General features: G+C 42.3%; 33 protein-coding genes, 2 long non-coding RNA genes, 3 other non-coding genes and 7 pseudogenes across 99 annotated transcripts; 25 read left to right on the top strand and 20 right to left on the bottom strand.

The window, feature by feature from the left end:
- Positions 1-8,906: 8,906 nt before the first annotated feature.
- LMNA (lamin A/C) lies at positions 8,907-47,425 on the bottom strand. Its single transcript, XM_077156440.1, has 13 exons — positions 47,267-47,425; positions 26,704-27,305; positions 15,749-15,905; positions 14,316-14,441; positions 13,872-14,042; positions 13,554-13,679; positions 12,804-13,024; positions 12,466-12,688; positions 11,932-12,039; positions 11,711-11,830; positions 11,216-11,305; positions 10,180-10,449; positions 8,907-9,859 (listed from the first exon to the last, which is right to left on the bottom strand). The coding sequence occupies exons 2-13, from the start codon at positions 27,057-27,059 to the stop codon at positions 9,833-9,835; spliced, it is 1,995 nt and encodes a 664-aa protein (XP_077012555.1). The 5' UTR covers positions 27,060-27,305; positions 47,267-47,425; the 3' UTR covers positions 8,907-9,832.
- Positions 47,426-52,608: 5,183 nt separating this feature from the next.
- MEX3A (mex-3 RNA binding family member A) lies at positions 52,609-62,443 on the top strand. The gene is made up of 2 exons (XM_077156439.1): positions 52,609-53,248; positions 56,766-62,443. Exons 1-2 carry the CDS (start codon positions 52,795-52,797, stop codon positions 57,881-57,883), a joined length of 1,572 nt encoding a protein of 523 aa, XP_077012554.1. The 5' UTR covers positions 52,609-52,794; the 3' UTR covers positions 57,884-62,443.
- Positions 62,444-63,346: 903 nt separating this feature from the next.
- RAB25 (RAB25, member RAS oncogene family) lies at positions 63,347-71,133 on the bottom strand. The gene is made up of 5 exons (XM_077155695.1): positions 70,818-71,133; positions 66,370-66,568; positions 64,892-65,085; positions 64,134-64,214; positions 63,347-63,705 (listed from the first exon to the last, which is right to left on the bottom strand). Exons 1-5 carry the CDS (start codon positions 70,858-70,860, stop codon positions 63,581-63,583), a joined length of 642 nt encoding a protein of 213 aa, XP_077011810.1. The 5' UTR covers positions 70,861-71,133; the 3' UTR covers positions 63,347-63,580.
- Positions 71,134-72,280: 1,147 nt separating this feature from the next.
- On the bottom strand, positions 72,281-75,314 carry LAMTOR2 (late endosomal/lysosomal adaptor, MAPK and MTOR activator 2). 2 transcript variants are annotated; one of them, XM_077156437.1, is made up of 4 exons: positions 75,095-75,312; positions 74,615-74,777; positions 72,728-72,817; positions 72,281-72,483 (listed from the first exon to the last, which is right to left on the bottom strand). In XM_077156437.1, exons 1-4 carry the CDS (start codon positions 75,160-75,162, stop codon positions 72,427-72,429), a joined length of 378 nt encoding a protein of 125 aa, XP_077012552.1. In that variant the 5' UTR covers positions 75,163-75,312; the 3' UTR covers positions 72,281-72,426. The 2 variants fall into 2 exon arrangements, with proteins under 2 accessions (XP_077012552.1, XP_077012553.1); XM_077156438.1 differs by lacking the exon at positions 72,728-72,817 and having other exon boundaries at positions 75,095-75,314.
- A 951-nt stretch (positions 75,315-76,265) lies between these two features.
- On the top strand, positions 76,266-91,637 carry UBQLN4 (ubiquilin 4). The gene is made up of 11 exons (XM_077156436.1): positions 76,266-76,430; positions 77,932-78,083; positions 78,430-78,647; positions 79,222-79,484; positions 81,342-81,500; positions 85,298-85,523; positions 86,600-86,739; positions 87,275-87,358; positions 87,527-87,642; positions 87,854-88,040; positions 89,753-91,637. Exons 1-11 carry the CDS (start codon positions 76,323-76,325, stop codon positions 89,903-89,905), a joined length of 1,806 nt encoding a protein of 601 aa, XP_077012551.1. The 5' UTR covers positions 76,266-76,322; the 3' UTR covers positions 89,906-91,637.
- A 25,665-nt stretch (positions 91,638-117,302) lies between these two features.
- Positions 117,303-119,845, bottom strand: LOC143678745 (uncharacterized). 2 transcript variants are annotated; one of them, XR_013173427.1, is made up of 3 exons: positions 119,720-119,845; positions 119,473-119,601; positions 117,303-119,307 (listed from the first exon to the last, which is right to left on the bottom strand). XR_013173427.1 is itself a non-coding variant. In XM_077155694.1 (3 exons), exons 1-3 carry the CDS (start codon positions 119,765-119,767, stop codon positions 117,863-117,865), a joined length of 663 nt encoding a protein of 220 aa, XP_077011809.1. In that variant the 5' UTR covers positions 119,768-119,845; the 3' UTR covers positions 117,303-117,862. The 2 variants fall into 2 exon arrangements, 1 of the variants encoding a protein (XP_077011809.1); XM_077155694.1 differs by having other exon boundaries at positions 117,303-118,348.
- Positions 119,846-131,951: 12,106 nt separating this feature from the next.
- On the top strand, positions 131,952-137,903 carry SSR2 (signal sequence receptor subunit 2). 3 transcript variants are annotated; one of them, XM_077156434.1, is made up of 6 exons: positions 131,952-132,020; positions 132,741-132,895; positions 133,489-133,587; positions 134,200-134,308; positions 136,264-136,341; positions 137,296-137,903. In XM_077156434.1, exons 2-6 carry the CDS (start codon positions 132,741-132,743, stop codon positions 137,404-137,406), a joined length of 552 nt encoding a protein of 183 aa, XP_077012549.1. In that variant the 5' UTR covers positions 131,952-132,020; the 3' UTR covers positions 137,407-137,903. The 3 variants fall into 3 exon arrangements, with proteins under 3 accessions (XP_077012549.1, XP_077012548.1, XP_077012550.1); XM_077156433.1 differs by having other exon boundaries at positions 131,979-132,081; XM_077156435.1 differs by lacking the exon at positions 131,952-132,020 and adding an exon at positions 132,024-132,132.
- Positions 137,904-142,170: 4,267 nt separating this feature from the next.
- ARHGEF2 (Rho/Rac guanine nucleotide exchange factor 2) lies at positions 142,171-189,892 on the top strand. 10 transcript variants are annotated; one of them, XR_013173991.1, is made up of 29 exons: positions 142,171-142,373; positions 148,836-149,116; positions 150,500-150,638; positions 157,700-157,738; positions 159,377-159,494; positions 160,060-160,099; positions 161,337-161,445; positions 173,797-173,941; positions 176,172-176,239; positions 176,576-176,639; positions 177,320-177,449; positions 177,655-177,764; positions 177,872-178,018; positions 178,470-178,720; positions 178,926-179,051; positions 179,411-179,528; positions 179,721-179,969; positions 181,930-182,006; positions 182,365-182,534; positions 183,850-183,917; positions 185,232-185,432; positions 186,215-186,334; positions 186,459-186,526; positions 186,665-186,700; positions 186,900-186,950; positions 187,185-187,628; positions 188,014-188,197; positions 188,735-188,891; positions 189,501-189,892. XR_013173991.1 is itself a non-coding variant. In XM_077156425.1 (28 exons), the coding sequence occupies exons 2-28, from the start codon at positions 148,857-148,859 to the stop codon at positions 188,806-188,808; spliced, it is 3,582 nt and encodes a 1,193-aa protein (XP_077012540.1). In that variant the 5' UTR covers positions 142,171-142,373; positions 148,836-148,856; the 3' UTR covers positions 188,809-189,892. The 10 variants fall into 10 exon arrangements, 9 of the variants coding, with proteins under 9 accessions (XP_077012540.1, XP_077012539.1, XP_077012538.1 ...); XM_077156425.1 differs by having other exon boundaries at positions 150,524-150,638; positions 188,735-189,892; XM_077156424.1 differs by having other exon boundaries at positions 150,521-150,638; positions 188,735-189,892.
- Positions 189,893-192,922: 3,030 nt separating this feature from the next.
- Positions 192,923-194,267, bottom strand: RXFP4 (relaxin family peptide/INSL5 receptor 4). The gene has a single exon (XM_077156432.1). The coding sequence runs from the start codon at positions 194,218-194,220 to the stop codon at positions 193,099-193,101; it is 1,122 nt and encodes a 373-aa protein (XP_077012547.1). The 5' UTR covers positions 194,221-194,267; the 3' UTR covers positions 192,923-193,098.
- Positions 194,268-236,682: 42,415 nt separating this feature from the next.
- On the top strand, positions 236,683-253,852 carry KHDC4 (KH domain containing 4, pre-mRNA splicing factor). 4 transcript variants are annotated; one of them, XM_077156421.1, is made up of 15 exons: positions 236,683-236,777; positions 237,243-237,459; positions 242,049-242,177; positions 242,543-242,622; positions 243,739-243,791; positions 244,059-244,222; positions 244,942-245,153; positions 246,072-246,132; positions 247,353-247,410; positions 247,654-247,907; positions 249,649-249,822; positions 250,835-250,947; positions 251,610-251,701; positions 252,579-252,682; positions 253,641-253,852. In XM_077156421.1, exons 1-15 carry the CDS (start codon positions 236,740-236,742, stop codon positions 253,674-253,676), a joined length of 1,785 nt encoding a protein of 594 aa, XP_077012536.1. In that variant the 5' UTR covers positions 236,683-236,739; the 3' UTR covers positions 253,677-253,852. The 4 variants fall into 4 exon arrangements, 3 of the variants coding, with proteins under 3 accessions (XP_077012536.1, XP_077012535.1, XP_077012537.1); XR_013173990.1 differs by lacking the exon at positions 253,641-253,852 and having other exon boundaries at positions 250,863-250,947; positions 252,579-252,610; XM_077156420.1 differs by having other exon boundaries at positions 252,579-253,852.
- Positions 244,520-244,648, top strand: LOC143681963 (small Cajal body-specific RNA 4). The gene has a single exon (XR_013174996.1).
- LOC143681954 (small nucleolar RNA SNORA42/SNORA80 family) lies at positions 248,636-248,772 on the top strand. Its single transcript, XR_013174989.1, has one exon. It is a non-coding gene; the product is annotated as a small nucleolar RNA SNORA42/SNORA80 family (small nucleolar RNA).
- Positions 253,853-254,886: 1,034 nt separating the features above from the next.
- On the top strand, positions 254,887-265,305 carry RIT1 (Ras like without CAAX 1). 2 transcript variants are annotated; one of them, XM_077156418.1, is made up of 6 exons: positions 254,887-255,018; positions 255,494-255,639; positions 255,811-255,867; positions 258,576-258,649; positions 258,868-259,059; positions 260,064-265,305. In XM_077156418.1, the coding sequence occupies exons 2-6, from the start codon at positions 255,534-255,536 to the stop codon at positions 260,292-260,294; spliced, it is 660 nt and encodes a 219-aa protein (XP_077012533.1). In that variant the 5' UTR covers positions 254,887-255,018; positions 255,494-255,533; the 3' UTR covers positions 260,295-265,305. The 2 variants fall into 2 exon arrangements, with proteins under 2 accessions (XP_077012533.1, XP_077012534.1); XM_077156419.1 differs by lacking the exon at positions 254,887-255,018 and adding an exon at positions 255,107-255,303.
- Positions 265,306-266,470: 1,165 nt separating this feature from the next.
- LOC143679943 (non-histone chromosomal protein HMG-17 pseudogene) lies at positions 266,471-266,729 on the bottom strand (annotated as a pseudogene).
- Positions 266,730-302,408: 35,679 nt separating this feature from the next.
- SYT11 (synaptotagmin 11) lies at positions 302,409-320,205 on the bottom strand. Of its 2 annotated transcripts, none has more exons than XM_077156411.1 (4): positions 319,902-320,205; positions 313,633-314,459; positions 306,412-306,535; positions 302,409-305,699 (listed from the first exon to the last, which is right to left on the bottom strand). In XM_077156411.1, exons 1-4 carry the CDS (start codon positions 319,933-319,935, stop codon positions 305,389-305,391), a joined length of 1,296 nt encoding a protein of 431 aa, XP_077012526.1. In that variant the 5' UTR covers positions 319,936-320,205; the 3' UTR covers positions 302,409-305,388. The 2 variants fall into 2 exon arrangements, with proteins under 2 accessions (XP_077012526.1, XP_077012527.1); XM_077156412.1 differs by having other exon boundaries at positions 306,415-306,535.
- Positions 320,206-320,281: 76 nt separating this feature from the next.
- On the top strand, positions 320,282-460,514 carry GON4L (gon-4 like). 7 transcript variants are annotated; one of them, XM_077156399.1, is made up of 32 exons: positions 320,282-320,555; positions 325,542-326,069; positions 356,054-356,245; positions 396,435-396,625; positions 397,276-397,350; positions 397,534-397,584; positions 408,902-408,952; positions 409,403-409,498; positions 412,224-412,343; positions 412,809-412,979; positions 420,336-420,528; positions 429,646-429,747; positions 434,682-434,722; positions 435,329-435,432; positions 439,794-439,992; positions 441,315-441,401; positions 442,868-443,039; positions 444,461-444,605; positions 445,695-445,845; positions 449,650-449,766; positions 450,160-451,866; positions 452,364-452,619; positions 453,232-453,416; positions 454,350-454,547; positions 455,323-455,466; positions 455,976-456,119; positions 456,222-456,341; positions 457,490-457,603; positions 458,136-458,346; positions 458,812-459,439; positions 459,531-459,633; positions 460,021-460,514. In XM_077156399.1, the coding sequence occupies exons 1-32, from the start codon at positions 320,393-320,395 to the stop codon at positions 460,192-460,194; spliced, it is 6,933 nt and encodes a 2,310-aa protein (XP_077012514.1). In that variant the 5' UTR covers positions 320,282-320,392; the 3' UTR covers positions 460,195-460,514. The 7 variants fall into 7 exon arrangements, with proteins under 7 accessions (XP_077012514.1, XP_077012513.1, XP_077012515.1 ...); XM_077156398.1 differs by having other exon boundaries at positions 396,432-396,625; XM_077156400.1 differs by lacking the exon at positions 320,282-320,555 and adding an exon at positions 323,506-323,608 and having other exon boundaries at positions 396,432-396,625.
- LOC143679932 (myosin regulatory light chain 12B pseudogene) lies at positions 375,763-376,590 on the bottom strand (annotated as a pseudogene).
- Positions 460,515-460,548: 34 nt separating the features above from the next.
- Positions 460,549-473,714, bottom strand: MSTO1 (misato mitochondrial distribution and morphology regulator 1). Of its 2 annotated transcripts, none has more exons than XM_077156407.1 (15): positions 473,339-473,714; positions 464,563-465,052; positions 464,322-464,457; positions 463,771-463,840; positions 463,596-463,671; positions 463,295-463,349; positions 463,069-463,207; positions 462,788-462,905; positions 462,669-462,710; positions 462,322-462,474; positions 461,916-462,047; positions 461,658-461,842; positions 461,310-461,414; positions 461,111-461,223; positions 460,549-460,820 (listed from the first exon to the last, which is right to left on the bottom strand). In XM_077156407.1, the coding sequence occupies exons 2-15, from the start codon at positions 465,013-465,015 to the stop codon at positions 460,606-460,608; spliced, it is 1,992 nt and encodes a 663-aa protein (XP_077012522.1). In that variant the 5' UTR covers positions 465,016-465,052; positions 473,339-473,714; the 3' UTR covers positions 460,549-460,605. The 2 variants fall into 2 exon arrangements, with proteins under 2 accessions (XP_077012522.1, XP_077012521.1); XM_077156406.1 differs by having other exon boundaries at positions 462,576-462,710; positions 473,339-473,713.
- A 587-nt stretch (positions 473,715-474,301) lies between these two features.
- Positions 474,302-509,232, top strand: YY1AP1 (YY1 associated protein 1). The gene is given in 11 exon segments (XM_077156405.1): positions 474,302-474,408; positions 481,355-481,394; positions 482,001-482,104; positions 486,847-487,045; positions 487,523-487,609; positions 498,253-498,424; positions 500,591-500,735; positions 501,913-502,063; positions 505,870-505,986; positions 506,380-507,548; positions 507,550-509,232. Coding segments are annotated over 10 exon segments (2,313 nt in total). The 5' UTR covers positions 474,302-474,408; positions 481,355-481,373; the 3' UTR covers positions 507,698-509,232.
- LOC143681827 (U6 spliceosomal RNA) lies at positions 500,942-501,044 on the bottom strand. The gene has a single exon (XR_013174884.1). It is a non-coding gene; the product is annotated as a U6 spliceosomal RNA (small nuclear RNA).
- An 8,461-nt stretch (positions 509,233-517,693) lies between the features above and the next one.
- DAP3 (death associated protein 3) lies at positions 517,694-549,051 on the bottom strand. Of its 4 annotated transcripts, none has more exons than XM_077156413.1 (13): positions 548,646-549,051; positions 535,210-535,263; positions 532,102-532,236; positions 528,203-528,304; positions 526,309-526,417; positions 526,083-526,175; positions 525,237-525,367; positions 524,505-524,585; positions 524,259-524,417; positions 521,276-521,335; positions 520,660-520,749; positions 519,001-519,118; positions 517,694-518,027 (listed from the first exon to the last, which is right to left on the bottom strand). In XM_077156413.1, exons 2-13 carry the CDS (start codon positions 535,249-535,251, stop codon positions 517,942-517,944), a joined length of 1,206 nt encoding a protein of 401 aa, XP_077012528.1. In that variant the 5' UTR covers positions 535,252-535,263; positions 548,646-549,051; the 3' UTR covers positions 517,694-517,941. The 4 variants fall into 4 exon arrangements, with proteins under 4 accessions (XP_077012528.1, XP_077012529.1, XP_077012531.1 ...); XM_077156414.1 differs by having other exon boundaries at positions 535,210-535,256; XM_077156416.1 differs by having other exon boundaries at positions 532,102-532,224; positions 535,210-535,256.
- Positions 549,052-549,064: 13 nt separating this feature from the next.
- Positions 549,065-889,658, top strand: ASH1L (ASH1 like histone lysine methyltransferase). 5 transcript variants are annotated; one of them, XM_077156395.1, is made up of 30 exons: positions 549,065-549,173; positions 549,639-549,778; positions 556,995-557,084; positions 597,933-598,452; positions 655,962-660,522; positions 682,224-682,325; positions 718,100-718,838; positions 762,637-762,816; positions 811,270-811,364; positions 841,285-841,358; positions 842,866-842,911; positions 843,026-843,134; positions 847,661-847,867; positions 847,997-848,143; positions 856,665-856,773; positions 857,161-857,328; positions 857,477-857,571; positions 873,717-873,874; positions 875,351-875,503; positions 877,280-877,334; positions 877,418-877,550; positions 878,620-878,868; positions 879,800-879,886; positions 880,841-880,931; positions 881,353-881,491; positions 881,606-881,778; positions 884,072-884,238; positions 885,457-885,497; positions 886,491-886,792; positions 887,188-889,658. In XM_077156395.1, the coding sequence occupies exons 4-30, from the start codon at positions 598,033-598,035 to the stop codon at positions 887,277-887,279; spliced, it is 8,892 nt and encodes a 2,963-aa protein (XP_077012510.1). In that variant the 5' UTR covers positions 549,065-549,173; positions 549,639-549,778; positions 556,995-557,084; positions 597,933-598,032; the 3' UTR covers positions 887,280-889,658. The 5 variants fall into 5 exon arrangements, with proteins under 5 accessions (XP_077012510.1, XP_077012508.1, XP_077012512.1 ...); XM_077156393.1 differs by lacking the exon at positions 556,995-557,084; XM_077156397.1 differs by lacking the exons at positions 556,995-557,084; positions 762,637-762,816.
- Positions 559,191-576,354, top strand: LOC143679931 (lipoamide acyltransferase component of branched-chain alpha-keto acid dehydrogenase complex, mitochondrial pseudogene; annotated as a pseudogene). The gene is made up of 2 exons (XR_013173989.1): positions 559,191-571,003; positions 571,484-576,354. The product of XR_013173989.1 is annotated as a lipoamide acyltransferase component of branched-chain alpha-keto acid dehydrogenase complex, mitochondrial pseudogene (transcript).
- Positions 773,868-788,937, top strand: LOC143678838 (S-phase kinase-associated protein 1-like; annotated as a pseudogene).
- LOC143678834 (large ribosomal subunit protein eL8 pseudogene) lies at positions 833,764-834,927 on the top strand (annotated as a pseudogene).
- On the top strand, positions 848,455-856,657 carry LOC143678832 (E3 ubiquitin-protein ligase RNF146 pseudogene; annotated as a pseudogene).
- A 2,416-nt stretch (positions 889,659-892,074) lies between the features above and the next one.
- Positions 892,075-902,652, bottom strand: RUSC1 (RUN and SH3 domain containing 1). 3 transcript variants are annotated; one of them, XM_077156410.1, is made up of 10 exons: positions 901,262-902,652; positions 900,589-900,999; positions 899,471-899,569; positions 899,199-899,275; positions 898,895-899,069; positions 898,717-898,822; positions 898,478-898,524; positions 894,966-895,515; positions 894,249-894,377; positions 892,075-892,784 (listed from the first exon to the last, which is right to left on the bottom strand). In XM_077156410.1, the coding sequence occupies exons 1-10, from the start codon at positions 902,625-902,627 to the stop codon at positions 892,616-892,618; spliced, it is 3,129 nt and encodes a 1,042-aa protein (XP_077012525.1). In that variant the 5' UTR covers positions 902,628-902,652; the 3' UTR covers positions 892,075-892,615. The 3 variants fall into 3 exon arrangements, with proteins under 3 accessions (XP_077012525.1, XP_077012524.1, XP_077012523.1); XM_077156409.1 differs by lacking the exons at positions 900,589-900,999; positions 901,262-902,652 and adding an exon at positions 899,860-900,130; XM_077156408.1 differs by lacking the exons at positions 900,589-900,999; positions 901,262-902,652 and adding an exon at positions 899,816-899,935.
- Positions 902,653-903,711: 1,059 nt separating this feature from the next.
- FDPS (farnesyl diphosphate synthase) lies at positions 903,712-912,292 on the bottom strand. 5 transcript variants are annotated; one of them, XM_077156388.1, is made up of 11 exons: positions 912,163-912,258; positions 911,168-911,397; positions 910,929-911,091; positions 909,559-909,699; positions 906,372-906,452; positions 906,146-906,268; positions 905,684-905,772; positions 905,510-905,582; positions 904,685-904,762; positions 904,460-904,594; positions 903,712-903,966 (listed from the first exon to the last, which is right to left on the bottom strand). In XM_077156388.1, the coding sequence occupies exons 2-11, from the start codon at positions 911,353-911,355 to the stop codon at positions 903,766-903,768; spliced, it is 1,272 nt and encodes a 423-aa protein (XP_077012503.1). In that variant the 5' UTR covers positions 911,356-911,397; positions 912,163-912,258; the 3' UTR covers positions 903,712-903,765. The 5 variants fall into 5 exon arrangements, with proteins under 5 accessions (XP_077012503.1, XP_077012504.1, XP_077012505.1 ...); XM_077156389.1 differs by lacking the exon at positions 911,168-911,397 and having other exon boundaries at positions 912,163-912,292; XM_077156390.1 differs by lacking the exon at positions 911,168-911,397 and having other exon boundaries at positions 910,929-911,126; positions 912,163-912,228.
- Positions 912,293-922,229: 9,937 nt separating this feature from the next.
- Positions 922,230-922,807, top strand: LOC143678744 (protein mago nashi homolog 2 pseudogene; annotated as a pseudogene).
- A 6,963-nt stretch (positions 922,808-929,770) lies between these two features.
- Positions 929,771-939,726, top strand: PKLR (pyruvate kinase L/R). 4 transcript variants are annotated; one of them, XM_077156385.1, is made up of 13 exons: positions 929,775-930,115; positions 931,019-931,201; positions 933,493-933,584; positions 933,667-933,798; positions 934,206-934,392; positions 934,716-934,986; positions 935,118-935,268; positions 935,536-935,688; positions 935,783-935,949; positions 936,665-936,846; positions 937,371-937,459; positions 937,952-938,053; positions 938,553-939,726. In XM_077156385.1, exons 1-13 carry the CDS (start codon positions 930,025-930,027, stop codon positions 938,625-938,627), a joined length of 1,875 nt encoding a protein of 624 aa, XP_077012500.1. In that variant the 5' UTR covers positions 929,775-930,024; the 3' UTR covers positions 938,628-939,726. The 4 variants fall into 4 exon arrangements, with proteins under 4 accessions (XP_077012498.1, XP_077012500.1, XP_077012499.1 ...); XM_077156383.1 differs by lacking the exon at positions 938,553-939,726 and having other exon boundaries at positions 929,771-930,115; positions 937,952-938,535; XM_077156384.1 differs by lacking the exons at positions 929,775-930,115; positions 938,553-939,726 and adding an exon at positions 930,390-930,472 and having other exon boundaries at positions 937,952-938,535.
- Positions 938,237-948,232, bottom strand: HCN3 (hyperpolarization activated cyclic nucleotide gated potassium channel 3). The gene is made up of 8 exons (XM_077156387.1): positions 947,943-948,232; positions 944,768-945,197; positions 943,700-943,861; positions 943,093-943,311; positions 942,524-942,670; positions 941,915-942,155; positions 940,786-940,950; positions 938,237-940,248 (listed from the first exon to the last, which is right to left on the bottom strand). Exons 1-8 carry the CDS (start codon positions 948,230-948,232, stop codon positions 939,548-939,550), a joined length of 2,355 nt encoding a protein of 784 aa, XP_077012502.1. The 3' UTR covers positions 938,237-939,547.
- A 2,438-nt stretch (positions 948,233-950,670) lies between these two features.
- Positions 950,671-960,473, top strand: CLK2 (CDC like kinase 2). 5 transcript variants are annotated; one of them, XM_077156377.1, is made up of 13 exons: positions 950,671-950,959; positions 953,476-953,645; positions 954,421-954,646; positions 955,344-955,428; positions 955,779-955,845; positions 956,015-956,131; positions 956,912-957,078; positions 957,845-957,939; positions 958,569-958,698; positions 958,804-958,886; positions 959,067-959,146; positions 959,327-959,417; positions 959,942-960,473. In XM_077156377.1, exons 2-13 carry the CDS (start codon positions 953,476-953,478, stop codon positions 960,125-960,127), a joined length of 1,497 nt encoding a protein of 498 aa, XP_077012492.1. In that variant the 5' UTR covers positions 950,671-950,959; the 3' UTR covers positions 960,128-960,473. The 5 variants fall into 5 exon arrangements, with proteins under 5 accessions (XP_077012492.1, XP_077012491.1, XP_077012490.1 ...); XM_077156376.1 differs by having other exon boundaries at positions 955,341-955,428; XM_077156375.1 differs by having other exon boundaries at positions 954,418-954,646.
- Positions 960,474-960,922: 449 nt separating this feature from the next.
- On the top strand, positions 960,923-965,743 carry SCAMP3 (secretory carrier membrane protein 3). 2 transcript variants are annotated; one of them, XM_077156381.1, is made up of 9 exons: positions 960,927-961,253; positions 961,582-961,659; positions 962,698-962,820; positions 962,907-963,027; positions 963,473-963,601; positions 964,036-964,195; positions 964,302-964,403; positions 964,945-965,062; positions 965,340-965,743. In XM_077156381.1, exons 1-9 carry the CDS (start codon positions 961,188-961,190, stop codon positions 965,484-965,486), a joined length of 1,044 nt encoding a protein of 347 aa, XP_077012496.1. In that variant the 5' UTR covers positions 960,927-961,187; the 3' UTR covers positions 965,487-965,743. The 2 variants fall into 2 exon arrangements, with proteins under 2 accessions (XP_077012497.1, XP_077012496.1); XM_077156382.1 differs by lacking the exon at positions 961,582-961,659 and having other exon boundaries at positions 960,923-961,253.
- Positions 965,744-966,299: 556 nt separating this feature from the next.
- ENTREP3 (endosomal transmembrane epsin interactor 3) lies at positions 966,300-972,181 on the top strand. Of its 3 annotated transcripts, none has more exons than XM_077156369.1 (12): positions 966,300-967,137; positions 967,350-967,406; positions 967,621-967,731; positions 967,839-967,958; positions 968,131-968,238; positions 968,768-968,940; positions 969,077-969,176; positions 969,479-969,548; positions 969,807-970,352; positions 970,944-971,012; positions 971,110-971,360; positions 971,446-972,181. In XM_077156369.1, exons 1-12 carry the CDS (start codon positions 966,913-966,915, stop codon positions 971,617-971,619), a joined length of 2,004 nt encoding a protein of 667 aa, XP_077012484.1. In that variant the 5' UTR covers positions 966,300-966,912; the 3' UTR covers positions 971,620-972,181. The 3 variants fall into 3 exon arrangements, with proteins under 3 accessions (XP_077012484.1, XP_077012485.1, XP_077012483.1); XM_077156370.1 differs by having other exon boundaries at positions 968,765-968,940; positions 971,110-971,216; XM_077156368.1 differs by having other exon boundaries at positions 968,765-968,940.
- Positions 970,097-974,341, bottom strand: LOC143679926 (uncharacterized). Its single transcript, XR_013173988.1, has 3 exons — positions 974,240-974,341; positions 970,864-971,620; positions 970,097-970,579 (listed from the first exon to the last, which is right to left on the bottom strand). It is a non-coding gene; the product is annotated as an uncharacterized LOC143679926 (long non-coding RNA).
- GBA1 (glucosylceramidase beta 1) lies at positions 973,965-991,583 on the top strand. 3 transcript variants are annotated; one of them, XM_077156372.1, is made up of 12 exons: positions 983,442-983,642; positions 984,026-984,113; positions 984,366-984,557; positions 984,682-984,828; positions 985,144-985,277; positions 985,492-985,664; positions 985,893-986,130; positions 986,405-986,629; positions 986,837-987,000; positions 987,403-987,519; positions 987,642-987,786; positions 989,215-991,583. In XM_077156372.1, the coding sequence occupies exons 1-11, from the start codon at positions 983,616-983,618 to the stop codon at positions 987,745-987,747; spliced, it is 1,611 nt and encodes a 536-aa protein (XP_077012487.1). In that variant the 5' UTR covers positions 983,442-983,615; the 3' UTR covers positions 987,748-987,786; positions 989,215-991,583. The 3 variants fall into 3 exon arrangements, with proteins under 3 accessions (XP_077012488.1, XP_077012487.1, XP_077012486.1); XM_077156373.1 differs by lacking the exons at positions 983,442-983,642; positions 989,215-991,583 and adding an exon at positions 973,965-974,130 and having other exon boundaries at positions 987,642-987,810; XM_077156371.1 differs by lacking the exon at positions 989,215-991,583 and having other exon boundaries at positions 987,642-987,810.
- Positions 988,288-993,551, bottom strand: MTX1 (metaxin 1). 2 transcript variants are annotated; one of them, XM_077156380.1, is made up of 8 exons: positions 992,897-993,551; positions 991,824-991,893; positions 991,616-991,695; positions 989,883-989,975; positions 989,551-989,733; positions 989,346-989,422; positions 988,733-988,857; positions 988,288-988,640 (listed from the first exon to the last, which is right to left on the bottom strand). In XM_077156380.1, the coding sequence occupies exons 1-8, from the start codon at positions 993,422-993,424 to the stop codon at positions 988,426-988,428; spliced, it is 1,371 nt and encodes a 456-aa protein (XP_077012495.1). In that variant the 5' UTR covers positions 993,425-993,551; the 3' UTR covers positions 988,288-988,425. The 2 variants fall into 2 exon arrangements, with proteins under 2 accessions (XP_077012495.1, XP_077012494.1); XM_077156379.1 differs by having other exon boundaries at positions 988,733-988,887; positions 992,897-993,550.
- On the top strand, positions 993,169-1,005,072 carry THBS3 (thrombospondin 3). 7 transcript variants are annotated; one of them, XM_077156364.1, is made up of 24 exons: positions 993,170-994,433; positions 995,209-995,310; positions 995,429-995,635; positions 996,576-996,832; positions 996,933-997,035; positions 997,815-997,841; positions 998,055-998,137; positions 998,228-998,279; positions 998,416-998,564; positions 998,930-999,070; positions 999,299-999,376; positions 999,730-999,882; positions 1,000,076-1,000,186; positions 1,000,276-1,000,383; positions 1,000,687-1,000,846; positions 1,001,190-1,001,308; positions 1,001,443-1,001,495; positions 1,001,768-1,001,961; positions 1,002,138-1,002,316; positions 1,002,427-1,002,475; positions 1,002,714-1,002,910; positions 1,003,121-1,003,293; positions 1,004,331-1,004,470; positions 1,004,561-1,005,070. In XM_077156364.1, the coding sequence occupies exons 3-24, from the start codon at positions 995,464-995,466 to the stop codon at positions 1,004,617-1,004,619; spliced, it is 2,757 nt and encodes a 918-aa protein (XP_077012479.1). In that variant the 5' UTR covers positions 993,170-994,433; positions 995,209-995,310; positions 995,429-995,463; the 3' UTR covers positions 1,004,620-1,005,070. The 7 variants fall into 7 exon arrangements, 6 of the variants coding, with proteins under 6 accessions (XP_077012481.1, XP_077012482.1, XP_077012480.1 ...); XR_013173987.1 differs by lacking the exons at positions 995,209-995,310; positions 1,004,561-1,005,070 and adding an exon at positions 1,003,448-1,004,234 and having other exon boundaries at positions 993,169-994,433; positions 1,004,331-1,004,434; XM_077156366.1 differs by lacking the exons at positions 995,209-995,310; positions 1,004,561-1,005,070 and adding an exon at positions 1,003,448-1,003,535 and having other exon boundaries at positions 993,169-994,433; positions 1,004,331-1,004,441.
- A 2,097-nt stretch (positions 1,005,073-1,007,169) lies between these two features.
- MUC1 (mucin 1, cell surface associated) lies at positions 1,007,170-1,011,880 on the top strand. Its single transcript, XM_077156361.1, has 7 exons — positions 1,007,170-1,007,352; positions 1,007,812-1,009,595; positions 1,009,687-1,009,739; positions 1,009,879-1,010,012; positions 1,010,160-1,010,281; positions 1,010,364-1,010,513; positions 1,011,500-1,011,880. The coding sequence occupies exons 1-7, from the start codon at positions 1,007,295-1,007,297 to the stop codon at positions 1,011,566-1,011,568; spliced, it is 2,370 nt and encodes a 789-aa protein (XP_077012476.1). The 5' UTR covers positions 1,007,170-1,007,294; the 3' UTR covers positions 1,011,569-1,011,880.
- An 820-nt stretch (positions 1,011,881-1,012,700) lies between these two features.
- TRIM46 (tripartite motif containing 46) lies at positions 1,012,701-1,022,320 on the bottom strand. Of its 3 annotated transcripts, none has more exons than XM_077156358.1 (10): positions 1,022,220-1,022,320; positions 1,020,636-1,020,897; positions 1,020,051-1,020,394; positions 1,019,236-1,019,379; positions 1,019,031-1,019,126; positions 1,018,087-1,018,340; positions 1,017,692-1,017,813; positions 1,016,347-1,016,649; positions 1,014,997-1,015,294; positions 1,012,701-1,013,931 (listed from the first exon to the last, which is right to left on the bottom strand). In XM_077156358.1, the coding sequence occupies exons 1-10, from the start codon at positions 1,022,280-1,022,282 to the stop codon at positions 1,013,538-1,013,540; spliced, it is 2,280 nt and encodes a 759-aa protein (XP_077012473.1). In that variant the 5' UTR covers positions 1,022,283-1,022,320; the 3' UTR covers positions 1,012,701-1,013,537. The 3 variants fall into 3 exon arrangements, with proteins under 3 accessions (XP_077012473.1, XP_077012474.1, XP_077012475.1); XM_077156359.1 differs by lacking the exon at positions 1,022,220-1,022,320 and adding an exon at positions 1,021,647-1,021,741; XM_077156360.1 differs by lacking the exon at positions 1,014,997-1,015,294 and having other exon boundaries at positions 1,013,746-1,013,931.
- Positions 1,022,321-1,022,924: 604 nt separating this feature from the next.
- Positions 1,022,925-1,025,376, top strand: KRTCAP2 (keratinocyte associated protein 2). Its single transcript, XM_077155693.1, is given in 6 exon segments — positions 1,022,925-1,022,998; positions 1,023,000-1,023,036; positions 1,023,355-1,023,509; positions 1,023,645-1,023,708; positions 1,024,923-1,024,989; positions 1,025,224-1,025,376. Coding segments are annotated over 6 exon segments (492 nt in total). The 5' UTR covers positions 1,022,925-1,022,950; the 3' UTR covers positions 1,025,345-1,025,376.
- A 9,390-nt stretch (positions 1,025,377-1,034,766) lies between these two features.
- LOC143679915 (uncharacterized) lies at positions 1,034,767-1,039,337 on the bottom strand. The gene is made up of 3 exons (XR_013173986.1): positions 1,039,139-1,039,337; positions 1,037,664-1,037,754; positions 1,034,767-1,035,896 (listed from the first exon to the last, which is right to left on the bottom strand). It is a non-coding gene; the product is annotated as an uncharacterized LOC143679915 (long non-coding RNA).
- A 31-nt stretch (positions 1,039,338-1,039,368) lies between these two features.
- On the top strand, positions 1,039,369-1,039,897 carry DPM3 (dolichyl-phosphate mannosyltransferase subunit 3, regulatory). Its single transcript, XM_077156357.1, has 2 exons — positions 1,039,369-1,039,423; positions 1,039,559-1,039,897. Exon 2 carries the CDS (start codon positions 1,039,564-1,039,566, stop codon positions 1,039,840-1,039,842), a length of 279 nt encoding a protein of 92 aa, XP_077012472.1. The 5' UTR covers positions 1,039,369-1,039,423; positions 1,039,559-1,039,563; the 3' UTR covers positions 1,039,843-1,039,897.
- Positions 1,039,898-1,040,341: 444 nt separating this feature from the next.
- SLC50A1 (solute carrier family 50 member 1) lies at positions 1,040,342-1,042,786 on the bottom strand. Of its 2 annotated transcripts, none has more exons than XM_077156355.1 (6): positions 1,042,635-1,042,786; positions 1,042,257-1,042,334; positions 1,041,996-1,042,119; positions 1,041,243-1,041,404; positions 1,040,809-1,040,928; positions 1,040,342-1,040,731 (listed from the first exon to the last, which is right to left on the bottom strand). In XM_077156355.1, exons 1-6 carry the CDS (start codon positions 1,042,712-1,042,714, stop codon positions 1,040,630-1,040,632), a joined length of 666 nt encoding a protein of 221 aa, XP_077012470.1. In that variant the 5' UTR covers positions 1,042,715-1,042,786; the 3' UTR covers positions 1,040,342-1,040,629. The 2 variants fall into 2 exon arrangements, with proteins under 2 accessions (XP_077012470.1, XP_077012471.1); XM_077156356.1 differs by having other exon boundaries at positions 1,042,654-1,042,769.
- A 1,014-nt stretch (positions 1,042,787-1,043,800) lies between these two features.
- Positions 1,043,801-1,050,608, bottom strand: EFNA1 (ephrin A1). Its single transcript, XM_077156354.1, has 5 exons — positions 1,050,410-1,050,608; positions 1,046,714-1,047,009; positions 1,045,051-1,045,116; positions 1,044,855-1,044,905; positions 1,043,801-1,044,698 (listed from the first exon to the last, which is right to left on the bottom strand). The coding sequence occupies exons 1-5, from the start codon at positions 1,050,499-1,050,501 to the stop codon at positions 1,044,586-1,044,588; spliced, it is 618 nt and encodes a 205-aa protein (XP_077012469.1). The 5' UTR covers positions 1,050,502-1,050,608; the 3' UTR covers positions 1,043,801-1,044,585.
- Positions 1,050,609-1,051,860: the final 1,252 nt, after the last annotated feature.

Here is a 1,051,860-nt window from a genome sequence, read left to right as displayed (position 1 = left end):
CAATGGCCTTTAAAATCTCAATATCCTTGAAGCAGCTATTCCACTTCTTGGAATTTATTTCATGGAAATGCTCAGATGTGTGCAATGCAGTGACATATATTCAAGGAAGCATTATGTAGAACAGCCAGGAGAAAAATGTAAACATGTATATACATAGGGAAAAAATGCCAAAATGCCCCTCATTATAATGCTAATAGCAGTCATAGCTGAGCAGTGGAAATATAGATGATTAATTTATTTTCTTTCTCCTTTTCTACACTCTCTGTGTGGCCAGGTGTTACAGGAACAGTAAAGGAAGTAGTTTAAATAATGTATTCGTTTTTAAATAATGTTTATAAACTTTGAAATAATATTGGAAAGTGTGTATGCATATTAACTGCAAAAAGCAGAATCAGAATTGAAACCACAGGGTGCATGGATAGTTCAGTGGTAGAATGCTCGCCTTCCATGCAGGAGACCTGGGTTCGATTCCTGGACCATGCACCCAAAAGAAGAAAAAAAAATAGAAACTGTCCGGAGAAGATGGCGGCTTAGTAAGACGCACGGGTCTTAGTTCCTCCTCCAGAACAGCTACTAGAGAAGTAAAAATGATACAGAACAGCTCCCGGAGCCACTACAGAGACCAAGAAGACAGCGTACCCCATTCTGGAACGGCTGACTGGGAGAACCCGCTCTGGTGAGATCGCCGAGGGGCGCGGGATTCCTTGGGCCGGGGCAGCAGGCGGCCAGATTCCCTCCCTCCCTCCTTCCTGGGCCGGCTGGGAGAATTGGACAGGCGGTCCCCTCAAGCCGCGGCGGCTGGCACCCCCCACACCACACGCGGCCCCCCGGACCAGCTGGGAGAATTGGATCGGAGATCCCCAAGCCACGGAGAATGGTGACCGGGGTCCCTTCCAAACACGTGGCTTCCCGGTCCGGCTGGGAACAGTGGATAGACGCTTCCCCAAGCTGCGGCGGCTGGCGCCCCCCTGCAATGCTTGGCGCCCCGGGCCGGCTGGGATATTAGGACAGGCGCTCCCCCAAGCCACGGAGGCCGGCGACCCTCGCGCGCGGATCCCCAGGCTGGCTGGGAGATTCGGATTGGCACTCCCCCAAGCCACTTCGGCTGGCGACCCCCCCCTACAGCGAGAGTTTTCCAAAGTTAAAGGAGCCACAGCATCTTTTACTGGTGGGACCCGCAGACAGATGAGCGCCACAAGCGCCACCTACTGGGCAGAATAAGAAAAACAGAGCCCAGAGATTTCACAGAAAAATCTTTCAACCTGCGGGGTCTTACACCCAGGAAAATCTGATTAAATGCCCAGACACCAGCAGAAGATAATGGATCACGCTCAGAAAATTGAAAATATGGCCCAGTCAAAGGAACAAACCAATAGTTCAAATGAGATACAGGAGCTGAGACAACTAATGCTGAATATACGAACAGAAATGGAAAACTTCTTCAAAAACCAAATCGATAAATTGAGGGAGGACATGAAGAAGACATGGGCTGAACAAAAAGAAGAAATAGAAAAACTGAAAAAACAAATCACAGAACTTATGGGAGTGAAGGACAAAGTGGAAAAGCTGGAAAAAACAATGGATACCTACAATGGTAGATTTAAAGAGACAGAAGCTAGAATTAATGAATTGGAGGATGGAACATCTGAATTCCAAAAAGAAACAGAAACTATAGGGAAAAGAATGGAAAAATTTGAACAGGGGATCAGGGAACTGAATGACAATATGAAGCGCACAAATATACGTGTTGTGGGTGTCCCAGAAGGAGAAGAGAAGGGAAAAGGAGGAGAAAAACTAATGGAAGAAATTATCACTGAAAATTTCCCAACTCTTATGAAAGACCTAAAATTACAGATCCAAGAAGTGCAGCGCACCCCAAAGAGAATAGACCCAAATAGGTGTTCTCCAAGACACTTACTAGTTAGAATGTCAGAGGTCAAAGAGAAAGAGAGGATCTTGAAAACAGCAAGAGAAAAACAATCCATCACATACAAGGGAAACCCAATAAGACTATGTGTAGATTTCTCAGCAGAAACCATGGAAGCTAGAAGACAGTGGGATGATATATTTAAATTACTAAAAGAGAAAAACTGCCAACCAAGACTCCTATACCCAGCAAAATTGTCCTTCAAAAATGAGGGAGAAATTAAAACATTCTCAGACAAAAAGTCACTGAGAGAATTTGTGACCAAGAGACCAGCTCTGCAAGAAATACTAAAGGAAGCACTAGAGTCAGATATGAAAAGACAGAAGAGAGAAGTATGGAGAAGAGTGTAGAAAGAAGGAAAATCAGATATGATATATATAATACAAAAGGCAAAATGGTAGAGGAAAATATTATCCAAACAGTAATGACACTAAATGTTAATGGACTGAATTCCCCAATCAAAAGACATAGACTGGCAGAATGGATTAAAAAACAGGATCCTTCTATATGCTGTCTACAGGAAACACATCTTAGACCCAAAGATAAACATAGGTTGAAAGTGAAAGGTTGGGAAAAGATATTTCATGCAAATAACAACCAGAAAAGAGCAGGAGTAGCTATACTAATATCCAACAAATTAGACTTCAAATGTAAAACAGTTAAAAGAGACAAAGAAGGACAGTATCTACTAATAAAAGGAACAATTCAACAAGAAGACATAACAATCATAAATATTTATGCACCGAACCAGAATGCCCCAAAATACGTGAGGAATACACTGCAAACACTGAAAAGGGAAATAGACACATATACCATAATAGTTGGAGACTTCAATTCACCACTCTCATCAATGGACAGAACATCTAGACAGAGGATCAATAAAAAAATAGAGAATCTGAATATTACTACAAATGAGCTAGACTTAACAGACATTTATAGGACATTAAATCCCACAACAGCAGGATACACATTTTTCTCAAGTGCTCATGGATCATTCTCAAAGATAGACCACATGCTGGGTCACAAAGCAAGTCTTAACAAATTTAAAAAGATTGAAATCATGCACAACACTTTCTTGGATCATAAAGGAATGAAGTTGGAAATCAATAAAAGACAGAGTGCCAGAAAAATTCACAAATATGTGGAGGCTCAACAACACACTCTTAAACAACAAGTGGGTCAAAGAAGAAATTGCAAGAGAAATTAGTAAATACCTCGAGGCGAATGAAAACAAAAACACAACATATCAAAACCTATGGGACGCAGCAAAGGCAGTGCTAAGAAGGAAATTTATTGCCCTAAATGCCTATATCAGAAAAGAAGAAAAGGCAAAAATTCAGGAATTAACTGTCCGCTTGGAAGAACTGGAGAAAGAACAGCAAACTAATCCCAAAGCAAGCAAAAGGAAAGAAATAACAAAGATTAGAGCAGAAATAAATGAAATTGAAAACATGAAAACAATAGAGAAAATCAATAAGACCAGAAGTTGGTTCTTTGAGAAAATCAATAAGATTGATGGGCCCTTAGCAAGATTGACAAAAAGAAGAAGAGAGAGGATGCAAATAAATAAGATCAGAAATGGAAGAGGAGACATAACCACTGACCTCACAGAAATAAAGGAGGTAATAACAGGATACTATGAACAACTTTACGCTAATAAATACAACAATTTAGATGAAATGGATGGGTTCCTGGAAAGACATGAACAACCAACTCTGACTCAAGAAGAAATAGATGACCTCAACAAACTAATCACAAGTAAAGAAATTGAATCAGTCATTCAAAAGCTTCCTAAAAAGAAAAGTCCAGGACCAGACGGCTTCATATGTGAATTCTACCAAACATTCCAGAAAGAATTAGTACCAACTCTCCTCAAACTCTTCAAAAAAATCGAAGTGGAGGGAAAGCTACCTAATTCATTCTATGAAGCCAACATCACCCTCATACCAAAACCAGGCAAAGATATTACAAAAAAAGAAAACTACAGACCAATCTCTCTAATGAATATAGATGCAAAAATCCTCAACAAAATTCTAGCAAATCGAATCCAAAAGCACCTTAAAAGAATTATACATCATGACCAAGTAGGATTCATCCCAGGTATGCAAGGATGGTTCAACATAAGAAAATCAATTAATGTAATACACCATATCAACAAATCAAAGCAGAAAAATCACATGATCATCTCAATTGATGCAGAGAAGGCATTTGACAAGATTCAACATCCTTTCCTGTTGAAAACACCTCAAAAGATAGGAATACAAGGGAACTTCCTTAAAATGATAGAGGGAATATATGAAAAACCCACAGCTAATATCATCCTCAATGGGGAAAAATTGAAAACTTTCCCCCTAAGATCAGGAGCAAGACAAGGGTGTCCATTATCACCACTATTATTCAACATTGTGTTGGAGGTTCTAGCCAGAGCAATTAGACAAGAAAAAGAAATACAAGGCATCAAAATTGGAAAGGAAGAGGTAAAACTATCACTGTTTGCAGACAATATGATACTATACGTCGAAAACCCGGAAAAATCCACAACAAAACTACTAGACCTAATAAATGAGTACAGCAAAGTAGCAGGTTACAAGATCAACATTCAAAAATCTGTAGCATTTCTATACACTAGTAATGAACAAGCTGAGGGGGAAATCAAGAAACGAATCCCATTTACAATTGCAACTAAAAGAATAAAATACCTAGGAATAAATTTAACTAAAGAGACAAAAAACCTATACAAAGAAAACTACAAAAAACTGTTAAAAGAAATCACAGAAGACCTAAATAGATGGAAGGGCATACTGTGTTCATGGATTGGAAGACTAAATATAGTTAAGATGTCAATCCTACCTAAATTGATTTACAGATTCAATGCAATACCAATCAAAATCCCAACAACTTATTTTTCAGAAATAGAAAAACCAATAAGCAAATTTATCTGGAAGGACAGGGTGCCCCGAATTGCTAAAAGTATCTTGAGGGAAAAAAACGAAGCTGGAGGTCTCACGCTGCCGGATTTTAAGGCATATTATGAAGCCACAGTGGTCAAAACAGCATGGTATTGGCACAAAGATAGATATATCGACCAATGGAATCTAATAGAGTGCTCAGATATAGACCCTCTCATCTATGGACATTTGATCTTTGATAAGGCAGTCAAGCCAACTCACCTGGGACAGAACGGTCTCTTCAATAAATGGTGCCTAGAGAACTGGATATCCATATGCAAAAGAATGAAAGAAGACCCGTGTCTCACACCCTATACAAAAGTTAACTAAAAATGGATCAAAGATCTAAACATTAGGTCTAAGACCATAAAACAGTTAGAGGAAAATGTAGGGAGATATCTTATGAAACTTACAATTGGAGGCGGTTTTATGGACCTTAAACCTAAAGCAAGAGCACTGAAGAAAAAAAGAAATAAATGGGAGCTCCTCAGAATTAAACACTTCTGTGCATCAAAGAACTTCATCAAGAAAGTAGAAAGACAGCCTACACAATGGGAGACAATATTTGGAAATGACATATCAGATAAAGGTCTAGTATCCAGAATTTATAAAGAGATTGTCCAACTCAACAACAAAAAGACAGCCAACCCAATTACAAAATGGGAAAAAGACTTGAACAGACACCTCTCAGAAGAGGAAATACAAATGGCCAAAAGGCACATGAAGAGATGCTCAATGTCCCTGGCCATTAGAGAAATGCAAATCAAAACCACAATGAGATATCATCTCACACCCACCAGAATGGCCATTATCAACAAAACAGAAAATGACAAGTGCTGGAGAGGATGCGGAGAAAGAGGCACACTTATCCACTGTTGGTGGGAATGTCAAATGGTGCAACCACTGTGGAAGGCAGTTTGGCGGTTCCTCAAAAAGCTGAATATAGAATTGCCATATGACCCAGCAATACCATTGCTAGGTATCTACTCAAAGGACTTAAGGGCAAAGACACAAACGGACATTTGCACACCAATGTTTATAGCAGCGTTATTTACATTTGCAAAGAAATGGAAACAGCCAAAATGTCCATCAACAGATGAGTGGTTAAACAAACTGTGGTATATACATACGATGGAATATTATGCAGCTTTAAGAAAGAATAAACTTATGAAGCATGTAACAACATGGATGGACCTAGAGAACATTATGCTGAGTGAGTCTAGCCAAAAACTAAAGGACAAATACTGTATGGTCCCACTGATGTGAACCGACATTCGAGAATAAACTTGGAATATGTCATTGGTAACAGAAACCAACAGGACTTAGAAACAGGGTAAGATAATGGGTAATTGGAGCTGAAGGGATACAGACTGTGCAACAGGACTAGATACAAAAACTCAAAAATGGACAGCACAATAATACCTAATTGTAAAGTAATCATGTTAAAACACTGAATGAAGCTGCATCTGAGCTATAGGTTTTTTTTGTTTGTTTGTTTGATTGTTGGTGTCTTTTTTTTCTTACTATTATTATTATTTTTATTTTTTTCTCTATATTAACATTCTATATCTTTTTCTGTTGTTTTGCTAGTTCTTTTCCTAAATCGATGCAAATGTACTAAGAAATGATGATCATGCATCTATGTGATGTTAAGAATTACTGATTGCACATGTAGAATGGAATGATTTCTAAATGTTGTGTTAATTTTTTTTTCTTTAATTAATAAAAAAAATTGAAACTGTAGCAAGATCTTAATTATGCAAAGTAAAACTCAAAGGAAGCCCATCAGTGGCTGCCTCTGGGTGGCTGCTGGTTTGTAACTGCTATGTACCCCAGAAAAGCTATGTTCTCCTTCCCTAATCCCATCTTATGGGTACAGACCTGTTGTGGGCGGGACCTTTTGATTAGGTTGTTTCCATGGAGATATGACCCACCTAACTGGAGTCCTCTCTGAAGAGAATAAAAAGTAGAAAACAGAGTGAAAGCTCAGAGTGGACACAGAGAATAGAGAGATAGCAGATGCTTGGAGACAGAATTGCCCTGGGAGATGTTAGCAAGGACCCACAGAAACCTAAAGACCCAGAGCCTGGAGAGAGCCAAGAGAAGCTAAGAGATAAATCCAGAGTTTTCCCAGGAGACGCTAAGAGAGGACCCACAGACTCTTAGAAAAAGCAATGAACTGGGAGCAAGGGACCAGCAGCCACCAGCCAGCCCGTGCCTTCCCAGCTGACAGAGTGCTCTCGATGTCACCAGGCCTCCTTTGAAGTCCAAGTATCATCCTATCGATGCCTTAAATTTGGGCATTTTCATGGACTTAGGACTGTAAATTTGTAACCTAATAAATCCCCTTTATAAAAGCCAATCCATTTCTGGTATATTCCATTTTCCATTCCAGCAGCTTTAGCAAACTGAAAGTGTTTTTTTTCCCATCGATGTACTTATCCGTGTTTTCAGGTTTATGGCAGAGTACACGTTTCATGCTAACCAAAATAAAATTTTAAAATATATATGTTTATCACACATGGCCTGCTGAGTGCTAAGTTGCATTGTGCAGATCCTGTGAAGGTAATGTGTGAGGATGCACGAGCTCATAGCAATTTTTGCACATTTACCTTACACCCATTAGCACCCCTCCAGAGCGGGGGACTTCCCTGTGTTCCCCAGCCCGCAGGGCCCACGAGTCCCCCCCACCCCACCCAGCACTCAGAGCTCTGCCCAAAGGGCCCTTGCCCAGAGTGTGCTGGGCGGACGCCTCGCCGATCTCAGGATGGCCTGACGCCCCCCAGTGCCCAGTTCTGGAAGTGCATACGGTCTTTAAAGGCCAGGTGTCTACTGGGGCCTAGGGGCCCTCCTTGGGAACTAGGGAAGGGTTTCTTTCTCTGAAGGTGCCGGACCGTGGGAAGAGCCCTTTCCTAAAGCCCGTACTTCCTGCCCTAGAGGAACAGGGTCTCAGCTCATCATGAGGATGAGGGGCCCAGCAGGACTTCAGAAGCCTTTCTTCTTTATTAATTTTGCTTTCACCTATCTTATTTTCCCATAATCCCCGACATGCCCCTTTCCTCATTGACTTTGCAGGTTCAACTCCTCTGCCCACTGAACATAATCTCATTTTTAAAAAATAATATCATATATTTTTGTCATCAATTTTTTGTTCAGAAGGGGAGCTTCGTGTCCCAGGAGCAGGGGTCTGCAGTCAGCCTGGCATCCCTGCCACCTGCTGGCTGTGTGGTCTTGGGCCAGTTAACTCTGTGTTCCCATTTCCTGGGGGCAAAGCGGGCAAGGCCTGCCTCTCAGGAGGAATAGATGAAATAGTGCAGAAATGCTTTGGAAACCATAAACAGCGAAAGGTTACTTACTACAGCTCACTCTCCCAGCCTGGGGCCCTTTCCCCCAGCCCCTCGGGTCATAAACCTTCTCCTCCCAGGCCCCAGACATTCCCCCACATACTCAGCAGCCCAGTTCCTGTCCCTCATTTGATTGTAAGTTCCCTGAGGACACTGACCACATCGTTTTGTTCATTTGTGTCCTCCTGACTGGAGCAGGACACAAAGGGACAGTCATTGCTTGTTCTCAAAATAAGTCTTACTCTGCTCCTGCTGCCCTCTCGCCCAGCATCTACCCCCTCCTCTCCATGTGTCCTTGCCTTTAGGTCTTGAGGTGGTGCCACCCTCGGATGGGGTGCATGTCACGTCCTCACCCCCATGCAGGGCTCAGGGCCCAGCAGTAGAAGGTACTTGATAAATGTTGGTTGAAGGACGTGGAGAAGGAAATGCCTCCCTTCAGGTTCCCGGAGGAAATTCCGGGGAGGGAGATGCTTCTTAGCTTGTGGTCTCTCCAATCAGCCACCACTTGAGTGCCCAGATTTGCACCTGGGCAGCAACTGAGTATGAGGGCGCTGGTGCCCACGTGTAAGTTGTGCGTCCACGTGTCCGTGTGTGTGTGTGTGTGTGTGTGTGTGCATGCGTGTGCATGCGCCTGCCCCTCAAACACACTGTGATGCCCACCAACAAAGACACAACAGCAGCCAAGGATAGAAACAACTAGTGTATTGACTTGGGGGAGGAAAAGAGGGCTGCAGATGGGAAACGGGGAGGCCAGGGTCTCCTTAGTGTTTGCCAAAATCCCCACTGCCGCACTCTCTCCACCCCTCCGCATCTTCCTCCTCTGGGGTGGGGCCCTAGCAGGCTCTCACTCTTCCTAGTAGGCCTCCCTCTCCCTCCTCCCCTGCACTCCGCTTGACCTCCACCTCCAGTGACCCAGCAGAACCCACCCACCCCAGCACCAAAGCTGGGAGAAGGCAGACTCACACTAACCCTCTTTCCCCTTCTTCCACCTCCCAACTCATTCCCATCTCTTGTCTAAATAAAATATAGAAAAGCAAGCACAGCTGGTACCTGGGAGAATCAACTCATCCCGGGGCAGGGGGCGAGGCAGGCAGAGGAGCCTGGTAAGGTGTAGTGGACAGAGCCTGGGCCAGGGGGCCTGGAGGGGGCCCCACCGCCCGGGAGGCTCCGCCAAGACTCCACACCTGCCTCACAGGCACCATATCTTAAGGGTCCCCAGGGCGGGGGCAGCAGCCAGGGCAGAAAAGTAGAAATTGCACTCGGTAAAAGCACCCTTTTCCCTTGGCTCCTAGAGGAAGCCCTCTTTGGTTTTTAAGGCAGATGTAGAGTTTCCTGGGAGCAGGGAAAAGGAAGGCGGTAGAAATTAGGATGGAGATAGATTTTCTTTTTTTTTTTTTTTGCTTGTGTTTTCCCTTCAGTATAAAACCACTGTAGAAAATAACTTCTCTTAGAAAAAAAAAAACAAAACACAGAAGAAGAAGGAAAAAAAAAAACCAAAGGGGTATTTTTCTTTGGCTTCAAGCCCCTCTCACTTGGTGCAGAGTGGGGGCTGGGCAGGGAGGCGAGGAGGGGCAGGGGGCCTCAGCTCCACCTCTGCCCTGGCAGGTCCCAGATTACATGATGCTGCAGTTTTGGGGTCCCTGAGAAAAGAGAAGGGAGGAGGGGTGAGCGGTCCTGCCTGGCCTGCACACCCCCGCCCCCGCCCGAGGGAGTAGCTCCTCTAACCCTCACACCCCAGCCCTGCCCTGCCCTCCAGTCTGGGGCTCAGATGGGAGGGGCAGGAGGCAGGAGTGGGTTGCTAGGACCTGGGGCGGAGGGGAGGAGGCGCCCACTCCCCCGGGGCTGCGGAAGAGAAGGCTCTCCCCCATCCCGGCCCCGCCCCCACGCTGGGCTTTGTCCTAACCCTCCAAGACCCCAGGGTCGTCCCTCCGCAGGGTGGGGAGGAAAGAGCCCAGCTCACCTGGGTTCGGCGGCTGGAGTTGCCCAGGAGGTAGGAGCGGGTGACCAGGCTGTCCCCGAAGCTGCCACCCCCACTGCCCCCCACACTGCGGTAGCTGCGAGTGACTGTGACACTGGACGCTGAAGAGCCAGAGGAGATGGATCCGCCCACCTGGGCTCCTGAGGCACTGGCAGACGCCTTGTCTGCAGGCTGCCCGCACGTCCCGCACAGCACCGTGCGTGAGCGCAGGTTGTACTCAGCGGGGTCCCCCGAGCTGCTGCAGTGGGAGCCCTGGAGAGGGAGACAAGGCTCAGGCGGGACGGCGAGTCGGGGACTGACTGCTCGGGCACAGCACCTAGGCTCTGTCTCCTGCAGGAATGTCGGGGCTCTGGGCCCAAGGAAGCAGGGGTGAGTGGAGGTTTGGGAGACCCAGGGATGGGAAGAGGTGTGCAGGGAAGCCGTGAATGGTGGGGAAGTTACTCAGCTCAGGACAACTTGGGGAAAGGGAGCAGGAGCCGTGGCTCTGACTTTGTTCTAGCTGTTTTAAGCTTAAGAAGGAAAGGAGAGAGGGTGAGAGAGGAGAGCAAGCTTTAGGACAGCAAGCATGCAAAATCAATCGGGGGAAGGAGGTGAGAACATTCTCACAGGAGAAAATAGGAGAATGAGAGGACGGGCATGCAACAGAAAGGGGGAAGGGACAAGAAAGAAGATGCATGCAAGAAAAGTGGGGGGGAGAGAGGCAGGGCTGGGATGCCCCACATCTGTCCTCCCGTCCCCTTCCCAGAACACAAATTCAAACCACTGCCCACTGCTCCTGTGGGTTCCCTCCATGGCATCAGAAAGTTCCCACTCCCTTCCTTACCAGAGTAGGGCCCCCAGACACCTGGGTTCCCTGTTCAAGGTAGAGGGAGGAGAGAGAAGAAAGGCCAGGCAGCGAGTGAAGTTCCAAAACATTCTTTAATGAAAAGCTTTTTGGCGTGGGGAGGCCGGGGAGAGGCTGTCCCCAGGCCGGGCTGGGTGCCCCTGCGGCTGGGCCTCAGCGGTGGCTGCCACTCACGTGGTGGTGATGGAGCAGGTCGTCTCCGTCCTCGTCCTCGTCGTCCTCCACCACCGTCACTGAGCGGACCAACTTGCGCATGGCCACCTCCTACCAGGGACACGGGGCCAGGGCCGAGGGTTAGGGGGACCAGGGGAGGGCTGTGCAGCATTGCTTCCCCTGGGAGCCCTTCGCTTGGTCTACCCTTTGTCCGGCCTGCTGCCTACCCTGTCCTCCGGTGTTGGAGCTGAGGGACCTGTTTCTCCCTCTAAGAGAGGGACACGGTCAAGCTGTCGCTCTTTAACAACCCTCACTGCCTAACATCCAGCCCTCATGCCACTGGGGGAAGCATCGCTTAGCCTGCCCGCTGGCTGGGGAAGCTGAGGTCAGGGACTGCACCAGAAAGGGAGGCGAAAGTGACCTGGAATTGGCTCCCTTGGCTTGGAGGAAGCTGGCTCCGATTTTGAACATCAGGGGAGACTTGTTCAGCAAAAGGCTGCCCAGCAGCACACTCACCTCCCCAGTGGAGTTGATGAGGGCCGTGCGCAGGCTGTTCCCGCAGCCCCAGGTGCTCTGTGCCTTCCACACCAAGTCAGTAGGGGGGCTATGGGTGGCCCCAGCTCCGGAAGCCCAGATCTAGGGAGACAGAGGATTAGGGCAGGGGAGCTCAGGCTAACGCGCCTATCCTTAGACCCCACCCCCACCCCTGAGGGCGCCCCATGCCTGTGACCACTCACCGTCACCACCTGTCCAGCCTTCAGTGTGAACTTCGGCGGGAAGCGGTAGGTCAGCAGCGGGTCATCTCCATTCTGGCGCTTAATCTGCCAATTGCCCATGGACTGGTCCTACCAGGGAGGGAGCAAAGAGGGAGCTGGGGGTGGCTCATCCAGGCTCTTAGGTTTATCTCATCTGCAGGCTCAGGCAGCACCCCCAGCCCCAGTCAGAGGCCTTCTGCCTCCATTCCCACCCCCCAGGGACAATAACTACAAAATGGGGGGTGCTTGCCCTGTGCCAGGCACACTTGATGCTCTACCTTCCATCTTCCCCTCACTCAGAGAGGTGAGGACTGTCACTCACCCCTGGGTAACAGAGGAGGGAACTAACATCCTAAGAGACTCAGTAACGCGCTTAAGGCCTCGCCACCAGTAAAGGGGCCACCAGAGGGGACACACCTCCCTGGTGGGGTGGCGAGGTTGCTGCCCCCCGCCGTGACGTCACTCCCCAGGCCTCCGCCCCGCCCCAGCGGCCTCCCGCAACGCCGCCGACCCTACCTCGCCAGACTTGTTGCGCAGCCGCACGAACTTGCCCTCCTCGTCCACCTCCTCCACGGCCACGCGGCCGCTGGTGCGCGCGTGCTGCGAGAAGCTGCTGCGGCTCTCGCTGGCCTCCAGCCTGCGCTTTTTGGTGACGCTGCCGCCTCCGGGCGTCTGGGACGAGTGGGAGGAGGCACGGCCCCGGCTGCGCTGCGAGGTGGGGCTAGGGGACAGGCGCAGCCTGCGGAGGGGGCACACAAGGCAGGGTCGGGGGTGGGGGGGGACCCAAGTCAAGACCCGCTCGCCGGCCACAGGCCCCTCCTAGCACCTCCCCGAGCCCGGGCCAGCGGGCCCACCTCTCCTCCTCGCCCTCCAGGAGCTTGCGGTAGGCGTGGATCTCCATGTCCAGGGCCAGCTTGATGTCCAGCAGCTCCTGGTACTCGTCCAGCTGCTGCTGCATTCTTGCGCGCATGTCCGCCATCTCCCGCTCCTTCTCCGCCAGCAGCCGCCGGCTGGTGTCTCGCTCCCGAGCCAGGGAGTCCTCCAGGTCCCGCAGCTTCGCCTCCTTGGCTGCCAGCTGCGGGCGGGAAGCGGGGGTCTGGTGAGCTCCCAGGGGCCCCAGGTTTGGAGAGGGAACGGCGTGGGTAAGGGGTAGGGGGGACCACCACATAAGAGGCCCTTGGCTGGCGACTGCGAGGTCCTTTCCAGTACCTAACTCAGGATCTCTAAGGCTAAAACCTAATGGCTCAGCCCGCTAGACTATTAACGGTGTTTTTAACACCTCACACTTCATAGAACTTTATAAGTGCTTCCACTCATTCGATTTTCCCGGCAGCATCTATGAGTTAGGGAGACAAGGATGACCTCCATTTTCAAGTACGATAACCAAGACTCTTAGGAGAGAAGGTCACAGAGGTGAAATACGGGATAATGTTGCAGCAGCAGACGGCGCACTCACGCCAAACCCTGGGCCCCTTCTCTCAGTGTGTGGTCCTGGGGGCCTGTTCTGACCCTCACCTCCACCGTGCCCTGCTCAGGAAGCCCTCTGGGGCCTCCAGCCTACCTCCTGCCCCGACTGAGGTGAGGGGCGACTAATGGGGCATCACCTGCTTCTGGAGCTGGCTGAGCTGGGCCGAGAGGCTGTCGATGCGGATGCGGGACTGCTGCAGCTCCTCGTGGGCGGCCCCCACCAGGTTGCTGTTCCTCTCCGCCGACTGCCGGGCGTTATCCAGCTGGGGGGGAGGACACAGGGTCAGGGCCGCAGGGACTGGGACGGAGGAAGGGGCCTCCCGCAGCGGCCCGTCCTGGGCCACCCCCACCCGCCGGGTCTCCTGTGGGACCTTCCAGTGTGGCAGGGGGAGGGCCGCTGGGGGGCGGAGGCGGGGGGCGGGGGGGGGGGGGGGGGAGCAGGGCAGCGCGAGCACCTTGGCGGAATACGTCTTCTCCAGTTCCTTCTTGTACTGCTCCACCTGGTCCTCGTGCTGGGCCCGCAGCTCCTGCAGGGCGTCTGCCAGCCGGCTCTCGAACTCGCGCTGCTTGCCATTGTCAATCTCCACCAGCCGGGTCTCGTGGCGGCGCTTGGTCTCACGCAGTTCCTGGAAGGATCGGAACAAAGATGCAGAAGCCCGAAGTGAGCAGCGGTTCCTTGGAGATGGAGACCCAGGCGGCCGAGCTCCCTGCCCAGCCCTGATCCTACAAGCCACTGTTGGCCCCACCTGGGGAGCCGAGACCTGGGAGTCAGCCTCCCCTACTCCCCGACGAGGGATTCGGGCAGGTGAGTTCTGCACACGGCGGATCCCACAGCCCCGAGACCGGGGTCTGTCACCTCCCAGCCAGGCCCGCTGGACTGCAAAGTCCACGGTGCCCACCTCGCTGTAGATGTTCTTCTGGAAGTCCAGTTCCTCCTTTAGGGTCTGCAGCCTGTTCTCCGCGTCCACCCGCCGCAGCATCTCATCCTGAAGTTGCTTCTTGGCCTCACCCAGGGCTGCCTCGAGCTGAGAGGAAGGGAGCAGAGGTCAGAGCTGGAAGGAAGCTGAGAGACGGGCTCTTCCATCTCTCATATTGTGAGGATGGGGGGGAGGGGGTGTCCAGGGGGAGTCAGGACAAGGTCATGGCCTCCATTCACAAGCTCTAACCACTCTGGATTATAGGTGCTGGGCCCCTCCTACTCCCATAGGGCCTCGGCTCCTCTTCTCCCCTAGCACAACATAACTGCTATGGGGGTGGGGTGGGGTGATAAGTACACAGCATAGAGGGAACAGAAGGGGAGGGAAGGAACCAAAGTGTGCCTGGGACAGTGGGGCAGAGGGGTCCGGGAAGGCCTCCAAGAACCTGAGACCTGTCGGACAGGTTAGTGGGGCCTGCCTTGTAGGCTGAGGGTGGAGGCAGGGGCAGAGGACAGCACATGCAGATGCAGAGGTATGAGCACACATGTATTCTGACAACTTCAGGAAGACGAGTCCTGCCAAAGCCTGAAGCACAGGCAGGAGAGTGGTGAGAGGGGCGGCCAGACTGGTGGTCAGGGCCCAGATGCAGACGCCCTCACCTGCCATGAAAAGAACCTCTGAAGAAGCTGGAGCAGGGCACCACCTTGTTTAGATTTTTACTTTAGAATGCACAGGCTGGCCAGCGTGGTTAGGAGGGACTAGGGGAGAGGTAGAGCTGGGGGCAGGAGACCCAGGAGGAGAGTGGCCCTGCCTTGGTTCTGTGATCAGCCCACTGGCATCTCCTGCCGGGGGTGGGAAGGGAGAGAGCCTGGGATGGCAGCGGCACTACCGGCTCTAGTCTCGGCCTTGCTCTCAGCAGAGGAGGCTATGAAATTGGGAACAAGCTAGCTTCTTTAATTCTGTTCCTTAAGCTCGTAACATGAGAAATTTGAGGAGAGAAGAGACAGCCGAGTGTTCTGATAGTAAAAGCCACGCTATCCATGGAAGGCATTTATATGGTTCCCCTGAAAGCCACCAGCTTCATGGCCTCTGTGGATGAGCTCCTCTCGTTTCTTCCAGAGACCACAAGCTGTTTACAGGAGTGCAAAACCGGGAGGCATTCAGGGCCAGACACAGTTTACGGCAAAGCGAAATGGAAATGGCTTGTGTATTGCTTTAAATTCACTGTGCCATGCTGGCCACCTGGGACAGCCCGAGAACAAGAGATGCGGCCTGGATGAGCGAAATGCTGCTAGGACAGGTGAAGATGATACCGGGTGACAGGTCAGACCAGGTGTCTCCTGGGCAGACCAGGACGGAAGGGTGTTTGGGGAGGTCAGCTGGGGTCACGGGCCGGCCTTGGGGGACAGCCTCACCTTGGCCACCTGGCCCCGCAGGTCATGCAGCTCGCCCTCCAGCGTGCGCTTCTCACTAAGGGCAGTGCTCAGGGCCGCCTCCTTGGAGTTGAGCAGAGCCTCCAGGTCCTTGAGCCGGGCCTGGGCGGCCATCAAGTCTCCCTCCTTCTTGGTATTGCTGAAGAAGAGGGACGCGTAGGTTTAAGAAGGTCCCCAATGGGGAGAGAAAAGCCACTGTCAGAGAGGTCAGGCACGGGGGCTGGTGCTGCTGTCCCCTCTACTACCAGGAGAGGGCAGCCTTCGCTTAGGTTTGTTTGCATCCGCCAGCTTCCAGCAGTCCCCCACTTCCCCAAGTTCCCTGAAAACCCCCTTCCTGCTCCTCCACCCTTCCCGTGACTCAGGGCTCAGGAACGTGCCTGGGGCTAAGGGCAACGCTGGATCCCATGATATGAATGCTTTTCCCTCTCTTCCCATCCCTCCCCAAGAGACAGGGGCACCTTTGTCTCCTGCCCCTTCCCACGCACAGCCTTTAACGCCTCCTCCCTAGGCTCCACCTACCCTCCCTCGGGGGAGGCAGACCGGCAGGCTTCCAGCCCTGGGGTCCATGTGTCCCCAGCACTTCCCAATTTGAGTCCTCTAGTCCCTTCTACACCCCTGGGACTGCGGGAAAGGAAAGTCCAGTTGGAGCTCAGGGGGCCTGCAGATGGCTTTGTGGTCAGGCAGAGCAGAGCGAGGGAATGCTGCGTGCCAGGTGGACCACAAGACTCAGCGCGTGGCTGCAGATGTGGCTCTTGGCCTCTGGGCCCACCTGGACTCTAGCCTGGCGCCGCCTTTGCTCCTCTAACTGGGTAAAGCTATTGTCAGAATCAACCAAACGGGATGCCTCTGCCACCTCCCTCCCCTTTCTTGGCCCCTAATGATTTTTGCTGCTTGGCAAACTGGAGGAGCCATATTTTCTTGAAAATCTCCCGGAAACCCAGGAACTTTCCAGTCATCACGATCCCTTCACAAACACAGGGTGAGAGAAGGCAGTGGATCCAGGGAGTGGAGGGAAGACCCAAGGAAGGAGCCAGGTCCCAGCTGCCATCTGCAACTCGTCAGCCTTTAAGCGTGAGCCCACCTCAGCAGATGGAAAAAGGAAAAACCAAACATGGGCAGGGGGGGCGAAAATCTATTCTGGAAAGGAGAAAAGCGGCTCTGCCAACATTTTTATCCTGCCACACAAATCCTGAGCTCCAAAGAGGCCCAACAATTCACCCTGAAGTGGGATAGAGAAGGCCAGACTTAAGGACACTCCCATCACACCACCCCCCAGCTTAGGACAGAAGTCATACCGGCCAGCTGAGTGCCACTGGGCTGGGAGGGGGACTGTGTGATGCCCAGGGGGGCTCAACCTGTACCCTTGCTTGGTCTTGGCCTCTGGCCACATCTCAGAACAAGTTATTTAACCCAAGAGTCTGTCTTCTGCAAAAAGAGGCCCTTCTAAATGAACCCTGATGTAAATTATGGACTATAACTAATAACATAATTATGATAATATTGGTTCAATTTTAAGAAATGTACCACACTAATGCAAAATGTTAATCAGGGAAACTGTGTGTGTGAGGGAAGTACACGGGAACTCTGGACTTTCTGCATCATCTTTCTGTAAACCTATAATTGCTCTAATAAAATTAATTAATTAAAAAAATTTTTTTGTTGTTTTAAAGTAGGCCCTTCCAGAACTGGACGATACCTCCCCTCCTCCGTCTCAGCCAGAAAAGCTAAAAATAAAGTCAAAACCAGGCTCAGGTTTTGGCTGCCATCCGGCTCAGCCCCTGGCTGGGAGCGCAGCCCCAACTTTCCATGACTTCAGAACTTTTCCGAGGCCGAGGCAGCTCCGGGCGGGGAGGAGGGGAAATGAAGAGAACCCGCTGGTAAAGTGAAGCGACGCGGTAGACGTACATTCCGAGCCCCTTGGGCAGACGCCAAGGCTGGCAGGGACTTCCCAGAAGAGGCCTCCGTGTCCCCGAGGCTAACGGCTGCAGCGGGCAGCACTGCCAGGCAGGGGAAGGAGCTCGGCTGTCAGAAGGGAGAGCCCGAGAAAGAGCTCAGGGTCCCTTCAGCGCAACCCCATCCTCTACAAAGGGCGACACTGAGGCACGGGGGAGGGGGGAGATGATGGCCCAGCAGAGGGGCTGGGATACAGTGGACTCTGGCCGCTGCCCAGGTTGCTCCCTCTTTCCCCTCACTGCCTTCCCAGGCCACGGGGCCCCGGGGGAATGGAGAAGCCAAGACGAGGAAGAAGGGAGACCCTGGCACAAAGCTCCCGGAGCCAGCCAACCTGAGCTGGGAGAAGCGGGAAGGCGGGACGGGATGCTTTCAGAACACATCTCAAGGGCCTCTCTGCCCTAATCCTGCCTCCTCCTCGGCCTCCTCAGGTGCGAGATGAGGAGCTCCAGGAGTTCTGCTCGGGGACACCCTTTCCCTGGCAGCGTCCAGGCGGGTGGTGTCTGAGGGAAACAGAGGCGCATGTCCGCCTGGCCCTGGGAGCTAGGGTCTGAGGAGCACAGGGATTTTTCTCTCAGTCTAACCTTGTCACCTCCTGCTCTCAAAGCAGGTGATAGTAGCAAGAAGGATGATGACTGCAGCCAGCACGGACCTAGGGCTTACTGAGCGCTCTAAGGATTACAAGGCTGACTCACGTGGCCTTCACAGCTGCCCTGTGGGTGCGAGTGGGTGGGGGGGGTCATCCCTACGTTGTTGAGGAAACAAAGAGCCACGTCTAGGGTCCACAGCAGGTTATGTGGCAGAGTTGGGAATGGATGGAGGGCTGTCCCAGCACATGCCATGCAAAGAACTTCAGGGGGGTTGTTTCCCTGCCCCTCCTGGAGACTCTGACTAGCACTTGAAAGAGACGCTGTGCAAGGACTAAAACACACCCTGCAGATGAGGGGAACCACAATTAGCGAGAAACAGGGGCAAGGGCCTCTGCGGTTTTCTGAGTGGGGAAGAAGCCACTATCACCCATGGCTCATGACTCAGACCGCGGGAGGCTGTGGCTGAGGAGCCACACGTCCGCCCCCAGAGATGGCTGTGGCGGGGACAGGCCCGGCACCTCTCCTGCCTCCTCCCCAGCCTCGCCTATTCAACCGCACCAAATGCCAATTCCTCCCTAGCAGGGACCCCCAGCCGAAGCTGGCCAGGCGTCTGAGCCCCTGGTGGCGATGCCCCTGGGATGGGGCTGGGAGAGCTGGGCACGTGCTGACTGCAGGGAGGACAGGGTGGGGCAGGCCAGGGGAGCTGGGAAGGGTGGGGACCAGGGGCTTCTCAGGTGACTCATTCACAGGCAGACAATACCCGGGGGCAGGGGTCGGGAAATCCTCTACTGCTCACAGGGGAGGCCCTGGCTTTGCCCGGCCTCTGCCATGCCAGCGGGAGGGGCCGGCTCCCTCTCCTGCATCCGCCAGCTTTTACGAGCACAAGAGGGGTTCCATCCCTGTGGCCTCGTGAGGGAAGAAGGGCTGGGCATCCTGTCTCTAACTCTTCCTACCCCTGGCAAATGAGATCTCAGAAAGAGGGAAGAGACTGAGGCGGGGGAGGAGAGGATTGTGGAGAGGGGGAGAATTAGAATTAGGTAGAAATGGGAGCTGAGTGCTAGCGGGTGGTGGGACAAGGCTGGGGGCATCTGTCAGGTTTTGGCTGACGGGATGGGGAAGCCCAGCCCCTGGGCCGCTGCAGGCCCGGACTTTTGGGGGAGAAAAGTGTTCAGTGCAGAAAAGGGGCTGGGTGGGCGTGAGGCCAGGCCCTGACCCCGCCCTCTGAGTCACCCTCCTCAGCCCAGCTCCGACGCCAGATATGGAAGCCAGGGCTAGCCACAGGGCTGTTTGGGACCAGTTGCTGGGAGCAACGTGCTAGGCCCAAGGAAGAGGCCCCCATTTCCTTCCCTGGGCTGGGAAGAGATGCAGGGGGCAGAGGCATTGAAAATAAGGAGGGGGAGGAGCTGTCCCTAAGGACCCCTCAGGCCCCTCACCCCCCGAAACCCCACCTCACCGGCCCTCCATGTTCCCCATCGCTGGAGGTGGGAGAGGAGCAGGTCAGGAGAGCAAAGGGCTCCGAGCCCCTGGGCACCTCCTGCCCCACTGGGAGGGCGCCCCCTGGTGGCTGGGCTGTGCAGGGCTGGCTGGGTAGGGGCCCTGCCCCCATGTGGCTGCACCCCTGTGTCAGCCTGTGGTCTCGCTCTCAGCCCAGGCTGACTTCCTGCTGGGTGCTGGGGCGTCTCCTGATGCCACCCCAGCCTGCCTACATGTCCGTACCACCATTTCTTTAACTCCAGCACCTCCTTTCTCTGTAACACATCCTCCATTTCCACGTTCCAGCCGTCTAGCCAAGTCCATCACTGAACCCCCAGCCCTGCCCTGCCCTGCCGCTCCAGCCCCATCCCCTCTCCCCTCTCCTCCAGCTGCCTTGAGCTGGTGCTAAGGGTACCACTTGAACCACTTGTTTTGTCCGTTGGTTTTACGGTCTCTCTACTCTCGGTGTAATCATCTCAGGGCTTTTCTGTACGTCTCCCAAATGCCTTGAGTCTGGGAGGCAGGTTCATAGGCTCTAGGCTTCTAGAGGAACCTCCTCCTAGGACCAACCCCTGCACTTCTATAGATGGGGAACCAAGGTCTGGAGAGGGCCGGGTTCACTTACTAAAAACCTGCCCAACGGGTAACCTGAGGACACTCACAGCAGAAAGGGCAGAACAGAAAATGGCATGATGCTTACAGGGGCCAGATGGAGAGACCCAATAAGGGAAGGCTGGGAGGCGTTCACCTGTTGGAAGACACCTCAGCCAGAAAGCAGTACGGAGGCCTGGTGAAACTGCCACTCCTGCCTGCCCCCAAACATCAGCTGTGCCCAAGGCGGATGCCCAGCCATGAGAATGCACAGCCACATTCTCCCCGCCCTCGACATTAACCACCGCTTGGCTGTTGGCTGGTCTGTGGGTCTGCGATCCCTTTCATTCAAGGGCAGGCTGTGGAAAGGCTGGCCCTTCCCACAATCCCCTCTTATCCCCACTCTGGCATTCAGGCATCTTCCCTTCAAGGTTCTTAAAGAGAGGAATAGAGGGGGCAGATGTTCTAGGATCCCACAGTGCCCTTGAGCCATCCCCAAACTTCATGCCATGGCCTTTTGAATGTCCCCTACACCTGGAGAGCACATGGTGGGCCCTCCCACGTGGACCACACCCTGCAGCCCCCCCCCCCCCCACGGCACACGTGGGCCCACAGCAGGCAGGCTCTACTTCTGCATGCCTCCTTTGGGTGTGACATCCACCAAACATGCCCAGGGTTTGAGGCCTCTCCGATCTCCTTCCAGGGCTGCCAGGCTCCCAGCTACCCTCCACCATGCCCCAAGGAAAGCCAGGTCTCGATTCCAGTTAGAGGGAATGGATGGGGGGTAATGGGTGTGTGTGTGAGGGACTGGTGCTGAAATGGGGGACAGGAGGCCTGTTTACATGTTCAGACAGGAGCAGAGGCGCTGAGCCTGGCAGGGGGCCAGGCCTGAGTCACAGCTGCTGGGTGTACCAACGTGGCATTGTACAGGAGCAGGAGAGGCCTGGGGCCTGAGGCCAGGGTGCTGGGGTCCTCGACAACAGGCGACTGGCTTCCTGACCAACCATCCCCAGCAGGGTCCCCTGCCAAACCTCACTGTTATTATTCCTGGCCTGTCTCTCCAGAAGTCATTCTTCGGTTGTTACAAAAATGCAGGGGTGGGGCCTGGAGAAAGACCAAGAGAAGCAGGGCTGTGGGGGAGGGGAGAGGGAGAGCCTAGGAAGAAGGTCCTAGGTCCCCAGGGAGGAAAGAAGGCCACTGGCCAAAGGGAGGGACATTTAGGGGATCCCCACAAGAAGCTAACTCAGCAGTCCTTCATTAATCTTCCATCTGGTAGCTCCTAGTTATTAACCCTGACAACACCGGGTGGGAGCCACACCCCAAGGTCAGGAGAGGAAGTGAGGGAGGACCTGGGAGTTCTAGTCCCACTGCATTCCAGCTCGAGCTTAGGAAAAGGCAACCCTGCATCCCAATAGGCAGAGGGTGGCGCGTTAGACCTTTGGGAGCAAGCGGCGGCGCTAAAAACAACCTGTCACAGGCCTAGAAGCTGGGCCCTCTGTAAAGATGGATCTCGCTCCCCTGGGCCAGCCCTAAAGCAACCCCTATGTCCTGTTCCCTTTCCATCTGCACCCCCACCACCAATTCAGACCCTCATCCCTTGCTGTAACCCAAGAAAAGGCCACCCCTCAGCCCTGTCTTCCCTGACTGGTCAAGCTCAGGGTCTCCCATAGGCTCAGCCCATTACCATGACTCAACTCCTATGTGGGGCCTGCGATCCCGGTCAGAATTATTCCTAGTTTCAACCTGCAGGATTCTGCTTCCTCTCCCACAGGGGGACAGGGGGACAGGGGGAGTCCCCCGCCTCCTTCCCAAATTCTGTCCCTTTGTTTAAAGGACTATAGAAGGCCCAGACCTCCTCACAGCCCCAGCTTCTCGTTAGGGCAGCCGGGGTGGGTGCGGGAAGGGTGGCAGGTATGCAGATCAAGGCCACTCTGTGCCTCCCTCTGGCTTCAGACACGTGCTGCCTACTCCTGCTCAGCTCGAAGGGTAGCAGTGCTAACTTCTCCTAGGTCCTGCCAGCCAGCCCCCTGCACGGGTCAATGAGAGTCATTTCCGTGTCCACTCTCCCTCTTTCCTATTTCATGACACAGTCCTCTCCACTTGTCCTTTCCTACTAGCATTAAAAACAAAGCATAAGCCAAGTGAAAATGCCATAATAATGAACCATTTCTGATAAACTTTCTTGGGGAAATAGAGACAAATGTTAGTGCTTGTTAATTCCACAGTTGGTGGGAAACATTTCTATTGAGAAAGGCATTGCCTATTAATTATTTCACTTTAACTGTAATTGATTTTAATATTAATAGTTTGGTATTTGAAAGGACTGTTTTTTCATTTTGTAGGTCAATGTGCTACTTTGGAACCTTAGGGATCTCTGAAAACCTGCTGCTCTGACCCCTTTCTTTTATACTTAGGAAAACCTAGAGAGGGGAGATGAGTTGCTCAAGGTCACACAGCAATCAAGTGGTAGAATCAAGTCTAGAACTAAGATACCGGGAGCTAGTGCTGTTTCTACCAGCTTACACTGCCTGGCAATTTACGGGTGGACTACTCTGACTCTTATTAAGGGTAGGAGACCCTACAAGCTTCCCAAAGACCCTCTCTCCAGATACCTCCTAGCATGCTGGAGCTTAGCCTGTGTCACCTTCAGTACAGGTGGCCCAAGGGGGTAAGAACGCAATGAACTGCCTCAGTGTCTGGGCCTCTGAGCCAGACTGGGTCTTGGCTGCTGCAACTGCTGGAGATGATGAGAGGCTGGGAGAGGGGAGAGGGGAAGAGAGCAGAAGGCACAGTTGTTATGTGAAAGCATTCTTCCACCAGTTGCTCCCCCAGCTGTCCCTGGCTTCAGCCCCGACACTGAGCTGCTGAATTACTGGGAATAGGGCTGCGGGTGTGTGGCATGGGCACATCCCACCCAAGAGTCAGGGTCTTGGGCTCCTGGAGGCCAGGGAAGGTGCCCAGCAAGTACACAAATCATGGGGAAGGCATCGGGGCCCTGGTGAAGAATTTTCTCTCTTTCATTTCTCTTGGGCTCCTTAACTATTTCCCGAGTTCCAAGTTTTGCAGCACCTTCTTCTTCCCATTAGGATCAGAACACAGACTTCAGGACAGGGGGGACGGGAGAGGTGACACCAGGAGGCACCCTGAGGTGAGGTCTGGGGCCCAGCATCCTCAAAGGCCCTCACCTCCATTATACTAATGTTTCTGCCCAAGAGCACAGCCTCTTTACGACCTGGATAGATAACTCCTATGACAAGTTCTGAGACAGTCTCAAGACAGAATCACCAGCCTCCTATCACCTGGGAGCTCTATGTCACAATGCGTGAACCAGCAGGATCCTGGGTCCTTCCCGGTACAGGCTGGGGCAAGGGCTGTTGATTAAGTGTTAACAGGCCCTGGGAGGACAGCAGAGCATAAAGCTGTCATTGGTTCCGGCTGCAGGAGCGGTGCTGAGCCAACCTGGGCCCCAAGCTGAAGAAGTGACGTTTTGTATTAAGAGCACGCGACCGGGAGTCAGGAAGCCCGCGCTCGAGTCCCAGCCTGCCCCCTCTTGCTGTGGGACACGGGACAAGCCTCTGCCTCTCTGCAGCCTTTGCTGTCCTCATCCTGCCCAGAGCTGCAGGAGCCTGCGCCTCCCTGCCCGTCCCCGCCGGGGCTGCCTACGGCGGGCCATGCAGGAAGTCGTCGGACGCCAAGGCCTCGTGCGGGGGTGGAAGAGGTGCTTCTGCTTTGTGGGTCTGGGATCTCCCCACTTCTGACTCAGCTTTCCTCTGTGAGCTCCACGCGGGAAGGCACAGACCCTGGCACCATCCTGCAGCCCAGGCTCTGGGCATAACCCTAGAACCACTTGTGCCTACTGCAACGGCCAGAAGCCCAGCTCCAGGAACACCACCGGAGGGCCCAAGGAAGAAGGCAGGAGAGGGACTCCAGAAATGTAATGGGGAGGGGGTAAAAGATGCAGGCAGTCAGGGCCCCCTTTAGACATCTGCTGTCTCCACCCTGTCTCCTGCTGTCTCTCATAAAGCCAGGGTGGAAGAGAGGGGGGCAGATGTGACTCATCCACCCAGCTGTCCTGCTTGGGGTGGGGTGCAGTCCCAAGCCTCCCACTCTCAACTTCCTCATCTTCTCCACACTTAGGTACCCAAATCCTGCGGGCTCCAGCATAGAAAATATGGGGGGGGGGGTGCTGGAGGGTGTTCCCACTGGAAGCCCACAACCCAGCCCAGCAAGAAGGGGTCCCAACCCCTTGGGTGTGGTCAAGGCACCAAGGCAGGGCCAGAGATTGTCACAGGGTCTTACAGGCAGCTCTGGATCCCAACTCCAAGCCTGGCCCTGAACTCTGAGCTCCAATTAAACATTCAACAGGGACACCACCTTCTCTCCAGGCTTTGGCGGGAGGGGTTGGGACAGCGCTTTTCTTCCTCCCCCAATCTCCTCATTCTGTCCACTTCTCCAGCCCATCCTGAGCACAGATGGCACAAAAGGGAGCCAACAAACCCTGGCTTATCTTACTTGGGGACGTAGAAGGGGACAGACACCCTGATCTGAGCCCCCTTTGCCTCCACCCCCACCTCTCATCAGCCTGGGATCCAGGTGTGCAATGCCCACTCCCTTTTTCCGGAAGCCCAGTGTCCCCGGCCAGGACCGGCGGGGGAAAAGAGAAGCAGGTGGCTAAATATAACAAGGCCGCACACCACCCCCACAGGCACACACACCCGCTCGTTGTCCCAGGCCTGGACAGCTGCACCGGGAGGCAGAGGAGACAGACTGGCCGGGCTGGGTCACCCGAGACTATAGCTCCCCTCAACCTGTTCCCCCAACCAACGTCTTCTCCAGAAAAAGCCATGGTTTTGGTATCTGAGTAGACTCACTGAGAACACTAATTCTCTTAGTTCTTCAACAAGTGTATGTGGGAAGAGGGGCAGTCTGTCTCCACCAGCTTGTCTCCTGCTTGTCCTGCTAGCTAAGTTGTTCTCAACACTAGGGGGAAAAGACAGAAGCGATCCCATAAACAGAAATAAATGTTCAGCTAATCTCCCCACAGAACTTCCTTCCATTCAGTTAAAAGGGAGATGAGACCTGACCTTGCCCACGTGGGTGGGGGCGGGTGGATAGCAAACGGGCAGGACAACCGCAGAGGGGTTTGGGAAGACCAGGAGTTTGGAAAAAATGATATAAAGAAAGGGGAAAAGTCAAATCTACAGGGGCCCCAACTCCCGCCCTCCCCCCACTCTGGGATCTACAGGCACCTTTAGCGTTTTCTTTGGCTGGATCTTCACAGAGGTAAGGGGAGTGGGGAGAAGGAAACTAAATTCTTGAGGGGCTGGAAGAAGAGGGATCAAACTTCCAGGCACCCAGGAGAACTTTTTTAAAGAGGGTGGAGTCGGGTAGGGCTGGGATGGGTGGGGTGGGAGTGGCCTAAAGCTCCCAACGGCTGGATTTCAAAAATGTCACTGTATTCCAGTAGTTTAATAAGGCAAAGATCAAAACGTCAGAGGCTGAGAGGACAGATCAGAGCAATGACCGCGCTGGCCAGGCTGGGACATCCACGGGCCCCACCCTGAGGGAGGGACAGAGCCCCAGACTCTCCCAGGCATGGGGCCGAGGACCAGGCCTCGGGATAACCCAACTTCCAGACACAAGAGCCTCTGCCCTGTGTCTCCCTCCCTCCTCTGCACTCCCAAGCCAAGCAAGCCAAGGGCTGTGGGAGCTGCGGGGGAGCAGCCCTATTTTTGGTGGGCCGGTCAGAGCCAGGAAAAGTCCCAGACAGGCCGGGAATGAAGAAGAACTTCTTAACTCTTAGAAGGAACCCAGGAAAGTGTCTTGCCAAGGGGGCCACCGTCAAGCTCCTGGAGGAGGAGACGCCTTGGTGACCTCTCTCCAGTACCACTGGACACCTGCCAGCCTGGAAGCTCTGTCTTAATGGACATCATGTGCTCAGAGCCAGGCTGGGCAACGTTGGCACGGGTACCAAGTCTGCCAGGAAAGTTCTAACAGGACCCTTCCACCCACTCCGATGTGTCCAGATTTCTCAGACCCGGCAAGGCTGTTATCTGCTTTGCTCAAGCTCCTCCCCCGGGCTCCGAATGGCTGGCAAACCCCACCCTGACCAAATGCGCAGTCTGGGGCCAGTCCCTACTGGGCCCTGATGACTCCACTGTCCCTGGGAGCTCCCATGGTCTCCCAGAAACCCTTCCTTCGCGGTCCTGTCAAGACAATTCCCCTAGGCCCCTCCAGTCACCTGCTAGTTCCGGGGAGGGAGGAGACCGCGAGAGCCAAGCAGGAACACCGGCCCGCCCGCCCCCTCCGCTCCCAGCACCTGGGCGCACTCACCGCGCTTTGAGCTCCTTAAACTCCTCGCGCACTTTGCTCAGCTCCAACTGCAGGCGGGCGCGCTCCTTGGCCACCGAGTCGAGAGTCTTGCGGGCATCTCCAAGCTCGGCCTCGTAGGCGGCCTTGATGCCGGACACCTCGCGGCTGACCACCTCCTCGGACTCGGTGATACGAAGGCGCAGTCCCGCGTTCTCCGTCTCCAGCGAGCGCACCCGGTCGATGTAGACCGCCAGGCGGTCGTTGAGCTCCTGCAGGTCCTCCTTCTCCTGCAGCCGGGTGATGCGGGTGGGCGACAGCGGGGTGGAGCTGGCCTGCGCCCCGCTGCGGGTGGCGCGCCGCTGGGACGGGGTCTCCATGGCCGGCAGGGTGGCAGCGCTGCCCCAGGGGCAGGGGGACCCAGGAAGGGCGCGGAGCTCGGGCCGAAGGACAGAGACGGCTCGGGGTCAGAGCGCGCCGGCTGGCTGGCTTGCGGCTCGCTCCTGGCAGGCGTGGGGAACTGGGCCGGGCGCCGTCGGACCTCGGGATCCGGGTTGGCTGGAGTGGATGCGTCGCTCCCGCGAACACTCTGAGTCACCGGCGCCTGGGCAAAGGCTCTAATAGGTCTGAGGAGCGGGAGGAGGGGCCAGGGCTCTTAAAGGGGCCACCGCACAGCCGCGGGGGCGGGCGTGGAACGGCGAGGAGGGGAAAGGGCTGCGCGGCGGCGGTGGCGGGGCGCGCGCGTCTCCCACGCACCCCTGTCGGCTCGGAGCTTCTCTGAAACCTCCCCTCTTGGTTTCCGCCTGCTCAGCGCTGCCAGCGCCAAGCTTCCCCCAACTCCCTCTATTGCCTTCTGGAGTAGAAGGCAGAGCCAAGGGGTGAGAGTGGGTGGGCAAAGAGCAGGGGGAAAGGGGCACTGGTTGCAAAATGAGAGGAGGGGAGGGGACCAGGCAGGCAGCGCTGGGAATCCAGGAAAGTTGGGGGGAGGGCTGAGGCTGGTGCCCAGCAGGGTGACTCACCCTCGTTCTACCACTGGCTCCCCCTTTCCTCCCCATAGTATTGGTGAGTCACCCCTTACCCCCCCCCCCCACCCTAACGTGGGCAGCCCATTCAAAGCTGCAGTTCTGTAAGCCAGGGGTGGAATGGGGAAGGAATGCCTGAGTTTCCCTTAAAGTCCTGGTCTTGAGCTCCCCTACTCCTTCAATCTTGGGGCAGGGTCCAGGGGATTGGGGTCCCTTTTCCCCTATCCTCTGCCCCAATTTATTTCCCTTCCAAACCAAGCCTTGGGTCTTAGACCCAAGCAACCAGCCCCAGTCCCCTAGAGAAGGCATCTCCCCTGCCTACCGTGCCCTGGCCCCCTCCTTTGGACCTAAGCAGTTGGGAAAAGATCTGGGTCTAGATTCCTGACCCCCGTCAGTCCCCTTCTTCTACTCACTCCACCCAGCCAACTCTAGGACTGTACTTGTTTTTTTTTCTCCAAGGCTGTACTTATTTTATTGGATAATTTAAAACAGATACCAGAGCTGTGCATGCATTTATTGCGTTGCCAGGACACCAGGTTGCAGATTTTTATGGTTCCCAGAGGGCCCTGAAAGGGAGAATGGGGCCGGGGCTGGACCGGCAAAGTTGGGTCTTACACCCAGTTCTAGTCAGGAAGGGGGCCGTGGGGGTAGGGACAGCAGAGGCCAGCAGGGCACCTCCTTTCCTCTGTGCCCAGGTCTAACTGTACCCACCTCTGGGGAGGGGACCAGGTCCTCTCTTGGGCAGGCGCAGCCAGGGTCCCAGGCTTCCCCGCCCCTGGATCCTTGGGGCCTCACCCAGGGCTCCTTTGATCCGTCCCCCACTCCTCTCCACTAATCCTGGCCTGCCCCCACCAGCAGCTTCATCCTTTCTAAGAGGTGGCAGAGCTGAGGCTCGACCCATCTGTCTGCTTACCCTGCCCCAATGCCTCCCAAAGCTTATTTCCTGATGAGGAGCCTGGGAAATTAAATTATGTTGCTAACTCCTACAGCTCCGGGATATGAGGGTTTCTGCAGTACAGGAGGCAAGCCGGGCCGCCCGGGTCCTCAGTTGTTAGTTCTGGAGCCAGCCTCCGAGTGGACAAGGGGCTGAGGCAGGAGCTCGGGTGTTCCGAGAGGGGCACTGCAGAGGGACACCTAGGTGCCCACATCTGGGAAGGACACCAGGCAGTGTGGTCCACCTGAGGGGACCCGGGATATGGCTTTCTCTCCCTGCAGCCCTCTCCTCCGAGGCGTGGCGGCCCACCCTCAGCTTTCCATACAGAACAAAAAGCCTTGTTCTGCTTCTTCCTCTTCTGTTCCCCAAACTGGGTGCAGAGGCGGGGTGGGTGAGCCATTGAAACGTGAGGGACTGGGCTTGTGCTGTTCCTGCTGCCTCAGCCCCCCCCTGGCACTGAGGCCCCCCCGCCCTCCCCCCCCAGCTGCCTGGCTTCCCCTCCTGGCTGGGGAAGCAAAACTATAATTAACCCTTCCTATCCTGTACGGAAAGGGGCAGGTGAAAAGAGGGGAGCTTTCACCTCCAGTTTCACCCTGAGCTCCTCCCCAAATAGCCCCCCATCACTACCACAAAAAATGGCCTCAATCTTAAACCTGAACTTTAAAATGGACCTTTATCCTAAACATTCAATCCTAACTTTGGATCCCAAATGCCATCCCAGGGAATGGTTCGCCTGCCCTAGGAGAAGCGCCTGGCCCATGAGAGAAGGCGAGGTCAGATCCAGGGGAGCTGGCCCTGAGAGGCATTGGGGCGGGAGTGCAGCAGTGCCCGGGTGGAGATTGAATTCCAGTCCTGCCTCTCATTTGCTGGCCATGCTCAACCTGCTACTCAGTTTCTGGGCGCAGAGGCTACCACCCGCCTGGGGACTGAGCTGCCCACTGGCAGGGAATAGAGGAGAGGCAAAACCTAGCAAGCAAGAATGGTTATAGAGCAGCACAGGACTCTGAACAGGACGAAGAATTACAACTGGATTTTAGGAGGCTTGAGAGTTAATGAGTGACCTGAGGATAGTGAGGTGGGTCCAGGGAGTGGTTTGGACAGTGTCTTGGAGCCCAGTGACCTTGGGAGGGGCCCTTCTTCTGCACCCCTCTAGCATCCTGGGCCTCCCTCTGCCCACGCACCCCAACAGAGGAGTTCTGTGAGGGGCGGGAAGGAGCAAGTCGTCGCCACCCACGTCTCCAGCGCCTGGCCCAGTGCCCGACACACACTGGATGCTTGGGGTTCCTTGAATGAACAAACGCACCTGGCCCTGCCACCTTTCAGGCGAGTTACTTCACTTCTTTCAGCCTCAGGTTTCTTGTCTGTAAAATGGGGATGCTGTGGTGATTGTATAAGGTAACATGCATTTGAAGGGAGGCTAATTGGAGGAGGTAAATTGAGAGGGTTTACAGGATTGCCTTATAATAACATAGTGAATTCAGTCATTCAACAGATTTTTATTGAGCACTTTCTCTGTGCCAGACAGCGTTCTAGAAACTGAGGCTACAGCAGTGAATAGAACAGACAGAAACCCCTACCCTTGTGGAGCTGGCCTTCTAGTGGAGGGAGGTGGCCAACCAACAAAAGAGTAAAATTATAGTTTGTTAGAAAATGGCAAGTGCTGCGGAAATAATATTAAAAAAAAAAAAAAGATGCTGAGTGCTGTGGCAATTAATTTAAGCTCTTTAGCGCTGACTTCGTGTTTTCACATACATTCTCTAACGTGGTCCACAAAACCACCACATGAGATGCAGACCATCCCCATTTTACAGGTGAGGCTCACTCTCCCAAGCCAGATGGTAAGTTAACAGGCAGAGCTCAGAGCCTGGCAGCCTGGTCCAAATCCAGGAAGTGCGTTACTATCTCCTGCCGCTTTGGCTGGACGTGTGGGAGGTGCGTGGGGTGGGCGAGCACCGGGAGGGAGTCTGCACAGGGCCGCAGGAGTGGGGAAGATCTAAGGAAGGTGTGCAATCTGGGCTGCGGGGAGGAGCAGGGAGCCACTAGAGGCGAGGTGGAGAGCAGGGGAGAAGAGGCAGGAGAGAAGTGGGAGGTGGCATCCAGCGCTGGGTGGGGTTGGAGGGGGGAGGGAAAGGTAGCTCCCGGCAGAGGTCAGCAAGGGGAGAAGGGAGGCACCAAGACCAGGGAGGAAAGCTTCAAGGGCATTGCTGGCCTTGGGGCAGGCGTCAGCAGAGGGATGAAAGCCAGAGAGCTTCCAGAGGGCTGGGAGCAGTCACTGCAGGGAAAATTTATGGAGTATGTACACATGTCTGGGACTAGGTAATCCGCATTATCTTGTTGGATCTACACAATAATTCTATGAGGACGAGACTATTATTCATCCCATTTTACAAGTGATAAAACAAGCTCAGAGAGGTTAATCATTCATTTAAGGCAGCATTTGTCAACCTTGGCACTACTGACATTTGGGGCTGGGTCATTCTTTGTTGTCAGGGACCGCCCCTGTGCACTGCAGGATGTTTAGCAGGATCCCGGCCTCTACCCACTAAATGCCAGCAGCCCCCTCATCTCCAGTTATGGTGATCAAAAAATGTTCCCTGGGGAGCAAAGTCGCTCCTGGCTGAGAACAATTGGTTTAAAGTTTAAGAGCTTATAGTTAGCAGCAGAACTAGAATTTTAATACGGTTGGCCTAACTCTGAAGGTTCAAGATCTTCAAAGCAGGCTCTAACAGTGGACAGGTGGGACTAGGAGAGGGGACGGTGCAGATGGGATCCTAGGCAAGAAGGGGTGACTCTTTGAAGGAAGGTTTGGGATGTGGGGGGCATCTGGGAACTCCTTTATCGTGAGTTGCCTGAGGGAGGGTCCTTGCCTTAAGAACAGGGTCTGGCACTGAACAGTCCTGAGCTGCTGAGTCATTCGTGCACAGGTGACAGCTCTAACCTTGACAGTGGAGACCGTGCCCACTCTTTAAGCTGTTGTCATGCGCCAGGCACCTGACTCGGGCTGGGGGAGGTGATCTCATTTAATCTTCACCTCAACCTTCTGAGGTAGGTTTTAACTGCACTTTATCTGCCAAGAACCCCAAATTCAGAAAGGTTGAGTGATTGGCCTGATAGAGAACAGCTGAGTGAACTGCCTCCTTCCCGCTGGGACTCGGCAAGGAGGGGATGACAAAGAAGGAGCGAGGGATGCACGCCATTTATAAAACCAGAGAATCCTTCATTCAAAGGAAATCTAACAGAAAAAGCCCAGTATAGTAAAAGACAGAGATAGAGCCTCTCTAGTGGGGGAGTTCGGGGCAGGGGGCCCAGAGCCCAGGGTTCAAAGGAATGAAGTTAGAAACCTACAGGGAAATGATAAACCCCTCTTTACAGGTGCTAAGGGGGAAGATTTGCTCAAGGTCACCGACTGGGGAGGGCCGGGATGGGCCTGGACCTCTGTACTGCACCGCCTCAGGCCACAGGCAGCACCGTGGACAGATTTTAAGGGGCTTCTCCACCTCTAGGGACTGGGATGTTACCTGGATGTGGGAAGGCAGGTTGCTGAGCCAGAGCTCGGCTGGAAGGGAAGGGGTGGCTGAATAATGAGGAGAGAACCAACCCCTCCCACCTCCCACCTGGGCAGGTCTAACTGGTGACAACCCTTTCACCATTAAGATCAAAGAAACCCTCTCCAGTCTCTCCGGAAGAGCACAGAGCAGGCTCCAGTATCCTCATTCTCCAAAAGAGAAGAAGATTGAGGCAGGCTGACAGATTTGCTCAAGGTCACACAGCTGACAAGTGCCAGAACCCAGCCCCGAAGCCCAGGTTTCTGCCTCCAGGTGAACTCAACCCCATTCCTCTTCAACCCAGACCCCAAGGACCTGATCCACCATCAAAGTCCTGGAATTGCGGTGGAGGAGCTCAGTTTCCCCCATTCCAAACGACACCCCCCCCCGCCCCCTCACCTGGGCCGAGACAGCCGCCCACCTGGGCCGAGACAGCCGCCCACCTGGGAGTCTCGGGCTCCCTGCACCTCAGTCGGCTGTCACAGTGCACGCCAGACGGCTGGCAGCTGGACAGAAATCAGGCAGTGGGCAGAACAAAATTCTGCTTCTCCTACCCCTCCTCTCCATCCTCCACCCTCCACTCGGTGGGGCCTGGGGAAAGGTGGAGGAGGGAAGGGGCGGGTGCCGGAGAGATGGGTGGGGCTGTGGGGATGGGCCTGGGTCCCCAGGCAGATGGGTGGGGGCAGGTACCGTCCCACTCGGGCTCTGGCAGGGTGGCCCCCACCCCCCACCCCCCAGCCAGGGAGGCGGGCGCCCCGCTGCTGACGTGGTGTCTGTGTGTGGGCAGCTGTGTGTGTCTGTGTGTATGTGTGTGTGTGTAGTTGCCGGGGCCTCCCCGGACTTCTAAATGGGGGTTTCCTCTCCCCGTTGCCAGGGAAACAAACAGAAGCACCACAACTCCAGGGCTGGAGCTGGATACAAAGTCCCCCTTCCCCTCCCCCACCCCACCCCCACTTCCAGGAAATGAGGCAGAAAAGGATTCCCCTTCTCCCTCACTCCCCATCCAGGTGCCAATAAAAAAATTTGTGGGGCTTGAAAGGAGTGTGGCCAGCTGTCCTGGTTTGCCAGTGGCTGAGGGGGTTTCCCAGAGGCAGGACTTTCAGTGCTAAAACAGCCACGGCCCCGGGGCAAGCTGGGATGGCTGGTCTCCCTACCTGCAACTCATCCAGTTTTAAGGGGAGGCCCTCTCTAAAAATACAAAACAATACCTTTTGCAAGTTTTACATAGACATAAAACCTTGAGGAAACGTTGGCAGCCTCAGGCAGCATCTGTGCAACAGAGGGACCCTGCAGCTTTACCTTCGTTAGCGTCATGGTATATCTGTCCCTGTCCCCTGCCCCCTGCCCCTTTAATCCCCAAGCTCATCAGGGTCTCTTTTGGACTCTCAGCCAGGATGATGGTGGTCAGTTAACCTTTAGGAGATTCCCTGATAAGTGGGGTGGAAGGAGGGGCGCTTTCTAGAGAAGCTGCCCACTTGGAGCAGGGGGCTGGACAGGGTCTCTGCCGAGATCAGGAGCTCCCTGGGGAGGCCCTATGGGATGGGCAAGGGGCTGAGCTTAGGCCAGAGCCTTGTCATTCACTGCCCAGAAGCTACAGCTTTGGAGCTGGGGGGAGACTCAGGCATCACGCGGTCCCACCCCATCATTTCTGGACCTATACAGAAACCTATTCAGGTTAGTCCAATTCTCCAGACTTCCCTGTCCCACTCCCCCGAAGCCAGCCTACCGCTGGCCCCAGACGAGCACACATTGGCCCTTTTTGCCCAGTAAGCTTGAAGTTCACAGGGCACTCTAAAAGCCCACTTTATTTTGGCTCTTAAACCTCCTCATTACAGTGGCAGGAATTGGGGGAACCACTGGAGGAGGGGTGGGGGGTGCCAAGAGGCCTGGCTGGGAGGGGCAGGATGCAGAGGCAGAGGCTGGCCTGCTTCTCAGTCCCCGGCCCGCTCAGACTGCGCTGGCTGGGGCCGAGGTGGCATCTGTTTCCTCTCGGCCACGGTTTCCTTACTCTCCCGCCAGAAGGGGTGAACACAGACCTGGCTTCCTGGTGCAAAACATCCCATCTCCCCTCTTCCACCTACCCTAGGGGTGGCGGAGAGCTGAACTAAGGGTTAGAGGTGGAGGATGTGTTTCCTATTGGAGGAGAGAGGTGAGGTCTTGGGGATAAGTGAGCACCAGCAATGTCCTAGGAATCATAGCCAGGCTGGCTCCCAACGGGATGTCATGGGCAAGAGGCAGAGGACTTTCCTGGTTTAGGGGTGGGGTCCCACTCAGGTACCTTAGTGGACCCAGGGGTGGAGGGCGGGCCAGGAAGTTGAGCACAAAGGGTGAGCTGGGATGAAGGAACAGTTAAGAGTGGGAAAAGGGGGCAGTTCTGTGATGAAAGGGAAAGGACTGAACTTCGAGGTGGGGGAGAGGTGGGGAGACATCGCATCTGGACCCCAAGCCAAGGGGCCCTGGAGTAGGGGGCTGGACAAAGGAGATGCCTAGGAATTGAGGAGAGGGGCAGCTGCCCCCGCCTTTGCCAGTGCACCAGCCGCGGATCCTGGCGGGGCAAATATTTACCAGGCCACAGTTGCTAAGCAGGGAGGAAGGCGGAGGCAAGCCCATGGCTGGAGGGCCTTCAGGCTCCTCCCCCACCCCTGCTTAGACACGCGCAATCCTTACAGTTTCCTTCAGCCCGCCCATGGGCTCAGCCACACCCTTGGTGCACACCACATCTTGGGGTCACCCCTACTCTTCTAAGCCCTAGCTGGCAACAGGTTGGAAACTGGGCTAGGAGCTTAATTCCTGGAAAACCACGCCTTCCTCCTGCCCTAGGAGAGCTCTGGGGCTCAGATCTTGCCATATGCCCCCCTTCCCAATCTGCTCCCAGTGGGGCTGGGAAGGGCGCCCAAGCAGTCAGAACATGGGGAGCAGAGGTTACTGGAGAATGGTGCCAAGATGTCCAGGGGATCGAAGCTGGAAGAGAGGCTGAGGAGGCTGAGCGAGGAAGGCTGGGGGGAAGAGGGAAAGGAGTGGATCTTGCAGAGGTGGCGGAGGGGGGCTGTTGGGGAGCGGGTCCTGGTGCCCCCCCTGCCCTGGCTCCAGGGCAGAGGAGAGGAGGAGCACAGGAGGGGCAGGCGGGGCGTGCTCAAGTGGAGCCAGATGTGGCCCATGTGATGTGGCCCGTCACTGGCAGGGGCACAGTGGGGGAAGGATGTGCCGTGGCCGCCAGGAAGGATTAGTCAGAAGCTGGGGGGGTGGGGGGAGGGGGGAGGGGATAGCCCCAAGAAGTGGGGAAGGGGAGAGGGGCAGCTAGTCCAGGACCCCAAAGAAGCATCTGGGAGCTTGCAGGGAAGGGGAAGGGGCCCAGGGCTTGCAAAGAGGGATGAGTTAGGGGCATGGGCTGCCCGGCCCGTCCTGCCTCCGTGATCCTCTACTATCCCTTTTCCGGGCTCAGCCTTGATTCCCACATGCAAAACGGGGATCCTGACACCCCTTCCCAGGACTGTGGGGGGAGCTCCTGACATGAGATGTGTCCCTGCCTCAGGGGTCAAGGGCCAAAGTGAGGTGGGCTGTTGGGGTGCCCTGTGAGCCTTACTGGGCAAAAAGGGTCAGTGTGTGCCTTCTGGGTTGGGCTGTGGGCTGGCTTAGGGTAGCAGGACCAGGAAGGTGGGGAACTGGGTTAATATAGGTCCAGAAATGAGGACATTGGGCCACATGATGCCTGTGTCTCCTCCAGTTCTGAAGGACCCAGCACCCAGTAGGGGCACACAGTAGGTTCTCAACCTTGCCCACCTTCTCAGGATGAGGCCTCTGCTCTGCAGGTTTCTTCCAGAAGTTACTAGATACATCTCCCTTGGCCACCAGAATTCAAGAAGTTGAGGTGCAGAGATAGTAGAGAAGGGTTGCACAAAGAGGAAGCTGCTAGGACAGAGAGATGCTGATGGAAGTTCTCAAGGGTTGGAAGGCTGGCAGAGGTGGCTACATGGACAAAGTCCCCAACTCAGCTGCTGCCTGCACAGGTCTACCCTCAAGAAGAATAGATAAAGGGTGGTCACTGGGAAATGAGGTGAAAGGAAGGGGCTGAAGCTATGCCACAGTGTCCTTACAGCACCAAGAGAGAGGTAGGGGCTCCCAGGAGACAATGCAGAACTCAAGGGTGGGCCCGGGTGTGTTGCTGCATCTAAGGCAAGACCCGCAGAAACAGAACGTGGGACCCTTGGACAGCCAGGTCCGTGCAGGCAACCACAAGGGTGTGGTCTTGCAACCAACGGAAAGTTTGGAAAGTACACATGGAAGCATGACTCACTGCCCTCTCCCCATGGTCCCCCTTTCCTGGTTTCTGAGATTTTTTCTCCCAAGAGTTAATTCAAATCACATTCTTACAGAAACCAAAGCCTAACGAGGGCGGACGAAGAGCGGGCCGAATGGGGCTGGAAAGAGAGATGGATTGTGGGTCTGGAGCCCGGGAGGCAAGGTGTGGCCACGTGGCCACTGCCGATACCCTGGGGGTGGTGGGAGAAGTGGGTTTCCAAACACTCAGACGCGCCACTTAAGGGGGCGAAATAGAAGGATTAAGGAAGGGAGGACCAGGGTCAGGACAAAAACGAACCCTGCGGCGACAGAGCCAGGATGGACCTCTGCCTGGCTTTTCTGTGGTCCGTCCACTAACCTCGCTGCCCTCGGACACCAGGCCCGGAGAGCTCACCCTCTGGCCTGCTCCGAACCCATTCCCAGGGCCACAACGGAGGTCAGAGGCCCCGGAAGGCGGGTGTTGGGGGCAGAGCTCCCCTAAACTCACAGGGCTCTGCTGTGCCACGCCCCTCCACCCCCTAACGTGTGTTATGGAACAAACATCTCCTTCCCTTTGGGCTGGGGAGGAGCCAGGCAGGCCCGCCCCAACAGGGTGTCTCTGGGCCAGGAATTCCCAGCCTGCCGCAGAGAGGCCTGGAAGAGGGAGGGTCCCAGCATTGGGCTGAGGGCAGGTGGCGCGAGTGGGCCTTCCACTCCTGAGAATTCCTAGAATTCTAAAGCATTCCCAGGACAGAGTGATTGCCAAGCATTCATGTTTGCTATCTTCCTTGGGTGTCCCAAATGGTGCTCTCCATGCCTCCCCAACTCCACCCAGCCCCACCCTCCTCCTCCTCCTCCCCCAGCCTCATCCCCTCCATCTGCCTTAGCCAGTGAGTCCCCAAGTCCTCTGGATCCCACCTCAAGAATTTCTCCCCATGCTGTCTGCTGCCTCCAAATCCCTGCTTCTGATCACCATCAGCCCTGGCCCGGATAACTGCAGGAGCCTCCTAGCCAATCTCCCTGTCTCCACCAGCCTTGCCTCTGCTCTGATCCTCTCTCTTCCTGAAACCACAGCCATCTTTCCAAAATCTCACCATGTTTCCCAGGGCTTCCAACTAACAAGGATGCCCACTGCATTCAGGATAACATCCAATTTCCTTGACGTGGCTTCTAAGGCCCTCTGTGCCCTTGGCTTTCCAGGTTTGTATTTCCAGGCTTATCACTGCCCCCTCTCCAGAGGCCTTCTCCTTAAATGCCAGCAATCTGGACCTTTTCTGGTTTCTCCTAAACTAACCTCCTGGTGTGGCACACACCTTAACCTCTAACCAACAAATACTGAGCCTATGCCTTGTCTTCCCCATAAGACTGGGAGCTCCTGGAGGAGAGAGGCTAGGGTCCACCCCCAGCCCCCAGGCCCCCAGCACCTGGCCTAGTGCGTGGGATAAGAAGGGTGCCCATACGTTTGAGCTGAGCATCGCATCCTGCGCTCCCGTGAACCCTCCCCCCCCAGAGCGCTCAACTTCCCCCTCCACTTTTCCGCACCTCCCCCCCCTCCCCCCTTCAATGCCCAATTCTAGCCTCGTCCTTCTCCTCTGGGCCCCATGTTCACTGTCTCCTTCAGCTGAGCTCCTTGGATGGCTCTCCCCGCAGGACAAGTGGGCTTCTCCCATATCCACCCTGGGGTATAGTCACAATGACAACAGAAACAATGGCTACAGTTTATAAAGCCCACTGTGTGTTCTAGGCTCTTTCCATCCATCGGCTCCTTTGATAACCAACAGGAAAAAAGAAAAAAAATTAATAACGAGGTCTAAGAGTTGCTTCCAGGAAGCCTCTTTGTTGTTCAGATGTGGCCTCTCTCTCTAAGCCCAGCTCTGCAAGGAGAATCGTTACCCTCCCGGCTATGTGGGACTTGACATTCAGGGGTGAAAATCTCCCTGACAACGTGGGGCCTGGATCCCCTGGCACTGTGGGATCAACAACACCTTCGAGACCAAAAAGGGGAAAAAGAAGTAATAAAAGAAGCCATCGGTGGCCAAGAGAGAGCAAATGGAGTCAAGAGGCTATTCTGGCGCCCACTCTTAGGCACGTTTCAGCTGGGGTGCTAATTGCCATGGTCTGCTAAACCCCAACCAACATCACTCCTGTTGACTCTCTAGAACACCTAGAGCTCAAACTGAGGCTCTTTATAGGTTTTATACACTAAGTTTGCTCTCCTGGAACCTGTAATTCCCAGAGGGTTCTTAGGCCAGATAAATCCTGAAACCCAAAGGGACCAGCCTCTCTAAGATTATCAGATAATTGCATCCCCCTATCCTTTAGTGTGGACACCCCTTCTCAACCTGAAAAACTCAGAAGGGACACTTCCCAAAGATCCTTACAGACTGGGAGAAGGATCAAAGGAGGAGAACGTGTAGCAGAGAAAATAGGATTTAACAAATGAGTATGACTGCTGAATCACTATATTAATATTCCTTCTAGCCTCTGATGTTTTGGAGCAATTAGAAGGAAATATCTCAGATGGTGGAATGGTAGCCCATGACAAACTCTGGGATCTGTTCTATAACTACTTGTTGAAGTGTGCTTTGAAAATTACTGCTTTTTCTTTCTTTGCTTTGTATATATGTTATATTTTACAATTTAAAAAAAAGTTTTTTTAAAAAAGATCCTGCCCAAGGATCTGACTTGGCCAGTAGTTCAGTAGGGACCTCCAGGCCAGGCAGGAGCTTATCACCCCCTGGCCAATGGATGCAAAGAAGATGGGGTATACACTAGGTACCCAATAAATGTTTATTAAGGGAAGGACCTCCCCCTACAGGAGGTCCCAACACTAATGAAACATTATCTCCCCAGCAGCCCTGGGAGGTGAGCGTGGCAAGGCCATTATTCTCATTTTATAACGAAGGGCCTCATCCGAGTGGGGGGTGGGGAGGGACCTGGTGCTGCCCCCACAGGGTCATCCAAACTGCAGCACCTCCAGGGGCTGTGCAGAGCATCCCGTGAGATCTGCAACAGGAGGCACTGGGCCGAGGAGGGGGCCTGAGGATTTTACTGGAAAGTGTCCTGGAGTAAGGGTGAGGCTCTTCTAGATTATCCATGCAGTGGCCTCAACCCTTGCCGGATGTCAAAATCGCTTGGGGGTAGGGGAGGAGGCTTTTAAAAACTGCCCACGGCAAGGGAGGGGGGAGGGGGGAGTTGCTGATGTCCCAGCAGACCTGGAAATTTCGATTCAATAGTGAGATCCAGTTTTTTCAGTGTCCCCCTTTCCCAGAGTTCAAACCATTTCCATCTGGCATTTTACAGCTGAAGAAAGCAAGGTTTGGAGTGAGGATTATAAGAGCAGCTAACCCCGGGCACTGTTGTAAATATCACATATATGTTATTCATCTGATCCTCACCAAAACCCCACAAGGCAGGGACTATTATTATCAGCTCCATTTGACAGATGAGAAAATGAAGCCTGGTGGGTCCAAGACCACATGGTCAGTAAGGGCTGGAGCTGGGATCTAAACCCCAGAGACCTGGCTTCACACTGTCAACCTTGCCCCAATGGCCAGCATCCCTGAGGCTGCATAGGAGCCAGTGGTGGAGCCAGGGGCAGAATTCAGGTCTCCTCCGGCAGCAGGAAGTCAGAATGCTGGTGACAGTGGATAAACTGAGGCCAGATAAATCACAGTCCAGGGGAAGACCCCGGAGGCCCCTGGTCCCCCTCCTTCACAGGGCCAGGAGGGACTGGGTGGTGAGGGCAACTTCTCCCTGGGGCTACCTTTCACCCGCCTCCTTCTCTAAGGGGAGCTCTGACCAGCCCCGGCTGAGCCTTCCCCCTCCCTATGCTAACTGATGCAGCCTCGGAATTGCTGATCACAAGGAGACAATTAAGCCCAATTAGGGAGTGAGAGCTAATTAGTGCTCAGCTTCTCGCTGCCTCTGGGCACCCTGAGGGTCTGCAGGAACCTGCCGCCCACCTGCCTCCACCCCCAGAGAAGAGAACTGCCACCTGTATCAAGGTGAAAGTTCAAATTCCTTCCTAGCTTTCACAGGGACCGGGAGTCAGACCCTTTGGTTAATCCCATCTCTGCACCAGGCCAGCTCTGTCTCCCAGTCCCACCAGACAGGATTTTCCTGACGATACAATGTCATTCCACAGTTTACAAATACTTGTCCCTCATCTCACCCATCCTCCCGGCAACCCTGAAGGACACTTTGCCCTGGCACCCAGGGTTCAGAGCGGGTAAGTGGTTTGCCCGAGCTCACACAGCCGACTTTGACTCCAGATCCGTGTTCTCTTCCACACTCCCTGTTTATCCTGATCCATTCCCGACCTACATGTGTGGTAAGTCTTTCCCATGAGCTCACCTCCTGAGCACGTGCTCACTATGCTAGGCATGCAAATTACCCCGGGTACTCTGCTTGCTTCCCTTCTGTTCATCTGCCGGATCCTGGTCCCGAGAACCCAGCACCAAATCCACGAAATCCTTTCTGGGATCACAGAACTTGGAGTCTAGAGAGAGGGATCTCGTTCTCTCTCTTCCACTAAGCCACTCCCTTCTACGGCCTCAGTTTCTTCACCTGCAAAATGAGAGGACTCACCTGGGAGATACCTGAGGCCCTTCTAACCTTCTAATCATCACCATCCCTTCTGCTGCAGAAGAAGAGAGGGCGAGGGGCCGGGCTTTCCCCCTCGCGTGCCATGGTGGCCTGGGGGTGAGGTGGGGATCCCTTGTCCTGCTGAAATCGTGGGGGCCCCAGGACTGAACAAGAATGAAACTGTTCTGACACAGATTGGGGAAGGCTGAGAAGTCCCAAGCTCTAAGGAGGGGCTGGGGTTGGCGGTGGGTATCAGCCATGAACAAACACACACATACTTTCACCGGGGCACAGAGCAAGTGGAGGGGGACACTGGTGGGGGGGGGGATTGCGGCCTACCCTGCGGCTTGGCAGGAAGCGGGAGGCGGGCTAGGCACACAGTTCCCTCATTTCCTCCTGGGTCTTTACCACACTCCCATGCCCCTGTCCTTCCTTTTCCGCTTCTTCCTGGGTCTTCCCAAGCATGGTTCAGGGCAGGCTAGCCCGGAGTCCGTCCTGGCCGTGCCCCCGTCTCCTAGTCATGTCTCCTTGGGCCAGGTACCTCGGTTTCCCCTTCTATAAGATGGCGATAACACTAATTCCTGAGGGCTGCTAATTTGAGATGCACAACGTGGAGCAGAAGGTCTGCCCTTGGCCAAGGCCCCTTGGTCACAGCAGCCTGCAGGGCGGATTGAGCCGAAGCCAGGGGCTGGGGGTTGGGGAGTGCATGCTCAGCACCCACAGGGAGCTGCGGGGCATCCGGTCCCCAGCACCCAGTCCCCCAGCAGCCTTCTCTTTCCTGTGGTGAATCACTGCTGGCAGGCCCTGGGGACCCAGGAGTCCCCAGCTTGCCACAAACATAACCATTGTCATGGAAACCGGGCCTCTCTTTCCTTTCTCTGATTTCACCGCATCCTCCCCCACACTGTGTCTGATTCCTAGATCTCAGCTTTGACTCATTGACTGATTTAACCGTGTCGCATTTCGTGTCCCCAAGAGAACATCAGCCTTGTCCCCGCTTGCAGGGTCTGAGACCCCAGCCCATCGGCTTAGCCCCTCTCCCCAGTGGTTTCCATCCCTTTCCCTGCCAAGTCAGGCTGGGCCACCCCTCAGGAAACATCCTTCCAGATAGGGGGTGCAAGAGTCAGCCCCAGCCGCCCGGGGCCCTGCTCAGGCCTCGGGACCCCAGCTCTCTCTGACCCCAGCTGAGACCCCCCAGGGCGCTGGGGCCTGAGCTGGGTTAGGGAGGTGGCCACAGGCAGGGACCGGTAGGCGCTGGCGCCACCTGCTGGTCCAGCAGGGTCCAGCCCCGCCTCCCCCTTCCCAGCAGGCCTGCCCAGGCCCGAGGTCCTGGCCAGGCATCCTCTCGAGGGAGACAGGCATCCACATCATTTGTTCATGTACTCATTCACACAGATGAACGCCGTTCCTACTGTGCACCAGAAGTGGCTCTTGTTCTTATGGAACAAGTAATTAAAGGTGAGATGAGGGCCTCAAAAGGGGATGTCCAGGATGCCAGGAAGCAGAGAACCGGGCACCTAACCCGTTTTGTGGTCTGGGAGGTCTCCTGAGGAGGAAGTGATGATTGGGCTCAGTCCTGAATACTGACAACCAATATTTATTAAGCACTTTCTGTGTACTAGACGCTATGTCAGTCCTTTACATGCATCTTCCCACTAATTGCACAACAATCCTGAGGTAATTGCTACTATATCTGTATTTTATAGATGGGAAAACAAGTTCAGAGATGTTAAGCAACTTGCAATGGGCTCGCAGGTAGCAGGCAGCAGTGGATCCCATATTTAGAAGACATCAGTAACCTCCACACCCCAGGCTTCCCGCTCAGAAAACCAGGCAGAAAGGGAGAAGAAAGTGTGTTCCAGGTAGAGGAAGTGACGGGTGTGGAGATCAGTGTCCTTGTGGACAGAGGGATGGGCAAAGAAGGCCAAAAGGAGTGGCCAGGGAGGGAACAGTTTTGAGAAGGAGGGAGGCACCAGCCAGGTCAGACATCATGCAAGACTGAAAACTGAGATTTCACTCAGCCTAGCCCGTCAGGAAGCCCCAACGTTAAGTGTGGGAAAGAGGGCCCCAGAAACACATGGAGACCCAAGTACATGGTCCCCTTGCACAGGTCTGAATGTCAGGGCTTGTGCCAACTGGCAGGTCTTGAGTTGTCTGCAAAGGCTGCTGGGCAGAGATGGCACAGTTGCCACCTAGAAGGGCACGGAGGTGCCTCTGGCAATGAGAAGATACCAGGGAGCCTGGGTATAACTCTCTAGGTTCTGGAAGTGGGTTCAAGAAATAACTGGACCCCGATGAATCCCAGAGTGATTCAATCAGTGAGTGGAAAAGTATCTGCAAAGCCCCCTTCGGGGAGTGGTGAGAACAGGGAGAAATTCAACTTCCCCAAGTTGAATTCTTGATATTCTCACAAGCAGTGTGGACAACCAAAGCTATAGGCTGAGCCCCCAGTCTTGGGGTTTGTTCATATGAAACTTAATCCCGCAAAGGATAGGTCAAGTCTACTTAAAATTTAGGCCTAAGAGTCACCCCGAAGAGAGCCTCTTTTGTTGCTCAGATGTGGCCCCTCTCTCCAGCCAACACAACGAGCGGTCTCATCCCCCTACCCCTCTCTACGTGGGATATGACTCCCAGGGGTGTGGACCTTCCTGGCAACGTGGGACAGAGATCTTCGAATGAGCGGAGACTCAGCATCAAGGGATTGAGAAAAACCCTAGAATGAGCTGAGACTTAGCATCAAGGAATTGAGAAAACCTTCTCGACCAAAAGGGGGAAGAGGGAAATGAGACAAAGTGTCAATGGCTGAGAGATTCCAAACAGAGTCGAGAGGTTATCCTGGAGGTTATTCTCACGCATCAAGTAGGTATCATCTTGTTATTCAAGATGTAATGGAGAGGCTGGAAGGAACTGTCTGAAAATCTAGAGCTGTGTTCCAGTAGCCATGTTTCTTGATGATGATTGTATAATGATATAGCTTTCAGAATGTGACTGTGTGTTTGTGAAAACCTTGTGTCTGATGCTCCTTTCATCTACCTTGTCAACAGATGAGTAGAATATATGGAATAAAAATAAATAATAGGGGGAACAAATGTTAAAATAAATTTAGTTTGAAATGCTAGTAATCAATGAAAGTGAGGGCTAAGGGGTATGGTATGTAAAGTTTTGTTTTCTGTTGTTTTATTTTTCTGTTGTCTTTTCATGTCTTTTTCTGAATTGATGCAAATGTCTGGGAAATTATCATGATGATGAATATGCAACTATATGATATTGTGAATTGCTGAGTGTATGTGTTGGGAATGTTTGTGCTTCTTGTAATTTTTTTTAATTAATAAAAAATTTAAAAAAAGAAAAGAAAGAACTGGAGGTGCTGGGGAGGTAATAAGAGTGGGGAGCTGGGATAGGAATCCAGGGACTAACCTCTGACCTCCAGTCTTCAGGGTAGGCGAGGACATGGGGAGCAGGGCAGGGGGCAGTTAGGGCCAGGAGATTGTTGCTAAAAAGCGCCTTGGAAGCCATTTGGTCCCAGCCACTCCATCTGCAGTGGTGAGCCGGTGTCCACATCTCTCCCCAGCTCTGTACATTTCGGTGATGTCAAGTTGGTAGCTTGAAATCAGCCACAGTGAAAGAATTTACACCAAGGAAATCGGCAAATGCGACACCCCAGGGCTTTTTTTGCTTTGGCCTTCAGTAAACGTTCGCAGGCACACCGCTGCCCTACGCTCTTCTGTCCCTACTTTACAGAAGAGGAAACTAAGGTCTGAAGACATGGAGTGACCTGTTCAGGGTCACATGGCAGTTTTCTTCATTCAATCAATCATTTGCTTAGCAATTTTGAGGGCCTCCTCTGTGCGGGGCACTGGAGAACACATCCCCTGTACTGGGGGAGCGTGCAGTCTGGTGTACATGCAGACGACCTAAACAAGCTCAGGCAGCTCTGTGGGCTAAGCACAAACACAAAGGAAAGTACTGGGGCCCACAGCAGACTCGGGGAGCTCTGAGGCCCATCAGTGTGGTCAGAAAGGCCTCCTGGGGGACATGACTCCTAAACTCACATCTGGAGGATGAGTGGGAGATAGCCAAGATGAGTTGGGGAGAGAAGATTCAAGGCAGAGGGAATAATGTGTGCGAAGGCCTGGGTTCTGCAGAGGGCCTGCCAGCCCCAGGGGATCCCCGTATCCTTTTTTGCACACTCAAAGTCCTACTGTGCCTGAGTGGTGACTGAGGGGAGGGGTTTACAGACTTAGAAATTCCCTCTGAGCCATCAATCAAAAACTCATGACAGTGACACGGCACCATTACTGAGTTCCTGCTGTGTATGAAGGCCCCAGACCAGGGGCTAGAGAGGGCACAGTATCCACCAAGCACCATGCAGACAGCACCCACTTGGAGATCAGGTGAGGGTAAGGGTAAAAGCTGGGTGTGGAGGGTGGGGGATGTGGAAAAGCAGAGGGAGGAGGTGAATATTTAGCAGGGGAGGCGGGTGGAGGGAACATAAGGATAAGCAGGCTCAGCTTCCAAACAACAAACATCTATTGAGCACCTACTGTGTGCCAGGCTCTGTGCCAGGTGCTGGGAATACAGTGGACCAGCTCCAGTCCCTGTCCTCAGGGAGCTCCCAGTATACTAGGAGAAACAGAAATGTAAAAGGCACTTACAATATAGTGTGATGAAAGGCGAGTGACACCCAAAAAGGACCACGGGGGATCTCCCAGGGAAAGTGACATCTAAGTTAAGTCCTGCAAGATGACCAAGCTTCAGGTAGGTGAAAAGTGAGGGAAGAGCAGATGGAAGGGAAAACACAGGAAAAGGCTGGATAATGAGAACACGGTGTGTTCAAAGACCTGAAAGAAGGTCCCTGTGGCCGGAGAAGAGGATTGGGGGCAGGGGCGGTGTCAGCGGCAGAGAGGAGGTGAGAAATGAGGCTGGACCGGCTGGAATTTTGTTTTGAATCTAATGGCAATAGGAGCTGTTGTAGGGCTTTAGGTAGGAGACTGCAGGGTTTTAGGTGGGGATTGGAGGGTGCTGCAGGAAGGGGCAAGAGTGCAGGCAGGGAGACCAGTTAGAGGCTACTGCAGGTAAGAGACGATGGTGGCTGCAGCACAGCGGTAGCGGTGGAGGTGGGAAGTCGGTGGTCTGGGGGAGTATTCTGAGCTGTAGCTGTGAGTACGTGGTGGACTGGATGGGAGGGAGGCAGGGCAAAGGGACGGATCATAGATGGTGCCAGATTTCTGACGTGAGCAACCAGGTGGACAGTGGTGTCATTTACCAGAAGCTGGGGGCACTGGCAGGGGAGTGGGTTTGGGCTGCTGGGGGCAGAGTCAAGACTTAAAAACTCAGAGTTCCTGGCTCTTCGGCCAGCACCACCTTCTTCCCTGTTAGGGCTACCGGGAAAAGGTATAGAGAATGTGGGATAAAGGAAGGGGGACGTGGGGATGGGGTAGAGCAAGAGGAAAAGGAAATTAAAAAAAGTAACATTGGCTAACCCAGGCCCAGACATCATGCTGTGTGCCCTATATGTCCACTTCGGTTCTTACCACATCACCAGCCGAAATGACCCACCTCTAACTTTCCTGCCCTATATCCTGCTTCGCTCTTCTCACCAGTGGAGATCATTACTAGGAATTACATTATTTACTTGTTTACTAGCTGCCTCTCCCCTCCCACAGAATATCAACCCTTTGTTCTTGTTCTCTGGTGGATCCCCAGTGCCTAAGGATATCTGACATGGTAGGTGTTCAATGTAAACTTGCTGAATGAAAAGTTAAAATCCTTAGTGGGTAGATACTATTAACAGTGGCCCAGGTCACAGCTAATAAGTAGGGAGGTTGGGACTCAAATGACCATTTTCTTAGCCCCTGGGCTAAGAAGGGACACAGGAGGGCAGCTGGAGGGGACTCAGGATAGCCAAGGGAGCTGGTCAAACCCATGGGGATGCCCAGGTCTCAGCCACATGGGTTGTCTCCTGAATCAGAAACAAACCGGTAGCCTTTGTTTGGTCCCCCGACTGTGGGATGCCCTACCGGAAGCATAGAACGTGGGAGAAACCAGGGATGGTACCTGAGCAGGGAGGGCAGGGCACCAGGGCCCTAGTGTCAGAGCCCGGACAGGAGCCAGTGGTTGGCCAGTAGCGCCACCTGGCGGCAAACACGTGTCTCCTCCATCTGTCCCCTGCTCCCCAGGCAAGCTGACACGCCACCCCACCGGGAATCCTCCCTGAGTACCTCGGGTGCTGGACCTCCAGACATTCTTCTCATTCTCTCCCTTTGAATGAATCTCACTCATTCTTCAAGGACTCCTTCAAATCTGCTTCCTCCAGGAAGTCTCCCCAAGCTTCTCCCAGCTCCAGTGATCACTCCCTTCTTGGTGGAATGTTAAGCAAAGACAGCATCTCCAGCCTCCCGGAGCTGTGATGAGAATTAGATAAGATCAGGTCTGTAAGGGCCAAGGAGAAAGAGTGGCACCAAACAGACACTCAGGAAACAGCGGTCCTTTTCCACTCCTTTCTCTGACTTCCTCTTCCCTTTCCTGAAAAGGAAGCCTGATCAAACAGAAGACACAAGGAAGTCACAGGGCCTGAGCTCTCTAGGCCTCAATCTCCTCTGTAAAATGAAGCCATTAGATAACTGATGAAGCCATTCATTCACTCATTCATTCAACTTCTATTCCAGCTCTGATATTCCATATAGGGATTATGTCTTTTATACCCATCAGTTCATCTGTGAACCCCTTAAAAGCAGTGACAGGCTGTGTCTTATTCAATATCCCCTGATGACACTTAGCACAGTGCCTGGCACAGGGAGGGTACTAGAAAAATCCCTCCTCAACAACCTACCAAGGTATGTTTACTACTTCCCCTTCCCTGCCCCCAGAGGGCAACCAGCCCCGACTGGCACCAGGTACCTCCCCTTCCCTCGCTCAGCCAGAAACCAGAGCTGGCGCCACTGGGTGAGGAATCTGGGGACCAACTGTCACAGCTCCAGTATCACCTGCCTCCTGGACGCCTGGGTCCAGCGCTGAGTCCCAGAGGGGCCCTGTTAACCAGCTGTCCTGGGGGACCCAGGCTCCACTCCAGCCCCTCTAAGCTACTGTCCCTGGGGAAATCAGACCGTGCAGGGGATCTGTAGGGGGAGGGCTGAGGTGGCCCCAGGGAAGGAGGAGGTGTGTTTGTCCAGGTTCAAACCTCAAACTGGGTCCTCGAGGCCCTTGGAGATCAAGTCCACAGTGACAGAAGGAGCCACGGTGACCGACTCTTCCCTCTAATCCCCAGTCCCACAGACCATTTCTGCCCCCACTTTTAATCCTGTTTGTCCATGTTTTCTGAGTTATGTAGGCTACTTTCTGTGGCTCATGGAAGGCAGGGATCAAGATCTTTTATGTAGTCTACAGAATTTTGCCCAATATATTCTTACATTCTCATTGATTATTAATTATTTAATGAGTTGAGCATGGTCCAGTAACGGAGAGGAAACTGGCTCTCAGCAGGAAGGATGATGGTTAGATAGCAGGGTGGACTTCCCACAAAGGAGAGATATTAAGAAAAGAAAAATGGGAACCCCATAAGGCATAGAAGAAGAGGCTCAGCTAAGTAAGATGGGGAAGAAGGCATCCCGGTAGGAATAGGGAGATGAATGAGATGACCCCTTTAAGGACCTGTCTGCTTGGTAGGGCAGCCTTGGTGGTGGCTTCGTGTGCCTCCCTCTCTCCCCAGGGACTCTGAGCATAGGATGGGAGAGCGGCAGGCGTTAGGTGTGTGCCCCCATCCCGGGTACTTGGTGTCTGGACAGTGACAACTGGTGCATGGTTTCCTCCAAGAGAATGGACGCAACTCCACATAGAGACACCCCTCCCCCACGTCTGGGTCATACACACCACACCTGTCTTCCAGGCTCCACGTGAAACCTGCACCACTCCACTCGCAACTTTTGAGAGTTTATGCCCTGCAACCAGGCTATCACACACCCAGACACACACTTGTACAGACACAATGCACACTCAGGCTACTCATCTGAGTCCTTTGTTCCCCAGACCTGAGACAGGAGCCTGGCCTGTGTGTGTGTGTGTGTGTGTGTGTGTTTGTGTGTATGCGTGTGTGTCTGTGAGTGTTAGAGAGACAGAGACACAGTTTGCATTCCAGTACTCCATAGAAATTATTTTTGGAATTATCTGCTGTTTGGGATGATCTTATTTTGGCAAGTCTAGACCTAGAACTGACTTCAAGTAACTCATAGTGGGTGAGCATCTCTTCCAGTGTCTGGCACATATTAGGAGCTCAATAGGAATTGGTTGACCGACTGAATGACTGAATGAATGAATGTATGCAACTTAACTAACAGGGACCACAACTCGGCTAAAATCAACTTCGAGGTAAGAACAACCAGGCAAGGAAACTAACACTGACTGAACGCCTAGGATGAGCCAGGCAGTGTGCTAGGGACTGGGCTTATTATTTCCATTTGGAGGTGAGGAAATTGAGGCTGAGCATTAAATGACTGCTCAAGAACCAGAAGCCTCCTCCCCCTCACACCTGAGACTTCACACATGCAATTACACTCAATCTATCCTTTTGGAGTCTCTGCTCTAGTCGGGGCTGTGTGCTGGGCACTGGGGAGCCAGAATAGGGGGACAATGACAAAGACGAGAGACACAGTCTTCCCCTCCAAGGTCCTGGAAGGGGGAGATACGGCACCTTCACACCTTTCTAGTCATAAGGAAAGCCGTTTCCAAGCAAATTGTTTAAGTAAGGCTTTCTACCCTCATCAGCATAACTATAGATTGGGCAAGCAGGAGTAGGAAGACAAAGGAGTACCCATGGACAGGAACCCAGTGTGGGCGCACAAATGTGTTGTTTGGAGAGAACGAGGTCTGGTGAACAAAGGAGGCCATCAGCCCCAGGGAGCATGGGAGGGACCCCTCAAAGTTCCACCCTGCGAGCCCCACTCGTAAAGGTGTCCACTCACGGGCTCCCCTATGGTCTGGGCACTGTGGTACTCCCTGCTGTGCACAACCCCCCAAATACACACATATACAATCTGCAGGCACACACGTGATCCCAAGCACAGACTCCCATGTGTGCACATCCATGCCACCTACTTAAGTGCCCTCACACACGCACACCTGCCCTCCAGGGTGCCAGGTCCACGTCTACCTCTCTCCTGCAATGAAGGATGTTTGTCTGGAGTCACATTGGGACTCTGAGGGTGGACACGTGGTGCCTGGACACACCCAAGGGGCTGAGTCATCCTTGCTGTTGGATCAGTAATGTGGGTCCAGGAGGGACCCCCGCCTCCATCACCCAGCCCCTCAGCCCTTCCCTATTCCCATTCAGCAGCTGTCCCCACCTCACTCACACACACTTGTTTCTGTCCTTTGTTTTCCTCGCTGGGCAAATCCCCAAGGCTTCTTTGGTCATTAACCTCCTGCTTTAATTAGCTTAGCAGGGAGGAAAGTGGAGGCAGGGCAAACTCAGGGTGGGGGTCTGGAGTGGGAGACTCCTTTCGGTGGGGACAAGAAGGCTCAAATCAGCTGGTGGCCCCATAAAGACACCTGGTACAACTCTGCTATTTCTATTAGTGTGAAAAACAGTCACCTGGGCCTCAGAGTGGGAACTTTTCCTAGTGAAAGCCCCAAATCCCCAGTACCGCAGTTCCCCCAATCCAGGTCCCTGGGACAGACAGAGAGGGGACAAACTTCAGGAAGAGCCCACTCCCCGAGTTCCTGTCGCTACAAATCCTCCTCTACCACTGTCACCCAGTGGGGTGGCATCCGTTGTTGTTCATCTTGTCAATAATCTTATGTTAAATCCCTGAGCTGGGGGCACACCTCCCCAACCCGGGGGATAAGGATTAATTTAGGGAACTCTGCTGTGCAGCTCAGCTCTCAAGGCCTCCTACTGCCAGATCTATGAGGTCATCTCATTCATTCCCCTGCCTCCAAACAGGGCTTTACTTCACAAACCCGTTCAGATTTTCGGTTTCCAAGACACTCCAGAAAAGGACACCTCACCACTGTAGCTCATCCACCCGCTCTTATACTCCTCTTTTGGGAAGTCCTTCTTAAAGTCTGACTTCAGACCGTCAAGCTGCAGTACAAACTCTTTTCTTGGGAAAGACGTAGGCATAAAAAGGGTGACAAAAGAAATGCCGAAGATATGAGGTAGAAGGAGAAAAGACTGCATTATGTTCCAACTTCCTCAAACTATCTCTAAAAGTACGCAATCACCCAGTTTAAGCTTTAAAAACTTATTTTCACTTTCACCAGATTTCCAGAGTCAAAGGGGCTGAATTACTGGAGAGAGATGCATGAAGAAAAGTGGAATGACAGAAACGGCTAAAGGACTGAGCACTCCCAAGCTGTATTCGTGGCCCAGGATGAAGGAAGCCTGGGTCCCCAGTCCACCCCCAGCCTCTCCTCCTTCCGTGGCACCCAAAGCTCAAGCCCCTCACCCAAAACTGTTAAGCCCTGCCATGCCTGCGTCCCCCTTCTCCCCTCTCTCTCACCCCCTTCGTCCTCCTCACTCCATTGCGCCACGGCCCTCCTGACCCTCTTCCACCCACCAGAGGGCCGAGAAAGAACTCACCTACCTCCAAGTCGATGCCTCCGAGACTGGAGACGGGGTGGGGGGTGGGGGTGGCTCGCCGCTTGGGGACGAGAGGATCGTGTCCTTTGCCAGGGGGGTCCAGCCCTCCAGCCCGGCACCCCATTTTGGCCCGCACCGCGCGCAGAGCCGGGTCCCCCGCACCCACCCCCAGCCCGTCATCGCGGCTGCGGGCTTTGTCTGCTCGGCCGAGAGCCGCTCCCCGCGCCCGGGAGCCGGGATCGACCCCGGGAGAGCGCGAGGGGCGGGGAGCGGAGGGAGCGCGCGGCCCGGAGGCCGGGAGTGGGGGGTGGGGGCGCCGCAGCGACCCAGCCCGGACCGCTCCCCGCCCCTCCCCCCTCATTACCATAAAAAAGAGGGACCCAGGACCTGCGGGGCTGGGGAAGGAGACCGCACGGCGGAGGGCGGGCGCTGCATTAACCTTTTACAGACCCTCAACGCCTCCGTACCCTGCCCCCTCTCCCCGCGCCGGCCTCTTGAAAAAAATTAGGGACCTCGTCTCCCGTCCCACCCGCCCCAGCTTTGGCTCCGCGCCGCGGGTGAAGACCGAAGGGCACGTCCCTATCCTCCTCGGGTCAAGGAATCCGCCACGCGCCCCCCGAGGGCGGGAAACTACAATTCCCAGCATGCCCCGGGCGCCCCCGGCGCGCCCCCCTCCCGTCAGTTCCATGCTGCTCCATCCAGTTCATTTAAAACAAAAGAGTTTGAGCGCTGGAAGGGGCTGGGCTCTATTGGGGGCCACTGAGCGCCGCTCCCGGACTGGGGCTCGGTGCGGGAGCCTAAGAGGGGCGTCTGGACGGCGGGGGCTAGAGACTCCGGGTCCGAGGCGGGAGGGGTGGGGGCAGAGATCCCGCAGCCCCCCGCCCCCCGTCACCCCCGGAGAGGAGAAGAGATCTGCTTTCTTGGTTTTGCTTCTCTTTCCCCCCACCCCCATCCCGGGGGCTGGGGCGAGGGGAGTCGGGTTACAGGGTGTTTGGGGAGGGGGGCTTAGGGGGAGGGTCTATCTTTCTATCTCGCTTTCTTCCCCCCTCCCCAGTTCTTTGTTCCCCCCTCCCCACACACCCCCCTCCTCTCCTCTCCCCTCCCCTCCTCTCTCCTCTTTTCCCTTCCACCACCTCTCTCCCTCTCTCTCTCTCCCCCAGCTTTTGTTTCGCCATGCCTAGTCTAGTGGTATCTGGAATAATGGAAAGAAATGGGGGCTTTGGGGAACTAGGATGTTTCGGGGGAAGCGCTAAGGACCGAGGGCTGCTGGAAGACGAGCGCGCCCTTCAGCTGGCTCTCGATCAACTCTGCCTCCTGGGTTTGGGGGAGCCCCCCGCCCCCACGGCGGGTGAAGACGGGGGAGGTGGGGGGGGCGGCGCCCCCGCGCAGCCGGCCGCCCCCCCGCAGCCCGCCCCGCCGCCGCCGCCCGCGGCGCCCCCGGCCGCCCCGACGGCGGCCCCCGCGGCGCAGCCGCCCCAACCCCCCACCGCCCCCAAAGGGGCGAGCGACGCCAAGCTCTGCGCTCTCTACAAAGAGGCCGAGCTGCGCCTGAAGGGCAGCAGCAACACCACCGAGTGTGTGCCCGTGCCCACCTCCGAGCACGTGGCCGAGATCGTGGGCAGGCAAGGTAAGCGGGCGCCGGGACCACGGAGAGGGACGGGGGTGGGGGGCACCCGTCCCCAGCGTGGAAAGTTCATTTCCTCCCTCCCTGTCCGCCTCCGGCTCGGTCCCTTCCCCACAAAGGGGGACCCACCCCCTCCCTTGATTTCCAAGTGCTACAAAGTTCCCTGCTACCCCCAGTCGGGACGGGTCTCCAGAACCCTTCCTCCCCCAGGGATCTGCCCTTAGACAAAGAGATACCCTCGCACTGGGAGAGCAGAAGGGGAGGGTCTCCCAATCCGGGAAGGCTGTCCGGAGGGGGTGTCCGCTTTTAGGTGGAAAACCCCGCGGAATGTGCAAAGAGTCACTCAGAAGCCCGTACTCCCGGATCTGCTAGTGGGTTGGGGAGGGGGCACTCCTGGGACCCCCAGCCTCCTGGAGTTACAGACTTTGAAGGAGACCTGGCCCGGCAGCCAGACTGAGTATCTGTCTCTTTGTTGGGCTGAGTGTAGGAATGGAAGGGGGTGTGGCTCAGGGGAGGGTCCCAGACTGGGGGAGAGTTGGTGAGGGGGGCCGCTGGGAGGAGGGTGTCCTCTGGTCACCCACTCACCAAAGTTGGACCATCTGTGGGGTTTTGGATGGGGTGCCTCCGAGGAAGTGCAGCGTCCTGGCCTGGACCTCTCCTCGGCCTCCTCCCTCTCTGGCTTTTGTTCTGGGCTGGCCATGGCTGGGGGCCAGAGGCCTGGAGAGGGGTCTCGAGTAGAGAAAGAGTGGCACAGGCCAGGGGGTGGGGGTGCTGGGGCGTGAGAAACCTTCACCTGGAGAATTGGTGGAGGGTGTGTGTCCGGATGTGTTGGGGAGGGGGTGTTATAGGATTAATCCAGTGTAGTCTGTCTGATACCACACCCTCCCCGGCTCCAGCATCCCTGGGCGGTGGGGGGCTGTTGGTGACGGTCCAGATCGAACAGACGGGCTCGTGGGGACCCTTCCTTCTCTGGGTTTCCCAGAAGGGAGTTGGGGGCTGGGGCGGGGTGCGAGTCTGGAAATTGCAGAGGGGCTGGGCTGGGGAGGTGTGGGGTGGGGGAGGAGCGGAGGAGGAGCTGTCCCACAGTGGGGAACAATAGAGGAGCTGCATTCCGGCTGGGAGTGAGGGAGGAGGCCGACTGCTGGCGGGGGAAGAGGGGCGGCCGGCCAGGCAGGCCCCTACTCCACATCCTCCCTCATCCGCCCGGAGTGCTGGGGGGCTGGAGGCTTGTCGCAGGGAGACCCAGAATGGAGGTGGGGAAGACGCCACTCCCCTGCACACCCCTCGTCGCCCTTAGGGCACTCCCTCTCGTGAGGTTTCTGGTTGAGAAAGTTGGATTTCCTCTTGTTGTCAGAAACTGGGGATCCAGAACCCTGGAATTGGGTGGGGACACTATCTTTCCTTGGGTGTGGGAGTGGTCTTGGGAGGCCCTGGAATTTAACCGGATCATTCTTTTTCTGTCTCCACATCCCATGGGCCTGTCCCTCATAAAAGCAGGGGGATTCTTTAAATGTATGGAAGTCCTCCCTCTTGTCTAACCTCCCCTCCTCCTGCTGCAGTGTGAGTACTCCTCTGTTTGACCTCTGGGAAGGTGAAGCCCAGTGGAACTTCCCTTCAAGAGACTTCTTCAGGGTTGCAGAACATAGGATGAGGCCTACCTCCAATCCAGGCTCCTAGCTTCTCTTGCCCTTATGCCCTGGGTGTTATAGGATTAATCTTGGACCTGTCCTCCTCATCCCAGTCCCTACCCCGCCCCCCGTCGCTGTCACTTAAGTTTATGGAACCAAAACTTAGATCCAGAGTCCCGGTGCCCTTCAGATGCCTTGTGAGTGGAGGTGGTAGAAAAGAGGGCCTCACTGTTCCTCAACCTTCCACGCCTCACAAATAGAACAATCGTTTACTGACATTATAGGAGCAAAGATGTACACTTAACAGGTAGGACTTCTCAGCTGTCTAGAGGTTTCAAGACAAGGCAAGGAGGAGAGGCAAATTCTCTTTCCTGAGGTCTCCTGAAGATGCGAAGGGCTGTTAATCTGGTGGGGTTGGAGGAGAGGCCACCCGGAGTGGAGAAAGGAGAAGGGAAAAAGGAAAGAGCTTACTTCAGGCCTGTGGTTGGGGGGTTGGGGCAGAATTAGAAACTAGGAGCGCTGGCCTTGGTTTTGGGGGGATAGGTAGCGTGGTGGGGCGTGAGAAAGGGATCGGTGAACTGCATGTCTGGAGAGGGGTGTGAGCATGTGTTTGTGTGAATGGGAGCAAAAGTTGTGGGCGTGTATAGGAATGTGCTATTTATGTGCTAGAGAGGATGGGGATGGAAGGGTGGGATGTAGGAAAGGTTGAAATACAGGGACTCTGTGAAGGGGGTGTAGAAAAGTGTACATTAGGCTTGCCCCTTATGTACTGTTTAAAGGCACACGGTGCATCATGGCTCTTAGTACATGTGTGTGCAAACTCACACACATGTAGCATATATGCTTCGTGAAAGGGTGTAAGTATCTGGGGCGCCTGTGTAAAGCCAGGTGGAGGAAGGCGGAATGGGGGAAAGGAGGAAGGGGCTTGTTCAGTTAGCCATGGAGGACGGCAGCGTTTGGAGATGGCATGGTCAGCCCAGCCTCACTCACTTTTCCCTCTCTTCTTCTTTGTCTGTCTTTGTCTCGGCCTTTCTTCTCTATTTTCCTGCCTTTCTCCCCAGTCTCACAGTTTTAGCCTATCTTCTCCAAGCAGGAGAAGAGGTCACAGTACCCTCTCCTTCACCCTAGCTCAGCCCCCAAGCCAGCTCTGCCCTCCTGCCCCCAGGAGACAGGGTGAGCATGGGGTGGGGTGCTGCTCCTTCACGTGTGATTATCTTCATACCTCTCCTTCCCCTCCTGCATCGCTGATTCTCAGACCCTTCTGGATTTCCCACACTCCGCTAGTTGCTGCAAACTCACTGTGAATCTGAGACCTACTGAGAGATGCTAATGGGTGGACAGCGTGGGAGGGGGCTCACAGAGCAGATAGGGGTCAGGGATCCCTGAGTAGATCTGAGAACACTATTACCGAATAGGGGTCTGGTGAGGAGTAGATGGTGGGGTGACTGAGTGCATTGGAGGTTCTGTAGAATGATGGAGGTCAGTCACAGGTGGGGAGAGGGGGTGGTGATTAAATGATTCGGAAGTTTGTGAGTAGCCAAGACTCAGTGGAAGAAGGGAGGGAACAGCAGGTGGTTGGGGAGGACTTAGCCAGTAGGTCTGAGGTCCACATCTCCTCCGGGAGGCTTAGTGAATGAATTGGAAGGTCCTGAATGGAACGCAAGGGGAAGTCGGCCCGTTTTGAAATCCGTGGTTAATAGGGACGTTGGGCAGATCTGAGCTCTGCTGAGGACAGCGTTCAGATAGGGGGGAGGCTCCAAGGGTGGCCTGTGAGGTTTGGGGGCGGGGGGGGGGGTGCTATGGTATCTGGGTGGGGCCCAGCGACCTTACTGGGCCCAGCATAAACCTTCTCGCCCTCTGGGTTTCTCATTCCCCTTCTCACACCATTCCAGGCTGCAAGATTAAGGCCCTGAGAGCCAAGACCAACACCTACATAAAGACGCCGGTGAGGGGAGAGGAGCCGGTGTTCATGGTGACCGGGCGGCGGGAAGACGTGGCCACCGCCCGGCGGGAAATCATCTCCGCGGCCGAGCACTTCTCCATGATCCGCGCCTCGCGCAACAAGTCCGGCGCGGCCTTCGGCGTGGCGCCCGCCCTGCCGGGCCAGGTGACCATCCGCGTGAGGGTGCCCTACCGCGTGGTGGGGCTGGTGGTGGGCCCCAAGGGGGCCACCATCAAGCGCATCCAGCAGCAGACCAACACGTACATCATCACGCCGAGCCGGGACCGCGACCCCGTGTTCGAGATCACAGGCGCCCCGGGCAACGTGGAGCGCGCGCGCGAGGAGATCGAGACGCACATCGCCGTGCGCACGGGCAAGATCCTCGAGTACAACAACGAGAACGACTTCCTGGCCGGCAGCCCCGACTCGGCGCTCGACAGCCGCTACTCCGAGGCCTGGCGGGTGCACCCGCCCGGCTGCAAGCCGCTGTCCACGTTCCGGCAGAACAGCCTGGGCTGCATCGGCGAGTGCGGAGTGGACTCCGGCTTTGAGGCCCCACGCCTGGGCGAGCAGAGCGGGGACTTCGGCTACGGCGGCTACCTGTTCCCCGGCTACGGCGTGGGCAAGCAGGACGTGTACTACGGCGTGGCCGAGACCAGCCCCCCGCTCTGGGCGGGTCAGGAGAACGCCACGCCCACCTCGGTGCTCTTCTCCTCCTCCTCGTCCTCCTCCTCCTCCGCCAAGGCGCGCGCGGGGCCTCCCGGTGCGCATCGCTCTCCCGCCGCCTCGGCAGGGCCGGAGCTGGCCGGACTCCCCAGGCGCCCGCCGGGAGAGCCTCTCCAGGGCTTCTCCAAACTGGGCGGCGGCGGCGGCGGGGGCGGCCTGCGGAGCCCCGGCGGTGGGCGCGATTGCATGGTGTGCTTCGAGAGCGAGGTGACCGCCGCCCTCGTCCCCTGCGGACACAACCTTTTCTGCATGGAATGTGCAGTGCGGATCTGCGAGAGGACGGACCCGGAGTGTCCTGTCTGCCACATCACGGCCACGCAAGCCATCCGAATATTCTCCTAAGCCTCCTTCCCCAGGCCTCCTGAGCCCGCTCCCCCAGGGGCCCGCCCTGGAGCTGCTTTCCACTAAGGCCTTTTGGAAATCAGCGGTTGGACGGGCCAGGTGCTTAGCGAACCTCGCTCACTGGGGAGGGGGGGAGGCGGGAGGGAAGGCAAGGTGGTGGCGGCCAAGGGGTGAGCCACCTTCAGAGCTTCTGGTCACCCTGCCCTGGGAAGGTTGGGAGGGGGCCAGACCCGCAATTTTACTAGAGTTACAACCCTGATACCTCAACACACCCTTGAATCTTGGAAGCAGCAATGAGAAACTTTTGTTTTGCCAGAGGTGGTGGCTAAGGGTGAATCTCAAAATCCTGACCCCCTCTGCCCACTCTACATCTGTGGGTCACCCTAACCCTTCCCTTCTGGAGGGGCATAGGGAGAAGGGAGAGGGAGAATTACCATCTGTATCAAGAGGTGCTCTTTCCGATCCTCTGGTCATGACCTCCGACCTCCTAATGTGACCCTTTGGTCCCCTACCCCCATATCCTGTTTGGGAATCTTCAGAAGTTCCCCACAGCCTAAGGGGGTTGGGACCCTATAGGGAGTCTGCCTAGAATTTCTGGGGGAGGGAGGGGCATGTCGGTCAATAAAGGGCTCAGAATTCTCCACAAAGCTGGGCTGGAGGAATCTGGAGAACAGGGATCCTTCCTGCCCCTTCAGTTTTCCCTTCTCTTTCTTCTCCCCTTCTTTCCCCCCTTTGGTTTCTCTCTTCCCTCCTTTGGTCTTTTCCTTCAGCTCTTCCCTTTGCTTCCCCTTGGCAGCTGTCAATCCCAGCTCTGCCTTACTTTGTTTTTGTTTTTGTTTTTCTGTGTCTTTTTTTCCCTTCTCCCCCTTCCAGTCCAGCTTTGGGGACACCGGCCCCTCTGGGGAGAATAACATCTTAACGCTCCCCTCTCACCCCATTTGTCCCTTCAGGCATTTGGGGTCCTCTCCTTCTTAACGGAATTCTTAGTGGACTGTAGCCCCATTCTCAGTGAAAATTGGAGGCCAGGACTAATACTGAGGTACTTAAGGGGTCAAACCTCCACCCTCATCATCTGTGGGCATTACATTTAGGGGACTGTTTTGGGGCTGCATTTTCTGGCTGTGGTATGGGGGGCAGGAGCCAGGGTAGGGTGTATCTGCTATTTCAAGGAGTAGAATAGGGCTGGAGGCAGGAGGAGAGGCTGGTAGAGAAAGGAAAGGGCAGCTCCCTGTGCTGCTCTCCTCCTCTACAGCGCCCGGCTCCTTGCGTCCCTCTCTGGACCTGACCTGAATCATTAGCAAACTAATCATGAAGGCTGTCCCACTCATCGTGGTTGAGGGGAGAGGCCAGGCCTTCAGGGAAGGGTCAGTCCAGGGTGAAGCAGAATCGGGGTGCAGCAGATCGTGTTCTGAGAATCATGCATTGTCAACAGCCTGTGCACCCCTTCCCAGCTTCCCCGTGCTCACTTGGGGCTGCCGCCCCCCTCCCAGCCTCCTGGTTCTGCTGGTCAGGCCAGGAGAGGATGGGGGCCGGTCCCTGAGGGCCCTGGGAGATCTTTGTACATAATGGGGTGGGACTATTCTGAGCAATCTGAGCACTTAGCTTGGAAGTCCCATTCTTCCTGGATGGAGAGGGGGTACAGGGATGAGGGTGCAGAGGGGATTTCCTCTTCCTCCTCCTGTTGTGAATTAATCACCTCCCCTCAACCTCCCTCCCCTTCCCCCTCCCCCCAGACCACCAGCCAGGGAAGGGAGAGGAAGGAGGTCACAGCCAAGAAACCTGGCCTGTGACCACTTCCCTGCTTCCCGCCAACGTGAGCCATCCTGAGATGTCTATACAATAGAGAGCAAACCAAATGGGCACCCTCGGTTGGTCGCCAGGGGCGGGTGGGGAGGGGACAGGGAAGAAGGGATGTCTGTCTCTCGGCCCCCCTCCCCCTCTCCCCTCCGTCCCGACGAGGCAGAAGACTGTTACACTGGGTGGCTCCGAAAATTCAGCCCACCCTTACTAATTGAGCCAAACCTAGAAACAAACACAAAACACACCTAGCGAATGACGAGATAGAGGAGAGAGCGTGAGAGGGAGCGAGAAAGTCGACCAACGCAGAGGAGAGAAAACAAAAATAGCAAAAAAAAAAAAAAAAAAAAAAAAAGCAGTTCTTTATAATTTAATATTCTATTTTAATAAAGGCGTTTATTACCGTATAAATGTAGCAAAGAAACCTGGGCTAATATGAAAAAAAAAGACTTTTTATTAGGTAATTTATTATATGAAAAGGATATTTTATTTTATGATAAAGTGATCCTTAAAAAAATAAAAAAACTTTAGAAGGTTTAGAATATATGTAGGGAGAGAAGAAGAAGAAAAAAATACATTTGTATTCAGAGTTAAATCTTAAAAAAAAGTGTTTTTAATATATGTTCGGGTTTACGTTCCTTTTTTCCCCCACTTTTCTTTGGGGAGGAATATCAGTTGCTTTTGGGGGGGGGCATCCTGGGATGGATGGCGGGGAGGGGCTGGGGGAACCTGGCCTCTTCTGGGACCCCGCAGATAGATTAAGTTTCACTCAGTGGGTTCCCCTCCCCCCTCCCCCTCGGGGGAGCCGGCAGAGCCAAACAAAGAAAGGGATTAAGAAGAAAGGAAGAAGCTGAGAACTGAGGATCCTGGGGTGTCCCCCCTTCCACTCCCGGGTCCCCGGGGTAAGTGTGGAAGGGAAGCGAAGAACCGAGGCCCCTGCTGGCCTGTGGGAAACCTCAGAGAGGTGTGAGATTTAAGAGAAATAGATTTTTTTTTTAACCAAAAATGAGAGAGAGAGGAAGAAAAGAAAGAAAAACCGAGGGGTTTAAAAGAAAAGAATACTACAAAAAATAATAATTATTAATAATAATAATACAAATTTATTTCATATAATCCTAGAGAAAGAGAGAGAAGAAATTACTAGTTACTTAGTAGAAGATATTCAGATAGCTTAAAGTTTAGTAGCATTGAGGGCCCCTGGGTCCAGTAGAATGTATAAAAGTCGTAAAGAAAAGGAAAATAGAGGAGGGAAGTGTCTTGAGTTCACCCAGAGTTGTCCCATCTCCACATACTGGGGTGGGAGCAGGTTGCTGGATAAAGTTTGGGGGCTACCAGTTGGGGTTGATTCTGAGAGACCTTGGATTTTTCAGTTGTAGGACAAATAAATGAGGGGCTCATTTCCAAGGGTCTCTGAAAGGATGGACCTTGATTTTGTCACCTAAGTGGGGGACTGGGTGGGGGGCAGCAGAGGAGGTTGAGGACATCTGTTTGCTCTCTCCACCCTGCCCATCTCCCTGTCTCCGCTGAGCAGCTTCTGCTGGTTCCAAAGCGATATGTCCTCTCTCGGGGCTCTCGGGGAGGATAGAGACTGCAGAGCTCAAAACCTCCTCACCTGCCTTCTCCCAGGTCTAACTGAGGCAGTCCTTGGAGTGTAACTTCACTCCACTGCAGATTGATTTGCGAGCCTGGTGGGTCATCCCGCAGACAGACGCACAATGTCACACTGCTTCACCTTCTCAGTGTTGGGGAGATGGGACTGACCCCTACACCCGTTCCCACCCGACGTCCCAACTCTGCTTTTGACCGCCATGGCAGCAGTGGACATAGCCATCTCTATCGTTGTTCTCCTTTAAAGCTGTACTGCGCTTTACAGGTTTGCAACATCCCTAATTACGTCTTAGAAGTTAGACTCCAAGAAGGACTTCCCACCCACAACGTGGAGGGATGGCCTGGGAAAACCGAGGCCCCTGGGTGCAGAGGCCAGGGGAGGGCAGCAGCTTTGGGCGACCCCAGCCCTGAGTCTCCCAGTCTGCCTCCAACTCTGAAGTGTTCAGGTAGGGCTCATCCGCTGTGCCCTGGCCCGGAAACACACACATCACTCCTCCAGTGCCCCCCCCCCCCCGCACACACGCGCACACACGCAGAAAACTGGGATGTGAGAAATCAACTCATTTTTAAAGCACTTGCCTTCTACCAGCTTGTTTGCAATCAGATTGGGCCCTTCCCTCCAGTTTAAGGGGTGGGGAGGCCCTTGGCACTCCTTTTGGCCAGAGGGGCCTGTTCCATTCACCAATGATTCTGTCATGCCCCACCCTGGCCCGAGACCCCCCCCAAATACATGTCCCTCTCCCCAGTTTACTCTTCTCGCCCCACCCAGGGACAGATCTCCCCCTGCTGTTTGTCCTAGAAACCCGCTAGTTTGGGATGGTAGCATCTGGGGTGGGGAGGGGATTCCCCTTTCCCCACCTGAGGTTCGGGTGGGGCAGGGTGGGTTGGGGGAGACAGCCCTGTGGCAGGGGGGATGGTCTCTCCACTGTAGAAAGTAGAGTAGGATTGTGGTCAGACTTAATTTGAGGCATCTAGTGAAGACACATACAAATCCACTGAGGAAAAAAGATTTCAAAAGCAAAATAAAGGCGGGAAATAAAACCGACCCATGAATAATCAAGTAAAAGTGATGTTGCACAAAATGCAGAGAAACCAAGAAGGGGGAGGGTTAATGTATTAAATGTGCTATTAAGAACTTAATTTTATTAAAAGTATTATTACTTAAGGCTCCGTCTTTTCTCTCTAGCTGGTGGGTCTGGCCACCTCACGCCAGATGGGAAGGTTGGCTGTGGGGTTGTGGCTTGGGGTGCTCTCTAGGGTGATTCTGGGGATCCCCCACGTGCCTCGCCAGAGGCAGGTATCTCCAAAGCTCCCTCCACCTCGGGCTGCCTCTGTCTGCCCTCTACAGGACCAAACTTGAGTCTCTGAGTCTCAGTCTGTCTTTTCTTCTCATTCATTCCCTTCTCCATGGAAGGTGGTCAAACCTTCCTCTACCCCGCTTTGTAGAACAGGGGAAGTTGAGGCAGGGTGCCAAAGACCCTGCCTGGGGAGTCATCTCCTGGGGAGAAGGGGCAGGGAGTTGAGAGAAACGGAGACCCCCTTGCCACTCACCCCTTCTTTGGGGTCAGGAAAGAAATTGGCTGGAGGACATGGGCATCCCACCCCCAGGGCTTAAGCCCCCTACCCCAGCTCACACACACAGGGCTGCCCTGCTGCCCCCTCCTCCCTGATGTCTACCCCTGGCCTCCTCCCCTTGCCCCTGGCATTGGAGTGACCTCAGTTCTTGGCACCAGGGCCCTGAACAGCAGATGGTTCCCGCTGATGCCGTTTCCTTTGTCTTGCCTTCCAGATACCCCTCCCCTCCATGCGTCCTCCCTCCTCCACCTGCCTTAGGGGTTGGCAGAGGGAAGGGCGGGCACCTCCCACCCCCTTGGCACAATCCCCAGACCACAGGGCTCCCCGAGGCAGCTGGCCCTGGGGGGCAGTGGGCATGGTGGGGGGTGGGGGGAGACAGAGATGGGGGAGGAGGAGGGAACCGAGACTCAAAGGAGGGGTCAAAGCTGCAGGGGAGGCAGGGGCTGGAAGAGAAGAGGGAGGAACAGACGGGAGGCAGCAGGATGGCCAGGCACTGAAACAAAATACAGCTTTATTTAAGAGCCCTAGCCCGAGAGGGGTGGCTGGGTAACAGAGATGTGCCATGGAACGTGAAGACCTTAGAGACCTGGGGACTGTGAACAGGGGACTGGACATTCTGACATCTGGAACCAAAGGGCAGGGAAGGTCCTGGAGCGGAGTGGGGGGTGGGGGTGGTGACCAGAATGTCAGTGGAGACAGGGTGGGTGCTGTCTGGGGTCAGAGGCTGATGCAACAGGCTCTCATCGCCCCGGCCCCCGTCTCCTGCCCCGCCGCGCCCCTCAGCATGACCGCGTTGGTCGGGACGGCGCTCTCCCTCTGCCTGGACACCTTTGTGAAGATCTCTGAGAGGTCAGAGGGCAGCGATCAGTCCCAAAGAGTTAGAGGCCACACCAAACCCACCGCCACCCCCACCCCCCTTCTGAGCCCCGGGGTTGGCCATTCTCGGAGGAGGTTCTGCTGGGCTGTAGCGGAGCTTGGGCTTGGGCGTCTGGGTTCCTTCTACCCTCCTGGATGGTGAACAACCAAGACCCAGCGCTCTGGGAAATGTGGCCTTCAGGTTCCGGCCCTAATCTTCCGGTCGAGTGAGGGACTCTGGGGAGGGCCTGACGAGGGCTGGTCAGTGGCGTGGGGGAGGCTGTGAGGAGACCCGGGGCCCCAGAGGTGGGCTGAGGAATCAGCTAGGGGGAGGGCTGGGTGTCTTCTCTCCCATTGCTGCCCTGGCAGCCACAGGGGTGGAACAGGGGTGTCAAATGGAGGCAGGGGCTCTAACCTTTGAGAACGGTCTCGAAAGCCAGCTCGACATTTGTGGAGTCCAGGGCTGAGGTCTCCAGGAATAGCAGCCCATTATTTTCTGGCAGAAAGGGAAAAGCATCATTAACTGTGGGGTCAATAATAAGAATATTTGCTTATTTTTACGATATACCTACCAGCCACTGAGCTAAACCCTTGTCGTGTAGTAGTAGCTCATTTAAACCTTAAAACGACCTGTGAGGGTGGGCCACGGTGGCTCAGCAGGCAAGGATGCTTGCCTGCCATGCCAGAGGACCCGGGTTCGATTCCCAGTGCCTGCCCATGTTAAAAACAAACAAACAAAAAAATGACCTATGAGGGGATACTATTATTATTATTCCTCTTTTATAGAAAAAGAATTTGAAGCCCAGAAACATAGAGAGAATGAAAAAGAAACCTTGCTCCACGTCCCACATCTACTGGCCAAGACAAGATGTGGGGCCAGGCCAGGCCTTGGGTCTCCAGAGCCTGCACCCCTCGCCTCTATACCACGCTGCCTCTAAACCCCAGAAAACAACTGGGAGAGGGTGGCTGGAGGTGGTCAAAGGGAGCCCACCCTCTATGCTTAGGGTGTCTGATCATTGCCGGGTGGGGCTGCCTTAAAATCGGCAACCACTAATTGTCCATGAAGACACTCTCAGGACAAATGGTGGGACCAACCCGAGGTCTGGGTGGCAGGGACAGGGACCGGGGAGGCTGGAGCTGGGAAGGTGAGACTGGGAGGTGGTGGTCTCTCACCGGCAAACATGCGGGCCTCGTCAGTGGGCACCTCCCGAGCCTGGCTGAGGTCGCTTTTGTTACCCACGAGCATGACGACAATGGTGGCCTCGGCGTGGTCGTAGAGCTCCTTCAGCCATTGCTCCACCACAGCGTAGGTCTGATGCTTGGTCAGGTCGAACACCAGCAGGGCCCCCACGGCACCGCGGTAGTACCTGGGGAGGGGCGTGGGAGGGGCAGAGACAATGTCAGGTTGGTCGGGTCTAGCCTCAGAGCAGAGTTGTCAAGCCAAAAAGCCAGAGGACCAGGAAGTATGGAAACGGGGGCCCAGGGATGCAAAGCCTGGCCCGATGAGCCAAAGCTCCAGTTCTCTGATGCACAGAGCCGTCCAGGGATGCCAGTCCGGAGAATCTCAGCAGTTTCACTGCCCTGCTCTAAAGCCCCTGCTGGCCGCCTCCTTCCTTCCATAGCCCCTCTACTCTCCTCGGTTCCTTTGCTGTGATTTCACCCCCTAGTAATTCACCCGGACACAGCTGGGCTCCAGCCAAGTCTGCCTCTCACATGTCCCACCTCTGAGATCTTCCAGGTCTCCTTGACCCACAGCACCCTTTTCTCTCTTGCAGCCAGCCAAGTCTTGTCCCCTTTTCTAGGACTTGCTAGAAAAGACCCTGATCTGACACCTCAGGCCTTCAGCCTCACTCTTGGAGATAGACGAGCTTCTTCAGTCCAGTGATGTCCCTTTATTCCCATTTTATTGATGAGTCAACTGAGGCTCATAAGAGGTTATGTGACCAGTCCAAGAGTGAGGAGTGTGAATAACAGAAGCCCTCTTACTTCCTGCTCCCTCCCCACCCCTGCAACTGCCACCCCTTCCCCCCACAAGCACATAGACCACCCTTCACCCAATTTGGCCTGAGGCTGACTGGGAGACACTCTGGATGTGGTGTCACAAGGCCCAACTTCCTGTACATCTTCCTAGTCTTGTTGCTTTGAAAAATGGGGGTGACCCATCCAGCTCTCAGCATGTGTGGGTGCTGCTAATTGCAGAAGACCAGGCAGAGGGGGGGCCCTTCCCCACCCACAGAGCCCACCCCCATTCCACTTCACCCTGATTCCACTTGCTTAAGTCCCAGGTTCCTTGCCTTTGAATGGGTTCATTGAAGCACCTTCCTCCTGGAGGCAATTTGAGGTTTACATAAAATGCCAAATGTAACATGCGTGTGCATTACACCTTCCTGGGCATATGGCAAAGGCTTAGTAAGCGGTGGCAATGACTCTTGGTTTTGACCCTAATAGTCAGCACCCCTCTGTTCTGTCTCCCACTACTTGAGTCTCGGCAACTGGGCCACCAACTCTTAGAGGGCAGCGTCTGGCCTGGTGCCCCGTGACCCCGCCTTGCTAATCCCCTTGTCTCCTCATCCTCCCCTTCTCCTCCCGAGGTGCCCCCTGGCCTCCTCTGCACCCTCCCGCCCTCAGCCATCCCCCAGCTGCGGGCTCACGCGGAGGTGATGGCTCGGTACCGCTCCAGGCCGGCTGTGTCCCAGATCTGAGCCTTGACGGCGGCGGCTGTGCCGAGCATGACAGTGCGGCTGGAGAACTCAACCCCAATGGTGGTGCGGCTGTCGTGGCTGAACTCGTTGCGCGTGAACCGGGACAGCAGGTTGGTCTTGCCCACGCCTGACTCGCCGATCAGGACCACTGGAGGAGGGAGAGGGGGTGAGAGGCTGAGAAACAAAGGAGGCCTGCCCCAGCCCACCTGTCGGAAAAGGGGATCTGAGCTCAGAAAACTGAGCAGGGAGCCGGGGCTCCTGGCCCGGGTTGGGGTTGGGGTCTGCAGCCCTGCAGGGGGCATTCATGCTGGGCAGAAGGGTTTGGGGCAAGCTGAGGGGCTGTAAGGATGATAGGCTTGGTCTGCTGAGATATGGCGGCAGAGAGGAGCGTGCGTTTCCGGTCACAGCGGGCTGTTTGTGCATGTTGGCGTTGAGGGGCTGTGCAGGGCAGCCCCCCGGGTGTGGGGAAGTGGACAGGGGTGGCAGAAGGCCGGGGGTGGGGGTGGAGGGGCTGCGCACAGGTTCTGGAGGACGGAGGGAATGCCTGTTTCTGTGTGTACGAGGTGGGAGGTTTGGTGTGTGGGAGTGCAGAGGGAGCGAGATCTGCATAGAGGTGTAAGTGCGGGAAAGCTTGGCAGGTGCTCCATCTGGGGGAGGGATGGGTGTGCATGTGCCAGGGAGGGAGTAAGGAGTTAGGGTCCAGTTGTCCCTGCTGTCCTGCTTGATTAAGAGCGTGGGGCTGGGATTGGAAAGCTGAGGTTTGCAGTCCTGGCTCCGCTTTGTACCAGCTGTGTGTCCTTGGGCAAGTTATTTAATCTCTCTGAGCCTATTTTTTTCTTATGGAAAAAAAAGAGGGAAAACAAGAGTATCTTACCTTATGGATTGTTGCAAGAAGTACATGAGATATTGCCCAGGATATAAGTAAGCGTACAAAGCTGTTAGTGTTGCGAGTGTGTAGGGAGGGCAGGGCTTTTGCCTTCGGGTTTTCAGGGATGAGGGCCAGGGGAGAGGCTTCAGGGCCCCGCCTTACCCACTGTAGGCGAGCCTGGATAGGGTGTGTGTAAGGCCTGGTGAGTGTGACCCATGGATTGCACTGGCCCCAGGTGCAGAGGAGACCACCCTTTAGACACAGGGCAGCCTGGCACCCAAGGGTCAGGAGTCACATCTACCCGACTGGGCTCCGATCCCGACAGCCTCTGACTAGTTGAACACGTGGCTCACAGTTTCTGGGTCGGTTTCCTTGTTAGTGAAATCTACAGAGGTCCCCTCCAACTTAGAAAGCTCCTTATTTGTGTAGGGCAGGAAAGAGCAGGAAGCAGTGTGGGTGGGTGTGGGTAAGGGGAGCACTTGTGTCGGGGTGTCTCTGCCTCTCCCCTACTGGGAACCTCGTCTCCACCTCACCCTTCCCAGTGGGTGGGCCCACAGTCCCAGCCTTAGGTCACAGTTCTAGCCCTTGCACAGCTCAAGGGCTTTGGGGTCAGACAGACGTGGGTTGGAGTACAGACTCTGTGACCTTTTATAAGTTACTCTGTCTGTAAACCTCAGTTTCCTTTTCTGTAAAATGGAGATACTGATGGAGAACATTTATTGAATGCTGACCACCGCCCCAAGAGCTTTACACATCTTTTTTTTTTAATTAAAAAAATTTTTTTAAACATTAGGACATACAAACATGAACATTCTTATCGTATGATCCATTCTTGGTATAATCAATCACTCACAATATCATCATATAGTTGTATATTCATCACCATGATCATTTCTTAGAACATTTGCATCAATTCAGAAAAATAAATAAAAAGAAAAAAGAAAAAAAACCTCATACATACCATACCCCTTACCCCTCCCTCTCATTGATTGCTAGTATTTCCATCCACCCAATATATTTTAGCCTTTGTTTCCCCTATTTTTTTCAATATCCCTTATCACTCCCTTTCATTGATCACTAGCATTTCAATCTACTGCATTTATTTTAACATTTGTTCCCCCTATTATTTATTTATTTTTAATCCATATGTTTTACTCATCTGTCCATACCATAGATAAAAGGAGCATCAGACACAAGGTTTTCAGAATCACACAGTCACATTGCGAAAGCTATATCATTATACAATCATCTTCAAGTAACATGGCTACTGGAACACAGCTCTACATTTTCAGGTACTTCCCTCCAGGCTCTCCAGTATATCTTAACTAAAAGGTGGTATCTATTTAATGCATAAGAATAACCTCCAGGATAACCTCTTGACTTTGTTTGAAATCTCTCAGCCACTGACACTTTATTTTGTCTCATTTTCCTTTTCCTCCTTTTGGTTGGAAAGGTTTTCTCAATCCCCTGATGCTGAGTCTCAGCTCTCAACTCATTCCAGGATTTCTGTCCCACGTTGCCAGGAAGGTTTACAACTCTGGGAGTCATGTCCCATGTAGAGAGGGGGAGGGTGGTGAGTTTGCTTGCCATGTTGGCTGAGAGAGAAATAGGCTACATCTGAGCAACAAAAGAGGTTCTCTTTTAGGGGTGACTCTTAGGCCTAATTTAAATAGGCTTAGCCTATCCTTTGTGGGAATAGGTTTCATATGAACAAACCCCAAGATTGAGGGTTCAGCCTATTGATTTTGTTGTCCCCACTGCTTGTGAGAATATCAGGAATTCTCCATATGGGGAAGTTGAATTTTTCCCCTTTCTTGCCATTCCCGCAAGGGGACTTTGCAAATACTTTTTTATTCACTGTTCAGCTTTACATATCTTAACTCATTTAACCCTTACAACAATGCCAAGAGGTTAAGAACTATGATTATTATCATCCTCAGTTTTACAGATGAGAAAACTGAGCACTTCAGAGGTAAAATGACTTGCGCAAAATAACACAGCTAGTGTGGTAGCCTCAAAAATGTGCTCCCCAGATCAGCCTTCAAGGAATGACTTTTTCCCCCACTGCAGGGAGTGTGGTCAGCAGATGGCCTCCAGCTGTCAGCTCCTTCAGCCTCTGCCTCTGATGCAAAGGGCCACCTTGCCTGGGGTCAGACCCTTTCTGGACAACCTGCATCCAGTGTTGGCACACGGTGAAAGGATTACTAGCCCCTAGCCGCTCTGATGAGCACTATTTGCTCTAAAGTTCCCCGCCCTTGACTAAGGCCTGTGGTCGTCCTGCTTCACAGTTTGATTTCTCCCTCTGCCCCATCTTGTTTCCTCCCCATTCCTTCCTACTTTTTTGCATGGGCAGGCACCAGAGATTGGACCCGGGTCTCTCTGGCATGGCAGGTGAGAACTCTGCCTGCTGAGCTCCTCCCCATTCCTTCTTTATTGCTAATATCCATAATAAACATCTTACATGCCAAGCTTCTTCTCAGGATCTGCTCCGGAGACCCCAATCTACAATTACTTGTTAGTGGCAGAGCTGAGGTCCGAACGCAGTGACTTCGGCTCCAGATGACTATTCTGTACCACCCTCAGGATGAAACATAACTTTTGAGGGTAGTTATGGTAATTAATGAAATAGTGGTTGGAATACAGTTAGGGCTCAATAAATGGTAGCTACTAGTAGTATTATTGTCCTAGACTATTGCTATCCTTGATCCTGCCACCCATTCCTGGGAAAGGTGTTGGGAGTACAGGTTTCCCAACTCCGTGTTGGCCAAGAATACCAGCTTGAGTGAGAGTGAGGCTGAGGCTAGGAGTGGCAGTGGGGTGGGGTGGTTAGACAGGGAATCAGAGCCCGGCCACCTCCCGGAGGAGGTGTGGGGGTGATGGGAGATGGGGGCGGCGCTGCAATAGAGGGGCCAGACACAGAGGCAGATAAAGAAGCAGGAAAGATACACACACTTTCAGGGACAGCCAAGTTGAGCCAGATTGAGCCCAATATCTGGTATCTGGGCCCGAGGAATCTGCCAAGGCACAAGCATACAAGGCCACAAGCTCAGGAGGCCTCCAGATCCTATCAGGCCCTGCTCCCAATTTGTTACATCTTCCCCGTGTATTTACCCAGTTCTGTAAAGGAATAGATCTCTCCTTTCTTGCACATCTAATGGGGTGTACAGGATGGTGACTTTCTGCCTCTTAAGTTTGCCTGTTTCCTCTTGTCCCACAAGGGAAGTCCTTTCTGAAGTCTGACCTTCCTCTCTTATGCTGCAGCAGCTGACTATTTCCGGGGATTTGGGTTTCCATTGAGAACTGGGTAGCGGAGCCGAACTCGGCAATATTAAGGAATGATCAATAACATTATTTATAACAGAACAGCTCCAAGACATTTTTCCTGCCCCATGCCCTGCAGCTTTCTTATCCGGAGGGAATCATGAGCCCTGGGGGGTCCTGGTAAGAGATAATACCAGGACCGTCCACCTCAGTTGCTCTTTTTCTGGATCTCCTTGGCCTTCCTCTCTCCCCATGGACCCCAACTCACCCTTGAAGACAAAGTTATAATCCTCCTCGGTTCCGGTCCCCATTTTGGCTCCGCATGGAGGGTGCGAGTGTCTTTGGAAGCAGAGGTGACTGCTCTGTGTGTTGGCTCAGTGCCCTCAACCCTCGGATTTCAAGAGTCCTGGACCTGCCCCACCTCTCATTGGGGGTATGGAGTGTTTTGCAGCCAGAGGGATTGAGGGCAGACTCAAAGCTAGGCAGGGCCTAGGGAGGCTCAGTTCTGGCAGGTGGGGGTACTGTAAGGAGGCTGAGAGGACGGAAGCAGAGAACAGGAAGAGCAGGCAGCTGGAGAACTGGGGCCCAAGTGGGTGGAGAAACGATGACGTCAGACAGGTTAGACAGGTTGGGTGTCTGCTCTCAGTCTGGGCTCCAGCAGGCAGGGGAGCAGGCTCCAAGGGTTGGTAGTTGGGGAGGTGGGCACTAGACAAGACCTACCGAGAGGTGGCTGAAGCTTAAGCATTCACTGCTGGTCTCCTGGGCCCTGTGGCAAGTGGTAGCCTGGCCACTAGTGAGTTAGAAAGAACCCCTCAGGGAGCAGAAACCCACTTGACCTCCTGTATTTCCTTCAAAGCAAGGTGCAGAGAGCTTCTGGTGGGGTGGACAGGGGGCACAGTGGCAGGCTGCTGGGGCCAGGGCTAGGGCTGATGGAATACCCGTACGAGGGACAGAGCTGTGGGAGCTGCGTCTTGGTCACAGCAACATCTGCCCCTCCCTGAAAGCCCAAGGCCTGGGCTGGGCAGCATTTCTCACCCTGGGTGAGGCTGGGACTGGAGGCCTGACCTGCTTCCCTGGGATGGGTTGCTTCCTACGGCACTGGGGAGAGGAACTGGTTGTTCCTTGAGCTGATCTGCTCCAAGGACACCAGGGAAGGGGAGGCCAAGGGCAGAAACTGCCAGATGGGGTGAAGGGTCTGAGTATAGGGGTAGGGTCTGGAGATGTAAGCCTCTCAGAGGCCTGTCTCTGGGTTTCTTCTACTCCCTGCCCAGTGGCGAGGCCTCACAGCAAAGCTATGGTGTCTGCTTCAAGAACTTGGAAGGGTCTGGCTGGCATGTGAATGCCTGGGAGAAGAGGGAGAGCTGGGCCCCTCGAAGGCGGCTAGGGGTCACCTTCCCAACCCCAAGAGTAGAAATCACCCCCAAAAGCCTGCAAGGAAGGATGCTGTGTTTCCAGGGCCTTATATTCTCTTTATCCAAGGTGACCCCCACCAGAACCCTGACAATCTGGTGGATATTATTCTGCTTTGAGTGGCCACGGCTGGGTGAGGCCACTCTGCTGGAGAGGCCAAAGGGACCACAGTCAAAATGCATTTGTTTGTGGAACGAGTGGGTAGAAATCCATCCTTGCTGAACTGAGGATTCCTACCAGTGATCCAGTGATTCCTGGATCACTGGATTCCTGGATTCCTTCCCACCTCTTCAATTCCTCAGACCCAAGAAAGTAGCAATACACAAGAGAGGAATTGAAGTTTATTCTTGGAAAAAACAAAAAAAAAACCTCTCCTCTCCTCCCCCAGTTCAGGAAGGTTTTCCCAGGGGCCCTGCCCCCCCAAATGGTCATCTCTCCTTTGTGACCCCAGCTTCTGTCTGTGGCCATTAGGATGCCGCTACTTGGGTGAGGGGCTCCTCCAGGTATTGCACCAAGGCCTGGGCCTGCAAGGCGGAGAACAGAAATTAGTCCCACACTGGCTTGCTGGTAGAGGGATCCTGAATCCAGGGTCTACCCCCAATGCCATATGCACAGATCACCAGCCTCAGCCCGCTCATAGGAATTAGCCCACACCAGGCATGCACTGGGTGGATGTGAGAAGGGTAAGGTAGTGGGGCTGGGAGTGGCCATGGTGATGGAGCTTGAAGGCTGTGCCCAGGGTTATGGAAGAACGAGGCACATACACACCTTGGCCTTGAGCATCCCGAAGCCCACGGTCTCCTTGGCATACATACACAGCAGAAGGTTGGCCACTCGGGTGATGGCCACACGGCCCTCCTGGTGGGGGAGATGTGATGTTCTGCTTGGCACCCTGGTCCCTCTCCTCCCACAAGGGCTCCTCTTGCCCCAGACAGACTCTATCTTCCCTCCATGCCTAAGGCACAGAAGGTTCAGCTGGTGGGTGGGGGGCGGGGGGGGGGGGGTGCTCTGGCCATGGCCTTGGACATTAGAGTCCAGAGCCCAGCTTCCAATTTCAGCACAGCCACCTCCAAGTTACCCTGGGAAACTCATTTATCTATCAGAAACTCAGTTTCTTTTTCTGTAATTTCTGTCTCATCCTAGCTGGTGTGGGTACCATCACACATGAATGAGTTTTGTATCTGTAACAGCCTGTCCAAATGGATGACATTATTATGGGCTCAACCCAAAGATACTGAGAGGGGCTTGGGAATAGTAACCCAATTTATGTTTATCTTCTTTTTCCATGACAAGGTTTTTCAAACTGAGGTTTGACCTAGGATTAAATTAATTTAGAAAGTAGATCAGCATTTAAAAATAAAAAAGAAGAGAAATGAAGTGCATTGCATGTTTCATGAAACTTTTGTTTTAGTGGATGCATTTCTTATGGCTAGGTTGCAGTCGCGAATATTTGAAAACCTTTGCCCTATAGCACCAGCTTTAGTCTAGGCACAATATAGGAGTCATCTATTGAACTGAAATGGCCTCTTTGGTTGGACAGGGGATGGGGAAGAGGTAGTCAGCCAGCCGAGTCTCCATGGAGAATCTTTTGGGCAATTCAACCTTGGGGTCTATTCAGTTTGGTTCAGCAGACCTTCATTAGGTATCCACTGTGTGCGGGGCACCAGGTGTTACACCCCTGCTTCTCTGACTTCATTTTCTACTACTCTTTCCCATGCTTATGCCACTCCAACCACACTAACCTTGCTGTTCCTTGACCAAGCACCTTTCTGCCTCAGGGCCTTTGCACTTGTTGCTCTCTCTGTCAGAGAAGTTCTTTCCCTCAACAGCCACATGACTCACTCCCCAAATTCCTTCAGATCTTTGCTCAACTGTAAACTTTTTAGTGAGACTCTAACACATGCCCCCTACAATCTCTATCTCTTTTCCCTACTTAATTTTTCTACATAGCATTTCCATGACCAAACTTTTTTTTTTTTTAACCAAGCTTATTATAAAAAATATGTGACTTTAAGCTTCACGAAGACTGGGGTTTTTGTCTATCCTGTTTACTACTTTCCCTTCAGTTTGGAGAAAACTATATTTACATTCAAGTAAATATTTCTTGAATGTACAGACATGAGTGAGACAGTTCCTATTTCCACGCAGTTCACAGTGGAATGTCCATTTCCTTTTTCTGGATTTCATTTCTTTTGTCTGTAAAAGGAGTTGACTAGGTCCTGGAGACCTTGCCAGCTCTAAGGTTTTGAACCTGGGATGACAGCACCTTGTGTTTGTACCTCACTGTATGGTTGATATCCATTCTTTCATTTGAACTTCACTACAATTGTGTGAGACAGGAAAGGTGGGGGGAAGGAGTATTGTTTCCAACTTAGAGAAGTAAGGAAGCTCCCAGAACTTAAGTGACTTGCCCAAGGTCCCACAACTGATAAGTAGCTGGCAGAGACCAGAACCTCAATCAGACCTCGGGTCCAGGGCTCCCTCCTCAACACCACCTGATGCAATGGGTCCTGCTTACTCTAAGTGCTGTCGCACACCAGCTCTTAGTACTCGTCCAGAGCTCCCGTTCCTGCCCCTCTGACTATCCGGGCGGAATCCGGGTCACCCCGTGGGAATCCCCATTGGAGGACAGAAGCTAGGCTCTTCTCTCCATACCATGCAGTCCATGAGAATGAATTTGAGATTGTCTTCGTTAAACGCTTGGTTCCCGTTCCGGTCGTACGCGGCCCAGATATTACTGGCGATGGCCGCGGTGACCCGGGCATCCGTGTCCCCGTAACCCGAGTAGGCCAGCAGCGATCCCTCGTTATTCAGCAGCCTGGCGAGGGGTGGGGAGGGATATCGGTGTGCTTAAGACAGGGAGTAGGACCTCTGGGGTCCCATCACAACCCCACTACCGGCGCTTCTTGGAAGCAAGTGTCCGGGCCGAGGGTGTTCGGGACCGTGCCCCGGACATTCAAGCACGCCCCGCTTCCCTTTCCGAGAGGGGCCCTCCCGGCCGGTTTCCCCAGGCCTCTGCCCCCTCTGCCGCCTCCTCCCTTCCGGGCGGTCCTTCCCCAACCCTCCCTCAGACAGCCGCCCGCCGCCCGACTCGGGCTTCAGCGCGCGCCGCTCGGGTCCTCGGTCCGCACTCACAGGGTGCTCTGGACGCCTCCAGTGTTGGCTTGGCTTAGCACCTGGGTCAGAGCTTTGGGGCGCAGCATGCCTGCGACTCCGAACCCGGAACTTTCGCACACAGATCCGCCGAGGTGCCGCCTGCTGGCCTCCGCCGGCCACTCCCGGTAGTCCAGCCGCCCTGCTCCCGACCGCCCTGGGAGTTGTAGTTTCCCGGCCTATTGCGGGTCTGACTCAATACCCCCGCCGCCGCGGAGGCCTCTGGGAGTTGTAGTTCCTGTGCGGTCGCGGGGCACCCTGGGAACTATAGTTTGCCTTTCCAGTCAGACCACGCGGTTATGGGGGAAAAGAGCGGGAGTAAAAGGACAGAAGTCCTACAAGGAGGTTTAACTCCTTCGGGGAGAAGTCGTCACGTCCGCTTGGCAAACCACGGTTCAATAATTTGAAAAACCTTGTAGTTATGAAGTACACCTTTGGTTACTTTTCAAAGCAATGTCCTGTGTTATACACAATTCTTTTGGATGAGGCGATAGGTACTATTATCTTGAGGAAACCGAGGCTCAGAAAGACAGGAGGAAACCGAGGCCACGCAGATCAAACCCAGGTCTCGGGAACCATATTTAACAGTCCTTTATTAAGGCCCCATCCCTCGGGAGGATGGGGACAGTTGTAGAGATGAGGTCCTAGGTGGACGTCCCGAGGTGGGAAAATTCAGCCTTCACGTCAGGAGGGAGAAGGCCCAGCCTTTGGAGAGAACTGGGCCTCCCGAGAAGGACCAAGTTATCTCACGGAGCAGAGATAAAGCGGCGACACAGAAGGTCCTTTGTCCCGGCGCGGGAGTGACCCGCGGAGGGGGCGGGGGCAGCTTTGGGAAGGACTGGACCTCCCAGCGGCTCCGGGAGGCTGGGGCGGGGCCCCCGCGGCAAGGGGCACGCCCCCCGCCCCCGCCCAGCGCCCCTCCCCCCACCGCCGCCCGGCGAGCCCCAGAGCCGGCTCCCGGGCGCAGGGCTCGGCCCTGGGCGGACCCGGTGCAGTGGCCCCCCCGGGCCGCCCGGGGCGCTGTGGCTGCGGCAGGTCCGGAGCGGGTGGCGAAGCCTTGAGGAGAGGCGGGGAGAGGGGAGTGTTGGAGGCACCCGAGCCGAGCCGGGCGGGCCGGGCTAGCGGGGAGGAGGAGGAGGAGGAGGAGGTGGAGAAGGAGGAGGAGGGGCCCGGACGGGCTGGCGGGCGGCCGGGTGGCGGCGGCGGCGGCATGGCGGAGCCGAGCGGGGTTGAGACGAGGCCCCCCATTCGGGTCACCGTCAAGACCCCGAAGGACAAGGAGGAAATTGTGATCTGCGATCGAGCCTCGGTCAAGGAGGTAGTATGGGTGGCGGGGACCGCGCGCCGTGGAAGGGTCTGCGGAGAGATGGGGGGGGGGGGGCGGTCCTGAGGGACGGTCGGGGAGTCCGGGAAGATCCCGGACAGGAAGGCGAGGGTCCAGCCGGAACCCCGAGGAACGGTGGGGAAGGAGATGCTGGTAGGGAGCGCCCTACGAGGGTAAATCCGGGGAGCATGGCGTGTGCTGGGGGGGACGGGGTTTGCCGTGGGGCCAGGACTGGGGGCGTGGTGGAGGGTGAGGAGGGGGCCCCCTTGCACAGAGAGCACTCTGCACTTGCACAGAGACGGGAGAAGAACCCTGGGTTACTGGTCGGGGTTCGAGGCGCTATGGCAGAGTAGGGAGTCCAGGCAAGGTGCTGAAACAAGAGAACGGACGCAGGAGAGCACCGGGTGCCTACTCTATGCCTCAGAGGAGGCCCACCGTTTTAGGAGAAAACCTGGGGTAGTAGGGGGCGGATTTTCCTCTGCCCAGATTCTTTCAAATTGAAGTGGTTTCCTTTGGTGGTCAGCTCCTCTAGGGTTTGTGCAGTGTGCAGTAGGTGCTCAATAAAAATTTGTTGAATAAGTGAATGAGGGAATATTGCCTCTGTTTCTCACCCCCAGTGGCTGCTCCAAAATTTCACATAGGCGGGGCTTAAGATAGGCCATCTGGTTGGAAGGGAGGGCTTCTGGAAGCTGCCTTTGCTTAGCAAGTGCACTGTTTTTCCTCAGAATGATTGTTATTTTTTGTTGGGAGTGTGCTGATAGTTGGGGAGTCTAACTCTCCCCAAGCTAGCCCTCGGTGCCATCCCTGCCCCCCAACTTTATAAAATGACTCTATTCCAGAATTTAAATTCTTTCCTCTGCGAAGCTGAAATTTAAATCAGTTTTAATTGAGAAGCAGTGTGTCCAGGCCGTTGCAAGCGTGGGCTTGGGTGTCAAGGCCTGAGTCCCATTCTGAGCAGAGTAAATTGCCTAATCTCTCTGATCCTTAATTTTCTCAACTTTCTAGTGGAGATAATATCTCCCAGGATTTAGACTGTTAACTGATGAATATCAAGGGCTATTTGTTGTTGTAGTTCAAAGATGGCTGAAGCAGAAGCTGGGAATAAAGAAAGATAGAAAGTTGGAGTCTGAGAAGAGAAGGCTGAAGGGAGACGGGGCCTGGGTCTAAAACTGTTGAAGGAGTTGGGATGGAGAGGGCTGCCCATTTAGCACCCTCATAGGGGGTTGGGTGAAGGGATTGAAGGTAGGATGTCAGAGCAAGGGCTTTTGGGGTGGAAGACCTTGGAATATAGCTGAGAGAGGAGCCTCTCACTGGTCCATCTTGGTTAAGAAAGGAGCTGCTTATTGCAACTGGAGGGGTGGAGAAGAGACTGCAGAAAGAAATTCCCGTGACTAGAGTGGGAGCAAGGGTATGCCAGAGGCTCTTGGAGAGGGGCAGGGTCCCTGGTGGGTCTGGGCTGGCAGCCTCCTCAGTGACCTCTGCCTCTTGGTCACAGTTCAAAGAGGAAATCTCTCGGAGATTTAAGGCCCAGCAGGACCAGCTCGTCCTGATCTTTGCCGGAAAGATCCTCAAGGATGGGGACACACTGAACCAGCATGGAATCAAGGATGGACTCACTGTGCACCTGGTCATCAAGACTCCTCAGAAGTAAGTTCAGAAGATGAGCAGGCCCAGCCTCTGACTAGGCCCTCCTTTCCCTTCCCCGTCTAACATTTTCTCACCCATGGCTCAGCTGGACCTGGACGGCCTGTGTCAAGGATGTCCTGCCTGGCAGCACTATGATATCACCTCTAGGAGAAGGGAAATTGACTTACTCCTCCCACAATGCCCTGAAGACAGATAAGACTAGCTCCTTCCTCCCTCTCCCTGGTTTACTGACCACCCCTTCCCCTGCTGCTGCCTCAGGGGCCCTCAGCAGGTAGCTTGAATCAGAGCAGTGGCTTCTCTGTGTGCCCACTCCACCCACCTAAGAGTCTCCTTTCTCTGTCCCCAGGGCTCAAGATCCGGCTGCTACGACTGCTTCTTCCCCCTCCACTCCAGACCCTGCCTCTGCACCTTCCACGACACCTGCTTCGCCCGCCACCCCTGCCCAGCCCTCTACCTCTGGCAGCACCACTTCAGATACTGGCAGTGGAAGCCGAAGGAGCAGTGGGGGCGGTCCCTCCCCAGGGGCTGGGGAGGGACCCCCCAGTGCTCCCGCCTCCATACTCTGTAAGCCCCTAGAAAGGAGAACACAGTCCTACTTGGTCTGGGGAGTGAGGGAAAGCCAAGAGCAGGCAGAAGGATGGTCCCTGCTCTGGTCTGGTGGTCTGGTGAGGGCGGGGGGCTTCTGGACATAGGGTTCCAGACCCTGGTATTCAGCCAAGACCAGTGTGCGAGGGCTTCCTGAAGGAGGGGAACATGGCTGAGTGTTAGCAGTAAGGGGAGAAATGGGGCTGGGGATGTGGAAAACCCAGGTCAGGATTTTGGAAGACCCCGTGAGTTTGGGAAAGTGGTGGACCTGGCTGGGGTTAGCTAGAGAATATTTATTTGTTCATTCAACAAGCCGCCAGTGGTTGCCCACGGTGAGCTAGGTACTGTGCTCAGCTCGGGGTAATCTAAGCTTCTACCATCAAAGAGGTCTTGGCTAGTAAACTGACATCTTGCCAGCCGTGGATCACGGCTGGGACTATGGGAGTAAGTGGAAAAGGGAGATATGAGAGGCAGAGACAGATGGGGCCCATTCTGGAGACCAGGTTAGGGAAGGGCTATCGTGGCAGATGGTGACCCTGCCCCCTCCCCACAGCTGGTTTTGGGGGCATCCTGGGGCTGGGCAGCCTGGGCCTAGGCTCTGCCAACTTCATGGAGCTGCAGCAACAGATGCAGAGACAGCTGATGTCCAATCCTGAGATGCTGTCGCAGATCATGGAGAACCCTTTGGTCCAGGACATGATGTCTAACCCTGACCTGATGCGTCACATGATCATGGCCAACCCTCAGATGCAACAGCTGATGGAGCGGAACCCCGAGATTAGCCACATGCTCAACAACCCTGAGCTCATGAGGCAGGTGGGTATGGGAGAAGGTTGGGTTGAAGGGGGATACCTAGAGCCCAGGCATTCCCTACCTAGCCTATTCCTGCCTTGTCCTACACTGCCTGATTGACTGATTCATTCATTCATTAATTCGGCAGCCATATTTTAAACCCTGGTGTACAGTGATGAAAATACACAGGCCTAGCTTTGCAGAAGTTCCTGGTCTCAAAGGGAAGTGGGATAGGTAAACAGGTATTTCAGTGTGGTTGGTGTTACCCATAGGTACAGTTCAGGATCCCCTCAGAGCACAGAGAAGGGCTCCTCACCCTATCCTGGAGCTCAGAGGAGACCTCCTAGAGGAAGTATCATCTGAGCTAAGACCCAAAGGAAGAGGAAGAATCAGTCAGGGGAAGAAAAGGAATAATATTCAGGGCTGAGGGACAGCAAGTGCAAAGGTCTGAAAGTAAAAGAGAGTAGGATGTTTGGGAATCATCATGGCCCTGTGGAGAAGAGAGACCTGGAGGAGGAGGTTTTAGGAACTTCATCTACTGGCCTACTCAGGCCGACAGGGGATAAGGAGAGAGTTTTCCCAGTGAAGCTGTGGGCACCAGTGTTGACCTCACTAGAAGATAAGTGACTTTTTTTTTTCTGTGTGCTGTATGGTGGGGGTCACATTTCATTCTTTTTCCGTTTGAGTATCCCGTTATTGCAGCACCATTTTGTTGAATTTTTGTTTGTTTAGTTGTTTTTTCTTTGTTTTGCTTGTTTGTTGTTTTTTGGGAAGTGCATGGATCGGGAATTGAACCCGGGTCTCCCAAGTGGCAGGCGAGAATTCTACCACCTTTGCACTCCTGAATTTTTTTTTGCGTGACATTTTTGAGTGTTTGCTTTGTTCACTGTCTAGTACAGTGCCTGGTACTTAGTAGGACTCAGTAAATATTTTCTGAATGAATAATTGAGCACTGGAACAAGACATCAGAGCCCGTGAGCCTAGGTGTATCAGTCCATAAAGGCATCTTAGAAGAGCTGAGTGTAGAGCGGGACTGGGAAGGAAAGAAAGATGGGTGGAGAGAGAAGGTAGTCTAAGCTGGATGGGAACAAGAAGAAGCCATGTTTATTTTCTCAGGTACTGTTTTTCCTTGGGGTTAACATAAAACACCCTTTATTGAGAGTGAGCCATTGCCCCCACCCTCTGTGTTTCTCAAAGTGCAATCAGGCCAAAGACCTGGGGGCAGGGATTAGAGGGTGTTGGTAGCATTGTTGCAACTTGAATCCTTTCCCTCCCTAATTTGTGGTCATTTACTATGAGTCACAGTGTGGTCTTGGTCAGACAAACCTTCCTGGCCTTGAAACCTGGTTCCACCACTGAACTGGCTGTGTGTCCCCAGGCAGAAAGCCAGATAACATCTCTGAGCCTGTTTTCTCATCTGCAAAATAGTAACAGAAATACCTACCTGGAAGAGTTATTGTGGGGATTAAATGACTTAAATCCTGTAAAGTACTTAGCCCAGTGCCCATATTTAGTAGGAATTTTCTCTTCTGCCTCCTCCCCTCTCAATGGTTGCCTCTTAACTCAGTTTCCTCCTCATACTTCTGTGGAACCCGTGAGCCTCAGGGGGAAAACTGCTGCCCTTACCTTGTCTTGGATCATCACAAGATTTTTCCCCTGTTAGAAAAAAGCCAACCAAAATATCCACAAGGAAACAGGATTGGAGCCAAAATTATAGAATACATCTAGTTCACTCTACTCCCTGCCACTGTGGGCAATTGCTAGGCCCCGGCCCCTGGCCCCTGGTTCTAAGGTAGAACCCCTCCTCCGGCCTCACCCTTTTCCTAGCCTGCTGTTCCGCTGGTTCCAGGCCTCATCCCGTCTCCTTCCCTCCTGTCCTAGACGATGGAGCTTGCTCGGAATCCAGCCATGATGCAGGAGATGATGCGCAACCAGGACCGGGCCCTGAGCAACCTTGAGAGCATCCCTGGAGGGTATAACGCCCTTCGCCGCATGTACACAGACATCCAGGAGCCCATGTTCAGTGCTGCCCGGGAGCAGGTGGGGCCAGGGGTGAGGGCAGAGGGAGGGGCTGTCTGGGCTCGGGATTCCCTGCCCCCAGACCCAGGCAAGCCTCGGGGTGCTGTCTACTCCTCGTTCTTCCCCCAGCCCCCTGATGGGTGGGCCTTGGCTGGAAGGCTGGCTCTCACAGTGCATAGGCAGTGTTGGTCCAAGTTAGCACAGGACTGAGGAACTAGGACAAAAGATAGCAGAGTTTTCTGGGGAGGCGTCCAAAGGATTTGACATTGTTCTGACCAACATCTTGCTCCAGGGGCTCCAAGGTCAGGGCAGGCCTGGGGGTCAAACAGCTGACCCTAGCACAGTGTGTCTCAAGTGTGGTGCACAGAGCACCTGCATCAGAATTACCCAGGGCGCTTGTTAATGAGATTCCTGGTCCCAACCCTTGAGCTAGTTATCAGATCAATTTCTGGGGTTGAGCCTCAGGAATATGCCCTTTTAAAAGGTTTTATAAATTATTTCCAAGTGTATAACAAGTATAGCTAAAAATATAACATTCCCTATTTCCAGCACCCAACTTTACCTAAACCCAACATGTTGACCTATGTGGTTTCAGTGCATTTTTAGTTCTTTTTAAAATTTAGTTTGTATTGGATGTATTGTACATTTTGGTTCAAAATCCAAAAGTAATAAAAAGTAAACAAAAGGACATTTAAAAGCATGGCAAGTTTTATAAGCTAAACAAAGGAATACAAATGGATTCTTCTGTTTCCGTCTCCCAGTCACCTTTTTTCTACTCCAGAGGTAACTGATGTTGTTAGAATTTTGTTCTTTTTCTAGACATATTTATTATTTGCAAATGAGACATTACAGATAGAGCTGCAGCCTTTAGGTGCTTCCAAACTTTATTTCTTTCTTTCCATCCAGAAGTAGCTACTACCCTGAAGTTGGCGTTTATCATTCCAATTCATTTATTTATACTTCATTACCCATGTATATATCTATAAACAATCTATAGTATTTCGCATAATTTTAAATCTTACAGGATTGATATCATGCTGTTCAGAGAGGGTTTTTAAAATAATTTTTTATTAATTAAAAAAAATTACAAGAAAGAAACGCAAACATCCTTAATATATGCTCATTCCGTTCTACATATATGATCAGTAATTCACGATATCATCACATAGTTGCATATTCATCGTTCAGATAGTTTTTAACTTGCTTTTTAAAAACAACGTTAAAATGCTTTGGAGAATAATATACATACAGAAGAATGCACATTTCACCAGCACACAGCTGAACACGGTCCCTGTAACAGGAGCCAGGCATGAGGTCAGGGGCTGACATCTGCTTTTCCCTTGTGGATAAGCAGTTTGCCAACACCATATATGAATGGCCCACGCTTTCCCGATGCGTTGTTCTTGCTGTCTCTGTTCTGTACCCAGTTTCCGTAGTGGGTGTCCCCCTTGGTGGTCTTGTTTTATTCCACTGCCGTTTGTCTCTCTCTGCACTGGCACCATATTCTTCTAATTAAGTCTTGATATCTGACAGAGTGAATCCCCCATGTTATTCTTCAACATCGCCCAGTTATTCTTGGCATTGCTCTTTCAAGTGAATTGCAGAAACTGCTTGTGGGGGATCAACTATGAATATTTAAGGAATTTATCTTTTTTGTTATTTAATTAAATTTCTTTTATCAAAGTAATGCATGCACCTGGTTGAAAACACACACGCACATACACACATGCACACACCAAAAACTGAAAAAGGCTTATAACAAGCACTCCAGCTCATTCTGATGCACGCTAACGGGTGAGAACCACTGGGTTAGCTAAAAGAAAGCTGCATTTGCCATCAACAAATTGGGTCCCAGTACTGGCTTCACTGTTTTCTAGAGGTGTGATTTTAAGTGAGTTACTTAACCATTCTGAGTCACAGCTTCCTCATTTTCAAAGAGGGGATGATATATTAGAGCAGTCAGTTCTTAATATTTTTAGTCTCAGGACCCTTTGTACTCTTAAAAATTATTGGGGACCCAAAGAGCTTTTGTTCTTGTGGGATATCTTTGGCTATATTTACTATATCAAAAATTAAACTGAGGAATTTAAAAAATATTTACTTATTAATTCCTCTAAAAATAACAATACAGTCATTAATGTTAATATACATAATACGTTTCTTTGAAAAATAGCTGTATTTTCCCAAAAAAAAATCAGAGGAAAGAATGACTTAATCCCTGGCTTCATACAAGACAGTTGGATTCTCAAATCTGCTGTGCATTCGGCACTCAGGCCTTTGCAGTCTTATATGTTATGTAGCCTTTGGGAAACTCCATTGTACACTCATGAGATAATGAGAGTGAAAAGGCAATGAGGTTTTAGAAGTTTGAAAATAGTTTTGAACTTCACAGGTGTCCTCAGACCACACTTTGAGAACTGGCATTTTAGAGGGCTATTTAAGCATTGGAATAAATGTGTTAGGCACATGGTTGGCGCTCAATAAATGGTAGCCTTTACCACTATGAGGAATTCAGGAAAGGGGATTCAAGTCCATACGGTGTACTGGGAAGAACAAGGCAGGGCCTAGAACTAGGTGGAGTGACTAGGCACTTACCAAAACAGGAAATCTGAAAGAGGTACATGAACCCTGGCCGTGAGCCTTATTACCTAAATAGGCAGCTGGTAAGGCACAGGAACCACAACCCAGATCAGGAGGGTCCCCATGAGCCACTTGGAACAAACAGAAGTGACTGGAAATGAAACCCCATGGGAGGAGGGGTTGGGGCGGCTCAGATGCCTCCTGCTCAGGTCAGGGTGGCCCGGGAGCCGGGGAGACGGAGCTGCCAAGCTCCAGGGAAGTTCCAGGGTCCCAGGGAAGGCCGAGTGGGGCAGGGGCGGGGGGAGTGACCTGGAGTCCCTCAGCAAGCTCACCCTGAGCATGCACCTTGGGCAGAGCTCTGCTCTGCGTGCTGGAGGCGGGGAGGGAGCAGGTTCAGGAGCTGCCTTTGGACAGCATACCATGAGATGTGTGCAGACCCCAAGAGGACCCTGGGTGACATAGTGAGGAGCCCTGTGCCCAGGAGGGCAGGAGGAAACCAAGGCCTGTTCAGCTGAAGTGGCCAGTGGGAGCAGGTAGGCGGGGTGGGAAGGGAGGGAAAGATAGTGTGTGGGGAAGCAGTGGAAGAGGAAGGTCTAGGGAGGTCATCCTCAGCTAGAGGACTGCCCAGGGTAGCATTCCATTGTGGTTGGTCTGGATGGACAGAGATTGCCACTGGGGGTGGGGAGGCCTGGGAAATGAGGGGGGCTACTTTGGGGATTTGGGATTGGATCAGGGCAGCTGGAAGAGGGAGCTCGAGACAGTTCAGGATTGAAGTAGAAGAGCCAGGTCTGAGAGCCAGCTTCCAAGAAGCCAACAATTACTGAGCACCTACTAGTGCCAGGGGCTGGGGGTGCAAAAGGTAAATCTAACCTTTTCTGTCCCTTGAGAGCTATAGGAAAACAGGTATCTACTACAGGATGGGAACGGTATAAATAAAAAGTGCCGCGGGGCACAGAGTAGGTGACTAAGAGACTGAGTATTTGTAGACACCAGGGGAAATGGGAAATTTCCCGTTATCTGAGGGATTCCATTATCCAGTCATTAGCATCAGCTAGTTCCCAGCCCTCAGGGCGAGGGTGGAGCTACTCATTATAAAGATTGTACTGAGGGCCTCTAAGGCCTTAGCTCATTCCCTCTTTCCTGGGGCAGGGGAGGCTAATAGGTGCGAGGAGAGAAAGGGTTGGCCCTGCTCCCTAATTTGTTTCAGTCCTTAACCCGAAACCTTTCCCTCCTCCCAGTTTGGCAACAATCCCTTCTCTTCCCTGGCCGGGAACTCCGACAGCTCGTCCTCCCAGCCTCTGCGGACTGAGAATCGAGAGCCCCTCCCTAACCCCTGGAGCCCCTCGCCCCCCACCTCCCAGGCCCCCGGGTCCGGTGGGGAGGGCACCGGAGGATCGGGGACCAGCCAGGTGCACCCGACAGTCTCGAACCCTTTTGGGATCAATGCTGCTAGCCTGGGGTCAGGTATGTCCTGGGGTGGAAGGAGCTTAGTGGGGTCACCAGGGCAGCCCCTCTGCCCCCGGACTGAATGGGGTTCACACTGCTCCACGATCTTGAAAGGTGAGACTGTATTGAAGCCACAGAGTGGGCTCTGCAGCCCGGGGTAGTGGCCAGGCCCCTTAGTGGGTGAGGGTTGGTTCTAGTCATGTCCTAATATCTCTGATGGTGACCTAAGTAAGGGCTTATGACTAAGCCAGGCCCCACCTCCTAAGCTCTTTGAGCCCTGCTGGTCCTATCCAGTGAAAATGGGTCAGACTGGGGAGGGGAGTGCTGAAGAGGAATCAGGGCAGACCTGGGCACAGGCAGATGTGAGGCTGGGGCTGAGGGATATGTAAGACGGCTGTGAATAGAAGTGCAGGTTATACACTGCACAACTCTCATATATAGGATGAAGGCTGAGCACAGGGACCTGAGGATGTTTTTGGTTGGTGCCCTGATTTCTCTGCACCCTGGGGGACATCTTGATTGGGCAAATCCCTTCTCCTCTAGGTGCTTCAGCTTCCTTATTTGTAAAATAAGGAACTTGCACTTAATCCATAGTTTTTAAATTATGCTTCTAAGTCCTGGGAGGTCAGGACCATCTCCAGGATGAGGGAGAACCACATGGGAGAAGCTCCAGGCCTCTTGCCCTTGCTCCAACCAAAGCATTGACATTTTTGGGTTCTGAGTGGGATTTGGTTTGAGTGAGAGAGTCTCTGCTACTAAGACAAGTTTGAAAACCATGGGTCTAGACGATCTTTAGTGGATCCTTTCCAATTTTATCTGAGCTTATGGTAAGAACAGTCCAGAGGGGCATGAATCAGACCCGCTTTCCAGCTGGCTTGTCCTTAGCAAAGTCAGTGGGAAAGGGGCCAGGCCATAGCAGGGCGAGGTGACCTTGGAGTCAGTAAGACTTGCCATAATACTTGGGTGCCCATTTTACTATTGCCTTTTTGAGTTTTGCAACCACTCAGTATCTAAAGAAAGGTAAATTGAAGTTGGGCATCTGGTTTCCATCTGGACCCCTTCTCTTCTGTTCCCCCCACCCCTCCTTGTCCTAGGGATGTTCAACAGCCCAGAAATGCAGGCTCTCCTCCAGCAGATCTCTGAGAACCCCCAGCTGATGCAGAATGTGGTCTCGGCCCCCTACATGCGCAGCATGATGCAGACGCTAGCCCAGAACCCTGACTTTGCTGCTCAGGTATCGAACTGGTCGATGGGAGAGGGTATCCCCTATTTGGGAGACATATTTTGGGGTGGTCAAGAGCAAAGACTCTGGAGCCAGATGCCTGGGTTTGTATCCTAAGCGCTCCTACTGCCTTACTGTGTGAGTTAAGCAAGTTATTTAATCTTTCAGTTTCCTCATCTGTAAAATGATGATAATGGTAGTTTCTACCTTATAAAGTTATTGTGAGAGTTAAATGAGTGAATACATGTAAAGTATTTAGAAGAGGCGTGGCACATGGCAAGCACTCTGTGCTTGAAGCGTTGGCTTTCATCGTCATCATCATCATCAGATCCAGGGCTGAGCTGCTTGACTTGTGATACTCACCATTGCCCAGATCATACTTCCATTTCCTCTCCCCGTCCTACTTAGGCCTTCAGGATACTTTGAGATCTTTGGAAAAGCTGTCCAGGTTTCCTGTGGTGGTAGGAAGGGCTGAGGGTGTCTGGCTGTAGGGAAGTTTTTAAGGTGGGTCAGTCCAGGCCTCCCCCTACTAACTTTACCTTGGCAGATGATGGTGAATGTGCCACTCTTTGCGGGGAACCCCCAGCTGCAGGAACAGCTTCGCCTGCAGCTCCCAGTTTTCCTGCAACAGGTGAGTGAGGAGCCTGTAGGAATTAGAGATTGAGGGCAAGGGGTGGACCCTAAAACCCAGTGGTTGGGACTTAAGAGAGGAAGCACAGCTTGGCTCTGGACTTGGGACTGGAGCTGCCTCCTCTTTCTTGCTATCTCCCTTGGCCTTTCTCTTCTCATTTTCCACCAGATGCAGAACCCAGAGTCGCTCTCCATCCTTACCAACCCCCGCGCCATGCAGGCACTGCTGCAGATCCAGCAGGGATTACAGACCTTGCAGACTGAGGCCCCCGGGCTGGTACCCAGGTGAGGGTGGGGGGCAGGTGGGTAGCAAGGTTCTGGCCCCTCCTCCCCTTCAATTCCTCTCTGTCACTTTCCTGGTAGCCTTCATTTCTATGAGGGTCTGGTTTTCCTGTTTTGTCCAATTGCTTTTCCTTCTGGATCTCACATTTCCATCCCTTCCTTGGATGCTGTCTCCCACTTCTCAGTCTCTCATGTAGTTATCTTCTGTCTGCAGCCTTGGGTCCTTTGGGATGTCCCGGACCCCAGCACCCTCAGCAGGCAGCAATGCTGGGCCTGTGCCTGAGGCCCCCAACTCCTTGCCAGCCATGCCAGCCACATCGTCTCCAACAGGGACTTCCAGTGCTCAGCAGCAGCTCATGCAACAGATGATCCAGCTTTTGGCCGGAAGTGGGAACTCACAGGTACATGGGGCAGCACAGCTGGTGTTGAGACCACCACTGTGATGTAGGACAGAGTGAAGGTAGCAGGAGGGTGGAGGCAGTAGAGCAGGCATCAGAGTCTGCCAGACCTGGTTTTAGATCCTGGTCAGCCACTTACTGGACTTGGGCATGTTACCTCTCCTCCCTGGGTTCAGTTTCCAGAGCTGTAAAATGGAAACAAGAAGAGTAGTAGCACTTACCATGTACCAAGTACTCTTCTAAGTGCTTTATAAGAGCTCATTTAATTTATTCCTCACAACAGCTTTGTGAGAAAGCCATTAACATCATCTCTGTTTGACAGATGAGAAAAACAGACTCAGAAAGGATAAGTGGCTTGTTCAGGGTCATATAGCTAGTAAATAATGGAGCCAAGATTCAAGCCCAGGTATTCTGGCTCCAGAATTTACTTTGATCACTATGTTGTCCAATATTGAATTGTATCTCAATATCAAAAGGAGTCTTTTGAGAACTCAAGCACTCTCCATCTCTGGGATTCTAGAGAGGAGGGTTCTGGGAAGTCAGGTGATTAGAGCCCTGAACCACAAAGCCAAGGTCAGGGACTAGGGGAGGAGGGGGATGACCTTGGGCAAGCCTCTTAACCTTTCTGTGACTCATCTAAAAAGTCATTCAACAAAAATAAATTTTGTGCCTACTGTATGCCCAGCTCTGTGCAAGGCACTGAGAGGGCTGGACTAAGCGATCTCTAAGGTCCAGTCCAGCTTAAATTCTGTGGACAGTGATGAGAGGCACACAGAACACTGGAGAGGGCTGCTGTACTGCCCTTTGTGACTGACTTGCTCTGAGACCCCAGGCAGGTCCTTTCCTTCTCTGGGTCACATTTTCCTTCTATCAGTGGACAGGTGGACTGTGATTATGGGCTCCTTTCAGGTCTAAGAGCCTTTGGTTTTTTGAACTAAGCTAGTATTTCCCAAAAATCCCCTGGGAAAAAAATTTCCAGGAGATGTTTAGAGTGTCAAGAATGAAAAGCCTTCTCTTTTGTAAATAATTGTTTATGTTGGTCAATTAAGCAAAATTAAACAGGTTTTTTCTTTCTTTCCTGAGGCCCTTGGCTGGCCTTTAATATCTCTGTGTATGTGATGACTGCCAAGAGGGCATTTGGGGGTAGTGTCTAGCATGCAACTTGTACAATCAGTAATTCTTAATAACATCACATAGTTGCATATTCATCATTTCTTAGTACATTTGCATCGATTTAGAAAAAGAAATAAAAAGACAACAGAATAAGAATTAAAACAATAGAAAGAAAAAAAAAAACAAAAAAAACCAAAAACAAAAAACCTATACCTCACATGCACCTTCATTCAGTGTTTTAACATAATTTCTAGCATGCAACTTATTTGCCCACAGAGCATTTGGCTTTTGAAATGTCTTTTAACATCTCCAGAGTGTTTGTGCAAAGCAGTTAGAAAGTATAGGCTGATCGAGGCTTTTCAATTACTTTGAAATTTTGAGAAAAATACCTCCTCCTTATTATTGCACAGCTGGTTAGTGACTTGAAATCCAGACTCCTTTTCCCCCATTTGCAATATATCTGCCCCCGAACCCCACATGTCCTCATGCTTTGAAGATTCTGGAGAAGACGGGCTGGTCCTTTTCCCTCCACTATAAGCTCTTGGATTCAGATAGGCCCCTGCTTGGTCCTGTGCCTAGTTCACAAGGCTTCTTCCTTCCAGGTGCAGACACCAGAAGTAAGATTTCAGCAGCAACTGGAGCAGCTCAACTCCATGGGCTTCATCAATCGGGAAGCCAACCTGCAGGCCTTGATTGCCACAGAAGGGGACATCAACGCGGCTATCGAGAGACTCCTGGGCTCTCAGCTCTCCTAATCCCTCGGCCCATGCCTCTTGCCTTTCCCCTCCCTTCACGCCAGTGTTTGGTTCCTCTGACAGCCCCCACCCTCTGCAGCTTGTCATCCCTCTGCCTTCTCCCTTGTCCTCTCCAGACAGCAGGGTGACTTTAGAGGCATGGGTCCCAACCCAGTAGCTCTGTCTGAGAATTTTAGTTTTTACATCTACATCTTTTACTGAATCTTCTCTTCTGATCTTCCTTAAGCAGAGCTATTTAAAGTTTTCACAGTTGTGTTTGATTGGCCCTACCTTCTTGCTGCACAACCACCTTTTGCAATCTCTAAACTTCTCAGTGGTAGTGCAGTTTACTGGAACAGGGTCTCCCATTGATACTGCTAGAGTTTTTATTGTTTTATGCTTACTTTTACTCTTTCTTCCTTCTCCATCCCCCCATCCCCTCCCACCCCCAGCCCAACCTCTGCAAAGAAGAAAAGGAGTAGTACTAGAATTTCACACTCTGTAGGAGGGCAGGTGAAACAGGCGGTCTGTGATTTTTCTCTTCCTCACCCCTGTTCTGGTCACTTTATCCAGCAGTGGGTTCTGCTGGGACTTCAGGGGGAGGAGGACGATGCCTGTTCCCCCTGTGTGAAGAGGGCAATGAAACACAGCCCCGTAGACAAGGAGGTAGCAAGCCTTGGAGCAGCCTAAGGAAATCTGTGCAGAACAGTAGGAAATGAGCTTTTTTGGAGGATGGGAATGAAAGAGACAACCTGAATTGTCTTTAAAGGCTTAGAAGTTGGAATTGACAGTTAAAGAGTGGAAACACTAGTAGCTCTTTTAGGTGAGATAGTCCAGGCCTAGGCCTGACAGAAGAGACTTAGAGATGCTAATGGAATTTGAGCTAAAGAAAGGGGATCACAGAACTAAGAGCTGCAGTTCACAAGGGGTCATATTGGCTCCATTTCATCAAACACGGGTACTTACACACACACACACACACACACACACACACACACATACACACATACATCTCCATGAACGCAGAAACTGCCTGTGTCCCAAGCCACTGGTCACTTCGACCCCCCTGACAACCTCAAAAGGCATGAAGGGGATTGGTATCTATGTCAGCAGCGGGAAATTGTGTGTGTGTGTGTGAGAGAGAGAGAGAGAGAGAGTGAGAGAAAGTTTGGGGGTGTTTGTGGATTCTTTGTTGATTCCTGGCTCAGAGCTCTTTCCTACTAGAGGGAAGTGGTAGAAGGGCCATTCTGGGGTAGAAATGGATACAGCCAAGAAAGCTAGGTCCCTTGGGCCTTTGGATGCAGGTAACCCAAGGGTAATGTGTGGTCCTTCTGAAGCTGTCAGGGTTCTGACCAGCACACTTATCATCCCTCACTGTGGTAAGTAGAAGAAAGGTCTTTACCTCCAAAGCCCCTGGCTCTGGCTTCATAACCCCTACACTTTCAGTTCTTTATTATTTTCCTTCAGGCCAGAAAGTTCTATTTGATGAAGGAGAGGAAAGGGTGGCAATAATGCCTTTGATTTGTTGGATCAAACAGATCACTCTGTAGGAGCACAGGGGTGCTTCCATCACTTCTCTCTGTGCTTTTTGGCCCAGCTGCTTGGAGGACTCATGACTAAGAATATGGCAGCAAGAGGAACAGAATTTTTCTCTGCATGGGAAAGGATCCCAAGCAGTCCAGAGAGGACTTTCCCTTCATCTCCCAACTCCCACACTGGCCTTTGTAAATAAATGGCGTGGTCTTTGTTGTGAGGGTGTTTTGGTGTTTGTTTTGTTAGGGAGAAGAGGCTGGCAGAAGACAACTTGGTTTTAGAGGACATAAAGTGGGATCTAGAGGAATCTGATGTTGGGATCTGTTATGACAGAAGTTAAGAAACATTGAAGGCTAAGGAATAACTGACCATGGGGGTATCAACAAGGTTTAGGGATGGGGAGGATTCTTCCAGTCCTCATCTCCAGACCATAAGATACTGGATTTTTTTTTCCTCTACAGGTTAGGGCTGGGGGAGGAATGTATAAAAGGAATTGGAAATATGACTAGGTCATTACTTCCATTCTCTGACCTTTAGGCAAGATTGCTCTCCTTGTGTCAGATGAATAAAAACCTGGAAGTGTTCCGATGTTATGCAAGTACAGTTTAGTAGTTATTAGTTTTGAGCTCAGACTAAATGTAGCTCTACCCTAATTCTGTGAACTTAAGGAAGTCTTTTCAAAACTCAGGTTTTATCTTTGTACAGTGAAGTTATGGACTAGAGTTCTGTTACATGTGGATACTCCATGAGAGGGAGGTCCCACTTCTGAAAATGGTAGGCTAGGGGCTTTAGACCAACACTCGGTTGAAGCTAAAAACCTAAGTGGAAAAAAAAGCTAAACATCAAATGACTAACAACCTTGACTGGGAACCCAGAAAGTAAAGAAAGCACTAAATTCTGCCTTTGACCTGGAGACTTTTGCCAGTTGAGCTGTGTTATGGGAGGCCTTGCAGGACTGAGAGCTAGAGGGAGAAAAAGTAGGACTCTGATGACCACTAAAAATAGGGACTCTGATAAACAATCCAATTCTTGGATAAGGTCCCTATGGTTGAACTGGGAGTAAACTAGCCCTCATAACCTGAAGCCTACCTTCCTGTCATTCTGGGTTCAGAAAGTCTCAAGCCTTGAGCTTGGAATAAGATAATTACAGATCGCATTTCCAGGTGCTTGGTAGAAACAAGCAAAAATCTAGAGGAAGGTAACGTCCTAGACCTCAAAAAAATTGCAACAACTTTTCAAATAAGCATCTAACCCCAACACAAATTAGTCAACCATATGAAAGGACAATATGAATAAAAGCTAACAGAAACAACAGACATCAAACAGACTCACAGAAAATTCCTATTGGAATCTAATAGGAACAACAGTGCTTAGTATTTCAGGAAAATAACAGATGAGCTTAAAAATTTTAGCAGAGAACTGAAATTAAAAAGGACAGACAGCACAATTGAAAAATTCTAGCTGGAAAAAAGCAATAAATGAAATTAAGATCACAATATATGACAGGTTAGGTAGCAGGTTAGACACAGCTGAAGAGAGAATTAGTGAATTAAAAATTAGGCCAGAGAAGAGATAATCAAGATGGCAGCTTAGCAATGTGCACATTTTAGTTCGTCCTCCAGAACAACTATTAAATAACCAGAAACAGTACAGAACAACTCCTGGGGCCACATCAGTGACTGGACACACAAGGTACCCCAGTCTGGACCAGCTGGACTGGCTGCGAGCCCACCCAGAACCATGAGTTCCCCAAGCTGCGGTGGCCAGTGCCCCTCCCCCACAGGCTACTTCCCAGAGGGGAAAGGAAAGGAACTTTACCACCAGCAGGGGCTGAGCCCAATCAAACACCAATCGTGGTGTTCTGACTACTAAAAATAGGCCCCCAGCTCAGGTGAATCTGGTCAAAGTGGAGGTCGCTCATTTTTGCCCTGGTGCCAAGGAGGCTGGGCTGATGGAAAAAGGAAAAAAAAAAAGGGCAAAAGGTTTTTGTGGCTGTGTTTCTACAAAGGCTAACTGCCTTTGGATTCAGTGGCAGGGCTTCTCAGGCTGCAACTGCCCCAGGCATAGGCAGAAACAAGCTCATTTAAGGGCTTGTCTGGAGCCTGTGCCTTCCCCAGGGGAGGGGTGAAGCCCAACTCAGGTGGAATCCCTCCCTCAAGGAATTCAGACACTAGGGCTTGGTAATTTGAAGCCATTAAAACCTGCCTACAACCTCTCCTCTCCATCATGCCCCCAGCAGGGAGAGTCTGCCAAAGTTAAAGGTACCACATCATCTTATGCTGGTGGGACCTGCAGTCACACAAGCGCCACATACTGGGCAGGATAAGAAAAACAGAGCCCAGAGACTTCACAGGAAAGTCTTTCAACCTGCTGGGTCTCACCCTCAGGGAAAACTGACGCAGGTGACTCTTCCCTCAGATAGGAGGCCAGTTTGGTCTGGGAAAATCCAGCTGGGGTCTATAATACCTAAGTAGATCCTCCTAAGGGTTGGGGGGAAAAGGCACCATACAAGCAGGGCAAGAAACAAGAAAACAAGAACTGAAAAATTCTCCTCTGTTGAACAAAACCTAAGCTAGAGGTCCAGAAAAAGCTGAACTGAATGTCAAAGAACAGATAGACAACAAATTAATCCAGTAAGAAGACTCTAGGTAAAAGAAGTGAAAGCAATCTCCAGAATAAACTAATTAAGGTAATTAAATGCCTAGACTCCAGCAAAAGATAACAAATCACACTAGGAAAATTGAAGATATGGCCCGATGAAAGGAACAATCCAACAATTCAAATGAGATACAGGAGCTGAAACAATTAATTCAGAATATACGAACAGACATGGAAAACCTCATCAGAACCAAATCAATGAATTGAGGGAGGATATAAAGAAGGCAAGGTAGGAACAAAAAGAAGAAATCGAAAGTCTGAAAAACCAAATCACAGAACTTATGGAAATGAAAGGCATGGTAGAAGAGATGAAAAAAACAATGGAAACCTACAATGGTAGATATCAGGAGGCAGAAAATAGGATTAGTGAACTGGAGGATGGAACATCTGAAATCCGACAAGAAAAAGACAACATAGGGGAAAAAATGGGAAAATATGAGCAGGGACTCAGGGAATTGAAGGACAATATGAAGCACACGAATATACGTGTTGTGGGTGTCCCAGAAGGAGAAAAGAAGGGAAAAGGAGGAGAAAAACTAATGGAGGAAATTATCACTGAAAATTTCCCAACTCTTATGAAAGACTTAAAATTACAGATCCAAGAAGTACAGCATACCCCAAAGAGAATAGATCCAAATAGAAGTACTCCAAGACATTTACAGAGGTCAAAGAGAAAGAGAGAATCTTGAGAGCAGCAAGAGAAAAGCAATCCATCACATACAAGGGAAGCAGAATAAGACCAGGCATAGATTTCTCAGCAGAAACCATGGAAGCAAGAAGACAGTGGGATGATATATTTAAATTATTAAAGGAGAAAAACTGCCAACCAAGAATTTTATATCCAGTGAAATTGTCCTTCAAAAACAAGGGAGAAATTAAAACATTTTCAGACAAAAAATAACCGAGAGAATTTGTGACCAAGAGACTGGCTCTGCAAGAAACACTAAAGGGAGCACTAGAGACAGATACGAAAAGACAGAAGAGAGAGGTGTAGAGAAGAGTGCAGAAAGGAAGACTATGAGTAAAGGTAAAAAGAAGGAAAATTAGATATGACATATATAATCCAAGAGGCAAAATGGTAGAAGAAAGTACTACCCATGCAGTAATAACACTAAATGTTAAGGGATTAAACTCCCCAATCAAAAGACAGACTGGCGGAATGGATTGAAAAACAGGACCCATCTATATGCTGTCTTTACTCAAGGAACATGAGGGCAAGGACACAAACAGACATTTGCACACCAATGTTTATAGCAGCATTATTTACAATTACCAAGAGATGGAAACAGCCAAAATGTCCATCAATGGACGGGTGGCTAAACAAACTGTGGCATATACATAAGATGGAATATTATGCAGCTGTAAGACAGAATGAAGTTATGAAATATGTAACAACATGGATGGACCTTAAGGACATTATGCTGAGTGAGATTAGCGAAAAACAAAAGGACAAATACTATATGATCTCACTGATATGAACTGACATTAGTGAATAAACTTGGAATATTTTGTTGGTAACAGAGACCGTCAGAAGATAGAAATAGGGTAAGATATTGGGTAATTGGAGCTGAAGGGATACAGATTGTGCAACAGGACTGAATATAAAAACTCAGAAATGGACAGCACAATGCTACCTAATTGTAATACAATTATGTTAAAACACTGAATGAAGCTGCATGTGAAAATGATAGAGGGAGGAGGGTTGGGGACATAAATGAAATCAGAAAGAAAGATAGATGATAAAAATTGAGATGGTATAATCTAGGAATGCCTAGAGTGTATAATGATAGTGACTAAATGTACAAATTTAAAAAATGTTTTTGCATGAGGAAGAACAAAGGAATGTCATTACTGTAGGGTGCTGAAAATAGATAGTAATTAATATTTTAAATTTTCAATTTATGTGTGAGACTAAAGCAAAAAATGTTTATTTGGTACAAAATTTATATTTTGACTTGTGTATTTCCTAATATAACTTGTGTAGATAGCTTGGTTGAACAACATAAGTACATAGAACCTTGGGTAGGACATGAGATTTTGTTGGTTTGTCCAGAGTTTTGCCCCGATGAATCCCAGAGTGATTTGATCAGTGAGTGGAAAAGTAAATGCAAAGCCCCCTTCGAGGAATGGTGAGAATGAGGGAAAATTCAACCTCCCCAAGTTGAATCCTTGATATTCTCACAAGCAGTGTGGACAACCAAAGCTATAGGCTGAGGTCCCAGTCTTGGGGTCTGTTCATATGAAACTTAACCCCACAAAGGATAGGTCAAGTCTACTTAAAATTAGGCCTAAGAGTCACCCCCAAGAGAACCTCTTTTGTTGCTCAGATGTGGCCTCTCTCTCCAGCCAACACAACAAGCAAACTCACCCCCGCCTCCCCCCATCTACGTGGGACATGACTCCCAGGGGTGTGGACCTTCCTGGCAATGTGGGACAGAAATCCTAGAATGAGCTGCGACTCAGCATCAAGGGATTGAGAAAAAACCTAGAATGAGCTGAGAATTAACATCAAGGGATTGAGAAAACCTTCTCGACCAAAGGGGGAAGAGTGAAACGAGACAAATTGTCAATGGCTGAGAGATTCCAAACAGAGTTGAGAGGTTATCCTGGAGGTTATTCTTATGCATTAAATAGATATCACCTTGTTATTCAAGATGTAGTGGAGAGGCTGGAGGGAACTGCCTGAAAATGTAGAGCTGTGTTCCAGTAACCATGTTTCTTGAGGATGATTGAATAATGATAAAGATTTCACAATGTGACTGTGTGATTGTGAAAACCTTGTGTCTGATGCTCCTTTTATCTACCTTGTCAACAGACGAGTAGAACACATGGAATAAAAATAAATAATAGGGGTAACAAATATTAAAATAAATTTAGTTTGAAATGCTAGTGATCAATGAAAGGGAAGGGGTATGGTATGTATAATTTTTTTTTCGTTTTATTTTTCTGTTGTCTTTCTACTTCTTTTTCTGAATTGATGCAAATGTTCTAAGAAATGATCACGATGATGAATACGCAACTATGTGATGATACTGTGAATTACTGATTATATATGTAGAATAGAATGATCATATATTATGAATGTTTGTGTTTCTTTCTTGTAATTTTTTTAAATAAAATAAATTAGAACAGAGAAACTGTACAGAATTAAAGTTGGAGCAATAAAAAGATAGAAAATACAGAAGATTAGAAAAGAGACATAAAAGTAGGTTGGACTAACGTTTAATTGGAGTTGAGAGAAAGGGGAAGAAGCAATCTTTGAAGAGATAATGTCAGAAAATTTTCTAAAACTGATGAACACCATCAATCCACAGATTCAAGAAGCCCAGAATCAAAATAAATTTGCACTCTGCAAATTTCGTAAAAGCAAAGAGAAAAATCTTTAAAAGCAATTAGAGAATAAAGACGGTTTACCTTTAAAGGAGCAGCATTAAAGAAGACAGTGGAATGACATCTTCACAAGCTTAAAGAAGATAATTGCCGATATAGAATACTATACCCAGTGAAAATAGCTTTCAAAAAATGGAGATGAAATAAATATATATTCAGAAAGAAACAAATAGTGACTTCATCAACCACTAGCTGATTCACATTAAGGAAAATTCTAAAGAGTATTTTTCAGGCATAGTAAAAAGAAAAAAAAGTGGACAGAATGAAGATTGATGAAAGTAGTTAAACATGTGTAAGTCTAAATAAACATTGACTATGTAAAAAAATATATTGGAAGAAGACATGGGGCATATCTTCAGGGCCTTGTATTAGGCAAGGGATTTTATTTTTTATTTTTTATTTGTTTTAAAAAAACAAAAAACTTTACTGACAAATCTTCACACACATACGGTCCGTACATGGTGTACAATCAGTGGCTCACATTATCATCACATAGTTATTTTTTACCATGATCATTTTTAGAACATTTGCATCACTCCAGAAAAAGAAATAAAAGCAAAAAGAAAAAATCATACTTCCCACCCTCCACACCCCTCCCTCTCATTGACTTCCAGTGTTTCCATCTACCCAATTCATTTTACCCTTTATCCCCCTATTATTTATTTTTTAATCTATATATTTTTACTCATCCGACCATACCCTAGATAAAAGGAGCATCAGAACCAAGATTTTCACAATCACATAGTCACATTGTAAAAGCTGTATTATTATACAAATCATTCTCAGGAATGATTTGTATACTGGAACACAGCTCAACAGTTTCAGGTATTTCCCTCCAGCCTCTCCAATACACCATAAACTACAAAGGGGTATCTATATAACGCATATGAATAACCTCAAGGATAACCTCTCAACTCTTTTTGAAATCTCTCAGCCAGTGAAACTTTATTTTGTCTCATTTTTCTCTTCCCCGTTTTGGTCAAGATTTTCTCCATCCCATGATGCTGGGTCCTGGCTCATCCTGGGAGTCCTGTCCCATGTTGCCAGGGAGATGTACACCCCTGGGAGTCATGTCCCACATAGAGAAGCGGAGGGCAGTGAGTCTGCTTGTCGTGTTGGCTGAGAGAGAGAGGCCACATCTGAGCAACAAAAGAGGCTCTCTGGGGGAGACTCTTAGATCTAATTACAATTTGGCTTAGCCTATCCTTTGTAGGAATAAGTGTCATAGGGGTGAACCCCAAGATAGAGGGCTCAGCGTATTGAAGACTGATTCTTCTCTTGATTTGGGGTGTGAGCAGGGGCAGGTCTTAGCTCTGTGTGAATGAAGGCAGTGCCAGGTCCTGTGAAAAGGTGTTCTTACGAGCGCTCTGATGGTGTCTGCAGGTGAGAAACAAAAGAAACGGATGCGTTTGGTGTGAGAGAGGCTCGGCAAGGCCCTGAGCACACATGGCGTAGGCAAGGGATTTTAGACTTTATGTCAAAAGCATGAGCCACACCTCTCTCTCCAGCCAATACAAGCAAGCCCATCACCCTCCCCCTGTCTACGTGGAACATGACTCCCAGGGGTGTGGACCTTCCTGGCAACGTGGGATGGAATCCTGGAATGAGCTGAGACTCAGCATCAAGGGATTGAGAAAACCTTCTCCACCAAAAGGGGGAAGAGGGAAATGAGACAAGGTGTCAATGGCTGAGAGATTCCAAACAGTGGAGAGGTTATCCTGGAGGTTATTCTTATGCATTAAGTAGATATCACCTTGTTAGTCAAGATGTAGTGGAGAGAGGCTGGAGGGAACTGCCTGAAAGTGTAGAGCTGTGTTCCAGTAGCCATGTTTCTTGAGGATGATTGTATAATGATACAGCTTTCTCAATGTGACTGTGTGATTGTGAAAACCTGTGTCTGATGCTCCTTTTATTTACCATGTCAACAGATGAGTAGAACATATGGGATAAAAATAAATAATAGGGGGAACAAATGTTAAAATAAATTTAGTTTGAAATGCTAGTGATCAATGAAAGGAAGGGGTAAGGGGTATGGTATGTATAATCTTTTTTTTCTCTGTTATCATTTTATTTCTTTTTCTGTTATCTTTTTATTTCTTTTTCTGAATCGATGCAAATGCTCTAAGAAATGATCAATATGCAACTATGTGATGATATTGAGAATCACTGATTATATATGTAGAACGGAATGATATGTTAATGTCTGTTTGTTCTTCATTTTTAAAAATTAATAAATTAATTAATTAAGAAAAAAAGCATGAGCCACAAAAGAAAAAAATAAACTGGACTTCATCAAAATTAAAAACTTTTAGGTATCAAAGGACATCGTGAGGAAAATGAAAAGACAACCTACAGAATGGAATAAACTAATTGGAAATCATATATCTAATAAGAGTTTAATATCCAGAATACATGAAGAACTCCTACAATTCAACAACAAAAAGACAACCTAATTAAAATATGGGCAAAAGGACTTGCATTAACATTCCTTCAATGAATATATAAAAATGGCCAATAAGCTCATGAAAACTTGCTCAACATCACTAGCCATTAGGGAAATTCAAATCAAAACCACAATGAGATACTACAGCACACCCACAAGAATGATTATTATTTGAAAAAAGATGTTCAGGAAGATGGTAGAGTAAGGAGCTGCAGGGCTCACAGCTCTTCCAAAAACAGAAAAGACAAGCAGAAACCGTCCGAGACAACTGTTGTGGGGCTCCAAAGACCAGGGGAGAATAACACGGCATCCAGAGAAGAGTGGGAGAGAAAGACTGAGAAACTGCGGTGAAGAGCCATGAGTGGCTAACTCGGCCACGTCTTCTGGCACCCATCCCCTGCCCGCGAAGCAAGCAGCTTCAGGTAGGTCCGGTCCCTCCTCCGTAAGAACATGGCCCAATACTGATCGGGCTGTTGATGGGCGAATTTAGACCGCTGGGTCCCTCTGCATTAGCCCATCCCAGACAAGTGCCTGTGGACCTTTGTTTCTACCCAGCAGAGGGTATTAAGCTGTGGGGAACAGACTGCTAAAGAGTGCCATCTGCAGGACAGGCCGAGGAAGCGCAGGCTTGGAGCTGGGGCGGGGGAGGGGAGGCTTTGTGGCGTCTTCCCTGACCCTCTCCCCTATCTGGCCCTGTTTTGGTTGAAATACTGATGAACCAAGTGCCAAAGAAGAGCCTTAACGCAAACCCAAGCAAACACAAAATCCTAAACTAAAGAAAGAGAAAATAACCTTCAGAATAATCTCATCAAGATAATCAGATGCCCAGATATCAGAAAAGACAAACAAACAAGTTGTATTAGGGTTCTCTAGGGAAACAGAACCAACAGATGTCTGTAAATATGAGATTAATAAAAGCATCTCACACAACTGTGGGGATGCAAGAGAAAAACCCATAGGCAGGCTGGGAGTCTGGCAACTCTGATAAAGGTCCTTGATAAACTCCATAGGAAAGGCTGACTGGCTGAAGAAGAAATGAAAATTCTCTCCTCTCCCTTAAAAGTCTTCAACTGGTTGAATTAAATCCAACTGATTGGATTCACTTGTTAGAGAAGTCACACCCTTAGTTGATCATAGATGTAACCAGTCACAGATACAATCAACTGACTGATGATGTAGTAAACCAGCCTTTGTGGCTGGTTGTGGCTTCTCACAACCAGCCACAAAGTATCTTTGCAGTCACAGTTAGCCCAGTGCTTGCCCGACCACGTGGGTACTGTCACCTGGCCCAGTTGACACATCTGAGCCCCACCATCACATAAGCCATACTAAGAAACAGAAGGATATGGCCCACTCGAAGGAAAAAGTTAAAAAGTTCGAGGACATGTAGAGGTATGCAACTGGGCAAATGAAACTTGAGGATAGTACGCTGAATGAAATGTCAGAAACAAAAAGACAAATGTTATGGATTTAAATGGACTAACTATAATATACAAACTTGGAGAACTGAAGTCAAGAGCATGAGTTATCAGGTTGGGGCCTATTGTAAAGGTTCCTAGATTGTAAGCTTTTATAGCAGTCATTTCTATTCCAGAATTGTAACTGTTATTTCTAAATTCTGAGACACTATTTGTGTATAACCTCGTCATGCCCTGGAACTTTGAGTGTGACACCTGAGACTAAGAAAGACTCTGAAGCCATGAAAGTCAGCATGACCCCATACAGCAACTGTTAAAAAAGTCATCAGGCTTCGACAAGAGATAGGAACGAAGCTGATCTGGATAGGACGAAGGTAAATCAGAATACAGAGTAAAGGATGATACGGTCTATATTTTAAAACTTCAACTCCTGTAGGAGACCAAAGGAAGAGATGTTTATTTGGTGCAAAATTTATATTTTTCATAGCACATTATCTAATTGTGCTGGTTTGAAAGGATTTATGTACCCCAGAAAAGACATGTTTTAATCCTGATCTAATCTTGTGGGAGCAGCTGTTTCTTTTAATCTCTAGTCAACTTTTAATTAGATTATTTCCATGGAGATGTGACACACCTAATTGTGGGTATTAATTTGATTAGATGGAGATGTGACTCCACCCATTCCACGTGGGCCTTGATTAGTTTACTGGAATCCTAAAAAGAGGAAGTATTTTGGAGAAAGCAGAGCCACAGAGCCTACGCAACTTTGGAGATGAAGAAGGAAAACGCCCCTGGGTAGGCTTCATAAAGCAGGAAGCCTGGAGAGAAAGCTAGCAGATGTTGCTATGTTCGCCATTTCCAGTTGAGAAAGAAACCCTGTACTTCATTGGCCTTTCTTGAGTGAAAATAACCTCTTGCTGGTGGCTTAATTTGGGCATTTTTATAGATTGCTTTAACTGGGACAGTTTCATGGCCTTAGAACTGTAAACTTGCAACTTAATAAATTCCCCCTTTCTAAAAGCCATTCCATTTCTGGTATATCATATTCTGGCAGCTCGCAAATTAGAAGACTAATTTAACAAGGGCACATGGAATCTTGAATAGGACATGAAATCTTGTTGGTTTGTACAGGTTAGTGTGACGCCCCAATACTTCCCAGAGTTAATATGAGCAGAGAATAAAAAAAATATTTGTGAAGTCCCCTTGGGGGGCTGGGAGAAAGGAGGAAATATTAAACTTCCCTATCTGGGGAATTCCTGATATTCTCACAAGCAGTAGAGACAACCAATTCAATAGATTGGGCCCTCAATCTTGGGGCTACAAAACTTATTCCTGCAAAGAGGAAGCTAAGTCTACTGATAATTATGTCTAAGAGTCACCCCCACAGACCTCTTTTGTTGCTCAGATGTGACCTCTCTCTCTAAATCAACTCAGCAGGTGAACCCACTGCCCTTCCACGACTCCCAGGGTATAAATCTCCCTGGCAACGTGGAATCTGACTCCTGGAGATGTCATCATGGGATTGAGAAAAACTTCTTGACCAAAAAGGGGAAGAGAGAAATGAGATAAAATAAAGTTTTAGTGGCTGAGAGATTTCAAACAGAGTTGAAAGGCTCTCCTGGAAGCTATTCTTATGTACTGTATAGGTATCCCTTTTTTGTTTATGGTGTATTGGAGGGGCTGGAGGGAAGTACTTGAACTGTTGAACTGTATTCCAGTAGCCTTGATTCTTGAAGGTGATTGTATAACTATATAGATTTTACAATGTGACTGTGTGAGTGAAAGTCTGTGCTGATCTTTCCTTTATCCAGGATATGGATAGATGAGTAAAAAAATAAGGACAAAAAATAAATAATGGGAAGGAGTAGAATAAGGGGTAAAAAATTTTGGTAGATTGCAATGTTAGTTGTCAATGAGAGGGAAGGGTAAGGGGTATGGGTTGTATGGTTTGGTTTTGTTTTGGAGTGATGCAAATGTTCTAAAAATTATCATGGTGACGAATACTCAACTATGAAATGCTATTGTGAGCCATTGATGGTATACTTTGGATGGACTGTATGGTACGTGAAGATATCTCAAAAATATTTAAAACAGAGTTGGAGGACATACAGAATTTGGAACAACTAATCAAAGATATTACAAAAAATCTCCTAAATTAATTCAAGGAGATGAAGAAAATATGACTACAAAGACAAAGGATATTAAGAAGGCACTGGATGAGCATAAAGAAAAGTTTGAAAGCATGCAAAGAAAAACAACTGAACTTATGGGAATGAAAGACACAAGAGATGAGATTAAAAACATGGTAGAGGACTTCTGGGAAGGTAGCAGAATATGATAGGCTGAGTTCACCCCTGCCCATTGAACAACTGGAAAAATGACCGAGTCAGTGATTCCAGGGTACGAGTGACCCATGAGGGGCTTCTACATTGTATAGGGAGGACCTGAATGAAAAAGCAGAGAAATTATGATTGAGAGGGCAGGGTGAGTTTACTCAACTGTGACTGCACCTGGGGTGGGCTGCAACCTGCGGGCCAGAGTGGGTGCCAAAAAACGGCATGCTCACACACTCCCACCTCCATATCAATCTTGGAGATCTTCCCTCTCAGCTCCACAGCCGAGAGCTCCCATGGGGAAGCTGGAAGCCAGCAGACGTGGTTTACCTATGCACAGAGACCTTGCTGCCAGTGCACAGTGCCTAGCTCTGACCCCTGAGGCTGGCTGCTGTGGGGGCCAGGTTTTGGCTGAGATTTGGGGGCACTCCCCTCGGGGGTGGGGACACAGAGCTGAACTGAACTGACATTTGACTGATGAAAAGAGACTCTCTGTCCTGCTACCTCTATCCTCTCTCCATGGAGGTCTGGAGCACTCACAGTGTGCACATGTGGAGAGGCGGAGTGATGGAACGAGCCATGCCACACTACCAGGCAGTCCTAAGTGGGTTCTGGGCAGGGGTAGTTGAAATATTTTGTCCGATAGCCCAAGGTCATTCCACGCAGGAGCCTGAGGACCACCAAACCCATTGTGCTGAAAGTCAATAACAGGTAGAGAGCTGGAAATTTTACAAATAAATGGAGGCTAAATAACATGCTCTTAAACAACCAGTGGGTCAAAGAAGAAGTTGCAAGAGAAATCAGTAAATAGCTTGGACGAATGAAAACAAGAAAACAACACATCAAAACTTATGGGATGCAGTGAAGGCAGTGCAGAGAGAGAAGTGATGTAGGCACTTTTTGATGTAAGTGCCTACATCAAAAAGGAAGAAAGAGCTAAAATCAAAGATCTAACTGCACACCTGGAGGAACAATAGAAGAACAGAATCTAATCCCAAAGTAAACAGAAGGGAAGAAATAACAAAGATTAGAGCAGAAATCAATGAAATTGAGAACATCAACAACAACAAAACAATAGAGAGAATCAATAAAACCAAAAGTTAGTTATTTGAGAAGATCAATAAAACTGATAAACCGTTTACTAGACTGACAAAAATAAAAAGAGAGAAGATTCAAATAAAATCAGAAATGAGAGGGGGGACATTACTACTGACCCTACAGAAATAATAAATATATCATAAGAGGATACTATGAACAACTGTGTACCAACAAATTAGACAATTTAGATGAAATGGACAATTTCCTAGAAATACACAAACAACTTACACTGACTCTGTAAGAAACAGAAGACCGCAACAAACCAATCACAAATAAAGAGATTGAATTGGTCATTGTGCTGGTTTGAAAGGAAGTACGCCCCCTAGAAAAGCCATGTTTTAATCATAATCCCATTTCATAAAGGTAGAATAATCCCTATTCAACAGTGTATGCTTGAAACTGTAATCAGATCATCTCCCTGGATGATGTGATTTAGTCAGGAGTGGTTGTTAAACTGGATTAGGTGACAGCATGTCTCCACCCATTTGGGTGGGTCTTGATTGGTTTATTGGAGTCCTGTAAAAGAGGAAATGTTTTGGAGAATAGGAGATTCAGAGAGAGCATAGCAGAATGACATAGCCACGAGAAGCAGAGTCCACCAGCCAGTGGCCTTTGGAGATCAAGAAGGAAAATGCCTCCCAGGGAGCTTCATGAAACTGGAAGCCAGGAGAAGAAGCTAGCAGATGATGCCATTTCACCATGTGCCCTTCCCGATGAGAGAGAAGCCCTGACTGTGTTCACCATGTGCCCTTCCACTTGAAAAAGAAACCCTGAACGTCATCGGCCTTCCTGAACCAAGGTATCTTTCCCTGGATGCCTTAGATTGGACATTTCTATAGACTTGCTTTAATTGGGACATTTTATCAGCCTTAGAACTGTAAACTAGTAACTCATTAAATTCCCCCTTTTAAAAGCCATTCTGTTTCTGGTATTTTGCATTCTGGCAGCTAGCAAACTAGAACAGTCATCAAAAACCTCCCAACAAATAAAGCCCAGGATCAGATGGCTTCAAAGGTGAATTATACCAATCATTCCAAGTAGAATTAACACTAATCCTGCTCAAATTCTCCCAAAAAAATTGGAGAAGAGGAAACTTTACCTAATTAATTATATGATGCCAATATCACACTAATCCCAAAGCCAGATAAATAAGCTACAAGAAAGGAAAATTAAAGACCAATATCTCTAATGAATGTAGATGCAAAAATCTTCAACAAAATACTTGCAGATCAAATCCGACAGTACATTAAGTAATTATGCACCATGACCAAGTGGGTTTAGTTTTAGGTAGAGGGTGGTATAACAAAAAAGAAAGCAATTAAGTGAATGGATACACCACATTAATGTAATAAATTAACAAATAGAAGGGAAAAAAAACCCACACACACATGATCATATCAATTGACCCAGAAAAGGCATTTGACAAAATCCAGCATCCTTTCTTAATAAAAACACTTCAAAAGATAGGAATCAAAGGAAATTTCCTCAGTGCTAAAAGCCATATATGAAAAACCCACAGCTAACATCAGACTCAGTGGTGAAAGACTGAAAGCTTTCCCTCTAAGATTGGGAACAAGACAAGGATGCCCATTGTCACCACTGTTATTCAATATTGTGCTAGAAGTTCTAGCTACAGAAATTAGGCAAGAAAAAGAAATAAAAGGCATCCAAATTGTAAAGGAAAAAATAAAACTGTCACTGTTTGCAGATGACATGCTCCTTTATTTAGAAACTCCTGAAAAATCTGTGACAAAACTATTATACTTAATGAACAAGTTCAGCAAAGCAGTGGCATACAAGGGCCACATGTAAAAATTGGTAGTGTTTCTTTACAGTAGTAATGAACAATATGAGAAGAAATAAAAAAAAACTTCTATTTATAACAGCAGCTAAAAGAATCAGACATCTAGAATAAATTTAAACAAGGATGTAAAGGACTTAAATTCAGAAAACTACAAAAGATTGCTAAAATAATTCAAAGAGAACTAAATAAATTTAAGGACATTCCTTTCATGAATTGGAAGACTAAATATCATTAAGATGTCAATTTACTCAAAATGATTTACAGATTCAACATAATCCTGAACAAAATTCTAATGGCCTACTTTGAAGAAATGGAAAAGCGAATTTTCAAACTTATTTGGAAGGATAAGGGGCCCCAAATAGCCAAAAATATCTTGAAAAAAGAATGAAGTTGGAAGATTCAGTTTCTGACCTTAAAACATATTACAAAGCTACTGTGGTCAAAACAGCATGGTACTGGCATAAAAATAGATATACTGTCCAATGGAATAGAATTGAGAATTCAGAAATAGACCCACACATGCGTGGTCAATTGATTTTTTTGAGAAGTCTTTAAAATATTTAATTCATTAAAAAATAATAAACCATTGTATGTTAACAATAATAATAAACCATTGAATGTTTCGTTTTTAATGAAAAATAACTATTTTGCAATCTAAACTATTAGGAAGAGTGTCATTGTTTTACATTTTTTTTTCAGGTTAATGTTTTATTAACCATTACATACATATACAAAAGTAGAGAAGATATATTTACAGGATAATTGTTATTTTTTTAAAGTAAAATGTCATTTAAAGTGTGAAAACTAGAAATTGAGCCTATTGCCTTGGCATAACTTTTTTTTTATTCAACATAACAACATACAAACAGACATTCTTACCATATGATCATTCTATTCTTGATATATAATCAACAGCTCGCAATATCATCACATGGTTGTATATTCATCATCATGATCATTTCTTAGAACATCTGCATCAATTCAGAAAAAAAATTTTTTTTAAATTCATACATACCATACGTCTTACCTCTCCCTTTCATTGATTACTAGCATTTCAATCTACTAAATTTATTTTAACATTTGTTCCCCCTATTATTTATTTATTTTTAATCCATGTGTTTTACTCGTCTGTCGATAAGGTAGATAAAAGGAGCATCACACACAAGGTTTTCACAATCACAGTCACAGTTGATTGATTTTTGACAAGACTGCCAAGTTCACTCAATTGGAACAGAATAGTCTTTTCAACAAATGGTGCTGGGAGAACTGGATATCCATATCCAAAACAATGAAAGAGGATCTATACCTTATAGAAAAATTAACTCAGAATGGGTCCAAAACCTATATATGAGGGCCAGTATCATAAAATTCCTAGAAAAAAATGTAGAGAAGTATCTTTAAGATCCTGTGGTTGGTGGTGGTTTCTTAGACTTTATACCCAAAACACAAGCAATGAAAGAAAACATGGATAATTAGGACCTCAAAATTGAATAATTTTCTATTTCAAAAGACTTTGGCAAAAAAAAAGGTGAAAATACCTTCTCAATGGGAAAACATATTTGGAAACCACATATCTGATAATTATTTAATATCCATAAGGTATAAAGAAATCCTACAACTTAACAATAAAAGGATAAACAATTCCAATTTAAAAATAGGCAAAACAAAACAAAACAAAACAAAACAAAATGCTGAAGACCTGGGTTCAATTCCCAGTGCCTGTCCATGCAAAAGAAAAAAAAAAAAAAACAGGAAAGAAAATAGGTAAAAGGCTTGAATAGACATTTTTCCAAAGAGGACATACAAATGGCTAAAAGGCACATGAAAAGATGCTCAACATCACTAGCTATTATGGAAAGGCAAATCAAAACCACAATGAGGTGTAATTTCACACCTACTAGAACGGCCACTATTAAACAAACAGAAAACTGAAAGTGTTGAGGAGAATGTGAAGAAATAGAAACACTTATTCAGTGCTGGTGGGAATGCAAAATGGTACAGCTGCTGTGGAAGACAGTTTGGCAGTTCCTCAAGAAGCCAAGTATAGAATTGCCATATGATCCAGCAATCCCACTACTAGGTATTTATACTCAGAAGAACTGGAAGCAGGGATGTGAACAGACCATTTGTGCCAGTTTGAAAGGATGTATGGACCCTAGAAAAGCCATGATTTAATTCTAATCACATTTTGTAAAGGCAGTCATTTCTTTTAATCCATACTCAGTACGTATGTTGGAAGCTTTAATTAGATAATCTCCATGGAGATGTGACTCAGTGTGGGTATTAAACTTGATAGGTGGAGACATGTCTCCACCCATTCCAGGTGGGTCTTGATTGTTTTACTGGAATCCTTAAAAGAAGAAGCACTTTGGAAAAAGCTAGAGGACAGCAAGAGAGAAAGCCAGGAGATTCAGAGAGAGCAGAGAAGAATGACATAGCCCCGAGAAGCAGAGTCCACCAACCAGCAACTCTTGGAGATGAAGAGGGAAACACCTCCCGAGGAGCTGGACAGGAAGCCAGCAGATGATGGTGTGTTCACCATGTGCCTTTCCAGCTGAGAGAGACCCTGAACTTCATCGGCCTTCTTGAATCAAGGTATCTTTCCCTGTATGCCTTAGAGTGCACATTTCTATAGACTTGCTTTAATTGGGACATTTCCATGGCCTAAAAACTGTTAACTTGCAACTTATTAAATTCCCCTTGTTAAAAGCCATTCCGTTTCTGGTATACTGCATTCTGGCAGCTAGCAAACTAGAACACCAGTGTTCATAGCGGCATTGTTCACAATTGCCAAAGGATAGAAGCAATCCAAGTGTCCACCAACTGATGAATGGATAAATAAAATGTGGTATATACAAATGACGGACTATTATCCGTCCCAACGCATGTGACAACAGGGCTGAACCTTGAGGTCATTATGTCAAGTGAAATAAGCCAGATGCCAAAGGATATTGTATAATGTGAATATAATGAGCAAACTCATGGGGTTAATATCTAGCATGTAGATGACCAGAAGAAAGATTGAGGTTACAGAATGGGGAGCTGATGCTTAATTTGTACAGAATTTTTATAAGGTTGACTGTAAATGTTTGGAAATGGGTAGAGGTGATGGTAGCACATTACTGTGAGTGTAATTAATAGTGCTAAATTGTATGTGCGGCTGCAGTTGAAAAGGGAAGTTTAGGGTCGTGTATGTCAATTGAAGGAAAGTTAGAGGGTGAAACACGGGACCTGCAACACAGCGAACCCTCCTGCGGGTGATGAAGGTGGGTGATAGTACACATAGAAGTATCTTCTTTCATGAACTAGAACCAATGTGTGGCACTATTACAACGAGTTAATTATAGAGAGAAAATGTACCTATTGCAAACTATGGACTAGAGTTAGTAATATTTTAAGATTCTTTCATCAATTGTACAAAGGTACCACACCAATGCTAAGTGTTAATATGGGGGGTATAAGAGGTATGGGGTTTTTCTTTTTGGAACAATAAAAATGTTCTAAAATTTATTGCTGTGATGAAAGTACAACTCTGTGATTGTATGAGAACATTAATTGTACACACTTGATGGATTGTATGGGGTAAATAAAACTGATTTTTAATAAAAGAAAAATAACAACTCTTAGGAACACTCATGCATTTTTGGTGAGAATGTAAAACGGCTCAACCCCTATGGAAAATAGTTTGCTGGTTCTTCAGAAAAGTGAGCATAGAATTACCATGTGACCCAGCAATCTCACTTCCGGGTCTATATCCAAAAGGATTGAATGCAGGGATACAGATATTTGTACATCAATGTTCATAGCAGCATTATTGAACAATAGTCAAAAGGTGGAAACAACTCAAGTGTACATCAACAGCTGTATAGAAAAACAAAATACACAATGAATATTATTCAGCTGGAAAAAGGAATACAATTCTGATACATATGACAACATGGATGAGCCTTAAAGACATCATGTTGAGTGAAACAGGCCAGATACAAAAGGACAAATATTGTATGACATCACTTATTTGAATAATTAAAATATGCAAATTCAAATAGAGGTAGAAAGTATATTAAAGATTACCAGGGCCAGTACGGGGGCTGGGGAATTATGGCTTAAAGGGTATAGTTTGTTTGGGGTGATTGAAAAGCTTTGGAAATGAATGGTGGTGATAATAACACAACACTGTGAATGTAATTAATAATATCACTGAATTGTATATTTGAAAGCGGTTACAATGGGAAATTTTATATTGTATATGTGTTACCACAATAAAAAAAAAACAGAACCATACAACACAAAGAGTGAATCCTAAAGTAAATTATGGACTTTAGTTAACAATCTAATCATCATAATATTGACTCTTCAGTTGTAACAAATGCACCATACTAATATAATATGTTATTAGGGAAAGCAGTGTATATGTAGAGAGGTATACGGGAACTCTGTTCCTTCTGTGTTATTTTTCTTTAAACCTACATCTGCTTTAGAAAATAGAGTCTATTAAATAAAAATGTACAAAACAACCTCACTGAAGGGAGTGAAGGGAAAGATGCTGTTCTAAGTAACTTGGAAATGAGTAGAGTTATTGGATGAAAGGCAAAGAAACTGTAAAAAACACTGTACCTTACTTGATACAGTTGTTTTTCATGGCTATATGGTTAACAATTCCGATTCCACTGTACATATATAGTGGAACGGAACAGTTAAGTAAACGGTGGAGGTTGGGAACCTGTTTTCTTATTGCTGGAATGGGAATTGACACTCTCATACGGTCCCATGCTCTGCCAGGCGAGTGGGCCTAGAAGTAAGACCCTCCAGTAGCAGAGTACACATCTAGCACTCAGATCTTGGATTCTAGCACCATTCTCCATTACAAAGAACCAGGGTTCCTTGGAGAAACGTCTGATTTTAGAACTGCTGGAAATATACATTGCCTGGAGCATCTGGTAGGACCAGAAAGTAAGGAAATGCTAAACAAAAACAAAAAACACACACAAACACCAATAAATACATAAGCAAGTCAAAGGGACTGTATTAGTTTGTTAAGCTGCCATAATGCAATACACCAGAAATGGAATGGCTTTTAAAAAGGGAATTTAATAAGTTACAAGTTTACAGTTCTAGTGCCAAGAAAATGTCCAAACTAAAGCACCAACAAGAGGTTACCTTTACTCAAGAAAGGCTGATGCTGTCTGGAACACCTCTGTCAGCTGGGAAGGCATGTGGCTGGCATATGCTGGTCCCTTGCTCCTGGGTTCTGTTGTTTTTGGCCTCTGTTTCCAGTGGGGGCTCCTTACTCAGCATCTGTGAGCCTTCACTTAGCTCCTCCAGGGCACAACTCTGGGTTCTGGCTTACTTAGCATCTCACAGGAAGGCGCATGGCAACATCTGCTGGGCCCTGCATCTCCAAATGCCTGTGTCTCATGTTGGCTCTGAAGCAACTGTTCCCCAAATATCTGCATCTGCTCTGAACTCTCTCCAAAATGTTTCTCCTTTTAAAGGACTCTGGGAAACTAATCAAGATCCACCTAGAATTGGGTAGTCACATCTCCATCTAATCAAAAGGTCACACCCACAGCTGAGTGTGTCACATCTCAGTGGAGATAATCTAATCAAAAGTTTCCACCCTACAGTAGTGAATCAGTTTTAAAAGAAATGGCTGCCCCCACAAGATTGGATGAGGATGAAAACATGGCTTTTCTGGCATACATAATCATTTCAAACCTGCACAGGGACATAGGCGCCAACTGAAAGAGTACCCAGTGAACAAAGCTAAAACAATATGAGCAACAAATTAAAGTAATATTAGAGACAAATCTCTTGTGCAGAAGAAATCCAAATTATTTATATAAATATTCTACCCTCAAGCAGGTGGAACAAACTCTCCACTATCTAAGCATGGGCTGCACATAATGAATTTCTTCCAAAAAGACAGTGTGTGTGTGGGGGGGGGGGGGTGGAAGCAAATGGGAATGTTCAGAGTAACTTTACAGTGGAGAAACTTGACAAATACTACCTCAGCCAGGTGATCAAAGGTCAACAGTGACAGTGATAAGTCATGCTGATTGTCTGAACTCGAGATGATGCGATAAAAATAACACTTTACCTCTTTTGACCTCCTCCCGAAGTTCATAATTCCACTCTAATCGTGAGGAAAAAAATCAGCCAAATCCCAGTTGAGAGATATTCTACAAAATACTTGATCAGCACTCCTCAAACCTCTCAAGGTCATTTAAAACAGGAAATTCTGAGAAACTGTCACAGCCAAGAAGGGCTTAAGGAGACATGACAATTCAATATAATGTGGTATTCTGGATGCTATCCTGGAATGGAAAAAGAACATTAGGTAAAACCTAAGGAAATATGAATAAAATATGGACTTTAGTTAATAATATATCAATGTTGGTTTATTAATTATACAAATAGACAATATTAATGCAAGATATTAATAACAGGTAAAACTGGGGATAGGTATATGGGAACTCTCTGGACCATCTTCACAATTTTTCTGTAAATCTAAATTCAAAGTTTATTTAAATCAAAACAAAAGAGAAAGTAGAATAGACAGAATAAATAGAAAGTACAAGTAATATGGCAGATTTAAGCCATAATACATAAGTAACTTTACTAAACATAAATGTATTAAATTCTTCAATTAAAAATCAAAGATTGTCATGCTTGATCAATAAAATAAAGACAACTATATCTTGGTCACAAGAATATATCTAAAACACATGTGTTCTAGTTTGCTAGCTGCTGGAATGCAATATACCAGAAACGGAGTGGCTTTTAAAAAGGGGAATTTAATGAGTTGCTTGTATACAGTTCTAAGGCCGAGAACATGTCCCAATTAAAACAAGTCTATAGAAATTTCCAATCAAAGGCATCCATCCAGGGCAAGATACCTTGGTTCATGAAGGCCAATGAAGTTCAGGATCTCTCTCTCAAGTGAGAAGGCATAAGGTGAACACAGTCAGGGCTTCTCTCTCTCAGCTGGGAGGATACATGGTGAACACGGTGTCATCTGCTAGCTTTCTCTCCTGGCTTCCTGTTTCATGAAGCTCCCAAGGAGGTATTTTCCCTCTTCATCTCCCAAGGTCACTAGCTTGTGGACTCTTTGCTTCGTTGTGCTGCAGCATTCTCTGCTCTCTCCGAATCTCTTTCATTCTCCAAAATGTTCCCTCTTTTATAGGACTCCAGAAACTTCTCAAGACCCACCCGAATGGGTGGAGACATGTCATCACCTAATCCAGCTTAACAACCTCTCTCGATTACATCACAGTTCCAGGGAGATAATCTGATTACATTTTCAAACATACAGTATTGAATAGGGATTAGATGAAGCGGTTGCCTTTACAAAATGGGATTAGGATTAAAACATGACTTTTCTAGGGTCCATACATCATTTCAAACCAGCACAACATGAAAACAGAAAAATTGAAAGTAAAAGTCTGGAAAAAGATAAACTATACAAACATGAACTAGAAGAACGTTGGCATAGTGATTTTAATAGTGGACCAAACAGAAGTTTGGGCAAAAAGCAATATTAGAGATAAAGAGTATTAATCTATGGGTATAAACTCAAATATTCATAAATGATAATATTTTCCAGGGAAATATAATAATCCTAAATATATTTGTACATTTAATAAGATGGCATTAATATAGTAACAAAAATTGAGAACACTATACAAAGAGAATTAGAAAAATCTCCAATCATAGATTTTAATATATTTCTCTCTATAATTAGGGAAAAATCAGTGAGGATATGGCATATATCATTAAATCCTAAGACACATTTTAACTGTCTCTGGAATTGGTAGATTTTACAATTGTTGGTCTCCTGAATTTGAGTCATAGTTTAATTGGCAGCAAGTTAAAGCTTTTTGATGGTAAATAAAACAATGGTAGTAAATGAAACCACTCAGCTTCACCTATATAATAAAATAGTAGTGTTTTAGTTTGCTAGCTGCCAGAATGCAACACACCAGAGACGGATTGGCTTTCAATAAAAGGGGATTTATTTAGTTAATGTATACTTCCTCAGAGCAAAGGCAGCTAACTTTCAAGTGAGGTTCTTTCTTACGTGGGAAGGCACAGGGTGATCTCTGCTGGCCTTCTCTGCAGGCCTCTGGGTTCCAACAACTTTCCCTGGGGTGATTCCTTTCTGCGTTTCCAAAGGCCTGGGCTGAGCTGTGAGTGCTGAGGTGAGGTATGCTGAGCTGCTTGGGCTGCGCTACATCATTTAAGCACCAGCCAATTAAGTCAAACATCATTCATTGCTGCAGGCACGCCTCCTAGCCGACTGCAAGTGTAATCAGCAACAGATGAGGTTCACATGCCATTGGCTCATGTCCGCAGCAATAGAATTAAGCACCTTCACCTGGCCGAGTTGACACCTGAATCTAACTACCACAAGTAGTAAATAAAATAGGCTCAATGAAATACAATATATATAATGCTGTATCCAATAAGCATTACTGTACATTTTTAAAGCACATATGGAACATTTATAAAAATTAAACATTTGGGGGAAATGCAATAAATCTCAATGATTTGAAAGGAGAGAATTAGTGCAGAATATGATTTCTTATCACAGTACATTTTTCTAGAAGTCAACACAAAAATGTTTTTGGAAATACGGAAATCCATTGCTAAAGTAAACTATGGGTCAAAAAAGAAGTAATTTGAAAGCATACTGGTCAGTTATTTTGTAGAACTGTCCCTCAATTTGGGTTTGTCTGATGTTGTCTCATGCTTAGATTGAGGTTATGCATTTTTGGCAAGAATGCACAAAAGTGATGTGCCTATTTTAGTGGTTCACAGCAGGGATAGACAATGTCGATATAATACATCTTATTATTAGTTATGTTAACCTTGAAATTTGGTTGAAAGGAGGTAGTATCTTCAGGTTTCTCCCCTGCAAAGCTTTTATTTTCCCCCTTGTGATTCATAAATACCTTGAAGGGGATACTTTGGGACCATGCGAATATCCTGTTTGTCCTCAAGCTTTCACCCACTAATTTCACCATCCATAGTTAGGTCTTGTTGCAGCCATAATGACTCTGGCATTCTAACAGTGCTTTTCTATTCCCCTTCTTCCTTCTATATTTATTTGTGGCAATTCTTCTGTATGAAAGAGCTACTCTTTCTCCCCCGTTCGCACATTTATTTTTATGTACCCTTCTTTAAGTGTGTTGTGACAGTAGTTGCTGCTGGTGCCCTGCCCAGATGCCCTTTTCTGGGCCATACACCCATTCCCAGCTGTGAGGGCTGACAGCTAGCAGCTCACGGACGGCCCCTTCACTGACCGTTTGGTGCCTTGGGCCACTAGAGGCTGCCTTGCTGGAGAAGTTACAGCTATACTGTTACTCTTTTCTTTATTATATTTTTTTAATTGGGAAATCTCCACACACATAGAGTCCAACCACATTATACAATCAATGGTTCACAATATGACTGCAGTTGTGTATTCTTCACCACCATTTTTAGAACATTTGCACTGCTCCAGAAAAAGAAATTAAGAGAAAAAAAAAAAAGAACTCATATATCCCATACCCCTTACAGCTTCCACTCATTGACCAACAGTATTTCAATCGACCCAATTTTTACCCTTTATCTTCCATTATTATTTATTTATCTTTATTCTTATTTTTTTTTTACTCCTCTGTCCATACCCTGGATAAAAGGAGCATCAGACACAAGGTTTCCACAATTACACAATCATGTTGTAAAAGCTATATAGTTATACAGTCTTCTTCAAGAATCAGAGCGACTGGAACACAGTTTAACAGCTTCAGTACTTTCCTCCAGCCACTCCAATACACTATAAACTAAAAAGGGATATCTATATAATGCTTAAGAAAAACCTCCAGGATAAACTCTCGACTCTGTTTGAAATCTCCCAGCCACTGACACTTTATCTCATGTCTCTCTTCCTCCTTTTGGTCAAGAAGGCTTTCTCATCCCCATGATGTCGGATCCCAGCTCATCTCTGGGAGTGAGGTCCCATGTTGCTGAGGAGATTTACACCCCGGGATTCATGTCCCATGTAGAGAGGGGGAGGGCAGTAAGTTCACCTGCTGAGTTGGCTGAGAGAGAGGCCACATCTGAACAACAAAAGAGGTTCTCTGGGGGTGACTCTTAGGCATAATTATCAGTAGGCTGAGCTTCTTTGCAGGAATAAGCTTGATAGGGGCGAGCCCCAAGATCAAGGGCTCAGCCTATTGACCTGGTTGTCCTCATGCTTGTGAGAATATCAGGAAATCCCCAGATGGGGAAGTTAAATATTTCCTCCTTTCTTCCCAGCCCACCAAAAAGACTTTGCAAATATTTTTTATTCTCTGCCCAAATTACTACCCTATTACTCTTGGGCAACCTACAGTCAATGATTGACTGAGATGGACTAAACACAAGGTCAAACCTGTACCTCAAAAGTGGGACCAGCTTTGTGGTGTAATTCATGCTTCAGAATTTCCTAGGATCAGCTGAAGCAAATTCTAACCAAGACCACATCCTTGCTTAGCTTTCTTCCCCTGCGTTATCCTGTTTCCTCTCATCCTCCTTCTCCTGAGGACATTCTCTCAATAAATCATTTGCACAAGAATCTCCATCTCAGGCTCACTGACATCAGATAGTGATTAATTTTTTGATCTTTAAGATTCCTTCTGAATTATTAAAGTGTATGTGAAGGAGGGGAGGGATTGGGAAGCTGTGGAGGGCGGGGAGTCCTTTTCTCCTTGACTTAGGCTAAGGAAAGAAAGATGAAACGGCAATATAAATTTTAGAGCTGGCCTTAAACTTTGCTACTAAGGGTGACCATAATTTTAGATATGGCTTCTAAGTTCATTCTGGTCAAAACAGTTTTTCTTGCCGTCTTCTTGTGTGCTACTGTTAGAAGCTCACAGCCTTCGTTTTACAGCTAAGAGTAACTAGGAGGGAAATGAGACAACTCTGAAGCTGAAAATCTGAAACATTGGGCCTTCAATGCTCGCCAGTTAGTCACCTCAAGATGCTGCCTCTTCAAGTTGTTTCTCAGCTTTTCGGAGTTCCAGGCCTCAAAGCTTTGTAGAAAACCTTCTCAACATCTCGAGGCCAGACCCATTCATACACTGAATGTGTTTCTTACTGACAGAAATTCACATACAGCTAGAAAAGGAGGAGATGTTGAGAGAGGGAAAGGGGTAGAAAAAGAGAAAGAAAGTAGATCCATCTAGTGTTAAAAACTCAAGAAAGATAAAAACCTGAAATCATCCAGGTCCTACATGCCATTCACAAAAATAAAATTTAATTTATTTACAAGCTGAAGGTTTAGGCTTTTTCTCCTGGTTTCTGCCCAGACCTTTCCACGGAGTTCTCTGAGGAGCTCCCTTGAGCTCTGGCCCGTCGCCCACCAATGCAGCCTCCGCCTGAGCCGGGCTCACTTGGGCCCCTCCCCGCTCCGCATGTCCTGCTCTCCTCTCCCGGCTCCGGCCCCCGGTGGCAGCAGCTGCATAAGTACTCACAGAGCACGGCCAGCCTCCAGCGGGACATCTTGACCTCAGCGGTGGACAGGCTCAAGCTGCTTTCCAAGATCCTCAAGTGCTCCTCATGCCCCAACGGGCTAGCCCTGGAGTATGGGTATTGTCTCTGGATGGTCCTGGGAGCTCGAGGAGAGGGAGCCGACCGCTCTACCTTGCAATCCTCATCTTCCTCGTCCTCATCACCCTCTGTCTTTGCACCATTTCTTTCCACCCGGACAACGGCGACCTTGCTCCGCTTCCGCCTCTTGGACAGCGAAACGCTGGACTCTTCTTCCTTGGGAAATCCAAGAGCAAGGGGTGAAGCGTGCGCTCCCCTGGCCTCTCCCAGGACACGTGGGACCGAGCAGAGGGGAAGGGAGGCAGAGAGAGCCTGAAGTCAGAGGGCAGGCGTGAGCCTGGCGCTCCCCTGGAGTACAGTGCGGGGGGACGTTTCTAAAGGGCAGCCGCGGGGGGGCGCAGCCGCTGAAAACTACCGAGGACAGGCTACAAAGCAGCATCTGCAAAGGACGCGCGCGGGCGTATTCCGAATGCACGAGGAGCTCATTATTCGAAAGGATCCTAAAGGCGTGTATAAATAGAGATCCATTTTGAAAGGGAAGAAACCACTCTCTCATTTATCTCTTCTAGAAAGCTGGGTTGCTCATATTTGGAGGTGATGGATACATTTCTTGTCTTGAATGCAGCGATGGGCTCATAAGTATATAAAATGTCAAAATGTATCAAACTGTGCACCTTAAATATGTGCAGTTTACTGTTTGTTAATTGTACCTCAATAACAAAACGAACAAGTTAGCCTTTAAACCGTACCCTATATGTATACAGGTTCTTATCCCATATATATATATATATATATATGTATGTATATAAGGTTCTTATACCAAGCGTGTTTAACAGAATATAAACGTTGAAAGGCTACCATGGAGGACTAATAAAAGTTGAGTAGCAGTGTGTGTGTGAGCTCTTGAGTCAGACAAACTGAACTCAAACCCTAGCGTCTCTGCTTCCTATTTAAGTGATCTCGGGAGAGTTACTTCACCTGCTGGTACCTCAATTTCTTCATCTGAAAAATGAGGATAAAAATGCAGATTATAAGGTTGTATGAGGCTTCAATGAGATATGACTTCTTGTAAAAGAACTGGCATGGAATAAGTATGCAATCAATGCAAGCTTCAACTGCTGTTCTTCTTGGTAGTTTTTCCTGGAAGGAGGGAATTCGAGCCATGGAAAGCATGCCTACGAGACAGGAACGGCGTCGTGTCGGAAGGATGTGGCTAAGGCCTGGAACGTCACCGCAGGGCGTCCTGTGGCTGGCGGGGAGCTAAAACACGTGCGGGGTGGGCAGGCGAGGGGTGGGGTGGGGGGCGCCGAGGAGGGAGGGGGCGGGGCGGGGGCGCTCACACTGGTCAGGTCCTGGCTCCCCTGATAGCCCATGTCATCTGTGAAGCTGTAGATGGAGCTCCAAGATACGTCAGGGTTGTCAAAAGAGAGATTCTCTGCCCCTGGGGCCCCCCAAGCTTCTCTGGGCTCCTAAAGGGGAAAAGAAGGAGCGGTCAAGTAGAGGAGAAGCTGCTCACACCAGCAGGGCTCAGGGCGTCACCCTGCCCGGGCCCTGGCTCCTGCCGGTGCTCATTCCCTGCCCACTCACTTTGAGAGTTGATGTCAAATTTGTGTTCTCTTTCTTCTTCATTATCATCGAAGTTCTATGGTCACTGACGCAAGGAGCCCCCGCGTGTCCCCTGCCTCCCTCACTGCACACTCACAATTCTTCAGGCCCCACGTCCTCACAGAAGTGGTTGTCATAGCAACAGGAGGGTGGGGCCCCAGGCCCCTGGGTTCAAGGAGGGCTCAGTTCATTCCAAACACACAGACTCACTCACACACACACACACACACACACACACACACTCATACACATCTCTCCTTCTTCACTCTTTAGCAAGAGGAGACGAGGACTGCTCAGCCCCCACCATTGGGCAACCCCAGGACCAATAGAAAGGGAGAAGAGGAGACGGTGGTCAAATCCTGAAAAAGGGACAAAACCCCAGAGGGTATCAATACATGGCAGATGTAAACTCCACAATCCACCCTGGAATCCACACCTGCCAGGGGGGAATTTGGCAAGAAGCAGAGCCCAGGAACTTCAGGTGGCCAGGGCAATCTGAGATTTTCAAGGGCTTGAGGGATTTTGAAGGAACCCTGCAGTGTGTGTTTCGGTACCTGAGCTCTGTCTGAGCCTCCCCGCGGCCCCTTCTTCTCCCATCGGCCCAGTCTGGACGGGAAATGGCCACAATTCTATCTTCCTTGTGTTTCTCTCCACACCCTCCCTGGGAGAAGCCCGTTTGCTCTGATCCAAACACACGTACAGATGAAATGCGATGCTGCAATGCATGGTTCTTGATGGGATCACAGATTTCTTCTTAAAGGGAATCATGGGAGAAATTGAAAATGGCCTTTCTGTTAGAAAACTGTATCAGAGCAGTGGCAGACTCCCTGGGTGTGGGAACAGCATTGCAATTATGGAGGAGAATGGCCTTGTTCCTGCGAGATATGTGCTGAAGTATCTCGGGGTAGTGTGTCATGATGCTTGTGACTTTTGAACAGTCCCCAAAATCGCATGCATATGTGTCTTTATAATTATATATAAATAGATAAAGCAAATGAACAAAATGTTAGCAGTCGGTGAATCTAGGTGAAAGGTGTACAGGTGTCCACTGAACCATTCTTTCAAGTTTCTATAGGTTTGAGATTTCTCAAAATAAAATACTGAGTCGGAGCGGGTGGGGATTAATTCAATGCGTACTGTGTGCTCAGCGGTGGTGTTGGCGCTACAATCTGCCCCGCTTTTCCAGCCTCGTCTCCATTTCCAGCCAAACCTGAGTCCACTGGCTGGGCAGCAGCAGTGCTTTTCCTACTGACCCTTAACACACATGGAGTGTGGCCTTGGAGAGTGGGGCACACATGTTTTCACTTTGTTCCTATAGATTGCCACCCACAGTCAGTCGGGAGTGCCTTTTCCCGAAAGGTCCCTTCTTTATGCTTCTCTCCTTTCCCCTGGGCCCTACTTCTTCCTGCTGCCACCCTCGCAGTGGGCTGGGGGAAGTCACTGTTTCTCACCCCTGCCTGGGGGTCTCACAGTGAGCCAGGCCAGGCCTTCTGCGGGGCATGGCATCTACCAACAAACAGGCCGCGCTCTTGCGCATAGAGACAGGCTCTTAGAGAGCACTCATGCGCTTTTCTGCTAAAAAAGCTCCTCACTAATACCAGAGAAAAGGGAGGGGAGAAAGGAAGGGACTAAGGGGACACAGAAGTCCTTTATATCATACTCTCCTGCAGGGTCTCTGTTTTGTTTTGGCTTAAACAACAGGAGTTTATTGGCTCACAGTTCGAAGGGTAGATTCCCAAAACTAAGAGATCAGCAGGCCTTCTCTGAAGGCTGTAGGGACCTCGTGGTGGCTTGCGGGCGACCAATCTTGGCTTCCATCATGGGGTGATCTATGTCTCCTCACATGGCTTGTAGGTCCGTTTCCAAATTTCCTTTGCTTATAAGACTCTGTTCTAGTTTCCAAGCTGCTGGAATGTGATATACCAGAAGCAGAATGGCTTTTCAAAAGGGAAATGGATTAAGTTGCAGGTTTACAGTTCTAAGGCCATGAAAATGTCCCAATTAAAGCAAGGCCATAGAAATGTCCAATCTAAGGCAACAGGGAAACATAGCTTGGCTCAAGAAGGCCGACAACAACAACAAAAAGACAGCCAATCCAATTACAAAATGGGAAAAAGACTTGAACAGACACTTCTCAGAAGAGGAAATACAAATGGCCAAAAGGCACATGAAGAGATGCTCAATGTCCCTGGCCATTAGAGAAATGCAAATCAAAACCACAATGAGATATCATCTCACACCCACCAGAATGGCCATTATCAACAAAACAGAAAATGACAAGTGCTGGAGAGGATGCGGAGAAAGAGGCACACTTATCCACTGTTGGTGGGAATGTCAAATGGTGCAACCACTGTGGAAGGCAGTTTGGCGGTTCCTCAAAAAGCTGAATATAGAATTGCCATACGACCCAGCAATACCATTGCTAGGTATCTACTCAAAGGACTTAAGGGCAAAGACACAAACGGACATTTGCACACCAATGTTTACAGCAGCATTATTTACAATTGCAAAGAGATGGAAACAGCCAACATGTCCATCAACAGACGAGTGGCTAAACAAACTGTGGTATATATATATATACGATGGAATATTATGCAGCTTTAAGACAGAATAAACTTATGAAGCATGTAATAACATGGATGGACCTAGAGAACATTATGCTGCGTGAGTCTAGCCAAAAACTAAAGGACAAATACTGTATGGTCCCACTGATGTGAACCGACATCAGAGAATAAACTTGGAATATGTCATTGGTAACAGAGACCAGCAGGAGTTAGAAACAGGGTAAGATAATGGGTAATTGGAGCGGAAGGGATACAGACTGTGCAACAAGATTGGATACAAAAACTCAGAAATGGACAACACAATACTACCTAATTGTAATGTAATTATGTTAAAACACCGAATGAAGCTGCATCTGAGGTATAGTTTTATTATTATTATTATTATTATTTATTTTTTATTTTTTTAATTTAAAAAAATTTTTTCTCTCTATTGTTTTATTTCTTTTTCTGTTGTCTTTCTATTTCTTTTTCTAAATCGATGCAAATGTACTAAGAAATGATGAATATGCATCTATGTGATGATATTAAGAATTACTGATTGTATATGTAGAATGGAATGATTTCTAAATGTTGTGTTAGTTAATTTTTTTTTATTAATAAAAAAAAAAAAAAAAAAGGCCGACAACATTCAGGGTTTCTCTCTCAACCGGAAAGGCACATGGACGTCTGCTAGCTTTCTCTCCTGGCTTCTTGTTGTGCCGAGCGCCCCTGGGGGCATTTTCCTGCTTAATCTCCAAAGGTCTCTGTCTGTGTGGTCTCTGTGGCTTTTTCCAATCTGGTTCCCTCTTAATGGGCTCCCGTAAGCAACCCCACCTTGAATGGGTGGAGACTTCTCTCCATGGAAATCATCTAATCAAAAGTTACCACCCACAATTGGGTGGGTCACATCTCCATAGAAACAATCAAAAAGTTCCCACCCAGCCATATTGAATGAGGATTAAAGGACATGGCTTTTCTGGGGTCTACAAATTCAAACCAGCACAGACTCCAATCATACGGAGTGAAAGCCAACTCTGTTTCGATTTGGCCTCATCTTTTTTTTTTTTCAATTTTTATTAATAAAATCAATCAACATACAACACAAACATTCTTAACATATGAACATTCTGTACTTGGTGTGCAATCAATGGCTCACAACATCATCACATACTTGTATATTCATCACCATGACCATTTCTCAAAACATTTACACCACTCCAGAAAAAGAAACAAAAAAGAAAACAGAAAAAAAAATCATACATACCATACCCCTTACTCCTCCCTCTCATTGACCGCTAGTATTTCCCTCTACCCAATTTATTTTAACATTTGTTCCCTATATTATTTATTTATTGTAATCCATATCTTTTACTTATCTGTCCATATCGTAGGGAAAAGGATCATCAGACACAAGGTTTTCACAATCACACAGTCACTTGTGAAAACTATATCATTATACAATTGTCTTCAAGAAACATGGCTACTGGAACACAGCTCTACAGTTTTAGGTGCTTCTCTAATACAGCCTCTCTAATACACCTTAAACTAAAAAGGGGATATCTATATAATGCTTAAGAATAACCTCCAGGATAACCTCTCGACTCGATTTGAAATCTCTCAGCTACTGACCCTTTATTTTGTCTCATTTCTCTCTTTCTCCTTTCAGTCGAGATTTTCTCAATTGCTTGATGCTGAGCCCCAGCTCATTCTAGGATTTCTGTCCCATGTTGCCAGGAAGATTTACACCCCTGGGAGTCATGTCCCACGTAGACAGGGGGAAGGCAGTGAGTTTGCCTGAGCTTGGCCTCATCTTAACAGGATCTTCGAGGGTCCCATTTACAAATGAGCTCACACTTCCAGGTCGGGGGGTTAGGATTTGAACATGTGTTTGTAGGGAGTGTGATTCGACCTACCACAAACCTCTAAATTTTTATCCACTATCTTACAGCCAGACACTCAGAATGTGCACTATGGAGATTTGTGGATCTGGCATCTCGCCAGGTAGGTGGTGGAACAGGCAGGAGCTAGCTGGTGGGTGGGTGTTGGATGAATGCGATCCCAAAGGAACTGAGCTTGTGAAGGCTCGAGTAGAGGCCCAGACCAGGTGAGTGAGCCCCGATGCGGAGAGGAAGAGGGAGCCAAGAAATCAGGAGCTGCCCTCCACACCCAGGAAGGTGGGCGGGAGGTAGGGGCCCCTTGGCCTTCTGCCTGAGCCTCCAGGGCAGAGCCGCAGCTCCCTCCAGCCTCGCAGATGTTCCTCCTGCTCTGTCCCCACCCTAAGAACACCATCTCCTGCTTTGAGAAAGGATGGGCAGCGGTCCCCTCCCCATCCCACATGCGCACACCTCAGGGGAAGTGCCTCAAATCGCGCAGCAGGGAGGACATTACGCAGGATGGAATCAGTCAGGCACAAAGGGACAGATATTGTATGATTCCACTTACATTAAGTTGCCAGGATATGAAGCTCATAGAGACAGAAAATAGAGAACAGATTACTTTTTGGGGTCAGGGAGGAGAAGGGGGAGATAATGCATCATGGGCATAGAGCTTCTGTTTGGGGTGATAGAAAAGTTATCTGGTGAAGATAACACAACATTGTGAACATAATACCATGAATTGTATGCTTGTTCAGGTTGTATGTATGTATCCACGTTTTAAAAAGAGAGAGGAAAAGAGATTAAAGAGGCAGTAGCAACTAAAGGCTCTACGTGATGATCCCAGACTAGATCTGAAAATTTAGGAGAAAATGCCCTAACAGACATTATTGGGATGTGCGAAAAAATTGGAGTATGGACTATATAAGCTTTATATCAGTGTAAAATTTATTGAACTGATTAATTGTACTTAAGGTGGTTTTATAAGTGAATAGCTTTGTTCTTGGGAAATGGACACGGCAGCATTGCATGTTCAAGGAATATGATGTATACCACCTATTCTCAAATATTTAGAAAGTAGATAAATAGAAAGTGAGGTAGTTGGGTAAATTGAATAATATGGCAATTCATTAAAAGTAGGTAAATGTGGATATCTGAGTGATGGCTGTAATGGAGTTCTCTGTATGGGGTTTATATGATTTTTGCAACTATTCTGTAAATTTGAAATTATTTCAGAATAAAGAGTTTTTTTTTTTTAAAATTTGTGGCAGCAATTCAAACTATGACATCACTGACACTCTCCGATCAGGTTTAGAAAGTGGCCTGAGCCGTGAGAAATCCCTTCCTAAAGACAAAGCCCAAATTGGCAAATAAAGACTCCTCTTAATTCTTTTTGTGCCGAGGATATCTGGTAATGTCACCTTAAACTCAGGGGCATTGGCTTAATCTAGAGTCTTGGGCATTTTATGAGATGTAGACCAAGGCATCCTGAATTTGAGGTCTTTTGAATTCAGCCATAGTGGTCCATGTGTTTAATATCATGAAATTTACCCCATTCTAAATGTTCGGGATTGTTTTGCTGTAACCCACAATCACAGATGCAGAGGGACTCTGAAACCTATGCCAGCAATTAAAATGTCAGTAATGAAAAATTCGGATAAATGTGGCTAAAAGGAGAAGCTTTTGGATATACATGTTACTAGAATAAGAATTTTTAAAAAAACCCATATGACCGTACAGTACACACAGTGAACCCTAATGGAAACTATGGACTATAATTAATAGTACAATAATAGTATATTTTCTCACCAGTTGTAACAAAGGCTCCACACTAACGCAAAATGTTAGTAATGAGGGCAGGTGTATGGGAACTCTGTATTTTCTGCATGAGTTTTCACGTTAACCTATAACTTCTCTAAAAAAAATAAAATAAATTCCTGCATATGATCTCATACTATTGGTCTCTGTCCTAATAGTGCTTCTAAAATCCTTTCTGCAACCCACTGAGTGGAGAAAGTATATTTTCCTTTCAGTTTGTTGCTTCCATTCTTTTTTCTCTTAGATGCTGGGAATACCCGGAACCAGCAGCCTGTCAGAGGAAGGACTGTTGGAAGCCATCTCTGCTCTTCCCTTTTTTCTGTCTGATAAACACTGTGAGCCTCAGGGAAGATTTGGGAGCCTGATGAGCTGCTTCTTGGCCTCCTATTGCTGATTAAATTCCAAAAGCACATGGATTTGGTCCCAGTTGGCCACCCACCCCGGCCTGATCTCTCTAGGTCTAGTGTAGCACTGTCTCCCACTTCTCAGATCCCTCAGCTGCCCCCTTAGAAATCCCAGGCTCACTACAGCACATCCCAGGTACAGGCAACTTTCTATACTCAAGTCATAGGGCCCCAGACCCACAGATCCTGTAGAACTCCTGGGCCCAGCGAAGCTGCAGGATGACTGATGAATGAGAAACTTGAGACTCACCAGCCAGCATGGGTCGATCCAATGACCCCCCTATCTGAAGTCTCTGGGGAAGGCCTGAGGGGGAAGGCGTTTGGGGGTCACAGATCTGGAAGAAGGAACTCAGGGTGGGCATGTACAGCTGAACCTTCACTCAGACTTAAGACTCGTTCTGCCCTCGCCCTCTGCACACTCACTTTTTTTCTTCTTTAATTGCAAAGGAATCCCTGCATGTGTGCAAACTTCTAATCTGGGGTGCGGGGGTAACTTCCCTGAAGGAATGGTTTATAGACATGTATGACTTCAACTAAACTACCTTCAATACACTTACACTATCTCAGGCTGCTTCAGTCACTGTATCAGCAAGGGTGTGGTACATGGTTGGCATTTTCAAACAGCCAGGAACCTCCACACTCACACTTCTTTTTTTTAATAATAATTTATTTTATTTTATTTTTTTAAATACCAAAAAACACCAAGCAAATGCAAACATTCCTATTTTGATCATTCCGTTCTACATATATAATCAGTAATTCACAATATCATCACATAGTTGCATGTTCATCATCATGATCATTTCTTGGAACATTTGCATCTATTCAGAAAAAGAAATATAAAGAAAACAGAAAAAAATTCATACATACCATATCCCTTACCTCTCCCCTTCATTGATCACTAACATTTCAATCTAAATTTATTTTAACATTTGTTCTCCCTATTATTTGTTTTTATTCCATATGTTCTACTCATCTGTTGACAAGGTAGATAAAAGGAGCACCAGACACAAGGCTTTCACAATCACACAGTCACATTGTGAAAGCTGTATTATTATACATCATCTTTAAGAAACATGGCTACTGGAACACAGCTCCACATCTTCAGGCACTTCCCTCCAGCCTCTCCATTACATCTTGAATAACAAGGTGATATCTACTTAATGCATTAGAATAACCTCCAGGATAACCTCTCGACTCTGGAATCCTTCAGCCATTGACACTTTGTCTCATTTCATTCTTCCCCCTTTTGGTCGAGAAGGTTTTCTCAATCCCTTGATGCTGAGTCTCAGCTCATTCTAGGATTTCTGTCTCACATTTCCAGGAAGGTCCACATTCCTGGGAGTCATGTCCCACGTAGACAGGGGAGGGTAGTGACTCTCACACTTCTTGATCAGATGAGGCCAGGGAAGGGAGCAACTATCAGAACTTAGAGAGAGTAGTCATACGGAGAGGGATGCCTCCCAGGAGCCAACTCATCAGGGAAGGACAGAGGAGAATAAGTAGACTCTCTTCCTGTCCTTCAATCTCTTATGATGGATGTGACGCACATTGGTCAAATCCAACCAGTAGCCAGAGAGCAAGGAACCCATCAAGGTATTTATTTCAGGTTAGCATGGGAGCAGAGGTCAGGGGCATAGTTCCCATCTGGGAACAATCAGTGAAGTCTGCCTGAAGGAGATGATTTCTGAGCTGAGTTGTAAGGGGATGAAAAAGAGTTGGACAGATAAGATAGAGAAGGGAATGAAAGGCAGAGCTGGGCATTCCTGGCAGAGGAAATAGCACAAGCAATGCTGTGGGTTGGGACAGATCTCACAGTTCTTGTATGGTGTCTTAGTTTTCCACGCTGCTAAAAAATACATCACACAATGGGTTGACTTAGACGATGGGATGTTATTGATTCACTGTTTTGAGGCTAGGAGAAGTCCAAAATCAAGGTGTCAGTAAGGTATGCTGTCTTCTGGAAGATGCTAGCATTCTGGGGCTGGCTGCTGGCAGTGCTTGGTTCCTTGGCTTGTATCCTTGTGTTGCATCAGATGATGATGTCCTCTCCTTTCTCTTCTGGATTCTTTGACTTCTGACTTTTGGCTCCTCCATGTGGCTTTCTTTTTTTCTGACTGTGTTTGAATTTCCTCTGCTTACAAAGGACTCCAGTAATCTGGACTGAGACTCTTCCTCAGTTGGACCATACTTCAACTAAAAATAACATCTTCTGAGAGTATCTATGTACAATAAGTTCACACCTGCCCTAGTTGGTAAGCAGCTGGAATGCACTACCCCAGAAATGGAGCAGCTTTTAAAAAGAGGAATTTATTAAGCTGCAAATTTATAGCTCTAAGGCTGTGAAAATGTCCAAATTAAGGAGTCCAGGGAAAGACACCTTAGTTTAAGAAGGCCGATGACATTCAGAGTTTCTCTCTCAGCTAGAAAGGCATATGGCGAGATCTGCTAGCTTTCTCTTCAACAGCTTCCCTGGGGCTCTGTCCGTTCTGTTGGCTCTGTCGATTTTGGTGGCTCTCGTGACTCTAAAGCTTTTTCCAAAATGGTTCCCTCTTATATGGCTCCAGTAAGCAACCCCACCTTGAATGGGTGAGACGCATCTCTATGGAAACCATCTAATCAAAAGTTACCACCCACAAATGGGTGGGTCACATCTCCATGGAAACAATCAAAAAGAGCCCACCCAGCAATACTGAGTGAGGGTTAACGGGCATGGCTATTCTGGGGTATGCAACAGATTCAAACTGGCACAACACCCATGGGATGCTGATTAAGATTAAGTACATGTCTAAATTGAGTAACATAATTCAATCTACCACTTATGGCCTGCCAAGAATTATGGCTCTTATTCTGTAGACCATGGGAAACCATAAGGAATCACTATGGGTTGGAGCAGCTAGACTGAAGGCAGAGAAGAGTTAGAAGGCTACTGCAAAAGTTGAGGAGGCTTAATGTAAACCACGGACTCCAGTTAATAGTACATTTATAATAATAATCTTTCATCAATTGTAACAAACATACCACACTAATGCAAAGTTTTGCTAATAGGGGAGATACATGATAACTCTATTTTCTGCATGATTTTTCTGTAAACCCACAACTTTTCTAAAAAATACAAAAGTTGAGGAGAACCTGGTTAAAACAAAACTCAAGGGTATGACCTGAAATGAGGACTCTGGGAGCAAAACAGTCCAAACTCTTCCCTCTACCTGAAATCCTTCTCACACAGAATGCCTCTTTTTCCTGTCAGAATTCAGCCTGTCCTAAAAGATTCAGGAAACTTCTTTGAAGAAGAAGCTTTACTGATCATGCTACCTAAATAAGAGCTCTCCTTGCTCTGGGCCTTGTGACACTTTGTACTTCTTTTATCATTTGTCTTTCCTTTATTGCGAGTATATCTCATCCCATCTGCCATGGTAAGGTTCATTTTCAACGTGGCCAAGTGATGGTAACTGTTTGTCCGGTTGGGCAAGCGCTGGCCTGTCTGTTGCTATGAGGACATTTCATAGAATTAAATCATGATCACATCGGCTGCATCCACAGCTGATTCCATTTGTAATCAGCCAAGGGGAGTGTCTTCTGCAATGAGTGATACTTAATCTAATCACTGGAAGCCTTTTAAGGAGGATTCAGAAGAGACAGGTCCTCTTCCTGCTTCAGCTGGTGAACCTCTTCTTTGGAGTTTGTCCAGACCCTCCATCGGAATCGTCAGCTTCACAGCCTACCTTACAGATTTTGGACTCTACATTCCCACAGTTATGTGGGACACTTTATAAATTTTATATTTACGAACATTTCCTGTTGATTCTGTTTCTCTAGAGAACTCTAACTAATACACCATCATTAGGCTCTAAATTCCTTGATGACAGAGGCCATCTCCTATATTCTTATCTCCCACAGTGACTAATACAGAGCTGGACATATAATAGGTTCTAAAAAATGAATGCTCAATGTATCAATGAATGAACAAGAGACACAATGGATGGAGTAGAGGCAGGAGAAGGATCAAAGGTATAAGTGGGTAAAGCAGGGATGAAAGCATTTCTCTTCTGAATCTAGAAGTAGCTCTTTTATCAGGACTCCACACTGCGTACGCTGAAGATATATTCTTTTTGGATGTAACTGAGTCTGAGAAACAAGAACATTCACACTTTATATCTTTCCAGTCCTGGAGAAATTACTATAGAAAGTAATCTTGGGAAGGAATGGGAATTTCTCCAACCAACAGGTGCTTCTTGAGCATTTCCTGTGTGTCCAGCATCGCTGTCATGACTTTGGATAAATGTACACTACAGAAATAGGACCTGATCTTTAGCACAGTTTTCTTTCAGGCCACACACAATTAGAAAAATTAAGTTCTGAATTTTTATGCTGTAAAAGATCAATGTGGTCTGACAAAGCCAAGGAAGTCTTCCCAGAGGGGATGAGACTAACAGGACCCTGAAGGATGGGTTGCATTTGTATAAGGAAAGGGGCCAGTAGGTCAGTTCAGGGAAGTAACGTGCACAGAGACCTGAAATGGAACGAGAGTGCAAGTGGTTTGTAGAGAAGTCATTATTACTCATTCCGGGAGTGCTAAGGCTTGGCACTAAGCAATGAAAAACCGAGATCCCTGTCCTCACTCCGGGAGGTGGGAGGTAGGGGTAATATGGGGGGAGCCGGAAGATCCTAAAACAAATGCAAGGTGATGTGTATTATTCCACAACAGTAAATCCCATGGAAAATGAAACGTCATGTTCGTTACTGCATTCTCAGTACCTAAAACAGTGACAGACACAAAACAAGTGCTCAAAATAATGTCTACTGAGGGAAGGGATGCTACAACAGAGATACAGAACAATAATGGTAGTACTTATAGTTCCCATTAATTGGACCAAGCACAATAATATTATTTTTACATGCATTATCTTATTTGACCCACAAGCTTTTGAGGGTACTTTTTCTCCATTTTACAGATTTGGAAACCAAAGCTTTATGGAAGTTTACATCTGCCTCGAGATTACCTAACCAAGAAGAGACAGAACTAGGACTTGAACTCAGGACTGTCTAATTCCATTGGCCAATTTCTGAACCTAGAATCTACTTTCAAAATAAAGTCTGGGAAAGTTTGTCTGGTTGCTGACTGAAAAGAGTAGAGAAGCACAGAGTAATTTCTAAGAACCAAATCGGTGATGGGGGTATGGACAATAAAGGAGCTCCTTTTTTGCCACTGAATATAGGAGATGACTACGTTTCTCTCCTGGGAACAGAAAGAATGCCAGTAACCTCGAGAGAAAGAGCTTTTCTCTAACTCCTACTTCTCCAATGACAGTACACTCGACATTCTAGACGGATGTACCAAATCTATAGGTTTGTTAGTTCTCCGGAGCCCCTGACCAGAAGTGGTCACATATGTGGTGGCAAGTTAACGTAAAAAGACACTAAAGAAGGTAGAGTGAGAAAAGCGTGGAGAAGGCATAGGCACACCAGTCTTCTAAGCCCTCTGCCCCGGGGCGGGCGGGTGGGCGCTGCAAAGGGAAAGGTGGGGCTTGTCCACGGACTACAACTCCCACAAGGCACCGGCGGAATCGCGAGGTTTCCGTTAGCGTTATTTCCGGTCTCTCGGGCGCTGACGCTCTCTTCCGGTCTTGCTGGCTCCCGAAAGGTATTGGGGATGTACACGGCGAGTCTGGAGGCTCTGGCGGTCCGACTGGTGGGGGACAGAGGCCCGTATCCGCACGTCACCCAGCGACGGGGAATTAGCGCGCGGCGGGCGGGTGGGCGAGAGAACACGCGGGCGCGAGGACCTGTACCCTTGACAAGAGGGGGGAGGGGACAGAGCGGACTGAGAGACCCAGTAAGGGATGAGTAGGATCCCGGGGGAAAAGCTGCGAGTGGAATGCAGGGGCGTGAAAGGGGACCCTGCGGGCTCTCCCTGGGATCCCAGTGGCGCTGGGCAGAGAGGGAGGGGAGCAGCGGGAACGCAGCAGCCTTGGGGGACTCCTCTGTGTGAGGGAAAGCTAGTGGCTGCTGCAGGTCCCAGGCACCCCAAGGAAAGCCATTCTGAACACATGATACCCTCGCAGAAGACCCCGTCAATTGGGGAGCACCCCTGGCCCCTAACAGGAGGGGAGCCTGTGAATATGCTGGTGCTTAGTCCGATTTTCCGAAGGCTACAGAATGACGATAGTAGGCAAATCACAGGAACGGGTCAGCTTTGGTGGCTTTTAGACTGCTCCATGGAAGGAGCTGCTGCTTTTAATGGGTCAAAAGAGCTATCTGATTTTGTTAGGGAGGGCTGTCAGAAGGATTTTGGTGTTTTTTTGTTTTGTTTTGTTTTGTTTTACATACTTGGGTTAACTGCTAACTTTCTTTCTCTCTATAGATGAGGCTGCTGGCATTTGCAGTGTTGGCTCTATTTGCTGTCACTCAAGCAGAGGAAGGGGCCAGGCTTTTGGCCTCCAAATCACTGCTGAACAGATATGCTGTGGAGGGGCGAGACCTGACTTTACAATATAACATCTATAATGTTGGCTCAAGGTAAAAACCTAAAGCCTAGCAGGTCGGCCCTGTTCTGGATTTCCTAGCTGGGAATGGGGAACATCTTAGTGGGGAGTATTTTCTCTTTGGGAGACCTCGGTTGTCAGATATCATGAGAGATGTATTGTGGGAATAAGAGGACATTCTTACCTAACCAGTAAGACACCATCTTCCACTTTTTGCATTGGAAGAATTTCAGAGGGGAGAAGCAAGAATTATGGCAAAATGGAAAGAGAACATTTTTTTTTTTAATTTTTAATAAAACCAATCAACATACGATATATGAACATTTTTTTCATCACATAGTTGCATATTCATCATCATGATCATTTCTTGGAACATCTGCATCAATTCAGAAAAAGAAATAAAAAGAAAACAGAAAAAAGATTCATACAGAATATACACCTTACCCCTCCCTTTCATTGATCACTAGCATTTCAATCTACTAAATTTAACGTTTGTTCCCCCTATTTATTATTTATTTAAAAAAAATTTTTTTAAATATCAGTAAACACTAAACAAAGGCAAACATTCTTAACTTTTGATTTTATATCTGTTACTTACTAACCCATTTTGTTTCCTCCTTTTTCTAGTGCTGCATTAGATGTGGAATTATCCGATGATTCTTTCCCCCCAGAAGACTTTGGCATTGTCTCTGGAATGCTCAATGTCAAATGGGACCGGATTGCCCCGTATCCTCTTAGCAGTGGGTGAAAAAGGCTGGTGGGTGGGAGGGAAGGTTGCCAGCAGAGTAGCCAGGTTGCTTCAAGCAGGCTGAGGGTGCACAGCCGTTCTCCTGTCACCTTTGCCTAGTCTGGGGTGAGAGATGGAAATTGTGTGAATGTGATTTAGGGTAGACCTAAGGAAAGGAGTTCTTAAAGTTCAGATTATAAGGCCCTGAAACATGTAGGGGTGATATATACTTTTCTAAAGATGTCTGTAACCAGGCAAGGATATGTAACAGACTTTAAAGAAATTCAGTTGAATATCAGCACGGGGGGCATGGATGACCTTTTAAAGTCTTTTCTTATTCACTGTATCTCTATGCTGATCTACCAGTTATTTCCTGAGTATTTTGAAATAGATGAAGTTTTTCCCTTGTGAGTTAAAATCTTTCGATTTTTCTGGTGAGGGTAAATGTTCTTTTTGTATTCTATTCTTTTTCATTCCTGCAGTCATATTGTATGATACACGTGTTGGCAGTTGTTTGTGAATGGCACACGTAGTCCACAAATTGAAAGCTGTTCTGGAGAATCATTACAATCTTAGCTTCATCTCCGTCCCTTCCTTAACTCTCAGGCCAGTGCTAGCAACGTCTCCCACACTGTGGTCCTGCGCCCTCTCAAGGCTGGTTATTTCAACTTCACCTCGGCAACCATTACATACCTGGCCCAGGAAGATGGGCCTGTTGTGGTGAGTTGTCCAAACCCTTAGCAGGATGGAACTCAGATCTCCAAAATTTCCCCGACCAGGCTCCAATTTCAGTATGCCTTCTACTGAGAGCTCTTGCAGAAAATTTCCAAAGCAGCTGCTGAATTCTGAGGGAGATAGGATTGACCAGAAACTTGGGGAGTATTGTCCTAAGGAAAGAAGGAGTTACAAATGTGGAAGTTGCAGAGTAGAGCAGTTGAAGATGGATGGGAAGGGAACCTCATGGCTTTCCCTTCCTCTTCATTCCGTCTGCTTTCCTTTTAACCTGGAATGTGTCACGTGCCTCCCCGTTTGCTGCCATCCTTGTGCTTCTGATCCATCTTCCGTACCGTTGCTCGATGACTCCCAGTCTCCGCTGTTAGCACGTCTTCCCCGTGCTTGAACACTCCTGCTTATCACATCAAGGCTGAGCTGTTCTGCCCGTCATTGCACCCTTTCCAGTAGTTGGCTTTTTTTTTGCCTCTCCTAATTAGGCCAAGCTCGTTCCTGTCCCTTTCTCGCTCTCATGCTTACTCTTTCCTCTTTGTCATTGTCCTCTGAAGCACCCTCTTTCCTCCATTATTTGAAACTTTTCAAGATCCAACTTTGAGCTGCATCTCCTTGGTCCTGTCTTCTGTTTCTGCAATTCATATGCTCTTCTCTATTCATTCTTTCAGTAAACATTCAGTGACTGCATCTAAACTTCTGTAGCACTTAGAGTCTGTGTTACTTGAACATTTAATTACTGTCTTCAATAGTTCCCTTACATATGTGTAAATCTTTACCACTGAATTTAATTATAAAGTCCTTGAGGCCAGAAACTTTGTCCCAGATTTCTCTCTGATTTCCAAGTTTCTGCATTTACTTTTTCTTTTTCTTTTTCTTTTTTTCACATGAGCGTGCACGGGGAATTGAATCTGGGTCTTGGCAGGCAAGAACTCTGCCCGTTGAGCCACCGTGGCCCGCCCCAAGTTTCTGCATTTGTAACAGAAACTCTGCAACCTTTTGATTGATTGATGTAAAGGTTAATCGACATTTATTGAGCCCCTGCAATATGCAGGACTGGAGAATACCAAGAAGATTAAGATACTGCTCAAGCCTTCGAAAAGCTTAGGTTATGGATTTATAAAGACCTTTGACAGGACGATACAAATAGAAGAACTAAAGGAAAGAAAAGATTTTTAATGCTAAGTGCAGGTTCTTAATTTTCTTCTTTCATAAATTATATGGAACCATATTCTTGTACTCCCAGTTGCGTGTTCACATCTTATGTCATTTCTACTTTCTCAGAAATAACCTCAGCAATCTTTGGTTCTGTCTAGTGCTTGCTGAGTTAATAGACAACAAATCAAAGGCTCAGTTGCCACTTAGAATGAGGTTGTTTGCAGTGTGCTCCAAACTCTTGGCCTCATCTCCAAGACAGGAATGTGGGCCAGACTCTTACCTTCATCTCATTTGGTTAGGGCTTTATGCTTTTCAGAATCCTTCTCATTATTTTGTTGGAGCCTCATGACCACCCTGTGAAGTATGGGAGAAGACTATTCCACTTAAAAAATGAGGAAATGGTTGCCAAGGGCAAGTCATTCCATTCCACCTCTGGCCCTGCAGAGGGGCCGGGGATAGTAAACAACTTCATTCTTTTCAGGGTCTGAGGTTAAGGTAGAAGAATTTGGCTTTAATTCCAGCTGCATACCTGGCTTGCCCTATTTAATAAACACTTATCAAAGGTGGTGTTTCCGCAGGAGTAACTCAGGTCTCCAGGCTGCTAGTTTACTGTTCAAGAGAGAATCATCCAACTTTCCCTAATTCACAAACTTTTCTTCATCTTCTCAGAGCTTTCTGGGACCTTTGGGAACTAAAAATGCAATGTTGACAATTGAGTTGGTTGGAGTAGCTCTTTCTCAGGAAAGATGGGTTTGCAGCTTAACCTTAACAGTCTTTTTTTCTCTTGTTTTCAGATTGGCTTTACCAGTGCTCCTGGACAAGGAGGAATCTTGGCTCAGCGGGAGTTTGATAGGAGATTCTCACCCCATTTTGTAAGCTTTCCAGTGCCCCCTTTTATCTTTCCCGTGGTGTGAAAACACCCTTTTGATCCTGGGACCTCTTAGCCTCCTTCAAAAATTTAATTAGTAGACTGGTTCTTGCTGTCTGCTTTTGTGGTATCTGTTATAGACAGGTATCAAATATCATGATTTAACCATGTCCAAAGATTTTTGGCAATGATGTCACAATTGCCAAAGCCAAAAAAACTGACCTTTCTCTTGCGTATTACTCCATCTTAGAGCCCTGGGTCTGTTTTGAATCTGGGTGATGGAGCCTTGGGAAGGTTACATGAGAACTCTGCTGTGGTCTAGGACAGAATTTGTTGAAGTTCCTAATTCTGGGTGCTGTTCTGTGCTTTGTTTGGGAAAACAATGGTAAGACACAGTCTCTGCTGTTAGGATCTTCTAGGGCATAGAGAACTCAGAACAAGTAAATGGAAGAAAAAATGCTGGGATAGAGTTTATAAAAGGTGCTGTAGGAGCATATGGCAGGAACATCTGTTCTTTGTGATAGGGTTTTCTGGAGGAGGTGAAGGTTGACTGGTTGAAGGGATGTGGGAGGGCAGGCCTAGGAAGAGGGAGCAGCTCAGAGGTGAGTAAATGTGCAGTGCCATCCAGGCAAGGCAGGTAGCTTAGTGAAACTATCGAGTAGAATGTCGGACAGAGGAACAGGAAAGTGAGGGCTGCAGGGGTTAGGTCACAGAAGGCAGAGATTGCTTACAAGAGAGGAGCTACTCTTCCAGTCTGGGTTAGGTCAGACGAAGCCTTTGGCTTTACCACTTGAAAGATAGATTGGTCTTTAGGCATTTTGTATCAGAAATTCTCAGAGAGGAACTTGCCTGAAAAAATTTTGCTTAAAATTTGGGCTAAATTGTTCCCTTTTTCATTGGATGCATTCCTTCCCACTTCTCTCCTATACTCTAATCCAGACTTTGTTTTCCTCCACAGCTGGACTGGGCAGCTTTTGGGGTCATGACCCTTCCCTCCATCGGCATCCCTCTGTTGTTGTGGTACTCCAGCAAGAGGAAGTATGACACTCCCAAAACCAAGAAGAACTGAGTGGGGCTTCTGCAGCCCTCCCCTCCCAAGAAATATCCAGGTGCTTTCCAGACTCCAAAGGGTATCTCAGATACAATCTCTTCTTCCTTAGCCCTTGGCCACTTTCTCCTGGATCCTGCCCTGCTCTCAGCCAGAGTGAAGAAACAGGCCCAGAGTTTATGAGAGCCTCCTTGTTCCATCCTGATGCCATACAGTGGGTTTTTCTATAAACAGGAATGCCTTTGGCAACAGCCTTGAGCTCAGAGGGCCCTCTGGTGTCCCACTGAGATGTTGTTGGGTATATTGCTGGCAACGTGAACTCTCTTAGGGGTTCAGGAGGGGGCACTTCGGAGACTGCCTGACACTTCAGAGACTCCCCACCCCCATATTCCTCCCCTTAGAAGCGGGTAGAAGATGAAATGAGAGATGTGGGACACTTGGAGCCTACCCAGCCTCTGTTCTGGTTAGGGAGGCGCTTACCAAATGGAATTTTCTAATAAAAACAAATGCCATGCTGATTTGTCTGTTTTCTTATCACCTGCGAGAGCACTGGTGGTTGTTGGAGCTGAGGGCCCAGGCTTCTGGGCAACCGAGCTGAGTCGCTGCCTCTTCACTCTAGGGTTTGTGGGTCCTATTTCCACAAAGCTGTCCGCCCCCAACCCTCTGTTCACTTCTCTTTGGTTCTCACCAATCACCACATATTCCCCTGTTAGCTCCTGTCCACAGCGAGAGGAAGAGGCTGAGGAGAGGTGGTCTGCAGGTCAGCAGCTGTTCTGCCCTAGGAGTCATTCTGGCCTGATTTGTTTACAGTCTGAAGCTCTCTTGTGCCTGACCCCAGCGCTCCCTTTTTGTTGAGTTTGTATTTTTAGTGCCACTGAGCTCAGGCCAGGGAGAGGGACCTGAATTTCTTGGGTTGGCTCCTGTGAAGTGTGGCCTGTCGAAAGGCAGTGGCTGAGTGCTTTGCTTTTGCTGCAGCAGCAGTGGGGAGAAGCCACTCTGAGCTGATTCTGTCCACCCAGGAATGCCGTGGTCCGAGAACTGCCTCCCAAGCAGGAGGAAAACCCAACAAACACCCGCTTTGTTCCTGTCACCAAGTTCCCCAGTTTAGATTCTGCTCCCCCGTCTCCCCTGCCCAACCGGTTTAACCTTTCCCTGGCCCAGCAGTCGCAGCCTCTGGGCCCCAAGAAGGATGAAAAGGACATGGAGGCAACGGGAGGCTCCGAATGGAGTAGCCCTCCACCAGCTCACATCCCTCTTTCAGGGGCTACAACTTGGACACCCCAGGACTGGCCAGGTCAGAGTGCAAGAAGGATCTCTTTGCTATTGTTCATTGTGTTCCTGGTGGAGACCCGGGACTTGCTCAGGAGTGCGAGGGGAGAGCAATGGGTCAGACGCTCAGGGGGAGCACAAGTGTAGGGAAGGAGCAGGAAGCTAGTTTGACAGGGTGTGGATTAGGCCAGAGGTAGTGATATGTATCATCTTGATCGCTAGGACTTGGAATGTCAGTCTTCCTGGGAGAGAACCCACTCCTTTCATGTCTCTGTACCTTCCACTGAAAACAGAATGAGTTAACCTATAAGAGGAGAGGTTCTTATCTAAAGGGTAGAATAAACTTCATAAGTCTGGAAGGTAATAAAAGAAATTTCTTAGTCTGACTTCTGGGAGACACTCCTTTTCCAAAAGCTGGGGTAGGGTCCATGGTACTTTTCCTTGCAGAATTCAGCCCTTTGTGGCCTGATCTTTTGTTATGGAGGAGACTCCAGCAGGGGAACCCAGACCTGACTAGATGGGAAGAGAAGCTTTGTGAAGGCAGTGTCACAGGCACTGTGAAAAAAGGCCAAAACCAGATGCTTCATCTCTTGAGGGATCAACTTTCCTTGGAGTCAGAATGGAATTTGAACCTCCCTTATGTAGTGGTGTTGGAGAATATAAGAGCCTCTAAAATCTATAGATAGAGAGACTAGCTGAAATAGTTGGCTTTAGGAATGAGCTCTTGACTTCTTGAGGCTATTTAATGGGAGGATGAGTGGCAGCGGCACTTTTCCACTGATTGAAAACCACCGCAGAGAGGTGTACACCCTGAGCTCAGCACTGCCCGCAGGTCTGCAAGGGCAGAGGGGAAGGAAGCACTAGCCCCACATCCTTCAGCGCTGAGGGGCCCCTCCCTAGCGGGCCATGCAGATGGTAACCCAGGTCCTGGCCTGTTTCGGATCCCCTCTGTAGCCTGGAAACCAGCCCTCCACCCCTCCCACGCCCTCCAGACTCTCAGCTGGCCTCTCCTCACCCACACACCAGCCCTGGTACTGGGAAGAACCAGGAGCCTGGACACCTATCCCCTTCATGTGCTAGGGGGACTCTGCCTGAGGAGAGAGAATGGCAAACTCCAAGAAGCTGGGAGAAGCTCAGCGATGCAGGGAAAGGATGGGGAGTCACCAAGCTTAATTCCTGACCGGGCAGTTTAGGGTGACGGAGGCAGCACCTACCACAGAGGCAGGAGCACTGGGTCCCGGCCCAACTCTGCTGCGCCCTGGCCATGTGAGCTTGGGTAAATCACCCGCCTCCCAGAGCCTGTGTTCTCATCTGGACAATGAGGCTTAATTAGAGCATTTCTGAGGACCCCACATGAGTAAGATGAGGCAGGCGCTCCTCCGCGTTCTCGTGAGGAAGAACCACCCTCACCTACTTACCATGTGGTTTGGGGCCCAGCTGATAGGAAAAGGCCGCAGCTGCCTTCTTCCTCTCACCCAGAGTAAGATGTTTAGAGCAAGGAAAGACTGTAGAGCACCTAGTTTAATCCCCCTTCAATGGATCAGGTAAGACACAGAGAGTAAATGGGCTTATCCAAGGTCACACAGCAAGTGGCGCCGGCATGTGGACCCAGCTTTTGTGCTCCACTATTTACACATCTCCTTTAATCCTTACAGTAATAGCTTGAGGGGCATCTGTAACATCATTTTACAGATGAGGAAATTTTTTAAATTAATTTTTTAAACATAACAACATACAAACGCAAACATTCTTATCACATGATCATTCCATTCTTGACATATAATCAATAATTCATAATATCCTCATATAGTTGTATATTCATCATCATGATCATTTCTTAGAACATCTGCATCAATTCAGAAAAAGAAATAAAAAGAAAACAGAAAAAAATTCATGCATACCATATTCCTTATGCCTCCTTTTCTTTGATCACTAGCATTTCAACCTACTAAATTTATTTTAACATTTGTTCCCCCTGTTATTTATTTTTAATCCATATGTTTTACTCATCTATCGGTAAGGTAGATAAAAGGAGCATCAGACACAAGGTTTTCACAATTACACAGTCACATTGCAAAAGCTCTATCATTATACAATCATGTTCAAGAAGCAAGGCTACTGGAACATAGCTCTACATTTTCAGCATTTCCCTCCAGCCTCTCCATTACACCTTAACTAAAAAGGTGATATTTAATGTATAAGGATAACCTCCAGGATCACCTCTCAACTCTATTTGGAATCTCTCAGCCATTGACACTTTATTTTGTCTCATTTCTCTCTTCCTCCTTTCGTTCGAGAAGATTTTCTCAATCCCTTGATGCTGAGACCCAGCTCATTCTAGGATTTCTGTCCCATGTTGCAGGAAGGTCCACACCCCTGGGAGTCATGTCCCACATAGAGAAGGGGAGGTCAGTGAGTTTGCTTACTGTGTTGGCTAAGAGAGAGAGAGGCCATATCTGAGCAACAAAAGATGTTCTCTTGGGGGTGACTCTTAGGCCTAATTTTAAGTAGGCTTAGCCTATCCTTTGCAGGGATAATTTTCATATGAACAAACCCCAAGACTGAGGGCTTAGCCTATTGCTTTGGTTGTCCCCACTGCCTGCGAAAATATCAGCAATTCTCCGAATGGGGAAGTTGAATTTTCCCCTTTTCTCGCCATTCCCCCAAGGGAACTTTGCAAATACTTTTTTATTCACTGTTCAAATCACTCTAGGGGCAGAGGTAGCTGAAGGCTTCCAACCCCAACACGCCCTTTCCACTCACCCCCTCAGCCCCTCTGGACCGCGGGGCTGGCAGGGAGGAGAACTGTGACTCCCTGTGAACTCAGGAAGTCCGACTCAGTCTGCCCCTGCTGTCCTCTGCCTCTGGGAAGCAGTGAGGGTGAGTCAGTACCCCCACCCTGAGAAGCTGTTATCAGGGGAGGGGGCGGGGAGCCGCTCAAACACCCCGCAGCTGCAGCCGGGTATCCACAACAAACCGTGGCCTGGGTGCGCCGAGTTGCCCCGTCCCTGCTCTCCTGTTGGCTGAAGCTGGCCCCTCCTCACATGCAGCTGCCCTGGCCATTGCTCCTCCCTGCACTTCCATCACAAAAATGACAATTTTCCTCCTCCTCTGCTGCAACCTGCCTCTTAAAGGGGCCAACAAACTGTTGGGAAACTAAATTTGAAAGAGGGCAAAGGACCTCCCTGATCCTGATGGGGCTCTCACTCAGTAGGCTCCCAGCTGAGGACTTTTTCTCTAGAGCCCCTCCATCTTTACCCCCCCCCCCCCCCCGCCCCGGCTCTACCCTGTCCCCACCAGAATATGAGCTTCCCACGTGCCCTTCCCTTGCAGCGGCTCCAGCCTGGCTCCCTGGACCTGCTTCCACAGCAGCCCTCAGCCACCCTTTGTTCAGGGAGTGATCAGGACAGGAGACCCTGCATGGGGGAGGATGCTCAGGACCGGTGATGGCATTGAAGGGGTTAAAAGCCTGGGCAGGGCACCGTCTAGGTTGTTTGAAGTAGGGCGGGGAAGGAAAGGGCCAGAGCGGCTGAAGAGGTAGCTGGAGCGGGCTGGAGGAGTCCCCGGTCTCCTATGCATGTCCTGGACCATGACCAGTTCCCTTAAAAGGGCCAAGGAAGAGGCACCCCCACCGAGGTGCTGGGCTGCAGGCTCAGCAGGGGCACCTGAAACAGGACTTTTCCCCAGGTCCCTCATCTTGGGGGGATCTCCCAGGTCTGGTGAGTTTCCCTCTTCCTCTCCCCTGGGGTGAGGTCCTCACCCCGAGAACAGGCATTTCCAAGGAGCTGAGAACAGGCATTTCCAAGGAGCCGGATCTTCGAATCCCTGGGCCCCCCACAAGTGACAGAACTCTTTGTTGTTCTCTGCCAGCCTCCTGCATTCGGCTCCAATTTCAGTCCATTAAGGGGCATTTGTGTGAACGTGTGTGTGTGTGTGTGTGTGTGTGTGTGTGTTTATTGTGTATAAGTGTGCAAATAGGAAATCACAATAATGGCCAGCAGTTAATAACCACTTACCATTTGGGAGGCAAATGATGCTAAACCCTTCCTGGGCATTCTTCCTGGGGAGCTGACATGCCACATCCCCACCCTAAGGGCGAAGTTTAGAGAAGTTAGATAAGGTAAGAGGTAAATTGTAGCACCTGGGTTCAAACTAATGTTCATTTCATATCAAAACCCTTTGTGTGGTTCGTTGGTCTCTTTTTCTTGCTCCAGGTGAGTGATGCAAAGCATGGCACTGGGGAATTTAAATACTTTTGATTCTGGTTCACCCAGGGTCCCCTTCCTTTTGGGCTCCATATTGTTCCCTTTATCTCTCGGGATTTATTGTGAGAGTTACAGGGCCATCAGCCCTGAGAGCCAGGGACTTCCAGATCCCAGGTTGCCCCATCCATCAAATCAGGGGCTCCCTGCTCCACCCATTGCCTTTAGCTCTTCCCTGGGATCTGATGGGTTAATTCCCTGGACAGCAGTGGCCAAAGTCTTTGCAGGTGTGTCCCTCTGAACCTCGGACCCGTTCTTGTCCCACCCTTTTGGCTCAACACCCAGAACAAATGCTGAGAAAGTGCAGCAGGTAAGAGGGGACTGCTTGGTCTGTTCCTTTTTTCTCAAGCCCCCACAAGTCCCACAGCCCTGCTAGAATGAGCCTAGGCCCAGCAGAAAGCAAGAGGACCTAGTGGTCCCTAAGTTTGGATTCCATAAAAAAAATAAAATAAATAAAAAGGCGTTCACACTTGGAAGCCCAGAGCAGCCAAATTCCTGATTGACTTGTAAGCCTCATGTATTAAGAGCTGGGGGTGATTTAGGGTGGGTGCCTGAGATGCCTGATTGCTGACTTAGTATGGGGAGGGGGGTGCTAAGATTAGGGAGCTGGGAATGCCTGACTCTCTTTCTAGCTTGGAACCTCTGAAATGAAATACTAATGATAAAATCAGCAGCTCTGCCCTGGGGCCCTGGAAGCAGGTGGGTGCCTCTCAGGAGTCAGCCCGGAAGCTGATCTGGGTGGGTGGCTTTTGTCCACACTCGCCCCTGCCCTACCCTAGGGGTGGGCACCCATGTCCCACCGTTGTATTCGTGTGTAGTCTCTCCTGGGTCCCTGACTCTGTGCCCGACACTTGATAGGTGCTGAAGTCATGTCTGCTGAATGAATGAACCCTCTATCTCCTTTGCCTTTCCTTTGACTTCTGGAATTATGGGATTCTCTGGCAGGTGGCAGAAAAATCAGAGAAAGAGAGTAAGCTGCAGGGCCCCAGCATTCAGCACCTAGCAACACTCATGCGTCTCTTGTTGGAAAACAGAGATATGGTGTAGCCAAGTCCGGCTGATGGGTGAGGCAGGAGGTATTGAAGACTTGGGTGTAATGTCCTGCCATAGAATGAGGTGTCCTGGGAGCAGGATTAGGAAGGAAATGTGGTAACTGTGGCTTTCTTTGTCTCGGGGTAACAGAAGGCTGCTTTACTCCTCCTTGTGGGGCACTGCTGGATTAATAGTTTACTCTCTACAGGAGGAGAAGTGGTAGGTTAAATTTTGAACCATCAAAGGGTTTTCTATGACCCTGTCTGTCCCCCACCGGGCCAGGAGACGTGGAGAAAGAAGCCAGCAGACCATGTCCTCTGCCTTTCCCTTCCTTCCCAGTCTTTATGATCTGGTTCCTTGGTGTCTTTCCCCATTTCTGCTCACCGTGGGGAAAGCTAGGGTCCTGGGCCAGACCCTGGGAGCCTCCTGGGCTAGCAGAGGGCCAGCCAGCCTGGCCTCCCCTCCACCACGCGTGGCTGCTTCTGCTCCTAGCGTTTACTGGCGACAAATGTAACCAGAGCCCTACCAGGCCCCTTCGCCTCATTCAAATTTCTGAGATACCAGGGCAAGCAGAAAGGACAAATTCAATTTCTTTCAACCCCCCGCCCCGCCCACCTAATTTCTTTTGGAAGCTGTTTTCTTTCTCTGGTGGGCACTGGTGGCAGCAAAGAACGAGGCTGGCAGGGGGCTTTCAAAGCTAGCCCCTCGCCATCTTTGGGAGTTTGCCTTTTGGTTTCAGAAAAGGACTCAGACTCCACGGTTTGACGGATCTGCTTTGAAAATTCAGCTCTGCAAGTTACTTCACCCCTCTGCGCGGCCTGTTTCTTTATATGTAAAATGGTGATAATAGTGTCTATTTCAAGAAAGAGGGGTGATAATTGCACAGGACAACGCAGGCACTCCTTACGTGTTAGCCCTCTTGCCCATGTGGGTTTCGATGATGTTTGGGAAATGGGTGTGTCGGAGCTTCATCTCTGCCGTCCCCCAGCCCCTGCCCCAGAAAGCCTGGGTGCTGCACCATAAGCCTCAGACCCTCTGCACATCCCTCTGCCCGCCTTCCTGAGGCTGCAGGACCCTTTGCCCTAGCGCAGGAGCCTACAAACCTTTTCTGTAAAGAACCAGAGAGTCACCGCTCAGCTGTGCTGTTGTAACACAAAAACAGCCTTAGATGATAGACGAGTGAATGAGCATGGCTTTGTGCCAATAAAATTCCGTAATGGACACGGAAATGCAAACTTCAAAATAATTGTTGATGTGCCACAAGATGCTATGATTCGCTTGACTTCATTTTCTCAACCGTCTAAGGTAGTGGAGGGATTAGGCCCCCAGGCCTTAGATTGCCACCACCTGCCCTAAACGACCCTAAATCACTCTGTCCCTCCCTTCTCCTTGAAGAGGACAGTTTCCTCAAGGTTCATGAGGGCCCAGAGGATGGAGAAGGGCTCCCTCTCGCTCTGGCTGCGTGCACTGGTTTCCCCTGGAAGGCTATTCACGGTGATCAGGCCCTACTGCGCTCCTGTTAGTCTCAGCCTGGGGGCTGGTTCTTTATTCTCTTTCTCCTTTTTACCATGATGAACAGCGGCATAGCCGTCCTGGGAGGCGTATTCCTGCTTCTGTCTTGGCCCTTACTCTTTTCAGCTCTCCACTTCTGCAGGCCTGTCTCCTCTCTGCCTCTACATGATGATAGCAATAGTGCTATCCTATCTTTCTGAGCACTTAACACAGGTCAGCACAATGTTAGTGGCGTTATATATGCTATCATCAAGTCTCTCAACACCCTTAGAAGGTAAGTATCGTCATTCCATCTCACACAGGATTCTGAAGCTTGTAGAAGGTAATAAGCAGGTTCCCAGGGTCACGTGGCTTACGGAGGTGGCAGGGCTGGCCAGGTCTGATTACTTCCAAGCTACCCTAAAATAATTCCAAGCCACTTTGACCTCCTAAAACTGGAGCCATGGGCTCAGAGGTCTGGAAAACAGAGGTCTTAGTTGTGGAGATATTAACAGCCCCTCATCCCACGGTGACCAGATCACGGGTGGGAAAACCACACTATCCAGAGGCGGGAAGAGAAGCAAGATGACTTCTCAGAGCCTCTTCTTGCTTTCTTCCCCTGCCCCTGCCCCCAGTGTCTGACTCCAGACCTCTTTCAGAACCTCCTATCTCTCTGCTTGGAGGAAGCAGTGATGTGACATGCTGTGATCTCATTCGGGAGCTAAATAAAGCCATTGTGTGAGACCCAGCCCTGGCTGCACCCTCGCTCCATTTCCTGAGCTCAGGAGCCTGGGGGGAGTCGGAAAGGGGGCTGGGAGAGAAGCGGCGGGAGAAAACAAGGATGGGGGCCCAGCTTGAGTTTTAGAAAATCGAGGAGGGACTATCTGTGGGAAGGGGGTGGAAGAAGCCTGGCTGAATCTCAACTCTTTGAACGACAGAATAAAAATGACTGGCACTATAACGTGAGGGGTGAAGGTGAGAAACATGGAAATCTTGCTGGGAAATGGAGTGAGGAAATGAGAGACAAGGGGCCTGATGGAGTCCACTTTCCCAGAGGGCAGACAATGCGAGTGGAATGGGGAAAGGGAGGCTTTTCACAGGGAGAAGGGTGAGGCATGAATGGATCTCGGGATCAGAGGTGTCTGTCCATGGGCCAAGGGAGCAGGTTTGTCTCCAGGGGGCCGGGAAAGAAAAAACAGCTTCCGTTCCCTGCACTTCGCTCACCTTGCCACAGCCGCCCATGGGCTCCACTGGGGCGGGAGCAGCAGAGGAGGCTGGTGCCAGGGTGCGACACCAGCAGCCTTTCCTCTTTCACAAGGTTACTGGCTGCCAGCGCACAGGAGGTCATCCCACTCTCCTCTCTGCCTTGGTGCCCCTCAGTCTCTGTCCTGTTTCCAGTCCCCATTCCTCTTTTCCTGCTTAGCGTCTCCAGTTCCTTCTCTTCCCACCAGCCCAGCTTCTCAGGCCACTTGGGTCAACTCCCACCACACCCACTCGCAGCCTGGGAGGCCACCGGTTGCAGGCATCACACGCTGGGCCCTTGGCTCTGTCCCCGAGGCTCTGTCCTCTCCCTGCAGTTCTGGCCATGCCATTTGTGCCCAGACCACCAGGTGACGCAGGGCCCACGTTTGCAGACCAGGAGCAGAGGGTGCGGTCTTGGTGACTGCCAGCCCTGGACGGGGGAAGGGGGTCCCCTCTACATCGCTCCCAGATGTGGATGGCCTAGACGGACGGGCGCAGGGCCTGGGCCGGTTTCATAGGCCTCACCTTAATTAATTTTTAAACCTACCCAGCGGGGGATCATTCATGCCAGTTGCAGAGGCCCAGCGCCTGCCTCCCCTCCTTCCCCGCTGTAAGCGGGCGCACAGCAGCCCCTGGACGGAGTGGGGGCAGTGGACAGGTGACAGTGAAGAGGGGAAAGTAGATCGAAGGAACAACTTGTCAACCGCCTGGACCCACCTGGGGTGGTTAAGAGGGCTTGGGGAAGGCTTGGCACCCTCACGGACAGCCTGGGAGGATTCTGGTGCCCGCTTCTCGGTCCCCTGGGCCATCCCAGCATCTCAGTAGAGCCGGGCAGAGCCTTGGGGGTAGGAGAGCCTGGGGGGTCGTTCTCGGAGATCTAGACACATGTGGCCTAGCAGTGAGGTGCACAGAGGGGTGAAGCGGAAGGAAACATCAGGCCTATCCCCGCCCCTCCACTGCCTTGGTACTTTCTCTTTCTTTTGGGAACGGGGCTCACTCAAGGATCCTTAACCCTGATATGCGCTGAGCTGAACCCTGATGTCAGGCAGGGGTACTGGGCGGACAGAATTCAGGCCCAGCCAGAAAGAAGGGAGAAACGGAGGGGTGCTCGGGCTGGTGCTTGGAGCCCTTCTCCTTGGGGAGAAGTTAGAATGGCTTTTACTTTCCATTTGACCAGAGTCTTCAAAAGAAGAGATCTTTTTTTAAATATTTCTTTGTCAAATCTTCACATACATACATTCCATACCTGGTGCACAATCAGTGGCTCACACTAGCATCACATAGTTGTGTCTTCATCACCATGATCATTTTCTAGAACATTTGCATCACTCCAGAAAAAGAAAAAAGAAAAACTTCATACATGCCACGCCCCTTACCCCTCCTTCTCACTGACCACTAGCATTTCCATCTATCCAATTTATTTTACCCCTCTCCACCCTATTATTTATTTATTTGTTATCCATATTATTTTACTCATCTGTCCATACCCTGGATAAAAGGGGCATCAGACACAAAGTTTAAAAGAAAGAGATCTTAACTCTTTCTCACTCTTGAACCTCTTAATGTCTGTCTAGAATCCGCCATCACCAACCCACCAAATCCACACCCCACCCCTTCAAGCTCCCATCAGAGGCTCACTGCCACCTCCTGTTTCCTTTTTCTGAGTCCCCCAACTCAGATACCCAACTAAGATAGCCTCCACCAGCAGCCAAAAGCCTTTGGCTGATATTTTTCTTGTGGCATTTGGCATATTCTGGACAGGTTAGTTTTTGCGATTGTGTTTTTGTCTATGTACCCACACGTGTGCACACACACACACTTATAATGCTTGAAGTTCTTGAGGAAAGGAAGAGTATTTCTCTTTGCTTGTGTTTGGTGTCCTGCCACATAGGTGTTCACTTAAAAGGAATAATAATTAGCAAACGAGGCTCTCATTAGGTACCAAAGAGAACACTGGACTGAGAGCCAGAAAACCCAAGGTCTAGACTCGGCTCTGCAGTGAACTCCTGGCGAGCCCCTGGGACAGCCACGCTGCACTCCCGGCCGCAGACAGGCAGGGTTGCTGGGCATCTGGAGCCCTGAGTGCGGCTCCTTTCCAGTTCCACGTTCCAGGTTCTAGAACTCTGCTCACGCGTCTCTGTTTGCTTGATTCAGACCGGCCTGCGCGTGCCTCCCATGAGCAGAGCCGTCCCCGAGGGGCTCGGAGCAGGGGGACAGCTGGTGCCCCAAGGCCACACCCGCCGCTGCCTGTCCGCGGTCGAGTCCAGAGAGCCAATGGAGGAAGAGGAGGAGGAAGGAGAAAAGGGGGAGGGCAATGACTTCCACCCTGCACCCCTCCGACGGTCGGGAGCTTTCCGCACCCATAACCACCACTACGACCCCTTCAAGAGACACAGCTGGGGGTCCGGAGGGGAGCTCCAGGATCCCCTGGGCAGGTGAGTCTCAGGGCGACTCCTGTCTCCCCTTCCTCAAGCCCTGGCCTTGGAGGAAGCAGTTGGAAAGGAATGTTCTGGTGTCTTCGATCCCTGGATTATCTCCCTAGAGAGACAACCACCTTTGAAAAATGACAGAAGCTGGGGGTCCCTGGTCCCTTCCCTGGGGAATAAGAAAGTGATTGTGAGACGCCGACAGGCTGGGTTCTAGCTCCTCCTTTCTCCCTGGTCTCTGGGGCAGGTGGGAGGGGGTGGGGAGGAGACACAGATTTGAGGTCTCAGGATACTCGGATCTTACTGCTTCCATGCCTCATGTGGGTTTCATGGAGCCATACAGCACTGTCAGGGCTGGAAGGGGCTCAGGGCTCCCGTGGTCCAACCTTCTCATTTCATGGATAAGGAAACTGAGGCCCAGAGAACTTTAGGAGATTTTTTGAGAAAAGCGGTCCCAGGGTCAGAGCTCTGGGTCTGCCCCATTTCCAGGTTCCTGCCGGCCTGTTGTTCCAGGCTGGGGAGACCCCAATGTCTTGGACTAATTCATAGCACAGCCCGGCAGTGGGGGCGGCGACACCTGCTAGAGTTCTGCTCAGGCTGGGGTGGGGGGCTGGAGGAGAGGGACCCTTCTCTTCCTTCTCCCCTGGAAAATCCCTCACCACTTCTCCAAAGACAGAGGAAGTCAGAAAGAGAAGGTCCGGGGGTGGGAGGGGGAGTGGTCAGCATGGGGAGCTCCGCGCAAGGCGTCGTTGTCGTGGGGCCTGCCCGTCTCGGGAGGGCACCGACCCCCGCTTTGCAGGGTCCCCTTCAACATGCTTCGCTGGCCCTGGTGAGTCGACTGACACCCTCTAGCTCCCAGGCTCGGTGGGGAGAACCCTGGGCAGCTTTGGGTGGGAGTTTGGGTAAGAAGCAATGTCCCCCCGGGCTCGTGGCACCTTCTTTAGAGTAGCTGATGGAAGATGGAGAAGCTTTGTGTACTCCTTATGCGGTGCCCACCGTACCCTGGGGCCTCCAAGTGTCGCCCTTCCTGTTCAAATATTAACTCTGCCCCTTGGGTAGAGAGAGGAGGGAGCCCCGGGTGCACCATTTAGCTGGGTGGGGACAAAGGTTGGTGTCAGAAATAGGGTGAGAGGTGAAAATCCAGCTTGCCCTCCGCCTCCCCCTGAGCACCAGCTTTCCTCCGGAGGGCAGTGCTGCCTGGTGGCCAGCAGGGGTCACCCTTGCCCGCAGCCACCTCTGCAGCTGTGCCAAAGCAAAGCCCCGAAAGGAGGCCGGTTCGGGTCTGTGCTTACGTCCATGCCAACAGGAAGGGCTGGGCTGGGGGCAAACAGCAGGGCCGGGCTGGGGTGGCACTCCTGGTGCCTGTCACTGGCCGCTGGACACAGAGGGCAGTGGTGGCAATGTGTGTTTCAGGAGGAATCTTCAGGCATCGGGATGCCGGCACCCCCTCCAGGCCCCCTTACTGCAGAGCCAAGAGGAGCTGGACATCTTTCTGGGACTGCAGCAGCAGGGTGGTCAGTCGTCCGGCGTGGTATGGACGGACAAATCCCCAGGGAGGCCACTGCTTCGCTCCCCTTTTCGTGCCCCCTCGCCTGCCCAGCCACCACTCTGTGTCTCTCTCTTCTGTTCTGCCAGCAGCTGGGTCTCTCTGTGCCCGGGCGTAGCTCTGTGACTCCATCTGACTGCATCTGAGACTGTTGTTTGGACCCCTCTGTCTGCTTCCCTGGGCCTGGATACTCTGTCCCCGACTGGGTATCCTGCCTCAGCCTCTAAGACCCTCTGTTTCTTCCTCTCTGTGTCTGCGTGTTAATGTGGGAGTCTCTGTTCCTCCGTATTAAAAGGCCCCTGTGCCCCCAGCTGTTCTAACCACTTCTTTCTGTGGACCCTACACTTCTCAGATTGGGAGCTAAGCTTATTATTTGTGGCATGAAAGCAGGCAGATGGTGAAAGACGACAGTTATCTAACAAGAAACTCAGGACTTTCAACCGAGAAAGGCCATAGAGATTGCCCAGCCTTCTGGCTTAAGGGCCATAACCCGGGTGGGGTGGGGAGGGAAATGTCAAACCAGGATCCAAAGACCACTGAGGAGTCACAAGGGCTTAAGAGACGCCAGCTGGGTCTGCCACCTGAAAGTCCTGAAGACATAGAGATGTCTCCAAAGTTGGGTGGTGAAAAGTTGCTTCCCCTCCAGCTCATCTTCTGCTGGATATGAAGGTACCAGCTGTGGCCTCGCTGTTTGGATGGCTGTGGCCTGAGAGCGGGGCTGAGGGGAAGGGGCCACGTGCAGCTTGTCAGGGAAGCAGCAAGAAGCAGTCTCATCCCACGACCCGCTTTTCTCCATCATCTCCGAATGTCTGCCTCCACCCCATTTCAACGTGGTACAGCAGAAAGTACTGACTCTGAGATTCTTCACTTACCATCTGGGCAATTTAGTTCATCTTCCTGAAAATCAGAACAACAAAAAATATCTTTTAAAGTGGTGATCATTAGATGAAAAAAGGTGTTAAAATGCCCAGCACAGAGGCTGGCACAGGGGATGAGCTCAATCAAGAATTTTTTCCTCTTTTCCCCTCCATCGCGATATACGTCTTTCCTTCTCTTTCACTTTTTTTGGCATTGGTGTTTTCTTCTTTAAGCCCTCCCTTTTCATTTACTTTTTCTTACACATTTGGGTTTTGTTTTTGTTTTTTTTTTCCGACAAGTGGGAATAAGTACTCCACCAAAATCTACAGACCAAAAGTCTGAGACTCATTGAGCTATACCTGGGGTTGCAGACTGCCAGTGCAGGAGCCAAATCTAAGCTCCTAAGTCTGTTTTGTTTGGGCAGCACTGCGCTTATCCTTTTTAAAAATTCAGATGGCCTTGAATGGAACCTGTGCTCTTCAGTTTGCCAGCATAGCAAATATTTCCTGTTGTATTTTTCCCTTTGTGTTTTATATTTTAAATGAATGCTCAATCACCCACCCACCCATCTCGAAAACTAGAACTTCACCAGAGCATTTGTCTTTACTTTGCACTCCTCCCTCCTCCTGCTCCCTGCTATCCCTTCAGAGGTGACCATCATTTTGTGTACATATTTGCAAGAATTTCCTTACAGTGAATACTTTAGAGTGGGATTATTAAATATTCAGTTTTACAAGATAATGCCAAATTATTTTCCAACCCCATCAGCAGTATATTAGAATTCCTGTTGAGCTATGTCCTCTTCAACATTTGGTGTCATCAGACTTAATTTTTGCCAATCTATTCACTATAAATCTCACTGTGGTCTTAATTTGAATTGTCTTATTACAAATGAAATACTGAGCATCTTTTCATATTTATTGGCCATTTGTGAAATTCCTCATCTGTGAAATTCCTGTTCATGTCTTTTGCCCATTCACTTTTGTTTTTCTTTATTGTTCTTTATATATTCAATGTGTTCTTTCTATATTCTAAATACTAACCCTTTGTTGTTATATGTTTGGTGACATTCTTTTTTGCAATTTGTGATTTTTCCTCTCCTATGATGTCTTTAAACAGACTTTCTCAATTAAGAAATGAACATATTTATTGAAGTATAGTATACATACAAAAGTGCATACAAATTTTTCAAGGTTTTGATTTGAATTGCATTTCACCTAAATTAATTTAGGGAAGGGTGATATCTTTACAGTATTGAGTCTTCCTCTCCATGATAATTGTATGCCTCTCCATTTTCTCTATACAAGCCTTGTGGATATTTGTTAGATTTATTCGTAGGTTTATTACAGCTTTTTGTCAATCTTTAATTTTAGTCATTAGTGACTTAGTGATATTTCATTCTAGTTTTAAATTTTAATTTTCCTGTTGAAAAACGATGCTGAGCACCTTTTTGTAAGTTTATTGGCCACCTGAATATTTTCTTCTATGAAGTGTCTGTTCAAGACTTTTGGCCGGTTTAAAAAAAAATAGTTTGTCTTTTTCTTACTGATTTGTAAGAGCTCTTTATATATTCTGGATACGAGTTCTTTGTCATGTACATGTATTGCGACTATTTCCCCCCAGTCTGGGATGTGCATTTTTACTTTCCTAATAGTGTCTTTTAATGGCATGGGTTTTTTATTTAGATGAAGTCTAATTTATCAAGTTTTTAGTGGCTAATGCTTTTGGTCACCTCTAAGAAGTCTTTGCCTATCTCAGGGAGGTGAAGGTTTTCTTCAATGTTTTCTTCTAGAAGCTTTGTAGTTTTAGTTTTTACATTTAAGTCTATGATTTATATTGATTTCTGTGTATGGTGGGTCAAGGTTTATTTATTTTTTCCTGCAAATATCCAGTTGCCCGTCATAATTTATTTAAGGCTTTACTTTTCCTATTGAACTTCCTCGGTGTCTTTGTTGAAAATTGTGACCATATTTGCAAGGGTCTAATTTTGGGCCCTCTTTTTGTGTTGCACTAATCTATTTATCTCTCTTTATGCAATCACATTGTTTTCATTGCTGTATTTTATTGTAAGTCTTAAAAATCTAGTGTAAGTCTTCCAACTTTATTATTCTTCTAGAAGACTCCTTGGCTATTCTCGGTCCTTTGCATTTCCATGTGAATTTTTAAATTAACTTATCGATTTCTATAAAACAAAATATCCTGCTTTGTATTTTGATTGAGATTACATTGAATCTTAAATTAATCTTAAAATTAATTTAGGACCAATTGGCATGTTTACAATATTGTCTTCCCATCCATGAAAATAGTATCTGTTTCGTTAGACTTTGAAAATATACATATCCGGGCCATGGTGGCTCAGCAGGCAGAGTTCTTGCCTGCCATGCCGGAGACCTGGGTTTGGTTCCCGGTGCCTGCCCATGCAAAAAAATATATATATATGTATACATATACATATATCTCCTTCATAAAGTATTGACTTTCTTTATATAGGTCTTGCCAATCTTTACAAGATTTATTTCTGGGCACCTTATAAGTTTTGATTGTTTTTATAAATGTTTTCTTATTTTTGAATAACATTTAAAGATTACTTTGGTTTATAGAAATGGAATTGAATAGATCTTTGTACAGTAATCTTATAGTTATTCATCTAACTAAATGCCTTTTTCAGTTCTAATAATTTATCTGTGGATTTTGGGGTTTTTTTTTTTTTGAAAAGGGAAAGCTTTTATTTTTCCACATTTAAAGAAACAAGAGCATCTAAAGCATTGAAACAATTAATGCAATACATGATTCTCAATGGGACATAACAATGGAAAAGACTCAAAAGCATGTTAGTAGAACATACGAAAAAACCTGGAACATAGGCTGGAAATTTTATGTCAAAATATAAAACTTAAAGTTTTATATCAATATTAAATTAAAATGTAGGGAAATATAAATCTTGTGATAGGAGATGGTTTCCTTTACCATACACCCAAAACACAAGCAATGAAAAAAGAAATAGATTATCGGTATCTCCTCAGAATTAAACACTTTGTGCATCAAAGGATTTGCTAGGAAGGTAAAAAGGCAACTTACACAATAAGGGTTTTTTTTTTTTAAGTAGACGATCATATCATCTTTCATTGATAATTTTGCTGTTTCTTTTCCAATCTTATTGTTTTCATTTATTTTTCTTGCCTTACTGTGCTGGCTAGGGCTCTAATACAATATTTAATATGAATGGTGAGCCTGATCACCCTTGTCTTGTTTTTGTTTTAGAGGGAGTACATCTTATATTTCACTATTAAGATTGATTTTGCCTGCAGTTTTTGAAAGATACTCTTTGTCAGGTTAAGGAAGATCTCTTCTATTCTTAATGGAAGGTATTAGGTATATTATAGGGATTTTTTTGTCAATCTTTAATTTAGGCATTCTGTGATATTTCATTATGGTTTTAATTTTCCTATTGAAAAATGGTGTTAATTACTTTGAATGGGTGTTGAATTTTTTTTTTTTTTTATTAACGGAAAGAAAAAAAAAAGAAATTAACACAACATTTAGAAATCATACCATTCTACATATGCACTCAGTAATTCTTAACATCATCACATAGATGCATGATCATTGTTTCTTAGTACATTTGCATCGGTTTAGAGGAACTAGCAACACAACAGATAAAGATATAAAATGTTAATATAAAGAAAAGAAATAAAAGTAGTAATAATAGTAAAAAACAACAACAACAAACAAACCAACAAGCAAACAAAAACAAAAAAAACCCTATAGCTCAGATGCAGCTTCATTCAGTATTTTAACATGATTACTTTACAATTAGGTATTATTGTGCTGTCCATTTTTGAGTTTTTGTATCTAGTCCTGTTGCACAGTCTGTATCCCTTCAGCTTCAATTACCCATTGTCTTACCCTGTTTCTAACTCCTGCTGAACTCTGTTACCAATGACATATTTCAAGTTTATTCTCGAATGTCCGTTCACATCAGTGGGACCATACAGTATTTGTCCTTTAGTTTTTGGCTGGATTCACTCAGCATAATATTCTCTAGGTCCATCCATGTTATTACATGGTTCATAAGTTTATCTTGTCTTAAAGCTGCATAATATTCCATCGTATGTATATACCACAGTTTGTTTAGCCACTCGTCTGTTGATGGAGATTTTGGCTGTTTCCATCTCTTTGCAATTGTAAATAACGCTGCTATAAACATTGGTGTGCAAATGTCCGTTTGTGTCTTTGCCCTTAAGTCCTTTGAGTAGATACCTAGCAATGGTATTGCTGGGTCGTATGGCAATTCTATATTCAGCTTTTTGAGGAACCGCCAAACTGCCTTCCACAGTGGTTGCACCCTTTGACATTCCCGCCAACAGTGGATAAGTGTGCCTCTTTCTCCGCATCCTCTCCAGCACTTGTCATTTTCTGTTTTGTTGATAATGGCCATTCTGGTGGGTGTGAGATGATATCTCATTGTGGTTTTGATTTGCATTTCTCTAATGGCCAGGGACATTGAGCATCTCTTCATGTGCCTCTTGGCCATCCGTATTTCGTCTTCTGGTAGGTGTCTGTTTAAGTCTTTTTCCCATTTTGTAATTGGGTTGGCTGTCTTTTTGTTGTTGAGTTGAACAATCTCTTTATAAATTCTGGATACTAGACCTTTATCTGATATGTCATTTCCAAATATTGTCTCCCATTGTGTAGGCTGTCTTTCTACTTTCTTGATGAAGTTCTTTGATGCACAAAAGTGTTTAATTTTGAGGAGCTCCCATTTATTTATTTCCTTCTTCAGTGTTCTTGCTTTAGGTTTAAGGTCCATAAAACCGCCTCCAGTTGTAAGATCCATAAGATATCTCCCAACATTTTCCTCTAACTGTTTTATGGTCTTAGACCTAATGTTTAGATCTTTGATCCATTTTGAGTTAACTTTTGTATAGGGTGTGAGAGATGGGTCTTCTTTCATTCTTTTGCATATGGATATCCAGTTCTCTAGGCACCATTTATTGAAGAGACTGTTCTGTCCCAGGTGAGTTGGCTTGACTGCCTTATCAAAGATCAAATGTCCATAGATGAGAGGGTCTATATCTGAGCATTCTATTCGATTCCATTGGTCGATATATCTATCTTTATGCCAATACCATGCTGTTTTGACCACTGTGGCTTCATAATATGCCTTAAAGTCAGGCAGCGCGAGACCTCCAGCTTCGTTTTTTTTCCTCGGGTGTTGAATTTTATCTGTGCTTTCCTGCATTTTATTGAACTGGACATTTTTCCCTCCTTTAATCTTTCATATAGAGGTGTGAATTACACTTAAAGATTTTTCTCATGTTAAACCACTGTTTATTTTGAAGATAAATCCAACTTTGTCATGATGCATTATCTTTTTTATGCACAGATGAATTTCATTTGTGGTATCAATTATTTATTGATGTGCAACAAACCACCTTCAAACTTAGTGACTTAAAACAACAATATTTATTTTTTGACTTGCAATTCTGTGAGTGGGCAATCTGAGCTGAGCTCAGCTGGGTGGTTCTTCTGCTGTTCTCACCTGCAGCCACTTATGTGCTTGCAGTCATCTGGCAACTTGAATAGAGCTGAATGGCCAAGGCTGGTCTTGCTCGCTTACCTGTCAGTTGGCAGCTACCAGTTGGGATACTTGGATCTCGTCAAGTTTGCTTTGGCTTGTTCACACAGTAATATAATTCCAGTGAGGCCAAGGGTGGAAACTTCAAGGCTTCTTGAGGTCTAGACTCAGAAATCACATAACGCCACTGCATTCTATTCATCAAAGTTTGGCAGAAAGCAAAAGAGCAACCCAAATTCAAACAGGGAAGAAAGAAAAGACTCATTTTTAATTGGAGGAGCTGAAAATAATTTGTGGCCATTTTAAATCTACTAATATTGTTAATGTTTTGTCTGAGATTATTGTACTTAGGTTCATAAGAAAGGTTGACCGATAATTTTCCATTGTTGTACTGTCCTTATGTTATTTTAGAGTGAAGGTTATACTTGCCTAATATAGAGAGTTGGGGAGTATTCTTTCTCTCTCTACTTTTTTTTTGGAAGAGTTTTTACAAGATGATCTGTTCCTTGAGAGAGCTGTCCCTTGACTACTAAAACTGTTTTGGCCTGGTGTTTTGCTTTTGTTGTTGCTTTTATAGGAAGGTTAATGACTGATTCAATTTCTTTCATAGGACCGTTCAGACTTTCTATTTCTTCTTGATTCAGTTTTGGTAAGTTATATGTATAATTTATTTTTATTTTTTAAAGCATTTGTCTATTTTATTTACATTTTCAAAAGTATTGGCATGGAGTTGCAAGTAGTATTATATATTTTTTAATTACTGCTCTTTCTGTGGTTAGGCTCACTCTTTCATTTTAATTTTGTTTATTTGTGCCTTCTCTCCCTTTTTTCTTTTTCTTTACTTCTTATATCAGAGATCTGTCTGTTTTAGATCCTGTTCAAATAAAAACAAACAAACAATTCTTGGGCTTATTGATCTTCTCTATTTTATCCTTTACTACTTCACGGATCTGTGCTTTCATCCTTATTATATCCTTCCTTCTGTTTTCTTTGGGCTTATTTTGTTGTTCTTTTTCTAACTCTTTAAGTTGGCATAGTGCATTAATTTTCAGCTTAAAACATTTTTCAATATAAGCATTTTAAGGGCATAAATTGCCCTTGAAATACCACTTTGGCTGTCACCCACAAGTTTTGTTCTGCTATTTCACTATTACTCACTTTTAAAATATCTTAACATCTTCATTATTATTTCTCCTTTAATCAGTAACTTATTCAAAAGGTGTTTTAAAATTCTAAATCTATACATCTTTTCTAAAACTTAAGGAAGCTTGAAGTAGAATATACGTACAGAAAAGTGTATAAACCTTAAAAGCACAGTTTAATGAATAATTAGGAAGCAAACAGCTGTGTAACCACTGCATGTAAACAAAATCTTGTTAACTATAGTCCACAGTTTACATTAGGGTGCAATTATAATATTTTTTCATCAGTTGTAAGAAATATTAATGCAAGATATTATCAGTAGAGAGGAGATATATGGGACCTCTGTATTTTCTGCAAACCTATATCTTCTCCAAAAAAGGAAAATAGTATTGCCAAAATCCAGAACCCCCTCCCCTTCTTTTCACCACTTTCCTGACTTTGAGGATTGATTTTCTTTATAGATTTAGCACCTATGCATGCATCTCTAAACAATATCAGTTTTGCCTACTTTGAACTTGCTATGAATGTAACCATACAAAATCTAAATCCTTTGTGCCTTGATTTTTTTCATATTGTTGAGTGGGCTGTGGTTTGTTCACTTTTATTGCCGAATAGTATTTCAGTGTATGAATATATCACAGATTCTTTACCCATTTGCTGAGGTTGGACAGATCTGATCTCTGTGACACAGGTTCTTTGAAATGTGTTAAGATTTGCCTTATGGCTTAATGCGTGGCCAGTTTTTGACATGCTCATGTAGGCTTGAAAAAAAAAAACATTCTTTAACAGTGGAGTGTGTGCTGTATGACTATTTCTATTCCCTTATTGCTTCAGTTTTTATCATTACCTGCCTGGTCTCTATGGGTTGAGTTCGTCACCTCTGGAAATCATTCACCACAAATATTTTCTTGTCCAAGATATTATCTATATTAAGAAAGCCTGGGCTTGACTTGCAGCAGAGCGATGCATGCTAAATAGCAGGAATAACTTCTGAAATATTTCAAGTGCAATATCACAGATATGGGGGGTGGAGAGCAACGGGAAGCCTTGATTTGAAGAAGGGCCAAACTACGGGAAAGCGTAGTACACGGGGAAAGATGGACGAAGGCTGGCCCCTGGGTGAGGACTCTGGACTTGTTTCTAGGGCCAGCGTTCCTGTCACCCCTCTGTTGCCCCTTCAGACCACTTGGCAGCCGGCATCCTTTCTAAATCTGTGTCCATGAGTGGCATCAGTGACTTCCTGGGCTGCTCAGATTCAGCTGGTAAGTAAAGGCGGGGAGTCAAGCAGTGGTGGCCCTTCCTCCACCAGTCTCACCACCACCCAGAGCCAGCTGTTTGGGTCCAGACCACACACCCTGGAGCCCCCAAATGCCTTTATTTAAATGAGAGGTCTGAATTCAGGCCTTTGACCTTCTGAGACTCTCCTTCTGACGAAGGAGGAGAGAGAACAGTGTGAAGATCTCCAACCCACCACCTCATCAGAGATGGAGGACAGTTATCTGCAGTGTCCCTTGTCTTCAAGGTGTGGCATTGAGGCAGTGTGAAATCTCTGTCCTCCCCATCACCAGAAACACAACTGAAACACAGGTCCCAGCCCCCTTCTCCTGGGAACCTCGGTGTCCTGCTCCCCTGGCTCCTAAGTTCCTCAGGTGCCCTGGGCTCAGAGCCCGCCCTCCTTCCCCGCTCCCCAGCCCCCGCCCTCAGGAATGGCGTCACATGCACCTGCAGCCGGGGAACCTGATCCAGGTAGAGGGGGTGGGGGCGGCGGCTGTGGACGCCTTTGTCTGGCTTCAGCCAGTCACTTCTCCTTTCTTTTTGTTTTGGCAGAGAATTTATCCCAGTCCCCTGCTGCTGACCTCAGCAAAAGGTGAGTTTGGGGGACTCAGAGGCCTTCAAAGGCCTAGACAGGGGAGAGATGATGGGAGACTGGGTCGTTGATTTTGTAGCCTCGGGCGTCTCTCTGCTTCCCAAAACATTGCAACCCTTTCCACTTCCGATTGAAGACCTCCAAATATCCAGACATCATCTCTCCCTGAGCCTACACAGAATCTGTCCTCTTCTCTTTAGGAGGGAAGGCTCAGGTAGGGGCCCCATGGAATAGGGAAGAAATTAGGGGGAAAGAAGGCGTATCCAGACTATAGGATGCCAGTTCAGTCAAAGAGGGTGGGTGCTCCTCGCTGATGCCCGTAACATAAGCTCGAGTAGGCAGGGCCGCTGCTGGACCGTCTGCGGGAGATCCGTGACCAAGGACCAAAACACAACAGGGAGAGCTGTGACCAAGGACCACGGATCATATAAGCGACCAGTGGGGAGTGGCTCTCAGGAAAGCTGGGCCAGGACCTTACAGCTCCGAGGGGAGAGGGCAGGGGCTGAAGGCATAGTTCAGGAATCCAGTGAGGCTGCAGATTTAATAACTGTGTAAACGAGCATGCAAAATCAGCACCTGTTTCCTTGGCTCCTGACAGCGATTAGAGCGGGTCAGGCCTCTAAGACCGTGTCAGCAAGTCATGGGCCCTTTAAGATATGGGGCTCCGATTTGCAGTCCTGAGAATCTCTAGCTGACACATCCTCCTGGCTCCCGGTTTGGGATTAGCTCATGGGATGGGGCTGATGAAATCCCAGGAAACTCAGTCCCTCCTGGCATTGGGCCCAGAGGCCCTCTGCAAACAGCAGAAAGGGTCGCATCCAGGGCTCCTGTTCTGCAGTGTGGGGGGGGGGGGTGCCCCATGGGAGAGCCCCCGCCCCCCGCCCCTCCGGCCCGGGGCAGCAGGAGAGAGGAGGCTGAGCCCTCCCATCCCGGGCCGGCGTTAGGTAGGGAGAGGGATTCTGCAGCTATCGGGGAGGAGCCCGGACCGTCCTCATAAACAGAGGGGCCTTCGAAACTCCAGTGTCGGCATCCAGGAAGTCACAGAGGTCGGGGCGGGGTGTTGCCGTTTTCTCCGGGTCCTTCCTCTCTCATCCTCACCCTTTGTGTCAGGGGGCGCCCCCTCCTATCCCCACTCTCTCTCCTGTCCGTGACCCCTCCAGCCCCCTTCTCTCCGGGAGCTACTTTCTTCCTTGCCAGCTCCGTCTGCACCTCGGCACCTCTTCTCTCTGCCCCGCAGTCCCTGGAGCAGCAGCAGCGGGCAGCTGGAAGGGGACTCGGGCTCCTGGGCAGGCTCCTCCCTGCGCCGGACCGTCAGCTTCCTGTTGGGCATGACCAGAAAGTCCAAGGTAGGAGACAGATGGGGGAGCTGGGGGAGCGGGAGGCCTGGGCCCCACCGTCCTCCTCTGCACCCCCAGTTGGATGGTGTCAGGGCCTGGGGCCCAATTTTAAGGGAACACATGCTGTCTCTCCCAGCCTCCCTCCCCACACACCAGCACATCACCTTTTCTCTGCCTCTCGCCATGCCTCCAGCTCAGCAGCAGGCTGTGGACGCGGCCGAGGAGGGCCAGGAGCCTGGGAAGCTGAGAGGCAGCCGAGCCCTGCCTCTCTTTAGGCCTCCCATAGCTAACAAGTGGGCAGCAGAAGTCCTAACTTTTGGACATAATAACGATCATTATTCCAGCATACTCCATACTTCTTCGTAGAGTATCAGGGTTTGCAAAGCGCTTTTTATACTCATAGTTTTACGGGGGGATACAGCAGCTGAAGGAGTTGAAATTGGACCATGGGCAGAGAGGAAGCCAGGAAGGTCTGTGGTTATGGAAGCCCATGGAAGCACATGCCGGCCGCCCAAGTGTGGCCGTGGGCAGCTCTGACCCCGGGGAGGTGACCGCGCATTGGAACTTTGCTCTGTACTTTATTACTAATCCCCCTGCACTGGCGCGGCCGGGCACTCTGCTTGCTGCCTGAATTCATTCCGACTGTCTTCACCTACCAACAGGAGAAGCCGCCCTCCCCCTTTCCTCTCATGGGCTCCCCAAGCACACATGTCCCCTCCAAGTGGGGCGGCTTCTGAGTATTGAGAGAAACGCCAGGGCAGACAGCTCTTTGTAATCTGCTCCAAAGGTCACAGATTCTCACCCACTGGGGTTGCTCGGGCTCCTGCGTGCCCCTCTCACCCCGCCAGTGCCAGCCTCCCTCTGCCAGCCCTTCAGCCGGATCCCCCTTGCCATGGGCAGCAGCGAAGGTGGAGGACACACCATGCCGTGCTGACAGCATCATGTCACCGCCTGCCACTGAGGGGGAGCTGAGGCTGATGTAGGCAGGAGGCCAGGGGAGCCTGAGAGAAGGAGGAGCAGGCAGAAAATCTTAAAGATGGAGGTGGGGAGGGCAGAGGGGCAGTGAGCATTCTTCTCCCCCATGAGAACAAAACAAAAACAGAGACCTTGGGGTCTGAGTCCCATTTCCCCATGGGCTCTCAGGTTCAGGGTCGCAGAGTCCAGTGGCAGAGTCGCCTCCTTCTCTTGCCGTGGTGGGGGGATGGGGGGGGTGTTGGGTGCTGCCCAGGTGGTTCAGATCCCACGGTCTGCATTTGCCCCAACAGCCTGATCTGGTGGGGGGCTGAGTGGCCCAGTGAGGGGGAATGTGGGGACAGACTTTGGAGTCCAGACACGCAGCAGGAAAAGGCCAGCGTAAGGCAGATTTTCCCACCAGCCTTTCCTTACCAGTGTCTCTGGTCCTGCCTCCCTCTTCCTCATGTCCTGGCCCACTGCCTTCCACCCTCATGTAGGTCTCTTGCCTACATCAACCTCAACTCCCCATCTGTGGACGGTGATGAGAAGACGCTGGCAACACGACGTGGTTTCCCTCCACCTTCCCTGCCAGCCCAGAGCAAGGGGGATCCCTGGGTACAAGGCTGACAGAGGGAGGTTGGCATTGAGGGGGGGCTGGGAGGGGCCAGAGCTGCCCCAACAGGCCAGAATCCTTGACTTTTCAAGGTGGCTTTGATGGTGTACTTAACCTCTCTCTCCATCCTCCCAGACTCCCTCACCCCCCACCCCCAACTCTCCATCCCAGCATGTGTGTGTGTGTGTGTGTGTGTGTGTGTGTGTGTGTGTGTGTGTGTGTGTGTGTGTGTGTGTGTGTGTGTGTGTGTGTGTGTGTGTGTGTGTGTGTGTGTGTGTGTGTGTGTGTGTGTGTGTGCGCCCTGAATCTGGAGAACATTAGGTGGGGCTAGAGAGAAACTCAGGCAAGCAGTGAGAGAAGGAAGTGGCTTATTCCTTCCCACTTGACCAAGCATTGTGCAGTTAACAAAACACTTTCCTAGGGGTCAGCTCATTTAAGTCTTATAACAGTTCTGGCAAAGGAAAATATTTTAATCTCCATTTTACAGACAAGATAGCTTAGAGCTACATTTCTTGCCCCTGACCCTACAGCTGTAAGGGGTGGGACTGTACTGCAAACCCAGAGCTTTGATTATCTAATGCTGCCTCTGCCTTCCTCAGTCAACTTTACACAACGGTTTATCCCTTGTCTTCCCTTTCTCTCCCATCTCTGTTGGGCAGCCACTAGAGCTAATTACACCATGGCCACTCCCTCCCAGAATACACCGCGTCCAGAGCAATCAAAAGGAAGATGTTCAACCTGGGGCCCCTCACCTTGCAATGTGAGGGGCACATTTGTTAAATTAAATGGGCTGAGGAAGGTGGTGGCTATTTTTAGATTCTAGCAGAAATTAGGATGGACTTTTTTGTTTTTGTTTATCTACAAAACATTTTTCTGAAAATCTGGGAGATATCACTGGCAAGGAGTAGGGAAGTTGGGAGGAGGAAGGGCTTTGGGAGAAGGAACAGGGGATGCTAAGGAGAAAGGATGAAGGGTTCATTGTGCCAGAGGCTACAGAAAATGGAAACTGAGTCAAGATGCAAGCTTAGCTCACTAAAAGCCAGGGATTTTTAAACGTAGAGCAGTTTCCTTTATCATCTCCCTACCTTCCCTGGTACTCATCTGCTAAGTGGGAGAAGAGGACCCAGAGTGACAGGCAGGTAACAGGACAGCAGGTGGGACAAAAGGAAAGGAGACTGAAGCTTGGGGTGGGAGACAGAAAAGGGTTGGAGGGTCAGGTCTGCTCCTTCATACAGAGTTCCTGAGTTGAGTTGGGGGCTGGGAGGGCCCCAAAAGAAACCCTGAGGTTCAGGTCCTAGGCTTATGAGGTACCAAGCTAGAGCAGGGCTCTTTAAGGTTCTGTTCTCAGCTAGCAATACCTGCCCTTCCCAAGGCGAGAAAAGCTGAGGTCCCTGCCCACCCCCACCTCTGGGCCCCCCAGTGGGCGGAGTCCTGAGGCCAGGCTGTTCTTAAATTTAGTGCTTTCTTCAGCCTTGATGGTCCGCTGAGGGGGTGGGAGTGGGGTGGGAGGCAAGTTTAGGGGACTAGGGGCCCCCAGCTTGCTGGTGTTCGGGAGCTCCTGGGACCTTCCCAGAGATCTCCCCTGCAGGTGGAACCTGGAGAAATAAGAGAACGGTTTTCCTGCCTTCCAATTTCCACCCAAACTGCTGCCAGTATGGTTTATTTCCATTTTTTTTTTCCTGGCCTTTGCTATATAAGGATCCGAAGCAGGGGAATGGGTGAAGGAGGTGAAGTAGGAGCTGCCAGGCAGGAGGGGGAGCAGGGGGAACAGCATGTGCGGACGGGGGCGGGTTGGGGTGCTCGGAGGGGGTGAGCCTCTCAGCCAGCTCAGCCAGTGGTGAGCAGCGGAGCCCAAAAATAGTGTCAGAGGCTAAAATTGGCCCCTTCAGGAATGCTGAGTTGGGCTTGAAACTTGCAGCCTGGCCCTGCTGAGGGAGCTCAGGCAAGGAGCCTGCCGAGCCGGGTTGTGCCGCCTCCTCCCCACCCTTCCTCAGGGTTAACCTCTCAGGACTAGAATCAGGCTACACCTGGCAGGCATAGGCTGCTGTGGCCTAGGGCTCCCGTGCTCTGCTTTCCCCAGAAAGAGGGGAGACCCTGCCAGGCGGAAATAAGCTGCCATGTGAGTGACCACGGTCAGTCCGGAAGAGGAATTTTCCCGAAGGCAGGAAGCTCATCAAGCTGGGACAAAGGGTCCAGGATGATAAATGCCTGCCCACCCCCACCCCGCTTCTTGAGGAGAGACCAGCCATGCCCCCAACTGGCCCCCTGTCTAAGGGCAGGCTGCTCTCTGGCCCTTTGGGTTGGGACTAGCTTGCAACAGCGAGAGAACTGGGGTTAGACACAAGGAAGGACTTTCTGGGCCTCTTAGCCTTCAGGTGGCAAATCCCCAGATGTTGCTGGCAGAGGCGGGGCCAGGGGGGATGGGCAGAGTGCGGTCCAGAAGGGCCCCGGGGGTGGGGCTGCTGGGAGAGTTGTCTGCTCTCGCCGTAGGATTTTTCGACCTCTGGGAGTGAATCCTGCCCTTCGCGCTTTCTAAAGACCCAGCCGTTAGTTCCCCTTTGATTTCCCCTCCCTTCCCCCACCCCCTAACCTCGATCGTAAAAAGGGTCTGCTCTCATCTGCTTTGATGGGTCCCGAAGGCCAGGAAGGAACTGGTCCTCGGTTCCCTGGGGAGCTGGGGGCCGCTGGACTCCTCGGGTCTGCGGGTCGTTAAAGCCCGGCGGGGGGGCGGGAAGGAAGACCTGGGGTGGGGCGAGCGCTGCAGGGTGGGTTTTGGGGAAACCAGAGTTAAGAGGCTGGCCCCTGGAGGCTGGAGGGCACCCCCAGGCGCCGGAGGGGAAACTGAGCGAGGGGCCCCTCCACCTGTCCGCGAACCCCCGGACTCCTCCGGGGCGCCCCGTCCCGCGCGGCCGCACCCCGCCCTCCCCGCCGCTCCGCCTTCCCCCTTCCTGGTCTCGGGCGGGGGTGGAGACTCGGGTTTGAGGAACTGGCGCTGGGTGCCGGGCGAGGGGAGTCAGACTTCCTGTCCCCGAGACCGACGCGTGCGGGGCGGACCCTTCCCCCCGCCCGCGCCCCACCAGAGCTGGACGCCTGGGTCCGCGCCGCGTCCCCCGGGCTGCCCCCACCGGATTATGTCGCGGATCGAGTCCCTCACGCGGGCGCGTATCGACCGGAGCAAAGAGGCGGCGAGCAAGGTGGGCTCTGAGACGCTGCGCCCGCAGCCCGCGGGCCTCGGGGCGCCCCCCGGTCCCCGACAGCCGCAGCGCACCCCCCGTCTCCCCGCCTGTTTTCCGGGCGCCAAAGTCGGGCGGAGCCGAGCGCGGCGGGACGCGGGAGGGGGCTGGGGGCAGGGGGCGGCGGGCGCGACCCGCGTCTCCCGCGCCGCGCGGGTTTTGTGCGGGGATCCGGGGAGAGGCGACACCTGGACGCCCGGGATCCGGTGGGACCGGGTGTTTGGGGCCGCGGGAAAGAAAGTTGCGCGGGTAAGGGACGGAGCGGGCGGCGGGAGGTGCGCGTGCCGGGGTGCGGAGGTGAAGGTTCTCCGGGACCCCCTTCGCCCCGGTCCCCCCGGGTGGCTCCCTGCGTTCCCCCGACCCCCACCCCCCACCTCAGTCGCTGGCTTGGTCGTTCCCCCTTTGTCCCCGCCATCCGGCGTTGGGGGCGGGAGGGGGTGGTTTCCCGGCTTCCTCCACCGCCACCGCCACCCCTCCGAGACAAAAGTCAGCTCCTCCTCTCCTCGCAAATGGACTTTCCAGCTGTGATTCAGTTCTCCCCTCTGGGTGGGCGGGCGGCTGGGGTCGGCGCGGCTGGAGAGGCGACTCCCCTCCCCTCCCCGGTCACCCAGGTGAAGGGTGAAGGGAGTAGAGGTCTTTGTGTGGCTGGGATCCTTTCTTCTATCCTTAGTGGGTGCTGAGTACCCCCAGTTCCTGGGTACCCCATCCCTGTCTGCCCCACTAGCTTCTAATTTCCTTGTTCACCTAAACTGAAACATTAAACCTTAGGCTGTGCTGGCATGCTGTGTGGTCACCCCAACCCCTTTCCCACATCTCTTATGCCCTCATCTTGCGACCAGTTCATCTGCCATTTCATGGGTCAGGGTGCCTCATTATCCGCACCCCCCCCCCCACACACACACTCCATCGTGACCTCTTGGCCACTCCATTCCAAGTGCCTTTTATCCCTGTCTTTGTACCCAGGCCCACTCCCAAAGGCCATGACCTTTCCGCACCCCAGGCCCCCAGACACGATGCAGCTGGCCTGTAGGTGAATGGTGAGAGCTGGGAGAAAGGGGGTGCGTGTAGACAGTGCCCCCAGCCCCCCCAGGGTACCCACATGGCACCCATTGTCAGAGAGGCCAGGAGGTGGTTTAACCCCTGGCTAGTATCGTTCCCCTCGTGCTTTGCCACCGTGTGCCCACCCTAAGCTGATCACCACCTTCAGACAAGGGACTGGGACCTCCGGGGCTTCTTGGGCCTGATGGAAGCGCAGACCACCACTCTTAGTCCCTTAGCCTACCTGTTTTGAGACTGAGTTGGGAAAGGTTACACCATGGGAGGTGAGGGGAGGCTCCAAGATCCTCCTTTGGGGGGCCGGATAAGAGTCTGCCAACTGGAAAACAAATGGGGATTTGAATAGGGCCTAAGACAAACAGAGGGGCTGGGGAGGATGGCCGAAGTGCGGTGGAACAGTGGGGTGGCAGCCTGGCTCCTCTCAACCCGCGCCAGGCCAGGCCCCAGCTCTGAAAATCTGTTTATTTTTTCAAACGTTGGAGCTGAGACCCTGGAGTTGAGCCAAGGGGGGCAGGCGAGGTTTTTTGAAACTACGGAAATTTGGTTCCACCCTAAAAAGGAAAGCCTTGGGGGAGTGGATGAGGGGGACAGACCTGGAGAGAGGTGTAGAGGGAGGTCCTTGGAGGGTAGATTCTGGGGTTCACCATTGTTGGGGGCTGCTGAGAGGCCAGGGACCTAGATCCTTGTGCCTTCTGTTTTTGTTTGTTTGTTTTTGAGCTGGTGGGGGGGCGGTGAGGGGGGAAATTTAAGGGCTGGGAATATCTTTGGCTCTTCTTTTTGCCTTAGAGCTGGGGGGCGGATTGGGGGTTCTGGCCGGGGAGTGGGGGTGGTGTGGATGTGCCGGCCGGGGAGGCCACCGGAGGAGGGTGGATGGCAGTTTGGGCTTTTCGGAAGGGGAGGGCCACCTCCGGAAAGCTGTGGTTACAGAGGGGGGGAGTTGGCTCTTAGCCAACAAACCCTGGATCCCCTCTCCCCCCTCCCCCAAGCGCACCAGCTGTCTCTTTTCTTTTTATACTGTGGGTGGGAAGTAGAGGGGGCCCACTAGAAATGAGATTATTTGAGCAAGATGGTCTCCCCTGCTCCCCACTTGGCAGGAGGGTCAGAGCTGAGTCTTCAGCCACCCGTTCTTTGCCTTTCTCTGGGACCTCCTGATGGGAGGAGGGGTTCAGGTATCATCTGCACCCCCTTTTCCTTTCCACCTCTATGGGATCTTTCTGTGTAGCCCCCTCCCCTTTTCCTTTTCCTTTTCACTCCATTTCTGTTCTTCCTTGCTCTCTTCCACCCCTTCAGTCCTCTCTGCTCTGCTTCCTGTCTCCACTGGCCCCAAACCCCACAGGTCCCCTTTCCCTCCTTAGCCCCCTGTTCTCCTCTCCCTCCTCCCCGAAACCCAAACCTTCTCTCTCAGAAAAAAGGGTCCTTTTCTGTCTAGGAGCGAGCAGGCCCCGAGACCCAGGGGTGGCTCTGGAGGCTGGGGTCCCCTTGGAATCCCGAGGACCCCAGCACTGGAGCGTGCGGTAGGCAAATGGAATGGGGAGAGAGGAGAGCCTGTTTCTTTGTTCTGAGACCCGGAGAGGTGGCTGGCTTTGTGTGCAGCCTTAGGGGTACGGCCAGACAGGAGGGCTGGGGGCGCTCAGGAGGGGGCCCAGTGGTATTTGCCAGGAACTTGAGAAATTGGGTTTTCTTGGAGGCCGAGGCTTTGGGGCGTAGGAAAAGATTCTAGGGGTTATGAAGGTTAGGGAAGGAGCCAAGGGGGAGGTGATAGGGAGGATGGGGGAAGGGCGCCGAAGCGTAGGAAGTCACTGCGTGGCTGCAGGGCCCTTTGGCTGGTTCTTGAAGAAGGACCTGCGGGGGCTGACCGGAGGACCCAGAGGGGTTCCAGCCTCACTCCCGGTGGCTTCCCTGGAACGTGACCTTGGAATCAGGGAGGGACAGACCCGAGTGTGCGAATACCGTGCGCGCATGTGACCTGTGTGTGTGCGTGTGTGCGCACGCGTGTTCCTGTGTCTCTTCCCAGATGCTCTGGGTGGCCTGTGTGGACGGTGGTCCCCAAAGTCGGGGGCTCGTGCCGAGTGTCCTGCTGTGAGGAAGTAGTTCTCTTCTTAGCGTCAGTCTCTGGTTTGTGGGTGGACTGGTCAGGGGTCCCGGAGCGGGTAAGAGAAATGACTGAGGAGCTGGCGGGACCCTTCTGGGTTTGTTTATGTCTCCTCGGGGGTGGGGGGAGGGTGGGCTGAAGGCAGCAGCTGCCCCCCTCCCGACCCAGCCGGCCTGCCCTGTGCCAGGAGGGCAGGGAGGCCTGGCACGGCCATTGTTCGCCTGCACAAACGCCCGTCTGTTTGCACTGCTCCCCCCGCCCTTTCTGCTGCCTCTCTCTCCTGGCCTGACAGGTGTGGCCGCACGGGGGGCAGGCTGCGCTCCAGGACGGCTGGGTCTCGGGCCGCTACCCCTCTCTAGCCTAATGTGATTCCCTGTGTCCCTTAGTTCCCCCCCCCCCGCCCCCCACCCGCCTCACCAGCATGCCCACCCCCTCAGCCCGCTGCACATCTTCATTAAGCAAGCATTTATTAAGTGCCTTTGTGTGTTCGGCAATGTCTTTCCGTGCTCTCTCTCTGACAGGCACCTTAGCGATTCTGTTCGGCCACCGTCCCCTCGGCCTTTTGCCTTTATCCTGTCCCGGGCCCTGTCCTCAGTCCCCGGTCGGGAACCATCTACCTCCTCATTTCCCAGCCTCAGAGCTCATCCCCTGTGACTCAGAACCCTGTCCAGCCTGTGACTGTCCCCCTGCCCTTCAGGGGCTGAGGCCCAGGTCTCTCTAACCCCTGCAGAACCCTCTGGGGGTCATCCTCCACCCACAATGGCCTCACCATCCAGGGAGCTCCTGCCTCCGTTTTGAGGCAAGGTCTGCTAGCGGTTGCAGCCGAGCTGGTCTGATTCTGATGCCATGTGCATCTCCCAGAGAGCTGGGTTTGGAGGTACTGGAAGGAGGAGGCAGGGCAGCTGAGAGCAGGGCTTGGGTGGAGAAGGTCTAACTCTGCCAGCAGGCCTTGGTCGTGCCTTGGGCTGCCTCTGGCTTTGAGCTTTGGAGTGGTCCCCTTCAGTGCCCCCTGCCATTTCACCCATTTTTCTTACTCCTAAGCGACCAAGATCTGGGATGAGAGTGGAAGGAGGTTTGGGTTGGCCTTAATCTGACCTCCAGAGGAAAACCTCTAAGCTCAAAGGAACTAGAAGGAAAGCCGGTCTGGGAGCCCTTCCGGAGGAAAGGAGAACCAAGAGCAAAGGAGACTCACAGCTCTGGAGCTGTGCAAGGGGTGGGGTGGGGGTGGGATGTGAGGGCCTGTGGGGTTCAAGAGCAGGGGGAGGGAGCACCCCTGGCTCCCCATGTCTTTCTTAGTGTCCATCCGTCTATCCTTTCCTCCATTTCCAAACACCTATTGAGTGTCCGCTTTCACATGCTTTTCCACTTCATCCTTGATGCTTTGCGGTGATATAGATGAAGGCTGGATAGCAAGGAAGACTTCCTTGTGAAGATTTGGGAGAAAGACAGATAGAAAGACTCGAGAGGCTGGACAGCAGAGGACCTAAACAGGGACTTGCTGTAAACTAGGCAGGAAGGGGCCCCTAGGTTGGGGGTGAGAGTGGACTAATCCCCTTTTCTTGGAGGACAGTTGAGGCAGTGGAGAAGGGCTGTCCTGTCGGTTGGTGGGTGAATGGGGGATCCATGTTATTACCTTGGGAACACCTGAAAAAGAGCAAGACCAAGAACCAAACAAGCCCTTTCGCTCCATCTCTGGAGCAGGCATCCCTTGGAAGCAAGGCCCTGCTTCCTTCCACCCTCACCAGCCCTGGGGCGGGCACAGGCTGCCTCTCGGACAATAGCACTAGGCAGTGCCAGGGCCGCTGGCTGCTGGGCTGTGCCCGTGCCGGGATGTGCTGCTGCTGTGGCTGCTGCCCGCTGCTGGCCCACCTCGACAGGGGGTCACTTCGGGAGAGGGTGAGTGTTGGGAGATGGCGGAGGCAGCTTGGAGCCCCTGGGTTGTTACTTGGTGGGGCACTGATGCTAGAGAGGGGAAGGGCCGCAGGAGACCCCATCCTCTGGTGGCCCCAGTTCTCTCCCTTCCTTTCCTCACTTCCCCCGAGGCGGCTGGGCGGGTGAGTGGGCCAGGAGCCCCGAGGTAGGGGGCCGGGACGGGGCCGGGACAGGTCGCCGAGGACGGTGAACGTTCTGCAGCCCTGGCCCCTCTGGACCTGCGGCTGATCTGGCAGATGTTATTTTAAATATCATTTTTATGTTGTCTGGTTTTTAAATGCAGTAAGTGCTCGGGCTTTTTATTTGTGTCATTGAGAAGGCTGGGAGGGCAGGAGAGAAGGGAGGGCGGGGGCAGTGACAAGAGATGCTTGGACATGGTCTAATAACCCTATTAGGTTATTATTCAGAGGGGATTTGATCTTCTAAGCAAAGAGCTATAATTTGGAGCTTAGATCTAACCTTAAATGGAGGTGAGATCAAACAGAGAATTTTCTAGTGGTCCATGTTGGTGGGTGCCTGGATAGCAGAGCGGGGAGGCTGCAGAGTTGGAGGTGGGTCAGCTTCCCGGAGGAGGAAGAGGGGGAGGGGGGAGGGGAGGAAGGCCTGGAGGGGGGGAGGGGAGGAGGGGAGGAGGAAGAGTTGGTAAAATGAGGCTGGCAGTGGGGTGGTAGGAGAGGCAGGGACACCAAAGGGGACGGGTGGGTGGGAAGGGGAGGCAGGGGTGGGAGAGGGAGGCGATGAGCATTGAAAGGGAGGACATAGGAAAGAGACCAGAAAATGGGAAGAGAAGGAGGAGAGCAGAGAAGAAGAAAGTAGATGATGGGTTGGGGATGAGGAGAGCGAAGGGAGCAGACCTCTGGGCTTTGCTCACCAGGCAAACCTGGACCCTCTGGGGGAGGTAGAAAAGGGGAAGATCTTGGGCCTCCAGGAAGCCCCGAGACTGCAGGGCAGCTCGGTCCAGTGCCCTCTGGCCCCTGCACTGCTGACTCAGCCCCCCACACTTCCCCTTTTGCCCCTGAGCCCCAAGCACTGCCTCCCTTCCCCTCCTCGCCTTCTAGTGCAGCTGAGTCAGGACGTGTCCCTTAGGCCCAGGCCGAGGGCTCGCCACTGAGGGCTGGTTCTCCTGCCCCTGAGCCCAGCCCGGGTTCCTCCGAGTTGGGGCTCATAGCGTCACCCTCAGCAATCAGAGTCCTGCTCGTGGTGTCTGAGAAGCAAGGAAGCCTTGGGAGGGGCGGTCTCGTCAGCTCCTATTCCTGCCCTGTTCTCCAGGAGTGGAGGAAAAGGCCAGGGGTCTGAGGTGACAGCTAAGGAAGGGCCTGGAGTAGGTGGGAAGAAAGGAATACCCATCTTCTCCACTTCCCAGGGTTTGTGGGAGACTCCGGGGCAGCGACAGAGAAGGGGTCGGGAAGGATAATGTACAGAGGCCGGTGGAAAGCAGGAGAAGAGAATGCTGAGGAGGTGAAGCACCAGCTTTGGAGATTCTAGGAAGGCACATGCTGGGCCCCTGCTCTAGAGACCCCAGAGCCGGGCCTGCAGCTTTAGGATGGAGGGCAGATAACAGAAGGGACTTTGTAGGTTGGAGAGACTTACTGGGCAAAGAATAGAGGGAGCTATCCTAGATGTTTGTCTCTGGAGGGCAGTATGAGAGGGGAACAGCTGACATCAGAGAAGGGCTTAAAGTTAGACTGCGGGAGAGACTTCCTGCCAGGAACATCCAAGAGTCCTTCCCTAAAGCTCCCAGAGAGGATGAGTGACCCAAGCCTTCTCCTGCCTCGAGGAGGAGGTTAATGGAGGACATGCTGCCTCCAGAGGGAGGCCCCGCATCTATGGATTGAGTGTTTATGGAAGAGTTAGGGCCTGGGATCCTGCCCTTGGGGTTGGGGATGGTCGCGCAAGATTTCTGCCCCCTTCAGCCAACCTAAAAAGGGGATCTCCTACCCCCACCCCGGCACAGCCCTCCCCCCCCTTGTCCCCCCCCCCCCCCCCCCCCGTGACTGCCACGGAGACAGCGGCTCCAACACTGGTTGTCATGGTTATGAGAGGAGCTAACTCCCATGGATTTGAAAGCGCTGGTGAGCTGGCACCCTCTGCTTCGCCCGCTCTCCCCCCCCCCCCCCCCGCGCATCTTCCCCCCCACCCGGCACGGGGGAGAGAGTACAGCAGCCCGGGGGTGAGCAGAGCTGGGGCCGGGAGGTGGAGTGAGGACGTGGAGGTCTGGAGCGCGGAAGATGAGTGGCCACAGGAGGCAGCCCAGCCGTAGGGGCCAGGTGGGTCGGTGGCCCGAAGCCCCTCGGGGCCGGCCCACTCCCCAGCTGCTGCTTCCGGCACCCATGGCAGGCTTTGCTTTCGGAACTGGCATCTTTCTGGCATCCCCGGCCGGCACTTGTCCCTTGCCTCTGCCCTCAGGTGCTCTCTCTGGACTCCTCGGGCTCCCTGGAATCTTCCAGCCTCACACCCTGTCTCTCTCATCCCTTCTGCAGAACCGGGAGAAGGAAAGGATGAAGGAAGCCAAGGATGCCCGCTACACCAACGGGCACCTCTTCACCACCATCTCCGTGTCGGGCATGACCATGTGCTACGCCTGTAACAAGAGCATCACGGCCAAGGAGGCCCTCATCTGCCCAAGTAAGTTGTTTGGATCCTGACTCACTTTGACCCTAATGTGTCCACCTGTCCTTCTTGACCTGCGTCCGTAAAGGGCCGCTGTCCTCTCTAGCTCCTGCTGGCCCCAAGGGCCAAAACCAGCCGCGAGCCCCTTGCCCCCCTTGCTGGCGCTGTGGGGTAGTGGGTGTTGGAATATGGTGGGGGTGGGGGGGGGAGGTAGCTGGGGCAGGAAGGCCTCTCGGGGACTGGGTGGGGGCGGGTGGCTGAGCTGGCTGTCCTTGCAGCTGTTGTCCACTGGGCACCCCCCGGCTTGCACAACAGCTGCTAAGGGTCCGAGAAACTGATTGGAGAAGGAACAGCAATGCTGGGGTGGGGGGTGGCGGTTGGAGGAGCTGAGTCCGAGCTGCCAGCCTTGCAGCTGCTTGTGCCCATCTTCCTGGGCGGACCTGGGCATTTGGGACTTGGGGGTCCCCTGCCCTCCCTGGGGGCACAGCCAAACGTTACTGCTTCTTGAAGCAAAGGATGGCATTAGGATCCTCGGCCTCAAATATTTAGTCTGACTATCCAAATGAGAAGGTTACATTGGAGCGTGTGTGTGTGGGTGGGTGTGTGGGTGCACGCGCGGGTGCCCCGAGGGAGGAAGGATTCAAACTCTGACCTTCCCCCACACGTGAGGGCAGCCCTGTATCCAGGGAATGCCTTCCTTCCCCAAGATGCCTGTACAGAGGGCCCCTGCCCCTGCCTGTGCCCCTGAATCTGTGGCAGAGAGACATGCCTGTCATGGGGCAGGACTGAAGGGGACTGTGACCCGCTGCTGAACGGTGGGGGCAAAAGCTCCAGCCTCTACAGGCCCATGGAACTTGGGGAAGGAACCCCCAGGAGGAGCCAGCGAGGTCTCCCCACTTCCTCAGTGCTGAATTTAGAGTTAGGAGGATGAGGAGGGGAACCCCAATCTAGATCCCTCTAGAGACCTGACAGAATTCCCGATCTGGAAGCCTGTTGCCAGGGGAACGGGGGAGGCGGGCAGCGCTATTTTGAGAGCAGGTGGAAAGCGGAGGTTCGATCCAGAGACACTGGGGGGTGGGGGAGAGAGGGGAGCTCCAGGGCGGTGGGGGCAGCCTCGCCCCCGTTTCTGTCTGGCCCCCTTCCCCTGCCCCCGCCCCACCCTGCTGCCTTGTATTTGTGGAAGTGAGCCTGGGGCCGGGCATTGTCTGAGGGGTTAGCGGAGCTTCCTGTGTTGGCGGGGGAGGGGAGGCTGGAGGCGGCCTTTCGGGGAAGGGGCCGGCCAGTGGGGCCGGCCAGTGGTCCCGGCTCCGAGGCTTGGCGACTCTTCCCTTCCTCTCCTCCTCTCTCCTACCCCATGCAAGGCAGGCAGGGGACAGGGCAGACGCAGATGGAGTGTGGGATCTCGGGGGGGTTGCTGGAATTGGGGAACAGAACTGGCCGGGCCTGGAAGGGAGAAGGGAGACCGGAGTCGTAGCAGACAGGCTTGGGGGTGGGTCAGGGAATGGCCCGTCCCCTTGCAGGGAATCTTTCAGCCTTTGAGATGCTTAGGCCTCGCCAGAGATCATGGGCATATGTGTTTGGATGGAAAGAGCACGGTCTCTGCATCCAGGTGGGCCTGAGTTCAAATCCTCGCTCTGGCTCTGGCTGTGCGGCCTCTGGCAGGTGATGGAACCACCCTAGGGCAGGTTTCTTTTCTGTAAAATTGAGGTTGATTGACTCCACCTGGAAACGTTGTCAGGCTTAAATTATGGCTCAGAAAATGCTTCATTTTCCCCTGGCTGCTCCTTGGCCCCGCACCAGTAGCCCCTGTGCCCCAGGACCCTCTCTCCCACCAGCCATTCTCGACTGCCTTTGTGTCTCCTGAGCAAGCCGGCTCTGGCAACCAGTAGCCCTTCTTCCCTCTGGTCCACCCTCAAGGTCATCTCTGAGTCAGGCTCACCCATCCCTCCTGATTGCTCAGTTATGTCTAGCACCTATCCCCCCAGCACCTATCCCCCGGCACCTATCCCCCCAGCACCTATCCCCCCAGCACCTATCCCCCCAGCTCCTATCCCTCTCACTTATTTCCTACTTGGGGGAAGGGGTGGCGGGGGGCGGAAGCCCGGGGCCTAGTGATGGCCCAGAAGCCTGGAAAGGGGGGAGCACAGTCTCTGAGGATCGTGTGGCCAGGGGGCGTCTGCCTGTGGGTGTGTCCCCTCCTGAAGCACCCAGCCCTCCCTTCACCCTCTCTACCCCACCCTCCCAGCCTGCAATGTGACTATCCACAACCGCTGTAAAGACACCCTGGCCAACTGTACCAAGGTCAAGCAGAAGGTGAGACGACGGCAGGGCGGGCCGGGGATGGGGGAGAAGGGTAGTGAGTGTGCGGTGCCCACGTGCCCTCCCCATTTGTTCCCTACCCTGTGTTCCTCAGCCCCCCTCCCCTCCTACGGAGGCCCAGGCCCCCTGCCCCAGGCCCTGCGAGGGCCAGGCCTTCACTGCTGTAGACAGATTCCCCCAGCACTGGCTCAGCTGCCCTGATGCCCCTAAGCGCAGTGTCAGCTTTCTCCTGAAGGGGCCAGGTGCCCAGCTCCAGCACCTGTCCTGGGCCTCGGGGTGACCTTTGGGTGTCAGCTGTTCTTGGCATCTCTCTTGCTCTTTGTCTCACAGCAACAGAAAGCTGCCCTGCTAAAGAACAACACTGCCCTGCAGTCTGTTTCGCTGCGCAGTAAGAGTAAGTAGCCGTAGGGGAATGGAAGCACCACCACCACCACCAAAAAAAAAAAAAGCCCTGGACCCTGGGCCACGTGGCCCATGGGCTCTACTGCTTGCCACCCCCCGCCCCTTGTGGCCATTCCCAGACGCAGCACCTCCTTCCCTCCAGAAGACGGGGCTGGTGGGTGCTACAAGGGGTGGTCTAGATGCAGCTGGACAGAAGAGTCTGAATGGAGCCGAGGGCCTGGGGCACTAGTCACCTGGGCCTGGCCACATCCTGGGTTATTGCTGTCAGTCACTCGCTGCAGTTCGGGAGAGTTGGCTGCAGCAGATGGAGTCAGTTCAGACAGCTTTGACCTAAAAGGGTAAAAAAGACCAGAGTCTGAGTCTCTGCTCAACCATTAGCTGAGTCACCCTGGACAAGTCTGTGAACCTTTCTGAGCTTCAGTTTGCCCATAGGCTTGTTGTGGGGAAGAGATAAGACGCAAGGGAAACGTCTTTGTAAACGTCGCAGGCATTGCACAAATGTCTGGTGGCATCACTGATACCATCTTCTACTGGGGCGAAGGGCGGGGTGGGAAGAGGAGACCTCATTTCCAGGGAAGGCGCCTGGGAGGCCCCAGTCTTGGGAAGGCTGCAGGGTTTAAGGTTTAGGGTTTGCCTGCTCAGCGTGGTCTCCGTGACCCCTCTCCCCCGCAGCCACCACCCGCGAGCGGCCTAGCTCTGCCATCTACCCATCCGACAGCTTCCGGCAGTCCCTCCTTGGCTCCCGCCGTGGCCGCACCTCCCTGTCGTTATCCAAGAGCGTTTCTACCACCAACATAGCCGGGTGAGCCTCTGTGCGGGGAGGGGGTCGCCAGGCAGGCAGGGGGTGCCGGGGAAGGCCGAGGGACCCGGGGGCCTGTCCCTGAGTCCAGAAGTGTGGACAGGTGAGAACCTAGGGTGACCCCCTCTCGGATCTGGCGTTGGTTGCCCACCTGGGACGGGATCCCCCTGGGGGTGAGGGTGACGCAGACTGTCTCCCCTCCCCTCAGACACTTCAACGATGAGTCCCCCCTGGGATTGCGTCGCATCCTGTCCCAGTCCACAGATTCCCTCAACATGCGGAACCGAACGCTGTCCGTGGAGTCCCTCATCGACGAAGGTGAGCCTGCGGGGCCGGGGGAACCTGGGGAAAGTGGGGGCTCTGAGAAGGGCCTGCAATCTGGGGAGGAGTATTCGGCTCTGAGTGCTGCGCTCACCGATGCCCAGGGGCAGAGGCCATCTACAATGAGCTGATGAGTGACTTCGAGATGGACGAGAAGGACTTCGCAGCGGACTCCTGGAGCCTCGCTGTGGATGGCAGCTTCCTGCAGCAGCACAAGAAGGAGGTGATGAAGCAGCAGGACGTCATCTACGGTGAGCCGGGGAGCCCGCCCCAGCGTCTCCCTCCCCTGCCTGGCCTGGCTGGGCCGTGTCTTTCCTTCTGCACCTCCACCTCTCACGACCTTTCCCTCACATCCCATGGGCTTCCGAGTCCCTGCCTGGCACCCCAGAAACTGCTCAGTAGGCCTCCGCCTCTTAGGACTGTGGGTTTCCAAGGCCCTGCCTTTGTCCCTTTCTTCAGCCCGACCCTCAGCCGTTACTCTGCCCGGGCTGTGCTCAGCTCTGAGCTGGAAGCCACGGGCGCGCAGGGGACACAGGTTCTTGCCCTCAAACTGCTTATGGCTCGAGGTGGCGAAGGCATGTCGATTAGCAATGATCAGGCAGTGACCTAAGATCATAATAGTTCAGAATGGCAACCTGGAAGTGGCCCCCCGCCCAGTCAGGGCCACGCCAGGATGGAGGCCGAATGTCCCGTTGTCCCTAGAGCTGATCCAGACGGAGCTGCATCACGTGCGGACGCTGAAGATCATGACCCGCCTCTTCCGCACGGGGATGCTGGAAGAACTGCAGCTGGAGCCCGGCGTGGTCCAGGGCCTGTTCCCCTGCGTGGACGAGCTCAGCGACATCCACACGCGCTTCCTCAGCCAGCTGTTGGAACGCCGGCACCAGGCCCTGAGCCCTGGCAGCACCCGTAACTTCGTCATCCATCGCCTGGGCGACCTGCTCATCAGCCAGGTGGGGAAAGGCGGGACCCGTCGGTCCATTGTGGGAGGAGGAGGAAGGAAGAGTGGGCGCCTCTTGCCTCCCAACTCCAAGAAGAGCTGGGGCGCTGGGGAGAGGCAGGACGCTGGCCCTCTTGGAGGAGGCAAGAGCTGTGTCCAGGGGCTCGAGTGCAGCTTGGGGGGATTTGCTGACCCAGCCTTGCTCTCCCTACTTCTAGTTCTCGGGCCCTAGCGCAGAGCAGATGCGTAAAACCTACTCAGAGTTCTGCAGCCGCCACACCAAGGCCTTAAAGCTCTATAAGGAACTGTATGCCCGAGACAAACGCTTCCAGCAGTTCATCCGGGTGAGCAGACCTCGCCAGGACCCAAGCTCAGAGTCTCCTCTGACGGCCCAGGCTCAGCCTCCCCTATTCATGTGATCCAGGGAACCACCTCTCCTGTGGGTGGAGCCCTGCGCTCTAACTCCCAGGTGCTTTTCACTCCTCTGTCTTGGTCACTCCTCGTGTCCAAGTCCTGTGGCGTCATCATCCCATTTTCCAGATGCAGATGCCTCATCTGGACCAGAGGGAGGATGTAAAGGCCCAGGGCAGGGCTGGCACCCGGCCTCAGGCTCTAAGCCCAGTGCTCTTCCTCTTGCCCCGGGCCGCCCCAATGCCTCCCGGCTGGCCCGCCCTGGCCCTGAACCCTGCCTCTCCCCCTGCAGAAGGTGACCCGCTCGGCTGTGCTCAAGCGGCACGGGGTGCAGGAGTGCATCCTGCTGGTGACGCAGCGCATCACCAAGTACCCCGTGCTCATAACGCGCATCCTGCAGCACTCCCACGGTGAGTGGCAGTGGGAGGGGCGAGGTGGGGCCTAGGAAAGGCCCGGGGTGACCAGGGGAAAGGGGGAGGATCAGCCTCGGGCCGGTGGGGGACCCTGGGCAGCCTCTGAACGCGGAATCAAGACAGGATGGGAACTGGGACTGGAAAGCAGCTGGCTGAGCCGCCCCCGTCCCGACCCCCACCCCGTGCCAGGGATCGAGGAGGAGCGCCAGGACCTGACGATGGCCCTGGGACTGGTGAAGGAGCTGCTGTCCAACGTGGACCAGGACGTGCACGAGCTGGAGAAGGGGGCCCGCCTGCAGGAGATCTACAACCGCATGGACCCCCGCGCCCAGACCCCGGTGCCGGGCAAGGGCCCCTTCGGCCGTGAGGAGCTTCTGCGGCGCAAGCTCATCCATGACGGCTGTCTGCTCTGGAAGACGGCGACTGGGCGCTTCAAAGGTCAGTCTGCGTGGCAGGCCTGGCGGGCAAGGGTCCCGGGCTAGACACAGAAAGAAGTATCCAGCCCTTCTGACCTTTTGCTGCAGCCCTACACTCAGGGTGTCACCCAGTGGGAGGGAAAAAGCAGAATCTCTATTGCAGCAAAAGTCTGATTTCTGGATTTAACTTCATGGACCATACAGAGATTTCCGTATCAGTGTTTATTCATTTCTTTGGAATGAATCCCCAGAGAGCTACCAGTTTAATGAGGCAGAGAGAGAAACTTCTAGACTAGAGGATAAAATCAGCAGTTGATTCCATCAGCTAGAATCCCAGTTACCAGGACTGGGGAATGGGGAGAAGCTTCGGGAGGCCCCAGAGGAGGGGACTTAACCCAGTGAAGGGTGGACAGGGTCAAGAGAGCAAGGAAAGAGCAGAGAGGTTGTGCTGCTGGAGGTGGGGTGTCCTTTCCCACACTCTCTTCCCAGAATGTGTCTGTGCTGGGAAAGTCTTTCCTACCTAAGTCAAGGCAAGACACTGCAGCCTTGGCTTTGAGGGTGAGGAATGAGGGACAAAAGTAAACTGATACTGGGGGCAGAGTCTGTCTGGGCCTCTGTACCCGTGTCATTAACCCAAGTCCATGGCTTGGATACTGTCAGTCTTTACCAGCCTTTTCCTTCATCCCTTTCTCTCCTTCCCATCCCTCCCACGCAGCAGCTAAGAATATAAACCATGGGGGGTTAAAAATAGCAAGGCTGGAGAGCTTTATTTCTGAAGCATTTTAGCAAAAGCCCTCCCCTTCTGTGTGCCCACAGCTCAGTAAGATCCCCAAGGACAAAGGGTGAGTGTGCATTTTCTTGCCTGGACATCCAAGTTTTATAGACTTGACCTTTGTTCCCTCCCTCCGTCTTAAAATGCAGGACCCCATAGAATTTGAGAGCTTGATGCACAAAAGTGTTTAATTTTGAGGAGTTCCCATTTATTTATTTATTTCTTCAGTGCTCATGCTTTGGGTGTAAGGTCTAGGAAACCGCCTCCTATTATAAGATGTATAAGATATTTCCCTACATTTTCTTCTAAAAATTTTATGGTCTTAGATCTAATGTTTAGGTCTTTGATCCATTGTGAGTTAATTTTTGTATAGGGTGTGAGATATGGGTCCTCTTTCATTCTTTCGCATGTGAGGATTTGAGAGCTTGAAGGGGATGGACAGAGAAGGAAAAGGAAGGAGAGAAGTGGTAGGGTTGAAGAGGATAGGATAATTCAACCTTGGGGGAAATAGATGGATGAGGGGAAGGGTAGCTTACCGTTTTTTGGGTTTTTTTTTTCATTTACTATTTTTATTGAAATAACTTCACACACATACAGCCCATACATGGGGCTTACAGTCTTTTAAAGGAAAGAAACTAACTCGCTGTGCCCACGAGCACAGAATAAGAAGTGGGAATATGCTGAGGCAGGGAGATTTAAGTCGGGTTCCCATAAGGTCTTAAGCTAGTTGTTAGAAGTGGAACTAGAAGGCTGAAAAAGGGTGGCCCTCACTGCTCTGGAAATCCTTTTGGATGTTCACAAAGATTCTGGATCCTTTAACCCAGGAAAATGCACATGTATGTTAATACATAAAATTATTTATGCGACTTCCGAGGGTTTACATGGCCCCTGAAGCTCAGCAGTGCCTATCTTAGGGGTCGGTAGGCCCCAGGTCTGTAGGTTAGGTGAGGAGACACTGGGTGGGCCTTTGAGGCTCCTTCTGGCTTAAGAAGAGGCTTCATCTGTAACACGTGCATTCTTCCCCCACCCGGCCCCTGTTTCTGAGCTGTGAGAATGAGGAGGTGGGAGGTCTGTAAAGGTAAAGGAAGCAGACTAATGGAAGAGAGGACTTGGCGCTCTAACATGAAGGGGTAACCCTGCCCTTGAGAAAGAGGGAAACCCAGCCACTCAGACCCTCTAGTGCTGACCGACCTCCGCCTTCGCCTGCCAGATGTGCTGATGCTGCTGATGACAGATGTGCTGGTGTTTCTCCAGGAGAAGGACCAGAAGTACATCTTTCCTACTCTGGTGAGGCCCTCCTCCTTCCCATTTCTCAACATATTGTAACTAAAATTACAATTTAATAATAAGTGAGGCTCCTAAGAGGTATTGCCATGCACAGGCATGTTTACACCTAAGAGGCAGGGCTGTTATCATCATCCTCATTTTGTAGGTGATGTAAGTAAAGATTATAGCTAGTTAAATGATTTGTCAAGGCGCACGTGTTTCTAAGCCCTCTCTGGCTGGCTCCAAAGCCTGGGCTCTTAACTTGTATTGTAGGTTGACTCTTCCTTCAGCCCTTCGGGCGTTCTGGAAGGACTGAAGACCTGAATATCCCAGGGTTGGGGATTCCCAGGCTTAATCCTTCCTTCCCCGTGACTGGCAGGATAAGCCCTCAGTGGTGTCACTGCAAAACCTCATAGTTCGGGACATTGCCAACCAGGAGAAAGGGATGTTTCTGATCATCGCGGCTCCTCCTGAGATGTACGAGGTCCACACCGCCTCCCGGGATGACCGGAGCACCTGGATTCGCGTCATTCAGCAGAGCGTGCGCGTGTGAGTGTTGTGCCTGCGGCGGGGCAGGGGCGCCACCTCCGGGCACCTGCCAGCTTGGGCTCTGGGCCACCGTTCTCCCTGGGAACAGAACCCGGCGTTCACAGGTGGGGGCAGAACTAAGAGAGAGATGAGAGATGGTGCAAGGCTTATCTAAATGACCCACCTCTGTTCCTCCATCCTGTAAAGTCACACTGTCTCTGTTGACAAGTCAGACCACCTTTCAGATGCAGCAGCATGAGCTAACAAGCAAAGGAATACTTCGAGCTGCCACGTGGTAGTTAGTATGCCTGCCAGCCCACAGTACCATTTCAGCCGCTTTAACGTCTTGGGCCTGTAGGCAGTGGGCAGTTATTTGGATTGTATTGCATTTCATATTTATTTTCTAAAAATGAATAAAAAAGAGGTTAATGAAAGCACTGATACTAGAGATAAGAGGAACAAGTCTCACAATTGAGCAAGTCTCAGTACAATGCAAGCTAGAAGGAGATTATCTCGTATGCTAAAGCAGCAAATCTTTGCTTCTGTTGAATAGGCATTAGATTTAAACAGCTGTGTGTCTGATTGTGATGGAAGAAAAAAAAAGACGAGTAAAAGAATATGCAAAATAAATGTTGAAAATGGGTTGTTAAAGATTATTTCTAGTTAGGATTGTATGTATATTAGCTCTCAGGGAATTGATTTTCCATTTTATAAGATGCAGAACTTCTTTTTTTTAACACTTCACATTTTTGACTTTTGAACAGATTTTTCCAAAACACGTACAAAGGTATAAAACTGCCTGTTCTAGGAAAAACAATTCAAAATACCAGTCTCATCGACAGTCGAATCCATAGTGGCTTCTTGATTAATACTGTTAATCTTCATAATTGTGAAAGTTTTAATTAACATTATTAATTGCAATTTGTTGAACTTCCGCCATGTGGAAAGCAGTGTTACATTATTTTAATACTAATTCCAAAAACTCTGTGAAGGAGATGTTAACCCCATTTTTCAGGTGAGGAAATAGAGAGGTAACTTCCTGTGGAGTCAGGATTTGAACCCATTTTGCTTGATGCCAAAACCTGTCCTCATCCTTCTCCAGCGGTGGCGTTTGGAGAGGCACAAACCAGTAGAAATAGAAAAGATCAGGCCTAAGGAAAGGAGAGGGTCATGAGTGAATGAGGTCAGGCCTGGGGGCTGACTGGTCTTATCAGAAGAGGGGAGATTAGGGCATGTTTGGAAAGGAGAGCAAGACCCCAGAGGGTCAGAGAAGGCCGAGTCTTGTTCTGGAACCTCGCTCTCTCCCCACAATTCACCCGACCTGTCCTCTCTCTAGATGTCCATCCAGGGAGGACTTCCCCCTGATAGAGACCGAGGACGAGGCTTACCTGCGGCGAATCAAGAGTAAGTCCCCACCCCCAGGGAACTCTTCAAACGATTCATGATACAGCCACACAATAGAATACTGCACAACTATTAAAAAGAATACGATGGATGGCCCTGTGGGGCCTGACATTGATCCATAAACAAAATAAATTAAGTGAAAAAAGTGAGATTTGAAACAGTGTAAACTATATGCTACCATTTGTGTAAAAATGGGGGGGATGAATATATTTTATATAATAATATATATGTGCACATGTTTTCTGTGTATGTGTGATTTTTTTTAAAATATATTTTTATTTAAGAAAACAAAGAATACACTTAGAACCACCAAAAATGGATATCTTGGTTAGCTTAACCATAGGCATATTTAAACAAAGTATCCAAGAATCATTGTAAAATGTGTTTGCACAGCAAGTTTTATAGGCCAATTTAAAATTAAGGGAACAAGAAAAAAGTCTGCAAATTCAGACAGCGTTTCTTAAATTCTAAATATTAAATATTAACTTAAATACCATTTGATCAGTTGTCGAAACTGTGAATGTTCTCAAAATGTCAAGTAGAAAGTTATTACAAATATCTATGTTGCTATAGTAATGACCTATGTGGAAAGTAACTTAAGTTTTTCACCAAAGGGCCTTGGATTAGTCTAGGGTATGAACTAGACTAAACAAAAAGCTCAGCTACTATATAAAAATCAGTTGCTTAAACATGGTAGATGATTATTTCTTTCCACATAACAGTCCAAAGCTGGACTGTGCAGGGTGGTACGGCAGTTCTGCCATTTTCTACATGAAGTATTCATCCCTAGCTCCAAAGTAGCTGCTCCAGCTCCCGCTATCATAGCTGCATCCCATCTAATCCAGAGGAGTAAAGGATCAAGCTGCTGGGAGGGTTTAACATTCATTTCTTTTAAGGGCAGGTCCAGAAGAACTTGTATCCATTGGCCAGAATTTAGTCACATGACAATGTCTAGCTACAAGGCAGGCTGGGAAATGTAGTCTTTAACTGGACAGCCATGTGCCCAGTTGAAACTTGTAGGCATTCTCTAATTAATGGAAGACAGGATGTTTGAAAACTGGTAGACAGCCTGCAGTTCCTTCCACAAACCTTTTTTACTTTTGTTTTTAAAGCAAAAGTGCCTGTTATTTCTAGCCCTCAATAAATCGTGGTCATTGGTTTGCTTTCTTTTTCATAAATGCAAGTAAATAAGTAAATTAAGTAAGTCCCGTCACTCTGCCCAGCCCTGCTTCCCTGTTTCCTAGGGCTGTCCCCCCACTGCCTCTTCCGGGCACCCCTTCAGCCCTCCTACACTCACCTGTTCCTTGTCCACAGTGGAGCTGCAGCAGAAGGACCGGGCACTGGTGGAGCTGCTGCAGGAGAAGGTCGGCCTGTTTGCTGAGATGACCCATTTCCAGGCCGAAGAGGATGGCGGCGGCGGGCTGCCCCTGCCTACCCTGCCCAGGGGTCTTTTCCGCTCCGAGTCCCTCGAGTCCCCTCGTGGCGAGCGGCTGCTGCAGGACGCCATCCGCGAGGGTGAGGGAGTTCCCAGGGAAGGGTCCCAGCTTGGCCACCCACCCAGGGAATGCGGGCACCTGGCTAGGCCTGGACACACACAGACAAGGGTGAGGCCGGAAGGGGGCCCGGCCTTGCTCTTTTCTCTTTTTGTTAGAAAATTTTTTTTAATTTTTGCTGATAAACAACGTACACGCACATACATTCTTAATGTACAAACATTCCATACTTTGTACAATCAGTGGCTCACAATATCATCACATAGTTGTGTATATTCATCACCATGATCATTCCATAGAACATTTGCATCACTTCCGAAAAAGAAATAAAAAGAAAAAAGAAAAAACTCATACATACCATACCCCTTACCCCTCCCTCTCATTGACCACCAGTATTTCCATCTAATCCAATATATCTATTTTTTAATTTTAACATTTGTTTATTTATTTTTAATCTATATATTATACTCATCTGTCCATAAGGTAGATAAAAGGAACATCAGACACAAGGTTTTCACACTCACACAGTCACACTGCAAATGCTTTATCATTATATAATCATCTTCAAGAAACATGGCTACTGGGACACAGCGCTGCAGCTTCATGGCCTTGCTATTTTGACACATCTTGTGCTGTATATACTTGTGTTGCCCCTTACGTGCCTTTAAAGTGCGAATGTGGTTGTGGGTGCCCCGCTGCCTTGGGGCGCGGAATATTCCCACGGGTGTGCCCTGCGTGAGGGCAGGCCCTGCCCGCTCCCCTAGGCTCTGTGCGGTCCTGTCTTCACTCTTCCTGTCTCCTCAGTGGAGGGTCTGAAAGACCTGCTGGTGGGGCCTGGAACAGAGCTCCTCCTCATAGCCCGGGAACCAGCCCCGCCTGTGGAACTGGACAGCGGTGGGAACACAAGTCCTGGGGTCACTGCCAGTGAGTGCCAGGGCAGGGGCCGGGCAGGGAGGGGGGCCAAAGAGAGGAGGCAGGAGATACCCAGGATCAAGTGTGGCCAGGGCCTGGGGCAGTGAGCTCAGCCCGTCCTTTTCCCTGTGAACAGATGGTGAGGCCAGAACCTTCAACGGTGCCATCGAGCTCTGTAGAGCCGACTCAGACTCCAGTCAGAAGGTGGGTCCTCACGAGCTTCCAGGCCTCAGAGGCTGGGCCAGGGACAGCTGGCCTTTAGATCCTCGGTGCAGAGCTGGCAGGGCAGGCCCCAGGGACCTGGGGGCCTGCTAACTCCTCGTCCTTGACCATTTCTCGCAGGATCGAAATGGAAATCAGCTGAGATCTCCCCAGGAGGTGAGATGGAAATTGAATAGTAGGCTGCAGGGAGGGTGTTCGCAGCCTGAGAAACTGGAGCCTAATTTGGAGCGGGGAGGGGCGACACCTCACAGTACCTTGAGTCATCTTGCCCCCCACTCCCACTCCTTTTCAACTTCTGGGCAGTTCTCCTGCCTCGAAGCTTGGGCCCTGTTCCCACCCTCTCCTCTGTCCTCAGGAGGCATTGCAGCGCTTGGTCAATCTCTACGGACTTCTGCATGGCCTTCAGGTCAGTGAGGGGAGCGTGCACAGAGGGGCCAGGCTAGGAGGACCCAGACGGTGGAGTCCCAGTTAGGAGGGGTGGAGCCATCCTAACCAGCCTTTCTAAGCATTCTGCAATCCCAGCTCACCAAGAATGATGGCTTGGGCCCTGGGATTGGGCATGAGGGATAGAAGGAAATGGGCTGGAGGCTGGGGGGTGGGTGGGTGCTGATATGCCCACCTGTGCCCATCCCCCTCCCAGGCCGCTGTGGCCCAGCAGGACACGTTGATGGAAGCCCGGTTCCCGGAGGGCCCTGAGCGGAGGGAGAAGCTGTCCCGAGCCAACTCCCGGGATGGGGAGGCTGGCAGGCCTGGGGCGGCGCCCGTGGCTCCCGAGAAGCAGGCTACGGAACTGGCATTGCTGCAGCGGCAGCACGCGCTGCTGCAGGAGGAGCTGCGGCGCTGCCGGCGGCTGGGCGAGGAGCGGGCGACGGAGGCGGGCAGCCTGGAAGCCCGGCTCCGGGAGAGCGAGCAGGCTCGGGCTGTGCTCGAGCGGGAAGCAGAGGAGGCCCGCAGGCAGCTGGCCGCCCTGGGCCAGACCGAGCAGCTCCCGGCCGAGGAACCCTGGGCTCGCAGGCCGCTGGACCCGCGGCGCCGTAGCCTCCCTGCAGGCGATGCCCTCTACCTGAACTTCACACCCCCGCAGGTAAGGAAGCTTGGATGGAGCAAGAGAATTGACACCTGGGATGGACATAGAGGGTCGTGAGAACCTGAAAGAAACCAGGCTGTTGGAAATCAGAAGCCCAGATGAAATCAGGCAACTAGTTTGATGGATATTAAGATATTGGTAGAAGAATCAGAGAAATTTGGAATGTGGGGAGAGGTGGGTGAGTGTTGGAGGAAAAGGACTTGATTGGAGCTCTGCAAGAAGTCAGTTGGTGGTGGGTCTACTGATGGGGGGTCTTTGGTGAGCCGCAGTGGAGAGAGGGGTTCTTAGGGCTCCAAAGAGCCTGCTGCCTCCCCGGGAGCCAAGGCTGCCGGCTCCACGCTGCTCATTCCCCGGTCTGCCGCTTTCCCTCCTGCTCCCACAGCCCAGCCGAGGCCACGACCGCCTGGATCTGCCTGTGGCTGTCCGCTCTGTCCACCGGCCCTTTGAGGACCGAGAGAGGCAGGAGCTAGGCAGCCCTGAGGAGCGGCTGCAGGACAGCAGTGACCCCGACACTGGCAGCGAGGAGGAAGGGAGCAGCCGCCTGTCTCCGCCCCACAGTCCGCGAGGTGAGACCTGCTGGGAAGATGGGATAGACGTGGGGCGCAGCGGGGTCCAGCCTCCCTGGCTGTGGTCTCCAAATGGTGTCTGCACCCTGGAGCACAGGACAACTTAGGTCAGGCCCTAGCTGACCACTGAGGTCTGCAGTGGCTCTCGGGAGGGTGCATTCGGGCTCCCTGCCTCATCTGATGGTGAATGGCATGGTGGAATTTAGGGCCCTCCCTGCGGGTCGGTGATTATTCCCAGCCTCTTCAAGTAGAAATAGATGTTCAAAGCACAAAAACTTCAGAGACCTCCAAGTTCTTAGTTTGGTCTAGAAAGTAGAACGTAGCCCCGAACCAGTATTTTGTATTTTATTAATGAGATTGCACATTTGTATGCTTACAAAGCCACCTACATGGGAGCACAGTGCTGGCTTTGTTGGTGGGTGTTTCCCTCCCTCGGGGTCGCAGGCCCTGTGCCATCTCTTGGGGAGGCGTTAGGACAGGGGCGCGTCCTCGCTGGAGCCTCTTCCACTCACTGGCCTTGCTCCGTCCCCCTTTCAGATTTCACCCGAATGCAGGACATCCCGGAGGAGACGGAGAGCCGCGACGGGGAGCCCATAGCTTCAGAGAGTTAAGGGGGGCCCTTCCCCCCTGCCCTGTGTCCCCCTGAAGAACACTGCTGAGGGGGGCAAATCTTGGGGACTCCGATCTGCCAATGGTGAGGGAACATTTGAAAGAACTGCCGATTGACCCTTGCCAGCTCGCAGACCCCTCGGCCTGTTAGGGAGCTGGGGGTTTAGGCCACAGTGCCCCCTGGTGGCGTCCAGAAGGAATGCCACGGATGCCGATTTTTCATGCCTTCTTCCCTCTACTCTAGGAAAATTTATTTATTTATTGTTTATTAGTTATGGGGGGAAAGCGGAGATTTAAAGGACCAGGGACATGGGAACCAAGCCATAGGGATTCGGGGTGGGGGAGGGGAGCCTTGTCCTTTAACACTACTGGGGTATATTTGGGCTTTTCCATGCAGCTGCTGGGTTCTCCCTGACAACACCCACCTGGAAGGGCGCCTGCAGCCACGGGCCCTACTGCCCCTGTAAGAAGGGAAGCGGGCAGGGCCATGTCCCTGTCCCCTCCCCTCTCGGCCTCTTACCGCTGTGTCTCCCTTCTCTCTGTCCTCTGGAAGCCCCAGGAGATAACCTGGCTCCCCAGAAGTGATGGACTAGACTCTGGGGTGACTATCCTGGTTTGTTGGGGAAAAGGGGGGAAAACCCCACAGGGACCAGAATGTTTTGTTTTATTTTATTTTTTCTTTTTTGTACCAAAGCCAACTGCACGTGTTTTATATTTTTAAGAGAAGATTGTAGGCAGTTAGAGACCAGCCTTCTACCTCCACATCTCTGAAGAGCTCCAGGGGTGGAGGAGGGAGGGGAAGTGTCTTCTCACCTCAGCTACAGCAATGGAAATCTGTTCTGACCTCTTCCCCGGCCATTTGGAAAAAAGAAGCTCTAGGGTGGGCTGGGAAATCTCTACGAACCCTAAACTCATCCACCGTCTCAGCAACCATGACCTGAAACCTCAGTGTGAATTTGGGGGAACTGACCCCCAGTGTCCAACAGCCCTAGCCATTTTTCTGCCAATTTGATTGTAAAAAAGACAAAAACAAAAAACAAACAAAAAAAACATCAAGCAGGGAAAATTAAAAGACCTGGAACCCCATGAGTCCTGTCTCAATGTCTACCAGCCCTGAGGGGAGATAGGAGTAGAAGAGCCAGGCAGGGCCCTCGGTTTCTCCAAAAGAAAAAGCCTTCTCCTCTGCCTCACTGGAGAGAGGCAGCACCTACAAAGGAAACTGCTGCAAATTTTCCTTGGAATAAAGTGCAGGATATTCACAAATACAAGGCTATAAATAAAGGGACGCATTCAGTTGGGTTCCAGTGGCAGAGTTGGAGATTCCAATATTAGAAAACTTATTTTCATCTCATTTGTTTGCCATGCTCAGCAATTGCACCAGCCTGTGCCCCCTTCCCTCTGCGCAGTTCCTGCTACCCTGTCGGTGTCACTCGGCCGCCACCCTGTTCTGCAGTGTCAGGGCCCTGGGTCACCTCTTCAGATGGTTCCCCTCACTGGAACTGCTCGTTTTGCTCTTTACCTTTTCTAGAGGCAGTGAGAGATTAGTTGGTTTCGGGTTCTTATTTTTGGTTAGTTTCCACTTCCTGTTTCTGGGCCATAGGCTGCCGTGGGGTTGTGGGGGGCGGGAGAAAGGGAGTGAGTGTGCAGACGCTGGTGGTTATGCACACCCCCGCGAGCTGTGGGGTGAGCTGAGGAGAATGGGCCCAGGCCCCACGGGACCGCAGCAAGAAAGAGGAATTGAAATTGCATGAGTGGTAGAGTGTGCCGGAGCCGCGAGGGCCCCCCACTCCTGTAACTCTCAGCCGACCAGCATCCAGCCTCTTTACCCAGGTACCTGTTCACCCACCCCAGAAATCCCGTGTGGCAGGAATTCTCATTTTACACACAGGGAAAAACCTGGGCTCAGGAAAGTTGCCACCGAGCTGGATGAAAGGGGTCAGCCTTAGTCCCAGCGCGCATCTTCTCACCCTGCCTAAAAATACAGCGCTGCAGGTGCCCCCTGCCCCACACACTGACAGCTGCCTGCCATGTCACCGGGAAGCAGCTGGTACCCGAGGCTGTAGAGGAGTGGAGGGAGGAGCAGCAGCCTGAGGGGGAGAGGATGGAAGAGCATCCAAAGACCGCCAAGAAAGGGACCAGTGAGGGATGCGGGTCAGGAAAGAAATGGGAACCCTGAAGACCTGGGTCCCCGCGTGCAGGTGTGGAGATGCCCACAGCTCATGGGGAGCACCCCTGCAGCGCTGCCCCTTTACCACGCACCGCCCCTAGGCCACTTCTCTGCTGTGGCTTTTCCTGACACACAAGTCCTGTCACCTCTTCACCATTCTGCCCGCTGTCCCCTTCCTAATCCCGCTTTGGGGGACGCACAGCCTTAACCTCTGCCTCCCCTGCTGCAGCTCCAAACGCTCTGGTTTTATGCTCCAGGGAGCCAGGGTCCAGCTTCTCTCCTGCCGCTTTCCCTTACATGCAGAGCGGAGCTCCCAGCCTTCCTCTGTGACCCATACCCTTCCTCTTCCCTCCCCGCTGCCCTGCGAGGATAGGTCCGTGTGCATCCACTCATCTCGGACTTGGACCGTTTAAACTCCGTCAATATTTAACTCCAGGTCCTATTAAGCAGAAATGCCCCCAGAGGAGCCAATATCCGGAGCCCAGCGAGGCCATCAGAGTTGCTGCTGGGGGGTGGAAGATGGCAGCTTAGGTCGGGGGAGATTTTCCATCCTCCTGAATTGGTTGGGAACAGACCTGGGGTTTTAGGATCTGTTTAAACATTATCAAAAAGAGGAAATTAAACATCTAGAGGCTAATTAAATCTCTTTACAATTGCTTAATATGTTGGGAGTTGGGTGGCTGTTTGGGACGTCTTCTGCTCAGCAACTGCACGGAGCTGGGTAGGGGGTTCCTGGAAATACTGTGGCCTCCCCCTCCAAAGTAGGGGCTCTGTTGGAGAGGAGGCACTGCTCCCACCCGCTGCTCTGGGACCTCGAGGGACCAGAATCACCCTGGTTACGAGTCACGCCAGAGAGCTTGGTCCCTGGGAGCAGGGGGACTGGAAACTCCAGCCCATCTCCTTCTGCCACCTCCCTTCCCTTTCCAAGGGCTGCTCCCCAGAAAGTTCCTTCCACTGGCTAACATCACTGAATAACAATTGTTGCCAGTTCTGTAGATATGGTAGTCAAAGGGGAGCCCCTCCCCTGAAGAATACACCTTCAAACAGGGCTGGAGGGGCCAGCCATCCGATTCTTCATGTAAGATGTTCACTCCACTGTGCTCCAGAGCACACACCATTCCAGAAGAGCCCTTCATGCTCCCTTGTCTTGGTTCCCAGCTGACCTCTTATTTCCTCTTTTTTTCCTTCACTCTGCCTTCACTTTACAAGGATTGTACGAATAATAGGGAACGCTGTATTTCAGGCACTGTTTTGTCCTCACCCGTTTTACAGATGAGAGAACTGAGGTAGAAGAAGAATAAGGAAACTGGCCTGCGGTCTCTCGCATGCTTTAGAGTGGAGCTAGGACGGGAATCTAGGTGCTCTCATCTGCCATTCCTCAGGTAGGAAGGGAGTCTAGTGCCACTTCCTGGGCTTTCCATCCACTTCTCCGGCCTTAACTTTGGCTTCCTCTTCTCCCAGCCCCTTTCTGCGTCTCTCACCTTCCCATGTCCCATCCACATCCTTGATTTGTCATCTCCCTTCAAATCCTGATTTCCGACGAGACACCAAGGTGCTCCCTGGCAGAAACAGGATCCAGCAGGATCCCACGCCTGGCCTCTCCCTGCAGGGAACTACAACTTCTGCAGCGGAGGCCACCGTGTTCCTGTGGGCACCACTGAGATGGTAAGAAGGCTTGGCCTTGGCCAGGGGAGGACAGCATTTTTGAGTCTTGGCATCAGAGAAGTAAGATCAAGGCACATTCTATTTTGAGATGAAGATGAGGAAGGCAGACTGAAGGAAATGGGCACTGACCTCCAATCCATTAGCCTTAGGGAAAATTCCCTGGGAATTCTTTATATCACATTGACCTTGAGGTCATGCTGGAAGGAAAGGTCAAGGTAATTTGTGGACAATCCAAAAGTTTATTTGCAGATCTTCCTCCCCCGCCCCCCCCCCAAAATGGTGACCTAAGCTGTATTGTGCCCAGCCCTGACCTGGGCCTTGACCTCCCCCATTCCACCGCACCCACAGATTGAGGATCAAAGATCAGACTTTTCTCTGAGATCGTTGCAACCTAGCAGAGAGGGCAGCCTCTCTCTGGACACCTGGAGCCTGGAAGGGGAGGGTGTTCAGCCTACCCCATTCACACAGATGTCCCCTTGTCCAGGTTGGTGAGCATGGTGGGAGGCCTGCTCTCCTGGGGGGTGCTCGCCACCCACCGCCTGCCTACCTCGTTTAGGGCCACCTGCTCCCTGCAGTTCTGCCCCTGGGGCCGCAGTCTCGCTCGCAGATCCCTGAAGGTGCCGGCCAGGGCGCGCCTGGGCTCCCGCCTGAGAAGACAGTACAGCACCGGGTTGAGGCAGCTGTTGCTGTGTGCCAGGCAGGTGGCCACAGGGAAGACGTAGGTGTGGAGGGTGTAGAAGGTTCTGTCCCAGGCCACCAGGTCAAACTTCACCAGGACACCCCACAGAGTGACCACGTGGTTGGGGAACCAGCAGAGGAAGAAGGAGGCCACCAGAATGTGGACGGAGCGGGCCACCGCGCCGCTGTCCCGCCGCCGCCGCCGCCGCAGGGAAGCCAGCAGCAGCAGGTAGCTGGTGGCGAGGATGCCCAGGGGCAGCACGAAGGCCAGCAGCACCCTCTGCAGGTGGTAGGCGCCCAGCCAGTACCTGCTGGGGAAGCGCAGCAAGCACAGGTGCACGCCCCACATCTCCCCCTCGGCCCCGAACACGGCCGTGGGCACCGTGGCCAGGCCAGCCCCGACCCAGGCCGCCAGGGTGGCCATGCGCGCCCAGAAGAGCGAGAGGTGCGTGCCGGGCCCCGTGGCCACGGCCACCACCCAGTAGCGGGCGACGCTCAGCGCGGTGACGAGGAAGACGCCGGCGTAGACGTTGAGCACCGTGGCTGTCAGGACCACCTTGCAGAGGGCACCTCCGAAGGGCCAGTGGAAGTCCAGCGCCGCCTCGGCCGCCCAGAAGGGGAGCGTGAAGGCCAGCCCCAGGTCCGCCAGCGCCAGGCTGAAGACGAAGGTGTCGGAGGGTCGGCGCGGGGCTCGCCGGGCGCAGTCCCCCAGCGCCCACAGCACAGCCAAGTTTCCCAGGAAGCCGACGGCCCCCACGAGCCCATAGGCCAGGGCAACCGCGACCCTGAGCGCCAGGGAGCCCACGGGCACGGCAGTGTCGTCGGCGCTCAGCACGCTGCCGCCCGAGGTGTTGGCCCAGAAGGGCGTGGACAGGGGTGCAGAGACACTGGGTGCCGGCGGCATGGGGCAGCGGAGGGGCCGGCAGGTGCCCGCCAGCCCTGGCGACTGAGTGCCTCTACGCGCCAGGGGCCCCGGCCCACACCCACACCTCGGGGGCAGGGCCGTGAGGGAACAACCTGCCCTTTGCTGTTGGTCATATTGGTGGTAGGTGGGGCAAGGCAAGGGAGGTCCCCGGCTCTAGGATAAATGTGTGCGTGCATGTGTGCGTGTGTGCGTGCGTGCGTGCGTGTGTGTGTGTGTGTGTGTGTGTGTGAGGGGCTGTATTGTGCAGAGAGAGGAGAAGCCAGAGCCTCCCACCGTGTGGCACAGCCCCTGGCCTCCACCCCGGGAGGGGCTAGAGACACCCCATCTCTGGGTTGACAGGGACCAACCTGAAGCCCCCTCTAGTCCCAGCAGCGCCAGATCCCCCATCCCCACCTCCTGTCTGCAGAAGGTGCTTCTTTGGAGCCAGGGGAAGGGTTCCAGGAGGGGCCATGAAAGCAGACACTCAGAACGGCTGTTGGGGAGAGGAAAGAACCCAGGTTCTGGAATCCCAGATGTCCCACTCAGTGTGTGACTTTGGGTGAGTCATTTCACTCCCCCGAGCCTCAGGTAACTCACTTAAAATGTTGAGAGAAGTCTCTGCTTCACAGGATTGGTGTGATGAAAGAGATAATACTTGTGAAAAGGCACCTTTTACATCACTACTTGATTTGCATGAACATTATTTCAGGGAGGAGTGTGGAGTGTTTTGTGGAGGAAGGGAGCAGTATTTACTGAGCGGCAGTTATCAAGCCTGAGAAGCAGTGCCAACTAAAACACAGGTTGGCGTTAATCTCAGCATCAAGTGACCTTGAGGCTCAGGGCAGGGAGGGAGCCAGGAGAGGAAGTCATAGCTTCCTGTTCCCTCCCCCTCTGGGAAAGGGCCTGTGAGGACCTGAGTGGGCCTGGGCCGTGCTCGGTTCTGCTCCTACTCCTGGAAATGAGGTCGCCCTGCTCACCTCTACCACCCTCACTGTCTTCCCACCCCTTCCTGCTCTAGGCAAAGCTCAACAGTACCCCACTCTCTCCTCCAAACCCCAAACTTCATCTCGGAGCTCTGGGTCCTAAGACACGCCCTCACCACACCTCATCCTGTCTCCCCATTATCTCAGTCCAAGCTGGAAATAATGCCCCATTGGGCCCTCCCCTTTCGTGCCCACACCCCTACCCACTGCTGGAGCTGCGCTGGGACACCGGGGAAGGGGGGAAGGGGGGAGGGGAAAGGGCGAGGCTTTTTCAGATTCCAACATATTCAACACTTTCCTGCCCTCTGCTGGCTAATTAAGAAAATGTTTAATGTTCATTTTCCTCAGAGAGCTGCGGGAGGAAAGGGCCCTTCTCGATAAGGAATTGGGGTGGCCTTGAGGAACCCTAAGTGAGAGGGATCTAGGCTGGGTGCGAGGGCGTGGGGGTTGCCCAGGGAGGGTGGGTGTGGGGCGGCCCGCAGAGGCCGTGTGTGGCCTGAGGTCAGGCGATCGCACCTGGTGCCAGGCCCTCTGGCTCCTCTCCCGCCCACCCAGAGGGCAGTGAAATGACCTGTTCAATGCCTTGGACTTACTTCCTCTTGGCTTGGAAAAAGGAAGGGGGTCAGAGTTCCAGGGTTTTGCCATCCATGTAAGAGATCTGCCCCTTAGGTCATTTCTTTGCTACCTTAGTTCATTTCCCCTGGTCTAAGCCTACCAACAACCCCTGCGGTTGTACGGAAAGGTGATGGCACTGGCTGGGCATGTCTAAGAACTACATTTTGGGTCCTTTCATTTTTTTAGTCTTTCTTTCTTCTCCCTTCCCCTCCCCTCCCCCTCTTTTCCTCCCCCCCACACACCTTTTTCTTTCCTTCTGTTTCACTAACCACAGCATTTCCTCAACTCTTCCTATGTGCCAGGCACTGTACTAGATGCCGGGGAGACAAAAAACAAATAAACATGGTCTCTCTCCACATAGCAAATAAAAAAACCTTTTTAAGGTGGAAGGGCTCTTGAGATCATCTAGTTCAACTTCTCATTTTATAGAGTGAAAGTGACTCACCCAAGGCCACCAGGGTGGCAGTCAGAGTTTGACAGCTCTCTTGGCTCCTGGAATATGGGTTTGTTTGTTTTTTTTTTTTTAACATCATGATGCCCGTTAGGCTTTTGTTTCCATCCATAGTCCCTTCACCCTTCCTGAGCTCCAGGCCCACTAGTCCCTATTCTTGGGCGGCTCCTTTCTAGATGGTTCTTCATTCACAACTACTGGGAGATGAGGACGAAATGGATCCAACCAAACTGCTCTCACCATCCCTCAGGTTCATATTCCCCTCTAGAGCCACACTTTGCCAGCCCCAGTTTCGGTCTCAGAGTCCTCAGGGCAGTTTACGGTGTCTGATTCACACGGAAGGGCCTTCTGAAGTCCGAGCCTTGCTCCCAGTCACCTGAACACCCCCCTCTCTCAGCCCACCGGTCCCTCCAGCCTCCTCCTTCTCCTGCACTCGGAAGCCTAGGTATGGAGTGTCCAGAGTGGGACTGTGAAAGAGGCAGGAGGGGCGCGGTTATCCCTCTGCAGAGCACAAAGGGGAGAAAGCTCTGCACTTGCATTTTCTCTTGCCTGCTGTATTGTGGGGGTCACATTTCATTCTTAGCATAGAAGTTGGGAGGGACTACCCGTGGAAGGAGTAGGAAACCTGCCCCGAATCCAAATTCCCTAACTTTACTTCAATCCAATCAGCCATCATCTCTGCTCTTTCTCATGCTGGCTGAGATATTGGAGAAAATCTTCCAGTCTTGGTAATGCGGTATGGGCAGCTCCAATGTTCAGGGGCAAATCTTGAATATATATCTCTCTTTCTCTCTGCTTAATAAATGGAATAATTTGGAATTATTTTGGATTTACAGAATAATTAAAAGGTAGTGAGAGCGATTAAGTCTTTTATTTTCCAAATTAAAGTACAAGTGGCAGGATATCAAAAACTATACAATTCTTAGGGATAAATCTGACAAAAGATATGCTTACCTGTATACTAAAAACTACAAAACATTGCTGAGAAAAAAGTAAAGACACTCTAAATAAATGGAAGGATATACGATATCATGGACTGGAAGATTCAGTATTGTTAAGATGTCAATTCCCATAAGTGGTTTGTAGTCAACACAATTCCAATAAAAATTCTAGCAGATTTATTTTTTATTGTTGAAATTGACAAGCTAATTCTAAAATTCATATGGACACACAAATACCCAACAACTTTGTAAAATAGCCAAAATAAATTTATAAAAAAACAACAAACCAAATTTTGCCATATAAACCACGATCTAAACAGGAACCTGCCCAACATGTTTTATAGACACACAATCCCTATGTTGTCGTTAGGAAAAGGACCAGCAGCTGTTTTCTTCTTGTTATTAACAACTTTGACTATGAAAGGACAGTGTAAGGCTTAGATTGTAAATAGAAAATGAAAAGGGGATCAGTTGAACTAGTATGCAATTCTGAACTGTTATTCATTAGGAAAAAACTTATTTTATGCAAGTACATGTGAGATTGAAATTTGGACATCAAATGAAAAGTTTAATTATCAAAAAAAATAACAAAGTTGAATACTCACACTATGTGATTTCAAGACTTACTGTGAAGACAGTAAGTCATGAAGACAGTATAGTTTTGGCGAAAGGACAGACACATAAATCAACAAACCAGAATTGAGAATCCAGAAAAAGACCCAGGCATTTGTGGTTAGTTGATTTTCAGTAAAGATGCAAAGATGATACACTGAAGAATGGACAATCTTTTCAATAAATTCTGTAACAACTGAATATGGAAAAAATGAACTTTGATCCATACTTCTTACCATGCACAAAAAGTAACTCAAAATGTATCCTAGACCCAAATGTAAAACCTAAAGCTCCAAAACTTCTAGAAGAAAACACAGGAGAAAATCTTGTGATCTTGGGTTAGGCAAAGATTTTTTTTTATAATACATCATAAACATTTCTTTTTTTTTTTTTTTTTTTTTTTTTTTTTTTTTTTTTTTTTTCTAAAGGAAAGACAGAGAGAAGGAAGGAAGGAAGGAAGAAAGGGAAACATTTTTAAACATTTTCTTGTTTTATTGTATTCTGTTTCTCCGTTTTTGTTACATGGGCTGGGGCTGGGAATCGAACCGAGGTCCTCCGGCATAGCAGGCAAGCACTTTGCCCGCTGAGCCACCGCGGCCCGCCCTCATAACCATTTCTTCACAAAAGAAAAAATGATAAATTGAACCTCATCAAAATTTAGAACTTCTGCTGTTTGAAAAGAACTGTTAAGAGAATGAAAAGGCAAGCTACAGAATGAGAGAAAATATTTGCAAATCATCTATCTGATAAAGGATTTATATTTACAATTCATAAAGAACTCTTAAATACAATAACAAGGGGAAAATCTTTACTTTAAAAATGGGCAAAAGATTTGAACTGTTACTTCTCCAAAGAAAATACAAGGATGGCTAATAAGCACATGAGAAGATACAAAACATCATTAGCCATTAGGGAAATACAGATTAAAGCCACAAGGAGATACTACCTTCCTATTAAAACGTCTAAAATTATGAAGTGTGACTATACCAAGTGTTGATGCGGATATGGGGCAACTGGAACTTTCATGCACTACTATGAGAGTGTAAAGTGATATAATCACTTAAGAAAAAATTGGCAGTTTTTTAAAAAGTTAAACACAGACCTACCATATGGCCCAGCCATTCTACTCCTAGGCCTTTGCTCAAGAGAAATGAAAGTATATGTTCACATAAAGACTCTTACGTGGGATCAAATGAGAAGGCAGAGTTGTAAGAGACAAGATAGGATTTAACAAATGATTGTGACCACTGAATCATTATATTGATATTTCCTGTTAGTCTCTAGTGTGTTAGAAGAAGGTAGAAGGAAATTGTGTCAAGCATACTGTCATGGTCAGGTTCATGTGTCAACTTGGCCAAGTACCTGCTTGTTTGGTTGGGCAAGTGTTGGCCTGTCTGTTGAGATGAGGACATTTCATAGAATTAAATCATGATCATGTCAGCTACATCCACAGCCGATTCCATTTGTAATCAGCCAAGGGAGTGTCTTCTGCAATGAATGATGCATAATCTAATCACTGGAAGCCTTTTAAGAAAGATTCAGAAGAGACAGGCTCTTCCTGCTTCGGCCAGCCAGCCTCTCCTGTGGAGTTTGTCCAGACCCTCCATCGGAGTTGTCAGCTTCACAGCCTGCCCTGCGGATTTTGGATCTACATTCCCACAGTTACATGAGACACTTTTATAAATTTTATATTTGCGAGTGTTCCCTGTTGATTCTGTTCCTCTAGAGAACCCTAACTAATACACATACCATACTTTGAAACTTGCACTATACCTACTTGTTAAACTCTATTTCAAAATTTATCACTTTTCTACATATATGTCATATTTCACCATAAAAGAAGTAAAAAAAAAAGACTTTTACGTGGATGTTCACAGTAGCTTTATTTGAAGTAACTTAAAAGGAGAAATGACACAAATGGATAACCCAATTATCCATCAATAGGTGAATGGATAAACTGTGGTATATTCATTCAACAGAATACTACTGAACGATGAAAAGGAATGAATGATTGATATGCATGACAACATGAATGAATCTCAAAATAATTTTTCTGAGTGAAAGAAGCCACACACACACACAAAAGAGAATATTGTATGATTCCGTTGGTTTATTAAAAAGTCTAGATTATGCAAACTAATTTATAGTGAAGGAAGCAGATGAGTGGCAGCCTGGGGAGTTGGTGGCAGGGGTTTGGTGGAACAGGTAGGCAGAAGAGAGAGATTACAAAGCAGCACGAAGAGACACTTGCAGTTGTGGATATGTTCATTATGTTGACCATGACGACAGTTTCATTGGTGTACACATATATCAGAATTTATCAAATTATATATCTCAAATATGTGCAGTTATTATTTTACCTCAATCAAGCTGTTTTAAAAAAACCTAGGCACACTGGTTGCTTTCAGTAAGGGGAACAGGGCTGAGGGGATGGGGAAGGAGACTTGTCACAAAATATCCTTCTGTGCCTTTTAAAATTTGAACAATGTGAATATATTATCTACTCATATATAAGCACACAATGCCAGATGTTAACATAAAGTAGAAGTGGCTTCAGCCAGGCAATCCAGAATATCTCTCTTCAAGGCTATAACTCCCCTTACCCTGGGTGGTCAAGAACTCTGGGGCTCATAAAGTCCAAGATGGCCTTCCACCCACCATGTTCTACAGGCTTGGAGGAAGGTGCTCCGGTGGTCACCAGACAGACCATGGTTGCAGTCCCCTCCCATTTGCCTCACTGAAGCATCTGTTTCTCTTCTGTCTGTCTAGAACCACTGGTCCAGCCACACGGTAGCCTGGTCCTGCTTGCCTCAGCTCCTGGCAGCCTGCCTCTCTGAAAGAGGGCAGCCTCACTGCTGACTGTGTTTGCTCTGGCCCAGGCTCATTCTAGGGTGCCCCCCCACCCACCCACTGGGCTCCCCATGCTGTGGCTATGAGCACCCAGTCTGAGTAGTTTCCCTTTCAGATGCCATGTGTTTACCCTCCAGAGACAGATGAGTAGAGGCTCTTCTGGAGGCTCCTCTACTAAAACCAAACAGAAGTTAAGTCTTCAGTAATTGGCACTGCTGGCTAAGTCCTTGGTGGGACATCTGGTACACTCTAACATGGGGCCTGTACTACAACTTACTTACAGCTTCATATGGGGTCTCAACAGTGCTTGGCGATCCTTTTACATATCCCTGATCAGCTGCATCTTTCACGCCTTCAACCAGAAGTCACTCACTGGGCATCTGGTAAGTGATGGGCACCGTGCTAGGCAAAATGTACACAAGGATGACTAATAAACAGTCTTGCCTTCAAGCTCACTCTTTACAAGGGCAATAGAAACATAAATGATGTTGTAAATACAAAATTACAAGTAGTATATTAAAGACTTCATAGAGAGTTCAGAGGGGGCACGAAGGACAATGAGTTTCATTTTACCTGGGTGAGTCACAGAGATGGTTTCTGAACTGGGTCTTGAAAAACCAGTAGACATTTGTCCAGGGAAAGGGCCTTTTAGGAGGAGGGGCCAGTCTAATCAAAGACATTAGAACATAAAACTGCATGGAGCATCTGGTTAAATGCAAGTGTTTCAGCACGGCTGGCACAACAGTGTGTGCACAAGAAAAGACCGAGGATAGGAGAGGAGGGCACGGGTGAGTTTATGTAGGACTCTGTAGGCCAGGAAAAGAAGCTTGGATTTTTTAATTCTGTAAGATGAGAACCCACACTAAAAGGCTTTAATCTAAGCAATGAAAGAAGCAGATTATTTTTTTTAGAAGTATTATTATTTTTAGAAGTATACACCTACCAACATTGTAAGGGTGGTTAAGAATGGCGGGAGGGATATAAACTAGGAGGTTTTTGTAAACAGGGGGTGGGATAGTCAGGGAGTAGAGGAGGGAAGGGATGTGGATTTTATTTAGAAAGTAGAATCAAGTGACCTGGGATGTAAAGGGATTAAGAACACAATCAATTTATTGGTTTGGGGAGTTAAATGCATAGATGGTTACATGGGTGGATGGGTGGATGGGTGGATGGATGGATGGATGGATGGATGGATGGATGGATGGATGGTAGTACCACATACAGCATTAGAAAATACAAGAGGAGAAGCAGGTTGAAATGTCTGTGAACCATCTGGGTGTAGTGGTCCAGTAGGCAGTTGATTACACAGTCTAGAGAGGGACCTAGTCTGATGATCTTGATTTAGGAATCTTCGGTGGGAGATAGTAATAAATCAGACTATAAGGGGAGAAGGGAAAGCTATGAGGAGAGCAGTGATCTCAGGACATATTCCTAATGAACACCAACATTTGAGAGACAGGCAAAAGAAGAGGGTTAATTTGATTAGTCCTAGAAAAATTTTACAGAGAAGAAAGAGAACACCAAGAGGTAAGGAGGTCATGAAAATTGTGACAGCCAGCCATTCACACCTATACTATTCACACTTTGGATAGCATGGAAATGATAGCGTGTTATACTAATGCCAAGTCACAAAAGGCACAAGTTCTGTCTTGCTCTCTCTTGGATCACTCACTGTGGGGAAGTCAGGAGGCATGTAATGAGGACAATCAAGCAGCCTATGGAAAGATCACAAGGCAAGGAACTGAAACTTCCTCCCAACATTCAGTGAACAGCTAGGGTCTCCCAGCATTGTGTACTAGAGCCATTTTGGAGGCAGATCTCAGCTCCAGTCAAGTGTTCAGATGACCATAGCCCAGGCCAACATGTTGACTGTAGCCTCATGAGAGGTCATAAGCCAGAACTACCTGAACTCCTGGTCCACAGCAACTGTGAGATAATAAATGCTTTAGATTCTAAGCTTCTAAATGTGGGGGTAATTTATTATGCAGCAATAGATTGCTAATACTGAAATCAAAGAAGGGAAATTTTCTGGGGGGGAATGACCAACAATGATAAATACCACAGCCTCATCAGGTGTGATGAGAACTGAAAAGCATCTTTTATATCTGGCAATTCAGAGATGACAGGTCTGCTTTATTAGAGTCATTTTGCAGAGGGGAAGGGGCCAGAGACAATGTAGTGAGTTAAGAAGGAATGAGAGGTGAAGGAGAGACAGGAAGTATAGAATGATCTTATAATAAGACTGACCAAGAACAGAAGAAAAAGATCTAGTAGCTCTGTAAGCTCTAAAAAAAGTGACAAACTTAGTAGGAAATGAATGGGGGAAACCCACAGCACCCATATGCCCATTCCTCATTTATTAAGAATTTTGTTCCAGGATCCCTTCCTCTCCTACGGAGCTGAGATGACTCAGAAATTAACTTCATCTCTGGCTCTGGGGGTAGAGCCTGATTAGTTTAAGAGCCAAGTTTTAGGCTAATCAATTCATGCCATTACCCTGGTGACTATTATTCATCCACAGGCTAGTCCAGTCAGACTGAAGGTCAAGGCGATTTTTATTCTGAGTGGTACAAAGGATTTCTTTCTCCTAATGTACCTGAACAGAAGCATGTGCCCTAGTTGGTGCTGGAAGCAATCTTGCGATCATGAAGAAAGTCAGTCTGAGGACTAAACCTTATGGAGTCAGGCAGTGCTGAAAAGCAGGAGAGAAACAGCATGCACCATCACTGGACTTCTAGTTATGAGAGGTAATACAGCTTATCATTGTTCAAACCATTTCCAATCAGATTTTCTATGACTGGTAATCAGAAGCATCCTGGTTCAAACCACAAGGGGTACAGGACTGATGAATAGTATTTTTAGAGCAGAAGGAACCAGAATATGTTTACAGGATCAGAAAAAGGGGAGCCAGAGGAGAAAGAAGGCAGAAAATATGGAAGAGAGGTGAGAGGTCCCTGAGAATTAGAAAGGACAAGGGTCAAAAGTTCTATATTGTGGTGGTGATGATTACACTAGTGTATACATTTTCAACACTCATCATATTGTAAACTTAAGATATGGGCATTTTACTGTATATAAAATGTAACCCATGACATCCAGGGGTGAAAGTTTCCCTGGCAACATGGGATATGACTCCCAGGGATGAGCCTGGCCCTGGCACTGTGGCTTCCTGACCAAAAGAGGGGAAAGAATTGTAACAAGTAAGGTAGCAGTGGCTGAGAGAGTCCAAATAGAGTTAAGAGGCTACTCTGGAGGCTACTCTTATGCAAGCTTCAGCCAGATATTGCTGTTTATCATAGTTTGCAAACCCCCCAATCAAAACCATTCCTGCCAACCCTAAAGAACACGGGCTTTATGTAAGATTCAACAAAGGTTCCATGCACTAGGATAACTTTCCAGAAACTACAACCTCCAGATGGGTTCCTAGGCCAGATAAGTCCTGAAGCCCAGAAGGGTCTCTAGAACATCAACTAGTTCCATCCCCAATCCCATTTATTGACAGCCCTTCCAACATGAAAACTTTCCAATATGAAAAAGTTTCCAACATGAAAAAGTAACTTTCCAACATGAAAAAGTTAGAATGAGCATAGCCCAAATACCCCTAAAGATTGGGAGAAAGATCAAAGGAGAAGGTGGTGTTAAAACAGAGTAGATAGGACTTAACAAATGGGTATGATTGCTAAATCACTAGATTGATATTTCTTTTAGTCTCCAGTGTCTTGGAGCAGCCAGAAGGAAAAACCTAAAATTGTGGAGCTGTAACCCATATCAAACTCTGAAATCTGCCCTATAATTAATTGTTGTGATATGCTTTGAAATTTATTGCATATATATATATATGCCATTTTTTACTATAAAAATTTTTAAAACATGTGACCAATAACATTGATTTAAAATACATAAGAAGCACAGATGCTTCCACTAATGACAGAGTGACTGTTATGGGACTTACCCAATTAGGGACATACCCTAGTACCACGTGGTGGTTTGGAGCCATTGAAGATTCCTGGAGAGAAAGCTAGCAGAAGTCGCAACCCAAAGCACCAACCTATTGCATGATATTTTCTTCAGCAATGAGAAAACTAAAATACACCACAAACAACTAAAAATCTCGGAAATATATATATAACTGTTATCAGATATTATGATAACAGGTAGTTCAGGACTGTAATCCCTGAGGGAAGGGAGGCAAATAAAGTGAGTTTTATAATTGTTATAATTTTCTATCTAAAGGCAATTTCCAGGAAGAGAGAATCTGAGCAGAGCCAGTATTGCTGAGATGAAGAAACAGAGACAGGAGTTCAGGGAGGCAAAGTTTGAATTTACAGGATGAAGTACCAGAAAAGTAAGAGTTATGCATAGAAATTGCCCTAAAAACTCTTCATGGGAGTTTTTAAAAAAATAGGCTGAATACTAATTTGAGCAATCAAGGTGAAATTCTACAAAGTCAGGCAAAGAGCAACTACTAGGAAGCTATAAACTAAATAATTTCCACAGCTCACAAATGGTTGGAAAATTTTCAAGTTCCTGCCAGTCAGAGTAGAGAAATGATGTTGAATACTTGGGCCATTCCAAAAAGATCCCAGAATGGTCATACCTTAGTAATTGGCATAAATCAGGCCTGGAGTAAAGGTGATTCTAGATTTGCCTTAATAAAGCCTAAAAACAAGGCTTGAAAGGAAACACTACTTGGCAAGCAACTTAATTGCTTGTCAAACAAACTTCAACATTTTTTAAAGGAAGACAATAAAATTCAAACACTAAATAACATACATTCAAAATGTCCAGCATCCAATAAAATATTACCCTAATGCAAAGAATTAGTAAAATGTGACCCATGATTAAGAGACAAATCAGTCAATAGAAACAGACCCCAAAATGTCATAGATGATGGAATTAGAATACAAGATTTTTAAGCAACTATAATAAACATTTTCAGAGAATTGAAGGAAAACAACATAATAAGAAAAGAAATGGGGTATATATATAAAAAAGAACTAAGATCTTAGCAAATCCTCCCCCAAGACAAGTCCAAAATTTTTAAAACACCCATTTCAGAGCTCTGGAAATAAACCAAAAGCAAAGAAAAAATTAAAAAGCATTTACTCATGAAAAACTAGAACTTCAGGCTCTCTTTCCCATCCACACAGCTAGGTTTGTGAAAAAGGAAGTTTTATAAGGGTGAGACTGGCCATGAAACCCAGAACCCTTGCTGCGAGAGGAGGCAGAATTGATTTAGGGTAAGGGTAAAAGCCCAAGCTGGGCTCATTATCAGTAAGAAGACCAAACTCAGTAGGAAACTAATGGAGAAAACCCACAGCTCTATTAGCATAAAATTGTAATTCCAGTTGGGTTGATTAGTGGAATAGCCAGAAATTTAACTCTAAGAGGAATACTAGAAATCAGAACAATAGAAGAAGAGGCAGATAATACAAGAGGTAGATAAGCTACCCACATATTCCTGGCTGATTGGGAAATTATGTCCATGCGCATAGTAGACCTAGGAGTCCAGTGTAAAGAGAAGGAGAACATGGGACTTCAGAACTGGCTGACCTTTGAATGTGTGCCTCAAACTGACACACAAATCCATCAGCAGAGAGTGGAGGCCTAATGGCTCAATGTGCTTGAGCACAGTCTATGCCCAAATCATTGGATGATCATTAAGCTATGCAGACACAGGGCAAACCCTAACAAGCAAGGCTAAAAACAAAAGTATAATCTAAAATAAAAAACTAAGCAGAGACATCATTAGCTAACACTGACAGGTAGACAAATTCCATGGTTTAAGTCCTGTCAAGTTAGTAAACAAACAAATAAACAGCAACAACAACTCTAAGGGGGGTAATCAGAATTCTGAGTTACCACAATGCATTGTATAAACTGTCTAATTTTCAACAAAAATTAAAAAATGACTCTAAGTAGTCCCAGATATTGGATTTAGCAGACAAAAACTTCAAAGTAGCTATTGTATATACGTTCAAATAATTTAAGGAAATTATGATTAAAGAATTAAAGATCCAAATGGAATTTGTAGAGTTGAAAAGTGAAATAATTAAAATGAAAAATTCACTAGAGGAGTTCAATAGATGATTTGAGATGGCAGAAAAAAGAATCAGTAAACTTGAAGGTAGATAATAGAAATAACCCAACATGAAGAATAGAGAGAAAAATGATTGAAAAGTAAGAAAGTCTCAGATACATGTGGGACAACATCAAAACACCAACATAAATCTAATAGGCATCCTAGATAGAGAGAAAGAAAAGGACAGAAATAAAATTTGAAGAAATAATGAATGTAAAGTTCCCAAATTTGGTTAAAAAAAAACCAAAAAACTTTAATTTACATATCCAAGGAGCTCAGTGAACTCCAAGTGGGATAAACATACATCATAGTCAAACTTCTGAAAGCCAATAATGAAGAGGAAGCATTAAGATAAAAACAATTCATCTCATACAAGTTGTATTTGTCAGGATCCTCTAGGGAACAGAACCAACAGGAGATATCTGTAAATAGTCTGAGATTTTATAAAAGTATCTCACAACTGTGGGGATACACGAGTCCAAATTCCATAGGGTAGTCTGCAAGCTGGCACTCTGATGAAGTTCTTTGATGAATTCTACAGGAGAGGCTGGTGGCTGAAGTAGAGATGAAAATTCTCTCTTCTGACTGCAGAAGCTATCACCTTTCCCTGAAAAGCCTTCAGCTGATTAGAGTAAACATCTCTCATTGCAGAAGACACTCCCCTTAGCCAACTGCAGATACAATCAGCCATAGTTATTGTGCTTGCTTGAAAGTATTTTGTACCCCAGAAAAGCCATGCATTAATCCCGAGTCCATCTTGTGGGGGCAGCTGTTTCATTTTAAGCTTGATTCAATACTGTAGGGTGGAAATTTTTTATTAGATTATATCCATGGAGATGTGGCACACCCAATTGTGGGTGTGACATTTAATTAAATGAGATGTGACTCCACCCATTCAAGGTGGGTGTTGATTAGTTTACTGGAGTCCTTTAAAAGAGGAAACAGTTTGGAGAGAGCAGATGTAGATGTTTGGAGAACAGTTGCTTCAGAAAACAAAGACATGAATGTTTGAAGGTACTTGGAACCCAGCAGACATTGCTGTGTGTCTTCCCATGAGACATTAAGCAAGCCAGAACCCGGAGAGAGCCAAGGGAAGCCAAGACATGAAAGCTAAACCTGGAGAAGAAAAGTGAGAAACCCCCACAGGAACAGAGGCTGAAATTAATGGAGCCCAGGATCAAGGGACCAGCAGATGCCAGCCACCTGCCTTCCCTGCTGACAGAGGTGTTCCAGACCCATTGGCCTTTATTGAATTAAGGTATATTTCCCTGGATGCCTTAGTTTGAACATTTTCATAGACTTAGAACTATAAACTTGTAATGTATTAAATTGCCTTTATAAAAGCTGTTCCAATTCTGGTATATTGCATTCTGGCAGCTTAATAAACTAATACAGATGCAATCAACATATTAATGATTTAAGTCCACGAAAAAACAGATAGGCCAGAGCTTGCTAGACCAGACAACTAGGCACCATTACCTGGACAAGATGACATATGAACCTAAACATCACTGTCCACCCCTTGTTAACTTTGCTGCCATACACATCACCTTAAACCACACTTAATCTCTAAATAACAAACAATAACAGGTATATTTCTCACTTAACAATACTTAACTGTCCTGCATACAACCGGAAACACATGAAATCTCTCAAGAGTAGGGTACAAGTCCTTGGGTAGTATTCTCTAACTGAAATACTATAACATGAAGAATACAACTTATGTCATATGATAAGGGGATAAGATAGAGAAGAAAACAGATAGCAAACAAGGAAGAAATATTCATACCATTACAGCCATCATTTCTGTAGCTGATCATGTGGTCATGGTTCATATTTCCCACTACCTTCTATTACCCAGTCCATGTTCCCTTTACCCTTGGCTGGCTGTGGTTATTTGCCTGAAAGGGTGACACAAACCTTCATTACTGAAGTTTCTGGGTCATTGGTAGTCTTGCCTGGATTGGAATGTTTCAGTTTTCCATTGACTATAATCACAGGGTATGTTAGTACTAAGAGACAACCTAGGGGATCTCTTGTATTCCAGGAAAACTCTTCTTTACCTCCATTGTGTAGCTGCAGTCCTATTTCCCCTTGATAGCTAGGATTAATCACCCCAGCTAGTACAGTAATCCCCTTCCTTGCATAATGATTCAGAGGCTTGAGAAACCCAAAGTGGTCAGGTGGTAGTCTTAACTCCCAGTTCAATGGAATCACTTTATGTCTCCTGGTGGGAGCACTACTCCTTTTGGAAATAAGACCTGTAGACCAGCAAAGCTTAAGGTTGCAGGAACAGGAAGCAAAAATTTTTCTGGTGGATCAGTAGGGGTGATAGTGAGTATTATCACTCCCATTTTCAGAAGCAAAGGGCCAGCAGATGTCTAGACATAGACATTTAGAGATACTTGGAGAACTGAAATAGAAGCTGAAAGCAGTACAACCTGGGAGCAAAGACCAGGAGATGCCAGCAACGTGCCTTCCCACTTAGGCTTCGAGTTAGACTTTTGTTCACTTTACTTATATCTCCTCTGCTTATAGAGCTCAAACAAGAATTTAGTTAGACTGCACATTTATTTTACTTCTAGGTACTCCATGACCTACTAGCCAACACCATAGTCTCTGTGAGTCAGATTATTTTGATGGCTATTTTGAATTTGTTCTCCATTAGAGTAGCCATGCCTACCTTGTCTTTGGTGATTGGTGCCTTCTGCCAACTTGGAATATGATCATCCCCATTGTATTTAAAGACTCTAGCTCAGTAACAGCAGATCCCAGTGCAAATTCTGACCTACAGAGAAGTGTGATTATATAGATCTTCAGAGATGATGGAGCTAGTTTCACAAATTATTCCTCACAGTCCTGGTAAAAGTGTGTCCTCTGGAGGCGGGGCAATTTGGCAGAATAGTGAGGTGTGGAATTTAGTTCATCCTCTAGGGAAGTTAGTAAAATAGCCAGGAACTGTACGGAACAACTGCTTGGGGGACCTCAGTGACTAGAAACAAATCGTATGCCAGTCTGGAATGGGTGGAACAGCCAAGATCCCACACAGAACTGAAAATCTCCCAAGCTGGCACCCTTCCCCTACAGGCATGGCAGGCTAGATCCCCAGGGGAAAAAGAAACAGACCCTACTAGGAACAAAGAAGGTAGCTCAACCAAGCTTCAATTGTGGAATTAATTAACAAATTGGGACTACTGAAATAAGCCCCAAGCACAGATAACCCTGGAGTAAGCACTAAAGGAATCCCAGCAGAAAGGGGGCAGGGATGATGGGGGAAAAACAACGACAGAGTTCTTTGAGTTGGACAAGCACAAAATACTGGAAAAGGGCTGGGACCCAAGAAAGGGGGCACATAGAGCTTGGGGGCACATAGAGCCACATACCAACTCTAGCTTTTGATTGGCAAACCCAGGGGCTGGGGTCCAACTCTGAAAAGGCGTTTTTTTCTTTTTTTTCCTTCTTAACAGCTCATTAGATAGAACTGTGGGCATTCTCAGGCTTCAGAAATGCCCCAGGCAAGGAAGGCTCGCAGATGTTTAGAAAGAAACCACTGGCATTAGAAGCTGGAAACTACAGAACCAGGAACAAGGACTAGCAGATGCCAGCCACGTATCTTTCCAGATCAGCCTTTTTTGAGTCAAACTATCTTTCTCTGGATACCTTACTTCAGATAATTTTATGGTCTTAGAATTTAAACTTGTAACTTAATAAATTTCCTTTTTAAAAGCCATTCCATTTCTAATATATTGCATTATAGCAGCATTAACAAACCAAAATAATGGCTGAGTCAAAGGAACAAACTAACATTTCAAATGAAATAGAGGAGTTGAAACAACAAATGAAGGATGTTTGAACGGACATGCAAAATCAAATCAAGTTCAGTGAAGATATGGCAAACGAGATGAAGGATATAAAGAAGACATTGGGCAAACATAAAGAAGAACTTGAAAGTCTGAAAAAGCAAATGGCAGAAATTATGGGAATGAAGCTACAATAGAAGAGATGAAAAAACCCAAACACACATGGAGACCTAAAATAGCAGATTTCAAGAGGCAGAAGAAAGGATTAATGAACTAGAGAACAGGACATCTGAAATCCTACACGCAAAAGAACATATAGGGAAAATAATGGAAAAATACAAGCAGGGTCTCAGTGAACTGAATGACAACATACAGCACAGAAATATACATGTTATGGGTACCCTAGAAAGAGAAGAGGAGAGAAAAGGGGCAGAAAGACTAATGGAGGAAATAACCACTGAAAATGTCTTTTCTTTTATGAAAGATAGGAAAATTTCCTATCTTTTATGAAAGACATAAAAGATCCAAGAAGTGCAGCATACCCCAAACAGTATGCATCTAAGTAGACCTACTCCAAGACACTTACTGATCAGATTGTCAAATGTCAAAGACAAAAAGAGAATTCTGAAAGCAGCAAGAGAAAAGTAGTACATCACATACAAGGGTAGCTTGATAAGACTACATTCAGTGTCTCAGCAGAAACCATGGATACAAGAAGGCAGTTTTATGATATATTCAAGATTCTGAAAGACGAAAACTGCCTATCAAGAATTCTATACCTAGAAACACTGTCCTTCAAAAATGAGGAAGAGTTTAAAATAATTTCAGACAGGGCAGTGCAACGGTGGCTCAGCAGGCAGAATCCTTGCCTGCCATGCCAGAGACCCAGGTTCGATTCTGGGTGCCTGCCCATGCAAAAATATATATATATTGCTTCAGGTAGTCACTACCAGAGTTTGTGACTAAGAGACCAGCTTTACAAGAAATAACTAAAGGGAACACTGCAGACAGATAGGAAAAGACAGAAGAGAGAGGTCTGGAGAAGTGTGTAGAAACGAAGACTATCAGTAAAGGTAAAAAGAGAGAGAGAGAGAGAAAAAAAAACAAGATATGACATATAAGAACCAAAAGACAAAATGGTAGAAGAAAATACTGCCTTTACAGTAATAACATTAAATATTAGTGAATTAAACACCCCAATCAAAAGACACAGACCGGCAGAATGGATTAAAAAACAGGACCCATCTATATGCTGCCTACAAGAGACTCACTTTAGACTCAAGCACAAAAACAAATTGAAAGTGAAGGGTTGGAAAAATATATTTCATGCAAACAATAATCAGAAAAGAGCAGGGGTAGCTATACTAATATCTGATGTATTAGACTTCAAATGTAAGACAATTAAAACAGACAAGGAACACTATGTATTAATAAAAGGAAAATTTCATCAAGAAGACATAACAATCATAAATATTTATGCACTGAGCCAGAGTGACCCAAAATACATGAAGTGAACACTGACAACACTAAAAGGAGAATTAAACACATCTACAATAATTGTTGGAGATTTCAGTACACCACTCTCATCAATGGATAGAATATCTAGACAGAGGATCAATAACGAAACAGAGATTTTGAATAATATGACAAATGAACTAACTTAGCAGATATTTACAGCCCACAACAGCAGAATACTCGTTTTTTCTCAAGTGGTGATGGATCTTTCTCAAGGATAGACTATACAATTTTAAAAGATTGAAATTATATAAAACACTTTCTCAGATCACAAAGTGGATAAAAGGGAGAGGGCTGGAAAATTCACAAATATATGGAGGCTAAACAACACACTCTTAAACCACCAGGGGTTCAAGGAGGAAATTACAAGAGAAATCAGTAAATATCTTGAGGAGGGAGGAGGGGCCAAGATGGCGGCTTAGCAATGTGCGCGTTTTAGTTTGTCCTCCAGAACAACTATTAAATAACCATAAACAGTACAGAACAGCTCCCGGAGCCACGATAGTGACCAGACACACAGCGTACCCCAGTCTGGACCGGCTGGACTGGCTGCAAGTCTCCAGAACTGTGAGCTCCCCAAGCCGCAGCAGCCGGTGCCTGGCGCCCCTCCCCCACAGACAGCTTCACGGAGGGAAAGGAAAGAGACTCTAACAGTAGCAGGGACTGAGTCCAACCAAACACCAATTATGGCATTAATAAACAAATTCTGACTACTAAAAATAGGCCCCCAGCTCAGGCGAAACTCGTCAAGGCGGAGGTCGCTTATTGGGCTAACTGAAAAAGAGGAAAGGGGATGAAACAGGTTTTTGTGGCTGTTTCTACAGAGGCTTGGCTCCCTCTGGATTCAGTGGTGGGACTACTCGGGCTGCAACTGCCCCAGGAATAGGCAGAAACAGACTGCTTTCAGGGCTATCTCCCACGTGTGCCTTCCCCAGGGGAGGGGTGAAACCCAACTTAGGTGGAACCCTCTCTCAAGGAATTCAAACCCAAGGGTTTGGCAATTTGAAGCCACTAAAACCAGCCTACAACCTCTCCTCTGTCTCCACCACACCCCCAGCAGGGAGAGCCTTCCAAAGTTAAAGGAGCCACAACATCTTTTGCTGGTGGGACCCGCAGACAGACAACTGCCACATACTGGGCAGGATAAGAAAAACAGAGCCCAGAGACTTCACAGGAAAGTCTTTTAACGTGCTGGGTCTCACCCTCAGGGAAAACTGATGCAGGTGACTCCTTCTCCCTGATAGGAGGCCAGTGTAGTCCGGGAAAACCTGGCTGGAGTCTGTAATACCTATGTAGACCCTCCTAAGGGTGGGGGGGGGGAAGGCACCTTACAAGCAGGACAAGAAATAAGAAAATAAGAACTGAAAACTTACTCTCTGTTAAACAAAACTTAAGCTAGAGGCCCAGAAAAAGCTGAACTGAAGGTCAAAGAACAGATAGACAACAAACTCATCTAGCAAGAAAACCCTAGGTAAGATAAGTGAAAGGAATCTCCAGAATAAACTAATTAAGGTAATTAAATGTCTAGACGCCAGCAAAAAATAAAAAATCACACCAGGAAAATTGAAGATATGGCCCAGTCAAAGGAACAAACCAATAGTTCAAATGAGATACAGGAGCTGAAACAACTAATTCAGAATATGCGAACAGAAATGGAAAACCTCATCAGAAACCAAATCAATGAATTGAGGGAGGACATGAAGAAGGCAAGGAATGAACAAAAAGAAGAAATGGAAAGTCTGAAAAAACAAATCACAGAACTTATGGGAATGACAGATACAGTAGAAGAGATGAAAAAAACAATGGAAACCTACAATGGTAGATTTCAAGAGACAGAGATTAGGATTAGTGAACTGGAGGATGGAACATCTGAAATCCAAAAAGAAACAGAAACTATAGGGAAAAGAATGGAAAAATATGAGCAGGGACTCAGGGAATTGAATGATAATATGAAGCACACAAATATATGTGTTGTGGGTGTCCCGGAAGGAGAAGAGAAGGGAAAAGGAGGAGAAAAACTAATGGAAGAAATTATCACTGAAAATTTCCCAACTCTTACGAAAGACCTAAAATTACAGATCTTGAGGAAAATGAAAATGAAAATACAACATATCAAAACTATGGAATTCAGTAAAGGCAGTGCTGAGAGGGAAATTAATTGCCCTAAATGCCTACATTAAAAAGAAGAAAGAGAAACATCAAGGAATTAACTGTTTACCTGGAGGATGTAGAGAAAGAACAACAAACTAACCCCAAAGCAAACAGAAGAAAAATGATAATGAAGATGAGAAGAAATAAATGAAATTGAGAATATGAAAACAATAGGGAAAATCAACAAAACCAGAAGTTGCTTCTTTGAAAAAATGAATAAAATTGATGGACCCTTACCTAGGGTGAGAGAGAGAGAGAGAGAAAGAGACAGAGAGAGAGAGAGAGAGAGAGAGAGAGAGAGAGAGAGAGACTGTAAACAAATAAAATCAGAAATGGGAGAGGGGACTACCGACCCCACAGAAATAAAAAGAGATAATGAGAGGATATGATGAGCAACCATATGCTAATGACCTAGAAGACACAGATGAAATAAACAATTTCTTAGAAAAGCATGAACAACCAACACTGACTTGAGAAGAAATAGACAACCTCAACAAATCAATCACAAGTAAAGAGATTGAATCAGTCATCAAGAAGCTCCCCCAAAAGGAAAGTCCAGGAACAGATGGCTTCATGTGTAAATTTTAACAAGCATTCAAGAAAGAATTAGTGCCAATCCTGCTCAAACTCTTCAAAAAAATTCAAAAAGGAGGAAAGCTACCTAACATTCTATGTAGCCAACATCACCCTAATATCAAAGCCACACAAAGATACTACAAGAAAAGAAAATTACGAACCAATCTCTTTAATGAATATAGATGCAAAAATCCTCAACAAAATACTTGCAAATCCAAACTAGCAGCATATTAAAAAAATTATACACCATAACTGAGTGTAATTTACTTGAGGTTTGTAAGGCTGATTCAAAACAAGAAAATCAATTAATGTAATATACCATATCAATAAATCAAAGTAGAAAACCACATGATCATCTCAACTGATACAGAAAAGGCATTTGACAAATATCAACATCCTTTTTTGATGAAAACACTTCAAAGGATAGGAACAAAAGGGAACTTCCTCAACATTATAAATGGAATATCTGAAAAACCCACAGCTAACATCACACGCAATGGGAAAAGACTGAAAGCTTTCCCTCTAAGATCAGGAGCAAGACAGGATGCCACAGTTACCAGTGTTATTCAACATTGTGCTAGAAATTATAGCTAGAACAATTAGACAAGAAAAAGAAATAAAAGGCATCCAAATTGGAAAGAAAGAAGTAAAACTAATTGTTTGCACATGACACATTATTATATGTCAGAAATCTTAAAAAAATCTACAGCAAAGGTACTACAGCTAATAAATGAGTACAGCAAAGTGGCAGGGTACATGAACAACAGCCAAAAATTAGTAGTAGTTTGATACTCTGGTGATGAGCAATCTGAGCAGGAAATCAAGAAAAAAATTCCATTTACAATAACAACTGAATGAATCAAATATGTAGGAATAAGTTTAACCAAGGACACAAAAGACCTATACACAGAAAATTACAAGAAACTGCTAAAAGAAATTATGGAAAATCTAAATAAAATAAGGCCATACCATGTTTGTGGGTTGGAAGACTAAATATTGTTAAGATATTAATTCTACCCAAATTGATTTATAGATTCAATGCAATACCAATTAAAATCCCAACAACTTACTTTGCACAAATAGAAAAATCAATAACCAAACTTATTTGAAATGGCATGGTGTCCCACATAGCTAAAAATATCTTGAGAAAGAAAAATGAAGAGGGAGATCTCACATTATCTGACTTTAAAGCAAATTACAAAGCTACAGTGGTCAAAACAGCATGGTACTGGAATAACAATAGATATACTGACCAACGGAATAGAATTGGGTGTTCAGAAATAGACCTTCTCATTTACAGAAAATTGATCTTTGATAAGACAGTCAAGCCACTCCAACTGGGACATATCAGCCTCTTCAATGAATGGTGTTTGGATAACTGGATATCCATATGCAAAGAAGGAAAGAGGACCTATATCTTACATCCTATGCAAAAAATAACTCAAAATGGATCAATGACCTAAACATTAAAGTTAAGACCATAAAACATTTAGAAGAAAATGTAGAGAACTATCTTGTGAATGTTCTGATAAGAGGTGGTTTCCCAGACCTTACACCCAAAGTGCAAGCAGTGAAAAAAAAAAAAAAAAGAAATAGCTAAATGGGATTTCCTCAAAATTAAACACTTTTGTGCATCAAATAACTTTGTCAGGAAAATATAAAGGCAGCCTATGCAATGACAGACAATATTTGGAAACCACATATTAGATAAGGTTTAATATCCAGAATATATAAAGAGATTCTACAACTCAAAGACAATAAGACAAACAACCCAATTTAAAAATGGGCAAAAGAGATGGACAGACACTTTTCAGAAGGCTGAAAGGTATATGAAAAGATGATCTATTTCACTGTCTATTAGGGAAATGTGTTAGTTAGATTCAGTTGTCAACTTGGCCAGGTGAGCATACCTAGTTCTGTTGCTGTGGACACAAGCCAATGGTACGTGAACCTCATCTGTTGCTAATTACATCTGCAGTCGGCTAGGAGGCATGTCTGCTGCAATGAGTGACGTTTGACTTAATTGGCTGGTGCTTAAATGAGAGAACGCAATGTAGCACAGCCTAGCAGCTCGGCATTCCTCATCTCAGCACTAGCAGCTCATCCCAGGCCTTTAGAGATGCAGAAAGAAGTCACACCAGGGAAAGTTGTTGGAACCCAGGGGCCTGGAGAGAAGACCAGCAGAGACCATCTTGTGCCTTCCACATAAGAAAGAACCTCAGTGGAAAGTTAGCTGCCTTTCCTCTGAAGAACCAACAAAATAAATCCCCTTTTATTAAAAGCCAATCCGTCTCTGGTGTGTTGCATTCCAGCAGCTAGCAAACTAGAACAGGAAATGCAAATTAAAACCACAATGAAATATCCTTTCACACCCATTAGAATGGCCATTATCAAAAACAAACAAACAGAAAACAAGTGCTGGAGAGGATCTGGAGAAAGAGGCATGCTTATTCATTGTTGGTGGGAATGTAGAATGCTACAAATGCCCTGGAAGGCAGTTTGGTGGTTCCTTAGGAAGCTAAGTATAGAATTGTCATATAATCCAGCCATCCCATTATTAGGTATATATTCAGAGGAACTGAAAGCAAGTACACAAATATTTGCACACCAACGTTTATAGCGGCATTATTCATGATTGCCAAGAGATGGAAACAGCCCAAATGTCCATCAATGGAGGAGTGTCTAAACGAGCTGTGGTATATACCTACATGGAATATTATGCAGCTGTAAGAAATTTATGAAGAATGTAACAATGTGGATGAAACTTGAGACATCATGCTGAGTGAAATTAGCCAGAAACAAAAGGACAAATACTGTAGAGTCTCACTAATATGAACTAACTTTAATGAGTGAATATTGAGGATTAAAGTTAAGAACATAGGTTATCAGGAGATAGAAAGAGGGTAGAGAATATGCATTTGGGGCTGAATGAGTATGGAATGTTCAACAAGACTGATTGGAAAGATCTAGAAATGGATAGCACAATACCTTCTGATGGTAGCAAAATAATATAAGTACGCTGACTGAAGCTGAGTGTGAGTATGGTTGAGCGAGGAGGGCTGCGGACATGTATGACAGCCGAAGGAAAGATAGAGGGTAAAGACTGAAATGGTATAACTTAGCAATGCCTAGAGTGGACAATGATGTTGATTAAATGTATAAATATAAGAATGTTCTTGCATGAGGGAGAACTAATGAATGTCCTTCCATTATCTCACACCTTTAATATCCATTCCCATACAATAACACATTAATACTTGGCTTTTCATAAGAAGAAATGACATATTCCAGTTGCTAATAGAAAAAACTGTCAGTCAAGAATTCTACAACCAACAAAACTATTCTTCCAAAATGAAGTAAAAATAAAGATATTCTGAGATAACCAAAAAGTAAGAGAATTCATTTTACCAGCAGATGAGTACTTCAAAAAATAATAAGAGTGTGGTTCAGTGGTAGAATGTTTGTTTACCATTCAGGTAGATCCTGGTCCATGTACCCCTCCCCCAAAAAGAGAAATAAGAGACATACCTATGGGTTAAAAGAAGATGACACTGATAGATCGGGGCCAAGATGGCGGCTTAGTAAGGTGCGCGCGTCTTAGTTCCTCCTCCAGAACAACTACTAAATAACCAGAAACAGTACAGAACAGCTCCCGGAGCCACAACAGAGACCGGACACACAGCGCACCCCAGTCTGGACTGGCTAGACCGACTGCGAGACTCTGCTGCGGTGAGATCTCCGAGCAGCGGCGCTTCCCCGGGCTGCGGTGGCTGGCAGTTGGAGCCCCTCCCTCCCTCCTTCCCGGGCCGGCTGAGAGTTTCAGAGAGGCGTTTCCCAAGCCGCGGCGGCCGGCACCCCTCTTTCGCGGGTGGCTTCCCGGACTGGCCGCGAGTCTCGGATCAGCGAGTTCCCCAAGCCGCAGCAGCCAGCGACTGGCGCCCCTCCCCCACAGGTGGCTTCCCGGAAGGAAAGGAAAGAGTCTCCAACAGTAGCAGGGACTGAGTCCAACCAAACACCAATAGTGGCATTACTAAACAAATTCTGACTACTAAAAATAGGCACCCAGCTCAGGCGAAACTGATCAAGGCAGAAGTCACCTTTTGGACTAACTGAAAAAGAGGAAAAGGGGTGAAACAGAGCCTTCTGCGGCTGTTTCTATGGTGGCTTGGTTGCCTCTGGACTCAGCGCCGGGATTACACAGGTGGCAACTGCTCCAAACGCAGAAACAGTCTGCTTTCAGGGCTCCCTACCACCTGAACCTTCCCCACGGAAGGGGTGAAACGCATCTCAGGTGGAATCCCTCTCTGAAGGAATTCAGATCCCAGGACTTCGCAATTTGAAGCCATTAAAACAAGCCTACAACCTTTCCCCTGTCTCCACCAGCACACAGCAGGGAGAGCCTTCCAAAGTTAAAGGAGCCACAACATCTTTTGCTGGTGGGACCCGCAGACAGACAAGCGCCACAAACTGGGTGGGTTAAGAAAAACAGAGCCCAGAGACTTCACAGGAAAGTCTTTCAACCTGCTGGGTCTCACATTCAGGGAAATCTGATTAAATGTCCAGACGCCAGCAAAAAATAACAAATCACACCAGGAAAATTGAAGATATGGCCCAGTCAAAGGAACAAACCAATAGTTCAAATGAGATACAGGAGCTGAGACAACTAATTCTGAATATATGAATAGAAATGGAAAACCTCTTCAAAAACCAAATCAATAAATTGAGGGAGGACATGAAGAAGGCAAGGGATGAACAAAAAGAAGAAATGGAAAGTGTGAAAAAACAAATCACAGAACTTATGGGGATGAAAGATACAGTAGAAGAGATGAAAAAAACAATGGAAACCTACAATGGTAGATTTCAAGAGACAGAGGTTAGAATTAGTGAACTGGAGGATGGAACATCTGAAATCCAAAAAGAAACAGAAACTATAGGGAAAAGAATGGAAAAATTTGAGCAGGGGCTCAGGGAATTGAATGATAATATGAAATGCACAAATATGCGTGTCGTGGGTGTCCCAGAAGGAGAAGAGAAGGGAAAAGGAGGAGAAAAACTAATGGAAGAAATTATCACTGAAAATTTCCCAACTCTTATGAAAGACCTAAATTTACAGATCCAAGAAGTGCAGCGCACCCCAAAGAGAATAGATACAAATAGGCGTTCTCCAAGACACTTACTAGTTAGAATGTCAGAGGTCAAAGAGAAAGAGAGGATCTTGAAAGCAGCAACAGAAAAAAAATCCATCACATACAAGGGAAACCCAATAAGACTATGTGTAGATTTCTCAGCAGAAACCATGGAGGTAAGAAGACAGTGGGATGATATATTTAAATTACTAAAAGAGAAAAACTGCCAACCAAGAATTCTATATCCAGCAAAATTGTCCTTCAAAAATGAGGGAGAAATTAAAACATTTTCAGACAAAAAGTCACTGAGAGAATTTGTGACCAAGAGACCAGCTCTGCAAGAAATACTAAAGGGAGCACTAGAGTCAGATACGAAAAGACAGAAGAGAGAGGTGTGGAGAAGAGTGTAGAAAGAAGGAAAATCAGATATGATATATATAATACAAAAGGCAAAATGGTAGAGGAAAGTATTACCCAAACAGTAATAACACTAAATGTTAATGGACTGAATTCCCCAATCAAAAGACATAGACTGGCAGAATGGATTAAAAAACAGGATCCTTCTATATGCTGTCTACAGGAAACACATCTTAGACCCAAAGATAAACATAGGTTGAAAGTGAAAGGTTGGGAAAAGATATTTCATGCAAACAACAACCAGAAAAGAGCAGGAGTAGCTATACTAATATCCAACAAATTAGACTTCAAATGTAAAACAGTTTAAAGAGACAAAGAAGGATACTATCTACTAATAAAAGGAACAATTCAACAAGAAGACATAACAGTCATAAATATTTATGCACCGAATCAGAATGCCCCAAAACACATGAGGAATACACTGCAAATACTGAAAAGGGAAATAGACACATCTACCATAATAGTGGGAGACTTCAATTCTCCACTCTCATCAATGGACAGAACATCTAGACAGAGGATCAATAAAGAAACAAAGAATTTGAATATTACAATAAATGAGCTAGACTTAACAGACATTTATAGAACATTACACACCACAACAGCAGGATACACCTTTTTCTCAAGTGCTCATGGATCATTCTCAAAGATAGACCATATGCTGGGTCACAAAGCAAGTCTCAACAAATTCAAGAGGTTGAAATCATACACAACACTTTCTCAGATCATAAAGGAATGAAGTTGGAAATCAATAATAGGCAGAGCACCAGAAAATTCACAAATACGTGGAGGCTCAACAACACACTCTTAAACAACCAGTGGGTCAAGGAAGAACTCACAAGAGAAATTAGTAAATATCTCGAGGCGAATGAAAATGAAAACACAACATATCAAAACCTATGGGACGCAGCAAAGGCAGTGCTAAGAGGGAAATTTATTGCCCTAAATGCCTATATCAAAAAAGAAGAAAGAGCAAAAATTCGGGAATTAACTGTCCACTTGGGAGAACTGGAGAAAGAACAGCAAACTAACCCCAAAGCAAGCAAAAGGAAAGAAATAACAAAGATTAGAGCAGAAATAAATGAAATTGAGAACATGAAAACAATAGAGAAAATCAATAAGACCAGAAGTTGGTTCTATGAGAAAATCAACAAGATTGATGGGCCCTTAGCAAGATTGACAAAAAGAAGAAGAGAGAGGACACAAATAGATAAGATCAGAAATGGAACAGGAGGCATAACCACTGACCTCACAGAAATAAAGGAGGTAATAACAAGATACTATGAACAACTTTATGCTAATAAATACAACAATGTAGATGAAATGGACAAGTTCCTAGAAAGGCATGAACAATCAACTTTGACTCAAGAAGAAATAGACGACCTCAACAAACCAATCACAAGTAAAGAAATTGAATAAGTCATTCAAAAGCTTCCCAAAGAGAAAAGTCCAGGACCAGACGGCTTCACATGTGAATTCTACCAAACATTCCAGAAAGAATTAGTACTAACCCTGCTCAAACTCTTCAAAAAAATTGAAGTGGAGGGAAAGCTACCTAATTCATTCTATGAAGCCAACATCACCCTCATACCAAAACCAGGCAAAGATATTACAAAAAAAGAAAACTACAGACCAATCTCTCTAATGAATATAGATGCAAAAATCCTCAATAAAATTCTAGCAAATCGAATCCAACAACACATTAAAAGAATTATACATCATGACCAAGTAGGATTCATCCCAGGTATGCAAGGATGGTTCAACATAAGAAAATCAATTAATGTAATACACCATATCAACAAATCAAAGCAGAAAAATCACATGATCATCTCAATTGATGCAGAGAAGGCATTTGACAAGATTCAACATCCTTTCCTGTTGAAAACACTTCAAAGGATAGGAATACAAGGGAACCTCCTTAAAATGATAGAGGGAATATATGAAAAACCCACAGCTAATATCATCCTCAATGGGGAAAAATTGAAAACTTTCCTCCTAAGATCAGGAACAAGACAAGGATGTCCATTATCACCACTGTTATTCAACATCATGTTGGAGGTTCTAGCCAGAGCAATTAGACAAGAAAAAGAAATACAAGGCATCAAAATTGGAAAGGAAGAAGTAAAACTATCACTGTTTGCAGATGATATGATACTATACGTCAAAAACCCGGAAAAATCCACAGCAAAACTACTAGAGCTAATAAATGAGTACAGCAAAGTAGCAGGTTACAAGATCAACATTCAAAAATCTGTAGTGTTTCTCTACACTAGCAATGAACAAGTGGAGGGGGAAATCAAGAAACGAATTCCATTTACAATTGCAACTAAAAGAATAAAATACTTAGGAATAAATTTAACTAAAGAGACAAAACACCTATACAAAAAAAACTACAAAAAACTGTTAAAAGAAATCACAGAAGACCTAAATAGATGGAAGGGCATACCGTGTTCATGGATTGGAAGACTAAATATAGTTAAGATGTCAATCCTACCTAAATTGATTTACAGATTCAATGCAATACCAATCAAAATCCCAACAACTTATTTTTCAGAAATAGAAAAACCAATAAGCAAATTTATCTGGAAGGGCAGGGTGCCCCGAATTGCTAAAAGTATCTTGAGGTAAAAAAACGAAGCTGGAGATCTCACGCTGCCAGACTTTAAGGCATATTATGAAGCCACAGTGGTCAAAACAGCATGGTACTGGCATAAAGATAGACATATCGACCAATGGAATTGAATAGAGTGCTCAGATATAGACCCTCTCATCTATGGACATTTGATCTTTGATAAGGCAGTCAAGCCAGCTCACCTGGGACAGAACAGTCTCTTCAATAAATGGTGCCTAGAGAACTGGATATCCATATGCAAAAGAATGAAAGAAGACCCGTATCTCACACCCTATACAAAAGTTAATTCAAAATGGATCAAAGATCTAAACATTAGGTCTAAGACCATAAAACAGTTAGAGGAAAATGTAGGGAGATATCTTATGAATCTTACAATTGGAGGCGGTTTTATGGACCTTAAACCTAAAGCAAGAGCACTGAAGAAAGAAATAAATAAATGGGAGCTCCTCAAAATTAAACACTTTTGTGCATCAAAGAACTTCATCAAGAAAGTAGAAAGACAGCCTACACAATGGGAGACAATATTTGGAAATGACATATCAGATAAAGGTCTAGTATCCAGAATTTATAAAGACATTGTTCAACTCAACAACAAAAAGACAGCCAATCCAATTACAAAATGGGAAAAAGACTTGAACAGACACTTCTCAGAAGAGGAAATACAAATGGCCAAAAGGCACAGGAAGAGATGCTCAATGTCCCTGGCCATTAGAGAAATGCAACTCAAAACCACAATGAGATATCATCTCACACCCACCAGAATGGCCATTATCAACAAAACAAAAAATGACAAGTGCTGGAGAGGATGTGGAGAAAGAGGCACACTTATCCACTGTTGGTGGGAATGTCAAATGGTGCAACCACTGTGGAAGGCAGTTTGGCGGTTCCTCAAAAAGCTGAATATAGAATTGCCATACGACCCAGCAATACCATTGCTGGGAATATACTCAAAGGACTTAAGGGCAAAGACACAAACGGACATTTGCACACCAATGTTTATAGCAGCGTTATTTACAATTGCAAAGAGATGGAAACAGCCGAAATCTCCATCAACAGAAGAGTGGCTAAACAAACTGTGGTATATACATATGATGGAATACTATGCAGCTTTAAGACAGGATAAACTTATGAAGCATGTAATAACATGGATGGACCTAGAGAACATTATGCTGAGTGAGTCTAGCCAAAAACTAAAGGACAAATACTGTATGGTCCCACTGATGTGAACAGACATTCGAGAATAAATTTGGAATATGTCATTGGTAACAGAGTCCAGCAGGAGGTAGAAGCAGGGTAAGATAATGGACAATTGGAGTTGAAGGGATACAGACTGTGCAACAGGACTAGATACAAAAACTCAAAAATGGACAACACAATAATACCTAATTGTAAAGTAATCTTGTTAAAACACTGAATGAAACTGCATCTGGGCTATAGGTTTTTGTTTTGTTTTGTTTTGTTTTGTTTTGACTTTACTATTATTACTTTTATTTTTGTCTCTATATTAACATTCTATATCTTTTTCGGTTATGTTGCTAGTTTTTCTAAACCGATGCAAATGTACTAAGAAATGATGATCATGCATCTATGTGATGATGTTAAGAATTACTGATTGCATATGTAGAATGGTATGATTTCTAAATGTTGGGTTAATTTCTTTTTTTCCGCTAATTAAAAAAAAAAAAAAGAGAAGGGGTAATTGGAGCTGAAGGGATACAGACTGTACAACGGGACTGGATATAAAAACTCAGAAATGGACAGCACAATACTACCCAATTGTAATGCAATTATGTTAAAACACTGAATGAAGCTGCATGTGAGGTATAGGTTTTTTTTTTTTTTCTTTCTATTAATGTTTTAATACTTATTCTGTTGTCTTTTTATTTCTTTTTCTAAATCGATGCAAATGTACTAAGAAATGATGAATATGCAACTATGTGATGTTATTAAGAATTACTGATTGTACATGTAGAATGGAATGATTTCTAATTGTTTTGTTAATTCTTTTTTTAATTAATAAAAAAAAAAATAAAAATAAATAAATAAAAAAGCTGAATATAGACTTGCCATACGACCCAGCAATACCATTGCTAGGTATCTACTCAAAGGACTTAAGGGCAAAGACACAAACGGACATTTGCACACCAATGTTTATAGCAGCATTATTTACAATTGCAAAGAGATGGAAACAGCCAAAATGTCCATCAACAGATGAGTGGCTAAACAAACTGTGGTATATATATACGATGGAATATTATGCAGCTTTAAGACAGAATAAACTTATGAAGCATGTAATAACATGGATGGACCTAGAGAACATTATGCTGAGTGAGACTAGCCAAAAACTAAAGGACAAATACTGTATGGTCCCACTGATGTGAACCGACATTAGAGAATAATCTTGGAATATGTCATTGGTAACAGAGACCATCAGGAGATAGAAATAGGGTAAGATAATGGGTAATTGGTGCTGAAAGGATACAGACTGTGCAACAGGACTGGATACAAAAACTCAGAAATGGACAGCACAATAATACCTAATTGTAATGTAATTATGTTAAAACACTGAATGAAGCTGTATCTGAGGTATAGTTTTTTTTTATTATTTTATTTTATTTTATTTATTTATTTTTATTTTTATTTTTTTCTCTCTATTATCGTTTTATTTCTTTTTCTGTTGTCTTTCTATTTCTTTTTCTGAATTGTTACAAATGTATTAAGAAATGATGAATATATGATATATTAAGAATTACTGATTGTATATATAGAATGGAATGACTTCTAAATGTTGTGTTAGTTAATTTTTTTTAATTATAAAAAAAAGATGACACTAAATTTAACAATAACTACAACACAAGTCAATAGGAAGAAATGAAGAGTGCAGGAAATGGTAAATAAGTAAGTAAATTCAAAATACTTTATAAATACATTTTTTTCTTCTCTTAATTTCTTTAAAAATAATGGTATAAAGCAATAATTATATCACTGAATTGTGGGGGTTATAAAATATGTAGATGTAGTATGTATATATTACAAAGAGGGGATGGAACTAAACTGAATAAAAATTGCTATATTTTACCAGATTAAGTATTAACTTGAAGTATATTGTGATAAGATATACACTGTAGTGTTTAGAGCAATCACTAAGAAAATAACTAAAAAATATAGTTGAAAAATCAAAAGAGGAATTAAAATGTTAGACTAAAACATTTGTTTAAAACAAAAGAAGACAAGTCCATTCCATGGGGAAAGAGTAGTCTCTCCCACAAATGGTGCTAAGAAAACTGGATATCAACCTCAAAAGAATGCATTGAGTCTATCTCACTATACATACAAAAATTAACTCAAAATGGATCAATGATCTAAATGGAAGAGCTAAAACTATTAAACCCTTGGAAGACAACATAGGAGAAAATCTTCATGACCTTGGGATTTCATAATGGGTTCTTAGATATGACACCAAAAGCACAACCATAGTTCTCTGATTCTGAAAATCCTAGGGAAAGAGTATCTTTTTGGTCCTTTATTTAGTCATGGATATTATCATGGTCAGATTCATGTGTAAACTTGGCCAGATGGTGGTTGGGCAAGTGCTGGCCTGTCTATTGCTATGAGGACATCTCATGGACTTAAATCACGATCATGCTGGCTGCATCCACAGCTGATTGCATCTGTAAGAGGAGTGTCTTCTGCAATGAATTATGCTTAATCTAATTACTGGAAGGCTTTGAAGGAGGATTCAGAAGAGACAGTTACTCTTCCTGCTTCAGCCAGTGAGCCTCTCCTGTGGAGTTCGTCGAGACCCTTCATTGGAGTGCCAGCTTCGCAGACTGCCCTGCGGATTTTGGACTCTTCCCTTCCTACAGTTGTCCAGTCAGCCTCACTTGAAAATTCATTGAGGACCTTCGTCAGAGTTGCCAGCTTGCATCCTGCCCTACAGACCTTGGACTCTACGTTCCCACAGTTACTAGAGATGTTTTTATAAATGTTCTATGGATATCTCTTGCCTATTCTGTTTCTCTAGAGAACCCTATCTAATACAGATATACATTTGGTTTTATCAGCTATCCCATATGTTTTCAGAGTTCATTTATTAGTTTTTTTGTGGATTCTTTAGGATATTACACACAAGATCATATCATCTCTGAGTAAAGATAACTTGATTTATTACTTTCTAATTTGGGTGCCTTTTGTTTCTTTTTCTTAGATAACTGCTTGGGCTAGAACTTCCAGTACAATGTTGAATAGCAGAGACAAAAGTGGGCATCCTTGTCTTGTTCCTGATCTTAGAGGGAAAGCTCTCAGTCTTTCACCATTGAATATGATGTTTACTGGCTTTTCCTAAATACCCTTTATCATGTTGAGGAAGTTCCCTCTATTCCTAGATTATTGAGTGTTTCCTATAATGAAAAAGTGTTGTTTTTTATTTTTTCTGTATCAATTGAAATGATCATGTAGGACTCCTCCCCCCTTTTCTACTAATTTTGTGTATGTCATTGATTTTCATAAGTTGAACCACCCTTGGCCATGATGTATAATCCTTCAAATATGCTGTTGATTCATTTTTCTGAAAATGATTGTATTTAGTTTGTTAAGCTGCCAGAATGCAATATACCAGAAATGGAACAGCTTTTACAAAGGAAATTAGTAAGTTACAGGTTTATAGTTCTAAGGCCAAAAAAAAAAGTCCAAATTAAGGCCCCAACAAGAGGTTACTGTTAGGCCTAGAGGACAGGACCCCTGTGAGCCTTCACTTAGTCCCTCTGGAAAACAACTCTGGGTTCTAATTTGCTTACTATTTCATGGGAAGGCACAAGGTGACATCTGCTCTGGGCCCTGCCCAGGTCTAGACATCTGCTCTCTCTATCAGCACTCCAGGCATCTCCATTCCCTAATAGCCAGTGGAGTTGAGCAACTTTTCATGTGCCTTTTAGCAATTTGTATTTCCTCTTCTGAGAAGTGTCTGTTCATGTCTTTTGCCCATTTTTTAATTGGTTTGTTTGTCTTTTTGTTGTTGAGTTGATGAATCTCTTCGATACTAAACCCTTATCTGATATGTGGTTTCCAAATATTGTCTGCCATTGCATAGGCTGCCTTTTTACTTTCTTGACAAAGTTCTTTGATGCACAAAAGTTGCTTAATTTTTAGGCCTAAGAGTCACCCCCAAGAGAACCTCTTCTGTTGTTTAGATGTGGCCTCTCTCGACCGACTGACACAGCAAGCAGACTCACTGCCTTTCCCCTCTCTATGTGGGACATGACCCCCAGGGGTGTGGACCTCCCTGGCAATGTGGGACAGAAATCCTAGAATGAGCTGGAACTCAGCATCAAGGGATTGAGAAAATCTTCTTGACCAAAACGGGGAAGAGAGAAATGTGACAAAATAAAGTGTCAATGGCTGAGAAATTCCAAACAGGTTATCCTGGAGGTTATTCTTATGCATTAAATAGGTATCACCTGTTTAGTTAAGGTGTAATGGAGAGGCTGGAGGAAACTGCCTGAAAATGTGGAGCTGTGCTCCGATGGCCATGTTTCTTAAAAATAATTGTATGATGATATGGTTGTCGCAGTGTAACTGGGTGGTTGTGAGAGCCTTGTGTCTGATGCTCCTTTTGTCTATCTTATTGACAGACAAGTAAAACATATAGATTAAAAATAAATAAATAATAGGGGGAACAAATGTTAAATAAATTTAGTAGATTGAAATGCTGGTGATTGGTGAAAGGGAGGGGTAAGGGGTATGGTACGTATGAATTTTTTTCTGAATTGATGCAGATATTCTAAGAAATGATCATGATGATGCATATACAACTATGTGATAATAGTTTGAATTATTGATTACATAACAAGAACGGAATGATCATATGATAAGAATGTTTGTGCTTGTATGTAGTTATGCATCATAAATGACAATTAATTAAATAATTGAAAAAAGAAAAAAGTGCTTGATTTTTGCTAAGAGAAATAAGCTACACTCAAAAGGGCAAATATTGTATGATTCTGCTTACATGAAACACGCAGAATAGGCAAATTCATAGATACAGGATTCATAACCAACATACAAAAATCAGTTGCATTTCTATACACTAACAATAAACAATCCAAAAATGAAATTAAAGAAATAATTCCATGTACAATAGCATAAAAAATAATAAAATATTTAGGAGTAAGTTTATGTGGACAGCATAACTGAACACCATAAGTACATGAAACCTTGAGTAGGGCATGAGATTTTGTAAGGTTTGCCCAGAGTGATGCCCTGATAAATCCCAGAGGGATTTGAATGGTGAATAAAAAAGTATTTGCAAAGTCCCCTTGGGGAATAGTGAGAAAGGGGGGAAATTCAACTTCCCCAAGTGGAAAATTCTTGATATTCTCACAAGCAGTGGGGACAACCAAAGCAACAGGCTGAGCCCCCAATCTTGGGGTTTGTTCATATGAAACTTAATCCTGCAAAGGACAGGCTAAGCCTACTTAAAATTAGGCCTAAGAGTCACCCCCAAGAGAACCTCGTTTGTTGCTCAGATGTGGCCTCTCTCTCTCTTAGTCAATATGACAAGCAAACTCACTGCCCTCCCCCTCTCTACATGGGACATGACTCCCAGGGGTGTGGACTTTCCTGGCAACGTGGGACAGAAATCCTAGAATGAGCTGGGACCCAGCACCAAAGGGTTGAGAAAATCTTCTCGACCGAAAGGGGGAAGAGAGAAATGAGACAAAATAAAGTGTCAATGACTGAGAGATTCCAAACAGAGTTGAGAGGTTATCCTGGAGGTTATTTTTAGGCATTAAATAGATACCACCTTTTAGTTAAGGTGTAACAGAGAGGCTGGATGGAACTGTCTGAAAATGTAGAGCTGTGTTCCAGTAGCCATGTTTCTTGAAGATGATTGTATAATGATACAGCTTTCTCAAAGTTACTGTGTGATTGTGAAAACCTTGTGTCTGATACTTCTTTTATCTACCTTATGGACAGATGAGTAAAACATATGGATTAAAAATAAATAAATAATAGGGGGAACAAATGTTAAAATAAATTTAGTAGATTGAAATACTAGTGATCAATGAAAGGGAGGGGTAAGGGGTGTGGTATGTATGAATTTTTTTCTGTTTTCTTTTTATTTCTTTTTCTGAATTGATTCAGATGTTCTAACAAATGATCATGATGATGAATATACAACATGTGATGATACTGTGAATTACTGATTATATATGTAGAATGGATAGATCATATGGTAAGAATGTTTGTGTTTGTATGTTGGTACATTTAATAAATAAAATAAATTAAAAACATATATTTAGGAATAAGTTTAACTAAAGAGGCTCCAGAGTTACACACTGAGAACTACAAAACATTGTTGAAAAATTTTAAATGAACCTAACTATATGGAAAAGAATTCCATGTCCATGTAGTAGAAGACTTCAAATTGTTAAGATGGCAACACTCCCCAAAGCGATCTATAGATGCAATGCAATCCCTATCAAAATCCCAACAACCTTTTTTGCAGAAAAGGAAACGCTGATCCTAAAACTCATTTGGAAATGCAAGGGACCCTGAATAGTGAAAAGTCTTAAAAAGAAAAACAAAATTGGACAACTCATACTTCCTGATTTCAAAACTTACTGTAAAACTACAGCATTCAAAACAATGTGGGTAAACATACAGACCAATGGAATAGAATTGAGAGTCCAGAATTATATCCAGACATCTATGATAAAATTATTTTTTTAATTAGTGAAGTTATGGGTTATAGAACAATCATCAGTGCATAAAATACAGGATTCTCATAAACCACCTGTGGTAATTTGGAGCTGTCATGTATCTCAGAAAAAGCCATGTTCTTTTAGTCCATTCTGGTGGGGGCAGAACTATTGTGGCTGGGACTTTTTTTTTTAACTTTTTAAAATGTATAATATAACATATATACAATGCAAAAAGAGAAAAAAGCAGTAATTTTCAGAGCACTCTTCTACAAGCTGTTATAGGACAGATCCCAGAGTTGGTTGTGGGCTACCATATTATCCTCCCAGATTTTTCCTGCTAGCTGCTCCAGAATATAGGAAGCAAGAAGGAATAAATATTTTTTTTCATCACAATAGATTTTTTTAATGAAAAATAACATACAAACAAAAAGCAATAAATTTCAAAGCACCATATAACAATTAAGTGTACAACACATTTCAGAGTTTGGTATGGGTTACAATTCCACAATTTTAGGTTTTTATTTCTAACTGCTCTAAGATACAGGAGACTAAAAGAAATACCAATTTCATGATTCAGCAGTCATATTCGTATATTAAACCCTATCTTCTCTGTGTAACTCCACCATCACCTTTGATTTTTCTATTCCACTCTTTAGGGGCGTTTGGGTTATGGTCCTAACTTTTTCATGTTGGAAGGGACTGTCAATAATAGGTGGTAGGGAGATGGAAATAGTTGATGTTCTGTAGAGGCTGGGCCCTCTAGGTTTCAGGACTTATCTGGTCCAGGGATCCATCTGGAGGTTGTAGTTTTCTGGAAAGTTACCCTAGGACATAGAATCTTTGTAGAATCTTATATATTGCCCTACATGTTCTTTAGGATTGGCTGGAATGGCTTTGGTTGGGCTTTGGCAAGTTATGATAGGTAGCAATGTCTAACTAAAGCTTGCATGAGAGTGACCTCCAGAGTAGCCGCCTGACTCTACTTGAACCCTCCCAGCAACTGATATGTTATTAGTTATACTTCTTTTCCCCATTTTGGTCAGGTTGGAATTGTTGATCCCATGGTGCCAGGGCCAGACTCATCACCAGGAGTCATCTCCCACGCTGCCAGGGAAATTTTCTTCCCTGGATGTCATGTCCCACATAGTATGGCTGGCATTTCTTTTTTTTTTTTTAATTTTTTTTATTAATCAAAAAAAGAAAAGAAATTAACACAACATTTAGAAATCATTCCATTCTACACATGCACTCAGTAATTCTTAGTATCATCACATAGATGTATGATCATCATTTCTTAGTACATTTGCATCGATTTAGGAAAAGAACTAGCAAAACAGCAGAAAAAGATATAGAATGTTAATATAGAGAAGAGAATTAAAATAATAATACTAATAAAATATATATATATATAAAGGAAAAAAAACAAAAACAAAAGATACAAACACACAAACAAACAAACAAAAAACCATATTTCAGGTGCAGCTTCATTCAGTGTTCCAACCTAGTTACATTACACTTAGGTATTATTGTGCTGTCCATTTTTGAGTTTTTGTATCTAGTCCTGTTGCACAGTCTGTATCCCTTCAGCTCCAATTACCCATTATCTTACCCTGTTTCTAACTCCTGCTGGTCTCTGTTACCAATGATATATTCCAAGCTGATTCTCGAATGTCGGTTCACATCAGTGGGACCTTACAGTATTTGTCCTTTAGTTTTGGGCTAGACTCACTCAGCATAATGTTCTCTAGGTCCATCCATGTTACTACATGCTTCATAAGTTTAGTCTTTCTTAAAGCTGCATAATATTCCATCGTAGGTATACGCCACAGTTTGTTTAGCCACTCGTCTGTTGATGAACATTTTGGCTGTTTCCATCTCTTTGCAATTGTAGATAATGCTGCTATAAACACTGGTGTGCAAATGTCCATCTGTGTCTTTGCCCTTAAGTCCTTTGAGTAGATACCTAGCAGTGGTATTGCTGGGTCGTAATCCATTCTGCCATTCTATGTCTTTTGATTGGGAAATTCAGTCCATTAACTTTTAGTATTATTACTGTTTGGATAATATTTTCCTCTACCATTTTGGCTTTTGTGTTATATATATCATATCTGATTTTCCTTCTTTCTACACTTTACTCCATACCTCTCTCTTCTGTCTTTTCGTATCTGACTCTAGTGCTCCCTTTAGTATTTCTTGCAGAACTGGTCTCTTGGTCACAAATTCTCTCAGTGACTTTTTGTCTATAAATGTTTTAATTTCTCCTTCATTTTTGAAGGACAATTTTGCTGGATATAGGAGTCTTGGTTGGCAGTTTTTCTCTTTTAGTAATTTAAATATATCATCCCACTGTCTTCTAGCTTCCATGGTTTCTGCTGAGAAATCTACACATAGTCTTATTGGGTTTCCCTTGTATGTGACAGATTGTTTTTCTCTTGCTGCTTTCAAGATCCTCTCTTTCTCTTTGACCTCTGACATTCTAACTAGTAAGTGTCTTGGAGAACGCCTATTTGGGTCTATTCTCTTTGGGGTGCGCTGCACTTCTTGGATCTGCAAATTTAGGTCTTTCATAAGAGTTGGAAAATTTTCAGTGATAATTTCTTCCATTAGTTTTTCTCCTCCTTTTCCCTTCTCTTCTCCTTCTGGGACACCCACAACACGTATATTTGTGCGCTTCATATTGTCATTCAGTTCCCTGATCCCCTGCTCAAGTTTTTCCATTCTTTTCCCTATAGTTTCTGTTTCTTTTTGGAATTCAGATGTTCCATCCTCCAGTTCACTAATTGTAGCTTCTGTCTCTTTAGATCTACCATTGTAGGTACCCATTGTTTTTTCCATTTTTTCTTCTTTGTCCTTCACTCCCATAAGTTCTGTGATTTGTTTTTTCAGATTTTCTATTCCTTCTTTTTGTTCAGCCCATGTCTTCTTCATGTCCTCCCTCAATTTATTGATTTGGTTTTTGAAGAGTTTTTCCATTTCTGTTCGTATATTCAGCATTAGTTGTCTCAGCTCCTGTATCTCATTGGAACTATTGGTTTGTTCCTTTGACTGGGCCATATCTTCAATTTTCCGAGCATCATCCATTATTTTCTGCTGGTGTCTGGGCATTTGATCAGATTTCCCTGGGTGTGGGACCCAGCTGGTTGAAAAGGTTTTTCTGTGAAATCTCTGGGCTCTGTTTTTCTTTTCCTGCCCAGTAGGTGGCGCTCGTGGCGCTCTTCTGTCTGCACGGCAGTCGGGCCGGGAAACCGCGCCTGGAGGCGGGGGTCGCTGGCTGCCGTGGCTTAGGAGAGTGCCGGTCCTAATTGCCCAGCTGGTCCGAAACGCCAAGCGTGACGGGAGGGCCCCGCTATCCAACGTTCCCAGTCAGACCGGGGAGCCACGTGCGTGGAGGGGACCCCAGTCACCAGCCGCCCCGGTCCGGAAAACACGCGCCCCTCGGGTATCTCACCGCAGCAGATTCTCCCTGCCCGTTCAGCTGTTCCAGAATGGGGTACGCTGTCTTTTTGGTCTCTGTCGTGACTCCGGGAGCTGTTTCGTATTGTTTCTGTTTCTTTAGTTGCTTTTCTGGAGGAGGAACTAAGACCCGCGCGTCTTACTAAGCCGCCATCTTCTCTGGAAGTTCTATTATTATTTTTTAAACATAACAACATATAAACACGAACATTCTCACCATAAGATCATTCCATTCTTGGTATATAATGAATAACTCACAATATCATCACATAGTTGTATATTCATCATCATGGTTATTTGCATCAATTCAGAAAAAGAAATAAAAAGAAAAAAATTCATATATACCTGTGTTAGTTAGATTCAGTTGTCAACTTGGCCAGGTGAGCATACCTAGTTCTGTTGCTGCGGACACAAGCTAATGGTACATGAATCTCATCTGTTGCTAATTACATCTGCAGTCGGCTAGGAGGCGTGTCTGCTGCAATGAGTGACGTTTGACTTGATTGGCTGGTGCTTAAATGAGAGAACGCAATGTAGCACAGCCTAGCAGCTCGGCATTCCTCATCTCAGCACTAGCAGCTCAGCCCAGGCCTTTGGAGATGCAGAAAGAAGTCACCCCCGGGAAAATTGTTGGAACCCAGGGGCCTGGAGAGAAGACCAGCAGAGACCATCCTGTGCCTTCCACGCAAGAAAGAACCTCAGTGGAAAGTTAGCTGCCTTTCCTCTGAAGAACCAACAAAATAAATCCCCTTTTATTAAAAGCCAATCCGTCTCTGGTGTGTTGCATTCCGGCAGCTAGCAAACTAGAACAATACCATTCCCCATACCACTCCCTTTCATTGATCACTAGCATTTCAATCTACTAAATTTATTTTAACATTTGCTCCTTCTATTATTTATTTATTTTTAATCCATGTTTTATTCATCTATCCATATCTTAGATAAAAGGGGCATCAGACACAAGGTTTTCACAATCACACAGTCACATTATGAAAGCTATATCATTATACATTCATCTTCAAGAAACATGGCTACTGGAACACAGCTCTAAATTTTCAGGCACTTCCCTCCAGCCTCTCCTTTATACCTTAACTAAAAAGGTAATATCTATACAATGCGTAAGAATAACCTCCAGGATAACCTCTCCACTCTGTTTGAAATCTCTCATTTCTCTCTTCCCTCTTTTGGTCAAGAAGGTTTTCTCACTCCCTCGAATTTTATGGTATGTGAAGTATATCTCAAATTTTCAAAAAGGAAAAAAAAACCACAATGGAATTTCAATCAGGATCCAAACAGCATTGTTGGGGAAAAAGGCAAGGGAGAAAAAAATGTGTGTTTTTTAGTTTAAAATTGATTTGAAATATACAGTTCTCAGAATAGACAAGGAAACACAGAAAAAGCATGAAGATGGGTTTGCCCTACCAGATTTTAAAATACTCATGTTACTGTAATGAAAACATTATAGCAAAGAAACAAATCATTGGAACAGAAAAGAATGAAGAAATACAAATGTGTGAATATGTGTATATCTATGTGTATATATGTATATGTTCATATATATATACGTACACACAAACACACACCATTTAGTGTATGATAAAGGTGACATTTCAAATCTATATGGAAGAGATTTTATTTATTAAATGCTGAAGGGAAAATAATCACAGACTTTTAAATAAATTTCTATTCTATTAATCATATCAGAATCTACACTTACTTGAAAAATAGCATTATATTTTATTTATTCGATCTACAGACTCTTTGCAACTTCAAGGTATTCTAAATATTTGGAACCTTAACCTCCAGAATCAACTCAAACTCTTTAGCATGGCTAAGGCCTTTCAAGAGCTGGCTCCCACGCTCCAGGCTGCTCAACTGTCAAGTAAATTACCCCAAGGACCGCCGCCTCTCCTGGCCTCACCAGGCTGGTTTAGCTTCTGTTTCTTTCAAATCCCTGCTCAGACGCCCCACGGGTCTTATCTTTTTCCACCTTTGCTTATTATACAATCGTATTATATGAATTTATCTGTATGCCCACCCCACCCCATTGTAACAGAAAGGCAGGACCTGTGGCTTATTCATCTTTATATCCCCTGTTTTAAAAACAGCGTTTGGCGTACCAAGACGACAAAAGGCAGAGAATTTGTCCAAACGGTCTTTGAAACCAATCATTTCCCTTTTATTAAATAGGCAACAAACGAAAAGTGGGTAAACGCTGCGGGAAGGCTCTCTCCCGGTACAGAAGTTGGGATGCCACATAATCGAAGCAGAACTTGGGGAGAAAGCTGTTTCATTTCCTGACTCATGCGTATTGTCTTCTTGACTACCAACTTGCCCACAACAAACATGGGTTCTCCTCTCCCGATTTCGCTTTTGAATGAGACTTAATGGCCATCTTTCTCAAGGGCACGGCGCGAGGAAGAAGGTCACACCCTACCTGCCTGAGACAACGCCAGATGCCTTTAAATAGCCGAGCGTCCAATCGCACTCGACAATGCCGCCGGAACCTCGCCGCCAAACGACCGGAAGAGGCCGTGCGTATGGGCGTTGGGGGCGGAAGTGACGGGAGGGTGGTTGTAGGGTAGTTGGCGGGTGGTTGAGTAGAGCCGGTCGCCATGTCCGCGGGGAGCGCGACGCATCCTGGAGCCGGCGGGTGAGGCCTCACGGGCGAAGGCATAGGAGCGACCATGAGGACACTAGAGAGAGAGAGAGAGAGAGGGACCATGGGAAGCTGCGTTTAGATAGAGGGGCGCTTAAGCAGGAAGTGTACGGGCTAGACTTCTGGGGAGAAGGATGGATAGGCCTGGGGCGTTTGAAAAGGGCCTACGAAGAGCAGAGGGAGGGGAAAGCAGGGACTTTGGGAAGGGCGAAAGAAGACGAAGGCGAAAACGAGGATATGCGAAACATAGTGGGTTCTTTCCATGGACATGAAAGAAAGGGTTGAGAGAAGTGAGGATATTGGAAAATATAGCAATAGTTGCCTATTTGAGGAAAGATGGGAATTTTAGATTTGGAAGGACATCCGGAGGGATAAAGGGAACAGGACAGATGTGTAGTAAGGGAAGAATAATCTAATCAAAACTTTGGGGGCCTAATATTTTTCTTTTCTTTACTGTAGGCGCCGCAGCAAATGGGACCAACCAGCTCCAGCCCCACTTCTCTTCCTCCCGCCGGCGGCTCCAGGTGGAGAGGTCATTAGCAGTGGGGGAAACCCTGGGGGCTCCGCAGCTGCTCCCTCGGGAGCCTTGGATGCTGCTGCTGCGGTGGCTGCCAAGATCAATGCCATGCTCATGGCCAAAGGAAAGCTGAAACCAACCCAGAATGCTGCGGAGAAGGTATTTGAAGTTGAAGGAACCTGGCTGATTACATTTCCCAGAAAGCTCACTTGTAGTCCCTTAATCTCTCAGACACTTGTGTTTTAATGGAAGGGAAAACAGCGGTCCGGTAATTTAGAAACAGTTTAGTTTTGGAGCATACCAGATGAGATTTGCTTTTTTGAGGCAATTTTGAATAGGCCGATTACATTTATAGATTAAATAATTTGGTTTGTGTAAGTTCACTTAGTTGAATTTTAAGTTCTCCATATAGTCATTTAAAGCGTTGTAGTGGTATGTTTGTTACATGTGCATTTTTTTCTGAAGACAAGAGAAATTCAAGAACATAAAATTAGGCTTTAAAATATTTCTGTAATTAGAATTAATAGATGTTTATTTAGTGACTATGTAACTAAAGTACAATTAAAGATTAGTTGAAAATGGTTGAATTGTTTATATATGGGGTGTGTTGCCCTTTTTATTGTAATTGAGGAAATGATGTGGTCCTTTTATAAAATTGCTAGTATAATTAGAATCTTAGAACTAGAAGGGGTCTGATCTTGGAAGCTTTTTACTTCCCCTTGTCACAGAATTCAAGAATCTTCCTACAGGCTTATGATTATAATGATTGTGTTGTTAGAATGCTTGCTTTGACATATGACACAAGAAGGAAAGAGGATAAAGACAGATGGTATAACTTAGGAATGCCTAGAGTGGACAGTGAGGGTGGTTAAATGTACAAATATAAGAATGTTTTTGCATGAGGGAGAACTAATGAATGTCAGCATTGCAAGGTGTTGAAAATAGGATGGTATACAGGAAAAAATAAAGTTGATGCAAGCTAGGGTCTGTAGTCAACAGTAACATTGTGATGTGTTTCCACTGAATGTAAAAAAGCATTATGCCAAAACTAAATCGTCAACAAGCAGGGGTTCTGTGTGTTTGGGGGTGGGTAGTATGGGATTCTTTGCAGAAGAAAGAAAATGTCTTCATATAGATAGTGGTGTTGAAGGTTTCGTATGTGATTTTATCAGAAACCGTTGACTTTTAACTTAGCTTGGATTGTATGATGTGCGAATAAAATTGTTTAAAAATGAATAGAGAGGGCAGTGCAACGGTGGTGCAGTGGCAGAGTTCTCACCTGCCATGCCAGAGACCCGGTTCGATTCCTGGAGCCTGCCCATGCCAAAAAAAAAAAATTTTGAACAAAGAGAAACAAGTGCTAGAGAAAGAGTTGTTTGTTTTCACTGTAGTTAGAAACTGAGAGCTGCAGCCCTTCTGGACGGCAGTGTGGTGGTTCCACAGGAGGCCAGGGGTGGAGTTGCCATATGATCGTGCAACCCTGTTGCTAGATATAAAGCTGGAGGAACTGAGTGTGGGGACATGAATGGACATTTGCACACTGGTGTTTAGGGCAGCAGTATTCGGGATTCACAATGAATGGAGGTGGCCTAAGAGTACAGTGACTGAGGAATGAAAGGGGGAATGTGGTATATACATACAAGGCACTACTGAGCTGCTGCAGGAAGGAAGTTGTCAGACTTGCAACTAGGTGAATGATCCTTAAGGAGAGTTTGTGGAATGAAATGTCAGAAACAAAACAAATATTATCATGCCTCACTTATATGGACTAACTATGATATACAGATTCGGAGAATTGAAGTCAAGATCATGGGTTATTAGGTCGGGGCCTGTTGTAAAGGTTCCTAGTTTACAGCAGTCACATCTGTTCTGGAGTTGAAACTGATATTTCTAAATCTGAGACACTGAGCTTTGTATATAACCTGGTCGTTGCCTGAAACTTTGTGACACCTGAGACTTAGAGTTAGAGCCCTGAAGCTATGAAAGTCAGCATTACTCCATACAGCAACTGTACAAAAAGTTGGAACAAGTTATCACACTTTGACTAGAGATAGGAATGAAGCTGATCTGGATAGGACTAAGGTAAATCAGAATACAGGGTAAAGGATGATAAAATCTCTATTTTAAAACTTCAACTTCTGTGTGAGACCAAAAGAAGAGTTGTTTATTTGGTGCAAAATTGACATTTTTGGTAGTGCATTATCTATAAGTTAAAGCTTGTCTGGTCAGTTTATTTGAACACCTTAATTACATGGTAATCATGAGATTGAGAACCTTCTTGACCAAAGTTTCAGTGGCTGAGAGATTTCAAAGTTGAGAGATTATCCTGTGGCTTATTCTTATGTGTTATATAGATATCCCTTTTTAGTTTATGGTATATTGGAGTGACTGGAGAGAAGTGCCTGAAACTCTTGAACTGTGTTCTAGTAGCCTTAATTCTTGAGGATGACTATGTAATTATATAGCTTTTACAGTGTGACTGTGTGACTGAAAACCTTGTGGCTGACGCTGCCTTTGACCAAGGTATGGACAGATGAGTAGAAAAATAAGGATAAAAAAATAAATAATAGGGGGGATAAAGGGTAGATTGCAATACTGATGGTCAATGAGAAGGAGGAATAAGAGGTACGGGAGGTATGAGTTTTTTCTTTCTATTTCTTTTTCTGGAGTGATGCAGATATTCTAAAAAAATGATCATGGTGATGAATATACAACAATGTGATGATATTGTGAGCCATTGACTGTATACTTTGGGTGGACTCTATGTTTGTGAAGATATCTCAATAAAAGTATGCATTTTTTAAATGCATTTAAAAAAAATCCTTACAACAAACCCGGTGGAATATATTATTATCACCAGTTTACAGATGAGGAAAATTAGGCTCAGGAGTGTGTTAAATAACTTGTCCAAAACATATAAGTGGTAGGCACAGGCATCTGGCTTCAGAGTCACCTCAGATAATTAGGGTTCTAGCTTCCTCTTGAGAATCTTTGAAGTTGAAGAATTTTCTATGTTCAAAGTCAGTCCACTCCACTATATTAAAATTTTTTTGCATGACAGATTAAAAATTAAGAGGTGAGTTCTGTTTGAACATGCAATCCTTTGTGAGCCTTCCAATTAGTTCTACAGAATGGTTAGTAGGCCATAACTTGTCTGGATGCTTAAATATTACAGTTCTACAAAGTTGGTGAGAACTTTTAGTGAATTGGAAGTTAATTAATGTGTTTTTATGGTTTGCAAAGATTGTGTAAGTTGGTTGTCCATTCTAAGGTCTACAAGGAAAAATTAAAAGCAGACTGATAAAGTTGGAATGCTCCTTAAATATTAAAGTTCTTAATACTCAATGTTAATCATTTAGACTCATTTTTTTTTCTCAAAAAGTAATCTTTAAAATATCATTGAACTCCGCAGGGGGCAGCAGACTCTAAATGATTCTGGAGTTAGACTCAGAATTCCTGGGTTTGAAACCTGGAATCCTGAATTGTTGGTTGTCACTGAGCTTCGTTATCTTACTCATTTTTGATGGGGTTGGTAATATATACCTGTGCTGTCCAGTATAGTAGCCACTAGCCACATAATCCTATTTAACTTAAAATGTAAATGAATTTCTATTTAAAATTAAGTTCCTCAGTCATATTAGCCACATTTCAAGTATTTAGTGGCTACATATGGCTAGTGTCAACCATGTTGGACTGCTCCATTGTAGGTCCTTTACATCATCAGAGGAAGTTCTGTTGGACAGCACTGAAGCATACCCTTAAAATGGTGGTCATAAGAATTCTATGAAATTAGATATGTATAAGTGCATACTGAATGATGCTAGACCAAGATAAGGTAATATTGTTGAATCTACTTAGTTTTGTCTCAACATTTTTTAAATGTATCTAAAGCACAAGAAGAAAACTGTATTTCACCTTCCTTGAGCAGATTTACTAGACAGCTAAGAGTAGGGAAAATCCATTTCATGATTAAAATTCTTTCAGATAGCACTCAAATCAGCTATCTGGAGTTGCCTGTAATTTAAATTGAGAGAAGACATTAAATTTTAGGGTCATCTTGGTTGTTTGTTTTTTAATCCATTCTCTTTGTTCTCCCTAATGGAGAATAAAGGAAAGAAGAGTTAGATATGGTTTAGGGTTTTGTTTTGTTTTGTTTGAGATCTTTGCAAGGATGGAATTTGTTGAATTTGATGTGCTGTGACTATAGAGTGGGCACAAAAGGCAACTTTGTACTGTATGAACAGGGTGTATGGGTTGCTATACACTGTTCTGTACATGTGCAGGCATTTAATTGAGCTATAAACAATCTTAACTTGCTCCTTTTGGAGGTTGCAGATTTTAGCCCATATAGTTTCTATAATTATATGACCATAAAAATGCATACATGACCAAGCTTTACAGAGAAATATGATGATAGACTAAAAGCGGGTTGACTATACTTGATTTTTTTTGTTTGTTTGTTTTTACATGGGCAGGCACTGGAAATCGAACCCGGGTCCTCTGGCATCGCAGGCAAGCATTTCTGCCTGCGGAGCCACCGTGGCCCGCCCACTTGATATTATTTTTAGTGATGTTTTTCTTGTTATTGCATTTATGAGGATTGCCCAGGAATATTTCCAAGTGTGTTTGCAGGCAGATGAAGGGACAGGTGGGGGGGGTCCTGACATGAGAAGACATTTGTAAATTGAGCAACTAAAAGATTTTATTCCATCATATAAGGTTTTTACCTAATTCCTTTCTTTTTGTAGCTTCAGGCCCCTGGCAAAGGCCTGACTAGTAATAAGAGCAAGGATGACCTGGTGGTAGCTGAAGTAGAAATCAATGATGTGCCTCTCACATGTAGGAACTTGCTGACTCGAGGACAGACTCAAGATGAGGTATGGAAGAGTTGAGCTTCTTGTTTGGGGAGAGTTACAGGTGGATGTTGTTTTAGGTAATCAAGAGCTCTAAACACAGAAAATGAAACTTGGATATTTACTAGTGGGTTTGGGCCTTAGTTGCCAAAGTCAGGATTGGGTTTAATTTAACTTCATAGAAACTCCTTAGTGAAAGTAATGAAACAGAAATGGGTGAATTCCCTGGATTGGTTTGAGTAAGAAATAATGGAATTGAAATTTAAGTATAGGAGAGGATGCATTCCTACCTTATTGGTGGAATGAATGAATGGGAAAATTCCATCCTGCTATGTCCATTGAAATCAAGCAATTACCCACATTTCTAATAGAATTTTCCCCTTTTTTAGATCAGCAGACTTAGTGGGGCAGCAGTGTCAACTCGAGGGAGGTTCATGACAACTGAGGAGAAGGCCAAAGTGGGACCAGGGTATGTATGCTTGTCCACAACTTTGAGGAAGGGTTAGGCATATAATTCACATTAGCTTGATGGTTTTCATTCTCAAGGATTATGTGTGAATGACATTTGGTTAGTAGTTTGATATATGTGCTTTATAGCAAAACCCTGGGCATCTCAAAACAGGTGTATGAAATTTGCCAGGTATTTTTTTTTTTCCTATTGTATTTTGGTTTTTCATATCACTTTTTATTGGAGGAAACCTAAAGTATAAGAAAGTGCAAAAGGAGGTAATTGTTAACTTTTAATGTTTATATTTCTAAATTTTTACTGTGTATACTCCCCCATGAGCTCAAATTTTGTTGTATAGAATTTTATGGTAGTTTTAAGAAATACATCTTCTGTTATCAAACTTCTGATTGTCTCTATGCTAATTACATGTTGTTGGTTATACATGTAAAGATTTAATTTCAGTTTAGCTTCATGCTTTCCATTATTCAATGTTTGAGCTTCTCTCCACTATCGGTTGGCCAGTACTCGGGGATTGTAACATTTTAAACATTGGCTTAAACAAAATATAATTAGGAAGTGAAATTTGCTCCGCATTCCAAACTCTGAAACTATATTTCAAAGCCACATATAAAAATCTTTGTGTGCTTGTTGCTGTCTTAATGTTTTGTTTTGTTTTTTCCTTAAACATGGGCATATTTTACTTACAGCTTTTTACTTAACTATATGGTTATTGACCACTTCTTCTCATTTGGTATAGACTTTTAAGTCTTAAGTGTCACCATCGCTCTTGCCCCATTAATTTGAATAGCTAAGAGCACATTTGCTTATAACCTATTAGGCAGTTACAAAAAGTAATTGAACACTGGGTTATCTGAATTAATTGGATACTAATGCTAATGAACCCAAAAGGACAGATTTGACCCTGTGTTCAGTTAATTATTAGCAAGAAAGGTATATTTATTCCACAGCTATAAAACCACGTTCTTAGAAAAGAACTAGCAATAACCCTTTCTGTTTACGTACAGTCCCTTTTTCTTGTTTGGAAATTTTAAACATTACAAATTAGATTTGGTGACGCTTTTGGCTCCCTTTGGATATAACCAGTTTGCAATAATCATTTTATATTTCTTTATAAAGGGATCGTCCATTATATCTTCATGTTCAAGGCCAGACCCGGGAATTAGTGGACAGTAAGTAACGTTTTTAGCTCATGTACTACTTTTTGTGACGGGCGAAGTACAGGACTCTGTAACAAGTTTGGTAAACTTTCCTTGGTGGCTGTTTTAACTCTTACTGATGTGCTGTACATGAATATATACAAGGAGCTTAGTGGTTGGGTAATTCATAAAATGGATTAATGCTTGAGTAACTGAGCATTGGCCTGTGTTTACCACTGGGGCCCAGTGAGTTCATTCAGTTCTTTGCTACAGTACCTTGTTGTCTTTGTCTTTCCTTAGGAGCTGTAAACCGAATCAAAGAAATTATCACCAATGGGGTGGTGAAGGCTGCCACGGGGACAAGTCCAACTTTTAATGGTGCAACAGTCACTGTCTATCATCAGCCAGCACCCATCACTCAGCTTTCTCCTGCTGTCAGCCAGAAGCCTCCCTTCCAGTCAGGGGTATGTTTTGTGAATAGATCATTAATAGCTTTCTCATTTCTATAAAAATGATGTGTGCCAAATAACACAGACAATACAAAAAAAAAAGGGAATAAAAGCTTGATATTCCAACCTGACAGTTACTTACTATTCGTATTCTGTTAATGGGCCATTTAGGTATCCAAGATGTAATGAGCCTCTGAGCACAGAATCTCTTCGTATCAATATATTGTAGAAAGGAAATTGATAGATCAAGTGTATACATAATGTGGATTTTGAAGTTAATAGCTTATATTTATATCTGTGAACTTGATGGTAACTGGAGGACTAAGAAGGCTGAGTCTGATGAAGCAAGACTCTGCTGATACATTCCTCCTAGAAAAAAGGGTTGGAGAGAGCAGCCCTTATTGGAGAATATCATAGGGCTGACTGTACTACCCAACATTTCTACTTCATTTTTACAGGAGACTGCTATAATTTCTTATTTACTTATGTGTTGGGGATACTTATCAGGTGGGAGCAAAGTGGATGGGCTTACTCAATATCAGGCCCCAGGTTTTCTCTTCATAAACATCTTTTGCTGTTTTAAGCACATAGTACCTGTCGTAGAAATTATGGGAGTTCATTATTCTGGAAGTGATTATAAGTATCTCTGTGTTAAAATATTGCAAAATTTCTACATGACTAGGATTTATTTATGTATTCTGTATTTAATTTGAGATTTTTTATTCTCTCTACAGATGCATTATGTTCAAGATAAATTATTTGTGGGTCTAGAACATGCTGTGCCCACTTTTAATGTCAAGGAGAAGGTAGAAGGTCCAGGCTGTTCCTATTTGCAGCACATTCAAATTGAAACAGGTGCCAAAGTCTTTCTACGGGGCAAAGGTTCAGGCTGCATAGAGCCAGCTTCTGGCCGAGAAGCTTTTGAACCCATGTATATTTACATCAGGTATGGATGGATAGGGCAGGGAACTTTTTTTTTTTTTTTATTAATTAAAAAAAGAATTAACAAAACAATTAGAAATCATTCCATTCTACATGTACAATCAGTAATTCTTAATAACATCACATAGTTGCATATTCATCATTTCTTAGTACATTTGCATCGATTTAGAAAAAGAAATAAAAAGACAACAGAATAAGAATTAAAACATTAATAGAAAGGAAAAAAAAAAACAAAAAACCTATACCTCACATGCAGCTTCATTCAGTGTTTTAACATAATTGCATTACAATTGGGTAGTATTGTGCTGTCCATTTCTGAGTTTTTATATCCAGTCCCGTTGTACAGTCTGTATCGGCAGGGAACATTTGACTCCTTTTTAGCTGATCAGTGCAAGTGGGAATAATTGAGAAGGGCCAAGAGGAAAATGAGCTTAATTAATTAGTAGTAACATGGGGGATTTAGTTTAAAAATTAGATTAATAAAGATTGTTAAATTAGAAGGTGGAATTCTTTCTGAAAGCCCTTAAATACTTATCTGACAGTGATTTGAGTTATTCAAGGCTTTGGGTAATTTACAAGGATGTGATCCCAAAATAAGTTTCTTTTAACCTATGACAGTTTTAAAAGGTTTTATGATAATTTTAGTATAATTATTACAGCGTTTAGTACAAACGCTTTATGATAAAGAAGTATAGTTATTCAGAGAAAGAGGCCAATGCAATATTGTGTTAACGATACTAATTACGTCTAAAAGGGTTTATGACATTTTATGTTCCAATTTTGTGAGGCTTTTTTGAGAGTCTTAGATTTGAACTATAGTGAATATGTTGAAATAAATTTATAAAATAGCATGAAAAGTGAAGGTAGAATTCTGTATCCTTTTATTTTTCTCCCCTTTGAATTCCTGATTATTTCTTTGTAGTCATCCCAAACCAGAAGGCCTGGCTGCTGCCAAGAAGCTCTGTGAGAATCTCTTACAAACAGTGAGTTACATTTATCTCTCTGATACTCGGTATCTACTGACAGTAGTAGAGCTACCACTGCGATTTTGGGTTGTGTCTTGGCTATTTTTCCTTCCATAGCAACTGCTGGTCTCTGTAAGGAAATCAAAGCCATCTAGCCAGCGCCACAGTTTCATACATTTCTTCTTCAGGAGCTAATCCAGTATGGAATTTTGAAGTCTGCGGTACATCCAGTATCATAGACTCTCAATGTTGTCAGTTATTTAAATAACACTTTTAACCTTGGATAAGCTATTTATGATTGACATTCGAATTCTTTTTTATATTAACTATAGCTAAAGTGAGGGTAGAGTTTACAATAATTTAAAACTTATTAGCCATGTTCTTAAATTAGCACCCAATTGAGTAATTGCTTATCTGATTATGTATTATTTTCCCCATAAACAAATTACCAAAAGTTAAACCATAGGGCTGTTTTTATAGAATCTAAAGGAAATCAGATTTGGGGATTGAATATATTCAACCTTATACTCTTTGTTACTTAAGGGGATACTGTTTGGGTTTGCTAATACTGCCGAAATGCAGTATACCAAAAATGGATTGGCTTTTACAAAGTGGATTTATTAGGTTACAGATTTACAGTTCAAAGGCCATGAAAAATGTCCAAATTAAGGCATCAACGAAAGGATACCTTCACTCAGGAAAGGCTGATTATGTCTGTGGTTTCTTTGTCTTATGGGAAGGCACATGGTGATGTCTACTGACCCTTCTCTCTTGGATTGGTTTCAAAATGGCTCTCTCAGCTCCTGTGGGTCCTTCTGGCTTTTGCTGGGACTACTTACACTGAAAGAACTGGAAGGAAAAAATACCAAACCTTTATTATGAGCACTTGAGAACAAGAATCATGTCCTTCTTGGATTCTTACTTTCTAGTACAGTACCTTGCAAATACTTGTCCCCCAATAAATGACTAAATGAGTTAATGAATACTCTACAGTTATACTAACAATTGAAAAATCTCTTAATTGCTTAATTTCTGAGGCTCGCTAATCTTGATTCCCAAAATCTGGCTTAATGTATAGGTATGCCTTATTAAATCAGATTTTATTTTAATCTGATTGAAACATCAATAGGAACATTTTCATTTCTAATTGCTTTGGTCTAGAATTGTACTGTCTGACACTTATAAGTATGAAGTAAATTGGTACAATTCTATATTAATTTGTTTCCTCTCTCTTTCAGGTTCATGCTGAATACTCTAGATTTGTGAATCAGATTAATACTGCTGTACCTTTACCAGGTGTGTATGACTTGAAGAGTTTATTTTAATTAAAAAAAATTTACTAAGGATATCTATGTATAAACGTATGATACCTGAGGCTAGACTGTGCCAGGGCACTAATAATGTTCCCTTCAATGTAGGGTAATTTGGAAAGCCATTCTTGCCTCAGTATTTTTCTTCCCTAGATATTAAGTTTAATATTCAGCTAAAATGTCTCATTCTGCTGCAGCTGATTAAACACTTTTTTTCTTCCCCCCTCAGGCTATACACAACCCTCTGCTATAAGTAGTGTCCCTCCTCAACCACCATATTATCCATCCAATGGCTATCAGTCTGGTTACCCTGTTGTTCCCCCTCCTCAGCAGCCAGTTCAACCTCCCTATGGAGTACCAAGCATAGTGCCACCAGCTGTTTCATTGGCACCTGGAGTCTTGCCAGCATTACCTACTGGAGTCCCACCTGTGCCAACACAATACCCGATAACACAAGTGCAGCCTCCGGCTAGCACTGGACAGGTAGGATGCCAGGATATACAACGTGATGCCATTGAATTAGAAAAAACTGGAGAAGAGCGGGAGGGCATGGAAGGACGTGGTGGTATTTGTTACTCAGAAACAAATCATTTTGTGTGAAACCATTTTCTCCTGTTTGTCTGTGCACCTGCCACTAAATTAAGTGGCTACTTTTGAACAGTGTGTATATGTGTGTGTAGCATTTTAAGTTTGCAGTTAGCTTTATAAGTCTTGTCACCAAACAGTTGCTTGACACAAGGGTCAGCAAGCTTTCTTTAAAGGGCGAGATAGTAAATATTTTAGACTTTGCAGGCCATGTGGTCCCTGTCATGATTACTCCATTCTCCCACTGTAGCACAAAAGCAACCATAGATAATGCCTAAATGAATGAGCATAGCTCTGTCCCAATAAATCTTTACTTACAAAAACAGGTGGTGGGCCGAATCAGCCCTTGGACCATAATTTGCCCCTACCCCTGGTTTTGCAGTGTTAACAAAGTCCTCAAGGAGAGGAATGGCCTATACCACATATCTCAGTGATTAGAACTTAATTAACAGTTCTCCTCTTAGAATAAAACATATCATATGGAGGTGTACCTAGGCCAAGAAATATATGCACTTTCTGACTTTTAAGGATTATATGTGCTAGTATATAGTTCTCAATGTAAGAAACTAGAAGTTTAGGAAAAGACCAAGTAGCTACCTCATCTAAAGGGGAAGATACTAATGAGAGCATGGTAATGGATTTATGGCAGGTCCTTCTCTGTGGGCCTTTCATAGTGTACCCATGCTAGAATAAACTGCAACCTCGAACCATTGCCCAGCCTCCATACCCATGGGCTGTGAGCACTGAAGGGGGTTGCACAATGTATAACGAAAAAAAGTTTATAAATTCTGCCTATAGTCCTTGGTTGTAATTATTTCACTTATATTTAAGCAGAACTGTAGTTCCCCAGCATTGAGCCACATTCCATTGTGACCATTATGATTAGGAGGCAACATAGAGTAGGTAAAAGTGAGAGTCTAGAGTAGACTGCCAGGGTTTATCCTGCTTTTCCGCTTTTGAGCTGTATGATCCTGGGTTGTTATTTAACCTATCCAGGTTTCCTTATACATAAAGTGTACCCAATCATATTTTCTCAAATGTGTTGTAAGAACTAAGTAAGATGATACCAGCTGTCAAGAAATGTTAACTGTTTGTAACGATGAACAGTATTGGTAGAATTTTCCTATTAGAAAACTAATTTTTTTCCCCAACCATATATTGTCTTTTGATCACCCCTTACTCCTTTTTTGGAACAGTCTCAAAATGTTAGACTTTCTCCTAACATAGTGCTGTAAGCATTAGCTGTAGTTACGGTACAGAAAGAGCTAATCACATTGATAAATGGATTCTGAGGAAGAGAATGTTATTGCTTGATGACTCTTGAATTAAGTATGTGGCTGAAGCTCTTATTGTTACTGTCCATGTTTGCCCCTAAAAGCCCAAGTGACACATTGCAGTTTTTCTCTGAGAGTTTCAAAATATTGTGTATGGATTGTCAATTTGATGTTTCCCTAGGATGTAGATGAGAAGGGTAGATGATACTGTTATCAAATTCTACTTGAAGAAAACTAAGACCAAAAGATTAAAAGTTTATATGATACATATTAGTCATTGAAGTATATTTTAATAATTGTTTACTTATTTGTTAGTCAGGTATTCTCACAACACTTTTTCCTTCCTCGGTTTGTTTTGGTGCCAGAGTCCGATGAGTGGTCCTTTTATTCCTGCTGCTCCTGTCAAAACTGCCTTGCCTGCCGGTCCCCAGCCCCCACCCCAGCCCCAGCCCCAACTCCCAACTCAACCCCAGGCCCAGAAGAGACGATTCACCGAGGAACTACCAGATGAACGAGAATCTGGACTTCTTGGATACCAGGTTAAATAAAATGCCCTGTTTTACTTTCCTAATCTTATTCTCCTCTGATAGTCTCCCTTTAAAGAAAGATAAATTCACATCTATATCAGCTGTCCTCCCAATTTTAGGATTTTTGCTTTCTGGAATCCATTTAGGGTTAGGTTTTTATTATTGGGGCATTATTAAAGCAAGAGTTCCTCTCTTTGGGTGGGTTTTGTCTTTGTTTTAATTAGTTACCAAGATAAGAGAATACAAAGCTCCCTATCTAGAAAGAAGTCTCCCATAACTAGCACCTGGAATTTGCACTTAGTCATAGTATTCTCTTGAAAGCCTATGGTAGTTTTCACTTCCCTCCATATCTCACCAAAGGCTAGCAATCTATCAGTTTGTGGTTTGTGTTAATTCCTTGGCTTTCAGTTTTCTATTTTTACCCCTCCTCTTCAAAAAAGAGGGTGGTTTCTGACTCTATCCCCTTGCTGACACATACAAAGACTGCCAAAATGGAGTGATTCTGTGTACACTGTAATTGTATTTATATTTATTCTCATTTACTAAAGAGTTAAAAAAAGATTATTAAGACAAATAGTTTATGCTTGCGATGCCGGAGACCCGGGTTCAATTGCTGGTGCCTACCCTTGCAAAAAAACATGAATAAATGCATCGTTTTTTTGCAGTGTTATTTTGTTTTAGCAGGGAAGAAGCAACTTTGCTTTGTGCCAGAATCCTTGAAGCATTCTTTGAAGCTTCATGGTGTTGTTATAGTTCGTAACTAGGCTTATAGAAACCAGTTGAGTTATCGATAATCAGTTTTAAACAGGTAGACATAGAATAATAAATCACAACATCCCTGACCAAGTCCTACCGAGAAAATAATCCTTACTTTGACAGATTATAATCCAGATCCTTAAGAGCTTTGTAGTTCAGTTTATTGCAAGTTATCAGAAAGATGAGGCACTTGACAGTTACATTAAGGAGCTAAAGTTAATACAGCAGTTGTAGATTTGCTAATGCCACTGTATTTTTCTGCTCATAGCATGGACCCATTCATATGACTAATTTAGGTACAGGCTTCTCCAGTCAGAGTGAGATTGAAGGTGCAGGAACGAAGCCGGCAAGTTCCTCAGGCAAAGAGCGAGAGAGGGACAGGTAAGTTAGTTGAAACATAATACATTCAATGCCATTTACTGATACCATTAGTGATAGTTAATAACTGTCGTTATAGGCTTCTTCTGTGTTCTGAAACTGAAGTGAAATAATTTGGATCAAACGAGCTCCTATTGTTATTAATGCCTTGATGGGAAATATGATAGACCTTTCATATATCATATGTAACTGCTTAGAAGCAGTTAGACACAGCTCTAAATAATTCCATAATTGCTTAATCAGATATCTTCCTTTTCTTTTATTTTCTTCATCTTGGCCATTTTCCTAAGAGTAGGCAGTAATATGTGTTACACAATCAAACCGTTTTTGCTGCTTAGTGTCAGAATATTGTGGATGAAAGTACTTGAATGGGAGTACAGCCTCCTGTCAAATGCTTGCATTTTCCTCTCCTAAATTATTATATTAGCCTTCATAACAGCTAGCTGACTCATTCCATTTTTGGCATCGCCAGGTTATGTAGATGGGCATTTATAGTCTTATAACTTGGTAATAGTGAGTTAGGGGATAAAATGGAAAGGATTGAAATGAATGGTTAAAATGAACTCAAAAGGTTATCTGCAGATTTTATTGTTTTTCTCCTTATCTACTGGATAAATTAAAAATTGGTTGAATTTGAAAGAAAAATTTCTTTTGCTTTTTACCAGGCAGTTGATGCCTCCACCAGCCTTTCCAGTGACTGGAATAAAAACAGAGTCTGATGAAAGGAATGGATCTGGGATCTTAACAGGAAGCCATGGTGAGTAAGGCATAGTTGGGGGACAGGGAATGAAGAAGTAAGAGTGGTCTTAAGCTATTAGTTTTCTCACCTGAAGTTTATTCAGGTGTTTAATCTATCCTCCATAATCTACTGACTAATAAGAACTTTTTTTTTTAATTTATTAATATGAACAGTATATTAGTTATATGGCCTTTTTTTTTTTTTAACCAACATGTGTAGAAAAGTGTTGAGTCAGTTTGACATATTTTATGCATAGCATCAGTGTCATTAAAACCCTAGGAAATACTAGTGATTGGTAGTTGGTTTCCAAATTGTGTTACCTGCATTGTTTGAACACTAGGAGGTAATCTGCTACAGATAATAAAGATTGATTTTTTCTTCTATATTGGGAGCCAACCACATCTCCCTTTATAGCTCTAATGGTTGGTAATTATCAGCTTGTAGTTATGAAAAATGTTGCCTCTTAGTATCCCAGCACTAATCCTGTAAAAGTAAATGGTATCACTTTTGTTCTTTGCCCTATAGTCATAATAAAAATGAACAGAAGAAATAATTTTTTTTTCTTTTCTTAACTTCTTTTCTTTTAACTCTTAAAAGGTGAAGTATCAGCCTCCAGAGACTCACTTGCTAACTTTCCTTTTTTTTTTTCTTTTTTTGTGTTTCTTTTTTCTTTCTCTGTTTTCTTACATGGTTCTGGTGGATTCACATTTGCTGATGCTGGTGCTGTTTTTCGTGTGATCTTCAACGTTTGGGTGACCATTGACCCTGTGACCTCAAAATGGTGTCCAACTAACCATTTATAATTAACATCTTTTTTTTTAATTAACGATTTCATGGTATTATCTTTTTTTTTCTTGGTGGGGAATGGGATTGGGGTTGTTCTTCTCTATTCTAGATTATCCAGCCAAAAAGTTGAAAACTGCAGAGAAGGGATTTGGCTTGGTAGCTTATGCTGCAGATTCATCTGATGAAGAGGAGGAACACGGAGGTCATAAAAATGCAAGTAGTTTCCCACAGGGCTGGAGTTTGGGATATCAATACCCTTCATCACAGCCACGAGCTAAGCAACAGATGCCATTCTGGATGGCCCCATAGGAAACAGTGGAGCAGGATTTTGACCCTCGGTGACTCTTCTTTAGCAATAATGCATGTATTTGATTTACAAGACTCGGGCCTGTACTGGGAGCCATCTTGGACATTTGCAGAAGTAGAGATGCCATATCCCCTTCCTCAAGGGGTTCCATTCTTATGACAACATCCTTATTTCTGCAGTGGCATTACATCTGTTAAAATTTACAAATTTGTCTTGGAAGCTTTTTAACAGTGGACAAAATGTGCTTGTTCATCAGAGCATCTCAGCAGGGTCATTCCAAGGTACATTTGACCTATTCTAGCCTTTTCCAAACAGATAGCCCCTGCTCTGACATGAAGGAAGTTGTATTTGTATTTTACTACTGTTTAGTCAATTTTGATAATAATTGGTTACAAACAAAGCCTTACTATTTATTAGTGGGGAAGTGATTTTAAGATCATCCTTTCCTTTCAAAAGTACTTAATTCTAAGAGATCCTCACTGATATTTCATTTTTGGATTCTTTTTGCTTTGGAAAATGCAGTTTTATTATAAAACTGTTGGATATAGCTGGATCCTGGGCACAAAGTCAAGTTATATTTTCATTGTGTCTTTTTATTGGGATGATCCAAAGCTGGCACTTTCAGGCACACGTGTCTCAGATAGCCATTGCTCTTTTTACTATCCTACTAAGCTCCTTGTCTTCAACTGGGTCAGAGAAATCTGCTTGACCAAAATCTGGTGAGAACTTATCACAGAAATGAAACACAATGGTCAGTCTCTCTCAGAACTGGTTGCAGCTAAAATAGAGAGATTTGACTGCTGGCAATAGGATGGTGGACTTAATAACTGAAATTGCAACTTGTCCTTTTTCTTGGCATTACAGGTTTTGCCAAAAGAACTTTTTTGTATCAAATATTGATGTGTGAAAGTGAAGGAGCTAGTCTGCTGAACCAGGAGTAGTTTGAGATACTGAACTGTCATTTTTGCACATTTGAATACTTTGCAGGCTGGCTTTGTATAAACTTATCCTTTGGTTTCCTATATGTTGTAAATATTTAGACCATAATTTCCTTATAAATAAATGTATAAATATTCTGCTTGTGGTTTCTGTTCTGGTTCTTCCATAAAACTCAGTCATACACTGAACTTCATAACTTTGGACTCCCAGAATGATCAAATTTGTAACATCTTCACACAGAAAAAAACATACATGGGCCCAGAACTTTGCATACAATTTCAAGATTGCATTCAGTTTATGAGTGCTGTGCATACCCTTAAAGCCTAGATGAAATATGTAAGGATCATTGTTTCCCATATTCCTATTTTAACCCTCCTTAATTTAATATGGGGTTAAAGGAACTGAGTTAATGAAATTTTGAAGGAACTGAAAGTTGTTCTTGGGAAGATATTCTTAAGAAGGGAGACTGGGTGGAAGTCTGTGCCCCATCAGCTGCACCGGTTGGTAGTACCTTTAATTACTGCTTTATTGAACTCAAAGCTACTTGGAAATTCTTGAATTTTACCCTTTTCTGCTGGACATTAATTGGTAGTCGGTTTGTTCAAAACAACCCCCTAGTTTATGTCCACCCAACCTTTCATATACATGTTTAAGATGTGTTCAGAACTGTGCTTAGGTTAACTAGAATGATCTGAATGTCTAGTCTTTGAGACCTCTTTTTTTGGTTTCCAGCCAAGTCATGGCAGCTGCCCTTTTGGCGAAATTTGCTTTCTCTGCTGTTGAGCAGTCATCTGGGTCAACTTGATTTCAAGTTTTTTTTTGGGGGGGGGGAGGAGATGGGTGCCCCTTTCCTCACTTCCTCTTTGTGCTTCCACATTACATTTGACTCTTACCCAATTTTTTTTTCCACAAGCAGCAAACTGCTGAATTGTTACTTTTTTTAACTTAAGAGACCATCCCTTGGAATCAGGTCTTCCTTTATCTGTGGGAATAAATGTAACCCCATTGTGAGTGTATGCATCAGCTGCCCATTAAGGATGGGACGTCACGCGCCACCCTAGGAACTTAGTGGCGAATCGCGGGATGAGGTTTGCCGACCTGGAGGAGAAGTCCCGCCCCGGAGGGGGCGGGGGCGGGCGCGGCGTCACGCGGTGGCCCTGCCCCTCCCGTCGGGCCGCGGGCGCGGGTGGCGCCATCTTACTGGGCCGTGGGAGGGGTCACAGGTCAGTGCCGGCGTCTAGCAGCGAGAGAAGAAAAACCAAGTGGGTGATAGGACCAGGCCGGGGCCTTCCTGTCCCGACAGGTACGAGCAGCGGGGTAGCAGGTCGTAAAGCCGAGGGGAGGGAGAATGCAGGCGGGCGGAGGTGCCGCTGGGGGAGGGGCGGGCGCCTCCGGGGAGAACAGGGAGGGGGCGGGACCTCGGGCCTCCGGGACGTCTGGGGAGGACCCCTGCGGTCTGAGCCACGGTGGTCTTACTGGTCCCCAAACCTCAGCTTTCTCTTTCGGCCCGCGTTCCCTATCGTGCCGTTTCCCACGTCTGACAAGAAATTCTGGATTTCTTTGTGCCCTGATTTTTCTTTCTGGAAAAGTTAGTGATTCGGGAAACCGGTGATATGTCAGGATTGAATTGTCCTGGAGGGAGGGTGAGGTTGTGGGATTCTTAGGTTCGCAGAAAAGGATATCATAGGGAGCAGGAGTGATAGGCCAAAATGAGGGAAGGCTCCGGGTCTGTCCTGGCATTGTCTCCATCAAGAATTAAATATTTTTCTCCTTTCTAGGCGGTGGATTTTCCTCTGGTCATATTTCCCCAAGAGGAAAATGGATTCTGGAACTCGACCAGTTGGTACCAGTTGTAGCAACCCTGCAGGGCTCTCACGGGAGTACAAGCTAGTGATGCTGGGTGCTGGTGGTGTAGGGAAAAGTGGTAGGTGACATTTTTCGACTGTTTGACAAGAAGTGAAGTTGAAAAGTACTTAATGGAAATGATCTCTATCCAAAGCAGATGGAATGCTAACTGTCATGCAGTGTTCATACTTAATGTTCTTTCTGTGGGTCATCTTTGTGTGGATTTTAACTTCCATTTCTTGTTTTGAAGCCATGACCATGCAGTTCATCAGCCACCGATTCCCAGAAGATCATGACCCCACCATAGGTAAGTCAGATTATAGATTATCACTTAGGTTTCCAAACAAACCCCATGAAAGTATCTTGGTGAATGTTATATTTTAAAGACAGCTTCTAACTATTTATATTTTGAGCTTGTTTTGGTGTCTCAGATTTATTTAGCAGCAAGAGTATCATAGCAACTGAATATTTCTCTCTTCCTCATTTAATTCTGTATATACATAAACTGTCTTTAGTCTACTGAACACTAAAGAAACAACTTTCCTTGTCACATTTTTTAAGGGTCTAACTTGAGACCTTGTAACTATGAGTCAGCTGATTTGAACTTCCACAAAAGGAAGCAGAAAAACAAGTAGAGCCAGCCCGCTGAACTCTTACAACCCAGACATTGCAGAGCCTGGACTTCTTCCCCTTGTTGTCTTGTATATACATCCTTATACCTGAAGTTCATTATATATAATGCCTTCCTCACAGTTTTTATAATCCTTAACTCGCCATTGTTGGCAAAACCAAAAGTCATTTTGTTTTGCTTCATTTTTTTTCTTTTTTCTTTTTTTTAACTTTTTAAATTAATTTTAAAAAATTAACAAAACATTTAGAAATCATTCCATTCTACATATATAATCAGTAATTCTTAATATCATCACATAGTTACATATTCATCATTTCTTAGTACATTTGCATCGATTTAGAAAAAGAAATAAAAAGACAACAGAAAAAGAAATAAAATGATAATAGAGAAAAAAAAACTATATGTACCATACCCCTTAACCCTCGCTTTCATTTACCACTATTTCAAACTGACTTTATTTTTAACATTTGTTCCCCCTATTATTTATTTTTATTCCATATGTTCTACTCTTTTGTTGATATAGTAGCTAAAAGGAGCATCAGACACAAGGTTTTCACATTCACAGAGTCTCATTGTGAAAGCTATATCATTGTTCAATCATCATCAAGAAACATGGCTACTGGAACACAGCTCTACATTTTCAGGCAGTTCCCTCCAGCCTCTCCACTACATCTTGAACAACAAGGTGATATCTACTTAATGCGTAAGAATAACCTCCAGGATAACCTCTCGACTCTGTTTGGAATCTCTCAGCCATTGATACTTTACCTCATTTTACTCTTCTCCCTTTTGGTCGAGAAGGTTCTCTCAGTCTCTTGATGTTAATTCTCAGCTCATTCTAGGGTTTTTCTCAGTCATTTGATGCTAAGTCTCAGCTCATTCCAGAATCTTTGTCCCACATTGCCAGGAAGGTCCACACCCCTGGGAGTCGTGTCCCATGCAGAGAGGGGGAGGGTGGTAATACTGCTCATCATATTGGCTGGAGAGGTTTTGCTTCATTTTTATTGAGACTAAGACCATTACTGTTCCTGAACCATAAATAATCAGATTTGGTTCTAAGAAGTTATATCCTAGTATAAAAGAAAATCGGGGTGGGGGGGCAGTGCACAGGTCTACCATAATTACTAGTAAGAGATTTTCAGTGTGTGGTACTTTTTGATCCTAACTCTCTAGGAAAGATTTCCATTGAGGCAGGCCTCTGCTGCTTGTTTTCCACCAAGCCATGGATGTTCTGTGGTATCCAGCCTTGAATGTGGTCATTTTATACTATAGATGCTTACGTGGGTCAGGAAAAATAGAAACTGTTCTTGGTTTTTTTTGTGCCCTACATCACAATTAGAACATTTTTCAGGAATTCAAACTATTATGAGAATGCTAAGAGTAAAATAAATTTGGACTTTGGGTAATTTACTTGAGAACTCTAGAAATTATTTTTTTCCTTTAAAGTAACTGGTATGCATATACACATTAAAGTTTATATCTGCATGTATTTATATACATATGTATTTGCAACTAAAACTAAAATGTCACAAAACTATACCTCATTACATGTGATGCGTGCACTTTGGTATCTTTATTTTATTTTAGGTTTCTGTTTGTTTTGATGCTGATCTCAGACCACTAAATTGATTTCACAACTCATCGATCCTTGTGGATCATGACCTGTAGTTTGGGAAACACTGAATTAGTAGGCTTTCATCTTTAAGGAAGAGTCAGAAACAGGGATTCAAGGAAAAATGTCACATATATCAGGATCTAAATAGCAGTTGTTTTTGAATGATAGAAATATTGAGTGGGCTTTTTCTCCTTTTTACCTTACTATTGTTTAATCTTACTATAATAATATGCATACATAAATTTGGTTTCATAAAGGAGAAATTATGATAACATTGATTGTTCATAAAATAATAGAGTAAGTTAAGGTTTTTCTTTTTTCTTTATTATTGAAATAAGGAGGCATAATAGCATATTGTTAAGTGTATTAGGCTTTTAGGTCAAGAAGCCCTGGGTTTTAATCCTGTCTCTATCTCTAATTGCTGTGTGATTTAGGGAAGATATTTAATGTTTGAGTGTTTTTAATTTTCTTTATTTGTAAAGTGGGAATAATAATACCTACCTCACTGGATTATTGTGAATCTTTTGGAATCCTTTTTTAGCTTAGAACTGTGTTCTAAGTTGTGAATGAACTATATCATCATCTATGTGAGACAAAAACCTTAGCAAATACCAGTTTACTTACCTCACTGGATTTACCATGCTTCCTGAGAAAATCTGAGCAATTAAAGAACTTGGGTGGTATCTAATTCTCCACAAAAGGAGTTTTAAAATAAAGTATTTATTCTTGTGTTTATGGGTTTATAGTACACTTTTCTTCCCACCTATAGAAGATGCTTATAAAATCCGGATCCGTATTGATGATGAGCCTGCCAATCTGGACATTTTGGATACAGCTGGACAGGTATTAAATCCCAGAATGCTATGAGTAAAGTTTTTTTCACTCTGATAAAGGGGAGGGGAAGGCTTATGCAGAGAAGATCACTAGTTCCTCTCTTTTAATTTTTCATGCACTCTGACTCAGGATAGCAGGTAATCAACATATCTCTTTAATCTGAAATAACTAATGTGCCTGTAGTTTTAGGTTGCATCAATGTATTAATGACCCTTGTTTCCCTATAGGCAGAATTTACAGCCATGCGGGATCAGTATATGAGGGCAGGAGAAGGGTTTATCATCTGTTATTCTATCACGGATCGTCGAAGTTTCCATGAAGTTCGGGAGTTTAAACAGCTTATTTATCGAGTTCGACGTACTGATGATACACCTGTGGTTCTTGTGGGAAATAAGTCTGACCTCAAACAGCTAAGACAGGTGAGGATAGAGAAGAAAATACTGTCTCTAGTGTTGTGGGATTAGTTATTGTTGTTTATCCATTTATAGATACCTTTGCCTTAAAAAAAAAAATGAGAATTAGCTTCTCCTTCAACTTGAAAATTTTCCCTATGTCTACTAAGTTGCTTTTATTTTAGATAAAATCCAGATTATAGGCATCAGTTTACAGGTCAGAAGCTGTAGGATTATAGCCAGATGACAGAGGGAGCACCATTAAGTGAAAGATCATGGAATGTACATATCCTAAAACTTCAGAAATACATCTGTGTTGAAACAGGAGAAAATTAGGTCAGCCTTCCTGATGGTAAGGATTATGAGCCCAGGAATGGGAGAAATTGTAGAGGATTTTAAAATAAATGTTATCCTTCAAGTTAGCAGTTATGTTGAAAGTTTTGCTGTTTGGTATTGTAATGAATGTGTAGTGAAATGGGCATGTTCATGACCACTAATGGAAGCAATGAATGGTACAAATTTTTGAAAGTAGTTTGACAGTAGTTAAATTTGTTTTGCTTCCCAGTTAATCCTTGTTTGAAAAATCTGTTCAGATTATGTAAAGTGCCCATTCCCTGGCTATTTAGGGTAGTAAAAAGTTGGAAACAGTCTTAAATGTCCAGAAATAGAAGTTATGCTGTATCTATAATAGGATATGCCCATTTTGTGTTCCTAGTAGATTTCGGTATTGTAGTTTAAGTATACATCTCGTTGCTCCTTGTGTTTTTCTTTCTTAAAATTAAAAGTATGAGGAAAATTTTCTATTCAGTATTCTGTGTTCTAGAAAGTTACTTAAAAATAAACTAGAAATAGAATCGTAGAATTTGAAAGCAGACAGAATCGTAGGAGTCATCTAATCCAGTCTCTCAAACATTACAAAAATCACTGTACTCTGCTTTAATACCTCTAGAGTTGAGATCTCTTCTGTTAAGTTAGCCATTTCTTTTCCACTGTTACTACTCTAAATTTTTTTCGTGTTTACATTTTTAAAGGTTTCCAAAGAGGAAGGATTGGCTTTGGCCCGAGAATTCACCTGTCCCTTTTTTGAGACATCTGCTGCATACCGTTACTACATTGATGATGTGTTCCATGCCCTTGTACGGGAGATACGTAGGAAAGAAAAGGAGGCGGTACTGGCCATGGAGAAAAAATCTAAACCCAGAAGCAGTGTATGGAAAAGGCTAAAATCGCCATTCCGGAAGAAGAAAGATTCAGTAACTTGAAGGGAAGAAAGGAAATGTGTATCTGTGAACTGCAGTGCTTAATCAAAGCAGTCCAGTAACCTGCATTAGTGAGCATGGTGCTTGCTCTTTGTCCTGTTATGACCGTTATTTTTGAAGTAACCGATGAGTAGGACATGCCTACTAGGAGTTTTCAGTGATGTGGTATTTAAAGTACTGTTTTAGTTAATACTGATTTATTAACCCAGCAGAGCACTGTCTACTTTTAAATTGTCACGTTAGAATTTGACCTATCAATGTTTTGAGTACCATTGCTGATATTAATTGATTAATGTAAGTTGTTTATACTCAGAGGAATGTATATACCATGTATTTGACTAAGCTCACAAAAGGAATTTTTACTGTGCAATCCACATTATCTTTGAACTTCAGTTTCCTGGAACTCTCCCAGCAAAAGACCTCAGTCTTCTATTTACACTGTGCTTCCTCAAGACAGAGCAGGAATCATACAGGTAAACTTGATGAGATCAGTGCTAAGGTTCAGCAAATAGCAAGCAAATAGCAGATTATGAAGTGATGAGATTTGGGGAAATAAGGCCGTATGTTTGCAGGGCTGTGGCTAGAAAAAGATAGGATCAGAATAGCGATCCTTTAGAAGCCTGGCTTTTATAAGAAGTGCACATTTGACTCAAAAGCACTGGAATGGGTGAGAACAAATAGAAGTTTATAAAATGCAATGAAGTTTTCTTCTGTGAGGTTATTGTACTCTTCCTTTCAGATTTTGCTTCTTTACCCTCAAAGGTTAACACTTGAGAACATTACTGATTACTCATCTCTTGCTTAATCTAAATCATTGGCTTGGGCAGCCACTTCCTTGTAAAAGTTTATTTTTTCCTCAGAGACACATACCAGTACATTTACATGAACTGCTTCCTAGTTCTTTACCCTAGCTTCACTGTGCTCTTGAGAAGAGCTACATCTGGCAAAGTTTTTTAGGCCCTCTCAGACTGACTGCATTTTCCATACCTAAAAGATATCAGGAGATTGAGTAAAATTGTGTATCTGCCTCCTTGATATCACAACCACTAATTTCAGTGCTCTAAAAAAGCCTGTGGTATTTCCATTTAATAAGTCAGTCTTTAAGCTTTAATATATACATGTATGTTGAGTTTCCCCTCTGAGGATTTCTTTGCACAAGGACCTTGCTAAATTCACCTCAGGTTTGTCTGAGCCTTGATAAAGCCTGCCTAAAATAATCTCCCTTTGCTGCCTGTACATAGTGAGAAACTATAGTCCTAGGGAGAAATAGCTTTAAATACTGGTGGTAATTTCTCTGTTTTGGAATCAGGATTATTTTGATGATCTGAATTTGGGATGTAAATTTAAATGCGAAAGTCCTAAGAGTAATATATCACGTATGGAGCATTAAATGAGGCTGAAGTAGTGTTTGTATCCACTTTAAAAAGAGGAGTTTGTGATAGCTCAACTTACTATTTTCACCTTTCATTAGAGGCAAAAGGAAAACAGGGTTGTGTTTCTCAATATAACTAATGATATTTGTTGTGGGTTTAAAGAAAAGTGAATTTTGTAATTTATTTAGCTCCGAGTGGTGGTCTTTTTAAAAACTCCTGGAAGGGTTTTTGCTACCAAACAAATAATGCTTTATGATAGTCAAGCTATCAAAAGTTGAAAGACTCAGTTTAAATCTGTGCAGGACAGAAATCTTATAGGAACCTTAGCACTTTGGAGAAGCATGAAGATAGAAAAGAAATATGGTATAATTCTATTATAACAGTATTTCAGCCACATTAAAACTAGTTTAGAGCCTTTTAAGTTTAATGCCTTACCTTCTCATTACTAATAATAATCTAGGGAATTGTTATTAGCATCAAGCAAAAAACTGACAGCTATATAATTAAAGATAGTCAAGGCAACAGAAAACATTGCCAGAAAGGTCTTTAAGACAGGAAGAGATTTGTATTGTATAGAAGAAAAATAGCAAATTAAGTGTTTCTAAAACTATCACTGTCATAATTGATCTTTATATTAGTTAGTCCATCAGTTAGTATTGAAAATTCTGTGCATGGTGCTAGATAGTTTTAGGAGTATAATATGTGTAGATCATATCTCTTTTCTCAGTGATCATACAGTGTAGGTAATTTATAAGCTCTAAATAATCAACTTTATTTGAGGGCATTACAGTCAATTACTACATAGAACTTTGAAGAGAGAGAAATTCAGGGACAACTCAAAAGGCACTGGAACTATTCATGGCCATACCAGATCAATAAATTACAAGATTTATAGGCTTAAGCTAGTGTCTAACATTAGCTGTTTAGAATTCACAAGTAGATACATGTTTTAATTTGGTGATACATTAGCAAAAAATTGTCTACTGTGATGGAGAATGTTTCGATTATGCACTTGTATATGAAGATGATTTCTATGACACAATACAAAACTTTTTAAACAACTTGTTGGGCTTTTCCTTCACTTAACTAGGAGTGGGTAGACATGTTTGGAATCATTGCAAAAGGGTCACTTTAAGGAAAAAAAAAAAAAAGATTCCCATGAGACTTTATATTCCAGGAAGTACTGATTCAAAAAATTTGAGTGCTCACGTTGTATAGAACAGCTGTGTCTGGTGCTAAGGTGAATGCCAAAGAAGGCCCCTTCATTAAAACAGATAAACTCTTGGGTGAGGAGACTGGGGAAGATACCTATTGAGGAAGAGCATTTGCCACCTGATCAAGAGTTAAAAAAGTTTTTCAAGTAGGTATACTAAATATAACAGTATGAGCAGTATGAGGAGTAATAATTTTTTAACTTTTTTTATTGTATAGTATAACATATATACAAAGCAAAGAAATAAAAAACAATAGTTTTCAAAGCACTCTTCAAAAAGTGATTGCAGGATAGATCCCAGAGTTTGTCATGGGCTACCAAAGTATGATTTTAGAGCTTTTTTTTTTGCATGGGCAGGTATTGGGAATCAAACCCGGGTCTCTGGCATAGCAGGCGAGAACTCTGCCTGCTGAACCATCATGGCCCACTAATGTGAGAGTAATTTTTCATGTGAAGGGTCATCCACCACTCTAAATAGTCATCAGTGTTAGTAGAAAGGACTTAGTTTGGCCATTAAAGGAATGCATTTTTGTGTTCTTGTTACTTGACATATGTTGAATGGATTAATAACTGTCAATGTTGTCTGATATTAAAACGGGAAATGGAGGAGGTAGCATTCCATTTTCTAGCGTAACCTCTGTTAGGATATGTGACTGAATTACATTCAAAGTATTAGCCTCTTCTGTAAACTAAGTATTGTTTAAAGACCTGTGAGGGATTTGAATGAATCTAAAATATCCCTGTGCTGGAGATTAGATACGATTTGCAACAACTAAGGATCAATCTTTTTTTCTTTTAATGACTTTTTATTGTAAAATATAAGATATATAAAACATGGAAAGAAAAAAGCAATAACTTTTAAAGCACACTTCAACAAGCAGCCATAGAACAGATCCCAGAGTTTGTCATGGACAATATTCTATCATTTCAGATTTTTCCTTCTAGCTGCTCCAAAACACTGGAGGCTAGAAGGAATATTAATATAGTGATTCAGCAGCCATACTCATTTGTTAAATCCCATTTTCTCTGATACGCCTCCTCCCTCTCCTATAATCCTTCTCCCACTCTATAGGGATCCTTGGGGAATGCCCGTTCCATTCTTTCATGCTGAGAAGGGTGTCCACATTAAAGGACAGGGGGTGCAGTTAATTCCTGGAGAGGCTGGTCCCTCTGGGTTTCAGAATTTATCTGACCTAGGAACCCTTGGATTTATATGTTCCAAGAAGGCAAACCTAGTGCATGAAACCTAAGAGTCTCAGTTTGAGCCCTAGCTGCTCTTAAGAAAAGCAGGGCTCTTTCGGCCGTAGCGCCATCTTGCTAGAAACCTCCACGCCGTGAGAGCCAAGTGGAGGAAGAAGCGGATGCGCAGGCTGAAGCGCAAAAGAAGAAGAATGAGGCAGAGGTCCAAGTAAACCATTAGCGTGTGCACCCATGGAGACCAGGGGAGCAGAAATAATGGAATGCCAGAGGCTGAGGATGCTGATATGAGTTATTGACTGCAGGCTACTGTCTTGATTCTCTCAATGAATCTAGAACTTCCAATAATTGTCCAACTTTACGAAGACCTGTGAAAGACCTTGTTTGTACCAAAACAGCCCCTTTTGGTCCTTTGCCCTGGACCTGTGACGTTCTGGACTAGTTCTGTTCTCAGTTGTGACCTAGTGTAACACATGTATAATAAACCATCTCTTTCGTCTTAAAAAAAAAGAAAAGCAGGAGTGATGCTGCTGGTTGGGGTTTAACGAACACCATCAGCACTATCTAACTGCCTGTTAATTATTGGCCATATCATGCATTTTTATTTTTCCCCGTATTTCCCTCTACCATTGACTCTTTGTCCACTATCGAACCATTGAAATAGTTCATGTGAAAACTTATTTATAATCATGAATTTAATCATTGGTGTACATTGCACTATACATCCCTTTCATATTCACCTTCAATATGGCAATGTTTCTTGTAAATCTGCTAATTAGTTATCATCATTTGTATCTGTTCCCTTGCATTTAGATTCAACCTCTTTGGGTAGCCTTTCCTCTGTCTCTAATTTCTGTGTATCTCTAGGGCTGCTATATTCTACAGAGTAACCTCTGAGATTATCTTTAAAGAGTCAGTTATGAAATCATATGGTATCTGCCCTTTTGTGTCTGACTTATTTCACTCAGCATTATGTCCTCAAGGTTCATCCATGTTGTCTGTTGATGGGTACTTGGATTGTTTCCATTTCTTAGCAATTGTGAATAGTGCTGCTATGAACATCAGTGTGTAAATGTCTGTTCGTGTCACTGCCCTCAGCTTTTCTGGGTATATATTGAGTATTGATATTACCAGGCCATAGAGCAACTCCATATTTAGTTTTCTGAGGAATCACCAACTGACTTCCGCAGCAGCTGCACCATTATATATTCCCACCAGCAGTGAGTAAGTGTTCCAGTTTCTCCACATACTCTCCAACATTTGTAGTTTCTTATTTGTTTAATAGCAGCCATTCTTATAGTGTGAGGTAATATCTCATTGTCTTAATTTGCATTTTCCTTATAGCCAATGAAAATCAGCAGCTCTTCATGTGCTTTTTAGCCATCTGTATTTGCTCTTCAGAAAAGTGTCTATTCATATCCTCTGCCCATTTTATAATTGAGTTTTTTGATTTTTGTTGTTGAGCTGTATAATTTCCTTTATGTACACAGGATATTAAGCCTATATCTGATATGTGGTTCCCAAATATTGTCTCCCATTGAGTAGCCTCTTAACCTTTTTAACAAAGTCCTTTGAGGCACAGAAGCTCTTGATCTTTTTTGGTTTTTTCAAACTGTATCCAGCTTTGTTAAAGACGCTTTTCATAAACAATCATGGTATTTAAAGCAGGACATGGGCAGACAATCGTTAACAGTATACACCAACTTTCAAGCTCCCTTCTTCAATGAACTACCAAAATCAGAAAGCCTCTATAAAAACCCAATGAAGTCATCATTTGATGCTTTGAACAGGAAAAGTTTAAAGTGAGGATTGACATTTCACATTTAGCATTTTTGACACCTTTTCACAAGCTGACCCTAACTTTCAGGAAATGAAATGAAAATGGCAGAATTATCAATCTGAAATCCACAAACTAAACAAGGACTCGCTACTCTTGTGGGATGCCATTCTCAGGGGTATCACTGGAAAGTCCAGATTGCTGGACATTGGGGTAATTTTGGGGGGGTTAGACCCCAACAGATTTTAGGGAGTCAGGTCTATGCTGAAGGCTGAGAGGGAGGACATGAAGACAAAAACGAATTTTAGTTTTTCCATACCACAAGGTATTTGTGCCAAGGTAGCTAATGTGTATCAACATCAGGAAATCCAATATCCTGGCAGTAAAGATACTAGAGGGGAAAGGTGTTTTCTCCCATGTTAATCCAGCTTTGGAGACATTCTATTAGTAACATTTGCCCCTTCCCCCCACACACAAAAAACAAGTATACTGTGTGCTAACAACATAGCTTAAAATAAAAAGTAAAACAAAATTCTGCATTTTTATAAAACTTGATAAAAATAGTATTTCAAACTGTACAGTCAACAGAAGTACACAGTTATCAAAAAACACACACACTTCACTTGGCATCTCCAGCACCTTCGGCTTTCTGCTCCTGGTCTCTTTTTGGCATCTCCATTTTCTGCAGGGTTTTTCCTAACCTTGCCAGTATCAGCTTTCCCCTTTTTCCCTTTGGGTACCTTTTCTCCCTTCTTTGCAGGGACCTTTTTAGGCTTGGGTTCTGGCTTTGGAGGAACAGGTTTAGCAGATCTCTGTGGTTCATCTTTTACTTTGGGCTTATCTCCTTTAGCATTCCCTTCAACCTTTCTCTTGGGCATGGTGGCAGCAGTGGTGGGATGTAAGTGCTGGACTTGGGGATGCAGCAACATGTGGGCTTTGGTTGATCTGGGGGTCATTCTCACCTCTTCACACTGCTCCAGAAGCTCTTGATCTTAAGGAGTTTCCATTTCTCTATTTTTTCTTTCATTGCTTGTGCTTTAGGTGTAAAGTTAAGAAGCTATCTCCCATTTCCAGATCTTGAAGATGTTTCCCTACGTTTTAGAAGTTTTATGAAACTGGCTCTTAACATTTAGGTCTTTAATCCATTTTGGATTAATTTTTGTATAGGGTGTAAGGTAGGGGTCCTCTTTCATTCTCTTGGCTATTGAAACCCAGTTTTCCCATGTCCATTTATTGAAAAGACTATTCTGTCCCAGTTCAGTGGATTTGGGGGCCTTATTGAAGATCAAACATTCATAAATTTGGTGGTCTATCTCTGCACTCTCGACTCTATTCCATTGGTTGTTCCTTCTATCTTTGTGCCAGTACCATGCTAATTTGACCACTTAAGCTTTAAAGTCAGGAAGTGATAGTCCTCCCACTTTCTCTCTCTCTCTCTCTCTCTCTCTCTCTCTCTCTCTCTCTCTCTCTTTAGGATATCTTTAGCTATTCAGAGTCTTTTTCCCTTCCATATAAATTTGATAACCAGTGTTTCCAAGTCTTGAAAGTAGGTTGTTGGGATTTTGATTGGTATTGCATTGAATCTGTAGATCAGTTTGAGTAGAATTGACATCTTGATGACATTCAACCTTCCTATCCATGAGCATGGAATGTCTTTCCATCTATTTTGGTCATTTTTTAATTACTTTTAACATTTTTTGTAATTTTCTGTGTATAAATCCTTGATATCCCTGGTTAGGTTGTTCCTAGATACCAGATTCTTCTGGTTGCTGTTCTGAATGAAATTTTTCCTTAATTGTCACCTCAGATAGGTCATTGTTTGTGTATAGAAACATAACTGATTTTTGTACATAAATCTTGTATCCTACCACTTCGCTGAATTTGTTTATTAGCTCTAGTAGCTTTGCTACTAGATTTCTCAGGGTTTTCTAAGCATAAGATTGTGTCATCTGTGAATAATGGAAGTTTTACTTCTTCCTTTCCTATTTGGATGCCTTTTATTTCTTTCTCCTGTCTAATTGCTTCAGTTAATACTTCTAATACAATGTCAAATAATAGTTGTGACACTGGGCATCCTTGTCTCATTTGTGATCTTAGAGGATTGCTTTCAATTTCTCACCATAGACTGTGATGCTGGCTACGTGTTTTTTCATATATGCCCTTTAGGATATTGAAAAAGTTACCTGTGATTCCTAACTTTTGAAGTGTTTTTATCAGGAAAGGATGCTGGATTTTGTCGAATGCTTTTTCATCATCAATCAATATGATCATGTGGTTTTTTTTTTCCCTTATGATTAACGTGCTGTATTATGTTGATTGATTTTCTTACATCGAACCACCCTTTTTTCCTGGTATGAATCCTACTTAGTCATGATGTATAATTCTTTTAATATGTTGTTGGATTCCATTTGCTAGTATTTTGTTGAGAATTTTTGCATTTATGTTCACCAAGGAGGTTGGCCTTTAGTTTTCCTTTCTTGTAGCGTGTTTATCTGATTTTGGTATGAGAGTGATATTAACGTCATAAAATGAGTTAGGTAGTGCTCCTTTTTCCTCATTTATTTAATTTATATATATATATATATTTATTCAACATAACAACATACAAACATTCTTACTATATGATCATTCCATTCTTGATATATAATCAATAACTCACAATATCATCACACAGTTGTATATTCATCAACATGATCATTTCTTAGAACAGTTGCATCAATTCAGAAAAAGAAATATAAAGAAAACAGGAAAAAATTCATACATACCATACCCCTTACCTCTCCCTTTCATTGATCACTAGCATTTCAATTACTAAATTTATTTTAACATTTGTTTCCCCCTATTATTTATTATTTTTAATCCATAAGGTAGATAAAAGGAGCATTGGACACAAGGTTTTCCACAATCACACAGGCACATTGTGAAAGTTATATCTTTATACAGTCATCTTCAAGAAACATGGCTACTGGAACACAGCTCTGCATTTTCAGGCAATTCCCTTCAGTCTCTCGATTACACCTTAACTGAAAAGGTGATATCTATATAATGCGTAAGAACAACCTCCAGGATGACCTCTGGACTCTGAAATCTTTCAGCCTTTGACACTTTATTTTGTCTCATTTTGCTCTTCCCCAAATATGAGCAACAAAAGAGGTTCTCTGGAGGTGACTCTTAGGCCTAATTTTAAGTAGGCTTAGCCTATCCTTTGCAGGGTTGAGTTTTATATGAACAAACCCCCAGACTGAGGGCTCAGCCTATTGCTTTGGTTGTCCCCACAGCTCGTGAGAGTATCAAAAATTCTCCATTTGGGGAAGTTGAATTTTCCCCCTTTCTTGCATTCCCCCAAGAGGACTTTGCAAATGCTTTTTTACTCACTGCTCAAATCACTCTGAGATTTATTGGGGCATCACTCTGGACAAACCACAAATTTTTTTTTTCTTTAGCTGGATGAAATTTTATTTTTTTAAATTTTTTATTAATTAAAAAAATTACAAGAAACACAAACATTCCCAACACATACATTCAGCAATTCACAATATCATCACATATTTGCATATTCATCATCATGATCATTTCCCAGAACATTAGCATGAATTCAGAAAAAGAAATAAAAAGACAAAAGAAAAATATCACAAACAGAAAAAAAAGTTTTACATGCCATGCCCCTTACTGATCCCTTTCATTGATCACTAGCATTTCAAACTAAATCTATTTTAACATTTGTTCCCCCTATTATTTTTTTTAATTTTTTATTAATTAAAAAAAATTAGAAGAAACAATCATTCCCAACATACACTCAACAAGTCACAATACCATCACATAGTTGCATATTCATCATCATGATCATTTCCTAGAACATTAGCATCAATTCAGAAAAAGAAATAAAAAGACAACAGAAAAATATAGCAAACGGAAAAAAAAATTTTACAGGCCATACCCCTTACTTGCAATGATCCCTTTCATTGATCACCAGCATTTCAAACTAAATCTATTTTAACATTTGTTCCCCCTATTACTTATTTTTATTCCATGTGTTCCTCTCATCTGTTGACAAGGTAGATAAAAGGAGCATCAGACACAAGGTTTTCACAATCACACAGTCACATTGTGAAAGCTGTATCATTATACAATCATCATCAAGAAACATGGCTACTGGAACACAGATCTACATTTTCAGGCAGTTCCCTCCAGCCTCTCCACTACATCTTGAACAACAAGGTGATATCTACTTAATGCATAAGAATAACCTCCAGGATAACCTCTTGACTCTGGAATCTCTCAGCCATTGACACTTTGTCTCATTTCCCTCTTTCCCCTTTTGGTCGAGAAGGTTTTCTCAATCCCTTGATGCTGGGTCTCAGCTCATTCTAGAGTTTTTCTCAATCCCTTGATGCTGAATCTCAGCTCATTCTGGGATTTCTGTCCCACGCTGCCAGGAAGATCCACACCCCTGGTAGTCATGTCCCATGTAGACAGGGAGAAGCTGGTGAGCCTGCTTGCTGTGTTGGCTGGAGAGAGAAGTCACATCTGAGCAACAAAAGAGGTTCTCCTGGGGGTGACTCTTAGGCTTAATTTTAAGTAGGCTTGACCCTGTGGGGTTAAGTTTCATATGAACAAACCCCAAGACTGGGGGCTCAGCCTGTAGCTTTGGTTGTCCACACTGCTTGTGAGAATATCAAGAATTCAACTTGGGGAAGTTGAGTTTTCCCCCGCTCTCACCATTCCCCAAGGGGACTGTTCTAGTTTGCTAGCTGCTGGAATGCAATATACCAGAAACGGAATGGCTTTTAACAAGGGGAATTTAATGAGTTGCTAGTTTATAGTTCTAAGGCCGAGAAAATGTCCCAATTAAAACAAGTCTATAGAAATGTCCAATCAAAGGCATCCAGGGAAAGATACCTTGGTTCAAGAAGGCTGATGAAGTTCAGGGTTTCTCTCTCAGCTGGAAGGGCACATGGTGAACACAGCATCATCTGCTAGCTTTCTCTCCTGGCTTCCGATTTCATGAAGCTCCCCGGGAGGCGTTTTCCTTCTTCATCTCCAAAGGTCACTGGCTCGTGGACTCTCGGCTTCGTGGTGCTGCAGCATTCTCTGCTCTCTCTGAATCTCTAAATCTCCAAAATGTTTCCTCTTTTATAGGACTTCAGAAACTAATCAAGACCCACTCAAATGGGTGGAGACATGTCATCCCCTAATCCAGTTTAACAACCATTCTTATCTAAATCACATCAACCAGGGAGATGATCTCATTACAGTTTCAAATATACAGTATTGAATAGGGATTATTCTACCTTTAAGAAATGAGATTTATATTAAAACATGGCTTTTCTTAGGGGGCATGCTTCCTTTCAAACCAGCGCAGGGACTTTGCAAATACTTTTCCACTCACTGATCAAATCACTCTGGGATTCATCAGGGCATCACCTGGACAACCAACAAAATCTCATGTCCTATACAAAGTTCCATGTACTTTAGGTGTTCAATCAACTATCTACATAAGTTATATTAAGAGATGCACTAGTCAAAGTATAGATTTGTACCAAATAGACATTTTTCGCTTTAGTCTCGCATGTTAGTTGAAATTTTTAAATATTAAGTACCATCTATTTTCAGCACACTGCAGTAATGACATTCTTTTGAGCTTCCTCATGCAAAAACATTTTTTAAATTTGTACATTTAGTCACTATCATTATAGACTCTAGGCATTCCTAGATTACACCATCTCAATCTTTATCATCTATCTTTCTTTGTGATTTCATCTATGCCCCAGCCCTCCTCCCTCTATCATTCTCATATGCAGCTTCATTCACTGTTTTAACATAATTGTATTACGGTTAGGTAATATTGTGCTGTCTATTTCTGAGTTTTTATATTCAGTCCTGTTGTACAATCTGTATCCCTTCAGCTCCAATTACCCAATATCTTACCCTATTTCTATCTCCTGATGGTCTCTGTTACCAACGAAATATTCCAAGTTTATTCACTGATGTCAGTTCATATCAGTGAGACTATACAGTATTTGTCCTTTTGGTTTTGGCTAATCACACTCAGCATAATGTCCTTAAGGTCCATTCATGTTGTTACATACTTCATAACTTTATTCTGTCTTAGAGCTGCATAATATTCCATCTTATGTAAATGTCACAATTTGTTTAGCCAACTGTCTGTTGATGGACATTTTGGCTGTTTCCATTTCTTGGTAATTGTTAATAATGCTGCTATAAATATTGGTGTGTAAATGTCCATTTGTGTCCTTGGCCTCGTGTCCTTTGAGTAGAGACAGCATATAAATGTGTCCTGTTTTTTAATCCATTCTGCCAGACTATGTCTTTTGATTGGAGAGTTTAATCCATTAACATTCAGTGTTATTACTGCATGGGTAGTACTTTCTTCTGCTATTTTGCCTTCTGGATTTTATATGTCATATCTAATTTTCCTTCTTTTTACCTTTACTCATGGTCTTATTTTCTACACTCTTCTCCACACCTCTCTCTTCTGTCCTTTTATCTGTCTCTAGTGCTCCCTTTAGTATTTCTTGCAGAGCTGGTCTCTTGGTCACAAATTCTCTCAGTGATTTTTTGTCTGAAAATGTTTTAATTTCTCCCTCATTTTTGAAGGACAATTTTGCTGTATATAGAATTCTTGGTTGGCAGTTTTTCTCTTTTAATAATTTAAATATATTATCCCAGTGTCTCCTTGCCTCCATGGTTTCTGCTGAGAGATCTGCGCATAGTCTTATTGGGCTTCCCTTGTTTGTGATGGATTGCTTTTCTCTTGCTGCTTTCAAGATTCTCTCTTTCTCTTTGACCTCTGACATTCTGATTATTAAATGTCTTAGAGTATGTCTATTTGGATCTATTCTCTTTGGGGTACGCTGCACTTCTTGGCTCTGTAATTTTAAGTCTTTCATAAGAGTTGGGAAATTTTCGGTGATAATTTCCTCCATTAGTTTTTCTCCTCCTTTTCCCTTCTATTCTCCTTCTGGGACACCCACAACACGTATATTCGTGTGCTTCATATTGTCTTTCAATTCCCTGAGTCCCTGCTCATATTTTTCCATTTTTTCCCCTATATTTTCTGTTTCTTGTCGGATTTCAGATGTTCTGTCCTCCAGTTCAAAATCCTACGTTCTGTCTCTTGAAATCTACCATTATAGGTTTCCATTGTTTTTTTCATCTCTTCTACTGTGTCTTTCATTCCCATAAGTTCTGTTATTTGTTTTCTCAGACTCAGTTTCTTCTTTTTGTTCTTTCCTTGCCTTCTTTATATCCTCCCTCAATTCATTGATTTGGGTTTTGATGAGGTTTTCCATGTCTGTTCGTATATTCTGAATTAATTGTTTCAGCTCCTGTATGTCATTTGAATTGTTGGTTTGTTCCTTTGACTGGGCCATATCTTCAGTTTTCCTAATGTGATTTGTTATTTTTTGCTGGCGTCTAGGCATTTAATTACCTTAATTAGTTTATTCTGGAGATGCTTTCACTTCTTTTACCTAGGGTTTTCTTGCTGGATGAATTTGTTGTCTATCTGTTTTTTGACATTCTGTTCAGCTTTATCTGGACCTTTAGCTTAAGTTTTGTTTAACAGAGGAGAATTTTTCGGTTCTTGTTTTCTTGTTTCTTTCCCTGCTTGTGTGGTGCCTTTCCCCTTCCCACACTTAGGAGGGTCTACTTAGATATTATAGACCCCAGCCAGATTTTCCTAGACTAAACTGTCCTCTTATCAGGAGGAAAGTGTCACCTGCATCAGTTTTCCCTGAGGGTGAGACCCAGGAGGTTGAAAGACTTTCCTGTGAAGTCTCTGGACTCTGTTTTTCTTATCCTGCCCAGTATGTGGCACTTGTCTGCCTGCAGGTCCCACCAGCATAAGATGATGCAGTACCTTTAACTTTGGCAGACCTCCCTGCTGGGGGCGTGGTGGAGACAGAGGAGAGGTTGTAGGCTGGTTTTAATGGCTTCAAATTACCAAGCCCTGGTGTCTGAATTCCTTGATGGAGGGATTCCACCTAGGTGGGGCTTCACCCCTCCCCTGGGGAAGGCACAGGCTCCAGATAAGCCCCCCAAAGAGCTCACTTCTGCCTATGCCTGAGGCAGTTGCAGCCTGAAAAGTCCTGCTGCTGTATCCAGAGGCAGTCAAGCCTTTGTAGATACACAGCCACAAAAACCTCTGTTTCCTTCTTTTTTTCCCCTCTTTTTCTGTCAGTCCTGCCCCCTTGGTGCTGGGGCAAAAATGAGCAACCTCCACTTTGATCAGGTTCCCCTAAGCTGGGGGCCTATTTTTAGTAGTCGGAATTTGTTAATTAGTTCCACAATTGGCATTTGATTGTGCCCAGTCCCTGCTGCTAGTAAAGTCCTTTCCTTTCCCCTCTGGGAAGCGGCCTGTGGGGGAGGGGCGCTGGCCACCGCAGCTTTGGGAACTCACAGTTCTGGGGGGTGCTTGCAGCCGGTCCAGCTGGTCCAGACTGGGATATGCTGTGTTTCTGGTTACTGACGTGGCCCCAGGAGCTGCTCTGTACTGTTTCTGGTTATTTAGTAGTTGTTCTGGAGGACGAACTAAAATGCTCACATTGTTAAGCCACCATCTTGACCCAGAAGTCACCACAAAATCTTTTACCCTACTCAAGATTCCATGTACCTATGGTGTTCAATTAAGCTGTCCGCACAAGTTATATTAGGAAATGCACTAGTCAGAATATAAATTTTGTACCAAATACACATTTTTTTTGCTTTAATCTTACACATAAGTTAAAATTTTAAAATATTAATTATCATCTATTTTCAATACCCTGCAGCATTGACATTACTTTGTTCTTTCTCATGCAAAAACGTTTTTAAATTTGTACATTTAGTCACTATCATTATACACTCTAGGCATTCCTGGATTATACCATCTCAGTCTTTATCGTATATCTTGCCTTCTGATTTCATTTATGCCCCCAGGCCTCCTCCCTCTATTATTCGCATATTCAGCTTCATTCAGTGTTTTAACATTATTGTATTACAGTTAGGTAGTATTGTGCTATCAATTTCTGAATTTTTAGAATCAACCCTGTAGCACAATCTGTATCCCTTCAGCTCCAGTTACTCAATATCTACCCTATTTCTATCTCCTGATGACCTTTGTTCTTAACTGAAATTCTCCAGATTCATTTATTAATGTTAGTTCCTATTAATGAGACCATACAGTATTTGTCCTTTTGTTTCTGGCTAATCTCACTCAGCATAATGTCCTTAAGGTCCATCGATGTTGTCACATACTTCATAACTTTATTCTGTCTTACAGCTGCATAATGCTTAATCATATGTATATATTGCAGCTTGTTTAGCCACTCGTCTGTTGATGGACATTTTGGCTGTTTCCATCACTTGGTAATTGTAAATAATGCTGCTATAAACATTGGTGTGCAAATGTCCATTTATGTCCTTGCCCTCATGTCCTCTGAGTAGATACCTAACAATGGTATTGCCAGGTCATATGGCAATTCTATACTTAGCTTCCTGAGGAACCACCAAATGCCTTCCACAGTGGTTGTACCATTTTACATTCCCACAAATGGTGGATAAGTGTGCCTCTTTTTCCACATCCTCTCTAGCACTTGTCATTTTCTGTTTTATTGATAATGGCCATTCTGGTGGGTGTGAGATGATATTTCATTGTGGTTTTGATTTGCATTTCCCTAATGGCCAGGGAAGATAAGCATCTTTTCATGTGCCTTTTGATCATTTGTATTTTCTCTTCTGAGGAGCGTCTGTTCAAGTTTTTTGCCCCATTTTGTAATTGGGTTGTCTGTGTTTTTGTTGTTGAATTGAACAATCTCTTTATATATTCTGGATACTAGATCTTTATCTGATATATCATTTCCAAATATTGTCTCCCATTGTGTAGGCTGTCTTTTTACTTTCTTGACGAAGTTCTTTGATGTACAAAAGTGTTTACTTTTGAGGAGTTCCCATTTATTTATTTCTTCAATGCTGTGCTTTGGGTGTGAGGTCTAGGAAACCACCTCCTATTATAAGATTTATAAGATATCTCCCTACATTTCTTCTAAAAGTTTTATGGTCTTAGATCTAATGTTTAGGTCTTTGATCCATTTTAAGTTAATTTTTGTATGAGGTATGCGATATGGATCCTCTTTCATTCTTTTGCATGTGGATATCTAGTTCTCTAGGCATCATTTATTGAAGAGACTGTTCTGTCCCAGGTGGGTTGGCTAGACTGCCTTATCAAAGATCAATTGTCCATAGATGAGAGGGTCTGTATCTGAACAATCTATTTAATTTCATTGGTCAGTATATCTATCTATATGCTAGTACCATGCTGTTCTGACCACTGTAGCTTCATAATATGCCTTAAAATCAGGTAGTGTGAGACCTCCAACTTCATTTTTCTTTCTCAGGATATTTTTAGCTATTCAGGGCAACCATGCCCTTCCAGCTAAATTTGGTTATTCGGTTTTCTATTTCTGAAAAGTAAATTTTGGGGATTTTAATTGGTATTGCATTGAATCTGTAAATCAATTTAGGTAGAATTAACATCTTAACTATATTTAGTGTTTGTGCTGGTTTGAAAGGATGTATGGACCCTAGAAAAGCTATGTTTTAATCAAAATCCCATTTCGTAAAGGCAGAATAATCCCTATGCAATACTGTATGTTTGAAACTGTAATCAGATCATCTTCCTGGAGATGTGATTTAATCAAGAGTGGTTGTTAAGCTGGATTAGGTGATGACATGTCTCCACCCATTGGAGTGGGTCTTGATAAGTTTCTGGAGTCCTATTAAAGAGGAAGTATTTTGGAGAATGAAGGAGATTCAGAGAGAGCAGAGCAGAACGACACAGCCACGAGAAGCAGAGTCCACTAGCCAGTGACCTTTGGAGATGAAGAAGGAAAATGCCTCCTGGGGAGCTTCATGAAACAGGAAGCCAGGAGAAGAACCTAGCAGATGATGCCATTTTCACTACATGACTTCCAGGTGAGAGAGGAACTCTGACTGTGTTCACCATGCACCCTTCCACTTGAGAAAGAAACCATGAACTTCACTGGCCTTCTTGAATCAAGGTATCTTTCCCTGGATGCCTTTGATTGAACATTTCTATAGACTTGTTTAATTGGGACATTTTCTCAGCCATGGAACTGTGAACTAGCAATTTATTAAATTCCCCTTTTTAAAAGCCATTCCATTTCTGGTATATTGCATTCTGACAGCTAGCAAACTACAACAGTCTTCTAATCCATGAACATGGTATGCCCTTCCATTTATTTAGGTCTTCTGTGATTTCTTTTAACAATTTCTTGTAGTTTTCTTTGTATAGGCCATCTTTTTTCTTTTAATTTTTTCTTTTATTTTTTTAAATACCAAAAAACACCAAACAAACGCAAACACTCCTATTTTGATCATTCCGTTCTACATCAGTAATTCACAGTATCATCACATAGTTGCATGTTCATCATCATGATCATTTCTTGGAACATTTGCATCTATTCAGAAAAAGAAATAGAATGAAAACAGAAAAAAAGATTATACATACCATACCCCTTAACCCTCCCTTTCATTGATCACTAGCATTTCAAACTAAATTTATTTTAGCATTTGTTCCCCTTTATTATTTATTTTTATTCCATATGTTCTACTCGTCTGTTGACAAGGTAGATAAAAGGAGCATCAGACACAAGGTTTTCATGATCACAGTCACATTGTGAAAACTGTATCATTATATAATCATCTTCAAGAAACATGGCTACTGGAACACAGATCTACATTTTCAGGCACTTCCCTCCAGCCTCTCCATTACATCTTGGATAACAAGATGTTTTCTGTTTAATGCATAAGAATAACCTCCAGGATAACCTCTCGACTCTGTTTCGAATCTCTCAGCCATTGACACTTTGTCTCATTTCCCTCTTTCCCCTTTTGGTCGAGAAGGTTTTCTCAATCCCCTGATGCTGAGTCTCAGCTCATTCTAGGGTTTTTCTCAATCCCTTAATGCTGAGTCTCAGCTCATTCTAGGATTTCTGTCCCACATTGCCAGGAAGGTTCACATCCCTGGGAGTCATGTCCCACATAGACAGGGGGAGGGTGGTGAATTTGCTTGTTGTGTTGGCTGGAGAGAGAAGCCACATCTGAGCAACAAAAGAGGTTCTCTTGGGGGTGACTCTTAGGCCTAATTTTCAATAGGCTTGACCTATCCTTTGTGGGGTTAAGTTACATATGAACAAACCTGAAGACTGGGGGCTCAGCCTATAGCTTTGGTTGTCCACACTGCTTGTGAGAATATCAAGAATTCAACTTGGGGAAGTTGAATTTCCCCCTTTCTAACCATTTCTCCACGGGGACTTTGCAAATACTTTTTTATTCACTGTTCAAATCACTCTGGGATTTATTGGGGCATCACTCTGGACAAACCATCAAAATCTCAAGTCCTACTCTAGGTTCCATGTACTTATGGTATTCAATTAAGTTGTCCACATAAGTTATATTAGGAAATGCACTAGTCAAAATATAAATTTTGTACCAAATAAACATTTTTTGCTTTAGTCTCACACATAAGTTGAAATTTTAAAATATTAATTGCCATCTATTTTCAGCACCCTGCAATATTGACATTCCTTTGTTCTTCCTCATGTGAAAACATTTTTAAAATTTTTACATTTAGTCACTATCATTATACACTCTAGGCATTCCTAGATTTGTATAGGTCTTTTGTATCTTTAGTTAAATTTATTCCTAAATATTTTATTCTTTTGGTTGCAATTGTAAATGGAATTTTTTTCTTGATTTCCCCTTCAGATTCTTCATTACTAGTGTGTAGAAACACTATAGCTTTTTGAGTGTTGATCTTGTAACCTGCTACTTTGCTGTACTCATTTATTAGCTCTAGTAGTTTTGCTGTGGATTTTTCAGGGTTTTTGACATACAGTATCATATCATCTGCAAATCTGAGAGTTTTACTTCTTCCTTTCCAATTTTGATGCCTTGTTTCTTTTACTTGTCTAATTGCTCTGGCTAGAACTTCCAACTTCCATTGTTGAATAACAATGGTGATAGTGGACACCTTGTCTTGTTTCTGATCCTAGGGGGAAAGTTTTCAGTTTTTCCACATTTAGGATGATGCTAGCTGTGGGTTTTTATTAGATTCCCTTTACCATGTTGAGGAAGTTCCCTTCTATTCCTTTCCTTTGAAGTGTTTTCAACAGGAAAGGATGTTGAATTTTGTCAAATGCCTTTTCTGCATCAATCGAGATGATCATGTGGTTTTTCTGCTTTGATTTGTTGATATGGTGTATTACATTAATTTATTTTCTTATGTTGAAACATCCTTGCATACCTAGGATGAATCCTACTTAGTCATGGTGTATAATTCTTTTACTGTGCCGCTGGATTCAATTTGCAAGAATTTTGTTGAGGATTTTTGCATCTATATTCTTTAGAGAGATTGGTCTGTAATTTTCTTTTCCTATAATATCTTTGTCTGGCTTTGGTATTAGGGTGATGTTGGCTTCATGGAATGAGTTAGGTAGCCCCCCCCTTCAATTTTTTTGAAGAGTTTAAGTGGGATTGGTACTAATTCTTTCTTTAATGTTTAGTAGAATTCACATGTGAAGCCATCTGGTCCTGGACTTTTCTTTTTAGCCATCTGGTCTTGGACTTTTCTTTTTAGCCATCTGGTCCTGGACTTTTGTTTTTGCGGAGCTTCTTAATGACTGAGTCAATTTCTTTACTTGACTGGTTTGTTGAGGTCATCTATTTCTTCTCGAGTCAATGTTGGTTGTTCATGCCTTTCTAGGAAGTTGTCCATTTCATCAACATTGTCTAGTTTATTAGCATAAAGTCATTCATAGTATCATCTCATTACTTCCTTTATTTCTGCAGGGTCGGTGGTTATATCGCCTCTTCCATTTCTGATTTTATTTATTTGCATCCTCTCTCTTCTTCTTTTTGTCAACATCACTCAGGGTCCATCAATCTTACTGATTTTCTCATAGAACAAACTTCTGGTTTTGTTCATTTTCTTGATTGTTTTCATGTTCTCAGTTTTATTTATTTCTGCTGTAATCTTTATTATCTCTTTCCTTTTGCTTGCTTTGGGGTTAGTTTGCTGTTCTTTCTCTAGTTCTTCCAAGTGGACAGTTAATGCCTTGATTTTTGCTCTTCTTTTTTTGACAGGCATTTAGGGAATAAATTTCCCTATCACTGCCTTTTGTGCATCTCATATATTTTGACATGTTGTGTTTTCATTTTCATTGGCCTCGAGATATTTACTGATTTCTCTTGTAATTTCTTCCTTGACCACTGGTTGTTTAAGAGTGTATTGTTGAGCCTCCATATATTTGTGAATTTTCTGGCACTCTGCCTATTATTGATTTCCAACTTCATTCCTTTATGATCTGAGAAAGTGTTTTGTATGATTTCAGTCTTTTTAAATTTATTGAGACTTGCTTTGTGACCCAGCATATAGTATATCCTAGAAAAAGATCCATGAGCACTTGAGGAAAAGGTGTATCCTGCTGTTGTGGGGTGTAATGTTCTATAAATGTCTGTTAAGTCTAGCTCATTTATTATATTATTCAAATTCTCTGTTTCTTTATTGATCCTCTGTCTAGATGTTCTGTCCATTGATGAAAGTGGGGAATTGAAGTCTCCAACTATTATGGTAGATGTGTCTATTTCTCTTTTCAGTGTTTGCCTCATGTATTTTGGAGCATTCTGGCTCAGTGCATAAATATTTATGATTACTGTGTCTTCTTGTTGAATTGTTCCTTTTATTGTTGTTCCTTCTTGTTGAATAGTATAATTGTTCCTTCTTGTTGAATAGTATCCTTCTTTGTCTCTTTTAACTGTTTTACATTTGAAGTCTAATTTGTCGGATATTAGTATAGCTACTCCTGCTCTCTTCTGATTGCTATTTGCATGGAATATCTTTTCTAAACCTTTCACTTTCAACCTATGTTTGTCGTTCGGTCTAAGATGCATTTCCTGTAGACAGCATATGATGGTCCGGTTTTTTTTTTGTTTTGTTTTGTTTTTCCAAAAGAGATGGGAATTTATTATTATTTTTTCTTTTTTTTATTAATCAAAAAAGAGAAAAGAAATTAACACAACATTTAGAAATCATTCCATTCTACATATCACTCAGTAATTCTTAGTATAATCACATAGATGCATGATCATCACCTCTTAGCACATTTGCATCGATCCAGGAAGAGAACTAGCAAAGCAGCAGAAAAAGATATAGAATGTTAATATAGAGAAGAGAATTAAAATAATAATAATAATAAATATATATATATATATATAAAAGGAAAAAGAAAAAACAAAAACAAAAGATACAAACAAACAAACAAAAAACTATAGTTCAGGTGCAGCTTCATTCAGTGTTTTAACATAGTTACATTACAATTAGGTATTATTGTGCTGTCCATTTTTGAGTTTTTGTATCTAGTCCTGTTGCACAGTCTGTATCCCTTCAGCTCCAATTACCCATTATCTTACCCTGTTTCTAACTCCTGCTGGTCTCTCTTACCAATGATATATTCCAAGTTGATTCTCGAATGTCAGTTCACATCAGTGGAACCATACAGTATTTGTCCTTTAGTTTTTGGCTAGACTCACTCAGCGTAATGTTCTCTAGGTCCATCCATGTTATTACATGCTTCATAAGTTTATTCTGTCTTAAAGCTGCATAATATTCCATCATAGGTATACGCCACAGTTTGTTTAGCCACTTATCTGTTGATGGACATTTTGGCTGTTTCCATCTCTTTACAATTGTAAATAATGCTGCTATAAACACTAGTGTGCAAATGTCCGTCTGTGTCTTTGCCCTTAAGTCCTTTGAGTAGATACCTAGCAGTGGTATTGCTGGGTCGTAATCCATTCTGCCAGTCTATGTCTTTTGATTGGGGAATTCAGTCCATTAACTTTTAGTGTTATTACTGTTTGGATAATATTTTCCTCTACCATTTTGGCTTTTGTATTATATATATCATATCTGATTTTCCTTCTTTCTACACTTTACTCCATACCTCTCTCTTCTGTCTTTTCGTATCTGACTCTAGTGCTCCCTTTAGTATTTCTTGCAGAGCTGGTCTCTTGGTCACAAATTCTCTCAGTGACTTTTTGTCTATAAATGTTTTAATTTCTCCTTCATTTTTGAAGGACAATTTTGCTGGATATAGAAGTCGTGGTTGGCAGTTTTTCTCTTTTAGTAATTTAAATATATCATCCCACTGTCTTCTAGCTTCCATGGTTTCTGCTGAGAAATCTACACATAGTCTTATTGGGTTTCCCTTGTATGTGATGGATTGTTTTTCTCTTGCTGCTTTCAAGATCCTCTCTTTCTCTTTGACCTCTGACATTCTAACTAGTAAGTGTCTTGGAGAACGCTTATTTGGGTCTATTCTCTTTGGGGTGCGCTGCACTTCTTGGATCTGTAAATTTAGATCTTTCATAAGAGTTGGGAAATTTTCAGTGATAATTTCTTCCATTAGTTTTTCTCCTCCTTTTCCCTTCTCTTCTCCTTCTGGGACACCCACAACACGTATATTTGTGCGCTTCATATTGTCATTCAGTTCCCTGATCCCCTGCTCAAGTTTTTCCATTCTTTTCCCTATAGTTTGTTTCTTTTTGGATTTCAAATGTTCCATCCTCCAGTTCACTAATTGTAGCTTCTGTCTCTTTAAATCTACCATTGTAGGTATCCATTGTTTTTTCCATCTTTTCTACTTTGTCCTTCACTCCCATATGTTCTGTGATTTGTTTTTTTCAGATTTTCTATTTCTTCTTTTTGTTCAGCCCATGTCTTCTTCATGTCCTCCCTCAATTTATTGATTTGGTTTTTGAAGAGGTTTTCCATTTCTGTTCGTATATTCAGCATTAATTGTCTCAGCTCCTGTATCTCATTTGAACTATTGGTTTGTTCCTTTGACTGGGCCATATCTTCAATTTTCCGAGCGTGATCCGTTATTTTCTGCTGGTGTCTGGGCATTTGATCAGATTTCACTGGGTGTGGGACCCGGCTGGTTGAAAATTTTTTCTGTGAAATCTCTGGGCTCTGTTTTTCTTTTCCTGCCCAGTAGGTGACGCTCGTGGCGCTCGTCTGTCTGCAGGTCCCACCAGTAAAAGATGCTGTGGCTCCTTTAACTTGCCAATCCGAATCTCGCAGTCGGCCTGGGAAACCGCGCGTGGAGGGGGGGTCACCGGCCACTGCGGCTTGGGGGAGTGCCGGTCCAAATTGCCCAGCTGGCCCGAGACACCAAGCGTGGCAGGAGGGCCCCACTATCCAACGTTCCCAGTCAGACCGGGAAGCCACGTGTGTGGAAGGGACCCCAGTCGCCAGCCTCCCCGGCCCGGGAAAGCACGCACCCCTCGGGTATCTCACCGCAGTGGATTCTCCCTGCCCGTTCAGCCGTTCCAGAATGGGGTACCATGTCTTTTTGGTCTCTGTCGTGGCTCTGGGAGCTGTTTCGTATTGTTTCTGTTTCTTTAGTTGCTGTTCTGGAGGAGGAACTAAGACCCGCGCGTCTTACTAAGCCGCCATCTTCTCCGGACCTGGTCCGGTTTTTTTAATCCATTCTTCCAGTCTATGTCTTTTGATTGAGGAGTTTAATCCATTAACATTTCATGTTATTACTGTACAGGCAGTACTTTCTCCTACCATTTTGCCTTTTGGATTTTATATGTCATATCTAATTTTTCTCCCTTTTATCTTTACTGATAGTCTTCATTTCTACACTCTTCTCCACACCTCTCTCTCCTGTCTTTTTGTATCTGTCTCTAGTGCTTCCTTAAGTATTTCTTGCAGAGCCGGTCTATTGGTCACAAATTCTCTAAGTGATTTTTTTGTCCAAAAATGTTTTAATTTCTCCCTCATTTTTGAAGGACAATTTTGCTGGTTATAGAATTCTTGGTTGGCAGTTTTTCTCTTTTAGTAACTTTAATATATCATCCCATGTCTTCTTGCCTCCATGGTTTCTGCTGAGTAATCTGCACATAGTCTTATTGGGCTTCCCTTGTATGTGATGGATTGGTTTTCTCTTGCTGCTTTCAATATTCTCTGTTTTTCTTTGACATCTGACATTGAGATTAGTAAGTGTCTTGGAGTACATCTATTTGGTTCTATTCTGTTTGGGATACGCTGCACTTCTTGGATCTGTAATTTTAAGTCTTTCATAAGAGTTGGGAAATTTTGGGTTTTTTTCCTCCTTTTCTCTTCTCTTCTCTTTCTGGGACACCCACAACACATATATTCGTGCACTTCATGTTGTCCTTCAATTCCCTGAGTCCCTGCTCATATTTTTTCCATTCTTTTCCCTGTATTTTCTTTTGCTTGTCACATTTCAGATGTCCCATCCTCCAGTTCACTAATCCTATCTTCTGCCTCTTGAAATCTGGCATTGTAGGTTTCTATTGTTTTTTTCATCTCTTCTTCTGTGCCTTTCATTTCCATACGTTCTGTGATTTGTTTTTTAGATTTTCAATTTCTTCTTTCAAGTATTATGTGCTATCCAATCTGAAAAACCTCTGTTTTTTCCCCTTTTATTCTTTTTCTGTCAGCCCTGCCCCATCTGTGCCGGGATAAAACCCAGTCACCTCTGCTTTAACTCAAGGTTCACCTGAGCTGGAGGCCTATTTTTAGTAGTCAGAATTTGTGAATTAATTCCACAATTGGAGCTTGGTTGCTCAGCCCCTGCTGCTGGCAAAGTCTCTTTCCTTTCCCCTCTGGGAAGCAGCCTGTGTGGGACGGGCGCGAACCGCCACAGCTTGGGAAACTCACGGTTCTGGGAGTGCTCGCAGCGGGTCCACCTTGTCCAGACTGGGGTACGCTGTGGGTCTGGTCACTGACGTGGCTCCAGCAGTTGTTCTGTCCTGTTCCTGGCTATTTACTAGCTGCTCTGGAGGATGAACTAAATCCCACACCTCACTAAGCCGTCATCTTGGCCCCGCCCAAATATCTACTTTCCTCATTTATTTGGAAAAGTTTGAGCAGGATTATTGTTGTTAGTTCTTTCTGGAATGTTTAATCAAATTCTCCTGTGAAGCCATCTGGTCCTGAGCTTTTCTTTTTGGGAAGATTTTTAATTAGATTGATTGAATCTCCTTACTTGTAATTTGTTTGTTGAGAACTTCTCTTTTCGAGTCATTATACATGATTCTTGTGTTTCTAGGAATTTTTCCATTTCATCTTAATTGTCTAGTTTGTTGGCATACAGTTGTTCATAATTTTCTCTTAAGATTTTTTTCAGTTTCTTCATGATCTGTTGTAACGACCCCTCTCTCATTCCTGATTTTGTTTATTTGCGTTCCTTCCAGCTAGGGGTCCATCAATTTTATTGACTTTTCAAAGGACCAACTTTTAGTTTTTTTGAGCCCTTCTATTGTTTTAATGTTCTCTAGTTTATTTCTGCTTTAATTTTTATTATTTGTCTTGTTTGCCTTAGGGTTAGCTTGCTGTTCTTTCTCCAGATTCTTCAGGTGAGCAGTTAAATCCTCAAGTTTGCTCATTCTTTTTTTAATATAGGCATTTAGGGCAATAAATTTCCCTCTCAGCACTGACTTTGCTGCATCCCGTAAGTTTTGATATGCTGTATTCTCATTATCATTTGTCTCCATATATTTATCAGTTTCTCTAGCAGTTTCTTCCTTGACCTACTGATTATTTAAGTGTGCTGTTTAATCTTCATGTATTTGTGAAAGCTGTGTTCTGTGAGGATTGTTAATTTCCAGCTTTATTCCATTATGATCAGAGAATGTGCTTTGGAAATAGAGATCAATCTTAAAAGTCGGAAAGAATTCAGAGAAGAAAGTAATTAGCATGACCTGTAGCAGATCAGAGGCCCCTACTAACGGAAGGGCTAATGAAAGAAGCAGCACATTGAATTTAATTGGAGCGGAATAATAAACAGGTAAGGTTAAAGAGATATGACTTGTGAAGTTTCTCCTCATTTATTTATTGCTTTTTGCCTTAAAAATTTTTTTCTTGAATAAATTTAGTAAATTCCTGATAAAGAACTGGTAGTCATGACACCTTTTCCAAACATAGTCTTGAAAGACTGACATATAGAAATTCAAAATCTTTTCAGGCTCGCTTGTTAACTTTGACAAGCAATTTGGCCTTAAAAGATAATTCAACCCTGAAAATGTTGGATTTGCAGTAATTCTGTATTTGCTCAGCTTCATATTAAAATTTATTTTTGCATGGCTCACCTCACATTTCATCAGCTGGGCTGGAACTGAAACAGGTGGTATATATATCTTAGAGGGAAGTAGTTGGAAATCCTAATTGTTCTCTGATTTAAAAGATTATTCACCCTGTCCTCAGAATTTCTCTGAATTCTCCCACTGCACAAATTAATTTTGTCTTTCTCCCTCTCACCCCATTCAGAATTGCTGTGAAATGGTTTCCATAATATCTGTTCTTAGGTATAGTGTGAATTAGAATCAATAAATTAAGATGTTAGCAACTTTATTTGTATTTACTCAGAAATTTCAACAATTTTTTTGTTGGTGAAAGGTGAAACAGGTCTATTGCTATTCTTCCTTGGTTTGTTAGTTAGCTGTGTTTGTGGTATGCTGTTCACCTGTTTTGCTAGCCTGCACCCTTTTCCATGAACAGCTGTCTTAGCTCTTGTCTGCAGAAAGGATATCTTAGGATTGTATTGATAGGTGGAATTAAATTCTGAAGGGTTGTTTTTTATTTTAATGAGATACCTTTTTTTTCCCCTGGCATGGGCAGGCTCCATATTGAGATATCTTCATGCACCAAAAGTATACAATCAGTAGCTCACAATATTATCATATAGTTGTGTATTCATCACCATGATCATTTTTAGAACATTTACATCACTTCAGAAAAAGAAATATAAAGAAAAAAGAAAAATCCCATATATCCCATACCCCTTATCCCTCCCTCTCATTGACCATTAGTATTGCAATCTACCCCAATGTTTTTCTTACCCCTTATCCCCCCAGTATTTATTTATATTCTGTCATTTTTTTACTCATCTGTCCATATGCTGGATAAAGGGAGTATGAGCCCCAAGGTTTTCACAATCACGTGGTCACACTGTAAAGATTATAATCATACAATCATCTTCAAGAATCAAGGCCACTGGAATTCAGTTAACAGCTTCAAGTACTTCCCTTAGCCACTCCAATTCACCATAAACTAAAAAGGGATATATATATATAATGCATAAAAACAACCTCTAGGAAAACCTCTTGACTATATTTGAAATCTCGCTGCCATGAAACTTTGTCTCATTTCCCTCTTACCCCTTTTGGTCAAGAAGACTTTCCCAATCCCATAATGCCAGGTCCTGGCTCATCCTTGGGAGTCCTGTCCAACCTCGCCAGGGAGATTTACACCCCTGGGAGTCATGTCCCTCTTAGGAAGGAGCACAATGAGTTCACCTGCCAAGTTGGCTTAGAGAGAGGGGCCACATCTGAGCAACAAAAGAGGTTCTCTGGGGGTGACTCGTAGGCATAATTAGCAGGAGGCTTAGCTTCTCCTTTACAGGAATAAATTTCATAAGGGCAAGCCCCAAGATTGAGGGCTCAGCTTATTGAGGTGTTTGTCCCCAATGCTTGCGAGATTACTAGGAATTCCCTAGTTGGGGAAGTTTAATATTTCCTCCTTTCTCCCCAGACTCCCAAGGGGACTTTGCAAATACTTTTTTTATTCTCTTCCCAAATTACTCTGGGAATATATCAGGGTATCACACTAACCTGTACAAACCAACAAGACCTCACACACTAGTCAAGATTACATGTAATTATGGTGTTCGAATAGACCAACCATACAAGTTAAATTAGATAATGTGTACCAAAAATATCAATTTTCCACCAAATAAACATCTCTTCCTTTGTTCTCACACAGAAGATGAAATTTTAAAATATAGACCATATCATCTTTTACCCTGTTTCTGATTTACCTTAGTCCTATCCAGATTAGCTTCATTCATATCTCTAGTCAAAGTCTGATCACTTTTTCAACTTTTTTTAACAGTTGCCTTATGGAGTAATGCTGACTTTCATGACTCAGGAATGGTTCTTGAAATGATAATTTGGAGAGGAAGAAAATTGTGGCTTAGAACAACAGAAAAGTAAAAAACTGTGTATGTAGGACAATTCTAATGCAGGATATGAGAGTGGGAAAGTCAAGACTGTATTGACGGTACATCGAATGGGCATCAAGAAGCAAGCTCAGGGTAAATTAAGGGAAGAGATAGGGTGGGGCTAATTAGGTGGTAAGTCTTGAAAGCGAGTCTGAAATGGGTATGGTCCCCAAATAATTGGTAATTCTGGATCCGAAAGAGCTAGGGAATTTTGTTGTGTTTTATTTTCTCATTTTCTCAGTTCAGCCTCTGGAAATTTTGCCTCTATAGATCTCTGATAGAATGTAAGAATCTATATTAAAACAAGCAAGCAGAAACCTCCCCAGGTGATTTCTGATTGCAGCCAGGCAGCCATTCATAAATTAGGAATCACTGACTGGATGATGTTGAAGTGTCTTGGGAGATCATTGGAGGACTGTTAAGCAGTGATAAGGTTGTAATAACAGGTGTGGAAATTTTTTGTGGGTAAATGCAGAATGATTTAGGGAAAGAGCAATTGGGAATGAACCACAAGAAAGATGATATTGTAGCTCACAAGTAAGGAAACAAGGGATTTGGCTCTGGGACAAGCAAGAATAAACTTGTGCCCTGAGAAAGAAACCACTGGATAAAACAAGGGATTGTTAGGTCTTAATATTTGGGATATTCTCAAATGTCCAATCAACTTTTGAGTTGGCTTTGTGACAGAAATGCTGAAATGTTTTAGCTTTGGCTGAAAGGATTTGTTATTTTTATTTTCGTTTTTAAATCCTTTATGAGCAGCTTTTGGTTCAGTGCGTACCCTTCACAGCACACATGATCCCATCATTAAGTCATCTAGTTTTTTTTAACAAAAGTTGCTGGGGTGGGGGCATGTCTCATTTCCTGCCCTACCCAGGGCTGGTTATTGCTGGAGGTTACTTACAGTTTTCTCTTAGCCAGAAGAAAATCTTTAACTCCAGAAACATCCCCATGCAATGGTTCCCCTAGTTTCCCTTGCAGAGGAGTGTGTAGGGTGAGGTGGTTGAGACAGAGAAACTTAGGGTTTATAGGAAGGTGAGTCTACATGTATGCTCAAATAAACTGCAGTCCAGCATAAAATCTTCCCTGCCATTCCCACAGGAAGGCCTGTGCATGAATTTTTTTTTTTAAAGAAGTCTAATTTTGTACACTTAAAAATGAGTTTTTTTTTTTAATATTGTAAAACCTTAGCAAACAAACATACAAACTTCTTGACAAACATTCTATACATGATGTATAATTGATGGCTCACAATATCATCACATAGTTGTGTATTCATCACCATGATCATTTTTTTGAAGATTTGCATCATTTCAAACATTTGCAAAAGAAATAAAAAAGAAAAAAAAACTTGTACATCCCATACTCCTTACCCCTCCCTCTCATTGACCACTAGTATTTCAATCTACTCAATTTATTGTAACCTTTTGCATGAATTTAAATAAGTAAAAAGTAACTTGCACAGTTCCACCCACACATTCTAGCCACTCTTACTTTCAAATTCTTAGACTCCTCAAGAGACTATATGGGTCTGATTGCAGCTAATTTACTCCATCAGCAACACCATCAAAACCAAAAACTAGATCAAAATGCTTTTGAAATACTGACTCATCCGGTTAAGTAGAAAGAGGCAAACATTTTTTGTGTTTGCTGTGGGTCTGCTACCCAGCAGTATTTTGTTCCTTGACTGCCTGCCTGCCTGCTTGCCTGAATTCAGCAAACCTTTACCAAGTACCTACTGTGTGCCAGGCATTGTTGTGGGCATTGGGAAGCCTACAGGGAACAAAAAAAAGCACACAGGTCTTGGAGTCTCAGTTCTGTTGTGTGGGCTCCTCTAATTCTAAAGTGCAAAATCAGATGTGAGATTAGGATCAAATTGTGGGAGTGAGAAGGGGTAAGGCACAAGTAGGAATTTCACCCACTCGGTAAACAATAATTAAATGTTAACTTGGAAAAACACCCAAGAAGAGGCTGATTTAGCATGTGTGAATGTAAATAATGAAAATGTCCAGTTCCTTATTATTGCAGATGGCCATCTAAAATATCCTTGAAGACTGTGAGCACATTCCAGTTTGCATTAGTTTCCGTTAGGCTCTGTTTGCCTCTGACTCTCAAGCCTCCAGCAGCGGTGAGAGTAGAATAGAGATACTGGAGGCAGACTCCCACAGAGTGCATCATGGCTCCATTGCTCATGAACTGTGTGAACTTGCAGCAGGTTATTAAACCTCTCTGGATTTCAGTTTTCTCAACTGTTAAATGAGGTTAATAATAGTACATATACAACAGGGCTGTTGTAAGTATTAAGTGAGTATTATATGCATAAAGTGCTTAAAACAGTGCCCACTATTGGTAAATATTCAATTAACATTAGCTATTTTTGCTATTCTTGTTAAAAAGGAAACGAGTCTATCTTTATGACCTAGTCAGAGCTTTTCAATTAGATTGAGGTTTTTGTATGACATTTGAGGTGAATTATTAGCTCCCCAGACTTGAACACAAAAGCAGTTAGTGAGTTCCCAAGTGTGCCGGTTTGAAAGGATGTATGTACTTACATACCATGTTTTAATCATAGTCCCATTTTGTAAAGGCAGCCGTTTCTTCTAATGCCTATTCAGTACTGTATGTTTTAAACTTGAATTAGATCATCTTCTGGAGATGTGACTCAAACAAGAGTGGTTGTTAAACTGAATTAGGTGGAGACGTGTCTCCACCCATTCCAGGTGGGTCTTGATTACTTTACTGGAATCCTATAAAAGAGGAAACCTTTTGGAGAAAGCTGGAGATTCAGAGAGAGCAGAGCAGAACAACATTGCCACAAGAAGCAGAGAGCCCACCAACCATTTCCTTGGAGATGAAGAAGGAAAATGCCTCCTGGGGAGCGTCATGAAACAGGAAGCCAGGAGAGAAAGCTAGCAGATGATGCCATATTCTCCATTTGCTTTTCCAGATGAGGAAGAAATCTTGACGGTGTTTGCCATGTGCCCTCTCACTTGAGAGAGAAACTCTGAACTTCATCAGCCTTCTTGAACCAAGGTATCTGTCCCTGGATGCCTTAGATTGGACATTTCTATAGACGTGTTTTAATAGGGACATTTTTCGGCCTTAGAAATATAAACTAGGAACTTATTAAATTTCCCTTTTTAATATATTTTAATATATTTCCAGCTAGCAAACTGGAACACCAAGCTTTTATCCAGATTTCTCTGTTATGTCTAATTTTGGGTCTGTTGAACTTTAAGACCTCCTGTAAGAGTTTGTTCCTGAAGGCTAGGAAGTGTTTAAGGACTTAGAGTTATTTGACTTGGTACCTTAGTAGGCAATTGGGATGCCCTCCAGTTTACTAAGAATTACATTGATTAAGAATAAATATTTTCTCATCTTTCCAAAAAATAAATGCTCTGTGGCAAACTTCGGTTGCTCCTGAATTATTTAAGGAGAATTCCAAATTCAAAGCCATTTCGACTTTTCAAACTGCAAGTTTTAGGGGGTGAATAAGATCAGTATGTGAGATCCTAACTAGTTGGCAATGCTTCTCTGAGGGAAAGGACCACTTTTTTATATGGAGATCATATAAGAAAGTACCTTGTTGTTTGGAGGCAGAGATTATTTAGAAAACAATGTAATGTTCATTACTGGTTGCCCACCCAACATCCATTCTCCCTCCCGAAAGACCTGGGATTTTATTCAAGAATCCACCCTTTTCCTACACCGGCTCCAGGGTACCCTAAATGGCCTAAACTAAAACAATGACCAAGTGGGATTTGTTCTAAGAATGCAATGGTTGTTCAACAAAAGAAAAATAACTACTGTAATCATCATGTTAATAAAATGAAGAAAACAGGATAATCTCAATTGATGCAGAAAATTCATTTGATAAAATCCAGCACCCCCTCCTGATAAAAACACTCAGGAAACCAGGAATAGAAAAAAACTTCCTCAACGTGATTAAGGGCATTTATGAATGCCCTTGATTATGAATTCCCTGGATGCCTTAGATTGGCATTTATGAATACCCACTGCTAGCATCATACTCAGTAATGAAAGACTGAAAGATTTCCCCCTAAGAGCAGGAATAAGACAAGGATTCCCACTTTCACCACTGCTATTGAACATTGTACTGCAAATTTTAGCAAGAGATATTAGGAGAAAAAGGAAATAAAAGGTATCCAAATGGGAAAGGAAGAAGTAAAACTTTCTTTATTTGCAGATGACATGGTCCCATAGGTAGAAATCCTGAGGAATCTCCAAGAAAGCTGCTAAAGCTAATAAATGAATTCAGCAAAGTAGTGGAGTATAAGATCAACATGCAAAAATGAGTCGTGTTTTTATACACCAGCAATGAACAGTCCAAAAATTAAGTCAGGAAAACAATTCCATTTACAACAGCAACTAAAACAATAACATATCTGGGAATAAATTTGCCCAAGTATATAAAGTACTTGTACATGGAAAACTACAAACATTGATGAAAGAAATTAAAGAAGAGCTAAATAAATGGAAAGGCATCAATACCACTGTGCTGATTTGAAAGGATGTATGTCCCCTGGAAAAGCCATCTAAATCCCATTTCATAAAGGCAGAATAATCCCTATTCAATATTGTATGTTTGAAACTGTAATCAGATCATCTCCCTGGAGATGTGATTTAATCAAGAGTGGTTGTTAAGCTGGATTAGGTGACGACATGTCTTCACCCATTTGGGTGGGTCTTGATAAGTTTCTGGAGTCCTATAAAAGAGGAAACATTTTGGAGAATGAAGGCGATTCAGAGAGAGCAGAGCAGAATGACATAGCCACGAGAAGCAAAGAGCCCACAAGCCAGCGACCTTTGGAGATGAAGAAGGGAATGCCCTCCCCCGAGGAGCTTCATGAAACAAAAAGCCAGAAGAGAAAGCTAGCAGATGATACCTTGCTCACCATGTGCCCTTCCAGCTGAGAGAGAAACTCTGACTGTGTTCACCATGTGCCCTTCCACTTGAGAGAGAAACCCTGAACTTCACGGGCCTTCTTGAACCAAGGTATCTTTCCCTGGATGCCTTAGATTGGACATTTCTGTAGACTTGCTTTAATTGGGACATTTTCTCAGCCTTAGAACTGCAAACTAGCAACTTATTCAATTCCCCTTTTTAAAAGCCATTCCATTTCTGGTATATTGCATTCCAGCAGCTAGCAAACTAGAACAACAACTCAAAGCAATTTACAGATCCAGTGCAACCCCCATCAGAATTACAACAGCTTTCTTTACAGAAATGGGAAAGCCAATCATCAAATTTATATAGAAGGTCAAGGGAACCTGAATTGCCAAAACTATCTTGAAAAAGATGAAAAAATTGGAGGGCTCATACTTTGTAATTTCAAAATTTATTACAAAACAAACACTACCTAACTCATTTTGTGAAGCTAATATCATTCTAACATCCAAACAGGGAAAAATACTATAAGAAAGGAAAACTACAGGCCAATCTCCCTAATGAACATAGATGCAAAACTTCTTAACAAAATACTAGCAAATCAAATCCAACAGCATATTAAAAGAATTATACACCACAAACAAGTGGGGTTTATACCAGGAATGCAAGAATAGGTCAACACAAGAAAATGAATTAATGTAATTAATACGGCACATTAACAAATCGAAAGGGAAAAATCACATGTGCATCTCAATTGATGCTGAAAAAGCATTAGACAAAATTCAACATCCTTTTCTGATAAAAACACTTCTAAAGATAGGAATCAAAGGTAACTTCCTCAATATGATAAAGGGGCGTATATGAAAAATTGATAACCAACATCATACTCAATGGAGAGAAAATGAAAGCTTTCCCCTAAGATTAGGAATGAGACAAGGATGGCCAATGTCACCACTGTTATTCAAAATTGTACTAGAAGTTCTAGCTAGAGCAATCAGGCAGGACAAAGAAATAAAAGGCATCCAAACTGAGAAGGAAGAAGTAAAACCTTCATTATTTGCAGATGACATGATACTATACTTGGAAAATCCTGAGAAATCTACAACAAAGTTATCTGAGCTAATAAACAAATTCAGCAAGGTGGTGGGATATAAAATTATTGTGCAAAAATAAGTAACAGTAGCTCAAGATTAGCCCTGCTCCAAGGGAAAGCTAGAGAAGGGACAGGAGGGCAACTGAGGTGGCAATTCAGAAGTGCAGCTGACCTTGGAGAGCCTTCTGCACCACATGCAGCAGCCCTGGTTGCAGAGGCCAAGGAACTGAGAGGCAGAAAGTTGGAGCCTGGCACCAAGGCACAGAGCCACAGACCCACAGGAGTGCACTGATGGGAGCTGGGGACTAGGAAGTAAGCCAGGCCACATTCCTTGGGCGCACTACCCTCACCAGCACAGCCCTGTGACCATCAACTCACCCCACACCCCACGCACCTGAACCCCATCACTGGCTCACATTCCCCATGCTCCAGGAGCCCCCAACCCACCAGCCCCCAGTGCAGGTACCTGCCCCCTGCGTCCCAACAGTTCAGCCCAACCCCCTTCTCCTGCACCCCTCTCGAGCACTACCTCCCTGTTCCTGTTCCCTGCAGGCTGTTGCCAGGGCATAGAGGTTGCGGGCACTAACCTCCATACCTAGGCTACTTCCACCCCCTGTCCATAGTGCTGCACAGCTTCACTCCGCCCTCCCTGAGCTCAGTGCATCCGTTTATGGCACTCCCAGGCTCACGCATGTGCACAGGCCCCCAGTCACGTCATTCAGCTCTGGGAACCGCACTTTATAGCAGTTCTAGAACTACACATGCACACAGCCCTCAGCCTTACTTCCCAGGTCTGAGGAAATGCTGACCTGAGCAACCAGATCACATCTGCCCCCAATCCACGAAGGCATGACACTGACCTGCTGCCACAGCTCTACACATGCGCACAAAGAGCCCCGTGCCTTAGACCAGCACACACCAGGGTTACACCCCCTAGATGGGTGCACCTGCACAATTACATCCTTCCTGGCAGCTGGGTGCCCACGTTCATAAGCATCAGCATAACCCCCCAACCTGCGCTCATACCTGCCCTGTAATAAATCACCACACTGAGTGCTCCACCCCATACCCTGCTCCCTGGTGTACAACCATCCCACAAAAACAAGGCCTTTGAAGTCTCCCTGGCGATGTGGGAGATGACTCCCAGGGATGAACCCAGATCTGTTACTGTGGGATCAACAATTCCATCCTGACTGAAAGGGGAAAAAAGAAGTGTAATTAATAAAGTATCAGTGGCAGAGAGTTCAAATAGAGTTGAGAGGCTACTCTGGAGGTTGCTCTTATGCAAGCTTCAGATAGACGTTGCTACCTATCATAACCTGCCATTGCCAACCAGGACTATGCCAGCCAATCCTAAAGAACACCTAGGGCAATATATAAGATTCCACAAGGGTTCCATGTACTAGAGTAACTTTCCAGAAGCCTACAACCTCCAGATGGGTCCCTGGTCCAGATAAATCCTGAAACCTAGCCCAGCCTCTCCAGAACATCAGATGGTTTCATCTCCCTGCCCCATATTAGTGACAGACCCTTCCAATATAAAAAATTTAGTATTTCCATAGCCCAGACAACCCTAGAGAGAGTTATGGAAAGATCAAAGGTGATGGTGGAGTTATTGAAAAACCATAGGATTTAAGAAATGAATATGAATGCTGAATCATTAAATTGACATCTCTTTTAGTCTCCAGGATTTTAGAGAAGCTAGAGGTAAAAACCTAAAATTGTGAAATTGTAACCTGCGTTTGCTAGTTTGAAAGGATGTATGTCCCCTAGAAAAGCCATGTTTTAATCTAAGTCCCATTTTGTAAAGGTAGAATAATCCTATTTAATACTGTATGTTTGAAACTGTAATCAGATCATCTCCCTGGAGATGTGATTTAATCGAGAGTGGTTGTTAAGCTGAATTAGGTGACGACATGTCTCCACCCATTTGGGTGGGTCTTGATAAGTTTCTGGAGTCCTATAAAAGAGCAAACATTTTGGAGAATGAAAGGGATTTGCTGAAAGCAGAGAATGCTGTAGCACCACGAAGCAGAGTCCACCAGCCAGCGACATTTGGAGATGAAGAAGGAAAACGCCTCCCAGGGAGCTTCATAAAATAGGAAGCCAAGAGAGAAAGCTAGCAGATGATGTTGTGTTCTCCATGTGCCCTTCCAACCGAGAGAGAAACCCTGACTGTGCTCACCATGAGCCTTCTCACTTGAGAGAGAGAGACCCTGAACTTCACCGGCCTTCTTGAACCAAGGTATCTTTCCCTGGATGCCTTAGATTGGACATGTCTATAGACTTGCTTTAACTGGGACATTTTCTCGGCCTTAGAACTGTTAACTAGCAACTTATTAAATTCTCCTTTTTAAAAGCCATTCCTTTTCTGGTATATTGCATTCCAGCAGCTAGCAAACTAGAACACCATGTATGTCAAAGTCTGAAATATGTTCTTCAACTAATTGTGGTGATGTGCTTTGAAATTTATGGCTTTTTTTTGTATATATGTGTTTTTTTTTCACAAAAAGAGAAGGAAAAAAATGTTGACTGTGGTGATAAAAAATATTTAAACCCTCTAGCCTCCTATATTGTGCAGCAGCTAGAAGGAGAAATAGGAGAGGATCATATGGTAGCCCACAACAAACTCTGGGATCTGTCCTATAACCACTTGTTGAAGAGTGCCTTGAAAACTATTGCTTTTTTGTTTCTTTGCTTTGTATATATGTTATACCATACAATAAAATTTATTTTTTTAAAAATCAGTAACATTTCTATACACAAGCAATGACCTAATTGAGCAGTCAGTTAAGGGAAAGAATTCCATTCAAAATAACAACTAAAAGAATCAAGTACTTAGGAATGAACTTAGCTAGGAATGTAAAGGACTTGTGCACAGAAAACTACATAACAGTGCTAAAAGAAATCAAAGAAGATCTAAATAGGTGGAAAGACATTCCTTGCTCATGGATAGAAAGGTTAAATATAGTTAAGATGTCAATTCTACTCGAATTGATTTGCAGACTCAACACAGTACCCATCAAAATTCCAACAACGTACTTTGAAGACTTGGAAAAGCTAGTAACCAAATTCATCTGTAAGGGAAAGAGACCCTGAATAACTAAAATCATCCTAAGAAAGAAGAATAAAGTGGGAGAATTAACACTACCTGACTTTAAAACTTATTATAAAGCCACAGTGGTCAAAAGAGCATGGTAATGCAAATCAAAACCACATGAGATATCATCTCACACCCACCAGAATGGCCATTATCAACAAAACAGAAAATGACAAGTGCTGGAGAGGATGCGGAGAAAGAGGCACACTTATCCACTGTTGGTGGGAATGTCAAATGGTGCAACCACTGTGGAAGGCAGTTTGGCGGTTCCTCAAAAAGCTGAATATAGAATTGCCATACGACCCAGCAATACCATTGCTAGGTATCTACTCAGCAGATTTAAGGGCAAAGACACAAACGGACATTTGCACACCAATGTTTACAGCAGCATTATTTATAATTGCAAAGAGATGGAAACAGCCAAAATGTCCATCAACAGACGAGTGGCTAAACAAACTGTGGCATATACATACGATGGAATATTATGCAACTTTAAGACAGAATAAACTTATGAAGCATGTAATAACATGGATGGACCTAGAGAACATTATGCTGAGTGAGACTAGCCAAAAACTAAAGGACAAATACTGTATGGTCCCACTGATGTGAACCGACATTAGAGAATAAACTTGGAATATGTCATTGGTAACAGAGACCATCAGGAGTTAGAAATAGGGTAAGATAATGGGTAATTGGAGCTGAAGGGATACAGACTGTGCAACAGGACTGGATACAAAAACTCAAAAATGGACAGCACAATACTACCTAATTGTAATGTAATTATGTTAAAACACTGAATGAAGCTGCATCTGAGGTATAGTTTTTTTTATTGTATTATTTTTTTTAATTTTTTTAAAATTTTTTTCTCTCTATTATCGTTTTATTTCTTTTTCTGTTGTCTTTCTATTTCTTTTTCTAAATCGATGCAAATGTACTAAGAAATGATGAATATGCATCTATGTGATGATATTAAGAATTACTGATTGTATATGTAGAATGGAATGATTTCTAAATGTTGTGTTAGTTAATTTTTTTTAATTAATAAAAAAAAAAAAAACAGCATGGTACTGGGACAAAGATATAAGTACTGACCAGTGAAATCAAACTGAGAGTGCAGAAATAGGCCACCAAATCTCTGGTCAACAAGGCCCCCAAATCCACTGAACTGGGAAAAATAATATTTTCAATAAATGGGCATTAAAGAACTGGATATTTATGGCCAAAAGAATGAAAGAGGACCCTTACCTTACAGCCTTTACAAAAATTAATTCAAAGTTGATCAAACACCTAAATATAAGAAGTAGCACCATAAAGCTTCTAGAAGAAAATGTAAGGCGTCATCTTCAAGGCCTAGTAATGGGAGGTAGCGTCCTAAACTTTACACCCAAAGCACAAGCAACAAAAGAAAAAATAGATAAATGGAACTCCTCAAGATCAAATGTTTCTGCACCTCAAAAGACTTTGTCAAAAAGATGAAGAGGCAGCCAATTCAATGGGAGAAAATATTTGGGAATCATATAAATGGAATCATACAAGATTCCCTATTTCATTTAGAAAATATTATCAAAGTTCATCATGTTGTACATCATCTTATGTTTTGCAGCTTTTCTTGGGAATGGCGCATGTTCGAAACATATATATATATATTGCAAAGTTACAGTTGTGATACTGGCACAAGAACAGGCATATTGTCCAATGGAATACAATTTGATAGTTTATAAATAAACACACATATTTATGGCCAATTGATTTTTGATAATGGTGATAAACCCACTCAAAGGGAAAAGAATAGTCTCCTTAACAAATGGTGCTAACAAAATTGGACATTCACATGCAAAAGAATGAAAGTGGACTCCTACTCACATCATATGCAAAAATTAACTCAAAATGGATCAAAGACCTATGTATAAGAACTAAAACTAAAACTCCTAGAAGAAAACGTAAAGGACTATCTTCAGGACTTTGAATTAAGCAATGGATTCTTAGACTTCACAGCGAAAGTAGGAAGAAAATAGATAAATGGAGTGTCATTCAAATTTAAAACTTTTGTACATCAAGGGACATTATCAAGAAAGTGAAAAGACAAGCTACGGAATGGGAGAAAATATTTGGAAAACATGTATCTGATACAGGTTTAATAATTAGAATATATAAAGATTTCCTCAACAACAAAAAGGCATGCAACCCAATTTAAAAATGGGCAAAGGACTTGAATAGACATTTATCCAAAGAAGATATACAAATGGCCAATAAGCTCATGAAAAGATGCTCAACATCATTAGCCATTAAGGAAATACAAATTAAAACTGCAATGAGATACCCCTTCACACCCACTGGAATGGGTGCTATTAAGGAAACAGGAAATAACAAGTGTTGGTGGAGATATGTAGAAGTAGGAACCCTTGTGCATTGTTAGTGAGAATGTAAAATGGTGCAGACCCTGTGGAAGACAGTTTGGTGGTTCCTCAGAAAGTTAGGTAAAGAATTATAAATCACCTGGCAATTCTACTTCTAGATATATACCTAAAAGAATTGAAGGCAGGAACTCAGATAGATACCTGCACACCAATGTTCATAGCAGCTTTATTCACAATAGCCAAAAGGTGGAAGCAACCCAAGCGTTCACCAGCAGATGAATGTATAAACACAATGTGATATATCCACACAATGAAATATTATTCAGCTATAAAAAGGAATGATACATGCAACAACATGGATGAAACTTGCAGGTATTATGTTGAGTGAAATAAACCAGATACAAAAGGACAAATATTGTATGCTAGTTTGAAACTACTGTATACCCCCAGAAGAGCCATGTTCTTTAATCCTGATTCAGTATTGCTGGGTGGGATCTTTTTTATTGTTTCCATGGAGATGTGACCCACCCAGTTGTGGGTGGGATCTTTTGATTAGGTGGTTTCCATGGAGATGTGTCTCCACTCATTCAAGGTGGGTGGCTTACTGGAGTCCTTTAAGAGGGAGCCGTTTTCGGAAAGAGCTTGAAAGCTGACCCAGAGAGACCTCTGGAGATGCAGAAAGAAAACATCCCTACGGAAGCCATTTGAAACAAGAAACCAGGATAGAAATCTGGCAGACGTCACCATGTGTCTTCTCAGCTGACAGAGAACCCCGAACATCATCAGCCCTTCCTTGTGTCATGATATCTTTCTCTGGATGCCTTTGTTTGGACATTTTTATGGCCTTAGAATGTAAACTTTAAACTTAATAAATTCCCTTTTTAAAGACATTCCATTTCTGGTATATTGCATTTCTGGCAGCATTGACAAACCAAAACACATTTTGGTACCAGAGAAGGAGGATGCTGTGGTTTGCAGATACCAAATAAGTTTGGAACAGCTTTTTTTTTTTTTAAAAAAAAGGTGGAGGATTTATTGTCAATGGTAAGATAAAAATCATATTGTCCTTAAAACAGATGCTCCAAATGAGCCATGAGGAAACTACAGGGCTGTGGAACAGCTTTTTAAAAGGATAAAGGGAAGATTCTGGAAGCATTTTGAGAAGCTTGATAGAGAAGGCCTAGAATGCTTTGAAGAGACTATTGTTAGAAATGTGGACTCTAAAGATACTTTTGATAAGGCCTAAGACAGAAATGATACATGTCTTATTGCAAACTGGAAGGAAGGCAATCTCTGATTAGGTGGTTTCCATGGAGATGTGTCTCCATTCAAGCTGGAGTCCTTTAAAAGGGAATCATTTTGGGAAAAAGCTTGAGAGCTGACACAGAGAGAGACCTTTGAGGAAGCAGAAAGAAAACGTCCCCAGGGAAGCCATTTGAAATGAGAAACCGGGAGAGAAAGCTGGTACATGTCACCATGTGCTTTCCCAGCTGACAGAGAAACCATGAATGTCATTAGCCCTTCCTCAAATTAAGGTATCTTTCTCTGCCTGCTTTTTTTTTTTTTTGGCATTTTTATGGTCTTATAACTGTAAACTTAATAAATTCCCTTTTAAAAGCCATTCCATTTCTGGTATTTTGCATTTTTGGCAGCATTAACAAACCAAAACATATTGTATGAGCTCACTTTTATGAAATAACTAGAATATGTAAATTCATGGAGATAGAAAGCAGATTACAGAGTAGCAGGTGCAGGGTAGGGGTAGGAAATGGAGAGTCAATGCGTAATTTGTACAGTGTTCCTATTTGGGGTGACGGAAGCATTTGGTAATGGACAGTGGTGATGGCAGCACAACATTGGGAATATCATTACGACCATTGAACTGTATACCTTGAAAGCAGTTAAAATAGGAAATAGTCTGCTGTGTATATGTTACCACAATAAAAATTGTTGATAAATGTTTTTATTTCTTTCACTGAAACTTTAAAAGAGCAGAGACTTCCCTCCCTCCCCCTGCTTCCTTTCTCTCATTCTGTGTCCACAGAGAAGGTAATTTACATAGAACAGAAAATTTGAAAAATGAACCATTTAAAGTGCATTCCATTTTGCACTTTAAGGCAAGCAGAGGAATCCGTAAAGAGCAGTTGCAATGATCATATCACCCCAACATATGATCTCAGAGTGTTGCATTGACTTGTGCTCCTTGTCTTTCAGAGTACTTCTAAGTTTGTAATTATACTTTTTTTTTCTCCCTGCATGGCCAGGCACAGGGAATCGAACCCCGGTCTCTGGCATGGCAGGCAAGAACTCTGCTACTGAGCCAACGTGGCCCACCCTCTAATTATACATTTTTAATGTGATTATTTGATTACTGCCTTTCTCTGCTTACTCCACAAGAATAGGACTCTTGCTTATCAATGAATCCCCAGTGCCTAGCATATGGTACTCAGAAAATAAATATTTCTTGCTTAATAAATGAAAGAGAGAATAGAATTGGCCTGTCTTGGCATAGTTATTTGTTAGGAAATATTAAATGTTTCCAATTAAAGGGATGATGAATTCTCAGCACTAAAAATCATCATCTCTCTTCTTGTGGATATGGTATTAGAAACTACATTTCAAGGGTAAACCCCACTAGATTAAGGACATTTGAACTTAGCTTGCTGAAAGCAGCAAACCAATCCATCTACCAAATGAGACTCTCTAGGACAAAAGCCTGGAACCTGCATATATATATATATTTTAGGTGCATGATCTGGGAATCAAACCTGGGTCTCCCACGTGGAAGGCAAGCATTCTATTACTGAACCACCCGTGCACCCTACCTGAATATTTTTAACAAGTGCCGCAGGTGATTCTGAATCAGGTGGTCTGGGGAAAACCCTTTGGAAAACATGCTTACAACATATGACTGGAGACAGAGTGTTGGCTGTGTTCACAGTCATCCAGTATCCAGAGACTCATGCTGACATCACTGTGCCTATTAAATGTGAATCAGTCTTTATTTTGCACTTGTGTGGTGCATTAACAAATTCAACATACAAGATAGCATGACATATTGTAGGTTAGCGTTACAGCATTATGCAATTTCACACAATTCATATTAGCTTTTTGTTTTTTCTTCTTTTTAAAATTTTGACACATTTATTTTATTTTTGAGTTCCATTTTTACAAGAGAAGACACAAGGTAAAGAATGATGACCACACTGGAGAGGGATCAGGGTGAGGGTAATGTCACTGTCATGGCCATAGTAAAAAGCCTTTGAAGAAAAGGGACTTGTTCTATTCCCTCTCCTGAGCAAGCTGCCCCTGTCCTACAAACCAGTTCTCTTTTTATATCCAGAGCACCATTCAGAAACACATAAATCTTGGCTGTGCTCCACTAAGAACTGAAAGAAGGAATAACTCATAAAGGGACTCTGTTATTAAGAAAAGCTCTTGTCTTCCCAAAGGAGTCAAGCTGTCTGTAGAGAAGGACTGACTCTTGGAAAATCACAAGTGACCATTCCCTAACCTATTCCTGACCACGAACGCCTTGTGCAAAAGTTAGGATGTGACTCTCTTGTCTTTCAACTGACTCTCAGGAGGATGCAGTCCTCCTCCACCTTTATAAGTTATCTCTGGAAGAAACGAAGATGAAAGCCGACGTCAGCTAAGAGACTCTGGGACAGCAAATTCAAGGGCATGATGGATCAGGCCTGAGGTAGGAAGGAGGAACCCTGTATCATCTGCCTCTGCCTTTTTCAGAAAAAGACACTGATGCAGCTCCTAGGCTACAGAACTACTGGGTCCTCTCCGTCACCTCACTACCCACTGCTCAGCAGACCCAAAGAATGAAAGGAGTAAAGCCACAAGGAGATGGGGAAGAGGGGGGTGTGGTGAGGCTGTTTTCCCAGACATAAGTCAGGAGGAGCTAGAGAGGCACACACATCAGGGCAAAGACCAGACTATCTCCACCTGTTGCTTTGCATTGTTTCTGGGAAGGAAACAAAAGTGGGCTGCCAGGGATTTCTGATCTTTAGACATTAAGGCGATGAAGAAGAACCATTAATTTCTTTTCTCTAATGGGGCTTCAGAATGCTCCTGTCAGATTTACATGAAACTATTTCAAAATGCGTTTATAGAAAACAAAAATTATGTTCTTCTAATATGATACAGTATTTACATTCCATGGAGTGCAGGACAGAGACTGGTGGTGTGAATCTAGCTGATGGTGAGATAGTTGAGCCAGATTATGGAGGATGGGTGTTGATAGGGACGAGAACAGAGAGTGGCATTTATGCCTGCTCAGAACTGCTCTATGTTGTCAAGAATCCGAGTTTAGAAAAACAAAACAAAAGAACTTGGGCAGGGAGTAGATTGGTTGTAAATCCACAGGAGCTAAGGGAACATCAAAGGCAAGATCACACCCTCGCCATGCAGATTCAACTTTTCAACCACCATCTCAGAAGCAAGTTAGAAAGTAGTGTTCTTTGTATGTAAGTGTTGACCTTGGCTAATCCTTCAGGCCCTGAAAGTTTAAGCTGTTCCTTATTTGAGTTCCTCTTCAGGCTGGCAAAAAATATCTACTGCCTATCTAAGCCAATTTATTGCCAGTGAAGTCTTTGCCATCTGAAAAGTCTCAATTTTAGAGACATGGCTGGACTAAGAGAAAGGAGACTTGGATTCTAATCCTAGCAAGATGCTGAATCTTTCCCAACATCTATTGCACAGTGGCAGAAGGAAGACAAAACTCTGTGGTTCCCCATCCCTCCTCTATGTTGTGAGACCCATGAGTTCCAAGAACTAAGCACTTTGTTTTGAGGGAAAGGGTGCTCTGAAAGAATCCAAGTTGTTTTGAGTACTCATTTAGCCACAATGCACTTTTTATATTCAAGGTGAAAGAACCATGTTTGAGGGCCATTTTCCTTATGAAGCAAAATTAACCTTACGACAGCAACTAAACCACCTGAGAAGAGTCTCAAGCTTCTCAATGCTTAGCGTTTTGGGGGGAAAAAAAAAGAGCAATTTAAGCCTTCCACCTTCTGATGGTTTCCAACCCATCAATCAACAAATGGCTGTCACTTCCATATATAGCTGCAAAGGGGGTAGCAGTCATTTCATCACTCCTCTCCTTGTTCTCATACCTATACATGGCATTTGGGATAGGCTGGATATTGTTCTAAAAGTCTCCAAAGTTCCTTTTAGAGAAGTCATCTAGTTTTGTAAGGCCAAGTTCTTCCTGATACGTCTAATGTGTTCTTTGTGCTCCACTGGGACTGTCGATTAATCACAGAATGCGCTTTACCCCTTCATAGGAGAAGGGATGGCATTAAAAATACCCCACTTCCCAATTACTCTTTCTCCTGCAAACTCTGCCTTATCTAGCCCACCTTCGTTTCTTGGCTTACTATACACCTCTGGGACTTAAGTTCAGCCAAAGGGCAAAGATATAAGAGGTAACAGGGAGATAAGATGGGGATGATGTAAACATGAGGTTTTACAAGAGCAAAATTTTCTTCTGCAGAAGTGGGGGGGAGGGTAGGAGTGACTTTTCAGAGAAGCCCAATAAAAAAAGGCCAATTTCAGCAAATACAATCGGCACAAAACACAATTTTCATGGATTAAAATCTGTAACTTGATATTGGCAGTTAGACTAATTTTTTTCAGTTTGTATTAGACATGCAAGTATAAGGTTACATTGTTATATATAGACTTGTAGGGGTCTTTCTCTCTCTCTTTTTCCCCCATTGAAAAAAAAAAAGAAGAATTTCTAGTGTCTTGCAAAGGAGAAAAATCATCATTGCTAAGAACTGATCTGCAGCTGTGGTCATGTGGGGTGATCTTTGTGGGGTTCGTTTTGTAAGAAATTTTCTTCTACGACTAAAATGAGGTTTTGAGTCTGCTTCTCTCTGTCATCTCTCTCTCCCCGCCACGTCCCTCCCCAGCCTGGCCCGGGGGCTCAGAGGTGAGGAGCAAAGATTTTAGTACTCGCTCAGACTGTGCCACTTGGCCACAGGCTTGCGGGGGCTCTCGCAGACCTCTCTCCAGTGCTCGGCCCCGCTGGCCGTGACACTGTGCGCCCCCAGGATGAGCCTCCCCACCACCTCGTTCTTGGTGGTGCGATCGAAGTCGATGACCAGGAACTCTATGCTGATGTCAGGCAGCAGGTCGGTGGGGATGTCGTAGATGAAGGACTCATTGAAGACGGGGTTCAAAGTGCACTTCTTCACGTGGGTTTTCTTCTTGGCGATGCGCTTTCTGCCGTAGTAGACGTTCACCTTGACATAAGGATCTGGGACCCCCAAAGAGATAAGAAAAAGGGGACAGGCCTATGACACAGTCCTCTCTGATAGCGGCTGGGCTGTGGGAAGGAGGGGCCCTGTGGGTCACATCTTTGGTAGGCATTCCCGGGTGGTCTTTAGGGATTGAACAATATGCACATGGCCTCCATGTGAGTCTGTCTGCCCGCAAAGGAGCCATGGAAGTGAAGCAGGGACAGAACAGAAAAACCTTCTCAAGTCAAGTTTGGAGAAACTCTGTGGGACCAAGAGGCCTTTCCAAGGGCACAGGGACTAACAAATGTCTCACCCGGGGCAAGTCTTTCAGTGTACTTCTCAGTTGGTGATTATATATTTGCTAGTGTGATTATTTGAACGTTGCCTGTCCTCTGTCTAGTCCCCATGGGTAGGATTCCTGCTTATCAGTGGATTGGATCCCCAGCATCTGGCACCGGAGGATATGTATGCCTGCCCTGTACATCAATTAGGAAGCTCAGCAAACGTAAACACCCCATATGCTGACCCACGGCACCTCCCACTGGGGAAATTTACTGGACCTAGAGTTAATCAGGGAGAGGACGCAGACAGAGAGGAGAGGGTGGAAAGGGAAAGTACAAGGGGCACTGAAATGCGGGAGCATGTCTGGGCTGTAGGTAAGGGCTGCAGGTGAGCAGTAGTGGGCATGGGGTTGCAGAGAGCCGGGAACGGGTTGAAGTAAATAGCTGCTACCTGAGAGACCGGTGATATCCATCTTCGGCAAGTGTCTGGCTTTGAGGACCACCACTGTCATTCTCTGTGCCACAGGCTGATATGACAGAGATACCTGGAGCTCCCCTCTGCTAATGCACTTCTGTGAGGAAGAAACACAGGTGAGAATCTTGGCAGAAGGAGTAGGATACGGCACAGAAACTGTGCAAGGGAGTGGGGAGAGGGTTTGGAAAAGAGCAAGTACAGGGATGAGAAGTTCAGGTGAAAGATGTTAATTTCCTATTAAGATGTTACTATTATACTTAACAGGGTGGGGGAAGAGGAAAGGTTATGATTATAATCTGGATATTAAGTAAAATCATTGGCATGGAGAAGCAGCGTTGTCTTTAAAAGTATGGACTCAGACGCCAGATTGGCCCAGATTCAAATCCAGACTGCCACTTCCTAGCTATGGGACCTTGGACAAGTTACTGGACATCTCTGTATTTCAGTTTCCTCACCTATAGAATGGAAATGATAGTTCACAGCAGCATCTGTCACAACAGCCAAAAGGTGTAAGCAACCCACGTGCCATCATCAGGTGAATGGATTAACAAGATGCGGGACCTTTATAGAATGGAATTATTTGGCCCTGAAAAGGAACAGAGTTCTGACGTGCAGCTACAACATGGATGAACCTTGAAGACATGACATTGAGTGAAATAAGTTAGACATGAAAGGACAAATATTGTATGATCCCATGGTTTTGAAATAATTAGAAAATGCAAATTCATAAAGTCAGAAATTAGAATAGAGGTTATGAGGGAATGGGTAGGGATGCGGACTGGGGGTTAGTGTTTAAATTGTACAGTTACTATTTGGAGCGACGGGACATCTTTGGTAATGGACAGCAGTGAAGGCAGCATAGTGTTGTAAATGTAATTAACACCACTGCATTGTATAATTGCAAGTGGATAAATGGGAAATTTATCCCAAATGGTTGTATATATGTTACTAGAATAAAAATCTTTAAAAAAAACATAGAATTGGACAACACTGAGTAAATCCTAACATAATAGCATCACTATAATTATATTGTTCCATCAATTGTAACAAATGCACCACACTAATACAAATTGTTAATAATAGAGAAAACTGTGTGAGGAGAGGTATATGGGGATTCTGTACTATCTGCATGGGCTTTTTCTGTAAACCTAATAAAAAGTAATTTTTAAAAATGGAAATAATAATAGTATGTAGCTCATAGGGTTAATTATTAAAAGAATGACATAAATTCACATTCGTAAAAAAAAACAGTGCCTGGCACACAGCATGCACTACAGAAGCGCATTCACTCCTACTCTCTTAATTTTCCTTCTGAAAAAAAGGTTTTGAAGGCTATATAGTGGGAGGTAGGAAACTTGAGTTTGAGGCTTAACGTTGCCAGTTACTCACCATATGGCTTTGGGCAAGTCCCTGAACTTTTTGGAGCCTGTCCCTCCATTTCACAGGGTGAATATCCAGACCTGCTCTGCCTGCCTCGCTTTCTGCACATCGATGTGTCTTCTCCAGCCAAGTCTCATCCTTACCCAATGCCCACATCTTTGTTTCCCCATCTTTAAATTTTATTCCAGGCTCTATTTTGAGCTTGAAAATACTCCTAGAACACTTTCAAGAACATTTAGATACTTACTATCTGCCAGATGTGAGGACCCAGAGTTGACAGGACACAGTTCGTGCTCTCACAGAGTTTCTCACGCAGTATAAGAGACAGATGTAAACAGATGTGCACTTGTCAGAGAAACAAGAAGTGCTGTCTAAGTGCTCTGAGCACCCAGGGGAGGGCAGGTCAGCCTGACCCGGAAATTCACACAAGGCTTTGATTGTTGACATTTATGGCAGGTGAGCAAGAGACCATGAGGCAATGAGCAGAGGGGGAAACGTGCCAGAGAAAGGAACAGGAGTGGCTGTTACAAAGGCATGGAACCTGAAAGGGTTCTCTCTGTTCAGAGAAGGGTGTGAGGGGAGTCTGCCTGGAGTGGGGATGCCTGGTTTTTCTCTGCTAGCTTGAAGCCCCGCGTTTTGTCCTTATCCTAGCATACATATTGTCGGCTCTTGATTATGTCCACAGGAAATACCCTCAGCCAGTTTAAAGTCCCAGGCTGGGTGCCTCTGCCATAGGGATACTTCTAGGCTGCTTCCTTCTGCCATGAGTCAGATGCAATCAGGGAATGTAAACTCACTTTTACCGTTAGCCACAGCCAAATGGCATCAGGAAGGCAATCACTCATGAAAAAGAAAATTGAATGCCTTCTAAAATTGCCAGGGCTGAACTACCCAATACAGTAGCCACGGTCACCTGTGTTTACTTAAATTTTAATTTAAATTCTTTAAAATTAAATAAGTAAAATAAAAAACTTAGTTCCTCAGTCATACTAGCCAGATATCAAGTGCTCAGAAGTCACATGTGGCTAGAGGTAAGCATATTGGATCGCACAAATATAGAGCATTTCTATCCCCATAGCAAGTTTTATTGGACAGCACTGATCTAGAAAGAATTTTGGATTATCTAGGCTACAGGTCCCCTCCATTTGCATGAACAAACAAATGCTAACTAGAATTGTTAACTTCTAGGATCATCAAGTACTGAGTATTTATATTAAATATGTATTCTTTAAATATAATTCTAACTTCCTATACATAAGTAGGTAGGTGAAGAAAAGAGAAAGTTTGATTAAAAAAAAATTTTACTTGTAAGAATAATACTGGGAGCAAATCTATAGTTTAAGCTTCTTGATTTGGTGTTTAAAAATCTGTTCCCTAACTTATCCATTATAGAAAATTCTTCCTAATCTAGATCTTTGTGCCCCTTGCCTTGTTCATCCTTTTTTTCCTCTAAGTCACACCTCAGGCAACTTTCTCCATGTTGATGGCCCCCCTTTGCTTTTGGCCATTTACCGGGTAGAGTGCCAGCCCCCTGCCGCAGCCCCTTTGTGGTCAAGTCTGCAGCCACAACACCACCTGAATACAAGCTGCTTCTGCATTGAAGGCCAGAGCTTAACGTCGTCCCTTCATTCCCCTCCCCTTCTCTTTCCACGCTATTCCCATTCTAAGCAGCTCCGTCAATAGCTCTTTCAAAAGAAAAAGCCATTAAGCCCTGGGAGTGGGCTCTGTTTCCCAGCCCTTTGCCCACTGAGGTAAAGACCCTGTTGGGGGGCAGGCAAGCAGAAGGACAAAGAAAGAAAGGGCTTTATCCCTGCCTGACAGAGCTGGGAAGCTTTGCTGCCAGAGAGTGGGCTCCTTTCTCCTTCAGTGGAAAAAAGGGACAGAAACAGTGGTTCCCCAAAATACATTCAGATGAAAGAAGTCCTTGGGTGAAGGATAAGACTATTTTCCTATAATTGGCAGAGCCTCTTCCAGAGTGATTTTCAAGCTAGAGAGTCTTTGTACTCAGTGGACCAGCGGACCATCAATAAACCTTTCTTGGGGCCAAAAGTCCTAAGGGCCACCTCCACCCTAAATGGCAACCATGGGAAAACAAAAGGGACAAAAACCTTAACATTCAACCACAACTCCCCTCTTCTTCCACCCCCCACCCCACCCCCATTACCTACATAACTTTACTGTTTCCGGAAAACTGACATTCCTTTTTCTTTCTCTGTTTCTTTCTTATCTATCCCTAGAGGATGACCCCTAAGGTCCCTCTTAATTCTGAGATTTTAAGAATCTTCTTATTCCCATGAGCACAGTCTTAGTTCAACACCAGGTCTGGGCAGTGGAAAGACAGGAAACAGTTTGTAGACCAATAACCCGGAGAAATTAGGAGGAATCTCAGTGCTCTCTATTACCCACTTTGTAAATCACTTCTTTATCACTGTCTCTTCTTCATCCCCCAGCCCTCTCTGTACCACCTCCCTTCTCCTCTTGGGGGATTTATGATGGGAATGTAAGTTCACTTTAATTTCCATCCAACTAAAATATGAGACGATATAGCTTCCACTAAAAAAATCGAGTTTCAAAGTCCAACTCAGGCATTTGGAGTGCTGTCCACTGTTTTAGAGCCTATACAGTGATTTCCTTTTACTAATCATCACGAGATCATTTTTAATGCTTCTGACACATTTCTGTATATTCATAAGAACTGGGAGGGCTTTCACAAAGCGACCCATTGACCTTCATGATATAGTCGATGAACACAGAGATCCAGAGGGGATAAATGCTTGCCCAGTGTCAGGCAGTGAAATAGAGACCATCAGAAACGGATGGCTTGGTCAACTGGACTGGACTGTAATTATGGAAACAGCAAGAGATCAATTTTCTGCTAAATGCCAGGAAATACAGTTGTGGTGTGTCTACAGGAATGAAATTCTCACCAGTTTCCATCTAGGAATCTTTGGAGGAAGGTAATTTGGATCCAGATTATAAGGGGATGCCTTACATAGACCAGGAAAAGGTTCTTTACAGACAGTGTGGAATATTCCAGAGCAGCTCTAACCAATATTTGCTAAGGGGAGGTCTAGAAAAGGCAGACTCCTGGTAATGGTGGGGAGGATTTAGGGTAGATATTTGGAGGCTGCCCTGCCAGGGAATCATGAGGATGAGTGATCAGGAAGCTGACAGCCCTGTCTCAGGCTGGAACACGGCCCTGTCAACAGGCGCTGCGTGGGAAAAATGGGCTTGGGAAGCCAGAGAGGCTGCAGAGCTTCCAGGGTCCTGCCTGGAGTCTCTCCAAGATGATGTGTTGCTCAGGATCCAGCCCTGGTTTATCTCTCCTGAAGGGAGTTAATAAAGTGGAAAGAAACTTGGTTTTTTGCCAAGAGCCCCTGGCAGTTTAGCAAATGCCATTGTCTGTGCTCTTTGTCCAGTGCCCTGGATTTGAGGCTGTTTTTTTTTCCCAGCCCAAATCAGTCCCTTTTCCTTACCAGTCTGTCCCCAGCTGCACCTTGGCACAGAGCCATCCTCCACTCCCTCCCATGGGCTGTGAGAGCCTGAGCTGTCTGGAGAAGTCCTGCTGGTTGGTGGCTTTACCAAGGTTGGGGCTGCAGGGAAGGGTGTGTTGGCTAAGATCCTTCTGGGAGGAGGATAGCTAAGGGCAGGTAGGGGCACTGCAGCAGCTAGAAGGGGAGGCTGGAGACGGGAGGGGTTGGCAGAGGCCTGGGAAAAAAAGAGATCGGAGAAGGGATGGAAAGGGATGAAACAGATCACTGCTGCAGATTCTCTGAGGTCAACCTGACCTCAGAGGATGTAAGAGCCCTTGCTGTGTTGAACTCTAGGATGTCTCATGGTATCCTAGCACCGAGCCAGGGTCTGTGTATGCCCTGACCAAATGCTTCCAATATTCTTCAAAATTCTTTGCCTTTCCTAGCCTATTGAGATGGAGCTGAGCGTGCCACGTTGGAACAGCAGTTGCTGTCCAATGGTGTAAGTGGGCATGCTGCAGTGGAACAAATGCCCATATCACAGCAGAGATGGCAAGTCCTGTGGAGTCTCCACACGTCCTGTGGAGAACTGCTCTCTACCTCCTCCCCAGACCTGCCACAGTGGGCAAACCTTGTTTCCCGCAGCTCACTGCACACTTTGCCCTCGTTTACCTGGGAGCCTCTTCTGTCCAATCCTGAGCCTACTGCCTCCCCACGAGTCCAGCTTGAGCTTGCAAATGGCACCTACAAGAGGGCTCTTTCCAGAAAATGTGCACTTGTTTTTAGTCGGCCCTGATATCCCTTCTGAACATTCTACCCCCCTCTTCACTGATTCAGGGCTCCCTTGTCTTCCTTCTCTTGTCAAAATATAGTACAACTATCTACAAACAACATATATCTCCCAGGGATCACAATTTATTAATGACAAAAATACTAATCATAATGATGGTAGCAATAGGTCAAATTTATTAAGTGCTTACTATGTCTTAGGGATTATGTAAATTCATTATTTCACTTAATTCCTATAAGAAACTGAGACCCAAAGAAGTTAAGCAGCTTACCCACGGTCACTTAGTTGTGTAATTTGGATTCAAGCTCAGGCCTGACTTCAAAGTCCTTGCTATTAATTTAACCACTTATGTCATTGTGGTTATACCCTCCCAAAGGAATGGAATTCTACATGCAAATTTTCAGCAACTTCTTTCATAGCACCTACCACACTAACTACACGGTAACTGCGAAGATTGTTTGCATTTTTCCTCCACCAGAGTGCAAACTCTTCAAAGGCAATCATATGCCAAGTTTATTAACTGACAGGAGCCCCATAACCTTGTGAGGAAGGTACTATTATCATTTCTGTTTTACAGATGAGGAAACAGAGCTTAGACAGTTTAAGTAACTTACCCATGTCACATAGGTGGAAAATGATAAGGGGAATTTGAACTCAGGCAGTCCAACACCAGACCCAAGCGCTATATACCATAGCACCATATGGCCTCCCCAGTTGTGAAAGAAATAAACTAGTGGGGATACATTTCTTTTCTTTTGGTGGTGGTGGGGGAGGTGCATGGTCCAGCAATTGAACCCGGATCTCCTGCATGGCAGGCTCTTTTTTTTTTTGCCAGGGGGTACATTTCTTACAGCTTTGAAATTACAATTGAAGAGCCAGTGCCGTCCCAGTTGTGGGGAAAGGGAGACAAGGCAGGAGGGAGGACCGTCACTACCCTTCTAATGCAACAGAGAAGAGAGGAGGAATGGGGATATCTGTGGCAAAGGTTTGGGCATGGGTAAGAGGCCGGAAGGGTGTGGCAATTCAGTAAGTTGCATTTGTAAAATGGTTGTTAAAAAATAATAGTAATAAAAATAAAAACTAAAATGGTTGTTAAAAGACATACACATGACACTATTTACTCCTCAAGGTTTGGACTGGAAAGGGAAGGCCAGGGGAAAATTGCTGAACTATTTTCAAAACGAGTTCACTGGAGGAAGATCTTCCATCATTTTGGAGAGGAATTTAGCTTCCATGTCCCTAATGTGATGGAGGGTCTAGAACTGGTGGGCCAACCTGCTCCAGGCAAGCTGACACAGCATTAGGATGCCAACCAGTAAGTGAAATTACAGAAGCGACCAGCTCCCCTTTGCTCAGGAAGTCGCTCCTTGGAGGAGACCTAACCTGACAGGTCTTCTGTCTTAGTCTGATCACTTCTCGTCCTTGATAGCCAAGTTTCCTGTCTACAGAACCTCTCTGCTGCTCATCCCAGTCCCCTTTCCCCTTCCATTCCTCCCCTGAGGTATTGTCACCGAGCTTGCCACCCCTCTCCAATACATTCTTTCTCCTCACCTGGATGTTCCTCTTGACGATGTCCCTGGTCAGCTGCACCTTGCCTGTGCTGGGGTCCACTCCAGCCAGCGGCACCATGACCTCCCCAATGACGTCATCTCGGGAGAAGCGGTCAAAGCTCAGGACGAGGAAGTGCAGCACCAGGTCCTGCAGCTGGCTGTACGGGATGCCATAGAAGGTGAAGGTCTCGTCGAACACGGGGTCCAGGGTTTTCCGCAGCACTCTGGTCTTCACCCGATGCCGCTTGTCGGGAAGGATGGTCATTTTGATGTAGGGGTCAGAGCCCTGGGTCTGGTCATCCATCACTGGCAGCCCATGGGCCTCCTGGATTGTCACCACCAGAGCTTTTTTGGGGAAGTTATAGTCCACGGAGAAAGTAAGTGATCCTAGCATGACATCCTCTTCTGGAGATGATGGAGAAGTGGTTTTGCTCTCCCCAGGAGTCAGGCTTACAACGGGGCTTCTCAGTTCTTCCCCATAGTCCACTTCGATGGGTAATTGGTCTATAGAAGAGCCAGAGCTAGGGCCCCTAGGACTTTTGTCTCGGCCTAGCAGGCCAGCCTCTGCTGCGTCCACCAACAGGTTCCCACGTCCACCTTCCCTCTCTGGGCCATCTTTGTCTCTCCGTACTTTGATGATTTTTTTCTTGTTGCTGAGGGTCTCTGGGTATATGCTGATACCTTTGAGCATGTGAATGAACTTGTAGGGTGGGGTCTTGTGCTTCTTCTCTGCTTGTTGGTGGCAGCATGTCCAGACAAAGATGGTCACCGAGACACAGACCACCAGAACAGAGGCCCCGATGAGGCCAGCCACCACCGGTGACACATCTGAAGGCAGAGACGAGATGCATCAAGGCAGGGAGACCCCAACCCCTGTCCAAAGCAGACCCGCTCAGTGCCTCTGCCAGACCCAAACTAATCTGCAATCTACCCTCCAAAGCAAAACTTGCTTGTCTGAGTTTTAGGGTTTGTCCCCTATCTTATGGCTCTCTTTCTGGCCAAACCTGGCTGAAATGTTTCTCTTCTCCAGAAAGCCTCTGAGTTTGCCCATCTGACTCACTGTTCTTTTCTTGACCTTCCCTCAGCATTTATGGACTTGATTTTCTCATATTGATTTGTTTCACTAATGCTTCTCCGTAAGTATTCTAAGGTCACCTTTTTAGATGGGAGACTGAAAAACCTCCATATTTTTGCGAGGGCATACGTGGTATCTTTGGTTTCAGGATGATATCCCACAGCACGTGACACAGAATTTGCAAACAGTGGGCCACTGTCTACTGACTGACTGGCAGGGTGGAGTAGAAGGATGAGGAGTTGACTTGCACTTCTTGGTAGAGTGCTAAAGGGTGGTAAAAGTGGGTGGGTAGCAAAAAGAAAGGACTTTGGATCTGTGCACTTATAAAATAGGTTCCAAACTTTCTTTCTCAGCACCCAGGCATTTAAAATTTAAGTACTTTAAATATGAAGAAATAGGGACAGTGGAAAATACAAAATCTTTGCTCAAATGTCCCCTTCGTCTTTCTTTACGGACCTGTTTAAAAGTGCTACTTTCTCTATCTTTGACCCCCACACTTTCTAACCCTGTTTGATTTTTTTTCATATGCCTGGACACTTGTCTAGGGAGAAGATAAACAAAAGAACTACAATTTTACTATTTGTTGTCTCTCTTTTCCATTAGACTATAAGATTTGGAAGGACAGGGATTTTTGTCTTTTTGTTCTGCTATAGCCCCAGCACTTAAAACACATTTACAAACACACACACATATACAGAGGTATCTGTCTATTGATGAACAACTTAAGAAAAGCAGATTTTTCCCTTCTCTCTAGATAATCCTGATTTTTCCCACTAAAGTTGGGCCCTGACTTGAATTCTTTACGTTTGGACTTTTTTACCCCTCGAGTTTCCTTAAGTCAAACTGGGTTAAGCCTGGAAGGTCTAGATAATGCCTGTGGTTTTCTGCATTACTTTTAAAGAGAAGTCTTGGGTAGGGCAGGGAGAACTAGGAAATAATGTGATTCTAGCATATTCCAGATCCTGCCTGGAACAGTCTTATACCAGGGTCTGCACAGCTCCCTCCCTCCCTAACTGCAGGTTTTTTAGTATTCCCTCCCTGCCTCAAGTAGATAATTTCCCATCACTCTGCTTTAGTTTTCTTTTTAGCATTGGTCACTCACTAACATATACTTATGTGTCTGTCTTCCTTCATTATAGCTTCATAAGAACAGAGACTTTGTCTAGAACCATGTAGCATGTGGTAAGTACTCAGTGAACAAATGAATTCAAAACAGTCTTCACAGGTTGAAAAAAGAAGATGCGGTCAGTGTGATTCTATATAACTGAAATAAATGTGAAATCCTATTTGGACTTAAAAAGCCATCCACAGGCAATGGGAGACCTTAGCTGACAACAGTTTGTGCAGAAATTACTTAGCTTAGGTGACCACAAGCTTGGGCTGTGTTCAGCTAATGCCACCTTATAGGAGAAGTCCTATGTCCAGATTATAGGTGGCAGGTATAATTTCATCTGCACTTATAACAACATACACGGATGTTCTGTCTACCCCTGATGACAGAACTGTATCTTTTGGGTGCATTTACTATGTCTATGCCAGGCATTGTGCTAGAGGTTTCTCTCTCTAAATCAAACAACTCATTGGAATAGGTACCAATTTTATCTTCACTTTAAAGCTGAAAAACTGGGGTCTCAGAAATCTGCCCTAGGTCACACACCAGTAAATGGTAGTGAGGCCATGGAAACCCTGGATTGCAGACAGTAGAGTCTATACTCTACATTATGGATAAGTAGGATAGTAAAAGGCCTGGAAACCATACCAAATGAGGAAAAACCGAAGGAACTAAAGCTGAGTGTGGTCTCGGAATAACTTTAATTATTCAAGGCACTTTGATGGAAGAGGGTCTAATTTGATCTTATTTTAGAGGGCAGGTCAAGCACTAGTACTTACAAACTATAGGGAGACAAATTTTGACCCAATAAAAGGAATCAAATTATTATTAGAACTGCCTCACAATGGCTCAGGTTCCTTCATGAGGCAATGATTCTTCACCTGAAAATTTCTGAAATAGGGTTGAATCTCACTGGTCAGTCTAAAAGGAATTTCTTAACTGGGATTGGACTCAATGATCTCTGAAATACTTTCTAACATAAACATCCCATGAGTCTATGAAAGGCAGAATCAGGAGAGAAAAGGAGGGGTTACATTTTAAAATAGGATAGATAAGGAGTAAAATCATTATTAACAAAATAAACCAAGGTGACCATATCTATGTTCATACTGTATAATAAGTGTTTATTCTTCAGAGTATTATAGAGGTAGCCCTGGCAGTAAGTTCCTTGAGGGCAGGGCAGGAAAAACATCCTGTTCATCCTTCAACCCCTCAGAATCACTCCTATCTCAATAAATATTTGTTTGAACAAATGATTGGATTCGATTGTTAATCAAAAGGGGTACAGTGAAGATGCAGTTCTCCATCCACCAATCAGGGGCTTTCTTGCAAATTGTTTGCTAAACCGAACAGTGAAACCGAGTGTTGTCACCATGGCAAGTGGAAAGCAGGGAACTACCGGGATAGGTAATGTGTATTTATTTATTTATTTATCTATTTATTTATTTATAACAGTTATATTTTATTAAGATGATTATGTTTTTGGGAATGATTTGAAAGGGAGATCTAAAGGTCCAGGTTGGGAGATATTTGGGTGATCCTGTTAGTGTTATCATAGATTTACTCTGTGATCTTCTGGGAACACTGCTGCTTACAACGCATCAATTTTTACTGTTAGAAAATGGAGGTGAGGTGGGTAAGAGAGAAGAGAGATTTTCATCTCTCAGGAGGATAGAGAAGAAAAACAAAGAAAGGAACCATTTGTGGATTAAGCTCTTTCTCACCTGCTTCCCACTTTCTTCTTCATTTTAGAATTTGTGAACCCTTGCCCCTCTGCCCCAAATCTAAGGCAGTGAGCTAGAAAATTCATAGATGTTGAAATTCAGAGCCCACTGTCTTGCTATAGTTAAAAGCTCGGTGGGAAAAGGAAGTTGGAACTAATGGCTGAAGTGAGTGTTTGAGGGAAGCTATAAGTTGCAGTGAACTGTGCTCTTTGCTCCTTTTGTGCTTCAAGGTCACAGATAATTGAGTGTTGATTTGGTGTGCCTTTCAAGGGCTACAGCATTTGATAACTACAATAAAGTACTCTAGGGGACATGGAAAAAGTCAGGAGCTACAATTCTCTGTGTGGGAGAATGACTCTCTATGACATGTGTAAGACACATCTGGGATATGCCCGACTCTCTCAGCCAGACTTGCTTATTGATACTTCCTTTCCTAAACCTAGCTTTCCTTTGACAAGTAGGCCAGTGTAATTCCAGGGATTGAGAATGAATTTTGGTATCAACCTGACATTGGTTTGGATTCTAGCACTACCATCCCTTGGCTGCTTGACTTTAGGCAAATTATTTGATTTTCTTGGGCCTCAGTTTTCTCAGCCGGCAAATATATATAATAATGCCCACACAAAAGGGTCTTTGAAGGGTTGAAAAAAATGTAGCATGTAAAAGGTTGATATGATTTATTTTTCTTTTACACTAATATCCCCTCTAAAGGAAATCTCTATATTATGTGTCATACCACCAACTTTTCCAAGCACTCTAGAACTGCAATTAGAGGAAGTAATGTGCTGGAAAGCAGGTGTAAGAAGAAAAAGAAAGAGCAGGAAGAAAATCATGGGGTGCTTATGTGATTAAAAAAGAGACTTCTATTTTGAAAACTAGGGATTCCAAGGGCAGAGAGGCAAAGGTATAGTGGAAGTAGGAAATACAGTCAGGATTTAGCTTTAGGGAGTAAGAGGGACCAAGAAGCTAAAGGGTGGTAATCTGTTGTCTGGATACTCTCCCAATTCTAAGGTCTTCTTCCAGATATTAGGGGATACAGCACACTGGGTTCTGCTCGTTTCTATATACTCCTAACTCCGGAGTGAGAAAAGTCATTGCCTAGCCTGATTATGCCCCCCACCCTAAATACCGAAATCTGGTACTCAAGCCTCCTGGGTTGTCAGAAGAATAAAATCTCGTAAATTGATTTTACGTTTAGGCTGATAGCAACTCATTGCTTTCACCCTTCCAACTGGGGCAGAATTGGGGAAGAAACAGGGCAATTTAAAAAAAAATTTTATTTTGACCAGGAAAGTATAGCACAGGAAATTGATTGCTGCCCTAGCACATTTTGGAGGATCATCCCCAAAGAGAAAAATTAACTTGCTTCTCAAGGTTTTCTTTCCCACTTTCGTCTCTATTTCCCACTCCAGTCTCTATTTCCCACTCCACTCTCTATCCAAGGGAGCGCAACTAGTCCTGGAGCCGGGAGCGCCGGGTAGGGGACCAGCAGCTCCGGGATGACGTAATGCTTTCTCCCGTACACAAAGCGGCCTCCCCCGGGCTCGGCCTCTCTCGCCCCTCCCCCTCCGGCCTGGCTCGGGCCCTCGCCAGCACCAGCGCGGGTGAGACCTTTTTGAGAAGCCAGTCCCCGGGAAACAGGGAACAAAGGCCCGGGAAGGCGAGCCGAGGCGCTGCCAGGAGGCCCAGAAATAGACATCACGTCATCCCCCATCCCGGCAGAGCCGAGCGCCATTTGGTAGCTTCGGACCGATCCCACCATTACGACGCAGAAGGAGCCTGCAGGGATCACGTTTCCTCCAGCCCCAGTATCCAGCTGACCGGTTTAAGGAGTGGCTTCGTTTTTGCTCTCCACCCCCGCAATCCTGTTTCCCCTGAGGCCGTGGCCTCCCCTGGCTGCCAGCCACACAGCCCACGGTCTCCAAGCTGCCATCTTGATACCCCATCCCCCAGGCCACCTCCCTCCCCCGCAGCCCCGAGAGGTGGGAGGGGGAGGAAGGGGCACCGCCCTGCGTGCCCCAAGCGGGAGGGCTCGGCCAACCCCACCTCTCCCCCCACACACCCCTGAAGGAGGTGTTCACGTCCTCCGCACGCTCGCTGTTTCGCACCTCCAGCAGTGGTGACAGTGCACCTTATAAGGTTTTAGCATCCCGGTCTTCCCCACCCCCCGGTGTGGCTCTGGCCTTGCCAGCCCCTGCAGTCCATAGCTCAAGTCCAGACTCTGTCCGCTGCCCCCTACCCACTCTCCAGGCCCGAGTCTAGCGTGCTTGCCACTTGCACTCCCTGCCAAACGCTAGCCTCCCGTGCTTCTGCAACGCGGTCCCGACCACCCTAAGCATAGCTTGCCCGACTCTACTTACCAAAGCTAGGACGGATATTGGTGATCTCAGCCATGTCGTAATTAGAGACTGTTGCTATAAATGCTTTTGCTGTAGTCACACAACGCAGGGAACCCCCGGTATGTGCAGTGGCCGCCGCTGTAGATCGCTAGGTCAGGGGAGGGGGCAGGTATCTGACGGAGGCCTCCTGCGACCGTCCAGTCCCTGGTTGTCAGCTGCAGTTGCCTCTTAAGATGCTTCAAGGATGCTCTGAGCTAAGGATGCAGGTGCAGCCAGGCTGGTCCTGATGCGAAGTAGACTCCGCCTTCTTCCGAACGCCAGTCGGTGCAAGGCTCCTCCCCCGTCCGAATAGTTCCGGAGGGCAGGCCACGCCCCTTTCCGGAAGCTCCCTGCCGGGGTCCCCCACCCCCGCGCCGCGACCTGCGGAGAAGGCGGCCTCGCCTGTTAGTGGGCTGCGGTCCTATAAGGCAAAAGCTGGAGGCCAGTGAGGAAAGCTCTAGGTAGATTAGCATATGAGAACCTATAGATCCTGTGATCCCGGTTCCTTGCACCTAATAGAGCAGCAGAATGTTCTGCGTGAGAGGGAGGCCAGGATTTTTGAACAGCAAAATTCTGTACTGCCTGGATATAAGCATCGATTGCCATTGTTACTATGCATTTCTGAAACCACTAAAGGTTAGTATGGAAACTTTCTTAAACTCCGGAAGCTTTGATCAAAGACCAAACCTAGTGATGGCTGCACATGTCTGGAAATTACTAAAAATTATTTAATTGCACACATAAAACGGATGGATATTTAAAAAAAGGATTGAAGCTGTTAAAAAACAAAAACAAAAACTAATGAAGAGTGCCAGAGTTCATCAGTACTGAATATTTCTCTTAGTTGAGTCTCAAGTGTTCGGGCTGCTTGGAGGATGGGAGGTGGGTGTAGGGATGGGAAGAGAGCCAGACCGAACAAACTAACAGATCAGCGGATTCTGTAGGTTCAAAAGGAGGACACGGATGAAACGTCAGGTTTCTGGAGACTTCCTTGGCGTTTGGGAGAGTTGGTGTGATTCAGGATAGAGTCGGACTCCTGGCGGTTATCTCAATTATTACATCAATTCCACCCTTCATTTTGACTGTGGATACTTTCATTCCGACAGAGTCTGTTTAGGGACTGAATCAGTCCAGACTGATTATTTAAATGCATAATATTTGTTGGTGATTCATTTGTAAGATAAGAGAGTTTAATGTGTTTTTCCAGCTTTGACATTCTGTACTTTTAGTAAAGTGGAAAGAACATGGTGCTAGGCGTCTTTCATTGATTGAAAAATCATTTCTTGAACTACTGAACATTGATTATGCCCTAGGCACCTTCCTGGACACTGGGTCAGTGCTTTGGGGGCTGGAGTTAGGATACTTGATTTCTTTTAATTTTTTTATTAATTAAAAAAATTAACACAAAAAACATTAAGATATTATTCCATTCTACATGTACAATCAGTAATTCTTAATATTACCACATAGTTGCATATTCATCATTTCTTAGAACATTTGCATCGATTTAGAAAAAGAAAAAGACAACAGAAAAAGAAATAAAACGATAACAGAGAAAAAAAAGATTATACATACCATACCCCTTACCCCTCGCTTTCATTTACCACTAGCATTTCAAACTAAATTTATTTTAACATTTGTTCCCCCTATTATTTATTTTTATTCCATATGTTCTACTCTTCTGTTGATATAGTAGCTAAAAGGAGCATCAGACACAAGGTTTTCACATTCACAGAGTCTCATTGTGAAAGCTATATCATTGTTCAATCATCATCAAGAAACATGGCTACTGGAACACAACTCTTCATTTTCAGGCAGTTCCCTCCAGCCTCTCCACTACATCTTGAACAACAAGGTGATATCTACTTAATGCGTAAGAATAACCTCCAGGATAACCTCTGGACTCTGTTTGGAATCTCTCAGCCATTGGCACTTTGCCTCATTTTACTCTTCCCCCTTTGGTCGAGAATTTTCTCTCAATCCCTTGATGTTAATTCTCAGATCATTCTAGGGTTTTTCTCAGTCCCTTGATGCTGAGTCTCAGCTCATTCCAGGATCTCTGTCCCACATTGCCAGGAAGGTCCACACCCCTGGGAGACATGTCCCACGCAGAGAGGGGGAGGGTGGTGAGACTGCTCCTCATGTTGGTTGGAGAGAGAGGCCACATCTGAGCAACAAAAGAGGCTCTCTTGGGGGTGACTCTTAGGCCTAAATTTTAAGTAGACTTGACCTATCCTTTGTGGGGTTAAGTTTCATATGAACAAACCCCAAGACTGGGGGCTCAGCCTATAACTTTGGTTGTCCACACTGTTTGTGAGAATATCAAGAATTCAGCTTGGGGAAGTTGAATTTCTCCCCAATCTCACCATTCCCCGAAGAGGGCTTGCAAATACTTTTCCAGTCACTGATCAAATCACTCTGGGATTCATCGGGACATCACTCTGGACAAACCAACAAAATCTCATGTCCTACCTGAGATTCCAAGTACATATGACATTCAATCAAACTATCTCCATGAGTTACATTAGGAAATGCTCTAGTCAAAATATAAATTTTGTAACAAATGAACATTTTTTGCTTTAGTCTTATACATAAGGTGACATTTTAAAGTATTAATTATCATCTATTTTCAGCACCCTGCAACAATGACATTCCTTTGTTCTTCCTCATGCAAAAACATTTTTAAAATTTGTACATTGTACATTTCACTATTATTATACACTCTAGGCTTTCCTAGATTATACCATCTCGATCTTTACCATCTATCTTTCTTTCTGATTTCATTTATGTCCCCAGTCCTCCTCTGTCTATCATTCTCACATGCAGCTTCATTCAGTGTTTTAACACAATTACATTACATTAGGTAGTATTGTGCTGTCCATTTCTGGTTTTTTATATTCAGTCCTGTTGCACAATCTGTATCCCTTCAGCTCCAATTACTCAATATCTTACCCTATTTCTATCTCCTGATGGTCTCTGTTACCAAGGAAATATTCCAAGTTTATTCACTAATGTCAGTTCATATCAGTGAGACTTTTTTTTTAATAAAAAAATTTTTTTTAAATACCAAAAAACACCAAACAAACGCAAACATTCTTAACTTTTGATCGTTCTGTTCTACATCTATAATCAGTAACTCACAATATCATCACTTAGTTGCATATTCATCATCATGATCACTTCTTGGAACATTTGAGGATACCTGATTTCTGATTCCCCTTGATAGCTGTGTACCTCTGTGAAATTACCTACTCAGTACAGCCAGAAATTTATCCTGTATAAACTGGAAGTGATATAATAGTAATATCCTTTGTCTCTCAGGATTTATTGTGAAGACCCAATCACCTACGATAAAGTAAGAAAAGCTTTTTGTAAAATGCAGAGTATTATACACATATGAATGGTTGTTATGGCCTAAGCCCAAGAATCTGAACGACCCACACCACCCATCCCCACCTCCATGGGCAGAGAGAGCGAGGCAGTACATTTAAATTTTTTTTGCCAACAACTGACGTACTAATGTTGCGGCTTCACTTGGCCCTAAAGTAGAATGGCGCCCAGCGTTGAGCGCATGCTCCTTGACGCCCTGAGACGCCGCGCACCGCTCTCGGGGGCGCGCACGTCAGTCGCTGCCGTTGACTGACTTCCGGTGGTGCTGAAGCCGTGTTTCCGCGGGATCAGGCCGGCGGGTGAGGATTCTGGGTCGTGTGCTGCGGGGTTAGAGGCAGGTAGAGCGGGGAGTTACCTGAATGAAGGACGTCCAGGTTGAGGGGGTCGGGCCTGAGGTTGGGCGCAGTGCGTACCGGAAGGTCGGGGCATGAAGATGTCTAGTGGGAGTAGGGACCTGGTCCAGGGCTAGGCGCCGAGGCAGAAAGCGCGGCTAGGACCCCTCTTTGAGTTGTTTTCCCAGAAGGGGACCTCTCCGCGACTGCTCCGGATTGGCATTCGTTTACCCTATTGGTCCAATTCCGGTCCTCAAGGGAGGGGCCTCTTTCGAGCTCCTGTTGTGCCTGAGGTGCCTGGAGCCGAGCCCTGCCCGCTGCTGACTTTGAGTAGTACCTGCCTTTCTGTTTTTCTTTTCTGAACCTCACGTAATTCATCTGTGAAATAAAGGACTCGCCCAGGATGCCCATTCCACTCCTTACCCACTCGCCATCCTCCCTCACAGTGGTCAGCGAAATCTCCATGAGTATATTGACCACTAATGACCAAGATAGGGACATGAGTTGCTTTTGCAGGTAATCTCCCCTAGTGTCCTGGAGAAAGTTAGGAGGATTTAAAAACCCACTTTATAGGCTAGGCTAGGCTAGGCAACGGTGGCTCAGTGGCAGAGTTCTCGCCTGCTGTGCTGGAAACCCGGGTTCGATCCCCGGTGCCTGCCCGTGTTAAAAACAAACCAACCTTATAATTCAGACTTAGCAAAGATCTTATTTCCTAGTCCTCTAGTCCAGGCTTTCGTTTAGTGCACTGATAGTTTGGTATTCAGACTTTTGTTGAACATTCCCAGTGAAAGGGAACTCACTGTAACAAGACAGCTTATTCTGTTTTTGGACCTATTTTGAGAGTCAAGTTTTCTTGGGTAGAAAGATGAAATTAATATTCATATAATACTGAACCTTTTGTCCAAATGCTGTACCCTAGAGAAACGCAGAAATTGTTCAAGACTTTTTTCATTTATTCCTTTTTTTTTCAGGGAACATGCAATGAATAACTATAAAGGGCCAGATACTGCTAGGCATAGGGATACTAATTGAAACAGTCCTTTCCCCCCATAGCTTATATTTGGGGAGGGAGATGGAAAAGAGTCAAACAAGCAAAGAGGAAAAGTGGTAACATTACTTTTATAAGAAAAGGTTTACAGATAGGTGCAACACAAAGGAAGACACTCTCCGGTTTAGGTCAGTGTTGCTCTTCATATGGGATAACTAGACTTGAAGTCAGGAGTTCAGAAGTAACATAGTACAGAGAACAGTAGGACTGTCCTCTCCCTTGTTTTCAACACAAAATTCGTATTTATGTTTCTAAGCCTTTATTATAAACACTGCACTAAGTTTTTTGGTTTGTTTCTAATAACGGAAAACCTGTTTATGAAAACAACAATAGCAAACATTTATTGATTGCTTACTATCTAGTGACATATAGGTGCTATTTTTATTTCATTTTATAGCTAAAGAAACTGAGATTCAGGTTAAGAAATTTATGCAGGGTTACAAAGCTGGAGAAAAGCTGACTTGGGAAACAAATTCAGATAGTTCCACTCCACAGTTTGCTCTCAGTTCTGCTTCCCTGATAGTCATAATAACTAACACTTATAAAACGTTTACTGTTTAATTCTTACAATAATTCTTTGAGGTAAGAACAGTTATGTTTTACAGTTGAGGAAACTGAAAATTAGAGAGGTTGTCACTGGATTAAGATAACATAACTAATCAGTAATTGAGTTGGGATTTGAACTCAGGTGCTCCGACCTCTGTCTCCCATCTCCCAACTAAAGAGAGATTGTACATTTAGTGTGATGTATTGTGTCCATGACTGAACAAGAATAAGTGAAAAGGTATTTAAGGAAATGTTATTACCATTAATTAATGTGACGGTGATAAGAATTTTCTTTTCTCCTTTCAGGATGGAATAAAAGTAGAACTTTTAAGATGTTGCCCTGTAAGAAGAGACGAACCACAGTGACAGAATCCCTACAGCATAAGGACAACCAGGAAGAAGATGACTTAGATCTAAAGTTAGCTGTTAAAACAGAATCTGACCAGGTGAAAGACTTGGGCTCGTTATCACTGTCCTGGGGTCCAAGCCATAGCAGAGCAGCTGGTCTCCAAATACAATCTATGCAGGATGTAGGAAATCAGCTGGGTTTGGGGGATCTATCTTCGAGCTCTAGAGTACCCTCACAAGACACCAATGTACCAATTCTAGAAGCTGTTGATGTGGCCATCTCTCAGGGAATCACAGTATCTTCCTTGGAGTCTTCCCAGCCCTTTAATATACATATTGGTAAAGGAAAACTCCAGGCCACTGGCTCAAGGAGAGGGAAGAAAATTGCACTCAGGCCAGGGCCGGTTACCAGAGAAGACAGAGGTGATCATCCCATCACAAAGGAGTCTTTTTCAGGGGTGCCTAGGGAAGAAGTCAAGGAAGGAGGTAAGAGATGAAACATCTTTGGGCTACATTTTCCTTTTAGAAACGACTTTCCTTGTAAATACCACTTTGCTGTTGCCTTCTCTATACCTTTAGAGAATTGTGTTTCTGAAGGGGGATGCTGATTTGCTATGGAATTAGAATTGGCAGTGAACTTTATGAGTGGTTTAGAGACTTTCTTCACCCCTCCCTTCCCATTCCCTAGTTCTTCATTATCCCTTTTTTTCTCTCATGCATGCCTGAAGGGATGAACTGTGTATGGCCTTTTGTGATTTAGTGGGTATCAATGAAGTAGGGCTTGTGAAGGAGGGGCAGTGGCTTAAAAGGGAAGTCAGCTGCCTGGGGCATTGGGAAAGGCTCTGTAGAGGAGTTGACAGTATGTTGGGTCTGAAGGATGAGTTGTAGTTAAAGGCATAGGGCATTCTAGGCCAAAAACAGTGTGCACAGGCACAGAGGGAGAAGAGGGTGGTGGCATAAGATAATTGGATGAAGTGGTAGGAAGTAACTTCGGAGTGGTAGATTGTGCTAAGGTTGTTTCTCTTGCTAAGGTGATTGAACTTTTCCTCTAGGTGATAGCCATGCTAAGCCATGACTTAGCAGAACCTATTCATGCTTTAGAAAAGATAACAACTTTTTGTAGTTATTCATTTTGACTAAATTTTTAACTTTTTCTCCATTTTGCTGAATTTTAAGCCCATTTAGTCTTATTTTGTCCTTCTAGTAGATTATCAGTAAGTGGGTCCCCCCTTTAATGTAATGGGTCAGTATTGACATTGTGTGTGTGCGTGCCACAGGGTTTATGTTTATGACTGGACTGTTTGAAAGCTGGTGAAGAAGTGCTTGAGTTTTCTGAAGCACATTGTCAGAAAGATGGAAGCTCTTTTAAGGAAAAGTACTCTCTTACAGAAGCAGGTATTGGCACTATAGTTTTTACCTTATTCAGAGTAGCTTGTATTTATTGTTCTTGGGCAACTCTATTTTTGATTGAAATGTAGACAGGAACATCCGGCTTGTGTTTTTATGATGTTACAAATTATTTTTGCTATTAATCTCCTAGGCAATTTCTTGGGAAAGTAGAAAAGTTAGGGTAAATAAACAGCTTGTGCCATTTTGCTGATAATATGGACTTGACCTTTGAGCACATAAATATAAAACAAAACAAGAGAGTACATATAGTAGATACTTATATAAATTGGACAGATGTTTATTGTTAATTTGAAATTACTTATTTTAATCTTTGTTTTCCATTTACAAGATGAGTGCTTACTCTCAGCCATTTTTTGTGTGTGTGTGATTTCATTTATGCCCCAGCCCTCCTCCCTCTATCATTCTCATATGCAGCTTCATTCAGTGTTTTAAGATAATTGTATTACAGTTAGGTAATATTGTGCTGTCTATTTCTGAGTTTTCATATTCAGTCCTGTTGCACAGTCTGTATCCCTTCAGCTCCAATTACCCAATATCTTACCCTATTTCTATCTCCTGATGGTCTCTGTTACCAACAAAATATTCCAAGTTTATTGACTAATGTCAGTTCATATCAGTGAGACCATACAGTATTTGTCTTTTTGTTTCTGGCTAATCACACTTAGCATAATGTCCTTAAGGTCCATTCATGTTGTTACATACGTCATAACTTTATTCTGTCTTACAGCTGCATAATATTCCATCTTATGTAAATGCCACAGTTTGTTTAGCCAGCTGTCTGTTGATGGACATTTTGGCTGCTTCCATCTCTTGGTAATTGTAAATAATGCTGCTATAAACATTGGTGTGTAAATGTCCATTTGTGTCCTTGCCCTCATGTCCTTTGAGTAGAGACAGCATATAGATGAGTTCTGTTTTTTAATCCCTTCTGCCAGACTATGTCTTTTGATTGAAGAGTTTAATCCATTAACATTCAGTGTTATTACTGCATGGGTAGTACTTTCTTCTGCTATTTTGCCTTCTGGATTTTATATGTCATATCTAATTTTCCTTCTTTTTACCTTTACTCATGGTCTTACTTTCTACACTCTTCTCCACACCTCTCTCTTCTATCTTTTTATCTGTCTCTAGTGCTCCCTTTAGTATTTATTGCAGAGCTGGTCTCTTGGTCACAAATACTCTCAGTGATTTTTTGTCTGAAAATGTTTCAATTTCTCCCTCATTTTTGAAGGACAATTTTGCTGTATATAGAATTCTTGGTTAGCAGTTTTTCTCTTTTAATAATTTAAATATATTATCCCAGTGTCTCCTCGCCTCCATGGTTTCTCCTGAGAGATCTGCGCATAGTCTTATTGGGCTTCCCTTGTTTGTGATGGATTGCTTTTCTCTTGCTGCTTTCAAGATTCTCTCTTTCTCTTTGACCTCTGACATTCTGATTATTAAATGTCTTAGAGTATGTCTATTTGGATCTATTCTCTTTGGGATACGCTGCACTTCTTGGCTCTGTAATTTTAAGTCTTTCATAAGAGTTGGGAAATTTTCAGTGATAATTTCCTCCATTAGTTTTTCTCCTCCTTTTCCCTTCTCATCTCCTTCTGGGACACCCACAACACGTATATTCATGCGCTTCATAGTGTCTTTCAATTCCCTGAGTCCCTGCTCATATTTTTCCATTTTTTTCCCTATAGTTTCTGTTTCTTGTCGGATTTCAGATGTTCTGTCCTCCAGTTCAAAATCCTATGTTCCGTCTCTTGAAATCTACTATTGTAGGTTTCCATTGTTTTTTTCATTTCTTCTACTGTGTCTTTCATTCCCATAAGTTCTGTGATTTGTTTTTTCAGACTTTCAGTTTCTTCTTTTTGTTCTTTCCTTGCCTTCTTTATATCCTCCCTCAATTCACTGATTTGGTTTTTGACTAGATTTTCCATGTCTGTTCATATATTCTGAATTAATTGTTTCAGCTCCTGTATGTCATTTGAATTGTTGGTTTGTTCCTTTGACTGGTCCATATCTTCAATTTTCCTAGTGTGATTTGTTATTTTTTGCTGGCTTCTTGGCATTTAATTACCTTAATTAGTTTATTCTGGAGATGCTTTCACTTCTTTTACCTAGGGTTTTCTTGCTGGATGAATTTGTTGTCTATCTGTTCTTTGACATTCCGCTCAGCTTTATCTGGACCTCTAGCTCAAGTTTTGTTTAACAGAGGAGAATTTTTCGGTTCTTGTTTTCTTGTTTCTTTCCCTGCTTGTGTGGTGCCTTTCCCCTCCCCACACTTAGGAGGGTCTACTTAGATATTATAGACCCCAGCCGGATTTTCCCAGACCAAACTGTCCTCCTATCAGGAGGAAAGAGTCACCTGCGTCGGTTTTCCCTGAGGGTGAGACCCAGCAGGTTGAAAGGCTTTCCTGTGAAGTCTCTGGGCTCTGTTTTTCTTATCCTGCCCAGTATGTGGCACTTGTCTGCCTGCAGGTCCCACCAGCATAAGATGATGCAGTACCTTTAACTTTGGCAGACTCTCCCTGCTGGGGGCGTGGTGGAGACAGAGGAAAGGTTGTAGGCTGGTTTTAATGGCTTCAATTTACCAAGCCCTGGTGTCTGAATTCCTTGAGGGAGGGATTCCACCTGAGTTGGGCTTCACCCCTACCCTGGGGAAAGCACAGGCTCCAGACAAGACCCCAAAGAGCTCACTTCTGCCTATGCCTGGGGCAGTTGCAACCTGAGAAGTCCTGCCGCTATATCCAAAGGCAATCAAGCCTTTGTAGAAACACAGCCACAAAAACCTCTGGTTCCCTCTTTTTTTCCCCCCTTTTTCCATCAGCCCTGCCCCCTTGGCGCTGGGGCAAAAATGAGCAACCTATGCTTTGAAGAGGTTTACCTAAGTAGGGGGCCTATTTTTAGTAGTCAGAATTTGTTGATTAATTCCACAATTGGCGTTTGGTTGGGCTCAGTCCCTGCTGCTGGTAAAGTCCTTTCCTTTCCCCTCTGGAAAGCAGCCTGTTGGGGAGGGGTGCCGGCCGCCGCAGCTTTGGAAACTCATGGTTCTGTGGGGGCTCACAGCTGGTCCAGCTGGTCCAGATTGGGGTATGCTGTGTGTCTGGTCACTGACATGGCCCCAGGAGCTGTTCTGTACTGTTTCTGGTTAATTAGTAGTTGTTCTGGAGGACGAACTAAAATGCTCACGTTGTTAAGCCGCCATCTTGACCTGGAAGTCTCTCAGCCATTTTTGAGCACTCGTATTATTTAGTCATAATGAAGGAAGAAATGAAGATTTTCCTTTATTCTCCTCATTCCTTTCATTCTCCCCGTTGCCTCTTTTTAATCAAGAGTAGAGTACATTGAATTAGGAAAAGTAAAGGTGATTCTGGAATTTAGGTGTTTTTTTGAGAAAAAAATGCATTCCTTTTGCTGTGATTATGAAAGCATGTGGTCATTGTAGAAAAATATTTAAATTACAAAAAAGACATCTGTGTTATTTTGAAGTATTGGCAATTTGTTACAGTTGATACACTGTTAAATCATATTTCTAGAGTGCAGATGCTAATGATTAAACCCTTCTCCTTAATGGTATTTATTCTGATAGCATTTTGCTTGTTCTTTTAAAGGTGTATATATTTATGTACTTTAATTTCTAAGTATCTGTTTTTTCTTTGCCTCCTAAAAGTAATTAGTACATGCAGATTTTTTATTAGTTGGTTTGTACAGCTCTCAGTAAACAATTCAGCGTTTTTTGGTTGGCATTAAGCAAATTCAGGTATACCCTGGATAAGGTTTTCCTTCTCTACATCTCCTTTCCTGCTCTGCTTCTCTTTCTGAGGCCTTTCAGTATCTAGTGCTCTGTACAGGAAAAGAAGGATGGGGTTCTGAAGGGTAGAGAGGGGTATTGAATTGAGATGTAATGTGATATGATCAGAGTAAAAAATATTGCAGAAAAAAGGAACATTTTCTCTATATAAAGTATGAAAGATGGTTTTGTTGTGTAACTGATAATCTGTAGAGACAGTTTTTTAAAAAAATTCTTATTAATAAAACCAATCAACATACAAACACAAACATTCTTAATGTATGAACATTCCATACTTGGTGTGCAATCAGTGGCTCACAATATCATCACATAGTTGTATATTCATCACCATGATCATTTCTCAGAGCATTTACATCACTCCAGAAGAAGAAATAAAAAGAAAAAAGAAAAAACTCATATATACCATACCCCTTATCCCTCCCTCTCATTGACCAGTAGTATTTCCCTCTATCCAATTTAATTTCACATTTGTTCCCCCTATTATTTATTTATTTTTAATTCATATTTTTACTCATCTGCCGTAGATTAAAAAGAGCATCAGAACAAGGTTTTCATGGTCACACAGTCATTTTGTGAAAGCTCTATTATTATACAATCGTCTTAAAGAAACGTGGCTATTGGAACACAGCTTGTAGAGACAGTTTTAAAGAGTAGTTCCAAATGTTTTTTTTCTTTAATCAGTTTAAGTGAGGTATAATTTACATACAATAAAGATTTTTAAAAAATTGATTAGCTAATACAAAGCAGAGGGAAAAAAAAATCAGAAATACAGAAGGTACACAGTGAAAAGTTAGACATTCTTTTAGCCTGTCCTCTTGTTCAAGTCCTTTTCCCACTGTTTAATAGTTTCTTGTTTATGTTCCAGAGATACTTTGTATTTTAGCAAGTCTATATGTATATATATATATATATATATATATATATATATATATATATTCTTTTTTTGAAGAATCTAAAAAATGTTTTATTTTGGGATACTTAGTCTTACAGAAAAGTTTCAAAAAAAAGTACAGAAAAAAAATAGTACTGAGCATTCTCATATACCCACGAAGGGCGTATGCTTCCCCTAATATTCCCAGGTTACATAACCATAGTTCAGTTGTCAAAATGAGCAAAGTAACATTGGTACAATACCATTAACGAAATTATATACCTAATTAGGATTTCACCAGATTCAACTAATGTCCTTTTCCTGTTCCAGGATCTAGTCTGGAATCTCATGTTGTATTTAATTGTTGTTTCTCCTTAGTATACAGTCTGTTATAGTTCCTCAGTCTTTCCTTGTCTTAACAGAGATTTTTGTAATGAAATGAGAAGATGTGCATACTATATATGGAGGGAAAAAAAGCAATGTCATTTCATTTCTTTAAAAATGTATTTACCTTAATAAAAATCTTTACTTTTTCATTTAAAAAGTTAGAAAAGTGTTGTTAAAGATTGAAACAATACCAGAACGTCAACTAGTTCAGTTTGCCTACCCCATATTATTGACAGCCCCTTCCAACATGAAGAAGTTAGAATGGGCATAGCACAGGTTCCCTAGGGAGTGTGTATGTATGGAGATCAAGGGTGATGGTGGAGTTACACTGAGAAGATCGGGTTTAACAAATAAATGTGAGTGCTGAATCACATTATACTGAAATTTTTGTTAGCCTCCGGTACCTAAGAGTAACTAGAAATAAAAAACAGAATTGTGGAATTGTGACCCATGCTGGACTCAGGGATCTGTTTTCCAGCTAATTGTTCTGATGTACTTTGAAATTTATTGCTTTTATGTTTATATGTTATTTAAAGAGAAGAAGTACTATAAGAGAGAAGATAGGATTTAACAAATGAGTGTGACTGCTGAATCATTGTGTTGATATTTCTTTTGGTCTCCAGTGTCTTAGAGCAGCTAGAAGAAAAAACAAAAAAATCATGGAACTGTAATCCATACCAAACTTTAAAATCTGTTATAACTACTTGTTAAAATGTACTTGTGGGGCAGCCCACTGTCGCTTAGTAGGCAGAGTTCTTGCCTGCCATGCCAGAGACCTGAGTTTAATTCCAGGTGCCTGCCCATGCAAAAAAATAAAATAAAATGTACTTGGAAATTTATTGCTTTTTTGGTATATATATTATATTTCACAATTAAAAAAAGTTAAAAAAAACTGAAACAATATATAAGACATAAAGTAAAAAGTGGCAACATACTCTCAGAGATAACTACTGTTAACAGAATGTTGTATATCCTTTTTTTTTAATCAGTTTTATTCAAACACCGTACAGTCAGTCCATCCAAAATGTACAATTAGTGGCTCTCAGTATAATTGCAGAGTTCTGCTTTCATTGCCACAATAAATTTTAGAACATTTTCATAGCTCTGAAAAGAGGAAAACCCTATGCCCCTTATACCCCCAGTCATTGATCACAGCATCAGAGTGGTACGTTTTTACAGTTGATGGAAGGATGTTAAATATTACAGTTAACTACAGTCCATAGTTTGTATTGGGTGTATTTTTTCCCATGTACTACCCTATTATTAACACCTTGAAATTGTGACATGTATTTGTTCTAGTTCATGGAAGAGCATTCTTATATTTGTACCATCTTCATTATCCAGAGCAAGGTTCACTATGTTATTAAGTCCCTTATTTCATCCTCTAGTTTTCCTTTTAGTGATATACATGACCTTAAACTTCCCCTTTCAACCACACTCACACACACAATTCAGTGCTCTTATACACATAATATACCATCACTACTATTTATAAACATTTATAATCAACATTATTAAAAAATTTTGCACAAATTAAGCTTGAATTCCCCATTCTCTACCCTCAGTCTATCTTCTGGTAACTTATTATCTAGATATTAACTCTATTAATTTGCTTATTAGATTTAGTTCATACTGGTGAGAGTGTATCATATTTGCCCTTTTGTGTCTTGCTTTTTATTTCACTCAACATAATGTCCTCAAGGTTCATCCATGTTGTCGCATGCATCTGAACTTCATTAATTCGTACCACTGAATAATATTCCATCACATGTATATACAACCTTTAGTTTATCCATTTTTCTGTTGCTTGACACTTGGATAAATGTTTCCATCTTATGGCAATTGTGAATAATACTGCGCAAATGTCTGTTCATGTCCCTGCTCAGTTCTTCTGAGTACATGCTTAGTAGTAGGATTGCCAGATCATATGGCAGTTCTATACTTAGCCTTCTGAGGAACCGCCAAAGTGTCTTCTACGGTGGCTGTAACATTTTACATTCTCACCAGGAGTGAATAAGTGTCCCTGTTTGTCACATCCTCTCCAACACTTGTAGTTTTCTTTTTAATAGTAGCCGTTTTAGTAGGTGTGACATGATACCTCATTGTGGTTTTGATTTGCATTTCCGTAGTAGTTAGTGATGTTAGCATCTTTTCCTGTGCTTTTTAGCCATTTATATTTCTTCTTTTGCAAAATGTCTGTTCAAGTCTTTTTCCCATTTATTTTTTAAGGAGAATTTATTAAGTTGCAAGTTTACAGTTCTAAGTCCATAAAAATGTCCAAATTAAGGCAAGGCTATGAAAATGTCCAAGTTAAGGCATCCCAGAAAAGATACCTTGGTTCAAGAAGGCCGATGATGTTCGAGGTTTCTCTCTTGTCTGCTTTTGCCCGTTTTTAAATTGGGTTGTTTCTTTTTTTATTGTTGAGTTATAGGATTTCTTTATATATTCTGGTTATTAAACCCTTATTGGATATATGGTTTCCAAATATTTTCTCCTGTTGAGTAGTTTGCCTTTTCACCTTTTTGACAAAGTCCTTTGATGCACAAAAGTATTCAGTTTTGAGGAAATTCCATTTATCTGTGTTTTTTTGCTATGGGTGTGAGGTCTAAAAAAACCATTGTCTACCACAAGATGTTGAAGATACTTTCCTACATTTTCCTCTAGGAGCTTTGTGGTCCTAACTCTTATATTTAGGTCTTTGATTCATTCGCAGTTAAATTTATACACATTTAACTGTTGGGGATGGAGATTCAGCAAGAATAACTGTTAGATATTCTTTTGGATATGGAGATCCTGTCTCCTAGCATCATTTGTTGAAGAGACTGGTCTGTCTCAGTCGAGTAAATTTGGCAGCCTTGTCAAAAATCAAGTGACCACAGATGTTCAGAATGGAATCTGAACTCTCAGTTCCATTCCATTGATCATTATGTTTGTCTTTTATGCCAATACCATGCTGTTTTGACCACTGTAGCTTTGTAATATGCTTTAAAGTCAAGACGTGTTTGGGTTTGCTAAAGCTGCTGGAATGCAATATACCCAGAAATGGGTTGGCTTTTACAATGGAGATTTGTTAGTTTACAAATTTACAGTTGTAACGCCATGAAAATGTCCAAATTAAGGCATCAACAAGATGATACTTGGACTCTGAAGACAGGCCACTGGCATCTGCAACCTCTATCACATGGGAAGGCACATGGCCAGTATCTGCTGGTCCTTTGTGCCCAGTTCTCATTGCTTTCAGCTTCTGCAGTGGCCACCTCTCTGAGCTTCTGTGGGTCCTTTCTTAGCATCTCTGGGGCTTTTCTCTCTGTGCTCTTTCTGGGTGTTTCTCTTTCTAAGCTCTCTTAGCTTTTTCTGTCTTATCCTCAGAAAGGACTCTAATAAAGGATTAAGGCCCATTTTGAATTGGGTGGGTCACGTCTCAATTGAAACAACCTAATCAAAAGGTCCAACCCACCATAGTTCTGACCCATAGAAATGGAGTAAAAGAATACAGCCTTTTTTGGGATACATAACAGCTTCAAACCAGCACAGAAAGTGACTCCTCCAACTGTGTTCTTTTTTTCATGATATTTTTGTCTGTTCAGGGCCCCTTACGCTTCTATAAATTTGGCAATGGGCTTTTCCATTTCTTGAAAGTAGACTGTTGGAATTTTGATTGGGAGTGCTTTGAATCTGTAAACAAATTTTGGTAAAATTGACATCTTAATGACATTTGGTCTTCCAATCCATGAAGATGAAATGTCCTTCCATTTATTTAGGTTGTGATTGATTTTTTTTTTTTTAAGCAATTTTTTTGTAGTTTTCTGAATATAGGTAATTTACCTTCTTGGTTAAGCTTATTCCTAGCTAGTGTATTCTTTTAGTTGCTATTGTAGATGGATTTAAAAAAAATCTTCAGATTATTCATCACTAATGTATTGAAGCACTCCTGTTTTTTGCTTGTTGACCTTGTATTCCACCATTTTGCTGAACTTGTTTATTAACTCTAGTAACTTTGTTTTATTTTTTGGGGGACTCTGTCAACATAGGATCATGCCATATGCAAGTAGTGAAAGTTTAACTTTTTCCTTTCCAGTTTGGATGTCTTTTTTTTTCTTTTTTGACTAATTGCTCTAGCTATAACTTCTTCCGCAATGTTAAATAACACTGGTGACACTGGACATCCTTCCTTATCATATTCCTGATTTTAGAAGGAAAGCTCCTAGTCTTTCACTGTTCAGTATGATGTTAGCTGTGGGCTTTTTTCCTTTATCATGTTGAGGAAGTTTCCTTCTGTTGCTATTTTTCAGATGTCTTTTCTGCGTCCATTGAGATGATCGTGTTTTTCCTCTTTAATTTGTTAATGTGATTTTCTTATGTTCAACTATCCTTGCATACCTGGGAAAAAACCCACTTGGTCATGGTGTATAATTTTTTTAATGTGCTATTGGATTCTATTTGCAAGTATTTTGTTAGTGATTTTTGCATCAGTACCATTAGAGAGATTGATTTGTAGTATCTCTGTCAGGCTTTGGTATTAGGGTGATGTTGCCTTTATAGAATGAGTTAGGTGGTGTTGCCTCGTCTTCAGATTTTTGGAAGAGTTCGAGCAGGATTGGTATTAATTCTCCTTGGAATGATTGGAAGAATTCACGTGGTAGGCTGTGCTGGTTTGAGGCTGTTGTGTATTCCAGAAAAGCCATGTTCTATCAATCCTAATCCCACACTTGTGGGGGAAGACCTGTTGTTTAGAGTAGAAGCTTTGGTTCAGTTATTTCCATGGAGATGTGACCCACTCAGTTGTGTGTGGGACCTTTTGCTTAGGTGGTTTCTGTGAAGATGTCTCCACCATTCAAGGTGGGTTGCTTGCTGGAGCCTTTTAAGAGGGAACCATTTTGGAAAAAGCTTCAGAGCCAATTGAAGTGACAGAGCCAACACAAACCCAGACGTTTGGAAAAGCAGAAAGAAAATGCCCTCAGGAAAGATGTTTGAAATAAGAAGTCAAAGGGCCAACAGATACCAGTCACATGTTTTTTACCAGGTTGGTCTTTCTTGAATCAAGGTATCTTTTCCTGGATGCCTTAGTTTGGACATTTTTATGGCCTTAGAACTATAAACTTGTAACTTAATAAATTCCCTTTATAAAAGACAGCCCATTTCTCATATATTGTGTTTCTGGCAGCATTAACAAACTAAAACAGAAGCCATGTGGTGAAAAGCCATCTGTGCATTTCTTTATTAGTTTTTTGATGACTGATTTGATCTTTTTACTTCTTATTGGTTTATGGAAGTCTTCTATTTCTTCTGGAGTCATTGTAGGTTGTTTGTGTGTTACTGTGAAATTGTCCATCTCATCTAAGTTGTCTAATTTGTTGGCATACAGTTGTTCATAGTATTGTTTATGATCTTTTTTTAAATCTTTTTTATTTTTATGAATTCAGTGGTAATGACTGCCCTCTCGTTTCTGATTTTATTTATTTTCATCTTTTCTCTTTTTGTCTTTGTTAGTCTAGCTAAGGATTTGTCGATTTTATTGATCTTCTCGAAGAACCAACTTTTGGTTTTATTGATTCTGTCTGTTGATTTTTTGTTCTCAATTTCATTAATATCTGCTCTAATCTTTGTTATTTCTTTCCTTCTGCTTGTTTTGGGAATTATTTGATGTTCTTTCTCTAGTTCCTCCAGGTATTCGGTTAGATTCTTGATTTAAGCTCTTTCTTCTTTTTTACTGTAGGTGTTTTAGGGCTATAAATTTCCCTTTCAGCACTGCCTTCACTACCTTCCATAAGTTTTTTTTTGCTTTTAAAAGTGAATTTAATAAGTTGCAAGTTTACAGTTTTAAGGTCAGAAAAATTTCCAAACTGAGGCATCCAGTAAAAGATACTTTGAACCAAGAAAGGCCTATGTCTCACATGGAAAGGCACGTGGCTGGTGTCTGCTGGTACTTGTTCCTGGTTCTGTTGCTTCCAGCTTCTGATGCCAGTGGTTTCCTCTCTCACTTAGCTGGACCTTCACTTAGCTCCTCCAGGACACAACTCTGGGTTCTGGCTTGCTTAGCATCTCATGGGAAGGCACATGGCGACACGTTTTGAGCTCTCAAATAACTGTGTCTCCTGGCCTCTGTGTGGCCAAACATCTGTGTCTGCATCTAGGTTTCTTCAAAATGTTTCCCTTTTTATTGAACTCTAGTAAACTATTCAAGACCCACCTTGAATGGCTAAACTTCCATAGATTTTGATATGTTGTGTTCTCATTTTGTTTTGTCTCAAGGTATTTACTGATTTCTCTGGTGATTTCTTCTTCAACCCACTAATTAATTAAGAGTGTGTTGCTTAACCTACATTTATTTGTGAATTTTCCAGTTGTCTGGCAATTATCGATTTCCAACTTCATGACTTTATGATGAGAGAAAGTGCTGTGTATAATTTGTCTTTTTAAATTTATTGAGTCCTGTTTTGTGACCCAACGTGGAGAATGATCTATGAGCAGTCTCAAAGACTGTATATCCTGCTGTTTTGGGCTGCAGTGTTCTATATATGTCTGTTGGGTCTAGTTCACTCACCATATTATTTCGGTTTTCTGTTTCCTTATTGTTCTACTGTTTAGACGATCTGTCTGTTAAAGACAGTGGTATATTGAAGTCTCCACTATTATTGTAGAGATGTCTGTTACTCTTCAGTCATGCCAGTGTTTGCCTCATGTACTTTGGGGCACCTTGGTTAGGTGCATAAATATTTGTGATTGTTATTTCTTCTTGGTGAATTGCCCCTTTATTAGTATATAATGTCCTTCTTTGTCTCATAATATTTTTGCATTTAAAGTCTGTTTTGTCTACTATCAGTATAGCTACTCCAGCTCATTTTTTGGGTTACTGTTTGCGTGGAACATCTTTTTCCAGCTTTCCACTTTCCACCTCTTTGTATCCTTGGGTCTAAGGGAGCCTCCAGTTAATAGCATATAGATGGATCATATATTTTACCATTGTGACAATCTGTGCCTTTGGATTGGGGTGTTTAATCCATTGATATTCGTTGTTATTATTGTAAGGCAGTACGTAATTCTACCATTCTATTCTTTTGCTTTTATTTGTCATATATAATTTTTGTCTCTCTTTTTTTGTAATTTATATTTTTTATTTTCTTATTTCTTTTAAACATAAAATATAAACATGAACATTCTTACCAAATGATCATTCCATTCTTAGCATATAATCAATAACTCACAATATCATTACATAGTTGTATATTCATCACCATAATCATTTCTTAGAACATTTGCATCAATTCAGAAAAAGAAATAAAAAGAAAAATACCTGATACATACCAGACCCCTTACCCCTCCCTCTCATTGATTATTAGTATTTCCATCTACCCAATATATTTTAGCCTTTGTTTCCCCTATTTTTTTCTATACCCCTTATCACTCCCTTTCACTGATCACTAGCATTTCAATCTGCTAAATTTATTTTAACATTTGCTCCCCATATTATTTATTTATTTTTAATCCATATGTTTCACTCGTCTGTCAATAAGGTATATAAAAGGAGCATCAGACACAAGGTTTTCACAGTCACACAAGTCACATTGCAAAAGCTATATCATTATACAATCATTTTCAAGAAACATGGCTGCTGGAACACAGCTATACATTTTCAGGCACTTCCCTCCAGCCTCTCCAATATACCTTAACGACAAAGTGTTATCTATTTAATGCATAAGAATAACCTCCGGTGGCTGTTTTGGACTACCTGAGGGCGGCCGGAGTTCCTCTGCCCTTTCAGTATTTGGCAGAACGTGCTCATGCCTGCAGAGCCTGCAAGAGCTCAGTCAAGAGGCCTCATTCACCTCCTGCATCCACCATCCTTCTGTTGCCATTGAGTGAGACTTTTCCTGGGTAGCTTGGAACTGCTGCAGGGGCTCTTCAGAAAGTCACCTGAGACACAAGTTTGCATATGATTTATGTTAAAAAACAAGGCCTGAAATGCCCCTGCAAAGGCATTGATGGATTTCCTCCCAGTAACAGAGAATGTCTTATTGTGAGCACTTTTCTCAATTATGTTGAGAGCACTTAAGAGCAGTTAATGGCAATAGAAACTTTAGCAATTTTTCATATCACAGAAGGTGCAATCACTCACTCACTTTGGAACACTACTGAAAGTGACCTCTTAAAATTGAGTAGCAAATGAAAAAAGATTGAGGTTGATTATTAATATCAATTATTAAAATGTTTTATTTTATTAGAAGTTCAATATTTTCTATGAATTAAAAAAATACTTCAAAGCCAAAGCCAACTTTAAATGCCATGACCAAATTTACATGATTCATATTCATTGAATATGCATTGCTTGGTATACAGACTTATTGTCATAAGGTAAATTAAAAATATAAAAATGACGCATTTTTATTACAGTATAGAAATATTCATGTATGTTAAACTGTTTTCCGATTGATGGTAATTGGAAAGAGCTGTTTTGTTGGTGGGTCTTGTGCTAGGGAGCTAAAGGAGAAAGGCTTCTACTGCATAGCTCTGAAATAGCTCTCATCATTTGATGAGCTGTGCAGATGATTCCTCAAGGTAAAATTATATGCTGCTTGGTTTGCAGAGTAAAATTAGGACTTATATCCCTACAATTTTATAATTGAATCTCCAAAAGTCTGCCTTATTTTATAATTTTTCTATAAAATATTCCCTGTAAAACAAAGAAAAAAATGGAATATTTAATGAATTGACAATTTATAACCAACCTGTTTTCATCTGCAGTAGGACTCTTTGATTCCAGGAATTTATAAAGATTCTCTGTCTTCACATTTTGAATAAATAGAATACCATTAAAAAAAAAAAGATACCTTATGACATGTCAAAATGCTTGTCATTTTAAACTTGTTTTTTTTCCCAGATAAAAATTAAATTAAACGATTTGCTTTTAAGGAAAAAAAAAAAAAAAAGAATAACCTCCAGGACCTGTAACCTCTTGACTCTGTAATTTCTCAGCCATTGACACTTTATTTGGTCTCATTTCTCTCTTCCCCCCTTTGGTCTAGAAGGTTTTCTCAATCTCTTGGTGCTGAGTCCCAGCTCATTCTAGGATTTCTGTCTCACATTGCCAGGAAGGTCCACACCCCTGGGAGTCATGTCCCACGTAGAGAGGGGGAGGGCAGTGAGTTTGCTGTCGTAGTGGCTGAGAGAGAGAGGCCACATCTGAGCAACAAAAGAGGTTCTCTGGGGATGACTTTTGGCTCTAATTTTAAGTAGACTTAGCCTATCCTTTGTGGGGTTACGTTTCATGAGAAAAAACCCAAGATTGAGGTGTTGGCCTATTGCCTTGGTTGTCTCCACTGCTTGCAAGAATATCAGGAATTCTCCACATGGGGAAGTTGAATTTTCCCCCTTTCTCACCATTTCCCCAAGGGGACTTTGCAAATACTTTTTTATTCACTGTTCAGATCACTCTGTGACTTACCGGGCATCACTCTGGACTAACTTACAAAATCTCGCGCCCTACTCAAAGTTCAGTGTAATTATGGTATTCAATTAAACTGTCTACATAAATTATATTAGGAAATGCACTAGTCAAATTATACATTTTTGTACCAAATAAAAGTTTTTTGGTTTAGTCTTACACATAAGTTAAAGTTTTAAAATATGAATTATCATCGATTTTCAGTATCCTGCAATATTGATATTCTTTTGTTTCTTCCTCATGCAAAAACGTTTTTTAATTTGTACATTTAGTCACTATCATTGTACACTCTAGGCATTCCTAGATTATGCCATCTCAGTCTTTATCATCTATCTTTCCTTCTGATTTCATTTGTGCCCCCAGGCCTCCTCCCTCTATCATTCTCATATTCAGCTTCATTCAGTGTATTAACATTATCGTATTACAGTTAGGTAGTATTGTGCTATTCATTTCTGAAATTTTTAAAAAAATTATTTATTAAACATACCAATATATAGATGCAAGCATTCTTACCATATGATCATTCCATTCTACATATATAATCAGTAATTCACAATATCATCAATTGTTGTATATTCACCATCATGGTAATTTCTTAGAACGTTTGTATCAATTCAGAAAAACAAATAAAAACAAAACAGAAAAAAATTTATATATACCATACCCTGCACCCCTCTCATTGATCACTAGAATTTCAATCTGCTCAATTTATTTTAACCTTTGTTTCCCCTATTAGTTATTTATTTTTAATCCATATGTTTTACTCATCTGTCCATACCGTAGATAAAAGAAGCATCAGACACACAGGTTTTCACAATCACACAGTCACTTTGAGATTGCTATATCATTATACAATCATCTTCAAGAAACATGGCTACTGGAACACAAATTTACATTTTCAGGCAGTTCCCTCCAGGTTCTCTTGGGGTGACAATTAGGCCTAATTTAAGGAGGCTTAGGCTGTTCTTTGTGGGGTTAAGTTTCATATGAACACACCCCAAGATTGGGGGCTCAGCTTATTGCTTTGATTGTCTCCACTGCTTGTAAGAATATCAAGAATTACATCTTGACTAAAAAAGCGATATTTATTTAATATGGAAGAATAACCTTCAGGATAATCTCTCCACTCTGTTTGGAATCTCTCAGCCATTGACACTTTATTTTGTCTCATTTCTCTCTTTCCCCTTTTGTTTGGGAAGGTTTTTTCAATCCCTTGGTGTTGAGTCCCAGCTCATTCTAGGATTTCTGTCCCACGTTGCCAGAAAGGTCCATACCCCTGGGAGTCATGTCCCACGTAGAGAGGGGGAGGGCAGTGAGTTTGCTTGTCGTGGTGGCTGAGAGAGAGGCCACATTTGAGCAACAAAAGAGGTTCTCTTGGGGTGACACTTAGGCCTAATTTAAGGAGGGTTAGGCTATTCTTTGTGGGGTTAAGTTTCATATGAACAAACCCCAAGATTGGGGGCTCAGCTTATTGCTTTGATTGTCTCCACTGCTTGTAAGAATATCAAGAATTCTCCACGTGGGGAAGTTGGATTTTTCCCCTTTCTCAGCAACCCCCCAAGGGGACTTTGCAAATACTTTTTTATTCACTGTTGAAATCCCTCTGGGATTTATCGGGGCATCACTCTGGACAAATCTACAAAATCTCGTGCCCTACTCAAGCTTCCATGTACTTATGGTGTTCAATTAAGCTGTCCACATAAGTTATATTAGGAAATGTACTAGTCAAAATATAAATTTTGTACCAAATAAACATTTTTGCTTTAGTTTCACACATAAGTTTAAGTTTTAAAATATTAAGTACCATCTATTTTCTTGTTCTTTCTCATGCAAAAACATTTTTAAATTTGTCCATTTAGTCACTATCATTATATGCTCTAGGCATTCCTAGATTATACCATATCAATCTTTATCATCTGTCTTTCCTTCGTGCCCCCAGGCCTCCTCCCTCTATCATTCTTACATTCAGCTTTATTCAGTGTTCTAACATTACAGTTAGGTAGCATTGTGCTGTCCTCCATTTCTTAATTATTACAATCAGTCCATTGCATAATCTGTGTCCCTTCCGTTCCATTTACCCAGTATGTGCCCTATTTCTATCTCCTGATGGTCTTTGCTCCCAACTGAAATTCTCCATGTTCATTCACTAATGTTAGTTCATATCAGTTAGACCATATAGTATTTGATCTTTTGTTTCTGGCTAATCTCATGCAATACAATGTCCTCAAGGTCCATGCATGTTGTTACATACTTCATAACTCTGTCTTACGACTGCATAATATTCCATCATATGTATATACCAGAGTTTGTTTAGCCACTCACTCTGTTGGACATTTGGGCTATTCCAACTCTTGGCAATTGTAAATAATGCTGCTATAAACATTGGTGTGCAAATGTCCATTTGTGTCCTTGACCTCATGTCCTCTGAGTAGATACCTAGCAATGGTATTGCCAGATCATATGGCAATTCTATACTTATCTTCCTGAGGAACCACCACACTGCCTTCCACAGCGGTTGTACCATTTGACATTCCCACCAACAGTGCATAAGTGTGCCTCTTTCTCCACATCCTCCCCAGCACTTGCCGTTTTCTGTTTTATTGATAATGGCCATTCTGGTGGGTGTGAGATGATAGTTCATTGTGGTTTTGATTTGCATTTCCCTAATAGCCAGGAAAGTTGAGCATCTTTTTATGTGCCACTTGGTCATTTATATTTCCTCTTCTGAGAAGTGTCTGTTCAAGTCTTTTTCCCATTTTGTAATTGGGTTGGCTGTCTTTTGTTTTTTTTTATTAACGAAAAAAAAAATTAACACAACATTTAGAAATCATACCATTCTACATATGCACTCAGTAATTCTTAACATCATCACATAGATGCATGATCATCGTTTCTTAGTACGTTTGCATCGGTTTAGAGGAACTAGCAACACAACAGAAAAAGATATAAAATGTTAATATAGAGAAAAGAAATAGAAGTAGTAATAATAGTAAAAAAAAAAAACCAAAAAACCCTATAGATCAGATGCAGCTTCATTCAGTGTTTTAACATGATTACTTTACAATTAGGTATTATTGTGCTGTCCATTTTTGAGTTTTTGTATCTAGTCCTGTTGCACAGTCTGTATCCCTTCAGCTCCAGTTGCCCATCATCTTACCCTGTTTCTACCTCCTGCTGGACTCTGTTACCAATGACATACTCCAAATTTATTCTCGAATGTCGGTTCACATCAGTGGGACCATACAGTATTTGTCCTTTAGTTTTTGGCTAGACTCACTCAGCATAATATTCTCTAGGTCCATCCATGTTATTACATGCTTCATAAGTTTATCCTGTCTTAAAGCTGCATAATATTCCATCGTATGTATATACCACAGTTTGTTTAGCCACTCATCTGTTGATGGACATTTTGGCTGTTTCCATCTCTTTGCAATTGTAAATAACGCTGCTATAAACATTGGTGTGCAAATGTCCGTTTGTGTCTTTGCCCTTAAGTCCTTTGAGTAGATACCTAGCAATGGTATTGCTGGGTCGTATGGCAATTCTATATTCAGCTTTTTGAGGAACCGCCAAACTGCCTTCCACAGTGGTTGCACCATTTGACATTCCCACCAACAGTGGATAAGTGTGCCTCTTTCTCCGCATCCTCTCCAGCACTTGTCATTTTCTGTTTTGTTGATAATGGCCATTCTGGTGGGTGTGAGATGATATCTCATTGTGGTTTTGATTTGCATTTCTCTAATGGTCAGGGACATTGAGCATCTCTTCATTTGCCTTTTGGCCATTTGTATTTCCTCTTCTGACAGGTGTCTGTCAGAAGTCTTTTTCCCATTTTGTAATTGGGTTGACTGTCTTTTTCTTGTTGAGTTGAACAATCTCTTTATAAATTCTGGATACTAGACCTTTATCTGATATGTCGTTTCCAAATATTGTCTCCCATTGTGTAGGCCGTCTTTGTACTTTCTTGATGAAGTTCTTTGATGCACAGAAGTGTTTAATTTTGAGGAGCTCCCACTTATTTATTTCTTTCTTCAGTGCTCTTGCTTTAGGTTTAAGGTCCATAAAACCGCCTCCAATTGTAAGTTTCATAAGATATCTCCCTACATTTTCCTCTAACTGTTTTATGGTCTTAGACCTAATGTTTAGATCTTTGATCCATTTTGAGTTAACTTTTATATAGGGTGTGAGATACAGGTCCTCTTTCATTCTTTTGCATATGGATATCCAGTTCTCTAGGCACCATTTATTGAAGAGACTTTCTGTCCCAGGTGAGTTGGCTTGACTGCCTTATCAAAGATCAAATGTCCATAGATGAGTGGGTCTATATCTGAGCACTCTATTCGATTCCATTGGTCTATATATCTATCTTTATGCCAGTACCATGCTGTTTTGACCACTGTGGCTTCATAATATGCCTTAAAGTCCGACAGCTTGAGACCTCCAGCTTCGTTTTTTTCCCTCAGGATACTTTTAGCAATTCGGGGCACCCTGCCCTTCCAGATAAATTTGCTTATTGGTTTTTCTATTTCTGAAAAATAAGTTGTTGGGATTTTGATTGGTATTGCATCGAATCTGTAAATCAATTTAGGTAGGATTGACATCTTAACTGTATTTAGTCTTGCAATCCATGAACACGGTATGCCCTTCCATCTATTTAGGTCTTCTGTGATTTCTTTTAGCAGTTTTTTGTAGTTTTCTTTGTATAGGTTTTTTGTCTCTTTAGTTAAATTTATTCCTAAGTATTTTATTCTTTTAGTTGCAATTGTAAATGGAATTCATTTCTTGATTTCCCCCTCAGCTTGTTCATTGCTAGTGTATAGAAACACTACAGATTTTTGAATGTTGATCTTGTAACCTGTGACTTTGCTGTACTCATTTATTAGGTCTAGTAGTTTTGCTGTGGATTTTTCCGGGTTTTCGACGTATAGTATCATATCGTCTGCAAACAGTGATAGTTTTACTTCTTCCTTTCCAATTTTGATGCCTTGTATTTCTTTTTCTTGTCTAATTGCTCTGGCTAGAACCTCCAATACGATGTTGAATAATAGTGGTGATAATGGACATCCTTGTCTTGTTCCTGATCTTAAGGGGAAAGTTTTCAATTTTTCCCCATTGAGGATGATATTAGCTGTGGGTTTTTCATATATTCCCTCTATCATTTTAAGGAAGTTCCCTTGTATTCCTATCCTTTGAAGTGTTTTCAACAGGAAAGGGTGTTGAATCTTGTCAAATGCCTTCTCTGCATCAATTGAGATGATCATGTGATTTTTCTGCTTTGATTTGTTGATGTGGTGTATTACATTAATTGATTTTCTTATGTTGAACCATCCTTGCATAACTGGGATGAATCCTACTTGGTCATGATGTATAATTCTTTTAATGTGTTGTTGGATTCGATTTGCTAGAATTTTGTTGAGGATTTTTGCATCTATATTCATTAGAGAGATTGGTCTGTAGTTTTCTTTTTTTTTAATATCTTTGCCTGGTTTTGGTATGAGGGTGATGTTGACTTCATAGAATGAATTAGGTAGCTTTCCCTCCACTTCAATTTTTTTGAACAGCTTGAGTAGAGTTGGTACTAATTCTTTCTGGAATGTTTGGTTGAATTCACATGTGAAGCCGTCTGGTCCTGGACTTTTCTTTTTAGGAAGCTTTTGAATGACTGATTCAATTTCTTTACTTGTGATTGGTTTGTTGAGGTCATCTATTTCTTCTTGAGTCAAAGTTGATTGTTCATGCCTTTCTAGGAACTTGTCCATTTCATCTAAATTGTTGTATTTATTAGCGTAAAGTTGTTCATAGTATCCTGTTATTACCTCCTTTATTTCTGTGAGGTCAGTAGTTATGTCTCCTCTTCCATTTCTGATCTTATTTATTTGCATTCTCTCTCTTCTTCTTTTTGTCAATCTTGCCAAGGGCCCATCAATCTTATTGATTTTCTCATAGAACCAACTTCTGGTCTTATTGATTTTCTCTATTGTTTTCATGTTTTCAATTTCATTTATTTCTGCTCTAATCTTTGTTATTTCTTTCCTTTTGCTTGCTTTGAGGTCAGTTTGCTGTTCTGCTCCAGTTCTTCCAAGTGGACAGTTAATTCCTGAATTTTTGCCTTTTCTTCTTTTCTGATATAGGTATTTAGGGCAATAAATTTCCCTCTTAGCACTGCCTTTGCTGCGTCCCATAAGTTTTGAAATGTTGTGTTTTCGTTTTCATTCGCCTCGAGGTATTTACTAATTTCCCTTGCAATTTCTTCTTTGACCCACTCGTTTAAGAGTGTGTTGTTGAGCCTCCACGTATTTGTGAATTTTCTGGCACTCCGCCTATTATTAATTTCCAACTTCATTCCTTTATGATCTGAGAAAGTGTTGTGTATGATTTCAATCTTTTTAAATTTGTTAAGATTTGCTTTGTGACCCAGCATATGGTCTATCTTTGAGAATGATCCATGAGCACTTGAGAAAAAGATGTATCCTGCTGTTGTGGGATGTAATGTCCCATAAATGTCTGTTAAGTCTAGCTCATTTATAGTAATATTCAGATTCTCTATTTCTTTATTGATCCTCTGTCTAGGTGTTCTATCCATTGATGAGAGTGGTGAATTGAAGTCTCCGACTATTATGGTATATGTGTCTATTTCCCTTTTCAGTGTTTGCAGTGTATTACTCACGTATTTAGGGGCATTCTGGTTCGGTGCATAAATATTTATGATTGTTATTTCTTCTTGTTTAATTGTTCCTTTTATTAGTATATAGTGTCCTTCTTTGTCTCTTAACTGTTTTACATTTGAAGTGTAATTTGTTGGATATTAGTATAGCTACTCCTGCTCTTTTCTGGTTGTTATTTGTATGAAATATCTTTTCCCAACCTTTCACTTTCAACCTTTGTTTATCTTTGGGTCTAAGATGTGTTTCCTGTAGACAGCATATAGAAGGATCCTGTTTTTTAATCCATTCTGCCAATCTATGTCTTTTGATTGGGGAATTCAGTCCATTGACATTTAGTGTTATTACTGTTTGGATAATATTTTCCTCTAACATTTTGCCTTTTGTATTATATATATCATATCTGATTTTCCTTCTTTCTACACTGTTCTCCATACCTCTCTTTTCTGTCTTTTTGTATCTGACTCTGGTGCTCCCTTTAGTATTTCTTGCAGAGCTGGTCTCTTGGTCACAAATTCTCTCAGTGACTTTTTGTCTGAGAATGTTTTAATTTCTCCCTCATTTTTGAAGGACAATTTTGCTGGATATAGGAATCTTGGTTGTCAGTTTTTCTCTTTTAGTAATTTAAATATATCATCCCACTGTCTTCTAGCTTCCATGGTTTCTGCTGAGAAATCTACACATAATCTTATTGGGTTTCCCTTGTATGTGATGGATTGTTTTTCTCTTGCTGCTTTCAAGATCCTCTCTTTCTCTTTGACCTCTGACATTCTAACTAGTAAGTGTCTTGGAGAACACGTATTTGGGTCTATTCTCTTTGGGGTGCGCTGCACTTCTTGGATCTGTGATTTTAGGTCTTTCATAAGAGTTGGGAAATTTTCAGTGATAATTTCTTCCATTAGTTTTTCTCCTTTTCCCTTCTCTTCTCTTTCTGGGACACCCACAACACGTATATTTGTGCGCTTCATATTGTCATTCAGTTCCCTGATCCCCTGTTCAAATTTTTCCATTCTTTTCCCTATAGTTTCTGTTTCTTTTTGGAATTCAGATGTTCCATCCTCCAAATTACTAATTCTATCTTCTTTCTCTTTAAATCTATCATTGTAGGTATCCATTGTTTTTTCCATCTTTTCTACTTTGTCCTTCACTTCCATAAGTTCTATGATTTGTTTTTTCAGTTTTTCTATTTCTTCTTTTTGTTCAGCCCATGTCTTCTTCATGTCCTCCCTCAATTTATCGATTTCGTTTTTGAAGAAGTTTTCCATTTCTGTTCGTATATTCAGCATTAGTTGTCTCAGCTCCTGTATCTCATTTGAACTATTGGTTTGTTCCTTTGACTGGGCCATATTTTCAATTTTCTGAGCGTCATCCGTTATCTTCTGCTGGCGTCTGGGCATTTAATCAGATTTCCCTTGGTGTGGGACCCAGCAAGTTGAAAGACTTTTCTGTGAAATCTCTGGGCTCTGTTTTTCTTATCCTGCCCAGTAGGTGGCGCTCGTCGCGCTCGTCTGTCTGCGGGTCCCACCAGTAAAAGATACTGTGGGTCCTTTAACTTTGGATGACTCTCACTGTAGGGGAGGGTCGCCAGCTGAAGCGGCTGGGGGAGTGCCAATCCGAATCTCCCAGCCGGCCCGGGAATCTGCGCGTCAGGAGGGTCGCCGGACTCCGCGGCTTGGGGGAGCGCCTGTCCAAATTTCCCCCCCGGCCCGGGGCGCCAATCGTGGGGTGGGGGTGCCGGCCTCCGCGGCTTGGGGGAGCGCCTGTCCAAGTTTCCCAGCCGGCCCGGGACGCCAAACGTGGCGGGGGGTGCCGGCCGCCGCGGCTTCAGGGAATGCCTATCCACCGTTCCCAGCCGGACCGGGAAGCCATGTGTTTGGAAAGGACCCCGGTTTCCGGTCTCCGCGGCTTGGGGGATTTCCGATCTAATTCTCCCAGCTGGTCCGGGGGGCCGCGCGTGGGTGGGGCGGTGCCTGCCACCGCAGCTTCAGGGGATTTCCTGTCCAATTCTCCCAGCCGGCCCGGGAAGGAGGGAGGGAGGGACTCCGGCCGCCTGCCGCCCTGGCCTTGGAAAGCACGCACCCCTCGGTGATCTCACCGCAACGGGTTCTCCCAGCTAGTCAGCCGTTCCAGAATGGGGTACGCTGTCTTCTTGGTGTCTGTCGTGGCTCCGGGAGCTGTTCTGTACCGTTTCTACTTCCCTCGTAGCTGTTCTGGAGGAGTAACTTAGACCCACGCGTCTTACTCATCCGCCATCTTCTCCGGAAGCTGGGTCCTGTTTTTTAATCCATTCTGCCTGTCTATGTCTTTTGATTGGGTAGTTTAATCCATTAACATTTAGTGTTATTATTGTATGGGTAGTACTTTCTTCTGCCATTTTGCCTTTTAGATTTTGTATGTCATTTCTAGTTTTCCTTCTTTTTACCTTTACTGATAGTCTTCATTTCTACACTCTTCTCCACACCTCTCTGTTTTGTCTTTTCGTATCTGTCTCTAGTGGTCCCTTTAGTGTTTCTTGCAGAGCTAATCTGTTGGTCACATATTTTCTCAGTGATTTTTTGTCTGAAAATGTTTTAATTACTCCCTCATTTTTGAAGGAGGATTTTGCTGGATATAGAATTCTTGGTTGGCAGTTTTTCTCTTTTAGTAATTTAAATATATCACTGCCTTCTCGCCTTCATGGTTTCTGCTAAGAAATCTATGCATAGTGTTATTGATCTTCCCTTGTATGATGAATTGCATTTCTTTTGTTGCTTTCAAGATTCTCTCCTTCTCTTTGACCTCTGACATTCTGATTAGTAGGTGTCTTGGAGTACGTCGATTTGGATCTATTCTGTTTGGGGTACACTGCACTTCTTGGATTTGTAATTTTAATTCTTTTATAAGAGTTGGGAAATTTTCACCTATAATTTCTTCCATTAGTTTTTCTCCTCCTTTTCCCTCCTCTTCTCCTTCTGGGACACCCACAACATGTGTATTCGTATGCTTCATATTGTCCTTCAATTCCCTGAGTCCTGGTCATATTTTCCCATTTTTTTCCGTATAATTTCTTTTTCTTGTCGGATTTCAGATGTTGTTCCATCCTCCAGTTCACTAATCGTATGTTCTACCTCTCAAAGTCTACCATTGTAGGTTTCCGTTGTTTTTTTCATCTCTTTTGCTGTGTCTTTCATTCCCATAAGTTCTGTGATTTGATTTTTCAGACTTTCAGTTTCTTCTTTTCGTTCATTCCTTTCCTTGTTTATATCCTACCTCAATTCACAGATTTGTTTTTTTGATGAGGTTTTCCATGTCTGTTCATATATTCTGAATTAATTGTTTCAGCTGCTGTATTTCATTTGAATTGTTGGTTTGTTCCTTTGATTGGGCCATATCTTCAATTTTCCTTGTGTGATTTCTTATTTTTTGCTGGCTTCTTGGCATTTAATTACCTTAATTAATTTAATCTGCAGATTGTTTTCACTTCTTTTACCTAATGTTTTCTTGCTGGATGAATTTGTTGTCTGCCTGTTCTTTTTGACATTCAGTTCAGCTTTTTCTGGACCTCTAGCTTAGGTTTTGTTTAACAGAGGAGAATTTTTCAGTTCTTGTTTTCTTGTTTCTTGCCCTGCCTGTATGGTACCTTTCCCCCCCACCCTTATGAGGGTATACTTAGGTATTATTTTCCCAGACCAAACTGGCCTCATATCTGGAGGAAAGAGTCACTTGTATCGGTTTTCCCCAAGAATGAGACCCAGCAGGTTGAAAGACTTTCCTGTGATGCCTCTCGACTCTGTTTTCTTATCCTGCCCAGTAGGTCTTGTTTGTCTTATCCTGCTTGTCTGACTGCAGGTCCCTGTACCTTTAACTTTGGCAGACTCTCCCTGCTGGGGGCGTGGTGGAGACAGAGGAGAGGTTGTAGGCTGGTTTTAATGGCTTCAAATTACCAAGCCCTGGTGTCTGAGTTCCTTAAGGGAGGGATTCCACCTGAGTTGGGCTTCACCCCTCCCCTGGGGAAGGCACAGTCTCCAGACAAGCCCTCAAATGAGCTTGTTTCTGCCTATACTTGGGGCAGTTGCAGTCTGAGAAGTCCTGTCACTGTATCCAGAGGCAGTCAAGCCTTTGTGGAAACACAGCCACGAAAACCTCTGTTTCTTTCTTTTTCCGTCAGCCCTGCCACCTTGGGGCTGGGGTAAAAATGAGCAACCTCTGGTTTTACCAGGTTCACCTGAGCTGGTGGTCTGTTTTTACTTGTCAGAATGTGTGAATTAATGCCACAGTTGGAGTTTGGTTGCTCATCGCCTGCTGCTGGTAAAGTCTCTTTACTTTCCCCTCTGCAAAGCAGCCTGTGGGGGAGGGGCGCTGGCCGCTGCAGCTTGGGAAATTCACAGTTCTGGGAGTCTCGCAGCTCGTCCAGCTGGTCCAGACTGGGTCACATTGTGTATCCAGTCACTGACCTGTCCCCATGAGCTGTTCTGTACTGTTTCTGGTTATTTAGTAGCTGTTCTGGAGGACGAAGTAAAATGCTCACATTGCTAAGCCGCCATCTTGGCCCAGAACTCCCGAACACAAACATTCTTAACATACACACATTCCATATGTGGTATACAATCAGTGGTTCACAATATTGTTATAGTAGTATGTTCATTATCATGATCATTTTTTAGAACATTTGCATCACTCTAGAAAAAGAGATACAAAGCAAAAAGAGTAAACTCATATATACTATATCCCTTACCCGTTGCTCTAATTGACCACTAGTATTTCCATCTACCCAATATAATTCCGTATTATTTGTTTATTTTTTTAGTCATATTTTTTACTCCTCTGTCCATACTCTAGGTAAAGGAATATTAGACACCAGGTTTTCACAATCACAGTCACATTGTAAATGTTGTATCCTTATACAGTCATCTTCAAGAAATAAGGTTATTGGAGTGCTACAGTTTCAGGTACTTCCCTCTAGCCACTCTAACACACCTTACCTAAAATGGGATGTCTATATAATGCATAAGAATAGCCTCAAGGATCACCCCTCGACTCTGTTTGAAATCTCTCAGCCACTGACACTTTATTTTGTCTCATTTTCTCTTCCCCTTTTTGGTTCAGAAGGTTTTCTCGATCCCTTAATTTTGAGTCCCAGCTCATTCTAGGATTTATGTCCCACATTACCAGGGAGGTTTACATCCCTGGGAGTCTTTTCCCACGTAGAGACGGGTAGGGCAGTGAGTTTGCTTGCTGTGTTGGCTGAGAGAGAGAGAGAAGCCATAGGTGAGCAACAAGAGATTCTCTGGCGGTGACTGTTAGGGCTAATTTTAAATAGGCTTAGCCTATCCTTTGCAGGGTTAAGTTTCGTATGAACAAACCCCAAGATTGAGGGCTCAGCTTATTGCTTTGGTGGTCCCACTGCTTGCGAGAACATCAGGAATTCTCCAAATGGGGAAGTTGAATTTTCCCCGTTTTTTGCCATCCCCCCAGGGGTCTTTGCAAATACTTTTTTATTCAATATTCAAATCGCTCTGGGATTTATCGGGGCATCAAACTCACCTGGAAGACCTACAAAATCTCATACCCTGTCCAAGGTTCCATGTACTTATGATGTTCATTTGAACTGTCCATTTATAAGCTAAATTAGGAAATGCACCAGTCAAAATAGAAATTTTGTACCAAATAAACATTTCTTGCTGTATTCTCAGACAGAAGTTGAAGTTTTAAAATATGAATGACCTCTATTTTCAACACCCTGCAGTACTGACATTCCTTAGTTTCTCATGCAAAAACGTTTTTAATTTGTGCATTTAGTCACTATTATTGTACACTGTAAGTATTCCTGGATTATACCATCTCAGTCTTTATCATCTGTCTTTCCTTCTTGTTTCATATGTTTTTTCAGTCTTCTTGATATCCTTTATGCCTTTATGAACATCCTTAATTAGTTGTTGTAAATTCTGTGTCCCTTCTGGGGTTTTAATTTGATCGTGTGGCTGGGCCATATCTGCCCGAACCGTCATGTGCTTTGTGATTTTCTGTGGCATATGGGGCTTTTTATTATCTTGATAAGGTTGTTTTGCAAGTTAATTTCCTTCCCTAATCTAAGGTTTTGTATTTGCTTGCATTTGCTTTGAAGGTCTGTTTTTGCACTTGTTTTGTCAGTAATTCCCAGCCAAACTAAGGCCCAGATCTTGTGGCGTGGATGCAGTTCTACTTGAGCCTTCTGAGCAGATGGTGCTCTTGAGCCAGCTCTTCCTCACTGCAGTGGCTGTCTGATAAAGATGGAGACCCGATGTAAATCCAGCCAGGGCTGCTGATCTTGGTGGGCACTGAGAGTCACCAACCCTAGGCTAGGGTATGAGCAGTGTATACCTCAGCAGAGTCCCCATTTATGGGCCCCATGGGTCTGATGCTCCTAGGCTCCCACTTGGGATGACCTTGGTCTGTGGGGCTGGGTATTTTTGCTGCCCCTGTCCACAGCCAGTCTGGAGATGCCTGGCTGCTTGGACCTGGCATGCCACAGGTGGCTGGTCTTGGTGCGTGGTTGGGCGGCTGGCTACAGCGGGTGGCCAGATGTGGTTCTGGATTCGCCACCAGAGTGAGCAGTGGCAGAGCTGTGTGGGAGGCGGTGGGCGTAGGGTGTAGTGGAGGGACAGTCCATTCCTCTGGACCTGTACTTCCATACGTGCTGCCATTTGCCCGTCACACCTGAGCTTACTCACCGCATTCTCTCCATCTCAGTTTTTCCCCTTTTTTGCCCAAGACCTCCCTGTATAATGTAGAGGACTTTCTCTGGTCACTCATACCCTGGAACTGCAGTCTCATTCATTTTTCTGTCCCTTTTCCTGTTGTTCCATGGAGCAGGGGTGAACTTGCATATATATTGTTGTATTCTGTATGTACTGACTTTATATCTAATGTTTACTTCTGATAGTGAATGAATGTTCTTTTGCTTTTTAAATGGTAACCACCACCCCCTACCAAAAAAAAGAGAGCAAGAGAAAGAAAATATTCATGAAGAGCTGAGATGAAACAGTTGTTTAATGAACTGTAGAACTATGTTTATACTTTCATGGTGATTTTTACTCTTCTCTTTAAAATTGATTTACAGAGTCATAGATTAGGACATGTTATAATGTGTATCATTTATACTTGATTAAATGTATTATTAATCATCTGTATGAATTGTTCCTCTGTCATCGGAAATGTAGCCCCTCCCCAATGCTAGTATTATGAATCTGAGTTGTTCCTGGGGAAAAATGCATAGCTCAAAGCATATTAGAACTAGCAAGGTCTTAGCAATTGCGTAGTTTAACTCCTTGTCTTTACAGTATGTAAATTGGACATAAGCTTTGATTTCATTATTTTTTATGACAGTCTCTTTAAGAGAGGAGTATCCCTGTGTAGTATATTCTTTTTTTCTTTTTAAATTTTTTATTTTTTTTATTAACGGAAAGAAAAAAAAAAGAAATTAACACAACATTTAGAAATCATACCGTTCTACATATGCACTCAGTAATTCTTAACATCATCACATAGATGCATGATCATCGTTTCTTAGTACATTTGCATCGGTTTAGAGGAACTAGCAACACAACAGAAAAAGATATAAAATGTTAATATAAAGAAAAGAAATAAAAGTAGTAATAATAGTAAAAAACAACAACAACAAACAAACAAACAAGCAAACAAAAACAAAAAAAACCCTATAGCTCAGATGCAGCTTCATTCAGTGTTTTAACATCATTACTTTACAATTAGGTATTATTGTGCTGTCCATTTTTGAGTTTTTGTATCTAGTCCTGTTGCACAGTCTGTATCCCTTCAGCTTCAATTACCCATTGTCTTACCCTGTTTCTAATGTGTAGTATATTCTTAATTCATGAAGTGAGTGGGCAAAGTGTGGAACAATATTTGTGATTATTCCAGGAAAACCTCAAATGCAGTCTGGAGGGGAGATACCATCACTGCCATCAGGCAGCTTCTCTGCACAAGCAGGGGCCCCACCTAGGAAATCATCTCAACCCAGTGTCTGTGCCTCTTCTCAAGAAAAGCCACCTAGGACTCAAGCTCGCCAAGCTGAGGAAGAGATAGAGGATGGTGGACTCTTCATTCCCATGGGTAGGCTAGCATTTTATTTTATTTTATTAATTTAAAAAAAGATTTTTATTTATGCAGAATATGTGGACAACTGCAAATATCCTAAATGCACAGGCCACTGAATTTCCACAAACTGAATACACCCATGTAACCAGCAACCAGATGAAGAAATTGGAGTAGGGGGAATGAGAGGCATGGGAGGTGCCCCAGAGGTGCCCTTGTCTTCCCTTTCTATTATTATTAACTCCATCAGCTATTGGTAATCATGCTCCTGATTTCTACCAGCATAGATTGGTTCAAATATTTTGTATTGTATATGAATGGAATCATCTGAATGTACTTTGTGTATTGGGTTTTTTCTCTCAATGTTGTATTTGTGAAATGTATCCATATTGTTGCAGGTAGTTGCAAATTGTTGGTTTTCATTACTGTGTAGTATTCCATCATTTGAATATTCTGCATTTTCTTTATGCTTTCAACTTTTTAAACATCTTTTTACTTTCAAATATTTTAAAACTTACAAGACTGTTACATAAATTACAAAAATCCCATACAGAGAACTCCAGCATACCTGTTCCGCCAGATATACACAGATCAATAATTAACATTTTGCCTCATTTGCTGTATCGTTCTACTTCTGTATCAGTCTGTCTATGTATTTATCTATCTGTCAGTCCATTTTGGGATCCATGACTGTAAGTATGTACATGAGTATGTCCATCATGCTCCTTGAACGCTTAAAACTGCGATATACATTTCCTAAGAACAAGATATTCACTTATGGAACCACGAGAAGTGCAATAATCAAACTCAAGAAATATAGCATTGATCCAAAACTTGCAGTCTGTATTCTGATTTTTTCATATGCTCCAATAATATTCTTTAAAAAATTTTTTTAATGCAATTCTATTGAGATTCACTCATACAGCGTACAGTTGTTCCAAAGTATGCAGTAGTGCCCACAGTATCATGACATGGTTGTGCATCATTATCTTGATCAATTTCCATTACTCCAATAAACATTTTAATTACTCCAATAAAAAATTAAAAGAAAATATAAAACTCAAAACATCCCGTGCCTTTTATTCCCCCCAGTCCAGTTATTGATTCCTGTTATTGGTGTGGTAGATTTGTTACTGTTGATGTAAGAATATTACAATATTACTGTTAATTAAGCTCCGTAGTTTGCAGTAGGCACATTTTCCCCCATATACCATTATCCACCACAAGTCATCATCTACCACAAGATTCAGTGTGTTATACTATCCGTGTTTTTAACCCCTAGCTTTCCTTTTGGTGACATACATAACTCTAAACTTCCCCTTTCAAACACGTTAATACACAGTTAGCACTGTTAAATATTCAGAATAACTTGATACCATCACCTTTATACATTTCCAAATGAATAGAGGTATGAAATGATATTTCATTTTGTTTATTTATTTATTTATTAAATGTAACAACATAAACACAAACATTCTTACCATATGCTCATTCCATTCTTGATATATGATCAGTAACTCACAATATCATCATATAGTTGTATATTCATCATCATGAACATTTCTTAGAACCTTTGCTCAATTCAGAAAAGGAAATAAAAAGAAAGCAGAAAAAAATTCCTATTTACCATACCCCTTACCCCTCCCTTTCATTGATCATTAGCATTTCAATCTACTAAATTAACCTTTGTTCCCCCATATTTATTTATTTTTAATGCATATGTTTTACTGTCTGTCGATAAAGGAGTTAAAAGGAGCATCAGACACAAGGTTTTCACAATCACAGTCACATTGTGAAAGCTATATCACTATACAATCATCATCAAGAAACATGGCTACTGGAACATAGCTCTGCATTTTCACACAGTTCCCTCCAGCCTCTCCATTACATCTTGGATCACAAGGTGATATCTACTTAATGCGTAAGAATAACCTCCAGGATAACCTTTCAACTCTGGAATCTCTCAGCCATTGATATTTTATTTTGTCTCATTTCGTTCTTCCTCCTTTTGGTCAAGAAGGTTTTCTCAATCCCTTGATGTTGAGTCCCAGCTCATTTGAAGATTTCTGTCCCACGTTGCCAGGAAGAACCACATCCCTGGGAGTCCTGTCCCACGTAGAGAGGGGGAGGGCAGTGAGTTTGCTTGTCATGTTGGCTGAGAGAGAGAGAGGGGCCACATCTGAGCAACAAAAGAGGCTCTCTTGGGGTGACTCTTAGGCTTAATTTTATCCTTTGCCGGATTAAGTTTCATATGAACAAACCCCAAGATTGAGGGCTCAGCCTATTGCTTTGGTTGTCCCCACTGCTTGTGAGAATATCAAGAATTCTCCACTTGGGGAAGTTGAAGTTTCCCCCTTTCTCACCATTTCCCGAAGGGGACTTTGCAAATACTTTTTTATTCACTGTTCAAATCACTCTGGAATTTATTGGGACATCACTCTGGGCAAACCTACAAAATGTCATGCCCTATTGGAGCTTCCATGTACTTATGGTCTTCAGTTAAGCTGTCCACATAAGTTATATTAGAAAATGCACTAGGCAATGTATAAATTTTGTACCAAATAAACATTTTTTGCTTTAGTCTCACGCATAAGTTAAAATTTTAAAATATTAAGTACCATCTATTTTCAACAACCTGCAGTATTGACATTCCTTTGTTCTTCCTCATGTAAAAACATTTTTTAATTTGTACATTTAGTCACTATCATAAACTCTAGGTATTCCTAGATTTGTCTTTATTGTCTTTATTGTCTATCTGTCTTTATTGTCTATCTGATTTCATTTGTGCCCCCAGGCCTCCTCCTCCTATCATTCTGACATTCAACTTCATTCAGTGTTCTAACATTATTGTATTAAAGTTAGGTAGTACTGTGCTATTCATTTCTGAATTTTTATAGTCACTCCTGTTGCATCATCTGTATCTCTTCAGCTCCAATTACCCAATATGTACCCTATTTCTATCTTCTGATGGTCTCTGTTCCCAACTGAAATTCTCCAAGTTCATTCACTAATGTCAGTTCATATCAGTGAGACCATACAGTAGTTGTCCTTTTGTTTCTGGCTAATCTCACTCAGCGTAATGTCCTCAGGGTCCATCCATGTTGTTACATACTCCATAACTTTATTCTGTCTTACAACTGCATAATATTCCATCGTATGTATATATACCACAGCTTGTTTAGCCACTCGTCTGTTGATGGACATTTTGGCTGTTTCCATCTCTTCGCAGTTGTAAATAATGCTGCTATAAACATTGGTGTGCAAATGTCTTTTTGTGTCCTTGCCCTCATGTTCTCTGAGTAGATACCTAGCAATGGTATCGCCAGATCATATGGCAATTCTATAGTTATCTTCCTGAGGAACCGCCAAACTGCCTTCCACAGCAGTTGTACCATTTGACATTCTGACCAGCAGTGGATAAGTGTGCCTCTTTCTCCACATCCTCTCCAGCACTTGCCGTTTTCTGTTTTATTGATAATGGCCATTCTGGTGGGTGTGAGATGATATCTCATTGTGGTTTTGATTTGCATTTCCCTAATAGCCAGGAAAGTTGAGCATCTTTTTATGTGCCTCTTGGTCATTTATATTTCCTCTTCTGAGAAGTGTCTGTTCAAGTCTTTTTCCCATTTTGTAATTGGGTTAGCTGTTTTTTTGTTGTTGAGGTGAACAATCTCTTTATATATTCTGGGTACTAGACCTTTATATGATATATCGTTTCCAAATATTGTCTCCCATTGTGTAGACTGTCTTTTTACCTTCTTGATGAAGTTCTTTGATGCACAAAAGTATTTAATTTTGAGGCGTTCCCATTTCTTTCTTTCTTTCTTCAGTGCTCTTGCTTTGGGTGTAAGGTGTATAAAACTGCCTCCTAGTATAAGATTTATAAGATATTTCCCTGCATTTTCTTGTAACAGTTTTATGGTCTTAGATCTAATGTTTAGGTCTTTGATCCGTTTTGAGTTAACTTTTGTATAGGGTGTGAGATATGGGTCCTCTTTCATTCTTTTGCATATGGATATCCAGTTCTCTAGGCACCATTATTGAAGAGACTGTTCTGTACCAGGTGAGTTGGCTAGACTGTCATATCAAAGATCAGTTGTCCATAGATGAGAGGGTCCATATCTGAACAATATATTTGATTCCATTGGTCAGTATATCTATCTTGATGCCAGTACCATGCTGTTTTGACCACTGTAGCTTCATAATATGCCTTCAAGTCAAATAGTGTGAGACCTCCGATTTCATTTTTCTTTCTCAGGATACTCTTAGCTGTTTGGGGGCACCCTGCCCTTCCAGATAAATGTGGTTATTGGTTTTTCTAGTTTTGCAAAGTAAGTTTTTGGGATTTTGATTGGTATTGCATTGAATCTGTAAATCAATTTAGGTAGAATTGACATCTTAACTATATGTAGTCTTCCAGTCCATGAGCACCGTATGCCCTTCCATTTATTCAGATCTTCTGTGATTTCTTTGAACAATTTCTTATAGTTTTCTCTGTATAGGTCTTTTGTCTCTTTAGTTGAATGTATTCCTAAATATTTTATTCTTTTGGTTGCAATTGTAAATGGAATCTTTTTCATGATTTCCCCCTCAAATTGTTCATTATTCGTGTATAGAAACACTTCAGATTTTTGAGTGTTGATCTTGTAATCTTCCACTTTGCTGTTTTCATTTATTAGCTTTAGTAGTTTTGCTGTGGGTTTTTTGGAGTTTTAAAGATATGGTATCTTATCATCTGCAAACAGTGAGAGTTTTACTTCTTCCTTTCCAATTTTGATGCCTGGTATTTCTTTTTCTTGCGTAATTGCTCTGGCTAGAAATTCCAATACAATGTTGAATAATAGTGGTTTATATATTTGCATCCTCTCTCTTCTTTTTGTCAACATTGCTAAGGGTCCACCAGTCTTAACTGATTTTCTCATAGATCTAACTTCTGGTTTTGTTGATTTTCTGGATTGTTTTCATGTTCTCAGTTTCGTTTATTTTTGCTCTAATCTTTGTTATTTCTTTCCTTTTGCTTGCTGTGGGGTCAGTTTGCTATTCTTTCTCTACTCCTTCCCAGCCGACAGTTAATTCCTCAGTTTTTGCCCTTTCTTCTTTTTTGATATGGTCATTTAGGGAAATAGATTTCCCTCTTAGCACTGCCTTTGCTGCATGCCATAAATTTTGATTCTTTGTGTTTTCATTTTCATTTGCATCGAGATATTTACTGAGTTTTCTCGTGATTTCTTGCTTGACCCACTAGTTGTTTAAGAGTGTATTGTTGAGCCTCCATATATTTGTGAATTTTCTGGCCCTCTCCCTATTATTGATTTCCAACTTCATTCCTTTATGATCTGAGAAAGTGTTTTGTATGATTTCAATCTTTTAAAATTTTTTGAGACTTCCTTTGTGACTCAGCAGGTGGTCTATCCTTGAGAATGATCCATGAGCACTTGAGAGAAAGGTGTATCCTGCCATTGTGGGGTGTAATGTTCTATAAATGTCTACTAAGTCTAGTTTGTTTATTGCATTATTCAAATTCTCTGTTTGTTTTTTGATCCTCTGTCTAGATGTTCTGTCCACTGCTGAGAGTGGGTAACTGAAGTCTCAAACTATTGTTGTAGATGTGTCTATTTCTCTTTTCCTTGTTTGCCTCATGTATTTTGAAGCATTCTGGCTTGGTGCATAAATATTTATTATTGTTGTATCTTCTTGTTGAATTGTTCCTTTTATTAACACATAGTGTCCTTCCTTGTCTCTTTTAACTGTTTTACATTTGAAGCCTAATTTGTTGGATATTGGTATAGTTACTTCTTTTCTGATTGTTATTTGCATGAAATAACTTTTCCCAACCTTTCGCTTTCAACCTATGTTTATCCTTGGGTCTAAGTTGCGTTTCCTGTAGACAGCATATAGATGGGTCCTGTTTTTTAATCCATTTTGCCAGTCTATGTCTTTTGATTGGGGAGTTTAATCCAGTAACATTTAGTGTTACTACTATATGGGCAGTGCTTTCTTCTACCATTTTGGCTTTCGGATTTTATATGTCATATCTAATTTTCCTTCTTTTTATTTTTACTGATAGTTTTCATTTCTACACTCTTCTCCACACCTCTCTCTCCTGTCTTTTTGTATCTGTCTCTAGTGCTCCCTAAGGATGTCTTGCAGAACCAGTCTTTTGGTCACAAGTTTAGTGATGTTTTGCGTGAAAATGTTTTAATTTCTGCCTCATTTTTTTTTATTAATTAAAAAAATTAACTAATACAACATTTAGAAATCATTCCATTCTACATATGCAATCAGTAATTCTTGATATCATCACATAGATGTATGATCATCATTTCTTAGTACATATGCATCGATTTAGAAAAAGAAATAGCAAGACAACAGAAAAAGAAATAAATGATAATATAGAGAAAAAATAAAAATAAAAAATACAAAAATATATAAGAAAAAAAACCAACATAGCTCAGATGCACTTCATTCAGTGTTTTAACATAATTACATTACAATTAGGTAGTATTGTGCTGTCCATTTTTTTTTTTTTAGAAATCATACCATTCTACATATGCAATCAGTAATTCTTAACGTCATCACATAGATGCATGATCATCGTTTCTTAGTACATTTGCATCGGTTTAGAAGAACTAGCAATATAACCGAAAAAGATATAGAATGTTAATATGAGAAAAAAAATAAAAGTAATAATAGTAAGAACAAAACAAAACAAAACAAAACAAAAACCTATAGCTCAGATGCAGCTTCATTCAGTGTTTTAACATAATTACTTTACACGTAGCTATTATTGTGCTGTCCATTTTTGAGTTTTTGTATCTAGTCCTATTGCACAGTCTGTATCCCATCAGCTCCAATTACCCATTATCTTACCCTGTTTCTAACTCCTGCTAAACTCTGTTACCAATGACATATTCCAAGTTTATTATCGAGTGTCGATTCCCATCATTGGGACCATACAGTATTTGTCCTTTAGTTTTTGGCTAGACTCACTCAGCATAATGTTCTCTAGGTCCATCCATGTTATTACATGCTTCATAAGTTTATTCTGTCTTAAAGCTGCTTAATATTCCATCGTATGTATATACCACAGTTTGTTTAGCCACTCGTCTGTTGATGGACATTTTGGCTGTTTCCATCTCTTTGCAATTGTAAATAGCGCTGCTATAAACATTGGTGTGCAAATGTCCGTTTGTGTCTTTGCCCTTAAGTCCTCTGAGTAGATACCCAGCAATGGTATTGCTGGGTCGTATGGCAATTCTATATTCAGATTTTTGAGGAACCGCCAAACTGCCTTCCACAGTGGTTGCACCATTTGACATTCCCACCAACAGTGGATAAGTGTGCCTCTTTCACCGCATCCTCTCCAGCACTTGTCATTTTCTGTTTTGTTGATAATGGCCATTCTGGTGGGTGTGAGATGATATCTCATTGTGGTTTTGATTTGCATTTCTCTAATGGCCAGGGACATTGAGCATCTCTTCATGTGCCTTTTGGCCATTTGTATTTCCTCCTCTGAGAGGTGTCTATTCAAGTCTTTATCCCATTTTGTAATTGGGTTGGCTGTCTTTTTGTTGTTGAGTTGAACAATCTCTTTATAAATTCTGGATACTAGACCTTTATCTGATATGTCATTTCCAAATATTGATTCCCATTGTGTAGGCTGTCTTTCTACTTTCTTGATGAAGTTCTTTGATGCACAGAAGTGTTTAATTTTGAGGAGCTCCCACTTATTTCTTTCTTTCTTCAGTGCTCTTGCTTTAGGTTTAAGGTCCATAAAACCGCCTCCAATTGTAAGTTTCATAAGATATCTCCCTACATTTTCCTCTGTTTTATGGTCTTAGACCTAATGTTTAGATCTTTGATCCATTTTGAGTTAACTTTTGTATAGGGTGTGAGATACGGGTGCTCTTTCATTCTTTTGCATATGGATATCCAGTTCTCTAGGCACCATTTATTGAAGAGACTGTTCTGTCCCAGGTGAGTTGGCTTGACTGCCTTATCAAAGATCAAATGTCCATAGATGAGAGGGTCTATATCTGAGCACTCTGTTAGATTCCATTGGTCTATATATCTATCTTTATGCCAATACCATGCTGTTTTGACCACTGTGGCTTCATAATATGCCTTAAAGTCTGGCTGCTTGAGACCTCCAGCTTCGTTTTTTTTCCTCAAGATACTTTTAGCAATTCGGGGCACCCTGCCCTTCCAGATAAATTTGCTTATTGGTTTTTCTATTTCTGAAAAATAAGTTGTTGGGATTTTGATTGGTATTGCATCGAATCTGTAAATCAATTTAGGTAGGATTGACATCTTAACTGTATTTAGTCTTGCAATCCATGAACACGGTATGCCCTTCCATCTATTTAGGTCTTCTGTGATTTCTTTTAGCAGTTTTTTGTAGTTTTCTTTGTATAGGTTTTTTGTCTCTTTAGTTAAATTTATTCCTAAGTATTTTATTCTTTTAGTTGCAATTGTAAATGGAATTCATTTCTTGATTTCCCCCTCAGCTTGTTCATTGCTAGTGTATAGAAACACTACAGATTTTTGAATGTTGATCTTGTAACCTGTGACTTTGCTGTACTCATTTATTAGGTCTAGTAGTTTTGCTGTGGATTTTTCCGGGTTTTCGACGTATAGTATCATATCGTCTGCAAACAGTGATAGTTTTACTTCTTCCTTTCCAATTTTGATGCCTTGTATTTCTTTTTCTTGTCTAATTGCTCTGGCTAGAACCTCCAATACGATGTTGAATAATAGTGGTGATAATGGACATCCTTGTCTTGTTCCTGATCTTAAGGGGAAAGTTTTCAATTTTTCCCCATTGAGGATGATATTAGCTGTGGGTTTTTCATATATTCCCTCTATCATTTTAAGGAAGTTCCCTTGTATTCCTATCCTTTGAAGTGTTTTCAACAGGAAAGGGTGTTGAATCTTGTCAAATGCCTTCTCTGCATCAATTGAGATGATCATGTGATTTTTCTGCTTTGATTTGTTGATGTGGTGTATTACATTAATTGATTTTCTTATGTTGAACCATCCTTGCATAACTGGGATGAATCCTACTTGGTCATGATGTATAATTCTTTTAATGTGTTGTTGGATTCGATTTGCTAGAATTTTGTTGAGGATTTTTGCATCTATATTCATTAGAGAGATTGGTCTGTAGTTTTCTTTTTTTTTAATATCTTTGCCTGGTTTTGGTATGAGGGTGATGTTGACTTCATAGAATGAATTAGGTAGCTTTCCCTCCGCTTCAATTTTTTTGAAGAGTTTGAGGAGAGTTGGTACTAATTCTTTCTGGAATGTTTGATAGAATTCCGATGTGAAGCCGTCTGGTCCTGGACTTTTCTTTTTAGGAAGCTTTTGAATGACTGATTCAATTTCTTTACTTGTGATTGGTTTGTTGAGGTCATCTATGTCTTCTTGAGTCAAAGTTGGTTGTTCATGTCTTTCCAGGAACCCGTCCATTTCCTCTAAATTGTTGTATTTATTAGCGTAAAATTGTCCATAGTATCCTGTTATTACCTCCTTTATTTCTGTGAGGTCAGTAGTTATGTCTCCTCTTCCATTTCTGATCTTATTTATTTGCATCCTCTCTCTTCTTCTTTTTGTCAATCTTGCTAAGGGCCCATCAATCTTATTGATTTTCTCATAGAACCAACTTCTGGCCTTATTGATTTTCTCTATTGTTTTCAATTTCATTTATTTCTGCTCTAATCTTTGTTATTTCTTTCCTTTTGCTTGCTTTGGGATTAGTTTGCTGTTCTTTTTCCAGTTCTTCCAAATGGATAGTTAATTCCTGAATTTTTGCCTTTTCTTCTTTTCTGATATAGGCATTTAGGGCAATAAATTTCCCTCTTAGCAATGCCTTTGCTACGTCCCATAAGTTTTGATATGTTGTGTTTTCATTTTCATTCGCCTCGAGGTATTTCCTAATTTCTCTAGCAATTTCTTCTTTGACCCACTCGTTGTTTAGGAGTGTTGTTGAGCCTCCACGTATTTGTGAATTTTCTGGCACTCCGCCTATTATTGATTTCCAACTTCATTCCTTTGTGATCCGAGAAACTGTTGTGTATGATTTCAATCTTTTTAAATTTGTTAAGACTTGCTTTGTGACCCAGCATATGGTCTATCTTTGAGAATGATCCATGAGCACTTGAGAAAAAGGTGTATCCTGCTGTTGTGGGATGTAGTATCCTATAAATGTCTGTTAAGTCTAGCTCATTTATAATAATATTCAGATTCTCTATTTCTTTATTGATCCTCTGTCTAGATGTTCTGTCCATTGATGAGAGTGGTGAATTGAAGTCTCCAACTATTACGGTATATTAGTCTATTTCCCTTTTCAGTGTTTGCAGTGTATTCCTCACGTATTTTGGGGCATTCCGGTTCGGTGCATAAATATTTATGATTGTTATGTCTTCTTGTTTAATTGTTCCTTTTATTAGTATATAGTGTCCTTCTTTGTCTCTTTTAACTGCTTTACATTTGAAGACTAATTTGTTGGATATTAGTGTAGCCACTCCTGCTATTTTCTGGTTATTATTTGCATGAAATATCTTTTCCCAACCTTTCACTTTCAACCTATGTTTATCTTTGGTTCTAAGATGTGTTTCCTGTAGACAGCATATAGAAGGATCCTGTTTTTTAATCCATTCTGCCAATCTATGTCTTTTGATTGGGGAATTCAGTCCATTGACATTTAGTGTTATTACTGTTTGGATAATATTTTCCTCTAACATTTTGCCTTTTGTATTATATATATCATATCTGATTTTCCTTCTTTCTACACTCTTCTCCATACCTCTCTTTTCTGTCTTTTTGTATCTGACTCTAGTGCTCCCTTTAGTATTTCTTGCAGAGCTGGTCTCTTGGTCACAAATTCTCTCAGTGACTTTTTGTCTGAGACTGTTTTAATTTCTCCCTCATTTTTGAAGGACAGTTTTGCTGGATATAGAAGTCTTGGTTGTCAGTTTTTCTCTTTTAGTAATTTAAATATATCATCTCACTGTCTTCTAGCTTCCATGGTTTCTTCTGAGAAATCTACACATAGTCTTATTGGGTTTCCCTTGTATGTGATGGATTGTTTTTCTCTTGCTGCTTTCAAGATCCTCTCTTTCTCTTTGACCTCTGACATTCTAACTAGTAAGTATCTTGGAGAATGCCTATTTGGGTCTAATCTCTTTGGGGTGTGCTGCACTTCTTGGATCTGTAATTTTAGGTCTTTCATAAGAGTTGGGAAATTTTCAGTGATAATTTCTTCCATTAGTTTTTCTCCTCCTTTTCCCTTCTCTTCTCCTTCTGGGACACCCACAACACGTATATTTGTGCGGTTCATATTGTCCTTGAGTTCCCTGATACCCTGTTCAAATTTTTCCATTCTTTTCCCAATAGTTTCGGTTTCTTTTTGGAATTCAGATGTTCCATCCTCCAAATCACTAATTCTAGCTTCTGTCTCTTTAAATCTATCCTTGTAGGTATCCATTGTTTTTTCCATCTTTTCTACTTTATCCTTCAGTTCCATAAGTTCTGTGATTTGTTTTTTCAATTTTTCTATTTCTTCTTTATGTTCAGCCCATGTCCTCTTCATGTCCTCCCTCAATTTATCGATTTCATTTTTGAAGAGGTTTTCCATTTCTGTTCGTATATTCAGCATTAGTTGTCTCAGCTCCTGTATCTCATTTGAACTATTGGTTTGTTCCTTTGACTGGGCCATATTCTCGCTTTTCTGAGCGTGGATAGTTATCTTCTGCTGCTGGCGTCTGGGCATTTAGTCAGATTTCCCTGGGTGTCGGACCCAACAAGGTTGTAAGATTTTCCTGTGAAATATCTGGGTTCTGTTTTTCTTATCCTTCCCAGTAGGTGGCGCTCATGGCACACATTTGTCTGCGGGTCCCACCAGCAAAAGGTGCTGTGGGTCCTTTAACTTTGGAAAACTCTTGCCGTCCGGTAGGTTCGCTAGCCGAAGCGGCTTGGAAGAGTGCCAGCCGGCCCGGGGTCCGAACACAGGGAGGGTCGCTGGCCACCGCAGCCCGGGAAAGCGCCCGTCCGAATTTCCTAGTCGGCCCTGGGCGCCAAGCTTGGCGGGAGGGTGCCAGCTGAAGCCGCCCGTCCGGGAGAGTGCACGTTCCTGGGAAGTCACGGGTTTGGAAGGCCCCCCCACTCCGTCGCCGTTTTCCGCGGCCTGGGGATTTCCGATCCAATTTTCTCAGTTGGTCCGGGGGGCTGCGCGTGGTGTCGGCGCCAGCCGCCATCGTTTGAGGGGACCACCTGTGCAATTCTCCCAGCCGGCCCGGGAAAGGGGAAGGGAGTGACTCCAGCCGCTTGCCACCCCGCCCGGTGAAGCCCGCACCCCTCGGCGATCTCACCAGAGTGGGTTCTCTCAGCCAGCCAGCCGTTCCAGGATGGGGTATGCTGTCTTTTTTATCTCTGTCGTGGCTTTGGGAGCTGTTCTGTATCGTTTCTACTCCCCTAGTAGCTGTCCTGGAGGAGAAACTAAGATCCGCGCTTCTTACTAAGCCGCCATCTTCTCCGGAAGTCCCAATTTCTGCCTCATTTTTGAAGAACAATTTTGCTGTATATAGAATTCTTCGTTGGCAGTTTTTCTTTTCTAGTATCATAAATATATCATCCCATTGTCTTCTCGCCTCCATGGTTTCTGCTGAGAAATCTATGCACAGTCTTATTGGTCTTCCCTTGTATGTGATGGATTGCTTTTCTTTTGCTGCTTTCAAGATTCTCTCTTTCTCTTTGACGTCTGACATTCTGATTAGTAAGTATTTTGGAGTACATCTATTAGGATCTATTCTGTTTGGGGTACATTGCACTTCTTGGATCTGTAATTTTAAGTCTTTCATAAGAGTGGGGAATTTTCAGTGATAATTTCCTCCATTAATTTTTCTCCTCCTTTTCCCTTCACTTCTCTTTCTGGGACACCCAAACCACGTATATTCGTGTGCTTTATGTTGTCCTTCAATTCCCTATATCCCTGTTCATCATATGTTTCCATTCTTTTCCCTGTATTTTCTTTTGCTTGTCAGATTTCAGATCTTCCATCCTCCAGTTCAGTAATCCTGTCTTCTGCCTGTTGAAATCTGACGTTGTAGGTTTCCATTTTTTTTTTTTCATCTCTTCTGCTGTGTCTTTCATTCCCATAAGTTCTGTGATTTGTTTTTTCAGGCTTTCAATTTGTTCTTTTTGTTCATTCCTTGCCTTCTTTATATCCTCCCTCAATTCATTGATTTGATTTTTGATGAGTTTTTCCATGCCTATTTGAACATTCTGAATTGTTTCAACTCCTGTATCTCATTTGAATTGTTGATTTGTTCTTTTGGTTGGGCCATTTCTTCATTTTTCCTAGTGTGATTCATTATTGTTTGCTGGTGTCTAGGCATTTAATTATCTTAATTAGTTTATTCTGGAGATTGTTTGCATTTCTTTTACCTAGGATTTCTTGCCGGATGACTGTGTTGTCTATGTGTTCTTTGACATTCATTTCAACTTATTGTGGACTGCTAGCTTAGGTTTTGTTGAACAGAGCAGGAATTTTCTGTTCTAGCTTTCTTGTTTCTAGCCCTACCTATATGATGCCTTTCCCACCCCCCCCACCCCTACCTTAGGAAGGTCTGCTTAGGTAGGATAGACCCCAGCCAGATTTTCCCAGACCAAACTAGTCTCCTCTCAGGAGTTACGAGTCACCTGTGTCAGTTTTCCCTGAGGTTGAGACCCAACAGGTTGAAATACTTCCCTATGAATTTTCTGGATTGTTTTTTTCCTGTACTGCCCAGTATGTGGCGCTTGTCTGCCTGCAGATCCCACCAGCATAAGATGATGTGGTACCTTTAACTTTGACAGACTCTCCCTGCTGGGGGCATGATGGAGACAGAGGAGAGGTTGTAGGCAGGTTTTAATGACTTCAAATTACCAAGCCCTAGTGTCTGAATTCCTTGAGGGAGGAAATCCACCTGAGCTGGGACCCACCCCTCTCCTGGGGAAGGCACAGGCTCCAGACAAGCTCTCAAACAAATTTGTTTCTGCCTATACCTGGGGCAGTTGGAGCCTGAGAATTCTGCCACTGTATCCAAAGGCAGTCAAGTCGTCAAAACACAGCCACAAAAAAGAAAGAGATAGATCCTTCTCAGAGCAGGACCTCCATTCCTCGGATTTGCCACTGAAGAGCATAAGTTGGTATGTTTCTTTGTGTACCTTCAGATCCTATGTGCCCCCTCCTTTCCTTCAGGGCCCAGAACCTTTCAAGGATTATGTGCTATCTGATCTAAAAATCTTCTGTTTCTGTTTTTTTTCTTTGTCCGTCAGCCATGTCCCCTTGGCTCTGGGGCAAAAATCAGCAACCTCTGCTTTGACTTGAGGTTCAGGTGAGCTGGGGGCCTATTTTTAGTAGTCAGAATTTGTTAATTACTTCCACAATTGGAGTTTGGTTGCTCCAAATGAGTTAGGTAGTATTCCCTTTTCAATTTTTCAGTAGAGTTTGAGCAGGATTGAAATTAATTCTATTTAACAATGTTTGGTAAAATTCACCTGTGAATTTTACAGGGAGGTTTTTGATGACTGCAGTGTCTTATGATTGTTTTTTTTGAGTTCTTCTGTTTCTTCTTGAGATACTGCATTTTGTTCATTGTTTTTAGGAAGTATCCATTTCATCCTAGTTGTTAATTTGGTTGGCATACAGTTTTTCGTAGTATTCTCTTATCGTCTTTTTAAATTTCTTTGGGATTTGTGGTAATATTCCCCCTCTCATTTCTGATTGTATGTGTTTGCATCTTCTCTCTTTTGTCTTTGTCAGTTTAGATAAGGGTTTGTCAATTGTATTGAACTTCTTAAAGTGCCAAGTTTTGGTTTTGTTGATTCTATGTTTTTTAAATTCTCCTTTTTATTAGTTTCTGCTCTAATCTTTGTTATTTCTTTCCTTCTGCTTACTTTGGGATTAGTTTGCTGATCTTTCTCTAGTTCCTCCAATTGTTCAGAATTTTTTTTTTTTTAACATCGGCAGGTACTGGAAATCGAACCTGGGTCCTCTGGCATGGCAGGCAAGCGTTCTTGCCTGCTGAGCCACCATGGCCCGCCCTAGTAATGTTTTTTATTTTAGCTCTTCCTCCCTTTTTAATATGGGCATTTAGGGCTATAAATTTCCCTTTTGACACTGCCTTCACTGCAATTTGTAATATGTTGTGTTCTTATTTTTGTTTTGTCTGAAGATATTTCTCTTACAATTTCTTCTTTGACCCACTGTTTGTTTAAGAGTGTATTGTTTAACATCCATATGCTGGTGTAATTTCCAGTTCTCTGGCTGTTGTTCACTTCCAGCTTCATTCCATTATGATCAGAGAAAGTACTTTATATAAACTTTAGTCTTTTAAAATTTATTAAGACCTGTTTTGTGCCCCAGTATTTTTTCTATCCTAGGGAATGTTCCATGAACCCTTGAGATGAATGTGTATCCTGTATATCTTGCTATTTTGGAGTGCAGTCTTCTATATAAGTCTGGTTCAGTTATCGTATTGTTTAGGTTTTCTCGTTCCTTATTCATCCTCTATTTTTGTTTTTTGTGGGTTTTTTTTGCATAGGCATGCGCTGGGATTTGAACCCAGGTCTCTGGCATGGCAGGCAGGAACTGCCACTGTGCCACCATTGCCCATCCTTTTTTAAATCATCTATCTATTGGAGTGAATGGTGTGTTGAAGTCTCCCATTATTACTGTAGAAATGTCTATACTCCCAATTCTCCCTTCACTTACACTGGTGTTTGCCTCATATACTTAAGTCCCCTTGTTTAGGTGCATAAATATTTATGGTTGTTTTTTCTAGGCAATTGCCCCTTTTATTCATGTGTAGTGTTTATCTTTGTCTCTTGTAACTTTTTTTTTGCATTTAAAGTCTATTTTATCTGATATTCGTAGCTAACCCAGTTTTTTTTGTTTTGTTTTTTTCTGTTTTGGATTGCTACTGGTGTGGAATATCTTTGACTTTCATCTTACTTGTATCTTTGACTGTAAAATGAATCTTTTTTTAATTTTTTAATTATTAAAAAAATTAACAACAAAAACATTAACATATCATTCCGTACTACATATATAATCAGTAATTTTCAATATCATCACATAGTTGCATATTCATCATTTCTTAGAACATTTGCATCAATTCAGAAAAAAATAAAAAGACAACAGAAAAAAAAATAAAACGATAACAGAAAAAAGAAAAGATTATATATACCATACCCCTTACCTCTCCCTTTCATTTGTCACTAGGATTTCAAACCAAATTTATTTTAACATTTTTCCCCCTATTATTTATTTTTATTCCATATGTTCTACTCGTCTGTTGACATGGTAGAGAAAAGGAGCATCAGACACAAGGTTTTCACAGTCACACAGTCACATTGTGAAAGCTATATCATTATTAAACCATCATCAAGAAACATGGCTACTGGAACATAGCTCTACATTTTCAGGTAGTTCCTTCGAACCTCTCCACTACATCTTGAATAACAAGGTGATATCTACTTAATGCATAAGAATAACCTCCAGGATAACCTCTAGAGTCTGTTTGGAATCTCTCAGCCATTGACATTTTGTTTCATTTCACTCTTCCCGTTTTGGTCCAGAAGGTTTTCTCAATCCCTCGATGCTGAGTCTCAGCTCATTCTAGGGTTTTTCTCAATCCCTTGATGCTGAGTCTCAGCTTATTCCAGGATTTCTGATCCACGTTGCCAAGAAGGTCCACACCCCTGGTAGTCATGTCCCACGTAGACAGGGGAAGGAAGGGTGGTGAATTTGCTTGTTGTATTGGCTGGAGAGAGAGGCCACATCTGAGCAACAAAAGAGTTGTCTTGGGGTTGACTCTTAGGCCTAAATTTTAAGTAGGCTTGACCTATCCATTGTGGGGATAAGTTTCATATGAACAAACCCCAAGACTGGGGCCTCAGCCTATAGCTTTGGTTGTCCACACTGCTTGTGAAAATATCAAGAATTCAACTTGGGGAAGTTGAGTTTTCCCCCATTCTCACCATTCCCTGAAGGGGACTTTCAAATGCTTTTCCACTCACTGATCAAATCACTCCGGGATTCATCGGGGCATCACTCTGGACAAACCAACAAAATCTCATGTCCTACCCAAGATTCCAAGCACTTACAGTGTTCAACTAAGCCATCTACATAAGTTATATTAGGAAATGTACTAGTCAAAATATTAATTTTGTACCAAATAAGTATTTTTTGCTTTAGTCTCACACATAAGGTGAAATTTTAAAATATAAGATGAATCTTTTGTTGAAGCAAATTGATGGGCCATAATTTTTTTTCCCATTCTGCCAATCTGTGTCTTTTGATTGTGGAATTTAATCTGTTAATGTTCAGTGTCATTACTGTAAGGCAGTACTTACTTTAACCATTTTATCTTTCATCTGATGTATTTTTTCCTCTTTTTATACTATTAGTTACCCTTAATGATAATCTTCATTTCTTTACACTCCTCCAGTCTTGTTTCTCTTGTCTTTTCTTTCCAGTTGGCAGAACTCCCTTTAGTATTTCTTTTCAAGTGGGTCTTTTGTTAACAAATTGTCTTTTCTGTTTACCTGTTTTAGTTTGTTAATGCTTACAGAATTCAGTATCCCAGAAATGGGTTGTCTTCAATAAAGGGAATTTATTGTCATAAATTTATAGTTGTAAGATCATAAATATGTCCAAACTAAGGCATCCAGGGAAGGATAACTTGACTCAAGAAAGGCCGACCTGGTAAGCCCTGACTGGCTTCTACTAGTCCTTTGACTTCTTCTTACAGCTTCCCTGGGGACATTTCATTTCTGCATCTCCACGTCTGGGTCTCATGTCTGTGTTGGCTCTGTTGCTTCTGTCGGCTCTGAAGCTTTTTCCAAAATGGTTCCCTCTTAAAGGGCTCCTGTAAGCAGCCACCTGGAATGAGTGTAGATGCATCTCCATGGAAACTACCTATCAAAAGGTCCTACCTGACATTTGGTGAGACAAAATAAACTAGAAACAAAAGAACAAGAATGGTATGGTCACCTTTAAAAAAATGCTTGTAAGAAAACAGGGGCCTAGATTGTAAGCTTTTAGAGTAGACACGTTAAGTCTGGAGTGGTGATTATTATTTCTGAATTTCGAGAAGCTGTTTTTTATATTCAACCTGATATTTAGAGATAAGAATGAAGCCAAACAGGTTGGGGTTAAAGTAATTCAGAATATAGGGGTAAGGAAGACGATGTCTGTATTTTAGAACCACGCATACTATCTGAGACCAATGGAAGAAAGGTTTATTTGGGTCCGGAACAGAAATTTTCTGTAGTGCATTATCTAGTTTAATTTGTCTGTATAGCTCATTTGAACAGTTGAGACACAGAATAAGGAAGAGGTCCTTTAATCCTATATATATTATTGTAATGCCTGGATACATCCTAGAGTATATTAAGCAGATAATCAAAAAGTTTTGGCAAAGTCTCCTGAGGGAGAGGAGAAAGAATATGAAACTATTAAACCTTACCATCAGAGAATCCCTGATACTGTATCAAACTTTAGGGACACCCAAATCAATAGGCCATGCCCTCAATCATGAGGCTTATTCTTATGAAGCTTATGTAGGTAGCGGAGAAGCTTAGACTACCTATAGGCATGCCTAAGAGTTACTTCTGCAGGACCCCTTTTGTTGCTCAGATGTGGTCTGAGTCTCTCTAAGCCCGACTCTGCAAGTGAGATCATTCCCCTTCCCCCTAGTGGGAAATGACATGCAGGGGTGAAAGTCTCCCTTGCAATGTGGAAGGTGACTTTCAGGGATGAATCCAGACCATGGGATCAACAATTCCATCCTGACCATAAGGGAGAAGAGAAGTGGAACTAATAATGTATCAGTGGCAGAGAGAGTTCAGATGGAGTAAAGAGGCTACTCTGGAGGTTGCTCTTTAGCAAGCTTCAGTTAGAGCTTGGTACCTATCATAACCTGCCAACCCCCAACCAGGACCATTCCAGCCAATCCTAAAGAACACCTAGGGTGATATATAAGATTCCACAAGGGTTTCATGTACTAGAGTAACTTTTCAGAAACCTACAACCTCCAGATAGGTCCCTGGTCCAGAAACCTAGCCCAGCCTCTCCAGAACATCAGATAGTTCCATCTCTCTACTCTATGTTAGTGATAGACCCTTCCAATATAAAAAATCTAGAATCATCATAGCCCAAACACTCCTAAAGAGAGGGATGGAAAGATCAAAGGTGATGGTGGAGTTATACAGAAAAGATATGATTTAACAAATGAATATGAATGCTGAATCATTAAATTGATATCTCTTTTAGTCTCCAATGTTTTAGAGCAGCTAGAAGTAAAAAACTAAAATTGTGGAATTGTAACCCATGTCTGAAATATGTTATATAACTAATTGTGGTACTGTGCTTTGAAATTTATTTATTTATTTATTTATTTTGGTTTAACTTGCCATTATATTTCATTTGAGCCAGCATTATCTTTATTTTAAAATAGCATTTTTTTATATAAAAATGTAAAAATCCAGCAAAACCAGAAATATGGATTTATTTTCCTGGGCTTTCACATTTGTTGATTTTTATTCACAATCTTTTTCAACACAATCTCTTTTTCATCCCCATTTCCAGTCTGATTATACAATTGCTAAGTGGTAGAAAGGTCTGGAATAAATACCTCAATAGAAAAAAAGAAGACAGAGCTGTGAAGCTAAATGCATGCAAAAGGTCCTATGAAGGTGGGGGGAAGTGTCTTGGAGATAAAACAGAGTAAGACAAATTAACTGGAAGGTTTTAGCTAAAGTTCTTTCAGTCATCCTTGTCCTTTGCTCCGTGTTTAAGGATGCGAGTGAACTCGATGTAGTTGAAGTTCCCCTTTTTGTCGATAGGTGCTTCTCTGTACAGCTTGTCCACTTCCTCGTCTGTAAACTGATCCCCCATGGTGGTCAGCAGCTCTCTCAGGTAATCCTCCTGGATGGTGCCTGTTGCCTCTTCATCAAAGCAAGCAAAAGCGTTTCTGATGACATCCTCTGGGTCTGTGCCATTTAATTTTTCACCAAACATAGTGAGGAACATGGTAAAATTTATGGGACCTGGAGCCTCATTCATCATCGCTTCAAGGTATGCATCCGTTGGATTCTTCCCCAGAGAAGCAAGCGTATCGTGCAAATCTTCCTTGTCGATGAAACCATCTCTGTTCTGATCGATCATGTTGAAGGCCTCTTTGAACTCCTGAATCTGTGACTGGTCAAACATGGCAAACACATTGGATGTTGTGCGCTGAGGGTGCTTCTTGGTGGTCTTGGTCTTTGCCTTTTTGCTCGACATGGTGGCTGCTCAGTTCTCCGCTCCCGGGCCACAGGCAGAGTTGACGGGACCCAGCGCCGACCCTCCGTCACTGACAGGGTGGGCGTGTCCGCCACGGGCTAGGCGGGGGCGCGGGGAGGGGGTCACGGCCGCGGTGCCGAGCGCACTCACCTGTTCCACACTCCGGAACCAGGTTATCCTGCTGTGCTTTGAAGTTTATAGCTTTTTTGGATTTATGTTATTTTCACAACAAAAGAAGGAAAAAAAGTCAGTTGTGATTATGAAAAAATATTTAAGCCCTCTAGCCTCCTTTATTTTGGAGCAGCTAGAAGGAAAAATACGAGAGGATCGTGTGGTAGTCCATGACAGATTCTGGGATCTGTCCTGTAACTACTTGTTGAAGAGTGCTTTGAAACTATTGCTTTTTTATTTCTTTATTTTGTATATATGTTATACTATACAATAAAAAAGTAAAAGAAAAAAAGTCCCAACCGCAATTGGTTGCGTCACATCTTCATCGAAACAACTTAATCTAAAAGATCCCATCCAACCATATTGAATCAGTGTTAAAAAATATGGCTTTTCTGGAATATACAGTTCTTTCAAACTAGCACACTTGTGAGTAGTTTTAACTCTATCTCATTTTGGAGGACAGTTTTGCCAGAGTAGGAATTTTTGCTTGCGATTTTTCACTTTCGGTATGTTAAATATCATGCCCCCTGCCTTCTCGTGTCCATGGTGTTAGATAAGAATTCAGCATTTAGCCTCATTTGGCTTCTCTTGTATGTGGTGAATCGCTTTTCTTTTGCTGCTTTTAGAGTCTCTCTTTCTCTTTTGCCTTTGACAGTATATTTAGTATATGACTTGAAGTGGGTCTATTCAGATTTATATTGTTTGGAGTACATTGGGCTTCTTGGATTTGTATACTTATGTCTTTTATAAGTGTTCATAAATTTTCAGCTATTATTTCCTCAGGTATTCTTCCCAGCCTGTTCTCTTTTCTTCTTGTTGTGGGATACCTATGATGTGTATGTTTGGCACATCTTGTTGTTAGTCATTTTTCTAAGACCCTGCTCAATTTTTTTTTTCCATTTGTTCTTTTATGTGTTTGAACTTGGTTGTTCTTCTAACTTGATGATCCTTTTTTCTGCTTCTTCAGATCTGCTGTTACTTGTCAATAGTATAATTTTAGTTTCATCTAATTAACTTCATTTCTGTATGTACTATTTTTTTCCTATGTATTCTTTCAAATTTTTCTTTGTGTGTATCTGTGCTGGTTTGAAAAGATGTATGTCCCCTAGAAAAGCCATGTTTTAACCTAAAATCCCATTTCATAGAGGCAGAATAATCCCTATTTAATATTGTATGTTTGAAACTGTAATCAGATCATGTTCCTGGAAATGTGATTTAATCAAGAGTGGTTGTTAAACTGGATTAGGTGACGCCATGTCTCCCACCCATTTGGGTGGGTCTTGGTTAGTTTCTGGAGTGGTATAAAAGAGGAAACATCTTGGAGAATGAGAGAGATTCGGACAAAGCAGAGAATGCTGCAGCACCACGAAGCAGAGGTTCCACGAGCCAGTGACCTTTGGAAATGAAGAAGGAAAATCCCTCCCAGGGAGCTTCATGAAACTGGAATCCAGGAGAGAAAGCTAGCAGGTGACGCCATGTTTGCCATGTGCCCTTCCAGCTCAGAGAGAAGCCCTGACTGTGTTTGCCATGTGTCTTCTCACTTGAGAGAGAAACCCTGAACTTCACTGGCCTTCTTGAATCAAGGTATCCTTTCCTGGATGCCTTAGTTTGGACATTTTTATAGACTTGCTTTAATTGGGACATCTTCTCAGCCTTAGAACTGTAAACTTGCAACTTATTAAATTCCCCCTTTTTGAAAGCCATTCTGTTTCTGGTATATTGCATTCTAGCAGCTAGCAAACTAGAACAGATTTTGGTACTGAAGAGTGGGGTGCTGTTGCTGTGGCTTGCAAATACCAAACATGTTGGGACAGCTTTTTAAATGGATAAGGGAAAGATTTTGGAGGCTTTGTGAGGAGGTTGATAGAGAAGGCCTAGAATGCTTTGGATAGACTGTTGATAGAAACCTGGACTCTAAAGATACCTTTGACCAGGCTCTAGACAGAAATGAGGCATGTGTTATTGCAGACTGGAAGGAAGGCGAGCCTTGTTTTAAAATTGCAGATGATCTGGCGAAATTGACTAGTTTCTTTGGCTGGAAGGCAGGGTTTAAAAGCCATGAACTTGGATATTTAGCAGAAGAGATCTCCAAATTAAACGTTGAAAGTGTAGCCTGGTTTCTCCTCACAGCTTATAGTGAAATGTGACTGGAGAGAGATAAGCTGAGACCTGAACTCTTAAGTACAAAGAAACCAGAAATTGATGTCCTGGAAAATTCTGCGCTTCCAGGAAGGAAGACCACAGAAAATAGTGCCCCACGTGAGGATTTGACCAGATGTGGAACCAGTCAGCCATCTCAGACAAAGCCAGGATTGGACATGGAGTTATCCAGGAAGAAATTGTGGAAACTCCATATGTCTGATGGGCATGATCTAAGCCTACTGCGTAGAAGGGCCACAAGAGTGCTGTGGGACCTGTATAAACAGAGCCACTGCCAGTCTGGACTGGGGGGTTCAGAGAAGGGGCACATCGGAGGAAAAATAACTTCAGAAGCAAAACCATGGACGCCAGGGTCTGAAGTCAAGAAGCTTTGGGCCAGGAGGTGTGCGGACCCATCCAAGCCGGTGGAGAGGCAGAGGACGAATCTTCCACCTGGTTGCAGTGAAAGAGTCATGCCGCTTCAGGCCTTGGAGAGGGTGAAGCACATTCCTTGGGATTTGGGGAGAGCCTGGCTGCCACCACATTGTGGGGTTGAGTGTGTGTCCCGGAGATGGCAGAGAGCCCGGGTGTGGCCCCTTGGAGAGGGTGAAGCTGAGAAAAAGGCGGTCTCCCCAATGTCCCCCAAGGTTGTGTTTGGAAAAAGGGCAGGCCTCTGTGTAGGCTTTTGGAAAGGGTGGAACTGCTGCTTTCTAAAGCCCTGAAGATAAATGATTCTCAGACATTGAAATCTAATGGATTTTGTCCTGCGGGTTTTCGAAACTGTATGGGTCCGGTGACCCCTGTGTTCCTTCCTCCGTATGGAAACGTGTATATGTATCCTATGACTCCTTTGTATGTTGGCAGCAAATAACTTGTTATGAGTTTTCAAAGGTCCAAAGCCAGAGAATAATTTTGCCTTAAAACATGCCGTGCCTGTAACTAACTTTGATAGGAGTTTGTACGTTTCTAACTTTGTAGTTCATATATATTGTTACTGAAATGGTGTAAGCTTCTCTGATATTGTTATGAAATGAATGTATTTTATATATGGGAAAAACATGTCTTTTTTAGGGTCCAGAGGGTGGAATGTGCTGGTTTGAAAAGATGTATGTCCCCTAGAAAAGCCATGCTTTAATCCAAATCCCATTTCATAAAGGCAGAATAATCCCTATTCAATATTGTATGTTTGAAACTGTAATCAGATCATGTCCCTGGAAATGTGATTTAATCAAGAGTGGTTGTTAAACTGGATTAGGTGACGCGATGTCTCCCACCTATTTGGGTAGATTAGTTTCTGGAGTGGTATAAAAGAGGAAACATTTTGGAGAATGAGAGAGATTCAGAGAGAGTAGAGAATGCTATAGCACCACGAAGCAGAGATTCCACAAGCCAGTAACCTTTGGAAATGAAGAAGGAAAATGCCTCCCAGGGAGCTTCATGAAACCGGAATCCAGGAGAGAAAGCTAGCAGGTGATGCTGTGTTCTCCATAAGCCCTTCCAGCTGAGAGAGAAGCCCTGACTGTATTCGCCATGTGTCTTCTCACTTGAGAGCTGAACTTCATCGGCCTTCTTGAATTGTATCTTTTCCTGAATGCCTTAGATTGAACATTTCTATAGACTTGTTTTAATTGGGTCATCTTCTCGGCCTTAGAACTATAAACTTGCAACTTATTAAATTCCTCCTTTTTGAAAGCCATTCTGTTTCTGGTATATTGCATTCCAGCAACTAGCAAACTAGAACAATATCTAATGTCTTCTTAATATCCTTTATCTCTTTAGCCATTTTGTTGAATTTCTTAAGAGATTAGTTTAAAAGTCTTTCATCAGTTGTTCCAAATTGTGTCTCCTCTGACTTTTTACTTTGTTCCTTTCACTGGGCCATATCATCCTATGTTTTAATGTGCCTTGTGATTTTTTGCTGTTATCTGGTCATCTGATTATCTTCATAGGTTTATTCTGATGGGTTGCTTTCTCTCTCTTGTCTAGGATTTTGTTGTTGCTTGGGTTTGTATTAGGCCACTTTGACAGTTGTATTGTAAGTATTTCCCAGCCAAATGTACCAGGTATTCATACAGGGGGTGCAGACCAGCTCTATTTGGCCCTGATATATGGTCTGGAAAGACTCCAAAAAGCCCTTTTTCCCTCTGCACTTTCTGGTCTGTTCAGCAGATGGCACTCTTCAGATAATTCTTCTTCCTCTAAAGCAGGCGAAACTTTGGCACCTGTCAGCATGTGGCTGGGTCAGGCTGAAACTCCAGGATCCCATATTCTTACTTCCCTGGCCTAAATATTTGGCCGTGTTGCACTTGTACTTGTACTTGGGGCAGAGGATTCCTGAAGTCATACCCCAGGCAAGGATTTGACTGCCTGCTGCTGCGTCCCTCAAGAGTGAAGATGTTTTCTCCCATTAACTAACCTGTCTTTGCACATTTAGAATTTTTTTATTATGATCATTCTGCTCTACATCTATAATCAGTAATTCATAATATTATCACATAGTTGCATATTCATCATCATGATCATTTCTTAGAACGTTTGCATCAATTCAGATTAAGAAATAAAAAATAAAAGACAACAGAAAAAAATTCATACGTACCATACCCTTTACCCCTCCCTTTCATTGATCACTAGCATTTCAATCTAAATTTATTTTAATATTTTTGCCCCCTATTATTTATTTTTATTCAATTTGTTTTTCTCGTCTGTTGATAAGGTAGATAGAAGGATCATCAGACATGAGGTTTTCACAATATCATTATACAATCATCTTGAAGAAATATGGCTACTGGAACACAGATCTACATTTTCAGGCAGTTACCTCCAGCCTCTCCATTACATCTTGATTAACAAGGTGATATCTATTTAATGTGTAAGAATAACCTCCAGTTTTGTAGAGCCACAAGAAAGCCAGCAGATGCTGCCATGTTTGCCATGTGCCCTTCTAGCTGAGAGAGAAACATTGAACTTCATCATCCTTCTTGAACCAAGGTATCTTTCCCTGGATGCCTTAAACTGGACATTTCTATAAGCTTGTTTTAATTGGGACATTTTCTCAGCTTTAGAACTGTAAACTAGCAACTTATTAAATTCCCCCTTTTTTTTTTTAAAAAAAGAATAACCTCCAGGATAATCTCTTGACTCTGTTTGGAATCTCTCAGCCATTGACACTTTATTTTGTCTCATTTCACTCTTCCCCTTTTTGGTCAAGAAGGTTTTCTCAATCCCTTGATGCTAAGTCTCAGCTCATTCTAGGGTTTTTCTCAATTCCTTGATGCTGAGTCTCAGCTCATTCTAGTATTTTTGTCCCACGTTGCCAGAAAGGGCCACACCCCTGGGAGTCCTGTCTCATGTAGACAGGGGAAGGGCGATGAGTCTGCTTGTTGGGTTGGCTGTAGAGAGAGGCCATATCTGAGCAACAAAAGAGGTTGTCTTGGGGGTGACTCTTAAGCCTTATTTTAAATAGGCTTGACATATCCTTTGTAAGGGTGTGTTTCATATGTACAAACCCAAGACTGGGGGCTCAGCCTATAGCTTTGTTTGTCCACACTGCTTGTGAGAATATCAAGAATTCAACTTGGGGGAAGTTGACTTTTCCCCCTTTCTTACCATTCCCTGAAGGGGACTTTGCAAATACTATTTTTATTCACTGTTAAATCACTCTGGGATTTATCGGGGCATCACTCTGGACAAATCTACAAAATCTCATGTCCTACTCAAGGTTCCATGTACTTAATGGTGTTTAATTAAGTTGTCTACATAAGTTATATTAGGAAATGCACTAGTCAAAATTAAATTTTGTACCAAATATTTTTTGCTTTAGTCTCACACATAAGTTGTAATTTTAAAATATTAATTACCATCTATTTTCAGCACCCTACAGTAATGACATTCCTATGTTCTTCCTCATGCAAAAAAAACTTTAAAATTTGTACATTTAGTCTTTATTATTATACACCCTGGGCATTCCTAGATTATACCATCTCAATCTTTATTGTCTATCTTTCTTTCTGGTTTCATTTGTGCCCCCAGCCTTCCTCCCTCTATCATTCTCACATTCAGCTTCATTCAGTGTTTTAACATAATTGTATTACGTTAGGTAGTATTGTACTGTCCATTTCTGAGTTTTTACATTCAATCCTGTTGCACAATCTGTATCTGTTCAGCTCCAGTTACCCAATATCTTACCCTATTTCTATCGCCTGATGGTCCCTGTTACGAACAAAATTCTCCAAGTTTATTCACTTATGTCAGTTCATATCAGTGAGACCATACAGTAGTTGTGCTTTTGTTTCTGGCTAATCTCACTCGGCATAATGTCCTCAGGGTCCATCCATGTTGTTACGTACTTAATAACTTTATTCTGTTTTACAACTGCATAATAATCCATCGTATGTGTGTACCACAGTTTGTTTAGCCACTCATCTGTTGTTGGACATTTTGGCTGTTTCCATCTCTTCGCAATTGTAAATAATTCTGCTATAAACATTGATGTGCAAATGTCCGTTTGTGTCCTTGCCTTCATGTCCTCTGAGTAGATACCTAGAAATGGTATTGCCAGGTCATATGGCAATTCTATGTTTAGCTTTTTGAAGAACTGCCAAACTGCCTTCCACAGCGGTTGTACCATTTGACATTCCGACCAGCAGTGGATAAGTGTGCCTCTTTCTCCACATCCTCTCCAGCACTTGTCATTTTCTGTTTTTTTGATAATGGCCATTCTGGTGGGTGTGAGATGATAGCTCATTGTAGTTTTGATTTGCATTTCCCTAATTGCAAGGGAAGTTGATTATCTTTTCATGTGCCTTTTGGCCATTTGTATTTCCTCTTCTGAGAAGTGTCTGTTCAAGTATTTTGCCCTTTTTGCAATTGGGTTGTCTGCCTTTTTGTTGTTGAGTTTATCAGTCTCTTTATATATTCTGGATACTAGACCTTTATCTGATATATCGTTTCCAAATATTGTCTCCCATTGTGTATACTGTCTTTTTTCTTTCTTGATGAAGTTCTTTGATGCACAAAAGTGTTTAATTTTGAGGAGTTCCCATTTATTTATTTATTTCTTCAGTTCTCTTGCTTTGGGTGTAAGGTCTATAAAACTGACTCCTAGTATAAGATTTATAAGATGTTTCCCTGCATTTTCTTGTAACAGTTTTATAGTCTTAGATCTAATGTTTAGGTCTTTGACCCATTTTGAGTTAACTTTTGTATAGGATATGAGATATGGGTCCTCTTTCATTCTTTTGCATGTGGATATCCAGTTCTCTAGGCACTATTTATTGAAGAGACTGTTCTGTCCCAGGTGAGTTGGCTTGACTGCCTTATCAAAGATAATTGTCCATAGAGGAGAGGGTCTGTATATGAATGCTGTATTCGATTCCATTGGTCAATATATCTATCTTTATGCCAGTACCATGCTGTTTTGATCACTGTAGCTTCATAATGCACCTTCATTTTTTTTCCTCAGGATACTTTTTAGCTGTGGGTTTTTCATATATTCTCCTTATCATGTTGAGGAAGTTTCCGTGTATTCCTATCGTTTGACGTGTTTTCAACAGGAAAGGTTGTTGAATTTTGTCCCGTGCCTTTTCTAAATCAACTGAGATGATCGTGTGGTTTTTCTTCTTTGATTTTTTGATGTGGTGTATTATGTTAATTGATTTTCTTATGTTGAGCCATCCTTGCATACCTGGGATGAATCCTACTTGGTCATGGTGTATCATTCTTTTCATGTGCTGCTGAATTTGATTTGCTAGAATTGTTTTTGAGGATTTTGCATCTATATTCATTAGAGAGATTGGTCTGTAGTTTTCTGTTTTTGTAACATCTTTGTCTGACTTTAGTATGAGGGTGATGTTGGCTTCATAGAATGAGTTAGGTAGTTTTCCCTCCTCTTCAGTCTTTTTGAAGAGTTTGAGCAGGATTCTTTTCTTCACTGTTGGGTAGGCTTCACATGTGAAGCCATGTGGTCATGAACTTTTCTTTTTCTGGAACTTCTTAATGACTGATGCGGTTTCTTTAATTGTGATTGGTTTTTTGAAAGGTCATCTGTTTCTTCTCAAGTCAGTGTTGGTTGTTCACACCTTTCTAGGAAGTTGTCCATTTAATCTACATTGTTTAGTTTATTAGCATAATGTCATTCATAATACCCTCTCATTACTTCCTTTATTTCTGTGGGGTCAGTGGTTATGTCTTCTCTTCCATATCCGATTTTATATATTTGCCTCCTCTCTCTTCTTTTTGTCAACCTTGCTAAGGGTCCATCATTCTTACTGATTTTCTCCTAGATCCAACTTCTGGTTTTGTTGATTTTCTTGATTGTTTTCGTGTTCTCAATTTCGTTTAGTTCTGCTCTAATCTTCATTATGTCTTTCCTTTTGCTTGCTTTGGGGTTAGTTTGCTGTTCTTTCTCGACTTCTTCCAAGTGGACAGTTAATTCCTTGATTTTTGCCCTTTCTTCTTTTTTGATATAGGCATTTAGGGCAATAAATTTCCCTCTTAGCACTGCTTTTTCTGCATGCCATAAATTTTCATACTTTGTGTTTTCACTTTCATGTACCTCGACATATTTTCTGATTTCTCTTGTAATTTCTTCCTTGACCCACTGGTTGTTAAGAATGTGTTGTTGAGCCTCGATATATTTGTGAATTTTCTTGGACTCTGCCTATTAATGATTTCCAGCTTTTTTCCTTTATGAGCTGAGAAAGTGTTTTATATAATTTCAATATTTTTATATTTATTGAGACCTGCTTTGTGACCCAGCATGTGGTCTGTCCTTGAGAAGGATCCACGAGCACTTGAGAAAAAGGTGTATCCTGCTGTTGTGGGGTGTAATGTCCTATAAATGTCTGTTAAGTCTAGCTCATTATTGTATTCAAATTTGCTGTTTCTTTCTTGATCTTCTGTCTAGATGTTCTGTCCATGGATGAAAGTAGGGAATTAAAGTCTCCAACTATTATGGTAGATGTGTCTATTTGTCTTTTCAGTATTTGCCTCATGTGTTTTGAAGCATTGTGGTTCGGTGCATAAATATTTATGATTGTTATGTCTTCTTGTTGAATTGTTCCTTTTATTAACACATAGTGTCCTTCTTTGTCTCTTTTATCTGTTTTACATTTGAAGTCTAATTTGTTGGATATTAGTATTACTACTCCTGCTCTTTTCTGATTGTTATTTGCATGGAATATCTTTTTTCTCAACCTTTCACTTTCAACCTGTGTTTATCCTTGGGTCTAAGATGTGTTTCCTGTAGACAGCATATATATGCGTCCTGTTTTTTAATCTGTTCTTCCAGTCTATGTCTTTTGATTGTGGAGTTGAATCCATTAACATTTAGTGTTATTACTGTATGGGCAGTACATTCTTCTACCATTTTCCCTTTTGGATTATATGTCATATCTAATTTTTCTTCTTTTTACCTTTACTGATAGTCTTCATTTCTACACTCTTCTCTACACCTCTCTCTCTCCTGTCTTTTCGTATCTGTCTCTAGTGCTCCCTTCAGTATTTCTTGCAGAGCCAGTCTTTTGGTCACAAATTCTCTCAGTGATTTTTTTGTCTGAAACTGTTTTAATCTCCCTCTCTTTTTTGAAGGACAATTTTGCTGGATACTGAATTCTTGCAGAACTATTCTCTTGGTCACAAATTCAGCGATTTTTTATGTGAAAATGTTTTAATTTCTCCCTCACTTTTGAAGGACAGTTTTGCTGGATGTCGAATTCTTGGTTGGCAGTTTTTCTCTTTTAGTATCTTAAATATATCATCCCACTGTCTTCTTGCCGCCATGGTTTCTGCTGAGAAATCTATTCATAGTGTTATTGGGCTTCCCTTGTATGTGATGGATTGCTTTTCTCTTGCTGCTTTCAAGGTTCTGTCTTTCTCTTTGACATCTGACATTCTGATTAGTAAGTGTTTTGGAGTACATCTCTTTGGATCTATTCTGTTTGGGGTATGCTGTACTTCTTGGATCTGTAATTTTAAGTCTTTCATAAGAGTTGGGGATTTTCAGTAATAATTCTCTCCAGTGGTTTTTCTCCTCCTTTTCCCTTCTCCTCTCCTTCTGGGACACTCACTACAGGTGTATTCATGTGTTCCATGTTGTCATTCAGTTCCCTGAGTCCTACTCATATTTTTCCATTCTTTTCCCTATATTTTCTTATCTTGTCGGATTTCAGATATTCAGTCCTCCAGTTCACTAATCCTATCTTCTGCCTCCTGAAATTTGTCATTGTATGTTTCCATTATTTTTTTCATCTCTTCTACTGTGCCTTTCATTCCCATAAATTCTGTGATTTCCTTTTTCAGAATTTTGATTTCTTCTTTTTGTTCATTCCTTGCCTTCTTCATATCCTACCTCAATTCATTGATTTGATTTTTGAAGAGGTTTTTCCATGTCTGTTCGAACATATTGAATTAATTATTTCAACTCATGTATCATTTGAATTGTTGGTTTGTTCCTTTGACTGGGCCATATCTTCAATTTTCCTAGTGTGATTTATTATTTTTTGCTGGCGTCTAGGTATTTAATTACCTTAATTCGTTTATTCTGGAGATTGTTTTCACTTCTTTTACCTAGGATTTTCTTGCTGGATGACTTTGTTGCCTATCTGTTCTTTGATAGTCAGTTCAGCTTATTCTGGACCACTAACTTAACTTTGTTTAACAGAGCAGAATTTTTCCATTCTTGTTTTCTTGTCTCTTGCCCTACCTATATGTACCTTCCTCATGCCCACTCCCTCACCTTAGGAAGGTCTGCTTAGGTAGTATAGACCCCAGCCAGATTTTCCCAGACCAAACTAGTCTCCTCTCAGGAGTTAGGAGTCACCTGCGTCAGTTTTCCCTGAGGTTGAGACCCAACAGGTTGAAATATATTCCTATGCAGTCTCTGAACTCTGTGTTTTTCCTATTGTTCTATATGCTAGCTGCCAGAATACAACACACCAGAGATGGATTGGCTTTTAATAAAAGGAGATTTATTTCATTAGTTCTTCAGAGGAAAGGCAGCTAACTTTCAACTGAGGTTCTTTCTTACATGGGAAGGCACAGGGTGATCTCTACTGGCCTTCTCTCCAGGCCTCTGGGTTCCAGTAACTTTCCCCGGGGTGATTCCTTTCTACATCTCCAAAGGCCTGGGCTGAACTGTGAGTGCTGAGATGAGGTATGCTGAGCTGCCTTTGCTGTGCTACCTTGAGCTCTCTCATTTAAGCACCAGCCAGTTAAGTCAAACATCATTCATTGCAGCAGGCAGCCTCCTAGCTGACTGCACATGTAATTAGCAATACATGAGGTTCATGTACCATTGGCTCATGCCCACAGCAACAAAAGTAGGTGCCTTCACTTGGCCCAAGTTGACAACAGAATCTTATTACCACACCTATCCTGCCCAGTGTGTGGCGCTTTTCTGCCTGCAGGTCCCACCAGCATAAGGTGATGCGGTACCTTTAACTGCAGCCGACTGTCCCTGCTGGTGGTGTGGTGGAAATAGCGGAGAGGTTGTAGGCTGGTTTTAATCACTTCAATTTTCCAGACCCTGGCATCTGAATTCCTTGAGGGAGGGAATCCACCTCAGCTGGGTCCCAGCCCTCTCTTGGGGAAGGCACAAGCTCCAAACAGGCTGTCCCACAAGCTTGTTTCTGTCTATGCCTGGGGCTGTTGCAGCCTGAGAAGCCCTGATGTTGTATCCAAAGGCAGTCCAGGCTTTGTGGAAACACAGCCACAAAAAAAAGAAAGAGAAAAATCCTTCTCAGAGCAGGACCTCCGTTCCTCAGGTTTGCCACTGAAGAGCATACGTTGGTATGTGGCTTTGTGTACCTTCAGATCTTATGTGCCCCCTCCTTTCCTTCACAGGCTAGACCCTTTGAAGTATTATGTGCTATATGATCCCCAAACCCTCTCTTTGTTTTTTTTTTTTTTTTTACTTTTTTAGTCAGCCCTGCCCCCTCAGCGCCGGGGCAAAATCAGCAACCTCCGCTTTGACCAGGTTCAGCTGAGCTGGGGGCCTATTTTTAGTAGTCAGAATTTCTGAATTAATTCCACAATTGAAGCTTAGTTGCGCTCAGACCCTGCTGCTGGTAAATTCGCTTTCCTTTCCCCTCTGGGAAGCAGCCTTTTGGGGAGGGGTGTCGGTCACTGTGGCTTGGGGAACTCACGGTTCTTTGGGGGGGGGGCTCGCAGCAGGCAGTCCAGCTGGTCTAGACTGGAGTACACTGTGTGTCTGGTCACTGACATGGCCCCAGGAGTTGTACTGTACTGTTCCTGGCTATTTAGTAGCTGTTCTGGAGGAAGAACTAAATCCCACACCTTTCTAAGCTGCCATCTTGGACTCTTTGCACATTTTTGACAAAGTCCTTTGATGTGCAAAAGTGTTTTGAGGTCTCGTTTATCTGTTTTGTATATTATTGCTTATGCTTTGGATGGCAAGAAAATACCACCTGTCGTCAGATCTTCAAGATGGTTCTCTGCATTTTCTTCTAGGAGCCTCATGCTCTTGTCTCTTATATTTACGTCTTTGATACATTTTGAGTTAATTTTTATATGAGGTGTAAGATTGGGTTCTTTTTTATTATTTTGGATTTGGATATCCAGTTCTCTTAGCACTATTTGTTGAAGAGATCATTGTATGCCAGTTAAGTGGACTTGGCAGGCTTGTCAAAAATCAGTTGGATCATAATATGTCTGTTGATCCAATATGTCTCTTTTTATGCTGGTATCATGCTGTTTTTTTTTTTTTTTTTAAATCATTCCATTCTACATATGCAATCAGTAATTCTTAACATCATCACATATATGCATGATCATCATTTCTTAGTACATTTGCATCGATTTAGAAGAAGAACTAGCAAAACAACAGAAAAAGATATAGAATGTTAATATAGAGAAAAAAATAAAAATAATAATAATAGTACAAAAAAAAAGACAAACAAACAAACAGACAGACAAAAAAAACACCTATAGCTCAGATGCAGCTTCATTCAGTGTTTTAACATGATTACTTTACAATTAGGTATTATTGTGCTGTCCATTTTTGAGTTTTTGTATCTAGTCCTGTTGCACAGTCTGTATATCTTCGGCTCCAATTGCCCATTATCTTACCCTGTTTCTAACTCCTGCTGGACTGTGTTACCAATGACATATTCCAAGTTTATTCTCGAACGTCGGTTCACATCAGTGGGACCATATAGTATTTGTCCTTTAGTTTTTGGCTAGACTCACTCAGCATAATGTTCTCCAGGTCCATCCGTGTTATTACATGCTTCATAAGTTTATCCTGTCTTAAAGCTGCATAATATTCCATCGTATGTATATACCACAGTTTGTTTAGCCACTCGTCTGTTGATGGACATTTTGGCTGTTTCCATCTCTCTGCAATTGTAAATAACGCTGCTATAAACATTGGTGTGCAAATGTCCGTTTGTGTCTTTGCCCTTAAGTCCTCTGAGTATATACCTAGCAATGGTATTGCTGGGTCGTATGGCAATTCTATATTCAGTTTTTTGAGGAACCGCCAAACTGCCTTCCACAGTGGTTGCACCATTTGACATTCCCACCAACAGTGGATAAGTGTGCCTCTTTCACCGCATCCTCTCCAGCACTTGTCATTTTCTGTTTTGTTGATAATGGCCATTCTGGTGGGTGTGAGATGATATCTCATTGTGGTTTTGATTTGCATTTCTCTAATGACCAGGGATATTGAGCATCTCTTCATGTGCCTTTTGGCCATTTGTATTTCCTCTTCTGAGAAGTGTCTGTTCAAGTCTTTTTCCCATTTTGTAATTGGGTTGGCTGTCTTTTTGTTGTTGAGTTGAACAATCTCTTTATAAATTCTGAATACTAGACTTTTATCTGATATGTCGTTTCCAAATATTGTCTCCCATTGTGTAGGCTGTCTTTGTACTTTCTTGATGAAGTTCTTTGATGCACAGAAGTGTTTAATTTTGAGGAGCTCCCATTTATTTCTTTCTTTCTTCAGTGCTCTTGCTTTAGGTTTAAGGTCCATAAAACCGCCTCCAATTGTAAGTTTCATAAGATATCTCCCTACATTTTCCTCTGTTTTATGGTCTTAGACCTAATGTTTAGATCTTTGATCCATTTTGAGTTAACTTTTGTATAGGGTGTGAGATACGGGTGCTCTTTCATTCTTTTGCATATGGATATCCAGTTCTCTAGGCACCATTTATTGAAGAGACTGTTCTGTCCCAGGTGAGTTGGCTTGACTGCCTTATCAAAGATCAAATGTCCATAGATGAGAGGGTCTATATCTGAGCACTCTGTTCGATTCCATTGGTCTGTATATCTATCTTTATGCCAATACCATGCTGTTTTGACCACTGTGGCTTCATAATATGCCTTAAAGTCCGGCCGCTTGAGACCTCCAGCTTCATTTTTTTTCCTCAAGATACTTTTAGCAATTCGGGGCACCCTGCCCTTCCAGATAAATTTGCTTATTGGTTTTTCTATTTCTGAAAAATAAGTTGTTGGGATTTTGATTGGTATTGCATTGAATCTGTAAATCAATTTAGGTAGGATTAACATCTTAACTGTATTTAGTCTTCCAATCCATGAACACGGTATGCCCTTCCATCTATTTAGGTCTTCTGTGATTTCTTTTAACACTTTTTTGTAGTTTTCTTTGTATAGGTTTTTTGTCTCTTTAGTTAAATTTATTCCTAGGTATTTTATTCTTTTAGTTGCAATTGTAAATGGAATTCATTTCTTGATTTCCCCCTCAGCTTGTTCATTGCTAGTGTATAGAAACACTGCAGATTTTTGAATGTTGATCTTGTAACCTGCTACTTTGCTGTACTCATTTATTAGCTCTAGTAGTTTTGTTGTGGATTTTTCCAGGTTTTCGACGTATAGTATCATATCGTCTGCAAACAGTGATAGTTTTACTTCTTCCTTTCCAATTTTGATGCCTTGTATTTCTTTTTCTTGTCTAATTGCTCTGGCTAGAACCTCCAACACGATGTTGAATAATAGTGGTGATAATGGACATCCTTGTCTTGTTCCTGATCTTAGGGGGAAAGTTTTCAATTTTTCCCCATTGAGGATGATATTAGCTGTGGGTTTTTCATATATTCCCTCTATTATTTTAAGGAAGTTCCGTTGTATTCCTATCTTTTGAAGTGTTTTCAACAGGAAAGGATGTTGAATCTTGTCAAATGCCTTCTCTGCATCGATTGAGATAATCATGTGATTTTTCTGCTTTGATTCGTTGATATGGTGTATTACATTAATTGATTTTCTTATGTTGAACCATCCTTGCATACCTGGGATGAATCCTACTTGGTCATGATGTATAATTCTTTTAATGTGTTGTTGGATTCGATTTGCTAGAATTTTGTTGAGGATTTTTGCATCTATGTTCATTAGAGAGATTGGCCTGTAGTTTTCTTTTTTTGTAATATCTTTGCCTGGTTTTGGTATGAGGGTGATGTTGACTTCATAGAATGAATTAGGTAGCTTTCCCTCCACTTTGATATTTTTGAAGAGTTTGAGCAGAGTTGGTACTAATTCTTTCTGGAATGTTTGTTAGAATTCCGATGTGAAGCCGTCTGGTCCTGGACTTTTCTTTTTGGGAAGTTTTTGAAGGACTGATTCAGTTTCTTTACTTGTGATTGGTTTGTTGATGTCATCTATTTCTTCTTGAGTCAAAGTTGGTTTTTCATGCCTTTCTAAGAACTTGTCCATTTCATCTACATTGTTGTATTTATTAGCGTGAAGTTGTTCATAGTATCCTGTTATTACCTCCTTTATTTCTGTGAGGTCAGTGGTTATGTCTCCTCTTCCATTTCTGATCTTATTTATTTGCGTCCTCACTTCTTTTTGTCAGTCTTGCTAAGGGCCCATCAATCTTGTTGATTTTCTCATAGTACCAACTTCTGGTCTTATTGATTTTCTCTGTTGTTTTCATGTTTTCAATTTCATTTATTTCTGCTCTAATCTTTGTTATTTCTTTCCTTTTGCTTGCTTTGGGGTCAGTTTGCTGTTCTTTCTCCAGTTCTTCCAAGTGGACAGTTAATTCCTGAATTTTTGCGTTTTTTTCTTTTCTGATATAGGCATTTAGGGCAATAAATTTCCCTCTTAGCACTGCCTTTGCTGTGTTCCATAGGTTTTGATATGCTGTGTTTTCGTTTTCATTCGCCTCGAGGTATTTATTAATTTCTTCCTTGACCTACTCATTGTTTAAGAGTGTGTTGTTGAGCCTCCACGTATTTGTGAATTTTCTGACACTTCTGCCTATTATTGATTTCCAACTTCATTCCTTTATGATCTGAGAAAGTGTTGTGTATGATTCAATCTTTTTAAATTTGTTGAGACTTGCTTTGTGACCCAGCATATGGTCTATCTTTGAGAATGATCCATGAACACTTGAGAAAAAGGTGTATCCTGCTGTTGTGGGATGTAATGTCCTATAAATGTCTGTTAAGTCTAGCTCATTTATTGTAATATTCAAATTCTCTGTTTCTGTATTGATCCTCTGTCTAGATGTTCTGTCTATTGATGAGAGTGGCGAATTGAAGTCTCCAACTATTATGGTAGATGTGTCTATTTCCCTTTTCAGTGATTGCAGTGTATTCCTCACGTATTTAGGGGCATTCCGGTTCGGTGCATAAATATTTATGATTGTTATGTCTTCTTGTTTAATTGTTCCTTTTATTAGTATATAATGTCCTTCTTTGCCTCATTTAACTGTTTTACATTTGAAGTCTAATTTGTTGGATATTAGTATAGCCACTCCTGTTCTTTTCTGGTTGTTATTTGCATGAAATATCTTTTCCCAACCTTTCACTTTCAACCTATGTTTATCTTTGGGTCTAAGATGTGTTTCCTGTAGGCAGCATATAGAAGGATCCTGTTTTTTAATCCATTCTGCCAGTCTGTGTCTTTTGATTGGGGAATTCAGACCATTAACATTTAGTGTTATTACTGTTTGGGTAATACTTTCCTGTACCATTTTGCCTTTTGTATTATATATATATCATATCTTATTTTCCTTCTTTCTACACTCTTCTCCACACCTCTCTCTACTGTCTTTTCGTATCTGACTCTAGTGCTCCTTTTAGTATTTCTTGCAGAGCTGGTCTCTTGGTCACAAATTCTCTCCGTGACTTTTTGTCTGAAAATGTTTTAATTTCTCCCTCATTTTTGAAGGATAATTTTGCTGCATATAGAATTCTTGGTTGTCAGTTTTTCTCTTTTAGTAATTTAAATATATCATCCCACTGTCTTCTTGCCTCCATGTTTCTGCTGTGAAATCTACAGATAGTCTTATTGGGTTTCCCTTGTATGTGATGGATTGTTTTTCTCTTGCTGCTTTCAAGATCCTCTCTTTCTCTTTGACCTCTGACATTCTAACTAGTAAGTGTCTTGGAGAACGCGTATTTTGGTCTATTCTCTTTGGGGTGCGCTGCACTTCTTGGATCTGTAATTTTAGGTCTTTCATAAGAGTTGGGAAATTTTCAGTGATAATTTCGTCTGTTAGTTTTTCTCCTCCTTTTCCCTTCTCTTCTCCTTCTGGGACACCCACAACATGTATATTTGTGCGGTTCATATTATCATTCAATTCCCTGAGCCCCTGCTCAAATTTTTCCATTCTTTTCCCTATAGTTTCTGTTTCTTTTTGGATTTCAGATGTTCCATCCTACAGTTCACTAATTCTGTCCTCTGTCTCTTGAAATCTACCATTGTAGGTTTCCATTGTTTTTTTCATCTCTTCTACTGTGTCTTTCAATCCCATAAGTTCTGTGATTTGTTTTTTCAGACTTTCCATTTCTTCTTTTTTTGATCCCATGCCTTCATCATGTCCTCCCTCAATTTATTGAGGTTTTCCATTTCTGTTCGTATATTCAGAATTAGTTGTCTCAGCTCCTGTATCTCATTTGAGCTATTGGTTTGTTCCTTTGACTGGGTCATATCTTCAATTTTCCTGGTGTGATTTGTTATTTTTTTGCTGGCGTCTGGGCATTTAGTCAGATTTCTCTGAGTGTGGGACCCAGCAGGTTGAAAGACTTTCCTGTGACGTCTCTGGGCTCTGTTTTTCTTATCCTGACCAGTATGTGGTGCTTGACTGCGGGTCCCACCAGCAAAAGATGTTGTGGCTCCTTTAACTTTGGAAGACTCTCGCTGCTGGGTGTGTGGTGGAGACAGAGGAAAGGTTGTAGGTTGATTTTAATGGCTTCAAATTGTGAAGTCCTGGGATCTGAATTCCTTGAGAGAGGGATTCCACCTGAGTTGTGTTTCACCCCTCCGGCGGGGAAGGTTAAGGTTGTAGAGATCCCTGAAAGCAGCCTGTTTCTGCGTTCGGGGCAGTTGTAACCTATGTAATCCCAGCGCTGAGCCAGAGGAAACAAAGCCTACATAGAAACAGCTGCAGAAGGCTCTGTTTCGCCCCCTTTCCTCTTTTTCAGTTAGCCCAATAGGCAACTTCCGCCTTGATCAGTTTCGCCTGAGCTGAGGGCCTAGTTTAAGTAGTCAGAAGTTGTTCATTAATGCCACTGTTGGTGTTAGGTTGGGTTCAGTCTCTACTACTGTTGGAGACTCTTTCCTTTCCCTCTGGGAAGTTGCCTGTGGGGGAGGATCGCCAGCCGCCGCGGCTTGGGAAGCGCTGTTCCGAGGCTACCAGCCGGCCTGGGAAGCCGCGTGTGTGGAAAGGGCTGTGGTCGCCGGCCACCGCGGCTTGGGGGACTGCTGTTCCGAGGCTCCCAGCCGGCCTGGGAAGCCGCGCGTAGGGGAGGGTCGCCGGCCGCCGTGGCTGGGGAACCGCCGATTCAAAGCTCCCAGCTGGACGGGGAAGCTGCATGTGGGAGGGCCGCCGCGGCTTGGGGAACCACCGCTCCGAGGCTCCCAGTTGGCCCGGAAACTATAGACTTCCTTTTGTAGAATATTTCATAGATACTTTGTCCCTTTATTGGTGTAGTTCAGAGAGTGAAGTTTTAAAAATTAGTTTGGTCTGGGTTTTTTCCTTCTCTGGACTGAATAGTGTAATAATGACAAATTACAGTTGTATCATGTTTCTTTGGGTGTAAAGTACTTTGATACATATTATTTTGTTGAATCTTTATTGCAGCTTTGATTGTAGAAATCTATATATTGTGAGATAAACAATGAGAGTGTATTACCTAGTGGGACTGTGGCACAAACCCAGGATTTCTGACATCTCTGGGTAGTATACAGTACCCATTTAGTTGTAGACTCTAGAGCTCTCTGTTCCTCATCTATAAAACCTAGCTCTGTCACTAGTTCTTGGGCAAGATTCTTAATCTGTTTTCCTCAGTTTCCTCATCTGTAAATGGCAGAAATAGTTATGAAAACTAATCAAATGAATATGTATAAAGTATATGGAAGAGTGACTGGCATAAAATAAACATTCAGTGAGTATTAGCTATTATTACTACTACTACTTGTAACATTACTATTTCTACTGTCACTACTGCTACCATATTATAGTGTTCTCTGCTTTTTTGGGCCAGACAGCTGACAGCCCATTTTTCTTTTATTATTGGCTTTCTGCACTAAATTTCTAGGGCAGCAGTTTTAGAGAGTCTTGTGATGCTCTTGGTTTATTTTCAGAAGAGCAAGACAATGAAGGTAGTGAGAAAAGGCGGAAAAAGAAAAAGGGTACCAAGAGGAAACGAGATGGAAGGGGTCAAGAAGAAGGGACTTTGGCTTATGACCTGAAACTGGATGACATGCTTGACCGTACCTTAGAGGATGGTGCCAAACAACATAATCTAACAGCAGTCAATGTGCGAAACATTCTTCATGTGAGTAAGACTGGGGCCACTGTGTAATTGTAATGGAAATTTTCCATAGAAAGCAAATAAAGTTACTTGGAAAATTTTTGGGTCTTGGTTTGTGCATTGCTAATTTTGTGGATTACCTATCAAAACATGTTACATTTCAAGATGGCTTTCTTCTTTGCATTCAGCACAAGTTTGAAATGTGAACTCAGGTTAAAGAACCTGATTAAATAGGAAGATAAATTGTTTTTCTGCTTCCTTCCACTGATTTGATTGTTTATGTATTATTTAGCAGATGTAAAGATGATGTTGATCATGGATGTACTCTTTTGTAGATTGATAATTGCATTTGCACATATATAAAAATTGTTTGATGTATAGCAGCACAGCTGTATGCAGAGCCTTTGCTGTTTGTTACTTTCTCTTAAACAGATTACTTCAGAATCTTAAGTGAGCCCTTGCTATTCCTAATAGTACTAATGAGATTGGTCCATTTGTTGCTACATTGTTTGAAGCTTTGTGCTTGCTTCTGCCTTACTTTAACCCAATTTGAATCTTTTTGATCATCACGCTCTCTTTTATCTTCTTCATATGTCTAGCAGAGTTACAGAAAGATGAATATTGTCCAGATGATAAACCTGTGTTGCATAAAGTGAAATTTTGTCTTTCTCCAGGAAGTAATCACGAATGAACATGTGGTGGCAATGATGAAAGCAGCCATCAGTGAGACAGAAGATATGCCTATGTTTGTGAGTAGTTGACTGTCACCCTTTTAATGTTATGAAATAGAATTTTCTGTAGACTGTCTTTGTGAAGGTCACTTGGGTGTTTGCCCCAAACTAACAAATTATTTCCAAAGTTAGCATATCAAATCTAAGAACCTTACAAGGTCATTTATATTGACTGTTTTCTTCCCACTTTTCCCTCCTTAGGAGCCTAAAATGACTCGCTCTAAACTGAAGGAAGTGGTGGAGAAAGGGGTGGTGAGTGTTTTTTTTTTCTTAAATGTTTAGTTAGTGTAGTAAATTAGATCCAATTACAGGTTATTTGTAGAGAAAAAGGCGTAGTAAAGATTTTTTGTCGCCTAAGTTTACCTCTTTAAAGAAATATTTGTAAAAGATTAAGACAGAATATATGATATATGAAAACAGTATCATAATTTATTTTTATTATAGTTCATGCTGAATCATTGCTTTTTGGAAGTGTGAGATAGTTTACCATTTAAAATGGTTTAAAAAATGAGGTCAGTTTTCTATTCATGTTGTAGCATATGTTGGTACAGTTGTTTAGAGTAGTTTTTAGTTTGTTCCTGGGACCACTTGAATCAAAATGACCTTAGTGTGAGGTCTCTCAGAAGTGCTTATTAAAAATGCACATTATTGGGCCCACCGCAAATTGGGGAATCTAGATGTGTGAATAACAATTTATCTTCCTATGGGTTGGGCGTGGAAATATGTATTGTTGAAAACACAACAGGTCGTTCTTTGCACACTAAATTATGAGAACCACTTGAAGCTCTTTGATGCTTGGACTTATTCTGTATACTTCTCAAAGCACTTATCCAGTTTGTGCTTACCTTCTGTGACGGTCCTGAGGGAGCACTTTCTCTCTCTGATGGTAAGGAAGATTTGTCTAACTTGTACACAAAATGCGTAATTGCAGTCCTTTCTGTTCATCCTCGTTCTGTTCCTTGGAACCCTATAGAATAAAAGTCTACTTCTGTTATACATGACCTTTCCTATAGTTGAAGACTTTTTCCTTAGTCTTGTTTTTCTTGCTAAATATCCCCCAATTTTTTATTGTTCTCGTGTAAGAATACATGAGTACTCCTCCTGTGAGTACCCTTACCAGTCTGGTCCTTTTTTTCTGTCTAGTTTGTCTAAATTCTTTTAAAAGTATGCCCAAATGGAATCTACTGCTCCAGGTATGGTTTGATTATAAGATTAAAATTAAAGTTACATTATTCCCTTAGTGTTCCAGATAGCATATATCTATTAGTGCAGTGTAAAGTGGCTTAAGCTCTTTTTGGCAGTCAAATCATGGTTTGTCTAGTTGACAAATACTTGTTGGATAAAGTGAAATTTCAATTTCTGCTTGGAAGTAATCACAAATGAATATGTGGTAACAATGATGAATGCAACCACCAATAAGGCTGAAATTCCATGAAGTCTACTTGGCATTTAGAGTTTAACATTAATTTCATATGTGATTTGGGAAAAATACTAGAAGATCCAAATCAGGCTCTGGATTACATTTACTGACAATGCATATAGGTGTAGAGAAATTGGGCAGCCGAAGATTATAGTTTAGGTATGCAAACAAGGACTAGAGTCCAGGTCTTTTGCTTTGCTTTTTTATTTTGCATGGGAAGACACTGCAAATCGAACCCGGATCTCAAGCATGGTAGTTGAGAATTCTCCCATTGAGCCACTGTTGCACCACCCAGGTTTTTTTTTTTTTATTGATACAATGTAGAAGCACATACATTCTTTTTTTTTTATTAATTAACAGAAAAAAGAAATTAACCCAACATTTAGAAATCATACCCTTCTACATATGCAATCAGTAATTCTTAACATCATCACATAGATGCATGATCATCATTTCTTAGTACATTTGCATCGGTTTAGAAGAATTAGCAACACAACAGAAAAAGATATAGAATGTTAATATAGAGAAAAAAATAAAAGCAATAATAATAGTAAAAAAAAAAAACCTATAGCTCAGCTGCAGCTTCATTCAGTGTTTTAACATGATCACTTTACAATTAGGTATTATTGTGCTGTCCATTTTTTAGTCTTTGTATCTAGTCCTGTTACACAGTCTGTATCCCTTCCGCTCCAATTACCCATTATCTTACCCTGTTTCTAACTCCTGCTGGACTCTGTTACCAATGACATATTCCAAGTTTATTCTTGAATGTCGGTTCACATCAGTGGGACCATACAGTATTTGTCCTTTAGTTTTTGGCTAGACTCACGCAGCATAATGTTCTCCAGGTCCATCCATGTTATTACATGCTTCATAAGTTTATCCTGTCTTAAAGCTGCATGATATTCCATCGTATGTATATACCACAGTTTGTTTAGCCACTCGTCTGTTGATGGACATTTTGGCTGTTTCCATCTCTTTGCAATTGTAAATAATGCTGCTATAAACATTGGTGTGCAAATGTCCGTTTGTGTCTTTGCCCTTAAGTCCTCTGAGTAGATACCCAGCAATGGTATTGCTGGGTCGTATGGCAATTCTATATTCAGCTTTTTGAGGAACCGCCAAACTGCCTTCCACAGTGGTTACACCATTTGACATTCAGATTCTCTATTTCTTTATTGATCCTCTGTCTAGATGTTCTGTCCATTGATGAGAGTGGTGAATTGAAGTCTCCAACTATTATGGTATATGTGTCTATTTCCCTTTTCAGTGTTTGCAGTGTATTCCTCACGTATTTTGGGGCATTCCGGTTCGGTGCGTAAATATTTATGATTGTTATGTCTTCTTGTTTAATTGTTCCTTTTATTAGTATATAGTGTCCTTCTTTGTCTCTTTTAACTGTTTTACATTTGAAGTCTAATTTGTTGGATATTAGTATAGCCACTCAGGTGTTCTTTTCTGGTTGTTATTTGCATGAAATATCTTTTCCCAACCTTTCACTTTCAACCTATTTTTATCTTTGGGTCTAAGATGTGTTTCCTGTAGACAGCATATGGAAGGATCCTGTTTTTTAATCCATTCTGCCAGTCTATGTCTTTTGATTGGGGAATTCAGTCCATTAACATTTAGTGTTATTACTGTTTGAATAATATTTTCCTCTACCATTTTCCCTTTTGTATTATATATATCATAACTGAGTTTCTTTCTTTCTGCACTCTTCTCCATACCTCTCTCTTCTGTCTTTTCGTATCTGACTCTAGTGCTCCCTTTAGTATTTCTTGCAGAGCTGGTTTCTTGGTCACAAATTCTCTCAGTGACTTTTTGTCTGAGAATGTTTTAATTTCTCCCTCATTTTTGAAGGACAATTTTGCTGGATATAGGAGTCTTGGTTGGCAGTTTTTCTCTTTTAGTAATTTAAATATGTCATCCCACTGTCTTCTAGCTTCCATGGTTTCTGCTGAGAAATCTACACATAGTCTTATTGGGTTTCCCTTGTATGTGATGGATTGTTTTTCTCTTGCTGCTTTCAAGATCCTCTCTTTCTCTTTGACCTCTGACATTCTAACTGGTAAGTGTCTTGGAGAACGCCTATTTGGGTCTAATCTCTTTGGGGTGCACTGCACTTCTTGGATCTGTAATTTTAGGTCTTTCATAAGAGTTGGGAAATTTTCAGTGATAATTTCTTCCATTAGTTTTTCTCCTCATTTTCCCTTTTCTTCTCCTTCTGGGACACCCACAACACGTATATTTGTGCACTTCATATTGTCCTTCAGTTCCCTGATCTCCTGTTCAAATTTTTCCATTCTTTTCCCAATAGTTTCTGTTTCTTTTTGGAATTCAGATGTTCCATCCTCCAAATCACTAATTCTAGCTTCTGTCTCTTTAAATCTATCATTGTAGGTACCCATTGTTTTTTCCATCTTTTCTACTTTATCCTTCACTTCCATAAGTTCTGTGATTTGTTTTTTCAATTTTTCTATTTCTTCTTTTTGTTCAGCCCATGTCTTCTTCATGTCCTCCCTCAATTTATCGATTTCATTTTTGAAGAGGTTTTCCATTTCTGTTCGTATATTCAGCATTAGTTGTCTCAGCTCCTGTATCTGATTTGAACTATTGGTTTGTTCCTTTGACTGGGCCATATTTTCAATTTTCTGAGCGTGATCCATTATCTTCTGCTGGCGTCTGGGCATTTAGTCAGATTTCTCTGGGTGTTGGACCCAACAGGTTGAAAGATTTTTCTGTGAAATCTCTGGGTTCTGTTTGTCTTATCCTGCCCAGTAGGTGGCGCTCGTGGCACACGTTTGTCTGCAGGTCCCACCAATAAAAGGTGCTGTGGGTCCTTTAACTTTGGAAAACTCTCACCGTGGGGGAGGTTCGCCAGCTGAAGCAGCTTGGAAGTGTGCCAGCCGGCCTGGGGGTCTGAACGCGGGGAGGGTCGCCGACCGCCGCAGCCCGGGAAAGCGCCCCTCCGAATTTCCTGGTTGGCCCGTGGCGCCAAGCTTGGCGGGAGGACGCCAGCTGCCGCGGCCCGGGAGAGTGCACCGTTCCCAGCCGGACCGGGGAGTCTTGTGTTTGGAAGGGATCCTCCGGTCACCACTCTCCGCAACCTGATGATTTCCGATCCAATTCTCTCAGTTGGTTCGGGGGGCCGCGCGTGGTGGGGGCGCCAGCCGCCACAGCTTGAGAGGACCGCCTGCCCTATTCTGCCAACTGGCCCGGGAAGGAGGAGGGAGGGACTCCGGCCGCTTGCTGCCTCACCAGGGGAAGCCCGCGCCCTTCCGCGATCTCACCGGAGCGGGTTCTCCCAGACAGTCAGCCGTTCCAGGATGGGGTACACTGTCTTTTTGATCTCTGTCGTGGCTCCGGGAGGTGTTCTGTATCGTTTCTACTCCCCTAGTAGCTGTTCTGGAGGAGGAAAGGTGAGGATGGCAAGGCTGTCGAGGACGGTGGCAGAGGAGCTGGTGAAGGCAGAAGAGGGCACGGTGGTGGTTGGAGAGCCGCTGGAGCAGGAGGAGAAAGGGAAGGATAAGATGGTGGATGGAGCGCTGCCGGAGCAGAAGGGGAAAGAGAAGGGCAAGATGGCGGCGGGAGCGCCCGTGGAGAAAGAGGAAGAGGGGGGCTAGATGGCGGCAGAAGCACCGGTGGAGAAAGGGGAAGAGGAGGGCTAGATGGCGGCGGGAGCACCGGCGGAGAAGGGGGAAGAGGAGGGCCAGATGGCGGTGGGAGCGCCGCCGGCAGAGAAAGAGGAAGAGGAGGGCTAGATGGCGGAGGGCGCGCCGGCGGAGAAGGGGAAAGAGGAGGGTCAGATGGCGGCGGGAGCGCTGCCGGCGGAGAAAGAAGCATGTACATTCTTAACATATAAGCATTCCATACATGGTGTACATCAAAGGCTGACAGTATCGTCACATAGGTATATATTCATCACCGTGTTTACTTTTTAGAACATGTGCATCACCCCAGGAAAAGAAATGAAAAGAAAAAACTCATACATATCTCTTTCCCCTCCCTCTCATTGACCACCAGTATTTCCATCCACCCAGTATATGTGTTTTTTAATTTTAACATTTGTTCCCCCGTTAATTATTTATTTATTTATAATCCATATGTTTTACTCATCTGTCCATACTGTAGGTAAAAGGAGCATCAGACACAAGGTTTTCACTATCACAGAGTGATGCCCCGACAAAATTTTTTTTTAACTTTTTTTATTAATTAAAAAAATTAACAAACAAAACATTAAGATATCATTCCATTCTACATATACAATCAGTAATTGTTAATATCATCACATAGTTGCATATTCATCATTTCTTAGAACATTTGCATCAATTTAGAAAAAGAAATAAAAAGACAACAGAAAAAGAAATAAAACGATAATAGAGAAAAAAAAGATTATACATACCATACCCCTTACCCCTCGTTTTCATTTACCGCTAGCATTTCAAACTAAATTTATTTTAACATTTGTTCCCCCTTATTATTTATTTTTATTGCATATGTTCTACTCTTCTGCTGATATAGTAGCTAAAAGGAACATCAGACACAAGGTTTTCACATGCACAGAGTCTCATTGTGAAAGCTATATCATTGTTCAATCATCATCAAGAAACATGACTACTGGAACACAGCTCTACATTTTCATGCAGTTCCCTCCAGCCTCTCCGCTACATCTTGAACAACAAGGTGATATCTACTTAATGCATAAGAATAACCTCCAGGTTGGTGGGAATTTCAAATGGTGCAACCACTGTGGAAGGCAGTTTGGCGGTTCCTCAAAAATCTGAATATAGAATTGCCATATGACCCAGCAATACCATTGTTAGGTATCTACTCAGAGAACTTAAGGGCAAAGACACAAACGGACATTTGCACACCAATGTTTATAGCAGCATTAATTACAATTGCAAAGAGATGGAAACAGCCAAAATGTCCATCAACAGATGAGTGGCTAAACAAACTGTGGTATATACATAACGATGGAATATTATGCAGCTGTAAGACAGAATAAACTTATGAAGCATGTAATAACATGGATGGACCTAGAGAACATTATGCTGAGTGAGACTAGCCAAAAACTAAAGGACAAATACTGTATGGTCCCACTGATGTGAACCGACATTAGAGAATAAACTTGGAATATGTCATTGGTAACAGAAACCATCAGGAAATAGAAATAGGGTAGGATAATGGGTCATTGGAGCTGAAGGGATACAGACTGTGCAACAAGACTGGATACAAGAACTCAGAAATGGACAGCACAGTACTACCTAATTGTAATGTAATTATGTTAAAACACTGAATGAAGCTGCATCTGAGGTATAGTTTTTTTTTTAATTTTTTATTTTTTTCTCTCTATTATCGTTTTATTTTTTTCTGTTGTGTTTCTATTTCTTTTCCTAATTCGATGCTAATGTACTAAGAAATGATGAATATGCATCTATGTGATGATATTAAGAATTACTGATTGTATATGTAGAATGGAATGATTTCTAAATGTTATGTTAGTTAATTTTTTTAATTAATAAAAAAAAAAAAAAAGAATAACCTCCAGGATAACCTCTCAACTCTTTGGAATCTCTCAGGCATTGATACTTAGTCTCATTTCACTCTTCCCCCTTTGGTCGAGAAGGTTCTCTCAATCCCTTGATGTTAATTCTCAGCTCATTCTAGGGTTTTTCTCAGTCCCTTGATGCTGAGTCTGAGCTCATTCCAGGATTTCGGTCCCACGTTGCCAGGAAGGTCCACACCCCTGGGAGTCTTGTCCCACGCAGAGAGGGCGAGGGTGGTGAGACTGCTCGTCATGTTGGCTGGAGAGAGAGGCCACATCTGAGCAACAAAAGAGTTGTCTTGGGGGTGACTCTTAGGCCTAAATTTTTGCCCCGACAAATTCGCAAAAGTTTTATCATCATACAATCATCTTAAAGAAACATGGCTTTTGGAACACAATTTCAGGCACTTCCCTCTAGCCTAATACACCTTAATTTAAAAAGGGAATATCTACATAATGCATAAGAAAAACCTCCAGGATAACTTCTCGACACTGAAATCTCTCAGTCACTGACATTTTCTTTTGTCTCATTTCTCTCTTCCCTTTTTTAGCCAAGAAGGTTTTCTCAATTCCTTAATGCTGAGTTCCAGTTCATTCTAAGATTTCTATTCCACATTGCCAGAGAGTTTTACACCCCTGGGAGTCATGTCCTATATAGAGATGGGGAGGGTGCTGAGTTTGTTTGCCATGTTGACTGAGAGAGAGAAAGAGAGCACATCTGAGCAATGAAAGAGCTTCTCTGGGGTGACTCTTAGGCCTAATTTTAAGTAGGCTTAGCCTGTCCTTTGTGGGGATAGGTTTCATGTACACAAGCCCCAAGATTGAGGGCTCAGTCTATTGATTTGGTTGTTACTACTGCTTGTGAAAATATCAGGAGATCTCCAAATGGGGAAGTTAAATTTTCCCCCTTTCTCACCATTCCTCCAAGGGGACTTTGCAAATACTTTCAAATCACTGTGGGATTTATTGGGGCATCACACTAATGTGGACAAACCTACAAAATTTCATGTCCTATTCAAGGTTCCATGTCCTTATGGTGTTCAGTTAAACTGTCCATATAAGTTATATTAGGAAATGAACTAGTCAAAATGTAAATTTTATACCAAATAGACGTATTTTGCTTTAGTCTCACACATAATTTAGTCTGAAAATATGAATTACCATCTGTTTTCAATACCCTGCAGTATTGACATTCCTTTGTTCTTCCTCATGCAAAAACATTTTTTAATTTGTACATTTAGTCACTATCATTATACACTCTAGACATTCCTAGATTATACCATCTCAGTCTTTATCATCTATCTTTCCTTCTGCTTGCATTTGTGCCCCCAGCCTTACTCCCTCTATCATTCTGACATTCAGCTTCATTCTGTGTAGTAACATTATTGTGCTACGATTAGGAAGTATTGTGCATCTGTTTCTGAATTTTTACAATCAGTTCTGTTGCACCATCTGTATCCCTTCAGGTCCAGTTACCCAATATCTACCATATTTCTATCTGCTGATCACCTCTGTTCTTAACTAATATTCTCCAGGTTCGTTCATTAATGTTAGTTCATATCAATGAGACCATACAGTATTTTTCCTTTTGTTTCTGGGTAATCTCACTCAGCATAATGTCCTCAAGTGCCCCAGGTCTTTTGCTTTTTAATGCTGGGTAACCTAACTCCGACACACTTCCAACATGTTGACTTGCATATATGATGAATTTGGCTATAGGGAAACAGATTGATTAGGAAGTATGAACCTTCAGATTATCCCCTTCACCCTTGTTCCAGTTTGCTAGCTGCCAGAATGCAATATACCAGAAACAGAATGGCTTTTAAAAAAGGGAATTTAATAAGTTGCTAGTTTGCAGTTCTAAGGCTGAGAAAATGTCCCAATTAAAGCAAGTCTATAGAAATGTCCAATCTAAGGCATCCAGGGAAAGATACCTTGGTTTAAGAAGGCCAGTGAAGTTCAGGGTTTCTCTCTCAAGTGAAAGGGCACATGGTGAACACAGTCAGAGTTTCTCTCTCAGCTGGAAGGGCACATGGTGAACATGGCATCATCTGCTAGCTTCTTCTCCTGGCTTCCTGTTTCATGAAGCTTTCTGGGAGGCATTTTCCTTCTTCATCTCCAAAAGTCTCTGGTGGACCCAACTTCTCGTGGCTATGTCATTCTGCTCTGTTCTCAGCAAATCTCTTTCATTCTCCAAAATGTTTCCTCTTTTATAGGACTCTAGAAACTTATCAAGACCCACCCAAATGGGTGGAGACATGTTGTCACCTAATCCAGTTTAACAACCACTCTTGTTTAAATCACATCTCCAGGGAGATGATCTGATTACAGTTTCAAACATACAATACGAATAGGGATTACTCTGCCTCTGTCAAATGGGATTTAGATTAAAACATGGCTTTTCTAGGGGACATACATCCTTTCAAACCAGCACAACTCTATAGTGGTACTAGCCTCATAGAGCCTGTCTTCTGGTCAAAGACATGACAGAGCTGCAGGAATGTGGAAAACATAAGGCTCCTTGTAGAGACAGAATCTAGTGGCCATTTGGATTTTGTTGATGAGCTGATTTTGGTTCGGTCACCGATATATCGTCAGAAAATTATACACCCAATGGCATTTTGTCAGCAGTGTATAGGAGCTTTCAAAAATTGTTTAAAAATCTTTCCCTAATTTTTTTTTCTTTAAAGCTTTTTTATTGTGAAAAATAACAGATATACAAAAAAGCAATATATTTCCAAGTACATTTTAACAAGTAGGTATACAACAGATTTTAAAGTTTGGTATGAGTTACAGTACCATGATTTTTCATTTTTTCTTCCAGCTGTTCCAAGACACTAGAGAAGGAAAGGAATACCAATATGCTGGTTCAGGAGCCTTAAGCATTTTTCAAATTTCATCATCTATATTATACTCTCCCTTATTTCGTTTTTTCTTTTTTGTGTGAAAAATAACATATATTCAAAAATGCAATTTACTTAGAAAACATCACAACAATTAATTGTAGAAAAGATTTCAGAGTTTGCTATGGGTTACAATTTCACAATTTTAGGTTTTTATTTCTTGCTGCCGTAAGGTATTAGGACTAAAAGAAATATCAATATACTGATTCAGCACTCATACGCATTTGTTAAACCCGACATTCTCTGTATAATTCCACCATTACCTTTGCTCTTTCTCTCACTCTTTAGGGATATCTGAGCTATGGCCATTCTAACTTTTTCATGTTGGAAGGGGTTGTCGATATTATGGGATAGAGGGATGGAATTAGTTGATTTTCTGGAGAGGCTGGCCCCTCTGCATTTCAGGATTTATCTGGTCCAGGGACCCATCTAGAGATTGTAGGTTTCTGGAAAGTTACGCTAGTGCATGGAACCTTTGTAGAACCTTATATAATGCCCTAGGTATTATTTAGGATTGGCAGGAGTGGTTTTGGTTGGGGGTTGGCAAGTTACAATATGTAGTAATGTCTAACTGATGCTTGTGTAAGAGTGACCACCAGAGTAGTCTCTCAACTCTATTTGAACTCTTCTATCCACTGATACCTTGTTACACTTCTTTCCCTTCTTTTGGCCAGGATGGCATTGTTGATCCCAAGATGCCAGGGATAATGTCTCATCCCTGGGAGTCATCTTCCATGCTGCCTTCATCCCTAGATGTCATGTTCCACATAGGGGGACGGCAACAGTTTTGCTTGCAGAGTTGGGTGTAGAGAGAGAGAGGCCATGTCTGAGCAACAAAAGAGGTCCTAAAGGAAGTTCCTTAACTAGCGGATGCTCTAAGCTGCTCAGGCCTCACCGCACCCGGCCAGGCCCTCTGAGGCCGTGGGCCCCGGGCTCTCGCTCGCCGACCCCCATTGTCCGCCGGGTGGGTGTGCTTGTGAAGCTTCGGGCCAGGGTCCGGGGGTCCCGGAAACCCCAGCTCTGGCTGCTGGGCGCGCGCAGGAGCACTGGGTCAGGTCTCTTTCCCTAATTTTTTTGAAACACAGAAAAGTTGAAAGAATGTTAAATGACTCTAGATTCCATCTAGATTTAATAATTGTAATATCTTGCCATATTTGCTTTATATCTCTGTATCTGTATCTATCTATTTTCTCTTGTATTATTTGAAAATAAATTGTAGATAACATAACACCTTCCCCCTACATCCTTCCATAATAGGTTTTTGCGTCTGACTTTTCCAAAGTATACCTTTGGATTTATGAACTGATTTTGAAGATGTTCATGACAAAATGCTTCTGTAATCTATATATTTTTGTCATGTGTAGTTTATAGTTTACACATAGTTTTCGCAGTCATCATTCCATGCGAACTGATAGCTGTTCTACTGAAGTAGACAATACACACATTGTTGTCACCATTTTATAGATGATAGAATTGAGTCTTACCAGGTTCCAGGCAAAAAATGCCAACAAAAAGTTCTTCTCTCCTTTTCTTCTATCCAGTTCTGAGAAATATTAGAGAGTATACCCTCAGAGACAGTCAGTACTCCTAGAATCACTGCAGCTGTGCGTTAGGTATATGGCTCTCTGAGATGGTGAAGAGGAGCTAAAAGTGAAAAACAGTCCATTTCATATGAGAACTTATATTCTTTGTTTGTAGGTAATACCAACATGGAACATTTCGCCAATTAAGAAAGCCAGTGAAATTAAGGTAAACTTGAAAGTGATAATTCTTTTTCTTATCCAGAAAATCTTCCCGTTTGAAAACCAAGTATTTCTTTTCTATTTGAGGATTTTTTTGTTTGTTTTGACATACCTTTTTTGTTTGTTTGTTTTTAATGTTCATCAATGCAAATTCTTAGTGATAGGGTGCTATATGGAAATTCTGTATTTGATGCATGACTGTTCTATAAACCCACAACTTCTCTCCCTTTTGTCTTGCACCAAGGTTGAAGTTTGAAAATATGAAATATTTTTCATATGATATATGAAAATACTTTTCGTATGATATATGAAAATATCCCTGCTTCTTGTCTACTTGCTTTTAACTGCTCATTTGCCCCTTAGTATTTTTTTCCTGCCCTTTTTTCTTCCCCTTATTTTCCAGTATAATAGGTTTATGTTTTCCTTCACCTCTTTCTTTTGAATTGTACTGTTGTAGCCTCCTCAGTTTGTGGATATCCACCTAGAAGAAGATGATTCCTCTGATGAGGAGTACCAGCCAGATGATGAAGAAGAAGATGAGACTGCCGAAGAGGTCAGTAGTTGCACTTTTAAAAAAAAGTTTGAATTTTTAAAAATTGATCTTTTAAATTATTAAAGTTTAATATTTTTTCCCTTAGTATTGTCACCTGTTCTATAGAAAGGATTAAATACAGTTCTGTTTTCTATTTTCTTTTTTGCACAAATCAGAGACTGTTTTATTGTCCTCTTCACATTTCCTTAATTTTTAAAGCTTCTTACATTTTAAAATATAACATACATACAGTTATGTGCATAGATTTAAAATGTGCAGCTTAAAACATTATTATTATAAACATTATTATAAAGCAAATCCTCGTGAAACTTCTTCCAAAGTCAAGAAATATAACACTACCATGTATACCCTTCTCAATCCCACCCTGAAAATAACCACTCTCTTGACCTTTTGGTAATCTCTACCTTGCTTTTCCTTATAGTTTGCCATTTAAATTTGCATCCCCCAAGCACTATAGTTGAATTTTTACTGTTTCTGAATCTTATGTAAATGAACTCCTTATGTATATATTCTTTTGTGTTTGGCTTGTTATTGTTTAGCATTATGCTTTTGAGATTTATGTGTACTGTTACTTAGAGCTATAGTTTGTTCATTTTCATTTCCATGCAATATTCCATTCCCTTAATATGTTCTTTGACTTATTCATAAAAGGATTTTTTTAAAGCAATTTTATTGAAACATATCCACACACCATACAAGCCATCCAATTATACAATCAGTTGTTTGCAGTATAATCATAGGGTTGTGCATTCATCCCCACAATCAATTTTAGAACATTTTGGTTACCTTGAAAAGAAAACCCCCAAACCCTCTTTCCTCCCTATTACTGACTGTTAGGTGTGGTGCCTTTGTTACAATTGATGAAAGAATATTAAAATATTGCTATTAACTCTTGTCCATAGTTTGCATCAGTGCATTTTTTCCGTATACTACCCTATTACTAAAACCTTGTAGCAGTCACATGCATTTGTTCTAGGTTGTGAAAGAACATTCTTGTATTTGTACTATCAGCCATAGTCATCATACACGGCAGGTTTCACTGTGTTACACGGTCCCATGTTTTATCCTTTAGCTTTGCTTCTAGTGACATACACACACCTAAACTTCCCCCTTTCAACCACAATCACACATATAATTCAGTGCTGTTAATTACAGTCAACATGATGTTAGCATCACCTCCATTCGTCTGCAAAAAATTTACAATCAGCCCAATTTAAAATTCTGCACGAATTAAACATGCACTCCCCATTCTCTATCTGCATTCTGTCTCAGTAATTATATTCTAGATTTTAGCTCTGAGTTTACTTATTATAATTAATTCATATTAGTGGGATCACACGGTATTTATCTTTACTGTGTCTGACTTATTTCACTCAACATAATGGTCCTCAAGGTTCACCCATCTTGTCAAATGGATCAGGACTTCATTCCTTCTTATAGCTGAATAATATTCTATCATATGTATATACCACATTTTGTTTATCCATTTATTGGCTGATGGACACTTGGGTTATTTCTATCTTTTGGTAATTGTGAATCATCCTGCTATGAACAGTAATGTGCGAGTGTCTGTTTAAGTTCTTCCGAGTATATAGCCAGTCTATGCTTAGCTTCCTGAGGAACCTTCAAACTGTCTTCCATAGTGGATAAGTGTTCCTATTTCTCCACATCCTCTCTAACACTTGTAATTCTCTGTTTGTTTAATAGTGACCATTCTAGTGTTGGGGCCCAGGTCACATTTTTCATGAAGCAAGCCTCTGACTGCTGGCAAACCCATGTCAGAATAACCTGGAGGCACAGCCCCTTGGTGTCCTGTGGAATGATGTCCGGCCTGGGCTGCGCCTTATCTAATCCGGCCTTTCTGTGAGAAAGTTCTGCCTCTGCAGTTTCAAGCAGGCTAATTAATGTTCACTCTTTTCTCAAGAAAATTCTGTATCCCTATTCATTACATCAAGCACATTCTCATGTATTGCATTGCCTTATCTAGAATTCTATTGTTAAGCAGTATAAAATAAACTTGTGCTGGCTTCTTGTGGTCATTTGCCTTCAGTCAGACAAAGAACCACCTAGCCCCCACTTTCACTTAAACTCTGTGTTGTGTTTTTCTTAAATCTCCCACTGCCCCTTCTGACCCTGTTTGAACCATTGCTCGAACTGGACTTGGCATTCTAGTACTTTTGAAATGATAATTCATTGTGATTTTGATGTGCATTTCCATAATAGCTGGTGATGCTGAGCATCTTTTCATGTGCTTTTTTAGCCATCTGTATTTCTTCTTTGGCAAAATGCCTATTCAAGTTGTTTGCCTATTTTTAAATTGGGTTATTTGATTCTTATTGTTGAGCTGTGGTATTACTTTATATATTCTGGAAAATAAACCCTTAGCAGATATGTGATTTCCAAATATCTTCTCCCAATGAGTAGGCTGCCTTTTTACCTTTTTTGGCAAAATCCTTTGATGCACAAAAGTATTCAGTTTTGAGACAGTCCCATTTCTCAATTCATAAAAAAGATTAAAAAGCAATGTTTTATGATTTTGCAAAGTCAACATGTCGATGAGAATAATGATATGTTCCCTATTTCCCCTTCATAATCTTATATTTAAATTTTATTTTCCCTTACTCTGAGTGATTGATAATTTGGGATATTCATTCTCTTGAGATACTTCAAACAGTGAAATGAGGTAGGTGCATAAATATAAATGTGAACTGGATTTATTTTGTAGAGTTTATTGGAAAGTGATGTCGAAAGCACTGCTTCGTCTCCGCGTGGGTCAAAGAAATCTAGATTGAGGCAGCCTTTTGAAATGATGGAAACAGATGAGGAGAATGGTATATTACCAGAGGTAAGTCAGTACCATACAAAAGAGACTGTTATCCTTTGCCAAACATGATTCAAAATCATGGTGTTATTTTTCTGGACTCTGTGACTGGTTGTAACTATTTAGGTTTCAGAATCTCTTAAGTCAATGAGCAGTTAAGAGAAGATGAATTTAGTGATGGGAAAAAGCTTTTCTGATTTCTCACTAAGAGGGTAAGGGGATGAGACTGCCTGAGCTGCTGCTTTTCTCCTGTTCTCCTTTCTTATACCTGTGTTTTCTAGTATTGTCATAAAGCCATTTTTATTAGATTTCTTACTTTTTGGTAACCTAAGTAGCCTCCTGATGGCTTCCTTGGAAATAGGAGGAAAGCTAATGGGGTTAAATCAGTATACTTAAGGGTGCTTTCATTTTTATGTACCTCTATCAGTGTCTGACTTATTTCACTCAACGTATCCCCACCTTTTTAACACAGTTACCTTTTTTAATCAGACTGAGAAAGTTACCACACCTACCATCAGACACATCAGTGCTGAGGTGGTGCCCATGGGGCCTCCACCCCCTCCAAAGCCAAAGCAGACCAGGGACAGCACTTTCATGGAGAAGTTGCATGCGGTGGATGAGGAGTTGGCCTCCAGCCCAGTCTGCATAGATTCTTTCCAGGTAACTGCCTTACTCTCAACCACTGAGAAAGTCAAGTGGAGTGATTTCATGTTACTCAGGTTGGGAAGACAGAGGGAAAGATACTGAATTCTGATATAATAAAGTGAGGACTGTGAAACTGTCAGTCTTTGATTCTCAATTTTGTGTGTGATACTCTATTTTCTTGTGAGAATGGCTCCTTCTAGAAGAAGGTATGCAGCAGAGGATAGTTTTCCATGTGGAACTTAGAAAGAGCCTTTACCCAGATTCCCCAGCTTGTTAACATTTTACCACAATTGCTTTGTTCCTCTACTGACATATTATTTTTCTTTCTGAATCATTTTAGAATATTTTGCAGACATGTTCCTCTTTTATTCTTAAATACTGTTGTGGTTATTTCATAAATATAAGGATATTTTCTTATATTACCACAGTATAGTTATCAAGAATATATCTAATCTTTTAAAGTCCTTATTCAGCTTTTGTCAGATGTTTCAGTAATGTCCTTTATAGCAAAATAATTTTTTCCCCCATATGAGGTCTGATCCAGGATTTTATATTTAATTGTTTTGTCTCTTTAATATTCTTTAATATGGAGCAGTTTCTGAGTACTTTTGTCTCTCATGTTCTGGGCTTTTTTGTTTTTCTATTATTAAAACAGTTGTAGAATAATTTTAATATTTTGAGAGTACAAGTCAATTATTTTATAGAGTATTTCTCAAATTGTATTTTTCTAATAATTGCTCATAATTAGATTCAGGTTATCCACTTTTGGTGCAGGAATACCACAGAAATGATGTGTCCTCAGTATATCATATCAGGAGGCACATGATGTCAATTTGTCCCATTTTTGGTAATGTTAACTATGATCACGTGGTTACAAATGGTGTCCTTTTTATTTTTGCACTGTAAAGCTATTAAGCTTCTAGTTTTGTTTTGTTTTTAAGTTTTATTGATATATATTCAAACGCCATACAAGCCATCCAAACTATACAATCAGTGGCTCGTGGTATAGTCACAGGATTGTGCATTCATCACCACAATCAATTTTAGAACATTTTTATTACTCTGAGAAGAATAACCCCATACTCATTATCACCCCCCCCCCCCCATTATTGACTCTTGGCATTGGTGTGGTACCTTTGTTATAATTACTGAAAGAATATTGAAATAATACTGTTAACTATAGTCCATAGTTTGTATCAGGTGCATTTTTTTTCCACATACTACCCTAGTGCTAAGACCTTGTAATAGTGAGGTACATTTGTTCTAGTTCATGAAACAGCATTCTTGTATTTGTACTGTTGACCATAATCATTGTCCACAACAGGGTTCACTGTGTATAGTCCTCTGTTTGATTCCCTAGCTTTGCTTCTAGTGACACACACAACCATAAACTTCCCCTTTGAGCCACAATCACACACATAATTCAGTGCTGTCAATTACATTCACCATAATGTGCTACCATCACTTCTATCCCAACATTTACATTTGTATTTAATCTAATTAAAAATTCTACACAAAATAAGCATGCACTCCCCGTTCTGTACCCTCATTCTGTGTTTTGGTAACCTGTATTCTAGATATTGACCCCATGAATTTGGTCATTATTTTTGGTTCATATCAGTGAGATCATACAATATTTGTCCTTCTGTTTCTAGCTTATCTCACTCACCATAATGCCCTCACAGTTCATCATGTTATTGCATGCTTCAGGACTTCATTCCTTCTTACTGCTGAACAATATTCCATCGTATGTATATACCACCTTTTGTTTATTCATTCATCGGTTGATGGGCACTTGGGTTGTTTCTATCTTTTGGCAATTGTGAATAATGTCATTATGAATATTAGTGTACAAATGTCTATTTGGATCCCTGCTTTCAGTTCTTCTAGTTATGTACCTAGCAGCGGGATTACCAGATCATATGGCAGTTCTGTATTTACTTTCCTGAAGAATGCTAAACTGTTGTCCGCAGAGGCCGCACTATTCTGCACTCCCACCAGGAGTGATTAAGTGTTCTTATTTTTGCACATTGTTGTCTCTAACATTTGTAGTTTCCTGGTTGTTTAATAATAGGCATTCTGGTAGGTGTAAAATAACTCATGGTTTTGATTTGCATTTCCCTAAAAGCTAGTGAAGCTTAGCATCTTTTCATGTGCTTTCTAGCCAGTTATATTTTCTCTTTGGCAAAATGTCTATTAAAGTCTTTTGTCTATTTTTTTTAAATATGTTTATTGAGATATCTTCATATACCACACAGTCTACCCAAAGTGTACAGTTAATGGTTCACAATATCATCACAGCTGTGTATTCATCACCATGATCATTTTTAGAACATTTATATCACTTCAAAAAAAAAAAAAAGAAATAGACAAAAGAAAAACCTCATACTTCCAATACTCCTTATCCCTCCCTCTCATTGAACAGTAGTATTTTTTGCCATTTTTTAAATTGTCTTTTTATTGTTGACTTGTAGAATTCCTTTATGTTTTGGATATTTGCGTGCTGTTTGGTGGGTGTCACATTTCATTTTTTTTTCCATGTGAGTATCCCGTTATTGCAGCACCATTTGTTGAATTTTTATTTGTTTGTTTGTTTTGTTTTTTGGGAAATGCATGGACTGGAAATCAAACTCAGGTCTCCCGCATGGCAGGCAAGAATTCTATCACTGAACTACCCTTACCACCCCCTCTCCTTCTTTTTCTTTTTTTTGCATGGGCAGGCTCTGGGAATCAGAATCGGGTCTCTGGCTTGGCAGGTGAGATTTCTTGCCACTGAGCCAGTGTCACGTTGCCCTCTGCTTCATTTTTGAAGAAAGTTTTGCTGGTTGAAGAATTTCTTGTCTGGTAGTTTTTCTCCTTCAGTATCTTAAATAAATGATACCACTGCCTCCTTGCTCCCATGGTTTTTTAATGAGAAATCTGCAGGAGGTCTTACTGGACACTCCTTGTATTTGGTGAATTGCTTTTCTCTTGCTGCTTTCAGAATTCTGTCATCATATCAGGTAGTTAACATTCTACACAGTACTCCCTGGTCTCTGGAGGCTCAGAACTGCTGTTTTGGATAGTTTCTGTTGTCTTCTAGGTATTTTTGGTGGATGAGTGAACCTTGCTGGTTCCACCCTATATTCCACCCTGCTTCATTTTTAAATTAATGTCTCATATGGGGATATACTTAAGGGCAGATGTTTTAGGCCCTTTAGCTTTAACATCTGTTGCTTTTCTGCCTGAAACATTCATAGGTTATTGTCAAATGATGACTTTCTCATTCCGTCATTTAACCAGTTGTGGTTTTTTGGTTTGTTCTTTGTTCTGCTGTTCTTTATTTAATCAAGATGACATAAAAGTTTGAAAGTAAATTAAGGAGTTAACATGATTTTAAGAAGATAATTTTTTTTAATTGTCTAAAACAGTAATTATCAATGGGAGAATTCTCGCCTGCCATGCTGGAGACTTGGGTTTGATTCCTGGTGCCTGCCCATGTTAAAAAAAAAAAACAGGAAGGAAGGAGATGGTCAGTATACTTATCATTAAGTATATTGGTTTGATAAGACATCTGTCATCTAAGCAGATTACTCAGATGGTTAAAAACATTTTATAGCTTCTCACTAAAAGCAAATAATCCAAGAAAATGTCGTTTTAACAGAGTTAAAACCAGATTCTTGTTTTGCATGAAGATATATCTGATAAGAAAACAATTTAAAATCTTATAAAACTATAAAATTTTTGCCAACATTAACCACAACCAATAAAATTCACTTCCCTCAAGACTTCTACAACTTTCTATATCCATCCATTTTTTCCTACACATTCCTGTTTCTCATTCTGCAATAATCATTTATTTTACTTTAGGGGAAAAAATGCTTTCATTTTTCTTAACAAAAACACTTCCTGCATGCTTTACTTATTTAAATTACCAAAAAAGATCTTGAAATCAGTCTTCAAGCCAACATCCTACAAAGCACAGTTCTTCTTTTTTTCCTTTTTTGTGAAAAATAACATATATACAAAGCAATAATTTCAAAGCACATCGTAACAGTCAGTTGTAGTACAGATATCAGAATTTGTTATGAGTTACAGTTGCACAATTTTAGGTTTTTATTTTTAGCTGCTGTAAGATACTGGAGACTACAATTACCCTGCTTTTGGGTAGATAAATAGTTGTGGTGATGAGAGAATAGTTTTTTTAATCTAATAATTTATTCAGCGAGCACATACTGAATGGTTGAAGTTATGGCACAACAAATGTCCAAGACCAAAAAGGTCTTTCCTCATAGAGTTTATAATCTGTTGATGGGGAGACAGATTATAAACACATAAATTACTGAAGATAGTGGTAAGTGCTATGAACGAAATAAAAACAAGGGAAAAGTTAGTGACTGTCAGAGTACTTTAGATGGGGTGATTTAAAAAAATGCCTCCTTGAGGAGGTGGCATTTGAATTGAGACCTGAATAATAAGAGGGGGCCAGCCGTATAGTAGAGATATAGGAAAAGAGTGCCCCATACAGAGGGAATAGCACATTCAGAACCCCTTAAGGTGGGAACGGTCATGACATGTTTATGGGACAGAAGCTGGCTGAAGCATAGGAATCATGGGAGAGTAGCAGGAGTGAAGTCAGAGAGCTAGGCAAGGGCTAGGTCATGAGAGTCTAGGGAGGCCGTGGTAAAGAGGTTAAATTTTATTTTACCCATTAGAAAGATATAAGTTTTCCTTTTGATTCAGGTGTGAGGAAACAGAAATCAGTTGGGAGATTGTTGCAGTAGGCTAGGAGAGAACCTCCCAAGTTGATTTACATATTCAATGCAAATCTCTACTAAAATCCCAACTTTTTCTTTACAGAAATTGATTAGTTGATCCTAAAATTCGTACAGAAATGCAGTAGACCCAGAATAGCCAAAACAGTCTAGATTGAGAAGAAGATAGTTGGAGGACTGACACTTTGTGATTTTAAAATTTATTACGAAGTTACAGTAATTAAGACAGTGGTGGAATAGAATTGAAAGACCAGCAATAAACCCTTATAATTGTGGTCAATTGATTTGACAAGGTGCCAAGACCATTTAATGTCTTTTCAACAAATGGTGCTGGGAAAACTGTACATCCACATGCAAAAGAATGAAGTGGCACCCCTACCTCACACCGTAAACAAAAACTCAAAATTGATTATGGAGTTAAATGTAAGAGCTAAAACTATCAAACTCTTAGAAGAAAACATAGGAGTAAATCTTCCTGACCTTAGGTTAGGCAAAGATTTCTTAGATATGACACCAAAATCAGAATTGACAAAAGAGAAGATCAATACATTAGACTTCATTAAAATTTAAAACTTTTATATTAAATTAAATTAAATTAAATTAAATCCTGCTTCAAAGGATATCATCAAGAAAGTAAAAGACAATCCACAGCTAGGAGAAAATATTTGCAAACATGTATCTGATAAGGGACTTGTATCCATAATACATAAAAAACTCTTTTAGTTCAATAAGTCTTATGGTTCAAGGGAAGAGTGAAATGAGACTAAGTGTCAATGGCTGAGAGATTCCAAACAGAGTTGAGAGGTTATCCTGGAGGTTATTCTTACGCATTAAGTAGATCACCTTGTTGTTCAGGATGTAGTGGAGAGGCTGGAGGGAACTGCCTGAAAATGTAGAGCTGTGTTCCAGTAGCCATGTTTCTTGATGATGATTGAACAATGATATAGCTTTCACAATGAGACTCTGTGAATGTGAAAACCTTGTGTCTGATGCTCCTTTTAGCTACTATATCAACAGAAGAGTAGAACATATGGAATAAAAATAAATAATAGGGGGAACAAATGTTAAAATAAATTTAGTTTGAAATGCTAGTGGTAAATGAAAGCGAGGGGTAAGGGGTATGGTATGTATAATCTTTTTTTTTTCTCTGTTATCGTTTTCTTTTTCTGTTGTCTTTTTATTTCTTTTTCTAAATTGATGCAAATGTTCTAAGAAATGATGAATATGCAACTATGTGATGATATTAAGAATTACTGATTGTATATGTAGAACGGAATGATACCTTAATGTTTTGCTTGTTAATTTTTTTTAATTAATAAAAAAGTTGAAAAAAAAGATGAATAATAGGGGGAAAAATGTTAAAATAAATTTAGAGTGAAATGCTAGTGATTGGTGCGGGGGCGGGGTGGGGGGTATGGTATGTATGGATTTTTCTGTTTTGTTTTTATTTCTTTTTCTGAATAGATGCAAATGTTCCAAGAAATGATCATGATGATGAATATGCAACTATGTGATGATATTGTGAATTACTGGTTATATATGTAGAACAGAATGATCAAAAGTTACGAATGTTTGCGTTTGTTTGGTGTGTTTTGGTATTTAAAAAAAATAAAAATTAATAACAAAACAAAACAAAACAAAAAAAAGTCTTATAGTTCAGAAGCACTAAAACCCAGTTAAATATGGCCAAAGGATATGAATAGACATTTCTCTGAAAAAGATGCACAAAATGCCTATAAATACTTGAACAGATATTTCCAACAGTATTAAACATAGGGAAATGCAAATCAGAATCACGAGATACCACTTTACACCCAATAGTATGGCTATTGTTAAAGAAGAGGAACAATAACAAATGTTGGCAAGGATGTGGAGGAATTGGAAATCTTATATATTGTTGGTGGGAATGTAAAATGATGCTGTCACTTTGAAAAACAGTTTGCTATTTCCTTAAAAAGTAAAACATAAGAGTTACCATATGACCTAGCAGTTATACTCCAAGAGAACTGAAAGCATGTCTGCACAAAAACTTGTATATAGATATTCATAGCAGCATTTTTCATGATCGTGAAAATGTGGAAACAACCTAAGTGTTCATCAGGAGTTGAATGTATATACAAAATGTGTTTTTCCATACAATGGACTATTATTCAGACATAAAAAGGAATGGATACATACTACAACAGGAATGACCCTTAAAAATGTCATGCTAAGTGAAGGAAGTCAGACACAAAAAGCCACATATTGTATGATTCTATGTATTTGAAATGTCCGTGGTAGGCAAATCAATAGAGACAGGAAATGGATGAGTGGTTTACAGGGAAGAAGGGGGAATGGGGAATGACTGTTAATGGGTACAGGATTTCTTTTATGGGAGTTGAAATGTTATGGTATGTGAATTATATTTCAATAAGGCTGTTTGCGGATATTCTTGAAATGTTGGTTTTATAGTGATGTCATTTTTCTTAAATTTTCTCAAATGGTAAAAAAACAACAGTCTGCAAGGGAACCTTTTTTAATTAAGCTAAGGATAGAAGCACAGAGGAGGGATGAGGTTTGGAGAATTTGGAGGCATTAGGCATTTAGTGGCTTTTTTTTTTCCTTCTCTTTTAACCAGCCCATGGATGACAGCCTCATTGCATTCCGAACCCGTTCTAAGATGCCCTTGAAAGATGTTCCCCTGGGGCAGCTAGAGGCAGAACTCCAGGCTCCAGACATCACCCCAGACATGTATGACCCCAATACAGCAGATGATGAGGACTGGAAAATGTGGCTAGGGGGACTTATGAATGATGACGTAGGGAATGAAGGTAAATGGTTTCTTTTGTTTGTACTTATTATCCATGATCTCTGGCAAAGTTTTCATTAATTAGAAGCTTAAAGAATGGAGTGGTTTTATTTATTTATTTATTTATTTTTTAACATTTGTGCCCCCTATTATTTATTTTTATTCCATATGTTTTGCTCATCTGTTGATAAGGTAGCTAAAGGGAGCATCAGACACAAGGTTTTCACAATCACACGGTCACATTGTGAAAGATATAACATTATTCTGTCATCATCAAGAAACATGGCTACTGGAACGCAGCTCTACATTTTCAGGTAGTTCCCTCCAGCCTCTCCATTACATCTTGACTAAAAGGTGATATCTATTTAATGCGTAAGAATAACCTCCAGGATAACCTCTCAACTCTCGAATCTCTCAGCCATTGACGCTTTATTTTGTCTCATTTCACTCTTCCCCCTTTTGGTCCAGAAGATTTTCTCAATCCCTTGATGCTGAGTCTCAGCTCATTCTGCGGGTTTTCTCAATCTTTTGATGCTGAGTCTCAGCTCAGGAGAATGAAGTGTTTTGATGAGTTGAATTTAATTTAGTATTTGAGAATTTACAATTACTTTTTCCTCTCTTTCTGTTTTTAAGAATTTGGGAGGAATTCTTTTGAAAGCTAAGAATCCTCCCTTGCATTATATATGTTCACATAATTTTGTACAAAATTTCATGGGCATTCATTGACACACAAAGACCATTGTGTTAATTAAGATTCTTTAGGGTTCAAGTGAAAGAATCCTAACTCCAGCTTACTGAGACCAAATGAAAGCAGGCATTGGGAAGTGCAGAAAACCTGCCATGAAAGTTAGGCACTATTAGGACCCGCCTTTACTCTTTCTCTACCTAGTTATCTCTACATCTTTTTTGTCAATCAACTTCATTCTTAAACTTAATTTTTTCCTGCAAGGGTAGAACTATAGCCATAAGCACTCCATGATTACTTCTTCCTCCTTTGCCCCTTACATGAGAATGACTCTCTACTACAAGATCTTGTTTGAAAATTCCAAGGGAACAACTCAGGTTGGACTATTTGTGATCGCATACCCACTCTTGGAAATAGGGTGGCTGCTTTAGCATGTAGTCCTGGGAGTAGCAGCACCTCATAGAACAAGTTACCCAAAGAAGTTACACTGTTACCAGAAGTGGAGAAAGGAGCATTAATTAGAGAAAAACAATATATATTGACGATAATCAGATATGGTATAAGGAGCCCTATCACAAACTCTTATTTGTTTTAGAATAAAAGTAAGAGCTACTGGTTTAGAACAGGTTAGAACATTATTGAAATTGTCTTTGGAGAATTTTTCCAAGTGTTTGTAGTACAAATCAGAAATCATTCATTGTTTGCTTAATAAATTTCTGTAGATTTAGAAGGTATGAGAGATTAACTTAGTCTGTACTAATTCCAGGTGACAACATACTCTTTTGATGGGATCAGGGCTGTTGTCATTGTTTCCATTTGACTTTCTTCGATAGAAAGTGACCGGAATATTTTGATTAGGTTTGTTGTGGAAGATTGGCCCTGTATTTTTTGTTTTTGTTTTCCTTTGTCTGTATATAACTGAACCAAGGTCAAGGGTCTTACTTTCATTTTTACATGAGTAGGGTCTTCTTTCTGCCTTTAATCTGTAGCCAAATTCGTTGCTCCTGTTTCCTCATCAGATCATGTCCTACCAAATCAGACTACAGAGAACATACATATTAAGCACATCTTTATTCTTTTCCCTGTCCTTTAAGTACAAGAACAAGTACCATAAGATTTTTTTTAAGCTATACAGTCCTATGTTTTTTTTTTAAACATTTTTTATTGTGAAATATAAAAAAAGCAATACATTTCTAAGTACATTTTGTAGGAAGATTTTTGATGACTGATTGAATCTCTTGTGATTGGTTTGTTGAGATCTTCTGTTTCTTCCTGAGTCAGTGTAGCTTGTTTGTGTGTCTCCAGGAATTTGTCCATTTCATCTAAGTTGTATAGTTGGTTGGCATGTAGTTGTCCATAGTATTATCTTATGATTTCTTTTATTTCTTCAGGGTCTGTGATAACGACCCCCCTCTCATTTTCTGATTTTGTTTATTTACATCTTCTTCCTTTTTTCTTTGTCAGCCTTGCTAGGGGTCCATCAATTTTATTGATTTTCTCAAAGAACCAACTTTTGGTTTTATTGATTCTTTCTTTTGTTCTTTTGTTCTCCTATTCATTTATCTGTGCTTTAAACTTTGCTATTTCTCTTCTACTTGGGGTTCGTTTTCTGCTCTTTACCAAGTTCTTCCAGGTGAGCAGTTAAATCCTCAGTTTTTATTCTTTCTTGTTTTTTAATATAGGCATTTAGCACAATAAATTTCCCTTGCAGCACAGCTTTTTCCGCATCCCATAAGTTCTGGTATGTTGTATTCTCGTTTTCATTCGTCTCCAGATAGCTACTCTTTTCCCTAGCAATATCTTTTTTGACCCACTGGTTGTTTAAGAGTGTGTTATTTAATCTCCATGTTTTTGTGAAAGGTCTCATTCTTTGGTGGTTATTGATATCCAGCTTCATTTCATTGTGATCAGAGAAGGTGCTTTGAATAATTTTGACGTTTTTAAATTTATAAAGACCAGTTTTTTCCCCCAGTATATGATCTGTCCTGGAGAGTGTTCCATGAGCACTAGAGAAGAATGTATATCCTTGTGTTTTGAGGTGTAATGACCTATATGTCTGTTAGGTCTAATTCATTTATCAAGTTGTTTAACTTCTCTGTTTCCTTGTTGATCCTCTGTCTGCTGTTCTGTCTATAGAGGAGAGTGGTGTATTGAAGTCTCCTACTATTATTGTTGAAACGTCTATCGCTACCTTCAGCTTTGCCAAAGTCTGTCTCATGTATTTTGGAGCCCTTTGATTGGAAGCATAAATATTTATGATTGTTATTTCTTCTTGGAGAATTGGCCCTTTATTAAAAATAGTTCCCTTCTTTGTTTCTTATGATGTTTTTATATTTACAGTCTATTTTGTCTGATATTAGTATAGTTACTCCTGCTTTCGTTTGGTTGAGTGGAACATCTTTTTTCATCCTTTCACTTTCAATCTGTTTGTATCTTTGTGTCTGAGATAAGTCTCTTGTAAACAGCATATAGCTGGTTTAAATTTTTTGATCCATTCTGCCAATCTTGTATCTTTTCATTAGTAAGTTTAGTCCGTTAACATTCATAGTTATTACTGAAAAGGCATTTCTTGAATCCACCATCTTATTCTTTGGATTTTATTTGTCAGATCTATATATTCTTTTCCCTCTATCTCGTTTTATCCTTTGAGTTACCCTTACTGGAACTCTTCAATTCTGTGCCCTCCTCCAGACTTCCCTCTCCTGCCTTTTTTTTCAACTGGCAGAACTCCCTTTAGTATTTCTCGTAGACCTGGTCCCTTGTTCATAGATTCTTTCAGGAGTTGTTTGTCTATGAAAATTTTAATCTCTCCTTCAGTTTTTGAAGGACAGTTTGACTGGGTACAGAATTCTTGGCTGGAAGTCTTTTTCTTTCAGGATCTTAAATATATCGTACCACTGCCTTCTCACCTCCATAGTGCCAGTTAGCTGTCTTATGTAGTTTCCCTTGTATGTAGTAGCTTGTTTTTCTGTCACCGCATTCAGGATTTTCTGCTTATCTCAACATTTGACAGACTGATTAGTATGTGTATTGGGAAGGCTTATTTGGATTTATTCTAGTTGGAGTTCGTTGGGCTTCTTTGATCTACGTATTTATATCCTTTATAAGGGTTGGGAAGTTTTCCCCCCTTATATCCTCAACTAATCTTCATATCCCTTTACTCTTCTCTTCTGGGACACCAATGATTCTTATATTTGTGAGCTTTGTTTTGTCCATCATTTCCCTGAGATCCAATGCAAATTTTTCCATCTTTTTTGCCATTTGCTGTTTCGTGTGTTCAAAATCAGTTGTCCTGTCCTCTAGTTCACTTATTCTTTCTTCTTCCTCTTCAGATCTGCTGTTGTGCGTCTCTAGTATGTTTTTTATTTGGTCTACAGCACCTTTAATCTCTGTGATATCTGCTATTTTTCTATTTATTCTTTTAAATTCTTCTTTATGCTTTTCTAGTGTCTTTTTGATCTCCTTTATGTCATTAGCCATTCCATTTATTTTATTTTGTAGAGTTATATGAACGTCTTTGATTAGTTGTTCCAATGTCTCTGTCTCCTTTGGTGTTTTAATTTGGTTGTTTAGGTTGGACTATATCTGTCTGCATCATGATATGCTTTACTGATCTTCTTTTGTCTTCGTGTCATGTAAATATCTTTATTGGTTTACTTAGTGTTCTAGTTTGCTAGCTGACTAAATACAATATACCCAAAATGGAATGGCTTTTAAAAAGGGGAATTTGTTAAGTTGCTAGTTCACAGTTCTAAGGCTGAGACAATGTCCCAATTATAACAAGTCAATAGAAGTGCCCAATCAAAGGTATCCAGAGAAAGATACCTTGGGTCAAGAAGGCCAGTGAAGTTCAGGGTCTCTCTGTCATCCGAGAAGGCACACAGTGAACACAGTCACGGTTTCTCTTTTGGCTGGAAGGGCACATGGCGAGCAAGGCATCATCTGCTAGCTTTCTCTCCTGGCTTTTTGTTTCATGAAGCTCCCCGGGAGGTGTTTTTGTTCTTCATCTCCAAAAGTTGCTGGCTTGTGGGCTCTCATGGCTATCTTGTTCTTCTCTGGCTCTCTCTCATTCTCCAAAATGTTTCCTCTTTTATAGGACTTCAGAAACTAATCAAGACCCACCCTAATGGGTGGAAACATGTCATCACCTAACCCAGCTCAACAACCACTCTTGATTAAATCACACCACTGGGGAGACGATCTAATTACAGTTTCAAGCATACAGCATCGAATAGGGATTAGAAGAAACGGCTGCCTTTACAAAATGGGGTTAGGATTAAATTAAAACATAGCTTTTCTAGGGTACCTACATCATTTCAAAACCAGCACACTTAGGAAGTTGATTTCCTTCAGTAGTCTAAAGCTTCGTATTTGCAGGATGGATGTAGAGCAGGATGCCGGGTGCCGGACAGGGCACAACAGTGTGGTGTTGCATTGTAGCGCAGGTATAGGTACAGGTTGGGGATGCTATGCTGGTGCCTGTGAGTGTGGGCACCCAGTGACAGGGAGGATGTGGCTGTGTGGGTGAACGGGTCTGGGGGGCTGGGCCCTGGTGTGCGCTGGTTTAGGGGGCGGGGCCCTTTTTGCGCTTGCTCAGGGCAGCAGGTAGGCCATTGTGCCTAATGGGCTGAAGGCAGATGTTGCTGGACTGTGCATGCGAGTGCTTGCCCAGAGCTGTGGGAGTGTGACTGAGGGCCATGTGCAGGCGGAGATCTGGGAGGTCCGTAAACTGATGTACACATGCACAGAGCTTGGGGGTGGGTGGGTGGGGATAGGGTTGCGTGATTGATTGTGCTGGGGGCTGGTGTAGCCTGGATATGGAGGTAAACAAGGGGAGGTAGGCCTTGGGAGGGGTAGGACAGGACTGCGTTTTTGCAGGAGGCGTGGGTTGGGCTGTGCTTTGTGTGGGGTTGTGGGGGTTGGCGGGGCGGTTTGTGCTTGGAGCATGGGAAATGGGGGACAGGGTTTATGTGCGTGGGGGTGTGGGGTGAGTCCTGCGTGGGGGTGTGGGGTGAGTCATGGTTCATGGGGCTGTGCTGGTGAGAGTAGCACGTTCAAGGAACGCGACTTGGCTTACTTCCTAGTCCTTGTCTCCCGATCCATGCACTCCTGAGGTTTCCGGGCTTCTGTTTGGAATGGGGTATGTTAGGCTGTTTAAACTAGCTGGATGGTCTCTGGTGTTCTGCATCTCAGTCCTTCAGCTTTTGTAACCAAGGCCTTCCTATGTAGTGTAGAAGACCTCCCTCCTTCCCCCCCCCAACCCCCCACCCCAGGTCACTTGTACCCTGGAATTGCTGTCTCAGTCATCTTCCTGTCCCTTATATAGCTGTTCTTGTAGCAGGGGTGAATGGCTTAAACTGTTCCGCCATCTTCCTGGAACTAGTCCCTGACTTTTAAGAAAGCATTAGGGAAATAAGTATTTAATCCTTTTCTCTACAAATAAGTGTTTTTTGGTAGTAGATCTAAGAAAGAAAAAGCCAGCATTGCTGTGTATGTAGCTTAAGCTAAGTGACATAGGAAAACAGATGACATATACCCATTAAATTTAGAAGAATTATGAGGTAAAAAGATGAAATCATTGGGAAAGCTCTGTGTCTGTACACAGAGCTAGGTTTGCTATTCTCCAAAAAGTGAAAGGACCTATTATAGAATATATTAAAAATAATTTAATGCCTTCCTGCAAGAATATAACTCTAACTTTGCTAAAGCTTCATATCCCATGTGAGGGCATTTAAAATACCAATCCATGGAATAGGCACTTCTTATCCCCTATCTATTTATGTGATGATTTTCATAGATTACTGGCAGGTTGTCATAGATAGAGGCTAAGTGGTTATCCATGACTTCATCCCTATTCTGCTGGCATAGATCTGGAGGATAGTAATCATCTCTTGGGTCTCCTCCTCCACTTAAGCTGCAACTGTCATGGAATTCCAGAGCCACGACTTCCATGGGTTTGAGCTGTTTCTCCTTCTGCATTTGGTACTGTTCAGTTTCAACCTGAGCTGCTCTTTGGCCTGCTTCATCCTCAGGTTCTTTTGCTTATGAGCCTTGAGTACCTTCTTGGGTGGCTCACATGTCAGCGAAGTGAGATTGTGGATGCCCTGAGACTGTTGAAAATCAATTCACCATAAATGTGCAGGTCTGTTTTTGAACTCTAAGTTTGATCCCTTGATCAATATGTCTGTCTTTTTGCCAGTACCATCTGTTTTGACCATTATAGCTTTGTAATATGCTTTAAAGTCAGGTAGTGTGACTGCCTCTTTACCTCTGCTGTTATATATCTCTAGTACATTTTTTAATGTGTCTCCCTACATATATGTATTTCTGTATCTGTACATACACACACACAGGCAGATATGTGCAATGTATATCATAGGGAATTTTGTTCACAACCTTTTGTTTCTTGTGTTTTTGGCTGCATGGGCTGCAAGTTGAACCTAGGTCTCCTGCATGGCAGGCAAGACTTCTACCACCCAACTACCCTTGTACCACTCTAAGTGTATTTTGTGTCTGTGTGTGTGTATGTGTGTGTGTTTATTCCTCTAGTGTATTTTTAATCTTATCTATTGTTCCTTTCATTCCCTAACTTCTGTTATTTTGCTGATATTGTTAATAATTTAAAAAATAATTAGGCCCAGAGGGCAGAGTCTACAACTAGGGTTCTAAAAGCTAAGCAGAACAGAGAAGAAACCCTCAGATTATTTTTAGCATATTTGCCAAATGAGTGCCCTAGGAATAATATTGGCTGACACATTTGTGTGGTGTGAGCAGAAGGTGTTTATTGTAGTTCTTGGACCAAACAGATGGGCATGCAAACCTATACATACTACTCATACGCCACAGGCTCTTCCCAGAACTTTCATTATTCAGTAACATTTATAAAGAGCCTGCTATGAATAGAGGTGCATAGAAAATCTCTAGAGATTAGGAAGATAGGATTCCATTCCTAAGTATTTAAAGAATTGGTGAAATGCAAAAGGCTTGTTATTTGAGTAGTTATATATAAACTGTGCAAATTAATATTTTAGAAACAAAATATATGAGTGTTAAGAGAAGAATGTAAAGTTAGATTGGGGTTAATCAGTATAGATTTTCCAGTGAGTGTGATTAAAAATGTGTGTGTGTGTGTGTGTGTGTGTATTAACAAAAGATATTTGTTTATTATGAAAATTTTAGACGTTATAGAAGGGTACAAAGAGAAAACTAAGAGTTCTAATCGCCAGTCTTTGTTAATAGTTTTTTTGTGTATCTTTCTAGATAGTGCCTGTGTATTCAAGCACATATCGTATACAAGCACACTTGCAGATAAGAAAAGTTTTTTTACAAAAGGAATCATACTGTGTATATTGTTCTATATCCGTTACTTGCTTTTTTCACTTAGCAATGTAATTTAGACATACATTTTCCATTATGGTACATAGATATTTGCTTCTGTTTAAGGCTACATGATAATAAGCATTTAAGTTATTAGCTTTTAGCTTTGTTACTTTTTTTTTGTATTTTTAAAAAATTTCAATTCTTTAGTTGCATTAACCACATTGCAGGTGCTCAGTAGGCTTATATGGCTAGTGTCTACTATACAATAATTATGTATTGTATAGAATTTTTCTATCATGGCAGGAAGTTCTATTATATACAATATATAATATAATATACATAATTAGGTACAGTAATTATGGTGTATGTTGAGCATTTACATCATGGCAGAAAGTTCTATTATAGCAGTGATCTAAGAGTGTCAGAAGAGAAAAAGTACCTTAATATAATAGTTCCATAATTCAGTGATTCCCTTACCATTTTTATTTATTGAAAAGACACCGTAGACCAACATTGATGAAAATTATGAGGGGGAAAAACACCCTTATTTCTACTGTCCTAACATGACAGATCCTTCATATATTTTTAGTTATTTAACTACTGATTCTTACCGTTCTTGATAAGTAATTTTTCCATACCTGTGCTTATTATGTTTTATATTGCATTGTATTTATCTCATGAATGTATTAAACATTTATGCAATGGCTACAGGTTTACATTTTATATGCATGTACTATTTTTTCATATTAAGACATCATTATTACATAGTTATTCCCTGATTGTTGGAAATTTGGGTCATTTCTGTTTTACAAGAAGTATTTTAATGAAATATTCTACTCAAAGAGTGATTACTGAGCTAAATTATACTTTCAGTTCTATAGCTTTTGCTATGGTAAGAGATTTAAACCTTTTTTCCAGCAAGAAAGGAACCTAGCTTATTGGTGAGATTAGCTGAGATGAGTGAGCTGTGGGGAATGATCCATGCAAATGCACTGAGGAAAGGTGTGATTTAAAGAGTGAAGAGTAGGCATGCTTTATTGAAACAAACACCTGTGGTATTGAAAATCTTAACTTTTGACCATCATTAGGGGTTAGAGTTGCGAGTAAACATCTGAAACACTTTTTTTTCCCTAGATGAGGCTGATGATGATGATGATCCAGAATATAATTTCCTGGAAGACCTTGATGAACCAGACACAGAGGATTTCCGCACTGACCGGGCAGTCAGAATCACTAGTGAGTCTGTGTTTATTTTGACTCTAGCTCTTGACTGTTCCATGTCTGTCTACCTTCGTTTGCGTTATAGGTTTTTCAGGGTGAAGTTTTTAAGTACATACTCCCAGGAAGCCTATCAGTCATTTGTTTATTCATGTATTGAGTTTCTAATATTTGGCACAAAGATGAACAGTACCAGGCCTCTTCCTTGTAAAAGCTCAGCTTAGTAGGGAAATACAAATAGAAAAATTAGACTATAAAATGGTAAGTAATATAATGGGTTGTATGTCAGGTACACTAGTGGCCTATCAGAGACTATAATCTATTAGTGTATGGGATTCACAAAATGAGATGTTTTAGCTTAGTTTTTGTTCTAGTTTGCTAGCTGCCAGAATGCAATATACCAGAAACAGAATGGCTTTTAAAAAGGGAAATTTAGTAAGTTGCTAGTTTACAGTTCTAAGGCCGAGAAAATGTCCCAATTAAAACAAGTCTATAGAAATGTACAATCAAAGGCATCCAGGGAAAGATGCCTTGGTTCAAGAAGGCCGATGAAGTTCAGGGTTCCTCTCTCATCTGGAAGGGCACATGGTGAATACAGTGTCATCTGCTAGCTTCCTCTCCTGGCTACTTGTTTCATGAAGCTCCTCAGGAGGCATTTTCCTTCTTCATCACCAAAGGTCATTGGCTGGTGGACTCTGCTTCTTGTGGCTGTGTTCTTCTGCTCTGCTCTCTCTCCGAATCTCCTTTTCTCCAAAATGTTTCCTATTTTTTAGGATTCCAGTAAACTAATCAAAACCCACCTGAATGGGTAGAGACACATCCCCACATAATCCATTTTAACAACTGCTCTTGATCACTCAATATATCACATCGAGATCACATCAAGATGTGACTCTCTAAATCACAGTCCAGGGAGATGATCTAATTACAGTTTCAAACATACAGTACTGAATAGGGATTAGAAGAAATGGTTGCCTTTACAACGTGGGATTAGGATTAAAACATGGCTTTTCTAGGGTACATAAATCCTTTCAAACCAGCACAGTTTTCAAGGATGAATAAGAGATTTTTGGTGGATGGCAGCAGAGAGATATTGCCATAGATGAAAGAGCATCTATAAACCATAGAATTGTGAAACAACAAAAAGTGTGTTTAGAAAATGATGAACAGTTATAGATGTAAGTGGTAGTAGAAAAGCTATGTAGTGTTCATATCATGTAGGACTTTGGGTTGTGAATTCTTTTTTTTTTTTTTTTTTTATGCCATATGATGGGCATCACATTTCATTCTTTTTCCATGTGGCTATCCTGTTATTGCAGCACCATTTGTGGAATTTTGGCAGGGGAGGGGTGGAGCAGGTTAATGCATGAGCTGGGAATCAAACCCAAGTCTCCCGCATTGCAGGTGAGAATTCTACCACTGAATTACCCTGGTACCCCCTGATTTGAATTTTGTTCAGTCAAAAACGAGAGCTCAAAGAGTTTTAAGCAGGAAATTAAAAGAGACTGATTTGGATTTTAAAAGGCCACTTTAATTTTTTAACAATTAATAAATTGATTTGGTGGGTAAAGAGTACAGGATTGGAGTAATTGAAAGCAGTCATGATGATAATGTGATTTGGCTGGAGTCATTTGTTTTAAGAATTGCATCATTGGCTTGCAGTTGATTTTTAGGAAATTATCGATTTCCTAAATGATAGGAAAACATGTACTTCAGAAACCTTTGATTTTTTTTTTTATTAATTAACGGAAAAAAAGAAATTAACACAACATTTAGAAATCATACCATTCTACATATGCAATCAGTAATTCTTAACATCATCACATAGATGCATGATCATCGTTTCTTAGTACATTTGCATCGGTTTAGAAGAACTAGCAACACAACAGAAAAAGATATAGAATGTTAATATAGAGAAAAGAAATAAAAGTAATAATAATAGTAAAAAAAAAAACAAAAAAACCTATAGCTCCGATGCAGCTTCATTCAGTGTTTTAACATGATTACTTTACAATTAGGTATTATTGTGCTGTCCATTTTTGAGTTTTTGTATCTAGTCCTGTTGCACAGTCTGTATCCCTTCAGCTCCAATTACCCATTATCTTACCCTGTTTCTAACTCCTGCTGGACTCTGTTACCAATGACATATTCCAAGTTTATTCTCTAATGTCGGTTCACATCAGTGGGACCATACAGTATTTGTCCTTTAGTTTTTGGCTAGACTCACTCAGCATAATGTTCTCTAGGTCCATCCATGTTATTACATGCTTCATAAGTTTATCCTGTCTTAAAGCTGCATAATATTCCATCGTATGTATATACCACAGTTTGTTTCGCTATTCTTCTGTTGATGGACATTTTGGCTGTTTCCATCTCTTTGCAATTGTAAATAACGCTGCTATAAACATTGGTGTGCAAATGTCCGCAGAAACCTTTGATTTTTAATAAGTGTATGCATGACCCTGTACTAGAATAGTATATACAACCTTGAGAAGGTAAGGTGTTGGCTCTCGACCAGATTGTAGAGAATGCTATGTAAGTGTCCAAAAACATTTATTGTATACCTAAATAGAATAATTTTCTTTACTGAGAATTATATAAACCTAGTCCTTTAGGACATGTTGCTTTATTACCATCTTTCATCTTGTATTTAAGATTATAATACTATTTCCTTTATGAAGATCTTCCATTTAATTTGGCATGGTGGGTGCACGGGTGGTGCAGTGGTAGAATGCTCACCTTCCACACGGGACACCTGGGTTTGATTTCCAGACCATGCACTCAAAAAGAAAAAAAAAGGTGAGGTATAATTTGGCATGTTATGATAATTGAAGTTGGTGGAAAACACCAGGAATCAAAGAGAACGTGTAGAGTGAAAAGGCTTTGGGGATATAGGCTTTGAGAAACTGTGAGGGAAGGTCTAGGGAAGTAAGAGAAAAACCTAGAGTGTCAAATGTCGTAGAAACCAAAGGAACTCTTTCAAGAAGGGGGCATTGGTTAATCGTGTCTTATTCTGGTAAGGAAACGTTTTTCTGTTTGAAGCAGAAAAGCGTGAGATCTCATTTCAGTTCAGCCTTCTGGCTAGAATACAGTTGACATTTTCCTTTTGCTGTTCCTTGCTCTTCTTCAGTTTTTATTAGGGCATCTTCCACAATTAGGATTGATCTTCTGGCTTTGCACTATACCACTTTATATGTCCTTTTTGGTATTCGTTGTTCTCAAAATTCCTTATTTGGTGTCAGTCTTCTTCCTCCCCTGAGACTGAGCTTTTCATGGGCGAAGGCTTTAACTGTTTATTGCTGTAGAGCCTGTGTTTAATGCAGTGCTGGCAGTCTTTGCCATTGAACAGTGAGCTTTTCTGGAATATCTGAATGAAGGCCATCCTTTCTAGTTGTCTAGTTCTGTGAACATAAGGGAAAATTGGTTTTATTCTAGAAGTTTTATGTTGTTCTTACCCATTATCCTCCTGTGTCTGATAGTTTTCAGTTTTGATCACAATCCCTTTAAGAAGATTTATTTTAACATGGATGACTAAAATTTTAAAAACATGGAATCATAGAGCTTGAAAAATTCCATGTGGTCATATATGTCCCTCCCTCTTGAGAGAGTATTTACAGATTCCCTAAAATGGCCTTTCCCTGTCTGTTTGCCTACTTCCAGTGTCATCAACTCTGAAAATTCTGGATATACAGCTCATCAATTCCAGATAGTATGTTTTAGTCTTAAATATCTCCTTAATTATCATTTTCTTATACTGAACCAAAATCCACCTTTTATGTTCTTTCTGTTTGTTGCAAAATAATAAGATTTACTCTTAATAGTGTATATTAAAAGGTTGTTTCTTCCCCTGAGTTTTGTCTTACTTATGTTGATGGACACCTGGGCTTTTTCCAGTCTTTACTATCATGAATAAAGCTGCTTTGAACTTTCTTGTGCAAGTCTGTGGACATATGTTTCATTTCTCTTGGGTAAACTGTCTAGCAGAGGAATCACTGGGTCATAGGATAAGTGTACTTTAGCTTTACATTTCCATTAGAGTTTCAGTTGTTCCACTCCACATCCTTTCTGACATTTGATTTTAGTTTTTTAATCCCTCTGAAGAAAGGTCTTTATAGAATTGATCACAGCCCTCTTGTTCTGAGATTCTGTTCTAGTTCAGTGATATGCTTACCGTCTTGGATATGGGGTCTGTTTTGGAGCAGCTATGTCATACTGAACTTGAGGTCAACCAAACTCACCAGGGCTTTTCAGACTAATTGTTTTTGAGCCAGGTTACCTTTTCCTGTGCTTAAGAAACTGACTTTTAAAAATCCTAAATTTAGGAGTTTTCATTTATTCCTGTTATGTTCCATCCAGTTGATTTGAGTAAACATAGACTCTTGGATCTATCACCATTGGACTGGCAGTCCTACCAACTTTTTGTGGTGTCTACAAATCTGATGAGTGTATTTTCTGAGTCTTCTGATGAAGATATTGATTACTTCAGGCTCGAAGATGGGATCCTATGGGGCACACTACTTTTGACTCCATTCTATAGTCTATGGGTAGATAGTCCAATCAACTATGAGTTTATCTAATTTAAAGTGTAACTGTAGAGTGCACTGTTGTTTCAGTGATAGAATGCTCGCCTTTCATATGGAGCCCTGGATTCGATTCCCGGACCATGCACCCAACAACAAGAATATAACTGTATATCTCCCTGCTAGGATTTAAGATTTATGAGCGTAGATATATTTGTTTTGTGTACTTATGTATTGTAATCATCTAGACCAGGGCCTGAGACTTTGTTGGCATTTGATAAATGCTTTTGATTAAATGCGTGTATGAAAAAAAGATAGGCAGATATGTGGATTTTGTCAGATCCCTTGCTGATTAACAGCGCATCATCTTCATGGAATTATCCTATACTGGTAAATGAAACTAACTTATGCCACTGTTTGGATTTTTTACAGAAAAGGAAGTGAATGAGCTGATGGAAGAGTTGTTTGAAACTGTGAGTAGTGGTCCTCAAGTTGAGAAATCTGGGCAGTAAAAGTGGATTCTCCAGAAGCTTTATCCTTTGGCTCTGGGACCTCTTGCTTCAGAAGGGTAGTCTGTCTGAGCTATTTCCCTTTTTAGTCCACTCAGGAAAGTATGTAACAGCAGGATAATTTAGCTAATTATCAAGAAAACCCTTGATTATCCACAAATAGGTTATTCTTTGTAAAATTTCCAAACTTTTGGATGGTCTTTTCAACCATCATTTAGTACATCCTGAAAGATTGCAAACTTCTTTTAGACTTTTCTTGTACAAATAGTTACCTTTCTGATAATCTGTCTCTTGAAAAGATGTTTCTGTGTAAGAGATCGATCATTTTGAGTAATCTGTACTCTGTCCTTGACATTACAAGTTAGTTGGGTGAGAGATGTTTTTCCTGGCATAACTGTCAAAGTGTGGGGTAATGGAGCCCTGAAGTGGGAATGGTTCTGCTGTGAGCTCTTCTGTGGTACCAGCATTATTAAATTCTGTACTGTATAGTCTTTACTTCCCCTACTCACCACTAGGGTGACTTTCCTAGGCCTACTCCCGAGGAAAACCTTCTTCTTCCTTTGCCCTCAGTTCCAAGATGAAATGGGATTCTCCAACATGGAAGACGATGGCCCAGAAGAGGAGGATCGTGTGACTGAGTCTCGGCCTAACTTTAACACCCCTCAAGCCCTACGGTAGGCTGGCCATAGACCTTGAGACTTAGAATTGAGGAAAAATATCTTTCTGAAAACGTTTTCAGAAATTACAGCAACAATTTCCCATCCCCTTGTAGTTACTGTTACTGAAATAATATGCAAACCTTTTGAGGAGTTGGCTGTCAAATGAATAAATTTCTTTGTTATGGGGCAGTGTAGCTATAGACCAAGGTGTATCTTTTTGGGAAAGGAGGAATAACATTAGCTAGCATCCATAGCAGCTTCTGTGGGTGAGTGGTGCTGGAGAGGTATGTAGGATTTATGGCCAGCCACAGAAATTTCCCCAAATCATAGTATCCACCTATTTCCATTTTGTTCTCCTATTTGCCCCTAACATCTGGTAAATACTATGAAAGTTTACCAGTCCCATGGGCATTAATTGGCTAAACTATGAAATAGCAATGCCTTGGGAGTATATATACTGACTTTTTCATACAAAATTGGCGCTTTTCTTGCCTTAGCCAGAAAATAAAGACTTTTATCCTTTTTGTGTGTTGGGTTAATCTGTACTTTAATCAGTTGTTAGTCATTGTGAGTGGTAACATACAATCCTTAGGTGAATATCAAGTGTATTTGTGTAGTTTGTTCCATGGGTGAAACAAAGCTAACATACAGCCTCTGTTAGTTCATGTCATAACTAACACCATTACCTAACTTAGAGAGCTTGGGATCCATCTGAGAGCTAGGCCTTCAGGGACCTTGCGATTTAATGAAAAAGGCTGTATACTAACTCTTTTAGTTTGCAGAAGCTACCAGAATGTGTTATACCAGAAACAGAATGGTGAATTTATTAAGTTGCACGTTTACGGTTTTAAGGCTATGAAAATGTCCGAATTTTTTAAGGCACCCAGGGAAAGATTCCTTGGTTCAAGAAGGCCAACGATGTTCAGGGTTTCTCTTTCAGCTGGGAGGGCACATGGTGATGTCTACTTGCTTTCTTTCCTGACTTCTTGTTTCATGAAACTCCCCTTGGGACGTTTTCCTTCATCTCCAAAGGTTTCTGGCTATGTGGACTCTGTAGGTTCTGGTGGTTCTTGTGGCTCTAAAGCTTTTTTCAAAATGGTTCCCTCTTAAAGGGTTCCAATAAATAACCCTACCTTGAATGGATGGAGACACATCTCTATGGAAGCCATCTAATAAAAAATTAGCACCATAATTAGGTGGGTCATATCTCCATGGAAACAATAAAAAGATTCCACTCTGCAATATTGAATGAGGATTAAAGGACATGGCTTTTCTGGGGGTATATTATAGCTTCAAACCAGCACACTAAACAGTGTATAAACCAGAAACACCAATCACATTCCATTACAACAAATACCAAAATACTATCACAACAGAAATCTCAACATGTCTAAATGTCAGTATTTGACCCACTTATTTCAAGCCATACTTTACCACATAGGACAAAATTCTGGTATCACAGAAGAATGGAACCATTCTTTTCTGGGAAGTTTTTATAATTAGGTTTTTTTGTGTGTTTATTTTTTGTATTAGAGAAGTTATGGCCTTACAGAACAATCATGCATAAAATACAGATTCCTATAATTAGTTTTTTTTTGAGCTGTAAAATAGTTGAGCTCATTAGTCAGCTCTTTAAATTTGGGAATTATGTGGCTACTTTAAAATCTATGATCAAATTCAGTTACCTTCTGATAAAAATCAGTGTTCTACCTGTGATCACCGCTTCTTCCATCTCAGGTCAAACTTCTCTATTCATATAGGCTGCCCTTTCTTCTTGGGATGCTGCTGCTTCTCTTTTAAGTAGAAATGCAAACCTGGTTTAATTATTATTATTTTTTTTGCATGGGCAGGCACATGGGAATAAGTTTGAAACTTTATGGGTATTTTTTGGCATGGGCAGCCTCCAGGAATTGAATCCAGGTCTCCAATGTGGCCACCATTGCCTGCCCTTTAATCTTTGACTAAATAAAGCCTATGGGGAAAATGAGTCATCTGTGCCCTCTTTTCCAACTATCTAAGTAATACTTCTTAAAGGAAGATGCAGGCAGTTTTTGCGTCTTCTGACTTTTTATGTTTCTGCTCTTCTGTTCCTCTGATAGTGTACAGATAATCAAGAATTTTCAGGTCTCACAGAAATTTTAGGATGACCTGGGACTCGGCATCAAGGAATTGAGAAAGTCTTCTCGACCAAAAGGGGAAAAGAGAAATAAGACAAAATAAAGTCTCAGTGGCTGAGAGGTTTCAGAGTTGAGAGGTTATCCTGGAGGTTATTCTTACACATTATATAGATAACCCGTTTTAGTTTTGGTATATTGAAGTAGCTAGAGGAAAGTACTTGAAACTGTTGAGCTGTGTTCCAGTAGCCATGTTTCTTGAAGATGACTGTATTATGATATGGCTTTTGCAGTATGACTGTGATTGTGAAAACCTTGTGTCTGATGCTCCTTTAATCTGTGGTATGGGCAGAAGAGTAAAAGATATGAATAAGGAATAAACAAATAATAGGGGAAACAGAGGTTAAAATAAATTGAGTAGATTGAAATACTAGTGGTTAATGAGAAGGTGGGGTAAGGGGTATGGCATATTTGAGATTTTTCTTTTTTCTTTCTTTTGCTTGAGAGATGTAGATGTTCAAAAAATGATCATGGTGATGTATATACAACTATGTGATGATATTGTGAGCCACTGATTGAAATCATATTAAGAGTGTTTGTATGTCAAGAATGTTTGTATATTTGTTTATTGTTTACAATAAAATTATTTAAAAAAAAAAGATTTTCAAGTCTCATATAAGGGACAGTTCCGTGGTCTTAGGTTCTTACCCTGTAACTGCCCAAACCATAGTAAATATTGTAAAAGGCAATTTAATTTCATCTCCAGAGGCCTTTGAAAAAAGTATTTTTTTAAATATTTAAAATTATTAATTAACATTTTAAATTATCATTTAAATGTTACCTCAATATAGGAGATTTCTTGAAAGATGAATACCTGCTAATCATAGTTCCTTGAGCAGAACTTATCCTGATTATATAGCCATTAGCATGCGCTTAGTCATTTAAACATCTTGTTCTACGTTCACTCTAGAACGAGCATGGTAACTATTTGAATTCTTGCTGCAGCTCTGGAAACAGTGTCTCTCCCAGGAGGTAGGGATAGGAGGGTAGAGTTAGGAAGAGTGGAGAAGGGACTCAAAGAGCCAAAAGTTTTTTTTTTTTTCATTTTTCTAATGTTGTTTTATTGAGATGTATTAATACCCCATTCAATCCAGCCAAAATATACATTCAGTGGCTTACAGTATCATCACAGTTTTCCATTTATTACCAAAATCAATTTTAGAACACACCTTTTATTTTATTTATTTGTTTATTTCGCATGGACAGGCATTGGGAATTGAACCTGGGTCTCTGGCATGGCAGGTGAGAACTCTGGTACTGAGCCACCATGGCCCACTCACCTTTATTTTTGAAGATAGTTTGACTTGATATATAATTCTTGGTTGGCAGTTTTTTTCAGTACTTTAAATGCTTTATCCAACCAACTTTTTACTCTAATGATTTCTTTCTTTTTTATTTTAATTGAGATATCTTCACATATATACAGTCCATCCAAAGTGTACAATCAGTGGCTCACAGTATCATCACAGTTTTATATTCATCACCATAATCATTTTTAGAACATTTGCTTCACCCCAGAAAAAAAAATAAAAATAAAAGACTTATACATGCCAAACCCCTTACCCAAGAAGATATTTTTGTGGAATATTTTAGGGTAATAGTTGAACTAACTTCTCAATTCTTCTTTTCATTTAAACTACCATGTATTTCAGTATGCCTCTGTCTTGCTTAAGCTAGAAGGTCTTTGACTTTTTAAGAAAGGAGGGCAGTTTAGCCTCTATGGATAGGGAGATTGGAGAAGCTTGACCTAGGATGGGAGAAACAGGTAAATTAGAGAACATGTGCTGTGCTTTCAGGAATTCTGTATTACTTTTAAGAGGAAGCCCCAGGTCAGTGTAAATTAAAGTAATCAGTATGGTTAATGTAATTAACCTGATGCAAGAATGACACCTTCCCGCTAACTTTTTGGGTGCTTTGTGAACCAGATGTTTCTCTAGTCCTAGATTTCTGTTTAATTTACTGTCCATTTGTGTTTTGCTTAAAGGACTGATTATAGAAGGATTGGAGAGGGGCACATAATTCAGAGCCTAATAGCTTCCGGAAAAAGATTTGGATGAGACTGGGGGTTTGTTGGCTAAGTGGAATTTGGGGATTAGCAGTAGATGGAAATTTTCAGGCTCTCTTTAGTCATCATTAGCAGTAATTGGCTGTGTGTGAACCTAGGAAAATATTCAAATTCAATAATTTCTCTTTTGGGTATAGTTTTGAGGAACCATTAGCCAATTTGCTAAATGAGCAACATCGGACAGTGAAGGAGCTACTTGAACAATTGAAGATGAAGAAATCTTCAGCCAAACAACAGCAGGAGGTAGAGAGGGTTAAGCCCCAGAGTGAAAAAGTTCATCAGACCCTGGTTCTAGACTCAACACAGAGGAAGAGACTCCAGCAGCAGATGCAGCAGGTAAGACTCTTCAAGGTACAATTCATATTGCATCATCCCGTGGCCTGACAGTAAGACCAAAAATTAACAGTATTTTAAAAGACAGAAATGTGTATCTTCACGCCCAGTGAAACCATGGACCATAAGATCAGCACATCAGTTAGGAACATGTGTCTGCCCTATGGCTCAGGCAAAAATTCATGAAGGCCATGGGTATAAATATCTCTGGTAATGTGGGACATGATTCCCGGAATGAGCTGGGACCTGACATCATGAGTTTAAGAAAGCCTTCCTGACCAAAAGGGGGAAGATAGAAATTAGACAAAATAATGTTTTGGTGGCTGAGAGATTTCAAATAGATGCCCCCTTTTTTTTGTTTTTTGGTGTATTAGAATAGCTAGAAGGAAATACCTGAAACTGTTGGATTCTTTCTAGTAGCCTTGATTCGTGGAAGATGATTGCATAACTATATAGTTTTTATAGTGTGACCATGTGATTGTGAAAACCTTGTGGTTGATATTCCTTTTATCCATGGTGTGAACAGATAAGTGAAAAATAAGGGCAAAAAAATAATAGGGGAGTGATACGGGATTAAAAAAATTGAATAGATTGCAATACTAGTGGTCAAAGAGAGGAAGAGGTAAGTGGGTGTGGTTTTTCTTTCTTTTTATTTCTTTTTCTGGAGTGATACAAATATCCTAAAAATAATCATAGTGATAAATGCACAATTATATGATGATATTGTAAGCTGTTGATTTTATAATTTGGATGAACTGTGTGATGCATGAAGATATCTCAATAAAAATATATTTTTTAAAGTGCATGTAAGGACCCTGATAGCATTCAGAATTATAGACTTCAAAGAGTCCTTAATTGAGGTGCAAGGGTAGTTCAGTGGTAGAATTTCCGCCTGCCATGTGGGAGACCTGGATTTGACTCCTGCCCATGCACTTCCCAAATACACAAACAAGCAAACAAACAAATGAAAACCAAACAAACAAAAAGTCAACAAGTGGTGTTATAATGAGGGGATACTCACATGAAAAAAGAACAAAATGTGACCTCTGCCATACACCATACCAAAAAAAAAAAAAAAAAAAGGAGTCCTTAATTTTAACAGCGTTTGCAGCCAGAAGTAGTTTGTTTCCTTTTTCTGACTGTCATTTTGCTCAAGGCAAACACACCTGAGAAATTCATGATTTGTCACTGTATCATTCTCATAGCCTCTACAGCAAGCAAAAGAGGTGTGATAAAGTTGCAGACATCTTTGTAAGATCTATCTGGGTTCCTGAAATGACAACATCATAACATGTTATTGTGTTTGTTTTTTTTTCCATCCCCAGCATGTTCAACTCTTGACACAAATACACCTTCTTGCCAGCTCCAACCCCAGTCTCAATTCGGAGGCCAGTACCACCAGGATATTTCTTGTAAGTTCCTAAATATTACTGACTCTAAAGATTTAACCTTGACAAGTTATTTCTCACAGTTATTCACCCATCATAGCCTATGTTTAGTCTTCTCTCTCAGATAGTTTTGGTAGATATATTAGTTTGCTAAATGCTACCAGAGTGCAACATACCAGAAATGAAATGGCTATTAAGAGGGATATTTAGTAAGTTAGAAGTTTACAGATCTAAGCCATAAAAATGTCCAAACTTGCAAAATCCATATTTTACACATTATCTAATTTAACTTTTATGGCCAGTTCACTTAAGCACCCTAATTACATGGAATCTTGAATGGGGTGTGAGATCTTGTTGTTTTGTACAGGTTAGTGTGATGCTCCAATAATCCTAGAGTAATTTGTGCAGAGCAGAAGAAAAATGTATTTGCAAAGTCCCCTTGGGAGACTGGGGAGAAAGGAGGAATTCCTGATATTCTTGCAAGCAATGGGTCAGCCACTTCAATAGCCTGAGCCCACAATCTTGGAACTCACCCTATGAAGCTCATTCCTTCAAAGGAGAGGCCACGCCTACTGTTAATTATGCCTAAGAGTCACCCCCAGAGAACCTCTTTTGTTGCTTAGATGTGGCCTCTCTCTAAGCCCACTTCGCAGGTGAACTCATTTTGGCAGGTGAACATTTTCATTATTCCAAAAACAGTAAAAATAAGAATAAAAATAAAAGTAAAAAATAACATCTAAAATACCCCCATACTCTTTATTCTTCCTCTTGTGGATTTGTTATTGTTTTTGTTGTTGTTATTCATCTGTCCATGAACTGTATAAAGGCAGTATTAGTCACAAGGTTTTCACGCTCACAGGTTCACACCTTAAAGGCTCTATAGTTAATCAGTCTTCTTCAAGAGTAAAGGCTATTGGATTACAGTTCAACAGTTTCAAGTATTTGGAGGAAAGGCTTTTAATTTTGAAAATTTAAACCCTATAGAATTGAACTTTGTGACCCATAATGAACATATTCTGTGCTTCTTCAGTAAGTTTCTTCGGATTTCTACCAGTATGTTGGATAATATGCTAAACTTTCTTGGTGGTTGACACTGTGTTCTCACCTCCACTTGTGTTCAGAGGAGTAATTTGTTCTAGTTGTTATTCAGAGAAACCAAAAGACCAAAAAAATAAAAATAATCAGCCTCGTTCTTGAGAGCCTTAGTTCTAGCTAGGATACTAGACCAGACATCTAAGTTTGACGAACATTCAGTCTAAAACTAGAACCAAAACAGATGAGTGTATCACAAACATAGTTCTTGAAAATCTGAAAACCCAGCAGAAGAGTAACCTCAGTGAAATAATGTTATTCTTGAAAGACTCTATGATGATTTTTGCCTGTTTTTTTTTGCCAGTAGTAGGAAGGACAGTTTCTCACACAGAGGCTAAGGGCTACTAGGATTAATTGTTTGGAATTTACATTTTCTTTGTGTCCTGGTTTTTTCCCAGAAAGAGCTGGGAACCTTTGCTCAAAGCTCCATCGCACTTCACCATCAGTTCAACCCCAAGTTTCAGACCTTATTCCAACCTTGTAACCTCATGGGAGCTATGCAGCTCATTGAAGATTTCAGCACACATGTCAGCATTGACTGGAGTCCTCGTAAAACTGTCAAGAAGACTGGTATGGTCTTTTTGTTTGTAATGAGACATCTTATCCCATAGATAATTTCCTAGGAATGGAGGAAACGAGATTTTGTAATTTCTTCCCTCTGTTATTTTCCCTTTGTACTAAGTGATCTATGTTCTTGGATCTAAGTTCAATATTATCACCAATATGATAATATTGGGGCTTAGGTAAGGGGTGGAAATAGTGGCCATAACTGCTGTGGGGGAACAGAGATGTGGGACTTCGGCTAAGAATTGGACTTTAGATAGGCATGATGGCATGTGTTTTAGCAGACACACTGGATATGGTAAAGACGAAACTCAAGTTGTTGAGATTTTTACTCTTCTTCTTCATTAAGATCAATTCATTTTATTTCCCTCAATTGTAGGTTAAATAGTATCTTCATTTTGAGTGAAAGTTAATTTGGGTATTAGGCACAAATTAAAGATGTTTTGCCTTTGTCAGATTCCGTATTTTAAAGAAATTTACAGGTTGGGTTTCTGCCTTGTATTGGTTTAGTATTTTTTGAGAAAATATTTAGTTTGTTTGCTTTTTGGTTAAAACAAATATTTGCTTCTGCTTTGTTTCTTGGTTTAGCATTTTAGTTGTGATTTGTTCCTGGACTTCAGTTTGTGTTTGGATTTAATTTTAAATCACAATTTTATGGGTAAATTCAAGTGCATTTTGTTATAGACACTGATCTGAAATTACTTTGATAACAATATATGTTGTCTTGAAACTTAATGTAACACCAAATGTAATAATAAGAATTTAAATATCTAGTAGCTGTGTTTTTCTTCTGGGGATTAAAAAAATTTATATGTATATGTGAGCAGAAATATGAGTACAGTAGTGCTTATCTCCAGAAGGGCAGAGGTACTGGAATTGAAAGATTTAGGCAAGAAGACTGAGAAAAATGAGACTGAATTGTCTCATTCCTTTTATGGTTTTTTGTTCCCAATCTCAGGAAGAATCTGGGAGAACTGAATGAAAGTTAAGTAAGAATAAACTAAAATAAAATTTGGAATACCAGATTTGTGAGGGGGTTTAAAGAAGTTGGAATCTTATCCTGGAAGAAAGAAAGCATTGTTGAAGGTCACTTATCCTTCAAGGATTTAAAGGGGGAAGGAGGTAAAATTTTTTGAGCATACACTAATGTGCCAGGCCAGGTGCTTTATTAGTGTTTGTGTTACTTAGTGTGTTGTGTTTCACATACGAAAGAATAAGAGAGCCAACTTTTATTGACGTTGAATGGGACTCCTTTTATGGATACGTTAGGTTGAAAAGGACCGTGGAAACTTTTTCTGGAGGGGAAGGCTGGTGGGAGAGGTCAAGTTAGAAAGTACAGTTCTAATAACTAAAAGTAGAAATGGATTCAGGAGCTTTTGGGCAGCCTTTGTTCTAGACCTCCATTTGTTATGGATCTTTCCTTACAGCTTATGAATTTCCCTGTTTGCCAAAGCAAGTGGCTTGGATCCTGGCCACGAGCAAGGTTTTCATGTACCCAGAGCTACTTCCAGTGTGTTCCCTGAAGGCGAAGAATCCCCAGGATAAGATCATCTTCACCAAGGCTGAAGACAAGTAGGTGTTTACTATGTGGGAAAGAAAGAGCAAAATATCCCAAGGAGACGATGTAGTTATTCTTGGGGAGCGTAGGGGAAATAAGGCACATATAAGTCATGGATGCGAAAGGAAGAAAGAAAAGGGTATTAGATGGGGTTCTGCAGGGTGTGTTTGTTCCAGCATTGCCAAATATTGCTCTTTTGGGGGATGATCCATCCATTTTTGAAATATTTTAATTTGTTTTGTGTCTTTAATTTATTGTAAAACCAATTTTGTAATGTATTTAATGGAAATTTTTCAAAGGAAAAAAATTTTATTCATTATCCTACCACTCTAAGACAGTGGGTTTTCCCTCTGCACTTTTTTTTTTTACATAATTCCTGTCAAATTAAGAGAAATTTTCTGTTTTTGTAACCTAAAAGCCCTTAAAATTGTGTTTTTATACTGTAACGTGTCCTTCACTATATTTTAAAACAGTGTTTAATGAACTTTTGGTATTCCTTTTCTTGAACATTTGTTTTTCTTTTATTTTGCTATTAGAAGTGATACTTCACCAAGGGTCTTTGTGCATAGCTCTTTTAACATTTTTTTGGTTTATCCTTTAGGTTATAAACACTTTTATGGCTCTTGATAAGTATTGCCAAACTGCCGCCAAGAACAGTGTACACATGTAATCATAACCAAATATGTTATGTTTTGGGGTCGCTGATTTGTACCTATTATTGGTACCTATTATTCATTTTATAAAAATTTATTTTGTTAGAATTATGCTCTTTTCTTTGTATTTCCATTAGACTTAGTTTGTATTGCTAGTATAAAATACATCATGTTCTGACATTTTATTGGTGATTCATGCCTAGTTTTCCCTTTTGCTACTTGATCGTGAGCTCCTGATTGTGTCTTATTCATATTTGTAACCCACACAATACTCATTATCAGCACACAGTAGGGCTCAGGAAATGTCAGAATTTTTCTCTAGACTACCTACTGACTAGTGCAAGACTTGGATTTAGGAAAAGTGAGTTGCAATTTTTTTGTTATTCTGGGGAGGCTTTTTAGAAGAAAGGACTGTGAAGTGGGATTAAGTGTCATTGCCCGCTTTCTTAGCTTGATAGCTTTAGGACTGAAGCACTTTGAAGGGGCTGAATTTCCTAAGCCTCTAATCAGCAAGTACCTTCTCACCTGCAAGACTGCCCACCAACTGACTGTGAGAATCAAGAACCTCAACATGAATAGAGCTCCTGACAACATCATTAAAGTGAGTGTTTCCTGCATGCGCCCCCTGGGGATGAGCCTATTTGTACCCACTCCTTTTTCCTCTTAGTCTCAGTACCTAATAGGCCCTTCCTTTATTCAAGGCTAATTCCTCTTACCTCTACGCTAGATGCATTCCCCTCTGCCTCTTCAGGGACATTGATCCATCAGACTCCTCTGGAGTATCTTGATCCTCTTCCTCTCTCATGGATATTTCTCTTAAATAAAAAAGTAGTTCGAGGCCGTTCGAACTTAAAATATTTATTGAATCCATGTTTCCCTCTAGCCGTATGTTCTCTTTCTTTCACTCTGATCTTCTCGACAGGATAGGCAACACTCCACTGACAACTTTCTCCTTAACTTTTGTTTTTTAATTTGCATCTTTTGTTCAAAATTATGCCATTATACACATATAACTTTGTGTAAACCTGTTATACATGGTTTAAAGAGTCAAAAACTTAATGAAGCTTGCTATGAAAACCTATATTTTTCTCCCCATGTCCTGCTAACTAATATGGGAGAACATTTACCTCCATGCCTAAATAACATACTTAACATTTGCTACTTCTTGATGTTTTGGATTAGGCCTTATGTGTTAACCTTAAACTATGGAAAGTTAGGTTTAGGTGTCTCTTCATTCCCTTACTGCCACCACATACGTGCATATTTTCTCAGATTTTCCCACTAAAATTATAAGACAATGTTGGTTAGCTCATATTCAGGGTTCACAGTCAAAGCGTTGTAAGAACAATGTAAATATTCCTCACAGCTGAGCCATGTAATGTATCATGATTACTTTGCCTTTCCTGCTGAATTTTTTTTTCCTGGAGTTAATAATTGTGCTTTTTTAGGTGGTAGTGTATTACTCTGTCGGCTTGCTGTACTGATTATTTCCTTGGGCTTTTTCTTTACCATCATCCAAGGGACCCCATTTGCCTCTTACTTGTGTGAGATTTCCTTGTTTCTTGGATCCCATATCGTCTTTGGTTTACTTCCTTGTTTTAATGCAGCACATCCTAGTAGCATTTTGAGAAAGAGTGCTTGAAAAGCACATTTTTACATTTAAACTATCTATTTATGATTGACGGTTTGTACCAATGGCAGTTTCCTGTTTTTGTTACTGTATAGTAAGTACAGAAGATGCTTACCATTAGGGAAAACTGGGCAAAGGATACTTAGGACCTTACTGTACTGTTTTTGCAGCTTCCAATGAAAATATAATTATTTCCAAATAAAAACCAGACAAGTTTCTATTCTACACTCATCCTTCACTGGGCCTGGAAATCTATGCTGGAAAATAATTTTTCTTAGAATTGTTTAAAGCCTCACTCCATTTTCTTCTAGCTTCTACTGCTGCTATTGAGAAATTTTATACCCTTTTGACTCTTGCACCTTGTTGTGATACCTGTCTTTACCTCGTCTAGCAGGATGTAAGGCCTTTTCTTTGTCTCCAGCGTTTTGAAATCTGATAATATACCTGGTATAGTTTCATCCATTGTGCTAGGCATTCAGTAAGCCTTTTTACTCTGGAAACTCTGTTCTGGCTTAGGGAGATTTTCTGGGATTATGCATTGATGATTTCCTCCCCTTTGGTCTCATTTCTCTTTCTGCAGTGCTGAATGTTCAGATGTGATGCTTCCTAGACTAGATTTTGATGTTGTCTTTCTCCTTAGTTTTTCCATTACTTTGCCTTTTGGATGTACTTTCTGGAATATTACCTCACCTTTTCCTTCTAACCCTTCTTCTGCCAAGTCGAGTTCTTTATTTTTTCTGTTATATTTTTCATTTTCAATAGCTTTTTGTTTGTTGAGTATTTTTTAATGGCAGGTGGGAGAGGACCTGAAGGGAACTAGAAAAAGAGGAAGTCAAGAATATTCTGTGTTTCATTAGCATAGTATTTCTGTCCTCACCTATACCGGAAAGTTGTAATTCAGAGGACTTCCATTCCAACAAATAACAATGCCTTGGCTTCTGCCAAGGGAAAAGGAGGGGTTGTCACCTGGGTGCACCAAAATCAGAGGGGATTTGGGGGTCTGACTGGCTCTTCAAGAGATTTGCAGTCATCCTCATCATTGCCTATTCTAAATTTCACTGTACTTGTTTTTAATTCCAGTTTTATCCTTGCTTCTAGAGGTATATCTGGTGTATTGTCCTTTTGTTGGTTCTGGTATAAATTTCATTGGCCTTTGGCTTTTTCCACTTGGCATTCATTTTTCTGCATTCTGCATTGTCAGTTACCAGTTATCCATCTGTCTCAGTGTTTTGTTGCTTTTGTCTTTTCTCACAATTTCTTGGTCCTTGTAGGTTTCTAGCTAGTTTTAGTTTGCCAGGGCTATGGTAACAGAGCAACACAGTCTAGTTGGCTTATACAATAGAAATGGACTCTTTTCTGTTCTTAACCTGTTTAACATCACAGTTACTGCTTTAATTCACTCATTCCTTCTCAGACTCTCACTTTTCTTAGATTTTGTGATACTAGAACTCCAACCTCACACTGCTCCTTTGTGAGCTCTTCTGCCTCTTCTCTACCCATGAACATCAGTGCTTCACATGCTTCTCAGTGTGTGGTGCCCAAATCCGTGACTGTCAGTACCATTTGTTTCCTGATTATTCCTAAATCTGTATCTTCAGTCCAGATTCTGCTGCTTAGAACCAGCTTAGTTTAGCCTGGTGTTTAAAGGAATCTCAGCTTGATTGCCTCACTGGCTTCTCAGACTTAATTTGCCGCAAACCAAACTTGTGTCCCTTCTCTGTACCTCCTGTTGTTGCCATTTCCACCACCACTAGGTGCATACTCCCTTCTCCCAGTTTACCCCTTCTGTGATTTTTGTCTCTGCATGTGACTTTACTGAATAGCCATTCTCTTAATTCATGAACCTGGATTTATCCTTGACTTCTGCTTGATTACCACTGTATGTTGACAGCCACCGTGTCCTCGGTTTTCCTTCTCTTTTGCCAATTGCTTTAGTTCAGGCCTTTGTCAAACCAGGGTTAATGCAGTAGTTTTCTAACTGGCGTCTCTGATTGAGTCCATTTATTTTCTCCTTCATTTGCTGCCATACTACCTTTATCATATCCTTCAGGGTCAAGTTCAGACTGCTCAGCATGACACAGCATACCTCTGGCTTTATTTCAAGTCTTCTTACATTCCTTTAGGTCTAGCTAAATTAATCTCTTTTTGATTCCTTAAATACCTCCATGCTTTTACCTATGATGTGTACTCTGTCCTCATCTGCCTAGTGTAGCAAAGTCTCTGTTCCATTAAGACTTAGATGTAGTCATAACCACTAAAGAACAATCTGCTTTATTGTTCAAATTTGAGTAATGTGTCATTTTTTGGTGCGTGTTTGTACTTTTTTGTGCAGAATGTCATCATGGGCCTCCTTGATTCTCTCTCCCACTAGTCTGGAAGCTTCTTGAGAATGGGGGTTGATTGTAGAGGACAATAACAAATATTGAATGAATGGATGCTTGTTCTCAAGGTTTTAAGCTCAATTCCCCTCTTCATTTATTCTTTAAACAGAAGTATTATATAAAATTACTCTGACCATTTGCTTCCTTTTCACTGTCACCTAAGTTTCTCCATTCCTGGTGACCAGAATGGAGATAATGAGTAATTTAAAAATATTTATTAATTAGAGATTTCATTTAACTTGAAATGTACAGGCACTTCGCATATGCGTTGTATGTATTTATGTATGTATGGTACAGTGTGTGTGTGTGTGTGCGCTACCTATTTCCCTTTGCCCCCAGCCTGACAGAGGGCAATGTTTCTGGAAAGAAACATTCTGTGTTTCTTCATGCTCAGTTTTATAAGAAGACTAAACAGCTGCCCATCTTGGTAAAGTGCTGTGAAGAGATCCAGCCACATCAGTGGAAGCCCCCTGTAGAGAGGGAAGAACATCGGCTCCCATTCTGGTTAAAGGTACAACTCTCCTTCTCAAAGTCCGTAGGGCAGATGGTCACTGAAACCCTGGCAGAGGTGTCAAAGGCTACCTTAAGCCTCTAATGCTTTACTAAAATGGGGACTTACGTCTTCCTCGTTCACCCTCCTTCTCCTAATTTTCCTCTCTCCCCCAGGGGATTCTACAACCTTTAAAAAATACTGGGTAAATTGATAGCTTCTTAAAAGAAATTCAGAGAAGGGTATCTAGAGAATATAATTAGAATGACGTCTTAGTAGAAATTTGATATTGTACAGAAAAATCCTTCTTGGAAAGATGTCTTGACGGTGGGGAAGATCTCTAAAATCTAGAAAGCAGTATTCTTTTTACTAATTCTGACATGTTTTGAATCAGAGTGTTCTTGTTCCCAACAGGCCAGTTTGCCGTCCATCCAGGAGGAACTGCGGCACATGGCTGGTGGGGCTGGAGAGGTAGCAAATGTGACTGGAGCAACTGAGACCAGGTCTGAGCCAGGGCTAGAGAAAAGCAGCTCAGAATTGAGGAATGAAACTCAGTACCCACTGCTTTTGCCTAAGGGTGTAGTCCTGAAACTGAAGCCAGTTGCCAACCGGCTTTCCAGGAAGGCTTGGAGACAAAAGCGGTCATCAGTCTTGAAACCCCTCCTTATCCGACCCAGTCCATCTCTCCAGCCTAGCTACAACTGTGGGAAAACACCAACCAGGTCAACTCAGTCAGAAGCCCCTCCAAGTAAAATGGTGGCCCGGATTCCTCCCCTGACCCAACCAGTTACTGCCTTACAGACAGTGCCGGGTGTCCCTCCATTGGGCTTCACTGGGGATGATTGTTTTGAGTCTCCTACGGCACTGCCTGCTATGTCTCCTGAGACCAAAACCAGCCTGCCTGTTTCTGAGTCCCTGACCCTGCTGTCCTCTGCCTCTGTGCCCAAGGTAATGCTGCCCTCACTTGCCCCTTCTAAATATCGAAAACCCTGCGTGAAACGGCGACCTCCAAAGAGAAAGGGAGCAAAGGCCTCTCCCTATCTGAAACCTGCCCCCCTCATCCACCATGCTCCTGTTATCTTCACTGTTCCTGCCGCCACTGTGAAGGTTGTGAGCCTTGGCAGTGGTTGTAACGTGATTCAGCCTGTCAACGCAGCCACGGCCCAGAATTCTCAGGCCATTCCCATCACCACCCTATTGGTTAACCCTGCTTCCTTCCCCTGTCCTTTGAACCAGCCCCTTGTGGCCTCCTCCATCCCACCCTTAATTGTTTCTGGCAACCCTGTGCATCTTCCTGTACCATCTACCCATGAAGATAAAGCCCAAGTCAGGGTGGATATCGCTTGTCCTGTGACTGAAGGGAAAAGTGTCTTTCACAGCACAGAACCCAAATTGGAACCCCAGGAACTATCTCCTCTCTGTACTCCTGTCTTCCCCAAAGAGGAACACAGCCCAGGGCCTCCACCAGCAGATACGAGGTGTCAGGAAGAATTGTCAAAGGACAGTGATTATTGTTGGAGAACTGTGAAAACAGAAGAGGGTAGGCAAGTTCTGGAGCCACTACCTCAGACCTTCCAGGAATCTCTAAACTCTCACCCTGCGGGTTTAGAGGAAATTGTCAAGGTAGAACCTGAAGATCCTAGGGAAGAGCTCACCAGTGTATTCCCTGAACAGGACCTTGGCAATGAAGTCAAAGAAGAACAGTCCGTGGAGATGGACATTGGTTCCCCAAATGAGGGATCAGGTGGTACTAAAGAAGTAAAGAAACAGACCATCTTACAAAAGGAAGAGGGGAGAAATCAACCAACTAAAACCCCTTTAGCTTCTCAGGATCCTCCCAATGACAGAAACTCAGGAGGAGATGTGAACAAAGGATCTCCAAAGAACGCTTCATGTTCCACTGATCCTGAGATGGAACATGGCAGTCCCCTGGGGAAGCCCGAAGACTCATCCAGTGTTGATGGTCAGTCAGTAGGGACCCCAGCTGGGCCAGAAACCGGAGGAGAGAAGGATGGGCCAGAGGAAGAGGAAGAAGAGGACTTTGATGACCTAACTCAAGATGAAGAAGATGAGATGTCGTCAGCTTCTGAGGAGTCTGTGCTTTCTGTTCCAGAACTGCAGGTGAGAGTTGGGGAATATTCTCAATTATTTTGTAACCAGTAATTTGGTTAATTTATTAATGTGCTATGCCATGCTTCCTGACTATAAATAGCCCTAAAATTATTTGTATTTGACTTTTTAGTGTGTTATTGGGATATAATTTTGGGGTTAAGGGTAAAGGAGTAGTAAGAAGAGGTGAAATATTATTTCCTTTTTATATCTAACCTAAACTCATTTAGAATGTTGATTGAATCACCTGAGTATACTTTAAATGCCTATTAAAAAGTAGCTAATAAGTATATGTTGTGTCAGAGGATTACCGTTTTCAGGATGGAGGGGGATCTTTCAGAATGTATCATCTTCCCCACTTCTGCTCCTATCCCACCTACCCCTCTTATCCTGTAACCCCAGGAGTCAGGCTTTTAATTGTCATGGTGGGCTTCCGACTGTTTAACCTCTTTCCTTCTGATATAAGTCTGTGCAGTTGGCCCTATCTGACCCTCTTCGGGGTTTTTTAGGAGACAATGGAGAAACTGACCTGGCTTGCATCTGAAAGGCGCATTAGTCAGGAGGGTGAGTCTGAGGAAGAAAACTCTCAGGAGGAGAACTCTGAGCCAGAGGAAGAAGAGGAAGAAGAAGCAGAAGGAGTGGAAAGCTTGCAGAAAGAGGATGAAATGACCGATGAAGTAGCTGGAGATCCTACTGAGAAGCCTGCCTCCACTGTTCCCTCACCCCAGATAGCACCAGAAGTGGAGCCCAGCAAAACCCCTCCAGGTGAGTTTGGCCTGTACTGAGGCTTGGTCTCACCTAGCTCATTACCTAGAGGCGCGTGTGCAGAGCGGCTAGCTTGCACCGATTTGGAGAATTTCCACAGGAAATCCTCTGATCTTCCCTGAAACATCCCTTTCCCAATTCAGGTGTTTAACCTTGTGCCTCGCAGGGAAGAAATGTTCAGATTTTGAATTTCATTCTCATCAGCTGCTAGATTTGTATTGTGCTCATACAAGTTAATACTAGTTCTTACCTCATCTGTTATGTATGAGGCTAAGAGCTATGTTATGTCAAAAAGCACTGTTATTCCCCACCAAGACATAGTCCCTTGAAAACCCAACATGGGGCCATACCCACTTTTTTAGACTTCCTTTCTCAATATGTAATAGTAATTACCTCATTGTCATCCCCATTGATGCACTTATCCTGCAGACCCTCCTTGAAACTGATTTGACAGAGACAGACTTGCCTCTCGTACCATTGTCCAAAAACTTTTCTCCTGGGTTCCTTTTTCCATAACATTAAATGTGGCTGGGTGGGGTGGTGCAGTTGGTGGGACGGGAGGAGTAGAGGTTGCAGGGACAGAAAAACAATCTTTTCCACTTGTGCTCCAAGGAGAGAGCATCAAAGCAGCTGGAAAGGGCCGAAGCAATCATCGAGCTCGCAACAAGCGGGGCAGTCGAGCCCGGGCCAACAAGGACACCTCTAAGCTGCTGTTGCTCTATGATGAGGACATCCTCGAGCGGGATCCACTCAGGGAACAGAAGGACTTGGCCTTTGCCCAGGCTTATCTGACCAGGGTAGGCAAATGCTGCTTCCTGTTACTGTCGCTCCCTATGAGTGAGGCTGCTTCCCCTGTAAGGAAAGGTTTTAAAGACAAATTACTGTTTTTCAGCTCTAACCAGACATTGCATTCCTCTTCTTTAGTTCTGCTAGAATTACCAAGGATCTTACGTGAAAGAACCACAAGGAGACAGAGAGTTCAAGCTTAAGGTTTATTGTTAGTACCCTAGCATTATCTCTCTACTGTCTAGACATTGGGAAAGGGTAATACCACCATCACCCATGGGAGATTGTGACTTCTGCAGGTAGGCTTATGAAGACCTTTACTGGGCCCTTAGCTAGAGAAGATAGACATGTGGTACACTGGCCAGAGGGTGGATCTCAGGGAAGTACCTTGATCATCAGAGGCATGAACCATACTGGTCCTCGTACTTGTCCCAGTTAGATGTCATATTCTCTTGCTAACCAGCTGTTTCCTTTATCTCCCCCCGCCCCACCCCATCCCCAACAACAAAAATGTGGAGTACTAGCTGAGGTAGTCTTGTTTTTTCCTTGTCTCCTAATATTTTACTCACTTTTTAATTTAGATATTATTTGCTCTCAAATGACACCATGCTGAAATGTATGTGCAAAACATTCCTCACCTATTTCAATATCAGGCTACAGTAAGAAAGGGGAGGTGAGGCTGTGACCTAGAGGAAAGCAGTACCTGGCTTTGTAGGGAGGACTGTGCTTTCTGGAAAATGAAGGTTTTCTGGCTGCCCACTACCAGACACAGCTCATTGCTCTGTCTTCATTAACAATCAGGTCTTAAGACCTGTCAGAGGCAAGGCCTCTGTAGGATAATTCTTGAAACTCTCTAACAATAACTCCTTCTTTGTACCCTTTGTAATCTCATTTCTTTTGGGCCCAGAGACTGGGTATTGACGCTTGAAAATTTTCTCATGTAGGTACGAGAAGCCCTACAACATGTCCCTGGCAAGTATGAAGACTTCCTACAGGTCATCTATGAATTTGAGTCAAGTACCCAGAAGCAGACAGCTGTGGATCTCTACAGAAGCCTGCGAGCTCTACTCCAAGATTGGCCCCTGCTTTTGAGAGACTTTGCTGCTTTCTTATTGCCAGATCAAGCTTTAGCCTGTGGATTAGTAAGTAGATGGGCCAGAACTGTACACCAGGGAGCCTGGTCGGTAGGAAGCTGGGATCGAACGGAGCTGAGTCAGAATGTTCCAACTCTTAGCTGCTTCCAGGCAGATAGCCTTCCCCTAGCCCCAGGTGAAAAGAACCTCCTTCTTATTAGGGGATCATCTCCTATCCCGTTTTCATATTTTCTTTACATGTATGTTGTGTTGCCATTTTATGTACAGTGGTTAGGTATTTTGGTGACATTTGAAATGTTGGCAAATGAGAGTGTAAACATGAGAAATGTCCAAGTAGTCCTTGACTTCTTGTCATGACTGATAAAAACAGGGAAAAGGGGAATAGTGAGATTATTCTGATTTTCTTATGCAGTTGAATGATAACGGGATGATAATACATATCATGCCAGTCCTCTTATGGTATTACCATGACAATCAGATGAGTGTTTGTGTCAAAATTCTTTGTAGAACTGTGAAGTGCCACAGGGGGATGAGAGTTTGATTTCACAATCCATAAAATAAAACAGTAAACACTTGAGATATGCACATCTCTCTGAATCCTTCATTCACATATTAATCGATCTTGAGTTGGAAACCCCCCCGTGGCCCAAGGTGGAGGGATGCTAGGGTCTTAAGTACGATCTCACAGTTGTAAACTAGAGCCCAGTTGTCCCTGCCCCACCCCAATCCTCTGCCCCGTACCCCCAACAATGTATTTAGAACTCTCAAGTCCTGGTCTCGTTGTATAGATGACACCTCTTTTGTCCTCTTTCTCTTCTGGAAGTTTGAGGAGCAGCAGGCTTTTGAGAAGAGTCGCAAGTTCCTTCGGCAGTTAGAGATCTGCTTTGCAGAGAACCCCTCCCACCACCAGAAGATTATCAAGGTCCTACAAGGTTGTGCAGACTGCCTACCCCAGGAGATCACTGAGGTAATTTTTCCTGTCTTGCTTCTTTCATTGTTATCTGGGCTTTGGGCCCTTCCCTTCTCTCTTCACCTGACTTATTCTACATTCTCTTGTCCCTGGGACACTGTGATGTGAAGGATATGAAAAAGAGTAGGGCTCCTTAGGCTTACCTAAAGCCTAAAGCACTGTGGTAAGAAGGAGTTGTCAGCTATACTGGGGCCTGACTGATCAGCTCAGGCTCAGGAAGTTTTGGAAGGGGCAGTCAAGGAAGGAGGTGATGGGGACCTGAGAGAGTTAGTGCCCTAGCCAGAGAGCAGTAGGGCAGAAGCGGAGAATATTCTCATAAGGAGTCAAACCTGCTATTAATACCCCTCTCCCGTTGGCAGGCAAGGATGGAGAAAGTTATCATTGTTAGGTATCAAGAAGATGTTTCCCAGTTGACCAGGAAATCACTTAGAAGTGTGTAGAATTGGTTTGGAATGGGTGCCTGAAGAGGCTCTGGGGACTTCATCCTACCCTCTGTTACTCTATAGCTCAAGACACAGATGTGGCAGCTCCTCAAGGGTCATGACTACCTGCAGGATGAGTTCTCCATATTCTTTGACCACCTGCGCCCATCAGCAAGCCGGATGGGTGACTTTGAGGAGATCAATTGGACTGAAGAGAAGGAGTATGAGGTACAAGCCCTGAAGCTGCAGGGAAGTTCTGAAGTGGGAGGCCCACATGTGGGAGGGATATCAGTCCAGAGTCTGTGTTGAGTGGCCCCAACTCCTTTCCAGTTTGATGGCTTTGAAGAAGTGGCATTGCCTGATGTGGAAGAGGAAGAGGAACCTCCCAAGATACCGACCACTTCAAGGAACAAGAGGAAAAAAGAGATTGGGGTTCAAAGTCATGACAAGGTATGCCAGGTTGTTTTTTGGTGATTGTCCATTTTTAATGAACCAAGTCTTGAGTTTTCTCTCTCAATGTTTCCCTGGTGTAGAATGGCCCAAAGTTCTGGCTGATGGGATCTGAGATAATCATAGCACAGGAACCAAAGGGCGGGCTGCCGTGGTGTTTGCAGGGGCCGTGGGAAGAGCAGTGCAGTTGCTGAAGAGAGCCCAGCATTGCCTCATCAGACGATTTGTCTCCCCACTTTTCTCTCTTAACTCAGAGTTATTTCTCTTGCCCTTGGGTCTTAACCTCTTCATATTTCTTTGAGTGGGGAAATAAAACCAAGTTTCCCCGTGTTCATAATGTTAATAGCTGTTATCTTTTTTTTAGTTGTTTCATAGTATCAGGCATCACTTTTAAGTATTTTACATGGATCAGTAGCTCATTGAATTCTCACAATAATCCCATGAAGTGGGTGCTACTGTATGTGTTTTACACAAGCAGAAACCGAGGTGCAGAGAGGCTGTTACTAGGGTCTCCTATTTAATAAGTGGCAGTATTAAGATATGAACCCTAGTTTGTGCTCTGAGCCACGGCTCTGCACTGCTCTTTGAGTTCTCTCTTTAATCCATGCTTCTTTACTATGTGTTTTTACTCTTTCCTGGGGAGAAACTGCTTTTTAGTGGCTGAATGACCTTGGGCAAATTATTTAATGTCTCTCTGTTTCAGTTCCTTCATCATAAATGGGGATAATGATAGCACTATATCTTGGGTTTATTACACAGAATGTGCCATTGATTGAGCCTATATCCAAAGCCCTTTCTCACAGGGCTTAGAAGAGATGGGGAGAGCTCAAAGCATAAAACAGAAACAAAGACAAACAAATGAGTAGATTGTATCTCATGATGGAGCTGCCCAGTGACTTAGCCTCAGATTGTGTTCAATTTTTCTTGAAACTTCTGGACATTTGGGATATGTCAATCCTGGTCATTTATGAATTCATTATAGGCTTTGATCTAGTTTGGGCCCGTGATTTCCCCTGGCACTGTGAAGAGATGGCACGTACAAAAGGACTGAAAAGACAGGGTGGGAGCTGTTTAGATGACTCACAGCTTGGCTCCCTCACTTGGTACCAAAAATGTTTGGCATCTAACCAAGCCCAGGTATTTCCTAGGACACTGAGTGGCCAGATGGGACCAAAGACTGTGCGTGTTCCTGCCATGAGGGAGGTCCTGAGTCCAAACTGAAGAAGAGCAAAAGGAGAAATTGTAGCCACTGTAGCAACAAGGTGAGGTGGGACCTGGTGCAGAGGGCTGGCCCAGCTTCCTGGGGCAACCCAGGCTTTTGTGTTTGCTACCACAGATTTGTACCTCTTTGATTTCCTAAAGATAGTGTGTATATATAAATAACGTGCAGTATACATATGTACAAGTGTAATGTGTGTAAAATAAGTAGAATCTTTTAAAACATATGAATGGATTTTGTTCCTTAAGGAGAGTCCTGTGAATAAAGTTTTTAGAATTGGGAAAAAAATCAACCAGTTCACATACTTCCCTCTTAGATTTTTTTTTTTTTTTAACAAAATAAACCTGTGCAGGAATATAGCCCTCAAAGGTAATGCTGGTTTCCTAGATTGGGGTTGATTGGTAGCAGAAATACAGCGGTAGGTTAGGGAATGAGTGGTGGAATCCAATACTCTATTCTGAGCCATTTGAAGTCATTGGAGCAGGCATCCATGTTGGTTAGCATGGCTTCTTCTTTTGGTGGGCCCCTGAGATAACAGTTCAAGAGACCATTGACCCATAAGGCCGTTCCTGCAGGTGTGTGACAGCAAATCCTGTAAGAGCAAGGAGCCCCATGAATTAGTGGGCAGCAGCCCTCACCGAGAGGCCAGTCCCATGCTTGGTATGAAGGACGCTGGGCAGTGTAAGGATGTGGTGGAGGAAGAAGCATCAGAGGAGCAGGAGAGCATTGAGGCAACCCAGAGCAGGATGGGCAGGACCACAAAAAAGGGAGATACCCCTGTGGCAGGTGAGTGATCTGACTGCCTATCCTTGTTTCCCAAGCCAACCCAGTCAGTCCCCTTCTCCCTTTATTCTCATTCGCACATACTTCAAACAGGAACCTCTTTGAGCTTGGATAAATAACAGTCTTTTCAGGGGTGAACATACTACCTTTTTGACCAGTAGACCAGTAGGAAACTTTCTTATCGAGCCTTAATTTTGCTGTGGCTTCAATCTTCTTGCAGAAGTGCTGTGAAGTCTCCATAATTCAACTGTCTCCTGTGTTTTCATTCCTAAAGCCCAATCCCTATCCCTAAGCCCTCTGTAAAGCTAAGTGTAGCTTTGGCTGTACAACTTTTTATCTTTGCATTAGTGACTTTATCTCCTCTTTTTAAATTAGTATTTTATCCCAGTAGCCCACCAGTGACCCTGTGGTAATTAGTAGCCCTTAGGTGCGTCTTGACCCTTAGAGCCTTATTTTCCTCCTAAGCAGGATTGGAAGTGGGGAGCGCCTTGCTGCCCCCTCAAGAAGTGACTCTTACAGACCGACTCCTCCTGGCTGGACCACCACCTTGTTCACCAGAGACTCCTCAGCTTTTTCTGAAAACTGGAGCTGTACTACACCCTGTTAAAAAAAACCAGGCTGGGCCTGAGGTGGTCTCATGCTCCAAAGCATTCCCTAAACTTCAAAAAGAGAGGGAAGGTCATAAAACAGTGGATCAGTCAGATGCTTTAAGACTTATCTGGGATGCCTCAGAAACTGAGAAATTGCCTGGAACTATTAATCTCTCTGCTTCTTCTGTAAGTCCTGTTTCCTCAAGAACCAGAGACTTAGGGAGAAGACAGGTGTCTGGAAAACCCAGTACTAAAGAGAGCTGGCTGTCAAGTAGCCCTGGGATGAAGACAGCAGACAGGATGTCCCCTGCTCATGCATCTTCCTCATTAGGAACTGATAACTCAGAGGCTTCTCCCAAAGCCTCTAGAGGGGATTTGGCTAAGGACAGTGGAATTCAAGGCAAGGGTTCAGAGGGAGAACAACAGCCGAAGGCCACAGAAGCTACAGTATGTGCCAACAACAGCAAGGTCAGCTCCACTGGAGAAAAGGTTGTCCTGTGGACAAGGTAGGTAGGGCTGGATGGGTGGTATGTGTTTGGAAAAAGCGTAGAACATATCCACATGGCTTCTTAGGAATTGACCACATTTGGATTACAGGGAAGCTGACCGTGTGATTCTCACCATGTGCCAGGAGCAAGGTGCCCAGCCACAGACCTTTAGCATTATCTCCCAACAGCTGGGAAACAAGACCCCTGCCGAGGTAAGTAGGGGAAGGACTGGCAAGGAGTGGACAAGGGTAGCCAAGTAAGAGATATAAAAGCAGAACAAGGAGTTTTCAAATACATGACACTGAACATTATTGTAACGATCTGCCCTAAGGAAGGACTTGTCAGGTGGTGGTGGGTCTAGAAGAGAAATTTAGATGTAGAAACCCCCAAAGATTCCTTTCCAGTTTTGTTTTTGGGAGTAGGGTGTGTGACTGGGTAAAATAGCCTCTTAGAGTGAGTGTCCTTTCTATAAGGACACAGTTCTCACAGCCTTTGTATGTGGGATAAAGAAAAGCAGATTGTTCAAATTGGTATATAGTGCTTAATGTTAAACTGTTACTAATTTAGGAACAGTGAAAGCAGCCTTCCTTTCCTCCTAGGTTTCCCACCGTTTTCGAGAACTCATGCAGCTCTTCCACACAGCCTGCGAGGCCAGCTCTGAGGACGAGGATGATGCGACCAGCACCAGCAATACAGACCAGCTTTCTGACCACGGGGACCTTCTGTCTGAGGAGGAGCTGGATGAGGGAGCCTCTGGGACTGTGGGGTGTTAATCTGCACAGGACCAAACCAAACGTGACACCCTGATGTGGGGGAAGATCGTGATTCTACTTTGTACAACACTTGGGCTCAGTTTACAGAGCTGGAGGGGCAGGAGCCTATGGGCGACTCAGGGTTGGAGTCGGGCCCAGGAGCTCTGCCAGCGTATGTGTCTTACGTCTTTAATGAAAACTTTACAGATCCACTTTGTAAATATCTTTGTAGGAGTTGGGCTCAGCTCCTTTCTCTACCTTTTTTTTGTCTAATGGTACTTATTTATTGTTCTGTGATCCAAACACAGTATTTCCTAATGTAATAAACATTGACGTAGCAAGCCTTGAGACATTGAGTTTCTCTGCCCCAAGACATTGAGCTCCTGCATCCAGCAGTTTTTATTAGAAATGATCTTTTTTCCTCTTGGGACTTTAGCCCATGAGGCTGTTGCCAACCCGATAGCACTGGGCCAAGCTGCACAGCTCCTGCAGCACCTCCTCCAGGTCATCCTGTTCCACTCCAGTGGCCATGAAGCTGGCCCAGCGCCGCAGGTCGAGTGTGGAGAGTTCCTTGGCCAAGCCTCCCAGGATCTGATGCAAGGATGAAGAGGAGCGGAGGGTCCCAAACACGGGGACGCTCTCCACTGCTGTAGAGAGAAGGAAAAATGAGACCTGTGAATGGACTGTTATTGCACTCTGGGGTCACACAGATAGGAAATCTTGGCCCTTACTAGTCTTACTGTAAAGTTAACTCTGAAAGTGTTGTGTAGGTCCCTTAAGGACACCACTATTCCAGAGGGAGAAAGACCATCCTCTGAGGAGCCACACGGTGAATAAAAGCATGATTAACTGTGAACTTTTTCAGCACCTTTAACCCAAGGAGATAGTAAAGTCTTTTCCATGCTTGAAATCTTGTTTTTATTAACCTTGTACATACCTGCCCCCGTAGGGGGTCCATCCAGAATCAAGCCCTGCTGGCTAAGGCTTGAGGAGAAGAGGTGGGGGTAAGGAGGCACCACCCTGCAGGGAGTCAGCAGCAGATGGGAAGAACTGGAGACAAGAGAAGGAAGTTGAGTAAGCAAATGGCCTGGGAGTCTGTGGTCTGGAAGGAGGACAAGAGTGGGCATTATACTGACCTCATGACTCCTGGTTCCTGCTGTTGGAGATACTGGGCCAAGACCGCTTCTCCCGCGGCACTCATATGGAGTACAGAGGGCAGAGGTGTCCCTGGGGTGAGCTGACTGCGCCAGAGCAAAGCCAAAATTGTCTTTACTCTGTGGCAGCATTAGTAAGTAACTAAGAATGCTCGTGTATCTGAATATCAGTGGAATCAGGAATCTCAGAGGGTTTATTTTTTTAAGTGAGGTTGGGGGTGGGAGGAGGAAGGGAAGAGCAGTGCCCATTAGATTGCTAAAAGGCTTTAGGGAGAAAAGGATGTGGAACAAAAAATCTGATGAGGGGTCTCAGGAAGCTGCAATCCTCACCTGGTGTGGCATGCTCTGTCCACACCCCTCAGTACCACTGACTGGGCAAAGCAGCGTGTTCCAGCTGGGTCCCTACATGCAGACAGTGGGGTCCATGGGGTGGCTTCCCCAAGCTGGACCAGTCTGTCAGGAAGGGACTGGCCTGGAGTCAAGGGGAAGGGGATGGTTGCTCCTGCTGTCACCACCTAAAGGTAAAGAAGACATCAGGTTACAGAGCTTTTTCTCAGTTCTGACCTTCTTCCTCACAAAGCTTCATACCTTTCTCCCAGAGAAGCTCAGCATATCAGCCAGATGAACCATGGAAACCGGAGAGGAACACAGGCGATAAGGAACAGTGACTGTTTCCAGGGCTGTGGCCAGGATGGCACTGCAGTGGAAAGGCAGAGTGGCCTGTAAAGGGGATACCGAGAGGAGCATTTGGCCTTTTAGGCCCGGAAAAGAGAATATGGAGGCAAAATAGTAATTGCAGAGAGTTCCAGGTGCATCAGGAAGAAGGAGGGGTGTGTTGGGGACGAGGCTGGAGAAGTATTGGCCCAGGAGAATCTGAGGCCACCTCATAACCGGGTCCAAGCTCAGGCTTCAAGGACAGAGCCAGCAGCACGTGGGGAGTGTGAGGAGGTGCCCGGTGGCTAGCTGTGGTGAGAACAAGAGCACTGGGCCTTACGTCATAATGTAGGTGAGGGAAGCTGACGGGTGGCTCAGGTCGCAGGCCCAGGCTTCCACTCAAGGATAAGGGGCAGACAAGAGAGCTATGAGCAGTCAAGTGCACCAGACCGAAAGCTGTATTTAACAGGCGATAGATATTTTTCTGGGGCTCCTGGTGAAAGAAAGGCAAATAGAAACAATGTAGGCAGCTTTCTCAATGGGACATTATCCCCTCTCCACTCTGGCTGTTTTCCTCCCCAAAGCTCCACTTACCTCAAGACTATAAGGACCAGGGAGCAGGCCCCAGGTTAATATTCCCCGCCCTGAATACTCATCTTGTAGCAACTCAGCGGTCTTGGCGCCTACCCCAGAGAAGCCATCATGAAGGTCACACAGGATCTGGAAGCCCTGGAGAGAAATGAAATGATGAAGGATGCTAGAGTAGGATGAGAGTTCCTACCCTGCTTCTACCTTGCCACAACTACCTGCAGGTAGTCACACTCCTCGGTATAGAAGTGCAGCCTGTCCTCCAGCTCTTCCAGATAGCCAGGTTCCCTCAGGACGCTCTCTCCTTGGCCAAAAGCCTCCAGGCGACCTGCTTCCCTGCCATACAAACACAACTCAGGACTTAGGAATCGTTCTCTGCCCTTCACCCCTAGATCTCTTTTGTACTGGCGGAAGGTAGTGAAGGTGGCCTTACAGAAGCCTTATCCAGCACTGGTGAGAACCCAGGTCTCCTGCCACACAGCCTCTGGGCCCCACATACCCGTCATGGTTGTACTTGTGAATCATACAGATGCTGCGGGGATGGAGGTGGACTCTCAGGAAGTCTGACCAGACTCTGATGCTGCCCTCTGTTGGGATGAGTGACTTCGGAGTTATGGCGGTGGTGAGTGATGGGGAACCTGAAGACAAAGCAGAGGGACTGTACCTTTCTTCATGTTCCTGTCCTGCCCACTTCCCTCTGCCAGGAGGAGCTAGAGAAGTCTCACCTTTGCTGCTGGGAATGGATTTGACCCTCCAGACATCATCACTACTCAGCACTCCCTGGGAGGGGTGAGAAAAAGATCTGCCTTTAGTTCCAAGCAGTCTAGGAGCAAGAGATAATCGGCCTGAGTTTGCCAGCCATACCCCACAGTCTCCTTGTTCTTGTGGTCCCAGTGGTACTAGTGCTTTTTCCCAAAATGCCATTCTATGGCATTTAAAACAATTAAAGCCCTCTTTTTCTCTTAGAGGCAAATTTAGCACACTGGTTGAAGGGATGAATTGAAATTTTAGGGCAGAGACCCTCACCTCTGCACTTGGAAGCTCCTGGAGATAAGGATTCTTGGGATAGAGTTCCTCTTTGTGCGTGGTGAGCTTCCCCTCCCTAAAAGAGACCGGACACTGAGCACAGTGACAGTTTCCCTGAGTTCTCCAGCTTTCTCTGCACACATCCTCCACCTCTCCATGCATGACAAATACATACCATGCTATGGCAGCATCTAGCTGTTTGTCCCTGTAGAGTTCACCTTCTTGTTTTAGGGAGCTCATACTGCCTGCACAGACATAAGAAGTCAGGTCAAAACCCAGGGTGTGTGTCCCCACCCCAGGTGCTCTTCCTCTGCTTCACTGACAACTTGCTGTCATCATCCCTCCAGCACGTGGCTCTTCCAATAAGCTTTCTTATATATACATGCGGTGGGGGGTCGGGGAGAGTGTGGTAGAGGGACCCTTCCCCAGGAGTTCCTCTAGAATCAATCCTTTTATTCCCAGCTCAGTCATTGACGGTGGGACCTGGGGCAAAATCTCCATCCAGCGATTCTACATCCGGTACGCTGCAGTTCTGCATCTCACTGTCTCCAGGGGCAAGCAGGTGGCTTTTGAGCGGAATAAAGTCGTGCCCTCCTGCGCCCCTCTAGTGTTGGCAAACTGGTTCGCTCTGCTCATAGCTCCTCATCTCTGGTTTCCAACGGATGCTAGAGACTTCTCTTGTGAAAGGGAAAAATGGACATCTGCTGACCTCAGCCCCCGCCTCACCCTTCAGATCCATGAGGATGAGTCGCGGCGTGTAGGTTTCCTGGCCGTGCAGGGTCCGGCCCGTCCGGTAGAGGACGTCGGGGCACAGCTCTCGCGGTGGCTCCTTGGCTTCGGGCGGGCAGCCCAACGCAGCATCCTGGGGAAGCGCACAGAGGACAGGACTGAAAGGGAAAGGGGCAGGCCGAAGGAGGGGCTGAAGATGCCGCAAAGCTCGGCTGGGGCAGCCGCCGGGAAACCTCACCTGCTGGTTCCACCAGTGCGCTCCCACGAAACCGGCAAAGTGTCCCAACTGCAGCGTGAGCACCTCCCGAGCCCCGCCCGCCATGCTCGCGCAGCTCCTCCGGGCCGCTCCGCCGGTGCCCGCCCACTTGCCCCTCCGAGCCGATTGGCCCGCCAGGCTAGTGCGCGGGGCCTCATTCGCTGCTCTTCCACGCACATCCTTTCCCGTAGGACAAACGATTCGCTGATTCGGGAGACTCCGCCTATCTGTCCCGCTCCTTTTCCGGGCGCGGACAAGGCCTGCTTGGCTGGTCATTGGCGTTGGAGGGTGGGGCTGCGCGGCACCGCCTCTGACGCCGGAAGTCGTGGACGCCGGCGCTGCGCCCCGGCCAGGCACGTAGCGACCCTGGCCCGGAGCGCCGAAGGTGGATGTGTAGTTGCTGTTCCTCCTCGTTACTTTCCAGCCAAGCCGCATTCTTCCCTCGCCGGGTACCACCGATAACCCATCGCGCCTGAGGCAAAAGCAGAACTCTGAATATAGAATTGCCATATGACCCAGCAATACCATTGCGAAAGTAGAACTCTGGCAGAGAAGTAGAAGCGCCCCAGAAAAGTTATCTGTTAAATATCTTTATGTCAGTAAGCCGCACTATGCATTATTTTACGTCGGGCTTCTTACAGTATCTTGACATTCATAGAGTAGTCCATTGTGTGTGTGTGTATATATACATATGCCACAAATTATCTATATTGCTGATGATGGACTGTGAGTCTGTTCCCAATTTTTGACTAAGAAGTGCTAGAATTAACGTATTTGTGCATGTGTGCACATACGCATTGAGTATATGCGTAGAATTGTTGTATAATGAGGTTGGGTGTGTTGGAACTCGGTAAATAATAACAGGCTGCTTCTAAAACTGCCAGTTTACAGTTCCACCAGCAGTGTCCAAGAGCGTTCAGTTCATGTTCCATGACCATGCCATCTTTTTTTTTAACAAGAAAAAAATATTTTTAGTAAAATGTTCTGATTCTGTGATAAATATTTGAACTGTATCAGCTATGTTAGTCAGCCTATTTAACAATCAGGACTTCAGGGGAGTAAACAGTCAGACTGGACAGCCTGTATACTGGCCTGAAGCAACTGCTAAGGCCAGATCTTTGTGTCCCTGTTGAATGTCAGTCCTGAATTACATATGTGTGTTCATGGTGTCCCATATTCAAAAATTGAAACTTCTAAATTTAATTAGCATATTTCATATTTACTAGGCCAATTACATTTAGGAAAATGCATGTTTTCTTAAGACAGAAATCAATTTAGTTTTCTTGGTTCTAGCGTTTTGAGTTCACTTCCCTGGTCCAAGAACTCTATCAAAGTTGCTCTACCTCCAGTGCAAAACTGAGTTCTAAACATCTTTCTATTTGTGCAACATTGTATGTTTTGAGTTTGCTCAGCTTTCTCTAGACTTCTTATTTTAAAAAATGTACGTCTCTGGAAATGGTACTTAATACTGATGGCTAGATGGTTCCAACTTCATGAGTTCAACACAGTTGACCATATTCTTGGCTATTCTTTGCACACAGTTGATTAGACACACTTCCCAGTAGTCGGATAGTTAGTCTCCTTTCCTGATGTCTAGGTCTGCTTGGCTTTGCTCAAGAAAGGTCAGTGAAGTTCAGGGTTTCTCTCTCAACTGGAAAGGCACGTGGTGAATATGGTGACATCTGCTAGCTTTCTCTCCAGATTTCATGAAGCTCCCCTGGGGGTGTTTTCTTTCTTCATCTGCAGAGGTCTTTGGCTGTGTGGGCTCTCCTGGTTCTTGTGGCTCTCATGGATCACATGGCTCTCCTGGCTCTATGTCATCCTTTCTGGATCCCAGTCTTTACTGAAAGGTTTTAAGATATGAGGTATTTGAGAGAAAGGAAAGTAGACGAATATTGGGCTGCGCTCCCGGGGCAGAGCTCACCGAACCCAAGAGGGAGTGAGGTGAGTTCGTGCACAGGCCTTGGCAAGTGCCCTTTTCAAGGGCAGGGGTTAGGTGATGACATGAAAGGGGCAGCACATAAAACAAAGGATTATTATGCTAGTGGGTTGAGCATCGGGTAGTCAGATGTCTGTGAGTAGATGTTTGCTGCGCAAAGACCTTGATTGTAATGGTTCACCTCCCCTTCGGGAGTGAGGTCATGATTCCAGCCATAGAGCCCTCCCTTATTCCCCCGACCTAACAATTACCCCTTGTTTGAATTTTCCTAATTATTAATGAGGTTGAGAGCACCTTTTCACGTACTTATTGGCCTTTGGATATCCATTTTTGTGAAGTGCTTTCTTGCCCAAGTCCCTTTTTTATTACTTCTTACTGATTCGTAGGAATATTCTGAATATAGGCCCTTTCTCAGTTGTGTGTTGAAGATTTCTTCTCTCTGCCTAACCTTTTCATTTTCTTAAAGGGGTCATTTGAAAAACAGTTTTTGTTTTAGAAAATATATCTGTCAATCTTGTCAAATATTGCTAATGCTCTTGGTGTTGTTTTGGGCTTTTGATTCTCTTCCATTGCTCTGTACCACTTTCACACTCTTTTAATTATTTTAGATTTATTACAAGACTTGATATCTGGTCTTCCCAGCATGTTTTTTTTTTTTTGGACGTGGGCAGGCTCCCAGAATCAAACCCAGGTCTCTGGAATGCAGGCGAGAAGTGTGCCACAGCCACCGTTGCCCGCCCCCCAGCATGTTTTTTAAAAGTGTCTTAAGTCCTCGGACCCACAATGAGACTAAAAAATGGGGGTGGAGTATTAGGAGCTACAGAAAATGACATAATAATGTAGAAGGAATGACAGGATTTTTAAAAACTTACCATTTTGCAGCTATCAAGTTAATACTTTATTCTGTTGAGGGTCATCAAAACAACTGGGAGATAATTGGTTGGGAAAACAAGATAGTTACAGGATTTCAAAGTATCATCCATAGATTATTTGCTAATTATGTAGAGGAAAAGGTACATTTACAATGGTGAAATCTGATGAATAACAAACTTAATCGAGTGATCAAACTATCTGCTTCCCAATGTGCTGTGGGTTGTGCAGAATATCAGATAGTATTTTGCTTGCCAAAAATGTTTAATTTGTATCTAATCTGGAGGAAACAGACAAATCCAGATTTGTGGGACGGTCTACAAGGCAACTGACCTGGAATCTTCAAAAAATGTCAGTGTCATAAAAGAAAAAAGTTTAAGTCCGTTTAAGATAAAAGGACACTAAAGAGTACTTCAACTAAATGTAATGTGTGATCCTTGATTGGAAGCTGGATCGTTGGAAATAACTGGAGAACATTTAAAATGGACTGTAAATTAAATATTGTATCATTGGTGAGTTTCTTGGACATGATAATATATGATGGTTATGTAGAATGGCCTATTCTGAGAAGATACGTGCTGAAATGAAACACTTAGAGGTTGAAGTGTCATTATATACTGCAATTTACTTTTTTTTTTTTTTGCATGGGCAGGCACCGGGAAATGAATGCAATTTACTTTTAAATGTTTAGCAAAATGAACATGTAGAGAGACAAAGCGAATGTGACAAAACATTCTTAAATCTAGATGAAGGTTATATGGTGTTCTTCTTTACTACTCTGTCAGTATTCCTGCATGTTTGAAATTTTTCGAAATGAAACATTTAAAATAATGGTCTTGTCTCTGGTCCCCTTTGTAATTCCATATATATTTTAGAATTAGCTTGTCAAGTTACACAAAAACATAGAGAAACCTATTGGGATTTTGATCAGAGAGCATCGTATCTCTATAAATCTGGAAAGAATTTATGTCTTTAATATTAAATTTTCCGATTCATATAGTATATTCTACCATTATTCACATCTTTAATTTTCCCATTGTTTTCTACATAAATGTTTTATATATATTTATATATAGTTTATTTATTTACATTATTTATTCATATGCTTTTTACATTTTTGATGCTTATTGTAAGTGCAATCTTTTTTTAAATTTTCATTGTTAATATAGATATGCAATTGCTTTGTATACTGACATTGTAGTCAGCCACTCTGTTATGCTTGAATTAATTTAAAAAATTAAATAATAGATTCTTTCAAATTCCTGTATAACCTTATCCATAATTATTATGCTTTTATTTCATCACTGGTCAGGACGTAGGGTATATAGTGCAGACATTCATTGGTGAGAGCAGACACTCAGCTGTTGCTCACCATCTCAGAGGGAAGATTTCATCATTTCACTTTTTTGTTGTTGTTTAGAAATCTTTTTTATCAGTAGGGCATTACTTTTCTCAGAACAAGTATGAATTACAGGAATTATACAAGGAAACTTTTTACCAATAATCAAAAATTAAGCCATGTGTGCTGGTTTGAAAGGATGTATGTCCCCTAGAAAAGCCATGTTTTAATTTAAATCCCATTTCATAAAGGCAGAATAATCTCTATTCAATACTGTATGTTTTAAACTGTAATCAGATCATCTCCCTGCAGATGTGATTTAATTAAGAGTGGTTGTTAAGCTGGATTAGGTGACGACATGTCTCCACCCATTTGGGTGGGTCTTGATAAGTTTCTGAAGTCCTATAAAAGAGGAAACATTTTGGAGAATGAAGGAGATTCGGAGAGAGCAGAGAATGCTGCAGCACCACAAAGCAGAGTCCATGAGCCAGCGACCTTGGGAGATGAAGAATACTTCCTGGGGAGCTTCATGAAACCGGAAGCCAGGAGAAGAAGCTAGCAGATGATGCCGTGTCTGCCATGTACCCTTCCAGATGAGAGAGGAACCCTGACTGTGTTCGCCATGTGCCTTTCCAGATGAGAGAGAAACTGTGACTGTGTTCGCCATGTACCTTCTCACTTGAGGGAAACCCTGAACTTCGTCGGCCTTCTTGAACCAAGGTATCTTTCCCTGGATGCCTTTGATTGGGCATTTCTATAGACTTCTTATAATTGGGACATTTTCTCGGCCTTACAACTGTAAACTAGCAAGTTATTAAATTCCCCTTTTAAAAGCCATTCTGTTTCTAGTATATTGCATTCTGGCAGCTAGCAAACTAGAACAGATTTTCGTACCAGAGAGTGGGGTGCTGCTGCAGTTTGCAAATTCCAGATATGTTGGAACGGTTTTTTGGATAGCTAAGGGGACAATTTTGGAGGAACTGTGAAGAGAATGATGAAGTCTTGGAATGCATGAAGAGACGGTTGGTATAAATAGAACCACTGCCAATATGGACAAAGGGGGACACAAAGGGGACAAATTGGAGTTTGCAAAGTGAGAACCATGAAAGCTTGGGTGTGAAGCCAAGAAACCTCGGCCAGGAGAGTGGACCCACCCATATACTTGGAGAGGGTGAGTTTACCCTGAAGGGTGAGGATGAGCCTCCCACCTTGTTGCAGTGGAAGAGTCGTACAGCCTCAGGCCTTGGAGAAGGTACAGCACGCTCCTTGAGGGACTGGGGAGAGCCTGGCTACCACCACATGGAGTGGTTGAGCATGTGCCCCCAAAATGGCAGAGAGCCCAGGGGTGGCCCCAATGCCTGGAGAGAGTGGAGCCAAGAAAAAGGTGGTCTCCTCAGTGTTCCCCAAGGTTGATTCAGAAAGAGGCAGGCCACTGCATAGGCCCTTGGAAAGGGTGGGACTGCCACTTTCTAAAGCTGAAGGATAAATGACTTTCAGATTTTGAAATCCCATGGCGTTTGCCCTGCAGGTTTTACATCTGTGTTCCTTCTAATTTCTCCCTATGGAAATAAGAACCTGTATCCTGTGAGTATCCTCCTTTGCATATTGGCACCAGGTAACTTGTTTTGAGGTTCATAGATCCACAGCTAGAAGATAATTTTTTGCACTTTAATATTGTTTAAGGTGATGAGTGTAATTGCCAAGTTGACAAGGGGTGGACATGTGATAGTTAGATTCAGGTGTCAACTTGGCTAGGTGAAGGTGCTTAGTTCTCTTGCTGTGGATGAACCAATGGTACGTAAACCTCATCTCTTGCTGATTACATCTTCAGTCAGCTAGGAAGCATGCCTGCTGCAATGAATGGTGTTTGACTTAATTGGCTGGTTCTTAAATGAGAGAAGCTCAATGTAGCCCAGCCAAGCAGCTCAGCATACCTCATCTCAGCACTGGCAGCTCAGCCCAGGCCTTTGGAGGTGCAGAAAGAAATAACTCTGGGGAAAGTTGTTGGAACCCAGAGGCCTGGAGAGAAGGCCAGCAGAGACCATCCTGTGCCTTCCCATGTAAGAAAGAATCTCAGTTGAAAGTTAGCTGCCTTTCCTCTGAAGAACTAACAAAATAAATCCCCTTTTATTAAAAGCCAGTCCGTCTCTGGTGTGCTGCATTCCGGCAGCTAGCAAACTAGAACATCCTAATAACTGGGTTGTGTTTTGTCTGTGTATGTTGTGTACATTGTTAGAGACCACCAAACGACATTGAGTTATACTCTTAGTTGAACAACTAAATCCCTCAAGAGATGAAGTGTAGGCTAACATTGCTCAGGGTTCTAGGAATACTAAACCAGGCAACATGAACAATGACCATTTTAAGCAAAGTTTTAGAATTTGACCTTTGTGCCGTAGAAGGAGCCAGCTGCAGGACTCTGGACTACTCAATATTCGGGGTGGCATGGAGGCAGCACTGCAGGATGTGCCATAATCTTTGCCAAACTTAAAGATACAGAGAATTGTTACCTACTTGCTAACGTTTGCTAGGGGAATTGCCATGAATGAATGTCAGATTAACCAATGCAACCCTTTAAGAACTACCCTCTTAGGACCAATAGACAAAAAGTTCAGCCATACATTTGGGATAGGAGTTGATGTGACAGGAAGAGACCTAACCATTAGGTTTAAAATTTCAGTGGAGAAAGACCCTAAGCCATTCTTAAGAGTAAGACCAGTACTTCATTCTCCTCTTCACCTCTGGTCCTTGCAGTTACCCAGAACCCTACCAACGTTAAGATAACCACTATATATATCTTACCTGCGCCTTTAGGAGTGGAGTTAGGGTACAGGGAAGTTAATACCTGGCTAGAACAGGTAAGGTACAGGCTAATAGCTTAAATAAAGACAACTGTTAGGCCTGTGACTCTAGATGGCCTGATGCTCAGGTGCTGCCATTCCCCCTAAGAATGGACAAGTATAAGTAAGAGTTCAAGTGTTTGATCCTTCTATTTCAGAATAGTACATCTAGTGAAAACTGTAGTGCTTTGTCTGCTGTCTTTCCTCCTATGTAGTGTAGTAACACTAATGCCATGCACATGGCTCAGCCTGGAATGGGAATCATACAGCATGTCTCTCTTGGCAGGCTGGAGGAGACCCAAAAACCCTGGCAACCCAAATACCATGTGTGAAAAGCTGGAATGTAACCTCGGACAGTGCTGGCAATTTCTCCATTATGAACATCTCCAGAGCTGATCTCTGGTGGTATTGTGTGGGGTCCTCTATAGGACAAACTCTGCCCTCCACCTGGTCCGGAACCTGTGCGCTAGTGCAACTGGCTATCCATTTTACCCTAGTGTTTGAAAAACTAGAGTTAGAAAACACCTCAAAGAGCAGGGTTAGAAGAAGCACCGACACCCCCAAGGGTTCCTTTGATGATAGAGTTTATATCAATGCCACTGGGATCCCTAGAGGGGTCCCAAATGAATATAAAACTAGAAATCAAATAGCTGCAGGATTTGGGTCCTTCTTGTTCTGGTGGTCAACTGTAAATAAGAAAGTAGACTAGATTAATTACATTTATTATAACCAGCAAAGATTCATCAATTATGCAAGAGATACAGTCAAAGGAACTGCATCCCAACTGGATGCCATGAGTAGAATGGCTTGGGAAAATCGAATAGCTCTAGGCATGATTTTAGCAAAGAAGGGCAGAGTCTGAGTGATGATAGGAGGATGTTGCTGCATTTATATACCAAACAACACTGCCCCAGATCAGATGGATCTGTAACTATGGCACTGGAAGGTCTAACCACCCTCCCTCTCAGAGGAGCTGCCCAAATTCTGGAATTAAAAACTCTTGGATCGATTGGTTAGAATTTTGGTTCTCCCAGGCCTAGTGGAACAAAATTATCTTCTTTCTACTATGCCTGCTTGGCAGCCTGCTAATAACCCCCTGCTTTATTACGATTATTCAAAGCACTGTTGAAAATATGCAAATAGCTACTAAACAACTAAAACCCAAGCATATAATGATAATGAGAAAAATCAAAATACATGAAGAACACATTGACCTAGATAAGGAAACTGAAAACCTATACCAGAAGGAGAGTGAAAGGAGTCCAATTGTAAAAGAAAAGAGGGATTGTAAGGGATGCTGGACTCCTCCCACTCAAATAAGGAAGTATGGAAGCCCTTTTAAGTCTCCATCAAAATAATTCCTCCTGGCCTGGCCCACATTCCCCCGAAACCACGTCAGCATATGATAATGAAGGATTACATTGACTAGAATATGACAGGTGCTTAGGGCATGAAGCTTATTCAATTGATCCCCCCTATATAAGGGCAGTCGAATATGCAAATTAAGGATTCACCCTACCCTAATCTGTGATAAATGAATAATTATGATAATAAAGGTGTAGAAAACCCATCTGTTACTTTGCTAGTTTCCGAGACTACGCTGTATAACTCCTAAGTAGCCAGCGAATGGTCTCCTTTGCGTTAGGGACAAAGATGAAAGAAGCCTGCCGGTTCCCACACTGCCCTCGCTTGCCGCTTGTTCCTGTCAGTGCCCTTTCTCGTGAGAAAGAAATAAAAGCTTCTGCCATACTGAGTGTCAGAAAAACTTACCTGAGCCGGTAACACTGAACTGGTAACACTGCTCCATGCAGGTTCTTCAGAGGTGGTCAACAAGAGACCCCGTCCGCTGCAGCTCCACCCCGCTAGCCCCGGAACAGCGAAGAAACATCGTGTCGGATCCGAGCAAGCTAGTCACCGCGGCCTGGAGGAGGAGGCGGGAAACGAGCCTCGGCGCCGCTGCCACTCCGGGAGGCAGGTGGGTGTAGGTCTCTCCCACCACCAGAGTAATTGTAGTCCTGACGGCAACCACTGCTCGGTTTTGCCTGTCCTTTCTCCGCAGCCCCTGCAAAGCCGACGGGAATGGAACAGTCCCGCGGTGGGGATTGTGGGAGGCGCACGCGTGAGGAGTGGAGGGTGGAGGGGTGGGGGTGGGGTCGGAGGCGGCGGCGGCCGTGGCGGCGGTTGGTGGCAGTGGGGGCGGGGAGGGGGGAGGAAAGAAGAGGAGGTGGAGAAAGAGGCTTGGGCTCGCGCTGTTGGAGGTACGCGTGAGGGCCCGCGCCGGAGCCGGCTGACGGGGATTGAGGGGGTGCGGGGGACCAGGCGAGAAGGCGCCCCTGAGCGAAAGCAGACGGACTGACGGGCGCGCGGGGCGGACGGAGGTGGTGGTTCGTGGGAGCGACGAGCAACAAGCCCAGGTCCAGTCAGGCGCGTGCGGGCGTGCGTGCGCGCTCCGCGGCCCGAGTCGGGTGAGGTGGGGCGGTGGGGGAGAACGCGAGGAGGGAGGAGTTGGGGGGGGCGCGAGGCGCCCTTCGTTCCCTCCCTCCGGAGGAGCTGCTGCTGCCGCCGCCGCTCCCGCCGCCATCTTGGGTTTGCTTGGCGGAGGGGGAGACGGTCGCCGTCTCGGTTGTGGGACCCGCCTCCCCTCAGTTTCTTCCCTTTAGCCCCACGCCTTTCCCTTTTCCTCTCTCGCATTTCCGCCAGTCCGCTCACCCGCAGGCCGCCTCCTGACAAGCGGGAGGAATTCGCTGTGGACCAGGGGAAGCGGAGGACCCTGGTGGCGGCCGCCCCCTCTTTCCCACCGTCTTGCACGCTGATCTCTTTCGGCCTCGGCCTCTGACACGGTGAGTAGAAGGGCTGGGGAGGCTTTGGGCCTAAGTACTCGGTCAGCGTCTCAAGCCTTGGCTTCCTGGGACCTACTGTCATCTCCCGGACCTGGACCTCCGGGAGCGCAGTGGTAAGGATGGGGGAGGGGGAGGGGGAACCTTGTGAAACGTTTAATCAAATAGTAGGTTCGTGGGTGTTAATATTTCATAACTTATCATAGATATGTATGTGTAGTGCTATTTACGTATGTACACCTAAAGATACAGTCTCCTATGTTTCTTGTACTTAACAGTTTAAAAACATGCTTGGTAATAACAAAAAGTGTTTCAAGATTTTTAAGGAGCAAGAATGGAAAGGAATTTTCATGTCCTCTTGTTTATTTCGGCTCTAGAAAACACAGCGTAACTTCCCAGTTATCTGTTAGACACTGTCTTTAAAGTGTTAGTAGTTCTACTTAAGGCTTTATTCGAGGTTTTCCTCCATGTCTTAGAAATAAGAGAATTGGCGACCATCATTGCTGCCCCAAAGTGATCTATGCCTGCACACAGAGACGTGTTGGTACTTGTTTAGATAAATAATTTTGCGTTGCTATTTGAGTCATGTGTGTTGGTCAGAGTCTTAAGCTTACCACTATACAGCCTTACTGTACTCCATTGTGAAGTCCATTTTTGGGGCAGTTTTCCTGGCAGCATGACATATCTTAAATCTGGGTGTTACAAGAGACAGAAGTATAAGTAATATATTTTTGTTTTTGTTCTTGAAATATATTGCTAGTTTTTTCTGCTGTTATTGTAGAGATGCCTAACTACTCCCTTCAGTGTTGCCTCATGTACTTTGGAGTCTTGATTTAGATGCATAAATACTTAATGATTGTCATTTCTTCTTGTTAAATTGCCCCTTTTATTAATTGTAGTGTCCTTCTTTACTGCTTGTTCTAGTTTGTTAGCTGCCAGAATGCAATGTAGCAGAAACGGAATGGCTTTTAAAAAGCGAATTTAATAAGTTGCTAGTTTACAGTTCTAAGGCCATGAAAATTTTCCACTTTAAGCAAGCTTATAGAAATGTCCAATTCCACTTTAAGCAAGTTTATAAAAATGTCCAATTAAAGCATCCAGGGGAAAATACCTTGGTTCAAGAAGGCCGATGGCGGGCAGCATTTCTCTCTCAGCTGGGAATTGTTAGGGTTTCTTTTCTCTCTCATCTGGGAAGGCACATGGTAAACACAGCATCATCTGCTAGTTTCCTCTCCAGGTGTCCTGCTTCATGAAGCTCCCCAGGAGGCATTTTCCTTCTTCATCTTCAAAAATTGCTGGCTTTCTACTTCTCATGGCTTTAGCTTTCTCTGCTCTCTCAGAATCTCATGGCTTTCTCCCTTGTTGTTCTCTAGCTTTTCCCAAAGTGCTTCATCTTTTTAAAGGATTCCAGTAAAAGCAATGAAGACCCACCTGGAATGGGTGGAGACATGTCTCCACCTAAGCAAGTTTTCTTTTCAGTATTTTAAATATAGCATACTATGGTCTGCTTGTCTCCATGTTGTCTGAAAATTCAGCACTTTGTCTTAATGTATGTGTTGAATTGCTTTTCTGATTCTCTTTCTCTTTGGCGTTTGACTACCTAATTAGTGTTTCTCTTGGGTGTATTTGGATTTATTCTATTTGGAGTGTGTTGGGCTTCTTAGATTTGCATGTTTATATATTTTTTGTAAGGGTTGGGAAATTTTCTGACATATTTCCTTGAATATACTTCCTGGCTGTTTTGCTTTCTCTTCCCCTTCTGGAGTACCTATGATGCATATGTTTATTTGCTTTGTGTTGTCAGTCATTTCCCTGAGAACCCTGCTCAAATTTGTTTTTTCTCTATTTGTCCTTTTGTCAGCTCGAATTTGGTTGTTCTCTCTTCTAGTTTGCTGATCCTTTCTCCCATTGTGTCTCTACTATATTTTAAATTTTATCTACAGTGCCTGTTATTTCCATAATAGTCTGTTATTTTCTGTGTATTCTTTCATATTTTTTCTTCTGCTCATCTAATAGTCTGCTGGCTTCTTGTTTCATGAAGCTTCCCCAGGGGCATTTTCCTTTTTCATCTCCAAAGGTCTCTGGCTGCGTGGTTTCTCCTGGTTTTTGTGCCTCTGAAACTTTTTCCAAAATGTTTCCTCTCTTGAAGGATTCCAGTAAACTAATCAAGACCCACCTGGAATGTGTGGAGTCACAGCTCTCTCTAATCAAAGGTCAGTACCCACACTTGGGCACGCCACATCTCTGGAGATAATCTAATCAGTTTCCAAGTTACAGTCAAGTTACAGTGCTGAATAGGGATTGAAAGAATGGACACAAAATGGATTAGGATTAAAACATTTTTTTACATCAACTACTATTCCAAAGGATGGTTACTGGTTGTTCTCATTCCCCTGATAAGAAATCCTCACTTTCTTTCCCTTGGGAAATGCCATGGAATCACTTGCTGTGGGGGAGTCTGGGTGGGGAAATATTAGGAAACCCGGCTCAGTGCTGCTGTCCTTTATCTCTTCATGTATATTTTCTTCCTTTCTTTGAATTGATTCAAGAGATTTGTTTTGAACATCTCTCAATAGTTGTTCCAGATTCTGTGTCTCCTCCAATGTTTTTATTCCTTTGGATCATTTTTTCCTGTCTTTTAGTATGTTTGGTGATTTTTTTCTGCTGATATCTCATCTTCTGGAGGTAGGTGTCTCTTTCAGCCATTTCTTCCTATCTTTTAGTATGTTTCATGATTTTTTTTCTGCTGATATATCATTTTCTGGAGGTAGGTGGCTCTTTCGTCTAGAATTCAGTTTTTGTCTGCATTTGTATTAGGGCATTTTGCTTTGACAGTTGGGTTGTTGGTATTTCTAAGCCAAAATGGGGCAGGGCTTGGGATAGTGTCAGAAGAGGCCCCGTTAATCCCTGCTTTTTACCCCCGCACTTTCTGTCCTACTCAGCAGATAGTGCTCTTGAATTACTTATTTGGCTTCAGAAGCTGACTCCTTCAGGGTCTGACCAGCAGAGCTGAAACTATGGGGATCTCACTTTGCTGGCTAATATCTGGCTCAGCGTTGGGATGTGTCCCCCTCTATATTTGGGATTGTGGACTCCTGCAGCTGTCACCATCTGCAGCCATCCTGCAGGCAAGAATTGGGCCTTCTGCTCCTGCTTCCCACAAGGGTTGCGGATGGAATTGGAGCCATGGCTGGAATTGGAGTCTCTACCTGTTTCCTCAGTCTTTCCCTCCGGCACTGATGTAGGCATTGAAATGTCCTCCCCTGTCCTCTACATCCTCAAGTAGTTGATTTGGACAGTTTTTGCTTGGAGTATTTGGCCTGTGGCCATTCTAATGTTTTCATGTTGGGAGGGGCTGTTGATAATATGGGATAGGGGGATGAAACTAGTTGATGTTCTGGAGAGGCTGGCCTCTCTGGGCCTTTCAGGACTTATCTGGTCTTGGAACCCATCTGGAGGTTGTAGGTTTCTGGTTACCCTAGTGCATGAAACCTTTGTAGAATCTTATATAATGCCCTGGGTATTTAGGATTGGCAGGAATGGTTTTGGTTGGGGTTTGTCAAATTATGATAGGTAGCAATGGTAACTGTAGCATGCGTGAATAACCTCCAGAATAGCCTCTAGACTATATTTAAACTCTCTCAGCCACTGTTACCTTTATTTGTTACACTTCTTTTCCCCCTTTTGGTCAGGATGGCATAGTTGATCACATGGTGCCAGGGCTAGGCGCATCTTTGTGAGTCGTAGAGAGAATTTCACTCCTGGATGCCTTTTGCCCATTTTTAAATAGGGTTGCCTGCCTTTTTATTGTTGACTTAAAGGATTTCTTAATATATTCTGGATATTAAATCATTATTAAATATGTGGTTTCCAAATATTTTTTCCATTAATTAGGCGGCTTTTTTACCTTTTTGACAAAGTCCTTTGGTACACAAAAGTATTAAGTTTTCAGGAGGTCCCATTTACCTCTTTTGTCTTTCGGCATTTGTGCTTTGGATGTCAAGCCTAAAAATCTACTGCCTATCACAAAATCTTGAAGATGCTTCCTTGTATTTTCTTCTGGAAGTTATGGTCCTGTCTCTTATATTTAGGCCTTTGATCCCTTTTTTGTATGTGTGACTAAGAGTCCTTTTAAGTGGTTTCCAGAACATTAAGCAGCAACATGTAAGAGGTTTTTTAATCTATGTAGGAATTATTATTAAGAGAAACTAAAAGCAGGCCAAATAATTATTCTAATATTCATTGTTCTCTTAGCCAGGAAGGACTATTTTAAGGCTGGCTGCTGCTTTACGCAGGTTAAAACTGACAATTTAGAGCTTTTTCATGGATAAAGCTCTTGACCTTTAAGAAAGCATTAGGGAAATAAAATATTTAGCCCCTTCTTTCTTCAAGTTAGTGTTTTTTGGTCCTAGATCTAAAAAACAAAGGTCAGTATTGCAGTGTATATAGCTTAAGCTAAATGACAAAGGAAAACAGGAAACATACCCATTAAATTGATAAGAAATACAAGGTAAAAGATGAACTCTTTGGATAAGCTTTCAGTCTGTACAAAGAAATTCCAAAAAGTGAAATTTCTGTATATTCCTAATATATAGAAATAATTTAATGCCTTTCTACAATGGTATAACTCTGTCTTTGCTAAAGCTTCATATTCTATGTGAGGGCATCTGAAATGGCCTGACAGTGCCAGGTCATGGTGGGGGCAGTGACTTTCTAGGCCAAAGTGATTTGATCCATTTTGAGTTAATTTTTGTATGAGGTGTAAAATAGGGATTCTCTCATTCTTTTGAATATCGATATCCAGTTTTGCCAGAATTGTTTGCCAGAGAAATTGTTCTGTCCCATTTGAGTGGACTTGAAAATCTGTTGACCATAAATGTGTGGGTGTATTTTGGAGTTCTCAGTTTGATTCTGTTAATCATGATAATCTGTCTTTATGCCTGTACTATGTGTTTTGACTACTGCCGCTTTGTAATATGTTTTAAAGTCACCAGTGTGAGTCTGCCTCTTCAAATCTGCTGTTATATACCTCTAGTATATTTGTAATCTCATTTATTGTGCCTTTCACTCCCTCAGTTCTTACTTTTCTTTGGATTTTTTCACATTTTTCTTTATGCTCATCCACTGTTTTCTCAATATCCTTTGTCTTTTTGGCTGTATTTTCCTTCATGTCCTTGCTTTTGGAGATTTGTTTGCACATCTTTAATCAGTTTTCTCAAATTTTGTATTTCTTCCGACTTTTTTTTCCTTCCATTTTTTTACTCATCTGTCAGTATCATAGATACAAGGAGCATCAGACACAAGGTTTTCACAATCACATAGTCACAGTGTGAAAGCTATAGCATACATTCATCTTCAGGAAACATGGCTACTGGAACACAGGTTTTCAGTTTCAGGTACTTCCCTCTAGCCTCTCTAATACACCTTAAACTAAAAAGGGAATATCTATAAAATGCATAAGAATAACCTTCAGGATAACATCTTGACTCTGTTTGAAATCTCTCAGCCACTGACACTTTATTTGGTCCCATTTCTCTCTTTCCTTTTTCGGTTGAGAAGATTTTCTCATTCCCTTGATGCTGACTGAGTCCCAGCTCATTCTAGGATTTCTGTTCCATGTTGCCAGGGAGGTTTACACCCCTGGGAGTCATGTCACATGTAGAGAGGGACAGGGTGGTGAGTTTGCTTGCCTTGTTGGCTGAGAGAGAGATAGGCCACATCTGAGCAACAAAAGAGGTTCTCTGGGGGTGACCCTTAGGCCTAATTTTAAGTAGGCTTAGTCTGTCCTTTTCTCTACTTTGTTCCTCTGACTTTTTGTTACTTTGACTGGGCTGTATCTTGTTTCTTGGTATGGCTTGTAACTTTTTGCTTGTATTTGGGCATCTGATTATTCTGAAAGTTGTTTCCCTCTTTCATTTAGGATTTTGTTGTTGACTGGGTTCATGTTAAAGCCCATTTTTGGCACTTGATTTGTCAGTATTTCCCAGCCAAAGCAGAGGCCCATGCAGGGGGCGCAGACCAGTTCCAAAGGATCCTGAGGAGAGAGTTAGGAAAGCAGCTCCCAAAGACTGAACTTTTCTGGCCTACTTAGATGATGTTGTTGTTTGACATCCTCTTCTGGATGTCATTGGTAGGATATTTAGCTTCTGATGGAGTTGAAACAGTGGCACAGCAAATGCCTGTTCAGAAAGAACCAAGGTTGACAGACCTAGTAGTCCAGATTTGACATAAACAGCTGAATTAGAACTATGCTTCACCTTCCCACTCTTCCCAGGCTTCCTGGATCCTTGCATTCCTCAGCAATTCCCCAGGCCATGACCTACAAAAAGCTGCTTGCCTCCAGGGTGGGGGTTGGGCATCAGGGCCTGCAGTTGAGTGAGTCACTCAACGCAGTTCCTCAGTATCTTCCTCCTGCCCTTCCCTGGATGCTTCACAGTACTCCCCTAGTCTCTGGAGCCTTAGATCTGTCACCAATTAGACTGAAGCTCTTACCAACTTTTTGTGGTATCTACAAGTCTGATAAGTGTATTTTTTGAGTCTTCTCCATCATTGATGAAGCTGCTGATTGCTTCAGACTCAAAGATGGGATCCTATGGGGCATGCTGCTGAGACTTCTCTTTTGACCCTAATCTGTATTCTATGAGTAGAGTAGTCCAACCAGCTATAAGTTGATCGAATTTAAAATGTAGCTCACATTTTCTGTGTATCTCCACACTAGAGTTTAAGACTTATGGGTGTAGATATATTTGGTTTTTTCACTCGTGTTTTATAAGCATCTAGAACAGGGCCCAAGGCCTAGTTAGTGTTTGGTTAATGATTTGGAATGGATGAAAGATAGAAATGAGGATTTTGTCAGATCCCTTGTTAAAACAATACATTGTCTTCATGGAATAATTTTCGTTGCAAAATGTCACTAGTCCTAACAAGACAGTGTTTGAATTTTTTGCAGAAAGGAAGTGAATGAGCTGATGGAAGAGCTGTTTGAAACTGTGAGTAGTGGTCCTCCAGTGAGAACTCTGGGTGGTAAAAGTGGATTCTTCAGAAGCTCTGTCCTTTGGTCCTGGGTCCCTTGTTTCAGAAGGGTGATCTGCCTGAGCTATTTCCCTTTTTAGTTCATGCAGGAAAGTATATAGCAGCAGGGTAATTTAGCTAGTTATCAAGTAAACTCTTGATTAAACACATATAAATTTTTCTTAGTAAAATTTCTGAACCTTGGATGACCTCCTCACCATCATCTGGTGAATTTTGAAAGATTGCTCACTTGTTTTAGACTATTTCGAGTACAGATACTTACCATTTTGATAAATCTGTCTCTTGAAAAGATATTTCTGCATGAGAGATTGATTATTTTGAGTAATCTGTACTCTCTTTTTAACATTACAAATTGGCTGGTTGATAGACTTTTCCTGGTGTAGTAGTCACCCCATGTGTCAGGAATGGGAGCTCTGAAATGGGAATGGTTCTGCTGTGAGCTCGTTCTTGGTACCAGCATTATTAAAGTCTATACTGTATAGTTTTCACTTCCCCTTCTTACCACTAGGGTGACTTTCCCAGGCCCATTCTCCAAGAAAACCTTCTTCTTCCTTTGTCCTCAGTTCCAAGACGAAATGGGATTCACCAACATGGAAGACGATGGCCCAGAAGAGGAGGATCGTGTGATTGAGTCTCAGCCTAACTTTAACTCCCCTCAGGCCCCACGGTAGGCTGGCCATAGACCTTGAGACTTAGAATCAAAGAAAAAAGTCTTTCTGAAAACGTTTTCAGAAATTGCTGTAGCAATTTCCCATGCCCAAGTAGCTGCTGTAACTGAGTTAAGATACAAAACCTTGTGAATTGGCTATCAGATGAATAAGTCTCCTTGTTATGGGGCAGTGCAGCTATAGACCGAGCTGTATCTGTTTGGGAAAGGAGAAAAAATAGTAGCTGGCATCTGTAATAGCTTCTCCAGGTGAATGGTGTTGGAGAGGTTTGTAGGATTTATGGCCAGCCACAGAAATTTCCCCAAATCATAATATCCAGTTATAATACCCAGTTATGTCCCTTTTGTTCTCCTATTTGCTACTAATATCTGGTAAATATTAATAAAGGTTTATCAGTCACCTGGGCATTAACTGATCAAATCATGAAGTAGTAATGCGCTGAGAGTTTGAAATATATGTACTGCCTTTTTCATATAAAGTTGGCAATTCTCTTGCCCCACCCAGAAAATAAAGGCTTTTCTACCTGTTTTGTGATGGATTTTGCATAATATATGTTAGTCATTGTGTGTGGTAATGTACAATCCTTAGGTGAATATCAAGTGTGTGTGTGTGTGTAGTTTGTTCCATGAATGGAACAGAGTAAAGCAAACATATAGTCTCTGTTAGTTCATGTTGTAACTAACACCATTACCTAACTAGAGAGCTTGGGATCTGTCTGAGAGCTAGGCCTTCAGGGACCTTGTAATTTTTTTTTAAATACCAAAAAAACAAACAAATGCAAACATTCATAATTTTTGATCATTCCGTTCTACATGTATAATCAGTAATTCACAATATCATCACATAGTTGCATATTTATCATCATGATCATTTCTTAGATCATTTACATCTATTCAGAAAAAGAAAATAGAAAAAAATTCATATATACCATATCTCCCACCCACCCCTCCACCGATTACCAGCATTTCACTATAAATTTATTTTAACATTTGTTCCCCCTATTATTCATCTTTATTCCCTATGTTTTACTTGTCTCTTGATAAGGTAGATAACAGGAGCATCAGACACAAGGTTTTCACAATCACATAGTCACATTGTGGAAGCTATATCATTATACAATCAGAAACATGGCTACTGGAACACAGCTCCACGTTTTCAGGCAGTTCCCTCTAGCCTCTCCACTACATCTTAACTAAGAAGCTGATATCTATTTAATGCATTAGATTAACCTCCAGGATAACCTGTCGACTCTGGACTCTCTCAGCCATTGACACTTATTTTGTCTCATTTCACTCTCTCCCCTTTTGGTCAAGAAGGTTTTTTCAACCCCTTGATGCTGAGTCTCAGCTCATTCTAGGGATTTTCTCAATCCCTTGTTGCTGAGTCTCAGCTCATTCCAGGATTTCTGTCCCACGGTTGCCAGGAAGGTCCTCACCCCTGGAAGTCATGTCCCACGTAGACAAGGGTAGGGTGGTGAATTTTCCTGTTGTGTTGGCTGGAGAGAGAGGCCCCATCTGAGCAACAAAAGAGGTTTTCTTGGGGGAGACTCTTAGGCCTAATTTTAAGTAGGCTTGACCTATCCTTTGTGGGGTTAAGTTTCATATGAATAAATTCCAAGTTTGGGGGCTCAGCCTGTAGCTTTTATTGTCCACACTGCTTGTGAGAATATTAAGAATTCAACTTGCGCAAGTTGAATTTTCCCCTTTTCTCACCATTCCCCAAAGGGGACTTTGCAAATATTTTTTTATTCACTGTTAAATCACTCTGGGATTTTTCGGGGCATCACTCCAGACAAACCCACAAAATCTCATGGGACCTTGCAACTTAATGAAAAAAGCAGTATACTAACTAATGTATAAAACCAGAAATAACTCACAGTCCATTGCAAAAAATACCAAAATAACATTACAACAGAAATCTCAAAATTTGTAAATGTCAGTATTTGATCCACTTATTTCAAGCCATACTTCCTAGAACAAAATTCTGGTGCAACAGAGGAATGGAACAATTCTATTTTTGGAAGTTGTTATAATTAGGTTTTCTCATCTTTTTTTTTTCCTGTGTGTGTGTTAGAGAAGTTGTGGCTTTTAAGAACAATCATGCATAAGATGCAGGATTCCTCTAATTAGTTTTTTTTTTTTTTAATCTATAAAGTAGTTCAGTCTTACTAGTCAACTCTGGGTATGGATTTTTAAAAATTTGGAAATTATATGTCTACTTTAAAATTCCTGATCAAATTCGTTTTCTTTCTGGTATTTAGTGAATCTGCTTGGGATGCTGCTGCTTGCTTCTCTTTCAGGTGGAAATCAAACATGGTTTAATTTTTGACTAAGTAAGACATGGGGATTATGAGTCATCTGTACTCTCTTTTAATAAAGGCAGATGCAGGCAATTTTTGCATTTTCTACCTTTTTAAGTTTCTGTTCTTCTGTTCCTCTAATAGTAGTACAGAAAAGCAAGAGTTTGCAAGTCTCATACAGAGGACACTTACATGGTCTTTAGGTTTTTACCTTGTGTCTGCCCAAACCTGTACTAACTATTGTAAGAGAAAATATAAACTTCATCCCCAGAGGCCACTGTAAAAAGTATTTTAAAAAATACTTAAAATTAATTAACATTTTAACTTATTACCAATTAACTGATACCTCAATATAGGGGACTTATGGAACCATGAATACCTGCTAATCATAGCTACTTGAGCAGGAGTTATCCTGCTTGTATAGCTTATTAGTATGGGTTTAGTCATTTAAATATCTTGCTCTGCCTTCACCCTAGAATTAGCATGCCAGGTTTTATTTTTTTATAATTTTACTGTATAATATAATATATATACAAAGCAAGGAAAGAAAAAGCAATAGTTTTCAAAGCACTCTTCAACAGGTAGTTATAGGACAGATCCCAGAGTTTGTCATGGGCTGTCGTACCATAATCTCAGACTTTTCCTTCTAGCTGCTCCAGAACATGGGAGGCCAGAAAGAAATATTTTTTCTGTCATCACAATTGATGTTTTTGTTCTTTTTTGTGAAAAATAACATCTATACAAAAAAGCAACAAATTTCAAAGCACAGCAGAACAATTAGTTGTAGAATGGATTTCAGAGTTTGGTGTGGATTACAATTCCACAATTTTAGGTTTTTACTTCTAGCTGCTGTAAGATACTGGAGACTAAAATAATAATTTAGTGATTCAGCAATCATTTGTTTGTTAAACCCTACCTTCTCTGTATAACTCCACCATCACCTTTGATCTTTCTTTCCCACTTTTTAGGGTTATTTGGGCTATGGCCATTCTAACTTTTTCATGTTGGAAGGGGCTGTCAGTAATATGGGGTAGGGAGATGGAACTAGCTGATACTCTGGAATGGCTGGGCCCCCTAGGTTGCAGAACTTATCTGGTCCAGGGACCCATTTGGAGGTGGTAGGTTTCTGGAAAGTTACCCTAGTGCATGGAACCTTTGTAGAGTCTTAAATAATGCCCTAGGTATTCTTTAGGGTTGGCAGGAATGGTTTTGGTTAGGGTTTGGCAAGTTACATTAGGTAGCAGTATCCAACTGAAGCATATGTGAGCGTGACCTCCAGTGTCACCTCCCCTGTTGCCAGGGAGACTTTCATCCCTGGATGTCATGTCCCATGTAGGGGGGAGGGCAATGATTTCACTTGCAGAGTTGGGTGTAGAGAGAGAGGCCACATCTGAGCAACAAAAGAGGTCCTATAGGTTGGCTAAGCTTCTCTGTTACATACATAAGCTTCACAAGAGCAAGCCTCAAGATCAAGAGCTTGGCCTATTGAATTGGGTATCGCTAATGTTGGACATAATATTAGGGGTTTCCCAGGTGGTAAAGTTTAATAGTCCCATATTTTTTCTCCCAGCTGTTAAAGGACTTTGCCAGTACTTTTCCCCCCTCTATTATTTATTTATTCTTAATCCTTATGTCTATACCGTAGATAAAAGGAGCATCAGACCCCAGGTTTTCACAATCACAGCTAATCAATACATTTTGATTAGCATGCCAGGTATTTGAATTCTTGGTTCTACACTGGAAACTATCTTTCAGGAGCTAAGGTTAGAAGGGTAGGGTTAAGAAGAATGGGGAAGAGATTCAAAGGACCAAAAGGAGATATTTTCATGGAGGATTGTAGGGTAACAGTTAAACTAATTTCTCAGTTGTACTCATTTTAAACTGCCACGTATTTCAGTATACTTTTTTCTTTTTTCAAGCTTTGAGAAAGGAAGGCAGTACAGTCTGTATGAATAAGGAGATGGGAGATGTTTGATTTAGGATGAGAGTAATAGGTAAATTAGAAAACAAGTCTTCTGTTTTCAGAAATTTTGTATTCTGGTTAAGAGTAAGCCCTAGATTAATGTAGGTTAATGTAATCAGTATGGTTAATGTAATTGATGTGATTTAAGAATGACATGTTCCTACTAGCTCTTTGGGTGCTTTGTTATCCAGGTCTTTCTGTGCTCCTAGATTTGTTTAATTTCGTCTGCATTTGTATTTCATTTAGAGGACTGATTATAGAGGGATTGGAGAGTAGGACCTAATTCAGAATACTCTTACTTGAGCGTTAACAACTTCAGGAAATAATTTAGGTAAGACTAGGAGTTTGACTGATGGGTAAAGTGGGATTTGGAGATCAGTAGTAGATGGAAGTTTTTGGGCTCCCTTTGCCTATCATTAGCAGGAAATGACAAAGTTTGGAAAATATTCAATATTCAATCATCTCTCTTTTGGGGATAGGTTTGAAGAACCATTGGCCAGTTTGCTAAATGAGAAACATCGAACAGTGAAGGAGCTACTTGAAAAATTGAAGTTGAAGAAATCTTTAGCCAGACAACAGGAGGATGTAGAGAAGGTTAAGCCTCAGAGTAAGAAAATCCATCAGACTCTGGTTCTTGATCCAACACAGAGAAACAGACTCCAGCAGCAGATGCAGCAGGTAAGACTCTTTGTGGTACTATTAATATTGCATCATTCCATGGTCTGTGACATTGAGGCCAAAAATTAACAGCTTGGTAAAAGTCAGAAATATGCATCTTCACACTCAGTGAAACCATAAGTTAGGACCATAACATAAGTTAGGACCTTGAGTGGCTGTCATGTGCCTGCCATATGGCTCACAGAAAAAAAGCACAAAGGGACCCTCATTTACATTCAGAATTAGAGATTTCAAGAGTCACCCATTCTGAAATTTAACAGCCTTCACCACCAGAAGTAGTCTTTTTCCTTTTTCTGGCTTGTTTTACTCAAAGCAAACACACCTGAACAATTCATGCTTAATTACTGTGTTGTTGTTTTCATAGTCTCTTCAGCAAGCAAAATAGTGATAAAGCTGCAATAATCTTGGTAAGATCTGTGTGGGTTCTGGAAATGACATCATAACATGCTTAAGTATTTATTTTCTTTCCCTCCCCAGCATGTGCAGCTCTTGACACAAATCCACCTTCTTGCCATCTCCAATCCCTGTCTCAATTCGGAGACTAGTACCACCGGGAGATTTCTTGTAAGTTTCTAAGTATTACTAGGTCTAAAGAATTAACCTTCATGAGTCATTTCTCAGTTATTCATCCAGCATAACCTTCATTTATTCATCTCTCCTGGATGTTTTTGGTAGTAGGTTTTCTTTTTTTGGTTTCTTCTTTTAGCTTCTCCAAGACACTGGAGACCAACAGAAATAGCAATATAATGATTCAGAAGTCATGCTCATTTGTTAAATTTTATCTTCTTTATTATACTTCTCCTTCTTTTTAAATAACATAAATACATAAAAGCAATGAATTTCAAAGTACATCGCAACGATTAATTGTAGAACAGATTTTAGAGTTTGGTATAGTTACTGTATTAGTTAGGGTTCTGTAGAGAAATGGAATCAACAGGGAATACTCACAAATATGAAATTTATAAAAGCATCTCACATTACTGTGGGAACACAAGAGTCCAAAATCCACAGGGCAGGCTGTGAAGCCGACAATTCCGATGGATGGTCTGGACGAACTCCACAGGAGAGGCTCGTCAGCCGAAGCAGGAAGGGATTGTCTCTTGTGAATCCTTCTTAAAAGGCTTCCAGTGATTAGATTAAGCATCACTCATTGCAGAAGACACTCCCCTTGGGTGATTACAGATGGAATCAGCTGTGGATGCAGCCAAGGTGATCATTATTTAATTCTATGAAATGTCCTCATAGCAACAGACAGGCCAGCACTTGCCCAACCAGACAAACAGGTACTACCAGTTGGCCAAGTTGACACATGAACCTGACCATGACAGTTATAATTCGACAGTATTAAGTTTTTACTTCTACCTGCTCTAAGGTACTGGAGGCTAAAAGTAATATCAGTATAATAATTTAGCAGTCATAATCATTTGTTAAACCCTTCCTTCTCTAAATAACTCTACCATCACCTTTGATCTTTCTCCCACTCTTTAGGGGTATTTGGGCTATGCCCATTCTCACATTTTCATGTTGGAAGAGGCTGTCGATAATATGGTATAGGGGTATGGAACTAGTTGATGTTCTGGAAAGGCTGGCCCCTCTACATTTCAGGACTTCTCTGGTCCGGGAACCCATCAGGAGGTTGTAGGTTTCTGGAAAATTACCCTAGTGCATGGAACATGTATTAGTTAGGGTTCTCTAGAGAAAGATTATCAGCAGGATATATTCATAAATATAAAATTTATAGAAGTGTCTCACATAACTGTGGGAACGTAGAGTCCAAAATCTGCAGGGCAGGCTGTGAAGCTGATAATTCCAATGGAGGGTCTGGACGAACTGGAGGAAAGGCTCACCAGCTGGGCAGGAAGAGAACCTGTCTCTTCTGAACCCTCCTTAAAAGGCTTACAGTGATTAGATTAACCACCACTTATTGCAGAAGACCCTCCCCTTGGCTCATTACAAATGGAATTCGCTGTGGATGCAGCCAACGTGATCATGATTTAATTCTATGAAGTGTCCTCATAGCAACAGACAGGCCAGCACTTGCCCAACCAGACCAACAGGTATAACCACTTGGCCAAGTTGACACATGAACCTGACCATGACAGCCACCAATGCTGGAGTGTACCTGTTTTCCCAGACCTTTGCCAACACCTGTGCTAATATTCACACCCATCAATACCATCATACCAAAGTATATTTTTCCCTCTCTGATGGACCCATGGATCCTGGCTATGGGAGAAACAGCACCATACAGCGGACGCTGATTCAGAGTATATATACCTTCCTGGAGAACATTACCCCAGCCCTTCAAGGTATTGCTACCTAGTTGGCACTGTAATTGAGTTTTCAAAAGGCCATTCCACCATTCTATCAATCCAGCTGTTTCTAGATGATTGGGAACATGGTAAGACCAGAGAATTCCATGAGCATGTGTCCATTCCCATACTTCGTTTGCTGTGATGTGTGTTCCTTTATCAGAAGCAATGCTGTGTAGAATAACATGACGATGGATAAGGCATTCTGTAAGCCCATGGATGGTAGTTTTGGCAGAAGCATTGCGTGCAAGGAAAGCAAACCCATATCCAGAGTATGTGTCTATTCCGGTTAGAACATGCCACTTCCATGAAAGGAGTGGTCCAATGTAATCAACCTGCCACCATGTAGCTGGCTGGTCACCTGGGGGAATGGTGCCACATTGCGGGCTGAGGTGGGTCTCTGCTGCTGGCAGATTGAGCACTCAGCAGTGGCTATAGCCCGGTCTGCCTTGGCGAGTGGAGTTCTATTTTGCTGAGCCCATGCATAACCTCCATCCCTACCACCATGACCACTTTGAAAGCCCATTGGGCAATGACAGAAGTTGCTGGGGAAAGAGGCTGATGAAATGGGTCATCTTATCTACTTGATTATTAGAACCTTCCTCTGCTGAAATCACCCTCTGGTGTGCAAATATCTTCATGTTTTTAACCCATTCATAAGGGTCTATCCATGTACCTCTTCCCCAGACCTCTTTGTCACCAGTTTTCCAATTATGGTCTTTCCAAGTCCCTGACCAGCCAGCCAGACCATTAGCAACAGCCCATGAGTCAGTATACAAATGCACCTCTGGCCATTTCTCCTTCCAAGCAAAATGAACAACCTGGTGCAGTGCTCGAAGTTCTGCCCACTGGGAGGATTTCTCCTTACCACTGTCCTTCAAGGACACCCCAGAAAGGGGTTGTTGTGCTGCAGCTGTCCACTTTTGGGTGCCACCCACATATTGTGCTGAACCATCTGTAAACCAGGCCCGAGTTTTCTCTTCCCCAGTCAATTCACTGTAAGGAACTCCCCAAGAGGTCATAGGTCTGGTCTGATAAAGAGAAGGTAATGTGGCAAGAGTGGAGACCATGGGCATTGGGCCACTTCCTCCTGTAACTTGCTTGTGCCTTCAGGACCTGCTCTGGTCCTATCTCGTATATACCATTTCCATTTTATGATAGAGTGCTGCTGTGCATACCGAACTTTATGGTTTGGTGGGTCACACAATACCCAGCTCATGATAGGCAACTCAGGTCTCACGGTAACTTGGTGGCCCAAGGGTAAGCGTTCAGTCTCTACCAAGGCCCAGTAGCAGGCCAAAAGCTGTTTCTCAAAAGGAGAGTAGTTATATGCAGCAGATGGTAAGGCTTTGCTCCAAAATCTTAAGGGTCTACATTGTGATTTTCCTATAGGGGCCTGCCAGAGGGTCTAAACAGCATCTCTATTTGCCACTGACATTTCCAGCACCATTGGATCTGCTGAATCATATAGTCTGTGTGGCAGAGCAACTTGTACAGCAGCCTGGACCTGTCACAGAGCCTCCTCTTGTTCAGGTCCCTACTCAAAATTAGCAGCTTTTCTGGTCACAAGATAAAATGAGGCGGAGTAGCCCACCCAAATGAGGAATATGTTGTTGCCAAAATTCAAAGAGACCAACTAGGCGTCATGCCTCATTTTTAATTGTAGGAGGGGCCAGATGCAGCACTTAAAAGGGATATCTCAACATGTCCTACACCACTGGACACCTAGAAACCTAGAAATTTCACTGAGGTGGAAGTCCCCTGTATTTTTGTTGGCTTTATCTCCCATCCTCTGACATACAAATCCCTTACCGGAGTAGTTGCTGCTACTTGCTCACTAGGTCCAATCAACATGATATCATCAATATAATAGACCAGACTTCCGGAGAAGATGGCGGCTTAGTAAGACGCGCGGATCTTAGTTTCTCCTCCAGGACAGCTACTAGGGATGTAGAAACGATACAGAACAGCTCCCAAAGCCACGACAGAGATAAAAAAGACAGCGTACCCCACCCTGGAACGGCTGGCTGGCTGAGAGAACCCGCTCTGGTGAGATCGCCGAGGGGCGCGGGCTTCACCGGGTGGGGTGGCAAGCGGCCAGAGTCACTCCCTTCCCCCTCCCCGGGCCGGCTGGGAGAATTGGACAGGCGGTCCCCTCAAACCGCGGCGGCTGGCGCCCACACCACGCACAGCCCCCCGGACCAACTGAGAGAATTGGATCGGAAATCCCCAGGCCACGGAGAACGGCGACGGGGAGGGGGCCCCTTCCAAACCCGTGACTCCCCGGGAACGTGCACTCTCCCGGGCAGGCCACTGCGGCTGGCGCCCTCCCGCCAAGCTTGGTGCCCCGGGCCGACTAGGAAATTCGGACGGGCGCTTTCCCGGGCTGCGGCGGCCAGCGACCCTCCCCGCATTCGGACCCCGGGCCGGCTGGCACTCTTCCAAGCCGCTTCGGCTAGCGAACCTCCCGGACGGTGAGAGTTTTCCAAAGTTAAAGGACCCACAGCACCTTTTACTGGTGGGACCCGCAGACAAACGTGTGCCACGAGCGCCACCTACTGGGCAGGATAAGAAAAACAGAACCCAGAGATTTCACAGAAAAATCTTACAACCTTGTTGGGTCCAACACCCAGGGAAATCTGACTAAATTCCCAGACTCCAGCAGCAGAAGATAACTGTCCACGCTCAGAAGATCGAGAATATGGCCCAGTCAAAGGAACAAACCAATAGTTCAAATGAGATACAAGAGCTGAGACAACTAATGCTGAATATACGAACAGAAATGGAAAACCTCTTCAAAAATGAAATCGATAAATTGAGGGAGGACATGAAGAGGACATGGGCTGAACAAAAAGAAGAAATAGAAAAACAAAAAACAAATCACAGAACTTATGGAAGTGAAGGATAAAGTAGAAAAGATGGAAAAAACAATGGATACCTACAATGATAGATTTAAAGAGACAGAAGCTAGAATTAGTGATTTGGAGGATGGAACATCTGAATTCCAAAAAGAAACAGAAACTATCGGGAAAAGAATGGAAAAATTTGAACAGGGTATCAGGGAACTCAAGGGCAATATGAAGCGCACAAATATACGTGTTGTGGGTGTCCCAGAAGGAGAAGAGAAGGGAAAAGGAGGAGAAAAACTAATGGAAGAAATTATCACTGAAAATTTCCCAACTCTTATGAAAGACCTAAAATTACAGATTCAAGAAGTGCAGCGCACCCCAAAGAGATTAGACCCAAATAGGCGTTCTCCAAGACACTTACTAGTTAGAATGTCAGAGGTCAAAGAGAAAGAGAGGATCTTGAAAGCAGCAAGAGAAAAACAATCCATCACATACAAGGGAAACCCAATAAGACTGTGTAGATTTCTCAGCAGAAACCATGGAAGCTAGAAGACAGTGGGATGATATATTTAAATTACTAAAAGAGAAAAACTGCCAACCAAGACTCCTATATCCAGCAAAATTATCCTTCAAAAAGGAGGGAGAAATTAAAACATTCTCAGACAAAAAGTCACTGAGAGAATTTGTCACCAAGAGACCAGCTCTGCAAGAAATACTAAAGAGAGCACTAGAGTCAGATACGAAAAGACAGAAGAGAGAGGTATGGAGAAGAGTGTAGAAAGAAGGAAAATCAGATATGATATATATAATACAAAAGGCAAAATGTTAGAGGAAAATATTATCCAAACAGTAATAACACTAAATGTCAATGGACTGAATTCCCCAATCAAAAGACATAGATTGGCAGAATGGATTAAAAAACAGGATCCTTCTCTATGCTGTCTACAGGAAACACATCTTAGACCCAAAGATAAAAATAGGTTGAAAGTGAAAGGTTGCGAAAAGATATTTCATGCAAATAACAACCAGAAAAGAGCAGGAGTGGCTACACTAATATCCAACAAATTAGACTTCAAATGTAAAACAGTTAAAAGAGACAAAGAAGGACACTATCTACTAATAAAAGGAACAATTAAACAAGAAGACATAACAATCATAAATATTTATGCACTGAACCAGAATGCCCCAAAATACATGAGGAATACACTGCAAACACTGAAAAGGGAAATAGACTCACATACCATAATAGTTGGAGACTTCAATTCACCACTCTCATCAGTGGACAGAACATCTAGACAGAGGATCAATAAAGAAATAGAGAATCTGAATATTACTATAAATGAGCTAGACTTGACAGACATTTATAGGACATTACATCCCACAACAGCAGGATATACCTTTTTCTCAAGTGCTAATGGATCATTCTCAAAGATAGACCATATGCTGGGTCACAAAGCAAGTCTTAACAAATTTAAAAAGATTGAAATCATACACAACACTTTCTCGGATCATAAAGGAATGAAGTTGGAAATCAATAATAGGCGGAGTGCCAGAAAATTCACAAATACATGGAGGCTCAACAACACACTCCTAAACAACGAGTGGGTCAAAGAAGAAATTGCTAGAGAAATTAATATAATAGACCATGGTGATGTCTTGTGGAAGGGAGAAATGATCAAGGTCCCTGCGGACAAGAGTATGACATAGGGCTAGAGAGTTGATATACCCCTGAGGTAGGACAGTGGGAGTATACAGCTGAAAACAAAGTATTTCTCATGGTCCTTACTAACAGCTATTGAGAAAAAAGCGTTTGCCAGATCAGTAGCTGCATACCAGGTACTAGAGGATTTATTCATTTGCTCAAACAGTGATACCACATCCGGAATAGCAGTTGCAATTGGAGTTACTACCTGGTTGAGCTTACAATAATCCACTGTCATACTCTAAGACCCATCTGTTTTCTGCACAGGCCAAAAACAGATGGAGAGTTGAATGGGGATGTGGTGGGAATCACCACCCCTGTATCCTTCAAGTTTTTAACAGTGGCAGTAATCTCTGCAATCCCTCCAAGAATCTGGTATTGCTTCTGATTTACTATTTTGCTAGGTAGGGGCAGTTCTAGTGGCTTCCACTTGGCCTTTCCCCATAATAGCCCTCACTGCACGAGTCAGCCAATGTGGGGATTCTGCCAGTTGTTCGGTATGTTTATTCCCATTATATATTCTGGAACTGGGGAAATAACTACAGAATGGGTCTGGGGCCCCCCTGGACCCACTTGAGATGGACCTGAGCTAAAACTCCATTGATCACCTGACCTTCATAAGCCCCCACTCTCTCTGGTAGACCAGAGTGCACACTGGGTTCCCTGGAATTAATGTCACTTCTGAACCAGTGTCTAATAATCCCCCAAATAGCTGATCATTTCCTTTTCCCCAGTGCACAGTTACCCTGGTAAAAGGCCATTGGTCTCCTTGGGGAGGGCTTAGAGGAAGATTAACAGTATAAATTTGTGGCAGTGTAACAGGGTTCTCCCCCAAAGGGACCTGGCCTCCCCTTCATTCAAGGGGCTCTGGGTCTGAAGTCTGGAAATTGATTAAGGGGCCATGACTCTGTTTTTGTAATTCACGTTAGACTTCTGTTCACTTGACCTAAAACACTTTTGTTTATATAGCTCAAACAAGATTTTAGTAGACTGCCCTTCTATTGTATTTCTAGGTACCCTATGATTTACTGGTCAGAGCCATAAATCTCTGCCGGTCAGATTATTTTGACTCCTCCTTTGAGTATGCTGTCTATAACAATAGCCATGTCCACCCTGTCTTAGGCGATGAAGTGCTGCCACCTGGCTTCTGCCAAGTTGGGATCCAGTCATCCCCATTGTGTTTAAGAATTCCAGCTCAGTGATAGCAGTTCACAAAGTAATATCTGACCTACAGAGAAGTGGAACTGCAGAGCTCTTCCTGGATGATGGCGCTAGTCTCACAAATTTATTTCTTCCTGTTCTGGTAAAAGGTACATCCTTTGGACATTCCTGGGGTGCAAGAACAGGCTTTGCATGATAAACCTCCTCTAACATTCCAGTCTCTCTAAGCCTTTGGATCCCCTCATCTACATTATACCAGGGCAGTTCTGGCATTTCAACCTCAGGTAATGTCAGCCACCTTTTGATCCATGTTTCAGCCAGCCATCCAAACAAACTGTTAATACCTTTTCTAACTGCTCGAGCTGTAACATTGAATGCAGAATCTCTGCTTAGTGGGCCCATATCAATAAATTCAGCCTGATCCAGCCTTATGTTCCTCCCACCATTATCCCACACCCTTAAAATCCATTGCCACACATATCCCGCTGTCTGTATAAGTTGGAAAACTCACACAGTTTTTTTGGAGAATAATGTACTTCCTCATGTGTGATACTTTGTACCTCAGGGCCTGTTGGGACTTTGGTCTAGTTATAGGTCTGGAAGAAATATGGGGTGGTGGGGGGTGGGTTATGAAAAGCATTAGAAGTATCTTCTAAGCCATTTGCTTCAGAGCATTCATTTGCAGTTTCACCTGGTGGAACAGCATTAATCACTCTAGGGCTAATCCCTTCAAGTGGAGGTTGGGCGGCCAACTCAAGGCAGGCTGGAGATGCGGTGACTGTGTTCTCATGGCAGACTATTACAGGGTTACCTAGACAAAACTTGGCATGACCTAGGGTTTCAACCTTTCCACTGACATCATGAATCCATATGTCGGCATCCATTTTTCAGGGTCCCACCCCTTTCCAATCAGTGCCCTCACTTTAACGGCAGATACCACGTAAGATTGAGATTTCAGTTTACATTGTAAAGTTGCTATTTTAACAATAAGATTCTGAGTCTGATTTTTGGAGACCTTAAGTCTATGGCTACAGGAAATAAGATTTTCCTTTAGGATACTCAAAGAAATATTTACATCTGTCAGATGGTGCTTAAGCTTCTCATTTGGAGCCTTACGCCCATCCCTTTCACTCATTAATATATACAGTGTATCTAACAACAACGCTAACATCTCTATACTTCCTGTTTCCACAAAACTCTGTAAAGGTGTCAAAACATCATCCCCCAGAGCCTGGCTTCATACAAGTGAAGCAGTAGAAGAATCAAATGGTGATATTATGACTATCTCTTGCCAACTCACCCCATGGATTGGCAGTATTACTTGGATTATTAGAATCAGAGTCCTTAGTGCCTTTGAGTCCAGTCAGAGGAGAAAACCATTCATAAAAACCCATTTTTAAGATTCTGTTTCTTAAGAACCACTCCTGGTACCAAGCTGTATTAGTTAGGGTTCTCTAGAGAAACAGAATCAACAGGAAATACTTATAAATATAAAATTTATAACAGTGTCTCACGTAACTGTGGGAACGAAGAGTCCACAGTCTGTAGGACAGGCTGTGAAGCTGAAGCAGGAAGAGAGTCTCTTCTGAATCCCCCTTAAAAGGCTTCCGGTGATTAGATTAAGCATCACTCAATGCAGGAGACACTCCCCTGGGCTGATTACAAATGGAATCAGTTGTGGATGCAGCCAACGTGATCATGAGTTAATTCTATGAAATGTCCTCATTGCAGCAGACAGGCCAGCACTTGCCCAGCTAGACAAACAGGTATCACCACCTAGCCAAGTTGACACCTGAACCTGACCATGACAGAACCTTTGTAGAACCTTATATAATGTTCTAGGTATTCTTTAGGATTGGCAGGAATTGTTTTGGTTGGGGTTTGGCAAGTTATGATAGGTAGTAGTGTCTAACTGAAGCAAGCATGAGAGTGACCTCCAGTGTAGCCTCTCAACTCTGTTTGAACTCTCAGGCACTGATACCTTGGTTGCTACACTTCTTTTCCCGCTTTGAGTCAGGATGGCAGTGTTGAACTCATGGTGCCAAAGCGAGGCTCATCCATGGGAGTCATCTCCCATGCCGCCAAGGAGACTTTCATCCTTGGATGTCATGTATCATGTAGTGGAAAAGGCAAAGGTTTCACTTGCAGAGTTGGGCCTACAGAGAGAGGCCACATCTGAGGAACAAAAGAGGTCCTCTAGAGGTGTTTCTTAGGCACACCTAAAGGTAGGCTAAACTTAAGCTTCATAAGAGGAAGCCTCAAGATCAAGGCATGGCCTATTGATTTGAGAGTCCCTAATGTTTGGCACGGTATCTGGTGGCGCTTATGATGTTTTTAAGTATTTTGAAGGAAAGCCTTTTTTTTCTCACTGATTTTTTAACTGAGATAGAATCCACCTGTGTACAATGAGTAGTTCACAGTATCATCATAAGCTGTGTATTCATCATTACAATTTTTGCACATTTTCAGTACTCCAAAAACAAAATAAGAATACAAATAAAAGTAAAACATAACACCCAAACATCCGCCACCATTGATTATTTATTTTTTCTTATTAATCTATTACACTGGATTAAAGGAATGTCCGTCACAAGATTTTCACGCTCAAAACGTTCACTCCTTAAAAGCTCTATAGTTAATCATCTTCAAAAATCAAAGCTATTTGATTATAGTTGAACACTTTCAAGTATTTTGGAGGAGAAGCTTTTAAAATTTAAACCCTATAAAGTTTGAACTTTGTGACAGATAATAATATTCTGTGCATTTTCAGTAAGTCTCTTGGGAGTTCTAGCAGTATTTTTGTAAATATGCTAAGCTTTCTTGGTGGTTAACAGTGTGTTCTCACCTCTTGTTTTCAGAGGAGTACTTTGTTCTAGCTGTTATTCAGATAAACCAAAAGACCAAGAAAGAAAATAATTCATTTTTGAGAGCCTTAATTCTAGCTAGGGTAGTAGACCATACATCTAAGAGCTAGATGAACACTTAGTCTAAGACTAAAACCAAAACAGATGTGTGTATCCCAAACATAATACTGGAATATCTGAAGACTTAGCAGAAGAGTACGCAATGAAATAATGTTAATTTTGAAAGACTCTGTTTTTGTCCAGTAGTAAGAAGGACAGTTACTTAGGCAGAGGCTATAAGCTACTGGTAATCAGAACTTTGTGTCCTATTTTTTCCCAGAAAGAGTTGGGAAGCTTTGCTCAAAGATCCATCACACTTCACCATCAGTTCAACCCCAAGTTTCAGACATTATTCCAACCTTGTAATCTGATGGGAGCTATGCAGCTCATTGAAGACTTCAGCACACGCGTCAGCACTGACCTGAGTCCTTGTAAAACTGTCAAGAAGACTGGTAGGGGCCGGATGTGTCAACTTCAACTTTTTATTTGTACTGAGAGGTGGGATTCTTACCCCATAGATAATTTCCTAGGAAAGGAAACAAGAGGATTTTTCTTCTATTATCTTCCTTTTCTATTCAATGATCTCTAAGTTCTGGAATTACATAATAATATTGGGGCTTAGATAAAGGGTGGGTGGAAGCAGTGGATATATCTGCTGTGGGGGAGTAGAGATGTAGGACTCACGCTAAGAGCTGAACTTTAGATAGGCATGAGAGGTAAAGTGTTAGGAGTAAGATCAAGACATATTTTATATGTTAAAGGGGGAACTCAAGTGGTTGAGATTTTTACTTTCTTCCTCATTAAGATCAACTCATTTTATTTCCCATGATTGTAGGGTAGACAGTATTTTCATTTTGAATGGAAGTTGATTTGGGTATTTAACACATATTAGAGATGCTGTACTTTTGTCAGGTTGAGTATTTTAAAGAAATTTTCAGGTTTGGTTTCAACCTTGCATTTGCTTAGTATTTTTTGAGAAAACATTTGGTTTGTTTGTTTTTATATTAAACCAAGCATTTGCTTCTGATTTATTTCCTGGTTTAGCATTTTAGCTGTGATTAGTTCTAGATTTAAGTTTGTATTTAATTTTAAATCATAGACTATTTTATAGTTAAATTCAAGTACTTTAGTAAGTAAATCTTGTATTGAAAAAAATTTTTTTTAAGCATAACAACATACAAACACGAACATTCTTACCATGTGATCATTCCATTCTTGGTATATATTCAGTAATTCACAATATCATCACATAGTTTTGTATTTAGCACCATGATCATTTCTTAGAACATCTACATCAATTCAGAAAAAGAAATAAGAAAAAAGGAAAAAACTCATACATATCTTACGTCTTTCCCCTCCCTCTCCTTGATTGCTAGTATTTCCATCTACCCAATATATTTTAGCCTTTGTTTCCTGTTTTTTTTTCTATACCCCTTACTACTCCCTTTCATTGATCACTAGCATTTGTCTACTAAATTTATTTTAACATTTGTTCCTCCTATTATTTATTTATTTTTAATTCATATGTTTTGCTCATCTTTCCATACTGTAGATAAAAGGAGCATCAGACACAAGGTTTTCACAATTACACAGTCATGCTCTGAAAGCTTTATCATTATACCATCATCTTCAAGAAACATAGGTACCGGAACACAGCTCTATATTTTCAGGCAGTTCCCTCCAGCCTCTCCAATATACCTTAACTAAAAGGGTAATATCTATATAATGCATAAGAATAACCTCTAGGATAACCTCTCGACTGTTTGGAATCTCTTAGCCATTGACACTTTATTTTGTCTCATTTCTCTCTTCCCTGTTTTGGACTAGAAGGTTTTCTCAATCCTTGATGCTGAGTATCAGCTCATTCTAGGATTTCTGTCCCATGTTGCCAGGAAGGCTTATACCCCTAGGAGTTGTTTTCAAAATTTTAATACCAAACATCATAATAATAATTTACGCCTGTAGTGTCCTGTGTTTTTCTTCTGGCAATTAAAAACAAAAAAACTTAATGAAAGGAGAAATATTAATACAACAGTGCTTGTCTTTGAAAAGGCAGAGGTGCCTGAATGGAGAGACTTAGCAAGAACACTGAAAAGAAAAACAGACTCAGTTGTATCATTATTTTCATGGTTTTTTGTTCCCAATCTCAGGAGGAATCTGGGAGAACTGAATGAAAGTTAAGTAAGAAAAAAATAAAATAAAATTTGGAATACCAGTTTGTGAGGGGGCTTAAAGAAGTTGGAATCTTATCCTGGAAGAAAGAAAGCATTGTTGAAGGTCACTTATCCTTCAAGGATTTAAAGGGGGAAGGAGGTAAAATTTTTTGAGCATACACTAATGTGCCAGGCCAGGTGCTTTATTAGTGTTTGTGTTACTTAGTGTGTTGTGTTTCACATACGAAAGAATAAGAGAGCCAACTTTTATTGACGTTGAATGGGAATCCTCTTATGGATACGTTAGGTTGAAAAGGACCGTAGAAACTTTTTCTGGAGGGGAAGGCTGGTGGGAGAGGTCAAGTTAGAAAGTACAGTTCTAATAACTAAAAGCAGAAATGGATTCAGGAGCTTTTGGGCAGCCTTTGTTCTAGACCTCCATTTGTTATGGATCTTTCCTTACAGCTTATGAATTTCCCTGTTTGCCAAAGCAAGTGGCTTGGATCCTGGCCACGAGCAAGGTTTTCATGTACCCAGAGCTACTTCCAGTGTGTTCCCTGAAGGCGAAGAATCCCCAGGATAAGATCATCTTCACCAAGGCTGAAGACAAGTAGGTGTTTACTATGTGGGAAAGAGCAAAATATCCCAAGGAGACGATGTAGTTATTCTTGGGGAGCGTAGGGGAAATAAGGCACATATAAGTCATGGATGCAAAAGGAAGAAAGAAAAGGGTATTTATTAGATGGGGTTCTGCAGGGTGTGTTCCAGCACTGCCAAATGTTGCTCTTTTGGGGGATACCCATCCATTTTTGTTTTTTTAATATGGAACGCTTCATGAATTTGCGTGTCATCCTTGCACAGGGGCCATGCTAATCTTCTCTGTAGCGTTCCAGTTTTAGTATGTGTGCTGCCAAAGCAAGCATGACCCGTCATTTTGGAAACATTTTAATTTGTTTTCTGTCTTTAATTTATTGTAAAACTAATCTTATAAAATAGTTCAATGAAATTTTTAAAGGAAAAAAATTTATTCATTATCCTACCACTCCAAGAAAATGTTTATTTATTCCCTCTGCATTTTTTAAACTTAGTTCTTGTTAAATCAAGTGCAATTTTGTTTTTAATTTAACATTTTATGAAAATTGTGTCTCTATACTGCACAATTGTCCTTTTTTGATTATATTTTAAAGCAGTGTTTAATAAACTTTTGGTATTCCTTTTGTTGGCCATCTCTTTTTCTCACCAAGGATATTTGTGCATAGAACTTTTAATATTTTTTGAATTATCCTTTCTTGAATTATCCTTCAGGTTATAAACACTTACAGCCCTTGATAAGTATTGCCAAACTGCCATCAAGAAGTATGTACACATGTAATCATAATTGCATGTTGTGTTTTGGGGTTGCTGATTAGGTATGTGTTACATGGTGCCTATTATTCATTTTATATTTATTTTATTAGAATTATATTCCTTTCGACTTAGAAATTTGTTTTGTTTGTTTTGCTAGTATAAAATACATCATTTATTTTTGATTCATGCCTATTTTTTCCATTTGCTCCTTGATCGTGAGCTCCTGATTGTGTCTTATTCATATTTGTAACCCACACAATACTCATTATCAGCACACAGTAGGACTCAGGAAATGTCAGAATTTTTCTCTAGACTACCTACTGACTAGTGCAAGACTTGAATTTAGGAAAAGTGAGTTGCAATTTTTTTGTTATTCTGGGGAGGCTTTTTAGAAGAAAGGACTGTGAAGTGGGATTAAGTGTCATTGCCCGCTTTCTTAGCTTGATAGCTTTAGGACTGAAGCACTTTGAAGGGGCTGAATTTCCTAAGCCTCTAATCAGCAAGTACCTTCTCACCTGCAAGACTGCCCACCAACTGACTGTGAGAATCAAGAACCTCAACATGAATAGAGCTCCTGACAACATCATTAAAGTGAGTGTTTCCTGCATGTGCCCCCTGGGGATGAGCCTATTTGTACCCACTCCTTTTTCCTCTTAGTCTCAGTACCTAATAGGCCCTTCCTTTATTCAAGGCTAATTCCTCTTACCTCTACGCTAGATGCATTCCCCTCTGCCTCTTCAGGGACATTGATCCATCAGACTCCTCTGGAGTATCTTGATCCTATTCCTCTCTCATGGATATTTCTCTTAAATAAAAAAGTAGTTCGAGGCCGTTCGAACTTAAAATATTTATTGAATCCATGTTTCCCTCTAGCCGTATGTTCTCTTTCTTTCACTCTGATCTTCTCGACAGGATAGGCAACACTCCACTGACAACTTTCTCCTTAACTTTTGTTTTTTAATTTGCATCTTTTGTTCAAAATTATGCCATTATACACGTATAACTTTGTGTAAACCTGTTATACATGGTTTAAAGAGTCAAAAACTTAATGAAGCTTGCTATGAAAACCTATATTTTTCTCCCCATGTCCTGCTAACTAATATGGGAGAACATTTACCTCCATGCCTAAATAACATACTTAACATTTGCTACTTCTTGATGTTTTGGATTAGGCCTTATGTGTTAACCTTAAACTATGGAAAGTTAGGTTTAGGTGTCTCTTCATTCCCTTACTGCCACCACATACGTGCATATTTTCTCAGATTTTCCCACTAAAATTATAAGACAATGTTGGTTAGCTCATATTCAGGGTTCACAGTCAAAGCATTGTAAGAACAATGTAAATATTCCTCACAGCTGAGCCATGTAATGTATCATGATTACTTTGCCTTTCCTGCTGAATTTTTTTTTCCTGGAGTTAATAATTGTGCTTTTTTAGGTGGTAGTGTATTACTCTGTCGGCTTGCTGTACTGATTATTTCCTTGGGCTTTTTCTTTACCATCATCCAAGGGACCCCATTTGCCTCTTACTTGTGTGAGATTTCCTTGTTTCTTGGATCCCATATCGTCTTTGGTTTACTTCCTTGTTTTAATGCAGCACATCCTAGTAGCATTTTGAGAAAGAGTGCTTGAAAAGCACATTTTTACATTTAAACTATCTATTTATGATTGACGGTTTGTACCAATGGCAGTTTCCTGTTTTTGTTACTGTATAGTAAGTACAGAAGATGCTTACCATTAGGGAAAACTGGGCAAAGGATACTTAGGACCTTACTGTACTGTTTTTGCAGCTTCCAATGAAAATATAATTATTTCCAAATAAAAACCAGACAAGTTTCTATTCTACACTCATCCTTCACTGGGCCTGGAAATCTATGCTGGAAAATAATTTTTCTTAGAATTGTTTAAAGCCTCACTCCATTTTCTTCTAGCTTCTACTGCTGCTATTGAGAAATTTTATACCCTTTTGACTCTTGCACCTTGTTGTGATACCTGTCTTTACCTCGTCTAGCAGGATGTAAGGCCTTTTCTTTGTCTCCAGCGTTTTGAAATCTGATAATATACCTGGTATAGTTTCATCCATTGTGCTAGGCATTCAGTAAGCCTTTTTACTCTGGAAACTCTGTTCTGGCTTAGGGAGATTTTCTGGGATTATGCATTGATGATTTCCTCCCCTTTGTTTGGTCTCATTTCTCTTTCTGCAGTGCTGAATGTTCAGATGTGATGCTTCCTAGACTAGATTTTGATGTTGTCTTTCTCCTTAGTTTTTCCATTACTTTGCCTTTTGGATGTACTTTCTGGAATATTACCTCACCTTTTCCTTCTAACCCTTCTTCTGCCAAGTCGAGTTCTTTATTTTTTCTGTTATATTTTTCATTTTCAATAGCTTTTTGTTTGTTGAGTATTTTTTAATGGCAGGTGGGAGAGGACCTGAAGGGAACTAGAAAAAGAGGAAGTCAAGAATATTCTGTGTTTCATTAGCATAGTATTTCTGTCCTCACCTATACCGGAAAGTTGTAATTCAGAGGACTTCCATTCCAACAAATAACAATGCCTTGGCTTCTGCCAAGGGAAAAGGAGGGGTTGTCACCTGGGTGCACCAAAATCAGAGGGGATTTGGGGGTCTGACTGGCTCTTCAAGAGATTTGCAGTCATCCTCATCATTGCCTATTCTAAATTTCACTGTACTTGTTTTTAATTCCAGTTTTATCCTTGCTTCTAGAGGTATATCTGGTGTATTGTCCTTTTGTTGGTTCTGGTATAAATTTCATTGGCCTTTGGCTTTTTCCACTTGGCATTCATTTTTCTGCATTCTGCATTGTCAGTTACCAGTTATCCATCTGTCTCAGTGTTTTGTTGCTTTTGTCTTTTCTCACAATTTCTTGGTCCTTGTAGGTTTCTGGCTAGTTTTAGTTTGCCAGGGCTATGGTAACAGAGCAACACAGTCTAGTTGGCTTATACAATAGAAATGGACTCTTTTCTGTTCTTAACCTGTTTAACATCACAGTTACTGCTTTAATTCACTCATTCCTTCTCAGACTCTCACTTTTCTTAGATTTTGTGATACTAGAACTCCAACCTCACACTGCTCCTTTGTGAGCTCTTCTGCCTCTTCTCTACCCATGAACATCAGTGCTTCACATGCTTCTCAGTGTGTGGTGCCCAAATCCGTGACTGTCAGTACCATTTGTTTCCTGATTATTCCTAAATCTGTATCTTCAGTCCAGATTCTGCTGCTTAGAACCAGCTTAGTTTAGCCTGGTGTTTAAAGGAATCTCAGCTTGATTGCCTCACTGGCTTCTCAGACTTAATTTGCCGCAAACCAAACTTGTGTCCCTTCTCTGTACCTCCTGTTGTTGCCATTTCCACCACCACTAGGTGCATACTCCCTTCTCCCAGTTTACCCCTTCTGTGATTTTTGTCTCTGCATGTGACTTTACTGAATAGCCATTCTCTTAATTCATGAACCTGGATTTATCCTTGACTTCTGCTTGATTACCACTGTATGTTGACAGCCACCGTGTCCTCGGTTTTCCTTCTCTTTTGCCAATTGCTTTAGTTCAGGCCTTTGTCAAACCAGGGTTAATGCAGTAGTTTTCTAACTGGCGTCTCTGATTGAGTCCATTTATTTTCTCCTTCATTTGCTGCCATACTACCTTTATCATATCCTTCAGGGTCAAGTTCAGACTGCTCAGCATGACACAGCATACCTCTGGCTTTATTTCAAGTCTTCTTACATTCCTTTAGGTCTAGCTAAATTAATCTCTTTTTGATTCCTTAAATACCTCCATGCTTTTACCTATGATGTGTACTCTGTCCTCATCTGCCTAGTGTAGCAAAGTCTCTGTTCCATTAAGACTTAGATGTAGTCATAACCACTAAAGAACAATCTGCTTTATTGTTCAAATTTGAGTAATGTGTCATTTTTTGGTGCGTGTTTGTACTTTTTTGTGCAGAATGTCATCATGGGCCTCCTTGATTCTCTCTCCCACTAGTCTGGAAGCTTCTTGAGAATGGGGATTGATTGTAGAGGACAATAACAAATATTGAATGAATGGATGCTTGTTCTCAAGGTTTTAAGCTCAATTCCCCTCTTCATTTATTCTTTAAACAGAAGTATTATATAAAATTACTCTGACCATTTGCTTCCTTTTCACTGTCACCTAAGTTTCTCCATTCCTGGTGACCAGAATGGAGATAATGAGTAATTTAAAAATATTTATTAATTAGAGATTTCATTTAACTTGAAATGTACAGGCACTTCGCATATGCGTTGTATGTATTTATGTATGTATGGTACAGTGTGTGTGTGTGTGCGCTACCTATTTCCCTTTGCCCCCAGCCTGACAGGGGGCAATGTTTCTGGAAAGAAACATTCTGTGTTTCTTCATGCTCAGCTTTATAAGAAGACTAAACAGCTGCCCATCTTGGTAAAGTGCTGTGAAGAGATCCAGCCACATCAGTGGAAGCCCCCTGTAGAGAGGGAAGAACATCGGCTCCCATTCTGGTTAAAGGTACAACTCTCCTTCTCAAAGTCCGTAGGGCAGATGGTCACTGAAACCCTGGCAGAGGTGTCAAAGGCTACCTTAAGCCTCTAATGCTTTACTAAAATGGGGACTTACGTCTTCCTCGTTCACCCTCCTTCTCCTAATTTTCCTCTCTCCCCCAGGGGATTCTACAACCTTTAAAAAATACTGGGTAAATTGATAGCTTCTTAAAAGAAATTCAGAGAAGGGTATCTAGAGAATATAATTAGAATGACGTCTTAGTAGAAATTTGATATTGTACAGAAAAATCCTTCTTGGAAAGATGTCTTGACGGTGGGGAAGATCTCTAAAATCTAGAAAGCAGTATTCTTTTTACTAATTCTGACATGTTTTGAATCAGAGTGTTCTTGTTCCCAACAGGCCAGTTTGCCGTCCATCCAGGAGGAACTGCGGCACATGGCTGGTGGGGCTGGAGAGGTAGCAAATGTGACTGGAGCAACTGAGACCAGGTCTGAGCCAGGGCTAGAGAAAAGCAGCTCAGAATTGAGGAATGAAACTCAGTACCCACTGCTTTTGCCTAAGGGTGTAGTCCTGAAACTGAAGCCAGTTGCCAACCGGCTTTCCAGGAAGGCTTGGAGACAAAAGCGGTCATCAGTCTTGAAACCCCTCCTTATCCGACCCAGTCCATCTCTCCAGCCTAGCTACAACTGTGGGAAAACACCAACCAGGTCAACTCAGTCAGAAGCCCCTCCAAGTAAAATGGTGGCCCGGATTCCTCCCCTGACCCAACCAGTTACTGCCTTACAGACAGTGCCGGGTGTCCCTCCATTGGGCTTCACTGGGGATGATTGTTTTGAGTCTCCTACGGCACTGCCTGCTATGTCTCCTGAGACCAAAACCAGCTTGCCTGTTTCTCAGTCTTTGACCCTGCTCCCCTCTACCTCTGTGCCAAAGGAAATGCTGCCCTCACTTGTTCCTTCTAAGTTTCGAAAACACCGTGTGAAACGTAGACCATCAAGACGAAAAGGGGCCAAGGCCTTTCCGTATCTGAAACCTGCCCCCCTCATTCACCATGCTCCTGTTATCTTCACTGTTCCCATCACCCCTGTAAAGTTTGTGAGCCTTGGCAGTGGTTGTAACGTGATCCAGCCTGCCAACACAGCCACAGCCCAGAATTCTCAGGCCATTCCCATCACCACCCTATTGGTTAACCCTGCTTCCTTCCCCTGTCCTTTGAACCAGCCCCTTGTGGCCTCCTCCATCCCACCCTTAATTGTTTCTGGCAACCCTGTGCATCTTCCTGTACCATCTACCTATGAAGATAAAGCCCAAGTCAGGGTGGATATCGCTTGTCCTGTGACTGAAGGGAAAAGTGTCTTTCAAGGCACAGAACCCAAATTGGAATCCCAGGAACTATCTCCTCTCTGTACTCCTGTCTTCCCCAAAGAGGAACACAGCCCAGGGCCTCCACCAGCAGATAGGAGATGCCAGGAAGAATTGTCAAAGATTGGTGCTTGTTACTGGACAACTGTGAAAACAGAAGAGGGTAGGCAAGTTCTGGAGCCACTACCTCAGGGTTTCCAGGAAATTAAACTCTAACCTTGGGGATTTTGAGGAAATTGTCAGTATAGGACCTGAAGATCCTAGGCAGGAGCTCTCCAGTAGATTCCCTGAGCAGGGTGATGAAGTCAAAGAAGCCCACTCTAGGAGTCCATTGATTTGTATTTATTTTTCTTAAATGGTGGGCCACGGTGGCTCAGCAGGTAGAGTTCTCACCTTCCATGCTGGAGATTATTTGTTTCCCAGTGCCTGCCCAAGTTAAAAAATATATATATTCAATGTTGGTGTTTTTTTGTTTGTTTGTTTGGTTGGTTGGTTTGTACGGGCAGGCAGCAGGAAACAAACCTGGGTCTCCAGCATGGCAGGTGAGTACGCTGCCTGCGGAGCCACCATGGTTGGCCCTCAACTTCTGGTTTAATTGATTCTCTTTATTTTCTTCATGTTCTCAATTTCATTTTATTTACTGTTCCAATCTTTGCCATTTCCTTCCGTTTTGTTTGTTTGTTTGTTTGTTTTTTTGTGGTTAGTTTGAGGTTTCTCTAGTTCCTCGAGATGAAGTTATTTCCTCATTTTTTGCTTTCGTTTTTAAAATAGGCATTTATGCCAAATTTCCCTCAGCACTGCCTTTGCTGCATCCCATAAGTTTTTATATGCCATGTTCTCATTTTCATTATGTCGAAATATTTACTGGTATCTCTCATAATTTTTCCTTTCACTCACTGTTTGCTTAAGAGTATTGTTTAGCCTTCATATATCTGTAAATTTTCCTGCATTCCATTGTTACTTATTTCAACTTATAAGTTGAAATACTACTTATTTTCAACTTCATTCCATTGAGAAAGTGTTTTGTATACTTTTTTTTTGGTATCCTTTGTCGCTGGGGTCACTTTCATTCTTTTTCTGTGTCAGTATCCCATTATTGTAGCACTGTTGGTTAATTTCTTTTTGTTTGTAGAAGTTTTGGGAAGTGTACGGGCCAGGAATTGAACCTGGGTCTCCTGCATGGCAGGTGAGAATTTTACCACTGAACTACCCTTGCACCCTGTGTATAATTCTGATCTTTGTAAATTCACTGAGATTTGCTTTTAGCCCAACTAGCGGACTATCCTGGAGAAAGATCTGTTAGCATTTGAGAACAGTGTTTAAGCTGCTGTTGTTGGGTGCGGTGTTCTTTACGTGTCTAGTTCATCTATCAGACTATTCAGAGTCTCTGTTTTCTTACTGATCCTTTGTCTAGATGTTCTGTCCATTGATGAGAGGGGTATAGTGAAGTCTCCAACTGTTATTGTAGAGATGTCTAACTTGTCCCTTTAGTGTTGTCAGTGTTTGCTTCATATATTTTTTGGGCTCTCTTGCTCAGTACGTAAATATTCATGATTGTAACATCTTCTTATCAGTTGTCCCTTTTCTTAATACATAGTGTCCATTTTTGCCTCTTTTTTTTTTTCCCCCATGGGCAAAAAACCCAGGTCTCTGGCCTGGCAGAGAAGAACTCTGCCTGCCAAGCCACCATGGCTTGCTCATATTTGTCTCTTGTTTTCCATTTCAAGTCCAATTTGTCTGATAGTAGTATGGCTCCCCTGCTCTTCTGGTGAAATATCTTTCTCAGCCTTTTACTTTCAGCCTATTTCTGTGTTTGGGTTTAATTGAGTCTCTTGTATACAGCATAGAGATGGGTTATGTTTTTAATCCATTCCACCTGTCTTCGTCTTTTTTTTTGCATGGGCAGGCACTGGAAATTGAACCCGGGTCTGTGGCATGGCAGGTGAGAACTCTGCCTGCTGAGTCACTGTGGCCCACCCTGTCTTTGTCTTTTGATTGGGGAGTTTAATCCATGAACATTGAATGTAAAGGCAGTTACTTTTTCCTACCATTTTGTCTTTTGGATTTTTTATGTCATATGTTGTTTTTTTTTTCTTTCTTTACCCTTCCTGATAGTCTTCATTTCTGTACTCTTCTCCAGACTGCTCTCTCCTGTCTTTTCTTATAGTGTTCCCTTTTTCTTGTAGCAATCTCTTGTTCACAAATTGTTTCAGTGTCTATTTGTCTGAAAATATTTTGAACTCTCCCTCATTATTTTTTTCTTTCTCATGGGCAGTCACAGGGAATCAAACCTGGGTCTCTGGCATGGCAGGTGAGAAGTCTCCTTGCTCTGAGCCTCCATGGCTTGCCCTCTCCCTCATTTTTGAAGGACATTGTTGTTGCATATAGAATTCTTGGTTGACAGTTTCTGCCTTGCAGGATCTTAAATATATCACACCACTGCCTTCCCAGCTCTAAGGTTTCTGCTGAAAAATCTGCACATCTTAACAAGCTTCCCTTGTATGTAATAGATTGCCTTTCTTTGGCTGCTTTCAAAATTCTCTCTTCATCTTTGATATCTGACAACCTTATTGGTAAGTGTGTTGGAGTAGGTTTCTTCAGATGTGTTTTCCTTTTGTAAGCTGTGCTTCTTAGATCTGTAATTTTATAAGGTTTATGAAGTTTTCAGTTATTATTTCCCATCCTGCCCCTTTCCCCTTCTCTTCACCTTCTGGGACACCCATAATGCTGAATTGAGAGTTGACAAATAGACCCCTTTCATGTATGGAGAACTGATCTTTGATAATGCAGCCAAGTCTACTCCTCTGGAACAAAGCAGGCTGTTCAGTGAATGGTGCTTTAGAACTGGCTCCCCATATCCAAAAGAATGGAAGAAGGACCCCCTGTCTCATTCCTTATACAAAAATTAACTCAAAATGGATAAAGACCTAAACATTATAGCTAAGACCAATAAAACTATTAAAGGAAAAGATAGAGAAATATCTTAAAGATAATATGATAGGAGGTGGTTTCCTAGGCCTTATACCCAAAGTGTGAGCAATGAAAAAAGTAATAGATAAATGGGATCTCCTTAAAATCGAATACTTTCGTGCATCAGAAGACTTTTAGGAAAGTAAAAAGGCAGCCTATGCAATGAGAGGAAGTATTTGGAAACCTCTTGTCAGATTAAGAGTTCAAAATCCAAAATATATAAAGAGAGGCTGCAGCTCAACAACAGAAAGACAAACAACCTAATTAAAAAATGGGCAAAAAGATAAAGACAAACACTTTCCAAAGGAAATACAGATCATTGGAAAACATGAAATGATAACTTCACTAAGAATATAGGGAAATGAAATCAAAACCACAAGGTGAACAAAAAATTTAAAGACCACACCATAGTTTGTTCTCATCTCACATCTGTGAGAATGGCCATCATTAACAACACGGAAAACTACAAATGCTGGAGAAGATGTGGAAAAAGAGGTATACTTATTCATGGTTGGTGGGAACATAGAATGGTGCAACCACTCTGGAAGGCAGTTTACCATTTCCTCAGGAAGCTGTATGATCCAGCAATCCCATTACTAGGTATATACTCAGAGGATCTAAAGGCAGGGGCATGAATGACATTTGTACACTCATGCTTATAAGCAGCATTATTCATGATTGCAAAGAGATGGAAACATCCAAATGTCCATCCGTACATGAGTGGATGAACAAACTGTGGTATAAACATACAGTGGAATATTGTGCAACTCTAAGATGGAATAAAATCATGAAGCATGCAACAATGTGGGTGAACCTTGAGGACATTATGTTTGAACATAATTAGCCAGAAACAAAAGGAAAAATACTCTATGGTCTCATTAATATGAATTAACTATAAAGCAAAGGACCTTCAAACATCCTATATCTTCCATTGATCCTGAATTGGTGCCCAGTAGTCCTCTCAGGAAGCCTGAAGACTCGTCCAGTGTTGATAGTCAGTCAGTAGCCACCCCAGCTGAGCCAGAAATGGAAGGAGAGAAGAATGGGCCAGAGGAAAAGAGGAATATGAGGACTTTGATGACTTAATCAAAGATGAGGAAGATGAGACATCTTTAGTCTCTGAGGAGTCTGCTTTCTGTTCCGGAACTGTCTGAGGAGTTCTGCTCTCTGTTTTGGAACTACAGGTGAGAGTTGGGGAAAATTCTCAATTATTTTGTGGAGTCAGCAATTTGTTTAATTTATTTATGCATTATGCCAGTCTTGGTACAGTAGAGATAGTCCTAAAATTATTTGTATTTGACTTAGTGTATTACATGATGTAATTTTGGGGTTAAGGTTAGAGGAGTAGTGGGAAGGGCTGACCTTTTATTACCTAATTGTATTTGTCTTAAACTCATTTAAAATATAGATCAAATCACTTGAGTACACTTTAAATGCTCTCCAAAAGTAGTTCAGTAATATGTGTTGTGTCAAAGAAAACTATTTTCGGGATACAGAAGGACCTTTTAAAATGTATCTTCTTCCCCACTTGTTCCAGCTCTGGCTTTGTAACCTAGGGACTTAAAATTTTGATAGTTGTGGTGGGCTCCTGACTGTTTAACCTCTGTTCCTTCTGACATAAGTCTGGGCAGTTGGCCCTTTCTCAGTCTTCATAAGCCTTCTTTGGGTGTTTTGCAGAGACTTGACTTGGCTTGCGAATCAGGAGGGTAAGTCTGAGGAAGAAAATTCCCAGGAGAACTCAGCCAGAGGAAGAAGAGGAAGAAGAAGCAGAAAGAATGGAAAGCCTCCAGAAAGAGGATGAAATGACTGATGAAGTAGTTGGAGATCCTGCTGAGAAGCCTCTTCCACTGTTCCCTCACCCCAGACTGTTCCAGAAGTGGAACCCAGCAGAACCCCATCAGGTGAATAGATTATCAGAGACATGACCCATCCTCTTCCTCGCAGTTGTCCTGGTTAGCTCCTTCTTCTGTTGCTAACTAGCTATTTTCTTTATCTGTCCCACACCCCCATCCTCTCCCCACCAGAAAAGTGGAATCTTAGCTGATGTAGTCATGTGATTTTCTTCTCTCCTGATATTTTACTAAAATTGCTTATTTATATGTTATTTACCCTCAAATGACACCATACTGAAATACATGTACCAAGCACTCCTTATCTATTTCAATATGGGGCTACAATAAGGAAGGGGAGGCGAAGCTGTGACCTAGAGGAAAACAGTACCTGGTTTTGTAGGGAGGACTGTGCTTTCTGGAAAATGAAGGTTTTCTGGCTGCCCACTACCAGACACAGCTCATTGCTCTGTCTTCATTAACAATCAGGTCTTAAGACCTGTCAGAGGCAAGGCCTCTGTAGGATGATTCTTGAAATGCTCTAACAATAACTATTTCTTTGTACCCTTTGTAGTCTCTTGTAGTTTCTTATTGGGGCCCAGAGACTGGGTATTGGCTTTTGAAAATTTTCTCATGTAGGTTTGAGAAGCCCTAAACCCTCGCAAGTGTGAAGACTTCCTGTAGGTTATCTATGAATTTGAGTCAGGTACCCAGAGGCAGGCAGCTGTGGGCTCTACAGAAGCCTGTGAAATCTGTTCTAAGATTGGCCTCTGTTGTTGAGATTTTGGTCCTTTCTAATTGCTGGATCAGCCTCTGGCCTATGGATTAGTAAGTAGATGGGGCAAAATAGTTCATCAGGTCACTTGGAGCTGATTGAGGGTGGAACTGAATGGAGTTGAAACAGAGTGTTCCACTCTCTCAGCTGCTTCCAGGCAGATAGCCTTCCCCTAGCCCAAGGTGATAAGAACCTCCTTCTTACTAAGAGATCACTACCTATCCCCTAGTTCCCCAACATATGAAAAGTAAGAGGGTTTTACTTTTTGTTGTAATAAAGACCTTAGGTAAGTCTTATGTCCTTTGCACCTCACTGTGATAGAACAGGCATCCATTCAACAAAGATCTGTTGAATGCCTGCCATGTGGCCAACCAAATTCTATATGCTAGAAATACAGCAATTAAAAAAGACTTAAAATCCTTGTCCATAGGGAGCTTACATTCTCACGGGGGATAGGCAGATGTAAACAGCTAAATAAGGAGAACATGTCCTTGCTTTGTAGTAATCATGTTTTATGGGAAAATATAGCAAGAGAGCAGAATAGAGTTGTAGGTAAGATTTGTGAGCATGTGCTGTGTTGCAATTTTATGTACAGTGGTTAGGGTAGTATGGTGACCTTTGAAATGTTGGAGAACAAGAGTCTAAACATGAGGAACATACGAGTAGTCCTTGGCTTTTTGTTTTGGCTGGTAAAAACAGGGAAAAGGGCATAATGGGAGATTATTCTCATTGTCTTATGTAGTTGAATGATAATGGGATGATAATGCATATCATGCTAGTCTTCTCGCAGTATTACCATGACAGTCAAATGAGTGTTTATGTCAGAATTCTCTGTGAACTGTGAAGTGCCACAGGGGTTTGAGTGTCTGATTTCACAATCCATAAAATAAAGCAATAAATAACTTGAGATATGCACATTTCTCTGAATCCTTCAATCATATATTAATTGATCTTGTGTTGGAAACCCCCAGTGGCCCAAGATGGAGGGATGCTAGGGTCTTAAAATAAGATCTCAGTTGTAAACTAGAGCCCCGTTGTCTCTGCTCTTCCATCCTCTGCCATGTACCCTCCCAATACATCGTTTTTAGAGTCCTCAAGTCCTGGTCGTGTTGCATAGGTGGCTCCTTTCTTTTTCCCTTCTGGAAATCTGCAGGCGTTGTTGAAATCCTATAGGCTGTCTACCCCAGAAGATGACTGAGGTAATTGTTTCTCTTGCTTCTCTCCATTGTTATCTGGGCCTTAGACCCTTACCTTCTCTTCCTCTGATTCATACCATATTCACTTGTTCGTGAGACGCTCTGCACTTTGTGGAGGTGATGAGGGCTAGGATTAGTTAGCATCTCAGAAGATAGTCTCCACTTGTGAAAGGGGAACTGAACATCTGCTGACCTCTGTCCCAGTCTCACCCTGAGATCCATGAGGATGAGTTGCTGTGTGTAGGTCTCATTTCTTCTTTGGACAGATTATGTAATTGCTGTTTCTAAGAATTTGTCCATTTCATCTAGGGTTGTTAATTTGTTGGTATGTAGTTATTAACAGTATACTCTTAACATTGGTTTATTTCTGTGAGGTTGGTAGCAAAGTCCCCACTTTGTCCTGAATTTCTTTGCTTCCTTTCTTTATCTTTGCCAGTCTAGCTACAGCTTTGTCAATTATGTTGATATTATAAAAGAAACTTGGTTTTTGTTTACTTTATGATTTTTCTATTCTGTATCTGTGCTCTAATCTTACTATTTCCTTCCTTCTATCAGCTGGGTTTTGATTGTTCTTGTTCTAGTTTCTTTAGGTGTGAAGTTAGGTTACGTTATTCATTTATAATCTTTTTTTTCAATATAGGCCTTTGGAGCTACAAATTTCCCTCTGAGCATCGTCTGTGCTGCATCTCTTCACTTTTGTTGTGTTTTTGTTTTGTCTCAAGATATTTCCTAATTTTCCTTGTGGTTACTACTTTGACCTAGTGGTTATTTAATAGCATGTTTAATTTCCAGAATTGTTATTTTCCAGAATTTCTTCTGTTAATTTCTGCCTAACTCTATTCCATTGTAGTCTGGGAAGACACTTTGTAGGATTTCAGCATCTTTGCAAGATTTCAGTATCCTAAAGATGTGATTTGTGATCTAACATACATTCTATCCTACAAAATGTTCCATGTGAACCTGAGAAGAACCTGTAATGTGAACCTGTAATGTGCTCTTGTTGGATGGAGTGTTTTATATATGTCCATTAGGTCTACTTGGTTAATAGTACTGTTCAAGTCTCTATTTCTTATTGATCTTCTGTTTACATATTCTGTTAATTATTGAAAATAGTATATTGAAGTCTCTAGCCATTGTTGTAGAACTATTTCTTTCAATTCTATCAATTTCTGCCTCATATCTTGGAGCTCTGTACTGATGTGCATATATATGTTTATATAATCTTTATATTTTCTTGATGGATTGGACCTTATCTATATATACTTCATTGTTCATTGTAGTCTTTTTTTTTTTTTTTTTAAACTTAAGTTCTATTTTGTCTGACAATAATATAGCTACCCTGGCTCTCTTTTGGTTACTGTTTGCATGGAGTATCTTTTTCCACCCCTTCACTTTCAACTTCTTTGTGTATTTGTACATAAAGTGAGTCTCTTTATAGATAGCATATAGATGGATCATGTTTTCTGATCTAGTTTGCCAGTCTCTGCCTTTTAATATAGTAATTTAATCCACTGGCATTTAAGGTAACTGAAAATAATTAACTTTTGTCATTTAACTATGTTTTTTGTATCTTTTGTTCCTCAGTTATTCTTGCATTGCCTCCTTTTTTTCTGTTAAGTTGCTTTGTGTAGTGTACCAGTTTGACTCCCTTTTCTTTTTTTAATATTTTTTAGTTACTTTCTTACTTCTTCTGGTTACTTTAATACAATGAACATCTTAAACATTATAACAACCTAGTTCCACTAAGCCAAACAAGTTTCAGTAGTATATAAACACTCTATTCCTATGTATCTTTCTCCTGTCCCCTTTTTATTGTTATATCTTTTATTATTTTAATATTTTATTCTATATTTTCATATTTTATCATTGTCTTTTACACTTTTTCTGCCTATTAACATAGATTTATAATGTTACTTTACACATTTGCCTGTTAAATCAATGGGGGAAAGAGCAATTACAAATCAAAGGTAAAATAATACAGGAATTTAAGTATGTAGTTTGCTTGTTTTTCAGCCTGAAGGACTCCATTTAGCCTTTCTTGTAGGGCAGGTCATCTGGTAATGAATTATTTTAGCTTTTGTTTACCTCATTGTGTCTTAATCTCTCAGTTTTGAAAGATTAAGTTCTTGGATTCAAAATTACTGCCTGGCATTTTTTTTCTCTAAGGACTTTAAATTTGCTATCCCACTCTCATCTGACTTCTGTGGTTTCTGATGAGTAATTTTATTTTATTGGGGACTCCTTACGTGTGACAGATCTCTTGCTGCTTTCAGAATTCTGTCTTTGGATTTTTACAGTTTCATTCTAATGTGTCTTGGTGTGGGTCTCTTAAAAATAGTCTATACTGCTTAGAGTTTATTGAGCTTCTTGGATGTATATATTCGTGAATTCCATCAAATTTAAGTTTTCAGCTATTATTTCTTCAGCTACCTTTCCTGCCCCTTTCTCTCTCTCTTCTTTTCATACCTCAAGGTACATAATGTTGTACACTTGTTGTTCCACTGGTCCTTAAGGTTCTGTTCATTCCTAATTTTTTTTTCTGCTTCTCATGCTGGATAATTTCTACTGTCCTATCTTGAAGTTTGCTGATCCTTTCTTCTGCCTTTTCTAATCTGCTGTTGAATCTGTCTAATGAGTTTTTAATTTCAATTAGGGTACTTTGCAGCTCCAAAATTTCTTTTCTTCCATCTCTTTATTTTGTTCACTGTTACCAGTTTTAATTCTTTTGCATATGAATTCCTTTATCTCACTGATCATATTTAAAATGGTTGATGTAAAGTCTTTAATAGTTCCAATGTATGAGCTTCCTCAGGCATTGTTTCTGGCAAATTATTTATTCCTGTGAATGGGTCAAATTTTCCTCTGTGTATCATTACTTCTTGTTGAGAACCTGTCACTTCGAATATTCTGTTGTTTTAGCTCTGGAAATCTAGTTCTACTACTCTGGGAGTGTTGATCATTACATAGTGGGTGGCTAGGGATTGGGTCAAGGGTGAAAGTTCTGTTTCTGATAGCATGTCCTTGAGATGGTGATTTAGGAGTAGGGGAAACGGCCTTTCTTATAAGAAAAAACTAACTTAAAGATTTGCAGAATTCCCTTATAGTGATTCCTCAAATAAAGCAGTATCAAATGCAAATTAAGACAAGTATCTACTTATTAAGCAGTTAATAAGTGGTAGACTGGGGTACCAAATTTCTTACTCTTTTATGTCAACCTGTGTCTTAGTGCTTAATTCTTTCATGAACTGGTAGAAAAGGGCTGAATCATACAGAGCTGCCAGGAACTCTGCTTCAGTTTCAGTAAGGGTCCCAGGGACCATAACAGGATAAAAGTATAGATAGGAAGTTGAAAGAGTATCCTGAGGGAAAACTTCAGTTGCGCATTATCAATCTTTTAAACTGACTAAAGTTTGGAAAATACAGCTCCTGGAAAATTCTATGGCATTGTGTTTCTTAGATTTCCAACAAGTAAATTTTCAGAGAAATTCAATTTGGCCAATCTGAAGGCTTTTTCCATATTATAAATCTAACACAACATTTTAAGAAAGTTTTTTTTTCTTTTTTAAGGAAAACATCCATGATTACCTTAAATGTGAAAACCACACCAAAAAACTCTTTTATTTTAGGAAGTAGGGTACATCTTGTTGCTATTATGGTCATTTCAGAAGGAATCCATTTCAATGAAGTTTAGGAGGTAACTGCAGTGATTTCTAATCCCATGAGTGGAGGTGTCTTGTTGCTTTTTCTGTGCACTGTGGGATTTCCCCATCTGATTAGGTCCAACATAAAGGAAATGTCCACTGTCTTCCAGGTATGGCGTGATCCTGGCTTAGAGATAGGCACATATCCGCTCCAGTTGCCCAGGATTTGCATTACTTAGGAACAGCAGCTCTTTTTTCCCTTCTTCAGTTTGAGCTAAAATGGAGTCAGACACAGGTATCAGTTTCCTCCTGCTGCACTTGTTTCCCAAAAAATTCTAACCAAAGACTACATTATGCAGATTACATACCAATATAATTAAGAGATCTTACTTCTTGATCCTTTATCCCAATAAACTATTATTCAAGCCTGATTTCCCTTTCTGGGTCTACTTCACTCCAGGGACCCCTCCCGCTGTTGCAAAAGTATCTTCTGAACTTTAGGACTACTTCAAAACTCCCAACTCCCTTAGAAATCTCACCATTGTGCCTCACAACCCATAGGTCTTTTATAATCTCCACTCTACTCCTTTAAATAACATATCCCAATTATAGTTAACATATTCTCTAAGGATAAAACAGCCTGTAGTTTTCCTCTACATTCCCAGGGTAAGGGCAAAGGTGAAATGAATAGATGGAATGCTTTCAGTTGACAGGAATCAAATATGGTGATAAAGTTAACAATTTATATTGTTTAGTGTTTTTAAATTTGTGCTTTACTCATATTTCAATATATATATACTAGAACAGCTATGGTAAGGATTTGGTTTGGTGTTGGGGTAGCCTCTCACATAGTATTAACTATCATTCTGTGGTTGCTTGGACACACCAGTCACTCAAAGTTTGTTGAATGATGAATGAATCAGAGAATGGAAGCAACCCTAACTCCTAGAAACTCTGCCCAGCGGCTAGAGTTAACTTGGCCTCCTCATTTCGGATGAGCACTTTATTCTGGACTAAAAAGAAAATTTAGGGAGAGATATAATCTCTTGAAAACTAAACCTTAAGCCCCCACCCCAAACACTTTTCTGGCCCATCTACTCAGACAGAAAAAACAAAGGAAAGAGGGAAAAAGATGAAATACAAATTACAGGCTGCTGCTGTGGGAGGAAATAAGAGCTCAAGGGTCAATTCAGTGGGACTCTTCTGGGAGCACAAAGCCCTAATAGAAAACAAAAACAAAAACTGACATTTCTCATGTTGAAGCCAGTTGTTCTCCAAGTAATATTGAATACAACTTTCAAATTCCTTTGGGTTGTAGTTGGAAACCAAAATGGGAATAAAGGGATCCAGAGTATCAAATCCTTCCTGGAGAAGGAAAAGGATAAAAATATACAGTATTAGTTAAATGACACGTCAGCAGAGAGACAAATTATATTTAAATGCTTTTGAGAGTCAAATGTGTATCTGTATGTAAAAACCTTTTTTTCTTCTATTCTCCTGTTTTCCCATTCTCTGGCTAGCCACTTTTCTGTGTAAATTTTTTCTTTTTGACAGCTACAACTTTTGGAAACAAGTTAATGTTTTGTATACTCAAAAACAGAAAATAAAATCAACAAGAGATGGGTTAAAAAATAAGCTACATGGAACCGAACAGAAAGTGAAATAAATGAATCAAATTGTACTTCAAATCTCAAACAACATTGAAGGGGAGGGGAAGGAACTAACCCAAATAACTTTGGAACAGAGTGTTTCATTTTTAGAGTCAAGGGTTAGCATTTCTGAAAGTACGTTTATTGTATTCTATGTTGGAATAGATGTCTTTTGGAAATGGGGTTACAAAATGGAAAGGGGGAAGGATATAATAAATGCTGTGGTTCTGGACTAGAAGAAGTATCAGTATGAGCTCATGGGTTTTTAAATGTACATGTAAATATAAACAAATATACACAACACACAAGTATGTGTGCATACATCTATACTCAAATGTATGTGATACACATGCATACATGTAAATTTACTAGTTATACTAAGAACATTTAGAAGAAATGACACCACAGTAGAAATCAAGTACACCTGGCACTGAGGTCTTGGTTTCTAAATACCACTCTCCCTTAAACAAATCAACGCTACTGGGAGAAATGGCTGAATTAAGGACTGGGGCATAAATTTAAGAAGTACTCAAATAAGGATGGGAACATGTCAAAAGGACATAGGATCCAACTTGAAATGGCCTCTACTGGCCAAAACTGGGACAATTTGAGCATCCAAATAAAAAATGATAGTAAAGGTTTAGACTCCATTAGATGAGGATCCATAAGTCTGCAATGGCATGAGTGCATATATACATACAGATATACATAGAACTGAAAGTTCTTACTTACAGTAGAATGACATGATACAGTTAGAAGAGATGATGGATAGAGCTAGAAAATCTCCATTTGCCAATCATAATAAGTGATTTCGGGGAAAATCACCAATGGGTGCTAAAACTAGTAGGTGAAAGTTTGAGTAAGAGGATACTTACCATGACTGAAAGTATATTTCTAAAATATACTTAATAATTACAAAGAAAAAATAGTAGCTTTACTGAGGAGAAACCAGGTAGGCAGCATGTTAATTAACTATTCAAAGTTAACAACAGCAGTAATGGGAGAAACAGACTTTATGTGGCTCCTGATGTGATGCAGTGAGAAGACACATCACTTCTGTGTTGCTCCTGGCAAAAGTGGTTAATCTAAATCTAATCAGTAAAATAAAAGTAATCAGAGGGAAACACAACTCTATAGGGATACAATTTTTCTCTCTGTTTGAAATGGAGTCAAATGCATTAAAGTTGGGGGAAAAAAGAACTATCACTTTAGACAGGATAACCATCTAAAAGAAAACGAATTTTCCAATGCTTTGACCTTTCCCAGCAACTCCTGGGGCAGGTAGGCTCTCCGGGGCTTAAAGAGAGAACCAGTCTGGCTCAAAGTCAACACAATGGCACCGCCATGCTGAAAGAAAAGAGAAAGGATGAATTAGAAAAAGCTGGGGTGGGGGGGGAAGGGGGAAGTATACTTCCAACCACCTTGTATTTCTGCCATACAGAGACTGGTATGGCAGTGTAGTCAAGCATAGTTAAATGGCAACTAAATTGGTTATTACTCCTAGGTTTGACTCTTACAGTAAGTTGTTTCATGATCTTAAATTTATCAAGACTTATTTTTGAGTCTCAAAATTTTTTCCAAAGATGGTAGAAAGATATAAAAACACTTTAAACAAATGCAAAGTAAAATATTTTTAAGTAAAATGGCTTTAAATAAGCTCACTCAAGTCAAATAGAAATATTAGAAATAAATTACATAGATTTTAATCCAAACCTTACTCCTAAGTTTGTAAACTTATGGGAATGAAATAAGATAGAAGAACTTTCTGTCCATAAAATTTAGAGATGGGAAAGTAATAGCAGTAAAAAAGTAGAATGTCTTTAAAATGAAAATACATTTCTTTTTAAAATGTGTTAGCCATCATATCACTCACCCAGTCATTTTTCACCATTTTTCTCAGGTTGCAAATAAGTGCTAGTTCCTCTGGGGCAATCTGCATATCGGTCAGTGAGAGAGAGACACAGAGAGAGGAGATCACTACTTGCTCGCTTGAGACAAATGAATTGACAACTTGAAGAAAATTCCTGAACTACGTTGTAACCATAGTAACTGAAGGGAAACCATCTGGGATAAGCTTCTTTACTTTTGGAGTGGAAAGAATGCAAGAGATGAGAGAGGTACAATTACAGAGGCAAAGAGCCAGAGATGCAACAGTCCTTTTTTTCTTCATAGCTGATGATCCTAGAACTGACGTGTTTTGGAGATAAAAAACAGATACCAGGGATCTTCATGACCTTTAGATAATTATACGCAATAAAAGAAAATATACATAAATTTGGACTTCATCAAATTATATCAAAGGACAATTCTAGAAAGTGAAGAGAACCTACAGAGTAGGAGAAAATAATGTATTTGAGAATATGTAAAGAACTACAACTCAGCAATCAAAAGATAAAATGTAATTTTAAGAATTGGTAAAGACTTGACTATACATTTCTCCAAAGTGTATGTACAAATGGACAATAAGCATATGGAAGCTGCTTAACATTATCAGTCATTGGGGAAATGTAAGTCAAAACCATCACTCCTACTAGGATGGCTATTATTAAAAGTAGAAAATAATAAATATTGGTGAGGACATGAAGAAAACTTGTACATTGTTGGTGGGAATGTAAAATGGTGCACCCACTGTGCAAAACAGTTTTGTGGTTCCCAGGAAAGTTAAACACAGAAGTATCATGTGACCCTACAATTCCATTCCTAAGTATATATCCCAGAGAACTGAAAACAGGGTGTGTATATACCAGTGTTCATAAATAGCATGGTTCACAATAGCCAAAAGGTAGAAATAAGTATCCCTTAACAGATAAGTAGATCAACAAAATGTGGCATATTCACATGATGGAATAATATTCAGCCATTAAGAAGTTCTGATACATGCTACAATACAACACAGAAGACATCAGGCTATGTGAAATAAGCCAGACACAAGATGATGAATACGATTCCGCTCATATGAAATATCTAGAATACACAAATTTATAAGAGACAGAAAGTAGATTAGAGGTTTCGAGGCAGTGTGCTGAGAGGGAAATGGGAGAGTTACTGTAAAGTAGGTGCAGAGTTTCTGTTTGGGATGATGAAAAGGTTTTGGAAAAGACAGCGGTGATGGTTGGACAACATTGTGAATATAAATGCCACTGAATTATACACTAAAAAATGGTTAAAATCTTAAAAATTTGATATTTCATCACGTGCTGGTTTGAAAATATGTACTGCAGAAAAGCCATGTTCTTCTAATCCAGTCTTGTGGGGGCAGACCTATTGTTGGGTAGGACCTTTTGATTAGCTTGTTTCCACAGAGATGTGACCCACCCAATTGTGAGCAGAACTTTTGATTCAATTGTTTCCATGGAGAGATGACCCACCCAATTCAAGGTGGGTCTTAAACCTTTTACTTCAACATTGTATGAAGAGAATAAAAGAAAACAGAGCTCAGAGCTGACAGCAGAGAGATGAAACCTGGTGTGAGTCATCTGGAGATGCAGATGGGGAGCACCCCAGGAAATGCCAGAAACTGATAGAGCTGTTTAAAGCTGGGAGAAAAAGAGCAACAAATGCCACCATATGCCTTGCTCCCCATGTGTGAGAGAAACCCTGGACGCCACTAGCCTTTCTTGAATGAAGGTATCTTGCTGATGCCTTTAATCTGGACATTTTCATGGCCTTAAAATTATAAATTTGTAACATAATAAATCTCCCTCATAAAAGCCACTCCACGGGTAGTTCAGTAAGAATGCGTGCCTTTCATGTGGGAGACCTGGATTCGATTCCTGGTCCATGCATCCTCCAAAAAAATAAATAAAATAAAAGCCAATCCATGTCTGGTATATTACATTCTGGCAGTCTCAGCAAACCAAAACATACCAGAATAAAATTATAAATGCAATACATAACAAAAACCAAAGAGTCTTTATGAATTGGTTACATATCTAATACAAAATTCAGTCACAAGGGAGAAAATATCCATTGCCCCAAATTACCCTTCTTGATGCTTATCTTCTCTACATCAGAGACAGCCTTATTTGAAAAGAGAATAAAGAGAAAGTAAAAATTGGAAAGAAACCATAGGTTCTAATGTCACACTCTTTTCAAAACATCCTCCTTTTGTTTACAAATGGATGGTGGAAATCTTGGTGTGCCAGTTTCAATTTGTAGACCCCAGAAAAGCCATGTCCTTTAATCCTCATTGAGTATTGCTGGGTGGGAGTGTTTTGATTGTTCCCATGGAGATGTGACCCACTCAATTTTGGGTGGTAACTTTTGATTAGATGGTTTCCATTGAGATGTGTCTACACCCATTCAAGGTTGGGTTGCTTACTGGAGCCCTTTAAGAAGGAACCATTTTGGAAAAAGCTTTAGAGCCCATGCAGCCAGAGATCTTTGGAGATGAAGGAAAAACCGCCGCGGGGGTGGGGTGGGGGAGCTTCATGAAACAAGAAGCCTGGAGAGAAAGCTAGCAGACGTTGCCAAGTTTGCCATGTGCTCTTCCAGCTGAGAGAGAAGCCATGAACATCACTGGCCTTGAACCAAGGTATCTTTCCCTGGATGCCTTAGATTGGACATTTCTATAGCCTTGCTTTAATTTGATATTTTCGTGGCCTTAGAATCGTAAATGAGCAGCTTAATAAATTCCCCTTTTTAAAAGTCATTCCATTTCTGGTATATTGGATTCCAGAAGGTTGGAAACTAGAACACTTGGCATCCCTTCTGACACTATTTTACTGTACATTTTAGTTTACATACTCCTAGGGCAAGAAAATATACTACATGTTCTAGATGTTCCTGTTCCAGCCTCTGTACCTGATGATACTGGCAACTTATGAAACTAGAATAGAGACACCCGGTTTTCCTACCAGACTTTTATCTTCTCTTTTCAGTGTGGTCCTCCCCCAGAGAGCATTAACTCCATCCACTGCCACCAGGAGATGAAAAATACCCGATGAGCTTTGCCTCTTTAGCTCTTTTAGCACAATCCCAACTGCATCTGTGGCATTCTTCACCCGCGTTATACCCTGTTGGGAAAGAAACAGTGGCTTACATTCCTGTAATAGGCTTTCTCTGTTTACATCATGACACAGAGGCAGTGTCTTTTCCTATACCTGTTCAATCACTTCTCCCAGAGGACTGCCTTTCTCTGTGCTCTCTCGCTTATTCCAGACATACTTCTCTTGAACTTTTATCTAAAAACAAACACACAAAACAAACAAAATGGCTATTTGGCCTAAAGAATGAATCAATCTCTAGTTGAGAAGGTAGGAGGCTAAGGTTAATAGAGTTATTTAAATCTATTTTACAGGTCTTCTAAGAGACTTCTCTAAAAGTATAGAGAAGAATGCATAGGGGATTCTTATTTAAAAGGATGAGGCCTTGGCATCTGCACTTTTAACAAGGTCTTAAACTATTCTGATTCTTATTTATAGCCAGAGTTGAAAAACCTAACCTAGATATCACATCCAAGAGTCACTGAAGTAACGAACAATCTTACCAATACATATCTGGTTTCCAAAAAAGATCTGGACAAATTATACAGTTGAAAATGTGCTTAAACAGGTTTGGAGGCTTGTAACCATGAGAAAGTCAGTGAATCAATCTGGATTTCACTTTGCCACATGCAAAATGAGACGAGATTTCTCCTGCCTCTTTATTTCACGTGGATAAATCAGTTTCAAGCTATGAACCCACTCTGGGCAATAGGTATGAAAGAAATACAAAATGTCTAGTTATTCTAACTGCAATATCAGTTCCCCCCCAGTCTGCCAGGTACTCAGAGCACAAAGAAGACAGGACCTATATGAAGACAGTCAAACACCAAATTCTGGAAATCAAGTTACCTTACTCAGTAAGTGTTCATTTGCAGTTTTGAAATTCTTAAGCCAGTTTGAAGCCTCTAAGGGCTGATCAAAGCGCTGTTTGTTGTAGGTGGACTGTAGAAGATCCCGACAATTTTTCACCCAACGATGAGCTAACAAAAGGCACAAGAAAACAAACCAGACAGGAACTTAATAAATTTAACTCAATACTCTATGCTTCTTTATGTTATGAGAAATGTTTTTAGTTTCCCATATATTTTGTTGTAAAGCCTTCTTGTTTTAGGAGTTTTTCCCATTCATCTAAGACCAAATACCATTGCAATACACAAAGCATACTAAGTAGATTAAATGTCATCTCTGCTTCCTGGAAGTTTTTAAAGCTAAGTGAGAAAATGTGGATGTATTATACAACATTGAACAAACGATATATGTAGAGTGTGAGGGACGGAGTTTTTAAGATCCATCCTGACAATCTTAGAAAGCTGAGTTACAGTACCATGTCAAAGGCTCTAAGAGTAATCAAAACTGTTTGGTATTAAAGCCTATGGTGTCCTCTAAGGCTTGAGTTCACATTCTCAGGCATTAAATCAAAGTAAGGATTAATAGGTCAAAATATTTCATTGTTAGTATCAAAAACCTCCGGGGAGCTTTCAGCTGAATTTCCTCTTGTCACATGTATTTTATCTTGTAACTTGCTTGGCACTAATGTCATGAAGAAATTACGAAAAACTAGCTCAGACTGCTCTACATCTGAAGCAAAAGATTTTTCCTTTAAGCCCTCAGAGCACTGTCAGAAAATTAAAGCCACAGGGGTACCAAAGTAGCAGGATATTTAAATCTGACATAGTTAAGACAGGAAATTCTTACCATCTGGGATATGCAGTATCAGCCAGTCCTGCTTTGCACAGAAATGAATAGCATGGCAAAGACTGAGGGTTTTTCCTGTTCCCTTCTCTCCATCTAAAACATTTGATGTTAAAGAAAACGTGACCAGAAGGGATACTTCTACTGTCAACAGCACTCCTGTATCTTTTTTCCCTCCATCTGATAGAGAATGCATTGGCAGAGGGTCCAAGCAGACAGGAAAGGATACAGAGAACATATCGTACAGCTGGATGAGCAAAACTGGTATTTTTCAGGTAATGCAGAAGCTCTAGGGCTGGTTTCCTTACCATTAGGGAGGCTTCACTGAATGTTTTCACCTAAAAAAATGAAGTAGGAAAGAAAGGGAGAGGGTGGGGTATGGTATACACTCTGCCTAATACAGCAACCAAGGGCACTAAATTGCCTATCTTGTTCAGCTTGGAGAGGCTGGGTTGGTATTTAATTTGAAAATCTACCCCATGTAATTTAGCTGAAGTCTAAACACATAATCCTATACCAAGTAATGGAGTCAGCTTTTGATTATTCTTGTGAATGAAGCACAAATATTACACCAGTTAATTAGAATCTATAAATAACTCAGGCATCTCATAACTATGTATGCCACATTTAGGGTCGAAGTAAATATCTGACATGTAAAGCACTTAAAGTATCTGACAAGTGGTAAGCATTCAGTAAGCGTTAATTCTTTCAGATCCAATTTTAGTTCATTTTGATTGTAGTCAGCTAGACTTTTCTCTAGAACTATATGCACGGCAGCTAGGAGCTGGTGTGGTCAGCTAACCCACAATTGAAGCCATACCTTATACCATCAGCAACTGACATCAGTTATGTTTCATTTCCCTTTTATGACTAGGAGTACTTTTTTGGAAAATTTTTAGAAGCACTCATATGGAGGAAAATGATTTGTAAAATAAAGTAATTATGTCTACTAATAACAAATCTAAACAAATATCCACAAATACATTAGATAAGGTTTATCTTATAAAGGAATATAAGGAGTATAAGGAAAGGAGTCCTAAGAAAACAAGTGGCTTGGAGATGGAACCTTTGAAAACATGATACAGATATTAAAATAAATGGATTAGGTAATGACAGTATTAAACAAAGGTGAGATGCTGGCCTTCACTTACATGGAAATTATGAAAGAATGGATGAATTACCTCTAGGGTACTGATAGTTAAACCAGTCTGAAAGCAATTTTAAATGGTTAAAAATAGGACCTCCCAACCCTGAAGCTAGAGAGTCTACTGTGAATGTCTTAGAACAGTTTAAAATGCCATTAAAGATGATTTCTTCTGGTTGTGTTCTACCTATTTCCAATCTCAAAAAATATTTTATGACAAGGCTATGTCTATGGTCTAGAATTAGCTCTCTTATTGGTATCTCAACTGATTTCCTTAAATAAAGGATGGTGAAGAAACGATGTCTTCTGGCTCCTAAAGCTAAAAAATCACCTGCACAAATTTGGTAATTCATTATGAAGGAATAATTTCTGAGGCTGAGATTAATTCAGTAGGAGCTAGTATGAATCAGTTATGGCCAATAAACTATACTGACAGTTAATCATGAGTTCTTTTGATGGATATAAAGCATCTCAAGATTTTACACTTTTGGTTAAGTTATGGCCGCAAGATTACATTTTCTGAAAATCTCTAAGAAGAAAACAATGATGTATCTAATCCAAATGTCACTTCTGTTCAGCTCAGGAAGTTATTATGTTCCTTCCCCTCCCTCCCCAGTCATATATTAATTATTTTCATGATATTATGCTCAGGCAAATATTAAATTCACTTTAACATTTATTTGAATGCCACTGTTTCTAGAAACTTTTTCACTTACACAGGGAAACAGCTGGGTATTGCTTATTTATTTAAGAATACTTGGCTCCAAAAAGGTTTTAAGGTAGTTAACAGAAGCAAAACATTGGCTTAACGTAATTGTAGCAATTATGTTATTCACAAAAAGATAATCAATAGCTGAATCTATCAATTTCTCAGATTCAAACTTCATCTTTTATAGTTTTCCACACACTTAATCTCAACCCTCTGCTATCAATAGTCTGTGTTCTGGGCTTCCCACATTCCCTTTCCTGTTTTGAGCACCTGCATTACAAAGCGAGGAGGCAGGCCATGGGGAAATATAGTCTTCAAATCCTGGAAGGGGATGTTGTAGTGTTGACCCTCATGCTGCTCCCCATGCTTGGCCTATGAAATAAAAATGCAAACAGGTAATGGGGACACAAAGTGACAAAGAGTTTGCAAAAGTAGATAGGGCTTTTTAGACCACGTTGGGGAAACACTCCTCTAACAGACCTGGAAACGATATCTTTCATTTCTTATCTTAGACAAAAATGTTGTTTGTTGTCCCCAAATCCACAATGTATATATGAAGCCTGTGGCTTGAATGATGAAGCTAGTTGCTCAGCAACTAGATGTGGGTGTGCAAGAGACAATTCCTGCCATCTGGATTCTTCTGTGGTGTATACAGAGATGCTTCAGTCATGTGACAGGATGATCTGCATGCAGTTGTTTCCATAGAAACCCCAGAGGAACTGGCAGATAAAGGGACTACAATTACAGAGGAAGGTGAAAGATATTTTAATGACTTCGTTCTTTTATTCCACTTCATTTTATGCTTGTGAAAATAGGTGAATACTACAGACATAAATAAAACAGATCCTACTGAGATGAGGTTTTGGGTAAAAGGGTTATTTTTTTAATTCTGCACAGCCTATATTAAGATGGGAAGACAGACGTTAGGGGCAGGGACAGAAGGGAAGGAAAAAAAAAGCTATGCATTGCCTTCACATTTAAGCACAACCACACAGCTAATTTCATTTATGAGAGGTAGAACAATGCTGGGAAGGAGAAAAGAACTCAATATCTAGTCTAAAGGCACCTGCACTAGAAAATACAACACTGGATAATGCTAGAATCCTGGCTTTTGCTGACAAACTTCATTTTACATGCTGCTCTTCTCATAACATAATTATTTCCCTCTCCAAACACCAGGAAATCCATGTAGGAAAGTGGAAGATAGCACCAGATTGGTTATTAGGAAAACTGCATTCTGTACCTGTCTTGCTGGCTAGGTGATCTTGCGCAGGTAAGTTTTTATACCAGGGGTTGGTAAACTATGGTCACAACCCATTTTTGAAGAGAAAGTTGTACTGGAACACAACCATATCCATTCGATTATGAGAGTTGAGTAGTTACAAAAGAGTTGGTTATGGTCCATAAACCTAACATATTTAATATCTGATCCTTTAAGAAAGATCAACAACTGCTAAACTTACCTTGTAAAGAATTGATCTTGGTAAGTATTTACTTTGTACCTACTGTGCCCAGCAAAATCCTTGGCACTAGGAATACAAGGGAACTTTCTTAAAATGATAGAGGGAATATATGAAAAACCCACAGCTAATATCATCCTCAATGGGGAAAAACTGAAAACTTTCCCCCTAAGATCAGGAAGAAGACAAGGATGTCCATTATCACCACTATTATTCAACATCGTGTTGGAGGTTCTAGCCAGAGCAATTAGACAAGAAAAAGAAATACAAGGCATCAAAATTGGAAAGGAAGAAGTAAAACTATCACTGTTTGCAGACGATATGATACTATACGTTGAAAACCCGGAAAAATCCACAACAAAACTACTAGAGCTAATAAATGAGTACAGCAAAGTAGCAGGTTACAAGATCAACATTCAAAAATCTGTAGTGTTTCTATACACTAGCAATGAACAAGCTGAGGGGAAAATCAAGAAACGAATTCCATTTACAATTGCAATTAAAAGAATAAAATACTTAGGAATAAATTTAACTAAAGAGACAAAAGACCTATACAAAGAAAACTACAAAAAAACTGTTAAAAGAAATCACAGAAGACCTAAATAGATGGAAGGGCATACCGTGTTCATGGATTGGAAGACTAAATATAGTTAAGATGTCAATTCTACCTAAATTGATTTACAGATTGAACGCAGTAACAATCAAAATCCCAACAACTTACTTTTCAGAAATAGAAAAACCAATAAGCAAATTTATCTGGAAGGGCAGGGTGCCCCGAATTGCTAAAAGTATCTTGAGGGAAAAAAATGAAGCTGGAAGTCTCACGCTGCCAGACTTTAAGGCATATTATGAAGCCACAGTGGTCAAAACAGCATGGTATTGGCATAAAGATAGATATATCGACCAATGGAATCGAATAGAGTGCTCAGATATAGACCCTCTCATCTATGGACATTTGATCTTTGATAAGGCAGTCAAGCCAACTCACCTGGGACAGAACAGTCTCTTCAATAAATGGTGCCTAGAGAACTGGATATCCATATGCAAAAGAATGAAAGAGGACCCGTATCTCACACCCTATACAAAAGTTAACTCAAAATGGATCAAAGATCTAAACATTAGGTCTAAGACCATAAAACAGTTAGAGGAAAATGTAGGGAGTTATCTTATGAATCTTACAATTGGAGGCGGTTTTATGGACCTTAAACCTAAAGCAAGAGCACTGAAGAAATAAATAAATGGGAGCTCCTCAAAATCAAACACTTTTGTGCATCAAAGAACTTCATCAAGAAAGTAGAAAGACAGCCTACACAATGGGAGACAATATTTGGAAACGACATATCAGATAAAGGTCTAGTATCCAGAATTTATAAAGAGATTGTTCAACTCAACAACAAAAAGACAGCCAACCCAATTACAAAATGGGAAAAAGACTTGAACAGACACCTCTCAGAAGAGGAAATACAAATGGCCAAAAGGCACATGAAGAGATGCTCAATGTCCCTGGCCATTAGAGAAATGCAAATCAAAACCACAATGAGATATCATCTCACACCCACCAGAATGGCCATTATCAACAAAACAGAAAATGACAAGTGCTGGAGAGGATGTGGAGAAAGAGGCACACTTATCCACTGTTGGTGGGAATGTCAAATGGTGCAACCACTGTGGAAGGCAGTTTGGCGGTTCCTCAAAAAACTGAATATAGAATTGCCATACGACCCAGCAATACCATTGCTAGGTATCTACTCAGAGGACTTAAGGGCAAAGACACAAATGGACATTTGCACACCAATGTTTATAGCAGCATTATTTACAATTGCAAAGAGATGGCAACAGCCAAAATGTCCATCAACAGACGAGTGGCTAAACAAGCTGTGGTATATACATATGATGGAATATTATGCAGCTTTAAGACAGAATAAACTTATGAAGCATGTAATAACATGGATGGACCTAGAGAACATTATGCTGAATGAGACTAGCCAAAAACTAAAGGACAAATACTGTATGGTCCCACTGATGTGAACCGACATTAGAGAATAAACTTGGAATATGTCATTGGCAACAGAGACCATCAGGAGTTAGAAATAGGGTAAGATAATGGGTAATTGGAGCTGAAGGGATACAGACTGTGCAACAGGACTGGATACAAAAACTCAGAAATGGACAGCACAATACTACCTAATTGTAATGTAATTATGTTAAAACACTGAATGAAGCTGCATCTGAGCTATATATATTTTTTAATATATTTTTTGTATTTTTTATTATTTTTTTCTCTATATTATCATTTTATTTCTTTTTCTGTTGTCTTACTATTTCTTTTTCTAAATCGATGCAAATGTACTAAGAAATGATGATCATACATCTATGTGATGATATTAAGAATTACTGATTGCATATGTAGAATGGAATGATATCTAAATGTTGTGTTAATTTTTTTTTTAATTAAAAAAAAAAAATTCCTTGGCACTGTGGTGAGTTCACTGGTAGGGATCAGATGAGAACAGATATGGACTGATCTGAGTGTGTTATCTCTATCAGGAACTGGGGAAATCTGCATTCTAAAGTTTTGTTTCAGCTGCACTGTCTGACTATGTAAATCTGCTAACTTCTTTAGGTTTCAGTTTTCCTGGTATGTAAAATGAGAAAAGCAATATAAATTATAAGCCCTGAAACAAATTCACATACATATTAGCAACTCACCGGGTCACTCTCACTGGTGCGGGAAATAACTTTGGGACTCTCAACTGGAACCTGATCATCTAGGTGAACAGCAGTGCTTTGAGGTGCCTGGGTCCCCGTATGCAAAAAATATCCAGGATTCAACTGTAAAAGAAACTGTTTTAGTGTTTGAGGATGATCAGGCTTTTTATACTGGTTATAACACTAAAGGTGTGTGCCATCTATGTAATAAATGTAATTAATGTACATTTTACTTCTGTATAAAAGGATCCTTTGTTTTTATTTATACTTCCACAAGTCTAATCACATTACTGATACCCTGATTCTGTTAGAGCTCGTGTGTTGCCATGTCAGGGTTCTGTCCCATATGAGAACAAATAATTCTGTTAAGAGATTGTTTGGAAGCATAGGAAAGCCAATAATAACCAAAAGCAGGAAACTTCTTTACTGTTCTTACAAAAAATGATGAACGGTGACCAATATTGTATGATTTTCTTCTGTTTAATAATACATAGTAACCTCAATTATCAGAGGATTAGTGCAATGTTCCTCACTAGTTGATAGTTATAATTACACTCCCTACAATAATTTTCTTGCTAGTTGTGCCCTGGCATGAAGAAGTTTTCATTAAGGACATGTAACAATGGAGTATGTAAAGCATCCAGCTAAGTGAAAGTAAACTGTGGTATAGGCAACCCAGTGAACTGTACACTGAAACCTCTTAACCAGGGAGTTAGGGAGGGATGAGATTTCAGGAGACAAATCTGAGGAAATGCTAAGTGAAGAACCCTAAAATTGAGCTTACGGATTACAGGCCTTATATAAAAGTGAAAAGGTTCCAGTTATAAGGGAAAGACTAGGGTATGAAGCTAGTAGAAGCAGGAGAACAGGGATGTGAGAGTGATGCAAAATGGTAGTTGCTTAATAAATCAGCAGATAACAGGAAAGCTGCCTGTATTTACAGTTAGTCTCAAACAGTTTCAGTACAGAAAATATATTCTTTTTTTATACTACCCTTAAAACACTTACAACCACTTTATAAGAAGACTTTAGAACTCCATACAAAAATTTGGTCTCTAACAGTTCATTCTTACTAGACAGGATCAGAGAGGTTAATTCAACAACCTATCTGGTATCCTTACCTCTAATCTTTGCCTCTTCATTTTTCACAGTCCGTCAGATTTGTCCTCCCAAATCATAGATTTAACCTCAGCTAATCAAAAAGCTTTGTATGGTTCCCTTCTGATGTAAAAAATAAGTTTCAAATTCCTGAGCATAAAAATCAAGACCACTGTGATGATTTCAAACTACCTGCGTAGTCTCATCACTTCATAAACTTCAGCAATATAACCACGTTAAAACATGCCTTTTACTTTTATGTCTATACTTCTCAATCTACTTCAACTTCCCGCTCTCCCTATCTAAATTTTACCTATCCTCAGATGCCATATCCTCTGGGAATATTTGTTAGACACCTCTGGTCAAAAGTAATCATCTTTCCCTCTTTGCTAACAGCATTTTCTTTGTATTGGCTGAGAGTTTTAATCTATCTTGAACTGAATGCATGGCTTTTGGTAACAGAGAACCCGCTATAGGACCTAGATGCTGGGTACTATATGTTTTACGCTTGCTATTTTGAGTTAGAAATCCTAGAAGATAAGCAAAATATTATGTCTGTATTAAAATGGGGTTAACTAAGAAATTAAGGTTCAAGGAAGTTAAGAAATTTTGCCTAAGGTCACAGAGTTGGTAGGGGTGGACTAAAATTTAAATCCAAGTCTTTCTTACTCCAAAATATCCATTCTTTTCATTATATCATATTATCTCAAATACAAGTCTCCCTTGTATTTCACTTGGAGTGAAATACAAGTGAAAATAGAAAGATATTCAAGGACCACAAGATGGTGCTATTTCTTCAACAGTCCTAGGACTTAAGAGTTACACTTTTTGAAGCAAATTAAAAGATAGCAAAATGGATTCTTTACTTCCTACAGTGCTATATGTGGCACTACTCAGCTAGTCCGTTGTTTCCAAGGAAAACAACTATCTGTACAAGTGCTTCTGCATGGTTCCAGAATGAACATCATATAGTTCCTAAAAGAATGCCATTTGTGAATCTAAAAGGTCATCCTGAACCAAATGACAAAAACCAAAACATTCTCACTAACATCTCTCTAGTCTGGCCTGGAGAGGTCTTTCTTGTCTGATATTAAGGAAGGAGAAATGTCAGCCCTTTAGCATAGTAAGTTTACACCAGAATCTATCCCTCTGTTGATTCCTGCTTTTATTTTTATTTTATTTTATTTTATAATAACGGGTTATTTTATGTTAAGTTTATCATGAACACCTAAAAAAAAATAGGAAGAAGGGCTCCTTCTCTGGAAAATCTAACCTGCAATTTAATTATCAGATGAATGTGCCAGAGTCGTTCTGGCTCAATTCTCTTCCTTCCGGACTCAGCTCTCAGGTCCAGAGGATTTCTTCTGGACCCTAATAATTCAGGTTAGGTGCTCCTCCTGGATGCTGTAATAGCACTGTACTATATTTATTAAATTAATTTCTGTATTTATACAAATTAAATTTATTTTTTCATGTTCTTGATAACATGGACCGTAAGATGCACATAGCATAGTAGTTAAGACCACATGCTTTGAAGTCAGATCTGGCATCTAGTTGGAGCTCTGCAACTTCATAGCTTGTTACCTTAGGCAAAATACTTAGCCTTTCTGATCCTCAGTTTCTGCCTCTATAAAATAGGAATACTATCTACCTCATGTGTTGGTCATGAGGATTAAATAAGGTAAAGCACCGAGCATACTGCCTGGCACATAATGAATGCCTAACAAATGAAAACTGTTATTAGAATCCCAAGTACCAGTGTTCCATAGAAGGTACTGAAAAATGATTTACTAAATAAATAAAACAAAAAAAAAAACCCAAAAGAGTGCTCTTTTTCATATATGGTTTTACTATTTTGTTCAACCATCAGATGCTAAAGTTCTGAACTTGCAATTTATCTTTATTTTGGATACTTCATTAAGGGATGATAATCAGATTCTGTATACAACCTAAAAACAAGAAACCCACGTAAATAGTTTGTGCAAAGTGTTAAGGTAAGTCAGGACTCACCTTATGGCCCCTGGAGATAAATCTCATCATTTCTTTCAGCATTGTCCCTGCACTCTTAAAAAAAACAGTAAAAAGGTAAGCCAGAACTGGGAAAAGATATTTGCAACATGTAAAACTGACAAAGGATTAATGTCTAAAATATATAAAGAATGTCTACAAATTGACAGAAAAAATGAACAAAAATATGAAAATCATTTCACAGAAAAGGAAACAAAAATGGCTAGTAATCCCATGAAAAGATTTTCAATCTTAATACAGATCAGGGAAGTACAAATTAAAACCATGACAATGAGATACTATGCACAACCACCACACTGGGAAAAATGAGGAAGTCAGATAATACCAAGTATTAAGAAAGCTGGCAGCATTGGCAACTTTCGTAAATTGTTAATGGGAGTGTAATTTGGTACAACTTTCTTGGAAAGCAAATTTCACATATTTTAAGTTGAAAATGTGCTACCCTATGTCTCCGAAATTATACTTCTTTGGTATTCATTCTAGAAAAAGGTATCCTGGGAAACAAGTATAAGAAAATTCATAGTAGTGGAGTATGAATTATTAAAAAAAAAAAGTAAAAAACCTAATATTCATTGACAGAAGAGTAGATAGACATATAGTTATAAAATGGAATACTAGGAATGAAAAGAGTAATCTATAGTTACACACATCGACATGGATGAATCTTAAGAGCTAATATTGAGTGAAAACTATTATATATAATATGATAAAATTTATATACAATTCAAAAACATAAAACAATTCATTATTTGCGGTATATACATATATGTAGTATAACTGAACCAGAAAGGCAAAAGAATGATAACCATAAAATTTAGAATAACGGTTACTCTTGGGAAGAGGGAAAGGGGCAGGGCACATAAAGAAATTGTTAATGTTCTATTTCTAATGCTGGGTACACAAGTATTTGTTTTATTATTATGTACTATTTCATGCCATGTGTAATTTTGCTATGCTTTTGCATGTTAGAAATGTTTAATTTTGAAAATTTGAATCTTTTGGGAGCTAAAAGATGTTTAAAATACTTTTGACCAATAATTTTCATCTTCCTTACAACCATTTTTAGAGCAGAGTTGTACCCATTCATTTAGCAAACATTTACTGAACAACTATGGTGTGCCAGGCTCTGTGAATACAATGGCAAACAAAATTGACATAATCCATAATCTAATGAGCTTACAAACACAGTCAAGAGAATGAAATAAACTCTTTTGAATCTCAATTCCATTTAGTTTTCAAGTTTACCTTTCAATGAAAATGCCAATTTAGTCATTCAAGAAATGTGTGCTAGGGCGGGCAATGGTGGCTAAGTGGCAGAGTTCCCGCCTGCCATGCTGGAGACTCAGGTTCGATTCCCAGAGCCTACCCATGTGTAAAAAAAAAGAAAAAGAAAAGAAATGTGTGCTAGACAACACTGTGAACGTTAACTAACAGTACTGAAATATATATTTGCATGTGGCTAGGTGTACATATGTTACAGGAATTAAAATAAAAAGAAATACCCATAAGACTGTACAAGTAGAGAACCTAGAGGAAACCATGGACTATAGTTAATAGTACAATTATAAAAATGGTTTTTCATCAATTGCAGCAAATTTACCACTTTAATACTAGCTGTTAATAACAGGATAGTATATGGGAACTCTGGATTTTATGCAAGATTTTTCTGTAAATCTACAACTTCTCTAATTAAAAAATGAAAGAAAAAAAGGAGAGAGAGAAAGAGAAAGAGATGGAGGGAGAGAGGGAGAAAGAGAGTAAAAGAAAATGTGTGATGTGCTTCCACATGCCTACACTATACAGGGTAGATATAATGGTAAGACCCTGAATGCTCTCTATTGGCTTGCTTCCCTTTTACCCATTGGCTTCTAGGGCTCCTTTGCTGTGTGTGAAAACAAGAGGTCTAGAGAAGCAGTTCCCAAAATAAGTTTGGTGAATACCAATTAGTTTGATAAAATATTCCAGTGTTCCATGGCCAAAGAAATTTGAGAAATGCAGCACAGTAATTCATTTCTAAGATAATTACAATACATATGTGCTGGTTTGAAAGGATGTGTGTCCCCTAGAAAAGCCACGTTTTAATCTAAATCCCATTGTGTAAAGGCAGAATAATCCCTATTCAATACGGTGTGTTTGAATCTGTAATTAGATCATCTCCCTGGAGATGTGATTTAATCAAAAGTGGTTGTTAAACTAGATTAAGTGATGACACATCTCCACCCATTTGGGTGGGTCTTGATAAGTTTCTGGAGTCCTATAAAAGAGGAAACATTTTGGAGAATGAAGGAGATTCAGAGAGAGCAGAGGATGCTGCAGCACCACGAAGCAGAGAGTCCACTAGCCAGTGCTTTGGAAATGAAGAAGGAAAACACCTCCTGGGAAGTTTCATGAATCCAGAAGCCAGGAGAGAAAGCTAGCAGATGACACCGTGTTCGCCATGTGCCCTTCCAGCCAAGAGAGAAACCCTGAACTTCATCAGCCTTCTTGAACCAAGGTCTTTCCCTGCATGCCTGTGATTGGACATCTCTGTAGACTTGTTTAATTGGGACATTTTCTCAGCCTTAGAACTGTACACTAGCAACTTATTAAATTCCCTTTTTTAAAAGCCATTCTGCTTCTGGTATATTGCATTCTGGCAGCTAGCAGACTAGAACAACATATCAGCAAATTGAATGCTCTGGGAAAAACTACATTCATGAGACTTAATTTTAAAATTTTACGTACTAAACTTAGCTGGCTTTGGAACCCTTGGAACTCCTCCACTGCAGAGGAAGCTGTTGTGGAGAATGTAGTGGCTGTGAGCAGGCACCCAGGTCCAAGAAGAAAGCTCTACTTTGTCACAGGTTAGTTCTCCTTGACTCTTTTACACTGCCATTACACTGCTGTTTAACACTGTCCAAGGCCTATCTCTACCCAGAACTCAAAATGAATGTGCAGAAAAGAATTAAACAAAGCAGGCCTGAAATAGCTATCTTTAGAAAGGCCTGCTTGTAAGTTTAGTTTAATGGGGAATTACTGACAAGCCAAGTGCAAAAAGATTCAATGCAAATCCAAGCAACTACAAAATCTTAGACAAGCAAGGAAAATCAACTTGCAAAATGACATATCAAGATAATCAAATACTGAAAGAAAAAAAAACACTAAGCATTTGAAGATGCAAGAAGATAAGTCCAAGACAAAAAGCCAAATTAAAAAGCTGAAAGAGACAGAAATTGGAACTAGTCAAAGATATTTACAGAAATCACATAAATAACTTCAGTGGATTGGTTAAAGACACAGAGGTTATCAAGAATACACTATGAAAGCATAAAGAAGAATTTTAAGGATAAGTAGAAAAGTAGCAGATCTTATGGAAATGAAAGATACTGTAAGTCGCATTAAAAATATACAAGAGACAGACAACAGAGGATTTGAAGAGGCAGAAGAACAAGTGAACTAGGGTATAAGTGTGCTGGTTTGAAGCTGTTATGTACCCTAGAAAATCCTAATCCAATTTCATAGGGGCAGACCCGCCATTTGGGTGGGACCCTTTGATTAGATTATTTCCATGGAGATGTGGCACTGCCCATACAAGGTGGGTCTTAATTAGTTTACTGGAGTTCTTAAAAGAGCACATGGAGATAGAGAGAGCTCAGAACTGATACAGAGTAGAGAAAGAAAAGCAGACACAGACATCCTAGCTTAGATGCTAAGCTAAGAGATGAAACCCAGAGTCTGCCCTGGAGAAACTAAGTGAGGACCCACAGATGCTTAGAGAGAAGTTAAGTTTTAACTTCAGGCTGCTGAAGTACCTCCAGGGTGCAGAGAGCTTGGAAGTGGCAGAGGGTTGGCTGGAAGACTGGCCTGTGTCCTGAGTGGGAGGAGAAGGACTTCTGGTGGACGGTTTTGGTGACAGACTGGGTGGATGCTGAGATGTTCATGGAGAGCTCTGGCCCCCAGGATGGCCAGAAGGTGAGTTTCCTGGTTTTGGGGGTGCTGGAGCAGGTTCTTTAATAGCTCGGCACAAAGTGTTAGGACTGGGACCAGCGGAGTTGTGAGCTGGGCCAACATAAAGTCAATGAGAGCTGGGAGCTACCTGGGCCTGGTCTTGGCCAGATGGTTATCTGACTGCTGCTTCTCCCTGGTGCAGGCACAGCTGCAGATACAGACCTCGGGCATCATTGTCTGGGCTCGGCTCCTGCTCCAATGTGCCCACAGAGGAGGGGACAGTCCCATCCTACTAGGAGTAAAAACCTAAAATTGTGGAATTGTAACCCATACCAAACTCTGAAATCTGTTCTACAACTAATTGTTGTGATATACTTTGAAATTTATTGCTTTTTTGCATATATGTTATTTTTTACAAAATGGATTAAAAAAAACGTTGACTGTGATGATAAAAGCACAGCTATATGATGATATTGTGAGAAATGATTGTACACTTTGGATGACTGCATGGTATGTGAACATATAATATATATCAAAAAAAAAGTGAGGAAGAGATTACAATCTTCACAGAAAAACAAATGCTAAGAGAATTTGTTAACAAGCCCTGTAAGAAATACTAAAGGGAGTTTGTCAACTAAAAAAAAAAAAAAAAAAGAAATAGGAGAGAAAAGTCTGGAGGAGGGCACAGAATTAAAGAGTATTAGGAAGGGTAACTTAAAGGATAAAAATTATAACAGGAAAAATATAGATCTGATGTAAAAACTAAAGGGTAAAATGGTAGGTTCATGAACTGCCTTTACATTAATAACTTTGAATGTTAATGGACTAAGTCACCAATGAAAAGATACAGAGTGACAGAATGCATTAAGAAATATGATCCCTCTATATGCTGTTTACAAGAGACTCATCTTAGATCCAGTGATACAAACTGACTGAAAGTGAAAGGATAGAAAAAAGATATTTTACACAAGGTGTAATTAAAAGAAAGCAGGAGTAGCTATACTAACATCAGACAAAATAGACATTTAATGAAAAGATGACATAAGAGAGAAGGAAAATCTCTACCCTATTTCTATCTCCCATAACCTGTGTTCCTTAACTTCAATTCTCCAAGTTCACTCATTAATGTTAGTTCATATTAGTGACAGCACTAATTTTGTTTCTGGCTAATTTCACTCAGCATAATGTCCTCAAGGTCCATCCACATTGTTACATTCTTCATGCTTTATTCTGTCTTACTATTGCATATCTGTATCATCGTATGCATTTACCAAAGCTTGTTTAGCCATTCATCCCTTGATGGACACAACACTATCTGATTGCAGCACAATAATATAAGTACTGAAGAATGAAGCTGAATGCAAGTATGATGGAGGAAGAAGGGCTGGAGGCATATATGAAACCGGAAGGAAAGTTAGAGGATAAAGTCTGAGACGGTATAATTTAGGAATGACTAGCGTGTCCAGACAATGAAGGTGATTAAATGTAGAAATTAAAAAACATTTTTGCATGGGGGAGAACAAATGAATGTCAATAATGCAGGGTGTCAAAAATAGATGGTATATGGGAAAAAGTACAATCAATGTGCGCAAGAGTCTACAGTCCACAGCAATACTGTAATATTGTTTCCAATGAATGTAACAAAGGCATTATGCCAAAACTAAATGTCAACAGGTGGGGAAATGGGAAAAGGGTATAGATTCTTTGTGGAAGAAAAGGAAAAATCTTCAGATAAAGTATGGTGGTGAAGGCATGTCTATAAATGTAGGTTGGATTGTATGATGTGTAAATAAAACTGTTTAAAAATGAAAAAAAAAAGAGACAAAGAAGAACACTATGTATTAATAAAAGGGACAAATCAAGAAGAAATAACAATCATAAATGTTTATGCATCCAAATCAAGGAGCTGCAAAGTACATGAGGCAAACACTGGCAAAACTGTAGAGACTTCAACATACACTTGCTTCTATGGACAGAACCCCAAAGCAAATAGAAGAGGAGAAATTACAAAGATTAAAGCAGAAATAAATGAATTGGATAACAAAAAAAAATAGAAGCAATAAAACCAAAGTTGGTTATTTGAGAAAATTTAATAAAATCCATTAGGAAGGATGACAAAGATATAAAGAGGATGCAAATAAATAAAACTAGAAATGAAAGGAGGCGCATTACCATGAGCCCCAAAGAAATTTACAAAATCATAACAGGATACTATAAACAACTACACACCAACAAACTAGACAACTTAGATAAATGGATAATTCCTTGGAAACACAAGAACAACCTCTACTGATTCCAGAAGAAATAGAAGATCTCTAAAAACCAATCACAAGTAAAATATTCCATCAGTCATCAAAAACCTTCCTACAATGAAAAGCCCAGGGCTAGATGGCTTCACAAGGGAATTTTACCAAACATTCCAAAAAGAACTAACAACATTGCTGCTAAAACTGTTCCAAAAAATTGAGGCAAAAGAACACTATCTAGCTCATTTTATGAAGCTCATATCACTCTAATGCCAAAAGCAGATAAAGATACTACAAGAAAGGAAAACTACAGACCAATCTCCCTAACGAATACAGACGCAAAAATTCTCAAGAAAATACTTGCAAATCAAATCCAATGGCACATTAAAAGAATGATAGATACATCATGACCACATGAGGTTTATTCCAGGCATGCAAGGGAGTTTCAACATAAGAAAATCAATCAGTGTAATACAACACATTAAAAAATCGAAAGAGAAAATCATGTGATCATCTTGATTGATGCTGAAAAAATCATTTGATAAAAATCAACATCTTTTTTGTGATAAAAACACTTCCAAAGGCAGGAATCGAAGGAAACTTCCTCAGTATATAAGGGGCATACATGAAAAACCCACACCCAGCATCATATTCAATGGTGAAAGATGGAAAGCCTTTCCCTTAATATTGGGAATGACACAAGTATGTCCACTGTCACCATAACTATTCAACATTGTGCTAGATGTTCTAGCTAGAGCAATTAGGCAAGAAAAAGAAATAAAAGGCATCCAAATTGGAAAGGAAGAAATAAACCTCACATTACTTGCAGGTGACACAATCCTATATTTGGAATATCATGAAAAATCTATGACAAAGCTACTTGAACTAGTAAATTCAACACAGTGATACTACACAAGATTAATGCACATAAATCAGTCATGTTTCTGTACACTATTAATGGCCTAACTGAGGAGGCAATTAAGAAAAAAACTCCATCCACAATAGCAACTAAAAGAATCAAGTATCTAGGAATGAACTTAACCAGGGATGTAAAGCACCTGTACACAGAAAACTACAAAACACTGATATAAGAAATCAAAGAAGATCTAAATAAATATGTGAAATAACATTCCATGTTCATGGATAGGAAGAATAAATGTTGTTAAGATGTCAATTCTACCCAAATTGATCTACAGATTAAATGTAATAACATTCAAAATTCCAACAACCTACTTTGAAGACTTAGAAAAGCTAGTTATGGAATTTATCTGGAAGAGAACGGGGTCTCTAATTGCCAAAAACATCCTAAAAAGAATGAAGTGGGAAGACTTATACTTCCTCCCTTTAAAGCTTATTATAAAGCCACATTGGTCAAAACAGCATGTTACTGGCACAAATATAGACATATTGATCAATGGAATTGAATTGACAGTTTGGAAACAGACCCCCAGATTTATAGTCAATTGACTTTTGACAAGTCCCCCAAATCCAGTGAATTGGTACAGAACAGTCTCTTCAATAAATGGGGTTGAGAGAACTGAATATCCATACACAAAGAATTAAAGAGGACCCTTCTCTCACACCCTATTTAAAAATTAACTCAAAGTGAATCAGAGATCTAAATATAAGAGCCAGTAACTTAAAACTCCTAGAAGAAGACAGAGGGAAACATCTTCAAGACCTAGTGATAGGAGGTAGTTTCTTAGACCCTACATCCAAATAACAAGCAATGAAAGAAAAAAACAGATAAATGGGAACTTCTCAAGATTGAACACTTCTGTGCTTCAAAGGACTTTGTCAAAAAGGTGAAGACAGCCAACTCAGTGGAAATATATTTGGAAATCATATATCTGATAAGGGTTTGATACTCAGTATATATAAAGAAATCCTACAACTAAAGAACAAAAGGACAATCAAATTATAAAATGGGCAAAAGATATGAAAAGACATTTTTCTGAAGAAGAAATACAAATGGCTAAAAAGGGCATGAAAAGATGTTCATCTTCATTAACTATTAGGGAAAGGCAAATAAAAATCAAAATGAGGTATCATTTCAACCTATAAGGATGGCTGCTATTAAACAATCAGGAAACCACAAATGTTGGAGATGATATGGAGAAAATGGAACACTTAGCCATTCACTCCTGGTGTGAAAGTAAAATGGTACAGCCGCTGTAGAAGACAGCTTGTTGATTCCTCAGAAAACTAAATACTGCGGTTGCCCTATGACCAGGCAATTTTTTTTTTTTTTTTTTTTTTTTTAAAGAGAGAGGGAGGAAGGGAAGGAAAGACAGAGAGAAGGAAGGAAGGATGGAAGGAAGGAAGGGAGGAAGAAAGGGAAACATCTTTAAACATTTTCTTGTTTTATTATATTTTGTTTGTTTGTTTGTTTCTTACATGGGCTGGGGCCGGGAATCGAACCGGGGTCCTCCGGCATAGCAGGCAAGCACTCTTGCCCGCTGAGCCACCGCGGCCCGCCCCATGACCAGGCAATTTTGCATTTATTTGCACACCAATGTTCATAGCAACATTATTCACAATACCCCCAAAATAGAAACAATCCTATGTACATCAACAGATGCGTGGATAAAAGAAAACATGGTACATACATACGACTACATATTATGCAGCAATAAGAAGGAATGAGGTCCTGAAGCATGTGAACTTTGAAGATGCAATGCTGAGTAAAATAAGCCAGATGGAGAAGGATAGATATTGTCTAATTTTACTAACATAAACCACATAGAAAATATAAACTCAGAGTCTTAAAATGTAGAATATAGGGGACCTAGAGATAAGACAGAAGCTAGAGAAGGGGGAACAGTTACCTGATATGCATAGATTTATAGATGAGGTTGATCTTAAATGTTTGGGAATGGATAGAGGTAATGGTAGTTCGTTATTAGGATTATTAATTAACAGTGCCTACTGAAGGTGAATTTGATTGAAATGGGTGGTCTAAAGTAATGTATCTCATCGATTAATATTGCAATATAAATTAATTCTTGTATGAACTATTTCAAATGTATGACACTTGTACAAAGAGTTAATAATAGAGTGGTATAAAGGAAAATTACCTATTGCATGCTATGGACTATATTAAATATCAATACTTATTGTATATATGGTAACAGAATAAAAATTTAAAAACCATGGAGCTACACTATACAAATATTGAACCCTACATTAAGTCATGGTCTATAGTTAATAGTATAGTCATAAAAATATGCCAACATTAATTGTAACAAAATTTCCATACCAATGCAAAGTGTAGATGGTGGGGTGGTATATAAGAGTCCTACATTTTATACATGATTGTTCTGTAAACTCACAACTTCTCTTATAAAGAAAAAAAATCAATAGCAACATTAAAACTCTATGAAGTATGAAAAAAAGGTGACTGCTGGTAAAAATTAAAGATGAATGATAATTATCTCAAGGTTTCCATGAAGTACAAAGAAGAAAAAATTCTCAGAGACGTCATTAAAATACTTTTCTAATATTGTCTGAATTACTATTTCCCTGACTTTCCCTACTATATCTACTTCTAGTAGTCTAAAATAGAAGAATACTGCCTCTATTCTCAGACATTCTTTGTTCAAAATGTAGATAAAACATACTAACCCCAGAAACAACTGGTTTAGTTAATCTTTATACCAACTGAAGATTTTTCTGAGTACTTGGAAAAGACATTTGTTTACCATTGTATTTAAAATTCTCCCACTATTCTGATCAAACTTCTAGTTAGCATTAAGAGCCCCTTTTCTCAACAACACATAAAAAAGTATTTTCTTAATGTCAAACAAGTCCTAAGAAGTCAGAAGAAGCCAGTACCAAATTCAGAAAGGTATCCCAAAAACTATATGCTAAGACTTCAGTGGTCATGCCAATCACAGATCTTTACAGTTAAATTGATCTACTTAGAGAACTGAACTAAGTAAGAATCACTGAGTATTTTTCAGAGATAGGCTCTGTAATTAGCAATTTATAGGCTTTACCTCAGAACAACCCTATTAGGTAGATATTATTATCACCAGATAAAATAGGTATAGATTAAACAAGTCACCCAAAGTAGCAGTTTGGGAATCCAAACTGATGTCTGTTAACATTTTTTCCATTAACTACAGCATATGCTACATGTGCTATATGGACAGTCAAGTGATTGAATGTTTCCAGGGATGGGAAACTCAGAAGGCAGTCCATATGATTTTCTGACAGCTTTTACTTCTATAGTCTGAGGTGAAATGTCTCCCTGTAGCTTCCACTCACTGTCCTAGTCTTTTTCATGGGTCTTACACATCAACTTCCATGTGACAACTTTCCAAATACTGAAAATAGTTTTGTTCCGTAAATTTTTTTTTTCTTGGTAAATGCCTTCAGTTTCTTAAAACAATCATCAGATAATACAGTGTTTATATTATCCCTCAATGATTCAGGTGTTTTCCTCATTTTAGATACTGTATTTCCAAGAGTGAATCTATTTTGTAACTCTATCACACCATTGTTTCATACTGAAACAATGTTCACTAAAATTATCACTTTTTTTTTTAAACAAATGTTGCGTCCTATAAAAATTTCAGGGTCTTTTTTTGCAGAAATTTTAGATCTGATCCCAAAATTCATATAGAAATGCAAGGAACCTGAACAGCCAAAACAATCTGGAAAAAGAAACAGATTTGGAGGACTCAAGCTACCCACTTTCAAAACTTACTTTAAAACTGCAGTAATCAAGACAGTGTAATCTTATATGATCTAAGATCTATGTCTATGGATCCGATATGTCTAAGTTTATGGATAAATGGAATAGAATCGAGAGTACAGAAATAAACCCTTATATTTATGGTCAATTGATTTGATTAGGTACCAACATCATTTAATGGGGAACAGTCTTTTCAATAAATGGAGCTAGGACCACTAGACATCTACATGCAAAACAATGAAGTGGTACCCTTACTTCGTATCATATGCAAAAATGAATAAAAACAGATCATATGCCTAAATGTAAGAACTAAAACTTTATCACTTTTAGAAGTAAACATAGGATTAAACCTTTCTAACTTGGTGTCAGGCAATGGTTCCTTAGATATGTAACCAAAAGCATGGATAAGAGAAAACAGATATAATAAAATTCAACAAAACTAAAAAGATGCTTCAAAAGATACCACCAAGAAAAGTGAAAGACAGTTCACAGAATGGGAGAAAATATTTGCAAGTCACAAATGTGATAAAGGACTTGTATCCATTTTATATAAATAACTCTCACAACTCAACAACAAAAAGACAAACAACCCCCTTAAAAATAGACAATGGATTTGAATAGATGTTACTGTAAAGAAGATAAAGAAATGGCCAATAGCACATGAAAACATGCTGATTTCAGTCAACTGGGTAATAGAAATCTGGACTACAATGAGATAACACTTCACATCTGCTAGGTTGGCTTAAAGCAAAAAGAGAAATGGTAACAAATGTTGAAGAGGTTGTGGAGAAACTGTAAGCCTCATACTTTGCAGGTTCTCTAACTTCATAGTTCTGTGACTTTGAGCAAGTTACTTAAATTTATTGCATCTGCCCTCAGGTTTGAAAAATGGGGATAACAGTAATAGCTAAATGTAAGGATTAAATGACATAAATATCAGCTTATTATCAAAGTCTCTACTGAAATTTAGTTACCAAGTAGAACAGCTGAGCTTTTAACCTAGGCAGTCTGGAGTATATATTTCTACTTTGCTACTCTGAGGCATGAGTTGAAAACCTTGATTACCCAGGCAAAAATTTCAAAGTTCTTCTCTTATTAAATGAAAAATGATTTGTGGGCTCTGTGCTGGTTTGAATCTCTTGTGGACCCCAGAAAAGCTGTCTTTTAATCCTCATTCAATGTTGCTGGGTGGGAACTTTTTGATTATTCCCATAGAAATATGAACCACCCAGTTGTGAGTGGTAATTTTCGATTTGATGAGTCTCTGGGGTTGCTTACTGGAGCTCTTTAAGAGGGAACCATTTTGGAAAGAGACAGAGTCACAAGAACCATGAGAGCTCACAGAGCCAGAGACCTTTGGAGACAGAGAAGGAAAACACACTTGGGATAGCTTCCTGGAGAGAAAGTTAGCAGGTGTCACCATGTTTGCCATGTGCCTTTCCAGTTGAGAAGAAACCCTGAACTTCATCAGCCTATCTTGAGTGAAGGTAACCTCTTGTTGGTTCCTTAATTTGGACATTTCTATAGCCGTGCTTTAATTTGGACATTTTCATGCCCTTAGAACTGTAAACTTGCAACTTAATAAATTCCCCCTTTTAAAAAGCCATTCCGTTCCTCATATATCACGTTCTGGCAGCTAGCGAGCCATACTTTGAAATATACTAAAGAAATGTAAGAGTACCAACTTGAGCTTTAGACCTTGAATTGGCCTTTGAGGTCAATCAGGTACAGTGATTTTCAAACTATTCACTGGAACCCTGGGAGTTCATAAATGTGGAAAGCAATCCCAAATAGATCCCTCACTCCAATTTATTCTGCTTTACCCTTTTCTCCTGCAGATAGGAATGGAACTAGATTAGATAAACTTTGGGAATACCTGTGGATTTTAACGGTATACAGTTCTCCTGAATTTAATGATCACAAACATTCAGAACCCACAGAAATCTGACAAGCCTGGTTTTGTACTGTCTTGATAACAATTTTGGAAGGAGAGAACACACACTACCAATTACACCCACAAACCTTACCAACATCAACTGTGCCTAGCAGCTAATTCCATTTTATAGACAAATCACTTCACACATCAATGCTGAAGACAGATTTGGAGTTAACTATAATTCTATGCTCAGTTTTTGGTTTCTTTATCAGAAAAATAATTTGCTGATGCTTACAGAAGACATGGGAGATCACGTTCAGAACTGAACTAGAAATATAATTTCTTAACGTTCTAACATCAGGCTCCCTAGGGAGATTGAAGATGTATCATCCGTGAGGAGTGAATCAAGTGCACAGCAAACATCATTGCGTGGAGGCAGTAATGGCAAATTCTTGAAATCTAAGCTGGTTATTAAAAAAAAAGGTAGGGACCTGGCATGGACCACTCTGCAGGTTCTTTCTGGGATCTCAGGTCCGCAACCCAGGGCCTGGGAGGACGCCTCCAGGCGGAGGGTCGACCCTTCTGGCCTTACTACCTGCTTCTTAGAGGTTCAGAGTCCTCCTCCTTTCCCCTATCAGTATAATCACCCCGGGGCTATCCATTCTCTCACCGTGAATCGGGGACCGGTTCTTCAGACTTCGCAAGCGAGAGACTATCAGTGGCAGCTCTAGGCGCCAGCTCCCGAACAGCGGAGAAAAATAGGGTCTGAGCTCAGCAAGCGACTCTACGCGCAGCCGCCGCGGCCTCCAACCACGTGCCAACGGAGGGGTGCACGGCCGCCCTCGACTGGGTCACCGCGGCCTGGAGGAGGAGGCGGGAAACGAGCCTCGGCGCCGCTGCCACTCCGGGAGGCAGGTGGGTGTAGGTCTCTCCCACCACCAGAGTAACTGTAGTCCTGACGGCAACCACTGCTCGGTTTCGCCTGTCCTTTCTCCGCAGCCCCTGCAAAGCCGACGGGAATGGAACAGTCCCGCGGTGGGGATTGTGGGAGGCGCACGCGTGAGGAGTGGAGGGTGGAGGGGTGGGGGTGGGGTCGGAGGCGGCGGCGGCCGTGGCGGCGGTTGGTGGCAGTGGGGGCGGGGAGGGGGGAGGAAAGAAGAGGAGGTGGAGAAAGAGGCTTGGGCTCGCGCTGTTGGAGGTACGCGTGAGGGCCCGCGCCGGAGCCGGCTGACGGGGATTGAGGGGGTGCGGGGGACCAGGCGAGAAGGCGCCCCTGAGCGAAAGCAGACGGACTGACGGGCGCGCGGGGCGGACGGAGGTGGTGGTTGGTGGGAGCGACGAGCAACAAGCCCAGGTCCAGTCAGGCGCGTGCGGGCGTGCGTGCGCGCTCCGCGGCCCGAGTCGGGTGAGGTGGGGCGGTGGGGGAGAACGCGAGGAGGGAGGAGTTGGGGGGGGCGCGAGGCGCCCTTCGTTCCCTCCCTCCGGAGGAGCTGCTGCTGCCGCCGCCGCTCCACAGCCGCCGCCGCCGCCGCTCCCGCCGCCATTTTGGGTTTGCTTGGCGGAGGGGGAGACGGTCGCCGTCTCGGTTGTGGGACCCGCCTCCCCTCAGTTTCTTCCCTTTAGCCCCACGCCTTTCCCTTTTCCTCTCTCGCATTTCCGCCAGTCCGCTCACCCGCAGGCCGCCTCCTGACAAGCGGGAGGAATTCGCTGTGGACCAGGGGAAGCGGAGGACCCTGGTGGCGGCCGCCCCCTCTTTCCCACCGTCTTGCACGCTGATCTCTTTCGGCCTCGGCCTCTGACACGGTGAGTAGAAGGGCTGGGGAGGCTTTGGGCCTAAGTACTCGGTCAGCGTCTCAAGCCTTGGCTTCCTGGGACCTACTGTCATCTCCCGGACCTGGACCTCCGGGAGCGCAGTGGTAAGGATGGGGGAGGGGGAATAGGAAAGGGGATCCTGAGCTTACGGAGAAGTCCCTCCAGGCAGGAGTGAAGGGGTGTCCCTGACACCCCTTCTGTCTTGGGGGAGGGGGCGGGAAAGTAAGCCAGTGGAGGCGGAGTTGGCTGTGCCCCTGACAGGTTACTTTGTGTGTGTAGGCATGATTGGAGCATCCCCCGTATCTAGTTTGTATCTTTTGTAGGAATAATAGGGAAAGGAAAGGTGATCTTCAGAGGGTAGTTTACGTGTATGATAAGGTCGCTGGTATCCCTGGAACGTTAAATTGTATGTAGAAATGACGGTATGATCTCAGTGTGATAGTTTAATAAAAATCACTGGCTAGCTAGTATGTGGAAAGAGATACTGATGGTCTAGAAGACAGATGGTCTGTTTGTGTATATATATATAGCAGCGGAGTTTGTATGTTTGTATGCTAGGATGGAAAGTGTTCCTGAAGGGTTTGCCCGTATTTGTATATGTGTAATAGAGTTCCTCTTGTAAGTTAAGCTTATATTTAAAATAAATGTTGGGATATTCCATCCAAGTTGATATGTGTGTGTAAGTATTTTAGGGATGGGGCGCACTTTATTACTTGTTACAAAAGAGCAGTAATGGCTGTATTCCAAACAATATAGCCTGTATGTATGGGGTCAGAGAGGGGAGAAACTTGGCATAACTAAAGTCATAAGACTAGTTGTGGTCTTAAGAATAACTTGTACTTCTGAGTAGAGTGAATTATGTAAATGTGAAGGCCCAGGACACCTTTAATAGATAATTACCATGAGGGTATATAGAATGGGTGGCTTTTTTTGTTGGGTCTTGGGTTTCTAGTAACACTTTTATAATAATGCTTTTATTTATTATTTTTTTCAGTTTCTTTGTGATACTAAATCTCTGTGAAGGTGATAAGTAAATGTTTTCGTCCATTTTATAAAGTTTGAAATTGAGACATTTCTAAGAGATACTGATTTTTCCAAGGATACATAGTAAGTTAGCGATAACTAACGTTCGTGCCTTCTAGAAGTCAAATTTTTTGGCTACTAGTCTAGTACTATATTCACCAAACCATGGTTTCTCAGGGGGTGTTTGTCAGGATATCTGAGTATTTTGGAAAGATAGAGGCCTGTGTGATTGATTGGGTTGTATTTTGGAGAAATCAGTTGTGTTGAACATACATGTGGAATGTAGGTTGTCTTGTTAGTCTGACCTTATGAAAGTGGAATTGATTACTATATTATTTCGTGTTTATGGAGGAAGCAGACCATCTGCTTGTCTTGTGTGTTTGAGAGAGGGAAGTCTTTCAGAACTTAACTTGTACCAGAGCACCTGCATGGAGGTTGATAGTTCAACTTTGAATCTATGGAAGAATTATTCTTTCAACTATTCAACAAATATTTATGGAATGCCTACTCAATAAATGGCCCTGTTTAAATATCCTGGATGCATATCAGGGGAGTTCCCCTGACAGTTACATGTTTTAAGTAGACTCAGGCAGGTCAGTATAGAATCAAATGTAGAAAACTTTTTTTAAAAATACTGAGTTTGGAGGGCAGCTAGGTCTCCTAGTACATATAATATGGAAGGAGTCACGAGTATTTAACAGGGTGATCAGTTTGTGATATTGTGTGCCTTCTCACACTTTGCTTTTGGTATTTATGAGTAAACTATTTTGGGGAACTGAGAATTGTTGATACATATACCTATGGATGTCTTAACCTTTTGGCTGGACTGAAGGAATTCTTCAAAGAACAAATTTTGTAGTAAGGGATCCTTCAGAAAATATGAGGGTAAATATCTGAACTAAGCCAGCTTAACTGTATCCTCTGGAAAATGGGATGTTTTTTGATATGCTAGATAAGTGGTTCATTAAATTTGGGGGATCACTTAGCGTTTGAGAATCTGATGGATCCTCTCTGTCTTTTTTTTTCATTGCATTCTTACTTCTACATTTTTAGTACATGATTCTGAATTAGGTGGTAAAGGAATATAATATAGCCCAAATGTGTCTGATTTTATTCTTGTTCAGTGTCTTTTTATATGTCAGACTCTTGAGAAATAGGTTCATCTCTTTATAGGTTTGCATTGGGATTGAGGTGTTATGAAGCTCATTTCTTGGAGTTTATCTTAGTTATAACAAACCTTTATTGAGTTAATCCTTTGTGGGGGTGGGGAGCATACAAAGATGAATAATATGCCCTCTGTCCTTTAAAAGATTCTAGTCAAATTGAAGCTATGAATTGTATGATGATGGTGTCTTCAGAAGAACGAGGCAGACATATTGCTGGAGGTTAAGGATACGGCGACTTAATTGCAAAGAATCGTGCCATTCCTTATTCTAGGAAACTAAAGTTTTCACACTCTGTATGCAAGTTTGTAGCTAAAAAATAAAATGTATTTTGGTATCATGTTATGTTTTTGGATTAATAACCATTTGATTTGAAAACATCAGTTAACGGAAGGCTTGTAATCAGTTATCTTGTTTTGGGATGTATTTCTACAGTGAGTTTATGTTAAAAGATCTAAATCTCACTTTTGGATAGACATGCATTTAGAAAACCCTTCTGGGTAAAATCCAGGAGCTATTTGACAGACTCTCCATGAGACTACTACTGGAAATTAAAAATAATTTCTGCATTTATAACAGAACGAAAATTCAGAAAAGTATTCTAATAGAGATTACAATATTCGGTAAGATAATAGAGAAAGCTTATGAAAAATGATCTGATTGTCTCTTCTCTTTGCAAGACTGTAATGTAAATTTAATCAAATAGTAGGTTCATGGATGTTGATATTATTTTTCATGCCATGTCATAGATATGTATGTGTAGAGTTATTTACATGTACACCTAAGGATATAATCTCTTGTATGTTTCAGATACTTCACAATTTGAAAACAAGTGCTTGTAATAACAAAAAATGTTTCAGGATTTTTAAGGATCAAGAATGGAAAGGAATTTTCATCTCCTTTTCTTGATTTTGGCTCTAAAATACACAGCATAAATAACATCCCAGTTATCTGTTAGGCACTGTTTCTTTAAAAGCGTTAGTAGTACTACTTGAGGTTTTATTCTGAGTTTTCCTCTATGCCTGAGAAATAAGAGAATTGGCAACCATCATTGCTGCCCCAAAATGATCTATGCCTGCACACAGAGACGTATTGGTACTTCTTTAGATAAATAATTTTGTATTGCTATTTGAGTCATGTATGTTGGTCAGAGTCTTAAGGTTATCACTGTATAACCTTACTGTACTCTATTGTGAGGTTCATTTTTGAGGCGGTCTTTCTGGCAACGTGAGATATCTTAAACCTGTATGTCACAAGAGACAGAAATATAAGTGGTTTATTTTTATTTTTGTTCTTGAGATATACTGCTAGTTTTTTTAAAATCATTTTCCTTAAAATTACTTATGGTAATTCTTTTGCTTATTTTCTTTTGAGTGAAGAGGTTAGATTTTCTTGCTTTTGATTTGTTTTTTATTTAATGTTAACTGCCATTTGTAGAAATTTGTCATTGTTTTAGAAATCACTTTCCTAGTGAGTGTCTCATTTTTGGTGTTAATGGAAGAATTTGATGTTGATGCAACATAATTAATAAATTATGACTTCAAGTGATGACAGAGTTTTTATTATTAACTTTACTGGTATTCCAGCATTGTAATTTCATTCATGAAACGTAGAAATTTTTTGTATTTAAAGAATCTATAAAATGTTACTTTTAGCATTAATGAGGTTGTTTTTCATAATTATTAATCATTTGCTGTCAGACATATGACAGAAACTTGATGACAGGTTTCTGTGTGTATATATATGTATGTTTTTGTTTTTGTTTTTCTAACATGGGCATGCATGGGGAAACGAACCTTCTGGCATGGCAAGTGAGACCTCTTCCACTGAGCCCCTGTTGTCCAGTTGTATATATATATATATATATATATATTTTTTTTTTTTTTTTTTTTACATGGGCAGGCACCGGAAATTGAACCCGGGTCCTCTGGCATCGCAGGCAAGAATTCCTGCCTGCTGAGCCACCGTGGCCCGCCCTGTATGTATTTTTTAATGTAGTATTTTTCATTTTTTAAAGCTGAAAAATTTCAGAGGTACAGAAATTAAGAAAATAGTTTAGTGTGCTCTTATGTACTCAACATCCAGTTTCAACGGTCAACAACATGTGGCTATACTTGTTTTGCCTATATCCAAATCCACTAGCCCTCATCCCTTCTCTCTGCTTATTCTAATGCAAATCTTCCAGGCATTATATCATTTCATCCATTATTAGTTTATTGTATACATTCTTTTCACATCTGAGTGAGGTATTAAATAATACATATGTACAAAGAAAATTTAAAAAGCAATGATTTTCAAAGTACACTTCAACAAGTAGTTACAGAACAGATTTCAGAGTTTGTTATGGGTTATTCCACTCTTTCAGATTTCTCCTTCTAGATGCTCCAAAATACTGGAGACAAGAAGAAATATTTTTTTTTCTTTTTTGTGAAAAATAACATTGTATATATAAAAGCAATAAATTTTAACACATTGCAACAATTAGTTAAGTTTACATAACTTTTTCAGTAACGTATCTGTTGATGATGAGAACTAAATTACTAAACTACCTCTATCAGATACTTCTAATGTATATTACTTGTCATTAGGGATTTGTTTCAGAATTTAGGAAGAGATTAGGTGAGGAGGAATTACATCACTACTTTTAGATGTTTGCATTGAAAAATGAAAATAGTTAGTTCCTGTGTTTGCCATAAAACCTTAGCTTTTCTAAATGTATGAGAGAAAGAAAGTGTGTCTTATTATAGCGTGGTTTTTTTTTAAGGCCTCTCTTTTTTTAGGTTGTAGTGACAAGATGCTAAAAGTGTATTTTAGTTTTTAGTTCCTCTTGATTATCTTGTGGGATCCAGTCACCATGAAGAAATCAGATGAACAGGAACTGAAATTGGTTTACAATCAGCTTGTTATTTAAGGAGAATGAAATTGTGAACATCTTGTCTGAACATTTGAAAATCCATACCATTTCTTTTGTTGTATACTTAAATTTGAACAATGTCACAGAGCATGATTATCATGATGAGTAGAAACACTGTACAAAAAGTAAATACTGCCATTGAGTTATAAAGATAAATCAGATTATAGAGATTTTAAGTGGTTGCTACTGAAGTAGAATTTAGATAGATTTGTTTTCCTTCCACAAAAATCAGACAGATGAATGTGCATGCCATCAACAGTGAACGTTTAGTTAATGTATATTTTGTTATAGCTTATGTTACAGTCCCACAGTAAATAAATTATGAATCTTTGACTCAATCTTTTGTTTTCCACACTTGGTCCAGAATCATAGCTCATTCAAACAGTTTTAATTACACTAAGAAGACAGTGTGTCTGGTTATAATGTAGCTATATTATGGATTCTTAGTATGAATGACATAATTTGGAATGTGGAAGGGCCATTCTTTAAAGTTACAAGGTTTCTTGAATTCAGCACTGCTGGAAATGAAAGCTCCAGAGTTTAAATATTTGCTACAGTGAGAAGCCTAACAGGGTTGAATGTAGTGAATTTAAAAGTTTATCTTTGAAAGAAGAAACAGATAACACTGACATTTGAGAAGATATGGAAGTAAATCAGTCATGAATAATGTTTACGGGGTAAACATTGTTATTTTATAATATAAAAGTGTTCAGAGAAGATTGGCTAACACAGGTTGGGAAGTTAAAATTTACATGTAAAAGCAGATAATAGAAAGAAGAGCAATCACTCTTTAAACCATAATGAATTAGAGCCCTCAGTTAATTTTATATATGTAAATATATAAATGTGTAAATATAGTATATACACATATATATGTCTAACTTTAAGGAAAAAGTTAAAAATAACTATAGAACAAGGTCAGTTTAATTCAGTTTAGCAAATATTTCTTCTGTTCATTCACTCATGTATTCAATCTAAACATCTTTCAAATACTTAATTCATACCCATTCAATGCTTGATGTTGGGAAAACAGACATACAAGTTTTTTGCTCCAAACTCTATTAAGAGGAACATCATATTAACATATAAACATTACAATATGTTTGTCCGAGGTAGTTATGTACATAATACATTTGTGTAGGGAACGTACAGGAGAAATTTATTAACTCTGGGTAGAAAGGAAAGGTTAGGGATCATCTCCTAAACTAATCATCTGCAAAGGTATAAAAACAAATGTGATATAGCAAGTTGATCTTTGTATTTAGAAATCTAGTTGAATAAAGATAGAAATATGTTCAATACACTCAGAAAAGTTAAAGGTACTTTCTAGCAGATTAAAATTAAAAAAATAGGGCGGGCCACAGTGGTTTAGCAGGCAAGAATGCTTGCCTGCCACACCAGAGGACCTGGGTTCGATTCCCGGTGCCTGCCCATGTAAAAAATTTAAAAAGTTAAAAAAAAAACAACCATAAAATTAAGAAAATATCCTGGTTATGCGTCAGGTACTTCAGGAAAATTTTACTAGTACCCTTGTCATTCTCTCAGTATTCCAACTAATTAGACCTTGCTTCTAAAAGATACCAGCCAAATGAAAGAAAAAGTATAATTGCTTTTGTTAATAAAAAATAAGTTTCTTAGCCTTCACTTTGTTATATTTTACCCCAGTTTGCCCAAATAGTGGTTATGATCATAGACTCTAAAATCAGATTGATTAGGCTCAGATCCTGGTTTTGCTGATTACTAAATGGGATAATCATTTGCAAAATATTTGCTGTCATTATTTTTCTTGACTATAAAGTGATGATGATGGTGGTGATGGTGGTAGATGATGATGATCATCATCATAGGGTTGTTGGAGGGTTAAACCAGATAATATGTATAAAGTTCTTTGCATAATATATGGCATGTGACAAGTACCTTAAACATATTAGCTATTATTATTGGTTATTTCTCTTCATTTCCTGAAAAGAGGATGGTTTTTAACAAAACATATTGCTTCTTAATATTGTATGTTCTATAGGTGGTAAGAATATGCAAAATGCATTTTAGCAGCCGTATATAAATGACTTATTTATGTGTGTATGTATTTTTTTCTTTTTATTTTTAGGGAGGGAAGAAAAAGAGAAAGAAAGAGAAAAAGAAAAAGAGGAAAGGAGAAGTGAGAAAGGAGGAAAAGAAGAAGGGGGAAGGGGGGAAGGTAATCTGCCAGGAGAGCACCACATTTCCCATCTGTCCCCAAAATCTTCATCCAGATCAATTTAGAGCAAAATATCAGAGGATGTTGCATTGATTTTCTGTCTGGAAGCTGATCACTTCTTGGCCTATTATTCAGAGCAACTCTTTCAGTTTTGCCAAGCCTATTTATTGAAAAGACTATTCTGTCCCAGTTCAGTAGACTTGGGAGGCTTATTGAAGATCAGTTGACCATAAATTTGGTGGTCAGTCTCCACACTCTCAATTTGATTCCATTGATCAGTACGTCTATGTTTGTGCCAGTACTATGCTGTTTTGACTACTGTGGCTCTGTAGTATGCTTTAAAGTCGGGAAGTGTTAATTCTCCCACTTCACTCTTCTTTTTTTTTTTTTTTTTTTAAGAGAGAGGGAGGAAAGGAAGGAAAGACAGAGAAGGAAGGAAGGACGGAAGGAAGGAAGGAAGGAAGAAAGGGAAACATTTTTAAACATTTTCTTGTTTTATTATATTTTGTTTGTCCGTTTGTTTTTCACATGGGCTGGGGCCGGGAATCGAACCGGGGTCCTCCGGCACGGCAGGCAAGCACTCTTGCCCGCTGAGCCACCGCGGCCCGCCCTCACTCTTCTTTTTAAAAGTATCTTTAACTATTTGTAGTTTCTTGCCCTTCTAAATGAGTTTGATAATTAGCTTTTCCAAGCCCTTAAAATAGGTTGTTGAATTTTTGATAGGCAGTGCATTGAATCTCTTGATCATCTTAAGCAAGATTGACATCTTAACAACATTCAGTCTTCTTATCCATGAGCATGGAATATCTGTCTGTTTAAATCTTTAATTTCTTTAAATGATATTTTGTAGTTTTCTGCGTACAGGTCCTTTACTTGCTTGGTTAATCTTATTCTTAAATACTTAATTCTTTCAGTGGCTGTTTTGAGTGGGATTTTTTTCCTTCATTGTCTCCATATTTAAGTCATTATTTGTGTATGGAGACATTTCTAATTTTTTTACATTATCTAGTCTCCTGCCACTATGTTAAATTTGTTTATTAATTCAAGTTGCTTTGTCATGGATTTCTCATGGGTTTTCCAAGTATAGGATCATGTCATCTTATGATTAATGAAAGTTTTACTTCTTCCTTACCTAATTAGATGCCTTCTGTTTCTTTCTCTTGGCCTAATTACTGTAGCTAGGACTTCTGGTACAATGTAAAATACTGGTGGTGACAGTGGGCATCCTTGTCTTGTTCCTGATCTTAAGGGGAATGATTTCAATCTTTCACCATTGAGAATGATGTTGTCTATGGGTTTTTATATATGCCCTTTATGATGCTGAGGAAGTTTTCTGTGATTTCTGCCTTTTGTAGTGTTTTTACCAGAAAAGAATGTTGAATTTTGTTGAAAGGTTTTTCAGCATCATTTGATATGATTGTATGATTTTTCCTGTTTAATTTATTAATATGCTGTATTACATTAATTAATTTTCTTAGGTTGAACCACCCTTGCATTCCTTGTATAAATCCCGCTTGGTCATGGTGTATTATTCTTTTTATGTATCATTGGATTTGATTTACTAGAATTTTATTGAGAATCTTTGCATCTATGCTCATTAGAGAAATTGGTCTGTAGTTTTCCTTTCTTATAACATTTCTATCTGGTTTTGGTATTAAAGTGATATTAGCTTAATAAAATGTTAAATAATGATTCTTTTTCTTTTTCCTCAATTTTCTGAAAGCATTTGAGTAGAATTGGTTTTAGTTCTTTTTGGAATGTTTGATTTCAAATTCCCAGGTGAAGCCGTTTGCCCCTGGACTTTTCTTTGTAAAAAGATTTTTAATAACTAATTGAATCTCGTCAGTTATAATTAGTTTGTTAAGATCTTCTATTTCTTCTTGAGTCAGTGTTGGTAATTCATATGTTTCTAGAAATTTGTCCAATATTTCTAAGTTGTATAGTTTCTTGGTATATAGTTGTTTGTAATATCTTCTTATGAATTTTTAAATTTCTTCAGTTTCCATCGTAATGACTCCTTATTTTTAATTTTATTTGTACCTTCTATCTCTCTCTCTCTTTTTTTTTTTTTTTGGTTAGTCTAGCTTAGGGGGTCTATCCATTTTGTTGATTTTCTCAAAGAACCAACTTTTAGTTTGTTGATTCTTTCTATTGTTTTGTTGTTGTTGTTGCTGTTCTCCAGTTCATTTATTTCCGCTTTAATCTTTCTTATTTCTCATCTTCTGTTTACTTGGGGGTTAGTTTGCTGTTCTTTCTTTATTCCTCCAGTTGAGCAGTCAGGTCCTCTATTTTTGCTTGTTCTTTTTTAATTTAGGCATTTAGGGTGATAAATTTCCCTCAGCACTGCCTTTTCCACATCCCACAATTTCTGATATGTTGTGTTTTCATTTTCATTCATCTCCAGATATTTACCAATTTCTGTAACAATTTATTCTTTGACCCACTGTTTGTTTAAGAATATTGTTTAATCTCCATATATTTGTAAATGTTCTAGTTCTTTGGTGATTGTTAATGATTTCCAGTTCAGTTTCGTTGTGGTCAGAGAAAGTGTTTTGAATACTTTCAATCTTATTAAATTTATAAAGACTTGATTTGTGTCTCTGCATATCAGTCTATCCTGGAGAATATGCCATGAGCACTAAAGAAGAAAATATATGCTGATATTTTAAGGCGTAATGATATTAATGATATATAATATCAGTTAGGTCTAATTCATTGATCATATTATTTAAATTTTCTATTTCCGTATTGATCCTCTGTTTAGTTGTTCTGTCAGTATAGGAGAGTGTTGTATTGAAATCTCCCACTATTGTTAAAATATCAGTTGCTTCCTTGAATTTAGCCAATATTTGCTTCACATATTTTGGAGCTTGATTGGGAGCGTAAATATGTATGATTTTTATTTCTTCTTGGTGGATTGTCCCTTTTATTAATATATAGTACCCTTCCTTCTTATGACATCTTTACATTTAAAGTCAATTTTGTCTGATATTAATAAAGCTACCCCTGCTTTCTTTTGGTTAGAGTGTGCATAAAATGTCTTTTTCCATTTTTCATCCTCTCACTTTCAATCAATTTATATCCTTAGGTCTAGGATGTGTCTCTTGTAAACCATGTAAGTGGATCATATCATTTAATCCATTCTGCCAATCTGTATCTTTTAATTGTTGAGTGTAGTCTATTAGCATTCAGAATTACTACCATAAAAACAGTTCATGAATGTACAATCTTATACTTGAGTATTTATTTATCAGATTTATATATCCTTTTCCCTCTCTTTCTTATAATTCTTTAAGTTACTCTTATGGGCAGGCCACGGTGGCTCAGCAGGTAAGAGTGCTTGCCTGCCATACCCGAGGACCCGGGTTTGATTCCCGGTGCCTGCCCATGTGAAAAAAAAAAAAGAGTTACTCTTAGTATTACTCTTCAATTCTGTGCTCTCCTCCAGACCTCCCTCTCCTGTCTTGTTTTCAGTCAACAGAACTCCCTTTAGTGTTTCTTGTAGGGCAGGTCTTTTGTTGGCAAATTCTCTTAGCCTTTTGCAGTGAAAATTTTAATCTCTCCCTTAATTTTGAAGGACAACTGAGTAGGGCAAAGAATTTTAGTCTGGAAATCATTCTCATTCAAAATCTTAAATATATCATACCACTGCCTTCTGGTGTCCTTGGTGACTTTTGAGTAATCTGAGCTCAGTCTTATGTGGTTTCCCTTCTAAGTAGTGAATCGCTTTCTCCTTGCTGCTTCCATGTTTGTTTCAGAATGTAAAATACTGATCAGTGTGTCTTAGAGTAAGCCTATTTGGATTTTTTCTGTTTAGGGTTCATTGGTCTTCTTTGATTTGCATATTTATCTCTTTTGTAAGAGTTGGGAAGTTTTTTCCTATTATCTCCAACTAGCCTTCTTATCTGTTTTCTTCTTGTAGGACACCAATAATTATTTATCATTATTAATTAAATCTTGAATTTTTAAATTAATTTTTAAATTTAAAAAAATGACAAGACAGAAACACAAACATTCTTAACATATGATCATTCCGTTCTACATATATAATAAGTAATTCACAATATCATCACATAGTTGAATATTCATCATCATGATCATGTCTTGGAATATTTGCATCTATTCAGAAAAAGAAATAAAAAGAGAACAGAAAAAAATTCATACATATATACCCCTTACCCCTCCTTTTCATTGATCACTAGCATTTCAATCTAAATTTATTTTAACATTTGTTCCCCCTATTTATTTTTATTCCATGTGTTTTACTCGTCTGTTGATAAGGTAGATAAAAGAAGCATCAGACACAAGGTTTTCACAGTCACACAGACACATTGTGGAAGCTATATCATTATACGATCATCTTCAAGAAACATGGCTACTGGAACACAGCTCTACATTTTCAGGCACTTACCTCCAGCCTCTCCATTACATCTTGACTAACAAGGTGATGTCTGTTTAATGCATAAGAATAACCTCCAGGATAACCTCTAGAGTCTGTTTGGAATCTCTCAGCCATTGGCACTTTATTTTGTCTCATTTCACTTTTCCCCCTTTCGGTCGAGAAGGTTTTCTCAATCCCTTGATGCTGAGTCTCTACTCATTCTAGGATTTCTGTCCCACGTTGCCAGGAAGGTCCACACCCCTGGGAGTCATGTCCCATGTAGACAGCGGGTAGGGTGGTGAATTTGCTTGTTGTGTTGGCTGGAGAGAGAGGCCACATTTGAGCAACAAAAGAGGCTCTCTTGGGGGTGACACTTAGGCCTAATTTTAAGTAGGCTTGACTTATCCTTTGTTGGGTTAAGTTTCATATGAACAAACCCCAAGATTGGGGGCTTAGCCTATAGCTTTCGTTGTCCACACTGCTTGTGAGAATATCAAGAATTCAACTTGGGGAAGTTGAATTTTCCCCCTTGCTCACCATTCCCCGAAGGAGACTTTGCAAATACTTTTTTATTCACTGTTCAAATCATTCTGGGATTTATCGAGACATCACTCCAGACAAACCAACAAAATGTCATGTCTTACTCAAGATTCCATGTACTTATGTTGTTTAATTAAGCTGTCTACAAAAGTTATATGAGGAAATGCACTAGTCAAAATATAAATTTTGTACCAAGTAAACATTTTTTTGCTTTAGTCTCACACATAAGTTAAAATTTTAGAATATTAATTATCATCTATTTTCAGCACCCTGCAGTAATGACATTCCTTTGTTCTTCCTCATGCAAAAACATTTTTAAAATTTGTACATTTAGTCACTATCATACACTCAAGTCATTCTCTAGAACAGCAATACTTTTTTTTTATTTTTTACTTTTTAAAATTTTTTATTAATTAAAAAAAATTGTAAGAAACAAACATTCCCAACACATACACTCAGCAATTCACAATATCATCACATAGTTGCATTTCATCATCATGATCATTTCCCAGAACATTAGCATCAATTCAGAAAAAGTGATAAAAAGACAACAGAAAAATATAACAAACAGAAAAAAAAAATTTTACAGGCCATACCCCATACTCTGATCCCTTTCATTGATCACTAGCATTTCAAACTAAATCTATTTTAACATTTGTTCCCCCTATTACTTATTTTATTCCATATGTTCCTCTCATCTGTTGACAAGGTAGATAAAAGGAGCATCAGACACAAGGTTTTCACAATCACACAGTCGCATTGTGAAAGCTATATCATTATACAATCATCATCAAGAAACATGGCTACTGGAACACAGCACTACATTTTCAGGCGGTTCCCTCCAACCTCTCCATTACATCTTAGATAACAAGGTGATATCTACTTAATGCATAAGAATAACTTCCAGGATAACCTCTCGACTCTGTTTGGAATCTCTCAGCCATTGACACTTTGTCTCATTTCACTCTTCCCCCTTTTGGTCGAGAAGGTTTTCTCAATCCCTTGATGCTGGGTCTCAGCTCATTCTAGAGTTTTTCTCAATCCCTTGATGCTGAATCTCAGCTCATTCTGGGATTTCTGTCCCACACTGCCAGGAAGATCCACACCCGGTAGTTATGTCCCACGTAAACAGGGGGAGGGTGGTGAGTCTGCTTGCTGTGTTGGCTGGAGAGAGAGGCCACATCTGAGCAACAAAAGAGGTTCTCTTGGAGGTGACTCTTAGGCTTAATTTTAAATAAGCTTGACCTATCCCTTGTGGGGTTAAGTTTCATATGAACAAACCCCAAGTCTGGGGGCTCAGCCTATAGCTTTGGTTGTCCACACTGCTTGTGAGAATATCAAGAATTCAATTTGGGGAAGTTGAGTTTTCCCCCATTCTCACCATTCCCCGAAGGGGACTTTGCAAATACTTTTCCACTCACTGATAAATCACTCTGGGATTCTTTGGGGCATCACTATGAACAAACCAACAAAATCTCATGTCTTACCCAAGGTTCCATATGCTTATGTTGTTCAACCAAACTATCTACATAAGTTATATTAGGAAATGCACTAGTCAAAGTATGGATTTGTACCAAATAAACATTTTTTGATTTAGTCTCACACATTAGTTGAAATTTTAAAATATTAAGTACTATCTATTTTCAGCACACTGCAGTAATGACATTCTTTTGTTCTTCCTCATGCAAAAACATTTTTTAAATTTGTACATTTAGTCACTATCATTATACACTCTAGGCATTCCTAGATTACACTATCTCAATCTTTATTGTCTTTCTTTTTGATTTCATTTATGCCGCAGTCCTCCTCCCTCTATCATTCTCATATGCAGCTTCATTCAGTGTTTTAACATAATTGTATTACAGTTAGGTAACACTGTGCTGTCCATTTCTGAGTTTTTATATTCAGACCTATTGCACAGTCTGTATCCCTTCAGCTCCAATTACCCAATGTCTTACCCTATTTCTATCTCCTGATGGTCTCTGTTACCAAGGAAATATTGCAGGTTTATTCACTAATGTCAGTTCATATCAGTGAGACCATACAGTATTTGTCCTTTTGTTTCTGGCTAATCACAGTCAGCATAATGTCCTTAAGGTCTATTCATGTTGTTACATACTTCATAACTTTATTCTGTCTTACAGCTGCATAATATTCCATCTTATGTAAATGTCACAGTTTGTTTAGCCAACGTCTGTTGATGGACATTTTGACTGTTTCTATCTCTTGGTAATTGTTAATAATGCTGCTATAAATATTGGTGTGTAACTGTCCATTTGTGTCCTTGGCCTCGTGTCCTTTGAGTAGAGACAGCATATAGATGGGTCCTGTTTTTTAATCCATTCTGCCAGACTATGTCTTTTGATTGGAGAGTTTAATCCATTAACATTCAGTGTTATTACTGCATGGGTAGTACTTTCTTCTACTATTTTGCCTTCTGGATTTTATATGTCATATTTAATTTTCCTTCCTTTTACCTTTACTCATAGTCTTCCTTTCTACATTCTTTTCCACACCTGTCTCTAGTGGATATGTCTTCATATCTGTCTCTAGTGCTCCCTTTAGTATTTCTTACAGAGCTGGTCTCTTGGTCACAAATTCTCTCAGTGATTTTTTGTCTGAAAATGTTTTAATTTCTCCCTCATTTTTGAAGGACAATTTTGCTGGATATAGAATTCTTGGTTGGCAGTTTTTCTGTTTTAATAATTTAAATATATTATCCCACTGTCTTCTCACCTCCATGGTTTCTACTGAGAGATCTGCGCATAGTCTTATTCGGCTTCCCTTGTATGTGAAATAGATTGCTTTTCTCTTGCTGCTTTCAAGATCCTCTTTTCTCTTTGACCTCTGACATTCTGATTATTAAATGTCTTGGAGTATGTCTATTTGGATCTATTCTCTTTGGGGTACACTGCACTTCTTGGATCTGTAATTTTAAGTCTTTCATAAGAGTTGGGAAATTTTCAGTGATAATCTCCTCCATTAGTTTTTCTCCTCCTTTTCCCTTCTCTTCTCCTTCTGGGACACCCACAACACGTATATTCATGCGCTTCATATTGTCTTTCAGTTCCCTGAGTCCCTGCTCATATTTTTACATTTTTTTTCCTATGGTTTCTGTTTCTTGTCAGATTTCAGATGTTCTGTCCTCCAATTCAGAAATACCATGTTCTGTCTCTCGAAATCTACCATTGTAGGTTTCCATTGTTTTTTTCATCTCTTCTACTGTGTCTTTCATTCCCATAAGTTCTGTGATTTGTTTTTTCAGCCTTTCTATTTCTTCTTTTTGTTCTTTCCTTGCCTTCTTTATATCTTCCCTCAATTCATTGATTTGGTTTTTGATGAGGTTTTCCATTTCTGTTCGTACATTCTGAATTAATTGTTTCAGCTCCTGTATGTCATTTGAATTGTTGGTTTGTTCCTTTGACTGGGCCATATCTTCAATTTTCCTAGTGTGATTTGTTATTTTTTGCTGGCGTCTAGGCATTTAATTACCTTAATTAGTTTATTCTGGAGATGCTTTCACTTCTTTTATCTAAGGTTTTCTTGCTGGATGAATTTGTTGTCTATCTGTTCTTTGACATTCCGTTCAGCTTTATCTGGACCTTTAGCTTAAGTTTTGTTTAACAGAGGAGAAATTTTCAGTTCTTGTTTTCTTGTTTCTTGCCCTGCTTGTGTGGTGCCTTTTCCACACACACACTTAGGAGGGTCTACTTAGATATTATAGACCCTAGCCAGATTTTCCCAGACCAAACTGGCCTTCTATCAGGAGGAAAGAGTCACCTGTGTCGGTTTTCCCTGCGGGTGAGACCCAGCAGGTTGAAAGACTTTCCTGTGAAGTCTCTGGACTCTGTTTTTCTTATCCTGCCCAGTATGTGGTGCTTGTCTGCCTGCAGGTCCCACCAGCATAAGATGATGCAGTACCTTTAACTTTGGCAGACTCTCCCTGCTGGGGGCGTGGTGGAGACAGAGGAGAGGTTGTAGTCTGGTTTTAATGGCTTCAAATTCCCAAGCCCTGGTGTCTGAATTCCTTGATGGAGGGATTCCACCTGGGTGGAGCTTCACCCCTCCCCTGGGGAAGGCGCAAGCTTCAGGTAAGCCCCCAAAAGAGCTCACTTCTGCCTATGCCTGGGGCAGTTGCAGCCTGAAAAGTCCTGCTGCTATCCAGAGGCAGTCAAACCTTTGTTGATACACAGCCACAAAAACCTCTATTTCCTTCTTTTTTTTTTTCCCCTTTTTCTGTCAGTCCTGCCCCCTTGGTTCCGGGGCAAAAATGAGCAACCTCTGCTTTGATCAGGTTCACCTAATCTGGGGGCCTATTTTTAGTAGTCAGAATTTGTTAATTAGTTCCACAATTGCGTTTGATTGTGCCCAGTCCCTGCTGCTGGTAAAGTCCTTTCCTTTCCCCTCTGGGAAGTGGTCTGTGGGGGAGGGGCACTGGCCGCCGCAGCTTTGGGAACTCATGGTTCTGGGGGTGCTCGCAGCTGGTCCAGTTGGTCCAAACTGGGGTACGCTGTGTGTTTGGTCACTATTGTGGCTCCGGGAGCTGTTCTGTACTGTTTCTGGTTATTTAGTAGTTGTTCTGGAGTACAAACTAAAATGTGCACATTGTTAAGCCGCCATCTTGATCTGAAAGTCCCCAGCAATAATTCTTATGTTTGCTTCATGTTATCTGTCATTTTCCTGAGATCTGATCCCATTTTTTCCATCTTTCTTGCCACTTCTTTTATGTGTTCAGTGGTCATATCTTCTAAATTTGCTAATTCTTTCTTCTGCCTCTTCAAATCTGCTATTATGTATTTCTAGTATACGTTTAATTTGGTCTATAGTGTCTTTCATCTCTGTGAGATCTGCTGGTTTTTTGTTTATTGTTTCAAATTCTTCTTTGTGCTCTTCCAATGTCTATTTAATATTTTTATGTTGCTGTGAATATCCTTGATTAGTTGTTGGAGATTCTGTGCTCTCTTCAGGATTTAATTAGCTAATTTGACTGGGTCTTATGTGCTGTATGGATCTTAATGTGCTTTATGATTTTCTGTTGCACACAGGTCATCTAAAAGTCTTAATTAGGCTATTTTTTAAGTTAATTTCTTTTACATGTTTATGGTTTTGTTTTTAGATTTGCATTGAAAGTCCCTTTTTGGTCTTAGTTTGTCAATCCTTCCCCCCAGGCCAAGTCCCAGTTCTCTTGTAGGGATTGCGGTTCTCCTTAAAGCTCTGTTGGGAGCTAGGCAGATAGGTAGTTTGTCACACTGTACTTCACACTTCTCAGCAGATGTTGCTCTTGAGCCACCTCTTCCCCTCAGGCCCACTTGTCCTCAGCTACAGGTGCCAGCTCAATTAATTAGAAACCCAATGTATTTCTAGCCATGGCCACCACTTGTTTGCTCGATGGTTCTCATGGCCCATAGACTCTGACTTGGAAATGATCTGAGGCTGTGGAACTGGGTATTTCAACTTCCCCTGCCCACAACCAAGCTGGAAATATCTGGCAGATAGTTGCAGCACACAGTTCAGTGGCTTCCTGTACCTTCCTTCTCTGTCCACATTCCCGAGGGGGCAAGGGAGCCAAAACAATTCCCTCTAGCTGGCTATATATATTTTTTCTAATTCTCAATTTTTAAGATCTATTCTTTTAGGTACTATTAGGATGCATATCATTTTAGATATTTTTATGATATTTTATTTTCCTCACATGTACGTTCTGATTTTGTCTTTTCCCACTTAACGCCAACCTAGCCTTTTGTGTTTGACTTCTTTTTTCCTATCAAAGATTTATCTTCAAAGAAAACAGGAATATATCTCATTAGGTATTTTATTTGGGTGGAAAGCCTACTTTTTGGACTAAATTGGGTTTAGATCTACTCTGTGTTTTTGGAGCATAGTGTATTCTTCTATTCTTTAGGAGCAGAATGCATCTCTTTAAGTAATGCTTTTCCTGTGATTCAGAAACAAGAGCAACCTGTATTTATTGAGTGCTTACTATGTGTCAGACACTTCTAGGTACTGGGGATACAGTGATGAAAAAAAGAAAACCTCTTCTGTCTTAGGACATAAATTTGAGCATTTTCCTTTTCCAGTACAATATCCTCTGGCACTGCTGTAAGATACCGCTACCGTCATCTTACATGTGGTTCAATAAGACTCTTCTCTAGATTAGAGATTCCTGAAAGAATGTCTTGGAATATAATTATTTTTATGCTAGAGCAGATCAGTTCTAGGACAAAAATCTCTTCCTCTTCAGGAATTCATATTGTGTACCTGTGTTTTGACCATGCAATCTTTTGGATGGTTAGTCCTTTGAGATATTATTGGGTCAAGTCCTCTGTTCAGACTCAAATGATAACCAACATTGTCCCTCGGGTGTCTTCTGACCAAATATTTATTCATTCATTCAACAGTTATTCATTATATACTGATTATTTGTCAAGTACTCTTCTAAGCTCAGGGTATTCATTAGTGAATAAAACAAAAATCACTGCCTCATTATGCTTCCTTCCTAGCGAGTAAGATAGATATTAAGTAAATGGCTTTATTATCAAGCATTTTCTATAATAAATGTTGTAAAGGAAGTGTAAACAAGGAAAGATGATGGTGTTGGGATGTTAGGGAGATCCTTTGAAGCAGTGGTATTTGAGCAGAGACCTGAATGGTATGAAGGGCTAATCCACGCAAGTATTTGGGGGACAACCATAAGTCCTGAGGCAGGAGTATGCTTGGTGTGTTCAGTGAATAGCAAGAAGCTGTAACAGAGTAAGCAAGCTGGAGAAAAAATGATAGCAGATAGTTAGAAGAGTTAGCCAGGGACTAGATAATATATAGGGACTATATAAGCCTTGATTAGGTATCTAGGCTTTATTCTAGGTTTGATAGAAAACAATTGGAAAGTTTTGACTTGAACTCATTTATACACATAGAAAGATTTGGGGGCATAATAAGAATGATGACTGTAGGGCAAGCAGTTAGGAGACTATTGTGATAATTGAGGCAAGAAATAATGGTGGATTAAGCCTAGGTTATTACTAGGGAGGTGGCTTTCGTGTATATTTTGAAGATCATGGAGATGCTATTTGCTGATGGAATCGATGTGAGGTCTTGATTAAAAGATATGAAGTATGACTCCAGAAATACCAGCGGTTTTACTGAGATGAAAAACATTGTGGGAGAAGATTGTTGTAGAGAGAGAGTGGGGAGTAGAGAAGTCAGTAATTTGGTTTGAATACACTGACGAATATTTTTGTTAAATGTTTCTGGTTGGAATGGTGAATAGACAATTTGGATGTACAAGTCTCAAGGTTAAGGTAAATAGAAATTTAAGGTCCATTGGACTAGATGAGGTTACCTGGAGACTGAGTGTAGATAGAGAAGAGATGAAGTTCTTGGACTCAGTCGTGGGCTATTCTTGACGCACAGAAGAATTTATCAACAATACCAGACCTGAAAGAAAATCTTGATAACTTTAGAAGTAATGCCTTCTTGGCTAAGAATACCTAACAAAAACTAATTAGTCAAGAGGTAATAGACAATACCAGAATAAAAATGAAAAAAAAAAAAAAGCAACCTCATAAAATTGTACTACAAGTGAACCCTAATGTAAACTGTGGGCTGTAGTTAATAATAATAGAATTATAAAATCGTTTCATCATTTGTAATAAAGGTATCACTCTAATGCAAAATGTTAATAGGGAGAACTGTGTATGTGAAGGGTTATATAATATGTATTTCTGCATATTTTTTCTGTAAGCCTACAACTGCTCATTCGATAAATAGAAATTTTAAAGGGGAAAAAAGAGGTAGTAGACAAAAATAAAATAGTTGAGTATCCACCTATTGTTAATCTGTTAAAATAGTTCTTTTATTATGTCTCAGAGATAGAGAACACTTTTTTTTTCTTCTGAGAGTCATTTTGTTCTTGAGTTAATGACAGAATGACTCCTCTTTGACTTCAGTCTCTGGAGTCACCAGTTTTCTGGAAAGCAGTGGGGACATGTTAATTTCTGCTGCGTCCACATCCCCTCCCCCTACCACACCTCTGGTCAGCTCCAGAACACTCATTTTTATATGAAATTAAGAACCAAGGTGCTTATTTCTACTTGATTATGCTGAAAAGATGACCAGACTGGTCATTACCTTTCTGGATATCCACTGTGGAGGACCAAATGAGGTAAAGTAAATAGGTTTATAAAATAATGAATGAGGTATCAAAAGGCATGAAGTGTACCCATTAACATAACCCTTTGAAAATTTGAAAATTTTACAAAGAATAAGATCAAGCTGCCTTCTATTTCTTAGTCTGCCATTGGGTTTGTCAAGCCTTACTTCAAAGAAGACAGTTTTCATCTGTGACTTCATGAATGAGCACATCTGATTCAGTGGTGTAAATAATAAAGGTTTGATATAGTTCAAGTTGTCTCACTGCATGTTTGGGAACATATTTTCCTAGTGTGGATTAGAATCTTTATAAATTATGTGGTGCCAGAAATTAAGAGGGACAGAAATAACAGATAATGAAGGCAATCACAACATGTAGGTTATATGTTGCTGTTGATTAGTTCATGCACAGAACAGATACTGTTTTTCTTGAGTACATGACTTCGCCATTGCCAACCCACCTTTACCATTAGGAAAATGTAGGGCCCTTCTGTTGAATTGGTATGCCTTAAAGGCTAGCAGTTTTGGACCCTGTCAGTCCTGGAAGAGAAAGTAATCGTAGAATATTGAGGGGAAACATTTTTAGTCATAACATTCTGCAATGTTTATCCGATTTTTTTTTGTTTTGTTTTTTAACATGGGCGGGCACTGGGAATTGAACCCGGGTCCTCTGGCATGGCAGGCAAGAACTCTGTCTGCTGAGCCACCGTGGCCCTGTTTATCCGATTTCTTGCTGTTGTTTTATATAAATCACCAGTGAATTAAGAATCTATATAATTTATGATTTCTTTTTCCCAAATCAAAGTTGGAACCATCAGCTGCATGCATTAGAAAGCCAGTTCTTCTACAGGTAAAAGTTGCCATTAAATAACATTCCATAAAATTCCCAGATAGATTAGAGGCAATATGATCATCTTCTTACATAGAACTGAGATGTTTAAGATAGTAATATGATTTGGAATTCAGATAAACTTCTAAAAATATTTCTTGGGGAATATCTTCCGCAAGCATCTGGAAACTATTTACTGAGACTCTGAGTATTATTAGGTGGTTAAAAATGGCTAGTTGTTTCTTAGGCGTCTATGCTACTACCTTATCTTAGAAGCTGACTGTGCTGGTTTGAAAGGAAGTATGCCCCCTAAGAAAAGCCATGTTTTAATATAAATCTCATTTCTTAAAGGTAAAATAATCCCTATTCAATACTGTATATTTGAAACTGTAATGAGATCATCTCCCTGGTTGATGTGATTTAGTTAAGAATGGTTGTTAAACTAGATTAGGGGATGACATGTCTCCACCCATTTGAGTGGGTCTTGATTTGTTTCTGAAGTCCTATCAAAGAGGAAACATTTTGGAGATTCAGAGAGATTCAGAGAGCAGAGAATGCTGCAGCACCACGAAGCAGAAAGTCCATGAGCCAGTGACCTTTGGAGATGAAGAAGGAAAACACCTCCCGGGGAGCTTCATGAAATCGGAAGCCAGGAGAGAAAGCTAGCAGATGATGCTGTGTTCACCATGTGCCCTTCCAGCTGAGAGAGAAACCCTGCACTTCATCAGCCTTCTTGAACCAAGGTATCTTTCCCTGGATGCCTTTGATTGGATATTTCTATAGACTTGTTTTAATTGGGACATTTTCTCGGCCTTAGAACTGTAAACTAGCAACTCATTAAATTCCCCTTGTTAAAAGCCATTCCGTTTCTGGTATATTGCATTCCAGCAGCTAGCAAACTAGAACACTGACCTTAAAAACAGAGATCTTAATTTTTTTTCATTGTGGTAGGGTGGTCTTGGACCTCATTAAGAACATGAGACTCTGCATTCTTCCTCAGAAAATGGATTCATATACGTAAATTTTTTGGCATATAATTTTAGGACATGCACAGGCAATTTTGATTCTAGGCCTAGTTCATAATCATCTTAATTATGAATGTTTTGGAATGACATAACATTGCATTCTCTACTTGTTCTTCAACAGAGACTGCTCCCAAAAATACATCTAGGGAATGCAAGGTAGTTCAGTGGTAGAATTCTTGCCTGCCATGTGGAAGACCCTGGTTCAAATCCCAGTCCATGCATTTCCCAACAAACAAGCGAAACAAACAACAAACGAAAATTCAACAAATGGTGTTGCAATGACAGGATACTTGCATGGAAAAATAATGAAATGTAACCCCGCCATACAGCATACCAAAAAAAAAAAATACATCTAAACTCATGTAAAAAGGGTGGTAGCTTGGATTAAAGAAGTGTGTAGTAAGTAGTAGTCTATTGAATAGAAACAAGAGGAAAGGAATTTATTAAGAAAATAAGTAGGAGCAGCCATTAACATGGAAAGCATCCTGGAAGAAAATGATGGCACCCTAGAATCCATGAAAAGTAAGTTTTTTAAGGTAGAGTGCATGATTAATATGTTAAAAGCTCCTGATAATGCCAGGACTTTTCTTAGGTAAAACATCGTGGGGGTGAGGATTTTTTAATCTCCAGAATTCAAGGAGAACATCTGGGAGGAGAGGCCCAAACAATCATGGACCTAAATCAACATGGCTTCAAAGCTGGTGTTTGAATTCACAGAACTGAAAAATTACACAGGCCCATCTAGTTCACAGAATTGTTGGAGTGCTCAGCCACAGCGTAAGCCCACCTTTGGAGGGTACCATTCGTGACCTGAGCTTTGAGAAGCTTATAAGTTCAATGCATCAATTTTTAGCCTGAGATGCACAATATCCAGACTTCCTGCAACCTCTCTAGGGCACAGTGACACATGAAAATGGCTCAGGTGCAACTCAACCTTCAGATCTTGCCGTTTAGAAACAGCCAGCTTTATCTTCCAATTAAAATCTAGAACAATCTGATAGGAAACATGGTAAAGATTAAAGGAGAGTAGAGAAGAAATGGGAAGAAGGAGGAGGAGGAGCAGGAGGAGCTGCAGCAGGAATGGAATCGACAGGAGAAGCAGAAGAGAAATGGCAGCAGCAAGAGCAATAGCAAGAAGAGCTGCAGCAGCAAAGAAAAGAAAGCTGACAGCAAATCCCAGGAAAAAATTAGTCAGCAAATCGCTCATAGACACTCTCTGGGCAGTTTAAATTAAGCAGTTGCCCCTCTGCACAAGATCAGCTATCACTTTTAATTCAGTTTGGCATGATAAACAAGTAAGTCGGTAGTTTTATGAAATGAGGCAGAAATACAATAAAATGTCCAGCACATTGTTTGTTTTAAATAATTTGACTTTTTGTTGTAAAATGCACATGATATAAAAATCATTTTAGAACAGGAGAGCAGCTGTCATTTCCAGAATAAGATGGTGGCAGTGCATATGCTGAGGACTTGGAGCTGGCTTGCTCGGCGGCTGATTTGTATTCGTTATTTTCAAACATGTAATGTTCATGTTTTGAAGCCAAAATTTGTCTGTTTCTTTGGTTATCCTTCATTCAAGTATAGTCATCCACATAAATCCCTGAAAACAACTACTGTGCTACATTGACACATTGTTCAATTCAAGTTCTCAGACATTGGAGAGAGAATTAGAGAAGTAACTGTCAAAAAATGGTATGTTAAAGGACATATAGTATCTTAATTTGATAGCATCTGTGAAGTTCAAAGTGATAAACCTTCTGTTAGCATCACTAGTTGTTGTGATGGAGTTGTTAAAAAACTCTATTATAACCTAGTTAAAAAAAACTAGAGGAGACTGCCTATGTTGGATGTTGGCGAGCCATTGGTAGACTTAGAAACGGAAGCTTTAAAAGATTCAGAGAAGATGTTGTTGAAACAATACCTGCTGTGTCTCTAGAGGAACACACATACCGAGAGATAAAGGGCCAAAAAATACTGGCAACTCGTGCAGTTTGCCATCTTGCAGTGAAAAACAGTATTAAGCTGAATAAAGTTGTTGGCTCAGGAAAAGATGGCACAATATTTAAAGATATTTTAAACTATTTGGCAAAGCAGGCAAGCACTATATTACCACCTTCACCTAAAGCCGAAATTATGTCACCTTCAGCAACACCAAGAGCAAGGAGTATTCTTTATACCAATAACAAAACCCCCAGTATTCTCTGGGAAAGTCAAAACAACCCAATAAAGGCTTTCACAAAGCTATGGTCAAGATGATGACTGCAGCCCTGAAGATTTCTCACTTTGCAGAGACATTGTGATGAGGTTGACCTTACTGGACTGGTTAAACTACAAGAAAAAACCCGTTGCTTTTGCTTGTGGAATTAAAGTCTCCTTTATGTCCTTCTTCTTAAAGGCTGTTTCCTTGGGATTACTACAGTTCCCCATTCCTAATGCTTCTGTGAATGAAAACTGCCAGCACATAACATATAAGGCTTCTTATAATATCAGGGAAGCGATGGCTACTGAGCAAGGGTTGATTGTTCCTAATGCAAAAAAAGGTTCAGATCTGTTCTGTATTTGAGATTGCTAGTAAATTGAATTGTCTTCAGAAACTGGACTTTGCAGGTCAGATTGGAACTGCTGATCTTACGGAGAAACATTTACTCTTTCCAACATTGGTTCAATTGGTGAGACTTTATGCCAAACTATTGCTATTGCTACCTGAAGTAGCAGTTGAGGGTTTGAAATCAATTAAGGCCATTTCCCAATTTAACCAGAAGGGAGTAGTACATAAGGCACAGATAATGAGTGTGAGCTGGTCAGCTGATCACAGAATTATTGATGGTACTACAGTGACACATTTCTCTTAATTTGTGGAAATCCTACTTAGAAAACCCAGCTTTTATGCTACTAGATCCAAAATAAAGATTGATCCTTGAACTTTTGGCTTCCAAAGAGTACATAAGAATACATAAGACCTATCTGTACCAGCCCATGTTCTTCATTACAATTCGTATTACTTGTGATCTGTATTGTCTTGTTAAGGTTTCAGACGAGTACTTAACACAATTCTCTTAGACTTTTTCCTGAAAATGGATAATGATGTAATAGTTTCTGCGGGCTGTTACATTTGATAGATCATAGAGTGACTTTAATATGGTGCTCAGATCTTTGAGTCAGTGGATTGAAACTGGCAAGAACAATGCAGTTAAATGTTACAAAAAGACAAGTAGCCATATACAGTATTTGCTCTGTTTTCTTTTTAACTGATTTCTAAAAATATATATTTTTATTGAGATATCTCTGCACATATGCTCTTCAACCATATTATACAACCAGTGGCTCACAATATTATCACATAGTTGTATATTCTTCACCATGATCATTCTTAGAACATTTGCTTCACTCCAGGAAAAGAAAGGAAAAGAACATCCCATACCCCTTACCCTCCCTCTCATTTGCCAGCAGTATTTTAGTCACCCAATTTTTACCCTTTATCTCCCCCAATTATTTATTTATTTTTTAATCTTTATTTTTTTTTTACTCATCTGTTGACAACTCTCAAATGAAACTTTTCTTTTTCTTAGTTGAGAAAGAACTTTATATACAAAAAATGTTCTATTTCTCTACAATAATGCAAATTGTTATATAAAATACAGTTATACATTTAAGATATCCAGAAGTATATTCTTGCTATGTAGAGATTATCATCTGTGAATATTTTACTTATGCAGATTAATATCTTTTAATAGGGAAATGTATGAGGTACTCTTTAAAAATGCCCCATTATAGTTTTTTTTTTTTACTTTTTTTTTATAATATAACATATATGCAAAGCAGAGAAAGGAAAAAACAATAGTTTCAAAGCACTCTTCACAGGCAGTTACAGGACAGGTCCCAGGGTTTGCCATGGGCTACCATACCATCTTCTCAGATTTTTCCTTCTAGCTGCTCAGGAGCATAGGAGGCTAGAAGGAATAAATATTTTTTTTATCATCACAATCGACTTTTTTTTTCTTTTTTGTGAAAAATAACATATGCAAAAAGCAATGAATTTCAAACCGCAGCACAACAATTGTAGAACAGATTTCAAAGTTTGCTATGTGTTACAATACACATATTTTACACAATTTTAGGTTTTTACTTCTAGCTGTTCTAAGATACTGGAAACTAAAAGAAATACCAATTTAATGACTCAGCAATCAAATTCATTTGTTAAGCCCTACTTTCTTTGTATAATTCCACTGTCTCCTTTGATCTTTCTATCCCTTTCTTTAGGAGTATTTGGGCTATGCCTATCTAACTTTTTCATGTTGGAAGGGACTGTCGATAATATGGGATAGGGGGATTGAGCTAGTTGATGATCTGGAGAGGCTGGCCCCTCCAGATTGAAGGACTTACCTGGTCCAGGGATCCATCTGGAGGTTGTAGGTTTTTGGAAAGTTACCCTAGTGCATGGAACCTTTGTTGAACCTTTGTAGAATATCATCAAATGGTATTTAAGAAACTGTTTAATATTTAAAATTCAAGTAACTCTGATATCTGTATTTATATCATCCTAGGTGTTCTTTAGGATTAACTGGATGTTTTTGGTTGGAGTTTCACAAATTATGGTAGGTAGCAGTGTCTAACTGAAGGTTGCCCAAGTGTCCTCCATAGTAGCCTCTTGGTGCTATATGAGCTCTCTTAGCCACTGATACTTTATTAGTTACACTTCTTTTACCCCTTTTTGTTAATCAACAATTGTGGAATTGTTGATCCCACAGTGCCAGGGCTGGACTCATTTCCTGTTTGGTGGGGGCATGTTTATTAGTTATCTTTCTCTTGAGAACAACGAAATTATTTAAAATTGAGGTGTTGATGGACTGTGGACTTTGGAAATTATGCATGATGCCTAATGAATGCAGGTGGCTAAAGGATGTGTTGACTGAGAAGTAGATTGGCAAATGATGATATATACATATGATTGAATATTGTGCTGCTAAGAAAAGGAACAAAGTCCTGAGGCATGCAACAATGTGAATGAACCTGTGGGACATTTGGTGAGGCAAAATAAGCCAGAAACGAAAGAACAATTATTATATGGTCTCTTTTAGAAAATGAACTTTGAGAACATAATGCTGAGTGAAATAAGTCAGACACAAAAGGACAGATGCTATATGATTCCATTGTTATGACTGATAAAGCCACCAGTGTTTTGGAGCAGCTAGAAGGAAAAATCTGATATGAGGGCATGGTAGCCCATGACAAACTCTGGAAACTGTTCTGTAGCTGCTTGTTGAAGTGTGCTTTGAAAAATACTGCTTTTTTTCTTTGTATATATATGTTATATTTTACGACTAAAAAATGGTTAAAAAATACAAACATTTGAAAATGCACAGTTTTGATAGTTAATCAAATGGTATTTAAGAAACTTTAATATTTAGAATTCAAGTAACTCTGATATCTGTATTTATAGATTTTTTTCCTTCATTTGCTTTAATTTTAAATTGGTTTATGATACACTGCACAAACAGGCTTTACAATGATTACTTAAATTTTTTTTAAATTTGCTTATGGATAAATTAACTAAGATACACATTTTAGGTGGTTAAGATTTCCATATGTTAATTATTAAAGTATTTGTATCTTCAGATTTTCCTGAAATAATGAAAATATTTAGTAACATAGGTTGTTACTATAGCAATGCAGATACTTGTAAAAGCTTTCTACTTGATATTGAGAACGTTCACAGTTTTGTCAGCTGATCAAATGGTGTCTATGTTAGTGTTTAATACTTACAAGTTAAGAACTTTACTATCTGAATACATAGATATTTTCCTTGTTGCCCCAATTTTGAATTGGTTTATGAAACTTACTGCGTAAACCCAGGCTTTACAGTGATTGTATGGACACTTTATTTAAATATGCTTATGGTTAAGCTAACTAAGATATCCGTTTTTGGTGGTTCTAAGTGTATTGTTTGATATCTTAATTTTTAAAAAATTAACCACAAAAAAGAGAAAATGCTTATAAGAAAATAGGGGGGCCTATATTGTAAGCTGTCACAGCAAACACCTTAGGTCTGAAGTGGTAATTATTATTTCTGGATTTTGAGAGGATGTTTTGTATATCTATAACCTGGTATTTAGAGATAAGAACAAAGCAGATCAAGTCTGAATTAAAGTAATTCAGAACACAGGGGTAAGGAAGACATTGTTTATATTTTAGAACCACACCTAATCTGTGGGACCAAAGAAAGAAAGTTTTATTTTGTCTGGAACCTAAATTTTCTTCAGCACATAATATAACTCAACCTGCCTGGATAGCTCACTTGAACAATTGAAACACAGGAATCCCAGAATAAGAATGAGGACCTTTAATCCTGTGTAGCTTAATGTAATGTCTGGATGCATCCTAGAATATATTAAGCAGGTAATCAAAAAGTATTGGCAAAGTCCCTTGAGGGGTGGGAGAAAAAATATAAAACTATTAAACGTTACCAGGAAATCCCCTGATACTGTGTCAAATATTAGGGACACCCAAATCTACAGACCAAGCCCTAGATCATGAGGCTTACTCCTGTGAAGCATATGTAGGTAGCAGAGAACTTAGCCTACCTATAGGTCTGCCTGAGAGTTACTTCTGGAGGACCTCTTTTGTGACTTAGATGTGGCCTCACCCTGTTTAAGCCCACCTCTGCAAGGGAAATTGTTGTCCTCCCCCCTACAGGAAACATGACATCCAGTGGTGAAAATCTCCCTTGTCACGTGGGAGATGACTCCCAGGGATGAGTCAGGTCCTAGCACTGTGGGATCAATTCCATCCTGCCAAAAAGAGGGAAGAGAATTGTAACTAATAAAGTATCAGTGGCTGAGAGAGTTCAGAGAGAGTCAAGAGGCTACACTGGAGGCCACTCTTATGCAAGCTTCAGTTAAGCATTGCTGCCTATCATAATTTGACAAACCCGTTATAGTTTTATAACCAGTAAGACTATTAAATATTTTTTGTTTAAAATGGTTACAATTTTAGAATTTTGTAATATTTTGGAGTTGGGAGGGGCGGGAACAACTTCATGTTCACAAATTTGCCTTCTGTAAGGAAGTATAAAATGTTGCACTCTGGCATTTTCTTAAAAATATTGTTTTAACCATTTTAAGTCAGCAGTTCCTTGACGTTAATTACATTGACAATGCTGTGTAACTCTCATTACTATCTATTTCTAGACTGTTTTCATCATCCCCACCAAAACTCATACTCATTTATCAATAACTCCCCAATCCTTTCTCCCCTGATCCCTGATAACCACTGCTCTGCTTTCTGGTTCTGTAAATTTACTTATTCTAAGAATTTCATGGAAGAAGAATCATTCAGTATTCATCTTTTTGTGTCTGGCTTATTTAGCCCAACATGGTATTTTCAGGGTTCACCCATGTTGTCCCATGTTCCAAATTTCACTTCTTAGGGCTGAGTAATACTTATTTCTGTGGATATACCACATTTTCTTTATCCATTTATTTGTTGGTAGACCCATGGATTGCTTCCACCTTTTGGCTATTGTGAATAATGCTGCTATGAAATTTGTTATACAAGTATCTGTCCAAATGCCTGCTTTCAGTTCTTTTGAGTATATATCCAGGAATAGAATTCCTAGCTCATATGGAAGGTCTGTGTTTTCCTAGGAACAGCCAATCTATTTTCCATAGTAACTGCACCATTTTACATTCCTATCACCAATGTACAAAGGTTCCTGTTTCTCTGTATCCTGGTCAGCACTTGTTATTTTCTTTTTTTTTTCAATAATGGCCATCCTATTGGAAATGAAGTGAACTCTCATAGTTTTAATTTGCGTTTCTGTATTGGCTAATGATGTTGAGTTTCTTTTCGTATACTTATTGGCCATTTAAATACCTTCTTTGGAGAAATATCTATTCAAATCCTGCCCCATCTTTTAATTGGGTGTCTGTCTTGTTGAGTTGTATTTCAGGGCTCTTTTGTATGGTGCATGTGTTAGTTAGAGTCAGTTGTCAACTTGGCCAGGTGAGCATACCTAATCTTGTTGCTGCGGACATAAGCCAACGGTACGTGAACCTCATCTGTTGCCAATTACATCTGCAGTCGGCTAGGAGGCGTGTCTCCTGCAATGAGTGACGTTTGACTTAATTGGCTGGTGCTTAAATGAGAGATCTCAACGTAGCACAGCCTAGTAGCTTGGCATTCCTCATCTCAGCACTTGCAGCTCAGCCCAGGCCCTTGGAGATGCAGAAAGAAGTCACCCCGGGGAAAGTTGTTGGAACCCAGGGGCCTGGAGAGAAGACCAGCAGAGACCATCCTGTGCCTTCCACGTAAGAAAGAACCTCAGTGGAAAGTTGGCTGCCTTTCCTCTGAAGAACCAACAAAATAAATCCCCTTTTATTAAAAGCCAATCCATCTCTGGTGTGTTGCATTCCGGCAGCTAGCAAACTAGAACAGTGCATAATGTTTATAATCATATTTTCTTGCTAGATTGGACTTTTTAACAATATATAATATCTTTCTTTGCCTCTTAAATCTTTTTTTGTCTTAAGCCGTATTTTGAATGACAGTAATGTAGTCACTGCAGTCCTCTTTTTTGTTTGAAAAGCTAGTGTTTATTGTGTATGTGCTTTGCCCTGTATGTGCATAACAATACCATGCATTGGTTGATATTTCTGTATTTTACGATTGAGGTAAGTAATTCCTTGAGAAGCTGAGTGGCTTTTAAATTTCAAAGGCAGTGTTCCAACCTAAGCCCATCGTTTTTTTTTTTTTTTTTAATTTATTTATTAATTAAAAAAATGAAACAAAGTAAAACAACATACATAATCAGTAATTCACAATATCATCACTTAGTTGTATATTCATCATTTCTCAGAACATTTGCATTAATTCAGAAAAAGAAATAAAACGAACACAGGAAAGAAAAGAAAGGATTATACCTACCTTACCCCTTGCTTTCATTGATCACTAGCATTTAAACTAAATTTATTTTAGCATTTGTTCCCCCTATTATTTATTTTTATTCCATATGTTCTACTCCTTTGTTGACAAGGTAGATAAAAGGAGCATCAGACACAAGGTTTCCACAGTCACATTGTGACAGCTGTATCATTATTCCATCATTCTCAAGAAACATGGCTACTGGAACACAGCTCTACATTTTCAGGCAGTTCCCTCCAGCCTCTGCATTACATCTTGAATAACAAGATGATATATACTTGATGCATAAGAATAACCTCCAGGATAACCTCTCAACTCTGTTTGGAATCTCTCAGCCATTGACACTTTGTCTCATTTCCCTCTTCCCCCTTTTGGTCGAAAAGGTTTTCTCAATCCCTTGATGCTACCCTTCGTTTTTTTTATATATATAGCTGTGCATTTATCATCACAATTGATTTTTTTTCCTTTTTTGTGAAAAATTACATATATACACTAAAAGCAATAAATTTCAGAGCACATTGCAACAATTAGTTGTAGAACAGATTTCAGAGTTTGGTATGGATTACAGTTCCACAATTTTAGGTTTTTATTTCTAGCTGCTCTAAGGTACTAGAGACTAGGAGAAATATCAGTGTAATGACTTAGCAATCATACTCATTTGTTAAACCCTACCTTCCCTGTGTAACTCCATCATCACCTTTGATTTCTCTCCCACTCTTTAGGGGGATTTGGGCTATGCCCATTCTAACTTTTTCATGTTGGAAGGAACTGTTAAAAATATGGAATAAGGGGTTAGAAGTAGTTGATGTTCTGGAGAGGCTGGCCCCTCTGCATTTCTAGAACTTATCTGGTCCAGGAACCCATCTGGAGGTTATAGGTTTCTGGAAAGTTACCCTAGTATATGGAAACTTTGTAGAATCTTACATTTACAAGTGTTGTTTAGGATTGGCAGGAATGTATGCATCCAGTTCTCTTTTGATTACTGTTTTCATGGAATATCTTTTTCCACACTTTTCTTTTCAACCTTTGTGTCTTTGTGCCTATAATGAGTCTCTTATACACACCATACAGATGGCTCATACTTTTTCACCCAATCTGTTGACGTCTACCTTTTAATAGGGGAGTTTAAGAACAAAGCATTTATTTCTGCCATTCAGCCATTTGTTTTCCATATGTCTTACATGTTTTTTGTTTCTCAAGTACTCCATTGATGCCTTTTTATTAAATTTAGTTGCTTTTTGTAGTGAATCATTTTGATTTCCTTCTTATTTCTTTTTTTCTTCAGTTATTTTCTTAGTGGCTTTTTGTAATTGCAGTTAACATCTTAAACTAATAACAGTGTAGTTTGACTAGTACTAACCTAGTTTCAATAGTATACATACTCTTACTACTGTAAATCTCCTTACATCTTTATACATTGTATGCCCGTTAACCTATCTCATAAATGTCATTTTACACATTTACCTGTTAAATCTTGTAGGTGGGAAAAACAGTTACAAATCAAAAGTAAAACAATGCAGGATGTAATATTTATATGTAGTTAGCTTTTATCATTGTTCTTTGTTTGTTTTTATGGCTTTGAGTTACTGTGTCGTGTCCTTTCATTCCAGCCCAAAGAACTCCGTTAAGCATTTCTTATAGTGCAAGTCTTCTGGTAATGAGTTCTTCTAGCTTTCGTTTATCTGTAAATGTGTTCGTTTCTCCAACATAGATTTGCTGATGTTGAATTCTTGCTTGACAGTTGTTTTTTGTTGTTGTTTTTAAGAACTTTAAATATGCTATCCCACTTTTGCCCTCCATGGTTTCTAAAGAGAAGTCTGTCATTAACCTTATTGGGATTCCTTATGTTAGATCTCTCTTGCTGCTTTCAAAATCTCTTTGTCTTTCAGTTTTGACAATTTCACTCTAATGTGTCGTGGTGTAGATGTCTTAAAGAGTCTACCCTGTTTGGAGTTCATTGAGCTTCCTGGATGTATATATTTACGTTTTTCATCAGATTTGGAAATTTTCAGCCATTATTTTTTCAAGTACTTTTTTTATTTCTCTCTCCTTATTCTGGGACTTCAGTGATGCAAGTGTTGGTATGCTTTATGGTATCCCACATGTCCCTCAGGCTGTTTATTGTTCTTCATTATTTTTTCTTTCTGCTTCTCACACCATAATAATTTTTATTGTGTTGACTTGAAGTTTGCTGATCCTTCTGCTTGTTCCTGTCTGCTGTTGAACCTATCTAATGAGTTTTTTGTTTCAGTTCTATACTTTATAGTCCCAAAATATCAGTTTTGTTCTTTTTTATTACTTCTTTTTATTTTGCTTGGACAGTGTTTTCTTGATTTCCTTTTGTTCTTTGGGTAAGCATTCGTTTAACTCATTGAACATATTCAAGATATTTGATTTCAAACCTTAGATTAACAGTACTAATGAATAAATTTCCTCAGGGATTTTTTCTGGTAAATTCTTTTATTCCTGTGGACGGTGTATAATTCCCTGTTTCTTTATATGTTTTGTAGTTTTTTCCTGAGAACTGGGCTTCTTAGTATTATGTTTTTATTACTCTGGAAATCTAGTTCTCCCACTCCTCCGGGATTGATAAATTTGTTGTTGAGGGCTAAAGACATCAATTTTTGGTTTGGCAGACCGGGGTAATTAGCAGTATGGAGCTGAAGTTTGCATAAGAGTATCTTACAGAATAACCTCTTGACTCTATTTGAACACTCTTAGCCACAAAAAATACCTTATTTTGTTTCATTTCTTTTCCCCCATTTGGTTTAGGAAGGCATTGTTTATCCCATGGTGCCAGGGCCAGGCTCATCCCTTAGAGTCATGTCCCTTGTTGCTAGGGAGAATTTCACCCTTGGATGTCATGTCTGACGTAGGGGGGAGAGTAATGATTTTCCTTGCAGAGTTGAGTTTAGGGAGAGAGAGGCCACATCTGAGCAACAAAAGAAGTTTTCTGGAAGTAATGCTTAGGCATAATAATAGGTAGGCTTAGCTTTTCTGCTACCTAAATAACTTCAGAAGAGCAAGCCTCAAGATCAAGGGCTTGGCCTTGTGAATTCATTGTGCTGGTTTGAAAGGATGTATGCACGCTTGAAAAGCGATGTTTTAATCCTAATCCCATTTTGTAAAGACAGCCATTTCTTATGTGATTTAATCAAGAGTAGTTGTTAAGATGGATTAGGGGAGATGTGTCTCCACCCATTTGGGTGAGTCTTGACTGGTTTACTGGAGTCCTATTAAAAGAGGAAACATTTTGGAGAGAGAGATTTCTGAGAGAGCAGAGAATGACCTAGCCACAAGAAGCATAGTCCACCAGCCAGCGACCTTTGGAGATAAAGAAGGAAAATGCCCCTGGGGAGCTTCATGGAACAGAAAGCCGGGAGAAGAAGCTAGCAGATGATGCTGTGTTCACCATACGTCCTTCCAGATGAGAGAGAAGCCCTGACTGTGTTCACCATGTGCCTTTACAAATGAGAGAGAAACTCTGACTATGTTTGCCATATGCCCTTCCAATTGAGAGAGAAACCCTGAACTTCATCAGCCTTCTTGAATCAAGGTATCTTTCCCTGGATGCCTTTGATTGAACATCTCTATAGACTTGTTTTAACTGGGACATTTCCTTGGCCTTAGTACTGTAAACTAGCAACTTATTAAATTCCCCTTTTTAAAAGCCATTCCATTTCTGGTATATTGCATTCTGGCAGCTAGCAAACTAGAACAATCATTAATGTTTGAAGGAGTATCCGGGGTTTCCCCTGTGGTAAAGCTTAATAATTCTACATTTTTTTCTCCCTTCCCTCAAGGAACTTTGCCAGTACTTTTTAATTATCTACCCAGCATACTCTGGGATGCATCTGAGTATTACATTAAGCTATACAGAATTACAAGCCCTCATTCCCTTCTTGGCTCCATGTGTTTGGGTTGTTGAAATGATCTGTCCAGACAGGTTGAGTTAGATTACGTGCTATAGAAAGTTTACGTTTGGGGCAAAATAAACCTCTCTTCCTTTGGTCTCATACGATAGGTGAAGTTCTGTTCTAAACTACAGGTTCATTCTTACATCTGTATTCTGATTTACCTTAGTTTCGATCAGTTCGGCTTTGTTCTTAATTCTAAGAAGCTTGATCTTTTTTTTAGTACTTGAACAATTGTTATATGTAGCAGTGGTCACTTTAAGCTGCAGAACTCCAAATTTGAGTCTCAAGTGTCACCACAAGTAGCCAAAATTTCAGGGAGATACTAGGTTGTACATATATACCATAGCATCTCAAAATCTAAAAATAACGTTTACGGCTCTGGATTAAATGTGACTGCTATAAGAGTTTACAATCTGGGCCCCAGTTTTCTTATAAGTATTTTCTCAAACAGACCATACAATATTTGTTCGTTTGCTTCTGGCCTATTTTGCACCACATAATGTCCCTAAGGATCATTCACCTCGTTGCATGCCGCACAACTTCGATCCTTTCTGTAGCCACACAATATGTATACACCACAGTTGTACTTCTTAGTCTGCAAATACTTTATTAATGAACAGATTTTTAATGTAACTTTTCGTTCCATCTGGTTGCCAGTTTATTATTTCCTTGGAATAGAGGTCAGTGTCCCTGTACATTCCTTGTAACCTCCCTCACTTTTTAAAAAATAAAATTGAAATGATATTTTTGATCTTTGTTAACTTTACTTTTCTGATAGAGCTAAGTAATGTCTGATTAGATTTTCTTCCTGGCAGATAGTCAGTATAGTTTTTTTTCATTACGATTTAGCTGTGGGACTGTGTATATTTTCCCCTTTTGGCTTCCTCAATATAAATTTATGTCTATTATTTCCCTCTACTGTTCAAAGTTCCTAGAAGTAGTTTTTTGATATAAAAATATTTTCTTGTTCCTGAGACATAGTCTTTCTTCTCATAGTTTAATGTTTCTGAATTTATGCATTAATACAATTAGTCATTATAGATAATGTGGTTGTGTTTTGTTTTGTTTTTTTTCCCCTGAAAATATGCCTTGAATTCATGAAGTCTCTTAAAATCACTGGCATCTTGAAATTTAAGAAACATATGTGGTATATAAAGAAGCAAATGGAAATAGTTGGATTTATTGGAAATCAGTACTTTGAAAGTTAGGATGGTTGTTGATTGTCACTACTTATTAAGTGAACGATTCTATAGTTAAGTAGAATAGCTCAATTTGTCTAATTTTGTAAGTTTAATTTATGTTGCATGATTGAATTATTTGACTTTTGAGGACCATAATTCAAATTTTGTTTGTATTTTCATGATAGTTTTCCCTTTTTTTGTAATTTCAATCAGATTTGTAACATCAGTGATTAATGTAAACGTCTTAAAAACAGTAAGGACACTTCTTTACCTGTTTTGGGAGCTGGGGGGTCAGGTCCATGATCTAGGAATCAAACCAGGTCTCCTGCAGGGCAGGCGATAATTCTACCCCTGAACCGCCCATGCATCCTTAGCCATTTATCTTTTTTTTTTTTTTTAACTTTTTTTATTGTATGATATAACATTATATAAAAAAGCAAAGAAAGAACAAAGCAGTAGTTTTCAAAGCACTCTTCAACAAGTAATTATAGGACAGATCCCAGATTTGTTGTGGGCTATGATGCAGTAATCTCAGATTTTTCCTTGTGGTTGGAAATATAGTAGGAATATAGGAGGCTAGAAGGAATAAATATTTTTTTATCATCACAGTCGACATTTTTGTGTGTGTGTGAAAAATAACATATATACAATAAAGCAATAAATTTCAAAGCACAGCACAATAGTTAGTTGTAGAATGGACTTCAGAGTTTGATATGGGTTACAATTTTACAATGTTAGATTTTTACTTCTAGCTGTTCTAAAATACTGGAGACTAAAAGAAATATCAATTTAACGATTCAGCAATCATATTCGTTTGTTAAACCCTACCTTCTCTGTATAACTCCACCGTCACCTTTGATCTTTCTATCCCTCTATTTAAGGGTATTTGGGCTATGGCTATTCTAACTTTTTCATGTTGAAGGGGGCTGTCAGTAATATGGGGTAGAGGGATAGAACTAGCTGATGTTCTGGAGAGGCTGGGCCCTGTAGGTTTCAGGAATTATCTGGTCCAGGGACCCATCTGGAAGTTGTGGGTCTCTGGAACATTACCCTAGTGCATAGAACCTTTGTAGAATCTTATATATTGCCCTACGTGTTCTTCATGATTGGTTGGAATGGTTTTAGTTGGAGTTTGACAAGTTATGATAGGTAGCTTCTAACTGAAGCTTGTGTAAGAGTGACCTCCAGAGTAGCCTCTGACTCTGTTTGAACTCTCTCAGCCACTGATACTCTGTTACACTTCTTTCCCCCTTTAGCTATACATCTTTTCCCCCTTTTTGTCAAGATGGAATTGTTGATCCCATGATGCCAGGGCTGGACTCATCCCTGGGAATCATCCCCAACGTGGCCAGGGAGACTTTCACCCCTGGATGTCATGTCCCATGTAGTGGGGGAGGGCAATGATTTCCTCTGCAGAGGTGGGCTTAAAGAGAGTGAGGCCACATCTGAGCTACAAAAGAGGTCCTCCAGAAGTAACTCTTGGGCATACCTATAGGTAGGCTAAGCTTCTCCACTACCTACAAATGCTTCAAAAGAGTAAACCTCATGATCTAAGGCATGACCTATTGATTTGGGTATCCCTAATATTTGACACAGTATCAGGGGATTTCCTGATAGTAAATTTAATAGTTGTATAGTTTTCTCCCATCCCTGAAGGGACTTTACCAATACTTTTTGATAATCTGCTTAATATATATTCTGCATGTATCCAGGCATTACATTAAGCTACACAGGATTAAAGGCCCTCATTCTTACTCTGGGCTCCAGTGTTTCAGTTGTTCAAGTGAGCTGTCCAGGCAGGTTGAGTTATATTATGTGCCACAGAAAATTTAGGTTCCAGACCAAAAAAAACCTTCCTTCCTTTGGTCTCACAGAGCAGGTGTGGTTCTAAAATATAGACAATGTCTTCCTTACCCCTATGTTGTGAATAACCTTAATCCCGACTTTGTTCTTATCTCCAAATACCAGGTTATAGATATATAAAACATCCTCTCAAAACCCAGAAATAATAATTATCAGTCCGAACGAAATGTATCTGCTATAAGAGCTCATGTCACTTCCGTGCCAAACAATTTTCAATGGCTTCTCAATGTTCTTAAAGCTCTACATAACTGGTCCCTCACTATAATTTCAGCCTCATGTTTAGTGACTCTCTCTGCTCTAACGACACTGCCTCTAAGTTTCTTTTTTTTAATATTTTTATTGACAAATCTTCACACACATATAGCCCATACATGATGTACAATCAGTGGCTCACAGTATCATCACCTATGTATTGATCACTATGATCATTTTTTAGAACATTTGCATCACTCCAGAAAAAGAAACAAAAAGAGAAAGCAAAACATGATGTATGAGTTAGTTTCTTGAACTCACTGTTTATTCTCCCCTTGACATATATTATTCCCACTGCTTAGAATGAATTTACCATTCCCCATCTCTCCTGATAACAATGATAAATTAAACATTTAATTTTTGCCCTTCAGTCCTTAGCAGTAAAAAAGAAAGTTAGGACCACACACGTCTACTCATAAATTTTACAGATATGTCATACTATATTAATAGGCCGTATATGTTTTAAAATATATATATTTTTATTTTATAGAAATTAAAAAGTAGAGATTAAAAATAAAAATAAACATTCTTCATGAAATATACTGTTTAGCATATCTTAGAGATTTGTGAACATCACTTTAGAAACTATTACACTGCCAAACATACTTAAATATAATTAAGCCTTTATTAAATAGCCTCAAACCAGAATCCTCTGTTATACTCCCCATTCTTTGGGTCTGCCTACTCTCATTTTGAATTATTCTACCTGGACTGTATACATTTCTATAATTCGTGAAGCATGTCTTATTGAACATAAAGAAGCGATAAAAGGGGAAGACAGCTATTCTGTTTCAATGTACCTTCTTACTGATTATCACATCCCACAGTCACTTTTGCTTTTCTAAAATATTAGAAATATTGAGTTCGCCCTTATCATCCTGGCATACTTTTCATATGGAATGTTACCTCCATGAGGGCAGAGAATTTTGTCTATAATTTTTTTTTGCATTGCTGGATCCCGATTTCCTGGCACGTAACAGGCATTAAGTAAATATTTGTTGAATGAATCTCTAACCAGTCACTAGGTTGTTCATGCTCGCACTTTTTTTCCCTCATTCTTGTATCTTATTCTCATATGTCAATTTTACCTCTACAATAACTCTGAAATCCATTTATTTTTCACTTACTCATGCTACTCTGTTCTGTGAATTTTATTTATTCTAGAATTAACTTTTGCATTCTTTGAAATCATTCTTCCACAGCAACCAGAGAGGTTTTTTTTAAAATATATATTGTATCTTGTTATTCCTCTTCTTAGAACCCTTTAATAGTTTACTTTTGGATTCCAAATCCTTAAAATAGCCCAGCAAGGCCTTTTGCAAGCTATTCTGTTATATTTCCATTTTCATTTTGTGCTCTTTCCCCTTTGGTTAATCCACTGTTAAGTTTTCCCATCTCAGAGAGTTTGTAAGCACATTATGTAACATTTTTTTACCCCACTTTTGCTTTGATATTTCCTTTTCATTTTTGGGTCTCAGCTTAAATGATTCTCTAAGATATGTTCTCTGCCCCTCCAAGTCCCCTTCGTACACTACCTCATTTAGCACTGTATAGTTTTCTAAGGCTGCCATAACCAAGTACCACACATTTGTGTGGCTTAAAACAACAAAAATTTATTCCTTCAATTTCTAGAAGCTAGAAGTCCAAAATTATGGTGCCAGTATGGTGATGCTCTCTCTGAAGTCTCCCTCCATGCCTCTTCCTAGCTTCTAGTAGTTCCTACCCATCCTGGCTTTTCCTTGCCTTGTGGTATCATAATTCCATACTCTGCTGCCCTCTTCCTGTGGCCATCTTTCCTCTGTATCTGTGTCTTCTCCTTTTTCTTTGTATCAAGCATACTGGATTAGGGCCCACCTAATTCTTTATGACCTCATTTTAACTCAAACACATTTGCAAAGACCCTATTTCCAAATAAGGTCACATTTACAGTTATCAAGGATTAGGACTTCAGTATATCTTTTGAGGAGATGTAGTTTAAACCTATAACAAGTACTTTTGTTAATCACATTTATTATAGGTTATAATTATATATTTATATAATTAGTCATTTATCTACCATCCCCTCTAGAAATTAAAGTTCATGAGACCAAGGACCATATTTTTATTCCTTGTCACCATATCTATCTACAATGCCAGTAACAATTCTCAAAACGTATTTTAACGCTCAGAATATATTTGTTGAATGAATGAATATGTGAATGAAAGGATAGATTAAGAATGGCAACCCCCCCCCCCAAAAAAATGGCAAACCCCTAAAGGAAACTGATGGATTTGGTCGAGCAGTTGTAGTAGAGCCAATAAAATATGTCATCATAGAAGCCAATGGAGAATTTTAAATGCAGCAGATATGCCACACATAGCAGAGAGAATAAAATTAGGACTAAAAATTATCTTTTGAAGGCATCATAGCATAGTAATTCAGAGGAGCCAGGTAGACCTAGCTATGCCTTATATTGGCTATCAGCCTGTTTTTCATCTCTAAAAAAGAGTAGTAATACCTTTGGTGATTGTGAGGCTTAAATGAGATAATACTTGTAAAACATTTAGCATGGAGGCTTGTACATATTAAGAACTCAGTAAATACTAGGTTTTTTTTATTATATTTAACTTACTAATGCTGAATGACTATAATTAATCGTTATTATATTATTATTGTTATTCTAGTTAATTTTATATTGCCTTACTAATAGTATTCAAAGTGTGTCTGTTCCTTACCCACCCTGTATATAACACATGATATATACATATAGAATGCTTTCCAGTCTTCCAAGTGGTGTGAAGTTTAATAGATATTTACACTTAAGGAATGAATGTGAAAGTTCCTATTTGTATTGCTTTCACAGGTGTTTAGTGGGATATTGCAGAATATATAGTAAGAGGCTTTTGTAAATCACTATAAATATTTATTCTGTAAATTTATATACATTATTCCACGTGTAAGATTACCATGCTCTGTGTTGAAATAATATATATCCTATTATTATAATTGGTCATTTTTTAAAGAGTCTTCACAGCTGTAGTGGTTTGGACTAGATTGTTCTGGATTATTTCAATGGTTTTAACATAAATCCCAAAATTGTATTTGTGATGAATGTTGACTTGCCTTTTTGAGCCAAGAGTTCTAGCAGTCTTAGTTCTGTTTCTCCTTGGGACTGAAATTAGAATAGAATATATTGTAACAGGGGCCAGAATAAATGGTGTAAAAGCATGGCATTCCTGCCTTTGGATGAGAAACCTAGATTGTGTAGATATCTTTGCAAAAGCAAAAAAGAACATTGCAATGACATTTCAAAACATTCTAGCAATTGCTTTAGGGACTACTTTTCAAGCAATTTACATTCAGCAGATAAATAGCAATCTTTGTTGTAAAGGATCTTCAGCATTTGGATTGATATTTACTTGAAATACTTTAAATTTGTTGCCAGTCATTATTTTCCAGTTTTACTGCCTAAATGGAGTCACAAAGCATGCCCTTAGGCAAACTGTTCTTTTTCCTCCTTGATTTCCTCCTTGATTATGTATAATTTTAGTGGTTTGATTAATGTTATCAAATTAATTCCTTCTCAATTAATTGATTTTCTGCTGTTTATGGAATAATCTGAATCATTTGGCTTCAGTTTTTTCTGTTTTTAAAATAAGGAAAATCATGCTTTCTCAAACCCGTCACTGGAATGTATAAAAGTGAATAAGTCCAGGTAAAAAATGTTTTAAGGTTTTTGAAGAAATGCAGAATTTGTACTTTGCATTTAAATATATATTAAGATTTAATTCTTTGATTACCAAAAGCAAAACTTTTAGGACAATTTTAAAATGTGTGTACTTCTAAGTAGGCAATGTAAAAGCAGTTTTTGTGTAAAATGTTTGATTTTATTCCAGAAAGCCAAAAAGATATGACAGACACAGCAATTCACCCATCTCTCTGAGCCCCAAGATGGGCATCAGAAATTAGGAAATAAGTAAGAAGGGGAGAAGAAGAAAATTAGAAAAGTGACTGAAGAAGAAGAAATAATCCACATAAGGCATAGGATTAATGTAGCACTTATTAATCTCCCAGGTACTGTTCTAAGGGCTGGGATATAACTGTAAACTAAACTGACAAAAATCAATTTCCTAATGGAATTTACATTCCAATGGAAGGATATAGTCAGTAGACAAAATTTATCAGGTGGTGAGAAGAACAATGGAGAAAAAAAATAAAACAGGATCAGATGTGAGAAGAGAATAGTAAGATGGGTGTTTCTCCTATTTTATATAAGGTTATCAGAGAATGCCTCTTCCATCAGGTCACATTTAGGCAAAAACTTGAAGGAAGTAGAAAAGTTGTTCTAGTCAAACAATAGGAAGTGCATAGTCCCCGAGGTAGGGGTATTTTTGTTGTGTTTGAGAAACACAAGGAAGATCTGTGTATCCCACTCCCTTCTTGGAACTGAGTGAGAAGACTGGTAGGAGGTATGAGAATTAGAGGGCTGGTGCAGGGAAGATTACATAGGGCTCTGTAGGCCATTCTAAGGACTTTGAGTTTTACTTTGCATGAAACGGGAAGATACTGGAAGGGTTTTACTTTGTTGCTTTATTTTTAAAATATTTATTGAGAAATCTTCACATACATACAGTCCAGCCAGAGTATATAATCAGTGGCTCAAAATATAATCACATAGTTGTGTGTTCATCACCATGATCATTTTTAGAGCATTTGCATCACTCCAGAAAAAGAAATAAAAAGAAGAAATCCATACATCTCATACCCCTTACCCGTCCTTCTTACTAACCACTAATATTTCAATGTACTCAATTTTTTTTACATCTTATCCCCCCCATTATTTACTTATTTTTTAATCCTTCATTGGAAGAGTTTTGAGCAGAGAAATGACATGATCTGACTTCTGCTTTAAGAACATCACCATACTGCTGAGTTTAGAAGACTGAAAGACAAAACAGCTAACCCCTAACCAGTGGGGGAATTGTTGGATGATCCAGGTCATATGTTATGATCCCTGGATTAGGGTTGTAGCTCTTCAAAGTAATGAGAAATGGTTAGCTTCTGCATGTATTTTGAAGGTAAACTGATAGACTTTGCTGCTAGAATGGGTGTGTGAGATATTAGAGAAAGGAAAGGAGTCAACGATGATTAGAAAATTTTCACTGGAAAGCTGGAGTTGCTGTTTGTTCACATGAAGTCTGTGTAAAGAACAGATTTGAGAGTGAGGGGGTAAGGAGAGAAATCATATATTAAGAAGGCATTTAGTGTATAATAATAGTGAAATGTACAGTGTACAAATTTTAAATGTGTTTTTGCATGAGGAAGAACAAAGGAATGTCATTATTGCAGGGTGCTGAAAATAGATGATAATTAATACTTTAAAATGTCACCTTATGTGTGAGACTAAAGCAAAAAATGTTTGTTACAAAATTTATATTTTGACTAGAGCATTTCCTAATATAACTCATGTAGATAGTTTGATTGAATGTCTATAAGAACTTGGAATCTCAGGTAGGACATGAGATTTTGTTGGTTTCTCCAGAGTGATTCCCTGATGAATCCCAGAGTGATTTGATCAGTGACTGGAAAAGTATTTGCAAGCCCCCTTCGGGAAATGGTGAGAATGGGGAGAAACTCAACTTCCCCAAGTTGAATTCTTGATATTCTCACAAGCAGTGTGGACAACCAAAGCTATAGGCTGAGCCCCCAGTCTTGGGGTTTGTTCATATGAAACTTAACCCCACAAAGGATAAGTCAAGTCTACTTAAAATTTAGGCCTTAGAGTCACCCCCAAGAGAGCCTCTTGTTGCTCAGATGTGGCTTCTCTCTCCAGCCAACATGATGAGCAGTCTCACCACCCTCTCCCTCTCTGCGTGGGACGTGGCTCCCAGGGATGTGGACCTTTCTGGCAACGTGGGACAGAGATCCTGGAATGAGCTGAGAATTAACATCAAGGGATTGAGAGAACCTTCTCGACCAAAGAGGGAAGAGTGAAATGAGACTAAGTGTCAAGGCTAAGAGATTCCAAACAGAGTTGAGAGGTTATCCTGGAGGTTATTCTTACGCATTAAGTAGATATCACCTTGTTGTTCAAGATGTAGCGGAGAAGCTGGAGGGAACTGCCTGAAAATGTAGAGCTGTGTTCCAGTAGCCATGTTTCTTGGTGATGATTGAACAATGATATAGCTTTCACAATGAGACTCTGTGAATGTGAAAACCTTGTGTCTGTTGCTCCTTTTAGCTACTACATCAACAGAAGAGTAGAACATTATGGAATAAAAATAAATAATGGGAACAAATGTTAAAATAAATTTAGTTTGAAATGCTAGTGGTAAATGAAAGTGAGGGGCAAGGGGTATGGTATGTATAATCTTTTTTTTTTCTCTGTTATCGTTTTATTTCTTTTTCTGTTGTCTTTTTATTTCTTTTTCTAAATTGATGCAAATGTTCTAAGAAATGATGAATATGCAACTATGTGATGATACTAAGAATTACTGATTGTATATGTAGAATGGAATGATATCTTAATGTTTTGTTTGTTAATTTTTTTTAATTAATAAAGTTAAAAAAAAAAGAAGGCATTTAATATGAACCTGCCGTTCTAAGAATAGGTCTCAGTCAAATATAGGCATTTGAGAATCATCAATGTTCTGTGTGATTTAAGGTCAATATACTAAAGTCAGATCATTTAGGAAGTGACTGTAGATAGAAGAAGGAAGAGATTCACGTGCCATGGGGACTTCCACTGTCAGGGACAAAAGAAAAAACCAGCAAAGGAGACTGAGGATGAGAAGTCGCTAAGGGTGAAGAATCAAGAAAGAGGCTTGAGAGTCAAGTGAAGAAAGGGAGAGATTTTTAGCTCTGTCAGATTCTGTTTATAGATCAAATAAGATGAGAGGGCTGAGAATTGATCCTTGTACTTACCAGTGTGGAGATCAGGTATTAATGTGTTCAAGAGAAAAAAAGGGAAAGGAGGAGAGGATTTGGAAATAGAGAGTAGTCAAACTCTTTCAAAAAGTGTTATTATAAAGGGGAACAGAAAAATGGGAAGCTGGTGGAAGATATGGGGTCAAGTTGGGTTTTCTTAGAGATAGTGAAACATAATTTCATGCTATTTGGCATTATCCAGAAGAAAAGGGAGGAAGTGGATCATAACAGGGGAGAGAGGGAATAGTTGCCACAGCAGTGTTATTGAGAAATCAGGGGGGATAGGATTTACTCCTCCAGTGGAAGGATTGACGATGTTTAGGAGTAAAGACAGTTTATATATTATGATAGGAAAGAAGGCAGAATCTATAGGAATAGTAGAGCTAGTAGGTAGGTAGATATATGGTAGGAAGTTGTGGCAGTTTCTTCTAACTCTATGATATGAAACAGTTGTCTAGGAGAGTGGTGGAGTGAGTCAACTAGGAGAAATGTATAGTAGCACTAAGGGTTCACTTGAAATTAGTGGTCAGGAATATAAAGGGATCAGTGATAGTATTGTTTTGTTTCTTAGACCAACTCTATTAGTACAGGAACAGAGGGGATATAATTTGGAAGCATGTTATGGTGAAATTAAGAAAAAGCACATAGATTTCTTGTAACATAAGATGAAGTTATGTAAAATAGAAAAAGAAACATTTTCTACTTGTGAGACTTTGTGTTAGAAACTATTGGACCTTAAAATTCATTCATTCATCTATTTGTTGGTACTTAAATATGTGCTATTTTTCATCTTAGGTACTAGGGATACAGTGATGAATAAGCCAATAGAGGTACCTACCCTCATGAAGCGTACATTTCAATTATAATCCATTTAGGGATGTAGCTGACAGATTTGGAGCAAGAGAAGAAAAAGTTTATTGCTCTAACTGTGATTCCTTATAGACAATAGATATTTAGGGAGGGATCTTAAATGTAGGTCTAAGAATATAGGGCCATAGTCTATTATATAAAACCTTTGGTTACTGAAGTTCTTTTTGTTTTGTTTTGTTTTTAGCTTTTAAAAAGATAACAACATAAAGTAGATTGGGTGTACCCCCACTAATCAGGCTTAAAGTAGAACTCTTTATTTAGACGTATTAATACTTCTGCATTGAAATATATGAAAATTTCTAGAAATTGTGATAACTAAGACTAAAGTGGTTACAGGTCAGGTCAAATAACTTGGTTTTCAGAGTTATTTGGATTTAGGGATAGCAAACCCATAATGGAAAAGATAGACTTGGTACTGTTAAAAGGAGAAAAAGCACATGCACAGAAGAGGAAATGAACATATTTGTTGGGGTCAGTAAAGAAAACAGAATTGACTAAAGTAATAAAGGATGTACATTGAGAAATAAGGATAAACAAGTTTGAATAGTACCAATTATGAAATAAAAATAGAGCCAGGTAATGAAATGCTTTTAATGGCATTGTGTATTGTTTAGATGTGAAAGTGGTAGACAGCAAGAAGCATTATCAGAATGAAATGATTGGAAGATTACTCTTCAGCTGTTTGTACAATGCAACAGAGTAGGAACAAGCTAAATAATTTATTTAATTTGCAAGTATTTCTTGAGTAACTGCTTAAATGATAATAATATTAAATGATAAATTATTAGTATCTCTTATACCTAGATATTGGACTAGACATTTTACTTCTTGTAGGAGATGTAGAACAACTGTATCATAGCCTTTGCCCTTGAAAATCTTATAATTTTATTGAAAAGAAGTGTTAAGACATATAGTTTAAACTATAAAATTCTCTACTTCAAAAATGGAACTTTCTAAGCTATAAAATGCTCTTGTTTTCTAGGTACTAGACCTGGATCCTGAGTGCTGTATATGCTTAAAGTAAAGAGTAGTCTTATCAGTTCTCAAAAATAGTGAATTGTTATGATTTTTGTTTTATGTTCACTAGTCAGCATTTTGATTATATGGTAATTTGATTCTTGAGGGTTTTTATAAATGAGAAAGGAAGTGCCCTGTGTAGATTATTTTAGATTCTCAAGTATGTTTACCACCTGTTGTAAAATAATAAGTAGTCATAATAGTTTTAAAATATTTTATGAATTTGGGAAATTGAAGCATGTCAGCTGTCGATTTGACGTTAGGAAAACTTATGAAAATAAATTTCTGGTTTTTAAGATTTTTATAACAATTGTAAGTAATCATTTCCATAATTATTTGTTTAATGTTTTCTTTCTCTCTAGACTGTAAGCTTCATAACTTTAGGAACTGGATTGGCTTGGTTTAGTATTGTATTTCCAGTGAGCATAATGGCTAACATTTGGTAATGGCTGGCTCAAATATTTTTGAATGCGTGAATGAAAGAATGAATTTAGAGTTGAATATTTACCTAGACTTAGAGACAATTACAGGCTAACCTAAGAAGTCTTGACAACCTCTTAGCATTCTTATAAAAGTTTGGAGCGCTAAAACCAGCCTAAAACATAATTCTTAACCTTCAATAAAACTGTTTTTATTCAACGAAAATGTAGGAAACACATTTACTTTGAAATTGAGGAATTCTAAAATACATGAGATTATTTGCTTGACCTTCATTTGTAGAAGCTTTTTGGTTGGGTTTTAGTGTGATTTTGAAACTGATTTGTACCATACCAGTATAGCCTATTAATGATAAATGTAGAATGATAACCTTATTCTGAAATTTTAAATGTATTTATAATTAAAATCCATTTTTTACTACATTTTAATTCATTTTAAATGTTTAAATGTTTTAAACTGTGATCTTTAGATTGTTGTTGCTTCCCTCCCCTATACCCCTAACTCATGCTGATCAATAATTGCCTCTATTCTGATAAATTTTTGTTTTGGTCTATCCTACAGAGAAAGAGATGCTGGTTGCAAGTTTTGGTGATCCCTGTTTTTTATGGAACACAGTTCTGTAAAATTTTCTTAAGATTCCTTGGCAATATATACACTTGTGATGGACCCTAGAAATACTGCTATGTTAGGATTGGATTCTGATTCCGAAGGATTTTCAAGAAAGAGTCCTTCTGCCATCAACACTGGCACACTGGTCAGCAAGAGAGAAGTAGAGCTAGAGAACAACCCAAAGGAGGAAGAAGAGCTTCGCAAGTGGAGTCGTGAAAGAAATATTGAGGCAGGGAAAGATGATGGTTTGACCAATGCACAGCAACAATTTTCAGTGAAAGAAACAAATTTCACAGAGGGTAATTTAAAGTTGAAAATTGGCCTTCAGGCTAAGAGAACTAAAAAACCTCCAAAGAATCTAGAGAACTATGTATGTCGACCTGCCATAAAAACGACTATCAAGCACCCAAGGAAAGCACTTAAAAGTGGGAAGATGACAGATGAAAAGAATGAACAGTGTCCTTCAAAACGGGTAAGTAGAATTCCCAACAATATGTGGTCAACAGTATATGGATTTTTTTAAATTGTTAGATAACCTACATATTTGTCAGAAGTTTTAAGTTTAATCTTTCTGTGTTATTCACATAGCACCCCAAAACATGATGCTATGAGGCATGTCAAAAATAGGAGTGATAGTATAACCATGTATGCAATTGTAAAATTATGGCATATATTTTAAGTGGGTATGCTAGATTGCTGCTCCTAATGTGTCACAGTGGAAAGATAATTAGATTTGTAGTCAGAAAGCCTTGATTTGAATGTTCCCTTCCTATTTACTAGCAGTGTGACTGGACAAATTATAACAGAGGCACAAAGATTTTAAATGGTTAGACTACCACCTACCTTCCTTGTAAGGATCAACTTTACTAATAAATGTTGAAAGGTTTTGTTAAATGAATTGTTCTATACAAGGATTAATTCTTATTGTTGTTTCTCATTAGGCAAGTAAATGTATTTAAAATGTTCCCATCGTGCTAGCTATCCTATGATGACTAATTATTCTTAACTTTCTTTATCCTGTCCAGTAAGATATGAATTTGGCTTCGATCATGTGTTGACTACAGTTTTAGGCACTGAATACAGTATCTAGTTTCAGACTTGTAGTTACCATGTGAACCCACACACAGATTTTAACAATGCATACCTAAGTAAAACAACAGATTCAGGCAGAGAGAGTGGGTTTAACATTTTGACTACAATATTGGAATACTCCTGACTTTGAAATGATTTGATTTTTATTGTTAATTCTTTAATAAAAAAGTTCATGTACTTTCTACATATGTTACCAGAGACTATAATCATGCGGGCTGTTTGCTTTCCTCCAAATTGTTGTGGCATCCTGAAATTTTAATTGTTGCTGGTTCTGCATAAGAGTGTAGAAATAAAAGGTAGCTCCAGATGTTTTGTTGTTGAAATTTACTATAGCTGTGTTAGTAGTTTGTAAGTCAGGAAAAAAATAGATATTGCATTGGTTCTTGAAAAAAATAAGTGGTTAGCTCTTAGGTAAGTTGAATAACCTACCCTAAGCCTTATATTTCTCACCTCTAAGATGTTATCTTTTCCACTTGACCTCAAGAATTTTCATGAGGTTGATTGGGAAAGATTTTTACTTTAAATGGTATTACCTTGCACAGACAACTTATAAGCGGCTCCAGGATAATTGCTTTAGTTAGCTTTCTTTAATGTTTTTTAAATACTCTAAAGATAGGTTTTATATGCAAATATTTCACCTACTGGTACTACTCAGTAAGTAATTTATATCCCATGTATCTTGTTTGTAGTAGATGTAGCCCATGGTTTCTGAGGGGAAGGTATCTATAACACTTGAGAACTGGTAGTGAATGAGTGGGTGTTTATTTTTTCCAACAGTTACCTTAGCATAGAATGTTCAGTATATTACTATTCTCTAAATTAGTTCTTCAAAAATAGTGGATAGAGCATGGACTATGGAGTCAAATTCAGTCCTGGCTTAAAAACTGCATAGGCAATTTATTTTATCCTACTGGTCTTGGTTTTCTCATTTTAAAGTGGGGCTGTTAATGGCTATTTTAAATCATTTCTTTGAGAATTAGGTTTATAAAGCGTATCTGGCACATGATTGTTTTTTTTTTAAGTTGTGGTAACATGGGTAACATAAAATTTTCCATTTTAGCCATTTTTAAGTGTGCAAATCAGTGGATTAATTACTTTTACGATGTTTTGCTACCATCAACACCTTCCGTTACCAAAACTTTTTCATCACCCAAAATAGGTACTCTTTATCCTTTAAGCAGTAATTCTTCATATTACCCCCCACCCCCCGCACTACCCCAAGCCCCTGTTAACTTCTAATCTACTTTCTGTCTCTGTCAATTTGAATATTTTAGATAATTCATTTATGCAGGGGATCAGTTTCTGCTTCTCAAGAGTAGAGCATAAAGAGTAAGTATGTCTAAGGTAGAAGATATTCAGTATAGCTGCAGAAAGACAGTAAAGAACTAATGGAATGAAGGAATAGGAAAACAGAAAGATAGATGGCAGTGCAAGGACCAAGAGCAAAGATTAATGATAATGTGTCACCAGTGACTTCAAATGATTAGGTATCACTGTCCTTTATTGATGCTGGTGAAATATGTATGCTAACAACCTACTTAATAATTTCCTATATGGTCACTTAGTAAATTGAAAGAATTCATATTTTTCCAAAAGCTCTTAATGGATCTGGATCCAGAAAGGTAGCTCACATTAAAAAATATCACCCGTTTTACGACTGTATAATGAAGATATATACATGTTCATGTTTTTGATTTTGCTTTTTAAACATAGAGAAAATTAAATTCTTTGGCTTGCTTGTTTCTCTCTACTGCATCCTTAAGGGAATTCCCTTTGAAAGTAGTGATAAGTGATAGTATTATGCTCTCCTGTAAAGGTAAAAGAACAAGAAAATATGAAAGGATCTTAATTCCTATGTCCTGCTGTTAATTTTAAGATCCTGTTAAGGAATCTTTAAAGATTTTTCTTTAATGTGGTATAGAAACCAGTATTTTAGCACAATTCGCTGGAATTTTTTCTTTTAATAAAATCTCTTCTCTTTAAAACCAAAAACAAAAGAAAAAACTGAAAAGGAAAGTCCTCTACCTATCATGGTTTCTGTGGCTTTGAATGTATTTCTCAGTTTTATAGCCACTTTAAGCTACTTCAGATTCTTAGTCTGCTTTAAACTTTTTTTTTTTTTTTAATCATGGGCAGGCACCGGGAATCAAACCCAGGTCTCCGGCATGGCAGGTGAGAACTGTGCCACTGAACCTCTGTGGCCCGCTCTTGCTCTGCTTTAAATGTGTATAACTGTATCAACACTCAGAATACTACTGTATAAACATCAACTTGGGGAAAGAGATCTGAAAAAAAATACATGTATTTTTGAGTTCCAGGAAACAAACATGTCCCGATAAATATGAGGCAAGAATGCCTGTACAATGTGATGCTTTTTTTCATTTAAGATTTCTTTCCCGTGGTTGTTTTTTTTGTTTGTTTTTCTACACCACTTCTGGTCATTAGAATGAATCTGACAGTTGTTCTGGAGCATTGATGATTATAGCAAAGCACTTAAATTTTAAAAAATGTGTTTATACCTGTTTTATTCACTTCTCACCCTCTAAATTCTGATGGTAGATGTCAAAGAGGCAAAACCCAGCACAAATGGGAAGACAAAAATTGATAAGAAGTATGGGAGAATTAAAGTTTTCTTTCTTTTCTGGAGTAATGAAAATGTTCTAAATATGATCATGGGGCTGTATGCACAACTATGTGATGGTACTGTGAACCAGTGATTGTATACTTTAGATGGTTTCTATGCTGTGTGAATATGGCTAAATAAAATTGCATTTAAAGAATAAAAAGAAAATGAAAATAAAAATAAAATCCTGTTAGGAAATAATGAAAACAACAGATTGGTAACCATCTCCAGAGAGGACCCAAAACCTTAAACTCTCCTGAGAGAAGCTAGAAAGATACTAAAGTATATAAGACTCTGCAGTTCCTGTGGAAAGTTTATAGCGATGTTGAAATGAAGATGCTACTGAAGGAGACTCTCTGTCCAGGGATTTGAAAGAGGAAATGCAGATTTGGAAATTTCTTTCTGTCAACTTTGGTTCCAACTCAATTCTCGATGTGGTAGTATTTCCCACGTAAAGGGAAACCTGAAGACACTCAGTATATTCAGATTTTCTTCATTTAGGGAATGATTATTCTCTTTAATCACCTATGCTTGATTAGTAGTCTGTTATCACATTACATACTCCTAATTATTTGGAAATTTGTAATTTCTTTTAAAATGGCAGTCATTTTTTATGTGAAAGATCCAGAAGGTGATTGAGAATTATTACATTAATATTATGATTGTTGACTATCAGTCTCTTGATTTGTTCAGTTGTCATTTTTCTGGTTAATAGTATACTAGATAAGGGTTAATTGTATAATCAGTTTGCTTTGAAAGTGAATATTTTGCTTTGTGTATGTTCTGGCTTTGGCCACCCTGCGGCTTTTTTTTTTTTTTTTTAAGTTTTTTATTGTGCAATATAAAATATATACAAAAAAAAAAGGGAGAGAAAGAAAAAAGCAATAGTTTTTAAAGCACTCTTCAACAAGTAGTTACAGGATAGATCCCAGGGTTTGTCATGGGCTACTGTACCGTCCTCTCAGATTTTTCTTTCTACCTGTTCCAGAATATAGGAAGCTAGAAGAAACAACTATTTGTTTATCACAATATACTTTTTTGTGGAAAATAACATATATACAAAAAAGCAATAAATTCAAAGCACAGCATAATAATTAGTTGTAGAACAGATTTCAGAACTTGGCATGGGTTACAGTTCCACAATTTTAGGTTATTACTTCTAGCTGCTCTAAGATACTGGAGACTAAAAAGAGATACGAATTTAATGCTCAGTAATCATATTCGTTTGTTAAACCCTACCTTCTCTGTATAACTCCATTGTCACCTATGATCTTTCTTTCGCACTCTTGAGGGGTATTTGGGTATGGTCATTCTAACTTTTTCATGTTGAAAGGGGCTGTGGGTAATATGGGGTAAGGATATAGAACTACCTGATAATCTTTCTGGACAGGCTGGGCCCTCTAGGTTTCAGGACTTATGTGGTCCAGGGACCCCTCTGGAGGTCGTAGTTTTCTGGAAAGTTCCCCTAGTGCATGGAACCTTTGTAGAATCTTATATATTACCCTAGGTGTTCTTTAGGATTGGATGGAATGCTTTTGGTTGGAGTTTGGCAAGTTATGATAGGTAGCAATGTCTAACTGAAGCTTATATAAGAGTGATCTCCAGAGTAGCCTCTTGACTCTATTTGAATTCTCACAGCCGCTGATACTTTATTACTTACACTTTTTTCACCCATTTTGGTCAGGATGGAATTGTTGGTCTTACGGTGCCAGGCCTAGACTCATCCCTGGGAGTACTCTCCCACATGGCCAGGGAGACTTTCACCCCTGGACCGTTAAGTCCCATGATTCCAACTTTAAAGATAAAAATGAAAACAGTGAAATATTGCTATCATCTGTTCTAATTTGCTAGCTGCTGGAATTCAATATACCAGAAATGGAATGGCTTTTTAAAAGGGGAAATTTAATAAGTTACAAATTTACAGTTCTAAGGCCATGAAAATGTCCCAATTAAATAAGTCTATAGAAATGTCCAATCTAAGGCATCCAAGGAAAGATACCTTGATTCAAGAAGGCCGATGAAGTTTAGCATTTCTCTCTCAACTGGAAAGGTACGTGGCGAATATGGCGTCATCTGCTGACTTCTTCTCCAGGCCTCTTGCTTCATGAAGTTCCCCCACGGGCATTCTCCTTCACTTCATCTGCAAAGGGCGCTGGCTGGTGGACTCTGCTTTGTGGATCTCGTCATTCTGTCGTCCTTCTCTGCTCTCTCAGAATCTCCAACTTTCTCCAAAATGTTTCTTCTCGTATAGGATTCCAGTAAACTAATCAAGACCTACCCAAATGGATTGGAGTCAGGTCTCCCTCTAATCAAGTTTTAATACCCACAATTGGTTGAGTCACATTTCCATGGAGATAACCCAATCAAGTTTCCAACCTATAGTGCTGAATAGGAATTAAGAGAAGCGGTTGCTTCCACAAGATTGATTAGGATTAAAACATGGCTATTCTAGGGTACATAAATTCTTCCAAACCGACACACCATCTTTACCCTTTCCTCTCATCTCCAACAAATCCATTTTTTAAGCACTCTTAACAGGCATCCACCTTACCATGATACCTCATTAAGCAGACCAGTCATTTCTCAGCCAAAATGAAAAAACTTGACTATATATTGAATGTGTTTACTATTCAGTATGTAAGATTTACCTTTACTTGGAAAACACCTCATAAAAAGCAAATTGTTTGGTGGGGTGCATGGTTCTTTGGTAGAATTCTTGCCTGCCATGCAGGAGACCTTGGTTCAATTCCCAGCCCATGCATTTATCCCCCCCACCAAGAAAAATTCAAAAAATGATGCTGCAGTAATGAGATACATGGAAAAAGAATGAAATGTGACCCCCACCGTAGAGCATACAAAAATAAATTTTTGTAGCCATAATTGGTTCAAAGAAACTAACAAGAAAGTAATTGCTAGTTGTCTTTGAGAGCTTCAAAAATATGTAATGCATATATAAGCAAATATATGTTCCCCACAAACATACATTTCCCCCCCTTTAAAAATATAGATATTAACATACTATATACACCATTCTGCATCTTCCTTTTTTTTTCTGTACCAAACATTTTTTGCTTTAGTCTCACACAGAAGTTGGAGTTTTAAAATATGCATTACCATCTATTTTCACCACCTTGCAATATTGACAATCCCTTGTTATTCCTCATGCAAAAACATTTTTTAATTTGTACATTTAGTCCCTATCATTGTATACTCGAGGCATTCCTACATTATCCCATCTGTCTTTTCAACTTTTTTTTTTTTTTTTTTTTTTTACATGGGCAGGCACCAGAAATCGAACCCGGGTCCTCAGGCATGGCAGGCAAGCATTCTTACCTGCTGAGCCACCGTGGCCCACCCTTCCCATCTGTCTTTATCATCTATTTTTTCTTCTGGTTTCATATGTGCTCCCAGCCCTCCTCCCTCTATCATTCTCACATTCAGCTTCATTCATTGTACTTAAATTACTATGCTGCAATCAAGTAGTATTGTACTATACATTTCTGAATTTTTACAATCAGTCCTGTTGCACAGTCTGTATCCAGTTATTTCAGCTCCAGTTACCCATACAGTATTTGTCCTTTCTGTTTCTGGCTAATCTCACTCAAAATAATGTCCTCAAGGTCCATCCACGTTGTTACATGCTTCATGATTTTATTCTGTCTTACAGCTGCATAATATTCCATCGTATGTGTAGCCTCCCTGATATGAACTAACATTAATGAATGAACTTGGAGAATTTCAGTTGGAGATAGAAATAGGATAGATTTTGAATAATTGGATTTGTTTTTTGCTCCTTTAATGTATTCTGGAGATTTTACTTGTATCAATACTGTGACAGAGCTTCTTTAATCCTTTTGAGATATGGGTTGCAAACTTTTTTTTTCCCAGTTTGTCATTTGTCTTAAGTCTTTGTGTTTATTGGATTAAAAAAACTCACTTTTAATATATAATTTTTTTTTTTTCCATTGGGCAGGCTCCAGGAATTGAACCCGGGTCTCAGACATGGCAGAGAATTCTGCCACTGAGCCACTGTTGCACCACCCAAAATATAAATTTCTTATCTATTTGGAGTTCATCGTGGTATATAATATGAGATATGGATCCAACTTTATCTATTTCCAAATGGCTACCCCTCTGAATTGAAACACTACCTTTAACATATACTGAATTTCTTTTTGTACTTGAGTGTGGTCTGCTTTTCCATTTTGTGTGGTTGATGTGTCCATTTGCCAGCATGATAGAGCTTTTGTGTGTGTATGTGTTCTTTTTTTTATTGATAAAACTTAGCAACGAACATTCTTAACGTACAAACATTCCATAAGTGGTGTACAATCAGTAGCTCACAATATCATCACATAGTTGTGTATCATCACCATGATCATTTTTTAAACATTTGCATCACTCTAGAAAAAGAAATAAAAAGAAAAAACTCATATAATCCCTTACCCCTCCCTCTTATTGACTGTTAGTATTTCCATCTACCCAATTTATTTTAATCTTTGTCCCCCCATTATTTGTTTATTTTTAATCCATATTTTCTATTCATCTATCCATGCCCTAGATAAAAGGAGCATCAGAGACAAGGTTTTCACAATCACACAGTCACATTGTAAAAGCTATATCATTATACTGTCATCTTCAAGGAACAAGGCTACTGGAACACAGAGCTCGAGAGTTTCAGGTACTTCCCTCTAACCACTCCAATACACCATAAACTGAATAGGGAGGGATATCTGTATAATGCATAAGAGTTACCTGCAGGATAACCCCTCTACTCTCCCTTTAGTCTCACACAGAAGTTGAAGTTTTAAAATGTGGATGATATCATCTTTTACCCAATCTTCTGATATGGTTTTAATTACTATGTTTTATATCTGGTAAAGGTAATCCTTCCTCATTGCTCTTATTTTTTGGAGTATTCCTTGCATTCATGCCTATTAATAAATTTAATGTGACTTCAGTGAAAATACAAACAAGACTTTTATCATCATAATTGACTTTGTTTCTTTTTTGTCGAAAATAACATATACAAAAAACAATAAATTTCAAAGCACATCTCAATAATTAGTTGTAGAACAGATTTCAGAATTTGGTATGGGTTACAATTCCACAATTTTAGGTTTTTACTCCTAGTAGGATGGGACTGTCCCCTCCTCTGTGGGCGCATTGGAGCAGGAGCCAAGCCCAGACAGTGATACCCGAGGTCTGTATCTGCAGCTGTGCCTGCACCAGGGAGAAGCAGCAGTCAGATAACCAATTGGCCAAGACCAGGCCCAGGTAGCTCCCAGCTCTCATTGACTTTATGTTGGCCCCGCTCACAACTCCGCTGGTCCCAGTCCTAACACTTTGTGCCAAGCTATTAAGAACCTGCTCCAGCACCCCCAAAACCAGGAAACTCTCCTTCTGGCCATCCTGGGGGCCAGAGCTCTCCATAAACATCTCAGCATCCACCCAGTCTGTCACCAAAACCATCTACCATAAGTCCTTCTCCTCCCACTCAGGACACAGGCCAGTCTTCCAGCCAACCCTGTACCACCTCCAAGCTCTCTGCGCCCCGGAGATACTTCAGCAGCCTGTCACCCACTGCTGCAGCCTCCAACCCAGGCCGCACCTCTGATACACACCAAACCAGGGCGCCAGGGCCCTCCCAATGCCATGGCATTGCCCAGTGAGCATGGACTTGAGCAGCCATCTCGCATCCCAGACTCCAACACCCTCCAGTTCTCCACTCCTAGGAAGACAGAATCTCAGTCTGCCAGCTTTTTACACCCAGGCAGTGAGTAACCCTAAGACCATGCAGAGCCACATATAGGAACCTTACCAAGACCGAGACCAGTACTAAAGCAGAGGAACCACCTCTGCATGCCCAAACCACCTCATCCTCCCAGTGCTACTCAGCTGCAAATGGCAACCTCACCAACAACTTCTGAAATAATAAGGGACGCCAGTTCATAACCATTTTGCAGTACCTTTCCTGAAATGTGCTGAGACTTAGCACTCAAAGGCCTGCCCAGCCGCATTCTGCTCAGTATAGACAATGATACAGAAAGTATCGCCCAGTGAAGAAAGCCATCTCCTGGCCCTTGACCCTTTCCACCCTGGTGAATGGAACAGGGGCAGGCAAATGTTTATCTTCGCAAACAAAAGAGTGAGAAGCTTTCAGTGAAGGGAAAAAGACTTAACTGTGTAAGACTTTACCTTCTCCACAGCCCAAGAATGTGGAGGTTGAACTTTTAAAGCTGAATGACCTGTGTCTTGAAGAAGTTGACTTTCTTTAGATAGAAAATAAATCATGCCCCCCCAAAAAAATACCTACAGGGAAAAGAATATTACTGCCAAGATATGTATAGGAAGCTTTTGTCACTGCTGTTATAGCAGGCAGCACCAACTGCAATTGTAAGACTATGAAACAATGCATTAACTATTTAATAAAATGCATTAATTATGCAAAAATAAAGTAAAATGTGCTTTTGTGGCAAGTTAAAAGTAAAGTATCTCTAGAGGGTGATTAAAAACTAAAACGAGTATGAGCAGAAGGAATGTGTGGGTGGTGGGTTAGTGTTGGTATTTTACTATCCCTATATATTGATTATAAATTGTATTAAATAGCATTGTAATTTGGTGCTGTGTTGGGAAACATTTTGTCATTGAGCAGTTTATGTTAGTCTACCTGAGATGAATGGATTTAATGAACGTGGTGGATTATAAACAAAATTATGACCGTAATTATAATTTGTCTGCCAAAACAGTTTTTTTATTTAGAAAAGAAATACCTATACTGACTTAATGAATTTTTTAATAAACAGTTTATTAGAAAAGTAATTTTGGATTTCTTTGAGGTGAATTTTTAACCCACATGAGTCTAAATACTAGAATTAAGTCTTGTGGTCTGAGATATTTTCAAAACATAGACCTGCTAAATTAATATAGTTCCTTAAATAAGATCAGTATAAATAATTTGTCAGGCAGTTTTTTTTACAGCCACATGCATACCTTTAATGTGACCCAAAGATAAAATCAATTGATAGCATATAAAAATAAGAAGCAAGAGTGTGTAAATGTAAAATTATGCTTAATAATCAGTGTTTCAGTATTCCATCTTATAAATTATCTAAGTACCCAACAATTAGTCATTAATAACTCCATTACTATTTCAACTTCTAAGTTACTTAAGAATCTTGGAAGTAAATTTAAGCCAGTAAATTACAAATCATAATTACCTGTGTGATTAGAAGTATGTCAGAATCCTTATTCATTTTACTTGAACACAAATTCATACTTTTTATAAACTTAAGCGTTAAGTAGCAGTATTTTATTTTATTTGGCTAGTAAACCAGCATCAAAATTTCGGGAAATTCAGATCAACTACTATTATGAAATAATAAACTCAAATCTAATTTTTTTTTCTTTTTATTGATGTATATTATATATTCACATACCATGTAATTATCCAAAGTGTACAATCAGTGGTTCACAAAATCATCATATAGCTGTGCATTTATCATCACAATCGACTTTTTTTTCCTTTTTTGTGAAAAATAACATATATACAAAACAATAAACTTCAAAGCACATTGCAACAGTTAGTTGTAGAACAGATTTCAGAGTTTGGTATTGCTGTACAATTCCACAATTTTAGGTTTTTACATCTATCTGCGCTAAGATACTGGGAACTAAAAGTAATACCAGTAAAATGATTCAGCAGTCATACTCATTTGTTAACCCCTACCTTCTCTGTGTAACTCCACCATCACCTTTGATCTTTCTCCCACTCTTTAAGGGTATTTGGGCTATGGCCATTTTAATGTTTTCACATTAGAAGGGGCTGTCGATAATACGGAATTGGAGGATGGAACTAGTTGATGTTCTTGAGAGGCTGGCCCCCTCTGCATTTCAGGACTTAGCTGGTCCAGGGACCCATCAGGAGGTTGTAGGTTTCTGGAAAGTTAACCTAATGCATAGAACCGTTGTATCTTATATATTGCCCTAGGTGTTCTTTAGGATGGGCAGGAGTGGTTTTGCTTGGGGTTTAGCATGTTCTGGTAGGTAGCAATGTCTAACTGAAGCTTGCCTAAGAGTGACCTCCAGAGGAGCCTCTCTACTCTATTTGAACTCTCTCAGCCACTGATACCTTATTTGTTACACTTCCTTTCCCTCTTTTTGTCAAGATGACATTGTTGATCCCTCCGTGCCAGAGCTATTTTTAAAGTACTACAGTTGAATTCCCATTATTTTAAAACAGAATTGTTGAGGAAAATATTGGTTTGATATTCCCTAAGTTTTAGCTTTTCTTTCTTTGGCATTTTTGCTAAATGTATGTTAAATTTTCTAGATATAATAGTTCCTTCAAATTGTTTGCTTTGTTGGGTAGCTCAGTTTTAGATAAAATATATGTATATTTTATTGAGATATAATTCATGTATCATAAAAAGTCACTTTTAGTGACTTTCAGTATATTCAGAGTTTTGCAACCATCCCAGTTATCTAATTTCAGAACATTTCCATCACCCCAAATAAATACATATTTTATTGTGCCTTTTACCCTTTAGATGACAAAAGTCTAATATTTTGCTTTGTATTTTTCATGAAAGGAGGGACATTATTATTTTTGTTCATAACCAGTAGTCCAGTCTTAAAACATTCTTTGATTTGTTCTTCCATAAATTTGAGTGCCTATTTGTACAGTTAACAAGTAATTTTTGTGTATTTTGACAAGTGCCGTAATAGGGATATATTCAGAGGGGTTCATGGAATTGTTGGAATCATGGAATTGTTGGGGAAAGGTGGTAAGCAGGGGTTGTATCCAAGGAAAGCTTTACCAAGGAAGTCATATTTAAAATTAGGTGGTAACAGCTTTGTCAGTCTCTGTTGGAAAGAGAAGGGCTTTCTTTTTTTTTTTTTTTACATGGGCCAGCACCAGGAATCGAACTTGGGTCTTGGGCATGGCAGGTGAGAACTCTGCCACTGAGTCACCATTGCGTGCTCGAGAAGGGCTTTTGGGGCAAAGTAAATAAAAGGGGCCCAGGTACACTGTCTCCTAGATAGCTCAGAGTTTTGTCATTTGTGCAATAAAACAAGAATTTGACAGCCTTTTACTGTATTTCAAGCACAAGAAAGTATAAACTATGCAGAAGAAGAGGAAAACTTATATAATCAGCCTTTTGTGTTGCATGTAAAAACTTTGGGAACTAAAACCTCAATGTTTGTGAATAAATTCTTCTTAATAGATATTAGGTTGTAGTTTCTCCTCTGTTCTGATTTATAAATTGAAATTGTTCTTTTGCTGTGTTTTGTTTTTATCATATACTGTGTATAATATTGCTTTTAGCATTACAGAAATTTAAAATGTAAGTTGAATTATCATAACATTTGTTCTTCCTATTTAATAAATTTGGGATTAATTTTGTAGTTGAGTAGTAGCCCTGTTATGTGTAATTGTAATGTTACATTACTTTTGTTTCCCAAATCTGTGCATAGTTAATAGTGATCTTCCTCATTCTTCATGCAGGTGTGAAAGCCAAGCAGGAATAATTTTGGGGCGGATTGGTAGAGCTTCTTGAGGACCCCAGAACTACAACAGCAGGTGGCATTAGAGATCAGGTTTAAAGATGAGTTGCAGTGGTTTCACTGAGAAGAGGAGAGAGGTGTATTTGGGGTTAAGGATACAGATGGCAGAATTCCTCATGACCCTTGGGTATTTGTCTCTTCAGAGATTGACTATGTGTGTGTGTGTGTGTGTGTGTGTGTGTGTGTGTGTGTGTGTGTTAAAGGCCAGTTCCTCATGACCCTTGGGTATTTGTCTCTTCAGAGATTGACTGTGTGTGTGTGTGTGTGTGTGTGTTAAAGGCCAGCCACTTCAAAATATAGCAGTTAAGTATTCTGTTCCAAGAAGGAAAGGGAACTTTTGTTGTATGTCTAATATTCCCAGGAACTAAAAGGTAGAAAAATATAAGAATATAAGATCTAGTTGATAACCTTTGCCTTTTTTTGATAAATGACTCTCACGAGAGTCATACATGATTTAGGACTTAAAAGGAAGAGATGGTCTCTTTGTATACTTAACAGTGTCTTCCTTGAAACACCCAAGTATAAATATATGGGTCTTTCATCAAACTGGATTTATGGGGTTTATAAGGCTTAGTTTCTCCGAAGTCTATTATCTAAAGAGAGAGAATACAGATTATCAAAAGAAGATAATGTCAACAAAGGTGACAGAAATGGTAAGTGTTGTTAAATTGAAATAACTACTAGAATAGAGCTCATTCTTTAAACAAAATAGTGTGGACCTGTTAAATTTGGTCTTTTTCTGACAGCCAAGTCCTGATCTACATATATCTTGCCTTCATTTTTGGAAAGCATCTCAAAGTCAACTGTGATGTTTTGAATACAAAGTTCTGCTACTACTGTATTAGGAAGCCAGAGTTTAGGAGCCTCACAGAAGCATTTTTACACAAATGTACAGATCGTTGATAGTATACACTAGAATATTTTAGTTATTTTTAGCCAAGCTACATTGAGTAAATCTGAGAATATATGTGGAAACAGAAAGATGATCCTAATTGTGTCAGAATTCTGTAGTAATATTTACAGTTAAAGCAATGACACAAGGTGGAACCTGTCTCTGAACCCACCTCATCATTTTTCTGCAAAATTGCTGAATGGAGGATTATCCTGTATTTCTTTGTCCAGTCCTTGATTGTATGGTAGGGAGCTACATAAGACTACACAGACAGTGCAGACCCAGTGCACAGAGAGAAAACTACAGAAAACTGTTTGCAGATAGAGAAGTGAAAATCATAGGCAAAAGGCAGGGGAGCTTGATAAATTTTCATAAAGCTATTATAATTTGGGCAGTTATAGGAAAGTCATTTCTTTTTTCACCTAAGTGGAAATTTAGGCATACTTTGCAACATTTTTTCCATTTGCTTGCTTCATTCTCAAAAAGTAATTTTCTAATATGAAAAATTTAGGAAAAAATGTTAAGGTTATTAGATTTCTAATTAAAAAGAAAAAAATAAAAGTTTTAGTGTGCAATAGAAAAAGGAAAGAAGTACCTTATTTACTAAAAAACCTATAGTAAAACATTTGGGTCTACTTAGAACAATCTACTTTTCCTGCTTTTAAGAAATTGGTATTATTAGTATTAATGCTACTACCGGTACCTATTTCATAAATTCATAGAGTTTCTAGTAAAGAGCAGCTTTGGTGACTGTCCTTAGGAAATTTATTAGTCTTATTAAATGTAACGTGAAAACTTTAAGTGTTTTTTTCTCAATCAAGTGGTAACCTAAGCTGTCTATAGTATCTCCATTTACAGTTAACCTCACTTATGCTCTTAGTTTAAGAAAACATTTTGAAATGTCCAACACCTTTGGAAACCATTTAACACACCCCTAAAAGGTGGTTCAAATGAACTCAAGTGACAGTGTTTTATTGTTATTACTAAGGGATATTTGGTTTATCCCAGTGCCTTTTTTTATGTTTTAATTTTTTTTTAAAAAGCCAGTTCTTTCTGTTTAGGCCCCTTAGCTCCAGAAAGAGAATTTGAGGCTTGCTAAATGGGAGAAGACCATTTTTTCATCTTATCTGTTCCCTGTGGGCTGAGTGCCACTTCCATGTATAGTCTTTCTTATGCCATTTTTTTAAAAGTCCAAAATGCAAAGCCACATACCCCACTGCTACACTTCCACTCCCATGTTCTTGTTGACAGAAGTTACCTGAGCAAGAAGACCTGACATTGTATAGGTATTTCCAGGGCCTGCTTTGATGGAATTCTGAAGTTTTACCTTCATCGTGATTATTTACTCTGGAGATTGTGTGTGCTTTGAGGTATTTCATATAGAGAAAAAAACAGTTTAGCACTGAGCCCAGCTTCTCCATGGCAGGCATTATTATGCAGATTCTCCTCAGTTTTCACATTTCAGTAAAGTCCTTTTTTCCATTTGTTTTCATAAAGTAGATAGCCTTGATCTGTCCTTAATCTTTGGAAACAAAACAAGGGGCCACTCTTCCCAGAATAATTTCTACTGTGGAAACACGGTCCCTTAAATGGAGAGAAAGAACACGGTCCCTTAAATGGAGAGAAAGAAAAATGCTTCCCTTCTGTTATGCTGCAGTTTCTGCTATAAAAGTAAAGCTGACATTATTGGTTTAGTCAGATTAATCCTCAATTCTTGTTTTCATTTTGTAGTTGAAACTTCTCTAATGAGTGCTACATTTAGCTGATTGAGCAGTTCACTATGAGTGTAGAATATTAGGGATATCCACTTGAGTCTCTAGTGTGCTTAGTTTTTATGGTTCACATAATGAGGTATGGTGATTGTGAGTGTTTCTCATTGCACTGTTGATTTTGCTAATGGAAAAAGTTATTATTAAATCAAATTAATAGAGGCTATAGGTTCTTCAGTACCAGAGAATTAGGCCTAAATATCATCACATTGACTCACTTATTCACATGCTGCTTTCTATGGTTGTCTGTATCTTTTATTTCATTATTTTTTTGTTTTTTAAGCATTTTTTTTCTTATTGTGAAATATAACATATATACAAAAAAGAATTTCCAAGTATGCTTTAACCAGTAGTTTATAAAACAGATTTTAAAGTTTGGTGTGGGTTGCAGTTCCATTATATTTTGTTTTTTCTTTTAGCTGTTCTAAGACATTGGAGACAAACAGAAATATCAATATAATGATTCAGCAGTCATTCATTTGTTAAATCCTATTGTCTCATGTTATACACCTCCTCCTCTTTAAATAACATATATATATATATAAGCAATAAATTTGAAAGTACATTGCAACAATCTTTTTTTAATTAAAAAAAATTTCATAGCAATCTTTTATTTCATTTTAATATCTATAAATCACCCTGGAGATACTCACATATGGACTACTCAGTAAGTGCACATTACTAAAAATTCTGAGATATAGCTGTTTGGAAATGGGTAAAGATTCTTGGGGAGACATCAGAGTTAAAGGCCTTATATGATTAAGTAACCATACCTGGAGCTTTTGTGAAGTTTCATTATTAGGAAGGCAAAGTCAAATACATGATGAAAGATAAATTGTTTCTTGTCTGATCTCACTTCATGAGTCACTTTACTGGGTACACAGTTCTAAATAGCACTTCTTTCCAAACTAGTCACAAAATAATCTATGTTGAGAAATCTCAAAAGAAAGACTAGATAAGTCAGATATATGTTGAGGTCATGGTTTTTCATTTTAGAAATAAAATAGGTATAAAAAGAAGACTTCTTTTCCTCTGCTGGGGCAAATTGGCACCTTATATTTGTTCCTTAAATTATTTAACAAGAACTTCTTTGTTGCAAGGAGTTCTTATCACATAATAATTGCCTTTTATTTTGTTCTCTGAAGAAATTAAATTGTCCCAGTAATATGCTTTGGCTCCTTTTAATAAAACTTTTTGTTTAGAAATAATTTTAAATTTAGAGGACGGTTACAAAAATAATACAAAACCCATACAGGACTTTAACATACCCCCAATCCAGATCCCAGATTCATCAACTTTTAACATTTTGCCACAGTTGCTGTATCATTGTATCCATCCATCAATTCATATGTCTGGCTATCTATTTTCTGAACTTTTCTGAGTAAGTTGTATGTATCATGTTCCTTGAACTCTTAATACATGTACATTTCCTGTACATGGAATACAAATAATTAACCCAGGGAACTTGAACTTATTATTTTTTTGAGATTTAGTACATATTCACGTAAGAAGTGATTCACACTATCATCACATAGCTGTGCTTTCATCGTTACCAATTGATTTTTGAACATTTTCATTACTCAAAAAAAAAATTAAAATAAAAATAAAAAAGCACCAAAACATCCCATCCCTCCTGTTGTTTATTTATTTTGATCTTTTTTACTCATCTGTCCATACACTGAATAAAGGGATTGTCAGTCACAAGGTTTTCACAGTTGCACAAACACACCTTAAAAGCACTATTCAGTCATCTACAAGAATCAGGGCTGTTGGATTACAGTTCAACAATTTTGGGTATTTTCCTCTAGCTATTCCAATATACCAAAAACTGAAAATGGATATCTATATACTGCATAAAAATAACTTCCATAATGACCTGTCAACTCTATTTGAAATCTCTCAGCCACTGAACTTTATTTTGTTTCATTTCTCTTTGCCCTCTTAGTCCAGAAGGCTTTTTTCCAGGACCAGGCTCATCTCCAGGAGTCATGTCCAAGGTCATGACAGGGAGATTTATACCCCTGGGATTATGTTGCATGTAGCGGGAGGACAGTGAGTTCACCTGCCAAGTTGGCTTAGAGAGAGAGGCCACATCTGAGCAACAACAGAGGTTCTCTGGAGGTGACCCTTAAGCATAATCATAAGTAGGCTTGGCTTCTTCTGCAGGAATAATTTTTATAATGGTAAGCCCCAACTCTAAGAATTAAATTTGAGACCATAGATTAGTAGATAAAGGCCTACTAGTAAAGGTTCCTAGATTGTAAGGTCTTACAACAGTGACATCTATTCCAGTTGTAACTGTTATTCTAAATTCAGAGGTGCTGAGCTATACTGAAAAAGTGATCACTTTCTTGATAATGTCCTTTTATGCACAAAAGTTTCTTACTTTGATGAAGTCCAATTTATCTATACTTTTTTTTGTTGCTCCCACTTACAGTGCAAATATAGGAATCAGCTGGTGAATATAGTGTCCAGAAGATATTATCCCTATGTTTTCTTCTAAGAATTTTATAGTTTTGCCTCTTCTCTTTAGGTCATTGATTCATTTTGAGTTAATTTTTTTATCTGGTGTAAGGTGGGTGTCCACTTTGATTCTTTTGCATGTGGATATCTGGTTTTCCAAGGACAGTTTGTTAAAGAGGCTATCCTTTCCTCGTTAAGTTGACCTGGCTTCCTTGTAAAAAAAAATCATTGTATGGGTTTATTTCTCTGTCCTCAGTTCTTTTCTCCTGGCCCATATGTCTGTCATTGTGCAGATTCTACAATGCTTTTTTAAATTTTTGTTGTTGTTAGAAATATCCACACACATATAGTCCAACCATATTATACAATCAGTGGCTCAGAATATCATCATATAGCTGTGTATTCTTCACCATGATTAGTAAAATTCTGATCATTTTTCAGCATTTTTAAGACCTGAATGGGGTATGCTGACTTTCATGACTTTAGTGCTCTGAGTCTCAGGTGTCATATAAATACCTGAAGATTCAAGGAGCAACCAGGTTACATACAAATAGCTTAATATCTGAGAATTCAGAAATATCAGTTACAACTCTGGAGTAGATGTGACTGCTGTAAAAGCTTACAATCTAGGAACCTTTACAATAGGTCCCAACCTGATAACCCATGCTCTAGACTTCAGTTATCTGAGTTTGTACATTATAGTTAGTCCATATGAGTGAGGTATGATAGTATCTGTCTTTTTGTTTCTGACAGTTTATTCAACATCCTGTCCTTAAGGTTCATTCACCTAGTTGAATGCCTCACAACTTCATTCCTTCTTGCAGCCACTCAGTTGTGCTTTTTATGTAAGCACCACAGTTCCCCTTTCTATTCCTCAGTCGTTGTATTCTTAGGCCATCTCCATCCATCGTGAACCTCTGACACTACTGCCATAAACACCAGTGTGCAAATGTCCATTCATGTCCCCACTCTTAGTTCCTCTAGGTATATATACCAAACTGCGGAGTTCTGAGATCATATGGTAGCTCCACAACTCCTTGCCTCCTGTGAAACCACCACACTACCCTCTGAAGAGGCTGCGCCTCTTGGCTTCCCTACCAACAATGAATAGGTACATCTCTTTCTCCACATTTTCTTTAGCACTTGTTTTCTCTGTTCATTTTTAAACACTTTATTCGCACATCATACTCTCCAACCTAATTAAATAGACATGCCTTCATCACCATAATCTATATGAAGACATTTCTTTTTCTTCCATAGAATCTATACCTCTTCCGCATGCCCTCCTACCCCCACTTGTTGACATTTAGTTTTGGCATAATGCCTTTTTTTTTTCATGGACAGGCTCCCAGAATCGAACCCGGGTCTCCAGCACGGCAGGTGAGAACTCTGCCACTGAGCCACCATTGTCTGTCCTGCATAATGCCTTTTTACATTCAGTGGAAGTATGTTACAATGTTATAGTTGACTATAGACCCTAGCTTGCATTAATTATACCTTTTCCTGTATAACCATCCATTTTCAATCCCTTGCAATGTTGACATTCATTTGTTCTCCTTCATGCATCTTTTCATAAAAAGGAAAAAGGAAAGCTCATACATATCATACTTCTTACCCCTCCCTCTCATTGACCACTAGTATTTCCATCTACTGAATTTATTTTACCTTTTGTGTCCCTTATTATTTATTAATTTTTTATCTGTATTTTTTTTTACTCATCTGTCCATACCCTGGATATTAGAAGCATCAGAAAGGTTTTCACAATCTCATTGTCATATTGTAAAAATTCTTTCTTTACACAATTGTTTTCAATAATCAAGGCTACTGAAACACAGCTCAACAGTTTCAAGTACTTCCCTCCAGTCACTTCAATATTCCATAAACTAAATAGGGATATCTATATAATGCATAGGAATAACCTCCAGGATAACCTCTTGACTCTGTTTGAAATCTCTCAGCCACTGGAACTTTATTTTGTCTTATTTCTCTCTGTCCCCTTTGGGGCAAGATGGCTTTCTCAATTCCTTGATGCTGGGTTCTGGCCTGTACGGGATTTCTGTCCTGCATTGCCAGGGAGATTGACACCCCAGGGAGTTGTTATGTCCCATGTAGTGAGAAGGGCAATGTGTTCACCTGCCATGTTGGCTTAGAATGAGAGGCCACATCTGAGCAACAAAAGAGGTTCTCTGGGGTTAAGTAGGCTTAGCCTATCCTTTGCAGAATTAAGTTTCATAAGCCCTAAGATCGAGGGCTCAGCCTGTTGGTTTGGTTGTCCCCACTGCTTGTGAGAATATCAGAAATTTTCCAAATGGGAACGTTTGATATTTCTTCCTTTCTCCCCAGTCCCCCAAGAGGACTTTACAGATACTTTATTCACTGCCCAAATTACTCTGGGATATATCAGGGCATCACACTCTCCTCGACAAACCAACAAAATCTTATTTCCTATTCAAGATTCCATGTATTTGTGGTGTTCAACTGAACTGACCATACAATTTAAATTAGGTAATGCATTAGCCAAAATACAAATTTTACACCGAGTAAACATCTCTCCCTTTGCTCTCACACAGAGGTTGAAGTTTTAAAATATGGACAATATGAGCCTTTACCCTGTTTTCTATTTTACCTCAGTCCTGTCCAGATCAGCTTCACTTACATCTCTGCTCGAAGTCTGATCACTTTTTCACCGTTTTAAACTGTTACTGAGTGGGGTACTGTTGACTTGCATAGATTCGGAGCTTTAACACTGAGTCTCAGGTGTCAGTAAATTCTTGAAGTTTCTGGGAACAACCAAAAGAAAAGATAAAGGATAAAGACTGATATGATGTAAGTTAGGAATGCTTAGAGTGGACAATGATTGTGATAAAATGTTCAAATAAAGTTTTCAATAGTCATTTTTTAAATGTTGTGATTACACTGCAGAAACAGTAATAGTCTTTTACTCCAGTACTATAAATTACCATATTGTACATTTTTTGGTACCAAAATATACTCACTTTGAACTGAGTTCTGAGTGAGTGAGAACAATATATTATTTGGCTTACTCTGCTAGATTAGGAAAACATTCCTTCCTCTTTGAGTCACTAAGGTACAGATGCATACCACTGTTAATTCCTGGTCTTATTAATTTGGCCTTTGATGGTGAGTTTTCCTTTGAAGTAATCAAACAAATTACTTTTCAAGAAATTACATTTCTTATAGCTGTTTTCCCGAACATTTTCAGAAAACAATTATTTTTTTATTACTAACATTTTTAAAGTAAAGCTTATGTTTTATACAATTATTTGAAGAAACTTTTATCCATAAACCTTCTATCTAGAAACATTGAATTGGAGAGTATTTAATTGGCTTGTAAGACCATAGAATTGTCTGTGAATTTCTAAGTACACCTCAGCTTTCATTGGGTGCACAGTAGTTTCAACATGTAGTAAAATGATAGGAAAAACCTTCCAGCAGATATCAGGTAAAGAATATATGTGTTCTCAAGGTACATCATTGTGGTTAAATTTTCAGTGGATTCCAGTAAACAGACTACTTTCATTAAAGATTTCCTTTATTCAAACACTTTTTAACATGTAATAACCATTAGCCTTTCTTGTTATCTTAATTACATGTCAAGTTAGTTCCAAATTCTGTGGCATATCAGGAATTAGGAAATAATGTACTGTATTTCTGCTTACAGACAGTAATTCTGTAACTAAAATTCCATGCTGTAATTATCTTCTAAACATACAACTTAAATGTGTGAACAAAATACCCTGTATTTGAGTTTCCCAAATTACTCATAACCTTTACCATAATTGTTATTGTCAGTATCTGTTTTAAATGTCTATTTGTTTTAACTTAATTTTCCTTTCTCTATTTTCCATTCTATACAATTTTTTTCATTCAAATTCATTATATTGTTATGAGTTGTGAGATGCAGAGCTCTTTTGGCAGCATTCAAACCAGAATTTTAATTTTATTTATCGTCTTGCACTATCAAGTGTGAATGCTTTTGTTTATGTAAATGTCCTATGTATAAGAAACAACATATTATGTCATTAACATTTGGACACAGCTGAAGAAGATTTAGGAAGAAGTGTTTTAATAAAATGTTTCTTAAAGTGGTTTTGTGCCTTGGATTGGCAGTTTTGGGCTAGTTTCAAAAATCCTTTTTCTTTACCTACTGAAAATGATTGGCAGTCTCTGGACATGCTTTCACAAGCTTATTCAATTTTGAGTCTTCATAAGGTCCATGAAGAGTTATCTTAAAGTACTGTGTGTTTTTCTTTTGGAGTGAGGAAAAAGCTTGTAATGTATGTTTTGTTTTCCTCTAAAATTTATTTAGTTTTTATACATTTATTTGGAGTTTTCTCTCATGAAATTTTGACCTAAGTTAACATTTGCCATTTAATTAATTTTCTCAAAATCTGAATTCCTAAATAGGAATTTCTCCCAAAAGATCAAGGATTAAAGCAAATTAAATATCTGACTTAAACATTAGTTCACTTAATGTTATTTCTGATTTAAAAACTTAAATTTTAGCAAGATTTAAATTATGATGTAATTAAAACTCTTATGAGTATTAAAATTTTACTAATATTTGCTCAAACGTACATTTGTATTAATCTACATAGTCTACTCTCTTTTAAAAAATATTTTTATTAAGGTATCTTCACACACATACAGCCCATCCGTAGTATACAATTAACAGTTCACAATATCATCACATAGTTGTGTATTTATCACTGTGATCATTTTTAGAACATTTGCATCACTCAGGAAAAAGAAATTTTAAAACTACCTTAGTTTTTTACCCCCTACTCCCCACCTATTATTTATGTAGTTTTTGTCCTTAATTTTTTACTCAACTGTCCATATCCTGGATAAAAGAAGCATCAGACATAAAGTTTTCACAATCACACAGATGATAGCTATGCTGTCATCTTCAAGAATCAGGGCTACAAGAATACAGTTTTACAGTTTCTGGTACTTCCCTGTAGCCACTCCAATATACTGTAAACTAAAAATGGATATGTAAATAAAGCATAGGAGAATAACTTCCAGGTTAACCTCTTGACTCTGTTTGAAATCTCTCAGCCGCTGAAACTTTATTTTGTCTCATTTGTTTCTTCCCCCTTCTGGTCAAGAAGGCTTTCTCAATCCCATGATGCCAAGTCTCGGCTCATTCAGTATATAACATATTAATACTTGTAGCATTAGTCTGTTTCCTTGCATATTTGACTATTTGATAGTTCTTGTTTTATGGTATGAAACTAATAGCTTTCGTGAATATGTTAGAGTTCTCTAGAGAAACAAAACTAACAGGAGAGATCTGTAAATTTGAGATCTATAAAGGTGTCTCATGCAACCATGGAAATGGAAGAGTCCAAAATCTGTAGGGCAGGTTGTGAAGCTGGTGGCTCCAGTAAAGGGTCTGCATGAACTCCACAGAAAAGAGGCTTGCTGGCTGAAGAAGCAATGAGTCTCTCTTCTTCCTGAAAAGCCTTCAACTGATTGGATCATCTTGTGGGAGACAGACTTTAGTTGATTGTAGGTGTAATCAGTCACAGATGCAGTCAACTGACTGATGATTTAATCAACCAGCCATGAAAATCCTTGCAGCAATGGTCAGGCCAGTGCTCGCCTGATGAGACAACTGGACATAACCATTTGGCCAAGATGATACCAGAACCTAACCATTACAATGAACATAACTATTTCAGCATTTCACTTCTGCATTAATACATATGCATCAACTTAGTTCTAATTTAAGCCTATGAAGCCCATAAGGAAAATTTTCATTCCTTGTTTCTTATAAACTGCTTACGTTTATTTGAAAGTCAATATTTAAATAATAACCTTATATCCAAGTGCTAACCTTGTTTATATTGCTTACAATTTATTATAAATTTGGTTAGTTATCTTTTCTATCACATTAATATCTCATGAGTTTTGTTGTACTAGAAGTGGTGTGAAAGTAGGCACTTAGTTCCCTGATAGTAAAATCAAAGCCATGTGGCAGATTTTGGCCAAATACTGAGACTGAAGTCAAACCTCTTAGAAAAATCTACTTTCAATCTACTATCAACTAATAATATCATTTAAAAGGAGGTATTTGCAAACATTTTTTGATAGTGTTTTCTGTCTCCCCTGTTAAAAGCTTGGCTTTAAATTAATTTGGTTGTCTTATTTGTCATTTTCTTTGTTTTCCTTAGTTTTTCTTGGTACTCTATCATAACTGTAGAATCTGAAATTCCTATTTTTAAGCATATATTTTTCCCCTGCTAGTGATTTTGAGCATTTTTTTCTTTTTCTTAAATCTCTTGTATGAATTCTATTTTCAGATCTGCTCGTTGTTCATATTTGGGTTGCAATATTGGTATTTTCCTTACTTTTTAAAAGCTGCACCTCAGTCTATACCTTCATTATTTTTCATTGCCTCTGTTCTAGAAAATTTATTCCTATCCAGAGATGAAATATAATTTAACAAAATTTCATTCTAAGCTCAGTCAAGGTGGAGAGTTAACAGTTAAGATTCTTTTAGGGGATATATCCTCAATGAAGCACCTCTTAAGATGAGCTCAGAATTGACAGTTGACAAACAAGAAGGTCATCCATTATGAGCAACAGCAGTCAGCAGACACAACCAACAGCAGGATTAAAGTCTGCAAACATTTCAAATAATATAATTATTGGGAAAAAGTATGAATAACCATATTTGAAATAAAGAAGGAATAAAAAGAGATGAGTCTCCAAAAAATGACCAGGCAGATTGCAGAAGAAACAAAAAAGATATATTTTCTAGAAATGGAATACTATTTTATTGTGTAGATAATGCATTCATTGAAATTTAAAACCTTCCGTTGGTATTAGTTCAAGCATCCAATATGTTGATTCAACTGTGGAGAGAATAGTGAATAGGAAAATATAATTACCTGAATGTAGAATAAGAGATGTCAAATATGGTTCAAAATAAGACAAGAGGAAAGGCGTTATGAGAAAGCCTGATATGTTCTAACTGGAGTCCTAAAAAATAATGAGGATTATGGAGATGAAGTATTTAAAAGGATAATTTTCCAGAATTGCTGATTTAGGAAGGGCAATCAAACTATATACTGAGATATATGTTAGTGAATATGTAGAATGTAAAAGACAAAAGATATTTAAAGCAATTAGAGAAAATTAGACAAAGCAATGACAGTTTTTAATTAATAGGGTTCCCAGCAGCATCTAAAGAAAAGCTGGATGGAGTATCTCCAAAGTGCTGAGAGAAAACAATTGTCAATTCAGAACAGAGCTTCCTTAACTGACAGTGTTTGGGCAGGATGAATTGCACATGTAGCAAGAATATTCTTTCTATGTGTCAGGTGGTAGCTGGGTGAAACCTCAGGTTTAAGGAACCTATAGACCAATTACCTCCCTCTTAGGTATAATCTATCTCATCCATTTTTCTCCAGCGTCCCATTAAAATATTTTAATTTTTTATTTTAGTCATGGTATAAAGAAATTGGAATGTACTTATTTAGGATTTTATAACTAGCTAAACTGTCATGCATTGGAACAGAATAGATCTTTTCAAAAAGTTTTTCACTGGCAGACCCTTGCTGAAAAAATACTAAAGGATCCTTCAGGATGAAGGAAATTGAATACTAAATAGAAAGAAATGGGTTACAAGAAAAAAATGATAAATGTTGGTAAGTTTAACCAAGCATTGAATATTAAAAAGTGGAGAGTTGATTTTGAAAAGGTGGGACTTAAATATTGTAGCACAGTAACGCATAAGGTGGGAATTTTTCAGCGTTTATTTTCTGAGATCTTAAAATTGATTGGTTAGAGATGTACTTTGTACTGTCAAGTTAACTGAAAGAGTTAATGGTACCAATATAACTTTTAAACTGAGAATTGGGAGCTAGAAGACAGAGAGATCAGAGAAATCTTGTTGCAGCTTTTAGAAGGCTGGAAAAGAAGGAAGCATGGTAGAGAATTGCCTTACAAGCACAGTAAATTCAAAGTTTAAAGATTGTAGAGGCACAAATCTTTCAATAATTTACAAATATAAATATACATAAGCAATTAAAACATTTTTAAATTGTATTTTGGAAAATATCAGGTTTATACTATTTATATAATAATGGTGATAACAGCTGCCCAAAAGGTTATATTTCAAAGGGTGAGAATAGTACAAAGCAAACATGCTGACCAAAATCTGGCATACAATAAGTCATTCTTCAAGATCTGACACCTACCCTTTGACAACATATGCACCCTGAAATCCCTTCCAGGTAGTTTTCTCTCTTTTCAATACTTGACTTCTTCAATGAGTTTAGTACTACCTATGCTCTTGTGTCAGTACATAGTAGGAGTTTAATAAATTATTTTTCAATAAATGAAGGAAATGCCTTTTCTTCTTTCTACTCCTTACATGCTGTAATCCATTAGCACATACTCAAATATCTGAAGCTACTGTTCTAGTTTGCTAACTGCCAGAATGCAATATACCAGAATCAGAATGGCTTTTAAAAAGGGGAATTTAATAAGTTGCTAGTTTACAGTTCTAAGGCCCAGAAAATGTCCAATTAAAACAAGTCTATAGAAATGTCCAATCAAAGGTATCCAGGTAAAGATACCTTGCTTCAAGAAGGCCAACGAAGTTCAGGGTTTCTCTCTCAAGTGAAAGGGCACATGGCAAGCACAGAGTTTCTCTCATCTGGAAAGGCACACGGTGAACGCGGCATCATCTACCAGCTTCTTCTCCTGGCTTCCTGTTTCATGAAGCTCCCCGGAAGGCATTTTCCTTCATCTCCAAAGGTCGCTGGCTAGTGGACTCTCTGCTTCTTGTGGCTATGTCGTTATTCACTGGCTCTCTCTGAATCTGTTTCATTCTCCAAAAAGGTTTCCTCTTTTATAGGACTCCAGAAATTTATCAAGACCCACCCAAGTGGGTGGAGACATGTCGTCACCTAATCCAGTTTAACAACTACTCTTGATTAAATCATGTCTTCAGGAAGATGATCTGATTACAGTTTCAAACATACAGTATTGAATAGGGATTATTCTGCCTTTACCAAATGGGATTCTTTTTCTAGGGTCCATACATCCTTTCAAACCAGCGCACTGCCTTTCTTAGCCTAGGTCACCAGTGACTGTAAAATGTTTCTGCTTATCTGCACCATCCAGAGGTATTGATTTCCTCCTCCTGAAACTATTCTCCCTTGATTTCATAATGTGACTGCTTTCTAGATGTTTACAGTATTTTTATTTGTCCTTGTATTTTCATTTGTTTACCAGATTAGTAAAGTGGGGTCCAGAGAAATCAAGTAATAAGTGACTTGTCCAGTGATACATACCAGATTTGTGACAGAATTAGATTATAAGCACTCATTCACTCACCCAAGTATTTGTTTTGCAGACCTTTTTCTTTACTAATTAACTTTGTCTTCTAAAACTGGTTCTCATTATTTTGTCTTTTCTCTAACATCAACTGACTATGAGATTCCTCCAGTAATTATAATGGCACTCTATGGGATAGGGAGCACATTTCACTGAAGGAGTAGTGCAGAATAATTCATGTCTGTTTCAGACACTAGATCCTTTACTCTTAAACAGTTCTCTAACTGATTTTTATGGCTTCAGTTTCTTTCACACAGTCTTTGGTGCTTAAATTTAAGAACTAGCAGTACTTCTTCCAATGGTTTATTTTCTCAAGGTTAAAAATTTTCATGTCCCCAACTGCTTGTAGCAGTTTTTCAGTATACTTGTTCCATATAATAGTATTTATGAGGTGCTTTGAAAAGAGAGGCCGTTGAGTAAATAGACTTAGGAAGCTTTGCATGCTGTACCTCTCTTGGAAATTGATAACAAGTGGTATTTTAAAGGCTTTAAAAAAACCTAGCTAACTTTGATTAACTTGGTATTTTCCCTCAGAACTCTTATTTTCTTCTTAATATAAATATATATAATAAATATAATAAAAACACTAGGGAAAATTCTGGCCTCCAAGGTGTATATAGTTCAGGACTCTTGGCTTCATTTTTAAGTTCATCCACAGTTTGACTCTACAAAAATTATGAAACACAAGTACCAAATTCACTGTTAATGAAAATAAACAGAAAACACAGGTGGGATTACGTCCCAAAGAATTTGAGCTAATACAATACTCTGATTATTTGTGCAAAAATGTTATTTAAAAATTAAAAGGAATTATAGAAACTGTAAGGAAAGAACTGGACATAATGGAGGAAAAGAAAAAAATAAGGCTGAAAGAACCCAAAAACAAAACAAAAGATGTGAAAAAATAATTATAGCAACAACAACAAAAACCTGTTAAATGGGGCAATCAGTAGATCCCCCACAACTGAGGAAATAGTGAACAAAAAGATCTGTTCAGATTACCAAATGTTTAACCAAAGAGAAGAAAGATAATGTATATGAGGTGTATTAAAAGACATGGAGCATAGATTACAAGGTCAAATATTTACGATAGTAGTACTAGCGGGAGAGAATTGAAGTGAATAGCCACAAACTTTCCAGAGTTAATGAAAGATGTGAATTCTAAGCTTTGGCAAGAATCCGAAGGCCAATAATACAACAGGTATTATCCTAACCCATTACAGTAAAAATTCAAAACACTACAAATAAAGAGAAAACTGTTACAAGCAACTACAGCTTACTTATAAGGAAACAGAATTTAAACTAACCAGTTTACATTCATTGTTGCTTTAATGCATCTTTGAAAAGATGAATTTGTTCAGTGCAATTGATATATTTGTTTAGCACATAACACAAATTTCATTTTTGCTAATGTACTGTATCCTCCATGAGAAACACTGTAAAAACAGAAATCTACACACACCTGGACTAAACTGCACAATAGGAATATGCACAATGTACACCACACATGCCTTGCACATCTACCAGCTATCTTTGCTTACCATTTATGTTATGAGCATTATCTGTCCACACGTGTTGTTAAACTTTCTGTCCGATTTCAGACAGTCCTCTCATTCCACTTTACTATAACTGACATTCTGCAACCCTTTTGATGCCCATTTCCATAAGCAAACTTCAGGTCTTTTTTAAGGTGAAGTGCCATGTTTTTTGCAGTATTTTTAGTATTTGATTTATTTCTCAACTATTTAACTAGTAAAGCTGTGCTATTTTCATTAGATTCCTATCTTTTTTTTTTTAATGGGAGTTTTATTGCATTATTTTGCACGGGTGGTGATTTTTAGGAATGTATGTAACATTATAGCAGAACTCAAAAGCTGTAACATAGGCCTGGGAGACAATGGAAAATGCATATCTTCAAGTTCTGAGTGAAAAGAATTGTCAACCAAGAATTTTATACACAAATGGTTAAACCATCTTTCAAGCAAAGGTGTTTTAGAGAATGAGAAAGTGTCTCATTCACATATTCTTTAAACTGTATAAAAGCTACAGTTTAAAAAGTAAGAAGGAAACAAGAAAAATAATGTGATGGGGAAAAAGTAGTGAGCAGTGAAATGGGTAAATGTATAGACAAGTCTAATTAAGCATTGACTGAAAGTAAATTATGCCAAATCGCAATATTGGGCATGTTTTTTTTTTACAAAAAACAGTAGAATTAAAGATATTAAGGTAGGTGGAGGGGTCATGATAAGAGGTTAATGCTTATTATTCAGGAGTAGGATAAGGAAATTGTTTACACTTTAGAAAGCAGGGGCAGATAAGAGTCAATTGAAATTTGTTATAAAGAGAAAGAAGAACATGAAATAAGATGGTAGAACTAAATCCATATATATCAATGACTGCAATAATAGTTAATAAATCAAAACCCCAGTTTGACGATATCGGTAGATAGACCATGACATCCTTTGTGTAAATTTTGAAACATCTGAATAGTACCATTCTATTTATATCTGTAAGCATAGACAAAACTTAAAAACATTCAAGGATAAAATAGAGAGAGTAGAAGAAATTAGGAAAGAATGTTGACAACTGTTAAGTATGATTATGGTTACATGGGGTGTCTAGTAAACTATTTTCTATATTCTGTGTGTTTAAAACATTTCATTATAAAGCAGTGAATAATTAAATAATTGTTTAATAAAAGATTCCTGTTTCCAGTCTTTTTTTAATTAAAAGAGTAAAGGGTTAAAAAATCGTATAGAAATATTAATTGGAAATGTGGTAATAATAACAGCAGCCCTTGTTTTCATATCCCCCCTTACATGTCTAGTTCTCAGTCCCTGTACCTGATAATGTAAAATGAATACAGGGAAAAATTCCTGACACAGTTTAATAGCTAAGTTTTGAAGGTTTGTATATCTGCAAGATGAAATTGTAAGGTAAGTATGCTAAAATGAAATATATTGAAATATTAAATATTTAGAAACATAATTTTTATTTAACGTTTTCTCTTGACAACTTTCACTGTAAGTTTTAAAATGTTGAGTCACTGTGAGGAACAAAACTTAGAGATGCTGTTTTAGCCATGTTAGCCATGTGTTTGGCATATTGGCTATTAAATCTTTTTTATGATTTTCTTGATTTTACATTGTTAAATTCCACCAAATATCAAGTAAAACTTACACATGTCTTTATGAAGGTAAAATTACAGCTATCTCCATATACTAATTAAGTGATTTCTAACTATCAAGTTAGATATACGTAAATTTCAAAGTACGTATATATATGTATTAGCTTGGGCAGGCTCTGGGAAAAAGTATATGTATTTTTAAGAAATCAATTTTCCATTCACTGCTTGAGCTTAATTTTAAAAACAAAAGGAAATAGTGACTCAAACTACCATTGTAGTACCAAGAAAAAAGTTTAAACAAGTTCAGAAACCTGAAGATAATAATTTTTCCCCTTTCCCTCCAATCCGTACACATTTTTTTGGTGTTGTGTTGGCCTTTATACGCTTATATTGAACTGTACTTACTATGTACCAAGTGATAAAAAAGAATATGACCACTCTCAATTTCTAAACTATATTTGGAAAAACATATGTGCTTTACTTTTTCACCTAAATATGGTGAAAAGGCTTTTGGGGAAAACACGTACTGTTTTTAAAATGCCAGCCCTTAACAGGTTTTGTGTAGATTAAAAGACTCCTCCTTTCTTCTGTCGGTATAGATAACTGTCTAATAAAGAAAAGTAGAATCATGGGATAACCTCCATAATAACTGGAATTTTTTACGTTGTTAGCTGTTTAAGCCATATTTCTAGGGTTCCCTTAACATCTGTCTTAGATGTGGAACCAATCTAAACATTAAACTGAGATAATATATGAAAGTGCCTCGTGCTCATTACATAATCAAACACTGTAGCTTTAATTGTTAATAATTTCTGCTTCTTTCTCTCTTTTCCCCCAATCACTCTGTGATCTTGTGACTTGAATTTGGCCATCCCCTCAAGTCAGTACACTTAAAGCATTATTTTTTAAACAAATGTGTTTCAAAATAAATACTATTCTGTATTGCTCCAGACTCCTAGAACGTGGTTCTAGTAGTATTAAGAGTAGGAAACATAAGAAGTAGAAATCTTGGCTCTGATGATTTAATAGGGTAATTTTGAACAATTTGCATTTAAGGAATGCGTTTACATTTGTCCTCTGTTTTCTCATCTTTAAAATAACAGAACTGTCCTAAATTTATAAGTTCCCTTCCGTATTTTTCTTGTATGTTTATTGGATACAAGGTACAGTGCTAATAAACATTGTAGGGAAGACATAGATAAAAGTCATGGTTCTGTATTCTGGAGCTAAAATCTACGTGAATTTTACAGTATGCACACTTTACCAATCACAGTCAAAAATAATTTAACGAGGAAATTTTGAACTTTGAACACATTCTTTTACATCATATGAAGGGGGTTGAATAGTAATGAACATGTGATGCCAAAGTATAACGTGCAGAAAAATAAGTTGAATTTCTAAGCTCATTTACAGTGTGGCAACATTTTTTACTTTTGTTTTGACTGACTATAATGCAGTTTATTTTTAGTAGCTATTTTTAGTTCCTTGAGTGAGAAACTCCATACAAATGAAATTACTTTGATGAATTAATTACTATAGATTATCAGTTGACCTATTTTAACCAAGAGGAAAAAAATGTCTTGAGAATAGTTTTAGTTTTCTCATTTGTACATCTCTGCTAATGTTTACGTGTAGATAGGAATAAAAGGTTCTTGTCAAGAAAGAATATATATTTATCACACCTTTTCTTAACAAATGTACCTAAATTCAGTTTAATCATTCGTTATACTGGTTATTGATAAAGACTCCAATTATCTTCATTCAGTGAACAGGTATAATTAATGAGCTTCTACCTTTTGAGTCATTCACCTTCTGGGCCTTTAGTGAGATGTATACTATTAAGATGCCTTGAATTCTGAAATTTGCTTAAAGGACTTAGACAGTCGTAGGCACAGTGCAGATTTATCAGAATTTCCTACTTATAACTGGCCAAAACAAATAAAAGGAAGCAAAAGTATATACACAGTATCAAAACAATCTAGCAGTGGCTCCATCATACACATACCACAAATGAAACATCTACCACATAAAATAAAACTTGGGCCAAAGTGAAAGAAAAACTTGAAGTTGGCTCATTAGACTCTCTGGGAGAGTAATAGAGAGTGATAGGAAATAAATAGAGGAAATATGCAAACCGCTGTTGATACAACCTGATATGCAGAGAGTCTGTTTTCTCACTACCTATAAACAGCACTGTTAGGATGCAGCAGTGTCTTTGTAAAGAAACAAACATACACACAAACACAGCTGGCCATTTGTCTTTTCCCCTTCAATCTAGACAGTGGCAGGCTGGAAAGAGGTAAAATGTCTAGGGAGCCACAACGGAGGACCAGTAGTTGACAAAGGACATCCACACCATTGTGCAATGTATATATCCTCAATTCCACATTGCACGCTTTAGGTCCAGGAGTTTCAATGAGCATAGACTGCTCTCAGAAAGTTCAGGGGTGGTAGTAGCTGTCTTACTCTAGTGGCTCTCTACCTGTTCCTCCTCTTTTCTCTAGCCATCAAGAGAACTGAATGACTTATAAATCTTATAAATTATTAATATTCAGCTCTCATCTCATGCTCCCAGGAGAGAATTCATAAAATGTATATATAAAGAAAATAATAATCCACCCATATTATATTAGAGCAGACAGCAGACCCTAATATAACTATTTTTATTCTAAGTAAGAAGCACAAAATCTATTTGAAATAATTATAAACATAGGACAACAGAACAGGGGACAAGGCATATAACACAAAAAACAGATGAACTCATTTGAACAAAGATTTACTCCAGAAAAGGGAAGAGACTGTTAGGCCACAGCTGGTTCACATACACCAGAACAGAAGAGAAGGGGAAAAAAAGACAAACCTAAAGAAATTATGGTGAAAATAAAGCCTTTACAAAATCTGTGACAGAATTGACTCCTTCCAGAAATACATAATGATTTAGAGCACAGGACTGAGAAAACCCAAGATTCAGAGGGAAAGGTCAAAGTCATAAGAAGTAAAGTGAATTAAAAAAATGCAATAATAAAACTATTACCACATATAACATTTACCATTAGCAGTGTCGTTTTAGTCACTGTCCTATTACATATAGTGGTATTATTATTATTCATTTTCATTTAGCATTTAATTAGGGAAGCAGAAGCATGATGGGTATTTTGGAATAAGGAAATTGTTATAGGAGTAAGATATTCCATAATTTTAGGAGAAGCTTGGGAAGTAAAGGTCTGAAAAGAGGAACTGGAAAACAAGAAAAGTTATTAATAGCCCTCCTAAAGCCAGGCCCTTCCAGCTTTCTGAGTGATACTGCAAGGAATAACTTATGGTAAAGACTAAAGTTGTTGCCTCTGTTTCTGGTACACAGCCTGAGGTTGTTAGTAGATCTGGCCATCTGGAAGAAGAGTGAACATAGCACAGAGCAGAATGAGGAAAGTTTGTATTTTCCTAACAGCTTTGTGTCTGCTTCATATTCCTGGGGAAATAAGGATAAATTGGAATCGTCTAACCTGCCTGTTTCTGTGTCTTGCTGCACCTAACCAAGGTGATTTACAGAGAATAATGGTTGCTGTTTCACTTCTGACCTTCAGGTCTTATTCATATTTGTCTTTTGACCAACCTTGATTTGGAGGCATATAGAGAAGGGACTTGGGGAAAATAGTTAACACAGTATAAGATCACCACAATTTCCACTTTATGGAGAAGGAAGCTGAAGCAAAAATTGAACCCACATTCAAACACCTAATTTGAAAATATAAAGGGCAAATAATTTATTTATCCAACATATGGATAATTGATTTGATTAAAGGAAGTGAAAGAATATAATTGGAATATAGGAAAAATATTCAAATACATTGTTGAAGAAAATTTTGCTGCAGTGACCTGGGAGTCAAATGTGTCCTTGTTCTTATAAAAAGTAATAAAAATTACTAATGTAATACATATATTTGCAAGGTTACTTATTTAAGGATGAAGGACAGGCCTCTATGAAGAAATTGATTGAATCTAGAGGCTTCAATTAACATTATGTTTAACATGAATCAACATATACTTGGATTGAAAATGATGAATTAATGTTGGTATTCACCTCTTTCACAAATTTCCAAAAATATAATTGAAAAATAGAAACATATTTAAACTCTGTCTACAATTAAACTAAAAGCATTTGAAACTCCTTTCCACCAGATAGGTGAAAGGGCTGCCTCAGAAAATGCAAATAAGACAGGATTGTGGGAAGAAGCAGAGAGGACCTTTGTAGCCATAGATCTTTGAAGAAAATTCTGAAGGGCACATATATCCATGTGAGGAAAACTGTGATGTGCAAGGCTATGATGTCTCGACTGGTTGCAAGAATTTCCCTAAATGTGGTTTTGTTTTGAAAGAAAGAAAGAGGGGCTGAATAAAGAATCACACAGAAACACAGTATTTCATGATACAGTTTGATGGTGAGATTGGTAAAGGAGTGACTGCATTGTAAACAATGCACCTACCTTTCTTTTCCTGGGGAGAAGTAATATTAAAGAACTCAAATTTGGCACTGGGGCATAAAGGAAAGTACCTGTTAACTCTGATTCTTTCTTCAAAATTATGTCCCTGAAAATAGCAGTTCCGCAGAAAATTTAGCTCATTTAAAGTAACCAGTACAGGATCTATACAGACATATTACAAGAAAGAGAGATAGGAAAGGGTAATGAAAAAGAAATGGCAGAATACAGTCGAAAAAATATTGCCTACAAGTGAGAATGAAAATTGTTTCCAAATACTTTCTGCAGAATTATAGACCAATTAATGAAATATTCACCTGTGCAAAATAAAGGATGAAGAAACTTACACACAAAACAGATAGTGGCACCTGAGAGTTGTGAAATTAGTAAATAAAAAAATCACAGTTAAGGTGAAACTAGAAGCAGCAGATGTCAAAGAAAACAATGTGGAGAAGTACAGAATTGAAATGAAGAGTTAAAAAAGATGGCTGTGCGTATGATATATGTATATATAGAGAAATAGCAAGAGAGAAAAGTGAAATTAGTTACAGTAAACAACATAATTGATGTCCTCAAAGAGGAAGGCAGGAATTTTGACTAGAAAATTTAAACAGTAAGGTTTGAAAGGGCATGCTAGCTCGCATAATATTGATATAGAATAATCATGGAAACAACTGCATCAATAAGATAGGGATGTCTTTGTTAGACACATCTACCATAATAGTTGGAGATTTCAATTCCCCACTCTCACCAATGAACAGAACATCTAGACAGAGGATCAATAAAGAAACAGAGAATTTGAATATTACAATAAATGAGCTAGACTTAACAGACATTTATAGAACATTACATCCCACAACAGCAGGATACACCTTTTTCTAAAGTGCTCATGGATCATTCTCAAAGATAGACCATATGCTGGGTCACAAAGCAAGTCTCAACAAATTTAAAAAGATTGAAATCATACACAACACTTTCTCAGATCATAAAGAAATGAAGTTGTAAATCAGTAATACGCAGAGCGCCAGAAAATTCACAAATACGTGGAGGCTCAACAACACACTCTTAAACAACCAGTGGGTCAAGGAAGAAATTGCAAGAGAAATCAGTAAATATCTCGAGGCAAATGAAAATGAAAACACAACATATCAAAACTTATGGGACGCAGCAAAGGCAGTGCTAAGAGGGAAATTTATTGCCCTAAATGCCTGTATCAAAAAAGAAGAAAGGGCAAAATTCGGGAATTAACTGTCCACTTGGAAGAACTGGAGAAAGAACAGCAAACTAATCCCAAAGCAAGCAAAAGGAAAGAAATAACAAAGATTAGAGCAGAAATAAATGAAATTGAGAACAAGAAAACAATAGAGAAAATAAGACCAGAAGTTGGTTCTATGAGAAAATCAACAAGATTGATGTGCCCTTAGCAAGATTGACAAAAAGAAGAAGAGAGAGGACACAAATAAATAAGATCAGAAATGGAAGAGGAGACATAACCACTGACCTCACAGAAATAAAGGAGGTAATAACAGGATACTATGAACAACTTTATGCTAATAAATACAACAATGTAGATGAAATGGGCAAGTTCCTAGAAAGGCATGAACAACCAACTTTGACCCGAGAAGAAATAGATGACCTCAACAAACCAATCACAAGTAAAGAAATTGAATCAGTCATTCAAACGCTCCCTAAAAAGAAAAGTCCAGGACCAGACAGCTTCACAAGTGAATTCTACCAAACGTTCCAAAAAGAATTAGTACCAACCCTGCTCAAACTCTTCAAAAAAATCGAAGTGGAGGGAAAGCTACCTAATTCATTCTATGAAGCCAACATCACCCTCATACCAAAGGCAGACAAAGATATTACAGAAATATAAAAACTACAGACCAATCTCTCTAACGAATATAGATGCAGAACTCCTCAACAAAATTCTAGCAGTACGAATCCAGGAACACATTAAAAGAATTATACATCATGACCAAGTAGGGTTCATCCCAGGTATGCAAGGATGGTTCAACATAAGAAAATCAATTAATGTAATACACCATATCAATAAATCACAGCAGAAAAATCACATGATCATCTCAATTGATGCAGAGAAGGCATTTGACAAGATTCAACATCCTTTCCTGTTGAAAACACTTCAAAGGATAGGAATACAAGGAAACCTCCTTAAAATGATAAAGGGAATATATGAAAAACCCACAGCTAATATCATCCTCAATGGGGGAAAACTGAAAACTTTCCCCCTAAGATCAGGAATAAGACAAGGATGTCCACTATCACCACTGCTATTCAACATTGTGCTGGAAGTTCTAGTCAGAGCAATTAGACAAGAAAAAGAAATACAAGGCATCAAAATTGGAAAGGAAGAAGTAAAACTCTCACTGTTTGCAGATGATATGATACTATACATCGAAAACCCTGAAAAATCCACAGCAAAACTACTAGAGCTAATAAATGAGTACAGCAAAGTGGCAGGTTACAAGATCAACACTCAAAAATCTGTAGTGTTTCTGTACACTAGTAATGAACAAGCTGAGGGGGAAATCAAGAAACGAATTCCATTCACAATTGCAACTAAAAGAATAAAATACTTAGGAATAAATTTGACTAAAGAGACAAAAGACCTATACAAAGAAAACTACAAAAAACTGTTAAAAGACTTCACAGAAGACCTAAATAGATGGAAGGGCATACCATGTTCATGGATTGGAAGACTAAATATAGTTAAGATGTCAATTCTACCTAAATTGATTTACAGATTGAACGCAATACCAATCAAAATCCCAACAACTTATTTTTCAGAAATAGAAAAACCAATAAGCAAATTTATCTGGAAGGGCAGGGTGCCCCGAATTGCTAAAAGTATCTTGAGGAAAAAAAACGAAGCTGAAAGTCTCATGCTGCCTGACTTTAAGGCATATTAGGAAGCCGCAGTGGTCAAAACAGCATGGTGCTGGCATAAAAATTGATATATCAACCAGTGGAATCGAATAGTGCTCAGGTACAGACCCTCTCATCTATGGACATTTGATCTTTGATAAGGCAGTCAAGCCAACTCACCTGGGACAGAACAGTCTCTTCAATAAATGGTGCCTAAAGAACTGGATATCCATATGCAAAAGAATGAAAGAGGACCCACATCTCACACCCTATACAAAAGTTAACTCAAAATGGATCAAAGATCTAAGCATTAGGTCTAAGGCCATAAAACAGTTAGAGGAAAATGTAGGGAGATATCTTATGAATCTTATCATTGGAGGTGGTTTTATGGACCTTATACCTAAAGCAAGAGCACTGAAGAAAGAAAGAAATAAATGGGACCTCCTCAAAATTCAACACTTTTGTGCATCAAAGAACTTCATCAAGAAAGTAAAAAGACAGCCTACACAATGGGAGACAATATTTGGAATGGCATATCAGATAAAGGTATAGCATCCAGAATTTATAAAGAGATTGTTCAACTCAACAACAAAAAAAACAGCCAATCCAATTACAAAATGGGAAAAAGACTTGAACAGACACTTCTCAGAAGAGGAAATACAAATGGCCAAAAGGCACATGAAGAGATGCTCAATGTCCCTGGCCATTAGAGAAATGCAACTCAAAACCACAATGAGATATTATCTCACACCCACCAGAATGGCCATTATCAACAAAACAGAAAATGACAAGTACTGGAGAGGATGTGGAGAAAGAGGCACACTTATTCACTGTTGGTGGTATTGTCAAATGGTGGAACCACTGTGGAAGGCAGTTTGGCGGTTCCTCAAAAAACTGAATATAGAATTGCCATATGACCCAGCAGTACCATTGCTAGGTACCTACTCAGAAGACTTAAGGGCAAAGACACAAACGGACACTTGCACACCAATATTTATATTTGCAATTGCAGAGAGATGGAAACAGCCAAAATGTCCATCAACAAACGAGTGGCTAAACAAACTGGTATATACATACGATGGAATATTATACAGCTTTAAGACAGAATAAACTTTTGAAGTATGTAACGAAATGGATGGACCTTGAGAACATTATGCTGAGTGAGACTAGCCACAAACGAAAAGACAGGTACTGTATGGTCTCACTGATATGAACTGACATTAGTGAATAAACTTGGAATACTTTAAAATGTCACCTTATATGTGAGACTAAAACAAAAAATTGTTGTTATAAAATTTATATTTTGACTAGAGCATTTCCTAATTTAACTCATGTAGATAGTTTGATTGAACGTCGTAAGTGCTTGGTATCTCATGTAGGACATGAGATTTTGTTGGTTTGTCCAGAGTGATGCCCCGATGAATCCCAGAGTGGATTTGATCAGTGACTGGAAAAGTATTTGCAAGCCTCCTTCAGTGAATGGTGAGAGTGGGGAGAAATTCAATTTCCCCAAGTTGAATTCTTGATATTCTCACAAACAGTGTGGACAACCAAAGCTATAGGCTGAGCCCCCAGTCTTGGGGTTTGTTCACATGAAACTTAACCCCACAAAGAATAGGTCAAGTCTACTTAAAATTTAGGCCTAAGAGTCACCCCCATGAGAGCCTCTTTTGTTGCTCAGATGTGGCCTCTCTCTCCAGCCAACATGACGAGCAGTTTCACCACCCTCTCCCTCTCTGCGTGGGACATGACTCCCAGGGATGTGGACCTTCCTGGCAACGTGGGACAGAGATCCTGGAATGAGCTGAGACTCAGCAGCAAGGATTGAGAGAACCTTCTCGACCAAAGGGGGAAGAGTGAAATGAGACTAAATGTCAATGGCTGAGAGATTCCAAACAGAGTCGAGAGGTTATCCTGGAGGATATTCTTATGCATTACGTAGATATCACCCTGTTGTTCAAGATGTATTGGAGAGGCTGGAGGGAACTGCCTGAAAATGTAGAGCTGTGTTCCTGTAGTCATGTTTCTTGATGATTATATGAACAGTGATATAGCTTTCACAATGAGACTCTGTGAATGTGAAAACCTTGTGTCTGATGCTCCTTTTAGCTACTTTATCAACAGAAGAATAGAACATGGAATAAAAATAAATAATAGGGGAAACAAATGTTAAATTTAGTTTGAAATGCTAGCGGTAAATGAAAGCGAGGGGTAATGGGGTATGGTATGTATAATCTTTTTTTTCTCTATTATCGTTTTATTTCTTTTTCTATTGTCTTTTTATTTTTTTTTCTAAATCGATGCAAGTGTTCTAAGAAATGATGAATATGCAACTATGTGATATTAAGAATTACTGATTGTATATGTAGAATGGAATGATATCAATGTTTTGTTTGTTAATTTTTTTAGTTAATAAAAAAGTTAAAAAAAAGATAAGGATGTCTTTGTGAGCTACAATAAAGGGTCAAGTCACCTCTGGAGAATAAAATTCAGGTTAGTCTGATATTTGTTTTTTTTTTTTGTAAGAGAAGTTGTGTGTTTACAGAAAATTAATGCATAAAATACAGGGTTTGCATATACCTTCTGTTAACACCTTTCACTGGTGTGGTATAGTCTCATCCTTCTTGCTACCAATATTAAGAACCACAAAACAGTGGAGCAGTGGCCATAATGGCCTCATCAGACAGTTTATAATATTGACAAAAGGACATCAAGAAACATTTTTGAACACCTGAATTCTGAGAATATTTCTCTCATTCTTGAAGAAATGCTAGAAGACCTTTAGCCTTCTTGACCAAGCAGTAGACAGAGTCTGAAGTTTTGTGGTTAACAGCAATTGGGAAAGAGAGAGAAAATGGGAAGCTGGTTTAAATATATTTTTTTATAAAAGTCAGATGACATCACTTGAATTTGATGAAACTTACAAAGATCTAAGGTGGGAAAAAATGTTGGGTAGTGTGTTGGGATAAGGAAGAAGAGTATACTAATTTTATCACTTTTTGGAGTTCCAGCATATATTGCTTAAAGAAATAGAAGACTGAGGATATTATAAGTTACTGTTTGGTATTTCCCTGGAGCAAAAACACACACCTTCCAAATATTTAAAAACAAAAAATGGTAAAAAGTTGTTGAAACCCTGAAAGTTCAAAGTGTGAGAAAATATGATGGATATTCATTAAAAAGTGGAATTATAGTAGGAACCTACGAAGAGTAAAATAAACAATATTCTGTGGTCACAATGCAGGAAAACTAGAAAATGATAAAATCAGACCAAAAAAAAAAAAAAGAATCCCTACCAATTTAGAAACAAAAAAAACTCAAAATTTCTAAGAAAAAAAAATTTGTGATTTATACTTGAAGCTGTATAAAATGGAAAGACAGCTTTAAATAGTAATATTAATTGTAGAAAAGGAAGAATAAAAAGATATTGAATAAATCACTCAACTTTGAAAGTTACCAAGAGAACAAAACTGTTTGAAAAAGACAAAAATGTACTAATTAATTAACAAAGTCAATATTTATTTATATGTACTATCTTTTTCCAGGTGGGAAATGAAAATCATAATTTCATCTAGCAAATCTAACCCAGAAATTAAGAAAAATGAGGGGAAAATATATAACGTAATTAGTCCTAAAGGGCAAATAACTCCAGATACAATAGAATTAAAGGAAATTAAAATTAAAATGAAAGTTAATGATTTTAGTTATATGTAAATAAATGTGAAAACCTGGGGAAAAGTGGGTGTTTTTGTTTTGTTTTTGTTTTTTTAGGAAAAGATAATTTACAGATTCTGAGCCCAGAAACCATAGTTTTGTCCATCATACACACAGTAAAAAAATCTCTCAAAAAGTTGTTCAATCACCCTAAAAACCTAGTCCATGTAAAGTTAGTGTAATTCCACAAAATTGTCAAGAAACACAATTCCGAACTTATTTATACCTTTCCAGAGCACCAGAAAGAAAGACAAGTGAGCATAATACTAATTTTAAAACCCTACGATGGTGACACTGAAAATGGAAACTAGAGAATATTGTTATATAAATACTCACATTCTGCTGAATATTAATCTGTAATGGTCATACATGTTCATGGAGGACAACTCTTTCATGTTTGTTGAATGAAATTAGTGGTTTATCAGGGCTGGTATTTAATTATATCCATATTCAAGAACAATTTTGAGAGATTAAATTGTAACTTTTATACTAAATGTTCTATAGGTTACGATTCAGTCCTTTGAACTATTCACTCTTTAAATTCTAAAACGACATCTTTTGCCTCTCTTAGCTAAAAAGATGGTAAGCATATCAAATTAATTTGGCATGATGTATAATAGATTTGCTTTACATTTTTTGGAAACAATTTTATAAATAAAAGCTTACGTAGGTAACATAGAAGCTTAGACTTCCTATAGACATGCGTAAGAGTTACTTCTGGAGGACCTCTGTTGTGGCTCAGATGTGGCCTCACTCTCTCTAAGTCCAACTCTGCAAGTGAAATCATTGCCCTCCCACCTATGTGGGTCATGACATCCAGGGGTGAAAGTCTCCCTGGCAATGTGGAAGAGGACTCCCAGGAATGAAGCTAGACCTGGCACTGTGGGATCAACAATTACATCCTGACCAAATGGGGGAAAAGAAGTGTAATTAAGAAAGTATCAGGAGATTCAGAGAGAGCAGAGAATGTTGCAGCACCACGAAGCAGTGAGTCCACCAGCCAGTGACCTTTGGAGATGAAGAAGGAAAATGCCTCCCACGGAGCTTCATGAAACCAGAAGCCAGGAGAGAAAGCTAGCAGATGACGCCGTATTCGCCATGTGCCCTTCCAGCTGAGAGAGAAGCCCTGACTGTGTTTGCCATGTGCCATTCCACTTGAGAGAGAAACCCTGAACTTCATCGGCCTTCTTGGACCAAGAATTGTTTTCATGCCATTGACACTGCTGTCCAGAAAAGAATTAGCTATCCACTCTTATGAAATATTGGTTCGTTCACAATAAGGATACGCGAATAATGCATGACCTCTTAATGAACCATGAGAAAATAAGAACTATATTTTAATAATTCTGAATTCTCCATTGATGAATAGCACAATCAGCTTTAATTGGAAGTGTTTAGACTACTCAAAAATAAGCAGTCCAATTTTATTCCAGGGGACCCCAAGAGGAGGCACCCACTTCTCGGGGAGTACTTGGGACACGTCCACATTGCACTAGTGGGATCTCCTGCAAGATGATTCAAGTGAGGCCCTAAGACTGATGACACTGTCAACTGCATTAAAGGGGAGTCCTCCATGAAAATGGTACTTTTCCTAGAGTGTTAAAGAACCTCTCGGCACTGGAATTTTGTGAAGGGGCATCATGCCTATCTTGTTGTGGTGTATAAACCCTGAGGAAGACAGTTGTCAGCTGAGCTGTTGACAATGCAGCCACTGGAGTTAGTGAACTTGAAAGACGTAGTTATAGAATTCATTCAGGAAGAGTGGGCCATACTGGATGCATTCCCAGAGAAAGCTGTTCAGAGATGTGTTGCTGGAGAATATCAGTCATCTGCCCTCAGTGGGATACCAGGTCTGTAAGTCAGATGTAGCTTCAAAGTTGGTTCAAGGAGAGGAACTGTGGGAAAAAGGAATTGGATTGTTCCAAAGCCAGAATTCAGGGAAAGTAGTCTTAAAAAACAAATACTATCCATGCATCATATCTGCACGAAAGACATATCTACCATCACATCACTGAAGCAGAATTCTCATACTCAAAAGAATGGCATTATATGTCATGAATTGTCAGAATATGATACTCATAGTACCAGCGTGACTCAACATGTATTTACTCACAAAGGTAGGAAACCTTACTTCAGCAGTCTATTTGGAAAAGCCCTCAATGACCAATCATCTTTTAATCAACAAAAGCATTTTCACAGTAGAAATAAGTCATATGAATGTCACCTAATTGAGAAATCCTTTGTTCAAAACTCTGGCCTTACACATTACAGTGGAACTTATGTCAGAGAGAGACCCTGCGAGTATCATCTGTGTGGGAAAGCCTTTACTAAATATTCTGAACTGAGACGACATGAGTCACACTGCAGAGAAACCTTATGTATGTCATCAATGTGGTAAAGCCTTCACTCAGTATTCTGGCCTTAAACAACATGAGATTATTCACACTGGAGAGAAACCATACAATTGTCATCTATGTGAGATAGCCTTCATTAAATGTTCTGAACTGAGACAACATGAGAGAATTCAAACTGAAGAGAAACCTTTTTTATATCATCTATGTAGTAAAGCCTTCACTCAATTTGTGAGAACTCTCATACTGGAGAGAAACCCTATGAATGTCATCTGTGTGGCAAAGCCTTCACTCAGTGTTCTGGCCTCAGATATCATGAGAGAATTCACACTGGAGAGAAACGTGAACGTTATCTGTCTGGAAAAGTCTTCACTCAATGTGGCCACTTGAGACAGCATGAAAGAACTCATACAGGAGAAAAACCCTATGAGTGCCACCTATGTGGGAAAACCTTCACTCTTGGTTCTTATCTTAGGAAACATGAGAGAATTCACACTGGAGAGAAACCTTATGAATGCCATCTATGTGGAAAAGCCTTCACTCAAGGTCCTGCCCTTAAAAAACATGACCGAATTCACACAGGATAGAAACCTTATGAATGTTATCCCTGTGGTAAAGTCTTCACCCATTACTCTAACCTGAAACAACATGAGAACACTCAGACTGGAGAGAAACCCTATGAATGTCATTTATGTCAGAAAGTCTTTTTCTATTACCCATTATTCTAACATTAGAAAATGTAAGAGAACTCACACTGTAGTGAACCCTTAGAAATATCATCGATGTGGGAAAGTCTTTACTCAATGTTTTAACCAGAGACAAGTAAGTGCTTTCTCCATAGCATTCAATCTTGGCTAAAGGACAGTCTTCAGAGTTCTAGGTAAAGGCGTTCATGTGCAAAAATTAAATCCCAACACAGTACTGTTTCCACAGCAAAAAAAAAAAAAAAAAAAAAGTATCAGTGGCAGAGAGAGTTCAAAATAGTCAAGAGGCTACCCTGGAGGTTGCTCTTACTCAAGCTTCAGGTAGACCTTGCTGCTTATCCTGCCAGCCCCCAACCAGGACCATTCCAGCCAATCCTAAAGAACACCTTGGGCAATTTATAAGATTCCACATGGGTTCCAGGCACTAGAGTAACTTATCAGAAACCTGCAGCCTCCAGATCGGTCCCTGGGTCCAGATAAGTCCTGAAACCTAGCCCAGCCTCTCCAGAACATCAGATAGTTCCATCTCCCTACCCCATATTAGTGGCAGACCCTTCCAATATCAAAAATTTAGAATTGCCAGAGCCCAAACAACCTCAGAGAGAGGTATGGAAAGATCAAAGGTGGCAGTGGAATTATACATAGAAGATAGGACTTAACTTATGATATGAATGCTGAATCATTAAATAGCTATCTCTTTTAGTCTCCAGTATTTTGGAGCAGCTGAAAGTAAACACCTAAAATTGTGAAATTGTAACCCATGTCAAAGTCTGAAGTATGTTCTACAACTAATTGTGGTGCTGTGCTAGGAAATTTATAGGTTTTTTATATAGATGTTATTGTTCACAAAAAAAGAAGGAAAAAAAAGTCAAATGTGATGATAAAAAAATATTTAAGCCCTCTAGCCTCCTATATTCTGGAGCAGCTAGAAAGAAAAATAATGAGAGGATCGTATGGTAGCCCGTGACAAACTCTGGGATCTATCCTCTAACCACTTTTTGAAAAATGCTTTGAAAACTATTGTTTTTTTATTTCTTTGCTTTGTATATATGTTATACTATACAATAAAAAAGTTAAAAAGGAAAAAAAACAAACAACATGTGCATCTATATCTCAAATAAAATGCTTAATAAAGAAAATAAAGAGCTATACACATACAATATAAAGCATGGTTTATTCCAAGAATACAAGCAAGTTCAAACTAGGAAATCTGGTACTATATATTCGTAGTTTATAAAGTAAATAGATTGATATTTCCCTATATATGTAATGTTTAAACAAGTGTGTGTGTGTGTGCATACATACCTACATACATGTACAGAGTGAAGGGACACCCAAAGCATTCTTATTAAAATCTAAAAAGGAGGATGCCCTTTGTCACCAATATTGTGGAAATATTAGTACATTTAGCAAGAAAAGAAATTAGGATAAAAATAGTGAAAGAGATTAAGATTATTGTAATTTATAAATACTACTGTATACCATGAGATCCCAAGAGAATTAGTCAAAACACTTTTAAGACAATTCAGTAAATGTACGTCAGTACTAAATGATAAATTAGTAGCCTTCGTATATTTACAGACAGCCAGAAAATAAAATGAAGAAAGCATTCCGTTTATTTATTTCTTCTTTTTTTTTTTTTTTTTTTTTTTTTTTTTATCCCACTCTTTAGGGGTATTTGGGCTTTGGCCGTAACTTTTTCATTTTGGAAGGGGCTGTCAGTAATATGGGGTAGAGAAATGGAACTAGCTGATACTCTGAAGAAGTTGGCCTCTCTAGATTTCAGGATTTATCTGGAGGTTGTAGGTTTCTGAAAGTTCTCCCATCCCTCAACGAACTTTGCCAATTCTTTTTGATTATCTGCTCGCTATATTCTAGGATGCATCCAGGCATTATATTAAGCTGTACAGGATTAAAGGCCCTCATTCTTATTCTGGGCTCCCTGTATTTCAGTTGGGCAAATGAGCTATCAAGACAGGTGCCTTATGTTATGTGCTACAGGAAATTTAGGTTCTAGACAAAATAATTTCCTTTCTTCCTTTGACCTCAAAGAGTAGGTGCGTTTCTAAAATATAGACAATGTCTTCCTTACCCCTATGTTGTGAATTACCTTAATCCTGACTTGATCAGCTTCACTCTTATCTCTAAATACCGGGTTTTAAATATATCAAACATCCTCTCAAAATCCAGAAATAATAATTAGCAGTCCAGACTAAATGCTGCTATAAGAGGCCCTGTTTTCTTATAAGCATTTTCTAAAGAAACCCTTAGAATAATTGTTCTTTCATTTCTGGCTTATTTAGAAAGCATTCTTTTTATAAAAGATTAAATATATAGGAATAAATTTAATTAGAAGGAATTAACATCTATATAAAGAAATCTTCAAAATATCTTGAACCTTGAACAAATGGATTAGTCTAAAATATTTTTGAATACGAAGAGAACATCATGAAAAGTGTTAGTTATTTAACATGCAGCTTTAACAACTAATATTAAAAACATTAGTGTTTTAAATGCACAGCCTTTCAAGCCAAGTGAGGGACTCTTTTCCTCGCCTTAGCAGCATCCACTCTAAACACATTTTGGGCACTGGAAGTAGAGAACTTCAAGCTAGAAGGAAAAGGCTGAGTCCTAGAAGAGCAGTCAAGGAAATGGATGGGAAGGGTTGTTGGACAGGTTCTGAAGGGGTGGTCAGAGTTGGAGGTGTGCTGAAACAGAGAGAAGATACCAGTTGGGGGAGAACAGGTGGCAAAAGAGTTTGAATCCTTTTACATTTGAGCAGATTCGAATCAGAACTGCAGAGTTCTACCGTCAGTGGCTTCCTTACTCAAAATAGCTCTGATCCTTTCCCGTCCCTCTGTTCCCATTCACCTAAGATTTGGGTATAGTACTACCAGCTTGTCTTAAGCCTTTTGGGCCCCAGCCGTCCTAATCTGAGAAGCACCCGGGAAGCTGTATTGAGCCAAGTACAAGTCCTCAAGGTACCTCAACCTCTGTGGCCTTTCACGTGGTCACAAAGGGTTGTGTCATGACAAAAGGCTCAGAATGTTACAATGATGACCTGAGTGATCTCAAATCCATACCCTGACAGATGAAAAATAGGCTTACAAAGAAGTGACCTCCAGTCACATAGATTGTGGCAGAACTAACATTTGAACTCACTTTTAAAAAATCTCCAGTTTCTGAGTTTATCTCTGGTATGTCCATCTTCCTACCACCTGTCTAAAGGAATCTTCCTTAATTAGGCCTGATATCAGTTGTCTTTTTGCATATACCAACTTAGTTACCCCATCCTGATAAAGTAAAGCTGAAAAAGTTAATTTTGACCAAAATAATAATAATAAAATAGTGTTTCGGCACTATGTAAATTGCTTATAAAGTTTATAATGAAAAATAAGCAATAACAGTGAAGATGTTTCTAAAAAGAATAACAAGTAGATATCAGGCTAATTTAGATAATAAAACAAAGTTATAATAATTAGAATATTGTGATGGTAGTCCATAGATAGAAAATCAGTGACCCAGAGTTAAAAATCTAGCCGTAGATCCAAATATATATATATATGTATGAGGATTTAGTACATTAGAAATGTAATATTTCACAGCACAGAATGAGGGATGGATTATTTGGTACATTTTATCAGACCTGTGTGCCTCACGATATTTTATCCAAATACACCTACAAATATATAGACACATGTTAAACTTAATGAATGCATGGATTTTCATCTTTTTTACACTGCCCTGTTTCCTTTGAGAATACAAATATGCCATTGTTTTCCATATCTTTTTTTAAAACTACCTTGATTTCACTTTATCTTCACGCTAAGACCCCAATTCTGTTTTCCTTGCTGTTCAAGTCTATTCAGGTTCTACCCTCTCAGAAACTGCTAGAATGGTCATCCATGTCCCTATAAATGCTAAATGCAACAGACAACTATATTCATTCCTCCTTATCCTGTCAGCGATTGACTTAGTTGTCACTCCTTTCCAATTCTTCATATTTTTCATGTGGATACCAGAATACTTACCCTGCCTCCCCATTTCTGTCTCAGTCTACTCCCCATCCCCCTCACCTTCTTAACTTCAGGCTCCTTATCTCCTGGTTCCTCATCATTTTCTTGATTTTAATTATATAATGCTTTGGGTATGTCTTTAGCCTTCTACTTTTTTTGTTTACATTTATCCACACTTGATTATGTCAGCCAGGCTCAAGACATTAAATATTTATATGCTGTTTATTTCCAAATTTGTCTTCCTGTTCAGTCCTCTGCCCTGAATTATATTTTCCAAATTAAAATTAACATTTCCACTTAGATATTTGGTAGATATTTCAATCTTAACATGTCCAAAGCTGAACTGTTGGTGATCATACCACTCCTTCAGCCAGTCTTTATCTTATCATTCCTCTTGTTTTACTCTAGTTTAAACTACTTCATCTCTTGTCAAGATGCATGCTGTCTCTTGCTAACGAGACTCCATCTTTCTGACATTGAATCTCTCTAGCCTTCTCAAGAGCAGCTAGGGGGACTATTTGAAGCCTAAGGTAAAGTCATGTCACTCTTCTGCTCAATGAAATGGTTCCCCATTTTATTCAGAGCAGAAACTCAAGTCTTTATAATTACCATGAGACCCTCCATAATCAAGGCCTGTATACTCTGATCATATATCCTGTTATTCTCCCACTCAGTCCCTCAATTCCTGCCATTAAAGCATTCTTGATGCCCTTGCTAATTCCTACAAGTCTTTGCTCAGATGTTACCTGATAATTGAGGCCCAACCCAATTGGCTAACAATTTTTAAAACTCTCCCTTAGCACTCCCAGTTTCCTCCTGTTTTTCCTGTAGCAGTTACCACCTTCTAACAAATTATTTTGAAAAATATATGGCATTTTCTTTATTGCTTTCCTCCTCCCACAAGAATATAAGCTCAATGATGTGGTAGGCAATTTTGTCTTTCTTGTTCCTTGACATATTCCCAGCAGTTATTTGGCAGCCAGTATGTATTTGCTGAATGAATGAGGAGTCATGACGGTCCTCTTTTACCTAAAAGCTTCCAATGACTTCTCTCAAACTATAAAATATCTGTCCCACTAACCCACAGTTCTTCCCCTGCTTAATCTACACGGGTGAAACTGGCTTCCTTGGTGTTCTTTGAATATGCCAGACTTGGTCTCAAGGCCTTTCTCTTGCTTTTTCTCTTTCTGATACTTTTTTCTTTTCCCAAATAGCTGCATAGATTCCCTCTTTCACCTCCTTTGGGTTTCTCCATACATGTGAAAGCAATCAGGACTTTTCATCAGGAAAAGGATTTTTGCCCTCTTTTTTCTCTCAGTGATTATAGTCAACACTTTAGTGCCGGCTGCTTGGTAGGTGCTTAAGAAATATTTGTTGAAACAATGGATTCCTGATGAACAAGAGCTCAAGATTTAATATAAGTAAATAAATCAATAGTGTACCTGAATACCATCCATTAAGAATTAAGAAATATAACAAAGGAATTTACTTACAAAAGTAATCTATAAATATTTAGAAATAAGCTTGATGGCAAGTGTTTAAGTCCTATATGTCATTTTATGAATAAAATTATAAATATCTATATGTGGAGGTGAGTAGGTATAATAGGAAGCACCAAAAATTAGTCCTTTTACCAAAGTATCATCGGAGGCAACTTTTTTATTTTTTGAACTCTGACTTCTGATCAGTTCCCTACAGCATCCAGGAGAGGGCTTGATGAAAATCGAGGCTAGCATTTAAGGAAATCTCCATGAAAATACTGGCTGACCAGTAGATAATGGAGGCTTCAGTAACCACACATAGCAAAGAATATCGTCTTTGGTAAAATAATTTGAGAAAGTCACTGAACAAATTGAGAAATACAGCCTTTATCAAGTAACAGTAGCAGCCCCTGAGGATGGGCAAGAATCTGAATTACAAAGTTACTGCAGTATTTAAAATGTCCACTTAACAGAAATTTACAAAAGCAGATCAAGAAAGAAAAGTATGATCCATTTACCAGAAAAAACCAAAAAGAAACCATCTCTAAGGAAGCCCAAATACTTTACCTGTCTTAAATATGATCAAAGCACTGAAAGAACTATAGACAAAGAATTAAAGGAAATCAGGTGAGTGATGTAGGAACAATTATGAAATATTAATAAAAAAATTTATAAAAAGGAAGCAAATAGAAATTCTGGGGCAGATCAGTAAAGTAGGTGAAGTAAAACTTCACAAGGGTTTCAACAGAATTGGACACAGGGAAGAAAGAAAGAATCAGCAAAGTTGAAGGCAGGGCAATTGAAATTACCTGGTGTGAGGAGCCAAAGGGTACAAGAATGAAGAAAAGTGGAGAATTATACAAACATATGCATTGTAGGAGTCCCAGAAGGAGAAGAGAGAGAAAAGGGCACAAAATAAATTTGAACAAATAATGGCCCAAAACTTCCTAAATTTGATGAAAGATATGAATATACACATCCAAGAAGCTCCACAAATTCCGAGCATAATATCAAATCAAAGGTATCCCTGCTGAGACACATTATAACCAAATTCTCAATAGGCACAGAAAACTCTTGAAAGCAGCAAAAGAAAAGCAACTTTTCACCCATAATGGATCCTCAATAATACTAACAACAGATTTATTACCAGAATCTATGAAGGCCAGAAAGGAATGGGATGACATATTTTTTCTTTTCCATTTATTTATTTTTTATTTATGATACATAACCACATATGTTAAATAAAGATATGAAGTTATATAATGACATTGATGTACCTTAAGGACATTATGCTGAATGAGATTAGCTAGAAACAAAAGGACAAATACTATATATAGGTCTCACTGATATAAACTGACATTAGCGAATGAACTTGGAGAATTGTAACAGAGACTATCAGGAGATAGAAATAGGGTAGATATTGGGTAATTGGACCTGAAGGGATACAGATTGTACAACTGGGATGATATTTTTAAACTGAGGGAAGAATTAAGACATTTCCAGATAAATAAGAGCTGAGGAAGTTCATTGCTGGTAGACCTGCCCTACAAAGATGCTAAAGGGGGTTCTGATTCAGACTGTTATAAAATGACATTAGACATATCTCAAAGCCATTTGAAGAAATAGTGATCATGGGTAAATGGTAACTGCATAGGTAAATATAAAAGTTAGTATTACTCTATATTTTGAGCTGTTTTATTCAGATATATGCATATACCATATACATTTACACCCAAAGTATACAATCAATGCCTTTTAAATCACTCCTGTTCCTGTTTCTTATATTGTTTAAAAGATAATTGCAGTTAAAACAATTTAATTATAAATCTATGTTAATGAGTGCACAGTGTATAAAGATGTAGTTTATGACAGTACCAATATAATGTAGGGGGGCAGGTACTTGTGGCAGAGTTATAGAAGTGCAGAATTAATGCTACTGAAGGTAAGCATTTATTATTATGCTACTGAAGGTAAATTGACACCAATTCAAACTGGATTGTTACAAATTTAATGTAACACTAATCTCCAAGGTGGCCACTAAGGAAATAACTAAAAAATATACAGAAAAGTAAATGAATAGGCAATCAAAATGGTATACTAGAAAAAAGGGGGGCAATAGACCCTATCGGAGGAATTGAGGAGCAGAGAAGGTATAAGACAGAAAAAAACATCTGCAGAAGAAAGTCCATTGTCAGTAATCCCTTTAAATGTAAATGGATTAAACTCATCAATTAAAAGAAATATATGGAAAAAAACATAATTGGACTATATGCTGCTTACAAGAGACTCACTTTAGACCCAAAGATATTACCTGTCAATAATAACAAAAGAGAGCTGGGATGATTGTACTGATTTTTAGTATTTATTGTATTAAGAGCTCTAAATAAAAAATAAATGATAAAATCCGCAATTTAATAAATAAGATGGCCAAAGTTCTTGAACAGTTATTTCACTGAAGAAGAAATATACCTGGCCAACAAAATTCAAGAAACAAGACGTACAAAATGCAGGTAATAAATGAAATGCAAATAGAAATGTAAAAAAAAAAAAACACTATAGGTTGTGAAATTATATACCCTAATGATGGGAATGGAAATGCAATCTTTCTTGACCATTGCTGTTTAATATGTGTAACTAATGTAAATACGCATTGGTCTTGCAGTTCCTATTTTAGTGAATTACACATTGGTCTTGCAGTTCCTATTTTAGTGATTTATCTAAATGAAATAATTGAGTAAGTATGTAAAGATTTATATAAATGGATGGTCAGCATTACATTATTTATATTGTAAAGAACAAACTATTTAAATAACAGCCAATAAGTTGAAATTATTAAACCTTTAAATTGATGTTCTAACTCTTGATTTATTTGCACATAAAGATGTTTTCTGTATGCTATTTAAAACAAGTGGGCTATAAAACAGCAAGCATTTTTGGTCCCATATTTATAAAAGAATGTATATGTGTTGATTTGTGGGTGTATAGTGAAATAACTGAAAATAAATGTAAACAGTGTTTATCCATGAATAACAGTTTAATGATACTTTGTATTTTTAAGTGAGTAGTACATTAGTAATTTTAAATTTGAAATAAAGCTATTTTCATATGAAAAAAGTTTATATGCCTAATGGTCTGTTTGGTAACAACTGTTTTTTCAATGCCTGATAGGTAACGTGCTTTGTTAAAATGGTAGCTGTTACTAGTATTTGTAAATTTTAAGTTTCTGTAAAATATAAGACTGTAATGTTACCAGTACCAAATATACTTTTCAGAATCTTATTAACATTGACTTTCTTTTACCTAATATCATTTTGTCTAATGTCCGGGTTGGGAAGAAAAGACCTGTTATTTTTTTCAAGGTATAGGCATTTATTTTGGGACACTAAATCAGTTAGGCTAATTTTAATTTATTTGAGAGATGATGTTATTTGTTTTTGGCAAAAAACTTTAGTAAGTTAAGGGAGATCTCTGTATTTCTATTTCCCTTTTAGACAAGATTTTTATAACTTTTTATTGAAGTATAAAATACATATGGAAAATATATAAATTATATATATATATATATATATATATATATAAATTATAAGTGTACCAGATACAATGGATTTTCTTAATTTGAACCATCCCGTATAACCAGCACTTTGATCAAGAAATTGAACATTATCAGCACCCCTTAAAATCCCTTAAGAGCTCTCCTTTCCCGTCAGTACACCATGCCAGTCCTAACCATTATCCTGAGTTTTAAGAACATAATTGGTTTTACCTATTTGTGAACTTTATATAAATGAGATTATACAGCATGCATTCTATTTGTATCATTTGTGAGATCGTATTGTACAAGGTTATAGTTTGTTCAGGCAGATTTTTAAGGGTAATTTTTAACTGAGAAGTGTCATGATTTTTAGATATAAATACATTTTTTTCATAAATACATTTTTAAATATTTCAAAGAAAACCTTTTAACTCTTGAGTTTTAAAGGTCAACTGTAAAAATGCAGATCAGGGATCTTGTTTCTTAACAAGGTGTGAAGAAAATGAAAAGTTTCATTTTATTACAAGCTTCATATATGCCCATAATATGATAAGAGTATCAAAAGCTAATTTCTTCTTCAATAAAATTGTAAGGTCTAATCTAGAAAAAGAGGTCATTCCCTTATTCTAAGCCTATTAGGCATTTGAGTGTATCGTCTTCAGTTTTGGATGCCACATGTGAAGAGGAATATAGACAGCTAAGTCCATCAGAAAGACCAGAAAGAGGTTGCACTGCTTGGGGCAGAAGATTGAATGTGATGGTTGAGGTCATTGCATGAAAACCTACTGGGAAGAAGAGGAGTTAGACTAATTCTATGGTGTTTGAGAAACTGAGATTTGGACCGGTGAATGAAAGTTGCAGAAAGGCAGATTTTATTCCCCTCAAAGGAGGAACTATTGTTTTAGCAAATGCATTTCATTATGGTAACTTTCAGACAAAAAATTAAGAGTGATTATTAGAGAGTGGAGATATTAGATATATATATGTCCATCACCAGGATCACCTTGTATATTTTCTGTTGAATTCTTGGAATCAGTGATTTCTACAAGGAGCCCTGGTTCTTTTTTTTTTTACTTTTTTTTTTAAACATGGGCAGGCACCAGGAATCGAAGCCAGGTCCTCTGGCATGGCAGGCAAGCATTCTTGCCTGCTGAGCCACCGTGGCCCAGAGCCCTGGTTCTTTATAATAGGAAATGGTATTTAGAAACCATTCTTGAGTACTAAAGGTAAGGTGTTCATTGTTACTGGATTATGATTGGTTTATTTTTTAATTAATTAATTAATTAATTCCCAAAGAAAGAAAGAGTTTATTGCTAGGCACAAAGCAGGAGATCAGCCTAAAAAATCTTATTTTTATTGATTTTTTTTATCAAATCTGAATTTGATTCCTAATGACATTCACATAGTTATTATTTGATCTGCGTTTTAACTATACTAATATGACTACTAATATCTTGCCCACTGAATGCAATTTAAGATTTCTTCGTAGGTAATTTTTTTGTCTTTAGAATGTATGGTCAAAATACTGGGTTTTAAAGTAATTCAAAATAATTATTTTTCATAGTGATTATAACTAACTTGATATATAGGTGTATTTGTTTCAGTTTTTTCAATATCTAGGGATTTAAGATTTTTGCTTTATGTTACAATTTTATTTCTTAACTATTTGAAACATTCATAAAGTAAATGACGAAAGGTTCCACTTCTAAACCTGTATTTTCCTCATAGGTATCTTTTTAATAATCTATTTGTTTTTATTTGTGGTAAAATATTCATGACAGAAAAATCATTTTAACCATTTTAAGTGAACAATTCTTTGATATTAAGTACGTTGACAATACTGTATAACTTTCACCACTATTTCCAGACTATTTGCATCATCTCAAACCAAACCTCATACTCATTTAACAATTACTTCTCATTCCCCTCTTCCCTATCCCTGGTAACCACTATTCTGCTTTCTGTATCTATGAATTTGCTTATTCTAAGTATTTCACATAAGAGAAATTATACAATATTTGTTGTTTTGTATGTAACTTAGTTCACTCAACTTGATGTCTTCAAGTCTCATCCATATTGTAACATGTACCATAGGTGACTACTTTTATTAATTTTGGGTTGATTTTATTTTTTCAAATATATATATAAATGTATGTGCCCCATCTACATCTTCTTATACAAAAGGTAGTGTATTATAAAGAAGGTTCTTAAATCTTCCCTTTTACTTTTCTTTTTTTTTTTTTTTGTGGTGGGGGTCACATTTCATTATTTTTCCATGTGACTATCCCATTATTGGAGCACCATTTGTTGGATTTGTGGGGGCAGAAGACGGAGGGAAGTACACTGGCCAGAAATCCAACCTGGGTCTCCCACATGGCAGGCGAGAGTTCTACCACTGAACTATTCTTGCACCTCTCTCCCATTTATTTTTAACAATATATGCTGATGATCACCCCAAGGCAGTATATTTATATCTCCTTAATTGTTTTTTGCAGTTTCATAGTACTCCATTTTACAGATGTACTTTAGATTATTCAGTCATACCACTGTAGATGATCATTTTGGTTATTGTCAGGATTTTGCTATTATAAGTAATGGTACGTTTTATAGCCTTGTATAGACATTATTTTGTGTTTTGCTAGTTTATCTTAGAGTAGATTCTAAAAATGACATTCCTGACTCAAAAGGTTTAAATACAATGGGTTTTTCTAGATACCACCAAATTCCCTTCTATGTGAGTTATACCATTTTGCATGTAGTAGATTTCAACATATGCTTATATCTGTTGAATTTTCAAACCTGTTCCATTTGGTTATTTTGTATTTCCATGTGTAAATTATCTGCTGTTTTAATGGGAGATGCTTTATTATATATTTTAATATTTTGTAAGGCTATATCCCTCCCCTTTTCTTTTTAAATAATTTTCCTGGCTATTTTTGCTTGAGTGTTTTTCCCAGTTGACATTATAATAAACATTTCTAATTCCAGAAAGAAATCCTGGTGTTATTTTTACTGCAATCCCATTAAATTTATAAATTTGCTTAGAGAATATTGTCAACTTTATGTCTTCCTATTCACAAACACAGCATGTCTTTACATTTGTTCAAGTCTACATTTGAGTCTTTCATAAATATTTTATACTTAGGAAGAACTTTTTAATTGTTATCTATGCATAAAACAAACTATTGGTGTGAAATAATGCATTCATTTGTAATATATTGCATTAGACACCCAAATATAATAAGTGATTTAAAAGTTATTTCCAACTCTAAGGTGTTGTATAAAACACATTCTTAAGAAATGTGGATGGTTTTTTATTCCTTACACATCAATTGAAATTTGACTGCTCATATCTCCTATTCCTCACACATTATTAATAGAGACTTGACTATAATTGAGAATGAGGGAAAGGTGTAGAAGTGGGTCATGGATTGTCCTATATTGATTTGAAATCATTGAATTATGGAAGTAGATATTCAACTACTCTTAAACTAGGTCTTTGGAGTGGGGTTTTGGAGCTAAATATAGTTCTCTTTTCAAAATCAGTAAATTCTTAGCTTAATGTGTATTTAGTCCATTAGTCAAAAGTAAGATAAAAGTAGAGACTATAAATTTGCCTTTTAAAACAATGACAAAAATAGCATAGCAATATTTTTAAAGATACAGTAATGTGTAAGTTTATGTAGCTGAAAATCAACAAAGCTAGCACCTTGCTTGTCTCCAGTATAGAAGCAAACTGTGAACTTCTCTTAGAGCAAGGTTAATTTTTTTGTGAGCTTTTTTTAAAAAAAAAAAATCTTTTGCCTATCTTATACCTGATATGTGGTCAATTAGTTTGTTGAACTGCAATGCTAAACTGAAGTGGTATAAGGATTACTGTCTCTGAAACCTTTTTCTTGTTCAAATTTTAGGACCCTTCAAAATTGTACAAGAAATCAGGTGATGTTACAACCATTGAATGCCAATCTGAAGAAAGCATCCATCTTCATTCACAGGGAGAAAAAATTCCTTTGTCTAAGAAGCTTTCTCCAGTGCACTCAGAAATGACAGAATATGTTAATGCAGCACCATCTACTCTTGTTGGTGTTCGAGATCCTGATTTAAAAGACAGAGCATTACTTAATGGAGGAACAAGTGTAACAGAAAAGTTGGCCCAGCTTATTGCTACTTGTCCTCCTTCCAAGTCTTCCAAGACAAAACCGAAGAAATTAGGAACTGGTACGGCAACAGGATTGGTTAGCAAGGATTTGATGAGGAAAACAGGAGTTGGCTCTGTAGCTGGAATAATACACAAGGACTTAATTAAAAAACCAACTATCAGTACAGCAGTTGGATTGGTAACTAAAGATCCTGGGAAAAAGCCAATGTTTAATGCAACAGTAGGATTGGTCAATAAGGATTCTGTGAAAAAACTAGGAACTGGCACTACAGCAGTATTCATTAATAAAGACTTGGGCAAAAAGCCAGGGACTATCACTACAGTAGGACTGGTGAGTAAGGATGCAGGAAAGAAACTAGGAATTGGCATTGTTCCAGGTTTAGTTAATAGGGAATCTGGCAGGAAGTTAGGACTTGGCACTGTAGTTGGATTGGTTAATAAAGACTTGGGAAAGAAACTAGGTTCTGCTGTTGGTCTGGTGGCCAAGGACTGTGCAAAGAAGATTGTGGCAAGTTCAGCAATGGGATTGGTTAATAAGGACATTGGAAAGAAACTGGTTACTTGCCCTATGGTAGGCCTAGTCAGTAAAGATGCCATAAACCTTAAAGCCGAAGCACTGCTCCCCACTCAGGAACCACTTAAGGCTTCTTGCAGTACAAACATCAGTAGTTATGAGAGTCATGAACATTCTGAATCCCTGAAAGACACTACCACTAGCAAAACGTTTGAGAAGAATGTTATAAGGCAGAGTAAAGAGAGCGTATTGGAAAAGTTCTCAGTTCGAAAAGAAATCATTAATTTGGAAAAAGAAGTGTTTAATGAAGGGACATGCATTCAGCAAGACAGTTTCTCATCCAGTGAAAGGGTTTCCTATGAAACCTCCAAGCATGAAAAGCAACCTCCTGTATATTGCACTTCTCCGGACTTTCAAATAGGAGGTGCTTTGGATGCATCTACAGCTAAATCCCCTTTTAGTGCAGTAGGAGAAAGCAATCTCCCATCCCCATCACCTACTGTATCTGTTAATCCTTTAACCAGAAGTCCCTCTGAATCTTCACAGTTGGGTCCTAATTCATTACTGTTAAATCCTGCCACAGAACTAATAGAAGAAATTTCTGAATCTGTTGGAAGAAAACAGTTTACTTCAGACAGTACCCATTTGAACATTGGTCACAGGTCTATAGGTCATAGCATGAATATTGACTGTAAAGGAATTGATAAAGAGCTAAATGATTCAAAAACTTCACATATAGATATTCCAAGATTAAGTTCTTCCCTAGGAAAAAAGCCGAGTCTGTCTTCTGAATCTAGTATTCATACAATTACCCCTTCAGTTGTTAATTTCACTAGTTTATTTAGTAATAAACCCTTTCTAAAACTTGGTGCAGTAACTGCATCAGACAAACGCTGCCATGTTGCTGAAAGCCTAAGCGCTAGTTTGCAGTCCAAACCATTAAAAAAAAGGAAAGGAAGAAAACCTCGATGGACTAAAGTGGTGGCAAGAAGCTCATGCAGGTCTCCAAAGGGGCTAGAATTAGAAAGATCAGAGCTTTTTAAAAATGTTTCATGTAGCTCACTATCAAATAGTAATTCTGAATCAGCCAAGTTTATGAAGAACCTTGGACCATCTTCATTTGTAGATCATGACTTCCTTAAACGCCGATTGCCAAAGTTGAGCAAATCCACAACTCCATCTCTTGCTCTCTTAACTGATAGTGAAAAAACATCTCATAAGTCTTTTGGTACACACAAATTATCTTCCAGTATGTGTGTCTCTAGTGACCTTTTGTCTGACATTTACAAGCCTAAAAGAGGAAGACCTAAATCTAAGGAGATGCCTCAATTGGAAGGTCCACCCAAAAGGACTCTAAAAATCCCAGCCTCTAAAGTTTTTTCTTTGCAATCTAAGGAAGAACAAGAACCTCCAATTTTACAACCAGAAATTGAAATTCCTTCCTTCAAACAAAGTCTATCTGTATCTCCTTTTCCCAAGAAGAGAGGCAGACCTAAGAGGCAAATGAGGTCACCAGTGAAGATGAAGCCACCTGTGCTGTCAGTGGCTCCATTTGTTGCCACTGAAAGTCCAAGCAAGTTGGAGTCTGAAAGTGATAACCATAGAAGTAGCAGCGATTTTTTTGAGAGTGAGGACCAACTTCAGGATGCAGATGATCTAGATGACAGTCATAGGCCAAGTCTCTGTAGTATGCGTGACCTTGAAATGGAACCAGATAAAAAGATTACCAAGAGAAACAATGGACAGTTAATGAAAACCATTATCCGCAAAATAAATAAAATGAAGACTTTAAAGAGAAAGAAACTGTTGAATCAGATTCTTTCAAGCTCTGTAGAATCAAGTAATAAAGGGAAAGTGCAATCCAAACTCCATAATACAGTGTCAAGTCTTGCTGCCACTTTTGGCTCTAAATTGGGCCAGCAGATTAATGTCAGCAAGAAAGGAACCATTTACATAGGAAAGAGGAGGGGTCGAAAACCTAAAACTGTCCTAAATGGCATTCTTTCTGGTAGTCCCACTAGCCTTGCTGTCCTTGAGCAAACAGCTCAGCAGGCAGCAGGGTCAGCATTAGGACAGATCCTTCCCCCATTACTGCCTTCAGCTGCTAATAGTTCTGAGATTCTTCCCTCACCTATCTGCTCTCAGTCTTCTGGGACTAGTGGAGGTCAGAGTCCTGTAAGCAGTGATGCAGGCTTTGTTGAACCCAGTTCAGTACCATATTTACATTTACACTCCAGACAGGGCAGTATGATTCAGACTCTTGCAATGAAGAAGGCCTCAAAGGGAAGGAGGCGATTATCTCCTCCTACTTTGTTGCCCAATTCTCCTTCTCACTTGAGTGAACTCACATCTCTGAAAGAAGCTACTCCTTCCCCAATTAGTGAGTCTCATAGTGATGAGACCATTCCCAGTGATAGTGGAATTGGAACAGATAATAACAGCACATCAGACAGGGCAGAGAAATTTTGTGGGCAAAAAAAGAGGAGGCATTCTTTTGAGCATGTTTCTCTGATCCCCCCTGAAACCTCCACTGTCCTAAGCAGTCTTAAAGAGAAACATAAACATAAATGTAAGCGCAGGAATCATGATTACCTCAGTTATGACAAGATGAAAAGGCAGAAACGAAAACGAAAAAAGAAATATCCCCAACTCCGAAATAGGCAGGATCCAGATTTTATTGCAGAGCTGGAGGAGCTGATAAGCCGTTTAAGTGAAATTCGAATTACACATCGAAGTCATCATTTTATCCCCCGAGACCTTCTGCCGACTATTTTTCGAATCAACTTTAATAGTTTCTACACACATCCTTCTTTCCCCTTAGACCCTTTGCACTACATTAGAAAACCCGACTTAAAAAAGAAAAGAGGGAGACCCCCTAAGATGAGGGAGGCAATGGCTGAAATGCCTTTTATGCACAGCCTTAGTTTTCCTCTTTCCAGTACTGGATTCTATCCCTCTTATGGCATGCCTTATTCTCCTTCACCCCTTACAGCTGCTCCCATCGGATTAGGTTACTATGGAAGATATCCCCCAACTCTTTATCCACCTCCTCCATCTCCTTCTTTCACCACTCCACTTCCACCCCCTTCCTATATGCATACCGGTCATTTACTTCTCAATCCTACCAAATACCATAAGAAAAAGCATAAGCTACTTCGACAGGAGGCCTTCCTTACAACCAGCAGGACTCCCCTCCTTTCCATGAGTACCTACCCCAGCGTCCCTCCCGAGATGGCCTATGGTTGGATGGTTGAGCACAAACACAGGCACCGTCACAAACACAGAGAGCATCGTTCTTCTGAGCAACCCCAGGTTTCCATGGACACTGGCTCTTCCAGATCTGTTCTGGAATCATTGAAGCGCTATCGATTTGGGAAGGATACTGTTGGAGAGCGATATAAACATAAGGAAAAGCACCGGTGTCACATGTCCTGCCCTCATCTCTCTCCTTCAAAAAACTTAATAAACAGAGATGAACAATGGGTCCACCGAGAACCTTCAGAGTCTAATTCATTAGCTTTGGGATTGCAGACACCTTTACAGATTGACTGTTCAGAAAATTCTCCAGGTTTATCTCTTGGAGGATTTACTCCCAACTCTGAGCTGGCCAACAATGATGAACATACAAACCTTTTCACAAGTGCAATAGGCAGCTGCAGAGTTTCAAACCCTAACTCCAATGGCCGGAAGAAATTAACTGACAGCCCTGGACTCTTTTCTGCACAGGACACATCACTAAATCGGCCTCACAGAAAGGAGCCACTGCCTTCCAACGAAAGGGCAGTACAGACCCTGACAGGTAAGGGGGTTACTTTGTTGCTTATTTCTGTTTGAGAAATAGATTATTTTGCCCACTGGTTGCCTGATATATGAAGATGAATTTTTAACAGATCTATATTTTGTTTTCTTAAATGTATATCAAAATCTTAAGAGTTCTCATTTTCTTTGTAGGAAATAAGATATGTTTGTATTGATATAGCATTTTGAGAATAGGTATAATTGTCAAAACAAACAACCAAAAACACATAACTTTCGAAAACCAGGAAAAATGATTTATGCTAAAGGCTGCAACACTGTTTCTTTAGTGACAGGAGGCTCATCAATAGTAGCTACATAGGTTGTGTTTTTCTTGTAGTTCACTTTTAAAATTTTTTTTTAACTTTTGTTTTTGTATAATATATATATACAAAACAAAAAAAGAAAAAAGCAATAGTTTTCAAAGCCCTCTTGATAACTAATTACAGGACAGATCCCAGAATTTGTCATGGGCTACCATACCGTCCTTTCAGATTTTTCCTTCTAGCTGCTCCAGAACATTGGAGGCTAGAAGGGATAAATATTTTTTTACCATCACAGTCAAATTTTTTTTCCTTTTTGTGAAAAATAACATGTATACAAAAAACAAATTCCATAGTGCAGCACAGCAATTAATTGTAGAACAGATATCATATTTTGGTATGGGTTACAATTCCATAATTTTAGATTTTTACTTCTAGCTGCTGTAAGATACTGAAGACTAAAAGAAATATCAACATAATGATTCAGCAATCGTACTCTTGTTAAATCCTGTCTTCTCTGTATAATCCCACCATCACCTTTGATCTTTCTATCCCACTCTTTAGGAGTATTTGGGCTATACCCATTTTTACTTTTTCATGTTGGAAGGGGCTGTCAATAATATGGTGTAGGGAGATGGACCTAGCTGATGTTCTGTAGAGGCTAGGCTGGTCCAGGGACCCCTCTGGAGGTCATAGCTTTCTAGAAAGTTACCCTAGTACATGGAACTTTTGTAGAATCTTATATATTGCCCTAGGTGTTCTTTATGATTGGCTGGAATGGTTTTGGTTAGGGTTTGGCAAGTTATAATAGGTAGCAATGTCTAACTGAAGCTTGAATAAGAGTGACCTCCAGAGTAGCCTCTTGACTGTATTTGAACTCTCTCAGTCACTCTTACCTTATTTGTTACACTTCTTTTCCCCATTTTGGTCAGGATGGCATTGTTGATCCCACAGTGCCAGGGCTGGATTCATCCCTGGGAGTCATCTCCCACGCCATCAGGGAGACTTTTACCCCTGGATGTCATGTCCCACATAGTGGGGAGGGCAATGATTTCCCTTGCAGAATTGGGCTTAGAGAGAGTGAGATCATGCACATCTGAGCAATAAAAGAGAGGTCCTCCAGAAATAACTCCTAGGCATGCCTATAGGAAGGCTAAACTTCTCTGCTATATACACAAGCTTCACAGGAGCAAGCCTCAAGATCTAGGGCTTGGCCCGTTGATTTGGGCGTCCTAATGTTTGACACAGTACAGGGGCTTCCCCGGTAGTAAAATTTAATAGGTCTATGTTTTTTTCTCGCATCCCTCAAGGGCCTTTGCCATTACTTTTTGATTATTTGCTTAATATATTCTAGGATGTATCCAGGTATTACATTAAGCTATATGGAATTAAAAGCCCTCATTCTTATTCTGGGCTCCCTGTGTTTCGATTGTTTAAATGAGCCAATCAGACAGATTGAGTTAGATTATGTGCTAAAGAAAATTTAGATTCCAGACAAGATAAACTTTTCTTCCTTTGGTCTCAAAGAATGGGTGAGATTTTAAGATACACACAATGTCTTCCTTACCCCTGTATTCTGAATTACTTTAATCCCGACTTGATGGGCTTCATTCTTATCTCTGAATATCAGGTTATAGATATATAAAACATCCTCTCAAAATCCAGAAACAATAATTACCACTATGGACTAAATGTGACTGCTATATGAGCTTACAATCTAGGCCTCTATTTTCTTATAAGCATTTTCTTAAGGAAATCATGCAATAATTGCTCTTTTGTTTCTGGCTTATTTGGCCAGAAACAAAAACGTAGGTTTTTAGTATCTACTAATCCAATAAATATAAATACTTCTGTGTTACAGAAAGGATATGTTGATAACCAGATATTTCTCATAAAAATCCAAGCATGGGAAAATACCCATCCATTGAAAATTTACCTGAATATTAAAGGAATTTCATTTTGCAGCATGCTCTTAGACTATACCTTTATGAAATTTCTTTTCATAAATTTATAAATTTCTGGGTTAAATTTAGATGCTACCAAAAGAAATCCTCCTTTGAAAAATTGTCTTTCTCTTTATGTTGCCATACTCTGCTGTTAGTAAGCTAATTTTTTTTTTAGCTAGACACCCTAGGTTGTATTCTTTGGCAGTTTCTACTGATTATTATTCAAAAAAACATAAGAATAATTAATTTAGGTCAGGAATTCCTGGGCCAAGCTGCAGGATATTCCAGTGTGCTGAGTTTTCCCTCTGTTCACTTCCATCCCCAGTGCTAATACATACCCACTTCAATGAAAGAAAAAGTGAAAGGAGCTATATATATACTGAAAATGTGATTAAATTTTAAAATATTCATTAGTATATGTTATAAAATTATCAAATAATCTGGTTTAGTTAAAAAAATTTTGTCTCCATCAATTTTAGCCATATAGAAAATAGTATTTCTAGATGTTTGCCATGATCTTTATCTTTGCTAATCACATTTTTGTTTTTTTTATGCAGCTTAACAATATTACACAGCAGGATAATTTTAAGTAAAGTGCTGGTTTTATCCAAACTGTTAACTTTGATGAGCGTGACTTAGTTTTTGACAGGTCTTCATTCTTCCATCTCAAATATTGAAGTAGTTTACTGATCTCTAATACATTTTACCTTTATAAAAGCTGCTTCAATTAGATATGAAAGATTGTGAAATAGATCATGAAGATAATATGTTTCTAATGTCTAGAAAGTTCTTTTAATAGTTGAGAAGATAGAAAGCAAAAGAAGCAGTATTACTCATTCAAATAGAAGATACACCTAAATTAGGTATTCTTTATCAGGGATCTCAACCCTATGGGTTATATACTCTAGGAAGTCTATGAGCCTCCAGATGTTGTAAATAAAATTATGTGTATATATGATTATATGCATTTTTCTGGAGAGAATCCATATATTTCATAATGCTCTCCAGGCAAAAGCCTCAATATGCCCTCCTATAATATGGGAATAGGAGGGTGATTATGAAGATTAAAGGAAATCATGCTGCTTTGCACATTGACTTGCATTTAGTAAACATTCAGATTTTAGTTGATGTTATTGTTCTCCTAAAGGATAAAGAACTTTGAGGAGATAAACTGATTAAAGATAAACTCCTTATAAACTCCTGATTTCATTATTCCTGAAGTTTTGAAAAATAAAAGCTATCTTAATGGAGAAGCTGAGAGTTCTTTAGAATTTAACAATGTAATAATGAGAGAAAAAAAGATATGAAACTTGAGTTTAGTTCATTCAGCAAATTTTTTACAAATATTTAGTCAGTTATACTTACTGAGTTTCTAAATATCCTAGGCATTCTTCTTTGTGGGCCCTTGTTATATAATAGGAAACATGGCTCACAGGATCACTATTTTCATAGAATTTATCGTACAGGAGATGAATATAAATTAATTAATTAATTAAACATTTAAATTGTGCTAAGAGCTCTAAAAAGAAAGAGGGAGATGAGAGTACAGGGTTCTGTGAGAGCATGAGATGGGTATGCCTAACTCAGAGAAGGCCTCCCTGATAAAGTGTCTCTAAACTTGAACCAAATGAACAGCAGTTAGTTGGGTAAACTAAGTTTTATTCATTCATGTATTCATTTATTTAGCAAACATTCATTGAATTACAAGCACTTCAGCACTGTTCAAGTCACTGGCATATAGCAGAGAGCATCAACATGACACCTGCCCTCATTAACTTTTATCTTAATGAAGGAAGGCAAAACGTAATCAAAAGGTAGGGAATCTATTTTAGATAGAACTATTAGGAATGGCCTTAAGGTGATAAGTTGAAACTTAAAGTTGAGAAGTCACCAGCTTCTGAAGCTAGAGGTTGAGTGAAAAACAGTTTTCAAATCCTGAACTAGGAAGAAGCTTATTAGAGAAACTGAGAAAAGATTTATTTTGGTAGGTGAGGGAGTACAGAAGAGAGAATGGTAAGAAGTGAGTTGAAAGAAAGAGGCCAGACCATATGTTAAGGAGCAATACCTGACCGGAACGGGGTAGTATTGTTTTTAGATTTGCGTTTTTAAAAGCTCTTTCTGGCTCCTGTGTGAGCACTGTATTGGGGAGAACAAAAATAGGGAAAACAGTTAATAGGCTATTGCAGTAGTCTAGATGAGATGATGGGGTTTAGACTAGAGTGGTGGCAGAATTCTCTTTAAGCATTTGGGAGATTGGCAGTGCCATCCACTGAAACAGAAAAGGCTAGAGAAGGAGCAGATATAAAGAGAGCACAAGATTACTTTTTAATATATTTACAATTTGAGGAGTCTCCTTGTTAGTCAAGATGTAGTTGAGAGGCTGGAGGGAACTGCCTGAAAATGTAGAGCTGTGTTCCAGTAGCCACACTTTTTGAAGATGATTGTGTAAGGATACAGCTTTCACAATATGACTGTGTGATTGTGAAAACCTTGTGTCTGATACTCCTTTTATCTACCTTATCAACAGATGAGTAAAACATATGGAATAAAAATAAATAAGAGGGGGAACAAATGTTAAAATAAATTTAGATTGAAATGCTAGTGATCAATGAAAGGGAGGGGTAAGGGGAATGGTATGTATGAATTTTTTTCTGTTGTCTTTTTATTTTTCTGATTTAATGCAAATGTTCTAAGAAATGATTATGATGGTGAATATGCAACTATGTGATGATACTGTGAATTACTGATTATATGTGTAGAATGGAATGATCATAAGTTAAGAATGTTTGCGTTTGTTATATTTTTTAAAGAAATTTAAAAAATTTGAGTTGTCTGTAGAACATTCAAGTGAAAATGTTGAGTACACAGTTGGAAATTAGCTCTAGAACTCAGTAGAGAAGTTTGGATTGAAGATAAGAACATTTCACTATGAGTTTCGGAAAATTGTTGGCAATATTGTTCACTAAAAATAAGAAGACTTGGGGGTGAAAGAAAGAGAATTAGGAACGGACTTTCAAATCTCATGCAACTTTGTAATCAGAGCACCATGAATAAGAATAAAAAAATGCCTGAAAATACTAGCAGCAGTTAAAAAGACATTATCTTGCTTTGTAAATAAGTATTATAGTTTCCTTTTCAGGAAAAGGTGAAGATAGCTTTATAGAAGCAATTGTAAAGAAGGGTTGAAGCTGCTCAGTTTTGGACCCAAAAGGATAGCATTGATAAATAATGATGCAGAGATAACAATTTCTGGTTCATTGCCCTGAGTTTGTTTCCTTTGCACAAAAATTCAGGAAAACCTTACTATAAGCACTTGCAGGACAACCTATGGCCAAATGGAGTGAAGAGGAAGCGGAATGAATGGGCATTCTGCCCAGAACTGCGCTGCTCCGTGGTTTGGTATAATGAATTTGTGTTAGTGTGCTGCTGTCTTGGTGCTGCAACACATTAATGTATTTTGTATGAACCGACTTCACATCCTGATTATCCTGGTAACATTTGTCTATTTACCAGTTATGTGGGAGCTATTTCACCATACAGAAACACATGCTATAACAAAATAGATTCATGAATACAAATTTAAGAATCATCAATATACACTTAAAACCGTGGGAATGATGAAACTTCCATAGGGAGAGAATATAGAGTGAGCAAAGAAGAGAACTTTGGATATTGACTGCAATGTAGAAGTTAAAACCTGTTAGCCTTGGGTTTATATGTGACCCTTTGTGTGGAGATTTCACATAAAAATTCAGAATTATGCTTTTCTTTTTAAAAATCAGTACATCTGGCATCAGTGGATTTATATTTTCTGCATGGCAGTGAAGGCTGGGACTGAGTATTGTGGCACCCCTTTAGTTTTGACTGGCATTCTTCATTTGCAACAGTCCTCACTATTTCTATAATTATCTTATATCTGATTCACTTGAGTTATTTAAGCAGCATGCCTGGATCCAGTGAACATTTGAGTTTGAGTTCCCTAATTTAAGGAATGTGAGAAGGAAGCACTTATAAAGGGTGCTGCCATTGAGGTAAAGAAGACAGGTTGGGACATGACCGGGTTGGGTGAATGTGTCATCTATACATAAAATAAAATCACCCAGGAGGGTGATTACGGAAGTTGGGATGAAAGGAATGAGTATGAACCTTATTTCAGAATCCTTTTGGGATAGAAGAGAGAGGAGGGAAGTGGAGTATTAAGTAAACGTAATCTGCTTTAGGAATAATAATTTGTATTTTCTTTTTAAAAATAATTTGCAGAAACACTGAGACCTCCCTGCAGTCCTAATTCTTCTAATTGCTACCCATCTTGGAATCTCTCCATTATCTTCACAGTTCCTCTGAATGGAGAAGTGACTTGATATTCTAACATGAATTAGGAAATGGGAATTCTGCTTTTTTTCGAGGTAGACATGAAAATAAGTCTAGTTATCCTTTATAACAGAAACTGGGGAGAACAAGACTTTTAATTAAAGAAAATACAAGGAAGAAATTGCTAAATCATCAGATAATTTAGGTTTTATGATTTTGAAAGTCAAAATTTCTTTAAGTAAAACTGCATTTGATTTCTGCTCTCAACTAGTTACCTTATGTTCGTTGGTGTTCATTCAGCAATTATTTTGAATCTGTTGTGTGCCGGGGGCAAGGATTAAAACCATGAATGAGATATAATTTCTGCTTTCAAGTTCACTGTTCAGTGGAGAGCACAGAAATGTATACAAATAATTGTTGATAGCTCTTACGATTGAGGTATTCATGAAGTGTTTTTGAGAGCAGACGAGTGTCTCACTTAAAGGGGGCTGGAAAGAAGAATTGTATGTTTAGCATCACAAAGAATAAGAGGTGACTCTTACAGAGAAATTAGCTTTTCTTGGGCATGAAGCCACGAGAGTGTGCTTAGATAAATAGTGAATGGTCTGATATGCAATCTTTCAAGAGATGAGGCTGGAAAGATAGGAAAGGGGCAGATCATAACATACCAAAATGTTTACCCTGTAAGTAATGGGAAATTGCTTAGAGTTTTGAACAGAAGAATAATTTCTTTAATGATTTGATAACAATGTGAGAGATGGATTAGAGAAAGTAGATCTGGTAGATGACTTTGAAAATTGTCCCAGCAAAATATTATGAGGGCCTGTACTAAGGTAGTGAAGAGAATATATATTCAGAAGGAGCAGATAAGAAAACAGGAAAGAATGGCTCGCAGATACCTACTTGTCTTAAGCAATTGGTTGTAGAGTGATGTGATTCAATCAGGTTGGAGAGAGAAAATAGATTTGAAAATCATGCTATCTTGTGGAATATATATAGATCTATAACTCAAAAGATAGTTTGAGTTTAAATATGAATTAGCCTTGAAAACATCATGCTAAGTGAAATAAACTAGAAATAAAAAGACAAATACTGCATACTTCCATTTATGTGATATATGGAAACAATTTCACAGAGACAGTAGATTTGAAGTTACCAGGGGCTATAGGTAGAGAATTGGAAATTAATGCTTAATGGGTTCAGAATTTCAGTTTTAGGTGGTCAAAAGTTTTGGTGGGGATTGAGAGCACAGCATTGTAATTGTATAATGCTACTGAACTGTATGCTTAAAAATGACTTTATATTATATGCAAACATATATATATATAACCACAATTAAAAATAGTAATAAATAAATAAATTCTTCAAATACTAAAAAAGAGAGAACACTCCAGCCTAAGACAGAAGATTTAGATAAATAATTGTTGAAACCATGAGAAGAGATGATTACATTTACAGTAAACACAGTTTCTTGAAGAAGCTTATAGTCAAGAGTATCAAATGCTACAGAGGTGGTTAGATACGGACTGAAAATACACAATTGGCTTTGCAGTTAATTGTCTTTGGTGATCTAAGAACAGTTTCCATGGTGACACTTTAGATTTTTCAGGGTTAAGAAATAGATGGAAAGTGAAGATATGCAAATAATTAAAATTCTTCTTACAACTTTAAATATTGTGGGCTTTTTCTCTTTTGTAATGGACTGGTTTATTATTTATTCTTTCCTTGCTTATTTTGTCAAAGAAGTAATTTGTGATTATGTGATTATTCCAGTATCATGTTTTTCTCTTCAAGTATAAAAGTATGAAAACAGCATAACTAAATTTATGCTATTTTAAATTAATCTCCTCAGTTTTCAGTTGATTTTTTTCATATGTAACTTGAATATAAATTTATTTTACATTATTTTGGTATCCTATGGGAATGTCAAAAAAACTTATCTCCCATGTATTATAAAATTATTAATCACATTAGGGACATTATTATCCTGAAAGGGTCCCTAATGGCCAAAGGTGGAACAATTTAAGCAACAAAATAAATAACAGCAGTATTAAGCCAAATAATATAATAAGTATCTATGACTATGTGCTGACATAAATAGGAATGGATGGATGGATGGGTGAGTGGGTGAGTGGGTGGATGGGTGGTTGGAAGGAAGAAAGAAAAGGGACAGATTTTCCTTACAGAAGAATTCCATATAGTATATGTTGATCTTCCCCATCCAGAAGGTAGGGGTTATTTCCACTCCTTTTGGTTTTGGGCTGAATTTAGTGACTAACTTCCAAACAACAAAGTATGGATGGGGAAAAATAGTAACTTTACAGTGAAGACATCTGGCAGATACTAAGTGGTCCAAGTTAACTTCACCAATGATATGTTGATATCAGGTACCCTAATATGAGAAGAGTACTTCATCTCAGTGATATTCTCCCTAAAACCCATAACCAAAGTCGAATCATGTGAAAATATCAAGAAAAAAACATATTAGGGGACATTCTACAAAAACCTGACAAGTACTGTTCAAAATTATCAGGTCATACAGGAGAGAGAGGTGCGGAGGAAAGTATAGAAATGAATACTGTCAGTAAAGGTAAAAAGAAGAAAAATTGGATATGACATATAAAATCCAAAGGGCAAAATGGTAGAAGAAAGTACTGCCCATACAGTAATAATACTAAATGTTAATGGATTAAACTCCCCAATCAAAAGACATAGACTGGCAGAATGAATTAAAAAACAGGACCCATTTATATGCTGTCTACAGGAGACACATTTTAGATCCAAGGAGAAACATGGGTTAAAAGTGAAAGGTTGAGAAAAGATATTTCATGCAAACAACAATCAGAAAACAGCAGGAGTAGCTATACTAATATCCAACAAATTAGACTTCAAATGTAAAACAATTAGAAGGGACAAAGAAGGACACTATGTATTAATAAAAGGAACGACTCAACAAGAAGACATAACAATCATAAATATTTATGTGCCATGCCAGTGTGCTCCAAAATACATGAGGCAAACACTGAAAAGAGAAATAGACGCATCTACCATAATAGTTGGAGACTTCGGTTACCCACGCTCACCAATGGACAGAACATCTAGACAGAGGATCAATAAAGAAAAAGAATCTGAATAATACAATAAATGAGCTAGACTTAACAGACATTTATAGAACATTACACCCCACAACAGCAGGATATGCCTTTTTTCTCAAGTGCTCATGGATCATTCTCAAGGATAGACCATATGCTGGGTCACAAAGCAAGTCTCAATAAATTTTTAAAAATTGAAATCATAGAAAACACTTTCTCAGGTCATAGAGGAATGAAGTTGGAAATCAATAATAGGCAGAGTGCCAGAAAAATCACAAATACGTGGAGGCTCAACAACATACTGTTAAACAACCAGTGGGTCAAGGAAGAAATTACAAGAGAAATCAGTAAATATATCAAGGCAAATGAAAATGAAAACACAACATATCAAAACTTATGGGATGCAGCAAAGGCAGTGTTAAGAGGGAAATTTATTGCCCTAAATGCCTATATCAAAAAAGAAGAAAGACAAAAATCAAGGAATTAACTGTCCATGTGGAAGAACTAGAGAAAGAACAGCAAACTAACCCCAAAGCAAGCAAAAGGAAAGAAATAGTGAAGATTAGAGCAAAAATAAATGAAATTGAGAACATGAAAACAATCGAGAAAATCAACAAAACCTGAAGTTGGTTTTATGAGAAAATCAATAAGATTGATGGACCTTTAGCAAGGTTGACAAGAGAGGATGCAAATAAATAAAATCAGAAATGGAAGAGAAGACATAACCACGGACCCCGCAGAAATGACGGAGGTAATGAGAGGACAATATGAACAACTATACTAATAAACTACACAACATAGATGAAATGGACAACTTTCTAGCAAGGCATGAACAACCAACGTTGATTCGAGAAGAAATAGATGACCTCAACAAACCAATCACAAGCAAAGAAATTGAATTAGTGATTAAGAACCTCCCCAAAAAGGAAAAGTCCAGAACTAGATGGCTTCACATGTTAATTCTACCAAACATTCAAGAAAGAATTAGTACCCATCCTGCTCAAGTTCTTCAAAAAAGCTGAAGAGGAGGAAAAGCTACATAACTATTCTATGAAGCCAACATCACCCTCATACCAAAGCCAGACAAAGATACCACCAGAAAAGAAAATTACAGACCAGTCTCTCTAATGAATATAGATGCAAAAATCCTTAAATTCTTGCAAATCAAATCCAGCAGCACATTATACACCATGAGCAAATAGGATTCATTCCAGGTATGCAAGGATGGTTCAACGTAAGAAAATCAATTAATGTAATACACCATATCAATAAATTAAAGCAGAAAAATCACATGATCATCTCAATTGATGCAGAAAAGGCATTTGACAAAATTCAATGTCCTTTCCTGTTGAAAACACTTAAAAGATAGGAATAAAAGGGAACTTCCTCAACATGAAAGAGAATATTTGAAAAACCCACAGTTAACATCCTCCTCAATGGATTAAAACTGAAAACTCCCCCTAAAATCAGGAACAAGACAAGGATGTCCATTATCTCCATTGTTATTCAACATTGTGTTAATAACACAATGATCAAAGTTCAATGTGTTTTGAACTTCTAGCCAGAGCAATTAGACAAGAAAAAGAAACCTAAGACATCAAAATTGGAAAGGAGAAAAAAAAAAAAGAAAAAAAAAATTGGAAAGGAAGACGTAAAACTCTCACTGTTTGCAGATGATATGATTCTATATGTCGAAAACCCTGAAAAATCCACAGCAAAACTACTAGAGCTAATAAATGAGTACAGCAAAGTGGCAGGTTACAAGATCAACACTCAAAATATGTAGTGTTTCTGTACACTGGTAATGAACAGCCTGGAGGGAAATCAAGAAAAAAATTCTATTTATAATTGTAACCAAAAGAATATAATATTTAGGAATAATTTTAATTAAGGATACAAAAGACCTATACAAAGAAAACTGCAAGAAATTGCTAAAAGAAATAACAGAAGATGTAAAATAAATGGAAGGGCATACTTTGTTCAGGGACAGGAAGACTAAATATAGTTAAGATGTCAGTTCTACCTAAATTGATTAATAGATTCAATGCAATACCAGTTAAAATCCCAAAAACTTATTTTTCAGAAGTAGAAAAACCAATAACTAAATTTATCTGGAAGGGCAGAGTGTCCTGAATAGCTAAAAATATCCTGAGAAAGAAAAGTGAAGTCATAGTCTCACACTACCTGACTTTAAGGTGTATTATGAAGCCACAGTGGTCAAAACAGTGTGGTATTGGCATAAAGATAGATATGCTGACCATTGGAATCAAATAGAGTGTTCAGATATAGACCCTCTCATCTATGGGACAGTTGATCTTTGATAAGGCAGTCAAGCCCATTCAACTGGGACAGAACAGTTTCTTCAATAAGTGGCGCCTAGAGAACTGGATATCCACATAAAAAGAATGAAACAAGAGTCATATCTCACATCCTGTTCAAAAATTAACTCAAAATGGATCAAAGGCCTAAACATTAGATAGAAGACCATAAAACTTTTAGAAGAAAATGTAGGAAAATATCTTATAAATCTTATAATAGCGGGCAGTTTCCTAGATCTTACACCAAAAGCACGAGCATTAAAGTAAATAAATAGATAAATGGGAATTCCTCAAAATTGAACACTTGTGCATCAAGTAACTTTGTCATGAAAGTAAAAAGACAGCCTACACAATGAGAGAGAATGCTTGGAAAAGATATATCAGATAAGGGTATAGTATCCAGAATATATAAAGCAATTGTTCAACTCAACAACCAAAGACAAATAACCCAATTACAAAATGGGCAAAAGACATGAACAGATGCTACTCAGAAGAGGAAAAACAATGGCCAAAAGGCACATGAAAAGAAGCTCAGTGTCACTGGTTATTAGGGAAATGCAAATCAAAACCACAGTGAGAATCATCTCACACCCACAAGAATGGCCATTATCAATAAAACAAAATGAGAAGTGCTGGAGAGGATGTGGAGAAAGAAACACACTTATCCACTGTTGGTGGGAATGTAAAATGTTACAACCACTGTGGAAGGCAGCTTGGTGGTTCCTCAGGAAGCTAAGTATAGAACTGCCATATGATCCGGCAATACCACTGCCAAATATCTATTCAGAGGACACGAGGGCAAGGACACAAATGGACATTTGTACACCAATGTTTGTAGCAGCATTATTTACAATTGCCAAGAGATGGAAACAGCCGAAATGTCCATCAACAGAAGAGTGGCTAAACAAGCTGTGGTATATACATACGATGGAATATTATGCAGCTGTAAGACCGAATAGAGTTATGAAGTATGTAAGAACATGAATGGACCTTGAGGACATTAAGCTTAGTGAGATTAGCCCGAAACAAAAGGATAAATACTGTATGGTTTCACAAATAGGAGCTAACATTAATGAATGACCTTGGAGAATTTCAGTTAAGAACAGCGACCATCAGAAAATAGAAATAGGATAGATATTGGGTAATTGGAGCTGCAGGGATACAGATTGCACAACAGGAATGTTTGTAAAAATTTAGAAATGAATAGTACACTACTACCTAACTATAATACAATAATATTAATATACTGAATGAAGCTGAATGTGAGAATGATAGAGGGAGGAGGCCTAGATGATAAAGACTGAGATGGTATAATCTATGAATGCCTAGATTGTACAATGATAGTGACTAAATGTACAAATTTAAAAATGTTTTTGCCTGAGGAAGAATGAAGGAATATCAGTATTGCAGGGTGTTGAAAATAGATGGTAATTCATATTTTAAAGCTTTAACTTACGTGTGAGATTAAAACAAAAAATGTTTTTTTCGTACAAAATTTATATTTTAAGTAGTGCATCTCCTAATATAACTGAACACCGTAAGTACATGGAAACTTAAGCAGGGCATGAGATTTTGTAGGTTTGTTCAGAGTGATTTGAACAATGAATAAAGAAGTATTTGCAAAGTCCCGTTGGGGGAATGGTGAGAAAGAGGGAAAATTCAACTTCTCCATTTGGAGAAGGACTTATATTCTTGCAAGCATGGAGGACAACAAAATCAATCGGCCAAGTTCTCCATCTTGGGGTTTGTTCATATGAAACTTATCCCCGCAAAGGATAGGCTAAGCCTACTTAAAATTAGGGCCAAGAGTCACCCCCAGAGAACCTCTTTTATTGCTCAGAGGTGTCCTATCTCTCAGCCAACACGGCAAGCATACTCAGTGCCCTCTCCTTCTCTATGTGGGACATGACTCCCAGGGGTGTAAACCTCCCTGGCTACATGGCACAGAAATCCTAGAATGAACTGGAACTCAGCATCAAGGGATTGGGAAAAACTTCTCGACTGAAAGGGGGAAGAGAGAAATGAGACAAAAGTGTCAGTGGTTGAGAGATTTCAAATAGAGTCAAGAAGTTATTCTGGAGGTTATTCTATGTGTTATATAGGTAACCCTTTTTTAGTTTAAGGTGTATTCGAGAAGCTAGAGGGAAGTACCTGAAACCGTAGAGCTGTGTTCCAGTAGCCATGTTTATTGATGATTTTATAATGATAGCTTTCACAAAGTGATTGTGATTGTGAAAGGCCTGTCATTTTTTCTACAGTATGGACAGATGAGTAAAAAATATGGATTAAAAATAAATAATAAGGGGAACAAATCTTAAAATAAATTGGATAGAGGGAAATAATAGTGGTCAATGAGAGGGAGGGGTAACGGGTATGGTATGTATGAGTTTCTTCTTTTTTCTTTTTATTTTTTCTGGAGTGATGTAAATGTTCTGAGAAATGATCATAGTGATGAATATACTACTATGGATGATATTGTGGCCACTGATTACACACAAAGTATGAAATGTTCATACATTAAGAATATTTGCATTGTATAATGATTGGTCTTATTAATAAAAAAAAAAATCAGTTCATAAAACACCAGAAAAGACAAAGGAGACAAGACTACTTACTATTCAGTATTGATTATATGAATAGATTCTGAAATTTGGTTAGTCGAATTGTACAGTATTAACCTCTGAGGTTTGACAAATGTATCATATATTTGGGAGACATTAGGGAGAGCTGATGAAATTAGAGCAGGAGCACAGGCACATTACTTAGTATCTATCTTTAACCTTTCTTTCCTCTCTTCACAGATGGGGAAACTAAATAACTTACCAAGTCTGCGTATTTAGAGTATACAGATTAATTCACATAAGGCATGAATATGTAACAGGCCAAATCATTTTTTAAAGTATTTTTATTGAGATTTCTTCACACACCATACAGTCCATCCAAGGTATACAATCAGTGGCTCACCATATGATCACATAGTTGTGTATTCATCACTATGATCATTTTTAGAACATTTGCATTACTCCAGAAAAAGAAAAATCCTATACATCCCATACCCTTAACCCCTCCCTTTCATCAGGTCAAATCATTTTTATGTGCATGCACATTGCTTATTTTTCTAACTTATATATTGGCATTCTAAAATCAGTTTGATGCAAATGAAATTAATTATATGCAAAGTGAGACCAAGTATTCTGATTTCACCTAATCTTAAGTGGCTCTGTTTAATTATCTGTGTTAGGTAAACATAAAATAGGATCAATTTGAAAGAGTTTTTGACCTAGAAGTCAGATGTTCTGTCCCTGTTTTTCAGTATTTTTAACTCATGGCTGATTGCTCACAGCTGTTCCTAAATTCAAAAACACACAGGGCATTTAACTATTTTTTTTTTTACATATTTTATAATTACAGCTTGCAAATGATAGGATAAGCAGAAAATGGTATATTATTATAGGTGATTTACTGTTTATAAGTATTATACATCTGTTCTGTCTTACTAGCTGCCGGAATGCAACACACCAGAGACGGACTGGCTTTTGATAAAAGGGGATTTATTTTGTTAGTTCTTCAGAGGAAAGGCAGCTAACTTTCCACTGAGGTTCTTTCTTATGTGGGAAGGCACAGTATGGTTTCTGCTGGCCCTCTCTCCAGGCCTCTGGGTTCCAACAGCTTTCCCCAGGGTGATTCCTTTCTGCATCTCCAAAGGCCTGGGCTGAGCTGCAAGTGCTGAGATAAGGTATGCTGAGCTGCTTGGGCTGTGCTATGTTGTGCTCTCTCATTTAAGCACCAGCCAATTAAGTCAAACATTATTCATTGCAGCAGGCACGCCTCCTAGCCTACTGCAGTTGTAATCAACAACAGATGAGGTTTAGGTACCATTGCCTCATGTCCGCAGCAGCAGAACTAGGTGCCTTCACCTGGCCAAGTTGACAACTGATTCTAACTACCACAACATCCTTTGATGAACTCAGTGTTGATAACTAGTTTGTCTACCAAGAATAAATTAACACTGACTCTTTTTATTTCAAAAGTATATATTCAATATAAAACCATGCTGGTTGAAGCAAAGCATGTGCAATTTTGTTTTGTTTTGTTTTTAACTGACGAGTGAAAGCATTGGCAATCAGCTATAGTGCTTTGGGAAAATTTCTCAAGCTTTGTGTGGAAGAGACACCCAAAGTGAAGACATGAAAGAGTTAAGTATGAACACGTGGAGATGAAAGCAGAAAATTAATTGTGGTTAGTGTAGTTCTGGGAATTTCCAGAGGAATTCCATTTCAGTGAATGATCTGATTTGGGCATTGTGAGAAATATCCTAATTAGAGGGGGTAACACAGACTTTTTAGCTTAAAAATCACCAGCCCAGGCTCTGAATCATTCATTCTCTATTGCATTTAATTGGTGAGTCAGATGAAATGTATTGCTTTCAGTAAATGTATTTCCCACAATTGGAAACAGCTGTTTTCATGGTAGAACCAGCTTTTATCCTAGTATTCAGCTCATTCACAAGAAGCTCCCAGGGTTGCTATGAGCTGTGAACCATATACCAAAAGATTCAGAACTTGAATCTGAAAACAAAAAACTTGATTACTTTTGTATATTATGTTCATGTTTTCTTACGATGGTGGCCTTTTTTTTTTTTTTACAACCAGCTTTGATTTAGTCATTGTTTAAACAACATTCTAAGATAGCCTTGGCTTACGTACAAAAGAGAAGAGGAATTTCTTTCTTAAAACTAAAATTTTTTACAGTGTCTTGGTTTTGATGGGAAGAAGCAATTTAAATGTTAGAAAGCTTTTTAAAATGTATTTTTAAATAAATTTATATTATTTGTGAACTGACTAATGCAGAGTATCCTTTCAAGTCCAGCACACTTAGTCTGTTTTTCCATAGCTTACCCAAAAATGTCTCTAGCATTATGATTATGAACACTCATTCCAGCCAGTCTTTAGTTACTTGATTCTTAAATACTGAATTCCCTACAGGTAATGACCAAAATGCAAGCTATATTAAATTATGAAAATTTTGATGGTGAACTTAATCTAAGTTCTAGCCAACTTTTGGTCTCATTCACAGTGTTCTTTCACTAATTTACATTTGCCCCCACAGAAATTGCTAGTTTTTCAGCCTAGGATACTCAGGGCTTCAGTGAAGTAGTTAGAAGGTTGCAACTTTATTCTCTTTTTTCTTTGTGATACCCTACTTTTTCCTCACAGACACTATTAACAATGGAAATTTTCTTTATTTTTGTTGATATCTTTGCCCACTTTTCTATATCCTGACACCCAGGCAGGTGTAAGTGTGTATTCCTTTTTATCTTAGATTTGTTTTTAGTTCCTAGTATACAAATCAATCAAGATCTCTGAAGTTGACAGATCAACTTCAGAATTGCTTGTTAGTCTTTACGTGTTTTTGCATATAAGAAGTTCCAGATTTTTAATCCTTTATATAATCCAGTTATGTTATTTTTTTTACTTTCTGCCATTCTTATCCAGGATTTTATCTTATGGTTTTGCTATATAAGTATCATCTTTCTCCCTTTTTATCTAAATTGACATAAATGATTCTCTTCAAAACCTATCTTTATCTTTAAAAACTCATCAAATAATGGCCAGATATACTCCAGAGATTCTACAATCAAAGTCGCTTTCAAGACTTATTCACATTTCCAAGTGTACTTTAAATTCTTAATTACCTCTTTATTGCCCCAATTTATGACGTTCTCTTTTTTTTTAGTCTCCTTCCTTACTAGTAGTCTGCTTTCTTTTTTTACATTAAGGCCTTTATTGCTAACCAAAGAAAGAGAATTTATTCCTAAAATCAACTTACCCTTATGTTGAAATCCAGTTTTATTTGGGTATTTCTTCTTTTGTGATTCATCTATATTTTTTATTTGATTTATATGTGTAGAATTCCTGAACATATTTCTGAAGCTGTCATTTGCGTAACAAGACACCAAGTAGTGTTTCACCCGATAGTTTTGTGAATTGAGGAGTTCTCATTTATATTCTCTATTTACTTCTGAAGTATTTATCCTGCTTTGTAATATTTTGAAATGAGAAATGATGGGGACTCTCTGACAGCTAAAATTATATGTGTGTTCTCCATGTGTATACTTTGAGGAAGAATCTGATTTTCTAGCTCTGTATTTCATGAACTGTATTTCATGAACTGGACGTTCTGCCCTTTGAGAAATGGAGGGTCTTCACAGATCCCTGTAGGCAAATCTAAAATGACCAGATATATTGATACAAGCAAACACTCGTTACATGATGGAGACAGCAACAAAGCTGTAACTCCCCAAAGGAAGCAGCCGTGAATTAGAAGAACCAAAGATCCAAGCACGGGAAGCAGAAAGCTCCTTTCTCCCATGATAAAGAGGCAAAACAGGAGGCCAGAAACTTTCTGGGTCCATCCGATTTTATTGCTGTAATCCAGAGCATAATCCTATCCCTGGAGAAGCTGTGGTGACGAATCAGTGAATTAGAAGATTAATTTCAGAGAAATTTGTTCCTATTTTGCAGGTACTTACCAGCCCTGGAGATACCTGTCTTACTAGTTCTTCTTAAATGGATACTTGCTTCACTTAATATTTAAAATAAATGCTTGATTTGATAGGTTCATTCCAGCTCTCTATTTGAGCATACGTCTTTGCCCTTCTTTCATTCTTGTTTTTAATGTTGAATGTTAGACCAAGCATGTTTGTGACATTGTTAAACATTTAGAATTTAGGAGTTACATTATAAACATAAGGAGTCAGTTTTCTGTATAACAGTTGATAACATTTAAAGCCCTTTGAATTTTATAAAGTGATCTTACTGCTTTTATTAAACCCAAGCCAGACAGGTTTACTTGTCTAAATCTTATAATTTAGCTAGTAGCAGAGTCAGGAATGAAACTCAGGATGCTTATTCCATAGTCCAAGTACTTAACACCATACCTCACTCTGGATTGCCTTCTGTTTTAGATTTTGAAACGTAGATGTGTACTGGCCTCTAAACGTAGATGTGAAATGGGCAATGTAGTTCTCTCTGCATTTTCTTTTTCTTCCCTAGCAACCCAAGTGCATAATGGGACATATAAAACAATATGTTTCTGGCAGTATTGGGGATAATGTCTATAGATTCTGTATGATTTCTCCCGTTAGATCAGTTTTAACATGCCCTTTGATACCTTTAACAGATTGGTACATCTTGCACATAAGTCATAGCATCATCTCCAAGTCCTTCATTGCTTCACATAATTAGGTATTGCTAATTTTAGATATCCTCTTCCTCTTACAGCATCTGTAAGCACTATTTTTTAAATGAAATAAGGGCCTAGAGTTGATGATTACCAAGACCTATAGATCTGTATAAGGGATACAACTTTCTTCCCCTTAAGTCTGGAATATTATTAAGACCAGCTCCGCTCTATATGAACAGGGAATTCAAACAAACTTAAAAATGAAAAAGGAGAATCTTCCTGAATGAAATTTTATTCCATTCTCCTGTTAAATCCTAAAATTAGGCTGCTGGCCTCCATTGCTTTCAGGAAATGAAAAATGGCTCAGAAGCTAAATGAGCTAAGCCATCTCTTTCTCAATTGTTTCAGTTTCTCAGGAATTGCTGTACAATGCTGCCAATAACGATCTCCGGGGATCTGACCCCCATTCCAACTCCCACTGCCTCCTCTGCAGCTCCAGATGCCACCAAAAGAAGGAGCTTTGAAGAAAGTACCCTCTTTTACCCTGAGGTGGGTGAGGCCAGGCAGGGTGACTCTCAGGATATCCTGATGATCAAAGGTATAGTTGAAGCCTTCATCAAGACTTTCTTGAAGATGACCAAGAAATTTGGGAAACGTTACCAGATTGCCTAAGAACTGAAGACGGACCTCAAGAATGGATGGCACAAATGCCACTTGAAATGTAATTACATAATGAAATACAAGACCCTAAATAAGCTCCATGAGGGCAGAGACTATTCTGTTTTTATATCTCTCTCCCCACCTCCACAATGTGATGCATAATCCTAAGCATATAAACAGTACTCAGTAAATGTCAGTTTTATAGTGAGAGATAAGACTTTTACCAAAAAATGCCCTCGAACCCCTTCTTTCCTTAGCTATTAAATCTAAGATCGTTTTCCCATTCATCAGGAATAGTGATAAAGAGATTCAGTGAGGTCTCAAGGTTCTTGGCCACTATTGTCTTCTGTTTTGGCTGTGTGTCTGGGTAGGAAATATATATATATATATATAATGAATTTTTCAGCGTTAATACATAAAAATTATATCTTTACTTAAGCCCAGGCTTTACTTCTTAAATATTTTATTGTGATATTTAGCTCTTTAGTAGAAATCTTATTTTATCTGATCCACACTTTAGAGGGATTTATTATACTACAGGTTTTTAAAATACTTTTTATATTTGTATTTAAGATTCAACATTTAACAGGCTTTCTTCCTGAATAGGTCTAATATCAGTCATTACTGTGTTTCAGAAATAGGATGTACTGTCACAGCATCAGTTTCCAAAACATCTAACTTGCTACTCTTGAATGATAAAACGTAGTCTCATATCTCAGCTGAGCAATGCTGCCAGTGGCCTACTAAGAAAATAGGTACAGTGATATGATTTAAGATACTGCTTAATTAAAACAAAACTCACATTTTACTATTTGTCTTAGAGAAAGGGAAATTTTAGAAACTTAGGTCCATTCACTTCTGTTCCCAAGTTGTACTTCACTGAATTATTCACTTCTTCATTAAGGGGTCAATTCTCAATTAGAGGCAGATCTTAAAAATCTCATCTTCAGCTATTTGATTTCTTCTACTTTTTTTGTGCCTCTAGTTATAGGTAAGGCATTTCATTTGTAATTTTCTCAAGTTAAATGTGAACATTTTCAGAGTTCTTTTGGCAAATGTGAGATGGGCATTTATCATGTATTCTCAACAGCTGGCTTTTCAAATTATAAGGAAAGCAATACCAAAACCGAGTATATTTTATTTGGGAAAATTAATCTTTCCTGAAGAGTGTGCTTTCTCCTGAGCAAGAGATGTGTTAAATTATGCTGATTTCTTTGGGCTTTCGTAAAAAATATCAGACTTTGGAAGGAAATTGAGTTTATCTTCAGGAGCTTTTATATATTTAGGCAAGGCACCTTAAATTTCCAGAATTAAAGGGAGTTTGATTCTTTTCCATGGATAAATTAATCACCAATTCTTTGAGAATACGCTGTCAAGGAAAAATATAGAATGTGAACATGATCTCTGCAGATTGGAATAAGACATATAAATTTAAGGTCCAATCCTTTACTTTTTGTCTTTGATTCTATTAAAAGAGATTCTTAGGTTGGACCTGCTTTTCACACATCAACTGATTCTAAATAGTTACATTTTAAGTTCTGTTTGTCAGTTTTATGGTAAATTTGAACCAATAATCAGAATCAGATTTAAATAGAATATTACTAGTCATTTTTATTGAAAATGTTCTTTTAATATATTTCATAGTGGTAATATAAAACAAATTATAATTTCTGCTCATTCTTTAACTAAAACTAGTTTTCCCTCCACTCTGTAACAGAAGAAAATCTGTATATGGAATCTGTGGAATTCTATTGGCAAAATCTAGTGTGGTTTGTTCTTTGCTTTTGTCCTCTGATTGTCACCTTAAAAATCTTATTATTCTAGGGCATGACAGTGGTAACTACTGAAATATTTCAGTTCTACCGCAGAATGGTTTAACATTATTTTTAGATTTGAATTTTCCTATGATTTTTTTTTCTTGTCTCTCCAGGTTCCCAGCCAACTTCAGATAAACCCTGCCAACGACCATCAGAGAGCACAAACTGTAGCCCTACCCGAAAGAGGTCATCATCTGAAAGTACTTCTTCAACAGGCAAGTGCTATTTGTTTTACCCAGAATTTCAAGATAGTCTCCTACCTGTTATTCATGAGCATGGATTTACAATATATTTTAGAAGAGCAAAAGTGATTGTGGGATGTGATAATCAGTAAAAGTGTACCTTGAAACAGTATAGCAGTCTTCCCCTTTTACCCCTTCTTTATGTTCTATAAGACATGCCCCCTGAGCTAAAGAAATGTATATAGTCAAGGAATAATAATTCAAAATGAGAGTAGGCAGACAGAGAAATAGAGGTTTAGAAAGTTGAATTGAGGATAAAGAATGGGGAGTGTAACAGAGTATTCTGGTTTGAGGCTATTTAATAAAGACTTAGCTATATTTAAGTATGTTTAGTAGTGTAATAGTTTCTAAAGTAATGTTCACAAATCTCTAAGATATGCAAAACAGTATATTTTGTGAAGAACCTTTATTAATATTTATTTTTAATCTCTACTTTTTAATTCGTAATTTTTGTTTATTTTTAAATATATACACCTGTTAATATAGTATAACATATTTGTAAAATTTACAAGTAGATTTATAATGTGGTCCTAACTTTCTTTTTTAAAAGTGCTAAGGATTGAAGAGTCAAAATTAAATGTTTAATTTATCATTGCTATCAGGAGAGATGGGGAATGATAAATTCATTCCAAGCAGCGGGAATAATATCTATCAAGGGGAGAATAAACAGTGAGTTCAAGAAACTGAATAACTCATACATCATATTTTGTTTTATCTTTTTCTTTCTTTTTCTGAAGTGATACAAATGTTCAAAGAAATGATCATAGTTATGAATACATAGCTATGTGATGATATTGTAACCATTGATTGTACACCATGTATGGGCTATATGTGTGTGAAGATTTGTCAATAAAAATATTTAAAAAAAGAAACTAAACAAAAGAGCAATGTGGTTAGAGTAAAAACAGTCACTACACATGAGGCTGAAATTATAGTGAGGGACCAGTCATGTAGAGCTTTAAGAACACTGAGAAGCCATTGAAAATTGCTTGGCACAGAAATGACATTAGCTCTTATTTTTTTAACCATGTGTCTTTGATTTGGAGATCACTTGTGGCTTTTGGGCAGAATATTTGACATCTTTGTACAAAGCCTTACTATCTCTTTATATCATTATAGTAATATGTTAAATTTATTAGGTTATCTCCAACATTTCAGAATCTTCTTTATTAATACCATTATGCCAAAAGTACAGTTATCGAAATATTTGGGCAAGACACTTCATGGCCTGTCCTTGAATTATTGTCCCTGTTTTCAGATGCATCCAACAGGATCATACGCTAATAGGGTATATAATTTTACTGACGACTGTCTTCGTTGTCATGCATTACCAAGACCGTATGGTAACGAAGTGTTAAGATATTGAATAAAATCATGTTAGTTTTTTCTGAAACTGTTCAATCTCTTATTGAGTCTTTGGGACTTAGTATCAGGATGACATGTATATTAACAGGTGCCCTTTATTAAAGATGATTTCTGTCTTTTGTCTTTTTGTTATATTTCCAGTTTTTAAGATATTTCTGTTTATCCATTTTTTCTTTTCTGAAGGATTTAACTTAATCCAGAGTATTTCTCAGTTAGGGCACAAATCCATGGTAACATACAGTCTTTCCAATTTCCTGTGGTAGAATTTCATAGCATCTTTTTGTTTTTCTTCAGCTTGTTCCCGAATATTATTACACTAATGAGAGAGGTAGTCCCTGTAATGTTATGTTATTAAGCACCTACTGTATTCAGGGAGCCATAGTAAGAGTTGTACAACTAAAGAGTTGTACGAGATAGTCGCCAATACCAGGGAATTTATGTTACAGTTGGTTGTAAAGTAATATCCTACAAATACCTAAGTGCTGATGTGACGCAAAGTTAGTCAGAAAAGACTTCCGCAAACTTTGAATTGAGGCTTAAAGGATGTTTTATATGTGTGAGTGTATTTGTAAATATGCATATTTGTAAATAGGGATGAAGACATTCTAAATGGAATGAGAATGGGAGAAGGCACCATGTGATGGGAAAAACATGCACTTTGTCATAAATTTGTCTGAATTTGGTTAATTTCCTTTGTTTCATTGGGAAAGTTATATAATCTATTCTAACCACAGCTCTTTCATCTATAAATTGAGTCTACTTCTTTTACTTGGCACTATAGTGTTGATTACAGAAAAATTGCATGAAGTTCCTATCATTGAATCAATCCTTGGATAAATAATAACTTTAACATCTGATGTTTTTGCTGTAACTATTAATATTCTTCCTATTAATGTTATCAGGGTATGGAGATAAGAATATAGGTCACACTGGAAGACAGAACAAATTGGTAGAGAATAAAGAGTGAAGATTGGAAAGATATATAATTCCATTTGATGAATAGTCATAAACCTTGAACCTTTGGTGAATTCTAGGCCCTGCTTATATTGAGTGAAACTCCAAAATGGACAGAGAACACAAGGGAGTTGCAAACTGAGAAGTTCTGAGAACTTTCACAGGGAAGAGACATTTTAACTGTGATTACCCAAAGTGTAGAGTCCTTGGTCAACCCTTAGAGCAATCCTGGAATACCCTATAGGAGTTACAGCTTTATCAGGCTAAACCATCCCTGGAATAAAGGCAACACTATAGGCCCACCCTAGTAAAGATTAAAAGTAGGATTCAACAGTTCAAACTGTTCCATAAGTAACATAACTTAGAACAAATCTTAACAGTTTTTGAAGGAAGACAAAATTCTAACAGTTAACAATGTAACATCAAAATAGAAAACATCCACTCAAAAAGTGATAAACGTAGTGAGGGCAAGATGGCAGCTTAGTGAGTGTGGAATTTAGTTTGTCTTCCACAGCAGCTAGTAAATAGCCAATGAACAGTACAAAACAACTGCTGGGGCTACATCAGTGACCGCACATACAGCATCTACCAGTCTGGACAAGCTGGACTGGCCGAGACCCCACACAGAACTATAAATCCCATAAGCTGTAGAGGCTAGCACACACACACACCCTCATGAACATGGCAGACTGGTTTCCCAAGGGGAAAGGAAACAGACTTTACTAGCAGCAAAGGCTTAGCTCAACCAAACTGCACTTGCAGAATTAATTAACAAATTTTGACTACTGAAAATAGGCCTCTAGCTCAGATAAACCTGGAATAAGCATTAAAGGTACTAGGGGTTTTTGCCCTCGAGGAGAGAAGGCTGGGCCAATGGGGGGAAAAATGCCTTTTTGGGTAGGCTAGCACAAAATCCTATAAAACAGCTAGACAGGGTTCCAGGAAGATGGTGGAATAGAGGGTTCTGGAAGATAGCGGAATAGGTCACATTCACCCTGCTCCGAGGCTAGAAAAGGGACGGGAAGGTGACTGAGACAGCGATTCCAAGGTGTAAGTGACCTTCTTATGAGGGTCTTCTGAACCACATAAGGAGACCCTGGTTAGAAAAACTGAAGAGTTGAGACACAGAGAACTGGAGAACATCAACTAGTGCAAACAGCCTAACATGCCCCTTTCAAAATGGAAGCCAAGAGCCCTCAGGAGTGCATGGACTGGAAGACCAGAACAAGGAATGCTCTATCTCTGTGTCCCCCATGCCACATCCAGCTCCTGCGCTCCAAGTTCTGCCTGAGCTGCACCACATACCCACAGCCCCTGCATCACACCTCTATAACCCTGCAGCCCACACCCCATGCTCAGAAGCACCAGCACACTGCCCCCAGCCTGTGCCTATACCTGCATTGCAGCAATTCATTGTACTGTCGTTCCCCACCCCACGCCCCACAGCCTGCTCCACATACATTCTGCAAATACAAAGCTTTAGACTACTGAAGAAAATCAACTTACAAAGTAAACCAATCAAGATATTTACATGCTGTGAAGACAACAGAAGATCACTAAACATGTCAAGATGCAGGCAGATACAGCCTAGCCTAATGACAAAATAAAACACTGGAGGAGACACAGACTCTAAAACAACTAATCAACAATGTTCATATAACTCTACTAAAAAAAAATAAAGGGGATGGCTAATGACGTAAATGAAATCAAGGAGACGTGAGAAGAGCATAAAGAGGAAATTGAAAGAATAAATAGAAAAATAGTAGGTATCACAGAGATTTAAAGATGCTGTAGACCAAATGAAAAATATATTCGAGTTACACAACAGCAGATTTGAAGAGGCGGAAGAAAGAATAAGTGAACTAGAGGGCAGAACAACTGATTTCGAAGGCTCAAAACAGCAAATGGCAGAAAAGATGGAAAAATTGGAATTGGATGTCAGGGAGATGATGAACAAAACAAACCATACCAATGTAAGAATCATTGGTGTCCCAGAAGAAGAAGAGAAGAGTAAAGGGCTAGGAAGATTAATTGAGAATATAGTGGGGGAAAACTTCCCAACCCTTATAAAGAACATAAATGCATAGATCAAAGAAGCCCAACAAACTCCAGATAGAAAAAATGCAAATAGGCCTTGCCCAAGACACATACTAATCAGTCTGTCGAGTGTGTAAGAGAAGCAGAAAATCCTGAAAGCGGCAAGAGAAAAACAATCTACTACATTCAAGGGAAACCACGTAAGACTGAGTTCAGATTACTCAACTGGTCCTGTGAGACGAGAAGACAGTGTTATGATAAATGCACTCTTTCTTTCTGAAAGAAAGATTTCCAGCCAAAAATTCTGTACCAAACCAAATTGTCCTTCAAAACTGAGAGAGAGATTAAAATTTTCAGACAAACAAATCATGAAAGAATTTGTCAACAAGAGATTGACCCTACAAGAAATACTAAACGGAGTTCTGCCAGTGGGAAAAAAAGAAGAGAGACAGGAGAGGGAAGTCTGGAGGAGGGCACAGAATTGAAGAGGACCGGTAAGGGTAACATAAAGGATGAAAAAGAGATAGAAGGAAAAGAATATACAGATCTGACAAACAAAACCCAAAGGATGAGATGGTGGATTCAAGAAACTCCTTTTCAGTAATAACTTTGAATGTTTATGGACTTAACAAAATAGACTTTAAATGCAAAGATATTATAAGAGACAAAGAAGGAGACTATATATTAATAAAAGGGACAATTTACCAAGAAGAATAACAGTTATAAATGTTTAGACTCTGTCATGGTCGGGTTCATGTGTCAGCTTAGCCAGGTGGTGATACCTGTTTGTCTGTTTGCACAAGTGCTGGCCTGTCTTTTGCTATGGGGACTTTTCATAGAATTAAATCATGATCATGTCAGCTACATCCACAGCTTATTCCATTTGTAATCAGCCAAGGGGAGTGTCTTCTGTAATGAGTGACGCTTAATCTTATCACTGGAAGCCTTTTAAGGAGGATTCAGAAGAGACAGGCTCTCTTCCTGCTTTGGCCAGTGAGCCTCTCCTGTGGAGTTCATCCTCCATCGGAATCGTCAGCTTCACAGCCTGCCCTACAGATTTTAGACTCTAAGTTCCCATGGTTACATGAGATACTTTTATGAATTTTATATTTATGAATATTTCCTGTTGATTCTGTTTCTCTAGAGGACCCTAACTAATACATGCTCCCAATCAGTGAACTGCAAAGTACTTGAGACAGACATTGGCAGAAGTGAAGTGAGCCATAGATGTTTCAACAATAATAGTAGGAGACTTCAATACAACACTCTCTTCTATAGTCAGAACAACCAGATAGAGGATCAACAAGGAAATACGGAAATTTAACAAATTGATTAATGAATTAGACCTAACAGACATATATAGGTCATTACACCCCAAAAACACCACTATATACAATCTTCTCTAGTGCTTACCGAACTTCTCCAGGATACCTCATATGCTGGGACACAAAATAGGTCTGTATAAATTTTAAAATATTGAAATTATTCAAAGCACTTTCTCTGGTCACAAAGGAATAAAGCTGGGTATCAATAACCACAAAAGAATGAGAACTTTCAGAAATATATAGAGATTAAATAACACTCTTAAACAACTACTAGGTCAAAGAATAAATTGCTAAAGAAATCAGTAGCTATCTGAGATGAATGAAAGCAAGAATACAGCATAACAGAACTTATGGGATGCAGCAAAGACTGTGCTGAGAGGGAAATTTATTGCCATAAATGCCTATATTAAAAAACAAGAAAGAACAAAAATCAAGAACTTAATTGCTCACCTGGAGGAAATTGATAAAGAACAGAAAACTAACCCCAAAGCAAGTATAAGAGAAATAATAAAAATTAAACCAGATTTAAATGAAGAGGAGAACAAAAGAACAATAGAAAGAATCAATAAAACCAGAAGTTGGTTGTTTGAGAAAATCAATAAAATCGATGGGCCACTAGCAAGGCTGAAACCTAGTGGGGCCAGCCTTTCCAGAACATCAGCTAGTTCCATCTCTCTACCCATTATTATTATTTTTAACTTTGTTATTGGCTAGTATAACATATATACAAAGCAAAGAAATAAAAAAGCAATAGTTTTCAAAACACTGTTCAACAAGTAGTTAATGGACAGATCCCAGAGTTTATCATGGGCAACCATACAGCCCTCCTAGATTTTTCCTACTAAATGCTAGCAAAATATAGGAGGCTGGAAGGCCTAAGTTTTTTTTTTATCACACAATTAACTTTTTTCATTCTTTTTTGTGAAAAATTACATACAAAAATGCAATAAATTTCAAAGCAAAGCAGCACAGTTAGTTGTAGAACATGTTTCAGAATTTAACATGGGTTACATCCACAATTTTAGGTTTTTACTTCTAGCTGCTGTAATATATATTGGTATTTCTTTTAGTCTCCAGTGTCTTAGAGCAGGTAGAAGTAAAAACTTAAAATTGCAAAGGCAGTGCTGATGGAGAAATTTGTAGCCCTAAATGCTTGCATTTAAAAGGAATAAGTACATAAAAAAAAAACTTAACTGCACAAATGGGAGAAATAGAAAAACGAAGAGCAAATTAATCCCAAAACAAGAAGAAGAGAAAAAATAATATTACAGTAGAAGTAAATGAAATCGATAATAAAAAAAAAAACAGCATTAACAAAACCAAAGGTTGGTTCCTTGAAAAGATGAATAAAATTGACAAACCTTTAGCTAGAGTGAGAAAGGGGAAAAAGATAGAAGATACAAGTAAATAAAATCAGAAATGAGAGGTGGGCATTAAAATACTGACCCCAGTGAAATAAAAGGGTTCATAAGAGGATACTATGAACAATTGTATGCCAATAAATTAAAAAACGTACATCAAATGGACAAATTCCTAGAAACCCAGGAACCATCCACACTGACTCTACAAGAAGCAAAGAAATTTAATCAGACATCAAAAACTTTATAGGAGTCCGGGCCAAGATGGCAGCTTACCAATGTGTACGTTTTAGTTCGTCCTCCAGAACAACTAGTAAATAACCAGAAACAACACAGAACAGCTCCTGGGGCCACATCAGTGACCGGACACACAGCGTACCCCAGTCTGGACCAGCTGGACTGGCTGCAGGGCCCCCCAGAACTGTGAGTTCCCCAAGCCGCATCGGCCGGCGCCCCTCCCTCATGGCAGCTTCCCAGAGGGGAAAGGAAAGACACTTTACCAGAAGCAGGAGCTAAGCCCAACCAAACACCAATTGTGGAATTAATTAACAAATTCTGATTACTAAAAATAGGCCCCTGTTCAGGTGAACCTGGTCAAAGTGGAGGTCGCTCATTTTTGCCCCAGCGCCAATGGGGCAGGGTTGGCGGAAAAAGGAAAAAAAAAAGAAGGAAACAGATTTTTGTGGCTGTGTTTCTACAAAGGCTTGACTGCCTTTGGATACAGCGGTGGGGCTTCTCAGGCTGCAACTGTCCCAGGCATAGGCAGAAACAAACTCGTTTTGAGGGCTTGTCTGGAACCTGTGCCTTCCCCAGGGGAGGGGTGAAGCCCAACTCAGATGGAATCCCTCTCTCAAGGAATTCAGACACCAGGGCTTGGTAATTTGAAGCCATTAAAACCAGCCTACAACCTCTCCTCTGTCTCCACGCCCCCAGCCAATTAAAGGTACTGCATCATCTTATGCTGGTGGGACCTCCAGGCGGACAAGTACCACATACTGGGCAGGATAAGAAAAACAGAGCCCAGAGACTTCACAGGAAAGTCTTTCAACCTGCTGGGTCTCACCCTCAGGGAAAACCGATGCAGATGACTCTTTACTCCTCATAGAAGGCCAGTTTGGTCTGGGAAAATCCAGCTGGGGTCTATAATACGTACGTAGACCCTCCTCAGGGTGGAGGAGGAAGGGCATCATATAAGCAGGGCAAGAAACAAGAAAAGAAGAACTGAAAAATTCTCCTCTCTTAAATAAAACCTAAGCTAGAACTAAAGCAAAAAATGTTTATTTCTTACAAAATTTATATTTTGACTAGTGCATTTCCTAATATAACTTATTTAGATAGTTTGATTGAATGCCGTAAGTACTTGGAATCTCAGGTAGGATATGAGATTTTATTGATTTGTCCAGAGTGATGCCCCAATGAATCCCAGAGTGATTTGATCAGTGGATGGAAAAGTATTTGCAAAGCCCCCTTCGGGGAATGGTGAGAACGGGGAGAAGTTCAACTTCCCCAAGTTGAATTCTTGATATTCTCACAAGCAGTGTGGACAACCAAAGCTATAGGCTAAGCCCCCAGTCTTGGGGTTTGTTCATATGAAACTTAACCCCACAAAGGATAGCTCAAGTCTACTTAAAATTTAGGCCTAAGAGTCATCCCCAAGAGAGCCTCTTTTGTTGCTCAGATGTGGCCTCTCTCTCCAGTCACCACAATGAGCAGTTTCACCACCCTCCCCCTGTCTACTTGGGACATGACTCCCAGGGGTGTGGACCTTCCTGGTAATGTGGGACAGAGATCTTGTAATGAGCTGAGACTCAGCATCAAGGGATTGAGAAAAACCCTAGAATGAGCTGAGACTTAGCGTCAAGGGATTGAGAACACCTTCTCGACCAAAATGGGGAAGAGTGAAATGAGACAAAGTGTCAATGGCTGAGAGATTCCAAACAGGGTCGAGAGGTTATCCTGGAGGTTGTTCTTATGCATCAAGTAGATATCATCTTGTTATTCAAGATGTAATGGAGAGGCTGGAGGGAACTGCCTGAAAATGTAGAGCTGTGTTCCAGTAGCCATGTTTCTTGAGGATGATTGAATAATGATACAGCTATCACAATGTGACTGTCTGATTGTGAAAACCTTGTGTCTGATGCTCCTTTTATCTACCTTGTCAACAGACGAGTAGAACATATGGAATAAAAATAAATAATAGGGGGAACAAATGCTACAATAAATTTAATTTGAAATGCTAGTGATAAATGAAAGTGAGGGGTAAGGAGTATGGTATGTGTAATCGTGTTTTTTTTCTCTTATCATCTTATTTCTTTTTCTGTTGTCTTTTTATTTCTTTTTCTGAATTGATGCAAGTGTTCTAAGAAATGATCATGATGATGCATATGCAACTATGTGATGATATTGTGAATTATTGATTATATATGTAGAATGGAATGATCACATATTAGGAATGTTTGTGTTCCTTTCCTGTAATTTTTTTTAATTAATAAAAAAATTAAAATGAAAAATCTGGAACTGATGGCTTCACAGGTGAAGTCTGCTAATCATTCCAGAAGAATTAGTACCAATCCTGCTCAGACTATTCCAAAAACTTGAATACTACCTAACTCATTCTGTGATGCTGTCTACATTCTCATACCAAAGTCAGATAGTGATACCAACAAGAAAGTAAAATTACAGACCAATATCGGTAATGAGTATAGATGCAAAAATCCTCAACATAAAATTAACAAACAGTACACCAGCACATTAAAAGAATTACACACTATGATCATATGGTATTTATCCCAGGTATGCAAGGGTGGCTCAGAATAAAATCAATGATGTAATATACTACATTGATAGAACAAAAGAAAAAAAAAACATGATCACCTCAGTTGACACAGTGAAAGCATTTGACACAATCCAGCACCTCTCCATAAGAAAAGCAGTTAAGAGACAGGAATAGAAGGATACTTCCTCAACATGATAAAGAACATATATTAAAAATGCACAGGTGACATATTAGTCAATAGTGAAAGACTTGAAAGCTTTCCCTCTAAGATCTGGAACAAGATGCTGATTCCCACATAGTAATTCAGTGTAGTATTAGAAATTCTAGCTAAAGCAGTTAAGCCATAAAAATTAATAAAAGTCATCCAGATCGGAAGGGAAGAAGTAAAACTTTCATTATCAGCAGATGACATGATCATATATGTAGAAAGCACTGAAAAATCTGTAAAACTACAATTTTATAGGATTGGTGCACAAAAATTAGTTATATTTCTACATGCTAGCAATCAGCAAGTGGAGGAGAAAACAAGAAAAAAAATTCTGTTTACAGTAGCAAGTAAAAATAATATTTAGGAATAAATTTAATCAAAGATGTAAAGCACTTGTACGCAAAAAACTACAAAACGTTGCTAATGGATATTAAAGAAGGCCTAAATAAATGAATGTTTGTTCTATGTTCATGGATTGGAAAACTGAATATTGTTAAGATGTCATTTCTACCCAAAAATGATTTAAAGATTCAATGCAATCCCAATCAAAACTCCAACAGCCTACTTTGCAGAAATGCAAAACCCACTTACCAAATATACCTGGAAGAATAAGGGGCCCAGTAACCAAAAACATCTCGAAAAAGGACTCAGACATCCTGACTGGGTAGGCCACAGTGGCTCAGCAGGCAGAGTTCTCGCCAGAGGCCCGGATTCGATTCCTGGTGACTGCCCATGCAAAAAAAAAAAAAAACCTTCCTGACTTTAAAGCATATTACAAAGCTGTAGTGGTTGTGGTAGTTTGGAGCTGTTATGTAACCCAGAGAAGGCTATGTTTTCATTCTTTCCTGTGGGTGCCAGCCTATTGAGGATGGATCTTTTGGTTAGGGTATTTCAATTGATATGTGACCCAATACATTCAAGGTGAGTATTAATCCTAAAGTCCTTTATGCAAGGATAAGAGAATAAAAAGAGCTCTTAAAGAAAATCCCAGGAGAAGCCAAGAGGAGGACCCACAGAATCTCAGTGTGCCACTGTAACCAGAAGCTGAAAGCCAAAACCATGAGCAAAGGACCAGCAGATGCCAGCCATGTGCCTTCCCATGTGACAGAGTTGTCCCAATGCCAGCAGCCTGTCTACAGAGTCCAGGTATCATCCTCTTGATGCCTTTAAGTTGGACATTTTCACAACATAAAGAACTGTAATTTGTAAGCTAATCATTCCTATTGTAAAAGCCAACTAGTTTCTGGTATATTACATTCTGGTAGATTTAGCAATCCAAGACATAGGCAAAAAGCATAGTGCTGACACAAGGACAAATATATGGAATTGAATTGGGAGTTCAAAAATAGACCCTCACACCTATGGACAGTTAATTTTTGACAAGGCTATGAAGTCCATACAATTGGGAAAGAATAGCCTTTTTCACAAATATTGCTGCGAGAACTATATATCCATATGCAAAAGAATGAAAAAAGATATCTCTCTCAGACCATAAATACAAAAATTAACTCAAAATAGATCAAAGCCTTAATATAAGAGGCAGGCAGGACTATAAAACTTCTAAAATAAATTGTAGGGAAGCATCTTCAGGATCTTGTGTTAGACAGTGCTTTCTTAGAGTTTGTACCCAAAGCAGAAGTAACAAAAGAAAAAATAAGTGGGATCTTCTGAAAATTAAAAACTTCTCTGCATTAAAGGATTTGTAATCAAAGTGAAGACATAAAGTGCTTAATGGAAGAAAGTATTTGGGAACCACATATCTGATAAGGGTTTAATAAATAGAATATATTAAGAAATCCTAGAATTCGACAAGAAAAAGACAACTCAAAAAATGAGCAAAAGACTTTAATAGACGTTTTTCCAAAGAGAAGATACAAATGGCTAAAAAGCAATGAAAAAATATTCAACATCACTAGGTATTAAGGAAATGTGTATCAAAATAACAAGACACCCATTAGAATGGCTACAATTTTTTAAAAGTTACAAATGTTGGAGAAGATGTGGAGAAGTAGGAACACTTATTTATTGCTGGTGGAATTATAAAATGGTGTAGCCTTTGTGAAAGAAAATTTGGTGGTTCCTCGAGGAGCTGAGTGTAGAATTACCATAAGACCCAATATTCCTACTGTTAGGTATATACCCAGCAGGGATTCAAATAATTTTTTTTAACTTTTTTTTGTTATATATAACATATATACAAAGCAAAGAAATTAAAAAGCAATAGTTTTCAAAGCACTCTTCAACAAGTAGTTACAGGACAGATCCCAGAGTTTGTCATGGACTACCAAATATGGTCCTCTCATATTTTCCTTCTAGCTGCTCAAGAATATAGGAGGCAACAAGTCTTAAATACTATTTTATCATCACAATTGATTTTTTTCCTCTTTTTGTGAAAATTAACATATAAACAAAACTATACATTTCAAAGCACAGCACCACAGTTAGTTGTATAACACATTTCAGACTTTGACATGGGTTGCAATTTCACAATTTTAGGTTTTTACTTCTAGGTACTCTAAAGTACTGGAGACTATAAGATATAGCAATTTAATGATTCAGCATTCATAATCATTTGTTAAATGCTATCTTCTCTGTATATTAAATCCGATCTTCTCTGTATAACTCCATCATCACCCTTGATCTTTCCATCCCTCTCTTTAGGGGTGTTTGGGCTATGGCCATTCTAAATTTTTCATATTGGTAGGGTTTGGACCTAATATGGAATCGGGAGATGGAACTATCTGATGTTCTGGTGAAGGTGGGCTACGTTTCAGCATTTATCTCGAATAGATATTTGCATTCAGATATTCACAGTGGCATTAATCGTAATTGCCAAAAGATGAAAACAATCCCTGTGTCTATCAATCAGCAAATGAAGAAACAAATTGTAGACTAGACATACAATAGAATATTATTCAGTTGTAAAAAGCAATGCAGTCCTCATGTATGGGACAACATAGATGAACCTTGAGGACATTATGCTAAGTGAAGCAAGCCCAGACGAAAGGACAAATATGGTATGTTCTCACTTATATGAACTAATTATAATAATAAGCAAAAGCTCATAGAGATAGAATCTAGAATATAGATTACTAGGGAATAGGTTGGGGCAGAGAATGGGGAGCTGATACCTAGTTTGTACAGAATTTCTATTTATGTTATTACAGGGGTTTGGAAATGGATGGTGGTGATGGTAGCACATTAAGAGTATAATTAACAGCACAGAACTATGTATGTGAATGTGATTAAAAGGGGGATGTTTTGGGTTGTATATGTTCCTAATGTTACGAGAATCAAAGAAGGTGGGCTACGTTTCAGCACTTATCTCGAATAGATATTTGCATTCAGATGTTCACAGTGGCATTATTCATAATTGCCAAAAGATGAAAACAATCCCCATGTCCATCAGTCTGTGAATGGAGAAACAAATTGTGGACTAGACATACAATAGAATGTTATTCAGTTGTAAAAAACAATGAAGTCCTCATCATGGGACAACATAGATGAACCTTGAGGACATTATGCTGAGTGAAACAAGCCCAGACAAAAGGACAAATATGGTATATTCTCACTTATATGAACTAATTATAATAATAAGCAAAAGCTCATAGAGATAGAATCTAGAATATAGATTACTAGGGAATAGGTTAGGGTAGAGAATGGGGAGCTGATACCTAATTTATACAGAATTTCTATTTACTTTGATTACAGAGATTTGGAAATGGATGGTGAATTAACAGCGCAGAACATGTATGTGAATGTGATTGAAAGGGGATGTTTTGGATTGTATATGTTACTAATGTTACTGGAATGAAACTTAGAAGATAAAACATGGGCCTAAATAACATAAGTAATGTATCATAAATAGGCTTTATGGGAATAAGTTTCATAAGGGTGAACCTCAAGATTGAGGAATGTTGGTGGGGTTTTTTTGTATGCTGTATGGCTGGGTCACATTTCATTATTTTTCCATGTGAGTGTCCCATTCTTGCAGCACCGTTTGTTGAACTTTTTGTTTGTTTTGCTTATTTGTTTTTTGGAAAGTACTTGGACCAGGAATCAAACCTGGGTCTCCCGCATGGCAGGCAAGAATTCTACCACTGAACTGCCCTTGCACCCCCATAAAGTAGAATGGAATGCTGTTATTTTTATATGACTTTTTTGTAAACCTACAACTTGTCTAATCAAAAATTGTAATAAAAATGCATTGTGCTGTGTGTAAGAAGCCAGACAAAATTACTAAATTTTGTATGATTCCATTTATATGAAATATAAATATAGATAAGTCTGTAGACACAGAAATAGATTTGTGATTATGTAGGGCTGGGGAAAGAGAGAGAGATTGAGAGGTAACTGCTAAGGGCTATGGGGAGTTTCTTTTTGGAGAAATGAAAATGTTCTAAGATCGATTGTGGTGATAAATGCATATCTCTATGAATCTGTTAAAAGCCGTTGATCACCCCTTGGATGGATTGTATGGTATGTGAATATATCTGAGTAAACTACTTTAAAAAAATTTTTTTGTTTTTGCAAGCCAGGAAGAGAATGGAATGATTCTTTGAAGTTCTAAAAGAAAAAAAAGCTTGTCAAACTGAAATTGTATAACCAGTGAAAATATCTTTCTGAAGTGAAGGCAAAATTAAAACATTATCAGAAAAACAAAAGTGAAAGAATTTATTGCCAGCAGGCCTTCACTACCAAAAATTTAGAAGAAGCCCTTCAAACAAAGAGAATCCCATTTTAGATGGAAACTTAGATATACCACAGGAATGTAGATCACCAAAAATTGTTAGCAAATAGGTAAATATAAGACACTTTGTCATATTCTTTTGATATACATACAGGATATATACCAAGATGCCACCATATTCTGGGCCATAAATTCTCAATAAATGTCAAAAGGATTGAAATCATACAGAGTATATTTTGTAACCACAATGAAATTAAAGTATAAATCAATAACACTGGATATCTAGAAATTCATTCAAGTATGTGAAAATTAACGAACACACTTTGAAATAGCTCTTAGGTTAAAGAGAAATTCTCAACCAATAAAGAAAGTATTTTGAAATGAATGGAAATGAAAACATCAAAATTTAGGAAATTCAGTTAAGGCTATGTTAATAGCTTTAAACATTAGAAAAGAAAAAAGGTTTAAATTACCCTTTTAAGTAGAAAAAGGAAGATGAAGTTAACCTGAAAATAAAAGGAAGAAATGATAAAACTTAAGAACAGAAATCGTAAAACAAAAAATATAGGAGAAATCAATGAAAGTGATTGCTTGTTCTTTGGGAAAAAAATTTGAGTTATTAACTCTTGTCAATGATCAAGAAAAAAGAAAGGACAAATTGGCAGTATCAGGAGTGAGAGAGGACAGCACTATAGATCATACATTCATTAAGAGAACAACAAGGGAAATTTATAATAAGTATGCCAATAAATTTGATGAGCTGAACCCAAGCACATTTTTGGAAACACAGTAACAAAATTTAAAAATAATCTCAATATCCCTTTGTCTACGAAACGAATACAATTTGTAGTTAAAAACCTTACAAAGATAACTGAAAGCCCAAGTGGCTTCAGTCTTGAATTCTAACAAACATTTAGAGCAAAATAATAGCAATTGTACACTAACACTTCCAGAAAGAGGAGCACTTCACAATTATTTAACAGGCAAGTATCAACCTGATATTTAAACCACACAAAGGCATTACAAGAAAACTATGTGCCAGTATTGTTCATGAATAGCAATACAAAAAGCCTCCTAAAAAAAAACTATTAGCAAACTGAATCCAGTATATAAAAAGGATAATTAATATGCACGACCACGTTGTTTTATTTCAGGAATGCAACGTTGTTTTACTGTTAGATAACCACTCGTTTTACGAAATTGATAAATAAGAAAATTATATCTGTGTCTAAAATAGATGCAGAGAAAACATTTCACAAAATCTAACATTCACATTTGAAAAAAAAAACGAACTTAGACGATAGGAAATGAACAATAGGAATATGTCAGTTTCCTTAATCTCACGAGGAATATATGCAAAAACGTACAACTAACCTCGTATTATTTCCCTAGAAATAATAAATTTATCTTCAAATATGAATCAAAGAACATGTTTTTTCTAATGCAATATTATTGAGATGTATTCACATACCATATAATCATCCGAAGTGTACAATCAGTGGTTCTTAGTATCATCATATAGTTGTACATTCATCACCACATCACTATTTGAACATTTCATTACTTAAAAAAATAAAAATAAAAAAGAATGACCAGAGCATCCCATATCCCTCATCTGCCCCCCCCCCCCACTATTTATTTTCTTTTTTATTTTCTTACTCATCTGTCGTACACTGGCTAAAGGGAATGGCAGTCACAGCAACCTTATAATTTTGAAAAACTGAATTTTTCCCCCTAAAGTAGGTGCAAAGAAAAGATTTCTTCTCTATCCCCTTCTATTCAATGTCTTAGTCATTACAATAAGGCAATAAAAAATAAAAAGCATACAAATAAGAGAGGAAGATGAAAATATGTCTTTATATGCAGATCATACACTCAACAGAAAAAGTACAAAATGAATCTGTGAATAAAAACTCCTAGAGTTAACAGATAAGTTTAACAATAGGATATAAGTTCCATGTGTACAAGTTATTGTTTCTGTATGACAGCAATGAACGATTAGAAATTGAATTTTAAATTACCAATTACCATAGCATTAAAGACCATTAAATATTTAGCATAAATTTAACTGAAAATACGTAGGATGTGTATGATTTTTAAGATGCAAAACATTCTTAAAAATAAAGAAGGAATACCTAAATAAATAGAAAAATAAGCTAGGTTCGTTATTTAGAAGATTCAGCATTAAAATGTCAGCTCTCCCCAAATCAGTCTATAGAGTCAATGGAATCCTAGTCAAAATTCAACCAGACTTTTTTTATATAATTGACCAACTGATTCTAACACTTATAGAAGTGCATGGGATGAACTAATTTTATGGTTTTGGAAAACAAAATTAGGGGCTTACACTACCTGATTTCTAGATTACTACTATAAGTCTGTATTATTCAAGACAGTGTAGTATTGATGAAAAAAGGAACCTGTCTTTCAACGGAACAAAACAGTCCAAGGATAGACACTCCCATATATGTTTTTTGTTGTTGTTGTTTTTAAACTTTTTTATTGTGTAGAATGGTATAGATACAAGGCAAAGAAATGAAAAAGCAGTAGATTTCAAAGCACTCTTCGAAAAGTGGTTACAGGATAGATCCCAGAGTTTGTCATGGGCTACCATACGATCCTCTCATATTTTTCCTTCTAGCTGCTCCAGAATATAGGAGGCTAACGGGCTTAAATACTTTTTTTTATCATCGCAATCAACTTTTTTTCCTTCTCTTTTTGTGAACAATAACATATATATAAAAAAGTTATAAATTTCCGAGCACAGCACCACAATTAGTTGTAGAACATATTTCAGACTTTGACATGGGTTACAATTTCACAATTTTAGATTTTTACTTCTAGCTCCTCTAAAATACTGGAGACCAAAAGAGATAGCAATTTAATGATTCAGCATTCATATTCATTTGTTAAGTCCTGTCTTCTGTATATAATTCCACCATCACCGTTGATCTTTCCATACCTCTCATTGGAGTTGTTTGGGCTATGGAAATTCTTAATTTTTGATATTGAAAGGGTCTGTCACTAATATGGGGTAAGGAGGTGGAACTATTTGATGTTCTGGAGAGGCTGGGCTAAGTTTCAGGACTTATCTGGACCAGGGACACATCGGGAGGTTGTAGGTTTCTGGCAAGTTAGTCTTGTGCCTGGAACCCATGGGGACTCATAAATTGCCCAAGGTGTTCTTTAGGAGTGGCTGGAGTAGTCCTGGTTGGGGGTTGGCAGAGGATAGCAAGGTCTACCTGAAGCTTGCATAAGAGCAACCTCCAGATTAGCCTCTCAATTATTTGAACTTTCTTTGCCACTGATGCTTTCTTAATTATACTTCTTTTCCCCAACTTGGTCAAGATGTAATTGTTGATCCCACAGTGCCAGGTCTGGATTCATCCCTGGGAGTCCTCTTCCACATTTCAGGGACCATATATGTTTTTTATTTCAGTTGATTTTTGCCAAATATGACTGTATTTCAGTGGGCCAAGAATAGTGTTTTCAATAAATAGTGCTGGACCTATAATTTCCAGAGGGTTCATTGGCCAGGTAAAGCCTGGAGGCCCAGAGGTATTAGCCACTCCAAAACAATTAATTACATCCCCCTATCCTTTAGTATCGACCCCTCTTCTCAACATGAAAAAGTCAGAACAGACATTGCCCTAGAATCCCTATAGATTGGGAGAAGAATCAGAGGAGAAGGAGGAGGTATAAAAGAGAAAATAGGATTTAACAAATGAGCAACTGCTGAATCACTGTATTAATATTCCTTCCAGCCTTCAGTGTTTTGTAGCAGCTAGAAGGAAAAATCCGAAACCCATAACAGACTCTGAAATCTGTTCTGTAACTACTTGTTGAAGTGTACTTTGAAAATTGTTTTCTTTTTTCTTTGTATATGTGTTATATTTCACACACAAAAAAATGTTTTTTCAAAAGTAAATGGATAGTGCTGGAACTTTTGGATATCTTTATGGAAGAAAGAGAATCATTGACCTTATCTCATACCTTAAAATGTTATTGAATGGGTCATACACCTATATGTAATTCCTGAAACTGTAAAACTTAGAAGAACACATAAGGAAGAAATCATTACCTTAGGATAGTCAAAACTTTTAAAACTAAGATGAAAAACAGAACATAAAAGGAAAAGTTTTGTATTAGAGTTCATCAAATTTTAAAACTCCTGTTGTTAAAATACATTAGAAAATGAAAAGGTAAGCCACAGAATAAAAATAAAAATAATGAACAAAATATATTTAAATGTATCCTTGCCAAAAGAATGTGTATGAATTGTCAATAAGCACATGAAAATATGCTCACCATCAAAGAAATGTTAATTAAACCTGTGATGAGATACCTATCACATACATTAGAAAGATTAAAATTAAAAAGAATGATAATAACAAGTTTTGTTGAGGATTTGTAGTATCTTGAAGCTACTGTTCATTGCTGATGATAATGTAAAATGAGACAATCAACTTTGGGATACTTGGTCAGTTTTTCATAAAGTTTAACATGCACTCAGTCCAATTTAACAGTACCGGTCTTAGGTATTGGCCCAAGAGAAATGAATACATGTATATTATATTATATCATGTATATTATACATATAATTTACATGTATACTAAATTATATATATACATGTATATATATAATTCATAGGCTCTTTATTCCTCATGGCCAAAAACTGGAAACAGTTTAAATTTTCAGATGCAATTTATAAACTAATTGTGATATATTTGTAGAGTTCAACAATTTAAAGGAGTAGCTGCTGATGTATGAAAGAAGCCAGACAATACTCTTTGAAAAAAGCCAGACAGTAAAGTATACAATGTCATATCTTTCCATTTAAATCCTAGAGAAACTAAATTTAATATATAGTAAGAAACAGATCAGTGGTTTACAATGGGCTTATATCCATAGGACTGGATTAACTTTAAGAGCATGTTTTATAGGGGTACATAGCTCCAAGTTACTGTATACAAATAATTAGAAGTGTGATTACTGCTAGGAAAGGAGACCATATTGCGGTAATTCTTAGTAGGGAAGATAACTTATATTCAGGGGACAGGACTCATCAGGGAAACATTCCTTAATGAAGTCATGTCCTCTCTGTACAGTAAAGAATAAATAGGTATTTTTAAATCTATTCTTCCTGTTTCTATGTATAAATGAACATTTTTCATACTAAAAGTTATAATCCCAATCCATTACCTTAGAAATGAGCAAATAAATTCAAAACAAAAGATTAAATAGGTATTAAGTAGATAAATTTGTGTGAAAAGATTGTTCCAGGCAGAGAGCACCTTGTTCAGACACCTTGGATCAGGAAAGTACATGGTGAGTTTGAGGAAGTAAATCAGTTAGTTATTAGAATTGAGGGTTTCTGATAGAGTGCTAATATGAAAGAAGGCTGTAGAAAAAGATAACAATTTCAAAACTATTTTATGTCTTAATATGCTTTAAAGGGTTTTAAGCAGAATCAGAAACATGATAAAGTTTGTGATTGTTTAAAGATCACTCAGTCTGCTGTATGAAGAATTGGTTAGAGAGAGGTGAGAACAAGTAGGAAGAATAATAATTCAGTTATATATTGCTGAATAAGAAACAACTCTGAACTTACTAATTTGAAACAACAATAATGGCTTATCACAACATTTTAAGGAATTCCTGTGTTCATCTAGTCAATTTCTCTAAGTCTCTTAGGCAATTGTAAACAGATGGTGGCAGGCTAGGCTATCTCAGAGGTTTCCTCGGTCATAGGTCTGGTGCTTGATGCTGGCTGTAGACTAGGATATCAGCAGGATCTGTTGTCTACCAAACCAGCACATTGCCTGAGCTTCCTTACAGTATGGAAGCAGGGTTCCAAAGGCCAAGAGTCCTAAAAGAGGAAGACCATTTGGAAGATGTATTTCTGTTTTCTGATTTAACTTTGAAAGTCACACATTTTTACTTCTATTGAATTCTCTTTGCTAGAAGCAAGTCACTAAGGGCAGTTCATATTCAAAGAAAGGAGAATTTGACTCTACCACTAGATGAAAGACATGTCAAACTACGTAATGTTGAATAGGTAACTTTATGCTTTTTTCACTAAGATAGGAAATTGAGGGAAGAACTTATACATACAGCTAATAATTGAAACTTGGGAATAAACATGTTCACTTGGAAAGCAAGTTTGAAAGGTAAAATAACAAGTACAGAATATTGATGACCTCTACAGTTAAACTTAATGGAGTCACAAGTTATTGGAAGTTAATCAAACTTTATGATCATAGAAACAATTGAAGCAGGATTTTGGTGAATCTCATTTGATTTTTTTTCTTTTATTGCTCATGCTTTTGGTATCATATCTAAGAATCTTTTGCCAAATGTGCATGGTTGTAAAGATTTACACCTATCTTCTAAGAGTTTTATGGTTTTAGCTTTTGTATTTAGGTCCTTGATACATTTTGAGTTTATTTTTGTTTGTGGTATGAGTTCAGATTTATTCTTTTAACTATAGAAATCCGGTTTTCCACACACACTTGTTGAAGAGATCCTTCTTTCCCCATCACATGGACTTGCACGCTTGTTAAAATTCAATTGACCAAAAATATAGAATTATTAAACTTTATCAGCAGGGAAACCCCTGATACTGTGTCAAACATCAGATGTATCCAGATCAATAAGCCAAGTCCTCAATCTGCAGGCTTGCTGTTGTGAAGCTTATGAATGTAGTAGAGAAGCTTAGTGTACCTATAGATATGCCTAAGAATTACTTCCAAAGGAGTTCTTTTGTTGCTCATATATGGCCTCTCTCTCTCTATATCCAACTCTGCAAGTGAAGCAATTGCCCTCCCCCCATGTGGGACATGATATCCGGGGGTGAAAGTCTACTTGGTGGCATGTGACATGACTCCCAAGAATGAACCTGGCCCTAGTACCATGGGATCAACAATGCCATCCTGACCAAAAGGGTAAAAAAAGTGCAACAAATAAGGTATCAGTGGCTAAGAGAGCTCAGATAGAGTCAAGAGGCTTCTCTAGGAGGTCACTGTTATGCAAACTTCAGTTAAACATTGCTACCTATCATAACTTGCTAAACCCCAACCAAAACCATTCCAGCCAATTATAAAGAACACCTAGGGAATTAGATAAAATCCTGCAAAGGTTCCATGCACTAGGGTAACTTTCTAGAAACCTACAACCTCCAGATGGGTCCCTGAGCCAGGTAAGTCCTTCAATCTAGAGGGGCCAGCCTCTCCAGAACATCAGCTAGTTCAATCCCCCATCCCATATAATGAACAGCCCCTTCCAACATGAAAAAGCTAGAGTGGGCATAGCCCAGATACCCCTAAAGAGTGGGAGAAAGGTCAATGGTGATGGTGGAGTTATACAGAGAAGGTAGATTTTAACAAATGAGTATGATTGCTGAATCATGTTGATAGTTCTTTTAGTCTCCAGTATCTTAGAGCACCTAGAAGTTAAAACTTAAAATTGTGGATTTGTAACCCATACCAAACTCTGACATCAGTTGTACAACTAATTGTTGCGATGTGTTTTGAAGTTTATTGCTTTTTTGTATATATGTTATTTTTCACAAAAAAAAGGAAAAAAAAATCAATTGGCCCAAGCACTTTTATATCTTGAGACTTGCTCTTGTGAAGCTTATTTATGTAGCTGAGCCTCTTAACCTACGTATAGATATGCCTAAGAATTACTTCCAGCAGACTTCTTTTGTTGCTCAGATGTGGTCTCTCTCTCTATGCCCAACTCTGCAAGTGAAATCATTACTCTTCCCCGCTATGTCATATATGACTCCCAGAGATGAGCTTGCCTGGCCCTGGTATCATGGGATCGACAATGCCATCCTGACTAAAAAGGGAGAAAAAAGGGTAACAGATAAGGCATCGATGGCTGAGAGAGTTCAAATAGACTCAAGAGGCTCTTCTGGAGGTCACTCTTAGCAAGCTTCAGTTAGACGTTGCTGTCTATCAGTTTGCCAAACCCCAACCAGAACCATTCCTGCCAACCCAAATACCCCTAAAGTGTGGGAGAAAGATTGAAGGAGATGGCAGAGTTTTATAGAGAAGGTACGGTTTAACAAATGAGTATGAGTGCTCAGTCATTATATTCCTTTAGTCTCCAGTACTTTAGAGCAGCTAGAAGTAAAAACTTAAAATTGTGAAATCATAACCCATACCAGACTCTGAAATCTGTTCTACAACTAATTGTGGTGTGCTTTGATATTTATTGCTTTTTTGTATATATGTTATTTTTCACAAGAAGAAGGGGGGAAAGTCTATCGTGATGATAAATACACAGCTATATGATACTGTGAATCATTTATTGTACACTTTGGGTGATTACATGGTATGTGAATATCAATAAAATTGCATTAAAACTAAAAATATATTTATATAGATTGTATTTTACAACATTGTATGTGTAAATCATAGTTTAAACAATTTTCTGTATTTTGGCATAAATGCCATTTGCAGTGTTTTGCAATTACAAATAATTTTGCAAAGAATAACCTTGTGCATATGCATTTTCATATTCCTGGAGATACATCTTTGGGATCAATTCCTAGTGGTGGAGTTGCTGAGTCAAAGAATAAATGCATATGTAGTGATGTTAGATATTGTCATATCTAACAAGCCCTATAAGATGTACCAATTTTCATTGCCACCAATAATCTATGATAGCACTATTTTCCCTCAGCCTTGTTTAGCTTTTAAACTTTTGCCAATCTGATGGGTTTGATATAGTATCTTGGTGTCTTTTCCATTTGTATTTCTCTTATTATGAATAAAATTGTACATCTCTTTTATATTTAAGCCACATTTTAATATATTTCTAAGTAAATTATTCTTTTAACAAATCAGTTGGCCAAAGATATGTGTATTATTTCAGGACTCTCAATTCTATTCTATTGATTTATATGTCCAGCATTATGTCAACACCACACTGTTTTGATTAACATTGCTATGCACTAAGTTTTGAAATTAGGGAGTGTGAGTCCTTCATGTTTGTTTGTTTTTTAATAATGATAACATATACAACATAACATTTCCCATTTTAACTACTTTCATGTAAACAGTTTAGAAGTATGAATTAGATTCATAAGTGTTGTACTATCAGTACCACCATCCGTGTTATTTTTCCAGGTTGTTTTGGCTGTTTTGGGCTCCTTACAATCTAGATGAATTTGAGATTTGACTTTTCCATTTCTGTCAGAAAGGCTGCTGGGATTTTGATAGGAATTACATTGAATTTGTAGATCACTTTGGGTAGTGTATGGGGCATTTTTCCATTTATTTAGATCTTCTTTAAAAAATTTTTTCAGAAATAACTTGTAGTTTTCTATGTATACCTCATTTACGTCCTTGGTTCACTTTATTCCTAAATATTTATTCTTTTGAATGCTGTTATTAATAGAATTGTTTTCTTCATTTCCTCTTTGGATTGTTCATTGCTAGTATATATAAACAAACTGATTTTTGCATAATAATTTTTTTGTGGAATCTTAGGGGTTTTCTATATATAAATCACATCATCTGTAAATAGAGGTAGTTTTACTTCTTTCCAATTTGGATGTCTATCATTTATTTTTCTTGGCTAATTGCTTTGGCTAGAACTTCTAGCACAGTATTGAGAAGTAGTAGTAGAAACGGTCAGCCTTGCCTTGTTCCTAATCTTAGGGGGAAAACTTTTAGTCTTTCATTAGTGAGCATGATCTTAGCTGTGGATTTTCAGTCAGGAGTTTTAAGGAGTAGTGATTAATGATATCAAATATAGCTGAGTTTGAGAATAAAATGCAGAACTGAGACAAGACTATTGTATATAATTTGATAACATTATTGGTCATTTTAGAAAAATTCCAGTGTAAGCTGGTGGAACTTGAAATCTAGAATGTCTGAGATTAATAAAGGAGTATCTACAGTAGCAACACAATTTGACATCATATAGATAAGGCCATTAATTTCAGAGAAGTTTCACCTCTAATCAGTAGCAATCAGCTAGCCATCTTGGGAACTAATCTAGTGTATAGAGATATTTGTTGTAATTTTCAAGCTTTCTCTAAGGAGAAAGTTTCCCTTCTTAAAATATCAGATGGAGGATAGGAGCCAAGATGGCGGCTTAGCAAGGTGTGGGATTTAGTTCGTCCTCCAGTGCAGCTAGTAAATAGCCAGGAACAATACAAAACAACTGCTGGGGCCATGTCAGTGACCAGACACACAGCGTACCCCAGTCTGGACCAACTGGACCAGCTGCGAACTCCCCCAGAACCGTGAGTTCCTTAAGCTGCCACTGCCGGCACCCATCCCCCATAGGCTTCTTCCCAGAGGGGAAAGGAAAGGGACTTAACCAGCAGCAGGGGCTAACGCAACAAAACTCCAATTATGCAATTAATTCACAAATTATGATTACTGAAAATAGTCCCAGAGCTCAGCAGAATCTCAAGTAAAAGCAGAGGTCACTAGTTTCTGCCCCGGTGCAGAGGAGGCAGGGCTGACAGTAAAAGGAAAAAAACAGGTTTTTTGAATCTGAAAAGGTCCGGGCCCTGCAGGAAAGGATGGGGCACATAGGACTTGGAGAAACACAGAGCAATGTAGCAACTTAAGCTCTTGATTGGCAAATCTAAGGAATGGGGTCCTGCTCTGAAAAGGATTTTTCTTTTTCTCTTTTGTGGCTGTGTTTCTTTGAGTGCTCTTAGGATACAGCTCAAGGCTTCTTGGGCTCCACTGCCCCAGGCTTAGGCAGAATTCTGGTGTTTGAGAGCTTGTCTAGAGCCTGGGCCTTCCCCAGGAGAGGGGTGGGACCCAGTTCAGGTGAAATCCCTCCCTCAAGAAATTCAGAACCCAGGGTCTGGAAAAGGAAAGTGATTAAAGCCAGCCTACAATCTTTCCTCTGTCTCCACCACACCCCCAGCAGGGAGAGTCCGCTGAAGTTAAAGGTACTGCATCACCTTATGCTCATGGGTCCTGCAGCCAGAAAAGTGCCACATACTGGGCAGTATAGGAAAAACTCAAAGTTCAGAGACTTCATAAGAAAGACTTTTAATCTGCTGGGTCTCACCATCAGGGAAAACTGACACAGGAGACTCTTTCCTCCTGAGAGGAGACCAATTTGGTCTGGGAAAATCTGACTGGGGTCTGTAATACCTAAGTAGACCCTCCTAAGGGGTGGGGAAAAGGCACCATACAGGCAGGGCAAGAAACAAAAAAAACAACTGAGAAATTCTGATCTATTAAACAAAACCTAAGCTACTGGTCCAGAAAAACTGAACTGAATGTCAAAGAACAGACAGACACCAAAGTCATCCTACGAGAAAATCATAGGAAAAAAAAATCTGGAAATTGAAAACAATCTCCAGAATAAACTCATTAAGGTAATTAAATGCCTAGATGCCAGCAAAAAACAACAAGTCACACTAGGAAAATTGAAGATATGGCCCAGTCAAAGGAACAAACCAACAATTCAAATGAGATACAGAAGTTGAAACAATCAATTCAGAATGTTTGAACAGACATCGAAAACCTCATCAAAAATTAAACCAATGAACTTGAGAACATTATGTGAGTGAGACTAGCCAAAAGCAAAAGGACAAATACTGTATGGTCTCACTGATATGAACTGATATTAGTGAATAAACTTGGAATATTTCGTTGGTAACAGAGACCATCAGGTGATAGAAATAGGGTAAGATATTGGATAATTGGAGCTGAAGGGACTGTGCAACAGGACTGAATACAAAAACTCAGAAATGGACAGCACAATACTACCTAACCGTAATACAATTATGTTAAAACGCTGAATGAAGCTGTATGTGAGAATGATAGAGGGAGGAGGGCTGGAGACATAAATGAAATCAGAAAGAAAGATAGGTGTTAAAGATTGAGATGGTATACTCTAGGAATGCCTAGAGTGTATAATAATAGTGACTAAATGCACAAATTTTAAAAATGTTTTTGCATGAGGAAGAACAAAGGAATGTTATTGCAGGGTGCTGAAAATAGATGGTAATTAATATTTTAAAATGTCACCGTATGTGTGAGACTAAAGCAAAAGATGTTTGTTACATAATTTATATTTTCACTAGTGCATTTCCTAATATAACTTATGTAGATAGTTTGATTGAACACCATACGTACTTGGAATCTCAGGTAGGACATGAGATTTTGTTGATTTGTCCAGAGTGATGCCCCGATGAATCCCAGAGTGACTCAATCAGTGGGTGGAAAAGAATTTGCAAAGCCCCCTTCGGGAAACGGTGAGAACGGGGAGAAATGCAACTTCCCCAAGTTGAATTCTTGATATTCTCACAAGCAGTGTGGACAACCAAAGCTATAGCCTAAGCCCCCAGTCTTGGGGTTTGTTCATATGAAATTTAACCCCACAAAGGATAAGTCTACTTAAAATTTAGACCTAAGAGTCACCCCCAAGAGAGCCTCTTTTGTTGCTCAGATGTGTCCTCTCTCCAGCCAACACAACAAGCAATCTCACCACCCTCCCCCTGTCTACGTGGGACATGACTCCCAGGGGTGTGGACCTTCCTGGCAACGTGGGACAGAAATCCTAGAATGAGCTGAGACTCAGCATCAAGGGATTGAGAAAAACCCTGGAATGAGCTGAGACTTAGCATCAAGGGATTGAGAACACCTTCTCAACCAAAATGGGGAAGAGTGAAATGAGACAAAGTGTCAGTATTGGGCTGAGAGATTCCAAACAGAGTTGAGAGGTTGTCCTAGAGGTTATTCTTATGCATTAAGTAGATATCATCTTGTTATTCAAGATGTAGTGGGGAGGCTGGAGGAAACTACCTGAAAGTGTACAGCTGTATTCCTGTAGCCATGTTTCTTGAGGATGATTGAATAATGATATAGCTGTCACAATGTGACTGTGATTGTGAAAACCTTGTGTCTGATGCTCCTTTTATCTACCTTGTCAACAGACGAGTAGAATGTATGGAATAAAAATAAATAATAAGGGGAACAAATGCTAAAATAAATTTAGTTTGAAATGCTAGTGATAAGTGAAAGTGAGGGGTAAGGGATATGGTATGTATAATCTTTTTTTTTCTGTTATTTTATATCTTTTTCTGTTGTCTTTTTATTTCTTTTATGAATTGATGCAAATGTTCTAACAAATGATGAATATGCAACTATGTGATATTGAGAATTACTGAATATATGTATAGAACAGAATTATATGTTAATGTTTAATGTTTTTGTTTGTTTGTTCTTAATTTTTTAATATATAAATTTTATAAAAAAACAAAAAAATGGTATGGAATTTTTGCTTGAATCACTAAATTAAGATACCCCATATTAAATAAATTCACCTCTTGTCCAAACTAAAAAATGTTGAGGTTATTTGGATAACCTAATGGTAAAAAATAATAATAATAATTAAACCATTGAATTGAGGGAGGATATAAAGAAAGCAAGGAATGAACAAAAAGAAGAAATCGAAAGTCTGAAAAAAGAAATTGCAGAACTTATGGTAATGAAAGACACAGTAGAAGAGGTGAAAAAAAACAATAGAAACCTGCAATGTCAGATTTCAAGAGGCAGAAGATATGATTAGTGAACTGGAGGACAGGACATCTGAAATCCGACAAGTAAAAGAAAATATAGGGAAAAGAATGGAAAAATGATTCATCTACCTTGTATTTATTAGCATAACTTTGTTCAAGGTATCCTGTTATTACCTCCTTTATTTCTGTGGGGTCAGTAGTTATGTCTCCTCTTCCATTTCTGATCTTATTTATTTGCATCTTCTCTCTTCTTTTTGTCAGTCTTCCTAAGGGTTCATCAGTCTTAGTGATTTTCTCATAGAACCAACATCTGGTTTTGTTGACTTTCTCAGTGGTTTTCATGTTCTCAATTTCATTTATTTCTGTTCTAATCTTCATTATTTCTTTCCTTTTGCTTCCTTTGTTAGTTTGCTGTTCTTTCTCTAGTTCTTCCAAGTGGACAGTTAATGCCTTGATTTTTGCTCTTTCTTCTTTTTTGATATAGGCATTTAGGGCAATGAATGCCTAACTGTGGTTTCTATGACAAAATCAATAAGATTGATGGGTGCTTAGCGAGGGTGACAAAAAGAAGAGGAGAAATAAAATCAGAAGTGGAAGAGGAGACATAACCACTAACCCCACAGAAATGAAGGAAGTAATGAGAGGATAGTATGAACAACTTTATGCTAATAAACTAGACAATGTAGATGAAATAAACAACTTCCTAGAAAGGCATGAACAACCAACATTGACTCAAGAAGAAATAGATGACCTCAACAAACCAATTACAAGGAAAGAAATTGAATCATTCATTAAGAAGCTTCCCAAAAAGAAAAGTCCAGGAACAGATTGGCATCACATGTGAATTCTACCAAACATTGAAGAAAAAATTAGTACCAATCCTGCTCAAACTCTTCAAAAAAATTGAAGAGGAGGTAAAGCTTCCTAACTCCCTGTACGAAGCCAGCATCACCCTCATACCAAAGCCAGACAAAGATATTACAAGAAAAGAAAACTGCAGACCAATCTCTTTAATGAATATAGATGCAAAATTCCTCAACAGAATTCTTGCAAATCGAATCCAGCAGCACATTAAAAAAATTATACACCATGACCAATTAGGATTCATTCCAGGTATGCAAGGATAGTTCAACATAAGAAAATCAATTAATGTAATACACCATATCAACAAATCAAAGCAGAAGAACCACATGATCATCTCGATTGATACAGAAAAAGCATTTGACAAAATTCAACACCCTTTCTTGTTGAAAACACTTCAAAGAATAGGAATAGAAGGGAACTTCCTCAACATGATAAAGGGATTATATGGAAAACCAGCAGCTAACATCATCCTCAATGGGGAAAACCTGAAAACTTTCCCCCTAAGATCAGGAACAAGACAAGGATGTCCACTATCACCATTGTTACTCAGCATTGTGTTGGAAGTTCTAGCCAGAGCAATTAAACAAGAAAAAGAAATAGAGCAAAGTATCAAAATTGGGAAGGAAGAAGTAAAACCCTCACCCTTTGCAGATGATTTGGTACTATATGTCGAAAACCCTAAAAAATCCACAATAAAACTGCTAGAGCTAATAAATGAGTACAGTAAAGTGGCAGGTTATAAGATCAACACTCAAAAATCTGTAGTGTTACTATACACTAGTAATGAAGAATCTGAGGGGGAAATCAAGAAAAAAATTCTATTTACAATTGCAACCAAAAGAATAAAATACGTAGAAATAAATTTAACTTAAAAGACAAAAGATCCATACAAAGAAAACTATTAAGAAATTGTCAAAAGAAATCACAGAAGACCTAAATAAATGGAAGAGCATTCCGTGTTCATGGATTGGAAGACTAAGTATAGTTAAGATGTCAATTCTACCTAAATTGATTTACAGATTCAATGCAATACCAACTAAAATCCCAAAAACTTACTTTTCAGAAATTGAAAAACCAATAACCAAATTTATCTGGAGTGACAGGGTGCCCCAAATAGCTTAAAATATCCTGAGAAAGAAAAATGAAGTCGGAGGCCTCACGCTACCTGACTTTAAGGCATATTATGAAGCTACAGTGGTCAAAACAGCATGGTACTGGCATAAAGATAGATATACTGGCCAACGGAATCAAATAGAGTCTTCAGTTATTGACTCTGAACAATTGATATTCTATGTACAATTGATCTTTGATAAGGCAGTCAAGCCAACTCACCTGGGACATAACAGTCTCTTCAATAAATGGTGCCTAGAGAACTGGATATCCACATGCAAAAGAATGAAAGAGGATCCATATCTCACTCCCTATACTAAAATTAACTCAAAATGGATCAAAGACCTAAACATTAGATCCAAGACCATAAAACTTTTAGAAGAAAATGCAGTGAAATATCTTATCAATCTTATAATAGGAGGCAGTGTCCTAGACCTTACACCCAAAGCACGAGCATTGAAGAAATAAATAATAAATGGGAACTCCTCAAAATTAAACACTTTTGTGCACCAAAGATCTTCGTCAAGGAAGTAAAAAGGGAGCCTACACAATGGGAGACATTATTTGAAAAATCATGTATCAGATAAAGGTCTAGGATCCAGAATATATAAAAAGATTGTTCAACTCAACAACAAAAAGACAGACAACCCAATTTAAAAATGGGCAAAAGACTTGAACAGACACTTCTCAGAAGAGGAAATACAAATGGCCAAAAGGCACATGAAGAGATGCTCAATTTCCCTGGCCATTAAAGAAATGCAAATCAAAACCACAATGCGATATCATCTCACACCCTCCAGAATGGCCGTTATCAATAAAACAGAAAACGACAAGTACTGGAGCGGATGTGGAGAAAGAGGCACACTTATGCACTGTTGGTGGAAATGTCAAATGGTACAATGGCTGTGGAAGGCAGTGTGGCAGTTCCTCAGAAAGCTAAGTATAGAATTGCCATATGATCCGGCAATACCATTGCTATTGCAATACCATTACCTCAGAGAACATGAGGGCAGGAACACAAACGAACATTTGCACACCAATGTTTATAGCAGCATTATTTACAATTGCCAAGAGATGGGAACAGCCAAAATGTCCATCAACAGACGAGTGGCTAAGCAAGCTGTGGTATATACATACGATGGAATATTATGCAGTTGTAAGACAGAATAACGTCATGAGGCATGTAATAACATGGGTGGACCTTAAGGACATTATGCTGAGTGAGATTAGCCAGAAACAAAAGGACAAATACTGTATGGTCTCACTGATATGAACTGACATTAGTGAATGAACTTGGAAAATTTCAGTTGGTAACAGAGACCGTCAAGAGATAGAAATAGGGTAGATATTGGGTAATTAGAGCTGAAGGGATACAGATTGTGCAACAGAACTGATTGTAAAAATTCAGAAATGGATAGCACAATTCTACTTAACTGTAATACAATAATGTTAGAACACTGAATGAAGCTGAATGTCAGAACGATAGACGAGGACTGGGGACACAAATGACATCAGAAGGAAGATAGACAGTAAAGACTGAGATGGTATAATCTAGGAATGCCTAGAGTGTATAATGATAATGATTAAATGCGCAAATTTCAGAATGTTTCTGCATGGGAAAGAACAAAGAAATGTCAATACTGCAGGGTGTTGAAAATAGATGGTAATTAATATTTTAAAACTTAAACTTATGTGTGAGACTAAAGCAAAAATGTTTATTTGGTACAAAATTTATATTTTGACTAGTGCATTTCCTAATATAACTTATGTGGACAACTTAACTTGGAAACTTGCATAGGGCATGAAATTTTGTAGATTTTTCCAGAGTGATGCGCAGATAAATCCCAGAGCAATTTGAACAGTGAATAGGGAAGTGTTTGCAGAGTCCCCTAGGGGGAATGGTGAGAAAGGGGGAAAATTTGCCTTCCCCAGGTGGAGAATTCTTGATATTCTTACATACAGTGGGGATAGCCAAAGCAATAGGCTGAGCCTCCAATCTTGGGGTTTGTTCATATGAAACTTAACCCCACAAAGGATAGGCTAAGCCTACTTAAAATTAGGCCTATGAGTCACCCCCAAGAGAACCTCTTCTGATGCTCAGATGCGACCTCTCTCTCTTGGCCAAGCTTGGCAAGCGAACTCACTGCCCTCCCCCTCTCTGCGTGGGACATGACTCCCAGGGATGTGGACCTTCCTGGCAACAATCAATCCTAGAATGAGGTGGAACTCAGCATCAAGGGATTGAGAAAATCTTCTCAGCCAAAAGGGGGAAGAGCAAAATGAGGCAAAATAAGGTGTCGATGGCTGAGAGATTCCAAACAGAGTGGAGAGGTTATCCTGGTCGTTATTCTTATGCATTGAATAGATACAGCCTATTTAGTTAAGGTGTAATGGAGAGACTGGAGGGAACTGCCTTAAAATATGGAGCTGTGCTCCAGTCGCCATGTTTCTTGAAGATAAGTGCATGATGAAATGGCTGTCACAGTGTGACTGTGGTTGTGAGAGCCTTGTGTCTGATGCTTCTTTTGTCTGCCTTATTTTGATGGACAAGTAAAACATATGGATTAAAAATAAATAAATAATAGGGGGAACAAATGTTAAAATAAATTTAGTAGACTGAAATGCTGGTGATTGGTAAAGGGGAGGGGTAAGGGGTATGGTGTGTATGAATTTTTTTCTGTTCTCTTTTTATTGCTTTTTCTGAATTGATGCAGATGTTCTAAGAAATGATCATGATGATGAATATACAGCTATGTGATGATAGTATGAGTTATTGATTATATAGCAAGAACAGAATGATCATATGATAAGAATGTTTGTGTTTATATGTGGTTATGTATCATAAATAAAAAATAAGTTAATTTAGAAAACTAAACAAAAAACATATGTATAGTAGATGGAAATATGAGCTGTCAGTGAGAGGGAGGGGTAAGCTTTTTCTTTTTTATTTCTTTTTCTGAATTGATGCAAATGTTCTAGGAAATGATCATGGTGATGAATATACAACTATGTGATGACATTGTGAGTTACTGATTATCTACCAAGAATGGAATGATCTTGTGGTAAGAATGTCCATGTTTGTTTGTTATGTTAAAAAGTTTTTTTTTAATTAAAAAAAAATCAAAGGCTTGCATAGCAACCCTGGCAAACTCCTTCCTGTAGTGGGTTTCACTGATAACAATGTTGGGTTTGCATGGACTTGCCATCCCTTCCCATGCTACCAGCTTTCCTTCTACTGTGACCCCTGCAAATTGGACTGTGTGGCATACTCTACTGGTGTGGCAGAATTCATCGCATCAGAAAATCTGAAAAAGAATCTTCTCATTTAAGTCTGAAATCCAATTACCATCTGTGCTGTTTAGAAACTGTTGTGTACCCCTAGAAAAGCTATGTTTTTTAATCCTCATTCAATGTTGTTTGGTGGGGTCTTTTTGATTAAGTTGTTTCCATGAAATGTGTGGGACCTTTGGTTAAGTGGTTTTCATGGAGATGTGTCTCCACCCATTCAGGGTGGGATTGCTTACTGCAGTGCTTTAAGAGGGAACCATATTGGAAAGAGCTGACGGAACCCACAGACCTTTGAAAATGCATAATGAAACTGCCCCTGGGCACGTCTTTTGAAGTGAGAAGCCTGGAGAGAAAGCTAGCAGATGTTGCCATGTGCCTTCCCAGCTGACCGACGTGTTCCAGACCCATCAGCCTTCTTGAATCAAATCATCGTTCTCTGAATGCCTTAGTTTGGACATGTTTATAGCCTTAAACTTGTAAATTAATAAATTCCCTTTTTAAAAAACCCCCCAAAATAAAATCAGAAAAAGCACTGAACTAGAAACATTGGCTATAATTTGTTTAGTTGTTTTTCCAATTTTTAATTATTGTGTCTTAACTGCACCTTATTTTTTTAAGAAGATTTATTTGTAGGTTTCCAGAAAAATCATGTAGTACATGACTTAATTTTTTTTTTGGCTTGAGCGAGCACCAGGAATTGAACCCAGGTCTCTGGCATAGCTGGCGAAAACTCTGCCTTCTTAGCCACTGTGGCCTGCCCTGTGCCTTAATTTTTCTTTTTATATTTTATTGATAAAACGTAACATATAAGCATATAAACATTCTTTTTTAATTGAATTTATTTTTTTTTAATTTTTATTAAAAATCTAATCAACATACAACACAAACATTCTTAAATGTATGAACATTCCATACTTGGTGTGCAAGCAATGGCTCACAATATCATCATATGGTTGTATAAACATTCTTAACACACAACCATGCATGATGTACAATTAATGGCTCACAATATCGCATAGTTGTGTATTCATCACCATGGTCATTGTTTAGAACATTGCTTCACTCTAGAAAAAGAAATATAAAAGAAAAAAATGAGATAAACAAATAATGGTGTGAACAAAGGTTGAAATAAATTGGGTAGATATAAATACTAGTGGTCAATGAGGGAACAGTAAGGGGTATGGTATGCTTTTGCCTTAATTTTGAAGACTATAACTTTCTGCTCCTCACATCATTAAATGAGAATTGTTTTTGTTTTTAAATTGGTATTGAATTTTTTATTCAAGCATGACATACATAGAGAAAAGTACACAAGCGCTTAATACATTTTCACAAATGAAAGATTTCCCTGTGAGTAGCATGCAGGTCAAGAAGTATAATGTTGCCTATCCTCCTGAATCCCTCCTTGTTCTCCCTTCTAATCATTACCCTTCCACCAGAGGTGGCTGCAAATCTCACAGCTCACACCATGGATTAATTTGGCATGTTTTTGAACATTTGTATAAATGCAGTCATTTAGAGTCAAGTCATACACATTTTTTTTATTGTGAAACATAATATATATACAAAACAATAAATTTCAAAGTACATTGTAACATACAGGACAGATTTCAGAATTAGGCATGGATTCCAGTTCTACAATTCTAGTTTTTCCTTCAAGCTGCTCCATAACACTTAAGAGACTAAAAGAAATTTCAATATAATGGTTCAGCAGTCATACTCATTTGTTATATTCTATTTTCTCTGTTATAACTCCTCCTTCTCCTTTGATCTTTTTCCCACTCTTTAGGGGTATTTGGGCTATGCCCATTCTAACTTTTTCATGTTGGAAAGGGCTGTCGATAATATGGGATAGGGGGATGGAACTAGTTGATGTTCTGGAGAGTCTGGCTCATCCACGTTTCAGGAATTACCTGGCCTAGGACCCCATCTGGAGGTTACCATTGTTTGCCAAACCATTCCTGAGAATTGGTTTTATGTCTGTTTTTTTAAACCATGTATTAGTAAATGTGGACCAATTTTGATTTTATTATACTTACTGTAATGTATCCTGTTCTATGCAGGAATGTAAAAATTGGAATTTATCTGTGAAAGATAGCTATATATGGTAACTGTATGATAACTATCTGTGAAAGATAACTATATATCATATATCATGTTTTAGTTCTTATGGAAATTAGAATTTTTTTTTATCCTGGGTAAAAATTTATTTAACTAAGTGAATTTGTTCAATTTTGGTCAGTATGTGATTTCTTTTTTAGTGAATGGAATTCCCTCTCGAAGTCCAAGATTGGGAGCTTCTATTGATGATCCTGTGGACAGTCTGCTGCAGCGGATGGTACAACATGAGGACCCAGATCCCCTCGAGAAAAATATTGATGCTATAATTGCCACTGCCTCTGCACCACCTTCCTCCAGTCCTGGCCATAGCCACAGTAAGGAACGAATCCTAGGAAAAACAGACAGCCTTCTAGTGCCTGCAGTTCCCAGTGACTCTTGTAGTAATAGCGTCTCACTCCTTTCTGAAAAGTTGCCAAGCAGCTGTTCCCCCCATCATATCAAGAGAAGTGTAATGGAAGCTATGCATTGCCAGTCTCGGAAAATGTGCAATTATGACAAAATCTTGGCCACCAAGAAAAATCTGGATCATGTCAATAAAATTTTAAAAGCCAAAAAACTTCAAAGGCAGGCTAGGACAGGAAATAACTTTGTGAAACGCAGACCAGGTCGACCTCGGAAATGTCCCCTCCAGGCTGTGGTATCAATGCAAGCATTCCAGGCTGCCCAGTTTGTGGGCCCAGAATTGAATGAAGGAGAAGAAGTAGGAGCATTGCACCTGGGACCTGATACAGTTACAGATGTCATTGAGGCTGTAGTTCAGAGTGTAAACCTGAATCCAGAACATAAGAAAGGGTTGAAGAGAAAAAGTTGGCTTTTGGAAGAACAGACCAGGAAAAAGCAGAAGCCATTACCAGAGGAAGAGCAAGAGAATAATAAAAGGTAATTCCTTATTTTAACATATTATCTGAGTAGAGGAAATTAGCTTTATACAGCTGTACCAGATCTCATGTATAGTTTCCAAATATTTTCTCTCATTGTGTTGGGTGTCACTTTCTTGGTAATGTACATGGATGCACGAAAGTTTTTAATTTTGATGAGGTCCAATTTATCTAGTTTTTGTTGTTGCTCATGCTTTTGGTTTAAAAGTCTAAGAATCCATTACCCAATACAAGGTCCTTTACCGCTCAGATTTTTAAAAATTTTAGCTCTCATATTTAGGTCATTGATCTATTTGAAGTTAATGTGCAGATGGTATGAGGTAAGGGTCTTCTTTCATTCTTTTCCATGTCAGTATCCAGTTCTTTCCCCATTGAATGGATTTTGCACCCTGTTAAAAATATCATTGACCATACGTCTGTTTTTGTTTATGAAATCTCAATTCTGGTTCGTTGATCTTTATGTCTCTCCCTATGACGTACTATACTGTTTTGATTATTATATCTTTATAATAAATTTTGAAATGATGAAGTGAGTCCTCCAATTTTGTTCTTTTTCAAGATGTTTTTGGCTATTCAGGATCCCTCGCCCTTTCATGTGAATTAGATGATTAGATTTTCAATTTCTGGAAAGAAAGCTGTTGGCATTTTTTTTTTATTTGTATTGCATTGAATGTGTAAAATCACTTTGGATAGTATGGATATTTTAACAATATTAAGTCTTCCAATGGAGTATTTTTCCATTTATTTAGTTCCTCTTTAATTTCTTCCAGTGATGATTTATAGTTTTCTATGTATAAATCCTTTATGTCCTTGGTTTAATTTATCTCTAAATTATTTATTTTTTTAGTTGCTATTGTAAATGGATTTGTTTTCTTGATTTCTTTTTTTGTGTTGTTCATTTTTGGTGTATAGAAATATCTCTAATTTATTATTTTATTATTAAAGATGTTTTAGGTTTACAGAAAAATCATGCATAAAATACAGAATTCCATATGCTACACTATTATTTTGCTCCTTTTTTTTTTTTTTTTTTTTTTTGCATGGCACCAGGAATCGAACCCAGGGCTCTAGCATGGCAGGTGTGCTACACTATTATTAACACCTTGAATTATTGTGGTACATTTGTTACAATTCATGAAAGAACATTTCTATAACTGTATAATTAACTGTTGTCTACGGTTTACTCTAGGGTTCACTGCATTGCACAGTTGTGTGGTGTTTTTCTTCTTTAATTTTTGTTCTAGTAATATGTATACAATAGAAAATTTCCCCCATTTAAACACATTCAAATAACTATTTCAATGCTGTTAATTGCTCAGCAGTGTTCTGCTACTGTCACCACCTTCCATTACCAAAACCTTTCCATCATCCCAAATAAAAATTATATACAATTTAAGAATTAACTCCCTATTCATTACCCCCACCCTTGCCTCTGGTAAGCTAGATTCTAACTCTGTAAAATTTCTTATTCTAAGTATTTTATATCAGTGGGATCAAATAGTATTTGTCCATTTGAGTCTGGCTTATTGCACGCAACGTATCTTCAAGGTTCATCCATTTCATCACATGTATTAGAACTTCATTTCTTTTTATGACTGAATAATATTCCATTTTTTATATATACCACATTTTGTTTATCCATTCACTGGTTGCTGGGCTTTTGGTTTGCCTCCCTCTTTTGGCAACTGTGAATAATGCGGCTATGAACTTTGGTGTGCAGGTGTCTGTTCAAGTGTTCTTTTTTTTAGCCATTTGTATATCTTTTCAGAAATATCTATTCCAGTCTTTACCCTTTTTTTTTTGTTTGTTTCATTTTTTGACCATTTTTTATTTGGATACTTTTTGTTTCTTTGTTGTTGAGTTATAGGATTTCTTGATATATTCTATTTATTAAACCCTTTTTGGATATGTGGTTTCCAAATATTTTCTCCCATTGTGTAGACTATCTTTTTACTTTCATGATGAAGTCCTTTGATGAACAAAGATTTTAATTTTAAGAAGGTCCCATTAACCTGTTTTTTCTTATGTTGTTTGTGTGTTGTGTATAATGTCTAAGAAACCATTGCCTAACACAGGATCCCGAAGATGCTTCCCTATGTTTTCTTCTATGAGTTTTATAGTTTTGGTTTTCATATTTAGTGTTTGCTCATTTTGATTTGATTTTTATTCATGGTATGTGGTAGGGGTCCACCTCTACCCTTTATATAGACATCCAATTTTCCCAACCATTTGTTTCTCAGCGCCATTTGTTTAAGTGACTACTCTTTCCCAACTGAGTGAACTTGGCACCCTTGTCTGATGGTCATTAAAAAATATTAAAAATTCTGACACAGGGATAGACATGTAAACCAATGGAATTGAATGGAGAATTCATAAACAAACCCTCACACCTATAGCCAGTTTTTTTTTTTTTTGTTTTTTGTTTTTTGTTTTTTTTTAACATGTGTGGGCACCAGGAATCAAACCCAGGTCTCAGGCATGCAGGCAAGAACTCTACCTGCTGAGCCACCATGGCCCACCCTGGCCAATTGATTTTTGACAAGGGTGCCAAATCCACTCAATTGGGAAGGAAAAGTCTCTTCAATAAATGGTGCTGAGAGAATTGGATGTCTATATGCAAAAGAATAAAAGGTAGACCCCTATCTCACACTTATAATTAACTCAAAGTGAATCAATGACCAATGTTTAAGATCCAACACTATAAAACTCCTAGAAGAAAACAGGGAAATATCTTCAGGGATATCGGACAATGGTTTCGTGGACTTTTACATCAAATGCACACAAACAGCAAAGAAAAAATAGATAAATGGGACTTCATCAAAATTAAAAACTTTTGTGCATTGAAGGACTTCATCATGAAAGTAAAAGACAAAACTTACAGAAGGGAAGAAACAATTTATCCAAGAAAGTTCTAATATTCAGAATGTATTTTAAAAATCCTACAACTCAAGAATAAAATGACAAACAACCTATTTTTAAATGGGCATAGGACTTAAATAAATATTTCTCCAAAGAAGATCTAGAAATAGCCAACAAACACATGAAATAATGCTCCACATCATTAGCCATTAAGGAAATACAAATCAAAAGCACAGTGAGATACCTACACCCTCTAGAATGACTATCATTTTAAAAACAAAGGTAAGTGTTAGGATGTGGAAAAATGGGAACCCTGGTACATTGTTGGTGGAAATGTAAAATGGTGTAGACACTGCAGAAAACAGTTCCATTCCTCAGAAAGTTAAATATGGAACTACCAGATGACCTGGCAGTCCCACTTCTAGGTGTATCTCTCAAAATCTTGAAAGCAGGGACTTAAACATATATTTGTACATCAGTGATCATAGAAGGATTATTCGTAATTGCCAGGATGGAAGCAAGCAAGTGTTCATCAACAGGTGAATGGATTTTTAAAATGTGGTATATACATGCAATGATATATTATTCAGTCATAAAAAGGAATGAGATTTTGATACATGTTACAACATGGATGAACCTTGAAGACATGTTGAATGAAATAAACCAAACACAAAAGTACTAGTAATGTGTGACCTCATTTATATGAAATAACTAGAATATTCAAATTCATAGAGTCAGAAACTAGAATATAGGTTATCAGGGGCCCAGGAGGGGATAGGGAATGGGAAATTAATGCTTAATTGGTAGAAAATTTATATTTGGGGTGATGGAAATATTTTGATAAGGTTAATAGTAACACAACATTGTAAATTTAGTCAACACTGCTAAATTGTATATATGAATATGGTAAAAATGGGTAATTTTAGGTTGTATGTATGTTACCAGAACATACATACATACATAACAGGGCAATAGCTAACTCCCAAATAAACGAAACAAATGCCAGGAATGAAATATAAATATAGTACACCATATGGCTCAGCTTAGACAATATTTGTATAGTCATACTATTGGGCACACTGAATATTGTTTTAACCAAAAATTGTTATACAACTACATTACAAAGTTGGGAGAAGGGTGAAACCTTATCTCTCAGAGATTTAGATTATTAATAATAACACACAACACCTGAGAACTTACTACGTGCCAGGAACGAAGTAAGTACAGTTTTGTGTCAACTCATTTAATTCTCACATGATCTTTATGGGGTAAATGCTATTATCTCAAATTATAGATGAGGAAACTGAGGCACAAATGAGAGAAGTAACTTGGTCAGAACTGCACAGTTAGAAAGAGACAAAGTCAAGATTTGAATCCAGGTCATCTGGCTTAAAGTGAGCACTGAGCCACTAGTCTACCTAACCTCTTAAATTCCTAAGACTTTCAGTTAAGGTCTTAAAATTGAAAAAAATATGAAGAGGATAAGCAGGCTGTTGTGAAATATGACCATACATATCAGAAGAAACAGCTAAAAAAAATCCATAGGTGGTCACTGTTTGGGTATAGGAATTGGGCATGGGGAGGGGTGGGGTGGGAAATTGCTGGGGTTTGTTTGTTTTACTTAGAGCTCTGTGGTTTTTAAAGAACTATTTGTATGTATTGTTTTGATTAGAATAAAAGCTAAATTGAGGAAAGGAAAAAAATATTTAAAATTCTATGGAACTGTACAACACAGACAATGAACTTTAAGTAGGACTAAGTTAATAAGTACAACTATAAAAATGTGCTTGTATCAAATTTACCACACCAATGCAAAGTGATAATAATAGGATGGTGTATGGGGATCCTGAATTTTATGCATGATTGTTCTGTAACCCCACAACTTCTCTAATGAAAAATAATAGTACTAGAAAAATCAGTTGGCCATTAATATAAGATTTGATTTCTGAATTCTTAGTTTTATTCCATTGGTCTATATGTCTGCCTTGTGCCAGTACCATGCTGTTTTTATTGCTGTGGTTTTGTGATAAATTTTAAGATCTGGAAGTGTGGGAACTCAAACTTCTTTCTTCTTTTTCCTAAATGGCTGTGGCTGTCCAAGACCCCTTACCCTTCTGTGTAAATTTGATGATTGACTTTTCCATTTCTACAAAGAGGCTAGTGGAATTTTGATTGACATTGTGTTGAGTCTGTAAATTGCTTTGGGTAGATTTGACATCTAACAATATTTATTCTTCCAACCCATGAACATGGAGTGCCCTTACATTTTTTAGTTCTTTGATTTTTTTGGCAGTATTTTGTGTTTTTCTGTATACTAATTCTATATATCCTTGGTTAGATTTATTCCTGAATATTTGATTCTTTTATTTACTATTGTATATGGAATTGTTGCCTTGATTTCTTCTTCAGATTGGTCATTACTAGTGTTTACAAGCACTACTGACTTTAGGGTGTTGATCTTGCACTCTACCATTTTGCTGAATTCATTGATTAGCTCCAGTAGCTTTGTTGTAGATTTTTCAGGGTTTTCTCCGTATAGGATCATGTCATCTACATGTACTGAAAGTTTTACCTTTTTCTTTTTCAGCCCTTAACAACGGTGACAGTGGAAGTCCTTGTTTTGTTCCTGATTTTAGAAGGGGGAATCTTTCAGTCTTTTGCTGTTAAGAATGTTACCTGTGGTTTTTCATATATGCTGTTTATCATGTTGAGGAAGTTTTCTTCCATACCTAGTTTCTGAGTGCTTTTATCAAAAGGGGTGCTTGGATTATGTCAAATACCTTTACTGCATCAATTAAGATGATTGTGTGGGTTTTCCCTTTGTTCTATTATTTTTTTAATTTTTGTTGATAAACCAGTGTACAAGCACATGCATTCTTAGCATACAAACATTCCATGTATGTTGTACAATCAGTGGCTCATTACACTGATTACATTACATCTTGACTAACAAGGTGATATCTACTTAATGTGTAAGAATAACCTCCAGGATAACCTCTCAACTCTGTTTGGAATCTCTCAGCCATTGACACTTTGTCTTATTTCACTCTTCCCCCTTTTCCTCGAGAAGGTTTTCTCAATCCCTTGATGCTGAATCTCAACTCATTATAGGGTTTTTCTCAGTCCTTTGATGCTGAGTCTCAGCTCATTCCAGGATCTTTGTCCCACGTTGCCAGGAATGTCCACACCCCTGGGAGTCATGTCCCATTTAGACAGGGGAAGGGTGGTGAGTTTGCTTGTTGTGTTGGCTGGAGGGAGAGGCCACATCTGAGCAATAAAAGAGATTCTCTTGGGGGTGATTCTTAGGCCTAATTTTAAGTAGGCTTGACCTATCCTTTGTGGGGTTAAGTTTCATATGAACAAACCCCAAGATTGCAGGCTCATCGTATAGCTTTGGTTGTCCACACTGCTTGTGAGAATATCAAGAATTCACCTTGGGGAGGATGAATTTTCCCCCTTTCTCACCATTCCCCAAAGGGGACTTTGCAAATACTTTTTTATTCACTGTTCAGATCACTCTGGGATTTATCAGGGCATCACTCTGGACAAACCAACAAAATCTTATGACCTTATGGTGTTCAATTAAGCTGTCTACATAAGTTATATTAGGAAATGTACTAGTCAAAATATAAATTTTGTACCAAATAAACATTTTTTACTTTAGTTTCACACATCAGTTAAAGTTTTAAAATATGCATTACCATCTGTTTTCAACACCCTGCAATATTGATGTTCCTTTCTTCTTCCTCATGCAAAAACATTTTTAAATTTGGACATTTTAGTCACTATCATTGCACACTCTGGGCATTCCTAGATTATACCATCTCAGTCTTTATCGTCTATCTTTCCCTCTGGTTTCACTTCTGCCCCCAGCCCTCCTCCTTCTATCATTCTCACATTCAGCTTCATTCAGTGTACTAACATCGCGCTATAATTAGGAAGTATTGTGCTATCCATTTCTGAATTTTTTACAATCAGTCCTGTTGCACAATCTGTGTCCCTTCAGCTCCAATTACCCAGTATCTACCATGTTTCTGTATATCCTGGTGGCCTCTTTCCTTAACAGAAATTCTCCAAGTTCTCTCATTAATGTTAGTTCATATCAATGAGACCATGCAGTATTTCTCCTCTTGTTTCTGGGTAATCTCACTCAGCGTGATATCCTCAAAGTCCATCCAAGTTGTTACATGCTTCATGACTATTCCATCTTACAGCTGCATAATATTTCATTGTATGTATATACCACAGCTTGTTTAGTCACTCGTCTGTTGACGGACATTTGGGCTGTTTCCATCTCTTGGCAAGTGTAAATAATGCTGTTATAAACATTGGTATACAAATGTCCATTTGTGTCCTTGCCCTCGTGTCCTCTGAATAGATATTTGGCAGTGGTATTGCTGGATCATATGGCAGTTCTATACTTAACTTCCTGAGGAACCGCGAGACTGCCTTCCACATAGCTGTTGTACCATTTAACATTCCCACCAACAGTGGATAAGTGTGCCTCTTTCTCCACATCCTCTCCAGCACTTGTCATTTTCTGTTTTATTGATAATGGTCATTCTGGTGGGTGTGAGATGATATCTCATTGCAGTTTTGATTTGCATTTCCCTAATAGCCAAGGAAGTTGAGCATCTTTTCATATGCCTTTTAGCCATTTATATTTCCTCTTCTGAGATATGTCTGTTCATGTCTTTTGCCCATTTTGTAATTAGGTTCTTCATTTTTTTATTGCTGAGTTGAATAATCTCTTTATATGTTCTGGATACTAGAGACTTATCTGATATATCATTTCCAACAACTGACTCCCATTTTGTAGGCTATCTTTTTACTTTCTTGACAAAATTCTTTGATGCATAGAAGTGTTTAGCTTTGAGGAGCTCCCATTTATCTGTTTGTTTCTTCAGTGCTCGTGCTTTGAGTGTAAGATCTAGGAAATCACCTCCTATTATAAGATTAATAAGATATTTCCCTATATTTTCTTCTAAAAGTTTTATGGTCTTCAATCCGAAGTTTAGGTCTTTGATCCATTTTGAATTAATTTTTACATATGGTGTGAGATATGGATCCTCTTTCATTCTTTTGCATATGGACATCCAGTTCTCCAAGCACCATTCATTGAAGAGACTGTTCTGTCCGAGGTGAGTTGGCTTAACTGCCTTATCAAATATCAATTGTCCATAGATGAGAGTGTCTATATCTGAACACTCTTTGATTCTGTTGGTCAGTATATCTATCTTTAGGGAGAGTACCATGCTGGTTTTTTTTTTAACTTTTTTTTATTAATTAAAAAAAATTAACAAAACATTTAGATATCATTCCATTCTGCATATACAATCAGTAATTCTTAATATCATCACATAGTTGCATATTCATCATTTCTTAGTACATTTACATCAATTTAGAAAATGAAATAAAAAGACAACAGAAAAAAGAAATAAAATGAAAATAGAGAAAAAAAAGACTATACATACCATACCCCTTACCCCTCGCTTTCATTTACCACTACCATTTCAAACTGAATTTATCTGAACATTTGTTCCCCCTATTATTTATTTTTATTCCATATGTTCTACTCTTCTGTTGATATAGTAGCTAAAAGGAACATCAGACATAAGGTTTTCACATTCACAGAGTCTCATTGTGAAAGCTATATCATTGTTCAATCATCATCAAGAAACATGGCTACTGGAACACAGCTCTACATTTTCAGGCAATTCCCTCCAGCCTCTCCACTACATCTTGAACAACAAGGTGATATCTACTTAATGCGTAAGAATTAAGGATAACCTGTCGACTCTGTTTGGAATCTCTCAGCCATTGACACTTTGTCTCATTTTTTTTACTCTTCCCCCTTTTGGTCAAGAAGTTTCTTTCAATCCCTTGATGTTAATTCTCAGCTCATTCTAGGGTTTTTCTCAGTCCTTTGATGCTGAGTCTCAGCTCATTCCAGGATCTCTGTCCCACATTGCCAGGAAGGTCCACACCCCTAGGAGTCATGTCCCACGCAGAGAGGGGGAGGGTGGTGAGACTGCTCGTCATGTTGGCTGGAGAGAGAGGCCACATCTGAGCAACAAAAGAGGCTCTCTTGAGGGTGACTCTTAGGCCTAAATTTTAAGTAGACTTGACCTATCCTTTGTGGGGTTAAGTTTCATGTGAAGAAACCCCAAGACTGGGGGCTCAGCCTGTAGCTTTGGTTGTCCACACTGCTTGTGAGAATATCAAGAATTCAACTTGGGGAAGTTGAATTTCTCCCCACTCACTCCATTCCCCGAAGGGGGCTTGCAAATACTTTTCCAGTCACTGACCAAATCATTCTGGGATTCATCGGGGCATCACTCTGGACAAACCAACAAAATCTCATGTGCTACCTGAGATTCCAAGTACTTATGACATTCAATCAAACTATCTACATGAGTTATATTAGGAAATGCTCTGGTCAAAATATAAATTTTGTAGCAAATAAACATTTTTTGCTTTAGTCTCACACATAAGATGACATTTTAAAGTATTAGTTATCATCTATTTTCAGCATCCTGCAATAATGACATTCCTTTGTTCTTCATGCAAAAAACATTTTTAAAATTTGTATATTGTACATTTCACTATTATTATACACTCTAGGCATTCCTAGATTATACCATCTCGATCTTTAACATCTATCTTTCTTTCTGATTTCATTTATGTCCCCAGCCCTCCTCCCTTTATCATTCTCACATGCAGCTTCATTCAGTGTTTTAACATAATTACATTGCAGTTAGGTAGTATTGTGCTGTCCGTTTCTGAGAAAATGAATTAATGTAATACACCATATCAACAAATCAAAGCAGAAAAATCACATGATCATCTCAATTCATGCAGAGAAGGCATTTGACAAAATTCAACATCCTTTCCTGTTGAAAACACTTCAAAGGATAGGAATACAAGGGAATTTCCTTAAAATGATAAAGGGAATATATGAAAAACCCACAGCTAATATCGTCCTCAATGGGGGAAAAACTGAAAACTTTCCCCCTAAGATTAGGAACAAGACAAGGATGTCCACTATCACCACTGTTATTCAGCATTGTGTTGGAAGGTCTAGCCAGAGCAATTAGACAAGAGAAAGAAATACAAGGCATCAGAATTGGAAAGGAAGAAGTAAAACTATCACTGTTTGCAGATGATATGATACTATATGTCGAAAACCCTGAAAAATCCACAGCAAAACTACTAGAGCTAATAAGCGAGTACAGTAAAGTGGCAGGTTACAAGATTAACGTTCAAAAATCTGTAGTGTTTCTATACACTAATAATGAACAATCTGAGGGGGAAATCAAGAAACAAATTGCATTTACAATTGCAACTAAAAGAATAAAATCCTTAGGAATAAATTTAACTAAAGAGACAAAAGACCTATACAAAAAAAACTACAAGAAACTGTTAAAATAAATCACAGAAGACCTAAATAGATGGAAGGGCATGCCGTGCTCATGGATTGGAAGACTAAATATAGTTAAGATGTCAATTCTACCTAAGTTGATTTACAGATTCAACGCAATACCAATCAAAATCCCAACAACTTATTTTTCAGAAATAGAAAAACCAATAAGCAAATTTATGTGGAAGGGCAGGGTGCCCCGAATTGCTAAAAGTATCTTGAGGAAAAAAAACGAAACTGGAGGTCTCACACTGCCTGACTTTAGGGCATATTATGAAGCCACAGTGGTCAAAACAGCATGGTACTGACATAAAGATAGATATATTGACCAATAGAATCGAATAGTGCTCAGATATAGACCTTCTCATCTATGGACATTTGATCTTTGATAAGGCAGTCGAGCCAACTCATTTGGGACAGAATAGTCTCTTCAATAAATGGTGACTAGAGAACTGGATATCCCTATGCAAAAGAATGAAAGAGGACCCATATCTCACACCCTATACAAAAGTTAACTCAAAATCTTAACTATATTTAGTCTTCTGATCCATGAACACGGTATGCCATTTCATTTATTTAGGTCTTCTGTGATTTCTTTTAACAATTTCTTATAGTTTTCTTCGTTTAGATCTTTTGTTTATAGTTAAAATTTATTCCTAAATATTTTATTCTTTTGGTTACAATTGTAAATGGCACTTTTTTCTTGATTTCCCCCTCAGATTGCTCATTACTAGTGTATAGAAACACTGCAGATTTTTGAGTGTTGATATGTAACCTCCCACTTTGCTGTACTCATTTATTAGCTCTAGTAGTTTTGCTGTGTTTTTTTTTGGGGGGGGGGTTGGCATATAGTATCATATCATCTGTTAACAGTGAGAGTTTTACTTCTTCTTTTCCAATTTTGATGCCTTGCTGTATTTCTTTTTGTTGTCTAATTGCTCTGGCTAAAAGTTCCAACACAATGTTGAGTAACAGTGGTGATAGTGAACATCCATGTCTTGTTCCTGATCTTGGGAAAGTTTTCCATTTTTCCCCATTGAGGATGATGTTAGCTGTGGGTTTTTCATATATTCCCTTTATCATGTTGAGGACATTCCCTTCTATTCCTATCCTTTGAAGTGTTTTTAACAGGAAAGAATGTTGAATTTTGTCAAATGCCTTTTCTGCATCAATCCAGATGATCATGTGGTTTTTCTGCTTTGATGTGTTGATTTGGTATATTACATTAATTGATTTTCTTATGTTGAACCATCCTTGCATATCTGGGATGAATTCTACTTGGTCATGGTGTGTAATTTTTTTAATGTGCTGCTGGATTCGATTTGCAAGAATTTTGTTGAGGATTTTCGCATCTGTATTCATTAGAGAGATTGGTCTGTAATTTTCTTTTCCTGTAGTGTCTTTGTCTGGCTTTGGTATGAGGGTGACGTTGGCTTCATAGAATAAATTAGGTAACCTTCCCTTCTCCACTTTTTTTGAAGAGTTTGAGCAGGATTGGCACTAATTCTTTCTTGAATGTTTGGTAGAATTCACATGTGAAGACATCTGGTCCTGAATTTTTTTGGGAGGAGTTTCTTAATACTAATTCAGTTTCTTTACTTTTGATTGGTTTGTTGAGGTCATCTATTTCTTCTCAAGTCAGTGTTGGTTATTCATGCCTTTCTAGAGCGTTGTCCATTTCATCTACATTGTCTGGTTTGTTAGCATAATGTTGTTCATAGTATCCTCTCATTACCTCCATATTTCTGCAGGGTCAGTGATTATGCCTACTCTTCCATTTCTGATTTTATTTATTTGCATCCTCTCTTCTTCTTTCCCGTCAACCTCACTAAGGGTCCATCAGTCTTACTGATTTTGTCGTAGAACCAATTTCTGGTTTTGTTGATTTTCTCAGTTGTTTTCATTTTCTCAGTTTCCTTTATTTCTACTCTAATCTTCACGATTTGTTTCCTTCTGCTTACTTTGGGATTTGTTTGCTCTCCTTTATCTAGTTTTTCCAAGTGGACAGTAAATTCCTTGATTTTTTCTCTTCTTTTTTCATATAGGCATTTAGGGCAATAAATTTCCCTCTTAGTACTGCCTTTGCTGCATCCCATAAATTTTGATATGTTGTGTTTTTGTTTCATTTGCCTCGAGATATTTACTGATTTCTCTTGTAACTTCCTCCTTAACCCACTGGTTGGTTAAGAGTGTGTTGTTGAGCCTCCATATATTTGTGAAATTTTAGCCCTTTGCCTATTATGATTTCCAACTTCATTCCTTTATGGTCTGAGAAAGTGTTTTGTATGATTTCAATCTTTTTAAATTCATTGAGACTTGCTTTGTGACCCAGCATATGGTCTGTGCTTGAGAATGATCCATGCACACTTGAGAAAAAGGTGTTTCCTGCTGTTGTGGGGTGTAATGTTCTATAAATGTCTAAGTCTGGGTCATTTATTGTATTATATTCAAATTCTTTGTTTCTTTATTGATCCTCTGTCTAGATGTTCTGTCCATTGCTGAGAGCGGGTAACTGAAGTCTACAGCTATTATGGTAGATTATCTATTTCTGTTTTCAGTGTTTGCCTCATGTATTTTGGAGCACTCTGGCATGGTGCATGAATTTTTTGTCTTTTTGTTGAATTACTCCTTTTATTAATACATAGTGTCCTTTTTTGTCTCTTATGACTGTTTTATATTTGAAGTCTGATTTGTTGGATATTAGTATAACTACTCCTGCTCTTTACTGATTGTTGTTTGCATGAAATATCTTTTCCCAACCTTTCACTTTCTACCTGTGTTTATCCTTGGGTCTAAAATGTGTCTCCTGTAGACAGCGTATAGATGGATCCTGTTTTTTAATTCATTCTGCCAGTCTGTGTCTTTTGATTGGGGAGATTAACCCATTAACATTTAGTGTTATTACTGTACGGGCAGTACTTTCTTCTACAATTTTGCCTTTTGAATTTTATATATCATATCTAATTTTTCTTATTTTTACCTTTACTGATAGTATTCATTTCTATATTTTTGTCCCCATCTCTCTCTCCTGTCTTTTCTATCTGTCTCTAATGCTCCCTTTAGTAGTTCTTGCAGAGCTCCCTTTTGGTCATAAATTCTCTCAGTGATTTTTTGTTTGAAACTGTTTCAATTTCCCTCTCTTTTTTGAAGGGCAATTTTGCTGGATATCAAATGCTTGTTTGGCAGTTTTTCTCTGTTATTATCTTAAATACCACTCTCTTCTTGACTCCATAGTTTCTACTGAGAAATCTACATATAGTCTTATTGGGTTTCCGTTGTATGTGATGAATTGCTTTTCTCTTGCTGCTTTCAAGATTCTCTCTTTCTGTTTGACTTCTGCCATTCTGATTAGTAAGTGTCTTGGAGTACATCTCTTTGGATCTATTCTGCATGGGGTACGTTGTACCTTTTCGATCTGTAATTCTAAGTCCTTCATAAGGGTTGGGAGATTTTCAGTGATAATTTCCTCCATTAGCTTTTGTCCACCTTTTCCCTGTCCCTAACACATATTTTGTGCACTTCATGTTGTCACTCATTTCCCTGAGTCCGTGTTCATATTTTTCCTTCTTTTTCCTGTATTTTCTTTTGCTTGTGGGATCTGAGATGACCCATCCTCCAGTTCACTAATCCTATCTTCTGCCTCTTGAAATCTTACATTGTAGGTTTCCATTGTTTTTTTTTTCTCTTCTACTAAGCCTTTCATTCCCATAAGTTCTGTGATTTGTTTTTTCTGATTTTTGATTTCTTCCTTTTGTTTGCCCTTTGCCTTCTTTATATCCTCCCTCATTTCACTGATTTGATTTTTGATGAGATTTTTCCATGTCTGTTCAAACATCCTGAATTAATTGTTTCAACTCCTGTATCTCATTTCAATTTTTGGTTTGGTTTTTTGACTGGGCCATATCTTCAATTTTCCTAGTATGATTCGTTATTTTTTGCTGGCATTTAGACATTTAATTTCCTTAATTAGTTTATTTTGAAAATTGTTTTCATGTTTTTACCTAGAATTTCCTTGCTGAATGACTTTGTGGTCTGTCTGTTCTTTGACATTTGGTTCAGCTTTTTCTAGACCTCTAGCATAGGTTTCATTTAACAGATCAGAATTTTTCAGTTCTTTTGTTTGTTTGTTTCTTGCCCTGCCTTTATGGTTCCTTTTTTTTTTTTTTTTCACTTAGATGGGTCTACTTAGGTGTATTATATATCCTAGTCAAATTTTCCCAGACCAGACTGAACTCCTCTCAGGAGGAAAGAGTCACCTGCATCAGTTTCCCCTGAGGGTGAGACCCAGCAGATTGAAGGACTTTCTTATGAAGTCTCTTGACTCTGTGTTTTCCCTATCCTACTCAGTATAGTGGCTTTGTCTGCCTGCGGGTCCCACCACCATAAGGTGATGTAGTACCTTTAATTGCAGCAGATTCCCCCTGCTGAGGTCATGGTTGAGACAGAGAAGTTGTAGGCTGATTTTATTCACTTTTATTTTCCAGACCCTGGTGTCTGAATTCCTCGAGGGAGGGATTCCACCTGAGTTGGGCCCCACCCCTCTCCTGGGGAAGGCACAGCCTCCAGACAAGTTCTCAGATAAGCTTAATTTCTGCCCTTGGTTGGGACATTTGGAACCTGAGAAGCCTTGCAGTTGTATCCAAAGAGTAGTCAAGCTGTAGAAACTCAACCACACACACACAAAAAAAATCCTTTTCAGGGTAGGACCCCATACCTCTGGTTTTCCATTCAAGAGCTTAAGTTGGTATGTTGCTTTATGTATCTCCAGGTCCTGTGTGCCCTTTCCTTTCCTTCAGGGCCCAGATTCTTTCAAGTTTTTTGTGCTGTCCAATCCAAAAAAATCTCTGCCGGGCAAAATCCAGCAACCTCAGCTTTTACTCGAGATTCAGCTGAGCTTGGCATCTATCTTTAATAGTCAGCATTTGTTAATTAATTCCACAATTGGAGTTTGGTTGAGGTAAACCCCTTGCTGTTAGTAAGGGGTTTCCTTTCCCCTCTGGGAACCCACCTGTGGGGGAGGGGTGCCAGCCTCTGTGGCTTGGGGGACTCTCGGTTCTGAACAAGATTTAAGCTACTCCAGTTTGTTCAATCTGGTGTATGCTATGTGTCCAGTCACTGATATGGCCCCAGCAGTTGTTCTGTACTATTCCTGGCTATTTACTAGCTGCTCTATAGAATGAACTAAATTCCAGAGCTCACTAAGCCACCATCTTCTCAGGTTTACTCTCCTTTGTTCTATGAATGTGTTGTATTACATTAAATGAATTTCCTGTGTTCAGCCACCATTACATACCTCAGATAAATCCTACTTGATCATAGTGTATAATTTTTTTAATGCGTATTCAGTTTGCTTGTATTTTGCTGAGGATTTTTGCATCTATGTTCATAGGAGATTTGGGTTTATAATTTTATTTTCTTGTGGTATCTTTATTTAGCTTTGGTATGAGGATGATGTTGGCCTCACCTCATATGATGAGTTAGAGAATATTCCCTCGTCTTCAGTTTTTTAAAAGAGTTTGAACAGAATTGTGGTTAATTTTTGGAATCTTTGTAAAATTCCCCCTATGAAGCTTTCTGGTCCTGGGCTTTTATTTTTTGGGAGATTTTTGTTGACTGATTCAGTCTCTTTATTAGTTATTAGTTTGTTCAGACCTTCTGGTTTTTTTTCTGGAGTGAATGTATGTAGTTTGCGTGTTTCTAGAAATTCGTTCATTTCATTTAGTTTATCTAATTTCTTGGCATGAAGTTATGTGTTAGTTAGATTCAGTTGTCAACTTGGCCAGGTGAGCATACCTAGTCTTGTTGCTGCGGACATAAGCCAATGGTATGTGAACCTTATCTATTGCTAATTACATCTGCCGTCGGCTAGGAGGCATGTCTGCTGCAATGAGTGAGGTTTGACTTAATTGGCTGGTGCTTAAATGAGAGATCGCAACATAGCACTGCTAAGCAGCTCGGCATTCCTTATCTCAGCACTTACAGCTCAGCCCAGGCCTTTGGAGATGCAGAAAGAAGTCACCCCAGGGAAAGTTGTTGGAACCCAGGGGCCTGGAAAGAAGACCAGCAGAGACCATCCTGTACCTTCCACGTAAGAAAGAACCTCAGTGGAAAGTTAGCTGCCTTTCCTCTGAAGAACCAACAAACTAAATCCCCTTTTATTAAAAGCCAATCCATCTCTGGTGTGTTGCATTCTGGCAGCTAGCAAACTAGGACAATTTGTCTGGGTATCCTTCTAATCCTTTTTATTTCTGTGGCATCCATATAATGTTACCCTTTTCATTTCAGATTTTAGTTATTTGGTCTTCTTTTTCTTTTTCATTCTAGCAAAAGTTTGTCAATTGTATTGTTTTTTTCAAAGAACCACCTCTTGGTTTTGTTGGTTCTGTCTGTTGATTTTTTCAAAATTATTTTTCTACTTCATTTATCTTCACTCTGATCTTTTTAAATCCTTCTGTTTCCGTTGGGTTTACTTTGCTTCTCCTCTTATTTTTTTCATGGTCAGGCCCAGGGATCAAACATGAGTCTCCACCATTGTGGGCTAGAACTCTGCCTGCTGTGCCACCATGGCCCACCCTGCTCTTCCTCTTTTAGATTATTCAGTTTTGAAGTTAAGTCTCTGGTTTGAAAGCTTTCTTCCTTTTTAAGGTTTAGAGCTATGAATTTTCCTCTCATTTCTACCTTTACTGCATCCCATGAGCTTTGGTGTGCCATGTTTTCATTTTCATTCAAATCAAGATATTTCCTAATCTCCCTTGTGTTTTTTTATCTTTAACCCACTAGTTGTTTCAGAGTACATTGTTTAATTTCCACATATTTGCAAGTTTTACACTTCTCTGTCTGACATTGGTTTCTAAGTTCATTCCATTTTGCCATAGATAGTGCTTTGTATGAGTTAAGTTTTTTTTAATTTATTGAATTTGGGTTTTGACCTAATTTGGATCTTTCTTAGAGAGTAATCTGCGTGCAGTTGAGGAAAATGTGTATTCTGTTGTAGAATGAAGAGTTTTATATACGTCTGCTATGTATTTCCATATTGATTTTCTCTCTGGAAGTCTATTGATTATTGAAAACGGTGTGCCTCAAGTCGCCTACTATTAACATAGAGCCATCTGCTTCTCTGTTCCAGACTGTCAGTGTTTCCTTCATATATTTTGGGAATCTCTTATTAATTGCATATGTGTTCATAATCATATCTTCTTGGTAAATTGCACTTTTACCCATGTGTACTTCCATTCATTCTCCATTTTAATAGTTTTTTATTTAAAGTCTATATCCACCCCCACTCCGTTTTGTTTACTATTGCATAGAATATTTTTTCCCATCTTGTCATTTTCAGACTACTGGTGTGTTTGAATTTATTGAGTTTTTATAAAATGCATATAGTTGATTCATACTTTTCTCTCCATTCTGCTGATCTCTGCCTTTTAAGTGAAGAATTTAACCCATTTACATGTGAAGTAACTACTGATAATCCAGGATTTACTTATGCTATTTTGTTGTTTCGAAGTCTCATACATTTTATTTCCTTTGATTCTTTCATTACTGCCTATTTTTGTATTTAGTTGATATTTTATAATGACCCTTTTAAGAATCCCTACTCATTCTTTCCATGTATTGTTTTTCCTGTATATTCTTTGTGATTAACATGAAGCTTAGTTTAACATCCTAAATCTATAGCATTCTCTTTTGGCTTGATACCAGCTTTTCTTCAACAGCATATACAGACTGTCTGCAATCCCCGACACCATACTGTTTGTCCCACAGTCATAAAGCCTTTGCTTTAGGTGCTGTAATTTGACTGTTCTCCTATAGTTTTCTGTTGGAAACCTTGTAAACAGCCTGTACATGCAGGGCTAGTTCTCTGATGGTAAGCCTGCAGCATGTGTCATGGTACAGTCCCCTAGGCTGCCATTGGGCAAATTGGCACTGACAGACATGTACCTACTCTGCATAAGAATTACTCTTTTTCTTCTAGGACCAGAACTATGGTTTAACACTGGGAGTGCAGTCCAGGTCTGCACTCTGCTGGTGAGGGAATGGGGCAGGATCCAGCAAGGTTGCCTTGTCATCGCACAGGTTTTAAGTTTTCCATTTCTTGATTCAGCATTTTTGTTGAATTTTGTTGTTATTGCACCCCTTTAACTGTTTTCCAGAACTTTGAATAAAGATGGTTCAACCAGTTCTTGTTTGTTTTTTAAAGCTTCTCTGGGGTCAGAGTTCAAGAATATCTTGCTTTGCCTTCTTGATACTTTGTCACTCCATTATTTGATTTGCATTTCCCTAATGACTAATGATGAGCCTCTTTTTACGTGCTTATTGCCCAATTGAATATGTTCTTTGGAGAAGTATCTTTTCAATCCTTGACCCCCTCCCACCCACCCCAACCTGATCCCCAACATTAGCAAGAATTCTATTAGTTGCTTTTAGAAATGACATAATTCAAACCTAAGTTTCCAATATATTTTCTTAGATAATCTTTAAGAAATTTTTTCAGTTGCATTATTTGGCCTTGGAAGGTCTATTTAGGCAACAAACTTTGTTACATTAGAAAAAAATATTTAATTATAGTTCAGTTGTTAGGCACAGGTAAAAAGTAATGATACAGATCAATACTTCTTTTGAATTTTACTTAAACTGCTTAAATAACCAATTTTTTAGGTAAAAGTAATTTTGAAAATACTCCCAAAACTGTTTTTTTTAATGAGAAAAGGAGCTTGTATTCCTTTTATTTTCTGTTCAGAACAAAAAAGAAAAGAAATTTAAATATAAGCCCCGTCATACATTAACAATTTTGAAGAACATCAATTATACAAGAGAAAGACTCCCAAAACTGTTTTTAACATCTCTTTTTCTTTCTAGTGGAGTGAGGGAAAAAATTCCTTTCTTAATTTCTGCGGCAGTGAGAACCATAAAAATATGTGTCCTAAACCAGCATGTACCTACTTCCCTTGAGAAGCAAGTTTTAGAGGTTTGGTATCTGATTAAAAATATTATCCTAGGGAAAACATCTGGTGAGAAGGAAATACTGTATCTAGAGACTATGCTACTCTATTCATACATATAAACTATATAGCTTGAACTGTGTTAATCACAAAGGAGAGGAATTATCCAGGTCAGATCTTGTGAAAGGGTTTCCAACATTGATAAGAACAGGAGGATCAGGGTGTAAAGGGGTGGCAGAAATCCTGAAGTGGGATGAACCCCTTTTAACTTGACTCTTCTTCCCAGAATTCTTTGGGAAATAAGTAAGAATTTTCCAGTATAGTTTGTCCATGTAAACAATTGAGTCACCTTGTTAAATAACTTAAAAACATTTATTTCTGTTGGTTTCATGCAACTATTAAAATATTTTAATGGATAGGGAAAAAAAAGGTTTAAATCTAAATTCTCTCTTATGCTCCTTATAACCAGGGTATGTACAAATGAATAAAGAGTGTGGATAGAAAATAAAGAATACATAGAAAGGCTAAAATAAATTGGGTAGATGGAAACATTAGTGGTCAATAAAAAGGAGGGGTAAGATGATTGGTGTTCTAGTTTGCTAGCTGTCGAAATGCAGTATACCAGAAATGGAATGACTTTTAAATAGGGGAATTTAATGAGTTCCTAGTTTAGAGCTCTAAGGCCCAGAAAATGTCCCAGTTAAAGAAGTCTATAGAAATATCCAATCTAAGGCATCCAGGGAAAGATACTTTAGTTCAAGAAGGCTGATGAAGTTCAGGGTTTCTTTCTCAAGTGAAAGGGCACAAGGCAAACTTGGAGTTTCTCTCTCATCTGGAAAGGCACACGGTGAGCACGACATCATCTCCTAGTTTCTTCTCCTGGCTTCCTGTTTCATGAGGCCTCCCGGGAGGCATTTTCCTTCTTCATCGCCAAAGGTCACTGGCTGGCAGACTCTGCTTCTCGTGGCTGTGTTGTTCTGCTCTGCTGTCTCTGAATTGCCTTTATTCTCCAAAATGTTTCCTCTTTTATAGGACTCCAGAAACTTATCAAGACCCACCCAAAGGGGTGGAGACATGTCATCACCTAATCCAGTTTAACAACCACTCTTGATTAAATCACATCTTGGGGGAGATGATCTGATTACAGTTTAAACATACAGTATTGAATAGGGATTATTCTGCCTTTATGAAATAGGATTTAGATTAAAACATGGCTTTTCTAGGGGACATACATCCTTTCAGGACCAGCACATATGGTATGTATGAGTTTTTTCTTTTCTCTTCTTATGTTTTTTTTCTGCAGTGATGCAGATGTTCTAAAAATGGATCATGGTAATAAACACACAACTATGTGATGGTATTGTGAGCCATCAGTTGTACACCATGGGAAGAATGTATATGTGTGAAGATTTCCTAATTAAAAAAAAAAAATCAACCAGAGGTCTCTTAGCTCAAAAAATAAAAAAACTAAATTCTCTAACACTGAACATGTTTTGATAATTTAGTATCAGACTACTTGTGATAATTTCTTTTTTTATATATATTCTTTAATTTTATTAATTAAAGAAAATAAGAAGAATCAAACATTCCCAACACATATACTCAGCAATTCACAATATCATCACATAGTTGCATATTCATCATCATGATCATTTCCCAGAACATTAGCATCAATTCAGAAAAAGTGATAAAAAGACAACAGAAAAATATAACAAACAGAAAAACAAAAAGATTTTACAGGCCATACCCCATACTCTGATCCCTTTCATTGATAACTAGCATTTCAAACTACATCTATTTTAACATTTGTTCCCCCTATTATTTATTTTTATTCCATATGTTCCTCTCATCTGTTGACAAGGTAGATAAAAGGAGCATCAGACACAAGGTTTTCACAATCACACAGTCACATTGTGAAAGCTATATCATTATACAATCATCATCAAGAAACATGGCTACTGGGACACAGCTCTACATTTTCAGGCAGTTCCCTCCAGCCTCTCCATTACATCTTGGATAACAAGGTGATATCTACTTAATGCATAAGAATAACTTCCAGGATAACCTCTCGACTCTGTTTGGAATCTCTCAGCCAATGACACTTTGTCTCATTTCACTCTTCCCCATTTTGGTCGAGAAGGTTTTCTCAATCCCTCAATGTTGGGTCTCAGCTCATTCTAGAGTTTTTCTCAATCTCTTGATGCTGAATCTCAGCTCATTCTGGGATTTCTGTCCCACACTGCCAGGAAGATCCACACCCCTGGTAGTCATGTCCCACATAGACAGGGGGAGGGTGGTGAGTCTGCTTGCTATGTTGGCTGGAGAGAGAGGCTACATCTGAGCAAGAAAAGAGGTTCTCTTGGGGGTGACTCTTAGGCTTAATTTTAAGTAGGCTTAACCTATCCCCTGTGGGGTTAAGTTTCATATGAACAAATCCCAAGACTGGGTGCTCAGCCTATAGCTTTGGTTGTCCACACTGCTTGTGAGAATATCAAGAATTCAATTTGCGCAACTTGTGATAATTTCAATCCCATATATTCATTCACTTGCTTTTTATCCTTCTGTTCTTTTTCATGTACGCAATTTGATGATCTAATTTTTGCTACAAATTAGTCATTACTGGCTGCAAATTGTGTGTGTATGTGTGCACATGTATACATGAGATATAACCATAAAGTTGCATGCCGAATTTTAGATTACAAGTGAAATGAGTTCATTACTCTAGCTATGCTGAATATGAACTTATTTATACTTGTCCACAAATATTTGGCCATCCCCAACCAATATTTGTTCAAATACCAGTATATATCTTTTGTTCTTATAAAACCCTTCATTTATATACTGCTAAATATATATTCTTTCATTTTAACATCATTTTACCTAGTCTTGTCAGTCAGACAGGAAATGTGAAGTTGGGAATAAAGCCTTTTTAAAACAAGCTTCTCGATAGAAATTAGTTTTTTAAAATATCTATTTTTTTACAATTTTTTTTATTCTATACTATAACATATATACAAAGCAAAGAAATAAAAAAAGCAATAGTTTTAAAGCACTCTTCAAAAAGTGATTGCAGAATAGATCCCAGAGTTTATCATGGGCTACCATACGATCCTCTCATATTTTTCCTTCTAGCTGCTCCAGAATATAGGAGGCTAAAGGGTTTAAATACATTTTTATCATCACGGTTGACTTTTTTCCTTCTTTTTTTGTGAAAAATAACATCTATACAAAAGAGCTATAAATTTCCAAGCACAGCACCACAATTAGTTGTAGAACATATTTCAGACTTTGACATGGGTGACAATTTCACAATTTTAGGTGTTTACTTTCTAGCTGCTCTAAAATATTGGAGACAAAAAGAGATAGCAATTTAATGATTCAGCATTCATATTCATTTGTTAAGTCCTGACTTCTATATATAATTCCACCATCACCTTTGATCTTTCCATACCTCTCTTTGGGGTTCTTTAGGCTCTGGCAATTCTAAATTTTTGATATTGGAAGTTTCTGTCACTAATATGGGGTAGGGAGATGGAACTATCTGATGTTCTGGAGAGGCTGGGCTAGGTTTCAGGACTTACCTGGACCAGGAACCCATCTGGAGGTTGTAGGTTTCTGGCAAGTCACTCTAGTGCCTGGAACCCTCGTGGACTCTTATAAAGTGTCCTAGGTGTTCTTTAGGACTGGCTGGAATGGTCCTGGTTGGGGGAAAAAATATGTGTTTTTAAAACAGAAGTTAGAAATTTTGTTCTGAACTACTAATATACTCTTATAACAAATTATGTACTTAAATAAGTTTAACTGTTTTTGCTTATCTCTTTAAAAAATAATACAGATTTCTGTTACTTAAATGGCATCTCCATTCTTCCAATGCCAAAGAACACAAAGGTTCCATCTTATATAACCGAGTAAAAACTTGAAGCACAGAGGTACATCCCTTGTAAATACAACAGCAATTGTTCTAGAAAACTCTTCTAACAGTCCACCTTTTATATACTTAGAAACACTAGCTCCTTATATAACTTAACCAGAAAACATTGCTTTGTTAAGCTTGTATCATTTCATTTTCAAAAACCTTTAACTCTTTCTCTTTTTTCATGTTCTCTCTTGCCTGCTAGGCTTTGAGAATAAACTTTTGGAAACTGGCTACATCACACAGTGTGGGATGTTAAAATGCCTGAGTTCATGCAGCTTTTGAGCATACCTGTTACTGTTAAGTTTCATTTACAAACCACACACCCTTCAAAGGTGAAAAGGCACTCTATAATATACTGTAGAACACATCCAGAAGAGAGTGGCTTCCCACCTGCCCATGTCCCACTTTGTGATACTTTTTGACAGTACTCTGAGCCTCCAACCGCTGAAATCCTGTTGGGCATGCACTGTCACATCCATTCCTCTGGCACCTCCTTGGCCAAATTGGGTTGTTGAGTTTTATATATATATATATAAAACCATTATCAAATATATGGTTTCCAAATATTTTCTCTCGTTCTTTTGGGTGTCTTTTCACTTTCTTTGATGCATAAATCTTTGTAATTTTGTGGAGGCCCAATTTATCTTTTTTTTTTTTTTCTATTTTGCTGCTCATGCTTTTGGTGTAAATTTTTAAGAATCTATTGCCTAATACAAGGTCCTGAAAATATTTCCGTGTTTTCTTCTAAGAATTTTCTAGTTTTAACTCTTAATATTTAAGTCACTGATCCATTTTGAGCTAATTTTCTTATCAGGATTAAAGGGTGAAGAAATATCTAGAATAGTAGTAGTCAATTTGGAGGTGATAATACTCTACGTTTGAACTCTTTGACAGAAGGGCAGCTGCAGTGAAAGATGGACTTATGTTGGTGTAATAACTGAGGTAAACAGCTGGGGGTGGGGGAAAGCACAGAGGTCTAAAATAATATACTAAATTCAGGAAAGTGCAAGATAGGTTGTGTGGCTGGTTCAAATAAGTATTCGTTGAAAAATAATGAGTAATTTTTCAAAGGCCAAATTATGAAAAATCTGGTTTGCTATGCTAAGGAGTTTAATGATAAAGCAGTTGTGAAAGGGTACTAGATGTAAAGAAAGAATGACTAGTTTTTTATTTGATGATATGTGGGAAAAAATATGTCAAATAAAAATCATTTATCTCAGTGTCTGTATCTTTATCAAATTTATACCACCTTTATCATTTGTATCCATTCACTGTGTCTATGATGTGGATATTTTTCTAGTGGAAAGGTTAGAGCTGCTTCCATAAACATTTAACTACAATTTCAAGGACTCACCTGACATCACCCTCTAAATGACAAGTTTTTGTCATAAGCCATTTTTCTCTTAACATCTTTTATATCTATATATTTATTGATAAATATTCACATATGTACATTCCATACATGGTATACAATCAGTGGCTCACAATGTCATCACATAGTTGTGTGTTCATCACAATGATCATTTTTTAGAACATTTGCATCACTCCAGAAAAAGAAATTTAAAAAAAACTTATACATACCATTATCCTTACCCTTCCCTCTCATTGACCACTAGTATTTCCATCTACCCAATTTATTTTACAACCCTTATCCTTCCTATTATTTACTTCGTTTTTATCCAATTGTTTTTTACTCATCTGTCCATACCCTGGTTAAAAGGAGCAACAGACACAAGGTTTTCACAATCACATTGTAAAAGATATCTTTATACAATCATCTTCAAGAATCATGGAACACAGCTCAACAGTTCAGGTACTTCCCTCGAATACACCATAAACTAAAGAGGGACATCTATATAATGCATAAGAATAACCTCCAAGAGCCAAGATGGCGGCTTAGCAAGGTGTGGGATTTAGTTTGTCCTCCAGAACAGCTACTAAATAACCATGAACAGTACAGAACAGCTCCTGGGGCCACGTCAGTGACCAGACACACAGCGTACCCCAGTCTGGACCAGCTGGACCGGCTGCAAGTCCCCCCAGAACCGTGAGTTCCCCAAGCCTTGGCAGCCGGCACCCCTCCCCCACAGGCTGCTTTCCAGAGGGGAAAAGAAAGAGAATTTACTAACAGCAGGGGCTGAGCACAACTAAGCTTCAAGTGTGGAATTAATTCACAAAATCTACCTACTAAAAATAGGCCCCCAGCTCAGATGAACCTGGTTGAAGCGGAGGTTGCTGATTTTTACCCCGGTGCCCAGGGTGCAGGGCTGATGGAAAAAGAAAAAAAAAAAAAAAACAGAGGTTTTTGTGGCTGTGTTTCTACGGAAGCTTGGCTACCCTTGGATACAGCAGCAGAGGTTCTCAGACTGTAACAGCCCCAGGCATAGGCAGAAACAACCTTGTTTGAGAGTTTGTCTGGAGCCTGTGCCTTCCCCAGGGAAAGGGTGAGACCCAACTCAGGTGGAATCCCTCCCTCAAGAAATTCAAACCCCAGGACTTGGTAATTGGAAGCCATTACAACCAGCCTACAACCGTCTCCACCATAGCCCCAGTAGGGAGAGTCTGTCAAAGTTAAAGGTACCACATCACCTTATGCTGGTGGGACCTGCAGGCAGACTAACGCCACATACTGTGTGGTTTAAGAAAAACAGAGTCCAGAGACTTTACAGGAAAGTCTTTCAACCTGCTGGATCTCACCCTCAGGGAAAATTTATGCAGGTGACTCTTTCCTCCTGACAGGAGGCCAGTTTGGCCTGGGAAAATCCAGCTGGTGTCTACAGTACCTAAGTAGACCCTCCTAAGCTGGTGGGGCACGTGGAGGCACCATACAGGCAGGGCAAGAAACAAGAAAACAAAAACTGAAAAGTTCACCTCTTAAACAAAACCTAAGCTAGTGGTCCAGAAAAAGCTGAACTTAATGTCAAAGAGCAGACAGACATCAAATTCATGCAGCAAGAAAACCTTAGGTAAAAGAATTGAAAACAATATCCAGAATAAACTAAATAAGGTAATTAAATGCCTAGACGCCAGCAAAAAATAACAAATCACGTTAGGAAAATTGAAGGTATAGCCCAGTCAAAGGAACAAACCAGCAATTCAAATGACATTCAGGAGTTGAAACAATTCAGAATGTACAAACAGACATGGAAAACCTCATCAAAAACCAAATCAGTGAATTGAGGGAAGATATAAAGAAGGCAAGGAATGAGCAAAAAGAAGAAATCGAAAGTCTGAAAAAACAAATTACAGAACTTATGGGAATGAAAGGCAATGAAAGGCACAGTAGAAGAGGTGAAAAAAAACAATGGAATCCTACAATGTTAGATTTTGAGGGGAAGAAGATAGGATTAGTGAACTGTATGATGGAACATCTGAAATCCAACAAGCAAAAGAAAATGTAGGGAAAATAATGGAAAAATATGAGCAGGGACTCAGAGAATTGAATGACAATATGAAGAGCACGAATATAAGTGGTGTAGGTGTCCCAGAAGGAGAAGAAAAAGGAAAAGGAGGAGAAAAACTAATGGAGGAAATTGTCTCTGAAAATTTCTCAACTCTTACAGATCCAAGAAGTGCAGCATACCCCAAAGAGAATAGATCCAAATAGACGTACTCCAAGACACTTACTTATCAGAATGTCAGAGATCAAAGAGAAAGAGAGAATCTTGAAAGCAGCAAGAGAAAAGCAATCCATCACAGACAACGGAAGCCCAATAAGACTATGCGTAGATTTCTCTGCAGAAACCATGGAGGCGAGAAGACAGTAAGATGATGTATTTAAATTACGAAAAGAGAAAAACTGCCAAACAAGAGTTCTATATCCAGCAAAATTGTCCTTCAAGATGAGGGAGAGCTTAAAACATTTTCAGACAGAAAACCACTGAGAGAATCCGTGACCAAGAGACCGGCTCTGCAAGAAATACTAAAGGGAACACTAGAGGCAGATATGAAAAGACAGAAGAGAGAGGTATGGAGAAGAGTATAGAAAGGAAGACTATCAATAAAGGTAAAAAGAAGAAAAATTAGATATGACATATAAAATCCAAAAGGCAAAATGGTAGAAGAAAGTACTACCTGTACAGTAATAACACTAAATGTTAACGGATGAACCTCCCAATCAAAAGACATACACTGGCAGAATGAATTAAAAAACAGGACCCATCTATATGCTGTCTACAGGAAACACATCTTAGACCCAACGATAAACATAGGTTGAAAGTGAAAGGTTGGGAAAATATATTTCATGCAGATTACAATCAGAAAAGAGCAGGAGTAGCTATACCAATATCCAACAAATTAAACGTCAAATATAAAACAGTTAAAAGTCAAAGAAGGACGCTATGTATTAATAAAAGGAATGACTCAACAAGAAGACATAACAATCATAAATATTTATGCACCATGCCAGCATGCTCCAAAATACATGAGGCAAACACTGATAACACTGAAAAGATAAGTAGACACATTTACCATAATAGTTGGAGAATTCAATTCCCCACTCCCATCAATGGACAGAACATCTCAGTAAAGGATCAGAGAATTTGAATAATGCAATAAATAACCTAGACTTAACGGACATGTATAGAACATTAGACCCCACCACAGCAGGGTACACCTTTTTCTCAAGTGCTCATGGATCATTCTCAAGGATAGACCATATACTGGATCACAAAGTAATTCTCAATAAATGTAAAAGGATTGAAATCATACAAAACACTTTCTCACATCATAAAGGAATGAAGTTGGAAATTAATAATAGGCAGAGTGCCAGAAAAATCACAAATATGTGGAGGCTCAAAAACATACTTTTAAACAACCAGTGGGTCAAGGAAGAAATTACAAGACAAATCAGTAAATATCTTGAGGCAAACGAAAATGAAAACACAACATATCAAAACTTATGGGATGCAGCAAAGGCATTGCTAAGAGGGAAGTTTATTGCCCTAAATGCCTATACCAAAAAGAGAAGAAAGAGCAAAAATCGAGGAATTAGCTGTCCACTTGGAAGAAGTAGAGAAAGAACAACAAACTAACCACAAAGCAAGCAAAAGGAAAGAAATAATGAATATTAGAGCAGAAATAAATGAAATTGAGAATATGAAAACAATTGAGAAAATCAAGAAAACCAGAAGGTGATTCTATGAGAAAATCTATACGATTGATGGACCCTTAGCAAGAATGATAAAAAGAAGAGAGAGGTTGCAAATGAATAAGATCGGAAATGGAAGAGAAGACATAACCACTGACCCCACAGAAATAAAGGAAGTAATGACAATACAATGAACAACTGTATGCTAATAAACACGACAATGTAGATGAAACGGACAAGTTTTTAGAAAGCATGAACAACCAACTTTGACTCGAGAAGAAATAGACGACCTGAACAAGCCAATCACAAGTAAAGGAATTGAATCAGTCATTAAGAAGCTCCCCCAAAACAAAACTCTATGTCCAGATGTCTTCACAGGTGAATTCTACCAAACATTCAAGAAAGAATTAGTACCAATCCTGCTCAAACTCTTCAAAAAAACTGAAGATAAGGGAAAGCTTCCTAACTCATTCTACAAAGCCAACATCACTCTCATACGAAAGCCAAAGGTATTACAAAAAAAGAAAACAACAGACCAATCGCTCTAATGAACATAGATGCAAAAATCCTCAACAAAATTCTACCAAATCGAATCCAGCAACACATTAAAAGAATTATACATCATGACCAAGTAGGATTCATCCCAGATATGCAAGGATGGTTCAACATAAGAAAATCAATTAATGTAATACACCATATCAACACATCAAAGCAGAATAACCACATGATCATCTCGATTGATGCAAGAAATGCGTTTGACAAAATTCAACATCCTTTCCTGTTGAAAACATTTCAAAGGATAGGAACAGAAGGGAAGGTCCTTAACATGATAAAGGGAATATATGAAAAACCCCCAGCTGACCTCATCCTCAATGGGGAAAACCTGAAAACTTTCCCCCTAAGATCAGGAACAAGACAAGGATGTGCACTGTCACCACTGTTATTCAACATTGTGTTGGAAGTTCTAGCCAGAGCAATTAGACAAGAAAAAGGAATACAAGGCATCAAAATTGAAAAGGAAGGAGTATAACTCTCACTGTTTACAGATGATATGATACTATATGTTGAAAACCCCAAAAAATCCACAGTAGAACTACTTGAGCTAATAAATGCGTACAACAAAGTGACAGGTTACAAGATCCACACTCAAAAATCTGTAGTTTTTCTATATGCTAGTAATGAACAATCTGAAGGGGAAATCAAGAAAAGAATTCCATTTACAATTGCAACCAAAAGAATAAAATATTTAGGAATAAATTTAACTAAAGAGACAAAAGACCTACACAAAGAAAACTACAAGAAATTGTTAAAAGAAATCACAGAAGACCTAAATAGATGGAAGGGCATACCATTTTCATGGATTGGAAGACTCAGTATACTTAAGATGTCAATTCTACCTAAATTGATTTACGGATTCAATGCAATACCAGTTAAAATCCCAACAACTTACTTTTCAAAATTGAAAAACCAATAACCAAATTTATCTGGAAGGGCTCTCCCCTCTTTGTCCGCCAGCCCGGCGCGCGGCGCCCACGCCCCGCAGCAGCCGGCCCACCCGCCCTCCTCTCCCCTCTGTCCACCAGCCCAGCGCGTGGCGCCCATGCCCCGCAGCAGCCAGCCCGCCCGCCCTCCTCTCCCCTCTTTGTCCGCCCACCCGGCGCTCGGCGCCCACACCCTGCAGCAGCCGGCCCACCCGCCCTCCTCTCCCCTCTTCCCTCTCCTGCTCCGGTGGCTCTCCAACCACCACCGTGCCCTCTTCCGCCTTCACCGGCTCCTCCGCCACCGGCCTCGACAGCCTTGCCACCCTCACCTTTCCTCCTCCAGAACAGCTACTGGGGGAGTGGAGACAATACAGAGCAGCTCCCGGAACCACGACGGAGATCAAAGGGACGGCATACCCCACCCTGGAACAGCTGACTGTCTGGGAGAACTAGCTCCGGTGAGATCACCGAGGGGCGCAGGCTTTCCCAGGCGGGATGGCAAGTGGCCAGAGTCCCTCCCTTCCTCCTTCCCAGGCCAGCTGGCAGAATTGGGCAGGCGGTCCCCTCAAGCCGCGGCGGCTGGCGCCCCCACCATGCAAGGTCCCCCGGACCAACTGAGAGAGTTGGGTCAGAAATCCCCAGACTGTGGAGAACGGTGACCAGGGGGTCCCTTCCAAACACGTGACTCCCCGGTCCGGCTGGGAACAGTGCACTCTCCCGGGCTGCGACAGCTGGCGCCCTCCCGCCACGCTTGGCGCCCCGGGCCGACTAGGAAATTCGGTCGGGCGCTCTCCCATGCTGCGACGGCCGGCGACCCTCCCCGCGTTCGGAACCCCGGGCCGGCTGGCACTCTTCCAAGACGCTTCGGCTGCCGAACCTCCCCTACGGCAAGAGTTTTCCAGAGTTAAAGGACCCACAGCAACTTTCACTGGTGGAACCCGTAGACAAACATGTGCCACAAGCGCCACCTAATGAGCAGGATAAGAAAAACAGAACCCAGAGATTTAACAGAAAAATATTTCAACCTGTGGGGTCCAACACCCAGGGAAATCTGACTAAATGCCCAGACGCCAGCAGAAGATAACGGATCACGCTCAGAAAATTGAAAATATGGCCCAGTCAAAGGAACAAACCAATAGTGCAAATGAGATACAGGAGCTGAAACAACTAATGCTGAATATACGAACAGAAATGAAAAACCTCTTCAAAAACGAAATCGATAAATTGAGGGAGGACATGAAGAAGACATGGGCTGATCAAAAAGATGAAATAGAAAAACTGAAAAAACAAATCACAGAGCTTATGGAAGGGAAGGATAGAGTAGAAAAGATGGAAAAAACAATGGATACCTACAATGATAGATTTAAAGAGACAGAAGATAGAATTAGTCATTTGGAGGATGGAACATCTGAATTCCATAAAGAAACAGAAACTATCGGGAAAAGAATGGAAAAATTTGAACAGGGTAAAAGGGAACTCAAGGACAATGTGAACCGCACAAATATACGTGTTGTGGGTGTCCCAGAAGGAGAAGAGAAGGGAAAAGGAGGAGAAAAACTAATGGAAGAAATTATCACTGAAAATTTCCCAACTCTTATGAAAAACCTAAAAATACAGACACAAATGGACATTTGCACACCAATGTTTATAGCAGCGTTATTTACAATTGCAAAGAGATGGAAACAGCCAAAATGTCCATCAACAGACGAGTGGCTAAACAAACTGTGGTATATACATACGATGGAATATTATGCAGCTTTAAGACAGGATCAACTTATGAAGCATGTAATAACATGGATGGACCTAGAGAATATTATGCTGAGTGAGTCCAGCCAAAAACTAAAGGACAAATACTGTATGGTCCCACTGATGTGAACGGACGTTCGAGAATAAACTTGAAATGTGTCATTGGTAACAGAGTCCAGCAGAAGTTAGAAACAGGGTAAGACAATGGGTAATTGGAGCTGAAGGGATACAGACTGTGCAACAGGACTAGATACAAAAACTCAAAAATGGACAGCACAATAATACCTAATTGTAAAGTAATCATGTTAAAACACTGAATGAAGCTGCATATGAGCTATAGGGTTTTTTTTTTGTTTGTTTTTTTTTTTTTTACTATTATTACTACTTTTATTTCTTTTCTCTATATTAACATTTTATATCTTTTTCTGTTGTGTTGCTAGTTCTTCTAAACCAATGCAAATGTACTAAGAAACGATGATCATGCATCTATGTGATGATGTTAAGAATTACTGAGTGCATATGTAGAATGGTATAATTTCTAAATGTTGTGTTAATTTCTTTTTTTTTTTTTCTTTCCATTAGTAATAAAAAAAAAATTTATCTGGAAGGGCAGGGTGCCTCGAATACCTAAATGTATACTGAGAAAAAAAAATGAAGTCGAAGGTCACTCACTACCTGACTTTAAGGCATATTATGAAGTTACAGTGGTCAAAACAGCATGTTACTGGCATAAAGACAGATATACTGACCAGTGGAACAGAATAAAGTGTTCAGAGATAGACCCTTTCATCTGTGGACAACTGATCTTTGATAAGGCAGTCAAGCCAACTCACCTGGGACAAAACAATCTCTTCAATAAATGGTGCCTAGAGAACTGGATATCCATATTCAATAGAATGAAAGAGGATCCATTTCTCACACCCTATACAAAATTAACTCAAAGTGGACCAAAGACCTAAACATTAGATCTAAGACTGTTAAACTGTTAGAAGAAAATATAGGAAAATGTCTTATAAATCTTATACTAGGAGGTGGTTTCCTACACCTTACACCCAAAACAAAAGCATTGAAGAAAGAAATAAGTAAATGGAAACTCCTCAAAATTAAACACTTTTGTGCATCAAAGAACTTCGTCAAGAAAGTAGAAAGACAGCCTACACAATGTGAAGCAATATTTGGAAACGATATTTCAGATAAAGGTCTACTATCCAGAATTTATAAATAAGTTGTTCAACTCAACAACAAAAAGACAGCCACCCCAAATTCAAAATGGGCAAAAGACTTGAACAGACACTTCTCAGAAGAGGAAATACAAACGGCCAAAAGGCACATGAAGAGATGCTCAAGTTCCCTGGCTATTAGGGAAATGCAAATCAAAACCACCATGAGATATCATCTCACACCCACCAGAATGGCCATTATCAATAAAACAAAATGACAGATGCTGGAGAGGATGTGGGGAAAGAGGCACACTTATCTACTGTTGGTGGGAATGTCAAATGGTACAACGGCTGTGTGGAAGGCAGTTTGGCAGTTCCTCAAAAAGCTAAATATTGAATTGCCATATGACCCGGTAATAGCATTGCTAGATATCTGCTCAGAGGACACGAGGGCAAGAACGCAAATGGACTTTTGCACACTAATGTTTATAGCAGCATTATTTACAATTGCCAAGAGATGGAAACAGCCAAAATGTCCATCAACAGAAGAGTTGCTAAACAAACTGGTATATACATACGATGGAATATTATGCAGCCATAAGACAGAATAAACTTACAAAGTATGTGACAACATGGATAGACCTTGAGGACATTGTGCTGAGTAAGATTAGCCAGAAACAAAAGGACAAATACTGTGTGGTCTCACTTATATGAACTGACATTAGTGAATAAACTTTGAGAATTTCATTGGTAACAGAGACCATCAGGAGGTAGAAATAGGGTAAGATATTGGGTAACTGGAGCTGAAGGGATACAGATTGTGCAACAGGACTGAGTATAAAAACTCAGATATGGACAGCACATTACTCCCTAAGTGTAATACAATTATGTTAAAACACTGAATGAAACTGAATAGAGAATGATAGAGGGAGGAGGGCTGGGGACACAAATGAAATCAGAAAGCAACATAGACAATAAAGACTGAGATGGTATTATCTAGGAATGCTTAGAGTATATAATGATAGTGACTAAATGTACAAATTTTAAAAATGTTTTTGCATGAGGAAGAACAAAGAATGTCATTACTGCAGGCTGCTGAAAATTGATGGTAATTAATATTTTAAAATTTTACGTTATTGTTGAGACTAAAGCACATGTTTATTTCATACAAAATTTGTATGTTGACTAGTGCATTTCCTAATATAACTTATGTAGGCAGCTTATTGAACACCACTAGTACATGGAACCTTGAGTAGGACCTGAGATTTTGTGGGTTTGTCCAGAGTGATGCCCCAATAAATCCCAGAGTGATTTGAACAGTGAATAAAAGAGTATTTGCAAAATCCCCTTTGGGGAATGGTGAGAAAGGAGGAAAATTCACCTTTCCCCAAGTTGAATTCTTGATATTCTCACAAGCAGTGTGGACAACCAAAGCTATAGGCTGATCCCCCAGTCTTGGGGTTTGTTTATATGAAACTTAACCCCACAAAGGATAGGTCAAGTCTACTTAAAATTAGGCCGAAGATTCATCCCCACGAGAGCCTCTTTTGTTGCTCAGATGTGCCTCTTTCTCCAGCCAACACAACAGGCAAACTCACCACCCTCCCCCTGTCTACATGACTCCCAGGGGTGTGGACCTTCCTGGCAATATGGGACAGAAATCCTAGAATGAGCTGAGAGTCAGCATCAAGGGACTGAGAAAACCTTCTCTACCAAAATGGGGAAGATTGAAATGAGACAAAGTGTCAATGGCTGAGAGATTCCAAACACAGTCTAGAGGTTATACTGGAGGTTATTTTTATGCATTAAGTAGATATCACCTTGTTCTGCAAGATGTAATGGAGAAGCTGGAGGGAACTGCCTGAAAATGCAGAGCTGTGTTCCACTAGCCATGTTTCTGAAGATAAGTGTATAATGATATAGCTTTCACAGTGTGACTGTGTGATTGTGAAAACCTTGTGTCTGATGCTCCTTTTATCTACCTTGTCAACAGACGAGTAGAAAATATGGAATAAAGATGAATAATAGGGGGAACAAAAGTTAAAATAAATTTAGTTTGAAATGCTAGTGATCAATGAAAGGGAGGGGTAAGGAGTATTATATATATAAATTTTTTTCACTTTTCTTTTTATTTCTTTTTCTGAATAGATGTAAATGTTCCAAGAAATTATCATGATGATGAATATGCACCCCTGTGATGATCTTGTGAATTATTGATTATATATGTAGAATGGAATGATCAAAATAAGAATGTTTCCATTTGTTAGGTATTGTATTTAAAAACAAATTTTTTTAATAAAAACAAAAAAGAACCTCCATGGTAACCTCTCGACTCTGAAATCTCTCAGCCCCTGAAACTTTATATTGTCTCATTCTCTCTTCACCTTTTTGGTCAAGAAGGCTTTCTCAATCCCTTGATGTTGGGTCCCTGCTCATGCAGGTTTCTGTCCCACATTGCCAGGGAGATTTATACCCCTTGGAATCATGTCCCACGTAGTGGGGATGGCAGTGAGTTCACCTGCCAAGTTGACTTAGAGAGAGGCCACATATGAGCAACAAAAGTGTTTCTCTGGGGGTGACTCTTAGGCCTAATTTAAATTAGACTTAGCATATCCTTTGCAGAAATAAGTTTTACAGGGGCGATCCTCAAGATCGGGGGCTTGGCACATTGATTTGGTTGTCCCCGCTGCTTGCAAGAATATCAGAAATTCTCCAGATCAGAAATTGAACCTTTCCCCTTTTCATCATTTCCCCAAGGAGACCCTGCAAGTACTTCTTTATTGTCCAAATCACTCTCAGACTTATCAGGGCATCACTCTAACCTGGACAAACCAACAAAATCTCATAAGTTCAAGATTCCATGTACTTATGGTGTTCAGCTAAGCTGATCATACAAGTTAAATTAGAAAATGCACTACACAAAATATACATTTTATACTAAATAACATCTCTCCCTTTGGTTTCACGAATAAGTTGAAGTTTTAAAATATAGACAGTATAGGGCGGGCCGCGGTGGCTCAGCGGGCAAAGTGCTTGCCTGCTATGCCGGAGGACCTCGGTTCGATTCCCGGCCCCAGCCCATGTAACGAAAACGGAGAAACAAAATACAATAAAACAAGAAAATGTTTAAAAGATGTTTCCCTTTCTTCCTCTCTTCCTTCCTTCTATCCTTCCTTCCTTCTCTCTGTAAAAAAAAAAAAAAAATATAGACAGTATCATCCTTTACCCAGTATTCTTGTTTACTTTAGTCCTATCCAACTTCATTCATATCATCTTCATATCATCTTTATTCGTATCTCTACTCAAGTCTGATCACTTTTTCAACTTTTTAAACACTTCCTATATATATATAAGCACTTCCTGCTGACTTTTATAGCTTCAGAGTTCTAAGGTGTCACATAAATACCCAAAGTTTCTGGAAATGACCAGGTTATAAACAAATAGCTCAGTGTCTCAGAATTTAGAAATAACAGTTACAAGTCCTGAATATACATGACTCCTGTAAAAGTTTACAATGTAGGACCCTTTACAGTAGATCCCAACCTGATAACCCATGTTTTCCACATCATTTCACCAAGTTTTTATATTATAGTTAGTCCATATGATTGAGGCATGACAATATTTGTCTTTTTGTTCCTGACATTTCATTCAACATACAATCCTTAAGGTTCATACACCTAGTTACAAGCCTCACAACTTCTTTCCTACTTGCAGCTGCTCAGTAGTCCATTGTATGTATACAGGATATTCCTACTTGCAGCTGCTTGGTAGTCCATTGTATGCATACACAATTGGTCCCCCTTCGGTTCCTCAGTCATACTCTTAGGCCACCTGCATCCATTGTGAATCAGAAACACTACCATCAAAATCACCAGTGTTCAGATGTCCATTCGGAATCCCACTCTCAGTTTCTCCAGTTATATACCTAGCAAATGGGTTACAGGATCATATCGCAGCCCCACCTCCCCTGTGAAACCACCACTCTACCCTCCAGAGGTGGCACGCCTCTCAGCTTCCCTACCAACAGTGAATAGGTACATCTCTTTCTCCACATTTTCTCTAACACTTGTTTCTCTCGGCTCATTTTAAAGAGTTTTATTTCATTTTTAACTAATTATAGGTTTACAAGAAGTTGCATAGGTAGTACAGATAGGTCCCATCAACTCTTATTCCATGTTTTCCTAGTGGTTAGGTATATTTTTCATAATTTATATAATAGCAATATGTATGTATGGTTTTGTGCTATTTTATTACATGTATCCAAATCCATAACTACCACTGCAATCAAGATACAGCACTATTCCATTGCCAGAAGATCTGTGTTGTCAACATTTTACCAGTTTTAGTAAAGAAGACTTATATTTATGTAACTTTTGCATCCTCCATTTATAATATAATTGTTTTAACTATTTTCTTTACTTACACTGAAATTGTCAGTTAGACTTTTTGCTTTAATCATCGAATATAATTAGAAGACTCAAGGAGAAATTCTGTTGTGTTTACCATATTTTTGCTCTTTTTGTTTTCTTTCTACCTTTCTGATGTTCCAAGATTCCTTTTATTTTTCATTTTTGCTTATAAAACTACCTTTATCCATTTTTAAAGAGTTGGTGTTGTTGACAAATTTTCTTAGTTTTCCTTCATTTGAATATGTCTTGATATCCTCTTCATTCCTGAAGGATATTTTCACTGTGTATACAATTTGGGGTTGAAAGTTCTTTCCTTTCAGTGCTTAAAAAATTTGCTTCTTCCTTCTGGGCCTCCATTGTTTCAAATGAGAAATTGCTTTTCCACTATCAGGTAAGGAATCATTACTGTCTCGTTGTTTTCAAAAAAATTTATCTAGCATTCTGAAGTTTGATTATAATTGTCTTGGCATGAATTTCTTTGAGTTTGTCCTATTAGAAGTTTGTTCAGCTTCTTGAATGTATAGTTTATATCTTTCAGCAAATTTGGACATTTTTCAGCCATAATTTGATTTTTTTTTTTCAGCCCCACTGTTCTTTTGCTCTCCTTCTTGTCTCTGATGATGCAGTTGTCAGTTCTTTTGCTATAGTCCCACACATTCCTAGTTCTGTTCATTTTTCAGTCTGTTTTCTCAGGTTCAGATTGGGTAATTTCCATTGCTCTGTCTTCAAGTTCACTAATTCTTTTCTCTGACCTCTGCATTCTGCTGTTGATCCTTACTAGTGAGATTTTTTAATTTTCAATTCATAACTTTTTCAGCTCTAAAGGTTTTCATTTGATTCTCACTTATATTTTCTATTTCTTTGCTGTGACTTTTTTTTTTCATTGTGTCATTTATGTTTTTAATTGTTTGTTGAAGTATTTTTATGATGACTGCTTTAAAAGCCTTGTCAGGTAATTCCAACTTGTGTTATCTCACATTGTTATCTATTCATTTTCTTTTGCTCTTTCACATTGCGATTTTCCTGATTCTTCTTATGACACATGATTTTTTATCGTACTATGAACATTTCGAATATTATAAGATTCTGGATTTTATTTACATCTTGTCTTTTAGTAGAACTCCTCTTATAGCAAGCAAGCTCCTGGCAGCAAGCAGGCCCCTCCCCCTGTAACCACTCATCCGCTCCTGTAACCGCAGCTTTCACAACCTTTCTTGGTTCTGGCCACCAGCGAGCAGCCAATCACCTCCCTCAAGTGTAACCAGTTACCATATTAGGAAAATGCTACTAGCCATTCTGTCCTTAAATATCTTGTATCAGCCCCTGATAAGGGCTCAGACTTTCAGAGGCTACTTGGCTGAGCCCTATGGCCATAGACTAATAAAACCTACTTCCTGAAACTTCAAAGCCTTGATCCCAGTTCATTCTGTTTCCGCGTAACTTTCCTGGAGGCTTGCAGCCTCGTTCCTGGTTTCTCACACTATGCTCTGACACCATGACAGTGGAGAAAGAGAGTTACTGCCTTGCTAATGCAAAGTGGGGTTGAAAATTCAGATTCCTCACACACTCTTATTTGGCTGTATTGAGAGGAAGAAATGTGTGTTTCATTACCACTTATTACTAAGGTTGTTGGGTTTAAGCTTCCCCACTAGAACTCCATTGCCACCTCCCTTGCTGGCAAGCATACTGAAACATTGTTACTGTTTCCCGCATGACCTCTACCAACAAAGCCTTATTACTGCAAGATGTTGGTGAAAATTCTTTCTTCTCATTCTTTTGCCACTGAATGAGAAGAAACAGATGCCTCTTTAACCCCAGGGTGGGGATGAATGTCCTGGCTCTTCTTGGTCTTCTATAATTCCACCCCAGTGGAGGATAGAGATTGATGTGTTACACTTGGGTAAAGGTGGCTGCCTTAGGTTCCCCGTTTGGTCTTTAATGAGAATACTGTGGGTGTGTGGTGTTTGGCTGTTATAGGGTGGTTATTGCCTAAAAGTCTGTCTTACTACATTGTCCTTTTCCTGATCCTTTGAGTAAAGAGACTAGACATTTCTTGGGGTTGCTCCTATTGGTATTTATGGTGAAAAGATAGGTGTTAATTCTTCTTTGAATGTTTAGTAGAATTCAGCGGTTAAGCCATCTGCTCCTGGATTTTTCTTTGTTGGTTTTTTTATTACTGGTTCATTCTCTTTCCTTGTTCAAGATCTGTTGAGATCTTTTATTTCTTCTTGAGTCAGTTTAGATAACTTTTACATTCCTATGAATTTTTCTTTTTCATCTAGGTTATCTAATTTGTTGCCATGCAATTGATCATAGTACTCTCTTATGACCCTTTTCTGTAAGATCAATGGTAATGTCCCCCATTTCATTCTTGATTTTAATTACTTTCATCCTCTTTTTTTTTTTTTTGGTCTTTCTTGCTAAAGACTTGTCTAATTTATCTTTCAAAGAACCATCTTTTTGTTTTGTTCATTCTTTTGTTTTTCTCTTCTGTTCATCTCCTATCATTACTATTTCCTTCTTTCTGCTCACTTTGTATTTCGGTGTTCCTCTTTTAATGTATCCACTTAACAGTTAGAAATTTCCCTCTGAGCACTGCCCTTGCTGCATCCTGTAAGTTATGGATGTTCTTGTTTCATTTTCACTTGTCTCTAGGTATTTTCTAATTTTTCTTGTGATTTCTTCTTTGACCCGTTTGTTGTTTAAGTGTGTTTAATTTCCATATATTTATAAATTTTCCAGTTTTCTTTATTGTTTTCTAGCTTCCTTCTATTGTGGCCAGGGAAATTTGTTTGTATGATTTCAGTCTTTTTAAATTGACTAATATTTGATTCATGATCTAATATATGATCTATTCAGGAATGAGGAGAGGCAGTGCACTCGAGAAGAATGTATATTTTGCTGTTGGGTGGAGTGGCTTATATATGTACGTTAGCTGTAATTGGTTTATAGTGTTTTTCAAGTCCTTTATTTCCTTATTGATCTTATGTCTAATTCTGAACATTATTGAAAGTCATGTATTAAAGTCTCCAACTATTATGATATAACCATCTACTTCTCCCTTCATTTCGTCAGATTTTGTATTATATATTTAGAGCTCTGTTGTTTAATGCATAAATATTTATAATTATTGTATCTTCTTGGATTAAACATTTTAGCAATATTTATATATATAATGTTGTTCTTTGTCTCTTATAACCTCTTTTCTTTGTAATCTATTTTGAATTTAAGTTTATTTTGCCTAGCGGTAATATAGCCATTCCAGCTCTATTTTTGTTACTATTTGCATGGGTTATCTTTTTCTACTCTTTTGCACCCACCCTCTGTATCTTTATATCTAAAGTGAGTGTCCTGTAGACAGCATATGAATGGATTGTGTTTTTTACCCACTCTACCAATTTCTGCCTTTTAATAAGAGAGTTTAATCCATTTACATTTTTAAAACATATTTGTTTGATTTAGAATTGTATTTTAATAAGGTTTGTTTTGTTTTATTACCTTTAAGTCTTTCGAATGATGTTTCGTTCTCTTCTGGCTTGCATTGTTTCAAATATGAAATCTGCCATCATTCTTATGTTTATACCTATATTTGTAATATGTTTTTTTTCCTCTGGCTACTTTTGATTTTTTTTCTTCATCACTTGTTTTCAGCAAGTTTTTGGTGATATGCATTGGTTTTTCTATTTTAATTTATCCTATTTATGGTTCATTTAATTTCTTGGAACTGAGTTTATAGTTTTTACCAAATTGGAAAATTTTGGACAATTTATTTTTTTTTTTCGGTATGCTGAATGGCAGTGTCACATTTCATTATTTTTTCCATGTGTGTATCCTGTTTTTGCAGCACCATTTGTTGTATTTTTGTTTGTTTGGTTTTGGGGAAGTGCATGGACTGGGAATCAAACCCGGGTGTCCTGCATGGCAGGTAAGAATTCTACCACTGAACTACCCTTGCACACCCTTGAATAATTTTTTTTTTAAGTTTTTCTTCTCTTTTCTTCTCTCCTGGGGTTCCACGTTTCCAGTTGCTTTTTATTGCCCCATAAATCAATGAATTTATGAATTTTTTTACAGATAAATCTTCTGTGTATCAATTGAATAATTTTTATTGCTGTGACTTTGGGTTCATTGTCTTTTCTTCAGTAATGTCTAATATGCTGTTAAACACTCTCCAGTGAATTTTTCATTTCACGTTTTGTATTTTTCTGCTTTTGAGATTCTTTTTGGATATTTTATTCATGTCTTCCAATCCTCTCTTCATTATCTTCATGTTTCCCTCTAATCCCTTTATTGTACTTATAATAGTGCTGTTTAAAGCGTTTGCCTTTCTGTTAATTTCTGGGACTGTTTTTATTAAATAACTTTTCTCCTGGATCACATTTTCCAGTTTTTGGCATATTTAGAATTTATTTGATACAGTGTTTTTCAAATATTACATTGTGTGTCTGGATTTTGTTGTCTTCCTTTATCAAGTGTACATGTTTGTTTTGGTAGGCAGTTTGTGTATTTTCAAGTCAGCTTAGATCCTTTTGAGAATTGTTTTTAAGCTTTGTTGGGGCAGATTTTTATTCCAGGGTAGGTTTATACCTGCCAGTATTGGTTACATTACTTTTCCGAGGTCTCTTAATGCCATAGGTTTTTAGTAATATCTTTACAATCTTTCCATTTAGAACTTGAGTATTTGCCAGCAGGTATTAGCTCAGGGAATTTTACAGTTCATTTTATAGTCTACTGGTAGTTCCTTGTACAGCCTCATAATTTCTCCCTTCTCATGTACAATTTAGTGTTTACCAATATACTCGAGGAGACCCATACAGAGATTTCTAGAATTATTGTACTGCACAGCTTTCTCAACACCCACACTCTGCCCCACGAATTCCAGCTACCTTAGCCCACCCCTACCCTGATCTCTCTTTTCTCAAACCATGAAGTTGACCATTCTCTGTTAGATTCTCCCTAGTACACAAAGTACCTTTGCTCAAAAGCCGGGGCAATTCCTTAATTTACATTTAGTTAAAAATCACAGTCCTATGCTGATTGTTGCTCAGTGTCTCATAATAACTGTTTCATAAGTTTTACTCAACTTTCTGGTAGTTTTCCATGCTTCTGGTAGTTTACATCAGGAGATCAGTCTTGTCCCATTTACTCCAATATGAGAAATTACCCATATGTCTTTTTTTTTTTTTTTTAACATAACAACATACGAACATGAACATTCTTACTATATGAGCATTCCATTCCTGGTATATAATCAAAAACTCACAATATCATCACCATGATCATTTCTTAGAACATTTGCATCAATTCAGAAAAGGAAATAAAAAGAAAAAAGAAAAGAACTCATGCATACATATCCCTTACTCTTCTCTCTCATTGACTGCTAGAATTTCCATGTACCCAATGTATTTTAGCCTTTGTTTCCCCTTTTTTTTCTGTACTCCTTACTACTCCCTTTCATTGATCACTAACATTTCAATGTACTAAATTTATTTTTTAACATTTATTCCCCATTATTTATTTTTAATCCACGTTTTACTCATCTGTTCATACCATAGATGAAAGGAACATCAGACACAAGGTTTTTACAACCACACAGTCACATTGCAAAAGCTGTATCATCATACAGTCGTCCTAAAGAAACATAGCTACTGGAACACAGCTCTGCATTTTCAGGCAATTCCCTCCAGCTTGGTTACGCCTTACTAAAAAAGGGGATATCTTTTTAATGCGTAAGAATAACCTCCAGGATAACCTCTTGACTGTGTTTGAAATCTCTCAGCCATTGACACTTTGTCTCATTTCACTCTTCCCCCTTCTGGTCAAGAAAGTTTTCTCAATCCCTTGGTGCTGAGTCGTAGCTCATTCTAGGATTTCTGTCCCACGTTGCCAGGAAGGTTTACACCCCTAGGAGTCATGTCCCATGTAGAGAGGAAAAGGGCAGTGAGTTTGCTTGTCGTGCTGGCTCAGAGAGTGAGATCACATCTAAGCAACAAAAGAGGTTCTCTTAATGTTGACTCTTAGGCCTAACTTTAAGTAGGCTTAGCCTATCCTTTGTGGGAATAAATTTCATATGAAAAACCCCAGGATTGATGGCTTGGCCTATTGCTTTGGTTGTCCCCACTTCTTGTAACAATATCAGGAATTTTCCACATGGGAAAGTTGAATTTTCTGCCTTTCTCACCATTCCCCCAGGGGGACTTTGCAAATACTTTTTTACTCACTGTTCAGATCACTCTGGGATTTATCAGGGCATCACTCTGGACAAACCTACAGAATCTCATGCCCTACTCAAGGTTCCATGTTCTTATGGTCTTCAATTAAGCTGTCCATATAAGTTATATTAGGAAATGCGCTAGTCAAAATATAAATTTTGTACCAAATAAACATTTTTTGCTTTTGTCTCACACATAAATTAAAGTTTTAAAATATGAATCACCATCTATTTTCAACACCCTGCAGTATTGACATTTCTTTGTTCTCCCTCATGCAAAAATATTTTTTAATTTGTACATTTAGTCACTATCATTGTACACTCTAGGCATTCCTAGATTATATCATCTCAGTCTTTATCATCTATCTTTCCTTCTGATTTCATTTATGCCCCCAGGCCTCCTCCTTCTATCATTCTCACATTCAGCTTCATTCAGTGTACTATCATTACTGTATTGCAGCTAGCCCATATCTCTTTTTAAATAGCTGTCTTTTTTTATAGTAGACATTCATTTGCTGGGAAATAATTTTTTCACAGTAAAATTATCTTTATATTTCTCTTTCTAGCTTTACTGAAGCAGCAGTTGAAATTCTTAATACTCCTGAAATCCCAGCCAAACTTCCTGACCCTGAAAGTACCTTACAACCAGTGCTCTCACTTGTCCCAAGGGAAAAGAAGGCCCCTCGTCCTCCAAAGAAGAAGTATCAGAAAGCAGGGCTGTATTCTGACGTTTACAAAACTACAGAGTAAGTAGTAGCACCAATCAGCTTTGAAATTCCTTTAAAGACCTGTTATTTTGTGTTTCAAAAGTATACTTTGAATATTTAAAAACATAATGCAATGTTTTTAAATTGTACCATGTTTTATGGAACTGATTACAGCCCTTGATCTTTATCTACTCTCTGCCTTTCTGGATTACATTACTATAGTTTGCTTTCTAATAATGCTTTTTTTGTTAACTAAAATGTAAAAAAAAAAAAAATGGCACTATCTGTATAGCTAAAATGATCTTCATTTTGATCTGCATTCATTTATCATTGATTGAATGCTTTCTTTGTTCCAGGCAGTTTTCCAGAATAAGGACAATAAAATTCCCTTCCTATTTTTCATAGTTTCATACTGCCTGGAATAGAATGATGTTGAACATATGATTATAACCTCATAAGCACTCTGAGAAATGTTAAATCTCCAAAGAAATAACAAAACCTATAAAGTAAGAGATATTTCATAAAGTATAGTTGAATTTCGTTTTGGAGGTAGAATATGAGTTTGCGCTATTGAAAAGAGCATATTAGAAAGAATAGCATGTACAGAGGCACATAGTAGCACCCAAAGATTTCTCATATCAGAAAAACTTTAAAGTTCATTGTTTCTGAAATATTGTGTTGTTGTAGAAAATAATCATAGCTTGATTAAAGACACCATGAACATGGATTCAGCAGACTCTAATATGTGAATTTACTAAGTCTATATCATGTGATGCTCAAAAATGAGATTCTTAGAAAAAGAGATGAAATGTGCAGAATTGTGTTTTAAGATAACTCTGGCAACAGGGTAGAAAACTAATTGAATGAGAGAGATGCTAGTGGCAGAAACACAGTATCCATCAAAAGGTCCTGAGGGTCTGAACTCAGGCAATTATGAGTAAAATTGAAAGATGAGAGGTTAGATTTTAGAGATATGTCTGTGTTGGTGTGAACACAAGTGAATAACATATAAACCATAGCACTTTCTGTATTATACATTCAAAAGATTTGTCATTGATTTGTCATTGAGGTAGATATTCATAAAAGATCTTTGTATTTTGAGGTCTTAAAAATGTTTTATCAGTTAAACTTAGTTTCAGCTGCCAATAATAGGAAGTCCTTCCAGTTAACCAAGACTTTATAAAGATAGACATTGGTCTTGATCAAGCTGACTGAGTGAGAAGCTTTGAACAACCAACAAGAAACATCTTTTTCTCAGAGTTCCAGGAAACAAAGTTTGCAATAACAGGACAAGTGCTGAATCAAAAAAAAAAAGGCCACTGCAAAGAGGGAGGCTCTTCCAGTGCCCTAGATGGCCTCTCCCCAACCCTCATCAACTTGACATGGAGCCAGCAGACTCCAGTGTGGATCCTTGGTCCCAGTTCCAGAAGGAGCACAGTAACCCTCATGCACATACTTGGAATATTTATGTCTGGTGGTGGCCTGAAGGGACTTTCTGCATGTAAAAGGTAGCTCACAGAGCTCTCATACAGAATACCATGGAAGTGTTGTAAAGTGGATTCTTAGGGCATAGATTTGCTGGCTGTGGGACATAGGATGCAGTACCCAGGACCATGAAGGAACTGTTTCCCAGGGAAGAAGGGTTATTCATGTCAGTACAGCACATGTCAAGCATAGGTCAATCTACAGAGACAGGAAAGGGTGTTTTCTTTTTTCCTTCTTTTCTTTTGGTTACTTCCTGGCATTCAAGGTAAGTTCTGTCATCAAGCATACCAGTATACACATTGTGGAAGTCCAGAAGGAAAAGAAAGAGAAAAAGGAAAGATTGTTTTCTCTCCTGTAATTCTACACTGGAAAGATGTGAATGTGCTTTAAAAACAAAAAGAAGAAACATACATGTAATTACAATAAAGCTTAATGCTTTGCAGAGCTTAGAATCTTTTCAGCACAAACAGCATGCTGTGCAGTGAAGAAAATGCATAACCGAGGAGAAAGCTAGAAATCTGGGGGAATGGGTAAGGAAGACAGTATCAACAGAATGGACAAAATGATTAAGACACATCTGCATCTTCTTAGGTTGAAACTCAGAAACGTCAGGATAACGCCGTTAACAGGTTCCATTCAAACACTGGCCCATGTAATTTAAGTTTGGTATTGCAAAACGTTCAAGTGTCTCTGTCCCTTGAAATTGATAATCATATTTAAAGTGCAGTCCTTTATAATCTTGTTTTGCTTGCTTCCATAACTCTCTTTATCCTAAGGTAATTGAAGTGGGGGGTTGGATTGGAGCCCAAGTTTAAATAAAGTTCTGTTTAAGTTGCACTAAAAATAGACATTCAAAAAAGAAAAAAAACTTTTCACTTTTCATTGGTTAGGCCATCAAGTGTGTATATTCTGCTGTCCTTGGAACTACTTAGTTCTAAACAACTTTGGAGAAGGCAGCTTAATGTGGCACTCTGCCTGCTTGAACGGGTGGCTTTTTAAGGAATGCTATCAGGGCTTGTGCACTCTGGAGTAGATGCAGATGTGTTTTAATCACTTTGTCCACTCTGTTGACACTGTTTTCCTCATCTATTCCCCAAGATTCCCAGCCTTCTCCTCTGCCATGCAATTGCTTCACAGCACAGTAAGCTGTTCGTTTCTGAAAGCGATTATAAACTCTGCATATCATTAAGCTTTATTGTGATTACATGTATGTTTCTTCGTTTTCCTTTTAAAGTACACCCACACCTTTCCAGGGTAGAAGTACAGGATAGACTGTATCTTTCATTTTTAATCCATTTTTCATTACTTTGTGTATAGACTTTAGAAATCTAATCCAGAGAAAAGCCAATTCAGAATTGAATATAACTGAACATAGGCTAAAAGTATTTAGAAGGAGTGACATACAGCATGTTATCTGATTTTTTGTAATTGCTGAATCTTTCAAGTTTTCATTTTCGATTCATGTAACAGGTGTGTCTTAAATTACATGATAGAGCAACACTCCTCAAAAATAAAAGATGTATATTGTATTAACTTGATCAGTGCTCTTTATCAGTAATTTTCTTCCTATTTATTTATGTGAGATGACAATGTTCTAACGTAATTAAGGTGATATTTCAGTCCATTTTCAGAGTGAAAGTTTTTTTCAGAGCAGGGACATTTTAAAAATGCTGATTTTGGTTGATGATATCGACCTTTTGATCCATAATCTGATTTTATTATTAATATTCTACTCCCCTATTTTAGGAATTTGATTAGGAGAAAGCACAAACGTAGAAACATAGAATTAAAAAGTGAACTTAATTGTAATTCTTAATCAGATGTTCCCAAAATGTATTTAACATTTTCCCATACATAATGACAGAATACTACCTTTTTTTTCTTTTTTTTTTTTTAGGCATTGTCACCTGGATTAAAATATTTCACAAGCCTTCCTTGGGGCTTAAGTGTGCGATGTGACAATGTTCTATATATATAAATAATGCTTTGAAAGTTTTCTTACAAAGAGAATACATGCTTGTACTCCCTTTCCTCTTTTCTGCTCTCTGTAACGAAGACCTGATAGTTGGACTCTAGTAGCCATCTTGGAACATGTGGTGATCTTGGGAATTGGGGCCTAGTGCTGAGATAGAAGTAAACAGAAAAGAATGAACCTAGGTCCTGAAGATACTTTTAAGGTGCCACATTATCCCTGAACTGCACCCTGTGTGACTACTTTAAAAGAAAGGGAGATAACTATCTATACTTTTTAACTTTTATTTTGAAATAATTTCAAATTTACAGGACAGTTGCAAAAGTAATTTAAAATCCATAGAAAGTGTCCACATATTGCCCTTCCCCAATTCATCAGTTTTATCATTTTGCCACCTTTCCTATTTCTTTCCTTCCTTCCTTCCTTCCTTCCTCCCTCCCTTTCCTCCCTCCTCTCCCAATCATTTATGTATTTTTTAAATATGTGAGAGCAGCTGGCACACATGATACTCCTTGAACACATAATACTTCCATGTACATCTCCTAAGAACAAAGATACTCACTTATGCAGTCACCTTGAGTGCAGTCATCAGGTTCAGAAAATTTAACATTGATACAAAGCATTCACTCGGGATTCCAGTTTTTATTAAACCCCAATAATGTCCTTTTGAACCTTTTCTCCTCCATTCTTAGATTCCATTAGTATCACATTGTGCATTTAATTGATATTGTAACTTTAGTTTCTCTTTCTTTTCTTTTAAATTGTGGAATCATATATATAACATAAATCTTCACAACCCAACCCCACACAAGCATACCATTCAGTGGGATTCATCATATTGACAATGTTACAGTATCCTCACTACCATCGATTACTAGAACTTTCCCTGTATCCTAAACAGAAAGCTTGCAGTCATTTTACTTTACCTCCCCATTGTACCCCATCCCTGTCAACCTTTACTCTAGTTTCTGTCTCTGTGGGTTACAAATTCTCTGATATTTTCTTTGTGGTTCCCATGGGGCTTAAATTTAGTATCCTAAAACAATAACAACCTCATTTGCTTTGATACCAACTTAAAATCAGTAGCATACATAAACTATGTTTGTTTACCCATCCATCCCCCACCTATATGTAGTTCTTCTCTCAAATTACATGTTTATATATTATCAGACCAAAACTACTGATGTATCATTATTTTTTATGCATTTGCCTTTTAGCCCCAATAACATGTAAAAAATGGAGTTACAAATAAAAAATACGATCTGTATTTACTCATGTCATTGTCTTTACTACAGATCTTTATTCTTTGATCACCACAAATTAGAAAGTTGTCAGAAAAAAAATTTAGAGGTCATGGGCCACAGATCCAAACCAATGGCACTAAAAAGACACATTGTGAAAAGTTCCAGATCTTCAAAGAAATATGGATTTGATATTTTCCTTGGTTTCCAGATTCCCTGGTAGTTAGGGAGCAAAGCATTTAGTTTCTCCCCATTAAGTATGTTTTACAGATGGTCTTTATCTAGTTGAAGAAGTTCTCCTCTATTCCTAGTTTGATGAGAACTTTTATCATGAATAGATGTTGGAGTTTATCGAGTGCTTTTGTTACATCTGTTGATGTGATGTATGGTTTTTCTTCTTAGCTTGTTGGTGTGATGGATTACATTAATTGATTTTAGAATGAATCAGATTTTGCATACCTGCAATAAATACCAGTTGGTTGTGTACATAAGTCTTTAGTTATTGTTTGGTTTCATTTGCTAATATTTTATTGAGGATTTTTGGATCTACATTTATGAGGGTTACTGGAATATAGTTTTCCTTTATTGTCTTTACCTGCTTTTGGTGTTAAGATAATGCTGGCCTCCTAGAATGAGTTAGAAAGTGTTCCCTCTACTTCTGTTTCTGTAAGAATTTGTTGAATGTTGTTATCATTTCTTCATTAAGTGTTTGGTAGAATTCACCAATGAATCCATTTGGACCTGATGCTGTTTGAACAGTTATTCATAATGCTGTCATACATACAAGATCTATATGAGGTAATCTATCTAAAGAAATCAATGATCTAAATAATGGAGAGATATTCTATATTCATTGGTAGGAATGCACCTTAAGACTCGATATTGCTAAGATCGTCCGTATTTACATTACAAATTTAGTGTAATCCCAACCAGAATCCCAACATGTTATTTTGTGGATATTGACAAACTGATTATAAAGTTTATTTGCAAAGACACAATACCCAGAATAGACAATACATTACTAAAGTGGAAAAGCAGAATTGTAGGAGTGATTCTACCTACTTCAAAACTTAATTATAAGGGGGTACCAGAGTAGTTCAGTGGTAGATTTCTTGCTTGCTATGCAGGAAGCCCAGGTTCGATTCCTGGCCCGTGTACTTACCCCCGCTCCTCCCAAAAAAAAAGAAAGAAAAAGCACTATAAAGCTATGTTAATTAGTACTCTGTAATATTGGTAAAAGAATAGACAAATAGATCAATGGAACAGAATACAGAGCCTGGTAGATACACGCAAATTTTGTCAACTGATTTTTGACAGTAGAGTAAACACTATTCAGTAGAGAAAGGATCGTCCTTTCAACAAATGGTGCTTAACAACCATACATCCACATTAAAAAAAATTTACACCTTTTAAAACTACAAAACTCTTAAGTAACATAGGAGAAACTCTAGGTGACCTGTGTTTGATGATGAATTTTTTAGATGTAACACCAAAGGCACATTCTATGAAAGAATAAATTGATAAGCTAGATTTCATTAAAATTGAAAACTTCTATAATGAGAAAGACACTGTTAGGAGAATGAAAAACCCAAGCCACCAACTGGAAGACACTATTAAAACACGTCTTAAATATAGAACTTGAATAAAGGAGTTTATATTTGTTTAATATACACAGAACTTAAAACTGAGCAGTAAAAGTCCCTTGAGGGACTGGAGAAAAAATATGGAACTATTAAACTTTTCCACCTGGGAAATCCCTAATACTTTCTCAAACATTGGGTACTCCCAAGTTAATAGGCAAAGCCCTTGATCTTGAAGGCTTGCTGTTATGAAACTTATTTCTATAAGGAAGAAGCTAAGCCTATCTATAATTACGCCTAAGAGTTACTTCCAGAGAACTTCATCTGTTGTTCAGATGTGGCCTCTCTCTATGTAAGCCCAACTCTACAGGGAAAATCATTACCCTCCTCCCTGTGAGAGACATAGCTCCCAGGGATGAACCTGGCCCTTGCACTGTGGTATCAACAATGCCTACCTGACCAAAAGGGGGAAAAGAAATGTAACAAAATAAGGTATCAGTGGCTAAGAGGTTTCAGTAGCCAAGAGGCTATTCTAGAGTTTTTCTTATGCAAAGTTCAGCTAGGTATTGTTCATTTCCATAAAATGCGAAGCATCAACCAACAATATTCCTGTAAACCCTTAAAAAAAAAACCCAGGGTTCTATCAGAAACTCTATAAAAGTTTCTCTCACTAAGTTTATTTTTCAGAAACCTAAAATCTCCAGGTGGTTTCTATGCCAGATAAGCCCTGAAACACAGAGTTATCATTCTCTCCAAGAACGTCAACCAGTTACATCCCTTTAACCCATGATGTTGAACCCTTTTCAACATGAAGTCAGAATGGTCATTGCCCAATATCCCTAAAAATTGGGAGAAGGGTCAAAGGAGAAAGAGGATTTGTAACAGAGAAGATAGGTTTTAACAAATGAGTATGGCTGCAGAATCATTACATTGATATTTCTTTTTAGTTGCTACTGTCTTAGAGTACTAGAAGGAAATACTTGAGATTGTGAAACTGTAGCCCATACCATACATTGAAATCTGTTCTATAAGTGCTTGTTAAAATTTGAAATTTATCACTTTTTTGTATAGATGTTATATCTCACATCTATACAATGTGAGTTAAAAATGTTAATAGGGCGGTGCGGTGGTGGCTCAGTGTCAGAATTCTCGCCTGCCTTGCCAGGGACCGAGGTTTGATTCCTGGTGCCTGCCCATGTGAAAAAAAGAGAAAAAAGGGTTAAGAAAAAAAAACAGCAGCACTGAGCACTAAGAAAACAACCCAATTAAAAAGTGGGCAAAAGATCTGAACCTCACCAAAGAAAATATAGAGAAAGCAAATACACATATGAAGAGATGCTCAGTCATTAGGGAATTGCAAATTAAAACAGGAATGAGAACAGGAAAAAAAAAAACAGGAATGAGATACAACTGCTCATCTATTAGAATGGCTAAACTGAAAAAAAAAAAACTGATAATACCAAATGCTGGTGAGGGTGTGGAGCAAAACGAGCTCTCACTCATTGCTGGTGGGAAATGCAAAAGGGCTTACTCGCTTTATAAAACAGTTTGACAGTTTTCTTATAAAGTTAAATAGTTTTATCCTGCAATTCAGCAGTATGCTCCTCAGTATTTACCAAAACGAGTTGAAAACAGTTCTGTATGAAAATCTGTACATGAATGTTTAAATCAGGTTTATTTGTAAGTGTCAAAAATGAGAAGCAACCAAGATGTTCTTCAGAAGGTGAATGGATAAACAAATTGTACATCATACAATGGAATAATATTTGGCAGTAAAATGAAATGAACTGTCAATCCACAAAAAGACATAAAACTTTAAATGCATATTAATTAATCAAAGAAGCCAGTTTGAAAAGGTACATACTGTATAATTCCAATGATGTTACATTCTGGAACATGCAAAACAATAGAGAAAATAAAGAGATCAGTGGTTGCCACAAGTTGGGAAGGAGGAGGATAAGGATACATCGTTGGAACACGGGATTTTTAGGGAAGTGAAACTATTTTGTGTTATACTATAAATTATGGATGACATTATGCATTTGGCAAAAGCCATAAAACTATGTAATACAAATAGTGAACCCTAATGTAAACTATGGACTTTAGTTAATAGTAATGTATTAATATACTGCATTGTAACAAATGCACTACGCTAATGCATTGTGTTAATAATAGGGACAATGGTGAGTTTAGAGAGAACAGGTATATAGGAGCTCTGTACTATCTGCTAAAAGTGTGAATTCTAGTGTCTAAAGACCTGTTACTAAGCTGAGATGACATACGTAAAATGCCTGGCATACAGTAGGCAGTCAGAGTAAACCTTAGCTCTTCTGCATCTCACTCTCCCAAGAGTGTTTTCTATCCCCTTTTCTCTGTAATCACCCATCATGTTTTAGCTAAAGGTAACTCCTGCCTCTTATTTGAAAAAATGAATATAATTTTTAATAATAAATGGTATTTGCAACCAAAGGTCACATCCAGTATTGGATTATATTAGATTGCATTAACAGCAGTTTTATTGAGGAGCTCTCCACATTTGATTTGGCTCCTAATGGAGAGTGGAACGTATCATGCTATAACTGTATGTATTCTCAGGAATTAAAGATTAGTCTGCCACTTGTTTGATTAAAGTTTAGTCTGCCACTTGTAGGAATGGGGGAGATTTTGGAAGGTTTCCATGATCCCATTTAGATTTTCTTCTGTTTCTTATAGACACTTGGCTATGTCCTTTTTTTTTTTTTGTCTTTTACAAAAGTTACATTTAATTTTCAGTGTAATAAAGGTTACAGGTAAAAAGCTACACATAAGGAGTGAAAAGGCCTATTACACAAATGTATAAATCTCTGTACAAAGCTCATACAATGTTTCCTACCTTTGTCTCCTATGCTTGTTAGCCAGGTCACATCTTGGGGCTCTGAATAACTAGAGCTCTTGACTGAGGAGGGGGAATAGCCTCCAAACTACTATCTAATATGTCCTTTTTTATCACTAGGAAAAAATGTTTGTAGTTATCAGCAGCTGTGTTGTTATAGCCCCCTCTAGTGAGAGTAATTATAGTAGTGACAGTATTGTAAGCTAGACTTTTGGGAAATGAAACACCCAATGATACTTTTTAAAATAGTTTTATTAGATCTGTAGTAAAAGCACAATAATGTAATTAGCACTGTACAACTTTAACATATCTTAGAAATTATCTAATCCACCTTTCTCAAGGCCTAGAAAAGTAAATTTCATATGTGATAGAAGCTCTCTTCCCTGACTATACTATTTTCCTCCCAGTTTTGTATTTTAAAATTTTCAACTATTCAAACCTGCGGAAAAGTTAAAGGAATGGCTAAATGAACACCCATCTCCCCTAACTTAGATTTATCACTTATCAACATTATTCCCCATTGTTTTATCTCTCTACACACATACACATTCTTGTTTTTTGTCCACTGGACAATTTGAAAGTAAGTTTCAGATATCACTGATACTTTATGGCTAAGCATTTCAGAAGTATCACCTAAGGACTAGGACATTCTCCTTCCTAATCGTAATACCATTATCAGACCTAAGAGAATTAATAGTAATTCAATGTCATCTAAAATATAATCCATATTCATGTCCTAAAAATATCTTTTATAGCTGCATATTTTATTGTGTTTTAATCTAGAATCTAAAGTTCATGTATTATGTGTGATTCTTATGTCTTTCTATTCTTTTAATCTAGGACATTCCCCTACCTTTTTTTTAAATGACCTTGACCCTTTTTTACAACTCAAGGAGTTGTCTTGTAGAACGTCCCGCATTCTGTATTTATCTAATCATTTTTCATGATTGAACTCAGGTTTAAGTATTCTTGGCAGTAATATTTTATATGTCCTCATGCACCATATCAAAAGACATATGATTAAGATTGTTCCACTGGGGCCACAGTGGCTCAGCAGGTAAGAGTGCTTGCCTGCCATGCCCAAGGACCTGGGTTCGATTCCCGGTGCCTGCCCATGTTAAAAAAAAAAAAAAAAATGGGTGGGCCACGGTGGCTCAGCAGATAAGAGTGCTTGCCTGCCATGTCCAAGGACCCAGGTTCGATTCCCAGTGCCTGCCCAGGTAAAAAAAAAAAAAAGGTTGTTCCACTGTTGGTGATGCCATTTGACTGCTTTGTTAGCGTGGGTGACCCATCAACTCTCTCTATTGTAACATTTTTCCTATTGTACTTAGTAAGTGTAGTGTAGGATAGTTCTGAGGCTATGGCGTTTTCTCCAGTAGTCTTCTTTATCTAATGTCTTTAACATTCATTGATGATCCTTGCCTAAATTAATTATTTCATTGTTAGTTGCAAAATGGTAATTTTTCTAATTCTGTCATTTCTTCAGCATTTATTAGCTGAGATTTTTCTGAAAAGATAAGCTTTCCTTTTTCTTCCACTTTCATTGTCTATTTCTCTTTCCCTTTGAATTTAATTATGGACTTAAGAATTTTAAAAATTTAATATGTTATCATTCATTACTATTTGGGTAATAATACTCAAAATTTCCAAGATTTGACCATGGAGCTCCTTTAAGGTGATTCTTGTGTCGTTAAACATACCCTCATTCATTTTTGAGCACTTCCTTGCTTTCTGCCACAGAAAGATGTTATTCACCTTGGGTTTTTTGGTGTTTGATGGGGTTTTTTGCATGCTGTTGTTTACCAGATTTACCTTGTTATTTCTGTGCCCCAGGTCTGAAATCAACTATTTCTCCCAAAAAGTCTTGGTTTCTTTTAATGGAGAATGAAATATCAAAATATGGGCACTAGGCCTTCACCCACACTATAAGGGCCATTGCCATGCCACACCACCCCACTCTTGTCAGCCTACAGCCCCCTGTGTCCTTGAGACCAAACACCTTACCTTCAATTAAGTTGCATAGTTATGATGGAGAGAGCTATGAAGTCAGTGTGGAAATTGCCAAACAATCTGTAACAGTAAAACCATATTAGAAAATTTCTGAAAGGATGATGAAGATGATGATGAACTGGTTCTCTGCCAAATGTTAATGCAGCAATATTAAAGGTTCATCCCGTGGTGCACTCACCACAAAAATGATCCTCCTCCTTCTGAGGATAATGAAAGCAAAGAAAAACAAACAAATAATATCCCTGTTTGGGACCGACAATTCTTGACAGTTGGCTAGGGAATACATTTTTAACTTATACTCTTGCTGCAAACCACTTAGATATCAAGGATTTGCTTGATGTTACATACAAAACTATTGCCAGTATGATCAAGAGGAAAACTCCTGAGGGAGATTCATAAGAACTTCAATATCAAAAAAGACTTTACTGTAGAGGAGGAGGCCCAGGTATGCAACAAGAGGAGTTAAGCATTGTTCCTAGCACTATAAAGCTCTAAAGATTATTCCAAATACTAGTTGTACTGCTCTGTTTATAATTATTTGTATTAAACACAGTAGCAAATGAATTGTATTAGCAAAATATTGACCTCATTGCATGTGTAGTTTGAGTATAGATTCTAAACCTGTGGCTGAGTTTCTTTTAGTATCATCAAAAGTTTCTTTTTCCTTTTGCTCTGAATAAAAAAGTGGATTCTGCATAGAAAGTGGCATCTGGAGCTTTATCTGTATATGTAAAGCGATTTCTGCCTAGTTTACTGTTCAGCTAACTTCATTTTAGTGACCTTTTAAAAGTTGAGATCATAAATAGAAACTTAGAAGGTGTTTTATGAAACAGAATCCACAGAGTATTATCTTTATTTATGACTTGAAAACTGGAAAAAGGCTCTTTGAGGTAGATGTTCTTAGTGGAGTTTTTAAGGTGTTTTCCAGCTCCCTAGAGTCAAGGAGTATCACTGCTATTGATTAGTCTGTATAAAGAGTTCCCTTAATTGGATCTGAGGACTTGTGTTTGTATTTTTAATCTTCTTAGCTTTGAGTATGTTGCTTAGAGATTCAGTTACTAAACAGTTTGTGCTTTTGGGGGGAGATATGTAACTAGGCATTTTACAGCTTTTCAAATGAAAAAGACAACACGTGTTGAAAATAGATGGTAATTAATATTTTAAAACTTTAACTTATGCATGAGACTAAAGCAAAAAAATGTTTATTTGTTTAAAAATTTATATTTTAACTAGTGCATTTCCTAATATAACTTATGTGGACAGCTTAATTGAACACCATAAGTACATGGAACCTTGAGTAGGGCATGAGATTTTGTAGGTTTGTCCAGAGTGATGCCTCTGTAAATCCCAGAAGGATTTCAACAGTGAATAAAAAAGTATTTGCAATGTCTCCTTCAGGGAATGGTGAGAAAGGGGGAAAATTCAACTTCCCCAAGAGTAGAATTCTTGATATTCTCACAGGCAGTGGGGACAACCAAAGCAATAGGCTGAGCCCCCAATCTTGGAGTTTGTTCATATGAAACTTAACCCCACAAAGGATAGGCTAAGGCTACTTAAAATTAGGCCTAAGAGTCACCCCCAAGAAACCTCCTTTGTTGCTCAGACGTGGCCTCTCTCTCTCATCTACCACGACAAGCAAACTCACTGCCCTCCCCCTCTCTACGTGGGACATGACTCCCAGGAGTGTGGACCTTCCTGGCAGCGTAGCACAGAATTCCTAGAATGAGCTGGGACTTAGCATTAAGGGATTGAGAAAACCTTCCTGACCAAAAGGAGGAAGAGAGAAATGAGACATAAAGTGTCAGTGGTTGAGAGATTCCAAACAGAGTCGAGAGGTTATCCTGGACCTTATTCTTACGCAGTAAATAGATATCCCCTTTTTAGTAAGGCTTAACAGAGAAGCTGGAGGGAATTGCCTGAAAATGCAGAGCTGTGTTCCAGTGGCTATGTTTCTTGAAGATGATTGTATGATGATGTAGCTTTCGCAGTGTGACTGTGTGATTGTGAAGGCCTTGTGTCTGATGCTTCTTTTATCTGCCTTATGGACAGATGAGTAAAACGTGAATTAAAAATAAATAAATAAGAGGGGGAACAAATGTTAAAATGAATTTAGTAGATTGAAATGCTGGTTATTGGTGGGGCGTATGGTATGTATGAATTTTTTTTTTCTGTCTTTTTATTTCTTTTTCTGAGTTGATGTAATGTTCTAAGAAATGATCATGATGAATATGCAACTATATGATGAAACAAAAAGAATGTTCATATTTTATGTTGATTGGTTTTATTAATAAAAGTTTTTTTAAAAATTTAAAAAAAAGAAAGAAAAAGACAACACATGTGATATATCATCGTTTTATAATCATTATTCCCATCTAGAAAAAGCTGTACACGCTACATGCATTTTAAAAAATAATTTAACTTTTAATATTCAAATGTGTGGTAAACCGATGTATCCCAGAGTAATTTAGGAAGAGAATAAAAAAGTATTTGCAAAGTCCCCTTGGGGAACTGAGGAGAAAGGAAAAGATATTCTCATCCCCAGATGGGAAATGTGTGATATTCTTTCAAGCAGCCAGCACAACCATTTCAATAGCCTGAGTCCTCAATCTTAGGACTCACCCCTATAAAGCTTATCCCTGCAAAGGAGAGGCTAAGTATACTGAAAATTATGCCTAAGAGTCACCCCTAGAGAGCCTCTTTTGTTGTTCAGATGTGGCCTCTCTCTCTAAGCCAATTTGAAAGATGAATTCACTGCCCTCTCCTCTATGTGGGACATGACTCTTAGGGGGTATAAATCTCCCTGGCAATATGGGACCCGACTGCCGGGGTTGAGGTAAGACCCAGTATCATGAGAATGAGAATGCTTTCTTAACCGAAAGGGGGAAGAGAGAAATGAGACTAAAGTCTCATTTATTGACTGAGAGTGGCTGAGAGATTTTAAACAGAGTCAGGAGGTTATCCTGGAGGTTATTCTTACTCATCATGGTAAATATCCCTTTTTAGTTTATGGTGTATTGGAATGGCTAGAGGGAATTACTGAAACTGTTGAAATGTGTTCCAGTAGCCTTGATTCTTGGAGAAGACTGTACAACTATATAGCTTTTACAGTGTGACTGTGTGATTGTGAAACCTTGTGTCTGATGCTCCTTTTATCCAGGGTATAGACAGATGAGTTAAAAAAAAAATCATATCAATGAGACCATACAGTATTTGTCCTTTAGTTTTTGGCTAGTCTCACTCAGCATTATTGGTGAATAAACTTGGAATATTTTGTTCGTAACAGAGACCATCAGGAGATAGAAATAGGGTAAGATATTGGGTAATTGGAGCTGAAGGGATACAGATTGTGCAACAGGACTGGATACAAAAACTCAGAAATGGACAGCACAATACTACCTAACTGTAATATAATTATGTTAAAACACTGAATGAAGCTGCATGTGAGAATGATAGAGGGAGGAGGGCTGGGGACATAAATGAAATCAGAAAGAAAGATAGATATTAAAGATTGAGATGGTATAATCTAGGAATGCCTAGAGCATATAAAGTAAATGTACAAGGTACAATTTTTTTTTATTTTTTTTTTTTTATTAACGGAGAGAAAAAAAAAAAGAAATTAACACAACATTTAGAAATCATACCATTCTACATATGCACTCAGTAATTCTTAACATCATCACATAGATGCATGATCATTGTTTCTTAGTACATTTGCATCGGTTTAGAGGAACTAGCAACACAACAGAAAAAGATATAAAATGTTAATATAAAGAAAAGAAATAAAAGTAGTAATAATAGTAAAAAACAACAACAACAAACAAACCAACAAGCAAACAAAAACAAAAAAAACCCTATAGCTCAGATGCAGCTTCATTCAGTATTTTAACATGATTACTTTACAGTTAGGTATTATTCTGCTGTCCATTTTTGAGTTTTTGTATCTAGTCCTGTTGCACAGTCTGTATCCCTTCAGCTCCAATTACCCATTGTCTTACCCTGTTTCTAACTCCTGCTGAACTCTGTTACCAATGACATATTTCAACTTTATTCTCGAATGTCCGTTCACATCAGTGGGACCATACAGTATTTGTCCTTTAGTTTTTGGCTGGATTCACTCAGCATAATATTCTCTAGGTCCATCCATGTTATTACATGGTTCATAAGTTTATCTTGTCTTAAAGCTGCATAATATTCCATCGTATGTATATACCACAGTTTGTTTAGCCACTCTTCTATTGATGGAGATTTTGGCTGTTTCCATCTCTTTGCAATTGTAAATAACGCTGCTATAAACATTGGTGTGCAGATGTCCGTTTGTGTCTTTGCCCTTAAGTCCTTTGAGTAGATACCTAGCAATGGTATTGCTGGGTCGTATGGCAATTCTATATTCAGCTTTTTGAGGAACCGCCAAACTGCCTTCCACAGTGGTTGCACCCTTTGACATTCCCACCAACAGTGGATAAGTGTGCCTCTTTCTCCGCATCCTCTCCAGCACTTGTCATTTTCTGTTTTGTTGATAATGGCCATTCTGGTGGGTGTGAGATGATATCTCATTGTGGTTTTGATTTGCATTTCTCTAATGGCCAGGGACATTGAGCATCTCTTCATGTGCCTCTTGGCCATCCGTATTTCTTCTTCTGGTAGGTGTCTGTTTAAGTCTTTTTCCCATTTTGTAATTGGGTTGGCTGTCTTTTTGTTGTTGAGTTGAACAATCTCTTTATAAATTCTGGATACTAGACCTTTATCTGATATGTCGTTTCCAAATATTGTCTCCCATTGTGTAGGCTGTCTTTCTACTTTCTTGATGAAGTTCTTTGATGCACAAAAGTGTTTAATTTTGAGGAGCTCCCATTTATTTATTTCCTTCTTCAGTGTTCTTGCTTTAGGTTTAAGGTCCATAAAACCGCCTACAGTTGTAAGATCCATAAGATATCTCCCTACATTTTCCTCTAACTGTTTTATGGTCTTAGACCTAATGTTTAGATCTTTGATCCATTTTGAGTTAACTTTTGTATAGGGTGTGAGAGATGGGTCTTCTACAAGGTACAATTTTAAAAATGTTTTTGCACGAGGAAGAACAGAGGAATGTCATTATTGCAGGGTACTGAAAATAGATGGTAATTAATATTTTAAAATGTCACCTTCTGTGTGAGACTAAAGCAAAAAATGTTTATTAGTTACAAAATTCATATTTTGACTAGTGCATTTCCTTATATAACTTATGTAAATAGTTTGATCGAACGCCATAAGTACTTGGAATCTCAGGTAGGACATGAGATTTTGCTGCTTTGTCCAGAGTGGTACCCCAATGAATCCCAGAATGATTCAATCAGTGAGTGGAAAAGTATCTGCAAAGCCCCCTTCGGGAAGTGGTGAGAACAGGGAGAAATTCAGCTTCCCTAAGTTGAATTCTTGATATTCTCACAAGCAGTGTGGACAACCAAAGCTATAGGCAGAGCCCCCAGTCTTGGGGTTTGTTCATATGAAACTTAACCCCACAAAGGATAAGTCAAGCCTACTTAAAATTTAGGCCTAAGAGTCACCCCCAAGAGAGCCTCTTTTGTTGCTCAGATGTGGCCCCTCTCTCCAGCCAACACAACGAGCAGTCTCACCACCCTACCCCTCTCTACGTGGGACATGACTCCCAGAGGTATGGACCTTCCTGGCAACGTGGAACAGAGATCTTGGAATGAACAGAGACTCAGCATCAAGGGATTGAGAAAAACCCTAGAATGAGCTGAGACTTAGCATCAAGGGATTGAGAAAACCTTCTCGACCAAAAGGGGGAAGAGGGAAATGAGACAAGGTGTCAATGGCTGAGAGATTCCAAACAGAGTCCAGAGGTTATCCTGGAGGTTATTCTTATGCATCAAGTAGATATCATCTTGCTATTCAAGATGTAATGGAGAGGCTGGAGGGAACTGCCTGAAAATGTAGAGCTGTGTTCCAGTAGCCGTGTTTCTTGAGGATGATTGAATAATGGTATAGCTTTCACAGTGTGACTGTGTGATTGTGAAAACCTTGTGTCTGATGCTCCTTTTATCTACCTTGTCAACAAAGGAGTAGAACATATGGAATAAAAATAAATAATAGGGGGGACAAATGCTAAAATAAATTTAGTTTAAATGCTAGTGATCAATGAAAGCAAGGGATAAGGGGTATGGTAGGTATAATCTTTTTTTTTTTCTTTCCTGTGTTCGTTTTATTTCTTTTTCTATTGTCTTATTTCTTTTTCTGAATTAATGCAAGTGTTCTAAGAAATGATGAATATGCAACTAAGTGATGATATTGTGAATTACTGATTATGTGTGTTGTTTTATTTTGTTTCTTTATTTTTTTAATTAATAAATAAATTTTAAAAAACAAAAAAGTAATACATAGATAATAGAAGATAAAGCGTAAAAATTGGGTAGATTGAAATACTGTGGGTCAATGAGAGGGAAGGGGAAGGGATATTGGATGTATGAGTTCTTTTTCTTTTTCTTTTATTGGAGTGATGCAAATGTTCTAAAAATGATCAGAGTAAAGAATGCACAGCTATGTGATGACACATGAGCCGCTGATTGTATAATATGGTTGGACTGTACATGTGTGGATATTTCTCCGTTAAAATATTTTTTTTAAAAAAGTATGGCAAAATCCTGAAAGCATCCATTATAAGTGCAAGATACTGTAAGTAGAAAGTAAGTTATTAGTAAAAAAAATGTATAGCTATGTGTATATAAGTATATGTATACATGTATGTGTATGTGTGTTTGAGTGTGCGTGTGTGTATTTACACACTAGATGTTCTGTTTACCCCTAGGGTATTAGTGTTACTGTGGGATCATCTGTTCTGGGCCTTTACAGAACCAGAAAATAAATATATATGCACACAATCCATGTATTAATTTCCTATTTCTGTATAACAAATCATTGCAAATTTAGCAGTTTAGAGTATCATCCACACAAAAGGATAAATATTGTATTATTCCCTTTATACGACATATCTAGAATAGGCAAATTCATAGAGACAGAAAGTTGGGGAGAATGGGGACATACTACTTAATGTGTATGGAATCCATGGATCAGTTTTGGGAGTTTTGCCATCTTAGCAATATTAAGTCTTCTGATCCATGAACTTGGATGTCTTTCCATTTACTTAGATCTTCTTCAATTTCTTTCAACATTGCATAAGTTTTCCACTTCTTTTGTTAAACTTATTCCTAAATAGTTTATTCTTTTTGATGCTATTGTAAATGGAATTGTGGGAGGGGGGTTAATTTCATTTTCAGATTATTTAACAATTGGTTTCTGTATGTTGATCTTGTTGCCTACAACCTTGCTGATCTCAATTATTGGTCCTAATGGACTTTTTGACTCTCCTTATCATAATTGCTTTTTGTCATTCAAAGGTTCATATTTTCATATAGTCAAATTTACTTGTTTGTGATTTTTATTTTTATTATTCCTTTTGTTTTTTGAGTCCTTATTAGAAAAGCTTACCAACACAAATTTTAAAGGAATTAGGAGGGTCACTCTTATTTTCTTCTAATAATTCTTTAGTTTTAATTTTTGCATTTAGTTTCTTGATCTGTTTTGGTTTATGGTATTATACTAAGCTATACTCACTGACTGAAGAAGAGAGTCGATACTTTTTCAGTGTTTCCTTTTGCCAGCTACCATGCGAAACACTTAATGTTCAGTACCTCATCTAATTAATTCAACAACTTTGGGTAAGACCAAGTACTTTTATTAAAAAAGCTAAGGCGTAGAGAGATTAAGTAATGAGTCCAGGGTTAAATATTATCTAAAACCACATACACATCAAAGATTTTAAATTATGATGTTAAAATATTTTCTGTTCAGGGTTAAGGAAAGATGGCATTAATAAAAATCATGCTTTTATATCCTTTTCCTCTAAATTTCACATCCCTGGGATGACAAAAACTGCCATATTTTACATGAAAGAGCATTTAAGGGAATTTATACTCCTCTTATCTGTAAATGTCTTTAGAAATATTTAAACCCTGATATGCCCGTTTGAAATGGTTTATGTACCCTACAAAAGCCATATTTTAATTCTCATCCCATTTTGTAAAGGCAGCCATTTCTTCTAATCCCTATTTAGTACTGTATGTTGGATTATCTCCATGGAGATGTGACTCACTCAAGAGTGGGTGTTAAATTGGATTAGGTGGAGGCATGTCTCCACCCATTCCAGGTGGGTCTTGATTGCTTTACTCTGGAATCCTATAAAAGAGGAAACATTTTGGAGAAAGCTGGAGATTCAGAGAGTACAGAGAAGAATGAGAAAGCCACAACAGAAAACGTGACAGATGCACAAAGCAGAGAGTCCACCATCCAGCAATTTTTTGAAATGAAGAAGGAGAGCTAGAGAGGAAATTAGAAGATGACACTGTGTTAGCCATGTGCCCTTCCAGCCAAGAAAGAAACCCTGTGTTCGCCATGGGCCTTTGCACTTGAGAGAGAAACCCTGAACTTCATTGGCCTTCTTTTTTTATTATTATTATTTATTTATTTATTAAACATGCCAATATACAAATGCAAACATTCTTACCATATGATCATTTCATTCTACATATAATTAGTAATTCATAGTATCAGCACATAATTGTATGTTCATCATCATGATCATTTCTTAGAACATTTGCATCAATTCAGAAAAAGAAATAAAAAGAAAACAGAAAAAAAAATCATACATACCATACCCCTTACCCCTCCCTTACATTGATCACTAGCATTTCAATCTACTAAATTTATTTTAAATGTGTTCCTCCTATTATTTTTTTTATTCTTAATGCATATGTTTTACTTGTCTGTCCATAAGATAGATAAAAGAAGCATCAGACACAGGTTTTCACAGTTACACAGTCACATTGTGAAAGCTATATCATTATACAATCCCTTCAAGAAACATGGCTACTGGAACACAGCTCTACATCTTCAGGCAATTCCCTCTAGCCTCTACATTATACTTTAACTAAAAAGGTGAAATCTATATAATGCACGAGAATAACCTCCAGGATAACCTCTTTACTCTGTTTGGAATCTCTTAGCCATTGACACTTTATTGTCTCTCATTTCACTCTTCCCCGTTTTGGTCAAGAAGGTTTTCTCAATCCCTTGATGCTGAGTCCCAGCTCATTCTAGGATTTCTGTGCCACTTTACCAGGAAGGTCCACACCCCTGGGAATCATATCCCATGTAGAGAGAGGGAGGACAGTGAGTTTGCTTGTCGTGGTGGATGCCACATCTGAGAAACAAAAGAGGTTCTCTTGGGGGTGACTCTTAGGCCTAATTTTAAGTAGCCTTAGCCTATCCTTTGTGGGGTTAAGTTTCATATGAACAAACTCCAAGATTGGGGGCTCAGCCTATTGCTTTGGTTGTCCCCACTGCTTGTGAGAATATCAAGAATTCTCCTCTTGGGGAAGTTGAATTTTCCCCCTTCTCACCATTTCCTGAAGGGGACATTGCAAATACTTTTTTATTCACTATTCAAATCCTTCTGGAATTTACAGAGGCATCACTCTGGACAAACCTACAAAATCTCATGCCCTACTCAAGGTTCCATGTCTTCATGGAAGACCATGTCTTTATGGTCTTCAATTAAGCTATCCACATAAGTTATATTAGGAAATGTACTATATTTGGTCAAAATATAAATTTTTTACCAAATAAGCATTTTTTGCTTTAGTCTCACATATAAGCTAAAGTTTTAAAATATGAATTACCATCTATTTTCAACGCCCTGCAATATTGACATTCCTTTGTTCTTCCTCATGCAAAAACATTTTTTTAATTGGTGCCTTTAGTCATTATCATACACTGTAGACATTCCTACATTATACCATATCAGTCTTTATTGTCTGTCTTTCCTTCTGATTTCATTTGTGCCCCAAGACCTCCTCCCTCTATCATTCTCACATTCAGCTTCATTCAGCGTTCTAACATTCTTATATTACAATTAGGTAGTATTGTACTATCCATTTCTGAATTTTTATAGACTGTTGCACAGTCTGTTTCCGTTCAGCTCCAGTTATGCAATATCATACCCTATTTCTATCTCCTCGTGGTTTCTGTTACCAACTGAAGTTTTCCATGTCCATTCACTAATGTCAGTTCATATCAGTGAGACTATACAGTATTTGTCCTTTTGTTTCTGGCTAATCTCACTGAGCATAATGTCCTCAAGGTCCATCCATGTTGTTACATTCTTCATAACTTTATTCTGTCTTACAGCTGCATAATATTCCATCGTATGTATATAGCACAGCTTGTTTAGCCACTCTTCTGTTGATGGACATTTGGGCTGTTTCCATCTCTTGGTAATTGTAAATAATGCTGCTATGTTATTGCCAGGTCATATGGTAATTCTATACTTACTTCCTGAGGAACCACCAGACTGCCTTCCACAGCCATTGTACCATTTGACATTCCCACCAACAGTGGATAAAGTGTGCCTCTTTCTCCACATCCTCTCCAGCATTTGTCATTTTCTGTTTTATTGATAATGGCCATTCTGGTGGGTTGTGAGATGATATTTCATTGTGGTTTTGATTTGCATTTCCCTAATAGCCAGGGAAGTTGAGCATCTTTTCATGTGCCATTTGTACTTCCTCTGCTGAGAAGTGTCTGTTCATGTCTTTTGTCCATTTTGTAGTTGGGTTGTCTGTCTTTTTGTTGTTGAGTTGAACAGTCTCTCTATATATTCTGGATGCTAGATCTTTATCTGATATATCGTTTCCAAATATTATCTCCCATTGTGTAGGCTATGTTTTTACTTTCTTGACAAAGTTCTTTGATGCACAAAAGTGTTAATTTTGAGGAGTTCCCATTTCTTTCTTTCTTCATTGCTTGTGCTTTGGGTGTAAGGTCTAGGAAACCACCTCCTATTATAAGATATTTCCCTACATTTTCTGGAAAAATTTTATGGTATTAGATCTAATGTTTACGTCTTTGGTCCATTTTCGGTTAATTTTTGTATAGGGTGTGAGATATGGATCCTCTTTCATTCTTTTGCATGTGAATATCCAGTTCTCTAGGCACCACTTATTGAAGAGACTGTTCTGTACCAGGTGAGTTGGCTAATAAGGCATTATCAAAGATCAACTGTCCGTAGATGGGAGGGTCTATATCTGAACACTCTATTTGATTCCATTGGTCAGTATATCTATCTTTATGCAAGTACCATGCTGTTTTGACCACTGTAGCTTCGTAATACACCTTAAAGTCAGGTAGTGTGAGACCTTCAACTTCATTTTTCTTTCTAGGATACTTTTAACTATTTGGGGCACTCTGCCCTTCCAGATAAATTTGGTTATTGGTTTTTCTATTTCTGAAAAGTAAGTTTTGGAATTTTAATTGGTATTGCATTGAATCTGAAAATCAATTTAGGTAGAATTGACATCTTAACTATATTTAGTCTTCCGATCCATGAATACGGTATGTATGCCATTCCATTTATTTAGGTCTTCTGTGATTTCTTTTAACAATTTCTTATAGTTTTCTTTGTTTAGGTCTTTTGTTTGTAGTTAAAATTTATTCCTAAATATTTTATTCTTTAGGTTGCAATTGTAAATGGAATTTTTTTCTATATTTTTCCCCCTCAGATTGCTCATTATAAGTGTAAGGAAACACTACAGATTTTCGAGTGTTGATCTTGTAAACCTGCCACTTTGCTGTACTCATTTATTAGCTCTAGTAGTTTTGCTGTAAATTTTCCAGGCTTTCAACATATAGTATCATATCATCTGCAGACAGTGAGAGGTTTACTTCTTCCTTTCCAATATTTGTGCATTGTATTTCTTTTTCTTATCTAATCGCTCTGACTAGAAGCTGTGGCTTTTTCATATATATATTCCCTTTCTCATGTTGAGGGCGTTCTTTTCTTTTCCTATCTATGAAGTAGAATTCACATGTGAAGCCATCTGGTCTTGGACTTTTCTTTTGGAGGAGCTTTTTAATGACTGATTTAATTTCTTTACCTGTGATTGGTTTGTTGAGGTTGTCTTTCTTCTCGAGTCGGTGTTGGCTGTTCATGCCTTTCTAGGAAGTTGTTCATTTCACCTACGTTGCCTAGTTTATTAATATAAAGTTGTTCATAGTATCCTCTCATTACTTTCTTTATTTCTGGGGGGTCAGTGGTTATGTCTCCTCTTCCATTTCTGATTTTATTTATTTGCACCCTCTCTCTTCTTTTTTTTTTTGTCAGTCTTACTAAGGGTCCATCAATCTTATTGATTTTCTCATAGAACCAACTTCTGGTTTTCTTGATTTTCTCAATTGTTTTCATGTTCTCAATTTCATTTATTTCTGCTATAGTCTTCATTATTTCTTTCCTTTTGCTTGCTTTGGGGTTAATTTGCTGTTCTTTCTCTAGTTCTTCCAAGTGAACAGTTAATTCCTCGATTTTTGCTCTTTCTTCTTTTTTGATATAGGCATTTAGCGCAATGAATTTCTGTCTTAACACTGCCTTTGCTGCATCCCATAAATTTTGATATATTGCGTTTTCATTTTCATTTGCCTTGAGATATTGATTGATTTCTCTTGTAATTTCTTTCTTGACCTACTGGTTGTTTAAGAATGTGTTGTTGAGCCTCTATATATATTTGTGAATTTTTTGGCCCTCTGCCTATTGATTTCCAAGTTCATTCCTTTATGATCTGAGAAAGTGTTTTTGTATGATTTCAATCCTTTTACATTTATTGAGACTTGCTTTGTGACCCAGCATATGGTCTATGCTTGAGAGTGATCCATGAGCACTTAAGAAAAAGGTGTGTCCTGCTGTTATGGGGTGTAATGTACTATAAATGTCTGTTAAGTCTTGCTCATTTATTGTATTATTCAAATTCCCTGTTACTTTACTGATCCTCTGTCTAGATGTTCTGTCCATTGATGAGAGTGAGAAATTGAAGTCTCCAACTATTATGGTAGATGTGTCTATTTCTATTTTAGTGTTTTTAGTGTTTGCCTCGTGTATTTTGGAGCATTCTGTCTCAGTGCATAAAAATTTATGATTATTATGTCTTCTTGTTGAATTATTCCTTTTATTAATACATGGTGTTCTTCTTTGTCTCTTTTAATTGTTTTATATTTGAAATCTAATTTGTTGGGTATTTTATAACTACTCCTGCTCTTTTCTGATTGTTATTTGCATGAAATATTTTTTCCCAACCTTTCACTTTCAACCTGTGTTTATCATTGGGTCTGAGATGTGTTTCCTGTAGACAGCATATAGATGGGTCCTGTTTTTTAATCCATTCTGTCAGTCTATATCTTTTGATTGGGGTTTTAATCCATTAGCATTTAGTGTTATTACTGTACAGGCAGTACTTTCTTCTACCATTTTGCCATTTGGATTTTATATGTCATATCTAATTTTTCTTCTTTTTACCTTTACTGATAGTCTTCATCTCTACATTTTTCTCCACACTTCTCTCTCCTGTCTTTTTGTATCTGTCTCTGGTATTCCCTTTAGTATTTCTTTCAGAGCCATTCTCTTGTCATGAATTCTGTCAGTAATTTTTTTGTCTGAAAATGTTTCAGTTTCCCCCTCATTTTTGAAGGATAGTTTTGCTGGATATAGTATTCTTGTGTGGTAGTTTTTCTCTTTTAGTAACTTAAATATGTCATCCCACTGTCTTCTTGTCTCCATGGTTTTTGCTGAGGAATCTACTACTCATGGTCTTATTGGACTTCCCTTGTATGTGATGGATTGTTTTTCTCTTGCTGCTTTCAAGATTCTCTTTCTCTTTGACATCTTACATTCTGATTAGTAGGTGTCTTGAAGTACGTCTAGTTGGATCTATTCTGTTTTGGGTACGCTGCACTTCTTGGATCTGTAATTTTAAGTCTTTCATAAGAGTTGGGAAATTTTCAGCGATCATTTCCTCCATTAGTTTTTCTCCTCTTCCCTTCTCTTCTCCTTCTGGGACACCCACAACATGTATATTTGTGCGCTTCATGTTGTCCTTCAATTCCTTGAGTCCCTGCTCATATTTTTTCATTCTTTCCCTTTATTTTCTTTCCCTTTTCAGATTTCAGATGTCCCGTCCTCCAGTTCACTAATCCTATCTTCTGCCTCTTGAAATCTGACATTGTAGGTTTTCATTGTTTTTTTCATCTCTTTTCCTGTGACTTTCAGTCTCATAAGTTCTGTGATTTGTTTTTTCATACTTTCAGTTTCTTCTTTTTGTTCATCCCTTGCCTTCTGTATATCCTCCCTCAATTCATTGGTTTGATTTTTGTTGAGGTTTTCCATGTCTGTTCAAACATTCTGAATTAATTGTTTCAACTCCTGTATCTAATTTGAGTTGTTGGTTTGTTCCTTTTACAGGGCCATATCTTCAATTTTCGTAGTAGATTCATTATTTTTTGCTGGCATTTAGGCATTTAATTACCTTAATTAGTTTTTTCTGGAGATTGTTTTCACATTTTTTCCCTAGGATTTTCTGGCTGGATGACTTTGTTGTCTCACTGTTCTTTGACATTCAGTTCAGCTTATTCTGGACCTCTAGCTTAGGTTTTATTTAACAGATTAGAATTTTTCGTTACTGTTTTCTTGTTTCTTGCCCTGCCTGTCTGGTGCCTTTTTACCCCCACTTAGGAGTGTCTACCTAAGTATTATAGACCCCAGCCAGATTTTCCCAGACCAAACTGGCCTCCTGTCAGGAGGAGTCACCTGCATCAGTTTTCCCTGAGGGTGAAACCCAGCAGATTAAAAGGCTTTCCTATGGTTATGACCACAAAGAGGGAGCTGGGGCTGGACAGGAGCACGGCGGTGGCCAAGACCTAGGCCGGGCCCCCTCCCCTCAGCCCCCCGGCCCTCCCCACACCCCAGGCACACCTGCTGGTGGCTACCCGCCCCTCCCCCATCGGCCCACCTATCATGGTGCGGCAGCCATGCACGCTGACATGGGCGAGAAGCTGGAGCTGAGGCTCGAGTCACCCATTGGGGCTGAAACCCCCCATCTACCCTTGGCCGCTGACAGTCTATGACAAACACCACAATGCTGCTCATGAAATCATCAAGACCATTCGATGGGTCTGTGAAGAAATCCCAGATCTCATGCTCTCTGTGGAAAATTATGTTTTAATTGACTATGAAACCAAAAGCTTCAAAAGCATGCAGAGGCTCTGTGACAAGTACAACCAGGCCATTGACAGCATCCACCAGCTGTGGAAGGGAACCACCCAACCCATGAAGCTGAACACACGGCCATCCAGTGGGCTCCTCCGACACATCCTGCAGCAGGTCTACAACTACTCCGTAACAGACTCGGAGAAGCTCAACAACTATGAGCCCTTCTCCTCAGAGGTGTATGGGGAGACCTCCTTCGACCTGGTGGCCCAGATGATCGATGAGATCAAGATGACTGAGGATGACCTGTTTGTCGCTTGGGGAGTCGTGTGGGCCAGGTCGTGCCCCAGATCGCCGCAGCCACCAACTACAAACATCATTATGGTGTCTAGAAAGCTGATGTCCCAGCCAAGTATGCAGAGATGATGGACCGTGAGTTCAGGAAGTGAATGAAATGGTATGGAGAAAAGCATGCCGAATACACACTGGAATGAGGCGATTTCTTCTCAGAGGAGTGGAGGGAGTGGATTGCGAACACAAGGTGGATCACCAGCTGAAGGAGCAATTTCCAAACATGAAGGAAGGTGGCAGAATCATGTTCTCCTTAACCCTTTGCACCTCTAAACTTCAGGATAACCCAGTAGAAACTTGAGTGATATCGGCACTATCTTGTGAGTCGCGGAACTGTCGCCCCTAAAGGGCTCTGTCTCATGGACGTGGAAGCCGGTCTCCTACTACCTGCACATTATTGACCGGACCATACTTGAAAACTATTTTTCTAGTCTGAAAAATCCAAAACTCAGGGAAGAACAAGAGGCAGCTAGGTGCCAGCAGCAACATGAGAACAAGAGCAATACGGCCATGCCAACCAAGGTCCAGGAGAGCAAGGCAGCCGTGTCTGTGGACTCCCCAGTGGATTCTGGTACTGAGGAAGATAAATCTGGGGCAAACACTGTGAAAAAGCCATCCCCCTCCAAAGGCCAGAAAAAGAAGCTAAACAAGAAAGGAAGGAAGATGGCTGGCCGGAAGCGAGGGTGGTCCAAAAATATGAACACTGCAAACCCTGAGCGTAAGCCCAAAAAAAACCAAACTGCGCTGGATCTCCTGCACGCCCAAACCACGTCTCAAACAGCTTCATCCTCACCTCAGGATGCCTATAGCTCACCTCACAGCCCGTTGTATCAGCTACCTTCTGTTGTGCAATGGCAGTCGTCCAACCAGCTCCTGGTGGGGCACCTACCCCACCCGCGCTGCAGAAGCTGCTAGAGTCCTTCAGGGTCCCGTACTTGCAGTTCTTGGCATATACCAAGACCCCTCAGTACAAGGCCAACCTGCAGCAGATGCTGGACTAGGAGGAGGTGAGCAGAGGCACCCAGGCCACACTCTTTTCTGCTGCTATCTCTTCCTCTACCATCTATTCCAAACACTGCCTAGACTGTAGCATCCTCGAGAGGGGCTGGCCTTGGCCCTTGGAGAAGAGCGAGCCTGACCACCTCCCCTGTTGTCCCTTGCCTGCCAGGTGCTGTCATGAAGTGTGCCTTGACCAGGACCTGGCCTAGGTGGGGACATTGGGTCTGGGCCCTGCTGATGGCCGAGGGGTCCCTGGAAGCTCCCGCCCTATGTGGGAACAAGAATCACATATGTGAGCAGGAGCAGGTTGGGGTGTTCCCACTTCACAGGTGTCTTCAAGGAGCTCTGAGGGTTGGCATTAGGCTAGGTCTCCCCTTCAAGTTGGAGCTGGGGTATAGGAGGTAGGGTGGCCCCACCTCAGGCTTAGCAGGTGTATTAGTTAGGGTTCTCTAGAGAAACAGAGTCAACAGGAAATACTCGTAAATATAAAATTTATTAAAAAGTGTCTCGTAACTGTGGGAACGTAGAATCCAAAATCTGCAGGGCAGGCTGTGAAACTCTGATGGAGGGTCTGGACGAACTCCAAGGAGAGGCTCGCCAGCCGAAGCAGGAAGGAAACAAGCCTGTCTTTTCTGAATCTTCCTTAAAAGGCATCCGGTGATTAGATTAAGCATCAGTCGTTAAAGAAGACACTCCCCTTAGCTGATTACAAATGGAATCAGCTGCGGATGTAGCTGTGTGATCATGAATTAATTCTATGAAATGCACTCATAGCAAAAAACAGGCAAGCACTTGCCCAACCAGGCAAACAGGTACCACCACCTGGCCAAGTTGACACATGAACCTGACCATGAGAGCAGGTGAACTGGGCATTACCAGGCAGCTGAGATAGGTCCAGAGACATGCCCTGTCATGCGGTATGAGGGGAGTGGGAGGGCTTGGGGCTATCGGGATGTCAGGGCTGGAAATGACCACAGGAAGTTGTAGTGCAGCCCAGGTCCTCCAGTGGCATAACCATGTGTAGTGCTGCTGGTGAGGGAGGCTACTCTCTGCCCCCAAACAATTTGCCCATGCCTGGCTTGTGCCCCATCCCTCACCCCCGCCAGGGCTGCTCAGTGTGCAGGAATCACCTCGATCCCCACTGCTGACACCTGTTTATGGGACTGCCTGGCCTGCACCATCTGAGCCCCCCAGCCCAGCTGTTCCCTGCGAGGACTGTGGAGGCTGTGGAAGAGACACCAAGCCCTGTGTCCTGGGCTGGCTCTGTGTGATGGCACCAGACCCAAAGTGGACGTGCCCTTTAGGTCCTTAATGGAGCAGCCACAGCCTGCAGCATGTTTTGCATTCTCTTTTTTTTTTTTTTTTTAATTTTTATTGCTACAACAATGTACAAACACATACGTTCTTAACATACAAACATTCCATACATGGTGTACAATCAATGGCTCACGATATCATCACACAGTTGTATATTCATCACCATGATCATTTTTTAGAACATTTGCATCACTCCAGAAAAAAGGAAAAAGCTCATGTATACCATGCCCCTTACCTCTCCCTCTCATTGATCACTAGTATTTCCGTCTACCCCATATATATTTTTTTAATTTAAAAAAAAAAGTCTTTCCTTTGAAGCCTCTGGATGCTGCATTTTTCCTATCTTGCCCGGTATGTGGTGCTTCTGTGCCTGCAGATCCCACCATCATAAGATGATGCAGTATCTTTAACTTCAGCAGACTCTCCCTGCTGGGGGCGTGGTTGAGATAGAGGAGAGGTTGTAGTCTGGCTTTAATCACTTCCCTTTTCCAGACCCTGGGGTCTGAATTCCTAGAGGGAGGGAATCTACCTGAGCTGGGCCCCACCCCTGTCCTTTGGAAGGTACAGTCTCCAGACAAACACTCAAACAAGCTTAGTTCTGCCTATACCTAGGGCAGTTGGAACCTGAGAAACCTTGCAGCTGTATCCAGAGTAGACAAGCCATAGAAACACAGCCACAAAAGAGAAAAGGAAAAATCCTTTTCAGTGCAGGACCCTGGTTCCTTGGGTTTACCAATCAAGAGCTTAAGTTGGTATGTTGCTTTGTGTACTTTCAGGTCCTATGTGCCCCCTCCTTTCCTTCAGGGCCCAGACCCTTTCAAGTATTATGTGCTGTGTGATCCAAAAAATTTCTCTTTCTTTTTTTCTTTTTTCTTTATTTCTTTTTCCATCAGCCCTGCCCCCTCTGTGCTGGCGCAAAATCCAGCAGCTTCCACTTTGACTGGAGGGTCAGCTGAGCTGGGGCCTATTTTTAGTACTCAGAATTTGTGAATTAATTCCACAGTTGGAGCTTGGTTGTGTTCAGCCCCTGCTGCTAGTCAAGTCCCTTTCCTTTCCCCTCTGGGAAGCAGCCTGTGGGAGAGGGGCACCAGCCGCTCTGATTTGGGGAACGCATGGTTCTGGGGGGGCTCGCAACCAGTCCAGCTGGTCCAGACTCAGGTACGCTGTGTGTCTGGTCACTGACGTGGCCCCAGCAGTTGTTCTGTACTGTTCCTGCTATTTACTAGCTGCTTTGGAGGACGAACTAAATCCCACACCTCACTAAGCAGCCATCTTGGCTCGATCTCCTTCATTGGCCTTCTTGAATCAAGGTATCTATCCCTGGGTACCTTAGACTGGACATTTCTATAGATTTGTTTTAATTGGGACATTTCCACGGCCTAAAAACTGTTAAATTGCAACTTAGTAAATTCCCCTTTTTAAAAGCCGTTCTATTTCTGTATATTGCATTCTAGCAGCTACCAAACTAAAGCACCTGTTTTAATATAATTCTGGGCCATTCTTCCCTGTGATTAGTTGGTTATGCTCCAAACATGTACATTTATGGTAATATTAATAAAATAAAATTAGTAGAATAAATCTTTTATTGAAAGTAGTATTGGTTGGTAGCGTGTGAGAGAAATTTTAACATCTTCAGCAAGGTACTTTATGAAAATAGCATTTTCTAAAGTTTAACTGCCAGTGGAAAACAAAATACATTGGAGGAAAAGAAGCTAGATTTAAGTGATTCTTAAAAGGATTTGAGGGAAATACATTAAGTTGTGGTTAAGAGCTCAGGCTCTAGAATCAGTGAGACCTACTTTACCAGAAAGTAAAATGTTTTAAAAATTATGTATAAACACACCATGGTATATACATACAATGGCATATTATGCAGCTGTAAGAATGAATTTAGTTCCGATGCATCCAGCATGCAAGAAAGTTGAGTAAAATTAGCCAGACCAAAAGGAAAAATATTGTATGGTCTCACTAATATTAACTAATTGTAATGAGCAAACTCTTAGAGTTAAAATCTAAAGTATAGGTTCTCAGGAAATAGAAAGAGGGTAGAGAAGGGGCACATGATGCTTAAGGAATAGAAAATGTTTAATAAGGTTGATTGTAAATGTTCAGAAATGGACAGAAGTGATTGTAGCGCAATGCTGTATGTGTAATTGACAATGCTGAGTATGAGTACAGTTGAAAGGGGAAATCTAGGGGCATGTATGTCACTTAGAAGGAAAGCTAGAGGATAAATCATAGTACAGTATAACATAGCGAAAACTGTTGGGGATAATGACCGTAGTTAATTTTACAAATATTAAAGTTCTTACATGAACTAGAACAAATATTTGTCACTATTACAAGATTTAACAATAGAATGATATATGAGAAAAATACAATTAATGCAAACTAAGGATTACAGTTAGCAGTAACATTGTATTATTCTTTCATCAACTGTAAACAAAGATACTAAACTAAAGCTAAGCATCAATAATAGGGTGGGTATAAGAAGTATCAGATTATTTTTGCCCCAGGGTAATGTGAACACTCTCAAATTAATTGTGTGAACCAGGGGAGGCACAAGATAAGCCTGAAACATCCTGTCCATAACCAGTTTCGTTGCAAGTTAGTATGGAAATGATGTTTGATTGAAATGGGAAATAATCACATTATAGTGTACTCTGAATCTGTTATACACCATGTTAAATTTTTTCCCTTCTGAATACAAGTGTAAGAAATCACATAAACAGTATTTTATTTCTTAAAGATCATTGATAAATTCAAATATTTTTTTACCTTACAATATATAATGAATTGCCTTTTAGTGCATTTTGCATATCTGAGTAAGTAATCATTAGCATAGGCTGCAAAATTTGGTGATGAATGGTATTATAAGAATATCCCTTTAAAAAATTTATTGACAAATCTTCACATACATACATTCATATACATGATGTATAATCAATGGCTTACAATATCATCGCATAATTGTGTATTTATCTCCATGATTATTTTTTAGAACATTTGCATCACTCCAGAAAAAGAAATAAAAAGAAAATACTCATGCATACCATACCCCTTACCCCTCCCTTTCATTGACGAATGGTATTTCCATCTGCCCAAGTTATTTTACCCTTTGTCCCCCTTATTATTTATTTATTTGTTATCTATATTTTATGCTCATCTGTTCATACCCTGGATAAAAGGAGCATCAGACGCAAGGTTTTCACAATCTCACAGCCACATTGTGAAAGTTACATCTTTATACAATTGTCTTCAAGAATCAAGGCTAAAAAGGTAAAAAAATTAAAAAAGAAAAAAAAAAAGAATCAAAGCTGCCAACACAACAAGCAAACTCACTGCCCTCCCCCTCTCTATGTGGGACATGACTACCAGGGCTGTGGACCTTCCTGGCAACGTGGGACAGAAATCCTAGAATGAGCTGGGATTCAGCATCAAGGGATTGAGAAAACCTTCTCGACCAAAAGGGGGAAGAGAAAAATGAGACAAAATAAAGTGTCAATGGTTGAGAGATTCCAAACAGAGTCGAGAGGTTATCATGGAACTTACTCTTACACATTAAATAGGTATCACCTTTTTAGTTAAGGTGTAGCAGAGAGGCTGGAAAGAAGTGCCTGAAAATGTAGAGCTGTGTTCCATTAGCCATGTTTCTTGAAGATGATTGTATATGACATAGCTTTTGCAGTGTGACTATGTGATTGTGAAAACCTTGTGTCTGATTATTCTTTTTATCTACCTTACAGAGAGATGAGTACAACATATGGATTAAAAATAAATTTTAAAAAATGAGGTAGTCTCCCCCTTTCTCCGCCGGCGGCACTCCCACCGCTATCCTACCCTTCCCTTTCCCCTCCTGCTCCGGCGGCGCTCCCGCGGCCAACCTGCCCTTCCCTTTCCCGTCCTGCTCCGGCGGCACTCCCGCCGCCATCTTATCCTTCCCTTTCTCCTCCTGCTCCGGCGGCTCTCCAACCACCACCATGCCCTCTTCCGGCTTCACCGGCTCCTCCGCCACCGTCCTCGACAGCCTTGCCACCCTCACCTTTCCTCCTCCAGAACAGCTACTAGGGGAGTAGAAACAATACAGAACAGCTCCCAGAGCCACGACAGAGATCAAACAGACAGCGTACCCCATTCTGGAACGGCTGACTGTCTGGGAGAACCAGCTCCGGTGAGATCGCCGAGGGGCGCGGGTTTTCCCGGTCAGGACAGCAAGCGGCCGGAGTCCCTCCCTTCCTCCTTCCCAGGCCAGCTGGCAGAATTGGGCAGGCGGTCCCCTCAAGCCACGGCGGCTTGCGCCCCCAGCACGCGAGCCCCCCGGACCAACTGAGAGAATTGGATCGGAAATCCCCAGACCGCAGAGAACAGTGACCGGGGGGATCCCTTCCAAACATGTGACTCCCAGGTCCGGCTGGGAACGGTGCACTCTCCTGGGCTGCGGCGGTTGGCGCCCTCCCGCCACGCTTGGCGCCCCGGGCCAACTAGGAAATTCGGTCGGGCGCTCTCCAGGGCTGCGGCGGCCGGCGACCCTCCCCGCGTTCAGACCCCCGGGCCGGCTGGCACTCTTCCAAGCCGCTTCGGTTGGCGAACCTCCCCCATGGCGAGAGTTTTCCAAAGTTAAAGGACCCACAGCACCTTTTACTGGTGGAACCCGCAGACAAATGGGTGCCGCGAGCGCCACCTACTGGGCAGGATAAGAAAAACAGAACCCAGAGATTTCACAGAAAAATCTTTCAACCTGTTGGGTGCAACACCCAAGGAAATCTGACTAAATGCCCAGACGCCAGCAGAAGATAACGGATCACGCTCAGAAAATTGAAAATATGGCCCAGTCAAAGGAACAAACCAATAGTGCAAATGAGATACAGGAGCTGAAACAACTAATGCTGAATATACGAACAGAAATGGAAAACCTCTTCAAAAACGAAATCGATAAACTGAGGGAGGACATGAAGAAGACATGGGCTGATCAAAAAGAAGAAATAGAAAAACTGAAAAAACAAATCACAGAACTTATGGAAGTGAAGGACAAAGTAGAAAAGATTGAAAAAACAATGGATACCTACAATGATAGATTTAAAGAGACAGAAGATAGAATTAGTGATTTGGAGGATGGAACATCTGAATTCCAAAAAGAAACAGAAACTATCGGGAAAAGAATGGAAAAATTTGAACAGGGTATCAGGGAACTCAAGGACAATATGAACCGCACAAATATACGTGTTGTGGGTGTCCCAGAAGAAGAGAAGGGAAAAGGAGGAGAAAAACTAATGGAAGAAATTATCACTGAAAATTTCCCAACTCTTATGAAAGGCCTAAAAATACAGATCCAAGAAGTGCAGCGCACCCCAAAGAGATTAGACCCAAATAGGCGTTCTCCAAGACACTTACTAGTTAGAATGTCAGAGGTCAAAGAGAAAGAGAGGATCTTGAAAGCAGCAAGAGAAAAACAATCCATCACATACAAGGGAAACCCAATAAGACTATGTGTAGATTTCTCAGCAGAAACCATGGAAGCTAGAAGACAGTGGGATGATATATTTAAATTACTAAAAGAGAAAAACTGCCAACCAAGACTCCTATATCCAGCAAAATTATCCTTCAAAAAGGAGGGAGAAATTAAAACATTCTCAGACAAAAAGTCACTGAGAGAATTTGTGACCAAGAGACCAGCTCTGCAAGAAATACTAAAGGGAGCACTAGAGTCAGATACAAAAAGACAGAAGAGAGAGGTATGGAGAAGAGTGTAGAAAGAAGGAAAATGAGATATGATATATATAATACAAAAGGCAAAATGGTAGAGGAAAATATTATCCAAACAGTAATAACACTAAATGTTAATGGACTGAATTCCCCAATCAAAAGACATAGGCTGGCAGAATGGATTAAAAAACAGAATCCTTCCCTATGCTGTCTACAGGAAACACATCTTAGACCCAAAGATAAACATAGGTTGAAAGTGAAAGGTTGGGAAAAGATATTTCATGCAAATAACAACCAGAAAAGAGCAGGAGTGGCTTTACTAATATCCAACAAATTAGACTTCAAATGTAAAACAGTTAAAAGAGACAAAGAAGGACACTATATACTAATAAAAGGAACAATTAAACAAGAAGACATAACAATCATAAATATTTATGCACCGAACCAGAATGCCCCAAAATACGTGAGGAATACACTGCAAACACTGAAAAGGGAAATAGACACATCTACCATAATAGTTGGAGACTTCAATTCACCACTCTCATCAATGGACAGAACATCTAGACAGAGGATCAATAAAGAAATAGAGAATCTGAATATTACTATAAATGAGCTAGACTTAACAGACATTTATAGGACATTACACCCCACAACAGCAGGATACACCTTTTTCTCAAGTGCTCATGGATCATTCTCAAACATAGACCATATGCTGGGTCACAAAGCAAGTCTTAACAAATTTTAAAAGATTGAAATCATACACAACACTTTCTCAGATCATAAAGGAATGAAGTTGGAAATCAATAATAGGCAGAGTGCCAGAAAATTCACAAATACGTGGAGGCTCAACAACACACTCTTAAACAACAAGTGGGTCAAAGAAGAAATTGCAAGAGAAATTAGTAAATACCTCGAGGCGAATGAAAATGAAAACACAACATATCAAAACTTATGGGACGCAGAAAAGCCAGTGCTAAAGGGAAATTTATTGCCCTAAATGCCTATATCAGAAAAGAAGAAAAGGCAAAAATGCAGGAAAAACTGTCCACTTGGAAGAACTGGAGAAAGAACAGCAAACTAATCCCAAAGCAAGCAAAAGGAAAGAAATAACAAAGATTAGAGCAGAAATAAATGAAATTGAAAACATGAAAACAATAGAGAAAATTGATAAGACCAGAAGTTGGTTCTATGAGAAAATCAATAAGATTGATGGGCCCTTAGCAAGATTGACAGAAAGAAGAAGAGAGAGAATGCAAATAAATAAGATCAGAAATGGAAGAGGAGACATAACTACTGACCTCACAGAAATAAAGGAGGTAATAACAGGATACTATGAACAACTTTACACTAATAAATACAACAATTTAGATGAAATGGACGGGTTACTGGAAAGACATAACAACCAACTTTCACTCAAGAAGAAATAGATGACCTCAACAAACCAATCACAAGTAGAGATTGAATTAGTCATTCAAACGCTCCCTAAAAAGAAAAGTCCAGGACCAGACGGCTTCACATGTGAATTCTATCAAGCATTCCAGAAAGAATTAGTACCAACTCTCCTCAAACTCTTCAAAATAATCGAAGTGGAGGGAAAACTACCTAATTCATTCTATGAAGCCAACATCACCCTCATACCAAAACCAGGCAAAGATATTACAAAAAAAGAAAACTACAGGCCAATCTCTCTAATGAATATAGATGCAAAAATCCTCAATAAAATTCTAGCAAATCGTATCCAACAACACATTAAAAGAATTATACATCATGACCAAGTAGGATTCATCCCAGGTATGCAAGGATGGTTCAACATAAGAAAATCAATTAATGTAATACACCACATCAACAAATCAAAGCAGAAAAATCACATGATCATCTCAATTGATGCAGAGAAGGCATTTGACAAGATTCAACATCCTTTCCTGTTGAAAACACTTCAAAAGATAGGAATACAAGGGAACTTCCTTAAAATGATAGAGGTAATATATGAAAAACCCACAGCTAATATCATCCTCAATCGGGAAAAATTGAAAACTTTCCCCCTAAGATCAGGAACAAGACAAGGATGTCCACTATCACCACTATTATTCAACATTGTGTTGGAGGTTCTAGCCAGAGCAATTAGACAAGAAAAAGAAATACAAGGCATCGAAATTGGAAAGGAAGAAGTAAAACTATCACTGTTTGCAGACGATATGATGCTATACGTCGAAAACCCGGAAAAATCCACAACAAAACTACTAGAGTTAATAAATGAGTACAGCAAAGTAGCAGGTTACAAGATCAACATTCAAAAATCTGTAGCATTTCTATACACTAGTAATGAACAAGCTGAGGGGGCAATCAAGAAACGAATCCCATTTACAATCGCAACTAAAAGAATAAAATACCTAGGAATAAATTTAACTAAAGAGACAAAAAACCTATATAAAGAAAACTACAAAAAACTGCGAAAAGAAATCACAGAAGACCTAAATAGATGGCAGAGCATACCGTGTTCATGGATTGGAAGACTAAATATAGTTAAGATGTCAATCCTACCTAAATTGATTTACAGATTCAATGCAATACCAATCAAAATCCCAACAACTTATTTTTCAGAAATAGAAAAACCAGTAAGCAAATTTATCTGGAAGGGCAGGGTGCCCCGATTGCTAAAAACATCCTGAGGAAAAAAAACGAAGCTGGAGGTCTCGCGATGCCGGACTTTAAGGCATATTATGAAGCCACAGTGGTCAAAACAACATGGTATTGGCATAAAGATAGATATATCGACCAATGGAATCGAATAGAGTGCTCAGATATAGACCCTCTCATCTATGGACATTTGATCTTTGATAAGGCAGTCAAGCCAACTCACCTGGGACAGAACAGTCTCTTCAATAAATGGTGCCTAGAGAACTGAATATCCATATGCAAAAGAATGAAAGAAGACCCATATCTCACACCCTATACAAAAGTTAACTCAAAATGGATCAAAGATCTAAACATTAGGTCTAAGACCATAAAACAGTTAGAGGAAAATGTAGGGAGATATCTTATGAAACTTACAATTGGAGGTGGTTTTATGGACCTTAAACCTAAAGCAAGAGCACTGAAGAAGGAAATAAATAAATGGGAGCTCCTCAAAATTAAACACTTCTGTGCATCAAAGAACTTCATCAAGAAAGTAGAAAGGCAGCCTACACAATGGGAGATAATATTTGGAAACGACATATCAGATAAAGGTCTAGTATCCAGAATTTATAAAGAGATTGTTCAACTCAACAACAAAAAGACAGCCAACCCAATTACAAAATGGGAAAAAGACTTGAACAGACACCTACCAGAAGAGGAAATACAAATGGCCAAAAGGCACATCAAGAGATGCTCAATGTCCCTGGCCATTAGAGAAATGCAAACCAAAACCACAATGAGATATCATCTCACACCCACCAGAATGGCCATTATCAACAAAACAGAAAATGACAAGTGCTGGAGAGGATGCGGAGAAAGAGGCACACTTATCCACTGTTGGTGGGAATGTCAAATGGTGCAACCACTGTGGAAGGCAGTTTGGCGGTTCCTCAAAAAGCTGAATATAGAATTGTCATACGACCCAGCAATACCATTGCTAGGTATCTACTCAAAGGACTTAAGGGCAAAGACACAAACGGACATTTGCACACCAATGTTTATAGCAGCGTTATTTACAATTGCAAAGAGATGGAAACAGCCAAAATGTCCATCAACAGACGAGTGGCTAAACAAACTGTGGTATATACATACGATGGAATATTATGCAGCTTTAAGACAGGATAAACTTATGAACCATGTAATAACATGGATGGACCTAGAGAACATTATGCTGAGTGAGACTAGCCAAAAACTAAAGGACAAATACTGTATGGTCCCACTGATGTGAGCAGACATTCGAGAATAAACTTGGAATATGTCATTGGTAACAGAGTCCAGCAGGAGTTAGAAACAGGGTAAGATAATGGGTAATTGGAGCTGAAGGGTTACAGACTGTGCAACAGGACTAGATACAAAAACTCAAAAATGGACAGCAGAATAATACCTAATTGTAAAGTAATCATGTTAAAACACTGAATGAAGCTGCATCTGAGCTATAGGTTTTTTTGTGTGTTTTGTTTTGTTTTTTACTACTATTATTACTTTTATTTCTTTTCTCTATATTAACATTCTATATCTTTTTCTGTTGTGTTGCTAGTTCTTCTAAACCGATGCAAATGTACTAAGAAACGATGATCATGAATCTATGTGATGATGTTAAGAATTACTGTTTGCATATGTAAAATGGTATGATTTCTAAATGTTGGGTTAATTTCTTTTTTTCCGTTAATTAATAAAAAAAAATAAATAAGGTAACAAGCAGTGTTATAGTGTATTTACATTTGTGAAAAAAAAATGAGAACTATATGTATGCATTTGTTACTAGATGCATAGAATGTCTCCAGAAAGATACTGTTTACTGTATAGCATTTTATAACTTTAAGTTTTGGACAATGTTAACTCTATCGTCTATTTTCAAATAAACAATTAAAATGTAAATAAACAAGAAAAAAACTTCTATGATGATAGGAATATTAATGTATTCCTTTTTTTTTTTCCAGTGGAGGGCAAGTGGGACCAGTAGGATAATTTATGGTTTTGCTGATTCCTTATACTGAAATAAAAGTGAGGTGTGCCTTTGACATTTTTGGTCTGCTTTGTACAATATCTTATAATAGATTCCACTTATAGAAAATCAAAAAAAGAGTCAGGGGCTGCTGGAACACAGCTCAACAGTTTTAGGTACTCCCCTCCAGCCACTCCAATGCACCATAAACTAAAAGGATATCTATTTAATGCGTAAGAATAACTTCCAGGATAACCTCTTGACTGTGTGAAATCTCTCAGCCTCTGAAACTTCATTTTGTTTCTTTTCTCTCTTCCCTCTTTGGTCAAGAAGGCTTTCTCAGTCCCTTGATGCCGGGTCATGGCTCATCCCAAAATTTCTGTCCCATGTTGCCAGGGAGATTTACACCCCTTGGAGTCATGTCCCACGTAGAGGAAAGGGCAGTAAGATTTTGTTGGTTTGTCCAGAAGTATCCTTTTTGATCTCTTAGCTCTCAGTTTTTATATTTAGGAATTTCCAATAGATTTCTCATGTTTTATTTTCGTCCATTTTGTCTTTGATGAAAAGCAACCTCAACTTCACTTTATTTTGTGATTTAGTTTTGCTTGTAGCTAATGTAACAAAGATTGTAGAATCAGAAATTTAGTGTCTGTTAGCTGAAAATAAATACTAGATGCTAAAAAGGGACTTATAGTTGCTTTTTTATTCCCATTGCAATGTGGAAACTGCTTTTGTCACCAAAACGACTGTTAAAATTTAAGTACATTTCCTAATCTTTGAGATTCTTTCCAAGTTGTTGTTCATCCATTTACTATGAACATTGTCTACTTAATCAATTAGTATTTGTAACTTATTACAAATGACTTACAGAGTCATTTCTGTAACCAGTAAACAAAAAAGGAAATAAGCCTAATAAAGCTTATCTTTATTAAAAGAAGACTAGACAAAAAAGATGAAGAGGCAACCAACTCAATGGGAGACTTTCATCCCTGAATGTTATGTCCCACGTAGGGGGGGAAGGCTATGATTTCACTTGCAGAGTTGGGCTTAGAGAGAGTGAAACCACACATGAGCAACAAAAGAAGTCCTCCAGAAGTAGCTCAGACATATGTGTAGGTAGTCTAAGCTTCTCCACTACCTACATAAGCTTCACAAGTGTAAGTCTTAGGATCGAGGGCATGGCGTATTGATTTGGGTGTCCCTCAGGTTTGACACAATATCAGGGGATTCCCTGATGGTTATGTTTAGGAGTTCCATAGTCTTTCTCCTATCTCTCAAGAGCCCAGTCTCTTTTAAGGGCTCATCTGATTAAGGTCAGGTCCACTAAAAATAATTTTTCTATAGAATAACTGAAAGTCAGTTGATTTGGGGTTTTAATCACATCTGCAAAATACCTTCACCTTTGTCATATAGTGCAGCCTAATCATGGACCTGAATGCCATCATATTCATAGTCCCACCTGTGCTTAAGGGAAGGGGATACTATAGGTTATGTACACCTAGGGCTGGGAATCTTGGTACCATGTCAGAATTCTCCTACCACAAATAATAGAGATCAGAGTCTAGGAAAGCAGTTTAATTTTGACATGCTGCTGAGTGCCAAGAGATTTAGGTGTGTGAAGGAGAGTCTCTTGCCTCTAGGAGTCAGTATTCTAATGACAGTGACAGAGCCTAGAAATGAGAAAATTGTGATGACAGAATGCTGAATAATTCTGAATGTTCTAGAAAGGACAGAGGATGTGAGTGATTAAAAACAGACATTGGATTTAGCATTAGGTATAAATAGTGCTTTCAGCAGAAAGGTGGGGACTCAGGTTAGGTTTTGGTTGGTGGAGGAATAAATGTTCATGAATGAGTAACAGGTACACATGTAAAAGAGTCTTAAAAAGTTTACCAATGAAGGAAAGGAGAGATGAAATTTTTAGTGTAGGGGGCCATTTATCATGTTGGGGATGATTGAGTCTTAGAATGTTTGTGCAGTAGGGAAGGAATCAGTGGAAAGGGGAAAAGGAACATGATATCCTCCCTTCCCATTTAGATCCTGCAAACGCTTCAGGAAACTTTAGAATAACAGAAATCTTTCCCTTCTCTCAACTGAATTTCCTTTATTTAACAAAATAATTACGTGGTACTTATTTTGTGCCAAGCTCTGCTGTAAGCACGTGATAAATATTAATTCATTTAATGTTTACCACTTTCATATGAGATAGGACCTATTATTCTCCTTGTTATAGAGGAAACTGAAGCACTAAAAGACTCATAACTGGTCCTAGGTCATAGCACTTGTAAGTGTAGCCTTGAGATCAAACCCAGAAAGTTTGACCCCAAAGTCCATGTTCTTAAGCAGTGTACCAACACTTGCACTCTTGTACAGGGTTTTGTTGCCATTAATGGAAGCCTCATGACCACTCTTGTATCATAATTACTGTACCAGTAAACTTTCCACCTACCACATATCAAGTCCTCAGTCAGAGGGTAAACTGCTCAAAGGAAGGCGGAGAACGTGACTGGACGTGGACTTTTCCTCTTGTTGACATCTTATATGTAATAGATGCCAAAAAATGTGTATTGATTTGAAGAAAAAAAGACTAGAGACAAAGGAAAGGCAAAAAAATGTATTTGCAAAACAAGTTTTGCACGAGAATCTAGGCTGTAAAAGAATTATTTATCATATGAAATTAAGATGTATTTCAATGGAATACACACATGGAAATACCATGTTTACATTTATCTGTTCTGTGGAAAAAATAGCAGTTATCTCACTTGATTATCTTATTCACAAAGGTAATCCTATATCCTCAAACATCAGCATTGTAAAAAATTAGAGATAAAATTCTTAGACTCAGTAACTTATCCAAAATGGCTATGGTACAAAGTATCCATTCTTATCTTTGCTGTTGTGGGGTTAAGCAGACTATTTTCACAAATTCATTTGTTACTAGATTAAAAGTCCAGGAAATTCTAACTCTGTCCCTTTTTATAGTCCAACAGGTGTCTCTTTGAAGTCATATCAGCTAATACAGGGAAATCTGAACCTATAAGTCTATTCTCAGTAGTATCCTTAGTCAAGAATATCTGATAACAATCCTTTACCGAGGCTTTTTTTTTTTATGCTTCTTCTAGAAGTTTTCAATTTCTGCTTGTAGCCCAGCCTTTTGACAATAGTACAGAAAAATCTGAAACCATTTGTAGATAAGAGTGAATACTTCCGGGCGGGCCACAGTGGCACAGCAGGCGGAGTTCTCGTCTGTAATGCTGGAGACCCAGGTTCTAATCCTAGTGCCTGCCCATGCAAAAAAAGTAGTCAAGAGTGAATGGTTCTGGTTAACTTATTTTAGTTACCAATAATGGATAGAAGTGGAGTCCTTTATATAATCATTTCATAAGAATTTAACCAGTAGTTATTCTGAGAGTAAAAATATATTAGGGTTGGGTGATTCAGTGGTAGAATGTGTGCCTTCTATATGGGAGACCCAGGTTCAATTCCTGGCCTGTGCACCCTGCCCTGCCGCCAAAAAATATATATATACATATACGGAAATGTAGAGGCATTGACGAATCTCTAGGCTCTTCTAATATATCCCATAAAATGTATGTTGTGATCACCAATTGGCAAGGCTATTCAAACCTGGAAATGAAATCTTTCTTGATAAACAAGGAACCATTTTTTGAGCTATTGTACCAAGCCAGTCTAAGAACATTAGTTTACATCTCTAACCTGAAAATTACAAAAGAACTGAAACATTTATATTAATAAGCTTTTGTTTGCATTTAATTAATCTAGGGGACTTGAACTTCTTTTTTTATTGAGATATATTGTATGTTCATATATAATCATCCCAAATGTATGATTAGTTGTTCACAGTATTATCATATAGCTGTGCATTCATCATCACAGTCGATTTTTGAACATTTTCATTACTCCATTAAAAATAAAAATAAAAGTAAACAAGACACTCAAAACATCCCATACCCCCATACCTCCCTATTACTTCTTTCTTTTCTTTTTTTTTTTTCTTGCTCATCTGTCTGTACACTGAATAAATGGAGTGCAGTCACAAGGTTTTCACAGTCAAGTGGTCAGACCTTAAAAGCTCTATAGTTAGTTGTTCATACGTCTTCAGGAATCAAGGCTATTGAATTACAGTTCAACAGCTTCAGGTATTTCCCTCTTCTAGCTTCTCCAATACACTTGAAAAGGGATATCTGTATACTGCATAATAACTTCCAGAATGGCTTTTCAACTCTATTTGAAATCTCTCAGCCACTAAAATTTTGTTTCTTTTCTCTTCCCCCTTTTTGTCCAGAAGGCTTTCTCACTCTTACTTTACCAGGGCCAGACTCATCCCTGGAAGTCATGTCCCACATTGCCAGGAAGATTTAAACCCCTGAGCATCATGTCCCACATGTTAGGAAGGGCAGTGAGTTCACCTGCAGAGTTGGCTTAGAGAGAGAGGCCACATCTGAGCCACAAAAGAGAGGAACCTTTTTTTAAAACAGTTTTTTATTGTGAAATATAATAATATATACAAAAAAGCAATACATTTCAAAGTATATTGTACCAAATATAACTACTTTTAGAACATACTTTGACCTTCTTTTTGGCATGCAAGTTCTCACATTGTAGGTTTCATAAACAGGGCAACTCTTTTAATGTTTTTTTATTGTGAAGTTTAATATAAACAGACACAAAAAAAGCAATAATTTTCAAAGTACATTTCAGTAGTTACAGCAGGTTTCAAAATTTGGTGTGGGTACCATTCCACAATTTCAGAATTTTCCTTTTAGCTGCTTCAAGACACTGGAAACTAATATATCAGTGCAGTGATTTAGCAGTCATACTCGTTTGTTAAATCCTACTGTTCTCTGTTATAACTCCTACTACTACTTTGTATTTTCTCCCAATGTACAGCGATCTTTGGGCTATGCTTTTTCAAACTTTTTCACGTTGAAAAGGAATGTCGACATTACAGGATAGGGGGATGATTTAGTTTGATGCTCTTGGAGAGTCTGGTCCCTGTGGGTTTTCAGAACTTATCTGGCCTAGGAACCCTGTGGAGGTAATGGATTTCTAGAAAGTCAACTTAGTGCATGAAACTTTTGTAGAGTCTCAAGAGCCCCTTTTGGTCTGGAAGGTATTGTTGATCTCACGGTCCCAGGGCCAGGCTCAGCCCTGAGAGTCATGTCCCATTAGGAGGCGGAGGTAATGCTTTTCCTTGCATAGTTGGGCTTAGAGAGAAAGAGAGAGGCCACATCTGAGCAACAAACTTTTAACTTTTTTTATTTTGAAATGCAATATATATATACAGAAAAGCAATAAATTTCAAAGTATAACAAGTCTAACTACTTCTTATGACATACTTTGAATTTATTTTTGATAAACAAGTTCTCATATTGTACCTTTCATAAACAGGACAGCTCTTACAATAATGATGAGTCCATTAAAATCTGGACTATGCCAAAAATCCCTTCTTTTATAAGGTTGGGGAGTAAGCTATTAATGATATTGGTCTGGAAAATTCCAAAACTAAGTTAAGTGTAGAGTATATCTTAATAATTTAATTCTTTTGAGTTTTGGAAAGGCAGTGTCAAAAAGTATTAGAGGTGACGAGATTTGAACATAAGTGATAAATGTGTAAAGCCAAAAAAATGGTTATAGGCAATACTTAACATAAACATAGCAACAGTTAACAATGATTACTAAGAACCCTAGCTATTTCAGTACTTTTTCCTTAAATATTTGTTTTGTGTTCTTTTTCCTTAGATGGTGGATCTGTTTGAGTTAGATATCTCTGTAGTGAATTCAAATGATAAGTTGATAAAAAACAATTAATCTCCCTGTTTCTCCCAAATGAGAAAGCCAGCCACAAATACTCAATGTAAGTTTACATATATAAACAGAACATTGTAAAAAGCAAATTGCCTTCTTTTATTAAGAAAAGTAAAGGCTTTTTTAATTTATATACCGACATATAGAACTAAGTCTTATTTTACAACTTTAGCCCCAGTTTGAAATAAGCACAACACAAAAATTTACTAACTGGCCTATTGTTATTTATGGCAGCTCCATGCCTGAAATATCTGCTCTGCACTCCAACACTCATGAAGAATTTTCTTCCAAGTCATTTGAGATAATAGTATCCCAAGAAGAAATGAGAACCAAAGAAGATATTAGGAATTATCAGAATCTTCAAGACTAATAAGTACAAAAAAAAATATTCTCTATCATCTGCCACTGTACAGAGATCATACAGTCTAGAGAATTTAGAAAAGAAAAGAGATTCTCAGTTGCCCGTGTCTCATAAGCAGCCATTGCATGAATCAGAATCAGACTTGGCTAGGAACTTGAAAAACAACAATTTCTTACATGATTATCGTGTCCATAAAGGCATCATATATCATAAACATCAGCATTGCGAAATCAAGGATAAAATTGGTTTTGTTAGGCATTCACTAATTTATGGGAAATATTCAAGATTTCATTTATTTTGGGTACTGGAATTACATAGGTGACCCTGATTTTTTGTGTGTGGTTTTATGTGTGTGTGTGTGTTCACTTTAGGGTGCAAAGTATTTTTTCCTTAAGTATGTTCTGTTAGTTGCTGCTTGCCTAATGGCCGCAGTTAAAGTGTCAGTTTTGCTTTCATTCCAGTTTTAGCTAAATAAAACCTTTTTATATTCTCTCTGTAATTAGTTTGGATAAAATCTTGAAGTAATGGGATGTAGGCCATGTTTTTTTCTATACAGACTGCTTGATTCTGGACGTAGTTGTTTACTGATCTAAGTGGCTTTAATAAATTAATAATGAAATACGACTTTAGTTGAGTTGAAAAAATTGTCTTTCTGTTTACAAACATTGTTTGGGTAAATTTTTTTAAGGTAAGAAAAATGACCTTTAGACATAAAGAGATTAGTATCTTTCTGATAAAAGAAAAATTTTTTAATAGCATGAAAATGAAGATCTCACAGCTTTATTGAACAATTTATGAGTCAGGCAGCATCCCATCCAGAAAGTAGAAGAGCGCTCTGAAAAGATGTAGAAAGGGCAAGATTAAATAGCCAACAAGGAAACTAGCAATATAAATTATTCAATTGGCTGTATCAAGTTATTATCCTTATTTGGCTAATGCCAAGCCAGAGGGCCGTGGTCATACAAACTAAAATGCAGCCTGCAGAATAATGATTAGTTAGCCTGAGGTTTCACGTTCTGAGAGAGTGATTATAAGAAACGATAATTAAGTTTCTGTGTGCTGACAAGGGGCTTGGCAGGTCTTGGGCCTACAGTGCTTTATTTAAGATTTCTTTCCCTTCTCTGTAACTGTTACCAAAACACTTAACACTGCTTTAAAAAACTTTACATGACCTAGTTGCTGACTTTATCAGGACTACTTTAGTCATATGGTCTCCTTCCATTCCTCTCATTTGTCAGTCTCATTTCATTTTGATTTTATACCAGCTATTTTTCTGCCTGGTCTTCCTCAATTTCCCACATTCTTTCATAACTGACATCTCAGTAACATTTACATCCTAACTTAATATCCCTTCCTCAGAGAAGCATTTCCTAACCACTCAGTGTAAAACAGTTACCCAGTTACTCTCTACTCAGCACATTTTAATTTTCTGTCTGTATTTCCTGTTTACTTATTTTCTTATAGTCTGTCTGCCCAATTAGGATGTAAACTACCTTATTCATTAATGTTCCTTAACGTTTAGAAAAGGACCTAGACTTAATGAGTACTTTGTAATTGTTTAAAAAGAATGATCCATTAGAAAGAACCAGGCCTGAAAGTTAAGAATTTCAGGTTCTATAAGTAACTTACTTCTTCAGGCCTCAGTTTTCTCATCTGCAAAATGTTTATTAGTATACTGTTTGTTACAAGATATAATGGAGAAGAGCTGTTTTTTTAAAAGAAAGATAACAGCCTTGTTTTATTAACTGGAACTTGTTAGTCATCTTAAAATTAGAATAGACTAAAGGAGGTTCTCCTTTAAGCCCCTTTTTCTCCCTTCTCTTTTTTTCTTCATTTCCTTTTTTTCTCTCTTTCTTCCCCTCCCTTTTATATATCTATCAAATCTTTGGAGGTTGATTTCATACCAAACATTAGGAAACAAACCAGTATGGTGAGTGGAAAAGGTAAACCTAAGGGGATGTTTTTAATAAAGAGACTATAGTTGATAGGACTTGAGCAAAAAAACTAGTGTGTAATCTTACTCTCTTTCTTACCAGCTACTAAATTTAAGGCAAGTCACTTAAACTCTATAGAGCATGTTTCTAAATCTATCACATATTGCTGATATTTTATCTTATCTGCTTTACAGGATTGATATGTAATAATATGTAGAAGTACTTTTTAAACTGTAAACCATTACCAAAATATAAACTAGTTGCCATGATCTGATCTGAAATGTGTGTTCCTTCTGCAAAATTGTTGGAGAAAACTTAAGAACCTCTAACGGACAATTCCAGAAATTTAGATTTTAAAAATGCATGACAATACTCAGTACTTCCCTACAAACACACACATACAAAAAAATTTAAACTCCTCCCAAAATATATATATATAAAAATTAAGCCTCTGCCCTGGTCCAGATAAGTCCTGAAACCTAGCCCAGCCTTTCCAGAACATCTGATAGTTCTCTCTACCCCATATTAGTGACAGACCTTTCCAATATGAGAAATTTAGAATTGCCATAGCCCAAACACCCCTAAAGAGAGGGATAGAAAGATCAAAGGTGATGATGGAGTTATACGGAGAAGATAGGATTTAACGAATGAATATGAATGCTGAATCATTAAATTGATATCTCTTTTCAGTATTTTAGAGCAACTAGAAGTAAAAACCTAAAATTGTGAAACTGTAACCCATGTCAAACTGAAATATGTTCTACAACTAATTGTGGTGCTGTGCTTTGAAATTTATAGCTTTTTTGTCAGTATGTTGTTTTTCACAATAAAAGAAGGAAGAAAGTCGATTGTGATCATAAAAAAAAATATTTAAGACCTCTAGCCTCCTATATTCTGGAGCAGCTAGAAGGAAAAATCTGAGAGGATCATATGGTAGCCCATGACAAACTCTGGGATCTGTCTTGTAACTGCTTATTGAAGTGTGTTGATATATGTTATAATATACAATAAAAAACAGTTAAAAAAAATTAAGCCTCTGTTAAATACTCATGAGGGGGAGATTTATTGTCTGTATTTCGCCACAGGAGAAAATTGCATTGCCTCTTACTGTTTACCATTCTTTTCCTAATCTCAGCCCAAAGAGCCGATTGATCCAATTAAAGAAAGAGAAGCTGGAGTATACTCCAGGAGAGCATGAATATGGATTATTTCCAGCCCCAATTCATGTTGGTGAGTACTCAGTGTACACAGTATAATACTGAGAAGGAATGGTCTTTCTTGGGCATGGGTGGAATATCTTTATTCTTATTACCTCTTCCTCTCTGACGAGGTCATGCTCTTTCTTTACCATTTAATTTACACTCTAAAGAATCCTGCATACTATTGCCATACAAGGAGTAAAAATGGCATAAATATTTTCATTGCAGTTTCAACTAAAAAAACAGGAATGTCGATAGCTTTTGAGTCCCTAAATCTGTCATCTGAGAAAACCCAATTATTTAGTTGTTCACTTTACACTGTTTTCCATGTTCAAAAGGAGTGAGATGAAATAATTGTTATTTATGGATATGTAATGTTCAAAAAAAGAGGTCCCACAGTTTTTCTTATCTGTATTCTTGGAAATTGAGTAAGATTTAGCTTTATCTTCATTTTGGGAGAAAATATCAAGGCTTTAACATTTGGGTAGTAGTTATATCCTAGGACCTTAACTGTTGAATTTATGAGATAAGTAAAAGGTACATAGACTCATTTTAGATTATTCCCATTCTCTTACACCCTTATCCAGTTCATCTCCAAGTTCTATCATTTCCATCTCTGAAATACATCTTTCTCCTTCCCTCCAAATTGTATTACTATTCATTCCCATCACTGAGATCTGTGACACAATTATATCTTACTTGTATCTCAGCTGTAGCTATCTAACCAGTCTGTCTTCTTCCATTCTTGCTCCTCTCCAATCCATTTTCCAAATATCAAAAAAAGAGAAATAATTTTCTAACTTAAACTTGATCATGCTTAAAACCTTTTAAGACTTACCATTAGAGTAAAATCCAAATACTTTACCCATGTTTCATAAGAGTCATCTGCCTATCCCATCTCTCCTTGTTTCCATTTGCTAAAGCTACCAGAATGCAATATATCAGAAATGGATTGGCTTTTTCTTTTTTGAAAAACTTTTTTATTGTAAAATGTAATATATATACAGAACAAAGGGAGAAAAAAAAGGAGTAATTTTCAAAGAACACTTCAACAAGTAGTTACAAAACAGATCCCAGAATTTGTCATGGGTTACCATTCCACCATAACAGATGTTTCCGTCTTGCTACTCCAAAAAACAGTGGGGACTAGAAGGAATATTAATTTATCTATTCAGGAGCCATACTCATTTGTTAAATCCCATTATCTCTGTATACCTCCTTCTTTAATCCTTCTCCCAATCTGTAGGGATCTTTGGCCAGTGCCCATTCTGATTTGTTCGTTTTGAGAAGGGTGTCAACACTGAAGGATAGAGAAGTGGAGTTAATTGATAATCTTGGAGAGGCTAATCCCTCTTGTGCTTTAGGATTTATCTGACCTAGAGACATATATGTTCCAGAAAGGCAAACATAGTGCATGAAACCTTTATAGAGTCTCAGTTCTAGCCCTAGGTATTTTCAAGAGTCAACAGGAGTGATGTTGTTTGGGGCTTAGTATACTGTTCTAGTTTGCTAGCTGCCACAATGTGATATACCAGAACTGGAATGCCTTTTTATAAGGGGGATTTAATAAGTTACAAGTTTACAGTTCTAAGACCATGAAAATGTCCCAATTAAAGCAAGTCTATAAAAATGTCCAAATTAAGTCACCAATAAGAGGTTACCTTCACTCAAGAAAGGCCAGTGAAGTTCAGGGTTTCTCTCTCAACTGGAAAGGCATGTGGTGAAAATGGCAATGTCTGCTAGCTTTCTCTCCAGGCTTGTTTTAAGAAGCTCCCCTAGGGATGTATTCATTCTTCATCTCCAAAGGTGTCTTGCATTATAGGCTCTCTGCTTCGTGGCTCTCGTCATTCTGTCATCATTCTCTGCTTTCTCAGAATCTCCAGCCTTTTCCAAAATGCTTCCTTTTTTAAAGGATTCCAGTAAAGTAATCAAGACCCACCTGAAATGGGTGGAGTCACACCCATTCTAATACCAGTGCTTTCTTTCTTTAAGCATCTGTGGGTCCTTTCTTAGCTTCTCCTGGACAAACTCTCTATTTCATTTCTTAGCTTAGCATATACCAAGCATTTCTGTCTGCCTCTCCAAACATCTGTGTCTTGGTTTCAATTCTGTGCTCTGCATGTGGGTTCTGAACTAATTCTCTGTGAGTGCTTTTAAGGACTCCAGTAAACAAATAAAGACACACTTTGAATGGGTGGAGTCATAGCTCCATGGAAATAATCTGACCAAAGGGTCCTACCCAAGCAATAAATCTGTCCCTACAAAGTTGGATTAGGTTTAAAAGAGCATGGCTTTCGGAGTACATAACAGTTTCAGACCAGCACTAGACCCCAAAAATATATGTTCTTTCCATATACAAAATATAGTCATTCCATCACAGTATCACAAAAGCCTTCAATGTTTACATTAAAGTAACAATGCAAATAGAATACCAACTCAAAAATAATACAAAATCTTATCAAAGTCCATGTATGGCCTGTCCTAAGGCAAAAGTCTCCTCTGGCTGTAGACCTATAAAGCTCAGAACAAGTTATCTGCTTCCAATATGCAAAGGAGGGACAGTCCTAAGATAAACATTCCCATTGCCATAGGAAGAAATTGGGAGAAAAACGGGGGTCACCAGACCCAAACAGTTCTGAAAAACAGCAAGGCAAACTCCATTAGATTTTAAGGTCTGAGAACCATTTATAGAATGGCCTTTTCCTCCTTGGGGCTTGAGAAAGTGGCAATCCTACCCTTTCCAAGGGTTTACTCAGTGGCCCTTCTTTCTCCGGACTGTGGGGTGAGGGTTTTAACATATCCAAGCATTGGGAAAACTACCTTGTTCTCAGTTTCAATAAATGATTGAATGTAGATGACAATATTTTTTAAATTGCTTTAAAGTGATTGATCGAATATATAACTTATAACCAAGGAAAAACTTGTGTAGTGGTTGCTGGTCCCATGCTTTGCAGAGTTCTCTTCAACTATGATTCTCTAGATGGTGGGCTGTTCTCTGCATTATGTGATTACCCTAGTTTTTTACCCCAGAGAGTCCCATACCAGCAGAATGTTTTGAATTAGCAAGCATAAACAAGTTCTGCAATAAAGATTAGCCTGCTTTAATTATTCTGTATTGGGTGTCTGGAGAATGGTTTAACTAAAGAATTGAATTACAAGGTTTAATACTCAGCTAGATAACTTTACTAGTGTTTCCTTAGTGAATTTAAGAGTAAGGTCTAGGGGCGGGCCGCGGTGGCTCAGCGGGCAAAGTGCTTGCCTGCTATGCCGGAGGACCTCGGTTCGATTCCCGGCCCCAGCCCATGTAACAAAAACGGAGAAACAGAATACAATAAAACAAGAAAATGTTTAAAAATGTTTCCCTTTCTTCCTTCCTTCCTTCCTTCTCTCTGTCTTTCCTTTAAAAAAAAAAAAAAAAAAAAAAAAAAAAAGAGTAAGGTCTATATTCTCTGTGTTTAGTGTCAAAGATCTTTTGAAAGAGCCTTTTGTTTTTACTTAGTGAGGTCATAGCAGTAAAAGCAGATTCCTAGCACACTTCACTATTTTCTAGAACCTGCTGAGGATATTAGGCTTTGAAAATAAAAGCTAGTTTAAAAGTACCATTTAAAAGAAAATATGGCCATTTGGTCTTATCACATTTGTCCTGGTTAGAAAATTGACTAATCCAGACCTTGTAATGGAGCCCTAATGAAGGGGGTGAATGAGGTCACTTAATTCCACAGAGGATAAGAAGAATAATGAATAAGCCAATATTTGTCACATCTCTGGCACTAATAATGGTTTAGAGGTCTTGAATGGAAATCCCTTTCAGAGGAATGCAAATCAAAACCACAATGAGATAGAATTATCTTGTATCCCATAAGGATTTTGTCTCTAGGGCCAAACTTTAATAACTCACTAAGAATACTTTGTTTTCAGTGGTCTGCATAGTGAGTAAATAATGGAAAAAACTATATTTTATGATTAGAGAGGGAGGCCAATCAATTGTTTGGGGCAGATTACTTCCAGTATCATATAATGAAAGAGCATGACTTTTAGAGTAAGCCTGACCTAGATTCATATTCATCTCTGCTATATTAGCTACATGAATAAACAGTTATATGAACAAAGTAATAGTGCACCTTACACTAATGAAGTCGGATTCAATAAATGGAAAGTAATATTTTTAAATGTTTAATGAATGAAAGAAAATTCCTTCATCTCATTAGAGAAATATATTTCAAATAAAATTTGACTTTTATAATAAAATGTTATCAAAATGTATATTAAATTAGGCAATAATCCTTCTCAGATATGATATGAAAGCATTATTGACAAAACACAGATAAATTGGAATTAATCAAAATTAAAACTTTTGTGCCTTAAAGGCTACCATTGGAAAGGTAAAAAGATAACCTACAGAATAACAGAATATTTGTGAGGAGTTAATATAGAGAGAGAACTACTATGCATAAAGAACTCTTGCAACTCAATAATAAAACAATAACCAAACCAATTTTTAAAATAGGCAGAGAAGGTGTACAAGTGACCAGTAAGCACATGAAAAGATGCTCAACATAACTGGTCAGCAGAAAAATGTAAATCAAAACCACAATGAGATACAACTTCACATCTGGCAGGATGGCTAGAATTAAAAATTGAGCAATAACAAGTGTTGGCAATGATGTGTAGAAATTGAAGTACTCATACATTGCTAGTGGGAATATAGAATGGTGCAGCCACTTTGGAAAAGAGTTTGGCAGTTTCTCAAAAATTTACACAAAGAGTTACCATGTGTCCCAGCAATCTACAGCTGGGTGTATACTCACAAGAATTGAAAATCTGCATCCACAAAAAACTTTACGCATGAAGCTTCATAGCAGCATATTCATAGTAGCCAAAAAAGTGGAATCAACTCACACGTCCATCAACTATTGAAAACAAAATGTGGAATATCCATACATTGGAATATTATTTGGCCATTAAAAGAATTAAGTACTGAGATGTGCTACAATATGGATGAACTTTGAAAACATTATGCTACAAATTAAAGGAAACAGTCACAAAAGGCCATTTGTTGTCCAATTACATGAAGTGTCCAGAATAGGCAAATAAATAGAAACAGGTAGAAGATGATTGGTTATCAAGGACTGAGGAGAGGGGAGAATGGATACTGGCTGCTAATAGGTACAAGCTTTCTTTTGTTAGTAATAAAATTGTCCTGAAATTAGGTGGGGCGTTGATTCTACAACTGAGTAATACTCTTTAATTAAAAGGGTAAATTTTACCATATATGAGTTATATTTCAGTAATTATATTAATTATATTTGTGTTGCAAGCATATATTAGAATTATAGTGATTACTCAATATAGGAGCACTCTTTTAACGCTTCATTCCTTAAGGTCACAATTAATTTTATATTTTAATTTATATTCTTGTGGAATACTAGGATAGATTATTCAGTAAAAGTATGTAACAGTGCATAACATCAGGACAAAATTCTGAGGAATAAGTGGAATAGAGGTCATGTTCAAGGATAAAAAGATTATTTAAATTTCCAAATGTAAAAATGTTAAGAAGAGAATATTCCTTTTTAATGGATACTGATATGTATTAAATCTTTATGGAATTCAGATACATTAAATATATTTTTAAATGATGTAACTAGGTACATCATTTGTAGCTATTTAAATTTACACTTAAAAATACATAAGGATAAAAAATAAAAATAAATACATAAGGAGATATACAGTTTTTGACGATTCTTCTGGGACATATGGTAGTGAAAATATTTGAAGACCACTGACATGGCCTTTCACATTTGGTATTTGAAAATAGTCCTTGATTCAAATTCCACCTCCACCAATTATTATCTTTGTGATGTTGGGCAAATTCACATCTCCCAAACCCTCAGATTTTTTATTTATAAGATAAAAATTAGTTTTAATATTAAATGAAATAATGCATGTATAATACTTAGAATAGTCCATAATACATAGTAAGCATTCAATAAATGTTCATTGTTGCTGAATTGAAGTTGTTTTTGTAATCAACAAGTGTGACCATAAGAATGGTAAATACTTATCACATAGGCCTCCTTTCTATTACCATGTCACATATTGTTATATATATCATGGTACCCTTTCCTTCTGACCCCAAAAAGGTCTTAAAATCCTTTTCAATACAGCTAAATCTTGACTTCTTTTCCCAGGATAGTGGGAAGAACATACACCTTGTCTGAAGTAAAAAAGAGAATCTGATACTGCTGTCCTTAGAAAGGCTTGCATGCAAGGTTATCCTTGGCTGGCGTCTGGGAATTTGATTTGTAAACAGTTCCCTACACTGACATAAAACTTTCACCAAATGATAGGAGTGACTCACTGTGCTTAAACTATCTATGCAAACAATAATGTTTTACAGTAAACATCTGCTTTGCTTCTGGGACTGTAGAGCTCTGGTATGTGCTAGGAAGAGGGTGCCTAGGGTGACGCTCCAAATGAAGCGAGGACTGGGAGGGTCTCAAATGCAAGTTTCCATGTCCTCTCCACGTGGAGTCAAAATGTGTCACCCTCATGACATAAAGATATATTTTCTCAGTCATAGACTCATTTGGGCTTTTCTGAGTGTTCCAAGGTTAGGTGGGGTCTCATTACTTAGACGTGAGTGATAAAATAGATCTTCACATGGTTGAACTCAATCTGTGGCTCCCCCTCCTCTTCCAGAGAATAGGGAGATGGACTGATATGACCTGGCTCAAAACCCCAAACCCATATACATAGTTGGTGTCTCTGGTGTAACCAGTCCCACAACCTAAGACTGCAGATGTAGACTTTAGCATGAATAACAAAAAACATTCCTCTCACAGGAAATTCCAAAGATGCTGAGATTACCTTCCCAAGAACTGGAGGCAAAGGCTAGCCAAGTTTTTCAGTATGCTATTTGTAGCTCTAAAGAGACAAATAGCATATTGAAATAGTCTCCAAAGAGTAGACATTTCACAAGTATTGTCACAGTGCATTGCTACAGGAATTTAAGTTACATCCTGTGCAGCTATACTGGGAGAAGACTCAGAAACTTGCTCCTGGTTTCCTCTGGACTTCATCCTGTGCACCTTTTCCCTTTGCTGATTTTACTTTATATACTTTCATTGTAATAAATCATAAAAGGGAGTATGACTATATACTGCATCTCCTGAGTCCTGCTCGCAAATCACTGAACCTGGGGTCATCTTGAGGAGGGCTGATGCCCTTTAGAATAAAACAAATCTGCTCCCTCCCCGTTCCACTCCCTTATAGCTGTGTGATCATTAACAAGTTACTTATCTGCTCTAGAACTCAACGTCTTCATCTGTATATTGAGAATAGTGTTTCTGATCTTCATTGTGATCTTATTATTGGAAATAGTCCTTGATTCAAATTTATTTTATACTTAGCACAAAGTGAATGTCCTTTCCGTTTGATTTTCTGTAACAAATACTCAAAGTCAGTGAAAAGAACAAAGCTTTCTCATTTCCAGAGAAGTGTTATAGATACACAGTTACTTCTTTGCAAATGTGAAGTCTAAAAAACTCAGAAAACTGTGAAGTTTTTTAATAACTGATATAGTAGCAAAATTACCCTGACCTGTTAGTGGTAAAACATGTACTATACTAATGTGAGGCCATTTACACTCTTTATTTCATGTACTATGAACAGTCAAGTGTTTTGATCTAGATATGTCAACATATTTGATTATCAGATACAGCTGTAGACCTCACTAGGTAAGTTAATTGATTTGTTATATATCCTATATTGTTTTCATAAAATCTGAATAAGGTATGAATTCAAACCACAGTGACTGAAGTTATATTTAAAAAGAAATTACATACCTGCAGTTTAGTCAAGTTCTCAGAATATACTATACCTAAGTAAAGATAAGAAGCCATCACTTGTAAGGTGCACCATTATTTTGCATACCATTAAGGAAGAATAAATTCTGCCATTTTTGTTCAAATTGTAAGAGACCATCAACAAAAGATATCCTGTTTTCAGAAATCTAAAAATGTGAAAAAAATGTGCATTTTGGTATTAGATAACAAGGGAATGAGAGTTGATAATAAATTCCTAAGAGTAAAATTTGATACAAGTATGAAACCTTCCAAATGAAGATGGCAGACTAATCCTAATGCAGAAAAATATCCCTCCTACTTCAAACACATATTGGGTAAAATACTTTTCAAGTATTTTAACTGTTATAGGTATAGGTAAGCTTGAAAACGGAGAAGATTCCCAAGTTCTCAAAAAATGAAGAACACAAAATCAAAACTATTAGAGAGCTGTGACCAATTGGCTTACTAAGTATTAGTAATAGATATAGGTCTCTGGGACTGGGGACAGGGATTTTTAAGATTGCATTGGGTAGAAAATAATACTTTAAGCCTGCATAAGTAGAGTGCTGAAACTGAGCTCCCTGCACAAAGCCACAATCCTAGAAGGGCCATTCTTAGACATGAGAAGCTTCAGCCACCAACTAAGAAAAGAATAAATCACACTTTCACTTCCTAATGTCCACTGATAGTGCCTGGGAGCACTAATAATGGCGATAGCAATGAACACACCTAGCACCCAAAACTTGTCTTCTAAATACTATTGTCCAATTAAAGGAACCAGAGTTCCCAAGATAAATGGCTAATTCCAGAGCTGGGACAGGGAAGATAAGAGATGATCCTGAAACATCTTTATAATCCGTAAAGCAAGTGCTCAAATAATTGGGACATTTCAAAAGGACACAGAAACTAACCTAAAAGAGTTTCCCACTGTCCAAATTGAGTGTTATTTCGAGCATCAAATTAAATAACGGTGTCAGTGGATTAAAAAACACTTTCATAAAAATAGTAAACCATGGGGCCACATATAAATCAGAAATTTAATAAGATTTAAGATATTTCAAAATACTCTACCACAAAAGAAAGAAAAAACTTAATTCCAGTGAAGAAAAGTATAGTTTTCCAGTGGAGAAGCCTATCAGTAAGTAGGCTTAACTAAGTAATCACAGTTATTGTCAATCACAGGACAAGTTGAAACTCTGAGCCACCTAATAAGACAGCATGGCATTATTTCTGTCAGTAAGCATAAACTACACCTAATCATGCAGTGATGTCACACAAGCCCAGAGTGAGGGACAGTCTACAGGCCAAACTAACGTGCCTCTAATCTTGAAAAAATTCAAAATCAACAAGGAAAGATTGTGAAACTGCTACAGATTAAAGCAGGCTAAAGACATGTAATAACTAAATGCAATGTACAGCTTTGAACTGGATACTTTTAATAGAGGACATTATTGAGACAAATGGCAAAACTTGAATAGGATCCAAGGATTAAATGGTAGCAGTGTATGGTAGCAGTATATCTGTTTAAATTTAATTAGTTGTTAATGGTTGACTTGTATTGAGGAGTAATAGGACAAAATGTCAGCAACATATTCTCATATGGTCCAGGAAACGTTTTTTACTTCCACCTTTTCTTTACAATTATGATTGTTTCAAAAAAAAGTATTAAATAATACAGTGGGGGTGGACAATGGTAGCTCAGTTGCAGAGTTCCTGCCTGCCATGCTGGAGACCTGGGTTCAATTCACAGTGCCTGCCCATGTAAAAAAAAAAAGAAAAGAAAAATACGTTGGCCCATATGCCAATTAAAATCCAAACAGTTTACTTTGCAAAAATAGAAAAACCAATAACCAAATTTGTTTGAAAGGGCAGGGTGTGCCAAATACCTAAACGTATTTTGAGAAAGGGAAATGGAGAGGTGTCACATTACCTAACTTTAAAGCATATTACAAAGCTACAGTAGTCAAAACAGCATGTTATTGACATAAAGATGGATATACTGACCAATGGAATCTAACTGAATATTCAGAAATAAACCCTCTCATCTACTACAATGAATCTTTGATAAGGCTGTCAAGCCAAAGCAACTAGGACGAAGCAACCTCTTCAAAATGGTGTTTGAATTCTACAAGACATAGCAATCATAAACATTTATGTGGCAAGCCAGAATGCTCCAAAATACTCGAGGCAAACACTGAAAAGAGAAATAGACACATCTACCATAATAGTTGGAGACTTCAATTCCCACACTCATCAATGAACAGAACATCTAGACAGAGGATAAGTAAAGAAACAGGGAATTTGAATAATACAATAAATGAGCTAGACTAAACAGACATGTATAGAACATTATACCCCACAACAGTAGGATATACATTTTTCTCAGGTGCTCATGGATCATTCTCAAGGATAGACCATATGCTGGGTCACAAAGCAAGTCTCAATAAATTTAAAGAGATTGAAATCATACAAAACGCTAACTTAGATCATAAAGGAATGAAGTTGGAAATCAATAATAGGCAGAGGGCCAAAAAATTCACAAATATATGGAGGCTTAACAACACACTCTTAAAAAACCAGTGGGTCAAGGAAGAAATTACAAGAGAAATCAGTAAATATCTCGAGGCAAATGAAAATGAAATACAACATATCAAAATTTACGGGATGTAGCAAAGGCATTGCTAAGAGGGAAATTCATTGCCCTAAATACCTATATCAAAAAAGAAGAAAGAGCAAAAATCGAGGAATTGACTATCCACTTGGAAGAGCTAGAGAAAGAACAGCAAACTAACCCCAAAGCAAGCAAAAGGAAAGAAATAATGAATATTAGAGCAGAAGTAAACAAAATTGAGAACATGAAAACAATTGAGAAAATCAACAAAACCAGAAGTTGGTTCTATGAGAAAACCAATAAGATTGATGAACCCTTAGTAAGACTGACAAAAAGAAAAAGAGAGAGGGTGCAAATAAATAAAATCAGAAACGGAAGAGTAGACATAACAGCTGACCTTCAGAAATAAAGAAAGTAATGAGAGGATGCTATGAACAACCTTATGCTAATAAGCTAGACAATATAGATGAAATGAACAACTTCCTAGAAAGGTGTGAACAGCCAACATTGACTCGAGAAGAAATAGACAACCTCAACAAACCAATCACAAATAAAGAAATTGAATCAGTCATTAAGAAGCTCCCCCAAAAGAAAAGTCCAAGACCAGATGGCTTCACATGTGAATTTTACCAAACATTCAAGAAAGAATCAGTACCAATCCTGCTCAAACTCTTCAAAAAAATTGAAGAGGAGGGAAAGCTACCTAACTCATTCTATGAAACCAACATCACCCTCATACCAAAGCCAGACAAAGATATTACAAGAAAATAAAACTACAGACCAATCTCGCTAATGAATACACATGCAGAAATCCTCAACAAAATTCTTGCAAATTCAATCCAGCAGCACATTAAAAGAATTATACACCTTGACCAAGTAGGATTCATCCCAGGTATGCAAGGATGGTTCAATGTAAGAAAATCAATTAATGTAATGCACCATATCAACAAATCAAAGCCAAAACTCACATGATCATCTCAGTTGATGCAGAAAAGGTATTTGACAAAATTCAACATCCTTTCCTGTTGAAAACACTTCATAGGATAGGAATAGAAGGGAACTACCTCAACATGATAAAAGAAATATATGAAAAACCCACAGCTAACATCATCCTCAATGATGTTAGCTCAAAAACTGAAAACTTTCCCCCTAAGATCAGGAATAAGACAAGGATGTCCACTACCACCACTGTTATTCAACATTGTGTTGGAAGTTCTAGCCAGAGCAATTAGACAACAAAAAGAAATACAAGGCATCAAAATTGGAAAGGAAGAAGTAAAACTCTCACTGTTTGCAGATGATATGATACTATATGTCGAAAAACCCAAAAAATCCGCAGCAAAACAACTGGAGCTAATAAATGAGTGCAAAAAGTAGCAGATTACAAAATCAACACTCAAAAATCTGTGGTGTTTCTATACACTAGTAGTGAACAATCTGAGGGGAAAATCAAGAAAAAATTCCATTTACAATTGAAACCAAAAAAATAAAATATTTAGGAATAAATTTAACTAAAGAGACAAAAGACCTAAACAAAGAAAACTACAAGAAATTGTTAAAAGAAATCGCAGAAAACCTAAATAAATGGAAGAGCATACCACGTTCATGGATTGGAAGACTAAATATAGTTGAGATGTCAATTCTACCTAAATTGACTTACAGATTCAATGCAATACCAATTAAAATCCCAAAACTTACTTTTCAGAAATAGAAAAACCAATAACCAACTTTATCTGGAAGGCAGAGTGCCCCGAATAGCTAAAAGTATCCTGAGAAAGAAAAATGAAGTTGGAGGTCTCACACTACCTGACTTTAATAGTGATCAAAACAGTGTGGTACTGGCATAAAGTTAGATATACTGACCAATGGAATTGAATAGAGTGTTCAGATATAGACCCTCTCATCTTTAGACAACTGATCTCTGATATGGCAGTCAGGCCAACTCACCTGGGACAGAACAGTCTCTTCAATAAATGGTGCCTAGAGAACTGGCTATCCACATACAAAAGAATGAAAGAGGATCTGTATCTCACACCCTATACAAAAATTAACCCAAAATGGACCAAATACCTAAACATTAGATCGAAGACCATAAAACTTTTAGAAGAAAATGTAGGGAAATATCTTATAAATCTTATAATAGGTGGGCAGTTCCCTAGGCCTTACACCCAAAGCACAAGCATAAAAAGAAAGAAATGGGAACTCCTCAAAATTAAACACTTATACAACAAAAGACAGACAACCCAATTACAATATGGGCAAAAAACTTAAACGAACACTTCTCAGAAGAGGAAATACAAATGGCCAAAAGGCACATGAAAAGATGCTCAACTTCCCTGGCTGTTAGAGAAATGCAAATAAAAACCACAATGAGATATCATCTCACACCCACCAGAATGTCCATTATCAATAACATAGAAAACGACAAGTGCTGGAGAGGATGTGGAGAAAGAGGCACAATTACCCATTATTGGTGGGAATGTCAAATGGTACAACAGCTGTGGAAGGCAGTTTGGCAGTTCCTCAGGAAGCTAAATACAGAATTGTCATATTACCCAGCAATACCATTGTTAGGTATATCAGAGGACATGAGGGCAAGGACCCAAACAGACATTTGCACATCAATGCTTATAGCAGCGTTATTTACAACTGCAAAGAGATGGAGACAGCCAAAATATCCGTCAACAAACAAGTGGCTTAACAAGCTACAGTATATACATATGATGGAATATTATGCAGCTGTAAGACAGAATAAAATTATGAAGTATGTAACAATATGGATGCACCTTAAGGACATTATGCTGAGTGAGATTAGCCAGAAACGAAAGGACACATACTGTATGGTCTCACTGATATTAACTGACATTAGTGAATGAACTTGGAGAATTTCACTGGTAACAGAGACCATCTGAAGATAGAAATAGGGTAAAATGATATTGGGTGACTGGAGCTGAAGGGATACAGATTGTGCAACAGGACTGATTATAAAAATTCAGAAATGGATAGCATAATACTACCTAACTGTAATACAATAATATTTAAACACTGAATGAAGCTCAATGTGAGAATGATAGAGGGAGGAGGGCTGGGGGCACAAATGAAATCAGAAAGAAAGATAGACGATGATAAATACTGAGATGGTATAATCTAGGAATGCCTAGACTGTGTAATGATAGTGACTAAAGGTACAAATTTAAAAATGTTTTTGCATGAGGAAGAACAAAGGAATGTCATTACTGCAGGGTGTTGAAAATAGATGGTAATTAATATTTTAAAATGTTTACTTATGTCTGAGACTAAAGCAAAAAATGTTTTATTTGGTACAAAATTTATATTTTAACTTGTACAGTTTCTAATATAACTTATGCGGACAGCTTAATTGAACACCATAAGTACATGGAACCTTAAGTAGGGCATAAGATTTTGTAGGAGAACTAATGAATGGCAACATTGCAAGGTGCTGATAATGGGATGGTATATAGGAAAAAAATACAGCCAATGCAAACTAGGAACTATAGTTAAAAGTAACATTGTAATATGCTTCCATTGAATGTAACAAAGGTAATATGCCAAAACTGAAATGTCAATCCTCGCAGATATGGGGGAGGAGTATGGGAGTTTGCGGAAGAAAGGAAATGTCCTCATATAGAAGAAAGGAAATGGTGGTGAAAGGATGGCTATGTGATTATACCGGGAACATTGGTTTTTCACTTAGGTTGGTGTTCTAGTTTACTAGCTGCCAGAATGCAATATACCAGAAACAGAATGGCTTTTAAAAAGGGGAATATAATAAGTTGCTAGTTTACATTCTAAGGCCACGAAAATGTCCCAGTTAAAGCAAGTCTATAGAAATGTCCAATCTAAGGCATCCAGGGAAAGATACCTTGGTTCAAGAAGGCCAATGAAGTTCAGGGTTTCTCTCTCAAGTGGAAAGCCACATGGCAAACACAGTCGGAGTTTCTCTTTCACCTGGAAAGGTACATGGTGAACACGATCAGGGTTTCTCTCTCATCCTGAAAGGCACGTGGTGAGTATAGCATGATCTGCTACTTTCCTCTCCTGGCTTCCTGTTTCATGAAGCTCCCTGGGAGGCATTTTCCTTCTTCATCTTCAAAGGTCACTGGCTGGTAGACTCTGCTTCTTGTGGCTATGTCATTCTGCTCTGCTCTCTCTGAATCTCTCTTTCTCCAAGATGTTTCCTCTTATATAGAATTCCACTAAGCTAATCAAGACCCACCTGAATGGGTGGAAACACGCCTCAACCTAATCCAGTTTAACAACCACTCCTGATTAAATCACATCTCCAGGGAGATGATCTGATTACAGTTTCAAACATACAATACTGAATAGAAATTAGAAGAAACAGCTGCCTTTACAAAATGGGATTAGGATTAAAACATGGTTTTTCTAGGGTACATTCCTCATTTCAAACCAGCACAGTTGGATTGTATGATGTGTGAATGAAACTGTTTACACAAGGGCAGAGAGATACAAGTGCTGGAGAAAATGTAGAGATCTACCTATTCACTATTGATAGGGAAGCAGAGAGTTACAGCCCCTCTGGAGGGAAGTGCAGTGGCTCCACAGGGTGGTAGGAGTGGTGTTGCTTTGTGATCCTGCAACCCTGTTCCTAGGTTTATACATGGAGGAACTGAGAGTGGGGACATGAATTTGAGGAAGCAGTTAAAAATAAGCAGAAACAAGATTGCAGAAAATAACTTGGTAGTTAAGAGGTTGGAATCTACTATATCTAGATTCTTTTGCAATGTTCAATAAAATGATCCACCTTAGATTTTAAATATGTGACTGAAATAACAGTATTATTTTATTGATATATTAAATAATCATTGAAAGAGCTTTGAAACTGGATATATATTATGTATTCTAAACTACAGAGGAAACAAACAAACGAGAAAGACAAAGGCAAACCAAGGAGAAAGCCAAAAGGGAGAGCCCCAAATTCTGTTTATAAACTCAGGCCAGATCTCTAACCACTGAACTGGGTGTGTACAGGAAGACTCAAAGCAGTCTGTCTAAGATTAATGGTTCTAAACAGGAATTTTAGCTGCTGCCTACTATATGGGAGATATTGTCAGGAATTTGCATTCAGGCAAGGTAACTGCTTGCTAATACAAAAAAAAAATCAGCTCTCTTTATATAAATATAGCATAATCCAAACTCTCCTCACTGTATCATTGGCAATGTACATAACTCAATCCAAAATTACAAGGCATATTTAGAAAAAGGAAAGTATGATCCCTACACAAGAGATAAGACTGTCAATGGAGACTGATCCCCAGTTGACTCAGATGTTGAAAAGCAGATAAGGATTGAAAACAGATGATCAAGGACAGAAAGGACATATGCTTGTAATTAGTTAGCACTTTAGAAACCTCAATAGAAATTATGAAAAATCACAAAATGAAAAATCTGGAAATGAAAATATGTATCTGAAAATTATTTTAATAAAAGTGCAACGTAACATGTATTTCACAACTAAAAAACGGTTAAAAAAAAAACCATAGGCAGTTGTAGTAATATTAGATAAGACAAATTCCTGAAATCAAAAATTTGAAAATATTTAGTAACATAGCTCACGACTATAGCAAAGTTGATATTTGTAACAACTTTACTTGCTATTATGAGAACACACACAGTTTTGATATTTAATCAAATGGTATTTAAGATGCTGTTTAATAATTAGAATTCACATAACTCTGATATCTGTATTTATAGGATTTTTTTCCTTCCTTGCTTTAATTTTAAATTGATTTTTGAAACATATTGTACAGGCTTTACGATGATTACTTAGATTTTTTTTAATTTGCCTAAGGTATGAATTTTAGGTGGTTGAGTTCCACATGTTAATTGTTATAATATTTGTATCTTCATATTTTTCTGAAATAAGGAGAATATTTAGTAGCATAGGTCATTACTGTGGCAGTGCAGATATTTGTAAGAACTTTCTACTTGATACTTTAAGAACATTCGGTTTTGACAGCTGGTCAAATGTTATCTAAGTTAGTGTTTAATACTTAGAATTTAAGAACTTTGCTATCTGAATATGTAGATTTATTTCCTTGTTGCCTCAATTGGTTTATGAAACTTACTGTGCAAACACAGGCTTTATAGTGATTATATGGATACTTTATTTAAATATGCCTATGGTTAATGTAACTAAGGTATCCATTTTTGGATATTATTTGTTTCCTTAAATTTTAAAAAAATTATATTAAAAAATTAAAAACAACAATAAAAGTAAGGTAGCAGCAGATTGAAGATGACAGATGTGTCAGTAAACTTGATGATATATATTACATGAATTATGCAGTCTGACAAACTGAGAGGAAAAGATACTTGAGGGGAAAAGGACAGAGCCTCTGTGAACTGTGGAACAATAACAAGAGGACTATGTAATCAGAGTCTCAGTAAGAGAGAAAAGAATCAGTCAGGCAGGGAAAAAATCTGGAATGCAATAATGGCAGATGTTTATTTTCAAAATTTGGCAAAAGACATAAATGTACCTATTCAAGAAACAAAGTGTATCCAAAGCAGGTTAAATATAAAGAGGACGATAACAAAGCATATCATAATAAAACTGCCAAAAATAAAAATGGAAGGAAATCTTAGAAAAAAAAAATAACAAATTATGTCTAGGAAAACAAAATTAATATAACAGTAACAATGGCAACTATAAGATAGAGCATTAAATTACTTGGGAAAGGTTGAAACTGAATCCTATATCCAGCACAAACATTTTCCAAGAATGAAGGCAAAATAAAGAACTTGAAGATAAGACAATTGAAATAATCCAATCTGAGGAGCAGAAATAAAAGTAATGAAGAAAAATAAATACAGCCTGAGGGACCTTTGGGATACAATGCAATATAACAGTATATGGGATATAGGAGTCCCAGAAGGAGAAGGAAAAAATATTTGAATAAATAATGGTTGAAAACTTATTATATGTGACGGAAGAGATAATGTACACACCCAAGACGCTGAACCAACTTCAAACAGTATAAATTCAGAGAGCCATCCCAAACACATTATAGTCACATTGTCAAAATCTAAACACAGAGAATTTCGAAGGCAGCAAGAGAAGCAGCTGTCTACGGAATCAACGTGGCAGCATAAGACAGCTACTGAAAAACTCTTCCCAGAGACTCAGTGAAAAAAAGACAAATCTCCCTCATTTAGAAACCAGAGGAAGGTAAAGACTAGAACAGGATCCCACAGACACCATATCAAAGAAGGAGAAAAATATCAGGTAACTGGACTGGCTGATCCTCTTCTCTCCCCCTCACTGAGCTTGGGAAGTGCCCATAGGCAGCCTAAACCTTTCTACCTGGCACTAGGACACAGACTATAAGAATTTCTTACAACAGTGAGACAGATCCCCACCTATATCCACACACAGATTCCCAAGTCCACAGGAACTCACAGCAGGACTCAAGCCATTGGGGAGGGCAGAATACTAAAGAGCACCAAAGAAGAACTCTTAAAATGGAAGATTAGGGAGGGAATGGCAAAAACTACTTCTTTCCCAAGGGCAACAAGTAGCCAGTAGTCTGAATTGACTGTTTGGGAACCCAGGGGATAGATAGGGAAAGACATTTCCAGGCCCAGATCAATGAGAAACACAGAGTCGGAAAATGTGGACAGTACCTGTAACCCCAGCCTTGACCCTTGGTGCCTATGCTCCAACCTTGAGGGAAGCAACGGCAGGAGACCTGATCCTAGCATGAGGGATGGCTGCAGACTGAGGCTGCCCCAGAAGTCCTCCACACCAAGTAAAGAAGGGAACATAATCCAACACTGAGCCAGAAATAAAAGCATCAAAGTTGGAAAGGAAAAAGTAAAACTGTCACTATTTGAAGGCAATATGAGCCTATATTTAGACAGTCGTGAATTAAAACAACACAACAAAGCTGCTTAGCTAATAAACGAGTTCAACAAAGTGGCAATGTACGGCATCAACACACACAAATCAGTGGTGTATCTATACACTAGTAATGAGTTATCTGAGGAGGTAATCAAGAAAAAAATTCCATTTACAATATCAACTAGAAGAATTAAATATCTAGGAATAAACTTGACCAAGTATGTGAAGACTTATACACAGAAAAGCTATAAAATATTGCTAAAATAAGTCAAAGAAAGTAAAATAAATGGAAAAACATTCCATTTTCATCACTTGGAAAACTAAATGTCATTAAAATGTCAATTCTGTTCAAACTGATCTACAGATTCAATGCAATTCCAATCAAAATTCCAACAGTCTACTTTGTAGAAATGGAAAAGCTTATTATCAAATTTGTTTGAAGGGGTGAAGTGTCTCAAATAGTCAAAAACATCTTGAAAAAGAATGAATTGGGAGGACTCACATTTCCCGACTTTAAAATCATATTATAAAGCCACAGTGGTTAAAACAGCATGGTACTATGCATAAAGATAGACATAGATCAGTCCAGTCTAACTGAGTGTTCAGATCTATGGTCAATTTATTTTTTTCCTTCCCTTCTTAAAAATGTAAGCTTTATTGAGATGCACATGCCATAAAAATTCATCTGCTTAAGTGTCCAGTTCAGTGGCTTGTAGATATTCAGAGTTATGTAATGATCAGTGTAAATTTCAGAACAATTTGTTACCCCAAAAGAAAACCCATGTCCATTAGCAGTCACACTCCCCATTTACTCAAAACTTCCCAGCCCCAGGCAACCACTAATCTATTCTCCATCACCATAGATTGACCTATTTTGGACAGTTCATAAAAATGGAATCATAAAATACATAATCTTTTATGATTGGATTCTTTCACTGAGCATGCTTTCAGTGTTCATCCATGTTGTAATTTCGTTATCAAAAAATACCCCATTGTATAGATATACCATATTTTGTTCGTCTATCAGTTGATGGACATTTTTGTTGTCTCCACTTCTCAGCTATTGTGAATAAAGCTGCTGAGAACATTTATGTGTAAGTGTTTGTGTGGACATATATTTTCATTTTTCTTGAGTATCTTAGGAGTGGAATTGCTAGGTCATATGGTGACTCTGTTTTTAATCTTTTGAGATACTGCCAGACTGTTTTCCAAAGAAGCTACACCATTTTACAAACATACCAGCAGTGTATGAAAGTTCCAATTTCTCCATATCATCATCAACACTTGTGATTATGTTAGATGATAGCCATCCTAGTGGATGTGAAGTAATATCTTATTATGGTTTGGGTTTTTTCCCCCATTCTTTTTTTTAATTGTGAAAAATAATGTATATACAAAACAATAAATTTCAAAGCACACTGGAACACTTAGTTGTAGGACAGATTTCAGAGTTTGGTATGGGCTACAGTTCCACAATTTTGGATTTTTACTTATAGCTGCTTCATGACACTGGAGGTTTTAAAAGAAATATCAATTTAATGATTCAGCAATCGTACTCATTTGTTAATGTAACATATATACAAGGAAAAGAAAGAAGAAGCCATGATTTTCAAAGTACCCTTAAACAAGTAGATAAAGAACAGATTTCTGAGTTTGGAATGGGTTACAATTCCACAATTTTAGTTTTTTACTTCTATCTACTCTAAGGTACTAGAGACTAAAAGAAATATCAATATAATGATTCAGCAGTCATACTCATTTGTTAAAACCCTACCTTCTCTGTATAACTCCACCATCATCTTTGATTTTTCTCCCACTCTTTAGGGATATTTGGGCTATGGCCATTCTAACTTTTTCATATTGGAAGGGGCTGACTCTCGATAATATGGGATGGGGAATGGAACTAGTTGATGTTCTGGAGAGGCTGGCCCCTCTGCCTTTCAGGGCTTATCTGGTCCAGGGACACATCTGGAGGTTGTAAGTTTCTGGAATGTTACCCTAGTGCATGGAACCTTTGTAGAATCTTTTTTTTAACTGTGTGTATGTGTATGTCTGTTTGTGTATAAAATAACATATATACAAAAAATAATAAATTTCCAAGTACATTTTAACACATAGTTATACAACAGATTTTAAAGTTCGATATGGCTTACAGTTCCACAATTTTTCATTTTTTTCTTCTAGCTGCTCCCAGAACTGGAGACCAAAATAAATATAAATATATTGATTCAGCAGTCATATTCATTTGTTAAATCTTATCTTCTCTATTATACTCTTCTGTATTAGCCAGGGTTCTCTAGAGAAAAAAAATCAGCAGGAGCTATCTGTAAATATAAAATTTATAAAAACATCTCACATAACTGTGGGGGTGTAAGAATTCAAGATCTGTATGGCAAGCCACGAGCTGGCAGCTCCAATGAAGGTCCTCATCGAACTCTCAGGAGAGGCTGGCAGGGCAACCATGGGGATGTAAGAGTACAAGATCTGTAGGGCAGGCTGTGAGCTGGCAGCTCCCTTGAAAGTCATCAGTGAACGAACTCCCAGGAGGGGCTGGCTGGCTGAAGCAGGAAGAGTGATTGTCTCTTCTGAATCCTCCTTAAAAGCCTTCTGGTGATGAGATTAAGCATCACTCATTGAAGAAGACACTCCCCTTAGCTGATTGTAGATGGAATCAGTTGTGGATGCAGCCAATGTGGTCATGCTCATAACAACAGACAGGGCAATGCTTGCCCAACAAGTAGGCTTAGTCTATCCTTTGCGGGACTAAGTTTCATATGAACAGACCCCAAGATTGAGGGCTCAGCCTATTGCTTTGGTTGTCCCCACTGCTTGCAAGAATATCAGGAATTCTCCAAATGAGGAAGTTGAATTTTCCCCCTTTCTCACCATTCCCAAGTCCCCAAGGGGACTTTGCAAATACTTTTTATTCACTATTCACATCACTTTGGTTCAGTGGTGGAATCCTCACCTTCCATATGGGAGACCTGGGTTCGATTCCGGCCCATGCACCCTAAATTAAAAAAAGGTTTAAAAAAGAAAGAAAGAAAATAAAAATCTTAAAATGGTGGCAGATAGAAGAAAACTTGGTGACAAGTTTTCCAAAATTATAATCTTGACATGACAGTTCAAATTTTGTCATTTACAATAAATACTGTGTTAGGTTTCTTGATTAACAAGCTTATTTCATCCATTTTTAGTACCCAAGTCTGAATAAATAATTTGTTAGTTGTTCTTTCAAGTAAAATGGTGTTCCATGTAAAAAGCAGCTAGTGCAGCTGTCCGCTCAACATTTGCGCAGGTGGGTTTTCTTGAGATAGCCTTTGTACTTAATGCATACTTTATGCTTTATGCATACATTCAATGGTGCCACATATAATATTTAAAATCTTGATTCGTGGGTGAAGATTTAATGAAACTTTTACTACTTCATCAGGAGCATTTCTAAACAAAGCTGTTTTTTTTTTCATTGAGAGTTGGAGATAGGGTAGAATAAAATGACCACTAGTATGGTTTATGCCTCTGCTTTGATTCATGCTGTGATGTCAGTAGTCAGTAGTTCTACCCACCATTGCTTTTATGTATTTGTATGCTGTATGGCAGGGTCATGTTTCATTCTTTTTCCAGTATTGCAGTACCATTTTTGAATTTTTTGTTTGTTTTTGTGGGTTTCTTTGTTTTGTTTTGGGAAGTACATGGTCTGGAAATCGAACCTGGTCTCCTACATGGCAGGCAAGAATTCTACCACTTTACTACACTCGCATCCCCCTACCACCACCATTGCTTTTTTACCATTACTACAAATGTCAACATAATGAAAAAGGCTTATAACATAGCATCTTAGTATTATTATTAAAATAATTTTGACTTTGACAGACCCATTGGGGCCTGAGAAGTGCTAGTTTAGTGATGAATGATAGGACAGATATCCAAATAACAAGGCACACTATAAGTCCTGCAAGACGAGAGTCAGGCATTCCAGGATTTGAGAGGACAGAAAGTTTTATGGAGTCTGGAATTTGGAGAGACCTTTTTAAAATAGAAAGGGGACTTTGTGAAATTAGCTTTAAAGTAATATTTCAATAGGTGAAGAAGAAATTATCTGATCATAAATTTGCCAAAAATCTCAGCTTATGCCCTTGCCCCACCACCCAAGATACCAAAAGGAAAGAAGGCAAAGAGGAAAAAGGTGGCCTCAGCCCCTGCTGTCATGAAGAAGCAGGAGGCCAAGACGTTGATACATCCCCTATTTGAGAAAAGGCTCAAGAATTTTGGCATTGAACAGGACATCCAACCCGAAAGGGACCTCACCCGCTTTGTCAAATGGGCCCACTACATCCTGCTTCAGCAGCAAAGGACCATCCCCTACAAGTGGCTGAAAGTGCCTCCTGTCATCAACCAGCTCACCCAGATCTTGGATCACCAAACAGCTACTCAGCTGCTTAAGCTGGCCCACAAGTGTAAACCAGATACCAAGCAAAAGAAGCAGAGGCTGTTGGTCCGGGCTGAGAAGAAAGCTGTTGGCAAAGGGAATATACGCACTAAGAGGCCGCCTGTGCTTCAAGCAGAGGTGAACACTGTCAACACATTGGGGGAAAACAAGAAGGCCCAGCTGGTGGTGATTGCACATGATGTGGATCCCATTGAGCTGGTTATCTTCCTGCCTGCCTTATGTCGCAAAATGTGGGTCCCCTACTGCATCACAAAGGGGAAGGCCAGGCTGGAGCACCTCGTCCACAGGAAGACCTGCACCACTGTTTTCTTTACACAGGTCAAATCAGAAGACAGAGGAGCACTAGCTAAGGTAGTGGAAGCTATTAGGACCTATTACAGTAATAGATATGATGAGATCCACTATCACTGGGGAGGTACTGTTTTAGGTCCAAAATCTGTGACTCACGTTGCCAAGCTGGAGAAGGCAAAAGCTAAAGAATTTGCCACTGAACTGGGTTAAATGTACACAGTTGATTTTTCTGGACATAAAAATAAAAGCTCTTTTTAAAAAATGGCTTATTTAGGGGGCGGGGCCAAGATGGCGACTTAGTAAGGTACGTGCATCTTAGTTCCTCCTCCAAACCAACTACTAGGTGAACTGAAACAGTGCAGAACAGCTCCCGGGGCCATGGCAGGGAATGGACACACAGCGTACCCCAGTCTGGACTGGCTAGTCTGACTACAAGACTTGGCTGCGGTGAGATCCCCGAGCGGCGTGCAATTTCCTGAGCAGTGGCAGCTGTGGCGGCCGAAGCTCCTCCCTCCCTCCTTCCCGGGCCGGCTGAGAGTCTCGGAGAGGCAAGTTTCCCAAGCCGAGGCGCCGGCGCCCCTCTTTTGCGGGCGGCTTCCTGGTCCGGCTACGAGTCTCGACTCAGAGGGCTACCCAAGCCGCGGTGGCCCTCCCCCGCAGGCGGCTTCCTGGTCCGGTGGGGAATTCCACAGGCCGCGGCGGCCGGTGACCGACGCCCCTCCCCCGCAGGCGACTTCCTGGTCAGGTGGCGAATTCCCCGGGCTCGCTGCAGCCGGCGACCAGCCACAGGGTCCCCTCAAGCCGCGGCGGCTGACGCCCCCACCACGCGGGGCCCCCCGAACCAATGGAGAGAATTGGATCGGAAATCCCCAGGCCGCGGAGATCGGTGACCGGGGGGATCCCTTCCAAACACGTGAGACAAACGTGTGCCACGAGCGCCACCTACTGGGCAGGATAAGAAAAACAGAACCCAGAGATTTCACAGAAAAATCTTACAACCTTGTTGGGTCCGACACCCAGGGAAATCTGACTAAATGCCCAGACGCCAGCAGCAGAAGATAATGGTCCACGCTCAGAAGATTGAGAATATGGCCCAGTCAAAGGAACAAACCAGTAGTTCAAATGAGATACAAGAGCTGAGACAACTAATGCTGAATATACGAACAGAAATGGAAAACCTCTTCAAATATGAAATCAATAAATTGAGGAAGGACATGAAGAATACATGGGCTGAACATAAAGAAGAAATAGAAAAACTGAAAAAACAAATCACAGAACTTATGGAAGTGAAGGATAAAATAGAAAAGATGGAAAAAACAATGGATACCTACAATGATAGATTTAAAGAGACAGAAGATAGAATTAGTGATTTGGAGGATGGAACATCTGAATTCCAAAAAGAAACAGAAACTATCGGGAAAAGAATGGAAAAATTTGAACAGGGTATCAGGGAACTCAAGGACAATATGAACCGCACAAATATACGTGTTGTGGGTGTCCCAGAAGGAGAAGAGAAGGGAAAAGGAGGAGAAAAACTAATGGAAGAAATTATCACTGAAAATTTCCCAACTCTTATGAAAGACCTACAGATCCAAGAAGTGCAGCGCACCCCAAAGAGATTAGACCCAAATAGGCATTCTCCAAGACACTTACTAGTTAGAATGTCAGAGGTCAAAGAGAAAGAGAGGATCTTGAAAGCAGCAAGAGAAAAACAATCCATCACATACAAGGGAAACCCAATAAGACTATGTGTAGATTTCTCAGCAGAAACCATGGAAGCTAGAAGACAGTGGGATGATATATTTAAATTACTAAAAGAGAAAAACTGCCAACCAAGACTCCTATATCCAGCAAAATTATCCTTCAAAAAGGAGGGAGAAATTAAAACATTCTCAGACAAAAAGTCACTGAGAGAATTTGTGACCAAGAGACCAGCTCTGCAAGAAATACTAAAGGGAGCACTAGAGTCAGATACAAAAAGACAGAAGAGAGAGGTATGGAGAAGAGTGTAGAAAGAAGGAAAATGAGATATGATATATATAATACAAAAGGCAAAATGGTAGAGGAAAATATTATCCAAACAGTAATAACACTAAATGTTAATGGACTGAATTCCCCAATCAAAAGACATAGATTGGCAGAATGGATTAAAAAACAGGATCCTTCTATATGCTGTCCACAGGAAACACATCTTAGACCCAAAGATAAACATAGGTTGAAAGTGAAAGGTTGGGAAAAGATATTTCATGCAAATAACAACCAGAAAAGAGCAGGAGTGGCTTTACTAATATCCAACAAATTAGACTTCAAATGTAAAACAGTTAAAAGAGAAAAGAAGGACACTATATACTAATAAAAGGAACAATTAAACAAGAAGACATAACAATCATAAATATTTACGCTCCGAACCGGAATGCCCCAAAATATGTGAGGAATACACTGCAAACACTGAAAAGGGAAATAGACTCATATACCATAATAGTTGGAGACTTCAATTCACCACTCTCATCAATGGACAGAACATCTAGACAGAGGATCAATAAAGAAATAGAGAATCTGAATATTACTATAAATGAGCTAGACTTAACAGACATTTATAGGACATTACACCCCACAACAGCAGGATACACCTTTTTCTCAAGTGCTCATGGATCATTCTCAAACATAGACCATATGCTGGGTCACAAAGCAAGTCTCAACAAATTTAAAAAGATTGAAATCATACACAACACTTTCTCAGATCATAAAGGAATGAAGTTGGAAATCAACAATAGGCAGAGTGCCAGAAAATTCACAAATACGTGGAGGCTCAACAACACACTCCTAAACAACGAGTGGGTCAAAGAAGAAATTGCTAGAGAAATTAGCAAATACCTCGAGGCGAATGAAAATGAAAACACAACATATCAAAACTTATGGGACGCAGCAAAGGCAGTGCTAAGAGGGAAATTTATTGCCCTAAATGCCTGTATCAGAAAAGAAGAAAAGGCAAAAATGCAGGAATTAACTGTCTACTTGGAAGAACTGGAGAAAGAACAGCAAACTAATCCCAAAGCAAGCAAAAGGAAAGAAATAACAAAGATTAGAGCAGAAATAAATGAAATTGAAAACAATAGAGAAAATCAATAGACCAGAAGTTGGTTATATGAGAAAATCAATAAGATTGATGGGCCCTTAGCAAGATTGACAAAAAGAAGAAGAGAGAGGATGCAAATAAATAACATCAGAAATGGAAGAGGAGACATAACTACTGACCTCACAGAAATAAAGGAGGTAATAACAGGATACTATGAACAACTTTATGCTAATAAATACAGCAATTTAGAGGAAATGGACGGGTTCCTGGAAAGACATGAACAACCAACCTTGACTCAAGAAGAAATAGATGACCTCAACAAACCAATCACAAGTAAAGAAATTGAATTAGTCATTCAAAAGCTTCCTAAAAAGAAAAGTCCAGGACCAGACGGCTTCACATCTGAATTCTATCAAACATTCCAGAAAGAATTAGTACCACTCTCCTCAAACTCTTCAAAAAAATCGAAGTGGAGGGAAAACTACCTAATTCATTCTATGAAGCCAACATCACCCTCATACCAAAACCAGGCAAAGATATTACAAAAAAAGAAAACTACAGGCCAATCTCTCTAATGAATATAGATGCAAAAATCCTCAATAAAATTCTAGCAAATCGTATCCAACAACACATTAAAAGAATTATACATCATGACCAAGTAGGATTCATCCCAGGTATGCAAGGATGGTTCAACATAAGAAAATCAATTAATGTAATACACCATATCAACAAATCAAAGCAGAAAAATCACATGATCATCTCAATTGATGCAGAGAAGGCATTTGACAAGATTCAACATCCTTTCCTGTTGAAACCTTCAAAGGATAGGAATACAAGGGAACTTCCTTAAAATGATAGAGGGAATATATGAAAAACCCACAGCCAATATCATCCTCAATGGGGAAAAATTGAAAACTTTCCCCCTAAGATCAGGAACAAGACAAGGATGTCCACTATCACCACTATTATTCAACATTGTGTTGGAGGTTCTAGCCAGAGCAATTAGACAAGAAAAAGAAATACAAGGCATCAGAATTGGAAAGGAAGAAGTAAAACTATCACTGTTTGCAGACGATATGATGCTATACGTCGAAAACCCGGAAAAATCCACAACAAAACTATTAGAGCTAATAAATGAGTACAGCGAAGTAGCAGATTACAAGATCAACATTCAAAAATCTGTAGCATTTCTATACACTAGTAATGAACAAGCGGAGGGGGAAATCAAGAAATGAATCCCATTTACAATCGCAACTAAAAGAATAAAACACGTAGGAATAAATTTAACTAAAGAGACAAAAAACCTATATAAAGAAAACTACAAAAAACTGCTAAAAGAAATCACAGAAGACCTAAATAGATGGAAGGGCATACCGTGTTCATGGATTGGAAGACTAAATATAGTTAAGATGTCAATCCTACCTAAATTGATTTACAGATTCAATGCAATACCAATCAAAATCCCAACAACTTATTTTTCAGAAATAGAAAAACCAGTAAGCAAATTTATCTGGAAGGGCAGAGTGCCCCGAATTGCTAAAAACATCTTGAGGAAGAAAAACGAAGCTGGAGGTCTTGCACTGCCTGACTTTAAGGCATATTATGAAGCCACAGTGGTCAAAACAGCATGGTGTTGGCATAAAGATAGATATATCGACCAATGGAATCGAATAGAGTGCTCAGATATAGACCCTCTCATCTATGGACATTTGATCTTTGATAAGGCAGTCAAGCCAACTCACCTGGGACAGAACAGTCTCTTCAATAAATGCTGCCTAGAGAACTGGATATCCATATGCAAAAGAATGAAAGAAGACCCATATCCTACACCCTACACAAAAGTTAACTCAAAATGGATCAAAGATCTAAACATTAGGTCTAAGACCATAAAACATTTAGAGGAAAATGTAGGGAGATATCTTATGAATCTTACAATTGGAGGCAGTTTTATGGACCTTAAACCTAAAGCAAGAGCACTGAAGAAGGAAATAAATAAATGGGAACTCCTCAAAATTAAACACTTTTGTGCATCAAAGAACTTCATCAAGAAAGTAGAAAGACAGCCTACACAATGGAAGACAATATTTGGAAACGACATATCAGATAAAGGTCTAGTATCCAGAATTTATAAAGAGATTGTTCAACTCAACAACAAAAAGACAGCCAACCCAATTACAAAATGGGAAAAAGACTTGAATAGACACCTCTCAGAGGAGGAAATACAAATGGCCAAAAGGCACATGAAGAGATGCTCAATGTCCCTGGCCATTAGAGAAATGCAAATCAAAACCACAATGAGATATCATCTCACACCCACCAGAATGGCCATTATCAACAAAACAGAAAATGACAAGTGCTGGAGAGGATGCGGAGAAAGAGGCACACTTATCCACTGTTGATGGGAATGTCAAATGGTGCAACCACTGTGGAAGGCAGTTTGGCGGTTCCTCAAAAAGCTGAATATAGGATTGCCATACGATCCAGCAATACCATTGCTGGGAATCTACTCAAAGGAATTAAGGGCAAAAACTCAAACGGACATTTGCACACCAATGTTTATAGCAGCATTATTTACAATTGCAAAGAGATGGAAACAGCCAAAATGTCCATCAACAAACGAGTGGCTAAACAAACTGTGGTATATACATACGATGGAATATTATGTAGCTTTAAGACAGGATAAACTTATGAAGCATGTAATAACATGGATGGACCTAGAGAACATTATGCTGAGTGAGTCTAGTCAAAAACTAAAAGACAAATACTGTATGGTCCCAGTGATGTGAATCGACATTCAAGAATAAACTTGGAATATGTCATTGGTAACAGAGTTCAGCAGGAGTTACAAACAGGGTAAGATAATGGGTAATTGGAGCTGATGGGATACAGACTGCAACAGGACTAGATACAAAAACTCAAAAATGGACAGCACAATAATACCTAATTGTAAAGTAATCATGTTAAAACACTGAATGAAGCATTGCATCCGAGCTATAGGTTTTTGTTTGGTTTGGTTTTGTTTTGTTTTGTTCTTACTATTATTACTTTTATTTTTTTTCTCTATATTAACATTCTATATCTTTTTCGGTTGTGTTGCTAGTTCTTCTAAACCGATGCAAATGTACTAAGAAGCGATGATCATGAATCTATGTGATGATGTTAAGAATTACTGATTGCATATGTAGAATGGTATGATTTCTAAATGTTGGGTTAATTTCTTTTTTTCCGTTAATTAATAAAAAAATGACTTATTTAAATGCAAGGACTCCTATTTTAGAAAATTCTTAATATTTTCCCTTTTATAGTTGACCTTAGATTATAATAATGAACAAAAGCAGAAGCCTGATGCTCTACCGCTGTTAATTTTGAATCTAAAAATCTTAGTATTTAGTTAGCTTCATAATAGTCTGTGTATTTTTCGAAGCAGATTACTTGTGTTAGAAGGACTGTATAGACTAATATTAAAATTAAATCGCCTTAGCATGTACCATATGAAGTATTAGAAAAGAATAGCTAAAGTTAAAAGTTGGTGGTGGAGGGCGGGCCACGGTGGTTCAGCAGGCAAGAATGCTTGCCTGCCATGCCTAAGGACCCGGGTTCGATTCCCGGTGCCTGCCCATGTTAAAAAAAAAAAAAAGAAAAAGAAGTTGGTGGTGGAAAAAAATGCATGAAGTAAAAAAGTAAGTCTTTGTTTTCCTGGTCAGTATATTTTGGATTTTATGACTCTTGAACCCCATTATATGAGTGCATGTCCAAATAGATATTGAAATGTATTTTTTGTTTTGTTACAGGGAAGTATCTAAGGCAAAAGAGAATTGATTTCCAGCTTCCCTATGACATCCTCTGGCAGTGGAAACACAATCAGGTGCACAGCCTATTTTACTAGGTTTCGTTCTTACATGGTCAAGTTGGGGAAGGCGGGGGGATGGCGTACAAGTCTTTTCTCTTTCTCCTTGTTATGTTCTTAAGTATTGAGTTGTGTCCCTGTTAATGTTAAATACTAAGAAAAATGAATTTACATCCATACTTTATGTGACCTATTTGCTTTTTTTTTTTTGACCTATTTGCTTTTACCTGTACTGTAAAATAGCTGTAAGTTCTTGGTTCCCTCAGCGACTTTCTGCTCTTATTTTGGGCTTTTATTTTGGTAACAAAGATTCTGCTCTGTAAGAATCTTGTTTGATGCAGGTCTCAGGAGAAGTTAGATGTACTGCCAGCAGCACTAAGAAATTTCAGGCTTTATTTTCATTGGCTCCTTCCCGTCAATTTGGATTTATTTTTCACATGCAAAAGAGATTCTTCTACCAAGGGAAGCAGGGAAATACTGAACTCTCTTGTACTTTTAAAAGATCTTAAAGTATATTGGGAACTAAAAATAGTAAGGTACTGTTTTGCTTAGCTGCTTCCATAATTAAAAAATTTCCCCCAGTGATTTTTGTATTAAACTGCAGCCCTCAGGCCCCATAGTAAGAACAACCATTGGGAAATAGAAGTAGCATGCAAATGAGCTGAACAGCTTCTGGATTTTGCCAAAATGCCACCAAAGATAAATTTTGGAAACCAAAAGCAGTTGACATTCTGCTCTGCTTTCTCTTCTCTATTGACCTTTCTTGAATTCTGAAAGGATCAATATGTTAGACACTTGTCTTAGAGAGTTCTTAACAATAAAGGAGACCAATGCTTTGAATTTACCCACTAAAAATGATGATGGGATTATTCCAATAGATAAATAAGCAATCTAGTTTAGGGCAAATTGTTTGTTTTATACTGTCCTCCATTGCAAAATGCTGGCAGACTAACTACCTGACTTCTAATACATTTTTCTACCTTTATTCACTAAATTAATTGCCTTAATTAAAATGGGAAATGTATTGCCCTCTAATTCCAGCCTAAAAAACCAGAGTACTAATCTTTTTGGGGGGGAGTTGGGAGTAGTGCAGAGTCTGGGAATCGAACCCGGGTCTCCCACATGACAGGCAAGAATTCTACCACTGAGCTACCCTTGCACTGTCCCCAGAGTACTAATCTTTTAAATTTCATAATACCTACCCAGACCATCTAAATAAACCCAGTGTAAGTTTTTGTGGTTTCAGAATATGCAACAACATGCTAAAGAATCAAATAATTCAAAATACATTTCTTTAAACTGTTAAATGCTTCTTCTGTTGACTCTAGTCCTCTCTTACCCTAATCTAGTAAGTCACCTTTTATTTTTGGTAAAAAGACATCACACCAAGGGTTTCCCTCAAGCATATCTACCCCAGAAAGTGGCATAAATATTTCCGTGTAGCAAAACATGTGGATAATTTCCTGTGTTTGTGGTGATTGGTGCTGTTGTCTGGTGTATCAAGATTTTTCTTTTTTTCTTCTAGCTATACAAAAAGCCAGATGTCCCCTTATATAAAAAAATCCGTTCAAGTGAGTAACTTATGGGCTATTTTTTCTGCCTCCATACCATCAGTGTTCTTCTTAGCCTAGCACTTGAAAAATTATACCGTATGTACACAGTTTGTTCTTTACTATTTTCTCAAGATGTCTACGTTGATGTTAAACCCCTTTCCGGTTATGAGGCTACCACCTGTAACTGTAAGAAGCCGGTTGATGACACCAGGAAGGGTTGTGTGGATGACTGCCTCAATAGGTAATGTACTAAACTTATTCCTCTGAAGCATAGGTTTTGAGGTATGCATAAGACACTTCTTTTAGAGGGAAAAGTTAAAGAGGCTCTTTCATTTCCCCTCAAGAAGTTGTATGATCAGAGATAGATAAAAACTAATTGAGAGGCTGAATAAAGTGGTAAAAGAGAATGAAGTTTAGTCTTACATACCTGGGCTTAAATCCTCTTACTACTTTATAAAACCTAGAGAAAGTTATTTAACCCCTCTAATAGAACTAGTATTTTATAGGAGGGATTGTGAAAATCAAGTGAAACAGTTTTCATGGAGTATTAAATAGCACAATCATAGGCCCTTTCCTAGCATCAGTACATGGTAACCATACTATGAGGAACTAGAAAAGGACAACAGCAGTGTAAGTGGAGAAGAAGGGCAAGATATATTTTGGAGGAAAATTTGGTTGATAAACCATTGACATATAGGGGGATATGCACATGAAGATTGAGTCGATGTTTATGAAAGATGCTTAGGTTGTTGCCAGAAATAGAAAGCCTGAAATCTGTAACTGGTTTAGGGTAAAAATAATGATTTTGATTTGGGGCTTGTATTAGCTTGTTAAGCTGCCAGAATGCAGTATACCAGAAATGGAATGGCTTTTAAACAGGAAATTTAATAAGTTACAGGTATACAATTTTAAGGTCATAAATATGTCCTAACTAAGCCATCCAGAGAAAGATAACCTTGGCTCAAGGAAGGGTGGCCTGGGAAGGCATATGGCTGGTGTCTACTGGTCCTTGCTATGCAACCAGGCTATTTCTATCTTGATCTCCAGAGGTCTATATCCACTCTCCAGTTTCTCCAAAATGTTCTTCATTTAAAGGACTCTAATAAACTAGTCAAGTCCCAGCTTGAATGGATGGAATCACATCTCCATCTAATCAAAAGGTCACACCTACAACTGGGAATACTGTATCTCCATGGCAATATCTAATCAAAAGGGTTTCCACCTTGCAGTATTGAATCAGAATTAAAGGACATGGCTTTTCTGGGGTACATGACACTTTCCAGCCTGCTCAGGGCCATTAGTTTACAATGACATTGCAATTTCAAAATGGAAATCTCTAATAGAAACATAGGACTGGAGATATATTTTGTAGTGGTTTTTTATTATTGTTGATTTTATTAACATAAGAAAATTTACAGCAAAAAAGAACCAGTGAATTTCATTCACGTCAGATCTTCCTAATCCTCATCCTGATGGGAGACAACTACTTCCCCAATCTCCAGTGCCTTGTGAGCTGAGGGAGTCAGTGTTTCAACACTCTTACTTCTATGTGCCAGTTGGGAAATTCTGCCTTATTTACATCACTATAGATCTTGACATTTTGTATGTACATCTTGTCATTGTACATACATGTAGTTTTGCATTGTGATACTAGCTGTTGGTTACATTGATTTTTTTCACTCCTAAATATTTTACATTTATACTTTTATGTGTCAGTATGGTCCACGAGCTATCATTTTTAGGAGTTATGTAGTCTTCTGTTATTGATCATTCAAATTATTTCCAATGCTTGTTATTAAAAATGACACTATGAAACTCTTTGAAGAAATTATTTTATTTATTTATTTATGTGTAGAGTATATTCTTCAGAAGAATTATCTGGAGAAAGAATATGAACATTTACATAATTCTAATATATACTATCAGATCTCATAAAACACTGAATTTGATTCCAAACTTATATTCTTTTCATTGTTCTTCACTTTTTATTATATAAAGTCTTCTTTTTAATCACTTAAAAATTGAAATTTGGGTATTTAGCTTACATAATTACATTGATTTCTTAATGTTTTTGCCAGTTGCGTCACATTTATCTTTCCCTTTGTATCACTTTTCTTAAATATATATATGTGTATATATATTTACTTGCCACTTTTATTATTTTAAATGTTCATCATGGAAAATATAAAGGTGACTATTTTTATTGTAATTTTCTACAAAAAAAATTTTTTTAAACTTTTATTTGAACCTATTGTTATCCTAATTTTTTTCCCTAAAATTCATCACCTTCCACCACTGTTTTTGGTTGATTTGCTTATTTTTTCATTTGATTTTTATAGGCAAGGTATATATATATATATATATGTGTGTGTGTGTGTGTGTGTGTAACTTCAAAATAAGATTTCATTTCTCTTAGAGTTCAACCCTCAACTGAGTCCTAAACTGCTCAGATTGAGAGGAAATCAAGTCTTTGTTCTTGGTCTCCTCCATCAAACAATTCCTAAGAGTCACCAACATTGTTTATAAATTCTATAAATCTTCCCTGGTGGATTCTTGTTTCTGTACACTATCCATTCCAAACCCAACGCTGCTCCAGAGCATTCCTCATTCCTTGGCAAAGTTTTGTATCATTTCAGATTGCTTTTTATTCCTATACCCATTTACTCATAAACCCACTCCCTCAGCTCTCCATGAGGGAAGATAAGGTATATAACAAAACTGAATATTTAGGAGAAAGTTTAATTCCTTAGGAGACTTTTAATGCTAGTGGTTGTGATTACTCTCGGGGTCCACAGGCCGTAAACTAAACCTTGAGACCATGCCTAACTCCCTATTAGGTGCTTTCTAGGCTCTCTTATGAAGGAGTCTAATTCACTTCCATTTGTCCACCAATGAGAGTCTCTAGGATCTTTCACCTTTTGCTCCAGAAGAGCTTTAGGTCCTTAAATTCTTGCTTCCAAAAAGTAAGTTAGATCCTCTTCTCTCCATCTCCCGTTTCTCTCCACCTCCTCTGCCCCCAGTACTTACTCATTCCTGACCTGGTGTGGTCAATAATGGAAACATTTGTTTGAAATGCTAGTGGTAAATGAAAGCGAGGGGTAAGGGGTATGGTATGTATAATTTTTTTTTTCTATTATCATTTTACTTCTTTTTTCTGTTGTCTTTTTATTTCATTTTCTAAATTGATGCAAATGTACTAAGAAATGATGAATATGCAACTATGTGATGATATTAAGAAATACTGACTGTATATGTAGAATGGAATGATATCTTAATGTTTTGTTTGTTAATTTTTTTTAATTAATAAAAAAAGTTTGAAAAAAAAAGAAGTATGAAGGAGAAAAAAAAAAATGAAACATTTACTTCAGGTGAAAACCCCACTCCCCCACCCCCTGTCACAGTAAATAGTCTGACTTCTAAAGCTAATAATGACACTAGTACATTTCCCAACTACGATTTACTTCACCTTAAATCTCACCTTGTGAACAACGTAGTCTTCAGCCTAGATCTATATTAGAGAAACACAATTTCTCTGGTTCTTCAAGGGCTTTTTCTAGCAAAACATAATGACTTTTTTTTTAAATACTTTTATTGAGAAATCTTTACACACATACACAGTATACAATCAGTGGCTCACAATATCATCACCTAATTGTATATTCATCACCATGATCATTTTTAGAACATTTGCATCACTGCAGAATAAGAAATAAAAAGAAAAAAGAAAAAATTCATACATCCCATATCCCTTACCCCTCTCTCTGATTGACCGCTACTATTTCAATCTACCAATTTTATTGTTACCCCTTATCCCCCCATAATAACAGTTTATATTACTAAATCACAGATTTATTAGTTCTTTTATCCACCTGAAGTTTATTGTTTAGTGTGCTATGAGATATTATGAAAATATAGGAAGAATATAATGAGCAAAGGGTAACAGTTGAAACCATGAGAGTGGATAAGCCCGCTAAAGAAAAGAGGAGCAAGGTATGTGCCATGGAAGATAGAGAGGCAAAAAGAATTCCTCCAGGAAAAGAGAAGAATTGTTATTGAAGAGGTAGGAAATTCAATATCACACAGGATCATAAAAGCTAATAATAAGGAGAGCATACATCTTCAAGAGGGATGTCAAGCAAAAATACAGCAAAGAAATGAAAGAAAGAAAGAGAAAAGGTGGTTTAAACTTGGCAGGAAGACAGTGTCTCCTTGACAATTTAAGATAATTGTCTACCATTAATAATCTGTTGGATACTTTCTACTCACTATATATGATCAGACACTGTATTGTTTGCCTTTAGAATAACGATAGTATTATAGCGAAGAATAAATCAGATAATAACTTCCAAAAGTATTTTAAAATGTCAAGTGTTACATATTTTTTCTATAAGATTTGTAAGTTATGATTATAAATAAAAGATAATATTTTATTCTATCATTATTTTCTTGATCCTTCCTCATTCTAATCATGCTAAACACCCTTACTGGGATTCCAAACCACACACCAAAACTAAATTGCTCCCACAAAAGATCTAGGAACCTGGGGAAAAAATAGGAGTAATACATATACATAACAACTTTGATCTACTGTAGTCAGAATTTTTTTACTAGAAATTATAGGTTCAGCTAGTCCAATAGACTAAAAATGTTTCCAATATGGAAATGTTATTACTAGTAATAAAATATAAAATTCTTATAAAACAAAACATGGATTCATTAAGATGTATGTAATGCAAATTGACTTAAAATTATTTATCTTTTTTATAGAATGATTTTTGCTGAGTGTTCCCCTAACACTTGTCCCTGTGGTGAGCAATGCTGTAACCAGAGGATACAGAGGCATGAGTGGGTTCAGTGTCTAGAACGATTTCGAGCCGAGGAGAAAGGTTGGGGGATCAGAACCAAAGAACCCCTAAAAGCTGGGCAATTCATCATTGAATACCTGGGAGAGGTTGTCAGTGAACAGGAGTTCAGGTACAGTGGTAAATGATGATACTAAAAAAATAATGCCAAAAGAACTTGATTATAATGGAAAATGGAAGATTTGAAGTTTACTTTCAATTTTATTATTAATTATCTTCCACTCATTTCTCTCCTTTTCAGGAACAGAATGATTGAGCAATATCATAATCACAGTGACCACTACTGTCTGAACCTGGATAGTGGAATGGTGATTGACAGTTACCGCATGGGAAATGAGGCACGATTCATCAACCACAGCTGTGACCCAAATTGTGAAATGCAGAAATGGTAAGGAAGCAGGGGAAAGTGACGTCAAGGATCCAGCAGAACAGAAGGCTTTGAAGACAGCCAGAGATTGATCTATCCACAATGTCAGACACCTTACACAAAGCAGCTTAGGCAGTTCCCCATGATGCCATATCCTCCAGGCAGAGAGTAAGCTCCTGCTATTTCTTCTCTCCTTCCTAAATACCCACACCCAGAGAAATAATAATGATGATAATAATATCTAATATATATTGAATGCTTTTTTTGTGCTATGCACTGTTACATGAATCATCTCATATTAGTTTATTCAGCCAATCTTATTAATTTATTACATGCCCACTGGATTTGTCACAGTAAGAAATAAAAGTAAGTAGAATATGAGGTCCTTACCCTCATACAGATTAGAATCTAATAGAGAAAATTAAAAGTAGATTCCAAGGCCTAAGAGAAAAGACTGGGAAGTGGCCACAGCCGTGGCAGGAGAAACAAAGAATGAACCAACCCTGGAAGAGAAAATACTACAACTGGCTGTTGGTGAAGAAGATTATTTATTTTTGTGGCAGGCATTTGTGGGATCTGTAGTAGAAATGGAACTTCCTGGCTCGAAAAGCAGTGTGCCTTCTATCAACAAGAAATTCCTGAGGATTTCCTTCACAAGCCAACTTTATTGTCACCAGAAGAACTCAAGAGAAGAAACGGTGAATATGCGTGGTACTTTGAAGAAAGAAATTGGTGGTGGCCGTGTGATGAGTGCACTAATAGAAAGCTTTTTCCAGAGGTAAAAAGAGCACTGAAATGCTCATTGCTGAGTTTCCCTATGTTGCTGATCTTGAAAATATGGTTGAGTATAGGAGGAATGAAAGTCAGCATCACAGGAAGATTAAAACAGGGTATCATAGATATACCAAAGAAGCGAGTAGCCAGACTTAGCCTGAACTGTGACTCTAGTACCATAAACCTAGCAAGAAAAGGTTCTGCCAATGGAGTGGACAATGTATCAGCACAGAGTGCAGCTTCAGTTCAGCCTTTCATGTCTTCTTCTGTAAGGCCCCTAACTTCAATCAATGGTCAATTAACAAGCCCTGCAACACCATCCCCTGATGTAAGCACTTCTCTGAAACACTCTTTTGCTCACTTCAAACTCAGTGGAAACAGTATAGCTGAAAGGAGACATAGGGGAAAAGGAGAAGAACATCATGAATCATCATCTTCAGGCAGAGTACCAACACTAGACGTCTCCGCTGAAGAAACTGAATCAGATGCCAGTAATGACAGTGAGGATATAGCTGCACTTGTTGCACAATACTCCTTGACCCAATAAAGACTTTTGGTTTCTAATGCAAACCAGACAGTACCTGATCAGTCAGATCGTTCAGGAACTGATCGATTGGTAGCAGGGGGTGCAACAGTGAGTGTCGGTATCAGACCTAGAAGGCCTGATGGACAGTGCACAGTAACTGCAGTTTAAATGAAAATAGTCTTCAGCCCCATGCTCAAAGTTGAAATGGTTGTCTGTAAATTCCTGCCCACATAACATTATATTCATCCCTAGTAGTACATTTTGGGAGTGGGGGTGGGAAGGGTTATAGGCAAGATAGACCTGTAATTAAAATGTCTAACTTGTCTCTGTTGAGAAATTTATTTACTGTGTGGAACTTGGGTGTTAATGGTTAAGAGCTGTTTAGTAATAACTCAGTTTTCTTGCAGTCTGTTTAAATGTTTTTGTTTTTTTTTAATTTTCTTCAGTTCTTTTGCCAGTGTGTGTATTATCTGTGCATTGATGGTCCTCATCTGACTCTTGCATTGTGTCTTATTTTTCTGCATGAACTGACATAAAATCGTTACTAAAATTTGCCATCCATGAGATACTTTGTATAAGCATGAGCAGGAAGCCTAATTTAATGAAAGAATAGATGTGAATTGGGGATTATAAAATAGATGACTAACAATCATTTTATATAGAAATTTCAAGAAAACAGCTAATAACTTAGGTTTCAGAATTTTGTCTGTAATGCACTGCTTGGTGTTCTCAGAGGTTTTGCTGTCTAGTCCTTTTGTGGTTTCGAGGTTTCTCGAGCTACATTTTCTTTTTGATTACGGAATTTATAATTTAATAAAATACTACAGTTTGTCAAAAAAAGTACATCTAAAAATTAAAAAAGATAATAGGATAGTATGAATAACTTCGTAATTTTTTTAGTTGTGATATAATTCACATACAATGAAATATACAGATCTTAGATATACATTTCTGTCAGTTTTTGCAAATGTATATACTATATAACCCACACCCAAGTCATTACCCCCATCCATCCCCAAAGCAACCACTGATCTGATTTCTATCACCATGGATTAGTTTTGCCTATTCTAAACTTCATGTATATGCATTCTTTTTGTGTCTGGCTTCTTTTACAGAGAATAATGTTTTTGCAGTGCATCCATATTGTCAGGTACATCAGTGGTTTACACCTTTTATTGTGTTTCCTTGTACGATTTCACCATAGTTTATCCATTTTCATGAACAACTTTACATTTGAAAAGTTAAATGAAATGAACAAATTATTTGTAAAACATACTTACCAAAATGACACAAGAAGTAGGAAATCTGAATATGGCTGTCAAAGAAGAATCTGTAATTAAAAACTTCTCACAAAAGCAACTTCAAGGGCCAGACGTCTTCACTGGTAATTCTTCCACATAAAGAAGAAATAATACATCTACTATCAATCTCATATAAACTTTTCTGTTTTATGAGGGTAGCATAACCTTCATCTAAAACATAACAAGAACAACTAAAAGAAAGGAAAATTATAGGACAATATTGTCTATTATAAATATAGACAGTAATCTCAAATAAATCACAGAAATCTCAAATAAAATATTAGCAAATCAATATGTAAAAAGTTTCATACATAATGATCAAATAGGATTTATTCCAAGAATGTAAGGTTTGTTGTTCAACATTCAAAACTCAGTTAGAATCCAACTTCCAGGGAAGATGGCAGCGTAAGGAGCTTCAGGACACAGTCCTCTTACCAAAACAACTATCAGACAGGCCAGAGCTGTATGAAACAACTATTTCACAACTCCAAAAGCCAAAATGCTATGCAGCATCCAGGCAAGAGGTGAAGGAAGAGGCTCATCAGTTACAGTAAAGAAGAGTAAATTGGTCTCTCTGTGTGGACAGCTGCTGGCACCATCCCCCACTCTTGCAGCAGCCACCCCAGGTCCAGTCCCTGACTAGTTGCTGGTGAAATAACGGGAAATAATCTTCATCCCTAAGAACAGGATGGGCACTGCCAATCACTGATCACAACTTTTAATTAGCGAATTTGGATTGCTGGTTCCGGGCTCTGAGGACAGCTATTGTTTTAACCCCGCCTGGACAGGGATAGATGCAGAGGCGATTTACTAGAATGAAAAAATAAAACTTGAGCCTGTATGACAATGGACTGGGATTAATAGTACCCTGCTGTGGACAATGGACTGGGATTAATAGTACAAATATTAAGAATCTTTTTCCATGAACTGTTACAAATGTACAACACTGTTACAAGATGTTGATAATAGGGTGGTATATGGGGGGGAATAAACCTAATGTAAACTATGGACTGCAGTTAATAGTACTATTTCAATAATCTTTCATTAGTTGTAGCAAAGGTACCACACTAATGCAAAGTGTCAACCATAGGAGGGGTATCTGGGAACAGTGTATTTTTTACATGACTTTTCCGTAAAGCTATAGCTTCTCTAAAAAATAATAATTTTTAACAACATTATGCTAAGTGAAAGAAAAACAAAGTACTACATATTGTATGTTTCCGTTTATATAAAATGTAAAAACAATAAACCTATAGAGGTAGAAATAAATTAGTGGTTTTATAGGGCTGGGGAGGATAGAGATTGAGAGTTGACTGTTAAAGGAGTTTGAGGTTATACTTACCTGGCTGGAGAGACTTAAATTAAAAAAGAGGTAGGGGGGATTGGGTTTTTCTTTTTGGAGTAATGAAACTGTTCTAAAATTGATTATGGTGATGAATGTACAACTCTGTTATTAAACTAAAAGCCATTGATTGTAAAAAAAAAAAAAAAAAAAATTGCATCCTCAGGGCTGTGGGGGAAAATTAGCTGAAGAGCTGCATTTGCTGAGCCAGCCAGAAAAGCTCAGCTTTGGGGAGGTGTCAAAGAAGATTTTGAATCCCTTCCTAATCTCATCCCCAGAGAATTTTGGAGCTGATCTAAGCCCTCTTCAGGGATTCTTGGCCCCCTGTTTTGTCTGAGAAAGTCCTCTCTGAGATAACTCTCCTCCCAGTATTTGTCCTCCAAAGGAAAGCAGCATAAAACAATGAAAGGCATGTATGTAGAAAACTATAGAGGCTGACAATCTGGGCCTGCAGGCTTTAAATACCTAGGAGAGAGGGAGGGCTGTCTCCTGGGAAGCAGAGGGGGCAACCAAACTCCTGTAAACAAGAGAACTCTGAAACAATTAAGAAACAAAATTCCAGGACAAAACAGAGACCCAGAAAGACAGGGAACCCCACCCTCCACCCCCACTGCATTTGCCTTGGGGCAGACCTTCCTGACAGGAGGGCTGAAGGACAAGGAAATTTCTGTCTCATCACCAGCTGGTTACAAAACCAAGAAACAGATTTCCCACTTTTTTCAGCTGTAAAGAATGAAGTGCTGTTATGTACTACAGCATGAATGAACCTTGAAGAAATTATGTTGAATGAAATAAGCCAGACACACAAAAAAACAAATATGGTATGATTCCTCTTACATGAAATACTTAGAATAAGCAAATTCATGGTGACAGGAAACTAAATAAGGGTTACCAGGGATGGAGGGAAGGGAAATGGGGAGTAAGCTGCTAAATGAGTTTGAGTTCTCTTTTGGGATGATGAAAATAGTCTGGAAATAGATAGTAGTGCAAGTTATACACTATTGTCAATGTATTTAATGTCAAGAATTGTCTACTTAAAATGGTCAAAGTGATTTTTAGGAAATGTTAAGTTTTACTAGAACTAAAAATAAATTGTGTGTGTGTGTGTGTACTGGACCAGAAAAAAAAGGATTCTTATGGGATAGTTGGCAAAATGTAAATAATGTTTATAGATTAGATAAGACTATTGTATCAATATTAATTTCCTATTCTTGATAATTGTGCTGTGGTTACATAAGATACCAACATTTAGGAACTCTGGGTAAAAGCTACATGGGAATTTTTTATACCACTTGTGCAACATTTTTATAAATTTGAAGTTATTTCAAACTGACAAGTTAAACAACTAAAAAAAGAGTTAAAAAAAAAAAAAGCAGTCTGGGACATAAAGAAAATGAAGCACACACTCAAGACCCAACACAGAAGAAGAAAAAAATGAAATAATTAGAATGAAAAAATTGAACTCATTATTCCCAGATGAAATGATAAAAGACATTTTCCAACTACTATTAGAAGTTAATATGTAAACCTATAACTTCTTTATTAAAAAAAAAAGTTTTTAAAATTTAAGCAAATGTTGGGCGATGCAACAGTGGTTCAGTGGCAAAGCCGGAGACCCGGGTTTGATTCCTGGAGCCTACCCATGCTAGAAAAATAAAATAAGCAAATGTAGCAAAACTGATGGAAATAAGGTCAGTAAGTACAAATTAATATATTGACTTTCAATATATTAGCAAAGCCAAGTATAACAGAAAATATTATTTTTAATAGCTTCATAAAACATTAGACACCAAGGTTTTTAGGACCTCTATACTGAAAAATTCCAGACAGTACTGAGAGAAATTAAAGAATACCTAAATTAATGGAAAAATATGCCATATTCATCAGCCAGAAATCTCTATATTTGTAAGATGTCAGTTCCACCCAAATTGAGCTATAAAACCCAAGTGAATTTTAATTTTTATGGAAAGTGACAAGCTGATTTTATAATATATGTGGAAATGCAAAGGACTGAGAAAAGCCAAGATAATCTTGAAGAATAACAAAATGTAAGGACTTAAACACTACCAGATTTTAAGGATTACAATAAGAATACAATAAAACAGATGGGCTTTTTTTAACTAATGATACTGAGTCAGTTGGCTCAAATGAACTTTGACCCCTACTTTAACCCACACACAAAAATTAAACTAATGTAGATTGTAGACCTAAATATCACAATTGAAGCAACCAAATGTCCAGAAGAAAACATGGAAGAATATTTTCATAGACTTGGGATAAATAAAGTTCTCTCAAACAGGACATAAATAACATTGACCACTAGAAAAATTTTATAAAATTAAGAGTTTCTGTTCATCAAAAGTGCAAAAACAAGCCTAGACTGGGGAGAAAATATTCACAATCCATTTATCTTACAAAGGATTTACTTTTATCTCAAATTTACAAATCAGTAAGAAAAAGATAATCCAATTTAAAAGTAAATTTTTTAAAAAGACCCTTCAAGAAAGAGAATATAAAAATGGCCAATAAACATACAAAAAGGTTCTAGTATCATTGGTCATCAGAGAAGTATTAACTAAGCAACATTTAGAAACCATTACATACTCACCAAAATGGCTGAAATTTAAAAGACAACACCACATCTTGTCAAAAGTACAGAGCAACATGAGCAGTTAGATGAAAGTATAAATTGGTATAACTACTCTGAAAAAATGTTTGGGAGTGTGTACTAAAACTAAATATACTCAGTGACCCAGCAGTCCCACTCAGAACATAAAACAGAAATGAGTGTTTATGTTCAAATGACATGTACAAAAATGTTCATAGATTTTATAATAGCTAACACCTGCAAACAATTCAAATGTTTATCAACAATAGAGTGGATAAATCATGGTATATTTATTCATAAAATACTACACAGCAATGAAAAGGCACAAACTGTTGATAAATGCAACCACAGAGTAATTTTGAGTGAAAGATGTCAGGCATAAAAGAATACATTCTGTAAAGTATAGCCTGTGTGATTCTATGAGTAATAGGCAAATAAAAGTTTGGTGATAGAGGGCAAAATACTGGCACTCAGTTGTAGGCAGACTGCTGACTGGGGAGAAAGGGGAACTTCCTGGGATGTTTGCTGTGTTTTGTATCAAGATCTGGCTGTAGTTATACCAGTGTATACATATGTAAAAAAAAAATCAGTGCACTGTACAGTTAAGGTTTACAGACTCTTTGTGGGCTATAGCTTTTTTTTTTTTAATATAAGACATAGTATAATTAACATTATGTACTATGGTATAGTAACCAAAGTCAGCACACCTCTGGAAAGAGTTAGATAGTAAATATATTTTAGATTTTGTAAGTCATTGTTACAATTCCAACTCCTCAATTCTGTCATTGTAATGCAAAAGCAACCATAGACAATATGTAAATAAATGGGTGTACTTCAGTAAAACTTTACATACAAGGGGTAAGGGTTTGGCCTATTGGCCATAATGTGCCAAGACTCCTAGTGTAGACTAAACTTTCTGAATTCAGGAAAAACAGTACAAAGAACTGGAGATATTAGAGAAAGTTGCATATGATGTGGATCTAAGCTAAATCTTGAAAAATTAGTATGTTTCAAATTGGCAAGGAAGCAGAAAGAGGAGAAGCTGTGGTGTCAAATAGCCTAGGTTTTAACCGCCTGGGTTTGAATGCCATTTCATTGCTGTATGACTGTGAATACTTTCTGAGTCACAAATACCATATTTATAAAATGAGGATCATTATACCTATCTCATAGTGTTGCTTTAAGGATTAATGAGATATAATCAGTATGGCATAGTGGTTAAGATTTTGAAGCCACTATGCCTTAATTTAAAACCTGATTTCCCTTTTACTAGCTTTTTGCTCTAAGAAATTACTTATGCTCTGTGTGCTTCAGTTTCCTTATCAATAATATGGGTGTGATCCTAGTACCTAATAGTAATACCTATTTCATACAGTTATTGGGAGGATTAAATAAACATTTTAATACAACTAGATGCCATAATTAATATAACAAGCACTCAGTAAATATTACCTAGAATAATAATAGGTAATAACATATATAAGAGAACAAGAGAGACATTCATGTGCTTGTGAGAAAGATAGAGATCAGTAAGAACTGGAAAATTTTTTTGTAGGTAGGCAGTAGGAAATAATTTAAGTTTATTTGATAAGTAGTCTAATGCCATATTATGGAGGGACTTTGAATATTAAGTAGGAAAAAATAAAACCCATTGTGGTTGACAACATAGAACACATTATCAAGAAAACTAAGAAATACTCATCTGGAAGTATTATACAAGATGGTTAGAATGGAGAAAGATTAAAGGTGGGAAATTTGGCTAAGAAACTCTAATAGTAATACCACCACATAGTCATAAGAATCTAGAAATAAAACAATTATAATCAGAGTAAAGGAGAAATAAAGTATTTCATAGAAAAAATCATTAGAACTCTGAGTAATTTGATATAGAAACAAAGGTAGTCATAAATTCAGTTACTGTGTTATAGTTTTCAAGCATGGTATTAATGATCCCTGCCTTTTTAACTCTATTCTTTTTTTTTTCTTTATAGGTCTGTTAATGGAGTGTACAGGATTGGGCTATATGCTCTTAAAGACATGCCAGCTGGGACTGAGCTCACTTATGATTACAACTTTCATTCCTTTAATGTTGAGAAACAGGTAAAAATAATAAACCCAAGAAAGAGGTTGAACTTGGTCTCTCAGAGTGGGGCTTTCAGTAAGCATTACCAACTTGTGTCTGTTGAGAAGTACATAGGCAATTCCATCTATGTGGGATTGATAGGTCTCAGTTATTCTTTCATAATGCTAAAGAAAGAGACTGCCTGTTCAATTTTTTTGTCTCTAGTCAGCTCTTAACTCTTCTGGCCAAGAAGTTTTCTTAAAATTTAAACTTTCTTTTTTACTACAATGGAATTTCTATTTGCTATACTCCCAATCAATTATTTTCCTCTTTATGAAAATCCCTGGGTCAAACTAATGTTTGGTATCCACACCCTCAGGCATCTAGAGTACAGGCTAAAGGAACTAATACTCTTTCCTTTGAAGCAACTGTGTAAGTGTGGCTTCGAGAAATGTCGAGGAATCATCGGAGGCAAGAGTCAACGCATGAATGGACTCACCAGCAGCAGCAAAAGCAGCCAACCTGTGACCACACATAAAAAGCCTGGAAGGTCAAAAGAGAAGAGAAAGTCTAAGCACAAGCTTAAGAAAAGGGTGAATAATGATTTTGTGACTTTCCCCAAACAGCTGCTTAGAGGCAATTATTAGCATAAAGGTAGCTTCATTAGAGTGATTTCAATATTCTTGGAGGCAATTTCTGAGTGATTGTGTTTTTCTGCACTCTGACCCAACTGTTTTTCAGAGAGGCCATCTCTCTGAGGAGTCCAGTGAAAACATTGACACCCCTACAAGATTGACGCCCCAGTTACAGATGAAGCCAATGTCCAATCGAGAGAGGTAAAAAGGAAATTTTCTTGAGTTAATTATATAATTTGCTTGTCAGTTTAAAAAGTTGTTAGGCATCTATATAGTTAAGCCACTTCTTTGAGCAAACAGTCTTAACCAGGGGTTCAGAGGATATGTGAACTTGGATGAGGGAAAAAAATACAACTTTACCTTCCCTAATTTCCAAATAAAATTTGGCATTTCCTTCAATTATGACAATAGGCAAGAGCAAAAGCATACTATTAGCAGTATCCATGATTTTGTCACCAATAGAAATTACAGGCATCTTCATATCACATTACACATATTGCAGATATCTCATAATGTCATTTGTGCTCATCAATACCTCAAAATTAATATAGTTCTTAGAAAACCACTACTAGATACTGTCATTTAATTTTTAAGGATTTATATATTTTTTTAGTTGTTATTTTTAAACCATAGAGACTATTTGTTTTACTACAGCTAATGCTTTCTGAGCTTCTACTCTTTGCCATAGGAGGAGATATTAGGCCCTGGAGGATATAAATATGAACAAGATATGATTCTTACCTCTCTAGCAAATTTGTAATCTGGATAGCCTTCTTCCTTCTAAATGAAACCTGGACCAGAATGGAAAACTATCCCTGTAATTTATAACACAGACCCACAGCTATATCCCACAAAACCATGGGTGTACTTTTTTTTTTCTTCTCCCCTCCTTTCATCTTTTTTTTTTAATTTTTAAATTAAATTTTTAAATTAAAAAAAAAATGTTACAAGAAAGAAACACATTCTTAACCTATGATGATTCCGTTCTACATGTATAATCAGTAATTCACAATATCATCACATAGTTGCATATACATCATCATGATCATTTCTTAGAACATTTGCATCAATTCAGAAAAAGAAATAAAAAGACAACAGAAAAATAAAATGAAAACAGAAAAAAAAATTATACATACCATATCCCTTACCCCTCCCTTTCATTGATCACTAGTATTTCAAACTAAATTTATTTTAACATTTCTTCCCCCATTATTTATTTTTATTCCATATATTCTACTTGTCTGTTGACAAGGTAGATAAAAGGAGCATCAGACACAAGGGTTTCACAATCACACAGTCACATTGTGAAAGCTATATCATTATACAATCATCATCAGGAAACATAGCTACTGGAACACAGCTCTACATTTTCAGGCAGTTCCCTCCAGCTTCTCCATTACATCTTGGATAACAAGGTGATATCTACTTAATGCATAAGAATAACCTCCAGGATAACCTCTCAACTCTGTTTGGAATCTCTCAGCCATTGACACTTTGTCTCATTTCACCCTTCCCCCTTTTGGTCGAGAGGGTTTTCTCAATCCCTTGATGCTAGGTCTCGGCTCATTCTAGGATTTCTGTCCCACGTTGCCAGGAAGGTCCACACCTCTGGAAGTCATGTCCCACGTAGACAGGGGGAGGATGGTGAGTTTGCTTGTTGTGTTGGCTGGAGAGAGAGGCCACAACTGAGCAACAAAAGAGGTTCTCCTGGGAGTGACACTTAGGCCTAATTTTAAGTAGGCTTGACCTATCCTTTGTGGGGTTACGTTTCATATGAACAAACCCCAAGACTGAGGGCTCAGCCTATAGCTTTGGTTGTCCACACTGCTTGTGAGAATATCAAGAATTCAACTTGGGGAGGATGAATTATCCCCCATTCTCACCATTCCCCGAAGGGGACTTTGCAAATACTTTTCCACTTACTGATCAAATCACTCTGGGATTCATCAGGGCATCACTCTGGACAAATCAACAAAATCTCATGTCCTACCCAAGGTTCCATGAACTTATATTGTTCAACCAACTATCTACATAAATTATATTAGGAAATGCACTAGTCAAAATATAAATATTGTACCAAATAAACATTTTTTGCTTTTGTCTCACACGTAAGTTGAAATTTTAAAATATCGATTACCATCTACCTTCAGCACCCTGCAGTAACGACATTCCTTTGTTCTCACCCATTGCAAAAACATTTTCTAAATTTGTACATTTAATCACTATCATCATACACTCTAGGCATTTCCAGATTATACCATCTCAATTTTTATCGTCTTTCTTTCTGATTTCATTTATGCCCCCAGCCCTCCTCCCTCTATCATTCTCACATTTAGCTTCACTCAGTGTTTTAACATAATTGTATTACAGTTATGCAGTATTGTGCTGTCCATTTCTGAGTTTTTATATTGAGTCCTGTTGCACAATCTGTATCCCTTCAGCTCAAATTACCCAATATATTACCCTATTTCTATCTCTTAATGGTCTCTGTTACCAACAAAATATTCCAAGTTTATTCACTAATGTCAGTTCATATCAGTGAGACAATATGGTATTTGTCCTTTTGTTTTTGGCTAATCTCACTCAGCATAATGTCCTTAAGGTCCATCCATGTTGTTACATACTTCAGAACTTTATTCTGTCTTACAGCTGCGTAATATTCCATCGTATGTATATGCCACAGTTTGTTTAGCCACCCGTCTGTTGATGGACACTTTGGCCGTTCCATCTCTTGGCAATTGTAAATAATGCTGCTATAAACATTGGTGTGCAAATGTCCATTTGTGTCCTTACCCTCATGTCCTTTTAGTAGAGACAGCATACAGATGGGTCCTGTTTTTTAATCCATTCTGCCAGTCTATGTCTTTTGACTGGGGAGTTTAATCCATTCACATTTAGTGTTATTACTGCACGCATAGTACTGTCTTCTACCATTTTGCCTTTTGGATTTTATATGTCATATCTAATTTTCCTTCTTTTTACCTATACTCATAGTCTTCCTTTCTACACTCTTCTCCACACACCTCTCTTCTGTCTTTTTTTATCAGTCTCTAGTGCTCCCTTTTATATTTCTTTTTTTTATTAATTAAAAAATTAACTAACAACATTTAGAAATCATTCCGTTCTACATATACAATCAGTAATTCCCAATATCATCACATAGATGCATATTCATCATTTCTTAGTACATTTGCATCGATTTAGAAAAAGAAATAAAAAGACAACAGGAAAAGAAAACAATAATAGAAAGTAATAAAAATTTAAAAATTTAAAAAAACTATACCTCAGATGCAGCTTCATTCAGTGTTTTAACATAATTACATTACAATTAGGTAGTATTGTGCTGTCCATTTCTGAGTTTTTGTATCCAGTCCTGTTGCACAGTCTGTATCCCTTCAGCTCCAATTACCCATTATCTTCCCTATTTCTATCTCCTGATGGTCTCTGTTACCAATGACATATTCCAAGTTTATTCTCTAATGTCGGTTCACATCAGTGGGACCATACAGTATTTGTCCTTTAGTTTTTGGCTAGTCTCACTCAGCATAATGTTCTCTAGGTCCATCCATGTTATTACATGCTTCATAAGTTTATCCTGTTGTTTAGCCACTTGTCTGTTGATGGACATTTTGGCTGTTTCCATCTCTTTGCAATTGTAAATAATGCTGCTATAAACATTGGTGTGCAAATGTCCGTTTGTGTCTTTGCCCTTAAGTCCTCTGAGTAGATACCTAGCAATGGTATTGCTGGGTCGTATGGCAATTCTATATTCAGCTTTTTGAGGAACCGCCAAACTGCCTTCCACAGTGGTTGCACCATTCGACATTCCCACCAACAGTGGATAAGTGTGCCTCTTTCTCCGCATCCTCTCCAGCACTTGTCATTTTCTGTTTTGTTGATAATGGCCATTCTGGTGGGTGTGAGATGATATCTCATTGTGGTTTTGATTTGCATTTCTCTAATGGCCAGGGACATTGAGCATCTCTTCATGTGCCTTTTGGCCATTTGTATTTCCTCTTCTGAGAGGTGTCTGTTCAAGTCTTTTTCCCATTTTGTAATTGGATTGGCTGTCTTTTTGTTGTTGAGTTGAACAATCTCTTTATAAACTCTGGATACTAGACCTTTATCTGATATGTCGTTTCCAAATATTGTCTCCCATTGTGTAGGCTGCCTTTCTACTTTCTTGATGAAGTTCTTTGATGCACAAAAGTGTTTAATTTTTAGGAGTTCCTATTTATTTATTTATTTCTTCAGTGCTCTTGCTTTAGGTTTAAGGTCCATTAAACCGCCTCCAATTGTAAGATTCATAAGATATCTCCCTACATTTTCCTCTAACTGTTTTATGATCTTAGACCTAATGTTTAGATCTTTAATCCATTTTGAGTTAACTTTTGTATAGGGTGTGAGATACAGGTCCTGTTTCATTCTTTTGCATATGGATATCCAGTTCTCTAGGCACCATTTATTGAAGAGACTGTTCTGTCCCAGGTGAGTTGGCTTGACTGCCTTATCAAAGATCAAATGTCCATAGATGAGAGGGTCTATATCTGAGCACTCTATTCGATTCCATTGGTCGATATATCTATCTTTATGCCAATACCATGCTGTTTTGACCACTGTGGCTTCATAATATGCCTTAAAGTCCAGCAGCATGAGACCTCCAACTTTGTTTTTTTTCCTCAAGATACTTTTAGCAATTCGGGGCACCCTGCCCTTCCAGATAAATTTGCTTATTGGTTTTTCTATTTCTGAAAAATAAGTTGTTGGGATTTTGATTGGTATTGCGTTGAATCTGTAAATCAATTTAGGTAGAATTGACATCTTAACTATGTTTAGTCTTCCAATCCATGAACACGGTATGCCCTTCCATCTATTTAAGTCTTCTGTGATTTCTTTTAACAGTTTTTTGTAGTTTTCTTTGTATAGGTCTTTTGTCTCTTTAGTTAAATTTATTCCTACGTGTTTTATTCTTTTAGTTGCGATTGTAAATGGAATTCGTTTCTTGATTTCCCCCTCCACTTGTTCATTGCTAGTGTATAGAAACACTACAGATTTTTGAATGTTGATCTTGTAACCTGCTACTTTGCTGTACTCATTTATTAGCTCTAGTAGTTTTGCTGTGGATTTTTCCGGGTTTTCGATATATAGTATCATATCATCTGCAAACACTGATAGTTTTACTTCTTCCTTTCCAATTTTGATGCCTTGTATTTCTTTTTCTTGTCTAATTGCTCTGGCTAGAACTTCCAACACGATGTTGAATCACAGTGGTGATAATGGACATCCTTGTCTTGTTCCTGATCTTAGGGGGAAAGTTTTCAATTTTTCCCCATTGAGGATGATATTAGCTGTGGGTTTTTCATATATTCCCTTTATCATTTTAAGGAAGTTCCCTTGTATTCCTATCCTTTGAAGTGTTTTCAACAGGAAAGGATGTTGAATCTTGTCAAATGCCTTCTCTGCATCAATTGAGATGATCATGTGATTTTTCCGCTTTGATTTGTTGATATGGTATATTACATTAATTGATTTTCTTATATTGAACCATCCTTGCATACCTGGGATGAATCCTACTTGGTCATGATGTATAATTCTTTTAATGTGTTTCTGGATTCGATTTGCTAGAATTTTTGTTGAGGATTTTTGCATCTATATTCATTAGAGAGATTGGTCTGTAGTTTTCTTTTTTTGTAATATCTTTGCCTGGTTTTGGTATGAGGGTGATGTTGGCTTCATAGAATGAATTAGGTAGCTTTCCCTCCACTTCGATTTTTTTGAGGAGTTTGAGCAGGGTTGGTACTAATTCTTTATGGAACGTTTGGTAGAATTCACATGTGAAGCTGTCTGGTCCTGGACTTTTCTTTTTGGGAAGCTTTTGAATGACTGATTCAATTTCTTTACTTGTGATTGGTTTGTTGAGGTCATCTATTTCTTCTTGAGTCAAGGTTGGTTATTCATGCCTTTCTAGGAACCTGTCCATTTCATCTACATTGTTGTATTTATTAGCATAAAGTTGTTCATAGTATCCTTTTATTACCTCCTTTATTTCTGTGAGGTCAGTGGTTATGTCTCCTCTTCCATTTCTGATCTTATTTATTTGCGTCCTCTCTCTTATTCTTTTTGTCAGTCTTGATAAGGGCCCATCAATCTTGTTGATTTTCTCATAGAACAACTTCTGGTCTTATTGATTTTCTCTATTGTTTTCATGTTCTCAATTTCATTTATTTCTGCTCTAATCTTTGTTATTTCTTTCCTTTTGCTTGCTTTGGGGTTAGTTTGCTGTTCTTTCTCCAGTTCTTCCAAGTGGACAGTTAATTCCCGAATTTTTGCCCTTTCTTCTTTTTTGATATAGGCATTTAGGGCAATAAATTTCCCTCTTAGCACTGCCTTTGCTGCGACCCATAGGTTTTGATATGTTGTGTTTTCATTTTCATTCATCTCGAGATATTTACTAATTTCTCTTGTAATTTCTTCCTTGACCCACTGGTTGTTTAAGAGTGTGTTGTTGAGCCTCCACGTATTTGTGAATTTTCTGGCACTCTGCCTATTATTGATTTCCAACTTCATTCCTTTATGATCTGAGAAAGTGTTGTGTATGATTTCGATCTTTTTAAATTTGTTGAGACTTGCTTTGTGACCCAGCATATGGTCTGTCTTTGAGAATGATCCATGAGCACTTGAGAAAAAGGTGTATCCTGCTGTTGTGGGGTGTAATGTCCTATAAATGTCTGTTAAGTCTAGCTCATTTATTGTAATATTCAAATTCTCTGTTTCTTTATTGATCCTCTGTCTAGATGTTCTGTCCATTGATGAGAGTGGGGAATTGAAGTCTCCAACTATTATGGTAGATGTGTCTATTTCCCTTTTCAGTATTTGCAGTGTATTCCTCACGTATTTTGGAGCATTATGATTCGGTGCATAAATATTTATGATTGTTATGTCTTCTTGTTTAATTGTTCCTTTTATTAGTAGATAGTATCCTCCTTTGTCTCTTTTAACTGTTTTACATTTGAAGTCTAATTTGTTGGATATTAGTATAGCCACTCCTGCTCTTTTCTGGTTGTTATTTGCATGAAATATCTTTTCCCAACCTTTCACTTTCAACCTATGTTTATCTTTGGGTCTAAGATTTGTTTCCTGTAGACAGCATAGAGAAGGATCCTGTTTTTTAATCCATTCTGCCAGTCTATGTCTTTTGATTGGGGAATTCAGTCCATTAACATTTAGTGTTATTACTGTTTGGGTAATACTTTCCTCTACCATTTTGCCTTTTGTATTATATATATATATCATATCTAATTTTCCTTCTTTCTACACTCTTCTCCACACCTCTCTCTTCTGTCTTTTCATATCTGACTCTAGTGCGCCCCTTAGTATTTCTTGCAGAGCTGGTCTCTTGGTCACAAATTCTCTCAGTGACTTTTTGTCTGAAAATGTTTTAATTTCTCCCTCATTTTTGAAGGACAATTTTGCTGGATATAGAATTCTTGGTTGGCAGTTTTTCTCTTTTAGTAATTTAAATATATCATCCCACTGTCTTCTTGCCTCCATGGTTTCTGCTGAGAAATCTACACATAGTCTTATTGGGTTTCCCTTGTATGTGATGGATTGTTTTTCTCTTGCTGCTTTCAAGATCCTCTCTTTCTGTTTGACCTCTGACATTCTAACTAGTAAGTATCTTGGAGAACGCCTATTTGGATCTATTCTCTTTGGGGTGTGCTGCACTTCTTGAATCTGTAATTTTAGGTCTTTCATAAGAGTTGGGAAATTTTCAGTGATAATTTCTTCCATTAGTTTTTCTCCTCCTTTTCCCTTCTCTTCTCCTTCTGGGACACCCACAACACGTATATTTGTGCGCTTCATATTATCATTCAGTTCCCTGAGCCCCTACTCAAATTTTCCCATTCTTTTCCCTATAGTTTCTGTTTCTTTTTGGATTTCAGATGTTCCATCCTCCAGTTCACTAATTCTAACCTCTCTCTCTTGAAATCTACCATTGTAGGTTTCCATTGTTTTTTTCATCTCTTCTACTGTATCTTTCATTCCCATAAGTTCTGTGATTTGTTTTTTCAGACTTTCCATTTCTTCTTTTTGTTCATCCCTTGCCTTCTTCATGTCCTTCCTCAATTTATTGATTTGGTTTTTGAAGAGGTTTTCCATTTCTGTTCGTATATTCATAATTAGTTGTCTCAGCTCCTGTATCTCATTTGAACTATTGGTTTGTTCCTTTGACTGGGCCATATCTTCAGTTTTCCTGGTGTGATTTGTTATTTTTTGCTGGCGTTTGGACATTTAATCAGATTTCCCTGAGTGTGAGACCCAGCAGGTTGAAATACTTTCCTGTGAAGTCTCTGGACTCTGTTTTTCTTATCCTGCCCAGTATGTGGCGCTTGTCTGTCTGCAGGTCCCACCAGCAAAAGATGTTGTGGCTCCTTTAACATTGGAATGCTCTCCCTGCTGTGTGCTGGTGGAGACAGAGGAAAGGTTGTAGGCTGGTTTTAACGGCTTCAAATTGCGAAGTCCTGGGATCTGAATTCCTTCAGAGAGGGACTCCACCTGAGATGCATTTCACCCCTCCCATGGGGAAGGTTCAGGTGGTAGGGAGCCCTGATAGCAGCCTGTTTCTGCGTTTGGGGCAGTTGCCACCTGTGTAATCCTGGCGCTGAGTCCAGAGGCAACCAAGCCACCATAGAAACAGCCACAGAACGCTCTGTTTCACCCCCTTTCCTCTTTTTCAGTTAGCCCAATAGGCAACTTCTGCCTTGATCAGTTTCGCCTGAGCTGGGGGCCTATTTTTAGTAGTCAGAATTTGTTTATTAGTGGCACTATTGGTATTTGGTTGGACTCAGTCCCTGCTACTGTTGGAGACTCTTTCCTTTCCCTCCGGGAAGCCGCCTGTGGGGGAGGGGCGCCAGTCCCCAGCCGCCGCGGCTTGGGGAACTCGCCTCTCTGAGACTCAGCTGTCCGGGAAGCCACCCGTGAGGGAGGGGCGCCGGCCACCAGCCACCGCGGCCCGGGGAAGTACGCGCCGCTCGGGGAACTCACCACTGCAGAGTCTCGCAGCCGGTCCACACTGGGGTACGCTGTGTGTTTGGTCTCTGTCATGGCTCCAAGAGCTGTTCTGTACTATTTCTGGTTATTTAGTAGTTGTTCTGGAGGAGGAACTAAGATGCGCGTGCCTTACTATGCTGCCATCTTGGCCCCTCCCTCCCCTTTTATATTTCTTGCAGAGCTGGTCTCTTGATCACAAATTCTCTCAGTGATTTTTTGTCTGAAAATGTTTTAATATCTCCTTCATTTTTGAAGAAAATTTTGCTGGATATAGGATTCTTGGTTGGCAGTTTTTCTCTTTTAATAACTTAAATATATCACCCCACTGTCTTCTCGCCTCCATGGTTTCTGCTGAGAAATCTATGCATAGTCTTATTGGGCTTCCCTTGTATGTGATGGATTGCTTTTCTCTTGCTGCTTTCAAGATCCTCTTTTCTCTTTGACCTCTGACATTCTGATTAGTAAATGTCTTCGAGTACGTCTATTTGGATCTATTCTCTTTGGAGTATGCAGCACTTCTTGGATCTATAATTTTAAGTCTTTCATAAGAGTTGGGAAATTTTCAGTGATAATTTCCTCCATTTGTTTTTCTCCTCCTTTTCTCTTCTCTTCTCCTTCTGGGACAATCATAACACATATATTCGTGCACTTCATATTGTCATTCAATTCCCTGAGTCCCTGCTCATATTTTTCCATTATTTTCCCAATATTTTCTTTTGCTTGTCGGATTTTAGATGTTCTGTCCTCCAGTTCACTAATCCTATCTTCTGCCTCTCAAAATCTACCATTGTAGGTTTCCATTGTTTTTTTCATCTCTTCTACTGTGCCTTTCATTCCCATAAGTTCTGTGATCTGCTTTTTTCAGACTTTCAATTTCTTCTTTTTGTTCATTCCTTGTCTTCTTTATATCCTCCCTCAGTTCCTTGATTGGGTTTTTGACGAGGTTTTCTATGTCTGTTCATATCTTCTGAATTAATTGTTTGAGCTCCTGTATCTCTTTTAAATTGTTGATTTGTTCCTTTTACTGGGCCGTATCTTCAATTTTCCTGGTGTGATTTATTATTTTTTGCTGACATCTAGGCATTTAATTACCTTAATTAGTTTGTTCTGGAGATTGCTTTCACTTGTTTTACCTAGGGTTTTCTTGCTGGATGAATTTGTTGTCTATCTGTTCTTTGACATTCAGTTCAACTTTTTCTGGACCTCTAGCTTAGGTTTTGTTTAACAGAGGAGAATTTTTCAGTTCTTGTTTTCTTGTTTCTTGCTCTGCTTGTATGGTGCCTTCCCACCCCCCTCCCTTAGGAGGGTCTGCTTAGGTATTATAGACCCCAGCCGGATTTTCCCAGACCAAACTGGCCTCCTATTAGGAGGAAAGAGTCACCTGTGTCAGTTTTCCATGAGGGTGACACCCAGAAGGTTGACAGACTTTCCTGTGAAGTCTCTGTGTTCTGTTTTTCTTATCCTGCCCGATATGTGGCGCTTGTCTGCCTACAGATCCCACCAGCATAAGATGATGTGGGACCTTTAACTTTGGCAGACTCTCCCTGCTGGGGACGTGGTGGAGACAGAGGAGAGGTTGTAGGCTGGTTTTAATGGCTTCAAATTACCAAGCCCTGGTGTCTGAATTCCTTTAGGAAGGGATTTCACCTGAGTTGGGCTTCACCCCTCCCCTGGGGAAGGTACAGGCTCCAGACAAGCCCTCAAATGAGTTTGTGTCTGCCTATACCTGGGGCAGTTGCAGCCTGCGAAGTCCTGCCACTGTATCCAAAGGCAGTCAAGCCTTTGTAGAAACACAGCCACAAAAACCTGTTTCCTTTTTTTTTTTTCTTTTTCTGTCAGCCCTGCCCCCTTGACACTGGGGCAAAAAATGAGCAACCTCCGCTTTGACCAGGTTCACCTGAGCTGGGGGCCTGTTTTTAGTAGTCAGAATTTGTGAATTAATTCCACAATTGGCGTTTGGTTGGGCTCAGCCCCTGCTGCTGGTAAAGTCCCTTTCCTTTCCCCTCTGGGAAGCAGCTTGTGGGGGAGGGGCGCTGGCCGCTGTGGCTTGGGGAACTCACAGTTTTGGGGGTGCTCACAGCCGGTCTAGCTGGTCCAGACTGGGATACACCGTGTGTCCGGTCACTGACGTGCCCCCAGGAGCTGTTCTATACTGTTTCTGATTATTTAGTAGTTGTTCTGGAAAACAAACTAAAACGCACACATTGCTAGGCTGCCATCTTGTCTCTCCACTTCTTTCATCTTACCCTTAATCTGCTTTCCATTTGGAAAAATTTGCTATTTCTGGCCATCTCTTTGAAGTGGTATCATGTAATTTTTGTCTTTATGTGCCTTGCTTATTTTAATTTCACTAAGTATAATGTTTCAGTATATCACATAACTTAATTCTTTCTTATGGCTGAAAAGTATTCTGTTGTGTGTATATACCACATTTGGTTTGTCCATTCATTTGTTGATGGACACTTGAGTTGTTTTCACCTTTTGAGTATAAGTATCTGTTTGAGACCCTTTTTTTACTCTCTTTGGGTATTTATCCAGAATAGAATTGTCAGGTCAAATGATAGTGCTATATTTAACTTTTGAAGGAACTGCCATATTGATTTCCACAATGGTATGCCATTTTACATTCCTACCAACAATGATATATATTATTTCTGTATCATAAATTTGGCTGTTTTATATCTTGAAAACTCTTATTTTTATATATTTGATTTCCTTTTAATCCTTTATATTTTGTTGTGTTAATGTTATGAAACATTGTTCAGCGAGGAGTTACTTAGGTTTCTCCAGCCTGCCAAAGGGATCAGTGACACAAAAAAGGCTAAGAATCCTTACTTTGTGAACGTATTGCCAGAGGAACAAAAATGATCTTCTGTGGCCATTTCTGCTCTTCCCTATTTTAAGTTGAGATTTGTCCCCTGTTAGAAGTGAAATGAATAGATCTTCTATTCTTCAGATGTTTTGGGGACATATTCTACAACCTCCCTGATTACACACTTGAACCTCTCAGAAAAAGTTCATCCTTATTTATAATCTTACTGTAATTTTAGTCCATTTCATCCTATTTCATTCTAAGTTATAGACATTTCAAACTAGTGTTTCTCCACCTTGGCTACACTTTAGTCTGGGGAGCTTTTAAATAATCCCAATGCTTAGACCCTCACCAGCCCCCAAACCACTTAAACCAGTATTTACAGAGATGAAACATATACATCAGTAATTTTTAAAACTCCCCACATGATTGTAATGTGCAAACAAGGTCACGAACTATAAAATTCGATGAGGTGATGGTAGCCCATCACAAACTCTGGGATCTGTTCTGTTTCTGCTTTGAAAATTATTGCTTTTTTCTTTCTTTGCTTTGTATATATGTTATATTTTATGAAAAAAAATTTTTAGCAAACTTGAGATGGATTATAGAGCTAAAGGTAAAAGTAAAAATCATAAGGCTTTAATGGGAAAACTTTGGAGAATAGCTTTGTGACTTGGAAGTGAGCAAAGATATTTTTAGGCAATCAAAGACAGAAAGACCATAAATTTAAAAATGAGAAGTTTAATGCTTTTTCCAAATTTAAAATGGATGTGTGTCAAGAGAGACCATTAAGAAAATAGGAGAAGATACTGCAAAATATGTATCTACAAAAGGACATGTAAAAATCACCTATTATGAATCCATGACATGTAAAAAAATTTCCTGTTAGAGACTGAAGTTTACATTGTGGGGAGTTGGACCTTTTTGCTATTACTTTAGACGACTTTGAGCTCAATCCCGTGGTACAGGGAAGTTACATCAAATAGTTTGATGCTTTTGAGATTTGTTAGGTGGGGCCAGGGTAGCAACCTCTGGTTTAGGGCTAACACAACCCCACTATTGGGTCATACCCTCAGGTTACTCTACCCGGTGCCCAGAGTATTTGGCTCTCTTATGCTCTGGGGATGGCTCTGCCTTCTCCTTTCCATCCTTCCTTTCCTAGCCTCTGGAAGTTTGCTGTCATCATATGCTGATAAGAGCTCAGCTGTAGACCAGAGAGCCTCACTATAGATCTCTCATCTGGGGTTCTCCCTTCTCTGGTCTCTACCCTGTGCATTCTAGCTGCCTCGATCTTTCCAAATTCTCAAGTTGCCTCTTTCAGTCAGGGAAACCATCATACTCTGTTTTGGTTCCTCTTCCCTGTGCTAGGAGCTGGAAACTCTCCAGAAAGTAAGCTGGGTCAATTTTGGGGCTCACAGTATTTATTTCTCCTCTCTGAGGGGTCACTATCCTATGCTGCCTGCTGGCCAGTACCTGAACGCTGTTGATTTACATTTTATGCATGTTTGTTTTGTTTTGTGTTTAGTGGTTTAAGGTGGGAGGGTATATCCATGCCTTTTGGCCAGCATGGCTTGAAGTTCAAGTCCAATAGAGGATTTAGAGCCCCTTCCTGGGTTCAGGGAGAATTGAGTTCTTCTACTGAAGAGACAGAAGGCCTTGAGATTTCTGAGGTTTCCTCTTCTGTAAAATGAGTTCAGCCACAGTACCTACTTCCCAAGTTTATTTGTGACCATTTAAAAGAGGCAGTGATGGAAAGTGTTCAGGAGATGTGCCTGGAATGCAGGCTTCTCTCTGTTGGGGAGTGGAGTTACACATTTGGAAAGGGGGAATGCTAGAACACTGAATCGGAATTTGAGGCATCAGTATGAATTCATTTTTTTTAATGGATACAGAAATAGATATGTGTGTATAAGGAGACATTTTATCCCACGTCCAAAAGGGCCTGAAAGTAATGATACACCAGCAGGAGGGAGCTGCATGGAGGAAGTAATGATATACCAACAGAAGTGAGCTGCAGCAGCAGAATCTCTCCAGAAATAGCTGATTCCAACCCTGAGGCAAATAAAAGTACAGGGGCAGAGAAAAACAAAAGTGGATCCTGAAAATAAATATTGGCAATGGTGCAGCCACTGTGGAAAAGTTTGGCAATTCCTTGGAAAGTTAAATGTAGAATTAACATATGACCCAGCCTTCCCCCTCCTAGGTATATTCCCAAAAAAATTTAAAGCAGGGACTCAGACAGGTATTTGTATACTAGCATTCATTGCAGCATTATTTGCTATTGCCCGAAGGTGAAAACAACCCAGCTGTCCATCAACAGATAAATGGATCAACAAAACATGGTCTAGTCATACAATGGGATATTATTCAGCTGTAAAATCCTGAAGTGCTGGTATATGTTACAACATGGGTGACCCTTGAAGATATCCTGAGTGAAATAAGCCAACCACAGAAGGACAAAGATTGTACCATTTCTGTGATATGAAATACTTAGAATAGGCAGATTCTTAGAGACAGAAAGTGGGGGGAGGGGTGGGGAGTTACTGCTAAATGCAGCCGAGTTTTGGTTTGGGACAATGAAAAATTGTCTGGAAATACATTGTGGTGAAAGTACACAGTCTTGTCAATGAACTTAATATTAAAGAATTGTCCACTTAAAGTGGTTTTTATGTGATGTAACTTTTACGACAATTAAAAATAAATTATTTTTAAAAAATAAATAATGACAAAAACAAAGTCAGAGAAACTATCCCAGCCAGGAGGAAGGAGCCCAAGGAGACATGACAACTAACTGCCATGTGGGACCCTGGACATGCTTTTGGGACACAAAAAGGACATTAGTTGAAAACTAATGAAGTCCATTATGATAACCATGGACTTTAGATAATAAGAATGTGTCGGTACTGATTCATTAATTGAGAGAAATGTGCCATATTAACCTAAGTTGTTAATAATAGAGGGCACGGGGTGTGGGATGGTGGCAGTGGGTAATATGGGAGCTTTCTGTACAACATGCTCAATTCTTCTTTTAAATATAAAACTGTTCTAAAAGTCTACTCAATAAACAAATAAATGAGAAAAAATTGAATTACTTCATTTTATTGAGGTCCCTAGTTTGTGACTCATCCAAGTTCAGATCTGTTTTTACGTGTTCTAGGGTAAAAATCAAATGAAATCATCAAAACTCTGTAGTGTCAGTCAAGATACATAAAACTTATTTAAGTTAGAGACCCATGTGAAAGCGTTGTACCTAAGGAAGTCTGCCCAACCCATACTTCATGTTAGCCCCTTCCTTCAGCCCCTTCCTTTAGTATTTGTACAAATACTCCATAAAGCATCTCAGGCTGCTTGAACAGACACAGTTTTTGCAGCCATTAGTAGTGTTTGCCTGATGTTTTGAATAATAAAGGAAAATTTCTTTATTATATGAAAAGAATAAGAGGCTAGAGGGAAGTGCCTGAAACTGTAGAGCTATTTTCCAGTAGCCATGTTTCTTTAAGATAATTTTATAATGATAGAGCTTTTGTAAAGTGACTGTGTGATTATGAAAACCTTGTTCTGATGCTCCTTTTATCTGTAGTATAGGCAGATGAGTAAAACATATGGATTAAAAATAAATAAATAATAGGGGGAACAAATTAAAATAAATTTAGTATATTGAAATGCTAGTGATCAATGAAAGGGAGGGGTAACAGGTATGATATGTATGTTTTTTTTCTGTTTTCTTTTTATTTCTTTTTCTGAATTGATGCAAATGTTCTAAGAAATGATCATGATGATAAATATACAACTGTGATGAAAAAATAATAATAAATAAATAAATAATAGGGAGAACAAATGTTAAAATAAATTGGGTAGAGGGAAATACCAGTGGTCAATGAGAGGGAGGGGTAAGGAGTATGGTATGTATGAGTTTTTTCTTTTTTCTCTTTATTTCTTTTTCTGGAGTGATGTAAATGTTCTGAGAAATGATCATGGTGATGAATATACAACTATGTGATGATATTGTGAGCCATTGATTGCATACCAAGTATGGAATGTTCATATGTTAAGAATGTTCAAGTTGTATGTTGATTGGTTTTATTAATTTAAAAATGCAATATTAAATATCTCAGTAATGGAGAAAATGGATTAAAATAATATCTGAATAGAAATTCATTAAAATGTCATAAGGGTATTCTGTAAGTACCATATTATGGATTATTTTTGGGCCTTGTGTTTTTCTGTATTTTCCATTTTTCATAATTTTTAAATAATGAAAATCTTCTAGAAGAAATAATGATATTTTTATCTTCTATAGTATGCCCACTTAGTACTATAAGTAGTATGCTGAAAACTGAAAAATGATATTTTCCCCACCTTTAATTTTCCTTACTTTAAAGTGTTAATTTATATCATCTAACAATGGTTTGTGTAGAATAGTCATATAATAAATGCTTATTGAATTAGTGAATAAAGACATTCCTTTCTTCCTTCCTTGCAGAAACTTTGTATTAAAGCATCATGTATTCTTAGTCCGAAACTGGGAGAAAATTCGGCAGAAACAGGAGGAAGTAAAGCACACAAGTGACAATATTCACTCAGCATCATTATATACCCGCTGGAATGGCATCTGCCGAGATGACGGGAACATCAAGTCTGGTAAAGTCTGGAAAATATTCCTATGGATTCCATGTGGTTATCTAAAAAAGATTAGTTTAGGATGGTTCTGTGGTAGAATGCCCACCCACTTTGAGGGAGACCTGGGTTCGATTCTCTCCTGGTCCATGTACCACCACCACCCGAAAAAAAATGAAGTGATTAGTGTAGTTATTTAAAAAAAAAAGTCAGTCTAGTCAAAGATTCCTTTTAGTCTGGACCAAAATGTTAGGATACAAACATAAAAACATCAAATTAAAGAAGCATTAATGAGTAATAATCCTTCTATCCCAGCTCTTTAACTTCCCTGTCTCTCCTCTAGGGATTAGGATGAAACCCCCTTCTGCCAGCCTCCCAAACATCATCCTCAATGGTGAAAGATTTCCCCCTAAAATCAGGAAAGTGTATATCTTCATTGTCCACTTTCATTACTGCTGTTCAGGGTGGGCCACAGTGGCTCATTAGGCGCAGTTCTCAGCTGCCATGCCGGAGACCCAGGTTCAATTCCCGGTGCCTGCCCATGTTAAAAAAAAAAAAAAAAAGGTATTACTGTTACTCAGTACTGTACTAGAAGTTCTTGCCAGTTTGAAGACCTTTTCCCCCCACATTCTGATCAGTACTATACACACGAACTTTCAGATTTCCTTTTCCTAACCTTTATGAATAAGTAATGTTAATAGCACTCCTGAATTCAGATCTGTCACCCCAAACAATTGAAAGCAGAGGGACTGTCATGTCCAAGCATCCTTTCTAACTGCAAATTCAGTGTTCAGAAAATCATGCTTGTCTTCTTCTTTCCTTCTTCCTCTCATAAAGTAGAAGCATTCTCCTGATGTAGGTACACTAAACAAAAGTATGAGGGAATATGCTGAGTAGAAACTGGACAGATTCCCAGAAATTTGCCCAGAATCTCATATCCTATCAGTGATTTGATTGGTAGAGTTACTTTGAACTTATGACCCAACTAATTCAAATATTCTGGTAATAACAATAATTGTATTTATTTAGTACTTATTTTTTTGTCAGGTACTGAGCTAATCACATTAAAAACATTGTTTCACTTAATCTGCACCAGTACCTCATAAAGGAAGTGTACTACCACTATTCCCATTTTACAGTTATAAAACTGAGACACTGAAAGGTTAAGTAACTTGGTGAGGGTCACACAACTTAGAAAGTAGTAAAGCCGGAATTTAAATGAGTGAAGACAGACTGATTTTGAATCCCAGCCTTCCCCCTGCTATACTAGATAGTCTTGGCCACTAAGGTGATAGTTAAGCTCTCTTTTAACTTGGATTTGTCTCTCTGATAAACCCCAGCCAGTACTTTTAAATTTTGAGTTAGGGAGAGCTCCATGCCTACTAATTTACTTCATCACCTCAAAAGAAATACAGTGCAAATGGCAGCAGTTCTTTGGAGAAGAGAAAGCTGTATAGAGTGCCTCTTATCCTGAAACTAATTTTCATTTTATCCTTCCAGATGTCTTTATGACCCAGTTCTCCGCCCTGCAGACAGCTCGATCTGTTCGAACAAGACGGTTGGCAGCTGCAGAAGAAAACATTGAAGTGGCTCGAGCAGCCCGCCTAGCCCAGATCTTCAAAGAGATTTGTGATGGTATCATCTCTTACAAAGGTGACCAAAACTATCCAAAATTCATTCTTCTTAATGCTTTTTAAATTTTAATCAGATCACGTACCCATACCTGAGATATCTAAGACCCAGAATAAGTGACAGTTTAGGATAGGAATTTAGGAGGTTCTCTAGGTGTATCTTTATCAAAGTCTAGAATTGAAGGACTGATTACAGTCTTTGGGGATTATTGTTTTTGAATCCCTAAATCCTTCAGGTCAAATCCTATTATATTTACGTCATTTTTCTGTGTTGTATTAGAATTCTCCCATAGTAACTACTATATTTAAAAAACACATTTTTAATCTATAGGATAGAAAACTGATGTAGGTGTCTGTCTTAGATAAAATTTCTCTGAATAAAGCAGTGAATTAGCAAATTAAGAAGAGAAGTACTAGGTGGGCCACGGTGGTTCAGCGGGTAAGAATGCTTGCCTGCCATGCCCAAGAACCTGGGTTCGATTCCCAGTGCCTGCCCATGTAAAAAAAAAAAAGAAGAGAAGTACTATGAGTATATTACATCAGTAGTACTCAACCTTTTGACTGAGAGATAGCTTTGAGAATCTGATTAGTGCTCTTTACAGAAAAAATGCATATACAGAATTTTGCATATATTTTAGAAAGTTCACAGGCCCTTAGAACCCCTGAAAAAGAGATTAACTTCCAAGACGATTTCCATTTACTTTAGAAGAATGTTCATGCTAACACCTTTATCCCATTTCTCTCCTCTTCCAAGACATGTTTTTTAGTGCATTTGGAGGGGAAAAGGCAGTGGGAGGAGAGGGTTTTTAATTTGGGGTAGGTAGTTTTATAATGGAAGTCACTTTTTCTGACTAGAAAATTAAAACGTTGAAGATAAGGAAAGATTTTGACAAATTGCTGCCTTTTTTTTTGCCATCAGTTTTGACTTGTCTCCTTTCCTTTCCCTAAATTTTGTGGAATTTGGCTCTTTCTCTTTTATTTCTTTGTCTAATGTATATATTGGTATGTTAATGCCTTTTTTCAAACAGTTTTGTTAGCCTAAGGAAATAGAAAGGAAGGTGTGGGCTGATCTGCTTTAAGATGTAAAGTTTTGTGGCACCTATTCCCTTTATATTCTCAAAAGGTGACTTCTCTGTGTCTTCTCCTAGCACCATCTAATCTAGCATGAAACTGCAGTAAATATATCTACCATGTCACTGCATTCTTGGCATGAAATAAGAGACATTTTCTCTGTGTAGTGAAGTCACTGGAAAGTTAACAGTAAATATCAGATGAAAAGTAGTCTGCAGCATTCACTCTATTTTCATAATAGAAAATACTTGTTACATAAAAATGAATTCTAAAAAAATTTTCACAGTACCAAATTCTTCATATCTGGAATCCACTTGAATCCAAACCAACAAAAGAACATTAATTATGGGCCATTAATAAAGACTAGAAAACATTTTTTTGGTTAAGATGATCTTTTTGCTGTAATAAGATTTGTTGAGCAGGAATTTGCCCTAAGCAGCCCAGCTACCACAGTAATATCCCATTCTCTCATTCTTCATGGGAAGTTCTTCTCATTACCCAACCAACATTTGCTGCATTTCAAGAATATATATACTATATCTTTCATATCATAGGCAATCTTGAAGGTACCTTCTGATCCCTGTCTTTACCCACATGTCTTAAACTCCTTGCATTTGTTTTTAACTTTTAATTTTGGGAATTCTACTTTTTCAGTTAGCAACTAATATTTGCTTCCCTTGTACTTATATCTTATAGTCCTTCTAATAAACTTTACATTCTTTTGCAGATTCTTCCCAGCAAGCACTGGCAGCTCCCCTGTTGAACGTCCCCCCAAAGAAAAAGTAGGTTCACATTTGTGGGGATCATCTGAGTTTTGGAAAAGTACTTAAGTGTACTATATTGATACCCTGGCTCTCTATTCTAGGAATGCTGATTATTATGAGAAGATCTCTGATCCCCTGGATCTCATCACCATTGAGAAGCAGATCCTCACTGGTTATTACAAGACAGTGGAAGCTTTTGATGCTGACATGCTCAAAGTCTTTAGGAATGCTGAGGTACTTTTCACTGACTTCAAACACAGATGTAAGAAGTTTGTCCTAAAGAGAACCACTCTAGAACTTTAAGATTTTTACCCTCTTGTCCTATCAACCTTCATGTTTCAGGTTGGGAAAGTCAGACATTTTTATTGAGTGCCCTTGGAATATGTTACAGTATACCAGTACAGTCAGATCCTTTATAATGACTAGAGTGGAAGGCTACTTCATAGCCCCCCAACAAACAATTTTTATAAAAACTTAATTTAATAGTGAACGTTTTTGTATTACATTTTATAGACATTTTGCTATGTTTATGGCAAATGTGCAGTTTCTGTCCTCAAGACAATATGTACAAATGAAATGCCCAAAAATGTGGATGGATAAATAAATAGTTGGAAATATATCAAGGATGGAACTGAGGGGTATTATGTTACTATATTGTGAAGTAGACGAACGTCATTGAAGAGAAAGTGGTCTTTACTGATTTAAAAGAGAAAATGGAATATTGCATTGTACATGAAAAGGAGAAAAATGTCAGTGATTTGAAATACCTTGAAGAGATATTTGAAGGAGGAAAGAGGCTACTGGATACAGTAATTAAGAAGCTACTAGGTGAAAGAAGAAATGAGAGAGAAAAATAGATAAGTTGAAGAGTTAGAGCAATCTTGAGTTATAACATGCTTCCTTTCAACTGAAACCTCAACTTTCATATTCATTCAAAGTCTGTAGTTCTGTCTCTGATATCTGCAGGACAAAAGTAAATGCAGAGCTTCTACACATCATGCTTGTGATATTAATTCATATTCTATAGTCATTGTATTTCATCTACAGGATAGGAAGACCTGTGACATGAATTGAATGACAGGAGCAAGAGAATGGTTGGGAAAATTATCACACAGATTCTAATTTGAATTCATTTTAGTTGTTTCAAGTTGATTGTTATTGACCACCTGGCATTATATTTGATGCTATTGAAAATCTGTTAACCAAAATGGGAGGGTAAAGAAAATACTACTACCTCTTCAGGTGGATTTTTTAATCAAAATTGAGAAGACCAAACATGATTTCATTCTTCTGCTTTCTTCAGAAGTACTATGGGCGTAAATCCCCAGTTGGGAGAGATGTTTGCCGTCTACGAAAGGCCTATTACAATGCCCGCCATGAGGCATCAGCCCAAATTGATGAGATTGTAGGAGAGACAGCAAGTGAGGCAGACAGCAGTGAGACCTCAGTGTCTGAGAAGGAGAATGGGCATGAGAAGGACGATGATGTTATCCGCTGTATCTGTGGCCTCTACAAGGATGAAGGCCTCATGATTCAGTGTGACAAGTGCATGGTAAGAAAGGGTCAGGAAGTGAGACAAGCCTGGCTCTGACAAGCATGGGGACCATATTCAAAGAACAAGCCCCTTGTCTCTTGGCTTGGATTGACAGGATTTTTGGGAACTGTAGCCCAGCCTATCCTTCACTATTCACCTATTGTCTTTCCCCTTTTTTATATTTCTCTTTCATTTTATCCAGGAATGCTGATTTTTTTTGGGGGGGGGGGGGTGGAGGTGGGGAGTGGGGGCGTTGTCTAGGAATTATACCCAGATCTCCTGTATGGAAGGCAAGCGTTCTACCACTGAACCACCAATGCACCCCTTCTCTTCTTTTTTTACCTCTCGTTCCCTCTACTTTCCACTGTACACTTCTCACCTCATCTGGATCACAATGTAAATTATAGTCTTTAGGGTAGTGCTTTACCTAAAGACAGTACATTATACACAGCATACAGATAGAGTGTAATAGATAAATACACTTAAGGCTTCTGATGGAAGAACCAAAATCTTAAGCCCTAGTATTCCCACTTAATCCATCTGAATTTGTTATCTTATATATAAAATGGAACTAAGTAACCCACAGGATTGTTGGGAGAATAAAGTTTAGTCAAGGGCACGTGAGAACAGTCTGTAAGAGTAGAAAGCCTTTCACAATAGCTATATTATTTAGTAAGTGATAGTTTTATTATATTCCTTTGTCCGTCTCTTCTCTCTCCATCTCCCCATTGTATTTGACCATACATTGTGAACGAATCTGTATATTTGCATGTACAGATAAAACATTTTCGGGTCATCATTCTTTTCCTCCCTATTTTACCATTTGTCACTTACCTACACGAGCCTTCGTTTTCCTTCATCCTTTCCCACTGCTAATTTTTTTAATTCCTAGCTCCCAGGACTCCTCTCAGTAAATCTGAGGCCCCCTAAACAGGACCTTTTTTCTCAGGTCTGGCAGCACTGTGACTGTATGGGGGTAAACTCAGATGTGGAGCACTATCTTTGTGAACAGTGTGACCCAAGACCTGTGGACAGGGTAAGCTGCTCTGATAATACTCTCTGATCTATAAATAGGAGATGTAGCCCATGGTGTCTTATCTGCCATGTACCTCCTGCAAAAAATATCCTTTGGTAAGTTGTTCAACCTGTCTGGGACTTATTTTTTTAAACTTAATGAAAATAATAATTCTGCCTTTCCTTTTCTCAGGAGCGTGATCAAAAGGAAAATAAAATAGTTAGAAATCTGTGAAAGGAAAGGGACTATATAAAACTAACGTTTTTATAAATATTATCAACTATCCATAAAAGAAGTAGCTTGTAAAATCCAGAACTCAGGTACTCTAAATATCATGTATGTCAAACAGTGTTTAATAGTGAAAAGAACACTGGACTCAGAGTCGACCACGGTTAGTCTTGCAGCCACTTTACAGATGAGTTAACAGCCTTTGAGAGGGGGTTAACTTCCCAAGTTATCAAGTGAGTTCTTGGTTCTGCCATACTTATTTGTGTGATCTTGTGCAAGTTACCTCTACAAAAGGGGAGGGGTTTGGGCAGCATTTCTTAATAGTGTTGCTGTTGTCATTTTGGTGGATAGCTCTTCGTTGTTAGGGATGCATTGCACTATGTTTGGCTTCCAAGGCTACCAAATGCCAGTAACAATCTCCAATCTTTTCCATAAGCAGTGTCACCCTTCACGTATTTTCAGATGCCCTGTTAATGGCACAGAATGATCAGACAGTTTGTGCATCTATCATAGAATATAGTTTAGAATATTTAGCTTGTCATTTTTATTTTGCTCTACCTTCACTTTTCCAGGTTTAACAACTCTAGTTTCTTTAATCTTTTTTTCATATCTGTGGTACATTGAAGTGACTAAATAGTAAGACATGATTGGTTGGAAGTCTAGGTTTTAGTTCTTCTCTCTTGAAGAGAACTAGTAGGCTGAATGTGAAGTTTCAGCCTTTATCCATTGGCTTTCTGCTCTTATTAGGAGGTACCCATGATCCCTCGGCCCCACTATGCCCAACCTGGCTGTGTCTACTTCATCTGTTTGCTCCGAGATGACTTGTTGCTTCGTCAAGGTGCGTACATAGGAGCTGACCCTATTTGTCAAAGCTGACCTGAGTAGTTGGAGGTATATGTTGTCTGTGTTAGTCTTTGTCACCATAAGGCCCTGAATAGCAATAGAATATAGGTTTTTATATCCTATAGCCATGCCTTACCTACATCACCCCTCCCCCAAGTAGAACTAATTTGGAGAGACAGGATGTATATAGCTAATTTTAAGATTGAGAAAGATGTATGAGAATTTAAGAGGTGGAAGACCTCGCTTATGTCATTCTTATAGTCTAGAATTGATTGCTATCATCATTAAATAGTTCGTTTTAGCAATATTTATATTGTCTTGGATTATAAATTCCTTCTTTGTAGACCTTGGGTCAGACAAATGAACGCCTAACAGAATTCGTGCAGCAATAATTTATCCCCCAACTGCCTTCCTAGGTGACTGTGTATATCTGATGAGGGATAGTCGGCGCACCCCTGATGGCCACCCGGTCCGTCAGTCCTATCGACTATTATCTCACATTAACCGAGATAAACTTGACATCTTCCGCATTGAGAAGCTTTGGAAGAATGAAAAGTAAGTGTTGGGTTCTATCTCATTCTTCCATCTCCTCCCTAGCAGAACAAAGCTACATACTTACAAGATTCTTGCTATCATTAAACCTCTCCTTTTTCTTTTTTCCTTTTTCAGAGAAGAACGGTTTGCCTTTGGTCACCATTATTTCCGTCCCCATGAAACCCACCATTCTCCATCCCGTCGGTTCTATCATAATGAACTATTTCGGGTACCCCTCTATGAGATCATTCCCTTAGAGGCTGTAGTGGGGACCTGCTGTGTGTTGGACCTTTATACATATTGTAAAGGTAAATGATTTGTGCTATTTAAGAAATGTCCTCCTAATCCCCTGCTCATTATTCTACAATTGCCCACCCATTCTTGCTCTATTTCTTTTAACTATTTTTTTATTGTGAAAAATAGCATATATACCAAAAAAAGCAATAAATTTCCAAGTACATTTTCACTAGTAGTTATACAAGAGATTTTAAATTTGGTATGGGCTACAATTCCACAAAGTTTCCTTTTTTCTTCTAACTGCTCCAAGACACTGGAGACCAAAAGAAATATCGATATATTGATTCAGCAGTCATATTCATTTGTTAAATCCCATCTTTTCTATTATACTTTTCCTTCTCTTTTTTCTTTTTGTGAAAAATAACATTTATACAAAAAGCAATAAATTTCAAAGTACATCACAACAATTAGTTGTAGAACAGATTTCAGAGTTTGAATAGGTTGCCAGTCCACAATTTTAGACTTTTACTTCTGGCTGGTTTAAAATACTGGAAACTGAAAGAAATATCACTATAATGATCCAGTAGTCATACTCACTTGTTAAACCATACCTTCCCTGCATAACTCCACCATCACCTTTGATGTTTCTCTCATTCTTTAGGGGTATTTGGGCTATGGCCATTCTAATCTTCGTTTTGGAAGGGGCTGTCAGTAATATGGAATAGGGGGATGGAACTAGCTGATGTTCTGGAAAGACTTGCCCATCTGCATTTCAGGACTTATCTGATCCAGGGCATCTGGAGGTTGTAGTTTTCTGGAAAGTAACCTTAGTGCATGGAACCTTTGTAGAATCTTATATAATGCTCTAGCTATTCTTTAGCATTGGCAGGAATGGTTTTGGTTGGGGTTTGACAAGTTATGATAGTAGCAGTGTCTAATTGAAGCTTCTGTAAGAGAGACCTCCAGAGTAGCCTCTCAACTCTATTTGAACTCTCTCAGCCACTAATACCTTATTTGTTACACTTCTTTTCCCCCTTTTTGTCAGGATGGCATTGTTGATCCCACAGTGCCAGGGCCAGACTCATCCCTGGATGTCAGTCCCACATAGGGAGGAGGACAATGGTTTCACTTGCAGAGTTGGGTTTAGAGAGAGAAAGTCCACGTCTGAGCAACAAAAGAGGTCCTCCAGAGGTGACTCTTAGGCATACCTATAGGTAGGCTAAGCTTCTCCCTCCATATATATAAGCTTCACAAGAGCAAGCCTCAAGGTCAAGGGCTTGGCCTATTGATTTGAGTATCCCTAATGTTTGACTGCTGTCTTATTTATTTATTTTTTTTTTTCTGTGTCTATTTTTGGTAAGGGATTCTCCAAAGCAAGCTATGAAGCTTCAGAATTCTGGGTTTTTTTTCTTCTTTTTAACTAGTGCTTGCTACTCAATAAATGTTAGTTCTAATTTCTTCTTTAAACTAGTTAACATTTTAAAATAACTGCTGTGCACCTAGCAGTTTGTTAGGATTTGTTGTGAAATATGTTTTTGCCTACTCATTTTGAAATCCTGAAGACCCTCACCAACCCTTTATATATATATTTTTAAGTAGTTTTCTAAACTTCACAGTTTAACAGTATAGGCTATGGAGTTAGACAATCTTATTTCAAATTCCATCTCCATCATCCTTACCAATGTGCTCTTGAGTAAGTACTTAACCTATCAGATTTCCTTCTGAAAATAGGAATTAGCATCTACCTTAGAGAGCTTTGTAAGATTAAATGCAGTAGTCTACAGAAGCACATAGTCCAATTTATGACTCATGGTAAATGCTCCATGTATATATATTAGTTTTCACTATTAGCAAACATAGAGTTTTAATAGCCTAGGTTTTTCTCTTAGCATTATAGCAAAATAGTCCAGAAGACTACATATTCCCTTCAAAAGACTGACAGACTCCTTGGAGCCTCTGTGACTCCTCCTTTCCCCAGTTAAAAAGTTTTCATTTCCTAGATTGCTTTCCTCCTTTATACTTCCATTCTTTTATCATAACTCCCCTGTAATATGTTCTCTTTTTTCCCTCAAAGTGTTTTTCCTGTAGTACTCATATAATCTCCACTTCTGTTTTCTTTTTTTAATCCTATGTATGCCCTTCTACTCTCACATTCCCTTTCTCCTTTTCTTGACATTAGTGTCTGGGATTTTTTCTTTTTCTTGCAAACACCAAATGATCATTTGTTTGTTTTACCCCTCAAAATAGCTATAGTGTTTCCCTCTTATGGGTCTAATGCTATACTAGCTGCTACCCCAGTCATATCTGGACAGTTCAAGGTGAGAGAAGAAGTAGAAGGTTCTTTAACAGTGTTTGGACTCTTAGGGCGACCCAAAGGAGTGAAGGAGCAAGATGTGTACATCTGTGACTATCGGCTTGACAAGTCAGCACATTTGTTCTACAAGATCCACCGGAACCGCTATCCTGTCTGCACTAAATCCTATGCCTTTGAGCATTTCCCTAAGAAGCTCACTCCCAAAAGAGATTTCTCAGTAAGTATCCTTCCTCTCTTAACAGTGTGTGTCAGAGCAATCTGGTCTCATCTATGGAATTCAGAGTGGCTCCCTGCTTTTACATCCTGTTTCTATCCCAAACCATGGAAATCTCTGTCTATGTTTGGGACATATTAAACAGCATAAATACATTTATTCTGCATTTCTTCTCATGGGCTATGTTTTAGGAAATTGTTGATTATATTGTTGCAACTTGATGGAAGTCTTCCTCTTTTCCCCCCCTTACCTTTTCTTAGTCTTTGCCCAAGCCACATCTGTTGTTTTTTTATTTTTCATTTTGTTTTTCACACCCACAATTTAAAGCAGAAGGACAAATGGCAAGAACCCTGAGAAAGCTTTGGTGAAACTAATTCAGTGCTTTTCCTTTTATCCCTAGATTAAAACTGTAAGACATGATAATTATATAAAATTTGAAAAATGTGGGAAATATTAAGAAGAAAAAAATTGCATATTTTCCCACTACCCAGAAAATAACTACTGTTAACATTTTGGTATATTCATTTTCAGCCTCTTCCTCTGTATTTTTTCTTTAAAATCGTTGCTTATACTCTGCAAATTATTTTGTGCCATTCACCATAGCATAAAGATCTCTCTATTTGCTATAATGAAACTCTGGGCTGAGCTCCTCATCTTTGGGTCTCTTACTAGTGTGCCTGTTAGAATTTATATCTGTGATCCTGGAATTCTTAGAAATAGCCTAACCAGAAAGTAAACCTTTATGTTCCTGTTTTTATTTTTTTTATTTTTTTTTCTGGGGAAAGGGGAGTAGCAAGATTTCTCTTAACAATATTTTGTCTTCCCACCACCAGGTCCCTTCCTCTTATCTAGACTTGTTTGATCTTGCTTTCTCTGTCAGCAGTGGAGTACTTGATAATTAGTTTTGAAATCCCAACTTTACTTAAAAGATGAGATGGAGCAAAGAGGATTGTGAGTTTATCCCTTCTACTGTCATTCTAGGATTACAAAATGCTAAAAAAAAAAAAAAGAAAGAAAGAAAAATCCACTGTGGCCAGCAGTTGATAGAAGTACTGAACTTCTGAAACAGTCCCCCAACTTCTAAGGATTTTGGCCCTTTTTTTTCCTGCCCTTTCCTCTTTATCTCTCTACCTCCCCACTTCCTTTATCCTGATCATTTGATCCAGCTTTGCCAGTTTCTGAAATATGCATTCTTAACCTTTCCCTTTCTCTTTTCTGCAGCCTCATTATGTCCCAGACAACTACAAGAGGAATGGAGGGCGGTGAGTTCTATGGGGGGATGTGATGATCCTACAGATTGACCAAGAGCTTGAAACCCAGCAAAAAAAAAAAAATGCTAGAAATGGGGCTGGGTGGGTAGGTGCTGACCTCCTGGTTCTCTGAGACAGTTGCCCAGTGTAGTACCAACAGTAGCATGGAGGAACTAGACCTGGGTAGGTATGGTCTCAGTAAATGTGGCAGGGCCCGGAGGGGCTTGCAGAGAGGTAGAGATAGAGAAGTAAAAGAGGAATTGGAATAGAACTCCAGACATATTGAAAAAGTCTTTTTAGTTGTCCTCAAGCTTCCTCCATTTCCCCAGGGTACATCAGCTATCAAGGAACAGAAGTAGCCAGAAGTACACAGTTTTAGCTGAGCAAAGAGTAGTTTCATTTGGGTTCATATTTTTTTATTTTTCCATTTTTGTACATTAGAAGGGTATTCCTGCTGAAAGAGCCCAGAAGGCTTCTCTTCAATTTCTTCATCTGTTAAATGGGGTTATAACAACTGCTTTACCTATGTCAGTGGCCTACCATAAGGGGAAAAGTACTAGATAATAGATGTAAAAAGGAATTCCGGAAACATTAAAACTCTATTTAAATACTTATTATTGTGTTTGGACTGTTGGTATCAATAGTCTTGATACCAGTAGTATCAAATATTCTCTATACTTGTGAGCAATCAGTTAGAATCAGCTAAGTAATTTTATTGGCCCTGATATATTTTATGGACTCATATCTCATTTGTGCCTCAGACTCCAAAGAGGAAGAAGAAGAGAGGTTGAATTTTACAAATAGAGGTTAAATTTCAGAAAAGGGTAGTAATTTGTTCAAATAATTATAAAATAGTACAGTAAAGACCTGAGCCAAATTTCTTACCTCTTGAGACATAGCTCTAACGGTTAGACCACAGTATCTCACGCCATCCTGAGGCTTCTACCCTTCCATCCCCAAGTGCTCTGCTCAGCCTTGCCCTAAATTCATAAATCCTTCTGGCAGATCATCCTGGAAGTCTGAGCGCTCAAAACCACCCCTAAAAGACTTGGGCCAGGAAGATGATGCTCTACCCTTGATTGAAGAGGTTCTGGCCAGTCAGGAACAAGCAGTCAATGAGTTGCCCAACCTGGAAGAACCAGAACGGGAGGGGACAACTGCAGAAACCAGTGAGGGTGAAAAAAAAACAGAGGAAAGCAATCAAGAACCCCAACCAGCTTATACCCCTGAGGAACGACGGCATAACCAACGTGAAAGACTCAACCAGATCTTGCTCAATCTCCTTGAAAAAATCCCTGGAAAAAATGGTAAGGACTAGGTTCATATTTAGGGTTTAATACCAATGGGAAATAAGTGGGGAGGGAATGAAGAACAGCTTCTGATTACTGACCTGGAATGGGAAATATTCTAAGAAAACAGTGTAGTTCTTTCATAGGCCTGCTTTTTGTTATATCTTGGGAATGAAACTATATCTTGAAAGAGTCTGAAATAGTAAAAATTATGTAATTCTAAGTTATGCTTTAGGAGATGAGAGGATCTCCTTCCCTACAGAATAACACTTTTTATCTAGCACTGAAGGAGGGCTTAAATTGCTTAAATGTCAGAAAAAGAATACTTGAACTCCTGTGATCTCCTTGGAGGTCAAGTCTGGAAAAAGGAGTAGAAGGTGATATTTGATGAGCTTTCTTGATTCTGTTTTCAGCCATAGATGTGACCTACTTGCTGGAGGAAGGATCAGGCAGGAAACTGCGAAGGCGTACTTTGTTTATCCCAGAAAACAGCTTTCGGAAGTGAATCTCAGAGAATGAGAACCTCGAGCATCTGGGATCCAGTGGAGCTAGTCAGTCCTGCCTCCTGCTCTCTGGGTATAGACTGGGGTGGGAAGGGTCCGTCCAGTCAAGGAGAATGAGGCCATACCGTTGACATTAGGTACTTAGTAAGCCTTGGAGCTGTTGGAGAGGAAGTGGAAAGGGAATCTGTCTAAGACAGTTCATTTTAATTTATTTTCCTCTCCATTTGCTTCACCCTAAGAATTAGTAATGTGGGGAGGAGGGAGGAGCACATTGGGGATGACCAGAGCCTATTGGTACTTCGGAACACATGCCCCTCCCCCCAGCTTGGGTTTCCCTGTGTCATCCCCAGATCCTACAGGCACTGCTAAGAAGCTGCTTCCCATACCCAGGTGTAATTCAGAATCAAAAGGGATGGGGCTAGGATCCCCACTCCGACCCATCTGTTCTCTACAGGCTCCAGGAGCTACCCCAGACACCTAAACAAAAACGGTAGCTGAGGCCTCTTTCCACATCCCTGACTAGGAAAGTTTTTCTGTCCTTTCTTGCCCAACCAGGTCAAAGTAAAATGTGAGTTGACAACTCAAAGCACTTGTAACTGCTGCCCCTCTCCTTACCTCTACTCCTCAAAAAGGGATCATTGGCTAGGGAGGGCCCCCATGGGGTCAGAAGGGCACAGTACTTCTTGTAATTATTTTTATTTGTTCTACCCTTCATAACTTGCCCAACAGTTTTTTTTCTAATAAGAAGGCCAGGCCCCCGCCAGCACATGTGCTGTTTTTGATGCGCTGTGGTTCCTGTGTGTCTGCTGTGCTGTGCGAGTGGAAATTCATTTCAAAATAAAAACATTTAAAAACCTACGTAAGAGCTCTACCCTCCCCCCAACAAGTCACTACATAAACTATTGAACAGTATTCACCTATCAAGAGTATTTGTCATGACTGTAGATTATCAACTGAAAACACTACTTTTATGTTCTTAATTGTACAGTTCATGATGTCCATCTCTTAAAGAGACAGTGTGTTCTCCACACACCTTGTCCCATCTTCCCTCCATCCTCCGGAGTGACTTCATAGTCAGGAGGGATATTCAGGGTGTCTCTCTTCTTCTCATTCTCTTGACCAGAAGTTACCAGATTATACTGTCTCTTTAAAAATAAAATTTAAAAAGCTTTGTTTTGTTGTCTTTTGAGACATACATATGCATATACTTTTAGATGTTCTTATAAGAGAAAAGATGGTTTTTAAATGTGCCAAGTCGTGTGTGTGTGTGTGTGTGTGTGTGTGTGTATACATATATATATCTGCTGCGTGATTGGTAAGCAATACAAGTAGTAAAAATGTTCCCATTACTTTTTTCCTAATATTGGACCAATGTTGTCCTAATTGTACATTTCCCTTATGATGACGACACTTTGACTTGTTTAGGTAGAAACCTTGACCACCTTCCATTCCACTGAATCTTTTTTTTCTTTTATCTCCTTTCTGTGTCAATCTTGAGGGAAAAAACAAAACAAAAGAGACAGGGGATGCCAAAGATCCCCTTGAGCAAAGAAAAAGCAGAATAAATATTTTATTAAAGAAAAAAGAGAATTAAGAAAATAGTTTGGAGTATTTTCTTACTGTAGAGAAGCACTGTACATTACTAAGAGACCTGGGTATAAGATACTCACGTGTGGAGTTGGAAAAATCGCATGTCCAAGCCCGTTTGAGTGGTTTCTTTTGGTTTTCATTGCAGGGAGAGGGTGGGAGGGAGGTGGGAATAGGGGCACTTTGGGGGTCTCCTTTTAGTCAAAAGCAGGAAAATGACAAGAAAGAGAAGATTAAAATTGATTGTTTCCTTTAATAGTGTTAAACACTAAAATTTTAAAAAAAGACAAAAAAGAAAGAAAAAAAACTTTGTAAAACGCAAGAACAGAAGCAAAAGACACTACGCTCTGTCATTTTATCTTTCTTTTGTTGAAAGACTAAAAACTGAAATGTTTTTTAGACAATCAAATGTTAGGTAAGTGCAAAAACTTGTTTTTTCTTACTGGTGTAGAAATTAATGCCTTTTTTTATTTTTCAGTTATTTTATAATAACGAAATAAAAAGAAACCCCCAGCTGCTAGGCGGGTTTTGGTGTTTGAAATGCGGGGCAAAGCACTACATCACTGCAAATAGATACAGAGTTAGTCTGCATGTCTGTAGGCTGTGTGATTGCGGAAAATATAAATGCTGCTAATATATTTCCTTTTTACAGAAGCATATCTAAATAGATGATTGTTTTGATGTTAATCTTTGTAAATTATGTATTACCAATTTTAACATTGGATGTAATTGCATAAAAAGCTTGCATCTCAATCCTTGAAAGTCTAGTATTAAATGGAAAAACTTTTCCTAACTGCGGTGTGGTGAGCTTGCTGTGTTTTCTCTTTCCTACACTCCATTTATCTTCTAGTATCTCCTCCGTCCTGTTTCTAAAGGGATCTTTCTAAAACAACATCATCAGCATCCTGGGCCCCACACAGAGCACGCTCACCGATGCTGACTACTGGATAAATTCACTTCCTTAGTTTTACGATCTTCCTAGTCTCAGCCTAGCCTAAAGTAATCAGCCTAATAATCACCCACACCAAATGTCTATCTGTTTCTCAAACATGCCGTTATCCCTTGCACAAATATGCATCACCTCATTTTATGCTCATAAACAACCTCTGAAGTTGGCAATAATAACTTTAGGCCCCATTTTTTTAGGCAGCTATGTACTAGACTATTCTAAACTGTTTACATGTATTCATTTATTTCATTAATCCTCAAAACAGCCAATTTAGGTAGGTATCATATTCCAGTCATAGGTGAGGAAACTGAAGCAACCAAGAAGTAACCTACCCAAGATCATATATAGGTGGGTAGTTAATCCAGATAACAGCCCTCTCAAGTTGTTCTCATTTTATTGAATGAAAACCAAAGCTCAGGGAAATTAAATAACTCAACAAAGAACACCTAGTAACTAGTGTTAGAACCAGAACTCCAAAGTCTGTATGCTCGTCCACAAACAAGAAAGGGTGAGGCATAGCCAGAGTGACCCTACTAATGAAGGAAGAAAAAACCCGCTCCTACCAACAACTGGAAACCCCAATAAAATCTTTGTCTTAGACATGGATCAGACATCCAGGCTAGTAGTTCAGCTAGAATCCAGTTGCTCAGAAGCAGTAAGACAACTGGCTGTAAGAGCTCATGCTGTCCTCCTACAAGGATTTAGGGTTCTAGATTCTGGATTAAGGTGCCCTGCTGTTACATGCAGTCTTTTCACAACTGCAAAGCAATACATTGATAGTCACATTTTCTGAATTGAATCTTTTTATCTTTGTACTTAACCTTTGGTATCTACTACAGCTGTTCTATTCTAGATAATATATAATGGTATAAAACTAAGTTTTGTATCGTTGGTTTGCTCTATTTCATGTTCTGCAAGGAAGTTCTACTGCTCTACTACCTCCTACCTGAAAGCCATTTAAATTGCAAATATCAGATCAAGCCAGAACTCACTGGAATTCTCAGTGTCATTCTAGGACTCTTTCTAGATATCTGTCATTACCCATTCTAAAGCAGAAGCACATGGGAGTGGGAGTCAGGAAACAGAGAAGACAAATTGACTCATGGGAAATGAAAACTCTATATTATTGCTTCTCAGACTTTAGAACTCATGGGACCCCCAAGGTTACCAAGCATATCTCACTTTGAGGAACATTGGTCCTATTGTCAAAGTAACAGCAGTCTCCCATTTCTACCACTTTATACTTTTAAACTTATTTTGCAGTAGTAAATAGTAAATAGTAGTAGTAATTTGCTATTGAAAAAGTTTCATAAATTTGAAAACTCAGACTCATAAGATATTCAGAGGCCCTCAGAATCCAATACGAGAGACAATGTCCTAGAAAACACCCAGAGGGCAAATTGAGATCTAAAACTGATGGGGCAGCAAGACGGAAAATGCAAAATGAAAGCAAAGAGCAGATAAATGACCTGAGTTGAGTTGACCAGGAATGGGGAATGTTTAAGTTTTAGAGGCTTTGAGCCTAACCAAGCCTGCTCCTAAGTACATCCAAAGCTTTGAGTCTAAGATGTTTGCTTCTCCAAATCCTCTATTCTATCACCTGCCCATTGTCCTCTCCAGCAAAGCTCTCAACAATGAAGGAAAACTTCCAGATTCCTTTCTCCTGTGTTTCATGAGTTTTTCAGCTTCCCCCTAACTTTGTTATTGCCTGATTATGAATATAGCTTTCTAGTCTTCTTATCTTTCTGGCGATTTCCCATCTATCTGGGCAATCCTTTCCAGTGATTCCTAACTCTATCCTCGAATCTCTAAAGAATCTTTTAGCAATTTTTATTATTTCAAAAGATTGAAAGGAAACTTAACTCCTAATAAAGTAATAAATGTCCAGTTATTTTGCTTTTACGTGAAATATCACTGCAGAGTAGTCATATTAATTAAATAGAAAAGACTATTACTTCTTGTAATACTTTAATCTTTCCTTTCACCTCGGATATGATCTAGAAGTAGGATAAGGGCTAAATCCTCCCTAATCCCCCATATTTACTCAGGCTCCTACCATATCAACCTAACAAAGCAAAGCAATCCAGTCTCAGAATAGAGAACACTTCTGAGATTTAAACAACAATCAGGGACCACTTGCCCTTTCTTGGGGAACAGTAAAGAGCTGAACCTGGGCTAGGAAGGGAGCATCATAAGAGGGCCTCCCTGCCCTCCCCCACAGCACAGGTCCTGGAGCCCACAGTGACACACACACACACACCTTCAACTCCCACACTTTATTGGGACAAATGAGGAAAGAGGCAGACCAATACCACAGGCCCACCAACCAGGGTTGTCCAGGCTTCAGCACCTAGTACAGCATGAATGTTCAATAAATACAGGCAACATAGAATGCATGGAGGAGAGATGATTCCATACACAGGAAGGATGCTAGAGGGCCTTCTAGCCTTGGGAACCAAGGTATATACCATATTGGCACAGTCCACTTACAGATGAAGAAGTTAGGGTGGGGGCAGATTCCCATTTTGCAGATAGGAAGGGAGATGCTCCCTTAAATAAAAAGGAAAGAGACTGCATAGAGGGGAATTCCTTTTTACATATTTGGAAGAAGGGCAGATTTCACCTTACAAATGGGCAAGGAAGAGAAGAAGGAAAGTTTATTTTAAATATTAGATGTGGGAAGAAGTGTCATTTTACAGACAGGGAAAATGCTTCTGGGATGACAGCTTCCATGGATTCGTGCTCATGGGCCATTCCATTCCCAGGTGGAGGTGGGCACATATGCAGGAAAGGGTCCCAGGGCTAGAGAACAAGGGAGGTATACCCCACAGGCACCAGCCCTTCTGCTCCATCCCGCCCACAGCGGAGCCAGTCCTCATCCACCGTGGCGACGACACGCAGCACCTCCCCACGCCTGAAGCTTAGCTGGTCTGGTCCTGCAGCAGTGTGGTCACAGAGTGCCCGGACCGCCCTGAGAGGAGCCAGAGGGAGATGCTGGGGTGAAGTGAGGGGGGCGTGGGGCTCAGCTACCTCCAAGCCTCCCCTCCCCACTATGTGTAGCACCCCTGTTGGTTCAGCTCAGTAAACAATGACTGGGTTCTGGAAGAGACTCAGGGACCATGGGGCTCCAATGTTCTCCTGTGCTCTATAGCTACTTACCTGACAATGTTTGCACTTCTCTCTGGTGCTTCGTTTCAACATATGCACACTTAAATGACTCATCCAAACCACTCTGTGTCTCCTAGAGTGGTAAATGGCACCACCTTCTACTCAACTGCTCCTAGCAAAAGCCCAGTGTCTCAACTCCTCACATCTAATCCATCACCAAAATTCATATGGTGCTTAGTGTTTTATCTCCTCCTCTATCTACTCTTTCTCTTCAACTCCACTGCTACCATTCTGCTTTAGGCCTCTAGTGTCTCTGGACCACTGCAGAGTAATCTAACTGGTCTCCTTGAATCTTCCGTTAACCTCCCTCTGCAAGGCCATTCTCTGCAAAGCAGTTGGAGATCTTTCTAGAACACAAGCAAGCACATTACTCCCGGACTAAGGACCCTTCAGTAGCTCCCAGTGCCTCACAAGAAAGCCCAGCCTCCTTGGCTGGCACACTGACCCTCCAGCCTCCCCATCAGTACTGTCAGCATCCTCCACTCCTGCCACGTGTACCCACAGTTTCTCAGGCTTCTCCACCTTTGCATACTGTTGTCCCCTGCCAGATGCTCATCCACACACTATCACTGAGCCTTTCCTGGTTAGATGCCGGAGAAACAATGTCTATATGGCCCCAAAAAACTCAGTCTTTCATTCATAGGGTCTTTACCATACAGGACTGAGATTCCTCATTAATTCACCAGTGTTTTCCACTGGACTACAAGCTTCCTGAGGACAGGGACTCCAGTACGTTTATTTTTGTACTCCCTCCACTGTCATAATACTTGGCATAAAGTACTCAAAAAATATTGCTGAATGAATGAAAAACAGCTTAGTTCAATGGACTGAGAACCCAAAGAAAGCGAGACTCCAAAGTAGAAGCAACCTTTGGTACCAGCTTAGATGAGCCCACTAAAGGGAAGCATGGTCCCTCAGTGGACACCCATGGGTACATGTGTATGCACACAAAATAATAAAAATTAACACCAACTGGGCACCTACTATGTGCCAAATGCTTTCATAAAATTATCTTTAGTCTTCTCTCTCAGCAACCATAACAGAAAAATATTTATTTAATCATCTCCTGTTTACAGAAACTAAGACTTGTAGAGAAATTGTCACACAGATTTTAAAAACTGGCAAAGATGCAATGCAAACCAAGCATTGTCTAACTTTAAAGCCCAGAGCCTTTCACACTAATTCCCATCCACTCTGTGAAGACAGATACACACATATATAGCGCACATGGGTTACACACCAATGCATTCTCACCCTTCCTTTTTACCTCTGGGTCTGTAGTGGGCTGGAGGCTGAGGCCTCGAGCTCCTCAGGAGAAGAGGGAGTCTCGGGAGATGCCCCCCACTTCACCAGAGCCAACACACTCACGGCGGGGGGCAGCCAGCTGGATGGTCTCCTGGAGGAAAGGAGTTAGGGTCATGGAGATCACCCCACCTCCAGAAAGAATCCAAGAAACCAGGGGCTTGGAGGAAAAGAGAGGCTGAGAGGCCTGTTCAAAAAAGGTCAGGAGTTGGTCACTACTTAGGGCACAGTGGCAGCTGTGGGTCACTGGTAGCTTTTGGGTGATTAGGGAGGTGACAGCAAAGGTTCACATGGCCAGAAGTCACAAGAGTCCTGTGGCTACAGAAGCTCAGAGAGATTTCAGGGGGTCACTAGAGAGCCCCTGAAGCCATTAAAGAGTCACCAAAGGTCAAGCCCTAGAGCAGGGGTAGGCAAACTTTCTCTTATTATAAAGCCAGATCGTACATATTTTAGACTTTGAGAGCCAAGAAGTAAAATCAAGAGCCTTTGGAGGTACTCATGCAACCATTAAAATGTAACCACTTAAAAATGTAAAAACCATTTTTAACTCACGGCTATAGAAAAGCAGACTGCCAATCCCTGATCCAGAGGATCCTAGGGAGTTTCAAATTAGGGCCACTGGAGGACTGGGGGGAAGGGGAATATCAGAGGTCACACAGGGAATCAGGCACCACCCCATTACCTGGATTTTAGGCCTCCATTCTCTGTTTCTGTGGCGCCCCCAGGCACTCCAAACAGCCTCCCCAGCCACACGCCTCTGCCTGGTGCCGTTTCCTCTGCAGGCGGGAGTCTTTCCTGTGCACCTTCAGCTGTAGTCCCATGGCGTCTGGGGCCCCACCGGGTAAGGGGGAAGCCCTCGGTACCCCCAGATGCATAGACCCGGGAAGCCTGGGTCAGCTGCTCCCACCAGCTACCTGATGTGGGTGGACTTGGGGGGGCTGATGGGCCCAAAGGGGCCTCCCCCGAAGTCCCCCGCAAGCTCTGGGCCAGCCGACCCCCCCAGTGCAGCATAGCCTGCACTGTCTGCTGTAGGGCTGGAGGTGGGCCTGGGGAGACAGGGGCCTGAGGCGGGCCCAGGGGCAGGTGGTGGTGGTGCTCAAAGAGCAGGTCCAGGTGGAAGGTGAGCACGGACAATGGCTGCAGCAGGAGCAGCAGCTCCGTGGACAGGGAAGGGCAGCCACCCCGGGCCAGGGAGAAGAATCCAGTGGGCAGGTACAGGAGGGACAGCAAACCTGGGGAAGAGTAGGCCACCATCAGCTCCCATCCTAGGCTTGGTCCCAGAGGACTCTCCACATCAGCCTCACTCTGGGCTAAGCACTGGGGCAAGGGGTGGGGTGCAGGGAAGGACATGGTGGGGTTACCAGACTGACACATCCCTGTGCATGTGGAGCCGCAGCCTAGCAAGAGAGATAAACCCACACAGAACAAGTGGTGACAAGTAACTGAGGAGGAGCATAAAGGCTAGGAAGGAGCAAGACATGGGGTGTCATAGGGACACACACAAAACTGGGGGCAAGGCCAGTCTGGGGATGAGTGGGGAGCCTCACTGAGGAGGACCCTAAAAGGATGAATAAAGATCAGGAACAAGACAAGGATGTCCACTATCACCATTATTATTCAACATTGTGTTGGAGGTTCTAGCCAGAGCAATTAGACAAGAAAAAGAAATACAAGGCATCAAAATTGGAAAGGAAGAAGTAAAGCTATCACTGTTTGCAGACGATATGATACTATACGTCGAAAACCTGGAAAAATCCACAACAAAACTACTAGAGCTAATAAATGAGTACAGCAAAGTAGCAGATTACAAGATCAACATTCAAAAATCTGTAGTGTTTCTATACACTAGTAATGAACAAGCTGAGGGGGAAATCAAGAAACGAATCCCATTTACAATCGCAACTAAAAGAATAAAATACCTAGGAATAAATTTAACTAAAGAGACAAAAAAACTATATAAAGAAAACTACAAAAAACTGCTAAAAGAAATCACAGAAAACCTAAATAGATGGAAGGGCATACCGTGTTCATGGACTGGAAGACTAAATATAATTAAGATGTCAATCCTACCTAAATTGATCTACAGATTCAATGCAATACCAATCAAAATCCCAACAACTTATTTTTCAGAAATAGAAAAACCAATAAGCAAATTTATCTGGAAGGGCAGGGTGCCCCGAATTGCTAAAAACATCTTGAGGGAAAAAAACGAAGCTGGAGGTCTCGCGCTGCCGGACTTTAAGGCATATTATGAAGCCACAGTGGTCAAAACAGCATGATATTGGCATAAAGATAGATATATCGACCAATGGAATCGAATAGAGTGCTCAGATATAGACCCTCTCATCTATGGACATTTGATCTTTGATAAGGCAGTCAAGCCAACTCACCTGGGACACAACAGTCTCTTCAATAAATGGTGCCTAGAGAACTGGATATCCATATGCAAAAGAATGAAAGAAGACCCATATCTCACACCTTATACAAAAGTTAACTCAAAATGGATCAAAGATCTAAACATTAGGTCTAAGATCATAAAACAGTTAGAGGAAAATGTAGGGAGATATCTTATGAAACTTACAATTGGAGGCGGTTTTATGGACCTTAAACCTAAAGCAAGAGCACTGAAGAAAGAAATAAATAAATGGGAGCTCCTCAAAATTAAACACTTTTGTGCATCAAAGAACTTCATCAAGAAAGTAGAAAGACAGCCTACACAATGGGAGATAATATTTGGAAATGACATATCAGATAAAGGTCTAGTATCCAGAATTTATAAAGAGATTGTTCAACTCAACAACAAAAAGACAGCCAATCCAATTACAAAATGGGAAAAAGACTTGAACAGACACCTACCAGAAGAGGAAATACAAATGGCCAAAAGGCACATGAAGAGATGCTCAATGTCCCTGGCCATTAGAGAAATGCAAATCAAAACCACAATGAGATATCATCTCACACCCACCAGAATGGCCATTATCAACAAAACAGAAAATGACAAGTGCTGGAGAGGATGTGGAGAAAGAGGCACACTTATCCACTGTTGGTGGGAATGTCAAATGGTGCAACCACTGTGGAAGGCAGTTTGGCGGTTCCTCAAAAAGTTGAATATAGAATTGCCATACGACCCAGCAATACCATTGCTGGGTATCTACTCAAAGGACTTAAGGGCAAAGACACAAACGGACATTTGCACACCAATGTTTATAGCAGCGTTATTTACAATTGCAAAGAGATGGAAACAGCCGAAATGTCCATCAACAGACAAGTGGCTAAACAAACTGTGGTATATACATACGATGGAATATTATGCAGCTTTAAGACAGGATAAACTTATGAAGCATGTAATAACATGGATGGACCTAGAGAACATTATGCTGAGTGAGTCCAGCCAAAAACTAAAGGACAAATACTGTATGGTCCCACTGATGTGAACGGACATTCGAGAATAAACTTGGAATATGTCATTGGTAACAGAGTCCAACAGGAGTTAGAAACAGGGTAAGATAATGGGTAATTGGAGCTGAAGGGATACAGACTGTGCAACAGGACTAGATACAAAATCTCAAAAATGGACAGCACAATAATACCTAAGTGTATAGTAATCATGTTAAAACACTGAATGAAGCTGCATCTGAGCTATAGGTTTTTTTTTTTGTTTTGTTTTGTTTGTTTGTTTGTTTTACTATTATTATTACTTTTATTTCTTTTCTCTATATTAACATTCTATATCTTTTTCTGTTGTGTTGCTAGTTCTTCTAAACCGATGCAAATGTACTAAGAAACGATGATCATGCATCTATGTGATGATGTTAAGAATTACTGATTGCATACGTAGAATGGTATGATTTCTAAATGCTGGGTTAATTTCTTTTTTTCCGTTAATTAAAAAAAAAAAAAGGATGAATAAAGGTTACTGAAAAAGCAGGAGGGACAGGAAGAACTGTTCTAGGTATGGGAGACAACTTATATGAGGCCCTGGGGCAGACAGAAGCCAGATGACCAAGTCTTTGGAGGGCACAGTGAGGATTTGGGCAATAGGACTCCTTAGAAGAGTTTTGAACATAAGAATAATAAGATCAAAGATTCGTATTAATATAATTTTGGTATCTGTGGGAACCAACAGGAAAGATCCCATACCCTCCTTCCCCCACAGCCCAGCAACCCACACCCAATTCCACCTGAGCCTCTGACCTGCATCCTCCTGGAGACTGGAAAACCACAGCTCCAACTGCTTAGTACTGGGGGGGAAAAGAGAAAACGGAAATTCAGGGAAATGAGAGACTCCAGCCCCCTCTGGCTGGGGGATGAGAGATAAGACTGAAAGAAGGGGAGGCTCTCTCTGAGGACATGGATACCGCTACTGAGCCCTACCCACTGTCCCCACACCCCCAGGCCATGGAAGGGACCCTGGGAAGGAGGTGGCCACTCACTTGAGGAGGCCCAGGATGAAGGCGTGGAAGCGACTGCGGCTGCTGTTCAGGGGGGCCAGACGACTGACCTGGCCATACAGGGCTCCCAGGGAGCGGGTGCTGGAGCCTGAGAACACCCAGGGTATGTCAGCCAGGCCCTGGCCCTGCCTGTGTCCCAGCCCCATGCCCGCCCCCTCACCTGGCTTCACAGATGCCTCCACCACGCTCCAGGGGCTGCTCCTGCGTTGCCCGGTGATGAGGTCCTTCCGGAAAGGCTTCAGCCCATCAGCCACCAGTGTGTGGAGGGCCGGGCACAGGGTGGTCAGCACTAGGTGCCCCACATCTGGACTCAACCGGCTATCCCCCAGCTGGGCCTGAAGGACATGCAGTGGGGATGGAGCCAGGGATGCCTCCAGCTCCTCCCCACCAGCTGTTCCTGCACCCCCAAGCTACAGTAAGTAGCCCCCACCCCCACCCCAGCTCTCACCCCAGGCCACCTTCACCTTCTGAACCAAGTTCCGGGCAGCCCCGAAGTGCGAGATGATTTTATCCACTGATGCACTGACGGCTATCAGGAGACCTGGCAAGGCAGGGGGAGGGGCAGAGTGGGGCGAAGACGGATCAAAGTCCCCTCTCTATTCCGGGGCATACCCAAGGGACATCTCCCCAGTCCAAGAGAAAAGTGGACTAGGGGGTCAGGTCTACACCGATCCCTTAGAGCCTGGGAGAGGAGGGCCTGAGTGAGAGGCAGCTTATTCGGAGGGCAGGGCCCTACCTTTTTTCTGCTCCTGAAGCTGACCAGTCCCACTCTGGGCTTCTGCCATCCACAGCTGCTGAGCCCCGGGGACACCGGCAAACGACCAGGAACTACGGACTGGAGTAAGGCAAGACGGGTGGGGTGAGACTGACCGAGGGGTGCCTCCCGGACTCCGGGCTTCCGCACCCTGAGGGTCGCAGCGCCCTTGATCCCGGTGGGTCTCGGGGAGCGGGCGGGGTCGCAGGGTCGAGGGAAACACGGGGCGGCTCGACCCGGGCCCCTAAAGTGAAACCCTACACTTATCCCAGCACTCCCCGCCCCCGCGTTCCCATCTCCCTTCCTCAGGGCCCACGCAGCTCCCACCTCCTCGATCCCGGAAGTCCCTGCCCCGGGGCAGGCGCGCTCACCTCCCGCAGGCCGGCCTGGGGCCTGCGGGGCGGGACGTGACCGAGCAAGGGAAGGGGAGGCCAGCCCCGCGCCCGCCCGCGGAGACACGGGGAACACGTGAGGGGGCCTGGACCAATGGAAAGACAGACAGACGGGAAAGGGAGGAGAGACGGAGGGAGACGAGCCCCAACGGCCGGGAGGCTGTAAGGTGGCAGAAAGGGGAAACCGGGGGCCGCGACTGCCTCTAGGTGGGGAGGACGTGGGCCTGGCCGCGTGGAGAGGGCGGGGCCAGAATCGCTCTCCGGCCCATGACCTCAGGGACACTCAGCCTCCGCCTTTCCCGAGCAAGGTGGGGGTCAGGCCCGAACTGCAGGTGCCAAGGGATTCTACAGAGAATGTCATGCAAGCTCCTTAACAGAGAACTTGCTGGGACTCCCACCAAGCCTGGGTGTGGAAGCCGAGGAAGCCCGCAACCACTACGTCCAGGGCGGGCGTGCAGGGAAAGGGGCCAGGCCACCCAGCGGAGAGAGCAGTCGCCCTCCCCTAGCGCGAGGAGCGGGTCCAGACTCCCCAGGACCAGGGAACTTGCTGAGAATCTGCCCCGGCGCCCGGAAACACAGCCGAGAGCTAAAGCTCAGGGCCGCGTGGAATGGGCGGGGGCCGGGGCGGAGCGAGTGGCGGGGCCTCGACGTGGGCGGGGCGGCCAAGCCGGAGGCGTGGCGCTCGGGGCTTGCCCGGGTCCGTCTTACGTAGCCTGGGCGGAGGCGGTGGGCTCCGGATCCAGCGAGGGGCCTTCGGCGGACGAGATGGCGGTGGCAGCGGGGGAGCGGGCACCTGGCGGGGTGGGGGAGCCGCGGCGGGGAAGGTGCTACTTCTGGGAAAGAGCGGGGACAGCAGCAGTGCCAGTTCGGGACTGGCCAGGCAGGGCAAGGCCCCCCGAGCCGGAGGCGAATAGGCGCCCACCGGGGACAGGCGGACAGGCAGCAGCTGCTCGTCGGAGGGGCTCGGCGCCCCCAGCAGCCGCAGCCCCGCGCCGGGCCAGCCGGCCAGAGGCGCCAGGAGCAGAGACCCAGCTGCGCCAGCGCCCCCACCCTCCAACAGGGGGCGCCCGTCTGCCGAGAACCGGAAAACCAGGGGCGGAGGGAGCAGAAGGGGACCGGCTGCAAGCGGGATGGCAGGAAGGGTAGAAGGGCAGCGGGACGGGCAGCCAGGCGAGGAGGAGCAGGAGAAAGAGGGAGCAAAGAGTTAGTCCCGTAACCCAGTCACCCACCCGGGTTCCCTTTCCCCGAAGCGCTCCCTGGCAGAAGGGGATGGGAGGGCGGGTGACACAGAATGGAGAGGAGACAGGGGGCTGGGTTGGACGTCGGGAGGCCTGGCGGGGCCAAGGCCCAGCCCTCCCGGCTACCTCCTGCGGCCTCTTACCCTGGAGGCCCGCCTGCGCGCGGGGATCCTCCGGCTCCTTCGCGGCGGGTGCCTCCTCGCCAGCGGCGGGGCTGCCGCCTCTACCCTCCTCCGGCTGCCCCTCTGCAATGGGCTGCAGCCCGGGCCGGTTCTTCTTCCTCCGGGGAGGGACAGGTGGGGGTGCGGGCCGGGGCGGGACCAAGGCCCAGCCAGCTGGGGGGTCTCGGGGTGGGACTGGCGGGGGCGGGGCCCGGCTCCGGGACCGGAGTTCCTTGAAGGTAGTGACTTCCCGAGGAGGCGCCGGGGACCCGCCCAGCGACCCCGTGGGGGGCAGCTCGGTGTCGGGCGAGAAGACGATGAGCCAGTCGCTGCGGTCCTTCTTGGCCTGCGGCACCAGGGGCAGCCCCGGGCCCCGCTTGCGCTTCTGGGCCAGCTCGTGGAAGGACGTGATTGTCCGGTGGGGCACCGGCTCCTCGCTGACGTCACTTCTCCATCCCCCATCAAATTTCCCTGCATCTGTTTTCGAGCCAGAATCCGTTATTCCCGTGTTGGTTTTGCAACTGGAGTCGAATGTTCCAGGTTCAGTTTTCCAGCGGGAGTTAATATTCCCGTTAATTTTCCAACCAGAGTTATTGTTCTCAGCGACCTTCCAGCCAGCATCCGTTTTCTCCGTGTCAATTTTCCAGATGGGGTTGATTTTCCAACTGGGTTCCGTTTTCCCAGCGTCGATTTTCCCATCATCCGCCTCTGGGAACTCGGAGATAGGGAGATCCTGCTCCTCACTCTCTTCGTCTTCCTCCAGCCGCGGGGAAGGGGGTTCCTGGCAGGTGGTCAGGGCGTTGCAGTTGGAGTCCAGGCCGGGGCTGGGTGGAGAGGAAGCTCCGGAGCAGGAATCGGGAGAACAGCAGAAACTGTCCGGGGAACAGGCCCCAGGGCCTGCGGAAGCCAGCGGGGAGCCCTGCTCCAGGGGAACGATGCTGGGCTGGGGGTGGGCGTCCTCGCCCCCGGAGAGGTCCCTCGCGTAGACCGAAATGGGGGACTCATCGGGGCTAAGATCTGAGCAGGAGCTGAGAGAGGAGGAGCAGCCCGGGTCCGAGGGAGAGGCTGCCCCCTCATCCTCCTGTGTCGGCTCCTGCCGGTTTTCTAGACCTGGCCCGTGCTCCCGGCAGCACCGGCAGGGCACAGCTGGGCTATTGGAATTGGCGTCCACCAGAGTCCCGCTGCAGGGGCCCCTGCTTTCTTTGCCCCCAGTGTCCCCTGGAGGAGGAGAGGTGCTCAGGGGCCCCTCCCGGAGCTCGGGACGGCGGGACAAGTGCAGGCCCAGGGAGACGTGCTGGAGGTGGATGTGGTTGAGGTTGCAGAGCAAAGCCCTCTGAGGGGACAGCATGGTGCCAGCTGCGACGGGACGGCCTCTCGAGAATCAGGAGGGTCGGGCCTCGCACATCCACCTACCTGACAACCGCAGACGTAGACCTGGAAAACAGGGGCAGTGAACCCCAGCCCGTGAGGACGCGGCCGCGGGAAGGACACGGAGGTGACTAAAGGCTGCACAGGCCGGGAAGGCGCGGGTACTAGGGCCGATATTTAAATGAGGTGCGAATAGGCATCGACCGGCCCCTAGTTTCCACTGCGGTGTTGGAAGGTGGAGTCGAGTGTAACCCTCGGAGAACGGTGCGAGCAGGGTCAGAGAATGCGGCTGCGCTCTGGATCTCCGTGGGGGGAGGGCGGGGGCGTGGAAGAGATTGGAACCCCAAATGGACGCCCGGGTCTGGCCTTGCCCGCAGCCTGTCTCTCGATCCCAGAGGAAGGGGCCAAGGGAGACCCCGCCCTGCTGCTCTGAAATGGGACCCGGGCAATGGGCGGTATCTGGCTGGCTAATGCGGTAAAGGGGTGGGGTGCAGGGAGAGCGCAGCCGTGAACCCGACTGCATCGCCAGGCCGCCCGGCTCCGACCGGGGGGAGCCGCAGCCCACCCTCCCCGCACCCGGAACGCCGGTGTGCGGGTCTGTTCTCTCCCTAACCACCTCGAGCATCCAGCCACCACCCCACCCCTTCTCCCTTTCCACCGGTGCCCCTCTCCCGCCCCACCCCGCGTGCCCCGCCCCATCCATCCACACCCGCGGGCCGGGCCGGCCTTCCTCACCAGGGTTACTCCAGCAACCGCCTACCGGCCTGGGCTCGTCCGCTGCTCGCACGGTCCCCGCCCAGCCCGCATACACCGCAGGGGCGGGGGAGAGCCGGGCGTCAGGATAGCACGCCCGGCGCGGCGCAGCCGCGCCCCTCCGCGCGTGGGCGTGGCGAGGCTCAGACCCGCCCCCCAGCCCTTGACGTCTAGCCTTTGTCACCGTCTTAAGGCCCGGCTCTCAGCTTCCGAAGTATCCGTAGCGCCAAGGCCCGCGCAGCCTCCCCTCCTCACCCACCCTGTGGCCATTCTGGATAGAGCCGGGCGCGAGCGCAAACAGAACCACCGGATGGTCAGACTAAATTTATTAAGAGCCTCCCCTCCCCGCCCTCGCAGTCTCTGGGTCACTTTTTCCGCTTGTAGATCTTGTGCGCCAGCCCCAAGAAGATAGTCGGGGGCAGGGGCTCAGAGTGCTGCTCGATGAGACCCAGAAGGCGGCTGTAACTGTCCTGCTCGTACTGCGTGAAGACTGCTGGCAGTTCCAGCTCCTCGTACAGCGCCTTCACCCGGGCCACCTTCTCAGCCTCCTTCTGCCCATAATTCTCCTAGAAGGGGTTGGAGGCAGGGAAGTGGGCTCAGCCTTCCCCCAGCGCCCCCAGGGCCCTTCCACCCGCCTCAGCCACATAGTCAGAACATCTCTAAAGACGTCTGCTCCATTCTTGGCTCCAATCTCAAGTTCTCTGTGTCCAAGATCCTGAACCTCCCTTTCCCCATCCCACATGGCCTCAACTTTCTCTACCCCAGGGTTTCTCAACCTTAGAACTACTGACCTTTTGGGCCATCCAGAATCATCTAATTCCTTGTTTTGGGGGGGATGTCCAGTGCCTTACAGGATCCTTAGCAGCATCCATGGCCTCTGCCCTCTAGATGCCACCACCATATCCCACCACCTCAGAATTGTTAACAGAAAATGTCTGCAGGCACTGCCAAGTGTCCCCAAGGTGGGGAAGTGGGGGGAGGCAGGAGAATCATCCCAGCTGAGAACCACCTTCTACTACTTCTTATGAGTTCAGGGACCCACAGCCCTCTCCTAAGAACCTGCAGGATCTGGCGCTGTTCCGGAGAGGCCCGCTGCAGACACTGAACCACCAGCCAGCTGCACTTGTTGTCTTGGATGTCAGTGCCAACCTTGCCCGTCACACTGGGGTCCCCAAAAAGGTCAAGGTAATCATCCTGGGCAGAGGGGCAGAAAAGGAGGGATGAAGGGACAGGGAAAGAGGAAAGTTGGTGCCTGTTCTTTGCTGGTGCCTCATGCCTTCCTACCTGAATCTGAAAGAACTCTCCCATCTCCAGAAGGATCTTCTTGGCATTAGCATGCTCCTTCTCCCCATCAATGCCCACCTATAGGAAAACAGGGATTGAGGCCTGGAACCCCCAGAGGTCCATCTTCTTCGCTGCTTCCTCCTCCCTTGGGGTCTTGTCCTAGTACTGTCCCAAAACCTTCTCTCCTCTCCTTTCAAATGGCCCTGCCTCGCTGGTTAGGCTGCCTCCCTGGAGTGAGAGCAGGTCTGTCCTTGCCCAATCTAAGTCCAGCCTGGAGGCCCTCAGCCCATCTTCTCTCACAAGTCTAAAGTCTCCCAAGTCACTCTGATCCCTCTTCCCAATCTTTCTGCCACTCTAACTTCTTTGAGAATGAAAAGGGAACTTGGGAACTTGGGAGCAAGAACAGGGTGCATCCCATTAATTGCCTTTGAATCCATTCTCCCTCTCAGCTTGAATCATCTCCTCCCTGCTCCTATCCATATTCAGGTGCAAGGTTGACTGTTCTCCTAGGATGGCCTGAGCACTTTCATATCTCTTGCCTCAGTTAATCTTTACAACAACACTTGAGGCAGGGATTTTATCCTCATTTTACAGCTGAGGAAAGAGACTCCAAGAGATTAAGTGACTTGCTCAAGGTCACACAGCCAGCAGCGGTAGAACCCAGTGGTCCACAGTTCTGTGACTCTGGTTCAAAAGCCCACATCAACTTGTATATGTAGAATGGAATGATATCTTAATGTTTTGTTTGTTGTTAATTTTTTTTTAATTAATAAAAAAAAAAGCCCACATCAACAAGGCAGCAAGGGAAGAGAGGGCATCACTCACCATATACATGGCAGCCGCTACAGGAAGGTAGAAGGAGTAGAAAGCTGTCTTGTACTTGACAATGGATTTGTACCTGAGTAGAAGAAGAAGATAAGTGCCTCTTCTTCCCACCCTGGGGAATACCCACCCTGGGTCCTCCCTCACTGTCCAGACATGCTTCCCGCCATCCCTCACCTCTTTTCAGTGAATCTGCCAAGATCCACACTGCCCTGGGGGGCTGTGATGAGGTCCAGAGTCTGCCCGATCTCAGTCTGGTAGGAAACCTGAGGAGGAAGATGGCCCATGAGCTGGACCATCTGCAGAGATGGGGAACCTTGACATCTTGGGCCCCACATCCCATACCAGGTGACAACAGGGCAGAGTCAGAAAGGCAGTGGGAAAGACAGAAGGCCCCAGCTGGGGCTACAAAAAACTCAAGGCCGATATTTAAACACACACACAGTCCTTTATCGCCCCTTCTACCAATTGCAGGGACAGAGAAGCCCTTCTTGCCACCACCATCACCCTTCCCAATTCCCTTCCTTGATTTCTTTCCCCTTCCAGGCAACCCTAGAAACCAAGTAGAGGAGACTGTCCCATAGATGCCAAAGCTACTGCGGTCAGTTTCTGGTTACTGAGTCCTGATCTGCAGCACACCTGCAGGAACAGCTCAATCAGGTTCAGATAATAGGGCTGCCCCCGGCAGTAGCGCTTCAGCAGACGGTAGATGCATGCTTCCAGCAACAAGGCATCATTAATGGCATCCAAACCTATGCCTGGCTGTCAAGGGCACAGAGAAAAAGGAGCAATCAGTTTCTGGGTGTATGTAACCACTTCCCTGTGACCCCCTCCCATACCCACTACTACCTTTCTGCCACTTTACCTTCTGATACCAGCAGGGCTGTCCCCGTCGGGTGAGGGATGAATCCATGATGTCGTCTGATACCAGGAAAAAAGCTTGGAGCTAGGAAGAGGAGCAAGAGTGAGATAAGACCTCCAGGGCTCCTTACCGTTCCTTCTACCAGAGACAGAGCTGCTTTTGGCAAGGATAGGAAGGCTGAGAACTTCTGTTCTGTGTTGTGGGACCTTAGAAAATCACATGACCTCATTGGCTCACTGCCCATCTATAAAATGCGAATAAAACTCTTATTTTCAGAGAAAGAGATTAATACAGACCTCTGACATGTCTAGACATGAGCCCTAGATAACTCCCAGGAAGATTATGAAACACCTCGTATATTGTTCCCTTGTCATCAAAAACTTCAGTTTCATGCAACTTGACTTCATATGACTTCTTACACAAAGGCTGTTCAGGCTGTTCCTAAAGTGTCCCCAGGCACTCCGCTTAAACACTCGAGTGACTAGGAGCACAGCCCCATCTAAGGGAGTACAGGTGGGGGTGCAGGTCTAGGAGGGCAGAACTGAAGTCTGATTCCTGGTAACTCTCATGCATAGGTTCTGTACTCTTGAAAATCAGCAAAGGTCTTACTCTGCTGAGTCCCAGCCTTCCTGAAGGTAGCTGAACATACTGGTTTTCCCATGAGAGTGTGAACTCCTTGGAGCAGGGACAATATGTACTCTCTTGGCATTTCCAGAGGCCAGCATAGTAGTAGCCCAAGAGCAGGTGCTCAATAAATGCTTGTCTGATGAATAAATGAAAGACTGAAAAACTCTAGTGTCCCCCATACATCTTGCAATCAGGTTATACATTCTGGTTCCTTAAATATTCTCAGGACGCCATCCTGATCCCTGCGTATCCTCTAGGAGGGTCTATACTGCTCAGAGGAAGCCCCTAACGCTGCCCACTGGCCCAGGTGTGGGGTGTGGAAAGGGCCAGCACAACCATTGCTCCTGCTCCAGGTGGAGTCCCTAGGGAAGGAGGCACCCGTCCTTGCCTTTACCTCTGACCGCACCCAGGGGTGGTGGTTAGCTTTCCAACTGGAGTCACAGGTCTTATTTAGATTGTGTGTATGTGGAGTGGAATGGGTCCCTCTGTGAGCCACCCATCTACCACATCTCCCAAGGGGGACTACAAGGGCAGTCTGGCCTCAAACACCATCACTCAACTAAAACTGCCTCAAAAGAGCAAATTCAGTGACCTCCCTCAGTCTCCTCAGCCCCTCAGCCGTGATGCCTAACCCCAGGGACACTTTTGATCTACTAGGTGAACTTTTTAAAAATCCAGTGCCAGAGTCCACTCCAGATCAATTAAATTAAAATGGACAGGGGTGGTGCCTCAGCATTAGGGAGTTGTTTTGTTTTGTTAATCTCCAACAATGGGAAATATACCTATTCTTACCAAAATGTTTAACCTGATTGTAGTCAGACCAATCCAGATTGGATCATGAGCCACTCTACCAAACACCTGGCCTAGACGAGAGAAGGAGAGCAGGAGAGGGAGAGGGGAGGAGAGAGAAGAGAGTCGATTATGATAAAAGGATTACTCTAAATTAAAGAAGACTGAAGAAATACCACCAAATATAATGCATTATCCTTGACTGGATCCTAGATGTTAAAAAAAGAGTTATGAAGGACATTTTGGGGAGAACTGGGAATGTCTGAATACAGACCATACATTAGATAATGTTACTGTATTAGTGTTAAAACCTTGAATGTGGCAATGGCTTTGTGCTTTAGGCAAATGTCCCAGTTTTGAGGCGGTAGATGCTGAAACAGAAAAATAAGAGGTTGAAGGAGATGAGGAAGAAGAAAGAACTTAGTATCAGGAATTATAATAAAGACTACACATGGAAAAAGAATGGTGGAGGGAACAGTAAGAAGTCAAACAGCATCTCGGGGAGTGGTTAGGTGAAAGTGCAGTCCATTCACACCTTTTGTGATTATGTCACCACTAAACCTCCTGATGACATTAAAAAACAAACAAACAAACAAAAACACTCTCTTGTGAACTAACGTGCACACCTTCTGCAGTGCAATGCTGCTAGCCCCTCCAAGTTCTTGCCACCCTTGCCCGCCATGGCTCTGCGTGTCTGCCTGGCCCTGGTCCTCCTCACCCACATTTCCAGGTTTGTGGACCGTTCAGCCCCTCCCGATCCCTAGAAGGATTCCCTGTACCCAGAGCCCTCTTCCTGGCCCTCTCCTCCTAAAGCCATCGTCGCATTACCTCCCAGGAAGTCAATCTCTCTATCTCCAGGCCCAACTCATTTCAGTCTCCAGACTGGAATTTCCAAGGCAGCGCCCCCTCCTCTGCCCATACCGAGAATACAGTGGTGGCTGACTCTGAGCTCATCATGTCCTCACTTGAGCCAGCTGCTCTTCTCCTCACCATCTTCCCAGTCACTTAGACCAGGAGACTCAGCGCCATCCTTTCTTCTCACTGTCCCTACCCCATCCAGTCGTTCCCACGGTCTCCTGGGCTTACGGCCACCCTCTTCAGGGCCTGGCACCCTTCACGGAATCCAGTCACCTTACCACTAATGAAGCCTTTAGGCCAGTCCAGCAAACCAAACCTCTTCAAGGCCAGGCAAGCTGGGTGCAGGAGATGAGAGGAGGGGATGGAGGGTAAATCCGGGAGAGGCCCCCACACAGGACAGCACATGCCCTTTCTTAGGAAAGTGGCCACCACTCAGCTTCGGCCGACTGTTGCTATGTGGGAATGTGGACCCAGAGCTTGCAATTTTCTAAGTGATGCTAGAAATCCCTGCTTCTTATTTAAAATATCTATTTTGTTAACTTTAGGAAACTTAATTTTTTTCATCTTCAAAAATTATCAGTGGGTTGCCAGTCTTCAGTCTTTGCCGTAGAATAACTGCCGGGAAGAAATGTGTCACACTTATGGCTGTCCTCTGCTCAGAGGAAAGAGGGGATGCCTCTCGACCCACGTGCAAAGCTCTGGTCCACAACTGGTCTGCAGTTCAAACAATCACCTAATGGGAAAAGAGGCTCCCCACATTTGTTAGCTCTTTGAGTGATTCGCCCTGTTTAAATGTGGCTGGAGCACGCTACAGAGGCCCAGAAATACAAACCCAGCAGCAGGCCCCTCCCTCCTCTTCCCCACCCGGGGCAAAGTCAAACCTCTTCTTCTCCTGCCCTTCCCCAACCCCTCTCACCAGTTCCACACACCATCCCACAGTCAGGGCCCGCTGGAGACTATCAGCATCCTGCTTCTTTGGCTCCTCCAACTCCTGGAAAACTGTCAGCACCGTCAAACCCCGATTGTACTTGCCTCCAATGGCATTGTACTCCAGGATCTGGGGGACAGGGGAAAGGGGGTGGAGGTCAGGGTCCACACAGCAGCTCCTCTGTGATCTCTCCCTGCCCTCTCCCACTTCCAGCCACCGTTCACCCTTACCCTCCTGAACTCCAACTCCTCCCCGGAGAGTCTGGAATTACCACCCTCTTGGCTCCTCCCTCCAAGTCCTGGAGCCCAGTTAGAAAGGTTCCCCTCGTCTCTAGGGGTGCTCGCTCACTCCCACTCGCTCTCGCACTCTCAACTATCTTCCCCCAGTAAATTTACTGAATTTACTGAACTGAAAGGCTACATAGCACAGACTAAAATCTGCCCCCAAGCCCAAAACAGGGCTTGAACCCAGAGAAAATTTTACACATGATATGGGAATGGCTGGCTTGTTCCAATCCCTCTTTCTGAGATTGCTTCCCTATCCCACCTCTCCAGGACTTCCCCTGTGGAACTCATCCTCCTACCCACAGTTCAGCACATATGTAAATGAAAAGCCTCCCTCGCTGCACTGAAGACAAGGTCCCTTCAAAGTCAGGCAGAGGAGAGCTTGGGGAACCCAGGTCAGGGGACCCAGACCCTCATTCCTCCATGATGTCTCCTCTTCCTGGAGTCTCTCTTTTCCTTCTGCTGCCCTTCTCTCAACCAGACCACATTCAGACCTCCCTTTTAATCCCCTTCCCAGTGTAGACAAAGCCCTCCTTTTCCCTGGTTCCCTCAGACAGATGAAACAGACAACCCTAATAAAAAGAATTTTACTAGATACTCCAAGGGAATGAAAGGAAAACAATTAGGCATCTGAAGTATCACAGCAATAGTTTGTGTCCTGGAGCAGGGGTTTCTGATGCTACAGTAACTTCATGCAGGCAGGGAGGCAGGACAACTTCAGACCACCTTCCTCCCAGCTCCCTGCCAGGATAGTAGCTTATGACCTCTAGACAACTAATTCCCTTTCTCACCAAAGTCAAAGGCTCACCAGGTTCAAGGCCTCTAACCCCAAGAGCCTCCATTCCCCCACCCCACCCCCACAGAGCAGTTTGGAAGGCCTGCCTTCTATCGGAGCCCAGAAGCGGAACTGATGGACCTGCCAGGCCCTGCCCCTCCAGAGCACAGGAACAGGCAGAGTCATTCAGGCAAAAGTCTTCTTTCACATTGGTCATAAGTCCCCCAAAAGCCACATTGGAATCCCACCTGTATGGAGAGTGACCAGGGGTGCCCTCTCTCGATCCACTGACCCCTCACCTCCTTGAGCCGGACAATAGCATCTCCTGTCTCTGGGTGCCCTATCTCATCCTCGGTTAGCACCTTAACAATCTGGGAGAAGTGCTGAATGAAATTCTGCTTTTCTTGGGCATAAACCTCAGATTTCTTGTCTTCGTTCATTGTGAGGGAGGACCAATGTGCTCTGAGGAGAGGGAGGACAAGTCAGAAACCGATCAGCTGCTCCCCTCCCCATGGCCCCTCAACCCCACCACACTCACCGAGGCGCCTCTGTACACACTTGGCACCAGCGGCGGGCATTGTGCCAGGCCCCCGGGGCTGGGCGCCCGCGCACCAGGGAGGGCTGCCGGTACCGCTGCAGGGAACCCAGCCACCTCTCCCTGGGCGCGCAGCAGGGGGCTGGCAGAAGAAAGGTCCCCGCAGATCTCAGCCAGCGGGATGGGGGCATCGTGGAGGTGGTAGGTGGTATAGGGAGGGGGCACCGAGCACTCTGCAGGGGCAAGGACCGAAGGCAGATGCACCGTGGCAGCTCCCCAAGCCATCCCCACCCAACCTTTTATTTCCTGACATAGGGTGCCCCACCCTCTGTGAGTTGAGCTTGAGTCCATTTACAGAAGGAAGGAAGGGCAGAGAGCAAAAAGTATGGGTGAGTGACTGACACTCGCCAACTGATCGCCCCTTAAAATAAGGAGGCTAGCACAGAGTGCTTTCAAGGCTGCGTGCGCAAGCTTGGGGCAGGAGGCGGTACAGAGCTCTTAAATCACTCTTATTTCACAGAGACCAAACCGAGGCTCTAGGAGGTAGGAAGATAAGGTTGGGCAGGGACAGAACCAAATCTAGAACCCAGGTACCCCTGGAGAGAGGCGCACAGGCTCTGAGCCACACCCCAGGTCAGGCAGGGCAAGAACTGGGGCCAGACGCCCTAGGTGCTGTGAGCATGAGGCACTGGGGATGGACGTCCGAGCCTCACTGGGATGGCCGGAACTGCCCCGCCAGCCTGGAAACTCCTCTTTGGAGAGGACCCTGAGTGGGCCGGGAGGAGTCGCTGCGACGGGACAAGCCCGAGTCCAGGCACATCGGGAGCACCCGAAGCTACACGGGCAGAACTCGGGAGTTTCCAGACCGGCCCACCGACCCCCAAAGCGGAGGAAGCCCGGCCAACTGACTGGGCTTCTCGTGCCTCAGAGCAGCGCTACAGAGGGAAGGCCGGGTTTCGAACCCGCGTCTCCAGTCCCTGTCCCGCGACTTCTCTCACCTGTTCCTGGATGCTCGTTCCGGCTTGGTCCAGGCTGTTGGCGGGGTACTCCTTAAAGGCGAACCCGCCCCGCGCTCGGCATTCTGGGTGGAGAAGTTCTCCATCTCCCTTTACTGTCGGCAGAAACGCGTCGTTAGACTACAACTCCCGGCGTGCCGTGGGCGGGACCCGACAACGCAATCTAGCGTGTGCCGGATGGGTGGAGGCGGATTGGCTGCTTCCCCTCGGGTGAGTGTGGGGCCCTGTGACCGCCGACCAGTGGAAGGGCTGGCCCTCGTCAGCCGGCCGGCGTGTGGGTAGCTGAAACCTGCGCTGCGAGTCTTGGGCGCACACCAGGCTGGGAACGCCCCAGTGCTGGCTCTAAGCTGTCTGACCCTCTCCACACTTTCATTTTCATTACCGGCCTGTTCGGCTAGTGTCAGGCATATTAGGAAAAGCGCAGCAGGACCAGCTTTGCCGCTTACTAGTGTTCTGACTGGGGCAAATCATTTCACGTCTCTGATCTTCATTTAGCTTAAGCTTCCTGAATCTAGCTTTCCGCATCTGTGTAATGAAGATACCAGTACCATGAGATAATGTGTGTTAAATGCCCGGAGAGCTCAAGAAACGGCAACTACAGTGTTTGGCGGCTACAGTGCTTTACAGATAAGACTCAGAGTTGACGCTAGAGGCTTCTTCTTACACAACCTGCCAGCTTCTTCAGGATAAACCCTGAAAACGAGCGTTCACGCAGGTTAATCTGCAAAGACTGGAAAAGGTTTGTTTTGTTGTGTTTGTTTTTTGTTTTGTTTTGTTTTGGGCAGCTCCTGGCATTTAAGGAAAGCTCTGTCATAACACCGGCTGGATACAAGCCTAAAGAGCAGATACCTTAGAGTCTAAACGCCAGCAATGACACGTTGAAATAACAAAATGTCCAGATTTCAAAAAAAAAAAAAAGGGGTTAAAAAATGTGCAAGGAAACAGGAAGCAATGACCCAGGTAAAAGAGATTAAAGCATTAGAAACCATCAGTGAGGGGACAGCCAAATCAATAGGCCAAGCCCTCAATCTTGGGTGTTGCCCCTATGAAACATATTCCTGCAAAAGATAGGCTAAGCCTACTTAAAATTAAGTCTGAGAGTCACCCCCAGAGAACCTCTTTTATTGCTCAGATGTGGCCTCTCTCTCTCTAAACAGAAACAGCAAGTAATCTCATTGCCCTCCCCCTCTACGTGGAACATAACTCCCAGGGTTGTGGACCTCCCTGGCAACATGGAACAGAAATCCCAGGATGAGCCAGGATCCAGCATCAAGGGATTGAGAAAACCCTCTTGACCAAAAGCGGAAAGAGAAATGAGACAAAGTGTCAGCGGCTGAGAGATTTCAAACAGATTCGAGAGGTTATCTTGGAGGTTATTCTTATGCATTATATAAATATCCCCTTTTTAGTTTATGGTGTATTGGAGTGACTGGAGGGAAGCACCTGAATGGTAGAGCTGTGTTCCAATAGCCATGTTTCTTGAAGATGATTGTATAATGATATAGCTTCTACAGTGTTACTTGTGAATGTGAAAAACCTTGTGTCTGATGCTCCTTTTAACTAGCATATGAACAGAAGAGTAAAAAATATGAATAAAAAAATAAAATAGAGGGAACAAAGGTTAAAATAAAATGGGTAGGTGGAAATACTAGTGGTCAGTGAGAGGGAGAGGTGAGGGATGTGGTATGTATGAGTTTTTCTTTTCGTTTTTTATTTCTTTTTTCTGGAGTGATGCAGCTGTTCAAAAAATATGATCGTGGCAATGAATATACAACTGTGTGATGATATTGTGAGCCATTGATTTTATACATGTATGAAATGTTTGTATGTTAAGAATGTTTGTGTGTTTGTATGTTGTTTTATTACTAAAAATATTTTTTATAAAAGGAAACCATCAATGAGGAGGACACACTGAGACACACCAAACACAGACTTTTAACAAATGGTCCTAAATATGCTCAAAGAGCTAAAGTAAACATAGCCAAGAACTAAAGGAAATTTTAAAGACTATTGTTAAACACAAACAGAATATCAATAGAGAGATGGAAACTATGAAAACGAACCAAACAGCACTGAAGGTCACAGTAACAGAAATGTGAAATTCTCTAGAGGGGTTCAACAGCAGATTGGAGCTTGCAGGAGAAAAAAATCAGTGAACTTGAAGATCACTGAAATCAGTCTGAGGTGCAGAAAGAAGAAGGAATGAAGAAAAGTGAACAGAGCCTGAGGAACCCATGGGATACCATCGAGTGTACCAATATACACATTGCAGGAGTCCCAGAAGGAGAAGAAAGAGAGACAAGAGCAAGGAGAATATTCAAAGAAATAATGGCTGAAAACTTCCCATATTTTTATATATTTTTTTATTATTTTTTTTAAATACCAAAAAACACCCAACAAAGACAAACATTCCTATTTTGATCATTCCATTCTACATATATAATCAGTGAGTCACAATTTCATCACATAGTTGCATATTCATCATCATGATCATTTCTTAGAACATTTGTATCAATTCAGAAAAAGAAATAAAACAAAAGCAGGAAAAAAAATTATACATACCATTCCCCTTATCCCTCCCTTTCATTGATCACTAGCATTTCAAACTAAATTTATTTTAACATGTTCCCCTTATTGTTTATTTTTATTCCATATGTTCTACTCATCTGTTGACAAGACAGATAAAAGGAGCATCAGACACAAGGTTTTCACAATCACACAGTCACATTGTGAAAGTTATATCATTATACAATCATCTTCAAGAAACATGGCTACTGGAACACAGCTCTACATTTTCAGGCACTTCCCTCCAGCCTCTCCATTACATCTTGACTAACAAGGTGATATCTACTTAATGTGTAAGAATAACCTCCAGGATAACCTCTCAACTCTGTTTGGAATCTCTCAGCCATTGACACTTTGTCTTATTTCACTCTTCCCCCTTTTCCTCGAGAAGGTTTTGTCAATCCCTTGATGCTGAGTCTCAGCTCATTATAGGGGTTTTCTCAATTCCTTGATGCTGAGTCTCAGCTCATTCTGGGATTTCTGTCCACATTGCCAGGAAGGTCCACACCCCTGGGAGTCATGTCCCACATAGACAGGGGGAGGATGGTGAGTTTGCTTGTTGTGTTGACTGGAGAGAGAGGCCACATCTGAGCAACAAAAGAGGTTCTCTTAGGGTGACTCTTAGGCCTAATTTTAAGTAGGTTTGACCTATCCTTTGTAGGGTTAAGTTTGATATGAACAAACCCCAAGACTGGGGGCTCAGCCTATAGCTTTGGTTGTCCACACTGCTTGTGAGAATATCAAGAATTCAACTTGGGTAAGTTGAATTTTCCCCCGTTCTCACCATTCCCCGAACGGGACTTTGCAAATACTTTTTCACTCACTATTCAAATAATTCTGGGATTTATTGGGGCATCACTCTGGACAAACCAACAAAATCTCATGTCCTATTCAAGGTTCCATGTACTTATGGCATTCAATTAAGCTGTCTACATAAGTTATATTAGTAAATGCACTAGTCAAAATATAAATTTTGTACTGAATAAACATTTTTTGCTTTAGTCTCACACATAAAACTTCCCATATTTAACAAAAATCATGAATATATACACATCCAAGACACTCAATGAACTCCAAACAGGATAAACCCAAATAGATCTATGCCACAGCATATTATAATAAAACCGTCAAATGCCAAAGATAAAGGGAGCTTTCTGAAAGCCACAAGAGAGAGAGAAGCAACATGTCACATGCAAGGGAGCCTCAGTCAGATTAAGTGCCAGTTTCTCATTGGAAATGATGGAAGCAAGAACACAGTGGGATGGTATATTTGAAGTACTAAAAACAAAAAATTGCCAACCAAGAATTCTATATCCAGCAAAACTGTCTTTCAAAAAATGAGGCAGAGATTAAGATATTCCCAGATAAACAAAAGCTGTGTGTGGGAGTTTGTCACCTCTAGGCCGGCCCTACAAGAGATGCTGGAGAGAGTTCAGCAGGTTGAATGGAAAGGACATTAGAAAATAGATTGAAATCACATAAAGAAATAAATTGACATGGGTAAATATGAATACCGGCTACTGTGTTTTTGGTGGTAACTCCACTTTTTACTTCCTGCAGCATCTAAAAGGCAAATACATTAAGTGTACTGATTAATCAGTGGTTTTGGACTCAATATATAAATACATAATGGTGGAGGAATGGAGGTATGGTGGAACATCGTTTGTGTATGCCATTGAAATTAAGTTGGTATCAAAACAAACAAGGCTGTTATAGAATTAGGATGTTAAATTTTAGCCCCAAGGTGATTACAAAGAAAATAGTGGAGAAAATACAAACTCACAGAGAAAGAAAGTAGTGTACAGGTTTCCAGGGGTAGAGGGCGAGGGAAATGGGAAATGTAGAGCTTCTGTTTTGGCAGATGGGAAAGTTTTAGTACTGAAACGAGGTGGAGGTATCATGACATCATGAATGTGAGTAACCCCACCAAATGGTATGCTTAGAAGTGGTTGAGATGGGAAATTTTATGTGACAAATATGTTCCTACAATTAAAAAAAAGAGAGAGCAACTAAAGAGACACAATTAAAGGCAATTCATGATCCTGGGTGGGACATAAATGGGAAGAGGAGAAAAGGCTCAAAAGGACATTATTGAAACACATGAAAAGTTGGAATATAAACTGTAAGCTTTATTTCAATATTAGAATTCTTGAACTTGATAATTGCACTTAAGGGGGTTACATAAACAAATACTGTTCTTAAGAAATGTACATGCAGTATTAAATGTCCAAGGGGTGTTATGTATGTAACCTATACTCAGGTGTTCTGAAAATAGACTGATAGAAAGGTAAGTAGGTAGGTAGGTAGGTAGGTAGACAGACAGACAGACAGACAGACAGACAGACAGACAGATAGATAGATAGATAGATAGATAGATAGATAGATAAATAGATAGATAGATAGATAGAAAGAACAATATGGCAAAGGTGGCAAAATGTTAAAATTGGTGATCTGGGTGGGCGGTACAGTGATATGTCTAGGTTCTGTCTGTGGGGTTTGTATTATTTTTGTAACTGCCCTATAAGTTTGAAAATATTTCAAAATAGAAAGTTTTTTTTTTTGAGTCATTGCATATACCAGCAGGAGAACTAGAGGGACATCCAAGGAAGTGTCATTACAGAGCAAATCACAAACCAGGTGAGGGGGTGTAACATTGCTATTACCTGGCAGGGTTGAGTTTGCCAGGTCCATCTGCCTCCACCCTGGGAGAGGTGTCCCTAAGTAAAAAATAGGAACATCAAAGGATTACAGATGAAGCCATTAGAGCCTTAGGTGCTAGGAAATACATTAGGAAAAGGCAGAAATCTGAACTAAAAAGAAGGGAATTCAGATTTGTTTCTCTATCCTATACCATGAGGATCCCCCTCCCAAATCATCTCCTTCCCCACTCAGCCCCTTGTGGCTCTCCAGGCATCATTTTTATAGCTCTATTGAGCTAAGGCCATTCAGAAAATCCCCAAAGCTGCACTTTGTAGCAAGTGGAGCTCTCGGAAGGGAGGCATGGAGGAGGAGAGATGGAAGATGGAAGCCAAAGCCCAGGGTGGGACAGTCCCTGAGGAGCAGTCTGGTTGGTTTAGAGATTCAGAACATTCTTCTCCCTATTTATGGAGCTATTGAGTCAATCATACTTGAAATTGCACTTTCTCATATATTATTTCACTGAATCATCACACAGGCCCTGTAAGATTCCCCCTTTAACCTGAGTTGCTCAGTGACTTAGCCAAAGCTTTCCAGGTACTGAATGGCAGTGCCACACCCAGAATCATCTGCCTCTAAGTCTTCGGGTCTTTCTCTTACCACATCTACCTCCCCCCAAGCCTGTGGCTTCTTCCCCTTGACCCACCTCTTCCTTCCCTTGCTCTTTGCCATGACCCTGCTCACCGCTCTCCCACTCCACGCTTGGGCTCCTCTGGGGGTGCAGAGAAAAAGAGGAATTAACAAAGGAGCAGAGAAGGGACAGGCAGAAGTATAGCAGGAAATCCAAAGCAGTCCAGAGAGCAAGTAACAATTTCAGGAAGGAGAAGGAACCTAACAAGAGCCAATGTGGGGTCAAAGATTCTTCAGGAAGGGGCAGAGGCTGCCAGGCAATGGGTCAAAGGAGGAGTGAAAATTTCAGTAGAGGGGCTTCTAGCTGATTTAAAAACCACCTATCTTATCTTCTGGTCTGGTGGGGGTTAAGTATCAGCTGCCAGTTAGCCCACCCTCCGAGAGAGGGGCACTTGAAACAGGCCAGGAAGGAAAATGGATTCCAGGGACTCGGTACTCCCTTGTCTTTTTCCAAGCTAGAATGGAACTTGTTGGGACTAAACCTTCACCTACTTACTCTTTAGGCCTATTGCAGTCAAGATCCAATTCTTGACTCTACCACCTGGGTGACCTCAAACAAGTCACATAACTTTTCTGAGTCTGCTCCAAATCTGTAACTGAGGATTCCAGCATATTGTAGGTGCCCTGTATGTATTTGTAAATAAGTCAAAGAACAAATATGTGCCCTGTCTAACTCATAAGGCAGAGATAAGGCTCAGAAGCAGCAATATAAGTGAAAGGTTCATTAAACATTTAAGTCCCTTCCAATCCAAGGAATTATCAATCCACCTCCATTGCAAATTCCATGTTACGGAAGTTGAGAGAAAGAACTGGAGTTGAAGGAGAGGGTTGATATGAGGGACGCAGTGTCTACTCAGCGCAAAAGCCTGCTCTCACTTCCCCATCTCCAGTCTAGACCTCCCAGAATTGGCCTTGACCTTCCCAACAGAAGTCAGGGCAAGTCTGAGACTGTGGACAAAGCCTGGCTGGGGAGAGAGCCCTTGGCTTTCCTGTGCCCAGCCTAACCCCCACAGGTATCTGGGAAACACTTGACAGGGCACTAGGCCAAGATCTCCTGAATATGCTGGTTCCCTGGGAAGAGGGAAAGCACCTAGAGCATCCCCTCCACACAATCATCCTAAGAGGCCTCAAAGACTTACTGAAAGAACACAACTTACTGAAAGAATACAACTTTGAAACCAAACAGGTCCAGGTTCAAACCCTGGTTTAACTCCTTACTGATTAGATGATTTGGGGTTAATTACTTAACTTCTTTGAGCATCATTTTTCTCATCTCTAAAATGTAGACGACATGCATCTCATACATTGGTGACAACCATGGATTCCCTCATAAGGTTGAGGGAATGTTCCAGTAATGACAGGCCATGTCAGCTTTCAGCAGCATCCTTGGACCATTAGGGTAGTGTCCACTTTAAGCTGTTTTATTTTGTGGTCTCTTATTATGGAAGCCAAACCTGTGTCCATTGGGTTAGGTGTCATCTGTGTCTCCTTGTGCCCCCTGAGCTTACCCCAGTCATAACCCTGATCACAAATACGGGAATTGCCTGAGCTCTTATCTAACTTCCCCACCACTTGGGACTTCCTGAGGGCAGGGTCACAACTTCTTTGTCAGTGTCTCCCCAGAGCGCAGCACAAGGTCTGGCCCAACAATAAATGTGTATGGAATTTATTTTTATATATTTTTTACAGCAGACACTAAAGTAGAGAGAATATTCTAATGAGCTTCCACGTGTCTGCCACCCAGCTTTCCCAATTGTCAACATTTTGTCTATCAGATTTATCAGTCCCTCCTCACGTCTCTCCCTCCCCACCACTACACACAAGGCCGCCTCTACTACTCTTTCTTTGTAGTATATTAAAGCAAACCTCCAACAACAGTACATTTTACCTGTAAACACTTCAGGATTGATTTCTAATAGATAAAGTTTTTTTTAACCCAGCACAAAATAAACAATAATTCCTTAATGTTATCTAATACCCAGTTCATGCTCAACCGTTCTGGTTGGTCTTTAAAAGAATGTGTTATGGGTGGGCCATGGTGGCTCAGCAGGTAAGAGTGCTTGCCTGCCATGCCCGAGGACCCAGGTTCAACTCCCGGTGCCTGCCCATGTCAAAAAAAAAAAAAAAAGAAAAGAAGAAAAAAGAATGTGTTATGCAATTGCTTGTTCAAATCAGAATTCAAAAAAGACCAAGATGTTACATTTGATTGATATGCGTCTTAAATTATTTATTAGTAAACAGTTCCTTCTTTCCACCTTTATTCATGTAATTTAATTGTTGACAGAGCTAGGTCGTTTGCTTGTAGAATTGACCATATTCTGGCTTTGACAGAGTGCATCCTCAAGATTTTGTTCCACTTGTTCCTCTATCCGCCTTGTATTTCCTTAAACTAGCAGTCAAATCTAAGGCTTTATCAGAATCAGAATTTTTCTGAGGTGTGCGCGTCCTATTGCATAGACCAAGAGGAAGCCAAGGCCTGGTTCCCCACTTTCACTGGTGCCAGAACCTAGTAGGTTAAGCAGCTATTAAGATGCTTTAAATTTGACTAAACAAAATAAGGAAACAAGGATGCCTGTGCTGGTTTGAAATGATGTATGTCCCCTAGTAAAACCATGTTTTAATCCTAATCCCATTTTTGTAAAGGCAGCCGTTTCTTCTAATCCCTATTCAGTATTGTATGTTTGAAACTGTAATTAGATCATCTCCCTGGAGATGTGATGTAATTGAGAGTGGTTGTTAAACTGAATTAGGTGGAAGTGTGTCTCCACCCCTTTGGGTGGGTCTTGATTAATTTCTCAAGTCCTATAAAAGAGGAAACATTTTGGAGATTTGGAAGAGATTCAGAGAGAGCAGAATGATGCAGCCGTGAGAAGCAGAGTCCACCAGCCAGCACTTTTAGAGATGAAGAAGGAAAAGGCCTCCCAGGGAGCTGAAGAGGAAGGTAGCAGATGACGCCATGTTTGCCATGTGCCCTTCCAGCAGAGAGAGAAACCCTGACCATGTTCGACGTGTGCCTTTCCACTTGAGAGAGAAACCCTGAACTTCATCGGCCTTCTTGAACCAAGGTATCTTCCCCTGGATGCCTTAGATTGGACATTTCTATAGACTTGTTGTAATTGGGACATTTTCTCAGCCTTAGAACTGTAAACTAGCAATTTATTAAATTCCCCTTTTAAAAGCCATTCCTTTTCTGGTATATTGCGTTACAGCAGCTAGCAAACTGGAACAAGGCCCATCTACATTTGGTGCTGAGAGAATACAGAATGTGCACAGGACTGATTGTAAAGATCCAGAAACAGATAGCACAATACCATCTGATAGTAACACAATAATGTGAGCACACTGAATGAAGCTGAGCATGAGTATGTTTGAGGGAGAAGAGCTGGGGGCATGTATGACAGCAGAAAGGTAGATAGAGGTTAAAGCCTGAGACAGTATAACTTAGCGATGCCTAGAGTGGACAATCATGATGATTACATGCGCTAATATAAGAATGTTTTCTTATGAAGGAGAACAAACGAATGTCAACATTGCAAGGTGTTGAAAATGGGATGGTATACAGGAAAAAGTACTATCAGTGTAAACTAGAGTCTATAGTTAATAGTAATATTGTAATATGATTCCGTTGAATGTAACAAAGGCAATGTGCCAAAACTAAATGTCAATCAGCGGTGGATATAGGGGAGGGGTATGGGATTCTTTGCAGAATTAAAGGAAATATCCTTATATAGATTGTGGTGGTGAAGGCATGCCTGTGTGATTATACCGGGAACCACTGATTTTTCACTTAGATTGGATTGTATGATGTCTGAATAAAACCATTTAAAAATGAACAGAGATCATCAAAAAGCATTGGCAAAGTCCCCTGAGGGAAGGAAGAAAAATATGGAACTATTAACTTACCATCAGGGAGTCCCCTGATACTGTGTCAAACTTTAGGGGCACCCAAATCAGTAGGCCATTGCCCTTGATCAGGAGGCTTACTCTTGTGAAGCATATGTAGGTAGCGGAGAAGCTTAGACTGCCTATAGGTATGCCCAAGAGTTGCTTCTAGAGGACCTCTTTTGTTGCTCAGATGTGGCCTCAGTCTCTCTAAGCCCAACTCTGCAAGTGAAATCATTGCCCTCCCTCTACATGAAACATGACATCCAGGGGTGGAAGTCTCCCTGGCGACATGGGAGATGACTCCCAGGGATGAATCCAGACCTGGCACCATGAGATCAACAATTCCATCCTGACCAAAACGGGGAAAAGAAGTGCAATTAATAATGTATCAGTGGGGAAACAAAAATGTCTCTGGCCAGTGATTTCTACCTACGCTACTATGTAGGACACAAAGGCAAATTTGAACACGAGTTTCTGGAGTTTGAGTTTCAGCCAGATGGAAAGCTTAGATATGCCAACAATAGCAATTACAAAAATGATGTTATGATCAGAAAAGAGGCATATGTACATAAGAGTGTAATGGAAGAACTGAAAAGAATTATCGATGACAGTGAAATTACAAAACAAGATGATGCTTTGTGGCCTCCCCCGACAGGGTTGGCAGACAGGAGCTTGAAATTGTAATTGGAGATGAACACACTTCTTTTACCACGTCAAAAATAGGCCTCTTATTGACATAAATCAGTCAAAGGATCCTGAAGGCCTTCAAGTATTTTACTATTTGGTACAAGACCTGAAATGTTTAGTTTTCAGCCCTATTGAATTACACTTCAAGACTAAACCAATCTAAATTGGATAGTTTTGAAGCTGTCTGTATATTTAATTAAGGGATAAGTAAGGGAGGGTTTATTTTTCATTTACAATATTGGGATTTTTATGAAAGTGAAGCAAATCTTTTTTTATATACAAACTAAAAATAAGAAAATGCATAAACAGGCTTAATAATATCCTCACTTGGATCCAAGTGTGTTCAACAGTCTTCCTACAAGCTAAATTCTGTAAATAAAACTACCTATCGTTGAAATTTTGCTTCAATAAAACATATAAAAGCCTGAAAAAAAAATAATAATGTATCTGTGGCAGAGAAAGTTCAAATAGAGTCAAGGGGCTACTCTGGAGGTTGCTCTTACACAAGCTTCAGGTAGACCTTGCTACCTATCATAACCTGCCAACCCCCAACCAGGACCATTCCAGCCAATCCTAAAGAACACCCAGGGCAATATATAAGATTCCACAAGGGTTCCAGGCACTAGAGTAACTTTCCAGAAACCGACAGCCTCCAGATGGGTCCCTGGTCCAGATAAGTCCTGAAACCTAGCCCAGCCTCTCCAGAACATCAGATGGGTCCATCTCCCTACCCCATATTAGTGACAGACACTTCCAGTATGAAAAATCTAGAATTGCCATAGCCCAAATACCACTAAAGAGAGAGATGGAAAGATCAAAGGTGATGGTGGAATTATACATAGAAGATAAGATTTACAAATGAATATGAATGCTGAATCATCAAATTGATAGCTCAAAGTCTCCAGTATTTTATAGCAGCTAGAAGTAAAAACCTAAAATTGTGAAATTGTAACCCATATGAAACTCTGAAATATGTTCTACAACTAATTGTGGTGCTGTGCTTTGAAATTTATAGTTTTTTTGTATATACGTTATTTTCCACAAAAAAAAAGAAGGAAAAAAATCAATTGTGATGATAAAAAAAAAGAAGCCCTCTAGCCTCCTATATTCTGGAGCAGCTAGAAGGAAAAATCTGAGAGGATCATATGGTAGCCCATGACAACAAACTCTGGAATCTGTTCTGTACTACTTGTTGAAGAGTGCTTTGAAAACTATTGCTTTTTTATTTCTTTGCTTTGTATATATGTTATACTATGCAATAAAAAAAAAATTAAAAATAAATAAATAAATAATAGCTTATAAATCTACTGAACACTTAAAACAAAACAAAATAACCCTGCAATGCAGCCTGGTTTTATTTTTTGCCCACTAGTAGCAATGTAAAAACTTGTTCCTTTTTCAGAAGAAATACAGATCGTATACATTGCGCATCCGTAGCAGGAGTTCCCTAAGAGAACTTACATTCTTTGTATTAAGATAGTATTAAAATACACATACAACCAACATTTCTGTGTTTTTTAGGCATCTGTGAAGCATTTGAGGTGAAAATAAATATCTTAGATGGAGGGTGGGCCATGGTGGCTCAGCAGGCAAAGTTCTTGCCTGCCAGGCCAGTGACCCAGGTTTGTTTCCCGGTGCCTGCCCATGTAAAAAAAAATCTTAGATGGAAAATAAAAATTTTTTAAATGATCATCACCTGATAAAAGGTTATGATTACATCCTTAAAATACACTTATTAAGAAAATCTATACCCCAAATATGCTTTCTAAATATATTTTCAAAGTTTAGAAATAAATGATTCTGTAAGGGTAAAATAAATGAATACAGAGATACAAGTGCTGGAGAAAATGTAGAGAGAGAGGTGTACCTGTCACTGTAGGTAGGGAAGCCGAGTGGCGCAGCGCCTCTGCAGGGCAGTGTGGTGGCACCACAAGAGGCTCGGGGTGGGGCTGCCATATGGTCCTGCAACCCCGTTGCTAGGTGTATACTTGGAGGAACTGAGAGTGGAAGCACGAATGGACATTTCCACACTGGTGTTTAGGGTGGCAGTGTTTGCGATTTGCAATAGATAGGCATGGCCTAAGGGTACATCAACTGAGTAATGGAAGGGGGAACTGTGGGGTATGCATACAATGGACTATTGAGCAGCTGCAAGAAGGAATGAAGTTGTGAGGCATGCAACTAGGTACATGAAACTTGAGGACCGTAGGTTGAATGAAATGTCAGGAATGAAAAGACAAATATCATGCCTCACTCATATGGACTAACTGTAATATATGAACTCAGAGAACTGAAGTTGAGAGCATAGGTTATCAGGTTAAGTCCTATTGTAAAGGGTCCTCGATTGTAAACTCTTACAGCAGTCATATTTATCCCAGAGTTTTGACTGTGATCTCTAAATTCTGAGATGCTGAGCTCTTTCTGTATGACCTGGTTGTTCCCTCAAACTTTGGGTATCTGTGGGACACCTGACAGCAGAGTTAGCACTCGGAAGCTATGAAAATCAGCATTACCCCATACAGCAACTGTTAAGGAAGTTGAAAAAGTGATCAGACTTCAACTAGAGACATGAATGTAGCTGATCTAGATAGGCTAAGGTAAATCAGATACAAGGTAAAGGATGATATGGCCTGTATTTTAAAATTTCAACTTCTGTATGAGACCAAAGGAAGAAATTTTTATTTGTTGTAAAATTTATATTTTTGGTAGTACACTATCTAATTTAACTTGTTTGGTCAGTTTATTTGAACACCATAATTACCTGACTCTTGAATAGGGAGTGAGATCTTGTGTTTATACACGTTAGTGTGATCCCCCAATAAATCCCAGAGTAATTTGGGCAGAGAATAAAAAAGTATTTGCAAAGTCCCCTTGTGGGGCTGGGGAGAAAAGAAGAAATATTCAACTTCCCCATCTGGGGAATTCCTGATGTTCTCGCAAGCAGTAGGTACAACCAATTTAATAGACTGAGCCCTCGATCTTGGGGTTCACCCCTATGAAAACTATTACTGGAAAGGAGAAGCTAAGCCTTATAATTATACCTAAGAGTCACCCCCAGAGAACCTCTTTAGTTGCTCAGATGTGGCCCCTCTTTCTAAGCCAACTCAGCAAGTAAACTCATTGCCCTCCCCCTCCTACGTGGGACACGATTCCCAGGTGTGTAAATCTCCCTGGCAATATGGGACAGGACTCCCAGGATGAGCCGGGACCCACCGTGGGATTGAGAAAGCCTCCTTGACCAGTAAAGGAGGAAGAGAGAAATGAGACAAAATGAACAGAGAGATACAAGTGATTAGGAATTTTGTGAAACAGAGAAGCTGGGGAAGAGCACTCAGTCTAGGGAACAGCATGTGCAAAGGCTAGGCGTGGAAAGCAAGTTAGGTTCAGGAAGTGAAAGGATTTGGGGATGGGTTGAGGAATGGGGAAAGGGAGAAAATGAGGCCAGACAGGTAAGCTGGGTCTGGTGGTGAAGGTCTTTGCATGCCCTGAGGATCACCAAGACCTTTGATCTGGTAGGCTTATCAGTCCTGATTTTTAGACAGACAACTTTGGCTAAAGTGGGACGCTCCCCTGTTCTTTCCTCTTTTTCTCAGTCTCCAGCTCTTCACTCTTCTCCCTGTGCCAGCTCATTCTCTCAGTGCTGAGGCCAGAAACCCTATCCACCAGCCATCCCTGCTCTCACAATCGTTCACTCCATCACCACCACGGACAAGCACTTGCCTTCCCAGCTTTAAGGGAGAGGGGTAAATGGTACCTTCTCTGTGTAACTCCACCATCACCTTTGATCCTTCTATCCTACTCTGTAGGGGTATTTGGGCTATGGCCATTCTAAAGTTTTCATGTTGGAAGGGGCTGTCGATAATACGGGATGGGGGGTGGAACTAACTGATATTCTGGAAAGACTGGTCCCTCTGCATTTCAGAACTTATCTGGTCCTTATTTTGGGACTTTGAATGTACAAATGCTGTGACCCACCCTCGATATTCTGACTCCTTGGGTGAGAGAGGAGTCAGCATATGTAAATATTTGCATATATACAACATCAATAATTCCATACTCTTCATTTGTGCTCTGTGTGCAAACCTAATGTGGATATTTTCACACTGGGCCCTCTGGAAGGTATTATCTCGGTTTGCAGAAGACGAAACTAACGTTCAGGTTTCTCTTCCTCCCACGCTGGCGCTGGCTCGTTTGCTGGTGTTGGGGGTGGAGGTAGGGTGAGGCCCCAATTTGCTTCCTCCACCCAGACGCTCGGACCACACCCTCTTGCCTGCAGGCCAGCGGCTCTCGAGTGCCCCTCAAAGGCCGGCCTATGACACTTTTCCCTGGGTGAGGCCGGACAGGAGTTCTCTGGTGTGGGGCGTCCTGGGGTGGCAGAACCAAGCACAGTGTGTGTGCGTGAGTACATGTGACAGCAGGTGAGAGAAAATGTGTGAGGTTCAGGTGTGTCTGTGCCTAAGTGTGTGTAGTTTGTGTGCATGTGTGCAAGAATGACTGCTTGTGGTGTGAGTGTGTGCATGTGGATTGTGTGTCTATGCAGGTTTGTGTGTGCATGTGTATGTGTCCTGGTGTCTGGCAGTCTCAGGCGTTTTATTCAGCTCAGTTCTATCGTCACTTCCTCTGGGAAGTCACCCTGACCTCTCCTTCACCCACAGTGGGCAGTCTCTCCGAGTGTGTTTCTGTCACCCTACAGTTAAAGCTACCCGTTGGCATTCCTGTCTCCCCACTCTGGGCCACATGGTAGGGGCTCAATCCGTGCTAGCAAAATGAACAAATGCCTGCATCTGCATCTGCGTGTGTGTGTGTGTGTGTGTGTGTGTGTGTGTTTGCCTTCAGTATGAGCATCTCCATCGGTGTCTGAGGGTCAGAGTGGGTGTGTCAGGAAGGGAAGAGGGCAGTGGGGCAGGACCTCACAACAAAGCGGAACACAGGTGTCCGGATGGGCTCCTTGGGGCCTGTTGTGTCCCCCCTATGCCGGCGTCCTCGCCCATAGTGCCCTGCTAAGGGCACCTGGCCGGGTGACAGAGCGTAGGCCACCCTCAGGTTTTCCCCTGCAGGTCCGCGTCGGCCAGATCACTTTTCCTTTTCAACCTGGTTTCAGGTCAAAACTTCTTCCACGTTGACAGGACAGGGTGGCGGCTGCTTTGGGGCTCCTTGCCTCGCCTCCCATTAACTGGGTCTGGGATCCCTGCGATTCCTGTTCTCCCAGCTGGTCCTGACAACCTTCCAAATGATCTGTGTCCTCTTTATCCATTCTGTCTGCTGCGTGCAGAAAGCCCAGGACCCCCACACTCTTTCGCCCTTGGGAAGTCCTACGCTCTGTCTAACCTCTTTGTTTCCCAACTCCAGAGTCCGAGGAGTTTGGCCCTCCCTTCCCCTGAGGGAGGCGTGGGTCTCAGCGGCTGCGGCTCAGCCTCTGGAACGAGGCTCTGGGCCTGAATCCAGGCTCCACCACTGGCAGGACACCCAGGTCAGACAAGTACGCCAGGCCATCAGGAAACAGGGCGCCCTCTCAAATAATCTGAGGAGTGTTTCATAACAGAATGATTTACAAAGCTGTGGGCAGGGGGTGGGCAGACCCTCCAGGATTGTGCCTTCCCCTGGGCCCAGGACCACTGAGCTGAGTCACCAGCCTGGAGCCCAAGGGTGGGGAGAGCAGGGTTCCTAGGACCTAAAGAGAGGGCTCCGTGACAGGGGCTGTGACTTACAGCCACCCCGACCTCACAGAGAGGGAGAGCTAGGGGCAGCTGGTGCCATAAATGACCCGACTTCACCGTCCTCCCTCTCATTTCCTATTGATGTCACTTGTCATTGGCCAGAGCCCAGCAAGGCCATGGGGCAAAGGAGCCCGCTGATGGGATCGGCCTCCTGCCCCCGCGCGCAGCGTGGAGGAGCCACGTGGGGGGGGATCTGGGATGGCAACACAAGCCTCCCGCGGAGCCTCAGTTCCCGCATCTATTAAACAGGCTATCGATCCCACCTGACTTCTAGGTTGTCATGGTGACAAAAGGAGCCGCCAAACGTCAAGTGCAGGCGCCGTTCCAGCACACAGTGAGCGTTCAGTGGACACAGCCAGCTGTCTACTCATTGATCCGAATAGTTAACATGTCCACAACCAAAACCTTGGATTTTTGCCCCTGAATCCCGTTCCTTCCCTGGTCTCACTAAATGGCACTAACCAACTGGTGAAGCCAGAGTTCTCAGCATCGTCCTGCAGGTGGTGGAAGCCTCCCTGTCCCTCTCCCCACATCTCTTCGGTCATTCCACCCTGTCTGCTGTCCTCCAAAATCCATCTCAAATGCATTCCCTTCTCTGGTCCCTTGCTGCCACTAGCCCATCTAGGAGATTACTCTGGAAACTTCCCCTGACCCCACCTGTCTCCCAGTAACCACTCCTGCCCCACCGCTGTCTACTCCCCACCCAGCACCCAGAGGGACCTAAAGCATCAGTTGGATCATGTCACTCCGCTGATTAAACTCACCGCATTTTAAAGAGTCCAAACTCCTTCTCTGGCCTCCAAGTCCCTGCTTAGATCACCATGGAGACCCTCAGCACTCCCACAGGAAGTCCCTTGCCCCAGTTTGTCCCAGTTCGTTCCTTCTCATCCTCCAAATCTCAGCTTAAATATGATAATTTCAAAGAGACCTACACTAACAATCTCATCTAAAATAGATTCCTCCTTTCTTCTCCCCACTGGCTTCTCTGTTCCAGCAGCCTGATCAATAACTGAATAGCACTTAGAGAGTTTGAAGTTATATACTTATTTGCCTGATACTTGTTTATAGTCTGTCTCCTCCATAATACTGTAAATTCTATAAACGGGCAAGGGCCCTGTCTGTCTTGCTCACCACTCTAATCTCAGGACCTAGCATGCGGTTGATGCCCGGCAAATATTGGAGAGTAGTGAGTAAGTGGTGTTGCTATTATAAAGCTCTTCCAGAGAATTCCAGCACAATAGCAAAGTGTTCTCCTTCCCCCAAAATGCCCTTCCCCAAAAGATCCATCTAGGGCTATCTTCCCTCCCCTAAATCCCCCACTTCCTGATTCATCTAGAGCTAACTTAAGTAGAAAAAAAAGGGGACTTGTCACTGATAAAAATCTCTCTTCAGACAGATGACCAGATAGGGTAAATGGACTGAAATTTTACCGGGAAGAATGGCTGTGAGGGGGGAATACCAAAGGACGGAGGCCAGGACCTGGCAGATCTGGGGGACGGACGCCACACGGGGCCAGGGGCAGCCTGCTGGGTGTGCCCCTTTCCTTTTCTCTGGCTCCCTTAGATAAGACCAGCAGTTCTGTCATCTTCTCCCTTCCTGTAGAGGGCCCAGGCAGCCCCAGCCCCATGCTTCGGGAGCAGCCCCAGTGCCCCACTTTGGAAGCATGTCGAACACGCTCCCCAAGCAGCTCTGGCCAGGGATCTTGAAGTCCCAAAGGGATTTAGCAAAGTCCATCTTAATTGGGGCTCCAGGAGGTAAGAAGGGAGAACAGAAACCATTGAGCAGAGGGGAAAATGGAGGGAGGGCACAGGAGTGGGGAGGGTGGGTACAGGTGATCTCTAGCATGCAGCTGCCCCGGGAGGGATTTGGGGACAATCTGTATTCACATGTTAAGTCACAGATGCAGGTCTGGCCTCTTCTCCCAGGCGCTACAGGCAGCAGGTTGCTGGACTCTGGCCCCTGCAGGACAGGGCTTCCAGTGGCAGGGGCAACACTGGTTACACTTTAACCGGTCCGCAGAACTGCTCCCCAGCCTAACCCGGCTCATCCCCCACCTGCTGACAGCATGGAGCAGACCCACAGAGCCTGGCAGGGCTGCGGCGACACGGAGGGTGCGGCTGGCAGGAGGGCCGGGCCGGGCTGGGGGCCCCAGGACCTGGGCCAGCTCAGAGGAGGGGATGGGGAGCCAGCCAATTACCAAAGGTTGGCTGGAAGAAAAGGGGCACCTTAGGAGAAAAGGGGGTGATTCTGGGCCTGGAAAGTCAGCTAGCCCTCGGCGGGCCCGCGGCTGAGGGGAGTCAACCCTGAAGGACACGTTCTCGCGGCGGGCAGAGCCAGGTGGCCAATTCGAGCTGAGATCGGGCAGATCTGGATGTGAACCCCAGGTCTGTGATATGGCAGCTGTATACTCTTGGACAACTTATTAATCTTTCTCAGCCTCCCATTCCTCATCTGTAAAATGGGGATCATTACAGAACATTTAACAGTACTTGTTTCTTAGAATATCTGTGATTAAATGGCATGATAGCACACATAGGGCCAGCTCATAGGAAGGACTCAGCAAACTCCGGAGGGAAGGAGTAGAGGGTATGTGGAGATGAGAGGATGGGGTGTGACGGGAGCAGCCATAGAGCCCCCCAAGTCTCCTTCCGCTGCAGGACCAGCAGGGTACCTGAGGCGGGCCAGTGTGGCTCAACTGACCCAGGAGCTGGGCAGCGCCTTCTTCCAGCGGCAGCAGCTGCCGGCTGCCATGGCCGACACCTTCCTGGAGCACCTCTGCCTGCTGGACATCGACTCGGAGCCCCTGGCGGCTCGCAGCACCAGCATCATCGCCACCATTGGTAAGCACCCCCACAGCCCCGCCAGGCAGCCCGGATAATCCCCAAGCTGCAGCTTCATTTTTATGTCCTTTGAGACTTCCCCATGTTTTCTGGAGAATCCATTCAACAAATATTAATTAAGCACCTAGTAGAGAAGATTTGGGGCCCTGGCAACAAATGTAAGCACGAAAAACAAAGACCTCTATCCTTGGTGAGCTGACACCCAACTGGGACAAAAGATAATAAACATCATAAATTAGAAAAAGGTTTTTAAAATTATAATAAAGAAAAATAGAGCACAGTGAATAGGCCTCCAGAGTGTGGAGACAGGGAGCAGGTTGCAGGTCTAAGTAGGGAGGTCAGGGTAGAAGTTACTGAGGAAAAGAGATATAAGCAAAGACTTTAAGGAGATGAGAGACTTAGCCATGCAGATCTGGAAGAGTTCCTAGTAGAAGGAACTCTGGATTTGAGTTGCTTCAAAGGTCCTAAGTCAAGGAGGCCTTCTCTGGTTGGAAATCATCAAGGGGGAGGAGAAGCAGAAACAAAGAAATTGGGGTCAGGGGATGGATAATCATGTAAGACCTTGTAGGCCACTATTAGAATGTGAGTTGACTTTTCCTCCACAGGAAATGGGAAACTATTGCAAGATTTTAAACAGAGGAATAGCATATTACTTATGGGTGTTTGTGTGTTTGTTTTAAATTAGAGAAGTTGTGGGGTTTACAAAAAAGCCATCCATCAAATACCGAGTTCTCGTATACCACCCTTTTATTAACACCTTGCATCAGTGTGGTACATTTATTAACAACTTTACTTATAACATAACCACCCTGGCTTCTGCATTGAAAATAGATTGAGGACGGGAGAGGGGCCGGGACTGTTTCTGCAGTTTTGCTGCCAATACCTTGCAACGACTCGATGGTGGTAGTAGAGGTGATCAGAAGTGGTCTGATTCTGAATATATTTTGGAGGTAGAGCCAACAGGATTTCTGGGTGGAAATCAAATAAAGGTGTCAAGGATGATTCCAAGGGGTTTGGCCTGAGAAACTGGATGAGTGGCATCATCAAGCATGAAAGGTCGAGTGGAACAGGTCTCTGGGGAGGGAAGTTCTATTTGGGGCATGTCGCGTTTGAGATGCATGGTTTATGGCCAAGCGTAATGTGGAGTAGGCAAGCAGATGTACAACTCTGGGCTGAGAGAAAGGTCTGGACTGCAGACACAAGTTTGGGAGCTGTGGCATATGGATGATATTTAAGGCCATGAGACTAGTTGAGATCACCAAGGGAGTGAAAGTAAAATGACAGAGAAGACAATGGGGCATCTAATGTTAAGAGAAGAAACCAGTGAAGGAGACTGAGAGGCAGTAGCCCGTGAGGCAGGAGGAGAACCAAGAGAGAGCTGCGGTGCCCTGGAGGCCAAGCGAAGGGTGCTGCAGCAAGGAGGGGTGTGTGTATCAGGCTAATGGGCCAGGTGTGATGAGGTCTGGGAATTGCCCATAAGATTTAGCAAGAGCACAAAGGTTCCTGGTGACCTTGATGAGGGGAGATGCAGTGGAGAGACTGGAGCCAACGGCTGCCTGGATGAGTTCAAGGGAAAATAGGGGAGGGAAATCGGAGGCAGCAAGTACAGATAACACTTGCTGAGAGTTTTGCTGCAGAGGAGAGCAAAGAAATAGGCTGTAGCTAGAGGGGAAACTGGGATTAAGGGAATATATATATATATTAAGATGAAATAACAGCAGGTTTATACACTGCTGAGAATGACCCAGTAAAAAGGAAAACATTGATGATGTAGAGAAGGAGAGAACCGCTGAACCTGTTTCCTTGCGCAGGTGAGAGGGAGAACTATAGCACAAGGGAAAGAAGGGGTCGGCACATAGCGGCGGGAGACCCAGAAATGTTAGGTGACCCCCTCTTGGTCACCCAATTGCCCTATCAGCCCGGCAGGACCAGACGGAACTCAGCTCTCATTCAGCATGAAGCTTCTCAGCTCCAACGTCCCTTATTCCAAATGTCCTCACCTGGCAACCCCCTCTCCCCCGCGGCCCCTGCAGGGTTTCCCCACCCTGCTGCAACACATCACTGCCAACCCCTGTGCCTGTTTCACGGGCCTGTATCAGGACTGCCCCCAAAACAACAACAAACAACAACAACAGTGTCGCCTCCCCAGGGAGGCAGGTGTTGGCAGGAGAGGGAAACGGAGCAGGGGCTGCGTCGGGGAATAACGGTCAGGTAGCAGGACTTTCTCAGCGGGTTGGCATGGGTCTGGTTGCCCCGGGGCTTGGGGGTCTGAGCAGGGTCTCTGGTTCCAGGACCCGCTTCTCGCTCCGTGGAGCGCCTCAAGGAGATGATCAAGGCCGGGATGAACATAGCGCGACTCAACTTCTCCCACGGCACCCACGAGGTGAGGCCGGGCGCGGCGCGGCGGGGGTGCCCGCGGTCCCCGACACCCTCCGCTGAAACGCCCGCCCCGCTCCCGCCCTCAGTACCACGCCGAGTCCATCGCCAACATCCGGGCGGCGGTAGAGAGCTTTGCAACCTCCCCGCTTGGCTACCGGCCGGTGGCCATCGCTCTGGACACCAAGGGCCCGGAGATACGCACCGGGATCCTCCAGGGAGTGAGAGGGGGCGGGGCCGGCGGGAGGGGCGGGGAAGGGGCGGGGCTGGAAGGGCGGGGTGGGGCGGGGCGGAGGGGCGCGGGAGGGGTACCCGAGTCCCGGGCCCAGCGAGCTGGAACCGAGGGCCTGGCCCGGAGGAGGGGCCCTGCGGAGGGGCGCGGGAACCTCCGGCCGGGAGAAGGGCCTCGGTGGAGAGTAGGGACCTGCAGAAGCTGGGCCTGGGTTAGCGGGAGGGGAGCCGAGAGGGAAGGACCTGGGCGGAGGGGAGCGGATCCTGGGTGCGGGGGCGGCTAGGACCGGGCGGGGGTCGCGGAGGCTGCGGGCACGGCCCTGCGGGTGCAGCGCGGGAATTAGCGGCTCCAGGGCCGCCTGAGGGCGGAGCTCAGTCCCCTCCGGCCTCGCTGCAGGGCCCGGAATCGGAAGTGGAGCTGGTGAAGGGCTCCCGGGTGCTGGTGACCGTGGACCCGGCGTTCCGGGCGCGGGGGGCCGCGGACACCGTGTGGGTGGACTACCCCAACATCGTCCGGGTCGTGCCGGCGGGAGGCCGCATCTACATAGACGACGGGCTCATCTCCCTCGCCGTCAAGGCCGTCGGTGCGGCGCCTCCCTGGGCCCCCTTTTCCCTTGCACCCCCGCGTTCGCCCCCTAGACCCGCCACGCCTTCCCTTGGCCGGCCGCGTCTCCTTCCCCCGCCGTCCCCGGAGCCCCCAGTAGCCTGACCGCTGCGCTCGCGCGGAGCTCACGCTGAGCTGGGGCTGCACCGAGGGCTGGTGGTTTCTTCCACACACCTACTCGGCGCCTGTTAGGGCGAAGCCCAGGCGGGGGGCAGAGAGGCTGTCGGGGCTCAGGTCCGATGATCCCCGTGCTGTAGCTGCCCCGGCCTCTCCGCTGACCCGGCGGCTCTCTCGCTCCTGCAGGCCCAGAGGGGCTGGTCACCGAGGTGGAGAGTGGCGGAGTCCTGGGCAGCCGGAAGGGCGTGAACCTGCCGGGTGCCCAGGTGGACCTACCAGGGCTGTCTGATCAAGACGTCCGGGACCTGCGCTTCGGGGTGGAGCACGGTGTGGACATCGTCTTTGCCTCCTTTGTGCGGAAGGCCAGCGACGTGGCTGCCGTGCGCAGCGCTCTGGGCCCGGAGGGACAGGGCATCAAGATCATCAGCAAAATCGAGAACCATGAAGGCGTGAAGAAGTGAGGCTTGATCTTCGTCCCCAGGAGGCCCTGCAGACCCTATCGCACCACTATGCCCTCCCCCCTTCCCTTTCCCACCTCCCCCTGCCTTCTCCTGGTTGGGCCTCAGCCCTGTCTCCCCCAAACACCAGGTTTGATGAAATCCTGGAAGTGAGTGATGGCATCATGGTGGCACGGGGTGACCTGGGTATCGAGATCCCAGCCGAGAAGGTTTTCCTGGCGCAGAAGATGATGATTGGGCGCTGTAACTTGGCAGGCAAACCCGTGGTCTGTGCCACACAGGTCTGGAGTGAGCCGTTGGGACTGGGACACACTTTGGGCTTCAGGGACACCTTGGATCTGTAGCATGTTTGCCGTCTAGTGTCATAAACACAACAAAGTTGGGAAGAGATCATCTGATCTCGATGATGATGAAACTGAAATGCCGAGCTCACAGGGCTCACGTCTGTGGCCCTGGTTTTCAGCAGAACTCTGAGAGTGTGTTTGCCAGGGATAGCTTGGGCAGGGTCCCAGGGGGGAGTGTGAATTTCAAAGCTCTGATGTCCCCAGATGCTGGAGAGCATGATCACCAAACCCCGGCCAACACGGGCAGAGACGAGCGATGTGGCCAACGCTGTGCTGGACGGAGCAGACTGCATCATGCTGTCAGGGGAGACTGCCAAGGGCAACTTCCCTGTGGAGGCCGTGAAGATGCAGCATGCGGTAGGAGCTCAGAATGTGGGGCGAATGGGCCAGGGGGCCCCAACCCTCTCCGGCCCCAGTACCCCTGCCCAGGCTCATTTCCTGGTGCCTGCAGATTGCACGGGAGGCAGAGGCCGCCGTGTACCACCAGCAGCTGTTTGAGGAGCTGCGCCGGGCAGCGCCCCTGAGCCGTGACCCCACTGAGGTCACCGCCATCGGTGCTGTGGAGGCTGCTTTCAAGTGCTGCGCTGCTGCCATCGTGGTGCTAACCACAACTGGCCGGTGAGGGGGAGGCTGGGAACACCCAGAGCAGGATTTGAGTCAGGGGAGGCTGGGATGGGCTGTGGGTCTGGGTTTCGTCTGGTCATCAAAGAGGAAGAAAATCATTTCCAGGCCAGGAGCAGTGGTAGCTGTGAAAGCCAGAGGCCAGGGGAAGTGGGTCTTGGAGTGCAGCGAGAATCATGCCAGTGAGCCGCAGTGAGGTGGAAGAGGAAGGCGGCATCACTGGTACAGTGGCTTGGGGGCCATTGGGCTCCTCAGGCTCAGAGCAAGTCCTCTGTATTTAGCCCACCAGCCCTTGAGGTGTTGTGGAAGGGCCCAGAAGCTGTGAGTTCAGGTCTTGGCTCTGAATTGTAGTAACTGTGAGACCGTGGAGTTAATTATTTATTCCTCATGGGGTTGTGAGGATTAACAAGAGGCAATGTGTATGTTACTTTGTAAATCAAGTACTATATAGTTGTTCATTCTTAAAATGGTCTTATGTTTCTCAGAGAGGGTTTGCCTCATCTCATATTATTGCCATATTTTCCTTGTGTGGTAACAAGGGTAGGCATTATGTCCATTTTACAGGTGAGAAAACCAAGGTCCAGAGAAGTACAATGATTTGCACAACGTCACATAGCCTGTTGGTGACCCCCGGAACCAGAACCCAAACTCTTGTCTTCTGGTTCAACACTACCCTTGTACTGCTCTGGGCTGACCTCTCTGCCTCCCCCAGCTCAGCCCAGCTTCTGTCTCGGTACCGACCTCGGGCAGCAGTCATCGCTGTCACTCGCTCTGCCCAGGCTGCCCGCCAGGCCCACTTATGCCGAGGAGTCTTCCCCTTGCTGTACCGTGAGCCTCCAGAAGCTGTCTGGGCAGATGACGTGGATCGCAGGGTCCAGTTTGGCATTGAAAGCGGTGAGCCACCCAGACTTTCTCCTCCCCCCGCCCCCCAGCATTTGTACCATGAGGCCCCCTGCCCAGTTTCCCAAACCACCCAAAGGGCCTTTCCTTTCTCCTCCAGTCCCATGTTTCCTGTAAGACTCACTGAGACTTGGAGGTCTCTTGGTTTCCAAGTGGAGGACCTGCTGAGGGTAGAGGGCAGAGGGGACAGGGTAGACCATCCCTAAGACGTCCCCTCACCTACTGTCTGCCCCAGGTGGCCAGAGCTGGGTATGACACAGAAGCGAGAGAATGGGGAGCTCAGTCCCCAGCAGCTGGGACTAAAGCAAATCTGATTTACCACTGGCACATGCTCATGCCTCACCCCTTCTATCAGCATAGCAGCACAGGGCGACAGGAAACTTGCTACTTACCAGCCACACCCTGTTCCACTCCATGGGCCCACCTTGTTCCCTAAAGGGTGGCCCTATGGGGGACAGAGGTGAGAGCTGGTTTTCATCACCACCCTGGCTGACCACAATCTTCTTTCCCTCCCACAGGAAAGCTTCGTGGCTTCTTGCGTGCTGGGGACCTAGTGATCGTGGTGACAGGCTGGAGGCCGGGTTCCGGCTACACTAACATAATGCGGGTGCTGAGTATATCCTGAGATGCCCCCTACTCTGACCCAGCCCACCTCCAGACCCCACCCCTTCCTCCTCGCTCCCTCCACTCTCCACCCCTCCAGTATCTCCATCTCTAAGTAAGGTCTTCTCCAATCCTAAACCTCCAAAGCTCCCATCCCAGGCCACATCTACCATTGAATCCCCTTCCTGGAAGGGGGTTCCCCCTCTCCATCCCTCATACAGGCCCTGAGAGCCTGTGTCCAGTTAAGCCCTGGCCACCAGCAGCAGCAGTTGTACATTCCTGCATCCAGTTCTCTCAATTGAGCCCTAAGATGTTCTGAGCCTTTATTCCCAGCTTGGCTGGTTAATTCTTTTCTCCCAGTCCTCCCACCTGGGGGTAAAGGAGAGGGAGATAGGGCAATCGTATCCTCAGTCTCTACAAAATCACTATTTTACAAATACTTCACAGCTGTGTGGTGTGATGTTTCTTAGATGGCCTTCCTGATAATCTCCTGCAGGAAGCACCACTTCCCCCATTCTCAGGGCAGGACAGTGGCTTCACTGTGACTGTGACATCAAAGCACCACCCTTCTCCGGAAGCCTGGGTGGCCTGGGAATGGGTAGGTGGATGTTGGGTAGCGCCAGGAGCCCACTCAGCTGATCTTGTCACTTCTTTCACCCTGTGTGCTGGGCTTGCAGGCTGCTCCCCTGGCTGTCCTCCTGGGTCAGATGCCCTGCTGCCCCCTGAAGTTCCTACCTGCCCACAGTCCCACACACAAGCCAGGAGCCAAAATGAATGTCTCTATTTTCTTTTAAACTCAGCTGTTTGGAAGCAATTATAAAACTTTTCCCGTACACCAACAACCCCAGAACTCCCACCCAGTAGGAAAGGAGTTTTAGATTCCAGGGTTTTGGCCCCGCATTCTTTTATGTGCAGAGTAGGAGAGGGGACAGATGGGGTTGGGGGGATTTCTCTTGTCCCTGAGAAGGCAGAGGTGCTGGCTGGCCTGCCCCTCCCCAGGCTGAGATACCTCGGGCCCTCCCCTTACTCCTGCACTAACTCAAATTCAGTAGAGAAAAAAAAAAACTAAAAGTAAAAAGCTTCCTCCTCCCCCTCAGGCAACGGCCACAGGAGCTGGCATGAGGGGCCCTGACTGCTGTCCCCTACCAGGAGGGGGCAGGACAGACGGATGAAGGACTAGGTGAAATGAATTAATAATAATAACATTAGCAAATGGAATAAATAAAATTAAGTGGTTGAATAAATAAGCAAATAAATAAGGAAGGAAAGAAAGAAAGAAAAAATGTCTAAGAATTCAGCCATGTGCCCCCACCTGGGGGGCATCTTGGCTGGCACTCTGAATAAGGAGATGCCAACTATCCCCCTAGCTTCAAGGGGGTCACCACTGAGCCAGGGGTCACGGGAAGGAGGTGACTTTAGTTCACAATAGACAGTTCTACCACACAGACAGAGACTGCAAGGAACTTGGCAGGAGACATGTGTTCCCACCCAGAGGGTACAGACAGGGGAGGACCACTGATGGCAGTGAGAGGGCAGAAGTGGGCGCCCAAGCTGGGGTTCTAAGACATGTTCTTTACAGCAAGGGGGGCACAGGTAACTGGCAGTGCCAGGCTATGCTAGGGGACAGGAAGGTAACCATGCCAGGTAGAACCTGCAGGGTCCTAGGCAGGGGGAGGCCTACACTGGAAACACAGACATCTAGTTACTTGGCAGTGATGGTGGTGGCAGGTACTTGTGCTTCATAAAGGTAGGTTCACGGACCTGGACCTGCACCTGGCAGGGCCATAGCCAGGGGACCACCCTCGTCAGAGGGCTGGAGTCACTTCTACTTGGCAGTGGAGACATACAGCGCCTAGTACAGTGCCGTGCCCATGGTAGGCACTCAGTACGTGGGATGAGCGGATGAATGGATGAGGTTGTCAGATGGCTGCAGGGTGCTTGAGCTGAGGACCCAGAGACCATCTTCTTGGCAGTCAGGGGAGACCCTCTCTTAGGACAGTGCTTTAAGTCCCCTCAGCCTTCCCCAAAGGCATTGGCTCCCAAGTACACAGTACTGTACCCCAAGAGCTAAGGCTGGCTGTCCCTAAGGGTTTCACATGTTGGCAGAGAGCTGAGGGCCACGGGGGGCAGCTAGCTCAGGCACTGGCAGCCTAGGGGACTGGGCTGTCCCTGGAGGCTTGGCCAGCAGCCCAGAAGGTGGCAGGCGCTCACTTCCTGAGCCCTTACGCCCAGGTGAGCCATCTCCTGCTGCCCGCTGAGGCAGGGAAGGTTGGGAGGCTGAGAGTGGGCGGCCCCGAGGGCCTAGCCGCCGTGCACCTCCTCCTGGGGGAGGGCCCAGCAGGGAGACTTGGGAGCGCCCAGCCCGGGACAGGCTGGCATGGAGGGTTCGGGCAGGTGGGGCAGGCAGGCGAGAAGTGGAGGCCCATGGCCCCCGGGCCAGCAGAGGGACGGCTCGGACAGGCACCAGCGGGGAAGCTGGGGAGCCTGCTGAGCGGCAGGCAGAGCGGGCAAGGAGGGCGGCGGGAGAGTCAGGGGAGAGGGGCAGAGGGCCCCGCTGGTGAGTCAGGGCAATGGCCACGTTGGAGGTCACGGCGGCTGCCTGCAGGGGCGCGTGCACCAGGGGCTCCCACAGCACCGGCTTCCCACTGAGCCGAGCCCCTGTGCCTGGGGCCAGGCCCCGGACGCCCCGAGCCATGTCCCTGTCATATTGCACCAGGTGCTGCTCCATGATGCCCCCACTGCTGCCTGGGCTCGGCTCGGAGCGCTTCCGCTGCAGCAGCGAATTCTTCTTGCCTGGAAATTGTTCATGGAGGGAGGGGTTAAGGATAGGGAAGAAATTCAGAAATGGAAGTAACATATAAAGGAGTGTAAGGGTAAAAGGATGGAGGGGAGGTCAAGGGTCAGGGGATGAGGGTCAAGAGTGTGGAGACTATCAGATGTGTGGAGGGCTGGGTGTGGAGCTCTGGCGTTGAGGGGTGAGGACGTGAGTCAGCGGGTTGGGTCAGGAGGTAGGGCCACGGGGGACAGAGACTGGGAGATGGAGACTGGACAAAGAGGGTCAGAGAATGAGGGATGATACTCAGGGGGAAGGAGGGCTTGGGGGACGGGGATTTGGGGTGAGATCTCCAGAGACTGGAGACACTCAGGGATAAGGACAGCACATCCCAGTGTGAAGGCCTGCTGGGGGCATCTGCTGGGACTGGGCTGGGCGGGGGGCGGGTGATGCTGAAGCCCTAGCGCCTGGGCCCGGCGATGGCGAGAGGCCCCTGGCTCCAGACATAGGGTGAGGACGCAGCCTGGGCCCAGAGCAGAAAGCACGGCAGGCCTCACCGATGCGGCGCAGCCGGTCCATGGCCACAGTCTCAAAGGCCCGGCGCATCATGGGAAACTCCTCGAGCACGGCGTTGAAATGGTCCACGCTGAGTGAGTAGAGGCGGCAATAGGTGTCTGCCCGCACGCTGGCCGTCCGCCGGCCCCGAGTCAGCAGGCAGATCTCTGTAGGAGTTGGGGGAAGGACTTCAGAACCACTGCCCCCAGAACTCCCTCTCACCAGGCATGCAGCTGCTGACCCAGCTTCCTTAGGCTCCTCCCCAGACTTGGGTAAAACTAATGATTACCCACCCCCACCCCACCCCCTGGGTTCCTAAATAACCCCAGCTTCTTCCTGCTGTACTATTGTGAGGGCTGTCTCTTTCCAGAGCCCCACGAGTAAGGCTTGCATCCTGCCTGCCACAGACCTTATCTCCCTCTGGATTACTGCTCCCTGTTCTTCTCTCCAAATTAAGGCTGGCAAGCAGGCAGGTGTCCCTGGTCTCCTGACCCTCCTCTACTCCATTTGACCCTCCCCATCTCCACTGCTTTATCTCGAAGGGCAGACATGGGGTGAATCACTCTGTGTCCCCTCCCTTCCCCCATGAAGCTGATTTGAATGAACACCAAGGGCCACCCTGAAGGAGAAAAGGCATCCCCAAAGGCAAAGTGCACTGGGATGGAGATGCTGGAGGGCGGTGGGTGGTTTGGGGACTGAGAGAATATATAAGCCTCAATTCACTTTGGGCCGCAGCTGGCAGAGCTGCTCCCACTTTCATGAGCTGGGTTCTTCAGTTACCACCAGGGCAGCCGTGAAGGGAGCCACGAATCTCAACCCCTGGGACAGCTCTGCTTGGTTCCTATCATTCCCTCATCTCATAGGATCCTTAAATTTCACTGTTTAAGGGTTCTAAAAGGCCCTCTGGCCTGGAAGTTTTCAGGCTGGGTGTGCACTAAGAAATCTTCTGAGCGTTTTAAAAATACAGAGCTCCAGGTCCAAGGCCCAGGGGTTCTGACTGAGTAGGCCTGGGGGGGGGGGGCTGAGAGCCTTGTGAATCTGCAACATAGCCGGGTAGGGACCCTGATCTGGGGGCAGAGTTGCCTTGTCCTCTGCTCCTGACCCACCCCCCACTCCCTAAGGCCTGCTGACCCCCAAAGTAGGATCCGTCAGTGAGGCGGGTGTCCCGGGCACCGCGCGCCAGCACGCTGAGCAGCCCATGCTGGATGAAGTACATCTTCCTGCCCACGGAGCCCTCACGCACCACGAGGTCCCCGGGCTGGAAGACTTCAAAGCGCAGCTTGGTGAGCACCGCCGTGACAAAGCTGGGGTCGGCATGAGCAAAAAGCGGCATGTGGGCCACCAGGCCGCGGCAGGTGAAGTTAATGATCTCCTGGGCAGGGGAGGTGCCCGTCAGGCAGGCTGTGCCCCACTCCCGTGGTGCACCCAGCAAGCTCTTCTGTTTCCAGAAACCCCACCCCTAGGGCCAGGAACTGCTGAGGTGGGCCTGGTCCCATCCCTAAGGTCCTGCCTTTGGAGCTCAGCAGCACCATCCCTCCACCCCGTGTACACCTCACCCCGTAAGACCGGCATGGAAGACCCTAACCCCTGAAAGCCTTCAGAAGACTTGGCCTCCCACGGAGCCCTCCACAGACCCCACTCCCTGCAGGCGCTCCTGCTGACCAAAAGCTCCCACTCCTGAGTGGTCCCCCCAGGAGCCCAGCTCCACAGCCTCCCCCTCGGGGCCTGGCCCAGCCCCACCTCCCGCAGCGGCTCGCTCAGCTCGCCCAGGATGCTTTCCTCATCGAACATCTTGCCCTGGTAGCGATGCTCATAGTACTCATGGATGCGCTGCCGCGTGTCAGCCGGCAGCTTGTGGAAGGACATGTACTGCTCCACCTGCTTGTACTGGAGGGCCAGCCCACGGCCACCATGCAAGACGACACGGAGGCAGACAGGGGGCCAGAGCAGAGAGGGTAAGGTGGAAGAGGAAGGTCACAAATACAGGTCAGACCCACGGGGGTGAAACTTGGAGACAGACAGGGGTGCACAGGGCCACAGGACATAAGGGTAATGGTATAAACGGGGAGAATACATAACGCCGTCACGGGAAAACCCAGACACAAACCGGGGAGTCCAAGAATGGGGGCACACCAAGCACAGATCCAAACAAGGAAAAGGTACAAACAGGGACATGGGACGAATGGGCACAGGGCAGGGAAGGACACAGAAACCCAGAAGAGGCACACATCAGTGTGGGAATCAAGTCAAGCTGTCCAAGCCCCAGCACCCCTCCATGCCCACCCCTTCCTTCTCCTACCCCTGCTGACCTTTTCCTGGTACTGGCGCCTGGAGGAGTCCAGGGACTGGATGAGGGCAGTAGCGTGGCCGATGAACATGGCGTAGCACGTGGCACCCACGATCATGCTGAGCATGGTGAGCCAGACGTCGGGCATGCCTACAGGTGCCTGCTGCCCATAGCCAATGCACAGCATGTGGCTCATGGCCTTGAACAGGGCGTGGGAATACTGGCGGCCCCACGAGTGGTTCTGGGGGCAGAGTGTATTGCAGAGCTGGGCACGGCGCCCCTGAGAGCCCTGTGCTGTCTGCCCCCTTCTACTTCAGACCCATCTTCCAGGAGGTGCTGAGCTTGGTTCTAGGGGGCCCTGAGGCAGAAGGAGCCTATTTTGCAGCTCGGGGAGGGAGGAGGCACTCAGTTTCTGCCTTCATTTCTTTTCTTGACTGCTCCCCCCAATACACAAGCCCTTCTTCTGGGTCTCTTCTCCCTTATTTCCCAACTCCCAAACCCCTCATTCCTGTCTTCTTTCTTGGTCACCTCTCCATCATCTCCCACCTCCTGCACCTGTGGTCATCCCTGCCATGAGGCAGGCCAGCCTTTAGAAGACCCAGGAAAGGCAGAGCGTGGGGGTTTCTCACCACCATGCGGTTGATGGAGACCCAGCAGTCAGAAGGGAAGTCCTGCAGCATGGGGACCAGGAACTGCAGGCAGCCGTCCCAGTGACACAGCAGCAGCATCATCCCGATGAGGTTGAAGATGCGGACCACAGCACTGGCCAGGTCATAGGTCATGTGAAAGATCTGAGGAGTCCGAGGAAGGCCAGCTGTGGACCCTCCCTGCTGGTCCTCCTCCATTCCCAGCCTTGCACATTCTCTCTTTGAACTCCTTCCTTGTCACAGCACCACCACCCCCAATTTTTTTTTAATGTGGCTACTGCTCATTTGCATAGAGCTTTACAGCACATATGTACAGCTAATACAAAGTACACTCTCATTTTATAGACAGGAAAACTGAGGTCAGTTATGTGCCCAGAATCACACAGTAAGTGTCATAGCAAAGATTCAAACTCAAGTCTACCTGCTGCCCAGGCCTAACCTGGAAAAAGGAAGAGAGGCATTTCAAATGTTATGTCCTGAGGGCAGGTGTATAAGGATTAATGCCAGTTGCCCTCTTCTCCTCCAATAATAATAACAGCTAATTTATTGAGAACTGGCTCTGTGCCAAGCACTGTCTGAAGTGCTTTATATGAATTCTTAACCCCTTTAATTCTCACAACCTTATCACAGGTAAGTATAATTAACATGCCCATTCCACAGAAGAGGAAACTGAGCCTCATATGGTAGATAGCAAAATTGGAATCTGACCGCAGGCAATGGGATTACAGAGCCCACAGTCTGAACCACTAAACTCTGCTGCACTGAAGCTCCAGCTTCATCCACACCCTGCAATTCCCAGCTCTCCCCCCACCCCTACTCCATACACCTTCCTCTCCAGCGTCCAACTAGCCTGCGAGAGTTTGGTCAGCAGCTGTAATCCACCCTTCTGCACCGCCATCCCCTGTACCCTCATTCTGTCCCTCCTTTTCGCTGATAGCCAACTCTGGAGAGACCACCCACCCATCTGCCCCACTCCAAGAAGCCACCGGGAGCCCTGCCCAGAGCACTGCGTGGGAGTGCAGGCGCCCCCTGCCCACCTCCCCGCCCCACCTCCTCCCACTGGTGGATGTAGCGGATGAGGCGGGAGAGGCGGAGCAGCCGCAGCAGGCTGAGGATCTTGGTGAAGCGCACGATGCGCAGTGCCCGCGCCGTCTTGTAGACCTCGGCGTCCAGCCGTGGCTCCAGCTCCACCACCAGGAAGATGTAGTCCACGGGGATGGAGGAGATGAGGTCCACCAGGAACCAGGTGCGCAGGTAACGCGTGCGGATGGCCCGCGGCGCCAGCAGGATCTCGGCGCCCTCCTCCACCACGATGCCCGTGCGGAAGTTGAGTGCCAGATCCAGCAGGAAGAAAGTGTCGGAAAGGACGTTGAAGACGATCCAGGGCGGGGAGTTTTCCTCCTTGAAGAAGGTGATGCCCACCGGCAGCACGATGAGGTTTCCCACCATCAGGAGCAGCATGATCAGGTCCCAGTAAAACCTGAGGTGGAAGCGGGGTGGGGAGCCAGACCACAGTGAGATTTCACCACCCACCTGGCTGAGAGCAGATAAGGAGGCCGACAGGGGCAAAGGTGGGCAAGGATGCAGAATCCCGAATGACCATTTGGAGGGGTGGGAGTGTAAATTGGGACTGCCATTTGGGGAAAAAGTTTGGCATTATCTAGTAAACATTTGCATACAAGCCGGCAATTCCATTTCTAGGTATATACGCACTCAAGGGAAGCGTGATGGACTCCCAGAGACAGACACAGGAGTGTTTACAGTGGCATTAAATCTGGAAACAACCCAAAACTCCACCAGTAGAAAAAATGGATACATATGCCTTGGAATGCTACACAATAGTGAAATCACCCAACTGCAGCTACATTTAGCAGTATGGATGAATCTTACACTTTTTAAAATAAATGTCACTGCTGTAACATATGAATCTTACAAATTTAACACTGAGCTAAAGAAGCAAGACATAAAAGGATACAAACCAGATTATTCACTTACACAAAGTTCAAAAACAGACAAAACTAAACTACATTGTTTAGGGATTCATACAAAAGTGGTAAAACCATAAATAAAAATAAGGAAATGAGTGCCACAAAAGTCAAAATAGTGGGTTTGGGAAGGGGATGTGTGAGAACTAGGGGTACTTCTGGAGTGCTGGCAATGGAGCATCTCTTGACCTAGATAATTGTTACATGGCAGTTTGCTTTACAATTATTCGCTCAACTGTATGCATGCATACATATGCATGCACATAGTACTATGCCTCTCCTATACATATATCACTATGATAAAATATTTTTAAAGTAAAAAAAAAAAAAAGAGCCCAGTGCTAACCATAAAGGGTTGTTTAAAAAATACCCACCAAAACAATGGGTGTGACAGTGCTATACAAATCCTGGTTGGTATTATGACTCACCCGCCTTTTATTCCCAGATTTCTGAAGAAGCTACTGCTTCTCCCATCTCTAGCACTCTGTCTGTTCCTGGTCTAGGACCTCACCCTCTCCCCAGCCTTCTCCACCCCAGCTTGCCTCCCCAACACAGTTGGATGCTTGGCTCCTGTTTCTCTGCTGGGATCTGCTTGTCTATGTCCCAGGGTGGGAGTGGTCTGCTCTGCCCCACATCTGAATCGAGCCTTTCAGAGATGTCCGTCTTCCCCACACAGCCCCTCAGACAGGGCTGCACTTAAGGAGGAGCTCCAGAGGAGGTAGCAAGATAGCAAGGCTGTGTTCCCTTCCTCTTCTTACACCCCTATGCCCTCTGGGCCTCTGCTTGAGCACAGGCAAGGGCTTGAGCAGGGGAAACCCATTTCCTGTGGCAGAAGCTGTGGAAAGATGTCAGGAGGGAGCTGAATTCCTCATTCAGAGAAAATTACTGGACTATCTTTAGTCTCAATTTATATAGGGTCTCAATTAATATAGAGGTTTAATTCGAGAACACATCTAATCCTAGCATGAACCTTGGATCCAGCCCCTTATGGTTTTGACTGCGGTATTAATCCTTTCAGACCCTGAAAGGGGCTTGGCGGTCCCCAAGACCAGGATTTCCCTCCAGGCCTCCAGGAATCTCTCAGACTGTACTTTCAACAAACAAGAAGCCCTCAACCCCCCTCGGCTGCTGAGGAGAAATCCTGTACTGTGAGCTAAGAAAGGAGAGAGAAAGAGGGCTTGCCTAACCACAGAGCATCTTCACAGCCTGACTCACAGGCGGTCACAAGCCCAGCGGGTGATGCAGTAGAGAGGACAGAAAAGAATCCCGATCGTAAGGGGGGACACACGTTTCTGAGAGTGAAATGGGGCAAGGGAAGGAGACCCATACAGACTAGGAAAGGTACACTGGTAGGGGGAATGAAGAAAAGAGAGGACTGGAAGGAACAATGGGGCAAGGAGAAGCATTAGGGAGGGCACATGTCTGTGGATTCAAGACGATGTCTAGGTCTCCAGTTCTGTGTGCTCAGCTCCTGAGTCACACCTTGTCCTTTCTTTCCCCAGGGTAGGTGCTTTGCACCCATCCCTGGCCCATTTAAAAGCTGTCCTTCATTTCCCCCAAGGACAGGGCTACTCTCCTCCTCTAACGACCTTGATGTAGAGGTACAGCCTGAAGGGGACCGTGAAATGGCCCCACCCCCAACCCTCGTTTCTTCTCTTTGGGAATCACCTGGGCGGTGGCCGTGTCCCGCTGCAGTTGCCTCAATCGCTCAAAGTACCGGCCCCGGCTCCGGCCCACCGCCTTCAGCACCAGGGACAGAGACCAGAGCCGTTATCGGGTACCTCCCCACTCCCCCATCCTCGGCATTCCTAACCTAGGCAAATGCTGACCGGTGGAAGACAGCGGAGCTCGGCTTCTCCCTAAGACTGACCCTGAACCTTGGAATAATATCCCAGATCCCCAGCAAGCAGGACTGGAGGAGGCAGGGATCCATAACCCTGACATTCCCTGTGGTCCAGATGGGTCCCAGGTTCCTGAAACGGGAACTCCAGATCCCCGAAGATTCCCTGTTATCTGCTTGCCCCTTTGGGCTTCCCCAGCCCGAGAAATCATCGAGGACCTCCGGCCAGATACCCCCCACCCAGGAATTCCCAGGCTAGGTGGGGAGAGGTGACTTTTCCGCCCCACCCAGGGACCCCTGTGCCGGAAATGAAGTGACCAAGGAGGCTGGAGAGGACCCTGTACTGCACCCACGGGGGTGGGGTCTGTGTCCCCCGCCCTCCTTGCCCGGCCCCCAGTACCGGAAGTCGCTGTAGGGATGGATGATCCAGGCCCCCGCAGATTTGACCCGCTCCTGCTCGATTTCCACTGCTTTGTGGCTGCCGAACACGCGAAGCGAGAACTTGTTGACCGTGGGCTGGAGCAGCGTCCTGAGCTGCCTCCTTTTGGGCTCGGACCCGGTCCCAGACCCGGACCCGGGAATCTGACCCGAAGCCGCGGTCGCAGGGACCGGGGCAGCAGGAGGCGCCGCCTCCAGCCCAGGGGTCGCCCCGTCGCCGGCCCCCGCCGCTGGCCGCCGCTCTGCCTCCATGACGCCCGCCAGTTTACACGCTTGGCCTCCTGGATCCCACCGCGGCCATCGGGGACACCTCCCTGACCCCTGCCGGAGCCGGAGCCGGAGCCTGCATAGCCCGGCGGGCTCGGAGCGGAGGCGGCGTCGGCTGGGAGCTGCCCTGGCGCTGGGCGGAGGGGGGGTGTGTGCGACAGCCTGGCGGGCGGGCGGGTTGCGTGGCGCCCCCTGGCGAGGGCCGCGCGAAAGCCAGGCAGTGCGGGCGGGGGCGGGAGGTCCCGGGGTGGGCGTGGCTTAGCAAAACTGAGGTGACTCTCCAAGTGCAGATCGCCGAGAAGGCGGGGACGCGCAGCCTGAGCCAGGGGGCGTGGCCAAGAGTCCGGCGGGAAGGGGGAGGGCGTCCAACCACACAGCGCCAGGGGGTGGAGCCTCCCGCAGGAGGCGGGAAAAACCGGCGTGGGTTGTGTCTCCTGACACTGGGGAAAGCGATGGGACTGAACGCCAGCGGTAGGAATGGGGAATGATTTTTTAAATTCTTACCCACTGTCTCCCACGGACTTTTGTCCTCTTCAATTCCACCTTCTCTTAGCGCTCTCCTAGGCATATTCCCTTTCAATCTCTTCTCTTCTAAGCTGTTACCCCTAGTTATTCATTTCCGAATTCATTCACCAAGCGCGACTCTGCCTGGCATTAGCGGACGCCAAGAATATAAATATGAGTACGAAAGTCCCAGCCATCAAGCCACTGCTTGGCTATACCCATGGAGACCAGAACACAGGGAAATTACAGTGCTATGTGATGTTAAGTGCTTTAAGTTTCTAAATATCTCAACTTCTTTTCCTCCATTTCTTACTGCCATTGCCTTACTTTAAGTCTGGGCCATTTTCTCCGTAGATTATTTCAGAAGCCTCTAAAAGGGGCTCCGACCTCTCCCAGACCAATTCTTTTTCGACACACTGCTAGAGTTACCTTCCTAAAATCCAAATGTAGCTACCTTCCCTTGCTTAAAGTCCTTCGAAATTCCTCTTCTTCCTAGGATAGTATTTAAACTCCCTAACATGGCATATAAGGCCCTGCGAAATTTAGACTAAGTTTCAACAACCTCTCTTCTGATAGTCTTCTTGAAGTCCAAGGCTCCAATCATGCTGACATGCTAACAGCTCCCTGAAATGCTTTGTTCTGTTTCATCTCCAGACCTTTGCAAATGTTTTCCTTGCCTAGTTATATGCTCCTCCAATTTACTTTCCAACACTTGGTTCTGATTTCCCCTGGGAAGCCTAAAAGCACATTTCCAACTCTCTTTTCCCAGGCAGGGTCGAGCCTAGAGCTTTTTTTTTTTTTTTTTTTTTAACCTATAGCTCAGATGCAGCTTCATTCAGTGTTTTAGCCTAGAGCTTTTTACAGCAACCATGACACCATAGTTGATAACGGTGCCTGTCATATGGCTGCCATTATTTGTTTACAGATCTTTTTCTGCCATTACATTGTGAGGCTCTGGTGAACAGGAATCCCGAGCCTGGCGCAATGCTGGACGTAGTAGCACTCAGTAAATGCTTGTCAAATGAATGAATGATCCGAGAAAGTGTTAATGGTAGAACGAAGTGAACTATTCGGTCTTTCTCCCCAACCTCTTCGTTACCTTTCCACTCCTATTTTAGTGAACTTCTAAGCCGTTGCTGCTTAACTCGTCTAATCTTGATCTGGTTACTCCCCCATCTAAGCTACCCTCTGATATTCCTTGAGTTAATACAGTTATCCTTGGGTTATTTTTAAATTTCCCTTGCAAGTTTCCTTTCTGGTCAACTGTCAATTCCTTCTATAGCGTTTCTGACCTCACCTAGTTAGCCTCAAGGTCTCTTCCTCTCTCTCTCTTTTTTTTCTTTCCCGATTCGGTGAACTTATATTTCTCACATTTTTCGTACAAGGCACGTAGGATACAGTTCTCAAGTGATTTCCCTTTTTCGGCACCTGATTGTTCAGCCTTCCATTTTTCACACTTTACTTCCACGGCCATGCCCCCGCCCACACACATGAATAACTTTTGTTCAGAACAAAGGTTGGGAACCCCTCTTTGCTGCGGTTAGACAGGTACTGTTTTAAAAAACTGGATATTTTTCGGCTATGCTGGTGAAACAGACCTCACGCCAAGCCTCTCAAGATAAGGTCTGCGGAGAGACGACACACCTTTCATTCAACAAAGCCACAGAAATCTCGATGAAAAGGGTAAAGGACTGGAGACCGAGAGGAGGCGGGGCAAACTGGTCTAGTAGGTGTCCGTGCGCCCCTGCCACTCCTTCTTCGCCCCCAGGAACATCCACCCTCGGCATCTCTCCCGCCCCATTGGGCGGACGCCCACGACCTACGTGAGCACGCGATGGCGTGCGCGCCCCTGGGGGCGAAAACCAGGGGTAGCTGGGAAGGGACGCAGTGCGTGCCTGCGTGCGTGCGTACGTGCTCGCTCACGGTGGCGGCGGCGGATCGGAGAGGCCAGATCCGGAGACCGAGCTGGGATCGGGCCCCGGGCGGGGGCGGTGCGAGCGGCGCCAAGTGGATCCTGGGGGCGGGGACGGAGCAGGGGCGGGCGGGACTGGAGCGGAGCCCGGGAACGGGGCGGGAGGTCCCAGGGTTCTGGGTTGGGGGGTGTGGAGCTGCACTTCGTCGCCGCGGGGGTGCCGGGACTCCGGCCGCAGTGCCGCCGCCATCACGGACTTCCTGTGGGACAAGCGCACGGGCCTCGCCGCCAGAACGGTGAGCGCGCGGGCTGCGGGTTCGCGCGGAAAGATGGCGGCTGTGGGGGCGCGCCCTGCGGGGCGGGCGGGGGTAGGATGGAATTGGGGGCAAGGGACGGGGGCGAGATTATGAGAGAGTTGAGACTTGGGAAGTGGCAGAATGGGGGAGTAGGGAGATGAAGTGGAAAGAGGTCGACCTGCCTTAGATCTGTCTGGGGAGGTCCATAGGAAACTTGCGAGGGGCCAAAGTAGGAGACGGGTGATGGAGTAAAGGATAGGAGAGGTCCCAGAGATGAGAAGGAGCAAAACATCAAAGTTGAACCAAGGCTGAGGGAGAAGACACGGTGTGTGTCACGTGGGATACGAAAAGAGTTTGAGTGTGTGTTGGGTTTTTTAAATGTGAAAAGTAAAAATAGGATTTCTAAGTTGAGAAGTGTTCTAGGCTATATATGCTTTGTGGGAAGGAGGACTGTGAGGAACTTTGGTGGCAGTATGTATGTGGTAAGGTGTTATTTATGTGACTGTGTTAACTAAACAAGGTTGAATTACCTGTGCTTTGCATCTTATTGGTTTTCTCCTATTCCCATTAGGCCAGGAATGAGTCAAATACCACCCGCCCCAATTTGAGGAAGTTGGGAAGCAGTGGCTCAGAATGGGAGCCAGATGTTAGAGTCATTAATTCTTTTGCACACTTTATCCTACCACCACCACCACTACTTCTGAATCCCTGGGTCTGTTCATTTTGTTCTGCCCTCCTATTCCCTTCTTCTTAGATTATGACAATGATTTCTGTCTTGATTCTTTCTCTAAAAAACATCTGTGCACCTTGCAGTTCTATATCCAGTAACTAGAGGGTGGCCAGTTCTCAACCAAGTAATTTTTTTTTAATAAAACCAATCAACACACAATATGAACATTTTTTTATGACATAGTTGTATATCATCATCATGATCATTTCTTAGAACATTTGCATCAATTCAAAAAAAAGAAAACAAAAAAAATCATACGTATAATACCCCTTACCCCTCCCTTTCACTGATCACTAGCATTTCAGTCTACTAAATTTATTTTAACGTTTGTTCCCCCTATTTTTTATTTATTTTTAATCCATATGTTTTACGCATCTGTCCATAAGGTAGATAAAAGAAGCATCAGACACAAGGTTTTCACAATCACACAGTCACGTTGTGAAAGCTATATCATTATACAATTATTTTCAAGAAACGTGGCTACTGGAACACAGCTCTACATTTTCAGGCAGTTCTCTCCAGCCTCTCTGTTATGCCTTAACTAAAAAGGTGTCGTCTATTTTTAATGTGTAAGAATAATCTCCAGGATAATGTCTCGACTCTGGAATCTCTCAGCCATTGACACTTTATTTTGTCTCATTTCTTTCTACCCCCCTTTCGGTCAAGAAGGTTTTCTCAATCCCTTGGTGCTAAGTCCCAGCTCATTCTAGGATTTCTGTCCCATGTTGCCAGGAAGGTCCACACCCCTGGGAGTCATGTCCCACGTAGAGAGGGGGAGGGCAGTGAGTTTGCTTGTTGTGTTGGCTGGAGAGAGAGGCCACATCTGAGCAACAAAAGAGGTTCTCGTGGAGGTGACTCTTAGGCCTAATTTTAAGTAGGCTTAACCTTTCCTTTGTGGGGTTAAGTTTCATATGAACAAACCCCAAGATTGGAGGCTTAGCCTATTGCTTTGGTTGTCTGCACTGCTTGTGAGGATATCAAGAATTCTCCACTTGGGGCAGTTGAATTTTCCCCCTTTCTCACCATTCCTCCAAGGGGACTTTACAGATACTTTTTATTCACTGTTCAAGTCCTTCTGGGATTTATCGAGTCAGCCACATAATTTTGATATTAATTAAAAATAGTTATTCTCTACTAGCACAAGAGGGGAGGAGTCGGATGGAAAGCTGATTGTACTTTGGGGCCTCCTGTATTAAAACCTCTCACAAAGATGTGAGAGACAGTAGTTCAAGGATTCAGGCCCAGATTTCTTAAACTTGCTTAAATTTGGTATATACCTACTATATCTAGAAATCTATGAACTGGATTCCCACTCTCAGAATACTGATCATCTAGCTGGGAGATAAGATACATTCTTAGGGACTGAAAAAGCCTAACAGTGTATGCTATAGCTTTATTCACTTGTTATGAGAAAGTCATTGTGGCATAGATCTGTCTTGGGACTGTGACAGTTTCTGTCAGTCACACAGTCTTATCACGATAGAATTATGGCCCAGACCTGAGAGTCTTTCACGGAGCCGTGTTGGGGGAAAACGAGGTTAGAGGAATGAGCAGCATGGGTGGAAGGGGAGCGTCCCAGAGTTTTCAGTCACAGTAGTTGAGTACGCATTCCAATCAGGAGGAATTGTAAGCACAGAGGAAGACTGAAGAAGTTGTGAATGGTGAAAAGAGGTAGGGGTAAAAGAGCAGAAAGCAGGTTAGCATCTTTGGAATAGTGGGTCCTTGTAGGGGGACCTCTGGAAACTCCAAGCATCCCTCACTATTTCCACTTTTCCTTCCGTTCCAGATGCCTCATCCCCGAAGATACCATTCCTCAGAGCGAGGCAGCCGGGGGAGTTACCATGAACACTATCGGAGCCGAAAGCATAAACGACGAAGAAGCCGCTCCTGGTCTAGTAGCAGTGACCGGACACGGCGGCCCAGGCGGGAAGATAGCTACCATGTCCGTTCTCGGAGGTGAGGCCTCTGGAAGAAAAAACGAGTCTCAGGGTCACAAATATTTGTTCAACAGGTATTTATTGGTTACGTGCTAAGGGCATTGCTCTAAGCATCTGGGAGAAGATGATGTTCAAGGTGGGTAACAACAGCCATTTGCAGCGTTAGGAGTATTATTACAGAAGAAGTACATAGTGAAGGGATGAGGAGGCACTCAGCAATTTTGATTGGAGTGGGACAGGATGTGAGGACGTGTAGTTTAGGAAACACTCCCCAGGGAAGGTGACATCTAAGCTTGTCTGAGGACAGGTAGAAGTCAAATGAGAGATGTGGTATGTGCAAAGGACTGAAGACTAGAGATAGCTATGTATTTAATAGACCAGACAAACTTAGGTCTTAGGATTTTTATAGTTTAGCAGCATGTTCAGTGGGAGGGATGGGTCAGAGGTGGTTTAGAGTAAGGCTGGATTTCAGTCAATGAAGGTTTGAGAACAACATGGCTATTTGTTCCATTGTAACACTGGAGGGGAGAGGGAGGTCTCTAGAGGGAGTGATTGCTCTTCTGATGACTTTGCAGTAGTCTTGGTGACATACAGGTGTCAGGATCCTCCTCTGTGCTCAGTCATCACACTTCTCTGGTCCTTGATCCTCTTGGAATGACTTTTTGAGGGTCTGGGAGCAGTTTTTCTAGCATTATTTTCTGTCCTCACTTGGGGAGGACCTTTTTGCATGGGTGGCAGGGGATGTGTCCTGAACAGATGCATCTGATGGGGTTTTCTGTGTTGTTCAATAGCAGCTATGATGATCGTTCATCTGATCGGAGGGCATATGACCGGAGATACTGCGGTAGCTACAGGCGCAACGACTACAGCCGGGATCGGGGAGAGGCCTACTATGACACGGACTATCGGCATTCCTATGAATACCATCGGGAGGACAGTAGTTACCGCAGCCAGCGCAGCAGCCGTAGGAAGCACAGGCGGCGGAGGCGGCGCAGCCGGACATTCAGCCGCTCATCTTCGGTGAGTGTCCTGCCTAGGCCCTTCCTCTCCCCACTCTTCTTCAGACCCTCTAGGACCCTGGTAAGTGAGAAGTATTCTTTTTTCAGCTGAGCATTGGGGCATGAAAATTGAGGTGGGCACTGAGCCTGTCTACTCTCCTGGAAGCACTCTGGCTCTTGAAGGGGCCTGGAATCTACTTTGGAAATAGATGGGCACGGAGTATTTGTGACCCCCAGTGCCCTTCCTGGCATGCTGGGCTTACTGTGTTTGGGAGCAGCTCCTCTGCCCCAGAAGCCTTCACTTCCTATCAGGGACCTTACTCGTGGAGTGCTTTTCTCCCCCAAGCCCTGGGCTCTGTGGCCCCCCTGGCAGGCGGTCTTGGGTGGGGGCAAGGGGAGATCTTTGCCCATCTGAAAGGGCATTGTGTAGAGCATGGGGTTGTGGGTGACACTGGCAACGACACCACTTCTCTGCTCTGCCCATGCCTCTCCCTGTTCCCGTTTTGGGTTTGGGGACTTGGGATTGTGCGCCGCTCTCTCTTCTCACCCCGATCCGTCTTACTGCATCTGACGTGTTCCCTTCCACTGTCCCCCATCATCGTCTGTCCCCCATGGCTGGGCGCCTGTGACCGGTGACCCCTCCACCACCCACCCCGCCTCCCTCCGGCCCCCGCTCCGACACCTGGCTTGCTCCGACCCCCCCCGCCCCCCGACAGCAGCACAGCAGCCGGAGAGCCAAGAGTGTAGAAGACGACGCTGAGGGCCACCTCATCTACCACGTCGGGGACTGGCTACAAGAGCGATGTACAAGCCAAATCGTAACAATCCTATAGCCTATAATGGTCCCATAGCCATCCTAACGTCCCGAGCCAACCTAAGTCACAGTCTCTTTTGCCTTTTCTCAGTGGTGTTGTTTATCTGGGTGGTTTGAGTTGCTGTTGAGAATTGACTTCTTCTGTCCACTCCCAGCTCTCATGGCCCCTGGGTTAAAGGTGGTGGGAATCACTCAGGGGTTTTCTTCCCCTGTGACCATCTGTATCTGTTCCCCCTTCCTTCATCTCACCCCAGGTTGCTATATGCTTTTTTCTTCCAATTCAGCTCATTCCCCATCTTCTCTCCCTCCCTCTCCCCGACCCTACTTTGTTTCATTTCAGATGAAATTGTAAGCACCTTGGGAGAGGGGACCTTTGGCCGAGTTGTACAATGTGTCGACCATCGCAGGTAACTGCCAGCCCCCTTCTGATTCCAACCCTGCTAGGAGTAAAGACAAAAAATATCTCAGGCTTTTTTCCTGATTAGCCAAAGGCAGAATTTCTTAGTCCCCAGATAGCCCCATTCAGGTGGAGATGTTCTTGAGAACCCAGCAAAAGTCTCTTGTGCCAATCTACAGGGGTGGGACTCGAGTTGCCCTGAAGATCATTAAGAATGTGGAGAAGTACAAGGAAGCAGCTCGACTTGAAATCAATGTGCTGGAGAAAATCAACGAGAAGGACCCTGACAACAAGAAGTAAGCAAGCAGAGGAGTTTGAGGAGAAATTGAGAGGTTCCACTCCCAGCTTTGGGTTAGGAAAGGCAGGGAAATCCTGGTTCTTCTCATCCATTCAGTTATCTTTTGTTCATCATCTTAGAGAATAGAATATCAGGTCATGAGGGTCTCTAATCCATTCCCCTTCTTTCTGGGGCAGTTAGATTGCTTTGTTCTCTACAATTTAGCCCCAGTCCAGCATGGCCTCTGTAAAGGTGTGTTTTAGACGTGGCCCTGGGACTGAGCATGAACGTTTTCATCAAAAAATGAATTACGTTTTTATACTTAGAACTATACCAGTGAGGCCACAGACATTTAAATAGTAACATTTCTGTCCACGCACATTCATAGGCCAAAAATAGAATAAATATTGAATAAAGATAATAATAAGGCAGTAGATATAAACATGGGCCTAGTTAAGGCTGACTGAATTTCAGAAGAGGGGGCTATGGTTGAGGTTTAGAAGTGACAGCCTGGCAATTCAGGGTCCTTGCTGTTTGGACCCCCTGGCACTAAGCAGTTCATCAGCATATAAGATTTTTGAAACAATTTAAAAGGTTGCAGGAAAATGGTTTGAAGCTTAGGCAGGTGTTACCTCTCTTCTTGGGTCTGCTAGAAAGACCATTTTCTAGCTGTATTGAAATTTGTTAATGCTTGTTTTTACACAAGTGGGATTAACTTTTATGGACCCTCCTTGTTAGAGGGTTGGTGGGCAGATGGGAGCTCATCAAACATCCCTCTTTCCCCCATCTCTCTTCCTAGCCTCTGTGTCCAGATGTTTGACTGGTTTGACTACCATGGCCACATGTGTATCTCCTTTGAACTCCTGGGCCTTAGCACCTTCGATTTCCTCAAAGACAACAACTACCTGCCCTACCCTATCCACCAAGTGCGCCACATGGCCTTCCAGCTGTGCCAGGCTGTCATGTGTGAGTGGGGTGGGCCAAGGTGGACTCGGGCAGCCCTTCCCTCCACTGGACCTCTTCGGTCTCGGATGTGTGCTGGCGAAGCCCCTAAACAGTCAACTTTTGATTATCTTCAGTTCCTTTATTCACTGTCATGTTGACATCACTTCAGGCGTAACTCTTTGATGTCATTGATTGCTCTTACTGTACATTCAACCTGCAGGAACTGGAAGAAAAAGCCTTTGAAACCAAAGCACTTAACTTTTCTCCTTTTCCTCCCTTTTCCACTTTCTTGGGGAAGTGTAAGTTAGACAGCAGACACTAAGGCAGAAACTCTACTCAGGCTAGAAGTTTACATTTGTCTGAGATGAGATGCTTTCTCCATTCCCAGAAAAGCAGGTGGCATGGGGAGTAGTTGAGTCAAGGGACCAGGTAGGAAATGCAGATCAATATATTGTTCTCTTCAGTCTTCACAATAATAGAGCTTCACAGAATTGAATCCACAGAATGTTAGATACAGCATATGCCAAAGTCTGTACAGATAAACAACCCATAGCAAATTACCTTTTTTTAAATATATATATTAACTGAGAATTGCATGTTTTTCTTACATTAATAAGTGTGGGGCTTCTTGGACCAGGCATTTCATTTGGATGTAGAACAGAAAGCAGCACTAGTGGCTCTGGACCTGCTTCACTAATCTTCATCTAGATGACCAAGCCTGGGGCCACCTAGTGTTGCTTATCCCTGGCTCCCTAGTCTGAGCCCGACCTGGTCTTTTCCCCTGCAGTCCTCCATGATAACAAGCTGACACATACGGACCTCAAACCTGAAAATATCCTGTTTGTGAATTCAGACTATGAGCTCACCTACAACCTAGAGAAGGTAAGGTGGACAGGGTCTACCCCTTGGCCAGCTGTGCCACTCTGCCTTTCACTCAGCCCTTTCTGTCCCACTTTGGCTTCTTTGTCCCACATTCCTCCCTTTCTGGCTCTTACTGGGCAAAACCAGTGTACCAGAACAGCTTGCAAAGGAGAAATTGTAAGAGGCTATAAATTAAATTGGGAGAAAACTTAGGAAAACAACATCAGATATTGTTCCACTAGAATGAAAATGCTTTTAAGGTTCTTGGTTTGGACTTCCTTCTCTTTTAAATGTGTATTTCTGTAAGGTAGGAACGCTCATCTCCCTTGACTAACTGAAAATAACAGAGATTATTGCTAAAGGGGCTCTCTCCCTCCTTCAACCCCTTTGCTACTTATTACATTTATATATACTGGTCACTAAGGTACAGTCTTTAGATACACACTGTTCTATTGTAATCATTTCTTAATCCTCTTCCTCCCCCAATCCTAATGTACTCTGCTGGATATGGGGGGAGGCTGTAGAGCAAGAGATTCTCCAGTATGTGTGGGAGTAGGCAGGAGGCCAGAGTTGCTTTGTTAAAGCTCAGAAGCATTTTAAAGAATAGTGGTGAAATCTAGGGCTAAGATGCAGATTCTTCTCTTCTCTAGAAGCGAGATGAGCGCAGTGTGAAGAGCACAGCTGTGCGGGTGGTGGATTTTGGCAGTGCCACCTTTGACCATGAGCACCATAGCACCATTGTCTCAACTCGCCATTACCGAGCGCCAGAGGTCATCCTTGGTAAGGGAGGGCAAGGTTGTCCAACTGCATGAGGGAATGTAGTGGTGAGGGTGGGGCCCTGTGAAGCCTCCTAATACCTTTTTCCTTCTCCCTGTTTCCACTCAGAGTTGGGCTGGTCACAGCCTTGTGATGTATGGAGCATAGGCTGCATCATCTTCGAGTACTATGTTGGCTTCACCCTCTTCCAGGTAAGTAGTAGAGTTTTTTCATCACCACCAGATATTCTTCTACCTGATTTCTTTGTTGTCTGCCGAGGACCTGCCTGCTCCCTCCACACGTTCCTTCATATTACCCATCTCAGTAGCTAGTCCTCAGCCTGCTTTTTCCTCTTCACTAGCCCCATGCTCAGCTCTGTCTCTGTTTCCTAGACCCATGATAACAGAGAGCATCTAGCCATGATGGAAAGGATCTTGGGTCCTATCCCTTCCCGGATGATCCGAAAAACAAGGTGAACCTTGGGTGGGAGGGACTTAACTGTTTTCCTTTTCTCTATGGAATTAGTCTCTTTCACATCATTTTCATTTTTCTTTGATGCCCCCTCACCCCAGCTACTCTCAGATGGGGGAGAAAAGAATTATTTCATAACAAATGGAACCTCCTGATTCCTAAACCTCCCTTTCACCTTTAGGAAGCAGAAGTATTTTTACCGGGGTCGCCTGGATTGGGATGAGAATACATCAGCTGGGCGCTATGTTCGAGAGAACTGCAAACCACTACGGGTGAGCAGGGCTGGGAATAAGTAATGCCCACCACCCAGAGTTTATTTCCTTAAGGTTGTTTGCCATAAGCAGAAATTTGGGAAAGGAGGGGAGAAAAACTGGAAGAAGACATCTTTGGTCAATAGAAGAACTATAAGAGGGGGAGTGGGTTTTTTGAAGGGAAAGAGGTTAAACAGCCACATCTTTTGTGAGCCAGAATTCAAAGCAATGTCCTGGATTCTTTGGATCAGGCAGAAAATAAACTACTTTTGAAGAGCTTACATTTTAATGATGACCTAAAGAAGATTCATGAAGTTGACAAGGATATACAAGTAGAACTTTCAAAGAGTGAAGTAATTGTGCTAGTGGGAAGGTAGTTTGAGCTATAATACTGGAAATGTTGGTCACGATGTGGCTGTCATAAAGTAGCATTCAAAATGGTTACAAGCAGAGCTTTGGTTCTCCGAGAATGAAAGCTAGGGTCTTGAAGGATGTAGAGTTTGTAAGGCACCCTGCCTCACTTTTTTCCTGCCCTCCACCACCAGCGGTATTTGACCTCAGAGGCAGAGGAACATCACCAGCTCTTCGATCTGATTGAAAGCATGCTAGAGTATGAACCTGCTAAACGGCTGACCTTGGGTGAGGCCCTTCAGCATTCTTTCTTCGCTCGCCTTCGGGCTGAGCCGCCCAGTGCCAAGTTGTGGGACTCGAGTCGGGATATCAGTCGGTGACGATCAGGCCCTGGGCCCCACTGCATCTATTAGAGCAGTGGGTGTCCAGTTCAGGACACTGGTGCTTTTTTATACAAGAAAACAGAGCTGGAGTGCACTCCTTCCTCCTGGCTCTCTGTATACCTGTGAATATGTGAAATAGTGTAAATATGACAAAACCTGTACTTATCACTTCCACCCCTCCCTTGTACATAATGCCATTCCATCCCACATTTTTCCCATCCTCTCCTGCTCCCTCACATGGAGTTAAATGGGGGCAGAAAGAGGTAACCAGGTGGTATCTACCCCATCTTTTATAAGGAATTTTGTACAGTCTTTGTGAAATAAAATGACGTGCTTCATCAGACCCCCATCCCTGGACTTTGAAGTTTGGGAATGTTGGGTTGAACGGACGAGAAGATCGCCAACATTTCTAAGTCCGGGTATGAAGGGAGAATCCATCTTAATGTCCCAGAGCCGGGCCACCGGTTTGTTTTATCTTCCTAAGCTGGCGGGGTCGGGGGCAGGCCAGCAATGATGAGTAGAGTAACATTCCTATTCCCTCAGGGTTGAATGGGAACGGGCTATAGAAGGTGACGCTTCCTCTGGTCTGGAATGAGGGCTGGAGAAGAGGCCCTACCTGTTGAGTCATTAAGCTGGGTGCCAGGATAGCGCTGGAACCCCAAATAGAAAAAGCCTGTTCCAACTCCGGAGAATCGGCCACGGAGGGTTCCGCCATACCTTGCGAGACTAGGAAGGCCGGGAGTTCTGACGCGCGGCCCCCTGGGAGATGTAGTTCGTTAATGGGTAGGGTCACGTGGGAAGGAAGCGGTACTTGGCTGTAGGAGGGTGTTAGCGGTGTCACGTGGAGCGCCTCAGTCTTTGATTTTCGCCAAAGCGCAAGCGCAGCTCGCGGCTGCTGCGGGGATTCTTGAGACCCTTCCGGTCGAGACACCCAATCCGAGTACAGAGGAGCGGGGCGGACCAAGCGGAGCGGAGGGAGCTCGCGGAGCAACCGCGGCCGCCACTGCCCCGGCAGGGGTGTGTAGGATTCGGTGCGGCCTCGGCCGCAGATGCAAGTATGGCACAGAGCAGAGATGACGGCAATCCGTTCGCCGAGCCCAACGAGCTTGATAACCCGTTTCAGGTGACTTGCACCGGCCTCCTTTGGGCAATTGGTTGACTCTTCTCGGTTGTGGAGGGTCGGGCTAACTCGTATTCCCATTTCTGTAATTTGATTCTGGAAAGGTCCGCCACGTGGGATTGACGGTGACTCCAGACCAGTGAACACCTTGAGGGGCGGGCCCTGTCCCTTCAAGGAACTAATACCGGCAGTGTGGGGTGACGGGTTTTGGGGCAAACAGTGTGGCCCCCTACGGTGCGATCCGTGTAGCCATAGACATTTTAGGAGACGTCTCTGGGAATCTCCCCAGGAGACACCAGGCACTAGCTGAGCCCCAGGTCTCTGCCCACAGGACCCGGCTGTGATCCAGCACCGACCCAGTCCACAATATGCCACTCTTGACGTCTACAACCCTTTTGAGACCCGGGAGGTGAGCTTATGGAGCGCAAGGGAGAGGAGGGGGTACCACTAAGCCCAATGTCTGGGGCCAGGGACCTTTGTTGGCTGCAGAGAAAGAAATAAGCGCTGTGGTCTTAGCTCGCTGAAAGAGACCATTCTGCCATGGGATGCTTCATTCTTCTAGAAAACACTGGGCCAACGATCCAGCTTTACAAATAAGTTCTAAGAGGACTAGAAATCTGGCAAAGTCTGATCCAAGGCTTCTGTCTGGGAAGGCTTATTTGGAGAAAAGAAAAGATGGTGTTGTTATGCAGTTAGAAAGCAGGGAATGAGGAGAAATAAACCTGTTTGTCCTAGTGGACTAGAGAATGGTAAGGTGAGAGGTTAAGGAGGTAGATGTGGCCGATGAGGACCAAGGGCTGCTGCAGGTCATCAAAGAGTTTTCTGACAAATTGAACCTAAGAACTAACTTTCTACCAGCTGAGGCTGGGGTTGCTGTCCTTAGGTAATGAGCTTTGGGTCTAAAGGCCCATTGAAGCAGATTCTAGATTCCTGTGTTATGGGGAACCAGGTGATCCTTAAGATCTTTTCCAGAGTGGCTGGAAGGAAGTTTTTGAAACTGTTGCACTGTGTTCCAGTAGCCTTGATTCTTGAAGACGATTGTATAACGATATGACTTTTACAGTGTGTGTTATTGTGAAAATCTTGTGTCTGATGCCCCTTTTATCCAGGGTATGGACAGATGAGTAAAATGTATGGATACAAAATAAATAAGTAAATAAATAGGGGATAAGGGGTAAAATAAATTGGGTAGATTGAAGTACTAGTAGTCATTGAGAGGGAGAGGTAAGGAGTATGGGATGTATGTATTTTTCTTTTTTTTATATTTCTTTTCTGGAGCGATGCAGATCTTCTAGAAATGATGGTGGTGATAAATACACAACTATGTGATGATATTGTGAGCCATTGATTGTACTCCATGTATGGACTGTGTGAAGATTTGTCAATAAAAATAGTAAAAAAAAAAAAAAACAAACAAAAAAAGCAAGATCTTTTCCAAACCCAACAGCCACCACCAGCCTATGAGCCTCCTGCCCCTGCCCCATTGCCACCACCCTCGGCTCCACCTTTGCAGCCCTCACGGAAGCTCAGCCCCCCAGAACCCAAGAATTATGGCTCCTACAGCACCCAGGTAAAGAAAGTGTTCAGTTTGGGGCTGGAGAGAGGGGCCAGCCCTGGGGTCCAGGACTTAGAATTCCCTCTGCTCATCCTGGGCAGGCTTCAGCTGCAGCCGCCACAGCTGAACTGCTAAAGAAGCAAGAAGAGCTCAACCGGAAGGCAGAGGAGTTGGATCGGAGGGAGCGAGAGCTGCAGCATGCTGCCCTAGGAGGCACAGCTAGTGAGTGGATCCTTGGTAGGGTGGGGTGAAGTAAGATAGGGGCATTGCTTCTGGCAGTTTGGAACGAGCAAAAAAAGTATCTAAGAGCATGGGCTCTGGAGCCGAACTGCTGGGTTTGAATTTGTGTCTATTGCTTACTAACCATGAGATCTTAAGCAAGGTGCTTAATCCCTGGTTGCCTCAGTTTCCTTATTTGTAAAATGAAAATAATGTTTGTCCTTGTTTGACAGGATTGTTACGAGGGTTAAACAAGGTCATATAGGCAAAGTAATTAACACAGTGCCTAGAAGTTGTATATAACAATAAATGTTGATTGTTACTCTCCCTGGTCCCCCTGCACCCTGAATCAGAGACAGAAGAGAAGGGCTGGGGAGGAAGGGCAGGGGGGGTAGTCGTCCTGTCTTTGCCTTACTTCCGGGCTCCCCCTGCTTTTTGTGCCTTACAGCTCGACAGAACAATTGGCCCCCGCTACCTTCTTTTTTCCCAGTCCAGCCCTGCTTTTTCCAGGACATCTCCATGGAGATCCCCCAAGAATTTCAGAAAACAGTATCTACCATGTACTACCTCTGGATGTGTGAGTAATGAGAAGACTTTTTGGAGGAAACGTGTGATAGTAACTTGGATATTTCCTGCTCTATAGGCCACTTAACCTGGAACTAGACATTCACCTCTCTTCAACGAGTTTAAGGCCAACTTCTCCAGGAATCTTCCTGGAGTAATCTTTTTATTGTGTCTAGAGTTTATTCTCCAGCCTGATACCAAACATATGTTTTGGCTCCTTCTCCCCCTTTCCCTTGTCCTCATGCATAAACATATTCTGAATACTTTAAATGTCTTTGCAAGGAGGATCACATGTGAATGCGATTTGTTTATTCAGTTCAGTTAAGGAAAGGCAGGGGCTACTTTTATTCTCCCATCTGCAGCAAGGGTTGTACTGTGGGGTTTACATGGGGAGAAGCCTTTATTGCAGCCCAGGAGGACCTGTCATCCTGTCTTTCTGCCCATTAGGCAGCACCCTGGCTCTTCTCCTGAACTTCCTTGCCTGCCTGGCGAGCTTCTGTGTGGATACCAGTAATGGCTCAGGCTTTGGGCTTTCCATCCTCTGGGTCCTCCTTTTTACTCCCTGCTCCTTTGTCTGCTGGTACCGGCCCATGTACAAGGCTTTCCGGTAAGCGGGGTGTGAAGTTGGGGGGATGGGGGACCTGGGATGGGCTCCACATCTGCTCCTCCCCCCTGATTCTTCTCCCACCATCCCCATTTTTGTGTCTTTGCAGGAGCGACAGTTCATTCAATTTCTTCGTTTTCTTCTTCATTTTTTTTGTCCAGGATGTTCTTTTTGTGCTCCAGGCCATTGGCATCCCGGGTTGGGGGTTCAGGTCCGTGAGACTGTCATTGACTGTTACCCCTCTCTTCCACTGCTCTAGACCGAGCCTATACTGGTACTGGGGTAGTTGTTTAGAAAAAGGAAATGTGATTTTTATCCTTGGGAGATACTAGTTTAACAGGAGAGACAAGGCATACTTCCGGGATAGAGCCGGGACAGAATTCCGGACGGGCATAGATGGAGTGAAAGAAAGCTGCATTTGGTCAATCTGAGAAAGCTTCCTGGAGGAGGAATAAATAGCCATGGTTGAAGAGGGGAAGGGAGAGTCCTCAACAAATAAAGGTCTGTTTGGAATGAGAATGCCTAGAAGAGCTTGGTAAGTTAGGAATTCATGATCTGGAAGCTGCAATTAAACTGAGGAGAGGGGATCTAGTTGGTATTATAGTACATGGAATGCTGCCAGGCCAACAGGAGAGCTAGTCCTGGTGGCCACTACTGATAGAATGGGTGGGGCATGTTGGCAACTGTAACCAGAGAAGCTGGGAGGACAGGGTTCCAGTTCTTCGCTGCCACATACCTTTCCCTCCTTACAGTGGCTGGATCTCAGCTCTGGTGGTGCTACACAGCAATAAGGCTGTAGCTGTGCTAATGCTGCTGGTCGCTCTGTTCTTCACTGGCATCTCTGTGCTGGGAATTGTGATGCTAAAGCGGGTAAGGGCTGTGTGGATGGTGGGGCCAGGAGGGTGAGATCATGGGTCCCTAGAGGCCTGGGTGGAACATTCAGGAGGAACTGGGGAGGGCCAGGCTGATGAGTGGGGTCTGAGCTAATGGACTTTGGTGTGTGTGTGTGTGTGTGTGTGTGTACACGGCGGGTGAGAGTCAAGAAGGGAAAGTGAAAGCAGGGTGGTGAATGGTGGTGATGTTGGTTGGCTGGGGTGGGGTAACAGTGGCTGGAACATGCTGTAATGTTTCTGCCTTCTACTTGCAGATCCATTCCCTATACCGCCGCACAGGTGCCAGCTTTCAAAAGGCCCAACAAGAATTTGCCGCTGGGGTCTTCTCCAACCCTGCAGTGCGAACCGCAGCAGCCAACGCGGCCGCTGGGGCTGCTGAAAATGCCTTCCGGGCCCCATGAATCCTGACTGGGACGTCCTGGCCCCGCCACGTGAGGGAGCCAACCTAGCCCCCCGTTCCCGGGGTTTCTTGGACTTGGAGAGGCATCACTACTAGATTGTCCTCTTAAGTGTCCCAAGCCCATGGCCATGACTTCTGATCCTGACTCGGGGGTTCGGGGAGCCCTCTGTGACTCAGTCACTGCCCATCACCTGACCCCAGTCAGGCCACACTGCTGCCACCTTTTCCGCCACCCACCCAGCTTCCTTCTGCTGTGCCAAGGCTGTTGCTTCGGTTATTTAAATAAAAAGAAAGTGGAACTGGAACTCAAGGACCCATTTAATGAATTTTATTGGGAATAGGGTCTCATGAAAGAGAAAGTGTGAAGGGAACTGGAGTGAAGCAGAATGTTAACTCCTGAAGGAGGGTCGGGCCTGGGCTTTAATATAAACTGAGAGCTATGGGGGCTGGGCGGAGAGGCCGGGGGTTGGTGCGGAAACGCCGAGCAGCCAGCGAGCCCTGCTCCCCACCCCCTTCACTAATAACGCGGGCAGGAGCGGCTGCCTCTGCCAAGGGTCCCGCGAGGCCGAGTGCGACTCAAATGGGCGCCAGAGATGGTCCCTAGCAGGTCTGGCCTGGGTCCAGGGAGAGAAAGGGATTGGAGGCTCGCGGCGAAAGGCAAGGAGGCGAGGAGGCCCTCGCCCCCTCCACCCGCTTCCTGCGGGTTCCGGCGGGACTACAACTCCCGGGGTGCCCCGCGCAGCCACGCCCCTTCTCCACCTCCCGCGGGACTACTACTCCCGGGGTGCCCCGCGCGCCCGCGCCGCCACGCCCCTCCTCCCGCTCCATCCCCCATCCCCCGCTCCCAGCCCTGGACCTGCTGCAGCCGGAGCCGGGGGAGCGGAGCGGGTGGGGAGGGGAGTGGGGCAGGCGACCCGGGAGACAGCGGCGCCTCGGCCTCTCCCCACCAGGTGGCCCGACCTCACTAGACACCCCGAGGGCACACCGACCACGCCTCTACAGTCACCCCGTGTCGACCCCTCCCCTCTTCTCTGGGCTCCTTCCCCATCCTTCTCGCCTTACCCTCCCCACCCTTTCCCGGGCTCCGGACCACCGCCCTCCCCTCACTCCCGGACCGGCCTTTTTCCGCGCCACCCCTTAGGGAGATGCGATGAGCTGGTGCCCTCGCGTCCTCCTCGTCGCCCCGGGCACGGTGCCTGCCCAGTGCCGGTCGTGGGGAGGGTTCGCCCCGCGGCCCCTCCGTGCCGCCCCTCCCTTGGGCCCCCCCCCAGCTGGCGTCCCTGGGCCATGCCCTAGGGGACCTAGCCAGGGGGTGGGCTCTAGGGCGAGGGGAGTGGAGAGGAGGAAGGACGGGGCCTTGGGCGCCTCTGAGATGCTCCCAAGAGCCAGGGGGTGCCGAGCGAGGTGCAGACAACCGAGCAGCAGGGATGATGCCCTCGCCTAGTGACTCCAGCCGCTCTCTGACCAGCCGGCCAAGCACTCGGGGCCTTACCCACCTCCGCCTCCACCGGCCCTGGCTGCAGGCCCTCCTCCTGCTGGGGCTGGCCCAGGTGCTCCTGGGCATCCTGGTGGTCACCTTCAGCATGGTGGCTTCCTCTGTCACCACTACCGAGAGCATCAAAAGGTCCTGCCCATCTTGGGCTGGGTTCTCGGTGAGTTGGGTGCACCCTTGTTGGGCGCATCATTGTTGGGTGGGGGAGGCTCCATGGGCCCCACCTCTCCCTACCAGCTGCAAGCCCGAATCTTCGCCTCTCCTTCCTCTCCCGGTCCTCTCCCTCCTTACAGGGCTGGGTGCACCCTGTGGTGACGGGCTCACTCAGGGGCATCCCCTGCCAGGCTGAGCCTGTGCCCACTCTGTCCCCAGCTGGCGTTCTCCGGGGTGGTTGGCATCGTGTCCTGGAAGCGGCCGTTCACTCTAGTGGTAGGTGCCAGGGTCCGGGACCCACTTGAAGGCAGGTGCCCAGCACCTGAGGGACTGCCCATTAAGGGAGGGAAGTGGCTGTCCAGTTTGTTCAAGCTGCACACAAAGTTATGCGTCAAGGAGGGTTGCTTCATCTATAATAGAGGAGCTCCTGGGAACAAAACAACCAGGTACCCATGAGGTCCCAGGCCTGAGCGTGCCCCGTTTCCCCCAGATCTCCTTCTTCTCCCTGCTGTCGGTGCTCTGTGTCATGCTCAGCATGGCCGGCTCTGTTCTCTCCTGTAAGAATGCTCAGCTGGCCCGAGACTTCCGAGACTGCTCCATGGTGAGATCTGAGAAAGGACAGCCATAAAGACCTGGCTGGGGGAGGAGGTGTGCTGGATCCTGGGTTTGTCTGACTCGGGCTGCCTCACCCTCCCCACTCCCGCTCAGGAAGGAAAGGTCTGTGTGTGCTGCCCCTCTGTTCCCTTGCTCCGGCCCTGTCCTGAGTCAGGGCAGGAACTGAAAGTTGCCCCTAACTCCACCTGTGATGAAGCCCGAGGAGCGCTCAAGGTGAGCATGCAGCTTCCACTTTGACCATCCCTCCCCATCACCACCCTCCTCCTCCTGCTGCCCATCCCTGCCTTCTCTGTCCCAGTTCTTAACTCACAGGTCTAGAACATGTACGGTTTACCTGTCCTCGGGCCTCTCTCAATCCCCTTCTCCTTTATCTTCCCTTCTCCAGAACCTGCTTTTCAGCGTCTGTGGGCTCACCATCTGTGCCGCCATAATCTGTACCCTCTCTGCTATTGTCTGCTGCATCCAAATCTTCTCGCTGGACCTCGTGCACACGGTGATTAGGGTGCTGGGGCCAAGGCCAGGCAGGTATCGGGGGTAGGGGCTGAGACCAGGCCTCAGGGGACAAGTGGCTGCAGTGCTGGCTTCTGAGCACCAGGGGCTGTGGGTCACCGTTTAGGAAGGGTGAGGAGGGGGTTGACAGGGAGGGAATTAAGTGTGTAATGTCACTGGGGCCAAGAGAGGGTGCTTTGGAGAGTAGGATTAGAAGGAGAGACTTCTGGGTGAAGTGAGCACAAAACGGGGCAAGGGCAGGATAAAGGGTGAGTTTTCTGGTGAAGATGCAGTCAGAGGATGTAGTGATTTTGGGTGGGGTGGGGTGGGGCCATGGGAGGAGGGGTACCTGGGTGGGTGGGGCCAGAGCTGGAAGTCCAGGGTAAGAGCCTGGCTAGAGGAGGAACTGCTTCTAAGTGAGGGAGGGGCCAAAGCTGGGACCCTTCTTGGAGGGGGTCGGGCCTGAAAAAATAACATTGAGAGGAGCTATGTTCCAAGAAATCAGGCTTTCCGACCTGTTTGCTCCCCAGCAGCTGGCCCCTGAGCGGTCAGTCTCTGGCCCCCTGGGGCCTCTGGGCTGTGCGTCCTCACCCCCAGCCCCTCTTCTACACACCATGCTGGACTTGGAGGAATTCGTACCACCTGTGCCCCCACCACCATACTATCCCCCAGAGTACACCTGCAGCTCAGAAACAGATGCACAGAGGTAAGAGGCCTGGCAGGATCCTGCTGGGGGAGCTAAAAGGAGAGGAGTTTAGGGCTGGGGGCAGGATTGGTGGGGAGGGATTTCTGTGGAGCAGGAGTTTTTTTCCAGGCTTTGACCCTATCCCTCGTCCTGCCAGCATCACCTACAACGGCTCCATGGATAGCCCAGTGCCCTTGTACCCCACTGATTGTCCTCCTTCTTATGAAGCTGTCATGGGGCTCCGAGGAGACAGCCAGGTAAGAACAGCGCTCAGGACAGGTTGGGGAGCTGGGGACAGAGGCCGGAAAGCTGAGTGCGCCACAGGAGCTGGATGGAGATAATAACAGGTCTGATGCACTGGCACATCCACTGTTATCTTTGATCTTCCCCAGGGCCTGCTGAGAGGGGTAGGGTAGGAACTATAATTTCTATTTTGTAGATGTGGAAACTGAGGCCCACGAAAGCCAGGTGACAGGCATAAAGTGACAAAGCTGAGCCGGGATGCGGGGGCAGCCACGTCACTGTAGGGCTGGGCCCTCGGCCTTTGTGTCTTCTGCAGGCTACTCTGTTTGATCCTCAGCTTCATGATGGCTCCTGCATCTGTGAGCGAGTGGCGTCCATTGTGGATGGTGAGCAGAGAGTGGGGATGAGTGGATGAGGGCAGGGCTGCTAGGGAGAGCGGGACTGGGGACGGGTGAGAGGAGGAGGAGACAGGGTTGAGGAGGGCAAGGGAGGCCTGGGCGGTGGCTGCCTGGGACCATGGGCATATCTGCCTCCTCGGAGATGAAACTGAAAATGGAGTGGCCCCGGAGAGGCTGGGCCTGGAAAGGAGGAAGAGCTTGGGCCAGGCCAGGCTGCTGCCACTCAGCACCTCCTCCTGCCCACAGTGTCCATGGACAGCGGGTCTCTGGTGCTGTCGGCCATCGGCGACCTCCCCGGCGGCTCCAGCCCGTCGGAGGACTCGTGCCTGCTGGAGCTGCAGGGCTCCGTGCGCTCTGTGGACTACGTGCTCTTCCGCTCCATCCAGCGCAGCCGCGCCGGCTACTGCCTCAGCCTGGACTGTGGCCTGCGGGGCCCCTTCGAGGACAGCCCCCTGCCCCGGCGGCCCCCCAGGGCTGCCCGCTCCTACTCCTGCTCCACCCCTGAGGCCCCACCTCCGCTGGGGGCCCCCATGGCCGCACGCAGCTGCCACCGGCTGGAGGGCTGGCCGCCCTGGGTGGGGCCCTGCTTCCCGGAGCTGAGGCGCCGGGTCCCCCGGGGAGGCAGCCGGCCGGCTGCAGCCCCGCCCACGCGGGTCCCCACTCGGCGCTTCAGCGATAGCTCAGGTTCCCTCACCTCCCCGGGACACCGGCCTCCTCACCCGGCTCCCCTACCACCACTGCTGCTGCCGCGGTCCCACAGCGACCCGGGCATCACCGCCTCCAGCGACATTGGTGAGGCCCTCCCCCTGTCCTCCTCGGGGTGCAGAGGCCGTGGGACCTGGGAGTCAGGGGGCTGGAGATGCCCACCGGCGCTGGGGACGCTGTTGAGGTCCCTGTGGAGCGAGAAAGGGTGAATTCCCACCTGCAGCAGGAGCACATGTGTCCTGGAACCTGGTTCCAGAGCTCCCAGTTTGGCCGTGTCATCTATCCTCTCTCAACCTCAGTTTCTCAGGTTATATCTGTAAAACAGGCATAACAATCATGCTGACATCCTAAGTACTATCGAGTACCTGGGAAATGAGCTAACGCAAATAAAATGCTTAGATCCGGCACGGAAAGCACTTCTCGCTGCCATGTGTGCCAGGTCCTGGGGAGGCTGCGGCAGCAAACAGTGCCACCCTAGGCCCCACCTTTGTGGACTGCGCCAACCAGCTGCTGGCAGCCATGGACAGAGATGATACCTCCCTTTGTTGGGGATGGGCTGTGGGAGCTGTGCCAGCTCCTCTGGGCTTGAATTCCTCACCGGAGAGTGGTGGGGTGAACCGAACTGTCCACAGAGGCTGCCCTGCTAAGTTCCTGCTTCTCTCTCTCTCTCCTTCCCAGCTGACTTCAGGGACCTTTATACCAAAGTGCTTGAGGAAGAAGCTGCTTCTGTTTCCTCTGCAGATACAGGTCAGGCCTGTGGCTGGTACCCCAGGGGTGGGGGTCACTGATGCCCAGCTCTCCCTGCTCCCCACTCCACATGTGCACTTGCTCTCTCTCTCTGCAGGGCTGTGCTCCGAAGCCTGCCTCTTCCGCCTAGCCCGCTGCCCTGCCCCCAAGTTACTACGAGCCCGCTCAGCCGAGAAACGGCGCCCTGTGCCCACCTTCCAGAAGGTCCCCCTACCCTCAGGCCCTGCCCCTGCCCACTCCCTGGGGGACCTGAAGGGCAGCTGGCCAGGCCGAGGCCTGGTCACTCGTTTCCTCCAGATGTCCAGGAAGGCTGCAGACAGTGGGGATGGAGCCCATGGGCATAAACAGGTGGGAGTTAGGGGAACCATGATGCCAGAGAAAGCCAGTGCCTCAGGGGAAGCCTACTGACATCCTGCCCTGTGTCCCCGCCCAGGTGCCCCGGAGCCCTTGGGGCCGGCCAGGCCGGGAGAGCCTCCACCTTCGCAGCTGTGGCGACCTGAGCTCCGGCTCCTCCCTGCGGCGCCTCCTCTCTAGCCGCCGGCTGGAACGTGGCACCCGCCCCCACAGCCTCAGCCTCAACGGGGGCAGCCGGGAGACCGGGCTGTGACCTGGGCACACCAAACAAATCCAGATGAAAGCGGGGACCACAGGCACCAGCTGGTTGGGACCAGAAGCCCCCAGCACTCCTTTGCTCTGGCTAGCACAAAAGGAAACCCGCTGAATACCCCCCAAAGTGTCCCTTTTCCTCCTACCTCTGGGGGGGCACCTGCTTCTTGCCTCTGCCCCCTCCAGCCTGGGAGAGCTCTGTCCTATGCTACGTGGGTATTTAGGCTGTGGAGGGGGAAAGATGCTCATGCTTTCAACATGGAGGAGACAAACCAATACACTCCAAGGCCGCCAGCATGAGAGTGGCGCTTTCTGATCTGCCACGGCCAGGGCAAAGGGATTTCTGGGTGTTGAGGCCGAGGGGGCTGTGCGCCTATGCCATGGGGTGGTAAGGCATGAAGAGTTTGAAAAACCTGGGTGGTCTCCCAGCTGTGCCACCCCAGCTGCATGACCTTGGACAAAGTATTTAACCTCAATTGCCTGATCCGTAAAACATTGTGAGGATGAATGTTTGTAAAGCTCTTAACACACTAAGTAAGCCTTCAATAAATTTCAATTTTCCTCCCTCTCTCTTGGCTTGTTCTTTTAATTGGGAAATCTTCACACACATACTTTCTATACATAGTGCCCAATCAGTGGCTCACATTATCATCACATAGTTGTGTATTCATCACCATGATCATTTTTTAGAACACTTGCATCACTCCAGAAAAAGAAATAAAAAGGAAAAACTCATACATACCGTACACAGTACTGCTCCCTCTCACTGACCACTAGTATTTCCATCTACCCAATTTATTTTACCCTTTGTCCCTCCATTAATTTATTTTTATCCATATTTTTTACTCTTCTGTCCATATCCTGGATTGTTCTTTATCACCAGGGAAATTTGTTCTAACATCTCATATTTAGGAAAACTCTCAAAACACTTACCTTTATTTCCAGTAACACCTGTATCTCTTTTCATAGTAAAACGTCTTTTTTCTGTCTACTTCTTGAACATCCATTCTCTCTCTGCCCACTTCCATCAGACTCCTTCCCTCCCTGTATCTCTTTTCATAGTAAAACGTCTTTTTTCTGTCTACTTCTTGAACATCCATTCTCTCTCTGCCCACTTCCATCAGACTCCTTCCCTCCCTGTATCTCTTTTCATAGTAAAACGTCTTTTTTCTGTCTACTTCTTGAACATCCATTCTCTCTCTGCCCACTTCCATCAGACTCCTTCCCTCCCTGTCCCCAGCCACTCTCTTGGCAAGGTAGTCAGTGAGCAAAGTGGTATCAGACCCAGTGGCCTTTTCTCTGTCTGCATCTCACTTGACTTCTAAGCAGCACTTAGCCCAATTGAGCAGCATCCTTTTTCCTGAATTTTCCATTTTGTCTTGAAGACATCAGGCTCTCCTAGTTTTCTTCCTGTATCACTTCCTAGTCTCCCTTGCCAGATCTCACTCCTCTGCAGGACCCCTTAACACTGGAGGGCTGCAGGGCTCTCTCCTCGGCCCTCTTTTCCACCTCCCCTCTTTCTGTAGGTGGTCCCAGCCATGTCCATGGCTTTACACACCATCCATGTGTTAATTTATAATCCCACCCTGACCTCTCCGTGAACTTCAGCTCCCAACTCAACATCTCCACGTAGATGTCGAGTGGGCTTCTCAAGAGCCAACAAGGCAGCGAGATGAGCATGCCCATCTCAACAAATGGCACTATCACTCACCCAGCTGCACAATCCATAAATTTAGGGATCATTCTGACTTCTTTCCCCTCACCTAACACATCCCATCTACCAGCAGTATATCCGGAATTCTTCCCTGTCTCACCACCTCTCCAGCTGGTTAGTTCAAGCTACCACCTCTTTCCCCAGCCTCTGAATTAATCTATTTCCACTCTTCCCAACAATCCATTCTCCACTCAGCAGAGTGACTGTAAATCATGCCATACCACTACTCTGCATAAATCTAATGGCTTCCCACGGCAATGAGAATAATTTCCAAACTCTTTACCATGACCTGGCCTACTCTTTGTGCTCCAGTAAACTGGCCATGCACAAGGACCTCAGACCTGCTCTTTCCCTTGCACAAGCCGCCCCGCCTGACTCCTGTGGCTGGTGCCTTCATGTAATTCAGGTCTTACTTCCACCTCCAGCTCCTGGGGGAGCACTCCCCAGCCATTCCATCACACCACCAGAGTTTGTTTGGAGCATTTATCACTAAAGTCGTCTTGTTTATGTTTGTCTACGTCCCAAAGAATATAAACTCCAGTCAGCACAGACTGATCCATTCCGCTGGTCTAGCACATAGCTGAACCTCTATCAACACTCAGTTACTAAGGTGGCAGAGTGCGGCCTCGTAAACAGCTTGGGGGCCGACTGGGGGGCAGCACGCTGCGCTCCGGGAGGCGGGAGGGGCCCTGCTCAGAGATGGCGTCAGGCTGCAAGGCCTCGTGAATAATTCATCATCTTAACAACCCAGCCGCGGGCTCGGGGAGCGCTGGGGCGCGGCCAGGACGACGAAATGAGGTAGGAGGTGGGTGGAGACTGGGTTCCCACGGGGGCAGTTTCTGGGCACTGAATGTTCCCTATCCTGAGGCTTCCTAAGGAGGAAGCTCAAAATTTCTACTCAGCTCACGTCAGCTCGGACTCATTGAGGGAATCCAACCCCCCGCACCCACGAAGGGTTGGCGGCGGGTGAACGCCGGGGCGCATGCGCGGGTCCCTCCTTTCCCGCCCACTTCCCCTCCCCCTTTCCTTCGGCGTTGCCCGCGTATACGCTTGCGCCCCAACTGGGATACGGTTGGAGTGGGAGTCCTTCTTCCCAAGCGAGACCCCGCCCCCGCCCCGCCCCTCCTCACCGCGCCCCTTCGACCCGGGCCGCGCTCTCCCAGCTGGGCGTGGTGAGGCTCCTCTCCGGGTCCTGCGCGGCCCCGCCCCCTCCTCGGCCCCGCCCACCGCGCGTGGGCCGGCTGCGGCGGGCTCGCCGTGCGCTGCCGGGCCGGCTGTTGCTCCGGCGTCACCCGTGCTGAGCGCGACGCGTGTTCCATCTCCCCTCCTTGCGTTTGCACGTCACCTTTTCATCACCATTGCTCTTTTTAATTGTAGGATGGTCACATTTTCCTAATGAAGAAGAGAGTATAAAATCTTTAAGTCCTTCTGTCCGCTTGCCTTATTTGGGGGGGCGGGAGCAGGAGCGAGCGGGGTGGGAAGGTCTGCGGGCCTTCTTCGGTTTTGAGCCCGGGAAGGGGGTGCCAGGCGCTGTGCAAGGCGCCGGGTTTACTGTGGGAAGCCAGGAAAGACTGGCCCTACCTTACCCGGCTTACGCAGGCAAACGAGTTGGCAGTCTTCTAGGAGCTGGGTGTTATTACTGACATTAAGCCATTTGTATGATTAGTTAAAACTGTTGCAGCTATAAAGGAGATATAAAGACTAAGAGCGTCTGTTGCCGTGTGTGTGTGTGCGTGCGTGTGTGTGTGTGTGTGTAGATGGTGATGTGTTATCTGTGAGACAGCCCAGAGGAGAAGTTTGGAGCACAGCTCCCGCAGAGTCCATGGGAGGGGGGGGAGCTGAAACTGGAGATGAAGATTCGGAACAAAAGCATCAGGAAGGTAATCAAATCGACTGGGCTGACTCTCTGGAGAGCGCAAAGTATGAAAAGATAAGGCCTACGACAAAGAGAGGAGGTGAAGCCTGCTGAGGAAAAGGAGCAGTCTGAGAGATGATAGGAAGTCCAAACCAAACCCAAAGCAAAAAGAGAATGCTGCAAGATGTTATATTTTACAAGTAAAAAACGGTTTTAAAAAAATAAAACTATAGGCAGTTATAGTGATAGTAGATAAAATAAGTTCCTGAAAGCAAAAATTTGAAAGAAAACAAAAGAGAGAGAGAGACAGAAGGGTGGGATAAAGGGTCAACTGAGTTAAAAGCTCACATCAAATATGGGCTGAATATTATCCATTGGATTTAGCATCAAACTGCTCACTGGTGACCCTAGCTAGGGCAATTTTGGAGTCCAGGGGAGAAGCACTTGCCTGTGGAGTGTAGGAGGTGTGAGAGAGGACTTACCAAGTGTAGCAACTTGTTGAAGAAGTTTGTCTACAGATAATATTATTACATGCATTGTTTCCTCATAACAACCTTTGAGGCAGGTATTTTGGAAATGAGGAAACCCAAGCTCAAAGAAGTTAAGTAACTTCCAACATCTCAGATTTAGTGAGTAATGGGGCAGGGATTTAAATCCCATAGAGTCACTCTGGTACCCAAGCTAAAACGCCCTTCCATATTGCTTTTCCTTGAGGGGACTGGAGAGAAATGGTGGTGGCCAGAAGAAGCAGAGGTGGAGGAAGAGGTCTGACACAAGAGTAAACACCTTCAACTTACCTAGACTGAAGAGCGAAAGGTTGAAGAACAATAATGGTAAAATAATGATTTCTGCCATCAGTATGGAACCTTATGGTTCACGGAGCACCTGCACAGACATTAGCGTCGTGAGCCTCATTACAGTCCGGTGTGAGAAGTTGAGAGGTCAAGAATGAGAGAGCAGGCTCACAGCTGAACAGTATTTGAATCCATACTTCCTGTGTGTCAACCAAATTCTCTCCACTGGATCTCACTTTGACTCCCAACAATTGTGCTGAGTCAGCCTCACCCTTCCCGAAGTTCATTACTCCTTCGCTTCAGACGCCACCAGAAACTGACAAGCCAAGCAGGGCCTTGGATAGTGGGGTCTAACTTACCTCATTCATTCATTCAACATACATTTTTGAGCACCTCCATTGGTTTTGCCTCTGGGTGAAGAGCTTTGAGGTTTCAAAGGTACAGGATCCATGAAATTTGCTCTATGACTGTTTACGACCTTTAAGAATGATCTAAAAAAAAAAAAAAGGCATTCCTGAAACACCTAGGAGGGTCTATGACACGATGATTAACAGGTTAGGCCTTGGAAAAGGACGGGTCTGAACTAACGTTTGGCCCTGCCACTTATTTAACTTCGCTAAGTTTCAGTTTTCTCATCTGTAATGTGGAGTTGTCAGAATAGTGTATGTAATAAGATATAAAAGTTGGCTATTGCTATCTTGAGAAAAATTATAAAAGACTATGTGAGGTATGCTTCCCTTTGTCCTGGACTTTACAATAAATGCTACGGTTATTGTTTAAGAGCCTGTTAATCAGATGAATCCAAGGGTAAAGCCACACCCCGCTGGGTGAGGGGTGGGGGGGGGAGTGTCACCTGACAGTGAAGTCACTTTTGGTGTTAGTCACTGGGGTAAGTGATGTATCCTCAGATTGAAAACCAGAGCTGAAAGGAAGGTTCTAGGTTGGCTGGTAAAGTTTATTCATTCATTGATGGAGAAGTTATTGTTTGAGCACCTACCTGACTGCTGTGCATGGAATGAGAAAGTATCTCTCTTTGTAGGAGACAACGGGTCCTGGAGAGAGTTGGTCTGAGGCCTAAAGAGCAGGGAGCCTGTGACATGGTACCTGCTGGTGCCCAGGGTCAGGGTTTGTTATCTGAGCCTACAGCCTGGGAGGGGCTGGCTGTGCCAGATCAGAACTCCTGTGCTGGGTCAAACTAGTTTTTGACTTTGTTTTTTGCTTCCTTATATTTATTTCCCAGTTGTCCTTCCTTGGTGTTTAGCTAAGTTATTTAAAAGGACGGTGCAAAGGGGACAGAGGGACACGTTTGTGGCCACTGCCAAGAGGCTTAGCTGCTTCAGGGGATTCCCCTAGGACAGGGGTTCTCAGGCGCCCCCTACGGGACATTTTGGAAATTTGTGGGGAATTCTTTGGTTGAGACAGTGATTAGGAGGTAGTGAATTTAGTGGATGGAGGCCAAGAAACGGAGATATTCTATAATGTACAGAACAATACTGCACAAGGGGGAATTGCCCCTCAGTTCACTTGACTCTGGAATGTTCTGCTCAACAATACATATAAATATAAAATCAAATATAAGTCACCAGGACTTTATTACAGTACAATGCAGAAAAGTTTTACAAGCACTTTCTTTTTCTGTGGGAAAAAGCCCAATTTAGGAGAAGGTCATTATGGAGCCAGGAACTAGATAAAAACTGCATTGAAATTATTCCATTCTATCCACTCAACATTAGCGCTTCCAACTATGTAATATATTTAGTTAAAAAGGGTTTCAATGCAGTAGTGTATGTCCTACAAAAGCAATGAACCAACTGCAAATAGGTAGCCCAAACTTTTAAATAACTTAACTAAGGTATAATTTACATACCGTAAAATCTCTCTATTTCAGTGTACGATTCAATTTACCAAGTTATGAACCATCATCATAATCCAGTCTTAGAATCGTTGCATCACCCCAATAAAATTCCTTATGCCAGTTTATAGCTCATCACCGTTCCCACCCACATGCCTGGAACCCATTAATCTATTTCTGTCTCTATTAGCTCTGACTCTTCTGGAATGTCATAGAAATGGGATCATACAATACATGTTTTTTTGTGTGCCTGACTTCTTTCATTTAGCATAATATTTCTGAGGCTCATTCATGACATAGCATGAAATATTTTGCTCCTTTTTATTGCTGAACAGTATTCCATTGTATGGAAATGCCACACTATATTGAGCTACCAGTTATGGACATTTGTGTTGTTTCCATTTTTAGGCTGTTAGGAATAATGCTCAAACATTCTCATGCAAGTTTTTGAGTGGACATCTGTTCTCATTTCTCATGCATAGATATCTAAAGTGGAATTGCTGGGTCGTATTGTAAATTTATGTTTAACTTTTTTTTTTTTTTGCATGGGCAGGCACTGGGAATCAAACCCACGTCTCCAGCATGGCAGGAGAGAACTCTGCCTTTTGAGCCACCGTGACCCATCCTATGTTTAACTTTTTAAGAAACTGTCCATCTGTTTTCCTAAGTGGCTGTATCATGTTATATTCCCACCAGCAATGTACGAGCGTTCTGGCTTCTCCACATCCTCAGTGACAATTGTTATTGTTTGACTTTTTGATTATGGCCATTTTAGTTTGTGTGAAATGGTAGCCTATTGGTTTTAATTTGTATTTCTCTAATGACTAACGCTCTTTTCTACCATTTCATGTGCTTATCAGCCATTTGTATATTTTCATTCATGAATGTCTGTTCGAATCTCTTGCCCGTTTTTAAACTGGGCTGTTTGTCTTCTTATTATTGCATTATAAGAGGTCTCTATATATTCTGAATACAAATCCTTTATCAAATATGAAATTTGCAATTATTTCCTCCCAGTCTGTGGTTTGTCTTTTCATTTTCCGAATGGTGTCTTTTGAAGCACAAAACTTTTGGATTTTGATGAAGTCCAGTTTATCAATTTTTTCTTTCAAGTCTGTGCTTTTGGTGTCCTATCTGGGAAGTCTTTGCCTAATTCAAGCTCACAAAGATTTTCTCCTATGTTTTCTTCTTAAAGTTTTATAGTTTTCACTCTTACATTTAGGTCTCTGATCTGTTGTTGTTTTTTAAATAACGCTTGAGATAAAATTCACATCACTATACAATTGAGTGATTTTTAGTATAGTCATTCAACCATCATCACAATAGTAGAATATTTTCATCACCCCAAAAAGAAACCCACATACCCATTAGCAGTCACTCCTGGTTCCCTTCTCCTGCCTCCAGACCCAGGAAGCCTCTAAGCTGTATTCTGTCTCTGTGGATTTGCTTGTTCTGCACACTTCAGATGAATGGAATTACATAATATGCCGTATTTTGCACCTGGCTTCTTTTACCTTGTATAATGTCTTAGATTTCCTCCATGTTTTAGTATGTTTCAGTACTTCATTACTTTTTCTGGTCAAATGTTATTTCATGGTGTAACATCACAATTTACTTATGCATTCATCAGTTGATGGACGTTTGGATTGCTTTCACTTTTTGGTTATTATGAATTTTATTCACACACAAGTTTTTGTGTGGACATATTTTTCATCAGGGTGTAAATCTGGAAGTGGAATTGCTATCTCTATGGTGTATCTCTCTGGTGAACATTTTGAGAAACTGCTAAACTGTTTTCCAAAGTGGCTGCATCATTTCACATTCCCACCAGCACCTTACGAGGGTTCTGATTCCTCCACATCCCTGCCAACACTTGTTGTTGTCTGTCTTTTTTTGTTATATCTAGTGCATGTGAAGTGGTATCTCCTTGTGTGTGTGTTTTTTTGTAGTTTTTATTTATTTATTTATTTACTTATTTGCATGGGCAGGCACCAGGAATCGAACCTGGGTCTCCACATGGCAGGCGAGAACTCTGCCTGCTGAGCCGCCATGGCCTGCCCTCTCCTTGTGGTTTTGATTTGCATTTCCCTAATCACTAATGATGTTGAGCATCTTTGCATATGCTTATTGACCACTTGTATATCTTCTTTGGAGAAATGTCTATTTAAATCCTTTGCCCATTTATAATTGGATTTTGAGTATTAAGCTGTGAGAATTCTTTATATATTCTGGAGACTAGACAGAGAAATGATTTGCAAATATTTTTTCCCATTCTGTGGGTTGTCTTTCTATTTTCTTTTTTTATTTTTTTACATGGGCATGCACTGGGAAATGAACCCAGGTCTCCGGCATGGCAGGTGAGAACTCAGCCTGCTGAGCCACCATGGCCCACCCATCTTTATATTTTCTTGATGTCATCCTTTGAAGCACAAAAGTTGTTTTGTTTCATTTTTTTATGAAGTCCAATTTATCATTTTTTCTTTCTTCTTTTGACACTTGTGTTTCAGAATCATAAACCTTACGTAATCCAAGATCACAAATTTCTACTCCTGTTTTCTTCTAGGAGTTTTATACTTTTAGCTCTTACATTTAGGTCTATAATCCATTTTCATTTCATTTTAGTGAATAGTGTAAAGATTTAGGTTTACCTTTTTGTGTGTATATATCCAGTTGTCCCAATGCCATTTTTAAAAAACTCACCCCTTTCTCCCATTGAATTGTTACAATCAAATATTAAATTTGTGGGGACATGTGGAATGCACTGAGTTTTATTCATAAAGATCGTTTTTAGTATTTCTGTTTGTTGCATTTTTATTTTTGCAGCACAATAACTACATATTGAGAAGGTGATAAATGGTGAGGAGTACATATTGCAATTATTTATTCATTTGCAGGTATGGGTTTGTTTTTACTTCTCTTAAATTCTAATTTATCCTGTTTAAGTGAGTGCAAGATCTGACTACATTATGTCTTCTAGGTAGTCATGCCTAACCATTTATTTACTGAAAAGCATAATATATTATGAGTAACATTCTCATTATTTTCCCCCTTATATTCCAATAAAGACAATCATATTGATTCTTTTAAATTATGTGTGTAGGTAAGCTATATTACTCTGCATTTTATTTCAGGATAGTAAAAAATATGTTTAAAAATATTTGTTATGAAAAAGGGGTGGTGCTAGGCTTGTTGGGGGGCAGTGAAGTTCAAGGGCAAAAGCAGGGCTACTTGGTGGAGCTACCCCTTCCCAACTGAAAAATCAGGCTTGCCCAACCTGGGGGCTCTGGATTTTGTTTCATTACTCAAGAGGCATCCCCTGATCAATGTCTTGGTAGAACAGGGATCTAGAAATGTTACTATGTCACCAGCCCTTCAGAAGCTAACTTCTGTTGGGCAGGTAGAAAACTACAGAAAAAACCAGGGACGGTTTTCAAACAAAATAAATCAAACACTGCAGAGCAGCCTAGCATAGCATTTGGCACGCAGGAGGCTCTCAGGAAATAGCTACCATGTGCCATGGACTGTGACTGTCCATCTAGGGCTCCACCTCCGAGAAGCCAAAGGACTTGGAAAAATTTAATGACCTCTCATCTCAGGCTCCTTATCTCTAAAATGGTGAGAATAATGGTATCTGCTTTGTGAGAATGAAACGAGATGATGCACATAAAGTAGCACAGAGTTTAAGTATTCAATAAATATTAGCCTTTTTTTTTGTATGCTGTATGGTGACGGTCACATTTCGTTCTTTCCCGTTATTGCAGCACCATTTGTTGAATTTTTTTTTTTTGTAAGTGCATGGGTCAGGAATCAAACCCGGGTCTCTTGCATGGAATATTAGCTTTTATTATAACTAACTTTATTTAGAAAAGAAAATATAAAAGCCTTAAGGGCAAATCAATTGTGAGAGGAACTGAAAGATGAGACTCATCAGCCATGAAAACAATTGCAAACCGAAGGATAAAAAAGAACAAACAACACTTTCACAAACTCTGCCTGCAGAGGGAAAAGGCATAGAGTTGGGGAGGCGTCAGACCCAAAAAGAGCACAGCACAGGCAGGGTAAATGTAGCATTTGCTCAATAAATATTTGTGGAATGAATGAACTGGAAGGAAGTTACGTACTAGGCATCGCCTGAGCTCCTCCCAAGAATAATCCCTGAGCAAGATTTCCTGGAAGAACAGGAAGCCTGGATGGGGCAGATACTGACTTGGTGAACCATAGTTCAATTAAATTCATCAAATCAGTATCTACCCACCCTGTGCCAGCCCTCTGTGGGACCACCCTGTGCCAGCCTCTGCGGAACCACCCTGTGCCAGCCTCTGCGGGAGTATGAGGTTCTGCGGATGAGTAAAATGTTCCTTCAAGGCCCTCCGAGTTTCCTCCATAAATACAGATCTGACTTGTGGCAATATCTGGTGCCAAGCAGTGTACTAAATACACACATTATCATACTTAAAAAGTTAAACTTCACAACCAAGTTATGATGTAGGCGTTATCACTCCCCTTTTAGTTAAGGAACCGAGGCTTAGTGTGATGGAGTAATCTATGGAAGGTCAAACAGCCAGCAAATGGTGGGCTTGGGATTCAGACTCGGCCCCTCTTGCTGAAACCGAACTGGGGTGCTGCAGGAACCACAAGAAAGAAATGATCACTTTGCCCGGGGTGTGCCTGAAAAGGCTTCACTGAGAGGATAAAAAAAAAAAAAGACAGGAAACAAACAAGTGGTTCCCAAGTGCCTGCTAGGCCCCAGCACAGTGTTTATCTCTGTGATTCCGGGACCCTGAGGTTGTGGTATTACCTCCATTTTACAGGTGAGGAAATAGGCTCAGAGAGCTGGGGCGCGGCAGCTCGTAATTATGTATGCCACGTCCACGATCTCATGTTTGCTGTAGAGCTTCTTACATTCACTGAGAAGTGAACTTTGTACAACACTTTCTAGTTCCTGAACTATTTTACTTTACACAGCCTCCTGTCTGATGAGAAAGGCAGACGAGTTCTTACAACCTGCATGGGTTGATGAGGTGAGGTGGTGAGAGGGGTAGTGGTGAAGGCTCCCTCCCTCCCTCCGGCCACGCCACCCCACTGCCTGGATCCCATCCTCCCTACACGTGGCTGGTTAATAATCTCCTACTTGACTTTCACTTGAAGGACACCCTCCTCCGTGAAGCCTTCCTAGATAACTCCCCACCCATGAAGTGTCCCTCCGGTGTGTCGTTGAGCTCTCCATGTACATCTGTTACCATTTTTCTCTTTATTGGTCATTATCTGTATAAATGCCTGACTCACCTCATTTAGGGCCTCTCTCTATGAGGCTCAAACTACATCTTAATAGTCTCTGGAGCCTTGATATTTTACACAGTGAATCTCATTTATTATCACTGTTTAAAAATTTTTCTCAAGGAGGCAACATGCCTGCTCTGATCACCATTGTCTGGGACTCAGGGGCCTCTACCCTATCCTACACCCAGCTGTTTGAACGAGGCTCCTTCTAAAGTAACCTTCCCGAGTTCACAGAGTGTATAATGGTCACCAGCCCAGAGAAAGCCAGTCGCCCTTTACAAATATGGCTGCAATTGCCTCACTTCCGGTATCATGTGACACGCCCACAATCATCACATGACCTGCCCACTCTAGGAGGCCGGAATTAACCTGCGGGGCTAATCCCAGTGCCTACAGCTACTGGAGATAGAAGCATTCCTGTTCCTATTATTGAGTGGATCCTCTGTCTCTCCGAAGCTCTGGAACAGCTGCAGTCTTCTCCCCGTCCGGTGACCCTGAGGCGATGGAGCTTTCACGTCCTTCCAGAGAGGTGGCTGGACCGGGGATCCAAATCAGCCTCATCCTGCTGCTTCTGGAATCTTAATCTTGACCCTCTTGGCCCTGGAACTCAATGAATGATATAGACTCCCTTTGAGCTAGGAACAGATGAAAGGAGGGAGGAGTGGAGGGAGAAATGGTTGGGAAGAGGGATGCAGGAGGTTCCTGGTTGGGGTGGGCAGAGAGCTGTCACCAGCAGAAGGAGGCAGGGGTTGGAGGGAGGGCTACACCCATGTGTCTGTGGGCTTTGTCGCAACCCTCATAAAGGTGGGAGACTAGGCTGTGGGCACCTGCAGGCAGCCAAGCCCTGCCCTGGGGAATAGTTGACGGACTGAGAGAGGCTTGCCTTCTAGTCACTCCTCATTCTGGTCTCAGGAACATCCCATGCACCTGGGTAGGACAGGCGTCATGGCTGCCAGCTTCACAGGATTGCTTCTACTTCAGATGGTGTTATGGGCATCAGGTGAGTGAGTTAAAGGGGGGAGGTAGTACCACGGCTCCTTTCTGCCGTATAGTCCTTTGGTAGCTTTCTGGTCTACCAGTGGGACTTTTATAGGTGCTCAATAAATCCTTTTGAGTAACTGAGACCAACCTTGGAATGGGGGTACAGTGACAAGATTTTTGAAACCTGTATTCAGTCTCTTTTCAATCAATGAGTCAGTTCTCCCTGTCCTTGTCCTTCAACCCATGCTTCTGCTTGTGCTCCCCCTCTCAGGTGCCCGTCCCTGTATCCCTAAAAGCTTTGGCTACAGTTCAGTGGTCTGTGTCTGCAATGCCACGTACTGTGACTCTCTTGACCCCCTGACCCTCCCTGCCTCTCGCACGTTCAACCGTTATGAGAGCACACGCAGTGGGCGACGGATGGAACTGAGCGTGGGGACCATCCAGGCCAACCGCACAGGCACAGGTAACCACTGTCCCCCTCACCCCAAGTCAAGCTGGGATCCTCCTGGAGATAAATCATGCCAGTGATCACCATGGAGTTTCTCCTCTGTGCACTTACACTGTTTATTCCCTGTGGATGTCCTCAGGGCTGCTACTGACCCTGCACCCAGAACAGAAGTTCCAGAAAATAAAGGGATTTGGAGGGGCCATGACAGATGCTGCTGCTCTCAACATCCTTGCCCTGTCACCCCCTGCCCGGAATTTGCTGCTCAAATCGTACTTCTCTGAAGAAGGTGAGGAGGAGGGGAACAAGATGCCATTGTGCAATTGACACTTTTCTCTGACCTTTCCTTGTCCCTTACTTCTACCCATCCCTGAAACTTGGGTCCTCTCTTACTGTCCAACTCTACCTACTCATGTTGTGCTAAGTGCTTGGGAGCTCTTGGGGTCAGAAGGGCCTGGCTTCTGAGCTCCACAGGCCCCATCCTAGGAGCCCAAGTCCCCTTTGGCCCTGATTTAGACTTATTTAGGACAGGAAAATGATAGACCAGGTACCCATATCTTCCTATTGATTCAGACTTCCATATCTTGGTCATCCTTTTCTGCAGGAATTGAATACAACATCATCCGGGTACCCATGGCCAGCTGTGACTTCTCCATCCGTATCTATACCTATGCTGACAACCCTGGTGACTTCCAGTTGCACAACTTCAGCCTCCCAGAGGAAGATACCAAGCTCAAGGTGGGCACTCTGGCTGCCTCAAGCCCTGGTAGCATTGCCTGGAAGTTGAGGAGACTCAGGATAGAGCAGTTTGCAGAGACACCGAACCTGCCCCGTGCTGTTTTGCCCCGGGGTTGGAGGGTGAGGACTGATGGCTGGGCCTGATGCACTGGTTGGGCCAGTCTCTGTATATTCCAAACCTGGGTATCTCTCTGCTTACTACCTTTTTCCCTAGATACCCCTGATTCACCAAGCCCTGGACTTGACTCGACGTCACATCTCACTCTTTGCCAGTCCCTGGACATCGCCTTCTTGGCTCAAGACCAATGGGGCCGTGAATGGGAAAGGGACACTCAAGGGTCAGCCAGGAGATATCTACCATCAGACCTGGGCCAACTACTTTGTTAAGTAAGGAAGCAGCAAGGCTATGGGATCTGGACTCTCAGACACCCTGGTCTGTGTCCCAGTTCTCAAACTGATTGTACCTCCAGGCCTGACTCTCCTAGCTCACTGTCTACCTTCTAGTACCTTTCTACCTTGGACCCTTCAGTTTTGCCCACTTCAGCAGGCCTCCCATTCCCCAGGGTCATGGTCCCCTTTCTCAGCCACGCTCACTCACATCCTTTCCTCCGCCAGGTTCCTGGATGCCTATGCTGAGCACAAGTTACAGTTCTGGGCAGTAACAGCAGAGAATGAGCCTTCTGCAGGGCTCCTTAGTGGGTACCCCTTCCAGTGCTTGGGCTTCACCCCTGAACACCAGCGAGACTTCATTGCCCGTGACCTGGGTCCCACCCTTGCCAACAGTACTCATCGCGATGTCCACCTGTTCATGCTAGATGACCAACGCCTGCTGCTACCCCACTGGGCCAAGGTGGTAAGGCTCCAGGATTTCCACGGGTGCCCTAGTAACCCCCAAGTCCAGGGTCTAAATTACTGGCTCCCAGGACTTTGTATGCCTTCCCTGCTCCCAACTGTTGATTCCTACAGCTCTCTGGCTCTCAAGGACCTCTCCCCATTAGTTGTCTCTTTAACCCCTTTAGTTGCATTTACCCTACCATCTATTTGCCAGGTCCCCTGGTTCCTCTGCACAGAGGATCCTGGTTCAGTGGCTTCCCCTTCCCCAGCAGTCTTTCTCCTTCTCTGCACAGGTGCTTTCGGACCCAGAGGCAGCTAAGTACGTCCATGGCATCGCTGTACATTGGTACCTGGACTTTCTGGCTCCAGCAAAAGCCACCCTAGGAGAGACACACCGCCTGTTCCCCAACACCATGCTGTTTGCTTCCGAGGCTTGTGTGGGTTCCAAATTCTGGGAACAGAGTGTGCGGCTGGGCTCCTGGGACCGGGGGATGCAGTACAGCCACAGCATCATCACGGTGAGCCAGCTGTCTCCCTTTGTGCATCAAAGACCACCTCAGACCCCATCCCAGTCTCACTAAAGGCTGAAAGACTTTTCCATCTTTTCTGCCATTGGCTTGCTCTTTGGGGCAAGTTTTGGGATACCACAAACATAACCCTTCACTCCCTTTTCTGGCGCCCCCCGGGGTTGAGAATTTGTCTCTCTGCCCTCATCCCCATCCTAGAACCTCCTCTACCACGTGGCTGGCTGGACTGACTGGAACCTCGCACTGAACCCCGAAGGGGGACCCAACTGGGTGCGCAACTTTGTTGATAGCCCTATCATTGTGGACATCGCCAAGGACACGTTTTACAAACAGCCCATGTTCTACCACCTCGGCCACTTTAGGTGAGTGGAGGGCTGATACCCCATTGCACACCAGGCCCATCATCCCCGCTTAGGGCTGATGTCACCCCATGCCATGAGGGAGCAGGAAGGTGTTTAGGGTGGGATCCCTGGGAGGGACACACCCATCCCCTCTTGCACCATCTAGGCAGGAAGTGACCAAATGCCACCAGAGACACGGCCAACCCCTAAGAGCCTGATGCTGGGGCCAGGCTCTAGGAGGGCAGGGCCACTGACCCAGCAGCAGGGCTCAAGGCCTAGAGAGGCAGGGTAGAGTTCCAGCAGGGGCCACGGGGTGGGGGTGGATGAGGCCAATGATTTCTTTGGTGGGAGTTTGATGGAAGCTGTCCTGAGGGCCAGAAGGGCTGGGCCTGGGTCCCTGACGATGCCTGTTCTCATGTCCAGCAAGTTCATTCCTGAGGGCTCCCAGAGAGTGGAGCTGGTTGCCAGTGAGAAGAACGACTTGGAAACAGTGGCACTGATGCATCCCGATGGCTCTGCAGTTGTAGTCGTGCTAAACCGGTGAGGGCTGTGGCAAGGCCTGGGAAATGGGGGTGAAGCTCCCTGAGCAGTCCCAGGGCTGAAGACAGGGTAGTGCGCCTCAGTTAGGGTCACACTCTTAGCTTCTCCTCCTCCTTCTCCAGCTCCTCTAAGGATATGCCTCTCACTATCGAGGATCCTGCTGTGGGCTTCCTGGAGACTATCGCACCTGGTTACTCCATTCAGACCTACCTGTGGCGTCGCCAGTGATGGAGCAGATGCCCAAGCAGGCACCTGGACTTACTATGGGTATTAAAGAACAGAGTCAGCTCACGTGCTGTCTGTGGCTTAGAGGGCATGGCAGGGCCGGGGTGAACTCACAGTGATGTAAGCCCAGGAGCAGTGGTTTGAGTGACTCACTCTCTCCTGTAGTTGGCGCCACAGGCTAGAGGCCCCTAGAGGAAGGATTGGGAAACCCTGGTGGCCCCCCAGCCCCCATGTCTGTGTGAAAATGTGCTATGTGCTTGTTGCCTGTGGAAACTGGGCCCCAGCCCAGGGTGAGCTCACTGTCTGCACAAACACAGGATGGGGCTGGGAGGAAGTTAAGGAAAGGAAGAAGCTAGGAAAGCTGGACCCAAAACTGGGACTGCTTGTCTTTCCTGGAGATGCAGAACAGGCCCATGTGCGGCACTGCCAGCATCAGGCAGAGACAGCTAAACCCAAGCTCCAGTGGGTAAGCTCAGGCGCCCCGGTGGCCCCCACAGTTTCTGCCGGGAAGTATGCTGTCCCCTTAAAGGAGAGAATGTCTGGTCTCAGTCAACATGAGCAAGTTTATTCTGGGGTGGGGGGTGGCACCCCATTTCCAGCTGTACCAACAACAGTGAGGCAAAGAGGCCTCTGGAATGCACAACAGTAGAAAAAAATCAGTCCTGGGAGCATGGGGACAACTCATTCGTCCTCGTCTTCCTCAGCCATGCCCAGGGCCGAGGTGTTTGGGGCCCGGGTAGGCGTAGCCCGTTGGATGGAGACAATGCCACTGAGCAAGGCGTAGCCCACCATGGCTGTCAGCCCTGCCAGCACGGAGAGGACCTGGTTCCTGCGCCTGTATGGCTCCTCTTCAGTCTCTGGGCTGGCTGGTGTTTGACGTGGGGGTGGTACCTCAGCTGAGGGGCAAGGAAAGGTGGGAAGAGGTACTAATCCTGGATCCCTGCCCACGCTCCCCAGGGCTGGCCCCATCCACCCATTTGTCCCTTACCTCCGTCCCAGGGGAAGTAGAGGCTGAGAATATGGCTGCAATAGGCACAGAGGTTGTGCAGTCCCCGCAGGTGGGTCTGCAGTTTCCCACTGGGCAGCTTAGCTTGCAGCAACAAGGCCAGGTAGCTAAAGACGAAGGCGTCCAGGGAGGCAGGGCTGGAGCAGAGGGAAGGGTGTGATAGAGGACCCCTGGGGCTGAAGGGGTGACGGTGGAGGCAGAGGCAGAGTCTAGGCCCTGGGAGGTGGGCTCTGGGCAGCAGGAGGCCCACAGGGTAGGAGAGGATGCATAGTTCTAGACCTGGTGTGGAGAGGGCTCCCCAGGTGGCGCCAGCCTGCCCCTGAATGGGACTCTATCCCAGGGCTGCATAAAGGGCACATTGAGTGCCCCACAGCTCTGCAGGCCCCTCCTGCGCCTGGCTGCCCTCCCACCCTCCTGTACCACTGAAGAGACTCCAGCCCCACACACAGTCTCCCTGTCACCAGATCCGGTGTCTGTCCTGACGACTTCATGTCCAGAGCCCTGCAATGGTCTTAGTTACTCCAGACCCTGCGGCTGCATCTGAACCTATATCTCTTTCCAAGCCACCGATTATTTCCCTGGAGTTCAGACTCACGCATCTCCAAAGAAGAATTTCTGGGAGCCCAGGCGCTGAGAGAGAAGGGTCAAGCACTCCCGAGCTTCTCGATACAGCTGTAAGGAGGACAGAAGGTGGGCTTGGGGCTGTGGGCACAGCACCCCCTTCCCGCCTTGGTACTCCCATCCCTGGCCATCAGCCTTCGGGCTCATCTCACACAAGAGGCTCCCTGTCCCAGGGGTACCTCCTTTTCCAGCTCTTCCTCATTCTCATGTCCGTGCTCCCCACACAGCAGCTGCAGCCGCTCCATGTACTGCCGCTGCATGCGGCCAGGCAGGAAGAAATTGAGAGGAAAAGGCATAGCCTCTGCATACCACTTCCGGGTCACTTCCACGTAGTTCTTGGCATCTACCCAAAATGTATGTATCTGGATCGGGTAGGTAGGAAGGAAGAAGCAGGTCTTGAGCCCATGTCCCTGCCAGCTTCAGGGTGGGTTTCCGAGCCTGTGTGTGGCTGGGTGAGTGCTGGCCCCCTCCCCTGGTGGCCATGGCTGCTGGGAGGTCTGGGCACACTCACCAGTACTGGAAGCAGCTTCTCTTCCACAAGAGACATGAAGGCCAGGGTATCTGCCCCTTGCCGGGCTGACAGGTCATAATCGGCATTGTACTTCTGCAGAAGAAATATCTGTAAGGTGGACACTGGGGGACCCCAAGAGTACTTCTCCGGGGAGAGAAGCATCTTGTCTGGTAGCCCCCTCAATGGCCTCTGAGTATAGGGGAGGCAAAGCAAGGAGCTGTCCTTGCTGAGGCCCTCATGCTCGGGCCCAGCACGTAGCCTGTTGCTGTTGGCATAAAGCCTGGGCCTTGGAGCCTGCTGGTCGTCAAGGTCCCCCTCCTACTGGGGGTGGGGTGGGGGCTGGGGGAAGGCCCAGCCGCAAACTAGGAGCAGCTCCCAGGTTTTCCACGGAAAGCTGGCAGCATGCCTGCTGACGGCAACTTTCTAACAGTAACTTCCCCGATCCAGACACCACAAAGCTAGCAGAGCAGAGCTCCACTGCAGGTTGGGCCTCAGTCCATGCCTCAGGAACTAGGGATGCCATCCTCACTCTCCCTGGGCCCAGTGACCCATGCCCAGGGCCCCCCAGCTTGTTCCCTCAGTGCCCAGCTCTTGGCTATTTCTTCTGTTTCATTCCAAGGCCCAGGCGCCACCACTACACCCACATTCCACCCCCAGCCCCAGGTCTTAGCCTGCCCTACCTTCCTAGGCTCCAGTCTCTATTCCTCAGTGCCCAGCTTCACATCCTGAGTAAACTTTCCCCCCAAATAACCTCTTGAACATATTCCTTAAACATCTGAGCCTGTCTGTCTCTGCAGAATGGGGGTAAATAATCTCTTTCACTCAATGTAACTGTGTTAAGAAGTAATTCAGAAGAAAACTCTTTGGAAACTGGAAAAGCTGTGGTCATACATAAAGACTCAGAGTAGTAGCCAGTTTCTGAAAGGGGCTTTGGCTTTTTCTGGATCCTTCCAATCCATGCCTCTCAAGCCTCCATTAATTTTCCAGTTCCTTCACCTTTGGGAAAGTGGAAATGAGAAAGAGGGTCCCATTTCTGACAATGTGTTCCCTCTTGGAATCACAGACAACGAATGCTGGAAGAACCCTTGGAAAGCATGCTGGCTAAACCCCACAGTTTACAGATAAGGAGCTTATGGCTCTGGGAGATAAGTGACTTGTCCAAGGTCATATAATCAATAGCAGAGTGGACAGCACAGCCTAGACCTTCCCATTCTTCTCAGAATACTCTTTAAACTTCCCTGCCTTGTCCATCTTGAGCCCCAGATCCAGTCCAACCTAGGTCCTGAAAATAGGGACGTGGACCTTAGAAGTCGCTCTCCAGCCCTACCTTCGAAGGCCTCACTTGAGCCAACTGCTCTTGTCCATTCTTCTTTCCCTTCCACATGTCAACAGCCTGTGCTTCCCTCCCTCCCCATCCAGCAGGCAGAAGGCACTGTGCCTCTGAATGCCTGCCACAGTACCCTGTGGATACTGTGAGGTGGATACTGCGGAATCCCACGAGTACTTCTCTGGGGAGAGAGGCATCCTGTCTGGTAGCCCTCTCTGGCCTAATCTCTGGCCTACTGCTTACTGTATTACAATAACAGGTGTGTCTCTCCCATCAGACTGTGCACTCCTTGAAGCTCTGTGTTGCCTTTGTCTAGTTTGGCATATGTCTGGTACTCAATAAATGTATGTTGCACTGAATTGACTGAACTACCCTCATTGGCAGCCCCCCTACCCAAGCCACCTACCTCTTTTCGAAGGTGGGTGATGATCTTGTGTGACAACGAGATGACCTCTCCATGACTGGTCTGAAGGGCAGGCAGAGTTCCTGACATTGAGAAAGAAGTATGCCCACCAGACCCTTAGCTGCTGATGCATACGCATTTGCATGACATCCCTGTCTGTCTCCTCTTCTCCCCTTGAATACTCCCTTCCTCACCCCCCCGATGAGGGTACCTGAAGGGCTCCGCCAGGGGTTGGTGATCTTGTGTACCTTGAGTGGGGCACCAGTAAATCTGGCATAGGTCTGCAGGGAAAGAAGCAGAAGGTGGAGAGGCTAGGGACATGGCCCCCACAGGGGAATCAGGAAGAAAAAACACTTATTAACTACCTACATGCCCATGCCTTATGTGTTACAGTTATCTCACGAAAAAGAGGTAGGCATTACAGTTCTCATTTTAAAAATGGGCACCACAGGGCTAAGGATTTCAGAACAGTTCCACGATTACAAGTACTGTCAGGAAAATCCTTCCATTCCCTCTCCTCTCATCTGCCTGGTAAACACCTATTCTCAGAAGCGTTTTGGAACCAGTATCTCTTCTAGGAGGAACTGACTTGCCCTTCTTGGCAGTCCATGGCCTGTTCCTACTTATATCTCAACACCTGAATATTTATTTCATTTGTTTTATTAAGTCTACCTTTCCCTATGAGATTGTAAACAACTCGAGGGTAGGGACCAAATCTTATTCATCTTTGCAGTTTGTTTGGTAACTGGAGGAGGTCTAAGACACTGAATTCATTATTGAATGAATGAGTGAGTGAATGGCTGAAGCAAACTGGTGTGACTCCAAAGCTCTTTCCACTGAGCTTAGCTGTGAGCTTTTTGGACTAACAAGCAACAGGCTCAATAAATGTCGTTGAGGAGGAAGAGGAAAAGGGGGCTGAGAAGACAGAAATGTCAAGCCGGAGGAGATCTCCGAAATCGTCCAACCTAATTAAAAACCTCCGGAGGAAGAAACGTCCAGAGAGAAGAGATTGCCCCAAGGTCACAGCGCTAGTAAACGGGCGAGCAAGGACTAGAATCCATGTCCTGAGCCCCTGACTAGGCCCCCTTCCTTTGCTTCAGAGAACCTAGGCTGCTACGGCACAGAGCGCTAAGCCCTTATTAGCCAAGCATGCTCTTTGTCTGCCTCAGTTTCCCCCACTGCACCCTGTGCTGAGAAGCCCCGGCAAAATTAGGATGCTTGGTTAGTTCGGGCCCCCTCCCAGTCCTCCAGGGCGTAGCAGAGGGCGCCGGCGGCACGCCTCACCAGCACGGCCAGGCTGTCCAGATCCACAGACGGCAGCCCCCAGCCCCCCGACCAGCAGAACAGCTCCATGGGCGCCGCCATCTTGCCTGCCCTCTGTCCCGGAAGCTCCTCCTTCCGCGCTCCTGCCCTGCCCCTCACAGGCCCGCCCCCCGCCCTCGCCCCTCGGGCCGCTCCCGACCTAGGGTCCGGCTCGGCCCCCGCGGAGGCGCGGCTTCCCCCTGCGGGAGAGGCGGCCCGCGGGCGGGAGGCGGGGCCGCGGGCTTTGGGGGAGGGCGGGCGCCTGCAGAACCAGAGGCGGCACCCGAACGGGGGAAGGGCTGCCGGCCAGGCGCGCCTCCGAGAGTCTCGGTGCCTCGGCCAAGGGGATCCCCGAAACACCGTAGGTGCGACGAGCCCAGGGGAAGGTGGCCTCGGACGCCTGGGCCAGTCCTCAGAGCTCTCGCAAAACTGCACGTGGCCTGGATTGCTCCGGGGCCCCTCGGGGCCCGGCCCCGAGCGGGGGCTGCGGGGGGGTCCCCCGAGCCGCATGTTTTCCACAGCGCGTTATGTTTGGAGCAGGCCCCGCGCCGCCTGTCGCCATGGAAACAAAACAGGGGCGGTGGCGGCGGCCAGAGCGGAGGCCGGTCTGGGGCCTGGAGGGGGGGTGGGGGGCTCATGGGCTGTTGCCTTGGTAACCGCAGCTGCGGCGCCCCTCGGCTTCATCCGGGTCACGGCCCGCCCGCCAGTACCCACAGTGTTCCTCAACCTCGACCCCGGCTTCTGGCCTGTCCTCTCATCTCCCAGTCCTGGTGTTCCTTTCCTCTATCCTGATTTCTTCACTTTGCCCTCACTGACCACTGTGAGGTCACTGGACCGTCCTTCCAGTTCCCATCGGACGCTTCCTGACTCAAGTTTTCTTAGAGATGAGGGAAAATGGAGTCACAGGCACGTGTCAGGATACCCCCACCTCAGTAAAGAGGACTCGCCCTGTCAGAGTAGCAAACTTCATGCCATGCACTAGACAAGCTAGTCTTGGCCACTCCCTTGGCGTCTTCCGATGCCAGCTGTGGAATAACGCACATTGTCTGGTACTGCCCCTGCCAGAAGTTCCTGCCTTCCCCAGCTGTGGCTTGCAGGAAACGGTAGCACTCGGTAGTAACATCTGGGTAGAGCCAAGACCCCCCACCCCCAGCAAGGGAATGCCAGGGGAAAGGGAGGCACCTAGTGGAGAGGACCACTAGGGAGGGGCCGGAGGCAGGGAGGCCTTTAGGTCTCCTGCCCAGTGGCCCTGGTTCCGGGAGCTGGGGATGCCTCCAGGGTGATTGGCAGCTCTTTGTTTCAGCCCCCCCTCAACCGCCTGCTGGCCCCCCCCTTCAGCTCTCCCCTCCATCCCTCCGCCCCCCGCTCCTGCTCTCTCCGCCTAGCCTTTTCCCCTCCCAGCCCGTCCGCCTGCCAGGGGTAGTGAGCCGGCTGAGCGGCATGGAGACACAGGAACTTCGGGGGGCCCTGGCTCTTCTCCTCCTTTGCTCTTTTGCATCTGCCAGCCAGGACCTGCAGGGTAAGCCTGTCTGTATCCTCTTGGACCCCTCCCTTCCTCCTCTCCATTTGCAGGTAGCAGGGAACATGTGAGCGCATGGGGAGAGGGGAAGTCCTGAAACAGGCAGAAGAAGAGAGTTACACTGCTTTGAGCTGAAATTATGGAGAGAAGTGAACACCAGAGATGGTGGATTGGTGGGAGCTGGCCAGGGTCAGGTATAGGCCAAGGCTGGGGGCGTAGGAGCTGGATACTGGGGCTACCTGGCTGAGTTGATGTCTGAGCATCTGCAGGCACCCCAGGGTCTGGGAGATCAGCATTTCCATGGGCTCCTGGCTACCCAAGGATGAGGTGGGGGTGGGGACCAAGAGGTATGGACTCTCCCGGAGGTCTGGTGGTAGGATGGCCATGGGTGTGGGAGAGGTAGCTGGAGCAGATGACACAGACACAGATTCTTTACTGGCTGGAAGGGAAACCACAGACTGGCCAGGACACAGGAGGCAGAAGAGCGGAGCCCAGTCCTACATTCCCATGGGAGGGAGCCCAGCCCTTGGGAGGGCCAGAGCCCTCAGTGGGCAGCTGTTCTCACCCAAAGCAAGTGTGCTCACTCCCCAGGATGGGAGGAGGGCACTGGGGTGTGGAATAAGCCAAATTCAGCAGTGGAAAGAAAAGCTGCCTTCCCATTGCTGTGCTGTGGGCACCAGGTGCCACTCCTGACTGGAATCAGCAGAGACTCCCTTGCGCCACCTGGTGGGAGCTTCTCAAGTTTGTGAGAATGCTGTGTTCTTATATTCTTAAGTGAACCCCAGGTCCCCAGAGGGTGTTAGCCTCAGCAGGCAGTAACCAGGGGAGACAAGGCACCATGTCTCTGTCCTTTTATACCAACAAGGGTTGAGAGAAGGTGACTAATACTGCCTGGTGGAGGGAGGGATGGATGTTGGGGGGACGATGCTGGAGGGAGAGGGCAGGCCTTAACATTTGACCCTTTTCTCTGACCTTGATAACACCCACCTGGGTAGTGATTGACCTGCTGACTGTGGGCGAGTCCCGGCAGATGGCGGCAGTGGCAGAGAAAATCCGGACAGCCCTGCTCACTGCTGGGGACATCTACCTCTTGTCCACCTTCCGCCTGCCCCCCAAGCAGGGTGGTGTCCTCTTTGGCCTCTACTCTCGCCAAGACAACACGCGATGGCTGGAGGCCTCCATTGTGGGCAAGATCAACAAAGGTGGGCATCTTGCTTTCTGCAGTGGTGACCCTCTGAGCACTCTCCCTCACCTCCACCCCAGGCCCCTCCATGTTCTCTTTGGGCTCCACTGGGGACTATAGCTCCAGCAAGCCATCCAGGCACCAAAGGGCACCCGGTATGGGGTTTAGGCAGTTCCTGAGGAGGCCAGATACCCAAAGAGCAGAGTGAGTTCTGATGTCTGTAGGGACGTGATGGTGTACTCTGGGACACCTGCAGGGAAGGGGAGGCATGTCTCTGTGCTCCAGCAGTGATACAGAAGGAACCCTCAGATCTCTGGGACAGTTCATTGGGTACAGACCAGCTGGCACACTTACAAGAGAGAGTCTTCTGATGCCACTGAAGAATAAGGAGATCCTAGTGTCTAAATCCATTTTAGAAACGTTTATTCATCAGCCCCTTTCAACAGGAAAAAGTTAGAATGGGCATAACTCAAATACCCCTAAAGAGTGGGAGAAAGATCAAAGGTGACTGTGGTTACACAGAGAAGGTCGGGTTTAACAAATGAGTACAACTGCTGAATCATTATATTGATATTCCTTTAAGTCTCCAGTATCTTAGAGCAGCTAGAAGTAAAAACCTAAAATTGTGGAATTGTAACCCATACCAAACTCTGAAATCTATTCTATAACTTGTTGTGATGTGCTTTGAAATTTATTGCTTTCTTGTATGTTATTTTTCACAAAAAAGAAAAAAAAGGCAATTGTGATGATAAATGCACAACTATATAATGATATTGTGAACCACCGATTATTCAGTTTGGTATGTAAATATATAATGTATATCAATAATGAAAAAAACATTTATTGTGTACCTATTACATACAAGGCATTGAGAGATGCGTAGGCGAATAAGGGATGGTGGTCACCTAGGAAATGGGGGGTGGAGGCCAGCACCCGTACTGACCTCCTCTCCTGGGCAGTGCTGGTGCGGTACCAACGGGAGGATGGCAAAATCCACGCAGTGAACCTACAGCAAGCAGGCCTGGCCGATGGGCGCACACACACGGCTCTCTTGCGACTGCGAGGTCCGTCCCAACCCAGCCCTGCCCTGCAGCTCTATGTGGACTGCAAACTGGGTGACCATCACGCTGGCCTCCCCGCACTGGCCCCCATTCCTCCAGCAGAGGTCAATGGGCTGGAGATTAGGACCGGACAGAAGGCTTATTTGAGGATGCAGGTGAGCAAAAGGGAGGATGCTCTTGAGTTTTGGGGGAAACAGTTTGTACTAATGAGAACTTGATAGGTCCTCCCACCCCATTCTGCTCCTGTCCCCACAGGGCTTTGTGGAATCCATGAAAATGATTCTGGGTGGGTCCATGGCCCGAGTCGGAGCCCTGAGTGAGTGTCCATTCCAGGGGGATGAGTCCATCCACAGTGCAGGTAACAAGGGGACTTCTGTTAGCTGACATCCTAGAACCCAAGTCCTGTGGTCTTCAGTGACTTCTGCCCCCTTGCCCTCTCTCCTCTAACACCTGTTCCTCTTGCTTGCCTATTCCTGGGGTCTCTGACCCTGTTACCTCAACTCTCCTTCCCTCCGACTTTATGATCTCCAAATACAGCCTTCTCAGAAGGTGTGGGTCAAAAATCTTCCTGCTCAGGTCATCCTGCCCACCACGGTGGCCCCCAAAATAAAATGAACCACAAGAGAAGTTTATCTTTGAGGAACTCTCAGGTGGAATCAAAAACGTTAACTGCCTGGTGTTGGTGGCCTGAAATACGAGTCTCAGGTCTTTTGTAGCTCCTGTTGGCAGCTGTCAGTTTCTCACTGTGACAGTTAGGGGTGTTTCAGAGGCTGTTTCCTAAATATAATTCTCACTTCTCCCATACTGTTCACAGGAGAGCTCTGGGGGTGGGGAGCTTTGGAATGAGGGGAGGAATGGAATATACTGAGGCCCTGGCTCTGCTCTGGGTCGCTTCTCACCTGGAGCCCTTCTACAACTGCCATGCATGGGAGCCGGGAGAATTTGGGTTTTCATTGTTCACAAGGCAACATCCTTAGAGGGTCCCTCATCCAGCTGCCTCTCATCTCTGCCTTCTTCCACCATCCTACACCCATTTTTATTTTGAGGCACCAGTCCTTCGGCACTCTCTTCCTTCTTCCTCTTCACCAGCTGGACTCCTCTTATCTCCACCCCCTTTGTGTTTTTTCTTCTTTCTAGTGGCCAGTGCACTCCACTCCATCCTAGGTGAGTAGGCCACGGTGAGATGGGGGTGGCATGTGGGAGGTGAGGAGGCTCCAGGCTTTGGCAGCTGCATGAAACTTAGTCCTGTTCAGCCAAGAACGGGTGGGATTTAAAGGTAGAGGGTTGAGCAGCTATGGCAGGTGCTGGCTTATTGCCCAAGGAGCGGCAGGGCTGGCACCTCAGTTCTGAGCCTTTCCACACCTTGGGTCTTGACAGGGGAGCAGACCAAGGCACTGGTCACCCAACTTACCCTCTTCAATCAGGTCTTGGTGGAGCTGCGAGATGATATCCGAGACCAGGTTTGGGTGGCCCAGGGAAGGGTGGCACTAATTCTGGGCTGTGGTGACCTATGCCAAGAGCTGATTCCTCCTCACCCTTCTGTCTCCCAGGTGAAGGAAATGTCCCTGATTCGAAACACCATCATGGAGTGTCAGGTGTGCGGTGAGTGGGAGAGCAGAGGAGGGCGCCAGGTAGCATCGCTGCACTCCCCACCCCCTGGCTTGTGTTCCCCTTCCGGAGATTTGAATGGTGACCTTGGAGTGGTTCTGACTGTGCCTACGTCCACCCCCACCTCCAGGCTTCCACGAGCAGCGCTCCCACTGCAGCCCCAACCCCTGCTTCCGAGGTGTGGACTGCATGGAAGTATATGAGTATCCTGGCTACCGCTGTGGGCCCTGCCCCCCTGGCCTACGGGGCAATGGCACCCACTGCACAGACATCAATGAGGTAGGGGAGGGCAGAAGGCTGGGGGTGGTGAAGGATCAGGAGAGACCCAAGAAGGTGGAGTTAATGTCAGTGGGAAGTAGAGGAACCTGCAGTTTGGGAGAGTGGAGATCCAAAAAGACAGGAGAAGGGAAGGAGACAGGAGGCCCAGAGCAAAGACTGGAGAGCCACAAGGGAAAGGAGCTGGGATAGTAGTAGAAATTTGATAGATAGCTAGGGGCATAGAGAGGGAGCTGGGGCACCCAGAGGGAAGCTGGGGGTAGAGAGCTGTCAAAACAGTAGTACAGGAAAATGAGTCTAGGGAAGCGATCACCAGCAGGGGTCCAAGTTTCCCAGGGGGGGCTCACTGTTGCCTTCTCTGTCCACAGTGTGATCATACTGACCCTTGCTTCCCCGGCTCCAGCTGCATCAACACTGTGCCCGGCTTCCACTGTGAGGCCTGTCCACAAGGCTACAGGGGCACACAGGTGTCCGGTGTGGGCATTGACTATGCCCGGGCCAGCAAACAGGTCAGGTTATTGAATAGGGATCTCAGCCTTGCAGAGGACAGGGACTTCTGGGTGGGACATGGGACTCATGATCATTGGGTGGAGGCCACTGGCTCATCTGCTGACTTTGCACCAGCTCTGGGTTTGGGCTTAATGTGAGTGTGCACAGATAAGGTCATGCTAGTGCCCTCTCCTGTATCTGAGGAGACCCACCCTAGGTCTGGTTCCACCCAAAGTCTATCCCTTCAGGTCTGCAATGATATTGATGAATGCAATGATGGTAACAATGGCGGCTGTGACCCAAACTCCATCTGTACCAATACCGTGGTGAGCTGAATACCCTGAGTATGTCTGGAGCTTTGGCAATGTGCAGCCACCCCCCCTACCCTTCAAATGTTCTGCTTCCCCTCTTCCTTCCATAGGGCACGACACATAGCAGATGCTGTTTGGAATTCCGATTCTGCCTCTTACTAGCTGTGTGACCTTTAGCAAGTTATTTAACCTTTCTGAGTCACAACTTCCCTATCTTAAAAAAAAAAATCCTGAAGGATTGTCACAAGAACCTAAAGGAGATAACTGAAATGCCTGGCATATAATTGTGCATGCCCTTCCTATATCCTAGGTAGGGACAGTGGTGGTCCTGGGTGCCTGGCAAGCTGACTCTCCTTTCCCACTCCTAGGGCTCTTTCAAGTGTGGTCCCTGTCGCCTGGGTTTCCTGGGCAACCAGAGCCAGGGCTGCGTTCCAGCCCGGACCTGCCACAGCCCAGCCCACAGTCCCTGCCACGTCCATGCTCACTGTCTCTTTGAACGCAATGGTGCAGTGTCCTGCTCGGTGAGCTAGACCTGGGGCTTGGAAGGAAGAAAGAGAATCTGGGGGAAGGGGGGAGGACTGGTGAATATGTTTAGGATGGGGGCCTTCATGGGAAAGAGAGGTGAGCCTGGACACAGGAGCTGGTGGAGAGTGAAATGATGGGCTATGAGAAGCCAGGCAAGACTTCTAACTTGTCCCCTCTGTGTTGGCCCAGTGCAACGTGGGCTGGGCAGGGAATGGGAACGTATGTGGGCCTGACACAGACATCGATGGCTACCCAGACCAGGCACTGCCCTGCATGGACAACAACAAACACTGCAAGCAGGTGCAGGGGGCAGGCTGGATGGGTGAGCGGGGTGGGGAGCCCCAGGCTGGGTCTGGCCAGAACTCCTCAATCCTCTCCCTGGCTTTCAGGACAATTGCCTTTTGACACCCAACTCTGGACAGGAAGATGCTGATAATGATGGTGTGGGGGACCAGTGTGATGACGATGCTGATGGGGATGGGATCAAGAATGTTGAGGTGGCTCCCCTTCCAGCCCCTGGTTCCCTTTGCTTTCCTTCTGTCCTCACTGTCTCTGTTGGCTTGCCCCATAATCCCTCCTCTCCTTGGCTCCCAAGGGAAGACACTATTGCAATTTAGGGAGGCATGAACCTGGTGCTAGATTAAGGTAGACTACATGGAAGCTAGGTGGATGGGGCTGCGCCAACCAATTGAACTGTCATGGGATGGTAATCTTAGACAATGATAAGTGACAAGATGGGTGCATGGTGGTCAGTGGTTCACAGGAGGCCTGACCCTTCCCTTCCCCACTCCCTTGTCCAGGACAACTGCCGGCTGTTCCCCAACAAGGACCAGCAGAACTCAGATACAGATTCATTTGGTGATGCCTGTGACAACTGCCCCAACGTCCCCAACAATGACCAGAAGGACACAGATGGCAACGGGGAAGGGGATGCCTGTGACAACGACGTGGATGGGGATGGTGCAGGCCTGGGGCTGAGGGCATGGCTGAAAAAACTGTAGAATTTGCATCCAGATGGGAAATGAAGCAGAGAAGCTAGGAAGTCTAGAAGAATTATGGGGGCTTGCAGAAGTGAGCCTGGGTGAGGGAAGGAGAGATTACCTGCAGCTGATGTCAGTAGGAATGTACGGTAGGGTGGAGTTAGGCAGGATGTGGTCAAGAGGGTGAGGCAAGGTCCTGGCAGATTTCCTGACCAGTTGGGGTAGGGAGACAAAGCTCGGGGCTTTGGCCAACATGGAAGAGAGAGTGTGGTATGTCATGGTATGTCCTGATGATGACCTTGTGCTATCTACATGTCTTCTAGGCATCCCTAATGGATTGGACAATTGCCCTAAAGTCCCTAACCCACTACAGACAGACAGGGATGAGGATGGGGTGGGTGATGCATGCGACAGCTGCCCGGAAATGAGCAATCCCACCCAGGTACAGGGGAACGGAAAGGGCAGGGCAGGGGTTGGGTCACTGGTGGATGGAGTCCCTGACTCTGGGTGGGAAGTGATCAGGTGACCCTCTTCAGAGATATGAAGAGATGGTGAAAACAAGTCCCCCTCTCTCAGACAGATGCAGACAGTGACCTGGTGGGGGATGTCTGCGACACCAATGAAGACAGGTAGGGTCTTGACAAAGAGATGGAAGGCCTTCCAGAGGAAGGTATATTCTAGTATATTCTCAACTGTTTGTATGGTTTAGCCTTAACTGTCTACTGCTGTAGACAGAAGTCATTCCCAAAGTCTATCTCTGTTCCTACCGCAAGACCTTCACTTTCTCTGCCTGACTACAGGGTTGGTTGGAGGGTAGACCCCAGAGAGACTCTTAAACAGAAGAGAAGGGGGAAATGCGGTATGGTGAGAGCCTTTGTTGGGTGCTTCCTCTTCTGTGCAGTGATGGGGATGGGCATCAGGACACCAAGGACAACTGCCCACAGCTGCCCAATAGCTCTCAGCTGGACTCGGATAATGATGGACTGGGAGATGAGTGTGATGGGGATGATGACAATGATGGTGTCCCAGATTATGTGCCTCCTGGTCCTGATAACTGTCGCTTGGTGCCCAATCCCAATCAGAAGGATTCAGATGGTAAGGCTGGGGTCCCACAGTGGGGTGCACTAACGGGGGGCAAGCCTGCTGAGGAGTGAAGACGGGTTGGGGTGGGGGTGGGGGATGGAGTCAGGAATGCAAGGCCAAAGAGGTGATGGTGCTGGCTAGTGGCAGCAGCCAGGACCTCCCTGAGCATCTAGCCTCCCTTTGCCTAGGCAATGGCGTAGGTGATGTGTGTGAGGATGACTTTGACAATGACACCGTAGACGATCCCTTGGATGTGTGTCCTGAAAGTGCAGAGGTAACCCTCACAGACTTTCGGGCCTATCAGACTGTCGTCTTGGATCCAGAGGGTGACGCTCAGATTGATCCAAACTGGGTCGTGCTCAACCAGGTACACAGGGCGGTGGGCTGGGCAGGTGCTGTCAGATCAGACTGCCAGGTGGGGCCTAGGAGGGGTGGTGCACCTGGATCAGGGCTCTCTTCTTTACCACACAACACCAGGGCATGGAAATCGTTCAGACCATGAACAGTGACCCCGGCCTGGCAGTTGGTATGTAAGAGTTGGTCACTCAGTTCAGTAGTTTCTAAACAGAGGAATCCTACAGGGGCAGAACAAGGTGGGAATGGAGACAGAGAGGGAGGATGGGTAAAGGGGAGAGAGAAGGCGGTGGACAAGCTGGCAACACATAGAGCAGGCATCCCTTCCCACCCCCCACCCCAGCCCAGGCCCTGTTCTCTCTCTGCTACTAGCTACCTTTCTGTCCCCAACCTTTATTCCCCCCCAACAGGGTATACAGCCTTCAATGGTGTGGACTTTGAAGGCACCTTCCACGTAAACACGGTGACTGATGATGACTATGCAGGCTTTCTCTTCAGCTACCAGGACAGCGGCCGCTTCTACGTGGTCATGTGGAAGCAGACAGAGCAGACCTACTGGCAGGCCACACCTTTCCGGGCCGTTGCCCAGCCCGGACTGCAGCTCAAGGTCTCCCAGCTGCCCAGAACCCTTCCCCAAAGCCTCTCTCCCAACCCCAGGACCTCCCCTGTTTCCTGGAGGTCAGTTCTGGGGCTTCAGAGCCTTTTCCCAACCATCCGGACTCCCTTTTCCGCCTGTACTTACCAACCTGTTTCCCCCCCTCCGGTCCCAGTGGGTGACCCACTGTCTCTGTCAATCCCCACCCCCACCCCCCAATAGGCAGTGACATCAACGTCTGGCCCAGGTGAGCATCTCCGGAATGCCCTGTGGCATACCGGCCACACCCCTGATCAGGTACGACTGCTGTGGACTGACCCACGAAACGTGGGCTGGCGTGACAAGACCTCCTACCGCTGGCAGCTGTTGCACCGGCCTCAAGTTGGCTACATTCGGTGAGGCGAGGGCCTGAGCCCTCCTGGGGGACCCCAGGTCTGTCTTTTCCCTTCTCTTTAGCGGGGCCTCATCGGTGACCTCCTTTCTACTCAATTTCTTGGTGCCATGGGTTGGAACTGGGGACACTTCTCTCCATCTCCCCTCTCACCACAGACGTGCTGCCTTGGCCCTGCTCTCCTCCAAACATCAGGCAGCCTGAGCTCTGGCGCTGGTGCTGCCGAGGATCAGTATACGATGCTGGGCAAGTCATTCCTCCTTTGGGCCCCATTTTCCCCTCTGGAAAATGAGGGCATTGGGCTAGATGCCCTTTGCAGTTCTCTGGGAGTCTCTAAACCCCAGACCAGTCTGTGGAGGGCATGTTCTATCCAGCCCCTTCACTGGTCCAACCCAGATCATGCTTCCTCAAAGTGACTGACCTGGAAGGCCCATTTACAGCAGAGAGGCCCAGAGAAGGGCCTAAGATGTCACAGCTCTTAGTGGCAGAGCCGAAGCCTCTCAGTTCAGCACTTTGTCTACAACTTTGCAATTTTCCTCAGATGAGTGCTCCTAGTTAGTAGAAAGTTGGAACTGCTGACTGGAAAAAGCTGGATGACAGGGAAGGGAGGGGAAATGGGTCTCCTAGAGGTTGGACTTTCTATGGCCAAGAGCCCAGAGTCAACGGACCTGGGTTGATTCCCCTTTAAGGTGCCTGGGGCTGTGGGGGGCCAGGGCAGGGGATAAGGGGGGGGGTAGACTAGAGCCTGGGAAGCGGGTGACTTCACCCCCCAGCCCATTGTGCTCATCGTCTTGGCAACCCAATCCTCGCTAGGAATGCGGCTGGTGCTTTGAGATGCAAAGGGGGCTGGACAAAGAGCCAGGGGCCCCAGGCCTGAGAAAAGCACTCCCCCTTCCCTCCCCTTTCCTTTCTCCCTCCCCCTCCCTCCCTTCTCTTTCAGGCCTGGTGAGCTCTAAGGGCATTGGGGATAAGAGGGCCTGAGCATGGTGGCACAGTGCCCACTGGCACCCCGGCACCAATGAACACCCCTATCTTGGGCAGGGTGAAGCTCTATGAGGGTCCCCAACTAGTGGCGGATTCTGGGGTGATCATTGACACATCCATGCGAGGGGGGCGTCTTGGTGTATTCTGCTTCTCCCAAGAAAACATCATTTGGTCCAATCTCCAATATCGATGCAATGGTGAGGCTCTAGACCGAGATCAACCTGCCCTGATCATTTGCCCTGTGCAAGGGCCTGGTCCCCTGACCTTCCTCATTTCCCCTTCCTCAGACACAGTGCCCGAGGACTTTGAGCCATTCCGGAGGCAGCTGCTCCAGGGAAGGGTGTGAGGAGGTGTCCACCAGATTCAGAATCCTGATTTTAGACCCTTTGGCCTTGGGGGTCCGTCCAGGAGACCCTGGGGTCTAATCTACAGACCCTCAGCCATGCACAGATCCTCCTCTGGCATCGAAAGAAAGTTCAGCTCCAGAGGGGTGGTGACCCCACTGTTCAGGGGATGGGAAGTTTTCAAGGGGTATTTCTCAGGCACTGACCCCAGGAAAGAACACCACACTGCCATAAAGTTCCAGTTGTTTTCTAACCCAGTGTGACTGCTTATTTTAGGGGTTTGTGGGGATAGTGTGGGGAACAGGAAGGAGCCTGATGGGCGTCAGGGAGGACGACTAGTAGGATGGAAGTTAGAGATCTAGGGTAACTTTGGCTGAGTTTGGGGCGCTAGATTGGGTTAGTTGAAAGATGGGGTGCTAGTCGAGGATGGCTCAAGTCCTCCCAGCCTCATTTACTCACGGTGGTAGCGGTGACACTCCAGTCTGTCCTACATCAGCCGGGGTCGAGAGCCAGAAGGGCGGGGGTTGCCCCCTTGGAGGGAGGGGGGAGGCCGGGGGGTCGGGGGGGCCGGAGGCCGGGACGAGTGCAATATTGGCGGGGGAAAGAACAACACTGCACCGCGTCCCGTCCCTCCCGCCCGCCCGGGGCCCGGGATCCCGCCAGAAGCCGGACTGGCCTAGGCACCGCGGGCGCGTGGGGGAGCGGAGTTCGTCGTGGAGGTCAGAGAGGCTTGGCACCCGGAGTGGGATGAAAGGGGTTGGGAAGAAGGGGAGACCGCGCTATTCCGGAAGGCCGCTTTCCGACAACCCCGCAGTGCGCGCGCTGGTTCTTTAAATACTCAGACTGCGCGGCGCAGGGCCGTCGCTATGGTGACGCGTGTCCCAGCAACCGTACTGAATGGCTGCACCCTGGCAACACTGGGGGTTGGGGCCGCCCACCTAGATCCGCGTGCTTTCTCCCGCCGACTGGAGAGCGAGGGTTTCGGGGAAGGGGAGGTGTCCCCACCGCTCTGGCCCGGGCGCCGGGCGTGCTGACGCAGAGCGCCCCGTCCCGCCGCCCGTCCCCCCCGCCCCGCGCCTGCCGGCGGGTCAGGCCGCGCACAAAGCGGCGCGAACCAGGCTGGGCAGCGCGCGGGCGGGAGCGGTGGTCACTCGCCACCTGATGGGGTTTCCCTCCAACCCCGCGCCGCACCGAAATGTTTTTAAAGTGTTATTTTCCCGATCTGTATTGGCTGGGGCTAAGAACTGTTTTCCTGATACAGACGTAACTTTCCGTGGGTCTGGGTCGCAGCCAGGGACCACCGGACAGGGCCAGATACCCTAAGCTCCATGTGCTGCAGGGACCCAAATACCTCTCTGCCCCTCAAATATTTCTGCCCTTCAAACTACCTTTAGGTTCTCCACGTTAGGCTGTACACAACCTCCATCCCACCCCATCAGTGCCTACCTTCCCCAAATACCAGTCAGTTGCCCAAAGGATGGGTCTGTCCCCCAAAATGCTCCCAGATGCCATCCTGTCGCTTCACCTCCTCTCTGCCTACGAAATACGTAACTGCCCCCATAACATGTCCCGTTCCCGGTCCCACGTACCTCAGGACCCCACCCAATATATCGCCATTTTCTCCAGGCACCAACCCCCACGCGCCCTAGGGTGACCCTCCTAAAGCCCCCAACCCTGCCACCTTACAGTGCGTTCTTCCCCTCCCCTGCCCGTGGCGTCGCCCCTTCTCGCCGTGCCCCGCCTTTCCCAGCCTCTCCCGCCCCCATCTAGGCAGCGCTGCCCGACCTCCTCTCCGCGGCCGCCCCCCAGCCCTCCCGCGCCGGCCCGGCCAGGCTCCCGGCGACCACTAGAGGGCAGGAGAACCCGGCCTCCCGCCGCTCGGAGGTGGAGGGCTGGAAGGAAGGACCCTGGGTTTCGGTGGAACCCAAGTTTCCTCCTTTAAGTGGAAATTTCTCCCCAATTTCCCCTTCTTGGAAATTAAGCCAAACAGGGAACCCAGGCTCTTGAAAGTCCCGTGGGGCTGGGAACTGTGGGTTTCAGGGTAGACCTGCTTAAACCAGGGAGCGGTTAGATGGGTGGGGCTATTCCGCGAAATGGTAGAGGGAGGGAGTCCAAAACTGGGACTTAGTCCACTCAGTATTAAGCGCTTGTATTTCTTCTCAGCACCCCTCTCAGAGTGGGTAAGTGAGGTGGGAGACTTGGGGGTGCGCTTCCAGACCTTGATGTACAAGACTTGACCTAGTTCACTTTCTCTGATCCCCTTCACCTTGGCCGTTGCCCTGGGGCCAAAACTAGAGCCCGTGGGGACCCAGGTGCCAGTACCCCTCCTTCCTGCATGCACACACACTCCTGGAGCCAGGGAGTGGTTGGCTAAAGGGGGAGGCCAGTTGGAGAACAAACAGGTTGTCAGAAAGTTGAGTGATTGGAGCCCATGTAACTGAAGGGTCAGGAATGGTTGGGGAGGAGGAGGAAGAGGTAGGAGGCAGGGAAAGGAGGCGGGGGCGGGTTTTTGTCACCTGTCACCTGCTCCGGCTGGGCCTAGTGCGGGGGGGGGGGGGGGGGTGCGGTGAGGGAGGGGTGACCGGTATAAAGCAGCAGGCACCTGTGCCCGCTCTACCTCACACGCAGCGCCTGCCTGAGTGTGTTCTGCCCCCTCCCCACCCAGTTCATTTCCACCATGACACCGGGCATCCAGTCCCCTTTCTTCCTCCTGCTGCTACTCCTAGAACTTACAGGTGAGGGGTTCAGAGTGGGGAGGGGGCTGCCCTTCTCATGCCATCTGCCCGGCATTTCTGTGGGTATTGCTTGCTGGCAGATTGTACCCCAAGAGGAAGGAGTTGCAGCAGGGGTGGCCCGGTCAGTGCCAAAATGGAAGGGAGAGGCTGAGGATAGGCTGAGAAGAGGTGCTCCCCCAGGAGAGGGGGTGCCAGAGGTAGGTGAATGTCTACCAGACAAGGCTGGTGGGGGGAGTCAGAAAAGGTAAGTCATGGGAGTAGAATAATCGACAAATCAGTAGCAGAGGGGCCGGGAAGGGAGAGGGACGCCGCCAAAGGGAAAGAGAGCCAAGTTGCCTGGTCTATGGCTCACAGCCCACTCCCCAAATCCTCCTGGCATTACTTCCCTGGTTTGCCAGAGGTTGTATTTTCTCCTTGTTCAGATTCCGATTCCAATCCTGTGACCTCAACTTCTTACAGCTGTTACTGCACAAAACCCTGCAATGGACGATAAAGCCTCTGGCTACACAAGTTCCAGCCAGAGAGGAAATGCAACAATCACGACCCCAAGCAGCTCAAAATCCAACTCCTTGGAGAGAACTAGGAGCATGAACAGCCCTGGCCCTACCTTGGCTGTCACTCCAGTCCACCATGTCACTGCTCCAGCTGCCGGCCCAGGCCCAGGCTCCAACTCGACGACTCCGGCCCACCATGTCACTGCTCCAGCTGCCGGCCCAGGCCCAGGCTCCAACTCGACCACTCCGGCCCACCATGTCACCGCTCCAGCTGCCGGCCCAGGCCCAGGCTCCAACTCGACCACTCCGGCCCACCATGTCACCGCTCCAGCTGCCGGCCCAGGCCCAGGCTCCAACTCGACGACTCCGGCCCACCATGTCACCGCTCCAGCTGCCGGCCCAGGCCCAGGCTCCAACTCGACGACTCCGGCCCACCATGTCACCGCTCCAGCTGCCGGCCCAGGCCCAGGCTCCAACTCGACCACTCCGGCCCACCATGTCACCGCTCCAGCTGCCGGCCCAGGCCCAGGCTCCAACTCGACGACTCCGGCCCACCATGTCACCGCTCCAGCTGCCGGCCCAGGCCCAGGCTCCAACTCGACCACTCCGGCCCACCATGTCACCGCTCCAGCTGCCGGCCCAGGCCCAGGCTCCAACTCGACGACTCCGGCCCACCATGTCACCGCTCCAGCTGCCGGCCCAGGCCCAGGCTCCAACTCGACCACTCCGGCCCACCATGTCACCGCTCCAGCTGCCGGCCCAGGCCCAGGCTCCAACTCGACCACTCCGGCCCACCATGTCACCGCTCCAGCTGCCGGCCCAGGCCCAGGCTCCAACTCGACCACTCCGGCCCACCATGTCACCGCTCCAGCTGCCGGCCCAGGCCCAGGCTCCAACTCGACGACTCCGGCCCACCATGTCACCGCTCCAGCTGCCGGCCCAGGCCCAGGCTCCAACTCGACCACTCCGGCCCACCATGTCACCGCTCCAGCTGCCGGCCCAGGCCCAGGCTCCAACTCGACGACTCCGGCCCACCATGTCACCGCTCCAGCTGCCGGCCCAGGCCCAGGCTCCAACTCGACCACTCCGGCCCACCATGTCACCGCTCCAGCTGCCGGCCCAGGCCCAGGCTCCAACTCGACGACTCCGGCCCACCATGTCACCGCTCCAGCTGCCGGCCCAGGCCCAGGCTCCAACTCGACCACTCCGGCCCACCATGTCACCGCTCCAGCTGCCGGCCCAGGCCCAGGTTCAAACTCGACGACTGCAGCTCATGTCACCTCCACCCCAGCTGCTGGCCCAGGCTCAAACTTAACCAGTCCAGCCCATCATGTTAACTCCACTTTGACTGCTATCCCTGGCTTAGGCTCCCCCACCCCTCCAGCCCACAATGCCACCTCAGCCCTGGCTACCAACCCCGGCTCCAGTGCAGCCCCTACTGCAGTCTATAGCAGCTCTACAAAGGCTTCTGGGACCCCAGTCAGCAACAGTCCTCCACCCTTAGTTTCTAGCCCCCACTCTGATGCTCCCACCACCCCTGCCAGCCACAGTACTGGAACTGTTGCCAGTAGCACTAACCATAGCAAAGCATCTCCCACCTCCACCATTCACAGCACTACTCCCCAGTTGCCCGGGGGAATCTCCGTTTTCTTCCTCTCTTTCCACATCGTGAACCTCCATTTCAATTCCTCCCTGGAAGATTCCAGCACCAACTACTACAGAGAGCTGAAGAGAAACATTTCTGAGCTGGTGGGTATCTGTGTGCCTTTCCTCTACCACACTCCCCTGAGGCAGCCAGTATTCCAGGCAACAAGCCTGAGTACTGTTACTTTCACCTCAGTTTCAGCAGATTTATAAAGAGGATTTTCTGGGCATCTTTGGCATCACATTCAGGTACAGTTCTGGGCGGTGGGTTCGGTGGAGGAGGCGGGTGGATGTTGCACGACCATGGAAGGGCCGGTGCACCCGCGTTTGGGAGGAGGTGCTCAGCAGAAGCCGGATCCTGGCTGAGTTGCTCATTTCCCTGAGACAGGCCAGGCTCTGTGGTGGTGAATTCGAATCTGGCCTTCCGAGAGGGTACCATCAATGCCAATGAAGTGAGGACACAGCTTGTTCAGCATGAAACAGAGGCAGCCAAACGTAACCTGTACTTCTCAAGAGTCAACGGTGAGGCCACTGCCACAGCTGCAGCCAGTGGCATGCTGGGGTCCTTCTTCCTCTCGCATCTGGGTTTCCACTTTTCCCTCTGTGCTAGGACGAGGAAGGGTTATCTCCTTCGGGAGAGAGCCTTCACCACACTGCTTTTCCTTCTAGCGAATGAGGTGTCTTTCCCTCCCACTGCCCAGACTGGGCCTGGGGTACCAGGCTGGGGCATCGCCCTGCTGGTGCTGGTCTGTGTTCTGGTGGCTGCAGCTGTGGTTTATCTCATTACTCTGGTAAGTGCTCCGTCTCTGGCCTTGACCCGAGTGCCCCTGCTGGAAGGAAACCCATGGCCCACCACAACCTTCTGTCTCTCAGGCTGTGTGTCAGTGCCGCCAGAAGAACTGTGGGCAGCTGGACATCTTCCCAATCCGCGATGCCTACCATCCTATGAGCGAGTATCCCACCTACCACACCCACGGGCGCTACGTGCCTCCTGGCAGCACCAAACGTAGCCCCTATGAGGAGGTGAGGGGGAGACAGGGATGGCTGGGCAGGGATTCCAAAGGGGTCCTTGGAAAACCCAAAGAGCTTGGAAAAGGTGGGAGGAGGCATGATGTAAGCAGTGAAGGACCTGGCAAGGAGCACTGGAAGTCAGAAGTGTTCTGGGGGAAAGGCTGCAGAGGAGAGCAGGGGAGGAAGGGTACCTCTAAGAGGGAACGCCTTCACTCCCACCATTCCCAGAAGAGCACTTCCTGTCCGCATTTACCGCTTGGCTGAGCTAGTGCCATGACTGGTGCTTCTTAGGATGCCCAGAGGCAAAATGGGTGGGGTGCTGTGCCTGGGAGAGCCCTTCCTGCAGGGGTCACAAGGAGTGAGCATGAGCACCCGTGCTCCCACCCATTTCCTAAGACTGAAGAGTAGACTGCGAAGGGTTGGGGTGGGTGCCATGAGAAGGAGGGAGAAGTGTCACCAAGTCAGGTGAGCTGGGCTTGGGGTTTGGGGGAGCCTCAGGGAAGCAAGAACCCCTCCCTCTTTCCTCTCTTGGCTTTTCCCTACAAGACCTAGTAAATAATTACTGCAGCCTCCTGGGGCTGGAACGCCACTCTGGGTGGGGGAGGGGAGAGACGTTCCTTTCCTTGCTCTGATTTTTCCTTTCCCTGGGGAGCTCACTCTCCCAATTTTACACACACACACACACACACACACACACACACACACCCCTCAGGGAGCAAAGAAGGGAGGGAGAAAGGGGCAGGAGGAGAGGGCAAGGGGGCTGATTAGAGCTGAGGGGAGGAAGTGAGGGGGGCAGTGGGCAGAGCGGCCCTGTTTACAGTCACCTGGTTGCCCGTGGGGCCCAGCAGGTGCGCTCTCCAGACTAACCCTTTGGGGGCAGGCCAGGCCCTTGGCCCTGTTATCCTGCCTGGAGTGCCACCCAGGGGCCCTGGAGAGGAGGTCTCTCCCAGGAAAACCTCTCTGCACCTCATCCAGGTTTGCTTCTCCCTCCCACCCAGGTCGCTGCGGGCAACGGAGACGGCAGCCTCTCCTACATGAACCCGGCAGCCACTTCTGCCAACTTGTAGGGGCATGACCGTTCAGCGTCCGGCTGGTGCCAATCCTCCCACCGGTTCCTCCACTTGGTTCCGGGTTGGTGAGCTGGGAGTTGGGTGGGCTGCTCGCAGTCTTCTTCAGAGGCCCCGCCAAGCCCCCTGCCCCATCTCAGACCAGCGATGCCCATCTCTGGCCCAGGGGGACAGCCTGGGGCGGTGGTGGGGCTGCTGCACAGGTAGCTCCCAGGAGGGCCTGCCCAGGAAGCCCCGGAAATGGGGGTAGGAGCGAAACGTGGTGAATAAAACTCAGGCCTCCTTGTGGCCAACTTCTCCGTGTGCACTGTAGCTAGGAGTGGTGGTCAGCTGCTGCGTTTGTGCCGAGAGGTTACTGCCAGGGGCTTTGGGGAAGGAGACAGGGAGGAAAGGAGGCAAGAGGGAGCAGGCCTCATTTGAGGTGACACAGGGGGCATGGTGAGGGGGTGGCATTGGGGCTCAGGGGTGGCTGCTCAGGAGTCACCTCTCCCCTAGCCCTGGAGGCAGGAGGAAGGAGGAAACGAAACCTAGGTTCCAGGCGGTCCCAAGGGCCAGCATGACCTGGCTCCTCCCGCGGGCACGTGGTTCTCCCCTCTCCCAGGCCTGGGTTTCGCTTGCTCCCGCGACGGCATGTGCCCTCCTCTCCCCTTGGCACGGTGCCCCCAGAAGGCTCTATTCTTAGCTGTCCGGGTGTGAAGTAAATCCTTGGGCAGCGATAACAGCGGCAGAGTCAACAAGGCGCGATAAGCAAGGGGCCGTGCTAGATCCGGGCCTTGGCGCAAGGCCGGCCCCTTCCCTCGCACCCACCCGCCCCACCCCGCCCACTGGCCCTGGGGTCCACTCTCCGGCACCCTGGGAATGGGGAAGTCGTTCTGGTTGCCTGACCCCTTAGGGCCAGGCACGGTGCCTGCCCCCTCAACCACGTCCTCACAGGGCTGGGCCCCGGGCGCGTGGGCCGCCCCGTTTGGGGGTTGACTCTAGCAGCCGCGGCGTTGCGCCCCCTGGCGGCCGTGCTCGGCTCGGGCCTGGGCGGGGTACCTGTACGGCAGGAGGCGTGGCAGCGCCAGGTGTGGGGGCCTCCTCTCACCACCAGATCCAGCCGTGGGCACCCCTGCCCTGAATAATAGCACAGCTCCCTGGATCCCTCCTGCTTGTCACACCCAGCCCAGAAACCAAGAATGGTCGGGCGCAGGGAAGGCAGAGATGTGCCTGGCATCACAGTTTATTGTTCAGAAACCATGAGAATAACAGCTGTTGCTTGGCACAGGCCTAGCAGTGCCCGCTGTAGGGGGTCAACAGCAGCACTAGAGGCCTTGTCTGGCCCAACCCAGCGGAGACACTTAGCCTCAGCTCGGGCCCCAAGGGAGACTTGGCACACTGGCATGGGTGTGGGACAGATAATGCATGCAAGAGGGAGAGAAAGAGGGACACAAGGGGCATGCGGCTGGGGGACATGGGGATCCAAATAAATAAAGTAGGATTGCAGAGTCCCCTTCCCCCAGCCAGAGAGTGCATGGGCAGTGTCCAGCCAAAAAAGCCTGCCCACCCCAGGCTGTAGTTCAGCATCCATGGGGCAGGGCACTTGGTAGGGCAGAGGGCAGAGCTGGGGGTCATGCCCGATGTTCCAGGTGCCCTCCCTCCCAGTCAGCCTGGGGAGGAGCACAGGGCGGGGATGGGGACAGGGCTCTCCCCGTGCGTTGGATAAGATGCTAAGGGCAGGGCATGGAGCAGAGCTTTGGTGGGGGTGGGGGCCTGGGCTAACAGGCAATGGAGAGGATGGGGGCATCCAGAGAGGCGAGCAGAGGAGAGCCCCTAGGTCACAAGGCCCTCGGGAGACACAGACGTAGGTTAAGGGGCAGAACCATGTGGTAGGGAGAATTGGGGAGAAAAACCTGCCAGGGGAATAACCTGGCTTCAGGAGGCTTGGGGCCCAGGAGGGGACCAGCTCCAGAAATAGGGGCTAGAAGGGTCAGTCCAGCTTGGCAAAGCCCCCAATAGTGACCTTCCTATCAGGTTTGGTGCCCACGGGCTCTTGTAGTTGTACTGCACCACCCCCAATGAAGCAAAAGGCAGGACACACGGGTCCCGAGCAGTCCAGGGGGCACTCCAGGAGCCCACGGAAGGACACAGCATCCAGGAAAGAAACCCGGCCCCTTTCGTAGTCCAGGCAGATGCCCAGGCGGGGTGGTAGGGGCACTGTGCAGCCAGCTGCTGGACCATCCCTCCCTGTCAGCCCTGCATTTGAGCTCGCCCCGGACCCCAGCAGGATCTTGCCCATGCCGATGGTTAGGAAAGCAAAGGGTGGCGACGCCTCCACTGTGGCATCCTCGGCACCGCTGTCATGCCCGCTGTCCGGGTCATACCTGCAGGAGCGGGCGTTGGGTAGGAGGGTGTTGGGGGGTGGAGTAAGGGGATGGGGGAGGGGGCACCAGAGGGCTGAGATGTTGGAAGGATGGAATGTTGGGGAGCAAGAGATTGAAGAGATCGGTTTTGGGTATTGAGGAGAAAACATGTGACGAGATAGGGATTAGAGCAGAGGGTTTGGGGTTTGGTCGGGTGGAAAAGGGGTATTAAAAGGAAAGCACACTGGCAAGAGAGGCATTGGGGAAGAAAGGAAAGACAATGTATTGATAAAGCACATTGAAGAAGTGGGGAGCTTATCATGATAGGAAGGTGGGGAGAAAAATGGTATTGGGGATTTGCCAGGGAGAGGATTTTGAGCGTTATATGATGTTGGAGGAATAAGCCGTTAGTGAATAAGATATTGGTGGGGAAGAGAAGGGCAAAGAAAGGATGGTGGGGAGGTGGGTGTTGCGGGCAAGCTGAGGGTGGATTGGTGTCATCGATGAAGGATGTCAGAGGGATGCGGGGTTCAGGATGGTCAGGTTTAGGGGGGAAATGATGTTGAGGAAACGGGGTGTCGGGAGCTAACAGTGCTGAAGAAAGGCTCAGAATGGGAGAAAAGCACGAGTGGGAAAGGTACTTAGAATATGGGGATAAATGGGTTGTGAGATGGAATGTTTAGAGCACGAATTTTGGGATGCTGAGAAAAGATAAGAGTGAAGGAGGTATCGGAGAGTGAAAAAAGGATGTTGAACTAGGGTATTGGGAGAGAAGACGTGCGGGCTTGGAGAGATGGTGTGTTGGTCCTAAGTGACAGATGGAAGGAAGTGGAGATGGCTCCCTCTTCTATCCTCCCTTTCCATAAATACATACTCCAAAAATCCTCACAGCCCTTTCACTGAGCCCACATCTCCCCTGGCCACAGTGTCCCCGCCTGGCCTCCATGCTCCTACGGATTCCTCCGAATCCCCTCCCCAGCATGCCCAGCATGCCCAGCAAGTCTGTGCTCCCCTTGCCACACCCCACCCCACTCCCGGCTCCTACCCAGGGCCCCCCACGTCTCATCCCTTCCGGAGAGGCCTGACCTGGGGCTGATCACATCCGGAGCACCCTGGAAGCTTTCCTGAAGCTTGCTCTCCAGGCCGACGCCCACCTTGACAAGGTAGGAGGCTGGGTCCACAGCGCAGGCCCAGTAGCTGCGGCCCTGGGTGACAGCCACATCGCCCAGAACCACGTCGACACTCAAGTGGCAGCCGGTCAGCAGTCGTTCTGCAGCCAGCAGCAGGGGCAGCCCTGGAACACTGCGCACGGCTCGCTGGTCCTTGCTGATGGCCAGCCGCTCTCGGCTTGCACCCCAGCGGCCATCGAGGAAGAAATGCAGGACTGGGGGAAGGAAGGGGTTAAGACAGAAGGAAGGACTTCAGGGACAAACACTGGTGCCGGGGCCTGTGCGGTGTCACACAAGGCACAGGGAGGTTTCAGAATTGGGAATAAGTTGCCAAGGAGATCAGTCACCACCAGGAATGGCAGGGGTTCTGGGGAACAAGGCCTGGAAAAATAGCAAGAGGGAAAAAGAATGGGCGGGGGTGGGGCGAGGTGGGGCGCTTTGCCTAGTAGGAATGGAGTTTCTGTTTGGGGTGACAACAGGTTTGGTAATGGATGGTGGTGAGGGCGGCACAACACTGTGAATGTAATTAACCCCACTGAAATATACTTTAAAAAGAAGCAGTTAAAGTGGGAAATTTTATGTTGATTATGTTACCATAATAAAAAAATTTTATGAGGCGGGGGGGGGGTTCATTCCGAATAGGCATGGAGCCCCAGGAGTTCATGTGCTGATGGAGAGGCACAGAAGCCAGCCCCAGGTCCAGGTGACTCCCAGTGCTTCTTCCAATCCCACGCCACTGTTGTTCCGTTTCACCCGGCAGCAGTCTCGCTGCAGCCACACTCTGGGGCTCACGCCTGGCCCGCAAACCCGACCGCTGCTTCTCATGCCCCTGCTTGGATGGGGAAACTCCCCCAACATGCCCACTCCTCAGGGCCCAGGCTATTTTCTAGATAGTCACTTTACTAACATTTATTGAGCCCTGACTACGAGCCAGAAACTGTACTAAGACTTTGCATGTAGCTTCTTGTTTAATTCTTACAACAACCGTATGAGATAAGCATTGTTATTATCCCTATTTTACAGAGGAGGAACCTAAAGTTCAGAGAGGTTGAATAACTTGCCCAGAGTCACAGTTGGCAAGGAGGCAAAGCAGGGATTTGAACCCCGGCAGTCTAGCTCTGGGGCTAGTGCCTGTGACCTGCTATGTTATATATGGCCTTTCCAGGGCCCACCCTGAACCAGCTGTCAGTGCCCAGGCCCTGGCATACGCTGTGCTCTTCGTACAGCCATCTGGGTGTGCCCCCTGTGCCCGCGGCCGCCCACTCACCAGGAGCCGGGGGCGTGTGCAGGTGTACATCTTCGCTGTACTCGCCGTAGCCGGCCTTGTTGCAACCACGGACACGCAGCACGTACACGGAGCCTGTGTCAGGGTTCTCGAGCAGGGCACTGGTTCCCCGCACCTCCTCCCGCCGCTGCCAGCGGGTGGGGCCCGGCTGGGCAGGCACATCCGTGCGCCGGAACTCCACGGTGTAGTGCCAGGCCGGTGGGGAGTGGGGGGGCAGCCGCCAGCACAGGAAGATCTGGTCATAGGCAAAGGTGCGCTGGGTGTCAATGACGGGAGCTGCAGGCACTGTTGGAAGAGACAGTAGGGGTCAGTCAGGGCCTGGCCACTGGCCCGGCAAGGGGGGCAGGGCAGGCAGGAAAAGGGAAAGCAGCGGGAGCCGGGGGGGTGAGTGCGTGAGAGGGAGCTGGGAAAAAGACCCATCTGGGTGCTGGAGGTCTGCTGTGTTGGCTAGAGAGGGCACCCACAGGATGGGCCAAGCCCAGGAGTAGGGAGAAAGAGAGATGGGCAGGAGATCACTGGGCGGGGGCCAGGGGTCCTGTGTTCTAGTCCTCATCTGCCACTGTCTCATTCTGGCCTTAGGTCTAAGTCACTGCCCTTTTCTGGGTCAGTTTCCTCCTTTGTCAAATAACGGGATTAGACCAGAGGAGTTCTGGGGACCCTTCCAGCTTTGACATTCTGTGAATATAGAGGAGCCCCAGAGAGGCAGGCAAAGGCCACTGGGACCCAGGCAAGGGGGCACAGAGTGGGCAGGAGAGGGAGCAGAATTGGGAAGGACAGGCAAGAGGCAGCAGGATGGAAAATGGGGAGAGGACAGCGGGAAAGCAAAAGCTTGAGTGCAGGGTGTGGAGATAAAGGGGGAAAAAAAGGAAAGTCCAGAGGATAAAGGACAGAAGGGCAAAAGGTCAGAAGGCAAGGATTAGGTTAGAGCCTGAGAATGAAGAAGCGAGACGGGGCAGTGGTCAAGTGGAAGGCCCAGGAGGTCTGGTTCAGACAGGAAAGAGACGGAGGCAATGAGTGGGGTGGTGAGCTGTGTGGGAGCAGTGGGACAGTGTAGGGGGCCTGGCGGGGAGCAGGACCCCCGGGGCAGGGCCGCTGACTTGCCTGGGGTGCTCCGGAGCAGAGTCCGCGGTGGCCACAGCCTACAAACAAAGAGAGGGAGAAGCAGCACTGAGCGCAGTGCGATGGTGTGGCAGGGTGGGCTGGGTGGGAGGAGCCAGGCCGGGCAGGAGGCCAGGGAAGTTCCCGGTGGGCACTGCCCCCCGGGCCCGCTGCTGGGGAGAAAGGGAGGAAGGCACTGGTTGGGCATGGGGCCTGACCACCTCCTTACCTCGCAGGAAGTTAAGCTCCGTCAGCAGCTTCATCTCACGCCCCACATCCAGCTGGCAATGGCGGAAGGAGGAACTGGCAGCTGGCCGGAATGTTTGGAGGGCCTCGGTAGCTCGGGCAATCCTGGGAAGGGGTCAGTCAAGGGTCAGGTACTGCCAGCTGGGCAGCCACCCTTCCCCTCGATTCTGCCTTATCTGCCTCTGGAACTTTGACATCTGCTCTGGGTCTCTGCCTTGCCCCTTGGGGCCAGCTGGACATCAGTTTGGCCTCATGACTGTCCTTGGGGCTGCAGCGCTCTACCTGGTAATACTCTGGATGTCATCTTTTGACACTGGCTATGCCCAGGATGCCCTTGCCCCCCAGGATCCCCGAACCCTGAGCCATGCCCCTGGATACCTGTTGTGTAGCTGCTTGGCTGCTTGCACGAAACAAGGCTGGTCTGTTTCCTTAAGTACCTCCTGAGCATAGCCCACCAGACCTGAGCCGTCCAGCAGGCTCCGGTGCTCCTGGATCTGGGCGCTGAGCCGGGCCAGCCGCTCCTGCTGGCATTCCTCAATGGCCTGAAGCAGTGATGCCCGCTTCTCCTCCAGCACAGCCCCCAGCCCCCGCACCAGCTGGGATACCTCCTCCTTCGCCTGCTGACCACTCACCTGCCCAGGGAGAAACACCCATAGGAGACATGACTCACTATCTTCTTCTTGAAGCCAGCGCCTGTGCCAACCCCTTGGGGCACCACATCATAGCTAGGCTCACAATTGTCAGGGAAAACCCTACCCACCCATTCCAGTAGGGCCAGGCTCACAGCTGCAGAGGTGCCCGCGTGCCCAGATGGGCTCAACTCCTGACCACTTGCACTCCCTTTCCTGGCGGTTCACATCATGATCCTGCCTCACGACCTCCCCCCACCAAATAAAAGAGGCCCACGATTGCACTCATGTCCACTGGTACCTAGGTCATCCTTCTTGCCCATTCCCAGGTCAGCCGACTCAAGCAATCTGGCAGAGGGTATCAGAGCCACCGCCTCAATCAAGCTTCCATCAAGGGATATGTGCTGTCTGCAGCAGACAGCTGAGCCTGAGGGCATCTGAGCTCCATTCCTGGGTCTTTTTGGGCCCTTCCAGTCCTGAGCTATAGCCACCCACCCACACCGCAGCCCCAGGTGCAGCCTGGCCCCGGGACACTGGTGTTCCTGCCAATCTGATTTAAGCAGAACCTCAACATATGTGGACCCCCCCACAGGCCTGAACTTGCAACCGAGTGATCGGGCTGGGCCTACCCACACCTCCTTCCTGCCCCACTCTGAGGTAGGGTCGAAAGCCCACCACCATGCCCTCCCTCACCTCGGTGTGCCTCACGGTCTCCTCCAATTCACAGATCTGGGTCTGTACTGTGTCCTGGTTTCCCAGGATGTATGTCAGGCTCTTTGTCAGCTTGTCCTGAGGGGGGAAGAAAGAGGTGGGCATCAAGCCCGGCCTGGCATAAGCCAGCAGTTCCAAGTGTGTGAGTGTGGGTCAGCCCTGGGGGTGAGTGAGGAGGGGTCCTCACCCTGAGAGCCTGGTAGGCACTGAGCACGGGCGTGATCTTGTGCCCACTGTGGGTGCGTCGCACACGGCAGAGTTGGCATACCAGCCGCTGGCACGTCTTGCAGTAGTGGGTCACCTCCTCCTTGTGGTCTGGGCACATCAGGCCCTGGGGGTACAAAGAGCAATGAGATAGCCAGGGAATGGGGTATGGGTGCAGACCTCACCCAAGAGCAGGCTGGGTCCCTCCCTCCACTGCCTGTGGGGTGAAGGGGAGTTCAGCGGCTGGGCTCCGCAGTGCCACCTGGTGGCACACTCTGGCATCACAGAGCCTTTCCTATAGCCTCCAGGAAATGCTCATTTCATCAGCATTGCTCCTTCATCTACCTTGCAGGGATGCGTGGTAGTAACAATAATAATGGTGATAATTAATCTTGGTCTTATGGTTAATAATTAGCCCTGTCCGTCTAGTTCACTGCTGTATCCCCAGCACCTAGAATAGCACCAGGCACGAGAGTACCTGATAAATATTTGCTCAATGAATGAATGCATACAGCCCTTTTTAGTGTTCAGGTAACTTTCACAAATATTATCTCATGTGATCCTCTCAGTCATCCTGGGGATGGATATTGCAAGACAGATGTTATCATCCCCATTCAGCAGGAGGCTCAGAAAGGTTGAATGATTTATCCAGCGACTGTTTCAGAAAAAAGAGCTGGACAGTGGCAAACATCTGCCTACCTCCTTGCTGTCCTTTTGGAGGCCCATCCCCCCAGGCACCCACCCCCACCCATCACTGCCATGACCCTCCTTCTTCGGGCCCTGCGAGGGCTGGCTCACCTTGGGGCGGAAGGAGAGAGTGGGCAGGGTGGGCTCGTGCTGGGCCTTCTGGGTGCCCCAAGGGTGGAAGAGCTTGAAGCACTCGTTGCAGAAGGTGGCCCGGCACTCAGTGCAGCCCTTGGTGGCCTCTAGTGGGGGGGGCTTGCACAGCTGGCACAGGATGGCGCCACCTACACTCACACTCTGGCGGTACCGCTCCACCACGCGCTCCAGAGTCAGGTTCCGGAAAAGCCCCGCCAGGCCCCGCTCCCCCAGCTCCACATCACCCTGGCAGGCTGGGCATGGGAACATGATCACCTGGGGGTGCAGAGCGCCTCGCTTCCGCCCGGGGTAAGTCCCAAAGCCTGCAAATGGGCCAGGGAGGCAGAAGAGGTGACAGTTACAGCTGGCTGGGGGTGTGGGGATGTCTACTCAATTTAAAAAATCGATTTTTATTGTGCCAGAGCTCAGCTCTCATTAGAACCTGAATGAGCAGTATCTCCATCCCCCCAAAAGACAGATGCCCCTGACCGTAATGGACCCCTTAGGTCTTCCCAATAGACATCCCAGCACCCCTCACCCCCACTCCACAGATCCCAGCCCCACCTGACTTAAGTAGCCGGTCCAGGCGGTCTGGCTTGGGGAGAGTTCTTCGGGAGAGGCGGGGGCTGCGGGTGGAAGGGGTGGAGGCAGGAGAGGTGGGCTCGGAACTGGGGTCCCCGCCATGGCCTACATAGCCCTGCTGCCCCAGCACCTCCCGGGCACAGGCCTGGCACACGTTGTGGGTACAGGGCAGCACCAGCGGCTGCTTGTACATCTCTTGACAAACTGGGCACAGCAGTTCTTTCTCCATGTTCTTCATACTCGTCTACGGAGGGACCAGGAGGGGAGGTCAGAGCTTGATCACCTGGGCATGGCATTTCTCAGCAGGCCCCTCAGCTGCCCTTAGGGACCCCAGAGGCTTCAGGAAGAGGCAAGACAAGCGATCTCAGCATCTAGTTCATAGACCTTTGCTGCCCTCGGCCTCCTGCCTGTTTCCCTCCCACAGAGCTTTAAGCCCGCAGAGGTGGGATGGCTGGAGCTTTTACTACCCCCAATCTCCAGCCCCACACTTCCTTCCCTGGGATGCAGTAGCCAGGCCCGCGTCCCCCTTCACCTGGCTGTTGTTCCCATCCCCCAGCCGCTGGGCCGCCTGCCCCAGGCGCTCCTCTCAAGGACACCGCCCATTCTGCAGTTCAACACGGACCCCCGCCCCCTTCCCTAGCACCCCCCCGCGTGACTCCTCCCCGTAGCCAGGCGCCGCTTGCTCTCCATCCTTCAACTCTCTCCATCCCTCCTCCAGCCGCGGCTCCGGCCTGAGGCCGCCGCAACCTCCATCGCCCCCCCCCTTCCCTTCCCCGTACGTCTCCTCCGGTCCCCCGATTCCAGCCCATTCCCTTTCGCCTCCCACCATTTGGTCCTCCTGCCCTCCCCCAGCGCAACCCGGCTAGCTGCAACAACCCCCCTCAGCGAGGGAGAAACAAGCGCCCCGCCTTCTTGCCCCCTCCCCACCGGAAGTACCCCTCCCTTTTTTGGTGGCGGGGGTCCTCAGGCTATGCCCCACCCCCCACACCTCACCTTGGTCCCTCTTTTAGCAGCCATCCCGGTCAGGGGCGCAGCTGACACAAAGGAGGGAGGGACGGAGAGGGAGGGAGAAGGAAGTGGTGGGGGGAGCAGGGTTGGCACCGCCCCTGGGAGAGCCGGGCACAGGTTGCCATGACAACTGCAGGCTCGGAGGCAGCCCTGAGTGGGGGTGCCATGGGGTGGGGTCTCGGGGAGGGGCCCAAATTGGGAACTGCACCCTGGAGAGGCTCCTTCATAGCCTCTCACCTGTCCTCGGCTTTCTATTTTCCAGGCTCACACACGCCCGGTCCTCATCGCACCACCGCCTCCTGCAGCCCCAGCTCTGGTGCACTGCTGGCGGCTGCCCCATCCCACCCGCCGCGTCTGGGCAGCTCCTGGCTCCTTACATCTCAGCACACTGACGCTTCCCCGGCGCTCGCCTCCCGGCTGTCCCCGGGATTACCCTCCGCCCTCACCAGCCCCTGGACCACAGCCTAGCATCTTCCCGACCCCCACCTGTTCAAGATCCCAGTTTGCCTCGGACGCCTATACTCCCCTCCCCTTCCCCTCGACCCCACTTGAACTCACACTGATGCGGACCAGTGCATCCATGATGGAAGTGAAGGTCTGCATATCTTCACCCTCGGCCATGGCCCTACGGCGCCCACGGCCGCCTGCCCACCCCCGCGTGCCCGATCCCGGCTGCGGCTGCGAACCCCGGGCTTAATGCGGGAGCCGGGTGGGGGTGTGGGGAGTGATGGGGGTGAGATGTCACTGCGCATGCTCCAGGGACCAGCCTCGAACGGCGCCCGTCGGGCTGGGGGGGCGAGGGGGGTGGGAAGGAGTTGCCCCCACGTGGTTCTCCGAAGGTGGTGGTGGGGTGGGTAACAGAAGGGTATTTGAGGGGGAGCCATTTCTTATGTTCGCATTCCTGATTGGCTCCTAAACTTACTCATGGAAAGCGGGAATAGTTTTACAGGAAAATGGGCTCCAAGGTGGAAGCACTGGATTTTGCTTTGGGAAAAAGTCCACGAAAGATGTTGAGGCCAAGATCATGAGGGAAGGAAACGAGCACAGGAGATGACATAAATGGCAAAGAAGACAGAGGTGGACTGGGGGTTACGGACCCAGTGACGTGAGGAAATAAGTGCAGCCAGCGCTGAGGTGTAGTGGCTGCACCAGGCACGGGAACCGCGGGGCACCCGGACGGTGGCCTGGGATGCGCTTGGACGCACTGTTTCCTCCCCACCGGGAGAGGGCGCTGCGAGGCAGCGAGAGGGAGACGTGGGCGGAAGTAAGGCTGCGATGGCCAGGGGCGCATGCGCACAGCTGACAGCGCTCGTTTCGGGTTCTTCTCTTTCCAGGCCGGGACACGCCTATTGGGACCGCCGGCGGGCCGTGATGGGTAACGGGGTCGGGGGGCTCCCGGACGGACTAGTGGGGGCCTAATTAGCGCGGGCCCGCTTTCCCGGTCTCTCCACGCAGTGCTGACGTGTCCTGAGTGTCAGGGAGCGGGCAGTTTTCACAGCGGGGAGGTCTTGCGGCTTTCGGGGCTGGGGAATTTCTGGGGGACGCCGCGGGGAGTGGGGAGTCGGGGACTGTCTGCAGTCGAGGAGGGCTCGAAAGCGGGCGGCCTGCCGAGCTCTGGGACCGGCCGAGTCCGCCTGCGGCTCCTGGCTGGGGACCGGTCCTGAGTGCCCGTCCCTCCTCTCGTCTCCCTCAGTGGTGGGCACGGGCACCTCGCTGGCGCTTTCCTCCCTCCTGTCCCTGCTGCTGTTCGCTGGGATGCAGATGTACAGTCGTCAGTTGGCCTCCACTGAGTGGCTCACCATCCAGGGGGGCCTGCTTGGCTCCGGCCTCTTCGTCTTCTCCCTCACTGTATCCTCCCCGCGGTGTAAGGGAAGGGGTGTTTGAGGGGTGCAGGGGTGGACAGCCAAGTGTCTTGGGCCCTACCCGTGACCCACACTTTTCTGCCTGCACTGTTCGCCCTACTCCTTAACTCTCTTAACCCAGGCCTTCAATAATCTGGAGAATCTTGTCTTTGGCAAAGGATTCCAAGCAAAGATCTTCCCTGAGAGTAAGTGAAAGTTGAGGAGTGAGGCATTTTTAAACCCTCTCCTTACCACCTCACTCCCCCTCCACCATACTGAATCTCCGGGAGCTTAGATGGTAAAGTTTGGTCAGGACAAGGGAATATGTTTAATAAAACTGCTTCAAACTCCAGGAATTGGAACTAGACAGGAAGGACTGTGAAAGCAAGAAACTAAGTTATCTTTTGGACAGCAACCAGGGAAGGTTTGAGGGGAAGGCAAGTTTGGGCTGATGTTTTATATTCATCCAGGGGGAGGCATTCTTTGTCTGTACCAAGAAGCAGTGAAGATTCTGAAATTGATTCTTCTTTAGCCAATTTTAGTGAATTCTGTTTATTTGTGGTGATTGGAAACAACTGTGTTAAAATACACCAATATCTATGGCAGTAGAAATCCCAGCAAAACTTGAATGACAGATTATCTTTTGTTTCTTTGAAATAATCCTTTTGCTATTGTTCATATGTTGGAGAAGCTAAGACCAACCTGTCACTGTTGCCCTCATTTCTTCAGTCCCCTCTAGACCTTGTCCTAGCCCCACTGCCGGTTTCCAGAGCTCCTTCCACAGATTTTTGTCTCCAAGTGTGTTGTCATTTGCTTTATTTATTTATTTTTGTTGTTGTTAGTTTTGTGTTTTATATATTCTCTCTCTCTCTCTCTCTTTTTTGTGTCTTCATTTGCTTTTGAAAGGAACCTTTGCTGTGGGGCAAGATCCCTAAACCTCATTGTCTGTCTTGCCTGCCCCAGCTGGGCAAGAGGAACTCTGCTTGCCCTTTCTTCCTCTGCTCTCTTCTTCTCTCCTGTCCTACCCCAGATGTCTTGGGATCACTTCCTATCCCCATGGGAGAACATGTCTAGATACTGCCTTCCAGCCTGTGTCCAAGGAGTGAGTCCCCTGGCCAGCTAGCTTAGTGAACTAATTTCTGTTGGGAAGCTCTTAATCCTTTTTCCAAATGAAAACAAGTCTTGCCCTTCAGGTTCTTTCCTTTTTCTTTAGTACGAGAGGGAACAGCCAGGTTAGGAAAGTTAAATCAGGTTTGCGTTAGAGTTGATTCCTACATGCCCTGGTATCATTAAGGCCACGTGAGATCCTTCTGCCATTGTTGTGCCATACTCCTCCAAGCATTTCTCCCAGACTCCTCATATGAATGCTTAATATTTCCGTTGTGACCGTTGCCCTCCTTTTCCCCTCTTGTCTCCCTAGTTCTCTTATGCCTCCTGTTGGCTCTCTTTGCGTCTGGCCTCATCCACCGAGTCTGTGTCACCACCTGGTATGTGCCTGGCAGCTGGGTAAGGGATGCTGTGTCCTGACCTTTGGCCCCAGATCCTAACTTGACAGTGCCACATCTTCTTGCCCATACTCCCTTCCCCCTCTGCTCTTTCTCCTTTGTTATTACCCACTTTCCTAAACCTGGGTTCTTTCCCTGATTCTGCTGCCAGCCCTGAGAGGCACTAGACTGCATGCCCACTAATGCCACTACCCTCTTTCTGTCCTCACCATGTAGCTTCATCTTCTCTATGGTTGGCCTGTACTACATCAACAAGATCTCCTCCACTCTGTACCAGGCAACAGCTCCCGTCCTCACACCAGCCAAGGTCACGGGCAAGGGCAAGAAGAGAAACTGACCATGAACATTCAATAAAGTTGATTCTTTGTAGCTCTGTGAGTTCATGTTGTGGGCCTCCTCTGCCAGTGACTGCCTGGGGGTGCAGAATGTTGGGGTTGGTGGGTACTTACCCTTTTCATACCTTGGGGACAATGGGAGGTTTCTTCAGGGTTCATTTACCCAACATATATTGAGCGTTGTCAATGTCAGACACTTTGTCAGGCACTGAAGTGGCATATGCTCCTGTGAGAATCCCAGCAGGGAACAAAAGTGCACGGCTGATTTGCGGACTTGGGAAAAGGCGTAAAGGCTGCAATGTAGGAAGACCTGCCCATCAATACTGGCAAAGATCTTGGAACAGAAGAGTAAGGGAAGGCAAGGTCCCACACCGGGGGTTCTATTTGCCACCTGTGAGCTCTGTTATTCCACCTCTCTACCCCAAGCTAATGACCCCTCTGCCCCTTCTCCATGTCTGTAGATGGGAATTCTCTATTGATGTGTTCCTGTGCCGTCTTTTCTACTCCAGCATGGCCATGTGCCTGTATTTAAAAGACTACCCAGCTGTGCTGCAGCCTTGGAAGTTGGCATAGCTATTGTAACAGTAACCAAAAAAGAGATCAGGCCTCAATTAGAGTTAAAAATGAAGCCAGTCGGGCTGGGTCTAAGTAGAATCAGAATACAGGGTAAAAGATGATAGGTGTTGTATTTCTGTATAGTTTAATACAATACCAGGATATATCTCAGACTATGGTGCGCTGATAATTAAAAAGGATTGGTAGAGTCCCTTGGAAGTCTAAAGGAGTGGGGTGGGCAGGCTATATATATATATATATATATGGAATAATTAAACTCTCCTGGGTATGCTGTCGACCATTGAAGACTTCCAAGAAAATAGGCCAAGCCCTTGATTTTGAGGCTTGCTCTTATGAAACTTACTTATTTGGGGGAGAAGCTAAGACTATGCATAATGAGGTCTAGGAGTTGCTTCCAGGAAACCTCTTTTGTTGCTCTGATGTGGCCTCTCTCTCAGCCCAACGCTGCGATGAAAATCATTGCCCTTCTCCATGAGAGTCACGACATACAGGGGTGAAAATCTCCCTGACAGTGTGGGGTGTGATTTCCAGGGATCAGTCTGGCCCTGGCACTGTGGGATTAACAACACCTTCTGAACCAAAAGGGGGAAAAGAAGTGCAATAAAATAAGATATCAGGACAGCTTGATTGAACATCATAAGTACATGGAACCTTGGGTGGGGCGTGAGATTTTGTAGGTTTGTCCAGAGTGATGCCTCGATAAATCCCAGGGGGATTTGAATGATGAATAAAGTATTTGCAAAGCTCCCTTGGGGGAATGGTAAGAAAGGGAGAAAATTCAACTTTCCTAAGTGGAGAGTTCTTGATATTCTCACAAGCAGTGGGGACAACCAGAGCAGGGGGCTGAGCCCCCAATCATGGGGTTTGTTCATATGAGGCTTAACCCCGCAAAGCATAGGCTAAGCCTACTTGAAATTAGCCCTAAGAGTCACCCTCAAGAGAACTGCTTTTGTTGCTCGGATGTGGCCTCTCTCTCCGCCAACACAACAAGCAAACTCACCACCCTCCCCTTCCCTACGTGGGACATGACTCCCAGGGGTGTGGACCTTCCTGGCAACATGGGACAGAAATCCTAGAATGAGCTGGGACTCAGCATCAAGGGATTGAGAAAACCTCGATCGAAGGGGGGAAGAGAGAAATGAGACAAAGTGTCAATGGCTGAGAGATTCCAGAGTCAAGAGATTATCCTGGAGGTTGTTCTTACGCACTAAATAGATATCACCTTTTTAGCTAAGGTGTAATGGAGAGACTGGAGGGAACTGCCTGAAAATGTAGAGCTGTGTTCCAGTAGCCATGTTTCTTGAAGATGATTGTATAATGATATAGCTTTCGCAATGTGACTGTGTGATTGTGAAAAAAGTAAAAATAAGACATCAGTGGCCAAGAGAGATCAGATGGAGTCAAGCAGCTATTCTGGAGGCTGCTCTTATGCAAGCTTCAGTTAGATAGTGCTAATTGCCATGATTTACTAAACCTCAACCAACATCACTCCTGTTGACTCTTTATAACACCCAGGTCTCAAACTGAGATGCTATAAAGATTTCATGCACTAAGTTTGCTTTCCTGGAACCTGTAATTCCCATAGGGTTCCTAGTCAGATCTAAATCCTGAAACTCAGAGGCCAGCCTCTCCAAGAAAATCAATTAATTACATCCCCCTATCCTTTAGTGTGGACACCCCTTCTCAACATGAAAAAGTCAGAATGGTCATTGCTGAAAGATCCTGTAGATTGGGAGAAGGATCAAAGGTGGAGGAGGAGGTATAACAGAGAAAACAGGATTTAACAAATGAGTATGGCTGCTAAATAACTGACTTAATATACCTTCTATCCTCCAGTGTTTTGAAGCAGCTAGAAGGAAAAATCTGAGATGGTGGAATGGTAACCCATGACAAACCCTGGGTTCTTGTTGAAGTGAGCTTTGAAAATTAATGCTTTTTTCTCTCTTTGCTTTGTATATATATTTTACAATCAAAATGTTTTTTTAAAAAAGACTGTCCAGCCTGATCACTGCCCCATTTTCCCCTGTATTTCCCCTTCATATTTCTTCTTTATTTTATAGCCCAGAGATTAGGAACTTCCAGAATTTTAGTGAACTATGGGCAAAGTCACCAGCTGCTGAGCCAGCCTTGATGGAAATGAGGGAGATGGCTGTCAGTGCTCTCCCAGGAGAAGCACTTCTCTGTCCAGCCTGCTTGTTCTCTGGGGGGCCTAGGCCCTCTGTCTTTCTGGGTGATGTGAGTTTTTTAGAGTGGACACAGTGTCCTGCTCAGCTCTGTACTCCCCCCAGTGCCTGGTCTGGGCAGTGAATTAGGAGGTTGGTTGAACCGAAGAACCTCCCCTTCCAGAAAAGAATCCTGTATATGGGAGGGACCTATGCTCAGGAAAAAAGGCTCATGGAGGTGAGAAGTGAGTGAAAGGTTCTGGCCGAGGGTTAGAGGCCCCTCTTCCATTTGTGAGACCAGACCCTTACCCTGCAATCCCTGGGCTGAGGGACTGCAATGCAGTTTGCCCAGGATGCCTGCAGAGGGCGCCATGAGCTTACATCTTCCTCCAGGGTCCAGCAGCACCCTTCCCAGCAAGCCGGCCCTGAGGGCTGGGGAGGAGAGACACTGGTCAATGTGGATGTCGGCGTTCTTGCAAGAACCAAAAGGCCGTCTTAGTTGGGAGGGCTAAAGCCTAAAACAAGCCTCCTCTTCTGCCAGGGCTGTGAGTGGAAGCAGAGAGTTCAGTGGAGATCAGAGCCTGCCCAAGGGATGGCAGCTCTAGGCTACAAGTCATCAAGTGACAGGGTGGGGTGGGGGTGTGCAGTATGTGGGGCCCTCTGGGGGAAGAAGGGGAAACTGCCTAGAATTGGCCCTAGACTTACAGGGAGGCTGCGTTGGGTCTAACTTTGATTTTCCCCTAACAGGGGTGGAAGCTGTGGGCAGAGGGCCAGGTTCTAGTCCAGACAGCACATATAAAGCCCGGCCACCTGGGGCCACCAGGCTTTCCATGAAGACAGCTGGCTTTGGGGGGGGGGTGCAGGCATCAAGTGTCACTTCTGTGGCTACAGGAGGGTGGGGAGAAGCTGGGAAGCAGGTGCAAGGCAGTGCCAAGGGACCTGGGTACCTCTGCCCCCTGCTGAATTGGCACCAGGGGCAACGTGTGGCCCAGGAATAATGACCCCATCCTTGGGGACAGGGTGCATTTACAAGGCAGGCTGGCGCCAACCTGGGCTCTCCACTCAGCCTGTCTCTGGGGTGCTTAGTTGCAGGCTGCCCACGCCTGACCTGCCAATTAACCCTGGCAGGGGTATCACAGCTACCTAATAACCATCATTAAGTAAGGGGGCATGAGGACATCAGAGGCTTCTGGAGACCCGAGGATGAGAAGGGCAAAGGTGCTAACTTCCCAGCCCCGGAGGAGGTGCTGCTTCACCCAGGAGGCTGAAGGCCTGGGGCCTCCTGGGGCAGTCCCCACCCCTGGCCCTCCCTGGAGGACAGAGGGAAGCCAGATGTTTCCTCCTGTTCCCTCACACGCGGCCCCGACACCCTCAGGCACTGGGCTGCTAGCTCCGGAAACGAGTAAATAATAAATAATACCAGAGGAGAGGGCTGTGGAAGGGGGGATCTGGTGGGGAAGGGCAGGCAGGCGGACCCCTGGCCCAGAGAGCACGAGCCTTGGGGCAGGAAGTGATTTGCTGCCAAGGAGAGGGCAGTGAGAAGGTGAGGCCAAGTCCAAAGCTGTCCCCCAACCCTGGGCCAAGGCTGGACTCTCGGTCACCCAGCTCTGGCCTGAGGGGCGGCCTGGCACTTAGGGTAGGCCTGAAGGTCAGGCCTGGGGGGCGGGCCCGTGAGGGCGCCCAGGGCAGGCAGGGAGGGGGAGTCTGCGCCAGGCCTTGGCTCCAGCCCTTTCCGGGCCTTATTGTCCTTGGTGAGAACAGGACGCTGTCCTGTTCCCACTGCCTGGCCCCCCCAGCCCTGCTCCCCAGGGGCTCGGAAAGGATGTTGGGAAACAAGAGAGAGCCAGAGACTTGTAGCGACAGAGATGCTGAGAGACACAGAAACATACAAAGGGGGAAAGGTTCAGTAAAAAGCAAGCATTGAAGCTCATTGTGAGCCCAGCGGGCCCTGGGCACTGTGGGAAGCACAAAAGAACGGGAAGCCAGAGGCCCTGCCCTCGGGGAACCCACGCCTGCCCTGTGCACACCCCTCCTTGGCTTAGGGTCCCTCACAGAGCCGCTGAGGAAGCACACAATAGCCCGAACCCTTGTGCAGGCACAGCTGGTGGCACTCAATTGCTCAGTTTCAGGTACATTTCTTGGCCTCCCTCCCAGCAGACTGGAAGTGCCTTAGGGGGCAGGGCCCAAATCCCACCCCAGGGCTCAGAGCAAGCGGGCTCCAGAGGTTACGCGGTAAATGCTGTTTGGTTGAGTTGGAGCCGAGGCAGAGAGAGGCCCCTGGGCTGGGTGAGGTTAGACAGCATCACCTGCAGTGAGGGACAGACGGGAGGAGAGGACAGCACTCTGCTTTCCCTGGGGCCTGTAAAGCCAGCGCCCCCTGCCCCTGCCCAGCCCCAGGCCTCTGCAGCTACGGGATGGGGTGGGAAGGGCCAGCCTCCTCCTTTCTCACTCACTTTCACCTGGCCTCCGCAGGTCTCAGCAAGTTCTCCCTCGGTGTAAGTCCTCTGAAAGATGGAAAGAGGTCCAGGGCCCTTCTAGATAGAAGGCTCCAGATATACTTGAAAATAAAGAAAAACTGAGGAATGTTTGAAATGTTTACAATTTAACGAAGTAACACTTTTAACACCCAATTATAATACAATTGTGTTATATTCACAAAATAATTACAGGATCTATAGAAAATTTTTATTCATAGGGAACTCAGGCCCTGTTTTATAAAGTCTTATGGGAAAATGTGAATCAGAGTCATTATCCTATTGCCACTAATGTATATTTTTGAAAATCCCACAATAAAAGTTGAATCAACTGTATGGAAAGTCCCTTTAAATTCTGTCAGAGTAATGTGCGAAGGTCTGTGTGGCCACGGTTGGAGCTAACATAAGAAGTGTAAATTTGAGGCCCCAGGGACAATAAACCCTGAGCCAAAAGGCCCTCCGGCCTGTGAGGAGCTCTTCTCTGAGAACTCCCCAAGACCCTCAAACCAGCTGGAAGGAATCGGCAGGGGAAGGTGCCCTCCATTTGAGGCTGAGGCTACACTATCAGGGTCCCACAGAAAAGAACCTTCCATACTTGCCGCTTCTTTCTGGAGCAAGAGTTGCTGAGAAAGCTGACCTCAGGCCGCTTCAAGGGACTTCCTGGGGCTGAGGTATGTGTGTTTGTGAGAGTTCAAGGGGATCCCCCTCCTCGCCCCACCCCTGAGCCCCATTCCAACTCTCCGCCTCCAGCCCCGCACAGACCTGAATTCTAGTTCTGGCTCTGAGGCCTACCAGGTGAAGGTCGGTGGGCAAGCTGAGCAACCTCTCTGAACCTTAAATTCCTCAAGGGCAAATGGGATAATAATATCTGCCACAAAGCCTCAAGGCCTGCTCATCTGGATCTGGATTAAATAACAACGTGGAAGAGTCTAGCGTAGCCCTGAGAGCACTGATTCTGATAGTTCTGATTTTACAGGGTATTTGCCAAATGGTCTTTCTTTCTTTGTTATAAAGTGAGAACTACATTGATTGAGCATTTACCACTTGCTTTACAAATATTCTCCCTTTGAATCCTTACATCGCCTTCTGAGGTCAATATTATTACCCCGTTTTACGTATGAGAAAATTAAAGATTTAAGTAAGCTGCTCAAGATGACATACAACTGATAGGTGAAGGCAGGGCTGGAATTCACATCCACGTCCCTCAGTGCTGGCCACGTTGTTTCCTCTCTCTGCACAGTCCTAACAGCCCCCGGCCCCCCCCACCTCTCTGACCTCATGGGGAAGAAGTCCTTCCACTCTCCTGCATGCTCACTCCATCACCACCCCAGCCCCCAGGTGCCCCCCTGCGCCAAGCACGCTTCTGCCTCAGGACCTTTGCACTTGTCCTTCCCACTGCCTGGAATGCTCTTTCGGCAGGTCTCTCCCTCCTCTACCTCATTCAGGGCTCCTTGCAATTGTCTCCTTCTCAGAGAGTTCCTCCTGATCGTGTGCCCTAGTCACTCTCTACCCCCTAACCTTGCTACGTTTTCCTTCATGTTACTTCTCACTACTTGACATGTTAAATATTTCTTTGCTTCTTCTCTGTCTCCCAACAGTAGAATATAAGCTTTACTGAAGGCAGGGAATTTGCCTCTTTTGCTCACTCAGGATCCTCAGCACTAGAGCACTGCTTTGGCATATGGGTCATTAAATATTTGCTAACAAAACTACCAAGAACCCCATTAACAACACACAACCATGACGCTTTGAGCTCTCTGCTAAAAACTCAACTTCAGCCCTGTATCAGCTCCAAATCGCTGAAGGTCAAGAATGAGCCAGATATTTCTCACCACTGCCCAGGCCTGTTCCCAGGTCCCTCCACCCTCAGGCTATCACCTCTTCCCTTCCTGGTCTCCTGTAGGTTACCTTATTTAGGAAATCCTGACTCACCAACTCCTTCTCCGGTTGGCAGCACAATCTCAGCTCCCCTCAATGTCTGTCTGTAATTTTGCAAATAGGTGTTTTTGTTGATTACATGGGTGTCTGTCCAGTCACCCCTCAGAACTGCGAGTGCCCTGAGGGCAGGAATGGGGTCAGTCCAACCTGGAACCCTCCCCAAGGACCTAGTAGTATAGCGACCTATACTTTATATATATTTAATAATGTCTACCCCTCCCCTCCTGCTGGCCATCTTCAGAAGCAGCGTCCTCTCTGACTAGGTTGCAAAAGTTTCCCTTTCTCTTTTCTCTGATCTCCAAAATCCCCACCTTGCACTTCATGGATAAGTTCTTGTTTTTATTTTATTTTATTTTATTTTGCATGGGCAGGCACTGGGAATTGAACCGGGTCTCTGGCATGGCAGGTGAGAACTCTGCCTGCTGAGCCACCACGGCCCGCTCAAGTTCTTGTTTTTTAACAGCTCCAGTTAGACGAGCTTTAATTGGCTTAGCCCCCAAGACGTGCACAATTAAAAAGGTTAACCTATAAATTTACTTTATTCATCCACAAATAAGATCATTCATAAAACAATATGCAATTAGCTCATTTATTCATGCAAAATATTTATTGAACGCTTCAATAAGTGAACAAGATGCTAACTCGGTGCCTCACAGAGCCTATACTCAGCAGGGAAGTCAGGAATTAATTATTAATTTGTGATAGTTTTATCATACAAAACAAAAAGGTTAACCTACAAGAAAACTTTGCCTAATTATAATAGCACAAGTCACACTCACTGAGCTATAACCCAGATGGCCTGTTTTGCTGACGCTATGCTTTGAACCTGCACGTTGTAACTGGACAATGAGACAACTCATGACTGGCCCCATTTACATCCCCTTATTGTATTGTTTTGCAAACTTAAAGTCAGGTGCCCTTGCACTTAGCCCCTTATTGATTAATAGGAGTCAGCCCAGAACTCAACACCCCAAATTCCTAAATTATCTTGCTGAACCAAGCTAGTTCTAGCCAGAGTTGGCCTACCTGACATGTGCAGTAGCCTAAGCATGTAAACACTCGGTGCATACTCAGTAAATAGACGATCTCTGACCCTGTCCTCTCAAACCCCTTTGCCTATTATCTGAAGCCTGGCTGCCTTTGTTTGAATGCTATGAAACACAGAAAGTTTCCCCAGTTTGGGGAGACCTTTGAGGACTGATCCGTGTCTTCACTGAATCTTTGCTAAATAAAGCTTTTCTTTTCTCAAAATCCCAGCGTCTACTGATCGACTCTGCGCCCATCGGGCGAGGACTCACGTTGGAGCTGCGTCAGTCATTACCTTGGAGCCTACGGGCACCCTGAAAGTTCTGCTGCCTGACGCGGTACACACAGGCCCACGAGGGGTCGGCGGCCCTCCCGAGGGCTGGGGCCACTGACCTCAAGGACCGCCCCCCCCCCCCCCCCCCCGCCCCAGCGCACACACTTTAAGGGGTCTTCAACAATCTGATCTTGCACAGCTTTTCCAGCCTCATCTCCTGCCACCTCCCCCACGAAGCATGCTTTGTGCCCGGGCCAGCCCCACAGGATTACTCACCGGGCGCTTTCCTGCCTCCCTGGCTTTGTTCAGGCCATTCCCTCGGCCTTGCGCCCCCCTCCCCCACCTCCCCCTGAACAACTTACTCGTCTTTCCAGTGACAGCTCAGGCGTGGCGGGGGGGGGGGGGGGCCTCTGGAAACCTTCCCCAGGCCCGTCTGGACGGAGTCAGTCCCCTCCTCCCGTGTTCCCTGTCAGTCGACACCGCCCTCCAAATCCAGGCCCTAAAATCTGGGGCTCCAAGATTTGGAAGCCGTCTCCCTCTGAAACTAAAGCTAACAGAATCAGCCACCCTAACAAACATGAGCTTAGCCATCTGTAGAAGTAACTGACTGCAGAAGATGGTTTGTGAACGACGGTAGTGAGGCCGGGAGACTGCGGAGGCTAAGGGCATCATCTGCCGGAGATGTAGAAATGAGAGGTATTCATTAGCAACAATGGCGATGGAAACAAGGTCCCCCTGCATGCTTCCTAAATGCCACAAGCTGTCTTAAGCACCCTACCTGCATTGTCTTATTTAATCCTGGGAGCAACCTGTGGAGGGAGGATCATTATCTGTTTCTTTTCACAGCTGAGAAAACTGAAGCCCAGAATGGTTAAGTTACATGCTCAACGTCCCACAGCTCAGTGTGTATGGAGCTTGGTCCCTGTTCTAGTTTGCTAGCTGCCGGAATGCAACACACCAGAGACGGATTGGTTTTTGATAAAAGGGGATTTATTTCATTAGTTCTTCAGAGGAAAGACAGCTTTCAGCTGAGGTTCTTTCTTACGTGGGAAGGCACAGGATGGTTTCTGCTGGCCTTCTCTCCAGGCCTCTGGGTTCCAACAACTTTCCCTGTGGTGATTCCTTTCTGCATCTCCAAAGGCCTGGGCTGAGCTGTGAGTGCTGAGATGAGGTATGCCAAGCTGCTTGGGCTGTGCTACATTGAGTCTCTCATTTAAGCACCAGCCACTTAAGTCAAACATCATTCATTGCAGCAGGAACCCCTCCTAGCCGACTGCTGATGTAATCAGTGAAAGATGAGGTTCATGTACCATTGGCTCATGTCCACAGCAACAGAACTAGGTGCCTTCACCTGGCCAAGTTGACAACTGTATCTAACTACCACAATCCCCAAAGTCCAAACTTTTTTTTCTCTGTTATTAAAAAATTTTTTATTAATAAAACCAATCAACATACAATATGAACATTCTTTTTTTACCACATAGTTGTATATTCATCATCATGATCATTTCTTAGAACATTTGCATCAATTCAGAAAAAGAAATAAAAAGAAAACAGAAAAAAATTCATACATACCATACCCCTGACCCCTCCCTTCATTGATCACTAGCATTTCAACCTACTAAATTTATTTTAACATTTGTTCCCCTATTATTTATTTATTTTTAATCCATGTTTTACTCATCTGCCCATAATGTAGATAAAAGGAGCATCAGAAACAAGTTTTTCACAATCACACAGTCACACTGCGAAAGCTATTATCATTGTACAATCATCTTCAAGAAACATGGCTACTGGAACACAGTTCTACATTTTCAGGCAGTTCCCTCCAGTCCCTCAGTTATGCCTTAACTAAAAAGGTGATATCTATTTAATGCATAAGAATAACCTCGAGGATAACCTCTCAACTCTGGTTGGAATCTCTCAGCCATTGACACTTTGTCTCATTTCTCTCTTACCCCTTTTGGTGGAGAAGGTTTTCTCAATCCCTTGATGCTGAATCTCAGCTCATTCTAGGATTTCTGTCCCATGTTGCCAGGAAGGTCCAGATCCCTGGGAGTCATGTCCCACGTAGTCAAAGCGGTGAGTTTGCTTGTCGTGTTGGCTGAGAGAGAGAGGCCACATCTGAGCAACAAAAGAGGTTCTCTTGGGGGTGACTCTTAGACCTAATTTTAAGTAGACTTAGCTTATCCTTTGCGGGGTTAAGTTCATATGAACAAACCCCAAGATTGGGGGCTCAGTTTATTGCCCCCAAAGCCCAAACTTTCAACCTACAAGCCCCACTGCCTTCCACAGCCTGGTGTAACCAGGACGTACTGCATCCTGACATGCAGCAGAAGAGTGATGGTCTTCGGAGAGGTTGAGAAGGGAGGAATTGCACCATAAGAACCTGCCGGCTTTTGTTCAGTGCTGTCCCAGGCCACGGCTGGGTGCTACTGAAGTAGTTATATTTCCCAGGAACAAGGAGAGCAGGGTCACTTTCCTTCGAGGCCATCACATGGTGACCTATCCTTCTTCCCTCCTCCCTCCCTCCTACATTTTTAGGTGGTCTGCTGGGTTTCCCACTGTTTTTGGTCCTAAAGACATAACGGTCCTTGGCAGGACAAGCAGGGAATCAAAAAACCTAAAGCTCAATATGGTAAAAAAGAGGTCGGTGAGAGCACAGGGGAAGGACATGGTGACTATTCCTGCAAGGCAGGGCCGAGACCCGGGGAGGCTGCTTGGAGCACGTAGTGCTTGAACCGAAGATTAGAAACATATGTAAGCGCCTTTTCTTGTAGCACCTTTAGCGTCTCACTTTTCACATTAAAATTTTTAATGCGCTGGGAATTTATTTTGATAGAAGGTATGAAGCGGAAATCTAAGTAAATTTCCTTTTTCAAATTCTAAGTGATTTTTTTAAAAACAATTCCATCTTCCTTCACTGACTCGAGATGAGTATCACGGTGTATTTAAATTGGAGGGAGAAGAGGAGTATATTAGGAAGGTCAGGAATATAGGGAATGAATGCTCATCTTCCGTGGCAGACAGTCAACTGATTATATCTAAAATGGAAAATAAAAAACAAATAATAATAAGGATATGAGCGTGCTATTTAGAAATGTAGAGGTAGAGGTAAAACAGAAGAAGCAGCCAAGAAACTTGAGTAGTTGTCTCTGAGGAGTGTATTTAAGGGTGGAAAAAGTGGGACAGAGGACTGTTATTTTTCAATACAAACCTTGTAGAACTATTAGAACTATTTGACTTTTTAAAAAACTATGAATGTCTTGTTAAAGTAAAAATTAAGACAAAATGAAAAACATTTTTAAAAATCTGCTATAAAAAACATTCAAACTCGCACTCCCATCAGCCCAAATATCCCACCAATGGCTCGGTCAATGCCTCACTGGCCACAGTGACTTTCAGATACGGGCACAGTTTCAGATCCAGAAATTCTATTTTATTCACTCAGAGTACACCTGGCCATGGAACACTGACTGCTGCTCCCCAGAAATTTTTTTTTGGAGAAAGACAATGAGAAGGAGCTTGCCCCACCACACAAAAACAAGGAACTATAAAATTATAATAATAATCAGCAGAAGAAATACTCATCGAATGGTTATTGTGTGTCGTACCCTACATGACACTGTCATGTTGAATTTTCACAACATGCTAAGGTAGGTACTTTTATATCTCCATTTATGGATGAGGAAACTGAGACACAGGGAGGATAAAAGGTAAGTAATTTGCCCAATATTTATCATCTGCAAATAGTAAGTAGCAGAACTTTTGCATCCACCCGAAGCCCCATGTTCTTAGCAATCTTGGTCCACCGAGTTACTGGAGCAGGAATGGGCAGGTAAGGATCACTGCAAGAGCTGACGTTCATTACCATGTGCCAGGCGCTGTGGTGAGGGCTTCGTCTCATTCAATCTTCATAGCAACTCCATGAGGTAGGTGCTATTATTATCCCCATTATACAACTGAGGAGAATGAGAAAGAAATCAGACAATTGGACTCCAGAGCCTGCCTGCTTTACCACAAAACTATAGCACCTCCCTCTCTAGATCAGTGGAACAGAACAGAAAGTGAAAAAATAGGCTAAGCATATATGCAAATTTAGCATACGATAGAATGCATCATATATGTATTGTATCACATATGAATGTGAAAATATTCTTTGTAGTTGAGCCATGTAATGTTTGTACTAAGACTTTGGACCTGTAAAAACTGCTTTTGTTTATTAACAAGGACACAGGGCTGAGAAACCCCATTCTCTAAAATCATGGTCACGAACTTTGCTATTTGAAATCATATCAGGGAGAATGGAACATCCCACTCCAGCCTGGAGATCTAAGCCATGTGGGTTCTTTTGACAGAGAAAGCCTGGATTTCCAACCCAGATGCCGAGCTTCAGATAATGGGTTTTTGGATGCAACATTCCACATTTTAAAAATTTTATAGTTTCCAAGTGGATCCCGAGTCCACTTTTCAGCCCGGGCTTGTTGATCTCTTTACGTACAGTCACGTTTACGTTTGAACTTATCAAAATACTGCTTCATTTCAATTTTACCTAAACACGATCCTTTCACTTATCCCGTATTGAGCATGTTTCTTCCTCTGATGAGTTGCCCCACAATTCCTCTCTGGTGTGTGCGTCCCCTTGCATCAGCAAGGTAATAAAGATACTTCTGTCCAACTACAGGTGTGTTCCTGTGATCTTTATCAGACAGGCTTTATCAATTCTCTTTCATTTCTTTGACAACTGTTTACCCTGAAGTTGACACTGCCTGACATTTTCTTTTACTTTTTAAAAAATATATACCTATCATGAATTCATCCGAAAACTTTCTTAAAAGAAGCATACCCTTTCCCTCAACACCTTTTAACATATCCCTCCACCCCTTATTTTCCCCCCTTAGCTGCCCATTCCTGTGACAGTAATACGGAAGCGTGACAACTTTCCAGCTCCAAACTACTGGTAGCTCCCCCGTGCTTCTCTCTCTCTCTTTTTTTTTAACATGGGCAGGCACCAGGAACCGGACCCAGGTCTCTGGCATGACAGGTGAGAACTCTGTCACTGAGCCACCGTTGCCCCCGTGCTTCTCTTTTAAAATAGGGCAGGCTCTGTTTTAATATATCTCAAGGCATCATGGTTAGTAGTCAATGCCTCTGCTTCCCTGATTCTTCTTTTCCCCTCCTCTCCGGGAGCAGCTGAGTCTCTCGATACAACTCTGTGTCCCCAAAGTCTGTCATGGCATTTAAGAAAAGTTCGAGAGAATGAATGAATGACTAGGTACGTGAATAAATAAATAAGTTGGATTCCTGTGCAGGAGAACGGATCTGTGGGGAATATTACATGCCCACCTTGTAAGGCAAGCCCGATGGCATTTGCCAAGACCGCAGTCTGGAGTGGGGCCCGAGCGAGGGAAGCAGCCCTCGAAACCCGTTGACCCATCCCACGGTGCGCAGAGCAAAGGTCTCCAAAGGCCGCTTGGTTGTGGGGGGAAGATCTGGACCTCGCGTCCTCTTGGCACCACCAGGAAGACTACAATTCCCAGAAGGCCGCGTAGAGGCGGAGCATGCGCTGTAGGGCACTTCCGAGTGTTGACGTCAGAGCGGCGTGGGGAAGGGGAGACGCCGGGCAAAGAGGTAAATGTAGGTTGAGGGTTGTATTAAGAAGGGAGGGTGAGAGCGACGGAGGGGCGGAGATCAGGACAGGTGATCTGGAGGGGATGAAGTAGGACAGGTGGAAGGAACCCCAGCTTTGCTTTTCTCTTGCCACAGGGATCATGACGAAGCTAGCGCAGTGGCTGTGGGGACTGGCGCTCCTGGGCTCCACCTGGGCGGCCCTGACCATGGGAGTCCTGGGCCTGGAGCTGCCCTCGCCCTGCCGAGAGGTCCTGTGGCCGCTGCCCGCCTACTTGCTGGTGTCTGCCGGCTGCTATGCCCTGGGCACCGTGGGCTATCGCGTGGCCACGTTTCACGACTGCGAGGACGCTGCCCGCGAGCTGCAGAGCCAGATCCAGGAGGCCCGGGCTGACCTGGCCCGCAAGGGGCTGCGCTTTTGATACCTACCCCCATCCTTGCCCGGGCAGCCCTATTAAAGAGCAAGCTTATTTTCTACTTCGTTTAGTTTGACTATGGAGAATGGGAATTCGGGATTCGTATATACCAGCGGTAGGGAGGGGAGGGGTGGGGAGAACCAGTTTCCCGAGGCCATCACTGCCTTTGTATCCTGCTGATTTCCTTTTTTTGGATCAAATGAGCCAAAGACCTCTCTTCTCAAGATGGTTTGGGATGATAATGTCATTCTACTTTCTTGGTCCTTAAGCCTGTCAGAAAGTACTTCTTAAAGCCTAAACTCTCTTCTTCATAAAATCCGCCGTGGGTTCTTTTAAAGGCTTTCCAACTTCTTGGTTCTTTCAGATACCTTTCCTGAGCCAACCCTACTAGTCCTACAATAACTGGATCAGACAGCACACTCCTACCCAGCAGAGTAACCATCCAGTCACCACCCTTCCCTAGAGCAGGCAGTTTGAGATTCATGGAATGGAGATTTGGTGGTGATAGGAAGGGGTGGGTATCAGTTTATTTTAAGGCACATTCTAAAGATAATAGCCCCAACCTCCAAAATTAAAAAATATAATCTCTACAAAATAAAAAGTGATTCGTCTCCCAGGTCCCGTATCATCTTCTAAGTAGAGCTCTTACTTTGGTCTGTCTATTCTCAAAATTGTCCCTTTTTCTTCCGCACCACCCACTGCACCTGTGGGTGGGTCAGCAGGAACAGCTGAAACTGGGGCTCTCTTTGGTATCAGGTTGGCATTAAAGTGCCCAGTGGTGAGGTGAGCTGACTCAGGTTTGCAGAACCCGATAGTTCCTGTCTTGTTCTTGGGGGAACTTCCAAAAAAGCCAGAGGCGGATGAAGCTGGTGAGGATTCCTGGAACATTGGGCACCTGAAACCACAAGGCCACGATGAGAGGAGCTGGTTTTCCACCTTGCACACCTGTCACCCTATCCCAATCCTGCTTACCATAATGTAGGGATCTCTGAGTCGAAACCCATAGAGGGTCCAAGAGGCTGAGGTGAGGAGGGTGGCAATGGTGAGTGAGAAGGAGAGACGGTGTGTTGATTTAGTTTGAATGACTTTGGCCTGTGAGATGAAAGAAGCCCTTCTTAGTGGCTACTGCAGTTTTCCCTTTTTCCACAGCCTCAAAGGGAGGACCCACCCCTAGCTTGCATACATAATAAAGCTCTTGCCCTGTCTTAGAATACCCTCAGGGAAAAGGTCAAACATCCTCCCTTGATCTTCTATTACCCAACCCTTCCCTCCTGCCTTTGACTCCCTCATCTCCACAGTCTGGTCCTAGAGGATTTTGATCTCCCTCTGGGGGATAAACCACAGCCCCTGGCAACGGGAGCCAGGCCCTTCTTATCTCCTCCACCTCCCTGGACACCCCCACCCACCAAGTCAGTCAGTGGTGAGAGGTACATGCTGATGGTGAAGACACTGCAGAAGAGGCCCAGCTGCTGAAGCCGCGCCTCGAGATCGGGCACCAGGAGCCAAAAGTAGCCATAACCCAGAAGAAGGACCCCCAGCAGGGCTGTAGTCTGTAGAAGCACAGCATGCTGCAGGGAGAGAGAGCAAATTTACTTCCAGATGTGCCAGGAGCCCTCTGACAACATTCCTCCGCAAAATTAATTTGTCCCATCCTTTCCCATGTTCTGATGGGGCAGCCAGCCTTTGTCCAAGCCTCCAATGTTGCACTTGTTACTGCCTCCTTCCTGCCAGTTACCTGGGCACAGGTCTGATCCACCCACAACACTGGAGGTCTCTAAGAGAGGGAAAGTATCTTTTTCTGTGAGTTTGGTACACACAGTAAGAGCTTAATAAATATTTATGTAATTGAATGAGGATTCAGAGCTAATCATTTCATCCTCAGCCACTGGTCCTAGCTCTAAAGAAAATTAGAGAGAAAAGCCCTTTCCCCTCAGCTTGTTGGGTGAAGCTCAGGGCAGCACAGGTACCCTCAGGCTAGGCAGAGTGGGGCAGTGGGTGAACCTCAGAAGGCTGGTTCCATGGAGGAAGGAAGGAAGACTGCAAAGCCTTCTAGGAAAAGGTGGCAGTGCCAGCCTGTTATATAGTCTTCTAGGAAGTAGTGTTTGCCCTGCCAACAAGGCAGGACATGTAGCAGAGGTGGGTCCGGGGAGGGCCTCTACCTTCCGGGGGCAGTAGTGCAGATACACCAAGATATACAGGGTTTGTAGAACAGCACCCACGGTGTTGACCACGATGAGGGTACTGTCACCCTTCAAGACCCCGTAGCTCAGCCAGCTCAGGTTGCTGTAGGGTGGAGGGAGGGAGATCGACCCTAGGGCTTGGTAGGGGAGGGGGACCCGAGGGCCTTCCACGTTCCTCTTCTCCCCCTCCCCCCACTTCCTTCATACAGCCTTTCGCGCCGCAGCTGTCGCCCCCCTCACTTGACATCCGTGGTGAGAAAGGGCAGGAACTGGACGCTGTCCACGCTTCGGGTCATCCTCATATGCCTGAGGTCCGAGCTGTAACGGGGCCCCGAAAGGAGGGTTGAGAGGTGGGAAGGGAGGGACGGATGCTGAGGGGTCGAGCCCCCCCATTCCTGTCCTCCAGTCCCCAAAGTCCCCCGCCCCCACCCTCAATTCCTGTGCCTTCTCCCTCGGGCCAAGCGACCCGTTAGGCCCTTTTTTCCAGTCCCCTTGACCCGACTCCACTTTGACCCCGGGACCCGGGCGCAGCCTGGGGTGGCGGTCACGTCTCTGCCCCCTCTCTCTCCTTTCCCGACTTCCTGGTCCTGCCCGGGCCTAGCCCGGCCGCGCTCTCACAGGCCGGTGGAGAACATGCCGAGGGTGAAGAGTATACAGGCTCCGGAAAGGAGCGAGTCGGCCACGCTGCCAGCCTCCATTCCGCCCTCGGTCGGATTCCGCGCCTGGCACCCGGCACGGGCCACCTCAGCCACGGGCCCGCGGCGCCCAGAGCCCCGCCCCCACGCTCTCGGCCCCGCCCCGTGACGCCCTGGGCCCCGCCCCTTCACGCACTCGGCCCCGCCCCCGCGCACCGCGGCCGTCTCTCCGGAAACTGAACGGGGATCCGGCCCGCCCCTAGTACGCCAAACAGGAATTCAGGCCCCGCCCCTCGGGACGCACCCGGCCCCGCAGACCCACCGCCGCTCTCTGGAACTCTCGGCTCTGCCCTTGCCCCCTAGACCTTGGTCGGCCCTGGGCCTTCCTGGGGGCTCCACGTACGTGTCCCCGACATCCACCGCTCCTCATACTCGGGCTACTCCTGAGTCACCCAGACTCCCGCCTCGACTCGTGCTCCCACAGGCCTACGTGACAGAGCTCTACACAACGGCGTGCAAGCCTCAGCCACACCTCGGCGGGCCTTCCATCCACTCCCTAGTCAGAGTGTTTCCCAGGGTTTAGGAGGTTTTTCCCGGAGTTTGCTTAAGTCTCTGCCCAGCCCCTAACCCTAATTACATAGTGGTTGCCAGGACTCTGGTCAGACGCCCTGCTCCTCACGTGACTTGGCCAATCCATCTAAAACCCTATCACTGGCTCCTTGGTCCGCCCTCCTCGCTGCTGGGAACTTTCCCTCCCAGCCTCCCCCTGGCCTGCGCTGGTGGGGCCGCATGCCTCCGCCGGCGGGTCCTGACTCACCGGAACAGCATCGGGACTATGTGCCAAAGCCCTGCGCTGAGGGAGTAGGAATGGCGCAGAGGTCTGGGCAGGAAGAACTTCCAGACTGAGGTGTAGCCTAGAACCAGAGAAACTGCTATGGGGAATACCCTGGTCTCCCATACCCCTCAGGGAAGGAAACACTCCACCCTATGGCCTGGTGAGAGGCACATGTCCTTTCCAGAGAGAAGGAAAGGAATGCAAACCCATCTGCTACCGGTGTAGCGCATATTAGGCACTCGTTTTTTTTGACTGAATGGTCATACGCTAGTATGGAGGGGGCATTAAAAAACATGTCCCCAAACAAACCAAAATAAAACAAACACATGGCTTTATTTTGAGACAAAAAACACTGTATAAAAACTCCAGTTGTAGAAATCAGCACAGACGTACAGCAAGTTTATATACACATATTGTACACGTGGGCCCTGCCCTTCACACTACACTGTACGCAGACTCCGTACACACGGGCACTGCCCTTATGGCTACCCTCTAAGAACAGGGTAGCACAGCCCCTGCTGGCACAGCTTTGGGGAGTGCTGCCTTAGGATGAGGGAAAGGATGCAGGGCCTTGCTACAAACCTCTCTGTGGCAGCTCCACAGATGGAAGTCTTGGGGTGATGCTGGGTCAGCCCAAGCATGCTTCCTCTCTTCGTGCCTCCCAAGCTCTCTCTTCTCTTGTCAGTTCTTCTGGGTGTCCTGGCTCTCTCTGGGAGGGGTATCTTTTCCAAGCTCAGCATCCACCTACATAACCCTAGGCCCCTGCAAGCACAGTTCTTGATGTACCCCTCTTCAGCAGTGATGTCTGCACAGCTTGTTTCTTTGGCTTCAGGGCAGGAATAGAGGGGAAAGGACTGTCCCCACTTCTTTCTCTGTCCCTTTGAGGTGGAGGTGGGGATGGCACTGCCAGGCTTGCCAACCTCCTTTCGGTTGAAACTCTTAATACTGACCCGTTTCAAAGCTGCTGGGTGGCAGCTTATGCATGTGGGAGCAGTTCCCAGGGCTGGGGCTTTGGGAGCTGCCCTGGAACAGGCATGGGGCACCCGCCCCTGACCCCTCAGCCCAGTCTCAATCCATAAACCAGCTATGGCAAACGCCTTCACGCAGTTTGCAGCAGCAGGAGTGGCAGGAGCAGCACAGCCCAAGCAAGTGGGAAAAGGCGGGGGGCGGCACTGTGACCGATGCTATGGAGAACCTGCACCTCTGGGTCATCTGCATGGTGAGAGGACAAAAGCCCCTAAGGTAAGCGGTCCCCTTGCTGGCATCACTGAACCCTCAGTTTACCTGGCAAGGGACCCACCCCCTGTACCCATCCTCCTCAAACAAACCCCTTCTGTGCCCTAAGCCCAGTATGTTCCAGGTACCCACCTTCTGGAAGCCTCTTCTCCTGTGGATTGGCATGGGCCTGAGGACTGTGAGCTGTAAGACAAGCATGGTGGAAAATCAGGTATTGTATTGGGGCATGCTAGGTGGTCTGGGCAGTGGGACTTCCCTCCCATCCCAGATCATAGACCAGGCCCAGCATTGAGGTGGAGGAAGGAGCCCCCAGGTCCCTGACACTCACTGATTTTGCCATTGACGGTCACCTTCAACCTCAAGCACTGATCTTCTTGGTGGTGAATGGGTTTGGCTACAAAATAAACAAAGGAACCTTTGTTGGAAAATGAAAATATAAGCCCAGATACCTTTGGCCCCTCCTTTCTCAGCTCATTTTAATCCCTCCTCTTCTCTCTAATCGCTGATTCTTATTCTTTGTAATTTTTGCTCACTTGCTACCCAGTGTTCAGCCCAGTCTCCCATTCTTTGGGAAAATCCTTAGCTCTGGCAATGGTGGTAAAAGGAACACAGACAATATCCCTCCCCACATTCCAACCTCCTCCTCTTCAAGTCTAAATTTGGGTGAGGCTCTCACAATGGGCTCCTTTTCCTTGGTCCATCTTATATGCCACCTGCCTGGGTCCCACTGACAGGATGAGTCCTGGATCCTTCGTCACAGAGCTGATCCTCCAACTCCTAAAATCTCAGTGGCCTTCCACTGCCCTGAGGATAAAGTCCAGACTCCTGGGCACATCCTAGGCCCTCCCATGATCGCTGTTGTCCACCTGTCCAAGCTTATCTCTCCCCACTTCCTGTGTTCGTCCCACCACAGCCACGCTGACCCGTATATGATGTCATACTCTCTGTTAACATACGCCCTCGTGCTGGCACCTCCTCTGCTAGTCCTAAACTCTGGGGTCATCTTCCCCCAGCGAGTCTCCCTGACCCTCCAGCCTGCCGGGCATTTGCAGGTTTTCCCAGGGTCCCTATGCTCTTGTTTATCACGTCACTTTTTTTTTAGCTTTCATTTGCATGTATTTTAAACTGAATTTATTCCCAAGCCATAAGTTTTTGTTTCTTCTGGGATTTCTTTTTCTTCTGTGCAACCTCCTCTTCTGGTTTAAGAACAGTTTGTTCTTTTTCAGTAAAGATCATCTCAGTGTGGCAAGGAGAGCTCGTGTATGGGTTAATCTGACCAGGAGCTCTGTGAGTCCTGTGGCACATCTCAGGGACTTTGTTCACCTGGATGTGGTCAATGACCAGAGAATCTACATCTCAATTCAGCAATCCTCTCTGCATTTTTAAGCATGTGCAACAAAAATTCAGCACTCTTTTTGGGCCACCACCAGCCCCACTGTTTGGCCTGGGCACACCTACCAACGCCACCATTGTAATGATGGAATGGAACATACTGCTTCTGTAAAGTGACATCTTTCGTATACTTGGTGGCTTTTCGAATACACATATTCTTGATGGCCTAAGGAGTTTTTTGGGTGTTCTTAAAGTGAACAGGAAGATCTGAACCTCCTGATTTGTATGTTTTTGTAGGGTTTTCTGGGTCAAGTGAAGAGCAAAACATTTTTAGTGATCACCTTGGGCCGCTTATGGGAAGAGCCACATGTCACTTTTACTAATGGTCTATTAATCCAGCTTGTCCCTTCATACCTTCCTTGAGGACAGGGACTGTACAGTGTTATATTTATCTCTAGGCCTAGCAGAGTGCCCAGAACATAGCAGAGGCTCACTCCCACTCCATATTTATAATGTAAACAAATGAATAATATATGATATGTTGGGAGGGATCCTCTGTTGCTTGACTCCCCACCAAGCAGGTACCAAATCATTTGTGTCCTGCCTCCACGGCCCCCAGGATGCTCTCACCCAGCCGCGCCTGCCTCTCAGGCACTCACAGATGTAGTAGTAGCTGTGTCCCTCTTTGAACTCCTTGCCCAGGGTGAAGGGTGTGAAGCGCTGGAACTTCTCCGACAGCTTTTCTGGGCCATGCCTGGCACTGGGCTGGTTGCACTGCCAGCGGACCTGGTCCTTGGAGCGGGGCTGGCACAGCTGGTACTCCTCGTGCTCCACTAGGTACAGCGTGTACCGCTCCATGGCGGCGTCTGCCACAGAGTCATCCTCGTAATGTGGACAGATGATGTCCAGGTAGTCATTCAGCCGCACATGGACAGTGTAGTCCTCATTCCAGAACCTGGGCACGTGCAGAAGGGGACAAAGCAGGTGGTCACTCAGGAGCCAGACCAGAGACTTGGGCTTCCAGGTGTTGACATGACCTCTCACATTTCACACTGGGCACACCCCCCCACCAAAGATTTTCCCAAAATCTTGATCTTGATCTCCTAAATCTCTCCCCACCATCCTCAAATATTCCCTTTACCATCACTGTCTCCATTAATCCTCTAAACACCCACTCACAGTGCCTTTCAGGGACCAAACACTTCCCGGAGCCAGGCTCATCTGGGAGCCCTGAAGACCAGAACCAGGATAAGGGGCCATTTGCTTGAAACCAACTCCTCATCTCCTTGGGAGACCCACATGGACACTTTCTAGGCAGGAGGGGTGGCTGGGGCCTGGCAGGGTTGTATCATCTGTCACTCTACAAGTCACGGCAGCACAATGCTGGCATATAGCAGGTATTCATTAAATATTTGTTGACTGAAAAAACAAAGACACTTCCCATAATCCCCATGACATTTATTGAAGAATGGGCTTCTAGTGTTTCCTTAGCTCATTCTACATTTTCTTCTACCCATAAATATGTCCCTCAAATTTATTCTATCAACTGTTCCTTTAAATGCTATCAGCCCTCAGTCTGAGACACTACTGTCCCATTCTGGAATCAGGATCCAATTAACCCGTTCTCTTTACCAGGCTACCACTGAGCCCCCAATACATTAAGTCTCCACGTCTCTCCCTCCTCTTATTTTTTTCCCAAACCACCAAGTATATTCCATATTTCCCAGTTTCACTCTTTCCCTAAGCCCTCAGGCCCACAGATAACGTCCCCAGTCCTTTAAGTGAAATCACTTTCACAATTCATTCAGTCCCCTCAAATCTCCCTTTCTAGCAATTTAAATTTATGCCCAGGTCTCCTTGTCCACTTTTTTCAAAGCACCCCCAAAACACCCTTGTCCCTTTCTATCCAAAAGCCACCCTTCTGCCTACCCTGAGATGAGCTTCAGAAATGCTGGGCTTCTCAGACCTGAGGCTGCCTCCCTCCTCCCCTCCTCCCAAGGTGCAGTTGGCGCCCCTCCCCCAGCCTTTCCCCCCAGGGCCCCAGGCTCCAGCCTGCCGGCCCACCCTCTCTGCCTCAGCTCTAGACACCTGGCTCCAGTCGGGGTGGGGTTCTAGAAGAGGGAAAGGTGTCCTCCCATTGCCCCCTCCAAGCTGATCAGCTTTTCTAAATTCCCCCAACCGCTGCCAGCTAGAGACTCAGCAGAGCAGGCTGCCAACTTGCTTCAACCAAAGCCTGGACATGGGTGGTGGAGGGAGGGGCAGGGTTTAGGCCAAGAGGCCTTCTGGGGTGGGCACCGGCTGCCCAGTCAGCATGACCCCTAGTAGGCCTGGCTTTGAGGACATGCCAGCACTCCAGCTGGGTTTACCAGGGCCCCTCCCCCACTCTGGGAAGAGGAGAGGGGGAGAAAGGAGCTGAGAGAGGCTTTTAAAATTCCTCTCTGGAGAGATAAACATAGAAGCCATTTTGGAACAGGTATTTCAGCTCTGGGCCTGGCGTCTTTCCCCCATTCCCGTGACGGGCACTGACTCATATTCCTCATTCACCTCTGCCACCTGCGCACAACGCTCATGAGAACCTGTGAAAATCTAGTCTGTCAGATGTGGGCAGCCCCTGGGACCCCCCCCAGACCCCACGACAACACACTGCTCTCTTGCGCTGTCCTCCAGGCGAAGGGACCTGGCGGGTCTGAATGGGATGGGTACGTGCCTCTTTGGCGAGCAGGGGCCCAGTTTCTAGTGGCACCACCCTTCTCATTATGCTGCCCCCGCCTGCAGCCTGGAGATGCCAGGGCCAATGCCCTCTGCCCTGAGTCACCCACGGCAGCCCCGCACCCCACCCAGCTCATCGCCACCTCATCTTTGGCCTAGCTGCCTAGGGACTCCACTCTGAGTTGGCTTCTCTTTAGTCCTGAGTATGGTAGCGTGTGTGTGTGTGCGTGTGTGTGTGTGTGTGTGTGTGTTTGCATGCGCGTGTGCCAGATGGACGGGCAGGAGCTGTGCTTGCTGGGGGCACCCGTCAGCCCTCTCCTGGGGGTCCAATCTGCTCCACTTAGTCCCTGTTTGACTTGCTCTCCCTCTGGGAAAGGAGGGCAGCGGCGTCAGGGAAGGCGGGAAAGGGGGGGGCGTGAGGAAGAGGCTCCTTCCTGAAAAAGAGGAAACCTGGGAGTTTGGGAACGGAAAAGGCCAGGGCCCCCCCTCCCTACTCATGGCTTCCTGTCTCCTCCTCCCCCTCAGCCAACACCTGGCAGGGCATAAACAGGGACTTTGCTCTCTCCCACTAGGATGAGATTGGGTCGAGGAAGCAAAGGACAGTGGGGTGGTGGTGGCAGGGGAGGGATGACAGGCTGCCCTGGCGCCCTCTGGTCAAGGGGCATGGCCCTTGGTTGGCAGCTGGTTGTTCCCTCCAGCTCCCCTCTGTAATGTCCACAGATAAAGGGTCAGAGGAAGCTGGCACAGTACATTTCTCAGGGGAGCGTGATGGGGGCAGGCGTGGAGCTGAATGAGGTGTTTTCAGGGACGCCAAGCTGCCTGGCACTACTCAACCTGCTCCTTCTTCCTTCCTCTCTGGTTTTCCCGGAAAATGTTGTTCCCAAAACTTCAGAAAACTCAAGGGCAAGAACAAAGAGTTCAAGGAAGCTTCTTTCTCTCAGTACCATTTGCTTCCCAGCCCTAAACCTGCCCAGGAGAAATTAACTCCTTCCTGCACAGAGCCCTTTCTTATCCTTTTAACCCCTTCACTTCCTTCTGAACCTCTTTTCCCAGGCCCTCGCTCCTACCATCTACCCATGTACGGCATGTGCCTCACTCACTGCAACCTCAAAAGACCCCTTGTAGGGAGCTTTCCAGGGGCACTTTGAATACAGAATTAATGCTTAATGCCTGCAGCCTAGAGCCCTCTGGGGGGGTCCTGCCAGGGTGCATGGAGCACTCTACTTAGTCTTGATGTCACATGGGGTACCTGTCAGAACAAGCAGATGCCCAAGTGACAGACAAGGAGGGGCACAGAGGCTCTCATGTGGAGGGCCTAGAGCAAGCACCCTGGCTGCCTAAGAGGGTGGTCCACGTGTGGGGCAGGTGCCCACCCAGCATGGGTCCCTCACTTCAGAGAAGCTGGGACAAGAAGGGGAAGGGCAGAGCTACTGCCCATGCAAGAAGGCACAGCCAGGTTCCTGCCCTGGGAAAAGGGTGTTCCCAGATATGGGGAAGAAGTGTCGGAAGGAAAATCCCAGAATCCCTCCCGCCTCTAGTCACCTCTCTTAGGCTCAGGCCAGGCGCTGGCCGGGACAGCTGCCCTTGAGGGGAGGGCAGTGCCAGCTGGGCACCCGGGCTGCCGGCGGGAGACTTTCGGGGCTTACTTGGGGTTGGAACTGTTCCAGAAGACGGTGTGGCGGTCCGCAGCGGCCAGACTGCAGCACAGACCCAGGAGAGGGGCCCAGAGGAACTCCATCGCGCGGGGCCTGGCCAGGCCGGGCGGGTCGAGGGGCTCCTCGGGTCCGGGATCCGGCAGGCTTTGTCCGCCGCGGCAATCAGCGCCGCGCTCTCAGCTCTGGCCCCTCGGCCCGGCGACTCCGCCTTTTGGGCCGGCGCCGCCCGACACCCCGCCCCGCCCCCGCCCCGCCCGGCGCGCGGCCGCCCGGGGGCCTGGGGAGCGGGAGGAGGGGAGGCGGGCGGGGGAGGGGGCCCGGGGAGCCGGAGCGTGTGCTGCGCGAGCCTCTGCCTCCGCGAATCTCTGAGCTGTGTGTGTGCGCTCACTTGCGGGTCTGGGCACAGCTCTGCCGGCCTGTGCCGGGCGCTCTCACGTGCGGGTCTGCGGGCGCGGGGGTGCGGAGCAGGGCTCGCCTGGACCCCGCGCGGAGCCCGCAGGGTGCGAGGTTGTTGATGCGCCCCGCATCTTTCTCGAGCCTTGCACGCACCAGCTTGGGCGGCCGCGTTCCTACACTCTCAACACCCCGCCCCCCCCACGCCCGCCCCTTCCTGGACTCTGCGCTCTGCTCCCCCTCCCCACACACACGCGACTGTTTGTTTTTGTTGGGTCTGTCAATGTTGTCTTTGTTCAGGAGATTGTGTCATCGCCTAGATGCCGGGAATAAACTGCAACCCTGTGTGCGGCGGGGGCTAAGCCTCTGTCCTTTAGTGCCTGTGTGCGGGAGGCACACGTGGGGTCCTGGGCAAGCGAGGGGCTTCGCCCCTGTTTCTCCAGGCGCTAAAGGGGCCCCGTGCGTATGTGTGTGCACGACATGTGTACTGGGCGTATGTGTGTGCCTGACATGTGTACCGTGCGAACGGGCTCTTGAATATGGGCTGTGAGAATCTATGCAGGAAGGGTGACAAACTGTAACCACACATGTGCATCTGGCGTGTGTAAATACGTGAGATGGCGCGCAAGTGTGAGAGCATTTGTAAGTAATATCACAGCCCCGTGTGGGCCTGCGTGTGAAACTCTTTGACGTACGTATGCTAATATTTGTGAAGTGTGTGAAGAGGAGGGTAAGCGTGTACGGACACGCCGTGTGTGTGGAGGGGAGGGACGGAGTCGTTGGTGCGGCGCCCCCGGGCCGGGTAGCCGAGCCTGGCCTAGTCTGGGCCGGGTCCCCCAGTCCGTCGGGGCCTCTACTCAGCCCGGCACCTCCCTCCCCCGCGCCCTGTAAACAAACCCGCAGGAATCCGCCTCCCGGGGCTCCCCTCCCCTCCGGGGGCTGCTGCAGTCTGGGTAGGGGGTGGCGGCGGGCGGCGGCCTCCCAGCTCCGGGGTGGGGAGGGCGGGCAGGTGTTTGATTAGGCCCGAGTGTGTGCCTGGGGGGGAGGCG

Source organism: Tamandua tetradactyla, chromosome 4 (assembly GCF_023851605.1).
Source record: "Tamandua tetradactyla isolate mTamTet1 chromosome 4, mTamTet1.pri, whole genome shotgun sequence".
In the NCBI taxonomy this organism is placed as follows: domain Eukaryota; kingdom Metazoa; phylum Chordata; class Mammalia; order Pilosa; family Myrmecophagidae; genus Tamandua; species Tamandua tetradactyla.
The sequence above is the reverse complement of the archived record's forward strand: the minus strand, read 5'-3'. Positions and strand labels throughout refer to the sequence as shown.

What these genes read in the sequence shown, in the direction of transcription:
- LMNA (XM_077156440.1), bottom strand. Translation starts at nt 27,059, where the DNA reads ATGGAGACCCCGTCCCAGCGGCGCGCCACCCGCAGCGGGGCGCAGGCC. An exon ending in CTGGAGGGCGAGGAGGAGAG is followed by an intron (nt 12,689 to 12,803) that starts GTGGGCCCGCTG and finishes CCCCCTCCGCAG; the next exon opens with GCTGCGCCTGTCCCCTAGCC. An exon ending in ACCTGCTCCATCACCACCAC is followed by an intron (nt 10,450 to 11,215) that starts GTGAGTGGCAGC and finishes CTCCCTCTCCAG; the next exon opens with GGCTCCCACTGCAGCAGCTC.
- MEX3A (XM_077156439.1), top strand. Translation starts at nt 52,795, where the DNA reads ATGCCTAGTCTAGTGGTATCTGGAATAATGGAAAGAAATGGGGGCTTT. An exon ending in CGAGATCGTGGGCAGGCAAG is followed by an intron (nt 53,249 to 56,765) that starts GTAAGCGGGCGC and finishes ACACCATTCCAG; the next exon opens with GCTGCAAGATTAAGGCCCTG.
- RAB25 (XM_077155695.1), bottom strand. Translation starts at nt 70,860, where the DNA reads ATGGGGACCGGAACCGAGGAGGATTATAACTTTGTCTTCAAGG. An exon ending in TTATAACTTTGTCTTCAAGG is followed by an intron (nt 66,569 to 70,817) that starts GTGAGTTGGGGT and finishes TCCCTCCTCCAG; the next exon opens with TGGTCCTGATCGGCGAGTCA. An exon ending in TACCGAGCCATCACCTCCGC is followed by an intron (nt 65,086 to 66,369) that starts GTGAGCCCGCAG and finishes GCCCCTCCCCAG; the next exon opens with GTACTACCGCGGTGCCGTGG.
- LAMTOR2 (XM_077156437.1), bottom strand. Translation starts at nt 75,162, where the DNA reads ATGCTGCGCCCCAAAGCTCTGACCCAGGTGCTAAGCCAAGCCAACACT. An exon ending in GGAGGCGTCCAGAGCACCCT is followed by an intron (nt 74,778 to 75,094) that starts GTGAGTGCGGAC and finishes ACCCCTCGCCAG; the next exon opens with GCTGCTGAATAACGAGGGAT. An exon ending in TCGGGATGCTCAAGGCCAAG is followed by an intron (nt 72,484 to 72,727) that starts GTGTGTATGTGC and finishes TCCGCCTTGCAG; the next exon opens with GCCCAGGCCTTGGTGCAATA.
- UBQLN4 (XM_077156436.1), top strand. Translation starts at nt 76,323, where the DNA reads ATGGCGGAGCCGAGCGGGGTTGAGACGAGGCCCCCCATTCGGGTCACC. An exon ending in ACCCTGAGCTCATGAGGCAG is followed by an intron (nt 79,485 to 81,341) that starts GTGGGTATGGGA and finishes CTCCTGTCCTAG; the next exon opens with ACGATGGAGCTTGCTCGGAA. An exon ending in TCAGTGCTGCCCGGGAGCAG is followed by an intron (nt 81,501 to 85,297) that starts GTGGGGCCAGGG and finishes CCCTCCTCCCAG; the next exon opens with TTTGGCAACAATCCCTTCTC.
- LOC143678745 (XM_077155694.1), bottom strand. Translation starts at nt 119,767, where the DNA reads ATGATAATGAAGAAGAAAGAGAACACAAATTTGACATCAACTCTCAAA. An exon ending in ATTTGACATCAACTCTCAAA is followed by an intron (nt 119,602 to 119,719) that starts GTGAGTGGGCAG and finishes TTTCCCCTTTAG; the next exon opens with GAGCCCAGAGAAGCTTGGGG. An exon ending in GGAGCCAGGACCTGACCAGT is followed by an intron (nt 118,349 to 119,472) that starts GTGAGCGCCCCC and finishes GGATTTCCCAAG; the next exon opens with GAAGAAGAGTCCAGCGTTTC.
- SSR2 (XM_077156434.1), top strand. Translation starts at nt 132,741, where the DNA reads ATGAGGCTGCTGGCATTTGCAGTGTTGGCTCTATTTGCTGTCACTCAA. An exon ending in ATCTATAATGTTGGCTCAAG is followed by an intron (nt 132,896 to 133,488) that starts GTAAAAACCTAA and finishes TCCTTTTTCTAG; the next exon opens with TGCTGCATTAGATGTGGAAT. An exon ending in GGAGATTCTCACCCCATTTT is followed by an intron (nt 136,342 to 137,295) that starts GTAAGCTTTCCA and finishes TTTCCTCCACAG; the next exon opens with CTGGACTGGGCAGCTTTTGG.
- ARHGEF2 (XM_077156423.1), top strand. Translation starts at nt 148,857, where the DNA reads ATGAGCAGAGCCGTCCCCGAGGGGCTCGGAGCAGGGGGACAGCTGGTG. An exon ending in GCAGCAGGACGTCATCTACG is followed by an intron (nt 178,019 to 178,469) that starts GTGAGCCGGGGA and finishes CGTTGTCCCTAG; the next exon opens with AGCTGATCCAGACGGAGCTG. An exon ending in CATCCTGCAGCACTCCCACG is followed by an intron (nt 179,529 to 179,720) that starts GTGAGTGGCAGT and finishes ACCCCGTGCCAG; the next exon opens with GGATCGAGGAGGAGCGCCAG.
- RXFP4 (XM_077156432.1), bottom strand. Translation starts at nt 194,220, where the DNA reads ATGCCGCCGGCACCCAGTGTCTCTGCACCCCTGTCCACGCCCTTCTGG.
- KHDC4 (XM_077156420.1), top strand. Translation starts at nt 236,740, where the DNA reads ATGTCCGCGGGGAGCGCGACGCATCCTGGAGCCGGCGG. An exon ending in GACCCGGGAATTAGTGGACA is followed by an intron (nt 243,792 to 244,058) that starts GTAAGTAACGTT and finishes GTCTTTCCTTAG; the next exon opens with GAGCTGTAAACCGAATCAAA. An exon ending in GTGAGAATCTCTTACAAACA is followed by an intron (nt 246,133 to 247,352) that starts GTGAGTTACATT and finishes TCTCTCTTTCAG; the next exon opens with GTTCATGCTGAATACTCTAG.
- RIT1 (XM_077156418.1), top strand. Translation starts at nt 255,534, where the DNA reads ATGGATTCTGGAACTCGACCAGTTGGTACCAGTTGTAGCAACCCTGCA. An exon ending in AGATCATGACCCCACCATAG is followed by an intron (nt 255,868 to 258,575) that starts GTAAGTCAGATT and finishes TCCCACCTATAG; the next exon opens with AAGATGCTTATAAAATCCGG. An exon ending in ACCTCAAACAGCTAAGACAG is followed by an intron (nt 259,060 to 260,063) that starts GTGAGGATAGAG and finishes ACATTTTTAAAG; the next exon opens with GTTTCCAAAGAGGAAGGATT.
- SYT11 (XM_077156411.1), bottom strand. Translation starts at nt 319,935, where the DNA reads ATGGCTGAGATCACCAATATCCGTCCTAGCTTTG. An exon ending in CAATATCCGTCCTAGCTTTG is followed by an intron (nt 314,460 to 319,901) that starts GTAAGTAGAGTC and finishes CTCTGCCTTCAG; the next exon opens with ATGTGTCACCGGTGGTGGCT. An exon ending in TCGTCAAGAGGAACATCCAG is followed by an intron (nt 306,536 to 313,632) that starts GTGAGGAGAAAG and finishes TCTTCCTCACAG; the next exon opens with AAGTGCATTAGCAGAGGGGA.
- GON4L (XM_077156398.1), top strand. Translation starts at nt 320,393, where the DNA reads ATGAGAACCTATAGATCCTGTGATCCCGGTTCCTTGCACCTAATAGAG. An exon ending in AAGTGGTGGAGAAAGGGGTG is followed by an intron (nt 397,585 to 408,901) that starts GTGAGTGTTTTT and finishes CTTTGTTTGTAG; the next exon opens with GTAATACCAACATGGAACAT. An exon ending in TAAAACTGTCAAGAAGACTG is followed by an intron (nt 443,040 to 444,460) that starts GTATGGTCTTTT and finishes CTTTCCTTACAG; the next exon opens with CTTATGAATTTCCCTGTTTG.
- MSTO1 (XM_077156406.1), bottom strand. Translation starts at nt 465,015, where the DNA reads ATGCGGCTTGGCTGGAAAGTAACGAGGAGGAACAGCAACTACACATCC. An exon ending in ATCCATTCCCAGCAGCAAAG is followed by an intron (nt 463,208 to 463,294) that starts GTGAGACTTCTC and finishes CTTTGTCTTCAG; the next exon opens with GTTCCCCATCACTCACCACC. An exon ending in CACAAGTACAACCATGACGG is followed by an intron (nt 462,906 to 463,068) that starts GTATGTGGGGCC and finishes TTTGTATGGCAG; the next exon opens with GGAAGCAGGTCGCCTGGAGG.
- DAP3 (XM_077156413.1), bottom strand. Translation starts at nt 535,251, where the DNA reads ATGCTGAAAGAAATGATGAGATTTATCTCCAGGGGCCATAAG. An exon ending in AGCTGTACGATATGTTCTCT is followed by an intron (nt 526,176 to 526,308) that starts GTATCCTTTCCT and finishes CAAATGTTTTAG; the next exon opens with ATGGAGAGAAGGGAACAGGA. An exon ending in ATGAACACTTACTGAGTAAG is followed by an intron (nt 524,586 to 525,236) that starts GTAACTTGATTT and finishes GTTTGTTTTTAG; the next exon opens with ATAAAAGTTCAAGAGAAGTA.
- ASH1L (XM_077156393.1), top strand. Translation starts at nt 598,033, where the DNA reads ATGGACCCTAGAAATACTGCTATGTTAGGATTGGATTCTGATTCCGAA. An exon ending in GGCAGTGGAAACACAATCAG is followed by an intron (nt 841,359 to 842,865) that starts GTGCACAGCCTA and finishes TTTTTCTTCTAG; the next exon opens with CTATACAAAAAGCCAGATGT. An exon ending in GTGGATGACTGCCTCAATAG is followed by an intron (nt 843,135 to 847,660) that starts GTAATGTACTAA and finishes TCTTTTTTATAG; the next exon opens with AATGATTTTTGCTGAGTGTT.
- RUSC1 (XM_077156410.1), bottom strand. Translation starts at nt 902,627, where the DNA reads ATGCTGTCCCCTCAGAGGGCTTTGCTCTGCAACCTCAACCACATCCAC. An exon ending in CCCGGAACTTGGTTCAGAAG is followed by an intron (nt 899,070 to 899,198) that starts GTGAAGGTGGCC and finishes CATGTCCTTCAG; the next exon opens with GCCCAGCTGGGGGATAGCCG. An exon ending in GGAGGCATCTGTGAAGCCAG is followed by an intron (nt 898,823 to 898,894) that starts GTGAGGGGGCGG and finishes GGGTGTTCTCAG; the next exon opens with GCTCCAGCACCCGCTCCCTG.
- FDPS (XM_077156388.1), bottom strand. Translation starts at nt 911,355, where the DNA reads ATGCCCCCATCCCGCTGGCTGAGATCTGCGGGGACCTTTCTTCTGCCA. An exon ending in AGCCCTGCTGGTATCAGAAG is followed by an intron (nt 906,269 to 906,371) that starts GTAAAGTGGCAG and finishes TGCCCTTGACAG; the next exon opens with CCAGGCATAGGTTTGGATGC. An exon ending in GGCAGATTCACTGAAAAGAG is followed by an intron (nt 905,583 to 905,683) that starts GTGAGGGATGGC and finishes TCTTCTACTCAG; the next exon opens with GTACAAATCCATTGTCAAGT.
- PKLR (XM_077156383.1), top strand. Translation starts at nt 930,025, where the DNA reads ATGTCGAACACGCTCCCCAAGCAGCTCTGGCCAGGGATCTTGAAGTCC. An exon ending in TCTCCCACGGCACCCACGAG is followed by an intron (nt 933,585 to 933,666) that starts GTGAGGCCGGGC and finishes TCCCGCCCTCAG; the next exon opens with TACCACGCCGAGTCCATCGC. An exon ending in GCACCGGGATCCTCCAGGGA is followed by an intron (nt 933,799 to 934,205) that starts GTGAGAGGGGGC and finishes GCCTCGCTGCAG; the next exon opens with GGCCCGGAATCGGAAGTGGA.
- HCN3 (XM_077156387.1), bottom strand. Translation starts at nt 948,232, where the DNA reads ATGGAGGCAGAGCGGCGGCCAGCGGCGGGGGCCGGCGACGGGGCGACC. An exon ending in TGAGCGAGCCGCTGCGGGAG is followed by an intron (nt 942,156 to 942,523) that starts GTGGGGCTGGGC and finishes TCCCCTGCCCAG; the next exon opens with GAGATCATTAACTTCACCTG. An exon ending in TGACGGATCCTACTTTGGGG is followed by an intron (nt 940,951 to 941,914) that starts GTCAGCAGGCCT and finishes CAACTCCTACAG; the next exon opens with AGATCTGCCTGCTGACTCGG.
- CLK2 (XM_077156374.1), top strand. Translation starts at nt 953,476, where the DNA reads ATGCCTCATCCCCGAAGATACCATTCCTCAGAGCGAGGCAGCCGGGGG. An exon ending in CATTCAGCCGCTCATCTTCG is followed by an intron (nt 954,647 to 955,340) that starts GTGAGTGTCCTG and finishes GCCCCCCGACAG; the next exon opens with CAGCACAGCAGCCGGAGAGC. An exon ending in CGGATGATCCGAAAAACAAG is followed by an intron (nt 959,147 to 959,326) that starts GTGAACCTTGGG and finishes TTTCACCTTTAG; the next exon opens with GAAGCAGAAGTATTTTTACC.
- SCAMP3 (XM_077156381.1), top strand. Translation starts at nt 961,188, where the DNA reads ATGGCACAGAGCAGAGATGACGGCAATCCGTTCGCCGAGCCCAACGAG. An exon ending in ATGGCTCCTACAGCACCCAG is followed by an intron (nt 962,821 to 962,906) that starts GTAAAGAAAGTG and finishes CATCCTGGGCAG; the next exon opens with GCTTCAGCTGCAGCCGCCAC. An exon ending in CATGTACTACCTCTGGATGT is followed by an intron (nt 963,602 to 964,035) that starts GTGAGTAATGAG and finishes TCTGCCCATTAG; the next exon opens with GCAGCACCCTGGCTCTTCTC.
- ENTREP3 (XM_077156368.1), top strand. Translation starts at nt 966,913, where the DNA reads ATGATGCCCTCGCCTAGTGACTCCAGCCGCTCTCTGACCAGCCGGCCA. An exon ending in ACTTCCGAGACTGCTCCATG is followed by an intron (nt 967,732 to 967,838) that starts GTGAGATCTGAG and finishes ACTCCCGCTCAG; the next exon opens with GAAGGAAAGGTCTGTGTGTG. An exon ending in AAGCCCGAGGAGCGCTCAAG is followed by an intron (nt 967,959 to 968,130) that starts GTGAGCATGCAG and finishes TCCCTTCTCCAG; the next exon opens with AACCTGCTTTTCAGCGTCTG.
- GBA1 (XM_077156372.1), top strand. Translation starts at nt 983,616, where the DNA reads ATGGAGCTTTCACGTCCTTCCAGAGAG. An exon ending in TGGGCCAACTACTTTGTTAA is followed by an intron (nt 985,665 to 985,892) that starts GTAAGGAAGCAG and finishes TTCCTCCGCCAG; the next exon opens with GTTCCTGGATGCCTATGCTG. An exon ending in TACCACCTCGGCCACTTTAG is followed by an intron (nt 987,001 to 987,402) that starts GTGAGTGGAGGG and finishes TCTCATGTCCAG; the next exon opens with CAAGTTCATTCCTGAGGGCT.
- MTX1 (XM_077156379.1), bottom strand. Translation starts at nt 993,424, where the DNA reads ATGCGGCTCGGGGGACCCCCCCGCAGCCCCCGCTCGGGGCCGGGCCCC. An exon ending in TCACCCACCTTCGAAAAGAG is followed by an intron (nt 989,976 to 991,615) that starts GTAGGTGGCTTG and finishes TTTCTTCTGCAG; the next exon opens with AAGTACAATGCCGATTATGA. An exon ending in AGAAGCTGCTTCCAGTACTG is followed by an intron (nt 989,734 to 989,882) that starts GTGAGTGTGCCC and finishes TACCCGATCCAG; the next exon opens with ATACATACATTTTGGGTAGA.
- THBS3 (XM_077156362.1), top strand. Translation starts at nt 994,355, where the DNA reads ATGGAGACACAGGAACTTCGGGGGGCCCTGGCTCTTCTCCTCCTTTGC. An exon ending in TGTGGGCAAGATCAACAAAG is followed by an intron (nt 995,636 to 996,575) that starts GTGGGCATCTTG and finishes TCTCCTGGGCAG; the next exon opens with TGCTGGTGCGGTACCAACGG. An exon ending in TGAGTCCATCCACAGTGCAG is followed by an intron (nt 997,036 to 997,814) that starts GTAACAAGGGGA and finishes TCTTCTTTCTAG; the next exon opens with TGGCCAGTGCACTCCACTCC.
- MUC1 (XM_077156361.1), top strand. Translation starts at nt 1,007,295, where the DNA reads ATGACACCGGGCATCCAGTCCCCTTTCTTCCTCCTGCTGCTACTCCTA. An exon ending in GTACTTCTCAAGAGTCAACG is followed by an intron (nt 1,010,013 to 1,010,159) that starts GTGAGGCCACTG and finishes TTTTCCTTCTAG; the next exon opens with CGAATGAGGTGTCTTTCCCT. An exon ending in AACGTAGCCCCTATGAGGAG is followed by an intron (nt 1,010,514 to 1,011,499) that starts GTGAGGGGGAGA and finishes CCTCCCACCCAG; the next exon opens with GTCGCTGCGGGCAACGGAGA.
- TRIM46 (XM_077156358.1), bottom strand. Translation starts at nt 1,022,282, where the DNA reads ATGGCCGAGGGTGAAGATATGCAGACCTTCACTTCCATCATGGATGCA. An exon ending in GCCAAGCAGCTACACAACAG is followed by an intron (nt 1,017,814 to 1,018,086) that starts GTATCCAGGGGC and finishes ACCCCTTCCCAG; the next exon opens with GATTGCCCGAGCTACCGAGG. An exon ending in GGAGCTTAACTTCCTGCGAG is followed by an intron (nt 1,016,650 to 1,017,691) that starts GTAAGGAGGTGG and finishes CTCTTCCAACAG; the next exon opens with TGCCTGCAGCTCCCGTCATT.
- DPM3 (XM_077156357.1), top strand. Translation starts at nt 1,039,564, where the DNA reads ATGACGAAGCTAGCGCAGTGGCTGTGGGGACTGGCGCTCCTGGGCTCC.
- SLC50A1 (XM_077156355.1), bottom strand. Translation starts at nt 1,042,714, where the DNA reads ATGGAGGCTGGCAGCGTGGCCGACTCGCTCCTTTCCGGAGCCTGTATA. An exon ending in TGCACTACTGCCCCCGGAAG is followed by an intron (nt 1,041,405 to 1,041,995) that starts GTAGAGGCCCTC and finishes CTCTCCCTGCAG; the next exon opens with CATGCTGTGCTTCTACAGAC. An exon ending in TCAGAGATCCCTACATTATG is followed by an intron (nt 1,040,732 to 1,040,808) that starts GTAAGCAGGATT and finishes TTGTGGTTTCAG; the next exon opens with GTGCCCAATGTTCCAGGAAT.
- EFNA1 (XM_077156354.1), bottom strand. Translation starts at nt 1,050,501, where the DNA reads ATGGAGTTCCTCTGGGCCCCTCTCCTGGGTCTGTGCTGCAGTCTGGCC. An exon ending in TGGAACAGTTCCAACCCCAA is followed by an intron (nt 1,047,010 to 1,050,409) that starts GTAAGCCCCGAA and finishes GCACGTGCCCAG; the next exon opens with GTTCTGGAATGAGGACTACA. An exon ending in GGAGAAGAGGCTTCCAGAAG is followed by an intron (nt 1,044,699 to 1,044,854) that starts GTGGGTACCTGG and finishes CTCACCATGCAG; the next exon opens with ATGACCCAGAGGTGCAGGTT.